At 44.6% G+C, this 1153433-nt stretch overlaps 8 protein-coding genes, 6 long non-coding RNA genes, 1 other non-coding gene and 3 pseudogenes across 54 annotated transcripts; 8 read left to right on the top strand and 10 right to left on the bottom strand.

Annotated features, from left to right (window-relative positions):
• The first annotated feature begins 32358 nt into the window (after positions 1 to 32358).
• On the top strand, positions 32359 to 414718 carry ADAM12 (ADAM metallopeptidase domain 12). The gene is made up of 23 exons (XM_081533255.1): positions 32359 to 32935; positions 81294 to 81430; positions 138659 to 138732; positions 276581 to 276659; positions 292329 to 292405; positions 305599 to 305779; positions 313002 to 313067; positions 314179 to 314250; positions 323001 to 323170; positions 327524 to 327608; positions 332298 to 332446; positions 352932 to 353109; positions 357822 to 357911; positions 359409 to 359604; positions 375125 to 375233; positions 375343 to 375541; positions 378173 to 378250; positions 380943 to 381051; positions 384880 to 385015; positions 385609 to 385717; positions 388494 to 388673; positions 409082 to 409212; positions 413050 to 414718. The coding sequence occupies exons 1-23, from the start codon at positions 32848 to 32850 to the stop codon at positions 413099 to 413101; spliced, it is 2745 nt and encodes a 914-aa protein (XP_081389381.1). The 5' UTR covers positions 32359 to 32847; the 3' UTR covers positions 413102 to 414718.
• Positions 88107 to 88178, bottom strand: TRNAC-GCA (transfer RNA cysteine (anticodon GCA)). The gene has a single exon. It is a non-coding gene; the product is annotated as a tRNA-Cys (tRNA).
• On the bottom strand, positions 93298 to 105390 carry LOC145523361 (uncharacterized). Its single transcript, XR_014066505.1, has 3 exons — positions 105137 to 105390; positions 96252 to 96980; positions 93298 to 94025 (listed from the first exon to the last, which is right to left on the bottom strand). It is a non-coding gene; the product is annotated as an uncharacterized LOC145523361 (long non-coding RNA).
• On the top strand, positions 138854 to 144700 carry LOC145523356 (uncharacterized). Its single transcript, XR_014066502.1, has 2 exons — positions 138854 to 141778; positions 143547 to 144700. It is a non-coding gene; the product is annotated as an uncharacterized LOC145523356 (long non-coding RNA).
• LOC145538230 (endoplasmic reticulum resident protein 29 pseudogene) lies at positions 317908 to 321451 on the top strand (annotated as a pseudogene).
• Positions 411769 to 416981, bottom strand: LOC145523360 (uncharacterized). Its single transcript, XR_014066503.1, has 5 exons — positions 415306 to 416981; positions 414443 to 414579; positions 412724 to 412897; positions 412356 to 412508; positions 411769 to 412115 (listed from the first exon to the last, which is right to left on the bottom strand). It is a non-coding gene; the product is annotated as an uncharacterized LOC145523360 (long non-coding RNA).
• Positions 416982 to 421436: 4455 nt separating this feature from the next.
• Positions 421437 to 517594, bottom strand: FANK1 (fibronectin type III and ankyrin repeat domains 1). Of its 3 annotated transcripts, none has more exons than XM_081533314.1 (11): positions 517482 to 517594; positions 444170 to 444334; positions 439207 to 439331; positions 431521 to 431602; positions 430295 to 430366; positions 429447 to 429512; positions 426274 to 426439; positions 422513 to 422656; positions 421922 to 421999; positions 421788 to 421832; positions 421437 to 421684 (listed from the first exon to the last, which is right to left on the bottom strand). In XM_081533314.1, exons 2-11 carry the CDS (start codon positions 444217 to 444219, stop codon positions 421619 to 421621), a joined length of 894 nt encoding a protein of 297 aa, XP_081389440.1. In that variant the 5' UTR covers positions 444220 to 444334; positions 517482 to 517594; the 3' UTR covers positions 421437 to 421618. The 3 variants fall into 3 exon arrangements, with proteins under 3 accessions (XP_081389440.1, XP_081389431.1, XP_081389421.1); XM_081533305.1 differs by having other exon boundaries at positions 430295 to 430369; XM_081533295.1 differs by having other exon boundaries at positions 430295 to 430369; positions 444157 to 444334.
• Positions 517595 to 517696: 102 nt separating this feature from the next.
• DHX32 (DEAH-box helicase 32 (putative)) lies at positions 517697 to 570732 on the top strand. 2 transcript variants are annotated; one of them, XM_081533271.1, is made up of 12 exons: positions 517697 to 517941; positions 535643 to 536140; positions 544246 to 544439; positions 549344 to 549716; positions 555693 to 555938; positions 557180 to 557279; positions 557371 to 557529; positions 565270 to 565497; positions 566125 to 566274; positions 567988 to 568175; positions 569037 to 569218; positions 570202 to 570732. In XM_081533271.1, the coding sequence occupies exons 2-12, from the start codon at positions 535859 to 535861 to the stop codon at positions 570371 to 570373; spliced, it is 2274 nt and encodes a 757-aa protein (XP_081389397.1). In that variant the 5' UTR covers positions 517697 to 517941; positions 535643 to 535858; the 3' UTR covers positions 570374 to 570732. The 2 variants fall into 2 exon arrangements, with proteins under 2 accessions (XP_081389397.1, XP_081389408.1); XM_081533282.1 differs by having other exon boundaries at positions 565270 to 565461.
• BCCIP (BRCA2 and CDKN1A interacting protein) lies at positions 570513 to 587621 on the bottom strand. Of its 2 annotated transcripts, XM_081533325.1 has the most exons (7): positions 587469 to 587621; positions 579943 to 580017; positions 579179 to 579259; positions 575453 to 575542; positions 574147 to 574334; positions 572282 to 572456; positions 570513 to 570959 (listed from the first exon to the last, which is right to left on the bottom strand). In XM_081533325.1, exons 1-7 carry the CDS (start codon positions 587610 to 587612, stop codon positions 570789 to 570791), a joined length of 924 nt encoding a protein of 307 aa, XP_081389451.1. In that variant the 5' UTR covers positions 587613 to 587621; the 3' UTR covers positions 570513 to 570788. The 2 variants fall into 2 exon arrangements, with proteins under 2 accessions (XP_081389451.1, XP_081389460.1); XM_081533334.1 differs by lacking the exons at positions 579179 to 579259; positions 579943 to 580017; positions 587469 to 587621 and adding an exon at positions 577144 to 577426.
• On the top strand, positions 587020 to 610822 carry UROS (uroporphyrinogen III synthase). 15 transcript variants are annotated; one of them, XM_081533353.1, is made up of 12 exons: positions 588013 to 588126; positions 593389 to 593563; positions 595766 to 595854; positions 596037 to 596120; positions 597655 to 597751; positions 599040 to 599114; positions 601106 to 601180; positions 603258 to 603317; positions 604801 to 604881; positions 605742 to 605827; positions 606875 to 606973; positions 610393 to 610822. In XM_081533353.1, the coding sequence occupies exons 3-12, from the start codon at positions 595792 to 595794 to the stop codon at positions 610525 to 610527; spliced, it is 855 nt and encodes a 284-aa protein (XP_081389479.1). In that variant the 5' UTR covers positions 588013 to 588126; positions 593389 to 593563; positions 595766 to 595791; the 3' UTR covers positions 610528 to 610822. The 15 variants fall into 15 exon arrangements, 14 of the variants coding, with proteins under 14 accessions (XP_081389529.1, XP_081389496.1, XP_081389479.1 ...); XM_081533370.1 differs by lacking the exons at positions 588013 to 588126; positions 593389 to 593563 and adding an exon at positions 587199 to 587246; XR_014066498.1 differs by lacking the exon at positions 593389 to 593563 and having other exon boundaries at positions 603258 to 603358.
• Positions 600155 to 603281, bottom strand: LOC145523362 (uncharacterized). Its single transcript, XR_014066506.1, has 2 exons — positions 603062 to 603281; positions 600155 to 602713 (listed from the first exon to the last, which is right to left on the bottom strand). It is a non-coding gene; the product is annotated as an uncharacterized LOC145523362 (long non-coding RNA).
• A 3141-nt stretch (positions 610823 to 613963) lies between the features above and the next one.
• LOC145523350 (uncharacterized) lies at positions 613964 to 619049 on the bottom strand. 2 transcript variants are annotated; one of them, XM_081533480.1, is made up of 7 exons: positions 618993 to 619049; positions 618724 to 618874; positions 617647 to 617800; positions 616469 to 616716; positions 615520 to 615601; positions 615241 to 615368; positions 613964 to 614978 (listed from the first exon to the last, which is right to left on the bottom strand). In XM_081533480.1, exons 4-7 carry the CDS (start codon positions 616698 to 616700, stop codon positions 614836 to 614838), a joined length of 585 nt encoding a protein of 194 aa, XP_081389606.1. In that variant the 5' UTR covers positions 616701 to 616716; positions 617647 to 617800; positions 618724 to 618874; positions 618993 to 619049; the 3' UTR covers positions 613964 to 614835. The 2 variants fall into 2 exon arrangements, with proteins under 2 accessions (XP_081389606.1, XP_081389598.1); XM_081533472.1 differs by having other exon boundaries at positions 615241 to 615422.
• A 7950-nt stretch (positions 619050 to 626999) lies between these two features.
• EDRF1 (erythroid differentiation regulatory factor 1) lies at positions 627000 to 658869 on the bottom strand. 6 transcript variants are annotated; one of them, XR_014066459.1, is made up of 25 exons: positions 658635 to 658869; positions 656931 to 657139; positions 654879 to 654945; positions 654119 to 654244; positions 652928 to 653052; positions 652529 to 652685; positions 649347 to 649448; positions 648957 to 649078; positions 648123 to 648234; positions 646628 to 646775; positions 646434 to 646542; positions 646018 to 646129; positions 644506 to 644766; positions 642190 to 642261; positions 641646 to 641796; positions 639741 to 639929; positions 639285 to 639485; positions 637658 to 637876; positions 634646 to 634869; positions 632918 to 633076; positions 632596 to 632745; positions 630943 to 631185; positions 629438 to 629553; positions 628261 to 628412; positions 627000 to 627861 (listed from the first exon to the last, which is right to left on the bottom strand). XR_014066459.1 is itself a non-coding variant. In XM_081533217.1 (25 exons), the coding sequence occupies exons 1-25, from the start codon at positions 658740 to 658742 to the stop codon at positions 627696 to 627698; spliced, it is 3711 nt and encodes a 1236-aa protein (XP_081389343.1). In that variant the 5' UTR covers positions 658743 to 658869; the 3' UTR covers positions 627000 to 627695. The 6 variants fall into 6 exon arrangements, 4 of the variants coding, with proteins under 4 accessions (XP_081389343.1, XP_081389338.1, XP_081389355.1 ...); XR_014066460.1 differs by having other exon boundaries at positions 627000 to 627864; XM_081533217.1 differs by having other exon boundaries at positions 631032 to 631185.
• A 35103-nt stretch (positions 658870 to 693972) lies between these two features.
• On the top strand, positions 693973 to 721438 carry TEX36 (testis expressed 36). 16 transcript variants are annotated; one of them, XM_081533552.1, is made up of 8 exons: positions 693973 to 694143; positions 697317 to 697356; positions 699543 to 699566; positions 700693 to 700824; positions 701529 to 701609; positions 707569 to 707660; positions 713370 to 713530; positions 713819 to 714312. In XM_081533552.1, exons 4-8 carry the CDS (start codon positions 700744 to 700746, stop codon positions 713842 to 713844), a joined length of 441 nt encoding a protein of 146 aa, XP_081389678.1. In that variant the 5' UTR covers positions 693973 to 694143; positions 697317 to 697356; positions 699543 to 699566; positions 700693 to 700743; the 3' UTR covers positions 713845 to 714312. The 16 variants fall into 16 exon arrangements, 8 of the variants coding, with proteins under 8 accessions (XP_081389678.1, XP_081389657.1, XP_081389674.1 ...); XR_014066532.1 differs by lacking the exons at positions 697317 to 697356; positions 699543 to 699566; positions 707569 to 707660 and adding exons at positions 710477 to 710592; positions 721265 to 721438 and having other exon boundaries at positions 713819 to 714058; XM_081533531.1 differs by lacking the exon at positions 697317 to 697356.
• Positions 716198 to 717734, bottom strand: LOC145538550 (elongation factor 1-gamma-like; annotated as a pseudogene).
• Positions 721439 to 841449: 120011 nt separating the features above from the next.
• On the top strand, positions 841450 to 841550 carry LOC145540006 (U6 spliceosomal RNA; annotated as a pseudogene).
• Positions 841551 to 952687: 111137 nt separating this feature from the next.
• LOC145523453 (uncharacterized) lies at positions 952688 to 965367 on the bottom strand. The gene is made up of 3 exons (XR_014066568.1): positions 965188 to 965367; positions 964214 to 964298; positions 952688 to 952826 (listed from the first exon to the last, which is right to left on the bottom strand). It is a non-coding gene; the product is annotated as an uncharacterized LOC145523453 (long non-coding RNA).
• Positions 965368 to 1069225: 103858 nt separating this feature from the next.
• LOC145523448 (uncharacterized) lies at positions 1069226 to 1079767 on the top strand. The gene is made up of 3 exons (XR_014066564.1): positions 1069226 to 1069364; positions 1069794 to 1070017; positions 1079477 to 1079767. It is a non-coding gene; the product is annotated as an uncharacterized LOC145523448 (long non-coding RNA).
• Positions 1079768 to 1153433: the final 73666 nt, after the last annotated feature.

A 1153433-nucleotide genomic window follows, 5' to 3' on the forward strand; every position in this document is an offset into this window, starting at 1 on the left:
GAACTTATGAGGCCTCTTCTAGAATGCAATGTTGAATTTCTGTTTACATTTTTAATGCTTTTTTAACAAAAATTATTTTTCATCAAATGCACAGTATTAGCTTCGGACAGTCTTTCATAGGCAGCTCTCTTGCCACAACTTCTACTTATTTTTCTTTAGTAGCTTCAGAGAGTTGCCAATACTTTTCCTAACCAATAATTTAAATTCAGGGCCAAACCACTTCTAGACTGTTCTGTGACACTTTCTAAAAAGTGGATTTGTATCAGTTAATATCTAAATGTCTCAGAGTGCCTGGGTGGAGCCAACTTTCAAACATGCCCAGAAAGGGCTTCCTGCCTTTGCAAACCTGATGTCAAGTCTTAATAACTAAAGAATAAATAAAAGCCCACTTGAGATTAAATGCCACTGAGTTATGTATTCCTGAGGACAGTTCTTAACTAAGGTGCCTGAGGTAAGTAGTGGGTAGGAATTTATCATGTCTATTGAGCTGGTCTTTCCTCTGGACAGCCAGCTCAGGACAAGATTGCAAGTTAAGTTTTAGTTTCTGCTCAACTAATTTCTTTTCTCCATGATTATAGTTGTTATTTTTTAACGCTGATGTGCTTCAGTTCAGTTCAGTCACTCAGTCATGTCCAACTCTTTGCGACCCCATGGACTGCAGCACACAGGCTTTCCTGTCCATCACCACCTCCTGGAGCTGGCTCAAACTCATGTCTATCAAGTTGGTGATGCCACCCAACCATCTCATCCTCTGTCATCCCCATCTCCTCCTGCCTTCAATCTTTCTCAGCATCAGGGTCTTTTCCAATGATGTGCTTAGTTGCTCAGTTGTGTCCAACTCTTTGTGACCCCATGGACTGTAGCCCACCAGGCTCCTCTGTCCTTAGGAATTCTCCAGGCAAGGATACTGGAGTGGGTTGCCATTCCCTTCTCCTGCGGATCTTCCCAACCCAGGGATTGAACCGAGGTCTCCCTCACTGCAAGTGGATTCTTTACCATCTGGGCTACCAGGGAAGCCCAATGCTGATGAGTGCATTTCAAATATCCAGTATTTTTGTTATAATGAAGTCATCACAGAAATATAATAAATATGGAAGTAAAGGCCTGAATCCTATTAGCCATCCCTATAGCTCTGTCAGGAATTGGTCACCATGTGCTAGATTCTCTTATTAACATCAGACTTAGGGAAAGACTAGACTTTGAAATTATAATAGAATATATCATCATCATAACTTCAGTATTCATATCCTGTCCTGGAGCAGATTTCTTTGTATCTGAGCATGTTTGGGTTCTGGCATACAACAATCCTTCAGTGATAAAGCAGGTTGCAGGAGCTGAGGTTCTGTGGCCGATATTCACAAGCTCGGACCTGACAACATTTGGAACCATTTGAGAAGACAGAACAGACAGCTACAGCACCAGCCCACCTTGCTGCAGTCTCCGTGCCTTCACGTCGAAGGAGACACTCCTATTTTGGTGATTTGTCCTCTCTGCCAGCTGGTAATGGAATAATGGAAAAACAATTGCCTGGGTTTTTTCAGCCAGCGTCTGTTGCCAACCCAACTTCCTGGAAGCTGTGTGCTCTTGGAGTGAGTCAGCAAATGCTCAGATGAAACGCTCCTCATTGAAAGGACTATTAGTGAAACAACCAATGGTTGAAGAGCGGTTGAAAATTCTCTTCCTTCTGCAGTTCTCCCACGTCAGCACTTGCTGATATAAAAATCTCAGGCTGCGGACCTGGTCTCCTCCTGTACCAAGTGGCCAACAGTCTGAGCATGAGGCAAGTCAGATGCAGAACAAGAGAAGGAGACCTCACCCCACCGGAGGGTCTCGGACAGCGGAGACAGGCAGGTTCTGGGTTAAGGAGTGTGATGGAAAAAAAAATGATTCACTGTGGCTTTGTGTGAGAGTGTTGGTGTGTGCATTAAAAGCAAAGGAAATGATCTGTGAAGTGATTAAAATGAGTCTATCAGCAGATGGTTCTCCGTTAGAGAGCTCATTGCATTTGTACTTTCATCAATACTTGATAATGACCCACGAATGTCTAGCTAAATAGAAACCTTTTGGGATCGGCTGTCACTGAGCTGAACCAGTCGCCCCATGGACCGAAACACTTAGAAGTCTCTCCAGCCTTCCCTGTCCCACGTGGACATGATGTCCCCCACTTCTCTGGAGCACAGGCTGTCAGAGACTTCCCTGAGATTCCATCTCCCCACCGGCGGGCTGCTGGGGAAGCAGGCGCCTCCATGCAAATGTTTTCTCCACATGGAGCGTAGCGGCAGTGTTGGCTCGTTGCCCCCAGAACGGAGGGTTTCTTTCAAGTCCCGCTGGCCGCCTCAGGCAGCATTCTGATCCTGGGACCCCAAGAGACTGTCTGAGGTAGTTGTCTGGGGTGTGTAGCAGGGGAGGCATTGAAATTCTTCCCTTTTCTTGCTTCTCTAAGCGGAAGAAACATATCCACATCGGGGATGCTGTGACCTGCCAGGCTGCAGCCAGAAATGTGACTTCAAGCAGACGTCTTTCACTCAGATCTTCACACATCAGGACGTTGACGAAGGGGCCGGAAGTGGGGAGACTTGACTTGCCTCTAGGATTTTCAAAAAGGCTGGATGGTTCTTATCAACGCTTGAAAGGGAAGAGAAAGAAGTCTGTGGTCTAAATTGCAGCTAAGGAAAAAAAAATGATAAATTTCTTTAAATGGTTTTGATGAAACAGCGCCAAGCATGAAAGACGTAGGGAAAGTGTCCTGTGGATGACTTTCAGAGCATCCTCCCTGTGTTCAAACAGCTTTACTTTGCTGACATACCTGAATGAAGCAACAGCTGTACCTGACATCAGGGTAAAGATATTACAACCGTTAACCCATATTAACTGCATATGACGTGTAATGTCTTTTCATAAAAGCCAACGGGGTTGCCTTCCTCCCTTGCCCACTGATGTCAGGAAGAGGGAAATTATAAATCTTTTCACTGCTGCTGACTTATAAAGAAATACACCCACACTGTGTGTTATATCCACTGTGGTTTCTCATGACCATTGCTATTACATAGATACCAAAGGAATTAGTGATGACCATCCTCTTAACTGTTATGTGTTGCCAAATATGTGCTTGCTGTTAAAAAAAAAAAAAAGCCATCAGGCACACGTACAGAATTTTTGTGTTTGTTTTTGCTTAAAAATATACCTGCAGGCTGGTTAGGCCAGATTTAATTATTATATGCTGACATCATTCCAAGTCTTACTCTTTCAGCTGAAATGTTTATTAAATCAAAATGACAAAATGATCCAGGATATTTTTCTGGGTTTTTGGTAGCCCATGACATTTCATTAACAGGGCTAAGCTTATGTGATACAATGGATAACAAAGATTTTTGCAGGGATTAAACTCGGGTGCGTTGTTATTCAGTTGCTAAGTTGTGTCTGACCCTTTGCAACCCCATGGACTGCAGCATGCCGGATTTCCCCTGTCCTTCACCATCTCCCAGAGTTTGATCAAATTCACATCCATTGAGTTGGTGATGCCATCCAATCATCTCATCCTCTGTTATCCCCTTCTCCTCCTGCCTTCAATCATTCCCAGCATCAGGGTCTTTTCCAATGAGTCGACTCTTCACATCAGGTGGCCAAAGTATTGGAGTTTCTGCTTCAGCATCAGTCCTTCCAATGAATATTCAGGGTTGATTTCCTTTAGGATGGACTAGTTGGATCTCCTTGCAGTCCAAGGGACTCTCAAGAGTCTTCTCCAGCACCACAGTTTGAAAGCATCAGTTCTTCGGCATTCAGCCTTCTTTATGTTCATTGGTGATATATGCTTTTGTGTGGAATTTGTTTCAAACTGGGGTGTTTCAACCTTAATTCTCAATTGGCAGTTGGGCAATACTCCTCTCCGGAGCTCTAAGCCCTGCCCACATGCTCTGAACAGAAAAGAGGAGAACTGCTGGACCCAGGATCTCATCCACATGTTTCTAAAAGTCATAGCTTAGAAAGTTTTTGTTCATGAGTGTTAACCACATGACACACAGGGGGATATTTCTTCTCTATCCATCTTAGGTTCTCAGGGCTCTGTAACAAAAACCAGACTAACAAGACCAAGACAAACAAGTTTATCAGCACATTTTTCTCATATACCAGCTCCCCTGGTGGCTCAGAGGTAAAGAATCCACCTGCCAATGCATGAGACTCTGGTTCGATCCCTGGGTCAAGAAGATCCTCTAGAGAAGGAAACGGTAACCTACTCCAGTGTCCTTGCCTGAGAAATCCCATGGACAGAGGAGCCTGGTGGGCTACAGTCCATGGGGTCGCAAAGAGTCAGACATGACTTACAGACTAAATAATTCTCATACGCACATCTGAGGAACTCAGTGACAAATAAAACTGAGTCTCAGATCTGCTTTCGGGTTCTCAGACAGCCACGGACCTGTTATGGACTGAACATCTATGCTCACACACATGCCCCGCCACCCCCAGATTCACTTTGTGAAGACTTAACTCCCTGTATGGCTATATTTGGAGATGGAGCACCTACAGAAGTAATTCAGGCTAATTGTGGTCATGAGAGTGGGGCCATGACCTGGCAGGATTAGTGTCCTTATAAGAACAGGCAGCATAGAGCTGACAGTCTGTGTCTCTGAGTGCATAAGGAACAGGTCATGTGAGCACACACAGATGGTGGCAGCCTATGGTAACCAGAGAGAAGAGACCTCAGTATGGAAGCATACCTTGCCAGCACCTTGATCTTGGACGTCCTGGCCTCTAGAACTGTAAGTGGTTCCTCTTAGAAAAGCCCCAGTGTGTGTATTTCATATGGAGGCCCAGGTGGACTGAGACAGGACCCAGCACTGTCCTGCCTGTACCGCTGGTATCTGCCGTGCACATGTGCAGCAGGTGGGCTCTCCAAGCTCGAGCTGCTAGTTGTCCTTGCTGGCTAGGCTCCACATTGTCTCAGGCACCATGTATCCTCCTGTGATCTGCTGCTGTTACCCCAAAACTGGGTTTGCCTCTTGATGGGTGTTGAGCCAACAGACACAGCCAAGCACAAGATCAGATCAGGAGTAGGGAGCAAGGATGTATTATTTGCAGCAAGTAACAAGAACACCAGAGAGCTTTCCCAAAGCTAAAAGGGTACATGCACATTCATGAAGAGGCTTGAGTATAGGAGAATTCAGTCTCAGTTCAGTTCAGTTCAATCACTCAGTCGTGTCTGACTATTTGCGACCCCAATGCACTGCAACACGCCAGGCCTCCCTGTCCATCACCAACTCTCAGAGCTTGCTCAGATTCATGCCCATTGAGTCAGTGATGCCATCCAACCATCTCATCCTCTGTCGTCCCCTTCTCCTCCCACCTTCAATCTTTCCCAGCATGAGGGTCTTTTCCTGTGAGTCAGTTATTCCCATCAGATGGCCAAAGTATTGGAGCTTCAGCTTCAGTGTCAGTCCTTCCAATGAATATTCAGGACTGATTTCCTTTAGGATTAACAGGTTGATCTCCTTGCAGTCCAAGGGACTCTCAAGAATCTTCTCCAACACCACAGTTCAAAAGCATCAATCCTTCAGCGCTCAGCTTTCTTTATGGTCCAACTCTCACATCCATACATGACTACGGGAAAAACCATAGCTTTGGCTAGATGGACCTTTGTCGGCAAAGTAATGTCTCTGCTTTTCAATATGCTGCCTGGCTTGAACAGAGAAGCGTGGTAGGCTACAGTCCATGGGGTCGCAAAGAATCAGACATGGCTGAGCAACTTCACTTTCACTTTTTAGGTTGGTCATAGTTTTTCTTCCAAGGAGCAAATGTCTTTAAATTTCATGGCTACAGTCACCATCTGCAGTGATTTTGGAGCCCAAGAAAATAAACTCTGCTGCTGTTTCCATTGTTTCCCCATCTATTGGCCATGAAGTGATGGGACCGGATGCCATGATCTTCACTTTTTGAATGTTGAGTTTTAAGCCAAATTTTTCACTCTCCTCTTTCACTTTCATCAAGAGGCTCTTTAGTTCCTCTTTGTTTTTGGCTGTAAGGGTGGTGTCATCTGCATATTTGAGGTTATTGCTACTTCTGGCAATCTTGATTCCAGCGTGTGCTTTATCCAGCCTGGCATTTCGCATTATGTACTCTGCATAGATGTTAAATAAACAGGGTGACAATATACTTCCTTGACATACTGCTCTCCCAATTTGGAACCAGTCTGTTGTTCCATGTTCAGCTCTAACTGTTGCTTCTTGACCTGCATACAGATTTCTCAGTAGGCAGATCAGGTGTTCTGGTATTCCCATCTCTTTCAGAATTTTCCACAATTTGTTGTGGTCCACACAGTCAAAGGCTTTGGCATAATCAATAAAGCAGAAATAGGTGTTTTTCTGGAACTATCTTGCTTTGTTGATGATCCAACTGAGGTTGGCAATTTGATCTCTGGTTCCTCTGCCTTTTCTAAATCCAACTTGAACATCTGAAAGTTCACGGTTCTGTTGAAGCCTGGCTTGGAGAATTTTGAGCATTACTTTGCTAGCATGTGAGATGAGTGCAATGGTGTGGTGGTTTGAACATTCTTTGGCATTGCCTTTCTTTGGGATTAGAATGAAAACTGACTTTTTCCATACCTGTGGCCACTGCTGAGTTTTCCAAACTTATTGGCATGTTGAGTGCAGCACTTTAAGAGCACCGTCTTTTAGGATTTGAAATAGCTCAACTGGAATTCCATCATCTCCACTAGCTTTGTTTGTAGTGATGCTTCCTAAGGCCCACTTGACTTTGCATTCCAGGATGTCTGGCTCTAGATGAGTGATCACAGCATCATGATTATCTGGGTCGTGAAGATCTTTTTTGTACAGTTCTTCTGTGTTTTCTTGCCCCCTCTTCTGAATATCTTCTGCTTCTGTTAGATCCATAACATTCCTGTCCTTTATTGAGCCCATCTTAGTGTGAAATGTTCCCTTGGTATCTCTAATTTTCTTGAGGAGATCTCTAGTCTTTCCCATTCTGTTGTTTTCCTCTATTTCTTTGCACTGATCACTAAGGAAGGCTTTCTTATCTCTCTTTGCTATTCTTTGCAACTCTTCATTCAGATGGGAATATCTTTCCTTTTCTCCTTTGCTTTTAGCTTCTTGTCTTCAGCTATTTGTAAGGCCTCCTCAGACAACCATTTTGCCTTTTTGCATTTCTTTTTCTTGGGGATGGTCTTGATCCATGCCTCCTGTACAATGTCATGAACCTCTGTCCATGGTTCTTCAGGCACTCTGTCTATCAGACCTAATTCCTTGAATCTATTTGTCACTTCCACTGTATAATCATAAGGGGTTTGAATTACATCATAACTGAATGGTCTAGTGGTTTTCCCTACTTTCTTCAATTTAAGTCTGAATTTGGCAACAAGGAGCTCATGATCTGAGCCACAGTCTGCTCCCGGTCTTGTTTTTGCTGACTGTATGGAGCTTCTCCATCTTTGGCTGCAAAGAATATAATCAATCTGATTTCGGCATTGACCATCTATCTCATGGTGTCCATGCATAGAGTTGTCTCTTGTGTTGTTGGAAGAGAGTGTTTGCCCTGACCAGTGCATTCTCTTGGCAAAACTCTATTAGTCTTTGCCCTGCTTCATTCTGTACTCCAAGGCCAAACTTGCCTGTTATTTCAGGTATCTCTCGACTTCCTACTTTTACATTCCAGTCCTCTATGATGAAAAGGACATCTTTTTTTTGGTGTTAGTTCTAGAAGATCTTGTAGGTCATCACAGAACCATTCAATTTCAACTTCTTTGGCATTAGTGGTTGGGGCATAGACTTGGATTACCGTAATATTGAATGGTTTGCCTTGGAAATGAACAGAGATCTTTCCATCACTTTTGAGATTTGAATTCAGCCTAGAATTGGAGTAAAGGTCAGTTCACAGAGTCCCAGCTTTAGTTGATTAAAATCCAGAGGGTCAACATCCTCATTCAGTCCTCCACCTGGTGGGAGCCTTCGTTCCTGCTGAATCGAGAGATATTAATTATATATATCCCGTGAGGAGAAACTAGGACTCTGATTTATCACCACACTCTTGTTTGGCTGTCTTTTCTCTGTTCCTGTGTTCCTCTGTATCCTTAAGATCATTTATTACTGAGACCTGTTCAAGGGCAGCACTGTGGCCAGGCTTAGGTCTTGAAATGGCTTAGGCCAAAATGCTTCTCTTATGCCAAGAAAGTAACTTTTGGTCCTCTTGCTCTCAGGACCCTGTGACATACCTGCTTACATGGTGACTCCCCTAGACCCCCAGTCCCTGTGCTCTTCAGCCCTTATCTACAGAAACACTCTGCTCTCACTTGTACAACTACCCAACAAGTTTGTCACACAGTGGGAGACCCGGTTCCATCCCTGGGTTGTGAAGATCCCCTGTAGAAGGGAATGGTAACCCACTCCAGTCTTCTTGCCTGGAGAATTCCATGGACAAAGGAGCCTGGCGGGCTACAGTCCATGGGGTCCCAAAGTGAGCATGAGCACCACTAGTTACTGCATCTTCCCACGGGGCAAACAGGAACTCATGGGCACCTTCCTGCATGCCCCATGGGAAGGCCTGGAAACACACTGGAGAAATAAGTGATTCCTCTGTCCATGCTAGTTCAGTTCAGTTCAGTCGCTCAGTCAGCTCCAACTCTTTGGGACCCCATGGACTGCAGCACACCAGGCCTCACTGTCCATCACCAACTCCCAGAGCTTGCTCAAACTCATGTCCATCGACTCGGTGATGGCATCCAACCATCTCATCCTCTGTCATCCCCTTCTCCTCCTACCTTCAATCTTTCCAGCATCAGGGTCCTTTCCAATGAGTCAGTTCTTCTCATCAGGTGGCCAAAGTATTGGAGCTTCAGCTTCAGCATCACTCCTTCCAATGAATATTCAGGACTGATCTCCTTTAAGATTGACTAGTTGGATCTCCTTGCAGTCCAAAGGACTCTCAAGAGTCTTCTCCAACACCACAGTTCAAAAGCATCAATTCTTGGGCACTCAGCTTTCTTTATAGTCCAACTCTCACATCCATACATGACTACTGGAAAAACCATAGCTTTGACTAGACGGACTTTTCTTAGCAAAATAATGTGTCTGTGTTTTATTTTTTTTATTTATTTTTTTTATGTGTCTGTGTTTTAATATGCTGTCTAGGTTGTTTCTAGCTTTTCTTTCAAGGAGCAAGTGTCTTTTAATTTCATGGCTGCAATCACCATCTGCAGTGATTTTGGAGCCCCCCAAAATAAAGTATCTCGCTGTTTCCATTGTTTCCCCAGAAGAACTATACAAAAAAGATTTTCATGACCCAGATAAGCATAATGGTGTGATGACTCCCATAGAGTCCATACTAGAGGAAGTGGATTTCTTCTCTAGTTCAAATCCTAGATTCCCCCTCTCTCTGGCATGTAGATAGATAATCTCTGAGATCAAATTCCTTATGTGGAACCCTTGACATGCTAATGAAACTCAAGGGATTTTGAATAATCCCTTGGTAATCCTCCTTGGTCTAGTCAAGGCTATGGTTTTCCATTAGTCATGTATGGATGTGAGAGTTGGACTATAAAGAAAACTGAGCACTGAAGAATTGATGCTTTTGAACTGTGGTGTTGAAAAGACTCTTGAGAGTCCCTCAGACTGCAAAGAGATCAAACCAGTCAATCCTAAAGGAAATCAGTCCTGAATATTCATTGGAAGGACTGATGCTGAAGCTGGAATGCCAATACTTTGGCCACCTGATGCAAAGAACTGACTCATTGGAAACATTGAAGGCAGAAGGAGAAAGGGATGACAGAGGATGAGATGGCTGGATGGCATCACCGACTCAATGGATATGAGTTTGAGCAAACTCTGGGAGTCAGTGATGGACAGGGAAGCCTGGTGTGCTGTAGTCCATGGGGTCACAAAGAGTCTGACGTGACTTAGCAACTGAACAGCTACAACCCTCCCCTGAGCTGACCTCTGAATTAAAAGAAGCCCACAAATGTGGTGGGACCCATGGAATCATCTCCATTTTACACAAGGAAACAGAGTAAGTAGGGAAGGATGGTGTAACCAGTCAGGGTGACTTCCTGTTGGTGGGTTGGGCTGAAATCTGAACCATGACTGCCTCCCTCCAGAACCTTCCGGCTCATATACTGATGCCATGCTGCATGTATGTACCTGTGTCTAAGAATCCAAGGTGCAGATGTACTTTTGCGTCTCACTAACATTTTAAGTAAGTTTACTGATGCCTAAGAGACTGGGAGGAAAAGAGTTTCCTTGACCATTTTGGGTCCCTCGCCGCTGTTGTTCAGTGGCTCAGTCATGTCTGACTCTTTGGGACCCTGTGAAAGCTGCAGCACACCAGGCTTCCCTGTCCTTCACCATCTCCTGGAACTTGCTCAAACTCATATCCATTGAGGCAACGATGCCACCCAACCATCTCATCCTCTGTCGCCCCCATCTCCCCCTACCCTCAATCCCTGTCTGGGCCTGGAAATTAAACTGACAAAGATGAACAGGAGAAAGCAGACAAATTTATTGCAGTTTTCTATGCCATTGGAGCCTTCACTGGGAAATGAACACGTGAAGGAATGGTGAACCTTGAACGTTTTTATATGAGCTTTGCTGAAGACTGAACGTTATGGGAAAATGTGGTAGGGCAGAGGGTGTAGGAAATATTTGCCTTGGAAATTTGCATCCTCAGCAGGGAGATGTCAGGTGTGACAGAAGAAGGAATTAAGTAGGTTTCTTGTGATGTAGGGAAAATGGAATAATGTGATGTCTGTCTCAACCAGACTGAAAGCACCCCAAGGTCAGGGATATGTCTTGCTCCTCTTTCTGAGCACCTGGCAGAGAGCTGGGTACCCATGGGTGTTAGGATACTCTCATTTCAAACTCATCAATCATTGGGGCTTAGTTTTTTTCACCACATCTGGACCTCGCCAGCTGTTCTTCCCCCTCCTTTCTTCTGTGTCTTGCACCATCTGGGAAAGTGAACACTGCAGGAAGTCTCCCTTCAAAGTCAAAGGTAATGGGACAGAGAGACCCGTTTCAAGTTCTGGACAGAAACTGCCAAGTTTAAATCACATTCTGAGAAGTGAGAAAGACTTCCTGTATATACATGTAGATAACTGACATCCACCTGCCCCAGCTTGATCTCTTCCAAGCTGACGTTTTGGCATTGAGGCTGCTCGGAGCTGTGAGTGATGTGCGCGCTGGGTAAGGAAGGGAGGAGGTTCCATCAGCACTGTCTTGACCAGAAGTGGAAACAAACTCCCAGATTCTGAACCTTCCAGCTTATGCCAGTCAAGGAGCTTAATTCTTGATGAAAAGTAGCAACAAGGTTTCATCAAATATGGGTCACAACTGCACTCTAATACAAAAAATGTGAGATTCACAGTTTACAACTTTCTGTGCTTTCTATAGAAATATGTATTTCCCTAAACCCACATATTATTAATAATCCATAAAATATTAACTTCACCTAAAAATGCATTATTAATAACGTAATCTGTGCAATACACACATTGGTTTTCTCCAGATACTTTCTTTAGTAAACCCAAGCTCCCTTCTTCTTGATGTTGGTGAAAGAGACCTTTCTACAGATGTCGATTTGTAATGACCAAGAGGATTCACCAACTTGTAGCAAGGAGGCAAGACAGAATCAATACATCTGTCAAAACAGCAAGATTTCAAATCACAGTTTGCTCCCCGAAGTTGAGACGGCGTGGGGCACTGGGGGAGTAGTATGTCTTTAGAAAAGCTCTGCATGTTCTTTTTGTTTCCTGCAGTCACTTTCTAAAATAGGATTGAAGGTCCTGGAACCATCAGAAAGCCCACCACGAGGACACTATTGTCTTCAATGCACGTGCTCAAAGACGTCGTAACAACATCTGCAATAACAGTCTACGCACGGCCTTGTGCTTGCGGACCGTCTTCCACCCTAAAACAACGAGCTGGCTTTGCTCTCTGCCGACAGCCTCGGATGTTACCAACTCTGTGTGAATTTTCAGAAATGGCTGCTGTTAGAAGGTGCACATGATAATCCGGATCTCAGAAGGGAAAGAAGGAAGCTGTTGGCTTCTGTCTTCATTTGCTCCTGTTGCAGGTCTCCCAGGGTCTGGGAAAGCCTCAGCCACACAGCCTCTGAGCAGGCTACCCTGGGAATGGCAGCACCCATATATGGTTTGAATTCAATTAGCCGGGTCCTCTGAGAGGCACCAGGGGACCATGGAGGACATGGTTTCTTGAATTCTCATTTGCAGTCTCACAAATAATGTTCAAAAGTCATTAGACCATGAAGAGTTTTCATTACCCTTCATCAGTCAACAGCCATCACTCATTGATTGAGTGCCTCCTTGGGGCGCTGTGCTGGGTACCATGGTGGGGAGTCAGAGGGGATGAAGGGCGGAAAACCAAAGTGGCTGAAAGAAAATACAGATACGTGACGTAGAAGCACGTGGAAGACAAATCCTCTTGGATGAAAGCAAAGGAAGAAGTGTTTCTAGAAATGTTGAGCTATAGGTTAAAAAAGAGAGGGACTTAGATTTCATTGTACAAAGGGAGAAACTGTTGGATGTCAAAAGTTACTGGAAGCAAAATAAGAAAGGCGAATAGCAGAGTGGGACAAAAATTTGAGCTACATGACAGAGGGTTAAAGCCTTTAAGAAAACTTCATATAGAGCAATGAAGGAAAAATGCTCCAATAGAGACAAGGTGAAAGGACACAGTCCCTTTCCAGAAGAAAAGGAGACAGCCAACAAACTGGTGCAGATGCTAAATCTCACAAGTAATTTAAGAGATGCCATTAAAACTGTTACCTGAAGGTGGGGTTTGCCTCCAGCTGGGTGTCAAGCCAAAAGACATGACCAAGAAGGAAGGATGTCTTACAGCAAATAAGAGGAACACCAGGGAGCTTTCCCAAAGCAGTTTAAAGTTAAGTTTAAAATTAAGGGAACATGCATATTCATGAAGGGGCTTGAGCAGAGGAGAATTCAGCCTAGAATTGGGGCCAAGGTTGACATACTCCCATCTTTAGCTGGACACAACTTAGCAACTGAACCACTACCAAGCTTTAGTTGATTGAAGCCAAGATGGTCAACATCATCATCATTCCATCCTCCACCTGGATGGGGCCTTGTGATTGTTCAGTCCCTCAGATGTGTCCAGCTCTTTGCCACCCCATGGACTGCAGCATACCAGGCTCCCCTGTCCTTCACCATCTCCTGGAGTTACATCAGGCTCATGTCCACTGAGTCAGTGATGCCATCCAACCATCTCATTCTCTGTCACTCCCTTCTCCTGCTGCCTTCAATCTCTCCCAGCATCAGAGTCTTTTCCAATGAGTCTGCTCTTCACTTCTGGTGGCCAAAGTATTGGAGCTTCAGTTTCAGCATCAGTCCTTCCAATGAATATTCAGGACTGATTTCCTTTAGGATTGAGTGGTTTAATCTCCTTGCAGTCCAAGGGACTGTCCAGAGTCTTCTCCAGCACCACAGTTCTTTAGCACTCAACCTTCTTTATGATCCAATTCTCACATCCATACATGACTACTGGAAAAACCATAGATTTGATTAGACAGACCTTTGTTGTCAGAGTAATGTCTCTGCTTTTTAATACACTATCTAGGTTGGTCATAGCTTTTCTTCCAAGGAGCAAGCATCTTTTAATTTTGTGGCTGCAGTCACCATCTGCAATGATTTTGGGTGGGGGTTTAGCTCCTGCAGAATTAGAGACATGTATCAGATGTTGTGTATATCCCTTGAGGCGGAACTAGGACTCTGTTTTATGACTAAACTATTGTTTCTTGACTCAGGATGCTGTACCTATATTCCCTGACTTCCCTTGAGATCACTAACTGCTGAGACCTATTCAAGGACCAGCACTGTGGCCAGGCTTAGATCACAAAATGACTTAGGCCCAAAATGGCTTCTCTGATGTCAAGAAAGCCATCCCTAGTTCTTTCCCCAGAAACCCCTCTACCCTGATAAGGTGAGGTGCTTAGTCCCTCAGTCCTGTCTGACTCTTTGAGACCCAATGGACTGTAGCCCACCAGGCTCCTCTGTTCATGGGAGTGGGTTGCCCTGCCCTTCTCCAGCGGATCCTCCCTAAACCTATCAACATTTCCCTTTTTTCCTTCTTTTTCGAGGGAACCTGTAGTGAAAGCACAGGGAACGATGTAACTCTGAGGTGTGGGCCACCACCTCCCTGTTCCTGCCCAGATCTCAGACACCTGTCCCCTGCCCACCCCCCTGCCCTCAGGTGGACGGCAGCTCTACTGCAAGGCCCGGAGCTCAGGTCGTAGCCCCTTGCAAGCAGAAGTGGAGGGAGTCAGAGGTTTACAAGGAGGCTGCCAGGCTCCAAGGGGCAGAGGGGTTGGGAGATGTGACTGCAGAAGATCAGGCTCGGATGGTAGCCCTGGGCCCCCAGGTCTGAAATGTCAGGCTGGGCTTCCTGTGGCTGGAGCCCCTGAGAACCCCCATGACCCGCCCCCCCCACCCCCGCCTGGAGACCCTGCTTCCCGCCTGGGCTGCTTTGAGCAGATTCTCTTTTTGGCAATTGACAAAGCAGTTCTGCATTTCGAGTGGCGGAGTGAATTAGCAGAAACCTGTCCAGGGGCGTTTGGCGATTTGTGTTAGCAGCTCTTTCTAGTAAGAGAACTTACCAAAGATGTGACTCTAGATTTCTGTCCAGGGACACTTAATGAAACATTTTTAATAGTGAAAAATTGGACACAACTTGAAGGTTCCACAGGATGGAAACTGCTATAAAGGCCATGGCAATATATCAATGGCAGGTGGGATGTTATGAAGTCTACTGCTAAAAAAGCCAAATCATATGAACCCCAAATTGGCAGGAAATGGTGTTTTTATGCAAAGAAAATAACCCTGAAAGTATATTACCCAAAGTTTATTAATGTTTTATTTGGAAATGATATGATATTTACAGGTAAATTGTAATAATGGTGCGAAGAATTCTCACGTACCTTCACCCAGGCTCACCAGCTGTTCCCGTTCTGCCAGGTTTGCCTTATTCTCTCTCTCTACGCACACCACACACACACACACACTCAAATATTCTGACTCTCTATAAAATAACATATAACTTTATATTATATAAAATTATATATATGTGTAATAAGTACATTGCATCATTTGTATATAATATATAATTTTATATGATATACTATGTATGTTTAAGATGTACACTATTTGTATCTTATGTGAATAACGTGTATATAAGGTATGTTATTATATATGTACTATTACACGTGTTATTTAAAATCATAAAGTTGCAGAAATCATGACCTTCTCCCCCTAAATAGTGACCTTCACAAGTTGTTTTTATTTTCTCCCTTTTTTTTCTGTAGTTTTCAAATTTTCTACCATTGTAATTAGATTAAAAAAATAACTTATTGTTGTGTCCTAAGACATAACTCACAACTGTTTACCTCTCAAATTTGTAAAATAATTTAAAGGCTTCTGGCTAGATACTAAGTTGATATAATCAACTTAGTTTGAAATCAGAAATATGATCTAAGTTTTAAAACATACATTTCCTTTAAACTAATAATCCTACTTCTGGGATTCTATTCTAAGAAACTTTCAAATTTTAAAAGGGCATTATGTGAAAAATTGAATCATAATATTCTTTTTGTGAGAAAAAAAACTGTGAATAAGACAAATGTTCAACAAGAGAGAAGTGAAAACTAGTCTATCCTTTTGAAGAAATCTTATACATGCATTAAAATCACGTGTGTGAAGAACTTACTACCTCTGGGAAATACTAGTAAATGACAACCTGGGAGAAATGGTCTGACTGAGTGGGGTGTGTGTCTGGGTGGTCATTCTGACAAGGCTCTAGTGGAACCCCGAGAAAGGAGCCCTGCTAAATGGGGAGGCCGCTCTGTCTTGCAGGCCAGGACCACCTGTCCTGTCAGGAAAGGCGAGTCCAGAGACAGCCCTCCAGCCCCAGAGCACGTTTGCCTGGGGACCCCTCCACCAGGGCCAAGCGAGCATGCAGGGCCCCCCCCAACACTGTCCCGGGAGTACAGCAAGGAGGACTTGCCTTTCTCCTCATCCCCAGAGCTCGTCCACAGCCAAGGCTGCCTTCTCTCCCACTAAGTCCACCAGCAACCCAGGATCATTCTCCACACAGCTTCCTGGAAGGCGCTGTGCCCCCTGGACGTGACCCTATGAAATAACCTCAGACCCAAGCCTTGGAGGTCAAAGTGCACGTGGAGACTCATGGGCCAGTAATCCTGGTGGAGGGGTAAGCTGGCCGTGACCAGAGCCATCAGCGCCCTGGGAGGAGAGGCCCACCTCCAAAAAGATCAATTTTCAGAAATTGGTCACTGACCTCGGTAAAGATTTCATTTAAAATCCTGTGCATGGTCAGGGTTTCATTTTCACTTCACTCCAGGCTATGTAACCCTCCTTGGTTGCTCCCACCCTTCTTGTCAAGGCTACTTTATTGAACTGATTTGCCCTTGGGAGGGGCCGCTGTCTCCCAGAGTCCTGTGCGCAGCCCTTTGGTTCGCTCAGTGGACATTTGGCTGTGTGTGAACGTAGCCTGATGCAGGGGTGACTTTGAGATCGAGATGGTAAGTTTTGCCATCCTATTGCTGGGGACCTGGATAAACATGGGGTACAGGCTCTCACTTCTGAGCAGACCACAGCCAGCCAATGCCCCCCACCCCCCTCCCAACCAGAACAAAAGACTTACTGCCACACCTCTGGTGGATGCCAGGCCAGGACATGAAGGAACTGGTCATCCTCTAATATGATTCGTCCAACGTACAAAAAAAAAAATCATTTCTGTAATGACCACAACCATAATTGTTGCTTGAAAAGAAAATCATTAAATATAGTGATATTCTCCATGCCAAACACAAGATTGCAGCAGTTACATGTCCTTAAGGAATGTCTCCTTAAGTTCAGACCAGAAAGATTTAGAAACTGCAGGAGCCTCGAGTATTTGCAAGCAAACCCTATACATGTATGTCAGGATGTCACATCCAAGGGGTGAGCCAGCTGAAAGGCAAAAAAAATAAAATAAAATAAAAAGATGCTGTCCCCAGGAATCAACTTCCAAGTACAAGTTTAAACTTTAAAATCAGTTGCGTCTATACCAAATGAGATCCGCAAGGGAGTGACATTTTAAAGGTTCAGGTCACTCAGGAGTAACAAAGACGACCATTCTGTCGGCCAGAGCAGCTGCTCTTTGATGTTTGAAAGGGCAGCAGACAGCGTGCCCAGGTGGAATTAAGGCTGGATCAGGAGGCGGGAGACTGGAGGGGAGAGGCGGGGAGGAAGCCTTCAACACTCCCAGACTTTGCAAACAGTGCGACACGTGGACGCACTCCGGAGAGAGTGAGGGCCGCGGGGCAGCTGTCTGCTGTCTCCCCTGCCCGGGAACATGCGAGACTGGGCCAGGGAGGAGAGGGATGTTCAGCATGACTCATCCAACCCAGTCTGGAGACCAGAGTAGGAATCGGTTCGTTATTCCAGGAGAGAAAGTCTTGGAACTCCGGTGAGCAGAGACCCAGTTGTTCCCATCCTCTCCTGGGGAAAGAGTGAAGCAAGTGGCCTCTAGGGCTGAAGCTCTTGGCAAAGCTGAGCAAACCTGGCCTGGGAGGGAGCCCCGGCAGAGAGTCCTGACTACCTTCCAGCGGCTCAAAGGAGGAAAATGAATCACCCAACCGTCTGCCCGTTGAAGCAGTTACTTAGAATTCAAGTTTCTATAAGCAAATGCAGACCAGAAAATACCCTGGGGCTCACGGCTCTAGAACCTGTGAGGCTGCCACATCGTACCTGGTGAAGGTGATCTTCCTGCCAAGACACGCATGTGAGTCGGTGGTGGTTAAATGTGCTTATTTCTGTCTGCAAATTTCACTCTGTGACAGGTTGTCGTCACAAGACTCAAAGCATCTCCACCTTTCAAAAAAGCCTTCAAGGTCATGACTGTCTGGGTGCCATTGTCATTGGCATGTGATTTTTAGGTGTCAGGGTGGCGTCCTAGGAGATTTGGCTGGCTCAGTTCCTTTCTGGAACAGCGGGGTGGGGGCTCTTTTACAGAGGGAAGTCATAAGTCAGTTTTCAAAAAGGCATCTTCTGAAGGAAAGAGCGATCAGACCCAGGATAGAGGATGGGCTTTCAGAGGTGCTTTCCCAGGCTGTAGAGCAACCCCATCTGTTTCACTAAACGTTTAAAAGTGTCTCTGAACTAAAATGTGATTGCATGCATGCTAAGTCACTTCTGTTGTGTCAGATTCTTTGTGATCCTATGGACCTCCAGGCTCCTCTGTCCATGGGATTCTCCAGGCAAGAATACTGGAGTGGGTTGCCATGGCCTCCTCCAGGTGACCTTCCCGATCCAGGGATCGAATCCGTGTCTCCTGCATTGCAGGTGGATTCTTTACTGATGAGTCACCAGGGAAGTCCATGGTGCTGGGGGTGGGGGCCAAGGCAGGGCTCCAAATCATACTGATGGGTATCGGGGTGAGTCGTCATTTTTGCTGGCCTTTCTCCTATTCATCCTCTCCTCCTGCAACACAAAACCCGGCAGAAATCAACTATCTTCAGCTTCCAGGTGAATGAGGGCCATGTACACAGGACTTCTTTCCTTGGGAGAGCGGGGAAGGTAAGTGTGAGCACACTCCACAGCAGTAGGTTGTTTTCAGCCTGAACTGGCAAGTGCTCGGGTCTCTGAAACTCCCAAGAGACATCTGGAAGTAGGGTAGCTGGATTGGCGTCACGTGTCACCACACGGGTCTCCTGGCCCTTCCGGTATCTCTAATGATTTACAGCTTCAGGGAGATGGAGCTGGAGGCGGTGCTGGGGTGGGGCGGGGGGAGGGAGTGGAGGCCAAGGGCATTTGATCAACAGCATACATGACAGTCTAGGGGCCCCTCAGGAAGGGTAGGGCTGAGTTACGTGCCCTTGTGTGGTCACAAGAGCCAGCGTAGGAAATACACGAAAGGCCCAGACGGATGCAGTAAAATGCAATAATGATTGCAGCCCCTCTCTCCCCTCCAGGCTGGCATGACTGAAAGAAACACGGGGGAGACTGGAATTACATCCCCTCGTTTCATCAGTCTCTCTCTCCTCGCTCTGCTGGTCTCAGCACCGAGTCTCTTCGAGTGTGTTTTCATTCTGCAGTTCTCTCGAGATCTAGAAATGCTCAGGAAATCCTCACAACCAAAGTCACAGATGTCAGCCCACTGGTGTAGTCGCTTTGCTGAAGTTCAGTGAAAGCCAAATATTTGCCTCAAAGGTGGGCTTTTGAGTTTAATTGCCGGTGGTTACAATTATCTACACAGGCACCCAGGTGATTTGAACGCAGCAGTGAATTCTCAACTCCCCGTGATACAAATGGAAGCCTTTATGTGGATGTGTCTATTACAGGAGGCTATGAGCACATCTCTGTGATCATGGTGTGTGCGTGAGGACCACGAGGTCACTGCTGGGAATTCCTGAACTCAGAGGTGGACCAGGGCATAGCATCTGTATCTGATCCAGCCACCAAACAGAGAAGATTGCTGGTCTTGGCAAGTATTGATAAGGTAAGAGTGTGTGGATGCTGTTTTCTGTGATCATGGCAATATGGTGGGTGGTTGACAGGGCAGGGTGGGGGAGAGGTGGACTTTTCAAAACAGATCTGCACTAAGTTCTGTGCCAACCCAGGTAGCTTCCTCCTGGGATCTGAGTTCTGCTCCTCTGGGACCCCAGGCCTAAGCAAATGTGGCCTTGGAGACAGAAAATATTCCCCAATTCCTGAGAGCTCTGAGACTTTCAGGCCAAATTCTCCCTGTGTGTTACAGCACTGGAAATAGATTCACAAGTTCCAAAGAATTTAGTTATTTATATAAAATGTGTTGGAGAAGGGAATGGCTACCACTCCAGTATTCTTGCCTGGAGAGTCCCATGGACAGAGGAGCCTGGTGGGCTACAGTCCAGGTGGGTCACACAGAGTCAGATAAGACTGAGGGTAGCACAGCAACACGTAAAATGTGTACCAAGTTCTACCGGGTAAGTAGGTTTAAGGCTCTTAGAGTACTGACTGATTAATAGGTTCAGTCACTCATTCATTCACTTCTTTATCGGGTCGAATACTGAGCGATGACTGTGTCCCAGGGCCCTGCGTTAAATCCCGGAATACCCAGAAGAATAAAACACTGCCCTGTCCTTGGTGCTAATCCTGCAGCAGAACACAGATCGGTTCAGAAGTGGTTTCCAAAACAGGGTGATATCAGAAAGGTAGAAACAGTGACAGTTGTGTCACTGTGAATATGAAGGAACTGGGACTTTTATATATTGCTGGTGGGCGTGACAGTTGGTACAACACTGTGGGAAATGCCTTGGCAATTACCTACTAAAGGTAAATATATGGTCATATTCCTATGACCCAGCAATTCTGCTCCTCTGCTTGTTCTTGTTCAGTCACTCAGTCTTGTCCGACTCTTTGTGACCCCATGGACTGCAAAACAACAGGCTTCCCTGTCCTTCACCATCTCCCAGAGTTAGCTCAAACTCATGTCCATTGAGTTGGTGTTGCCATCCATACAACCATCTCCTGTGCTTATACCCACAATAAATGTGTGCGTATACCTACCAGATTACAAGATTACATTTACAAGAATGTTCATTGCAGGTTTATTCACAATAGTTAAAACTGGAAACAACACAGATTTCCATTAAATGAGTTGGACAAATAAATTGAGGTCTAGTCATACAATGGAATAGTATGCAACCATAAAAAGGAATAAACTACTACCACATACACCATGTGTGACTCTCACAGACATAATGATGAGTGAAAAAAGCCAGATGCAAAAGACCACCCACTAGGATCCTATTTTTATCTGTGGTGGTAGAAATCAGCATAGCAGTTCCCCCAGGAGAGAGGTACCAGAAATACAAGGGTTGCATACATAAATGAAACTCATGAAGCTGTACACTTAAAACTCACACACTTTACTGCATGTATAACTCAGTAAAAATTTTAAAGTAAAAAATCCAGTAGCAAATACACAAAACAGAATGCAATCAGTTAATGTCGAAGAACACATAAACGATCCCCAACATTGTAGGAATTATGAACAATGTGCTGGGAAAACTTTCATTTTTTATTGTAAATGCTACAGTTCCAGGAAGAGTACACATGGGATAGAGAGCATTTTGGGACTGACCTCACCCACAGCACAGTGACCCTGGACAAAATGCCTTCCTGCACTGTACTTCCTAACACTTACGCTAATAACATCTGGAATTGTCTAATACGGTTCAGTTCAATTCAGTTCAGTTAAGTCGCTCAGTCATGTCTGACTCTTTTCGAACCCATGGACCGAAGCATGGAGGGCTTCCCTGTCCGTCACCAACTACCGGAGCTTCCTTAAACTCATGACCATTGAGTCGGTGATGCTGTTGAACTATCTCATCCTCTGTCATCCCCTTCTCCTCCCACCTTCAATCTTTCCCAGCATCAGGGTCTTTTCCAATGTCTTTTCCAATGAGTCAGTTCTTCGCATCAGGTGGCCAAAGTATTGGAGTCTAATATGGTATCTGCACATAAACAACTAGAAAAGAAGAAAAACTGATTTTCAGAGTTTTTTTCCTTTTATTTGTTTAGATGTCCTCTTTTAAAAAAATAAACTTTGAAATTTTGGGTTATTTTAGATTTATGGAAAAGTTGCAAAGATCGTACAGAGAGTTCTCCCATACCCATCATCAGGTTCTCCTCTTGTCAATGTCCAAAATAATGTGGTGTATTTGTCAAAGCCACAAAACCAATGTTGGTACATGAACTGTTAACTCAACTCCAGACTTTATCCAAATTTCATTAATTTTTCCACCAATGTCCTTTTTCTGTTCCAGAGTCAGACCCAGAATACCACATTGGATTTAATATCTTTCCATTTTTAATTGACCTACAAATCAAAGTTAAACAGCATTCCCATTTTATAGGTGGTAAGGGTCAGAAACAGTGTGGTTTACTGGCAGTAGGATGATCACAGGATTTAAATCTTGGTGGAATCTTCTTTGCTAACAGGCAATCTGGTTTAGATGTAGAAGGTGCAGACTCTAGAATTAGGCAGACCTGAGCTTAGGGGCTTGCTTGGGTTTTCTCCTGAGGAGTCGTGGGGTCTGGAATATTTCCTATTACTGAGCCTCAGTTTTTCATCTATAAAATAGGAAGCTAAAATACCCCTCACCGGGTAATATGAGAGTTTATAAGTAATATATGTGAAGTGTTTAGACCATAATAAATGCTCAATAAATGATAATTGCCATTCTCACAGCATCATTGTTGGGTAGACCTACAACTAGCACTTAGGAAATGGATGTGTGGTCATCTACTATCTGGAATGTAATTCTTCCCTATAAAAAGATAGGTAATTTTTATCTCACCAGCTTACCATGGGTTACAACTCAGACATGCCACCTCTGATTAAATGGCCCTAAGCAGGGGCGACTGGGGGGCAGGGGTGGGCAATTATATTCCAGTCTGCTGGATTAACAGGTCAGTTCCTGGCGTCTTAATGTGAAGCTTTCCATCAGCAGGCATTGAGGTTACTCTGCAAGTATTTTACCAGAAAATAAGCATCTAATACATTAACTTATATATCTTTTACTTCTGAAAGGACTGTTGACACTCTTCAAGTGCTTTCTGACAAGTTTTATTGGTGAGAAAAAAAAAGAATGCTATTTTTGTGGAAGATTAACACAGCCTTGATTTCTGGGGTGTGGATATGTGTGCGCCTATGTGTATATTTCTTCCTCTTCTTCCTTTGCAGGGATCCGAGAGAGTTCTGTGTCACTTTCCAAAATAGAACTCAAAAGTAGGTCAGTAAAAGAGCTGTAAAATAGGTCACTTGCCATAAATCTAAGCAGAAGAAGGAACCTGGGGTTCGACTTTGCAGAGACGGCAGGCTCAGACCTCTGGAGCCTGCTCTGAGAAAGCTTAAAGGACCATTTCTTTTTTTGGTGGGGAGGGATCAGATACTCTATTATACCCTGGCTGACTACAAGCATTTTCTTTTCCAGGATGGCCCCCTCTATGTAGGCTGGAGATCATGGGTGCCGGTCATCAGGACCGAGGTGGCAGATTTAAGCCCGACGGTCTTTAGGAAGCCCACCACAGGGTCAGGGACAACACGCTGCCTGAGGATGAATAAGCAGGGGACTTCTTCCCCCTCTCTGGATAGGTCGGGAAGTGGCTGGCTTTGAACAGCAAAACCACACTTCTGGGTAATGCTTCTGGTATTCCGATGCAATGCAGTTGGACACAGACTCTGATCCCACATCACCCACCCGGAGTGAGGCTGCAGTTCCCTCTGCGCTGCTGGAAAGGGGCCTAAAAGGATTAGACTGCAGGAATGGCTTTTACCTTACTCCAACGGTCTCCTCTTTAATGATACGTTGCTTCCTTACCGCGGTGGCTCATTTTTCCATATGGCACGCGAGACTGTCTACATCCTGCCCCAAGAGAGACAGCATTTTCCGGATGGGGAGGGAGTTTGCTTTTCCAAGACTGGGTTTTGTCAGATTTCTTGGCACTCTCCCAGGTACAAGGGGCCCTCTAATATATGAGATTATGATTTTTAAAAAACCATCAAATTTGATTTTGTGACCAAGGCTCTTCCATGTGACTTTCTGAGTTATTACCGACACACACTTCTGGTTTTAAATTATTCTGACTCACGCTCTTATTTGTTTTTTCCATCGTTGGCAATATCTCCAAGTAACCACAATCCTTATCCATTGTCTGATTACCAGAACAAAACACAGTTTGAGGCTGTTTGCAGTTTTAAGAGACTTTTATTTTGTTTCTATTAAATTGAAAATAGTACCAGAGTAACAGACTTAGTTAAAAATCGAAGATTTTAGAAAATAAAACATGTCCTGGTGCAGATTGCTAGCTCTGTGGAAATTAGCTCTAACTTGATTTGCAATGGTAATGGGCCTTAACTGGAATAATTATAGAGGTTATTGGGAGAACAGTTTGGGAAAGAAATGAAATATTGCCTACTTATCTTCTTGGACCTCAGCAATAAATACACTCGCGGGGAATCACTGTTCTTGAGCTTGTGGTGGAAAGCTGCATAGGGAAGAAAACTCGTAAAGACCCAAATGGGAACATGGTCACACACTGGTTCATTTGTCCACTCAACCAGAAACTGCTGGCGCGTTTCTTCTCTGGGCGGGGGCTGGTGGGCACGTGTCTGGGCGGGGGCTGGTGGGCACGTGTGTGTGCTCAGTCACTCAGTCGAGACTGACTCTTTGCAACGCTATGGACTGCAGCCCACCAGGCTCCTCTGTCCATGGGATTCTCCGGGCAAGAACACTGGAGCAGGCTGCCATGCTCTCCTCCGGGGGATCTTCCCAACCTAGGTATTGAAACTGTGCCTCTTGAATTTCCTGCATTGGCAGGTGGATTCTTTATTACAGTGCCACTTAGGAAGCTGAAGCTTGGGCATGTCAGGTACAATGATGAGCCAGTGAAGGAGGCCGTCCTCCAAGTGGTTCCCTGTCTAGTAAGGCGGGAAAGCTCAGGTAATGCCAGCTGTGGGTCCCCAGAAATGTGCCAGAAGAATGAGGATGGCACCCTTTCGCCTGGAGTTCATAGAGGCCCTAGTGGTTCAGATGGTAAAGAGTCTGTCTACAGTGCAGGAGACCTGGGCTCAATCCCTGGGTCGGGAAGATCTCCTAGAGAAGGGAATGGCTCCCCACTCCAGTATTCTTGCCTGGAGAATTCAGTGGACAGAGGAGCCTGGTGGGCTCTGATCCATGGGGTTGCAAAGAATCGGACACGACTGAGCAATCGACTGATACACAGAGAAGAAAACACAAAAGAAATGACATCTCTCTGGACCTTGAACGTTGAATCAGTGGGTAGAGAGCGGGAGGAGGACATTTTGACATTGAGAGAAGCATACATATAACCACACTGGGTCACACGCTTTTCAGACGTTGCGTGGTCCCATATAGCTGAAGGATGGGACTGGGTATCAAGGGTGGGAGAAAGATGAAACTGGGAACACTGGCTGTGAAGGAGACTCAATATATTACCGAAGGCAATGAGGATTCAGTGAAGCTTGCCAGGTATTAATTTAATTTAATTTTTTATTTTACTTTGGAGTGCAGTTGATTAAGAGTTAGTTTAGCTAGTTTCAGGTGTACAGCAAAGTGATTCAGTTATACACGTACACAGATCTATTTTTCAAATTCTTTTCCCATTTAGATTATTATAGAACACTGAGCAGAGTTTCCTGTGCTATACAAGAGGTCCTTGCTAGTGATCCATTTTAAATATAGCAATGTATATTTGTCAGTCCCAAACTCCTAACTCATCCCTCCCCACCCACCTTTCCCCTTTGGTAGCCGGAAGTTTGCTGTCTATGAGTCTGTTTCTGTTTTGTAAATAAGTTCATCTGTATCATTTTTTAAAGATTCTGCACATAAGTGATATCATGTGATATTTTCATTGAAAAACAGGGTGACAGGAGTCCAGCTCCAGGAGCCTGTGACTCTCACTGAGCAGAGATATCATAATTCCCTAGCCCTGGGACCCTGGGGGCAGGGGAGGGGTCAGACCTAGGAGGCATTTCTGAGGTTGAACTGACAGGACTTGCTAACTAATTAGAAGGGCAGGGTTGAGGGAGAGAGAAAGGACAGATCAGATATGGCTTGAATTTGGGGCCAGAACCAGCAGCGAGGGAAGGAGAAAGAGGGGCCTGGGACTCAGAAGGACCCGGTGTCCAATTCCAGAAGCACTTTCAAGTTTTGCATTTGTGGACAAGTCGGCTTTCAGAGCCTCCGTTGCTTCCTTCAAAATAAGAGCAATTAGCAGGATTCGCTGAGGGCTGATGAGACCCTGGAGGCCTGGGGCAGAGGAGATGCAGCAGATGCTGTCTGTTATGATTACTTGGGTCTTCTCTGCATCACAGGACGAGCATGTCATGAGAATGGAGGGTGTTGTCTGTGTCTCTAACCTTCAGCACAGGAGACGGAAGAGCACTGGGGAAGTTTACTCAACTTTATTTTTCATCCTAGGGTAGAGAAGGGCTTCCCTGGTGACTCAGATGGTAAAGAATCTGCCTGCAATGCAGGAGACACGAGTTCGATCCCTGGGTGGGGAAGATGCCCTGGAGGAGGGCATGGCAACCCACTCCAGTGTTCTTGCCTGGAGAATCCCCATGGACAGAGGAGCCTGGTGGGCTACAGTCCATGGAGTCACAAAGAGTCAGACACGACTGAGGGGTTAACACACTGGGACAAAGAAAGCTGAAAAGCTGCTCATAAGTATTACCGAAGAAAACTGGAGGAAAAGGAACGCTGGCACTGTTTATACCTGGGAGGCAGTGATGAGCTTTCTCCACTGATGGGTGTGACGGGGGAGCGCCTGAGTCAGGATGTGGTGGTGATGGAAAATGTCAAATGCCTGGTAACTGCTGCAAAATGCAAATGGCATCAGATCCTAGCCAGGAGCTGAGTGCAGGAGGAAGAACAATAGACCCCAGGCTCTGGAAACGGGGTGGCTTTTCTGCCTGAGTTTGTCAAGGAGTTCACGGAAGATGAGAGCCCTGCCTGCAAGCGTCCATCAAAGAAGCGTGGGAAGTGTCGTTCCTTGACAGCGTTGTGTTAGTTTTAACACTATAAAGTAACTAGGCTCCAATAAAAATCAATTAATAACTGGCCTCCCCAGAGCTCCCCAGAATTGCTCCTTCACCTCCAAAGGGAACTGAGTCCAGGCCTTCGAAGAGAAGTTAAAAGTCTCAACTGCAGAAAGACACGCTGCCCTCTCCCACCCAATAAACCAGATCGGACAGACACTTCCTCCGCTTCCCTCAGGCCCAGGCAGACCCTTCTCGGGGCTCCGTGGCCACATTTGGCCTCCACAGTTTCAGGGGAATCAAGAAACTGGAGAGGATCCAAAAAGAGCAAAAAAAAACCCATGATTAAAGAGAGGAAGGATAGGACCCGAGAGGCAAGTTAAGGAAATTGGGCTTGATTTGCCTGAAACAGTAAAGACAAAATGGGAACCGCATTCATATACATGAAGAGGGGCAGCTGTCACTTCCCGATTTCAAGAGCACAGAGTGAGAGGCAAATGGCCTCATTTGCCGCAGGGGAGATCATACACGTATGTGCGTCTCGGAATGGGCTCCCATGGGGTTATTGCAGCATAAGGCCGCAGGGGAGAAACGTGCTGCGGGCGTGGAGGTGTGGAGACCCTGGCTTGTCTCCAAAGTCCACCCCCTGCCCCCCGCCCCCACCTCCCCTCCACCCCCCGCCCCCAAGGGTCCCAGCTCGTCTGGCTCCTGGGAACCCAGGCATCTCTCCACGTAAGTGAGTGGCCAGCCTCCATGGTGGGAGCATCTTTGCTTTTCTCTCGCAGGTCTCTTCATCCATGACCTTTAATCACATCTTCTCATTGACGTGTTCACAAGACAGTCAACAGCAAATGCCAGCAAGTTCTCTGGCTGCTGCTGCTGTTGCTGCTAAGTCGCTTCAGTCGTGTCTGACTCTGTGCGACCCCATAGATGGCAGCCCACCAGGCTCCCCCGTCCCTGGGATTCTCCAGGCAAGAACACTGGAGTGGGTTGCCATTTCCTTCTCCAATGCATGAAAGTGAAAAGTGAAAGTGAAGTCACTCAGTCGTGTCTGACTCCTAGCGACCCCATGGACTGCAGCCTACCAGGCTCCTCCATCCATGGGATTTTCCAGGCAAGAGTACTAGAGTGGGGTGCCATTGCCTTCTCCGAGTTCTCTGGCACCTGGTGACAAAATGTCTTACCACTTCTGACAGTGGCAGTTTAGCTCAGGTCACTCACTGCGTGACCGGCCAGCTGTGTAGTGAAAACATTTAGAGAACCTCGTGGAGCTCCACACTGCCGGGGAGTCTGCTCCAGTTGTCACTGCCGTTGCCAGGCTTAGACCTAAGTACCACCCATCACTGTAAGTCCAGACACTGTTCAACCCTCGCTCATAGAAGGAAGAGTGTCGAGATGCAGAACCAAGCTTATGTGCCTCTTTCCCTTTTGCCCCCAATTTGATAGGAAACCAGGACCCTTGTAAGAGTAAAGGGGGAATGCCAGAGACAATTATGCTAGGACAAACTGGGACCTCAGGCCATCTTGTCTATACCTCTTCTTCAAAGCTCAAAAACAAAGGAAGTACCATTGATACGGAAATTATCAGGACTCCTTGGAAGCTAGAAAATATATGGAAATGGAATGTTTGCTTTATTAAATATGTATTAGCCATCTGTTAGTCACTCAGTTGTGTCTGACTCTTTGGGACCCCTGGACTGTAGCCCAGCAGGTTCCTCTATCCATGGGGATTCTCCAGGCAAGAATACTGGAGTGGGTTGTCATACCCTCCTCATACAGGCACTTTGGCCCTATTTTATTTATTAGAATGAGTCTCTAAACCCAGCCTACATGAAAAGGGAAGGAAGTTAACCTTTATTATATTTCTTGAATGAAGGAAGATCTACAAATACTTGGTCACTGCTGTTGTAAGCTACGACTGTTTCTGAGATTCCCCGTTCACCTTTCTCTGAGCTCTGTCGCCTCATTCAGTCTGTCCTCACGATGGCAGGAGCGGATGGGCCAGTGCAGCCAGGGGGCTGTCTGAAAAGCTGGTGATCTGGCCATGGGGCACTCTGTGCCTCCCGGGTGCTGTCAATCACTCGGGGTACTCACAGTGGGCTCTCTTGGGGGCGAAGTGATGATTCTGCACAACAGTAGGCCCGTATGGAGAAGCTGGAAGGTCAATTGACGGGGTGATGCAGATGAATATAGACGGGGGAGGGAGCCAGCCTAAATGAACTTCCATGTCCCTTCTGGTGGTGAGCATCTCTGAGTCCCTGATTCCCCCAAGAGCATTCTTTCTCTGGTGTTTGGATGGGTTACTTATGTACTGATTCTGTGCAATAGTGGGGGTAGCAGAGCCTGGGGGAGTTAATCTACGCAGAGGAGGCTCCTTGGGAGTGAGTTTCTAGAGGTGAAGCCACGGACTTTTGGAGTGAAGATCTAAGAAAACAAAAGTGGACTTCATGTTATTATAGGCTGAGAAGATCATGAGCCTCAATCTCCCCACGAGATGGAATTAAAACGATTTTCAAGAGTCTTAATCATGGAGCGATTTTGTTTGTTTACCTTTGCAGCAAGCCTTGGGGACTGTGCTTGGAGAGATGAAAGCTGTTTTGTGAGCCTGTGTCTGAAGCTCCATCAGTAGGTCGAGTGGGAAGGAGGCTGACCCTTCCCTTACAGCAGAAGTCAGGAGCGGCTGCCTGTAAAATCCTGCCTTAGGAGCGTTTGCCTCCATTTTTCATGCGCTCGGACTCAAAGCAGATTGAGTTAAATGTGAGCTTGGATAAGAAATAAGTGCCCTGTTGATTGTGAATGCCCAGGCTGTAGAGCAAAAATAGCACACAGGAAACAGTACTGCAAAGGTCAATTCTTCTGGAAAGGAAAGGAAAGGACAACAAGCCATCTATCTGAAATTTTAATGAGCAGACCCTGGCCTCTGACCCCATACCATTACCTAACAATCCAGTATTGAGTGCCACGTCGGCTTCCATTTCCTGTGAACCGGGAGGAGGAGGCAGGCTTCTCATCCAAAGGCCGACCATCTGCTAGACCTAAGGTTCCCCTCTGCCTAGCTGGCTGTTACTGAGGGTCATAAGTCTTTATGGATAGAGTGTTAGCCCAGGCTTCTTGCTTCACAGAGGTGGTGAGTTAGAAACTGGAGAAAGCAGGGCTGGTGGGTAGGATTTTCTTTACTATCTCCACACACTCTCCCAACGCCCCCCAAATTGGCTGTTCTATTTCATTCAATCACAAACAAACCAAGGACAGTCCTAGGGGCACATTTAGCCCTTGGAAGAAAGCTTTGCAACTTCCAGGTTTTTTTTTTTTTAAAAAAAAGGACTTCATAAGTCAAGAGCTGAACATGAAAGGAGAAAAAGAAATGGACTGTTCAGAGAGAAAATGTATAAAGACGAATGCACAGCACATATTACATCCATTATGAATAAACAATTTAACCAGTCAGAAAGATTCAAGAGGCCAGCAGCTGGGCTCATTCGAAAGCGAGTCTCCCCCACTGATCTCAAAGGACACAATTTAAAACTCCCTTGTGCAGTGTTTCTGAAAGTTCTAGGAAACAAGGGCAATCAGAACCACCTGGGCACTTGTTTAACTGTCCTTCCCAGACCTCCATAATCAGGATCCCCAGTGCATATGCCAAGGGACATGCATTCTTAAAAATAGCAGGAATCTCCTGGCTTGGGGAGGTGTTGTATCAGCTCCTTGAATGCTCACTACCACCTGGGAGGTTTGTATTTTACTTTCACTTAACAGATGCTAAACCCAAAGCTTGGAGATCAGAATTAAATCTGCATCTGCAAAGAGACCTGGTGTGGGCTCTGACTTACTGCTTAGCCCTTTGGTCACAGGAAAACGACTTAACCTCTAGACATTGCAATTTCCTCATCTGTATCTTTAGGATCTTAAAATGAAACAATGCCTGGGAAGCACTTTTAGCACAATACTCTGATTATATGAGGTATGTAATAAATAATGCAGTAGTCAACAAACAACCTAATGATTATTAAAGAGGCCAAGTAACCAGCTCACCCCATTCAATAGTCCGGATTGATCAGTTTGTCCGACTAGACAGAAAAGTCTTGGAAAGCAAGAGGCGTTTCTGATTGGTTTGGTTTCCCAAGTCCTCAACACAGCATTGCTAATTGCTAATGGAGAGAATGAAAGTACAAAGGACAGACAGAGGGGTGAGTAGTAGGGCTGGATTGAAACTGGGGCTTGGACCCAGGCCTGGCTTCCAGATGGAGTGTTGAGATGCCTTGGCGCTAAGGAGGGGGTCCTGGGGCCTGTGCTTCTGGTTTTTGGGTTTTCATTTTTTAATAAAAGGCCTGAATGTTGTTTAGAGAAGTTGACCTGGTTCTTAGAAACATGGCAGAAACCTAGGGGTGGGAGGAAAATAGGAGAAAAGTCACTTTCTTGTAAAAAGAGGTGGTGAGGGATGGAGTTTTCTCAAATGCTGGCTAAATGCCTCTTGGAATGACGCTTGGTCAGAAATTGGTGGGAGGTCACAGGACAGGTTTTTATGCCTGGTTCTGTCTCTGGGCTGCACAGTGGAATCACCTGGGGCTTCAGAAACTTCCCAGCCTCCATCCGGGCTTTCTTGGTGGCTCAGATGGTGAAAAAAAAAAAAAAATCGGCCCGAAATGGGGGAGACCTGGGTTCGATCCCTGGGTAGGGAAGATCCCCTGGAGAAGGGAATGGCTACCCATTCCAGTATTCTTTTTGCCTGGAGAATTCCTCGGACAGAGGAGTCTGGCGGGCTACAGTCCAAGGGGTTGCAAAGAGCCGGACAAGACTGTGCGACTAACACTTCACTTTAGGCTCCATCCATAGCTGGAGATGCTGAATAATCTGGGTGGGGGTGTTATTAACCCGTTAGTCCTTAGGGCTCTAATAGATGGTCACGGTTAGGTTAGGGATCTGGTTCCACAGGTGGTGGGCACCCATCTTGATGCCCCCCAGCTCCTTTAGTCTGTGTAGCCCTCTCCTTGCTGGTCCCATTGTCTAGGAGAAGGCAAGTGCTGCTTTAATAAAAACTGATACTGTGTCTCTTTGAGGCCATGGAGGCAGAAGAGAAGGAGATAGCCAAGAACTCAGACTGGGAAGCAAGTCAGATTCATCTCACTGGTGTTTCCCAAACACCCAGTGCTCCCCCAGCCCCCCGGGGCTGGAGAGCCTCATTTCAAGGGCATGGGAGGGCACCCAGGAATCAGTATTTTTGACAGACAAACCCAGTCGTTTCTTACATCAGGAAAGTTTGGGAAACATTGCTGTGCATTTTTTTTTTTTTTGATGTGGAGCAGGGGGAGGGGGGGTCGTCCATGCCCTGGAAAAGAAACATGAGCCAATCTATAATCCTAAAACCTAAAGCAATGCCTCAAAAGCAGCATGCCCAGAAGTCGCGTGTCTTCAAGTCCAAATTCAGTCTCAGGCAGGAGATGTCCCCGTTTGGGAACTTAGGGGACCGGCCCGGCGCGGGGGGGGGCAGCCGACAGCCTTTCAGACCGGCTACCCGCGTTCCGCTGCTTCCCGGCGAGCCTGGAGCGAGCAGCCGAGTCATCATTTCCAGCCTCAGACTGGAAAGCTGGACCGTGCCGCCGCGTGTGCTCTTGGCAGCCGGGCGCCCGGGGCCCCGCGGCCACATCACCCCGGGGCGGGGATGTGTGTGCGCTCCTGCGCCCGGCCGCCACCGAGCCACGTCTGTGCCGCCGCCGCCGCCGGGGCGCGCGGCCCGGGAGGCGCCCTGCCCCGAGCCGCCCCGGGGGTGGGCGAGCGCCGGTTCTGGGCGGGACCCTGGGCGGGGGACCCCGAGCGGTCTCTAGGACCCGCGGGACGCCGCCGGCGGGCGGGGGAGACGATAATTTGTTCCGTGGTCAGGAGAACGGTGACTGCGGGCCGTGGATCCATTTCACAGGCCTGCCTCCTCGCCCTAACGATCTTCCTCGTCCCGGGGCCAACTCGGACAGTTTGCTCATTTATTGCAACGGTCAAGGCTTGGCTCGTGCCAGCACAGCGCGCGCGCGCGCGCACACACACACACACACACGCGCGCGCGCACACACGCCAAGGGAAAACTTTCTTTAAAAAAAAATGAAAGCCTAGACGAGCTCTTCCGCGGCCCGGGCGCTGCGCGAGGGGGTTCGGAGCTGCCTCCCCGCGGCAGGAAGTCCCCGCGGGTCGCGACGCCCGGCCCCTGCCCGGCGCCCGCGGGGGATGGTGCAGCGCCCGCCGCCCGGCCCGAGAGCTGCCGCTGCACCGAAGGCCGGCGACGATGGCCGCGCGCCCGCCGCCCGCGCCCCCCGCCCGCGCCCTCCTCCTCGCCCTGGCCGGGGCTCTGCTGGCGCCGCGCGCGGCCCGAGGTAAGTGGCCGAGCCCAGGCGGCGGCCCGCCCGCCAGCCCGCTGGGGACCCGTCCTCCCGGGGCTCCGCGCGCCCACTGGGGCTGGGGGGACACCCAGGGGCGCATGGCGGCGCGCGGGGACTCAGCTACGGAGCGCTGGGACTCGGGCACCCGGCTCGGAGGGGACCCCCGCCGCTCACCCTCCGCCCACCGCCCAGGTGCCAGCTCCCGGAGTGAGGAGGGAGCCCTTGGCTCGGGGCCCCGAAGCCGCCTGCGCGGAGCCGGGGGGACACAGCCTCGGGGCCGCTCGCGCGCCCTCCCCTCCCGGGGCTCATCTGCCAGGGTGTCTCTCCGCCTTGACAGTTACACGTGTCGCCCCGGAGGATGCGCGCGGGTCCTCTCACCCTGCCCCTGATGAATCCCCCCCCACCGATCCCCATCTCTGACTCCGGGTCACCTCTCCCTGAGGTTTCCTGTCCGCCCCTGCCTCCCTCTCGGATCTACTGCGCGGGGACGCGCCGTCACCGCGCAGGTGAGCCACCCCTGTGCCCGCAGGTGTGCCCGCCGCCTCCCACGGCGCTCTCCACTTAAAAAGAAAAAAAAAAGGACTCTCGTGCTCAATTCTTTAATTTTCTTTCCCTCTTCTTTTCGGACTCCGGATAGCTCCCCCGTGGTCCGCGGCGGCCAAACCTGGGCAGAATCTTTCTGTCTCCGGCCGCTCCGTCACATTCTCTGCCAATTAGTCGCTTAAATCAACTTTATGTAAAGCGACAACTTAACTCCAAGTTAAGCTAAAGTGTGACTATTATAGCCGTTTTATAAAGATCTGGGTTTCCCCCAATTGTCTACCCTTAAAATCGGGCACCTGTGGATCTTTTTGCACGATGAGAACTCAAACAGCAGGTGCCGTTTTAAAAATTCGCAAGTTTCTACGGGCCCCAGTCCCCGCCACCGCCGTCTTTCTGCCGCCGGGGGCGCTGTCGGCCTAGCGATGAAAGGCTTGCCTCATCTCCAGCTCCAAATTTCTATGGTTCTGTATCACAGGCATTTATTTTTCAGCAACTGGCCTCAATCAAGAACCGTTACCATCTTAGGGTGCGTTTAGTTTTGCCATTGCCACGGCTGCCCTCTACCCTCCCCCTCCACCACATCTACTGTGATGTGGCTAAAACCCAGCTCTCGTTAAAATCCACATGCCAATGAAGACCAATTTGGAATTAATGATTAAATAAAAGGATTGCTCAAAGCAAGGAAGAAGCAATGAGAAAGCCAACAAAAAATACTGCTGACTGTTTAGTTGAATAACTCTCTGACCTGCAAGTGAAAATAATAGTCATCAAAAATGTTTTCAAAGACTTTTGTGCAAATTGGTCCTTTTGAATATTTATTGAGAAAGAACTTTTAAAAAAACTAAAACAATCTCAGAGTGTGCCTGAAGTGGTCTTTGCCTTGGAACACGCTCTGTACACATAAACAGAAGTCCACTGAACATGGACAATAAATGCTTTTTTCTTTTTTTTAAGAGGAAAATGTTCACTAAGTCAAGCTAATAATGGGAAATTATTTCACAGAGGAAGGACTTTTATTATTTCATGTCTGCAGATTTGGTTGAGAGAGTTTTTCCCTAGGATAGCTATGACTCAGAATAGAAAACCAATTAAACCAAAACCTTTAGAATGGTTGTGGGGCTCCCCAGATGGCACTAGTGGTAAAGAACCCGCCTGCCAATGCAGGAGACATAAGAGACACAGGTTTGATCCCTGGGTCAGGAAGATCCCCTGGAGAAGGGAATGGCAACCCACTCCAGGATTCTTGCCTTGAGAATTCCATGGACAGAGAAGCCTGGCAGGGTACAGTTCATGGGGTTGCAAAGAGTCGGACACGACTGAGCAAGTAACACTTTCACTAGAAAACCAGTTACGCCGAAACATTTAGAATGATTACATGCTGAGATATCCCAGGATTCACTGCTTGTTTATCCTTGGGTTCTCAGTATCAAGTCTTAAATTAGTCAGTGCACCAAATCAGAGCATGGAGGTTGTTTTAAAACCCAAATGTATAATGAGACATCTCTTTGTGTTGGCAAGAGAGACGGATGAATTGCTGCTTGTTGAAGATGGAGCATATTTTGGGGTTTATCTCTCTGTGTCTGCCAGAACAATTTCCTGCTTGGTACCTTCAAGGGCATCTCAGTCCTTGTTGTTACTGTTGCTCAATCACTCTGTCATGTCCAACTCTTTCGAGACCCCATGGACTGTAGCTCTCCAGGCTCCTCTGTCCATGGGATTCTCCAGGCAAGAATACTGGAGTGGGTTGCCATTTCCTTCTCCAGGGGATCTTCCTGACCCAGGGATGGAACCTGCATCTCCTGCATTTCAGGTGGATTCTTTACAGCTGAACCACCGGGCAAGCCTTAACAGGTCCAAAACAGAACCCTAGACACTCTCCACCCCCTGCCCCTATCTTCCCAACTCAGTAATAATGTCCCTTGCCTTTTCCAGATGCCATGCAAACACATAGGTCATCCTGAGTCTGTGCCTTTCCCTCCATAGGCCACCAACCTCCAAAGTGTGTTTTCATCTATCCATGCTCCCCACCCCCATTTCAAGAGGCCCTCCCCAGCTCTGGCCGCCATTTCCCCCTTCTTTTGATGACTTCTGCGGAGCCTCACAGCCCTAGTGTAGTCACCTCCTAACCCATCTGCTGGCTTCTCCTGTCCCTGCTCACGGCGCCACGGCCAAAGTCATCTATTTCAATCATGAGTTGGATCATGCTGGTTTCCTGTATAAAACTCTCCAGTGGCTTTCTATGGTTCTTAAGAAAACCCAAACCTCTGGATAACCTGTCGCCTGTTTTCCTGTTATCTGCTTTCTCACCATTCCCCCCTTGCTATCGCTACTCCAGCCGCACGGGCTTCTCTTCTTTCCAACTTCCCAATGTAATATTGCCACCATTTGAAAAAACAACGTTCATGTTTGCACCATGGAGCAAATATTGTTTATGATCATGCCACACCATGTTCTGTGATTCCCTTTCATCTCTCTTTCATCAGGGACCCGAGCCATTGCTTTTGCTTGGCCTGCCACACTTACAGGTTGGCTTTTGCTTTTTTGCTTAGTGCCTCGTGGTCTCATGATGGCTGCTGTACATTTTGGCATTATATATGCATTCTAGGCAGTAATAAGACAGAAGAGGCAAAAAACAGAATCACTAAATCTATTTTATTGGGAAAATAAGAATATTTCCAGAAGCCTTTGTAGCAGATTTTTTTCTTGACTAGACTGTGACAAATGCTCACTGCATGGAAGATAGAAAAAATATTATTTTTAGTTGTACACATTGGTGTTTATATATATATATATATTTAGTCTGGCAAATCCCATGGACAGAGAAGCCTGGCAGGCTACTGTCCATGGGGTCCCAAAAGAGTTGGACACAACTTAGCTACTAAACAACAACACACACACGCACACGTGTGTGTGTGTGTGTGTGTTCCCAGATGGCACAGTGGTAAAGAATCCACCTGCCAAGGCAAGAGCCACTGGAGACTCTGGTTTGATCCCTGAGCTGGGAAGATCCCCTGGAGGAGGAAATGGCAACACCCTCCAGTGTTCTTGCCTGGGAAATCCTATGGACAGAGGAGCCTGGAGGCTCCAGTCCCTGGGGTCACAAAGAGTCAGACCAACTGCACAGCTGAACAGAGGCACACATATATACTAAAAGTGGTGAGATATATGTATATATCCCCTTTGTTAGCTTAGGAATAAAATTTCAAGACAGAAATCATGTTACCTCGATGTTTTGTAAGACATTTCTCCATTGTCTGTGCCCATTGGGAAGTTGAGAGCTTGGTGATTGTTAATCCTTTCTACGTAGCCTGTTTTCTTTCTCAAAGCTTTTGTCATCTTAATTCCCAGTATTTTTATGCTTCATGATAATGTGCTTTAGCTAAATTCTTATCAGTAGTTATGCTGATACTTTCTGCTTGAAAATTCATGCTATAAAGTTCCAACATGCTTCCTTTTATTAGTTCTTCCTCACTGTTCTTATGCTTTTTTTCTGAAACTGCTATTAGCTATAGGTCCCAACTTCCTGAAAACGTCCTCTAATTGTCTCCTCTATTTTTCATCTCTTTTACTTTGTTCACCTTTCTGGGAGAGTTTGTTTAATTTCACTTTCCAACCCCGCTACTCAAGTTATTTATTTCTGCTACTATATATTTAATTTCCATGGGATGTTTCTTGTTCTATCAGTGTTCTGTTTTTAAAAAAATAAGATTATGTTCTTTTTTCTTTCATAATGGATGCAAGATTTCTGTGAATTCTTGGCATATATTAATTTTTGCTTTTTACACATTGTGTCACTGACTTTATTCTCATTGTTAGCTCTCAGCTCTCACCCTCCTGTTTGGCATAGTCTTTGAGTTGCTTCAAATGTCTAATTTTGGCAGTCTGTCTGTATTTAACAATGAGACACTAAAAAGTTGATTGAAACTTTTGTATGCTTCAAAGAAGAGCTTAGTAAATGGTTGGCCTATATTTTCTTGGGGGTACCTCCATACATCACCGACTATGTCTTTTTTCTTAGGTTGGTCCAAAAAAGAATTTTGCTACCACTCTTAGGTGGCTCAGTGGTAAACAGCCTGCCAAGCAGGAGACATGGGTTCAGTTTCTGGGTCAGGAAGATCCCCTGCAGAAGGAAACGGCAACCCACTGTAATATTCCTGCCTGGGAAATCCCATTCACAGAAGACCCTGGTAGGCTACTGTCTATAGGATTGCAAAGAGTCGGACATGACTTAGAGACTAAACAGCAAACAGCTGAGGAGCTAAGCCTGCCTAGCTATAAGGCCTGTGAGCTGAGCAGTGGAATGGGGTTAAGGCGGATGTCTCACCCATGAGTGTGCTTTGTGGGTTTTTTTTTTTCTTTTTAAAAATCCTTTTGCTTTTAGTTTGGCACTTTGCTACCACTTCCTCCCTCTCAGTGATGCCTGGTTCCTGGCCTGCAGAACCTCTCTGCTTCAGAGCCTCTGGAAAATACATCTCCTGTCTGATGAAATGGGAGGGCAGTCACCTACGTGGTGCCTTTGCAAGGACCTGGAGCTCTGACTTTGCCTTGGACGGTCTTTCAGCCTAGATGGTATTGACCATCAGAGGCGTCTAGTGCCTCCCATGCCCAAGTCTTTCCAAGATTCTTAGCACTCATCTCACCTCCTAGATGGCTTCCCTCTTCTCTGGGCAGGAGGACTCCCACCTCTCTGTCCTCTGCTGAGGAGGTAATCGCTTGTCTCCCCTCTTCTAAAGCCCTGTTGCATTCTCTTATGTGTTGCTATTTTCTCTCCAACTCTTTTTTATTAAATTATTTTTATGATTATTATTTGTTTCATAGGGTTTCAGGAGGGAGTGCAGATAAACACCTGTGAGTCCGCCCTGGACATTGAAAAGTCGGCCCAGGCTTCTGTTACCACACTCTGTGTATAGACGTGCTTTTTTTTCCCCCCTCACTTGTCATTTGGCACTTTCTAGCCTTTCCTTGTGGAAACAAAAATTACATTCATTTTTAAATGTTTCAAAACTTTCCTTTAAAAATCTATAAATACTCAAAGTCAACATGCACCTAATTAGATGGATGTTGCAGCTGTGGAAACTGTAAGGATATTTTTTCAGGAATGCAACTACATCATCTAAAGAAGCTAAGCACATTTCTTCCTGATGTAGATGATGCCGTAATGAATTCATTACAGTTGCAAAAAATTTTTTGTTGTTGTTTTTGTATCATAGTACATTCCAAAGGCCTCTCTAAGTGGAATTGTTCCTGCAGTATCTGATTTATAAAGACAGGTGTGAGAAACACTTTCCCATGTTCCTTCTGTAGCAAATGGCTAGCCCCCTGGCTGCACGCCCACAGAAAGCTATATGAAACGGCTCTATAGGATACACAGTTCTTTAATTATTAGCTCTCTGGGTTTGAGAAAGTGGAGTTGATATAATCTATACAGAATGTTTGGGGAGTAGTTTCTGTGCGTTTGTAGTAGCTATTTCTTTATGTTTGTTTAGTATGTTGTGAAGCCTGAAGTTTTAACCCGCCTGCCGGTGCAGTAGCTGCAGGAGACACAGGTTTGGTCCCTGGGTCGGGAAGATCCCCTGGAGGAGGAAATGGGAACCTACTCCAGGATTCTTGCCAGGATAATCCCATGCACAGAGGAGCCTGGTGGGCTACAGTCCATGGGGTCGCAAAGAGTCAGACATGACTGAGCATGCAGGCCAAGATGCCAAAGTTTTAATACCAGCTCACAGTTATTATTTATTGAGTGCTCCAGTGCCGGGAGCTGTTGCAGGGCCTTTGCCTGCACTATCTCTTTCAGTCCCTGGGGAAGCATCTTGCAGTTGGTGCTGTTACTGCCCTCCCTGTACAGAGGAGGCAACCACAGCTTTGATGGCTGAGTGTCTGCTAAGGGCCATCCCCAGGCTGTCTCATGGTGGGGACCAGGTCTTAGCCTCGCTGTTGTTGACGTTTTGTCATCTATAGACTCTATCTTGAAAATAATTAAATGTCTCTAGCGTTGAGATTGTAAGGTAGTTTGCTTTGAAACAGAATGACAGTGTACTTCATAAACTCTGTCAGTTGAAATGTGCACCTTGAAGATCACACTTTTCGACAGGCTGCCACTTCAATCCTTATATTCACCCCCGCACGTTCTTCATCCTGCTTCCCTGGGCTGTATTTAATGTCCAGTAAACTTTGCCTCCAACTGATTGAGGAGATGGAGAAGCTGAATAATTCAGCATCATATTGACATTTTTTTTTATCCTTTAAGCTTTTATGTCCTCCCAGGGTGACATTGCAGAGAAGGCAATGGCACCCCACTCAGTGATGCCCGGTTCCTGGCCTGCAGAACCTCTCTGCTTCAGAGCCTCTGGAAAATACCTCTCTTGCCTGGAAAATCCCATGGACAGAGGAGCCTGGTGGGCTGCAGTCCATGGGGTCGCTAAGAGTTGGACACGACTGAGCGACTTCACTTTCACTTTTCCCATTCATGCACTGGAGAAGGCAATGGCAACCCACTCCTGTATTCTTGTCTGGAGAATCCCACAGACAGAGGAGCCTGGTGGGCTGTGGTCCATAGGTTTGCAGTCAGACAACTGAAGTGACTTAGCATGCATGCATGATATTGCTGAAGGATTATTTACCCCTACTTCTTTCCAGCTCTAGTAATTTAGAGATTACATGTCTGTTTTCCACAATTTAGTAATAGTGTTAAACCTTTAATGTTGCACTTCAGGTAACAAAGTATAAAGGTAGCTGGGGACTCTGGCCACCTCCCAAAAACCTCCATGAACTGAGAATTCTTCTATGTCTTTCACTGTCTCTCCTATTTATTCTTATTGTTGTCTAGTATTTTAGTCTACTATTTAGAAATATTATTTATTTATTTGCTTCTGCTGGATCATTGATGCAGGACGTGCTATCGCCTTAGTTCATTTATGTATTTGCACCGGGCCTTATGTGGCATCTTTAGCTGTGTCACGCGAACTCTCAGTTGAAGCATGCAATCTCTTAGTTGTGGCATGTGGGATCTAGTTCCCTGACTGGGGATGGAACCTGAGCTCCTTGTATCGGGAGCATGGAGTCTTAGCCACTAGACCACCAAGGAAGTCCCTAATCTACCATTTCGAAGCATATCTCTCATCAAACAAATATAATGGGGTGGTGGTAGGTAGACTTCGCTTTTGTTTTTAGTAGTGCAGGCTTATTTTGATTTATTCAGTGTTCATTTCAGTTGCTCAGTCGTGCTCGACTCTTTGCGACCCCATGGACTACAGCACACCAGGCTTCTCAGTCCATCCCCAACTCCTGGAGCTTGCTCAAACACATGTCCATTGAGTCAGTGATGCCATCCAACCATCTTATCCCCTTCTCCTCCTGCCTTCTATCTTTCCCAGTATCAGGGTTTTTCCAATGAGTCAGTTCTTCCTTTATGATTGACTGGTTTGATCTCCTTGCAGTCCAACAGACTCTCAAGAGTCTTCTCCAACATCACAGTTCAAAAGCATCAATTCTTCTGCACTTGACTTTCTTTATAGTCCAACTCTCACATCTATACATGACTACTGGAAAAACCATAGCTTCGACTAGACAGACCTTTGTTGGCAGAGTAATGTCTCTGCTTTTTAATATGCTGTCTAGTTTGGTCATAGCTTTTCTTCCAAGGAGCAAGCGTCTCTTAATTTTATGGCTACAGTCACTGTCTGCAGTGATTTTGGAGCCCCCCCATTCCCCCGCAAAGAAGTCTCTCACTGTTTCCATTGTTTCCTCATTTATTTGCCATGAAGTGATGGGACCAGATGCCATGATCTTTGTTTTCTGAATGTTGAGTTTTAAGCCTGCCTTTTCACTCTCTTCTTTCACTTTCATCAAGAGGCTCTTTAGTTCTTCTTCACTTTCTTCCATAAGGGTGGTGTCATCTGCGTATCTGAGGTTATTGATATTTCTCCCGGCAATCTTGATTCCAGCTTGTGCTTCATCCAGCCTGGCATTTCGCATGATGTACTTTGCATAGAAGTTAAATAAGCACAGTGACAATACACAGCCTTGAGGTACTCCTTTCCCAATTTGGAACCAGTCTGTTGTTCCATGTCCAGTTCTAACTGTTGCTTCTTGACCTGCATTCAGATTTCTCAGGAGGCAGGTAAGGTGGTCTTGGTATTTTCATCTCTTGATGAATTTTCCACAGTTTGTTGTGATCCACAGAGTCAAAGGCTTTGGCATAGTCAATAAAGCAGAGGTAGATGTTTTTCTGGAACTCTCTTGCATTTCAATGATCCAACAGATGCTGGCAATTTGATCTCTGGTTCCTCTGCCTTTTCTAAATCCAGTTTGAACATCTGGAAGTTCATGGTTCATGTATTGTTGAAGCCTGGCTTGGAGAATTTTGAGCATTATTTTGCTAGCATGTGACATGAGTGCAATTGTGCGGTAGTTTGAGCATTCTTTGGCATTACCTCTCTTCGGGATTGGAATGAAAACTGACCTTTTCCAGTCCTATGGCCACTGCTGAGTTTTCCAAATTTGCTGGCATATCGAGTGCAGCACTTTCACAGCATCATCTTTTAGGATTTGAAATAGCTCAACTGGAATTCCATCACCTCCACTAGATTTGTTCATAGTGATGCTTTATAAGTCCCACTTGACTTCACATTCCAGGATGTCTGCCTCTAGGTGAGTCATCACACCATCATGGTTATCTGGGTCATGAAGATCTTTTTGTATAGTTTTTCTGTGTATTCTTGCCGCCTCTTCTTAATATCTTCTGCTTCTGTTAGGTCCATACCATTTTTGTCCTTTATTTTGCTCATTTTTGCATGAAATGTTCCCTTGGTATCTCTAATTTTCTTGAAGAGATCTCTAGTCTTTCCCATTTGATTGTTTTCCTCTATTTCTTTGCATTGATCACTGAGGAAGTCTTTCTTATCTCTCCTTGCTATTCTTTGTAACTCTCCATTCAGATAGGTGTATCTTTCGTTTTCTCTTTTGGTTTTAGCTTCTCGTCTTTTCTCAGCTATTTGTAAGGCCTTGTCAGACAACCGTTTTGCCTTTTTGCATTTCTTTTTCTTGGGAATGGTCTTGATTCCTGCCTCCTGTACAATGTCTCAAACCTCCATCCATAGTTCATCAGACACTCTGTCTATCAGATCTAGTCCCTTAAAGCTATTTGTCACTCCCACTGTATAACTGTAAGGGATTTGATTTAGGTCATACCTGAATGGTCTAGTGGTTTTCCCTACCTTCTTCAGTTTAAGTCTGAATTTGGCAATAAGGAGTTCATGATCTGAGCCACAGTCAGCTCCCAGTCTTATTTTTGCTGACTGTATAGAACTTCTCCATCTTTGGCTGCAAAGAATATAATCAATCTGATTTCGGTGTTGACCATCTGGTGATGTCCATGTGTAGAGTCTTCTCTTGTGTTGTTGGAAGAGGGTGTTTGCTATGACCAGTACTTTCTTTTGGCAAAACTCTATTAGCCTTTGCCCTGCTTCATTCTGTACTCCAAGGCCAAATTTGCCTGTTACTCCAGGTATCTCTTGACTTTCTACTTTTACATTCCAGTCCCCTATAATGAAAAGAACATATTTTTTGGATGTTAGTTCTAGAAAGTCTTGTAGGTCTTATAGAACCACTCAACTTCAGCTTCTCCAGCATTACTGGTTGGGGCATAGATTTGGATTACTGTGATATTGAATGGTTTGCCTTGGAAACGAACAGAGATCATTCTGTCGTTTTTGAGATTGCATCCAAGTACTGCATTTCAGACTCTTTTGTTGACCATGATGGCTACTCCATTTCTTCTAAGGAATTCTTGCCGACAGTAGTAGGTATAATGGTCATCTGAGTTAAATTTACCCACTCCTGTCCATTTTATTTCACTGATTCCCAAAACGTTGATGTTCACTCTTGCCATCTCCTGTTTGACCACTTCCAATTTGCCTTGATTCATGGATCTAACATTCCAGGTTCCTATGCTGTATTGTTCTTTACAGCATCGGACTTGACTTCCATCATCAGTCACATCCACACCTGGGCATTGTTTTTGCTTTGGCTCTGTCTTTTCTTTCTGGAGTTATTTCTTGACCCTTCTCTAGTAGCACACTGGGCACCTACTGACCGGGGGAGTTCATCCAGTGTTACCAGTGCCTTTTTTTTTTTATCATGTCATCTTTCAAACCTCTTCGGCCTTCTGCATTCAGTTTGCCTCTTATCAGAGTTGTGTTGCATTGAAGGTCTGTGAATAGCAAATTCCCTGTGTTTGTTTGCCGGGAAGTGCTTGTTTTCTCTTTTTCGTAAATGTTAGCTTCTCTCTCTATAGAATCCTAGGCTGACAGTTACTGTCCTTTGGCAGGTCTTACCTGGGGTGTGCTGGTCTCTGCTGTCACTGTTGACAAGTCTTTAGTTTCAAGATTGTTCTTTTGCACCAAGCTTGCCTTTTTCTCTGGTTGCTTTTCAGGGTATCCTTTGTTTGTGGTTTCATAGTTTTATTATCATATTTTAATAAATAGACTTACTTTATGTCTCTCCAGCCTTGCTGTGCTTCTTGAATCTTTTTTTTTTAACTTTTTATTTTGGAGTAGAGTTGATTAACAATGTTGTGATGGTTTTAGGTGGACAGCAAGGGGACTTAGCCATACATATACACGTATCCATTCTCCCCCCAAATTCCCCTCCCATCTAGGCTGCCGCATAACGTTAAGCAGAGTTCCCTGTGCTATACAGCAGGAACTTGTTGGTTATCCATTTTAAATATAGCAGTGTATACATGTCGATCCCCAACTCCCTGACTATCCCTTCTACCCATCCTTCCCCCATGGTTACCGTAAGTTCATTCTCTAAATCTGTGAGTCTGTATCCCATTTGTAGATAAGTTCATTTCTATCATTTCTGTTTAGATTCCACATATAAGGTATATTATATGATGTGTCTTATTCTCTATCTGACTTACTTCACTCAGTATGACAATCTCTAGGTCCAACCATATTGCTGCAAATGGCTTTATTTCATTCTTTTTAATGGTTGAGCAGTATTCCATTGTAGAGTTTCTTGAATCTAATCAATTATAGAAAGTGCTTAATCATTATCTTTTCTACTACTATCTTGCCTTTATTTTCTCTTTTATCTCCTTTGGAACTTTTTTGTATGTGATTGGATCTTATCATTCAGTCATGCTGTTTTTCACTTCTCTTTGTCTCTTCATCACTCTGCTTTACATGCTGGGTGATGTCTCCAAATCTAAATTCCACTTCATAATTCTCTGGAGCTGTGTGTAGAGTGCTGTGTAAACCATCTATGGACTTAACGAGTTCCAGTACCTTTGATTTTTCATTGATAGAGGCTTGATTTTGTTCTTTTAAAAACCTGATAGATCTTTAAAAATAATGTCTCCCATTATGGTGTCTATATTTTCTTCTATGTCCTTGTAACTTTGGGATGCATATGTTATTATCCCTTTTGGATTATGCTATTTTCTCTAATTCTTAGCGTGCCAAACCTGCATTATCATAGATTCTTTCTTCCAATGCCTTGCTGTTTTGAATTGTGAACTCATTTTCAGGTTTTCTCCCTTCCACCGCTATGCCCTCCACGAGAGTCTGTGCACCTCGGATTGTAAAAGGTCCAGTTGAGCAGAGTCTTACTTGTGATAGGTGTTTCAGGGGGTTTTCTCATCAGAGCCCAGTTTTTATGTTCATTTCTCATCTTGGGAATTTTCCACTCCTTGGTTATTGTAATTTTGGTTTCCACACCCACTGTGGTGAAGGCTCAGAGTTTTGATTTCTCTCAGAACACCGCCTAACTCTCACCAGCAGTTTGGGGAAACATAGCCACTTTGCAGTTTCCCTGGGGCATTTGGTAGAGTTTTCTAGCCCCTTGAACTTGGGAAGGGCAGTCTTGCAGAATCCTGGCTTTCTGCAAGGCTCTCAGCTCCAGTTTCCCATCTCATGTGTTCCAGATCATACCTCCTGTCATTAAAATTACAGCTCCTAGACTGAAGGCCTGTATCTGCTGGGTCTCCTCCATTTCCATGGCATTGGCAGTGTCTGAATGCTCTGGCTATGGATTCCTTCTTTATTTATGAATCCTGGTAATTTCCTTTCCTTTCTTTCTCGTTTAGTTATGTATGTGCTATAAAAATGTCACATTTTATTTAGCATTTTTATGTGTTTGCAGTGGGATGGTTTTCTATCTGCTTCAGCTCAGTTCACCACCACGCTTTCAGAACTGGACGTCCCCAAAACACCGATCCTATGCATCTCCAAGTCGGTCTCTTTCTCTTCCTGTCCCCCTGGATGTGTGCCAGGGGCTAAGGATGTGATGGTGAGAAAAGCAGACATGGACCCTCACCACCTGGCATGCGGAGTGAGTGGATCCCGAGGGGGTACAGGAGATGAATCCAATCCGCCCGGTTTCCCCGCTCCCCTGCCTCCAGTGCTGCTCCAAGAACTCGGGCAGAAAGGCAAGTCAGCTGCTTTCCCGCTGGTATGTTAGTCTTTGCCTTGGCAGCTGCAGGGGTGAGATGTGCTGATGAGGGGGCCAAGCCGGGCTCTGGGGGTGAAGCCATCAGCTGTTCCCATCGCCCCCCGGCTGCGGCAAAATGAGAGCAGCTGGGAAGCGAGGCCGGCGCACAATCCCAGAAGCCGCTCCTCTGCCAGCAGAGGTGTCAACAGAATTCCATTCATATGAGCCTTCCAGGAGCGTGTGCTGAATTTGTTCCATGCTTTCAAACTCGAACACAGAGAGTGAGTTGTATGGTGGGGTGAGCTGATGATTGAACCCTCCTCTCTCTACCTCTGTACCTTTTGGAATGAATACGCTCCCTAGAGATGAGTGACTCCGCTGATTTATCTAGAAAACTCCGATGCCTGATTTGTCACGGAAGTCTGGCTGTGTCCGATTTTGTCTACTCCGTGAAGTTTGGCTTCCAGTTTCTTAGGAGGGAAAGTCTTCCTCAGCTGTCACAGATGGTCCTCCTGAAATTTCCTGTCAAAGCGGACACACGTTTCAGCCCCTCTTTTTCTTGTCTGTCCTCACGCTTGAAGTGCTTTTTCAACCCTTATTGTCACGCAACACAGCTGAGGGCCAAGCTCTTGGTCACAGAGGCCAGTGAGAGAGTGACTCCAAAAAGGGTGGCCCAAGGGACTGGCTGGGATGTAGTTTGAAAAGCCAAGTCATGAGAGTTCCCTGGCGGCCCAGTGGTTAAGACGCCACGCTGCCACTGCAGGGAGCATGGGTTCAACATCTGATGGGGAACTGAGATCCACATGCCACAGGTCAGGACCAAAAGACTAAAAAAATAACAAAATAAAAGCCAGGACAACTATCTAAAGCATAAAAGATCCCTAAAAGAAGCTTCTGCTTTTCTCATGGGCGTAAATGACAGCAAATAATGACTTTGCTTTGCCTTTTCTCCGCTGACGTCACCCCTACGTGGATTTGCTGCATTCTCGCGCTATGGTAATGAGACTGAGAGCTGGCCAGAATTCCGGGCTGAGGAGGCCTGGCTGTGAGTCCTGGCTTGGCCTGGTGGCAGCTGGCCAGGTGACCACACAAGGTCACCCGTGTGACCTTGAGGAACCTGCTAAGTCTTTCTGAATCTCAGGTTCCTTATTTGCCAAAGAAGAATAAGGAGATAGTCCTACCTCGCTGGGTTGCAGAGACCACTGAGTAAGGGGAATGTTGGGAAAAGCAGTTTGAAATTTAAACCCTGCCCTTTAGACTGTGGGGCATGTGGTGCCCCCATTCCTTCAGTGATGAGGGTTCGCCCTCTTGTGTCTCGGGAGGCACACGTTTCTCAACATCCGTGAACCGCTCTCCCTTCCTGCTTTTGGTAGATGGGTTTGCAAGTTAGTCCCAAAGGTCAGGAGGGGTTTGGCAGAGACAGACATTTCTGTGCTTTTTTCTCCCACCTTAAATCACATGTGTCATTCTTTGCCTTTAATGATCTTGGGTTAGGGCCTCTCTTGGTTAACAAGGACCATTTGAGATCGCCTTAATACTGTCAGCTCTTACAAATATCATTTAGTCAGAGCAAACAGAACGTGCGTTAGGTCCCTTCTTCTCCATTGTAAGGGGCATGTTGTGGGTACAGCATGAGAACTGGAGAAGGGGAACCAAGCCGGGGGCATCTTCCCGGCCCCCACCTTCTAGTGAAAGGGGTTTGGGAGGACAACTGTGAGCAGAATTACAAGGAAGATAAAATTGAACGTGCTCATCCGGGTGCTGCTGCCGCTGTTGCTAAGTCACTTCAGTCGTGTCCGACTCTGTGCGACCCCATAGACGGCAGCCCACCAGGCTCCCCTGTCCCTGGGATTCTCCAGGCAAGAGCACTGGAGTGGGGTGCCATTGCCTTCTCCGATCCAGGTGCTGGGTGGGTGTTAACAAGAACTGCTATAGGAATAGGAATGGACCTTTCACATTTTACGGGGGAAGCATAGAGGTAAGCTCTTTTGTGTGAATTACCACTTAGAGTACGTGATTAATGCGGTGCAGCCCATGAAAGGCCCCACTTCCTTGTGGTTCCAATCAGGGCAAATGTGGAATATACCAGAATCTGACAGAAATGTTCCACTGAGACTAAATGGTGTCATTTCCCTCAATTTATAGACAAGGTAATGTCAAGGGAAAGATATTTCCCCCCCACTGCCAAGACTGTTTATCTCCTGAATCTTTCTTAAATGTTGGGTCTGGCTACCATCTCTCCTGAGTTGTGGAGAAGTGAATCAGTTTTCAAGAATGTCCACTCAGTCTTAGTTCAGCACATTATCAGACACTATCCATGGGTTCCTGGTTACACTTTCACCTTCGTGCCTGAATAACAGTTGTACTTCCCGGCGGTAATTATTCATACTTTGAGGACAGAATTAAGGAATTCCATCAAGGCAATTTTGCTTTTGTGGTTTCTGTATGCTGGCACTGTTCAAGAGCTTTCCCTGCATTCTCAATCCGTCTGGTCCATTCACCTGGGAGGTAGGTGCATAATCACTCTCTTTTCCAGAGAGGGAAGCTGAGCTCAAGATATTAAATTTGGGATTTCCCTGGTGATCCAGTGGTTAAGAATATGCCTGCCAATGTAGGGGACACGGGAATCTGGTCCAGGAAGATCCCACATGCAGTGGGGAAGCTAAGCCCATGAGCTGCAACTTCTGAAGCCCCACACCTGTCTGCTCCACAACAAGAGAAGCTACTGCAATGAGAAGCCGGAGAAGCTACTCTCACAGCTGGAGAGTAGCCCTGCCTGCCACAGCTAGAGAAAGCCTGCACAAAGCAAGGAAGACCCAGTGTGGCTGAAAGTAAAATAAAAAATAAATACTTAAAATTTAAGAAAAAGAAATTAAACCTGCACAAAGACACACCACTAGCAAGTGGCACAGCTGGGGTTTTGTACCTGAGTGACTAAAATAGGACTACAGAAATGCCACAGACGCCGGTGGCAGTCATAGTACTGACTTGGCAGCTCACCTACCTTCCGCAGGAGCTGTGCTAAGCCTTCTCCATCAGTTCTCTCTTTAAAGACTCACTCCAGCCCTGGGAGGTGCGCACCATCTTTACTTCCATCTTACAGAAGTAAGGACAAGGTGCGGAGAACTTGTGACTTGCTTTAGCCCTTTCTTCTCATGAGAGGCTGAGCCAAGAGCAAGCTAGATGACTGATTTCGGAGTCCACATGATAAGCCCCTGGGCTACTTGGAAAGAATCAGAATTTCCAAGTGCCCTTTCAGATTCACAACCCTTTGCAGCTGTCCCGTCTTGTGTTGATTTGGAGACGTCGGGGTTTGAGGCCAGAACAGCTCATCTTTCTAGGGGGACACCAAGTAGAGCAATATTTGAGACTTTAGAACCTGGGGGCTTTTCTGCCGGCAGGGGGGTCCTGACTTCCAGGGAGTCATAGGAAAGGCAGGACTAGTGACGCATTTTCAGGGCCCAATATCTTTGACCCTTTGTTTCTTCACTAGAGGAGCATGTGGACTTGGCTAAAGTATGTTTTCTTTGCAGAGGAAACTTACTGTTTGATGATTAAACATACTGTCCTCTGTTCTTTCTCACAAATGAAACAGGAGACTCACCCTCATCACTTTTCTCTGGGATGGCTCTGGAAAATCTGAAAATTCTAAATGCACATATGTGAGTGTGTTCATTTTGAATTGCTGGGTAACAAATTACGCCAGTTAGTGGTTTCAGATAGCAGGCGTTTAGGATTTCACCGTTTTGTGGGTCGGGAATGTGGGCACAGCTTAGCTTTGCTTCAGCTTCTCTCCAGTCTGCCGTCCAGGGTCAGCCAGGTCCGAGCTTGTCTGATGGTTGCATGGGAAAGCATCTGCTCCCAAGCTTGCATGGCTATTGGCAGAATTCAGTTCCTGGAAAACTGTTGACCGGGGTCTCAGCTCCTAGCTGACCATTGGCTAGAGGCCCTTCTCATGTCCCTAAAAATTTGCCCCTGCAACACCGCAGCTTCATCAGAGCAAGCAAGTGGAGAAGGCAATAGAGCATGTCAGCCAGAAAGAAAAAAAAAGTTGTCTTGGTAACCTCATCATGGATGTCATTGCCGTATTCCACTGGGAAGAAGCCAGCCACCCAGCCAGCCTCTCTCTCAGGGAAGAGACTATACACAGGTGTGAATCTCAGGTGCTCATTCAGAACCATCTGAACAGTCTGTCCACCACAATGAGTTATGTGGATAATGAGTGTTGTTAATATCAGGTGTGGCTCTGACAGTGGGAAGCTTCTGTCTGCAGAGCTTGTACACTTACTATGTACAAGTGCTGGAATTGGTAGTGGCATCTTCTTAGTAAAGTGGTCCTGTGTCTCTGCCTTTTTGATCGTTAATTGTTGAACGTGTGTCCTTTAGTGCTGCAGTGATTCTTTGTCTCTGCCTGACAGTTCTTACCCTGCCTTGTTGTTGCTTAGTCACTAAGTCGTGTCTGACTCTTTGTGACTGCATGGACTGCAACACGCCAGGCTTCCCTGTCCTTCACCATCTCCCGGAGTTTGCTCAAACTCTTGTCCATTGAGTCAGTGATGCCATCCAACCATCTCATCCTCTGTTGTCCCCTTCTCCTCCTGTCTTCCATCTTCCCCAGGATCAGAGTTTTTTCCAATGAGTTGGCTCTTCGCATCAGGTGGTCAAAGTATTGGAGCTTCAGCTTCAGCATCAGTCCTTCCAGGGTTGATTTCCTTTAGGATTGACTGTTTGATCTCCTTGCAGTCCAAGAGACTCTCAAGAGTCTTCTCCAGCACCATGGTTCAAAAGCATCAGTTCTTCTGCACTCAGTTTTCTTGATAGTCCAGCTCTCATATCCGTACATGACTACTGGAAAACTATAGCTTTGACTAGACGGACCTTTGTCAGCAAAGTGATGTCTGTGCTTTTTAATACGCTGTCTAGATTTGACATAGCTTTTCTTCCAAGGAGCAAGGGTCATTTAATTTCATGACTGCAGTCACCATCTGCAGTGATATTAGAGCCCAAGAAAATAAAATTTGTCACTGGATGAAATAAAATCTTCCAATTTTCCCCCTTCTGTTTGTTTGCCATGAGGTGATGGTACTAGATGCCACGATCTTAGTTTTTTGAATGTTGAGCTCTAGCATTTGCTCTATCTCCTACTCAGCTTAATTATGACTGCTTCGGGGGCACCAAGTTCTTGGTCCTTGCTGCCCCACTCCAGAGGAGGAGAGGTCCACTTATTAAGCATGCTCGAAGCGCTGTTTCTCTGTCAAAGGACCCATTTGTCTTCCTGCTTAGAATTTAAGCTCTGTGGTGACAGAGACCATATCCATCTTCCTCTCTGCAGTCCCCATCACTCAGCACATCCCAGCTGGTCAATAAATATTGGCACAATGAGTGAAGAGCATCACTTCATGTGCTTCTTTTTCTTTTCAGCAAATGTGGTTCACTAAACCTCGGTTCTTTACGGAAATAGTTCGCCTTTGTACAAACTTTCCTGTAATGAATGAGCACATTTGGAAAAATCTCTTAAATAAAAAGACCAGGGTCCGAATGTTTGGTACAGAAAGGTAGTTAGTATCTAATGAGTGATCCAAAAGAAACAGCTCCAGGGTATACCGTGAAACTCTTCTTTAAATATTATTTGTATTGGCTAGAAAACAGGAGCTGATCATTTAATTAGAGCTGAGGAGGTCTCCACAAGTTAATTTATTCCTGTAATGTCACTGAGAAGCACCCAGATGGAAGAATGGATAACTCTGTGTTGGGTTTGGATTTTCCCTAATACTGTCTAGTGACCTAGAAGATAAAAGCTGTATATTCCTTTTTTTGTTTGTTTTTTAATCCCTCTTCCCTCCATTTTCAACTTTTAAAATGGTTTGACCCAAATAAGTCAAAATTCAATTAGAGGATTAAATGATTCTTTCTGAAACAGACTCAACTTCGGCATTTACAAAAGCAACAAAAAACAAGCCACATAACCTCCCATCAGGCTAAGTTGCAAATCACGAATTTGTTTTATATTGTTTCCTTACATTGGTCTTGATTATCCTTTTATTTATGTCTGCATTGGCTGATTTCAGTGGTTTGGGAAAAACATTTTTATATACAAATGTCTGAGAACATCAGAGTTTATTGTTGATAAACTCACAATAGTTTTCTTAAGTACATTTCTTAAGGTTGTGCCCTATTTATATTACAATACACTTTATCTTGGTGGTTTACCATCAGTCCTTCCCATAAATAGGATACAAACTAAGCCCAGCTCATGAACTATTGAAGTAGATTATCAATGGAAAAGTGGAATTTCTGTTGCTGAAAAGTTTTTATGAATAAGAACCAGGTGGCCTACTTAGGTATACTCCTGGGAATATGGACTATTTAGGTCTACAGATGAACCAGCCCATTCTTTTCCTCTGTGTGTGTATGTGTGTGTGTGTGTGTGTGTGTGTGTATTTGCGGAAAGAGAGAGTGAGCATGTAAGAGCTGCTGCTGCTGCTGCTAAGTCACTTCAGTTGTGTCCGACTCTGTGCGACCCCATGGGCTGTAGCCTACCAGGCTCCTCCATCCATGGGATTTTCCAGGCAAGAGTACTGGAGTGGGGTGCCATTGCCTTCTCCACATATAAGAGCAGGCTGGGCTTAATTTCCTAATATTTTGTTAAAGATTTATGTCTATGTTAATAAGAGATATTGGTTTGCAATATTTTTCTTATTCTTATCTGGTTTTATTCTTCTCTGATATCAGGGTTATCCTGGCCTCATAAAAAGAGTTAGGAGGTTTTCCTTCCTCCTATATTTTGTGAAAGAGTTAGCATCAAAATGTTATTATTTCTCTCTTAAATGCCTGATAGCATTCATCAGTGTAGCTGTCTGGGCCCGGAGAGAAGGGTAAGGCTGTGTGCATGTCAGTGCGTGTGTGTGTCTGTGTGTGCTGGGAATTAATCATGAGCTCAGTTTCTTTAATAGATATAAGGCCATACAGACATTTCTCATTTTGTGCCAGTTGTCATAATTTGTGTCTTTCAAAAAACATGTCTATGTCATCTGAGTTAACAAATTTATTGGCTTAACATTATATATGTATTATCACTTTAATGCCCGTGTTAGAGGGCTTCCCAGGTGGTGCAGTGGTAAAGAATCTGCCTGCCAATGCAGGGGACCTGGGAGATGTGAATTTGATCCCTGGGTCAGGAATATTACCTGGAGGGGGAAATGGCAACCCACTCCAGTACTCTTGCCTGGGAAATCCCATGGACAGAGGAGCCTGGTGGGCTACAGTCCATGGGGTCGCACAGAGTCAGACACGACTGAGCACATACGCACGCACCTGTAATGATGTCCTCTCTTTAATTCATGAAACTGGTGAATCGTGATTTCTCTCACTTTTTCTTTCATCTTGCTAGGAATATGACAATTTTGTCAATGTTTTTGAACAACTCATTTCTGGTTTCAAAGATTTTCTCTGTGTTTTCTGGTTCAGTTAATTTTATGCTTTGGCACTTCTTTTCTTCTACTTTATATCTCATTTGCTCTTCTATGGTGGATCCTTAGGTTATTGACATAAAGCCTTTTTTCCTTTTCCTATATAAGTATTTGAAAATATAAACATCCCTGTAAACACATCTTTAGTTGCTTAGCTTCAGATCTTTAGTTGCATGTCATAATTATTACAGGTTGTATTTTCGTTATCATTCAACTCAATATATTTATAAGTTTTTCTGGTAACTTAATTATGTGACCCATAGCTTATTTAGAAATGCATTATTTAATGTCTGCATATTTGAGAATTTTAAAAGATATCTTTCTATTTTTATTTTTTAATTTCACTTTCTTGTAATCAGAGAATATAGTCCTTATGCTTTTGATCTTTACACTTGGGACTTATTTTATACTCTGTAGTCTATATTGATGAATAGTCCACAAGCAGTTGAAAGGTCGGACATGACTGAGCGACTTCACTTTCACTTTTCAGTTGAAAGCAACCTGTTCTGTAGCTGTTTGTTGAGGTGCTGTGCTGTGCTCAGTCCCTTCAGTCATGCCTGACTCTGTGTGACCCCATGGACTGTAGCCCACCAGGCTCCTCTGTCCATGGGATTCTCCAGGCAAGAACACTGGAGTGGGTTGCCATGCCCTCCTCCAGGGGATCTCCCTGACCCAGGAATCGAACAGGGGTCTTCTGCATTGCAGGCAGATTCTTTACCGGCTAACAGGTAAGCCCGTTGGTTGGGATAGTGTTCTATAAATAGCAAAATTGGTGGCTGGTATTGTCAGATCTTCTGTAAACGTACTGATTTTTTTGTTTACCATTTCTGTTAATTACAAGGAAAGAGTATAACCTTTAACTAGAGTTGGCAATTGGTCTAATTCTCCTCTCAGTTCTGTCAGTTTTCTTCATGTTTTTTGAAACTCTTACAAGGTTTATACATATCTGGGAATGTCACATCCATTTCTTGAATTGACCTTGTTTATAACTATGAAATTCTCTCTCTATTCTTCTATCCTGCTGTCTCTTCTCTTTCCGTCTGCTTTGACTCATATTAATACAGCCCCTCTGCTTTCTTATTCTTAGCGCAGGCATTCGCATGCATAAAGTGTCTTTTTCTATTTTTATTTATTTTTTTACTTTCAACCTGTCTTTGTATTTATGCTTCAAGTGCATTTGCTATAGATAGTAAAAAGTTGGCCTTGCATTTTAATCCATTTGAGGGTCTCTTTCTTTAAAATGGAACAGTTAATTCAATTACATTTAATCTAATTATTCATGTGGGGAGTTAAGTTCATTATCTTGCTCTTTCATATTCACCCAGTATGTTTTTCTTTTTCTTCTTTTCCTGTTTTCTTTTTGATGGAGTCATTTTAGTATTCAATTATTTTTTGCTTTATTTCCTAATTTGATTATGGTCACTTTTTAGTGGCTGCTGTAGGGATTAGAATGTATGTGTTTGCATTCTCAGTAGTGTCTGGCTCTTTGTGACCCCATGGGCTGTAACCCGCCAGGCTCCTCTGTCCATAGGATTTCCCACTGGAGTGGGCTGCTATTTCCTTCTCTAGGGTGTCTTTCTGACACAGGGATCAAACCTGCTTCTGCTGAGTCTCCTGCATTGGCAGGCACTTCTTTACTGCTGAGCCACCTGGGAAGCCCCGTTAGAATGTGTATCTTTAGCCTATCGTCCTACTGGACAATATCAGATCTTGTCTCATGGGGTTGCTACCCTTAGTTATCCTGCTGTGAAACCCAGAAAGGCTGCATGAAGTTACTGTGGTTCCAACATTTTCATCCAATAGTTTTACACTTTCGCTTTTCTTCCACTAAATCATTGACCCACCTAGCATTTATTTTGGTATAAAGAGTGAGACGGGGAATCCATTTTCTGTTCACTGCCCACTTGTGACCACTGTTTTACTTCAATTGATTTGAAGTGCTACTCGATCATACACTAAGTTTTCAGTCTCCTCACTTTCATTTATTTCTATTGATTTGTGTATCATATACCAGTGCTGCACACTTAAGTACACTGCTTGATATTGCTAATATCTGGCAGATCGAAACCCCTTATACAATTATTTTAGCATTTTTCTATCTGCCTCACTTATTTTCCACATAAATGTTAGAGTCCAGAAAGAAGTCACAATAAATATGAACAAGAGTGCATTACAGTTGCAGATAAACAGAGAGGAGTGTGCACCTTCTAAAATGTGTATTGGGTGTTACTTTGCCTTCCAGAAAGTGATCCTCATTTATGACCATCCTTTCTGAAGCCTCTCCATCACCAGCTAGTGGATTATGGTTGTCAGTTATCATCACATTTTCTTTGCCAATTCTCTAGGTTAAGATAGTTTAATTCACATTTTAAGTTTATTGTTGGGAGCTGAAGCTCCAATACTTTGGCCACCTGATGCAAAGAGCCGACTCATTGAAAAAGACCCTGATGCTGGGAAAGATTGAAGGCAGGAAGAGAAGGGGAAGACAGAGGATAAGATGGTTGGATGGCATCACCAACTCAATGGACATGAGTTTGAGCAAGCTTCAGGAGACGGTGAAGGATGGGAAAGCCTAGCATGCTGCAGTCCATTGAGTCACAAAGAGTGACTCCAAAGCAACACAAAGCAACTGGGAGTCTAATAAGCAATGCCACTCTTCCTCTCTTAGATTCAGAGCTCACTGATTATTCATGAAGCTGAATGTTAAAGATCAAACTGTCCGTTATTGCTGACAAGAGGACTTGGTTTTGGTCTGTGGCCGAGCGGACCTGCTGCCACTTCCGGATCTGAGAGTCATCTGCCCCGCTGGCCAGGGTCAGCTCTTCCCTTACAGCATTGCTCCCCTTAATGTATGGCAGAGAGTGGACCAGGATCAATGTGCTGTAGACAGATTCAAGAAGGGAGGGAGAACCCATAAATGGACCCATGAAACCCAGTTTCTCTTCCCAGTCTCTTCCATCATAAATATATTCACTTTTCCTTCTCTGGAGGAGCTGGGAGTGAAGGTGAGGAGTCCTTGTCTAATAATTCATGCACACAGAAACAAGGATGGGTCAGTGGAGAAGCTGGGGGCAGGAAATTGTGTTTAAATACTCAATGCAGTTGAATTTTTCCCCCATATGTTTATCAACTATTTGTGATTTTTCTTGAATTGTCAGTTCATATCCTTTGGCCACTTTGTTGTTGAGCTATTTGTCTTCTCTTGCTGACTTGTTAAGAGCTTTTTACATATTATGGCACTGCTCTGTTGTGAGCCAACATTTTGGATAAACAGCATTATCATCCATTTCTTACTTAGCATTTTTAGATGTTCTTCTCCTTAGTTTTTTTCCTTCTCTTGTCACTGTAAATAGGATGTAGTTTTCAATTTTATTTTAGTAATGACATCATCTTGTATTGATATATATATATATAAATTTGGAGATTAATGTGTTTATTAAAGTGTCTGGCTGGTTTTAGTAGATGTTCAATTGATTTTCTCATGTTTCTTAGGTAACCAATCATATCATCTATAAATGGTTTCTCTTTTCTAACATTTATTTCTCTGAATACTTTTTTATTGCTTTATTGCAGTCTCAAAAAAATAGAGTTTTAAAAACTTGTACAAATAGCAGGAATACCTCTTATGTTTTAGTCTTTAATGTGACGGCCCCTCATGTTTTACCATTGATTATGATATTGACTGTAGATTTAAGATAGCTTATTATTTTAAGGAAAATATTTCTGGTTTTCAAGTAGGAATTTTTTTTTTTATAAATCAGTATTGGATATTGAATTTATGAACTGCCTTTTAGACAGTTAATGAGGCACCACATCTTCCTCCATCCCTCCTTTTAACCCTTTGATCTATTGATATAAATACTCGTTGACTTATTGCTATAATTATTTGTTGATGGATTTTCCAATATCCTTACATTTGGGGGACATACCCAACTCTGTCAAGGTGCGTCATATTTTTAACACTCTGCTGAATTTGATTTCCTAATGTTCTAATTAAGATTTTTCACATCTCTATTAAGTAGGCAAAGTGGTTTTATATCAGTTGTATATTGGCACTTACTGCTAAATAAACTGCCCCAAAGTCAGTGGCTTCAAACAATCAAAGATTTCTTTGGCTCATGAATCGGCAAGTCAGGAGCTGACACGGAGCAGTTCTGGTCTCTTCAAGGCGCTCGGATGTGTTTGTGGGGCCTCTGCCCACAGGGTGACCGGGCTTCATTCCGCACGTCTGTCCCTTCCCTCCAGCAGGCGAACCCGGGTTCCTTCTCACCAGAAGGTGGAGGAACAAGATGGAATGAGCCTTAATGTGAATGCTCATTTCAGGCCTCTGCTGGGGTCCCACCTGCCAACATTTCTTCTGTGTCAAGTAATCAAACCCAGAATCAAGGGATAGGGAAGTGGGCAAAGTCATATCCCAGCCCCAAAGCTGCAAGGTCCTTGGGGCGCAGGGAGGATTAGTGAAGTAACTGGGCCATTCTAGGAACCAGCCCTGATCCTAAAGTTTTCTCTGTCCTGTCTATGTATGCACATGTGTGTTTCTTGGGAAGGTGTAAAGATAGTATCAGAATAATCTGTCTTTGGGGGATTTAAAAGCTCTCCCTTGGGTCTAGCATCTGTACAGAAACATACATCTCTTAAAGGTTCTTTAACATTTTACATGGTTGTTGGTGTTGCCATTTCTTACTTAGCCAGTTTTTTAGTTTCGCTTTCCCTAGAAAATCTCTTTATTTTATCCATGTTTTTAAGTTTATTATATAAATAGTGTGCAATACTTGATTGTAATTTAAATTTTGTATCTATAATTATCCTGGAGGAGGGCATGGCAACCCATTCCAGGATTCCTGCTTGAATCCCATGGCCAGAGGAGCCTGGCAGGCTACAGTCCATGGGGTCGCAAAGAGGAGGACATGACTCAAGTGACTTAGCGCACGTGGACACACACCTATAATTATACCCACGTACATTTTATCTTTCTCCTTGTTTGGACTTGGAGTTTTGGATAGATATTTGGTCTGTCAGAAAAATTATGTCTTAGATTTATTAATCAAATCTGTTGCTTTTATTTATGACTTTAATAATATCTGCTTTTATTTTTAACTGCTTCCTCTTAATTTTCATTGTTTTCTTTCCCATAGTTTAATGCTTAGTTCATTTACATTCATATCTCTTGGTCATAAAAGCATTTAACATTGTACCTTTTCCTGGTAATAAATTTTTGGCATTCTTTAGATGGGCTTCCCTGGTGGCTCAGTCAGTAAAGAATCTGCCTGCAATGCAGGAGACCAGGGTTCCATCCCTGGAGAAGGAAATGGCAACGCACTCCAGTATTCTTGCCTAGGAAACCCCATGAACAGAGGAGACTTGCAGGCTACAGTCCATGGGGTCCCAAGAGTCGGACAGTTTAGTGACTAAACCACCATCACCACCATTCTTTAGACGGAATTTTAGACAGTTTTCTACCTTTACATTTTGTTTCCTTTTTCTGTGGAGAATTGCTGTTTTCAAGATTGGCATAAATCTCTTGCAGGACAGATTTTCTGTGAACTACTAAATGCCAAGCCTAATGCAAATTTTAACATAAATATGTGAAAAACCTCCATCGCCTTATTTTGCCATCACTCCAGAAAAAAAGTGAGTCTCAGTTTAGAATTCCATTGATCATCTCTTTTGAGTATTCCTTTAAAACAAAAAAATCTTCTTGGTAGTGTTTATCTGAAATCCTGCCCTGGTCAATTCCATGGGATTCACTTTGCAAATGGATACATTGGAAGAGTTAGTTGTTCATGAATACTTTTTTCTCTGCAAAAACTATGTCCACAGAGCTTTCATTTCAAATAGCCAACCTGTTTTTGTTCTCAGCGTTAAACATGATTTTTCCATTTAAACCCTGCTCTTCAAAAAATCAATGATGAAAATTTTAGTCGCATTTAAATGTCAGTTGCAAGTATAATTGCCAGTAAGGTATACAGAATGTAAAGCATTATAGGAGTTCAGAAAGTAGAAGAAACTCACCCAGTCCTCTGGTTGCCAGCCTTTTTCATCCTTCCCTCTGTAAAAGTTGATCAAGCATCTACTGCCTCCCAGATACCATGTATAGTTACTTCTGAGTCCTCACTCATCCTTCCTCCCAGAAGAGAGGAGGAAGTTATTTAGTTATGTGAAAGTCAAGGCTTGCCAGGATCCAACTGCAACAGATAAACCAGCATTATTGTGCGATACTTTCCGGGGCTTTTGCTTTAATAAAAGTGACTCCCAGCACCCCAGTACGGCATCCTTGGAACTCCAGGAAGCCTGAGTAACAAGCCATAAATTTGTCGTTTTTCAGATAAGGACAGTAAGGCTGAGCAGGTCAAAGGACTATCCAAAGATAGATGCCAAAGGAGTGGAGGAGCAGCCTTTTATGGAGGCATCTATGGGGAGTGGAGAAGGCAATGGCAGCCCACTCCAGTACTCTTGCCTGGAAAATCCCATGGATGGAGGAGCCTGATAGGCTGCAGTCCATGGGGTTGCTAAGAGTCAGACACTACTGAGCGACTTCACTTTCACTTTTCACTTTCATGCATTGGAGAAGGAAATGGCAACCCACTCCAGTGTTCTTGCCTGGAGAATCCCAGGGACAGCAGAGCCTGGTGGGCTGCCATCTATGGGGTCGCACCGAGTCGGACATGACTGAAGCGACTTAGCAGTAGCAGCTATGGGGAGTATCGATGGGAAAGTCAGTTAAGTAAATACATGCAGATATCTTTCCCTTTTAAAAAAGTTTCGTTATCGGTATAAAAGTTATTTAAAATCTGTCATGAAATTTAATTAAGTATAGTTGATTTAGAATGTTGTATTAATTACTGCGGTATAGCAAAGTAATTCAGTTATACATATATATGCATTCATTTTTATATTCTTTACTGTTATGGTTTATCTTAGAATATTAAATATAGTTCTCTGTGCTATACAGTAGGACCTTGTTGTTCATCCATCCTATACGTAAAAGCTTACATTTGCTAAGTCCAGCGTCCCACTCCAGCCTTCCCCCAAGCTCCTCCCCCTTGGCAACCGCAAGGCTGTTCTCTATGTCTGTGATTCTGTTTCTGTCTCACAGATAGGTTCATTTGTGTCCTATTTTAGATTCTACATATAATCGATATCATATGGTGTTTGTCTCTCTGACTTACTTCACTTGATTTGATAGTCTCTAGTTGCATCATGTTGCTACAAATGGCATCATTCATTCTTTTTCACGGCTAAGTAGCATTCCATCATATACATACCACATCTTCATTCATCTGTTGATGGACACTGGGGTCTCTTCCATGTCTTGGCTGTTGTAAACAGTGCTGCCATGAAAATGGGGGTGCATGTATATTTTTGAATTATATTTTTCCAGATATATGCCCAGGAGTGGGACTGCAGGATCATATGGTAAATCCAGTTTTAGTTTTCTGTGGATCCTCCATACTGTTTTCCACAGTGGCTGCACCAATTCACATCCCCACCAACAGTGTAGGAGGGTTCCCTTTTCTCCACATCCTCTCCAGCATTTGTTGTTTGTAGATTTTTGGATGTTGGCTATTCTGACTGCTGTGAAGTGATTTGTCGCTGTAGTTTTGATTTGTATTTCTAATAATTAGCCACGTTGAGCATCTTTTCCTGTGCTACTGGCCACCTGTATGTTTTCTTTGGAGAAATATCTATAAACTCGATCCTATAATTCAAATGGCTGCCTCCCTTTGGTGTTACCTTTGGGCCTGTGGAGGTTGCCATGAACACACTTCCCTGACCAGGCTTAAGACATGATCTTGTAGACCTGGGAAGGGGTATTATCCCTGGGGAATGGGTTTCCACAAGTCAGGGCAACTGGAAGCCTATGGTTTGCTGTTTGTGCCAGAGCCGTCAATGTTACAGAAGGCAGTTTCCCCTGCTTCTTAGGGACTCTGTAAGTTTCCTTCCGAAATCTTCCCAAACATACATGAGCAGGGCCAGGCTAGACCTGGATTGCATTAGCTTTGTCTACTCACAAACAGTGGACAGCATTAGAAGAGTCATAAATCTCTTATTTGCTTTTTTTGTAACCAGAGCCCATGTAACTCAGCTCTTTAATAAACAGGTTGAGATTCTCTGCAAATCAAATGGAAAAAATGACAAGCTCATGTGACCACAGTGTCTGCTATATTTTCTCACCATGGATCTGTTTACACACGTGGCTTTCTTGGTCCGGAGTGTTGTCCTGCAGCACCCCCTTGCTGCCGGCTACCCTCTGTCCCTCGGAAGCCTCCTGCCCACAGTCCTGCCCTCTCACCTCCACCACTGGCTCCTTTGCCCAGGGTGGGGTGGGCATTATCCTTGGGGGCTCTGTTGCCTTGATCTGACACCATTGTCTTCCCTAGTTACATGGTGAAATCTTTCAGAACTAGGCAAGTGGCCAGGGCAGGTGCTTGATAAAGGCTGGCAAGTTAAATAATGATCTCATGATGCTGTGAGCTCCTTGGTACCAGAGTTCTTCATGTCTCGGACATTGCCTCTTCTAAGATGTTGCATCCGTTTGAGAGTGGGGAGTGTGTAGTGATTCCCTTTGAATTCACGAGCTGTATATGGTTTGTACGTGAGTGCGTGCTTAGTCACTCAGTTGTGTTTGACTCTTTGTGATCCTGTGCATTGTAGCCTGCCAGGCTCCTCTGTCCATGGGATTCTCCAGACAAGAATACTGAAGTGGGTTGCCATTCCCTTCTCCAGGGGATCTTCCCACCCCAGAGAGCGAACCCTGGTCTCCTGCATTGCAGGTGGATTCTTTACCATCTGAGCCACCAAGGAAGCCCCATATTGTACGTAGGAGATGCTCAAATGTGTCATGGATGAAAGATGGATATTCTGGAGCCATAAAGAGAAGCCTGCCTTGATTATGGTGGGAATCACCAAACAGGGACATGTCCCCAGCAGAAGCAGCCTCTGTGCTTCTGTTTAGGCTGGTGGCCAGTAGTATCGGTTCAAAAGCCGGAGTCTCTGGGACCGTTAGTCCACCAGATGGCCTACATTGCAATCACCTCACCTGGCACCCTACCCTGAATAAGGATCTCAACTGCTGTTTTGGGGGAAGGGCTGCTTGTTTATCAAGCCCCTTAAGTAATTCAACACAGAGCCATGCCATACAGCTGTGGTCTAAGAGTCTATCCACTGCCACGTTTCCCAATTTGGTGTTAAGTTCTCCATGACTATCTATCTATTTATTTATACCTGTCTAACTACACACCCATTTATTTATTTTAAAATTTTATTTTATGGAAATATAGCTGATTTACAATGTTGTGTTAATTTCTGCTGTACAGCGAAGTGATTCATTTGTACATATATATACTTTTTCATATTCTTTGCCATTATTTATTATAGGATATTGAATATAGTTCCCTGTGCTAAATGGCTTCCCAGGTGGCTCAGAGGGTAAAGAATCCACCTGCAATGCAGGAGACTCAGGAGACATGGGTTCGATCCCTGGGTAGGGAAGATGCTCTGGAGGAGGGCATGGCAACCCGCTCCAGTGTTCTTGCCTGGAGAATCCTATGGACAGAGGAGCCTGGCAGGCTGCAGTCCACGGGGCCGCAAAGAGTCAGACATGATTGAAGCGACTAAGCATGCACTCTCACACGTGCTCTCTGGTGGGCCCTTGTTTGTTTTCCGTTCTCAATATAATAGCTTGCATCTGCTAATCCCAAACTTCTGATCCCTCTCCCCCCTCCCCCACCCCACTGGCAACCACAAGTCCATGACTGTTTTATTCTTGTATATCACCTGTGCTGTTGTTTACGTACATACTGTTATACACATATATATACATATACATACATATATATTTTACTTAAATTTATTCAAGGAGAAAATTGTACTTCCATATTTTAAATAGAAGGCTAGTTTCACTTGTCATAAGTGTAAAAAATCAATCAAAGGAAAACAAAACACTGCTTTTAAATTCCAGGCAAGGGTGCCTGTTGATGTCCCTGAGCTGGAGACCCACTCCCTCTGTGAGAAGGGCGGTTAGCAGGGGCGAGGGTGGTGGGAGACACCTTGTACCCAACGGCCTTTGACCCCAGTAGGAGACTTAAGAGGGAACCGAGAAGGGAATGACTTGTTTCCCCGTTGACCTAACGCTATGCCTGCATCTGGCATACAGCCCGCTGGTGGGTCTGACCCTTCCTGATACGTGTTGAGTCCTGAGATTGGACCTCTGAGTTCCTTCAGTGGCAGTCGTAATACAACTGGGTAGAGGGGAGGAGGCCAAGTTACAGGGGTGGAAGGAAGGGTCCAGAACCCCCCTGTGACCCTCGAGGGCTGCCCGTGGTCCAGCCCTGGGTGTGAGCCCCAAGGCAGTTGGAGGCTACAGGCTGGGATCAGGGGATGTGCAGACAACACCTGAAGCCAACTGGAGCCTGGCTGGGCACGGCGGGCACGGATGGAGGCTTTGTCTCATCAGTGGGGAGCTTGGCGTTTTCTTCCTGGACCCTGGACCTAGACCATCCACCAGGCAGTGTGTTCATGCACATCAGCTGACACCGTCTGGAACGCCTCTCTCTCTCTAGTGCATTTGTTCAGCACACTTGTTCAGCATATGGTAAGGACCCAGGTGCTGTGGTCGCAGAGGAGAGTGAGACACCCACACTCTCTCAAGGGGCCAGCTCCCAGGCAGCCAGGTGATGACCACCTTCCCTGGCATAGGCTCATGTTAGGAAAATGAGACCCAGCTCTCAGAGGGCCCAGGACAGGATGGAGTTGCTCCTTGCAGAATCATTTGGGCCGTTCCCTGGTGGCTCAGCGGTGAAGAATCCGCCTGCAATGCAGGACACCATCTGAAATGCAGGAGTCACAGGTTCAACCCCTGGGTCTGGAAGATCCCCTGGAGAAGGAAATGGCAACCCACTCCAGTATTCTTGCCTGAGAAATGCCATGGACAGAGGAGCCTGGCAACCTATAGTCCATGGGGTCGCAAAAGAGTCTGACACGACTTAGCAAGTAGATCCCTACCACCAGGTGGGTAGGAGTCTGCCCACTTAAGGCAGGCAAGGTGATGTCCGCTGAGGCGAGAACTGACCTGTCCGTCCAACTGGAGACCCCGCCTATCTGGGCGGGGCCCGCAGAGTGCAGAGCAGTTGGAGAACCAGTCACACCCTACCACATCCGGGAGGTCCAGGGGGCCCCAGGAAATCTGAAGCTGGAGGGGAAAGTCGAGGGACAGGAGTGAAAAGTCAGGGGACCTTGGTTGCTGGGTGCCAGCTTCGCGCCAGGAGAGGGGAGCCTGGCACTTAGGACCCAAGGGCAACAGTCTCGAGTGCCTCTTCGCCTCATCCTGGTGTCTCTTGAAAGCCTGGCCATCACCAAGCCCCGTTTCCTCTAACTTAAGCAGCTGATTGGGACCCGCTGGGGAGGAGGTCGCGGTGTGGTGTCGCCATCAAATGGGAGGCCAGCACGAACACGAAAGCCTGAAGGTGAAAGGCGAGAGGGCTTTGGGGATCGGCCGACACCCCAGACCACAGTGAGTCTGGGTCTCAGGTGACCACGTCAAGGTGAAGCCCCGGCGTGTGAGCTGACCCTCTGCCAGCTGCCAGGAGTGTGAGCTCTGATAAGGCATTTGGCTTCTCCAGGACTCACGCCCACCCCCCTGGGTCAAATGGGGCCCTTACAACCTCCTGCAGCAGTTTGGAGTTGAGTGAGATAGCGTGTAGGGAAAGCACGTTGTAAACTGTAAAGTGGGAGGGCTGTCATGTGTGACCCACACGTGCTCATACACGCAAGTCTCTATGGAGCGTCTTCCGAGAGGTGAGCAGAGCCCAGCTCTGGGCAGGCGCTTCCTTGAGTGCTGGTGACAGTGAAGGACGCGGTCGTCGTTCCAGGCCTATATGCCTCCTTCCCCTCCCCATCCTTTTCTCAAAGTTTACGCTACAGGCTTCTGCCTACTGACTCTGTGTGTATGTGTGTTGTGTGTGTGTGTGTGTGTGTGTGTGTGTGTATCTGTGTATGTGTAATTTCAGGAGGAGAGAGTTCCTCTCCATATGGCTGTGACTTACGCTGATACTGTCAAATTACAAACTATAAATTGCATTATTTCCCCAGAAAATCGATGTGACAATGTCTTTGCTCCCCGCCCAGCCCTTCTCATGAAAAGTAGTCTTTAGGACACGCTGGAAACGTTTGTGGAATTCCAATGCCATGCCAGCCCATGGACCCTGCTTTCTCTGACTTCTTTCAGTGCTTCCATTTTCTGCTTGGGAACAGGGAAGTATTGAAATATTTACAAGAATTTCATAGGCCAGGCAGTGGTAAATATGTCTGTTCTGTAAGAGCCTGGAGCTGTGTCTCCAGTGGTGGGGGGAAGGGGTGGGGAGGAATGAAAAAGATAAAGAAAAAAGTTTATGAATCTGAGGCTTTTTGATACTGACAGCTAAATATCTATTTTTCAGTAATTTGGGGGTTTCATCCGGAAATTTGTCTTATGGGGAAAATCACTTAGAAGAACAGGCCAGTAGACCTGAGCATGCTTGCATACAAAAGAGGCATGATGCTAGCTTTTTCTAGTTTTGAATAGCGGAAGCAAACATATTAGTATATGTGTTGTTACAGACTTCATGTTCAGGTGATTTTCCTAGATGAATAAAGATTCAGAATTTATTAAAATACAAGTTGCCTCCCTTGATAATTTCACTCTAAAGTTGGAGCTTTTGAGAGCAGTATCCTCTTTGTTTTAGGAATTATGCAAATATTTGGCTTCTAGGGGGTCTATTTGGGCTCAGTCTTTTCTAACAATTGCATATTAAAGCAGGCATCTCTGGGCAGTGGTCCTCTTCCTAAACTTAGCTTTCTTTAACATATTTAAAAAGCAAATAATTCTGATATTGTGGTCTGCGGCAGGCATCATTTGTACTTCAGCCAGGATATTATTTGAGAACTGCAAAGCTCTCTAGGTATTACAACCATATATAAACCATGTGTTAGAAAGATATAAATTCAGTTTTGAAATATTTGTTAGACTGCTTTTGGCTTTCAGTCCGTGCCAAACATGTGCTTCAGTGATGGATAGAGTCATGTGGACTCTTGAATGAAACTCTTTATTGTGTATAGACTTTGTCTTCTAGCAGTTGTGTTAGACAAGCCAGGAGATTAAGAGGATCCAGTTGCTTAAGAAGTGTGTTCTCCAATGAGCTTAAAATCTTCTTTCCTCCTTTAAAATATGTCACTAGGTGATTTGGTCTCATTCTGTGCCACAGAAAATATTGTCAGACACCTTGAATGGATGGAGAATGATTCTGTTTCAGATATTCACATGTTAACTTCAAATTTCGAATCCAGAATGTGTTACTAATAATTGGTTGAAATTTTTTGGCTCTTAGGCTGGTAAGCTATTCAAAGAAGCCTGAATCTAGCACAGCCAAATGAAATAGGGGTCTCTTAAGTCAATCTGAGTCTCAGATAAACATCAAGTAGTTTTTCAGTATAAGTATGTCCCCACCATTGCATAGGACATACTTATACTAAAAAATAATCATTTGCTATTTGTCTGAAATTCAGATAGAGCTAGAAGTCAGATTTTTGTTTTCTACATCTGGCAACGCTGCATGGATCCTAATTTATTATCCACTGTCATAAACAGTGACTCTCAAAGAAAATTCCTCAGTGATGAAGGTTTTTTGGGATGAAGATGGAGGAGATCTCAGTCCAGCCCTTCCATATAATAAAAACTAATGTTCTATTTGAACACAGTCTGAAAACAGCAGTGGTAGACCGCCTCTGTTGCACTTCTGATCGAACCTGGGCCAATGCCTTTATCCTCCTCATGCGTGTATACTAAGTTGCTTCAGTCATGTCTGACTCTCTGCGACCCCACGGATGCAAAGAGCCCTGCCAGGCTCCTCTGTCCATGGGATTTCCCAGGCAGGAATACTGGATGGGTTGCCATTTCCTTCTCCAGGGGATCTTCCCGACCCAGGGATCGAACCCTCATCTCTTATGTCTCCTGCATTATAGGTGGGTTCTTTGCCACCTGGGTGTCATATACATTCATTTCCTCATATTTTCTCTCTTTGCTGTTTGTTTCTGTGTCCTGTAGGTGGACCTGGGGTATAAGTCTATGAAACCTTTTTCTCTTTCCCGTCTCCTCCTCATACCCCTTCCCCCACATGTGAGTGCCCACATCCAACAATTCAAAGCCTGGTATAAGTGGCATCCCTTTCGTGGAGGCTTCCTGGACCATCTCAGCCACATCTTGTTTCCTAATTTAGCTCTGGTTGCTCTTAAAGATATTATCCTTTCCTTCACTAGATTTTGTGATCCTTGAGGGCAGAGTCAAGTATAATTTCGGGAAGGAACACACATCGTGAAAGTTGTGAGGAAATTGACAACTCGGAAAAGCTTTCTTTCCTTCCTTCCTTCCTTCCGTGATGGCTGCTTCTAATTAAGTGCTGCCATGTACTGGGTCTTTCCACAAGCCATCTCCCTGAATTTTCTCAGCTAGTCTAGGGGTGAAGTACTCTGTCCTCCACTGTATACATTAGAAAGGCCCTGCCTTTGTTGAAAGGCAGAGCTTGAACTGTCCTTAATTCACACACAACGTTGAAATGCTGTTGGCTGTTATCCAACATGACCTACCAACACGCCACTCTGAAGAGTAGAAGACAAATCTCCAGTGGGTGTGTGACGGCCAGCCTCTACTCTTAGGGGAGGAGTCTGGTTGACTCAGCAGTCATTTCTTTGTTTTAGAAATAAACCTGTTTAATATTCTTAATTCATAGTTGTGCATACATAAATTAGAAAAAAATGAGACCCATTAAAAATGACCAGTCAAATAGAATGGATAAACACCAGTCCTACTGTATAGCCCAGGGAACTATATTCAATATCCTCAAATGAATCATAATGGAAAAGAATTTTTTAAAAATGGCAATAGTTATGAGCAAATAATCCTCAAAGTAAGAAAAGAAAATAACTGAAAAAAATATGAGAAAGTTCAACCTCAGTGACAATGTGCATTTGCACATTGAAATGACAAAGAAATATATGTTTTTTTTCTTTACCAGTGGGCATGTATTTTTATAGGGCTTTTTCTTTATAATATTTGTCTACTGAGTTGACATCCTGCCATGGCCTGGTCATTGCCGAATGGATGGGGAACAGTCCTAGTTCAGATCCAGAAAGGCAGGAGGCAACTGCCCACTCTCCACTCTTCACCTGCCTCCATCAGTTCAGGGTGGCCATGGAAAGCTGTGTTTCCTCTTGTTGACTCAACTGTGCCACACTGTGTGACCAGAAATAGCAACAGGGAAAGACAGGACCAGTTCCCGGAGCTGTCAGCAGCCCTCTCACAGCAGTGGAACTCGGGTGACCAATCAGCGCTAATTTCACAAAGAAGGGAAAGCCTGTTTCGAATAATGAATGCATCCCTAGTGTGAATCTTAAATGAGAGCAATGATGCTCGCTTCTCAGGGGGCGCTAGTGGTAAAGAACCCAGTCTGCCAATGCAGGAGACTGAAGAGACGCGGGTTTGATCCCTGGGTCAAAGGAAATGGCAACCCACTCCCATATTCTTGCCTGGAGAATCCCATGGACAGAGGAGCCTGGCAGGCTACAGTCCACGGGGTTGCAAAGAGTCGGACACAACTTTGGTGACTTCACATGCCACGACACTCAGCCTACCAGCACACCTGCTCTCATAGGGAACGTGACGGCCAACAAAGGACAGGCGAATTCTCTTGCCTGTGCGATTACGTCAGAATAAAGCTGGGTATTGTTGAGAGGAAATTGTTGAAAGGTTCCTAAACTGAACAGTTTTCTTTACTTCTTTGGCTTTACCTGTGTGAGGTGAAGCATGGACTTAAAGACAGATAAGCACATTGTTCAGTTTCGAGAGCTGAGAACACAAGTATTTCTAATGAAAATTATTAAATGCCATTCTGCTTCATTCTAGAAGCCTAGCCAGTATTTGTCAAATCACATAGAACTGAAACTTTCCAGAACACAAGACTTCAGTCTTATGTCATAATCATTTGGGGGTGTCCCGCAACTACTTAAATTAGGGACCTCCCAAATTCAATGGACAGAGTCAACAACTAGAAAATGAAAGTCATAAAAAATCAGCACCTGCCTTCAGACAGCCACACTTGCCCCTTGGTCCTTAGGACCTAGGCAGGTGCTCTCTAACTTACCAACCCCGTCCTCACCCCCCTTCCAGCCCAGGCCTCCCTGTCTTGCCCTGCTCCTCCCTCCCCGTCCCCCTCCCCCCCAAAACACACACATTCTGGCTCGAGTCACAGAATCCGCACAGTTGAATTCCCCGCAGGTGGAGAAGTGAAGCAGGAGACAGGGGATGTGGTCCTCAGTATTGCATTTTGGAACTCAGAATATATTTTCTCATAAATGCACATGGGATTTAGGTCTAGAAACTCTTCCCTGAGTGACAACTTAGAGATGGTTTTCATAAAGAAAATGAAGTGTTTCTAAAGGATGGTATGAGAGTCAAGCACATTATGATTTCACAAGTGTTGGTGAACCCGCCTTCAAGAACTCAGCGAGTCTGTAGAAAATGCTCTCAAGTTCAAATAATCAGCCTGTGCTCAAGACCCCCAGTGGGCAGCTGCCCTCACTGGGATTCAGTGCTCCCTTGGTTAGCATGGCAGGTACACACTCTTGACTAGACAAGGAAATATTAGGCTTCGGTGGTGACAATTTCTATTCTCATCCCTTAGTTCTCTGTTCTGGTCTTAATTTGGCTTTTCAAGGAAGGTTTCCTGCTGGGGAGATAATGAACCCAATGCTTTAGATGAGGATTCTGACTGACTTGCCAGTTCTTTTTCATTAAAAGTAAGTTGAAATTCTGGCTTATAAAGAAGGCTCGCGTGGGTTTGGATCTCTGCATAAATCTGCGAGGAGCCAGATGATGCTGGGCAAGCTAAAAATCAATCACCAATCAGAGCCTCTGTGATGAGAACCACACCCTGGGACCCCACCCTGCTGCCATTATGATCCCAAGGTCATAAGAACTTTTTATTCATTTGGTCGTAATTCATAAACCAAATACTTGTCTGTGTATGAAGATAGAACATTGAATTTGATAAATAAGGCCCCTGTGTGCTTAGTTGCTCAATTGTGTCTGACTCTTTGTGATCCCACAGATGGTAGCCCACCAGGCTCCTCTGTCCATGGGGATTCTCCAGGCAAGAATACTGGTGTGGGTTGCCATGCCCTCCTCCAGGGGATCTTGCCCACCCAGAGATCTAACCCAGGTCTCCCACATTGCAGGCAGATTCTTTACCAATTGAGCCACTCAAATAAGGCCCTACCACTTGCCATTTTAGATTTGGGGGTGGGGTGGTGGAAACAAAATGATAAAAAAAACAAGTTTGGATGCTTATTAGTGCTGTTAAAGGAACAGAATAGAATGATGGGCTGGAGGGAAACATGGGCTGGAAGGAAGGCTCTGAAGTCGGGCAGCTCCTCTGAGGTGCTAACATTTGAGCTGAGATGTTAGTAATGAGATTTGAGGGCCAGCAGAGGTTTGAAAGTAGGCTGTTCTCAGCAGAAGGAACAGCAGACGCCAAGGACACGAAGTCAGACGTAGCTGAACATATGGCGGGTCAGAGGGGTGGTCAGTGTGGTCACAGCAGAGCTGGAAAGATAGAACTCTCAGGGGTTGGGGTTCCAGAACTTGTAGGACTCGGGAAGGAATCTGAATTTTGTTCCAAGTGTTTCCTGGACAAAGCGATGCTTGTTTATCACATGGCGGGGCTGGAGCATAGATCCTAGTACTTGGCTGTCTGGGTGGGCTGTCTGGGTGGCTGCATAGTTTTTTGGACCATGGGCAAGTTTCTTAACTTCTCTGTGCCTCAGCTATTTTATCTACTAAATGAGGATAAGCATCCAAGGGTCATTATGAAGTTTAAACAGGTGAATCTTAGAATGGGGTTTGGGGCACAGCATTTGCTTATTTGGGGCTTCCCTGGTGTCTCAGTGGTAAAGAATCCACCTGCCAACACAGGAGATGCAGGTTGGATCCCTAGGTTGGGAAGATCCCCTGGAGAAGGAAATGGCAATCCGCTCCGGTGTTCTTGCCTGGGAAATCTCATGGACAGAGGAGCCTGATGGGCTATAGTCTGTGGGGTCGCAAAAGAGACACGACTTACCAACTAAACAACAACAACTTGTTTAATTAGTGTTCGCTGTTGTCATCTAGAAATGTTTATCAATTATGGGATCTATGCTCAGCATTGCATTTTGCCCTATGAATTGTTCTCATGTATCCATTCTTCTCCATTCTTCACACACTCCATTCTCCGCCAGAGAATTTTTCCAAAATGAATCAGATTTACTCTACATAAAATCCTATGATGCCTTTCTGCTGCACTCCAAATGAAACCCAAATGCTACCTTGGAAAGCCCAGTATGATCTAGGCCTTGTCTACCCTCTATACTTCAGCTCACACCTCTGTCCATTCCATTTCTTACTTCATTTTAGCCATACTGACCCTTTCTGCTCTAGAACACGCTGAGCTCTCTCCTGCATTAAGGCCTTTGTGTTCACGTTCTCTTGATGGAGAACCCTGCTGTAGACTTTTCCTCTTATCAAATGTATCCTGTCCTTTGAGATTGGAGTAGAGGGAGCTTCAGGTGATGAGGCTACCAAGAAGGATTCAGCTGGAAAGTGGGAGAGTTTTGAGAAAACAGAAGAAAACAAAAACAAAGCATAAAATACCCAGCTGGAGTTGTTGAATGTGAGTGATTAAAAAAAAAAGAGAAACATGTCAAAGATATTGCCAAGCCATGTGATGTAGGAAGTGGTGAATGGTGGTGACTCTGGCAAGACATGTATGATGGACGACGTTTTGTTTTCTAACTGGGGGATGGAATCAAGCCTTTGGTTTTTAAACGTGCTGAGTTTGAGATGATGATGGTGACAAAACATTGAAATTAGTGTCTGGTAGATATTGTATTATAGACTGCACTTGGGTGAACTGGCCAGATGGAAAAATAGTGATTTGGGCAACATCAATTTAAAAATTAGTGAGTTCTCTCAGGAACAGAAAGAGTAGGGTGGGAAGATGTTCAAGAGCTGAGACTTGGGGGACGTTCAAGTCCCCCAAGGGAGGCAGGAGAAAGGAATATGAGTGGAGAAAGCAAGACCTGGTTGGAGGAGTAGAAGAAAACCAGAGCCACCAAGTGCTGCCAAGTCGGGGGTGTGTTTTAGCAGAAGGGGGCTTCCCTGGAGGCCCAGATGGTAAGGAATCTGCCTGCAGTACAGGAGACCTGAGGTCGATTCCTAGATTGGGAAGATCCTCTAGAGAAGGGAATGGCAGCCTACTCCAGTATTCTTGCCTGGAGAATCCCCTGGACAGAGGAGCCTGGCGGGCCACAGTCCACGGGGTTGCAAAGAGTTGAACATGACTGAGTGACTTTAGGCAGAAGGTGGTCCATGGTGACAATGGTACAGCAAGGATGCTAGCGCCATTGGAAAGTCCATGGTCTGTAGTGTGGATGCTAAATGGCTGCTCTGTCGTTGTTTAATTCCATCTAATGCTTTTACAGTAGCGAATGGAACAAATACGTTTCTGTTCCTGTCTTTTTTGTTCTCCACTTCCAAAAGTTGCTCCTGTGGTAAGATTTTAATAATTGATTCCATTTTCCCCTTACATCAGTTTTTGAAAATTCTGACCCCCATCCTGTACCATCCAAAGTATTACAAATAAATTCCTGCAGCATCTCTTTGTCCCTATGATGAAGGACAAAGTGAATGAATGCATGTGAAATGCAGAGGGCTTGGGTTTTGTTATTATTTCTGCCATTTATTATTGGGAAACATTAGAAATAACCAGTAAAAATTCTTAGTTCAGTCTCACCATTTATATAATAGGACTTGCACTAGTTTACAATGACTAGCAAAGGAGTCTAAAATGTAAGTTAATGTTGTAAATGGTTTTGCAGATAGGAGACACTTTAGGCATGAAAAGTTATTTTTATGTGTAGTAGAGACAAGTTGCTCTTGGGGTATGAATCCATTTGCAACATTTATGAGAAGCAATAACTAGCTTTCTTTGAATTTTGAAGTGACATATAAAACATCTTTTCAAAATTGTAATTGTTTCATAGTACTTGATTGCTTTTATTTCTAAACGGGCTATGTACTCTAGCTTGCCCAAAGCTGTGTATCTGCAATGCCAGGAAAGCTGGTAAGAAAGTAAAACATCATAAATCAGTTGGTTTGTCATCATGAGTTCAAATGATTGATTTTTAAAAATTTTTTGTCCATCATAGAAGTAATATGTCTGATTATAGAAAAATCAGAGATACGTACAAACATGAAGAAGAAACACTGAACTCATAGCCCTAACACTCAGAGAAAAAAGCCTACGAGAGCATTTTAGTGTATTTCTTTCCAAAGATTGATTAAAACAAAACAAAAACAAAAAGCTAAGCTAAATGACATCTACCTACACTTTGCACCCATGATGTCTCACCAGCCCTTGGCAGTGAACAATGGCCCATAGTCTTCCTGGACACCTAAAGGATTTGTGTATCAGGGAAGGCAAGAGACCAGCCCCAAAGCATCCAGGTAGCCTCTGGGGGCGCACAAAATACTAACTCTTCTGACTCCAAACACTGTAGCTGCTTCCCTTCCATCAGGCTGCGTCTTGATAATTTAGCCTTCCAGTGTGGATAGCTACAACCTTAGGCTCTGAGCGAATCTGGTTCTATTTCCACATCCTTTCATCAAAGTATTTATGTGACTGTCACTTGATGTAACGTCCCTAAACCAACTTTTCACTTCTGTGCTATTTCAGAGTCTTGTAGCCAATAACCAGGAAAAAGGTCAAGTTTTTATAGCAACTTGTTTCTGTCTTCTGAAGAGTTCTCTGGGTGTATTTCAAGGGGCCTTTCCACTGCCTAAGGATCGACTGCTTTTGCATGCTCTGCCTTTTTATACTCTAGGAAACCTTGTCAGTTAACTGCTTTGTGCCTTTTGTGTGACTGCAGTTACTGCATCTTTCCTCCATCTGAACAAACAGCAATGTTAGAAGAGAGATGAAGGTAGAGACTCCAGTTTGCTGGAATTTGGAGCCATCGGTGATAACAGCCATCCATCTCTGAGCCCTTTGATACTGAACTGCTCTAGGATGACATGCAGTCTTCTTGCAAGATGCAGACTAAATCCTCAAATGATGATTAATAGACTTTATTTGAGAGGACCATTTTATATTTACAAGAAGATGGGGAAGAGAGTATAGAGTTCCCCTATACCCCATAGGCTTCTGTGGTGGCTCAGCAGTAAAGAAACCACCTGCAGCAAAAGAGCTGCAGGAGACACAGGTTCGATCCCTGGTTTGGGAAGATCCCCTGGAGAAGGAAATGGCAACCCACTCCAGTATTCTGGCCTGGGAAATCCCATGGACAGAGGAGCATGGTGGCCATAGTTCCTAGGGTTGCAAAGAGTCAGAGATGACTGAAGCAACTCGGCATGCGTACACCTACACCACATAACTAGTTCCCTCTCTTATTGTCTTACCTGGGAACTATCAAACTGTTAAAATTAATGAACCAACATTGGCATAATATCTTTAACTCCAGTTCATACTTTATTCCAATATGCCAGTCTCCTTACTTTTTACCTAACATCCCTTTTCTGTTCCTCAATCCCAGGCAGGATTCCTCAACACATTTAGTCACTATGTCTCCTTCGCCTCCTTTTAGCTGTGACAGTTTCTCAGGCTGTCCTTGTTTTTGATGACTGTGACACTTTTGAGGTGTGCAGGTCAAATATAGTATAGGATGACCTGAATTGGCATTTGTTTCAGGATTAGATGAATCAGAGGTAAAGTGTCATTTTCATCATATTCGATGAAGAGTACATACCAACAACAGGACTAAGGCTATTGATGTTGACCTTGATCATCTGGCTGACATAGTGTTTTTCCACTGTAAAATTACTCTTTTTAAGATTAACTTTTGTCATGATTCTTTTGAACATCTTTGAGCTATATCACTTAAAAATAATCACACCGCTGATTATCACCTTTGGAGGTTGCAGATGAGATGAGAGAGTGATGTTGTTATTTGGCTAAGACTACAGATAGGAATCTGAACCAAGGAAATACATTTGTTCTTTATGGGATCTTTGCCACCATATTCCCCTGGACCAAGACCCTGCTCAATCAAATCTATAAGATTTTCTTTAGTTCTCTGATATTTGAGATTACAAAAAATGCTTTGTGAGTTTCCGGGGCCTTGTCCTTAGATGCTTTTGCAGTTCATAATGGTTGCCTCAGTTTTTACCCCACCTAGATTCTCTAAGGACTGTTAATCTTAATTCTCTTTTTGGTACCTCGGATTAATTCTCTTCTCTTAGGTTCATGTTGGTATTGATAGTGATTTTGTTTTAAAGCCAGAACTGTAGGTTAATGTTTTAAGTTTTATCTTGGCTAGTAGTCTCATCAGAGGTTGTTTCCCCACTGGCTTATTGGGCAACTTGAATGGATACCTCCCAAGCACCTTAACCCCTGCATATTCTAATAACGGGCATGGAGCGGTCATCTTCACACTGTTAGCGTGTTTGGTTGGAGAAACACTGCCTACAAGTCTGTAAACTTGGATTCTGACATCCTAGACTGATTTTATGCATTAAGCTTTTCTGAAGCCCTTTGACTGTTCTGACTTGGTTGTGCTTACTTAACCCTATGAGAATCGGGCCTTCCCAGGTGGCGCTAGTGGTAAAGAACCCACCTGCCGATGCAGGAGACGAGATGTGAGATCGATCCCTGGGTCAGGAAGATCCCTTGGAGGAGGGCATGGCGATTCTCTGCAGTATTCTTGCCTGGGAAATCCCAAGGACAGAGGAGCCTGGCGGGCTACAGTCCATAGGATTGCAGAGAGTCAGACACGACTGAAGTGACTGAGCATGCCAGCATGCAACCCTATGGGAGTTAGGAGGGGAGAGAATGTGATCCCCCACTTTGTAGAGGGTAGCACCTTAGATGCAGGCCTTGATCGAGGGCAGTAAATCAAAGAGGAGTCAAGACCAGGGCCAGGGCTTGTGGCTTCAAGATGTTTATTGTTCAGTATCTCAAAACTCTGTCAATCTCTGCCGTAAGGAAGCTGAAGCCCTTAGATAGGCAGCAGGGTGGTCTGGATGACCCTTAGTAAGCCAAGCCAGGGAGGCTTGGCCAGATGGAGCAGGAAGGAGGCAAGACTTCCATGGGTAGCCAGGCTCTGAGTGACCCACATGGGGAGGATCTGTCTTTATTGCTGGCTTTTCCAAGACCTTAAAAGCCATCACTGCAAAGATTCTTGCTTAAGGAACTAGGTCTATAACTTCCCTCTTCACCAGCCATAACCAAGTCTGAAGATAACAAACTCAGACAAGCACATAGTAGGCACATGCCTGTCTCATGGGAAAGCAGAGCTGATTCTCACAGAACATAACTGTGTTAGAAACCTAAATATCTGGTATGCTTCTTTCTACTGTGAGACTGAAGCAAACTGGCCATTTTATTAAAAGGACAATCCATGTATCTGGTTACTCAACAGAAAGAGCACTGGAAGTTCCTCCCCAAGATAAGCTAGTCACATTTTTTTATTTAGTCAACTGAGTTTTGTTGATGCCCAAATATTTGCAAAAACAAAATGTATGCAAACTGTATGTTTTCTAAGGTCATATTTTTTTCCCTGGGTTTCTAGGGCTTGAATGTGTGGCCTGCTTTTATGGTTTGTCAACAAGATCACTCCATAAAATACATTCTGTTATCTCACAGCTGTGTGTAATTTATTCTGTCTATCCATGTAGCACAAATAAAAACTTTATTTGCAGCATCTAAAAGAAATACCAGTGTATAAATACTTAAGCAAAGCTTATAAGAAACCATCCTCTGACTGCATATACTGCTGGGGGGATGTTGTGCAATCAATTAAAAAGCTGAGAGATGGCTTCATTATCCATGTATATAGATAGTAAATACTGTCCTCAGCAAATAATGTTGTTATTCAATTTCTTTAAAAGGTTGCACAACATTCTACAAGTACTGGCACAGTCTGCCTCTCAGTTCTCTTTGGAATATTTAGAAATAAAGCCTCTTAGAGGGGAAAAAAATCAGCCCCAAAGGACTTCTTTTGGAATAAGATGTTGGAATATGTAGGTGAAAAGGAAAGTGTTCAATAGTTGGAACATTTTGCCTTCAGGAGAGTAAATAACTGTCGCTCTCTGCCCCTAAGTGCCTGGGAGGAAAAAGATCCAGGGGACTAATACGTTCTTTATATTTGGTTTGCGCAGCTTCAGTTTGATTATTGGAGAGGAAACCCCACCAAGGCCTCCCTTCTCCCTGCAAAATCAAGGATGCGGGCTTACTGCCTCTCCAGGTCCCCCACAGGCAGAGGCAAGCTAAGGAGACCTGGATTTCATGGCACTATCTCCTTTCTTCTAAGACAGCAGTCCCCAACCCTTTTGGCACCAGGGACTAGTTTTGTGGAGACCATTTTTCCGTGGCCCAGGGTGTGGGGGAGGTTTCAGGACGATGCAAGCCCGTTACATTTATTGTGCACTTTGCCGTGTGCTTAGTTGCTCAGTCGTGTCCAACTCTTGGTGACTCCACGGACCGTAGCCCACCAGGCTCCTCTGTCCATGTGATTTCCCAGGCAGGAATACTGGAGTAGGTTGCCATTTCCTTCTCCAGGGGATCTTCTCCACCCAGGGATCAAACCTGCATTTCCTGCATTGTCGGATGGATTCTTTACCTGCTGAGCCATCAGGGAAGCCCCATTATGCACTTTCTTTCTATTCTAATGCTGTCACAGTCTAAGGCCCAGAGGCTGGGCCCCTTTTGTAAGGCTTGCAGCTTCTCAGCGAGTCCTATTATATTCAGAATTTTTCTCTAAGTCTCTGAGGCTTGGGTGATAACCTTCCAGGCCTGTGAGCATCACAGCTGGGATACCCATCCCCTCTTCCCTACTGTGGCTGGGTGGTGAGTGGTGCAGGACTCCAGGTTTAGATTTATCAAGCCTTGGGGCATTTGAATTTTCAATTAAGTACTTAATTTAACAATTCACTTGTGTTGGAAACTTAACTGACAAAACTTGCAGGAGTAGCTTGTAATCAACTTGGTTTGTTTATGTAAAGGAAATTTTAAAATGCCTGCAATCACTCTTAACAGTTTAACTTGACTTTCCAGAGGATTAAAATGTTGACCAGGGTAACTCTTTGGCATGTGGCCTGGTTTTCATTGGTTGAGGGGCTAGTTAAGACGCATCTGCCGTTTTCACTTTGTAATTGCGGGTATTTCAAATCCTTCTTTGGGAGAAGGCAATGGCACCCCACTCCAGTACTCTTGCCTGGAAAATCCCATGGACAGAGGAGCCTGGTAGGCTACAGTCCATGGGGTCTCTAAGAGTTGGACATGACTGAGTGACTTAGCAGCAGCAGCAGCAGCAAATACTTCTTAATCCACTTCAGACAACACACCAGCACTCTTTCAAGATGTGTTCAGTTAGTTGCACTCTTAGTCCTCCTCTGCAGAAACTTTGTAACTGGATCAGAAACTTTGTTTCAGGAACTTCTAACATGGGAATCCCACTGAGGGTCTTGAGCATGAGACCTGGGGCTTGGCAAAGCTTAGAGAAGATCTTGATGAAACCAGGCGGTGTTCTTCATGTTTCATGTGTATTATCCACCTTGCGCCTCCCTGCCCTCTGCCTCATTTTATGGAAGAGAAAAACACTTGATGACCCACTGCTGATGTGTTCTTCCTGTGCCTCTAGGTAGAGCTGGAAGTTTCTTATACTCCATGCTTCCCATCCCAACAATATAGTCTCTCGTCCCTGTCCGTCAGAAGTAGCCTTCCCCACCGACTACCACCGCCTTGTCTTTCTCATTACATTTTTATTTTGAAAACATTTTAGACTTATAGAAGAGTTACAAGGACATCGCGGGGTGTCCCCCTAGCCCTGTTGTTTCAGGGTCCTGGTTACTCTGTGAAATCATCTTATTTGTTCAGTCGTCTCTCACCCAATGTAAGAATATAGGTCACGAGGGCAGCTTGATCTACGACTCTCTCTTAGATGCACGAGATAGAGAGAACCAGTTGTTCTGGGCATGGGGGGGGTAGCTGTATTTAAGAGATGAGGGTCCCCACAGTGTAGGGAGAGGGGGCTCGCTCCAGGTAACATGAGGGCAGAAGCAGAGAGAGTAGGCTTTTTAAGTGGAAGACGTCAGATCTAGAAGGCCCGTCACAAGGCAGGCAGTTAATAGATGGTGGTGAATGAATGCATGGATGAATGAACCAGTAAGTGGGTCAACAGCTGGGCCAGGACCAACAGCTAATACGTGGTCAGGAGGCTACTGCTGTTGGGGATGTCTTGCTCCAGAGGCCCTGCTTGGAGTGAATCAGCACGCTTGGAGCACGTTGAAGGGCATGAAATCAAGCCACCAGATGAAGCTCGTTGATTCAAGATCTCTGAGCCATCATGGACTGCCCCCTCTTCAGCCAGGAAAGACTTCTGATGAATTTCGTGCTGATAACCACTCCTTTCTCATATCCCGCCCTCCACCAGATGTCCACAGCTGTCACCACCTGGAGCCGGCCCCCTCCGCCTGCACAGCTGGAACCCTCATCTCCTGGACATGGGCTCATCCCAGCCCTGAGACCACAAGCCCATGTCTCCTTGCTCCCTTGGCCCTTGGTCCTTTCTCTCCCTCTCCCTGCCTCATGTGGCCGAGGGGCCCAGCTCACGCCCTTGGCCACTGGCCAGAGTCCCAACTTTCAGTTCATCCCTGGTCCCTTGGCACTCAACGATTGGGAGTTTTAAATGCTTTGTGACCAGCTTGAGAATTTTCCAGGGGGGCTGTGTCAGACAGTTAATACTCAAGTACAATAGTAATCCTTTTGTAACCTGAATATAACTGCAGACTTCCACACTGAGAATGATAAAATGGTGTGGATTGAAAGGTATTTGGAGAACTGTAAAATGTCTAGGATTAAAATTTCAATACCATTTGTGCCCAATAAATGCGAACTCTTTAGTAACTTGAAACTGTGCTATTATGACTCAGGTCTGAAAATTATGAGTCCTGGTTGAAGAAATGGGAATAACATATGAGGGAATCAACTCCCATCCTTTACCTTGAGGGGCAGACTGTGGTTGTACCGAATAGCAGGAGTGTGACCTCATAGGGGAGCTGGCCTGGAGAAATTACTGTATTTGTTAAGAAAGTGATATACTCTCCAGAAGAGAAAAATGTTATACTTTCCATTAGGATTGTTTATGGAAATGGGGCTGCATTGAACCTGTGTCAATGTATTAACTGGTTCAACAGGACCCCAGGAAACAAGATCACATAATAGTTGACTGAATGACTTGATTTTTTTTTACATGAACCAGTCTAGTCAGTCCGAACTGACAAATTAATTTTGTCTATAGAATCATTCCCTGAAGCCCATAAAATTAGCCCCCATAAGTACAGAGAGCAGAGTTGGCTTTGTATTTAACTGATTCGCTGGGACTTAAGTAAATGGATTTAGTCTTAATACAGCTAAAGCCTTGAGACTTTTAATAGAGCTGATCTTAAGCAAAGGATTAATTCATCATCTAAAGAGTCACGGCTCGTGGATTTTTGTTGCTTGTCAAAGGACAGAATTATACACTTTGATGATGGTAATCACCCAGCATATGCCACAGGACTTGAAGGGAGAAAAAATTAGCTCTTATTTTCTTTAAGTTACAAAAATATTTGGTCCGATTGACAGTGAATTAATCAGTTTTAACACTCAACTATGATATACTAGATGATGGTATTTGCCTGGCCTTATTCAACTTGCAAGTATTTTCATTGAGTCATGGGTGTCATACTTCTGATGCCAAACTCTTCCAAACTGGAGTAAGCATGGGGATTTTTCTTTGTGTTACAGGGGTGAACTTGGGAAGCCAATTTGTGCCTTCCATGCAACAGGCCGGGACGAGGGACGGGACAGGAGCCTATGAAGTGGTCAGTGTCTCTCTTTTGAATGGAGATCCATGGAACCCAATGAAGAATGCAGACTCAGAGGTCAGTTTTTTACTTTTTTCTTCTTGACTTATCAGTGATTGGAGTTTAAAACTCACAGTACTACATTCATGTCCTTTTATTCAAGTTTTGTCTTTAACTACTTTAATCCCAACTTTATCCTTCCTTACAAAGTGAAATCTTCATTATTAAGAAGATGAAATACAAAGTGATTTTGAGACAGTTCTGATGAGTGTCTCAGCTCTGTTTGCATCCATGGAAAGTTATTTTTTTCAAACACACACGAAGGATAACATTTCCAGATATACAACTTCCAGCTCATTTTACTTGAGTGCTTGATATTTATGTGTTGATATTTATCAACATTTTGGTTTTATCAATCAATTATTGGTAGAAACATTTTAATGCAAATTTTTTAAAGTTTGTAATGAGTTTTAATGCACTTTGATGCTGCATTTACTTCAATACATGTTTGATTTGAGTCTTCTGTGATGTAAAAGAATACTATAAAATAATCAAAATATTAGTGGTTAAATTTAATATTTTGATGAGTTTTGTCTGACAAATCTACATGACTTTCTTAAATTTCAGAACTTGTTGGAATAGTTGGAAAGTGATAAAATCTATAGAAATATGAGCTCTTTGGAGAGATCATACAGATGGCTTTGTCCTTGTGTTATGTGGAACTATTTTTAGATTATTTTTTATAATAGAAAATAGACTTTTTTAAAAAAAAAGAGCAATTGAGACTGAAAATCATCTGTAGTGTTCTGGAAGTGCTGCAGTGGGCCACCTTTATGTCTATAATAATATGATTTATGATTTATTATCCCCAACCTTTTTGACACAAGGGCCCAATTTCATGGAAGGCAGTTTGGGGGGACAGGGATGGTTTTGAGGTGATTCAGATCATCAGGCACTAGCTCTTAGAGGCTGGGGACCCCTGATTCACATCATTATTTCATTTTCTAAAGAGACTTTCAGCTGAAAGTGAACATTCAGAAAGGTTGGGTTAAAGGATCCAAAGGCCAGATCTGAACTTTTTCAGTATTTCTATTTCATGGGGACTGTTGCAGACTGAATATACAAAGTGCAAGCCGATCACAGTGTCTCTGATGCTGTTTCCTGGAAGAAAAACCTGGGATGTTAAAGAAAATCTCATCATGCTACTAATTTGCAAAATTAGAAATGATCTGATAGGTTTAGAAAAGGAGAAGTGTACTATTTTGTAAAGTATATATTTAAAATGTTGATAGGCACTAATTAATAATATAAGAATATGAAACCATCTAAAGTTACTCGGGTGGTGGAAGCTTTTATGGGAGCATTCCCTGGTGGTATGGTTGCCAGATTTAGCAACTGACAGTACAGAATGCCCCATTAAACTTTGACTTAGACAAGCAATGGATGTTTTTTCAGCATAAGTCTGTCCCATGCAAGATTTGGGGTGTTGTTGTTTATCAGGATCCAGATTTGACTGGTGTCCTGTGTTCTATCTGGGTTTACCTCCCTTGGAGGGTATCAGAGCACCGAGCTGATGAGGGTTCTCGGCCTCTGGAACGGACCAGTGCAAGTTGGCTCTAGTGTCTGGCCTCCAACTTCACCCTTCCTACCAGTCAGCCACCTGGCAGACCTCAGGAGGCATGCTGGAGGGGGCACTGGCACCCACCCCCCGCCTTGGCCAAGCTTACAGCCTGAGACCCGGGGGCCACCTGCACCGTCTTTGTAGAACAATAGGACAAAATGGTGTGGATTGCCTCACTGTCCCAACAGCTCCAGGACGAGAATCGTGCGGGTAGCAGGTACGTTGGTTGCTGTCATGTCTGACTCTTTTGTGACCCCGTGGAATGTAGCCCACTAGGCTCCTCTACCTGTGGGATTTCCCAGGCAAGAATATTGGAGTGGGTTGCCATTTCCTTCTCCAGGGGGTCTTCCCCGCCCAGGGAAGTAGGCACATACCTACTGCCTAAAATAGCTCCAGGTTACTTACATTATTTAAGGGAACAGGGACCTAGGTGATTTGGGAGACAGCACCTTGTTGTAATGCCATGAAGTCCCCTTCAGTGTATAGCTCATGGAGTCAGCATTGCGGCTCTGTAATGACCACGTGCGCCTTTATTTGGTGGTTAACCATCAAGACCCTGCATGAAAAGGGGTTTGTGTATGCCATAATTCTCCACAGGGTAGATGTACGTATTTGTTGCAGGGATAGGGAGTATGCCAAACGGTGTATATTTGTACATCTTTCCTTGTTATCAAAATAACTGTCCACGTTGTCCTTTTAAACTGCATTCACCAGGGGTATCTTCAAGTATGCAGAACGTGCTCACTTCACATATGTATTCTGCTGTGCAACTCTGCCTGCGGTACCTTAGAATGTAGGCTTTTAGATTTGCATCCTTGCTTTCCTGCTCCCCTATCTTATCCTTGCTCCCTTGTTTCTTTCTGTTCAGCCAGTCTTTGACAGTTTGACTTAACTGATTTGAGGAAAGGCCCAGGCATTTTGGCTTCCCTGGTAGCTCAGATGGTAAAGAATCCACCTGTAATGCAGGACACCTGGGTTAGATCCCTGGGTCAGGAAGATCCCCTGGAGGAGGGCATGGCTACCCACTCCAGTATTCTTGCCAGGAGAATCCCCATGGACAGAGGAGCCTGGTGGGCTACAGTCCAGGGGGTTGCAAAGAGTTGGAAGCCACTGAGTGATGACGAACAGCACCAGGCATCTTCCTCTCAATAACGTGCTCCAGGTGATTCTAATGAGCATACAGGGGACTTCCCTGGTGGTCTGGTGGCTACGTATCCACCTTCTCAATGCAGGAGGCCCAAGTTCGATCCCTGGTTAGGGAACTAGATGTCATGTATGGCAACTAAAAGTTTGCATGCTTCAACTGAGAATTTGTGTGACACAGCTGAAGATTCTGCATGAGACCAGGCACAAATAAATAAATAAAAAAAACAAATATTAAAAAATAATGAGCACACAAGTTTAGAATCAGTATTTGTGAAAAGTGTGGCTGTGTCCAGCACTGGAGAATGGGTGAACTTGATTCAGCTGATTTCAAGTTGCTTCAACTTCATTCAGGAAAAAGTACTCAGACTCTCTCTTTCTTTCTGTCTCTTTCTCATCTGTGATGAAAATATAGCTGAATGGGATATTATTATGTCTTTTACACATCAAGTGTCAAGCCATCACTGCCACTGCTCATGTAGTTGAAAGACTAGAGGAATGGGAAGGACCCTGACCTTGTGTGCATTGTAGGCATCCAGCATTTTGTTTGTTTGCTTGCTGCTGTTTTGGTCTGTAACATAAGTGTAAGCTTATCTGCTTTTCCTTCCTCTTAGGGTCATGGTAAGAATGAAATGAAATGATGTCTGTGAAAATACACTGGAAACTAAAAACTACCACCCCAATGTAAGGTGATACTGAGAGCTCAAAGTATCTGTAGGGACCAGTCTCCAATTTCAAGTCTTGAAAAAAATGAACTCTGGGTCCAGGGAAGACATATCAAGATGGGGTTGCTCCTGAATTGATCTCAGTGGAGCTCAGCCTTTGAATGCTCCAGGAAATTTCCAATTTCTAGCTTTCTTGCATGAGAATGAAATGATGGAAATAGTACGTGAAATGGAAAATAAAAAGGCGAGGGGATTAGAACGTGAAACCAAAGCTTCCCATAGCATATTGAGAGTCTGAAATATCAAATAGCAGCTAATTAAAACAGCAGAGGTAATGTCTGCTGCATAGACTTCTGTTTGGTTTGTTTCATGGCTGAGAAAACCAAGTCCTGTTTTTTTTTTTTGCTCAAATAACCATCCTCTTTCACCCTGCGGCAATCAGACCTCTTCTCGGAGGGGTGGTCACACCCCTCCCACCGGTCCTCTGCGTCCCTTGGTAGCAGCTTCCGTTCCCAACACTTCATCACGACGGCTCTTGCCGAGGTCACAGGTGGCCTCCCAGCCTCTGCAGCCAGTGCGTGCCTCTCACTCTTTATCTGATCTTGACACTGGTTCACTCTCCTTTGAAATGCTCGCTTCCTTTGGCTCCCGCGACTCTGTTCACTCCTGTTTGTTCTCATGTGTTTTTAATTCTTGCTCTTCTTGGCTCTGTCCCTCAACTGTCGGTTTCCGCTGAGTCTCTTCCTCGGCACATTTCTCACTAAGGGCTCCCGCTGGCCTTGTCCTTCCCTCTCGTGGCCTCGCTGTCCACCTGTGGCAGGAGGGGCCGGTGAAAGTGCAGGTCGCTCAGTCGTGTCCGACTCTCTGCGACCCCTTGGACTATACGGTCCATGGAATTCTCCAGGCCAGAATACTGGAGTGGGTAGCCGTTCCCTTCTCCAGGGGATCTTCCCAACCCAGGGATCGAACCCAGGTCTCCCGCATTGCAGGTGGCTTCTTTACCAGCTGAACCACCAGGGAAGCCCAAGAATACTGGGGTGGGTACCCCAGCTCTTCTCCAGTGGATCTTCCCGACCCAGGAATCAAACCGGTGTCTCCTGCATTGCAGGCGGATTCTTTACAACTGAGCTCTCAGGGAAGCCCAGAGGGGCCATCGGAAGTCAGTGACCCAATCACAGGCATCAGAGCAGGCGGACTATTGGATTTTCAGTCCATGAACATTGGAGAATGATGGTGGGGGAATCAGACCCAGGTTACCGATTGTAGGAGCCCACGTGTGGTGGTGACGTGAATGATAGCAGCAATCACACCTACGACCTGTGACCTGGGTCTCATCCCCTCACCATCATCCTCCAATGTTCATGGACTGAAAATCCAATACTCCGCCCTGCTCTGACGCATGTTATTGGGTCACTGACTTCCAGTGGATTTTAGGCATCGCCAGCCTGAAGTTCCCAGTTACCTCAGTGCATTATTATGTCCTGATATGGACACAGCCTCCCACCCGTGTTCCCCACTTTAGTAGCCCAAGGAAGATAAGATTGTCACCCCCCACCCCCTCAAGCCACGAGAGCGGAGACTTCCTTCAGAAGCTTCTCTCGACATCTGCCTCAGGTTCCCTCCCTTGGTACTCAGGATGGTGTGCAGACTGGGCCCCCCTGACTCTGGAGGCTCGCCTCCCACCTCTCAGCCATCCTGCTCACCTGCAGCAGCCTGCTGCCTAAATATGCCATGCTCTTTACTGCCGTGCTTGGCATTTGCTGTGTCCCCGCCATCTTCTGACCTCCCCAGCCACTTTTGCTCCCCCCAGATCTTGGTCCTCATCAGTCGTCTCTGTGATGTGCAGACACTCCATGCACACGGAGTGTGGGGACGTGATGGAGACCGATGCTGCAGACACGTCACTTAAACCACACACCCACCCTCTGATCTTGCCGAGGAGCCGGGGACCAGGGCAGGGGCCACGCGGGGTGAGCAGTGTGTACTGTTTCCTCCTTCCCTCCACCTGAAACAGGGCAAGTCTCTTACTGTTTGAAACCGAGTCTGGTTCTTCAGTTGGATGTCTTTAAAGAGCAGGGACCCCAAATAAGTCAACTTAACGCTGCGTTAAGTCAACCCAGCAGTGTTCAGAAGAGAAGAAATGGCCCCACTGAACTTGCACAAAGGCATGAAAACCGTAAGGTATTTGGAAGATTAATGTTGACCGTGACTTGGGTACCAACCACTTCACCTTCATACTGGCTTTAGACCCTAACTCTGTGTGACTTGGGACTCAGCTCTTTGGCACAGCTCATACTGTGTTGTCATCACTAGTTTATATTTTTGCTTCGCCCACCAGCTTGTGCCCTTGCTGAGGGTGGTGGTCTCAGCTTTTGTCCTTCCTTGTCCCTTAGTGCAGCGCTTGGCGCCCAGTGAGGATACGGAATGTTTGTTGATGGGCTCTGAGCCTTCCTCTGTGCCTGGGAACCAGGTCACTCACTGGCGTGGAGGTGCCTCCTGCTACAGAAGGTAGAAGGGACAGAAGTCAACTTTTGCATTTTACTCAAATGCCCAGAGGTGCCTGGGGCCCCTTTCCCCTTCTCCAGAGCATTTGCAAACTCTTGGAAAACCTGGACTTTTCAGACATTGCTGACCTCTTTCAGCAAGTTTGTTGTTGTTCAGTTGCCCAGTCGTGTCTGACTCTGTGACCCCATGGACTGCAGCACGCCAGGCCTCCCTGTCCCTCACTGTCCCGAAGTTTGCCCAGGTTTATGTACATTGCATCAGTGATGCCATCCAGCCATCTTATCCTCTGATGCCGTCTTCTCCTTCTGCCCTCAATCTTCCCCAGCATCAGGGACTTTTCTGATGCATCGGCCGTTTGCATTAGCAAGTTTAGGTGCTTGTAAATCATCTGGAGGTCTTATATAGCTTGGAAGAATGCGACATTTTCCACTTTGGTGGCCGCTATGTCTTATCTTAACAACTCCCCCCGTGCGCCATTCTGTTCCATGGTTCACATGGCCAGCCTTGTAGAGAATGAGTTTCCTCTTCTCTAAGGGAACATTCTGGTCATTATAGGAGTTGCTGCAGGCCAGCCTGTGGTGCCCGAGCTTGACTGAGTAAGCTCGATGCTTAGCCTTCTGACTTATGGAATGAAGTTTCCTTTAGCTTACAAGCCAGCTGACAGTGCTTCCTCTTAGGAATGTGAAAGTGGAAGTGAAGTCGCTCAGTCGTGTCCAGCTCTTTGTGACCCCGTGGACTGTAGCCTACCAGGCTCCTCTGTCGATGAAATTTTCCAGGCAAGAGTACTGGAGTGGGTTGCCATATCCTTCTTCAGGGGATCTTCCCAACCCAGGAATTGAACCTGGGTCTCCCGCATTGCAGGCAGGTGCTTTACCATCTGAGCCACCAGGGAAGCCCCTTTAGGAATGTAATTTTTAGTAAAATACCTACTGTGAAACTCCTCAAAAGAAATGTATACTAGGGCTTCCTTAGTGGCTCAGTGGTAAAGAATCCACCTACCAATGCAGGGGACACAGGTTCAACCCCTGGTCTGGGAAGATTCTACCTGGTGTAGGACAGCTAAGCCTGTGCGCTGAGCCAGTGAGCCAGGGCCCCAGAATCCACGAACTGCAAGGTGAGCCCACACACCTAGAGCCTGTGCTCCACAACGAGAGAAGCCACTGCAGTGAGAAGCCTGTGCACCACAGCCAGAGTAGGCCCTTGCACAGCAATGAAGACCCAGTGCAGCCGTAAATGTGAAACATATACATATATACATACAGTGGCTCTAAAGTCGGAACTTTTGTTTCTAGACCATATGGTCTCCTGGGCTGGTTTATCCTCCACCTTCCTCTACCCTCGTCCCTCTCTCTCTCTCTTTTTTTAATCTGGCTGTACCATTTGGGATCTTAGTTCCCCAACCAGGAATTGAACCCCTGCCCTCACCACATTGGGAGCACTGAGTCCTAACCACTGGACCGTCAGGAAAGTCTCACCCCCATCTCTTAACTCCCATTGGCCCTCCCTGCAGCCCCACCCCTTGCCTGACAGTCCCCAGGAGCTGTGTCCGGCACACAGGGAGGCTGCTGTTCCAGCCCCGCATGACCTACCCAGCCAAGACTGTGCCCACCTTATGGGTGAGACGTTAGCAGGGTACAAACGGGCACCCTTTTATCTTTGGGAACTCAGCTGTTTTTTAGACTTGATAGCATACGGAGTGGAAAGTCCAAAAGCTTTGAAAAGTACAGAGACGGCTTCAGACCTCTGCAGAGCCTCTGCCTTGCTGTGTGATGTTGGACCAGTGGCCAGCCCTTGCTGAGTCTGTCTCGCCATTCTTAAAGGAGGTTATGATGGTGACCTCGCTGCCTGACAGCGGCCTCGTTGTGCTCCGTAGAGCTCAGCCACTCTCCTTTCCCTTCATTCCTGCTAGCCTTTCTGCTTACACTGGGGCAGGGCTCCTCACCCTCAGCCCCGTTGCCACTGCGGCTGGTTGTGCATTAGTTCCCTGTTGCATGTGTAGGGGAAAGTGGCCGTTGCTGTGTGTTATAGGACATTCAGGAGCTTCTCTGGTCTTTACCCACAAGACGTCAGTAGCTCCCTCCTTTCCCAGCCAAGTCAACTCAAGATGGCTGGGGCATGGGGGAGGGGTACATAATTATGGCCCCTGCCCTTGGGGACAGCTGAGAAGGGTGAGGATACAGTTACTGAGAACCTTCACTTTGGATGGAGCCAGACCAAAAATTAGCAAACTTTTTTTTTGATAGTTGTTCAGGTCAGTTAAGTTCAGTTGATCAGTCGTGTCCAACTCTTTGCGACCCCCTGAACCGCAGCACGCCAGGCCTCCCTGTCCATCACCAACTCCCAAAGTCTACCCAAACCCATGTCCATTGAGTCGGTGATGCCATCCAACCATCTCATCCTCTGTCACCCCCTTCTCCTCCTGCCCCCAATCCTTCCCAGCATCAGGATCTTCTCCAATGAGTCAACTCTTCACATGAGGTGGCCAAAGTATTGGAATTTCAGCTTCAACATCAGTCCTTTCAATGAACACCCAGGACTGATCTCCTTTAGGATGGACTGGTTGGATCTCCTTGCAGTCCAAGGGACTCTCAAGAGTCTTATCCATCACCACAGTTCAAAAGCATCAATTCTTCGGCACTCAGCTTTCCTTATAGTCCAACTCTCACATCCGTACATGACTATTGGAAAAACCATAGCCTTGACTAGACGGAGCTTTGTTGACAAAGTAATGTCTCTGCTTTTTAATATGCTGTCTGGGTTGGTCATAACTTTTCTTCCAAGGAGTAAGCGTTTTTTAATTTCATGGCTGCAATCACCATCTGAAGTGATTCTGGAGCCCAGAAAAATAAAGTCAGCCACTGTTTCCACTGTTTTCCCCTCTATTTGCCATGAAGTGTGATGGGACCAGATGCCATGATCTTAGTTTTCTGAATGTTGAGCTTTAAGCCAACATTTTCACTCTCTTCTTTCACTTTCATCAAGAGGCTCTTTAGTTCTTCTTCACTTTCTGCCATAAGGGTGGTGTCATCTGCATATCTGAGGTTATTGATATTTCTCCTGGCTATCTTGATTCCAGCTTGTGCTTCCTCCAGCCCAGCGTTTCTCATGATGTACTCTGCATATAAGTTAAATAAGCAAGGTGACAATATGCAGCCTTGACGTACTCCTTGTCCTATTTGGAACCAGTCTGTTGTTCCTTGTCCAGTTCTAACTGTTGCTTCCTGACCTGCATACAGGTTTCTCAAGAGGTAGGTCAGGTGGTCTGGTTGATAGTTGTAATATTTAATTATTATTTTTTAAAGTTAGGGTAGAGTTGCTTTACAATGTGTTAGTTTCTGCTGTTCAACAAAGTGAATCAGCTACATGTGTACAGATCTCCCCTCCCTCTTGGGTCCCTGTTTTAATGAAGAGTAACTATTCAGCTGTGTGGGTCCCACCATATCCGTCACAGATAACGCGACTTGACTTCTACAGCTTAAAGGGTAGGAGCAGCCATGGATATTAAGTGAACCAGTGTTTGCGGTTGTGTTCCAATAAAACTTATTTGTGGACATTCCCTGGTGGCTTGGCAGTAAAGAATCCACCAAGTGCAAAGAGACACAGAAGACGCAGGTTTGATCCCTGGGTCAGGAAGATCCCCTGGAGGAGGGCATGGCAACCCACTCCAGTGTTCTTGCCTGGAGAACCCTATGGACAGTGGAGCCTGGTGGGCTACAGTCCATGGGGTCACAAAGAGTCGGACACTACCAAAGTGACTTAGCACGTAGCACTCACGCACGTGGACACTGTAATTTGAATTTTATAATGTTCACGTGTCATGAAATATTCTTCTCTTATTCATATTTTTTAGCCATTAAGAAATGTGAAACCGTTCTTAGCTCACAGGCAGTGGGCTGGATGTGGTCCTCAGACTGTAGTTGGTGACCCCTGGGCTAGACGTACCCCAGATACCATCACATCAAGCGCCCCCCCGTGCACTTTGTAGGCGAAGAAGCAGGGACTCACCGTAAGAACACGAAGGGACAGGGCTGACAGCTAGACTCTGACGTCTAGTCTTCCCATGGCGCTCGGCTGCCTCCCAGAAAGCCTTTAGCTTTCTTTCCCTGTGCACTGTCTGGACTGGTTCATAAATCTGGACTCCACAGGCGAAGTCTCGGCTGAGAGGGACGCTGTGGGGAGATCTGGCCAGCGCTTCCCCCAGCCGTCAGCCCTGCCCTCCAGGGAGCCCTGGCTTCCTTCATCCACCAGTGAGGGCTCCATCCCTGTTCCCCGAGGCCTTTCCTGCTCACCCTTCCTCTTTGGTCAGCAAGCAAAGAGGAGCAGGCAAGCCAGCATACTGTGCTCCATTCCACTGTGTCCCTCCTGTTGGATTCTCGCCATGAGTCAAGGAGGGCTCTGGGCTTCATCTCCACCGTGCTCTCCACAAACTTATTTATTTCTCATGACCTCTTAGCAAGGCCTTACTAGCATTTCCCAAAAAGTTGTCTATTGAATCAGGTCTCTCTACAGTTTCTGCAACTTTTTTTTTTCCCTCAAACATGTAGTGTCATCAGAGAAAGAGGTCTTCTTAAAAATTATATTTTTAAATAAAGTTGGATAATGCCAGGAGATAGGGTGGTTTGTTTAAACAGACAGAGGTTATTATATATGTATATATTTATAATCCTTGGTTAAGACTCTCCGTGTTTGACTGATGGTGTTGGGCATGCATATTTGAAATTAAGAAAAAAAAGGAGTGGGATGAATTCTGTTTTCAGTTTTTCATCCATTCATCCAAGGATGTGTGAGTACCTGCTGTGTCCCAGGTTCAAGGTCAAGTTCCCATGACACAAGCATGGATGAGACTGTGTCCTGCCCATAAGGAGCCCAGAGTTTAGTGAAATAAGGTTGTAATAAATTTAAATAAGTATTTAATAAGAGATATGTAGTTTTTAAAGAAAGCAATTTTAGAATAGCTGTATTTTTTCAGGAAGTAGCTGGATGCTTATTTTTAAAATTTTTAATTGCAGTAGAATTGATCTACAGGGTTGCATGAGCACCCCATTTCTCACATGCGTTCCTGTAAGCAGAAGGTGTGCATTTGTGAGTGGCATGCACCAGTATTTTACAACCGTAATTTCATTATCGCCTGCCTAAAGAGAAAAATTGAGTAAACTTTAAATTAAATTAAATTTCTCCTTAAAAGGGAAATTAAATTCTAAGGAATATGATTTTGTTGGGGAGTTTTAAGCTTTGGAATGAAATGTACCATGGTAATACCTAAGGATTTTCACCCTCTCCCCGAGTACCAATTATTGCTCCCTGGAGGGCAAATGTCCACCCATTGACAATGCATGATGGACACCTCACACACATGGGCAAAAGGAGATGCATGTCTCCCAGGATTCTGTGTATTTATAGAAATCTGCCCACTGGAGATTTGGGGCAGGTTAGAATAAAAGTTGAATTATGGTTTCCCCAGGGTATATGCCCAGTAGTGAGATTGCTGGCTCATGTGGTTGTTTTAATTTTAGCTTTTCAAGGAACCTCTGTACTGTTCTTCACGGTGGCTGTATCAATGTACATTCCCACTAACAATGTAGGAGGGTTCCCTTTTCTCCACACCCTCTCCAGCATTTACTGTTTGTAGATTTTTTGATAGCCATTCTGACCAGTGTGAGGTGATACCTCGCTGTAGTTTTGATTTGCATTTCTCTAATAATTAGCGATACTGAGCATTTTTTCGCGTGCCCCTTGGGCATCCACGTGTCCTCTGTGTTGTTCAGAAGAAACAAGTGCAATACTGTAAAGCAATTGTACTCAAATAGAAGAAAGAATAAAAGTTGATTTCTCCTTCCTTCAAAGGCTGCTTTTGCTAGATTTTTTAAAATAAATGTTTTATATGAGAACAGTTTTAGATTTACCAAAAAATTGTAAAGATGATACAGAGACCCCGTATACTCACACCAAGTTTCCCCTGTTATTAACATCTTACATTATTAGAGAGCACTCATCACAAACAACATTGATTCGTTATTAACTGAAAAGAAAGTCCATCCTTTGTTCAGGTTTTATTCAGGTATCGCATCACATTTAGTCATCACATATCCTCAGGCTCTGCTTGGCTGTGGCAGTTTCCCCTGCTTTCTGTTTTTGATGATATTGGCAGTGTGCGGAGTGAGTTAAGGCTTTTGTAGAATATCCGTTGACTGGGATTTGTCTATGTGTTTCTCATGATTGAACTGGAGTTGTCTGTTTTGAAGAGAAGTCCATAGAGGTGAAGTACCGCTCCTGTTGCACCGTATGGAGGGCGCCCACTGTCAACAGGCCTTGTCACTGTTGGTGTCAGCCTGGATCAGCTGCCCAAGGTCCTATTTGCCAACTTTCTCCACTACAAAGTTCCCCTTTTTTCCTTCATTTCTATACTGAATTCTTTAGAAGGAGGTCACTGTGCACGTCCACACTTGAGGATGTATGTTCCACCTCCTTGAAGGTTGAAGTAGCTACAGAAGTTATTTTGAAGTTTTCTGCATGTGAGATTTGTCTACTTCCCCTGTTCACTTATACATTCAATTATTTATCAGCTTGGACTCAGGGATATTTTTTGTTCTTAGATGTAATCTAGCACTATTTTATGTTGTTCAAACTGTTCCTGCTTTGGCCAATGAGGATTCTTTCAGTCTGCTCCTGTGTCCCTTTGACATAAGGCACTGGTTTTTCTCATTGCTCCTGTAGTATTATCGCTTCTTGGTTTTCTCAACTGACAAAACAAGGAAGTATATGTATGTGCTTTGCTGGATTAAAAGGAAAAACAAATCTCGAATGCCGGATCACGACTGAGTCACACGTTACAATGTATTTAATTTTTAAAATTGTATAATAGGAAATATAGCAGGAATTTGGCTTTTTAAATGTAGGTATACCTATAAAGGGTTTCCCTTGTGGCTTGGAAGCTAAAGAATCTGCCTGCAATGCAGGAGATCTGCGTTTGATCCCTGGGTCAGGAAGATCCCCTGGAAAAGAGACTGGCTACCCACTTCAGTGTTCTTGTCTGGAGAATTCCATGGAACGAGAAGTCTGGCAGGCAACAGTTCATGGGGTTGCAAAAAGTCAGATGTGACTCAGTGACTGCTGCTGCTGCTAAGTCGCTTCAGTCGTGTCCGACTCTGTGCGACCCCATAGACGGCAGCCCACCAGGCTCCTCTGTCCCTGGGCTTCTCCAGGCAAGAATACTGGAGTGGGTTGCCATTTCCTTCTCCAGCGCATGAAAGGGAAAAGTGAAAGTGAAGTCGCTCAGTCGTGTCCGACTCTTAGTGACCCCATGGACTGTAGCCTACCAGCTTCTCCATCCATGGGATTTTCCAGGCAAGAGTACTGGAGTGGGGTGCCATTGCCTTCTCCGACTCAGTGACTAGCACACACCTATACAGGTTAAGAAAGAAGAATGGCTCTTTTTAGAAACTACATCAATTCAAGCCCAACAAATCAAGCCCAATCATTTATTCTTTTCCCTAAAATGTTATTTTAAAATTTTAACTCTCTAGCATTTGGACCTAACTCTAACTTTTAACACTCTTTGAGTTGATCCATGTCTCAAAGCTGCCTTTCTGCTAATTACTTGAAATTAATTTGGTCTTTTCATAAAAGTCAAAGAAAAAAGGGCTTCCTTGATAACTCAGTTGGTAAAGAATCTGCCTGCAATGCAGGAGACCCCGGTTCTATCCCTGGGTCTGGAAGATATGCTGGAGAAGGGATAGCTACCCACTCCAGTATTCTCGGGCTTCCCTTGTGGCTCAGCTGGTAAAGAATCCACTTGCAATGTGGGAGACCTGGATTTGATCCCTGGGTTGGGAAGATCCCCTGGAGAAGGGAATAGCTACCCACTCCAGTATTCTGGCCTGGAGAATTCCATGGACTGTATAGTCCTTGGGGTCACAAAGAGTCAGACACGGCTGAGCAACTTTCACTTTCACTTTACTTTCTTAAAGTAGCAACAAAAAGATTTTATTTAGCTGGCATAACCATTTTTCTTGGCAGTTGTTACTCAGCAAAGGTACTAAGGGGTCTTCTTTTTGAACCTACTAATTTTCTAAGCATATGATTTAAAGACCTGGTCATAAACTCAGGACAGAGTTGGTGAGACCAGGGCCAGGGTTATGGGTTGTGTGTCTGTTAGGATTCCCGATTGATTCCTGGGGAACTATTAGCCTGGCTCAGTTCCTTGGCCTTCCCCGGCATGTCTTACCCCAGCAGGCATCTCACATAGGACACTGCTAAAGATACGCGGACAGATTCAGAAACCATTATGCACACGCTATTGCCCATCACTGATGGATTAGCAGAGCTGTTGGTTTGGTCAAAAAGTTCATTTGGGTTTTTCTGTTACATTGTATAGAAAAACCCAAATGAACTTTTTGACCAACCCAGTATATTTGTATAGATAGGTGACATATTTTATATACTTTTCCCAAACGTTGGTCACGCATGACCCATATGCAAGATTTTAGCCTAATCAAAGAAGCGGTCACACTGAATAGTTTATATATGCTTCCTGTACATTTTGATTTTTTCCCTCAAACTCAGAAAAAGAATGTAAATGATTAAAGTGATGTTTGTCATTGGGGAAACACATTATGCCATTTGAAAACTGTACCCTAAAATTTCAACAAATTCTCTATTATTTATTAATTTTTTTCATTCAGTAAGTGCTTCAGGAGTGCCCTATACCACTATGCAAATTAAACCCTGCATCAATTTAGGGGCAGAGTCCTTTTGGTCTTTAGATTGGAAGGCAGTGGTCCTGCTTAGGAACCAGGCACCATTCAATGGAGTTCTACCTAAGAGTTCTGAGGGGGAAAATTTTGCCGATTAAAGATGATCTTGCTTTTCTATTGAGTTCGTTCTGTATATTAGTTCGATCAACAAATAGTTATTGTGAATTCATGATATCCTGGGCCCCATGCTAGGTACTAGAGGTATTTTGTACCTTTTAAAGCATGCATGAAAGCTGGAAATTTCATTGCAGAACTACTTTGAAGCTTGCTCAAACAGACTGCTAGGAAATGTCAACCCCTCCTGCAGGACAAACATCAGGAAGAGTTAAGAGCCCACCAGGGGTAGAGGATTTTATCAGAGCTCCTTTGAAATCTAGCCTCTTCTTTTATAGTTCAAAACAAGACCACTGGGGCATATCATCTTTGGCCAAGCCTACTCAGCTTATAGGAATGTGTGTGCCTTGCCAAAAGTTATTGCTGGCTTTAGTGTCTTCAGGAGACGACGTGGGGAAGCCTGAGATCCACAGGAGCCCTGGGCTGGCCTCCTCTGATGTGTCTCTGCCCGTCAGGAGTGCTGACTGCAGACAATCGCCGTCTTTCCGTTTTCATGTCTGGATTGTCTTGGAAGAGTTGAGAATTCCGGTTCTGTAGACCCCCTTGCCTCATGGCCTGAAGGAAGGGGAGAAGGGAGTGTTTTAAGGTTCATCTCCAGAACAGTCTCGGTGGAGTCCCAGAGCGGAGTTTTTCCAGCCTGCTGTTTCGTTGGCAGGTAGCGCGCCTTGTCTGGTTCAGTTTGGACGTGTTTCTGGGAAGGCGGCGGCCATGGGACACGCCTGTCGTGGGCATCGCTCAAACGGGTCTTCCTCTGGGTTCTGAGGCCTAAGACGAGGCTCTCATCCTCCCACCGGAGCCATCAGCCACCCAGACAGGGTTTGAAGGAGCTGTCAGGGCGGAAGGAGCAAAACAGTGTTCTGAGGTCAAGTGCAAAACATTCAGTGCATTTTTGTTGATTCTAACAGACAGGCTCGTGGAGACGTTCTTTTGGCACTGGCAGGCATTACAAGCACGGAGCTGGCAGGTGGGGAAATGAATTGGAGAAGCTTTAAAGATCCTTTCCCATAAACCCGATGCCCAGAAGCCGTGGAAACGTACGTCTCTAGTTAAGTAAATACCCTCAAAGACGACACATATACGTTTTGCAGTGAAACCTTACCAGTTCCAACTGCCCTGTCTTCAGATTCCAAGAATTTCAGCACACACAGAATTGGCCTCTTCTACTCATTAACCTCAGAGGCAACTCCTTTCAAGAAATTCCTACAGCCATGACGGCAAATTAATTTAACTGTTTTATTTGAAGCAGCTGGAACGGCAGCAGCCAGCCTTAGAATTTCCTTGCCTAGATTTTTGGATCAAATGGGAAGAAACATGAATTAAGGGACAGTCTTAGCTTTTTGTACCAACAAAAGTGGCCTATGGAAAACTCCCTGGCTCTGTCGCCTGTTGTATCGGGTTGGCCAAAAATTTCGTTCGGGTTTTTCCGCCCGCTGTTACAGGAAAAGGCCAACGAACTTTTTGGCTAACCTGAAAAGCTCAGAGTGGAGATTTGGCACCAAGCTCTGTATCACCTGGTCGCTGAGTGGCCAGTTGCAGTTTTCCCTGGATATTTTCCCAAACGACTCTTAAGCACTTATTAAATAAGATGTTTCCCAGGTGGCACTGTTAGTAACAAATCTGGCCTCCAATGCAGGAGATGTAAGAGATGTGGGTTCAATCCCTGGGTCGGGAAGATCCTCTAGAGAAGGAAATGACAGCCCACTCCAGTATTCTTGCCTGGGGGATCCCATGGACAGAGGAGCCTGGTGGTCACAGTCCATGGGGTCGCAAAGAGTTGGGCATGATTGAACATGCACAAACCCAGATAAGATACTGTCAAGGCTGGGGTTTGAGGTGAGGAGTTTTCAGATGAAGTGGGGACTTGGACATCCTGCTAAGAAGTTAGAATTCCACTTGGAAGGCAGTGGAAAGCGATGGAAGGTTTGTGAGCCATCAGGGCATTTGGGGCTGCAGTTTCAGAAGAGGTTTGACACAAAGCATCTGTTCTGAGAGCCAAAGAATTAATCCTTTTGAACTGTGGTGTTGGAGAAGACTCTTGAGAGTCCCTTGGACTGCAAGGAGATCCAACCAGTCCATCCTAAAGGAAATCAACCCTGAATATTCATTGGAAGGACTGATGCTGAAGCTGAAGCTCCAATACTTTGGCCACCTGATGCAAAGGGCTGACTCATTGGAAAAGATCGTGATGCTTGGAAAGATTGAAGGCAGGAGGAGAAGGGGATGACAGAGGATGAGATGGTTGGATGGAATCACCAACTCAATGGACATGAGTTTGAGCAAATTCTGGGAGATGGTGAAGGACAGGGAAGCCTGGTGCGCTGCAGTACATGGGGTGTCAAAGAGTCGACACAACTGAGCAACTGAACAACAACAAGAATCTATTTTAGGAGGAACAATGGTGGCAAGGCTGTGGGTAGGTTTTGCTGAAGACAGAAAGTGGTGTCAGGCCTATGAGGCAACCAGAGCAGAGAGGGTGCTGAGGGGCTCTTGTTCTCTGCAGACCCTGTGCAGACTCTGAGCATCGCCTTGGTGAACATCAGCCAGGATGGCAATGTGACCTGTGGGCCTGATTCTCCTGCTGGAGAAGGAGGAAAGACCAAGGGCCTTGCTGTCATGGATCTTTTCCTCCAGAGCCTCATGCTTCTGGCTGAGGCATTTCCACTGCTAGATAAATACAACTGAGCAAAATGGCTTTATTCATACCCCTTGTATCCATCTGGGGCGAGGAAGTGGAATTGACCTTTTTAAGGGATCAAACCAATCAGTCCTAAAGGAAATCAACTCTGAATATTCATTAGAAAGACTGATGCTGAAGCCCTAATACTTTGTCCTGATTCGAAGAGCTGACTCATTGAAAAAGACCCTGAAGTTGGAAAAGATCGAAGGCAAAAAGAGAAGGGGAGGCAGAGGATGAGATGGTTGGATGGCATCACCGACTCAATGGACTCGAGTTTGAGCAAACTCTGGGAGGTGGTGATGGACAGGGAAGCCTGGTGTGCTGCAGTCCACAGGGTCGCAAAGAGTTAGACACGGCTTAGCGACTGAACAACAACACGGGCAAAATAAAACTACCCCCACATCATTTCCCAAATCACTGCACCTACCGTGTGTGCAAACTCAGAGCCCCGCAGTGGTTCGAGGGCAGGGCGATGGGACAGCCCACAGGCTCCCGGGAGGCCACGCTCAGGAGTGTCACCCTAGCAGAGTCTCCTTGGCTCGGGGACTGTCCAGCAGAGTGACAGGCCGTGGAGTGGCACGGACTCCTCCTCCCTGACCCCGCCCTCCCCAGTGCAGAGGCCATCAAGGCTGACTGTTCACAGGATGGCATGGTCGTGAGGAGGAGGACCTCAGGGGGTCAACCCAGCCCAGCTGCTTCCTTGCTTTGTGACCTTTGAGAAGTTACATGACCTCTCTGAGCCTCAAGTGAAAGTGAAAGTCACTCAGTTGTGTCCGACTCTTTGCAACCCCATGGACTGTATAGTCATGGAATTCTCCAGGCTGGAATAGTAGCGTGGGTAGCCTTTCCCTTCTCCAGGGGGTCTTCCCAACCCAGGGATCAAACCCAGGTCTTCCACATTGCAGGCGGATTCTTTACCAGCTGAGCCACAGGGAAGTCCAAGAATACTGGAGTGGGTAGCCTATCCCTTCTCCAGCAGTTCTTCCTGACACAGGAATCGAACTGGGGCCTCCTGCATTGCAGATGGATTCTTTACCAACTGAGCTATCAGGGAAGCCTCTGTTTCCTCATTAAAAACAGGTACCCCAAACAGCACCTATTTCAGAGGAGTCTTACTGCGATTGATAAGATGATGTTTAAGTGTCTAGCACATGCCAGGATTCACTGTGTTTTTTATGATTAGTATTTATTATTATCATTAATACTAACTGTGCCTTCAAGCTGCGTAAAATCCACCAGTGACTCCCCATTTCTTTCAGAATAAGACTCACTCCTTTAACATGGGGCCCACACCCCTACGTGGCCCCTCTGTCTTCCTCACGCTGCGTGTCACCTACAACTTACCTCCAGTCCCCAGAGACTCACGCCCGCCTCTGTGCTCTGCAGTTTTCCTTTTTCTAAACAGTATATATTTGGCTGCGTTGAGTGTTGGTTGCACCATATGCAGAATCTTCACTGTGGCGTGCAGACTCTTAGTTGCCATGTATGGGCTCCAGTTCCCGGACCAGGGATTGAACCTGGGCCCCCTGCACTGGGGCTCGGAGTCTTAGCCACTGGACCGCCAGGGAAGTACCTGCACGGGTTTTCTACACACTCTTTCCTTCTTTGCCAGAAGACTGTCCCTCCTGTCTTTATTTTCCTGAGCTCACCTCAGAGGTTACCTTTTTGGTTGGTGTTACTGAGCAAATGGGCTTCCCTGGTAGCTCAGCTGGTAAAGAGTCTGCCTGTACTGCAGGAGACCCTGGTTTGATTCCTGGGTCAGGAAGATCCCCTGGAGAAGGGGTAGGCTACCCACTCTGGCATTCTTCCCTGGAGAATCCCCGTGGACAGAGAAGCCTGCTGGGCTGCAGTCCATGGGGTCACAAAGATTCGGACACAACTGACTGGCCAAATGTTTGCGTCCCCCTCTCCCATTTTACGCACTGAAGCCTTAACCCCCCCCACCCCCCGTGATGGATATAGGAGCCTTTGGGAGGTAATTAGGGCTAGATGAGATCATGAAGGTGGAGTCCCCATGATGGGATTAGCACCCTTATAAGAAGAGGAAGAGACCAGAGCTTTCTTTCCATCACATGAGGACACAGGAATAAGGCGACCTTCTGTAAGCCAGGAGGGGGATCGTCACCAAGCCCCCCACCATGCTGCTGCTGCTGCTGCTAAGTCGCTTCAGTCGTGTCCAACTCTGTGCGACCCCATAGACGGCAGCCCACCAGGCTCCCCCGTCCCTGGGATTCTCCAGGCAACAACACTGGAGTGGAGTGCCATCTCCTTCTCCAATGCGTGAAAGTGAAAAGTGAAAGTGAAGTCGCTCAGTTGTGTCCGACTCTTAGTGACCCCGTGGACTGCAGCCCACCAGGCTCCTCTGTCCGTGGGATTTCCCAGGCAAGAGCACTGGAGTGGGTGCCATTGCCTTCTCTGCCCCACCATGCTAGCACCCTGATATAGGCTTTCCCAGCTTCCAGAACTGAGAAATGAATGTCTATTATCTAAGACACCCAGTTTATGGCATTTTGTTAGAGCGTCTCACACAGACTAAGAAAATGGTTTTCCTGAACTCCTGACATCCACACTTTTTCTCAACACCTGGTTGGCTGCCAGACCCCCAGTCAGTGCTTCCATCATGGTGCAGGGTATCCACACTTAACAGCTGACTTGCCTATTGGTTTCTCAGGGGAAACTGCGAAACGTCTAAAGGCAGATACTGTGCGCTGCTCATTTCAGTACTCTCAGGGTCCAGCAGTGCTTGACACACAGTAGATCCCCAAAGGCATTTGAGTTCACATTTACATTTACTTTGAGAGCCCTTTGTTTTTCACTTACTTTTCTCTTGATTGTATTCTGGTCTAGTGCTTTTCTGCTTAGGGTTGATGAATGTCACAGGAAATAAGAAATCATTTTCATAAATAGCAATCAAGCCTTTCCCTTAGGCACTTGCTGTAAGTGTTACTATAAACAATGGGCTTTAAAGCAAATCTTTCCCCCTAGAAATATACAGGTCATATCCCTTGATTGGCTCAGGTGCGTCCCCATGGGTAAGTGGAAGGTGGTCCCAAAGTTTGTCCAAAATGAGAATCGGAGCTCGTTAACGGGTGGCCCCATGGAGATGCTGCTCTCCCAGCAGTCAGATGTCGGTCTGCAGCCCTGCGCTCACTCCTGACTCACCCTCCCTGCATTAAAACTCCCTTCCAAGCCCCCACCTCCTGCCATTTCCTGCCCCTATACCACCCTCAGCTGGTTTCTGCTTCGCCTCGCCTGGGCCATCTGGTCTCCTCTCCATCACACGGGCTGCCTTTCCCATGTCCTTGGGACTTCCGTTCACACCCCTTGGTCCAGTTTTGACCCCCTCTCCCCCCACAGCTCCTTGAGAGGCCTCATGGCTGTAACACACGTGCTAAGCTCCTCTATTAGAGGCCATTCAGGACAAAGTCGGTGGTCTCACCTTCCATGCCCAGCTTTTCATCTTGTTCCTGACTTGGTTTCTCCTCTGGGCTTCTATCCAGAAGAGGCCCAGGAAGCCTCCTGTGAACTGACACCTGTTCTGACCTCGGCCTGTGAGTCCCTCCAACCATCTTGTCATGTGAGGGGGGGCCTCTTCTCTGCCTGCAGACCGCCTTCCTGGGGCAGCCTTCTGCTGGTCTCCCTTAAGCAGGCATCTGCTCTGTTGGTTTCTATAATTGTCCTCTGTGTCCTGCACATTACACCTTGCCATTTTTTTTGTGTCTCCTCGCTTAATGTCTTCCTCCCCAACTGGATTTACTGTTCTAAGAGGATGGCGACATATTTATTTTGTCACCACTAATCCACAGAGTTCACTACAGAAGCTTTTGTGATAAATACCAGCGATACTGGGGTGGGTGGGTGGGCAGGTGATAGGTGGTGGGCAGGTGGTGAGGATAATGGATAGGTGGGTGATGTATGGATGAGGGATGGGTGGGTGATGGACAGGTGATGGATGGATGGGGCCATCACTAGGAAGCAGGTGGTGTTAGTGAAGCCTTCATGTTCTCTCCCTCCTTTTATGTGGGCCCTGTGGGCCTCTGGCCATTTACTTATAAGATCTCAAAATGTCCTTTTATATCCAGGGTGGGAGGCTTTGCCCACAGTGAGCATATTTTGAATTTTCTGAACTAGCTTTGTGATAGCCAGCCTCTTAGACCATTCCCGCCCTTCTGACACCCCCTCCCACATCGAGTCAGGGTTGGTCTGTGTCCCAGTAGAGTAAGGCAGAAGTGACAGAATGGGACCTTACACTCTCATCTTGGATTTCTCCTTTGAGAGGAGCCAGCTGCTGAACCACAAAGATACTTGAGCATCCCTCTGGAGAGACCAAGTGGATTGCCAAGTCCTCCAGCCAAGAGGCTGCACCAACCTGCCATCTTGCATCAGACCCTCTGGTACCAGCCAAGCCCTCAGGGGACCCCAGCCCCCACTGACATTGGGCCACACCCAAGAAAGACCCCCAAGATAGAAACTTTCAACTTTAATTCCAAAGTTTTGCCCCACGGAAACTATAAACAAGTTCAATGCTTCATCTGAACCAATACAGTTGACTCTCATGTAAGAAGGAGGCAAGTAAGAAGATGTCGGTTAAAATTAAAGAATAGAAGAAAATACGGTCTGAGAACCACAGATGCTGTTGACCTGTCAATGCTTTTCCACCAACTTTGTGTGTGTGTGTGTGTGTGTGTGTGTGTGTGTGTGTGTCTGTGTGCACGCACACATGGCCTGCAATGAGAGGGCAGCAGTCACAGTTTGTCAGAAACTAAATTGTGCTGATCCCAACAGGGCTCATGGGACCGTTATCTCCTGGGAGAATAAAATCATTTATTACTCAAGTAGGGAGAAGGCTAAAACAATAAACACACTGAGTGTTTCAGGAAGCCAGCCACAGTCTTGGTCTCATGTTTGGCTAGTTTCTTAATTACTAAGAATTCAGAATTAGAACCTAAGAAGAGGTTTCCGCCTATTTATGTTTTCCTGCTCCTCCTCGAAGGGCCCACCACAGGCCTGCCTCCTCCTTGAAGCCTTCCCTGACCACCCACGCTCCACGGACCCCCACGGTCTCTGAGTCCCTTCCCCATGTGGGCAGGACCACCCAGCTGCACACAGCGTTTATTCTTTTGTATTTGTGTGGCGGAAGTAGAGCACCTAAAGTCCGCCGCATACATGCAGAGGTACAGCCGGGTTCTAACACCCGGAGCTGTGATCCTGGGGACAGGAGAGGCTAGGACCCAGCTGTGGGAGTGGTGGGGCCACCTCCTTCTCCAGCTGGTGTTCCTGCTGTGGGATTTTCTCGTCTATTCTTCTTATGGTCTTAACTGTACTGCCAAGGTATTGCCTTGAGCATTCTACTATTTATTCAGCTTATTGTTTTTGGAGAATGGGTTCAGCAGGAATGATTCTTCCCTCCATCCCCCGCAGGTCTCTCTCTCCTCATTCCACCCCTGTAACCCTTCTGAATTCATTCTTCAAACATGGGTGGATGTAGGGGTGCCAGAGAAAACACAGGATGCCCAGGGAGATTCGAATTTCAGACCACTTCTGACAGCAAATCGCTTTTGTATAAAAGTATGTCCTATCCCATATTTGAAGTCCAGATTTAACTAGGTATCATTTATATTTTTTCTTTTTTTCCCTCAATCTCATAACCCTAATTGACTGTCTACCCTCTGCTATGAGACGGTTGGATGGCATCACTGACTCAATGGACATGAGTCTGAGCAAGCTCTGGGAGCTGGTGATGGACAGGGAGGCCTGGCATGCTGCAGTCCTTGGGGTCACAAAGAGTCGGACATGACTGAGCGACTGAACTGAACTGAACCCTCTGCTATGAAAATGAATAAACTATAATCCCGGCCTTCTTGGAGTTTTCAGCCCAGTGGAAGAGATAAACCCCTAAGTTCATCTTTAAAAATAAAAACAAACCAAAAAATTGATTTATTTGCAGCACAGCCCAGATCACTTCAATACAGCATAGGAGTGGAAAGAGCCACAGTGAGAGCTTCATTTAGTCCAAAGCGGGAGGCCATGCCTCCCAGTACAGCAAGCCTGCCTCCCAGCCAGAGTCCCAGCCCAAAGCCCAACTGAACACAAACAGCCAAGTCTAGGATACCTAAGAGAAAACACAGTTCATAAGCTGTCCTAGGGCCACATCCAGCTTTGAGAGGAACAGCCGAGCCCCAAACGCATTGTCCAGTTCAGAGAAAGGTTCCTGGAGGCTTTACCTCGCATTGAACCTCACTGTAGACCTGCGCCCCCAAGAGAAGAAACTTCGTCCTTCTTTCTAGGATCCATGCATCACCTTACCTGGTGGATGCTGCCCCCAAATCTGCTATTCCCTTTGTGGTGAACGGTTTCCTATTTTGGCCCCTTCTTGCTGAACAAATATAATTCAGGTCTTGGTAGTTTTCTTGAACATATTCTACTCTGCATGTTAGCCTCACACCTGAGAAATTTTTAAAGCAATTTTATTAGAGTATAATTGATTTGCAATGTTGTTTTAATTTCAGGTGGGCAGCAAAGTGAATCAGTTATACATATACATATGGACACTCTTTTTTAGATTCTTTATCCTATGAAGGTTGCTCAGTCATGTCTGACTCTTTGTGACCCCATGGGCTCTACATTCCATGGAATTCTCCAGCCCAGAATACTGGAGTGGGTAGCCTTTCTCTTCTCCAGGGAAGCCATTAGAGAGTGTTGAGTAGAGTTTTCTTTCTTTAAAAAAAAAAAATTATTTACTTTAATTTTTTGGCCCTGCTAAGTATTTGATGTGGCCCAGCTTCCAGCTTTTTCCAGTGGTCATGTATGGATGTGAGAGTTGGACTATAAGGAAAGCTGAGTGCCGAGGACTTGATGCTTTTGAACTGTGGTGTTGGAGAAGACTCTTGAGAGTCCCTTGGACTGCAAGGAGATCCAACCAGTCCATCCTAAAGGAGATCAGTTCTGGGTGTTCATTGGAAGGACTGATGTTGAAGCTGAAACTCCAATACTTTGGCCACCTCACGTGAAGAGTTGACTCACTGGAAAGGACCCTAATGCTGGGAATGATTGAGGGCAGGAGGAGAAGGGGACAACAGAGGATGAGATGGCTGGATGGCATCACCAACTCGATGGACATGGGTTTGGGTAGACTCCGGGAATTGGTGATGGACAGAGAGGCCTGGCGTGCTGCAATTCATGGGGTCGCAAGGAGTCGGACACGACTGAGCGACTGAACTGAACTGAACTGGGCTTTCTCTAGTTGCGATGAGTGGGGTTACTCTTTCCTGGGGGGACACGGGCGTCCCACTGTGGTGGCTTCTTTTGTTGTGGAGCACAGGCTCATGGGCACTTGGGTCTCAGGAGTTGTGGTGCATGGGCTTTGTTGCCCCAAAGCATGCGGAATCCTCCCAGAGCAAGGGTTGAGCCCCCATCCCCTGCATTGGCAGGGGGATTCTTGACTACTGGACCACCAGGGGAGTCCAAGTAGACTTTTCTATGCTGTACAGTAGGTCCTTATTAGTAATCTGTTTTATATGTAGTAGTACGTATATGTCAGTCCCAATCTTCCAACTTATCCTCCCCTCTGTTACCCCCTGGTAACCATAAGATGGTTTTCTACATCTATAATTCTGTTTCTGGTGTATAGATTAGTTCATTTGTACCCTTTCTTAGATTCCGCATAGAAGCAATATCACATGATATTTGACTGTCTGACTTACTTCACTCTGAACGACAGTCTAGTCTAGGTCCACCCACATCTCTACAAATGGCACTATTTCATTGATTTTTATGGCTGAGTAATATTCCACTGTGTGGGCTTCCCAAGTGGCACTAGTGGTGAAGAACTCACCTGCCAGTGCAGGAGACATGAGAAACGTGGGTTTGATACCTGGGTCAGGAAGATCCCCTGGAGGAGGGCATGGCAACCCACTCCAGTATTCTTGCCTGGAGAATCCCATGGACAGAGGAGCCTGGTGGTCCACAGTCCATAGGGTTGCATAGACTCAGACACAACTAAGTGACTTAGCATGCACACACATAATATTCCATTGTTTATATGTATCGTATCTTCTTTATCCACTCCTCTGTGGATGGACATTTAGGTTGCTTCTGTGCCCTGGTTATTGTGAACAGGGCAGCAATGAACATTGGGGTGCATATATTTTTTTGGATTATGGTTTTCTTCAAATATATGCCCAGGAGTAGGTTTTTTTTTTTTAATACCATCATGATAAAAATGAGACTAGCATCCTAAGCAGTGATTTGCAGTCAGAGATAGCATCATGTTGTTGATGTTTTTTGGCATCCAGCTTCCAGTTTCTCTGTGCCTGTCATTCTGCCCCTGCCTCAGCCCCCAAGGATCTCAGAGGCTGCTGGTTTTTTGTGGAGTCTTCTTTTTCACCGTGGATTTTCTGTATAACTATTGCAGCCTGATTCTACCCTACCACTTGCCTGGAATACCTTTTGTCCAGGTCAACAATGCCCTTGGTGAGTTCCTTGCTCTTCTCAGCCTCTGGGGTCTTCAACGTTTTGGTATTTGTAGTTGGTGATCTCTTTTGTCTTCCAACTGCTGTCCCGAGATTTCTTGGACCCAGGTTTTTTCTTATCTTCCTCCTATTTCTCTGAGTGATCCACTAGCTTCTTCCCCTGTTCTGTTCTCTTCCTCCAGGTTTGTAAAACTATGCAACACCACAGGTTCATGGCATTCTCTCTCTGGACACCTTCAACATACTCCAAGACATCCTCTCTCCCCTCTGTTATTATGACAGATTCTTTATCTCCATTCCTGATCTTTTGCAAGATCCAGGCCCATAATTCCGCCTTAGATCTTCCCAATCTGGATATTGTGCCATTCTCTGCAGCTGCTGTTCCCCCAGAGTGAGTTTGTCTGCTTTCCCTGGAAAGCTGAGTTGCTCACTGGCACCCACATTTGGGTTGTGACACAGCCAGTTCCTGAGCATGGCTCCCACTCAGCGTAATGCAATCCAGAGCGTGTTAATTGTATCTCCACCCCTGGACCCAGCTCACCATTCTAGCCTTTGTTTTGGAATGCACTCTGGAGTCTGGAATGATGATCCTTGTTGAAAATTGCCTGAATAAACCAGCCCTTGATTATGAGTGACAGAGAAGTAACTAAAGCCTGCCTGTATTAAATAGGGATTTTTTTTCTATTCACAAAACTGAAAACTCCTGGGGTATTTCCTGGCTTCAGACATGACAGGCTCCAGTGACTCAACCAGTGTCCTCAAAACTGATCTTCATTCTCTCATTTCTTAGCTCAGCTCCTCTTGACTAGCTCTGTTCTCAGAGAGGTCCCATCTTCTTGGTGTCAAGATGGCTGCCAGAAGCTACAGTCTCATAACTCCTCCTCTTCAACCCTAGATGAGGACGTTCTCTTCCTCCGCACTGTAAACAAGAATCCTCATATTGAGTCTCTGAGAACTAGTGTGGGTCATGGTTCAACATGTGAAATGATCAATGTGGTCAGAGGTATGGAGTAAGTAATTGACCAAGCTTGGGCCGTATGTCCACCTTTAGTGCCGAGAGGAGGAGACCAACAGCCATAATCTTAAGCAAAGTAGTGATTCCCCCAAAGAACCCTGGGCTCTAAAACGCTGTTGTTGTTTTCAGTTGCTCAGTCATGTCTGACTCTCTGCAACCCCTTGAACTGCAGCACACCAGGCTTCCCTGTCCCTCACCATCTCCCAGAGTTTTCTCAAACTCATGTCCATTGAGTCAGTGATGCCATCCAACCATCTCATCCTCTGTTGTCCCCTTCTCCTCCTGCCTTCTGGAATGTTATAAAGGGAAAATGGAAGGCAAGAAGGCAAAATGGCAGATGTCTACTCAACTGTACAAATCCATCTCTTATTTTATCTCGAAAGAGGCTTTATGACAGCTGACACATGCATCATTCTTGGGCTGGTACATGATAAGATCTGACCTTCAGCTATGGATATAATATTAAAAGGACTTCAACATTTCGCAGCTGTTATTTGCAGTTGCTAACTAAGGGATGATAATGCTTCTTATCTGAGATGAGATGTTCAGATGTCCTTCACTACAAAGCACACCAGGCATCAGTCAATTTGCAGGGAATATTTTTAAACTTCTAGGATATAGTTTGAGGGCACTGCCTCAAATAGCAAAGCAAGTTTTGAAAAAAAGTAGTCAAAATACCACTTTCTCTAAACTTGAATTTTTAAACAGTGTCTGTGTAGAAGTTCACTTGTATATTATCTATTAAAAATGCACAGTAAGTCAGTAGGAAAAGCAAGATTTTTATGAGGATGCTTAAAGTAGTAAAGAAAAGATTTGTGTTGTTGAAACTTTCCTTGGCTTCAGGAGTATAAATTTGCATGTGAGTTCTGGTGTAGTTTAGGAAATCAGGATGCTGGGTGGGAAAGGCAGAGTAAAATCTTCCACACTGTTACCATGATTGGGAGACCTGATCTAGCTAGAGAGGTTGGGCTTGCAGCAGTCACATGATTTTAAATTTGCATAAAAGAGGCTGAGCACTGAAGGACTGATGCTTTCAAACTGTGGTGCTAGAGAAGACTCTTGAGAGTCCCTTGGACAGCAAGGAGATCCAACTAGTCAATCCTAAAGGAAATCAACCCTGAATATTCACTGAAAGTACTGATGCTGCAGCTGAAGCTCCAAGACTTTGGCCACCTGATGCAAAGAACTCTCTCATTTGAAAAGACCCTTATGCTGGGAAAGATTGAGGGCAGGAGACGGGGATGACAGAGGATGAGATGGTTGGATGGCATCACCGACTCGAGACTTTCAGAAGCCTGAGAGGGTCACCTTTAAGGCATAGGAACTAAACAAAGGTGGTTTGAGGTAGGGCACCCCAGCTCTGACCCAGCTCCACTCCCGACAAGTGAGGGACCTATCACATTGCTTCTATAGGCCCACAAAGGGAAGGCTTCCTTCTCCCTGATGGGGTATATTATCTGGAGCCTGTATGGTACGTTCATACACAATGTCTGCTACAAAATGAAAAGTAACTGGACATGCCATATAAAGGAGGGCAGGAATGCAGGAGACATGGGTTTGATCCCTGATCTAGGAAGATCCCACATACCACAAAGCAGCTAAGCCCGTGTGCCACAACTGTTGAGGCTGAAGCCTGTGCTCTAGAGCCTGGGAACTACAGCTACTGAGCCCTCCGGCCACAACTGCTGAAGCCTGTGTGCCCTGGGACCCGTGCTCCACCACAAGAGAAGCCACCTCAATGAAAAACCCGCGTACTACAACTGGAGAGTAGTCCCTGCTCACTGCAACTCGAGAAAAGCCTGCCCAGCAACAGAGACCCAGCACAGCCAAAACAAATAAATAAAATTATTTTTTTTAAAAGAGGACAGTTAATTGTGACTGACAATCAGGAGACAAAGCAGGTCATTAAAGCAAATTCACAGATGATCCAGATACTGGAGTTAGTTGAGAAGGGCTTAAAATTAATTAGGGTGTGTGGTTAAAAATAGTTCAAAATGGAAAAAAAAAATGTAGATTTTTCAACAGTGGCTTAGAATCTACAATATAAACCAAATGAACACTTTATAACTGAAAAATACAATATCCAGAGTTAAGTATTCATTGGAAAGTTTAACAGCGGGATATAAACAAAAGAAGTTAGAAACAGTGAACTTGTAGGTAGGGCAATAGAGGAAAATGAAACACATAGAAAAACAAATGGAAAGAGTATAACAGAGCATATGAAACAGTCAAAGCCTAACTTATATGTAACTGAACTCCACGAGGAAAAAGAGAAACAGATTGTGGCAGAAGCATTTTCTAGAAAGAAAATGACTGAAAACTGTTTTAAGTCATAAGAAGAAGTTGACTCATACTTTGGAGAAGCTAAGTGAATCCCAATTAGGATAAATACAAAGCAAATCCATCAAATCAAAGTCCAACAGAGTCTTTAAAACATCCAAAAGAAGAAAGACCTTCAAAAGAGTAAAATAAGCTTATATAGTTGACTTTTCAACAGAAATATGCTGACCAGAAGGAACTGGAAAGATACTTTGAAAGAGCATAAAATAAGAAAAACTGACAACCTAGAATTCAAACCCTGTGAGAATATTTTTCAGAAATGAAAGAGAAATAAAGATATTTGGGGCCAAAAAGAGGTGATAAAATTCATCCCTAAAAGATTCAAACTCTAAGAACTATAAAAGGATGATCTTCAAGTTGAAGGCAAAATTAAACCAGATGAAAGAATAGAAATACAGAAACAGAAAGTAAATATAATGGTAAATATGAGCATTGACTGTTAAAAACAACAGTAGGAAGATGTTTAAGGATTTAGAACACATGTAAAGTGAAATATGTGATGTTAGTAGCACAAAGGGTGGGACAAATCAAGTTAAACTGTTGTAATATTTTTGCATTGTTCTGAAAGCAGAGGAGACACTAATTTAAGATATACTGTAATAAATTTGTAATAAGGGTGAATATTTTAATCTGTAAAATAATCCCTAAAGTAATCATACAAAAATGTGTAAGAAGGTACTTGAGAAGAAAAATAAAAGTGCAAGATTCATTCTTAAAAAAAGGAACAGAGAATAAACAGACAAACTACAAATGGGGCAAGAAAATAAATAGGCTGAATTCAGCTGTAACAGTAATTATATTAAGATTAAGCAGGCAGATTGAAAAACAAAGGTTATCAGATGGGATTAAGAAATCATATATGATTTATACGATTTATCAGAGATATACTTTAAATATCAGCACATATAGAAATATAGACATAGAAATATGGGAATTTCAAATGAAATAAAGAATGGAAAAATATATATGCATGCAAATACTAATCAATAAAGCTGAACAGCTATAACAATATCAAATATAGTAGATTTAAGATAAGGATAATTGGAAATAAAGAAGTATATTTCATAATGAAAAACGGCCCAATTTTCCTGCCGTAATTCTATTTGGCATCCTTTCCCTTCACTCTGAAAAACTTCTTTTAGAATTTATGTAAAATATATGCTCCAAAAATCAAAAGTAGAGATACACAAAACATATCACAATGTAGATTTTTCGAAAACAATATTTGAAATAAAACAGTAAAAAATAAAATGCATCATTTTAAGTGTAAAGTTCAATGAATTTTGACAAGTGTATACACTCGTGAAACCACCACCAAAATTAAGATAGGGAATACTTCCTTCCTCCTCCAGATTTCCTTTTCAGTCTGTCAGTAACACTGACCCTGGACCCAATATTGGTCACTAAAGATTTCTTTCTTCAGGAAATTCACATGCACAGAATCACAGAGTAGGTACTCTTCGGTGTCTTGCTTCTCATTAGCATTGTTTCTGAGATTCACTTGTGTTGTCATTCCTATCAGTCCGTTCCTTTTTATCGATGACTAGTAAGCCATTGTTGGATAAGCCACAGTTCTTTTACATATTCACCCATTGATGGACATTTGACTATTAAGTTTTAAGCTCTTAGGAATAAAGCAGTTATGGTTATTTCTGTGTAAGTTGCTGTGCAGACATGTATTTTTTTTTTTTTTATAAATTTATTTATTTTAGTTGGGGGCTAATTACTTTACAATATTGTAATAGCTTTTGCCATACATTGACATGAATCAGCCATGGGTTTACATGTGTTCCCCTTCCTGGACCCCCCACCCACCTCCCTCCCCATCCCATCCCTCTGGGTCATCCCATTGCCCCGGCCCTGAGCCCTTGTCTCATGCATCGAACGTATTTTTATATCTCTTGGGAAAATATTTAGGAGTGGAATTTCTATTTCAAGTTCTAAGTACATGTTTAGCTTCCTAAAAGTTGTCACATTGTTTTTCACAGTGACTGTACCATTTTATTTCCCTACCAGCAAATTGTATGCCTTCTAGTTGCTCCAATTCACCCAGTTATACTCTTAGTCTCTTAATCTAAGTCATTCTGATGGATGAGTGTTGGTATCTAATTGTGGTTTTAGTACCTATTCCCATACTGTCTAATGACATGGATCATATTTACATGCACTTATTTGCCATTCAAATTTCTTTTTTGGAGAAGAGGGTAAATATTGTTCAAAACTTCCTGCACATTTTGAAATGAGTTTTTTAAACTCTTCTTGCTCTTGAGTGGTAATAGTTCTTTATATATCCTAGATACAAATCCTTTGCGTTGCGAATGTTTTCTCCCGTGTAGTGGCTTGTTGTTGTCATCCAGTCACTCAGTCTTGTGCAACTCTTTGCGATCCCATGGACTGTAGCACGCTGGGCTTCTCTGTCCTTCACTGTCTCCTGGAGTTTGCTCAAATTCATGTCCATTGAGTCGGTGATGTCATCCAACCATCTCATCTTCTGTCGTCCCCTTCTCCTCTTGCCTTCGATCTTTCCCAGCATCAGAGTCTTTTCCAATGACTTGGCTCTTTGCATCAGGTGGCCAAAGTATTGGAGCTTCAGCTGCGGTATCAGTCCATCCAGTGAATATTCAGGGTTGCTTTCCTTTAGGATTGACTGGTTTGATCTCCTCGAAGTCCAAGGGACTCTCAAGAGTCTTCTTCTGCACCACAATTTGAAAAATATCAGTTATTCGGTGCTCAGTCTTCTTTATGGTCCAACTCTCACATCCTGTACGTGGCTACGGGAAAAACCATAGCTTTGACTATATGGACCTTTGCTGTGGGCAAAGTGATGTCTCTGCTTTTTAATACTCTGTCTAGGTTTGTCATAGCTTTTCTTCCAAGGAGCAAACGTCTTAATTTTGTGGCTGCAGTCACTGTCCACAGTGATTTTGGAACCCAAGAAAATAGAATCTGCCACTGTTTCCACTACTTCCCCTTCTATTTGCCATGAAGTGATAGGACCAGATGCCATGATCTTTTCTTTTTCAATGTTGAGCTTTAAGCCAACTTTTTCACTGTCCTCATTCACCTTCATCAGGAGGCTCCTTAGTTCCTCTTCTCTTTCTGCCATGAGAGTGATATCATGTGCATATCTGAGGTTGTTGATATTTTTCCTAGCAATCCCAGGATGATACATAACCAACACCACTTAAATATATAGGAAATAAGTGAATCCATCATGTATAACATAGCCTTAGGGCAATGCAGTTTAATCTCTGGAGAATGTTGAGTTGAGAAAGGCTGTGGAATTCACAGTATGCTGCTTTAACTTATTCATAGTCTATTGCCAAATAATACTATACTCTGCTGGGTGAATTTAAAAATAGCTTTGGCCTGGGATCTTCATTCTTCTAAGACAAATTTGGAAAACTCATCAGTGGTCACAGGACAGGAAATGGTCGGTTTCATTCCAATCCCAAAGAAGGGCAATGCCAAAGAATGTTCAAACTACCACACAATTGCATTCATTTCACATGATAGCAAGGTAATGATCAAAATCTTTCAAGCTAGGCTTCAACAGTATGTAAACCAAGAAATTCCAGATGCACAAGCTGAATTTAGAAAAGGCAGAGGAACCAGAGATCAAATTGCTAACATCCATTAGATCATAGAAAATCCAAGGGAATTCCAAAAAATATCCACTTCTGCTTCATTGACTACACTAAAGCCTTTGACTGTGTGGATCATAACAAGCCATGGAAAATTCTTACAGAATTAGGGATATCAGACCACCTACCTGTCTCCTGAGAAACATATATGCAGGCCAGGAAGCAACAGTTAGAACCAGATATGGAACAATGGCCTGGTTCAAACTTGGGACGTGTACATCAAGGCTGTATGTCATCACCCTGGTTGTTTAACTTATATGCAGAGTATATCATGCAAAATGTTGAACTGGAAGACTCACAAGTCAGAGTCAAGATTGCTGGAAGAAATACAACAACCTCAGATATGCACATGATACCACTCTAATGGCAGAAAAAGAAAAGGAACTAAGAAGCCTCTTGATGAAGGTGAGTGAGGAGAGTGAAAAAGCTGACTTAAAACTCAACATTGAGAAAACTAAGATCACGACATCTGGTCCCATCACTTCATGGCAAATAGAAGGGGAAGTAGTGGAAACAGTGGCAGATTTTATTTTCTTGGGTTCCAAAATCACTGTGGACAGTGACTACAGCCACAAAATTAAAAGACTCTTGCTCCTTGGAAGAAAAGTTATGACATACCTAGACAGCATATTAAAAAGCAGAGACATCACTTTCTCTACAGCAAAGGTCTGTATAGTCAAAGTTATGGTTTTTCCAGTATTCATACACAGATGTCAGAATTTGACCATAAAGAAGACTGAGCACCAAAGAATTGACGCTTTCAAATTGTGCTAGAGAAGACTCTTGAGAGTCCCTTGGACTTTGAGGAGATCAAACCAGTCAGTCCTAAAGAAAATCTACCCTGAATATTCATTAGACTGACTGATACTGAAGCTGAAGCTCCAATACTTTGGCCACCTGATGTGAAGAGCCAACTCACTGAGAAAACCCCTGAAGCTGGGAAAGACTGAGAGCAAAGGGAGAGGGGCAACAGAGGAGGAGATGTTTGGATGGCATCAGTGACTCAATGAATATGAGCAAACTCTGGGAGAAAGTAGAGGACAGGGAAGCCTGGCGTGCTATGCAGTTCATGGGATCACAAAGAGCCGAATACAACTCAGCAGTTGAACGAATGAACAGCAACAAATGAATTAGGCAACATGAGATATAATGGTGGTCTTGCAAATAGGAGAAGCAAGGTGAGGCATTACTTTGCAATGAATTAAGAAGCCTAAGCCATCATGGGTTAAAGAGTCTTTGCTATGCACAGTCCATCTGTCTCAAAGCATGTATGTAGACCAGTTTTTAACATATTGCTTGTTTTTCCTGTCCTTCTCTGCAGGAGTAATCTCCTTTTACCATAAACCTTGGTTTTACTCAAAGCATAATGCCTCAGCTCCAAAATTCCCAGGAGCTAGAAATAGGATAAGACTTTCTTAATTGCCCTGAATGAATATCTTGATGAAAAAGTTCTATGTCTGAATCTTCTCTTCTTAGGAAGTAATTTAATGTCCTGTCTTGGTAAACGGCCTGAGACCCCTGTATAGGCTGTTACGTTACTCTTTCTAATCAGATTTCTAGTGCTATTTAGCTATTCTCACTGATCATGAAAGCCCAACTTAATAGTAAAATTACAGTTTTGCTTAGAAAAGTCATGCATATATGCTTGTACTTTTACAGCACAGTGACAGCAGTAATGAAAACAGCTGTTGTTATATTAGTGACATGCATAGGTTAGTATGAACAACTGGAAATACCAAAAGAATGAAAAATACGTTGTGATAAATGGGAGTTTTTACAACCAACATGCAGAAAGGAATATCTGTATTTCCTGAGATGGCAACAGATCACACGGTACTTAAAGAAACTTTAACTTCACCCATGTAAAAATGTTTAACACATCACATAGAAAAGTTATCAAATCAGCCTTCTCTCCCCACTTACTTACTTTTGCCCAGGCCTCAGTGTCCTTACGGGCACCTAGCTTTCCACTTTGTTCCTTCGTTGGCTTATGCTCTTCTTTTATCCTAACGTTCAGCCTGCCCCCAAAGCTGTGTCACCTCTTCCTTTGCTCCTCTTTTGTATGGGTCACTTCTTTTCCGTTATCACAGTGACTGTACTCAATGAGTGGAAATTGGAAATAATATGGACTTTACTGTATTAAGACTAAGAAATACTTTCTGTTTGGGCATTTGCAATTCTGGAAAAAGATGCGTGTTTTGGTAATGATATGGATAACCTATTTGAAAAACTTTCACTTTCTATCTAAAAGGTATTTTTTCAGTGGTGATTTATAATGTAGCATAACAGAGGATCCTTTCTAATGGAGGCTTCCTTTTTAAAAACAACTGAGTACAAATTGGCTTTAGACAGGAGACAACTGTGCCTTTATTTTAAATTTATAGAGATTATTTCCAGCTCTTTAGACCCCTTCTACCCTCTTGTACCTTGGACCTCTACTCATTATCCTATGTCCTCATGCAAGGGGTGAATTCTTCCCAAGGATCTGTGTTCTTTCTTATCATAATGATTTCTGGTTTTGCTAAAAACTCATTTATCATGTTAAAAAATATCATTAAAGACCAATTACTTTCTAAAACATGCTGACTTTCCATTTCCGGTGTAAGCCTCCTTGAGATAGGATGCAAAAGGAACACAGGTCCAGAAGCACATCTGTGATCACAAGAACAAATTAGTGAAGACTGAATCTGCTCACGCCCCCCACCCCAACCCCTCCACTCACCCTTGAAAGAATAGTCTGAGGGCTGGAGGCTGAACTTGCAGAGTCTGGCACAGAAACAAATGTGGTGAAGCAGAATGAACAGGTTGGAATGATGAAAGCATAGGAGGTGGGGGTAGGGTTTGAGGAACAATAAGAGAATTAAGCCAAATGATCATTTGATTTAAGCATCAGAATTGAATGACCCTGAGAATCCCTCCAGAGAACACTGCAGATTGTTGCTTCTCCAGAGAATGTTGAAATTTTAGATAAGGCCAGGATGTTTTTGTACACTATTTGGATTTGAAATTTTTCTTAAGTGGCTCAAGCTGTCCCACGGTTATGATACCCACTGCCTATATATGTTCCATAAATTGCAAAAAGATTAAGTGATTAGTCCCTGGTCACAGAGTATAAACTAGGATTAAGGGGGCAGAGTATTAACTGTGCCTTAGAATTAAGAAAGAGGGTCTGCAAAGGTTGTTATCATCCACTTGGATGAGACGAGAGCAGACTGATGTGTTTTTATCTTCTGAGAATTACTCTGTGGATTTGTAATGGTCTCTGCCTCTCTATCACTCAGGACTGAATGCAAACTTTTGATGATTGTCTTCAAGTCTTCCTGCCAAGTGATCACACCCTATAAGCCCTGATCTCAAATAAATACACATCCTTCCCCAAATCCACGGCTCCAGCTATACCTATCACTACTCCCACGCCCGTGTTCCTTTTTGCCTGTCTCTCCAAGGTTTTGCACATTTGACTCAGAAACATGAAAGTTCTCCTGTATTCCCACCAGCATGCCCTGGTCTTCCTGTGGCAATAACTGAAGACCTATCTCTTCCAGAAAACCTCCCCAGATTTTAATCCATTACACAATAATCTATTTTCCAGTCTTCCATCATTTCTGGGGCTGAGTGAAACTGCATTCACACTGACGTGGGTTGAATGTGGCTATATTTTGGCATGTTTCCTCCCATTCAAAGGTGGTCTTAAAAGTGTATAACCCATCTGTTTGCCTGTATAAATAAAATAATGAGGAAGAGTGCTGCGCAAAGCAGGGAATTGTTTTTAGGAAGTTATAGACCATCTGCTTAAATATAGCTATTTATGAGGAAACATTTTAAACCAGGGCTTCTCAACTGTGGTTCTATTAACATTTTGGGCAGGATAATTCTTTGCTGGAGGAGTAGGGGAAGGCTGGATTATCCTGTGCATACTAGGATGTTTAGCAGCATCCCCAATGTCTACTCACTTTGCCAATAGCAAATAGCATCCTTCACCAATAGCATCCTTCACCAGTAGCATCGTTCACCCAGTCATGATAATCCCAAGCATCCCCAGATGTTGCCACATGTGCCGTGGGGGCAAAATCACACCAGGTTGATAAGCAACCCAGAGGGATAGGCTGAGGAGGAAGGTGGGAGGGCGGTTCAGGATGGGGGGACACATGTATACCTGTGGCTGATTCACGTTGATGTGTGGCAAAAGCCATCACAATATAGTAAAGTAATTATCCTCCAATTAAATAGATAAATTTTTTAAAAAGTAAAAAAAAAAAAAGAATGGTTGCTTGTTTGGAATATTCATCTTTATTCAGCAGATGAAACTCCAAAGACCTACTGACTGAAACCTTTGGGCCCCCTCAGCAGTTGGTATTTTTCATCGTGTTGTAGTTGTGGAATCTCATAGCAATATATTTACACGAGCAGCACTTCGTCCGTGAACATGTAAGAAGAATTAAGTGTCAACCTATGTAGACTCTTATCTGGGTTTTAAAGGTTGTTTTTATTTTTCTCTTCAGAATTTTATGTTTCAGTCAGGTCAGTTTTTGTGTTTCCTGTTGATGAAAAAAAAAAAAAAAAAGTGAGGTCGTGTGCTAATAAGTTCTCCAGCAAATAAAATCAGGGTCTTATGTTAATAGCAGAAATGTTGAACAGTATTTCAGTGTTCTAAAAATGTGTCTTGATTGTAAATTGCATAGAAACATGTAATTGATTATTGCTCTTGGTAGGAGGAATGTTCCCCCTCCCAGGCTGTCAAAGATATATGCAGATACATGCAGAACTTGTTGCCAGAATGACGGAGGCTACCTCTTAGCTTGGAGGCTCTGAACTGGGTGATGGGAGCCAGAAAGGAGTCCCACGAATAGCATCAGCCCTGGCCTTTTCCTCTATGCCCAGGTTGCATCAGGTGCAATGGGGTCAGGCAGGTGGAAGGAGACAGCAGCCTCCCTCTTTCTTTCCTGGGCCACCCTGGAGCTTCGGCTTTGACCCTGACCCCAGCTCTTGGCCAAGGTGTATGCATAGCAGCTATGCATGATCTGGGCAGTAACCTTCAATGGTTGGAATCCCAGTGGGAGTCTCTGAACTGCAGAATGCTGCCGGCTTGATCTCTGAGTAAACAGAAGCTTGCACATTTCATGAATGAATTCAAGATATTTTATGCTACAAAGGCCTAGAGAGTGGGAAAGAGGGATAAAGGGACTAACTCGGAGACGGTGAAGAGACTGACATCATTGTAAGGGATGTGAGAGAAAAAGAGCTGAGTGTTACTGGCAATAAAACATTATAGAGAAAGGGAATAATGTGGAGAAGTTCCAGCTGAGCGCTTACATACATACACATTTCTTGGTCGGGAATAATAGTTGCTTAGTGAAAGATCTGTGACTAGGAAATAGGCCCAGAATTCAGCTCTGCCACTTATGAGCCTGGTGACCTGGTGTGCTCCATCGCTCAGTCCTGTCCACCTCTGTGTGACCCCATGGACTGTAGCCCGCCAGGCTCCTCTGTCCATGGGATTCTCCAGGCAAGAATACTGGAGTGGGGTTCCATTTCCTTTACCAGGGGGTCTTCCCCACCCAGGGATCAAACCCACACCTCCTGCATCTCCTGCATTGGCAGGCAGATTCTTTACCACTGAGCTACCTGAAAGTCCCAATTTTTCAATATAAGCTGTGCCAAATATCTTTCTGTTTATATCTGTGCATACTTTTCTGGTTATTTCCTGCAAATGAATTCTTAAGAGTGGAATTATTGAATCAAAGATATATACGTTTCTAAGGGGTATTATAACTATTTCCAGATTGCTTCATGGAAGGCTGTACCAATTTACACTTGTACCAGCTGTGTATGAGAGTGCTCATTTTTTGGCGTCACACCAACAGCGTAACAGCGCACTTTAATAAGCCTGACATGGCACTGAGTAGCTACTAGGTTGGCCAAAAGAGTCATGGCTTTAAAAGTGCTCAGGTTGGAACTATGAGTCAAACTTTGCAAGATAATAAATCAGTGAGCAAAATGACAAGGCATGCAGGTCAATTTAAAAACCAGCTAAGCAGCTCTAGGAAGGGAGAATCTGGGATAATAGCAGTTCATGGGATAAAGAGCTGGGATTAGAGCCGATGACAAGCTGATGTGGTCCTGGGCCAAACTTAACAGGCTTTTAAGGTACAGATCGAGGAGGGTAAGGGGCGGCACTGAAACATAAATCAGGCAACTCACATCTGACGTATTACAGTAGTGACTGCACTTTAAGAACGTCCTCTGAGCAGGAGGAAGTCAAAATTTATTTAACACCCAAGACTTTTTTTTCTAGACTCTTGTCTGTATTTGATGGTTTGGGCTAATCATAGCAAATTCTTCCATGTTGAAACTGTTCTCTGTCTTCACATTTGAACCACTTTGTGAATTTGTGGGATTTTCTTGTCATTCTTACACAGCTCTATCATGTTGACTATCAGCTATCTATTGGTAACATACAAACACAGAATTACTGTAACTTTTATTTCTGTTTATTAAACTTTTTATTTTTTTATTGAAATGCAGTTGTTGTGTTAGTTGCACTGTGTGCAGAGTGATTCAGTGGTACATATGCGTGTGTCTGTTGTTTTTTTAAAATTCTCTTTCCATTTAGGTTGTTGCATAATATTGAACAGAGTTCCCTGTGCTACACAGTAGATCTTTGTTGGTTATCTATTTTAAATTTAGTAATGTGTACATGTCAAATAACTTTAACGTTAAAATATATTTTTATGTGCCTTTGGCTTTTATAGCAGAATCTGCATTTTATAGTTGCTGTATCAAATGTGGTCATTTGACATGTTTCTATGGGGTTCCAACATAAGCTGTTTATGTATATGTTTGGAGAAGTGCATTCATACTTAGCTTTTTCCCTCCCTTCACCTGGTATCATACTTTTTGCAGCAGCCAACAAGGGATTGTCAAGTGTAAACCCAACAATGGGTTGTAAAGGCTACTCACGATGCTTCTGCAGGCTGTGGTCTGCATCACATAATATTGTTTGGGAATATGGGTATATTTTCCTCAGCACATACTTGCATTACGCAGGTATTTCATACAACACAGTAAAGAATAAATGATCAGGTTTTGAAAAATGATGTGGCTCTGGAGCACAGTCCCCAAGCGGTGACTCGCTGATAACCATACCCCGTGGAAAACAGCGGGAGGGACAGGGGTGTGTAGCTCCTACAGAAGATGTGTGTGTGTGGAGGGGACAATGACTTTGCATGGCTTTGAAAATATAGTCCTTTTCAGCAGGATATTTTTAAAGAAGGGACAGGCAGCTACCTACCAAGCATTTTAATGTAACTATGTTCAGGTACACACGTCCTGGTGGCCCCCACAAGCAGGGGTGGGCAAAGCCTGCTTTTCTCTCCAGCCACTGTCTTTAATGAGATCTACCTGCCATCAGTTTGCATTGTTCACAGCAGACATGGCGTGGAGATTCACAACTTACCCATCGAGTGTGTGTATGATTCCCTGTTGCTCTACCCTTCATCACAGTGGTTTATTTTTGAGCTTTTCTTGTCAGCTGAAAAGAGATTAGCTTGCCTTCTGTCTGCTCCACATCCCATAGTTTTGTTGTTTTGTTTTTCTTTACGAACAGCATCTTTCTGCTGCTAAGTCGCTTCAGTCGTGTCCAACTCTGTGCGACCCCATAGACGGCAGACCACCAGGCTCGATGGGCCAAAAAGATGTACAGGTGAAATGGGGCAGGAGTATGTATATATCTTGGGAATGAGAGACAGAGTCCCCTCGATTTGTTGAGAAGGGCTTTATAAACATTCCTTTTCTAATTCAGATAACCATGATTGACAGTTTGGATAAGGCTTCTATGAGAAATTTTTTCTTTCAAAAATTCCAATAGAAGAATAGAAATAAATATGTTTTTGTATGTGTATTTTGCTCTCAGATATCATGGTAAAATGGAAAGTAGACTGTGAGAATGGGAATATTTTGCTGGATTGGAAGGCAGAAATATATTCTTAGGTGAAGAAGCAGAGGTGTGATCGATATAAGCAGAAGTGTGGTGTGATCCTCACCGTCAATCATATTAAGTGCCTCCTGTGTGCAGCCTTGTCCAAGTGCTGATATCAACTATGTCATTTAATCCTCCCAGCTGATATTACTATGATTTACAAGTGAAGAAACAGGCTCACAGAGGCTAACAATGACTAAGTCACAGTGGTAGTAATTCATGGAGCTTGAATTTGACCCTGATTCTCTTGTGATCCTATTTATTTTTAGAGAGGGGAAGGTAGCTATAATGAAAAAAAAAATGAGTTGTAGTTTAGAATAAAGCTAGTGATGGACTTAATTGATCACCTCCTTTTATCTTCCATGAAACCTAGCTTTAAAAAAAAAAATCTTTCCCGAAGTATAATTGATTTACAATGTTGTTAGTTTCAGGTTGACAGGGAAGTGATTCAGTTATACATACAAACATATTTATGTATATTGTTTTTCAGTTTCTTTTCTGTTTTAAGTTATGACAATATTGAGCATAATTCTTATGTATCCCAGTGTTCACTGTGGCACTGTTTATGATAGGTGGCACATGGGAAGAACCTAAGTGTCCATCGACAGATGAGTAGATGTGATGCGGATGAAAAAAATGTATATATATGTATACATATATGCAATGTATATATATGTACACACTGTGTGTGTATATGTATATGTGTGTATATATATATATATGTGTGTGTGTGCAATGGAATATTGCTCAGCCATAAAAAGGAATGAAACTGAGTTATTTGTAGAGATGTGAATGGACCTAGAGTCTGTCATACAGAGTGAAGTCAGTCAGAAAGAGAAAAATACTGTATACTAATGCATGTGGAATCTAGACAAATGGTGCTGGTGAACCTAGTTCCAGGGCGAGAACAGAGACAAAGCTGTGGAGACTGTTCATTTGGGGAGGGGAAGGTGAGGGTGGGACGGACTGGGAGGCTAGGTTTGACATACGTGCGCTACCGTGTGTAAAACAGAGGGCTAGTGGGGACCTGTGGCAGAGCACAGAGAGCTCAGCTCGGTGCCCGGTGATGACCTTGAGGGGTGGGATGGGGAGGTGGGAGGGAGGCTCCCGAGGGAGGGGATAGAAACTAACACTGCTGGTAAAGCAAGTATACTTCAGTGAAAAAAGACTTTAAAAATGAGTAAAGTTCCCTGTGTATGCCCAGTGTTTCCATTTATAAAAAATTATCAGGAAAACCTTGAATTTAAACTTGATGACCATGCAACAGTTTTTATACTTCTTTATTTCAGTGCACCTTTAGGTAAGATCCCCTTTTCCATGTAAGAAAAATCCATATATGTATGCACAATTTTGTTTATACAAAATGTCTTCCAGTTAGTAACTCATCTGAAATTGTTTCTGAACAACTCCCTTTGAAATTGCTACTAATAAATTTTTTTTTTCAGTAGAGCTTCAGGTATCCTTGTATGACATTCTATCTCTAGAAAATAACAGAATTTTCATTCTCTTTGGTTCGAAAGGACTTCCCCAGGTGGCTCAGACGGTAAGAATCTACCTGCAATATAGGAGACCAGGTTCAATCCCTGGGTCCAGAAGATCCCTTGGAAGAGAAAATGGCAGCCCACTCCAGTATTCCTTCCTGGAGAATTCCATGGAACCTGGCGGGCTACAGTCCATGGGGTCGCAAAGAGTCGGACACAACCGAGTGACTAACACTTTCACTTTCTTTCTTGGTTAAACATCTTGAAGGTTCAGTTCAGGTCAGTTGCTCAGTCATGTCTGACTCTTTGCAACCCCATGAATCGCAGCACTCCAGGCCTCCCTGTCCATCACCAACTTCCGGACTTTACCCCAACCCATGTCCATCAAGTCGGTGATGCCATCCAACCATCTCATCCTCTGTCATCCCCTTCTCCTTCTGCCCTCAATCCTTCCCAGCATTAGGATCTTTCCCAATGAGTCAGCTCTTCACATGAGGTGGCCAAAGTATTGGAATTTCAGCTTCAACATCAGTCCTTCCAATGAACACCCAAGACTGATCTCCTTTAGGATGGACTGGTTGGATCTCCTTGCAGTCCAAGGGACTCTCAAGAGTCTTCTCCAACACCACAGTTCAAAAACATCAATTCTGCGGCGCTCAGCTTTCTTCACCGTCCAACTCTCACATCCATACATGACCACTGGAAAAACCATAGCCTTGACTAGACGGAGCTTTGTTGACAAAGTAATGTCTCTGCTTTTTAATATGCTGTCTAGGTTGGTCATAACCTTCCTTCCAAGGAGTAAGAGTCTTTTAATTTCATGGCTGCAATCACCATCTGCAGTGATTTTGGAGCCCAAAAAAATAAAGTCTGACACTGTTTCCCCATCTGTTTCCCATGGAGCGATGGGACCAGATGCCATGATCTTAGTTTTCTGAATGTTGAGCTTTAAGCCAACTTTTTCACTCTCCTCTTTCACTTTTATCAAGAGGCTCTTTAGTTCTTCTTCACTTTCTGCCATAAGGGTGGTGTCATCTGCATATCTGAGGTTATTGATATTTCTCCCGGCAATCTTGATTCCAGCTTGTGTCTCTTCCAGCCCAGCGTTTCTCATGATGTATTCTGCATATAAGTTAAATAAGCAGGGTGACAATATACAGCCTTGACGTACTCCTTTTCCTATTTGGAACCAGTCTGTTGTTCCATGTCCAGTTCTAACTGTTGCTTCCTGACCTGCATACAGGTTTCTCAAGAGGCAGGTCAGATGGTCTGGTATGCCCATCTCTTTCAGAATTTTCCACAGTTTATTGTGATCCACATAGTCAAAGGCTTTGTCGTAGTCAATAAAGTAGAAATAGATGTTTTTCTGGAACTCTCTTGCTTTTTCGATGATCCAGCGGATGTTGGCAATTTGATCTCTGGTTCCTCTGCCTTTTCTAAAGCCAGCTTGAACATCTGGAAGTTCACGGTTCACATATTGCTGAAGCCTGGCTTGGAGAATTTTAGCATTACTTTACTAGCGTGTGAGATGAGTGCAATTGTGCGGTAGTTTGAGCATTCTTTGGCATTGCCTTTCTTTGGGATTGGGATGAAAACTGACCTTTTCCAGTCCTGTGGCCACTGCTGAGTTTTCCAGATTTGCTGGCATATCGAGTGCAGCACTTTCACAGCATCATCTGTGAGGTTTTGAAATAGCTCAACTGGAATTCCATCACCTCCACTAGCTTTGTTCGTAGTGATGCTTTCTAAGGCCCACTTGACTTCACATTCCAAGATGCCTGGCTCTAGGTGAGTGATCACACCATCATGGTTATCTGGGTCGTGAAGATCTTTTTTGTACAGTTCTTCTGTGTATTCTTGCCACCTCTTCTTAATATCTTCTGCTTCTGTTAGGTCCATACCATTTCTGTCCTTTATCGAGCCCATCTTTGCATGAAATGTTCCCTTGGTATCTCTAATTTTCTCGAAGAGATCTCTAGTCTTTCCCATTCTGTTGTTTTCCTCTATTAGCCATAGACTATTCATACCCCTCTGCTGCGTCTATTAGCCGTCTTGACGCCTCTTTCTCTGTTTTGCCTTTTGTCACGTCAACATTACATAGTTGTACCATCCAGGTAAATGACTATTTGCTCAGTTTTGTATAGATGTTGTAAGGTCATTTACAGGAATGGAGCTGCTCCTTTTTTCTTCCCAGCAGGACAAAGAGGGAGCCCTGAGCCCTCCTGGCTGTCTTTAAAGCTAAAGCCATGTATAGCCCCAGTGAAGGACATGAAGGCACAGTGGTGACTGTGAACTTCATTCATCATGACCACTTGGAGGCAGCAAGTATTGTCCTAGGAGAAACCCCACACGGTAGCCTCTTCAATGCTGTCACCTTTACCCTCTATGGTTTAGTTTAAGATGGCTAATCCAGGAATGCTCAAAATAGGCTAAGAATTTGCTGATCACACATTTGTGATAACTCCAGCCTTGTTCTCAGCAAGGAGGAGATTTTCTACGTTGGCCTAAAAATTGTCTGTATTATGGGTAAATTTAAATATGTAACTTTGTTAACACAACATCAACAGCAAAGTAACTGGTGTATTCTGTTGTTCAGTATGTGTGCTTAGACGCTCAGTCGTGTCTGACTCTGTGACCCCATGCACTGTAGCCCACCAGGTTTTTCTGTCCATGGGGATACTCCAAGCAAGAGTACTAGAGTAGGTTGCGGTGCCCTCCTCCAGGGGATCTTCCCAACCCAGGGATCAAACTCGGGTCTCCCACATTGCAAGTGGGTTCTTTACCATCTGGGCCACCACGGAAGTTCAGTATAATAAGGTGTTTTCATTACTCTGAACTTTGTAGTGAAGGTCAAGATTGGTTCACAGGGTAGACTGCCTGAATATAGCAGAGGACCTGGCATGTAACTATTTGATGAAGAGATGACTGAGCAGCACTTCTGAATGTCTTGGTCAAATGAATCAAACCAATGAGCATTGGTTTTGTGCTTTGGATGTATGAGAAAGTAGCACTTGAGGCATCCTGATGGATATTCAAAGTTGGCTGAGGCTTCCAGGGGCTTGTAGCCTGGCAAGCACTTTGCCATGAACAGAAATAACCACACCCCGGGCAGAATGTGAGATGTAGTGTAAAGTGCAGGGAGAGGAGAGTTCTCCCTGAGCTGTCAGGCAGGAACTCGAAGGTTAGGAGCATCTCATGGGCCCTTCTGGGATGAGGAGGAGTCCTGGAGGCCAGAGGAGGCAACAGAAGAAAAGGCGAGTTCATCCATTCCTGCTGTGCTTATTTCTAATCATCCAACCCGTATCATCATCCTACTTGATTTTAGACCAAAGATTGCAAATTCCAGTACTGCAGGGAGCCAGGCTGGTGTTATAAACAAGCAAAGCTGGCCAGGCGTAAGAGGATAGATCACCTTTGCCCCTTGGCCTCTGTGTGCAGGTACAATTGGGCAGGGGGGACTGGAAGAATGAGCAGTTGCTTTTCAATTTAGCTGGTTGTTGCCCTGTGAAGTGTGAGCCCAGGGCTGCCATTTTCCTGATACTGTTTTTCCTCCAAGAAGCAACCCATCCAGATTTGTCTGAGAATTCTCCTTACTCTTAGAGATCAGCAATTAAATCAAATTGACAAACTGGGTGGCCTGCACTTTGGTGCCAAACCAACATCAGCTGCAGGCTGAGTGAGACTTGTGAACTGTCAGCCTGCGAAACTGGGTCTGGCACAGCAGTTCTGAAAATGTGGTCCCCGGACCAGCAGCGTCATCTGACTCCTTTTTAGAAATGCAAATGCCAGGCTCCATCCCAGATCTACTGAATAAGAAACTCACGGTGGACCCTACAATATGCATTTCCACAAGCCCTCTAGATTTTGATGCTCGCTTAAGTTTGAGAATATTTTTTTACATTTTTTAAGTGGCTGGGGAAAAAAATCAAAAGATGATTGTATTTCATGATACATAAAATGACATGAAGTTCAAATGTCCCTGGCCATAAATAAAGTTTTATTGGCACACAGCCATGCCCATTCATTTATGTATTGTCTGTGGCTGTTTTCGCCCCGCACTGGCAGAGTTGAGTAGTGCTAGCAAAGATCAAATGGTCCACAAAGCTTAAAATATTTATGGAAAAAAAAATGTGAAAACTGTGTCTTCCAGGGGTACAAAGTCCTTTGCACTCCGTGGAGTGAGTGGCCACTTGAGTTCCTCTCTGCCCTTCTGTGTCCTCCGTCACAGGGCTGTCATCCATGCCCGCAGTGCCATCCTGTCTGCTTCCGCCTCCTGACACTGCCCCTGGCATCCCCCCGCTGCCCCCTGCCGCCAGCCACCTGCATCCTTCCTGCTGTTTCTCCCTCCTCGTGCTGAGGCCCAAACGCCCCAAGAAATAGCATGAGAGGCAAGCTGTGGGGAAAGCTGGTGACAAGCATACTGCAATTTCTGTCTGAAGTTGTGTAATGTGAATTCCCATAGCTCTCTACAAGGCTTTTAGTGTGAGTTTTCATGGAGCAATTAGGGTGTGTTTTATAAAAAGTTAGCAATTAGCTGTAACACTTTGCGACAGAAAAACTTGTTTGCACTAGGCTTCACTTCAGACAGAACGATTTGATAGTGGCTCCATGGTCAACAGCAGGATTACTTTTTTAAAGAATTTATTATATTCTGCTAATGTTTATTTGAAAGAGATTACAGTGATGTTTTATAAATGGCCCTTAGTCAACATATGAATGGGATAGTCTCTCTAGAAGACAGCTTGCCTGCAAACCAACTAGCAACTTAAGCTATTAACTTCAACTGAGTGACAGTTTCGAAATGGGGTTGTAGGAAAAAAATGGTACATGAATGTTTCCAGACATCAAATTAGTTAGATAAATGAACTTTGAATTGGAAACCAGGCCTTCTAGTTAATAAACACAGTGCGTATTATTTTACGGCTGTGTCTTGTAAGACTAGGCAAGTCGTTCCAAACAGCAATGCTCTGTCCTGTTTTCTATTATCATAACATGCCTGGTTATATCAGTAAACAAACCTTAGAAAGTGTTATCTTTAAAATATTTCACATCAAGATGAAGAGCATTCAGGTGTTCTATGTTGTGTCCACCTGGGTCTTCCAGAACCTTCCACCCTCTTCTGTAACACTGGTCATACAGGACTAAGATCTTCCTTCCATATAAAACAAGTGTTATTGGACTCAGTTTCAGCTGCTTGATGCTCAAAAGTAAGTCTTTCTGACTTACTTCACTCTTTATGAAAACAGGTATTGTATGTTAATACATATATGTGCAATCTAGAGAAATGATATAGATGATCTTATTTGCAAAGCAGAAATAGAGACACAGATGTCGAGAACAAATGTATGGAAAGCAAGCGGATGGGAAGAATTGGAGACTGGGATTGACATGTATTCCCAGGGGACTGACATGTGTAAACTAGTAACTAAGGAGAACCTACTGGACAGCACAGGAAACTCTACTCAATGCTCTGTGATGACCTAAACGGGAAGGAAATCCAAAAAGGAGGGGAGTTATGTATGTGCTCAATCACTCAGTTGTGTCTGACTCTTTGTGACCCCATGGACTGTAGCCTGCCAAGCTCTGTTGTCCATGGGATTCTCCAGGCAAGAGTATTGGAGTGGGTAGCCATTCCCTTCTCCAAGGGATCTTCCCAACCCAGGGGTCCAACCTGTGTCTCCTGCAATGCAGGCAGATTCTTTACCAACTGAGGCCACCAATTAATGAATATATAATATTTCTCTTTGAAAACTTATTAGCATCTTACAGAACTTAGTTTTATTATCCCCATTTAGATCAAAATACAGAAAGCATCAAAGGGTTTCAATTTGGGTAAAAAGCAATAAATAATAAGTGAAATGGTCTTTTGTCACTGTCATTCTGGGAAGTAGCAGTTTCGTTTGTGATTGGATTTCTGTAATAAACATGCATTTCCATTTTGTCATGCACGACAGTTTCCAAACAGACATTTTACTCTTTGAATCTCACAGCAATCTTCCTGACGATTTCAGTTTTCTATTGCTGTTCTACCAAACTGCCACAACTTAAGTGGCTTGAAACAATACCCCTTTTTGATCTTTCAGTTCTTAAGGTCACGAGGCAGATGGCCGAGTTGGATTTCCTGCTTTGCATCTCACTAGGTTAAAATCAAGGCTTTCTCCGAGTGATCTTTCAGTTCTTAAGGTCACGAGGCAGATGGCCGAGTTGGATTTCCTGCTTTGCATCTCACTAGGTTAAAATCAAGGCTTTCTCCGAGCTGCCCTTCTTGATGGTGACATGAGGGAGAGTCTGCCCTGCTCATCTGAGATGCTGGCAGAAGTCAGCTCTTGGAGGTTGTCGGGCTCAGATCCCTGTGTTCTCGCTGGCTGAAGGTGAAGGGCCAATCCTAGCTTCTCGAGGCCTCTGCTTCCGTGGCTTATGAAGCCTTTGCACCGTCTTCAAAGTGAACTAAGCGGTCAGTTTCTCCTGTACATCTGTCCAACCCCAGCGGTGAAAGTTTCCTCTGCTTTTTAGGACCCTTGCAAGTACGCCGGGCCCATCTGAATAAACCAGGATAATATCTCCCTGCACCTCTTTACACATCTACGAGGTCCCTTTTTTCAGGGAAGAACACATAGTCACGGGTTAGAACATCTGTGGTGGTGGTGTAGTCACTAAGTCCTGTCCAACTCTTGTGAACCCATGGATCCTCTGTCCATGGGATTCCCCAGGCAAGAATACTGGAGTGGGTTGCCATTTCATTCTCCAGAGGATCTTCCCCACCCAGGGATCGAACTCAGGTCTGCTGCATTGCAGGTGATCTCTTGCATAGCAAGCAGATTCTTTATGGACTGAGCCACCAGGGAAGCCCCTCGAACATCTCTAGGGCCCATTTTTCTGCCAGCCACACTGTTGGACAGTATTGTTATCCCCAGAGAGGACAGCAGAGAGGCACCAGCAGTCCCTCAGCCTGAGTGGCAGCACCCGGCCTATCTGTGGACACATTTCTGGCTTGAGCTTCTTCCAGGTACAGTCTTCCAAATGGGAAAACTCTGTTTTCAAGATGAAATAGTTCTTTCTTAGGTGAGATTATTGCTCCTTTGCATTCAAAGGAGGAGGCATTGTTACCTATTTGCCTTTAGGCCCCATTGCTTTGGCCACCTGATGCACAGCACTGACTCACTGGAAAAGACCCTGATGCTGGGAAAGACTGAAGGCAGGAGGAGAAGGCGACGACAGAGGATGAGATGGTTGGATGGCATCACCAACCCAATGGACATGAGTTTGAGTAAACTCCGGGAGTTGGTGATGGACAGGGAGGCCTGGTGTGCTGCAGTCCATGGGGTCACAAAGAGTAAGGCACAACTTAGTGATTGAACAACAAGGCATCACTCAGGGTCTCAGTGACCTTCTTCCCGGCTGTTGGAGGGAGTCTGAAGATGCTGAGGAGAACCCCAGCCCAGGCACCCAGCCAAGGCCTTCTTCGCACACAGCATTCCTCATCACAAGCCCTGTTTTCATAGTGCAGCCTCACTGACAACGAACGTTCAGGAGGGGCTGGTGCCTCATGTGTGCAGGATGACAGGCCCATGGCCCTCAGGCTGCAGGTAGTCTTTTAAATGATCAAGTGCCTGGCTGATGGGAAAGTCCATCTTAGCCACTGGCTTCCTGTCCCAGGCGTCCTGATGTTGCTGAGCCATCAGCAGGCAGCCAGGCAGAGCTTCAGTTTGTCCATCCCTCCGGATAGTCGAGATGTCTGAAGGCAGAGGGGCTGGAAGACAGGGCAGCAGAGGTCTGAGGACCAGCCCACAAACTGCTGGGCTCTGACGTCAGGGGCCCATTTCAGCAACACCATCTCACCACACTGTTTAGCTCCCAAGCCACTGTGTCACCACGTGGTGGTCCAGGGTCCAGCTGCCAAGCCCAGGGCAGTTAAGAACCATTAAGTGGCAGAATAGATTGTCCTCAAGTCCCCCCTACCCTGACTCCTCTCCCCCTCCCCGGCATGGTGCTGATTTCTAGCTCTGCAGCCTCTCTCCCATCACCATGTAATTGACATTGCTCTGCGTTGAGCTCATCCACCCTTCCTCTTGTTTCACACTCTCTGCCCTCTGCTCCCGTTTGGATTCTTTATCACTAAGGTCCAAGGAAACCGAGCAGAAAAGCAGGCGTCCTCTCCAGTGACCCGAAGGGGCCAGGAGCCAGGCTGGGAGCTGGCAATCACTGGCTGTCTTGGCCAGCCCCGAGTGTGAGTGGTCCAGCTCCCAACCTCCTCTCGGCAGGGGAACAGAACCCGAGTCACCCTCGACGGCCTGGCTCTCCCCTTGCTAGGAAGGGGTCCTCTGTGCAGCCACTTGCATCTGTGGGGTGCCCGTCTCTAGGAGTGAGTTTTCCCCAGGTTCACCTTTGCATTGGATTGAGGAGAGGTGGTAACATAAGAATTGAAATTTAGATGGGTTAAGTTTGAGAAACCTGCATCTTCGTGCTTTCCAGATTGCTTTCTGTTAAGTCAGGCTGTTGGGCTCCTCTTACAACCCAACAGTAAGCTCCAGGAGGGGACAGATGACTGTTTTCCACTCAGAATCTGCCATTGTCCTCAGATGGACACAGAGCATGAGGAACTGTAACCCTGTAGCGTACAGATGCATGGAGGCAGAATAGCACTATTTCAATGAATTAATGAGGCTTTAAGATGCTCTGATTCAGTCAGTTCAGTCGTGTTCGACTCTTTGTGAGCCTGTGGACTGCAGCACGCCTGGCTTCCCTGCGTTTCACCAACTCCCAGAGTTTGCACAAACTCAAGTCCATCGAGTTGGTGATGCCATCCAACCATATCATCCTCTGTCACTCCCTTCTCCTCCCACCTTCAGTCTTTCCCAGCATCAGGGTCCTTTTCCAATGAGCCAGTTCTTTGCATCTGGTGGCCAAAGTATTGGAGTTTCAGCTTCAACATCAGTCCTTCCAATGAATATTCAGGACTGATTTCCTTCAGGATTGACTGGTTTGATCACCTTGCAGACTCTCAAGAGTCTTCTCCAGCACCACAATTCAAAAGCAGCAATTCTTTGGCACTCAGCTTTCTTTATAGTCCAACTCTCACATCCATACGTGACTACTGGAAAAAACTAAATTTGACTAGATGGACCTTTGTTGGCAAAGTAATGCCTCTGCTTTTTAATATACTGACTATGTTTGTCATAGCTTTTCTTCCAAGGAGCAAGCACCTTTTAATTTCATGGCTGCAGTCACCGTCTGCAGTAATTTTGGAGCCCAAGAAAATAAAATCTCTCACTGTTTCCATTGTTTCCCCATCTATTTGCTATGAAGTGATGGGGAGCAGATGCCGTGATCCTCATTTTCTGAATGTTGAGTTTTAAGCCAGCGTTTTCACTCTCCTCTTTGACCTTCATCAAGAGGCACTTTAGTTCCTCTTTGCTTTCTGCCATAAGGGTGGTGTCATCTGCATATCTGAGGTTATTGATATTTCTCCTAGCAATCTGCCAGGGTTATGCTTGTCCAGCATTTTGCATGGGCTTCCCTCGTAGCTCAGTCAGTAAAGAATCTGCCTGCAATGCAGGAGATCCCAGTTTGATTCCTGAGTCGGGAGGATCCCCCGGAGAAGGAAATTGCAACCCACTCCATTATTCTTGCCTGGAGAATCCCATGGACAGAGGAGCCTGGCAGGCTACAGTCCATGGGGTCTCAACAGTCAGACATGACTTGGCAACAAAACCACCACCACCACTCTGCATATAAGTTAAATAAGTAGGGTGACAATATAGAGCCTTGACGTACTCCTTTCCCAACTTGGAACCAGTCTGTTGTTCTATGTCCAGTTCTAACTGTTGCTTCTTTAACGCATATAGACTTCTCAGGAGGCAGGTAATATGGTCTGGAATTCTCATCTCTTTAATAATTTTCTACAGTTTGTTATGATCCACACAGTCAAAGGCTTTAGCATAGTCAATGAAGCAGAGGTACATGCTTTTCTGGAATTCTCTTGCTTTTTCTATGATCCAACGGATGTTGGCAATTTGATCTGTGGTTCCTCTGCCTTTTCTAAATCCAACTTGAACTTGTGGAAGTTCACGGTTCATGTACTATTGAAGCCTCACTTGGAGATTTTTGAGCATTACTTTGCTAGTATGTGAGAAGAGTGCAATTGTCTGGTAGTTTGAATGTTCTTTGGCATTGCCTTCCTTTGGGATTGAAATGAAAACTGACTTTTTCCAGTCCTGTGGTCATTGCTGAGTTTTCCACATTTACTGGCATATTGAGTGCAGCACTTAAACAGCATCGTCTTTTAAGATTTGAAATAGCTCAGCTGGAATTTCATCACCCCCACTAGTTTTGTTTGTAGTGATGCTTCTTAACACCCACTTGACTTCACATTCCAGGATGTATGGCTCTAGGTGAGTGATCACACCATCGTGGTTGTCTGGGTCATTAAGATCTTTTTTGTATAGTTCTTCTGTGTGTTCTTGCCATCTCTTCTTAATATCTTGCACTTCTGTTAGATCCATACCACTTCTTCCATGCCAATATTTTCATGAAATGTTCCCTTGGTATCTCTAATTTTCTTGAAGATATCTCCAGTCTTCCCCATTCTATTGTTTTCCTGTATTTCTTTGCATTGATCTCTATTTATTCAAGATGCGCTGGCTAGAGTAGTCAAAAATGGAAATCTGAAATGCTGCAGATTTAAGCATTAGTGTCCCACCAGTAGTAACAGCATAAAGAACTTGAAATAAGAACATCACACATGCCAAGGAGCATGTCATTGTGCCTTTTTTTGGTGGGAAGGGAGAAGTGGGCTGGAAACCTGTGAACCCATTGTGCAGAGAAATACAGTAAGAAAAAAACAGTGCAAAAAATAACCTAACGTATTAACACACAAATAGCATCAAGCTACATTCCATATCTTTCAAAAGCACTTCTTACCTGAGGATAACATGTGCCATTCTGCACATTTTAACAAGAGGTTTGCTAATGTCCTTTTCCCATCAGAGAAAAGTATCAATGACTCATGAATAAACATTACCATCATTTACGTAATAACTAAAAGTCTCCAAGCCAGTGACACCCATTATGTTGCTGCAGTGCCCTCATCCTTTCTGTATTATTATTCTCCAGCTAATTCAATTTTGTCCTCTCTCAATTCCATGATGCTCATATCTTCCTGACTATGGAACCACTGCACTAATATTAAAGTGGTAATCAAAATTGCCTCTAAATATTCATAGCAATAAATGACTCCCTCGTGCCCTGTGAATGCCAGGCCTGCAGCCTGAAGCATTTATTTAGTGCCAGGGAGGGATCTAGTTATTTCAGAATCCCTGGAATGCAATATTTTAATATTTTTGTTCTGCTTGAAAAATTAGGTTCCTCTGAGCTTCTGGTATCAATGGTTGAGATAAATGACTTTGGCTCTGACTGATTATCGTCCTTGCAAGGATAACCTAGACGTGGTGATGGGTGTGTATTTGGCTGTGGTCCCTGCTTCTGATTTTTAATGAAGTTCCTTTCCTTTCTACAGGCTCACTCACCTTATTTCTACTTTATGGTCAGGTTAAGATTTTTCTAAGTCATTGAAAACTGGCTGTTATTTAAAGACATAGAAACATTAAGGAGATGATGGAGTGTATCATTCCATTCATCAGAGGGGAAAAAAATTCATAAGCATTCCTCCATCCATAGAAATCTACTTTTGTTGACTTGGGATATTTTGTAGCCATCATGGGTGAAACAATTTAAATCCAGGTTTAGGTGAGCCCCCAGTTACACAAATTAAAGAATGACAGCCTAATATTTTAGAGTAAAACGTGAAATTAGATCATTTTTAAAAGGGACTAGATCTGATAGACAGAGTGCCTGATGAACTATGGACAGAGGTTCGTGACATTGTACAGGAGGATGGGATCAAGACCTTCCCCATGGAAAAGAAATGCAAAAAAAGCAAAATGGCTGTCTGAGGAGGCCTTACAAATAGCTGAGAAAAGAAGAGAAGTGAAAAGCAAAGGAGAAAAGGACAGATATTCCCATCTGAATGCAGAGTTCCAAAGAACAGCAAGGAGAGATAAGAAAGCCTTCCTTAGCGATCAATGCAAAGAAATAGAGGAAAACAACAGAATTGGAAAGACTAGAGATCTCTTCAAGAAAATTAGAGATACCAAGGGGACATTTCATGCAAAGATGGGCTCAATAAAGGACAAAAATGGTATGGACCTAACAGAAGCAGAAGATATTAAGAAGAGGAGGCAAGAATACACAGAAGAACTGTACAGAAAGGTTCTTCACGACCCAGATAATCACGATGGTGTGATCACTCACCTAGAGCCAGACATCCTGGAATGTGAAGTCAAGTGGGCCTTAGAAAGCATCACTACGAACAAAGCTAGTGGAGGTGATGGAATTCCAGTTGAGCTATTTCAAAACCTCAAAGATGATGCTGTGAAAGTGCTGCACTCGATATGCCAGCAAATCTGGAAAACTCAGCAGTGGTCACAGGACTGGAAAAGGTCAGTTTTCATCCCAATCCCAAAGAAAGACAATGCCAAAGAATGCTCAAACTACCGCGCAACTGCACTCGTCTCACACGCTAGTAAAGTAATGCTAAAATTCTCCAAGCCAGGCTTCAGCAATACGTGAACCATGAACTTCCAGATGTTCAAGCTGGTTTTAGAAAAGGCAGAGGAACCAGAGATCAAATTGCCAACATCCGCTGGATCATCGAAAAAGCAAGAGAGTTCCAGAAAAACATCTATTTCTGCTTTATTGACTATGCCAAAGCCTTTGACTATGTGGATCACAATAAACTGTGGAAAATTCTGAAAGAGACGGGCATACCAGACCACGTGACCTGCCTCTTGAGAAACCTGTACGCAGGTCAAGAAGCAACAGTTAGAACTGGACATGGAACAACAGACTGGTTCCAAATAGGACAAGGAGTACGTTAAGGCTGCATATTGTCACCCTGCTTATTTAACTTATATGTAGAGTACATCATGAGAAATGCTGGGCTGGAAGAAGCAGAAGCTGTAATCAAGATTGCTGGGAGAAATATCAATAACCTCAGATATGCAGATGACACCACCCTTATGGCAGAAAGTGAAGAAGAACTAAAGAGCCTCTTGATAAAAGTGAAAGAGGAGAGTGAAAAAGTTGGCTTAAAGCTCAACATTCAGAAAATTAAGATCATGGCATCTGGTCCCATCACTTCATGGCAGATAGATGGGGAAACAGTGGAAACAGTGTCAGACTTTATTTTTCTGGGCTCCAAAATCACTGCTGATGGTGATTGCCTCCATGAAATTAAAAGACGCTTACTCCTTGGAAGGAAAGCTATGACCAACCTAGACAGCATATTAAAAAGCAGAGACATTCCTTTGTGAACAAAGGTCCGTCTAGTCAAGGCTATGGTTTTTCCAGTGGTCATGTTTAAATGTGAGAGTTGGATGGTGAAGAAAGCTGAGGGCCAAAGAATTGATGCTTTTGAACTTGGTGTTGGAGAAGACTCTTGAGAGTCCCTTGGACTGCAAGGAGATCCAACCAGTCCATCCTAAAGGAGATCAGTCCTGGGTGTTCATTGGAAGGACTGATGTTGAAGCTGAAACTCCAATACTTTGGCCACCTCATGCGAAGAGTTGACTCATCAGAAAAGACCCTGATGCTGGGAAGGATTGAGGGCAGGAGGAGAAGGGGACGACAGAGGATGAGATGGCTGGATGGCATCACCGACTTGATGGACATGGGTTTGGGTAAACTCCGGGAGTTGGTGATGGACAGGGAGGCCTGGCGTGCTGTGATTCATGGGGTTGCAAAGAGTCAGACATGGCTGAGTGACTGAACTGAACTGAGTGAATATAGAAAAAAAAGAGCAGAGTCATGGGTATAGGAAATAAATTAGTGGTTTGCAGTGGGAAGAGGGAATGCTGCTGCTGCTGCTGCTGCTAAGTCGCTTCAGTCGTGTCCAACTCTCTGCGACCCCATAGATGGCAGCCCACCAGGCTCCACCATCCATGGGATTTTCCAGGCAAGAGTACTGGAGTGGGGTGCCATTGCCTTCTCTGAGAGGGAATGGGGAGAGGCCTTATAGGGGAAGATTATTAAAGGTACAAACTATTAGGTATAGTATAAGCTACAAGGATAAAGAATATAGCCAGTATTTTTACAATAAGTATAAGTGGAAAATAACCTTTAAAAATTGTGAATCACTATGTTGTATACCTGTAACTTATATAATATTTTATATCAGCTATGATTAAGTAAATTTTTTTGAAAAAAAATTGGCATATTATCATCAGTGTGCTGATGTCAATATACTGTCGTCCATAAGGGTAGATGGGTGAGGCTGTGATTTTTAAAATATCCTCTCCCTGCCATTGAGGAGTGAATGGGAGGAAAGCTCAGATAGGTGTGGAGGGACTTGAGGTAGAGGGTTTTGCAGCTTCCAGGAGGTTTGAACCAGAGCAGGGTGTGGAAATGTCAGACCTGGACAACAGAAATTGTGCTTTGGAGGGTGACTCAGTAGGACCTTTTCATGGATTGGATGGCGTTGTTGAGGGAGACAGACTTCAAATTTCTGACCTGAACAGCTAGGGAAATGAAAGTGTGTTTGCTGGAAAGAGAGAAACCAAGGAAGGAATAAATTATGAGTCAAGAAGGACCCCAAGCGGATGTGGCCCACGGAAAGGCGAGCAGAGGCCAGGAATTCTGGGTGTGTCATTACTATCTGGGGGAGAGATGCGTTTTCCAGGCTCTCATCCTGCTTGTTTGGTCTTCTCTACTCAAGGTCTCAGAATGGTCCCAGGAAGAAATGTATTTTTCTCTCTCTCCCTTGACTATGTCTACAGAGAATATTCAGATATTGGCATGTCAAAGTGAAATGATTTTCAGCTGACTTCTCATATTTATCTTTCAGAATCACCCAGGAGTGTTGAATTTTCGAATACAACTGACAAGCAAAGAATTGATCGTGAACCTGGAAAGAAATGAGTAAGTCGAGTTAATTCATGTTTATGGCCTGACAGGAGAAAGTTTCGACATGGAGACTGGAAAGTGCTGTGTAATTGAGGTTGGCATTTAGAGATGCAGAACTGAATGTGTGGATTTATAATCCAGATTTGGATTTAAGGCTGGAATTAGCTTCAAAAAATGATCCAATGGAAAAATAAAGAATTTTATCACTCTGAAAAAGAACTTTCTAGCTCAGCAGGTTTTTCTCATAGTTCTGATGTTTCCTTTTTCAGAGCCTGATTTTTCAAGGATAGAATTTAAGCATCCTCTGTTCTGTTCCAATAACTTCCATAATTAGTTGACTTTTGGCAATTCCTGGGTTATATAAGGAGAGACAACTTCAAATGGGTTGAAGCTCTTTTTCCTTGGGAAATACCAAGAGTTTATTTTATCTTTCAGAGCTTGTCTCTAGTGTTATGAAGTATTTATTTTATCTTTTTATTTAAAAATTTGGCCCCTTTTTTTGCAAAATTACATAAGTTTCCAGAAAATGGTATTATATTTTTTTTCTGCAGTACATGGATATTATTACATATTTTGTGTGCCTTCCCTGGAGAAAACCATGGCTGCTTCAGGGCACAAGTAAAAACAGCAATTCATATTTTGTCATCCTTTACAGTCTGTGGCTCTCTCCATGGGCTCCTCAGATCTAAAGGACCCCCCACTATCCTATTTGATTAGTACCAAAGAAGAATCAAGCTCCCCTAATAAGCAATCTGTATTTAAAGAGATAAATCAAGTTCCCAAGTCTTGCTTGATCCAAAATGGGAGTTTCTCGCTTCCAAAGTGACTGGTTCCTGTTTCTTACCCATTGGTGAAATGCTGATTTTTCGTTGAAATGACAGTATAGGTAAGACAGCTTCGTTGAAATGAGTTCTGCCAGAGATACTGCATCACAGAAATCTGATTCAGCATCTCTATGTAAATGAGTGATATCACTTACTTACACCCGTGCTTTGGTTTGAGGGCTCTTAGCAAATCAGATGAACAAGTTCATGAATGGCCGGTTCTCACATTCAGTATCTGATACCATGGCCCACTGCAATTATAAACAAATAGATGAATTTTAAAGTGCAGGTGAATATGTCTTACAAATACATGTGTTTCAAATGAATATATGTAGAATAGCATAGCCTGCTTCTTGGGATGTTCAGCCTGCCTCCTGGCATTTTGTGATCAGTACATGATGAGTTTTTAGCTTTCCTTGTGACTTGGTGATCTTAATAAAGAACTTCAGCCGCACATCTTGGATAATCAGAGGGTTGAGTGGAAACCTCAGTATTGCTTTTGGTATGTCTTTCTTAGCAAATTAAATACTGTCATGCTCTTTTTTTTTCATATAAGAATATCATAGGACATTTAAATTTTTGTGCCTACTCTTTGGATGTGGTTTTGAGAATATCACAGTGGACAGAACTAGGTATTCCTTGAAAGAGCAAAAGAAAATCAGGCTTTTGGTAGTGATGTATACCTTGATGGGGATTTAGGACTAGCAGCTGGATTTGGGAAGTATCTTTGTTGTGACTGTTCTTATTAGCCTGGTGGAGGAATGTGGTAAGTGGCAAGAGTGAGACCAAGCCTGCACCTTTGCATGATGTTAGGGCTGCAGGTAGAGGAATGGAAATTGACTTAATAAAAACCTCAAGTTAGTTTTCACTCTAAAAGGAGTATGTATCCAATGCAAAAAAAAATTGAAAACTATAGGGGAAAAAAAAATCAAGAGCCGCTGCAACCCCCCAAAATACTTCTACTACCAAACACAACCCTGGTTAGTACTTTGGTGAATGTTTGTATAGATTTGTTTGTCTTCCTAGTTGATATCGTAGTCTGTGTGTAATCTGATATTCTTCTTCATTTAGCTTTCTAATGGAAGTCCTTTCCCATATAGAAAAGCATTTCTTACAGCCCATCTTGGTCTGAGTCTGTAAAGTGGCATGATAGCCTTCTTCATGGTTCCCTTTGAAAATGATTTACCTTCCACTAAGGTGGGTACAATAGCCCATGCTAACAACTACACAGTGGCTAATTTGTATAAAAGAACATTTTAAAGGTGCCTTAATTTGCTCACTGCCAATTCTGGGACTACCACAAAATAATCTCAAAATTAGAAAAGCTGTAAACATAAAACTTTCTCTTCTTGATTTATTTCTTTTCCCAACTTCACTGTCAAAGTATGTTTAGAAGAGTATATGGAGATAGCTTTTGTGTCCCTATGGCATTGTACAGTATGAACTTCCCAGGTGGCACTAGTGGCAAAAAACCCGCCTGCCAATGCAGGAGACATAAGAGATGCAGGTTCAGTCTCTGGGTCAGGAAGATCCCCTGGAGGACGCCATGGCTACCCACTCCAGGATTCTTGCCTGGAGAATCCTGTGTTCAGAGGAGCCTGGTAGACTACAGTCCATAGGGTCACACAGAGTCGGACACAACTGAAGCAACTTAACACGCATGACATTGTATAGCTTGATTTTAATTACACTACTTATACTAATCGCAGAGATTTTATTTTGTTAAGAATAGCATTTTCAAAACTAGAGCATAGGAATGTGACTATTTTATTAATAATCCATTTCCCTCTAGATATTTCAGTATAACAAATTTTTTGAAAAAAGTGGCATCTCTGTCCCATAAGAACTTCACTGTTGAAATGAGGAATACCAAAAATATTCTGCAGTGCTATAGATAGAATGAAGTGCATGTATGCTACTGGCTATTTGTCAGGCCCAGAAGATTATCAACCATCCAGTGTAAAATAGAATTTTTAATTTACATAGTCTTTGGCCCAATAGATCCAAATGAAGAATTTATCCAAATGAATTTATCCAAAGGAAGCAGAGATAAATGTGCAAGAAAGCAAAATAAATATAAATTTTCACAACCAACAGAACATGGAGCTGGACCAATCAGAAGGTATCCTAGTTGGTACCTTGCTTCAGAGCCCACAGTGGGGAATCAGCCCGGGTTTAAGGATGTTCATTGCAGAATGTTCTACCTAAAAGTATGTTAATAGGAGATTGATTAAGTCGTGACTCAGCTATGAAATAGAGCACTGTGCAGTAGTACAGCTAAAGATGATAATGGAGATGTTTATGAATGTAAAAACCATTGATAATATAATCAGTGTGAACAGCCTGTTACTTTACATTACATTCAGTTTTTATCTTAAGGTTACACTTGTGTCCATGAATGCCAGAAAGATTTTGATATTTACTTTCTCAATATTTTACAAGAAATTATCCTTAAAATTAGGAAAACTTTTTAATTTGAAGGAAAAAAGCTTCTGTAAAAACTTGGAAATGGTTGTAATGAGGAATGTTGAAGTGTTTCCTATTCAGGAAAAGGAAATAGTGGATGTTAGCAAGGCCTCCAGCAACTTCCCCAGGGCTAAAAATCTGTACCCATGGACTATATCCAGAAATCTATTTTAATTAAAAACCTGCTTAAAAATCAGAACCAAAATAAAGTGTCCTCAGTGCCTCCAATCATAAAAGTCATCATCTAAAACAAATGCAAAAAGGGAGTCACCTAAGTACCCCACTCCCAGACTTGGTATAAACTGATTTTTCATAAAGCAGGGCTGGATTTGTATTACTTGATTGTTTAGGGGAATCTATTTTGTTTGCCTTCTAGCATCTCTAATTTGTACAAAGATCAGATGCTGTTCATTTCAAATCTGTGTTTGTAGAGCCATAATTGAATGTTTAAAGAAACTCAAAGCTTCCCTGGAGAAGCATTTTTCACAAGGTTGCTGTCTGCCTCTAAAACAGCAGGGACCTGCTTTGTAAAGTTCCATAACTCTGCTGGATCCCCGTGGACACCCAGGCCATTCCTCAGATAGGTGCTCTGTGCATCTGCATCTTTGGTCAAAATGCTTAAACATGAGCTTTTCCAGTTTAGGATAATGAAAACTGATGGAGGTAGATCACAGCCCCTGCGTATCTCAGACCCACCGAGCTTTCTGTTTTCAAGCCCTGTCCACCACTGAGTGAAGGCAGTTGCTGGCGGAAGTCCACGGCCACTTGATCTATATGTGGGGTGTCTCTGAGCTAGAACTTCGGCATTGACTTTTCTTCTGTCTGGAATAGTTCCAGATATCTCTTAAGGGGCAGCTCTAATTAATATTCACTCTGAAACAGTTGCAGAAAGGAGTGCTTTCAATTTGTCAAATGTGGGCATAAATATTTGAAAAGGCATTTATGGCAACCTACTCCAGTACTCTTGCCTTGAAAATCTCATGGACGGAGGAGCCTGGTAGGCTACAGTCCATGGGGCTGCAAAGAGTCGGACACGACTGAGCAACTTCACTTTCTTTTCTTTCTTTATTGGAGAGAATCTCAGAATATCACGATGTAGGGTAGAAAAAGGCAGATAGTGACCTGGTAGGACTAAGAGGATTAGTGGTTGGCTGAATAACCACCGGAGGATATTAATCCGTTGTTCAGGTTGAACCAAATCATGTTGGACAGCTGGACCAAGATGGCTGTCAGTGGCCTTTGGGCTGTATATGTGGCCTCATCCTGGCCCAACAATCGTCAGCCCATTGCCATGAAGACACGTTAGGTGTGCTGGGCACATTTCTTGGCAATGCAAAGCTGGTTCGGGGTCACTGCGCTCCGTGTGATGGAATCTAGATTATGGAGATTTCAGCAGTTTGGATCAATGGGCCAAAATTAACACGATGAGACTTTTCTTAAATTTTTTTATTGAAAGATAATTGCTTTACAGAATTTTGTTGTTCTCTGTTAAACCTCAACATGAATCAGCCACCAGTTCAGTTCAGTTCAGTTGCTCAGTCGTGTCTGACTCTTTGCGACCCCATGCACGCCAGGCCTCCCTGTCCATCACCAACTCCCGGAGTTTACCCAAACCCATATCCATCAAGTCGGTGATGCCATCCAACCATCTAATCCTTCATCGTCCCCTTCTCCTCCTGCCTTCAATCCTTCCCAACATCAGGGTCTTTTCAAATGAGTCAGCTCTTCGCATCAGGTGGACAAAATATTGGCGTTTCAGCTTCAACATCAGTCCTTCCAGTAAACACCCAGGACTGATTTCCCTTAAGATGGACTGGTTGGATCTCCTTGCAGTCCAAGGGACTCTCAAGAGTCTTCTCCAACACCAAGTTCAAAAGCATCAATTCTTTGGCCCTCAGCTTTCTTCACTGTCCAACTCTCACATCCATACATGACCACTGGAAAAGCCATAGCCTTGACTAGATGGAGCTTTGTTGACAAAGGAATGTCTCTGCTTTTTAATATGCTGTCTAGGTTGGTCATAGCTTTCCTTCCAAGGAGTAAGCGTCTTTTAATTTCATGGCTGCAATCACCATCAGCAGTGACTTTGGAGCCCAAACAAATAAAGTCAGCCACTGTTTCCACTGTTTCCCCATCTATCTGCCATGAAGTGATGTGACCAGGTACCATGATCTTAGTTTTCTGAATGTTGAGCTTTAAGCCAACTTTTTCACTCTCCTCTTTCACTTTCATCAAGAGGCTCTTTAATTCTTCTTCACTTTCTGCCATAAGGGTGGTGTCATCTGCATATCTGAGGTTATTGATATTTCTCCCAGCAATCTTGATTCCAGCTTGTGTTTCTTCCAGCCCAGCGTTTCTCATGATGTACTCTGCATATAAGTTAAATAAGTAGGGTGACAATATACAGCCTTGACGTACTCCTTTACCTATTTGGAACCAGTCTGTTGTTCCATGTCCAGTTCTAATTGTTGCTTCTGACCTGCATACACGTTTCTCAACAGGCAGGTCAGGTGATCTGGTATTCCCATCTCTTTCAGAATTTTCCACAGTTTATTGTGATCCACATAGTCAAAGGCTTTGGCATAGTCAATAAAGCAGTATACATATATTCCCTCCCTTTGAACCTCCCTCCCATCATGGGGGTAAATGTAAAGTCCTATCCTTGGGTTAACAAAAAGAAATAAATAAATAAACATGGTAAGTTCAGAAAGAAATTGACTAGGTCTTCTTGCAAATAAGACCTGCAAATTCAATGTGAGCCCCTAAGCTGATGTGGCTGCTGAAAGATGCTGCCCCAGGGTGCGCAGGTCACCCAGGTGGGAGGTGGGTCCTCAACCTGGATTGGGGGGGACCAGTCTGCTCTGTGGGACCCTGGTCAGGTCACAGGCAGAACCGTGACCCCTGCCCTATTTCAGGCTGGGTGTTTGAGAGCTGCTTGCCACTGGTTTCATCTCCACGCTTGGATGTTCATTACCTGTCCGATAAGCCAGAGATGTCTTCAGGGTCAGGGGCAGCTTCTTTACTTCCTCCTCCATCCCCTTCCACGTGGCTTGGCCTGTTGTGGGGTGCTCTCTGAGCATATATGGAAGAGTGGATGACAGGATGTGGACAGCCTGGACCAGGCCAGGGGTGAGTCAGCAGGAGGAGAAGGTCTGTTCTGGGTGGTGCGAGAGACAACCTTCTCAAGAAGAAAGTTCTGGAAAGAATGCTGGGTTGGGAGTCAGGCAGCCAGGTTCTGAAACCCAGTTTTGCTTCCAACAACAATCTATTAATACAAATACCTTCTCCATTTCCTCATTTGCAGAATGGAATAAAAGTCTGTGTACAGTCAGTACTGAGAGGTTAGAGCTCAAGTTCTTTTTGATGATCAGATTTGAGTGGTTCAGTGACATACTCTTGTGGATCCAGTGAGATTACTTATTTCACCCAATTATACCCTTGGCTTCACTGCCACTATGTCCTGTTTCAAGTGTCCTAAATTAATGGAGATCGGGTTATGCCTAATCTTTCCCCGCAGGTCTTGAGGCCGGCTGAACATCTCAGTTCCGACAAGAGATGGAAGGGATTCGTGTGCTGCTCCTTTGGCTTCCTGTTGCTGTCGTGGTCTTAATTTTACAACCTTGACATCCTCAGGAATTAGAATTTTTACGTCTTTTTCTGCATGCAGAGTGCTATTTCTTTCCATTTCTACTCTGGCAGAAGAAGCCTCACCTGCCTGTCAGAACCCTCAGGCTTAATTTGCCTGGTAGTTCTAATTACTGACTAAACTAATGAGGGCAAAACGGTGTTACAGAAACTTTACTACCTCATCTTATGTTTTTATTGCTCAGCTTCCCTCGCACCATTCATAAATCTTTATCAGGGTCTTTATTAATTCAAACGATTCCTAATGGTAATCAAAAAGAAATCGATGAAACCCTTTATTTTTTTTACTTAGTCATTTTTTTCACATTTATTTTTATTTTTCTAATTTTTTTTTATTGAAATATAGTTGATTTACAGTGTGGTATTAAACTTCTGCTGAATAGCAAAGTGATTCAATTGTACACATATATACACTCTTTTTCATATTCTTTTCCATTATAGTTTATCACGGGTATTGAAAATAGCTCTCTGTACTACACAGTCGAACCTTGTTGTTTATCCATTCTCTATATCATAGTTTGCGTCTGCTAATCACAAACTCCCAATCTGTCCCTCCCCTGCTTGGCAACCACAAGTTTGATCTCTTTGTCTGTGAGTCTGTTTCATAGATACGTTCATTTGTGCCACATTTTAGATTCCACATATAAGTGATGCCATATGGTATTTATCTTTCTCTTTCTGACTTATTTAGTATCATCATCTCCAGTTGCATCCATGTTGCTGCAAATGGCATTATTTCTCTCTTGTTACGGCTGAGGAATATTCCATTGTATATATGTGCCACATCTCCTTTATCCATTTGTCTGTCGATGGACATTTAGGTTGTTTCCATATCTTGGCTATTGTAAATAGTACTGCTGTATCTCTTGAATTATAGTTTTGTCCAGATATATGCCCAGGAGTGAGGTTGCAGGATCATATGGCAGCTCTATTTTTAGCACATTTATTTTGTACCAGACACTATTGTTGGCACTGGCAATAGAGTCGTCAACAAGGTCAAGTCCTTGTCCTCTTAGAGGTCAGTCAAGGAGCCCAGTGATAAACAGGTCATCACAAGCCAATACTGAATGACAGTGGTGCTGAGAGTTACAAGGACAAGCAGGAGGCCCATTCTGGCCTAGGGAAGGAAGCCATGTAAAGAAGCAATATTTAAGCTGTGCGTGAAGAGAGGTGAGCCAGGTCTAGGAGAGCAGACCACAGAGGGTTCTGAAGATAAGGATGAGCATACTGAACGTCATGAGGGCAGGGAAAGGAATCCTGAAGTGTTTCAGAAATGAAGATCAGTGTGCTAGTGAGCAGGAGGGAGAGGCAGAGACAGGAGTGGAAACCAGTCCAGGTGGGACCTTGGGCTCCAAGGCAAGACCTTGTATTTTCTCCTAAGGACCACGGTGCCTCATGGAAGCAAGGCCTGTAAGCAGGGCAATGACTTTCATAGAAGGGAGTAAATCAGAACTGTTCTGCAGGGAGAATGGACAGAAACTGATGGGCCATCAAATGTGTGGTTAATGAAAGGGAAGATGTCAAGGATAATTCTTATATATGATTTGCCAGAAGAACAGTGATGATCTTTGGAATAGAGAACCCTAGGAAAGGACCAAGAGCTTGCCCTTTGAGCTGGGGTCAGGGACACAAGGATGCAGATTGTGGTGGGCATGGTCCTCTGAGTCTTGGAGGAGGGTAGACATTTGGGTCTCACAGAATTCAGTCTGGAGGTGACCTGAGAGAGTGCTCATATGGAGTTGGACCTGGCATTTCTTTGGGATCCGTGAGTGTTTGCAGCAGTGGTTGGGGGCTGGGAGCTGGAGAGCACAAGCCTGCAGTGGGTGAAACATCACGAGACATCGCCCATGGCCCTGAGTGTATCTCGATACCAGTCCCAGCCCAAGGCAGTACTAGTACTTTATGTAATATCCAGACGGGAGCCAAGCGGGGAAGCCTGTGGCCTCCAGGCTTACTCCCAAGCCCAATTCCATGCAGTGGGTGGGCTCTCCACCTGAAGCCCACACACAGGCTCTTGCCCTCCTTCAAGTCTGGGGCATTTGGGGAACCACCAGTGTCAGGAGCACCTGGAGAGCTCATTCCAAAGGCAGATGCTTGGCCCTACTTCTCCTGAACCACAGTTGTCAGTGATCAGGCTTGGGGATCAGTATTTTTAATGTATTCTGCAAGGAGTTATATTCATACTTTAATTGAAGAGCCATTGGCCATGTGAAGCTATTTAAATCAATCAAAAGATTAAAGCTGTATTTCCTTGGTCACATGAGCCACAGTTCATGTGTTCCGTAGTCACCTGTGGCTGTAGGAACAGTTCCATCATGGCGGGAGAGTCTGTTGGACATTGCTGGGATTGGCAGGAAACAGCCGCTGGCCAACTCCTTCCAGTTTAGGGTTTCTGTCTTGGCTGATGCATGGCCCTTGGGAATGTTCTTTCCTGCAGGGAGTCACACACCCCTTCAGCAGCTTCATCCTTCAGTTTAGGGAATTGGGCCACACAAGAGGAGTCACCTCTACACGGTGATGAAGGGGGAAAAGAAAGGGAGAAAATTCTCTAAGCGTGACTGTAGACTCGTGGAATTGACACCAGCTACGCTCCACTATGGGGCTTTCCAGGTGGCACTAGTGGCAAAGAAGTTGCCTGCCGATGCAGGAGACTCAGGTTCGATCCCTGGGTCAGGAAGGTCCCCTGGAAGAGGACATGGGAACCCACTCCAGTATTCTTGCCTGGAGAATCCTATGGAAGAGGAGCCTGTCGGGCTACATTCCATAGGGTCATAAAGAGTCGGACAGGACTGAAGCGACTTAGCGTGCATGCACACGGATATCAGCGGTCTTCTAACTAGACCAGACTCCTTCCAATTTCAGATAAAATCTTTCAGCGTTAACATTTAAGATCTTTCTAATTGGGCTAAATTTTGTTCCCTGAATAAGAACTAAATTCCTTTGAGCTTCCCTTCTCATGTCAGTCTTTCAAGTTTTACAGACACTAGAAAAGGTCAGAACACCATTTTTAGAGATTTTGTTTCTCCAGCCTGACTTAACTTTAAAGTGCCCAACCCTGTTAAGATCAACCTTTTCAAAACGGTGCCCCTCAGGGTTCCAATTTGAGAGTGTGGCAGCCTTGAGCAACGTCTGTGAAGTTAGAAGGGCTTGAAAAGGGCATTTGATGTGGAAGTGGGTCCCCGCATTTAATTACGTCACTTGCAGTCTTTGACTTCTTGTGCTGTGGGTTTATGATTTCCCCATGCTTGGCGTTCCTCTCCAGAACTACATCCCGAATGGATAATGATGGTCATGCTGACCATTTCCAGATGGTCTCCGGTGGCCGAGAGGAGAGCTGATGCTGGCTTTGCGGCTGTTTTCACTGGCTCTTCCCCGCTGGTGGCCAGGGATAGCTCTGGGCAGGGGCTGTGCAGGCTGGTGTATCTGCGGCAAGCGTCTTGTCCTCTTCTAGCTGTCATGACCTCAACAGAAAGGCCACGATACTTCTCTTTGTGTGACATAATGACTCTTCATTGATCAGACGAGACAGTAAATAAAAGTAACTCTCCAGAGAGCTTGGAACACTTTTCGGCCATTAGATAATTTCAGGCAGGATATACACACAGTTCCCATCTTGCGTTTGGTTGCTACATCTAAGTCCTTTTTTTTTTTAATACATTCCTGTTTCCATTTTTTTAATTCTTGCAGTTGAAATCTTGTAATGCTTGTGAATGAACCCGGTAGAATTTTCCACGGTCTTCATTTTGCTGGTTTTATCACCACATCCTCATCTTGCTCATTCCTCTGCACCCTGTGGTTTCTGTCAACCGGAAGTTAGAGCTACAGCCTTGAGCAGTTTCAGGTTCTGATTTTTCAGCAGGACTGTATCGTGGGGGTGCTGTGTCCCTTTCTTGCTTCACGTCAGGAGTTCCATGAGCTCTGCTTGTCTCTTTTTTTGTGATGTTGGATAGAGCACTGGCTTCAGGGATTATTCTGATGCTTCCATTATAAAGGTACACAGACTTTAAATGCCAGAATCAGTGAGCATTAACAATAAGTGCCTAGTTTTCTCTTTAGGTCTAGCTAAGGGGGGATGTTCTAATTCTGTTGTTCCTTTCTTTGTTAGCCGGAATCCTTCTAGAGAAGAACTTTCCTCCATCAACTATTGGTTTACCCAGAGGCCCGAGGTACAAGGGGCTTCCCAGGTGGCGCTAGTGATAAAGAACCTGCCTGCCAATGCAGGAGACATAAAAGAAACGAGTTTGATCCCTGGGTTGGGAAGATCCCCTGGAGGAGGGCATGGCAACCCACTCCAGTACTCTTGCCTGGAGAATCCCATGGACAGGGAAGCCTGATGGACTATGGTCCATACTGTCACAAAGAGTCGGACACGACTGAAGTGACCTAACGTGCACGCTTGCATGCACTGAGATAAAAAACAGGATACACTGTTTGGGGAACACCGCTGATCTCTGCTCTGCTTTGCCTGTTGGTAGCCACTGTGTTCCCCAAATTTAGCACCTCACTCTTGGAGGTTCACTCCATGGTCCCTCGACTCCATGGGGCTGCAGAAGAGTCCCGAAGCCTGTCCCTGAGCAGCTGCTGGGGTGCAGGACATAAGCCTGTCTCTGAAACCACTCTATTGAGACCATGATTTTGCTCTCCTTTTAAAATCAAATTCATCCCAGTATCCTGTGTGGAAGCAGATGCCCAGGAGTTAAAGTAGGAAAGCAGGAACTGGTCCCACCATGGCTAGAGGGAAAACCAGAAGTCTGCATTGGAGTCCAGACATCACCTGTCTCTTTAAGGGCTGTTTCCATGCCAACCACAATGGCAAGTTAAAGCAACTGTTTCATTGGCAAGCAGATTTAGTCCCAGTGAAGGAAAATAAAATGGGAAATAGAAAGAATGGAAACAATAGAAAAATAGAAATGAGAAAGACTAGAGATCTCTTCAACAAAATTAGACATACCAAGGGAACATTTCATGCAAAGATGGGCACAATAAAGGACAGAAATGGTATGGACCTAACAGAAGCAGAAGATATTAAGAAGACGTGGCAAGAATATGCAAAAGAACTATACAGAAAAGATCTTCATGACACAGACAACCACGATGGTGTGATTACTCATCTAGAGCCAGACATCCTGAAATTCGAAGTGAAGTGGGCCTTAGGACGCATCACTATGAACATAGCTAGTGGAGGTGATGGAATTGCAGTTGAGCTATTTCAAATCCTAAAAGATGATGCAGTGAAAGTGCTGCATGCAATATGCCAGACAATTTGGAAAACTCAGCAATGACCACAGGACTGGAAAAGGTCAGTTTTCATTCCAATCCCAAAGAAAGGCAATGCCTAAGGACGTTCAAACTACCACACAATTGCACTCATCTTACACACTAGCAAAGTAATGCTCAAATTCTCCAAGCCAGGATTCAACAGTATGTGAACTTCCAGATGTTCAATCTGGATTTAGAAAAGGCAGAGGAACCAGGGATCAAATTGCAAATATCTGTTGGATCATCAAGAAAGCAAGAGAGTTCCAGGAAAACATCTACTTCTACTTTATTGATTATTCCAAAACCCTGACTGTGTGGATCACAACAAACTGTGGAAAATTCTTCAAGAGATGGGAATCCCAGACCATGTTATCTGCCTCTTGAGAAATCTGTATGCAGGTCAAGAAGCAATAGTTAGAATTGGACATGGAGCAGCATACTGGTTCCAGATAGGAAAAGGAGTACGTCAAGGCTGTACATTGTCACCCTGCTTATGTAACTTATATGCAGAGTACATCATGAGAAATGCCAGGCTGGATGAAGTACAAGCTGGAATCAAGATTGCCAGGAGAAATATCAATAACCTCAGATATGCAGATAACATCAGCCTTATGGCAGAAAGTGAAGAAGAACTAAAGAGCCTCTTGATGAAAGTGAAAGAGGAGAGTGAAAAAGTTGGCTTAAAACTCGAAATTCAGAAAACTAAGATCATGGTATCCGGTTGCATCACTTCATGGCAAATAGAGGGGGAAACAATGGAAAGAGTGAGAGACTTTGTTTTTCTGGGCTCCAAAATCACTGTAGATGGTGACTTCAGCCATGAAATTAAAAGATGCTTGCTCCTTGGAGGAAAAGCTATGACCAACTTAGACAGCATATTAAAAAGCAGAGACATTACTTTGCCAACAAAGGTCCATCTAGTCAAAGCTATGGTGTTTCGAATAGTCATGTATGGATGTGAGTGTTGGACGATAAAGAAAGCTGAATGCCAAAGAATTGATGCTTTTGAACCGTGGTGTTGGAAAAGACTCTTGAGAGTTCCTTGGACTGCAAGGCGATCAAACCAGTCAATCCTAAAGGAAATCAGTCCTGAATATTTTTTGGAAGGACTGATGCTGAAGCTGAAACTCCAATACTTCGGCCACCTGATGCAAAGAACTGACTCATTGGAAAAGACCCTGATGCTGTGAAAGATTGAAGGCAGGAGGAGAAGGGGACGACAGAGGATGGGATGGTTGGATGGCATCACTGACTCGCCAGACATGAATCTGAGCATGCTCCAGGAGTTGGTAATGGACAGGAAGGCCTGGTCTGCTGCAGTCCATTGGGTCTTGAAGAGTGGGACATGACTGAGTGACTGAACTGACTGACTGAAGGAAAATCGCAGCAAATTCCTCAAAAATCCGAGGCTAGCTACACTTGTAGCTAGGCTAGAGTGAAAGGACGCAGAGGCTAGCTACACTTGTACAGGTATGCCTGAGAAGAGTAGAAAGAGGACCTTTATCTAAAGATGTTATGAAACAGTCACTTCTCTCCTCCCAGTGTGCTGGTGGATTTCACTGTGGGCTAAAGTGGATTTAACATAAGTGGAGAACAAGACTTTCTTTATTTTTTTATGCCTTTCTTCCTTATGAAAAACATGTGGCAGATAGAAGATGATATAAAGCCAGCTTACACAGCAGGGAGATTATTTGGGGAGATGATTTATTTAAGCAGAGAGTTATTTTCACAGGCCTTCTAAGGCCGCCTCTTCAGTCTCCCCTGGCCTAGAAGATTTTGTTGGTCAGTTTCTTTATTTTGCTTGAAAAATCTGACAGGCTCCAGTGAAGATTCCCTCTGTGCTCTGCTGGCAGCCAAGCAGCACCCATGTGACAAATCTCAATACCACAAAGGTTCCCCTGGGAGCTCTGGGATATGGTTTTTATTTGCAGTTTTCACAAAGTAAAGAACTATTAATATTTTTAGTAAAGTCCTGATACTATTGTACCATTAATGTTGATAAAATATATAGAATGTTAGGAGGCTGGTTAAATGGAAAAAATGTATAATGATGTTAAAAGTAACACAAGGACTATTCTACCATTTAATAAATATATTTAAATTATGAGTCAAATTATTTTACCAGATAAAGTGATGCTTATGACTTGATTGCATTACTCCTTATATTCTTCTATATCATATTGAAAATTAAACACTATTTTTTTGAGGCAAAACCTACCCATTTTTTGGTCCACAAAGAGCTGTTGCACGGCTTTCTTTTGATCACATTTGTCTTCTCCTTCCTTTCTGACCACTTTGGTTAGAAATCCTAATTGCTTTGCAGAGGGCTCTGTCATGGGAAAGAAAAGTGAAAGTAAAAGTTGCTCAGTCATGTCCAACTCTTTGCAACCTCATGGACCATAGAGTCCATGGAATTCTCCAGGCCAGAATACTGGAGTGGGTAGCTGTTCCCTTCTCCAGGGGATCTTCCCAACCCAGGGATCGAACCAGGGTCTTCTGCTTTGCAGGTGGATTCTTTACTGCTAAGCTACCAGGAAAATTGTTGCCAAGGACAAGAACTGGCTAAATATTTTGTTGAATTAACATCTTTTTTCTTTAATCATTGGCATGGGATTCCAGTAAGTGGAATTAGTGAAAGCAAGCACAAATACTATATAAAGAGTGAGATTTTTCAGAATGTATTTGTAATTAAATTTCTATACTGACAGAGCATACATATGTACACTTATGCATACAAACACACTATATAATATGTTACATAAATATCAGTTGTTATAAAGTGCAGTGGTTCACTTTGTTAGGTTGAACCAATGACAGTGTGCTATGTTTAGAAAAATCTTGTCATTCAGGCTATATTTTCAGTGACTTTTCAAAAAAATTCTACAACAATGTAAATGTGACTTGTGACCTGAAAGCAGCCTGTGTATTTTAATTTAGAAATAGAAGTTAGGGCTCCTTGGAAGGTAAAATTTGAATGTCATTTCATTCCAACATGTTGAGTATTAAAAAGTTTATCAATCCTTTTTTATTAATGGAGAGAAAGACTTTTGATCAGAAGTATGTTCTGCTGTTTTTATTTTTTAAATTTTAAAGTACTTGAAGCTGTCTGTAGCACATGGACACTTTTTATTCATTTTTGTTAATTCGTTCACCCATTCGATGAACAATGTTTCGGACACTGTGTTGGGGGGGCTGAGATACCAAAGATGAGACACAGAATTCTTGACTCTCAGTCTTTGACGCACCTGCATTTAATAGACCGGCAGACGATAGGCCGGTCCTGCCGCCGCTGCTGCTGCGTCGCTCAGTCATGTCCGACTCTGTGCGACCCCATAGACGGCAGCCCACCAGGCTCCTCCGTCCCTGGGATTCTCCAGGCAAGAACAGTGGAGTGGGTTGCCATTTCCTTCCCCAATGCATGAAAGTGAAAAGTGAAAGTGAAATCACTCAGTCGTGTCCAACTCTTCAAGACCCCATGGACTGCAGCCCACCAGGCTCCTCCGTCCATGGGATTTTCCAGGCAAGAGCACTGGAGTGGGGTGCCATTGCCTTCTCCAATAGGCTGGTCTGAATTGACTTAAAACAAATATTCCCTATGGGGTATTAATCAATTAGGATTTCTGATTAATGTTACAGGGAAATTTAGATAGATATATACTGCTCTTCCTCTTCTAATCCTTGTCCTGCCTTCTTCTCCAAAGAATTATGTAACATTTGCCTTTTTCTACATATAATCTTAGTTGCTTTAAAGTTACCAATATGTGTTCTATGTGTGTGTGTATGTGTGCGTATAAACTGTGCACACATCTACATAAATATATAAATGTTATGACATAAAGCACAGTTGTGTATTTTCTGGTGTGAGGTGTGGATGCTCTGTTTTGATCATGGTGCCTTTGATGTGCCATGGCAAGGCAGGGGTCGTTACCGCAGCTCTGCCAAAGCAAACCCATCTGTCTTAGGACTGATGATCTCTGGGTTTGAGTGACAGTTCTTCTCTCTGGGGTATTGTGTTGTGCTGTCTGCTCAGTCATGTCTGACTCTTTGCAACCACATGGACCATAGCCCACCAGGCTTCTCTGTCCATAGGGATTCTTCAGGCAAGAATACTGGAGTGGGTTGCCATGCCGTCCTCCAGGAAATCTTCCCAACCCAGGGACTGAACCCAAGTCTTTCACATTGCAGGCAGATTCTTTACCTGCTGAGCCACCAGGGAAGCCCAAGAATACTGGAGTGGGTAGCCTATCCCTATCCTTGAGCAAGCGTCGCGAGTTGGTGATGAAGAGGGAAGCCTGGTGTGCTGCAGTCCATGGGGTCACAGAAAGTTGGACATGACTAAGCTACTGAACTGAACTGATCCCTTCTCCTGGTGATCTTCCTGAACCAGGAATCAAACCGGGGTCTCCTGCATTGCAGGCAGATTCTTTACCAGCTAAGCTACCAGGGAAGTCCTTCTCTCTGGTACTGTGGCCATAATCCCCCTTTGTCTGTCTGTTTTTCATGGCACCTCCTTCACAGCCTGACCAGCTATCGGGACAATTAACTGGCCTTAAGGAAAGAGTAGACTTGTGAGTATAAACCTGTACATGTTCAGAATGAGGGACCTACTTGCCTTTAAGCATTTTTTTCTTCCAGTTTTTATTTTTGCCCTTTCCCCAGTAGTCCAATTTTTCTAAATGAGAACCAGATGAAAATCAGCGATTAGTTCCTCCAATCTCCTGTCCTCACATGAAGTTTTCTTGGTTCCCATATAGAATTTTTAAGTGTTTGGGGCTGTCCCAGCAGCTCTCCCTTTGGACCCTGCTGTAAACACTGACCATTTTTGATTTATGAGACTCCTAGGCAGGAATGGAGATCAACTTTTCAAACACAATTTACATCCAGGTTTGCCTGTGAGCACAGATAATTCAGCAGTCAGCTTGAAATGCTGGCTCCTGGTCATCTATTCTACTTTCCCAGGACAGACCTGGACAGCAGAGCATGGAAGACTCAGTAGTTAAGCCACATGTATGGCAGAAATGTTGATGCCTTTATCGAGGGTGTCCCCTGGTCTCCTGGGATGGCAGCTAACCTCAAAGTCTGGACCATGACTCCAGGGAGGTCATCTTGACTTGGCACATCCAAAAATTATTCTCGATGTAGCTTATGAGGTCTGAGTCACAGTGATCCAACTCATATGTGACAGACATCTAAATTGGAATTCATTCTCAGAAGCCCTGGGAAGTCATGTCTATGATCAGAACAGGAGAAGGGACAAGGATAAGCCATCTAGAGGAGCCTGGTAGGAAGTGGGGGGTGGGCGGTCAGGTAAACGAAGCCACAGCCCTCAAGGGACAGGTGGGACTCAAAGGTTCCACACTACGTACTCTTTGTGAGACATTGGTCAAACAGATAACTTCTCTGAACCTCAGTTTCCTCATCTATAAAATGAGAATAATACCTGCTAGAGTTGGGGTAGATTAAATTGTGTGATTCTCATGGGGCATTTTGTCCAGTGCCTGGTGTATAACATGCTCAATAAGTTGGCTTTTTAAATTTTTTTAATTGAAAAATGTTTTTAAGTTTATACAGTTTTAAAGGTTGCTTAATTTACAGTTACTACAGAATATTGTCTATATTCCCTATGTTGTACAGTACATCCTTGAGCCTATCTCATCCCCAATAGTTTATACCTCCTGCTCTCCAACCCCTTTAGTGCCCCTGCAGTTGTTAACCGCTAGCTCTCTGTATCTGTGAGTCAGTTTCTTTTTCATTATATTCACTACTTTGTCGTATTTTTTAGATTCTGCATATAAGTGACATCATACAGTATATATCATTCTTTGTCAGAGTTATGTCACTGAACATAATGTCCTTCAAGTCCATCCATGTTCTTGCAAATGGCAACATTTCATTCCTTTTTATGACTGAGAAATATTCCACTGTATGTATGTAACACGTTTTCTTTTTCCATTCATCTGTTCATACACACTTTGGTTGTTTCTATGTCTTGGCAATTGTAAATAGTGCTGTTGTGAACAGCGGGGGTGAATGTGTCTTTTCATATTATTAAATCAGGGCAGAGTGAGGCCCAGTAAGATCTTCCTGCCTCACAGCAGGCCCCTACTCTGAGGAACAGAACCTTGTCAGCCTCCATGTTCGGTGGCTTTCCCTCCACGATGGTGTTTTTCTTATCATTGTTGTTTTTCAGTCTCTAAGTTGTGTCTGACTCTCTGCAACCCCATGGACCACAGCACGCCGGGCTCCTCTGCCCTCTTCTATCTCCTGGAGTTTGCCCAAACTCCCGTCCATTGAGTTGGTGATGCCATCCAACTATCTCATCTTCTGTTGCCCCCTTTTCCTTTTGCCTTCAATCTTGTCCAGCATCAGGGTCTTTTCCAGTGAGTTGGCTCTTCACATCAGGTGGCCAAACTATTGGAGCTCTCACTTCAGTATCAGTCCTTTCAATGAATATTCAGGGTTGATTTCCTTCAGGATTGACTGGATTGATCTCCTTGCAGTCCAAGGGACTCTCAAGAGTCTCCTCCAGCACCACAGTTCAAAAGCATCAATTATTCAGCCCTCAGCTTTCTTTATAGTCCAACTCTCACATCCATACATGACTACTGGAAAAACCATAGCTTTGACTAGATGTACCTTTGTCAGCAAAGTAATGTCTGCTTTTTAATATGCTGTCTAGGTTGGTCATAATTGTCCTTCCAAGGAGCAAGTGTCTTTTAATTTTGATTTTAATTTTAATTTGACTTACATACATCATTATCATGATAAGTCATGAACATCTATCATCTCATTTAGATACAGCATTAAAGAAACAAAAAACTTCTTCCTTGTGATGAGAACTCTTAAGTTTTACTGTCTTAACACCTTTCATTTATAATGTACAGCAGTGTTCATCATCTTTATCGTGTTGTATACATCACATCCTCAGTACTTGTATCTTTTATAACAGGTTTGTACCTTTTGACCACATTCATCTACTCCCCACCCACTACGCTCTGTCTCTAGTAACCACAATTCTGCTTTCTTTTTCTTTGAATCTGTTCGTCTTTGAAGTACAATTGACAGAATCCCTCCTTCTGTTTTCATTGATTTGCTAGTTTAACCTGAAGAGTAGATGTTTCTTTCCTTTATCTCTAAGTTCTTCAAGGAACCCTTCACTGTAGCATGCCCACTGCTGCCTATGACCACTAATGTGGCCAACTCTATTTGCTTCAGTTTAGTTTAAAAAAAAATTTTTTTTTCCGGTATTAAGTGTCTGGCCCATCAAACCATACTGTGAAGGTTTTGAAACTTTTCCTGGAAGAGGTCAACCAGCTGGGTCAGTTGTACTCGTGTAATTCTCGGAGGTTGGAGAAGGAGTGCTGCCTTCCAGCCCGTGTGTAGACAGTGATGCAGGATCACTGAGGCCAGTGTGATGGAGAACCAGAGAAACGGGGATGTCGAGCTCACCTCCGAGTATCGAGTATTAACACTGCATTTTCCCACGTACAACATTTACTTTCTCAGATCAGATCACAGGCCTGAGAACTTTTATGTGAACCAACCAACAAACTAAAATGAGTGACTTTGCTGTTTTTGTTATTATGGGAAACATGTGATGCCGCTTTTTTAGTAAACAAACTGCAAAAATCTTGACAAGAGGATTTTTGGAGTCCCAAGGGCTACAGCTCATTTTTGTGAACTTACAATTCAGCTTTACGGAGTCTGAAATGTCCTGTTAGACCTTCTGGGTTTTTGGTTTTTTTTTAAGTATTTTTCTTCTGTGTCAAATTTGCTTGGATATCCAAGAAGCTTATTTATTTTACTAGACAAATTGGAAGCACTCGGCCAGGAATCTGATCATCTTGATGAAACCCGGGCTGTGTTGTGTGAGTTTAGGAGTTGACCTCACTAAGCCTCAGTTTGATGTCTATAAAATGGGGATCACCAAGTTTATCCTTTTGTTTAAAGAATTAAAGCAACAGTCTGTGTGAGGACTTAGCATAGATCCTAAGACATAATTAGTATCCCTGCAGTGTCAGTTGATGCTGCTGCTATTAATTCAACCAGGATTTTTTACCTCCTCCTGCATGGCAAACCCTGTGCAAACACCGGGGTGCGGTGGGGAACGCAGGAGAAGAAGCCTTGTGCCTTGAATGCTTCCAGGTTCGTGAGGCAGTGAGATGTTGTATAGGTAAGTCCACGAATAATGAACTGAGCCATTATTTCTGCTGTATACACAAGAAGAGGAAAGATGTCTCGGTCTTGATGAGCTGGGCAAGGCCCACGGGCGGGAGGCACCATCAACTGTGGGAGTGGCCGGGTGAGTTTCAGGCTGAGCCGAAGGAGGCACCCAGGCCCGGGTGAGCGGAGCTTGTGGCTGGAGATGCTGGCTGAAGGCCAGGCGGTGGAGGCTTGGGGAGTGACCTGGCAGCCCACCAGGGGCTGACGAAGCGCAGACCCTGACCAAGCCCGCTGACGGGACCGCGTCCTGTGCGCTGAGGGAAGCCATTGAAAGGCGTGAGCGCCGTAGGGATAGAATGCAGTTTGTCCTTTAGAAATGGTGCCCTGACTGCTGGGCTGAGAATGAAATGTAAAATGCCGTGCGTGGGCATCAGAGGCCCAGGAAGATGTGACATAAGCATTGATGGCATTCATCAAGCCCGGGGCCGTGAAACTTGAATGAAGTGGAGGAGTTTAAGAAATACCTAGGGGAAGATGACTGACTCCCAGGCTATTTAGATGCAGGTGAAGAAGCTACGTCTACAAAACTGTCGGACGACTTAGAAAGACCCTGAGGATGACAAAAATTTCAAGTAAAAGTGTTTTGTGAGATGTGAGGATGGAAAAAAACAATAATAATAGTTAACATATGCAATACATTTTAAATAGGTAGCTGAACTAGCAAATTAAATATTGTAAGTAGACAGTTGACTGTTTCCATGGTGTGTGGATACTTGTTGTTCTGTCGCTAAATCATGTCCGTTTGCGACTTCATGGACTGCAGCACACCAGGCTTTCCTGTCCTTCACTACCTCCCAGAGTTGCTCAAACTCGTGTCCATTGAGTCAGTGATACCATCCAAGCACCTCATCCTCTGCCGCCCCCTTCTCCTCCTGCCCTCAATCTTTTCTAGCATTTGGGTCTTTTCCAATGAATTGGCTCTTTGTATCAGGTGTTCAAAGTATTGGAGCTTCAGCTTCAGCATCAGTCCTTCTAATGAATATTCAGGGTTGATTTCCTTTAGAATTAACTGGTTTGATCTTGCTGTCCAAGGGACTCTCAAGAGTCTTTTCCAGCACCACAATTTGAAAGCATCTGCTTTCAAATTTGAAAGCAATTTGAAAACAAATTTCACTGCTCAGCCTTCTGTATGGTGCAACTCTCACATCCTTGCATGACTACTGGAAAAACCATTGCTTTGACTAGATGGAGTTTTGTCAGCAAAGTGATGTCTCTGCTTTTTAATATGCTGTTTAGGTTTGCCACAGCTTTCCTTCCAAGGAGCAAGCATCTTTTAATTTCATGGTTGCAGTCACCGTCTGCAGTGATTTTGGAGCCCAATGTGTTGAGATATATATTTATGTATGTATATATATATATATAATGTATATAAATACAGATATGAACTCTATGATGGTCAAATATCCTTTTGATGTCTTTTAATTGTGAAAACTGAGAAATCATCTTCTCTTTGGGACTGCCCTTAACCTTTGCAAATATGGCAGGTGTTGGGCTTCCTAGCTGTCCCCAGGCTCTTTGCTCCTAAGGGCACCTCCCTTTGTCCAGAAATCCATGACCTCTGGTTAAAAAGTCACCTGCTTAAAAATGCTGGTCGTCATTTGGTCAGTTGAGTCTTGGAAGGCACTTATTTTTTAAAACTATAACCTATGCATTTATATATTTTTATCTTTATCTTTATTCTTACCCCTATAAAATGAGGACAATTATATTTCCCTGCCATCTCCACTGTTGATAGATGAAAGTTATTTTATGAAGCAGTTGTAGTATTTTATATGCAATATAATTCTTACGAGATTGCTGTGACAGATCATATTTCCCCATTTTTCTTTTATTATTGTGCATTGAGTTTTATTTAAAGAGTCAATAAAATGTGTTTTTGTTTTTTTTTTTAATATAGCATAGAAGTACATTACCACTCCTGTGAAGCTGAGAAAGTTGGGGAAAATAATAGACCCTTGTGTGCATGGAGAAGCTCTTCTCTGTTCTGAGTTTCATCTGGATCAGAAGGAGTTAGTTTCTTTGAGCAGCTTCTGCTTCCCCTAAGCAGCGGAGAAACCATCTCAGTCTAATTATAGCATTCAATCCCGGAGCTGCACTCAATGAGGATGCTCCAAGGTTACTTATTCAAGTTACTTATTTTGTGTGTGTGTGTGTGTGTGTGTGTGAGAAGACTGGAGTGAGTGTAGCTGACACCTTGGCCTTAGGACGTCATTGTCTTACGTCATTCCTGCTGGTCTGTCCTTGGAGTGCGGCTGCTGTGCATCAGGGCATTTTGCGGACACATCGGGGTTAGATGGTCGCTGTCCAGTGAAAGGCAGTCCCGTCTGGCAGCACATATGCAGAGCCATACATGCGGAGCTAGGGGAGAAGGCTTCGGGCAGAAGCAGGTCAGGGAGCACTGGGGGCGGGGGCAGGGCATGGACAGCTGCTGAGAGTGGATGAGTGGAGAGTTGAAAGCCACGGAAGTCCCTTCATTATCATCATCATTACTGTTACTCCCCTTTCCAAGCTGTGGGAACAGTACTTGTTAGGAATAAATATGCTGAAATGGTACTTAAAGAACCAGGCTCTGCAATCTTGACAATAGCATGCAAGAGATTTCTGGATGCATCCACCATCTCCCCATCCCCTCTGGCTCCTACTCAACCTCATCTCCATCATTTTCAGGCCCTCCCATGACTCAGGGCACCTTGTCTTCCAGTTACTCTTGTTTTATTTGGTACCATCTCTGTGTCTCTAACTGGGCGATTGCCTAGGTAAACGAAGTAGAATCTTAGACTTGTAGACCTTCCAGCATGGAGGGAGATGAAAGTGAGATTGTCTGCTGGAAGAGAGGCTTTAGGAGAACAGGTCTGGTCTGGGGCCCAGCTGAATCCCCAGCACCCAAACCAGAGCCTCACTCACTTTGGGTGCTGGGCGCTTGAGGGCACAGTGAATGCCAGGGACCTCCAGGGTCATCGTGTCCATTTTGCAGATGGAGACCCCCAAGAGCAGGGAGGTGTGAACACTTGCCCAAGTGCATGTGGTTGAGATAGAGGTGGAGCCGGAACCTGAACCAAGAGCTCCAGGTGGTGGACCCAGGTAGGGGTGTTCCTGGTAGACTGGAGTTCTTACTCCACAGTTGCAGGGCCTTGGCCCTCTGGCTTTGATGTGTCTGTTCATTCATTCAGAAAATATGATTGCTGTGTGTTCGACCCATGGTTCTGCATCCTGCTTACACATTGGAGTCATTGAGAACTTGACAAAAAAAAAAAAGGAGTCCCCAAGTGGGGAGGCTGATATGATTTACTTTGATCTGAACATCAGTGTTCTTAGGTGTTGGTGGTGAGTTGACCAGGAGGCAGGTCTGAGGACCCCTGTGGAGGGAGGACCAGGATAGCATCAGTCAACTGTCTCTGGGGAGGACTGACATGAAGGGGATGCCCCTGGACTGAGTGCTAAGTGCCCCCTAGACCCCTCCAGTGCCCACCTTCTCCTCTGCACCGCTCCTGACCCAGGGCACCTTTGGACTGTCCACACCACCTGGATGTGACTCCTAGTTGTGGTGGCAGAGGTGATGCCATCATTCTCCTGCCCGGGTGCCTCCTCACGCCCTCCACCCCCTGCCCAGACCTCCACTGCCCTGTGCAGACGCCTCTAGTCTGATCCCTGAGCCACATCCCCTGCATAGTCACTCTGCTATTCCTGGACGCAGCCCTCACGGAGCCAGAAGCTTTGCTGGGGAGAAGGGGACGGTGCAGCTTGTGGTCTTGAGGGGCTCTCCCCGCACAAGGGAGGCTGTGTCTGGGTGTTCTTTATACAGACTGGGGCCTGGGGCCCCACGGACACCTTTGTTTTCTGCTGGGGTTTCCAGATCAGTTTTTTTTCTGGGAACCTGTGCTATCTGTTTCCTTAAACTTGAATAGCATGGCCATCAGCATTTATGAATGTTTCTAAAGAGACCATGAATGATCTGAGGGGATAGAATCGGAGGGAGGCTGGGGCTGAATGCAGCCATGAACCTGACTCAGGATGCAGTCTGGGTTCTCCCTCACCTGAGGTTATTTCCTGGGGGTAGAAGTGAGCCCTCTCTGCTTCCCATAGTCAGTCGGAGCCTAAGGACTATTTCAGTTATCAAGCCTCACAAGCCCTCATTGAGTAACTAAGGGAGACCAAGGAACCCCATCAACCATGTGACATCAACCATGTGACACTGATGAGCGACAGTCAGCGGTGAGGCTGCCCCAAGCTGGTCTCCAGGTTAGGAACCCCAGGGAGTGAGGCGTTGCTGGAGAAGCAACAGATGAGCTCAAAAAGGAGTGCCCCAAAGCTGTCCAAGCTGATCCCCATTTTTGATGGCTAGAGAGCAGTGCTAGGAGGGCGTCACCCCCCAAATGCCGCCATGCCCAGGATGCATGTGCTCTGAGCCTCCAGAGAGGGGGCCAGGGTCAGGAAGGAGGTTATCTCTATTACAGTGTTATCCCAGAGGCACGGTTTTGAGGTCCATTGGCTTGATCTCGTTTCTGCTCATGTGAGAAAATGCCCACCAGGAAAGAGTGGCTCCTGGAAATGTCAGCAGGCCCAGCAGCTCAGGGGAGACCTGGGGATGTGACAGCAGACCAGCCAGTGGTCCTGTCCCCTGGGAGGTGGCAGCTCCTATGTACCCCTCGTTGGAATCCCAGGGCCAGAGTGATGGGCTAGGATCTCAGAGAGTCTGAGATCCACACTGAGTATCAAGACTGCACGGGGTGGACCCGGTGAGCAAGGTGAGAAGGGGAGGGCAGGAGGCAAGAAAGCAGCCCCTGGGGAGGGCTGAGCCCCCAGATTAAGAAGAAGCTTGTTGCCACTCTCAGGAGTGGGGACCGTTACCAGGTCTGCGCTGCAGGTTGGCCCTGGAGCTGAAGGGTTATGGGAACAGCTGATGCAGTTGGAGCACAAATCCGTGCTAAGCGTTTTCATCCATGTTGCTGTGTTTCTCCTGACACCGCCCTTGTGAGCTGCATGCTGTTACCTGTCCCTGTTTTACAGGCGTGAAAAGGGAGGCGCAGCACGTGACTGGGGAGAGAGCCAGGAGGGAGACCCTGGTGGGCAGCCTGCGGGGTCCAGGCTGGTCCTGTGCTCTCATGACCCCGCATCCTCTGGGTCTCCAAGGGAAGGGACAGACCGGGGAATAAACAGTCCTGCTTGGGGGGACCTGGGGAGCCTTGGAGAAGCAACCAGATGGTTCCACCTGTGAGACAGAGAGAGCAGGGCCAGGAGAAGGGCTCTAACTTCCCCTTCTGGTACTCTGGCCCTCAGCATCTGGTTATGCCTTGTCATCGCTCAACTCCACGCGCAGGATGGGGACTGGTGGACCTGCTGGGGAGAAAGACGGGCAAGGCCCGGGCCCCGCCTCACTGTTTGTGGTGATGCTCCCCTCACCCACCCTGTGCGAGCTGAAGCCACATAGGAACTGCGGCTTGTTCATGGCTTATCCCAACCGCACCTTCACACAGTGCCCTGGGCCCGGGAGCCCCTCCAAAGCCATGCTTTGGGTGGTGCGTGAAGACCCCCACCATCCTTCCCCGCAAGATACGCTAATGGCAAGTGATTCCAGGAGCTGTCAGAGGACCCAGAGTTTTCTCTTGGGGGCGGGAGCTTCCCCAGCTTCCCCAGATCTCCACGGTGGACAGTGAGCAGATGCCTGCGGCCTCCCACTGGGGTCATTTATGGACAGAGCCATTAGCCGGTTTGGTAAACACAGAAAGTCTGCTGGTTAGTGGTGATTCCTCTGCGGACGGAGCTGCCTCGCAGAGCAGCTGCCCCCTGGAGAAGGAGGAAATGATAAGCCGACATAAATCACGCCGAGGGGAACGAGACTTCGTCGGGAGTCGTTAGGACAGATGACTCACTGGCGAGAAGATGAAAACCCTTTGATGAAGACCAGTTGTAAAAGCACAAGCTAATGCCTGAGAAATGCATCGCGATGACTCGAGGGTGTAATGTGTGCATTTCCCCGCTTCCCTCGCTCCTCTTTCGTTTTTGAAAAACATTCGCAGTTAATGTCAAGAATGGTGAAGCAACATTTCCTGTGTGGGACCCTGCGGGGAGAGGTTCAGGGAAGGGCGGATTGGAAAGGATCCTTTTAATCAGCGAGTGCTAAGTGCAGTTTGCTGCAGTCACTCTGTAATGGCAGCAGGACTATGAATCACAGTCCTACGCAGGCATGTCTGGCCATGAGAAAGTAGCCGTAACAGAATGTCTGCTTGGAGACTTAATGCACATATCAGACTGTGGCTGAACTTACCATTCAGAGACGTTCTGGGGAAGGAAACCAGAGTCGCAGATGCCCGCTGTGTTGTGTCTCTGGTCCTACGAGCATCGAGCATCAGCTCTGGAAACAGGCCAGCTGTTCCGCATCCTTGCCCCTTCTTAGCCACATGACCTGGGGCAGCTCCCTGACTTCCACAGACCTGCTTCCTTGTCTCAGGAGAGGATCATAATCACAGCACCCACTACATTGATGGGTTTCTTTGACTGTAGGCAAGAGACACAGACTGTTGACTTCAGCAGAAAGGGGGTCTATAGGAAGCACATGGAGTGGCTGGCAGAACCAGAGAAAAGTACAGAGAACCTGATCTCAGACAGGACAAAGACCAGGGCCCTTGCATCTTGCTGGGAGGACCTGTGGGCAGGCTTGTCAGGATGTGGTAAGTCTGGCTCTTGTGTCAGCGTCATATTCCAGAAAGTGTATCTTCCAGGCCCATTAAGTCACTTCCCTGCCTCTTGGCCAGAGGAGAAGAAGGCATTTGAGTTGACCAGTGGAGGAGGCAGAGCTTCTATTACCAGAAGAAGGAGGCGAGAAGGTTATGGGGATTTATTTACATGGTGCCCGTGAGGTGTTTGGCACCTTGCCTGCCACACTGTAAAGAGCTGAAAAATCAGCAGTCGTGTGTGAACAATTTTAAGTTGGAATGACTGGTAGCAGATCAGTCATATAAGCTGGGTTTCCCTGGTGGCTCAGTGGTAAAGAATCCGCCTGCAGTGTAGGAGACGTGGGTTTGATCCCCGGGTCGGGAAGATTCGCTGGAGCTGGCAACCAACTCTAGTGTGCTTGCCTGGAAAACCCTATGGACAGAGGAGCCCGACGGGGTACAGTCCATGGGGATGGAAGGAGTCAGACATGACTTAACAGCTAAACAACAACAATATAAGGTATGCTAAATAACTAATGATGCCCACACACGGATGAGTACAATTAAAATTGGAAATCTGCACATCAGTGGAGTCTATAATGTCCTGATTTTGATGTAATATTAGGGTTTTGCAAAGATGTTGCCATTAGGGTAAACTGGGCAAAATATACAGATATACAGATGCTCTCTCTGTATTATTGCTTGACAGTTCCATGTGATCACACACAATAAAAATTTTAGTTTGGTTAAAAAAAAACGCTAGTGATGACTCCAAAACCTAAGAAGCTTTTTTTGTCTCCGTTGGAGTTCATTGTTTCAATTCATCACTCCCTCAAAGAAATCATCAGAAAAATGTTGTTTAAATATTAAATAGAGTCCCAATAAGGACCAACTGTATAGCATAGGGAACTATACTCAATATTCTTTATAATAACCTATATTGGGCTTCCTTGGTGTCTCAGACAGTAAAGAATCTGCCTGCAATGCAGGAGACTCAAGTTCAACCCCTGGTCGGGAAATTCCCTGAATAAGGGAATGGCTACCCATTCCAGTATTCTTGCCTGGAGAATTCCATGAGCAGGGGAGCCTGAGACCAAACTATGGTGGGGGTAATAAAGATAATGGCAACCTTCTCCAAAAGGTCCCATGCACACACTGCCACACTCAGCGCCCCCTACCTGGAAGAAAGCCACCACCAACCCACACTTCCACCGGAGACTCCTGGACACTCACAGGCAAGTCTGGATGAGCCTCTTATGGAGTCACTGCTCCTTTCTCCTGGGTCCTGGTGCACACAAGGGGTTTTTTTGTGCCCTCCAAGAGTCTGCTTCCCCAGTTCTGTGTAAGTTCTGGTGGCTCTGTAGTGGGGTTAACTGTGACCTCCTCTAAGAGGGCTTACACCACACCAGATTACCGTGATGGTGTGATCACTCACCTAGAGCCAGACATCCTGGAGTGCAAAGTCAAGTGGACCTTAGGAAGCATCACTACAAACAAAGCAAGTGGAGATGATGAAATTCCAGTTGAGCTATTCCAAATCCTAAAAGATGATGATATTAAAGTGCTTCACTCAGTATGCCAGCAAATCTGGAAAACTCAGCAGTGGCCACAGGACTGGAAAAGGTCAGTTTTCACTCCAATCCCAAAGAAAGGCAGTGCCAAAGAATGTTCAAACTACTGCACAATTGCACTCATCTCACACACTAGCAAAGTAATGCTCAAATCCTCCAAGCCAGGCTTCAGCAATACATGAACCGTGAACTTCCAGATGTTCAAGCTGGTTTTAAAAAAGGCAAAGGAGCCAGAGATCAAATTGCCAACATCCACTGGATCATTTTAAAAGCAAGAGAGTTCCAGAAAAACACCTACTTCTGCTTTATTGACTACATCAAAGCCTTTGACTGTGTGGATCACAACAAACTGTGGAAAATTCTTCAAGAGATGGGAATACCAGAACAACTTACCTGCCTTCTAAGAAATCTGTATGCAGGTCAAGAGGCAACAGTTAGAACTGGACATGGAACAACAGACTGGTTCCAAATAGGAAAAGGAGTACGTCAAGGCTGTATATTGTCACCCCGCTTATTTAACTTGTATGCAGAGTACATTGTGCAAAATGTTGGGCTGGATGAGCACAAGCTGGAATCAAGAATGCCGGGAGAAATATCAATAACCTCAGATATGCGGATGACACCACCCTTATGGCAGAAAGTGAAGAAGAACTAAAGAGCCTCTTGATGAAGGTGAAAGAGGAGAGTGAAAAAGCCTCCTTAAAACTCAACATTCAGAAAGCTAAGATCATGCATCTGGTCCCATCACTTCATGGCAAATAGATGGGGAAACAATGGGAACAGTGAGAGACTTTGTTTTTTTGGGCTCCAAAATCACTGCAGATGGTGACTGCAGCCATGAAGTTAAAAAATGCTTGCTCCTTGGAAGAAAAGCTATGACAAACCTAGACAGCATGTTAAAAAGAAGAGACATTACTCTGCCAGCAAAGATCTACCTAGTCGAAGCTATGGTTGTTCAATGGATGTGATGGTTGGACTATAACGAAAGCTGAGCACTGAAGAATTGATGCTTTTGAACCGTGGTGTTGGAGAAGACTCCTGAGAGTCCCTTGGACTGCAAGGAGATCAAACCAGGCCATCCTAAAGGAAATCATCCCTGAATATTCATTGGAAGGACTGATGCTGAAGCTGAAACTCCAGTACTTTGGCCACCTGATGCAAAGAACTGACTCATTTGAAAAGATCCTGATGCTGGGAAGGATTGAAGGCTGGAGGAGAAGGGGACGACAGAGGATGAGATGGTTGAATGGCATCACTGACTCGAAGGACATGAGTTTGTGCAAGCTCCGGGAGGTGGTGATGGACAGGGAAGCCTGGTGTGCTGCAGTCCATGGTCGCAAAAGTCAGACACGACTGAGCGACTGAACTGAACTGAAGTGAGGGGAGCCTGGTGGGCTACAGTCCATGGGGTCGCAAAGAGTCAGACATGACTCAACAACTAGCATTTTCACTTTTCACATTGGGGAAAGGAATCTGAAAAAGAGTACGTATACGCCTATATACGTGTATATATGTATCACTGAATCACCGCTCTGCACCTGAAACTAGCACAACGTTGCAAATCAGCTATACTTCAGTTTAAAAAAAGAAATGGTCAATCAATCAATAAAAGAGTCCTGAAGGGTTAAACATTTATTTTAAACATTTGAGAGAAACATATGACAATAGAAGAACACTAGAAGAACAATAGAACACCTTTCTAAAAATCTTCATTGTTGGACATTTGATGGAACTGAAACACACACACTCATAACCCGTCCCATAAATGTGAACAGAATGTCAGCCTGCACTGCCCCAGTGGTCTATGTTAGGGAGAGTTGTTTGCTCTCGGGTCAGATCTCCAAAATGCTGGTTCCTTTAAGTTAAGGCGGGCCTTGGTAAGTGGCAGTTTGTGAAGGATGTGTAATATTTAGGTTTACTGGGTCCTTGGGTCTGTGTTTGTACACTTTAGGGTTATTCCTGGAGAAGAAGCCTTGTCCAAGGACTTTGACGAGCCTGTGGTCAGTGTGCTTGACTTTCTGTCACCCTGCATGGTGGGAGGTGGGATCTGGGATCTGGCCACGTACCGGATTTTTGCTCATTCATTTTCCCCTTTCTGGTTCTTGCTCATATTTTCTTCTTGTCCATACCCCATGAGTCCCTGTGCTAAGCAGAGACCTACCTTTGAGGAAGTATAGTTGAACAGGGGGGAGAAGGCAATGGCATCCCACTCCAGTACTCTTGCCTGGAAAATCCCATGGACAGAAGAGCCTGGTAGGCTGCAGTCCGTGGGGTCGCGAAGAGTCGGACACGACTGAGCGACTTCACTTTCACTTTTCACTTTCATGCATTGGAGAAGGAAATGGCAACCCACTCCAGTGTTCTTGCCTGGAGAATCCCAGGGACGGCAGAGCCTGGTGGGCTTCCGTCTGTGGGGTCGCACAGAGTCAGACACGACTGAAGCGACTTAGCAGCAGCAGCAGCAGTTGAACAGGGGACCATGACATGTGCCCCAGGTGTCACATTCAAAGCAGTGGGTCCATATGTCCCGGGCGGAAAACAAAATACTCAGTGAATTCAAAAGGAAGAAAATGAATTCAGCCATGTAAGCATTTAGTGCTCCTGAAGTTTAATTATCTTGTAGGCAAAGGCTGCATGCTGGCATTGACTTCCCAAAACACTATTACAAGCGAATAAGTCCTCCATTTCTTCACACAGACTTAAACACACTCCCACCCCTCTGGGGGTGGTGAGGAGTAGGGCGAGATTTGACTCCATTAACTGTCAGGAGTGGCTAGATTTTAGGAGGGGAAATTGATTACAGAGGAAGAAAATCTTTTCCAGAGCCAACTGGAAAGCAAGAACAGGAATATTTTTGCCTAAAGGAGGCAAGACCTAGGAGAAACACAAGCTGTGTGGTCTCAGGCAGATTACTTAACTGCTCTGTGCCTCCGTTTCCTCAAACTGTCAACTTGGGGGTAGTAATTGGACCCAGTGAGTAGTTCTGGGAATGAAATAGGTAAATAACTGGGAAGCTCTTAGATCAGTGCCTCATTCATGGTACACTCGATAATTGGCAAAAACACTGAAATGTCTTTACATGATGAGCCTGTGAGAGGGCAGAGATGTCTTTAGATTGGCCACTGAAGGTTGCAGTGGATCAGCGCGTGGAAAATACAAAGTATAAGCAGAGGAATCAAGGGATGGACGTGCAGTAAGAGCTCCAGAAACAGAAGTGAGCCATACTGGGGGAGGGCCCAGGGATGGTGCAGCAGCGTCTGTGTGTCCTGGTTTAGAGCTGGAGACAGAACGAAAGACAGAAAGGATCGTTTATGATGCACCAGCCTCTGTGCCGTCATGTGGGGAATTTTTTCAGTTTTGTTCATTTCTGAGTCTCAGCGCCTCAATGAAAGCCTGGCACGTAGAGTAGGCCTCATTCTAAAAAGAATATGTGAAAAACAGCAATTCAAAAGAATATATACACCCCAGTGTTCACAGCAGTATTATTTACAATCACCAAGATATGGAAACAACTAGGTGTCTGTCAACAGATGAACAAAACAAGATGTGATATACATATATATTTAATAATATGACATCACAGTACAAGACCTGGTACGAGTTGCTTTCTCTTTATTCAGGAATAACTATGGTCAACTTCATTAATGTGCAAGCTCACTGGTTAATGTTAAGAATCAAAGTGTAGTCGAATAAAGCTGGTACCCACGCTCGGCAACATTGTAGTTTGCTTTTAGTTACAAAATTGTTAGAGTTTTGTAGAATATACACATCCACATACACATAAGGGAATATTGCTTAAGCATAAAGAGGAACAAAATTTTGCCACAACATGGATGGGCTTGAAGGATATCATGTAAAGTGAAGTAAACTGATCAGAGACAGAAACATATGGTATGATATCATTTATAAGTGAAATCTAAAAAATGCAATCAGCTAGTGACTGTAGCATAAAAGAAGCAGACTCACAGAGAACAAGCTAGTGGTTGCTGGTGAGGGAGGCAGAATAGGGGTGGGAGAATGGGAGGCATAAGCTATTGGATGTAAGATAGGCTACAAGGCTGTATTGTACAACATGGGGAATATAGCCAATATTTTGTAATAACTGTAGCCTTTAAACAGTGTATAAGAATAAAAGTAAAATAATATGTGAGTGGTGACATTTAATCCTTTCCATAATGCAGTGATGTGTAGGAGCCACCACCGAGAATGAAATACAAAGTAATTTCAGTGACAAGCTCTCAGAGCAGCAGTGGGTATGGAGGGCCTGGGACTTGAACCCACATTTGATGCTTTCTCCTGCAATCCCACACCAGGGCCTACTGCCTTCAAGACCCTCAGAGACTCTCCCTTTTCTCAAGTCTTTGGGCTGAAGAAATGACAGGGTTCAAAGAGCCCGCCCCTGAGTTGCTGGGTCACAGTGCAGGCCCAGGAAGCAGGCTTTGTTTTTATTTCTTGGAGTTTTCATGAATGACTAGACAGAGAGGGAGGTGAAGTTTTGGCCATGGTGAGCTGACTGTATGATCTGTTTGTTGCCTCCAGGCTGACTGGAGAAGTATTTTTAGCATCACAGGCTCGTGATTCATGCTTGACGTTTTTACTAGTATTAAATGTTTTACTAGCTACGGTTTTATTATCTAACCAAAAACTAGAGAAGAGCAAAGAATTCCTGATTGGTGACTTATTCTCGAGGTTGGCACTCCGACTTGTCGTAAATAATTCACTTTCCTCTTTGGCCCTGGAATGCCATCAGTTCCTGATGACTGGGGCCAGAGAGCACACGCGTTTCTCAGGACCAGCTTGGACGTTGGGGTTACCCTTGTGTCACTGATGGCAAGCTCTCTCCTTAGCATCTAACAGTGATTGTCGAGTCGATCAGGACTTCCAAGTTCCTGCTACTGCTATGATATGTGAGCGAAATTTGGTTAGTGTCTCGGTTGCTGTGATATTTTTCTCACTGCTGGTTTGGTTGACATTGTACTTGAGTGGAATCCAAGCTATTTTGTATAGGGAAAAGAGTGAGAAGAGATAATATTATACACGAATATTTTATACAGTGATATTTTAAAATCATCTCCAAAGTCAGTGATGCCTAAATAAAGCAGTCACTCGATTCCTTTCAAACTTCTTGGCATTCCAACTCTGGATACAGTGAAGTTGAGTTGAGATCAAAGGTCTGAGGTTGACCCAGAAAGGGTTTTCTGAGGAACCACTTTCAGATCTTTTAAAGGATAACTGGCATCATTTTCCACAGAGAAATGAGTTTTTACAATTTTGAAATGATTTTCTTTTAAATATCGAGTGACATTTCTTCTTTGCTTTGGAAAAATAAGAGCTTAAATCTGTACTTGCATGGATGGATGGCTATTAGCAGAGTGTACTTGGGTCAACTGTGGGTATTCCCTTGAAGCTAGAACTATTAAATCTGAGATGTTTTATAACAGGTTCAATATAAAGTGAACTTTATATTATACTCTCAACTTTACACAAATAGTTTGCCATGGCTGTGGATGTCTTTTCATCCTTTTCTCCATTTCGGAGGAAGAGGGCTACCATTTTGTCTCTTGGGCCATTTTTTTTTTTTTTTTTTTTTTGCCTCGCCCTCCTCCAGAACTCCAGGATTTTGTGTCCGTATTTATCTCCTTTGGTTTGACTGTCTTTCCTCCGCCCTTCTCCATGCACTCCTTCCATTCCACTTCTGCATGTGCTCTGATAGTTCCCCTGTTAAAGAAAACTCCATGTCCATCCATCCATCCCCAGCCAGGTTTTTCTCCTTTATCCTGTAGCCACACTCTGTGTAACTATGGGATCTTCTACCCTCCCTCTTCTCAATCCATTTCCTTTCTCTCCACCTTCAGAGTTCCCAAAGGAGGGAGCATTTCCTTGAAATCCAGTACCTTTTTCTCACCATCCACTCTTCTTGTCTTCTGTCCTCACTGTCACCCTCTCCTTGCGGGTGCCCCTACTCTGACTTCCAAGACCATCTTTTCCCCCTACGTGTCGCATTACTAGTTCTCTTTACCAGTTTCTCTTTCTCTTTGTGCCTAAGTGTGGATAGAGGCCAAGGCACCCCATTCTCAGCCCTGGGGTCTTAATTCATAGGCTTTGTGTGGGACCTGGTTCCCATGCCATAGATTTCAGAGCGAATGCCCAGTCCTGACCTACCGTTCACCTTCTAGTCATTCAGGGATGTCCCATCCGTTTCTCAAAGGCATCCCCTGCAAACACGGTCTCCGAGTCACCTCTCTTTAGTGGACTTTCATTCCCAGCTGTACTCCCTTCGTCACAGGCTGCCGGGAACTTTTCCTCCACCCTCTAGACCTGGTCTCAGTGCTCACGTCTCTCCCTTCAGAGTCTCTCTTGAGTGTGTCCTTCGCCATCCTTGCCCTGCTCCGTGTTTGCATCCTGCGCACTTGGGTTTCAACAGTCTCCTTCCGTGGGTCCCCAACCTCTGGGCCACGAACCAGTACCTCCTGTCAGATCAGCGGTGGCATTAGATTAGAATTAAAGTGCTTAATAAATGTAATGCACTTGAATCATCACCAAACCATCCCCCTCCCACCCCAGTCTGTGGAAAAATTGTCTTCCGTGAAACCGGTCCCTGGTGCCAAAAAGGGAAATTTCCAGAAATTTCCTGCCACTGATTTCTCCTATAAAGATGTCAGACTAGAATTCTAGACTTGTCGTGTTCCTTGGTCTGTCTTCTCCCTGCCAGCCGAGTGTTTTCTGCAAGCACTGAGCATCACTGTTATGCCCACTCACCTTTGATGGTCCCCCTCTTCTGGGAAGGGCATTCTGGTTCCCTGGGACAGCTCCTAAGTCCCTTAGTTTCACAAGAGACTCCAGGCTCCCTGGTCATATGTCTTGCTGCTTCCCAAACTCTTCCTTGTCAGGGCAACCCCTGCTCGGATCACATACCCTCAGTTTCACCTAAATGGAATTATCCCTCATTTTCAGATGTGCCTGGATGTTATCACTTCTGTGTCTCTGCTCATCCGGCTCTCTTGTCTAGAATGCAGCTCTCACCACCTTTGCCTGGAGAATTAGTGTCCATTCATTTTTTTAAGGTACATCTTCAATGTAACCTTTAAAATCTTTCCCCGTTCAATCGCTTTCAATCGCTCATTATTAGAGAAATGCAAATCAAAACTACAATGAGACACCACCTCACACTGGTCAGAATAGCCATCATCAAAAAAATCTACAAACAATAAATGCTAGAGAGGGTGTGGAGAAAAGGGAACCCTCTTGCACTATTGGTGGGAATGTAAATCGTTACAGCCACAATGGAGAACAGTATGGAGATTCCTTAAAAAACTAGGAATAAAACTACCATGTGCCCCAACAATCCCACTACCGGGCATATACCCTGAGGAAACCATAAATGAAAAAGACATATGTACCTGAATGTTCACTGTGGCGCTATTTACAATAGCTAGGACATGGAAGCCACCTAGATGTCCAGCTACAGAGGAATGGATGAAGAACCTGTGGTACATATATACAATGGAATATTACTCAGCCATAAAAAGGAACACATTTGAAGTTCTAATGAAGTTGATGAACCTAGAGCCTATTATGTAGAGTGAAGTAAGTGAGAAAAACAAATATCATATAGTAACACATATATATAGCATCTAGAAAGATGAACCTGTTTGCAAGGCAGCAATGGAGATGCTGGTGGCTCAGACAGTAAAGAATCTGCCTGCAATGTAGGAGACCTCAGTTCAATCCCTGGGTTGGGAAGATCCTCTGGAGAAGGGAATGACAACCCGCTCCAGTATTCTTGCCTGGAGAATTCCATGGACAGAGGAACCTGGCAGACTACAGTCCATTTGCAAAGAGTTGCAAAGAGTCTGACACTACTGAGTGACTAACACTTTCACACGCTTTCACACAATTGGGGACCCAGACAGAGAACAGATTTGACACAGTCGGGGAAGGAGAGGGTGGGACAAATTGAGAGTAGCATTGAAGCACACATTAGCATATATAAAATAGATCACCAGTGGGAATTTGCTGTATGACACAGGGAGCTCCGTGACAACCTAGAGGGATGGGGTGGGAAGTGGGAGGTGGATTCAAAAGGGAGGGGACATATGTATGCTTATGGCTGATTCATGTTGATGTATGGCAGAAACCAACACTGTATTGTAAAGCAATTATTCTCCAATTAAAAGTAAATAAATTAATTAAAAAAAAAGAAAACAACATGCTTTCCCAATCAGCAGTCTCCTCACCCCTGCCCTGGCTCAGAACTTTTCCTCTCCTTTTTATCCACACATCTTCATCATAGCATGTGGATTTTATTAAACTATTAATAGATCTGCTTATACTCACAGAATATGAGCTACATGGGATCTGACACATAATGCCTTCCCTTTGAATCCTCAGCACAAGACCTATAAATTAATAGATGCCAATGAATACTGACTGAATTAAATGTTCAATGACACTGTCCTGCTGAAGAAACAGGGTTGGGTCCCTAGGAACTGGCTTATCCAGTCCCAACTTTTCTACCGTATTTACTGTAATTCTGCAGTACATAGTCAGTCCAAGTTTCCCAGAAAACCCTGGACCCGTTCCCACACATGTGGGTTCCTCCTGGCCTCTCTTTTCTCTGACTCTAGAGTTGTCCTCCTTAACCATCTGCAGCCTCTCCCTCTCGTATGCTGTCTGCAATTACCGTTCAATTACAGTCGGTACATGGCCTCGTTAGGACCGTGCCCATGCCGTCCAGCTGTTTCTCCCAATTGTCTTATCTCCCAGGATTTTGTATAAGCCGAAGGAAGACAAAGGCCACGCTGGACAGTTTTGAATTCTACCAGTGGATCCATGGTATTCGCATAGTTGTATATCGCATTCTTGATGAGTTGTTTAGATATCTCATACTTCAGTTCCAAGAACTCAAGACCATCAGAGCCACAGTTTTAAGGCTGAACCCTTGGGCTCTAATCACAGAGTTGCCAAAACATGAGTAGGAGTCTGGAAATGACTAGAATTTGAACAGCAGAAACCTTCTGCCCCCAGCCTGATCCAGTTGGTACTGTGCCTTTCACCAGATTTTCATAAAGCTACAAATCTCTTCTCAGCTAGTTTACTCTAGAATTTAAAAGAGCTTATTTGTAGAGGACAGTCACTCAGGCTGAGTCTTATATAACCCAGTATCAATGTCTACCATCTCGGGGCAGTCAAGCCCTCCCAGCTCTGCAAAATAGCCTGTGGTCTGATTTTAGAGCAAAAGATGTTAGAGGCTGCTTCCACTTGGCTATTTATCCAGAATGCCTAGGTAGTTGCACCTAGTGTCTAAAAAGAAGAATGTGTTTTCTCATCAGTGTTCTGTTCATAAAGCATGCGTGTGTGTAGGTGCTAAGTTGCTTCAGTTGTATCTGACTCCTTGCGACCCTGTGGACTGTAACCCACCAGACTCCTCTGTCCATGGGATTCTCCAGGCAAGAATACTGGAGTGGGTTGCCGTGCCCTCCTCTAGGAGATCTTCCCAACCCAGGGATTGAAGCCATGTCTCTCATATCTCCTGTATTGGCAGGCGTGTTCTTTACCACTGCTGCTGCTGCTAAGTCGCTTCAGTCGTGTCTGACTCTGTGCGACTCCATAGACGGCAGCCCACCAGGCTCCCCCATCCCTGAGATTCGCTAGGCAAGAACACTGGAGTGGGTTGCCATTTCCTTCTCCAATGCATGAAAGTGAAGTCTCTCAGTCGTGTCTGACTCTTAGCAACCCCGTGGACTGCAGCCCACCAGGCCCCTGCATCCATGGCATTATCCAGGCAAGAGTACTGGAGTGGAGTGCCATTGCCTTCTCCGTCTTTACCACTAGTGCTACCTGTAAAAATCCCACTCTTGCCCCTAAAAGAAGTCAGTAAAAATATATTTACTTGGAAACTGAAAAAATACGTCCCATAAATGTTTTAATTTTGCCTCAATGACCTCCCCCAATACATGTACACACACAGAGTTGCTCCCCCTGGTCCACACTGAGAATAAGATTCTCACAGGGAGCCGGGAGAATTAAATGAGTTGATGTATGAAGGGAGCTCAACACAGTTCTGGATGCAGAGTAAGAAATCAATAAAGGTTCTCTCTGCTTAAAATTGCACACTCAGGATGGCAATCCATAATTATTAACGCTATCAATTTTAATTTTATGCTGCTCAAACATCTAAGAGTTGGTCCGAGACCTCTGATAAGGGTTTGATGGAGGGTGGCATCAGCTCCTTGGGGTGGGCCCCTCATGCTGGGGTCTCCCGTACAGAGGGCAGCCTCGGTGCTGCTGGCTCAGCAGCTGGGGGTCCAGCGATGCAGCCGAGCCGGCCGCCTCCCTGCAGTCATGATGCAGCTGCTCTGAGCTTGCAGATGGGATGAATGAGACCGAGGGAAAAGCAAAAGGATGATGTCATTCAGGTCCCATGAGGGTGGACGGGGAAACCACCGCCTGGGCTTGCTAGTCCTTGCCTCCGTGCCATGCCCTTGGCTGGGTCACGGCCCTTTCGGAGGACAGCTTTTAATGTGGAGGACAGAGGAACGTGCCCTTGCCCGAGATCCTCAAAGCCCACTGCACTTGGTGATGTCTAAACAAGGTGTTAGAGGGAGCCGACAAGCGCTCTTTCTCACCATGTCTAAGCCCATGTCCAAGGGGCTTCCTTGGTGGTTCAAATGATGAAGAGTCTGCCCGCAGTGCAGGTGACCCGAGTTCGATCCCTGGGTTGGGAAGATCCCCTGGAGGAGGGCATGGCAACCCACTCCAGTATTCTTGCCTGGAGAATCCCATGGGCAGAGGAGCCTGGCGCCTACAATCCATGGGGTCACAAAGGGTCGGACTTGACTAAGCAACTATCGCTTTCTAAGACCAGAGCTGGAGGACTACTTCTTTCTGCCCAAATGCAGGCATCGTGGGATCCTGGGGAACCTGGGACCCCAGCCATGGCTTTGTTGTTTATATAGATGAGAGAGAGAGAGAGCTTCTTACCTATTTCAAATAAAGCTGAAAGTGTCTTCATTAAAGAACTTTGCTCAGTGTGTGGTCAGAGGGTTTGTGGGGGTCCCCCTGTGGATGGTGGGGGGGGGAGCCCTGTGATTTATAGACCGCTGCATTCACACCATCTCACGAGGGGGACGGCCCTCCCCCTCCCAGTCCTATGCCAGAACTGCTTACATCGTACTTAATTTTGCATTATTTTGCCTTGATTTTGAAAGTCTCTGGGGGATTTCAATGGAAAATAAGCAAGCCTGTTCAGTGTTGACGGCTGAACCAGAAATCCAGCTCGATCCCCTGCTTGTAGAAAGAGCCTTCGAAGTAAAAGTTGGATCTTATGGAATAGGTGAGTGGGGGTTCCTTCAAATGTCAAGGGTATTTTAAAGTATGTTTTTACAACTTGACAGAGTCTGGGGAGAAAAGAGGCTTAAAACTGAAGTGTTTGGAGCTGCTGCCAATTGAAAATTGAATCACAAATGAAGATAAATCACCCCTGAGCATATAATGTGGAACAATGGGAAAATATTATCAGAATTGTAAAAATTTTATTTGCATGCAACTTTTCAGAAACAGCTTTAAGCAAGCAGACAGACTCACGTAATGGGAAAAAAAAATCAGTCTAAGATTCCAAATGTGTATGTCAAGAGACGATTATTGGATTTGAAAAAAACTATGCTGGGTTTTACAGAGTATACCCCACCAACTCTGTCTTTGCCATGAGGGATTTCAAAGCGTGTTTATAAAGTGTGCTAGCTGCCAAGACACTATGAAGTGTATCAATAAGACGATTAATAATGACTTACTACTACATAGCTGTTGCTTATTTTTATTCTGTGAATACGTGCGTGCGTGCTCCGTCCCTCAGTTGCGTCCAACTCTTTGCAACCCCATGAGCTGTAGCCTGTCGGGCTCCTCTGTCCGTGGGATTTCCCAGGCAAGAACGCTGGAGTGGGTTGCCACTTCCTTCTCCAGGGTATCGTCCCAACCCAGGGATCACACCTGTCCCTCCTGCATTAACAGGCAGATTCTTTACCCCTGAGCCACCTGGGAAGCTCCTATTCTGTGCATATGTTATCACTAAGCTGTGTAGGAATGTTGTAAGCCTTCTTGCTTCATTTTATAGATGAGACTATTCAGAATGTTCACAGCTTTCCCCAGGCTGCACAACCAATGAGTAAGTCAGGCTTCAGACTCAGTTTACCCTGGATTTAAACGTATCTGCTCTTCCATGGACTTGCCAGGCCCTCCCAGACCAGTGTGGGACAGGAAGGAGCCACTTCCCATCATGGCTCCTGTGTGTCTTCCAAAGAGTAGACCGAACCTTGACCCAATAGACACATGCTGGTCGGGAGGAAGAGATGTGGCCCCAGATAGAGATGCAGCAGATTTTAACAGAGTCATGTTTCTAAGAGATGGGAGGACATCATTTCCTGAATGACATTTTTTTCGATGACAGTTTTACTTCCTAGTTGTGATTTTTCTAATTGAGGTATAATTCACATCATATAAGATTCACCATCGCGTACAGTGTCAGCAGTTTTTACTACATTCACACCCATTACTATGATTACTGCCAGTACATTTCCATCCCCCTAAAGAAAGCCATACCTATTAGAATCACCTCCTGTTTCCCCTCCTCCCATCCCCCCCACCCTTTGGCAAACACTCATCTTTCTATCTCTGAATATGCCTCTTCTGGACATTTCCTCTAAACAAAACCATATGCTGTGTGTCCTTTTGCATCTGGCTTTTTTCACTCCACCTGTTTGCAAGGTTCAGCCATATTGCAGCATGTGTCAGAATTTCTTGCCTTTTTAAGGCTGAATAATATTCCACTGCATGGAGATAGCACATTCTGTTTATCCATCCATCAGTGACTGAAGGATGTTTGGAGGCCACTCTGAATTTTGTGCCAAAGAGTTTGGTGTAAGCCCAAGCAAACCGGCAAAGTGAGGTCTTTTGCTCGGAAAGAGAGGCATAGCCATGACCTAGCGGCAGCCACAGAAAGTAAAGCAGTAGCTGCTTATTGTTGGTGAAATATCACTGAAGATCCTGACCGTGCCTTCCAGCCTGGAGTCCTGCTGTCGGCTGCTCGGTCACTGGGCTCCAGCTGCTCTTCTCTCAATTCTCAAATATGTGTCCTTTCTATCTCAGGATCTATCCTCTGACCAGGAAGTTCTGCCTCCAATACTGCCTTCTCCTTGGCCTTCAGTCCTCAGCCTGAATGTCTAGAGAAGACAATTGCCTGTGGTGTCTAAAACAGGCCACCTCCCCCCTTATTCTTTCCTTCTGCTCCCCCTTCTTTCCCTTTACAGCAGATCTCATCACTTATAATTGTGTGTCTCTTCATTTTATGTCTGTCTCCTCCACTGCCTATAATCGCCATTGACAGCACCATTTCTTTTGCTGTTACTTTATCGCTCAGGCAGTGGGATGAATATGTGGGCTCATTTGATATCCACACGGGCACCTGTATCTAGGACACTAGTCCCCAGAGTGTGTTCCCCAGACCAGCAGCATCAGCATCACCTGGGATCTCATTGGAAATGCCAGTTCTTGGGCCCTACCTCCAACCTCCTGAATCAGAAAGTCTGAGGATGGGCAGGGGGAAGAAATCTGAGATTTAACAAGCCTGTCAGGTCATTCTGATGAACACTCAAATCTGAAAAGCACCGATGTAGGAAATAGCCCCAAATTCACTCTTATTACTGCCCATGGTGTTACAACCTCCCTCTCCAGGTCCAGTCTCTAGGGCTCCATATGTGGCCCAGAGAAGCAGGAGAGATTCCAAAGACATACAGAGAAGGTGGAAACAAATATGCCGCCCAGGCCTCCCACAGAGTGTGGAGCTTCCGCCAGGGCCCGAACAGGGCCTACCATTCCTAGGAAATAAGCTCATCTGCAGACTTTTGCTATCGGACACCCCCGAGGCTGGGAGGTTCTGGCCCTTCACCTGGGACAGCATCTTCAGGGCAATTGTTGGATGTTGGCGATTCCCTGGTAAGGCTTAGAGAGTGGTTGGAGAGGCGAGCAGTGGGGATGCTAACTGTGGTCCCTTCATTGTGTACACCTGCCCTTCAAAAGTGAAGCAACCCTATGTCAAATATAGAGAGGAAACCAAAGCTTATTTAGCCCCAAGATGTCAAGTCCTTACCAAAGTTCCTTCCAGGTGTAGCTGATGTCAGTCTTGGACCTGAGTCAGCCCAGCCCCCGGGAGAGGGCACTACCTTCCATGGGGTCACTCTGAGGTCTCAAGAAAGGACATTCCCCCCTCCCCAGCCAGCTGTAATGGGCTGTCTCCATGTCACAGCTCTGAACAGAGCCCAGTGGGGTCTGTGACACTCCCTCTAGAGACCTCCTGAGGTCAGCAACTCTGTTTAAATCACAAGCATCTTAACGTGCCCATGAAAGCTCTGATCACAGAGCAGAGCTTCTCTCTCCGTCTAGAGGCCAGCATGCTGCCCCACTATCCATCACCTGCACCCACAGTGTCGATGGCTGAGAAGTTGAATGAGTGTTTACAAAGGGGATGTGTGACTTGATCCTGTATTTTTCTGCAACTAGTGAAGAGTCCTTAGAAGTGGACTCCCCAGGCTTTATGCGTATGTGCTCAGTCGTCCATTCGTGTCGGACTCTTTGCGACCCTGTGGACTGTAGCCTGCCAGGCTCCTCTGTCCATGGAATTTTCCAGCTGGAATGGGTTGCCATTCCCTTCTCCAGGGGATCTTCCTGACCCAGGGATCGAACCCAAGTCTCTTGAGTCTCCTGAATTGGGAGATAGATTCTTTACCCTCTGCGCCACCTGAGAAGCCCGGACTTTGTCTGAGCAGAAGGCAAAGGAAGTGCTGAGCCAGCACTCTGCCCTCGGGTGGTCACTACAGGACAGGGTGGACACAGGCTAGAGCAGGCCTGGCACAGGGCCCTGAACCCGCTCAGGGCAGCTGTTGTGGTGACATGCCATGTGAGCTTAGGAGGGTGAAGGAGGAGGACAGGGCTGTTGTTCAGTCGCTCAGTCGTGTCTGACTCTTTGCGACCCCATGGACTGCAGCACGCCAGGCTTCCCTGTCCTTCACCATCTCCCAGAGTCTGCTCAAACTCATGTCCTTTGAGTTGGTGATGCCATCCAACCATCCCATCCTCTGTCATCCGCTTCTCCTCCTGCCCTCAATCTTTCTCAGCATCGGGGTTTTTTCTAGTGAGTCAGTTCTTCTCATCAGGTGGCCAAAGTATTGGAGCTTCAGCTTCAGCATCAGTCCTTCCAATGAATATTCAGGGTTGATTTCCTTTAGGATTGACAGATTTGATCTCCTTGCTGTGCAAGGAGATCTTGGAGTCTTCTCCAGCATCACACTTTGAAAGCATCAATTCAAAAGGACATCAGTTTGAAAGGACAGAGTGGGCAGCACCAAGCACAGCACGGAACACCAGCCACTGAATGTAAAATCTTGACCTGGAATCCACCCTACGTAGAACTCACTTGGTTCCATCCACACAGTCTCCACCTGCCCATCTGGAGTGGGGTTGCCAGCCTTTCTTTAGAAAGGGACCCGATTCTTATTCCCATTAAAAAATCAGGGGGAAGAGATGGACTGGGAGTTTGGGGTTGGTAGATGCAAACTATTATATATAGAATGGATAAACAACAAGGTCCTGCTGTATAGCACAGGGAACTATATCCAGTCTCCTGGATAATGGAAAAGAATATATATTTATATATATGTGTGTATGTATGTATAACTGAGTCACTTTGCTGTACAACAGAAATTAACACAGCATTGTAAATCAATTACAATTTTTAAAAAAGACTTTTTAAAAGAGAAAATCACTAATATATAATCAGTCTCAGGTGAAGTGAACATTTTCTTCAGCCTCACAAGGTTTCAAGAGCCTGATACACAGATCAAAAGTTGCAACATGAACTTCATTTTCTTTGGATCCACAGGGAAGAATTCTATTATATGTCTTCCTTTGAAGATGATCCTTGTTTCCTTATAGAGAAAATACAGAACTAAATAGATACTGTAGGCTTTAAACTAACTTCTGAAAAGCACATGTCACACCCCACAGCCATTAACTACGGGATTCGGTCCCTGTGAACAGAAACTTCGAGTTCCTCATTGAGCTGAACATCCCAATTGCTCCAGAAGATGGATGGTTAAAAATCCAAAGACAGATTTTGCCATTGTGGTGAGAGGTGGGTTACTGACCCCATTGATGACATTTTCAGTGGAGCTTCACTGTTCCGTTATGTCTTATGGAAAAAGCTATTATCTACATATGCCTTATTTATGGGACGTTATATCACAGATTCATAGAAAATGGTATTTTTCCTATGCAACTTCTATTTCTGTGTGTGAGTGTGTGTGTGCGTGCGCTCAGTTGCCAAGATGTGTCTGAATCTTTGCAACCCCATGGACCGAAGCTTGCTAGGCTCTTCTGTCCGTGGGATTAGTGGGTTGCCATATTCTCCTCTGGGGGGGTCTTCCTGACCTAGGGATTTTCATTGTTCCACTATGTCTTATAGGAAAAGCTGTATCTATACATAGCCTTGTCTATGGGATGTTATATCACATATTATATCATATCATATTATATTGTATTATTTCATGGAAAATGATATTTTTCCTATGCAACTTCTACTTCTGTAGTTTTCCTATTGTACCTCTAGCTAGAAAACAATGTTAAATTATGCATGCAAGTAATGCACACATAATTGAAATAGCTCAGCATCAAGTTAAGTCTTTCAACTGACATTGTTGCTGGGAGTGGTTCTCCCCTACTCCCACCAAAAAATAATTTTAAAAAATGTTGACACAGTTTTTACTTCTTAATTTTGGTTTCTGTCAGCTCCCAAGGTGCCCACTTACTCAATGTGATCAAATTCATAAAACCTGAGCCTTGACATTTTAGTCCCGGAAACCTTCTATTTTATCTCTTTGTCTATGAATAATTCATTTGTCTGTATGGCTTCTGAAGCAGATCCTCTTCATGAAAGAAAAGGGAGAGGCATGGAGGGCAGAATGAATGCCAGCGAAATTTCGAGAGTGCCCTCGGAAACCAAGTTAAGATTTTTAGGGAGTTTCTATGTTTTGTGACTTGCTACCAAGAAGATAAGTACAGATTTTTTTTTTTAATGAGCCATTGGCTAGTAGAAGTAATGACATCAATATTTAAGCATAATGCCACACAAATTCCTATTCTATAGAGTAAATTCCACGTTCTCAGGTTCATTTCTAGAATGTTCAATGTATTTTTTTGGATTTACATCTTCAACTTTTAGAATATGGCTTAAAATACTGTGGTAGCAAGAATTTTGAAGGATCTTTCACAGACTATGTGGAGTCCTGAAAAAGAATGAAAGTTGAATTCATACAAATACAACCATCCTGATGACTTTTTAACAGAAATGCTTCGGAGGGTTCTTTTGTGTAGCTGGCTTTGTCCTTGCAGGCCAGCGGACCAGTAAAAAACACCCATAGCCTTCTAATAGCCTAGGCAAAGAAGAAAACAGTGGGTTAGCCATTTTTCATAGTCTGGAAAAGAAGGGAAAGTGATTTTAAAGAAAATCTTCAAATGAAAAACTCCAAGAAGGTATTTGTCCAAAGCGTGGTGGGAGAGACCTCCCTGGTGGCCCTGTGCTTAAAACTCTTAACTTCCAGTCAGAGCTCACAGGTTCGATCCCTGGTCGGAAACTAAGATCCCACATGCTGTGCAGTGTGGCCAAAAAATAAAAAAGAAATAAAATTATATTCTCCTCTCCTTAAAAATCTTAAAAAAAAAAAAAAAGGAGTGCTGGGAAATGTGTTAGTAAGTGCAGTGGCTAATGGGAGGCCAGGGCGAAGGGTCTGGGAGAGGTTCACCAGGGCTGACCCTGACACTGCTGGAACGTCCAAGGCACCGCTATAAGGAGAAGCGGAGGGTTCCGGTCAGTTTGAATTGTTTTCAGTTCTCTGCAGACAGTGCCCACTATTACCTGCCCCGAGGCTGGTGCTCCCACAGCATCCAGCCCTGGAGGGGCCCCCCTGAGCCTGGACGGTGCCTCCGCCCATAGTTGGCTTCCTCCTCTGCGATGACGTCCCCCTAGACCCTCCGGCGGCTCCTCTCAGCTGGTGCGCCTCCCTTCCTATGCTTTTCCATGGGACACACAGACCTGTGTCTCCAGCGCCCATTTCTCTGGAGTTCCACATCCATCCGGGAACGTCTAGAAGCCAGATTGTCTGTACTCAGCTATCCCACAGGCCCTCTGACTCTGTAAACCCAAAACTTCACCCCACCTTCATGCCTGGGGCACCCCACCTCAGGCTCCAGCATCTGCATCCACCTGTGGTCCAAGCCGAACATTCCAGAGTCAGGCGAATCGCCCCTTGCCTCTCCCCCATGCACCTGGTCCAGAGGATGCCACTGTGGGCACGTCTCTTGATTCCCTCCTGTCTCCACTGCCACTCACCTGGTCCAGCCCCTCATCTCTGCCAGGGAGCTTGGCCATAGCCTGCAGGCATTGTCTGCTTCGGAATCAGGGGTGTGTCCTCCAGCCTCCCTCAGGGATGCCTCCTCCCTAAACCCCAGGCCTGCGCTCAGCCTGCCTCAGCCTCTCGCCCTCCAGCCCAGCTCCCGTCTCCCTGCCTGCCTGACCCTGGGCTTCCCTTGTGCGTGCTGCTCTCCGCTGCCCCCTGGGTCTGGCCACGTCCTGCCAGTAGGCAGTCAGCCATTGCCTCCTCTTCCTGTGCCCCTCGCCTGCATCCCTGCCTCATCCTTATCCCACAGGTTCCTGGTGCCACTGCCATTATTGAACATTTCCATCATTTTTCAGGTCAACCAGTTGACTTTAAACATTTCTTAAAACAATATGAGGGGGGTTCAGGGTGGGGAACGCATGTACACCCATGGCTGATTCATGTCTGTGTATGGCAAAAACCACTACAATATTGTAGAGTAATTGGCCTCCAATTAAAATTAATTAATTAATTAAAAGAATAAAAACATTTCTTAAAACAATAGAGACACTTCCCTGGGCTCACCCTTCCCCTGTATTAGGTCAACAAGCCCTTGCCGGATGCTTCTTGCATCTTGAGCTAGTCCTGTTTCCCTCCTGGTGGCCTTTCTCTCACCTTTGATTGACCACATTTGTGCTGCTCCTGTGTCATTCCCTGGAGGTGATGATCTCCTCAGGGTCACCCTGAGCTGTGACCCATGGGCCCGCAGTGGCTGGGCTGGCGCTCTGTGACCCTGAGGAGGGACAGGGTCTCTGATCCTTCCCGTCTCTGCCTCCGGCACCTTGCAGACGCTTCCTGTCTCCTCCCACGTCCATCCGGTCTTGATCACCGGCCGCCCTGCCTCGACTTCCCACCCACAGCCTAATGCCTTCTCAAGGTCGTGTTCGTGGACTGGTCCCCGTACTTCTGCAGCTCTGAGTGGAGGGACTTCCTCTTGGCATTGAAACCTTCATCTGGTGACCTGTGGACACACTAGCCCTGGTTATTTCCTGGAGTGAACATTGGCGTCATCACCCCTCCCGCTTTAGGGAATTATTCCTGTTTTCCAGAGCTAGCTGACCTGCCACCATACTTGGGTCTCCCTCCTCCCTACTTTCAGAGATGGATAAAAACACAAATCTCTGCTTAAATTTATGCTTAAAAACACAAACTGTGCTCAGCATTCCAAGGGACCAAGAGGTGCATGAGCAACCAAGCCTGTCTCTGTTTCCCCAGGCGGGACATGTCTTCAATTTTGATACTGTCTGCACCATATTTTGGAGCTTCCCCAGTGACTCAGTGGTAAAGAATCTGTCTGCAATGCAGGAGACACTGGTTCAATCCCTGGGTCGGGAAGATCCCCTGGAGAAGGAAATGGCAACCCACTCCAGTATTCCTGCCTGGAGAATCCCATGGACAGAGGAGCCTGGTGGGCTACAGTCCATGGGGTCACAAAGAGTCGGACACGACTGAGGTGACTGAGCACCCCATGCAGTATTCTCCTTCATACCCTTCACAGCACTCAGTCTTCATTTGGTACCCACTGGCTACTTAGGTTATAAAAGTCATATTGTTGAACTATAAATAACGTAATTCAATATGGTTTCTAAGCCTGTATATGTTGGATCCTGTGGTTTATATGCTGTGAAATAACAGAAAAGATCCCTATTGATCTCTGCCCCATGGTTCCTGACACGGGTCTCCTAAATCTTCTGTAATTCCATAGTGATAAGGCCCTGGCAGCATCTTTTGTTCTGATGTTTGCTCTTTGACTCCAGTTCCTCAAGCAGAGCTCCTAAATCCCTTGGGATTTCCAGGGTGCTAGCAGTATCTTTTGTTTTGAATGAGGCCATTCTGAATGGACTCCTGGAGGGGGGTCTAGTCACGGGAAGGTCCAGGCTGTGATTAGAAACTTGAAACTTTCAATCCCTTGCTCATGTGGAGGGAATAGGGGCTAGAAATGGAGTTAATGATTGATCAGGCCTATGTGATGAAATCCTTTCAAACTGTGGGGCTGGAGAAGACTCTTAGGAGTCCCTTGGACAGCAAGGAGATCAATCCAGTTAATCCTAAAGGAAATCAACCCTGAATATTCATTGGAAGGACTGTTGCTGAAACTCCAATATTTTGGCCACCTGTTGTGAAGAACCAACTCATTGGAAAAGACATTGATGCTGGAAAGATTGAAAGCAGGAGGAGAAGGGGGTGACAGAGGATGAGATGGTTGGATGGCATCACCGACTCAATAGACATGAGTTTGAGCAAACTCTGGGAGATAGTGATGGACAGAGAAGCCTGGTGTATTGTAGCCCATAGGGTTGCAGAGAATCAGACACAACTTAGCAACTGAACAACAAAAAATGTGATGAAGTTTCCATAAAAATGCCAATAGAGGTAGGTTCAGAGAGCTACTAGGTTGGTGAACCCATCCATGTACTGAGAGGTTACATCTCAACTCCCCAGGGATAGAACTTCCTACACTCAGGGACCTATGGACCTGGCCCTGTGTGTCTCTTCATCTGGCTGTCCGTCTGTATCCTTGATCATAACCTTTATTATAAAACGAACTCATAGATGTAACTGTTTCCCTGAGTCCTGTGAGATCTTCTAGCAAATAGACCCAAAGATGGGAGGTTGTGGGCACCTCCAGTCTGTAGCCGAGTTGGATAGAAGTTATGGGTAACATGAGGACCTGTAGCCTGTGATTGGCATTTATTGGGGATGGGTCTTGGGACACTGAGCCCTTCATCTGAGGGGTAAATGTGTGACTGTCAGAGTTGAACTGAATCATCAGACACCCAGCTGGTATCATAGAGGATCACCTGGGTGGGGAAAAGCCTTCCACACCTGATGTCAGAGTGCTACGTGTCCAGTCGTGCGAGAAGAGAAACAAGTGTGTTCTTCCCTCATATAGAGAGATGTATTTATAGGTTATCCCCACCCTAAAGCTACGTCTGCCTTTGTGTACCTGAGAATTGGCAGCAGCAGTTGAACTAGCCTTCAGACAAAATCACCCAACCTCTTACTGTGCGATTAAAGAACAGTTTTAAGTTTCTATTGACATGCATTTTATTGTAATTGCTGTTATTTTTTATTGCTGCAAATGGGTCTCATGATGATGATTTATAATATAGAAAACATGAAAAAGTGAAAAAAAATAGAAATGGCACAAAATCTCATCACATGTCATCATATTTCCTTCCAGTCTTTTTTCTATGACCTGCTTCATTTTGTGACTGTGGTTCACCTTGGGTAGGAAGAGTGTGGTAAGTGCTGACTAGCTGGGGAATTTCTGTATTCAGCCTGCTCTGTGTTATCAGCCCCTTCATCAGTTTTCTCAGAAGAGCTTGCTACCGCTGGCTTATACTTTCCATACAGTAAAATAAGTGTGTGTTTATTTTCTCATCTTGCACCTACAAAGATAACAATGATATATGGCTCCTTGCTTAATCTCTCCTCGTTTCTTTTATGGAAGCTTTGGGGATACAAAATTATGTATACGAACGATCATAAAATACCAAGCATGATGCATAAATACAGTTGCCACTTACCTCTTTATCTGTGGTCATAAATCGAATACTGTTTCACTGCAGAATAAATGCAGCTCTGATGCAGGCAGGGTTCACCTTAAGCTATGCTAGGGAGGGGAGCCCCTGGTTGGAAACATTTGACTCCCAGGTGTTCAATACTTACAGACTATTCTCCTTTCTGTTGGACGTTTGGGCCTCCTGGAGGGCCAGGCTTCATTGTTCTCGAGTCTCCTGTGAAATGGGTCTGACTCCTGGGTCTCCACTGTCTCCCTCCTTCCCAGCTCCCAGGTAGCATGTGAAATATGCCTTGAAAACATGCCTCCTTTCTCCCTTCTTCCTTCTCCTCTGCATCTACCATCAGCCTCAGTCTCTTCTCCTTCTGTTCACATGATCCCCCCTGCACACACACCGTGACCTTTTCTGTACCCTCTGCCTTTGCAACAGTCCCTATTTCTCCTTTTTTACCACCTCTCCTCGCCTCATCCTATGACCTGGGGCTTTCCCCCTGCCCTCTGGTCACCCTCAGGGCCTTTTTCTGCCTGCTCCTCATCTGATTCTTCCTCCTCCAGGTCTGAAATGAGGGATCCCTGGTGTCTGCCTGGGCTATGTCCTTCTCACCCCCCGCCTGACCCCTGGGGACCCCTTCTCGGTCATGATGTGAACACCACCTCATCGCTGGTGAAGCCCAGATCACAACTCTGCCCCATCTGCCCCAAAAGTTCAACCCCAGGTGCCTTGAATGGGATGTTGGAGGTCTCTCCAGCATCCCAGATGCACACCTCAGATGCAGCAGGAAGGTACCCGGACCCCCAGTCTTTGCCCTGCAGGCTTCCTCTCCTGTTTCACTGGCTCTGCGGGTCATCCCAGCACCTCCCCCAACCCACTTGGCCCTCTGACCCCGCCATTTCTCAAAGTCCTGTGGATTTTACATCATAAGTCATTCTCATGTTGTTTTCCCTCTGTCTTACTACTGTTTCCTAATTCCAGCCTCAGCTGTTTTTCACCTGGGCCACAGGAGTAGCTATCTGACTCTAGGAGCAGCTCTAACATGATTGACCTGTTTCACTTTAAGTGTGTCAGCTCTTAGATGTGTAACATGAGGGACAGAATTAATGTAAGGCTAAAAAAATTAAAGGCTGTCACCTAGGTTTATGACTGATCAAACCAGTCCATCCTAAAGGAAATCAATCCTGAATATTCATTGGAAGGACTGATGCTGACGCTAAAGTTCCATTACTTGGCCACCTGATGTGAAGAGCTGACTCACTGGAAATGACCCTGACACTGGAAAAGATTGAAGGCAAAAGGAGAGGAGGGTGACAGAGGATGAAATGGTTAGATGGCATCACTCATTCAATAGACGTGAATTTGAGCATACTTCAGGAGATAGTGAAGGACAGGGAAGCCTAGCATGCTGCAGTCCACCGGTCGCAAAGAGTTGGATACAACTTAGCGACTCAACAACTACCTATGTTTTTGGAATCTGGAGCTGCTAGCGAAGGAGACAAGGAGGGAGCAGTGTTTGGTCTGGTTTGGTTGCAGTCGTATGGATGAATTTGTTTCCTATTGGCAGTTTGAATGAATTATCATAAACGCAGAGGCTCCTGGGGGCTGTATGAGAGAACCCTTGCCTTTTCCAGCTTTAGAGGCTGCCCAAATTCCTTAACTCTTGGCCCCGCCCTCCCTCTTCAAAGCCAGCAGAGTATCATCTAATCTCTCTGACTCTGACCCTCCTGCCTGTCTCTTGTAAAGACCCTTTGTGATTACATGGGACCATCCGGATAATCCAGGATAATTTCTTGCCGTAAGATCCTGAATTAAATCTCATTAGCAAGGTCCCTTTGTCAGGTAAAACAGCAAATCATGCTCAGTCACTCAGTCCTATCTGATTCTTTGTGACCCCGTGGACTGTAGCCCACCTGGCTCCTCTGTTCATGAGATTTCTCTGCCAGGAATACTGGGGTGGGTTGCCATTTCCTCCTCCCGGGGATCTTCCCGACCCAGGGATCAAACTCATGTCTCCTGCATCTCCTACACTGGCAGGCAGATTACCATTGGGCCACCTGGCAATCCCCGTAAAATAGCATACAGGTTGTAGTAACTAGGACATGGACATCGTTGGGGGGAAGGCTTTATTTAGCCTGTGATGGGGTAATGAGGTAAGGGGATAATAATATCAAAAACTGTATGAATTCTGCAATGTCTGCTGGACAAGTAAAAAGGCACCTGGATGTAAGTTTGAAATCCAAGCTGGGGAAAAAAAAATGGGGGATCAAAAGAACATAATTTGGCTCATAGCTTGGGTCACCTGAAGAGAGAAAATATGGAATAAAAGCAGGTCAAGGATCAAGCCTTTGTATCCCTCTGCTTCCCTAACATGTTGAGATAAGAGGAAAACAGGAGGATCCCACGAAGAAGAAAGAAAAGGAGATGCTGGGAGGTGGAAAGGAAACCTGGATCCTGGCAGTGCCTGTTGCAAGAAAAGGAAGGGAGGTGTCCTCGGCACCTGGGGGTAATCAGTCACCTTGATACCCTGAGAGTGGAGCCAGGTGTCTCCTTGCAGCAGGTGAGGAGGGGCAAAGGACAAGAAAGTCAACTTGAGAGACAACTCTGAGAGGACAGATGCCAAGAGCGGGGTGGGTGCCAACTGTGGAGACAGAGACGGGTCTGTTTAGAAGAAGGATGTTATTGAAGCATATTTGTATGATGAGAAGGACCCTTTAGCTTGAGTTGTTTGTTTCTACTGATACCTTATTTCTGTTCCCTTTATTTCTTCCCTCCTAAGATTTTACATTTCTAGAAAAGCATCACTGTTATGGAAATGCTGAGAGAAGGTCCAATGTTCCAACGCAGAGAAAGTAACCCTAGCAAACTTTCAGTAACCTCGGCTTAGTGGAGTAGAATGCCCTATTCTAACAAACCCCAACCTCTAGGAGGTTGAAGGAATACCATTTTTTAAACTTAAGCTACTAAGGCACAAGAATATGCAGACAGATTGTATATGGCAGGCAAAAGTCAGAAGAAGACTCATGGAGGATTCTTCCATTAACAGAGGAATGCACCAAAGAATTCTTTTTGAATTATATCATACAGTCTATTCTTTTTAGGATTGTTTCTTTTTTTTAGTTTCCTTTCTTTTTAAGTTTTTTTTTAATTGAAGCATAATTGACTTATAATGCTTTGTTAGTTTCAGGTGTACAGCAAGGTAATTCAGTTACACGTATGTATTTATTCTTTTTCAGATTCTTTTCCCTTATAGATTATTACAAAGTACTGAGTCGAGTTCCCCGTGCTATACAGTAGGTCCTGATCAGTTATCTGTTTTATATAGAGTAATGTGTATCTGTTAATCTCAAACTCCTATTTTATCTCCTCCCTTCCCACTTTCCCCTTTGGTGACCATCAGTTTGTTTTCTGTGTCTGTGAGTCTGTTTCTGATTTGTATATAAATTCATTTGTATCATTTTTTTAAGACTCTACACATAAGCAATGTCTTAATAATATGTTTTTGGTTGCTAAAAGTCAACTAACAACCTTTTAAAGTGCAATCCTTTGCAATTTACGTGGGACCCAAGCCCCTTAGACTTTATGTATGTCCTTCTTCAACAAAAAGTTAAAGAAAAAAAAAAAGATGACTCTAAAGGATATGAGTGCAATATTGAATTAAATAGCAATTTAAAGGTTACAGACATTAATATATATGAAATATATAAAATTATAAGTAATTTTATGTTATAAATAAATTATAATTATAATAATTTTATAATATAAAATTTTTATATATTCTTGTATAATATATAAAAATCAAGGGCAAAAAGCAAACGGTCCAATGGAAAAAGTATTATCAGCATAAATATAGTCAATCTATAGAGAACTTTGAAAATCAAGAGACTAGTCACACTGAAATAAAAATTGGCTTAAGACAATCACAGAAAGCAAAAGTGATTAATGAATATGTGGGAAACTGTTGAAATTTATCTATGCTTGAATGCATATTCAAATGAGGGGCTTGTTTGATTTATCACATAGGCAAAGATGAAAAAGACTCCTACTTCAGTGTTGATGAGGTTTCAGGAAAGTAGGTGGACTCCAACATAAATTGAAAGAATGGAAATTAGGCACCCTTTGGTTGAGCAGTTTGGCAATGAATATTAATACTCTTAAGCATATTTATACCTAATGACTCAGCAATTATACATCAGGGAATTATTTTTAAGGAAAGTAACTAATGTAGTTCAGTTCAGTTCAGTCGCTCAGTTGTGTTCGACTCTTTGCGACCCCATGAATCACAGCACGCCAGGCCTCCCTGTCCATCACCAACTCCTGAAGTTTACCCAGACTCATGTCCATCGAGTTGGCGATGCCATCCAGTATGCAAAAGTATATTCATTGCAGTGTGGTTGTGATATTCGCTAAAGGTGTATCTAGTGACTGTCAACGAAGAGTCAAGAGCCGTGTTGGGTGCAGGGAGGTAATGGGTGAGGGGAGAGTGAAAACTTACCTGCCCTGAATTCCTGTCCTCTGCACCCTGCGTATGAGGTACAGATATGTGAAGGGGCCGTAACAACGCAGTGCTAATGCTAGATGAACACAGAGTGGCCCCTGACACCTGCCCGGGGCTTGAAGGGACAAGACCAGACAGTGCCTAGTGAAGGCTTCCTAGAAGTTATATCTCAGCCAAGATGGGGAGGATCAGTGAGAGCTGGCCACGTGTAAAGGAGAGTTGGGTCTTCCCCGGTCCACCTTCTGCATTGCAGAAGACGCAGGAGACACAGGTTCAGTCGCTGGGTCAGGAAGATCCCCCAGAGGAGGGCATGGCAACCCGCTTCAGTATTCTTGCCTGGAAAATCCCATGGACAGAGGAGCCTGGCAGGCCACAGTCCTTGAGGTCGCAGAGTTGGACATGAGTGAAGTGACTGAGCACGCATGCACACAAAGAAGAGTTGGAATTGGCCAGGCTCAGGGATGCCAGCTGGGGATGAATACGATGCTTGAGAAGCACCATCCCTGGGCCCCCGTGCACGTGGACCTTGCGGTGTGAGCCAGCAGCAGGTCACGAAAGTCTTGGAAGTCCTGCTTTCACTCTTCAACAGTGAGAACCAACGAGTGGAATCAATAAGAGATAAAAATCTCATCTCAGAGCACTTCCGGACTAGAAAGCAGATTTCACCTGTGCCTCAGGCATGAGCATGAGAAGGGGCAAGATTGCTAAGGAAAATGTGAGTGTTGCAACTGGAAGAAGAGAGGGTGAGAGGAAGGGGGCATGGGGGTAGAGAAAGAGAATGCACACGTGGGGGAAAGTTGAAAACATCTCTAAGATGCTGATTAATCTTCTCCCGAGTGTATTATTGGGGACTTGAAATGTCTGCTCTATAACTTTTCTCTGTTTAATATATATTACTTTTGCAATTCTAAAAAGCATTGAAAAACTATTACGTATGAATTCATTACAATGAATAAAAAGTCTTAATATACCTAACAAAACATACCCTTCAGCTTGTTGAGAAGGAACAGAACCTATCAAACCCAAAACTGAGTCGAGTAGCCACAGGAACCAAATGAGACATGGATTTGGTTTCTACACACCTTTTCTCCAAAGGAAAGCTAAGAACCCACAGATCCGTTAAGAGTGTCTGCCCCTCACCATCCTTCTCTGTCTGGCCCCAGTCCTTGCCTGCCTCCAGGGCTGGAGGATGATCAGAACGCATCCACGTTTGGTGGTCCCTTGAATAAGGAAACCCCTGGGCTCCATGTTTCATGAATATGGTTATCCCAGGGGGGTTATTTTTTCCTGGGCAAACAGGGGAATCACAGAAAGGTACTGGATTTTTCCTTCTTCATGCATTGATTTAGAATGGCCTCTAACAACCCTTGTATTCACTGCTGATAAGATTTTTGGTCTTAAAATTATTCTTTAAAGTCCCACTCTGCATCATCACTGGCCTTACAAATAGATTTATTATGTACTTGCAAAGAAGACAGCCTTTTTCATTTAAAGAACAGAGGCCACTTGGACACAGCAGGAGAGCCGTGCGTGGGTGGGTGGGCTGGCCTGTCTTTACTGTGAATCACAATTTATGGGCAGAAAAATGAACTTGAAGCCCACCCTTCCTCCTGAAAATTCCAATTTGAAAACACCAGGAGGAAGAACAAATATGTGTAACTAAATATTTCATTTAGTATGAAATTGTCCCACATTTCTAGAGTGTAAAAATACCCTACCAGAAACATGATGTCTAATTATCTGGTTTCATTCTCGTACGAAATACACTCAAGAGGAGAATGTTTTCCATTTAAGCATTTCTAAAAAAACATGTGTCTAAAAAATATGACTAAACCTTCTTAGGGTTTTTTAAAAATTAAATCCGAGCCCCACATCATTCGTTTGAAGTTACTTTTCAGAAATCTGTTTTACTTCTGTTCCTTCAGCTGCCAGTTCTTGGGCTTGAATGAAATGATCTCTCAGACTCTTGCATTTAATGGAAGTTGAATGGAGGAAAAATCTTAGGTTGCATTTAATGGAGCAAAAACTCTCATGTTCCAAGTGTCAGGTCTTCATGGATGCTAACTGCCATAAATTGGGGCATTCTTAAGACTTTGGAAACTTTCAGTCAATGATCTTTTGGCTTTGCGAACAGACCTTGGCCAGGGTTGGGGCTAGCAGGGGCCTCAAGTGGTCCGTGGACCGGCTGCCCCTATTAAGCCTCTCTTCTCTGCCTTTCAAGGGGTGCTGGGGGAGTCTGGGGATGTCCTCAGCCCCCTCTTCCTCCCTTGGCTTGTGGCAGCTCCTCCCTTCCCAGACCACAGGCCCTGAGTCAGGGGTATCATCACAGGAAGGCATCCACCCACACCTCCCCCAGGGACCTCAGGACTCAGAGAAATATGAAGGGCGAGTCTCTGCAGAGCTGCCAGCCCTCTGTCCAGGACTGGCTTCCTGCTTTCCTCCTCCCTGCTTCCGGCTCTCTTTCATCCTCACAAAAGTATCGCGATCTTTGGTTTTCTGCCTCTTTCCTTCCTAGTGTCATGTGGTTGTCAGGAGGATTAGTCAGTGGGTACCTGGGAGGGAAGAGTGAAAGGGACTGGAGGGTGGTGGGAGACTCTCTCCAAACCAGTCACTTTGTACCAAGAGACAGCTGCTGCTGTAAGCCGTTGCTTCTCAAAGTTGAACTTGCCTGCATATTACTGGAGATATTGTTAAAATGCAGATTCTCAGTCAGTAGGACTGGAGCGAGACCTGAGAATCTGTGTTTCTGATAAGCTCCCAGGAAGTACACAGGCTGCCAGCCCAGGCTTTGAATAGCAAGGGTGCTGCTTACAAAGGGTGCTTTGCTTGAAAGTCAATGAGATGATCTCTGCAAAGGGCTCAGCTGAGGTCCTGGTATGTAGTATGCACATAATAATGTACTTGAAGATGGCAATGGAGATTATCGTAATGGTGGTGATGGTACTGCTGAAGATGATGATGATGATGGTGGCGGTAGTGCTGGTGAAGGTGATGATAGTGATGATGGTGATGATGATTATGATGTTGGTGAAGATGATGGTGATGGTGGTGTTGATGGTGAAATTAATGGTGATGGTGGTGATGGTGATGATGGTGCTGATGTTGAAGATGAGGATGTTGGTGATGATGAGGATGATGGTAGTAAGGGTAGTGGAGGTAGTGATGGTGATAACAGATAATAGTGGGAAACATTTATCCCTATAAAAATATCAAAAAGTAATCCTTCAGTCAACGTTGGCTACTGTTTTCCTTTGCTGAACACTTACTATATGCCAAGCACCCTATATGCTTTTTCTCATTTAACCTTCACAACAATCTTGGGGGGTATGGTTACTAATCCCATTTTACAGATGCAGAAACTGTCTCACCCAAGGTCACTCACTGAGAGGGGACAGTGGAATTCATCCTCAGGCCCACCAGATTCCACCATGCGGTGTGTGGCAGTCAGACCCCAGACTCTCCATCCACGGGGTCAGCGGACGGGACAGAGGCCTGGCGGTGTCTTCCTCTCCACACGGAAGCTCCCACCAGGCGAGCAGAGCGCTCACCAGCCGCGTCCACACGCGCCTCTGTCCTCTTGCTCCCACTCCTGCTCCTGGACTCATCCATCCTTCCCACATGGCTCTGATTCTGTCCTGCAGAGATGTGGTCAGGCAGACGTCCAGGGGCTGAATAACAGCGCTGGACCCGTGGGAGTCACACGGAGCTCGTTGTTCCGACGTCCAGCCTCTGTCTCTGACCAATCTCTGCCACATGTACACAGAGCCTGATCCTGGCTTGCAGGCACTATCCGTGCCAGGCTCCCAGGTCTGCAGCTGGTCCCCAGGAGATGCCCATTCCCACTGCCCTCCAAGGGTGCTCGCACTGAACCCTCACTGCCAAGTTCAGGTCTCAGAGGGAACTTCACTCCACACCCTTGTTTCTGCTCAAGTTATGAAAAGCTTCCACTTCATTCCATGTGGGAGGTAGGCTAGAGTTGCTGTGCAGTGGACGCTTACATCCTGTTGTTAGGTTGTTGGAACGGTCGCTTTGGGACCCCGGGAATTCCTCGTTGTGATTCTAGAGAGCTCAGAGAGAAGCAGGGCTTCCAGCCTCATTTCCATGAGCTGTGGTTCATAGGAAGTCTTTTGCTGATTTTGGTGGTAAAAGCTGAAAATGTACAGAAGCCCCAGCTGTTACTGGGCTGGCAGATAAGACCAGCCTGCTCTGTGAAGGGGGCTCCCCCACCGTCATTTTGCACCCTGAATGTGGGCTCGCTTCCACCCCATGTGTGAGATGCACAGGCCTCCACCCACTTACTCAGAGAAGCCTGGCTTCCGCTGAAAAGTCAGAGCCTACTGATTCCCCAAATATTAATAATCAGGCAACTGAAACAAGGATCAGGCACATTCTTGTCCTGACCTTACACCCCTTTGCTGTGTGATCTTGAACAGGTTTCTTTACCTCTCTGGGCTTGTTTCCTCACATATAAAATGAGGACAATTAACTAGAAGATTGCAGAGATCAGCCAGCTTTGAAACTCTGTGACTACCAGGTCGTGCTCACTGAATGTGACATATTTTTAAATAATTCCTTTCTCGTTATTTCACCTCCACCTTCTGGCTTCGAAATCTGAGGATGTAACAGCATGTAATCTGTACATCGTGCTTGAACACATGCAGCCAGCTCTCATCCTCCCTCTCCAGGGGGCTTGAGTCAATAGAGTGAGATCTGCACAACTAGGAGCTTCCCTCATCCCCAGAGGAGCATTCTTGTCTCCACCGCCGGGATATCATCTCCTGAGAGCAGTGGGGACAGTGGAATCAGAGGGCTGCCCTCATCCGTCTCCCATCAGACTTCTCTGTGCGGCAGCAGCTGTGGACGGTGACCCTGGGATCACCCAGAGGCCCACCGGAAAGCTGCCCTCCCACCCCCCAGGGGTCGGGATGTCCAGAGCCTGAGCTGGGGTGGGGTCACAAGGTCTGTTCTGAGGTCACCGAGCTGGGTTCACATTCAGGCTCCAGACTGTCAGCCAGCCTCCCTGTGGAGCATTTCTCATCGATAGAACCGAGCGTCCCCCCGCGGGATGCTCTGAGGGCTCTGGGAGGTACCACTGTCAGCTCTGGCCTCCTGTGGACCGGCGGCCCAGGCACCCCAGTTGTTACCATCACACCCAATGTAGCCGCATTCACCCCACTTTCAGCTCTCCTCTCCCTCCAGCCTCTGGAGCTCACACCCAGCCTTAGTTACTTTGACCATAGGCCCTGGCACGCCCGTGTGCTGGGTCTGCCATTGCCACACTCTGACATTGTAGGGTGATGTGCAAGGGAGCCCGTGGACCACTTCTCCTGCCGTGTGGGGTGCACGCTCGGGGTGCAGCTGAGGGCATGCTCCTAGCGTTGCCTGCTTTTACCATTCTCTCTCAGATTTGAGTTGTGCTCTTTTAAAAATTGTATATACACACCCTATAGGTTCTCAACTCAGACAGTCAAGGACGTTTAAAATGGAAAGTTGTTCTCCACTTTACCGCAGATAGTCTGTTTGCCAAAGACAGACCGCAGTGGGATTGCCAAGGAGGAAGAACACCCATTCCCAATTAGTGTTCGTTTTCTCAGTACTGATAACCTCAGTTGATTTGCAAGAACAGAAGAATGTGACCAGCAGAAGCTGAAATGTGAGAAAATCTTCCTGGCAATCGAGTTTTGAATCTATGTCAGAGTGTTCTACTTTAAACTTATTAAGCAAGCAAGAACTACTAGATTATATCATACAAGGTTATTTGGAATTGCATGCCTTATAGGCGAACAACCTCCCCGCAGATTGTATCCGACCTAAATGGAAGGACTTGAGAAAAACGTATGAACCATAAATTGATTGGAAAACTGGCAGAGGGAAAATGAAGAATGTTTTGGTTTTTTTTTATTTGAATAAAGCATTTGCAGTTGATTTGCTAGAGCTGTGCTTTCTGCATCTCTGGGGAACGGAGGAACAATTAGTAAGTATGATGGATCAGCTGACAAAGGCTTTTTTTCCTTGGCTCTGTGTGAAACGATGGAAAATTTCTTATTGCAAGTCTAATTTCCCAAGAAATCAGAGTATGTATTGAATAAAGGCTGAGGTCTCTAGGGAGAGTCACAAAGCAGCTCGGAATGGGAGAGTGAGTACATACAGACAGGAAGCCTGCTTGCTTTTATCAGCTGCCTCTCACACTATGAAAGTATGAAATTACAGGTGCTCAGCAGTCTCTGCTATCAATGACTGTTCCTGAAAATTGAAGTCCCTGCTGTGATGTCTATCCCCTTTATGGTTAGAAAACAACCCAGAAATGCAGGGTAAGAGCCCCAGAGTAGAAGTGGTAGGCGAGTATCTGGGTCAGCATGCTGGTCAGACCCACGGAAGCCTCCATCCATCCCCGGGAGGAGGTCATGGCAACCCACTCCCACTCCCGTATCCTCACCTGGGAAATCCCATAGACAGAGGAGCCTGGTGGGCCATGGTCCACGGTGTCGCAAAAGAGTCAGACACAATTTAGCAACTAAACAACAACAAACTGTTTGTAAACTCATAATATGTTTATATCATGGGCTTCCCTGGTGGCTCAGTGGTAAAGAACCTGTCTACCTGTCTGCCAATGCAGGAGACTTAGGTTCGATCCCTGGGTCTGGAAGATTTTTCCCTGGAGAAGGAAATGGCAACCCATTCCAGTCTTCTTCCCTGGGAAATCCCACGGACAGAAGGAGTCCAGCTAACATCAGCCTGCCCTGTGGCTGTGGGGCCCTGGGAACGGCTCTCTGCAGGAAGAGACATTGTAAGCTTGTGCACTGAACACTTACTGTGAATCAGGACTGTGCTCAGCTCTTTCTCTGACAACCCAATGGGATAAGTACCTCATTTTTAGATGAGGAAATTGATGCTAAGGGGTTTGCCCAAGGACACACAGCTGGGAGCAGAGCCCCACCTTAGAAGCCTGTCCATTCAATTTCATGTAAGAACTCAGAGGCAAATTGCCCTGGACACGATGATGCTTTTTTAGCAGGGATAACGGTGTGCTGCCTACACCTCTCTGCAAACGGTTTATGCAGAAGCCCAGAATATACCATCGATGATCCCAGAGGCAAGGCGCCGATGAACTGTCCCTCTGATTGAATGTGTCCCCTTTGTTTCGAGAATGACAGTGACCATGATTTCTTGTAATACATGCATTGGCAGGTGCCAGGCAGCAAGCATCGCGGCTCAAGAGGCTAAACTCAACCTCTGAGGGCCTCAGGAGACAGCTCTCCAGAGAGGGGGCTTCTGATGGTGGCTGCCCCCTGGGTGACTCCTTGAGGCCCAGTCCGCGTTCCTGGTTCTGAGGCTGTCCGTGTGTTCAGTGACTCAGAGATCAACACTGGCATCAAGAAGAGGGAGGTGCTCCTATTTCCCACTTTGGATTTGTGACCACTTGGGTGATCGGCTCTCTTTACAATGATAGTTAACTCTTTAGCATGATAGTTTCATAGCACCCAGCCCAGCCTACTTGCCCTTTGGGAAGAATGAGGACACTTTAATCCCCAGGCCAAGAGGAGATGAGATTCCAGGCCTTTGCCTTTCACACCTGCCTCCCGCCCCCGGGACAGATGGCCGCCCCTCTCCCCTCTCTGTGTTCCACGTGAAGGATGAGCAGCAACTCACAGGCCAAATTCCTTTTCCTTAAGTGAGAGAGAAAAGACAGATGGCGAAGAGTTTATTTTAGGTATTTTAACCTTGCCCACATGTTTTAGCGTTATAAAAAAGAGTGGAAACTGGCACGTATTAAAAATCACCCATAATCCAATAACTTAAGCATAGCTTTGTTATTTTATATGTTCCCTTCAGAACGCCTGTATGTATATACATTACATCAGAATGTTAACATGACTTGCATCCTTCTTTTTTTTTAAACGTACCATATGTAGGTTGCCGCTTAAGCCTCCAAACCACAGTCTTTAATGCCTGAGAACTAGTTCATTGAGTGCATTTGCCATCCCTTTGAGTCATTCCTCTCTTACTGGGCATCTATTGGGTCTGATTTTTGTAATATAAACTATACTGGGATGAGGGCTTCCCTGGCAGCTCAGCGGTAAAGAACCCGCCTGCCAATGCAGGAGACTCGGGTTCAGTCCTTGAGTCAGAAGGATCCCCTGGAGAAGGAGATGGCAACCCACTCCAGTATTCTTGCCTGGGAAATCCCATGGACAGAGGAGCCTGCCGGGCTACAGTCCATGAGGTCACAAAAAATCTGGACATGACTGAGTGACTAAACGACGGCATGCTGGGATGAGCACTGTTGTGACGCACGCCCTGAAGGACAGCTCAGTGCTTTCCCGAGACAGAGTCACGGGTCGTGCGTTGGGACAAGAAGTGTTCTGGATGTGTTTTGTCAGATTGCTCTCCGTGGGGCTGTGTGATCTGGTGATGTGGACTGCCTGTGTGTCCTCGCACAAAGGTGTAGGATCGGAACGTCTTCCCGAAGCCTCTGGGCCTCAGAAACCTGATCAGAGCTGCTGCTTTCCCTGCCCCGAGGCACTGATCACAGGAAGTCTCACCCAGGAACCAGCAGGCGCCTCCGGGCAAGGGCCTCGGGGTGCTCTCAAGGCGGATGCTGCCAGACTTGCCTCTGGGAAGGAGCGGCTCCCTAACATGTGACAGTTATCTGTCTCCTTCATGACAGCTCACGTTGCGTAAGTCTTTCAAAGCCAGTTGAAACATTCATAACTTTGGAACAGTCCTGAGCATCACTGAGGAAGGGCAGATACTAAGGGCTGCTGGGTTTAGCAAGTACGAATATGGACACACACTTAAACCTGAGCTTCAGGAACAGTCTGATATATGTGTGCTCAGACACTCGGTTGTGTCCAACTCTTTGCGACCCCATGGACTGTAGCCCACCAGTCCATGGGATTCTCCCAGCAAGAATACTGGAGTAAGGTGCCATTTCCTCCCCCAGGAGATCTTCTCAACCCAGAAGTCAAACCCTCATCTTCTCTCTTAGGTCTCCAGCATTGGCAGGCAATTTCTTTACCACTATCACCACCCAGGAAGCCCTAATCTGATATCAATATTGCGTGAGACATACTTATGCTTAAAAAAAAAAAGTATACATTTTTTGTCTCAAACTCAAGCTTAACTGGGCATTCTGCATTTTATCAGGCAGTCCTACACAGGCATAATGAACGTGGCACGGTGCCCTCATTCAGGGTAAGATCTTGGATGGGTTATTTATAACCCCAACCACTGTTTCCTGAGCTGGACAAGGACATTAGCATTCCACTTACCTTCATAGGGTGTTGTAAAGTGCTCTGTGCTTGCAAGTACTCAAATATTTACTTCTGCTGTTATGGGCTTCCCAGGTGGCGCTAGTGGTAAAGAACCTGCCTGCCAATGCAGGAGACATAAAAGACGGGTTTGATCCCTGGGTTGGGAAGATCCCCTGGAGGAGGGCATGGCTACCCACTCCAGTATTCTTGCCTGGATAATCCCATGGACAGAGGAAGCCTGGTGGGCTACAGTCCATGGGGTCTCAAAGAGTCAGACATAACTGAAGTGATTTAGCATGCACGCATGCAATGCTGTTACAGTCTCAAAAAGGGGAACCCAGTTCTTTAGAGTTAATGAACTCCAGGCGGATTTCAAGTTGCTGTTTAGAGAGAGTCTGTTTTCTCTGAAGGATGGAGGATCCCTTGTAGTTGACTGACTCTGTGAGCATCCCCAAAGTAGACCCATTAGCGCACTGAGCACAGGCGTGGTCTCTTTCGCGTTTTGGAGATAGCCCACTTGGTATAGTAACATGCTGTTTATTACCGTGAAGAATTCCAGATTTATCCAGTGCCTGTCTCTCCATTGTTCACCTTATTTCCAATTCCCAGTGGCCTGGTTTTGACCAACATGATCCAGGTCAATGCCCACTGATGATCCAATTCAATGAAACGCCCCTATTACCTACTTTCCCTACAAAGTAACAAAAATTTTTCATTTACACAGAATTGTCTGGTAATAGCAAAGAAAATAGAGTCTATCAGATAATGTTTTTTAATAGGTGAAATTAGTGTATCAAACCTGTTAAATTGATGGTTAAATGGACATGACCAAAATTTACCGACCATCTCACAGAACCCAAAGCTACATGAGAAAAGATGATTTCTAGACAACAGCAGTGTGTCTGTTTCTGTCACAAGCAACTCTATTAGATTAAGGCAATGCAGGCCTAAGGATTTTCACCAGACTCCTCTGAGTTGTTAAAATACAGTATCGTAGTAACACTTACGTTGGATTTATGGACAGCCCTTTTCTCTACAAAGTGTGAACATTTTCTAGCTCTGTCAACCTTAAGAAACAGGAAGAAAAAGGCAAAGACCGTTGTCATCTATCCTTCATGAAGCTAAAGAAATGAGTGTCCATCCAGATTAGCGAGGGCCCCAGCCTTCCCCAAGGGGCAGGGGGACGGGTGTGGGTGCCTGTCCAGTGGTTGCCATGGTGACACTTCCCATCTGAGCAGCTTCCCAGAGGAGTCAGTGGAACAGCCATGCAGGCCTGCGGACAAGACACAGGCCCTGAGCTCAGAGGTACAAGGTCATCACAGCATGGCATTTGAATAAAAAATCCTCTGGAGGCTTGAGGACATGGCTTGGCTTTTGGTTTTGTACTTCTTCATTGAAGGGTGACCCCCAGTAGGCTAAGCCATGTGGGTGGCACAGCTGTGGAGGAAAGTGCTTGGGTTCTGGGGTTTCCATACTGGCTACCACACCTTGGCCCCATTGCTGACCACCTCCATCCTCTGAAGCTCATTTCCCTTCCTTGTATATTTTGGGGTAGCATCTCCTGCAGGATTGGGAGGACTGCGCGTGATATCCATAAAGCATCCAGCACGGGGCAGGCGTGGAACAAGTATGCACTGATGGGAGGCCTTGACATCCATATTTATTGTTGTTGTTGTTCAGTTGCTAAGTCATGTCTGATTCTTTGTGACCCCATGGACTGCATGCAGCACGCCAGGCTCCTCTGTCCTCCACTATCTTCCAGAGTTTGCGCAGATTCATGTCCATTGAGTCGGTGATGCCATCCAACCATCTCATTCTCGGTCGCCCCCTTCTCCTCCTGCCTTCAGTCTTTCCCAGCATCAGGATCTTTTCCGGTGAGTTAGCTCTTCGCATCAGGTGGCCAAAGTATAGGAGCTTCAACTTCAGCATCAGTCCTTCTAATGAATATTCAGGGTTGATTTCTTTTTATTGCAAATATCCAAACTACTCACTGTTGTTCATAACCCCAAAAAACCCTACAGATCCTCATCCAGTAGTTGCCATGCATGTCCTGATGACACATGAGAAATGCCACTGAGTGGTACATTCTCTCTTTGAAGGGTTTGTTCCTGAGGTTGGCTTTTGCGTTCAGCCACACCTTGGATAAGGGTACTGTTTGAACAGAGGAGAACAAAGCAGATCCAGGGCAGTGGGGTGAATGAGCGAGGGCTCCAGCGAGGCAGCCTGACTGGGCTATGGCCTTCATGCCCCACTGCCTGTAGAACCCACTCCTGGACCCTTTCACAGAGCCTGAGCATTTTCTCATCTTTCCGTCTTGGCTCTTCTAATAGACCCAGAGCACCAAGACACCACTGTGAGCCTCTTCTTTGGCCGGGAGTCTGCCCAGAAGAGCCCATGCTTCGGGATCAGTTCTAAGCCCAGCTCTTCTGTTGACTGGCCAGGTGACCTTGAAGGAGCCTCTGTTTTCCTGTGTGTGAGACAGGGTTGAGGACACGTGCCTTGGTGGGCAGATGTGGAGTTAGGTGGATGACATCATTACGGGGACTGTATGTCCAGGTTTGCCTGGTACAGCCTGGGCTGTGTCCGTTGTCAGGCTACATTTACTAATAGTGTCCCTTTTCAGTGTCCAAGGTGTCCCAGCGTAGATGATGGCCATCCTGAATATCCAGACACCCAACAGGTGTGTTTGCTTTGGTTGCTAATGACTGATGATGATATCGTAATAGTGTCACTGTGACTGCTGGTAGCTCAGTGGGATTACATTACATAACCCCCCCCCCCAAAAATTCTTACCTTATGTTTCCACACAATTAAAAACTTTTCATTTTTCTTATTAGAAAATATCATAATTTATATGCATCAAAAAATGTACCAAATACATCAGCTTTTCCTATTTCCCTCCATTGGCTTTATAGATTTGGGGTGTTTTTCTTCCTGTAGAAACCTATAGGATATTTTTTTCTCAGTAATCTTTACCCTCTGCTGGATAAACTTTCATTCTTCTTTTCAAAGATCACATGCATTTAAAATGTTCATTAGTTAACTAAAGTTTAGGTTTTTAATAGTCATTATTGTAAAAATGGACTTCCCAAATAATGCTAATAATAAAGGCCCTGCCTGCCAATGCAGGAGATATAAGAGACTTGGGTTTGATCCCTGGGTCTGGAAGATCCCCTGGAGAAGGGACTGGCAACCCACTCTGGTATTCTTGCCTGAGAATCCTGTGGACAGAGGATCCAGGTGGGCTACAGCCGATAGGGTTGCAACGAGTCAGATATGACTGAAGTGAGTTAGCATGCACGCAGGCATTATAAAAGTACATTCATCTTACTCAGCCTTCTCCATTGTAAAATATATTTTGATTTACTCTCATTATGTTATTAATTAAGCTTCTCTAACATATAAGGGTTTGCTTGCTACTATCCCCGATTCTTGAGCTCAGAGTGAAATTGAGCATAGAAAGAACAGAAAAATCTCAGTTGTCACATGCGATTTCAGGCAAAACCACAGTCTATGGGAAGTTCCACGGACAAGTCACCAAGAACTAAAAATTCAAGGTGTGGCTATGGATGCAGATCTGGAACTTTCTTTGGGAGCTTCTCTTGGATCATCTTTCAAACTCTGGAATTCTCTCTTTGGGCCCAGGCAGTGTCCTCTGGCAGCCTGGCTGGCTTCCAGCCAGGCAGGAGGCTGCCTCCCTGTCCTATGGAGCCCTTTGATTTTTTGATATATGTCCACCATTCCGAATGGTCAAAACCAAAGGCATTGTTAATAAAGGATGAGTCTGAAGTAACATTTGAAGTGGTGTGATACGTTTCACATTACAGTAGAAAGAGGAGATTTATCATCTTGGAGGATAAGCCCTTTTCCTGGAGTTACTCAGGCCTAACAGTTTCTGGAGGCCGAAACAAAAGGTCCATCAGAAGATGTGATTTATGTAGAAGGCTCTGATGGAATACATCTTGTTAGAGGCGAAATTGAGAGCTTTCAAGTTTAGTCTAGTTACGAAACAAATGGCTCAGCCTCCACAAGCTGACTGCTGTGTGCGTGGAGTTTGTTTTTTTTTTAATCTTTATGGGAATTCTTCTAACTTTCAAGTGAGCTTTACAGTCACAGAAAAGGCCATCACCAGTCCTCATTGAGTAGAGCCAAGTCTCGTCTCCCCGGCGCTGTCGAACGCTGGAGGCCTGGAGTGAAGATTGAACTTCAAATCTTCACTCCAAACCCCGAGTGAAAATTGAACTCCTTGGCAGGACAAATGAAGACACATCTGGACAGGACACATCAGGATATCATTTGGGGGCTTTCATCATCGTCTCTCTAATCATTCAAGCCATTTTAAAAGAAGCAAGCTGTGAGCAGACATCCTTAACGCCAAGTGGCAAAGCAAGAATGCAAAAGGGAACAGGAAAGGATGAAATCCATTGACTTGGGCAACGCACTCGCTGTGCCTAAGGATCCAGGGGTCACGTTGAAGGCGCTAATGCACATGTCCAGAAGGCAAGGCAGCAGGAGGCCTGTAGCCAGAGAACCAGAGCAGTTCTCTAGCATTCCTGAGTTAAGACAGCAATGTGTTCACAGATCCAGTGACCCATGGTCAACACACCCGCGTTTCTGTACAGTTTGCACAAGACTGAGCTGTGGTTGTGCCGAGGTGACCGGTAGACAGTGTGCTAGCATGTCACTAGCCTTTGAGAAACAGGCTCCTTTTCACTGTGAGCTTGAGTTTCACTTGCTGTCAAGTCCCCGGCACCTTCCCCGTTTGGTCCTGCCCTTCCCAGGCAGTTCAGTGCCTTCTGACGGGTGTCCTTCTCTCTCCTCTCACACCTGTCCAGGTGGCTCCTGCCCTCAGTTTATCTACTGTGTGTCTGCTGTACCTCAAGCCTCTCCCAAGGGTCCCAGGTCTTTCATCAACCACCTCTCCCCACTAATTCCCTGCAGATCCCAGAATCTGAGCCCCAACGCGATGACAGCATTCTGTGCTGTGATTTCAGGTGGCCCTGAACTGAACTGCACACTCCTTGGATAAGGGCCCTGTCCTGTGATCCCCTCACAAAGCTAACATAGACTTAAACCCAGAGTCACCGGAAGGAGAAGGGAAGGGGCAAGAGGAAGAGACGCCAGTGCCTGGTTGTCCTGGAGCCAGGATGCCCCAGGCCCCTGCCCGCTCCTGCCAGCAGTCCCTGTGGTGGTGTTACCTCTGTGTCCCCCTGGGAAGCCTGAAGACCAGAAAAGGGAGGGCGCTTGCCCTGGTCACACACCAGCACTGCCAGTGGCAGAGTGACGTTTGGACACTGGTGGCCTGGACTCACAGCTGAGTGCCACTCAGCGGGAGCTGGGAGCCCAGGTATCCCTGAGTCTGGCCTGAGCTGGCCTGTTTCCAAAGATCAGGGCCCATCAAGGTGGAGGGGTGGGGTGTGGTCAGACCAGCTGGAGGACCTCCGAGGCCAGGTCTGTGAGTTTGGAGCAGGCGCTGGGGGATAGAAGGTGCAGAGAAGAATTTTGAGCAGGAAAATGGCCCTGTGACTTCCCAGGCCACTCTGCACACACAGCTGAGAGTTATCAAGATGAGGGAAGGGTAAGAAGTGGAGTGCCAGGCGGCCAGGGCCAGGGCAGTGCCCTCAGCCACGCAGCGGTCGTGGAAAGGGAAGCTTTTCAAAATATGGATTATCAAGCACAACAATAATTAGTTTTAGCCACATGGAGATTCAATATTAAGAATAAATATTCGGTGTTATGTTGGAGGGTAATTTAATCTGTGCATATGTTATGTGATTCTGCATTAATAAAAGCATTAAGGAAAATAAGTTATACATATGCTATTTTTAGTAGAATATCCCTCAATGATGTTGAATGCTCACTAGGATAATCAACTGTATTTTGAATTTCCATGGGTCCAGACCGTTAAATCTGTTGAATCACGTGTTCTCCTATTGAGCTCAATGCTAATTGGACTGTGACCCATAGTAAAGAGAAGATAGAAAGCTTCGTGCTTTATTAAATCTCTTTCTGGGATCTTCTATGGCTTAAAGCCTTTATCCAGTGTAACAATGTAGTCTTTGCTTTGTCATCCTCTTCCCACAAACTTCTCGAATGGCTCTTGACAGAATGCAGCTGAAATATCTGGATTAGTTTGATAATCACATAAGCACTGTTTCAAACTCTACAGTTAATAAAATCTGACCATTGCATTTGTCACCATCAAAGCATGACAGCATCATGATATCATGATGACAAATCCTAATAAATTGTACATGACAATAGGAGACCCCTGTCATTTATTTCATTACCATCAATCACGCTTACGAATTCTAAAGAACAGTCACCGCTCAGGACAGTTTTTGTCTTTTGTGCCAAGACAAGAGTGAGAATAACACTGTCAATCAGGTAATTTTTATTCATTTTTATCAGTTTGGAACCATTTACATGTCCAACAGAATTTTATAGAGGTGTCTAAAGAAATTTACACCCTGAGAGGTTACCAGAATAAAGATTTCAGAAGTGGCATTATCTTTTCACCCTCTTCATCAAGGTGTGAACGGTCTACACTTTCTGGAAGTAACCATGAAAAGCAATTAAAGCATGAAAAATGTACCTCCTGTGTTGATAGGACTTGGGTTCTTTGCCAGAATTCTTGACTGTGAACTGACAATGTTCCTGCCTTCAGAATTCCGGCTTTCATTGCTCTCATTTTTGATAGAGTATAATGAGTAATAGAAAAGTCTCATTAATTCTTGAAAAGAAATGTCTGTCATTTGATAATTCTCAGAGAATATTCTTATGACAAAAAGTTGGCACATAATTGAGAAAAAGCTCACTTGGTGTCGGCTGGGGGACGTGATTGCCGGAAAGTCATGGGAAGTAACACGGAAAATACCTCTTCTTTTTCTTCCCCTTCTAAGCGGCATCACAAGAGTTTCTGATGGATATGATTCAAAGTTTATTTACCCATTGGGTTTCGTAGTCTTTTCTTGCTATGGTCAAAAGACTGTTTTAACCAGGACGCTTAGACTGTTACCTTTATCTGCCCAGTCTTCTTAGGTTGTGAGCTGCTGGTTCCCTCCAACTACATCTTGAGGTGTTGATTTTGTCTGTAATAAATAGGTGACATATTTCCTGATGGCTAGGGCAGGGCAACCCACTCCAGTATTCTTGCCTAGAGAATCCCATGGATGGAGGAGCCTGGCAGTCTATAGCCCATGGGGTCACAAAGAGCCAGACATGACTAAAGTGACTTAGCATGACACGCACACATTTACCCATCACTGAAAAGCAAAATTAAATCCTATCTGATTTCTTTGTCCTTTTCTTACCTTCATTAAGAACTCTCTGCGCAGTGTGTCTTTCCCCTGTCTCCCACTCCCACGTTTTTGGACACAGTTGCATATGAATCTTCAGGAGCTCTGAGAACCATCCAGCCAACCAAGAATTAGAGGCTGACAAGGCTAGAACAGGTTTCTGAACCTCAGCACTATTGATTTTTGCAGAAAGGAGACAATTCTTTGCTGAGGGGGACTGTCCTATGCATTGTACGTTGTTAAGCAGCATTCCTGGGCTCTACCCACAATCTGCCCTGGAATTTGTGACAACCAGAAATGTCTCCAAATGCAGTTGGCCCTTGAACAAGATGGCACTTAGGGGCACTGACCCCTGTGCAGTTGAATATTCAAGTATAATTTTACAGCCGGTCCTCTGTATCCATGGTTGATGCTGTCGAACTGTGGTGCTAGAGAAGACTGCTGGGAGTCCCTTGGACAGCAAGGAGATCAAACCAGTCAATCCTAAAGGAAATCAGCCCTGAATATTCACTGGAAGGACTGATGCTAAAGCTGAAGCTCCACTATACTTTGGCCATCTAATGCTAAGAGCCAACTCATTGGAAAAGACCCTGATGCTAGGTAAGATTGAGGGCAGGAGGAGAAAGGGGGGTGATAAAGGATGAGATGGCTGTGTGGCATCATCAACTCAATGGACATGAGTTTGAACAAACTCTGGAAGATAGTGAAGGATAGGGAAGCCTGGCATTCTGCAGTCCATGGGGTTGAAAAGAGTCAGTCACAACTTAGAAACTGAACAACAACAAAATTCATGATTACGCATCTATGGATTTAACCACCTGTGGATCTTACAGTACCATGGTCCATATTTATTGAAAAAGAATCCACGTATAAGTAGACCCACAGTTCAAACTCATGTTATTTAAGGGTCAGCTGTATTTCCGTTGCCATCTGTGGGGCAAAATCACTCCCAATTGAGCACCAGTGACTTAAAGTAAGAAACTTTGGGACTTTCCTGGTGGTCTAGTGGCAATGGCAACCCACTCCAGTACTCTTGCCTGGAAAATCCCGTGGACGGAGGAGCCTGGTAGGCTGCAGTCCATGGGGTCGCGAAGAGTCAGACACGACTGAGCGACTTCACTTTCACTTTTCACTTTCGTGCATTGGAGAAGGAAATGGCAACCCACTCCAGTGTTCTTGCCTGGAGAATCCCAGGGACGGCGGAGCCTGGTGGGCTGCTGTCTATGGGGTCGCACAGAGTCAGACACGACTGAAGCGACTTAGCAGCAGCAGCAGCAGTCGTTAAAACTTTGCCTTCTATGCAAGGGGTGAGGATTCAATCCCTGATTGGGGAGCAAAGATCCTACATGCCTCATGCCAAAATAACCCAAAAACATTTTTTTAAAAAGCCCAGAAGCAACATTGTAATAAATTCAATAGAGACTTTAAAAATGGTCCACATCAAAAAAAATCTTTCAAAAAATAAAAATTTAAATAAAGTGAGGGAAATTTTATGGCAGCTTCTTCAAATTCTCCAAGGATTTCCTTCCCTTATCTTATAAAGAAGAAGTATTTCTTCTTTAGAGCAACATACCAAGAAGCACAAAGTTTGCAGACCTACATAATCTCATCCACAAGACGCAATTATGTGAATAACAGCTATCTTTATTTAAAAATACACTATCAGGAAAAATTTACAGAGAAATTGAAATACGTTAGTTACTTGGAAGACCAGCTGTCCACGATTTTTCCTTTTAGTGTTATTCATGTTAAAACATGTAAAGGTTTCTGTATGTTTTTGTATTCTTATCTAACAAGACATTCTGAAATTTAATCTTTAATTCCTGAGGGATGATGATAAGGATATGAGTGAACCAAGAATCTGGAAAAATATGAGTGTTTGAGTAACCATTTAAATAACAGCAGTTTTAATCTTCTTATCAATAAATAATCTAGAGTAGTATAAACTTTGAAAGTTTTACAAAAATGTTAGCAAGCCATAAAAAAATTATATTTTAGTAACCAGTTGCTATGTGAGTCAGTATTATTAGCGTGGAAGCAATCATATTTTATGTTGAGTTTATTAGTGGTGGACAGGAGCCTGGAAAAAATTCTCAATATCAATAGCATCTCAAATCTGAGAAAATTATATCTCAAGTGCACAGCTGTGCGTTGATCTCTTCTTTGAGAATTGTCTCTTAAGTGATCATGTTAATATTGTTTCACAAAATATCTGACCTCAAACTGAGTTATGATAATTGGCATAATCTGTGCTGTAACATGGTTCAGATTAGAAGACATAATGTGTCATTGTTTCTTACTTAGGAAATCTGAAGTATGTCAACTCTGCTAATATTCTTGAAATCAAGCAGTATTCCCTTCTGCAGGGAAAGAGGCTTACTAACCCCTTCTCCTTTCCCTGTGTCCTTTCTCCCCACGCCTCTCTTTCTCCAAGCTGTCTAATTCAAGGTCACAAAAGGGCCTTCTCGAGTGGCTCCCAGCTCATGTGCTTAATCTTGTTTCCCTTCTTTCCTGTCTGCAGAGACTTGTAAAGCCTTCAGGAGAAAGAGAACCCCCCTCTGTAACACACTTAGAATTGAACGTGATTCTTGCTTTTTAAATTTTCTTTAAATGGTGGTATTAGCCAGATAATCCTGTCATTATCTAGTATTTGGTCTTAGCAGATACAGACAAACGTTCTGTAATAGACAACAGTATTTTCTGACAGGAGACAATTAGTGTCTTTGTCAATATTTGGTATGAATACACGTGTTCTGGAAGCACAAGAATGTTTCTCTTTATTCCTCTGTGATGTGATTAACTTAATGCCCTGGCTGAATGTTGAGGAGTCAACTCTTCCTTTAATGCTTGTGTTTGAAAAATCTTTTCAAAGTTGAATTAGTCCTTATCCCGAGACTAGGTAGGAGAATGTCCCAGCTGAGTATAATTTAATGACATGTTGCAGTTTGGAATTTAGGGTCTCGGAATGTGTTAGGGTCAGCATCTCCAGTGTTTATGGCAAGTATGCTTTGAAAGAGGTAAGAAAGAAATTCAGTGTCCATGGACTAGTTCCAGAGACCCGTGGTCTTAACTTGCAGGGTGACCTTGTTTTCTTACAGTCTGTTTTCCCTGATAAAGATAATTTAACAACAACACGCTGTCAGAGATTTCTGAGGTCCAGTTACTTGAGATCAGTTTAGACCCAGCTTTGCTCTATTCAAGGTAGTGTGTTCCAATGCTGCTGGGGGGAAAAAAAAATGGCATTTCTCCAGACTCATGAAGACTTGCTGGGAAGGCTGGATTATAGCATTCCCCAAAAGATTTTTAGACTATGATGTGTTATTATTTTTTTTCAATGTGGATGAGTTTATGTATTAGTGTACATTATTGGAATTTACCCAGATCCCAGAGAATTTTTTGTTCATTAAACCGATCATCTGGTGACCAGACTATCTCAATTTTTTTAACAGCATCAACCACAATAAAAAAGATTATTACCATAATACACTGATCAGCATTTCCCAGTAATAATCAGCATATCCCAGCAGTAATATGTTGTGCATTCTCCAGGACTGCCACGGAGAGTCATAAAGTGATGGGAGGGCAGATAACAGGAGTTTACACAATCTGAGACAGGCTCTCCTAACCTGGGTTTTGTCTTCATTTCTGGAAAATACCTCGTGAGTTTGCATCTCACCTACCCAATACCAGGTGTTCACTTGATCTATGGATGCCTGTCTCTTGCAAAAGGACTTTCTGTGTGAAAGACATGTTGAGCAAATGTGCTGATCCTGAATGTATGGATTGCACCTAGCTTCAAGAAATGGTAATCATGTCGATGGATGTGGGCTGCCTCATTCACTACAGGTTTTATAGCTTTTACTAACATTAAGTTAAACCTTTACCCATCCTATATAAACTGGGTTCTTGTAACTAAACTGATTAAGAGGACGAAAGTTGGCTCAAAGTACATAGAGGTTTTTTTTCCTATAGAGTCAGAAGTTTTCTGGTTGTAAGTAACAGAAAACTATCTCAACCCACTTTAAAAAGAAAAAGAAAAGTTTTTGCACCACATAGCTGGGAAGCAGGGTACGACTTGCTTCAGGAACCAAGGGCTCAGAGTATCACCAGGTTCCTCTTTCTCTGGCTGTCTCTTGGACAGGCTCTCTTGCCATGATAGCCCTGAAGGCCTTTGGTATTCTCAGACTCAAGGTCTCAGCTTTGGAAGTGCAAATGAAAGACACCATCTTCCCTAGAGGCCAATAGCAAAGGCTTGCAGTGGGGTTCACTTGGCCTGTCTCTTATCCTGCGCTTGTCTCTGAACCAGGAAACCTGGGCTACTCTGGACCAACTTGGTTTTCGTGCCAATTCTTTTAACAATGAGTGGGGTCAGACCTACCTAATCCACTTAGTCCAGAGTGTACATAGGAGTGTGGGTTATGTTACCAGCAGAAGCGGGAAAGATTCATCGAGGAGGAAACAAGGATGACTAGAGCAAAGGTGGTGGAAGCGTTAACACAGAATCTGGGTCAGATACATCTAAAAAATATTCAACAAACATTTATTTAAAGTAATACAGAGGCTCTTTCCTAGGAAGTCTGGAAGATACCAGAGGTATAAGAAATAGCTCCTATCTCTTGTGAGCTTGCATCCTAGTGAGTTCATTTAGCAAATGTTTATGGAGTCACTGTGATTCATTTATATTTCTGAACGTATTTTTAACCATACGAGGTACCATGCTAGGTGCTGGTTATCCAGTGCTGGTGGTGAGTGAAACAGGCCCTCCATCTTCTGTCTTCATGGAATTTGGACTCCTTCCAGGGGGCTTTTCCGGGCATATTGGATGACAGTGACACTCTGTACCGCTGCATCCATTCTCACAAGATGCTCAGTGATCCCCACGCACATTAAAGATGAGGAGGAGATGCTCTAGATCAGTGATTGGCCAGCAAGGACCCCATGGCCAAATTCACTTGTTAAAAGTTTTGTTGTTGCTAATTTACCGTGCTGTCTTAGTTCTCAGTGTACAGTAAAGTGACTCAGTATACATATATTTATATATATACACATTAATTTTCAGATTCTTTTCCATTATCAGTTATTATAAGGTAATTAGTATAGTTCCCTGTGCTGTACAGTAGGTCCTTGTTGTTTACCTATTTTATATATAGTAGTGTTTATATGTTAGTCCGAAACTCCTAATTTCTCCCTCCCCCCACACTCTCCCCTTTGGTAATCATAAGTTTGTTTTCTATGTCTGTGAGTCTGTTTCTGTTTTGAAAACAGGGTTTATTTGTATCATTTTTTTTAGATTCCATATATAAGTGTATTATATATTTGTCTTTCTCTGGCTTACCTCACTTAATATGATCATCTCTAGGTCCATCCATGTTGCTGCAGTTGGCATTATTTCATTCTTTTTTATGGATGAGTAATATTCCATTATATATGTATTGCATCTTCTTTATCCATTTGTCTGTTGATGGACATTTGGTTGCTTCCATATCTTTGCTCTTGCAAATAGTGCTGCTGTGAACATCGGGGTGCGTGAGGCTTTTCAAATTAGAGTTTATCCTGATATATGCCCAGGACTGGAGGATCACGTGGTAACTCTGTTTTTCGTTCTTTAAGGAATCCTTACTGTTTTATTGAAATCCAGCCGTGTCCGTTCACTTATGTACTGACTGTGACTGTTTTGACACTACTCAGGGCAAGGGGAGCAGTCGGGACAAAGACTCTGTGGTCTGCAAAGCCTCACATATTGGCTATCTGGCCATATACAGAAAAGATTTACTGAGCTCTGTTCTTATAGATAAGATAAACTTGTCAGCAGGACTAACTTCTGAGTGTCCCAACCGACGGGTCACTTAGGTTGGGACACAGACCCTGGTTTAATGCTCTGATGTCATTGTCTAGAAATTGTTAATAATTTGTAAACACAGGGCACCATCTTTTCCTTTGCCCTGGGAACCACACGTAGCTGGTCCTGCCAGGAAGCAAAATTCCTGTTGGCACAGGACGCCAGGGAAGGAGTGACTGGCCTGGGCAGGGGGTCAGATGAGCCTCCCTGCAGTTTTGCTCATTGGCTCAGCCTTGAAGGGTGAGAGGAATTTTCCAGAGAGTCCTGGCCCGTGAAGACAGAACATGAAGCAGTTATGTGCTTTCCAGTGTGAATAATAAAATGCCCAACCCGACGTGGCCTTGACAGTGAGGATCAGGTCAACAGTCACGCAGAGATGGCTCTTTCAGCATCTGACCACCACCAGTGCTCTGGGGCTCCCCTAGTGGTCACAGGTGATACTGCACACACCTGTGCATCTCATCTTCACCCAACAGAGTCTTAAAAACCCACTTTGGGGCTTCCCTGGTGGCTCAGTGGTAAAGAGTCTGCCTGCCAAGCCAGGAAACACAGGTTCGATCCCTGCTCTGGGAGGATCCCGCATGCCACGGAGCAACTAAACCTGTGTGCCGCAGCTACTGAACCTGTGCTCTAGAGCCCAGGAATCACAACTAATGAAACCTGTGGACCTTAGAGCCTGTGCTCTGCAACAAGAAAAGCCACTGACGTGAGAAGCCCACTCACTGCAACTAGAGTGTAGCCCTGCTCGTCACAACTAGAGAAAAACCCACGCAGCAGTGAAGACCCAGCACAGCCAAAAATAATTTAAAAAGGGGTGGGGGGCATGTTTTCCTCCGCGTGTTGTTCTTTCCATTAGGGATGAAATCCTTTCCGGAAAGCTCCCCAGAAGACCCACTGACCGACCTTGCGTCACAGGCACAGAAGACTGCCCATATCCAGCCTCAGTGACCGGAAGTCGCCAGATGGGCTGGGACAGTGAGAGGCTGGGCACCCAAGCCGTCCATCACCAGCTGCCTGACAGTGGTTACCTCTCTTGCCAAAAAAAAAAAATCTCTTTGAGAATTTCTTCACCTCCTGGGTAAACTCCTTGGGGCATTGAAAAGATGATTTGTTTCATCAAGAGATCCGGTTTACTCGATTTTTCTAAGAACATGTCTACCACAGAAAGGAAGGTCTGTCAGGAACAGCGAAGCTCCCAAGAGAGGGGCAGGGCAGAGCTCAGTAGATCCCAGCCTTCTGTTGCCCAGAGTTATGCAACTCCTTTTTTTCAGGGCTGCTGAGCCATTTCTGTGGAATCTGTGTGAGTAGGTGGGGAAACCTAGAAAGATGCTTGGTCAAATCCTGCCAGATCAGTAAACGGTCTTCAGAGTACATTTGTGAGACATGATTTCTTGTCTAAAGATTGAATAGCTCTTCAGTGAAATGGTATTTGATGCTTTGATAGAGTTGATGCCCAAATCATTTTTCTCACTGACTTCCATGTTTCCGCATGTTTATGTTTCTATATTTGTTCAAAAAAGAACGTCTGAAATCTGTAAAACATAGTTTTTCTTGGCTGAATCACCTACATTCCATACAGGAATTCCACTACACTTGCTTTTTATAAAATAAAGTTAAAACGTCTGTTGCGGTATTTACCTTAAGTATGATTTTAGTTACAATTGAACCGAGTTATTTTTTCCCCCCTCAACTTGTAATTCCTTCAAATAGAGGTTGGTAAGATGACATACCACATTAACATACATATCAAAGAAAGAATGCTTTCTAATTCCTTATAGATAATCACTACTGTGATTCCTCCAGATTAAATAAAATTCATGTTTGTTAGGCATTAAGGTAAGAAACTTCCAATCTAGAAGTGGATATTCTACATGACTTTTTACCAGAATAACATCCCACTTGTAAATATCTCCATACTTCTTCTCTCCTTGTGAACACCTCCCTTGATTGAAATTATGTGCTGTTGAACATCAAAACTGTCACAGAAGATGTCTATTCGAAGATGCCACAGTTAAAAAAAAAAACAGTTCAACTAAGATGTTTGGAAGTTGTAATTTTCTGTGGCACATTTTAAAAGAACCAGTACAAAAGTTTATACACAATTCCCCTATATTCTGTCATCTGCAACCACATGAAATCAAAGAACAATGTCTTGAATGGAGACATGTTTTTCTTTTCAGTGGTTTGAAGACTGAGTCTCAATTTGACCCTCGAGAAGAATGTCAGAATAGCATTTCAGAGACACCTAGGTATGCCAACCTCCAGTAATTTGGGAACCTTACGAAGCCACTTGAATTCTGTGGGCGCTCAGAGTTGATGAGAATTCAGCTGAAGCAAAGTGCTTTCTGCCCCTTGGCCGCAGCCAAATTGCATGTTGTGAGCAGCTTGTATTTTTAGTTGAAGGTTATGCCTTGGAGTTCAACTGCAATTTTACTTTCATTGTCATCTTAAATCTGTAATTTTGTGAGAAAGTTTTAAAAAAATATCTTCTCTCCTCTCCAGCAATTATTCTGACAGGAGAGTGACCTTTATTCCCTTCTGGTTAAAAAAGAGAGAGAAAGAGAGAAGAAGAAATAGATGACTTTGGGGTTTTTCAGGTCCTCGGATTATGGGGTGGGACACCTGAGGATGAAAAAGGGAGATTTTTCAGACTTCGTAATGTCATTGGATAGTCATTAAATTTATACCAAATTACAGTTCAGTGAGCTGAAGGGTGGACCCAAAGAGGCAAAAGTGGAAATAATCAGAAAGTCCAAAATCTGGAATCAGTCAACTGAAAACAAATTAACCAACAATTATGGCCTGCCTTGTTTATTTTTCTAAAGGTCTTGAAACAAAGCACAAGTTCTCCACAGGTATTAATAGCTGTAAACCCATGTGAATGCATTTTGGAGCCTAATTTCTCCTCTTGGGGTAGATCTCTAGCCACAGTGAAAGAAGTGCTCAGCCAAGCCGTTTGGAAGTTGGGCTTTACACTGGCATGTTTCATGAGAAGGCAAGGAGACTGAGGAGTCCAGGAGGCCCGGTGACTCGTCCGCTTCTCCACTGGACCAGGTCTGTCCTTACGGTACAGAGGGCCACCCTTCTCCTCCTGGACATCCTGTGTGTTAGTTACGTAATTGCTAAACCAACACACTGCTTCTGCACCTAATCTACCCGAGGCCCGGCCCAGTTCCCAGACACATCCTCCCTCCTGTCTTTACATCAGTGGAAGCCCTGGGCCCCTGGGTCTTTTCTGTTTCCCTCTCGTTTTCTCCACACCAGCTGCTAAGCCTCCTGGTTGATTTGCTGTGAGCAGGGTTTTTCAGCTCTGCCCTCTGTCACTGCCACCATCATCTCGGGTTATTATGTCCAGTTCCCTGTTCTGCTCCGCCACGCACAGCCCCACAATTATTCCTTTCCCAGGGCTGGCATGACAAAGTACCGCAAAATTGGTACTTTGCTAAAAATAACAGAAATTTATTCTCTCAACATTCAGGAGGCCAGCAGTCTACAATCAAGGTCTTCTGATTTCCGGGAGGCCGTGCTCCTCTGAAGGCTGCGAGGAAGAATCCTTGCCAGCCTGCTTCTGGGGGTTACTGGTAACCCTTCGTGTTCCTTGGCTTCTGGGGGTTGCTGGTAATCCTTCATGTTCCTTGGCCTGTAGACACAGCCCTCCTGTCTGCTCCATCAGCACACAGCTTTGTTGCCCGTGTCTGTCTTTCTTCACATGATTCTTGTCTGTGTGTCTGCTGCACCCAAATCTCCCTCTCCATGTAAAGATACCAGTCACTGGATTGGGCAACCCTCCTCCATGTGACCTCATTCTAACTTTATTACATCTGCCAAGTTGTTGTTCAGTCACTAAGTCATGTCCAACTCTTCGGGAAGCCATGGGCTGCAGCACACCAGGCTTCCCTGTCCTTCACCATCTCCCAGAGTTTGCCAAGTTCATGTTCATTGAATCAGTGAAGCCATCCAATCATCTCATCCTCCGTCACCCCTCTTCTCCTTCTGCCTTCAGTCTTTCTCAACCTCAGGGTCTTTTCTAGTGAGTCAGCTGTTTGAATCAGATAGCCAAATATTGCAGATTCAGCTTTAGCATCAGTCCTTCCCAAGAGTATTCACTGTTGATTTCCTTTAAGACTGACTGGTTTGATCTCCTTGCTCTCCAAGGGACTGTCAAACAGGACTGCAAAGACCCTGTTCCAAATAATATCACAAGCCCCAGTACTGAGGGTTAAGACTTGAATACATCTATTGGGGGGGGGGGGCAGACACAATTCCACCTACAACATAATGTGGTTCTTTCTCAAAATTCCTGTTTCCCATCATCCCATTGCTTAGAAACCTTCTCTTCTGTGGGAGAAACTCTGACCACTCTAGTTGGATGCTCATATTCTTTCCCAGGCTGGCCATGCCTACCTTTCTAGTGTTGCCTTCCCATCAACCCACATTGCAGAGCCCTGTGCCCTGCCCAGACCCATCCACTTATTGTCTCCGTAGCATTCCATGTGCATTTGCAGTAGCTGTGTTTCTGCTCACAGCATCCCTTTTGCCTTAGGTTAACTGCTACCCTGTCCTTCCTGCTGTAGATGGATTGTGTAGGTTGTGACACATGTGGAAGAGTCCAGCCATGTAACATATATGGCCCCATCAAGTGCCTGCATGTACGGCTAAGGTTGGCTAGTGAAACTTCTGTGTTTATTAGCCAGTCATTGGACCAAAAAGTTTTATTTGATCAGTCACTGCCTATGTTTGTTAACAGAACACATCCTGGTTCTTGTTTCATGATCATGTACAATCTCAATTAGCTACAGTGAGAGGGATATGACTTATTGTAAAAGAATGCATTCTTTTTTTATTTTATTTTAATTTTTGACTGCAAGATCTTAGTTGTGGCACTCAGGAGCTTTCCTTGAAGTGCACGGGCTCCAGAGCACATGGGGTTAGTTGTCCTGGGGCATGTGGGATCTTAGTTCCAAACCAAGAATGAACCCAAGTCCCCTGCATCAGAAGGCAGATTCTTAGCCACTGGGACCAGACGAGTCCCAAGAATGCATTTGGGTTCTGTTATCACGAAATATTACTGACATGTAGGGAAACTTAATGGTTCTTTTTTGTATTTTATTTATAATTTAAAATAATCATTTTTTTATTTAATGAAAAAAATACCTCTCCAAAGTCTAAAAATAAGCATTTGGTTTTGTTTAGATGCATTGACTACATGAAAAGGCCCTAGTACCCTTGTGAAGCTGCATATCAGCAAAGGGCAGATGATATTTAAGACACATTTTTCTGGTAACAACCTCAAACAGAGATTTTTCTTTATTTCTTTTTAAAATTGAAGTATAGTTGCTTTACAGTGTTGTGTTAGTTTCAGGTGCACAGCAAAGTGATTCAGTTATATATGTATTGGGTTGGAAAAAATGTTCATTTGGGTTTTTTCATAACATCTTATTTGCCGGGCTGGATAAAGCACAAGCTGGAATCAAGATTGCCGGGAGAAATATCAATAACCTCAGATACACAGATGGCACCACCATTTTGGCAGAAAGTGAAGAAGAACTAAAGAGCCTCTTGATGAAAGGGGAAGAGGAGAGTGAAAAGGTTGGCTTAAAACTCAACATTCAAAAAACTAAGATTATGGCATCTGGTCCCATCACTTCATGGCAAATAGATGGGGAAACAGTGAGAGACTTTATTTTGGGGGGCTCCAAAATCACTTCAGACAGTGACTGCAGCCATGAAATTAAAAGACACTTGCTCTTTGGAAGGAAAGCTATGACCAACCTAGACACCATATTGAAAAGCAGAGACATTACTTTGCCAACAAAGATCCATCTAGTCAAGGCTATGGTTTTTCCAGTAGTCATGTATAGATGTGAGAGTTGGACTATAAAGAAAGCTGAGCACTGAAGAATTGATGCTTTTGAACTGTGGTGTTGGATAAGACTCTTGAGAGTCCCTTGGATTGCAAGGAGATCAAACAGACCCAACCAGTGCATCCTAAAGGAGATCAGTCCTGAATATTCATTGGAAGAACTGATGCTGAAGCTGAAACTCTAATACTTTGGCTACCTGATGCGAAGAACTGACTCACTGAAAAATCCCCTGATGCAGGGAAAGATTGAAGGCAGGAGAAGAAGAGGAAGACAGAGGATAAGATGGTTGGATGGCATCACTGACTCGATGGACATGAGTTTGAGGAAGCTCTGGGAGGTGATGAACAGGGAGGCCTGGCGTGTTACAGTCCGTGGGGTTGCAAAGAGTCAGACACGACTGAGTGAATGAACTGAGCTGAACTATGGAATATATATATATATATACATATATATATATATAGTTTTCAAATTCTTTTCCCCAGCAGGTTATTACAAAATATTGAGTATAGTTCCTTGTGCTGTACAATAAGTAGGTCCTAGTTGACTATCTTATATATGTTGTTGTTGTTCAGTCTCTAAGTTGTAGCTGACTCTTGGTGATCTCACGGACTGTAGCCCACCAGACTCCTCTGTCCGTGGGATTCCCAGGCAAGAATGCTGTAATGGGTTGCCATTTCCTACTCCAGGGGATCTTCCCAACCCAGGAATCAAACCCACAACTCCCACTTTGGAAGGTGGGTTCTTTACCGCTGAGTCACTGGGGGAGCCCATATATGTTCATCTCAAACTCCCAAATTATCCCTCCCCCCTTTCCCCAGAAGAGAGATTTTCTGTGGTGGGTGGAGGGAATGGGGTGTGAGCAGGACTTAAGTGGACCTTCCCTGACATCCGGTGGGTATCAGAGGAATGTTGGCAGTGTACTACCTTATTCACTGGAAGCTGGAGAGGGCTGTTAACTGGACAGTTCATCATGCCCTGGATGGTCATTAAGGACTAACTGGTCAACCTCATACCTACAACAATTCAGACACAGCACATCTGATGCTGGAGTGACTCTGACCTGGGTCATTTCAGCAGCTCAGTTTCCTCTCCTTTTCTCAATGGCCGTGGTGAGAGCTTGACTTTACCAGTGTCACTGGATTGCCTGCCTCACCTCCCCAACATCATCCAAGACCCTGAAATCACTTTTTCTTTCATTAATGAATCATCCAGATAATTACCCCAAACCAAGCCTCCGAGTGGTTAGTCTAAATCCCTGAGGGCCCTCAACCCAGGAAGGGGTTTTGCAAGTGAGGCTGCATAACACCCCATCTCCCTAAAGCAGGAAGTTTCGAGAGCTCACCGTGAAGGGGGGGGGCTCCCCTTCAGGAAAATTCTAGAGACCTTCTCCCCAAGCCTCCCCCTTTGCCCTTTGATACCAGATATGTGGTCATAAAATGGGACATCTTTTTGACCGATTGAGAAAAGCCATTTCTTCGCCTCTTGAAAAATGTGCTCCTCTTTTCTCACCACAGCTGGGAGTTTCAAATGTGAATAAATCACCAGGAATTTGGCAGTAACGGGATATTCATAAATACACATGAAATTTGGTGGGGTTTAGAGAAAAATAGAATTGAAAGAGCACATTGTCAGGTTTAAGTCCAGATGTACCTTGAACTAAAGACGAGTTTGTTTCTTAAGGTTGTTCATTTGCTTTGCGAGGATGGATGTCAGACACTCAGCCCTAAGAGACATGGGTACTCACAACCTCGGAGCAGCGTTTTCACAGTCTCAGGCCCCGAAATAAAAGCCACAGGGCTAACATTCAGCAAAGAAGCTGGGCCCTGGTTGCACAGTTCATGTCCACAGTTGTTGTTGTTGTTTAGTTGCTAAGTCATGTCCAACTCTTTGCGACTCTACCATGCCAGGCTCCTCTGTCCTTCACTATCCCCCGGAGTCTGCTTAGGTTCATGTCCTTTGAGTTGATGATGCCATCTAACCATCTCATTCTCTGTCACCCTCTTCTCCTCCTGCCTTCAATCTTTCCCAACATCAGGGTCTTTTCTGGTGAGTTGGCTTTTCGCATCAGGTGGCCAAAGTATTGGAGCTTCAGGTTCAGCATCAATCCTTCCAATGAATATTCTGGGTTGGTTTCCTTGAAGATTGACTGGTTTGATCTCCTTGCTGTCCAAAGGACTCTCAAGAGTCTTCTCCAGCACCACAATTCGAAAGCATCAGTTCTTTGATGCTCGGCCATCTTTATGGTCCAACCTTCACATCCGTACATGACTACAAGAAAAACCATAGCTTTGAGTATATGGACCTTTATTGGCAAAGTGATGTCTCTGCTTTTCAGTATGCTGTCTAGATTTGTCCAGATGGCAGATATTTCCTTGTAGGAACCAGTGAAACCCAGAACATTGGGCCCCTCATGATGCTCCCTTTCAGGAGCTGAAAACAGACCCACCTATGGGACACAGAACTCACTGGGACCCTTCTGGTCCTTCTCCTGTTCAGATAAGTTCTGTCGTCTGACACGCCATTAGACCCCTCTCCAGAGAGTGTGACTTCTCCTCTGCTGTGGTGGGGGGTGGCGGTTAAATCTTTGAGACGTGTCTCTTGTCACTGGACATGATGTGGAATCTACTGGCAGTGACACAACCCTCTCCTGACCCCGTTAGCACCTTCTATGAGCTGGGAACTTGCCCGGGAGGCTGCAGACCCATCTCAGGAGACCCGTTCCCCGTCACGGCCGTCGGGCCATCCGTCCTGTGTGGGGATGCCCTGCTTGCATCTTCACGTTTCTCGTGAATCGGTGATGTCAGATGTGAACCTGTGGCGTGCTGAGACTGTCATGAAGTCTGTGTTAAACCTCCAGCCCCTCCTTCATCCCCTCCTGTAGCTCATGGAAGGTGACCTCACCTGATGCATGATGGAGAATTTGGGGGCCTTCCAGGTGCCCACTCTGCTCCTGGCTCTCAGGCTCAGGAAGGCTTTTCCTCTATTTGTATCCTTCCTACCTTGGCAGACGTTCCCACCATGCAGCCTCTCTCTGTAATGTCTGCCGCCTGAAGCCTCTCCCCTGTCTGCCTGCAAATGTGCAGCTGTCGCCCCTTCTCTTACACCACCCCCACCCCTGGAACCTGTCCCCTCTCTGGAATCCGACCACCTTTAGGCTGCTCATCGTCTGCATCGCCCTAACCACCCATTTCAAGTGGACCCTAGAGCCACCTGGCGATGGTGCTGTGTCTCCCAGCTCCTTTCACACTCCTCTTGGCTCACACTTGCACAGGTCCGGCTGCTGGTTTTCCCCGTCCTCAGTGTGCTCAGCTGTTAAGTCATGTTCGATTCTTGTGTCTCCGTGGACTGTAGCCCGCCAGGCTCCTCCGTCCATGGCATTTCCAAGGCAAGAATACTGGAGCTTGGTTGCCATTTCCTTCTCCAGGGGATCTTCCTGACCCAAGGATCGAACCAATATCTTCTGCATCGGCAGGCAGATTCTTTACCACTGAGCCACATGGGAAGCCCTGCCTGTGTCTGTAGTGACCCCGTCCTCTCTCACCTGCGCTAGAACGTGGATCCTACAGTTCCCCACCACCACCCCACCCTCCCCAGTATTGTCAGCGTTCTGTCCTGGGAAACTCTGAGTCAATAAGGCTCTGAAATCCCTCATCTTAAGAGATGAAACCTCAGGACTTCCCTGGTGGTTTAGTGGCTAAGACTCCATGCTCCCAACGCAGGGGGCCTGGGTTTGATCCCTGGTCAGGGAACTAGATCCCACATGCTGCAACTAAGAGTTCACATGTTGCAATTAAGGACCCTGAGTGCCGCAACTAAGACCCAGCTCAGCTAAATTAAAAAAGAGAGAGAGAGAGAGAAAATGTTCCTGCAACAAGGACCTATGGCATAGCAGAGAGAACTAACTATATTCAGTATCTTGTAATAACCTGTAATGGACAAGGATCTGAAAAAGAGTAAATATACCTGAAACACTGTAAATCAACTATTTCAATGGCTCAGATGGTAAAGAATCTGCCTACAATGCAGGAAACCCGGGTTTGATCCCTGAGTTGGGAAGATCTGCTGGAGAAGGGGATGGCTACCCACTCCAGTATTCTTGGCTGGAGAATCCCATGGACACAGGAGCCTGGTGGGCTACAGCCCATGGGGTCGCAATGAGTTGGCCACTACTGAACAACTAACACTCACTGTCACTTGATGTTGTCAGTTCCTTTCTTCCTGTTCTCTTTTTGCACCCACCTTACTAGGTCAGTAAGATGACCTAGTAAGAGGGTCACTAAGATGACCAAAACAGCTCTTACTATATCACCAATGACCTCTGAGTTCCTAAATCCAAAGCTCAGTCCTGACTGTAATAACCATGATTCAGAAACTTGATCCACTTGGCCTCTTGCTTCACTGCCTGCCCCCCTGGCCACTCCTTCTCAGACCCCCAGTCATTCTTCCTGTTCTCCTAGACCCCACCCCGTGTTGGGGCACCCCACAGCTCAGTCCCCAGGCCTGTTCTTCTCCGTTCATATGCTCCCTCCTCATTCAGTCACAGCCCATACCTTCAACTATAAACCTCTCAGGTTGACAAGTCCACTGGCCCACTGGGCATTCCCACTTGTACCAGTAAAATGCCTCTCTAACTCCATATGTCCAAGATGGAATTCTTCTTTTCTCACTTCTTCGCCATCTCAGTAAAAAGCAATTCTCTTTATCTAGTGAACAGGGCCAACATTTTGGAAGCATTCTTGACTTGCATGTGTTCCTTTCACACCCCACGGATGGTCCAGCAGTGAATTGCATCAGTCTGATCTTCAATGTCTATATCCAGGACCTGAAGCCATCTCCCTAGTGGGCCCCACACCCTCCCTGGTCCTCTCACCTGGATCAGGAATGTTCTCCAGCCAGGCCCCCCAGACTCTGCCCAGCCCTGCAGCCAGCATGACCCTGAGAAATGAAAGTCAGCCCTTCAGGCCTCTGCTCTCAGCTCTGCCATGACTCCCCACATCATTCAGTGCAAACCCCTAGTTTTGATGAGATCCACATAGCTTATTCCTTTGTCGTTGGCCAGAGTCACTCTGATAGAGAGACCATCCCAAATCCCACTGGTTAAAAGAGTAACTCAGACACTGCGGCCAGGGATCCCCTTGCCCCGCAGCTTTCTTTTCCTCCCTGACACTGACTGCCTTTGATTTACTGCAGACTCTTTATGTGATTGTCTATCTCTCCAGCTGCAGTGGACGCTCTGTGAACATGATGACCTCACTCTTGTGTCCCCTGCTGCATCCCCCAGCCCAGAACCACGCCCAGGACATAGGAGATGCTCAACAGCTGTCTTTTAAATAAATGAGCAATTATCCATGTTCATTGATGGAACATTTGTCGGGCACCAGTGATGAATGAATGCCATGGCTCCCTTCATGCCGACCCTTTCTGTGTCCTGGGAGGTTCAGCAGACCAGGCTTTTTTTTTTTGTTTGTTTGTTTGTTTATGTATTTTGGCTGTGCTGGGTGTTGTCACTATTCGGGCTTTTCTCTACTGTGGCGAGTGGGGGCTACTCTCTAGTTGAGGTGCACGGACTTCTCCTGCGGAGGCTTCTCTCATTGCGGAGCATGGGCTCTAGTGCACACAGGCTCAGTAACTGTGACTCCCTGTCTCTAGAGCACAGGCTCAATAGTTGTGGCTCATGGGCTTAGCTGATCCTTGGTGTTGGGCAACTTTCCAGACCAGGGATCAAACCCATGTCTCCTGCATTGGCAGGTGGATTCTTTACCACTGAGCTCCCAGGGAAGCCCAAACAAATAAGGTATGTTGAAGTACACATTTCAGAAAGTTAACAGCATGACTCAAGTACAAATATGTGAGCACCTGGTGTCAAAGTCATTCCCCTCCTTGACTTTATTCCCCACCTCCATTAAGGAGGGGACCAACAGGATGACAGAGTGGCTCAAAGGGGAATAAAAGGAAGTTGAGGTAAGAGTGCGAGCTTAGCTGTTAAACTGGTTAATGTCATTCAGGGCACTAAAATCATAACTTAGCAGTTATCTTTTCTATCCAACAGAAATCACTTGCAATTTATCAATCTTCTACAAGTTAGCATCTCACTTTATAGAATAGGGTTCCTAATCAGTAGAAAACAATTCAGTTCAGTCGCTCAGTCGTGTCCGACTCTTTGCGACCCCATGAATCGCAGCACACCAGGCCTCCCTGTCCATCACCAACTCCCAGAGTTTACCCAAACCCATGTCCATCGAGTCGGTGATGCCATCCAGCCATCTCATCCTCTGTCGTCCCCTTCTCCTCCTGCCCCTAATCCTTCCTAGCATCAGAGTCTTTTCCAATGAGTCAACTCTTCACATGAGGTGGCCAAAGTATTGGAGTTTCAGCTTTAACATCAATCCTTCCAATGAACAACCAGGACTGATCTCCTTTAGGATGGACTGGTTGGATCTCCTTGCTGTCCAGGGGACTCTCAAGAGTCTTCTCCAACACCACAGTTCAAAAGCATCAGTTCTTTGGCATTCAGCTTTCTTCACCGTCCAACTCTCACATCCATACATGACCACTGGAAAAACCATAGCCTTGACTAGACGGACCTTTGTTGGCAAAGTAATGTCTCTGTCAATCCAAATAGCATCCTCTAGATTAAGGGTCTTCTCTAGCACCTCAATTCAAGAAGACTCTTGAGAGTCCCTTGGACTGCAGGAAGATCAAACCAGTCAGTCCTAAAGGAAATCAACTCTGAATATTCATTGGAAGGACTGATGCTGCAGCTGAAGCTCCAATACTTTGGCCACCTGATGTGAAGAGCCAACTCATGGGAAAAGACCCAGATGCTGGGAAAGATTGAAGGCAGGAGGAGAAAGGGGTGACAGAGGATGAGATGGTTAGATAACATCACCCACTCAATGAACATGAATTTGAGCAAACTCTAGGAGATAGTGAAGGGCAGGGAAGCCCGGTGTGCTACAGTCCATGGGGTTGCAAAGAGTTGGATGTGACGTAGCGACTGAACAACAGCAAAAGATTAAGGGTCAGCGAGCTTCTGCAATGGGCCAGATATTAAATATCTTAGGTTTTGCAGGCCACAGTCTCTGTCACAGTTACTCAGCAATACTGTAGTAGTACAAGGCTTCGATAGGCAGCATGTACATGACTGTATTTCTATACCACTTTGTTTACAAAAACCAGGCTACCAGTGGCAGTGTGCTGACCCCTGCCCCAGTTATAGCCAGATGAAACCCAGGCAGACTTGTTAGGTGGTGCTCTGGTTTGACTCGGAAAACACACATAGGTAGCTCTCTGCCTTTCTCTTGTTTTAGACCATTTTCTTGACAATTTCATGGACCCTCATCTTTTAGATACCAATTCCCAAGGGTTTATTATTTATAAATAGGATAATAGTAAAAATAAAATGGAAAATGTTTCCCAAGAGTCCAGCGATATTTAAGACAGGTACAGAATTAATGCAGATTTCTTTATGCTATAATCACATTGCCTTGGCTTCAAATAACAAGGTGATCAGATTCTCCCTCACTGACAGACACATGCAAGGGCTGCTGACTGTCAGAATTTCAAAGTCACAGGAGGTCTGATTATCCTAGTCAGACGGGTGAAGCTCTAAAGATTTGTGTACCGTTCTGTATTCTGTAAGCATGTAAACAGCCATTTTGTGGAAGAATATTATTAAAATCAGAGAAGGGAATGGCACCCCACTCCAGTACTCTTGCCTGGAAAATCCCATGGACAGAGGAGCCTGGTAGGCTACAGTCCATGGGGTCGCTAAGAGTCGGATGACTGAGCGACTTCACTTTCACTTTTCCCTTTCATGCATTGGAGAAGGAAACGGCAACCCACTCCAGTATTCTTGCCTGGAGAATCCCAGGGACGGCAGAGCCTGGTGGGCTGCCGTCTATGGGGTCGCACAGAGTCGGACACGACTGAAGTGACTTAGCATTATTAAAATCAAATAGAATGCTACATTTAAACGGGATAACCAACAAAGACCTACTGAATAGCACAGGGAACTCTGCTCAATGTCATGTGGTGGCCTGGGTGGGAGGGGAGTTTGGGGGAGAATGGATACGTGCATATGTGTAGCTGAGTCCCTTTGCTGGTCACCTGAAGCTATCACAGCATTGTTAATCAGCTATACCCCAATACAAAATAAAAAGTTTAATATAAAATAATCAAATACAGAAACATTCAATGTAGAATCAGAAAAGGGGTCACATTTTTTTTTAATTCAGTGGGAGAAATTTTGTTTCAACGAAACCACTTTATTCTAGGTTTTGGATTAATATCGTTCACTTGAGTGTTCTTGGGAGAGTGGTTTGGTTAGTATTTTGCGTATACATCTGTCTTCGGTGGGTTGAGTGCTATCAGCAAACTTTGATACTGTGTTTTCTCCTTGTATACATTTGAATAATATTAGAATAAAAATCATTTAAGTCAGCACCAGAGGTCTCTTAAAAAATTGGCGAATCTTTCTCCGTGCGTGAAAAAGGCTGCATGAGATTGCATGTTGTATCTGGCTCAGCAAAAAGACCTGTGTCTGCTCCCCTATAAATGGGGAGGTGTCTATTTCCTTTTTTCTCCTCTGCCTTTGATATGTCTCCAACAGCTGAAAGCATTCCTCTCTGGTCTTCATGCAGATGGGCTGACAGCTTCCAGAAAGCTTTTTTTTTCAAGCCTGGGAGCTTCTTATTAGGTGTCAGTGACTGCTGGCAAGAGACAGAGGCACCCAGGATACTGCCTTGTTTGAAACTGGGTCCCTCCGAAGTTTAAGTCGGCAACTGCTCACATCACACTCTGTATTTGGAGTCTTCTCTCTTTTTTAAAAAATCTTCTCCTGATAAGCACCTAGTGTGTTTATTAATAGCATTCTCCTCACTTCACAAATGTAAATTCTCCAGGAAGACAAGCACTGATTCTAAAGTATTTCAGGCTGTTCCAGAGCAGTCTCCACCCCACTCACCCCTCCCCCAACAATTGCCAAATCAACTTCTCAACACTGGTTTCTCATTCCTGGCCTCTCTCACTTACCTTAGGGACGTTAAAGCCATTGTTGTTGCTTTATCTTTTGAAAAAAAAACAAATACATTCTGTTTCTGGGTGTCATGACTGGGTTTTACTCGGAGCTCCTAATTTTATTATGCACAGTAAGTACATTTCTCTAATGGATTTAACCTGTGGCAAGATCAATAGATTTTTCTCCTTTGGTGCCACCAGATTACAGCGACTTTGCAAATTAAGCAAAACCTTTTATCACATTGGTTACCTGAGTTCATTGTCTCCTGGAATCATTTGCTTAGTCAAGCTCATCGCCTACATTTTGCCTCCTTTTTTTTGCAACAAATCATGACAATAAATCCTGTGGCAAGTCTGCCTGCTGTCTCCCTTTAGAAGGAGGTTGGATGTTTTTGCCTCTTGCAGGATTCCATGGTGCAAGCCCATAGCTCTAGACCAGCTGTTGGAGGAGGACCCGGTAGTCCCAAGATGAAATGGTCCTTTGTAGAAAATGCCACTGGACTCTGCTTAAATTGATCTTTTACAGTATTTCGTAATTACTTCTGAAGTCACATAATCAACAGCTGTTGGGGGTGGGGGGCATTTTAAAAGTGCCTGCAAAGAAGATCACATCTACTGAAGTGCAAAGTAGAGGTTTCAAACGGTAAATTAACAAGTGAGAGAGATGGGTAGACAGACATCTTCATAGAGTCAGTTCTCTTGGCATGTTTCTGTTGGAATCCTGTTATTCTTCTTTGTCTGTAATAAGTGGCCATTGGCTATAAAATGATCATTGAAGGTGTATTGTATGTTCAAGGGTGTGAGTGTTACCCCAATAGAACATGAACCCCTAGAAGGTAGAGCTGATGTCCACCCAGAGGGATGGGGCCTCAAGCAGAGGCATGTTTCCTTGTTTGTTAATCACAGTAAAGGCTTTCATTTGTTGGGTTACAGTTCTTACTATAGACCAGACACCTGTGTTCTAAACACCTTCTATGTTTATTAACTTGTGCAGTTTTCATAAGGAGCACAAAAAGACATCAAATGTAAGAGAGATGCTTCTGTATACAGAGATGCCTATGATGGACCAAGGTCCCTGAAATAGAACTTGGGACATAAGAATGTTCTGGAGCACTGACAGGCAGGTCACATGCAGACAAGGCTTGTGTGCTTTTTCTGACCAGCAGAATGCCTGATCTGACACATAATAGGATTAAACTAACCCCACATGATGGACGGGCAGACAGACTGATCTGAGATGCTCCGCTCGGTGAGTTTGGATGAGAAGAAATTTCGATGTATGTTTTGTGGAGGGCAGTTCTGTGAGACCATGCTCAATCCTAAAGGCCTTTTTCAGCAGTGATGTGGCCAAGAAAACTAGGACGTGCCCAGTGGTACATACAGCATCTAATGAAGACCCACAGAAGGGGGTTGGTTTGGGTTGGGTTGTAAACTTAGAATTCCGCTTTTGGTCCTTGGAACCTGCTCTTGATGTGTTTTTCCCACTTGAGCCAGATTTGCAAATTTTTAGAGTGAGATGGGGACTCGAATTGGGAGAAAAAAAGAGGATGGCAGAGACTGAGAACAGGTCACAGGTCACAGTGTAGCTCTTTGCTGCATCTAGCCCCTTTAAGTGACATTTGTCTCAGAGCCATAAATCCCCTCTTCAGGACCCCAACCCAGGTGTCTGGTGAGAACTGAGCATCTCAGAGCCAAATCAGGGGGTGCCTTTCCTCAGCTTCAGGCTGCCAGTTGGTGGTGGGATGACAGGCTCAGGTGGGATCAGCTGGTACTCCCTGGCAGGACGTGATGCTGTATGCCCACCAGCTCTGGGCCTGGAGGAACACAAAGGCACTTTAAAGTGCCTTCAGCTTTAGATCCAGCAAGAACTTACAACCCAGGACACTGGCAGGTATGTGATGTCTGGCTTCTTGCCTAGTGCCCGTTCCTCCTGTAGGTGGTCTCTTTGAAGTCACTTTGAAGTCCCTGAGGGCTATGGTATTTCATCATCACCTTCAAGGGCAAGAACAGCGTTGCCTCAGGGATGGAGTTTCCCCGCCAGAGCACCGGCCCCAGGCTCTTTCCTATTGGTGTCTCCAGACCGGAACCTTCTGTGTTCAGATGGGGGCACCACCGCCTGCCCAGCCCCCAAGTATCTGCATGCCAGCATCTTGGTTTCCTTGGGTTTCAGAAGGAAGGTCAAAATCATTTACTAAAATACCCCCAGCAACAAAAAGGCACTTGATATTTCATTTGCAATGTTACATTTGTTTTTTTTGTTTTTTTTTTTTTAATTTCATTTCCTTCACAGTTGGGAAGAGCTTAGAAAGAAAAGAAATGAGAACAATTAAAATCGTGTGGAGATGGTCACACCAAAGAGGGTCATTTCCCAGAGGACGCCTGTCCTTCATTCAGTGTGCGTGTCTGTGCTAAGTCATGTCAGTCGTGTCCGACTCTTTGCAACCCTATGGATTGCAGCCCGCCAGGCTCCTCTGTCCATGGAATTCTCCAGGCAAGAGTCCTGGAGTGGGTTGCCATGCCCTCCTCTAGGGGATCTTCCTGACCTAGGGGTTGAACCCTGGTCTCATGTCTCCTGCATTGGCATGTGGGTTCTTTACCACTAGCGTCACCTGGGAAGCCCATCCTTTACTGTGTCTGTACTTTAAGACAAAATATTCAGAGTTTACCTAGGTGGTAATTCCCACAATGCAAATGATTCTTGAGACTTCCCTAGTGGTCCATTGGTTGAGAACTCACCTTGCAATGCAAGGAGGCATGGGTTAGTTCCCTGGTGGGGGAATTAAGATCCCACATGCCACAGCAGCTAAGCCCGTGCACTGCAGCTAGAGAGCCTGAGTGCCCCGGAGCCTGCTCACCATAAGGAAGATCCCATGTGCGGTAACCAAGATGCCATGTAGCCAATTAATTAATTAATTTAACATAAAAGGATTCTTAAAGGTAAGCAGCATCTAAACAATATAGAGTACATTCTTTATTCTAGCATTCATGTAATTACCTTAAAATAGGACGGAGAGGAGCCACCATACACGCAGAGATCACACAGTTTGGAACCCAAAGACAGGACGGATCTGCCCATCCCTGGGGACCATGCAGTCTTGAGAAGCATCTGTGCTCATGAAGTCTCCACTTCCCCATCAAGAAAACAAAGATGCTGCTTCCTATATCTCAGGGCTGTTTATGAGCTGGAAAGAAAATCGTGCCTAGTTGGAAGGGTGTGTGTCCTGTCCGCCCCATCAAATTGTCAGTTCGTCTGACAAGACTCAGATGGTGCTCCCTTGTTTAAAGAGCTGGAGGGATGGTTCCAAGGAGTGTAAACTCTTCTCCGTTGAGATATTGGTCCAGCCAGACATGGTGCTTGAACTTTGCTGTCCACAGAGCACCGTGTTCTCCAGTAACGGATGCTTGCTTCCTCGTTGTTGGCTGAATGATTCTCTCAAAGGTAATGGTTGCTAAGTACATTTAATGGAATGACAGCACGCAGGCCTGGGAGCTGTGCGTGTTCGCAGTTGGAAGACAGACGTCAGGGAGAGTAGGGATGTTTCCTGATGCAGACCTAGCCGGTGTTGGGGCACAGACTATCATTCTTGTCGGAATCCGTGGGAACAGAGGGAAGAGACAGCACCTCCCTCAGCTCCTTCGCTGTGCTGGGGCCTGAGCATTCCAGATAGAGGTCACTGACTTGCAATTACACTGCAAATCTAGACAGAACATTTAAACAAAACATCATGAACTTCAGGATTACAAGGGACATTGATAGTCACCTAGTTCACTCTGGTGGAGCTTGGATACCTCTGAAAACACTCACTCCAGGGGTTCACTCATCCCGGAGCCAGGGAACTCGCTGTCATCTGAGATGGCCTGACTCACCAGACAGTAACAATGCTGATAAATTTATCACTGGAGATGAACTGCCTGGGCCAGTGTTGTCCCTGCCTCCCTCTGCTGTTTGTCACTCACATCCTGTCTCTTTCCTTCATTTTTCTCCCCATGGGATGATGTGTCTGGTTCCTCTGCCATCTGACATGCTGTCCCCCGAATTGCTCCTGTTTGTCCATCCTGTCTTTCAGAAAGGCTTTCACGATAATTTCCCTTTGCAGGGCTCGTTTAAGCATATAACAGATTACAGCTGGCCCCATTATATATTTTCAAAAAATGACTTTCCCTCTGTTCTAAAAAACAGATGTGAGTAGAACCTGGATATTCAACAACCACTGACTCTTGCCAAGTGGGGCATTGTCTTTGGAAAAGGGTCTCAAGTCTGATTTCCTAAAACTCTCAGAGGTGTCTCACTTCAACCACAGGGCAAAGCCCTGACTAGCAAGCAGCAGTTCCGATCATGAAAGCCCACGAGTAACTTCTGACACTTTTCATGTTGCACCATCGTTACGAAATGAGAACAGGTTCGCAAAATGCAATGCGGTTGCAATACCTTTCTCTGTGCACATCAGAGTAAAGGACATTTTATGACTTGGAGGACAGAAGAGCCAACAGCCCCACGATAATCACGTAACAGCACCACATTATGTAAGCTAGAGCTCAGCTTTGCATTGTACAATCTAAACAATTCTGGAAGGTGGTCCTGGGTAAGATGAAAGGCCCAGAAAGAGGACGGATTTGAGAATCCAGCTCAGGCTTCCTTGTTGTTGTTCAGTTACTCAGTTGTGTCCGACTCTTTGGACCCCATGGACTGCAGCACACCAGGCTTCCCTGTCGGGCTTTGTTAGCTGAATTTAATCCTATATCCCATAGAAAACTGCAGTCAGGCTGCAGAGTTGGCTTTTTCTCTAATTCTTCTTGGCCAGCTCCTGCTCCGTGGGATGGTGTTGGTCACTGACCTTTAGCTTTCGGTCCTCCCGTGGCGCTGGAGGGTGGCAGGATGTTGCTGTCTTGCTGTCCCTGTTGTACAGGGAGGAGCAGAGGGAAGGGTTGGTAGCTGGTCAGCACTTGAACTCTGATGCTTTGTACTTTCTGCTGCCCTGTGCTGATCCAGGGATTGTGTTTCCTGCAGCACAGCTGTCAACTGACAAGGCACGAATATTTGAGAGGTGACAGTGATGGTGGCCAGTAGAAAGGTCACTGAGTTTTGAAGATGCCCCCATACTACACTTCTCACAAAATCACACACTCTAAAACTGAGCTTGAGTGCTGAATCCCTTCATTCCAGTCTAGAAAATGTCATTTGGAGTTTGTGAAATACAATATCACATTTGCCATTTCTTCACAAAAATTGGAGTACTTAAGTCTGAATCAATCATATTTGGGAAGACTAATGTAATCACGGATGTTGAAACATGAAAGCTGAGCGGGATTAATAAGCTTTGTGCCATGTTAAAAATTTGAGACTCTTTTTATGTAACACTTATGAGCCATGGGGATTCTATAGAAAATCCCTTCATTACTGGAAAAAGAATGTAAATCCTGTGTAGATTCATTTGTTAGTATTATCTAAAAGTTGTTGATGGAAAAAAAACAAAGTTTAATGATACTGAAATATAATAGCAGTTTCACTTTTATCTGGTAGTTCAATTCGGATGTTCTCTGGATGAAGACAGCGCTGGGGAGAAGGGCGCTGGGCAGAGTGGATCTTGGAAAAGGCTGAAATACACCCCGTCAGTAGGACAAAGCTCTGATTCTGGTACAGATGTAATAGGACTAAGTCCAGATTCCTTGGCTCATGAATTATGGTGTTAAATAGAGATTCCGTGCTCTTTTTGGACAAAGCAAGCAGAGAATATAAGGAGAGTAATAATGTCAGGGAAGAGTATTAGATAACTCATTGTGTTATACAATCATTTTTTAATGTGTATTTTGGAAACACGCTGTGATGCCAAGTTTTTGAGTGCTAGTCACAGACTTCAGTAAGAGATTCTTCTATAGTTACATAAATTGCCATAACATCTCTGTTTGGATTTCAACACATCCTGTTCATTTTTCTGTTTGTCCATCCACTCACTGGAGTTTTTACTGGATGCCTGTTGTATGGACTCTGGGAGAACAGCTGTTGTTTCTTCTGCCTTCAAGGTGCTTCGGTGAAGGATGAAATCACTTCTCGTTCTCTGTCAGGCCCTCCGTATTCAGGATGATATAGAGGGACAGAGGAGACATCTCAGAAACGTTTGAGTGAATTCGTAAAAGTAGGTGTCGTGAAAGCATGGAGATAAAGATAGATAAAAGTCGCTCAGTCGTGTCTGACTCTTTACAACCCCATGAACTATACAGTCCATGGAATTCTCCAGGCCAGAATACTGGAGTGGGTAGCCTTTCCCTTCTCCAAGGGATCTTCCCAACCCAGAGATCGAACCGAGGTCTCCCACATTGCAGGCAGATTCTTTACCAACTGAGCCACAAGGGAAGCCCAAAAGTATGAAACGAATACGTAAATCCAATATCATGTGCTTGCCAGACATATCTTCAGAAAGCCTGTGCTTTAGTGTTTGCTCCGAAATGCTTTATTCACCTATGTGGTTTTGTTGTTGTTTTTTAACTGAGTCATGTCTGACTGTTTGTGGCTGTGTTAGGAGGGGGTACAAACGCCAAGGCGAGAAGCCAAACTTAACCTGTTTGGAATCTTCATCCCGGGACTGGGATACAATGTTTTAAAATATAAAGCCAGATCAAAGCCACAGTGATATGTCACTTCACACCTGTTAGGATGAGTGTTATCAAAAAGCAAGAGAGAACTAGTGCAGTTATTGCTGGAAATATAAACTGGTGCAACCACTATGGAAAACAGTAGAGAGGTTTCTCAAAAATTAGAAATAGAACTACTGTATGACCCAGAAATCCCACTTCTGGATATGTATCCAAAGGAAATGAAAACAGGTTACAGAAGAGGTATCTGTCTTCCCATATTCATTGCTGCATCATTCACAATAACCAGGGTATGAAAACAACATAAGTGTCCATCAGTGAATGGATGGATCCAGAAAATGTATGTATGTATGATTGTTGTTGTTGCTAAGTTGCTTAGTTGTGTTCAACTCTTTGTGATCCCATGGACTGCAACATGCCAGTCCTCCCTGTCCCTTACCGTCTCCTGAAGTTTGCCAAAGCTCATGTCCATTGCATCGGTGATGCCATCCAGCCATCTCATCCTCTGATGCCTTCTTCTCCTTCTGCCCTCAATCTTTCCCAACATCAGGGACTTTTCCAGTGAGTCAGCTGTTCACATTAGATGACCAAAATACTGGAGCTTCAGCATCAGTCCTTCCAACAAGTATTCAGTGTTAATTTCCCTTATGATTGACTAGTTTGATCTCCTTGCTGTCCAAGGGACTTTCAGGAGTCTTCTCCAGCACCACAGTCTGAAGGCATCAATTCTTTGGCTTTCTGCCTACTATAAGGTCCAGCTTTCACAACCATATGTGACCACTGGGAAGACCATAGCCTTGACTATACGGACCTTTGTCAGCAGAGTAATGTCTCTGCTTTTCAACACACTGTCTAGGTTTGTCATAGCTTTCCTGCCAAGAAGTAATCATCTTCTGATTTCATGGCTGCAGTCACCATCAGCAGTGATCTTAGAGCCGAAGGAGAGGAAATCTGTCACTACTTGCACCTTTTCCCCTTCTATTTGCCATGAAGTAATGGGGCTGGATGCCATGATCTTAGTTTTTTTTAATATTTAACTTTAAGCTAAATATTGAAAATGTATGATTGTGACCATTCAGCCTTAAAAAAAGAAGGAATTGCTGTCATTTGTGACAACATGGATGCACCTGGGAGAGAATTTTACTAAGAGAATTAAGCCAGACAGAAAGAGTCAAAATCTACATGGTATCACTTATATACACCTAAAAACAAACACAGGAAAAAACAAGCGCAATGCTGAATTCATAGAAACAGAAAGTAGGAAAGTGGTTTTCCGGGGGCTGGAGGGTGGGGGAAGTGGGGAGAGGCTGGTAAAAGGGTCTAAACTTTCAGGTCTAAGATGAATAAAGTTTGAGTACCGAATGTATAACATTGAGACTAGTTGATAACACTGTATTGTATCTTTGAAATTTGCTAAAAGAGTAGGACATTAGTGTTCTCTACCAAAAAAGGACAAAAGAGATGAGGTGATGGATATATTAATTTGATGGAGGCAATCGTTTCACAATGTATATGTACATCAAACTGTTACATCATACTCTTAAAATATCTTACAAATCTAGGTCCCTTTAAACTTCTTCCTTCTGTACCAGAATATATGAAATGTGTTCAGTCTCCGACTTTTTAAAAATTTTATTTATTTATTTTTGGCTGTGCTGAGTCTTCATTGCTGTGCAGGCTTTTTCTCTAGTTGCAGTGAACAGGGGCTGCTCTCTAGCTCTAATTTGCAGGCTTCTCCCTGCAGTAGCTTCTCTTGTTGCAGAGCTTGGGTTCTAGGCACGTGGGCTTTGTTACTTGGAGCACATGGGCTCAGTAGTCCAGTTCCCAGGCTCTGGAGCTCAGGCTCAGTAGTTGTGGAACATGGACTTAGTTGTTCCTCAGCGTGTGTGATCTTCCCAGTTCAGGGATGGAACCCATGCCTCCTGCGTTGGCAGGTGGACTCTTTACCTCTGAGCCACCAGGGAAGCCCCAGTCTTTGACATTTTTTATTAGATGTCTACTATATTCTAGACACTGCAGATAAGTACTCTCTGCTGTCATACAAATCTGAACCTAAATATCAGGTTTCTGTGTGTCCTAACACTTTCCCTTTACATTTTTGTGGCTTTGAAACAGAAATGTTCCTGATGAGCAACGTCAAAGGAAACTCACCAGCCACCAGGCAGCATAGTCCTCCTAGCATGGTCACCATTTCCTCTACAGGCCAGCCAGCCAGCCATCACCTTCAGGGGATGAATTGCATTGCAGGCACCATGTGAGGCTGATTTTCAGTCTTGATCTATTTCCACGATTAAGTACTTTCAGTGCCTTCAGAAGGATTTTGCTTTGCTGTTTCTCCCAGAGAAAAGTCATTCTGTTCACAACAGATTGATGGTCACTGACCAGGCAAAGCAGTTAAAGGCAGTAGAAATTTCCAAAGCACCTCAGTGCATCTTGGCTCCTTGCAACCCAGCGAGATTCCTACAACAACTCATGAAACCAGAAGGACTGCCATTCAAGCCTCTCTTTTGACTATCAAAAGCTTCTGGCTAATTTCCTGGTCAATTAGTGTAATACCAGTCAAGGCAAACACAAAGCTGCAATTTTAACCACATAAGCAATGGAAATGAAATCCCAAAAAGCATCTCTCTCCAGGTTCTCCTTCTGTTTCTTCTTTGATTCATGTGTCATATTTATCTTTCAGTCCTCACCACAGTGAGCTTCCCAGTGGCGCTAGTGGTAAAGAACCCATCTGCCAATGCAGGAGACATAGGAGATGTGGGTTCGATCCCTGGGTTGGAAAGCTCCCCTGGAGGAAGACAGCAATCCACTCCAGTATTCTTGCCTGGAGAATCTCATGGTCAGAGGAGCCTGGTGGGCTATAATCCATAGGGTCATAAAGAGTCAGACACAACTGAAGTGACTTAGCATGCACACACACCCTACCACGGTGCCTACTACTTAGCAGACACTTATTTAGAATTTCCTGAATGGATTAATGAATAGATGGAATAGATGATGAATGGATGGATGGATGGATACACAAATACCATTCTTACTGATTAAACAGTGGCACAGATGCCATATAATGTAAATCAGTGTAACTCTCTCACTCTTGAAAATATTTTGAAGAGTTAATAAAACCATGACCAAATCCCAGTGTAGTACAATCAGCTTTTATATTCATTAGGCCCTTTATCAATTCTTATGTTAATAAGCTGGTATAGTTTGTCCATGAAATAGTATTCACTATTTAAATCAGGCCAAAAGTAACATCTAAACTTTCTTCACTGAAACTGTTCAGTTCAATTCAATCACTCAGTCGTGTCTGACTCTTTGTGACCCCATGAACCGCAGCATGCCAGGCCTCCCCGTCCATCACTAACTCCCTAAGTCCACCCAAACACATGCCCATCAAGTCGGTGATGCCATCCAGCCATCTCATCCTCTATCGTCCCCTTCTCCTCCTGCCTCCAATCCTTCCCAGCATTAGGGTCTTTTCCAATGAGTCAACTCTTCGCATCAGGTGGCCAAAGTATTGGAGTTTCAGCTTCAACATCAGTCCTTGCAATGAACACCCAGGACTGATCTCCTTTAGGATGGACTGGTTGGATCTTCTTGCAGTCCAAGGGACTCTCAAGAGTCTTCTCCAACACCACAGTTCAAAAGCATCAGCTCTTCGGTGCTCAGCCCTCAGTCCAACTCTCACATCCATACATGACTACTGGAAAAACCATAGCCTTGACTAGACGGACCTTTGTTGGCAAAGTAATGTCTCTGCTTTTTAATATGCTGTCTAGGTTGGTCATAACTTTCCTTCCAAGGAGTAAGCGTCTTTTAATTTCATGGCTGCAATCACCATCTACAGTGACTTTGGAGCCCAAACAAATAAAGTCTGACACTGTTTCCACTGTTTCCCCATCTATTTGCCATGAAGTAATGGGACCAGATGCCATGATCTTAGTTTTCTGAATGTTGAGCTTTAAGCCGACTTTTTCACTCTCTTCTTTCACTTTCCTCAAGAGGCTCTTTAGTCACTTTCTGCCATAAGGGTGGTGTCATCTGCATATCTGAGGTTATTGATATTTCTCCCGGCAATCTTGATTCCAGCTTGTGCTTCCTCCAGCCCAGCGTTTCTCATGATGTACTCTGCATAGAAGTTAAATAAGCAGGGTGACTGACAATATACAGCCTTGACGGACTCCTTTTCCTGTTTGGAACCAGTCTGCTGTTCCATGTCCAGTTCTAACTGTTGCTTCCTGACCTGCATACAGGTTTCTGAAACTAGTGTGCTTTTTTCCTCTTCCAGAACGTTCTTGGCTGATTCTCTGATAATGTAAGTCTATCCAGTACAACTGCAATCATGACGTCTCTGTCTCCAAACGCAGTGCCACACTGGGAAATGAAAACCAACAAAATCGCAAACTGACTCTTCATTAACCTTCTTTCTAAGCAGGTTCTTTGAGTGTGATAAGGTTTTATCATCGACTAGGGCGAGAGATCAATAATTTCCAGTGCAAAGGCAAACTAAAACTTCATAAATATTTATATAAGGAAAATAAAGCACTTTGCTACTTGGTTTTAAGTCTTTTTGGACCATGTGCTCAACAGATAGAGTCTAGGGCTTATCCTGTTTTGAAAAAAGAGAATGGTACATATTGCTATGGTCTGAATGTTTGTGTCTTTCCCAAAGTTGTGTATGTAAACACTAACCGCCAAAAGTGATGGTAGCATGTGGGGCCTTTGAGAGATGACTGGGTCATGAGGGTGGAGCCCTCATAAATTGGATCAGTGCTCTTGTAGAAGACCCTGCAGAGTTCCCTAACCTCTTTCACCATATGAGAACACAGTGAAAAGGCACAGCTATAAACTGGGAAGAGGGCCCTTGCTCAACCCTGCTGGTTGCTCATCTTGGACTTCTGGCTTGCAGGACTATCAGCAATAAATTTCTGCTGTTTATAAGCCCCCAATCTGTGGTATCTTGTTATTGCCTCCCAAACAGACTAAGTCACATATTCTGGAAATTACAAAGCTTACATTTTATGTTCAGATTTCTTGTATTTGTTTCTGTTTAGCATTTCAAGGATTTATCGTTGCTTTTTCCTGATTACAGTCATCAATCTTACACATCACTCATGCACAGTCCACAAAGACCTGCAAGTGACAAGCCAATGTCATGATGCCTATCGTCAGTTGCTCCTGTGTCCTTCTGGGATCACAGAGCCTGGTCCTTGAACACAGAACACTCAGAAAGATTTACCTTACCATGACCCTTGCTGTGGCACACCTTGAACCCTGGGGTCAGAAAGCTCCAATTCTAATCTTACTTCAGCTGCTTCCTAGATAACATCCTTTAGCACATTCTTCATCTTTCCAAGCATCAATCTTTATGCATAAATTAAGATAATAGTAGTGCTATGGATTATTATAAGGATTTGATAATACTTAATAGAGCACCTGGGACATGGGAACCATCCCAAATAATTTCTGTTCTTTGTAATAATATTGTCTACATCATCTCTGTATTATTCAGATGAATGTTGTTGTTGTTAAGTCACTAAGTCATGTCCAAATCTTCATGACCCCATGGACTGTAGCAAAGTAATGCTCAAAATCCTCTGAGCTAGGCTTCAACAGTGACGTGAACCAAGAACTTCCAGAGGTACCACCTGGATTTAAAAAAACGCAGAGGAACCAGAAATCAACTTGCCAACATCTGTTGGATCGTAGGAAAAGCTAGAAATTTCCAGAAAAACATCTACTTCTGCTTCATTGACTACACCAAAGCCTTTGACTGTGTAGATCACAACAAACTGTGGAAAATTCTTCAAGAGATGGGAATATCAACCACCTTACCTACCTCCTGAGAAACCTGTATGCAGGTCAAGAAACAACAGTTAGAACCAGACATGGAAAAATGGACTGGTGAAAATTGGGAAAGGAGTACATCAAGGCTGTATATTGTTACCTGCTTATTTAACTTATATGCAGAGTGCAGCATGAGAAATGCTGGGCTGGATGAGCACAAGCTAAAATCAAGATTGCCAGGAGAAATAGCAATAACCTCAGATATGCAGATGACGCCACCCTTACGGCAGAAAGCAAAGAACTAAAGAGCCTCTTGATGAAGGCCAAAGAGGAGAGTGAAAAAACTGTCTTAAAACTCAACATTCAAAAAACTAAGATCATGGCATCCAGTCTCATCACTTCATGGCAAATAGATGGGGAAACAATAGAAAGAGTGAGAGACTTTATTTTCTTGGGCTCCAAAATCACTGTGGATGGTGACTGCAGCCATGAAATTAAAAGACACCTGCTCCTTGGAAGAAAAACAATGACAAACTTAGACAGCATATTAAAAAGCAGAGACATTACTTTGCCAACAAAGGTCCATCTAGTCAAAGCTATGGTTTTTCCAGTAGTCATGTATGGTTGTGAGAGCTGGCAATAAAAAGGCTGAGTGCTGAAAAATTGATGCCTTAGAACTGTGGTGTTAGAGAAGACTCTTGAGAGTCCCTTGAACATCAAGGAAATCAAACCAGTTAATCCTAAAGGAAATCAACCCTGAATATTCATTGGAAGGACTAATGCTGAAGCTGAAGCTCCAATACTTTTGGCCACCTGATGCAAAGAGTCGACTCATTGGAAAAGACCCTGATGCTGGGAGAGATTGAGGGCAGAAGATGAAGGGACAACAGAGGATGAGATGGTTGGATGGCATCACCGACTCAATGGACATTAGTCTGAGTGGACTCCAGGAGATGGTGAAGGACAGGGAAGCCTGGCGTGCTGCAGTCCATGAGGTTGCAAAGAGTTGGACATGACTGAGCAACTGAACAACAACACATCTGTATTATTCAGATGGATGTTGTTGTTGTTAAGTCTCTAAGTCGTGTCCAAATCTTCTTGACCCCATGGACAGTAGCCCACAAGTTTCCTCTGTCCATGGAATTTCCCAAGCAAGAATACTGGAGTGGGTTGCCACCCCCTTCTCCAGGGGATCTTCCCAATCCAGGGATCCAAACCCACATCTCCTGCATTAGCAGGCAGGTTCTTTACCACTGAGCTACCAGGGAAGCCCTGTTATATGGATGTTATAGCCTAAAGAATGTTCCTCTTTGAAGAATAACTTACTTTTTTGCATGGATTTCAAAATATTGTAAAAGAACTTCCCTGAAGACCAACAAGACAAGAAAAGCATCAGTGTCCAGTCATCACATTCAGGAAGCTTCTCTTCAGTTCTCACCCTCTCCTGAGCCTACCCCCTGACTGCTGACTACTCTCTCTCTCCAGCCTTGCTGGGCTGCACACAAACTGCTGGTCTCGCACCTAAAACACTTTATTTCTACTTATTCACGTCTTGATTGCCCTCACTAGACTAGAAGCACCCTAGAATATATGACTTTGTCTAATTCATCTTTGTATCCCCAGCTCCAAGCTTGGCATTTGTAGGCATACAGTGTCTATGGAATGAATTAATTCGTAATGCTGAACATAGTCAAAAATACAGAAAGAGCAGGTGTGACTTGATTTTTTGTTTAGCATTCAGAAAGCATGACCTGTTTCCCCCATACAAGGTCACAATGTTTCTAAATTACTTCAACTTTCTCTCTAGTTCTTGTTTTTTCTAGTACAGAGTCATTGCTGCTCTTGATAGATTGAAAGAGTTAGAAATTTAGTTTGATTCTGACCAATCCAACCAGCTCATTTTGAATCCAATGGATAAAGAAAGCTGTGCTGATTGAGTGTATCTTGTGGAATGAATTGATTACAGAAAAGAAGCCAGAATAGAAACAATTTGGGAAATGACTTAGACTGAAATCATGGTGACTTGCTGTGACCCTTGTAATAACTGTAGTGGTGCCAAAGATAGCAGAAAGAGGAAAGGAGAGCCGCTAAACCCATACTTTTTTTAAACAGAATTTAATTGACATATAACATTGTGGAAGTTTAATGTGTACAATGGTGTTGATTTGACACTTTTTTATATCGCAGTATGATTACCACTTAGTGTGAGCTAACTTCTTGAACGCGTTACATAATTATCATTTCATTCTGCAGTGAGAACAATTAAGGTCTGGTCTCTTAGCACCTTTGAAGTTTAATTGTACAGTGTTGTTGACTGTAATCGCCATGCTGCACACCAGCTCTCCCGGACTGCTTTATCTTCTAGTTGCTAGTTTGTATCAAGGCCCTCATCTCCCAGCCCCTGGGAACCACCATTCTACTCTGTTTCTAGGAGTTTGGCTTTTTTAGATGCCTCATGTAAGTGAGGTCAGGCAGTATTTGTCTTTCTCTGACTCATTTTGCTTAGCATAATGCCCTCAAGATATCTATGTTTTCACAAGTAGCAGGATTTCCTTCTTTCTCATGGTTGAATATGTTCCATTGTATGTATACACTACGTCTACCTTATCCATTCATCTTTGGACGGATACAGATTGTTTCCATATCTTGGCTACTGTGGATAATGCTTCAATGAGCACGAAAGGATATGGGAGAGATATCTGCATTGCCATGTTCATTGTAGCATTATACATATACTTTTGGAGATATACCCAGAAATAGGATTGCTGGATCCGTTTTTGTTTTTTGAGAAACCTCCATATTTTCCACCATGGCTAAACCAATTTGCATTCCCACCAACAATGCACAGGGTTCATTTTCTCCACATCATTGCCAACACTTGTTATCTCTTGTCTTCTTGATTTTAGGCATTCTAATAGGTGTGAAGTGAGATCTCTTTGTGATTTTGATTTACATTTCCCTGACGATTAGTGATCTTGAGCACCTTTCCATGTACCCATTGGCTGTTTGGATATCTTTTTTGGGAAAAATGTCAATTTTGTTCCTCTGTCCATTTTTAATGGGATTTAATTGGATTGTTTTTGTCACTGTTGATGTTACTAAGTTATATGAGTTCTTTACATGTTGGGAGTATTAGCCCCTTGTCTGATAAGATGATTTGCAAATATTTTTACCCATTCTGTTGATTGCCTATTCATTTTGTTGATTGTTTCTTTTTCTGTGCAGAAGCTTTGTAGTTTGATAGGGTCTAACTTGTTTAGTTTTGCTTTTGTAACTTCTGCTTTTGGTGTCATATCCAAAAATTCATTCCCAAGTCCACCGTGTTAACAAGCTTTTTTCCTGTGTTTTCTTCTAGCAGTTTTATAGTATCATCCCTCCTGTTTAAGGCTTTAGTCCATTCCAGATTCATTTTTGTGGGTGGTATGATAGAAGCCCAATTTCATTCTTCTGCATGTGGTTATCTAGTTTTCCTACCATCATTTATTGAAGAACCTATTCTTTCCTCATTAACTGTTCTTGTCTCCTGTGTCAAATATTAGTTGCCCATATATGCGGGGGTTTATTTCTGGACTCTCCATCCCATTGGTCTATGTGTCTGTTTTTAGGCTAGTACCACATGTTTTAATATGCTTTCCTGGTGGCTCAGACGGTAAAGGCTCAACCTGCGATGTAGGAGACCTGGGTTTGATCCCTGGGTGGGGAAGATCCCCTGGAGAAGGAAATGGCAACCCACTCCAGTATTCTTTCCTGGAAAATCCCATGGACAGAGGAGCCTTGCAGGTTACCGTCCATGGGGTCGCAAAGAGTCAGACACGACTGAGAGACTAACACATACGTTTTAATTACTATAGTTTCGCAGTGTAGTTTGAAATCAGAAAGTGTGATGTCTCTGGCTTTGTTCTTCTTCAGGACTGCTTTAGCTCATCAGAATCTTTTGTGGTTCCATACAAATTTTAGAATTTTTTTAGTGTTCCTATGAAAAATGCCATTGGAATTGTGGTAAGGATTGCATTGAATCAATAGATGGCTCTGGGTAACCATATGTATATTTTAACAATATTAATTCTTCCAGTCCATGAACACAGGATATGATGTCTTTCCATATGTTTGTGACTTCTTCAGTTTTATTATACAGATCTTTCACTTTCTTGGTTAAGTTTATTCCTAAGTATTTTATTGTTTTTGATGCTATCTTGAGTGGGATATGTTTTTCAATTTCTTCTTCAGATGTTTCATTATCAACATATGGAAACACCATTGATTTCTGATGTTCATTTTATATTCTGCAGCTTTACTGGATTTGTTAACTAGTTCCAACATTGTTTTTGATCGAATCCTTAAGATTTTCTACATGTAAGATTATATTGTATACAGATAATGACATTTTACTTCTTACTTTATGATTTCAGTTCAGTTCAGTCGCTCAGTCGTGTCTGACTCTCTGCGACCCCATGAATTGCAACACGCCAGGCCTCTCTGTCCATCACCAACCCCCTGAGTCTACCCAAACCCATGTCCATCAAGTCGGTGATACCATCCAACCATCTCATCCTCTGTCGTCCCCTTCTCCTCCTGCCCCCAATCCTACCCAGCATTAGGGTCTTTTCCAATGAGTCAACTCTTCGCATGAGGTGGCCAAAGTATTGGAGTTTCAGCTTCAACATCAGACCTTCCAATGAACACCCAGGACTGATCTCCTTTACGATGGATTGACTGGATCTCCTTGCAGTCCAAGGGACTCTCAAGAGTCTTCTCCAACACCACAGTTCAAAAACATCAATTCTGCGGCGCTCAGCTTTCTTCACTGTCCAACTCTCACATCCATACATGACCACTGGAAAAAACATAGCCTTGACTAGACGGACCTTTGTTGACAAAGTCATGTCTCTGCTTTTAAATATGCTATCTAGGTTGACCATAACCTTCATTCCAAGGAGTAGGCGTCTTTTAATTTCATGGCTGCAATCACCATCAGCAGTGATTTTGGAGCCCAGAAAAATAAAGTCTGACACTGTTTCCACTGTTTCCCCATCTATTTCCCATGAAGTGATGGGACCAGATGCCATGATCTTAGTTTTCTGAACGTTGAGCTTTAAGCCAACTTTTTCACTCTCCTTTTTCACTTTCATCAAGAGGCTGTTTAGTTCTTCTTCACTTTCTGCTGTAAGGGTGGTATCATCCGCATATCTGAGGTTATTGATATTTCTCGCAGCAATCTTGATTCCAGCTTGTGTTTCTTCCAGCCCAGCGTTTCTCATGATGTACTCTGCATATAAGTTAAAAAAGCAGGGTGACAATATACAGACTTGACGTACTCCTTTTCTGATTTGGAGCCAGTCTGTTGTTCCATGTCCAGTTCTAACTGTTGCTTCCTGACCTGCATGCAGGTTTCTCAAGAGGCAGGTCAGGTGGTCTGGTATTCCCATCTCTTTCAGAATTTTCCACAGTTTATTGTGATCCACACAGTCAAAGGCTTTGGCATAATCAATAAAGCAGAAATAGATGTTTTTCTGGAACTCTCTTGCTTTTTCGATGATCCAGCGGATATTGGCAATTTGATCTCTGGTTCCTCTGCCTTTTCTAAAACCAGCTTGAACATCTGGAAGTTCACGGTTCACGTATTGCTGAAGCCTGGCTTGGAGAATTTTGAGCATTACTTTACTAGCATGTGAGATGAGTGCAATTGTGCGGTAGTTTGAGCATTCTTTGGCATTACCTCTCTTCGGGATTGGAGTGAAAAGTGACCTTTTCCAGTCCTGTGGCCACTGCTGAGTTTTCCAGATTTGCTGGCATATCGAGTGCAGCACTTTCACAGCATCACCTTTGAGGATTTGAAATAGCTCTACTGGAATTCCATCACCTCCACTAGCTTTGTTCGTAGTGATGCTTTCTAAGGCCCACTTGACTTCACATTCCAGGATGTCTGGCTCTAGGTGAGTGATCACACCATCGTGATTATCTGGGTTGTGAAGATCTTTTTTGTACAGTTCTTCTGTGTATTCTTGCCATCTCTTCTTAATATCTTCTGCTTCTGTTAGGTCCATACCATTTCTGTCCTTTATCGAGCCTATTTTTGCATGAAATGTTCCTTTGGTATCTCTAATTTTCTTGAAGAGACTCTAGTCTTTCCCAATCTGTTGTTTTCCTCTATTTCTTTGCATTGATCACTGAGGAAGGCTTTCTTATCTCTCCTTGCTATTCTTTGGAACTCTGCATTCAGATGGGAATATCTCTCCTTTTCTCCTTTGCTTTTTGCTTCTCTTCTCTTCTCAGCTATCTGTAAGGCCTCCTCAGACAGCCATTTTGCTTTTTTGCATTTCTTTTCCATGGGGATGGTCTTGATCCCTGTCTCCTGTACAATGTCAGGAACCTCTGTCCATAGTTCATCAGGCACTCTGTCTATCAGATCTAGTCCCTTAAATCTATTTGTCACTTCTACTGTGTACTCATAAGGGATTTGATCTAGGTCATACCTGAATGGACTAGTGGTTTTCCCTACTTTCTTCAATTTAAGTCTGAATTTGGCGATAAGCAGTTCATGATCTGAGCTACAGTCTGCTCCCGGTCTTGTTTTTGCTGACTATATAGAGCTTCTCCATCTTTGGCTGCAAAGAATAATCAATCTGATTTCGGTGTTGACCATCTGGTGATGTCCACGTGTAGAGTCTTCTCTTGTGTTGTTGGAAGAGGGTGTTTGCTATGACCAGTGCGTTCTCTTGGCAAAACTCTATTAGCCTTTGCCCTGCTTCATTCTGTACTCCAAGGCCACATTTGCCTGTTACGCCAGGTGTTTCTTGACTTCCTACTTTTGCATTCCAGTCCCCTATAATGAAAAGGACTTGGATGCCTTTTATTTCTGTCTTGCCTAATTGCTCTAGCCAGGTACCATGCTGAATAAGAGTGGTAAGAGTGGGCACCCTTGTCTTGTTCCTGATATTATAGGGAAAGCTTTCAGTCTTTCACTGCTGATTGTGAAGTTAGCTGTGGGCTTGTCATGTGTGACTTTTATTATGTTGAGGTATGGTTCTTCTATACCCAATCTGTAGAGGGTTTTATCATCAAAAAGTACTGAATTTTGCCAAAGATCTTTCTATATCTATTGAGATGATCATATAATTTTTACCTTTCATTCTATTAATGTGGTATATCACATTTATTGATTTGCATGTATTGAACCATCTTTGTGTCCCAGGGATAAATCTCACTTAGTGTGTGATCCTTTTATATATTGCTGAGTTTGATTTTTAGTTGAAAATTTTTGCACCTATGTTCATTCAAAATATTTAGATATAGTTTTCTTTTCTTGTAGTTTCCTTATCTGTTAATTGTCTTACCAAAGGGTAATGGTATATTTATAAAATGAGTTTGGACATGTTCCCTCCTCTTAAATTTTTTGGAAGTGCTTGAAGCAGATTGTGTTGTTTTTTTGTTTTTGTTTTTTGGAGTCAATCCCTTTACTCTTCAGTCTTGTTTAGAATTTCTATTTCATCCTGATTCAGTCTTAGTAGGTCTTCTGTTTCTAGGGATTTATCCATTTCTTCTAGGTCATCCACTTTGTTAGCATATAATTGTAGTAGTAGCAGTCTCTTATGATCTATATATTTTTGTAGTATCAGCTGTATTGTCTCCTTTTTCATTTCTGACTCTGAGTCTTTTCTTTTTTGCTTGTCAATTTTGTTTATTTATTCAAAAAACAGCTCAGGTTTTGTTGATCTTTCTTGTTTTTGAAGTCTCTATTTTATTTCCATTCTGATTTTTGTTATTTCCTTCCTTCTGCTAACTTGGGACTTGGTTTGTTCTTCTTTTTCTAGTTCCTTGAATTGTAAAGTTAGGTTGTTTGAGATCTTTTCTATTTTCTTAATATTTGCACTTATCACTGTAAACTTCCTTCTTGAAACTGCTGCATTTTTAATGGATACTTGTGACAACTTTTGACAGGAATGTGGACGGAGTCTCACACATTGCACTTACAGTCATGAAATAGATGATATAATCATGTTGATGGAGGCTGCCTGAATGGATATTGACAGGTGCATGTCACGCTTTCCAGTTCACATGCAATGAAGACATTTTCTCTCTTACTTTTCCTCAAGGAATATTATTTCTGAAGTATTCTAATTTCACCTTTTTATCTCCTTTGATTTCTTTTTTCTGTCTGCAGCCTGGTTTTGTTGTGTTCTAGTACTTTTGATATCATAAAGTAACAAGCAATACTATACCAATAACAAACACTTATTTTTATAAGAAAACAAAGAAATGTGTTGCCTTTTTGTATGTTTCTCTTTTACATAAGAGACTCTGATACTTGTGTACATTATTAAAGAGACATCTTAAAGATGTTTATAGGATTAAAAAAATGATGTCCTGCAACAGGACTAATGAAAGCCTAAAGGGTAAAATAAGGAGTATTTCTCAATTTTTCTAACAAGTTTGATTTGAATTTAAGGTGTAAAATTCTCTTAATTCCATAATCTGAATTGATAACAGTACCATGTTATCATAAACAAAAATTCTCTGATATGGTGCTTCATAACTGTAATTTTTTTTCTTGATTCTTTGAGACTATGTTTGTTCTCTACACAAGAGAATAGGTCCCATTTGTACAGGAAAGATTTTTTAAATGGTTATAATGTTTGTCTAGCACAGATGTTGAGATATTGACAAAGCCATTTTTCATGTCAGTGATGGCCATCAGTGAGATACAAAAGCTTACCTGGTTGTTAGCTAAAAATCCAAAATTAAATTATAGGCTAAAATGTTATTCAAACCAAGGTTAACAAGTTAAATTGAATGAGCATAGAGAGATTCTTATTTAATGAACCTGAAGTAAGATACCAAAGACTTGAGTGGCAGACTGCTTGCATCCAAGTTCCTCCAAGCAAGTCTTATTGGCCAAAAGCCTGGTCATGAAGAAGAGCTTCTTCAGCAACTGAATTCCCAACCCCTGTTACCATATAATCAAGCGTGAGGTCATTCTTGATTTTGATATGTCATTTTGTTTCATTCATTATATTATATTTAGTTTTCGTTTTGTGCAGATCCATATCTAGGTTCTCCCCAGGCTTACTTTCCACATTCTTAAGTCAAAATATTGTTTACTTTTATCTTTTAAATAATCAATGGGAAAGAAAACCTACTCCTATCAGAGTCTCAAATCTTTAAGAGAAAGCTTTGAAACAAATCTGGAGTCAGAAGGTTGGAGTCAGATTAATTTAGATCCCAATCCTAATCTTGATTATCAAATGCATCCTCTCTTAAGGCCTTTGTACCTTCTGCAAAATTGCGCACAATTATAGGACTTTGTGAGTCTTTGTAAATATTCATTGAGAGTGTCCTTAGCACCCTTCTTGACACACAATAGGAGCTCAAATGATAGTGGTGGCCACCATCATTGCATGCTAAGTCACTTCAGTCATGTCCAACTCTTTGCTACCCTATGGACTGTGGCCCGCCAGGCTCTTCTGTGCATGGGATTCTCCAGGCAAGAATACTGGAGTGGGTTGCCATGCCCTCCTCCAGGGGATCGTCCTGACCCAGGGATCAAACCCACATCTCTTACATCTCCTGCAATGGCAGGCAGGTTCTTTACCACTAATGCCCCAGGGAAGCCCAGGCCACCATCATTATTCTGTAATAATAATAATCAGCATTCCACATCTTACCAACATTAAATCTCCTGTCTTCTGATCTGTTGCTTTTTAAAAAATTTTGCAGTCTGATACTATTTTCTATTTTCCCCCTCTTCTACATTTCTTGGCCTTCCCTTGTGACTCAGCTGGTAAAGAATCTGCTTGCAATGTGGGAGACCTGGGTTCAATCCCTGGGTTGGGAAGATCCCCTGGAGAAGGGAAAGGCTGCTGCTGCTGCTAAGTTGCTTCAGTCATGTCTGACTCTGTGCGACCCCATGGATGGCAGCCCACCTGGCTCCTCTGTCCCTGGGATTCTCCAGGCAATAATACTGGAGTGTGTTGCCATTTCCTTCTCCAAAGGAAAGGCTACCTGCTCCAATATGCCTGGAGAATTCCATGGACTGTATAGTCCATGGGGTCGCAAAGAGTCAGACACGACTGAGCGGTTTTCACTCAATATATTCCTAGTATTTCTTGACAACAAGCCTTTCATGAAAGGCTATCATAGATATTCCTCATAGTGCAGCTGCAGCAATGGACAGACACTAGTGTGCATTTGACCGAGTTACCAGCTCTTGTCCCTCTTACTCTCTGCTTGGCACACTCCTCCTTTAAAAAATACAATGACAGATTCACTAGAGCTCTCTACGAATAGAGTGGCCCTTATTTAAATAAAGGGTGCTCTTTTCTGAAAGGTTAGGAGCCGTGACTTCAGATTTCTTTCTAAACTCTTAGATGAAAAGAGTCTATGGTCCACTGACATCACATTACAGAATTACCTTCTGTTTAACCATGTACATCTCTTTGCTTTAAGAAACCATGAGATATTTTGTTAGAAACCCTTCTGAATGTTTTAGTCCAGTTTATTTTCTGTAAGTTTATTATCTTTAAGCGGAAAAGAGATTATCGTATTTTAGTTATACTGTTGCCTCCTATACAATTGAAAGAAAAGAATTGTATGACTCTGAAATAAAATGATAGAGAATGTGCTTAATTCAGCTATTTACTTATTCTGAACACAAGACAGGATATGCCCTAGATCAGTGATTCAGAGTTCTCTTGGGAATGACAATGTCTTGCCATGCCTAGTTTTATATTGTCTACCTTTCACATGTCTTAAATTTCATCTTGTATCTTTATTTAAAATGACAGTCAACTCTATTTTATGTTATATGTAAATGAATCCCCTAAGAGACTTTGTGATAATTAATCCCATGCTGTGGAATAAGAAAGCCAGAATTCTGAATCGTGGCTTTGGGCAGAGAACACTATTTACACCTCTCACTTGAGTTGTGAACCTTTGAAGCAAAGGGTGGTGGAGCCCGAGAAGGTCTCGAATGCATGTTGATTCGTGATGATCTTTCAGAGGGAGTCCCCAAGGATGTTCTTAACTTTCCTGGGGATGTTTCCGTGATTGTGACATGTACTCAGGGGCATCATTGAGCTAACCCAGGGCATGGTCTGTTTTATTTTACCAGCCATGCAGTTTCCTGGCCCTCGGCTTGAGGGCCACAGTGAACTGACTCCCTCGGGGGAGCTCTCTGCAGCATACAGGTCAGGGTGAGGACAGCCATTTCTTGATGCTAAGCTCACACACAGTGAGTGTGGATTTCCATCCCACGGCTTTGCAGAGAGATCTTCCAGGGCCCCCATGCCAAAAGAAGGGAAGAGAATATCCCACCCACCCTTGAGGATTGAATGCCAATGGGCTTCCTTGCATGACGCCACGGCCCCCGTGGCATTCCAGAATGGAACTTCCTTCTCCCTCCACAGCCAACTTGCAGGGCAGCCAGAGGCTGGGCTGGTTTTCCAAAGGCCATACAAGGGGGCGCTTCTTCCGTGCTATTCGATGGGATGACTCAGCCTTTTTCTTGACACCCACCCCCCTCAGTTCACACTCGTGTCTTGCCAACCTCCCGCTCCTTCACTCTCACTCCACTGAGTGAAATAACCGGGTTATGCTTCAGAACTCCTTGTACCATTCCTCAATTGTTTTTGATGAGAGACAAAAATTCTAGGGCATTTATAGGCAGTTTCCAAAGCAAATCATGTACACAGAAAAAGACAAATAGACTCAATGCTGTGTTTTTGGCACTCTTCACCGACTGTTTTAGAGACATATGTTTAAAATAAAAACCTTTAGAAATCTCTTCTTGGTGTTCCCGTGGTTCGCCTGGTTTGGTTTGTATTCTCTGAGCAATTGTTATTGTTCCCATTAAATAATAATAATATCCTTTAACATTGCCCCACGAGCAGGCAAGGCCAAGGCTGGGGAGAGTTGAAAGTGTCAGCGGCCAGTTGTGTGGCCTGCTGGCGGCCGTGTAGACTGGTCTCCGGAAGGTCGTGTTTGTTTCGCTCCGTGGTGTTCTTTCCTGTCTTTGTAAACACACCGACTCCTTGTGCGTTTACTTGGTGTGGGTCCCTGTGAAGTGATGTCGTGGGCCGTGTCATTGTGTTTCTGCCCGTTCTCGCGGGACTCTAGCTCTGCAGGTGCTCTCTGTGTCTCCCCCCCTCCCCCTGACTCCCACAGTTCTTGAGCAAAACTCTCCGCTTGCGGGGGGCAGGCCCTTACTTCGGCAGCTCCGAGCTGTGTGGCAAGCAGAGGGGACAGGGTTTGCTCTGGCCCAAAGAGCCAGCCCATCCCCGTGAAGCATCCATGGTACTTTACCCACAACCAGCTGCTGGCTCTCCCCGAGTCCATCAGTGGCCGGTTCAGTTTCTCCTTCCCCACGGCCTCCTCTCTTCATCTCTCAAGACAAGGCAGGTCTCCTGACGTGGCTTTCACGTTGTGGATATTCGAGGGACTGATAAAGGGCCTGGTACAGAGCAAAACAGAAGAGGAGCTCCTGGGATGGGGGTCTCAAGCTCATCCCAGGGGCGTTGGGCATCCTGGGGAAACTGATGTGGGGCCCCCTGAACTGGAGGGGTCTGGGAGCCTCTGTTGCTCATTCCCACACCCGAGGTGCCTCTGGGGGAAGAAAGACGGGCCCCCCACTTCCAGGGTGTGCTCTCCTCCTCCACAAAGCCTCCACACGTGGGACGAGGTGTGTCCCAGAGAGCTTGAGTTAGTAACAACCAGGCAGTCAACGCTCAGGTTCCTGTCGGGCAGGGTAGCTGCACAGGTTGGAGCCAGCCTACCCCACCTCCACCCCGACGGGCACTGAAGGAGCATCTTCATCTGCCAGGAGCCATGCCCGAGATCAGGGACTGGGCATCACCACAATAACCACTCGGTTTCCCTCCTCCCAAACCACAAGCCGTCTGCGAGGAGACAGTTGAAGACCATGTGGTCTTCTGGCTCCAGGTCCAGATTCCTACCAGCTCCCAGTGATGCAGTGGGTCTCTGGGGGTGGGGATGAGGGGGTCAGGCTGTACCTGGACCAGGTGATCAAAGGTAGCATCAGCAGGAGCGACACAGGGACACCACGTGTCTCCACGTGGGGTACCTGGAGCAGGACGCCTCACCTGGGAAGCAGTTTTGTTGAGAATGTGTCGCCTCATTGAATCCCAAGGACATAACACACAAACCTGGATGAGGAACATTTTGTTTAAAAAGGAAGAGGGGCTATATTCTTCCAAAATGTCAACATCGGCTGAAAAGAAATGCAGCAGAAATGTTTCAAATGCAGGAAGGTGAAGGGTTGTGGTGCCACACCAAGGCATAGGGAGGGCAGTGATCCGAGGTCAGATAGTGAGGATGGCTGCACGACTGTGCAGATACAACTATCATGAGGTTATGCCTTTTGAATGGATGAATCGTATGGTGTGTGGATTATTTCACAAAGTTGCTGATTTTCTTTAAAAGAGAGAGAGACAAGGGGACGTGACCACCTAGTGCAATACCTGATGCTGTACTGAATTCTGTCCTGGAAGGGAATAAATTCTACTGAGAGCATCACTGAGTAAGCTATCAACTTCAGAATATGAGTGAAGAGCGAAGAAAAGTATTGTGTCACTGTGCCGTTTACTGACATTAACAACTGTAGTGCGACTAGGAGAGAGAGCAGGCCTATTCATAGGAAATACACCACTAAGTATTTAGGGGCAAAGGGCCACAATATGTGTGCATGTGGGTTCAGTCACTTCAGTCGTGTCTGAATCTTTGCAACCCCATGGGCTGTAGCCCACCAGGCTCCTCCGTCCATGGGATTCTCCAGGCAAGAATGCTGGAGTGGGTTGCCATGCCCTCCTCCAGGGGATCTTCCCAACTCAGGGATCGTAGCCGCATCTCTTGCCTCTCCTGCATTGGAAAGCTGTTTCTTTACCCCTAGCACCACCTGGGAAGCACAACAATGTGTGTCATCACTCTAAAATCATTCAGGAAAAAATACGTGTGTGTATGTGTGGTGTGTGCAGTGAGGTAGGGGTGGTTTAGGGAGAGACAGAGATACAGATAGTGTGCGAGTCGGAACACACACTAGCCCAAAGGATAAAGCAAGTAGATGAAAAGTAACAACAGACTTAATGCTATTTGTTTCCACACACATTCCTGGGTCCAGGGCCTCCAAGATGCTGACTCCCTGGCCTGGGGAGGGTTCGGGCTCCTCTGAGATCTGAGGCTGAAAGCCAGGACCGGAGTCAGAAATTCTCCAGTGTCTGAGCCCCAGGCCTATGCTGACACACCTCTCAGGAATATTGTGCAGACAGGCCAAGAGACTGAATCAGCATAGTGACTTTTTTAAATACTTTTTTCCCTCCGTTAACTTTCAAACTTTTTTTTCGGAAACCTTTTCACTATGTTCAAGAACAGAGAAAATAGTATATTCATCCTCCCAGATATCAGTGGTTCTTCAACTATGGGCGTTTTTGCCTTCGAGGGGAGGTTTGGCCACGTCTGGAGGTAGTTTTCTCGTTTGTTTAGTCGCTCAGTCATGTCCGACTCTTTGCGAGCCCACGGACTATAGCTTAGACAGGCTCCCCTGTCTGTGGGATTCTCCAGGCAAGAGCACCGTAGTGGGTTGCCATTTCCTCCTCCAGGAGATAGTTTGTGTTCTTACAAATGGAGATTGTTACCAGTAGGTAAAGGCCAGGGTTGTCGTTACACATCCTGCATCACGCAGGACAGCCCCTAGCTCAGGATTATCCAGTGCCAAGCATCAACAGTGCCCAGGGTACAGGGACCTGCCCAGACACCCACCACCCAGCTTCAGTAAGTTTTCAGCCTGAGGTCATTTCAAACAGACATCAGACATCATGTCATTTCACCCCTCCACATGTTAATATGCGTTTCTACAATAAAATGGAATTTTCTTTTTGTGGCCACAGCACCGTTGTCATACCCAGGAAAATGAGTAATCTTTCCCCAGAACCGACCCAGATAGTTAGCCGTCCAGATGTACATGTTCTGGGAGAAGCGATGCTCGGACCTCTGGAGAGCTGAAATGTGATACTGAATTTTGGGAATGTCCAGGCTTGTGGGAAAAATGAAGATCACTGACTTGACATTTTATCCATGTTCTTGTTTGAGCCATTTCCTCATCTTCTGAGCCACAGGATGCATAACTTTTTTCTGACCCCCGAGAAGTGTTGATTCATTCAGTAAGCTTGTAGGTGATTATATTCTCTTTTTTTCCCCCCTTTCATGAAACTCTCAGGAGAGATTACTGAGGCAGATCATTGTAGATGACATTTTTTTGATCATTCAGTTGTGCCTTCCTCCTCCTCAACATGTTTGGCTGTTTTATTCCCCCAGACACATGGAAAGCTTTCAGCTTTTAATGAAGAACTCCTTTCTGGAGCATGTTTTTAGAATATGAGTTTAGTAGCACACATGATGTAATCCCAATTCCCATCTTTGCGTGCAAGATGGTTCTGTGAAAATGAAACCATAAATCCCATCTGAATTCTAGTTGCTGGGTTCTTTAGAGGAAGTATTCTTCTGTTTTCCTTTTTTTTTTTTTTTCTTAAAGAAACCACAGTTCTTTGTCATTTGAGAAACAGATCCATGGCTGAGAAACCAGAAATATTGGAAGCATGTTTGTCTTTTTTTTTTTTTTCCTGGCCAAAGTTTGTCCAAAGGAATGAAGTAATGTTCTGGGCTGGGCACATGGAGGTGTCCGTTTTTGCCCTGTACCCAGGACATCTGGGAGACTTCACAATGGAGAACTTACGTCTAGAAGGAAAAAGCTCTCACTCGTTGCTGAGTGCTGTAAGATTTGTCATTGCTGCAATGCTAGCAGCATTTTTTTTTTCTTTAATGCACTCCAAGTAAGGAATACATTCCCAGGTAGCTGGTGAGTCTGCAAATTTCGTAAGTGTAATGAATTACTGCTTCAATCAAATACAACCCAATTCATCACCCAGGTCGTGGTTTTTACCAGTTTCATAATTTGAGACTATTTCCATGGTGGCTCAGATGGTGAAGAATTTGCCTGCAATGCAGGAGACCCAGGTTCAATCCCTGGGTTGGGAAAATTCCTGGAGAAGGGAATGGCAACCCACTCCAATATTCTTGCCTGCAGAATCCCACGGACAGAGGAGCCTGGCATGCTATAGTCCTTGGGGTTGCAAAGAGTCAGACATGACTGAGCTACTAACACTTTACCTACTAAAGATCTCTGTTTTTCCTGACCCAGGGTGATATCTTGTCATGTATTTCATTATTTAATTAGATCAGCAAGGCCGTTCATATCACTCTATCTTAAGAATAATGAAAGCAACAGCATGTATCCCCAACCACCATTCTGACTAAATCACTTAAGTACTTGTAGGAAGTTAGCTGTTAGTATTAATATTAGCCAAATTCTTCTATAACCCAGGGAGCTACACTTGAATAAGAAATTAAAATGCCATGAAAAGTGTCCATTTACCCTATCAGGGCCCACATGGAGGAAGCAAAGAGTTCGGACACCCAGCTGTGGGAAAGTCGATTGATGAGGCCTTTCCCCTGGAGAGAAATCCATCAGTGGCCATCGTCACTGGTGTCTGTTCTTTGGTCCTTCTTCTTGAAAGTTCCACAGCATCAGGTCTAAATGCAAAATCCTTCCAGACACACACAAAAAGAGAAAGAAGCCCAGCTGCTGATCAGGTAGTAAATCATCCAAGCATTTAGAATAGTTACTGGGAAACAGAAATATTTACGTTGGGTATTACAATAATTTTGTTATGGCTTCTTTTTCTTTCTTTCTTCTTTTTTTTTTTTAAAAAAGGAGTCAGAAGAATACTTCCTGTAAAGAATGGAACAACTAGAATTCCGATGGGGTTTATGATTTTGTTTTACCATTTTGCGTTTTATGGCCCTTCATTATCCTAAGGATTTGTATTTCTTAAACAGCTCTTTCGTGGACATTGATGCCCACTCTGTGCTGGCAGAAATCTGGGGCTCTTTCCAGCCCAGGGCAGGAAAGAGGGTGCTCTTGGCTAGGACTCCACACACCCAGGTTCGCTCCCTGAGGCCCTTTTTAAGAAAGGAGAAAGACGCCCATTTCCAAACCCAACCACGTCACTTGTTACAAGCATTAGCAAGAGGGTCTGAACAGTTCCGTGGCGAATTTGGGGAGCTCAGAAAGTGAGGGTCCTTTTTCCTGCCTTGGGTCACTTCCTGGCAGCCCTCCCTTGATGCTGATGGTATGGAAATCTGCAGAGCAGAGCTCTCTTTGAGCAAGCAGAAGGGAGCACATTGGATCAAACACACACTCTGCAAGTTTGGTTCAGTGCAGGTCAGTGTTGAAGTGAGCCCAGCTGGCTGCTCCGCAGGTCTGCCTGGGAACTGGCGGGCTGGCTTCCGCCAGAACATCCCGAGGCCAAGAACATCCCCTCTTTTGCCCCAGAGCACCAATTAATAAAGTTCCTCCTTGAGCGATGTGGGTGAGGAAAACAGGCTGAACGGCATCCAGCTTTCATAGAGCAGCTTCCCAGGTCATCAGACCTGCAGCCTGGCTGAACTTTCAGCCAGGTAACTCCTGCAGCCCGTCAAGAATTGGCTGCTCTGTGGGTCCAGGCAGACTGTTCATCTTGCTTCTCGGGTTTAAAGTTGTGTGGCCATCGATTTAAGGGAGTTTTCATTGGTGGTTCTGAATAATCTGACTAGACTTTTTTTAAAGCTGGAAATTGAGAAAATGCTCTTTGGGGAAAAAAAAAATTAAGTATTTTCTTTGTTCCACAGTGTGAAACAAAGGCCAGATCTGTGCTAGGTGGCAGAACTTTTAAGGGTCAAAGTATCTTTTATCTGATTGTGTGTGTGTGTGTATGTGTTTTGGGTGGTGGTGGTGGTGGTCTTTGATTCTTGGTTTTTGAAATAGGAAGAAACACTTTGTCGTACCCCAAAAAGAGCAGCAGTTCAGTAATGACTCAATATTGTTTCTGAGTGCCTCCGTTGTATTTTTCTCCTTCTCGATATTTACAGTCCTTCCAAAAGTGCTTTATTGAGCACCTACTGGAAAGCCTAGCATGCTGCAGTCCACAGGGTCACAAAGAGTTGGACACGACTGAGCAACTGAACAGCAACAACTGGGTTCCAAGCCCAAATCTAGGGCTGAGGATACAGAGGGGATCAGACAGATGAGTGTTTGTTGTGTAAGTTGCTCAGTCGTGTCCAACTCTTTCAGACCCCATGGACTGTAGCCCACCAGACTCCTCTTTCCGTGGAATTTTCCAGCCAAGAACACTGGATTGTGTTGCCATTTCCTTCTCCAGGGAATCTTCCCAACCCCAGGATCGAACCCAGGTTTCCTGCATTGCAGGTGGATTCTTTACCATCTGAGCCAAGATGGATGGGGCCCTTTCCCTAATGGGGGATACATGCCTCAAACAGGTCACAGAGCAAATAAGCAGTAAATGTGATGAGCAGAGAATCAGAGCAAGATCCTGCCTGGGGGTGGGGGTGGGCTACAGAGGAGACCAGATATAGGAAGGGTCAGGCTGGGAACCCTGCTCTGGAAAGCACCACTTAGGGTGAGGGCTACTAGTTCCTGGCCGGGCAGAGAAAGAGGGAAGAATGTTCCAGACCAAGGTAAGAAGGAAAGAAATGAAGTGAGCTGGACCTGGAGGGGTGGGGGGTGTGGGGGCCAGTCATGCTATGGAAGTCGAAATTGACTCTGGGTTCTGGAAGAAGCGGCGTGTACGGTTTTAAGTGACTCAGTGATGTGGTCTGATTTTTTTTGTTTTTAAAACCCTGACACTCTGGCTCACTTTGGCCAGTACTGGATGGGAGTGGGGTAGGAGTGAAAGCAGGAGGCTGGCATACAGGCTCTCCCGGAAGGGCAGATGAGGGAGATGGTGACAGACCAGAGAGATGGGAGGTAAGGTGGATGGAAGCCAACAGGTTTAGTAAAAACAATTGCTCATGTTCTTTGAGAACATGTTTATAAGTGTTTAATGTATACTATCTTCACAGGAACCCTATGAGAAGATCCTGTTATCCCTGTTTTATTTTATTTATTTTTTTGACCACACTGCACAGCATGCAAGATTTTAGTTCCCCGACCAGGGGTCGAACCTGTCCCTCCTCCAGTGGAAGCACAGAGTTTTAACCACTGGACCACTAGGGGAGTCCCTGTTCCCTTTTTAGATGAGGAAACGGCAGTACAACCAGGTCAAACTTTGTGCCCAAGGTTACAGAGAAGAAAATGGTGGAGCCAGATTTGCTCTCAAGCACTATGGTTATACTGCTGTCAGAGATATATGTTGAAGGTAGATTTGTCTACCGTCAATTTTTTTATTACTTGGAAATATATCAGCCCAAGTTTGTCCTAAGATATTGGCTGAAAGCCTTTTGGGAGCAGGAACTGGCCCAGAGGCTGGAGCCTCAAAAGTGATTAAGGAAGACCCCGCGCCAACCCTTTAGCACTGAGCCCAGTGGGGGACTCTCCTCTCAGCTTCAGCCACCTTGTGCCCTCTCTTCAGTTATTCAATTGGATAAAAGCTTTCCTTCGAATGACCAACCAAGAATTTTGCTGGAGGACAGGGAAGCCTTTGTGTCCACGTACAAGCGATGGCCCCAGGCTGGGTGTAAGGTATGTTAGCATCTAACAACCTCAGTCTCTTGCCACTTGGTAGCTCTGTGATGCTGGACAAGTGTCTTAACACCTCCGAGCCTCAGTTTCTACATCCATGAAGCAGCCAGAATGCCAACCTCGCACTGTTCTTGTAAACATTTATGAAGCACTGGTTGTGACAATGTCTCTGCACATTGTAGACCATATGGGAGTTGGTGAGTAGCAGCTCATAAATGCCACCTTCGTGTAGGGAAAGATGGGCAGTTAGGAAATGAGTAAAGTTGACTTGGCTTCTGGTGTCAAACCTACTTGATTATTTTCAAGTGATAGCACCAGTAATCAACATAAATGGGCTCAAATCTCCATTCACCTCTCTATGGAATAGCATCAACCTTCTCTACACCAGTACACGTAAGTCACCACACTTAGGCGACGATTGTTCCTCAGACTAGAGGTGAACAGAACCCTGATTCAGATCGTTCCTAACTGCTTCTTTCCATTCCAACCCCATGGCAATAAATGGGAAATGGAGAGACCCACCCGATCCAAGCTATAATTTCTCTCTAATTGTCTTCAAAGTCAAATATAGTGTCCATTTAAGAGGAGATGAGCAGAAAGGGCAAATGTAAGATGAAGGAAAAGGAGAAATTGTATTAAGTGTAGGGAAGAGCTTGGATGGTGAAGTTGGACTACCTTCATGGTAGTAACTGAGCCACCATAGATAAGTCACTTAACCTCTCTGAGCCTAGGTTCCTCATCTCAAAACAGGCACCTACTGACTACAGCTGTTGTCAAAGTTAAATAAAACAATGCCTGTGAAGGACTTTTGCTTCGTAAGCGTTCAATCAAATGCAAGCTTCTGGTGCTGCTGTTGGAGCCAACTGGTATTTTTCAAAAGGAAGAAGCAAATTCTCAAGCTTAAAAAGAATGGCTGTTTTACCTATGTTGGCAGTGATGTTGAAGAGTAAAATGGAAGCTAATCTATAGAATCTATTTTCACAGTCCTTTCTGACAGAAGTGGATGTGGGGCTTTATTTAACTTTGAAGATAGTAGTTTCCTTGATTTTCAACTTTTCCTGTTTCACAGCCCTATGTTTCTAGAAGGTGTGTTAATTAAGCTCGATAAATCTCGTACTATGCGGACAGTCTTATCCCATCAAGAACAGCCTAAAACAGGGACTTCCCTGGCGGTCCAGTAGTGAGGGCTCAGCACTTTCACTGCCATGGCCGCAGGTTCAACCCTTGGTCAGGGAACTAAGATCTTGCAAGCTAGATGGTGTAGCCAAAAAAAAAAAAAAAAAAACCAGTTGTAAGCCCACAGTCTAAAGACTTCTGAACTGCAGGTGGTCGTTTAAAAAGGGAAAAGGCAGCCCAAAGCTTTAGGCCCATGTAGAATGCCAGCTGTGGAGCTGTAACGACAGGAACCCACCATTTTTCACCTGCTTTCTTGTTCCAGCTGGAAAACACAGCTGGCAAATCAGTCCTGCTATTCTTAAAGAGATTTCTACTGAGTCTACAACTGTCCACAGTAGCACATGTGATTTGTTCACTTCATAAATGGAGAGGGTCATCTGAGTAGTCGTAAATATCACGGACGGCAACATGAATACATCAGCATCGGTGCCACAGGACTGGATCCAAAATTCTGCGTACTTGTGACTTAAAATGAGAAGCAGTATATTATGAAATTATTTTGCAGAGACTCTAATTGTCCCCTACAGTTTCTAAAACGCTGTATCAACAGTTTTATTTATTATCATTTGTGAAGCTAAATGAGAGAGAGCTAGAGAGAAGAAACTTTTCTTTTTTAATTCCAAGAAAAAAAGATTGTTTTGATCATTTTGAGTCTCTTAGCAAATGAAAAATAACAAAAGAAAACCTAATATAAATGCTTCATTGTTCATACAGATGTACAGTTCTAAATCATTAGGATCCCAAACACCAAAATTGTAACCAAAAATAATTTGACGTTTATAGCTAAATTGAATTGAGTGCTAAGTGAAACAGGATAAGCCCCATTTAGCACTGTGGAAAACATGATTTCAGAGAAAGAAGGAATATAATTTGCTGCTGCTTGTTTTTCAGGCTGTCAGAATCATGTGTTCCTGGCAAGGTAGTGTTGGCCAGTGGTTAGGATGAGGGTGGCTTTGGAGCCAGAGTCAAGTTCAGCCTCTACAGGCGTGGCTGTGCCTTTGGACAAGTCGTTTACGCTCTGTGAGTGTTTGCCTCTTCCTTGTTAGGTGGTTGATAGTAGTCCCTATACCACCAGGTCTCTGCCAAGACAAGTAAGAAAGTGCACTTGACAAGCAGGTGGCCTGGCACCCGATGCCCTGGGAGCCGACAAACAGCAGGATTAGGAGGGAGAGTACAAGCTGATGAAGATGACAGGGCATGGATAATGGTGGTGGTGGTACCTTGCTTCAGCCCCAAATCAGGAAGCCAGAGCATACGTTATTTAACGGCTTACGGTAACCCTTCCCATAAGGAAAACAAAAATCATAAATCTGTGCAAAGATTACATTCTGAAAGGAATTCAAGCAAAGCTCAGGTGTAGTAAATACCAGGTCTCTGATTCTTTCCCTTGGTTTCAGTTCCCTCCTATTATTTCTTACCGCAATGCACTGTCTTTATAGAGAATCGGTCAGTGGTCTGATCTTGCCATAAAATCATCCAGAGGGGACTTCCCTGGTGGTCCAGTGGTTAGGGCTCCAGGCTGCCAATGCAGGGGGCACAGGTTCAATCCCTGCTTGGGGAACTAAGATCCCACATACCAAAGGATTGTTTTAAAAGTTTTTAAAAAATCGTCCATAAGATCTAATGACATCAGCCTTGAGCCCCATGATTCCAGCCCATCTAGATAGACTGTTCACTAAAAACCAGAGTAAGTTCTTCCAGGGTGTAGAAGAATCCAGAATCCGGTCTAGATACATACTGGCTTTTTTCCTCAATCTTTTCTCTGTATTTACTTTAGCTCTGGTTGAGGAATAGGTAATTTTTCAATAAAGGATATTCTTTTTAGTAACTCAGAAAACCCTGATCATGAGTTTTAATTATGATTCTTATTGTATGATGCGTTTTGTTAACGCTCCAAGCCATGTGAAAGCCTTTGGAGCTGTATTTCCAAATTCTCATAAAAGAAAACCATTACCCAAATTTATATATGAATGATTCTGTAATTTGTGGAATAATAACTTCCGGTAGAATAAATCTTCAGGAGAAAACTGGGATGGATCCTTTGAATACCAAATGAGGTTCACTAGGAAGATCACTGAAGCCTCCAGTGTTTGTATGATTTCGTTGCAGAAAGTGACTGAAGTGCCTTCTGGTGTTCATTGACAAACGAGCACTGTCTTATGATGCTTTGGCTTGAATATGCTGCACAGAATAATTAAACCCATAAACCATTCGCATCGTCTTCAAAGAAATAACAGGAAAAAGATGACAGGTCATCAATGAGATTTTCATATTCAGAGTAATTGATGCCAATCTCTAAGCTTTCCTTTCCCTGTTTCTGTCATTTAAACAGTTCTAACATTGAGGTCAGGTTGTCAGGGTGGGTCTTGACCTGACAGCATTTGGAACTCTTGAAATAACAAGGAAGGGAATGTGATCATTCCCACCCCCCATACCTCCTCCATGATCGGTGATAACAATTTCTAACCAAAAAATGAAGTAAGAAATAAAAAAGAAAGAAATTTCTTTTATTCTTTTATTGATCCAGTTAGTTTGACTACATTCTATCCAAATTGGGTTGCTTTTCTGTGATCAGTTCAGTTCAGTCACTCAGTCGTGTCTGACTCATTGCGACCCCATGGACTGCAGCATGCCAGGCTTCCCTGTCCATCACCAACTCCCAGAGCTTGCCCAAACTCATGTCCATTGAGTCAGTGGTGCCATCCAACCATCTCATCCTCTGTTGTCCCCTTCTCCTGCCTTCAATCTTTCCCAGCATCATTGTCTTTTCCAATGGATCAATTCTTTGCATATTTTCTGTGATAGTGATTCTGTTTGTGACCTCTATTTATTGATTAAGCTTTTGCATTATATTGGACTTCCCTGGTGGTTCAGTGGTAAAGAACCCACCTGCCAATGCAGGAAACCTGGGTTCAATCCCTGGGTTGGGAAGATCCCCTGGAGGAGGAAATGGCAACCTACTCCAGTATTCTTGCCTGGCAAATCTCATGGACAGAGGAGCCTGGTGAGTTACAGTCCATGGGGTCCCAAAAGAATTGGACACAACTTAAACAACTAAACAAAAACAACAACTAGAAAGCAACTAAACAACAACAAGGCATTATGCTAGGCTTAGGAATGTAGTTTTTGTCCCTTAACTCAGTGTGGGAAAAGACAAGTCAACAGGAAACAGACTAGAACAGGGAAAATCCTGCAGCAGAATGTTGGCAGAATGCAAGGGCGGGGCTAACTCACTCCAAAGGTGGGGGCTACAGAAACAGCCCCCCTCGCAGAGGGAAAAGTGAGCAGGTGTTTCTTCCTGCTTTCCTATGCCTTGGGGAATAAACTATGTCATTTTGGTGAAATCCATCTGATTTAAACGACATAACTAAATTATATAATGGTCAATTTAGAGTAGGGTCATTTCAATATTGATCCCCCAAAAAGCAATTTGGGAGTAATAGTTTTTATTTCAATACAGAAATCATTTCAGAAATGCAACAAATTTTAAAAGGAGGTGTATATAAAATCATAATGTATGTATCTACATCATAACATTTTACTATAAATTCTAAATGGTCATTTTTCAGCCCTATCCACCACCAAAGACTCTGACGTCAGAAAACACCATATTCAGCTGGAAAGGATGAGATTTTACTTGTTCTCATATAAAGCAAGTGTGTACTGACTGAGGGTCTGCCTCTCCATCTTCACTCCAAGCCACTTCCTACACCTTAGGTTCTCAGAGTCAGCTGCTAGCTGGAAGATACAGGAGACTGACCTCAGGCCCCTTGCAGTCAACACGAGGCTCAAGGCTGAATTCATCCTCTCCTTTTCTTCCCTTGGGACTCTCCCGTCTCAGCTGACAACTGAGGTTCCTAATTCTGCCTGTCTCCTGAATTTCCCACCCCAAAGGTTCCTGTCCTGGTCTGGCCCGTCTTTGTTCTGAGATTCCCACCAGCCTCTTAAATAACCTTCCTGTGCCTGTTGGTCTCTTCCCCCTCAGAGTCTTACTTAAACGACTGTCAGAGTGGCCTTTAGCTCCAAAACTTGTATCTGCTCAGATCTCTGCCACATTTAATGGTTCCTTAGTGCATAGTGGGGGGCTTCCCAGGTGGCGCTGGTGGTAATGAACCCACCTGCCAATGCAGGAGACATAAGAGATGCAGGTTTGATCCCTGGGTTGGGGAAATCCTGAAGCATGCTCCTCCTCCATGCCCTGGAGGAGGGCATGGCAACTCACTCCAGTATTCTCACCTGGAGAATCCCATGGACAGAGGAGCCTGGTGAGCTATCCACGGGGTCGCAAACAGTCGGACATGACTAAAGTGACTTAGCACGCATGCGTGAATTGCATGGCATGAAGTCAGTGACACTTGTTCCCAACCTGCTGATCTGAATAACAGCACATCTCCTTACTTCACACTCTCAGTTCAGTTCAGTTCAGTCGCTCAGTTGTGTCCGACTCTTTGCGACCCCATGGGGTGCAACACGCCAGGCCTCCCTGTCCATCACCAACTCCCGGAGTTTACCCAAACCCATGTCCATTGAGTTGGTGATGCCACCCAACCATCTCATCCTCTGTTGTCCCCTTCTCCTCCTGCCCTCAATCTTTCCCAGCATCAGGGTCTTTTCAAATGAGTCAGCTCTTCGCATCAGGTTGCCAAAGTATTGGAGTTTCAGCTTCAACATCAGTCCTTCCAATGAACACCCAGGATTGATCTCTTTTAGGATGGACTGGTTGAATCTCCTTGCAGTCCAAGGGACTCTCAAGAGTCTTCTCCAACACCACAGTTCAAAAGCATCAACTCTTCAGCGCTCAGCTTTCTTCACTGTCCAACTCTCACATCCACACATGACCACTGGAAAAACCATAGCCTTGACTAGACGGACCTTTGTTGGCAAAGTAATGTCTCTGCTTTTTAATATGCTGTCTAGATTGGTCATAACTTTCCTTCCAAGGAGTAAGCGTCTTTTAATTTCATGGCTGCAATCACCATCTGAAGTTATTCTGGAGCCCAGAAAAATAAAGTCTGACCCTGTTTCCACTGTTTCCCCATCTATCTGCCATGAACTGATGGGACCAGATGCCATGATCTTAGTTTTCTGAATGTTGAGCTTTAAGCCAACTTTTTCACTCTCCTCTTTCACTTTCATCAAGAGGCTCTTTAGTTCTTCTTCACTTTCTGTCATAAGGGTGGTGTCATCTGCATATCTGAGGTTATTGAGGTTATTGACATTTCTCCTCACAGTCTTGATTCTAGCTTGTGCTTCCTCCAGCCCAGCATTTCTCATGATGTACTCTGCATATAAGTTAAATAAGCACGGTGACAATATACAGCCTTGACGTACTCCTTTTCCTATTTGGAACCAGTCTGTTGTTCATGTCCAGTTCTAACTGTTGCTTCCTGACCTGCATATAGGTTTCTCAAGAGGCAGGTCAGGTGGTCTGGTATTCCCATCTCTTTAGAATTTTCCACAGTTTATTGTGATCCTCACAGTCAAAGGCTTTGGCATAGTCAATAAAGCAGAAATAGATGTTTTTCTGGAACTCTCTTGCTTTTTCGATAATCCAGCGGATATTGGCAATCTGATCTCTCACACTCCGCACCTCAACAAATCGGGATTCCGTGGAGTCTTACCCCCGTACCCATCCCCCACTGGCATGCTGGTTCCTTACCCTCCAGGCTTCCCTGCCTTTGAGGATGCAGTAACTTTATCTGGAATATTCTCTTTTCATCCTTCCCCACCTCCCACCTCACTAACCCCTCTCAACCTGACTCCTACTTCTGCATCTTCCACAACTCACTTGGGTACCACCTCACCCTGGGTTAGAAGCCTTTCCTTGAACTCCCACGATGCTTTGAGTGTATCTCTATCACGGGGCTCTGACCACTCTTTGGGTCTGTCCTCCACCCAATGGTGAGCTCTTGGGGTCTTATACCCAATGTCCAGCACAGTAAATGTTGGTCAAATGAGAGAATATTGAGGTGCCACTTGTAACAACAAAACAAATGGAAAACAGTGAAATCAATTCCTGGCATTTTATTTTCTGGTGTAGAGAGGAACAGAATGCCTCGTTAGATCAGCTAATCTAATAAGCAGAGAAAAAGAATGTTCTCGTGAAATTATGCATTCACCTTCTGTTTCCATCTGCTGACATACAGAATCCATCTAATTGGATTTTCTCCTTGGGGAAATCTAAGGGAAACGGGTGCATTGCTGTCACATTTCCAATATGGCCATTGTCCACCCACTTCTCTTGGCTTTCTCCAGGGACGTTTGACTTCCAGCCCCTTTTGAATTAAACATGCGTCTCAGAAAGCTTCACCAGAGTGACTTCCCAGTTTCTCCCATGGCTCCTTGGTGGGTCATGGTACCTAAGAGGGATGAGAGTCAGGAGTCACTGGGGTTGGGAGGGGATGTGTGTGTTCTCAGGCACTTCAGTCGTGTCCTGCTCTTGGCGACCCCATGGACTATAGCCCGCCAGGCTCCTCTCCAGGGAATTTTCCAGGCAAGAATACTGGAGTGGGTTGCCATGCCCTCCTCCAGGGGATCTTCGAAACCCAGGAGTCGAACCCACATCTCTTATGTCTCCTGCATTAGTAGGCAGATTCTTTACCACTAGGGCCACCTGGGAGGGGACGACCTTAGACAGAAAGAGAATGTGCCTTCAGCGGTCCCCTCAGATCCAGTCATCCACACATCTGTCCCCGCTTCCATCCATCCATTATTCTGCTCAGCGTGTATTCAGCCAACACTTGGCACAGCATGTACAACAGGTGCTCAGCAATTATCTCTTGACCAGCTGGGAAAGGCAGTATCACACAGCGGTTAAGAGAGCAGGTTCTGAAGCAAAAGCATCTGGATGCTGCCCTGTGCCGTGTGACCTTGGGCAGGTCAGCTAACCTCCCTGTCTCTTGGCATCCTTGTTTAAATTGGAATAAAAATAGTACCTAGGGGCTTCCCTGGTGGTTCAGATGGTAAAGCGTCTGCCTGTAATGCGGGAGACCTGGGTTCGATCCCTGGGTCGGGAAGATCCCCTAGAGAAGGAAATGGCAACCCACTCCGGTACTCTCGCCTGGAAAATTCCATGGGTGGAGGAGCCTGGTAGGCTACAGTCCATGGGGTCACAAAGAGTAGGACACGACTGAGCAACTTCATTGGTTCACTGGTTCACATAAAGGGCTTAGCACAGTGCCTGGGTGGGGGAGGGGCCACAAAGAGCAAAGAGCCTTCCGGTGGCTTAAATTCTGGAGGGAATATAGGCAAATAAATAAACAGATGAATCAACAAGATAGGAAAGTGAAGGAGTTCTGTGATGTGGGGAATATAGGTGGTGGAGCCTACTCTAGATAAGATGATCTGGAAAGGGCGGTCTTCGAAGATGGTTAAACTCATACCTGTAGGACAGAAAGCAGCCGGCCCCATAAAGAGCCAGCTGGAGAATGTTCCAGGTGCATGGCAGAGAAAACACAAGGGCCCTAAGTGGGAGAGGGTGTGGAGTGTTCTAGAAAGAGGCAGAAGGCATGCTGGCTGGAGGAGAGTGAGCCACAGGGAAGATAGGCATAATGCACTGGGAAGGTGAGGTTGTGAGTGGCTGGCAGGCCATGGAAAGCTTTGGGATTGCATCCCAGGCGGGTGGGGAGCCACTCAAGGGTTCCCCACAGGGCAGTGGTGTGACCCCCCCCCCCACCAAGTGGGACCAGGACCCTATCACTGCCCTGGGCACCTCACAACCTGGGGGCTGGGGGCTGGGCCGTCTGGCTCTGAGACAATATCAGAGCAGAGAGGGGTGGGTTCTGATACACGATGTGTGGGCCACGGACCCCCCAGTTCCCGGGCCCAGAGGATGAGCCTCAGCCTCCGAGGCCAGGCCATCTGGCTTCTCTCCCATCTCGTGTCCTTGTCCCTTATGGGAAACTGAGGCTGGAGAAAGCTCTGGGTTTTCTGAGCTCTCCATGCCGGGGCCGCTGCAGGAGATTCTGAGCCTCCGTTCCTCCTGGGCTTCGCCTGGGAAGACGTGATATTCACAGTGGTGTCGGTGTGTCCGAGCTGCAAGCCCATGCTTCCCTTTCAGACTCTGCTCAAAAAGGTATATGTCCCTCAGTGTCTTGGCTGTAGGGGGACATGCTCAGACCTTCCCAGGAGCCCCCATTTCCCCCTCTGTCAATACAAGGAGACATAGGAGAGGACTTAGGAACTTGCTAGACTCAAAATGTGATGGTTCTTGTGTTTCTGTTTAAGTGGCATTTGGACACAATGAAAACTAGTGAAAATTACTAGCCTCTGCCTATTTCTTTAGGCAGAAATACTCTTGCATCTTTGTATTACTGGGCTAAGCCACATTTTAAAACCTCATCATTCACTTTACTGTTGTTAAACCCCCACATTCTTCTTATCCACCAGTTTGCTGACTGTAGTTGACCCAAAACTCATTTTCTCCAATCCCCGGATTTCTAGACAGATTTTCTGTATTTCTCATCCATGAAGGGAATGATCTCCTTGGACATCCATCTTTCAGTTGGAAAGCCTTTAAATTCTCTCTTTGCTCTACAAATTCCTCCTCTCTGTGTTACTCTTCTTAGCATTAGAAAGTAAAGTCACTCAGTCATGTCTGACTCATTGCAACCCCATGGACTGTAGCCTACCAGGCTTCTCCAGCCATGAGATATTCCAGGCAAGAGTACTAGAGTGGGTTGCCATTTCCTTCTCCAGGAGTTCTTAGCATTAGGTATCCATATACCTTGATTTGTCCAAAAGGTGGTGGTGGTGGTTTAGTTACAGAGTTGTGTCCGACTCTTTGCAACTCCAGGCTCCTCTGTCCATGGGATTCTCCAGGCAAGAATACAGGAGTGGGTTGCCATTTCCTTCTCCAGAGGATCTTCCAGACCCAGGGATCAAACCTGCATCTCCTACGTTGCAGATGGATTCTTTACCACTGAGCCACCTGGGAAGCTGGACAAGGTGTCCAAAAAGAGGCCATCCAGCATTGTTAGCAACAGAATTTCTCAATTATGAATGAAAAGATGCATACCGCAAAATGATTATTGAATAGCAAAGCATATAAGTCATAATAATATAGTTTCTAGTATATTACATTTTTCTTTTTTCTCCTTTCTCTGCCGTCTTGAAGCTGACCAAGCCCCCTCCATCACCAAGACCTCTAGGCTGTTACGGGACCCATCTTGCACAGGCGAAGGCTCTGTCATTGCTGACACCTGTGCTCTAGGGACCGGCCACCTGCCCCTCTCTGCCTGTGTTTCTCCACCTGTCCCTTTAGATGGTCCCTCCTCTCTCTGCTCCCCTTTAGAACTACCCTCAGGAAGGTTTCTGTGACCTCCCAGTCCCACCCCCTCAACCCACCCCCCCCCAACCCCCAGCTGCCCCATCAAGGCCACCAACCTCCCACCCATCTCTGGAACTCTGGCCAGATGAAGGAAGACCGCCAGCTCCTTCTCCAGACTCCCATCACCTCCCCCACCCCTCTCCTTCCTCTGCCCCTGACCCTCCAGGTGGGGCTGCAGGCAGTGAGCCCACCCCAGGGTCCTGTGACAGCTCAGAGGATGCTGAGAAGATGCAGATTTGAGACCAGAAGCCAGAAGGGAGGTTAGGCTCCTCCACCAAGGCTGATCTCTTCCTGAGCAGAGGGCAGAGTAAGGGTGCAGAGTGCTCACGAGCTTTGTCAGCGAGTGTGAGAAATGGTTGGCGTTTTCTATTCCTAGCACGTTCTTCTCGAAGGTTCACTGTTAGATAGAGCACAACTCTGACCTGCTGGGAAGGTCCAACTGATTTAAACCAGGCATGTCCTAAATAGATGGAAACTCGCGCAAAACTGGGAGAGGATGCTCCATTCTGGACTTGGCTGGAGAGAGTCTGAGGAGATCTGACTCTGTAAGGGAACTCTCTCTCTCATCTGTTACATTTGCAGCCCCGCAGCTTTGATTTCTCCCATATTGATCAGGGCAGGCTTCCCTGGTGGCTCGGCAGTAAAGAATCCGCCTGCCAATGCAGGAGACACAGGTTCAATCTCTGGGTTGGGAAGATCCCCTGGAGAAGGAAATGGCAACCCACCCCGTATTCTCACCTAGAGAATCCTGTGGACAGAGGAGCCTCATGGGCTACAGTCCGTGGGGTCACAAAAGAGTCGGATATGAGTTTGCTACTAAACAACAACAACAATATTGATCAGAACTTTGGTTGTAAAGCCCAACCAGCACCAGCTGAAGCAAAGACAGGGGTTGATTGAAGAGAAGGAGAGGCCAAGTGAACCCCCGAGGCACTTGGAAGACTCCACTTTTTGTCCCGTGTCACAGCTGTGATGGCTGGGTGTTCCTGAGGCCATGTCCTCCTGCACCCAGGGCCCAGGCTGGAGGAAGCCCTGAGTGCATTTGTGTGAAGCTCTGAGAGCAAAGAAGAAAGTCTGCTTCTCCAGATTCCCCAGCTCCAGGCAGGCCGCGGGCAAGACTAGAGATGGGTTCACTTGGGTCCCAGGTTTATCACAGGGCTGGGGGTGGAGTGACCCCAGCAGAACTGAGCTGTGTGACATGCATTCCCTGGACAGGGGGGTCAGACAGCATAGTCACTGTGTCCTCATCTCCTGCAGAGTCCAGTGTTTAAAACACTCTACATTCATGAGAAGGCAAAAGGAGAAGGGGGCGACAAAGGATGAGATAGTTGGATGGCATCACTGACTCAATGGACATGAGTTTGAGTAAACTCCAGCAGACAGTGAAGGACAGGGAAGCCTCAGTTCAGTTCAGTCACTCAGACTCTTTGCGACCCCACGGATTGGATTGTAGCACGCTAGGCTTCCCTGTCCATCACCAACTGCAATTAGAGTTGGACATGACGTAACAACCGCAAAACAACAACTCATTATTGCCCAGACAGATAAAATCCAGAGATGTTTAGAGCTTTTCCCTGCCTCCCACCATCCTGACTACCCAGATTCCAGACCCTCGGGGCTCCTGGCCTTGCCGATCTCTGCCTGGAACCCCCTTCTCCTCCCAGCCCAGTTTTGCCTGGCAGACTCCTCCTCTGCTCTCTGTAAAGCCTTCCCTTTTCCCTATGCTCCACCTACTGTGCACCTGTTCAGCCAGGAAGACTCTGTTCCTGCCTCCGCGACAGCCTTCCCCTCTGCTCCCTGTACTGTGTTCTCTCTCTCACCTCACCGGGCAGTGCACCCAGCACATAGTAGGTACACAGGAACTACCTGTTGCGGTGATGTTGAGAAGGACAGGAGGCACATATGACAGAAGAAAGCACAGAAGAGTTTAAAACCTAAGCAAACTCAGGCTTTGCTGCCATCAGTGAAGGTCTAGTAGATCACAGGCCATTTTAGTTAGAGGTTTTTGCTACTCTACCAATTCATCTTAGAAATTCAGTATTTCAGTATGACCAAGGTCGTTTTCCTCCCCGCCTACAGCACTCTTTCTAACATTTCATCATTGTTTGAAACACTTCTTTGACATTTTAATATTGACAGCTGGCTCCCTCACCTGTGGGAGAACTGCGGCTGCTGCTGCTGCTAAGTCGCTTCAGTCGTGTCTGACTCTATGCGACCCCAGAGACGGCAGCCCACCAGGCTCCGCCGTCCCTGGGATTCTCCAAGCAAGAACACTGGAGTGGGTTGCCATTTCATTCTCCAGTGCATGAAAGTGAAAAGTGAAAGTGAAGTCGCTCAGTCATGTCCAATTCTTAGCGACCCCATGGACTGTAGCCCACCAGGCTCCTCCGTCCATGGGATTTTCCAGGCTAGAGTACTGGAGTGGGGTGCCATTGCCTTCTCTGTGTGGGAGAACTAGCAGGCCAATATTGTGGATCCAAAATTATGTTTCTGATGGGGAGCTTAGCTGCTGATTCTAGATAGCGGGGCCATGTGACTTCCAGAAGGGTGGGCCTCTTCTGAGTTTCTGCCAGTTATAATGACTGCTGCTATGTGTTATATATGTAAGTTGTTAAGAGACTAAATCCTAAGAATTTTCATCACACAAAAAAATCTATATGTGCTGTTCATAAAAGAGTGTTGCGTGTGTGTGTGCACTTGTGTGCATGCACACTTGTGTACACACACCTGCCTGTGTTGGAGGACTGAGATGGGAGGGGTGAGGAGGGCACCACGTGTACCAAAGGGGCTGCTGCTCACAGCGCAGGCTGAGTCTCCTTCTGGCTCTCCCCGGATAACCTGAATAGGTTGAAGGCCCAAGGGAGCCTCATGGGGTCATCTGTACAGTGAGGAGGGAGTTGGACCCTCGCTGCCCTCCAGCCTAGATATTCACAAGCAACATGTCAATGAGAATCTACACTCACGTTTATGTGGTTTTTATTTCTTCACAGAGGTCTCATCGCCGGCAGTTTCACGGAAACCCACTACCTGCAAGATGGCACGGACATCTCTCTCATCCGAAATTACACAGTAAGTCCTGCTTGGGTCACCATGATACTGTGCAATCAGATCTGTGCTTAAACTCTGTAGCTGTTTTATCCTCAATGAAGTCACATGCCCAGATCCTTCCATTAGACCCTGAGAAGAGCTTGGGCATCGCTTACTGTTTGGCCATTCCATTGTAACTCCAGAAAAACTTGACTTTGGCCAGGTATGTGCCAGGGTGGTCCTTGAAGGTATGGCTTTATTGCAGGCTGACATTGAATCCACCTGCTAATAATGATGGGATGCTAAGCCAGGCAAATCCTTCCCAGAAACCAAGCCCAAGTGAGAGTTGATTCAGAAAGCTGTCATCCCCAGGGTGAACTTGGCAGTATTAAACTTGCAAGAACCTTAAAAAAATTCTAAGGAAAACCGACTCTGCTTAACCTGTCATAAACGTAGCCACCATATCGCTATGATGCTGTATCTTGGTTGTTACTGGTATGTGGCATTTATCGGCTCTTAGCTTTTCTAATATCTGCAATTTTCTGTGTAACTTAGGGTGTTAATTTTGTTTATTCCTGTAACAAACATCTATTGTGCTCAGCCCCAGGTGTGAATGTGTGCATTAAAGAGAGTTGTTGCCCTCTGAAGACTGATGGTTACCTGTTTTAAAGAGCTATGGGTGTTTGTTTTAAAAAGAATAATTTTAGGGCTCCCTTGGTGGCTCAGATGGTAAAGAATCTTCCTGCAATGCAGGAGACTTGGGTTCTATCCCTGGATTGGGACGATCCCCTGGAGGAGGACATGGCAACCCCGCTCCAGTATTCTTGCCTGGAGAATTCCATGGACAGAGGAACCTGGCGGGCTACAGTCCATAGGGTCACAGAGTCAGACACAACTGAGTGACTAACACAAACACTCACAAACTGAAAGCCTTTCCATCTTAGCAGCAAATTCTCCCTTCTCTGCATTATGCCAACACTTTTCTTTATCACGTGTTTGGCACTTCCAAACTTTTACCTTCCGATTTCCAACATTATGCAGAGTGAGCTGATGCCCGAAGAAAGCACATGAAAATTTTGGGTAAAAAATAAGCATATAAGAATTTTTACTAATGCCTGAGCAAGCTGAGGGAGTCAGATAAATCTCTGGGAATAGGGGGAGTTTGGGGAAAATTGGATACAGGTGTATGTATGGTTAAATCCCTTTGCTGTCCATCTGAAACTATCACAACATTGTTAATCAGCTATACTCGAGTGGAAAATAAAAAGTTTTAAAAAATAAAATAAAAGAAATTTTAAAAAAACAAAGCAGGGATGTAAGCTCAGAGCACTGGGCTGGTGAACTGAAGTCATGGGACCCCAACGGGCTAATTCAGGACTTAGAGAGGATGCTTCAGTGCTTGGGGGTTGGGACAAGAGAGGTGGACATCTGCAATTGAAAGTGAAAGTCAGTCCCTCAGTCTTGTCTGACTCTTTGCGACCCCATGGACTGTAGCCCACCAGGCTCCTCTGTCCATGGCTCTTTTCCAGGCAAGAATACTGGAGGGAGTTGCCATTTCCTCCTCCAGGGGATCTTCCCGACCCAGGGATCGAACCCGAGTCTCCTCAGTCTCCTGCATTGCAAGTGGATTCTTTAGCCACTGAGCCATCAGAGAAGGCATGGAGAATCCCACAAAAGCTATTGGCCCACAGAGAAGTGCTTTCTCTGTGAAAGAAAAGGAAAAGGGAAAACACCCGTCCAGAAAAGAAGCAACAGAGAGAATTGTCTCCAGGGGTCCTGAAGCAAACAGTGATCTCATAAAAAATAGAGAAAGTGAAAGCCCAGCTGGCCTCATAAAGTGTACATTTGGAACAGGGTGGACTGGTGCCCAGATTTCTAAAACCAGCATAGGGATGGGACTCCCATTCAGTGTACTGACCTCAAAAGTGGTCCCAAGTCAGCAGTACTGGATCCTCTGGGGCCAAGCTGAAGCCAACTGAAAATAGTTCTCTAGGGATATTTCTGTGACCAACCTAGACAGCATATTAAAAAATAGAGACATTACTTTGCTGACAAACGTCCGTCTAGTCAAAGCTATGGGTTTTTCCAGTAGTCATGTATGGATGTGAGAGTTGGACTATAAAGAAAGCTGAGCGCCAAAGAATTGATGCTTTTGAACTGCTGTGTTGGAGAAGACTCTTGAGAGTCCCTTGGACTGCAAGGAGATCCAACCAGTCCATCCTAAAGGAAATCAGTCCTGAATATTCATTGGAAGGACTGATGCTGAAGCTGAAATTCCAATACTTTGGCCACCTGGTGCGGAAGAACTAACTCATTGGAAAAGACCCTGATGCTGGGAAAGATTGAAGACGGGAAGAGAAGGGGACGACAGAGGGTGGGCTGGCTGGATGGCATCACCAACGCAATGGACATGAGTTTGAGCAAGCTGTGGGAGTTGGTGATGGACAGGGAAGCCTGGCCTGCTGCAGTCCATGGGTCACAAAGAGTTGGACATGACTGAGCGACCGAACTGAACTGAGGGATATTTCTACAGCCAGATTACATAAGGTTCCCATGTCAAAAACAAAAAGGAAAAAGAATATTATTAAAGATAACCCAAAGTCAAAATGATGAAATAACCAGTTAGCAAAATCCAGCGTAAGTGACAAGGGAAAGGAAAGAATTAGCACCTTCAGGAATGTGAGATGATAGAAAAGTTAAAGAAAAGTCTGAAATATTTTAAAGAAAATAGAATAGATCCAATAAAAATTCCAGAGTGAAAACACAAGGGGAAAAATAAAGAAAACTAAGGATGCACCAGCAATGCCCTCCCTACTGCTTAAGATGGGTAATTTGTTTCTCAGTGGCATCCTGAAGGAGCAGTTGTTGGTTTTAGAAGGTAGCGGGGACAGTGAATACAGGCTTGTCCCTGTTGAGCTTGTGGTGGGACGGTCACGTGAAGGTGTTCAGTGGGGAGACAGGTGTATGAGCGTGGAATCCAAGACAAGGATGGGGACCGTAAAAGAAGCGGGCCCATCTCGAATGCAAGTAATTGCTGGTCCACTGACTTCGCTTGGGGGGCAAATGGCAACCCACTCCAGTATTCTTGCCTGGAAAAATCCAGGGACAGAGGAGCCTGGTGGCTACGGTCCATGGGGTCACAAAGAGTCAGACCCAGCTGAGCAATGGAGCATGCATAAGCATGCGTTCACCTTTCTTTTTTTATTTTCTCTCTCTCTCTTTTTGTCTCCTAAGACGATGTCATTTAAAATATGCTTTTAGAGTTAACATGAAGGCTTTCCTTACAGAGTAAATTGTTGTTCCAAATAGAAGCAGAAAAAAACAGACTCTAGAAATACTTGACAATAGACTAGAGTCCTCCAAATCTCTCTGGTAGATGATGGTGGGAGTGCTGGTTGAATACAGACCATCCTCCGGCTATATGATATGCTTCCAAGGTAATTTTCATAGTTTCTTGTTTTGTATCTCCAGCTCCCTGACATTCCCTATTCTCAGGCATTTTCGGTCTTTTTATCTCTTTGGGGGAAAAATGTGATAAGAGAAGAAGAAATAGCGGACTTGATAAACAAGGGCCCATCCACTGCCAGGGTGTATGGAACTTGGCTTGCTGATGACTGTAAACCCAGGCATCTCAGAAGCACCCTGGACCGAAGGTGCTGGAATGTTGACAGTGGTTGTCTCTGTCTGGTGGAGACTCTGTAGTTTTCTATTTTCTATGACTGTTGTGTGTAGTGGGTGCGGAGAGGGAATTCCTTTCTCCTCCTCCTTGCCTTTTCACGAGGTAACTGTGCAGAGAGGCAAACACCTCCCCCCTGCATTTAATCCCTCACTTCTCCCCATGGAAGCATCTTCTCAGGGCAAGGAGGGCAGGAGCGGGCAGGCCCTGGCAACCTCTGGTCCCTGCTGACTGGGCCGGGGGTAGGGTCCCTGCCTTGGAATGGCCAGGAGGCCAGCCTTATTGTCTTCCCTCAGCTAAGGGGGTGGTGAGCCTTGCCCGTCCCTCTAAGGAATATTCCAAGCAATGGTCTCCTGCAGCCCCAGCCTCCCCAAGATGGGTGCCCCCAGGCGTGGCTAGCAAGAACCAGGCAGGGAGATGAGGGGAGATGAGGCTTAGAGATAGAAGGAAAGCTCACTTCTGCCCTGACCTAAGTTGTGTCCTTTGATGGAATGTACCAGAAACCACTCTTTCAGAAGTAGGTAACCTCATAGTGTGGCACACAAGTGGTAAAGAATCCGCCTTCCACTTCAAGAGACGCAAGAGATGCGGGTTCAATCCCTGGGTCAGGAAGATCCCCTGGAGGAGGAAATGGCAACCCACTCCAGTATTCTTGCCTGGAGAATCACATGGACAGAGGTGCCTGATGAGCTACAGTCCATGGGGTTGCAAGGAGTCAGACACGACTGAGCATACACACACACACACATATACACACACACACACATGCACACACACACACACAAATTCATAATGTATTTTGATCTTCATTGGACTCTTTGAATCTGTATACAGTAGAAGAAGCAGCTGGAGGCTGGGTGAAATGGCACGCCCAAACCTCCAGAAACAATAAGCGTATGTTGCTTTTATAATTACAAAAACAATGACTTTTCTCCTTGTCCAACAGCCACGTTCCCCCACTCATTGCAGTACAGTTCTGAGCTGTCAGCCACGTTGCTGTAAAGATGAGTGAACTGTTTCATTTACTTAAAGAAAACCCACAGTCCTCTACAGCCTGTCCTTCCAGCAGAAACCCTTTCAGGGAGCTTATAGCCTCGTATTGTCTTTCATGGGGGGGAGACAGAGGGATGCAGCTTTGGGGGTTTTGTTTCTATTGAATCAGGCTGGGAAACAAGAATAAATGTGCTGACTCACCCCACTTTCCCCCCAAGTCAGCACACAGCGAATTTCACTAAATTTAAAATTATATATAAAATAAGAACCACTTTTTGGCTAGCATCTTTCTTTCTTAAATTTAATCTCTCAACAATCAGTATAAGCTGGTTGACAGGCAGACTAGTGGCTGGTTTTAATTTTGGAATTGGTCCCTTGTCTTTTCTCTCTCTGTTGTTCAGACAGGACAAAATATCTGTGGCTCAAGCCTTTGCTGGCCACATCTAAGGAAAGACTGTGTCCTACATTATCTTTTTTAATAAAGCCTGTGGGAGACAATGCATGTGACATTTGTGCTGTTTACACCCCAAAAGTCAGCTCTGGGTTAGGCCAGAGTGGGCCCCCAGAAAGTCTCCTACATGCTGTCAGCACTTTCGTGCAAACGCATCCTTCTGATCTGTGCATGTTAATAAAGCACCTTCCCAGTGCCAGGCCCCATGACTGCGACAGAGAATAAAAACAGACAAGAGGGCCCACATGGGGCTAGAGGATGGAGACTGACATAATTCCAAGAATCACAGACTGAATTAATAAAATCTGCACTGAGTGCACCAAAGGACAGGCTAAGGGGCTTAATCTAGTCTAAGGAATCATGGAAGGCTTCATGGAAGAAGGGACATGTCCCTTCTGAAGGTCTGAAGGTCAAGGAGCATGACCCAGGGGATGGGAAAGGGAAGGACATTCCTGGCTGATGCCAAGTTTTACCTGGAGGTGGGGAAGTGCCTGCAATTTGACAGGAGCTATAATAGGTAGCTTCAAGGCCAAGAGGACAGTCTGGTTGTCATAGAGGAAGATGGGGAAGCTCTTAAAGGTGTCAACCCAGGGGTTGTCATACCAAGGATAGGCTTTGGAAGATGCCAGTGGCTGCAGTGTGAAGGTCATCAGAAGGGCAGGAGCAGAGATTCGGCAAGGTCAGGCAGCTGGCTCTCATGGATGAGCCCAGAGCCGGGGTAGGAGGAGATGGCTGCTGAGGCCGGAGGCATGGAGGTGGGGAGAAGGAAAAAAATCTGAGCCTTTGCACCTGAGCAATACCCAAAAGGGCTCTATTTGTTATATATGTTTCTCATGGGAAAAATCTATGAAATCACTTGGTGTACGAGATGCCAAAAGGGACCATCAGTGTTAACTGAGGCTGAACCATCAGACAGGTATGAAATCCCGTATTTTGATCCAAAGTATTGTTTGAGTAACATCCATTCACTTCCATGGCAAATGTTTCCCATCAAAAGGTGTAGAATCTTCCACCATTGACTTGGAAGTGGGTATTAGGGAGTCAGCCAGTTTTCATCTCAACTAGAGAGCATCTGAAGAGGGTGAAAGATGATTCTGCGGGTAGGAGGGAAGACAGAGACCATTTCCATCACATAAGGGTACCAGGTATGAGCTAGGCTTGTTATCAAATTCCTAAAAAAATGATTTAAGACGGAATGAGTTTCCCTACCATGTGTGTGCTCGCCACACATCTACTTCATCAGCTCTTCCGGGCTTGCCTGTGTCTCCAAGGCTGCTGTGTCCTCTCGCTGACTGAGGCACTAGGCACCCCCTCCTCCCCGCAGGTCCTCACCATGTCCCATGTTGATTTCCACCTTCAGAGCCATCTTATCCCCCCTCCCCGATCCACTGACACTGCAGCAGCTGCCGCCCAGCTCTTTGCCTCTCAGCTGAAAGATGTTCTGGCCCCCTGACACTTCTCCCTGCTTCTCATCTCTCCTAAGTGTATTCCAGCCACCACTCCTGCCTACGTGATCCCTCTAGAACGTACTTCTATTTATGCCATCCCCTGTTTCACTTGTATTTTGATCCTCCCAGATCATTGATAGCTTCCTCAATACCTCCTTGGTCCTCAAGTCCAAAGTTCTGAGACCAGTCTCCCCATGGGAATCCCATGATGGTGACGTGCCCTACCTTTTCATACATGAATTCGCTCATTCATTCACACACACACACTTACTCAACAACAAGTGTTCCTGAGTGCCCAAGGTGACATGGAGTAAGCACCAACACTATGCCAGGCATTGTGCCAAGGGCTTTATATGTCCTTGGTTGTCTGATACTCCCAATAAGTCAGTTTTTGTTATTTTTATACCCAGCTGAATAATCTGAGACACAGAGGGCTTCAGTAGGTAGACCAAGCCCCTAGCTAGTAAGGATTCAAACTCACACAGCCTGAGTCTTGAATATGAGCTGCTAACCACTATGATGCAAACACAGGGGTCTGTTGTATCTCCCTGGCCATGGTGCTTCTGTCGTGGAGTTTGGTCTATAAAACTATAACGAGGTGGCTTCAGGAATGGGCTGGTGTTTGCCGTGAAGGGAGAGACCCAGTGCATGCATCTGAGGGACAGGAGAGGATGCTGTGCTCGCCTGCTGTCCTGGGATACGGGGAGGGGCCAGGAGCCCTCGGAATTGCTGAGTGCCTTGTTCTGAAGCCCACGGGGACTGAGGAAGGCCCAGTGCCCCACAGCACTGTGCGGGAGGGAGGGGACATGGTCCCCATCCTTGAGGAACATGCCATCTGACCACAGGTGACATGATGAACCCGTGACAAAGATGCTTTAGGAGCTAGGCAGTGGCCAAGCCAAATCCATGGGCAATGTGCACTGCGTCCCCACCTGCACCCCAGATGTGCTGACTCTCCTTCTCTAAAGGTGTCAGGAGAGAAGGGGCTGGGACAGCCTTCGGTCTGGAAGCAGTGGGTGTAGAGGTTGGGATCACAGGCGGGGAGGCAGGCTGCCCAGTTGAAATCCCAGCCCAAGCTTTGAACCAGCCGGGAACATGAGCGTGAACCAGACACAGTCAGGCTTCTAGAGGAGCGAGCCTGTGGTAGCCACTTCTCCACTTTGATGATGGATTCACAACCTCTCTTAACCCCCCTGGACCATCTATTCTTCTGAGGTCCTTCAGGTACCAGGATGATGGAAGGAGAGAGGGAGCTGCAGGCAAGAAAGGGCTCCATGATCTGTACCCAGAGATGGGCTCTGCAGGTGTGTGTCTCCTTGAGAGGGCCACTGGCCGCCTCCTGCCACGCCCCTCCGCCTCCTGTTCATCCATCCACACAAAGTTCTGCATGACTGCCAAGAAGGTTGGGAGCTGGGAGTTAGGAGCTAGTGCAGGAGTGTGAGAAAATCACACCCTTTGCTCTCTCAGGGGTCACCTTCTCCTGCACGTGTTCATTCATTCATTCAGCACAATGACGCTAAGCCCCCGGGGTCCAGCACAGAGGGAACTAGACAGGCAGAACCCAGCGCTTAAAGCATAATGGGTTTAAGTACATGTTGTCATATCCCAGATCGGTGACAGTGACACACGTTTCACAGATTGATTTGATCCCTAAGACCCTGGGCAGCAAGTGTCAATCCCATTTCACAAATTAGAAATGGAGGCGGCGTCTCAAACCGTAAGACTTCCAACTCCAGGTCGATTCAGCATTCTCACTATTGCAAACTCACTGTTTCCAGGCTGAGTTTGCAGGGTGGTCCCAAAGATTGTGAACACAGTTTTGTAAGCTGCATCCTCTAGTGCTGAATTCCAGCACCAAACAGTAATGTGATGGCTCCTGAGGTTTGTCCTTCCTAGTCTTTTAAATGGACGTGGTTCTTGCTAGAATTGGGGGCAGAGATTGTTTAAGAGCTGGGAGCAGAGATGGTTAGAGCTGGGGGCAGCAATTATTATATCTGAGAGCAGAGATGGCTAAAGATGGGGCAGACATGGCCCAGAGAACATGGGCGTGCTGACTTCTCAAGAGTCTGTCCGGTACACTCTCAGAGGAAAGCATGCAAGCTCAGTCACTGCAGTCATATCCAACTCTTTGCGATACCATGGACTGTAGCCCGCCAGGCTTCTCTGTCCAAGGGATTCTCCAGGCAAGAACACTGGAGCAAGTTGCCATGCCTTTGTCCAGGGACTTCCCAACCCAGGGATCAAACCTGCATGTCTTATGTCTCCTGCATCGGCAGGCAGGTTCTTTACCACTGGCGCCACCTGGGAATCTCCGAGGGACGCTTCCAGGGGAAAGCATAATATCGCCGTGTCAGAAACACACAGGGCGGCGAGTTCACTTTTTCTTTGTTCGAATGCAGTGCCACCTTGTTTTCGTCTCAAGCAAACACTTGGTATGTGGAGGCCTGAAGGTCTGTACAAGGGAGGAAAGACTGGACCGCAGGAGAGCAACCTGTGCACACACAGACACACACGTGTGCATACACACTCACTCACTGTCGCAGCCCTCCCATCTGCAGATCTCGCTGAGTTTGGAAATGGCTTGACTTTCCTCGGATTCCCTGAGTAATGTTGGGACAAGACCCTGCTGTGCTTGAGAAAGCGTCCTGTTCAGGTGTGGATTTTAGGGGACCAGTTTTCTTCATGAGGGCGTGTGTTCATAGCAGCAAGACATGGAGGGAAGCTGCCTGGCCTGGGGTTGAGAGGTTTGGCTTTTTGTCCTTCTGCCGTGAACCAGCTCTGTGACATGAGACAGTTATTTAACTGGTCAGGGCCTTGGTTTCCACATCTGTTCAGGGAAGGTCGACATTTAAGATCCGGAAGTTCCCTCCCAACTAGGACAAAGTGTGATCCAAATGCTAAATCGAGACAGTTTGTCACATTGCATATGGCGGGGGGAGGCCCTACCCGGTTCCTAAGGAAAAGAACGTTGCAAATAATTTTTGCTCAGCTTACTCCTTAATGGAATTTGTTTGCTCACAGGTCCTTTTTAATCACAACGTCAGCCCGCTTTTGTTAGCAATTTAGCAGATAAAATTCCTTTCTTTCTAGTCCGCTGAGAGTTGGGTAACAGAATTTTTATTTTACTTCCCATACGACATAGAGTTGAGGGCTACTGTTTTCAAGCTCAGGGTTTCTTATTCCATATTTCTCCTCCCCACTATTATATTTGATTGATAGTATTAAACAGAAGGAGAATTTATTTTACTGGAGGGGGGAAATGCATTAGGTTAAGTAATAAGTATATAAAATACATGGTTAGAGGTTTTGTAGAGGAAAAGATGTAATTTTGTGGTTATGCATGTTTGGGACTATTTTCTGTGTTATGTTTTGTTGGTAGAAAGAGAATGTATTGGATCAGCAGAACTAGGCCAAGACAACTATGCAAACAGGATGATGTCTTGTTCTTTAGAGACATGAGTGTGATAAAAAGAAAGAGATACACAGTCTGACTCCCTGGAGGCAATTGAACAGCGGGTTTGCAAGGGTGACTGTGACCGACTGAGCCAGCAGGCCCAGGGGCACCTACAGGGCATGATGGATGCCTGTGTCCCTCATAGATGTGTCCACATCTGGGTCCAGCAGGCCATGTGTTTGCAAATCTATGGGGCCTGGCAGGTTCCTGCCTTCTTGGCATCGGTCCAAGGGAGGCAACCTGGCCCTCGGATATGGGGACGCACGCTCACCTGGAGACCTTGCCGAGTGGACACTGCTGGCCCCCGCGTGACGCTGCCTGCACTTTTCCCTCCACCTGGGCCAACGCCAAAGGGCATAAAGCCCCCCAAAGGGAGAGGAATGAACATCTCCTCCACTCCCCAGAGCCGAATTCCCCAATCAATTATGTGCCACCTAGTGTGATGAGTCTGTCTCTCTGGTTTGTCAGTTTATCTGTATGATGACTTGTTGTTGTTTAGTTGCTAAGCTGTGTCTGACTCTTTGTGAACCCAGGGACCATAGCCCAAATCCCTCTGTCCATGGGATTTCCCAGGCAAGAATACTGGAGAGGCTGTTTCCTTCTCGAGGGGAATCTTCCCGACCCAGGGATTGAACCCAGGTCTCCCGCATTGACAGGTGGGTTCTTTACCACTGTGCCACCAGGGAAGCCCCGTATGATGACTTACTACCTTATAAATATGTAATCACATTTGTTTAAACGTTTAGTTAATCATGTTTTTGAAAAAGAAATTCACGAGATTGTAATTGTCATGGAGGATCTGGAATTTGGAGTTCTAGTAAAAGTCAAGAGTGAGAGATGGACTTGCTAGTCAACTGTCTGAAGGTGAACAGAAAGTCGTGTTAGAGCTAGAAATGAGGTGTTAACTCTGGCACTGACTAACAGTTGGAGTTGTTTAAGGGCCAGTGTACGCGAGCTGGGATGCACTCCCTCCTCTTTGATAAGCAATGCTTCCCCCTCGCTGTTGAACTGGAAATTAATTTTCTACTAATTTGTTCTCAGCTCATGTTTTAATGAGCTTGTATTTCTGGGTAGTATTTAATTTGAAAGTACATTTGATAAGTAATCTATTAAAAAGTAAATCGAGACTGAGAATACATGAGTTTGAAATTTCAGAGGTCAGTCATTATAGACTATTATCACCACTTGGTTTTTAATTTTTTAACCAATACTTGATTTCTGATAGCAGTATTTCACAGTTCTCTAAAAGGGAGCAAATGTTTTCAGGCACAGGAACCTCACAAAGAGTAGGTGAAAAATGAGTAATGCTGGTTCCCCAGGCAGCCTAAACTGTAACACCAGCTGGGTCGCTTCACCTTTTGAATTGTCTCAGCCCCCACATGCCTGCTGGGTGCCCAGGACTGAACACCCCCCAACCCTGTGCAGAGGGGACCACACCCCTCTGATGCCCTGGGGCATTGCAATCCAGTTACACAATCACCCCTTGTTTATAGAATTGTTATGACTCCCAACTCTACCCAAAGCTAGAGTTACCTGGGGCGGGGGGGTGGGGCAATCCATGGAGCCTTTTAAAAGTTACTCACCATGGAAACTGAACAGGCAGACTGGCAGCAAGGGTCCTCCATGGACTGTGTGGGTGCCTGTGGCCTGGCTGGATGCAGGGTCCCCCATCACTGCCCTTCACGCACCCCTTCCTGAGCCACATGCTGGTTGAAAAGGATGCTCTTGCCAGGGGGAGGAGAAGGGCAGTGAGTCTACATCTGTGCCTGAATCCTCTAGCCAAGCAGATGCGCCCCCTCCCTGAACCTTGCTCCTCTCCCACTGCCCATCTTTGTACATATGCTTTCCCTCTGTGGGCGGTTCCCTCTCCCTCCTCTGTCCCTGGACACTAGGCACCCCACTCCTCTACACTGTATGGGGGTCAAAAAGGAGCCCCCAAAGCTTTCATTGTTTGCAGTTGGTGTAATCAAAATATAAAAAAATCCAAGATATGCCACAAACCGTTAAGCTGTTAAGATGCCCAACAGCAATGTCTGATACAAGATAAACTTTAAAAAATAAAAAAGCTTTCCTTTACACTAAAAATAACCATGCATAAGATGAAACAGAAAAAAAGATCCTATTCGTGATATCAGCAAATCTATACAATACCTAGACATAAATCTAATGAAAACTTTCCAAAGCCATCCCCCAAAAATCTAAAACTAGACCAAAGGGTGCAAAAATGGCTTTATTGTATGAAGAGAAATACCATGTATGTGAATAGAAAATCTCATTATTTGAAAACTACAAATCCTGACTAACTGACCTATACATTCTAAGTAGTCAAGCTGAAAACTCAAAAGGATTATTGCAGAGCTTAAAATTTGATTCTGAAATTCACCTAGGAGAGAAAATAGGCTATAATAGTGTAGAAACTTTTGAAGAAAAATAGGATCAAAAGAAAACTCACTCTCAGCAAGGTTGCCAAGACAAATTAGGGAAATAATAGATTTCTAACAAATGGTTCAGGCCACCTGGATATCCACATGCAGAAGAATGAAAATGGACCCCTACTTTAAGCATTTATGAAAATTAATTCAAAGTGAATCAAGATCTAAATGTAAGCGCTAAACCTGCAGAACTCTTAAAAATAGATGTAAGTCTTCATCACCTTAGGTTGGGTAAGGGTCTCTCAGATATGGGACCTAAAGCATAAGCAAATAAATTTAAAAACAGAGAGTTTGGACCTCATCAAAGTGTTCAGCTTTTGTGCTTCAAAATACATCAAGAAAGTGAGAAAGCAACACACAAAGAGGGAGAAAATATTTTCAAATCATATAGTCTAGTATCCAGGCTATATAAAGAACTCTTTCAGCTCAACAATGAAAAGACAGAAACCCGGTTAAAAAGCAGGGAAAGGATTTGAGTGGACATTTCTCCAGAGAAGATATACCATTGGCCAATAAGCATATGAAAGGATGTTCGAGGACCTCCCTGGCGGTCCGGGGGTTAGGACTCCGAGCCCCCAGTACAGGGGGTGCGGGTTCTATCCCTGGTTGGGAAACCAGGATCCCACATGCCATACAGCACAGCCAAAAAAGGATGTTCAGCATCTTAAGTCATTATGAAAATCAAAACCACATAGAGATACTACTTCACATACACTAGGATGGGTGTAATCAACAGCGTAGACAATAACAAGTGTGGGCAAGGATGTGAAGTTTGCACATTCCTCCCACACACTGAGAATGTAAAATGGTTCAGCTGCTTGGAAAAAAGTTCAGCAGTGCTTCAAAATGTTGACTGAGTCACCATAAAATCTAGCAATCCCACCTACCCATTTATAACCATATACCTACCACTGTATGTACCCAAGAGAACCAAAAAACATGTCCACACTAAAACTTGTAGGCACGTGTTCAGGGCAGCACTATTCAAAATAGCCAGAAAGTGCAAACAGCCCAAATTCCCATCAAGTGTTGAACGGGAAAACAAAATTTGGTGTATCCCTACAATGTCATTTTGGGCTTCCCAGGTGGCTCAGTGGGAAAAAAAAAAAAATCCACCTACCAATGCTGGACACTTGAGTTCAATCCCTGGGTCAAGAAGATTCCCTGGAGGAGGAAATGGCAACCCACCCTAGTATTCTTGCCTGGGAAATCCATGGACAGAGAAGCTTGGCGGGCTACAGTCCACGGGGTAACAAAGAGTTGGACATGACTAGGTACATAATGTCATTTATTCAGCAATGAAAAAGAATGAAGTACCAATACTCACTTCAGCGCTACAACATGAATGGACCTTGATAACATTATGCTAAGTGAGGGAAGTCAAACACAAAAGGCCGCATTATGTACAATTCCACTTACATGAAATGAACAGAATAGGCAAATTCATAGGGACAGGAAGTAGTTTAGTGGTTGCTGGAGGTGGGGCGTAATGGAAAGTGACTGCTAATAGGTGTGAGGTTTCTGTGGACGACGAAAATGTTTTGGAATTAGATGTGATGGTGACACAACCTTGTGAAGGTCCTAATGCCCGTAATGGCATGCTTTTAAAGGGGGGATTTTATGGTACGTGAAAGGAATCACAATCAAAAGAGAGAACTTGCTCTGACATCAAAATGTGCCTATAGGAAAACAGGAATTAAAACAGTGCGGTGTCGGCTCAGGAATGGACTGCAGGAGGTCTGCCTCAGTGGACTAGCACAGAGAACAGAGGCAGAGCGCATACATGTGTGGTCATTCAATATATGACAAGGGGACTAAGAAAGGGAACGTGGTGGTGGAGGACAGCTGGCTGTTAGTTCATGGGGGAAGTTAGATTCCAGCCTCACGCCTGCACAAGAATAAATTCCAATTTAAAGAGCTAATCCTCAGACTATAGAAATAAAGGAAAACAAGAGAGGACATCTGTATAACCTTGAAGAAAGCCATCTAAAGTAATACCCAAGGTGTATCCATTTGACTTTAGGAGAACTGGAAAGTCTGTACAACAAAAGATACTGTAAGTCAGGTAAAAAGACATTTCTCACATAGTAACAGGCAAAGTGTTAGTGTCCTGAATATGTACAGGACTTCCAGAATCAACAAGAGAAAGTCCAAAGAACAAATGCTCTGCAACACTCCAATCTCCTTCCTCCAGCTGACTTTCAGATGAGCCCACAATTTTGTTCTCGGTTCACTGACAAAGAGATCATCGCAGCCCCTTTCTCACGGTATCATTGGATTTCCCCGGCCACTCAGTCTCCTCCAGTCCCCTTTCTTAGCACAGTCGAGGTGGTCTTTGGGACGTTGTCTCTATCAGGCTGGACAACAAGACACCCAGCCCTACCCTGGAAAAGAGTCCTGACCGAAGGAGCTGTGTGCTGAGGCTGAAACTCCAGCGCCCACTTCCCCTGCCCCTTGAAGATGCAGCCCACTGCTGGGGACCACACGCCACTGGCCTTTGGATGCCTTCAATGAGGAGCACTGATGCCCTTAGCCAGCCAGCCACTTCATTGGGGCTGCAACATAACCTTTGTTCAACGATAAAGTCAACCTTGATTCTGGACAGGTATCTGTCTTCACTAAGGAGGTGTCCATGCTGTGATTTCTTTTTGCAAGTGACATGATTAAAGAAATGGAATCTTGCAGGCATGTCACTCAGGGATTTTTGCCTTAGAAGACCTTCTTATTTTTCTCTTCTGCTGAGAGAGCCTTTCTGCTCTCAGTTGGGCAATTCGTCCAGGAACCCTCTCTCTCTCCTCACCCCTCCTTCCTCCCATCTCCTTTTCTGTTTTCCTAAGTCATAGATTTAGGCCTTACTTTATTGCATTTCACAGCATGCTTAAAGACCCCATACCGTTCCTCGTCTCATTACAAAAGACAATTTACGTGAGTGGAAAATGGCAATGGCCATGTGATTTGTTCAGCTGCTGGACTGTGTCAAACCTTCTGCATCGGGGCTTTCCTGAAGGGTTTAAGAGAGACGAAAACAAAACCAGGATGTGATTAAAAACCCTACTGATAATCTCTTAAGTAAATCAGATATTCCTGCCATGGATCCTGGCTGGGTCACGTGGGGCTGGCATGAAACGTTAAGACCGCTGGTTCAATATCTTATGCCAAAGGGAGTTCCATTGCTGAAAGCAAGGTGTTGGAGACGGTGGGTTTATTGTGAGTGGGCAGGAAGGCATTGTGACTGAACGGCTGTCTTGTCTTTTCAGGGTCACTGTTACTACCATGGGCACGTGCAAGGCTCTTCTGGATCAACGGTCAGTCTCAGCACTTGTTCTGGTCTCAGGTAAGTGACCTTGATTGTGACGACTCTGCTCTTAAGCGCAGCTACCACTGACCACCACACTTCTCGAGTCACTCTAAAGCACTAAAGTGGTGGGTGGGCCTCACCTCCGCAGGACCCAGGAGTCCTCATGTGACAACTTGAGAGCCCCGTGCCCCCTCACCTCCTCAGGACCAGCCCTGTCTGCCCCACCACCCCCCGCGGCATGCCTTCCTTGGCTGCCCCTCTTTCAAGGTCATCCTCAGGCCTGTACATTGGCTGGGTTTCAGCATCCAAGGATTTGGGGGATTACCTTTTTTGCATGTGGCTCCATGCTAAACGATTCCTGGTGTTAAAAAAAAAAAAAAAATAGGACATTAAGTATCTGCATTTCAACTGCTTGCTTCATAAAAATGAAAAGGGCCTCTGCTCACTAGGAGACAAAGCGAGGGGACTGACTGAGTGCAGATGCAGGTGAGCTGAGTACCGGTGTGGCCAAACCAGTGACATCAACTCACCAGCTTTAAATCGTGAAGATGCAGGACTGGGTCGATAGAGCATCCTGAGTAATATTGAAATAGGACAGGTCCACCCTCTGTGCTTGGCCTTGCTGCTGCCTCTCTACTCCCATCCTTCATCCCGGGCCACCCCCCACCCCTGCCAAGGAGCAGGTAACTGTCAGGGCCCCACACAGAGGGGTCCATCTCTCCCTCCAGCTTCCCCAGAGGGTCTGAGTCTCGGTGGTCACCTCCTGTCTCCGGCACCTAGAGATCGTTCCCTCCCGGGTACCTGACACAGACCACAGTTGGGCAGAGGGATCTTGTGAAATGCTTGTGGCCGGGGTTTCGGGGAAAGTCAGGGGAACCGGTGTTGCGTCGCCTGGGGTCGACCACCAAGGCCGGGCGGGAAGCCTGACAGAGCTCACTGCGTGGGGACGGTGCTCCGGAGAATGTCAGCCTCCCAGATCTTTGTGCTGTTTCTGCAAAAGCAGCAGACCATGCGTCAACAGAGAAATTCCGGAGTTATGCAGTCAACTCTGTGATGTTGCGAGGGGAGAATCAGACCGGAGACAAAGCTGTATTCGATCAACTGCTCCCTGGCGGAAGAATCAATTGCGAGGGGGGGTACAGACGCAACTGGAGTAGCACCAGCCTGGAAGAGTTTGAGAAAGAAAATAGGGATTAAAAATCAAGTGAAATATGGTGTGACCCCAGAATACATTCAGAGCTAGGAATGTGGAGGAAAAGTCGAGCGTCCTGGGGGACGCATTAATTAGAGCCCAGCAGATTACAGTCCTGCAGAGAAAAAGCAGAGAAGGAACATCCTGCTTTGCTTCAAAAAGGGCTGATCAAAGATGGGTAGGCAGGGAGAGTTGGAAGAGAGAAGAGAGGGAGGAAGCAAACAAGTCATCCTTCTTCATTTGAGTCTCGAAGGAGGACAGATAAGGAGAGAGAAAGCCCTGGAGATCCCAGTAGACAGGGGGATTAAAGAGGAAACAGCTCTTTAATGGAGGGAATGAAGTGCAACGTGGAAAATAGGTCATAACAATGAGCGCAGCCATGGAGCTTATCCTTCCTTTGAAAGGACTCCAAGTCAAACGGGAAGTTCAGGCTATAAGTTAGTTTTGTACCGTACCGTATGTCTCCCCGAGATGCCCTGCCCTCCTTAGCACGGTTTCAGCGCAGCGTTCCTGCTTCTCCTGGTCTCTCTCTTGTTTGCTCTTGCTGCTGCCTGCCTCATCCCCTGCTCCCGAGTCCCTAGCCCAGGAGTATCCCCTTGACCAACAGATGCTCCACAGCATTGTCGGGCATGGGTACCAAACTGTTCCAATGATGGGGAGAAAATGCTGCCCTCACCGCCCCCAAGAGAAGCTCAGCGGCTGTGTTTTGTGATGGTACAGATGTCCAGCCCTGGCTCACTGCCACTGGAGCATCCACAGAGCCGTGTCCCCATGTCCTGATTTGATTCACAAACACCACCCTGGCCAGAGCGAGCACGAGGTCCTGGAGGGAAGCGACTGTCTCTCACCATGTCTTCTTGTTCTCTTGCTCCCCTCTCCCTCAGCTCCTGCTCAGAAATCTGGTACGAGCAGTCTCGGGGGCTCACATTTCTGGATTAAGCTGAGAATCTTCCCATCCCCTGCAGGCATGATGGTTAAAATTAGGCTTCATTTCTTAAGGAACCACCTTTTTGCTTGAACAGACATAAGGAAAGCATTCACAAGATAGATGAGGAAGCTGGTAGAGCTGTAAACTAGGCATTCATTGTAATGATGGTTGCATTTTTAAGTGGGGTTTACAATACCTGAGCATAGGTATGCACATGTTCGCACCTGCACACTCAGGCTTCCACATATGCTCTTGCACACAGACACACACAGATACTCCCAAGCAGGCTAAGGCTATGTCAGACTTTACGCTTCGTCATCATCACGAATCCTGCTTTCAGGAGGGTGGAGCGGGCGGTAGTGCTCTTGCTTTACAGAGCAGCTGAGGCTGGGTCACCGGGAGCTCAGTCCCGATGCTGCGGCTCGGAGCTGCAGACGCTCACATCGGAGGATGCTGTCGCTCCCTTCCCAGTCACTGCTGTCTCGAGAGAGAGGCGTCTTGTGCACCGACACGGAGCCTCGGCACATTCTCATGTGATGCTCACTAAGCCATGGGCAGGTAACACAGGCCTCAGATTACAGATGAGGGAGCAAAGCCTGGGAAAGCGGTTTACCCGGAGTCCCTCAGCAGTCACGGGCGAAGCTCCGTCTCAGAGCCCAGTCTGGCTGACTGCGACTCCTCTTAGACTTTTCGCTCCACTTAGCCATTTTGCACAATTTGGATCCAACCTTCTTCTTCAGCCCCATCGTCCTCTACCCCAAGGAAACCCACCACTCCCCCCACCCCCGCTATTCCAGCTGCACTGATTTCTAGCTGTTTCTAGAACATGCCCACACGTGTCTCACTGCCTTTATCCCAGCTGTGCCTCAGCCTCGGACGCACTCCTCTCCCCACTTCTCAGTGGCTTTGGGAGATTCACTCTCCCGCCAGGGCCCAAAGCAAATGACGCCTCCTCCAGGAAGCCCACCCTGACCTCCTAGACACCCCTTGCCATGCAACTCAACCCTTTCTAGCCTGTAGTATCATAGACAGCCCTTGCTTGCATAGGACACTTCCTGTCATAGCAGGCACTTCACAGATATTTGTTTATATCCTTACTCATCCTGCCTTGGCTCACTCACTGTCCATCACCAAACGCTGTCCTTTCACTCTTCTGTTGTAAGGACTTTCAGGAACTGTCTGATAAGTTGTTGTTCAGTCACTCAGTTCTGTCTGACTCTTTGCAACCCCATGGACTGCAGCACTCCAGGCCTCCCTGTCCATCACCACCTCCCGGAGTTTACTCAAACTCATGTCCATCGAGTCGGTGATGCCATCCAACCATCTCATCCTCTGTCGTCCCCTTCTCCTCTGGCCCTCAATCTTCCCCAGCATCAGGGTCTTTTCTAATGAGTCGGCTCTTCACATCAGGTAGCCAAAGTATTGGAGCTTTAGCTTCAGCATCAGTCCTTCCAATGAATATTCAGGGCTGATTTCCTTTAGCACTGACTGGTTTGATCTCCTTGCTGTCCAAGGGACTCTCAAGAGTCTTCTCCAGCAGCACAGTTCAAAAGCATCAATTTTTCGGCACTCAGACTTCTTTATGGTCCAACTCTCATATCCATACATGACTACTGGAAAAAGCATAGCTTGGACTATACAATAGGATCTCAGCACGTCTTAGATGTGGGAGGCAGCATGAGATGTTTTCAAAAATTCGATTAAATAAAAATACTCAGATGTGAGCTTATTTGGTAATTGAATAAGTACACACATTGCTGTGTTCCTTTAATGTTTTATATGTATTTTAATTATGTAATATAAAGTTTACTGCACTAAATTTTATATAATGAAATCGAACATAACACAAAATGCAGGAATACTTCTTGCCTCCCAACACTATTGAAAAATAGTCAATCAACTTATTTTTCAAAGGATAGAGTTGACTAGTACTATGGTCCGTGGAATCAGAAATAACCATTATAATGAAAGTAATCATTTGCAATTTAGTGATCAAGGCAAACAGAACCATCACTTTTTTGAAAAGAAAGAAAGAAGTTCTGCTTCAATGCAGTGTTATTATTTATAATTTAACAAACAGTTGAATTGATCCCTTTGAAGAAATCGACCAGAAATCTCAGTTGAGAAAGTGAACAAAGGAAAACAAGACGGAGGGAGCAAGACCAGAGCCGGGAAATGAGGCTCAGCCCTCCTGCAGGACCAGCCTCCACCAAGGATGCTGGGGTCGCTGGCCTCCCTGGTACCTTGCCGCTGGACTTGAGTGCTTGCCGATACAGGTGGATATGGGTTCTCCAGGTCTCGCAGCTCAACCTAAATGACCCAGGGCACAGTGGTCTAAGGGGCTGAAAAGCCAGGCACCCAGAGATGGCCTTGCCTGTGCTGTCTTGTCTGCTAGAAAGGCAGGGCCCTGGGCCCACCCTGGTACTGCCTAGGACCTGGCACATTGTAAGTGCTCAATAAATGCTGGTGGAATCAATGTGCTGTCCCCAGGCCATCAGGTGGGCAGTGAAATTTAATCCTAGCCAGTCCAAAGTTTAAAAAAAAATTAATCTTTAAGTGTAGTAGATCATATTAAGAAAGAAATTAGCTTAGAGTGAAAGTGAAGTGAATTTGACCTTGACCTCTGTTCTGTGACCTTCTGCTCCTGTAGCTTCTTTTTTTAAATTAATTTATTTATTTTAATTGGAGGCTAATTACTTTACAATATTGTAGTGGTTTTTGCCATACATTGACATGAGTCAGCCATGGGTGTACATGTGTTCCCCATCCTGAACCCCCCTCCCACCTCCCTCCCCATCCCATCCCTCAGGGTCATCCCAGTAGCTTCTATTCATCTGGGCTACACTGGCCTCCCTCCACCCCACAGGCCACACTGTCTCTGCCTAGGCCTCTTCTGCTCCCCTTCGTCTTCTTCCCATGGAGACACTCATTCCGTCATCCTGTGTAAACATCCGTGGGGGGGCCGCAGCTGGGCTCGGAGCCCATCCACACCATCTCCAAGGCTGCTCTGGTCCCCACCCTGCAGGACCACCAAGGTCAAGTCTCAGTTCTCCCAGGCCCCTCTCATTCAAAACGCGGAACATCCAAATTCCAACTCCTCCATCCCCAGACGGGCTCCCCTCCTGAACTCTGTTCCATTACAGGTCCAGCCCATCCTAGGCTCCTAAGCGTGGTGCCTGGGGGTCTCTGAATACCTCCCTCAGGCCCCCAGCCCCTGTCTGCCTCCCCCGCCCACCACTTACAGCATCTCCCCTTCCCCATCTCCCCATCGCCACCCCTGAGCAGCCCTCCCGCCCAGGTTTTTAAATTGCCTCCCACCCACACTTCCTGCCTCCACCCTTCCCTTTGCAACCATCTTGCACATTCCAGAAGGTCGTGTTTCAAAAACACTGCTTGATCATCTAAGTCCCGCCACCCTCTGCACTCAAAACCACACAGCTCCTTAAGCTCTACACATCAGAGCCTCTTATTCACTCCCAGGCTTGTTCAACAGTGTTTCCACGGGCGTTTATCCATCACCTCCTCACATGCCATCCCTGCAGCCAGACATCATTTTAATGTAACAAAGCAAGGGCCACGAAGTAGGTTACACACACGAGAAACTCAGCAGAGGGACCCAGGGAACCATGCAGGAAGGGATGGCGGGCATGGGCCTCTCAGGTTATGGGTCAGCCTGGAAGCCTCTGCCCGAGGGCAGCCCAGGACGGTGGAAGCCTCTGGCGGGAGACGTGGCCCTAAGGCAGCTGGTATCCTGCAGGCCAGAGGGTGGGGTTCAGCAGCGGTTACAAGACAAGGAGCCAATAGATTTGATTGAGGCCGGGATGGAGGTGGGGAAGGCAGAGGAAGAGGGGCCAGCAGGAGCCAGGTCCTGGGGGCTGGGGGTTGAAGGTGCCTAGAAGAGTCGGCATCGTCATCTGCACGAAGCGTGTGCAGCGCAGAAAGTGATGTGGCCACAGGGGCAGCCCGCAGGCTATAGCCAAGGTCAGTGCCTTGCCCGCGGCTGACTGCTGTCCGGGTCCTGTGCCCACCTTCCTTCTACGGCCCCTGCTGTCCGTCCACACATGTCTCTCTTTCAGCCACCGCATTCTGAGCATGCTCGAACCTTTGTTTCACCCGCAATCCTGCTCCTTCAACTCCTCACCTGGTTCCCGAGGTGCCCCACATCTCCAGGTCCCCCCAGAACTCCCTTCAAGGCTCTCCAATTCCCACGGGCCGTTTATCAACCAGGCTGGGCTGACTGCCAGCCTGTGAGCAGCTCTGAGTTGCTCTGGCATTTTGTACTTGGAACTCAGTGATTCCCACCCTGGCACAAGCCCTCGGTGACACAGGAGAGGGGCTGAACATCCAGAGGGGCCAAGGACAGGGCAGCAGGCTGGGGAGCCAGGTCCGGCTGTGTGCTGTGTCGGTTTCCTAGGCCTGCCTTAACACAGGACCACACACTGGGGGTGCTTGAAGCACCAGCATGGTCTCTTCTCGTGGCTCCGGGAGCCAGAAGTCTGAATCAAGGTGCTGGCAGGGTTAGCTCCTTCTGCAGGTTCTGCGGGAGAATCCATCCATGCCTGGCTCCTGGCCGTCCTCAGCATTCCTGGGCTTGTGGCCGCATCCCTGCCATCTCTGCCTCTGTCCACATGGCCTTCATCCCTGGGTCCCTTTGCTTCTCCTTTTTCCATCTCTTACGAGGACACACATCACAGAATTTAGGTTCTACCCTAAGTCCAGAATAATCTCATCTCGAGATCCTGAAATTAATCACATTTGCAAAATTCAAGAGCCTGGTGCGTGGGGGCGGGGGAGGGTGCGGTGAGCAATGACTGCTAATGGTGCAGGGTTTGCTTTGAGGGTGATGAGAGTGTTCAGGGGTAGATGGGGATGCTGTTTGTACGACTCAGTGAATATACTAAAACCCATGGAATTGCATGCTTTACAAGAGGAAGCTTAATGGTTGGTGAATTAGTTCTCAATATAGCTGTTATTTTTAAAAGGAGCCTGGCTTGGGGTAGCCATCAATCGTAGCTGCTATTTTTATTATCGATGTGCCAGCAAGAGCTATTCCTAAAATCTTTTATGACAGTTTGTTTTACCTCTTTCGTCATGTCTCCCAAACCTGGTTATGAATTACATTTGAAATAGGAACCACAGGTGAGACGTCTTTATGGGTACCACGGGAGACGGCCTGGCATTTTGCACATAGTAGGGGATAATGAGTATTTGTTTTGATTGCACATGAGTATTTCACATGGAAATTATTTATTGAAATTAAGCCTGGGGACATCCCTGGGAGTCCAGTGGTTAAGACTCTGGACTTCCCATGCAGGGGGCATGGTTCCATCCCTGGTGGGGAACGAAGATTCCCACATGCCATGTGGCACAGCCAAAAACTTTTTTTAAAAAAAAGTCTGATGATACTAATGGGTTTGCTAATATCACTGCTGCTATCCCTATGTTTCAAACACAAATGGGGTGGGATATTATTTTTACTCATGAGCTCCTCCCATAAAGGAACTAAAATTGAATTTCATGCCAACTCATGATTGACAGCACATTGTGTGTGCGCACAAGTGCGTGCTTAGTTGTGTCTGACTCTTTGCTGCCCCACGCACTGTAGCCCACCAGGCTCCTCTGCCCCACGCACTGTAGCCCACCAGGCTCCTCTGCCCCATGCACTGTAGCCCACCAGGCTCCTCTGCCCCATGCACTGTAGCCCACCAGGCTCCTCTGCCCCATGCACTGTAGCCCACCAGGCTCCTCTGCCCCATGCACTGTAGCCCACCAGGCTCCTCTGCCCCATGGGGTTTCCCAGGCAAGAATACTGGAGTGGCTTTCCATTTCGTACTCCAGAGGACTTCCTGACCTAAGGATCGAACCTGTGTCCCTTGTGTAGGAGTACACTGGCAGGTGAATTCTTTACTACTGAGCCCCCGGGAAGTCCTGGCAGCACAGTGTTAAGCCTAAAAGTCTTTTTCCAAGAAAATTCAGTTAGCAATTGAACATGGAAGTAGCCAGGTTAACTCATATTTTTGAACCATCATCTTATTACAGGTCATCAAATTCCGTGTGCCCTTACCCTGTCTGCCTGGGAGTAGAACGGCGAATCATAATGAGAACAGCACCATTAAGCTGTGTCACTGCCTGATGCACCATTGCTTTGGAGATTAAAAACTGAATTTTAAGAAAAACAAAACTTATCTTGAGGAAGTATAGGTCCCCTGAGTTATCGCTTTGAAAGCTAATGGAATCAACTTAAAATTTTAATAGATTTCTCTTTGTTTCCACTGAAAGAAAAGCAGTAGGATTCTAACACTTAAAATAAGGCTGCCTGTTTTCAGAGCAGTAACTCCATTTCTCTGGTCCTTTTCCTTCTGACCTCTGCCCTCCATCAAGGTCAGCCCTGTTCTGGGCCTCACATCCCTCTTGAAACAGCTCCAGAAGGAGAGGCAGGCAGGAGAGTGTGGGACTTGACCACCTCAAGCTTCAGATACATGGGTCAAGATTGAGTCCCACCTGTATTTCCAGCTACCTGTGTGCCCTTGACAGTGGGGAAAATGACCAGATGTATCTTAGGCAGGGTGCCATGGGGGGTGGCCCTCCTTACCCTCAACTACCCCCTCTCCTCTGCTCCCCCCATTCACCACCTCTGACTGCCCTGGAAGGTGGCCTTACCCTCCCCATAAGGGCTAGTCCCTCTGTCTTCTACTCCCCCCAGGGAGAAGATACCCACACTCTTCATCTCTCCCAGACACTGGAAACTGACTTCTAAGCTTTCCCCCTGCTCTACCAGTGGGAAAAGAGCCCCACTTTCGAAGTCTGCTGGATTTAAATCCCTCACTCTGAGATACTTCCAACTCCAAGTTTACAACGAACTACCTATGACATGCAACTTAAATCACATCTGCTTATCTAGCTTGGGGCCAGAAAGGGCTGTGAGAACATCAAATTTTAAATCTCGGAAACCCTGAATCCTTGAATTTTGTGTCCACTGTGGTTTCCAGCAATCTCTAAAGCTAAGTGATTAATTATACACAAGACAGTCCAAAGCAATTATTTAATTAAGATGTATTCTAGACTGCCAATGGTTTGCAGCAAAGGGAAAGACTTCACCCCAGTTTCTCAACATCTGGCCCTTGGATGACTTAAAAGATAAAAGGAGATACCAGAAGAATTTTATGACTGAATAACAGTTTCTAGAAATTTTCCATTAAGTAGAAAAACTTTTTCAGTCATATGCTTCTAGTGATTAGAACTTGGTGACATGTTTTACCGTAAGTGTTCAGCTTATTGAAATCTAATGCAAAATAGAAAATGTTGCAATACAAGACGAGATGCTGGTGTCATTTTCTTTTTGGGGCTGAAAAGTCAGTTTTCTAGCCAATCTCTCTTTTCCCTCCAAATGTATTATTCATTTTCCACTTTGCCCTGGCCTCTTTTTTAAAAGAGCTTTTTCTTAATTGAGGCTTTTACAAAATCAACTTTAATAAACAGAAATCCCCCACTACCCATTCTTAACTTAGGAATCTAAGTTTTAGTTCATACAGAACTTTTCAAAGAAAAAAAAAATGCAAGCCTCCCCAGAGTTGATGACCAGGGTCGTGTCGGTATGGTCTACTTTGAGGTTCCCGAAGACACTAGTTGGAGGGGTGAGGGAGTGCTAGGGGGCCAGGGAGCACAGGAGAACTGCTCTATGTAATGACGTTCCATCAATCTGTGGGATTCGAAATAAGCTAAAACGTCTTCAGTTACTCCAGACCACACTGTTTCCCCGTCTCTGAACAGTCATGTCGTCAGTGTTGGTAACACACAGCTTCACTCGCCAACGTTTTCCAAGGGCCCCGTGTGTCAGTGCCATCTTCTCAGTTAGGCTGTGATCATCCTGAACGTGACTTTGCCGTTTCTTGCACCGCTTCTGAGACTTCACAAAACAGGACCAGTGGAGTAAGCCAGTTGAATAATAATGAACTGATTAGTGTGTGGGGGTTTACCACTTGTCTTCAAAATAAATATTTGCCGAATTCATACCTTCTCCTTTTATGCCATTTGAGTATTGGAATACAGTCATTCCGTTAAAATATAAGAATGATTAAATGGTCACTTGTAAGTGGGTTATCACTAAGTACAGGATGAGTGAATAGCCGAACAAATAAAGGAGCAATAGTGGAAGACAGTTTCCAATCTCTTTCCTTTGGAAACAAGCTCAGATTATCTGAAAGAAACTGATGGAGCACCTGACTTTCTCAGCTGTTACTTAAAGACTAAGCTATTTCTCAAATCCTTGGGTTGAGGCTATATAAATCATGTGTGAGAACGGACTCCCTAAACCTGGAGTCCATGGACCTCATCCGTGGTTTTGAATCTCCTTAAAGTTTCTGCAAAATATTATGGATCTATGTATGTGTGAATTCTCCTGGGGAGCATATAAGGAGATTCATGTCTCAAAAAAGGTTAAGAGTCAGTGTGTTTTAAGTGTCTATTTACAATCAGATGAATTTTGCCTGAAAATTTTGTTCATTTATGATTGTGGTCAACTTGATTGGTAACAGAAGTTGCTAGATGTGTGGGAACTCTCGGAGCTGCCAGTTTACTGTTACCCAAATTTCCATTTCTCTAAAGAAAAACTAATTTCAACATCAGGAGGAGCCTGTTTAAAGAATTTCCTGTTCCACATTGGAGAAGAGAAAGACAAAAACCAACCTGTAGGCTGATGTTCCCCCATCAGTTGATGGAAGCTGACATGGCTCATTTCCAGGAAGTAGGACACAGCCTCAGTGACAGATTTTCTCTTCTTGGGCTCCAAGATCACTGCAGATGGTGACTGCAGCCATGAAATTAGAAGATGTTTGCTCCTTGGAAGAAAAGCTATGACAACCCTAGATAGTGTATTAAAAAGCAGAGAAATCACTTTCCCTACAAAGGTCCCTATAGGCCAATAGTCATGTACAGATGTGAGAATTGGACCATAAAGAAGGCTGAGCACTGAAGAACTGATACTTTCAAACTGTGGTACTGGTGAAGACTCTTGAGAGTCCCTTGGACAACAAGGAGAGCAAACCAGTCAATCCTAAAGGAAAGCAACCCTAAATATTCATTAGAAGGACTGACACTGAAGCTGAAGCTCCAATAATTCCCCACTTGATGTGAGCAGCTGACTCATTGGAAAAGACCCTAATGCTGGGGAAAATTGAAGATCGAAAGCAAAAGGAGAAGAGGGCGGCAGAGGATGAAATGGTTGCACGGCATCACCAATTCAATGGACAGGAACTTGAGCAAACTCTAGGAGATAGTGAGGGACAGGGAGGCCTGGCGGGCTGAAGTCCTTGGGGTCACAAAGAGTCAGACATGACTTAGTGACTGAACAACAGCAAGGACGTGGCCTGAGCTCTGTCCTTCCCCAGAAGGTCAGACATGCCTTGGGGTCCATGAGCTAATGCCACCTTCTGTCTCTGCAAGTGAAAATATTAGCATATGTGTCTATTTTTAAAAAGAATTTATACTTTTAGGGACCTCCTTGGTGGTCCAGTGGTTAAGACTCTGTGCTTTCACTGCAGGGGGCTCAGGTTCAAGCCCTGGTCTGAGAACTAAGATACTGCACAGCCCAAATAAATAAAGTAAAATAATTTTTAAAAAAGAATTTATACTTTTATTCCCAAATGTAAATGTTAGCACAGAGGGTTCTTTCATCATTATTGTCACTCCAAAAGAAGCATAGTTATCTTATTAATGCTATGTTTCATATCACAGAGCCACAAATGGCCGGGATGAGGAGAGACATGTGAACAAAGCATAGGACCTTCCTGAAGTGGGCAGTCTTTGGATGGGTACATTAACAGAAGCCTCATCCTTGGGCCTGCCCTTGTCAATAACAAAGAGCTACTGCTATTCAAGTCCTGCCACACAGCCAGGAAATGGCAGAGCTGGAATTCAAACCAGATCGTTGGATTCGAAGGCCTCCTTCTTGGTCTTGGTGCTGGGACATTCTTCAGGCCTCTAAAGAGCTGTATACCTTTAGCCCAAACAGACCCAGATGCAGACCTCAGCCTTCAAGGAGCGGTTCTGATGCTTTGTGCACTTACATTACATTGGTTCCTTTATTCACACATTGCCCACAAATTAAATAAGTAAAATACCCAAAAAAGCATCCTTTTAAAAATTCCCTTTTTTTTCACTGAAGTATAGTTGGCTTGCAATGTTACATTAGTTTCTTGGGTCCAGCAAAATGATTCAGTTTTATATGTATAACAGACTCTTTTCCATTAGAAGTTATTACAAGAAATGAATATAGTTCCCTGTGCTATGCAGTAGGACCTAGTTGTTTATCGATACTATATATAGTAGTTTGTATCTGTTCAGCACAAATTCCTAATTTATCCCTCCCCCTCCCTTTCCCTTTGGTAACCATCTGTGTTAGTCACTCGGTCATGTCCAACTCTACAATCCCATGAACTGCAGCCCACTAGGCTGCTCGGCCTATGAAATTCTCCAGGCAAGAATACTGGAGTGGGCAGCCATTCCCTTCTCTAGGGGATCTTCCCAACCAAGGAGCTGAACCCAGGTCTCCTACACTGCAGGCAAATTCTTTACTATCTGAGCTACCAGGGAAACCCAACCATAAGTTCGAAAAAAAAACATAAGATTATATTCAACCTTACATCAGAATCCTTTCAACTCTTTAGGAAATTTTGTTGATCAGAATGAATAATTCAGACGTAAGAATTTTCCTTAAAAAAAATAATAATAAAGTTTTCCCTTCTGAATCATGTCTGCTAATTGAGATCTAATTACTCTCTAAGCAAATGAAACATCTTTTGTCTCAACTCTTCTTCCTAGCAATATATCCTCGAGAAGTAAAAAACAAACGAAAGGCATAAAGAATAAACACAGTCTATTCTTTACCATAAAATATTTGAAACAAAAAACTTCTCAGACTTGTCTTCCAAAATATTTGCAAAAATAAGTCAATGCAAGCATATGGCACAGAAATGCCCTTTCTAATTCAGACCCAGGAATATAAATAAATTGGTATTTTTTATTCTCTCTGTCATTAAAAACTGGGTTTTAGCCATGAACAAGAAGCTGCCCTTAAATGTTACGTAATCTTTCTTCTTTCTTTTTCAACAGGGGACTCATTACATTTGAAAATAACACCTATATTTTGGAGCCAATGAAAAATGCAACCAACAGATACAAACTCTTTCCAGTGGAAAACTTGCTGGGCACCTGGGGATCGTGTGGATCAAATACGTCAGGCCTCACTGTGCGCAACAGGCTCCCACTGGCCTCCCAGACCCAGACAAGAAGGGTAGGAGGAAACCCCTCGTTACATCTCTGGGGAGTGGGGAGGGGGCTCCAACTAGGGACGCCCACCGCTAGGCCATCTGGAGAGATTCTGCCATTTGTGTCTGAGGGATAGAGTCACCCACTTTATCTGGAGGTGGTTGATATGAGGTGGGCAGAACATAACCAGATACTGAAAGCTCCATCATTGTATTGCAAACGTCAGGATCAGACTCATTGACCTGTGCTGGGTAGCGTTGGGCTCAGAGGACTCAAAATCACCATTCATTGTCTCCGATGATAACCTTCTGGGCTTGGCCCAGAAGTCTGCCCTACCATTACACCCCTCCATGGTACACAGGACTAGCCCAGATCCTCCACACCCTTGGGCAGCCCTCCTTCTACGGGAGGAGAAAGACCACATGGAGGTTTTTCCACTGCCAGTCTGTTTTATGTTAGGGTCTTCATTAGAATTTGCATAGAATTCCTTGCCATTGCTCACTCGCTTGCCCTGGGTGAACTCAGTCTTGGTCCAGCAGCGTGGCTGAAAATGTGTGATGTTTACCCCTAGTCCATGCTGGGGGGGCGTCTGGGCGTCCCACTTCTCTCCCTAGGTCTCTGCTTTCTAGCCACCCGGCCCTGGGTCTGCTCATTACAGGTCTTCCCTTCTGCGGCAGGGCTGGAGACAGTGGTTGCCCAATGGAGTTAGGAGCACAATCTGCCTCCTGGCTAAGAGGTCACCGCTGGTGCAACACCAGGGAACCTCCACCCTGCATGGCTGCCTGACCCTTTTACATCAGTGACACAGGGGCTCCACAGACCACAACCAAACTCACGAAAAGGAGTAAGTGTAGCCCCATCTGGCTGGAGGCCCCGAATTCAAAGGAGAACAACCCTATAGGAAGTTATCAGCCATTTACTGATTTCTCGTCTCTGTCTTTCCTCTTCCTCTGTTGACAAGAAATCCAGAATTCATAGATATGATGTCACTTGTGCTTACTTTTGATAAGCACAACTTATCACTTAACAATTACTCTTTGTCTCCCCTGACTTGGACAGGTTTTCAAGGTTCCACTTAACACCCTTCGTCTTACCTGACTTTCAGTGTTATACTGCTTACCACTCAAAGCTTCACGAAAATTGTGCCTCTTTGTATTCCTAATCATTTTTCTTCAAACTAGTAAATGTTATCCTAAACGATTTCTTCTTAAAAATTTCCTGTTACCTGTGGCTAGGTGTTGCTCCCCTAACCTGCTCTTAACTGAACCACTTCAGGACTTTTCATTTTAATTTTGCATTCATTCTTTTCGTTCTGATTCTGCCCGTTGACCCTCACTTCCTCTCTTTGTTAATATACTCCCAAGGGTTTCTACAGCAGGTGCTTGCAGCCTCTTTTCCCCTTGTTCTTCCCCATCACCCTCTGTCAGGCACTGTGGCTGGCACTCAGCAGGGGAGCGAAGATCTCAACCTCCAGGAATAGGGCTTGACAAGTACCCCCATCACCAGCAGCAGCAGCTCCAGAGAATCTTCCTTCTCCTCCCCCCACCCATTTTAGCGTGACAGATTTAAGAGATGGAGTCACAGAGACCAGCCTCTGTGCTCCCAGGGCATGTTTGTTTAACGTTTCAAAGTCTCTGTCTTTGATTGCAGACCTCAGATAAGATGTGATGAGACTGTAGCCTTCACAGTCATAAATAAGTAGGATATTTGCATTTTGTTTTCGAGGTGCCTTGCTTTGAGTATCTCATTGAACACACGTTATCCACCTTGTGAGATTTATAACTTGACAGTCTAAACGGCACTTGGATATGTTTGCCGTTTCATTCAGAAGTGCACGCCTGGTCGGTCCTGGCCAGCCATATTTTAATTCTTTAAGCTTACAGCTCCCTAGACCTGTGATTGGCACAGTAATTTCCAGTCATTTTGACTTGTAGAGAGATGGAGAAAACCTGAATAACAATGCTGTTTTGTTAATAATGCATATGGAAGCATAAATGAACCTTTAAATCGAAAGGGGGGACTATCACATGCACTTAGACGCCACTCTCAGTATTTCCATCTAGAAAATGTTGTGATTGTTTTTACGGAAGGGAACATGTCTTTGATGGAAAGCACATCTGTATCATGAAAATAATACCAAAAATAATTTTCAAATAAGTGGAATATGTGAGAATTGGAATTGTATACAAGACCATTTGGTAAACACGAAAGGAAAGTACTCGAGTTCCGCGCCGCTTGCCTACCAGACTTAACACTGCCTTTATCTTATACTCAAAAATCAATGTAACTTCGGCTAACTCCTCTGGTTTATGCACTGCAGCAAATGCATTTGCGTTTTCCTAGCGTTTTTCTGCCCCTACTAAATGTTAACTATTCCGAAGACTGGCTTGCAGGCTGAGATTTTTCTGCAGATGTGTGCGTTTTTCTTCAAGGAGCAGTGGGAATAAATCTGCACTCGGGGTATGCACCAGCTATAATATCAGCTTGAGCCATTGTTTGTCATTTTTACAAGGCTCTCCATTAGATTTTAGTGAGAACCCCAGTTGCTCCCAGAAGGATGCCTGCAGTCAGGGGCCTTCCTTGCCAGTTCCATCCTCTGCAGGTTTTTATGCCCAGCCCACAGAGCCCTGGCCCCTCGGCCCTCCTGGGACTTCGCCCTCCCTCTCCATCAGCTGGTCATTCAGAAATGCAAACGAATTTTAACACAAGCCTAAGCAGTCTCTAAGGAAGGTGAAGGCTGTAAATCTGCTACTGGAGAAAATCACAGAATCACATCCCGAAGGCAGATGTAAATTATTGTTGAATTATCCTCCCTGGGGATTATCTGTGCTATTGTTCCCCTCCACTAGTATGGATAATTGTGAGTCACATGTAGAAGTCATTGCCTTCTCTAAAAAAGCGACGTGCACTTGGTCTATTGAGTACAAATAGCACAGCCTGTCAGGGAGACCCTGTGAGGTTTCCTCAAAGCCGCCAATCTGAAATGGACCAGGGCTGTTGCTCTGGGGCTTCTAGACAGGCTGCCATACTGGTTTAATAGAAGCCACGGTAGTAGTGGTTATGTGTTGGTATTAACAGTAGAATGGATTATCTGTACAGTCTAGTGATAGCTGAATGTCAGGAACTACCCAGAATTGTTGGAAAACTTGTTAATTAGAGCAAGAATGTTTAATTTCTCTCTACTGTAACCACGTCCCTGGTAGCTCAGTTGGTAAAGAATCTGCCTACAATGCAGGAGACCCCGGTTCGATTCCTGGGTTGGGAAGATCTGCTGGCGAAGGGATAGGCTACCCACTCCAGTATTCTTGGGCTTCCCTTGTGGCTCAGCTGGTCAAGAATCTGCCTGCAATGCAGGAGATCTGGGTTCTGTCCCTGGGTTGGGAAGATCCCCTGGAGAAGGGAAAGGCTGCCCACTCCAGTATTCTGGCCTAGAGAATTCCATGGACTGAATAGTCCATGGGGTCTCAAAGAGTCAGACAGGAGTGAGCGACTTTCACTTTCCCTTTCTTTTCACTATAACCACCTCCACCTCAGTACCTCCTCTAAGAGGCATACCAAGTACCCTTACTGCCTTAGTCATTGGTAAATCTTGGTGGATAACGCAGCCAGCCCTGCTATTTCTTCCTTAGCCCTGAGCTCTGAGCATCTCTCAGTGAGAACCAAGGTTCCAAAATCTCCAGATGTGGATTCCTATTGAGTCTTGAATCGATTAAAGCTCTAGAAAAATAAATACTAGCTCTCACTTCTGCCGCGGGGGTTTTGGACTCAATGTCAATACTTGGTGTTTGTGCCCATTAACATTCAGTACGTCAGACTCGGTCTGTCCTTCCAGAGTTTGTCTCATTTGCTTGTTGGTTCTGTAGCCTGTATATTAGCCAGTCCTCCGAGGCTGTATTCCTTGCAGATATGTGCTTCATCCCCATGCAAATCGTTGGTAAGGATGGTAGAGATGACCTTTCACAGCCAAGACCAGGGCTCAGCTCATAAATATTCATTAAGTGGCCTTAGAGCCAAGGCATGGAGTCCTTAGAGCCAAGGCATGGAGTCTGGCTTGAGTCAACAGTGATCTTTCTTCACTAAGAAGGAGATAAATCAAACTTTTGAGTCACCGAAGGTGCTAATCTTGCCTTCTTTGCAGACGGTCCTAGATCCATTGTTATTTTATTGTTGTTGTTGTTTAGTTAAAACATGCATCTTGACTCTGTTTGCCTGGCTCCATCTTTTTACAGCCTCAAACTGTCACCAGTGGTCATCTGCTCCCCCACGTCCACCACTGGCCCCCTATAATCCATTCTCCTCCCATCAGCCAGGGTGGTATGTAAAGAACCTCACCTCCAAGGGAGCCCCACTGCTCTCATACAGTTAGGTTACCGGTCAGCCTCCTCGCTCCGGGCCCTGTCCTCTGTCCCCGTCCTGGGCCACGTCTCATCCACGCCCTGCCCTCGCTCACTAGACGATAGCCATCCTGCCTGCTGTACAGCCCAAGCTCTGCCAGCCTCAGGACTTGTGCTCTTGTCATCCCTCCTCCCAGATAGGTTATTTCAGGGGCCTGGCCCCTAGGAAGAGAGAGTTGCATTGAAAATTTATTGCCCCTCTAATCTCAGCTTGTTTTTTTGGACTCAAGTTGAGTTCCCAGAGCCAGAGTTCTTGTTGTGAAAAATGTTGGGGGGCGGGGGGCGTTCTTCCCGAGAACTTGACTGTGACAACTTTGAGAGGCCAGGGAACAGCTTCCCACTTGAGCAAGACTCAAAGAATGCCTCCAACCTTGGAGCAGAAATGGTTGGGCCATTCTCAGAGGCTCATGTTCTTACCTGTTTGGGGAAGGGTGTGTGTTTCCTCAGTCTCCCCCCCACTCAAATGAAAATTCCATTAAACAACCAGTTTCAAATGTTGCTCTGCACATCAAACATTTTGAATATGATTTTTTAACTGGGGAGCCCAGATAGGTGGGAATCATGTGGAGGTAATTTAAGCCTCTCTGTGTGTGCAGCTGGTGGAAAAGGAACCTCTGCGGCCATGAGCCGGCCACTCCCCTGTGGCTTTTTATTATTATGTGGTTAGGCGTCTCTCTGAGCTTGCAATTCTCTGCATTCATGAGAAAATGTGGACTTCTCTGAAAACTGCAGAGACAGGAAAATTGGGCTCATGTGTTTGTTTTCATTATCTGGAATTGTGTATTTTCTAAATGATGATCCAAGGCCATTTGGAACTGTCCCCTGGCCGTTCATTTCACCCCTTTGCAGTCTGAAAGGTGTAAACATCTAAGCAACCAGAGCTCTCTCCATGAGTTTTTCGATGGGAGGTTAATTTATTTTTTCTTTAATAGAGCTGTATTTTCTTCTGTAAGATGAGTCTGTGAATGGTAAATCAGGGAATTATGGGGGGAGTGGGGGGAAGAGGCTTCTGCTTTCCACCCCTCGGGAAGGAGGAGCCACTTTAAGACGGTGTCTCATTTTGTGTAGACTAGTGGGCACCATTGGGACTAGTCATTTTCCCTTTGTGAGTATGCAGTGGTCACTATGAAACATGCCTACAACATATAGTTACTAAACTGAACCTTTTTCCTTGTAATGTTGTTAAAGTATGGGAAATTATACCTTTCATGGTGCTTTACGTTTCCTGCTTCCATAAGGTCTCCAGATTTCTTTGAAGTGAAAGTAAAAGTGTCAGTTGCTCAGTCGTGTACAACTCTCTGTGACCCCATGGACTGCAGCCCTCTAGGCGCCTCTGTCCATGGGATTCTCCAGGCCAGAATACTGGAGTGGGTTGCCATGCCCTCCTCCAGGGGATCTTCCCGACCCAGGGATCAAACCTGGGTCTCCTGCGTTGGCAGGCAGATCCTTTACTTCTGAGTCACCAGGGAAGCCCTCAGATTTCTTTAGAGATATCAGAATTCATGAGTCAGCACAGCTGTGTGGCAAGGAGGAACACTGCTATGATACAAACACATTTCTCTTGTAAAAATCTGTTTGGAAGGTCCTGCACTGATGGGGATTTGTTTTATAAAAGATGTTTCCCTCAGGATTATGTGACTGGAAAGCTGATTCAGAGCAGGCCTTGGTCATTTTTGCTTTAGTCTGAAAGCCTGGTTGTAACATGCAAGTTTTCAGGGTTAAGCAGAGTGTAGTTAACTCAGAAAGTAGTGATATCAGTTATGGGGAGCCAGACCTGTTCAACCCCCATTTCCTCTGACTCCATTTTATTGCAAAAACAGAAGGCTTTATTTTTTGCTTTTCAAGTTTGCTTTTTGAGACCACCCTCCATGAATTGCTCTTTTTTTTTTTTCCTCCTAAAAATGCCTTTGGGATTCTCCTAGTAATTCATGGAAGAGTGTGAGTGTTTTTTGAGGAAACGAGATGAAAATGTCACCCACTTCAGAGGCTGCCTTTAATGGGGAGGGATTTCGTGCTTGGGCCGTCTGCCTCTTCTTCAGCCCTGCCCCTGGATAAACAATGTCCTTATTCTTTTCAACGGTTGCACTCTTACCCAATCGCCTTTCTCTAGTGGCATTTTTCCGTCTTTTTTTTTCTCTTGAAAATGTTTCTTTCTGTTCTGTTTCCTTTGTTCCTTTCTGGTTTTCCTCCTGACACCTCCTTCTCGCCTGGCTCGGTTGTTCCCCATTTTCCTTTGCATCTAACCAGATTTTTCAATGATCAGCCACAAGAAATCAGCCCTTTGGACTGGACTACTCAAGTTTTTCCCCAGAAGGGCAGTTCCCGCTTAAAATATGTTCTCCTCCAATTTTGTGACACGAGCAAAGCTTTTCTCCTCTGCTTTTCTCACGTCACAAAACCGGGCCACAAAGGCAGAGGGAACACCCGTGAAGCCCTGAATTCCATCGATCTCTATAGTGATTTTGACATGCGCTACGTCCAGCCTGAAATGAACGGCCGTTGGCTTCTGTCCCATAGAGAGCTTTGGTTTTACTTGTTTATGTGTGTGTTTTGTTTAATGGTGATTTCAACTTGTTCTGATCCTGAAATCAGTGATCCAGCACAAAGGTTAGATTCCTTTTTAGGGACTTCCCAGACGGGAATGGAGACTGATGGCTCAGGCTGAGATGGTTTTACAGAGGTCATTGGGGTCAGAGGTGAACTCCTAGGTAGAACAGAGGTGTGGGAGCCAGTGTTGTTGGTGGGGGTGAGATGTCCCTTTAGTTCCGATGCTTCTGTCAAGAGATATTGACAGTGTTCTGAAAGCCAGAGAGAGACTGTCAGGGAAATTAAATCCATGTTTACTTTTGGCAGCAAAAAAGAGAGACCCTCAAGATGACCAAGTACGTAGAGCTCGTTATCGTGGCAGATAACCGAGAGGTAAGAACTTTTTGAAATTTCTTGGTTGATTAAAAAAAAACAACCACCACAGGGGAAAAAGAAAAACTGTTTAGCAAATTATTACGTGCTTTAGTTAACCTCATTTTCTATGAGGCCTTAAGAGCATTGTGAACAACCCATGGGAAAAAGTGGCTCCCTGATCTTATAGGGTATAAAACATTAAAAATGCATCTGCTATTACAAAATATTAGCAAGGACTGCAGAAAAAAATATCATCAAGGACTACAGAGCCATGTAGCTAAGCTCTCCAAACAGGGAGAATTATTTGTGGGAAATAGCAGATGGTTTTAAAATGTATTCTAAAACACTTTGGGGAAAAGTTTAGTTTAAAAAATTTCCAGTATGTTCTAAACCAAAATGAATGAATGAATGAAGGCTATAGAAACACAGCAGAAAAATCCTACCTTCTGAAGTAAGGCTTTATCCCATGCTAGGTTTTTTCTTTAAATTAATTTTTAATTTTTAATTAGCTCTTTTTTTTTAGATTATCGTCTCTGTGTTCATTTCTTGCCTCTACTACCTACCATGAATTAGGTGACATTTTCTCCCAAGCTGGCTCAACACATATGAATGAAACAGATTTGACAATTTCTCAGGAAACTGTTCCCAGTCTGGAAGGTCAGATTAGAGAGGAGAAGGGGGAATTCATTAACTTTTATCCATTCTCTGTATTGTTTGACTTGCTGCCATGAGCTTCTATTACTTTCACTCTTTAATTTTTAAAAACAAATATAAAAGAAATTTTTGAGGAAGTTCAAATCAAGTCGATGATATGAAGAATGGCTTTGGGCTGCTTTCTGGTTTCTGTTTTCTCTTTGCCAATACATGTCACTGCCTCCATCATTTATGAGGCTGGAAAAAATCACAAAAGTTACTGTCTTATGAGCACTTGGCTTGGGTGAATTTCAGGGAGTTTCAGAAAGTCCCTGGACAGGGAAATTACTCGGCAGAATGGGAGCTCACTTCACCATAAACCAGGGAGGGCCCCGGGGGGTTGCAAAGCCCAAGACTTCACATTTCCAGGAGCCGAGAAGATGAGATTTGATTGATGGCCTTACCGTTATTAATGCTGACATTTAAAATTATTAAGTTTCAGAGGCAAGGAAAAGATCTGGAAAAAGTCAAGCAGCGATTAATAGAGATCGCTAATCACGTTGACAAGGTAAGTTCTTTGGGGGTAATTAAATCACTCATATCGTGTAAATGTTTGGGAATGAGGCGGAGGGAATGAAACACACCCCTCTGACTTAGGAAGGCCAGCTTCTGCCTCTCGTACCAGACTTCCCCTTCCTCTGAAGACCCCCAGGGCTTGGAGTAGCTGCAGGAGATGCCCCCATGCTGTCTGGACCACGGTGGCCTTGGGATCCATCTCCTTCCATCCTGGTCTCCCCAGCTGGATCCTGAACCAGATGGCGCATGTGACCCTCTTGAAAGCGCCAAGAGGGCCTCTCCCTAGGTCTCCCTGGGAGGTCCCAAAGCCACCTGAGGGTCAGCTCTCATCCATAAGGGACCCATAGGCTTCACAGTCCTGGGATACAGCAATTGGCTTCGGCTCAATCTGCTGCTGGAAAATTCTTCACCATGAACTCGGGAGAGAGCTCACCTTTGCAAAGGTGACTTCAGAGTTGGACGAGATCCTGAAAGTCTGGTCTGGCCCAGGTGTATTTGCTCACCAACGCTCCTTCCATGAGCTGTTCATAAGGTGAAACCACGTGTGCCACCCGCCTTCGGTGACACACCCTGAGAGTTGGCTCATTGGCGCTGAGGGCTTTCAGCCCATAGCCTGCTGGAGTTGCCCAGAAGCTTTCAAAGGCCTCGCTTTCGAAGGAGGGGTGGGGGTTGGACATCAGGCTTTGTAGGCCCCCAGGTGGTTCTCATGTGCTACGTGGCTGGCAGCTCCTGTCTGAACATGACCATTATTCTCAGCAGTAAGTCTGTCTCCCGCCTCTGAGCACAGTGGGAACCGGAAAGCGGCCCCAGCTCATCGCTGAAGCTCTCCTGGCAGGGATTCTCTGAAATGCTCACAGTTGACGCGTAGCAGTTTGAAGATGCTTCACAGTAGCTATGTTTCCAAGCAATCCTATTATATTTAAATTGACTTTCCAAAGTTTTCAGAAAAGATGAAAGCAAAAGCCCTTCTAGAAATCCAACTCCGTTCTACGAGGCCTTGTGGGCAGAACTGAGCACCATGCTCCAGGAATTCAGAATGCATCAGATGGGGTCCATCTGCTCAGGGAGGTCACAGCTTTGTAGGGAAGCAGACTCATAAGCCACTTGGTGTGGTCCAGCACGATGGGAACTGGGTGGGTGCTGTCAATCAAGTGCTGTGAGGGTGCAGAAGAGAACCGCTTATGTCTTCCTGGAGGTCAGGGAGGCTTCGCAGCACTTTGATTTTGAAAAGTGAGTACCGTTCCACCAGGAGCACTCAGCTGGCTTGCTCCCCATGCGTCTGGACATGTGAGTATCTCCATCTATCTAAGCGGTAGGGTGTGTGTGTGTGCATACAAGCACATGCATGAGTGTGTGTGTGTGTGTGCATGTGTAAGATGGATGTATGTGCGTGCACAGTTAGGGCAGGAGGAGATGAAGCTGCAGGGGGTTCACTGGTTTTAAGCAGAGGAGATGCACAGGGTCACACACAGAGGTGCCTGCAGTTAGAGTGGAGGATGGAGTCACCAGAGTCAAAGAGGGCTGGTGGGTTCTGTTGTGCAGAAATCGTGAAGATCTGACCTGGGTCTGGGGAAGTGGGATTCAGAGACATGTGAAAGAGGGGTGCCTATTAAGTGTACTGAGAAATTACTACATGCCAGGGTCTCGGTGCTTTGCAGACACCTCTAGGTAGACACCAGTATTCCCATTTTTATAGCAGAGGAAGCTGAGGTTTGCAGAGGCTGGTTAAGTAACCAGCACATGTTCGAGCAGCATTAAAAGGCAGGACCAGGCATGAGCCCTGGTCTCTGTCACCCCCCTCTGCAGTTTTCGGCCTTGTCTCTACCCACTTTCTGTGGATCCCAGCCTGCCCTGACCAAGCAGAAGCAGAGGCTGAGAAGACCTGGGGTCCAAATGAGCACAAGTTTGGGATGAGAGGTGGACGAGGCTTTGTGCCCAAAGAAGCAAGAACAGTCTTGCTGGGGTCTCCTGGGGTACCCTGAGCAGTCGGAGATCAGGGCTTGGTGCTCAGAGAGTGGCTGTGGCTGGAAGGAACTTTCTGAAAGCAGGAAGAACACAGATGGCTATTGGCATCCTGGGATCATAGGATAATACCATCCTCATCCACAAGAACTTTTAGGCAGGTCAGACTCCCAGGCAGCCCATGCTTGCTGATGTATTTTGAATAACTCGTTTTTGAAAATTCAACTTGATCCCCAAGTAAAGTGGATGTAGGAGAATTTTTGTAAATGGCCAGTCCTTCTGGCAGGGAGGGTGAAGCATGGACCCCAGAGGTTATGCCAGAGACCATAGGAGTCAGAACTCTCCACCATGACCCGTCCATCTTGGGTGGCCCTGCATGGCATGACTCAAAGCTTCACACTTTGACCACCTGATGTGAAGAGCCGACTCATTGGAAAAGACCCTGCTGCTGGGAATGATTGAGGGCAAGAGGAGAAGAGGGTGGCAGAAAATGAGATGGTTGGATAACATCACTGACTCAGTGGACGTGAGTTTGAGCAAACGCCAGGAGATAATGAAGGACAGGGAAGCCTGGCGTGCTCTGCAGTCCATGGAGTCGCAAAGAGTCAGACACGACTTAGAGACTGAACCATAGGAGTCAGACCTTGTTCTGGCCCGGGCTGGGCATTAGAGTCCCCTCGCAAGATTTGTTTGTTTGTTTATGTGAATTTGTGTCTGTATCTTTGCTTTCAAAATGCTGATTCCAAGTCTCAGTCCAGGGACTCTGGTTTGATTGGCCTGGGTGGGGCCTCGGGTGAGGACATTCCAGATGCCTCCAGTGAGGCAGGACCAAGAAACAAAGAATTCAAGAACTTCTTAAGCCTTGGAAGTAAACAGAAACTATGAACAATATTAAACTTGAGCTGGTAATTGCTGAAATCCTGTTTTAAAGTGATATGCTTGGTCTTCCATATTTGTATTTCTTTACATATTATTCTGTATCATTTCTTGCTTCAGTTTGCAGAAGCAGGAATGAGCAACTAGGGGGTTGTTAATAACCTGCCCTGGTAATTAGAGAACCACATGTCTGGAAAGGTCCTGACAGACTCAGGGGCGTTAACCAGCGCGCCTGTCCTTGTATTTCTAGCAAGCAGAGAGCTGAATGACTGAGCACACGTATGTGTCTGTCCCTGGCAGACCCTGAAGACCCACAGGGGTAACCCAGGCTCCATCGGATGCTCTGTGCACCCAAGGCTGCTAACTGATGGGCTCTGGGCTGTAGCGAGTGTTCCAAATGTAGTTTTGCAACTACAAGTGGGAGCATCTTGGCTTAAAAAAACAGTGACTGTTCCAGTGGCAACTTCCTCATTTGCAGAAATCTTGGCTCCTCTTAGCTATTCTTAAGTAATAACTACTTGGCTGGCTGTGTTGGCTTGAAGGGAAGAGGGGAAGGACGTCCCAGACCAAAAGTCCGAGAAGTGATTTAGGGACAGAGGTGACATTCAGAACAACTCGGGCAGTTCCCCTGAGTTGGAACGTGGAAAACGTATCTGGTGCTCAAACTGGCAAACACACCCCTTACCTGGGAAGGAAGACGTTCCCCAGGCCCCAGTTACACCACAGGGCGGGACCAGCGGGCTGTGCGGCTGCCAGATGATGTCACCGTCCCTTTGCCTCTCCCTCCTGTCTGTCCTACTTCTGCCTCATGATGACGTTAGCACCGACTGCCTGTCCGTGCCGGCTGCACCTCTGTGCCCTCCTTCTGAAGGACTGGCTCATCTTGCATGCATTTAACTTCAGGTATTTTCCCCCTTGTGTGAGCCCTCATCCCCGGCCCTCCCAGGCCGGTTGCCTGCAGGATGCATGTCCCCGTGGTGGACCCCGGCACACCGCCCTGTAATCCTACCCGTGTGTTCTCAGATCCACTTCTCAAAAGCCTTCTTGGAGCCCTCAAGTCCAGCATCCCCTGAACTTCCTGTCTACACCCTTCTTGGAAGTTCGGTGGATTCGATTTTCCTGTAATAATGGCTAGGAGTCCCCTGCCTCGAGCATCTGGCTGACCCCTGAGCATTTGGGAGTCAAGGTCAAGGGTATCCTAAACCTTGTTCTTGGTGCCAGTGCCAAGCTGAGCATGCAACCAGAGCCAAGCACGTGCTTGTCGCTGCTGGGTTAATGGGTGAATCGATTTAGCTGGTCTTGGACCACATCTACGTACATCCTGGGATTCACAGGCCAGACAGGCAACTGCTACACTCTACGTGTGATTCCCGCTGGGCCTGGGGTCACAGTGGACCATCTTGGAAGGGAATCTGAGCACTCCCCTTTACCTGGCTGGGTTACTGAGTGGTTTTTAAAACCTGGGCACCAGCCTGCCTGTGTTTAAACTCCAGCTATGCCAGTCATGGCTGGAGTGGTTCACCTCCTCCGTGTCTCAACGTCCTTGACAGTAACATGGAAGCAACGATAGTTCTTAACTCACAGAGTGCTGTGAGGGCTAAGAGAGCACAGGGAAAGTTTTTGGCACCGTGCCTTGGGTGTAGGGACTGCTCGTACGTGTTAGCTGTGGCCATTGTTATTAGGAAGAACCAGTGGGCAGCCACCCGCGGTCTGGGAAGAGCAACCCAACAGGCAGCTAAGGGCTTCAGTGTGAAGACACGATGTAAGTTCAGCATATGTGACAGTTCACCAGTAGCACCAGTTTTAGAGAGGAGGGGCTCTATTATATGCTTCTAGATATGGAAATTGTTCAAAGGATGTAATTTGAGAGGACTAGTAGCTGGAACATTTTTTGGCATTGCCCTTCTTTGGGATTGGAATGAAAACTGACCTTTTCTAGTCCTGTGGCCACTGCTGAGCTTTCCAAATTTGCTGACGTATTGAGTGCAGCACTTTAACAGCATCATCTTTTTAGAATTTAAATTGATGCTTTTGAATTGTTGGTGCTGGAAAAGACTCTTGAGAGTCCCTTGGACAGCAAGATCAAACTAGTCAATCCTAAAGGAAATCAAACCCGAATATTCATTAGAAGGACTGAAGCTGAAACTGAAGCTCCAGTGCTTTGGCCACCTGATTTGAAGAGCCGACTCATTGGAAAAGACCCTGATGCTGGGAAAGACTGAAGGTGAAAGGAGAAGGGGGTGGCAGAGGACGAGGTGGTCAGACAGCATCACTGAGTCAGTGGACATGAATTTGAGCAAACTCTGGGAAACAGTGGAGGATAGGGGGGCCTGGCATGCTGCAGTTCATGGGGTCACAAAGAGTGAGACACGAGACTGAACAGCAACAACAGTAGATGAAAACTACAACCCATCATTACTATGCCAAGATCCCGATTAGTCAGCCCCAAAGCTAACTCTGAGAAACTATGATAGTTGGACCTTGACAGACCTTAGTGACCACTTCCACACGACACTCTCCAGAGGCAAGCAAAGTGTCCCCTGCAGGGATGACAGCCCTGTAGCCCACATGAGCATGTGGCCCTGAGGATGTCTCATAGCAGGCTGGTGTGGACATGGGTACCCGGATCGCCTGTGTTTCTGCCTTCTGATCTGTTGCATTTGTCTGTAACGCAGCTGAAAGTGTAAGCTCTCCAGCAAAGTGCAGCGGCCAGGCACATGTGTGCTGATTCCAAAGGAGGCCAGGAACTTAATTTTTCCTGGGAAGCCTGGGCTGGGAGCTTGAAAGTGGATACCACAGGCCAAACAACTGTTGATTAAAAACAAGCTGTTGGGCAGCATTTGAGTCGTATAATTGTCTCATTAACTTATTAATGTAATGCCCATAATTGTTATCTGCTTGAAACCAAGCTGGACTGCTGTGATCCGTTTATACTCTGTGATGTAGTTTGTGCTTCAGCCACATTCTTCTGCTAACCTAATGCTCACCAGATGACTGGTGGGGAGGTGGGGATGAAGATCAGCAAGGGAAAAGATGAGCCTGCCTCTCGTGGGTCAGAACCCGGGGTCAGAGCTCAGCCTCGTGGAGTTTATGGCCCTTGAGCTCAGCATGTTGGAATGGGGCTTAACTATCAGATGTGGTGCTTCTGTGATTTTTGTTCCTTATTGGCTCAGAGGCTTCCAGCAACTATGAATAGGACCTGCTCCTATCTGGAGCTTAACTTCGACTGCCATCACCAGCCACCTCTTTCTCCTTGGCTACCGGGAGTACAGCCAGCCAGGTGATTCCCACATCCTTACCTTACCCCCTTACCCCGAGCACAGAGCCACCTCTGTGTCTATGTGATGCTCAGAGGAGTAGCAAGGCAGTTGTGGACCATGGGGAGTTCTTACCTCTTCCGTGACTGCTGTGTGTGCTGACTCTTCGAGACCCCGGGGACTACAGCCCGCCAGGCTCCTCTGTCCATGGAATTCTCCAGGCCAGAATCCTGGAGTGGGTAGCCTTTCCCTTCTCCAGGGGAATCTTCCCAAGGCAGGGATCAAACCCAGGTCTCCCGCATTGCAGGCAGATTCTTTACCAACTGAGCCACAAGGGAAGCCCAAGAATACTCGAGTGGGTAGTCTATCCTTTCTCCAGCAGATCTTCCTGACCCAGGAATAGAACCAGGATCTCCTGCATTGCAGGCAGATTCATTACCAACTGAGCTATCAGGAAAGCCCACTTTCTACAAAAGCAAGTTCATCTTGGGGAAGTTTGACACCCAGTCCCCCTAGGGTGAGAGGCAGGATGAGTTCAAGCGTCTGGCTGAAAACTCAGCTTCCTGTGATGATCTCCTGGTGGCAGAGGTGGGGATCTCAGATTATGGTGACAGGGGCTGAATATGGAGCTGAGTGAGTGATACAAGCTGGACAAAGAGAACTACCCAGCCTTCTACCTCTTACCTCTTCTGGGATGGGGACTTTGAGAACCCAATCCTGTATAGTGGGGCAGTTAAGGTTGGAGCCATCCAGCATCCACTGGCTGAAGGTACATGGGCTCTACCTAGGAATGCCTGGTTGCCTGCCTGCATATGACACCCTTGCTGGGGAGTTCATCAGAGCCCACCAGTCCCTCCTGAAGCAGGGGCAGGACAACCGGTCAGTGTGAAGGAGACAGACAGGAAGTGGGCCAATTGGTACCTTAAGATCATGGGAAAGATCATGGGCCAAGGAGAGGATTTCCCAGCATCAGGGATGACCCGGATCACCAGGCTGGTTGGGAAGAACAAGACGAGCGATGGGAAGAAGGAAGAACTCCAGAAGAGCTTCAACATTTTGACTGCCTTCCGGAAGAAGGCAGGAGAACAAGGAGCTTGAGAAGGCACTCCAGGCTTTTCCAGGATATGATGGGGTGGCGAGGGGTAAGTTACCTTCTGGCTGTGACACCTCCTGGGATATAAGGGACTGGCAGGAAAAGTGGCAGGAAACCGGACGCCTGAGCGTGCGCGGATACGGACGCTGATGCGACCGTGCCTGGAACATCTCTGTAGCAGTCAGGGAGAGCTGGAACACTTAGAAGGCTTGGAAAATACCCCCTCAGAAGGAACCGGTGCTATAAAGAAGAGTATACTGCCCAGGTTCTTGACGGGTGTGATCCTGATCTAATTAAACTTTCAGTGTTTTCGTTAAAAAAAAAAAAAAGAATACCAGAGTGGGTTGACATTTCCTCCTCTAGGGGTTCTTCCCGGCCCAGGGATTGAACCTGCATCTCTTGTGTCTCCTGAGTTGGCAGGTGGATTCTTTACCCCTGCGCCACCTGGGAAGGCCCCACTCTGACCACTCATCCTGCCCCAATAAGCTCATCTGGATCAAAACTCTCCCTTAGCCATTGGAACAGTTTCTCTGCCTGCTTCTGATCCAAGATGACCTGTTTGTGGAGAATGGGCTGTAGGCTGAAGTCAGGATACAGAAAGATGGGTGATGGAAAAGCAAGATTTGATTTGTGTTCCAGAAGGAATGAGGAATTTCCTTTACCAGATCTTTCCCATGATGGTAATGGTGAACTAAAGTCTGACCTGTGGGAAAAAATGGTCCTCAAAGTTCCTGAAGAAGAATTTTGTGTCTGCCTTTATCATCCTGAAAGATATTGATCTGTTCATTTAATTAAAACCTACTAGGTCATTTACAGGTGACAGAATATGATAGCGTCGGCCAAGTCTGAGTCTTTGCTGAGAACAATAGAGATTCATTTTCCGTAACTCATAGGTAGAACATTTTGCTTAAAAGGACAAATTACTGCGCTTGGCAGAGTGTCTGAACGATCCTAACTCACTTATTGTTTTTCTTGCAGTAGATATGAGCTAGCAGTCTTTAGCTGTAATGTAACTACATTAAATTAGCGATAACACACATCTATATGCCCATTGCTAATCACCAATGAATCGGTTAAAATATATGCTTCCCTACAATTAAGGTGTGCGTGCTCAGTCATGTCTGACTCTTTGCAACCCCATGGACTGTAGCCCACCAGACTCCTCTCTCCATGGGATTTCCCAGGCAAGAATACCGGAGTGGGTTGCCATTTCCTTCTCCAGGGGACCTTCCCGACCCAGGGATCGAAATCAAGTCTCTGGTGTCTCGTACAGTGGTAGGCAGGTTCTTTACTACTGTGCCACCTCAGAGACATAAAAAAGGCTGGTTAACTCTAACATCTGATTAGTCAACCCTACTTGAGAACCCAGTTAGAACATCACTTTGCATCAGTCACTGAAAATATTCCTTCAACTCTAATGCCGTGGGAACAAGGGAGCACAAAGAGATTTTTCATATCACGTCAATGAGGTTCAGAAATACATGTCTGTTCTACTCGGCGTTGCAAGTTCTCATTAAAGTGATCCCAGGGATACCTGTCTTCCGTCACCCTCAGTTTTACCGACCACTGAACATTCGGATCGTGTTGGTGGGCGTGGAGGTGTGGAATGACATCGACAAATGCTCCATAAGTCAGGACCCATTCACGAGCCTGCATGAGTTTCTGGACTGGAGAAAGATGAAGCTTCTGCCTCGCAAATCCCATGACAACGCACAGCTCGTCAGGTAAGGTGTCTGCTGCCTCTCCTTTGCTTTAGATTAAAGAGTGCCCCCAGCACGCCTGCCCTCCTCTTAGCCTCACCTGACAGTCAGTGAAGCTGTACCTCTTCTTCAGAACATACTCTCTGGACCAGGGCCAAAGGCGGCTTCGCAGCCCCCACTGACTGGAGGGAGGCCATCTCAGCTGAAACTGGGGGCTGCTGAAAAAGTCTTTCTTGGCATACCCTGAAAAACGTATCCCTCAAGCAGATGTCTTATTTCCTTCTAATACCTGGTCATTTACTCGATGCAACTTTTTCTAGGCTTTTTCTTTTGGGGGGGAGGGGGGTGCACACCACAGAGCATGTGGGATCTTAGTTCCCCGACCAGGGATTGAACCTGCTCCCTCTGCAGTGGAAATATGCGGTCTTAACCACTGGACCACCAAGGAAGTTATAAGTCTTTATATATATACATACATATATATATATATAAATGGAGGCTTCCCTCATTGGTAAAGAATCTGCCTGCAGTACAGAAGACCCGGGTTTGGTCCCTGGGTTGGGAAGATCCCCTGGAGAAGGAAATGGCAACCCACTCCAATATTCTTGCCTGGAAAATCCCAGGGATAGAGGAGCCTTGTGGACTACAGACCATGGGGTCGCAAGAGTCCGACACAACTTAGCAACTAAACTGCCATTAATCCATGAAGATTTTTATTATGACTTCTCAAATCTAATTTACATTATATGTGTTATAAATGTAATATAAGTAATGAACATTTTGATTCCTGGGTCAGGAACATCCCCTGGAGAAGGAAATGGCAACCCACTCCAGTATTTTTGCCTGGAGAATCCCAAGCATAGAAGAGCCTGGCGGGCTACAGTCCATGGGGTCGAAAGAGTGGACACAACTTAGCTACTAAACCACCACTAACACTTTGATATTCATAAATACTTTTCATTTTTAATGTTTTTCTCTCATATTTTTATTTATTTCCTTATTGATCTTTTCATTTCTTTGCTTTTTTATTTTGTATTTTATATTGGAGTATAGTTGATTAACAATGTGTTAGTTTCAGCTGTACAGCAAAGTGATTCAGTTATACATATACATGTATCTATTTCAAATTCTTTTCCCATTTAGGTTTTACAGAGTACAGAGCAGAGTCCTTGTTGGTTATCTATTTTATAATAAATCCAGTGGTGTGTATACGTCAACCCCAAACTCCCAATTTATCCCTCCCTCTAGGCTTAGTCTTGATATAAAGTTGTCCTGAGTAGTATATTTTTTAAAAAGCTCATTTTCCGCCGTTATTAGTGAAAAATATTTATGCGAGATCTGAAGACAGTACATTAGCGTGATCCTGTCGGCTGCTTGAAGAAAGAAAACTTTTGTTCCTCCCCCTGTTTTGTTGTCTCTCTTGGTTTTCTAGATCAGAGAACACCAGCAGTGTCGAAGATAAACCTTGTGTTCTATTGTTTAATCAATGTGTGTTGAGCACAAATTAGGAACAAAACGTCTTTTCGGGGCTTCAAACGTAACAGTGATCCACACAGTAAACCTCCCTGCTCTTGGGAATTTCCAGTCTACAGAGAAAAGTGAAAGTGTTAGTCACTCAGTAGTGTCCAACTCTTTGTGACGCCATGGGCTGTAGCCCACTAGGCTCCTCTGTCCACACAGTTCTCCTGGGAAGAATCCTGTAGTGGATTTCCATTTACTTCTCCAGTGGATCTTCCCGACCCAGGGATCGAACCCACGTCTTCTGCATTGCAGGCCCTTTACCATCTGAGCCACCAGGGAAGCCCCTACTGGGTGGAGATAATAATAAACAAGGATATTTCAGAGCGTGATAAGTACCGTGAAGATGAGAAAATAAGGAAAAGCATGCCTATAACATAGTACATTGGTAACATTACAGACTCCTTTATATCAAGCAAAAAAATCATAATCTAAGGTTGTATGGAGTAGATTTTTTCCTAAACTGAAGAACTTTTTATTAAAATTTTTAAGCAACTTATACCATTATTTTTTGAAGTATGTGTTTGTTTGTTTGCTGGTGCCAGGTCTTAGGCACACGGGATCTAGTTCCCTGACCAGGGACCAAACCTGAGCCCACTGTGTTGGGACCACGGAGTCTTAGCCACTGGACCGCCAGGGAAGTCCCAGTTTATGCCATTACTGTGTTCTCATGTAGCCCATATCACTGAATTGAAAGCTTTGGGGTCAGAGACACTTTCCTGTGACACACTGGATCTAGTTTACTGAACATGTATAGAAGTTGAAAAGCAGCTCTACCCTATGCTCACTTTAGAAAAGGCCTTCGTCTGAACTGAGGTTGTTGGCATTTCCCGATAATTGACTTTGGTCATTTCTCAGGGTTGTTTTTTTTCCCCCCACCCCTGGATATTTGCGGTTGCCTCATATTTTATGCATTGATTAATCCCAAACTACTAAAAGTGGAGTCAGAGTGTTTTGTTTTGATTTCTTCCCCCAAATGGAGCCTGTCCAATTTGAACATCTGGAAATAAATTAACCTCTTATATAATTTTACTATTTATACATATGTTTAATTGTATCTGTTAAAAATGGTCTATACAGATGTAAATATAAAGCTGCAGTCCCTACGGCTGTACACATGAGTGTAATAGGATGGCTGGCTGGATGGATAGATGAGTGATTGGATATGTACATACATATATGAAGTTTTATTTTGCCTATACTTATCCTTCTTGTCCAATTGAGCACTGCCAAAATATTTAACTTTTCAAATAATGTGTGTAGTATCTGTATGTGTACATGGCCAAGAAAACATGGGTAAGTCATTTATTTGTTTCGCTTAAAGGAGATTCAGCAAATACAATGTTTGATTTTTTTTTCTGGAATGGGGCAGAAAATGGGGCAGGAGACAGGAAGAAGGTATGGAGGATTGTGGTGGGGCATATCTTTATTTAACAGGCAACGTTGTTATGTTAGGGTTCCCAGATAAAATACAGGATATTCTATTGAATTTGAATTTCAGATGAACATGGAATAATTTTATTTTTTAACCTTTTATTTTGTACTGGGGGATAGCCAGTTAACAATGGTGTGATAATTTCAGGTGAACAGCAGAGGGACTCAGCCATACATATACACGTATCCATTCTCCCCCAGACTCTGCCCCCATCAGGCTGCCACATAACATTGAACAGAGTTCCATGTGCTATACAGTAATTCCTTGTTGGTGATCCATTTTAAATATAGCAGTGGGTACATACCCACCCCAAACTCCCTAACTATCCTGAGACCCCTTCCTTCCCTCCAGCAGCCATAAGTTTTTTCTCTAAGTCTGTGGGTCTCTTTCTGGTTTGTAAGTAAATTCATTTGTATCATTTGTTGTTAGATTCCACATACAAGGGATGTCATACAATATTTCTCCTCTGTTTGACTTACTTCACTCCGTATGACAGTGTATAGGCCCATCATGTTGCTGCAGATGGCGTTATTTCATTCTTTTTAATGGTTGAGTGATATTCCATTGTATACGTGTACCACATCTTCTTTACCCATTCCTCTGTTGATGGACATTTACGTTGCTTTCAAACCTCAACTATTCAATTTTTAATTTTTAATGCACCAAGTTAGAATTAATAGCATTGCGTTAAACAGGCATTGATGTCATTACTTACTGACTAAGATCCATGTGGGGAAAACCTTCTCCAAAACCATGAAATCTCCTTCCAGAAGCTTCCTCCTAGGTGCTAAGGCTTTGTGGGTGCTTCTGCACTCACTCCCAAGGGTCAATCATTTTTCTGCTGGTTTTATTTTTGCCAGCCATATTAGCAGAACATTTTGGAAGAGTTTGGGTTTCTGGCCTAATTGTAACCCAGTAACATTACCCAGGAAAGCAAAATCCAACAGCAGCAGAGAATGAAGTAAAGCATCTAATGCATTTCATTTGTTAATCGTGATTCTCTCTCTCCCTCTCTCTGTGACTCTTTTCAGCCCTAACATCAGCAGATGTTGTTTAAAAGGAGCACCCCGCCCCCTCCGTTCACTAGGAGACAGACAGGTTACAAATTATAAATATACAAGTCATGACTGGTTGTTGCCCCGCATCTTGAAAACAGAAATCTTAAAGGATTATGGGATGATGATGCAATTGGAACACACATTTTTAGAAGAATCAAAGATAAAAAGCACCTGCAAACATACTCTCATGCAACTATTTCCATCTTTTTAAAATTGGAATATAGTTGATTTAAAATGTTGTGTTTTAGTCTTTATATATGCTTTTGCAGTTTTTCTGCTTTTGGAATACAGGAATGTCCAACAGAATTTCAAATGTTAGAAAGCTTCCTTATATTGATTTAAGAGAGTCCTTTCTTTTATTCCTAGTGGAGTTTATTTCCAAGGGACTACCATCGGCATGGCACCCATCATGAGTATGTGCACAGCAGAACAGTCCGGGGGAATCGTCATGGTAAGCCAGCGGCATGGAGAAGTCGACAGCAATGTCCAGACCTAATTCTCTTGATGATTTTTCAGGAAATTTATCAGACTTTGTAAAATTAGATCCTTTTTCTTTAATACTTCTTGGATATCATTGTTGTTCAGTCGCTAAGTCGTGTCTGATTCTTCGTGACCTCATGGACTACAGCATGCCAGGCTTCCCTGTCCTTCACTATCTCCTGGAGTTTGCTCAAGTTCATGTCCATTGAGTCGATGATGCTATCTAACCATCTCATCTTCTGCCGCCCTCTTCTCCTTTTGCTTTCAGTCTTTCACAGCATCAGGGTCTTTTACAAGGAGTTGGCTTAGATATATTTCTACCCTTTTTCTGCTTATGATCTTCCCTCGCCAACAGTATTCTTGGGACTGTTTAAAAAAACACACCAAGCTGCACATAGGAAAGGTGAGTGTGTAAAAATAGTTCAGCGGAAGCCAATCTACACCTATGGAGGAAAAGTTTCAAGTGGGATTTTGGTCCAACCGCCTCCATCCAGGAAATCCTCCCAGCAGTGGGATGAGCCCGGGCATTGGGTTTGCCCTCATCACTCAGCTTCTGGGACAGACTGTGGTCTCACCAGATATTACCGTTAGAATGGCTTTCTGATGGTTCTGCCTCCAGGCCCGATAGCCAGAAGTCTGAGGTTTTTAACTGTTTACCACTGCAAATGCTTGACATACCTCCTCGCCAGGGTCCAATTTGTCTTTACACTAACCTTATTCTTGGAAGGCAGAGAAGTAGGTTTATTGCTTTACAAGGATCACTTTGTCATATAAGAGCTATATATGTTTGTAAAAGGAAATAAAACGGGGAGAATATTTGGGACTTGTTCCTTCTGGAAGTAACAGGGAGATAACTTTGATGGGCTCCCCTTCATCAGGTAACCAAAGGGAAGGTCCTCATCCCATGCACTTTCAGTCCCTGATGGAACAATGTGGTGTCCGCTTCGCACCAACCCTCAGACAGGGAGTGTCCTCAGAGGCCATCCCACCCCCTCTGTTAAACAAACAGAGCCTTGCCCTTCCAAGAAACCGTGAATTCCTCCACATTTTTCTAACAAAACATTTGTGAATATTAGATTGTATTAAAGGGCTGAAGGAGGACTATTCTGCTGACTTCTATTTGCTCTTCACATACTGCCCATCCTAATCTTAGTGAATATCTGCATGGAATGTTTTCCTCTTCTCTGGGTGGCGTGGGTAATTAACATAAACACTTACTAACCGTGTAGGCTGAGGAGGCTCTACGGAGGGGTTGCCCCACCCAGTGGCTTAACTTCTGGCTTAAACAGTCCACCCTCTGGTTTTCTTTGAACCTGGAAGTCACTGGAAAGCTTGTTTTTTGTTGGTGCCAGGCTCATTTCAAGTCAGATCCCAACTGTATTTTTAACAGAGTAGCCCGTAAAGTTTTAAGAGGGAATCATTTTCTCTTTCATGGTTCCATGGTCAGTCGCTACTGACTTTGCCACTTAAAACTTGGCATAAATATTTTTTACGGCTGAAACCGAATTCCTTATAAGCAAGTCAGGTCTGCAGCTGTGGCGTGTTTAAATGTTCTTATGACTGATCTGATCACATAAAGAGGCTTTTCAAAGTTCACATCCTTTATTCTGTTTACATGCAAGCAGTTGATCAAGATTCCTTCTTTAAAAGCAGGCAGGGAAGACTGTTTTAAAAAGATGAAAATGAATGTGGGAAATAGAAGCAGATAAATATACTGCATCGGAAATCAAGTCAAGGCCAAAATTAATTAACAAGACGTGTGTTTGACAAGCCGACCAGCAGTGAAGTCCATCCTTAGGCACATTCCCTATTTGCTTCACGTAAAGAGAAGCACCATGTCGGCCGAAAGTCCACAGCTCCTTTAGTTTCTATAAAATTCTTGAGGTCAACAAAATCAGTATCTTGACCAGATCTAAAACGTCCAGACTTTCTCCCACTGTGTCTCTGAAGTTAAATTCATGAGTGTTACGTGCAACTGTGCCTCTTTCAAGGACCCACAAATCTAAGAGGAAGGAAATCCTGTCACAAGGAAGCAGGACTCCTGATTGCATTAAAGATCTGAGTTCTGTACCGCTTTTCCATTTTTCTGAGATTGAGCAAATCTTTCATTTCAGTTACCTCAAGCCACACCTTTGTATCTAATTGGACTTAAAATAGTCTTGGTTTGGAGATAATGCCAGTAATAAAGAAATAGGTTTTTGTCTTATTAGAAATGTAAACCTTTTATCAGGGTCTCTTAAGAGACATTCTGTTTATAATCACATATATGTGGAAGAATGTGAAACAATTAGGCAGTTCAAAACAAAACCACGATATTCAGTGATATAAAAGAATTTGATGAAGAGTCTTTTTTTTTAAAGATGAATTCCTAGAATTTTGTACCAAAGCATGCTAAATTCAGCATTTTCAGATTGAAGAAAATTGATTTCCTGAAACATTTGTGAAGCTTCCTACAACAGGAAACTGTAAAAACTAAACAAAGTAGTTTATTAGGAATTTCATCTATTCTAAGAATAACTTGGTTTGACATGCCACTCTTTCCTTAGACTGAGGGCTACTGAGAAAGGCAGCTACAGCTGTAACTGCCAACAAACCTATAAAATCTTATATGAGCACACCTCTATCAAGAGGCCCCACAAAGATTTTCTGTATCAGGAATAACATGTTCTCTAAAGCAGGGGTCCCCAACCTCTGGGATCTAATGCCTGATGATCTGAAGTGGGGCTGATATAATACTAATAGAAATAAAGTACACAATAAATTTAATACACTTGAATCATCTCAAAACCATCCCCACCCTCACCCCCATTTGTGGAAAAATTGTCTTCCACAAAACTGGTTCCTGGTGCCAAGAAGGTCGGGGGCTGCTGCTCTAAAGCACAGTATCCCTGTTTCCTGGAAACCTCCCACATTACCTCTTGTCTTTCCTGGGCGGCACAAAGCAGGATTCAGAAGGTTGCCTTCAACACTCGGTGACCTGCAGGCGTTTGCAGAAACGCCAGTCATGGGCACCGTTTCTGCAGATCATAGTCACTGATGAAAGGTTGAGTAGTGATATTTTAAGAATTAATTTCTAATATCTCTTTAGCCAAGCCATGCACACACCCCACTAAGTTAGGGGTAGCCAAGCAGCGCTTGCTGGATGGAAAACCCACCTTCCAAAACCAAGCAAAAGGTTGAGTTAACTCCCAGCAGCAAGAGTCAGAGAATCAGGATGCCTCCTGATAGAACGAGAGCAGGCAAGTTACAATCTTAATTCAGTGAGTCTTCAGACACTTGATTCAATGTAGTTTGCTTTTATGGTGAACTATTATAGAATCTCCAAGGATCCTTCTCTACCAAGTAGACAGCAAGAGGCATACCCTGGAGAATTGCCCTGATCCCGGAGAAATGGGGCCAGGGCCACCTTCCAGGACCAACAGTCCTGCCAGTGCCCCATCCCCTCAGTGAGCCACTGCCGACCCACGCCTCCCCGGAGGCCCTCCGACAGCAGCAGCCCTGCTGGTTCCCAACTTTTCCTCTGCTCGAATCTTTTGATGGCCAACAAGATAATGCATCTGCTAACAGGATGATGACTCCTTGGGTATCACGGCTGCCGACTCAAATGAGAGGAAAAAGAAGTCGATGAGCGACATTAAGCAAGAAAGATGTGTATTGAAAACAAGCTATGTATAACATGTAGAACAATATTAGCAAATATGGTTCAACTGTCAAAAAGACAAGGATTGCTCAGATCTTATTAGACTGTACTAAGTATGCTTCCTCTCCCAACTTTCTATCAGCATCATCTCAATCAAGGATAAAGTGGTACTTATATTACCCATGAAGAAATGAGCTCCCTCTTCCTATTGTTGTAAAGTCGCTACGTCATGTCCGACACTTGCGACCCCATGGACTGTAGCCCACCAGATCCTGTGTTCATGGGACTTCCCAGGCTAGAATACTGGAGTAAGTTGCCATTTCCTCCTCTTGGAGATCTTGCCAACCCAGGGATCAAACCTGCATCTCCTGCGTCTCCTGCATCAGCAGGCGGATTCTTTACCACTTGAGCCACCTGGGAAGGAACGCCTCTTCCTATGAGGCAGGACAACATTTTGCCTCATTCAGTAGAATTGTGTCTTGTGAGAGCTTGTAGGAAGCCGGAGGGAAATGATTGTCCTGGTTACTTCATGTAAAGACACGAGGAATCCTACGTGTATTCGTGAGGAATGCATTCTTCAGCAGAGGGGGCCCAAAACTAGTTTAATATAATAGGTCAAATCTTTAAGTCTAAACTAAATAGTGGATCTCTATCCTTGGGCTTCCCAGGTGGCGCTAGTGGTAAAGAACCCACCTGCCAGTGCAGGAGACCCAAGAGATGTGGGTTTGATCCCTGGGTCAGGAAGATCCCCTGGAGGAGGGCCTGGCAACCCACTCCAGTATTCTTGCCTGGAGAATCCCATGGACAGAGGAGCCTGGTGGGCTACAGTCCACAGAGTCGCAAAGAGTCGGGACACATCTGAGCACAGCACAGCACATCTTGGTTCCTTATAGGAGATTGGATTCCATCAAATGTTCATGAAAGATAAATGTCTGCAGGGCAGAGCTGGGAGGGAAGGGGGTGCTGGGAAAGAGGTCAAAGGCTGTGACCTATACATTGTGCTCTTGTGTTTTCTTTGAGGACCATTCAGACAGCCCCCTGGGCGCGGCCGTGACCCTGGCACACGAGCTGGGCCACAATTTTGGGATGAACCATGACACCCTGGAGAGAGGCTGCAGCTGCAAGACGGCCGCTGACAAAGGAGGCTGCATCATGAACCCTTCAACCGGGCAAGTACCCTTGCTTCGGCTGCTCCGGGAGCCGAGCTGCAGCCGGGGATGCGTATCAGGAAACAGCTGGGCAAAGAGCTCCCTGGTTTTCTGGCCAGAACACCCGTGGATACTTCCAGAAAGAAAGTCCATGGACTGGGCTCCTCTGAGAGAAGCATCCAGATTGCAGAGCATAGGGCGTGTGGGCTGAGCTCTTCACTGAGAAGTGGTGGGCCCGGATATGGGCTTTGTTTAGAGATCACAAATAACCCTAGAATCCCCCGCACGTGGTTTTGATTTGCACCTACAGCTCCATCTGGGCCTGGTAAAGCCACCGGGCAAAGGGGGCGCATTGAGACAGGTGCTAGGTGGGGAGATGGCGTCTTTTCTCTGGGTTGGCCCTGGGGCAGAGGACCTAAGTGTCAGTAGCTTGGGGCTCTGTAGCGTCCCTACTACTGATACCACATCCCCTTCTCAAATCTTATGTGACTTTCCCTCCTCAGTAAGTTATGTCATTCTTCCTTGCTTCATGGTTTTCTGAAATTCTAGACTTGGTTCACCCAGAAAAAAAAAGGAAAACAGTTTAATTATTGGAGCATTCAGAGGAGGTGGAAATAGATGCAGCTTGGAATGATTCCAGATTCCAATGCATGCCTATGCCTCTAAGGGTCCCTCCGAAACTAGATATCATGCTAAAGTAGGAAGATTTTCATCAGTGAAGGAAAACATGCCCTTTTGATGATGCCAGCTTCTTTTTTATACCCTGAGACCTTCCCAGTGCTTATCTTCATGGCACTTCGTAAGCCAAGCCTTCTCCCTAGGTTTGCCAAAGGAAGCACTGGCAGCAAGAAGCAGGCGCCGATGGGCATCCTAAGGGCCGGCCTTCGTGAGGTGGTGGTGTGAAGGGGGCACCTGCTTAAAGAGGATTAGAAGTCCCAGCAGAGGGATGGACCCTTACAGGATGTGGTAATACTTCTGCAACCAATAGCCTCGTGGGCCTCCTCTCAAATGGCTTGTGAGGCTGGACTGCAGGCTCGCATGGTGGGCGTTGTCCTTTCACCGGAGCTGGTCCCTGAGCCATCTCATCCCAGCAAAGCCCTGCATCTCCTGTCCATCGTCCATCGCCACCATCAGCACAGATGTGCATCGTTTTTGCTCGAGATTCTGTCTTAAGCACAATTCAAGGGACTCACTAAGACCTCGTAGAAGAACTTGCTCTCTGAGTCTGTGATCGCAGAAGCCAAGAACCTGAACCAGAAGTGAAAGTATTGGGTTGGCCAAAAAATTCATCTGGATTTTTGCATAACATCTTACAGAAAAACCCAAATGAAATTTTTGGCCAACCCAGTATCTTAGGCCCAATACCAACAGGAAGTGAAATGCTGCAAAACTCTAGGTTTCAACCAAGGGAACATCCCCAAAGGGGGGCAGTTTGCTCCAAGAAAGAATGTGCCCCATGTCATTTAAACTCCCTGGGCAGGGGCAGAATACTGTTTGTTGGGCGTTTGGGGCAAAGCATTTCTTCCTGGGGGTGAGGTTGGGCCAGGGCCTGTGCCGTCTTCTGTTACCAATGTTCCACTGGCCAAGGTAGGGTCCAGCTTCACGGGCAGCTCACTGTATAAATCTCTGAGCATGAGATTGGCAGAAAGTTGATGTGAAACTGAGCGGTTTTCATGCTTTCTCATTCTTGATGAGCTCAAAGTGGCCACAGGAAATTCACTCTGTGCTTAATATCCCTGATTATCAAGTAGGCACAAATACACCAGCCTATATTGCCTCCAAAAATGGCTCTCAAAGACTAGGAAGATTGTGTTGTTAATATTGTTAATATTCAGAACTCTTGATTAAGAAAGGCGAATGGAAGAGAGGAGATTCTAGACTGGGAACACTAGACTGGGATTTTAAGAGACCTGAGAACCTCAATTCTGACACCAGCTGTTTTTGGCAAATAGATTAATAATCCCACTGGCTCTTACGTTTTTATCAGTAAAATGAGTGAGTTAATTTTTATCCTTCTTCCATTCCTTCCTTCCATCAATCTATTCATTGCTTGTTCTATCTGCCGATACATCCATCTGGTCATCCATCCGTCCATCCATCTGTCCATTGTGTACATCATTCCATCCATCCATCCACCCATTCTTTTGCTGGCTTGTTCACACATTAAACAAATTCTCTGACCCGTGTTTGTTGTTGTGGGGAACGCACAGATGAGCAAGACCTTCCAGTTCTAAAATTCACACAATTCTGGAGGTATAATAGCAAGGCACTGCTTTCTGGTACCCTCTGTAATTTTGTGTAAAGCTCTTCAACTTGGAACGTCTTCATGACAGTGTTTAAGGATTCGCGCCAAATTACCCTGGAGATATTTGAAAATCATATGTAGAAATGGTATTGTTAAGAGCTCAGCAAATCACTTTAAAAGCTTTTTTTTTTTTTTTCCTTACCGGGGGTTTGCTAATAGCCTTTCCTTGATTTATACCTTATTAGCGATTTCTAAGTTTCCTCTTTTGCTGAGCTTGTGCTTTTGTGTAAATCTTTTCTATTTGGTTCTCATTTGTGATCCCACATTCCTGTCCAGAGAGTGGTGTTTTTAATTTTCTCAGATGGAGAGAAACTTCCTAAGCAAGTGGGTGAATTAATCACAAAAGCCCACAGTAAGGGGGAGGTCGAGCCGTTCCGGCCACCTCAGTCATCCATCACCCATTGTAGAATTTCCAGGCTGCTTTTAATCTCCAGCATTATCTCAACGTGGTCATTCTCTTACCTCAGAGGGTCCCCACGAGAGTGAGATTAAATGAGATCATATGTCTTTGTAAATTACAAATCACTCCACAAATAGACAGTGGTATTATTATTATTGTTTAGCTCACGGGAACCTTGGAACCATTGAAGAGTTAAAGGCTCTTTTTGTTTCCAGGATTCCTGCTCAGAGTTGCTGTAAAGCACTTCTAGTGCCATGTGAGCACCCAAGGTTTCTGTGTGAACGGCTCATTTTCAGCTGGCCCACGTCCAACCTTTCCTCCCGACTTCCTCCTCACTGCTGATTCAGACATGAGTGACAAATGTTAAAAAATGTGATTTAAATCTCAGCCCCAAAGGTGACTTGCAAAGAGATGAATCAGGGACTGCTTTCATGATATGAAACTCTCCCAGAATCAAAAAGAAACAAGTGTTGCACATGGTTTAAAGGAAAGAAATGCATTCCTTAATACCCCTTGTTTATTCCTTATCAAAACATTCCAGAATTCTAACTCTGAAATTTCACCAACTGCCGTCATTGACGAATGGGACCCAAAGGCCTGGAAATGGAGGGTGGAGGAGAGCTCTTTTAAACATGGGTGTCATGACTTCAGTTGCATGTTACAGAAATAGTTGGAGGGGATGTCCTTACGGGGTCATATCATTAATTACTACAGGTCTTTGAGTGTGTGTGAGAGTGTGTGTTTTATGTCTTCGGATAGTTAACATTAAGACCTGTCTTGGAAATCACTCTTTGGCAAAAGCAAAATCTGGGGATTGGAGTGGGAGTTTGAACTCAGTTGAGTCCATCCATTAATGAGCTTCTTGGAGCATTTGGCCTTAAGGGGTTGAGGGCTAAGTATGCCACATTTATGGGAGTAAGAAAAATAATTTGAATAATGTGAGCACTTTGGGGAAAGAATATTTAGTATAATAGTAAATGCCACTTCCTAGAGTAGGAAAAAAGGCAGTGTTAGTTGGAGAAGGAAATGGCAACCCACTCCATTGTTCTTGCCTGGAGAATCCCAGGGACGGGGGAGCCTGGTGGGCTTCCGTCTATGGGGTCGCACAGAGTCGGACACGACTGAAGCGACTTAGCAGCAGCAGCAGTATTCAGAAATTACTGTCAGAACCTCCTCTTATTTTTTGTGGAAAATTTCCTGTTAAGATGAGAGTTGGAGTCGTAGAGCCATCTCATGACGGGATACAGCTGGGCTGAAACACACAGTGACTCAGTTCCTGCAGCAGGTTATTCACTTGGATAGATGGTGGAGTTATTTCAACCATGAACAGGGCAGATCCTTTTCTTGTCCTCATGGGACTTGAATTCTTGTGAGGAAGACAGCCTTAGAAAGCAGTAAATTAAAAACTGCAGGTTGAAAGGAGATCTGTGACAGAAGCAAAGGAAGAGGATGGGAAGGAGAAGGAGCCCATTGGCTGGGGGACCAGACGTTAGTTAGTGGTTTGGGGAAGAACTCTGTGGAGATGACGTTTAAGCTAAGACCAGAAGATGTCCCAGGTGGCTCAGGGATAAAGCATCTGCCTGCCAATGCAGGAGATGCAAGGGATGGAGGTTTGATCCCTGGGTCAGGAAGATCCCCTGGAGGAGGGCATGGCGACCCAGTCCAGTATTCTTGCCTGGTCTGAGTCTTTTCTGCTTGGAATTTCACTTTGCTGTTTCTCCAGTAAGATTCTTAAGGACTGTACATCCAAGAGCCACAAAAGAGCACTTCCACACTGTACACATGTGTCTCTGGAAGGAATTACTGCCGTTTTCATGCTGGTCCTAAGATTTGGAGTTTGGGGCTGTTGGGTTTTGTTTAATCCAGGCTGACAAACAACTCTCAAGCAAAGAATGTGCTGCCCGGTTGCCAACAGGCATTCGAGGGCAGTACGTTCAGCGCCCAGTGTAATGTGGGCTGAGAAAATAAACGAGTGAGGGTCACCGCTTGCTCACCAGGGGTGTAGATCATTTACATTCCGCTGAGGTTGGGCGTTCACGAATACCATCTATAACTAGATCAAATAACTGTGTTTAAGGTGGAAGCATCGCCAGTCCACTTCCGCAGAAGTGTGGATAATTGGCTCATTCAATTCCATATAATTCAATTCAGGAAACATTCATTGCATGCTTCCTTGCTGCACAGCTGTCCAGACGTGGAGCACAGCTGGCTGGCTCCACCCAAGTGCACCCTTCTCTCTTGAAAACCGAGAGGACGTGGGCTCAGCCCTCAACCCCAGACAAGCCAGCTGCAGGAAACAGGGCCGAGTGACCAATTACAGCAAAACCTCTCATTGACTCAACTAGTATTTTTAGGTATCTGTGTGTCTGATCCTAAAGAGCAGAGTGGGCCAGCAGACCCAAATGGCAGGATCCTTGACTTCTAGGTCCTTCTATTGTGACAAGGAAGACAGACAAGCAAACTGGTGATTGCAGACCCAAAGCTCAGGGCTCTCCTCCAGGACATTTTGGGTGCCATGGGGCTTGCAGTCAGGGCACCTAATCTATTTATACAATACTGGGTATCATAACTTCATCTATAAATATTTAAGTTGTGCCTCTAAAAGATAAGGAGAACACTTTAAATATTACCATAATAGCATTTAACACCTTTTGAAAAAAATTACCAATAATTTATTGCGAACAAGGAGTGAGGTTGGAAGGGGTATGTGCTGGGAATATTCCGAAGTGAAGTCCAGTCTGAACCGATCCCAGAAGAATTGCATAGGGTTAGGCTGACTCTTCTTGAGAATTCCTAGCTCATGTTACAGGAAAATTGAATTTATATTTGAGGCAGCTTCTATCCCTGATGACTCAGGTGGTAGAGAATCTGCCTGCAACACAGAAAACTCTAGTATAATCCCTGGGTCAGGAAGATCCCCTGGAGAAGGGAATGACTACCCACTCCAGTATTCTTGCCTGGAGAATTCCATGGACAGAGGAGCCTGGCAGGCTACAATCTATGGGGTCGCAAAGAGTTAGACACGACTGAGCGATTAACACTTTCACTTTTCTATCTGAAAATGTGATTCAAGAAACTAAAATTGACTGTACTTTTCAGTGAAAACTTCCCAAGTTTCAGATGTGGTAGGAATTGACAGAAATCTGATGTATCTGAAAAGTCTATACCTTTCGAAGAACTTGCTTTCTTGAAAAATCAGTGCAAAATATACATAATTAAAACTCACCCCCTTTTGAAGTTTGAGGATCTGAGGTCTTGAAATATGCTTATTATAAAGGGATTTTATGAGCATGGGATTGGAGAAAATTATTTCCCCATATCAGCTCTTCATTTGAAGGTGAGTTTTTTTTCTCAATGAAAAGCTTAAGAAAGTCTTCATTTCTTCCAAGTACAGTGGAAGGGATGGAAATCTTTACCCAAGGAGTTAAAAAGAAAAACAAACAGCAACAAAATGAGGAACTCTAGTAACTTTAAAACACTATAGGTTAGAATCAATTTAATTATCCAACCAGAGTAATTGAGTTGGCTACTTCCCGATGTAACCGTAAAGGGGAAATGAACTGGCAGAAGAGCCCCTCAGTACAGACTGTATACTTATTTCCTCTCCACAGGATTAGATTTTGCTCACTAAAAAATGAAAGAATTTGTCTGCGATCAGTGCAGACTTGGGATAGTAATAGTCACTGCCCAGGGGCATGTAGAATGTCTGCTCCTCTTAAGCTGGATGCAAACCAGAGGTCAAGCTGGGAAGACCATTCCACATGGCCTCTCCTCCCTGAATATCCAGCTTGGAGGAAATGAACAGAGGCAAAGTTGACCTGGACCCTGGATGGCACTGGGGTGTCCTCTTTCATCGGACAAAGGTGTGAGGTGGGTGTGGTTATAGCCATTTTAAAGATGAGGTGATGGAGCTCAGAAAGTTAAATGAATCGCTTATGTTTTCAAAACTACCCAAGTGGAAGCGCCAGGATGTAAGGCTGAGTCCCCAGAAGCCAAGCCCCTGACTCTCCACCTTGCTGTGACTTATCTCCAGTAAATACGTGCGGCAGCTGTGAACCTCAGGAAGAGGAGAAGGGCGTCTACTCTGGGGTTCTGGTCAGAGGAAGATGCTCTTGCTTCCCACCTCAGGCCCCCAGGGAGCTCTGTGGTCCAGACTAGATGGAGACTAGGGTGGCCATGCCACCCTGCCTCCCGGGGTCCTCGCCACCACCTGCCTCCTTGGCTGTTTTGCTGTGTTCAGGCTTCACGTGGGGACTGAGGCCTTCTCAGTCCAGAGCCTTGTCCCCGTGTGACTTCTCGAAGCAGGAGGGCTTGCCCATTTTTAAGCATTTAGTTCTGCAAATCTCCTTCAACTTATGTTACAACAGCAGAGAATTATTTCCTGTCATTGCTCGTTAATCCAGCATTTTATTTGTGGTAGAACATGTGTGAAAACATTGCCGCTGAAATTCAGCCAATACCTCCCCCCTTACACACACACACACACACACACACACGCACACACACACACACAGCTTCCTCCTTTCCCCAGGACATTGCTGCTGAAATTCAGCCAATACCTCCCCCCTTACACACAAACAACACACACACACATACACACATACACCCATACACACACACATACATATACACACACACAGAGCTTCCTCCTTTCCCCAGGACATGTGGCACAGAGGCTGCAGTGTAACATCAAGGGTAAATTCTGGGCCTCTCTAAGACCAACAGTATTCATAGGGACCTACTTTAAGCTCTAGTGGGTCATGAATTTTGTCTGTTTTATTCACTGCTAAACCCCCAGAACCTAGAATATAGTAGCGTCTGGTATATAGTAAATTTCAGTAAATACTTCTGGACTGAAAGGATGGATGGATAGAAGGATGGATATATGGATGGAAGGATGGATGTGAGGGGGAGTGGTTGAATGGATGAATGGTGGATGGTGATATTTGAGTGGGCTGATGTTTGAGAGGGCTGATAGTAGATGGATAGATGGATGATGATTCCAACACAATCAGATGTGTGCAGACTTAATAGCTAAACTTTTTTTTTTTTTTGCATGTAATGTAAATGCCTTGCATGTAATGCCCTGCATGTAATGGCTAAACTTCTAGGGAGAAGATTCTGAGGCCGTTGTCTTTTATACTATAGTATTTGCTGCGGCATCACCATTTTCTTTTATTGTATATTCCACATCAGCTACAATGGACTTATGATAACTCACAAGAACAGAAACAATACAATAAAAACAAAAATAAAAAAGAATAAGGACTGAGAAACTCCAGGTAAATAGGAGGTTGTGTCCATTGTTTCTTGTTTTAAACTCTGTGGAGACCAGGGAGCAATTTGCTTTTAAAAGGCAGAGTCCTTCCAGGAGTGGCTTCTCTTGAAAGCCTGTGTTTAATTGAGCTAAAGTAGGAGGTTGAAAATAGAAAAACTAAAAGCAGTTGTAAGAATAAGGCCCTGGAGATCTCATAGATTACTCCTCAGTTTACAAAGACCTTTCACATCTCCTTTCAAATTTAATCGTCACAGTTCTACAAGGAAAGGGCAGAAACAATCACCTCCATTATACAGATGAGAAAACTGAGATTCAGAAAGGCCAGAGGCCTCACAGTAGATCAGGATCAGACTCAAGACATCAGCCCGCAGCCTCTGGCTCCTGCCTCTCGCCTGTTCTCTGGCCTTCACCAGGTGTCCTTGAGCAAAGGAACCTTCCATTTCCGATCTCCAGGGGCAGTGGAAGGGGAGGGAGACCTAGAGAGTCATCCTCACCACTCTGGAGTTGCAGGCTGTCCCGGTAGTTACCCCAGCGCCAGGAGCTCAGTGATGTAAGAACAGGGCTGAGTAGACTTCAGCCTTAGTTGGATAGCTTGGCAGTATCTACCATGACCACCTTTGTGATCATGTTTGGTTAAAAGTGTCTTCCCTGTTAGAAACTTGCAGAGTGAGCAGATGTGACCACCAGCAGGGTCTATACAGGTCTGTCTCCTGGGCGGGAGGCAAAGGCACAGTTACCTCGACGTGTAAACCGCCCTCTGTTAAGCCCTGGATTTGTTTAGGTCTGCCACAGTTCCAGCCCTGACCAGCCCCACACAGGGACAGTGGTGTCTTGTGATGAAGCTGAGACATTGCCTCTGAGGGGCTGGGCCCCTGGCCTGAGTCCCTGGCCTTTCGGGACTGGATTCAGGAAAGAGCCATCAGAGCACAGAAGTAAAAGGGCTACTTTCTAGGAACGCGCAGTGGTCGCGTGCGCACCTCTCAAGTGACCAGAGCTCAGCTGGTCTCCTTCTTTATTAAAAATTCTGGCCAATTACATTTACACTTTAATTAATTTCCTGGGGGGAGGGGGAGAGGAGGCACAGAGGTCAAAGGTCACACGTTAAAAACATGAATTATAACGTGCCGGCAGATGGCTCCATTCTGGGCCCCAGGTGTTTGCTATTAACAATGGACATGTCCTACTAAGGACGTTTTTGATCATTCGCTCCTGGCCCGGTGGTTTTCTTCACCGTCTGCGGCCCATCTGGCAGCCCGCGGGGTTAAGCCTTTGGTCCTCATGTGGTCACTTTCCATTCCTGGACTTGGCACAAGGATGAAGCCGCCGGGGTTCTGTTCTGCCATGTAAGCCCGTGTGTTCAGGGTCACACCGGGTACCCCTGGCCCGGCAGAGGGGGGCTTGGATCCACACACCTCCTCCCCAACTAACCCCCGGAAAACCCCCCAGCAGAGTCCCATATGTTCTAGGTGGATAGCACTGTCCTCTGCTGGCAGCTTGCTGGGACCCACGGGCTCACAACCGCCCTCAGGTGTGTGCGTGAGTGCAGGTGTGATCCATAAATCCCAATATCCGGCCCCAAGGAGGTTCAGAGAGATGCTCGAAGGTACGCTTGGAGCCGCAGGCAGGGCGGTGGGCTTCCCTGTTACCTGCGCGCCCCCCCCCAGATGCCCTCATGGCTCCCCACCGTTTATGCCAGGTCACGTCCGAGGCTGCCCTGAGGCCCCTGCCCTGGGGGTGACGCCTGGAAGCAGCTCCCAGAGGCCTCCTGACTGCCCTCAAGGCAGCATGGTTGCAGAGAAAGCACAGGCCTTCAGGTCAGCAAGTTGGGGTTTCAGTCTTGGCGGTGGAACCAGAGGACTGTGGCAAGGTACCTAACCTCTCTGAACCTCGGTTTCCTCACCTGTAAAATGGGAATGATATAATCTGACCCATCCGGCGGTCCGTGGGTGAAGATGCCCACCAAGCTCCTGGCTCACAGCAAGGCCTGGCTCAAGAGTGGTAACTGCCGTTCAGACTTATTAACACAGACACGCGGAGTGAGATGAAGTCAGTAGCCCCTGAAACCGAGTGACCTTGAGCGGCACCTCAGTCCTGCCAGGCGGCTGCTGACAAAGGCCAGTCGCCGTGGGTGCAGACACTACCACCCACGCCGACAGGACATGCCTCTTGGTCACTCCTAAATTCTTTGCGTGGTGATTGCAAGATTTTATTCCAGGGCATAATTGTGAAAAATCTGAAGATTTTTCTCAAGACAGCCTCAGAACTTTGGGGTTGAAACTTGGCTGAGCAAACCTGTCCCAACCAAGACCTCTTGCACCCACGGCGGTAAGCGGGCCCTGTGTCCCCCCCAGGAAGAGAAGACGGCATCAGTGTGAGGCTGGTGCTCCTGGACAAGCTAGGCATGCGTTGAACTGGCCCTGAACTGTGAGTTATTGTTTGTTTTTGGAAAAGCTCTCCAAGCTGGTTTCGGATTTAGTGACAAAGAGTCAGGAGGTCGTGTTGTCAGAGAACGGATCGTGGGGAGGGTCAGGTCTGTCTGTCTGTGGTCACATTCCCCTCCCAAATCCCTCCCAGGCCTTGGCTATGGAGGGAAAGGTTGCAGGAGTTTGGGGAAAAAAGTTTTGGAAAAAGTTCCAGGAACTGAGAACTACCGCAACCACACAGCAGGTAACAGTCATCTAAACAGTGGCTTTGTTAGTGTTGGTTGGTGGTTCAGCTGGTTGTTTATGCTCCTAAGCCCATGTTCTGGTTCAGCTCACAACAGCCCGGTCCTTCGAGAATGAGCAGCGTCTTTGACACCACATGTGTATTAAATTGAGGGATCCTGTTTAACTGCTTGATCATGCCTTTGCCTCCTGAATCATCTCTCTCTTGAGTTGACTTGTACTTGTGATTTTGCAGTTTAAAGATGACTGCTTTGGGGCTACAACTGTCATTAAGTCTGCACCCTGTTGGAAAATGTTTCTAAGCACAAGGCACTGGCAATCTGTAACTTGAAATAGCCAAAGCGGCACCTCTAAATAAGGAAGAGAGGTACACATCCTTTCAGGCGAATACTGGCAACTAGCATCTTTGAAGTTAACCAAAGACTTTCCCATTTTTGTGTGAGTCTCACTTGTCCTCTCCCTCAACACCCGAGGTAGTTGTTGTTATTCCCAGAATAGATGTGAAGACTGAGACTTGGGTGTAAGACTGAGCTTTAGTTTTAACAAATGAGTGCTCAGACTTAGTCTTCCAATTTCAATTCTCCTCCGTCTCCTCGGTGCCTTGTGCCTGGGTAAAGAAGAGCCTCCCAGGCCTGTTGCATCCGTCACTTTCACTGTCAGGAGAAAATAAAACTCCATTCCAGTTGCAGGAAGAAATCAGTGGGAAGCAGAAAGTTAGCAACGTATTTCCCCAAACCAGTATCCCTTTACCATCTAATCATTTATCAGCTGTAAAAGATGTGAGGTTTTCTTTCTTTGTTTCCAATCGATTTAAACAGAAATCTGGATGACTTCCCATCCCTGGTTTCCTGCAATGCTGGCTTCTCCTGTCACACGGTTATGTCAGCTTCAAGCTGTTCTCAGCAGCTGCCCACGTTATTCCATCCTTCTTGCGGTCACCTGCCTTTCTTTCCTGCAGTCGGCATGCGGGCTGTTGTCACCCCCCAGAGCTTGGAGCTGGGGAACACGGGTTCTTTGGGACCCAGCACACAGTGATTAATGAGGTAAGGAAGTCGAAGGAGATGGAGAACAGTGACCTGCAGCCCTGGTGAATCCAGCCTGATTGCTGCTGCTTGCCCGGGTTGCCTAATTGCCAACAAGAGAAGATAATTTCCAGAGAGTTTTGCAAGGCAGATAACGCCCAAGTTCCACTGTCAGGCTTGATAAATGGTCTTAGTATGATTCACCCCCAGGAATACAGCCGTGAGACACACAATAGGCTCCTACAAGAAAAGAGTTTTCTGACTGCACATTTGTCAAAGTAAAAGTAACCCCTAATAATGTTTTACTTGGCAGCTTGGTGATGGCTGAAATATTAAGCTGTGACTGCATTTACGGTGGGAAGCCATAAGTGGCATTCCTCTTTGGGAAAGCAGTTTCTGTGGATGTGTGTTCTCCAGAATCACGCAGCTGTCTGTTTCATCAGCTTTTTATTTCTAATCTTGCATTCAGCACGGTAAATTTACCCCCAAGTGTCCTTGGTCGTTATATATTAGGAAAAAGGCAGACGTGTCTTAACTAAAGAGGTCACATCTGAACAGGAGCCGGTCACCCTGGCATGGTGTTTGCAAGAAATTCTCTGCCTGTGAGCTGAAAGCAGCACTTTTTTCTGGGTCCTAGGTGTAATCCTTTTAAAGCATTCTTGTGCCAAGGGAAAGTATCATGCAAAAGGGCTTCTTTTCTGAATAATTCTCCAATTTTATTGCTTTGCATCAGCCTGTCACTGCTATATGTCAATTCAATTAGCTGCTGTCCTGACATATTTGGGATGATTTATGAAAAGTATTAAAAAGGACATTATGATGAGTTTGCCAAAAGCTCTAGAAGAAACTGAGGCTTGTCTTTTTTAAACTACCCACCATGGGCTGCACGGGATCTTCAAAGTCATGAGCAACTACATGGCCTAATTCAGTGTTCTTTTCATTAATAGTCCAAGGAGTAAGGCTATAAAATAAGGGAACAAAATGAGCTAAAAGAAGGCAGAACTATCGTACTTTGGAGTTCGAAGCAAGTGGGAGGAATTTGCTTCAAAACAGAAACATCTTTCTGTTCAGTCAGAATCTTCTGCCACCTTAAAGTACAAAGATTAATCAGTTAACCTGCTCTAATATTTCACGATATTTGAAAATTCATTTGTGATTTGAATTTGACTTTAAGATTCTCATGGTATTTCTAGCACATGCCTACGGTCACGTAAGGTTTCAAAATGCTGTACATCGAGCTTTTCTTAGAAAAATGGAACCACAGGGGAAAACAGAACTGTTTCTAATTTAAGTGCAAGAAAAGTGACCTGCAAGGCACCTGGTTTGTATTTCTTATCATTTACACCAGTAAGTGTGGATTTGTCCATGTATTATCTTTATAGCATTTGAATTTTAAACCTAGGTCACTTGCTCCCAATCTTTAATTTTGATTATTTGGTAAATCACCAGCACCATCAACTGATGAATAGATACACAAATTGTGATGTAATCTTACTTCCAATGGAATATCATTCAGTCATTGAAATAAATGAAGTACTAAGAGTGCTGCAGCATGGATGACCCTTGAAACTGTGTTGAAAGAAGCCAGACATGAAAGGTCACACGTTGGAAGGTTCCATTTACACGAAATGTCCGGACCAGGTAAATCCAGGGAGAGAGAAAGCAGATTTGTGGTCGACAGGAACTGGAGGAGTGGGGGTAAGGAGTGACTGCTTCATGGGCTGGATTTTTTTCGGGTGGGGGGGTGTGCTCAGGAAAACGTTCTGGAATAAGTGGTGATGTTTGTGTAACACCGTGAATGTACGAAAAGCTGCAGGATTGTATATTTCTAAGTGGTGATTTTGTCATGTGAATTTTACTTCAGTTTAAAATGAAGTCACCTGGAGAGCTTGTTAAAACACAGTTGTGTGGCCCCCACCCCTGAGTTCTTCTGGAGCAGCAGGTCCAGGTGGGGTCTGAGCATCTCCATTTCTGCTAGGTCGCCAGGCGATACTGATGCTGGGACAAAACTTTGAGGGGCTCTGATTCAGGAAGGTGTTGAGCTGAGGGAATGGTTCCTCCTTTGTATGTAAGTCCGAACATCAAGGCTGTACTGATCACTGTCCATGTCTCAGCAGTTTACTGTGGAAAATCCAGGGCTGAACTGATGTCCTCAGTGAGGAAAATGAGTTTTTTAAATAACTACACTTGGGATCAGATCTAGTCTCTGCCATCCCCCAACTTTGCTTTGCCTTTTTATTTTGCTTGCATGTCCAGTCGTGTGCAACTCTTTGCAACCCCATGGACTATAGCCTACCAGGCTTCTCTGTCCATGGGATTATCCCAGCAAGAATACTGGAGTGAGAACTCTTAAATGCCTTCATCTCATTTGCAAAATAGGGATAACAAACCTATCTCATGGGGTTGTTTTAAAGTGTAAATTTAAAACAGAATAAAGAAGAAAATATTACTATGAGAGTGTACCCACCATGTCATCTAGCTTAAAGCAGGTTCTCAATAGTTATTCCAAATATATATATATCAATTCAATGTAATTAATATGCTTATATATTTTATGTAATTTATACATGTGGATGAATATGCATAATGTCTTTATATATCTGAATGTATTTCTAGTATTTTAGTTATATGGGTGGAGAGGCAGTGTGAGGAGTGGACGTGTCCAATAGTTCCCTTGACAGAGGTCCAGCAAGGAAAGGGGGGAGGCTGGAGCCACGTTTTAATCATCATGGGATCCTCCTCGGAGCTTTAGCTACTTATCCCATGAGTGAGTGGATGAATGAAGGAGTAGTGAACTGCCACACAAAAGGTTCCATTTTGGTATCATCAGAAGTTCAGAAGCAGGGTTGGCATCGGGGAAGCAGGGTGATGAGCTTGGCCGTGCCAAGCATCTTCCTGGAGTCATCCTTTCGTGTGGCTATGTGTGTAAATCAGGATTCTATCATGGTTTGATCTAATATTTGGTATCATCAAATTCTCTTATCTCTTGACCTGAAATCATTTTTTATTGAAACATAGTTTATTTATAATGTGTCAGTTTCTGCTGTACAGCAAAATGAGTCGGTTATACACTCTTATCCTTTCCTGTTGCTGGTTTATCACAAGATGTTGAATATAGTTCTCTGGGGTATACAGTAGGGCCTTGCTGTTTATCCACTCCCTACATATACTAGTTTACATTTGTTAGCCCCAAGCTCCCTTTCCATCCCTCCCTCACCCCCACCTTGGCAACCACAAGTCTGTTCTGTGTCTGTGAGTTTGTTTCTGTTTTGTAGATAAGTTCATTAGTGTCATATTTTAGATTCCACATGTAAGTGATATCATATGGTATCTGTCTTTCTGATTGACTTCACTTAGTATGATAATCTCTAGTTGCATCCGTGTTGCTGCAGATGGCATTATTCTGTTCCTTTTTATGGCTGGGTAATACTCCATTGTATGATGTGCCATGTCTTCTTTACCTATTCATCTGTCGATGGACATTTCAGTTGCTTCCAAGTCTTGGCTATTGTGAACAGTGATGCTATGAGCACAGGAGTGCGTTCACCTTTTTGAATACAGTTTTGTTTGGATATATGCCCAGGCGTGGGATTGCTGGATCATACGGCAACTCTAATTTTTTTGAGAAACCTCTATACTGTTTTCCATAGTAGCTACACCAGCTTGTATCCCTACCAACAGTGCAGGAGGGTTCCCTTCTCTCCACACCTTGTCCAGGATTTGGTATTTGTAGATTTTGAAATGGTGGCTCTTCTGACCGGTGTGAGGTGGTACTTCATTGTAGTTTTGATGTGCATGAAATCATTTTAGATGACTGGATTCTGTCTCTTTTCGGGGCGCATTGGGTTAGATATAGTTTTTAGGTACTCTCTTCTTCCTTGCCACACACCGGTCAACCAAGAGGATTCCAGCAGATAAAGGGAGTTGATGGGCAGACCCTTGCTTGTCAGTCAAAACTAGTTTGCTTTAAAAAGAAAAAAAAAGTCAAAGGGGAAATACTAGTTTGAAATTCTTATGAAAACTACCTTAAGCCGTTATCAGTGCCTGGTCCATGCAGGGCGATGCCCCTCTCCCCCTTTAATGATGTTCCATGGTCATCTTTTGCCATCCACCTGACCTCAGAGGGCCTAGGAGTCTTCTCTGGGGAAGGAGTCGCTCCTCTGGGTATGTGTTACTGAAAGAAGAACCTGCTGCTGTCGGCTGAACAAAGTCCTCTAGGACCGTCACACCTGCACATACCCCTTTGCACCGGCTCCTCCCTCTGCCTAGACCATTCTTCCTCCAGGTGTTCCCAGCTTCTTCCCTCACATCCCAAATGCCTTCCTTCCCATGATCATCTTCCCCTAAGAGGTCAAGACCTCCTATATCCTTCTCCCCTGACCTGTCTTACTTTTCTCCTTAACGTTCATTCCTTTCTAACACACAATCTACTCCCTTATCTTCTGGATTATCTGTCTGCCCCACCGGCTGCAAGCCCCACCATGGCCAAGATCCGGGTGTGTGTTTTATTCACTCCCGTCTCTCCGGGACCTAGTACAATGCTTGGCACTCAGGTGTTGAATAAATACTTGCAGAATGATTGAATGATGAGTGACAGGTTACTCTGCTCTTCTTCCTCCAAAGCCTGACTTTCTCTAAGTGCCCCAAATAGGGCTCAGGAATATTCTATCAGAGAGATAGTCACCTGCTCCCCATGATGAGAAATCACGAAAGGGTGAAGGCAGGTGCAGAACACTCCCTGGTCACGTTGCCATTTGTCATCAAATAAGAGGTCTCGGAGGATGCAAGTGGCCTTTTTCCATTCTCCCTTAGAGGTGAAATGTTGACCAGTCCAGCCCACAGAGAGGACAGGAAAGTATGGGGAAGGGTTGCAGCCTTCCCAAGGGGCCTCCCTGGGGTCACTCCGAGCGAGTCAGGAAGGTCCAGATTGGAGGGAAAGATGCCCCACTCACGTGTACCCGGGGCAGGAGCTGTGAGCCGGCAGCTGCTGGAGGTTTTCCTTGTACCAACTTTGAAGGCAGATGTCGTGCTGGTGAAACCGGGCTGCGTGGTGTGAGACCCGGCTCTGTGCTGGGAGTGATGGCAACAAAGGACTGGTGTCGGTGACCTCCTCCACACCTCGACTGGCATTGCCGCTTTGTTGTTAAAACAGGCACCTCTCTGTGACAGCCTAGAGGGGTGGGATGGGGTGGGCGGAGGGAGCTCAAGAGCGAGGGGATGTGTGGATGCCTAGGGCTGATTCATGTTGATGTATGGCAGAAACCAACGCAACGTTGTAAAGCAGTTATCCTCCAGTTAAAAATAAATTTAAAAAACAACCAGACGCAGTCACCTCAAGGAATTAGTACCTGGACGCTGCTCCTCAGAGCAAGGTTGGGAAGCTGTGAATTGGACGGATGTCATCCATGACACTGAACAAGAAAAAACTTTTAAAAGCATCTGGGCTCTGTCCTTCAACAGAATAGGGGAAAGAAAAAACAACCTAAGAACAAGAAACATACTGTTACACAGATAACTTGACTCTTACCTGACCATACCCAGCACAGACACGGAAAGAGTCGTATTTTGCTACTAGTGATTTGTTCTCCTCTCCCAGATGCTCTGAATTTTAAATGCTTTTAAATGCTGAACTTACACTGATCTCATTCACCTTGTTTCTGTTCCTTTTTTAATGTCAACCCCCGCTAAAAAAAAAAAAATCAAAATGTATTTGTTTTGAAAGACAGTGAGATGGGAGGGCTTGTCAGAGCTGTGCCTGGAGCTGGTCTCAGCCCCACACACGTCTTACTTCCTTGGGAACTAGGTGGTTGATAACCCCTCTTTCACCGAGCTTCTCTCAGCTGCTGTTAATCTTGCTATAAACCCTTCCTGAGGCTTACAGTCTATCCGAGCGTCTCTCCTAATTCCCTGTTAACATTTTCTAGAAATTAGTTCCCCCCCAAGAATGAACTGGTGAGCTCTCATCACAACACCTGGTTGGGCATCACTGGTGGGAGAATAAGATTTAGCCTCCAGGATCAGGCCTGAGATAGGAGCGTTCTGGGAAAAGCTCACACGGGAGAAGGTTCGATCTCTTCTACTGCAAAGGATTGTTTTCTATCCCCTGTGCAATACATCATATTTTCCACCCAAAGGCCTTCTCAATGGACAGAATTACACTCTTTTCTCGTGGCTTGTCATCTGAAGCTATTCAGCATCACTTTGATACCAGGAATAATCAATCTGTCTGCCCAGGAAAGTTACAGAGTTCAAAGGGAACTTTGTTACAGCGCTCCAGATAAGTCTTGGTTTATTGCCATTGTATCCGAGAACAAGACTTTGCATGTATTAATTTGCCTGTAGATTAGAATTATACTTCAGAGCTAATAACCTGAGATTGATAGAAAACACTCGGAGAGGTAGCAGTGTTACCCGTTTGGCCCTGGAATTCATCACAGTCTTGAAATATTTCCAGATTCAGTCACTGAATGGTGGCTCGTCTGCCACCCTCAGGGAGAGAGAGCAGCACGCGTTGGTTTGGCCAGTTGACTGGGATCCAATTATAATGTCATCCGCTAAGTGTCTGCATGGGAGAGGATGCTTGGGCTTGCTGCTGGGCAGGCTCTGCTTCCTCACTAAGTAATAAAACTTGGGTTTTCTGGTGGCTTTAGCCCTTCTCATTGTTGCCTAAGACATGGGAAAATGTGTTTGTAAGAGAGTCAGATGCCCCGTATATGTTAGGGAACACTACCAGGTGTAGGAAACAGATCCCCCGTCTCCAGTGGCTTACCATCCTAGACGGGGGTGTCCCTTCCGCATGCCACCGTGGGGCTCTGTGCTGGGTGGTGAGTCAGGACCAGATGATGTTCTGTCTTGTCCCCCTGCTAGGATGCTGGAATGCTCTGAGCTCAGCTGGCCACAGGGAGGAGGAAGGAATAGCCACTTGATTGCACATCATTTCACCCCTGCTAATTCCATCACCAAGAATTGTCACACAGCCCGTCCAGGTGCGAGGGTGCTGGCACGGCCCCTCGCGGCCAGGGAAGGGGGAGCTTGAGCTTTGCGGGGAAATCGGCCAACTTGGCCACATCCCTTCGCAGGCCTGGTTTTTAGAGATAAGAGCAGGACCCACACTTCTGACCACCTCTGTTCTTTGAAGGCCGTGCCTGAGGAGACAGCAGTTTACCCTTCATGGGTCCAAACCAGTATCAGCCATTCTCTGACCAACCCCCACACTTTCCGCCACAAGGGGTTGTGTCCTCCTGAGGAGATGATGTCTGTGAAGCCAGGGAGCTGATAAGCTCAGTCATTTGTACCTTCCCCCTGCCTCAGGGTAGCAATTGCCTTTATTACTGTTTTTAATTGAAGTATAGTTGATTTACAATGTTGTGTGGGTTTCTAGTGTACAGCAAAGTAATTCAGTTATATATACTTTTTGATTCTTTTCATTATAGATTATTAAAAGATACTGTATTAATATATCATTTCCTGTGCTGTATATTAGGTCTCGTTGGTTTTGTTGTTCAGTCGCATACAACTCTTTGCGACCCCGTGGGCTACAGCACGCCAGGCTTCCCTGTCCATCACCAGCTCACAGATCTTGCTCAAACTCATGTCCATTGAGTCGATGATGCCATCTAGCCATCTCATCCTCTGTCGTCCCCTTCTCCTCCTGTCCTCAATCTTTCCCAGCATCAAGGTCTTTTCAAATGAGTCAGCTCTTCACATCAGGTGGCCAAAGTTTTGGAGTTTCAGCCATCAATCCTTCCAATAAATACCCAGGTCTGATCTCCTTGAGGATGGACTGGTTGGATCTCCTTGCAGTCCAATTTATATATTCCACATATAAGTGATATCAGATGACTTGTCTTTCTCTGACTTCTTGTATGGTCATCTCTAGGTCTATCCACGTTGCTGCAGATGGCATTGTTCATCCTTTTTATGGCTGAGTAATATTCCATTGTACATATATGCACCATACCTTCTTTATCCATTCATCTGTTGATGAACATTTAGGTTGTTTCATGTCTTGGCTGTTGTAAATAGTGCCGCTATAAACATGGGGTATATGTGTCTTTTTTAAATTAGTCTTCATCTTTTCTGGATATATGTCCAGGAGTGGGATTGCAGAATCATACGGTATTTTTAGTATTTTTAAGGACCCTCCATGCTGTTCTCCACAGTGGCTGCAGCAGTTTACATTCCCACCAACAGAGTAGGAGGGCTCCCTCTTCTCCACACCCTCTCCAGCCTTTATCACGTGTAGACTTTCTGATGATGGTCATTCTGATCAATGAACTTAGAAAACTTCCTCACATATTTATACTATAAGCTACAGGTCCTAAGTCTTCACTTTCCATTGTGTCATTTCACACAGAACTATTAATGAGGTCTGTAATGAGACACTGTCTAAAGCTGTCAATTTGAAAACCATCCCAAGATCATTTCTTTTGGGATAAAGCACTTGTGACTTAGACGGTAAAGAACCTGCCTGCGATGCAGGAGACCCAGGTTCCATCCCTGGGTTGGGAAGATCCCCTGGAGAAGGGAATGGCAACCCACTCCAGTATTCTTGCCTGGAGAATCCCATGGACAGAGAGGAGCCTGGCAGGCTCAGAGAGTCAAGACATGACTGAGCCGGTAACACCTCCTCATTCAGTGGTGTTGGAACTGTGCAGGATTGGACCTCAGGGTGTAGCTGAAGGTGCTCATTTTACAGCATTCAAGCTTTTGTTCACTGAGAGAGTGACCACCCGCCCAGATGATGTCCATGGGTACCAAGCACAGTAGCACAAGCGGGATGATGCACAGGCCCTTCTGTTCCCTGATGACTGACGCCCTGCCTCCTTCCCGCAGGTTCCCGTTCCCCATGATGTTCAGCAGCTGCAGCAGGAAGGACCTGGAGGCCAGCCTGGAGAAGGGCATGGGCATGTGTCTGTTCAACCTGCCGGAAGTGAAGCAGTCCTTCGGGGGCCAGAAGTGCGGGAATGGATACGTTGAAGAAGGAGAGGAGTGTGACTGTGGGGAACCAGAGGTAAGAGAAACGTTTACAGGACATTTGTCTCCCGTTTACGGTTGGGCCAACCAGCAAGAATTTGAAGGAATTGTGCAGCAGAACGAATAGTGCTGAAGAATCAGGATGGGAAAGTCCTAGGGCCACCTTGAGCCAGCTTCATAAGCCAGGATGGCCTTCTTGAATGCTAAGTATTGGTAGAATTAAGTTGTATCAGTGGTTTAAAGAGATAAAGAATCTTCTCTGTTGAAAGACACAGCAGTCTCGGAAAGATGAGGACAAGAACAATGAAAAAGCATTTAGCTTTGAGTTTGACAGAGGAGAAAGCCTTGGAATGCTGGCTTCAAATGGCTAATAAGCCCCAAGTCTTTCTTTCAGCAAGGTGTGCAGCCCGAGGGGAATTTGAATAAGCAGCATTCATGTTTAACCAAGAGATGCCTCCCGAGTTGAAATTCTGCCCTTGTCTCCACAGCCTCCTCTGTATGTGCGACCCGAGGCTCCCAGTCTCCTGCCTCTCAGCTTGTCAGCTTTCAGAAGCAATAAGCGAGAGTGGAGAACATTTTTTAACCCAGGAAAAGGCTTATTTCACCCAGCTTTCCAGCCACTGTCAGGATGTTTTCTTGCTTCCATAGGGCCCAGTGTAAAGTTAATCAACATCAAAATTGTAGCAGCCATTTTTTTAAAAAAAATCTCTGAATAATCTTGGAAAGGAGAGAGAAAGGACACAGTGACACTGCCTGGTAAAACAAGAGCCCCCTCAAAGTTTGGAGGAGGTTGTGTTTAGAATAAATCAAAGTCACCCGTTTGCATAGCAGGCTGTCTACATGTGGGAGTCCCTCTCTGGGAGCTTATGTGAGCTGCAGTGGTAAACAAGTTCAAGGTGCTGCTAAGTCACTTCAGTCGTATCGGACTCTGTGCGACCCCAGAGACGGCAGCCCACCAGGCTCCCCTGTCCCTGGGGTTATCCAGGCAAGAATACCAGAGTGGGTTGCCATTTCCTTCTCCGGTGCATGAAAGTGAAAAGTGAAAGTGAAGTCGCTGAGTCGTTTCCAACTCTTAGCGATCCCATGGACTGCAGCCTGCTAGGCTTCTCCGTCCATGGGATTCTCCAGGCAAGAGTACTGGAGTGGGTTGCCATTGCCTTCTCCAGTTCAAGGTGGGTGTTAGCTAAATTCACAAATGGACCTGGTGAGGCCTTAGAAAGAGCACATCTTGGAGGGCTGCTCTGAAAGGGGGATTCTAGGATGGAAGGAGACTTGTGCTGAGATTCTGAGACTTCCCTCGCATTGCTGTGTTCATCTGACAAACAGCTGGTTGTGGACTCATCATATCCCACCCTCTCCAAGCCTCTGAGCTTTTCCATGGCAGCAGGAATAATCCCGGACGCCATCTGACCATTCCTGTAAGAATATTGAGAGTGAATATAAGTGCTCGGGGACGGGGGTTGAGGAGGAGGCTTGATCAAGTGTTTCTGTGCCCTTGCCAAATTCAGGATTCGCCCAGGGTCACGGCGCTGTCCATGAGGGTGTTTAATTTTGCTCACAGCACACAAAGCGTGGTTACTATGCAGGAACAAAATCCTAACTATGACCTTACAGAAACTCTTTTTGATGAGTGGAGAAAAAATTGAAACCATCTTGGAAGAGGTTATACAAAGGGGAAATTGTTCAGAGATTTTTTTCTAATTGCTTAAAGGAAAAAACAGTTAGTTTAAATTACTCTTGTTTCTCAGGAGAGGTCAGGTTGACTTGAAATGGTTTATCTTTTGTTTGAACTCCTTGTAATTGTTTATTAATTTAAATAAATTTGGCAGCTCTCCAGTTTGGGATGACTCTATTAGCAGAGTCATTTATTCCATAGACCAGCATGGCCGCCAGCATCCCTGCCTCCCTCCACATCAGCAGGGTTAACATGGCCACCGTTACCATTTCCACCACCATCGCTGTTGTCATTTCCACCACGGCTGGGTCTTCATCTCCACTACCATCACCACCACCAGCATCGCATCTGCAAATCCTTGAGTGCCTGAAATTTGCCATTGATATTGTGATCTTCTCTTTTACCCCCATCAAGGGGTCATTCAGCTTTGACAGGGGAGTTACTATCTCTCCAGGCAACTTATTGCCTTGCAGGACAGATTTTGATGAAATCAAACTCCTTGCTTAGGCAGAGCTATACTCTCCCTGCATGTTATTCTATGTGTAGGGCCCTCATTTAAGAAGTCCTTGATATCTGAAAAGAACTGTCATTCTCTTCATCCAGAGTTCTTTCTCCCAAGAAATCTTTGAAAGTCATGGGCAAGCTTTTTGCCTCAATTTTTAGTTTTCTAATTTTTAATTTTTTTTATTTGTTTACTTTTTAAGGTTTAAGGTCATGCTGTGCTCTGATGGTATGAAAGCCCATTTCCAGTTTCCAAACTGACCAATACTTTAGTGAACCTGGGTTCTTTATTCCCCTACTCAGCTCTCAAGCACTGTAAATAGCCATCATGCCTTTGTTTCCTATCAGCCTTTGCATCCCCTGGACTATAAAGCACTCTGGTGTCACCACCTCAGTGAGTAAATGGGTCAGAACCACTGCCCCAGCTCACGACGGGACCCAGCTTCTGCTCCCAGAAATAATGGCCTGTCTTTTCAAGAAGATGCATTGTTGTCTCAGCCCAGTTCATGGTGACTGAGAACCTCTGTCTACTACCTACAACCCAAGAATGACAATTAGGGCGTTTGCTGAAAATCCTCTCACGGCTTCATTACTCTTCAGTCGTTGGAGGCTGAGCGTTCGTCGACTCTGTTGAACTTCTCTATTGAACACTAAAATAATAGCTGCATCAACGGATGAAGCATTTGTCTCTTCTGATAAACAGAGTTCTGCAGCAGAAATAGATTCTGGGTAGTTAAAAGGCAAGTGAGTGCTGAAGCCTTGAGTCCAGGACATTAGATTTATATCCACCATAAGGGTATCCTGACAACTTGCTCATTCTTCCAAGCTAATCGGGTTGAAAAAGCAGCCTTATCTCCTTGTTTGGAGTCAATTGCCTGCCAGTAGCTTGCAAATATCTTTAAACTTAGTTATCTTGCTCACATTATCAATCCCTTTTGAAGTCAAAACCATGCTACTTGGCTTTGTCTCCATTTGAACTTCTGTGTATGTTATTTAGGAGTTTCATCGGGGGGATTGGGACCTGGTTCTTAAAGGATCTTACAAACCAGCTCTAGGATGGCTGATTTACCTTAGGAGTGCAAGGAAGTCTGTAACGTGTCATTGGCCCATGTATCATTAGAAGAGCCATTTAGACCATACGTACAGACAGCATCACTATACGTGTGGTGGCACTGATCAGGAGGACCACTGATGGACTCCGTTTATAAAAACACAACAAGTTCCTGAATGTTTTAGGATTGTAAATCCATGAGGTAGAAATCCTTACTGTCCTGAAAGTTACAGTGTTGGCTTCTGGTTGGCAATTTTCTCTTACTCTATATATTACACACTCTGGATGTTTATAAAGTCCTTGAGCAAATTTTAAATTGAGTAACCTGGGGTGTATGTGTAATAGAAGTCACTGGGAACATCATTCATAGTTTTACATGGGATACAGTTTAGATATCTTGGTTGAGACATAAATCTTCTGGATTATCAACGTTTTATTCTTTGCATTTATGATACTGATGATAAATTCATTCATGGGAGATGGTTTGGGGAGTAAACTGCTACACTATGAAAATAGTATGTGATGGGCCTGTAGCCAATAATATATAAATTCTTCAGCACTCACCATATATAAGAGAAAATAAAAGGACAGTGATCAATTCAATTCTGAAGACTCTGTTGAACTCCCCTTTCTAATGGCAATTCAATTTCTTCTAAAATGTGTCAACTCCAAGTTACCAGAATGTCCTAAAGCACACGATGTCGTAAATACACTGAGTAGATATGTGCAGGCCTTCTGCTGAGAGCTGAGCAAAACTATAGCCTCTTGTTTCTTTATGCTAGACAAAATTGGGTACCTGTGAAATACAGCAGAACACAGGAGTTCACTGCCTCTCACATTTATTTCAGAGAGGACCATCCATCTACTATTTGACCTGTTTAAATCCCTTGCAAATCTATGGGCACAGCCCACAGAGCTCCTTTCGGTCTCTTGCTCATTCTGAGGTGCTTTTCTGACCTAAGGAGTGTCTCAGTGGGTGAGACACCCTGCCTCTGCTGACCAAGAGTCCAGCTGTGGCTTCAGGTTGGACTGTTGTGGTTCAGACACAACTATTTTGACTTCATTTCCTGCCACTGTGCTCTCGGTTAAACTCTGGATCAGTCTTTGAAGAGTTAAATTTGTATGCATCTATGGAGATTTTTAAACATGTTCAAAGGGCTCCAGTGATCCTGACAGAGTTCACTGCATTGAGGCCTCGCAGACATTCACACGGCCCCACCCGCTGCCGATGCGAATGGCCTCTGGAGCCAGCCAGCCTTCTGTCCCAGTCCCTCACCCCATCGTGAAAGATGCTTGAGTGCTGCTGACTTTTCCCAGGGACTCGCACTCCCAGGCAGTTCATAAACACTTACCAGAAGCTCTGCTTTCTTCCAAAGGAAGATAATCCTCAGTCAGGCTGGTTTTCAGCTCAAGAGCCAGGCCCTTGGGTTCTTTCTTCCCTTTCCAGTCATTTAAGGTGCGACCTTTGCTTTTGGTGAGTAGTGGCCCCCTGTGACCCTGTCAAACCTGTTCCCATCTCCAGGAATGTCAGAATCTCTGCTGCAATGCCACCACCTGTACCCTGAAGCCAGACGCTGTCTGCGCGCACGGACTGTGCTGTGAAAACTGCCGGGTGAGTCCTCCTGCTCCCAAGGTCACCCACGGGTTCTGTGGGTTCAACACCGATGCAGGGCAAGATACAGGGCAGGGCGATTTCCCAGCGCTCACTGCTGGGGAAACCGTGGCCCTTATCACACAAGCTGGTACTCTCTACCTCCTATTTTTATTATCTTCTGATCTTTGTGTGAAATGCACATTTTAATGCTAAGTCATCTGCAATAAATTATTTATGAGCTGGAAAGGAATTGGACCAAAAAACTCAGGCTCCCCATTAACTGTTCTGGTCGTGCTATTGGAGGAAATCTTTGAGAACCAGTTCCTTCTCTCACAGGGAGGACTCACATCAGGTCCCTCTGCTCCATCCCGAGAACGTGTGCCTGCTGGCTGAGGCACTGAGTGAGTTGTTCTCCATGACCTCAACATCTTGCTCTTGACCCCTGATAGAAGGTGCTGGCTGACCCAGCCCAGCCAAGTTGGCAGTTTTAGCCTCTGCCATTTTCTGCCACCCTGACTGCATTCATGTTGGCAGTTCCATCATTTGTCTCACTGTTCAGAGCTGAGATCTGGCAGAGTCGAAGTCTGAGCTTTTGATTCAGATGTTCCAAGGGTAGAGTTTTATTTCCTTTTAATTAAGCAATTGATCTTGACCTTCTGCTTGCAGGAAACTCCCTCTTAGCCACCCAGGCAGAGCGCAGTGTTTCCAAAGTGCATTGTGACATTTTACATTCAACTTCAAGTATCCTTCACCCCTTTCCTGTGATTAACTTATGGGGATGTTAAAGAAGCTGGCACCCCTGGCTTGCAGCCACTGGTGGTGGAAGTCACTGGAGAGAGGGGTCTTTGAGGTGGGGCTGGTCACTGGCTGTATAACCTCCAGACAAGCCACCCTGGGCCATATGCTCCTCAACCACAAAAAGATGAGGCATCGTTTGGATGATTCCTAACATCCTGTATGGCTCCCTTGGTTTACCTCTTCGCTCCCTGCCCCTGTAAAGTTCTACAGCCAGATTCCCGGCTCTGTGATTTGATGGCAAAATAAAATTACTGTTGTAACTATGCCCTTGGGAGGATTTTTGTCATCTTGCCCACAAAAGTGAATGCTTTAAGTGCAAATGTCATCTTAAAACAAGTGATGGTGCTGGTGACCAGAGATCTTGTTCTTAAGAATCGATGAGTCCATCAGGCAGCGCCCTACTCCTCACCTCCTCCAAGGTCCAGGGGCCAACGACCAGCTTGTCTGCTCACCAGGAAACTCTGATGTTGCAGGAAACTAAGAAGAGCTGCATCTTAGTTTCCCCCACCACCTCACAGTGAAAAGAACCCCAGAGCCCAGAAGGAGACTCTTTACTTAATGAGCTCTGTCTTCAGTAAAGGGAATTTCTTTGAAGTTCACACCCGTCTACGTGAGGCTACACAAGGGTGGCCCTGCTCCCATCTACCCGGAGTGTTACTGGGACCACGTTCCATCTTTCCTGTAGTCGCATGCTTATAAACCACCCTCTCCTTGCAGCTGAAGCCTGCGGGAACCGCGTGTAGGGACCCCAGCAATGCCTGCGACCTCCCGGAGTTCTGCACAGGGGCCAGTCCTCACTGCCCGGCCAATGTATACCTGCACGACGGGCACCTGTGTCAGGGGGTGGACGGCTACTGCTACAACGGCATCTGCCAGACCCACGAGCAGCAGTGCGTCACCCTCTGGGGACCAGGTACGTGGCCCCCAACAAACTGGGTGCTGAGGCTGCGAAGCCAGCCTTCTGTTTCTGTGAGTATCCCTCCCAGAGCACGCTGTCAAGAACTTTCCTTCTGTTGGGCTGAAGTGACGGGCTTTGTGGTAGGACTGGGGCCTGCCGGGCACAGGCACGCAAAAGTGGGTGCTGTCCGGAGCCCACTCCGAGGCACAAGAGAATGGTCTGGCCAGAGATGTACGAGCACCTGCCATGTGCCCTTGGGGAGACAGGGCCAAATCAGCCAAGACCGCTGCCCTCAAACGGCTTAACGGAGCCAGGCAGACAGGCAGCAGAACATCCCCTCCCGCAACCCTGATTGTGTGCAAGTCCTTCTTGGCGCCCGAGTGACACCCCGAGCCGCGGGCAGAGGGTGCCGGAGAGGACGTCGGTGCAGCCAGGGGACGAGGGGCAGTCGGGAGTGTGGCTGCCTCAGGAAGGCCAGAGCCGAGCTGATGCGTGAGTCTGTGACGGGGAAGGATGTTCAGAGGGAGGGCCCAGTGTGAGAGGCCTGGGCGCCAGAGGAGGAGCATGGAGACAGGTGTTCAAGGGCCTTGAATGCCTTTTTGTTCTGAAAGCAGAGTGACAGAGGCGTGTGTCCCAGAAAAAAAAAGCACCCAGGCGGGAAGGTGGCCAGGAAGCAGCCTCTGCATAGTTAGGTCCCTGAAAGATGGTTCATCACTTCCTGCCCGGGGGCCACGGGAGCCGGGCTCAGCCTGGTTTGCATAACCCTCCCAGGACGCCTGAGGTGGAGACAATGACCGCAGCTTTACGGAAGGCAGAAGCTCAAACTCAGAGGCCGGAAGTCAGTTCCCAAGGTCGCGAGGCTGGGATTGTGGCCCAGAGCCCAGCCGGCATTCCCGCGCTGGGCCGTCACCCCGAAGAGCCAGGCCTCGAACCCGAGTTCCACAGAAGCTCTAGCATCAAACGGATGCTCAAAGTGAAAGGGGGAGGGCCCCGTCCCCTGTGTGTCTCTCCGTTGCCCCGTCTTCCGGGGCCTAGGGCAGGGCGGCCCAGAGCAGGGGCTTGTCACCCCAGGGTTGGCCCCTTGTTCCTGCATCCCGGATTCTGACAGAGAATCCCACAGCGGGTCTTTTCCAAGACTGTGTCCCAACGATCTTGTCTTTCTTCTGCCCCTTCCTGTTGGCTGCAGGGTGGCCTCAGTTCTGGCCGGAGGCCCCCGCTGTGGCAAGGCCACTGTGGTCAGCCAGGCCCAGGCAGGGGGCCAGGCCAGCTCGGGCTCTGTAGGGGAGAGAGAGCTGATGCGGGCCTCTGCCAGACTTTGATGGTGGGGTTTTGGGTTTAGGAGTGATGAGGGCAAACAACAGTGACTGAACCTCAGAGCATGGGTTTGAAGCATGATGTGGAAGCAATGGCCCGAGTGTGGAGGACAGAGTGGACGTTGCTTAGGACTGGGGGCTCTCATGGAGCCCACTACCACCACCCTGCAACCAAGCCAATGCTCCTGTGCGCGGGGGACCTTCTGAGGGAGAGGAGAGCGCAGCCCGGATACAGCAACAAGGGGTTCACAGTGCCTCCGTTTACCTCGTTCTCTGGAGAGTTCTTCCGAGGCCTCGGGCTTCGCTGATGAGCTGTTGTTGTTCAGTCACTTGGTCGCGTCCAACTCTGTGCGACTGCATGGTCTGCAGCACGCCAGGCTTCCCTGCCCTTCACGATCTCCTCAAGTTTGCTCAAACTCATGTCCATCGAGTCGGTGTTGCCACCCAACCATCTCATCCTCTGTGGCCTCCTTCTCCCCCTGCCCTCAATCTTTCCCAGCGTCAGGGTCTTTTCCAGTGAGTCAGCTGATGAACTCGAGTGGGTAGAAAGGGGAAGTGGTGGTGTCCGGAGTCTTGGCACTTGGGCTTTGGAACCTGACTAGTCCCCAGACCTCCTCCCCAGCTGGGTAGGAGGGCCTCCGGGCAAGGTAGGACTCACAGCCTCGAATGCTTCTCCATGACAAGCGCAAAGGAGGCTCTCACTATCTATGTGTCACGCGGTCGTGTGGGCTCTGAATGGCTGAGTGACTGGGCACCTTTTAGCCGAGTGGAGTCACTTTGGGTCAGCGCTGCTGCCCCAGGCCAAACCTTTGTGGCCCGAAGCGTCCCTAGTGGCCGTCCCTGCCCAGCCTCTCCCCAGACTCGGTAATCTCCCCGTCTTAAGTTTCAGGGGACTTAGTGGCAGCGCTGCCTTCCAAGGAGTGTTCCGTGGCCAGAGCACACACAGCACTCAGAGCCGTTGGAGTGAAGCGCAGTCTTGGGTGCCCTGCTGACTTGGAGCATCCGGTCCCTGCTCCTGGGTGAGCTCAGACGGAGCCCCACGGCTCTCTGAGCCCTGCACTGAGTGACTCAGCTGGCTGCGGGCCTGTGACTCATGGTGACCAAAGCTGGTAGTCATTATCTCATCTGATTAGTCCTTCTTGAGCTGCCTGACCAGAGAGAGAGAGAGGCAGACAGGCGGACAGACTTGACTGCGTGACTCACAGGCTGAGCTTTTCAAGAGCGGAAGCGATAGGGAGTTACCTGCTTGGACCCTCTACATCCTTGTGAGCGACGGTGGCGCCTGCCTCCCCAGGGTCCAGGCTGGTCCCTTCTCTCCCCTCCCACTCACCCTGGTGACGGAGGAGGCCCTTGCCCAGCAACGGCGGGCTTGCTCTGAGGGGCGTGGCACACAGACCACCCATCTCTGATGTCAGAAACGCCCAGTTCCTGGAAACGACCGGCATGGGGACTAGGTTGGGGGAGTCCCCCGGGCTGGTAGCTTCTTGGGATCCATCTCTCTTGACCTTCTTAGTACTTGCAGTCATCGCAGTGACATCCTCAGGAGCGTAGAGAACTTAGTGCCAGAGGCTCTCTGTACCAGGGGGTTTCTTAAAAGCGCCTTCAACCACCCGCTTTGCTAATGCGGGGTGTTCCTTTCCCTGTATCAGTGGGACGGCCTAGCTCTCCAGTTCAAGGGCTCTGGGTAAGCTTCCTGTGTCTGCTCTAACAGCAGCTTATGATACCACGCGTTTATCATCTTTTAGCTCCCGGGGTCAGAAGTCCTAGAATCAAGACACTGGCACGGCAGGGTTACCTTCGGAGGCTCCGGGGGAGCATCTGTTTGCTGGCCTTTTCCAGCTTTGAGAGGCTGCCCGCGATTCTTGGCTCGTGGCCCCTTCATCCGCCTTCAAGGCCAGCAGTACAGAATCTTCAAATCTCTGTCTCTCTGATTCCCACTTCTGTGGTCAGATCTCCATCTCTGACTTTGATCCTGCTGCCTCCCTCTTACAAGGACCCTTGGGATTATATTGGACCATCCAGGTGGCCCAGCATTATTTCCCATCTCAGGGTCCTTAACCACATCCTCAAAGTCCCTTCTGCCAAGTTAGGTCACATAGTCACAGGGTCCAAGGATTAGGACATGGGGCCCTTTTGGGGGGGCAGGTATTTTCTGCCTACCAGAGGCATTGAATGGACCACTTTCTAAAAGGGTGACCTTCAGCAAGTTACTCAGCCTTCTTGTGCCTCATGTGTAAAATGAGGAGAGTAATATGCCTGCTGCGTGGGTATTTTGTTGTCCTCTACTGTAGCTTGTCTATTTCATGTCTATGAATATACTACATGTATATAGTAGCATGCAGTAGCTTGCAGCTTGCACAGTGCCTGGGGCTGTGGGGAGGGCTGTAATCTGGTGGGGAAAGAGGAGGGACTTGAGCTCAGCCTGGGGCGGGGTTTGGGGGGTGATGGTTAGAGCAGGAAGGATCCTAAACAAGGTTGCCGTGGAGTAGTCATCGCCAGGGTGGGAGAGGAAGGGATTTCCTGTGTCCGGAACAGCAGGGGCCAAGGTGCACAGAAACGGGGGCCATCCCAGCGGGACCACGGGCTCTTCTGCTTGTCCAGAGCCTGGGCTGTGAGTTGGAGGACAGAGAGCCCTTTCTGCCACCACATACTCTTCACTCAATAACTATTCAACCATGTCCTGCTATTGTGAGTTGCTGACCAAGAGCCCTGGTTCTGCCAGAGTGACACACTTCCCACAGCCCCAGGGCATTCTCGCCTGGGACCTGCAGAAGAGTCAGGATGTGACCGTCACAGTTCCGGGGGGCAGAGGTCACTTCCTCAGCCAGGTCCTGGCCAGCTAGATGCAGCAGGCAGAGAGCACTATATTGCTGTGTTACTGTGGTCGGTTTGCATTAACTTTTCATGATTCAGAAGAGGAAAACTTGTCAAGGATGCAGTGAGCTCAGGATATAGTCTTTCATTTCCCAGCCTTTAGCAAACGCTCTGGGATCAGGACCACGTGTGTTTGGGGGTCACTTTCAGCCCCCTAGGAAGCCCAGTGACTCAGAAATCTAGGGCGCTTGCTCTGCCGGCCCCTGCCGCTGGCATCCAGGTAACCTGGCCAGCATCGTCTGTTACATTCAGGAAGTCATCAGTCACTCACCCCCCAGATCTGGCTACCCAAACCCTGGCCGGAGGAAGCCCTTCCTCCCAGCTAACTAATTCCCTTTTGAGAGGGACGTTTCTCAGTCCAGCCTTACATTTCATTAAAATAATCCTGCTTCCAAATCTTTCTACAAATAAAATGATAGAATATTCAAAACATATGCCTGCAACTCCTAACTAGCAAAGTAATATAGTTTTAGAATGCTTTTTGTGAGGATTGTTCATCTGCTTGGTTTCCTGATGATTGATTATTGTTGATGGTATTCTTGTGAGCTTGGAATTGACATTTTTTTCCCCCACTGATGTTTCTCCCACAAATCTTGCATCTCAAGACTTTATCAGTTGATGTCAAACACGTAAATGTTACCTGCAGCTCAAACCGGACCTTGTATTTAGCCCTCTGTCCACCTCAGGCTTAATAGCCACAAAGATTTCCTGTCAATGCGACATGACCTTAAACATTTCCTTCTGAAATACAGCTGGATACGTTTCTTCAGGCAGAAAATTTACTTTTGCCAATGTTGTTTATCTGAACCACTAGCATGATAACTGAAAACGTTACTTGGAAATTAATCTTGCAGATAACTGTGTGTCTAGAGCCACAAACAATCTGCATCAAGGAAATCCTGAAATTATCTTAGTTTTATCTATTTTATCACTCACCAGAAAATAGCGTCACCTGATTGATGTGGTGTGAGCTGGTCGGATGATGTTTATGGGCCGGTGCCTTTTCAGTGTTTATCTGCAAGGCTGGTTTATTTTTACTTTTTTAATTTATTTTATTTCTGGCTGTGCTGGATGTTCGTTGTCGTGCAGGCTTTTCTTTAGTGGCTGTGCTCGGGCTTGTCATTGCGGTGGCTTCTCTTGTTGCAGAGCGTGGGCTCCAGGGCACACGGGCTTCAGTATGGTGGCACGTGTGCTCAGTAGTTGTGGTCCCAGGGCTCTAGAGCTCAAGCTCAGCAGTTGTGGTGCCCGGGCCTGGTTGTTCCATGGCATGCGGGATCTTCCCGGACCAGGAATGGAACCCGTGTCTCCCACATTGGCAGGTGAATTCTTTACCACTGCACCACCAGGGAAGCCCAGCAAGGCTGCTTTAAATGAGTTTCTTTATGACGACACACGTGAGACAGTACATTTACGAGCATCCACAGCTCAGGTGGCTACAGATGGGAAGAAGAGTGATCTTTGCCAAGAATCATAGTGTTTAGGCGGCAGGAAAGTCTCTTTTTTGTTCCGTTGTGCAAGAAGGAAATGACCGAATGTATTTGCTGGGGCTTTATTTTTCCACGGACGTAAAGGTCAGCGTGGAGAAGAGAAACAGAGGGAGAACTGTGAGAAGGACAAACAGGCTGCAGTTACTTGTGAAGATGCCTTTGTGGACATTAGTAACAGGGGCTGGATGTAAGTGATGGGAGGAGGAGCCAACGCAACTGACTTGGGGACCTGCATTTGCATAACGGAGTCATTTTAAGGAAACGTTGTTGTTGTTTAGTCACTAAGTTGTGTCTAACTCTTTTTCGACCATATGGACTGTAATCCACCACCAGGATCCTCTGTCCATGGGATTTCCCAGGCAAGAATACTGGAATGGGTTGCCATTTCCTTCTGCAGGGGATCTTCCCAATCCAGGGATCAAACCTGCATTGGCAGGCAGATTCTTTACCCCTGAGCCACAAGGGAAAACCCTAAGGAAAGATAAGATCACGTAAACTGTGGGCTTAATAATGAGATGTCATCGTTTCTCTTTCAAAAGACATAATGACATCGAGAACTTCCAAATTACAAGTTATATCACTCTGAAGATAAACCTGGTAATTAAACTCCATCACTTCTTATAGAATGATAAAATACAGGATGATGTCAAAATTCCCTCTGAAAGGCTAAATTTCATCTTTTGATAACAGCAGAACATCTAAGTGTTCCATTATTAAAAATTCAAAGGCTGTAAATTGATGTAATATAGTAGTGATAAGAAAACGTGTCACTTTTTTTCATGAGACAGATATGAAGTCTCTCGTCTTCATGAAGACAGACAGCTTTACATGCAGCAACTTTGAAGTCAGATCTGTACCTTTATAACATCTTATTAGCAGGTAGAAGTCATTTACACGTTTTAAATTATTGACCCTTCTGTATCTAAGATAAACGCCGGCTGGCTGGTTCCACACTCTTGACTGTCCTTCCTGGTGTCTGTAGGTCCCGATGGCCAGGGTGCTCAGGAAGTTTCTCTTGGTTTGCATCTTCTAGTCTGTTTCCTATAATGATGCTTTCTTTAATTGTAAGAGCTGTTTCTGCTCCTGAGGTCAGCATGGAGCCCTCTTTCTGGTTTCCTTGCTTATAGGATTTTTTTTTTTTACTGTGTCTAAACGTTGAAGGAATGACAGTTTTCCGTTCCAGAAAGTAAAATGTCTTTTTGTGACTTTATATCTTCTTTCCTCTTAAGTAAAAAGGATGAAAGTGAAAGTCGCTCAGTCATGTCTGACTCTTTGCGACCCCATGGACTATACAGTCCATGGATTTCTCCAGGCCAGAATACTGGAGTTGGGAAGCATTTCCCTTCTCCAGGGGATCTTTCCAACCCAGGAATCGAACTCAGGTCTCCTGCATTGCAGGCAGATTCTTTACCAGCTGAGCCACCAGGGAAGCCCAAGAATACTGAAGTGGGTAGCCGATCCCTTCGCCAGCGTATCTTTCCGACCCAGGAATCGAACCAGGGTCTCCTGCTTTGCAGGTAGATTCTTGACCAGCTGAGCTATGAGGGAAGACAGCATGGTAATACTTCATTCGATGTAAATGAATCAGTGAAGACCCAGACAAGGCAGACCAGGAAACTGTGTTTATTTACCCAAGATGCTTTGTTCTGTGGGAACCACAACTGACTTCCTACAGGGAGGGGGGTAGAGACAGGATGTGCTTTCCCTAAATTGCGTTCCCTATGGTTTTCGTTCATTCTTTCTTGGGACACACCTGCTCTGTGTGGGCCTGAGGCACCTTCTCAGCCCACAGGGGGTTTTACAGTGAGGGCAGAGCCTCCAAACATTGCAAGAGGCAAATGTGATGGATGGAAGGTGGGGATAGCCCTCCAGGGTGAATGAGAGCAGAAGGGTCACCAGGCTCAAGGGAGAGTGGTAATGGAGGGAGACCCTGAAGGACACAGCCAGTGATCCCCAGGAACAGAGCAGTCCAGGCCCCTTGTCCAGCCAGCTCCAGCAGTCAGGTTCCAAGGAAGATGCTGATGTACTGGCTTTGGTCCTGTATCCATCACTGACCTAAACTTACTACTAGTGACATGGAGCAGTCTCAGGGGCCAGACTTGAATCTCATGCCCATCCTTTTGGTGTTGGTTGGGAAACTTAACCCCACTTGAACCATAAAAAGTGGATTTTCCATAACAAAAGGAGTTTCCGTTCCTAGAAAAAGGGATATGAGAGAGGTACTAGGCCAAACAAACAATTTGACAAGTCTCCTTTTCTGCAATTTGTTTTCACAAATCTCTATGGTTGCTCCAAACCAGTGGAGGAAACCACTTTCCCCACACAAGAAGTGGAACTGAGCAGTGCCCTCCTCTAGCTGGGGGCGTGCTGGCCTCAGGAGGTGGCCCCAAACCTTGTGTGACACTGTCCTACAGCCTGAGATCGGAGGTGAGACGGCAATAGAGTATGCTGTGATCTGGATCAAGTTTCAACTACTTAGATACTTTTTTCATTTATTTTAAGTTTCATCTACTAAACTCTTTGGTCTTTTCTTTTTTTTGAACTTTTTATTTTGTGTTGGGGTGCAGCCGATTAACAGTGTTGTGATCATTTCATGTGAATAGCCGAGGGATTCAGACACACATATACATGGATCCATTCCCCCCAGACCCCCTTCCCCTCCAGGGCTGCCTCGTGACATCGAGTTAGAGCTTCCTGTGCTGTACAGTAGGCCCTTGTTGGTTATCCATTTTAAATGCAGCCGTGTGTACATGTCCATCCCAAACTCCCTAAGTATCCTTCCCCTTGGCAACCATCATTTCATTCTCTTAAGTTTGTGAGTCTCTTTCTGGTTTGTAAGTTCATTTGTATCGTTTCTTTTTAGATTCCACATAGAAGGGATGTCACATGATATTTCTCCTTCTCTGTAGACCCCCTTGTCTTTAAACATCCATGTTTCTCAGGCAAGACTTCTCATCCCAACGTGGAGACTTCAGGGTAAGAAGTGTTAGTCAACTGGATGGAACCAGCATGGTAAACAGGGTTCTGCCCCACCGTCCTCTGACCCCTGTCACTCACCTCCCCCCCTCCATTGAAACAGCAGCAGTTTCAGAGTATTGATGAGATGAAAGTTGATGAACGTTTTCAATCCCGAAGGGCTTCAGGATGGACATGCGAAAGATCTTGTCCATCGAGTTTGACCACGAATTACCCATCAGAGTGTCCTTGCCTTTAATCCTCCAGATGAAAAACTGGAGTACATGACAAAGGATCAGGTGTGCGTTCTGGTCTCTGACTTCACAGGGAGATCGCTCCAATGAAATCATGACCCGCTACTCATCCAGACTGAGTTTCCTGTGGCACGTTGTGGCCGACAGTGTCGTTGCTGTGCCCCGTGGATGACATGCGCCGCCGATACGTCAGCAGCGGGGTGTATCATGTCATCTCCTGCTCCCTTGAGGTCTGGAGAAGAGCTGAAATGAGTAAACCTCTTGGAGATGGACAGTTACTGGTTTCTTGCAAGAGCCAGAAAGTGAACCTTTAGAACTCTGCATTGTTGGAGCCTCTGGGCAAATTCATCCCAGAGTGGAATAGATTTTACAGGTCAAACCCCACCCGGCTTTGTTCCTTTATTTTTCGCTGTGCTGGATGTTCGTTGTTGTGCAGGCTCTTCTCTAGTTGCTGTGAGCAGGGCTACTGCTAGTTGCTGTGCTTGGGCTTCTCATTGCAGTGGCTTCTCTTGTTGCAGAGCGTGGGCTCCAGGGCATACGGGCTTCAGTATGGTGGCACGTGTGCTCACTAATCGTGGTCCCCGGGCTCTAGAGCTCAAGCTCAGCAGTTGTGGTCACGGGCTTAGTTGTTCTGTGACATGCAGGATCTTCCCGGACCAGGAATGGCTTCAACTGCCTGCCATCTCCAGCACAATACCTGACAGTGGGGTGTCCAACAAATGGCACTTCAGGGATCCAAAGTGTCCCCATTCATTTAAACTGTGTCTGTTGGTTTAAGGGCAAGAAAAGAAATTCCAGGCAAGATGCTCTGTGTTCCCAGGGTTCAACGGAATGAAAGGAAATCAAACTCAAGTGTCTTTGCTTGAGGTCTCCTGCTGCCTCGTTCAAAATGAGGCAGAAACCTGTGTGCTGATATGAGCTTCTAGAGGACCAGCCCAGGCTGGCTGAGACAGCGCCCAGAAAGAGCACAGGACTCGGGGCAGCGGGAACCCCACTCACTGAAACAAGAGAAGAAGAGTTGGGTAGAGGGAAGCTGAGATCCCTGTGTTGTGCTCAGTTGTGTCTGACTCTTTGCAACTCCACGGACTGGAGCCCACCAGGCTCCTCAGTCCATGGGATTTCCCAGGCAAGAATACTGGAGTGGGTTTCCATTTCCTTCTTCAGGGAGATCTTCCTGACCCAGGGATCCAGTCTGCATCTCCTGCATCCCTTGCATTGCAAGCAGATTCTTGACCACTGAGCCATCCTCATATCGACTTAAAAAATACTCACAACCTATTATGAGAATTACGCTTTATTCACTGGGAATTTTTAGGACTTTCAAGCCTGGGAGGCAGCATCTCAAGTAACCCTGAGAAAACTGCTCTGAGGAGGTGAGGAGGGGCATCCAGGTTATACAGAAGTTTTTCAACCAAGGGCAGGTAGTCTGAGCATCAAAAGAGTATTGTTAATTAAAGGAAAGCCAGATATCTCGAGTGGAGGGATTTCGTGCTTTTCTATGTATGGGAAGATGTAAGAGGATGGGCTCACTGAAATCATTCCTTGGATATGCACCTCAGCTATCTGTGGAGGATGAGATGGTTGGATGGCATCACCGACCCAATGGACATGAGTTTGAACAAGCTCCAGGAGTTGGTGATGGACAGGGAGGCCTGGCGTGCTGCAGTCCATGGGGTCGCAGAGTCAGACACGACTGAGCGACTGAACTGAACTATCTGGGGCCAGCATCCTGTGTTTTCACATCCTGAGTGCCCTTAGAGCTCACCAGCTCACCATCAGTGGTGGCTGCAATTACTGATGACTGTGACATCCTTTGTTTACTGACATGGTAAGAAATATTCCATTTCTCACTGAGCTATGACTATACTTTTATTTAACATGCAAAGTATGTACAAAACCTCCCAAATTTTCTATCGAGGAGATTCTCTTTCTTCCCTCTCATTTCCCAAGGTGGGTCCAGGAGTTACTCACCTAATCATTCGACAGTATGCACTGGCTTCCTGTGATGTGCTAGACTCTGGGGATGATCCTCTGTGAAGGAAACAGGCATGGAACCCCTACTGACACCATCCTGAACTATTTTTTGCAACATTGCAAACGTGGCGAGGGTTGCAAAGGAGGTCAGCTCCAAGGAGCTCTCCTCCCCTCACGTGTTCTGCCATCCTTAACGTCCACGATCTAGCCATCTCCTTCTCCATGACTTGTGGCTGTCCTTAGTAGAAACAGGCTTACTGAGAACCTGGAGGTCTCACTGAACCTTCAGCACAGGTGATGTCCTTGTCCTCATTGTACAAATGGAACAGCATCTCAGGAGTTCCCCACAATGTGACCAGGGTCTCCTGGTTTGTAGGGTTGACACCAGTTAAGCCTAGATCTTCCAGCACTTCAGCACAACCACTGACTGTAGAAATCAGACATGAAGAGGCCTTCCAAAAGAAATCAAGACTTGATCGGCATTTGTTTTTGTTTTTCTTAGATCCCGTGAATGCACGAATATAAAACACAGTTTTCGCAAAAGATCAGTCATCAGAAAGAATGGTTTACTTACTGACCTCTCTTTTTATCATATTGAAGTATATATAGTTGATTCACAGTGTCGTGTTAATTTCTGCTGTACAGCGAAGTGATTCAATTATACGTATATTGACATTCTTTTCATCTTCTTTTGCATCATGATTTATGACAAGATATCAAATACAGTTCCCTGTGCTATACAGTAGGACCTGTTTTTTATCCACTCTATATGTAATCGTTGGCATCGGCTAACCCCAAACTCCTGATCCTCCCTCCCCCCACCACACTCCTCTCCCTCCGGGCTATCACAAGTCTGTTCTCTATGCCTATGAGTCTGTTCCTCTTTCATAGGTAAGTTCATTTGTGGCATATTTTAGATGTCATGCATAAGTGGTATCATACGGTATTTGCCTTTCTTTTTCTGACTTCATTTAGTATCATCATCTCTAGGCCCACCCACGTTGCTGCAAGGGGCATGACTTCATTCTTTCTTCTGGTTGAGTACTCCTGACCTCTTAATCTCTTGGTTGTATCTTGAGTCTCACAGTCCAGCTGGGCATCCACGTTGGGTCTCGTGAATCACTGCTGGTTTAGGAGGTTCATTGAGGTCAACTGACAACACAGGTTTAAGAAAAGACAAGCTCACATTTATCACGTGTTTAATTACTATTCCTAAAATGTGACTTCCTGCTTCTACTTTTTTTATTCTGGTAAAGGAACTTTTAAAAGCTTCCTTTGACAAGCAACAGGATGGGTAATTAGGTTGTGGAGAGCCTGAATATACACCCACTGAGCAAACGGAAAAAGTAAAATTGGAAGACTCACTGTTGGGTGAGATTTCCCATGACAGCAACACAACAGAATAGAACAGATCAGCATCAAAATAAACTGAGAATGAAAGGGATGCGCTGTAGGAAACAGAAAGACTTTTTAAACCATTTTATGGAGCTATGACTGACATACAAAAAGCTGTGCATATTTAGTGTGTACACTTTGATGGGTTTGGAGATAAGCATACACTTTTGAAATCATGCCCGCAATCCTTACCGTAAACATATCCATCACCTCTAAACTATTCCTCCCACTTTCTTAATTTACTTTTATGTGTATATGTGTATGTGATGAGAACACTGAACAGATAAGATTTACCCTCTTAGAAAATTTTTAAGTATACAATACAGTATTAGTAACTATAGGAGCTATGCTGTACAGTCAGTCTCTAGAATGAATTCATTTTGTGTAACTGAAACTTTGTACCCTTGGACTAACAGTGCCTCCCTCTTGCCTGCTCGCTGCAGCCCCTGGCAGTGACCTTTCTACCCTCTGCTTCTACGGGTTCAACTTTTTCAGATTCTGTGATCATGTAGTATTTGCCTTCCTGTATCTGCCTTATTTCCCTCAGCATAATGTCCTCCAGGTTCATCCATTATTGTCTCAAATGGCAGCTTCCTCCTCTTTAAAGGCTGAATAGTATTCACTTATACATATTTGGGGTTTCCTCGGTAGCTCAGCGGTAAAGAATCTGACTGCAATGCAGGAGATACAGGTTCGATCACTGGGACAATCCCCCGGAGGAGGGCATGGCAACCCACTCCAGTATTCTTGCCTGGAGAATTCCGTGGACAGAGGAGCCTGGCGGGCTACCGTCCATGGGCTCATACAGAGTCAGACACAACTGAAGCAACTGAGCAGGCACGCATACATGTTTACCACGTTTTCTTTATCCATTCATCCGTCAGCGGACCCTTGAGTTGTATCTATATCTTGGCTCCTGTGAATAATGCTGCAATGAACAGGAGAGTTCAGGTATCTCTTTGCGATCCTGATTTCAATTCCTTTGGATATTTACCTAGAAGTTGGACTGATCATATGATAGTTCTATTTTTAATTTTTTCCATACTGTCTTTTGCAATGACAGTTTATATGCTCACCAACAGTGTATGAGGGTTCCCATTTCTCCACATCCTCACTAACACTTGTTATCTTTTTTTTTAATAATAGCCCCCATAATTGGCGTGAGGTGATAGCTTATTGTTTTGATTTGTATTTCCCTAATATGCAATGATGTTGAGATATACCTGTTGTCCATTTGAATGTCCACTTTGAAGAAATGTCATAACAGTTCTTTTGCCCATTTTTTAATCTAGTTAGCACAGAGATTGTGTCCCTAGTGGCTCAGATGGTAAAGAATCTGCCCACAATGCAGGAGACCCAGGTTCAATCTCTGGGTCAGGAAGATCCCCTGGAGAAGGGAATGGTTACCCACTCCATCCAATATTCTTGTCTGGAAAATTCCATGGAGAGAGGAGTCCAGCGGGCTACAGTCTGTGGGGTCGCAAAGAGTCAGACATGACTGAGTGACTAGTTTGTGTCCAGTTTAGGTAAATGCCTTTTGGAAGGACTTTGGGAGACCTCTCTTCAGTGTGTGTTGTTTTTGTTTTTTTAATTTTAGAAAACAGAATGGGAGAAGGAGAGGTCCAGGATGGGGTGGCTTAGTGAAGAGATCAATTGCTGAACCCATGACTGGTCTCAGCTGCTACACGGGCTTTGTTCATTTGTCTGCCTGTGTGTTTGTTGTTTGTTTTAATGGGATGCTGAATGTGTCTAATGAGGAATCAGGTTGAAGAAAGACGAACTTTTTAGTAATAAGAACACCATATGATCCCTGGGAGAAGGGGAGCGTTGCCCATCACGACATGGTCATCTTGGAAGACGATGGAGCCTCCCCAGAGCAGGGTACAGAGATGGGCAGGAGGCATACCTGGGCTCTGGGATGTTGGCATCCTGGCAGACGTGAGAGGAAGTGTCCCAGACAGGACATTTGTGGAGGGAAGGCAGGCCCAGGACCCAGCACAGGGCACAGCTTACTCTGAAGAACAGAGAACATTTGCCTGAATTTCTCACGTAGTCCTCAACAGATACCACTATGCATAGCACTCGGGAGCCCTGCGAAGCTTTAGCAACACAAACCTCAGGTACATGTTCTCGCTTTCCTTGGCCAGAAGATGTGCTAAAAATGACCATTTCCTGAGCCCTCTGACTCCCTCATCTCCTTTTGCTGGGCACTGTCCTGCTGTGGGAGAAGGCAATGGCACCCCACTCCAGTACTCTTGCCTGGAAAATCCCATGGACAGAGGAGCCTGGTGGGCTGCAGTCCATGGGGTCGCTAAGAGTTGGACACGACTGAGCGACTTCACTTTCACTTTTTCCTTTCATGCATTGGAGAAGGAAACGGCAACCCACTCCAGTGTTCTTGCCTGGAGAATCCCAGGGACGGGGGAGCCTAGTGGGCTGCCGTCTATGGGGTCGCACAGAGTCAGACATGACTGAAGCAACTTAGCAGCAGCAGCAGCAGCAGTCCTGCTGTGGGAAGGGACTGGGAGGTTTTACGTCTCATGCCCTCTGAGTACAGTCTCTGCCTGACAAACATAGGCATTCGTCGAAGCCAGTACTTGCTCTGATAGGGAGCTTTGTGGGGATGTAAACAGGGCATGCGATCTCTGCCTTGCACGTTCTCTCTCTTTCCGTCTGCCCCTCTCATTGCTTCTTCTCATTAGTCATCATTATTCCCTGGAGCCTGCTTTAGCTTGCATTTTTTTCACCAGAATTGTGTGGGAGTTGTTCAAGAAAGCAAGCCTCTCTGCTTGCCTGCAGCCAGCCAGTCAGTGCCTTGGTGTGGGGTCGGGTCTGGTCCCAGAGCCAGACCTCACCTCCTGAGAGTTTGCACATGTCATGGGCCCGCAGAGCAGCCCTCCAGAAGAGGGAATGATGGAGCGCAAGCTCTGCTGTGAGCTGAGATGGGCTCAGGCTTCGCCAAGATGCCAGGTGAGGTTTCTCTGGACACGGGAACACATCTCCGCTTAGAAAGCCAGGTGGTGGTTTCATCTTCTGAGTCATGTGCGACCCTTGTGACCCCATGGACTGCAGCCCGCCAGGCTCCTCCAGCCATGGGATTTTCCAGGCAAGAATACTGGAGTGGGGTGCCATTTCCTCCTCCAGGGTATCTTCCCAACCCAGGGATCAAACCCGAGTCTCCTGCTCTGCAGGCAGATCCTTTACCAACTGAACCACCAGTGCTGTTCAAAGCGTATCCCAAACGCTTGCAGGAGGTGAGAGTGCTGCTTTGCTTCTGTTTCAGGTGCTAAACCTGCCCCCGGAATCTGCTTTGAGAGAGTCAACTCCGCAGGTGACCCTTATGGCAACTGCGGCAAAGATTCCAAGAGCTCCTTTGCCAAGTGTGCAATGAGGTACGGGGGGTCCGTGTCCCGACCACGCCATGCCTTTGAACCTCCCAGATCACTTAGGGCTGTTTCCACACTTTCCCTCTTTGAAGACTGTCTGTTCTTGCCTTTCCAGAGACGCTAAGTGTGGAAAAATCCAGTGTCAAGGAGGTGCCAGCCGACCAGTCATTGGTACCAATGCTGTTTCCATAGAAACGAATATCCCCCTGCAGGAAGGAGGCCGGATTCTGTGCCGTGGGACCCACGTGTACTTGGGTGATGACTTGCCAGACCCAGGGCTCGTGCTTGCCGGCACAAAGTGTGCAGACGGAAAAGTAAGCCCCAAGCGCTCCCTCGCGTCACAAACGTGAGTCTGGAAGGACCCACTGAGAAATGTCCTGTTCGAGACCTGAGTTACAGGGATGGTTTGTTTTCCAAAATCCACTTTATCAGAATGCTGCCTCTGAAATCCAGTTCTTTGCACCTAGAAGAAAGAAAAAATAAATCAACAAATCCCAGCTCCTCCTCTGACTGTTGAGATGCAGATTTGGGGAAATCAAGCTTGTTTTCTCAGCCCTTCAGTATTAAGAAGTCTTTTCTACACTCTGGGTGTTATGCGAGTTTCCAGCCAGGAAATTACTCTGGAAGGAAACACAGCAGCGTATTATATTGTTCTTGGAAATGTGGTCTGGGTTTTTGGCACAGTGGGGACTTGTTCTCACCTGGACAGAATGGGAAGTCAGATGTAGTTTCAGAGACCCCCACAGAGGGACAGGAGAGGGGAGGAGATGGAATAAGCTTAAAGCCAAACGGGGTTCTTTTGGAGACAAGGGGGAAAGGTAGACTGAGATATTTGGGGAAGGGAGTTAGGAATAAAGTCCAAAATGATTAAAAAAAAAAAAAAGAAAAACAATTGAGATTTTCACATTCTGCCACACTGACTTTTTTTCCCACTAAACTTTCTCATCAGACTGAATGATCACAAGTTAATAATTAACATTTTAGAGAGGAAGATGCTTTGATTAGGGCCCCATTTTCAAAATGAATATGAAACCATTACTAACTGGAGGTCACGGAGCAGAAAGGAAAAGTGCTGATCCAGCTCCTGCAGCTGGGTCCCCAGGGCAGGAGTTCCCTCCTCCCCACCCCGCCCTCTTCCCTCATACGCCTTTATAAATGCTTTATCCTTAAGGAAACAGGATGATATGCGAAACACATTATATATTCCAGGTATCTCCTTAATCACACACATTCGTTTATATTCAAGTCTTGACATTAGAATGACACCATTTAAAAGGTGATTTGAACAACCAAGGCCAGGTGCATCTGAACACTGAAATTCCAAGGACTCAATTTATCAATGAGCTTTTCACGTCCTGTGCAAAATTAAATGTGCTTTGATCTCCTTCCTGCAGAGCCCTGGTTCTTTGAAAGCCATCTTGGAGCCTGGCCCGCGGGTTGGGGAAGGGCAGGACCCATCCGCTGTGATTCTGCCTGGGGTCCCCCTGTGCTCACTGCAACCCCAGACAGTTTCTTTTATCAGCAGGAATGTGCCAGTCCCCTTGGCCAAGACCCCACCAGCCCTGAGAGCCGCTTGGACCAGCACTTCTTTCGCAGGGCATTCATCTTGCCTTAGATAAACTGCTGGGGTCAGATGGTGAATGTCTCATAGGAAGATCCTACTTGATTAAAAATGCTTCTGTAATCTAAAAATTCAGCTTTTCTTCCTTTGACTCCACCAATTTGTAACATTTTATGGGAGATAAAGAGCCTGATCCCATGCGTCTGGACTATATTATGCACCTTTGAAATGAGACTAAATTCTTTCAACCAGCCCAGTATCATTTAGCAAATTACTGCCTCTGCAGCGGCTTGATAAATACAAGGGAAGCGTCTGTTCTCCTCCGTTGAGCATTTCTGTTGATGGTTTATGTCATCAACGATAATGCTTGTCAGTCAGCATTTTGGGAAAGTTCCTGTATTTTACTATCTCCCTTGCAAGATTCTCGGACCCTGGGTTCCTGGAGTCTTTGAGTCTCTATTGGCCCAGGTGAAGGACTAGGCTGCTCTGTTCTCTCCTATATCTTTTAATAGTAGAGAAAAAATGGGGGCAAAAATGCTGCAATATGTAGATTTTGTTGCAAGCTCTAAATGAAAGTCATGAGGAAATCAGTTACCATAATTTCAGAGTTGACTAAAACCATATAAAATGCCATGAAGGTAGAAGACTTCTGTAGTGTCCACACTGATGTGAGTCTTGGAATGGGCTGAATTTGGAGGTGGACATCAGAATCTATGTCCAAGGCAGAGAGCATCATTATGCCATGTGCATGTTAACTGAAAGATGGTCTTTTTGGAGTTTTCCTTTGCTTTCTCCTTTTGTTTTTTAATTTTTATTGGAGTATAGTTGATTTACAATGTTGTGTTAGCTTCAGATGTATAGCAAAGTGAATCAGTTATACATATACATATATCCACTCTTTTTAAGATTCTTTTCCCACATAGGTCATAACAGAGTATTGAGCAGAGTTCCCTGTGCTATATATATAGTAGGTCCTTATTGTTATCTATTTTATATATAGTAGTGTGTAATGTCAATCCCAGTCTCCCAATTATCACTGCCCCCACCCTTACCTGCTGGTAACCATGAGTTTGTTTTCTACATCTGTGACTCTTATTTCTGTTTGGTAGGGAGATTCATTTGTACCTTCTTTTTTTTAGTTTCCACATATAAGTGATATCGTATGATATTTGTCTTTCTCTGACTTCACTCAATATGACAATTTCCAGGTCCATCCTTGCCGCTGCAAATGGCATTATTTCATTCTTTTTCATGGCTGAGTGGTATTCCATTGTGTATATGTACCACATCTCCTTTATCCATTCCTCTATTCTTTAATACACAGATGCATTGTGTGTGTTTGTAGATGGACATAGATGTTTGCTATGCTTCCCTCCTTCTCCAGATCTGCCTGAATCGTCGGTGTCAGAATGTCAGTGTCTTCGGTGTGCACGAGTGTGCAGCGCAGTGTCACGGCAGAGGGGTAAGTCGGCGAACTGCCTCCACGTAGCTAGCCCACAGTTAAGCTCAGCACTAAATCATTCCTTTGTAAAGGATTTTCGCCATCCATCACTTTGTAAAAATATAGCAGTGTCTCCTCAATATTTTCTTCTGAAGACATCCATTTTCTTTGACCTTTATGTGGCGTAAGAAATGGGATTTTTGTTTAACAAAGAAAATCAGATTGAGTGGTAATTATCTTTTAAATTAACATTCTGGATTTTTTTTGGAAGGACTTTGTCATCTTCAAAGTAATTTTAACACTAACCTTCCTTCATGAAGAGTTTTTCATTAGCGTTTCAAACGGAGCTGTCTCTCTTACAACCAAGACTCAGAATATGTGTCTGAACTGAAATATTTCCAAAAGCAATTAAAACAAAGAAGACAGCACATACTGACCACATGTTCTTGAAATCACATGCAACGGGTTTCAACTAAAGAAGGCGGCTGTTTTAGTTCAGAGGATTTGGAGGAGGGGAGGATTCTAATTGTTCAAAACCCAATTTATTTTTCCTGATGGGCTTAATTATTTCCAGTGGAATCATATTAATCTTGATTAGCTATGCCAATGGTTCATTTGTTTTTCTGAAGCCTTTTCTGCAGAAATGGTGCTCCGAATTCTATTTTTAAAACTTGCAGACACTTGCCGATGATTCTAACATAGAATTATGGAGGTTTGCGTAAGATTACTATTGTGCAGTAGTGTCACCTCAGATGGGTTTGTTGGTGGTGAGTGTAGCTGACTGTCGGTATAAAACAGTCTTTCCGTGTCTTCATTGGATTGTAGACGTCTTCCTAATGGCTGGAAGAAGTGATCTAGGGCAGCCTCATTATCTGACCGATGGTGGAGTCCAGACCCATGTGGGGGTCGTGACACGTCCAAGGTTAGGCGGCCAGTTAGTAGCAGTGCTGGATCAGGGACCCTGGACTCCTGACCCTCCAACATCCCTGGCGTCCCATCCACACACTGGAGAGGAAAGGCCCACATTGCTGGGAGTTGAGCAGCTGCCGTGACTTGGGAACAAGTAACAACTAGACCCCAATCCTTTCCTTAGCGAGGCCAGGCTCACCATCAGCACCTCTGGGGGTGGGGGGGACAGTTGTCGGGGCTATAATCTCTCTGCCACAAGCCGTCCAGAGGGCCCCTGACTGTGGTTCACAGCAGGAGATGGTGCCTGAATCCCAGGGGTGGTGCCCCAGCTGCAGGGTCTCTGGGGAAATAGCAGGACACTCGGACTCCAGGCAGCCTGGGAGGTGCTAATGACAGTTAATTCTGCTTCACATGAGCTTCATAGAAACGTACTTTCTCACTTATCACAGGCTTTCCTGACTGTTGCCCTTCTTGTTGGAAGCATCTGGGTTTGTTGATGTTGACTATGGTTGATTCATCACAACCTGGGAAACATCACAAATAAGATATACACCCCAAACATTTAATGTGCCTCAAAAATATAAAAGTGTGTGTTTGGCCCCATCCAGCAGTATGTTGACATGGGGCTGAAGCCTGCAGGATGGGAGCTCAGCCCTGACTTCCTTACACAGAACCCCCCAAAGCGCGCCATCCACGATGTATCGTTTGCTTCTCTAAGTGCAAGGGACACTGAGACACTCACGAGCAACCTGAATGAGGAATCCTTTCTTTTGCAGCTTTTCCTGATCATTTTTCAGTTGTCCTTCCCATTCCAAATTTGTCCAAAGTTCTTCTTGGGGCCTTACTGTCATGCAGCATTCCCAAAGCATTCAGCCTCATTGTCTTTCTAGAAAGGATTCCCTCTTATTTGCATGATCATTTTCCATTGGTTCCTGTAGTAGTCCAGTCAGTTCCATGTACGACAATACATACCAGTAACAAGTACAATGTCATCACAGGTGGCAACAGCCACCATCAGTCACCCTGGGCCACAGGGTGAGCAAGTGTTGGCCTCTCTGTGGAGCCTCAGGGCCCACCAACAGCAAAGCCGCCCCTCCCACCTTCTTTCCCGTGGGATCAGAGCCATCATCCTCTTATTTCACGGACACAGTTCACTGCCAGCTTAAATCCACCACTCGGGTAGGAGCCAGGACCAGCCCTCCGGAGTGTCTGCTGAAGGAATCAAAGCAGACTTTGGGGAGGCGGTATCCTGTGGACATCAGGGAGCAGGAGGCCTGGCCATCAGACTGCTATGGGACCCCAAGTCACCTAGCCTCCCCAAGCACCCTGTCTGAAGGTGCCCGGGGTTATCAGACCATTGATGCCCAAGGACGTGGATTCCATGTCCCAGTAGCAAGGTCCTTTCCTCACTACTGAGAGGTCTTCTCCTTTCAGCCAGATTGGGAGGGTTTCCTGGATCTAAAAAGAGGGACCTGGAAATTGAGAAGAAAAAGAAGTGGGAGGGAGCCAGTGAGCCCTGATGGTCTCCGTCTTTCCCTCAACAGCTGCTGATGTAACAACAGTACCTTCTGTTACATTTGTGGCCTCGGGTTCTCGGCTCGCTGGTGTGGTGCTGGGTGCAGGGTGGATCCTCCCAGTGGTGTGTCCAGAGTCTGGCTGCCTCCGTGAGGTGGGGGCACTGACCACAGGGCCTTTGCTTCACTATGGGGCTCAGTTAGGGCTCAGAGACTTGGCGCTGCCCCAGGTGGAGGCACGTCCTAACCCTGCCTCCCTCTTGGTGTCTTTGTCCTCCGCTGCCCGAAAGGTGTGCAACAACAGGAAGAACTGCCACTGCGAGCCCCACTGGGCACCTCCCTTCTGTGACAGGTTTGGCTTCGGAGGGAGCACAGACAGCGGCCCCGTCCGGCAAGCAGGTTAGTGGTGACAGCACATCCCGGGAGTGGGCCAAGCTCCCGAGGGGCAGCGGGAAGCCAGGCACTCAGGGGACCATTGCAGGCAGGACAGAGGACCTGCCAGCCCTCAGGGGGGTGCACAGCTGGACACCTGGTGGGGACCCCACAGGTCCAGGTGACCTGACACAGGCTGAGGCCCCTGTTTCCAGACCCTCTCTCGTCCTTCCCTGATCTTTGCAGAGACTCCCTGCTCTGCTTCGCTCAGAGGCTGAGGTTGCCAGGCTTCCCAGCTGGCACTAGCAATAAAGAATCCGCCTGCCAATGCAGGAGATGCAGGTTCAATCCCTGGGTGAGGAAGATTCCCTGGAGAAGGAAATAGCAACCCACTCCAGTATTCTAACCTGGAGAATTCCATGGATAGAGGAGCCTGGCAGGCTACAGTCCATGGGATCACAAAGAGTCAGACATGATTGAGTGAGCACATACACAGCCTGTGATATTTTCTCAGTTAAGGTCATTCTGCCACAAACTGCCAAGTGGGTGTTCACCTCGTGGTCATAGGGTCAAATTGCTTGGTCAAGGCCAGCCTTGTTTACTGAGGCCAAGAGTTGTTAAGTCAAGTGCCTTTTAAAGCTCTTACTAGAAAGATGCCATCCTCTTCATAAAGGGACTGGTCCCAGCCCAGCGGTCACCTTTGCTGAGCCGTTGTTACCTGCGGGCACCAGGCTTCACGTTTTGTGGGCATTAATTGAATCCTTACAAAAGTTGGCATTCTTCTTCTTTCTTTACATGCAAAGGACCTGAGGCTCAGAGAAGTTAAGTAACTTTCACAGAGTCACACAGCTAAGATTGAGACATAGGTCTAGCCGTGTAGAGGCCCCCAAGGGTGGCTGTGCTGGGACCGTCAGTTCTTATCTCCTCAGAGATGATAAGTGGTCTCCTAGTGCAGGACCATCTTCTCTGAGAGATTGGCAGCCAGTGAAGGGGCAAGTCAGGGTGACGTCCCCTTTGAAGTGGAAGCAGCAAGCCCAGTGATACAGAGAGCCCACCATGAGCCGCACTGGGAAGTCGGGAGGGGTAGGCAAGAATTGCCCAAACACACCTGTGTTGCCACCTTGGCGCCCACCTGAGCCCCCAGGACACTCAGTCAGTGGCTGTCGGAGAAAATCATGCGTCCTGCAGTGATGGGCGGGGTTGAATCTTGGCTTGGCCAGCGTTTCCATGACAACAGACACAACACTGCTCTGCAGGGCCAGGTAGGAGAGACCCTCCAAGCAGGCACATCTAGAGAAGCAGCGTCGTGCCAGGAGGAAGGGGAGGGAACTTCTGGTCATCCCTGTACTGAAAGGTGGACGAGTCTCAGCGCTGCTTCCAAGGGCGCCCCAGGGTCCCACCCTCTCAGCCTGGCCCCGCAGCAGGTGGTCAAAGGGCCTCCAGGTCTTGTCTCTTAGCGTGTGTCCATCCCAGGAGATAATAAGCCGGGTCTGGCCCCGCCTCCCTGATCCTCACTGCCCTCCGTGACTTGGTGGCTGGCCTCTCAGCTGCAACTTAATTTTCTAATTGGCCATTAAGAGTTTATTGTTCAAAAACAGCAGGGTTTTCGTTTTTAATGCATCAGAAACCCTGCCACCCGTTCCATGCACATTCAAGTGAGCCAGATGTTCAAGGAATTGGATAGGATGGTGGGAGACAGGCCACATGCTCTGAGTGTCTTTTTGGTGTGGACACCAGGGGGTCTCAGGGTTGGGAGTTTGCAAAACATGGGGAACCCACTGAGTTGCTAACTCTTCATTGTACAAGGTAAGAATATTTTTTAAATGAAAACAACTGAAGAGCCAAACTCATCCACTGTTGCCATCATTTCATAAAAGAAAATGGGTTTAAACTCTTAACCCGCAAAACACCTACAAAAGAGGGGCCTTGAGAAGCTGGCCAAGGGTTAAACAGGGAGAGCCACACCCTGGGTCTTACTCTTCAATTCAGCCACCCACCCGGGCGGGGCTCAGAAGTCCATGAAGCCAGTATCTCTGCAGCATCTGCTGGGCGCCAGCCGGTCCTGTCAGTGTTTGGTAACTGATCAGTTGAAGGCTTAGGGATTTGATTTGAAGAAACCAGAAGCTATACTCCAATACTTTGGCCACCTGATGCTAAGAGCTGACTCATTGGAAAAGACCCTGATGCTGGGAAAGATTGAAGGCAGGAGGAGAAGAGGACGACAGAGGATGAGATGGTTGGATGGCATCACCGACTCAATGCACATGAGTTTGAGCAAGCTCCGGGAGATGGTGAAGGACAGGGAAGCCTTTTTAATGAGCTGTGTTAAGACACAATAGGTCCCTAACCAGAGGCCCCTTGACTGCCAGCTCAGTCTGAAAAGAGTCTCGTGTTGGCCAGGAAACCAAAGCAAGGCTTTTCCAGTAACACTGAACAAGAGAATCGAGACAGTCTTACATTGATTGTCTTCCTTAGACACATCCCCGGTAGGACTTGTCAGTTGAGGACAAAGTCCAGAAACAGGGTGGGTTAGAAGTCTTTCTTCTCGGGAGAGCCCGGGTGACAGAAGCCACTGCCATGGCCATCAGCAGCGCAGGACTGCAGGGCACCTACCGAGTGACACAGATTCTGGCTGCTGGTGGGAGAACAGACCGGTGAATTGAGACCTGTGCTCTCAAGGAACCCACAGCCCTGGTGAAACCCCGACTCCTGGAGTGCAGAGCACTCCACAGACAGCCCTTGGTCGCAGCTGCAGTCAAACCAACTCGATTTTCCCTTCCTTTCTGCATCCTTGAGGAATCTTAGAGTCTCTGTACTAAACAAAATGGGATCAAGTCACAGAAAAGGGGCTCTTTCCTTCGAGGAAGTAAACAGCTTCCTCCCAGAGACAGAGGTTTGCCCCCTACAGGCTGTGTTTTAAGTCCCTAACACAACAAAATCCAAGGGTGTTTCATTTAAACCAAGTTTTCCTTTTCACCTTCTCATTTGCTGATAGCCAGAAGTAAGATCTTGGTCTAAAAAACAAAAGCAAAACAGATTCCAACCCCCAAGAATGAGAGAAGGAAAGAGACTGAAGGAGTGTCATTGGGGCTGAAAAGACCAATTTGGGGACCACTTGGTGGCTCTAACGGTAAAAAATAAAAATAAAAAAATCCGCCTGCAATGCAGAAGACCCAGATTCGATCCCTAGGTTGGGAACCAACCCCCAAGAATGAGAGAAGGAAAGAGACTGAAGGAGTGTCATTGGGGCTGAAAAGACCAATTTGGGGACCACTTGGTGGCTCTAACGGTAAAAAATAAAAATAAAAAAATCCGCCTGCAATGCAGAAGACCCAGATTCGATCCCTAGGTTGGGAACATCCCCTGGAGAAGGAAATGGCTACCCACTCCAGTATTCTTGCCTGAAGAATTCCATGGACAGAGGAGCCTGGTGGGCTACAGTCCCACGGGGTCGTAAAGAGTCAGACATGACTGAGCGACTAACACTTTGACTTCACTTCACTTGGATTCTGATGGGATTCTAGTGACAACTCCGTGTTACTTTCTGTGGCCACCGTTCCCCTGCCGTTGGCATGCTCGGGGGCCCATGTGGCCAGAGCTGTGGTCCCACCTGACAGATTATATTCCCTGTTAGCAAGTTCCAGACTTGTCAGAAATGAATGATGGCAAGGCAGATTGCACCTCAAACACGACCTTTGAAGTAAGGCTAATTTATCCGTACACCATTCAAAGATTTACTCACTGCATTTCAGTTCTTTCCTTCCAAGTTCGTTTTGCCGTAAATGTCACAATTTCATACTCCCCATATTTCACTATAACTGCCTCCTTCTCTGAGTCGAATGTGCTTTGTTTCAGATAACCAAGGTTTAACGATAGGAATTCTGGTCACCATCCTCTGTCTTCTTGCTGCTGGATGTGTGGTTTACCTCAAAAGGAAGACATTGATACGACTGCTGTTTACAGATAAAAAAAACACCATTGAAAAGCTAAGGTACCCTGGGTCGGGGTCATCTTTTCAAGAAATGGCATTTGAAAGAAGGCGACCAACAGCTTATCACTGTGTTTCTTTAGCAAAGAAGGGGTCAGATTTTCTGTTGGTTTGATGTTTTAACATTTCTGCCAGACCAACTGCCCCCTTCACTTTCCCCTCAAACTATTCGCAGCTTATTACAGAAATAAGCAGGGTGTTGATGAATTCCACTGGTGTGTTTTTCCCCACCCTAACCTTGGTAATTTTTATAAGACATGGGTATTAAAACATTTTTATCAGCTGGGGTAGCTTTTGATCCAAATATATTCCAAGATGTTGCTAAAATGCCAGCTTTACGCAAAAAATCTCCCAGGTGTTACAAAGCTGTGTTTCTATGCATTGCAAGAACTAGTTTAACAGAATAACGGCTTTGGGGGAAAGAACTCAGTATTTATATTTTAATCCTGCAAGAGATTAAATCTTTTCTCTGGCATGGTTACCACACTGAGTTAAAAGAAGTGAGTTGTGTTTTGAGCGTTGCTGTGAACCAAATAGGAAAAGTCGGGTCAGGCAGAGGTTGCGGCGCCCCGCAGTGAGCCCACCTTGCCTTGCAGGTGCGTGCGCCCCTCCCGGCCCCCCAGGGGCTCCCAGCCCGGCCAGGCCCACCTCAGCCCCCTCAGCAAAGGCCCGATGAGGAAGCCGCCACCTTCCAGCACACCTAAGGTGAGTTTCCAACAAATGCGAGAAGTGAGTAGTGAGTGTGTGAGCACGTGGGTTTTTCAACAAGAGATTGAGCAGGACTCGACCCCGAGACCCTTCCTGAAAAGCGCCAGGTCAGCACCCTCGGGACGACAGAGGCTCCCCGAGATGACGGTTGGGGCTGGGAGAGGCTCAGGGTGCCGGATTCCACTGAGCCCTCATCCCCGGAGGGACATGGTCTCGGTCATCACCCCGCCTTCACCCAGGCAGCCAGACTCCACGGGGGAGGGGGAGGGGTGCTGGGCCTGCCCTTGGGCCAGGGCCTGACACTGACCCCTGCTGTGATGCGAAGGTGCCACTGACTGGGTTTGGGGGGCTTCTGTGGCTCCCTGCTACTCCCAGGGTATTTCTAAGGGTCACACTGAGGGTATGTCTAAGAGTCACACTGAGGGTATGTCTAAGGGTCACACTGAGGGTATTTCTAACAGTTACACTGAGGGTATTTCTAAGAGTTGCACTGAGGGTATTTCTAAGAGTTACTTACTCCCAGGATATGTCTAAGAGTCACAATGAGGATATTTCTAAGAGTTACTCCCAGGGTATTTCTAAGAATCACACTGAGAATATTTCTAAGAGTTATACTGAGGGTATTTCTAAGAGTTACTCCCAGGGTATTTCTAAGAGTCACACCAAGGGTATTTCTAAGAGTCTCCCTGAGGGTATTTCTAAGAGTCACACTGAGGGTATGTCTAAGAGTCACACTGAGGGTATTTCTAAGAGTCACACTGAGGGTATGTCTAAGGGTCACACTGAGGGTATTTCTAAGAGTTACACTGAGGGTATTTCTAAGGGTCACACTGAGGGTATTTCTAAGAGTCTCCCTGAGGGTATTTCTAAGGGTCACACTGAGGGTATTTCTAAGGGTCACACTGAGGGTATGTCTAAGGGTCACACTGAGGGTATGTCTAAGGGTCACACTGAGGGTATTTCTAAGAGTTACTCCCAGGGTGTTTCTAAGAGTCACCCTGAGGGTATTTCTAAGAGTCACATTGAGGGTATTTCTAAGAGTTACTCCCAGGGTATTTCTAAGAGTCACACTGAGGGTATGTCTAAGAATCACAATGAGGGTATTTCTAAGAGCTACTCCCAGGGTATTTCTAAGCGTTACCCTGAGCCCTTGGTTGGGCCCATTTTGCTCCAACTACGGACTGTGGAAGCTCTGTCCAACTCACAGCTTCAAAGAGCTGGATCCTTAAGGGGCCTCCCGCTCCCTGCTGTCTCTTAACTTTCCTACTACCCTGGTGAATGTTGACTAGTGTTCACTCTGATATTTAGTTTCCCCCACCAAGTGTTTCTGATTTATCTACAAGAATTCCTGAATATTGAACTCATTCAACAAGAGTCCAGATTGTAGCAGGAAACAGTGTTTGTGTCAATAAATGACAAATGATTTTTCAAATCATTATCAGATATTCAGTAAGCAAAAAAAAAAAAAAATCTGTTTTATCTCCCTCAATTCAAAAAGTATAGAGAGTTGGGTTCCAAAGAGAAGCCATTCCTAATAAGCATTGCCATTTCCACCCCCAACCATGGGACATGAGGGAAAAACAGCTTTAGTTGTAAGAGTCAAAGATGCAGCTTTATTTTGAAGGACCAAAAACCAGAAATGACCCAAATACCAATCAACAGATAGAAGGGTAAACACAATTTGTTATATTTACACAGTGGGATGCTATTCAGAATAAGACAAAATGAACTATTGATACACATGACATCTTGGATACATCTCAAAATAATCATGCCTAGTGAAAGAAGCCAGACCAAAAACAATGATTCTATTTATAAAAAATTCTAGAAAATTCAAACTAATTTATAATGACCAAAATTGTATCAATAGTTGCTGGGAAAAGGAGAGGGAAGGACTTCACAAGTCAAAGGACTAGTGAAAATGAGACATAACCCATGACGGCGATGGTTATGTTCATTGTTTCGCTTATTGTGATGGTTTCATGGGTGTGAAATTTACCAAATGTACGTTTTAAATATTGACTGCAACTAACAGTCAATTAAACCTCAATAAAGCTGTTTTAGAGAAAAAGGAATAAAAGAGGGAGGCAGGGAAGGGCAGGGTGTGTGAGGCTCACACTGCGTCCGTTCTCATCTGTTGCTACAAACAAGGCCCCCACGCAGGCAGTGTTCCCCCAGATCCAGCCCCAGCCCCGACCTCTGCCCCTGGCTTCCAGAAACCCCAGTGCTCCTCCTCGGTTCTCATCAAGCCCTGTGTACATTGAACTGCATCTCATTTGCACAAGTCCTTTGGAATTTCCTGAATTTCTGGTCTGTGTCTTTATACGTGTTGGCACTTCCTGAGGTGCCTTGTACCTACCTGCTAATTAATTAATCCAGTTTTTAAAAATTCAAATAGAAATCAATCCCAGAGCTAAATGGGAAGGAAATCTCAAAAAAAAGAGGGGATATAGGTATACATATAACTGATTCACTTTGCTGTACAGTAGACACTAACACAACACTGAAAAGCAACTATACTCAATAAAGAAATTAAAAATTAAGAAGAAAATCAATCCCCATGGGTTCAGATTTGAGGGTGGAGAAGGGTGCTTCTGTTAGAATTCTGACGTTTACATAAATAATAATAGATTCCCTTTCCTGTAACTCCTTGATTTCTCGCCCTTCCTCCAGCCCCTTCCCCCTGCAGCTTAAGCAGGGGTGTTAGCACTGCGTGTCCTCCAGGGGTTACCCAGTAATGATCACACCGTGGCTCTTTGCTCTGACCCCGCAGGACAATACCCGGAGACTGCCGCCGTGTCAGCACGTGGACATCAGCAGACCCCTCAAAGCCCTCGACGCCCCTCTGCCGAGTTCTCCACAGCGAGGGCTCCCACCCCTGCACCAGGCTCCTCGTGTGCCCTGCGTCCCTGCCAGACCCCTGCCGGCCAACCCTGCACTCAGGCAGGCCCAGGTGCGCCCTCAGCTCTTAACTTGATGGAGGTGCTTGGAATCCAGGCTCTGCCGCTTGCTAGTGTCTGAACTTGGACAAGTTGCCTAAGTTCTCGGCGCCTGTATAAAGCGGAGTTAATTCAGCTCCTGAGGTGGATAAATGAGATCATCCATGGAAAGCATTTAGTACACTGTTTGGTGCATAGTGGTGGTGCAGTGTAGTTTGGTTATTCTGAGGGATATTTTTTAGTTTATTTATTTTTTGTTGCACTAGGTCTTCATTGCTACGTGTGGGCTTTTGCAGCGTGCGGGCTTCTCATTGTGATGGCCTCTCTTGTTGCAGAGCATGGGCTCCAGGATGTGGGCTCAGTAGTTGTGATGCACAGGCTTAGTTGCTCTGAGGCATGCAGAATCTTCTCGGACCAGGGATCACACCTTTGTCCCCGCGTTGGCAGGCGGATTCTTAACCACTGGACTGCCAAGGACGTCCTCTTAGGAATATTTTTATCTTTTCTATTCAGAATAGTGAGGGTGCCCATTCAACTTGTCATCTATACCAACAGTCTCCAACCTTTTTGGCACTAGGGTCTGGTTTCACGGAAGATGGTTTTTCCATGGATGAGGGGTGGGGAGGATGGTTTCCGAATGATTCAAGTGCATTACATTTATTGTGCACTTTATTTCTATTATTGTCATACCACCTTCACCTCAGATCATCAGGCATTAGATCCCAGAGGTTGGGGACCCCCGATCTATATGCTACGACGTTTTGGAGAATGGCAGGTGGCACTGTGAATAATTCGGCTTGGCCAATAAAACAGATGTTTACAATAAATACAATAAGATTCCTGATACTTTGGCCACCTGATGCAAAGAGCCGACTCATTGCGAGATAGGAATGGTAATGGGCATACTTTCTTACCATTTTTTACCTTCAAAAATTATTTACAAAAATCTTTACCACTGATTTAGTTTCTGCACACCAGTTGCAAGAGTATATAACACACTTTATGTGTATGATCTCATTTTTATGCTGTTGGAAGTAACAGTTTCTGCTTGTATGACAGGAAACTTGAGGTGAGCACACAAGTAAAAACCAAATGCAAAGTACAAAGACAAACATCACTGGTAAGGAAAGTGGTATAACCATTTTAAGCCTCTTAATATATATAAATATTTTTCAATACTGACATGCACTTATGTTCCCATATTAGTACAGAGCATCTGTCTCACCAGGACTTTGCTAATATTCAGTTCAGTGCAGTTGCTCAGTTGTGTCCGACTCTTTGCAACTCGGTGGACTGCGGCACACCAGGCCTCCCTGTCCGTCACCAACTCCCTGAGCCTACTCAAACTCATGCCCATTGACTTGGTGATGCCATCAAACCCTCTCATCCTCTGTCGTACCCTTCTCCTCCTGCCCTCAATCTTTCCCAGCATTGGGGTCTTTTCCATCAGGTAGCCAACTCTTCGCATCAGGTAGCCAAAGTTTTGGAGTTTCAGCTTCAACATCAGTCCTTCCAATGAACATTCAGGACTGATTAAATATTAATATTTCAAAGCTTTGCCCATTTGATACATAAAATACCTTTTTCCATCTAGTAGTTCTATAAATTACTGAAAGGGATGTTGAAGTTTCCAACTATAAATCCGTCTTTTTTTGGCCATCAGTTTTTACTTCCTATGTTTTGAAGCTCTGTTGTTTGTGGTACAAAACAATCTGGATTGTTGTGTCTTCTTGGTGAATTAACCCTTTTATCATTATGTAACGTCCTTCATTTTGGACTTCCCTGGTAGCTCAGTGGTAAAGAATCTGCCTGCCAATGCAGGAGAGGCAGTAGATTTGGGTTCAATGCCTGGATTGGGAAGATTCCCTGAAGAAGGAACTGGCAACCCACTCCAGTATTCTTGCCTGGAGAATCCCATGGACAGAGGAGCCTGGCCGGCTAAAGTCCGTGGGGTCACAAAAGAGTCGGATGTGACCTAGCAACTCAACAACAACAAAGTCCTTCTTTGGCTCTGGTGACTTTGTTCTAAAATCTGTTTTATCTCACATTAATACATTTGCTCAGTTTTCTTTTGATAGGGGTTTGCAAAGCATGTGTTTTCCATCCTTTTACTTATGTCGTTTTACTTGAAATGAGTTTCTGAGAAACAGCATATAGTTGGGTCGCGTATTTTTCATCCGTTCTGTCAGTCACTGGCTTTTAACTGGTGTGTACAGACCATTTACTTTTAATATAATTATTAATAGAACTGAAGTCGACCATTTTAATGTTTTTATCATGCTCCTCTTTCCTGGCTTCCTGTAGGTTTGTTAAACACTTTTCACTGTTCCATATTGATTCATCTATAGTGTTTATGAGATATGTCTGTCTGTGCATTTTTGTCTGGCTTACTTAGGGCAGAGTTTCTCAGCCTCAGCATCGTTGACATTTTGGGCTGGATGACTCTCTGTTGTATCTGACTGTCCTGTGTATCATAGAATGTTTAGCAACATCTTGGTTTCTACCAACTGTAGATGGCAGTAGCATGTGTAAGCGTACCTCTAAACATTGCCAGATGTCTCCTAGGAGACAAAATCACTCCTAATTGAAAACTGCTGCTCTAAAGATTACATTGTATGTGCATAATGTATCACAGTCTACCAGTATCAATATTTTATCACTTCAAGTGGAAGGTAAGCTTTATCATCTTTTCCATCTCTTTATTCCTCTCCCTTTATGATATGGATGCCTTCAGTGTTACCTTTATGTAGTGAGACCAGTTTAGATGTTGTCATTTCTGCTTTTAACCACCAAGCATCATTTTTTAAACTTAAGATGAATGGTTTACAGTACCTACTCATATCGTCCCTCCTCCTGTTCTTCACTTCTGATGTTCCAGGTTTCTCTCTGTTATCATTTCCTTCTTATATGAAAAAAATTTCTTTTATTCTGTTAAAGCAGGTCTGCTGGTGAAAAATTCTCTTAGTTTTCCTTCCTCTGGATGTGTCTGTTTCACTTTCATGACTAAAAAATATTTTCCATGGATATAGAATTCTGGGTTAACTTGTTTTCTTCTTTCAAGATGTGAAAAATGTTGCCCCGCTTCCTTCTGGTCTTTGTGGTGATGACAAATCCATTGGAAAGTTCCATCCACAGGCTTTGCTCCAGGGAAGAGATGAGGCCTGTTGCTGTAGAGAGGGATGGACAGCAGGGCTGGGCCGTGTCCAGGATGTGGTACCCAGTGGGGACAGCAGGGCAGGGCTTCTTTCTAGTTTCACCTGGAGGTAGAATTAGGTCAGCTATGGCCAAAATGTATCTCTTACTGGCTCATGCTTCTCCTGTTCTTTTAGCTAAAGATAGGCTCTCCTCAGGCCTTTTTTCTTTTTTTCAGTCTGATGCTATAGGCATTTTCAGATTGGGGGAGCACCTCTCCAGAGCCCGGGCCAAGATATAAAGAAGGGGGAAACAGAGAAAACAAGGACTCACTACTGGGCAGTTCCTTGAGTTCTGAGATCCCTGTTGTTGTTTAGCCACTAAGTCGTGTGTGACTCTCTGTGACCCCATGGACGGTAGCCTGCCAGGCTCCTCTGTCCACGGGGTTCTCCAGGCAAGAATACTGGGGTGGGTTGCCATGCCCCTACTCCAAGGGATCTTCCCGACCCAGGGATCTAACTTGCATCTCCTGTGTCTCCTGCATTGGCAGGCAGGTTCTTTACCACTGAGCCACCTGGGAAGCCCTCTGAGGTCCCTAGCCAGTCCATTTACTTTTCTCCATCTTTCAGAGTATCTGTCGGTTGCTTTATGGATTTTCTCTAGACTTTTATGTTGTAATTTGCAAGAGGAATAGGGTGAAATGTGCTTATTTTATCTCGTCCAGACCTCATTTCTCTCTGCATTTCTTTGACTGCCGGTATACTTGAACTGCTTTTTGTATATCTATTAACAAAGTGTGCTGGTAAATTGACTGTCCAAAAAAAAAAAAAAGGCTCCTTGATTTGTAGGTGATTTCTCTGCTGTAAAAACTCCACCATGATCAATTTCAGGTTATTGAGGTGATGTCTGAATCAGGAGCAGAGAATAAGCTGGTATGTGCTGGTAGCGGCCAGCTCCAGCACACAGCTGCTATTAACTGTATTTGTTCTGTGAATTGTCTGTTCCCATGCTTTGCCTGTTTTTCTCTATTAGAGAGTTTTTCTTCCTTATTTGTTTGAGTTCATTTTCTTAATAGGTTAAGAATCCTTACCCATTTCCAGTAATTTACTGTAAACATCTCCCTAGTTTGCCTTTCACTTTTATTTATGCTGTTTTTTTTTTTGGCATAAAAATTCCAGTTTTAAGTATTTATTAATCCTTGGTGAATCCTCCTATTCCTTTTGTGCTTACAAAGTCCTCTCCCATTTCAATCAATCAAGATCCACCTGTAACTTCTTGTTTATTTTGTTGCCTGTTGATGGTAATTTTACATTCATTTTTTGAACCTGTCTTGAATTTACATTAGTGGAAGGGATGAGTACTTTCTAAACTTCTCTGGGCATATGGATTTTTTCGAGAATCTGATAAGGCTATGAACCCTCTAAAATGCACCCATACGCAATACTTCAAATGCAAATTTCAGAAATTCACAGAGCCCATCAGCCTCTTCTCCAAGGATTCTCTTGTCCTAAGGCTTTGCCTGCCTCCCTTTAAGTAGCTCACCTGTGTACCATGTGACACTGGGACTCTCACTAGCAAGAAAAGATATTTCTACTTGCTGGTGTCTTTTTTTCCTACCAGCAGTGAGTGCCTACAGAAGTGATGATGCCTTCAAGATTTCCTTTAAAGCAGGCCTCAAAAAAAGGCCTTCATTCTGTTTTATGAAACTAAGGAAATGTTACCCTTTAAACATTAGTAACTGAAAAATCCACATTTCTCACTCCAGGCTGGGGTCTGTCTGGAGCTTTTCTGAGACATATGATCTGGATTAGGCTCGCACTTTCTCATTACACCGAGGGGACTGGCATTAATCCCCTGCAGGTGTGATGCCTCTTGGAGGTGGTTCTTGTTTGGCGGCGCAGATCGCATCCACTAACACTTGGCACTTTAGCGCTACCCGTGCCCTGTCCCCCAGGACACGGCAGACACACGCTCAGTGGCTAGCCCTGCCTTGCCCATCCAGGTTTACCATCTACTCTTTCCGGAAGGAAAACACCTTCATAAACACCACGATAGTGGTCAACCTCACGTCCGAAGGGTGAGTTAGTTCTTTACAGAAAATGCTCGATCTTGCCATCAAGCGTTCTGTGCGATCTTTAAAAACCAAGGACAATTGAATCAAGTCTCTTCTCTTGTCCACAGATGGGCCTTTCTGGGCGACCATTTCCTTCTCAGGGAAATGAGCCTTGCAACTCAAGCTTCTCAAACGAACTCCTCGGCCTTGATGGGGGAAGCGAACTTTCATTTCCTTTTCATCCCGTCAGCTCTTTGAGGGGAAAAGCATTCACTGTATTCATCTGGCTTTTAGCTGACTGCTGCCAAGTTCTCCCGAAACACAGCCTCAACATGAAAGGCAAAGTGTGGGCTTGAGAAAAGGCTAGAAAAATGATGGAAAAAAAATAAGAAGTCACACACAGGGGCGTGTGGTCACGTACAACTGTGCGCAGGCAGGGAGGCTGATAGAATACTGTTGTTCTGCCTGGCGCAGTCCTGGCCCTGCTCTGCCTGGCATATGATGTTCACAAGTCACCCGGAGCAGGCACGTCAGTGAGGAGATCAGACACACCCGTGTCCAGTGCCAGCTCACAGACCACTTCAGAGGGCCCAGGGACAGCCCTGCATGGAGTGTTCATCTCAGACTCTGGAAGAGAAAAAAGGAGGAAAGAAAAACAGGGCAAGTTCAGGACTGGCTACCAAAGGATCCCAGAGGGTTCGGGGCGGCTTTCTGATGATGTTGTAGCCACGTGTTCCGGGAAACAAACTCACTCAGAAGGCCAATGCAGATAGTGGAGTGCAGTTTATTACACCGGTGGGCCCAAGGCAGAGTCTCCTCTTAGCCAAGGACCCCAACCAGTTTTTGTGAAAACCTTATATAGCCCAAGTGTACGTGCCCAAACCCACCTCCCCAAATTCCCTGAAACTAGTCTGAACAAAGGAAAAGAAAGATACAATCAAAGTTAACCTGTGATTCAGATGCCTTAAGCCTAGGTAGTTAACAGTGGACAGTTATCAATAGGCCTATGGTCATACCCCAATATGCATAGTAGAATTTATGATTCTATTTGGTTACACAGATAATTAGGATATTCTTTTAGGTAACAGAGAGTCTAGGTATGAGCTCTTCCATCCAGGGGGCCTGGTTTTCCAGTTGGTATGTCGTTTCCATAGATACTGGGCATATAGCTCAAAGTCCGCAGTCCAGCCCAAGATGGAGTCCTGCTTTCAAGACGGAGCCTGTTCTGTTTCCTCCTTCAATGATGGTTAATCTTAAGATATTTTAGGTGGTTTTTTCCCTCTGGATTACAAAAGTGTTCAAAAACATACAACCTTGCACCCCAGAAAAATCCATTACCATACGATCATGTTTAAGTAACATACATTAAAGAGGAGAAAACACACACACACTCCGAGCATGTGTCCTGGGCGGAATTCTGGAAGTGTGTCTTCAGGCAGCAGGCTTGAGCTCTGACACCCAGGCAGGGGGAGAGACAGCGTCCGTGAGCTCACGAGCTGCGCTTTGTAGCATGAAAGGATTCCCTGCCCTGACCCCAGACGTCATCCGTAAAGTCAACTGACTTGACATCCACGAGGGAAGGGGGCCCCCGAGAGGCCCCTGGTGAGCCAGTGACTCCAGGAGAAGTAACATCTGACATGGGGTTTTACGTTTTCCTTTTCTGCTTGCCGATTCCCTTTCATCCTGAAACCTCAGCGCGGGGCGCTCACCACTGCAGCCTGGTGTGGGTCTCAGGTTGGTCGGCAGATGAAGGAGAGGCTGTGGTTACACCAGGGGCAAGTCTACAGGCTCCGTCCTGAGCTGCTGGGAGAGGATCCAGCCTGGAGGAGCCCAGGGTGGGAGGCGGTGGGCGCAATGCCCCTGACACAGACGCCACCCAGGGGCCCTAAGGAAGCTCTGGGCGTGGGTGGAGTGTCGTACCATCACAAGAGAGGGTCTCAAGTCACTAAAGATGAATTTAAAAACTAAGTGTGGCTCGAGAGACCAGGAGGTGTGACGACACTCGGGGTTGTCTTCCCTGCCAAACTCCCAGCGGGCCTAAATGTGTTCCCCGCTGAGACGAGGAAAGGGCTGGGGGCAAACTCTGGAGTTTCATTAGATTTCTAGGATGTGGCAAACTGAAATCCTTTATGCACTTTATTGTGACTAATAGGCTTAATTCATTCATCTAGAGTTTAAATAAGAGCACGTTCAATGTCACATCTAAGAAATAGATTTCTCCGCTCACAGAATTATGTCGAGAGAAGTCTGTGCTAAGAAGTAGATTGAAACGCAATTTCCTGCCGTCAGACTGCAATGTGCCGTGATTCTAATGGGAGTATAAGTGACACCTTCAATCCATAAACGGGCCATCCTTCAAACGAGTGAAAACCTCATGAAAGCGTCACTTAGCACTTACCTGTAATTTTTTTAAGGTTTGCTCCATAAAACGGCATTTGAACTGTACATGCTGATGTGTGACCCTACTTGGATTGTTTTTTTTTTTAAGCCCTTCGTTTCCTGGGAAAAGTTAGGAAGTGGTTTTCCTCCGTAGACTCTTATCAGTGAGTAATGCTACTGACCTGACTGGCTAAAGTTGTTTTTCCAGTTAGATTAGCTTTACTAGAACAATAGGAAGCCAAAAAAAAGAAAAGCAACTGAACCTATCTCTTAGATTGATTTTTGCTGAATTAAAGTCCCTTCTTGAGACAGCAGATGGGCTTATGAGAATATCTACCAACCCTGTAGATTGGGTTTCTGTGCTGCAGAAATTCCAGCAAAAGCAGGACGAATTCCTATTTTTATTCTTATAACCAAATGGTCTATAATTGCATGTGTGTGTATGCCTGTTTGAGTTATTATCCCAAGTGTTTTAGGGTAAGGAGTGTCTCAGTTGTGTTTTGAGTTGTTATAAAACAGCAAGCATGTGTTGAGCACCAGTTATGTGGCTAGTGCTCCCAGGCTAAGTGCTTTGCAGGCGTTTCTAACCACCTCAAGGAGCCTAGGAGGCAGACACCACCAAGAGCCCCGTTTCCAAGAGGAGGAAACATGAGGCAACGTGAGGCCAAATAGCAAGACCCCCAGAGGTGGAGATCAAGGCTGCAGTCTTAAAATGGCTGCACAAACAGGCGGAGAGAGAGGGGGGTGTAGAAGGAAGAAACTGCAGGAACACGGTGACGGTGAGCGAGTCTGAGATCACCGGCTGCCTCGGCGATCTTGGGTTCCTTTTCCCCATTTTTGCCACAGATAAAGGTGATGGGGTGGGACGGGGGAAATTTCTCGCATCCTGCAAAGCCTCATACAATAACAAGAGAGACTTGCATTTCTCTTTGCTTTTGCTTATAATAGTATCAGCTCCAGCCATTTGTCTTAATTGGTCTTTCTTAGAACCAGCCCTTGTTCAGAAACATAACAGTAGATGTGTTGCATTCCAGATACTCATGGCATCTTTTTTTAATGTATTTTTAATTACAATTTTGGCTTCATTTCTGCCATACAGCAACGTAAATCAGCCAGAGGTGTACATGCGTCCCCTCCCTCTTGAACCCCCCTCCCACCTCCCACCCCGTCCCAGCCCTCTAGGTGGTCACAGAGCCCGAGTTTGAGTCCCCGAGTCATACAGCAGATTCCCGCTGGCCGTCTACTTTACATATGGAGTGTAGATGCTTCCATGTTACTCTCTGCATTTGTCTCACCCTCTCCTTCCTCCACCCCACCACCCGTTTCCATAAGTCTGTTCTCTATGTCTGCCCTCCATCGCGGCCCTGCAAATAGGTTCATCAGTACCATCTTTATAGAGTCCATGAGAAAGGTCCTCCGTGCACTGTCTATAGAGGTGAGATTTTCTGTAGAGTCTCTGACATGACATTTCTCCTCCTCCACACCTTATCTGTGTCTGTAGAACATACAACGCACTGTATTTTGTAAAACAAGGCTGGCCAATGTTGTACATCTCTTCTAAGATGGTAGAGCAATCAGACTCCATGTAAGTAGCATCAGAGGGAAGCGGGGAGAGCTATTTCAAAGAGCCCTCCCGCCCCCAACCCACACAAAGAGTGATGAACAATTAACATGGGCTGTTCCTTATAAGCAATAACTATTCGTTCATAAATGCTTTGTAAGGATACAAATAGGAGCAAAACTAATTTAGACCACGATTTCAGAGCCATCAGGTCCCGGCCAGTCCCTCTGAGGTTGAGTCCAAACTTTCAGAGCTGTCTGCCACAGAACGAATTCGCAACTGAATGAATTTGAATGAGGACTTGCACACTTCTGATCTGTGTGGGCATCTGATACTTAAACCAGCACTCACAGAGTTTGCAAGCCTGATGATCTAGACCCTTGCTTGTCAGAAATGCCAGTACATACTGAGAAAAGGAAATCTATTCATCAGGATATATTCCCAAGGAAGTGAGGTGAAATATGAGAAAACTGATCGTTATAAAAACTTGTATTACTGAAGGCAAACCTAAAACTGGGGAGCGTCCTCCATGTCTTCTCTCTGCTTCTCAGATTTCATCCTTTTACCCAGATGTCCCCCAAGATCCCCTCCTCCCGAGCCTTCCTGCAGTCGTCCCAGGGGTCTCTTCACTCACCTGCCGCCTCAGTCTGCGGAGTTACCTGGACACCTGGCCTGCTCCATTTCAGAAGGCATAACGGTTATTCCTTTTCAGGCACACCTAAGCCCAGCCCCTTGAACACAGTAGACATGTAGGAAGTGCACTGAATTGATGTGAATTCTCAATAGTAAATAGTAAGCCTTGTCACGGGATCACATACTCCCTCGGGGCCCACCCAACCAGTGAGGTATAGGTGAGTAAAGATCTTAGTCACTTCATCCTGTAAATCTGAACTGTAGCTACTGCCCAGCTAATTCAGTCGGTAGAGCATAAGACTCTTAAATTATAGCTACCAAGGTTTGGGACTCCTGCTCACATTTGCCTACCCAGGACTTCCAGGAATTTCAGCTAAAATATTTGGAGTTTCATATCATGTACCAAGGCTTCCCAGGTGGCACTAGTGGAAAAGAATCTGCCAATCAGTGCAGGAGATGCAAGAGACTCGGGGTTTGAGCCCTGGGGTGGAAAGATCCCCTGGAGGAGGAAATGGCAACCCACTCCAGTATTCTTGCCTGGAGAATCCCATGGAGAGAAGAGCCTGGCGGGCTACAGTCCATGGGGCTGCAAAGAGTCAGGCATGGCTAAGCGACCAAGCACATCATACACTAATATTCACATGACAAACCCATCGGATGTGGAAGTACCTTTATCTCCCTGGAGAGAAATAACTTCAGAAGGAAGCCATTCAACTGATTGCAGTATTCAAAGGAGTGTTTGTTTTCCACTCACTTCTATTACTGTAAACACCCAAATTGTACATGAAAAAAATGGATGCCTGACACTTTACCTTTATATTGTAATGGCAATGGATGCCTGTAAGTAAAAATTCCAACAGTGTAAAGGGTTATTTGGAAAACAATCTCCCTCCCACCTCTTTCACCAGGCTTACTTCCCAAAGGCAATCATTGACACTAGGTTTTTGTAAAATGTAATTTAGAATACAGGGAAAAGTTTCTTCCACCTGTCTCTCTCTGCAGAGTGAGAGGTTATGGAGATTTTCAAGCACTCGATATTAAAAGGTACAGTGAAACCTCTCTACCCATCCCCCATCTTCAGCAACCATCACCTTGTTATCGCTCTTATTTCAAACCTTGGATCCTAATTTTGAAATCAAATGGCGGCACACCTGGTACTTCTTTCCACTTTGGTTATTCCAGATCGACCTAATCCTCTTCACTGGCTGTGTAGTATTTCATGGTAGGACCACACTGTAAATTCTTTAACCTGTCCTTTACTGATGGCCACATGGGTGGTTTCATCATTTGATACTTCGAACAGGCATATTCTTGCCCAGGCACCTTGAGCCCATGCATGACAATGGATGTGGGACAAAGTTCTGGGAGCACAATTGCTGATCAAAGGCCATATGCATTTAGAAACTTGATACATGAGGCAGAAATGCCTCTAAAAGATGCATCCCTATTTCTGTTCCCCAAGTCTTCATCAATGCAGTGCGTGCAGAGATTTTTCTTATCTTTGCCAATATGATAGGTTGAAAAAAAAATCCACATGTTTTTCTTCCTATATATGAGATGGGGGATCTTTTCACAGGTTTAAAATCCGTTTGTGTTTTCCCTTGTTCGTAAACTGCTTTGTCACCTCTTTTGTCACTTTTTATTGTTAAAGAGGTTTGTCTACCCAAAGATTACAAACATGTTTTTCAAATAGCTTCATGATCTTTTTTTCACATTTAAGTATTTGATCCATCTGCTATTGAGTGTTTAAAATGAAGCAGGAATCCAACTTTATTTTTCTAGATAACCTCCTGACTAATCCTTAGCATTGTTCATTGTGTTTGTGTATTTATTTGTCCTTTATTGGCTTATCTTTTCTATACTAAATTTATCTGGTTCCTCCTCCATTCTTCGTTGTTGTTCAGTCTCTAAATCATGTCCGACTCTTTGCAACCCCATGGACTGCAGCAAACCAGGCTTTCCTGTCCATCACCATCTCCCAGAGTTTGCTCAAACTCATGTCCATTGAGTTGGTGATGCCACCCAACCATCTCATCCTCTACCACCCCCTTCTCCTCCTGCCTTCAATCTTTCCCAGCATCAGGGTCTTTTCCAATGAGTCAGTTCTTCACATCAGGTAGCCAAAATATTGGAGCTTCAGCATCAGTTCTTCCAAGGAATGTTCAAGGTTGATTTCCTTTAGGATTAACTGCTTTGATCTCCCTGCTGTCTGAGGGACTCTCAAGAGTCTTCTCCAGCACAAGTTGAAAGCATCAATTCTTTGGCGCTCAACCTTCTTTATGGTCCAACTCGCACATTCTCCTCCACTCCACCACCCCCAGGGAACCAGTCCTAGATGTTATATATAATTTTCCTTTTACTGCCATTAGACCACAGAAACATTACTTTCATCTCCTCTCTACAAATTTGAGATAATATCTCTCTCATTGGACTTTGTGATAATTAAATGAAAACATATAACTTTATTAGGATGTCTGTAATGTCTTTGCTAAATGAGAGTAACTTTTATTTTACTTTTTATTCTGCTTTTATCTTTATCGCTTCCATTTTTCTTTTGTACTTAGGTTGATTTTTCTCTAACTTCTTAGATCATTATTTCATTTATATTCATATTTGATTACATAGCATGTAAACCTAGAAGTTTCCCAAACACTGCTTTATCTGTGCCTGTTCTCATTTTTGTGTTTTCCATGTTTATAATTTTAAGACAGTCTATGTTTTCTCTTTTGTTTTCTCCTTTGGCCCAGATAGTGAAACTTATTCTGTTTTTGTTAATATTTTAAACAGATTTCCCTACTGTCTAAAAGCACAGCATTTCTATGAAACCTTTCATAAGCCAAAATGGCATAAGGTAAAGAAGCAATTGCCTTAGGACACATCTTGTTAAGGGATGCAAATCGAGAGAAAGCACAGATGCTCCCGGACAGGGTTCAGAGCTCTGGCGGGCACGCTGAGTGTGGTTCCTGGGGCAGCTGCTTGGTGGTGCCACTCCCTCTGCTCAATGGCTGTTGCCCCCCAAAATGCTGAAAGCTGGCTTTTTGCCTTTTTGTGTGAAAGCAAAGCTCCTCTTCAGATTTCTGTCGGTTAGTGAAAACAGGTACTAATGTAGGTCTTTCATAAAAGTGAGGGTCAAGCAAACTTTTGAAAATTGGGGAACACCTGTACTTAAAAATATGTAAATGTAAAAATGATCCAAAATTCACCCATATTTATACAGCATAGAAATAACCATTGTCACCTGTTTCTCTAGGTATACAACTATTTAACTTTCAGATATATGCATATATTTATTAGAAAAGGAAATATTAAATACTATAGACTGCTTCAGCCCACTCCAGATACAAGCTCTGGCCTAAGTCTGGTGTTGATTTTCTGTGTGTCTGTGCTTGCTAAGTTGCTTCAGTCGTGTCTGACTCTTTGGGCCCCCGTGGGCTGCAGCCCCCCAGGCTCCGCTGTCTCTGGGGTTCACCAGGCAAGAATACTGGAGTGGGCTGCCATGCCCTCCTCCAGTACTTTTCATATACTTTTAGTAAGTAGATATCCATGAATAATATATATGACTAGTATTTTGTTTTTCAGCGTATATAAATGGTATCAAACTGAGCATAACAAAATATGTACTTGTCTGTGTTTTGCTTTTTGTTTCTGGATGTTCTCTTTGGTTCTTACTCAGATATGAGGCTTGTCTTTTATTTTTTATCATAAGAATGTTTACTCCAATAATTTCCAAATCCAAAATCTTTCGGTGTGTTACTGCTGAGGTTTTATCCCTCCCTCTCTCTCTCTCTCTCTCTCTGTCTCTCATGATTCCTTGCTTCCTGGTCATTTCCTGTGAGCTTACTTCACTGGAAAGTTCTCTGGGAACTCTTGCAGGTCTAGGACGAAGGCTGTTCCCCCCAGAGAGGGTGTGTTTATGTCTGTCAGGTGGCAGGGCAGCACCAGTTTAAGGCCCAGTGAAATGACTCAGGGCTGCGTCACCAGGTGATGCCACCCAGGTGATGCGTGATGTGACGTCAGCTCCTGGTCAGAAAGGGCAGTTTGTGGTTACAGGTCGGTCTGCCCAGCACCAAGGGAACTCTCCCTGCAGTCTAGCTAGGGATAAGGGAACTGTCCCTGCAGTCTGCTAAGGGTGGACAGTGATAAGTGTTGATTTCTGGAAGATTCTAACCCTGGGGTATAGTCTTCTGCAGAGCCCAGCTTGATCGAGAGGAGGTCGGAAGGAGAACTGGGACTGGCGCAGACCTTTAACCCCTGCATCCCTCACCTTAAAAGGATATCAGAACCAAACCCCAGGTTTCCCTAGCTGGGCAGATGCCTACACTGCCCCTCTGGGCTTCTCCTCTCACTTAGATGCTGGACTGATAACATCTTACCATCTTGTAGCTCTTGATACTTTTAAGAAAAAAAGTTTAAATACATTCTATCCAACAATTATAGAGAGAAGGGAGGTCAAAATAACCCAGCCCATCATGCATCTAGAAATGGTTCGTTCTGTAATGTCTATCTTACAGAACTGTCTGTATTATAGCTTGTAACATCTACTTTCTGTTCTGTAGCCATAATTCCCACAATTGTGTTAGCCTGAGGTCTACATTGAAGTGATTTAGTGCTCGATCTTTTTGCCACTGAGCCATCCTTTTCCTGTCCGGCTGAAGTCCATTCTGTTGGACTTTCAGAATTTCTTCTAGAAGAACTCTTGGGACGCATTTTCTCTGAATTTTTGCACGTTCAAAGACATCTGGCTGTTGCTTTACTTTTTCAATGATGTTTTAGGCATAAAATTAATGGATCACACTTTTCCTTCCTTGAAACTCTTCTATGCATGCTTCCTCTATCTGCTGTGAAGAAATCAGAAGCTGGCTTATCTTTTTTCCTTGTAAGTGACATGATTCTGTATCCTTGGAAGTCCAGTAGCTTTAAAGAGTTGTATCTTATTTCTGATGTTATTGTTGTTGTTCAGTCGCTCAGTCATGCCTGACTCTTTGTGACCCCTTGGACTGCAGCACACCAGGCTTCCCTGTCCTTCACTATCTCCTGGATAGTGTTGTTCAAACCCATGTCCATTGAGTCAGTGATGCCATCCAACCATCTCATCTTCTGTCACCCTCTTCTCCTCCTGCCTTCAGTCTTTCCCAGCATCAGGGTCTTTTCCAGCGAGTCAGCTTTTCACATCAGGTGGCCAAAGTATTGGAGCTTCAGCTTCAGCACCAGTCCTTCCAATGAATATTCAGGGTTGATCTCCTTTAGGATGGACTGATTTGATCTCCTTGCTGTCCAAGGGTCTCTCAAGGGTCTTCTCCAGCACTGCAGTTCGAAAGCATCAATTCTTCAGTGCTCAGCCTTCTTGATGGTCCAATTCTCACATCCATGCACGACTACTGGAAAAACCGTAGCCTTGACTATATGGACCTTTGTCGGCAAAGTGATATGTCTTCTTTTTAATATTGCTGTCTAGGTTTGTCATAGCTTTTCTTCCAAGGAACTTTTCTTTTAATTTCATGGCTGCAGTCGCCATCTGCAGTGATTTTGGAGCCCAGCAGAATTAAGTCTGTCACTGTGATGAGTCTCATGCACTTCCCCAGGGAAACAGTGTGCACTTTCCATGACTTGACTCTTTCAGAAAAGTTTTTGCACGTTGGTGCTGAGTATCTTTTCTCTCTGTAGTATCTGCTCAGACCCCTACGTCACCTTTGCCGGTGTTCTTTGTCCTTTGCCCTTGAACTTTTCCTCCTTTCCTTCAGCTGGACCCCCGTAGCCCTGACTGTGTTTAGTGCCATCCAGGTCTTTGGTTTTCATTGTTGCTTTAGTTTTCCCTTCTCTGTTTCTCTTAACTTTTGCCAGCTCCTTTTTTTGTGTTTCCTTACATACATACACTTTTTTGCCAGCGGGTTCTTAGTTTGCCCTTTGTTTACTGCGGTTCCTTCCTTCCTTCTTTCAGTGGTTTTGGTTAGTGTGTCTGAATTCCTCTTTAAAGGAAGGGAGGTCTTCCTGGGAGGAAGCACCAGTTGCAGGTCGGTTGGGGGAAGGGCCAGGTTAGAGCTCAGGACCAGCTCTTACATTGCCCACCTCCTGGGGGACCGCAGGGACAGCAGGCTTGGAGGGATGGTGGTGGTTTGGCCTCCTCTGCTCTCAGCAGAGACCCTGCCAGCTCCCCTCCCCTGCTCCAGGCGTGCACACATGGCTGAATTCGTCTGCTGGGCCTTCAGCCCTGACCCGCGTGTCAGCGGCGCACTCCTGTGTCTCGTCCTTGGCAGGCAGGGTGGGTGCTCTTCCAGGCTGTCCCTTTCGTGGGCTCTTCTCGGCCTAGCCTGCTGCGCACTTTGCATCCTTTTCTCATATATTCAGCTTTCCCAGAAGTGGAGTTCTGCTGCTCCTTGTGCATTTTCTTTTACTGTCTTCAGGTGGTTTTAGAAGGAAAGAACTAAGGACCTCTTCCAGCTAGGTGCCAACATGTTCTTACAAGGACGCCTGCCTCTTCTGCATAACGAGTAAAAAGAGGTCGAGGCATTTCCCTGGGGAACCAGTTATCCTTGTTGTTATCACGAAGTGTCCTCAAAGTGTTCGGTTCCTGCAGGGCCAGGGATGGGCCAGATGGTGAACGGGGTGCATGCTGCCCCACCCCCAGCCCAGCCCTGCACAAGCTCACTGGGACCTCTGTGGCATCTCTGGCATTTTCCTGTGATAACATCCAGTCTTCCTGGGGGTTTCCCTCTGGAGAAGCAGGATGCACTTCCTCTTGCTGATCATGCAGACGGAGATAACAGTTGAGAATTCTCTAAGAGGGTCAAGCCAAAGGGCTATATTTGGATCTAAAAATTAATTCTCATCCCTCTAAAAACGACTTGAAATATGTGACTGTTGCTAAAACATGAGCAGAAAATGGAGAAATGAGAACACTCCGTATTTTTTTATAATTTTATTTATTGGTTTTTGGTTGCTTTGGGTCTTCGTTGCTGCGTGGGCTTTTCTCTAGTTGCAGTGAGCGAGGGGGGCTCCTCCAGCTGCAGGGCATGGGCTTCTCATCGTCGTGACCTCTCCCATTGTGAAGCACGGGCTCTAGGGTGAGTGGGCTTCAGGAGTTGTGGCTCCTGGGCTCTAGAGCACAGACTCAGTAGTTGTTGGTGCACGGGCCCAGCTGCTCCATGGCATGCGGGATCTTCCCAGACCAGGGATGGAATCCAAGTCTCCTGCGTTGGCGGGCAGATTCTTTACCACTGAGCCACCAGAGAAGCCCGAGACCACTCTATTTAATAACAGATCACGATTTTTCTCCAGTACCTAGGAGTTGAAGTGAAAGGGGTATCTGAACTCGTTTCCTTTTTAAAAATGAAAGTCAGTCTAAAGAAATGTTTATTGAGTATGGAGTTTATGTTCATTGAGGCCTGGAGTCATTCCTCTGCTCCGTCCTGACGGGTCTCTGTGGCCAGGCTGGATTGGACTTCTTCGGGAAAGCCTGGGTCTCGGTTTTGCAAAGGCAGCTTGAAAAATGATGCCTCAAAGGGAGTGTGGAAGCTCCGCCCCTCTCTCCAAGGTCAGAGCATGTGCTGCAGGGGCTTCTGCCCAGAGGATTTGGGGGCTCCAGGTCTGACCCTTGAGAAGGGAAGACCCCTCATCTTTGATTAACTCTACTGTTCCATGAAGCCACTTTGTCCCAGTTGGGCCTGGTGGGAAGCTGGCATCTTACCTAGGCGGCTACCTGTTTCATGTTTCCATAGACACCTGTCCTGGGTGTGGCAGGAGGGAAGCAGATTGGTGTCTCTGCTGAGTCCAGATTTGAATCAGAACTTTCAATCAGCATCTCAACTCTTTGGGCTTTTATCACTACGGTGACTGTATAATTTGTCCTCTAAACCAGGACACATTAGAGAGACTGTGATTAATAAATTCAACGCTACCATAAATTGGGAATGTCCCAGGCAAACCAGAATGAATGGCCCACCTAATTACCTCCTAAGCTTCCATGATAAATCCAAATATATTGTGAAATGTTGTAACATACATCTCATATTCTCTCCAACCTTGCAGTAAAAACCTGACATTATCTTTACTAGCAAGACTAGATATTTATTCATACTTGGTGGCAAAACTAGTCATCATTTAGTCATGAATTATTTAATCTCCAAAGTCTTTCAACTTTATGGGTGCATGCATTCCTTTTTTACAGTGCTCACTAATATCTTGCTCATAGTTTCCTGCCATCTTACAGGAAACGGAACTTGATTTAGTGCCATGGTTTATCCCCCAGAGTGAGTCTGTTGGGAGGATTATGGTGCTTTTATTATTATTTGTTTATTGGAGTACAGTTGCTTTACAATATTGTGTTAGTTTCTGCTGTACAGCAAAGTGAATCAACTGTACGTATACATATATCCAGTCTTTTTTCAATTTCCTTTCCATTTAGATCACCACAGAGCACTGAGTTCCCTGTGCTGTACAGTAGTTTATCAGTTATTTGTTTCATATATAGTTGTGTGTGTATGGCAATCCCAGTACAATTAGGGTGCCTTTAAGTGGTTCCATTCACTCCTTTGGTAACAGTAGCTGTGAAACAGTAGTGGCTAATGCTTATTGGCCGCTGTGTGCCAGGCTCTGTGCTAAGAGATTAATAGATCATCTCTCACTTAACCCTTGCATCACCTTCTCTCTACCACGTGGAGAAGTTGCATAACTTGAGTGTTCTCTCAGAGTGCATCAGCGTGGAGGCTGGTCAGCTACGCAGACAGCCCGACCTTGGCGCTCATGTGCATTGTGGGTCTGTATCCCTGGTGAACGATGTATTCTCTTTTACATTCTGTGGGCTGTTAGTGTTTCCTTAAATGAGCCCTCATGTGGAAATGTCCCTTGTAAGTCTGTCCCTGTTCAGTGGCTCTCTCCTCTCCCAGTTTGCCCTTTGTCTCAACTTGGCATATTTTCCATGCAGCTGTGGTTGACAAACTTCTATGGTATTATAGCTTCCTTTGTTTTACAAAGTGAAAATGAAAGCCGCTCAGTCGTGTCCGGCTCTTTGCGATCCCATGGACTATACAGTCCATGGAATTCTTGAGGCCAGAATACTGGAGTGGATTGCCATGCCCTTCTCCAGGGGATCTTCCCAACCCAGGGATCAAACCCAGGTCTCCTGCCTTGCAGGCGGATTCTCTACCAGCTGAGCCACAAGGAGATAACATTAAATGGGGGAGACTATATTGTCACATTCTTTTAATTGAGCTCTGATTGCTGTGGAGATGTAATCAGTGGGGTGAGTACCGTGAGAAAGTCAAGTCAAATGTTCTTAAATCATCTTGGGTATTCCTGGATGTATGGAATACTGAGTGCCATCACAGGGGGTGAGGCCATCTGTTTATTAGGATGTCCTGTCTTCCTTGAGTTCCTGGCACCCTTTTCTGCACACTTTCTGTGCATGCACAAGTGTTTCTAGGCTCCAAAGCCCACAGCGGGTGGTGTCTTGATGCCTAGGTTCACCCTGGGCTCAAAACAGTGTTATCAATCTCACCAACTTCCTACCATGTCTCCAGTGAACCCCTTCGTTCTCACAGTAATGAAGAAAGGAGGCCCAAGAACACGGGTGCCTTTTAATCATTGTTATCCATGTTCTGGGAGTTTCCCATGCATGATGTAGTCCTCATAACAACGCTATGAGATGGGTCTTTGTTTTCTCCCACTTTACACCCGGAGAAATTGAGGTTCAGAGAAGTCCAGAGACTTGCAGGAGTCCCAGAGTGTTGGTCTTTGCATAAAACCCAGAGCAGAAACTCCAAGTTCATGCTCCGGCCACCCTCTCCTGCCAGCTCCCTCACTGGCCTCTGGTAGACGTGGATTTTCCTCCTGGGTGTCATTTTCCAGGCGTGTTAGTGACTCTTTGAATGAATCCTTAGCAAGTATTTCAGTAGAAGAACGGTAGTGCATTTTATGGGGAGCAGCGTGACTGACCCCACGTTGGTGGCAGAGGGTGGCCCCCTCCCTGTCTGGTTCACCCGCAGCTGAACCAGTTCTATTAGAGGGTTCCGGCAAATTTGAAGAAACGAGTGTGTTCCTTGAAAAGATTTTCACCAGCTTCTCGTGTTGGGCCTTTATAAAGTGAAAAGAAGCCTGAAAAGCACAGGGCAAAGTTGACATCCAGAGACGCCAGAGATGCCAGCAGCAACTCTATGTCCAAGGCCGGTCAGCAATGTGGCATGTGAAGACTCGTCTTTGAGTGTCTGTAACTAAATGATGGTGGTTTGGTGGTTTAGTTGTTAAGTCATGTCCAACTCTTGTGACCCCCATGGACTGTAGCCCTCCAGGCTCCTCTGTCCATGGGATTTTTCGGGCAAGACTACTGGAGTGGATTGCCATTTCCTTCTCCAGGGGATCTTCCCGACCCAGGAATCGAACCCGGGTCTCCTGCATTGCAGGCAGATTCTTTACCGACTGAACTATGATGCTGTGGTTAAATCTTTTAACACAGCATGCTCATGCAAGCACGCGCACAAACGCCACCACACCTATGCGGTGAGGGGACTATAGTCAGAAAGTTACTGGAAGTGAAACTCGTGCTGTGTAGCAATGTAACCGCCCTCCACTCCCTAGCCCACTCTCCAGGGGACTCTGATAGCTTCTGAAGTCAGTGTCTCATCCGAGTGCACGGAGATGGTGATCATGCTTAACCTTGTGGTTTATTGCAGGGAACTCGTAAGCCAAGCCCCCCTCAGAAGCCTCTGCCTGCAGACCCCTTGAGCAAGACGGCTCGCCTGGCTGGCGCCTCCGCCAGGTCCCCGGGACGGCAGGAGTCCGTGCTCCGCCTGGCACCCATCAGGTTGGTGATGCACCCTCTTCCCTCTCTTCCTCCCCGAAACCATGTGGGCCAACTGCATGGGCCACGCTTCTCAAGCCACCGGAGGACACGGGAGTGTGGTGTCGGCTGTGTGTCCCGTACTCCCCACACCTGGGAGCAGCATAAGACAGACGCAAGGGCGGATCTTGAAAGGGAGCAGGAAGCAGCCAGGAGCTATAGAATTGGTGGCTCTTAGCAGTGATCCCGGCCTACCCGTGAGATCAGCTCAAGATCAAGTAGAACAGATCCTTCAGAACAGTGGCTGATGATCTGGGCCAGGCCACAGGCAGCTGCCAAGTGGTGCAATATTGGGAGAGCGGGACACCTGCCTCCAAAAATATGACTGGGACTGTGATGGCTTCTTCTTGGTCCTGGGGATCCCGAGAAACGAGGTGAGGTTGGAGGGCCAGGGATGAAAGTGGGGGAATGGAAGAAGTTAGGCTGAAGAAACTGCTGGGCAAGGGTAACCACTCAACCGGCAAAAGGAATCGCCTTTGCAGACTGAGCGGCCGTGTGGGTCATCCACTCTGCCCTCCCCCAGGGGACTAGGCCTGAACCCTGACTGGGGCAGGGAGGTTTAACCCAGTGGTGTGCTGGAGCCAGCTCCCACTGGTTTGCAAGAACTATTAAATTTCCAGGAATTTAGCCAGCTAGGTGTTAAGCCTGGCCATTCTTTAAAATTACATAAACTGGAAATGATGCCAGTTATATTAAAAACAAAAGTAATAAATGCTCAGAGCCCCAAACTTCCTTTTTTTAGCTACATTTTACTGCCATCACTGTCTTGAGGTTACCTACATCTGTCATTTCTGTGTAACGGGAATACCACATCCTGGTGGCCACGACACAGCTCTTCCGTGCTCAGCCAAGTCCTGTTGGGAGCGTGAGTTATTTATACCATGGAAATTGACAAGCACCACAGATCCGGGGCCTCTGACTTCCCCTGCCATGCTGGGTAGTTAAACATTTACCAGCTCACAGACGGGTTAAACCCTCAGCCAAAACACACGCCTCCTTGGCAGACAGCTTGCTTTGTGAACAAGGTAGGGTGCTGGCTGGGCCCTGGGTTCAATAATTCAGCATCTCTGAGGGGAAGGCATGCATTCGTGAGTTCATTACAGCTCTCGGGGAAAAATGTTTGGCCCGTGAAAGATCGGTGTAATAAATCTCAGAGATAAAGCTGGTCAGGGGGTCGGGACAGTGGTTTGATTCCCAGCGATACACATACAGAAACTGCAGAACATCCATATTATTTCACTGTGGTTTGTACACTGATCTTGAAGTTACTTTTCTAGTTTTCAAAGGAAAAAAACATAGGTAGGAATGTGGGGAAGGCCCTCTTTTATCTTATTGAAGTTTCGTTGATTTTCAGTGGTGTGTTCCTTCCTACTGTACCGCAAAGTGATTCAGTTATATGTGTACATTCTTTTCCGTTAGCGTTTATCGCAGGATGGTGAATACAGTTCCCTGCGCTATACGGTAGGACCTTGTTGTTTATCCAGTCTATACACGGTAGCTGTTTATCTGGTCTATACGGGGTAGTTGGCATCTGCTAATCCCAAACTCCCAATCTCTCCCTCCCCCTCCTCCCTCCCCTTTGGAAACCACAAGTGTGTTCTCTATGTCACTGTCTGTTCTGTAGATAAGTTCACTTGTGCCGTATCTTAGATGCCACCCGGAAGGGATATCATATGATACTCATCTTTCTCTGACTTCCTTCACTTAATGTGACAGTCTCTGGGTCCATCCATGTGGCTGCAAATAACATTTCATTCTTTTTTATAGCTGAGAAATACCCCATTATATATAAATTGTACATACCACATAGAATAGGCCTTTTTTTTTATGCTCCTCTCCTGAGGCAGTGAATTTTTTACAAAAAAGAAAATTTTATTAGAGTATACTTGATGTACAATGGGGTGTTAGTTTCAGGCACACAGCATAGCGACCCAGTTATACCTATATATATTCATTCTTTTTCAGATTGATTCTTTTCCCATAGAGGTTATTACAGAATATTCAGGCAGGTTCCCTGTGCTATATACAGTAGGTCCTTGTTGATTGTCTGTTTTCTAGATAGTAATGTGTGTATGTTAATACCAAGCTCCTAATTTGTTCCCTCCCATACACACATCCCTTGAGTAACCCTAAAATCGTTTTCAAAATCTGTGAGTCTGCTTCTGTTTTATAAATAAGTTCATTTATATCATTTTTTAAATTAGATTCCACATATGAGTGATAGCTGTCTTTCTGTCTTACTTTGAGTCCTATTCCACTGTATGTGTGTACCACGTCTTTATCTGTTCCTATGCCGATGGACATTTAAGTTGCTTCTTGGCTATCGTAAATAGTGCCGCGATGAACATTGGGGTGCGTCTATCTTTCTGAGTTAATGTATCTCCAGATGTGGGATTTCTGGGTCACATGGTAATCCTTTTGGTCTTCTGACCGTCATACTGTGCTCTACAGAGGCTGCACCAGCTTACATTCCCACCCACAGTCTAGGAGTATTCCCTTTGCTCCACACCTTCTCCAGCATTTATTATTTACAGACTTACTGATTTTTAATTGGAGGATAATTGCTTTACAATGCTGTATTGGTTTCTGCCATACCTCAGCATGAATCAGCCCTGATGGGTATACATATGTCCCCTTCCTCTTAAATCTTTCTCTCACCTCCCACCCCATCCCACCTCCCCCCATTCTAGATGGTTTAGACTTTTTGATGACAGCCATTCTGACAGGTGTGAGGTGGGGTACCTCGTGGTCCTTTTGATTTGCATTTCTCTGATAATTAGTGATGTTGAGCATCTTTCATGTGCTTTTTGGCCATCTGTGTGTCTTCTTTGGGGCTTCCCTGGTGGCTCAGAAGGTAAAGCATCTGCCTGCAATGCGGGAGACCCGGGTTCAATCCCTGGGTTGGGAAGATCCCCTGGAGAAGGAAATGGCAACCCACTCCAGTATTCTTGCCTGGAAAATCCCATGGACGGAGGAGCCTGGTAAGCTACAGTCCATGGGGTCACAAAGAGTTGGACACGACTGAGCGACTTCTTTGGAGAAATATGCATTTAGATCCTCTTGGGAAGGCCCTCTCTTAAATGATCTCAGGCAGCTGTCTGTCTTACCTCTGCCAGTTGATGACACCAGTATGAACTGGTTCTGTCTCCACCTAGAAGGAGAACACTCTATCTGTTCATCTCCGAGGGATCCCACGTGCCCAGCTTCACTCCCCGTCCTCTGGAGCCGCCTCAGTATGGTCACTACTGGGCACGCTGTGGCTGGTGGAAGACAGGATAGGTGGGCAGTGCAGATATACCCTGGATTTTGCAGTCAGTACCCCCAACATGTCGGCTATCTCAATAATTCTCTATGTTGACTTACTGAAATACTGCTACTCTGGACATGATGGGTTAAATGAAATGACTAAAATTAGTTCAATCTGTATTTTTTTCACACAACTGCTAGAAAATTTAAAGTTGCATGTGAGACTCACCTGTGTGGCTTGCACCATTCTATCGCATGGCATTCTTCTCGAATCACCTTGTGGACAGACTAGAAGGGCAGCTTTGAAAAGGATCATAAACGGCTGAAGTTGCTGCAGCCCTCAGCAAGGTCCTTTCTGAATCTGCCACCCCTGCTGCTAGCAGGAGCCGTTGGTCTCCAGCACCTGGGGTGGGGTGGGGGGCAGAGGTGAGATCTGATCCTGGAAGCCCATCACAGCACAGGAAACGGTATCTCCAACCTGGGCATCGAGGGTTGGCAGGAATCGCTGGCAGGGCCTCTGACCACAGTTTTGTTTTCTCCTCTCTCTTCCTGCAGACCTGCTCCGAAACAGCCCCATCCAGTGCCCAGACCCGCCCCCATCGCCTAAGCTAAGTGAGAAGCAAGTGGACACCTTTGTTCAACAGTGAAGACACAAGTTTGCACTATCTCTCAACTCCAGTTGGAGTTATTTTTTTCTTTGTACCAACTTTTAGAATTTTTTAATTTTTCAAACACCATGATTTGAAAGAACTTTGAGCTACTGCCGTTGGTGCTGTGCTGTGCTATGGTGCTCTGTATACTTACTTGCTCAGGTACTTGTAAATTATTAATTTATGCAGAATGCCTGTTACAGTGCAGTGCGCTGTAGGGGGCTTTTTTTAAAAAAAAAAAAACCCATCACTGAGTTTTCCATGGAAGGAAGGCTTGTTGTGCTTTTAATAGTTTAGTGAACTTGAAATATCGTGCTTTTTGGGATTCTGGACAGGATATTATTTCTGATGGAGGCTTCATGACGAGGGCAGTTGCCCAGCTTACCCATGGCTGTGGTTCTGGTACCAGACACAAAACGAGAGACCCCAGGTAGAAGGCCTGCTCTGAGGCCAGAGCCTGGCTTCAGGTCCAGGCTGTGCTGGGCCTCCGGGGATATTCTGGACACTGTCACAGCTGACAGGCTGGCCCACCAGGGTTATCCCTGGAAGCTCCAGGGATCGCAGGGAAGGACCTGGCTTCTGGCCAGGGAGCTCGGGAGAGAACCTGGATCCTGGAGAGGAATTTTAAGGTGCGGCCACTGTAGGAGGCAGACCTGGAACACGAGGCCAGGCAGACACTTGACCTTGAGCTCACCAGCCGAGCTCACCAGCCGTGAGCACATTTGGAGAGCAAGCAGAGAAGTTTGCTTTATAGAAACACCAAGAACTTCTTTTCCTGGCTGCCCTTTTCGGAGTGCTGGCATCAGCGCCTTATTTAGATTGGGAAAGGTGGTGTTTCTACAAGTCAGCTACTGCCCGAGCCCTGCAAACCTCTGTCTCCCTGTGCTGTTTGGAGCTGAACAAATTACCACCTTGTGTTCTTGACTGTAACACAATGATACTGTGTTCCGACAGACAGATGAGGCTTTCCACGGGAGCATAACTATTTTCAGATGTGAACCCGTAACCAGATCTAGTAAATCAGTTCTGGAGATAAAAATCTCCTTTTATTGCAAGGTTCAGCTTATTAAAAATTAGGCAGAATCCCTGTGCTTGCAAAAACTACAGCCAAATGGAAAGCTGTGTTCACTGGGACAGGTTATGGTCTGCTGTCTTTGTTAGGATAAGTTGGACAAAGAACCCTAAGTTACTAGTAAGTTCTCTTTGGGCATCTTATTTTCCCACCTTGGCTGCAGGAATCTTTCAGAGATGTTTTTAGCATAAAGTCTGGATCTGTTTTTTAAGCTTTTACAACTTACCTGTTGCGTGTCAAAGTCCTCACGCTCAATATTCATGAAATGCAGTCTTGAGCGGCAGACTCATCAACCTTTCACTCTTTCTTTGGATGTCAGACTGGGGAGCCATTTTCACAAGGAGATCTCAAAGATGCCTGTACCTAATGGCATGAAAATTACAAAATTATTCAGACAAGGTCAAATGCCATTATGCCTGTCTTCTAGTGGGGTCCTATGTGACTAGTTTTCACATTAGAAGGTAATTGACAACGGTTCCATAATATACTCTGTTTTATGATAGAGACTTCATCTGGGGTCATTTCCATGATTTTTCTATGCCTTGAAGCAGAAAGATAAAATGTACCAAGAATCTTGGTTTGCCTTCAGGAAAACAAGAGTGCATTTAACTCTCTCCAAGTTCCCACCGTATCTAGGCAACATAGCATTCAGGATCGTGGATAAACTCAATAAATCCATGTCACACACACACACACACAAGGGAACACGACTCTAATACATTCCAACTCTTATAGCATGCAATTTGTTCATTATGCAATTATTAGTTTCTTAAAACTATAAAGCCATGTTAGAAAATATTACTGCTGATGAGTATTTACAGAATTACTGTAACTAGCATTATATTTGGTAATTGTATTAAGGCCAAAAACATATTCTATGGGAAAGTTTACAGCATTTTTATGGTGCATTAGGTGGGTATGATTTTTATAGACACCCAAATCCTTGGATCTGGCATTGTAGCCCCTTCTGCTAGTGCAGGGAAGAGGGTGTGAACTTTTTTTGTCTGTCCTTAACTAGAATTCCTGTGCTTCTATTTCAGAGAACCAGGAATAGTTTGATATTAAAAGAGGTTAACGCTGTGATCTTACATGTCATCAGTGGCCACAGCTGATGACACATTCTTCTCTCTACATACTGAGTGCTTGTATAGAGCCGAGCAATTCATTTCTGGAAAAGAACATATTTAAACCTAATATCCCCTTACAGTACACAGGTAATGTTATTCAAGGAACAGTACTTCCAAATACAGTATTTATCAAATGAAGCATATTCAGCCATAACTTTCATTTTAATATAACTTAGGAACCAAGAGCCAGTTTGCTTGGGGGAGGTGAAGAGATATTTCTCCCCCTTTTTATATCCTCCTAGATGATAGAAATGAAAATGAATACTTATATTTCAATGACCGTCTATTTTTAATATTTTTTTAAGATTGTATGGGCATGAATAATAGAGTTGATGTGGGTTTAGATGGCCTTGGCTGAGAGTCCGCACGCCTCGACACAGAGTCGGCCCTCAGGATACTCACTTTCCTTCCATCTTACTAGAGTTGCAGGTCATATGACCCCACTTGACTGGGAAGTATATGGCCAACCTTCCAGGCATTCTACTGAAAAGTTGATTTCCTGAAATTTTGTGTAACAGTGTGCTTTTCCTGACACATGGACTCAGATGTGTAGCAACCGAGAGAAACAATGCATAACATTTTCCATTGTCAAACTGTGCATCCAGAGACTGCACTTCCCCGTGTGAACTTTCCAGCTTACACATGTGGGATGACATCACAGAGACCACAAGAGCAACAAATTAAACTACAGGAGGAGAAGTGCTCCCAACTAGTCTCAAAGGGGACATTTTTATGCCTTCTTAACTTTATTAGGAAGTTTCAGGCTGAAACCAGAGGCCATTGTTCCCTGGCAAATCAATACAACATATCCATATCTCCTCCAAAAGAAAAACAGCTCAGACCCTGCTCTGTGGCAGACTGTTCCTACGAGACTGTGATCTCCCATGGTGCTAAACAGAGCCTGGTGCTGGGCCAACTCGAATGCTCAAGCGTCTTCCTGCCATCTCTCAACTGCTGTTTACAAGCATTCTGAGCCACTGAGACCCCAACGACCGGGAGGGCGCCATACCTGGGCGACAGCCTGACTCTCCTGCCAGGGTCTCGGCATGAGGCTTATTTAAGACTCTTGCCCTGGAGGGCTCCCCGGGGTGCTTGGGGAGCAGGAAGCCACAGGGCGGGCAGACACAGCCTAGAAATCCTTCTTCACTGTTAGGACCCCAAGCAAACACAAGTAACCCAGATAAACGTCACACCCAGAAGTCTCCCAGCACCAGTGCTAGCCCTTAAGGGGGACTTGGGCTATGGATCCCCCCACACGATGGCTGGCTGGTGGGAGCCTGAGGCATGCCACCTCATCTCCCCAGGACTCGAGAGAGAGGGCTGTGAACACATCTGGACACAGGCAGCCTCAGCTAGTACCTCTCCCTAGCACCAGACCCAAGTTCCTTCCCCAGCCCTAACCCAGTCTCCGACACATCTCTGCAGTTTGGTGGCTGCCCCACAAGTCCACCCAAAGCCCAACCTTCTCCAGGGCCACAGCTGGGAGCAACCCTGCCCACTCCCCGCTCCCCCCTGCCACCCCAGCTGGGAATCCAAAAGCATCCCCCCAACCCAGGCACCTCCCACCTAAAGACTTATTCTAATTAAAAGGGAGAGTTGGCCATGGGAACTCAGTTTGCCTGTGATGACCGAAAGTCTCTCGACTCACTCTCCATCTCTTTCTTTTAAACCTGTTTGAAAACTCTGGTAGTCATATGAGTAACAACAAGCTAAAAAGGCTGAGAACCGTTTCTGTGCAGCGATGCTTCCAGAAGCCATTGATCTGCACAGGAATGGACCATTTCTCTGCGTTTCATAAAGGAAAACTTCTGTTTTCTTTCGGGACACCAGTGGCAGCTTAGAGCCCAGCCAGTAAGAGCCTGTTCTGTATGAGACACCAGGAGAAGAAATCCTGAGTATAAAACTGTCATAATAGCCAACAGTCGATAGTGAGAGCCAGGAGATTTAACACACAAATTTTCAGTACAATTCGGCTCTTCCAGGTTCAGTACTCTGTCACCAACCCTGATTTTTCCACATCCTCTTCAGAAGTCGTTACCTGTGATACTCCTTCCATGAGATAATGTTTTAATCCTCAGTTTAGCACATTTTAAATCCAGACAAAAGGAAAAATCTCATGTGATCATTTTAGCTTTGCAAAGAAGTGGAATGATACCTATGTTTATGGCCTATAAGCAAGTACTTAAGTGGGAAGGACAGTGATAGAAGAAAAAAAAAAAAAAATACATCGAACTAGAAAGAGAAAAATCCCTTAAGAGTCCTTGGAGGGCGAGCCACATCCGAGTTCACTGCTCCTGTGTACCCCTGTCAGGTCAGTGGGGAAGCTTGAAGGAAAGCGCACCGTTTGGACGTGTGTGGCGCAGCAGTAGAACTCGCTAAAACCTGGCTACAGGCTATTCAGCACAGTACAAAGTTACAGCTACTAAACCAGTATGTTCATTTTTATAGTGCTTCATCCATGTATCATGCTTTGGTTTGCTTTTTTTTTTCACTTACCTTTTTATGTTACAGTCTGTTACCTTTGTACACGTTTCTCATATCGGGGGGTCTACAGGTAACACAACTTGCTATTTCCATAGAAAAAAAAAAGTCATTGTTACAAATATTATATCCAATAAATGGTATACAGGTCAATATAAAGAGGTGTCCCATTCATTACTGAGATTCTTTACCAAAGTGGGGGGGGCTCTCAAGTTGGAGAATGTATCGTATTCTCATTCATGTATAGATGTACAAGAATCTAACAGGGGGCGTCCCTGGTGGCTCAGCAATAAAGAATCCGCCTGTCAGTGCAGGAGACCCTGGGTTCAATCCCAGGGTCGGGAAGATCCCTTGGAGAAGGAGATGGCAACCTGTTCCAGTATTCTTGCCTGGGAAATCCCATAGAGGAGCCTGGCAGGCTACAGTCCATGGGGTCGAAAACGAGTCAGACACGATGTAACAACTAAACAGCAAGAACCTTAAGAAGGGTGGTGAGCTGGAGGGTCTGGAGATGAGTGCTGCAATCCACATGAGCCCAGCGGGGGGTGGGATGAGGAGGGAAGATGTCTGTATGCCTTTTCACACACACACTAGAGGGGTGCTGGGCTGTGTGTAGTCACTCAGGTGTGTCTGACTCTGTGATCTCATGGACTGTAGCCCACCAGGCTCCCCTGTCCACAGGGATTCTCCAGGCCAGAATTCTGGAGTGGGATGCCATGCCCTATCTCCAGGGGATCTTCCCAACCCAGGGATCAAACCCAGGCCTCCTGCATTGCAGGCGGATTCTTTACCATCAGAGCCACCAGGGAAGCCCAAGAATACTGGAGTAGGTAGCCTGTCCCTTCTCCAGGGTAGTTCAGTTTCCAGCTGAACTACCAGGGAAGCCCGTACTAGAGGTGGGGGGAGACCTAATCATTTTTCTGAACAATGTGATATATAACTTATCAAAATAAAGTTTTAAAACTCATCTTATTTATAGAAGAGGTAAATTCAGAAAGAAAACAACCAGGACTAGAAATATTTACACAGAAGAGTAAAAAACTAAGCACAATGGGAATCTATTATAATTTTTTAAAATAGCCTCCGATTTCATAAAGAACTTCATTAAGAAAACAAATTTACAGGATGATAACAAGGGTCCTTATTTTTCCCACCTTCCACCCATGACAAAGTAACAAAGTATGTACACAGAAGGCCTCAGACATAGCTAATAATGTAGATAAATTGATATATATATATATATATATGTCAAACAGGATACTTCAAACACACAGACTATGCATGCACCTTTCAAAATGCCTCTGGAGAAATTATATAATTTTATATATTAATGCATGAAGTAAAACTCAGATCTAAAAGGTTCGAATTCTGAAGATTATAATGCACTGAAGGTAGAAAAACTATGTCCTAGAAATGCAATGATTCTTGAGTCAAAGGTGAACAGCAGATTATGTAGCAAATAGTGAATGGGACCAACTGTGACAGGACACTCTACAGCCATGTTTCTCAGACTCCCTGAATTACAGGCACCCGCCTGCGATGCTTTTGATGATCCACTGCTCACAGCCTTTCCTGAGATATTCAGTCCAGAGGGAATTCCAGTTCAGAAATGAAAAGCATAAATTAATTGGGGAAAATAAAACTAATAACAGCATGGGTTGCTTCCTTGGGAAAAATTAAGCACACAAGATAAACCACCATCTAGTGTTACTAAGGAAAAAGATTAAGAAGCACACACACACAGCACATGGAACCCAGAAGTCCACTGCCACCTGATGAGATCATCTCAGGAGCATAAGGATGGTTCAGTATTTCAAAATCTAGTAAGCCAAGTCCGCACACTGATAGCATGTTGGGAAATATGATTAGCAGAGATGCTAAAAAATATTTGATAAAATTCAACACCCATTCCTGAGTTTAAACAAGTCTGAATTTAAAGGAAAGGCAAGACAAGGAGAGAAGGAAAGGAAGGAAGAAAGTGTGAATCAAGTAAGCCTGGAAACCACAGGACTTGAGAGGTGCTTCAGTGGAAGACGTGATTCTCAGATCTATGCTAGGACCTTCCATGCCGTCGTTTTAGGCTAGCTTACACTGCAGTGACAAGCCACTCTGCAGTTTCAGTGACTCGCAACACGAAAGGACTGTTACTCACATCATGTCCGTTCTGGGTGAGCTTAGGCTCTGGTGTTTGGACCCGGGGCTGTGGAGCAGCCTCTATGAGAGTCACGGCTGGTCTTGTGACAGAGGGAAGAGGAACCTGGGTATTCGTAAAGCTCCCACTGGGACGGGCAGGAGCTATTTCCACACACATTTCATTGACCAAAGTCAGGCCCATTATGTGGCCAAGCTTGAGGCCCACAAGAAGGGGCATGCCCTCTTTCCAGAGCTCATGAATAGTATCTACAACAGATGGAGAAAGGACATTGAGGTGAGTGTCAACATTGATTATGATAGGGGAAAAGGAGCCTTGGAGAGCTGTGATAATGCTCTGATTTCTAGAGGGATTTTTTGAAATCTAGCAAATCTAGACAAATAAGCATTTGTATGAAAGGTAGAACGCTAGTGAAACAGCTAAGAAGAGGGCTGCATGGGACCCACGGTTCATGGGATTCTTTAGACAAGCATACTGGAGTGGGATGCCATGCCCTCCTCCAGGGGATCTTCCCAACCCAGGGATCAATCCATCTCCTACACTGTGGGCAGATTCTGTACCACTGAGCCACCAGGAAGCCCATTCTATAAATAGTATGGAACGAAGCGGAGAATTGCCAACATCAGTAAAATTGATCCTGTGTTTTTACCACATGCCCTTCCCCCAAAGTTCCGGCACTTTTATTACCTGTAAGTTGGTCTTTCCCTGCAGAGAAGATTCCTGTCCTGGGCAGACCTCTGTAGCCTGTCTTCTCTTGGGGCGGAGTTAGCCAGCTCATCTCCCTGGAGACACAAAATGCATGTGGTCAGCTAGCTCCCTTCTTTGCTGAGTTTAAGTGTGTCCGCTGAGTTCAAGCACCAACACGTTTGTGTCTGAGCCCCTAAGCAGCAGACCTGTCCATTCCTGCTTGTCTCGGATCTGAGTGATCAGCATCAAAACCCTTTCTGCTCTGAGGACTCAATGTAATAAAACTCCTCTTTGGCAAAGCTGTCAACAGGCCAGCAGGCCAGGTCTTTCACTGTCAGGGCCTGAGTCTATGCAAACACATCCTCAGACCAGGCTGTTCTAAAAAGACTCCTCTAACAGCAGAAGCGGAGTCTTGAAATATGTATCTTGCGCTTTGATGTGAGGCCAACAGCTGAACAGAAAACTCTGCTCGTGGCCTCCTGGGCTTTCTGGAGGAGCGTCCCTTCAGGAGGGAACACCACCTGGCAACACGGCTGGAAGGCTTAGGTTGGGAGGGAAGGACAGAACTGAAAACACATGGGGGGCGGGAATTTCCACCGGGTCCCGGGGTGGCTCGAAGGACAGACAGCTTGGAGGGCAGGAGGGGGAAGAGGGAGACCAGGGAGTGGCTGTGCATCTTCAGGACCTAAATGTTTTGTTTCACATGTAACTCCAAGTTCAGGAAGACATCCTCATCCTGCAGACGCCCAGTGACAACACCACTACCACGCACGTTTAGGTAAAAAGGTGTATTTCAAAGTGGGAACAGTTGTATGTTACAAAAGTCACTGTGAATCTTCAACTAAATAAACTTCAAATGTATAGCCCTCAGAGACACAGAATTCCTTCTCTCTAGTTCAAGTCCTGCTTTGCTTTGTTTCAGTCGGCTTTCAGAGGGAAAAAAGAGGTGCCCCGGTCAGCAAACAGATGACTTCTTTGGCATTTGCTTTCTTTTCCTTTCTTCTAAGAGGGAGAGGACATTCTAGATAAACAAAAACAGGTGCATGTAATCCAAGGGTTGGGGTTTTAAAATTTTTTTTAAATGCTACAAAATTAGCCTCAACAGACATCAACAACATCCCAACCTGTCTGTCGAAAACTCTGGCCATCTCGAGGACGCCTTTGCCGAACTGAAAGACAAAACAAGAAAAATTTTTTCATACCTCTGTTCCCTCCTCCCTTCCAGGGAAAATCTTGAGATGGAGATGGAGTCACATACCTCATTTTTCACACTTGCATCTGCCCCTCTGTCCAGAAGTAACTGGACTAATTCTTCGTGGTTATTCAGCACGGCCACCTAGAAAACAGGTAAAAAGTGGGGCGTGAGCAGAAAGGGGATCTCGTTGCAGGCAGGTCCAGGACACCCACCAGCAACGCCCTAGAGCAGAGCCAACTGGGGCCAGCGGGGCTTTGCAGGATGGGCGTGTGGACCCCACTGCACAGCGCCAGCAAACACAAGGGAATCAGAAAGGAAATCCGCTTTCCTCCATGTATGACGACACGTCCGAGTCCAAATCCGGACAGAGAACAGCACTCTTTTGTTCCGATCCCAAAATGGCCCCAGAGACTGGGGTTGGCAATGCTTCAAGAAATAGTTGTAAAAAGACTACAAAGATACTAGACTGGGCTCCCCCCACCCAAAATGCCATGATGACATCACCATGTCTTAATTCACAGGCCAATGGGGAATACATATGCCAAACAAACCCGGTGCTTTTATGTAGCTGAGCTCAAAAGAAGGGCTCTTATGGGGCAGCTGTGACCTTAATCCCACAGGTCAAGCCAGGCCGCTGTGTGGAGCAAGTCGTACCATGAGAGGGGTCTTCCCGTCTTTGTCCTTCACATTCACGTCTGCACCTGCGTCAATCAGCAGAGAGGCAACCTCCTGGTTCCCCGAGACTGCAGAGACTCTCATGAGTGGGGTCCACCCAGAACCAGCATCCATGACGTCCACCTGCAGAACCATAAGGCGAGTGGCTCTCAGCCCGCTTTCTTGTCCTGCACATCACTCGTGGGAAGCTTATAAAGGAATTTCTACTTGCCCAAATTCCCCTGATTTAGAAAGAGTCTTTCTAGACCTAGAGAGACTCAATTGGACTGTTCTGACTTAGTTCACATTTACGCAGTGAGCATCTGTGTTTGGGCCACTTTAAAGGGTGCAGACAGGCCCCAAGATGCCTCTCACCACCCATGAGCATCATCCCTTACACTGTGCTCAAAGGGAAAGAAGATGGGATAGAAAAATGAACATACTCCCCTTCTCCTTGGCCCCATGTGAGCTGCCTTATTTTCTCCTGCCTAACTTTCCTATCCTGTTTTTATAGTTTCTGCTTCTTATTTTAAGTATCTTTGTAAGCAACTTTAACTCCCTTCTGGAACAAGACAGAAATATAAACACCTACCCTGATATTTACTGTAGGTATTAATTTTAAGCAGAAGAATTACAAGTATATACAAAGCAACCACCACCCTTATGGCAGAAAGTGAAGAAGAACTAAGAAGCCTCTTGATAAAGGTGAAAGAGAAGAGTGAAAAAGTTGGCTTACAGCTCAACATTCAGAAAACTAAGATCATGGCATCCAGTCCCATCACTTCATGGCAAATAGATGGGGAAACAGTGGAAACAGTGGCTGATTTTATTTTGGGGGGCTCCAAAATCACTGCAGATGGTGATTGCAGCCATGAAATTAAAAGGCGCTTACTCCTTGGAAGGAAAGTTATGACCAACCTAGACAGCATATTAAAAAGCAGAGACATTACTTTGTCAACAAAGGTCCATCTAGTCAAGGCTATGGTTTTTCCAGTAGTCATGTATGTGAGAGTTGGACTATAAAGAAAACTGAGCGCCGAAGAATTGATGCTTTTGAACTGTGGTGTTGGAGAAGACTCTTGAGAGTCCCTTGGACTGCAAGGAGATCCAACCAGTCCATCCTAAAGGAGATCGGTCCTAGGTGTTCATTAGAAGGACTGATGTTGAAGCTGAAACTCCGATACTTTAGCCAGCTGATGCAAAGAGCTGACTCATTTGAAAAGACCCTGATGCTGGGAAAGATTGAGGGCAGGAGGAGAAGCGGACGACAGAGGATGAGATGGTTGGATGGCATCACCGACTCAATGGACATGGGTTTGGGTAGATTCTGGGAGTTGGTGATGGACAGGGAGACCTGGCGTGCTGCGGTTCATGGGGGCGCAAAGAGTCGGACACGACTGAGCGACTGAACTGACTGACTGACTGACAAAGCAACCAGATCTCTGACATGAAGTCCAGCCTGAAAAGTTAGCCAAACTAATGCCCTGTCCAAAACAAGAGCCTGCCTGCTAATAAGATGGGCCATTTCCCAATAATCTACCCTACACCAAGGTCTTGCAGTTTTGTGCTTTAAAAGACATGTTAAAATAAGGGAATGTAAACGTTGTCTCCTCCAATTCCATGAAGACCTCATCAATCCATGAGGGATGGTGCTGAAGTAAACATATACATGTGCACACAGATGGATCCCTGGATGTGCGCGCACACACACACACACACACCCATGAAGACCTCATCAATCCATGAGGGATGGTGCTGAAGTAAACATATACATGTGCACACAGATGGATCCCTGGATGTGCGCGCGCGCACACACACACACACACACACACACACCCCTAATTCTGTTACAGAAGAATTACTCAAAGAAATCTACAGCTTCAGTAAAACATCAGACCAGAATAACAAACAAGAACTGCCAGAAGAGCTTTAAGACCTTGCAGGTGATTTGTATGTTTGAGATTACCCTCTGCAACGCCGTTAAGATTTGCAGCTCTTCCTCCTGCAAATCACAGATAACCTTTTTAGGCAGCAAGCTCCATTATGGTTAAATAATAATAAAATAATTGCCTGAAATTACAGGGCGCTGTATATGTTTTCAGCGCACTCTCATGCACATTTTCTCTTTGGGTCCTAAAGGTTAAACAGGGATAGCTATTTTTATTCCTGGTTTACACATGTTTAAACCAAACCTCAGAAAAGTCAAATGGCTTTCCTGAGGTCACATGGCTCATTAAACGTAGAAATGGTTCCCAATGGAAATAAGTCACTCTCAGTACAGATCATTCGATTCAAGCAGAGGGTGGTGATGGATTTGCTCCCAGGCCCGTCCCACCGTCGTGCTGAGATCATCTACCTGCCACTTGCCGGCCACACAGAAACCTTCAGTGGACACATTTATGGAGCTGCAGTTCTACGGAAAAAGATGGCATTCACCCCAAATGAGTGTGTCCATAACTGAAGCCCAGAGCGCCTACACTTCCAAAATTCCAGTATTAAAATGTCGACAGCAGAGACCTGCCCTTCTTTCAGCAAAGGTCAACCATCGTTTTCAACTACAGACTCTTACTGGGTCCAAAGCATGAGCAGAACTCATCATAAGCCAAACAAGAGGAATGTGACTATCACTAACCCCCAAGGCAGGTGTGGGCTGGCCCCAACTGCCAAGGCACACAGGCTAATCTTTTTGACCTTCTGTGCGTATTTCTAAAACAAAGAAAACAAGAAATGTAATAAAAGGGATTTATCTTAATGACGGAGGTATTTTTCCTTCAAGGGGCCCTCTCCTCAGCACTCTATAACCATTGAGATCCCGCAGCTTAAGCCTTGTTTGCCCTCAGTCACACTTGAAAGACAAACTGAGCAAATCTACAGACGTCTTCCAGGAGACAGAACTCTCCTACTTCCAAGTTTATTTTCCAGGTCATCAGTTTAACTTCTCAAAACCCTGCACCATCTGGCACTCACCATTAGGACCGCATTTTGTCTATCTTTCCCTATTTCCATGCCCTACAATTTTTATTTAACTTCCTTGAAGTCTTAAACTGAAGTTTTGAAAGTTATCAGCAGTTACCATAATTGAGCTAATTCTATTTCCCCAACTTCAAATATCTATAGACGTCCAAACAACTCTAATTCTATTTGCCGAGTAGGATTCGTACTTCCTGATGACTTGAAACCAGAAGCAACACCTGCTTCGAAGCAAAGATACAAGAGCTGGAATGCTCTATGTTTGATCTAGTGTTTGCTCTTTGGAAATTTTTTGTAACGATTCATCTTTAAAGCAAAGAATAAAAAATAATCTAATTCTAAAAGCAATAAGCTGCACTGTGACTGTAAGAGTTCTGAACGTCTTGGTGTGTTCAGCACCTATGACAGTATCTGGTGTGTGGTCAAGACACAATCAAGCTTTGCTGGCAGATGGAAAGAAGAGATAAATGAGGAAATGAACAAAACAATAAACAAAGTGGAAGCAACATCAGGTCCAGCTTTGGATTCGTTCAGCACAGTTTCCTTTTCCCCCCATACAAGCTGAACCTCCACGACAACCTGAAGCCTCACTATCGTAAAAATCCTATAATGATCTTTTTGGTCCCAAGGCTTCAGGAACCTTCTCGCTCATAAGTCAGAGAACTTCCCCCAGCATTGCTAGGTTCAACTAATCAAAGGCATCCGCATAAGGTCCTGCTTCCCCTGAACCCTGTGGAGCAGCATCTAGGTTCCTAACTCCACGTGTGTAGTTGACGAGGAGGGTCCCATACCTCACAGCCGTCCCCTATCATCCACTTGATCACATTGCAGTGGCCTCCGTCTGCAGCCCAGTGCAGAGCTGTACAGCCTCCCAGGTCTCGGGTGTCCCAGGAAGCACCGTGTCTTCGGAGATACTTGACAACATCCAGGTGTCCCGCATAGCATGCAAGCATCAGACTGCAACATGTGGCAGAAGAAACATTTGGCTGTTAAGTGCAGTCACCACACTCAGGTCCATATTTATCCTCCCTGGTTTAAACCTAAGAGAGAAATCCTAATTTGGGTGGAAAAGTCAAGAAAATTATTCACATAATATCTATGTGTCTATCAACTAATAAATCGACTGTGGTATATCCATTCAATAGCATATAATTCAGCCATAAAAAGGAAATGCAGTACTGAAATAGGCTACAATGTAGGTGCACCTTAAAACATTACGCTAAATAAAAGCAGCCGGACACAAAAGGCCATGTGGTGTATTAGTTCATTTATATTAAATATCCAGAATAGACAAATCCATAGAGACAGATAAGTGGTTTTCAGGGCTGGAGGGAGAGGAAATGGAGCATGACTGCTAATGAATTCAGAGCTTCCTTCTGGATTGATGAAAATCCTCTGGAATTATAGAGTAGTGGTGGTTGCACAACTTTGTTAATATATTTTTAAAGGCTGAATTGTACATTTTAGCAAAATTAATTTTATGGCATGTGAATTATACCTCCAAAAAATGAATAATCACTGTAAATGAGTAAAATGTCAGATTTGAAAAACACCTACCAGTCCATGATGATATCAAAAGAGGAAGAGAAAACATCTCACTGGACACTATCAGAGATAACCATTAAATGAAATTCTTACTCTAAATATTGGTACTTAAAAGAAAATAAACATTTTATTGTGCTTAAAATAAACATTTGTGTTGTGTTCATAGAATAAAATGGGTCTATCCTCAGTTGGTGGGGGAAAGCTCTTGTTAAAAGAAGACTACCAGCGAATAAATATAGGAGGAATCATGGAATCAGAAAATCACTTTTTGACAAGTCCCGATTAAACAATTGATGCAGCAAGGACCATAGTGGATGCTAAAATTTCTGTATGAAAGTTTAATGGAGAATAGGATATTCACCTGGTATTGAATTCCTAAAACATAGATTATTTTCTAATTGCGATGGGAAACTATTATCTTTACAAAAGAAGGATTTAGCTGCTATACCCTAACCAAAGGATCAGAGCTAGAATATCCAACTGTGGGACAACCTGCATCACAGCCCTGAAAACTGAAGTCACAACACTGGCCCTGAGGGGCTCTTGCTAAAGATGTTAACCTGAATCAAATCAATCTGTTAAACCTACTTTTAACTTTATTAGGAATAACAAACAAGTTAAATGCCTCCTTCACACCTAGGAGACAATTGAGCAGATCACAAACATAGGGCATCCTCTAAGATAATTGATCCCCTCTCCTCAAAGAGTCATTGCTACCAAAAAAAAATTAAGTACAAAAAGAGAGGATTAGTCTACACACACACACAGGTTTTCACCTTTAGTCTACTTATGAGAAGTATTATATTAAGAAATTTCCTAATCAAGACACCTTTACCCTCCCCTACATGATCCCCTTAGTTGGGATGGAAAAGACACATAAATGTCTTCATATAAAGACAAGCAAATTGCTTTCTTTCTACCAGATTTTAGCAATAAGGCTCTCCTCTGTAGCTTGCCAGTTTCTCTCTGCTCTGGAAAAGTTCAAGGTTACTATCAGTACCTAGAAAATCTGAACAAGCTCATTAGTAGAACAGACAAACCACAGAACCTATTTTGGAGGTAATCTTTTTAATAAATTTTCCAGTTTATTGTATGGATATGGGTTATTTCAGATGTTCTGCTTATTGGGTTGACTTTAATGGTTTTAATTTTCTCTAAAAAAATAAGTACCCATTTCAATGATTCGATCAAATCTATTTTAGACACAAACGTGCCACTTTCTTTTCATGTTTAAATTTTCTCTATTCTGAGTCATTTCAGATTTCTAATCTTTTCTTCTGAGATGTATAAGAAATCGGTCCATTTTATTTCTCAACAATTTTTATTTTTTAATCAATTTCTATTTTTAAAAAAATTCTTTTTTTTTTTTTGGTACCTCTCAGCTTTTTTATTTTTCCTTTTTATGGCACTATTATTTTTCTTCACACTCCAGAATGTCTGACTCCAGGTGAGTGACCACACACCACTGTGGTTTAGTTCCAAAATTACCTAAGAGTTACTTGAAACACTGCTGTTTACATGTATAAGTGATTGTTTCAATGTTACTAAAATCTGTTGTTGCACTGTGTCCAGAGAGTGCAGTAGGCAGGCTTTCTGATTTTGGAAATTGATGTTCTCTTCATAGCCAACCAGGCATGATCAGGGTCTCCTAGCTACTCTTTACAAACCAGTTTGCAGTGCAGATACCTTTACTCTACTTCTATCACATGACTACAAGCTCCTTGAGCAAAGGCTTTGCATTTTGCTCACTGTTCTACCCAAGTGCCGAGCATGGTGGAGCCTGGCATGTGCTAGTCATTCAATAACTATTGGTTGATTTGAATTAACTAACGATTAATTCAACTTAACCACTAGTTTGATGATTAATTTTAAGTCTTTCTAAAAAATTCTCTCATCATTGTAAGAACAAGTTTGTGAGTATCATGTTCTTTTCATAAACTTCCCCTGTGATGCACTCAGTCCTTCCACTGCAGGGAGGTTGTTCTCAAGTTGTATTGTCATGATTGTTCCTCTCTCTAGAGGCACCTAAGACTTTCAGTTAACAGGGTCAGGCGAAATGCAGTGAGAGCCCTTAGGGAAGTACAAAGTGTCAAAGGCACTTACAGCCAAATGCCCGGCACACAGATGGAGACAACCGTTTCAACATCCATTATTTACTGAGCGCGGAGAGTGTGCTGGGCTCTGAGCTAAGGAGGGAAGACACACTATAATAGATATCCTCAGAATTACCCTGTTGAATATAGCAATAAGTAACAAATGAACAAGCCAGCTTTTGAGTCACCATCATTCCTTTGGGAACCTATCACGTCTCAGTACTGTCAAAAGAAACAAGAAAATATTGGGGTTAAGTCAAAAGCCCTCTGGGAGTAAGCCTAATAACACAAGTATGGTGACCACTTAGGGCAGATTCCACACCTACCTGTCCTTGCCACTTCCATTCTGCAAATTCACATCTGTGCCGTGAGAAATGAGGATTTTCACAAGCCTAAACAAAACAAATTTCAGTATCGCTGGGTAAGCAGCTTTGATGAGTAAGAACCCATGATAACCCAGGAAAAATGAACAACTCTCTATTTAAGACCCATCATGGCAACACACTCTCCTCCACCTTCAGAGGCATCTGGCTTTAAAGACCAGGTATTATTAAACCAGGAAACCGCCTCTCCACACCAAAAAAAAAAAAGGTTTTGGCCTTTATGTGAATTATTCATTGAAAACAAAAAAATTCACCACATGAAACAAACCAGACTATCAAACTAACTCATTGTCACTCTAACAGCCATTTGAAATGTTTTCAAATGGTAGCATTTAATGGAAATCCATGTTCTATTTCTTTCAAAATGGCATTTTATTAGTTAAAATATAAATATGATGGAAAAAATATTAGTATTTATGCTTATCTCTGTGTGGAGTAGAGAAAATAGAGTGTGTCAGAGGAAATTTTATCTGAGCAATCTATCAGAGAAGTTTGTTTTCCAGAATGAATAGCCCTCCCCTTTTCTTTATGAGGAAATTAACATTCCAATAACCAGTTTCCCCAGGACAGATAAAATACCTTGCAAAATATAATTGAAATGGCTACCTCTCTTCTTTACCATGAGATTATATATTATGTCCTCCCCTGCATGTTGTTTGATGTTAAGAGCCACTGAGTTTATGTTCAGCCCCCATGTGGCACAGTTTTGTAAAGAGAACCCCCACAAGCCTTTCCCCTCCCAACCAAGGGGCTCAACCCTTTGCTAAGGGATGAGGAGGGAAGGGCCATACCTGGTGTATCCTCTCTGGGCAGCGACCATCAGGGCAGTAAAGCCAAATTTATTGGGAACATCAACCTTCACACTGCTTGGGGAAAACACAGAGGAGAGAGAGATTAACGTGCCTGCATCACTTCCTGTGGAGTCACAGCTGATTCTCTTGCAGAGCACAGGTGGTTAGAATGGTTCATTTTCCTGAAAATTCCAATTCCTTCTGGGCCATTAAGTTGTTGTCTTAGACTGCCCTGCCTAATATGTTAAAGGATCCAAATTCACAAGGAAAAAGGAGGAAATTGCTGTAATTTCACTTGAAATAGGCATTTTCTCCAATGCAGAACCATTATGCAATTCGATAAAATCCTCCACCAAGAGCAGGCCCCCCTAAACTATGGAGAGGACACAGTGTCTGCGCTGCAGGCTCTCAGCTCCACCCGCCACATGATCCGGTCTCACCTACTGGGCATGAAGCTCTGCTGCTCAGAGAAAAAAGCCAAGCTCTTAAATAGCAGCTTGGAAGCTGTGGCTTTTTGCAGGAAACTTCTCTTCTCCAGCTTACAGAGCCTCAATTCAGAGATGACCAGTCTTCTAAGTGAAAGTCGCTCAGTCGTGTCCGACTCTTTGCAACCCCATGGACTGTACAGTCCATGGAATTCTCCAGGCCAGAATACTGGAGTGGATAGTAGTTCCCTTCTCCAGGGGATTTTCCCAACAGGGATCAAACCCAGGTCTCCCACATTGCAGGCAGATTATTTACCAGCTGAGCCACAAGGGAAGCCCTGTCTTCTAAGACACTCAAAACTATCGATTCAAAAAGGGTCTGGGTAACATCGGCCCCTTTTCATTTGGGAAGTGGCTGCAGATAGCCCATCTGTGGCATTCATGGTCACCATTTCCCCTCTAGGGTTTTATCAGTCATTTGAATGAGAACCAGCTGATTGAGTGATTCCTTAATTTCATCAGGAATTAGACACTGGCAGTTAGGGGTGAAATTTACCCAAATGCTATGGCATATAAGCAAGAATCCTAAGTCATTTCTGGGAAGAAAATGCGACACCCAGACTTGGCCTTTCTGTCTTCAATGTTCATTAAATAATGGCATTTATGTGGGGCTTTCTATGGTCATCCTTATGAATCAGGCTGAACTCACCCCAGCCATCTGAGATCGATTTTGGAGCCAGCTCCTAAGCATTGCTGTGAATTTTAAAAGATCTAAGTTTTTAAAAGGCAGAGTTCTCTCACCCTCCTTGCAGTATGTGCACCAACAGATCTTCATCGTTCATGTTGACAGCTCTATGCAAGTGTTCGCTACTTATGGGCTCTCCTGAAGAAAGTAGATGGAAAGCGGTCATCCAAAATACACTGAAAGGAGACTCAATCCAGCTTTATTCCTCCTGCGGCCTCGAGTGGAGCTTCATGTTCACCGCTAAGAAGGCACTTGGCAACTGCGCTGAGTGTCTCTTACATGACATACTCCCCTCCTCCTTTTACTGAAAAAAGACCTTGTTTTCACATATTAAGAGAAGAACATTTAGACTGTCCTAAAGGCTTGGGACGTTTTCAAGTTATAAAAGTACCGCTGTGTGGATGTTATTTTGATATTCGAAAAATAAACCTTTCAGATTTCTTAAGACTTCATAAACGTCTCCTACGAGCAATGAAAAGCTCCACCATCGTCACGATGGGCTGGTTTTGTTTGCCAGGGAGTCACTAAACCATGTGAACAACAGAGAAGAAAAGACAGATGGTTTTAACATTGGGAACCCACCACATCAGTCCTTCCCCGGGGAACTTAACATCGACTTCGGCCTTGTGGGGGCAGAAGGGCTCGTGCCCAGAGAGGTGGGACACGGTGAGAAAGCCTCACGGTGGGGGCAAGCCTGCCAAGTTGGGGAGAGCCAGGGAAGGATTCTGAGAAACGGTGGAGGAGCAATGGGAGAAGAGAGGCCCTTTGTGTAGTAACTCCTCATGGAAGAGAATGGGCCAAAGTTCAAAACGGAGCCGTGTGAGACTGCAGAACCGTGTGAACGAAGCCGTCCAGCAGGACGTTTATTTCACGGCTTCACGTGTTTCAGCTTCCATGACTTTCCACCTTTGTCGATGATTAAGTTTACATGAAATAATACATGCAAAGCGCTAGACCAGGGCCTGCACATTGTTTAAGCATCTTCAGCGGTAAGAAAAAAAAATCCCACATGCAATACAGGAGACATGGGTTCAGTCCCTGGTTGGGAAGGTCCCCCAGAGAAGGGAATGGCAACCCACTCCAGTATTCTTGCCTGGAGAATTCCATGGGCAGAGGAGCCTGGCGGGCTACAGTCCACGGGGTCGCAAAGAGTCAGACATGACCGAGCACACACACACACGCGGCAAACTGTAACGGAGTGGCAGGTGCCCTGGTCCTGAGCAGCCTGCCTTTCTTCTCTGCCTGGTGTCCAACCTCCCACACACAAGTAGCATCCTACCTGCCCCCACAGGCATCGAGCTGGAAATCCCTGGCTTCAGTCATCTCAAAGGGCTCATTCATCTAACAAATGTCTAAGGAACTTAGTCGTGTATGGACGGGAGAGTTGGACGGTTAAGAAAGCTGAGAGCCAAAGAACTGATGCTTTTGAACTGTGGTGTTGGAGAAGACTCTTGAGAGTCCCTTGGACTGCAAGGAGATCAAACCAGTCCATCCTAAAGGAGATCAGTCCTGGGTGTTCATTGGAAGGACTGATGTTGAAGCTGAGACTCCAATACTTTGGCCACCTGATGCGAAGAGCTGACTCATTTGAAAAGACCCTGATGCTGGGAAAGATTGAAGATGGGAGGAGAAGGGGACGACAGAGGATGAGAGGATTGGATGGCATCCCCGACTCAATGGGCATGAGTTTGAGTAAGCTTGGGGAGTTGGTGATGGACAGGGAGGCCTGGCGTGCTGCAGTCCATGGGGTGGCAGAGTCGGACACGACTGAGTGACTGAACTGAACTAAGTAATGTCCATGCCCGGTCTTCACTCTAGGGGGCACCAGAGAGAAAGAGACACACACAGGCTCCTCTCCTGTCCTTCAGGCTGTGGGGGTGGCTTTCAGCTGTTATACTCTCAGCTCTGAAAGAAAACATCCCCTGCAACCCTCTTCTGGCTTCGCACCTCAGGCTGCCTCCTGGGGCTCACCCTACACCTTACCCTCCCTCCCACAGCCTGGCATGCAGAGGTCCCTGGTCACCTGTCCTGGTGGAGAAACAATCTGGAGCACCAGCTCCCAGCACTGGAGCCCCTTTTCTGCAGGTTTCCCTGGACGATTTTCCCTGGACAGAGTACAAGCCGGGAAACAGTGGGGCAGAGGAGTGAATGGATCCCTATCAGAGTGACCTTCAGCTGATACCCTTTCTTCTGTTCTGGTAAAATAAATTTAAGCCAAGTGAAAACTGTTCTTGAAACAACCGTTTTGTCTGCTTGAGCTTGCCTATGTCCTCAAGATGTCTCAGCTACGTTATACTTCCTTTTCATCATTCCACACATAGTTTTAAACCCAGAGCCTTAAATAAAATCAGCACGGTAAGCCATCAGAGGGCAAGGCCCACGGCCGGCCCTGGCCTTTGGAGAGAGGTCATCTCGAGCCCCTTGGTTTTGCAAGGGGCAATGGGAGGGCACAGAGTTTTGCTCCCCAGGGGACATGTGGTAAACCCTGGTGATATTTCTGGTTGTTTCAACTTAAGTGTTGGTACTACTGGCATCTAGGGGCTGGAGGTCAGGGATGCCTCTAAACACTCTGCAGACACAGGGGAGCCCCAAATTTTCCAGCCCCAGATGCCAACAGTGCTGAGGCCGAGGAACACAATGCTAGAGTTGGACTGACTTAAAATGATCTATCCTTTAGTGGGCAAACAAAACCCAAAGTTCCCTTTCCCTCTTGCTTCCTGGAAAGGAGGAGAAGGATGGTGTGGTGGGCAAGTCTGTTATTGCACCAAAACGACCCCACCTCTGTGAATTGCAAACTTCAATCGCCACTAAAAACACAAAAATACATGATTTGCATGGAATCATTTAGAGGAATATAGGTAGAGCGTTAGTCGCTCAGTTGTGCCCAACTCTTTGCGACCCCATGGACCATAGCCCACCAGGCTCCTCTGTCCATGGAATTCTCCAGGCAAGAGTGCTGGAGTGGGTTGCCATTGCCTTCTCCAGAACTGTCCAGAAGAACATAGGAAGCTCATCCTATTTCTACTGAATTTTAAAGTATGGTATCCTAACTCGATCCTATTAACTGAATCTAGGACTTTACACGATGCTTTTAGATTCTCCTTCAGACCACTGATCAGGACAAGAAAGGCTGAGGGAGTCGTCCAAGGTAGGAGTGTGGGGCTTGACTAGATGCTGACGTAGCTGACAAGTCCACTCTAGGCTTCCACTCTTACTAAACGTTGGGTACAAGCAGACATCTTAAATGCACACCTATGAACCCCGAATCCTGCCAAGTGTGAAGAGGAACAGAAGGCCTTAAGCTTAGAAACCTTCAGAAATGTGTTGACTTCTTGGGATTTGAAGGAAAGTCCGAAAAGCACACAGAGCACCCAGCACAGTATGCCCTGACCACCTCCAAGCCACATCGCCCCTCTTCTCCACCCCAGCACACCTCTCCTTGTGCAGGCACTCCCTCTCCCAGCCAAGGAGCTCTGCGGCAGGCAAATATCAGAAAATGAAAGAAGTTCATTTCGCGCTTAGAAGCTTGAGCACCATGCATAACAGAGACCAGGGTATCATGATATTAGGATGTAATTTAAATAAATGTATCCCAGAGGCTCAGATGGTAAAGAATCTGCCTGCAATGCAGGAGACCCAGGTTTGATCCCTGGGTCAGGAAGATGCCCTAGAGAATGAAATAGCAATCCACTCCAGTATTCTTGCCAGGAGAATCCCACGGGCAGAGGAGCCTGGTGGTCTACAGTCCATGCGGTCGCAGAGTTGGACACAACTCAGCAGCTAACACATTGCCTGTCCTAGCTTCTGTAAGGGGTCATCTGCGCTCTCTGAACTCATTCTGAGAACAAAGGGACACCTCATGAAAGAGAAGGAAAACAACATAATTGCTCACCACGCCCTGCTCTGCTCGCTGAGCTCCAGCAAAAGGAAGCAGTAACTGTCTTCGGGGATGGAAGTTCTATCTCAGCATTAACTCACTGACCCTCTCAGAGCCCTGCCAGGAAGGCAAAGAGGTACCGAGTGTGACCACCAGCCCTGACAGGGACCACCACGGCTTGAAAGGTCTCACTAGTTATAGGAATTGACAGAGAAACAGAAAAGAAACGCAAAGACTCTTGTTTGCAGGGCAGAGCAGTTCCTCCCATTCCCACTCTGGGCAGGAGTCATGAAGAACAGAGAGGAAATTCCAGGGTGAGCAGAATGTTCCAGTCCACTGCCCCCAGGCCCTTCAAGACACTGTGGGTCTGGCCCAAGGGACTGCCGTCAGTACGTGCAGCGCAATATGACAAAGGCGGGCTTTGCATCTGTGGGTCTGTTTCTCTGACGTTGACCCCAGGTGTCGCAATTCCAAATACTGAACTGATGCTGCTGGTGGTGAAGACACCCGTGAGCACCCACGTGTGTTAGACGGGTGGCACTGGTTAGGTGGGACCTTGGGAGGGGACACCTGGCCAGGAGGAGGAGGGGACAGAGAAGTGTTTGGGAAGCCTCAGCTCACGTTCTCTAGGAGGGTCATTTAGCTGCAGATGTCCCGGCAGATATTAAAGCGGGGTGATAACACCTTTCTTGGTGGAATTTAAGTCTCTATTAAAAACATTGAATAAATGATGAGCTCATTGGAGAAAATATTTGCCAATTAACAAGCAGCAGCTGTTTTTCTTTCTTTTTAAGGGCCCAACTGATTAAAATTGCATGCCTCATTTAAGCAAGAGTCTCACGTACTTTACCTGGGGAAGGAAAAAAAAAGGGCTGAGCATCCTTTATTCAAACAAAGTGCATGCTTTTGTGATTCATTAAAACACTTTCAAAACAAATGCAAATTATCAACCCACAGAAGCATTTTCACTTGTTTTATATAATGTGCACATTTTTAATTCTTTGTTTAGCATGATCTGCCTCCTTAAGAGAGTCTGCTTTGTTTATTATAGCAACAGCCTAAGCAAGCAGCAGCCAGCCAGAAGGAAGAGGTACCCGATCCGTCCCACCCAGCCGAGGGCCCTGAGGTCCAGAGCGCGTCCTGGGTGCAGGCACGTGCACTGTGACCCGACGCCTGGCTCCCAGGGCGTCACCAGGAGCCTCGTCTCCAGCCCATCCTCATCCCTGCAGGAGGCCTTGTCTTATGACCCACAGAGGCTGTGGACTGCAGTGACAAAGGCTTTGGACCGCCAGACCAGTTATCCATGGCTGCCTCTCCAAAGTCCACTCAGCAAGGAGAAGGCACACCTGGCTTGCAGGCACCACCATTGTCAGCTGATAGATCAAGAGCTATGGTGGGTGGGGGGTCCTCTGTCTTCCTAGAATAACTCCAGACGGTGCCTTGACTGGAGGTCTCTGTCTTCCTAGAACTCCAGGTGGTGCCCTGACTCCCCGTAACCTCTGGCCACAAGGCCCAGGAGCCCCTGCCCTGGCTTCGGTGGGATACTAAGGATGCCAGTGACCACCAGAGGCCTCTGTGCGCCTGGTTCCGCTCACCTGGCAGGTTCAGGGGCGTCTCCCCAGCCAATGGAAACCAGACCCATCTCCTGAGACACAGGAAAGCAAGCCGAGCCAATGAGAGTGTCTCCTCCTCCTCCTCCTGGTTCTGTCTCAGGGCATTTTGTTCACTATCCGCCCGCCCGTGTCTTAAGGATCTTCATAATTAGACATGACTAACCCATCACCCCTGCCCTTCAGCACACAGTAGGTGGAAGTCAGAGAAGACGAATGAATATGTAAAATAAGAGGCAATGGAGTGTGGCTAGAGGTGGGGAGACCCTGAGACACGGCTCTGTGCTGGGGGAGGACCTGAGTGCCCGGCAGGCCAGGGGCAGCCCCATGAGGACCCGCCCGGAGCAGGGCTCTGCCCCTGGAGTGGACGCGACAGGCCCAGGAGTGGAGGGGAGGGCACCCCAGAACACGGGGGTGGAGCCACCGGAGGGCCGCAGGGAGCTGAACGCTGGCCTGGGGGAGCCGCCTGCCCCAAAGCCGGGCTCCCTTCGCCTGTGCTTCTCTCTGCTCTCCTCCCTTCTCTGCACCTTCCCCCAGCACACGAAGAACTAACACAGGATCCGCCTTTTCTTTCCCCAAAACACTCTGGGAGCTCAACAGCTTCCACAGAAAAGCAAGTGCGTTCCTCCTCTCCCGCTTAAGGGCCAAGCTATCTTTTCTGACCAGAATCTTTGGAATTGACCATTTCATATCAAAAGCCTTCTCTGAAACTATATTTCTTCACGATCAGCTGAGCACCGTTTAGCGGGTGTACACGACGTCGCCACTCTCAGCTTTAACTAAATTCTCAGCTTGCTAAACCGAGATCCAACCCCCTAATGGCCCCCATGCAATGGAAGCTGCTGTGAACGAACTCAAAATCTGAACGATCTTTCCTGCACACGAAAACTTCCATGAGTAAAGGCCTTACAGACACAACTGAAACTCACTGAAAACATATACACCCGTATCCAAGCCAAGTGCTACACTGAATGAAACTTGAAAATAACATTTAACTCACAAGAGGTGGATTCCCTTTATGCAACCGAGAAAAGGTTTGTCCGTGTTTTCAGGGGGTGGGCCGGGAGGAACACTTCTGACCATTTTAATCTTCACAGCGTTCTAGTTCAAAGATGTCACTGCGTTACACACACACACCTTCAAAATGCTTTAAAATACTGATCACGGGGCTTCCCTGGTGGCTCTGTAGTGAAGAATCAGCCTGCCAGTGCAGGGGAAAGTGAAAGTCGATCAGTCGTGTCCAACTCTTTGCGACCCCGTGGACTATGCAGTCCGTGGAATTCTCCAGGCCAGAATCCTGGAGTGGGTAGCCTTTCCCTTCTGCAGGGGATCTTCCCAACCCAGGGATCAAACCGAGGTCTCCCGCATTGCAGGGGGGTGCTTTACCAGCTGAGCCACAAGGGAAGCCCAGCCAGGGGGACAAGTTTGATCCTGGGTCTGGAAAGATCCCACAGGCCTCCCGGCAACGAGTCCCACGAACCACAACTACTGAGCCTGCGCTCTAGAACCCGGGAGCCGCATCCGCAGAAGCCTGTGCGCTCTAGAACCTGTGCCCTGCAGCAAGAGAAGCCACTGCAGTGAGAAGCCCGCCACAGCAATGAAGAGTCACCCCTACTCAGTGCAGCTGGAGAAAGCCCATGCAAACCAATTAGGACCCAGCACAGCCAAAAATAAATAAACCTTTAAAAGAGAAAGTATGATCACAGAAAATATTTGCACTCCTAAACTGGCCCTGGGCAAAGATGTGGCCTCTCGCCCCTCCCCCCACCCACGTGTGTCCCCACCCCCACCCCCCCTCACCCCCCGTGTGTCCTCACCCACGGCATCCCCAGGAGCCAGGTTTATGCGTCAAGTCATGATGATACACTGACGTTGTCTCAAAGGGACAAAATGCCAAGCGGCCTTCTCCCCCGAGGTCACCCAGGCGGGCAGCCTGCTTCTCGGCCTGGGAACCCTTGGGTCGGCCCACACGCCCCCCCGGCCCGTTTCCTAAGAAAGGTGACTCCATTCCTTTCTTCCTGAATGTGCCCTCCCAGGGCAGCACCAGCACAAAAACAGGTCTCACATTTATTTGTTCAAGCATAATTCGACTTCCCTCGTGTGACGGCCAGGCCTGGCCCACGAACAATGTTATCACGGAGTTCAAAAATGGAGCGGTTTCTGCGTCCGGTCAGGCCGAGCAGAAAGCAGAGCATCTTCCCCTTCACGCTGCTGGTCACCGTTAGACAAATGAGCTTCGAGTTCTGAATACTCACGGGTCGTGGATACCGAGACCACCGGGCTGTATGCGTACTCTCCGGAGGGGCTGGTGACCTTCAGCCGAAATCTGTACAGGGTCCGCGGTTCCAGGCCTTCCACCACGTGCTTGGTCGCGTAGCCCCTAGACGGGAGGGAGACCCGTGATGAAGGCAGCAGGTCATGGAGGCTGCGTCCTCTAGAGGGAGGCTCCACCCTCTTACTAGAAGGGTGGGTGGAAGGATTTCTGAGCGCTGACTACCCCCAGTACGGAGCTCACCTGGATGGCCGGCCGTCTGTCACCTTGGGCTGAACTCCTGAGCACAAAGGACAAGCCAGGTGTACGCTCCTGCCCGCCAGGTGCCCTCCACCCCAGTCTCCCTCCCGCAGGGCAGACACACAGCTGGCACCTGATTGTGTACAGTAAGTCCCCTACACGAGAACCTTGAAGCTGTGAACTTTCAAAGACGTGAACGTGCGTTCATGCGTCCAATCACACAAGTTGTTAGTTCACGTGTCTGGCGTACATTGGCAGGTATATGCACCCTCCACAAGAGGCTGTGCTTTTGTGTACTCCTGTTTGCTTAGTTATGTATCATTTACGTGAAAAGTGTGACAAACCTGGTACAGTATATAGAGCCAGTTGCGTTAGTTGAGTACCGAGGCTCACTTTGCTGGACTCACAAAGTGGACTTACCAACTCACTCCTGGAATGGAACTCACTCGTATGCAAGGGACTTACTGTACTGTGGACAAGTGATCACGTTGACCCATGATATCTGTCCTCAAATGGCAAAGTTTCACAACTGAAAGCTAAGCTCGGCAGTCCAAGAGCACACACGAGCTTCCTGGGTGGGGCATCGAGCAGGCGGACGAGGCTGTCCGTGGCCCCACTGCGGGCAAAATGCCCCTGCAGGGAGAGGACGTGAGGAAGAAGAGGGTGAGGAAGGAAGCGACATGAGGAGGGAGATGCTAGGGAGACGGGCGGTACAGGAAGGGTGCTCTCATCACACCCAGCGGTCCGTCTCAGCTGGGAGATGTTTGCGGGAAGTGGGTGCTGAACGCTTGGAAAACAGAAAGCTGGCTAGAGGCTGCGATGGAAACCTGCAGGCCTCCAGAGGCAAGGGTGGGGATCAGAGCATTTGGAGCCGCAAAACGAGCCCCGGGAAAGGCAAGCAGGCCATGCTGCCAGCTCAGGACTCAGAGAAGGTGCCAGGAGGCAGGGCCAGGGGCCTGTGTCTGACTGCCCACACTTTCTAGGATGCCAGGTCTCCAAAAGCCCACGGACTTGTATGTTGTCCCAGCGGTGCCCCCAACCTCAAGTTGTCCATGGATGCCCCCTGCTATCCTTTCTCTCTCACATCCTGCGCCTGGTCCACTAGCAAAAGCTTTCAAAACGATCTTTAAAAATCCTGAATTCACCACTCTGTCATCTCCCACCTAAATTATTACAGACACTCCCCAGTTTGTCCTCCCTGCTGTGGCCACCTCGGCTCCTCCCTCAGCAGCCAGAGTGACCCTCCCAGGGTGAGATTACCACGCCCTCCACAGTTTATCAGGGCCCGGCAGCTTCTCCCCTGGCAGAGGGGCAGCCCCCGGGACCCCGGGGGTCTCCTCCCTGGCCCAGCCCCTGACACCCCTCTCATTCACTCCACTGCTCAGCGTTTCCGGAACTCCAGGCATCTTCACCAGCTGTGCCTTCTGCCCGGACGTTCTCCCAGACACTCACAGATACCCCTCCCTTGCTCCTTCACACGGATGTCACCTGCTCAGTGAAGCCTTCTTCACCTCCACGCCAAGCGCCCGGCTTTTCCTCCTTGGTACTCACCACCATCCGACACACTCTGTGTTTTCACTTGTGTCCCTTCCTTATCATTCATCTTCCTCATCACGAGGGAGGAATTAGGGTCTGTTTGTCCAGTGCTGTATCCCCAGCAATCAGAACAATGTCTGGCACATAGTAGGTGCTGATTGAATGAATGAACGAAATGCATGATAGGCTGCTTCTGCTGCTAAGTCGCTTCAGTTGTGTCCGACTCTGTGCGACCCCATAGACAGCAGCCCACCAGGCTCCCCCATCCCTGGGATTCTCCAGGCAAGAACACTGGAGTGGCTTGCCATTTCCTTCTTCAACGCATGAAAGTGAAAAGCGAAAGTGAAGTCACTCAGTCGTGTCCGACTCTTAGAGACTCCATAGACTGCAGCCCACCAGGCTCCTCCATCCATGGGGTTTTCCAGGCAAGAGTACTGGAGTGGGGTGCCATTGCCTTCTCCGATGCATGATAGGGGAAATGACTATTGGAGGAATTTAGAGGGGTAGATAATAGGACAGCAAAGGGAACGTCTCAGTCAAGACAGAACCTGACTTGGGTGGAGGGAAGGATGGAGTCGGGGTTGGGGTGGAGGGGTGAGATTGGCCTGAACAGGGAAAACAGCTGAACACATGTGCCAGAAAAGTCAAGGCGTCATCCAAGGACATGATGCAGATTTCACTCGAAGGTTCGTGTTCAGAAGTAAGAGACAGGAAGAAAGGCATGTGGTGGGCAAACTGAAGAGCATCAAATGTTAGTCTGCGGGAGTCTGACCTTCATCCTGCAGGCAATGGAAACGCACTGCGGACCACGTGACAAAAGGAAGGTTAAAGAACAAGATGAACGTAGCAAGACCGAAGGAAAGAATAGAGGGAGGTGGCCAATTACATCAGCAGCTGTGGGCAGCTGTAGGACCTGGGGACTCAGCAGCGACAACTCAGAAAACAGATCCGCCTTGCAACCTCGGAAGGGACACGCCAGAGTCGGAGGAGAGAAAGCACAGAAAGGATCTGCAGAGGGAGAACTCACAAACACTAGATCACGGGCTGTGAGAAGGAGTGCCCACGTCAAAGGTGACAGCACGGATCCTAGACTGGCTGGTGGGGCAGAAGAACAGAGGCTGACGTGTCGAAACAAAGTTCTTAAATCCACAAGCACAAGGTCAGGTAGTCCAGATAATTGCTTTTTTAAAGAAAGGCATTTCCTAGTTTCAACCATACACCCAGGGAGAATGGGATGTAACCGAGAAAAGAGGTCAAGATTAACACGGTCGCAGCCTGCCACCTAGTGTCAATCTTTCTGCTAATCCTTCAAGATTGCTTGAGGGTCTCACAACCGTGGCTCAGGGTTGGGGGTCTGAAGGCCCCAGGACAGGTCCTGAAACACAGGCAAACATCCAGGCGAGCTTCCAGGCCAGACAGCACTCAGATCTCTGAGAAACCCAGGCTGGAGGCTAGTAGGCATTACTGATCACCCAGCAAAGGAGAAATGGAGGCGGGAAGTAAAGGACCCCCTAGGAGAGCCCCACCTGACGTGTTCAAGCTCGGCTCATGGTACCAAGAGAGACAGGAGGAAAGAAATTGGACCTTTTTCTCTCTATATAGGGATACTTAATATATCATCATTCATGCTCTGGGGTGGATTTGTTTTTTTCAGGTAAGAGCATGTATTTTTTTTTCCCTAGGTACAAAGAATCATTCTTCAAATCGCAAGGATACCATGGTTCAGGTACACGCCCTCACCACATTGCCACCTTGAGCAGAGTCCAGCCAAGCACTGCAACTGTTTTGCTTTGCAACTTCATCATCGCCAGGATCCTGGCTGTGACTCTGCCCTATGGTTTTCCCTGACATCCCCACTGGGGAAAGTGTAAGAGGTTCGCGGGATCACCCCGTACGATTTCTCACAGCCAGATGTGAAGCTGCGATTATGTCAAAATTAAAAGTTTAACACACAACCCATACTGGTACCTCATTTCCGGTCTTCTTCTTGAAACACAAAGTCATTTTACAAGCAATAGAGCCGGCAGAGGAAGAAATAAGGATTGAAGTAAAAGCTAAGGGGTGGTGGGTGAAAATGACTTCTTGATACAAGTATTTTGAGGGCCTCCTGTGCGCCAACACTGTCCGGGAGCTGGGGAGAGAGCCTGAAGCAAAGCAGGAATCCCTGCCTGTCGTGGAGTTTAGATGCTGGTGGGGAGACAGAAAATGAAGACAACAGCAGCAAAGTGACTCCAGCAGAGCCAGACACCACGAGAAAATGAAACAAGGTCACGGCAGAGAGGAGAGCCGGCTGGAAGGACGCTACCTCGGGGAGCCTTTTGAGGAGGGGCCAGTATTTGATACGATACGTGTGTGGTGTGGAGGAACCAGCTGTGTTAAAAACAGGAGGAGGACTTCGCCGGTGGTGTGGTGGATAAGAGTTCGCCTGCCAAAGCAGGGGACACGGGTTCGATCCCGGGTCCCAGAAGATTCCACGCGCTGCTGAGCAACTAAGTCTGTGTGCGGCAAGTACTGAGCCCGTGTGCCACAACTACTGAGCCTGCACGCCTAGCGCCTGTGCTCTGCGACTAGAAAAGTCATCTCAATGAGAAGCCAGCGTACTGCAAGAAGACTAGCCTCCCACTCACCGCAACGAGTGAAAGGCCATGCAAAGCAGTGAAGATTCAGTGCAGCCACAAAAAATAAAATAAACAAATAAAATAAAAACAGAAGGAAACACATTCAAGGGGAAAGCGAAAAGCAAGGCCCCGATGGAGGCAAGAGGGAGGGGGCAGGTGGGTTGGAAGAGTCAATGAGGGACCAGAGATGCAACGTGAGTGTCAGGGATTTGTCACACTTGTGCCCAGAGCAGCCTGATGGGAACCTCGTGCGATTTCATCCAACTCGCCTGATTCTGTCTCCATGTTTTGGATTTGAAATATACACCATTAGAATATTTCAGAAGCCTACAGAGCTCTCAGAGGTCTAGGGGGTTTAATTTCAGAGTGACTGCTCACCCTTCTTTTCTGAAATTCATCCTTCACAGAAAGAATGAATGCAAATGATGCTCTCTCATCCTTTTAATTTCAAAAAATGAGTCTTCTTGGAGACAACAGAAACCAATACAGCTAATCGAGAAAACAAAGCAAAATATTAAGCAATTCAACATTGCACCTACGTATAAATGATACCGTAAGTGTGCAATTTGGGGTCCTCTTCTTCGATAGAAAACCTGAACCATTGCTCCTGGGGCCCTTGCCGCTTTGCTTTCTTCTCCAGATCCCAGTATAATTCAATGCTGTGATGAGTCACTTTGCCCACAACAGGCGGATGAGGCTTTGAGGATGAAGCGATTTCTAGAAAAGTAAAATGATACAGTATTTCAGGGCTCTTTTCCCATAAGGACAAGAGAGACTGGCTGAGTGTGTTATAGCTGCTCAAAGATCAGCTGTGTTTTCCTCTACATCAGGCATACTTGTAGGTACATCTTCCTATGGTTTGAAGAACCTTGGAAAAGAGTTAAGTGATAGAAAATTCAGCTGATGCAGTGAGCTACCACATTCATCAACGAGGAGACTGCATCTTACACATTGACCTCACACTTCATCCACGGACCTTTCCAAAAGGTTGGTTAACTTATGGAACAAATTAGGATGTTCTCTGAGCTGATGAAACACAGTTTGCTGCTATCATCCTTCAGTGAATTGGCTGGTAAGCAAAGTGAGTAGACAAATGAAATCACTGGTCCAAATATTTGTAACACAGATGACAAAGGGTTGATATCGATTCTATATAAACAGCTCTTATAAACTAACCGAGGGAAAAACCCAAAGGGTAATAATAACAACCAGGCAAAACATGAGCAGTAGACAAAACAGTAAAAATAACCAACAATTTCCAAAAAGACATTTATATTGCCTAGTAGCCATAGAAATGGATAACAATGTCAGACACTTAAAAGGAGTTTTATAACTATTAGAAGTGACCATGTGGGGAAAGACACTTATACATTGGTTGGGAGGGGGGCGTGGAGTGTGAATTCTAGCCTTTTTAGAAAGCAATAAGGCAGCATCTATTAAAATGATACATAAATACAGCCTCCTCTGCAACCATGCCAGTCTTGGTAGACTCTCCTGCAGAAATCTGAGCAATAGGGACATATGTATAGTATGAGGACATTAAATGCTACAGCTTTTAGCCAATTACAGAAAAAAAAAGGAGATGACCCATTAATGACAGAATAGTCAAGTAAGTGCTGGTATGTCCATAGCATGGAATATTACACGGCCTTTAAAAATAAATTCGTTCTGCACTAGATGCCTTGAAAGTATTTCCAGAAGGCATTGTTGAGGCAGAAGTCAAGATGTAGAGAAAAAGAGGATATTTGATTTCTGTAAAAGATGACAAGGGGCACAGCACACAGCAAGCTGTTCCAAACCCAGCTATTCTGTTTCATGTTAGTTTCGTCTCCCCTGCTGGATTTTTAAGTCCTTAGGACTGGGCCCTTGACTCACACTTCCTTTAAAACTTTCCCCTGTCCCTCAGAGTCTTTCAGGCCTCAAAAATACCATTGTTATCAAGAGAAAACAATAGAATGGAAAAGACTAAAGATCTCTTCAAGAAAATTAGAAATACCAAGGGAACATTTCATGCAAAGATGGGCACAATAAAGGACAGAAACGGTATGGATCTAACAGAAGCAGAAGATATTAAGAAGAGGTGGCAAGAATACACAGAAGAATTATACAAAAAAAAGAGCTTCATGACCCAGATAACCACAATAGTGTGATCACTCACTCAGAGCCAGACATAGTGGAGTGTGAAGTCAAGTGGGCCTTAGGAAGCCATCACTATGAACAAAGCTAGTGGAGGTGATTGAATTCCAGCTGAGCTATTTCAAATGCTAAAAGATGATGCTGTTAAAGCACTGCACTCAGTATGCCAGCAAATTTGGAAAACTCAGCAGTGGCTGGAGGAAAAACAGGACTGGAAAAGCTGAGCTTTCATTCCAATCCCAAAGCAGGGCAATGCAAAAGAATGTAAAAACTACCGCACAACCGCACTCATCTCACACACTAACAAAGTAATGCTCAAAATCCTTCAAGCTAGGCTTCAACAGCATGTGAACTGAGAACTTCCAGATATACAAGCTGGATTTAGAAAAGGCAGAGGAACCAGAGATCAAATTGCCAACATCCATTGGATCATAGAAAAAGCAAGAGAATTCCAGAAAAACATCTACTACTGCTTCACTGAGTATGCTAAAGCCTTTGACTGTGTGGATCACAACAAACTGTGAAAAATTCTTAAAGAGATGGGAATACCAGACAACTTTACCTGCCTCCTGTGAAACCTGTATGCAGGTCAAGAAGCAACAGTTAGAACTGGACATGGAACAACAGACTGGTTCCAAATCAGGAAAGGAGTATGTCAAGACTATATATTGTCACCCTACTTATTTAACTTATATGCAGAGTACCTCATGAGAAACGCTGGGCTGGATGAATCACAAGTTGGAATCAAGATTGCCAGAAGAAATATCAATAACCTCAGATATGCAGATGACACCAGCTTTATGGCAGAAAAAGAAGAGGAATTAAACAGCCTCTTGATGAAGGTGAAAGAAGAGAGTGAAAAAGCTGGCCTAAAACTCAACATTCAAAAAACTAAGATCATGGCATCAGGTTCCATCACTTCATGGCAAATAGATGGCGAAACAATGGAAACAGTGACAGACTTTTATTTTCTTGGGCTCCAAAATCACTGTGGATGGTGACTGGAACCATGAAACTAAAAGACACTTGTTCCTTGGAAGAAAAGCAATGACAAACCTAGACAACATATTAAAAAGCAGAGACATTACTTTGTCAACACAGGCCTGTCTAGTCAAGGCTATGGTTTTTCCAGTAGTCATGTATGGATGTGAGAGTTGGACTGTGAAGAAAGCTGAGCGCCGAAGAATTGATGCTTTTGAACTGTGGTGTTGGAGAAGACTCTTGAGAGTCCCTTGGACTGCAAGAAGATCCAACCAGTCCATCCTAAAGGAGATCAGTCCTGGGTGTTCATTGGAAGGACTGATGTTGGAGCTGAAACTCCAATACTTTGGCTACCTCATGCGAAGAACTAATTCATTTGAAAAGACCCTAATGCTGGGAAAGATTGAAGGTGGGAGGAGAATGGGAAAACAGAGGATGAGACGGTGGAATAGCATCACAGATTCAATGGACATGAGTTTGGGCAAACTCTAGGAGATGGTGAAGGACAGGGAAGCCTGGCATGCTGCAGTCCATGGGGTCTCAAAGAGTCGGACACAACTGAGCGACTGAACAACAAATGTATAACTGAATCACTTTGCTGTACACTTGCAACTAATGAAACACTATCAATTAACTACATTTTAATTTTTTTAATGCCACTGATTCTCCCATATTTGTTATCCATAAAGAGAGGATCTTTTGCTTCCCCCTTCAGCCAATATCTCAGGTAGCTGACCCACCACCCCTGGGACCCTGGGGCCTCCTGCAGTGTAGCCCCACATCAATCCCCTCCTCCCAGCAAGACAAGAAGATGAGATGGTTGCATGGCATCACCGACTCAATGGACCTGAGTTTCAGTAAACTCTGGGAGTTGGTGATGGACGGGGAGATCTGGTGTGCTGCAGCCCATGGGGTCACAGAGTCGGACACGACCGAGCGACTGAACTGAACTGAAGAGTAGAAGTGGCGCTAGTGGTAAAGAACCCACCTGGCAATGCAGGAGACACAGAAGACCTGGGTTTGATCCCTGGGTCGGGAAGATCCCCTGCAGGAGGAAATAGCAACCCACTCCGGTAGTGTTGCCTAGAGAATCCCATGGACAGAGGAGCTTGGCATGCTATGTTCACAGGGTCACAAAGAGTCAGACATGACTGAGCGATTAACACTTTCACTTTCAAGAGTAGACTTAAAACTCACAAGGAAACAAGGGAGGAAAATGCTTACAACTCTATATAATGATTCATGTTAACTAGACGTAACCAGGTGACCATTTTGCTATGTATACAAATGTCAGATCATTATGTAGTACACCTGAAACATAACGTTAGATGTCAATTATACTTTAGTAGTATAAAAATACAGATACATACCCAAAAAATTTTCCCAAAAAAATGAGAAAGGTTGAAAAACAGCAAAAAACTATAAGGCTAATCTCAAAAGGATGATTATGTAAGAATTTATGTATGTTGTGTACTATAAAAGCTTTTTGTAAGAAACTTCTTGTGCAAATCTGACAAATAAAACAATTTTATGCCCCTGTTGCCATTTGTCAAGTAATAAATAACATGAAATTGAAATAGAGAGGGCTTCATACACTGTCACTGTTCAGTCCCTGTGGTTACAAAGACGGAGTAAAATGTGACTCTCTAGTATATGCCAGAAATCCATTTTAAAAAACTATCATTTACAAATCATACATTTAAATACAGAAAAATATAAAGTTTAAATAAACCACTGCATAATGTTAGGCCTTGACATTCTAAAAAGTTTAAATACATGGGTTGTAATAATATAACAGAAATGTGCCAGCCCCCACAGGAGGAGTCTCAAAAGATGAGTGAATAAAAACATTACTCAGTATCTTAATGATAAGCAGCTGACCATATTTTAAAACACTATGGAGAGAATTTGTGATCATGATCTGTACTGGAATTAGCAACTGTGGTCAGTATCATGAAAAGCAGGGACTGAAAAAGAGAGAAAGCCAATCTGAGTACGTTCATTACAAAAATGGAATACCATAAAAACAGGGTGGTAGTTTCTCTGTCCTTCCAGAGACACCTGCAAATTTACTGAGGTCGTTTCATTGACAAGGGACATCTGTAGCCTGGCCTCCGGTGGCAGGTGGCCCACCACGAAGGTGACAGCAGGCGGAGGGGTTGCTATTAAACAACAGTGGTAGCTGCCACCTCGGAGCAATTCATCATGGCTTGACCATGTGTTTATAGCAAGCATAACTCAGGAACATATTCCAAATCAGTAAGACACAGAGATCATAATCATTCTTACACCTCAGATTGTGAAAGTGTCAAAAAGCATGTTTGCCATGAATACATACTAAAGAAGGGATTTTTCAGTCAAATATTACGATACCAAATAGTGATGACAGTTCCTCCATTCAATGGGGAGGGAGGTGGGAGGGGGGTTCAGGATGGGGGACACATGTACACCCATGGCTGATTCACGTCAATGTTTGGCAAAAACCACTACAATATTGTAAAATAATTAGCCTCCAATTAAAATAAATAAATAATTTTTTTAAGTGAAATATGATAGTTTCAGTGAGTTTAACGCCAAATCATTATACATGGCTTTCATACAATGAATCCTATCAAAAGGACCAAGGACAGAGGCAGATAATCTTGTCATGAATGCTAATCAGCAGTAACCACAATTAAGGAAATGCTCGGGCTTCCCTGGGGGCTCAGTGGTAAAGAATCCGCCTTCCAGTACAGGAGACACAGGTTCAATCCCGGGTCCAGGAAGATCCCACATGCTGCGGGGCAAGTAGGCCCACGTGCCACAACTATTGAGCCCACGTGCTGCAATGACTGAAGCCCATGCACCCTGGAGCCCATGCTCCAGAGGAAGAGAAGCCCCTGCAATGAGAAGCCTGAGCCCCACAACTACAGCAGCCCCGCCTGCCAACTAGAGAAAGCCCACACACAGCAGCGAAGACCCAGTGCGGCCAAAAATAAATAAAATTAGAAGCAAAATGTTTGCAGTTTCTGCTTAACTTTAAAAGGGGGGAAATAACTATGAGATGCAATTTTACTGATAAAATTGGGTGATAAACATGTAATGATAATACCTTATGCTGCTTGAGATTGTGATAAAATTGGCTTACTTGTGGATACAAACAATCTTTTACTAAAGCAATTTGGCCATATTCAAAACAATTAAAAAAATATCCCCCCTGGTAACCCCATTCCTAGAAACACGTCCATAGAAAATAATTAAAAGCAATATATATATATATCAGTTCAGTTCAGTCACTCAGTCGTGTCTGACTCTTTGTGACCCCATGAATTGCAGCACACCAGGCCTCTCTGTCCATCACCAACTCCCGGAGACTACTCAAACCCATGTCCATCGAGTCAGTGATGCCATCCAACCATCTCATCCTCTGTCGTCCCCTTCTCCTCCTGCCCCCAATCCTACCCAGCATTAGGGTCTTTTCCAATGAGTCAACCCTTCGCATGAGGTGGCCAAAGTATTGGAGTTACAGCTTCAACATCAGTCCTTCCAATGAACACCCAGGATTGATCTCCTTTAGGATGGATTGACTGGATCTCCTTGCAGTCCAAGGGACTCTCAAGAGTCTTCTCCAACACCACAGTTCAAAAGCATCAATTCTGCGGTGCTCAGCTTTCTTCACTGTCCAACTCTCACATCCATACATGACCACTGGAAAAACCATAGCCTTGACTAGATGGACTTTTGTTGGCAAAGTAATGTCTCTGCTTTTAAATATGCTATCCAGGTTGGCCATAACCTTCCCTCCAAGGAGTAAGCGTCTTTTAATTTCATGGCTGCAATCACCATCAGCAGTGATTTTGGAGCCCAAAAAAATAAAGTCTGCCACTGTTTCCACTGTTTCTCCATCTATTTCCCATGAAGTGATGGGACCAGATGCCATGATCTTAGTTTTCTGAACGTTGAGCTTTAAGTCAACTTTTTCACTCTCCTCTTTCATTCTCATCAGGAGGCTCTTTAGTTGTTCTTCACTCTCTGCCATAAGGGTGGTGTCATCCGCATATCTGAGGTTATTGATATTTCTCCCGGCAATCTTGATTCCAGCTTGTGTTTCTTCCATCCCAGCATTTCTCATGATGTACTCTGCATATAAGTTAAATAAGCAGGGTGACAATATACAGCCTTGACGTACTCCTTTTCCGATTTGGAACCAGTCTGTTGTTCCATGTCCAGTTCTAACTGTTGCTTCTTGACCTGCATACAGGTTTCTCAAGAGACAGGTCAGATGGCCTGGTATTCCCATCTCTTTCAGAATTTTCCACAGTTTATTGTGATCCACACAGTCAAAGGCTTTGGCATAGTCAATAAAGCAGAAATAGATGTTTTTCTGGAACTCTCTTGCTTTTTCGATGATCCAGCGGATATTGGCAATTTGATCTCTGGTTCCTCTGCCTTTTCTAAAACCAGCTTGAACATCTGGAAGTTCACGGTTCACGTATTGCTGAAGCCTGGCTTGGAGAATTTTGAGCATTACTTTACTAGCATGTGAGATGAGTGCAATTGTGCGGTAGTTTGAGTATTCTTTGGCATTGCCTTTCTTTGGGATTGGAATCAAAAGTGACCTTTTCCAGTCCTGTGGCCACTGCCGAGTTTTCCAAATTTGCTGGCATATTGAGTGCAGCACTTTCACAGAATCATCTTTCAGGATTTGAAATAGCTCAACTGGAATTCCATCACCTCCACTAGCTTTGTTCGTAGTGATGCTTTCTAAGGCCCACCTGACTTCACATTCCAGGATGTCTGGCTCTAGGTGAGTGATCACACCATCGTGATTATCTGGGTCGTGAAGATCTTTTTTGTACAGTTCTTCTGTGTATTCTTGCCGCCTCTTCTTAATATCTTCTGCTTCTGTTAGGTCCATACCATTTCTGTCCTTTATCGAGCCTATCTTTGCATGAAATGTTCCTTTGGTATCTCTAATTTTCTTGAAGAGACCTCTAGTCTTTCCCAATCTGTTGTTTTCCTCTATTTCTTTGCACTGATGGTTGAGGAAGGCTTTCTTATCTCTCCTTGCTATTCTTTGGAACTCTGCATTCAGATGGGAATATCTCTCCTTTTCTCCTTTGCTTTTCACTTCTCTTCTCTTCTCAGCTATCTGTAAGGCCTCCTCAGACAACCATTTTGCTTTTTTGCATTTCTTTTCCATTGGGATTGTCTTGATCCCTGTCTCCTGTACAATGTCACGAACCTCTGTCCATAGTTCATCAGGCACTCTGTCTATCAGATCTAGTCCCTTGAATCTATTTGTCACTTCCACTGTATACTCATAAGGGATTTGATCTAGGTCATACCTGAATGGACTAGTGGTTTTCCCTACTTTCTTCAATTTAAGTCTGAATTTGGCAATAAACAGTTCATGATCTGAGCCACAGTCTGCTCCCGGTCTTGTTTTTGCTGACTGTATAGAGCTTCTCTATCTTTGGCTGCAAAGAATATAATCAATCTGATTTTGGTGTTGACCATCTGGTGATGTCCACGTGTAGAGTCTTCTCTTGTGTTGTTGGAAGAGGGTGTTTGCTATGACCAGTGCGTTCTCTTGGCAAAACTCTATTAGCCTTTGCCCTGCTTCATTCTGCACTCCAAGGCCAAATTTGCCTGTTACTCCAGGTGTTTCTTGACTTCCTACTTTTGCATTCCAGTCCCCTATAATGAAAAGAACATCTTTTTTGGGTGTTAGTTCTAGAAGGTCTTGTAAGTCTTCATAGAACCGTTCAACTTCAGCTTCTTTGGCGTTACTGGTCATGGCATAGACTTGGATTACTGTGATATTGAATGGTTTGCCTTGGAAACGAACAGAGAACATTCTATCGTTTTGGAGATTGCATCCAAGTACTGCCTTTCGGACTCTTTTGTTGACCATGATGGCCACTCCATTTCTTCTAAGGGATTCTTGCCCACAGTAGTAGATATAATGGTCATCTGAGTTAAATTCACCCATTCCAGTCCATCTTAGTTCGCCGATTCCTAGAATGTTGACGTTCACTCTTGCCATCTCCTGTTTGACCACTTCCAATTTGCCTTGATTCATGGACCTAACATTCCAGGTTCCTATGCAATATTGCTCTTTACAGCATCGGACTTTGCTTCTATCACCAGTCACATCCACAGCTGGGTTTCGTTTTTGCTTTGGCTCCATCCCATCATTCTTTCTGGAGTTATTTCTCCACTGATCTCCAGTAGCATACTGGGCACTTAGATGAACTGGGAGTTCATCTTTCAGTGTCCTATCTTTTTGCCTTTTCGTACTATTCATTGGGTTCTCAAGGCAAGAATACTGAAGTGGTTTGCCATGCCCTTCTCCAGTGGACCACATTCTGTATATATATATATATACACATAAAAGTAAAAATGTTTTATTATGTGTACTTTCACTTTCTATTATTAAAACATTTCAAACACATAAAAGAATTGAAAGAATAGTATAGTGAACCCTTTGTACCTGACACCCAGCTTCATCAATTATCAGCATGATTATGGCCAATCTTATTTCATCTAGGTTGCTACTGCTGCTGCTAAGTCACTTCAGTCGTGTCCAACTCTGTGTGACCCCATAGATGGCAGCCCACCAGGCTCCTGCATCCCTGGGATTCTCCAGGCAAGAACACTGGAGCGGGTTGCCGTTCCCTTCTCCAATGCATGAAAGTGAAAAGTGAAAGTGAAAGTGAATTTGCTCAGGCGTGTCCAACTCTTCGCGACCCCATGGACTACAGCCCACCAGGCTCCTCCATCCATGGGATTTTCCAGGCAAGAGAACTGGAGTGGGGTGCCATTGCCTTCTCCGTTCATCTAGGTTTCCACCTATCAATACCTCCATCCCTCCCCCTGAGATCTGGATTATTTAATAGCTAATTTTTTTATTGAAATATACTTAATTTACAATGCTGCATTGGTTTCAGGTACACAGCAAAGTGATACAGTTATTATATATATCCCAGGTGGCACTAGTGGTAAAGAGTTCACCTGCCAATGCAGGAGACATAAGAGATGCAGGTTCTATCCCTAGATCAGGAATATCCCCTGGAGGAGGGCATGACAACCCACTTCAGTATTCTTGCCTAGAGATTCCCATGAACAGAGAAGCTTGGCAGGCTAGGGTCCATAGGGTCAAAAAGAATCAGACATGACTGAAGCAACTGAGCATGCATGCACATATACATATATACACATGTTTATCTATGTATTCTTCTCCAGATTCTTTTCCATTATAGATTATAAGAACCTGAATATAGTTCCCCAAACTATACAGTAGGACCTTGTTGTTTATCTACTTTTATATAGTGTGTATCAGTTATTTCCAAATTAAATAAATAACAAATAAATGTCAGTTTTCACTACAGTCCCAAAGAAAGGCAATGCCAAAGAATGTTCAAACTACCACACAATTGCACTTATTTCATATGCTAGCAAGGTAATGCTCTAAATCCTTCAAGCTACGCTTCCACAATATGTGAACCAAGAACTTCCAGATGTACAAGCTCAATTTAGAAAAGGCAGAGGAATCAGAGATCAAATTGCCAATTTGATCATAGAAAAAGCAAGAGAATTCCAGAAAAACATCTACTTCTGCTTCATTGACCACGCTAAAGCCTTTGACTGTGTGGCTCACAACAAACGGTGCAAAATTCTTCAAGAAATGGGAATACCAGACCACCTACCTGCCTCCTGCGAAACCTGTATGCAGGTCAAGAGCAACAGTTAGAACCGGACATGGAACAACAGACTGGTTCCAAATTAGGAAAGGAGTATGTCAAGGCTGTATATTGTCACCCTGCTTATTTAACTTATATGCAGAGTACATCATGAGAAATGTCAGATTGGATGAAGCACAAGCTGGAATCAAGATTGCTGGGAGAAATATCAATAACCTCAGATATGCAGATGACACCACCCTAATGGCAGAAAGTGAAGAGGAACTAAAGAGCTTGATGAAGGTGAAAGAGGAGAGTGAAAAAGCTGGCCTAAAACTCAACATTCAAAAAACTAAGGTAATGGCATCTGGTCTCACCACTTCATGGCAAATAGATGGGGAAACAATGGAAACAGTGACAGACTATTTTGGGGGCTCCAAAATCACTGCAGATGGTGACTGCAGCCATGAAATTAAAAGATGCTTGCTCCTTGGAAGAAAAGTTATGACAAACATAAACAGCATGTTAAAAAGCAGAGAAATTACTTTGCTAACAAGGGTCTGTATAGTCAAAGCTATGGTTTTTCCAGTAGTCATGTACAAATATGAGAGTCATGTTAAGGAGGCTGAGTGCTGAAGAACTGATGCTTTCCAACTGTGGTGCTGAAGAAGACTCTTGAGAGTCCCCTGGACAGTTAGGAAATCAAACCAGTCAATCCTAAAGGAAACCAACCCTGATTATTCACTGGAAGGATTGATGGCTGAAGCTGACATTTCAGTACTTTGGCCACCTGCTGCAAAGAGCCAACTCATTAGAAAAGACCCTGATGCTGGGAAGGATTGCAGGCAGGAGGAGAAGGGGACAACAGAGGACAAGATGGTTGGATGGCATCACTGACTCAATCGACATGAGTTTGAGCAAACTCTGGGAGATGGTGAAGGACAGGGAAGCCTGGTGTGCTGCAGTCCTTGGGGTCACAAAGAGTCGTACACAACTGAGCGACTGAACAACAGCAACAAAATATTCTAATTTGTCCCTCCTTCCTTTTCCATTTGGTAACTGTAAGTTTGTTTTATAAATAAGTTCATTTGTATCATTTTTTTTAGGTTACACATATAAGTGATATCATACAGTATTTGTCATTCTTTTTCTGACTTAGTATGATAATCTCTAGGTACATCCATGTTGCTGCAAATGGCATTATTTCATTCTTTTTCCTGGCTGAGTAAGATTCCATAGTGTGCATGTACCACATCTTCCTTAGCCATTCCTCTGTTGATGGACATTTAGGTTGCTTTCATGCCTTGGCTATTGTGAATATTGCTGTTTAATCACTAAATTTTAATGAGCCTTCACTTTGTATCAGACTGTTCTAAGCAACTTATCTATATTTTATCATTTAATCTTCATAGCAACCTTAGGAACTACTTGAATTTCGCCATTTTAGAGATGCACCATAGACACACAATGGTCATATAACTTTCCAGGCAGGGCACACAGTACGCGACAGAACAAGAATTTGAACCCAGGAAACGTGACCCCAGAACCAGGCCCTCAAACCCTCTGTATGCAATCTACTACCTGCCTATGTTTAAATACATAGATGCATAAATTACATAAAAAACAAGAGAATCACTTTAGCATCACTGATAAAAACTGAATATAAACGTCCAAGAGTGTAGAATTTGTTACATACACTGTAGTACATCATTTAAATGCAAGAGTATCTAGCCACTAAAAAGACATGTGGAAAAATATATACTAATGTAAGTGTGTTTGATATGCTGGGGGAAGAATACAAATCTGCACAGACTCTGATTATAATCACAAAATCTACAGATTCACATGAAGAGAAGAACTGAAAAAGAATTTAGAAAAATGAAAGGCAATTACAGTGGTAGAATTATGACTGATTTGGGGGGTATATTTTAATGTCGTAATAGCATTGAATAAGAAAAATGGAGCAGCACACTTTCACTTATCTTTATGAAAACAAAATTCAGCTAAGATAAAACTACCAGTCTTAATTCTTCCTCCCTGAGCTTGTCTATAATAGAAACAAGTCCGATAAACATGAACAAGAATAAGTCAATGTGGGTGCTTCATAGCACGAGACAGAGCAATTACTCTCTGGTTCAATTTATTGACCTTTTTGGTGTCAAGCAGATATTCCACATCACATTTATTTCCAAGGAATAAGTTTACATCAGTCCATTCAGCACACTGGTGGGACACTGACCCTCTGTCCCAAGGGCACGAGTACCACCAGGGCGGGGGTTGGGGGCTGGCACTAAGGGACCAGCAGGACGTTGGGATGGGACAGCAGTGATGGGACAGTTTTCATAGTGCATCTGCTTAGCTTATATTTTTAACTGAAATACAGTTGATTTACAATGTTGTGTTAGTTTCTGGTGTACAAAGTGATTCCGTTTTATATATATATAATTTTCTTTTTCACATTCTTTTCCATTATAGTTTATTACAAGTTATCGAATAATCATTGCCTGTGTTGATGCTGGGAAAGATTGAAGGCAAGAGGATGGGATGGTTAGATAGCATCACCAACTCAATGGACATGAATCTGAGCAAACTCCAGGAGACAGTGGAGGACGTGGAGTCTGGCATGCTGCAACCCATGGGGTCTAAAAGAGTTGGACCCAACTTGGCAACTGAACAAGTGCTATACAGTAGGACCTTAATGTTTAACTACTTTATATATAGTAGTTTGTATCTGCTAATCTCAAACTACTAATGTAGCTCCGCCACAACCCCTGCCATCCCCTTTGGTAACCAAAGTTTGTTTTCTATATGTATTTCTATTTTATAAATAAGTTCATTTGTATCATATTTTAGATTCAACATATAAGTAATATCATACAATATGTCTTTCTCATTCTGGCTTGCTTCACTTAGTATGACAATTTCTAGGTCCATCCATGTTGCTGCAAATGGCATTATTTCATTCTTTTGATGACTGAGTAATATTCCATTGTGTACATATACCACATCTTCTTTATCCATTCATCTGTTAATGGATATATAGACTGCTTCTATGTCTTAGCTCTTGTAAATTATGCTGCTATGAGCATAGGTGGTCATGTATCTTTTCAAATTCATTTTCTCCAGATAGATGCATAGGAGTGGGATTGCTGGATCACACGGTAGCTATTTTTAGTTTAGGGAACATCCATACTGTTTTCCACAGTGGCTACACCAGTTTACATTTTCACCAATAGAGCAGAAGTGTTCCCCTTTCTCCACACCCTCTCCAGCAACTATTACTTGTAGACGTTTTGATGATGGGCATTCTGACTGGTGTGAGATGATACCTCATTGTCATTTTGACTTGCATTTCTAACAATTAACTGTGTGGAACACCTTTTCATGTATCTCTTGGCCATCTGAACATCTTCTATTTAGGTTCTCTATCCATTTTTTTTTTGGGTTATTTATTTTTGCAGATTATATACGTTCTTAGGAAACCATACCGCTAACGGATCTGACCAAGTCACTCAGCCCAAGTGGAATGCAGTGCAGCACACACCACCTCCATGATCAGAACTTTGCAATCCAAACAGACTGCACGATCAAACTCACAAAAACTGGAATCTTCCAGTGGCAGAAAAGAGAAACAGGGCAACACTCCTAAACTGCCAGTGGAAGCACAAGCTGAGACATCTATTTGGAGAAGGACTTGGCAAAGTGAAGTCAAGTCCAGGAGATGGGAACTTCACTCCCAGCCACAGTCCCTGATGTGCAACAATGTCCACAGCAACTTTTCAGTTGGGAAAAATTGAAAACCACTTAAATGGCTGGCATAAGAGGGTTGGACGAATTATGAATAACCATGAATTGGAATACTATACAGCAGTTAAGACTAAAGTTGCAATTAAATGCATGAGTGTGTGCTCACTCAGTCATGCCTGACTTTTTGTGACCCATGGACTGTAGCCTGCCAGGCTCCTCTGTCCATGAAATTCTCCAGGCAAGAATACTGGAGTGGGTAACCATTTCTTTCTCCAGGGGATCTTCTTGACCCAGGGATCCAACCCATGTCTCCTGCGTTGGCCAGCAGATTCTTCACCACTACAATAAGCATATCTACATTAATAAATCAGAGTGGGGAGGGGTTGAATCACAAAATCAAACTGTAAAATGATATGTACAGAATGATATAGTTTACATAAAGCTTGAGAAGGCAAAACTGTATCAAAAGGAGGAGGGAGAGAAAGTAATGGAATGGTAGAAAAATAATTTTATCGGTAACACTATTTCTTAAGCTGAGTGGTGGCATAGGAGTACTTTAGATATGTTACGTCTGAATTATTTAATAAAAGAATAACAGAACAAGGTACTGCATGCATGGATGTACCATGCATGGGTTGCACTGGGTTGGCCAAAAAGTTTGTTTTGTGTCTGTATATATCCTTGTCTCAATATTTACATCCTTATTGTCTTATTCATCTCCCAAGTAACTGGGTATCCAGGTAACCTACACTTCAAAACTGCCTTAAAATGTTATATAACGGTGGTCCAGTTTCAAATTCAGAAATCCTTGGCAGTTATATGTCTTTGATATTTTCTACATTCCAATGACAGCTTCAATCCAATTACAGGCTAAGCTCCTTGAGGAGATAAACTGAGGTTCCCTTCACTTGCCACCTCCAACACTACTCAATTAATGTCTGATTCAAACTAATCTGACATTATTCAAATATTCAAGGGATTTTGTATTGATCCTTAATACGTTGAGAACAATTTAACCATTAAAGATAATGTCTTAACTCACAATATACAACTTACCATATTTTATGCTACAGCTGTCGACACTTATCCATACTTTGACTGTACATTATTCACCATTATTTATTTATCTATTGTGAAAAACAGAAACTTCCAATAAGGAAAGAGAAGCCTCCAGCGCTCCCATTTAGTGAGGCCAAGTCATGACGTCACCCATCTTCTAGCTCATGTGAGTCATTCATCCCAGAGGATGGGACACCTGGCTCTTGACTCCAATGTTTGTCAGTCGCCTTCCATGCAGCCCTATAAAAACTAACTCAATCCAGCTCTAACATAAATCGGCTATATCATCATGAGCCCATTATTCACACAAATACAACGGAGTAAAGCATGTCGACATGAAAATCTCTGCAATCCTGTGGCTTTGGAGCACATGGTGCAGTTTGAAGAGTGATGAAACCAGGGGGTATGGTCTTAAATTTCTCTCCACCACCACTTTCCTTCTCTGTTCCCTCTCCTGCGAGTCTCCCTTTTTCTAACTCTGTTCCTTGGTCGTATCTTCTGTTGAATGTTACTGTAAGGTCGTCGTCACCCTGCTCAGTATTAAGAGTATGGGGGCACAAGACAGGTGGATTCATTTCTCACTGAGTCTGGTCCTGCAGCAGATTCAAATGTATGACAAGAGACCCCAAAGCAATTCCTGCAATTGTGATCCTCGCTCTAAAGGAAAAGGACCAAGGCGCCAAGAGACATCTGAGCTCATGCCTCAACGATGCATCCAGAAAGGGCAATGAAGGAGATTACAGTAAGAAAAAGGGCTTATCATTGCACCTCTGTTGGCAGAAACATGCAGCGCCACCTTCTTGGAATGCCAAAGCAAACCTAAAAATGAATGAGATAATTCTAAAAGGAATAGAGTGGCCCAACTGATACTAAGGACTTCAGGGAAAAATTCAACCCTCATTATCAACATAGCTGATAAATAGGAATCTTTAGGAGTTGTAATTTATTAATGAAATCACTGCAATTTTCATTATACATCAATACATAATATTTGCCACATACTGTGCTCTTCCAAATGAGGCTCTTTTATAACTTATAACTATGTCGCTGGTTCTCCAAGAGCAATGGTTTGCAATAACAAGGATAAACAGAAAAGTTGGATGAACTTAACTTATAAAAACAAAATTTTTTTTTAACCAGAAATGTCTCCAGATTGAATCATTCTAAATAGGTTACCAGGGTGCACACAGAAAAATAAATTGTACTTTTGCAGCCAGTATAGAAAGAAACAGGGTCATAAATCAAGTACTAATCATAAATAATGGTCACTGTTCTCTGCATTTATCAGAATAATGTCCTGAATAAGAAATCCCCTGTTTCTGATATAGGATTGCTTTCATATTCATTTGCTTCTTGCCTCTAACCATGTCTTAACGGCCAAGATTCATTGTCAGGTCCTTCATTGTAAATAGTAAGTAAATCTGTTCAGCGCATAAAATTCAAAGGCAGCTAGTATGTTATAGTTCTCCTTCCAAAAAATCTCTCCTCCAATGTCTAAGAAACAGTTTGAAAACAGATTTACTTCCCCTCTCTGCACTAGCTACAAATGTACAGCTTTGATCTCAGCTTGAACAAAAATGAATCTTTTTAATCTTCCCATCAGGTATTGCTTCACTCTTCAACCTTTTCCAACTTCCTCCCTCAACCTCCTCCCCCTCTTCTCACACCTACCTACTGGCCCCTACCCTTCATCTCCTTGCCTAAACTTCCTAAAAGTGTTTAGGAGATTTCTACTTGAAATTATCTTTAAGCCATAAACTTTTGTAAGTAACATCGTATGGAAAACCTGAATGAAATTTTTGGCCAACCCAATATATAAAGATATATCCGTTTCAAAGCCAAAATTACAAGATAACTCAACAGATGAAAATTAGGCCACAGAAGACATTCAAGTATTAGCTTCAACCATGAAGGTGATGAACACCGTCCTGTAGGATGAGCTCTAAGAAGCATGCTACACTATCTCAAATAAGAGACAAGGAGTTACTCCCGCATTGTGCTGTGCATCGTCGCTCAGTCACGTCCAACCCTTTGCGACCCCATGGACTGTAGCCCGCCAGGCTCCTCTGTCCGTGGGGCTTCTCCAGGCAAGAACACTGGGTGGGTTGCCATGTCCTCCTCCAGGGGATCTTCCCAACCCAGGGATCGAACCCAGGTCACTCACATTGCAGGCAGATTCTTTACTGTCTGAGCCACCAAGGAAGCCCATTCATTGGAAACTTTGAAAAATAATTCTCTCAGTGAAGCACATTGTCCCCAGAATAGTGATAGCATTATTTTTTCTATTAATAATATTAAATACCTAGTCATCGTTTTTCCTTAAAAAATAAAAATCAAGCAATACAAAAATACTGAAACAGGAAATAAAATTCTCTCATAATCTCCTCCCCAGAGATGATCACCAGCAATAGCCTGATGAAGAATCAAAGATTTCTTTAACAAACATGCAAAATTTTACAAAGATGGCATTATACTCAAGGTACTGTTTTGAAGTTTGCCTTTTTCATTTAACAGATTGAGATTCTTGCATATTAATACATGTAACTAATGCAATTTTTAAAGACAAACTTCTCTTTGTATCAATCATTTATTACAGATGATACTTCAATAAAATGTGCATTTAACTTTACATAGTGATGCAAGTATTTTTACAAGACAAATTGCTGGAAGTAAAACTGGTTGAGTCTTTAGATGTATATATGTTTAATTTTGGTACATATTGCAAAATTGCCTTTAAAAGGAGCCTATTTCAATGTACTAACGAAATGGCAACCCACTCCAGTATTCTTGCCTGGAGAAACCCAGGGACGGGGGAGCCTGGTGGGCTGCCGTCTATGGGGTCGCACAGAGTCGGACACGACTGAAGCGACTTGGCAGCAGCAGCAGCAGCAGCAACGCTATGGGGGAGACTGATTTTCTCACATCAGGCAAGCAAGATTATCAACCCCTCAAAGCAGGTGTCATATGAAACATATCCACACACAGGTAAAATCACTTTCACATTATTAATAACACATTAATGAAAAATTGGAAATAGCCATCTCAACAAGAGAGCAAATAAATAGACTGAGCTTCATTTATATGATAGAATATTATGTATAAAAATAAATATCTTCTATTTATACCTGGAACCACTGTGCTTCTAACTTCAGCTCATATTCACTTTATTACCTGATGAAATATGCAAAATAATCTAATGTGTTGTTTATATACACATGTGTACGAAAATTCTGAAAACATTCATTCATCCAGTAAAATTCAATGCTGTAAAGAACAGTATTGCATAGGAAACTGGAATGTTAGGTCCATGAATCAAGGTAACTTGGAAGTGGTCAAACAGGAGATGGCAAGAGTGAACATCAACATTTTAGGAATCAATGAATTAAAATGGACTGAAATGGGTGAATTTAATTCAGATGACCATTATATGTACTACTGTGGGCAAGAATCCCTTACATAATTGGAGTAGCCATCATAGTCAACAAAAGAGTTCAAAATGCAGTACTTGGATGCAATCTCAAAAACGACAGAATGACCTCTGTTCGTTCCCAAGGCAAACCATTCAATATCACGGTAATCCAAATCTATGCCCAAACCACTAATGCCAAAGAAGCTGAAGTTGAACAGTTCTATGAAGGCTTACAAGACCTTCTAGAACTAACAACTCACACACACAAAAAAAGATGTCCTTTTCATCATAGGGGACTGGAATGCAAAATAGGAAGTCAAGAAACACCTGGAGTAACAGCAAATTTGGCCTTGGAGTACAGAATGAAGCAGGGCAAAGGCTAACACAGCTTTGCCAAGAGAACACACTGGTCATAGCAAACCCCCTCTTCCAACAACATAAGCAACAACTCTACACATGGACATCACCAGATGGTCAATATCAAAATCAGATTGATTATATTCTTTGCAGCGGAAGATGAAGAAGCTCTATACAGACAGAAAAAACAAGACCAGGAGTTGACTGTGGCTCAGATCATGAGCTCCTTATTGCCAAATTCAGACTTAAATTGAAGAAAGTGGGGAAAACCACTAGACTATTCAGGTATGACCTAAATCGAATCCGTTAAGAATATACAGAAGTGACAAGTAGATTTAAGGGATTAGATCTGATAGACAGAGCGCCTGTAGAACTATGGATGGAGGTTTGTGGCACTGTACAGGAGGCAGGGATCAAGACCATCCCAAAGAAAAAGAAATGCAAAAAGGCAAAATGGTTGCTAGAGGAGGCCTTACCAATAGCTGAGAAAAGAAGAGAAGCAAAAGGCAAAGGAGAAGAGAAAAGATACACCCATTTGAATGCAGAGTACCAAAGAATAGCAAGGAGAGGTAAGAATGCCTTCCTAAGTGAGCAATGCAAAGAAACAGAGGTAAACAACAGAATGGGAAAGACTAGAGATCTCTTCAAGAAAATTAGAGATGCCAAGGGGACATTTCATGCAAAGATGGGCACAAAGGACAGAAATGGCATGGACCCAACATAAGCAGAAAATATTAAGAAGAGGTGGCAAGAATACACAGAAGAACTGTACAAAAAAGATCTCCACGACCCAGATAATCACGATGGTGTGATCACTCACCTAGAGCCAGACATCCTGGAATGTGAAGTCAGGTGGGCCTTAGAAAGCATCACTACGAACAAAGCTAGTGGAGGTGATGGAATTCCAGTTGAGCTATTTCAAATACTACAAGATGATTCTGTGAAAGTGCTGCACTCAATACGCCAGCAAATCTGGAAAACTCAGCAGTGGCCACAGAACTGGAAAAGGTCAGTTTTCATTCCAATCCCAAAGAAGGGCAATGCCACAGAATGTTCAAACTACCGCACAATCGCACTCATTTCACACGCTAACAAAATAATGCTCAAAATTCTCCACGATAGGCTTCAAAAGTATATGAACCAAGGACTTCCAGATGTTGAAGGTTGGTTTTAGAAGAGGCAGAGGAACCAGAGATCAAATTGCCAACATCCATTGGCTTGTAGAAAAAGCAAGAAAACTCCAGAAAAACATCTACTGCTTCACTGACTACACTAAAGCCTTTGACTGTGTGGATCACAACAAACTGTGGAAAATTCTTCAAGAGATGGGAATACCAGACAACCTTACCTGCCTCCTGCAAAATCTGTATGCAGGTCAAGAAGCAACAGTTAGAACCGGACATGGAACAATAGACTGGGTCCAAACTGGGAAAGGAATATGTCAAGGCTGTATATTGTCACCCTGCTTATTTAACTTATATGCAGAGTACATCATGAGAAATGCTGGGCTGGATAAAGCACAAGCTGGAATCATGATTGCCGGGAGAAATATCAATAACCTCAGATATGCAGATGACACCAGCCTTATGGCAGAAAGCAAAGAGGAACTAAAGAGCCTCTTGATGGCAGTGAAAGAGGAGAGTGAAAAAGCCAGCTTAAAACTCAACATTCAAAAAATGAAGATCATGGCATCTGGTCTTATCACTTCATGGCAAATAGATGGGGAAAAAATGGAAGCAGTGACAGACTTTATTTTCTTGGGCTCCAAAATCACTGCAGATGGTGACTGCAGCCATGAAATTAAAGGATGCCTGCCCCTTGGAAGAAAAGCTATGTCAAACCTAGACAGCATACTAAAAACCAGAGACATTACTTTGCCAACAAAGGTCCATCTTGTCAAAGCTATGGTTTCTCCAGTAGGCACGTAGAGACGTGAGAGTTGGACTATAAAGAAAGCTGAGCACTGAAGAATTGATGCTTTTGAACTCTGGTGTTGGAAAAGACTCTTGAGAGTCCCTTGGACTGCAAGGAGATCAAACCAGTCCATCCTAGAGGAAATCATTCTTGAATATTCATTAGAAGGACTGATGCTGAAGCTCCAATACTTTTGCTACCTGATGCAAGAGCTAACTCATTAGAAAAGACCCTGATGCTGGGAAAGATTGAAGGCAGGAGGACAAGGGGATGACAGAGGATGAGATGGTTGGATGGCATCACCGACTCAATGGACATGAATTTGAGCAAGTTCTGGGAGATGGTGAAGGACAGGGAGGCCTGGCGTGCTGCAGTCTGTGGGGACACAAAGAGTCGGACGCAACTGAGAGACTGATCAACAACAACAAATATTTACCGAGAGCCTAATATGAAGGATGAACTGATGCAGTACTGGGAATTGAACGATAAACAAATTCAAAAAAAAAAATCCCCACCTCAAGGAGTTTGTGTTTTGATGGGTGGAAGGAAAAGATACACAAAGTACATTGAGTGTTAGGAGAAAATCTTCACCACCATAGATTACACAAAAAATTTCCTACACAGGACACAAAACATATTAACCATAAAAGAAAGCAATTTGATAAGCTGAGTTTCAATAAAATGAGAAGTTCTACTCTTTGTAAAATTTCCACTAGTAAAATCAAAAGATAATACATACAGTGGGAGAAAATATTAGCAATTCATAGATCTAAAAAGACTTGCGTCCAGACTATAATTATTAATATGTCAATATATTACAACTCAATAATAGGAAGACACACAATTTAAAAACAAGGAGAAAACATGAAGTAATAGTTCACAAAAGAAGGTTTACCAATGGCCAAAGAGAGCATGAAAAGATATTCAGTATCACTAGTCATCAGGAAATGGAAATTAAAATGAGAAGGCGATCCCTAGAACACCTGAAATGAAAGAGACTAAGGACACCCAGTGTCAGAAGTATGCAGATCAACTCTAACCCCACGGTCCTGGTGGAAATCCAAAACAGCGCCGACCCTTTTAACAACTGCTTGGCAGCTTCTCAAAAAGTTAAATATAGACTTGTGCAATGAACAAGCAATTCCACCCCTAGGTATTTTACCCAAAGAGAATGAAACATATGGCCACACATGAATATTCAGAGTAGCTTTATTCATAATCAATAAACCCTGAAAATCCCAAATGCCAATCAGCATGTAAATGAACAAACTATAGAATATCCATACAAGAAGATACCACTCAGCAATAAAAAAAGACTGATTAGCTAATTCATAATAACCAGTGACTAGTCACTACCATTGATATGTACTGTAACCTAGTGTGTGAAGTGGCTCAGTCGTGTCCGACTCTTTGCGACCCCATGGACTGTAGCCCACCAGGCTCCTCTGCCCATGAGATTTTCCAGGCAAGAGTACTGGAATGGGTTGCCATTTCCTTCTCCAGGGGATCTTCCTGGCCTGGGGATCGAAGTTGGGTCTCCCGCAATGCAGGCAGACGCTTTACCATCTGAGCCATCTGAGCCCCACTGTAACCTAGATGGAGCTCAAAAACATGATGCTGAATAAAAGAAGCCAGACAACTGAGTTCATACAGACCAACTCCATTTACATGACGTTCTGGAAAAGGCAACTTTGATAGTGACAGTCATCAGATCCTCAAGCTGTAACTGAAGGTAGCACGGGGACCTACGGGGCATTTTTGGTGATAGACATGCCCTCTCTCACCTCAGTGTTGGTTACACCAATGAATCCATTTGGCAAAAGTCATCTAACTGCACTTAAACAGGGTTACATTTTATTAATATCATATGTAAATCATATCCCAATAAAGTTGATTTTTTACAAGAGAAAATATATAGTACGTAAGATGACACTAAGTGCTAAGAAAAAAAATATAGTAAAGCAGAATGGGATGAGGGAGCACGGGGTCGGTTGCAGTTTTACACTGGGGTGGCAGAGGAAGGTCCCTTTGAGGATGTCACACTTATGAGTAAACAGCTGATAGAACAGCGCGCAAGTCATGCCAAAGTCTGGAGGAAGGCACCCCCGGCAGCCGGCACGGCCCGTGCAAAGGCTTTGCGGCAAGAGCAAGCCCAGCACGGTCCCTGCACCGCACGGAGGCCAGGACAGCACAGGACCACGAGCATCCACAGGAGGGGGTGAGTGAGAGAAGACGAGAGAAGAGGCAGGGAAGGGTGTTATCTGGGGCCTTTGGGTCTCTGTAAAAATGTTTAACTTTTTTTCTAGGTGAGATAGAAAGCAATTCAAAGGTTGTGGGGACAAGAGTGATCTGATTCAGGTTTTAACAGGATCCCTCCGGCTACCATATTGGAAATAGACTGAAGCGGGTAAGGACGGAGGCAAGGAGACCATCAAGGAAGCCGCTGCGGTACCTCGGGGGGAAAGGCGGGGCAGTTAGGGCCAGGGAGGTAGTGAGACTGGTCATGGAACGGGATCAGCCTCAGACATCAGAGACTGTCTTCTAAAGAGCCTTCCACGCCACAACAATTAGACCTGGGATGGGACGCGTTCTTTGAGACACCGTTGGTCTCATCAAAGGTAGAATGACCTAGAGACAGCCCACCTCTTCGCTGCCTCCACACTCCACAAAAAGTTTTAAAATATGAGCAGGGTATAGATCAATCAGGAACCAGAGGGAAGAGAAATTGGTGCCTCGGGCTCCCAAAGGCATAACCCCTTCACCTTTCTACTGCACTTGGCTTTATTATAAATTCTGGGCTCCCCAGGTGGCGTTAGTGGTGAAGAACCTGCCTACCAATGCAGGAGATGCAAGAGACGCAGGTTTGATTCCTGGGCTGGAAAGATCCCGTAGAGGAGGGCATGGCAGCCCACTCCAGTATTCTTGCCTGGAGAATCCCATGGACAGAGGACCCTGGCAGTCTACGGTTCATATGATGCTTCACAGATTTTACTTTAAAAAAAAAAACCGTGAAGGTTTGTGGCAAGCCTCATTGTGCAAGTCTAACGGTGCTGCTCTTTCAGTGGCGTTTGTTCATTCATGTCTCTGTGTCATGTTTTGGTCCTTTTCTTGTATTCCAAACATGTTTATTATTAGTATTATATTTGTTACAGGGATCTGTGATCTTTGATGTTATAATTCACTGATGGCTCGGATGATAGCGTTTTTAACAGAAAAGTATTTTTTATTTAAGGGATGCACATTGTTTTTTCAGACTAAGGCTACTGCATACTTAATAGACAATGGTATAGTCTAAACATGACTTTTATATGCACAGGGAAACCAAAACATTTGAGTAACGCACTTTTTTGTGAGATTTGCCTTATCATGGCAGTTTGGAACTGAATCCACAATACCTTCAAGGTCTGCTTGTGTAGCAACACCCAGAAAACAGGAACAAAGGAACCTACAGAGGCAGAGAAGCAGGACCAGAGAAGCAGGGAGTCAGAGGGGTGGAGATTCAGAGCAGGCCTGACCTGTAAACAGCAGGGCATAAAGTTCTCACACGGCCAGGGCAACACAGCAACGATGCTACCGGGTTATTGAACTTGGAAGGCAGCAGCTAAGTCAGAGCCCCTGCTCTGAGCATCTCCAGGGACCCCAAAGTGGTCACCGTTCCCACGAGCCCCTCAGCTACTCCCGGGGCAGAAGCAAATGCTCTCTGAAGGAAAGAGTCCCCAGTTCGGCCGTAACTTGAGATCAAAGATCGCCAAACACAAAGGAAGACAAGCAAGCTCACAGAGCCAGAGACGTGGCTTTCGGTGGAAAACATGTCTTTCCCCTCTGCTGTTTAGACAGACATCTGGGGCCTTACTGACTCTGGGGAGACAGTCTCTCCCGGGGCTAGCCGATTCCTGGAGATGATAAATTTGTCCTCCAGTGCGCCTTTCATATGAAAAAACAATTACCGGGCCAGAGTCCACACACCCCCCACCTCTTCTGATGACAAACTCCAGGCCAGCATCTCCAGCCCTCATCACCCCAGGATGGTACCAACCGGGGACAGGCCATCCATCCCAGAGCCTGTGGAAATTACTCAAACCAGCCAACCTGCTGCCTGCTTACTCTGCCCTGTGTGCTTTTTGCACAGAAACCGCAGCAGCAAGGCTCTTTCTTGTCTGCAGTTCGCCTTGCTCACGCTGCCTCCTGGCGCCTCCCTGGGCAGCCCCCACATGGCATTTCCCTGCCCCTTGGGAACTGTAACAAGTCACCTTCTCCACCTGCTGCAGTCATCTCCTGCTCTGTCAGCCCCACTACACCTAAATCATAATGAAACCCACACGTGAAACACCCTCCAAGAACTGAAGAGGTTGAAATTGTCAGATTCAGAATATACAAGAGCCAGGTACGGAAGTTTTAAAGAAATAAAACAATTATTTCCAAAGTTGAGTATATAACAACAACAACAAAAAAGGTTAGAAATGACCAAAAATATCTGAGGAGTAAAGCAACTGGAAATTCTAGAAGTCAAAATATAATTGCCGAAACATAAAACTAAGTAGGTGGGTTGAATGGTAAAGTAAGCAAAAATGAAAAGATAATTATATATCTGCAGAATTTACCCAGCTTTCCCAGAATAAAGCAAAGAATGGACGTATAAAACAGAGACTAAGAAAACAGAATGAGAAGATCTAACGTATTTATTCAAAGGAAGAATGAAGAAAATAGAGGAGAGGCAACATTTAAAGGATAATCACTGAAAAGGTGACATAACTAATTAAAAACATGAATTCACAACTTTAGGAAGCAAAACACTTTCCAAATAGGATCAGTAGGAAAAACATACCTAGACACAAAAATGGAACAAGAGGACAGAGGCAATGACGAGACCCCAAAAGCGACCAGAGAAAAAATACACATCCCCTTACAAAGGAACATTAGGGTCACAGCAGAATTCTCGATGACCACAAGGGGAGCCGTCAAACAATACAGAAGTCTCTTCAGAGCGGAAAGGAAAGGCAGCCGTCAGTCTAGAACTGCATACTCAGTAAAAAATTCCCTTCAGGAGCAAGAATGAAGCAAACATATTTACCAACAAAAAATGAAAGCATTTTGCAAATATTTGTAAAAACATAAAGAACTTGTATCCGAAATATAAAAAGAATTCTTAAAACTCAACAATAAGAAAACAACTCAATTAAGAAATTGGCAAAAGAGCTGAACAGATACCTCACCAAAGAAGACACACAGATGGTAAATAACATGTGAAAAGATGCTCAAGATCATACATCATTAGGAAATCGTGAATTAAAACAACGTGACACCACTTACATGGTATGTTGGAATGGCTGAAATCCAAAAGCCTGACAATACCAAATGCTAGCAAAGATGCAACGTGGTAGGAACTCACTCACTGCTGGTAAAAATGCAAAACAGTATGGCCACTTTGGAAGACAGTTTGGCACTTTTTTTTTGTTTTTTTGGTTTTTTTCCCACAAATGTAAACATAGTCTTATGTTTCACAAAGCTAAACATATGATTCAGCAATCATGCACCCAGTTACCCAGTTAACTTGAAAACATATGTTTACCCAAAAAGCTTGCTTGATAATGTTTACAACAGCTTTATTCATAACCACCAAAAAAAAAAGCAGAAACAATAGGTCCTTTGATGGATAAAGAAACTGTGGTACCTCCCTACCATAGAATGATATTCAGCAATGAAAAGAAATGAGCTATCAAGCTATAAAAAAAATGTTAGACTCTTAAATGCATATTGCTAAATGAAAGAAACCAGTATGAAAGAGATACATCTGTATGATTCTACATGTAATGTTCTCCAAATGGCAAAACTATGGAGACAGGAGAAAGAGAGTCTTCAGTGGTCTCAAGAGACGGAAGGCGGGATGAAAAGGTGAAACGTAAGGGCATTTTTCAGGGCAGTGAAATGTTCATGATACGGTAAATGTGGACACATGACCCTGCATTTGTCAAAAACCACAGAGGCTTACGAAGAGCAAACTCACTGGAAAAGACCCTGATGCTGGGAAAGATTGGGGGCAGGAGGAGAAGGGGACGACAGAGGATGAGGTAGTTGGATGGCATCACCAACTCGATGGACATGAGTTTGAGCGAACTCCAGGAGATGGTGAAGGACAGGGAAGCCTGGCGTGCTGCAGCTCATGGGATTGCAAAGAGTCAGACACAACTGAGTGAACAACATAAAACCTTACAATACAAAGAATGAAGCCTAATACGTGCACATTTTTAAAAATCATTTAAGTGGTTGCAGAACCTCAAGGTAGAATGCAGAGTGTGGCAAAACAGTTGAACTCTATTATGGATGCGTGAGTCTGCCTCATTGAGGCAGGGGAAAGGGCTCTTTCTGCCCTAAGTCACTTTGGAAACAAGCAGAATCTCTAAAACCAAAGGCTAAAGAAACTGTACCCAAGCGCTATACACTAGTTGATAACATCATTTCCCACAGGGTACAGGTTAAGCATTCTGGTATTAACGTGCATGTATTCAAAGTTTAGACAATTAACTAAATGGATGGCAGATAGTGGAAGTCAGATTTCTCTGCTGGAGTGGGTATTTACAGATGAGCAGGGAGAGGAGGTTAGAATGATCCACATGCTAGTGAACTACAATTGAGACAGTATGACTGCATATCTCACTTCACTTACACATACAAATATTTATTAGGTATGTGCATGTAGGCTTCCCAGGTGGTGCTAGTGGTAAAGAACCCACCTTCCAATGCAGGAGATGCAAGAGACATGGGTTCAATCCCTGAGTCAGGAAGATACCCAGGAGGAGGGCATGGCAACCCACTCCAGTAATCTTGCCTGGAGAATCCCATGGACTGAGGAGCCTGGCAGGCTATGGTCCATAGGGTGGCAGAGAGTCGGACACAACTGAGGCAGCTTAGCATGCATGTACACATATATGCTCATATTTCCTTGTTCTGTCAGAGGAGAAGCTCTAAAAGCAGATACACCAATAGCAATAAGCTCATCTAGCACGGAGATCTTGGTTCCGAATACCATGCTTCGATTAAAGAAACAAGAACTCCTTGGAGAAAGGGCTGGTTCTAGAAATGGGGCAGGAAACATGGAAGATGAATGAGCCTGAAGCATCTTAGTGTGCCGGAAAGTAAGTTAATGCTAAAAGAAAACAAAAGTCCACCACGGTGGGTACGCCAAAAGAAAGTAAGAGCCAATCAGAAAAAAAAAAAAACTCCCAATGGCCAAAGCTGGCACATTTGAGTAGCAAAATAAATTGAGCATTGGACTATAACTCCAAGTATAAAATAAATATCCTTGACTTCACACTAAATAAAGGAGTGAAGAAAACAAGTGTGGGAGAAGAGGCAAATCTCCTATGCAGGAGAACTCCAAATAATTGATGGACATACTCTGCCCTCAAGGAAATAGAACATAACTCATTTCTCTGTCAGTGTGGGCTGCACAGAGAGTTCGGTAGGGAAAGGAGAGGGGAAAAGGAGAGTAACTTTACAGGGAAACCTGACAAGCAGGACGTCAGCCAGGAGATTAAAATGTATGCATGAATAGTGTAAAGTCATGTTGACAGTGTGTATCCTTAGTTCAGTGTAATGAAAATGGCATTTTCACCTCTGGTTTTCTGCCCCCAAAACCCATAAACTCAATCTAATCATGAGAAAAACTGCAGATAAATCCCAATTGAAAGATGTTCTACAAAACACCTGAGCAGCACTCCTCAAGACTGCCAAGGTCACCAAAAACAGAGTCTGAGAAACCGTCACAGCCAAGAGGAACTTAAGGAGACATGAAGATGAAATGTAATGTGGTATTCTAGATGGGATCACGGAACAGAAGAAGAGCACTCGGTAAAAACTAAAGAAATCTGAATTAGTCAATAATGATTTATCAACACTGGTTCATTACTTGTAACAAAGGTGCCATATTCATGTAAGATGCTAATAGGGGAAACTGACTGTGGATTATGTGAGAACCACGTACTATTTCATTTTTATAATTGTTTTATAAATCTAAACTGTGATTAAAAGAAACAATAAACTTTATTTTAGGAACATCACAGGCAGAAAATACGACCCGTAATGAAAACGATCGATGGGAATGAGCCCAGAAATAACAGAGGTGACGGAATTTATAAACAAGTACATTACCTAATGTAACTATGCTCTGTGTGTTTAAGAAGATAAGCAAAAAGGTGAACATGAGGACAGAAGACATAAAAATACCAAATTGGAACTTCTTGAAAGATACGATCTGAAATGAAAAATTGAATGGAGTCAAAAGCAGATTATACATGGCAGAAAATACACCAATAAACTAGAAGACACAGCAGTACAAAATTGGTGAAATGAACCACAGTGAGAGAAAAGATGGGAACACAATCAATCACTGACTCAAAAGAACGTCAAGCAGTTCAACATACATGTAACTGTAGCTCAAAGGAGGAGAAAAAGGAGACAGAAAATTAGAGGAATAATAGCAATACATCTGAGAACTACTCAGAGATCTGAGGGTCATTACTGGTTCTAATGTTTAATCTTGCTTGTGTATCTTCATGGCCATATCATGCTGTGCAGTAGCCGCACATTGATTTCAACTGACATATTCAACATAATGTTCTAAAACAAAACATATTCTCTAATCTTTTATTTCTCCTTTTCCCAAGTGAGATAATCATAAAAATTTTGTGTAGGAAACCCCTTATTACTCTTATCTCACTATTGGTAATGCTTATTATTATTAAATCCAGAGAAATGCAATAAAAATGTGCATACAGAGGAAGAATATCATTACCATAGCAGCTGGTAAAAAAAAAAAAAGGATATATGGAAACATTTCCTAGATTTCAGAAAGTAAGCTGGAAATACACTGTAAAGGGCTAAAAACTGACCATCATATGCCACTTAATTTTGCTTATGGGTTTTACATTTTCCATTTTTGTTACAGAAAACTGAACTCAGGACTCTTTCACTTACATCTTCAATTCTTTCCCTGATATGAGTTGAATTTATACTCAAAAAATGTATGTAGAAGTCCTCAGTCCCCAGAACCTGGAAATGTGATCTTCTTTGCACGTAGGATAACTGCATATGTAATTAGTTAGGATGAGGTCTTAATGAAGTAGAGGGGGGCAAAAGTCCAACATGACTACTGTCCTAATAAGAAGAAAAGAGACCTAGACAGACACAAGGACAATGCTATGTCTGTCCTCTGTCCAACAGAGGCAGAGATCGAAGTGATGTGTCTCCAAGTCAAGGAATAGCAAGGATTGCCAGGAGAACATCAGAAACCGGACAAGGAAGAATCCTCCCCTACAGGCTTCAGGAGGAGCCCAGCCTTAAGAAGTGTGAGACAAAAAACTGATGTTGTTTTAAGCGAAAAAAAAAAAAAATAGCCAAAATTTCCCAAATTTGATGAGAAGTATAAACCCACAGACCTAGAACTTCAAGAACCTCAAGCAGAATAAACTTAAGAAAATCATGCCAAATACTGATAGCACTGGTTTTAATCTAATTGTTGAAATTCAGCAAATAATCTTAAGAGCAGCCATAGGCTGCAAAAAAATTAATCACAGAAGAACAAAGATAAGACTGACAGTCGGCCTCTCCTCAGAAACATGCAAGCCTATCTCAGTGCAGTGAAGTCGCTCAGTCGTGTCCGACGCTTTGCGACCCCATGGACTGTAGTCTGCCAGGCTCCTCCATCCATGGGATTTTCCAGGCAAGAATACTGGAGTGGGTTGCCATTGCCTTCTCCAGGGGATCTTATCAACCCAGGGATCAAACTCAGGTCTCCTGCATTGCAGGCAGACGCTTGACCTTCTGAGCCACCAGGGAATCTATCACAGTGCAGAGATGTCTTCCAAGTTCTGAGTGCTGGATTTCTTTACCCAGGGATGCTTTCTGTAAGCAATAAAAGCAAAATAAAGGCTTGTTTTAGATTCAAGAAAAAAAAAGCCAAGAGAATTCATCACCAGCAATGCTGAATTATAAAAAATGTTAAAGAAAGTTTCTCAGGCAGAAGAGAAATCATACAAGATGAAAATCTGCATTTACACAAAGGAATAATGGACACGAAAACGGCAAATGTATGGGGAAGTATAAAATACATCATCTTCCTAGAGTAAAAATTATAGAAATGCATTGGGAGGTTAATGGGATATATAGAAGAAAACTACAGTAAGACCAAGGATGTTGAGGACAGAAATAGGCTATTGTAAGATTCTTATGCATAACATAAAATTGTACGGCACTATTTAGAGAAAGATCGTAACAGGTTCTACAGCACCCGGGACCCACCGTTACAAGTTGGTAATGAGTTCACATTTCTCCTTCTGAATCGTTTACTAAAATTATCTTCCCTTTGGTTTGTCAGAGACTTTCTTAAGGGGCCTGAGTGAGTCCCTTCTGGGTCACTGAAATCACTAAATGAATATACCCACAGATTATCACACAAATATTTAACTGTTAGAAGTTAATTACTCAACTCTGACTTGAAATTTATTTAAAATTCCTAGCCATAACTTTTGAATTACTACTTCAGTTATATTACATCCCATCACAAACGTATACAATAAATATATTACATTTCATGTAACTCTGCTATTTTCTCTGCAAACCCTACAAGAGCTTGTGGTCAAAAGTGAAAAATTCCAACTTGATCTGAAGTGGGAAAGCAGTAAAAATAAAAATTATTCATGCTCATACATAACAATAAATCTGACTGCTCCCTTCCATTTTCTATGCTAGTATAACTTGCATTATATATGGAGGCTTGATATTAGAACATGGAAGCAAGGGATATCTCCAATAAATCACATTTTCTCTACAATCTTCAAGAAAGCCTATATTATTTTTTTTTTTTTTGCTTTTCTTACAGTGGAATCCTCAATAAATATCACTTTGAATCCCCCTTAAGATATATTCAATCCCCATCTTGGCTGTGGTTCCTTTCCAGGGAAGGAGTACTGGTTTAACTACAGAACAGACTTGTGGTTGCCAAGGCAGAGTGTGGGTGGGGTGGGATGGATTGGGAGTTTGGGATTAGCACATGCAAAGCATGATAAATAGACTGGATAAACAATCAAGGTCCTACTGTATACCACAGGGAACTATATTCAATGTCTTGTGATCAACCATAATGAAAATTATAAAAAAAAAAAAGCACACATACTGTATAACTGAATCACTTTGCTGTACAGCAGAAACTAACACGACACTGCAAATCAACTATATTTCAATTTTAAACAAAGTACTGGTTTCAGCTATCATGCATTCTCCATAAAATGTTTACATTCTTGGTAAGAATACATACTTTGTAGCCACACTGTTATACAGCCAAGTTATTCAATATTTATATCAATCTCCATTTTCCTCCTGATTCTAAGTTTAAAATGAATAAATGGGACTTTCCTGCTTGTCCAGTGGTTAAGACTTCGCCTTCCAGTGCAGGGGGTGTGGGTTTAATCCGTGGTCAGGAAGCTAAGATCCCACATGCCTCATGGCCAAAAAAAACAAAACAAAACAAAAAATAGAAGCAGTGTTGTAACAAATTCAATAACAACTTTAAAATAAAGTTATAAAATAATCCATTATTTTAAAATGTGAATAAATGAGAATTTGGCTTTAGATGGCATCCTGCCATATCTGGGATGAGCGATCATAGTTCATTCAAATAGAAAACTTCCAAACCCTAACATTCTTCGAATTTTCCCTGAGTATGATATATTTCCCCGGCTCCACCTTTGCCTCCTTGACATTCCACTTCTGCAGAAAGAGTATTTTTTCTTACTTAGAACAAACGTGATTTTGTTTGGGAGCTAAATAAACACTTGATATGAAGCATGTAACTGGGTTTTTATTAAAATGTCATTAAAAATAAGATAGGTGTGTCAAATACAAGTATTACAAGTGTTTCACAGAAATTCTTCAGCAAGCAAAGCAACTGACAAAAAAATTCCAGTCACTTTGGCAAAGCTATCATTTTAGGCAATTGTTCTTTTTAAACTATAGTTCATTCTGAGTTATATAAAGGTGCTATTATTGTTCCTCTCCATGTCTTTTTAAAGTAAAAATCCATTTTGCCCAGAACAAGGGGGAAAAAAAAGAATACATTAATTATTAAAATTCTTCTGGAATATCAAATTTATATCAATTTCATTAAAAAATTTTTTATTCCATTAGGATAACTTTACGCTTTTCACCACAGAAACAAAACCGTTGTGGTAATGCTAGCATTTATATAAGCATTCACACTGGGCCAGATGCTATGCTAAGTGCTTTGAAGCCATCGTCTTATCTCAGGCTCGCGGGCACCTGGAGAAGGCCGACCCCTCACCCACACTTCAGGCTGGGACTCAGAGCCTTCCCTAGTCTAGGCCACTCCAGGCACCGCCAAGCTCTGCTGGGTCTGGGGCCGCAGCTCCCCGTGAAACGGAAAAAAGACAGGTTAGCAACCAAAAGGCATGCAGGCCCAGCTGGCTCCCTGGGACCTGGACCTCAAAGAACTTTCACAGGCCTCACATTTTCTAGAGCCCAGGACCCAGGTCGTTGCTGTCATTTTTTCCCCTACAATGGAAATCATCCTGCAGATAAATTCACCTTTAAAGATTCCAAGACACAAGACATAGAATCAGAACTGATGGAGTGGATAAGAAGGCAGTTGGTGAGGAGGCAGGCGGCGTTGGAAGATACCCTTCATCCCACTCAGAGGTCACCCTGACTCCCACTCAGAGGTCGCCCTGACTCCCACTCAGAGGTCGCCCTGACGCAGCTCCTCTCTACCTCAGGGGTGTAGAGAGAAGCTTCAAGATCACCAGGCAGCCCCCAGGCCAGGCCAGGGCTGCGACCTCTCTCAGAGACCCCAGCTCAGCCAGAGAGGCGGATGTAAACCAGGAGGGCCCCGGCAGAGGCCTGGCCCAGCAGCCCTCCCGGAACAGGGAGCCCTGGCCGCCACGGGCCAGGGGTTTTCCAAGCGTGGTTCCTGGCTCGTCACCAGACCGAGTCATTAGAGGGGCTCCCCCTGTTACAGACAGAGGAGCGGCTCTGCTCCCCAGGTCCCACGACTGGGCTATCGCATTCTGTCCACATTTAAGCAGACGGGGGCTAAATCCTGCCAGAAGCAGAGGCCATGTGACAGAAAGCACTTCCCAGCACAGAGGGGAACACGCAGGCATCTGGACACGGTGTGGGTCTACACGAGGCCATCTGGGCATGGTGTGGGTCTACACGAGGCCATCTGGACACGGTGTGGGTCTACACGAGGCATCTGGGCACGGTGTGGGTCTACACGAGGCATCTGGGCATGGTGTGGGTCTACACGAGGCCATCTGGGCATGGTGTGGGTCTACATGGGCAACTGGACACAGTGTGGGTCTACACGAGGCCATCTGGGCACGGTGTGGGTCTACACGAGGCATCTGGGCACGGTGTGGGTCTACACGAAGCCATCTGGGCATGGTGTGGGTCTACACAGGCAACTGGACACGGTGTGGGTCTGCACGAGGCAACTGGACACAGTGTGGGTCCAGTGGACGAATACTGCCCAGCTGTTGCTGCTGCTAAGTCGCTTCAGTTGTGTCCGACTCTGTGCAACCCCATAAACGGCCCACTAGGTTCCCCTGTCCCTGGGATTCTCCAGGCAAGAACACTGGAGTGGGTTGCCATTTCCTTCTCCACTGCATGAAAGTGAAAAGTGAAAGTGAAGTCGCTCAGTCATGTCCGACTCCTCACGACCCCATGGACTGCAGCCTACCAGGCTCCTCCGTCCATGGGATTTTCCAGGCAAGAGTACTGGAGTGGGTTACCATTGCCTTTTCCACTATTAGCACTAGTCTCTAGAAAATTCTTTCAAACAAATATTTAAAGTGTCAAGCAGAGGATTTGGATCTCATTAATATCTAGCTAAAACACACTTTTTCACCTGTCAGAAACATACACAATGAGCAGTGTATGCCATCATAAACACACCACACTTTCTTTTTTGCAGCAAATCACAGGAAATAAAATTTGCCATAAGTCTTGGTTTGCAGGACACAAAGCATTATGGCAAAGAGCAAGTATAACTAAAGATAGGGCAGTGTGATTTATGCATTCTTTATGCACACCTTAACTTATCTGATGTATCTGCCCTCACAAATTCTGACAGTTCCAGATAAAACAGCATGCGAAATCACCACCAATACAGCAGAGTAGCCTAAAGAAACAAATGTTCCAGTGAAAAACTCTTGACACATACCCCATCAATAATTCAATATTTGTAGTATAAGAATAATTTGATTATACAATTATGGGGTTCAATTGAACACAGTGGCAAATTTTAAGGGCATTTGAATTACTCTCTTGTCTGTCTTAATTTCAGATAAATTTTCCACTGTTTTCTACAATTACGGATCATTCCCAAATTCAAATGCAATGGAAAGTAAGGATTCTAGCAGAATTTAAAGGAGGAAATTGGCAGGGGTGGAGAATGAAGATTGGCAGAACCTTTGAAAAGTTAAAAACTCACCCATATAATAGTAAAATTTTAAAACCTAAAGGCTAAAATGGTATGCAGAATTATTTCGAAAAGAATCATCATAGCTAAGAAAGTACTGGTCACAAAAATGACAACAGAAGCGGTAAGATTATGAGAAACGGAGGATTCCTAAACATGAAACAGAATTTCTAAACAGAAAACTATTTTTGCTGTCTGCACAGCCTCATTTTAATTAATTTGTTGACTTCCATAAGTACCCTGAACTTTCATCCTGGACTGTCACACACTGGGAATGTAAGTTTGTTTCCTCCAAAGTCACGATCCCAATTTACAGAGAATCAAATGCAACATATAAAGAATTTATTAAAACTCTTCTTCAACAGATACTGTAAAACAAACGCACAGATGAACAGCTTGTTACCAGATTTTCTTTGGTCTATTTCTCAACCGATGAATGTATATATTGGGTTTTCTGATGAATGTATATATCAAGGGGTTTTGTTGATATTGTTGAGTATTTTTACAAGATACACACTACTTACACAGATATGGTTTTAGATGGAATTAAATGTAATGAGAACTCTCAAAAATCAGAGGTCACAGATCATGAGGTAACTGTTTTACTTGAATTACACATAAATTGAATTAAAGTGTGCTTTACCATCACTTTGAAGAACAGACAAGAAGGAACATTCAGCATTATTGTGAAGTACTACAAAGAGTAGTTGAAGGTATTAAATGGTTAAATCAAGAAGGTTTACCCGTCAGATAGCACAGTGAAAACTGATGCTTTCAAACAACAGAAATTTCAGAGAATCAGACTAACTGCTATCACAGAAAATTGATCTCCTAATTTTGTATTCTCAATGACCTATATCGGAGAAAGCAATGGCACCCCACTCCAGTACTCTTGCCTGGAAAATCCCATGGATGGAGGAGCCTGGTAGGCTACAGTCCATGGGGTGGCTAGGAGTTGGACACAACTGAGCGACTTCACTTTCACTTTTCCCTTTCATGCACTGGAGAAGGAAATGGCAATCCACTCCAGTGTTCTTGCCTGGAGAATCCCAGGGACGGCGGAGACTGGTGGGCTGCCGACTATGGGGCCGCACAGAGTCGGACACGACTGAAGCGACTTAGCAGTTAGCAGACTAACCGCTGGGTTTGATCAAGTTTTACATGCGTGCTTGGCAAACTGTCAAAATGAACGGACTGATGTGACTTATTTATCCAAAACAGCTCATAAAGAATTGATCAGAATAGGGGAAAATTTGAACTAAATGAAGTGAGAAATCAAATAAACAAACCAGACATCAAATAATACTCGACTGCTTCAGATTCTACGATAGTGAACTGCTTTGGGTATGTCACTGTGTGCGCAGCCCGAAGACAGGAAACCAATTTGCTGTGCAGAAAGCCCGTTCTTAAGTGTTTGGTGAACCTGATCTAAAATTAAGGCACATACAAGAGTCATTCAAATGCAGCTTTAGCTTTTCGACAGGATGAATGCAGTCCTGGACTACTGGAACTCACGTTTCACACCTGCAACTCAGCAACGACAATATGACCACTAGGAGAGGTGTTAGCGTCAAGCCCTCTGAAAATCAAGGTATTTAAAATATATTTTAGATGCTGCTCATCCCCAAATCACATCAGGAAATCTGCCTCCCCATATCGGAAGCGATGACTACTTCAGGGTCTTATAACAGTTATGCTCTTTTCTTGGGTTTTTCTCTTATACTAGATGGAGTATTTTAAACATTCATGCCATATTGGATTTTTCTTTTAAAGAGTCTAAAGGGTAGTTTGAAAAAGTTGGCTTAAAACTCAACATTCAGAAAACTAAGATCATGGCATCTGGTCCCATCACTTCATGGCAAATAGATGGGGAAACAGTGGAAACAGTGGCTGACTTTATTTTGGGGGGCTCCAAAATCACTGCAGATGATGACTGCAGCCATGAAATTAAAAGACACTTACTCCTTGGAAGGAAAGTTATGACCAACCTAGACAGCATATTAGAAAGCAGAGACATTACTTTGACAACAAAGGTCCGTCTAGTCAAGGCTATGGTTTTTCCAGAAGTCATGTATGGATGTGAGAGTTGGACTATCAAGAAAGCTGAGCGCCGAAGAATTGATGCTTTTGAACTGTGGTGTTGGAGAAGACTCTTGAGAGTCCCTTGGACTGCAAGGAGATCCAACCACTCCATCCTATAGGAAATCAGTCCTGGGTGTTCATTGGAAGAACTGATCTTGAAGCTGAAACTCCAATACTTTGGCCACCTGATGTGAAGGGCTGACTCATTGGAAAAGACCCTGATACTGGGAAAGATTGAGGGCAGGAGGAGAAGGGGACGACAGATATGGTTGGTTGGCATCACCGACTCGACGGACATGAGTTTGGGTAAACTCCAGGAGTTGGTGATGGACAGGGAGGCCTGGCGTGCTGCACATGGTGTCGCAAGGAGTCGGACACGACTGAGCGACTGAACTGAACTGAAAAGGGTAGTTAGATCGCTTGCCCATTCTAAATTAATGGAATCTTGTAGCACGACAACACTGTAAAGTACAATGACATTTTAACAGCTCTAAAACATTTTCTATGAGTGAGAAGGAAAATTTGAACGTAAACTAGGCACAAAAATGTTTATTCAAAAGTCAGTGATAAAAAGGGAAAAATATAGTTAATGATAGTGGCACAAAGAGCCACATATCATGGAGTTCTGTTTATACGAAGAGTTCAGACTAGGTAAATCCATAGACAGAAAGTGAATGAACGGGTGCAGGGAGCAGGGAGGACCGGGGAAACGGGAATGAGTGCTAACGGGTATGGGATCTCCTCTGGGGTCATGAAATGAATTTAGATCATGGTGATAGTTATACATCTTTGTGAATACACTAAAAAACCCACTGGATTGTACACTTGTAAAAGGTGTGTATATTATATTCAAAAAATTTTTTTAATATTTTAAAAACTAACAAAGGTTGACTGCCATTTTAATTGCAATTTTGAGACACTATTTTAGCTGAGGGCAGTAAAAATATCTTAAATTTCATATTTGCACATATGAAGGGTTTCAATTTATTTGTTAAGCACAGAAGGAAATGCAGAAAACTGTTGAAATGTGAAATGAAGGTGATTAAAAATGAACAATAAGGTAAAAATCATTCTGACATCTAGAAGTAAGTTGTCAGAGAAAATTTTTCAGTTCTCAATAAAAGCAGTAATTAAAGGGAAGGGATAAGATTTCAAGGACAATGAACAGGCCCCTGGAATCTTTTGTTTTGTTTGTTTTGATAATCCCGTTAAGAGATAAGTGAATCAGATAAAATGGGGAAAGTAGTGAAAATTTTTGCTGAATTTTCCTTAAAAAGGCAAATTAAAGATAAAATATAACTCATAATTGCCACTATTATGAAGATAGGTTATGTCTGACCTCTTTGTGACCCCATGAACTGCAGCACACCAGGCTTCCCTGTCCTTCACTATCTCCCAGAGTTTGCTCAAACTCATGTCCATTGAGTCAGTGGTGCTATTTGACCATCTCATCCTCTGCTGCCCCCTTCTCCTCTTGCCCTCAATCTTTACAATTTAAAAACTGTTTAAGAACAAGTATTCTCAATTTACTGAATATGTGTGATAACCCTGGCCCAAGGAAATGTGAAATGGTCATACAGGAAAAAAAAAAAAAGCAAAACCTGATAGAAGTTTCAGCAAATTTGTCAGTAAAATCCTAAAAATGTACGTGGAATTACCAATAAAAAGATGCAAAGCTGAAACTCTTCTAAAATATTAAAAAAAAAAAAAATCCAAGACTGAATTATCCTTTTTCTTTGGATACCTACGTAGTATGCCATTATATGAATGCACTATATTTAGCCTATTCCCTTTTATAGGGCTTTGAGAATGTTTCCAACCTTTTCCTACTATAAACAATGTGTATACTTACCTTTTCATTCATGTAGGCAAGTGTCTAGAGGATAAAATCAGAGAACATACATGTTTAAACTGGATTAATATGACTTCCTTCTCTGTACATGCGTGCTAAGTCACTTTGGTCGTGTCCAACTCTTTGTGACCCCATGGACTGTAGCCCACCATGCTCCTCTTTGCTTGGGATTTCCTAGGCAAGAATACTGGAGTGGGTTGCCATGCCTTCCTCCAGGGGATCTTCCCGACCGCAGGGATCGAGCTTGCATCCCCTGCCCTGGCAGGTGAGCTCTTTACCACTAGCGCCACCTAGGAAGCACCCACACCCACACACCCACACACCAGCACAATTCTATACCTACTTCCATACCCTCAGGAATACAGCATGCTGTCAAATTTTCAGATCACTCTTAAACGGTATCTCCTTGACGTTGTTTCCATATGCTTTTTAAAAGAGCTGTTTTGGGTTCCCTGCAGAATTGAGCAGCACAGAGAACCGCCATGTACCCTCTGCTTTGTCAGACTGGCCGCAAACACAGACTTTCTACAGGACTGATTTGTTCCCTTGCTCTATGGTCTGTCTATAAAAAAGGTTATCGCCCATCCCAAAATTAGAAATGCATTTTCCTATATATCCTTCCAAACATTTTAAATTTTACCTTTCATATTTAATTATTGGTTCATTTGGTACTGATTTTATATATAAAGGGAGATAGCAATCCAATTTCATAGGTTTCCCTCATATTGATAGCTGTCCCAGCACAATTTTGATTAGAAATAACTTTACAATTCTCAGTCTACCTACTTGTGAAATTTATTATTGAGTCTTTTGTACTATTTTTCAGTGAAGGTGCATAAATTTCTTCATTACAGGACTCACATCTAGCAAAATGGGTATTCTTACATTCCTTTAATTTGGCATAATGATATTTTTAAATGTGCTAACAATTTTTAACCAGTATCATAGAAATGTACCAATTGATGTTTGTCTGTTGATCTGCTGGTCACCTTGTGAGACTGTGGGATAATCATTTGCCTTTCATTTTTATTGTATATGATATAAACTACCATTTTGGTAGATACTCATAACATCGGCAAAAAATAAAAGAACTATTTGATGGTTTCATCCTTTCCAGTCTTTAGCCTTTGTTCTCCTTATCCAGAAATGCTCACACATTATATTTGTTTGATCCTGATTTTAAAGGGAACACAATATTTAAAAAATAAAAAAATCTGTGCAAACCATTTATCGAGTTAAGAACATTCCTACTCCCAATTCCTTATTTGCTAAGCATTTTCAGCCATATTTGAGGATTGACTTTCAAATGATTTTTCTGCTTTTATTAAAATGATCAAATGATATTTTCTCTTGTGTTAATGTAGCTTTCATCGGCTTGCCGACATTGCCACCTACTGCCTAAGCTAGATTCCCTGGGGACCAGGTTCCTCCCAGGCCTTACCCAGCACTGTCAGATGCTGCTGGCCCTGACACTGGCTGACCTGCATGCCTGACCTGGCTCACTGTTCGCCTGTTTAGCACGTAACCTGCCCCAGCTCTAGGAGAGCCCAGCATCCTTAGGAGTGTCCAGTCATCAAACACTATCTGATTTTACTTCCTGTCTCCTCCCTCCAGACCAGGTTGCCAGCTGTCACCTTGGGCCTGAGTTCTAACTTACTGTGAGAAAGGACCAAAGAGGGTCATGCTGATCTAAAAGCACGTGTTAAATGAGAGCCATGCTGGGTTCTGGGTGAGAGGCTGAGAAGCCAAGCTCCAGGCTCTATTTCAGGTAAGCTGACTGCTACAAGAACTGGCAGGTCATTTTTTCTTTTATTTCACTACCACGTATAAGACCCCATTCCAAGGTTAAGCTTGCCACAAACTCTACCTCCAAAAGTTGAATTCTTACTACATCTCTTAACTCTCTGACATCCAGTACCTACACAGGTATTTAACAAACATTTCAAATAGCTTCGCAGGCTACAGTCCATGGGGTTGCAGAGAATCGGACATGACATAGTGACTGAGCAGCAACAACAATATCTGCAAGAAGGCGCTGTGCCGGACAACATCACCGGCTGTGGCCTTTTGCTTTTTCCCCTGGGCTCTGCACAGAATCATTCTGTCTGTCTTCTTCTCATGCCGCTCCCATAGCTCTAACTTATTGTCTCCAGCCAAATAAGATCCCATCCCTGGCACCTTCGCTTAGCTTTGTGGTGACCATTTTAGCCTCATGCCCTGGCACCAGTAACCTCCGATTTCCTATGCTAATTGAACTTCCCTTTCTGTCCACCTCAACTCGCCTCCAGCTGGCTCTTTGCGGTCATGAACAGGTCATCATGCTTCCACTGTCCAACACCTGAACTCTTACGATCTCTCCCAAACTAACTGAACTTCTCTCGCACGTCCACAGTCCCAGGTCTTGTTGCTCCTCACTTCCTTTCTACAGGCAGATGGCCAAGCAACTTGAGAACATTATAAAACCTGCTCTAGTTTAGCACTGAAAGGCACTGTGGCCTCATGCATTCACTTTGGATGGAGATTTTCCCCACGCACCCTCTCCCCTTCTATCCCCACCCTCCTGCCCTGGCTGTGTGTCTGGCCTTTAGCTTCTGCCATCCTCTGACATCCACCCTCCAAGCATCACTCTTTCTGAAACTGAGGCTCCACCCGCTCAACACAGAGCTCGGTTTTTGCACACCCGTTCCTCAATTCAAAATGCAAGTACACTTATACCACCCTTTACCTCCCCAACTGCCAGAGCAGAAGACCAGACAACAAGGGGGTATTTAATCTTATAACCAAAGAAACTACAGATTTGTTGACATTCAATCATGCGCATCCTTAACAGGCAGCCATGGCAGACTGGCAGACCTAGGCTCCCTTCCACCTTTCTCACAATCCTGCCTCGTGCACTCTTGCTGTCTCAGCCTATGGTAACTTTCTAGGGAGCAACTTCATCTTGGCCAGATAGAGGCTTCAGTCAAAAGGACGCAATGACAGACGCCCCCGCCTCCCTGCCCATTCCCTGGGCCAGAAAAAGGCACTACTTGACTAAACGAGGCAGTGTTATCAAGTATGCCTCCCTCGGGCTACCTCAAATTTCCGCCCTGTTCCATAGACACACCAAGTGTCTACCGTCTGCAAAACTGTTGACTTCAGTGTTCTTAAGTTAACTTGAAATTTTATGCCGTAAGCAAATGAAAAACCTGGCATCTTTTTAAATCAACTTCAGAAAGCAGCTATAAAAATAAATATAAAATGAACAACATGCTAAAATGTTAATGCCTAAAGTCACATTGTGTACCATATTTTAGGAACTACTGATTTAATGGAAGCAGTTGGCACACAGGTTTCCCTGGTCCCTGAAAAATTCCATCACTAAAATGTAATTAGTCTTAAAAAGCTTACTGAACCTAAACCACAACAGTACAGAATACACGTGGTTTGATGCCATTTGATATTAAAGCCAAACAGGCAAAACTGAACAATGTATGTTTAGGGATATATTTGTACATGGTGAACTATAAAGAAAATCTAGAAAATGAAATGCAAAATTTCTTTCGGTTATGAGAATCTTCTTACTACTGCATTATAGTTTCTGTACTAAAGTGAATCTTAACAGTTTAATCCTAAACTTAGATGTAAGCACAATTTTAATACTTTTTCCTTCTACAACCCATCACATTGAGATTAGCAGTTTACTTAACTAATTCCTACATTCAGTTGTAAGCACTTTAAGACCAGAGACTGTTTTATTAGGCTTCTTATTCCCAGAACAAAACAAAATTAACCAATGAATGAGGTTAGAGACCTGAAAAGAGTCTATATATATATATATATATATATAGTGCTTAATTTATAATAAAATGTACACTGAAGAATGGTGAATAAAAAATGGTCATTTTAATAAATGATGCTATATCAATAGCACAGCCATATTTTTTAAAAATATACACCATAAATAAAAATCAATACCAGACAGATGACAAATAAAAATGTGAAAAGGCTTCTAAAAGATAACAGAATACTGTCAAGAACTGTGATTAAACAAAAAAAAAATTCTATGAAAAACATCAAAAGCATTATCCATAAAGGAAAATATTGATTGATTATATTGTTTCTACTCATCAAAAGAAATCATGAAGAGAATAGAAAAGCAAGCTACTAAGTGGGAGAAAATATAACCAGGGTACTTTGGTCTAGAATACAGTTAAGAATTCCTACAAATCAATAATAAAAGTGACAAGCAACTCAACAGAAAGTCAGCCGAGAGACTCAAGCAGCCTCTCCCCCAAAGAGAATATTCAAGTGGCCAAAACTAACACACATGAAAAGATGCTCAATCTCTTTAGGCATCAAGGAAAATCAAATTACAAACACAGTGAGATACTACACACCCCTCAGAATGACTAAATCAAAATCTAAAAAAATTTAAAGCTGACACAATAGTAAGTATTGGGAAGAATGGGGAAAAAAAAAAAACCGGGACATTCAAACACAGGCAGTGAGAGTATAAACTGGCATGGCCAGGATGGAGAATTTTTAGCAGTTATCTCCTAAAGCTGAACACACACATACTTTATAAAACGCCACTGCCACTCTTGGTACATATCCAGTAGACATGTACACATGTGCACCAGAAGATGCACCTTTCCTATAAAAGACCCAACTGAAAACCACCAGCAGCAGGAGAGATGAAGACCTTGTGGAATGTTGTTGTTGTTCAATTGCTAAGTTGCATCCAACTCTTTGCGACCTCATGAACCACAGGCACACAAGGCTTCCCTGTCCTTCACTATCTCCCAGAGTTTGTTCAAACTCATGTCTATTGAGTCAGTGATGCCATCCCACCATCTCATTCTCTGTCACCCTCTTCTCCCCCTGCCCTCAGTCTTTCCCAGCATCACGGTCTTTTCCAGTGAGTCCGCTCTTCCCATCAGGTGGCCAAAGAATTGGGGCTTCAGCTTCAATCCTTCCAATGAATGAATATTCAGGGTTGATTTCCATTAGATTTGACTGGTTTGATATCCTTGCTGTCTAACTGACTCTCAAGAGTCTTCTCCAGCACCACTGTTCAAAAGCAACAATTGTTTGGTGCTCAGCCTTCTTTATAGTCCAACTCTCTCATCCGTACCTGACTATGAAGAAGCACATACAACAATGAACGTGAACTCACTACCCAAGGGCATCACCGCAGATGTGTCTCAGAAGACCAACACTGAGGAAAAGAAGCCAGACACAGGGAAAATAAGTTTCTATTTACAAAATGAAGAGTGGACAAAACTATAATGTAAAAAGTCAGAGAGGGAGATCTCTTTGGGGAGAAGGTAAGAGTAGCTACTGGTTGGGAAACCAAGAGAGAAGCTTCTGGGAGTGCTGGTACTATTCCAAGCCTCATATGCCAAATATGTAGAAATCCACTGAGTTGTACATGTGTAATCTTACCTGTATATTTCTTATACCTGTGTGTACTTATCCATAGATGCCTTATACATCTATGAAATTGTTTCCTTGACAAAATTACAGAGATGAAGAGACTAGAGGTTTCCATGGGTGAGGGGGAGAGAGCAGTGTCTGTGGCTAAAAAAAACAGCCCAAGGGACCCTTCTGCTGGACTGTTCTGTGTGTGGACAAGAGTAGTGGTCACTGACGTCATAAACATACATAGAACTAAATACTCCCAGATGAGTACATGTAAAGCTGCTTAAATCTGTGTAAGATCAGAAGACTGCATTAACATCAACTTCCCGGTTGTGACACATCACTTTGCTGACAAAGGTCCATATAGTCAAAACTATGGTTTTTTCTAGTAGTCATGTACGGGTGTGAGAGTAAGACTATAAAGAAGGCTGGGTACTGAAGAACAGATGCTTTTGAACTGTGGTGCTGCAGAAGGCTCTTAAGAGTCCCCTGGACAGCAAGGAGATCAAACCAGTCAAACCTAAAGGAAATTAATCCAGAATAGTCATTGGAAGGACTGATACTGAAGCTCCAATACTTTGGCCACCTCATATGAAGAGCCCACTTATTGGGAAAGACCCTGATGCTGGGAAAGATTGAAGGCAGGAAGAGAAGGGGAAGGCAGAGGGTGAGATGGTTGGATGGCATCACTGACTCAATGGAAATAAGTTTGAATAAGCTCTGGGAGAGAGTGAAGGACAGGGAAGCCTAGAATACTGCGGTCCATGGGGTCTCAAAGAGTCAGACACAACTTAGCAACTGAACAGCCAACCAACATTGAGAGAAACTGGGTGAGGGGTACAAGGGGTCTCCACTTCTTACAATCACAGGTAATTCTACAATTGTTTCAATACTAAGTTGAAAATACATGCAAATTGTGTAACTCAAGAAGAGTTAGGCAATTAAAGCACTCTAAAGCTCTTGTATCATTCAGAAGGATAAATCAACCTTCAGTTCAGTTCAGTCGCTCAGCTGTGTTCGACTCTTTGCGACACCATGGACCGCAGCATGCCAGGTCTCCCTGTCCATCACCAGCTCCCGGAGTTTGCACAAACTCATGTCCATTGAGTCAGTGATGCCATCCAGCCATCTCATCCTCTGTCGTCCCCTTCTCCTCCTGCCCCCAATCATTCCCAGCATCAGGGTCTTTTCCAATGAGTCAGCTCTTTGCATCAGGTGGCCAAAGTATTGGAGTTTCAGCTTCAACGTCAGTCCTTCCAGTGAACACCCAGACTGATCTCTTTTAGGATGGACTGGTTGGATCTCCTTGCAGTCCAAGGGACTCTCAAGAGTCTTCTCCAACACCACAGTTCAAAAGCATCAATTCTTCGGCGCTCAGCCTTCTTTATAGTCCAACTCTCACATCCATACATGACCACTGGAAAAACCATAGCCTTGACTACACGGACCTTTGTTGGCAAAGTAATGTCTCTGCTTTCTAATATGCTGTCTAGGTTGGTCATGACTTTCTGTCCAAGGAGTAAGCATCTTTTAATTTCATGGCTGCAGTCACCATCTGCAGTGATTTTGGAGTCCCCCAAAATAAAGTCAGCCACTGTTTCCACATTTATAGACACTTACAACTTTACATATACATGTTTAGATGAATATGACAACTACTGAAAAAAATACAAAAACTCCCAAATGACTAAAAGTATCACAGTAATACAACAAAAGGCAAAAAGTGAGGGTGAGAGAACATAAAAGTAGGACCAATAGATGGTATAAAATAAAATGATACAAACATATATCAACCAAAAGATACTCAGCCGTAAGTATAGAATCCATATCAGGGTACATAATATATGCAAATTGACTAGATGACCTAGTTAAAATTTGTTAAACTGCTCAATCCAATTTCACGCTATTTACAAAACTATATCTAAAATACAGATACAAAATGGTTGAAATTAAAAAATAATAAATAAATATGCATGCAATACCCATGCACACAGCACAGTTTAAACAAAGTTACTGTAGCTATATCACTCATAAGGTTTAGCACATGTGTATATAAATGATATAAATGATAAATGTTCAAATTATCAAGATATATATTTTGGGAATTCTCTAGGAGTCGTTTTTACTCTGTGCTTTCACTGCCAAAGGTGCAGGTTTGATCGCACCCATTCAGGGAACTAATATCTCACAAGCAACAACAAAAAACACCACACACACACTCACAAATATATATTTAAATCATATATATCCAAATATAGCCTCACATCCTAGCAAAAGCTTACAGAATATAAATACAGCCAAAGCCATAATCATGAGAGATATTTGATGTATCTCTCAGCAAACAGAAAAAAATATAAAAATTAGGATGTCAAAGATTTTAACAGATTATGGAAAAAAATATACTCAATGAACATATTAGAACACAGGTCTAACAATTCCGGAAATATACTTCCTTTCGAGTAAATGTGAAACAATTTCAAAACATTAATGATATACTTGTGTGGTAAAGCAAATAAACTTCAAATTAGTGGAATAATACAGATCAAAATCTCTTGACAATAACATAATTAAGTCAACAATGGGAAACAAAAGGCTAACAAGAAAATCCAACTTTTAGACACTGAGACACACACTTGTAAATAACCCATAGATCAAAGATAAAATTATAAGGAAAATTATCTTTTATGAATTTCAAAAACTACAGGATACAGTTGAATCCATTCTTAAACAGAAACTTATACACTTAAACATAAGCATTAGAAAATGAACTTTACAAAAAAATCTATAAACTACACATTGGTCAATAAATTAGAAACAGAACAAAGAACTTAAATAGGGAAGACATAGTAGAAATGAATACAATGCAAACACAGCTTCCCACCCACACACACACCCTCACAGTAGAATCAACCAAGCTAAAACCTGACTCTTTAAAAAGCATAATAAAATGGAGAAATCTTTAGTAACAGTTATTAAGAAAAAAAGCAGTAGAATAATAAACAATATACAGCTTTTAAAAAAGGCCTGAACTATAGATCTGAAGACTTTGAAAGATAAGTTGCAATTATGAATAACTTTTTAAAAAATTTATTTATTTTTAATTGAAGGATAATCGCTTTATAATATTGGTTTGATTTCTGTCATATATCAACATGAATTAGCCATAGGTGTATATATGACGCCTCCCTCTTGAACCTCCTTCCCTATGAATAACTTTAAGTCAGATTTTAAAGTACGTATGAAAAATAAATATCCAGTAAAAAGCAACATCAAAATGGATTCAAAGTAGAATGAGCAGTCTTATCATATTAAATATATTGATTCAGTAGTCAAAAAATCTTCCTTTAAAGAAATTTCCAGGCTCAGGTGGCTTCACCAAAATTTTCTACAAAACATAGAAGTTAAAAAAAAAATCTAACACAAACTCTTTCCAAGAATAGAAAAAGAAACACTCTGCAATTTGTTTTATGAGATTAAAATAAAAATAACCTTTAAATCAAAACCCAAGGCAAGTGCAAGAAAAGAGATTTACAGGCCTGGTGGCTTAGAGGGTAAAGCGTCTGCCTGCAATGCGGGAGACGGGGTTCGATCCCTGGGTCGGGAAGATCCCCTGGAGAAGGAAATGGCAACCCACTCCAGTATTCTTGCCTGGAAAATCTCATGGATGGAGGAACCTGGTAGGCTATAGTCCATGGGGTCACAAAGAGTCAGACACAACTAAGCAATGACACGTTGTTCAGTGTGAATCAAAAAAAATTTTAATGTACTGACAATTTGTGGTCTACCCTCCATGTAGGATAGGTGTGATAGCCTGTCATTCCCACTGATTCAAAGAAAAACGCTGGACAAAATATAACCAATGATCTGAGGATTCTGAAAGGTAAATAATAGGCAGATTGAGAAAAGAAGTTCAGAACTTGAAGAATGGTCAGTATGGCAGGGTACAATAGGCTATATTCTGGGTCACAAAACAAATTCTGACAAAGTTAGAGAATAGAAATCAAATAAAGTATGTTCTCGTTTCTAGAACACCTCCAAATATGTGGAAATTAAATAGTATACTTTAAATGATCCATGGGTCAAAGAGAAAGTCTCAAGGAAAATTAAGAAATATTTAACTGAATAAACAATTTGTCTAAATTCCTCCTTAGAGGAAAATGTATAGCACTAAATTTTTACATCAGAAAAGAAAAATATTAGGTCAATTACCTAAGCATCTACATTAAGAAAATAGATGCAGAAAGGCAGAATAAATCTAAATCAAGCAGTAGGAAGGTTAAAGAGACTAAACCAAGAAAATTTAAAACAGAAAAATCAATGAAAGCCAAAGCTTGCTCTTTGGCGGGGGGGTGGAGAGGGGGTTAAAAAATGAAAACTTCTAGTCAGACTGCAAGAAAAAGGGGACAAATAATCAACACCAGGAATGAAAAAGAGAGCATCATTACAGACCCCACAGACATTAAAAAGTTAATAAAGGATACTAAAAAAATCTAAAACAAGAAACCACATACATTACCCATATACATTCTACAGATCAGATTACATAGGCAAAATACCAAAGGAAATCAGAATGTCTGACTTAAAAATTATTAAATTTTTGATGTCACCTTCTGACATAAAAATTATTTTTGAGCTGAAAGGAATTGAGCAACAGCATACACAGGAAAAGCTCCCCACCCTCTTCCATTTCTGCCCAAAGACAGAATAACTTATTTCGGTTTTTTGGTTGTTGCTTTTCTTACTCGAGACTCATCAGCCCACAGACACCGCGAGGACAAACCTGACTCCATCAAGTTTTCCTTTCATGTATTTACCTTATCACAGTTTGCTGCCCTTAAAAGATGAAAACTGCATTCCTTTTTCCCTGTTATTTCTGTACAAAGGTACTGCTCTTTGAAGATGCTATAGAAGCCAGAACTCAAAGCCACCACTTAAGAGTTACTTCTCACTGAAGTTTCTCCTGTGTGATGGACACTGTGCAAGGGAATACGCTGTTTTTCTTTTGTTAACCTATTTGCTAAAGAGCCCCAGCTGAAAACTGAAGAGGGGTCAGATGAAGTGTTACCTCCCCTGCACTACCAAACTCATGAATAAGTTGCGTGAATGCGCCTGTGTCGTTAAAGAAACTGAAATGGGACGACCACTTCCAGAAACGATTCGGCAGTACCTTACAGAGTCAAACATGTCCTGACGATGTGATCCAGAAATCCTGCTCCTAGGTACTTACCCACGGGAAATGAAGACTTATGTTCATACAGAGCAACTTCATAGAACTACACATCAGAAAAGATAACACATAGCATATGTAAATTTGAAAACAAAGTTTAAAGATGTCTTTGTAAACTAAAGCCAACAATATATAAAGAGGATAATGTAAGAAGTGTAATCCAAATTTGTTTATACTAGAATGCTTGATTGATTTTAACATGGAAAAACAATTAAGATAATCAACGCATCCGGCAATTAAAGAAAAAGGAATAGGATCATCTCAGATGCATAAAAGGTACTTGTTAAAATTCAAAACCCATCCCATGATCTTAAAAAATAGTAAGCAAGTTAGGAATAGAAAGGAACTTCCTTATTCTGATAAAGGAACTATATCACAACAATAGATATTATTACTGACATGAAACACAAAGTATTCTCTGAAATTGGGGAGACAAAGATGACCACTGTCAGCATTGCTGGTCAACATTTTACTGTGGATCCTAGTCAATGTGACAATGAAAAGAAAAAGAAAAAGGACTGCCGATGAAGGAAAAAATCCATTTATACATAATGTGATTATCTACACTGATAATCCAAAAAAAAATCTATAGGTTTACCTATGCTGTATTTATACAGCAAGTTAGCTAGTCAGACACCTAACAATTCGGAATTAAATTTTAATTATTTACAAAGCACCAAAAATGCGATGAACTTAACAATAAATCTACAAGATGTATTGCCCTTCAAAGAAAAGAATCACATTATTTTAGAATGGAAAGACATAATAAATAGTGCGATAAATTCATGGATTGGAAGATTCAGTACTATAAAGTTCTCACCAGAATGACCTATTGATTTAATCCCAATGGAAATCCCAAGTCTCATTAAAATTTCTATGTAAGTGCAAAAGGCAAGAGCAGCCAAGTTCAAGGGAAAGGAAGTAAGGGTAGACACAAATGTTTTCAGATTAATGAAGGAAATAATTAGGTGGCCAGCAAAGTCAGCCTGTGTCTCCACAAAAGAATAGTAGGTGTAAGTATTCCCCTAAATTAGTTTTATAAGCATATATAAACCCATACTAAGCCTCTTTTTCAAAAAAGAGACCCTAACCAAGAAGCCTCGCCTAACGTAAAGCATTGGTCTACTGATAGACTTGAGTTCTGGCAACCAAGCTGCAAAACCATTGCTATAAATTCTGTGCCCCGTCGCTGGCGTGTAAGTTTCCCAGTGCTTGCTCTGGGTCAACTGCAACCACAGCGGCTGAACCCAAACTATGACACAGTCTCTATTTATGATCATTGCTCTAACGATGTTTGTCAACCCCTCCCATAAACCACACAGAGCAACAGCAACGTTTCCATGGCCTTCTGCCAAAACAATGATCATTCCAGTGTTTGCACTTATTACTATGATTACTCCGAGAGACAGAAAATCTTTTTATTAGAAAAAATTTTTAAATAAAGTTTTCAGAAGAAAAGAAAAAAGTTCCTTAAGTTTTCTGCTTAATAAATCAATGAATGGTGATGAACAGTATCGATTCATTTAGACACCTTATAAAGATGACTGTAAGGAAATGGTGTCACATCTAAAACTGAGCTAAATGAACCATCACAGTACTGAAAGACTCAAACCAGAGATTAAGGTTTGGCCTTTATCTTAAATCCAGAAAAAATAAAAAGCAAAATGTATAGGCCAAATGATTTATTCTGTATTCTGTATCCTATTTCTTCACTTTAGTCTGAAATTCCATTTTATGTTTGGCAATGCTCTCAAGCAATGAGAAAAGCAAATGAGGTCAAATATGATAAAATGTTTAAAAGCCCAGTCACAGACAGTGCAAGGGGCAGTAGTTATCTCCTGAGTCCATATTCCTGCCCTGTGTTGTTTGCCATGGTCTCAGGGTCATCTGAACTGAAAGGAATGAATACTGATTGTGTCGTGCTTAGTTGCTCAGGTGTGTCTGACTCTTTGCAGCCCTTTGGATTGCAGCCCATCAGGCTATTCTGTCCACTGGGTTTTTCTAGCAGGAGTGTTGGAGTGGGTTGCCATTTTCCTCCTCTAGGGAATCTTTCCTACCCAGGGATCTAGCTCGCATCTCCTGTGTCTCTTGTATTGCAGGCAGATTCTTTACCCACGGAGCCATCAGGAAAGCTCGAATCAGCAAAGTCTATATTCTTCTCATTGTGAAAAGTCACAATACTTACAAAAATCCCCGAAGCAGTATAGGCAGAAAAAAGCAAAGTTACACACTTACTGGGTGGTGAAGTGAGGAATCAAGGATGAGAGGCCCCAAGAGAAATCATAAAATCACAAAAGCAAAATCATACAGCTTTGGTGGTTGGTTAAAAAGTCAGGTCAGAAAGAAAAGATTGGAATATAATCAAATTCAGTGAGAGAGCTCACTTGGGAGGTTTATGGCCAGCCTCCGAGCATTTCATCACCCATGCAGGCTAAGGAACCTTCAGAGGCAATGGGCAGAAGGTGGACCCAGGGGTCACAGGACCAGGAAGAAACGGCCCAGCAGAACACCAGCCAGAAAAATGGAACCTCTAACAGCTAAGGTCAGCGAGAGTCAGCTGAGTCTGCACACCTTTGACCAGCTTCAAATCCCTTTTATCTCACAGGGAACTGACCTCTCTAGATGTCATGATTAACAAGTCCACAGCTTGAGGGTCTGGCTCATCTTAACTGCTTCATGTAAATCACAAGACAAGGCCTGATTCCTCCCCTCATTCCTCAAGGTCTCCCAGGTCAGTCCCAGGAGAAACAAAGGAGCAGTCTTAACTCCAGGGTTTTCGAGCATTCGTTTCTATTTGATACTAAGCAATTCCCTTGGTTAAGAAGTTAGCTTTCGAACTGCGGTACTTGGACTGCAAGGAGATCAAACCAGTCAACCCTAAAGGAAATCAATCCTGAATATTCACTGGAAGGACTGATGCTGAAGCTCCAATACTTTGGCTACCTAATGAGAAGAACCTACTCATTAGAAAAGACCCTGATGCTGGGAAAGATCAAAGGTAGGAGGAGAAGGGGATGACAGAGGATGAGATGGTTGGATGGCATTACTGACTCAATGGACATGAGTTTGAGCAAGCTCGGGGAGACGGTGAAAGACAGGGAAGCCTGGCATGCTGCAGTCCATGGAGTTGCAGAGAGTCAGACATGACTTAATGACTGAACAACGAAGAAGTTAGCTCCTTACTGAATATTCTGTGACAAATGGTATAGCTAACTGCTTGTTCTCATCAGCGAACTGGGATTTAAATTTATTTGATTCTCATGACTTCTATTTCTTCTTGAAACTTCCTTCCCCTGCCTACTGATTTACTTTTCAATGCTATGTAGACTTAAAGCAGTCCCAGCCATCTTTAGCTGGTCTCTATTCAAACAATATGAGCTTCCCTGGCGGTGCAGTGGTAAAGAATCCAACTGCCAATGCAGGAAACATGGGTTTGATCCCTGGGTCAGGAAGAGCCCTTGGAGAAGGAAATGTAACCTACTCCAGTATTGTTGCCTAGGAAATCCCATGGACAGAGGAGCCTAGCAGGCTATATAGTCCATGGGGTCACAGAGTCAGAGACGACTTAGCGACTGAACTTCAACAATTCAAACAATATAGGTTTGTTTCTTTACTGTTAGGTTTTTCAATGCTATTAGTTATTTTGGGGATTACCCACTGAAATTTCTCCAGCTATATGGAGATGAGCATGGTACAGCAGAAGAGTACATGATTTAACCTCATCGAGGCTTAAGTCACGCTAATTATGAGACCTGGAACGTGTAACTAGTCTGAGGTTCAGCTTAATAGTCTTCGACCTGGAAATGATACTTATTATGCAAGGTAGTTTTTAGAAGCAGTGGAAATGTGTATGAAGCGCTTAGCATTTAGTAGGTGTTTATTTTTAATTAATTTTTATTGGAGTACAGTTACATTGTTGTTAGTTTCTGCTGTACAGCAAAGTGAATCAGCTATAAGTATACATATATCCCCTCTTTTTTGGGTTTCCTTCCCTTTTAGGTCACCGCAGAGCACTGAGTAGGGTTCCCTGAGCCATACAGTAGGTTCATATTCATCATCTATTTTATACAAAGTGTCCATAGTGTATACATGTCAATCCCAGTCTCCCAGTTCATCCCACTCCCTCAACTTCCTCCTTGGGGCCCATGTTTGTTCTCTACATCTGTGTCTATTTGTTTTGCAAATAGGTTCATCGGTACCATTTTTCTGTTCATCTGTACTTTGCCAACAAAGCTGTGTCTAGTCAAAGCTACGGTTTTTCCAGTAGTCATGTGAGAGTTGTACCACAAAGAAAGCTGAGCGCTGAAGAATTGATGCTTTTGAACTGTGCTGCTGAAAAAGACTCTTGAGAGTCCCTTGGACTGCAAGGAGATCCAATCAGTCAATCCTAAAGGAAATCTGTCCTGAATATTCATTGGAAGGACTGATGCTGAAGCTGAAGCTCCAATACTTTGGCCACCTGATGCGAAGAAATGACTCACTGGAAAAGAACCTGATGCTGGGAAAGATAGAAGGCAGGAGGAGATGGAGACAAGAGAAGGAGGATGAGATAGTTGGATGGCATCACCGACTCGATGGACGTGAATTTGAGCAAGCTCCGAGAGTTGGTGAAGGACAGGGAAGACTGGCGTGCTGCAGTCCATGGGGTTGCAAAGAGTCGGACATGACTGAGTGACTGAACTGAACTGTACCATTTTTCTAGATTCCACATTTATGTATTACTATATGACATTTGCTTTTCTCTTTCTGATTTACTCTTTCTGACTTACTTCACTCTGTATGACAGTCTCCAAGTCCATCCATGTCTACAAATGATGCAATTTCATTCCTTTCTATGATTAATATTCCATTGGCTATATGTACCACATCTTTATCCACTCCTCTGCTGATGGATAATTATGTTGTGTCCATGTCTTGGCTATAATAAATGCAATGAACATCGGGCTGCATGTGTCATTTTGAATTATAGTTTTCTCTGGGTATATGCCCAGGATTGTGACTGTTAGGTCATATAGTAGGTGTTTAAATGGCAAGTGTTTCAAATCTTTTTATTCTAGTAGAAAAAAAAAACACATGTGACAAAATTTACCACTTAAACCATTTTTCTGTGGACAGCTGAGTAGTACTAAGGACATTTACACTGTGGTACAACCATCAGCAGTGCCCATCTCCAGAACTTGATCATCGTAAACTAAAACCCTGCACCCATCTGTCAAACTGCCCATTACCCCCGCCTGAGCCGCGGGCACAGCTATTCTGTCTTGCCTGCGAACTTGACCACTCCAGGTGAGAGGTACGGACATGAATTTCTAGGCCCCACATGCAGGCACTCCTGCCAGGGTTCCACACCAGCAAAACAAAATTCCCTGTTCCTATAAATGCTCTGCTTCCCCAGAAACAGTGTATCCAGCCAGCCAATCCAGCTCTGGACTCTGCACCTGATTTCTTCACTCCTTGATGTTTCTAAATAAGGTCCGATACGTACTCCTAGCCAACCAAGGCGTGTCTCCCTGTTACTGCTTCCAACCCTGCAAACCTCGCTCTTGCCCAGACACCCTGGGGACGAGGGCTCCCCCTGCACCATACCCTCCAGTGCATGGGTTGCTTTCTCGTAAATACAGGACAGACCCACTACCAAGCGGTCTTATCTTTTGTCTTTAGACACTGGGATCCTACAGTACTTGTCCTTTGGGGACTGGCTTACTTCACTTATAATGTTGCCAAGTTGTAACGCGCGTCTGGATGAACAAGGTCCCACTGCATAGTATAGGGAATATCCCTATCCTGTGATAAACCATATGGGAGACAACACAAAAAGAATGGATGTGTAAGACATGCATAACTGGGTCACTTTGCTGTACAGCGGAGATTAACACGACATTGTAGACCAACTACACTTCCATAACAATATCTTTAAAAGTACAAAAAGTTACAGCACGTGTCAGTATTCCTAGCCTTTAAAAAGCTAAATAGCATTTTATCTGCTCATCTGTCAATAGACACTTAGGTTGCTTCCATCTTTTCGCTCTTATGGATAATGCAAATGGCAAGTGTTTTAACCGCAGATTTTCTTTTTATATACCAAAAATCCAGATTGAGCCATCAGAACAGCTTGTCCCCGGCTCACAAAGGTCCTCTTTTAACAGTATCTTCTTCCTAAGCCTGTCTTCAGGGAAAGCTGATAGCTCCTGCTTCTTCTTGATGGAAATCCTATTTAAGGGCTCTCTACTTTTTCACATTACCCAGACGAGCAAAATAATTAAATCATGAGGGAAAAAAAAAAGAAATTGCTAATCACAAACAGCTGAATACAAGTTGTCAAGTTGATACATAGAGCAGTCCAAATTTTGAAAACACCACTCAAATACAAATTATGGGGGGGAGGGGGGCGCATCTGTGCTTCAATGGAAAAACTACACACTGCTCAGATCACACCCTTTCAGGTTTTCCAATTTAGTGCTGCATTGCCCGTCACCTATTTTACGGTCTAAGTTGAAAAGAACTGATGGCTGTGCAAATGATTCTGGTCCCCGGATATGCAGATGGCTCCTTCCACGGAAGAACAGCCCTCCCTCCACAGGGCGAAGCCACTTTGGCCTCATTTAAGTTTATTTCGGTATTTACGATCTACACATGTGTCTGTCTTTTGGATCTCCCTTGGAACTGGTCGTAACATCTTACTGGTTATTTCATTAGTAAACGTGTAACCTGTATTTGCTATATCTGAGAGTCATAATTTTACATTTGTTTACAAAATTACTCTTAAAAATGAGTAGCATGCACGGATGTGCTAATTTCACACTAGTCAAATATGGCTTGTAGAAGGCATCACCTGGGATGGTTTTCTTAGAAAAGCAGAAAGTTGGGCCCCTTATCGGAAGCATAAGGGACACATTGAAGTTTAAGTCACAGAGGGTTAACACTCATCACTCACTGATCTCCCGGCCTGGGGGGACTGGCTCTGCCATCCTCAGTCATTCCGTTCCAGGGGTTTTCCACCTGCTCCCTGCCTTCCCGGCTCCCTCTCAGCAAAATTCCCCGTGTGGAGGCAAGTTTAATGCCAGAAACTCTCCTGCTACCTACACCGCCATGCCAAGCCTGACCCAGGAGATCACAGACACACTTCTCATCACACAGCCACCTCCCTGCCCTTCTGCAGTGAATCAACTGCTCAGGAGGTGGACTTGAGCTTGGAGACCCAGGCCGCTGGTCATGAACTTTCCACTTTCCACTTGTCCTCCTAAATGTGCTCTTGGCCAGAAGGAGGGAGAAGGAAAGTGAAAGTCGCTCAGTCGTGTCCGGCTCTTTGCAACCGCATGGAATATAAAATCTGTGGAATTCTCCAGGCCAGAGTACTGGAGTGGGTAGCCATTCCCTTCTCCAGGGGATCTTCTCAACCCAGGGATCGAACCCAGGTCTCCCACATTGCAGGCAGATTCTTTACCAGCTGAGCCACCAGGGAAGCCCAAGAGTACTGGAGTGAGTAGCCTATCCCTTTTCCAGGGGATCTTCCCAACCCAGGAATCAAACTGGGGTTTCCTGCATTGCAGGGAGATTCTTTACCAACTGAGCTATCAGAGAAGCCCTTTAAGATACAACAGTACATTATCAGGGAGAAGGAGGGTCTTAGATATTACCATGCTTGTGGTCTGTCAAAACTCAACCATACATGACAAATACCCCGTCCCTTAGTATTTAATTTCTCTTGTTAGGGAGAATTTAGTTTTTCTCGTTAGGGGAGAAAATATGGTGAAAATGGTTGGGCTACATGCCTTCCATCAGCCTTTCTTCACCCCTCTCTCTATAACGTTTCTCTGTCTTTGGCGTTCAGGGCCGCCTACATTTTCACGTCTTTCATTTTCTTCTTCAGTCAGTACTCGAGCGCCCACCCAGTGTCTTCCCTGTGAGCCCACACATGACACATGTGCACAGGCAGGGCTGGGTCCTGCCCTCACGGGGCTTGCAGTCTACCTGCAAGTCTAGTGGAACTTACCCAATAAAAGGGACTACTCATATTTTTTCTAAAATATCAAACGTGATGCATAAAGGTGGTTTAGAAAATGAGGAAAAAGCAATGCAAATTTAGAATGTGACATCTCAAAAAATGAAGACGGTTACATAGTCTTTTGGGGTTGCAGAACTGTCCATAGGAAGTTGCTTTCCTCAGGGAAAAACAGCGGTGTCCCATACTGTCAGAGGACATTAGTGAGTTCATAAGTGATTGCTCTAACTATAACTTAAGTGATAGGAAATGAACTCCCTCTGTCAGTGGTTCTTCTTGGACAGCCTTTCATTTGGCTGATCAGTCTGGGCTGGTGTCCTTCGTTTTCTTCCAGGTCTTGTTTCACAGTTTATGTCAGATGTTAGTGTGTGAACTACCTGGCCATTAACAAGCCAGGTCCCACAATGGTGGACACGGTTCACACACTGTCTCACTTAACCTTCACCAGGAACCCTGCAAGGTCAGGCTCACTTTCTCCCTGAGCCACGGGAAATGGGAAACATCCTGGAGCTAGTGAACAGTAACCCAGGCTTGACTGACTCCCGTACCATCCATGCTATCTTGCCTTACTGAGCTGCTGGCACAACCACAGTTTGTTTTTATCTAAAATTAACTCATGGACAAAGGAGCCTGGCAGGCTACAGTCCATGCGGTCACAAAAGAATCGAACATGACTGAGCAACTAAACAACAACAAAGTAAACTCAGAAGTAAAACCACTTGGAAGCAGCGATGGCGATGACTCATACGAAAGCCTTAGTAGACACAGGTGTGGCAAACTGGCCTGGCTCACGCTAAGTTATCTGTAATCAAGTTACAACTGGGAGCACCTGGAAAGCCAGGCCTCTGGACCGTGTCTGTTTACTAGCATGCCCCCCTTCCGGTAGACGCTAAAGGACTCAGGTTTGGGTGCTATGCAGAGTGAGCGCCAACAAAGATGTGCGCACAGGATCGGGAAGAAAACCGAGAATCACGGTTCTACCTTTAAAATCATTCGTTGGGGATTTTTGTCATTACCGATTCAGAATACAAAGAGGCAGAAGGTACATATTTCTCTTAAAAGGCTTCACTGTTTTGTATCCTTTTTCCTCTTCAAGAAACAGCAGGAAAAAAAAATTGGTAATTGGGATCCTTTGTACATCCATGATTTATTACATTTGTTTCATTAAGTTTTGTTGTTCCTTGGAAATTTTGAAAATCCTAAACCCATAGTCTAACATTGGTTCACATTGAAGCTAAACACTACACATTAGACAGATTGTTAAAAAAAATCAGCTGAGTTCAAGTTATTAACCAGGAGATTTCTCAGAAATTTTAAACTATTTAACATTTCAAACCAACTGGTCCACATTATAAACAAAAGCAACAAACTTCACTCTCCAGTGTTTTTAAGAAGGTGATAGCTTTTCCTTTCCCTGAAGTTTCAAGATCTCAAAAAAGTAAATAAGGATGCTGGAAACGTGGAAAAGAAATATTTTTAAAAAGATGTCAGCCGTACAAATGAAGACGAAAACGTGAGGAATGGGGGTGTAGCTCAACCCCAAGGTAAGGAGAGAGGAGGACGGTGGGGGAAGTTTCCATTTGTTTCCTTCACAGGAAAACTGCAACTTGAGTTACAGTTCCTGATGCAGCTGCTAGTCCTTGAACTGGGCACAACAAGCAGGTTTTATTTCGTGAGCAAACAATATCCGAGGGTTGGCGAGGAGCCTGGATTGTGTTGACCTCCAAGGGAAAGTCTGGGGTCGGAGGTGGGGCTGTACACTGTGTTTGCTGATCCTGCCCACGTCCACCCAACAGCAAGAATGATCCCACGTTGCCAGGCAACTGTTTCTTAACTCTTCACTCGTCAATGACTGTGATTAGGATATTTAAATGGAACTTGGGGGATAGAGAGATGGATAAAATAGACTCTAAACCTGGGGGATAGAGAGATGGATAAAATAGACTCTGTGCCACATTTCTTATCCCTGCCTCTGGACATTTCTTCTTCTCATTTCTCCGGGGAGAACCCATTTTATGTCAGGTAGTGGGAGAGGCACAAAGGCAAACAGTGGAAGATAAGGCAGAAACAAACACCGAATCCTAACCCTGAAGGTCACACCCTAAACATGCTGTGCAGATGAGGACAAGTTAATAGTCAGGTCATTCTAGGGAAACAAAGCAGGACCTTATGTCCTTCCCCCATGTCCTCTGCCTGACTTTGCTCGGTGGCAAAACTTTATCCAAAGAATAAGTTTAATCAGAGAAGTGAGAACATGCAGAAACAAAGGAGAACAGTCAAAGGAGATCGAATAATAATAATGTAGTCAGGAAGCAAAATCAAGGACCTTTAGCTCTTCCTCAAAGGCTGTAGCTAATATTCGGAGCCATATCCCGTGAGCTGTCTTGTAGACACTGACCCCCACCAGGTAGAGACGTTAACTACATGATGACCAGGCTCTAGCCATGACATAGGCTGCCACAGTTCCAGAAACTGGCCTCAAGAAATGGAAACAAACCGACTCTGGAACTGAAGACTAACTGTTCCTGAAACAAGATGACGCTGCTCAGACCACTGACGACCAATTTCAAGGTGACAGAGCTGATTGTGCTGTGTCTGCATGTAGCCCCTCCCTCTGTCTATAAAAGCTCTTGCTCCCGACTGTCAGGGGTGGGGGGAGGTGGGCAGTCAGCCCTTGGACAGGTATCTGCCCCCTCTTCACCCCCATTGCCGGCATCCAAAATAAAGCAAACTTTCCACCAATAATCTTGGCCTCTTTATTGGCTTTTGAGCGGTGAGCAGCCAGACCCCACTTTCAGTCACACTAGGAAATTAGGATTTATCACTCGCAAAATGGTAAAACTCCAGAAGTCTGAAAATGCACATGCTGGGGAGGTTGTGGAAAGAGAGAGATGTATATTGCTGTTAGAAAGGAAATTAGTGCAAGCCCTGTGGAGGATGTTAGCAATTATCAAACTCTCATTGCCTTTGACTAGGCAATCCCACACCTAGACATTTATTCTACAAATATAGGAGCACAAACGCAAAACATCAGGCACAGAACATGTTACTTAGTGCAACTTTGTCTACAGTGGTTGTAAGAATAGCTGTACAGGTTTCCTACTGCCGCTGTAACCAATTTTAGCCTTGAGCTTTAAGCCACAAAAAAAGTAGCTTAAAACAAGACACATGTATTCTTTTACAGCTCTGGGGGACAGAAGTTGAGAATGAGTCTTACCCAGCGAGAACTGAAACTGAAGGCCTGTTCTTGCGGAGGCTCTAGGGGAGAGTCCATTCCCAAGATTTCTGCAGCTTCTAGGAGTTTCCCTCATTCCATGATTCCTGACCTCACATCGCTCCAGCCTCCCCTTCCACCCTCACACCGCTTCTGGCGTTTGACTCGCCTCCTTCCGTCTTATGAAGACACTTGTGGTTGATTACTTTGGGCCCACCTGAATAAGACAACCACTCTCCCCATTTCGCCATCCTTAACTCAATACACCTGATATTGAGTGAGAACTCAATACTCACTGGTTCTCGGTCAGAGGGACACTTGAGTGGGTTCATGTCTTGGCAACCGCCAGGTGGTTGGGAAAAGAGAGAAAGGAAGAGAGGGCGAGAGAGGCTGAAGATCGGCCCGAGGCAGACTTTCCGGCCGTCTACAACCTAATCGAGGGAGGGACCACAGCATTGTGCCCCATGCCACTGGCCACGCAGGCCAACTTGGCACAATGGGGCAGGGGACCAGGGGGAGGCCGCTGGGGGCAGGAGGAGGCCTGGGGGGCATCTTAGAGGCTGGCCACCAGTGCAGACAGTAGACAGCAGAGGAGGGCAGGGCCCTGGGTGAGGAATAACAGCATGAATGACTACAGTGCATGTTTGTGAAAGTCGCTCAGTCGTGTCCAGCTTTTTGCGACCCCAAGGACTATACAGTCCAAGGAATTCTCCAGGCCAGAATCTAGAGTGGGTAGCCTTTCCCTTCTCCAGGAGTAGTGCGTGCGGAAGGCTGCAAAGACACAGGTCTAATTAGAGTCATAAGTGGATACTGGGAAGCAGTAAAAATAAAGATACGGAGAGCAGGCTTTGGCCCAGTTACAAGCCACTGATTCACGCACTCTTGGCCATACCCAAATCTGTGCCCTGGCCCTAAGCTGAGATATACTGTCTTATTCCACTGGAAAATTATTTCACGTATGTCAGGTTCTCTCCTCTGCTCAGAGCAGATTTTTTAGAAAAGAAGGGCACGCCTTTCCCCTCCAGGCCGCCTGCCACCCTGCTGCCCCACACCTGCAATGGTAGGAAGAACCAGGGGGTGGCTTTAGCGTTGCAAATTGACGGGCTGTTGCAGCACAGTCTTGACAGCCCAGAGAAACTAGTTTTTCTCTTCTCAACAGAGATTCTTCAACTCGAATTTCCCTTGCCTTCCAGAAAATTAATATCTTCCTTTTCCGCTGCAGCCGCGACATTGTATCAAAATAGGATACAGAGCTGGAATCCGCAGCCTGAGTGTAAGGTTACATCCATTGTGAAAATACCTCACTGAACACATCTTCAGGCAACAATCAGACAAATCTAGCCTGAGACATTCGGTAAAGACAGCTGGCCACTTCAAAACAGTCAGTGTCATGAAAGAAAAAAACATATATGAGAGACTGTTCTAGATTAAAGAAGACTAAAAGATTCTGACTATTAAATACAGTGTACAATCCTGGATCAGACCCTGGTCACTTGGAAAGAAATAAAGACACCCATAAAGGACATTATGAAGGCAATTGAGAAACTATGAATAGGGAGTCCACATGAGGTATTATTACCACATTACGGCTGAGTTTGGAGGCTGTTATTAATTGTACTGTGACTATGTAGGAGAATGTCCTACACGTATTGCTGTATTCAGGATTGAAGTGCCGTGCTATGTGCAACCACTTTCAGATGGTTCAGCAAAAGGATGTGTGTGTGTGTGTGTGTCCAAGAAGTGACGGAGGGGAGGGGAAGAGAGAGAGATGAGAAAAGAGGTCCAGTGTGGCAAAATGTGAACAATCGTATCTCCATGAAAGGAATAAAAGTGTTCATTCTAAGACTTTGAATTACGCTATGATTCTGAAAATTTCCGAAGAAGTACATATGTATGTGTGTGATATGAAATACACATTTGTAATAGTAGGAAGCATAAATTAAGACAAGCTGCATATTGACCAACTGTATATAGCACAGGTAGCCCTGCTCAATGTTACGTGGAAGCCTGGATGGGAGGGGAGTTTGGGGGAGAATGGATACATATATCTGTATGGCTGAATCCCTTTGCTGTCCACCTGAAACTATCACAGCATTGTTAATTGGCTATACTCCAGTACAAAATATAAAGTTTAAAAAAAAAAAAAAGAGAGGCTCCATATTCATGCAAATATAGCACAAATGGGATAATGCCAGGCTTGAATAGCAATTGTTATTCCTTTAAAGATCTGAAAAGTCTACCATGTAATTCATAGTGTTACTAAACCCAAGACATACTGCCACTACAAGTTCCTGAATCACAGAAGGTAGGACATTGACCTAATGATGTATCCCATCAGGACAGGTGATACACAACCTTCTGTGTGGTTGGTATGTTTCAAGCACTCAAAGTCCAAAGCTCATTTGAATCACACAGGTACTAAACCAGGGAGTTTGGTCCTGAACTTTGTCATTATTTAGGGCTTCCCTCATAGCTTAGTTAGTAAAGAATCTGCCCGCAGTGCAGCAGACCCAGATTTGATCCCTGGGTCAGGAAGATCCCCTGGAGAAGGAAATGGCAACCCACTCCAGTATTTTTGCCTGGAAAATCCCATGGACAGAGGAGCCTGGTGGGCTGCAGTCCATGGGGACCTCAAAGAGTCAGGCATGACTAGTGACTAACACTTCTGTCATACTTGGTTTTCAACGGTGAAACAGACAAAGCTGGCTTTCAGTACTCTGTGGCAGGGGTGCCTGCTCAAAGCCACAGGCTATGACACCACAGCTCTGACGCCTAGACCAGTCTCATTCTTAGGACTAAATAGTAAACTGGAATACAGGTTACTTTCACTTTATGCACCAAGAAGGGAGAATACTGTGGCTACTTCGTGTCTTAGATTCCACTGGGCCTAAATTCATCATGTTAAGTCTGTATAAAAGATGCCTTCAAGTTCAGTTTGACTCTCTCACTTTGGAAGACAAGAAAGCACGTATAAATACAGAGAACTTTCTAAAGAGCAACGTCATGAGGATTTTCATTCTGAGAAATGGGAAGAAAGGAGACTTGCTGAGAAATTTGGTTTGGATATTGAATACCTTAACGTTTGAAATGCTGTGAATAAAATAGTAAGAGGTAGTTTTATACTAGTCAGAGAGACTTGGCTGCAATAATGCTTTGGTTTTCAGCACCACTCACATTTGTCACTTTAAGCAAGGTGAAACAGTTGAGTCATTAAAAAAAAAAATGGTCCTCGCTTCTTTGAATGGATCTTAGAAGTAACTCAGTGAAGAGTCAGTCCCTGCTTCCATGGTAACAGTTTTGGAGGAGATGATCAGTGAGGAATAGGCCTCCCTCCTAGCGAAGCGCAGCAACAAGTCGAAGACCCACTGAACACATTGTAGAACCATGACGGTTTTGCACAGTCACCTTGGCTGACAATGCCGTGACATTTATCCAGATCCTTACAGCTTCCCTGGCTTATGAGCTATCATGGACATCCCTCCCCTCCATCCTTCACGATGGGGTGGGCATCCGATACAGCTGGTCTAAGAAGGATCCTGCCCTTATAATTCAAATTAAGAAAGAAAATTCTGTCTCTCCTTGGGCACTTGAAACTAATAATATATAATGGGGTGCCACAAGTGTCCTTATCCCAAAATATGCACAGAATAGAGAGGAAGCTAGTCAACCGAGAGAGAAAAGACCACCACCATCTAAGTAGATTCAAGAAGGCTTAAGTAACACCCTTAACCAACTCCAGGAATTACCTGAGCACATTTTCAACCAAATTTACAGATAAGATGTTAATAGATAGCAGGTACTGCTTTCCCCTGGAGAAACTATTCCATTAGTTATCTTTGGCCTGACTTTACTTTTGGTATATATAATTTTTAACCATCAAAAGTGCTTTATCTGCAATAGACATAAAATAGTTATAAAAGTTTCTTTTAATCTTCAAGGATTTAGCCCAAAAATATTATCTACTGAAGTTTAAAGTTAGCTTTATTAACTAGGACTTATACAACTTGATCACAAACTAGAAGACATGGATATTATGTATAAATATCCACCTGCATTCCAGGTGGATTCTTTACCAACTGAGCTATCAGGGAAGTCAGAGAAAATATAAAAATAAATGTAAAATATAAAAGCCTTTAAAAGAGTGATACCAATGATAGAATTTCTGTGATATCCAGCCTCCAGGATGGCCCCCAATGATTCTCACCCTCTGCTATTCAGGCCCTTGTGTAGCCCCCTCTCATAGTGAATAGGGCTGACCTGTGTTATTAAGAGGATAATCACAGTGGACCAGGGTTCCCTTTTCTCCACATCCTCGCCAACACTTATCTCTATCTTTTTGATAACGGCCATTCTGACAGGTGTAAGGTGGCATCTCACTGTGGTTTCCATTCACATTTCCTGACGATCGGTGATGTTGAACGCTTTTTCACGTATCTGTTGACTATCTGCATATATCTTCTTTGCAAAAATGTCTATTCAGGTCTCCTGTCCATTTTTTAAAAGGGTTGTTTTCCTGCTACTGAGTTACATGAGTTCCTAGTATATTTGCAATAACAGTCGCTTACTGATGGTTTGCAAATGTTCTCTCGCATTCTATAGGTTGCCTTTCCATTTTGTTGATTGTTTCCTTTTCTGTATAGAAGATTATTCATTTGATGTTGTCCCACGTGTTGATTTTTCACTTTTGTTGCTTGTGCTTTCAGTGTCATATCCAAAACACCACTGCCAAGATCTATGCTGAGGAGCTCTTTCCCTATGTTTTCTGCTAGGAGCCTTACAGTTTCAGGTCTTACATTTAAGCCCTTAATCCATTTCAAGTTAACTTTCTTCCTTGTCTGTGCTAGGTCTTCACTGGGGCACTTCTCTAGCTGCAGTGTGAGGGCTTAGTTGCTTCAAGGCATTTGCCATCTTAGTTTCCTGACCAAGGATTGAACCCACACCTCCTGCATTGGAAGGCCGATTCTTAACCACTGGGCCACCAGGGAAGTCCCCATTTCAAGGTAACTCCTAATGGGAGAGCTGAACATATATATATACCAATCACAACATGTTAGAATAATAAAAGTAGTAATAAAATGCAGACAGTACCTACTAGGGAGAAATTAACTCTGATTTGGGTTGGAGGAGGGTAAACAGAGAAGTAAAGTTTTTTAAGAGATGGTAATGTTGGCGAGATGTTTTTAAGGACAGATACACGGATGGGCAGTGAGTGGGTTCCAGGCAGAAACAAGGAGGCAGGAGAGTGTGAGAATGAGAGAACTCTCCCAAGAAGGTGAGGCCAGGAAGGGGTCCCTGACAGCCTGGAAGGGGGTGGGTTACAGCTCAGTTCAGTTCAGTCAGTCAGTCACGTCCGACTCTTTGCGACACCATGGACCGCAGCACACCAGGCCTTCCAGTACATCACCAACTCCTGGAATTTACCCAAACTCATGTCCATTGGGTAAGTGATGCCATCCAACCATCTCATCCTCTGTCGTCCCCTTCTCCTCCTGCCCTCAATCTTTCCCAGCATCAGGGTCTTTTCAAATGAGTCAGTTCTTCGCATCAGGAGGCCAAAGTATTGGAGTTTCAGCTAAAGGAATTTAAAAGCAAGGGATGCCTCCTTCTTTCTTTCTGTTACTCAGGACAGAAATGTCCCCAGACTTCGGCAGGGTCCCAGGATAAGCATTTCCAGTTTTGCCCCAGCCCGGTGAGCAGGGAAATGCACAGAACACTGGTGTGAGTTGTTTACTTGTGAAGGAGTTTGCACCACCTTCTGTACTTAGTGACTCATCCAGGCCACCCTTGGGTGATGCTCAGGCACAAGTCCCTCCAGTAAACTGGTCGGTTTAGTTCAGTTTCTGGGCGTGTTTGGGCAGATTTCCCAGACCAAGCAGGTGGTAATAGTGCTTTCTTTCCCCAGCAAGAGGAGGTGAAATCCAAGTTTTCAGGTACAGACTTGGTTGGAGGATAGTCCTGAGCTTCTGCTGAGACACAGGTGCACCCATCTAGTTGGTCTGCCCCTCCCTGCGGCAGGCTGAGCATGCTGAGGTCAGGATGGCAGTGAACGTCAGTATTTTGATGGGGATTTTATAGCTATTTAAAACCTGTTGCTTTGAATTTTTTTAAGTTTTAAACTTGATTTAAACAAGTCTTTATTTCTTAATGGTAACTTTTGAATTGCAATCTAATTGACAGAATTAATATTCTTTTTAAAAAATTAATTTATTTATTTTAATTGGAGGCTAATTACTTTACAATATTGTAGTGGTTTTGCCATACATTGATATGAATCAGCCACGGGTGTACATGTGTTCCCCATCCTGAACCTCCCTCCCACCTCCCTCCCCATCCCATCCCTCAGGGTCATCCCAGTGCACCAGCCCTGAGCACCCTGTCTCATGCATCCAACTTGGACTGGTGATCTATTTCACATATGGTAATACACATGTCTCAATTCTATTCCTTCATTTCATCCCACCCTCACCTTCTCCCAGAGTCCAAAAGACTGTTTTTTACATCTGTGTCTCTTTTGCTGTCTCCCATATAGGGTCATTGTTACCATCTTTCTAAATTCCATGTATATGCATTAACATACTGTATTGGTGTTTTTCTTTCTGACTTACCTCACTCTGTAAGAGACTAAGACTACTTGACAAAAAATTGTTACACAGACTTTTAAAAAACACTCCTGGGTTTCACTAATTTATTGCTCTTAAATACTCAGCAGTCTCTCAGATAATTAATGAACAAGTACTCCATGGCAGTGCAAAGATTTTGTTGAGTCTATGAACCGGAAGTCTTTTAGTCCCCCCAAATAAAATTGTCTTATTTCCTTAATTTTACCAGATAGAATGAGATACTTAAAAGACCCCCTTTTAAACTAGTGAAGAAAAAGAAATTCCATACTTGTAATTCACCTGACATTTACAAGCTCCTGATTTAAATGAACTTTACCCAAAGCATACAACACAAGAGGCAATTCAAATCTCACTGGTGCACAGCCCTTTCTGTTACAGAGTAAAATGGCTTTCTTTTGAAGCACATCGCAACACTCTTAAGGAAATAAAATTAAATAAGGCACCCAGGTGTTAAAAGCAGTGCCATCCATTCAATAAATGCTTGTTCAGGGCCTATTCCATGTTAAGTGTTGGAAGCAGAATGGTAGACTGGGCCCTCTTCAGCCACCCTACAGCCCGGTGGAGAACACAGATTGTGAAAATTAACAAGAGAATTACAGACTGTGATCATTGCAGAGACAGGAGTAACACAGGGAGGGGGCCTGACCCTCTTTGGAGAATCAGAGAAAAGCACTCAACGAGGAGTGACATGGGGCATCCCTGAGCACTCAGCGGTGAAGAATTCGCCTACAATGCAGGAGACACAGGAGTCAGGGGTTTGATCCCTGGGTCGGGAAGATCCCCTGGAGAAGGAAATGGCAACCCACTCCAGTATTCTTGTCTGGGAAATCCCATGGACAGAGGAGCCTGGAGGGCTACCGTCCATGGAGTCGCAAAGAGGTGGACACGACTGAGCGACTAAACACGAAGCACAAAGGAGTGACGTTTAAGCCGAGACCAGAAGACACTGAGCGGGACCAGAGCGGAGGGAGAGCATCCCCCGCCCTGGGAAGGGCCTGTGCAAAGACGCGGTCCCGAAGGAGCTTGGTACGGAGAAGGGACAAAAAGACCGTGGGGCTGAAGCATAATGTACCCAAGATCCTATACGTGGTGGGTTGCAGAGGCAGCTGGATAAGAACTCTTGGGGGGTTTTTGGCAGGGGAGTGACATGACCTGTGCATTTTGAAAAGCTTACTCTGGTCCCCAGGTGAGCACAGGTGGGGAAAGGAAATGCAGAAATCAACAGAGACTCCCAACACAGGTGAGGCAAGAGGGTGGCTTGGAGTATGGATGATGACCTCAGAGAGAAAGACACAGAGTTAGGGTGTATAAGGTGGAAAAAACAGGCATGCTGGTGGGTGGGGTGAGTGGGAGGGGTGCTGAGTAAAAGAGAGGAGCTCAGGATGACACTCAGATTTCCAGCTGGAGTAGTTGGGAAGATGGTGAAATCTGACACATAGATGGGGCAGACCAGTGGGAAAACAGGTTTGGAGAAACAGGTGGAGTAACCTAGAATCCCATTTAGGATTCCTTTGAAAAGGGAGGTTCTATCAAGAAACTGCTGCCTGGCCTGAACTAGGTCCAGCATTTTTTATTTAGGGAGAGTTTAGAGGGCAGGTGGCAATACGGTTTTAAGTGGGAGCTAAGGGTGTATCTTGATGCTGCGCTTGATAAACATACACATTTTAAAATTCAGATTATGTGCTTGTTTAGGGTGATTTGGTGGGCTAGGGAAGATCATGAAAGGAAGGTTTAAAGACCTGCAAACTACTCCTTGGCATTGTCACTTACTAAAATGTTAGTAAAGAGATAGTATTGTTGAACTTAAATCTTCTCTTAAAAAAAAAAAATAGAATTTAGGACTTCCCGGCTGGCGAGCTCAGTTGGTAAAGAATCTGCCTATAATGCAGGAGACCACAGTTCAATTCCTGGGTCAGGAAGATCCACTGGAGAAGGGATAGGCTACCCACTCCAGTATTCTTGGGCTTCCCTGGTGGCTCAGCTGGTAAAGAATCCGCCTGCAAGGCGGGAGACCTGGGTTCAATCCCTGGGTTGAAAAGATCCCCTGGAGAAGGGAAGGGCTGCCCACTCCAGTATTCTGGCCTGGAGAATTCCATGGACTGTATAGTCCATGGGGTCGCAGAGTCGGACACAACTGAGCGACTTTCACTTTCACTGGTGGCGCAGTGGACAAGAGTCCACCTTCCAATGCAGGGCGCACTGGTTCAGTTCCTGGTCGGGGAAGACTCCACATGCTGCGGGGTAACTAAGCCCATGCACCGCAACTACTGAGCCGGCGCACCTAGAGCCTGCGCTCCGCAACAAGGGAACCCACCACAGTGACAAGTGCTTGCACTGCAACTGGAGAGTAGCCCACATTAGCTGCAACTGGCGAAAGCCTGTGCATAGCGAGGAAGACCCAGTACAGCCAAAAATAAATACTTTTTTAAAGATAGGAATTTGAGGGACTTCCCTGGTGGTCCAGTGGCTAAGACTCCAAGCTCCCAATGCAGGGGGCCTGGGTTCGATCGTTGGTAAGGGAATTAAATCCCACATGCTGCAATTAAAGACCTGGAGCAGCCAAATAAATAAATATTAAAAAAAATGGAAATTTGATGTACATTTTTCATGTTATTTCATACATAGGTTATGTTCCCAATAGCGTTGTTAGTTTAGGGAGAAAATAATTAAAGATGTAAATATGTAAGCCAAGAGCCAAAACCATTCCGAACAGCCCAGGGTTGTAAGCTGATTTAATTTGCCCCTTTCCCCTAGGAGTCATTTCTTGGATCATTGACTTACTATCATTCTGCACAACGGCGGTAGCCCCAGTCACCCTCTGCTTATTGCCAGAGTGTGATCCGGCTGTGGGATTTGAAGTGTTTATGTTTATGGGATTTTAATGACTCAGTTAATAAAGGTCACTCCTAAAAGTAACAGAAACCTAAGTGTGTGGAGACAGAATGGGTAAGACTGATGTGGGGGTTATTTCTAGTAGTTCTTTGGTGTTGTCCTTAGATACATGTTTAATCCTTAAAGGCAGTGAAGAAGGTGCTTCCCTTTAAATCAATTTACTGGTGCTATATTCAACTATACCAGTAAAATGCTAGTTGAAACCCCTCAATAACAAATGGTATCATGTACACATCAGGCTTAAAATATGCCAGATAATGTTGGCATAACAACATACTATATTGTTAATATAATATTAATGACAGTATAATTGTAGTATTTGTTAATATCACAGCCACGGTATTTTCCAATATCTTTGAGAGAATATAATAGTAACTTGAGTCTCAGGTGGAATCTGGTAGGGTACATTTCTTAAAGCTAAAAGGGACCTTAAAGATCATCTAACCTTGTCCTTTAAAATATTTACTAACAGCAAATAATATTTACCCAAAATGATGTTTACTAGGCTGTGAAAGAATTCCCTAAGCTAAATGTTCATTATTTGAATTATCTAAAATTAAACTGATGACAGCATTTGAGAGTATGTAAAACAGAATAAATTTACAGTTGTGTCCCAGCCATAAAAGATTATTTAACAAATATTTTCCACATTAAGACCCAATGTGATCAGATATAAACGTGTCATTCATAGAGGTACTAAATTTTTCGCAGTTTTACAAAGTCCCCAGGATCTGGTTCCTACTCACTTTTCCAGCCTTGTCTCTTTTCTTCCTCCTCCCCTCCACCCCTCAGTCTTCTTAGTTAGAGCTCACCTGATCTTTGAACTCTGAACCTTAAACCTACACTGCTCTCTCTGGTCTCAGGGACCTGTCTGGAACCCCTTTCCCTCCTTCTTTGTTGGGTTATTCTGCCCGAAGTCTTCTGTCCATTTCCTTTCCCCTAATCTCAGACCCCAGGGAGGTTTTAGAAGTTCTTAGGCAAGTGTCTGCTCAGTTTTCCAGGGATAGCCAAAGCTAACAAGGTTCTATTCACTGTTCAATCCTCCACCCCAGGACAGTATTTAGACATAGTGAATACCATGGACTAGCGAGTGGATAGAGTCTGAGCGCTGAAGGACTTGAAATTTTTAGTTTACATAGTTAAAGAGTAACATAAATTTGAAGAAATAAAGTTGATATTTTTAAGAGAGATATTTCACTTCATTTTTTCTCTAAAGAGAGAACATACACACCCTGGCATTACTTTGAAATGATACAAAAATTCTAACATTGTTGTAAGTTAAATTTCTTTCAACAGGTTAGTTAACACACAGAATCCAGACAGCTACAAGTGTAAGTGATAGGATACTGTATAGAATCAACTCAAACTATAATTCTCAACTTACAAGCCTTCTGCTCAGCAAGGGAGTTAGAAGAAAGGAAAAACTCTTTAAAAACCTCCTTGGAAACTAACGACCTTTAACAACATCAGCATATCCCCCAGAGAATGGATGTGGTCTGAGTACTTTCATTTCTGAAATTGTGCAAGAAAAGACAACTTGGTTTTCAGAGTCACACTTCATCCTTCTATAAAAGTTCCAGGTCTTTCTAGTCTCCATATGAAACACTGTTCTTATTTTAAGAACAAAAGGAGCAATAAAACATTAGCTTGGGAAAGAAGGATGGAGCACTGTGTCCCTAGAAAGGTTTGAATAGTAGCAGTAGCTGTAGTAATAATATAATAACAACAATCAATGGGCTTCCCTGGTGGCTCAGATGGTAAAGAATCCACCTGCAATGTGGGAGACCTGGGTTGTATCCCTGGGTTGGGAAGATGCCCTGGAGGAGGGCATGGCAACCCACTCCAGTATTCTTGCCTGGAGAATCCCATGGGCAGAGGAGCCTGGTGGGCTACAGTCCAGGGGGTCGCAAGAATCGGACACGACTGAACGGCTAAGCACAGCACACTGAACAACAATCAAAAACACAGTAAGTTAAAGCTTGTGTTAGATCTGATAATTCCAGACGACTCACCTTTTGTCAAACAAAGTGGGAAAGAGAAAAAGAAATCGTAACTTTTTTTTTCTTTTTGCGTGTCCAAGCCTATCTCGGAGAACCTCTAGCAACGAATTAAACAGTCTTGCACAAAGCTCAAAATTTTTTCTCCCCTTCAAACCTCAGACTACTGGGAAGAGGACGCCATCTCCTCTAATATATACGAGAGCTGGCCTCCTTGCAGGTTCAGTTGCTGACATTTTAGAAGCAGAATGGCTACTTGTGGTCAATGAATCAAAGTACCAAACAAAACAATGACGACTGTGCCATGACAAGTCGCTTCAGTTGTGTCTGCCTCTGCGACCATGTGGACTGCAGCCCGCCAGGCTCCTCTGTCCACAGGATCTTGCAGGCAAGAATACTGGAGAGCGGGTTGCCATGCCCTCCTCCAGGGGATCGTCCCAACCCAGGGATCGAACCTGTGTCTCCCGCATTGCGGGCAGGTTCTTTACCATCTGAGCCACCAGGGAAGCTCCAATAACAATGACAGTAATAGTAACAACAAATGGATTTGCTTGGGGGGTCATTTCAGGAAGGAACACCCTGGAGGCGCCGCCTCCTCCAGCCGACGTTCCCGAGCTCACGCAGCCCTCCGGCTCCCGACGATCACACTCCGCAGGACTTAGCCCCTTTCTCGGCTCTCCCAGAGCAGAAAGCGCGAGACGGGGACCGCATATCCAGGTCAAAAGCGTTAAAAAAAAAAAGTCTGCGGAGCCGCGCGCAGGGGGCCCACACCCGTTCCGGGGGAGGCCCGCCCCGGCCCCGGCCCCGGCCCCCTTACTCTGGAGCTCCATAGAGGAAGCTGCTCCCGGGCCCCCACGGGCCGAGCCCCCGGCGCCGCAAGCCCCTTCTAACGCCTGTCCTCCCGGGGGCCGGCGTCGCTCTGGTTGCCCTGACAACCAGGGGGCGGGGCGAGAGGGGAGGAGGAGGGGCAGGAAGGACGGCGAGAGGGAGGGACCAAAAGACGCCAGGAAACGCGAGCGAGCGAGGGCCCGCGCATCTACGGGGGGCAGCGAGCGCGGCGGGCGGAGGGCGCCCGCGGGCGGAAGACGCGCTGCCCCGGGGGACCTGGTCGGGCGGTCGCGCCCTCTCCACGGCGGCCCTCGCGTCCCCGGCGGGGCCTTCGAGTGGGGCCCCGTGGGCCCTCCGTCGCCGACTAGGCGTCCGTTCGTCAGTCCGCGCATCCGGCGAGCTCGGCGGGGAAGGGCGGCCGCGCCCGGGCCTCCGTCCGCGGACCGCAGGTAAAGGCCGGGCCGCGGCGGCGGGAGGCCGGGGTGGGGGCGGCCCGGGCGCACCTGTTGCGGGCCCGCCGGGTGTCTCCGGACCGCCCCGCCCCGACTGGTGAAACGCCCGGGAGGAGGCGCCCCCCAACCCCCCGGCCGCCCCCCAGCCTCGCGGAGCCGCGTCCCGGCGCGCGGAGCGGACCCGCCCCTCCCTGCGGGGCCGCGAGGCTGGGGGGCGGCCGGGGGTGGAGGTCGTGCGCCCGGCCGGCCCGAGGCCGGACTTCGGCCACTCGTGTCACTTTGGCGGGCAGCGCTTCTTAGCAGATGGGAGCAAGTGGTCGGCAGTGGGCCGAGCGCGTCGCCGGAGTCCCGAAAAGCGGGGAGAAGGCGCCTCCGCTGTGCGCATTGCACTGTCATCCGAGGTGTCACCTTTCAGGCCATGGGCCCCTGTCGGATCTTTCCGGGTTTTAGTTTTATGTATGTGTGTGTGTATTTGTTTCAGGGCTCCTGGTTTTCACTCCCAAGTTGTAGCACTGTGTGTGTATGTGTGTGTGTGTGTGTGTGTGTGTGTGTGTGTATTTGTTTCAGGGCTCCTCCTGGTTTTCACTCCCAAGTTGTAGCACTGTGTGTGTGTGTGTGTGTGTGTGTGTGTGTGTGTGTATTTGTTTCAGGGCTCCTCCTGGTTTTCGCTCCAAATTGTGGGCACCAAGCCCACACGTTCTGTACCAAAATTTGGTAGGGCTGTGAAACAAATGTAGCAAGATCTCACCCCATGGTCTTTTTTTCTCCTAAGAGTGGTTTTGAAAACATCGATGCAGGTAGTGCTTTCAGGAAGTGTTGGGGATCCCTGGGCATTTTATCTGGTCGGCTGTAAAAATTCAGACCACGGGGTGGGGGAGTGCTGTATAGGTCAAGAAGAACAACCCTAAGGAGAGGAGAGAAGGAAAAGAAGGGGGATGCACTGCAGGTGGGAGGAAACGGCATGATGGATGCAGTGCTCCGTCTGAAGATTGCGGCCCCTCCATCGGTTCCTCCTGCTGCCCTAGACAGGACTTGAGGGGAATGAAAAGAAGAGAGCGTTTGGGGGTCACGTTAGTGACTGCTCATTCTCTGCCACCCTGTAGATGACAGGGACATCAAGGAGTATCACTTTCCTCTCAGAAAGAATCATTCAGAGGTTAACTGAACCTGAGAAGCAGATATTCTATGATGGAAAGGGACGTTTATTATACTCCACCAAATTAGGCTCTCCCCTCTCAGACTGTATGGGGACTTTTTCAGATTCATTGTCAAAGCCACAAGGTTTATGTTTATGTTGATATTGACAAGCAGTGTGATAAATACAGAACCCATAATTCATAAGCTACAATATTAAAGTAATAAATTCAAGTTGGAAGGTAAACACTTCATGGTACCTTGATTATCTGTTCTTGTTACTTAGAGACAGGGAATGGATTTTTACATAGAAAGGTTCTAAGATCAACAGTTGTTCTGTAGTACAGTCTTTTCAAACTCTAGTTTTCACATCATTAGCAAAGTTATGAATTGGTCTTTTCACCGGAGAAACAAACATAATGATGTTCATTAATAATGTCATAGTCAAAGTGACAAGATAACGATTAAAGCTTGGCTTTTATTAACAGAAAGAAAAGAGGAGGTGGGGTTAAATTTTCCCATATAGTAAAGGACTAGGCACTTGTATTTAAAAAGAAGAAGCAAAATTGTAGATCTTCATGTAACAAGGACTCGAGAATTTAATAGTTATATGCAGATTTTTTTTCCTTTTTTTACCGGAGGATACCGCTTTATAAAATGGAGATATGTATTGGTAAATACTTTGTAGTGTAGATGAATTATTTTATCGATAGCTATGAGCTTGACATTGAGGCAATCTTGCATTGACATGTTTTAGGCAATAGGTGACTTGAGCAACTGAAAAACAGCATTTGTTTTAGGGGATCTTGTACCTATGGAACAAATGACTGAAGAGGGGGGTGAAAATGAGGAAGGGGTAGGTACAAAAATGTCTAAGGCAGGGGTTGGTGTTATGTTTCTTTTTCTCCAGTAACAATGTACTTGTTAAATGTCTGTTGAATGATTGAGAAGAGCTTTAAAGAAATTGCTCCAGATAAAGGGATGTGCTTTATTACTGGAGGGGATGGCCTGAGGTCGGTTGCTAGTGTGCTGGGGGTTGAAATGAATGGTAAAGGTATTGGTTGTCCCTTGGGGATTTTGTACTACTTTTTCTATTTGTTTTCACTGTCATGTTCAGAAAAGTTTCCCAGCTCTTCACCGGATGGAATAATTACATTATTGTTTACTTTGCTGATACTCAACTAAATGTAGCAAGCCAAAGCACTGTCAAAGGGAATAACAAGGTAGCAATTAAGAGACACAGGTAGCCTTTCTTTTTCTTATTTAAATCTCTTGTCCACATCAGAATTCAAAGTAAAAGTAATTCCCTTAGGAAGTTAACATAATTTAATTCAAGTAGGATGATTTCAAAAGGAAAGAAAAAAAAATAAAGCAAATGAATGTATTTCTATTTCATAAACTTACTCTTATAAATCAGTCAGAGGAAGTTTTCATTTTTGTTTCTGGATTTCTGTTTTTCCATAGTGAGGGAACTCTTCTTCTGTTACTTTCTAAAACTCAGAAGGAATTTGGTCAAAGGCAGAAAACAATTACATTTCCATTTTTGCTGTTTCCTTTCTGTCCTCCAGACCTGTCATGGTCTGCACTCAAATTGTTGGACTTAAATGCCTGTCTCTTCAGTTCAGTTCAGTTCAGTTCAGTCACTCAGTCATGTCCGACTCTTTGCGACCCCATGAACCACAGCATGCCAGGCCTCCCTGTCCATCACCAACTCCCTGAGTCCACCCAAACCCATGTCCATCGAGTCGGCGGTGCCATCCAGCCATCTCATCCTCTGTCGTCCCCTTCTCTTCCCGCCCTCAATCTTTCCCAGCATCAAGGTCTTTTCCAGTGAGTCAGCTCTTCGCATCAGGTGGCCAAAGTATTGGAGTTTCAGCTTCAACATCAGTCCTTCCAATGAACAACCAGGACTGATCTCCTTTAGGATGGAGTGGTTGGATCTCCTTGTAGTCCAAGGGACTCTCAAGAGACTTCTCCAACACCACAGTTCAAAAGCATCAATTCTTCGGTGCTCAGCTTTCTTTATGGTCCACCTCTCACACCCATACATGACCACTGGAAAAACCATAGTCTTGACTAGACGGACCTTTGTTGGCAAAGTAATGTCTCTGCTTTTTAATATGCTGTCTAGGTTGGTCAAGACTTTCCGTCCAAGGAGTAAGCGTCTTTTAATTTCATGGCTGCAGTCACCATCTGCAGTGATTTTGGAGCCCCAAAAAATAAAGTCAGCCACTGTTTCCACTGTTTCCCCACCTGTCTGCCCGTCTCGCAGCCCCGTTAATCACTCACAGTGTGATGGGGCTGCAGAGCCATGCTGCCCACCCCCCGTCGCCTGTTTGGAAGCCTTTCCGTCATGGGTGTGCCTGTGTTCACGCTCAGTCGCTCAGTTGTGTCCGAATTTGCAACCCCCTGGACTGTAGCCCGCCAGGCTCCTCTGTCCGTGGGATTTTCCAGGCAAGAATACTGGAGTGGGTTGCCATTCATTTCTCCAAGGGATCTTCCCCACCCAGGGATCAAACCTGTGTCTTCTGCGTCTCCTGCATTGGCAGAGGGATTTTTTACCATCTGAGCCCCGGAAGCCCCCAGGATAGGTGAGTGCCCACTGAATGCATTTCTGTTACTCCTGGGGTCACTGCACACTTTGGCACTTAGCCCTATACTACACTATACTTTCTTTTTTCTTCTTAAAAAATTTTTTTTATTGAGGTATAGTTAATTTACAATATCGTGTTAGTTTCATGTTAGTTTCAGGTGTATAGTACAGTGATTTAGCCATATATATATATATATATATATAATATGTATATAATATTATATATGTATGTTCCTTTTCAGATTCTTTTATGTGAAAGATTCTTTTCAATATTATAAGATATTGAATATAGTTCTCTGTGTATACGGTAGGTCCCTGTTGGTTATCTGTTTCATGCATATACTATACTATCTTATAGAATTTTCTCTCATTTTTTTTGTGTATGGGTCTTGTGTCTCTGATGAGATTAAACATTTTAGAGCTAAGTCCATAACCTAGGCTGCTTCTGTATTCCTTTTAGCTCATAGTGGGTTTTCAGTGTGTCCCTGATAATTAACTGGGATAATAATAGAAGACAAGCCTTTAGTCAAGGATGACTGCATTAATTCCTGCTCTGCCATCTTGGGAAAGTCAGGGGCTATTATTTCCTCGTTGATAACTCGGGAATGATAAAACCTGCAGTGGTTGTCAAATGTGATTATAGATACGAATGAAAATTCCTTGTATATTGCAAAGAATTTATTAAATGTAAAGGGTTGTCATTGACTCCAGCATACATACAGCAAATGTTAGTTGAGCACCTATGTGTTAGGTACTTCCTGGGACCTGGATTTCTTCTCCGTAAAGGGACTAGGAAATGACTCGATGGATTGCCTGTAAGGGCAGGGGGACCTCCCAGGCAGAGGAAGAGATTGGGCAGAGGCATAGGAGACCAGCTCTGAGCACAAGTCCATTGTGGCTGGAGCAGAGAGAATATACTAGAAGGCTGGAGAGGCAAATACAGACTAGGTCAGCAAGAACCTGGGAGTGAAGCTTTTATCTTGAAGGTAATTAAAAGCACTTGAGTCAGTGACATGACTAGTTTTGCATTTGACAGAGATCACTGGCAGCCTGTGAATGACATCACGTTGATGGAGAGCCACAGTTAGAGGCAGAAAAACAAAACTGGAGATTTTTCAGTAATTCTTTGAAGTAATGATAAGATAAATAAGGCTCTGGTGGTGATGGTGTTGAGAATCAGGAGAAGGGGCCGCTGAGAGAGGTGAAATCAGCAGCCTTGGAGATGCTGGAGGTGGAGATGGGGGAGAAGCCAGGGATAAATTCGTGCTGATGGGGATTGTTCTGTCAGTTGCTGAATCTGGAACATGAAAGAAGGAAAGAAGCCTTTTTCTTTCTCAGAAGTGTAAGAAGTGGAGTAGATGACAAGTTCAGTTTTGAACATTTACACTGAAATTGCCTGTTATCTAAGTTGGGACATCCCATAAGTAGTACTTGGACATGTGGGTCTGGAACTGTAGAAAGAAGTCTGAGATGAAGATAGAAACTCAGGTGAAGCACTCAGTGATTGAAGTTAAAATGTGAATGAGATTCTCCAGGGAGGTTATGTGCAATGAGAAGAGGGTTGGGGATAAAACTCTGGGGTACAGAGACGAGAGAGGAGGGACCAGAAAATCTGGAGAGGTTAACAGGACAGAACCCCTGCTCCTCCAGGCGCCTGTGTTGGCACTCCCTGAAATGATTCTGTTTTCCTCCACCTGCCTTAGAGTGCACAACGTAGTTTATCGGTTGATTCTTGTTTTAGTAAAGTGGGTGCCGAATAGCTACCCATTACTTTGTTAGCATGGAGGAGGAAATGGCCGCCCACTCCAGTATTCTTGCCTGGAGAATTCCACCGACAGAGGTGGCTGGCAGGGTACAGTCCATGGGGTTGCTAAGAGTCGGACACGACCGACTGAAACACACACACACACACACACACACACACTTTGTGAAAAAGGTTCCTCATATTTTTCGTTTTTCACAATCTCTGTTTACAGCAACAATTCAAGTAAAATGTAACTTCAGGAGGTGTGATAATGCCCCAAGCAATACTGTCTTTGATAAAGAAGTTGTATGAAAGTTCATTTTGTGTATGTTGTAGGTAAAATAAATACGCTGAATTCCTTAGGGAGACTGGCAACAGCCTATTTTTGGTTTTCAACTTTGATTGGCTCACACATTTGTTCACATATCTAACTAGACTGCATAAATAAGTCAAATTAATATTTTAGCATACTTTATTAACTTTGCTTTTACTCAAGTGTTAGTTTTTAGAATATTATCCAGTAAAAATAATCATCAGAATAGTGTTGAAAAGCACTGAGTGGCCCAGCCATTTGAAATTCTAACAAAACCCTTGATTTATAGACCTACATGTAGGGAGTAATATGTTATTACGATACACAAACATTGATTGAGCTTGGGAAGTCTTTCTGTATGTGCAAATTGCCAGTAGAATGTAGGATTCTTGAAAAAAATTGTGCAGGATTGATTATTCAAGCTGTGTTTGGTATATTACTATTGTTATTGTGATATCGCTTGGTTGTGTCTGACTCTTTTCAACCCCGTGGACTGTAGCCCGCCAAGCTCTTCCACTAGAAATCAATGTTGTCATTGTTCAGTCACTTAGTTGTGTCCAACTTTTTGCGACCCCATGGCCTGCAGCACGCCAGGCTTCCCTGTCTATCACCAACTCCCAGAGCTTACTCAAGTTCATGTCCATCGAGTCGCTGATGCCATCTAACCATCTCATCCTCTGTCATCCCCTTCTCCCACCTTCAATCTTTCCCAGCATCAGGGTCTTTTCTGATGAGTCAGCTCTTCGCATCAGGTGGCCCAAGTATTGGAGCTTCAACTTCAGCATCAGTCCTTCCAGTGAATATTCAGAGTTGATTTCCTTTAGGACTGACGGGTTTGATCTCCTTGCTGTCCAAGGGACTCTCAAGAATCTTCTCCAACACCACAGTTCAAAAGCATCAGTTCTTTGGTGCTCAGCCTTTTTTATTGTTCAGCTCTCACATCTCTACATGATTACTGGAAAAACCATAGCTTTGACTGTACAGACCTTTGTTCGCAAAGTAGTGTCTCTGCTTTTTAATACACTATCTAGGTTTGCCATAGCTTTTCTTCCAAGGAGCAAGCGTCTTTTAATTTCATGGCTGCTGTCACCGTCCACAGTGATTTTGGAGCCCAAGAAAATAAAAGTCTGTCACTGTTTCCATTGTTTCCCCGTCTATTTGCCATGAAGTGATGGGACCTGATGCCATGTTCTTCGTTTTTTCGGTGCTGAGTTTTAAGATGGCTTTTTCACTCTCCTCTTTCACCTTCATCAAGAGGCTCTTGAATTCCTTTTCACTTTCTGCTGTAAGGGTGGTGTCATCTGCATATCTGAGATTATTGATATTTCTCCCAGCAATCTTGATTCCAGCTTGTGCTTCATCCAGCTCGGCATTTCACATGATGTACTCTGCATAAAAGTTAAATAAGCAGGGTGACAGTATACAATAGGATGTGCTTTTTGGGAGCTCTAAGCCAATTAAAACAAAGGAAAGCAAAGGGGTAATCTTCTAAAAAGCCCAGTAACTTTAAGTCCATTGTTTTCGATTAAAATAGACTACACCTGGGAAATAAAGTTTCCATATTAGATATTTGACTGTAACTCTCAATATGGGTGATTACAACTATGTTTTCCTTTCCATGAAAGAACTGTTGTCATATGGTATGTTTTCCCAGCCACCCTGCCTGATACCTCCTGTAATATCAAGTAGTTCTCTACCCACAGTGTTGCAGCGGGAGCCTGCTGTTGTTCTTTAATACAGTCAGGATGCAGTGTGGTGCAACACGGCTGAGCACACACTGGACACGTACTTGGGACACATACCTGGGGCGAAGCTGCGAGCAGACTGCAGGACTTCAGCACCTGCTCTACCCCCGCTGAGCGGCTCAAAGCTGAGTGAATTAACTAAGCTTCTGAAGGCTTAAATTTCCTCATTAAAAAAAAACGGAAATAATAAAGTAAACCCTCATGGGGTCCTTAAGAGTTTAAATGAAATAATCCGTATAAAGTGCTTAAGTACTTATAGCATCTGGCGCCCAGTAAGCACTCTGTAAAGGCTAATTGGTAGAATCATCCTCATTATCATTATTGTTATCCTTAGTACTAGTCCAGCTTCGGTGGTTGGATATAACCTTTGTTTTCGAAGTGCGGTGTGCAGACCAGTGTCAGTCCACAGATTGTTACTGGTTTGTAGTGAGATTAGGAGCTGGTGCCAGAATGTAAATAGACTGTGGCCCTAACCATACTGTTTAGTTCAGTGTAATAGCAAGACTTCTTCAGGGAAGGAAGCAGCCAGTTAATTTACACTGCGGTGCAAGCTCCTTATCTTGTCACAAACAAGCACTTTGAATAGAGTTGGTGTGGAATATGGAACTAATGATCCTGTTCTCCAGAGAAATGATAGCCCTCTATCCTGAGGACAGGATATGCCTCATTAATGCCTCATTAACCTTCCTTTGTTCTAAACCTTATCATCATGGTTCACAAGTATATTGTTTATTATTTCAGCTAATATTTAGTGGTCACATAATCTTTGCAAAGGCCTGTATTACTTTCTGAACTCTGCAGAGATGACTCAGAAGTGGATCTTGACCTTAGGAAACCTATCATAAACCTAGGGCTAGAGGACGCCACATGAAAACCTGAGTGAATGTGCTGAGTACGTGTGCTGAGTTTGCGTTAGTGTTCCAGCGTCGTTCCAGAGATTCCACATGGACACGTGTTTCCTCTTACTAAGCTGCTCCCCTTGTTGGGTGTTCAGTCGCTGAGTCATGCGCAGCTCTTTGCGACCCCATGGGCTGCAGCACGCCGGGCCTCCCTGTCCGTCAGTGTCACCTGGAGTTTGCGCAGATTCACTTATTTCTGGCTGTGCTGGGTCTCTGTCGCTGTGTGGGGGGCTCGGCTCCAGATGCGAGCAGGGTCTGCTCTTTGTCGTGGTGCACAGGCTTCTCACTTGGTGGCTTCTCTTGTTGCAGAACGTGGGCTCAAGGCCCTTGGGCTTCACTAGTGGCTCAAGGGCCCCAGGGCACAGGCTCAGTAACTGTGGCTCGTGGGCTCAGTTGCTCTGCGGCATGTGGGATCTTCCAGGACCAGGGATCGAACCCTGCATTGCAAGATGTACTCTTAACCGCTGAACCACCAGGGACGTCCTCTAGGACTTTTAAGAAATTACTGAGTCTCCATTTAATCCTGTTTGCAAATATGTGAATAATAAATAATTTCCTCTTCTGCAGAATATGAAGAGACTTTAAATAGTTATTAAATTATTTTAAAACTTTCAATAAAAATTAGCACAAATTCTTCAAGAAAAATACGTTGGTCACATAAATAGTGTCAAAACAAATTTGGAAGTCACGTTAAAAGAATAATTTTTTAAAACGCGAGGTGTTTGTGTATGTGTGTTTTCTCCGGAACACTTTCCTAAGCAGTGGAGATGGAAAAAGATAGCCTGTGAATTAGATTGTAGAAAAGACCTATTTTCACAGAGCTTTGTGAAAATAATTTTTAATAGCCAAGAAATAGTGTTTAGTTTTTAATATTTCTGATAATTTTTCACTTGAATGTGATTCGCTGGTTTCTCTTACTGCCCTATTTGGTAAGCTTGCTCATAACCCCTCTATCCATTCCATTCTGCCATTTACATTCAGTTGGCACCAGCTCTCCTAGAACTTGTCATGCAGTAGTAATTAAGAAAATTGAAGGTAGATATTAGAAAAATTATATAGAATATTTAGAAAATTGAGTAACAGATTTAGCAAAATTGTAAAGAAAAGCACAATGTTTAAAAAATAGAAATTTTAATCAAGAAATGACTGAGTTAGACCCATGGCGTTTAAAATAAAACAGTCTCCTTCCCATAGCTTATCTAGTCTTTTCTGATTTGGCCCTTGTCTCATCTATGAATTTACCTGTCCCTGGATCTTTTCTTTTTTCTATTATATACCTGTCATTCTTCCTTCTTTTGCTTACTTGAAAGAAAGTGAAAGTGTTAGTCACTTAGTCGTGTCCAACTTTTTGTGACCCCATGGACTGTGGCCCACCAGGCTCCTCTTTCGATGGGATTCTCCAGGCAAGAATACTGGAGGGGGTATGCGTTCCCTTCTCCAGAGGATCTTCCTAACCCAGAGATTGAACCCGGGACTCCCACTCTGCAAGCAGATAGATTCTTTACCGTCTGAGCCACCAGGGAAGTCTTACTTATTTGACTACAAGATTAAGAGTCTTTGTTTGACACCCCACCTTTGTTTTCAGCTAGACTGTAAGCCCCATGAGGACAGGACCCAGCCCTGCCTGTTCACGTGTCACTAGTATGTTCACCTGTGCACATGAGTCACTCGTATGTTCACAGGCCAGATGCTTAGTAGACACTCAAATGTTGATTGAATAAGAAAATGGAAGACATGAAAATACAGGCATTGAAGATGAGAAAACTCGAGACTAGAGAAAACCTTTTAGATTGCGAATGACACCTGTAATAAAACACAATCAGATGTTACTCTTACAAGCATAACATCTCCAAAGGACAGAAGGTGATGCTAATCGAATACCCACTGTATCTGGGTTCAGACTGTGGAAATTGCCAAAGAGGATATAGCTCAATAATGGTTCAAGTAGAGAGACTGAAAGTATGGGGGAAAGATAGTGTGTAGTACAGATGGTTCAGTAGTTCCCTAATCCTTAGGGATGTTGCCTCCTCATATTGTTTATTTACAAGTGACCTGAAAGATCAGAGGTCTGCTGGAGCAAGACTGAAGCATGCTGTTGTGTGAATCTCAGTGCAACTCTGTGATTTTCTACACAAATACTGTTCTCAAGTCATCAAGAAAAAAGCGGCTTTAAGAAATGTTGAAAAAGGAGCTAATTTGTGATTTACATGTATGGTTCATGGGGAAACTTAAGAGCTTACAGAAATTTCAGTTGATGGATGTGTTAATCCACCAGACTCTCAGGCCATACCCTTTAAAAACAGCAAGGGTCTATTCTGTGTCATATTCGGGGGCAAAAAAGGCACTGAAATCCAGAAACATAGTGCATTCCCGACAGAAGTGTTTCAGCTCTATTGATGCAGCAGTAGCAAGCTAACTGGGACTTTAAGTAGAGTAATAGAATGAAAGTGCAGATCTGTGCACGAGAGATTGCAGTGGAGAGCCTGGGGAGAAAGGCAGGTGGTCACAGGCGTCTGGGATGAAAGACGAGATGGAAGGAACAGAATGTGGCGAAGTTTTGAAGGACTTGGTCACTGCCCGAATAGAGGGCAACCTGGAAAGTTGAACAACAGTACCCTGATGTGCTAGCAACATCCTTCATTCATTCATTCAGCAGATAGTTGTTGAATGCTTTCCATGTGCCCACTCTGCCGTAAAGGCGGGGAGAAAAATAGACACCTCCCTGCCTCGAGGTGCTTGCATTCTGGTGGAGGGCGCCAAGAATAAACAAATGTAAAGAGGAAAACAGTGCAGGTTAAGGAGCAAGGGGAGTGGGTTTGGGGCACAGGGGCGTGGGCAGACCCGTATGAGGGAAGCCCCTGTGGCAGATTTGACATCCAGTGAAGGTCTTTAGGAAATAAGGGAGCTGGCCATTGGATATCTGAGGAAAGAAGCGTTTCAGGCGGAGAGCAGAGCAGGTATGAAGTCCCTGAGGCAGACGTGTGCCGTGTGTTTGAGGAACAGTGAGGGGGCCACGCGAACAGAGAAGCGTGAGTGAGAGACGGAGCCAGGGGGAGACCGGGGCAGGGAGGTGGTGCCTCTAGATCCCACAGGCCTTGCAGAGCCTGTTAAGGATTGTGGGTTTTCCTTGGAGTAAGGTGAAATTCCTAAATCATGAGAATTTTTTTGCGCAGAGGAGACCCGAGTAGACTTGACCAGGATCACTTTGACTGCAAGAGACTAAGGGTGGAACCAAGACCAGTCACGAGGCTGTCGCAGTAATCCAGATGAGAGGATAGTGGCTCAGACCGGCTGTTCATGGTGGAAGTTATGGGGGTTTTGATATATTTTGAAGGTAGAACGGGCATGACTAGATGTATTAACTATTACTCCTGTAACACATTACTGCAAATTTAGTGGTAATTTATTTATTATCCTAATTTGCTTCTGTTAGAGGTTAGATTATCATGATTTGGGACTTCCCTGGTGGTCCAGTGGCTCCGACTTTGCACTGTCAATGCAGGGGGTTTGGGCTGGATCCCTGGCCAGGGAGCTAGATCCCACAGGCCCCAACTAAGAGTTGATGCTCCAAGTCTCAACCAGAGATCCCGCGTGCTGTGACTAAGACCCAGCACAGCCAAATAAAGAAACAACAATTAAAATACATGTTTTTAAATGTTCATCACAGAGGTCTCACTGGTTTAAAATCAGGCAGGGCTATGCTGCTTTCTAGACACTCTAGGAGAGAATTCCTTTCTTTGGTTTCCCAGCTTCTAGAGGTCACCATGTCGTGGCTCACAAGCTCGCCCTCCGTCCTTAGAGCCAACAGCATCGCATCTCCCCAACCCTTCTTCCACGGTGGTATCCCCTCTAACCAAACCTGAGAAACGGTCTCTGATTTTCAGACCCTGCGATTAGCTCACGCCCACCAGCATGATCTCCCTCGGCCAAGGCCCTTAACTTGATCACATCTGCAGTCCTCTTGTCAAGCAGGATACACACTGAAGATCCCAGGCATTTGGACACACACATCTTTAGACGCTGCCGTTCTCTCTAGCACGTCCGTTGGTGGATCAGAGATAAAGAAAAATGAAGAATAAGTTCAGGTTTGGGTGTCTGAGCAATTAAAAGGAAGAAGATGAGAGGACCAGGTGTATGGCTTTGGGGCGGATGTCAGCGCTCAGCTTTGGGTACGTAAAGTTTGAAAGGCCTGCTAAATATCCACGTTGGAGATGACTAGTAGGTAGTTGAATATACGTGACTGGAGTTCAGGGAGAGAGGCTTGACGGGACATATAAACAGGGAGACCTCCACATACGGTGGCATTAAAGCCACGAAACAGGATGAGACCTCACCGGCCCTTTTACAGAGAGAAGAGGTCCAGAGACTAAGTGTTGGGGGCTCGCCAGACCTGCGCAGCTGCTGAAATTGTAGAGGTGAGGGTTTGGTATGTGTGAAGAACCTATTGATGTTCAATTGACCGAGGGGGAAAAATGCAGAAGAGGAGCATCAAACAGTGAAACAGTTGTTCAGGACAAAATTCACCACGTTATTTGACTTGGTCCCTTGAAAGCTTTATCCGTCCTTGTCTGTGGACTCCATTTACATTTCTAGAATTGCTGGCCCAGAGCCAAAATATAAATAGCCTACATGTAGCTCATTAGCCACGTGTTAACTTCTGATTCTTTCCTTGGTGAGGTGGTTTTGTGTTATGCTGGATAATGTATTATTTTCGTAAATGCTCATTTAAGAGTTGTAATAGATTCACTTCGGAGGGCAGTCTTTGACAAATTATGTGAGCTACAGTCTCATGTAGGATGGCTTTGAAAAATGAGCAAATGCCAGGTTGCCTTCAGATTTAAAATTCTTGTCATAGAATGTGGTTTATAATGATAACAAGTGAAGTGAAGTCGCTCAGTCGTGTCTGACTTTTTGCGACCCAATGGACTGTAGCATACCAGGCTCCTCTGTCCATGGGATTTTCCAGGCAAGGGTACTGGAGTGGGTTGCCATTTCCTTCTCCAGAGGATCTTCCCGACCCAGGGATCGAACCCAGGTCTCCCACATTGCAGGCAGACGCTTTACCGTCTGAGCCACCAGGGAAGCCTAGATTTTATTAAATTTTATTTTGAGTGACGTGTAGCCTCTATTACTTGTTTTCCCTTATTTAGTTTGGTACTATTAAATTTGCCAAAGGCCAGGACATGAATCTCTTGTGTGTATTTAATTACATCTGGGAGAAAGTGGGGCTTCCTTAGTGGCTCAGTAGTAAAGAATCCACCTGCCAATGCTGGAGACTCAGGTTCAATCCCTGGGTCAGGAAGATACCCTGGAGAAGGAAATGGCAGCCCACTCCAGTATTCTTGCTTGGGAAATCCCATGGACAGAGGAGCCTGGCGGGCTACAGTCCATGGGGTCGTGAAGAGTCGGACACAGCTGAGCGACTAAACAATGACCAGGAGAAAGTGATTGACACGGCTCCCGCCAGTCGCCAAATCAGTGAGAAGAGGTGTGTGTGTCTGTCATGCGAGTTGGTGGACTCAGGACTCAGCCACTCGCCCCTCCAAATCAGGAACTCTGTCTATATGACAGTAAAAGGGTCTTGTGGACACAGCAGGGGAAGGAGAGAGTGGGACAGATCAAAAGAGTAGCCTTGACATTTATACACCACCTGTGTAAATAGCCAGTGGGAAGCCGCCGTATACCGCAGGGAGCCCAGCCTGGCACTCTGTGACGACTTAGAGGGATGGGGTGAGGGGTGGGGGCGTCTCAAGAGGGAAGGGACGTGTGTACACTTACAGCTGACTCATGTTGTACGGCAGAAACACCACATTGTAAAGCCTCTCCTCCAATTGAGTAAATAAAGTGAAAGTCGCTCAGTTTTGTCTGACTCGTTGCGACCCCATGGACTATATAGTCCTTGGAATTCTCCAGGCCAGAATACTGGAGTGGGTAGCCTTTCCCTCCTCCAGGGGATCTTCCCAACCCAGGGATCGAACCCAGGTCTCCTGCATTGCAGGTGGATTCTTTACCAGCTGAGCCACAGGGAAGCCCAAGAATACTGGACTGGGTAGCCTATCCCTTCTCCAGGGGATCTTCCTGACCCAGGAATCGAACCCGGGTCTCCTGCATTGCAGGTGGATTCTTTACCAGCTGAGCCACAGGGAAGCCCAAGAATACTGGACTGGGTAGCCTATCCCTTCTCCAGGGGATCTTCCTGACCCAGGAATCGAACCCGGGTCTCCTGCATTGCAGGCGGATCCTTTACCAACTGAGCTATTAGGGAAGCCCAAATAAATAAAGACCAAAAGAAAGAAAAACAGGTCCCGAGAGAACTGCAAATAGGTGTCACGGGCTTCATAGCTTTACCCTTCAGACTCGCTGGGGTCAGGAGAGCCCTTTGTGGACTCAGCCTTCACAGGCGTTTCTGTCCAACAAGGCTGACTGGTTTCTAGGCGCCACATAGGAGAGCAGGTTAGAGAAGTAGACGGGGGCCTCACCAGGGAAGCACGACGGTGGGACGTGGGTACCACATCCCCGGGGAAGGAGGGCTCTGGGGCCGCAGTCTGGCCTCTGACCTCCGTCACTTCAGGGACATCTGGAAACATCATTCTGTTACAGGCACCAGTGTATTGGTGCCCTTGTTCAGTTCAGTTCAGTTGCTCAGTCGTGTCCCCACTCTTCGCGACCCCATGGACCACAGCACGCCAGGCCTCCTTGTCCATTACCAGTTCCCGGCAACACCAAACTCATGTCCATTGAGTCGGTGATGCCATCCAGCCATCTCATCCTCTGTCGTCCCCTTCTCCTCCTGCCCCCAATCCTTCCCAGCATTAGGGTCTCTTCCAATGAGTCAACTCTTTGCATGACGTGACCAAAGTATTGGAGTTTCAGCTTCAGCATCAGTACTTCCTATGAACACTCAGGACTGATCTCCTTTAGGACAGACTGGTTGGATCTCCTTGCAGACCAAGGGCCTCTCGTGTCTTCTCCAACGGACCTTGAGTCGTGAAGAAAAAGTTAAATCCCGAGTATGCTCTGTTTAGCCGGCAGAAATCTGGTTTTCTGCTGCTGGGACTTGGTTGCCCGTCCCGTGGTTCTCTGGGTTGACTGGGCTTGCGTGGGTGTCCTGTCGGCCGGGCCTGTGGGCATCCAGAGGCCGTGCCAGGTGGGGCGCCTTCCACCACTCGCCCACGTGGTTGGCGGGCTGTGCCTTCTGTCGGCAGGCGCCAAGCTTCAGTCTCTTCCTAGTGGCTTCTCCACCTCACAGAATGACAGCTGGCTCCAAGGGAGAGTGTTTTCAAGCAATTCAATGCCTCGGAAGTCGTCCAGCATCACTTCACTGCATTCTTGCAGTCACAGCGAGTCATGGGGCCAGCTCAGATTCACAGGGAAAGGAAATAGAGTCCACCGCTCCATGGGTCATCTCTGAATCACCAGAACAGATAAGTGGGTGATGTGTTTCTGTACACAGGGTGTCTGTGTGTCTTTGTGTAAAAAGAGGCTAGGTCAGCCTTAGAAAGATGCCTATTCAGAAAACGTGACTGTTCCCCGAGGATTCAACACAGTCAGTACTTTCTAAGTAAGATTTTACTTTAATTACAAGATGATTACACTTCTAGGGAGTACTGCAAGACAAACATTTCAAGGACACATATTTGGTAATAGTAATAGTGCTGTTTTGTTTTTTTTTAAAGCTAAAACAATTCAGAAATAGTACATAAGGCAATCATCAGTCATAATAACAGTAATGTAATTTACATGTATGATGAGATCCCTTTGAAGGGATTCCAATCAGAACGAAATGAAAACTGAACATAAAGCTGAGCGTTAACTTCCTCTCCTGCAGTGGAGGTTTCTGATTCTTGGGCGCCGTCGCAAAGTCAGCTTGTCCTGTGATCTCAGGCTGTCGCGTTTTTGGAGCTCTTCTGTGGATCTGGCCTCAGTGCAGGATTGTGGAGTTGATGTGTGTTACGTTTGTATTATCACACCTTGACAGTTGCATTGTAAGTTTGAAACAGTGGCTTTCAGAATGAATTTTGAAGAACTCTCCCCTCTAGAGCTCGCACGCCCTTTCCCCGCCCTGGCGCTCGGTGTCTCCCTCTTGTGACCTGTGACTTTGTAAAAGTTCTCTCAGTCTTCGTCCTGCCCCCAGAGTATCCTTATGTGTGTGACCAGTGCCTCGTTTATTAGTTTAAGCCCTGGAAAGGCACTTAAGAATGTTTCTTAAGTGATTGACTGTTCTCTCGGAGCCTGACTTGGCCAGTGGAGAGGTGTTTTGTTTTTGTTCTGTTTTATTGCTCATGGCTAGACGCTGGCCATGTGAGACTGCTAACTCTGACAGTCTCGAGCAATAGTTCTGATAAATGAGGTGCCATAAAAAGAGTGATCTGGGTGACAAGATGTCATGAAATGTATTTTATTTTTCATTCTTTTTTACTTGAGTTTTTCTTTGCTTTTAGTTTTCCCTTGGTTAATGTGAAAAGGTGCTTATTTCCAGCAATACTGATGGAATTTTTTAAAAACCACCAGTGATTGGAAAAGGAAGGATCCCTTCCCTGACACATACGGAATATTCCTAGTGTAAATTTTACCCTTTCTTAGGCAGTTTTTCTCTGCTTCATTTAAATTAAGTGTTGTAGTTTGTTGCCTCTTAAATCTAACATGTTGGGCTTAAGACCCAGGAATCTCAAGAAATATGCTTGAGATTTCTGGTTTAGTTAAGCAAATAAAAGACCTCATTAACCAGAGCTAGCATAGCCTCAGATGGGAAAAAATAATAAATTCACTCACTTGGCCTTGTCAGTTAGCACAGGCAAAATGTAAAATGAAAACAAAATTTAATACTCTTTTAAACTAAATAAATAAATAATAGACTTTCTGAAGCCAGTGTGGGGGAACACTCACCAGGCCCTCAACAGTTTTCTCTTTTAGAGGGTCTGGCGTCTCCTTTGTGGTGGGATTAGTGACCACGTGATGCAGCCTCACACTCAACAATGTCCGCCTGTTGCTCCCGATTCCACTGTCAGTCAAGATGCGGGGACTTGGGACAGGGGTCAGCAGAGAGCACCAGGTCCCGGGTGGGCTTGTTCTCCAAACTGGCCGGAGAGAAACGGCAACGAGGCAGACCTGAAGAGTGAGCCTGCATCATTCCTGGCCTTTTAAACAGACAGCAGAAATGCCAGACAGTGACCTGTTAACAGAAAAAATCAGGCTTTTGTTTTGGAATGACTATGCTTTTTCTTCTGAGCATTTTGTGTGTCCCTGTACCTGATTTTCCTTCTTGTTTAGTTTGCGTCTAGCTTTGTCGACCATCGCTGAACGCACAAAAGAGTGCTGGAGCGAGCCAGCGCAGCAGAGAACAGATGCAGACCAGAGGAATTCAGCTGGCTAGGGCCTTGACCTGCAGTCCCGCAGGTTGGGACGTCTGAGTTTGTGTACGGAGACGCCTCTGTTTGCAGTGGGTTGTTGCAGAGGATGCCAGCGGCTTAAGCTCCCTTGGACAAGATGGAAGCAGCAGCCCTGGAATGTCCCAACTCTTCCTCCGAAAAACGCTATTTCCCCGAGTCCCTGGATTCCAGTGACGGGGAGGAGGAGGGAATCCTGGCCTGTGAGGACTTGGAACTTAACCCTTTCGATGGATTGCCGTATTCGTCACGTTACTATAAACTTCTGAAAGAAAGAGAAGACCTTCCAATATGGAAGGAAAAATATTCCTTTATGGAGAAGCTGCTTCAGAGTCAAATTGTGATTGTTTCGGGAGATGCTAAGTGTGGCAAGAGCTCTCAGGTGAGTAGCCCCTGCAAAAAAAAATAGTTGGCTTTGTGCGTGGTACTTTTTTAGTACTTAAATAATCACAGCATAGTGTTCTGTTGTAAGAATGATATTGTCTAAACTGAAAAACAAAACAGAAAGGAACCTTAGTGATTCAGGTTCAACAGATAAGTTAGTTAACCTGATTTCCTTTATGAAAGCCGGCTGAATAAAAGTTAATACTTATGTGGATATTAATCGTCTTTATTGTACCACTGAACTTTCTTTAGACCAGTAGAAAAATCTGTTCAAATTGTTTTGTTGTAAAAAAAAATATTTTGTTGTGCATATCGTATTTTAAAAGATGTTACTACCCCACAGTAAGTTTTGGAATTAACTGCCATGTTCACATGTCTAGCAGTCTGATACTCAGAATGCATGGATATGCTTGTTGGTGACATTGGTCAAGCTACGGAAAGTTAAAAACACAAGGATATCCTTATTTTCCAAACTCTGAGAAATAACCGAGGACTTCCCTGGTGGCTCAGTGGTAAAGAATCCGTCTGCCGATGCAGGAGACGCAGGTTTGATCCCTGGGTTGGGAAGATCCCCTGGAGGAGGGAATGGCAACCCGCTCCAGTATTCTTGCCCAGGAGGAAGGAAAGAGGAGGAAGCAATTAGCATAGAAAGCTAGTGACAACTTATTGGCCAGTTTGTTGTTGTTATATTTGAACTCAAAGTTTGAGTGAGATCTATATTTTGTAAAGCAAGCGATAAGTATTTTTATTATGAAATGAATTTACAGATTTTCATGATGTACAAATTAGAGTAGACCGCAGAAATAATCTGATAGAGCCCCTTCATTTTTCAGATGATGAAATTCTGGCCCAGAGGGATGTGAGCATTTGTCTAATGAATGTCACGTGACTGTCTTGGCGGTCTAAGAACTCTTTACACTTGGCTGTTTCAAGGTTTTACTACCTCTGAGCCTTCCTTATTCTAAATGGAACTTGAAGAGAGGTGCAGTGAATCACATGTGTTTTTTTTCCCCCTTTAATTTAGTTTGTAACTGGCAATATCAAGGGTGTATTACGATTTTCCCTTTGTTATGATGAGTTGTTGCTGTGATGAATGATTTCAGTTTGTCTTAAGAAGCTAACAATTAACACTGAAGGAGTGTAATTTTCCTGGTTTTTGTGGACAAGTGGCAAGTTAAAAAATGATTTAGAGTTTTAATTTTGCAATAATTTTAGACTTATGCAAAGTTGCAAAATAGTACAAGTTCCACATGCAGTTCACTCAGATTCCACCAAAGTTAACATTTTACCAGATTTGCTTTATCGTTCTCTCTCTCCATGCACACACACATTTTTATTCTGAGCCTTTTAAAAATTGACAATATACCCTTTACTTCCAAATACCTACTAAAAACAGAGCTAGCCACAATATAATTACCAAATCTAACTTGTAATATTCAAGTTTCATCAGTTTTTCCACTAAGGACCTTTGTAATTAAAAAAAAAAATTCTAGTTCAGAATCCAACCCACAGTTACACTGCATTTCCTTGTCCTTTCTCCTTAATCACCTTTGATCTGAAGCAGCTTCTCAGTCCTTCCTTGTCCTTCACAACCACGACATTTTTGCAAAGTACAAAGTAGTAGGTGTTTTGCACAGTATCCCTCAGTTTGAATCTGGTGTTTCCTTTGGGTTAGACTCCAGTTCTGCATTTGTGGTGGCAAGAGCACAGAAGTGCTGTGTGTCTTCCTCAGGACATTGTAGCAGGGGACAGAAAAGTTTTCCCATGACTGGTGATGTTAAATCTGGTAACTTGACAAGGTGGTGACTGTCTTGATATTTTTTGTAAAGTTATGATTTTCCCCCAATCATTTAAAATATATGAGAAGGGCTTCCCTTGTGGCTCAGCTGGTAAAATATATGAGGAGATACTTGGAGACCGTGTACAGTCTGTTTCTCATCACGCATCCACCTACCAATTTCAGCATCCTGGCATGATTCTTACCTTTGACATTATTACATGGTAGTAACCAAACGATGATTTTTCTAATTCCAAGATTCCTCCTACCTTTAATGTTTGGAATTCTTCTGTAAAACGGAGCTTTTTCGCCTTCATTATTTATTTATTCATTTATTTATGTCAGTGTGGACTCATGAGTTCTTATTCTGTGGGTGATAGTTCATTACGAAGCCCATGTATTTTGTTGCTCAAACTGTTCCTAATGTGGCCCGTGTTCCTTCAGGATGACTTCTGTGTCCTTTTGACATCATTCTCTGAGCATGCCTCTGCTTTCCGGCCTAGGAAGGTGTTACAGGCTCATCTGATATGTTCTTTGTGCCAGTCTTAGAAAAAGCCATTTTCCCCAAAGTGCCCTGGTGGTTCCTTTTAGTGGAGAATTATATTTAAAAACCGAGTGAAGTGAAGTGAAAGTCGCTCAGTCATGTCTGACTCTGCAACCCCATGGACTGTACAGTCCATGGAATTCTCCAGCCAGAATACTGGAGTGGGTAGTCTTTCCTTTCTCCAGGGGATCTTTTGAACCCAGGTCTCCCGCATTGCAGGTGGATTCTTTACCAGCTGAGCCACAAGGGAAGCCCCAGATGTGTCAGAAGTGGGATGCTGTTGGCTTATCATTGCTCTCAGGCCCTCTCAATGAGCAGAGGAAATTAACGTGTGTGTTGTATATATTCACACCTCTCTCTAGCTCTGAAGCTGTTTCTCCTTCTCTCTCTCTAGCTCTTTCGATTTCTCTCTTTTGTTTACTTCTCTGTATTTCTTTCCCTTTCCATACTTCTGTTTTATCTGTATTTCTGTCTCTCTCTCCTTGAAAACCATGGGTTCCCACTGATGCTTCTGATTCCAGTTCAGCTGTCCGGCACTCATCCGAGCCTTCCCCGTTTCCATATTTGCAGCTTCCATCTCTGACTGTGAGAAGCTGAGCACTCATTATTCACAATTGCTTGTTCAGTCTTAGAATACTCAAAAGTTAGTTTCAGAACTGCTAACCCACACGATCGTTTAAAAGAAAATTTAATGTATACTTGAGTTTTCTTTTAGAATGTGTGTTTTTAAAGGGCAAGAATTGTTACCGTGTAATATGTTAATACCTAGCAGTGGTTTCTCTTGTCATCTTCAACCTCTTGATCATTTTACTAAGTCATGCTTGTTTCTGTTAGATGTGGAGGCAGTGTGTATCTTCAGAGTGGGAGAAATCTGAGTAGTGCTCAGATGAGGCTGTGGGCCTCTTCTAAACCAATTTAAATAATGAAAGCATTGGTTGTCTTCTTAATTATGGAAACAACTTGGTTATTTTTTAAAAAAGAGCTTCCAAGACTATTTTCTTTTTCCTCAGCATTTTAAACCTTTCAACGAAAAGTCGGACTTTAGCCCCAAGCCTTTCAAAGAGGACCATGGGTGTTCCGCTGGATCTTAAAAATTCCATCTCTGTTCGGTGCAGGTGGGATGGAAGGCTATTTAGTGACTGCCCTCTGGAAAAGGGGACAACTTTTCATGCGTCTAGAGAGCTTTTCTTATTACCTTTTTTTGGAGCAAGTTTATGAAAAAGCCTGAAAGAGAATGAAATATTTTTGGAGCCATCTTATTTTACTTGTCCTGAAATTTCCCATGACATGGATGGGTTAGTGAGCTGAATAAGCAGGATATACCTGAGATTTAGCCTAAATTAAGAAGCTGGATGCTATAGAACGTGTTCACTTTTAACAACTTCACCTTTTTAACACCTGTAACTTACCCCGTTTTCTGCTGGCAGAGTCTACTCGTGTTCACTCAAGGTGTGTACAGATTATGGTATCCAGGGATGTGTGACATTTATTCCAGAAGGGGACCCTCTCTCAGGAGTGTGTTCTGACCTCTTGGTTCATGTGGGCAGTTTAGGCAGCTTGCAGGAATGTTGTTGTAGCGATTTATGCCTTGGAGTGAATTGCTGGTCCTTAAAACTCCTTTCAGGCTTCCCAGGTGGCTCAGTGGTAAAGAATCTGCCTGCAATGCAGGACACACAGGTTTGATCCCTGGGTTGGGAAGATCCCTCTGGAGGAGGAAATGGCAACCCACTGCAGTATTCTTGCCTGGAGAATTCCATGGACAGACGCATATGGCGGGCTACAGTCCACAGGGTCACAGAGTCGGGAGACGACTTAGCAACTGAACAACAATAACACGGTTCTTTTCAACTTTGGGTTCCATGACTCTGGCGCTTAAATGAAAGTGAGTGACTGGGACCTCAGCACAGCTGTGCCCTGGGTGGCCCAGAAGAGGAACTGGCCCTGGCCACCAGGGGCATACCAGAGGTACTAAATGAGGGCCTGGGGCCTCGAGACTAGAATGGGTTTAACTGGAGCAGTACTGGGTCTCCTAGATCACTTTTGTTTCATGTTCTTTACTCATAAGTCTGCCAGAGGAGGGGCACAGTCTCTTGTCGTGGCCGGAGGGGCAGGAGGCTCCACACCAGCGTGACTCAGGCGGCTGTCCTCCTGGTTCAGATCCGGATTGGCCCAGCTAGAACCCCGGCCCCAGTTTCCCAGAGCCGAGCAGCCCAGCCTCGTGCCTGTTGCCTGGGGTAGGGGATGGAGAGTCTTGGCTTCTTCATTTTCTGAATTGATGCAACTTGTAAAACTCCAGTTATGAAGCCAAGATGGTGAAGCCTTGATCTAGATTAGACTCTGGGTCCTCAGAGGACTCCTCTTACCTGCTCTTGTAGCTGCAGACCGGCCGGGGTCCCGGCGACTTGCTTGCAGGGAGGGGATGAGAGCCAAGAGCCGGTTCCACTCTGACCCTGATTGTGCGCCCAGAGCCGGGTCGAAGTGGGCTTCAACACATGGGCCCATCACACAGTCTAGAAAATGGCCTTTAAAGCTAGGTTGAGGGAGCTTTCCTGGCCGTCCAGTGGTTAAGACTCCATGCCTCCACTGCAGGGGGCATGGGTTTACTTAATCCCTGGTCGGGAGATGAATATCCCGCATGCCACACCCAAAGATTAAAATAAAATAACTGGATCGAGAGAGTGTGCAAGAATCGTTAGATGAGTTCAGAATGGAAATATTTGAAGTCCTGGTTTCTAGGAGGGAAAAATTCTAGACCACATACAGAAATGTGAGTGTTGTCTATTGCCAGAACTCCCAGGTAAATTTGTAAATAGGTTGGTTTTTTTTTTTCAGTTATGAAAGAACAGTTTCCTACCTTGTTTACCAAGATGGTTGTAAAGTTGTGCAACTTTCGCAAAGAACTAAAGTGTGTTCTAGATGCCGGAGGGGAGGGGAGGGATGTCTTCCAAAGAGAAACTGGAAAGCAACACAAAATCTCCGGCAGGCACACACGTTCCCAGTGAGGACGGGAAGGAACTGTGGGGACCAGGAAACTGTCACTCCCGGGGGAGAATCGGAGTCGGGGCACGGCATGGTGTCCTATTCGCTATGAGTGCCAAGAATGCAGGAGTGCCCAGTGAAGCTGAAATCCCAGTGCCTAGTGCCTGAAATCGCTGAGGTTGTGAAATCTTCACATTTCCGGCACTTGCCGAGCCATCATTTCTTTCAGCCGATACTTGGAGTCTGCCACAGCCCCGAACTTCACAGGGCACCATGAAGTTTGCTTTTGCTTGCTTAGAGGGATTCGGAAGGTCTGCCAAAGCTCGGAAGTTGTAATAATCAGGAGAGATGATTTCATGTGTCTCTCCTCTTTGTTGAGAGACGAGCCTTTCAGTTTGTGTTTGCATCACTGCTGTCAGCCATGTGTGACCATTGCCGAAAGGGGCGGTACCCGGTCTGCAGTCAGCTGCCCAGAGAGGAGCTCTGCCATTAGTTGTAACTTGTGCTCAAACTCTCAGCTTGGCCGTGTCGGCAGAGTTATCCCTACAGTAAGCCCAACACACATGTGTCCAGTCTTTCCGCTGCTTATTTTAACTGATACTTAGAAAAGCTGTCCCATTTCTGAATGACACTCTTTGCCTCATAGGTGAAATAATTTGCTGTACTGTGGGGGAGGCATAAAGGACAGTGAGGACCGTCAGATGGTTTATATTTATTGCACTGCCAGGCCTGTATGATGTTTATGACATTGGAAGCATCCTGTCATAGTCTAACCTTCCAGAATTTGTTTATAGGAATAAGTGGGAATCACCGCCAGCCCTGTGGAGAAAATGGCACAGGAGCTCAGACTTTGAGGGGTGGCTCTCATCCATTCACCCCGTTCTACAGGAAAGGGAATGGAAGCTTGGCGAAATCGTGATTTACAAATCAGAAGCTAGTGGCAGGTCAGGTCTAGAACTCCTGACTTCGGTCCACTTGAGCACGCCTTGTCCTCTCTTGTGGCGTGCCTCGATTCCAGCTGTGCTGAGGGTAGTGTGTTAAATGTCCATCTTTCGTGGAACAAGGGCTTCCCCATGGCTCAGTTGATAAAGCATCTGCCTGCAATGCAAGAGACCCCAGTTCGATTCCTGGGTCGGGAAGATCCGCTGGAGAAGGGATGGGCCACCCACTCCAGTATTCTTGGGCTTCCCTTGTGGCCCAGCTGGTAAAGAATCCACCTGCAAGGCGGGAGACCTGGGTTCGATCCCTGGGTTGGGAAGATCCCCCTGGAGAAGGGAAAGGCTACCCACTCCAGTATTCTGACCTGGAAAATTCCATGGACTATACAGTCACAAAGAGTCAGACAAAGCTGGTGTTGAGTAAATGATTGCTGATTAGTTTTCAGCCTGTTGACAAGGCTGACACCTGTCTTAAAATAAAGGAACTGCATTTACACTTCCAGTCATCAGGATCTGCAGGTTGCAGCAGGTGTTCATTTTGCAGTTACTTGAGTTCTGGTAAGTTATGTTTATTTTTCAAGTTATACTGCTGCTGCTAAGTCGCTTCAGTCGTGTCCGACTCTGTGCGACCCCATAGACGGCAGCCCACCAGGCTCCGCCGTCCTTGGGATTCTCCAGGCAAGAACACTGGAGTGGGTTGCCATTTCCTTCTCCAGTGCATGAAAGGGAAAAGTGAACGTGAAGTCAGTCAGTCGTGTCTGACTCTTAGCGACCCCATGGACTGTAGCCTACCAGGCTCCTCCGTCCATGGGATTTTCCAGGCAAGAGTACTGGAGTGAGGTGCCATTGCTTTCTCCGTTTCAAGTTATACTGAGTAGTAAAATCTAGGAATCTCACAGTGGGTTTAGTAAATAGCAAATCTGAAGATAATTAAAAATGTCAAAACTCTTAAATACCTTGAATCTGTTAAAAAACACTCAGAATGATTTATTTTAAAAATACGTGTAACAAAGTATAACTTACTGACAGTGCCCTAAGATGTGCATACACATATACATGTGTGAGATATACATTCATATATATGTATACTGTTCTAAATTTGTAATACATAGAAGAAAAATTTTTAAAAATTGTAGCATACAAATGAATTAGTACTTTCTACTATAATAATTCTTACACAGGTAAACTTGATAGAATTAATTGAACTATTATCCATTTTCAGTACAAGGATTTGAAAATAATAACTTGGCCATCTTGTAATTGACTCTTTCTAAATCTGAAAAGATGGTGGGTTATATCACTGAGCTAATTTTTCATTATATTTAGTTGATAAATGCCAGTGTATTTTAGCTTTTATTGCCAGGGAAAGTTAAAGTAGGTTTATTTGGTTATTTTGTTATGATCATTTAGATTTAAATGTAAATGTTGTAATTTTGAACCACTATTTTTCATCTAAATGATATTTAATGTTTATGTTGGTTAAAGCATAAGAGTTGGTACCAAAAGCCATATCTTTGATGGTGCTTTCTTTTAAACAGAAAGAAAATAATAATTTTAAATACATTAGTCTTTTCATAACAACTGAGGTTAAAAAATGTTTTTTTTTTACTTTGCCTTTTTTTTTTTTAGTCTTCCTTTTTTCATCTGAGGGTCTAACTGTCACAGTCCTTGCTAACTGCTGTTTATTCCTAACTTTGTTTTCTAGTAATAAGTCCATGTGTAAATACAGGTTGTTCAGTTTCACGCGATGTCGTGCAGCCCGCTGGTGATTCACTGGTGGAAGGAAAAAATCACAAATAAGACAAACCCTTGGGTTTTGTCGTTGTGCTCGTGGGGCTGATCCTGTCTCATTTGTCCCGTTGAAGGTTCCACAGTGGTGTGCTGAGTACTGCCTTTCCATCCACTACCAGCACGGGGGCGTGGTGTGCACGCAGGTCCACAAGCCCACGGCGGTCCAGCTCGCCCTCCGGGTGGCAGACGAGATGGATGTTAACATTGGTCATGAAGTCGGCTACGTGATTCCTTTTGAGAACTGCTGTACCAGTGAAACCATCCTGAGGTTGGTCTGGGGGGGCTTTCTCATGCTGTGCCCGATACGGCTCCTGGCTCATCTTCTACAATCCCAGAAGAGTGTGTTCTTTGCGTTCTCTGCTTTAAGCACCTGTAACTTGTATAATAGTAAGTCATCTCTCTGTCACCAGCCTGACCCCATCAGAGATCCCGTCTGTAAACTTTTTCCGTATCTCCCCACAATCCTCAGGAAAAAGTTGTGACTTGTTTAGGCCGGCCCCAAACACCTCCTGGAGCTCCTCCTCTGGTGGGTCTGTAAGAGCTGCCTGTGTGCCAGCCACGGTGGCACGTGGTTCTCCGAGTCCATGGGCCTTGATAACGCTCTTCCGTCCGCTTGGAACGTCTGTGCCTCTTCCAGGTGGGCTGATTTCCTCCTCACCATGAATGGCCCTGTGCAGAGATCACCCGCTCCACGAAGACTTCCTCGACCCTCCCTTAGTGTAAATTAGAAAACTCTCTGCTGGACTCTGTAAAATGTCACATCAGCCTTCATGGTGGCAGTGTAGGTCAGTGTTTTTGAAACTCTACTTTTCAGGTGCTTCCGGATTCCAGGGACCCTTGTCAGTAGCTCCCGCAAGTTGTGAGGGGGAGAAAAAATCCTTTTATCTGTTTTTAACTTAACTGTGGGATTTCCTTTACACAGCGGGTTCCAAGAGTTTAGCAGAAAGAAAAAGAAAAGTGGGAAAAAAAAAATCCCTGCTCTGGGCCGGTTTCTCAGGGAGGTTTCCATCACAGCCCCATGGAAAGATGACGCGTCCCAGGGGCCTTAGCTGCCCCAGGCACTGCCCGCCCGCCCCGAGGTCTGAGACGAGCGTCTTGGCAGCAGTGTGTCTGCCCGTCTCTCACCCTGTTGTGGGCACAGCAGCAGGCCAGGGCACACCCTGGGAACGCCCCCTGCTGGCCTCGCAAGGATGCTGCGGCATCCACTGGCATTGCACAGCGCGGCAGAGAACCATGGGCAGTGCTGGTCTCTGCTCACTCGTACCCCCAGCGTCTGACGTGCTGGTCCCATGGAGGCCATGCAACACCCTTGATGATGGAAGGGAAGACTAGCGCCAGGTCCCCGCCGGCTGCTGCAGACCCCGGTAGAGTGCTTGTCGCACCCAGAATGCCTGTAGAATTCACTCAGTTTACACTAAGCTGCTTTCCCACAAACGTTTACCTTCAAAAGTAGAAGACATCAATCCTCAGGCCAGTGTTAAACCAAAGGGAATCTTTCCATCAAGAGCACTGGGACTTGCACTGCTTGAAGATCTGTAACCCTCTTTTACTAGTGCCGTGATGTCCCCAAGTCATTGTGTTAGTATGTGTTTATAAACTGTTTATTATGCCAATGGTAAACGTACAAACCTCCCTGCTTTGGGGAACTCACAGACAAGTTGAGGTGTTGGGCAGGACGTGCACCCCTGAAAGGGTGAAGGATCCCATGCTCAGCAGATTCATTTTTCATCCTTTATATTTTACAGTGGCCTTTCAAGTGGTCATGCTTTTAGTTAAACAACAGCTCTGACTAGGTTACATTTAATAGATGTATTTTTATCTTTAATATCATCTCAACTTTGGAAACCCTTTGAAAAGGACTCTTGAATGTAGTCACTTTTAACATGAAATCTTTTGGTGTTTTTATCTTATTAATACAGATAAAGTGTACATATATATATATGTATATATTTTAGAAAGTCATAGAGATAAACACTTACGGAGTAACCCAGTAATGTCGTCAGAGCAGGTCGGAGACACAGCTCACCTTTTCAACACCTGTTATGGGTAGGGACTTGGCTTTCATGCTTTACGGGGGAAACCCTGTAGGACCGTAGGCATTCAGTCCTTAACAGCCAAAGGCAGGACTACAGTTTCTGTTGACAATTTTTTTAGCTCTTCCTGCACGTAGCTTTCCTTTCTTAACGTAGAAAATCCGTAGCCCTCGGGTGTGGAGGAGCGGAACCGCAGGCACTGCTTGGAAGGCAGAGGGGACGAGCGACCGCCGCGGGTTCCGGTGGCTCTGCACCTGCCGGGCTGCCCGGTCCTCTCGTCTTTTCCCTTCCCGGGCACGCTTGTCTCTGGGACGCTGCGCTTTGCACCCTGACATTCCCCAGCCAGTGCAGAGTCAGCAGATACTCTGATGTGTTGCTAACAGAGTTTGAGTTGCAAGCAAAGGGGCCAGAGCTAGTGAAAAGCCCTGTGTTGATAAAAGAAAGTCGTCCTTTCTTTTCTTTCTGGTGCTCTGTGCTCTGAAGGGCAGGTGGCGTGGCTGTAAAATGAGTGTCTCTGCCACCCACCCACCTGTTGCCTGGCGCTAGTCCCCCACCTCTCTGCTTACACTCCTCATCCCTGAGCCGCAGTGGTTGACATGTGTGGTCAGGGGTGGTTGTGAGAACTCAGGGAGCTGCTGTGCATGCCTGGTGCATGGGAGCTCGGCGCACGTGTCAGCCATCTGGGCGGGTGAGGAGGTAAATTCCAGCCACGTGGAATTTTGCCTGGAAGAAGCGTGCTCGCCATAGTTATTGATAAGTTCAGATTGAAAAGCTGTTTAAATAAGAGGCTCTAAGGGTGACTGTTGACTGTGGATGGCAGTATTCTGTATCTGATACTTTCTTTTCCATTTTCTTTGTAACTCCTTAGCATCTAATCTGTTGGGCACATAATAGGCACTTAGTAAGTATAATCTTTATGCCACTGCCATTTTTCTGGATTCTATATAGAACAATGTAGTTCTTCTTTAAGCTTTTTCTATGGCCTTTTTCAAAACAGTGGATACCTGAATATTATATGCCTGAAATAGTCTTTGAAGTATTAATAGATATCACAATATCTTGTGGAAGTGATACATAAATTTCAAATAAGGACCTTCTAGAACACAGATTTTTTTTTAAAAAATTACTCAAAATTTTAAGGTCAAATTCAATAAATATGATTTCAGAAAATATTAATTAAACTTTCCTATATTATACTCTTAGCTTTCAGAAATTTAATCTTAAGGATTTAAGGTATAAATGACATTTCCAAGATGCATCCATCTTTTTACATGGTCATCAGGGACAGCATTTCCTTAAGCACTGTAGACATGATCTTATTAATACAAGGTAAGAAATAGGTTTCTGTCTTATGTAGAAAGCTGGAGGTTTGTGTGGTAAGTTTTAGGATTGATCCTTAGTACCCTTGTTTTATGTTATCATCCAAAAGGCCAGGTCTAGCTTGCTGAGTCCCGTAGTTTTAGGTGAGTCACAGCTTCTCCCTTCTTGATTAAGCCTGAAGTTTTTCCATCACACACATACCTCTGTCTGGCAGAAAAGGAGCATTTCTTCCTGTCAGATAAGTACTTAGGTGAATTTTGCTGAGAAGGGAATAGAGATTTCATTTCCGACATTAAGGAAGTCGCATAAACTAAAATAACTTGCGTTAAACAAGAACGAATAGTACTTACATCACTGTATCACACTAATTAATCTCAGCACAACACCTGACAGCTAGACTTTGGATGCCTGTTTGTTTTTATTTTGTATGAAGTATAGTACTGTAGTATTAGGGCACCTCGTCGGAGACTCTGTGCCGGGGGTCTGTGCCGGGGGCTGGTCACATGGGCACCCTCTGCCTCCTGCTGTATTCTAAAATTCCAGACTGCCAGAAGGAAAGCGGTTTGGACCATATTACAGACAGTAAGCCTCAGTTCTGGGAATGCGAGAACGCTCCCAAGTCGTAAGTTCCCAAATGCCAGCCAAGGGGCACCCTTGCAAGCAGGCCTTTCTAAGAATAGCCATTTCAGACCTGCCATAGACAGGGACAAATAAAATAAGTACCTTAAATTGGAATAAAGCTTATGGATTGGTTTCCTCAAGGAATAATGTAAGTAGATATGTAAAGACTGTCAAAAAGATGATGTTTGTATGGTACTGGATATCTAATAGGTATTTATGATTATTTTTAAAAACCTCCCAAGAACTACTGGAAAATTCCATTAAAATCACCTTCCTCCTCCAGGAATGCTCCCCAGTTTGCATGCTGCCCTCAAACAGGTGATTACTTTTTAGGTGCCTTTGTGTGGGTCTTATTCAGGTGACATTGCAAACATGTCAATGCTTACACCTTGGTGACGTCATCTCCCAAAAAGCGCCACCGACAGAGTCCTTCTACTGGACCCACCGGGCCAAGAGCCTGAGCCAGGACGGTCATGCATGTACGTGTGTGTGCTCCACTGAAGAGTGTGCTCCCACTCAACGTTCTTCCATTGATGAAAGGGGGGAAAACTCTCACCTGACAGGGGTATTTTGCTGGATTACTTTTTTGTTTTAAAAACCTCAGGGCAAATGTTCAGTGTAGTTCTTGTTAACATCTGTAATAAACATTTAAGGCAGAGGTCTGTAACCTAAGGTTCAATGATGGTCTTTAGAGGGTCCGTGAACATATGCACGGAGAAGGCGATGGCACCCCACTCCAGTACTCTTGCCTGGAAAATCCCACGGACGGAGGAGCCTGCTAGGGTGCAGTCCATGGGGTCACAAAGAGTCGGACATGACTGAGCAACTTCACTTTCACTTTTCACTTTTCATGCATTGGGGAAGGAAATGGCAACCCACTCCAGTGTTATTGCCTGGAGAATCCCAAGGACGGGGGAGCCTGTTGGGCTGCCGTCTATGGGGTCGCACAGAGTCGGACACGACTGAAGCGACTTAGCAGCAGCAGCATATGCAAACTGCGCTCAAAATTTTTGTTTATACGTATTTTTCTGTTTTGAAGGTCTGTAGATTTTATCAGTTTAAAAGGATTCTTGGCCCCGATAAAGATTTTAAGCTCCTGATTTAGACAAAAGGATACGGAAAAGGCATTTCTGTGGCTATGTTAGGAGTAGGATCTTTTTCATGAGAGTATTCTAACATTAATGTTTCTTCTTTGTAGGTATTGTACTGATGACATGTTGCAAAGAGAAATGATGTCCAATCCTTTTTTGGGTAACTATGGGGTCATCATCTTAGATGATATTCATGAAAGAAGCATCGCAACTGATGTGTTACTTGGACTGCTTAAAGATGTGTTACTCGCAAGACCAGAACTGAAGCTCATAATTAACTCCTCACCTCACCTGATCAGCAAACTCAGTTCTTACTATGGAAACGTGCCTCTCATCCAAGTGAAAAACAAGCACCCCGTGGAGGTCGTGTACCTTAGTGGGGCTCAGAAGGAGTCTTTTGAGTCTATTTTACGCCTTATCTTTGAAATTCACCACTCGGGTGAGAAGGGTGACATCGTAGTCTTTCTGGCCTGTGAACAAGTAAGTAAGTTAAGACTCTAAGCTACCAGAGCAATAAGGTTACTTATTGGGAGACTTTGAACCTTGCCGGGAAGCTTTGAATAACGTACAGGTTTCAGTTTGCTAATTAGCTGTTTAAATATTTGGTTCCATCACACCCCATTTCTCTATACTTCGGAAGAAGCTTCGATAAAGAGTAAATAAAGCCTGTGCTTGAAAGGTGAACAGGGAAATGCTTCTAAAAGCAGGAATTGTTCTGAAACACAGAATGAGGAGGGGGAGGAGGGAGTCCGAGGAGCTTGTGGTGTAATCTCCAGAGCTGACTTCCTTCTCCTGGGGGTGGGTGGGATCCCGGGCTGCCGCAGAGGCTGTGAACCCTCTCAGCAGAGGGGACACATTGGTGCGGCTGCCCCCTCACAGCAGGAACAGGTGCTGGAGATGCAGAACATATCCTAAGTGCTTGGCACAGAGTCAGGAAGCAAAAAAGTGTTCCTACAACAGTCTGGAGAATTAGGTAGAACACTCGAGTTTACGGCACACCCAGAGGGCCATCTCCCTACACTTTTCTTAAAAAGATGAATGAGAAAACTCTTCACCTGAAACTGTCTTTCTAAAAGCACCACTGGAAATGTGCACCTGAGCGACATTACTGCTTTCAGACAGTCAGGGTCCATTTGGGGTTGCGTTTGTCTAATGCAGTTACCCTGGCCCTGCTTCTCTCTCCCACTGCTCTGCGGGCCTGATCTACAAACCTGCAGAATCTTAAGAGCTAGACCTTTCTTCTTGAAGACTGACTGCCTGGCCTTTTCCTCCCTACCCGTCATTTCACTCTTGAGAGTAAAAGCCCTACCTTTTAGACCATGACGATTCCAGTGATTAAGCAAACCAAAAGGAAGCTGTTTGCTACTGGCTGAGCCCCCAGCTGAACAAAGACAAGCACCTCGTCTCTCCCTCAGAGCCTTCAGTATGCACGCAGTTTCTGAAACGCCTTCGGAAGGGTTTATTCTGCTTCACAGTCACAGCATGAGGGATGAGTGAGCCTTTAGCTTTGAGGCCTTTAGACAGTTTTCTCACAATGTAAATTTTATCTGTTTCTGTAAAGAAAGTAATTCAGAATCTCAAGTATACAGTAACTGCAGCATATTTATGTTTTTCATTTATAGATTATACGGTTTCTTTTTTTTTTTTTTTTTTTATAAATTTATTTATTTTAGTTGGGGGCCAATCACTTCACAACATTGCAATAGTTTTTGCCATACATTGACATGAATCAGCCATGGGTTTACATGTGTTCCCCCTCCTGGACCCCCCACCCACCTCCCTCCCCATCCCATCCTTCTGGATCATCCCATTGCCCCGGCCCTGAGCCCTTGTCTCATGCATCGAACATGGAATGGTGTTCTGTTTCACATATGATAATATACATGTTTCAATGCTATTCTCCCAGAACGTCCCACCCTCACCTTCTCCCTCAGAGTCCATAAAATTGTTGCATGCATCTGTGTCTCTCATTCTGTCTCGCATATAGGGTTATTGTTACCATCTTTCAAATTCCATATATATGCATTAGTATACTGTATTGGTGTTTTTCTTTCTGGCTTACTTCACTCTGTATAATGGGCTCCAGTTTCATCCATCTCAGTAGAACCGATTCAAATGTATTTTTTTTAATGGCTGAGTAATATTCCATTGTGTATATGTACCACAGCTTCCTTATCCATTCGTCTGCTGATGGACATCTAGGTTGCTTCCATGTCCTGGCTATTGTAAACAGTGCTGCGATGAACATTGGGGTACACATGTCTCTGTCAATTCTGGTTTCCTCGGTGTATATGCCCAGCAGTGGGATTGCTGGGTCATATGGCAGTTCTATTCCCAGTTTTTTAAGGAATCTCCACACTGTTCTCCATAGTGGCTGTACTAGTTTGCATTCCCACCAACAGTGTAAGAGGGTTCCCTTTTCTCCACACCCTCTCCAGCATTTATTGCTTGTAGACTTTTGGATAGCAGCCATTCTGACTGGTGTGAAATGATACCATTATACGGTTTCTTGAGTAGTAAATCTGCCTGCTACAGTGATGTATTCTATTATCATTCCCTAATCCTGCATGATTCGAGATATTCAAGAAAGTCCTGAGGGAAGAAATAAAATGATTAAGGAGACAGGGAAAGGATTTCTGAAAACAGGTTTTCAGTGTAACTGGATGAAGCCTCAGGAAGGGAGGAAGGGCAGAATTAAAGAGTCTAAGACATTTGAAACTTAGAGTTGCCAGGTGAAGAGAAGGCATATGTCTCAATGCTAGGGGCAGGGGCAGTATATTTAAGACTGATAAGGTGAATAGTCATCTTTAGAGTAACCAGAAATTCTAAAATGGATTTTTGAAAAATAAAGCTCATAACAGAGTTGGGGGTAGTATTTGATTCTTTAATAGAAGCTGTAAAAAATGGCATAGTGACTCTTGCATTGTCAGACTTACGTAGGATAGTAGTAGAAGCTGTAAAATCCACAGGGCTTAGAAGGGTATAGAATCTTCCTGGAAGTCAGACCAGAAAGACATCTCCTGTTAAGAAACCATCAGTCCTGCAGAGTCTTAAAGTCATGCACGTGACAGTGCAGGGAAGCTCGGGGCAGAGTTTGCAATTCTGAGCCTCTGAGTGTTGAGGACTCATTCGTCCTGGCAGCAGCTGCTGATGGGGCCAAGTCTAGCACTGGGGTCTCGGGGGGGCGGGGGGGTCTCCTCCTCGTCCAGAGGCTCCCAGCAGACTGCCCAGTGGGCGGGCGGGGCAGCCATCCTGCAGTTAGAGCATGCCTTCTCTGGAAACCAGCGTTCCTCCTCACAGCCCAGCCCCAGATTCCACAGCTGTTTCCTGGTTTTCTTTTCTCCATCTATTCCCTAACAAGCTGAACACAGCTCAGTATCCTGATGGACTTTTCTTTTTCACTCCTTATGTCAGGATTAACTGACATAAGATATTCTGCTATGGTCTCAGAATTTGTCTTTTGGAAAAATTTGTCTTGCCCTGAAATCCATGTTAACAGCTATTGACCATCTTTCCCCTTGCTGTTTGAGTCTCTCTTGATTTCGATATACAACTGTAGAATCTGCCACAGCAAACCAAATGTCATATGAAAACAAACCCAAGCAGTCTAACAGAAGTGTACTCCTTGTCATTCTTGTTTTTCTCTTAAGAAATCCATTTTAAAGTGCAGAAGTACCCTCAGACATTTCGGTTTGGTGAACATCAGGTGCCTCCCGTCCCCCCTCACCACTGGCTCGGCCCCTCATGTGCTGTGAGTTATCACCCACGAGCCACGCACTCCCTGTGTCTTGGGCTCAGTTGAGCCACGGAGGCCTGGGTGATTACAGGGTGTTGTTCCTAACCACTTCACCATCTTTCAACTTGAAGAAAAAGTGAAATAGATTAACTGGAGAATGAAAATAAAGACAAATGAGACAGTCTAGCCAGATGGTCACGCAACTTGAAGCTGTCACAGGAAGGTGCTCTTAGGTGGAAGGTTTTCCTGGAAAATATTCCATCTGGTCATGGGCCTTTCATTTGGGGCCGGATGTCTTCCTTCAGTGCAGGGGGCCGTGTTTTCCATAGTTGTCTCAGGTATCGTAGGAAGGCCCTGTGGATGTAAATGCTCTGAACACCTTGAACAAGAAGGAAATGAGCAAAAAGTTCGACACGCCAGATGAGTATCTTAGGCACTTTTTTTAAATTGCTGAAGATGTGACCTCCAAGCTCTCTGTCATCTGAGCTTGAGGAATCTAAACTAGATACAATGATGTTTCTATTTTGCTCTGCTGTTTTTCTTTTTGAAGATTTTTAAAAATTCTTTTTCCTCCCCATTTGGAACAAAAAACATTAGAATCCTGATATAACTATAAAGTTTTAGCAGCTGGAAGCAAATGAAAAATGAGAGGCCTCAATTCTCAGGGAGTGAGAGAATATTGCAGTGCAGTTTGAAGGGTTATTTTGACCGGGCATTGTGAGTGGGCCGCTGGAATCAAGCCTCCTCTTCCAGCTCGGGTAGCCGTGTGAGCCAAGGTTGCCACCTCCCCACCAGGAGGCGCGCACCCAGGTCCCTGTGAGGCCTGGACAGCAGCCACGTGCAGGGAGACGCGGATCAAGGACTTAACTCTCCTCTCTGGAAACCTCTAAGCTTGCCTCACTGAAAACGTGACACGATTAGAATGATAAAAAAAAAAAATTGGAATAAATAGCTTTATTCTGATTATTCCAGCTGGCAAGCTTTCATTCTTTACAGTCAGTAGTCCTGCTCTTTGCTTGGTTAAAAAAAAACCTGCCCCAAGTAGACCAGCTCCACAGGAAAGGGAAGTGTGAATAGGAGGAGGTACCCAGGTGACTACAGTGTGGGCCACAGCCTCTGCCCTGCTTCCCTGGGGTCTCCTGGGGAGTAGGTCACCCCAGGTCTTGCTACTTGCCGGGCAGATCTGTCCGCCTGCGAAGCCCTTGAGTTAGTTGTCAGATGGGACTGACAGGTGGTGTGGAGGGAAGGAGAGATGAGCTGGAGCGCTGGACGGGGGCCTCGAATCTTTGTAACAGTCACGGAAGGCATCGTTTTGCTTAGACTTTTAGTGAAATCTAATCTAATGAAATGGGACTTCCTCTGTGTGGTAGTTAGACTCTTAAAAAAAAAAATTTGGAAACAAATTTAAAAGTTGTAAGAATTACATTGTGACATCTTTCTTATATGAGGTTGTAGAAATCTGGTTGTGATTTGAGAAAAATTTAATAGAAAAGTTCTGTGTAAAATGTCTTGTTTTTTGAGCATTTTGCATTAATATACTTGTTTATAGTTTTAGGGCACATAATTTACTCTTTTTTTCAATGTATTTGACAATGAAACATTTTAAAGAGTATTTTTAAATTCCTGAATCTTGCAAATTTATAAATAACAGTGATTTTTTTCCTGCCTGCTTCATTGCATTTCTGCTATTTTTAAAATGCTAAGTGCTAATGTTAAATGCTAAGTGCTAATCCTGGGTGTTCATTGGAAGGTCTGATGTTGAAGCTGAAACTCCAATACTTTGGCCACCTCATGCGAAGGGTTGACTCATTGGAAAAGACCCTAATGCTGGGTAGGATTGGGGGCAGGAGGAGAAGGGGACGACAGAGGATGAGATGGTTGGATGGCATCACCGACTCGATGGACATGGGTTTGGGTAGACTCCGGGAGTTGGTGATGGACAGAGAGGCCTGGCGTGCTGCAATTCATGGGGTCGCAAAGAGTCGGACATGACTGAGCGACTGAACTGAACTGAAGTGCTACTGGGTAATAATTTTCAGAATGACCTAGATTAAAGTCCTGATTGTGGAATATGTATGTGTATGTATATATGCTTCTATTGGAAACCTAGAGATTGCTTTATAATTCTTAGTTCTGCCACCATCAGAGCACAGTGGTGCATTTATTACTGATCTGAAAATATTAGCTTTTATTTCCCTGTCGTTGTTAACAGACATAAAAAATTGCCTCAAGCTAGAGAAATGCATGAAGGCAAAGACAGTACATTTCACAAGAGGAAAGCCATTTTGGACTAAAAGCAATGAAATAATTTATAAATTATATTTAACTTCCCTAAAGAAATGTTCTTACACAGTTATATCTTCTTTTCATATTTAACAATACCTATAGACAACAAGTATTTCTTTCCATGAATACGTTATGCAGCGTTTGTCAAATTTTTTAAAATATTTTTTTATTTTTTAAACTTTTATTTTGTATTGGATATAGCCGATTAACAATATTGTGATAGTTTCAGGTGGACAGAAAAGGGGCTCAGCCATACAAATCCATGTGTCCACTCTCCCCTAAACTCCCCTCCCATCCAAGCCACCACATAACATTGAGCAGAGTTGCCTGTGCTGTACAGTAGTGCCTTGTTTTGCCTACAGTTTTATGTAATATGGACAAAGTTGTTTGTAATGTACTTTATACTCATGGTTGATGTTCTTCTTTTACTTTAGGATATTGAAAAAGCCTATGAAATTGTCTGTCAAGAAGGATCTAACTTAAACCCAGATCTTGGAGAGCTGGTAGTTGTTCCTTTGTATCCAAAAGAGAAATGTGCACTGTTCAAGCCAAATGACGAAACAGAAAAACGATGCCCCGTTTACCAAAGACGAGTGGTGGTAACAGCTAGCTCCGGAGAGTCTTTGATCTGCAGCAACACAGTCAAGTTTGTTATTGATGTGGGTGTGGAGAGGAGAAAGGTAATTATTACTGAGTAGGTAAATTACCTAAACTAAATTGAGTAGGACGGTTATCAGACTGCTGATCATTGTCTTGGGTTCTTATCATTTTGTGATCCGAGGACTTCTCTGTATTGGCCATGTATGCAGAGAAGCACTGTTGCGTGCAGTAACCAAAGTCTTGAGCATCGGTAACTGCCTTTCATTAGCATGTTGGCAGTCTGGAAAATTAAATTGATTGAGGTGCTAAAGGAAAAAGTTTTAAGGAAACACAACTACTAAAGCACATTATTTGACTCCCAAACGAATCTTTTTTTCCATACACGCCTTAGATATTTTTGGTGGCCTGTTTATCAAAGTAATTAGCATCTTCTCCCAGGTAATTTACTAGAGATTAGTCTCAAGTACTCTGACTTTTATTTTAGCAAATTTTGGCTTTATCATTGACATGGTAAAATTCCATGCTAAATTAAAAAATACGTACGCTTTTAATCACTGTCCTTAAAAATTAGGAAAAACAGAAATAGGATGTCTCAAACTCTCAAAGACAGTGGGGTTTCGGAAGTCCTAGCCTGTAAACTGAAAAGAACCTACCCTGAGTATTGATCCATTTACTGTTATTAGGTGCTGTGTCGCTTTCATCCCCCCAGGAGACTGTGGGTCTCCTGAGTATCCTTGATTACTATGACAGAACCATTCCAGCCGTTAGGAAGGTGCCCTCGGAACCATTTTGGCTTGACCTTAGTGAATTAATCCACCATTCAGAGAACCCAGGCTTCTCACTTACCTATAAACTTAGACTTGAGAAGGATCACTTTCAGCGCCATCTGTAGCTCTATATTAGCTGATCGGACCGGGAAGGCCCAGCATGCATTACAGAGGTGAGACCCCGGGGGTCACAGTCCGTTTGAATAGAAGCTTGAGGAAACCAGCACTGTCAGAGGATCATCCTTTTGTCCACGGGGCACGTGAATATCTGTCCCCATCGGGCAGCATGGCGCTTTGAGAAGCGGCATCCATGTTTCAGCACACGATGCACAGCCCTCATATTTATAGAAGCCACATTGGGAGCAGATAGCCCTTAAATCCATTTATCAAAGCTCTTGCAGTTTCCATCTCAAGGCAAGTGAAACAATAACGAATATCGTACAAAAGGAATGAGTCGGTAGCAGAGGTGCTGCAAACAGCAGTCACTTCGGGGCGAGCGAGCCCGTCGGGTCTTGAGTGAGCCGATGCTCAAGCCGCTGTCCTTCCTTTCAAAGGTGTACAACCCCAGGATCAGAGCAGACTCGCTGGTCACACAGCCCATCAGCCAGAGCCAGGCCGAGACCCGCAAGCAGATCCTCGGTGCCTCTCCCTCAGGTAGCCCCGCGGGCCACAGAGCCACACACGGCGGTCCCCCTCTGCTGGCGCCACAGAAGCGTCACCCCCGTCTTTCCCTGGTTTCTTCCAGGAAAACTCTTCTGTCTGTACTCCGAAGAATTTGCCTCCAGAGACATGCGGCCACTGAAGCCAGCGGAGATGCAGGAAGCCAACCTCACGAGCATGGTGCTCTTCATGAAGAGAGTGGACATCGCCGGCCTGGGCCACTGTGACTTCATGAACAGACCCGGTAGGCGCGGGTCAGCAGGGCGCCCAGCTGCAGCCCTGCCCGCTTAGCTCCTGCCCACCCCCGGTCCTAAGAGCAGGTGGCCCCTGGCAGAGCAAGCAACCTGGGGCTTTGTTTTGTCCTGAAGCATTGTCTCCACTAGACGTAAACATTCTCTGACGTCATTTAAAAATTTTGTAAAAAAAAAAAAAAAATCCTCTAGGAAATACCCGTCCTGACACTGAAAAGTTGTCTGCCATCGGACACAGGGACCCAGGGAGACGGGTGGCCAGGCCAGTGGAAGCCGGGGTGGCGCTGAGGCATTCCCTAGAGCCGTAGGGGGTTTAATATTGAAACTCTTCTGGTAAAGTTGTGGAAGACCAGTTACTTTGGGCACCCTTGGAATCTAAGGTTTTCAGCACACTCCTCTCTAGAGGAGCGGTGGGCTCTCCAGGAGGAGAGGGACCGGGTGAACTGCTCGTCTCATCCAGGGCAGACCTTCCTCCTCTGTAGCCATCTCCTCCCTGGGAGCCGTCTGTTCTTGCAGGAAAAGAGTCGCTGTTCAGCAGAAGCTCAGGCATGCAGGAGAGAGAGGCCTACGTTGAATGCATGTAAAGAAGGCCTTGGCATTCAGGTTCTTGGGAAAATCAGCACATCACCTGGATAACAGCTATGCAGTCCCAAGCCTGAGGCTTGACCCTGAGGGTGTCAGCCAGCTTGACTTGGCACACAGCTTCCCCATCTGAGAAGAGGTTCATTAGGCCTGGGCCCTTCCTTATTTTATTAGCTGAAGTGATAGATACATTAGTGATAAACACACCTTGAGATGGTAGCTCAGAGAAAAGCAGCAGTCACAGGAAGTGACGTAAGGTTGTAAAATGTGTGTAAGCAAACTGTGAATGCGTTTTTTTTGTGCAGCAGTGGTTGGCGGGGACGGGCTGGGGCACTGGGGGTGGGTGATCAGGTCCAGAAAGGCTGGGAAACGGCCGCAGGATTCCTTTAGCCATGAGCCCTTACCTCGCAAATGGTGAAGCCCCTCTGCCCTTGGGTCTCGCTCTGGTCCCTGAGGGAAAGGGAGTCTGGAAGGCGAGGGTGGGTCACTCACATCCATTTCTCTGGTCTTTCCCCTGGAGACCCCAGGGCGTCTGTCATCAGCCAGCCAGTCATGACTCCAGACACCACCCCCTGAAGAAACAGGTTTTATTTTTGAAAACTGCTCATGTTGGGCTCCCTGGTGGCTCAGGCTGTAAAGCGTCTGCCTGCAATGCAGGGGAGACCTGGGTTCAATCCCTGGGTCGGGAAGATCCCCTGGAGAAGGAAGTGGCAACCCACTCCAGTATTCTTGCCTGGAGAATCCCATGGACTGAGGAGCCTGTTAGGCTACAGTCCATGGGGTTGCAGAGTCGGACACAACTGAGTGACTTCACTTGGTTTTCTTTCATGTTGATTGCCTGGGCATCTTGTTTTCATGCTGGTAGTTACTTGGTGGACCAGCATGGTGAGAGAAGAAGAGCAGGCCTTGTAACGTCCAAGATTTTAAAAAGCAAATGGCACAGCACAGCCAGCGCCGTGTTTCTCGGTGGTCACCCTCTGCTGCTCACTCCGTGGTGCTTAGAGCTGAGAGTAGGGAACAAAAGGGCGAGGGAAACAATTTATTCTTGTCTCCTGGCAGTACGTACATAGCTGTTTTCCGCTGTGCTTTGGGAAAATATAACTGTGGATTAACTCTGACTCATCGTTTTGAAAGAGAAAAGAAAAAGATGATGGTTGCAGCTGCTGCATTTAACACCGCTTGTAAATGAAATACGCAGATGCAGCAGGGCGGCCCTCGGCAGGACTCGCGGGCCATGTGAAGCGGATTTGGTGTCACTAGGCTGTTCATCCACTGTGTGTTTAGTCGCTCAGTCGTGTCCAACTCTTTGCGACCCCATGGACTACAGCCCGCCGGGCTCCTCGGGCCGTGGGGGTTCTCCAGGCAAGAACACTGGAGTGGGTCGCCATGCCCTCCTCCAGGGCCCCTTGGCATAGCTCTCTTAAAAATAGTCCCTCGTTTTCTTCCCTGGTGCTGAGGACTGACCTTCATGGTGAGTGGATGACGCAGTACCTGTTGACCCGGGTCAGAGAGTCCAGGGTCAGCCGACCACTTGAGGTGGTCCTAGACAGCTTCCCTCTGGGAGGGCAGGGGAGCGCCGTCAGAACGGGCGGGGACAAGCTCGCCAAACCCAGGGCCAAGCGGACATCACCTTGGTATCTGGCCTCAGAGCTCGTTTTGCTGGTGGCCAGATGACTGGCGTTGGAACCATCTGTGAAGAGTGGACCCAAATGCAGACTTGCGGGACGGGGCATTCGGGACAAGACAGGCCTGTCTCAGAGACAGGTGAAGGAGCAAAGGGCAGAGTTGGGTCAGAGCCCCAAAGAAGCGTCCTGACCCTTGACCTGTGGTGATGAGGCAGGGACTGCTCAGCCTGTGAATCAGGGAGTCAAGACCCTGCGCGGTTTTCTCTTCCGCACGAGGAGCCTGGTTGGTGAGTGCGCCCGAGAAATGCTGGTTCCTTCATCGTGGGAAACGCGAGATTCTGCTCTGGAGTTTACAAAGGGGGTGCAAACATTACAGTCCGTGTGAAGAGGAGGTCGGAGGGGAAATGGGCCCTGGGAGGGAGCCTGGCATGGATCCTTCCATCCCCGGCAGGGAGCGTACTGCCTGTTGCCCCCAAATAGCCAGTATTCTACCGTGGCGCCCCCACGTCGGTTTTTGAATTCACAGAGGTCACACGTCATCTGCCCGCAGTCACACAGAGCTGACTGCTGATCTTAGACAGCGGGGTGGGGGGAGGGTGGGGAAGAGGCACAAAGGTGCCAAAACCACTCGAGAGCCAGTGTTGTGAGGCTCTTGGGAGCAAGAGAGGAGGTCATTTTTCAGAATGAAAAGAAAATCTGAGGGAGAGCTTAGAAGGCACAGAAGGGAAGCACCTTCAGCCCTTGAAACCCGTTCAGCTCTTTTTTTTGTCCAGTGACCCTGGGATCTGTTATTTGGGTGCGGCTGGCAGAGGCTGGACGGGAATGCTAGCCTTCCTCGAGTTGGGGGAGAGATGGAAACAGGGCTGTCCTCGGCATACCGGGCCAGAGGTGGCCGGGATTTTAGGCACCCCAGCGCCCTGGCCCTCGTTACCAGCTGCGTGACATTCGGCGAGCATGTTGCCCACTGGGCAGCTCGGCGTCTTTATCCGAACACAAGCATCGTCAGAGCGGTCCCTTCACAGAGGTAAGATCCCTCTGTCCCTCTCTGTGGCCCCCGAGAACGATGACGTGCATGGAGTAAACGCTCAGCTGTCACCACCCACGTGGCGTCCACCTGAACTCTTGACATAGAAGGCTCATCGGCCCCAAGATGCAGGAGAGCCTCCCGAGGCAGTTTTGACGGTGTGAGAAACAGATAACTGATCCACAGGCTTGGGAGGCTCCACCGGATTCCCTCGGAGGAGCCAAGATGGGCAGGAGCTGAGCTGGGTTTTGGAGCCGCAAGACAGAAGGCTGGGGCAGCTGTGCTGACAGCTGACGGGTTCGAACAGCTGCTGGCAGAAAGGCTGCTCCAGAAGCTGCTTCCACAGCCGATGAAAGAGGCTGGTTAGCCCTGTGGCTTTGGAAGTCGCTTACCGTGCCCTCATCTGTAACATGAGGACGGAGGGTCTGCACTCTTGTGTTATGGGGTTATTAAGAGGTGCAGATGAGATCATTTATGCAGAGGTGCTCTATGTACTGCGTAACAGTAGGAGGTCAGCACATGCCAGGATTTATGAGCCTGTCCTTGTGAAATTAAGTGAAACAGGGGCCTTCCCTTCCTCTCCAGAGTCAAACTCATACTCCCGTTGCTTGAAAGTCCCAGGACTTTTGAGAGTCTACACCACCCAACCAGCCACCATCGTGATTCTTCCATTTCTCCACTCAGTGGACACTCTGCTTGGGTGCACGCGATGCCCATGCCCCAGTCCTAAATCTCGCCAGGCCCTCCCGCCCTGTCCAGCTGTCTCTCTTTGTCCACTGCATATGTGTGCGTGTAATTCACACACGTACAAGGCCCAGGGCCCTCACGGGGTGAGCACCGCTGTCCCCCCGGGGCAGTGGTGCTCCGATAACACTCTTGCTCTGTGACAGGGTGTCTGATGCTGTGGTGCCCACACATCACAGTTCTTCTGGCCATAGGTGGTGCCAGTGATGCCACTCAGACTAGCATCAGCCCAAATGTGTCAGGATAAGGACATGGGGTTTCCTGTGACCCCAAGCCATGCCTCAGGGACCCCCGAGGGCAGAGGCTGAATGCTACAGGCACGCAGCTTCCCGTCTCCATGTCTGCGTTCTTTTCTCCCCTGCTGAGCTCCTGAGTGGAGGTCCCCGTGACAGGGAGGGGAACACCCTGCTATTTGACATTGAAAATCTTGGCAGACTTTTCAAGGCCATAGGAAAGATGCCACATGAGGCTGTTGGTTCTGGAAATGACACAGCAGAGCCCTGGACCCATCGGACCTGCGCACCTGCTTCGGATCAGCGCTGGGTCAGTCCCTTCATCCAGCTGTGGGCTCAACCCTTATTCCAGATGAACGGCCTGTCTGTGAGCAGCCTTTCTGCAGGTGCTGTGGCAGGAAAATGCAGACTCCATGTTGGAGCCTGGCATTTGGGCTTCCGTGGGAAGAGGGTGCAGGAAAGAGTGTGTAAGTAGCCCTCCAGGTGACTCTGAGTGATGGCGGTGGGGAGGCGTGTGACCTTGCAGTGAGCTATCCCGCAGGGAGTACAGTGGCCGTGCGCAGTAGAGCTTAATAAAAATGATGTTTTGTTCATATTGAAATTGCCTTTGGAATAAAGCAGTATTATTTTGCAGTGTTGTAAAGAAGAGGCCTGGCACTAAAACATTTATATTCCATTTGTTAGCATTATTTACCATGGATTACACTTAAACAGCACTGCCATAAAGAACCCTCATCTAAACTCTTTTGCTTTTACCTACGACAATTTTATGGGCCATACTGGGGAGCTGGCTTAAAACGTAGAATGTAATATTAGCAAACCCTATGCAGTTATTTTTATGATTGCTCCTTCACCTGTATCATCTGCACTCATTAACTTGTTCTTTCTAGGATAATAAAACCCCCAAGAACTTCCTCTCTTCTGCTGTTAGGTCTGGGAGCAGAGTCGTGACGTTATTTCCACCAGTCACCCTATGTGCAGCTGACTCAACTCCAGGATATAAAAATGAAGAGCAGTGCCCTTTGGGGACAGAGGCTGGCTGTCCAGCCAGATCCTCACAGGGACAGTTGCCAGGGATCCTATAATTTACGATGAAGCAGCTTTGCTGACTTAGGGAATTGGTTTCTAAAGAGCTCTCAGTAATTAAGTTTGCACTCCCAGCCCCTCCTGCCCTGTTTAATGGAGAAGCTTATCTCTGCTGCTGCCTCTTGCACCTCCTCGGGCAGGTCAGCTGTTACTTTTGATTTCAGGCTCACTGATGGCACCTTGGACTAAATACTTTTTCTAAGGAGCCCTTGTGTTTACTTTCCCAGGGCTGTGACTTCTCAAGGTCTCACCCTTGCCTTGGGGTCTTTAAAAGCTCCTGCCCCGGAGGGCCCTGAGGGTCAGAACTCAGGAGCAGAATCCCCTGAAGGCCCTGCTCTTCTGTTTTAAATCTTGATGAGAGAAATCAGCTCATTTTCTCCAAGAAAATGCCAAGAAAGCCATGCTGAGTCCCCCAGCAGACGCCGGTGTTCTCTGCAGGCTTGCTTATGGGCTTGCCCTCAGCCGACACCATTCTCCCAGGAGCTGATTTTCTGCCAAGTCACAAATGAGAGGCTGAGGCCCTGCCCCTTCCGCGCTCCCCTCCAGCAGGAGGCCTGGAGACGCCAGGAGCTGCCTGCAGCACCCGGGCTCCCTCCACAGCCCACAGTGGGGTCTCTCCCAGGGTTTGCCATGTCTCCTGGTAGCAGCGGGGATTTTTATCAAATCTGAATTGGGGACTGGCTTTTGAGTTACACAGTTTGCTGAAATTTTGACAAATAGCTTGGCGGTCAAGGTTTGGGAAGCAAATAAGTAAATTTATCCTGTTCGTTACCTTGAACTCCCAGAAACAAGGAGGTTAAGTGGCTTCTTGGGTCCCCACATGCTCCATGCCCCTCCTGCTGGGCACACATTGGAAGTGAGACAAGTGAAAGCAATTCAGCAGCTCATAAATCCCTCAGTTTCTTGGTTAGAACAATCCAGAAGCTTTCGGCTATGTGATTTGCTTCTTTGTGAGGCCTGACAAACCTAGACAGCATATTAAAAAGCAGAGACATTGCTTTGCCGACAAAGGTCCATCTAGTCAAAAAGCTATGGTTTTTCCAGTAGTCATGTATGGATGTGAGAGTTGAACTATAAAGAAAGCTGAGCGCTGAAGAATTGATGCTTTTAAACTGTGGTGTTGGAGAAGACTCTTGAGAGTTGCTTGGACTGCAACAAGATGCAACCAGTCCATCCTAAAGGAAATCAGTCCCGAATATTCATTGGAAAGACTGATGCTGAAGCTGCAGCTCCAATACTTTGGCCACCTGATGCGAAGAACTGACTCTTTATAAAAGACCCTGATGCTGGGAAAGATCGAAGGTGGGAGGAGAAGGGGATGACAGAGGATGAGATGGTTGGATGGCATCACCGACTCAATGGACATCAGTTTAAGTAAGCTCCGGGAGTTGGTTGATGGACAGGGAAGCCTGGTGTGCTGCAGTCCATGAGGTCGCAAAGAGTCAGACACGACAGAGCTGAACTGAGGCCTCATGAAAAACACATTTATTTCAATGACTTTATTTTGCAAGAACAAGAAGAACCCTGACTTCGAATAAATGGATTTACCTTTTTAAAGGTGGATATTAAGCATATATAATAAACACTTCACCAATGTTATATAGACTTAAAAGGGACATAAAGGGATGGAGAAATAAGCCGTGGCCCTTATTTGCACTGGCAAATAGCTCTTTCAGCTTCCTTGTCTACTATTGCTGTCATCTGTGTGAGTTCTGGGTTAGCTTCGATTGATGCGTTTTTCTCTTTAGTGTGGGATTATATTTTCCTACCACATGGTTTTTATTGGATGCCGGACACTGTACATCTCACTGCATTGGATATTGGACATTTCGTATTCCTATAAGTATTCTCGAGCTTGCCCTGGGCTGCAGGATGATCCTTTCAGGGGTTGATTTCAGGATTAGGTAGGTGGCACCGCGCTTATTGGTGGCGGGGCGTAGTTACTCTCTCTCCTCCCCAGAGCCCCATGAACTGTGAGGCTTCGCAGCCTGGCTGGTGGGAACGGGCCTGTCCTGGTCACATGTGTGCACCAGGCACGGGTCCTCTGTCCTTCCTGGCCTGGATGGTTTCTCCCAGGGGCCCTCATCCATCTGAGTCCTCCTGCTGAGCTCTCTCCTCTCAGGAAGTCTGACCTGCAAGCTCTGACCACCCGAGTCTCCAGGGACCCTCAGCACCATCTCCATGATTCGGGGAGCCTGGCAGCTCCCGCAGGTCCCCTCCTAGCACCACAGCCTGGAAACTCAGGGCAGTAAAGCTTCCTGAGTGGTGACCCCCTCAGGAGTCACTGTCGTTCGTTCCCTGGTGTTCTCTGTCTCACAGACGGTTGATTCACATATTTTGCTTATCATTTGGTTGGTCTGTGTGGGAGGGAAAATCCAGTACCTGTTACCCCATCTTGGTGGTATGAGACTCTCTAATTGTTAATTTTGTCTTCCCCAGCACCAGAGAGTCTGATGCAGGCTTTGGAAGACTTAGATTACCTGGCAGCACTGGACAATGATGGAAATCTTTCTGAATTCGGAATCATCATGTCAGAGTTCCCTCTTGATCCACAACTCTCCAAGTCCATCTTAGCGTCCTGTGAATTTGACTGTGTCGATGAAATGCTAACAATCGCTGCCATGGTGACAGGTATTCCTCCAGGACGGTTCTTTTGTCCTGCAGCAGGTATAGATTTAAATGAGATCCATTGACATGAGAATGAAATACTTTAAATCCAAATAGATTGAAAAGGTAGAAAAGTATAAGAATTATCTTAATATGAAAAAATACCTAAATAAAACCCCAGTGAATTTCTTAGGTCGGACAGGTGACAGCACACCCAGTTTGCTTTTGCTGAAGTAATGGGTACCGGTCAGGGAACACGCGTCGCTAGAAGCGCTCTTTCCCCCGCCGATCTTGCGTGCGTGTGTTCTGTCTCCTCCCACTTCATTCACCTTGGTTTATAGGTTTGCATAGATTCCTTTACTGGCAGAACAGACCAGAGGCTCTGCTGCACCGGAACCTGGGTTCCAGTCCTGTCCCTGGGCCTCTGAGTCCCCAGGTCCCCCGGCTCCTACTGTAATACAGGCAGCGTGTCCGCTGTACCAAGCAGCCCTGAGTAAAGCTAACAGAAACACACGCATGATGACAGCTCACCCTGAGCTGCTCTGATTTCTAAGTAAACAAGGATAACATGTCATTCCCAGAAGACGACAGGAACAGGGCTGCAAACAGCAGTGGGCCCCCCTCTGCCTGTTGTGCTGAAGGGAATGGCTCATTATCGCCAACCTTCTGACTTTTCGTGTCTTAAAGCTCCTAATTGCTTTTCACACCTGCCCCGCGGAGCGGAGGAGGCTGCCCTGTCTTGCTGGAAGACATTCTTACATCCTGACGGAGATCACTTCACCCTCATTAACATCTACAAGGCCTACCAGGACACGACTCTGAACGCCACCAGCGAGCGTAAGTGAAGGCTCAGCGTTCTCAGAGGTCACCTCCTAGTCCCCCCTTCCCTCCCAGAACAAAGCTGAGTTGTTATTCAGCAAATGTCCTCTCTCCCCCAAGCCCCTGGGTCACTTGAGCGGCACGGCGCTCCAGACCCCGCGTTGTGCACCCCCAGGTTTAACTGTAGAAACACCCTCCTGCTCCCACAGACGGGGCCCTGTGTCCACTCACCCCGGCACTCAGCCCGCAGCCACCAGAGCGAGCCTGCTGAGGCCACAGGGACGGGAGACCTAGACTTGCCCAGCATGGCCCTGCCCTCTCAGGTCCTGGGAGGAAGGAAAGAACTGCCATCTCCAGGTGGCCAGCAGTCAGAGCTGTGCCTTGTGCTTTTTATGACATGGCAGGTTCACTATTAGATGGAGAGAATGTGGATCATTGAAAATGAAACACACACACCCTCCCCCCTGCGCACTCCCCCCCCCCTCCACGCCAGCTCCAGGTAGTAGTAACGAAGAGGCAGGTGAGCTGAGGGAGACTGGAGCTTGGCCGAGGAGGGGAGGAGAGAGAAGGGGTGTTCAGGGGAGTAGAGTGGCCCATGGAAAAGCTGCGGCAGAGGACAGGGTGTGTCTGAACCACAGTGGGTATGTTCCCACTTTCAGGGGTAAGGGAACCGCAGACTCCTCCACGGGAAACTCCTGTTGGGGCCTCAAAGACAGGAAGGGGATCTCAGAGGCTAAGAGGGCAGAGCAGTGATGCGGAGGCGGCCAGAGAGGAGAGGCTACAAGGAGGGTTATCAGGCTCACCTTTGTTCTCCACGGTGCTTCTCTTGCCACCTCTGCTCCAACAGAGGGTGTGAAAAAGTATTTAAAATGAAGCGAAAAATATGACAGCAGTCAGAATGGCACAATGGTACAGAGCAGGGAGTTAGTTTTTTAACGCTAAGAAGAAAAAGTTGTCAGCGAGGTACACAAGGGATTTGGCAGCATCTTTGGGGAGCAAGCCGGATGACTTGGTCATCATGTGACCATGTGCACGCTTTCACGGCCCCAGACAGGCCTGAGTGGAGTGGACAGGACAGCATCGCCGAAGGTCTGCAGTCCCCGTGCTAGGGCCACGTGCACTCCCAGGCCATGGCAAAGCTCTGCGTCCAGCTTCCATCATCAGAGATGGAGAGAAAGAGTAACTTCACACTGCTGCAGGGGACTGACTTTCAATATATTACTAAAACTTGCAACTCGGGTAGGCGAGCTTAACTGTAACATTAATTCCCAAGTCAGCCTAGTAGTGATCCTTTTCTTCCAGTTAAGATGTGAGATATTTTCATGGAGCAGAGAGATGTGTACTGTAAGCTTTTCCCTCCTAGTCTGATTAAATGTTGTGGCCACGTACATCCTGGCTGTACACAGACTGGACTGATCTAGAGACAGTCTTTCCTGACCCTCTGATCCAGGTTAAGGATCAGTGCTAGGACCCTGCACTTTGCGCAGCTGGTGGGATCTTGGAATCCCTGCAGCCGCTGCAGGTCCTGCACCCTCGCAGCACCTGGCAGAGCCACAGACGGCCATTCCCACAGCCACCAGAGGTCTCTGTCCCCATCCCCTCCCGCCACCAGCTCACAGGACGACCTTTTTAGGAGAGGAGACAGAGCACGCAGAGACAAGAGCGTGTCCAACCTGGGCTCTCAGCTGTGACAGGTCATGTCTAAGCAGCCTTTTGTTGGTTCCTTCCTAGACTGTGTTGAAAAGTGGTGTCACGATAACTTCCTCAACTGCTCAGCACTCAGGATGGCAGAGGTTATCCGAGCTGAACTCTTAGAAATCATCAAGCGGATCGAGCTTCCCTACACAGAACCTGCCTTTGGCTCCGAGGAGAACACTCTGAACATAAAGAAAGCTCTTCTGTCTGGTTATTTTATGCAGGTAAGAATGGATAAGGCCACCTGCGGTGTGCGGTCTTTACAAAATCTCACATATTCAGGACATCCTCTCAGAAGTCTCTCAGGGTGATTATTTTATTGATGTGAAAACCCTTATATGTTATAGAATGTTTTGTATTTAAATACATGTCCCCTCAAGGGAGTGAAGAGCTAAGCTAGAACGCTCACTTTGTCCAAAAGGACAGAAGATCTCTCATCACAGAGGGAGCTGTTACAGCACCCTGGGTGAACGTCAGCTACAGTTCCTCATGGCACCTGGCTGTTCCCACTTAACTGGTGATGTGACGCCGGACAAGTAGGGACAGCGTCCCGTTGGTTTCTTTCCTGGAGCAAAGGCTGCCTGAGGCAGCTGCTCTAAACTATTAATAAAGCCTGTTACAGAAACGCATACATTCTTCACATCATAGTGAGAGAAACACTGCGGCATTTGAGCATGGATTTCCTTATCTGTATGGAAACAGATGTCACAGGGTTATGGTGAGGAATTAAATCAACCAAAACGTCAAGTGTAAAGTACTGGACGCCTGTGTGCAGTCCACACAGGGAACATCTTTATTTCTTGACCAGAACATTCACCTTTGTAGCCATGCTGTTTTGGCATGCTGCCCTGAAACTGATGAAATTAGTCAAAATCATCATCATCGCTGGCTCTTTTTAAGTTTCGGGCAAAACATGTATTTGTCTTACTTTCTGTATCTGAAAATGGAAAACTTGTAGCGGGTCGATCTGTAGTTTATTCTCTATGAGGTAGTTTGGAATTTTTAAAACAAAGTATGTTTGCGTGTCCATCTCCGCATTAACACAGCGCCTTTTTTCCTTTGCGTCCTTTTCCCCTGCCTCTCAGATCGCCCGGGACGTGGACGGGTCGGGGAACTACCTGATGCTGACGCACAAGCAGGTTGCACAGCTGCACCCACTGTCCTGCTACTCTGTCTCCAGGAAGATGCCCGAGTGGGTTCTCTTCCACAAATTCAGCATCTCTAACAACAACTACATCAGGATCGCCTCCGAAATCGCTCCTGAACTGTGAGTGTAATGGAGCAAAAGGGATTTCTTTTAATTCCCTACTTGAAGAGCACATGACAGACTTGGGTTTCCTTACATTTTCAGTATAAGCAGCTTATACTACTACTAATCTAAATTTATGTGGAGCATAGCTACTAAAGGCAGGTCTCTGTGGATGACTAAGAAAGGTCCGTGCCTCAGGTTACAGCAGAGAGAACACAGTCTAGAAACACAGGGCAAAGCATGGCACACTGGTGCAGACCTTGCAGGGCAGTGAGCCTGGCCACCTCTCACGACAGGTGAGCCACTGAGACTGGAGCACGTGGGGAAGGGAAGGACGGAGGCGAGGCTGAAAGCAGGCAGGTACGAGAGGTGGAGGGCTTACGGACCACAGACTTTGGAGTTGATCCTAAGTGTGGTACAAAGCAATCGGAGGGTTTTAAGCCAGAGTAACGTCTTCCCATCGTGAAGATCACTGGCTGCGCAGTGAACAGGCTGTAGGGAGAACAGGATGGACTGTCTTACAGCCACCGCAGGTGTGGGCCCACTGGGAAGACGCCACTCCCGCTTGGGCAGTTGATCTTTCTAGGCAGGAGGCAGGAGTAACTACAGGTGTGTCCAGCTTCAGCAGCTGCTGCTGAAGCTGGATACAGTGTGCTGTTAGTAAGAGATGAAATAAAACACTCCCTTTCTCACACACCCAGAGTTCTCCCTAGCACCTGATCTGACCCGTTGCAGATTGTGAAGGCCTTGGGGGAAATACCAGTCTCCCTGGTGGTTAGACTGGCAGATGTCACTCGCCGTGTGGCAGAGAACCCAGCTTCTCTTAGAAATGCAGCTGGATTGGTCCTACAAGAAGCACAAAGTACTCTTTCTACAAAGGCAGACTGAGCCACTGAGAAGTTCAGACTAATCAAAATTCTGGAGGCAGATTCTCCAGGCCTGGGAAGGATGCAGTCATGTTTGCTAATCTCTCACCACTAATAATTTTTTGTTTTAAACAGATTTATGCAACTGGCACCACAATACTATTTCAGTAATCTGCCTCCTAGTGAAAGCAAGGATATTCTACAGCAAGTCATGGATCACCTATCACCTATTTCAGCAATGAAAAAGGAGCAGAAAATGTGTGAGAAGTGCCCTGAAACTACTGAACAGAGATGTGCTGTGCAGTGACGCTGCAGAGCGTCCACACAGACCCTGATGTGCAATAACTGTCCCAAAGGCAGCGCGGCCGGCCCACTAGGGCAGTGCTGACGCGGACGAGGGTTCACGGCCCACACGGAGAGTCCTGAAAGGAAGAACACTCTGTATGTTATTTAAAAACTAAAAATAGAAGTTTTTATTGAGTTCTTTAAATTACTACCCCATGTTTTTCTTTTTACTGGAAAAGTTTTTAATCAACCATTAATTTGACCAAAATTTTAAAAAGCAAAGATATTTTGTAAATGTGTCGCAGACATGGGTGACAGAACCCTACTTTTTGTAGAAGACCTTCATCTGAATAAAGTCATGAGTTTTTCAGTAAGCCTCCACCAAGTCTTCTGGTAACTGTACAGAAGCAAGCCCACCACGGTCCATGGGAGATGGGTTAGACAGACAGATGTTCTTTCAGTTTTTCCATGATTTCATTCATTTTCTCGCCTGGAATTAACATCACAGTTCGCAGGGGCTTCACTGGTACATCATCAAAGGACCATCGGCCTCCCAGACACGTGTCGCTCTCCTCTTGCACGGAGTAGTTGAACTTCAGAATTGCCTTCTAAACCAAACAACCATAAATTTAAAATTCACACAAGCTGAAGGCAAAACTCATTTAATCAGTAACAAGAAATACAATAGTGTATTTGGCAAATGTAATAAGGCTGACAGCTAAAGGAAGCGCCAACGGGACAGTCAGGCAGACGTTACAAAGCACTCCCTAAGGAGATTTCTAACCTGCATGAAGAGTGTGGGTGGAAGCGTCCTACTTCTAAGAGGTGAACAAACAGCTGAGTGATATTAATACCCTTGCTTCCCTGGTGGCTCAGACAGAGGGTAAAGAATCTGCCTGCAAGGTAGGAGACACGGGTTCGAGCCCTGGGTTGGGAACATCCCCTGGAGAAGGGAATGGCAACCCACTCCAATATTCTTGCCTGGAAAACTCCATGGACAGAAGAGCCTGGAGGGCTACACCATGGGGTCGCATCGAGTCAGACACAACTGAGCTACTCACACTTCCACTTTCTTTCCCCTTTATAATTCTGAAGTCACTCGTGTTCACAGTCCCATTTGATTCTCAAAATAATCTTGGGATACACAAGTAAAATTAAGACTCATAACATTTGACAGTTAATAAGAAGGACCGTAAGGCTAGTCTTACCACTGTCCCAGCTGCTTCCTTGGCATAAAGCTGTCATGTGAGGACAGTAAGTCTGCGTGACCAACCCATCTTAAAACACCTGCACATTCGTCCTGACACGGTCTACCTCAAGTGCTGAGGCTCACATTTTAAACAATTTTCACTTATTTACTTCCTGAAAAACAAGGACAGAGCTGAATCTATAATGCTTTTGTCTTCAGTGGGCGCCTTTTAAAACAAGTGGTATCATCCAATCCAGGAAAAGGTGTCCTCCTCAGAGACTTAACGTTTTTGAGACAGGCAGCATGAGGAAGTATACGCGCGGGCATCTGGCTGTCCGTCATGGGCACAAGCTTACAGGGAGAGTCCCGCCAGGGGGATGGCCTCTAGGTCCTAGGGCCCGGGGTGGCATGGGAGCCAGCAACAGGGGCGCAGGGTCCACCCCCCCTTCCACACCCACCAGACAGTGGCTCCACGTTCCCTCAGACTCCACGTCCCCACCTGTGCACCCAGGCTAACACCCACCTCCCAGAGCCGTGTGAGAATGAAGACCTCATAGTAAGCACCCTGTAAATGCCCGACCAACAATCAGCTCCTCCCCACTGTGTTATTAACTCTCAGGTGCTGTAGATAAGGAGGTTTAAAGAGTGAATGGCCACACTTGAAGGACTTTGGCAGAAAGTGAGAGAGGAAGAAAATCCTTATTTACATTTAAACAAAGAGATGGAACAGGACAGTCTTACCTCGTAGAAAAATTCTTCTTCCGCATTTGCAAACATTAACTCCTCTTTCTTTTGGTTGCCCCGTTTCTTTTTGGAATTGCTTTTTCCTGCTTCCACAAATGTCTTGCTAATCAGAAGGTAGAAGTAACACTTCCCACATGGCTTGTTAGTTTTGTGTGCCTCTGCTAGTTCTTTCCTACAAGGTGCAGACACACACAGACACAAGGTTTGCCTGCTGGGTAAGACAAGATCCATGGACAAACCAGCACACAGAGAAAACCACGGAGACCTCTTCACGGAGTTCTGTGGTAACACGGGCTTAACGGAGTTTGATCTGGACGCTTCTAAAGCAGCCAGGCGCACTTCAGTTGATTATGGCAGCGCCTTTTATGATAAATGGTATGGTGACTCGCAGATTAACGGTCTGAGTTGTAGATACACAGCAACTTAACAGATGAGTCTCAAGTTCACACAGCATCACTGCTCTGTTAAAAATACCTAAGAATCTGGATTTTCTAAAACATTTAACTGAAACACACAAGGGCACACAGCCATTGAACCAATGCCATCAGAGCCATGACCTCTACAGTCTCGATTCACTGGCATCTGGGACTTATTTCTGGCCTGCAGAATTCTATGGCCAGACAGATGCCCTGAACTACCATGTCAATGAGACAGCAATGAAACCTTAACTCTTTCCTGCCTTCCTTTAAATCATACATAACCCTGTATGTCTGGCTAAACAAAAATGTAAAGAAACTCAAAACAACCCACATGGGCTTTCTTTCACAGGATCAGGAGAAAGCTGATCCTCCTTCTATGAAATCAAACAAACATATGAGCTCCAGCTGATCAGAAAAAAAGACAAGTTAAAACAAACAGGCAGGCACTGCAAGGACAGTATGAGCAGCAGCTAAGGGGCGGGGGAGAGGGAGGAAGAGCAAAACTGAAAAGCAATCGTATAAAGGAAAAACAAGAAACCAAAAGCTTTCAAACTATACTTGCATTCGCACCAGCTATTTCAAGGGCAATCACAAAGATGTACCCTGACCTCTCAGAAATAATACTCTGTAAAGCCTGGGGGTCCACCTGTAATTTCATCCTCCTCTATGTCAAAGCACAGGATTTCCCTGGTGTCTCAGATGGTAAAAACGTCAGCCTACAATGTAGGAGACCTAGGTTCGATCCCTGGGTCGGGAAGATCCCCTGGAGAAGGTAATGGTAACCCACTCCAATATTCTTGCCATGGACAAGAATGGGATAGAAAATCCCATGGACAGAGGAGCCTGGTAGGCTACAGTCCATGGGGTCACAAAGAGTGGGACATGACTGAGCGACCTCATTTCACTATGTCAAAGCACAGGCAATATCAATTCCTGTCTCTTCATATATTTAAAATACTCCTGTAAACTTAAGGCTCCTGCGTTAAAGCTTTAAAACAATAACAAACCCTGAGAAGCCTGAGAAGCAGTATCAGGACCATGGTTGCATTTGTCACAAAATATCCCAATGGAATTTAGGAATTTTACTGTTTTGTTATTGTAATTATTTACATTTCATTCGTGTAACAGAAATCTATCTCTGAAGTGGGTGAAAAACTTCCATCAAATGGGTGTTAAAGTATATATGAAATTCTTATTTTTATACCATTTAAATCTTTAAGATTATTAAGACTATTGTTACAACAGTCCTAAGGAATTAAAACTCTTTTAAAAAGCCTATTATTAGTAACTCATACATCTCTCAGGCACCCTCCCCACATGTGCTTAAACCAACATATCCCACCACCAACATATTTCCACACCAGTATATTCCATCGGAGTCACATTTCTGAATCTACTTGGGGGAAAAGCCTCCCTGTTGAAAGGCGTGTCCCAGTCTCTTACTGAAGCTGCTGGTGCATGGGCAACGCGATCTGTGGAGGAACGTTAATGAACCTCTCGCTCAGCAGAAAGCCCACAGGCCTGGCAGTGTCACTGAAAAGCCTGTCCAGCTGCTCAACCATGCTCTTCTCACAATTCTTCTCACAGAGGTGCAGAATCAACTCCTTAATTTGCTCAGCGCATGGGGTACCCTAGAAAGCAAAGAGAAGGCTCACTCTTTATCACAGGCCATCACCCACAGGAGAAAACATGGAAATAAGAGCTATCACTTTTCAGTATCTTACAGGTTAAGTGCGGTTTCCTGCCAAAACCTTTAAAAAAAACCTTACAAGTCTTCAGGTTTCCCTGATAGCTCAGTTGGTAAATAATCTGCCTGCAATGCAGGAGACCCTGGTTCAATTCCTGGGCCAGGAAGATCCACTGGAGAAGGGATAGGCCACCCACTCCAGTATTCTTGGGCTTCCCTTGTGTCTCAGCTGGTAAAGAATCTGCCCACAATGTGGGAGACCTGGGTTTGATCCCTGGGTTGGGAAGATCCCCTGGAGAGGGGAAAGGCTACCCACTCCAGTATTCTGGCCTGGAGAACAGTCCATGGGGTCACCAAAGGTCCAACACGACTGAGCAACTTTCACTTTACGAGTCTTCAGTGTTGATTACTTACTATTTTTCAAAAGTTAACTACACCTGGTTATTTACTAGCCCATACTGAGTGGTCAGAGAAGGTTATACTAACTCTCAGACATAGTGGGATAGAAACTGTAGTCCGTCTCATAAGATGAAAGTATCTGAAAAGTTCACTTAAAAATTAAAGTGCAGCCTGCATCTTATTCTAGGGGTAAATCCCCTGGGCTTTTTTTTTTAACTAGAACCCATCAATGAAATAAAATGAAACCCATCAATGAAAAGAATAAAAATGAATAAAAATGAATGAAAATACAAATAAATGTGAGTGTCCTCAATTTCAGGAAGCAATGAAGACTCAGAATCAAAGAAAACAGCTGCAGAGACGGCAAAAACAGCTGTGTCCACACCAACATCAGAAAACTCGTTCTTCAAAACCCAGATAACAATTCTCTATACCACAGGAAGTAAATGACTTTAACTGGGTACAGGTTATTCAAAGAAAAACAAAAATACCTTCATATTGAAAAAAGAATTACAGTAAGATTTCATAAGAGCACATGTCCTTATATTTAATATCTTTGTCTGATATAAAACACACTTTCATCATGGATTAAATAGAATTAACTTTTTAGTTAGGTTCTGGCCTAAGGAATAACCACTCTAATGGCCACCCGATGAAACCAACCTTTCTTTCAGTTAAATTTAAAAGACTTATGAAACCAAAAATCTCGTCTTCATCCACATCGTCATCGCTGTCTTCTGAAACATCCGTTTGCTGTTTCAAAAAGAAAAAAATACTCATTTTACATTTGGCTGAGAAGTGCAATACGAAGTCTTGGAATCTAGGCTGCATTTATCTTTTCATATTTCAAATGAAAACTGTTTTACTGTCATAGCCTCAGCAAAGCCTCAGGGACTAAAACTGTGTGGCGTTGTTCGCATCACTTTACCTCCCTGATTCTGTCCTCTTTTTACAGGCTGGGTGATCTCTTTCTGTTCTCCAATGTCTTTCCTGACTCTTAAGACATTCTGCTCAATGTATTATAAGTCTGGAACAGATAAGTCCTCATTAAGGAAACAATTTTAGTCTGTTTCCTAAGTGATGCTGGAGCCACCCAGGCTTGTTTGTGGGTCCACAACACTGTCTCACCTAAAACCCATGCTTCCAGAGCTCCGGCCAGTCGTGACCACAGGTGAAGATGAACAATGCCTCAGCGCAGGAGAGGAGAAGAGGGCAAGAGGGGGAACGAGGAACTACGAAATCAGCACCAAGAGTGAAGTACGTGACTCCTGAGCCATCCTCCCCTTTCGTGTTTTGACCGTCCTGGTTCAGCTCTACTCAAAGCATCGGCCACACTTTCACCTGCTGCTTGTCTGCTCATCCAAGCTGCAAACTCCTCCCACGGCTTCCCCAGCCCCCAGCCCATAGTCTGGCACAGACTAAGTCCTCAGGGAAGAAGTACTGAATGGATGAAATGAAATGAGGCTGCTGCTCTTCCCCCGAATGACAGCAGGGACCCCAGGTTTGCCCCGAGTGTCCCCGAACTTGTTCTGCGGGAAGGGGTCCCAGCACCACCGCTCAGCCAGGCACAGGAGCAGTCAGCGGTGCTAGGGCGCCTCCAGCGGCCGGGGCCTCAGAGCAGGAACACAGAGCAGAGTGGAACTGCCTGTGGGGGCCAAGTCAAAGCAGACAAGAGCTGCAGGGGGGCCTGCACCTGGGGAGGGTGAGGGGGCATGGCTCCTGGATCCGAGCTGACCACGCCCCTGAGGGGACCTCAGGCAAGGGGGCAACCAGGCTCTACAACAAAACACATCTACTGAACACGGAAGGGTAGGATGGCTCAGGCAAGGGCACTAAGGCCTAGGTCACCAAAACGAACGATGTGTCAAGATGAGAGAAGCCTTAGGCTCAACAAAACAAGAGGGTGCAAACGAGAAAATGAGAAGGCGGCTCAGGAGAGACCAGCAGTCCGGGTGAGAGGACCAAGGGCACGGCTGCTCTTGGGGAAAGAGCAGAGGGGAAAGAAGCAGAGGGAAACGTGCTGTGTTGACCTGCCCGGGCCCCCTGAGAGCAAGAGCAGACGGTGGGCCCCCAGCCACTGTGACAAAGCCTGTGTGGTACCGACAGGCTGCCGGCAGGGAGTGTGAAAAAGGCTCCCTTAGGACAAAGCCCTAAGAACCCCCGCAAACGCTCACTCGAAAAGCAGCAAGCACTCTGGAACAGGCTCAGCCCTCCTCGACAGGCCATTGGGCATCCAGGCAGCAGCACGGGGTCTGCTGGTCACCACATCACTGTCTCGTCCACCACCACCTGCCTCCCCTGCAAAAGCCACGCTGCTTGACCCGAGTCCGGCCTCCTCCCAGCCCACCCCTTACCTCTCCCGAGCCTCTTGGGTCCTGAGTCTCCAGCTGAGCGAGCACGTGCGGTCTGCACAGCCCACCCCTTCGCTCCACGACCCTCGAAAATGCCTTCTCTAGAAGAGTCCAAATGCCCCCCCTTCCACAGGGTGCAGGGAAAGTTCTGGCAGTCCCTGTCCTCGGGACGAGAAGTCTAGTCCCTGGGACACGCTGGGTGTCTCTGTGGGAGCCAAGGAAGCCATAATTGTACTTTAGATTTACTTCTGTGATCATTCAGTTAAAGGATGAATCCCCCAACTAAAGAATAAGCTTTTTCAAAACTAAAAGTGGCCGCTTCTCGTTGGTGTCCCTCAGGCCTCAGGACACTCATCAGCGAAAGCGCACGTGTATCTGCTGACAGAGCAGGCGGCCTGCTTCTCCCCACTGAGCCCGTGAGAGGAAGCCTCCGAGCTATCACTCCTTTCCTTCTCCTGACATGGCGTGCCAGAGGTTCTGAATGCTGCCGCAGGTCTGAAAAGTGTCTGCTGTGCAAAGATACTAGCGACTCCATCAATTTCAGGACATCAGGAGAGTCGGGGGTAAAAGCCAGATTGAGGTGTTTGGTGTTTAAGAGGAGAGGAGGTGGAAATCGAACGTAGGATATTTTTCAAGAATTTTGGCTTTGAAAACAAAGTGAGATGGCAGACACTGATGTTGTTAGAGTGGAACCTTAGACAGAGGTGGAACTGTTTTGCTTTTTTATAGTAAGCTAGACTATAGGTGCGGGGGATAGAAAAAAGACTTCATGCAGACGGCTATACGTATAGAGCCCATGCCAATACCAGACCTGGTTGTACACACCTTACCCTGTGCACCCACCACTCTGAAGGAACACCAGCACCATCTGCATCAACAGAGATCCACGCGGATATATGTGAAGGTCACTGGGAAGACTACCTTCCCCAGGTGGCCCTAATCACTTCTCTGATCCCACATTCTTTTCTGACACCGACCTAGACACTCCTCCCACTGAGGGGGGTCTGTGCACCCTCCCCGTGAACCTGCACGGACCTTCACATCAGCTCCTCAAGCAGATGCTGGAAATGACTCGGTACCATGATGCTCTGCACTTCCGCCTAGCTCTCTTGGGTAGGGAGGCCCACAGTCCCCGCTGGGCTCCCAGTGGAGTCAAGGGAGTGAGCCACCTTGCAAGAAAATCCTCCACCCCGCTGGAGCCTCTCCAGCTACTGTGACTGAAGCAAACAGGAGCCGCCCTCACCAAGCTCGGTTCCAAGTGCAGCTCCACGAACCAAGCAGAGGACTGTTCTGTCCTAAGACACGAAGCTGCGGGGCAGTCTGTCAGGCCACAGAGGTGACAGAACCAGCGGAGGATGCACGCAGAGGCGGGACTCGTCCCCAGCCTGCCCCTCCTCTCCCAAATGCCACCCCCTGCTTTGCATGATGCCACTCAAAGCTTCCCCCCTTTCCCGGTCACTGCCGAGCCTCCGTGCAGGCTCTGCCACTCAGTTCACTCACTCAACTACCGCTGGTGCAGCCCGAGTCCGTCCCTGCCCTCCCTGAGCAATCTCAACCCCTCTCATGACCTCAGTGACCATTTATCTGATGAAAACACCCCAGTCTCCAGCTGCTGCTCCACTGCTCACTTGCACGTATCACACGCAAATCAAATGCAAGATATACAAACCCACAGCCGTGTTCCCTCCCTGACCTGATTTCTCCTCTACACTTGGACTGTGCTTCTCCAGACAGACTCTGCAGAATCTTCTTCGACTCCTTTCCCCTCTCAGACCCAGTCACTCACTAAGCCCTGTCACATTTCACCTCCCCAGTCTCTTCCAAATCAGCCTACTTCTCTCCCTACCACCCACGGCCAGTGCCTGGATCACAATAACCCTGGATCGCCGAGATGGCCTGCTAGCCAGTAATACTTTCCAATCTGAATATCTGTCTGTGTGCTGTAAAAATCTGAGTTTCTGGCTTGTGTCCTATAAATTGGAAGGAACTTAGGATACAGAGCTAATTTAATCAGAATAAACACCACTGTCCTGCTCACCTTAATCACACTCCCAATATGGTTCTGTTGAATTAAGAGATCTGTGAGTTCTGCAGTGTTCACTGGGGCTTTTAGGAAAAGCTGAGAGAGAGAGAGAAAAAAATTATTTTAAAATCAAAGAATGGTTTCTAATAAAACTTCTCATTTCCATATGCAAATAAAAGTAGTGAACTTTCAAATGATTTGACCAGGAAGATGACCCAAAAAGCAACCCAAAAGGAAAGAAAAAGCTGAAGAGAATCAAAGAAGTCAAGGCACAGAGATCTGAGAAGAGGCAGTCGGTGCTAATTCAGGAGGTGCTGGGGAGGGTCAAGGATAGGGAGAAGAGAGGGGAGGGTGGACAGCAGGCCACAGACCCTGGAGGGTCCAACAGGTAGAGAACCAAGCCCTCTGCTGCTTGTGACACCAGATGGCAGAGCAGTGAAATAAGAGGATTATGTGAGAATTCCTCCAACCCCATAAAGTTGAGAAATGAATTAGAGAAAAACTGGGTAACAGCGCAAGTAATTAAAAGATGACAGGGAGGGCATTTTAGAACACAGAATACTTAAATATGTTCATCAAAGGAAGGAGTCTGGGAGCAGAGGCTCAAATAGGGGAGAAAGCCCTGGAAAAGGAAAAAAAGCATTCTTCCCTCCAGGCAAGGAAGGAAGGTAGGCATGGGAATTCTAAGAGAGTAAAACTGAAATCTGACAGAACTTACATTGAATGGCCTGGAATTTCTTAGAAGAGCAGACTCATGTGCAAGGAATAAAAGACCATACCTGCTGTAGTAACTTCTTAATTCCATCATAATCGTTATCTGAGATAGCATAAGCTTCAAATTCAATATTCACTTCCTGTAAATGACACACAAAATAAGTCATCATAACTCACTAAGACAACTCAGGCATTATTTTCCATTTGCCCATTTTTCTTTTCCCTCCACCCACCTTCCCGTCCTCCCCCATTCTTTTTGGCTCTATCTCCATCTACAGAACATGCCAGTGAAAAGGAGGAAAAGAAGAAAATGTTACCAAAAGAACTGTAACTGTCTAGGCTTCAAAATAAAAAGCAAACATCGCCAAGACTGCCATCTGCACAGACGACAAAGCACCTTCACACTATCTCATCTGAAACCAAAGCCTGAGAATAACAGAGTGCTCAGAGTGACCTGGTTTTAATGCAGAGAAAGTCTGTTCTGGGTAAAGCAAAGGAGAAACTATTACTTACCTGACTGCAGTAAGTGTGAGCAAAGAAATAAACGCTCCACAAGTCCCTGGCATTGCCTAGAGCTTGATTCAGCCCATGGATACAAGGCCAGGATTCATTCACTGGGCAAATATTTACAGAGTTCCGCTCTGCACCAAGCACTGTGACAGGCACTCAAGATGAAAAGCAGACATGAAGGATCACACCCTCGTGGAGCTTACAGTTTAGGTGGGAACACAGACATTAAGGAAATGGGCTTCCCTGGTGGCTCAGATGGTAAAGCGTCTGTCTGCAATGTGGGAGACCCGGGTTCGATCCCTGGGTCAGGAAGATCCCCTGGAGAAGGAAATGGCAGCCCATTCCAGTACCCTTGCCTGGAAAATCCCATGGACAGAGGAACGTGGTAGGCTACAGTCCATGGGGCCGCAAAGAGTCGGACACAACTGAGCGACTTCACTAAGGAAATAGTCATGGAAATAGAAGATCACACCTTTGTAGGCTACAAAACAGGTGAATGGGGCTATAAGAGCTTAAGTAATAGGAGTCAGAAATTCAGGAAAGGCTTCCCTTAGAGGAGTGATACTTGAGCTGGGAACTAAGGACTAGTAAAGAGAGTTCCAGGCACAGGGAACAGCACATACTAAGGCCCTGAGGCAGGAGGAAACTCACTGAGTGCAAGTAACCAAAAGCTCTGTGCAGCTAGGCAAACAGATCTCTCACTGTGAAACAACAGACTCTTAAGAAGCAACACCACTGAAATATTCCATAAATAAACAAAAGGATTACTTCACTCCTAAAACAAAACCTTAAAGGCTTTTAAGTGCTAAATAAGACCAGTCTTTGAGGATCCTAAATCATGCATTACTACTATTACTATTATTGCTGGAGGGTAAATTCTTACAAGCAGTATCGCTGAATCAGAGGACTTACATATTTTAAGCTTTGATTGTGTCACACTGCACCCTCCCCCCCAAAAAGGTTGCATCAATTTATCATCCCACCAATACTACATATAAGTGCCTAGTTTCTTACACTATCATCAGTGATGGTTACTATACAAATTTTCAATCACTGGTAGTCTGATTATCCATGTTAACACAAGAAGTATTAATTTCTACAACCCAGTTAGCTAAACAGCCAGTTAAAAGTTCTAAATAAAAAATGGTGAGACCACGTTCAAGGAAGGGGCCACAGTAAAGGGCTGTTCTGTAGGGAAAGTTCTGTTCCATGGAGCTTTATCACATTATTGGCCAGACACATATTAATACATCTTTTGTTGCCTAAACATTATTGACTGAAGACGTTTCAATATTCACCTACATAACCTGACAGCCACAGGCGTTTGTTTCTGCAAAAACCCCCCAGTCAGTAATGAGTTATTACACACCCCTCACCATAACCACAGTCCTCACCCTGCACCCACACTTCCCCCACTCATGTTCCTCTCCCCATCACTCTCTTCCTTATTCTGATCCCGCCATACCAGCTGTCCAATAACCATGAGAACTTTGGATTTTCTTACAAATGAAACGGGAACCCATTGGAGCAGTCAGAGCAGGGAAAGGAGAACAAAGCTACACTTTTTTTTTTCTGGCCATGCCATGCAGCATGGAGATCTTAGTTCTGCAACCAGGGATCAAACCCAGGTCCCATGCAGTGGAAGGGTGGAGTCTTAACCTAGACAGCCAGAAAAGTCTCCAGACCTATATTTTTAAAAGATATCTCTGGTGTGGGTGGAGGTGAGATTGGAAGTTAACAAGAATGAGGAAAGGCAAGCCAGTTAAAACGTACTACAGAAGTCCAGGCAAGAGACAGTGGAAGAGTGGCCTGTGACCAGCACAGAATCACTGATGAGAAATGTCTGGATACTGATGGTAAAGCCAACAAGATTTTGAAGAAAAGAGAGGAATTATATTTAACTTTCAGGTTTTGAACTTGAGCAATTCGTGAATTTGGGAACCATTTATGAAAGCAGGTAAGTCAGGAGGTGCCAGGTGAAAAAGAACCAGGAATGGCTTTCTTGACATAAGAGAAGCCATTCTGGCCTCAGCCATTTTGGATTCTAAGCCTGGCCACAGTGCTTGCCCTCAAACAGGTCTCAGTAATTAATTATCTGAAGGATACAGAGGAACAGAGAAAAGGTAAACAACAGTGTGGTGATAAAAGTCCCAGTTCCTCCTCAAACGATATAAATAATATGAGATCTGTAGGAACTAAGGTCTCTGGTGGAGGATGGAATAAAGATGGTGACCCTTCTGACTTCAATTAACTAAAGCTGGGACTCTATCAACCTTTGCCTCAATTTTATGCTTAATTCTCCTCTGCTTAAGCCCATTCATGAATATACATGTACACTTAACTTAAAAAAAAACATGTCTTTTAGGGGATTGGAATACAAAAGTAGGAAGTCAAGAGATAATAACTAGCAGGTTTGGCCTTGGAGTACAAAATGAAGTAAAGCAAAGGCTAACAGAGTTTTGTCAAGAGAACACACTGGTCATAGCAAACACCCTCTTCCGACAACACAAGAGACGACTCGACACATCGACATCACCAGATGGTGAATATCGAAATCAGATTGATTACATTATTTGCAGCCAAAGATGGAGCAGCTCTATATAGTCAGCAAAAACAAGACCTGGAACTGACCGTGATTCAGATGACGGGCTCTTTATTTCAAAATTCAGGCTTAAACTGAAGAAACCAAGGAAAAGCACTAGGCCATTCAGGTGACTTAAATCAAATCCCTTATGATTATACAGTAGAAGTGACAAATCGATTCAAGGGATTAGATCTGATAGACAGAATGCCTGAAGAACTATGGATGGAGGTCAGAACACTGTACAGGAAGCAGTCACCAAAACCAACCCAAAGGAAAAAGAAATGCAAGCAGGCAAAGTGGTTGTCTGAGGAGGCTTTATAAATAGCTGAGAGAAGGAGTGAAAGGAAATGGAGAAAAGGAGATATACCCAACTGAATGCAGAGTTCCAGAGAACAGCAAGGACAAATAGGAAAGTCTTTTTAAGTTAAAAATACAAAGAAACAGATGAAAACAACAGAATGGGAAAGACTAGAGATCTCTTCAAGAAAACTGGAGATATCAAGGGACCGTTTCATGCAAGGACAGGCACAACAAAGGACAGAAAAGGTAAGGACCGAACGGAAGCAGAAGAGACTAAGAAGAGATGGCAAGAATACAGAGAACTATACAAAAAAGGTCTTCATGACCCAGATAACCACAATGGTGTGCTCACTTACCTAGAGCCAGACAGACATCCTGAAGTGTGAAGTCAAGTGGGCCTTAGGAACCATTACTATGAACAAAGCTAGTGGAGGTGATGGAATTCCAGCTGAGTGATTTCAAATCCTAAAAGATTATGCTGTCGAAGTGCTGCACTCAAATTTGGAAAACTCAGCAGTGGCCACAGGACTGGAAAAGGTCAGTGTTCATTCCAATCCTAAAGAAGGGCAATGTCAAAGAATGTCCAAACTATCATACAATTGCGCTCATTTCACATGCTAGCAAGACTATGCTCAAAATCCTTAGAGGCTTCAGCAGTACGTGAACTGAGAACTTCCAGATGTACAAGCTGGGTTTATAAAAAGAAGAGGAACCAGAGATCAAATTGCCAACATTCGATGGCATAGAGAAAGCAAGGGAATTCTCAAAAAACATCTACTTCTGTTTCACTGACTATGCTAAAGCCTTTGACTGTACGGATTACAACAAACTGTAGAAAATTTTTAAAGAGATAGAAATACCAGACCACCTTACCTGTCTTCTGAGAAACCTATATGCTGGTCAAGAAGCAACAGTTAGAACCAGATATGGAACAATAGGCTGGTTCAAAATTTGGGAAAGGGCTTGTCAAGGCTGTATACTGTCACCTTACTTATTAAACTTCTATGAAGAGAACAGCATGAGAAATGCCAGGTTGATTGACTCACAAGCTGGAATCAAGACGGTCAAAATATCAACAACCTCAGATATGCAGATGGTATCACTCTAATGGCAGAAAGTGAAAAGAAACTGAAGAGCCTCTTGATGACGGTGAAAAGAGGAGAGTGAAAAAGCTGGCTTAAACTCAACATTAAAAAAAACACACTAAGATCATGACATCCAGTCCAATCACTTCATGACAAATAGAGGGGGAAAAAATGTAAACAGTGACAGATTTTTATTTTCTTGGGCCCCCAAATCACTGCGGACAGTAACTGCAGCCACAAAATTGAAAGATGCTTGCTCCTTAGAAGGAAACCTATGACAAACCCAGATAGCATATTAAAAAGCAGAAACATCACTATGCTGTCAAAGGTCTGTACAGTCAAAGCTATCTATAGTTTTTCCACCAGTTATGTATGGATGTGAGAGTTGAACCATAGAGAAGGCTGAGCACCGAAGAACTGATGCTTTTGAATTGTGTTATTAGAGAAGACTCTTGAGAGTCCCCTGGACTGCAGGCAGATCAAACCATTCAATCCTAAAGGAAATCAACTCTGAATATTCATTGAATAACTGATGATGAAGTTAAAGCTCCAATACTTCGGCCACCTGATATGAAGAGCCAACTCACTGGAAAGACCCTGATGCTGGGAAAGACAGAGGGCAAGAGAAGGGGGAGGCTGAAATTGTTAGCTAGGAAGGATGAGGATGAAATTGTTAGGTAGGAAGTTAGGCATGAGCAGAGAAGGGTGGCCGAGCCAAAAACGATGCACGCTGATCTCTAAACCCCATCCCAGACGTGACTAGAAGAGCTCACAGATATGAATACCCACAGAGACGTACCCTAGACACAGGGTGGATACAAACCAATCACAGGGGCTTCCTCAAATAACCTTAGGCAGCTAGGAGCCCATTAACGGTTCATAAGTATTCTACACATATATACATCTGATTACAACAGACTGAATTATGGGAAGAGATGCACAATAGAGCCTGCTATCATGCAACTGTCAATTGGTCTTGAGTGCATGCCCATTTGCATCCCATTTTGTGATTGGTGTTGGGTACAAGCCCTATTTTGCACACTGGACAACCAAAAGGAGGAGACGGGAAGTAAAAAAAGAGGGAAACCAAAACGGATCATTACAGTAACTCCATTGGGGTAGGCCTGCTTCTGTGTCTTGGGAGTATCTATTTAATAAAAGATCTGTCTGCTTGAGCTGTAACTGAGCTGTAACTTGTCTGTTGTTTTAAACTCTTTAGTCCATCATTCCAAATTTTTGTTGGCAATGAGACAAGAACTGAGGGAGAAAAATAAAACAACCTGACAGGATGGTTGGGTAGCAGCACCGAATCATGCTGCAGTCCATGGGGTCGCAGAGAGTTGGACATGAATTAGTGACTGAACAACAACTTAAAACCACCCCAGTTTTGCTGTTTGGAGAGACACGGCTTTGGGAAAGATCCTCGGTGTTCTCCTTATTTGCTGCAAGAATAAATTCTTCCTTCTTCCGATCTTGGGCTTGGTTGTGTCTACAGGCTCGACACCCAGCAAGAAAGGACCTGTTTTTGGAAAACATTTACAGACGTGGGAAAGTCTAGGAGCATAAATTACCACTTTGGCTTTGGACATGTTACGTTTGGGGTACCTATTAGGCATTCTAGGGTCTTAAGGACCATTCAGTCTTAATTACTCATTCAACAAACATTCAGTTCAGTTCAGTCACTCAGTCGTGTCTGACTCTTTGTGACCCCATGGACTGCAGCACGCCAGGCTTCCCTGGCCATCACCAACTCCTGGAGCTCACTCAAACTCATGTCCATTGAGTCGGTGATACCATCCTACCATCTCATCCTCTGTCCTCCCATTCTCCTCCCACCTTCAATCTTTCCCAGCATCAGGGTCTTTTCCAATGAGTCAGTTCTTCACATCAGGTGGCCAACTTATAGGAGCTTCAGCTTCAGCATCAGCCCTTCTAAAGAAAATTCAGGACTGATTTCCTTTAGGATGGACTGGCTGGATCTCCTTGCAGTTCAAGGAACTCTCAAGAGTCTTCTCCAGCACCACAGTTCAAAAGCATCAATTCTTCCATGCTCAGCTTTCATGGCAACCCACTCCAGTGTTCTTGCCTGGAGAAACCCAGGGACGCGGGAGCCTGGTGGGCTGCCATCTATGGGGTCACACAGAGTCGGACATGACTGAAGCGACTTAGCAGCAGCAGTAGCAGCAGCTTTCTTTATGGTCCAATTCTCACATCCATACATGACTACTGAAAAACACATAGCTTTGACTAGACGAACCTTTGTTGGCAAAGTAATGTCTCTGAAAGAAAGTGTTAGTCGTCAGTCGTGCCCGACTCTGCCATCCCATGGACTGCAAACCACCAGGCTCCTCTGTCCATGGAATTCCTCAGGCAAGAATACTGGAGTGGGCTGCCATTTCCTTCTCCAGGGGATCTTCCCGACCCAAGGATTGAACCCAGGTCGCCTGCACTGCAGGCAGATTCTTCCCCGACTGAGCTTTGTTGGCAAAGTAACGTCTCTGCTTTTTAACGAACAACAAACATTAAGTATCCCTAGAGCCAGGCTCTATGGTAGGACCCAGTTCTATGAGAACGTGTCACCAGGACTTGGTTTGAAGGGAAGATACGTCGACTTAGCCGAGACTTGAACAGAGGGAAATCACTGCAGGAATAATACAGGCGGCGCGCAGAGCTGAGGAGGCGGCGGGCCTCCGAGAAACGCGGCGGGGCCGCCGTGAGGGAGGCGGGCACCGCGACCCCCGGCGTGGAGGCCGCGGGGAGGACAGTGGATGGACTCGGGTCCTTGGCGACCCAGGAAGATTTGTGGCTTCAGCCTGAAAACTAAACACAGTCACCGAGGAGGGTGTTGCGGCGACAGGAGGGCCCAGGGCCCCGCGCCGCCCCGGCCCGGGTAGGCCTTTTGAAAACACCTTTGCGGCTGCGGTGTGTCAAAGACCGACATGGGGCCTGTGTGAGGGCCTTTCCTCACCTCCAGGTTCTGTTTCAAGACCCCCAGGTAGCGGGAAGCCGCCACTTCAGGCAGCTCACCCATTCACACGAGTTTGGTTGTCAAAAAGTTTATGGTTTTTTTTCCCCAGACAGAAGGTAAACCGGGGTCGCACGGGGGTCTCACCTCATTGACGACCTCGTCCTCTTCATCCTCTTCTTCGTCACTGTCGTCTTCGTCGTCCTCCTCCTCCACTTCATCCTCCTCTTCCTCGGCGCCCAGAGCCGGGGGCAAACGGCTCACAGCACGCCGCTTCGGCCGCGACGCCATGTTACCGGCGCCTCTGCGCCTGCGCAACCCCCGCGCGCCCGCCCTTCCGGATCCACCCATTCAAGCAGAGGTGGGGCGGGTGGGAGGACACGAAGACCCTCGGCGCGGAGTCGGCGTCAACCCCACAGCCGTGAAGTCCGAAAGTCAAGTCCAATTTGGGGGGGTCCTATCTTGGCCTTTTCTTCCTCCTTCCATCGAGCGACTCGTCTTTCCAAGGTTCTCCTCACCCCCCCGCTTTGCGCAGTGGTTTGACCCATCTCACTAGGTCGCTGGGCCTGGGTGTCAGTGCGCATGCGCCAGCTTCGGCGCGGGCTCCTGGATCCCCCACCCCCGGCGCAGGTGCCCAGTAACTGGGGGCGGGGCTTGGGCTGTCGTCATGGCAACGCCGGCCACGTGGTGAGGGGGCCGTCCTCCCGGCTCTGCGCTGCGCGCCGCAGCCCGGCGACCTGCCTGCGGAAACCCCGAGAGTCCGCCCGGAGTGGGCGCCTGACCAGCGCCTCGCCAACCCGGCCAGGTAGGTGTCGCCTGTGCACGGTACCGACGAAGACACAAGAGTTTCGCTGACGCACGGGTACCCGCCTGCGGCACTGCCCGTGCGTGTCGAGTTGGCAGTGGAACCCCTTAGGCCGCTGCTGGCCTGGGTGGGCGCTGGGCCGTGGTGCGCGGTCCCCAAAGGGAAGGAAGGTCGCGGGACCAGAGCAGATGCCTCAACCCGGCGGGCGTCGCCCAGCACAGTCGGTGGCACAGCCTTGTCTGTAACCATAATGCGATCCTGATACCTACCCTTAGCCCACTGTTCTTAAGCGCATTTCTCGATCTGAAGGTTTCTTTAAAATCACGCATCGACCTCACCTGCTTTAGGGCAAGTTGTTATTGGTTCAGTCGCTAAGTTGTGTCCAACTCGGGGACCCCCATGGACTTCAGCAAGCCAGGCTTGCAATGCAGGAGACTCAGGTTGGATCCCTGGGTAGGGAAGGTCCCCCTGGAGAAGGAAAGGAGTACCCACTCCAGTATTCTTGCCTGGAGATTTCTGTGGACAGAGAATCCTGGCCCATGGGGTCTCAAAGAGTCAGACACGACTGAGGGACTGACACTTTCACTTAGGGCTTTCCTGGGGGCTCAGACAGTAAAGGATCTCCCTTCTATGCAGTAGACCTGGATTTGATCCCTGGGGTCAGCAAGATCCCCTGGAGTAGGAAATAGCAATCCACTCCAGTATTCTTGCCTGAAAAATCCCGTGAACAGAGGAGCTTAGCAGGCCATAATCCATTGGGTCTAAAAAAGCCGGACATGACCGAGCAATTAACACTTTCAGCACCTGTAGGGATATCTAAAGGACAGACCTGAGCCTATTTTGAGAAAACACAGTGGAGAGGACTGTGGTAAACTAGAGGGCATGTACCCAGCAGCTCTGCAAGTTGTGGCCTAGTGGAAAAGTTGCCCAGTGTTCTTAGTTCTCACTTTGCAAGAAAACCTGGAGTGCTGGACTTTTACCAAAAAACATGATTTGTAAAACTTGTGCCAAATGAAAGTCATCTACCAGTCAGATTTATCCCACAGACTGGCAGTTTGCAGTCTGTTAATGTTATTTGGGGAAAAAAATCATTAGAGAAGACATCAGCTTTCTGAGAGCGAGGTCTATATCTTTCCTTTTTCTCTCTGTAAAATGAGCAGAGTAGGAGGGAAGTATGATTGCAAAAAAGGAATGAGCTGTTCCTAAGTCTGTTGCCCCCTTCTCCTCTTTCCCTGGATCTTTCCCAGCAACAGGGTCTTTTCCAATGAGTCAGTTCTTCGCATCAGGTGGCCAAAGTAATAGAGCTTCAGCTTCAGCATCAGTCCTTCCAGTGAATATTCAGGGTTGATTTCGTTTAGGATTTACTGGTTTGATCTTGTAGTCCAAGAACTCTCAAGAGTCTTCTCCACCACAGTTTGATCATAGGAATTCTATTTTCAATGTTTTGAGGAACATACTGTTTTGTAGTTTGCAAATTTTCCTCAATAAGCATGTAGTGCTTTGATAGGAGAAGAGGGGAAAAACCTTTCTTTGTGCCTTGGTGTCGCGTCCCCAGTGTTGAGCTCATGGTCAGATTGTGAGTTAGAGCAGTGAGTGTAAATAAATGGACTACCCATGGTTTTTGTCCTTCAAGAAAGTCCAGTACTGATCCGGGGAACTTCACTCAGTCAGGGACTAGATTGCCAACCCACTGGCTCAGTCTTCACCTTGAGCTCAACTCAGAATTTATCTTTTTTTTTTTTACTGAATATAATTGCTTTACAATATTGTGTTAGTTTCTGCTGTACAACAGCATGAGTCAGCTATATGCACACATATATCCCCTCCCTTCTGAGCCTCCCTCGAACCTCCCCCAACACCCCACCCCTTTGGGTCATCACAGAGCTCCGAGCTGAGCTCCCTGGGCTGTACAGCAGCTTCCCACTAGCTACGTATTTTACACGTGGTGATGTATATATGTGAATGCCAGTCTCCCAATTCACCCCATCCTCCCTTTCCCCCTGTGTCCACATGTCTGTTTTCCACATCTGTATTTCTCTTCCCGCCTTGGCGATAGGTTCATCTGTACCATTTTTCTAGATTCCACATACATGCGTTAATATTTGATATTTGTTTTTCTCTTTCTGACTTATTAATGCTCCACTCTGTATAACGGAGTCTGGCGTTTATCTTGAAGGAGCAAAGAGGTGGTAGCATATGCTTGGGAGACCGGGCCTGGGCTCCAGACCTGGGTTACATTTTATTATTACCTCTGCCAACTACTGTGTTGTGCAGCCTTGAGCATGTTACTCAAACCTTCAGAGCTTTAGTTTCCTCTTCTGTAAAAAAGGAATAATACTCCCTTCCTTGCTGGTTTAAATGAGGATTAAGATCTTGCTTGTAAAATGCTTAGCCCCATAAATTACACATGTAAGTGCCAGATGAAAGGGCTGCTGCTGCTGCTAAGTCGCTTCAGTCGTGTCCGACTCTGCGTGACCCCATAGACGGCAGCCCAACAGGCTCCCCCGTCCCTGGGATTCTCCAGGCAAGAACACTGGAGTGGGTTGCCATTTCCTTCTCCAATGCATGAAAGTGAAAAGTGAAAGTGAAGTCGCTCAGTCGTCTCCGACTCCTGGCGACCCCATGGACTGCAGCCCACCAGGCTCCTCCATCCATGGGGTTTTCCAGGCAAGAGTACTGGAGTGGGGTGCCATTGCCTTCTCCGGATGAAAGGGCAGCTGCCTTTTATTGCTAATACTCAAAGCAGCAGGACATGGGTTAAAAGTATGGATTTGAGACGTGGCTCTCTTGCCAGCAAAGAGGCCTTAATCGAGTCAGTTCCCTGTCTCTTTAAGGAAAAGTGGCCATTCCCCACGTTCCAAAAATTGCTGAGTAAATCTAAAGCGTTTTTTTCCCCACAATGCGAACAAATATTTGTTGAGCATCTACTAAGGGAAAGAAAGTGCTCCAGGGAAACCGTTGGTTCAGAGAACCAAACCTGTTTCACAGATTGAAGAATAGAGACCAAGAGAAGAACAGCGTAGACCAAAACCCAGGCTTCAGCCCTTCTGGCACAAGATTCTTCCACACCACCAGGCCTCCTGCCAAAGTCCGAAGTGATGCACATACAAGCTTCCTTGCATAAAAGCCTGAGAATACCCCTTTCTCCCCTTCCTGTTCCAGGCTTCCTTCTGTTGCTGCAATGCAGGTAACAGGTGTCAACTGAAAAAAATTTTTTTTTTATTGATGGCCACTCTGGATCTTCATTGCTGCACACAGGCTTCCTCTAGTTGCGGTGCACAGGCTTCTCATTGGTTCTTAACCACTGGCCCAGCAGGGACGTCCCACCCCCTCCCTTGTTGAGAAGGGGTCTGTGGACCTTTCTCTGAGCCCTTGGATTCTGCCCTGGGCTGGATTTGCCCAGTAGTTCAGTGACTGGTGCCTGTCAGTTGTGAGAGGGCAGATGTGAAGGAGAATCAATTCTCTGCACAGTCCCAGCTTTAAACCTTCAGTTACTAAGAAAAGTACCAGTGTGTTGGCCTGACTGTCTGAGTGCACATGTCCGTTGATCTGTTTCTCAGTGAGTTTGGTGATACGGATTCTGGCGTGGCCAGGAAGCTTCAGCGGTGACTCCTCTTCATTCTACCTTAGAGATGCTCAGAGCAATGGCAGAGAAGGGCCAAGGGCAGTATTTGGTTTTTATTTTTCAAGTCCTGCGCCCATCTCATGGAATTTCTAAGCAGTCATTATCCAGAAGGCGTCGGTTTTATTACCCGAGAGAACCGCAGGGTAGAACCTGGAAGAAATATTTTGCTCATTTGCAGTGAGTAGATTTGGTTTGCTCTCACATGTTTTTATTATCCAACTAAGGCTTCCCAGGCAGCTCGGTGATAAAGAATCCACGTGCTGATGCAGGAGACTCAGGTTCGATCCCTGGGTTGGGAAGATCCCCTGAAGAAGGAAATGACAACCCACTCCAGTACAGAGGAGCCTGGCGGGCTACAGTCCATGGGGTCACCAAAGAGTCAAGCACGACTTAATGACTAAACAGCAACTGGGTCGCTGTCGTTCATTATCTCCTTTGAGTCACTCCGTGCCTTGGGAGGGCAGAGGGTATTCCCATTTAACAGGGGAGAAAACACGATCACGTCATGGCCGGTCAAGCTGGGACCAGAACCCGACTCCCTTGGCCCTTAATCCTGTGCCTGTTCGGTGACCCTGCGCGTCCCTCCTTATGTTGCCCCAGAGAGAAAGGGAGGAGAAAGAGCAAGCAGAACAGTACATCCATCAACAAGACATCTCCATTGCTACTAACTCCAGACTCCCTAATAGGGCCAAACGAGGCCCTCTCCCCACTCTCCCCTGCACACTCCAGCCGCCCCAGGCCTCTCCCCACCCCTTAGGCTTGAACCTATGCAGCCTCCAGTCTGAACATGATCCTCCAGGAACATCGGGTCCCTAGGAAGCATTCTGGCCTCTGCATGGGTGAGGATGTGGGTCCCACTGCTCTAACAGAGAACCGATAACATTGGCTAAAACAGGATAGAAATTTCTCACGTCCTGCCCGGGCGGGGCCAGAAGTGTGTGCGTCACTTCCACTTCCATCCTCTGGACCAGCACCTCCTCACCTGCACATCCATCGGCACATATTTGTCCCGGGCATCCATGTGTCTGACATGAAGGGCTCCTTTCTGTGAGGGAGGAGAGAGGAATGGATATTTGGGGATCTAGTGGATCCCCATTCCTCAGTGAACCAGGGTCTCCCTGGTCCTTGCACTTGAGTCATGCCTGCCCTTCTCCCCAGGGGAGTCCCCAGGCCCCTTTCTGTTGTTCAGTCACTAAGTCATGTCCGACTCTGCAGCTCCGTGAACTGCAGCACAGCAGGCTTCCCTGCGCTTCGCTGTCTCCCGGAGTCTGCTCAAACTCAGATCCATCAAGTCGGCGACGCCGTCCAGCCGTCTCATCCTCTGTCACTCACTCTTCTTGCCGCTCAGTGACACACATCCCGGAACCTCCGGGTGAGGAGGTGTGTCAGCCAGGGTTCAACAGACAGAACAGTAGGGGACGTAACCAGGAGACGTGGTGCAAGGATCGCCTTGCGCAGCTGTGGGGGCTGGCAAGGAAAGGCTGGAATCCACGGTGCAAGCCGACGGGAAGGGCAGGCCGGGCTCGGGCACTACCTGCAGCTGTGGCCACAGTGGAATTCCTTCTTCCTCAAGGAAACCTCAGTTCTGCTCGTTAGGCCTTTCTATTGACTGAAGCAGGCCCTCTCTGATTACCTAGGATCATCTCTTACTAAAAGCCAACAACGATGAGTGGATCACCTCTCCAGAGTATCTGCCCAGCAACACCTAAGTTAGCATTTCTGAATAAATGGGGAAAAGGAGCCCGGCCAAGTTGGCACCTAAGAGGGAGCATCCCCGAAAGGGGGATTTCTGATTTCTGTGGGAGACGCATGGTGAGTAGCTTCGGGAAATGATAGACACGATGCTGCTGCCTGTTTCCCCAAGTCCCCCGGCTCTCCAGCTAAGTGCTGGAAAGCAGCAGTAATTGAACTTGGCTTCATAATTATTATCAGTTCGCCCAGGATACAAAGCAATTCATTTGGAGCCAAAGTTTCCTAAGATGTCCCATAGATGTTATAAGTTTCCAGAAATATGTTCAGTGATTATTTATTAGTAATGGCTCCCAGCGTTAACACATTTCTGCTCCAAACAATACACTCTCTTTGACTATTATCAACCACTGTATGTTAATTAATTAACTGGTAGTCTAATGCTACTTGCGGGATGTAACCTGCATTTCCAGCAGAGTTCTGCAGGTCTTCGGTGGCTTTTGTTTTGAGACCTTTGGGATGGTTATAATGTGCTTTTTCCTCCTTTAATACAAGAGGAGTTTAATGTTTATTGTAAAAATAAAATTGAATGATACAAAGAGAGGTAGAGAAGAAAATAATTACCCTAACCTAGCAGCAAAGAATATTCTTTCATGTAGATGTGTATATAAAAGCTGTAAGATCACACATGTTATGCAATTCTGTATCCTGCCTTTTTAAACTTAACATTATTTTGTGATTAAATAACCCATGTAATTAAGTTGTTTATGGATATTTTAGTGATTTTGTAGAAGTGTCCCATGATTTATTTAGCCATTCTCTCATTGTTGGACATTTACATTGTTTCTAATTATTTGCAATTATAAAGCATGCCAGGATACAAACTTGCAGCTAAGTTTTGAGGATCTGATGAACAGCATGGTGATTATAATCAACAATATTGTATTATCAACTTCAAAGCTGCCAAGAGACTAGATCTTAATTGCTCTTACCACAGAAGAGAAATGATAATTGTATGAAGTGATAGAGGTGTTAGCTAATGTTATGGTGGTAATTGTATCACAACATATAAATGTATTAAATCACACTGTACACCTTAAACTTGCCCGATCTTATATGTTAATTAAAAAAAAATACCAGGATGAACACCTTTATGTTAATCTTTACACACATTTATGAGTATCACCTTAGAACTTATTGTAAAAGTGAAATTATAGGAAGAAAGGGTATGAAGTATGTACGCCTTTTGATATATAGCAACAAACTTTTTTCCAGGTTTCTCAAAAATTTTTGAAAGATTATCTCATGATACTTGACCACATTGTAAAACATATGAGCAGAGTCAATATAATCATTTCCTAAAGAGCTTATACGGAGAAGGCAATGGCACCCCACTCCAGTGTTCTTGCCTGGAGAATCCCAGGGACAGGGGAGCCTGGTGGGCTGCCGTCTATGGGGTTGCACAGAGTCGGACACGACTGAGTGACTTCACTTTCACCTTTCCCATTCATGCACTGGAGAAGGAAATGGCAAACCACTCCAGTATTCTTGCCTGGAGAATCCCAGGGACGGCAGAGCCTGGTGGGCTGCCGTCTATGGGGTTGCTAAGAGTCAGACACGACTGAGTGACTTCACTTTCACCTTTCCCATTCATGCACTGGAGAAGGAAATGGCAAACCACTCCAGTATTCTTGCCTGGAGAATCCCAGGGACGGCAGAGCCTGGTGGGCTGCCGTCTATGGGGTTGCTAAGAGTCAGACACGACTGAGTGACTTCACTTTCACCTTTCCCATTCATGCACTGGAGAAGGAAATGGCAAACCACTCCAGTATTCTTGCCTGGAGAATCCCAGGGACGGCAGAGCCTGGTGGGCTGCCGTCTATGGGGTTGCACAGAGTCGGACACGACTGAAGTGACTTAGCAGTAGCAGCAAAGAGCTTATAAGCAACTGAGTAGATTTATCTAGAAATGGAAGTAATAATTCCTTTCCTTAAAAGACACTCATTTCTATGTTATTGATACAACCCAGAATTGGCGTCACTTCTCTTCTGGGTCTCCAGTGTTCCGCTGGGACGCTACCTTTCCCCAGTGGCTTTAATCCGCCTTTTCAAGTGATATCAAATGCCAGCCTGCTGTCCGCGGGCCTTATCGGTGACAGGGTCTTCAGAAGGAACAAGCCCATAAACGCCAAGTCATTGTGGGAAAGGGAGAGGCCAGCCAAGCTGCTGCTGATTGCCTGCTCCCCTCGCCCGCCCAGCCCGCTGACCCTGCTCAGGAAGAGCCTTGGAGATCGATTTAACATCCCCTCTCCCTGCCCTCTCACAGCACCCTGTAAGGACTGCCAGGCCATAATGAAGGTTCTTTTACTGAAAGACCCCAAGGAGGACGACTGTGGCCAGGACCCCTACGTCAGGGTAAGTGCTGGGCACACCCAGTCCCAGAATGCCTGGCCCTGCCTCCTGTTGAAGTCAATCAAGGGTGGGGCGATCTGCGAACGCTTGAGGAGTGGGCACGGTATAAGTTGTGAAACAGGCCCCTTTTTCTTATTTTCCAAAAAAACCCTTACCAGCTCAAAGCTGTATCCTTTTATTTGCAGGAGCTGGGATTACATGGGCTCGAAGCCACTTTGATCCCTGTTTTATCGTTTGAGTTTCTGTCTCTCCCCAGCCTGTCAGAGAAGGTAAGGTTCGTCAGCCTCTGAGCACCATCACTTCCCAATGAGACACCTTTGGTTTCCATGGCATCCTTGCCAGCCCGAGTGGGAAGGACCCATTGATGAGCACTCGGTTTATGAGCACTCCTCTCACTGTCTGGCTGCTTGAACTCACCTGCCCCAGGGCTGTTGGATCCTCAGCCCCCAATCCCCCCCCCAGCCCCTGCAAGCCGCCTGACCCAGAGGCCCTGCTCTCAGCTGCACAGACCCTTCCCCTTCCTTCTCTCCTGCAGGCCACGCCCCCCGACCTCAGCAAAGAGCCCAACAGCTGTTTCTCCCCAGGCAGGTCCCCAGCAGATAAGAGGGAGGGTTGGGACTGCTGCCCCCTGGGGTTGGGGTGATTGATTACAGCCGGGGACGGCCCCAGGGAAGCCCCATCAGAACAGTTCAGCTAAAGATTCGGTGACCAGCAGCCTCCATCACTGTGCACCTGCCACCGGATAACCTCCCCAGGGGCTCCGTTTTGGACACGTGGGCCGAGAGCCGGGGTCTTCACAGGATGGGTGTGCCCACCCCTGCGCACTGGGCTCCCGGGCCGCCGTGAGCTCCAGGCTCCGCCCCTGCCCCCATGCTCTGTATATTGGAGTCTGCCCGTCACTCACAGAGCACCTCTCTGCTTTCTCCCTTCCGTTTGAGCTGAATGTTGAATTATTCGTTCAACAGTTGGCATCTGCCCTGACTGTGCTGTGAGGACTATGTAAGGGACCCCCACTGGCATCTCTACCATAAGCAGCTTTGACAGAAGCAGAGCTCATCATCTGAGCTCATTGCTAGGACCCCAGTGGTCAGGCAAATACTAGAAGCAGGAGCTTCTCCATCACCCCCAGCTAGTCTGTTTCCTGAGGGGGCGTCTGAGCTCCGTCTGAAGCTCTGGTTGTGCAGTGAGTGAGTGCTTGGGTTTGGGCACCGTGGAGACACGTGCTCAGATCGCAGCTCTGCCCCTCACCTGGGCTGCTTCCTCATCCTGGCCAAGCCTCTGTGTCTTAATCCGAGCAATTCGAGTTGTTCCACCCATCACAGGGCACCTTCACACATTTGATGCAGGAATGTATGTAAGACCGCCCACTGCCTGGCTCAGACTGCATGGTCAGTAGATTTTGTCCCCATTTTTATCCTCAAAAACCAGGGCATCAGCATGGATATCGCTCCTTGAATATTCCAGTTTATTGTGGATGCAGGTCAAGTCTGCGGTCCTGCCTACACCCCAGCTACGCCCAGGCTGAGTCACATCCCCTCTGCTCCCTTACGCCTGCCACCCCGCATCACACTGACCCGTCCCTCCCCAAGACTGTGAGCTGTTTGAGGGAAATGCTATGAATTTACCTGTGTGTCCTTAAAGACCTGGAGTAGCTCCAGGCACAGTGAGCTCTCATGTCTTGAGTGGATGGAAGGGTGGATGGATGGATTTGGTTTGCCTACTACTTTTATGAAGATGTGGAATCCTGGGCAGCGTTGAACTTGGCCATCGTATAAAATGCCTCTGCCGTTGTTTGGTGTGCAGCTGTCTCATCCCGAAGGTTACGGGGGACTCATTTTCACCAGCCCCAGAGCGGTGGAAGCCGTGGAGCGGTGTTTGCAGAAAGACACTAAAGCCGAAGGTGAGGGCGGGGTCTGCTGTGAATCCCTCTGGATGTCACTCTGGGTTCTCCCGTCGGTGATGCTCAGTCTAGAAAGAGCTGGACCTCGCATTTGAAACAGCGCAGTGACTTTTAGTTCAAAAAGTGTTTAGGTACCGAGTTCCTTCGTGTCTGTGTGACCTTTGGAGGGAGCAGAAGATGAGATTCCCTCCTCTAGGCTGTTTCTTAGTGTCCCACCCAGAATAGCGTCACCTGGGAGCCTTCTGATGGGAGCGAGCACTTCGAGGTGCCGAGTCCCCAGGAAACTGGACCGTGCTGCCTCTTAAACCCCCAGACAGCTGTCAGATCTTAGGAAGGAAAAGCTTGTGTTTCCCTATCTCCTAAAAGGGTGTTGAATGCCAAGTGGCCTTGTGATACTTTTTTTTTTCAGTATTTCTTTAACCCATATTTTAAAATGTTTACTTTTGTCAGAAAATGATAACGTCCTCTATAAAATTGTGTTTGTTTCTAAACCTGAAATGTATTCTCTCTACTTTGACCTAATGGATAAATGAGCCTTCCTATCTGAGATGACAGTTTGTTGACTGCTTTGGTTTACGTCCCAGAAAAAATCAGTTGTATTGGGCGGCAGAGGGTGGGGTGGTTAGATAGCATCACCAACTCAGTGGACATGAATTTGAGCAAACTCCAAGAGACAGTGAAGGACAGAGGAGCCGGGCGTGCTACAGTCCATGGGTCACAAAGAGTCGGACACAACTTAGCGAGTAAACAGCATTTGCTTGATTAGAGATTTAAATTGCCTCTTTTTCATAAGCAGTAGCTTTTTTCTCTAAAAGTCTAGATTTTGGGGGGAACTCCCTGGTTGTCCAGTGGTTAGGACTCAGTACCCTCACTGCCGTGGCCGTGGGTTCAGTCCCTGGTCTGGGAGCCAAGATCCCACAAGTCTCATGGCGTGGCCAAAGGAAAAAGGATAGATTTTTATATTTTAATATCACCAAGCAAATTAATTCTTCATTATGTTTGTTTACTAGTATTCATTAAAAATGCTTCTAGTGCCAGCTGTGGAAATGACTTAATATTTCAAGCAAGGCATGCTGAAACATTTGGCCAAAGTGATTTTTTAAAAATTTGCCTGCAGACTATAAATAGAACATAAAAATGGATTTTAGTTTGAGATGCTGTTCTTTATATCTGGTCATTAATAGTTTGCCTTGCTCACAAGTTTTTTAGGGTGAACAAACAGCTGCAGGCAGCAGTCCAAACGGCCACCGTGGTATTTGGAACTCACATCGAATTTCATGTTTTACAGTCTGGAAAAAGTCTCTGAAAGAAAAATGGAACGCTAAGTCAGTGTATGTGGTGGGAAATGCTACTGCTTCTCTAGGTAAGCAGTCAAGGCCCAAATAAAACACCAAAGAATGACTGTGATAATGTGATTATAATAAAAAATGTATATTTGGTCTTTATCCCTATTCCTGGCCCGGACCTCCTAAAACCCTTAGAATTTCCTAAAGTGATAAGAAGAAAAAGGTGTCTTTTGTTATTCATAACAGACCTGTTTCAACTCCATCTGAGTTGACTTCACTGCGGTGACTTTTGGGAAGCCCTTAAACTGGGGGCTAGTTGCCATGGGAACCAGTCCCTGATTCCAGTGGGAACTTTCAGATCCTGCCCTCCCTGCCCCCCACCTCCAGGGAGAAGGATGGTGGGGTGCCCGGAGGTTGAGTTAATCACCAGTGACCAATGATTTAGTTGATTGTGCCCGTGTAACGAAGCCACCATAAAAATCCAAAGGGCAGTATCACGGAGGAGCTGGGAGGCTCAGGGCCCCCGAACCATCCCTGCCCGATGCAGCTTTTCATCTGGCTGTCCATTGACACCCTTGGAAATATCCTTCGTAAGAAGCCAGCAACAGTAAATTACACCTTTTCCCTGAGTTCTGTGAGCTGTTCTAGCAAGTGATCCAACTCAAGGAGTGGGCCAGGAGACCCTCCGACTCAGAGCCGGTCTGTCAGAAGCACAAGCAACGACCTAGGTCTGAAGTGGGGACAGTGTGACCCGGGGGACTGAGCCCCAGATCCTTGGGATCTGAAGCTGCCTCCTTGGAGAGAGCGTCAGACGTGAGTTAGGTTGTCGGACACCCAGCTGAGAGCCGGAGAACTGCTGGGTGTGGAAAACCCACCCCCAGGGCAACCGGAGTGCAGAGGTGTGAGTGTGGTGGAGAGCAGGGGAGAGAGGGAAACAGGAGATGTCCTTCCCCACTGACCTAACTTAGTTCATGGAAACCCATAGTTCAGTTTAAAGCAGATTCTTTTCCTTACTCAGTTTATAACAAGTAATTAGTCAACCACATAATGATGCCGATAAGGGTGCGGTGAAATATATTCAAATATGGCTAAATGGCATTGAAAATTGGTTCCCATCTTTTGAGAAACACTTGGTCAGTATGTATTCAAAGACTTTGCTAAATTATTTGTACCCTTTGGCCCACTAATCCCTTCTCTGATAATCTATCGAAAAGTAGTAATCCCAAGTAGGAGAATGTTTTTATCAGTTCAGCTCAGTCGCTCAGTTGTGTCCGGCTCTGCTACCCCAGGGACTGCGGCACGCCAGGCCTCCCAGTCCATCACCAACTCCCGAAGTTTACTCAAACTCATGTCCATTGAGTCAGTGATGCCATCCAACCATCTCATCCTCTGTCGTCCCCTTCTCCCACCTTCAATCTCTCCCAGCATCGGGGTCTTTTCCAGTGAGTCAGTTCTTTGCATCAGGTGGCCAAAGTATTGAAGTTTCAGCTTCAGCATCAGTCCTTCTAATGAATATTCAGGACTGATTTCCTTCAGGATGGACTGGCTGGATCTCCTTGCAGTCCAAGGGAGTCTCAAGAGTCTTTGCAGGGGGAGGGTTGGGATACACAACTATATCATAGTGTTACTTATAATGTAAAAACATGAGAAACCCCAAGTGTCCACTAACGGGGGAAGTGTTCAGTTTAAATTATAATAGATCTGTGTGATGGTTATGTAGTTTCTTCTTTTATATATATATCTTTATTTTGAAGGAAACTTATAGGAAATGAATAAATACAAGGCAAAGAACTTAATTTTTCCTGAACCTTTTGAGAGTAAATTGCTAAATTGGCCCCGCATCACCCAGAGCGACAGGTGCGGGGGCAGGGAGGCCGTGGGCTGGGACTCAGCTCCCTCTCGGGCACACGATGCCTCCTCTCGCCTCCCACACCAGCTTCCTAGGGGAGACACTGCCTGTCATTGTAAAGCGCCTGCCTTCGTCTCTGCACCTTTAAAAAATGACCCCGGAACAGAAGAACTTTAATAACCATGTAAAGAAATAGATGTTGTTGTTGTTGTTTTCTAGTGAATAGAATTGGCCTGCATACAGAAGGAGAAACCTGTGGAAATGCAGAAAAGCTTGCAGAATACATTTGCTCCAGTAAGTAGAGTAGGGCCCCAGTGAAGCCCGTTATTGCTGTTGGGGGGTCTCCCAGCCAGCACCTCGGGGGAAGGGCCGTCTCCTCGGTGCCTTCTTGGTAATGACACAGCTGGTTTGAGTGCATGCACCCCTCTGGGTTCACGATGCCTTGTATCTGCTTGTCTGAGGTTCAGCCCACTACCCTCCACCCCCTCCACCCAAGGACTGGAGACAACTCAAACTTGACACAGAATGAAAGGGTTGGAGACAAAACCAGGAACAGGACTTTCTGGGGATTGTAAGGGGGAAGTAGAGGCAGCAGGAGCTACTGGGCACTGTCTGTCTGTCTGTCTGTCTGCCTGCCTGCTCCCCCGCCTGCCCTTCCTTGTAGGAGCCGCTTCCTTCTCTGAATTCCCTCCCCCGAAAGCCCACTCCTCCAGGAAGAGCCCCCCTACCCCCTCGTAAGCTCATCATTGGGCAACACATGGGCTGAGACTTAAAAGGGCCCGGGTTCTAGGGAGGTTTGTATTTCAGTAGGGATTAGGCTTTGCACTAGTTATGAAATTCTCAGCTTCTGACATGAGCCAAGCTTTTTGGAGCAGAACTCTCAGAACAGAGGGGCTCACTGTGTCTATAGGGGAGGCCCCCTCAAGTTGTGTATCCCAGCCCCCTGCACGCCTGCTCCAACTGCAGATGCTCACATGCTCATGTGTCCTTGTCACGTTGACGCCTCCCTGACAGATGCGTGACATCAGACACCCACGTGAAAGATGACGGAGAACGAACTCGCCTTCTGTTCCTGAGGGGATCGGGGCTGCGCCCCTCGAGATCAGGGGCTGTGGGACTGTCGGTTGAGGACCGGATGCAGGCAGCTCTATGGGCCCGTCCTCTGCCCATCATAACATGAGCGCAGCCGTAGACCACGTGCTGGGCTCTGACCCGGGGCTGCGGTGTACAGGCCCTTTCTAGAACTTCCCTGAGCTCAGAGACAGGGCCGGTTGGGTGCTGACGCCCAAGGTGTTGCTCTGAGTTTGTCAGGAAGAGGGTTTTGTCTTCTGTGGCATCAGGGTGGGCAGGGAGAGAAACACCTTAACCCGGAGTTTTTGCAGCTTCTGGGGCCATTTTGTGTGGGGCGTGGTGTGTGGGAACATTTGTCCTCAAGGTGGTGTTGGCCTTTCCCGATCTTTCTGAAGTCTTAGGGGGCCCTCCTGTCAGGAGCCAGCACCGTCGGTGAAGGGGCTCGGGCTCGTGAGTTTCTGTTGACCCCTGGGAGCCATTCCTGCAAGAGTCCTGGGTCCTCCACTTCCCCGTAGGCCTTCTGGAGCTCAGGCAGCGGACAGTGGATTTTGCAGGTTCCCTTCCGCTCTGCTTTTCCCACTTTTCCTTTATGAATAACCTTATTTCCTCTTTCCTGGGTCACTGTCACTGTTGGTATCGAGGGCTGGGCATTACTAGGTGGTCAGCACGTCCCTGGCGCCTCTCCTGCGTCGTCTCATTTGGTCTCCACCACCATCCACCACAGGCTGCCCGGTCCACTGAGGGAGCCACATGTGCCTGTTTAAATGTAAATTAATCGAAATGAAAAAACAAAAATTAAAATGTGTTTCCCCTGTCACACGGAGCACAGGCCACAGCTCAGCCATCCCTCTCGGCTCAGGGCACCGCAGGGACAGCCCGGGTGCTCCAGGGTTGCCCAGCGCTCTGTTTGGCAGGCTTGTCGAAGCTCCTGGGAGCTAGTGACCATCCAGGGTCCCAGAGCTCCAAAGAGATAAGCAGGAGGACAGACTCCGCACGGCTCAACCAGCGTTCACCTGTGGGTCCTAATGAACCTTCAGCTCCTAGCTAGAATCACATCTAAATAAGAATCCATCCTGACCCATAAGGGCTTCCCCCTGGTTTCACCTGGATGTTGATGATTTTCTTGCATGTCAACTCTGAAGTTTGATCTTAAAAGGCCAAGAATCCACTTTCAATGCTTGGAGTAGAAAGGCCAGTTCATAGTTACTGCTTATTTGTTTTACTTAAACACTTATTTACTCTATGATGGGCACTGTTACAAGTGCTTAAAGCAGTGATAGTTTCTTGTTCTGATGGACAGGTCTTCCCTCCCAGAGTGTCCCTGCTGACGGAAAAGAAAGGACAAGTGAAGTGGTCAGAGGTAGAAGATAACTCTTAACAGCGTCTTCTGAGAAAGAGGAGGTGGGGAGGGCGTCGGAGGCAGGCATTGTGCGGGTTATTGATTGATTTTTTAATCTCCCTGGATTATAGTTGATTGATTATTCAGGTTACTTAACTGTCCCCCTGGACTTGCAGCTGAGCTGACCGACAGCTTGTCCCTGCAGACTTGCCCACTTGGTGGGCTCTCCTCCGCGCCCCCTCCCCCCAGCCAGCCTCATCATCCTGATTATCTACCGTTAAGTGCCCACTGCTAGCAGGCCTGAGAGGGCGCAGTGACTGCAGACCTGGAGGCCATTAGAGGTTTACAGACACACATGTCTCCTCCAGCGAAATGACATTTACACACTGCCTCTCATTACCCTCATCGCCTACAGAGACTGAAGCCCCCGCCCAGGCCACACAGCGCTCTCTTAGGACTTTCCGCGCAGTTGCCGTCTTCAGCCCAGCAGGCCGGGCCCCCTTCCTATTAAAGGAACGCAGAGCATCTGAGCCCCAAGGTTCACCATCACGTGTGGGGTTAGACTCCTGCCAGGCCCTGGTCGCTCCCTGTCATCCCAGGGAGACCTCACCGCTCACCTCTGCGGAACACTCAACCAGCTTTTACGCTGGCCTGTTTAGCTGAGCTTATCCCAGAAAGGAATTTTTCAAATTCATCCATTCGTTTTCCATAAATGATCTTATGACAAAAAGGAAGAGCGGTGTGGTCGAGCAGCGCCCTTGTGGGAGATGCTGTCAGTCTCCATGGTGATGAGATGGGCTGTGGGCGTCCTTCCCCCGGAGGCTGTTTCCCCGTTGTTTCCTGTAAAGCCTCCACTCTTGGGGAGGATTCTGACACCTGAGGGCCCATCGGTTTTGTTGGGAGCTGGTGTCTCCCATGGTGTCTCCACGATTCTACAAAGAGAGGCCTCCAGCTGATTCTCCCAGAGCGGAGATGTACGCGGGGGCAGGAGGCAGGGCCGTTCTCAGCAGGCTGGGCACCCCCCAGCATCCCTCAGCCCCTCAGGCACCTGGCCTGGTGGCCGCCATCCCCACCATAACAGAAGTGGCCTTGCAGCTGGTCTCTGTTGGGGCAGCTGCACATCCACCGCCCACGTTCAGCTCCTATTTCCTACCTGCCCATGGAGCCCAGGTTCTAGCCACCTCCCTCCCAGCTGGTCCCCTCTGGAGGCAGACTGTTACTCCGGGGCCAGTACCAGGCCTGACCTCTGACCCAGCTCTGCACGCCCACTGCTGCCCGGGGCCACCAGGGTGGGAGGGGCTTCGGAAGCTGGGGTGACCGCAGCCCCAGGCATGCATGGGTGTCAGTGTTCCACGTGCTGTGCCCCCCCCAACCATGACCCCGAGAACTTCCTCCACTAGATCCTGGAACCGACCTGAGCCAGGGTGGGGCTTGGGGCTGCCCCTCCCACACCCCTGACCCGTTAGCTCTGGCCTGTCTACAACGCCTGCCTGTTTATTTGCAGAGGAGTCATCCGCACTGCCTCTTCTATTTCCCTGCGGAACCCTCAAAAGAGAGATCCTGCCAAAAATGCTCAAGGACAAAGGTGACCGAGTGTGCTGGCCCTCGGGATCACGGCTGCCCCGGCCTCTCCGGGGTCCCAAGAGCCCGCCCGCATGGCGACAAAGCGTCACCCCAGAGCCCTCAAGGGAGAGCAGGGCTGGGCTGGACCAGTGGGGCTGGGAGGTGGGCGCCCCTCATGTTAGGTTCGGGGTGCAGGCGCCTTCCTGCTTCAGATCCAGCCCCCCCCCCCACTCAGCTAGGGGCTGGCGGGGGGCCCGGAGCCGGGGACCACAGTGGCGGTGGTGTGGCCGGGATCCCCGGGTGGGCACATGGGGAGGCCAGTCTTCGGGGGGCTTTGGCCGTCCCTCAGCCAGATCAGTGCACTCTAGCCCCCCGATCTCATCAAGCATGCAGTGGCTTCCAGCTCCACTGACCGAGACTTCCTCTTGCTCCAACCCTGGGCTCCATTCCAGGGTGCCAGGGACTGAACTGTCCGGGCCCCTGAAAGCTTGTGGCTGCTGACCCCCCCAGGCTCACAAACCCCCACACGGTCTGCCTCCAGCCCAGGCCTGCAGTGTGGGATTCCACACAAACAGCAGCCATGGCAGAGTGGCCAGGGCTGGTCCCGTGGACGGTTCACACAGACGGGACAAAAGGAATCTGTGGTCCCGAGGGGGGCTGAGGCTTCGGGACCCGCGTCCTTGCCCTGTCATCTCCGCCTCCTGCTCCGTGTGACTGCTCCACAGCGTCAGGCGGGGTGCAGGGGGCCGGCCCAGCCCACACCTCTCGGTGCCCGGCCGCTTGTTCCAGGAGGGTCGTGCAGCCCTGGGGGGCCTCTACTACCGGGGCCCTGTGGTCCGTTCCTGGCGCAGTAAAGTCTCTCCTGGTGTCCGTTGTGTCCAGGGATCCCCTTGGAGAGCGTAACTGTCTACCAGACTATCCCGCACCCAGGGATCCAGAGGAACCTCAACAGCTACTATTCCCAGCAGGTGCGTGCCGTTTCCTGGGAGCTCGGGCCGGGGGCCCCTGGGTGGCACAGGCAGGGTTGAGGGGTGCCAGCCTCCCGATGCTGGCTCCACTGTCCATCGCAGCTTGTGACTCGGCGGCCAGGGTCGGGGGGGCATCTTTTGGTTCCATCTCTGTATCTGGGAAGTAGGAGCAGACCCATCTGGTAAGGTTTTTCGAGGGTTAAAGGAGGTAATTGACGCATTGAAGACTGAGAAAGCCCGGGTCAGCAGTGGCCTTGACCCCGTTGCTCTCAGTGGGGTGGGGCGGTGGTGGAGCTGCAGGGCAGGGGCTGGAGAGGGGGGAGGTGCACACCAGGCGGGCCCACGGGGGGCCTCGTGGTCTGGGTTGACCTGGGGAGGCAGCGGGAACCTTTGGAGGCTTAATGCAGAAGAGTGCTCAGCTCTTGCGGGGTTGATGGGAGCTTTCCACATCTGCACCCAATAAGACGCCTCCCCTTCCTCTCCCAGGACAGGCTTCCGAATGCCTTGCCGGCCTGGGAGGCCCTGTTAGCACCAACAGCAGAGTGGCCCAGAGAGGCCCGTCTGTCTGCTCCATTTCCAGAAGGCACGGAGAGGGCCAGGGAGCAGGCTCACTGCTGTCTGACTTGATCAGTGCACTTGGGTCACACGAGCTGGAGGCGCTGTCCACTCGCCTGGGCGCTGGGTCCCCGGTACCTGTGTCCTCTGGCCGGGCAGACGCAGACCCGAGGGCCGCAGGGGGCCCAGGGAGCAGCGCCCAGCCTCCCCCACCACCATCCTCCTCTAAACTGTTCTTGACCGAGCCCAGGACCCAAACCAGTGGGGACCCTCCTGCTGTGAATGCCCCCAGGCTGCCCTGGGGTGCACCCAGGGCTCCAGGGGTGATGGTGACCATCTGGGGACCATCTCTCACTGGGGACCCTCCTGCTAGTGAATGCCCCTGGGGTGCCCCAGAGTGTGTCCTGGGCTCCAGGGGTAATGGTGACCGTCTGGGGAGCATCTTTCTCTTCGGCCCCTGGGAAGAGACTGACCCTGTTCTCCCCCATCCAGGGTGTTCCCGCCAGTATCACGTTTTTCAGTCCCTCTGGCCTGACACACAGTCTCAAGCATATTCAAGAGTTATCTGGTGACAGCATTGGCCAAATTAAGGTGAGATATTCAGTGGGCTTTCGATCTTTTTCTTTCAGATTCTTTGTTTGTTTTTAACTTTTACTAATTATCCTAGAATTTCCATGTGAAGTCAAAGCACTCCTGGCCTCGCAGAGTCCCTGATGGCAGCTCTGGAGAAAAGGCAGGGCTGGGCTTCCCTGCGGTCCAGTGGTCAGGACTCTGCCCTTCCACCGCAGGGGGCTGGACTTCATCCCTGGTCCAGGAAGTCCACGTGCTGTGCAGTGTGGGCTTTAGGACTCCCAGGCCTCTGCTCACAGCTCACAGTGCCACTTCCTGGCTGGTGCTCTTGGACAAAGCCTGTGTAACATGAGGATAATTATCCCTTTGTGGTCTTCATAGACATGTGTATGGTCTTTGCTGATAGGTTCCTTGAAAGAATTCAAGTCAAGCCCTTAGCTCAAAACCTGGCTCAGGTATTAGCATGCTTCCCCTTGTTTCCCATCTGTCTTGAAATTATTCTAAAATCCTTTCTCCTTTTCGTGGTTTCTAGTTCAAAGGATTTCCATTTGTACTCTTTAGGAGTCAGCAAGTAATCACAGCCCTGTAATGAGGATGCTCTTAAAGGGCCCGAGGGAGATGGGGAAGGGGTGCTGGTGTGACTGGGAGCTCCCAGGACAGGCCCCAGCACAGCTGGGGGTCAGGACTGTCTCTGCCTTATAGACTGGTTCCCCACTCCCACCGCACCGCCAGGCTGGTGCCCAGAGTCGGAACACTGGCCTTAGTGCTGAGCTGTTGGGGGCCCGGTGGGGAGTGGGCTGCCCTGCTCCAGGGGCCCCGTCCGCAGCCTGGGTCCAGCCCCACGGGCTCTGTGGGTCCAGCCAGGCCCCTGGTTGTGAGTCTGACAGCAGAGCTCTCTGGACCTCCCGCCCCTCTGACCAGCCCGTTTCAGGGGAAATAAAAGGCTCACGGGGAAACGTCATCTTGTGACCAGATTGCTTCTGCCGAAATTATGCTGGCTATTTGCTGGTTCCCAACTTCAGGGAGTTTCTTTCTTTTTTAACGTTTGTTGTTGTTGTTTTTAAGAAAAAAGCAGCTTTATGAGATATAATTCACACACCATGAAATTCACTTTTTATGACTTAAATATGTACCTTTTAAAGTGTACAGTTCAGTGGGCTTTAGTAAATTCACAGGGTTGTACCACCATCAGCCTCTCATTCCGGAACATTTTAATACCACTAGAGAAACCACGTGCCCGTGAGAGTCACTCCCCAGCCCCCCGGCCACCACTAGTCTTCTCTCTGTCTCTGTGGATCTCCCTGTATTCTGGACTTTTCATACAAACGGGATCATACCATATACAGTCTGCCGTGACTGGCTCCTTTCACTTGGCCTGATCGTTTCAGGGCTCACCCATGTCGTCACGGATCGGTTCTTCATTCCTCTGTGTTACCAGACAACAGTCTGTTCTGTGAATAGACCACCTTTTATTAATCCATTCATCAGCCGATGGACATTTGGATCGTGTCCTCTTTTGAGCCATCATGAGTAATAGCTGAACATTTAAATACAGGTTTTTGTGTTGTGAACACGTGTTTTCATTTCTCTTGAGTGTATTCCTAAGAGTAGAGTTGCTAGCTCATGTGGTGACGTTACATTTAACATTCTGAACAGTTGCCAAACCGTGTTCCAAAGTGGCTGTACCATTTTGCAGTCCCACCAGCAATATATGAGGATTCTAATTTCTCCGTATCCTTGCCAGCACTTGTTATTTTTTTTGTCTTTATGATTACAGCCATTCTAGTGGGTATGAAGTAGTTCTTAGTGGTTTTGGTTTGGATTTCCGTAATGACTAAAGATGCTGAGCATCTTTTCATGGGCATGATGGCATTTTGATACCTTCTTTTAAAATTTTTTTTTTGTATTTATTTATCTTTGCTTTACAGTATTGGTTTGATTTCTGTCATACGTCAGCATGAATTAACCTGAAGTGTACATCTGTCCCTTCCCTCTTTAATCTCCCTCCCACCTCCCACCCCTTCCACGCCTCTAGGTTATCACAGAGTGCCAGCTTGAGTTCCCTGAGTCATACCATTTTGATATCTTCTTAAGAGAAACGTCTGTTCACATCCTTGCCACTTTTTAACTAGGTTATTTGTCTTTTTGGTGTTGAGTTGTAAGAGTCCTTTTTTTTTTTTGGATGCAAGTCCCTTATTAGATACGTGATTTGCACAAACTTCTTCCCATTCCATGAGTTGTCTTTTTATTGTGTTGATGGTGTTCTTTGAGGCACAGAAGTTTTTTTTTAACCAGGGTTTTATTTTGTTGCTTATGGTTTTCATCGTGTGTCTAAGAAACCATTGACTTGTCCATGGTCATGAAGATTCACTGCTGTGTTTTCTGTTGTAGTTTTAGTTCTGACATTGAGGTCTCTAATCCATTTTGAGGTAATGTTTGTGCATGGTGTGAGGAAGGGGTTCAGATTCATTTTTTTGCCTTAGGGAGGTCTCTTAAGGGGTAGCTACTTTGTGGGAGGGGTGGGAGTGTGGGGGCTCCCGGAGCCCCAGCTTCTGTGCAAGCAGCCTCCTTCCTCGCCCCCTACACGCCCCTGGGGAGGAGCGTCAGGCCACTGCGTCCTAAGACTGTGCAAAGGAGGTATCTCATCCTCTCTCCTGCCAGCCTGCCTGGGGAGGGGCGGATGGGGGTGCCAGGCAGAGGCTGCCGTAGTCAGGGGGCTCACCGTCACAGACCACTCCCGGGCAGGCCCCTGTCCATGTGTGAGCACAGAGTAGGGCGAGAGGAGCACCTTCTCTCTGCCCAAAGCTGTCGATCTTCCCATTTCACCCCCCACCCCGCCCCAAGCTCGCACTGAGAGGCAGGGTGATTGAGCCCCTTTCACAGATGAGAAAACTGAGGATCAGAAAGGCTAAGTGACCTGTAATGACAGCTGGCAGGGGCCAGAGTCATAGCAAGACGTGGCCCAGGCCACTGAAGCTTCTAACCTAGGATAACGACAGTCCTGTGACCACCGACGGTCACCAGGCGTGGGTCTGTGCCAGGCACGGGCCAGGTGGTTACACGTGTTGCTCACCTAATCCTCAGAGCAGCCCGACGAGCAAAGCTGTTGACCTTTCTGCTTCATGGAGGCAGGGACGGAGGCTCGGAGAGGGTGGGTCCCTCTGAGGCCACCGTCCTGTGGAGCTGCCGTTTGAACCTGACCCCCTGGCTCCGGGCCCCATCTGGACTGCCCTGCCTTCATGGGTGGTGGGGGGGCTCAGCTGCCGCCCCTGCCGCACGGAGAGCCCCTTTCCAGGCTTTGTTCTGTACCCCACCATGGAGATCCTGACCGATTCCAGACATCATCCTAACAGGATGTCCGATGGGCCCTGCACCCACCGAACCTGCGTCCCCCCCGAGGCCTGTGGCTCCACTGAGACCCCTCTGTCTTCTCCCTGCAGTTCGTGGCCATCGGCCCCACCACGGCCCATGCCCTGGCCACGCAGGGCCTGCCCGTGAGCTGCACCGCGGAGAGCCCCACGCCACGTGCCCTGGCCACCGGCATCAGGACCGCGCTCCAGCCCCACGCATGCTGAGTGTGAGGCCCCGGCGCCCTCCCCGGGCTGGGCTGCTGCCTCCAGGCGGAGCCAGGCGTCAGACAGGGGCTCCTGGGAGGCCACTGCCCTCGTGTTCCTGCCTTCTGCCCGAGGAGAACACCCCCTAGCCCCGCCCAGCACCCAGGACTGGACAGGCCGTGGGGTTGGCATCAGGCCCGCAGGCACCTGGCGTCCCCCCAGGGAGGCCAACACAGACCCTTGCCCAGCGCACATGGCTCCTCCGGCGACAGGAAGGAAGCCAAATAAAGCTCACTGGCCACTTGGGCTGACCGTGCGTTCTTGTCACTTGCTGTGTTTGGGGAAGAAGCAGATATGCCTTCGTGCTGAGAACTGACAAACCTGGCATGAAAAATCAAGTGTGCTGTGTGTGAGGGAGTTTTATTCATCTTGTATAAAAGAACCTCTGGGCTTCCCAGGTGGCGCTAGTGGTAAAGAATCCACCTACCAGTGCAGGAGATGCAGGAGACGGGAGTCCCATCGCTGGGTGGGGAAGATGCCCTGGAGTAGGAATGGCTACTCACTCCAGTATCCTTGCCTGGAGAATCCCATGGACAGAGGAGCCTGGTGGGCCACAGTCCATGGGGTCACAAAGAGTCAGACATGCCTGAGCACCACCACCAGACCATGTCATAAAAGGACCTCCAAATTCCCTCTTGGTGAGCTGTGGACAATTGTCACTCAAATTTGGAGAGGCTTGCTTTCTTCAGAGACAGAAATGCAGCATCAGCCAGCCAGGGGTCCCAGAGGTGGGGAAGGCTGTTTCCTCCGAGGGCCTCATATGCAGACGCAGGCCCTGCAGGGAGGTGTTGGAAATCTGTCCCCCAACTTTGTTTCCACTTTGGTCTCGGCCTGGGTTTTGAGCCGGGTTGAATGAAACCTGAATCTGTCTGTCAGTAACACGAGCAGAAAGGTGCCTGTGTTCCCTGCCCATCGCAGCCCCCCAGGGAGGGCCCTGTGGACCGTGTTCTCTGTTGAGCGACCCCAGCCCCAAGCAGGGGCTCTCCCATCTGATGTCCATGCCAGTTCACAGCCCTCGGGAGTGGACGTCACTACTGGTCCTCTTTTCCCTGGCGAAGGAAAGGAGGCTCATGAGGTTAAGCAGCCTGTTTAGGGTCACACAACCAGTAAAGTGACAGAACCAGGATGAACTCGGCGCAGAGACCGGGACCAGTGATATCCATAAACCATCTCACACCAGACAGACATTAGCCCAGTGACTAAGTCTCCATATCCTGGTGTGACCCAGACAGACTGCAGGCTCTCCAGTGTTTTTTAAGTTTTTAAAATTTTATGTCCAAAGAACTGGCATTATTTCTAAGGTAAGTTAGACCCCTTGGATGGCCTGTTCGAGATGTTCATTTACTCCAGCTTAATGAAGCCGGCGGCCCTCATGTACCAGCGGAAACCCTGGTGGCACACATTGAGGCTGAGTTTAGGGTCAGACAACACAGTGGTGAGACTGGGAGCCCTGGCCAGGTGTCCTGGGATGGCCCCAGGAGAGCTGCTCGTGACCCATCCTGCCCTCGACTGCAGCGAAGCCAAAGTGACCTCACATTGTTTTGTCTCTGGTCCTTTTGCTTGTCTCCGATCCAAGGCAGGGTCCATCCTATTGCTTCTGCTCTGAAAGTCAAATCTGGGTTGTTTATAGACTCCTCTCCGTCCTCAAAGAACCCTTTCCAGCTGTGTTTCCTCATCTGTCCAAGGTCAGAGGTCGCCCCCAGTCCAGCTGAGATGCAGCGGTATCTTCCAGGGTCCTGCAGCCAAAGAGGCCAAACCCAGGCAGCTCCCTAGGCCCTGTGCAGGAGCCCCTGGATGGCCAGAGCTGTGCCGGCCACCCCAGAGTTGCAAGGACTGTCTCGGGGTCAGCCTCCGGATTGAATGTCCCCGCCCAGGCACAGAGGCAGCTAAACCGACCTTGTCACAGGCGGCAGCATGGTTCTGCCCTGGACTGTGTGGCGTGCGCTGATACCAACCAGGGTTCTGGGCCTTCCCCAATCAATAGACAGTGATCAAGAAAGTGATCAAGGGCTAGTCTGAAAGGCAGGAGACCTGGGTTCGATTCCTGGGTCAGGAAGATCCCCTGGAGGAGGAAATGGCAACCCACTCCAGTATTCTTGCCTGGAGAATCCCATGTACAGAGGAGCTTAGCGGGCTACAGTCCATAGGGTCACAAGGGTCGGACGCGACTTAGCGACTACACCACCACCACCGAGGGCTAGTCAAGACATTCAGGCTTTACTGGGGCTCCGGTGGCTACAGGAGGGAGCAAAACCAAGTAACAGTTTCCCTTGCTCGCTCCCTGAGGGGGGACGAGCTGGTTGCTTATATGTGATGAGGGTAGGGGTGCATCCAGGGGTCAGGCTGAAGGGATGGCTTAGGTGGCCTCCCCACCCCTTTGGGGGTGTCCAGTGCAGGGGACATGCACAGTACCCTGCTTTTGCTCCTGACACCTTGTTTTCTGTTCCTGGCTCTTCAGAAGTGGCAGCTGAGTTTTTCTATCTTGTTGTTGGTAATTTGCCCCAACTGTGCATCCACACAGTTGTTTTTACTGGCTTATAATTTCTTTGTATTTTGTTGCTCAAGGAGACGTCTGTCTAGGTGCAAGCACTACAGGAAAGAGTCCTGCGTCCCAGGCCCCAGCCTCAGTGCCACAAAAGACGGTCCTGTGGGCTCAACAGGACCTGGACTGGGTCAGGTGGTCCTCTCATCACATGCTTGGGGGACAGAGCAAGGTCCAATTGCTATAGAAGTCTCTTAACGGTTTCCGTACTTTTAGCTAAGGCGCAGTTGCAAGCATAAGCCCTTAGGATTATAAAGTGAAAGTGAAGTTGCTCAGTCATGTCCGACTCTTTGCAACCCCATGGACTATAGCCCACCAGGCTCCTCAGTCCATGGAATTTTCCAGGCAAGAGTACTGGAGTGGGTTGCCCTTTCCTTCTCCAGGGGATCTTCCCAACCGAGGGATCGAACCCAGGTCTCCCGCATTGCAGGCAAACGCTTTACCGTCTGAGCCACCAGGGAATTCTGCTTAGGATTATAAGCAGAATTGAAATTTATACCTAAAACTCCTTTTGATATTGTTGAACCCCAGGAGTCTGCTTTAGTACCTTACTAAGTGCAATGCACAGAGTTTTCCTTCCCTTTTTAATTTTTTCTTTTCTTTGTATTATCTTCGAGGATTGAAGCCACTGCTGCGGCCCTCAGAGTCTCTCTGAGGGCAGAGATGCAAACAGTGGAGGAGGCAGAAGGGAGTCTGTTGTGACCTGGGTGGAACCCCATGCACACCTAACTTCTAAGTGAATTTGTGCAGGGCAGTGAGCTGGGGTGGGGGTGGGGGGTGGGGTGGGCAGTGGCTGCCTTTCCATAGAAACCAGGGTAGAATTAGACAAAACTGCTACCAACAACCATGTCAGGGTTCTGGAAACTGACCTGAGTCAGGCAACAAATTAAAGCATTTATTCTTTTTTCCAATTTTTTCAAAAAATATTTTTTCGTTATTTTTATTTTGGCTGCGCTGGGTCTTCATTGCTCTGCAGCATGTGGGGTTTTAGTTTGCCAACCAGGGATCAAGCCCACACCCCTTGCATTGGAAGGTGGGTTCTTAACCACTGGACCACCAGGGAAGTCCCAAGAAGCATTTATGCTTGAACACCTGCTCTTTGGGTCAGACCAGCAGGAATGGTTTCAGGCAGCGGCCTAGAGATGCCCCTGTGCACCCCTGAGGGGAGCAGCAGCTTTGCCGCCCTAGGTTCGGGTGGGAGGCAGAAATCCAGGGCTTTTTCAGCAGAAGGCGGTGAACCCCGTAGGCAGTGAATGGGGAAGCCTGCAGCTTTGCTGGTCTGAGCTCGAGGTCCCATTTGGGATGAGCACCAGACCCCTCAGAATGTGATGGGGGCCTCGGGGGAACCAGAGCGCCTCAGGAGGGTCGGCTTAACCGACTGGGGTCAGGGGGGTGCCCATGTGTGGGTGCGGGCCTGACGCAGACCTGGGGGACTTTGGGGTGCGGGCCAGGGGAGACTTGCAGGGTGATGGGCGTGCCCTAAGACTGATCCTGGCATTGGTTGCACAGACTGAACACTTGTCCTGAGGACTGAGTAAAATAATTTAGAGAATGCTGCCTTACACACACGTTTTTCTCTATAATATCAAAGTGAAATAGACCCTGTATCAGGAACCGTGGCTGCACATCAGAACCACGCAAGGTGCTTCTGAAAAGGGAGCTGCTCCCCGCCCCCTGCCCACTTCTACTTAACTCTTTCCTAGGGGAAGGCCCAAGTCACAGGCGGTTCAGGAGCCCTCCAGGTGAGTCCCACCTGCAAGCACGTCTGAAAACCATCGCACCTGGTCGGCGTGCGGTCCGCGGTGGACCCTAGAAGCTGGGGAGGTCTGAGACGGGCGCTGAGCAATGGAGGAAGAGAGGAGACAGCCATCTGAAGGCACACAGGGAGACAAAGGCAAGAAAGTGCGGCGGCGGGTTGGGGGGCGCTGCCGAAGAGGGGCCGCGGAGTGGGGAGGGTCGGGGGAGGGTGAGACTGGGGTGGGGCGGGGGACAAGTATTCGGTGAACGTCTTCTGTCCACCTGACAGCCCAATGTGACCTTTTGGAGAGGAGGTGACCACGGTTTAAGGTGAGGCAGGACAGGTTGGGTTAAAGATGGAGATGGGTTCAAGGTTAGGAAGGGTCGCAGCCGACCTTGTCCATCAAACGCACGAGAGCCAGGCAGTGAGGGCGCGGGTTCCGGCCTCGGCTGTGAGTGGGGAACCCGTGCGTTGGCGACTGGGCTGGGGTGAGTGTTCTGTTCCCAGTTGATAAGGTGACGGCTGAGTAGGCAAATGTGAATTTGTAAAGTGACGGGCGGGGGGAGGACCCGGATTCTGCAGATACAGGGAGCGGCAGAAGTAGAAACCCAGTAACTTACAACTCAGGACAGTGAAACCCAGAGAGGCCACACCCGGTCCCACTCCCCCTCACCCAGGGGCTGACAGCTTCTCTGAAGGGTGGCCGCATCCAGGCCCAGAGTTATACTGGGTCATCATCATCTGTGGTCTGGCGGCTGGGAGAGAGAGAATGGCAGCCTTAGGACAGGAGCTCGCCAGGCACAGGTCCCATCTGGGAAGGGTCAGCGTTGAGGCTGGGGATGTGCAGGGCACCTCACAGGCCCAAAGTGGCAGCCGGGAACCGGCATGAGGCCTGCGTCCCACACGACCCTGATAGAGTTCCCGCTTCTTAAGCTCCCCGTGTCCTTCTTAAGGATCAGAAAGGACAGAACATGGGGTGGGAGAGGAGAGAGCAGGGAGGAGGCGGTGCACACAGCTGCTGTGGAGGGTTTGCTGCATTATGTACCCCCCCGACATGGGCTCTCGTGTGCCCACCCCAGCCGACTCCCAGAGTGTTGGTGAAGGAAGACCTTTGAGAAGAGAATACAGCATTGGGCAGGAATCTATGTGCTGAACTAGGGCTGGGCTCTGGGCCCCGGTGGTCAGCAGTGAGTTGAAGATGTTTCCTTTGGACCTTTTAGCCAAGCTCATAATTACAGGATGTGTTCTCGGGCACCATTCCACATTTTAGGGGCTTTAACTCATTTGTTACATATAATAACTCACTTAATGAGTTAAAATAATAGCCCCATGCCAGCTATTACGTTAAATGCTGACGGCAATTATGTTAAATGTGAATTGGTGGTAAAATAAAGACATTGTGATATATATGGGTTTTCAGAAAATAAGCTAGCAGGAAATTATTTTACTAAACATTCTAATGCGTAACATACTCTTACCAATAAGCAAAATAACGCTATTCATGATTTACTGCTGTGTCTGAGAGGTTTATCTGGGGCAAAGGTTACAGGCGGTTATTACCCCTGACACCTAAGGAGTCTGGGCTGTGTGCTGGGACCCGGAGGGTGAGAGGCGGCTCCTACCCTCCAGGGACTGCAGACATTGAAGGGACAAAGTCGGGAGGCAGCCGAGCTGACTGTACTTCGCAAGGCAGGACTGTGGCTGGGAGATGCGGGGGTTCCACCTGTCTGGACTGAGGTTCTCCAGCGCATCTCTCGCCGAGGTTCTGTCACTGGAGCTTTGATGCTGGAGTTGGCGGAACCTCAGGTTGGCCTGCTTCCAAATCGAGTTTCTTGTCTTTTGTGTCAGCGTCATTGCTTGTTACATTTTCCTTCAGCAATTTTATAAGAAACATTAGATTACTTAAAAAAAAAAATCCATTTCTTGCAATCATCAGAGCTCCGCAGCTAGGCAGTGACGACGTGTGACCCCAGCCCTCCATCGTACCTCTCCGCTCCCCTCCTGAATCCTTACCCAACCCTTTCCTCCTCCAGCATTTTATAAATGAGAAGGGACATGGCACAGGTCTGACGGGTCTAACCATCAGCACCCGGTGTGCACGGGCTCCAGGCAGGAGATGCAGGTGTGACACACAGGGACCGCCACGCAGACACCCAGCCTGGGCTCTGGGGTCCCCTCCTCCTCACAGGCGCAACTTCCCCAAACTAGAGACGTTCCTTTTACCTGCTGCAAAACTGCTCCTTGACTCCAGATAAAGTGAAAACCATTTTGCAAAGAGCTGCAGGCTAATGACCTGCAGCCCATGGTCAGATCAGCCAGGATCTCCGCAGAGCTCAACACCCCCAGAGTCCTGTAGGCCCATCTCACCATCCCCAGGGCCACAGACACCCCCAGACCTCGCCGACTCAGGCAGGAGATCAGCTCAGCCTGTCCTCCGAGTGAGCAGAGACAGAGAACTCATCACAGCCGCCCCGACAGCCCCCAGTCTGCAGGGCCCGGACAGACAGGAGTGGGGCCACCCAGTGTGAAATCAACCCACTGAGGGTTAACCCAGTAAGGCCAAGTGACAGCAAAGTAGCGCAGACCCGCCGGCTGAGAACATTCCACTTGTGAGCTCACAGCCCCAGACTGGAAGGGGTAGAAAGCCAGATTCTACCCTCCCTGCCTCAGTCCTCTCAAACCTTCCCGCTGTTCCTGACCTCACCCAGGGTGCGGCCACAGGGCCACGGATGACCCTGCTCAAGCATGGAGCCCCAGGGTCCCATCTGAGGGGTGGGGGGTGAGGATGAGCCACTCTTACCGTCGTCTCTCCCTTCATTAACTTTGTCACTTTGTAGCTAAGACAGATGATAAAGCACATCAGCAGGCTCGCGGCCATCACGAGGCCGCCCGCAGCGGTGAGCATAATCTTGAAGTCAAGCCTCTCAAGTATCATCTTGTGGCCAAGCGCACACCTGGGCAGAAAAGTGCCAGGAAGCAGCGAATGTCCCCCCACCCCTGGAAGCAGTGAATGTTCCCCCACCCCGCCTCCCCCCACCCCCAGCCACTTAGCAACCTCCATAGGCTTCCTTCAGTGGAGGGAGAGGGAACCCAAGCCACAGAGCCTTCTGCATGTAAAACATGGGTGGATCTCCCTAAGCTGGTCCAGGGTGGGTGGAAGGTTTACTCCGGAGAGAAGGACCCACCCATGTGGGAAGAATCTCTGTCTCTCTCGTGGGCAGTAACGTGCAGCTGCACATGACAAACAGGCCTATACTTGGGCCCATGGCTTTGCTCCCAAACCCTGCATGCATCCTAAATCACTTCAGTCATGTCCAACCCTCTGTGACCCTATGGACTGTAGGCACCTCTGTCCAGGGGATTCTCCAGGCCTGAATACTGGAGTGGGTTGCCATCCCCTTCTCTGGGGGATCTTCCTGACCAAGGGATTGAACCTGAGTCTCTTAAGTCTCCTGCATTGGCAGGTGGGTTCTTTACCTAGGAAGCCCCTGAAATACATTGAACTTTCAGAATCAGGCTTACAAATCTCCTGTGGGAATAACTAAGGGAATGTTTTTTTTCCCCCCCAAATATTATGTGTACACTGCTGAGAATACGCGAACCCGTTTTGTAAACGATACATATTTTAGGGGGGAAAAAAATGTCAATTTTCCCCACTGACAAAAGGGTCATGCCACCTCAGTATTTAAGGAGATGCTAGAAACTCCCTTCCAGACCCTTCTGCAGGCTCAGAGGTGGAGAGTGTCCTGCACAGAGGAACCAGCCTCTCCAGAAACCAGGAGCCCCCATCCCTTGTTCTGTCTTTATTGTCGACCACATGCCTCCCTTGGCTATCTTTCCTCCAAAATCCAACCGAGTTCCTCAAAATCCAGTTTACCTGAAACGAGCAATTTAATCAAACACTCTGAGCCTTGAGAAGTGGGTCCCTTCAAAGGCTTGATAATTCCTGGAGAGAAGAGAAGTGACTCCCGGAGAAAAGCCAACAATTTGAGTGGTAGCAACACCTCCCTCAGTCCAGGCGTCCTGAGCTGTGTGAAGCCAAATAAAAACAAAATGAATCATGGGAACAAGATGCTTCAGTAATGAATCCCCCCACCCCCATTTCTGTGATTCTTGGAGGGATCTTACTGTCACCATGAAGAATACCTGACTTCCAGATGTGCCGTCTTATGCCAGAGCTCAAGGGAGGGACGGGTATGTTCTGGGGCTTTGAGACCCATAGGGCTGTGTGACATCAGCACTCAGAACACCAGCTTCTGGTCACAGAGTTCTCAGTTCTGTCCTGGGTTTAGGTTTATTTTCACCTCCCAAGAAATGCAGAATGTCTGCATAACAATTTTCGTCGTTTTGTTCCAAGTCCAGAAGCTTTGTGCGTTCTTGTTTCCCCTAGAGAAAATGTTTAGGGTTTGCCTTCTAATCAAGACATAGTTTGAGATTTCAATAAAAAGCTGGAAGAAAACCTGCCACATACAGAGGTGAACAGTGTCCTCAGACCCAGAGAGATCTGGCCACATGGTGGACATTTATGTAGCCGCTTAACTCGGATCTGTGTTCACTGACATATATTGATCTAGTTAAATCAGTTGATAAATATAACTGACATAGATACTTGACATATGTAACTATATATATAGTTTTATAAATGGCTATATATAAATAAAGCATATAATTGATACACATGTCAGAGTTTTATGTATGGTTATGTATGTTGTACAGAGAGCATACAACTGACAGTATAGTTAAGAACTGTGTACTGACATTAACAATGCTGTGTGGTGAGGAGACACTAGAGTTTGGTTCTGGTCCTGATCGCATGTCTCTGATCACAGGGTACAGAGAGCCTGCCAAGCCAGTTCCGCTAGAAGAGAGGGTTCATTTAGCTACAGGAGGCATCTCACAGAAGCCCAAGGGGCAGGAAGGGAGTGGGGTGGGCCTCGTGGGCACAGGCCCGGGGACTGGCAGTCAGCAGGCTCCTGGCCGCCTCCCTGGGCGTCTGTCTCTGTGTGAACGTCGCTTGTCATAGTCCCGTGGGAAGTATGTGAATACAAGATGCCTGCACGCACGACACTTGATGTAGCTTCACTCCACCTTTCATCTTCGTACTTTTTGTTTTACAGAAAGTTTTTAGATTCCAGGCAAAAGCTGATTTCAAATTTAATAAAACAAGGCCACAGTTGAAAATGTAAATGCTGTCTGGGTAAATATGATGATGATAAAGGGTTTGAATTATGGTGCTGGGGAAGACTCTTGAGAGTCCCTGTACTGCAAGGAGATCAAAGCAGTCAATCCTAAAGGAAATCAACCCTGAATATTCATTGGAAGGACTGATGCTGAAGCTCCCATACTTTGACCACCTGATGCAAAGAGCTGACTCATAAGAGAAGTCTCTGATGCTGGGAAATATTGAGGGCAGGAGGAGGAGGGGCGACAGAGGATGAGATGGTTGGATGGCATCACCGACTCTATGGACATGAGTCTGAGCAAACTCTGGGAGATGGTGAAGGACAGGGAAGTCTGGCGTGCTGCAGTCCATGGGGTCGCAAAAGAGTCGGAGATGACTGAGCAACCGAGCGGCGACAAAAGTTATCGCTAAGTTTTAAGGCACAGTAATAGTAGGTCAGATGCTTTTCTTTCTCTTCTTTTCCCGTCTGTGACGGGAAGTGCTTGGCTGAGGTTGCAGACTTGGGAATCAGAAGGAAGTCCTTAGGGTTGGGTGGGAACGAGGCCCAGCTGCCAGACAGCTGAGCCCTGGGGAGGGACGCCAAAGCCCTCACCCCGGGTGAGGCGGGTTGGAGATGAAGGTCAGCTGGGGCACATGGAACTCCAGGGTTGGAGGGGTGTGCTTCATGGAGCAGGATCTGCTGCAGCTGCCAAGCAGGGAGGAGCAGTGATCTTTTGGGGGGAGGCAAAAAGCTGAGGTGGGGGCCTGTAATGACGTAGAGAAGGCAGCGGGGGCCTTCCTAAGCCTCAGTGCTCAGGGCAGAGGCAGGCTGCCTGTGCAAACCAAGTGCCCAAAGTTTAATCACCACCAAGATTTTGTGGTCGCTGCTTTCCCCCGCCTGGCCACCCAGAAATAAGTTGTGGGCCCATTCTTGTTCTGAAGCCTAGGAATAGAACCACATTGCTTTATTTTTAAGTAATTTTATATATTTATTTATTGGGTGTGCTGGGTCTTTGTTGCTGTGTGGACTTTTCTCTAGCTGCAGCAAGCAGGGCCTACTGTCTAGTTGTGGTGTGCAGGCTTCTCACTGCAGTGGCTTCTCTTGTTGTGGAGCACCGGCTCTAGGCACTGGGGTTCAGCAGTTGAGGCTCCTGGACTCTAGAGCACAGGCTCTGTAGTTGTGGCCCACAGGCTTAGTTGCTCCATGGCCCATGGGATCTTCTCAGATCAGGGATCGAACTCATGTCTCCTGCATTGGCAGATGGATTCTTTACTATTGAGCCACCAGGGAAGGCCATAAATATATATATTTTTTAAATTTATTAAAATTATAAATAAATTATTCATTTATCTGCTACATCAGGTCTTAGTTGTGGCTCAAGGGGCTTTTCATTGTGGTGCACAGACTCTCTAGTTGCCGTGGGTGAACTTAGTTTCTCTCCAGCACATGGGGTCTTAGTTCCCTGACCAGGAATCAAAACCTTGTCCCCTGCATTGCAAGGTGGATTCTTAACCCCTGGACCACCAGGGAAGTTCCAGAACGACGTCGCTTTAAAGTGCTCAAAAAAGAGTTTAGAGGCAGGAGCCAAAACTGAAAGAACTTTGCGTGCAGCTGTTGGCCCAAAGAGCCCTATGTATAAATCTGGTCTTCCTTCTCCTTCACAACACACAAAGGAAGAATTACTTTAGTTCAGTGACATAAAGAAATGGTCTCAGGGTGGACTTTTATGGTTTGGATCTTTCGAAGTTGGGAGCATATCTTTGGGCGCCTTAAGAAGTCCAGAATTTATATTGGCAACACTCAAAGAACCTCAAATATAGAAATAGGCCATCATGGGGGATTTCTATAGAACAGCTGTATTTCACTCTTGGAGCGTCGGAAACGTCTTAAGTTTAACTTGGTGTGAATACTCTAAATTCAAAAGGCATCCCAGTTGGAGTGAATTATACCTTTAGCCAAACATGTGTCACCCTCTTCCCAGTGGTAAACTGTTCCAAATACATTGCACATTTCGTTGCTGAGGGATGTAACAGTTTTTGATGTTTTGTGATTGTGAACTCAAAAGTGTTAGTTGCTCAGACGTGTTTGACTCTGTGACCCTATGGATTGTAGCTTGCCAGGCTCCTCTGTCCAAGGGATTCTCCAGGCAAGGAAAATGGAGTAGCCATCCCCTTCTCCAGGGAATCTTCCTGACTCAGGAATCGAACCTGGGTCTCTCACATTGCAGGCAGATTATTGTCTGGGCCACCAGGGAAGCCCCCAAACTCAAAAGTATCTGAGTGAATTTATTCTATTGACACTGACATTATGCCAAATATTCAGGATGAGGAACTAATAAGGACAGTTTAAAGCAATCTTGTGCTGTTTCAGAGCATGAAATTAGCATTTGGATCTTGAAATGAAATGAAGCAAAATTACAAAATATTAATTCATAGAACCGTCACTTGGGTGGAATTCCAGAGTCCCAGTCCGGATCCCTTGTTCAACCTAGGCTGTCTGAATTGGGGTGAATTGCTTCGACTCTATTCCAGTTTCCTCATTTGTAAAAATGGGGCTAGTGGTGGAACTAGGTGATTCTAAAACTCTGGATTAAAGAAGAATCCAATAATACACTTCCACTGTATAATCATAAGGAATCTGATTTAGGTCATACCTGAATGGTCTAGTGGTTTTCTCCACTTTCTTCAATTTAAGTCTGAATTTGGCAATAAGGAGTTCATGATCTGAGCCACAGTCTGCTCCCAGTCTTGTTTTTGCTGACTGTATAGAGGTTCTCCATCTTTGGCTGCAAAGAATATAATCAATCTGATTTCGGTGTTGACCATCTGGTGATGTCCATGTGTAGAGTCATCTCTTGTGTTGTTGGAAGAAGGTGTTTGCTATGACCAGTGCGTTCTCTTGGCAAAGCTCTATTAGCCTTTGCCCTGCTTCATTCTGTACTCCAAGGCCAAATTTGCCTGTTATGCCAGGTGTTTCCTGACTTCCTACTTTTGCATTCCAGTCCCCTATAATGAAAAGGACATCTTTTTTGGGTGTTAGTTCTAAAAGGTCTTGTAGGTCTTCATAGAACCGTTCAAGTTCAGCTTCTTCAGCGTTACTGGTCGGGGCATAGACTTGGATTACTGTGATATTGAATGGTTTGCCTTGGAAACGAACAGAGATCATTCTGTCGTTTTTGAGATTGCATCCAAGTACTACATTTCGGACTCTCTTGTTGACCATGATGGCTACTCCATTTCTTCTAAGGGATTTCTGCCCATGGTAGTAGATATAATGGTCGTCTGAGTTAAATTCACCCATTCCAGTCCATCTTAGTTCGCTGATTCCTAGGTAAGGAGCAATGGCTGCACTTTGCTGGAGCAGCCGTGAAGAGATACCCCACGTCCAAGGTAAGAGAAACCCAAGTAAGACGGTAGGTATTGCAAGAGGGCATCAGAGGGCAGACACACTGAAACTATAATCACAGAAAACTAGCTAATCTGATCCCACGGACCACAGCATTGTCTACCTCAATGAAACAAAGCCATGCCGTGTGGGGCCACCCAAGACGGATGGGTCATGGTGGAGAGGTCTGACAGAACATGGTCCACTGGAGAAGGGCATGGCAAACCACTTCAGTATTCCTGCCTTGAGAACCCCATGAACAGTACGAAAAGGCAAAAAGATAGGACACTGAAAGAGGAACTCCCCAGGTTGGTAGGTGCCCAATATGCTACTGGAGATCAGTGGAGAAATAACTCCAGAAAGAATGATGGGATGGAGCCAAAGCAAAAATACCCAGCTGTGGATGTGACTGGTGATAGAAGCAAAGTCTGATGCTGTAAAGAGCAATATTGCATAGGAACCTGGAATGTTAGGTCCATGAATCAAGGCAAATTGGAAGTGGTCAAACAGGAGATGGCAAGAGTGAACGTTGACATTCTAGGAATCAGCGAACTAAGACTTAACAGTAATAAACCACATTAAAACTTGTTTGGCTCTCAGAAAACCAACACTGGAGATATGACAGTGATAAGGATCAGGCCCACTCAGAAGATGAACAAGGGAGAAGGTACTCCAGATTGATTTCAGAAGGATTCCCTCACATCCCAAATCCCTGGACGTTGCCTTTTATGACCGAAGAAAGCAGTTCATTTACCTCTTCAAAGGGTTCTTCGTAATAGAAGACTTTCCAGTCTGACGTTTTCTGTTGTCCTTGACTGGAATTTGTCAGACAACCAAGTTCTTAGTTAGAAGCTGTCCTCAATTACCGCAGATCTATATATATGGCCAGCTTCCCAGGTGGCACAGTGGTAAAGAATCTGCCTGCCATGAAGGAGACATTAGAGACACAGGTTTGATCCCTGGGTCAGGAACATTCCCTGCAGAAGGAAATGGAAACCCACTCCAGTATTCTTGCCTTGGAAATCCCGTGGACAGAGGAGCCTGGCGGGCTCCAGTCCATGGGGTCACAAAGAGTCGGACATGACTCAGTGACTGAGCACATATATATACGGCCATGACAGATCATCCCATCATATGGAAAATTGTGAAGAACTTCAAGCCCCCAAAATCTGGTACAGCCACAGTATGCTTACCTCACTGCTATAAATTAATCTAAAAACCAATGATTTCCAGAAAAGCCAGCCCTAACTTTCTTTGCAGGGGTTTGCATTGATGTGAGTAGAAATCGCGTCCTTGCTCCTTACCCGATGAAGATTACTGAGGTTTCCCAGGAACAGAGCCACAGAACCATGCTACTAACCTAGACTCAGCGGACTACTCCTCCAAGACTCACCACTCAAGTCTTCTTCCTCGAAAGCAACGCTTACTGAAAAGTCGAGGGCAAACAACAGATTCCTGACTCCCTTCAAATGGCTTCTTTCTGTCTCAGAGCAGTGGCTTGACGTTTGTGACGTTGACCCCTCCCACCTGAACTCATGAGGAGGAAAATAGGCAAATGCAGAGACAGAGGATTTCTAGGAGAATAAGTCTGATTTATTTTACAAAGAAAACAAAGCAGATTTTTACTGAAACAAATATGGCTCCTTAAAACTCAATGGGAAAAGCATTACGTGAGCTTTTAAATTACTTGATTGGAAAATCCAATTTCTCAGGTAGAAAAAATAATTCAACAAGTCATTTTACAGAAGGTTCAAGAAAAGCATCCTGAGGAACCCGTCTGCCTTCCACTTTGTCTAGGGCTCTGTAGCCACGTTCCCAACACCCACCGTCTCGTCCCTCCACCCACACTGGCCCTGATTTCATGGGGAGACGGAAGGCAGCCATAGCCATGGGTCCAACCATGGGAGATGGCACTCGCACCCTGAAACCCAAGGGCATGGAAATGACTCTGTGTGTGTGGGTATGCTCGTCACTCAGTCGTGTCTGGCTCTTTGCGACCCCATGGACTACAGTCCCCCAGGCTCCTCTGTCCATGGGATTTCCCAGGCAAGAATACTGGAGTGGGTAGCCATTCTCTTCTCCAGGGGATCTTCTTGACCCAAGGATTGAACCTAAGTCTCCTGCACTGCAGGTATATTCTTTACCACTGTGCCACCTGGGAACTCATTAACCCCCAAATTAGGTATAATCAAGGGACATGTCCAGGTTTAATTAACAGAGTCTTATTCTGTGTGTGCTTGTCACAAGGGGACAGAGTGACAGCTGTCCTGATATGAGACGCTGTAGATTTTGTACTACTTTACAGTTTAGACAAAATTTTCAGTGCTTCAATAATTGATTTTTGAAAAATTGATGTGTAAATCTGTCCCAAGGACAATGCAAACTAAACTACAAGGGAGCTTCTGTGGTAACCCAGGAGCTAGGAATCTGCCTGCCCATGCAGGAGACCTGGGTTCAATCCCTGCCGGGAAGATTCCACATGCCTCGGGGCAGCTAAGCCCCTAGAGCTATTGAGCCTCTGCTCTGGAGCCCAGGAGCCCTAGAGCCCGTGCTCAGCAACAAGAGAAGCCCGAGTACTGAAACTAGAGACAGTGCAGCTACAAAGACCCAGCACGGCCAAAAATAAATACAATTGCAATAATTACAAGTGGAAAAACAGCAAGTGATAATTCTACCAAGTTATGACAGATGTCAACTCACCAGTGAAAACACCCGGAAACCTCAGTGTATGAAAAAGCAGTCTGTCAAAATTCAGCTTGAAAGTGAAAGTTGCTCGTTTCTGACTTTTTGTGACCCCATGGCCTATATAGTCCATGGAATTCTCCAGGCCAGAATACTGGAGTGGGTGCTCCTGTTCCCTTCTCCAGGGGATCTTCCCAACCCAGGGATTGAACCCAGGTCTCCCACATTGCAGGCGAATTTTTTGCCACCTGAGCCACAAGGGAAGCCCAAGAATACTGGAGTGGGTAGCCTATCCCTTCTCCAGGGCATCTTCCCAGCCCAGGAATCAATCTGGAGTCTCCCGCACTGCAGGTGGATTCTTTACCAACTGAGCTATCGGGGAAGCCCTAAACACGTTTATTCCAGACAATTTTCTAGCCCAGTTAGGATCTCTTCAGAGGGGTGTGACTGGTGAGCAGAGGGGCGGCATGGTGAGACTCACACGCAGATGATGCGCAGGGCGGTGGGGGAGTTAGCAGCAGCACCTCCTCCCACCCTCGGGCCAGGCCAGCAGAGACGTGGCGGCCAGGCAAGCTCTCATCTATAGGGGCATCATGCACGTAAATCCAGACCGTCAACCCCACAGGAAGGAGTATATGCCTGACTTGTGTATCATGTTCTCTTTCTCGAAGCTGAGATCAGTTAACTATGACAAGGACAGCCTTGCATGCTCCAGGCACTGGAAAAAACAGAGCGTGTTTTACGCAACTGGACAAGAGCCATGTAGCAGCAAGTAATGAGTATAATATTCTAGTGAGAATTCAGGGGGTGGCAGAAATTTTACTTATTATTAATGTTTTAATCATCACTTTGTAAAATGTATTAAGTAAACCAATTCAAATCAAAACTCAGTGTGAAGAATGTGAAATGGAAAACTACAAAGACATTTTAAATAAATAATTTATTTATTCAAAATAGTTTTCTTAACCTTATTCACAGTTTCAAGTTTAAAATGAAAAAAAAGAGGGGGTGTGGGGGAATAGGGGAGGTACCTATCCTTGATCAACTGTCATACAAAGTCAAAGAGAAGCAGATCTGTTCAGAACATGCACTAAAGACAGACTTGCACAATGGCTAGTCTTCGAAAAATCCTGTACTGAAGCTTAAAAAGGGTAGGCTTTTTCTGTGCAACTGAGAAGGAAACATTGTGGATGCACCAGAAGTTTCTTTAACCCACCTGAACCACTGAAATCATTTGGATAAAAGCTCCCTTGACCAAAGCAACATTTATCCAAGATAATTATCGCTTAAACCCACGTAGCTTAACATACTTCAAAAATACTTAAAACTGTTAACTGCCTCACAGCAAGTCTATTAATACTGAGGTACCACGTACTTTTCAAAGAAACGAACGCAGAAGCTCTAAGTCTGATTGTGATGTTGGCGCCTCCGACGAAGAAGCCAAAGAACTCTGCCACGATTGTCTGTCGTGGGAAATGAGAACTCTGTGTTTCCACCGCTGTGCCTGTTTTAAGTGGGTATTTCCCTCATATTTAATGACACGGAGCACCGAATGGAAACGCTAGTACCCGAGTGCAAAAGGCACTGACAGCATCTCTGTGGATGCGGCCCCAGGAGGGAGTCACTGAACGACGGCACTGCTGCCTCCGCCACGAGCCAGCTGGTCCAGCAAATGGATGAGGAGGTCAACTCTTTCCAAGAGAGAGGCGTTTTTGTTCGCAGTGGCTCTCAGGAGCTGGGAGTAAATCTGCTTGTTGGTTTTGAGCACTACGTCTTCATCAAGGTTACTACTGGGTTAAAAAAGAGAGAGCAAGAAATGAAGGAGAGAGTGGTGCCCACCAAGAGCTGTGAAAGACTCAAGAACTAAACACTGACGGCCCTGTCATCACTTTTCATGGAAGCAGGGGTCCTATCAATGCCGACTTCATACCTACTTTCCCGAATTGACTGCTCATGGGCCTGTTTTTAAACACTTATTTCAAACCATCAATTAAAGCCAATGATTATTCTTTTTATAAATATTCGAGTGTCTACCATGTACCAGGAACTGCTCCTGGTCATGAATAAAACAGACCTGGGTTCCCGGCCTTCATGGAATCCACATTCTACTGAGGGAAAGCTGGGTCGGTATACAAGTATCTGGGTAAGGTGCGGGGAAAGAAACTCCCACAAGTCATTTACTTTACCTTGTTTTCTTTTTAGCTGAAGATAGCAGCTTGATGGACTGGAGGAGAAGGAATGACAAGCGAGATTCAAATATACTGAGGAGTTTTGTCACTTCTTCTCGATTAAGACTAGGCGAAGAATCAGCAGCTGGAGGGGCCTCTTCACTCTTAGGCTAAAAACAACAAAAAGTGATTTCAGCTCAGTCACCCCACAGTTACCGCTTCATACTAAAGTGGTGGAGCCACAGCTTGAATAATCCAGCAAACGTTTTAACTAAAAACAAAGAGCAAATCTGAGAGGATTTTTGTCCAGGGACAGCCCTGCTGGCCACCTTGTCTCGGTATCCTCTGCCTCCCTCCCACGAGAACATTCTGATAAGACTAAACCACGTGAAAAAACTGTCTCAAACCTAAACGGCGCTTAGGTAGAAGAAACTAAGCCTGAGCGAAACCCTCCCGACTCTCCAACACCACATGTTCAAGGAACAGATGGAAACCGGTCCCGTGTGGTTTGAGAACCAGAAGCCGAAGGTCATAGGATGGAGGCGCCACGGACACTCAGGGAAGCTTTCAGCCACAGAGAAGGCAGCATGAATACACGGATGCTGGGGAATCTGAAAGGCCTTCCTAGGGAGCCTGCCTAAGCCCACTCACCGTTCAGCTGCAGGCAGTTTAGTGGAAACTGATACAGACCTTTTTTTCCTCTTTATTCCCAGGGCCCTATTATTAACCAAGGTCTATGTGGTTATTTAAAGGAACGATTTTAAAATATAAAAGATACACTTGCAAATCAGTGTTTAATAATTCCACCAAAAGAATAAAATAAATCACTGTTAATGTGTTTTTATGCAAGTGTTAGTTGCTCAGTTGTGTCTGACTCTTTGCGACCCCATGGACTGTATCCCGCCAGGCTCCTCTGTCTATGGAATTCCCCAGGCAAGAATACTGGAGTGGGTTGCCATTCCCTCTTCCAGGGGATCTTCCCGATCCAGAGCTCAAACTTGGGTCTCCTGCATTGCAGGTGGATTCTTGACCATCTGAGCCACCAGGGAAGCCCCATGCAAAGCATATATATTTATGTATTTGTATACATATACACTATACATACACATGCATGCATATGCCCACTGTACACACTCACCATGTAGCATTTACTTTAAGACACGTAAAAAACTGATAAATCTTTTTTTCCACTTACTTGGTCAAATTCCTCCACAAGCTCCTTTCTGATAAGCTGGAATGCATGCTTAGTTCTCACCATTATATCAAGGGCTCCAGATAGTGTTTTTAATTTTCCAACATTGCTATTCTGACCTAGAGTGGCAAACACAAAATGATCATTCCTTTAAATATAGAGAAACTCATGCAATGTATTAATGAAAATTCTGATTTTCAAACACTGTGAAGGTAGCTCATGAAAATCCCAAGAGATCTTCTAAATCCAACTTCTGCTTAGTAATCATCCCTAGAGAAAAACAGTAGAACTAGAGAAAGCAATAAACAATCATGGTTTTCTTGCCTCACTATCTGGTTTCATACTCAAGAGTAGTAAATATTTTTTTTTTAAAAGGAATTAACCATACTTATCATCATAGCAAATTTGTTCCTAGTATTTACTTTTTTAAAAAAAATAAAAATGAATCCTGCTCATTCTAAGGAATTCAAACATGGAAAATTCAAAGATGCAAACTAGAAAAGAAGACCTCCCCACACCACCCCCAGAAAGAGCTACCTGACATTCAGCTATGCATGTACTGCCAAAAATTTAAAAAGGTGCTTTTAGTAAAAGGTATTTCTTCCTTTTTTTTTTTTTAAAGATCTTTTTGATGTGGACCATTTTTAAGGTCTTTATTGAATTTGTTACAATATGGCTTCTGTTTTCCGTTTTGCTTCTTTGGCTGTAAGGCATGTGGAATCTGAGCTCCCCGACCAGGGACTGAATCTGCACTCTGCATTGGCATTGGAAGGCAAAGTCTTAACCACTGGACTGCCCGGGAAGTCCCCCAAGTAAAAGGTATTCCTAAAAACTGTTTTGAGTAGGTAATACATTCTCAAAATGTGTAACGTTCAAGTGGGCATACACTGAAAGCCACCCTGCTGGCCTCCCCAGAAGAGACAGTGCCATCAGTTTTGTGTCCATCCTTCCGGAGATATTGTGTAAACAGGTATTAATTTTAATTTTATAGAAGAAAATAAATGAAACCAGTAGAATTGCTGTACTTCAAATAAATGTTTGTTTCTTTACCACACAAGAGATAGTTCTCACAAGATACTTCTGCAGAAAGGGAACAGCTGAACAAGGTAGAGGAGTGAGTTTAGAAAAAACACTCAATGGTGGAGAGCCAGCTCACTCCAAGCTGGGGAAAACGACAGAATCAAACGTCTTGCTTTAGCCCTGCCTGCCCTCCCACCTCGTCTTCACCTTGTTCGGGCTCTGCGGTGACCATGCAGAGGGACTCAGTGAGGCCACCATGCCTCCACCACCGCGTCTCCATTCCCACCTTGTTCACGATGATTAAAATCTCTATCTAAAGTAACTTGTCACAATTTTTTTTTCAAATAAGAAATCCTGGGCTGTATTCCAGTATTTCTAGTCATTATTAAACATAATCTAACACATTTTTTAAAAAGCATTTCAAAAAAAAGGTCCCTACCCCAAGACATGAACTATGGACAAATTCAAAAGAAGACAGCATTACTTACATCCAAGAGTGATCCACAGGTCTGCCTCACTCTAAGACAATCCAACACTAAGCCAATGCATACAAATCTGAGAAATAAAGAAGACTTACTGGTCATCTGAAATTCTGCAAAGGCTACTCTTTCTAACTGTACTCTAAGGAGTTCACACGGAGCGTCTTTCAGAAGCTGAAAAAGCTTTCCAGCTTTGCTGTAATGAAGGTCTGCCAGCACCCGGTGCTGCTTCCTAAGCTGCTCATCTCCAACCTAGAACCAAAAATAAAATAAATCCTAAGGCTTGGGCTTCACAGTAACTACTTCACCAAATCTCTGGATTGCTAAATGGTTTTCAGCGTTCAGTTAAGTCCTAGAGTTTTTTGCTCTTTCATCTGGGCCTTTGTTTTGTTGGTTTTTGTGTGTTACGTGGGGGAGGAAGGCTCCATCCTTCTGTGTGCAGGCGCCCAGCTGTCCCAGCGCCAGGGAGCTGCCCGGGAACTCTCTCACGCTGGCATCTGCCGTGAGGATGTGAGGCCATCTGACAAATGTAAGTTTAGGTTGGGGGCCCCCTGTGGCTAGTGAAAGAGTCTAGGGCCAGCTCAGAGTGGAGAGAGAAACCCTCTCCATGTTAAGCTGGGCCTCAAAGGACAATATTCTCAGGATAAAGGCAACCCAGAAGCAAACCCACACCCAAGGGACTGCAAGGTAAGCTGTCTTGGTGCTAAGGAAGGGAAAACAACAAAACCATTAAAAAAAAACATCCCTGAGAAACTATATAGGCACAAGACTCCTGGCAGAAGCAAGTCACCCTCTCTGAAGGAAGGCACCTTGACCTCAGGCCCCAGATTATTCTCAGAAATACATAGGTTTGAGCACCAGGATTCACGTACAAGACTGTTCATAGTATTGTTTCTAATTAGCCTCAAATGCGAACAACCCCAAAGTTCAGCTATCACAGAATGGATAAATAAACTGATATACTCATTTAATGAATCCTACTGAGCTAAGTAAATGAAGAGTTATGCATCCACCTGGAAGAATCTCCAAAATGTGATGTTAACTAAACAGCAGTTAAGTCACAGAAGAATATATACAGTATAGTTTGTCCTATAAAGTTCAAAACCAGATAAAATGTAAACATACTGCTTAAGTGATAAAACACAGAACAGGTACGGACATAATAGAAAACCGGGGACAGTACCTAATCTGGGCGGGCACTGAGAGAGACTCAGTGGGGGGAGGGGCACACAGCGTGCACCTCAAGGACTCTTCCACTCCGTAACCTCGAGGTGAGGCACACAGGGCTTTCCTTGGTTATTTCTTAAACTGTACAAATGCTTCACATGTACCTTCTGTGTCCTTTGATATGCATGCTCTATTTCACAGTAAAATTTTTTAAAACTGGGTGATGGATACTTTAAAATTGGCACAGAACCATTTCTATAGAGAAACTACATTAAAAAAAAAAAAAGACTAAATAATACACTCAGGCAAATATCTAATTTTGCAAACTAAGGCCTAATCAATTGTAATGGAAAAAATATGCGACATGGGGAGAGGGGAAATACCTACCCTCCAAGCTTTTCTGAAATGGCTACAAGAATACATGGCATTTAAAATCTGTACAGAAATGTAAGAAAAGCACCACTTCTAAATGGACTTGAACTGGAATGGCAATACCTGGTTCCTCAGACAGCTGTGGTACATGGACGCCAGCCTGTGATGGATGGTTGCAGCTCGGTACTGACAGAGGGGCTGTCGGGCAGACACCGAGTCCACATCGCAGTATTTCAGCGACTTCATCATCGCCTCGCTGACTTCTTTTTCAATCTGTGTATTTTTTTTTTAAGGGAAAGGGAAAAAATGACCATCTTATAATCTTATGTAAGAATTTTAAAAACAAATACTGCTTGTCAAGGAAAAGACTGTAACAGATGCTGTGTATCTGTTAAACAAAGGAATATATAAGGTTAATACTTCATAATCCAGCAAATATTATTACCTGCTCTTGAGCTTTTCTAGATAATGGAGCATAATCTTGTTGTAGAGTTGCCATCGTAAAATAAGTAGTGGACAGTTCCCAATTCACCGAGTCCCAGACGGCTGGGTGTATGTCCCGTGTTCCCAAGGACCTTAGAGCTTTCAGATAGTAATCAACAGCCTGTGAGGGAGCAAAGAGGGCCGCTGTGACTGAGCTTAAGTACACACCTTAAACTAAAACATGCCTCACAATCACCCCAACATCAACTTCACTTGAGAGAATTTATAGAAGGCCAGTGTCATGAAGAAAGGGAAAAGAGTAAATCAATGACACTTTTCAATGAAGAAAGTGATTTCAAGTGGACTGCATGCCACCCACCTTTCCCCTTGAGTCTATCATCAGCCAAGCTGTTTTACGACTCGTGTGAACCATGAGGATGCATTTCTTCCTTCATTTTTTTTTCTCCTTTATAAATGAAAATTATAGCTTATATAACTAGCAAACTAGATAAAATATTTTTTTGACAAGTCTACAGATAGAACAATTTGCTGGGTTTGGCTGTATAAAGAAGCAACCCTTCCCACCTCTGTCACCACAATGCTGAAACGCATGGTCATTGTATTTAGCCAAACAAAATCTCACCGAATTCTATCACCCACCAATAATTTCTACATTTCCAGTGTGTATTTATCCACTTTTTCTATGAATATGTAAACTTAAAAAAATAAAATCACTTTGTTTTAAAGCTCAATATGCAATGAACATTACTCACTGAACATAATTTAAACAGATTCAAAGTTCTTGATTAAATGGGTGTTCTTGAGTTCTTATACCTCCTCCAATATTAGATACCACCATTTGCCAAAAAATTTTACAATTTGATAAAATAAACTCAGTTTAAAAATTTCATAAAACTTTAAAATTTGAAATTGTTGTTACATATTAACCAGTTTTTTTATTCAAGGTTATTCGTTCTTCTACTGGGGCAGTTTATTTTCAATGATTCTTAGTTGTTCTTTCTATGTTAAGGGTTTATTAACCTCTGATCTATCATATGTACTTTATTTTCCCTAGGTTTGGACTACTTTGCAACTATGCTTTCTATTGTGCATTTAAAAAACAATTTTTATGCATCTGAATATCCATCTGTTGCTCTGTGTTTTTGCTCACTGTGTTATGAAAGGAAAGTCCCATCTCATCAGATAAATATCGACCTGTATTTTCCTTTGAGATTTCTACAGTTTCACTTCTCCACATTGATCTTTCATCCATTTGACACTTACTCTGGTGGTGGTGGTTGTTCGGTCACTAAGTCGTGTCCACCTCTTTGCGACCCCATGGACTGTAGTCAACCAGGCTCCTCTGTCCATGGGATTCTCCAGGCAAGAATACTGGAGTGGGTTGCCTTTTCCTTCTCCAGGGGATCTTCCCAACCTAGGGATTGGACCCATATCTCCTCTCTCCTCACTGGCAGGCAAATCCTTTACCACTGTGGCACGTAGACTGGGGTGGCTTTAATCTGGTTACACCAATGCAATTTACTGAACAATCGTGTTCTCCCTATCAATTCAACCTGCTGTCTTCACTACTGAATTCTTAGTATTCTTAGGCCAGGTGCTGATATCTCATCCTGTGCCATCACCACAGTTAACTATTTTAGTTTTATAACCTTTTAGTGGAGCTACAGCAAAGTGTAAATGACAATCAAGTATCAAGAGATGAAGCCCAATGTGTAAGCAAGTGTGTTACCTTATTGTAATACAAGCCTTCTTCCGGTGAAAATTCACGTTTAAATTCATCACCTGCGCCACAGTGCGCCTGTGCACAAATCCGCATGAGTCGTCCCGTGTTACATAATAAAAGGGCTGCATTTGTGGCATCGTCAATTGACTCAAAGTTGTGAATTCCCTTTTCAAAACAAGAAAAGCTTTTTTTCCACAACTGTTGCTCTGCAGTGGACACAGTTTTGCTCACTTTGCCAAAAAAGAAAGAAAACAATTGCGTAAGCAGGTATCAGCGTAAGCCCACCAGTGTGTCTCGATGAGAGGAGCGTGGCAGTGACAGGATGTCCAGGGTAGCACCAGCCACCTGGATCAACTGCAGCGCACTGTTCTCATCACACCTGTTATATTCTCTTCACACCTGTTATATTCTCTTCACACCTGTTATATTCTCTTCACACCTGTTATATTCTCATCACACCTGTTATATTCTCTTCACACCTGTTATATTCTCTTCACACCTGTTATATTCTCATCACACCTGTTATATTCTCTTCACACCTGTTATATTCTCATCACACCTGTTATATTCTCATCACACCTGTTATATTCTCATCACACCTGTTATATTCTCATCACATCTGTGTTCCCCACCCCTGAAACTTATGTTGAGGACCTAAACACAAATGCAATTCATTTAAGGCCATTTGTTGCTGTTGTTCAGTCGCTAAGTCGTGTCCTCCTCTTTTGTGACCCCATGGACGGTAGACTGCCAGGCTGCTCTGCCCATGGAATTTCTCAGGCAAGAATACTAGAGTGGATTGCCATTTCATACTCCAGGAAATCTTCCCAACCCAGGGATTGAACTCGTGTCTTCTGCATTGGCAGGTGGGTTCTTTGGCACTGAGCCACCAGGGAGGTCCATAAGGTGGGATTCTGATCCAAAATAACTGTCCTCATAAAAGAGACAGATGCAAGCAATATGCACAGAGAGAAGGCCAGGTGAGAAAACAGCAAGAAGGGGGCCACCTGCAAGCCAAGGGGAGAAGTCTCAGAGAAATCCAGCCTTGGACTTTTAGCTCCAGACTGTGAGACATAAACTTCTGTTGTTGAAACCACCTAGTCCATTGTAGGTTTTTTTTTTAACTTTTTATTTTGTATTGGAGTACAGCTTACTCCTTGGAAGGAAAGTTATGACCAACTTAGACAGCATATTAAAAAGCAGAGACATTACTTTGTCATCAAAGGTCCGTCTAGTCAAGGCTATGGTTTTTCCAGTGGTCATGTATGTATGTGAGAGTTGGACTATAAAGAAAGCTGAGCACCGAAGAATTGATGCTTTTGAACTGTGGTGTTGGAGAAGACTCTTGAGAGTCCTTTGGACTGCAAGGAGATCCAACCAGTCCATCCTAAAGGAGATCAGTCCTGGGTGTTCATAGGAAGGACTGATGTTGAAGCTGAAACTCCAATACTTTGGCCACCTGATGCGAAGAGCTGACTCATCTGAAAAGACCCTGATGCTGGGAAAGACTGAGGGCAGGAGGAGAAGGGGACGACAGAGAATGAGATTGAGATGGTTGGATGGCATCACAGACTCAATGGACATGGGTTTAGGTAGACTCCGGGAATTGGTGATGGACAGGGAGACCTGGCGTGCTGCAGTTCATGGGGTTGCAAAGAGTCGGAAACGACTGAGCGACTGAACTGAACAGCTGATTAACAATGTTGTGATAGTTTTAGGTTGACAGCAAAGGGACTCAGCCATACATACGCTTGTGTCCATTCTCCCCCAAACTCCCCTTCCACCAGGCTGCCACATAACACTGAGCAGAGTTCTCTACTATATCCCTATGCTATACAGTAGGTTAGTCTGTGTTATTTTGTTATGGCAGCCAAGCAGGCTAAAACAACACTCTGAATCCTCTTCTCTATTAATAAGCTGGTATTAAAGCAAGCAAATAAGAACATCTGAGCAAAGAACCATTTTATAAAGATTCTAGAGACACAGTCCCATGAATTTTAAGAGGCACAATCTGCTTCTTCTCTAATTCTCCTTTCTGACTACCACTTTTCATATGCCTTTACTGACTTCCTCCTCCAGAGGCACCTTAAAAGCACATGTTCTTATATCTCAATTTAAAAAAATATACTATATATATATATAAATAACAACAACAAAAAAGCTCAGGTTCTCCCACCAGCGATGACCTCTTGTACCCTGGTGCCAAGTACAGCTCACAGAGCACAGGCATACAGTAACTTACTTATTCAGCTTATGCATTGTCCCCAGTTCTCTCAACCCTTTTTGTTTCTCATGCTGTGTGTACAGCCTCTACAATTTCACCCATTCTCATGGGTTCAACTATCACCCCGATGTAAATGGTTCCCAGCCTAAGCCTCGCTAACCCAAAGAGCTCTTGCTAACCCACACATTTCTGACTACTCAGACCATTCACTCACGTGTCCACTGGCCTCTCACACTCATTGCTACTCTCAACACCCACTGACACTGCATCTCTGGCTCTTTCCTCTGCCAACTCTGGTCAGGACATCCCACCTTTCCCACGTCTGCCTGCTGGCGCCCTACATGTCACGTGCAATCTGCCCAAACTATACCTTCTTCCCACAAGCCTTCCAAAAACACACAACTCGAAGAAACGCCTCCTTTCCCCACTCCTCTACTGTACTGCATTGGTACTCACAGCATTTTTCAGAGATATGTATTCATATCTGGCTTCCCAACTCGGACAACTACGTCTTAGCTGATTTTATATCCAGCACAAAGCCTACCACGTGGCTGACTGTCCAACTCACTTCTGAACTGATCAGGTGGAGGACAGAAGACACGGAAATGATAACTCCCACAGGAAAATAATGTCTCTTCCTACTTTTATTTCTTGAGGATTTAATAAAAGATAAACAGTGCATCCCTTTATGACATTAAACCAAATGCCTCAGGTCTTGGCTTGAACTATGTAAAAATCAGCATGATTTACTAACAGAATAGGTGACAAAGAGAGGACTCCAGAAAGATACTCACCTAGTCTCTCACTCTGTAATGCAGCAGCCTGATTCATGTAGAAGACACCGATTTCATTTCTAATGTTACCCATTCTCTTCAATACTTGTACATAGTGTTCTGGATTTTGACTTTTTAAGTCACTAAACTGCAAGATTTCATTAGCAGCCTCATAACATTTACAACTAACTGAAAGTTGACTTTCTAAGTCTGTAGACAAATCAGTGGCCCATGCAAATCCTTAAAAGAAAAAAAGGAAACATTACGAGTCATATGAACCCTTCCTTAGCATCTAAGTAATCTAATACTTTTAAGACAAAAACAAATAGATGCAATATAGTATAAACATTAAAATTCAATTAATACCACTAAAATTTTAAATTTCAGAAGTAAAGGTCTCTGAATTTATTTAAACAACTGTATTTTCTTGAAACATTAACATCTGATTAAAAGAAGTATTTTCCTGCCTAAAAATACCAAACAATTCCCAAGACCCAGATTTTACCAGATCCACTGCTTATTGGTACAGACCTAAAATTGTCCACTGATATGAAGTAAACCATTTTTTTCTTTTTAATTACTGAAAACCATTCTTGAAATAAATTTCTGACTGCTACCAGAGGCTAGTTATGTACATTTCCTTCTCCAGAGGATTTTCCCGCCCCAGGGATCGAACTTGGGCCTCCTGCATTGCAAGCAGATTCTTTACCGATTTAGCTATGAGGGAAGCCCCATTGTATTAATAGTAAGTTTAAGTTGCAGAAGCTAACTGATAAGTTCTAAAGACTTGAACCTGCCATCTAGTGGAGACTGGAGTAAACTCAGGGGCTGGGCCCAAAAACTCAAGGGAAAAAAGGGCAGTACCCCTGCTAACTTTCAGGGAGCACATCACTCTTATGAAGAAGTATCTTAAGTGAAACTAACATGATGGGAGCTGCAAAAACAAACTACGGATTTTCTCACCACGTCTATTAAAATAAAACGGTCATCTGAGAAATTCAGACAGGGAGGAAGGGAAGAAAGAGGGCCAGAATCCCCCAAGGAAATAATACATTTCCTCCCTCTGTGTACTTCTCTAGATGTTAACAGTCCAAAACTTTTTGGAATGTGGGTATCAAGAGATATAAGAACTCAAGAGCATAATAAACAATTTCATGATACATTATAAAAGCACCTTACGTCTCATTTACTGCCCTAATTGCAGGTGCTTATATCTACTGGATAGAGCTAAGAGGAGGAATACTGCTGCTGTGAACTAAATTCTCCCATCTCCCAGGTTTAAAATCTGACGACTCCAAAAACAGACAGCTGTGAACCACGTTTAAAAAATAATGACCTCTGTATCTTAGCCCCCAGGAACCATTCAGAAGGTAACACATTCATTTTTACCCACTGCTAATTCCTTTTCAAAAGAAAATCATGGGTTGGTCAGTTGACGAAAGGGTTATTACAGAAAGACTAAATGGTTGATATGTAGAGATTATTTTTAGTTAGTTCCAGATGTATAATTAGTAATTATAAAATACTTCAAAACCATTTTATACACAAATACACAGGATTGTGTTCAATGTTAACATTAAGAAATGATGAAACACTGACATTTCTGGCACTTCTCTGAATCCAAGTACAAGTCCCCTCCCTCGCATACCCTGACAACTGGACTCCCTGTGGAGGCTGTGCAGGATCTCCTGGTCCTCTTTCGTTTGGTAATTAAACTCTTCAAGGTGTGCCGCCCTGTTGTTTGCATTCTGGGCCAGCATTAGCTGGATATCACCACAGAGCGTCAAATATTGAGAAAGAAACAGCAGCACTTCAGAAAGCATATTTGTGCAGAGGCAGCAGTAAGTATCTATGTGGAAAGAGCAGGAAGGAGAAAAAACACAGCACATTAAAAATGAAGGAACATAGTAAAACTTAAGAAGATCTTTCGTGTATTTCCAAATGAAGGGCTGTTAAACCAGAGTGGAAAATACTAGGAAACATACAAGGTTAGAAAAAATTTTTTACATTAAAATTTCACTGAGTAAAATTTCACTGTGATTCAGATGCCTTTTCTGATCTCTCCTCCCAATGCTATTAAACATATTCATCTGCAGTGACTTACCATGGCTCTGCAAAGCTAATTTAATATATCGTAATGCCCTTCCGTATTTCTGAAGACTCATGGCAGCATCAGACAAGACGTAATAGGCCTTCGATGACTTGAGAATCAGCTGGAGCTTCATTTTATGTTGCCAAGAACCAGGGATCATTCCAGATTGACTGGAATAATTACCCTTCTGAAGGGAGCCCACTACGACATGAAGGGGAAAAGACGCACATTTTATTTGAATATAAGTCTCACTGTACAAAAAAAAATTGTTTCTTGATATAAACACACCAGGCTTCGGTACAATTGACAGCTACAACAAAACTGGTAAATACTATACTACTTAAAACACATTAAGTATTAATAGAACAGCAGTGTTTCAATACTCTTGAGATCTCCAAAGCCCTGCTTCCACGCAGCGGTCAACTCTGTCACTCTCTTTGGGGGTCACAGACATTGCTGGGCTCATGACTGACATCTACTTCCTTTCCGTAGCCTATGGCTCAACCTGCCCCAAAGTTCACCTTCCTAAAGCACAGCTTTAATCACAGTAGAATTCCTGTTCTAAACATTAAAATGGTTCCTCACCACTTATTATGTCATGCTCAGCATCTCCCAGGTGCAAGATTTCTCATTTTTTGATCAGCTCTAGTGTTTGAGCCTTTCAAAGTACAAATGAAAAGTATTTAAGTCTCTTTCGTGGTTTTATTCGTGCCTGTATTTCTTTTTCCTCTGCTACTGTATGCATTTTCCACGTGTGAGGCATTGTCAGAGAACCAAAGATGAAGTTTTGCTCACAAGTGTGTTTGTGTGTGTGTACAACACCATTAAACACAGCTGAGGATGGCTAAGGCAGGCTTCAGAAAGTGCTTACAGGACAAAGTGGTGAGGGAACCAAGGACTGTGACTCGGACAGCGGGGAACAGAGGCCTCGAACGAGAGCAGGGTGTTCAACAGTTGAGAGGGGGAGGGAGGAACAGACAGAAAAGGCATTTCAGGAAAGACAACACCGTGAAGAAAGCAAAGAGACAGGGGTCTCGATGCTGGTGTGTACAAGCCCAGGCCAGCACACAGGAGGCACAACACGAGTGCTGGGGAAGTGAGTCCTGCCAGGCCCCACCTATGCTCATGAGAGACAACCTTTCAGAAAGCTCTTGGTACTATTTTAAACATACAGGCTTTCAAAATACTTTTAAAATTAACTGGAAATTGGTTTCAAAAACGGGAGGGGGGATAGGATTGGGAAAAGAAATACAACTTCAGATTAAAACAAGAAAGCTCAGCACTTTTACTTTGAAGCCCACATGTTCCTTGTGACGTGACGTCCTTGAACAGATCAACGCTTTGTAGGCACACATGCGGCTTATTCAAGTGCTGTGAGGGCACAGGCTGCCACCGCTCCGGGAGCACTGGTCATCACATGCACTGCTCTGAGCGTGTCACCTGCACTAACTCACTGAATGCACACAGCACCCCTTTAAAGGAGGCCCTGCTTTTGTCTCTACTCTGGGAGAGAGAACAAGGCTCAGCAAAGTCAAAACGACCCGCTCCAGTGAAGCTGAGGTCTGAAGCTGTGTGGTTTGGCTCCTAAGTCCTTGTGTTTAAGCCCTGGACTGCTCCTACTGATGCAGGGCCTTCTCAGGAGAAGCCTAAGGGCTGAGGGCATTAGTTCCTGACGACAGGTGACAGGAGGAGGCAGGTTCCTTACGCTCTTGTTAGAAATATCTACCAAGGATCGAAACCATCCTGCTTTATTTTACACTTTGAATGAAAGGATATCTTCCCCTACTTTCCATTCATATGTACCCTTTATCTGAATTCCTTTCAATGAAGGCCTTAATTGACCCAAGTCTGCTGCTGATAAAGGCCCAGTACATTATTCCATTGAAATGGCCTTATTTGCACTTCAATTCAACTTACTTTTGTCCAAAAACAAGGCCATCTGCTTCTCTAGACCCTCAGGACCCCCTCTTGTGGATTCATCCTCATATTTTAATGGGATTGGGGTGTTGGGGTCAGCGGCAGGGAGGTCACTTTCTTTTTTGATGCTGCTGTCCACAGACTTTAAACCCTTTAAAAAAAGGAGAAATGTTTACTATACATGTCACTGAACATCAACTAGAAATGAAATATAATGCAGTATCTGGACAACCAGATACACTTAGGAGAATTTATATTTTGAAAACAAACTTTAAAAACTACACTTGGCCTGAAAGTTAGGAAAAACTAATTTTCAACTCATGCTTTAAGGGGGAAAAAAATCACAGTAGAATATCACTCAGAATAACATTTAGCTGATTCATTTTGCTGTACAGCAGAAACCAGCACACTGTTGTATAGCAACTATACTCCCAATAAAAATCTATTTAAAAGAAAGATTAACATTTAGACACCAATAAACAAGTGCCACCTGCGTATCAAGTACAAGCTTTACTGAAACAGTAAAGTCTAAACTGAAACTTACCTCCAGAACATAGCTCAGGACAAGTCTACAGCGTTCTTCTGTGTCATGACAAACTGGAAACGCACAACTGGGCTTCAGAAACAAACGTTAAAAATTATTAACATGCTGCCAATACAACAAATTCCATCTTCCGGGAATTAATAAAATTCTGCAAATCAATAATTTTTGAACTTTTCTGTGTATTCAGCTTAGTGAGGTTAATGTTTTGTTTCAATTACACATTAATCTTGTTTTAATTGCAGAGTAAATGGATAATAGCATCAACAAAAATCTTGTTTAAAAAGATCTTCCAGTATATGTTGCTTTAAGTACTTAAAATTAAAAAAATAATTCTATTACAACAAAAAAAGCTAGCAAGAAATGTTTTAAATAAATCTATACCTAATCTGATGGGTCAGCTCACTCCCAATGAGCACTAGTACTTGGTAACACACAGTTCACAGTATCATCACTTTAGCAATAAGTTAACCAGTATTGCCCACACTCTCATGTATAATGTATACACTTAATTAGGAGCAGAGCCAGTTAATAACCTCCGCCTACTAAATGATATGATGTGTAAGCAGTTCTGCGAGGCACTCCACTTGGTGAATCTTACAGGCTGGAATTACCGCTCTCATTATACAGAGAAGTAAACACAGATGTTAGGTGCTGTGTTCAAGCTCACAGTGAGTGAGTGCTGAGGCCGGAGCTCTGGAGCCACACTGTCTGTACTTCAGAAAGTACTGAGATACGGCAAAGCTAACACAAAAGACATGTATATATGAATACTATTTCTGAGTGCTTTCGATATTGACAGAAAGTGCTCTGTTAAAAAAAATCTGTGAACACACCACTCACCAAATGTAACTGCATTCTGTTGACGAAGCAGTTTCCCAAATAAGGTACCTTTTACAACCAATGATTTTGTTTACAGTAAGAAACTTTTTTTTACTGTACTGGGAGTTGCTCAAGCTGCCAAGTGCACGAAAAGTCAGATGGACAAGTTAATGACTTTTTCCTGTGGTCATTTAGTCAAATATTTACTGAACACCAATTATGTGTTGTGGGCTTCCTAGGTGGTGCAATAGTGGTGAATCTGCCTGCCGATGCAGGAGATGCAGGTTTGATCCCTGGGTCAGGAAGATCCTCTGGAGGAAGAAATGGCAACCCACTCCAATATTCTTGCCTGAAAAATCCCATGGACAGAGGGGTCGCGGTCCATGGGGTTGCAAAGAGTCAGACATGACTGAGCAACTGAGCACATGTGCACATTATGGGTTGTAGCCATGGAGATATAGGACAGCCCATACCTCCAGGGAGCCTACATTTCAGTGATGGGACACAGACACGAGAATTCCAGGTACAGATTACCAGCCCCATGAAGGAGAAAAAAACAGAGCATGTTTTATCTGGAGCAGTCAGGGAAGGTCTCCTAGAGGAGGTGTCATTTCAATCAACTTAGAAAAAGTTAGTCACAAGAAGGTCTGGGGAAAGGGTAAGTTCCAAGCACAAACAATAGCAGATGCACAGGCCCTCAGATGGGCATGATTCTGAATATGAGAGACAGAGAAAAAGGCAGTGGGGCTAAGGTAAACGAGAGGAGAAAAGAAGAGGAGGTCAGAAGGACAGGCAATGTTTTGGAATCACAGAGAGATCCTCTTAAAACCTATTTGGATATAAAATTTCCATCTGAAAGTTAACATCAGGGCTTAAAGTAACAGATTATCTATAAATACGACTGGAAAGTAGTAATAATTTAGAAAAATGAAACACTGTCTAGAAAAAGATGGATGGTATGACAGTCAACGCGATCAACACCAACAGAAACCTAACGGGCAGGAAGCTGTTAGGGTCCACTGGGCCGTGACCAGTCAGGGACATGTCCAATCCAGCTGACATGGCCAGTCACTGAAAGGCACCGCCCTATAGCACAGGGACAAGGTGCCAGGTCTCTCCACATATGGATCAACAAGCCGCCCATCCGCTCTGATTCTACGTTCACCAAGCAACATATACTGTCTCCCAGCAACACAGCAATTGGGAAGGGGTACCCTGGTGAGGAGAGACGGCTGCACACTGGTCACCAGAAAGAAAAATCTCCCACATGAAAATTAACATACTGATGTGTCATTTACACATCTGCCCACCATCAGTTTGCATGCGGGTCAGTGACCCTGGGACAATTATAAAACTGATTTTCGGATTTCATAGAGCTAATGATTATTAGACCCTATACCATGAAGGATTAGTTGAAGTAACGTCATCTTTTGAGAGGCTAACTGTACTCAATTAATTCCATTGATGAAATTTTAATACAAATGTCAACATGCTTACTCTGATTTGATGAATGGATTTGTATTTTTCTGGAACGGACAACTCTCCAACAGACTTAATTATAGCTACTGCTTTGTTATCATCTGATGGGTCAGAACTGGTGCTGTAGGATCCATTTTCATCACTGTCTGGCATCTCCTCCTCCTCTTCACTGTAACTTTCATCAGAATTCTCATTTAATGGAGATTCTGAACTTTCTTCTTTTTTAGGTTCATCCAATTGAAAAAGTTCTGAAAGCATGTAATTGGCTGAAGCAATAATCTTACAAAAAGAAAAAAATATATTAGCGACTCACCAAAATTGAGCATTCTAAAATGAAATGAACTTTACTACTGTACGAACAAATTTGAGGAGATCTGCAGACAGGCATACATACAGAAACGTTCCTGATTCTCAGCACCAATGCTCTGAATGTACTGCAAAATCCTCATGGGTTGACATGTTTGTTTCCTGAAACTATCCATTCCCAGCCTTCTCTCTTAAGAAAAAATTGCAACCGTATTTCACTGAAGACAAGTTTTCACGTGTAAAGTGTCACAACTAAAATATTAGTAAGCTATCACTCCGTATCAACCAAGAAACTGGAATTTACTCTACAATTTACAGTTCTGGGGGAAAAACCTCCATGAGCTTAATGAGCAAAAAGTCCAGAAATTTCTGGTTTCCCTTAAAATTAGCATTTACATATCACCATTATTCTACTCTATTATTTAAGTAATTCTTTATCACAGACATACAATAGCCTTAACACTGTTTTCTAACTTACTAACACCACCTTAATCTGCAACTAGATATTTAAGCCAAAAATCATTCTGCCACTTTTCTTTGAAACCAGTTCTCTCGGTTTGGTCTCCAGGAAAATCTTTATCTCCAAATTGAATATGGCTACAATTAAAATTAACTTGAATCTTTAAAAACATCATAATACTACAGATCTTTTCTGACTTAAACAGGATACAACAATTAGCCTTACACTGAGACATACAATTATCAAATTCAGACCACTGTGGTTTGTAATAAGGGTGATGTAAAACCATGGACGTAAGACTGAGGTTTTTTAAGAGATGCTTTTATATACTGAGGTACAGAATGTGGACCTTATTTATACTGACATTCATGTAAATGGGTCTTTCAAGACAGACTATAAAATAGTTTTCCACCTTCTAACAATGAAAATACAAAGGAAAAATGGCACTACTTTGTTAAAATTATGTGAGTTCTAAATTTATAGAACAAAATCTGGTGAAATCAATTTTAATATATTTGATTCAATAAACACAAAATATTTCAATATGTAACGTGTACACATGTGCATACACATAGACTCTTCAAAATTCAGTGTGTGTTTTCCATTTAAAGCACATCTCAGTTCAGATTAGGCACAACATGTGGTAACTGGTTAGCAAACCAGATCGGGCAGTTACAGACTATGTATTAACTGGCTTTAATGTCTGGGCAACCATTCTCTATCAGAATGCCATAATTCTTTTAGAGGGCATATATTAATCTTACTTGAGGATGTCTGCTTTTGTCCAGCAATTTAACACAATTCAGAAGCAGGGTTCGAACTGTCCCGTAGTGTTTCTTATTCTGATTCTTCTTCATCATCATGTTGCAAGCAACCCTAAAAGGAGTTTATATCAACTTTACTGCCCATTCATCATTTCCGCAAGACTCAAGTCTAGGCATGCTCTTCCTTCCTTCCAGCAGAATAAGGGCCATAAGAAACAACAAAACATTGCATTTTACACCCCTGCTCTTTTCCCTCTCCCTTTATTTTGCAACAGTATATAGATGTATATACATACACATTTTTTAAACTATGAAAATCTAAAAGGTATTTAAAACCTTGGCATAGATAGTGAGGCCATACACTTAAAACTTTTAAATAAGGCTACTTCTTCATCTTAACTTCTTAAAGCACTCACTTATATAAAAGAATAGCCACTGGCATTGTGAATGGATTTTGGTATTTATCTTCAGTTTCTTCACAAAGAGTAGTGAGATCATAGAGCTTCACTATATCACTGCCACTTGCTGGGAAGAAAACAAAACAAAAAACCAAATAAACCTCATTTTACAGTTGCCACTCAAATCAATAATTACTCAAACATTAGCTTACCTTTAAATAGCCAATAGGTATGTCCTTCCTTGGTACAATTAGATTTCAAAAATGATAAAATATTTTGTGCAATGTCTTTTATGACTTTAGTAGAAAAATTAGAGTTTTCCAAATTGGGAATTTCTTCTGTCTTTATCATTTCATACTTCTATAAAACAGAAAAGACAGTTTGAGAAAACCTGCATAGCAACATTTCTTTCATTAAAGAGAGACCAAATATATAAACCCTGCAATTAGAGACCTACGCAGCATGAGAGTTTAAGGCACTGGTTTTTGCTCTTTTTTCTGCTCTGATACTCTGAAGGAATCTGACCCGTCCTTGCCAGCAATGTGGTGGTTTACCACAGGAATAATTCTTAAGTGAGAGTCATAACCAGACTTTGAACCACAGACTTAGGCACATCTCATTTCTGTCCCAGCCACAGAATAAGTTGCACTGTACACTTTCTTCCATTCTACCCTCATGGTTTTCAACTGGGAAGGTGATAAATCAAGGTAGACTAAACCCAGTAAGCTTTCTTAAAATACGTGATTTTTGGCTTTTTCTTTCCTCAGACACCAGAGTCACCTAGGCAGTATCTCCAGTGCACACTACTTTCCCCTTGAGCTTTGGACCATTCCTTTAAAGAAATGGAGCACCAGGGGGTGGGGAGGGGTGGAGTGAGTGTGTGTGGAGGAAGCAGGAAAGAGTAAAGGCTGCAAGGCTATTACCATCACAATCTCTAAAGTGCCTCATTTTTTTTTTTTTTTTCCCTAGCCTGTCTTCTGCTCACACTTCCCTAAATGCCTCTGAGCATATTTTCTGAAGTACTCTAAGACTAGAAACTGCAATCCAATCGGAAAACAGACCAGGTCAAAACAGAAGCGATCACGCCCTTCTCTGATCATCCAGACTCTCACGTGTACACTTCTAACCCTTCACCCACCGTTCCCTATTTTCCTCTTTGCACATTCTTATTTCCCATTAGATTAAATCGTTCTGAGTAGTGACCAATCTTATTGCTTTCCAAACTCCAACATTTCTGATGGGGACAAAGTCCCTCATAAATAGAAGACGCTCTATAACAATTTGCTATATAATCTATCTACTTTATGCAGTTACTGCTGGGGCCTTTCCTCAACATTTTGCATTAAGTATTCATATCTGTATACTGAATAACAGTATACGATACTGAATAAACACCTTCACTGTTCAGACACTTGGAAGTAATTACTATGGGTGCTTGTCTTAAAATTATAGTTCTCCAGCTACAAATGTAGATTTTAGTATATTTATGACCTGCTCACAAATTACCTATAAATTAAACTCCTGTAACATCTAGAATTCTGACAGCACCAGCTCAAATGTAATAGCACTCTAATTTCAGTTTAGCCATGGTTATCTTCCTTGCCAAAATACACCTTCCTCAAGGGTGTTAAAAACTTTAGTGAGGTACTTTCTGCCCCAATCTGTAGTTGAGAGATTATTTCAAAAGTCATATTGTATCAGGCTTACCTGTACAATTCCATTTACATGGAAACACATGACAAGTTCTGGCACGTTGCATATCAAGTTGTCCAACCAATAGTCAATTCCAGTTAGCACATTAATTGGTTTGTTGTTATCCCTAAAAACACATTTCTGGTGTTATTTGATTAATGAAGATGTTCCATTACAAATCATCTGAGACTTACTTCCCGCATTAGAATATTTTAATCTGGTCTCCCTAGTTGGGGAATACCATTTATGCTTCTCTTCTGGTGAGATATGCATATGCAGCTCATGGGGTATGTTGTACTTAACATCTTCACATAAGCTTTGCTTGGACTCCTAATGGGTGTCCACAAGAGCTTTCAGGAGCAAAAGGAGGAACAATGACACAGATGGCTGGGAGCCTCCTGCACGCTCCTCATACAACCCGAAGTGAAGACTGACCAGCACACATCACAGTGCCCAAGTCAGAATTCACAAAGGATAGACGATGTGAACGCATACAGCTGGAACATTAAAAAATGCTTACAAGTAGTTAACAGGAAGCTGGTAAACCACCTCCTTAACTAGTTAAATAAACTGTACTATACTCTCACAAGTTGTAGATTCAGATCTAAGACTCAGTCAGTACAGCAGGTCTCTGACTCCACTACCGAGGACTAGAATGAAAAGCCAGCCACAGGGTTTTCAGCACTTGCTGAAACATTCCTTCCGTACTGTGGCCATTTCAACTGGTGGAGGAAGGAGGGAAGTGAAAGAAAAAAAAAAAAACTAGAAAAAGGAAAGGATGCCAAAATACAAAATAGGCAGGTGAAAGCAAATTGGAACACGATTCTAAAGGAACACAAGTCTGGTTACCTGAGACGTAAGCTGACTGCTGGATATCGGCCGCCTCCAAAGATAGGCATGTTGGAGCCAACTAACATGTGTATGTCTTCAAATGTCCATAAAATATTCCGAACAAAATCATTTTTAAGACCCTTTGATTTGAAATAAAATAGAAAGATTATGTAATAAACAGGGGATCTGTAATCTCCCCCCATGATCCACAAAAAGACTAGAAGAAGAAAAAGACAAAGGAGAAAAGATAAATAAAGCCACAGAGCTAGAAGATCAGAGATGTTTAGAAAGAGATTTTTAGGATCAGGTGGATTTTTTTCCCCTATGAATTCCAATTTAGACTAGCTCTTAAATGACGAAGTAGACTAGGGATGTGGTGTCTCGACTTGGACCCCACGGAGAGCATACCTGACTGTTCTCCCCGTCATTGAATAAAGGAGTCAGGTTTTGTTCTTTAGGCGCTGAGGCCACATGCCCCACTATGTATGAGGGTTCAAGAGGCTCAGTTCCCTGTGAAAAGTGCAAGGACAGGAGTGATTCTGCTGTCGTAACTTCTTACAAATGGCCTACTGTTAAGAGTATCACCTACACATCAGGGCATACAGCTCAAACCTGCTCTTGTAAATTACAGCTGATACGAATCATTACCTCTCCTCACTGGGTGCAGACTTCAGTTCATAATTATCAGTCATTATAATAAGCTAAACACATTCAGATCTTACTCAAGTCAAGACTAAAGATTTTTTAAGCTTTCCAAGCTTTTTTCCTCTTTTTTGGGGTGAATTGGAACAGCACTGCTCTTTCAAAGCCTACTCCCATCCCTACTGGATTAAAAATTTCCTAAGAAACCTCAGCCATATTTTTGTGACACTGGTCATCAGAACAGTCCTCAGTTTCACACATTCTAATGTGTTTTTCACAGAAGTTTAGTCTCTGGGGTACTTGGTGAAAAATTCCCAGAGTCAGATCTGAAAAACACTGTTTACAAAGATTTGCTTTTGGAGAGTAACAATGCTTATTACCATAAAAGGCTCCTGAGAGGTCCTGCACTGGAAAAACCTACATACCGTCTATATAATCCATTACTCCCAAATTTATCTGATCTTGTAACACTTTTTATTCTTATTACAGTCTGTGGAATGTATTTTGGAAAACACATAGGAAGAGGAACCTTTGATGTAGTAAATGCAGTCCCCTGATTTTCCAACCATTAGGGCAGCTGCCATTAAAACCATTAAGAAACATTAAACCAAGATGAGCAAGTGTATGTGTGTGTACATGTAAGCATGTTTGTGTGTTGCTTATTCCTATTTGTGTGCTAATAAGCTTAGCACCAGGTTTCAAAGAAAGTAGATATGAAGTAAACAGTGGGGGATCTCCAGTGCTTTTGCATGTCTTCTTCACAAAGGTCCTTAAAGAATTTCACACATTTACTGTATTGTTTATCTATATAGACAAATTATCAACCTATGGATCAATTCCCAAAATTGTATTTGCCAGGTATTACTTTGGTGGGATTTATAGGTTTCTAGGTTATAATGGCAACCCACTCCAGTATTCTTGCCTGGAGAATCCCAGGGATGGCGGAGCCTGGTGGGCTGCCATCTATGGGGTCGCACAGAGTCGGACACGACTGAAGCGACTTAGCAGCAGCAGCAGCAGCAGCAGCAGGTTATAATGTTCTTAATAAAAGTTTGGCTCCAAGGCCAGAGCAGAGAACTATTTAAACTCTATTATTGCTTAACATGGGCTTCAAACTTGCCGATTTAGTCTTGGGAGCAAGAATTCATGAGATGAAGCTTAGAGATTTATATATGTCACAAAAAGCATTCTGTAAAAGATTATTTGTAGGTAGGGTAGCTCTGCTTAGGGATATGCCATTGCCCAGACAACTTGACTGCTCATAGGGCCCTTCTAAATGTGTGGAATATACAGACACAGTGGAGGACTGCTGTGAGAACGAGCCTCTGATCAGAAAGACCAGGGTTTAAACCCTAGCTTGAACTTCACCAGCTGTGTGACCACAGACAAACATCTACTTTTTATGAGCTTTATTTACTTATTTGTAAAACGATACCATCAACATAATACACATGCAGCTAAAAGGATGAAAAATACACACACCACACATGGCATAAACTATGTGGCATAAGAAGCATTAAATAGATTCCAGGTCACTTCTTCCACAGGCAAGTATACAGATTCTCAAAAGCCTCCAAAGTTTTTCAAAGTAACCTTTAAAGGACAGAATGATAAGGCTGATATATGAGAGATGGGCAGCAGGAGACTAGAATTTTCATTATGTGGTCTTTTTATAATGTGTGTGTTTTGAAGTCAAGGAATACTAAATAATCTTTTTTATAACTCCTTCAGTAAAGTATAATCACATATTGTTGCTGTTGGCCAGTCACTGAGTCATGTCTACCTCTTTGCGAGCCCATGGACTATAGCTCACCAGACTCCTCAGTCCTCCACTATCTCCCAGAGTTTGCTCAAATTCATGTCCATTGAGTCGGTGATGCTGTCTAACCATATAATCAAATACAGAAAAGTACATAAATTATACAGAATACCCTATGACTAATTAGAAAAGAAATTATCCATGTAACCACCACCCAAGTCATGACATGGGACCCTGCCCACACCCAGCACCCATGTCCCTTCTCAATTCTAATTAGTAACTTCCCCACCTCCTGGGTTATCACTATGTGGACTTGCATGCTAATTACTCCCTTACTCTTCCTTACAGATTTTCCAACTCTGGAAAAAAATTAAGTTCACTAAACAGTTCAATGAGGCATCTCTATCTGAAAACCTACTAAACTAAAATCTGGTTAAAGGTATATTGTCTCCTATGACCTTATAATTTGCGAGGATAGAAACAATCTAATAATGAACGTTCAGTGTGTGAGAGCACACAGTCAGAGGAGAAATGCAATTTATCAAGTTACCTCAAGCTTGTCGATTTTCCTAAAATAAACATGCACAATTTACATCTATGGAGTTACTTGACAGACACAATAAGGACAAAAACAAACGAACAGTAAGAAGAAACCAAGAACATAAGAGATAAAAAAGGTCATAGTCCATTTTCTCTTCCTTTCTAAAAGCTTTATAACATTAATGTAGGTTAAGTCTTAGCAACTCCACTGAGAAAATGTACAGAGCTATTTCAGGCCTAACAAATCTGACTGAAAGTTAAGGCAGAAGGCTAGTATTTAAATTACAAACAGGCCTGTGAGTCTCAATATCTGAAAGGCACTTAATATTTCCACAGTTTAAATACACCATATCTCCTTATGACTACGAGGAGATAAATCAGTATTGATAAACATATTAATAAGCTATTTTTAAATGTGGTAAAACTTTAAAAAATATCTTTGAATTATTTCTTGAAAAAAGTCTGATCTAGCCATTCATAACAACCCTTGTAAATTCCATACTGAAAAACTAAAAAAAGGAGTTTTTGTACCTGTGAAGACATAAATTGATCGAATATTTTTATTCCTATTTGTCTTTTTTATTAATAGGATAATTGGCTTTGTCTCCTTAAATGATTTTGCTGAATTAGCATCTAAGCAATGTCTAACCTGACTGGAAGCACTGGGGTCTTCAGAGACTGAAGAAGGCATTTCAAATGGGGCAGGCCACGAAGACCCGTCTGAATCATTAGCCTGATCAGAGCTGGACGACTCCTGCTGTTCTGTGGCAGACGGGACAGGCTGAGCAGCTCCATCGCCATTGATACTGGCCAGATCAGAAGCAAAAAAATACCACATTGTTACTTAAGTTAACTTTATGTAACAGCCCACCAGTTTTAAAAAACTAGATTCTATAACCAAGTATAAATCTCATTAAAAAAAGGAATACAGGACAAATGTCAACAATAATAGAAGCCAAACTTAAATTACTTTTACTGGCTTCAAATTAAGTTTTATATCAGAATTTCATTTTTCTCTTCAGATAAAAATAAACAAATAGCTAAGTACCTGTAATACAAAAATTTCGAAAGAATAGCCTTCTGATACCAGTGTTCTTTGCTTTTTTTCTTCCTCTGCCACTTCTGATCAATAAGTCTTTGATAAAACTCTTTTAACCATGTCCAATCACCAGTCTGGTAACATAAGAAATTGATAATTAGTGCCTGGGATAAGTCCCAGTATGTACAAAGCATTAAAATTATCTGGGTGTTTATAAGCTGCAAGGAAGCAGGACTGTGATGCTCAAGACCTTGCCCAGTGGCTAACACATACAGACTGAACTGAACTGTGATCTTTACAAATAGAAAAACATTCACTATAAATGTCAGTTTAAATCACTGTAACTTCTTTTCCTTTATCAAAGCATTGCAAGAATATTCTTTAAGAGTAGCCTATGGGAGTGAGTGGAAAGACCATGAACTATTTGCAATCAAGAACTATTTGTAACAACAAGGTAAATACAGAAATGCAGAGTCAGCTTTGAGAAGCTGTAGCATTATTATATTTTACAAAATAATGGTGACTTCCCTTGTAGTTCAGTTAGTAAAGAATCCACCTGCAATGCAGGAGACCCGGGTTCTATTCCTGGGTTGGGAAGATCCCCTGGAGAAGGCAGTGGCAACCCACTCCAGTATTCTTGCCTGGGAAATCCCATGGACAAAGGACCTGGCAAGTTACGGTCCATGGGGTCACAAGAGTCGGACACAACTTAGCAAATAAACCACCACCACAAAATAATGGAGGAGAATAGTCATTTACCACACACAGTTTGAGAAGCTCAGCAGCTTAAAGAGAACCAATTAATTCTAACATAACTATATATTCTGAGGAATAATTTTTTAAACATTTTTCACATTTCCTGGCAGCCATGTTTCATGACAGTCTCTTTAATACAGACATGAAAGGATTTTTCAAAAATTTAACCAGTCCCTTAAACTTCATATTTTTCATAACTTTCTTCACTTCACCCTTTTCCTTATAAGAATTCTGGCTACTGGTAACAATAAAATAAGTTTCTCTACTGTTCTCTTTTCTACCTTTTTCTTTATTAAAGCTTTTTAATCTTCAGTTAAACTTTTCATTTCTTGGTTGAAGCACTCAACCACGTTTTCACTTTGTCATTTCTTTGAAACAAAATCACATTTCTAGTGCCCATAAGTTGTTAAAACAATGCTTTTCTTGTTATTTCTCAAGAATTACCTGAGATGATCTCATAAAGAGTTCCTGGATATCTAACTCGTCTAACAAGAGAGTCCTTCCTATGCGGTGCACGGCCATGCTCACATGTGATTTGCTGTAGGGAATCTTCAGAAGCTTTTTTATGTTCTTAAAAAATACAAAAGGAAAAACAGTTTAGAAACACCTTTGCAGTATGATCTGGAATCTTTCAAATGTAACTTCACTCAGTTTTAAAGCACAATAAACCTTATTTCCTTAAGTTCATACAAACTGTACCTTAAGGAGCTACCTACAAACACATGGAAGACAGAGCTTAAAACCAGAATCACCTACACTTTACCAGTCTCCCTGTGTTAATGTAAATGACAAAGATTTTCTTTTACATGATGGAATTTCATAAAGTATATACAGGTCACACTGTTGCACTGACCCAAGCTTTTAGCATCTCAGAAAAGACTGGCCAACTAAGCATCAACAGATTTTACTTCAAGTATTGTACCTAATTCTCAGCCAGCAACATTACATAACCCAACACTTAACTGCTATCATCAAAACTGCTATCGTTAAAATACAATCATCAATACCACTGCCAGTATTTTGCGAGTTGCTCCCTCCTCTTTGAGGAATGATGCAGCGAACAGTGTTACTTTAATAAAAAAGGTGTTCAATAATCAGATAGTTGTAGCTTATTTCATCAATAATTTTTCCAGACCGCAGAACAGAGCAGGCTATAAACCCCCAGCACAAACATCCCAATTATAGTCGCAAAGAGGGCACTTACTTCAGAGTCAGAGACAACATCCACATCGTCTCCCACTGAATCAATAAAGTCGTATGCCATCCCAAAACTAACAGAGAAAACAAAGGCCACAAGAATCATGTTCATGGTAGGGCAGGTATTGTTACAACAGAATACTATATTTCAGCACTTCTTGGATACACTTTCCACATTTTCCACTCTAACATCTCTGAAAACAGTATGCCTATCACCATTACAGTTGGCTAGTTTTTCCTTCTTAGTGGTACATAAAATAACGGGGTCACTTAACAGATATAGAAAACAAGACTTGTGGTTGCCATGGGAGAGTGCAGTTGGGGAGGGATAGAATGGAGTTTAGGATTAACAGATACAAACTATTATATACAGGATGGATAAACAACAAGGTCCTACTATACAGCACAAGGGACTATACTCAATACTCTGTGATAAACCATAATGGAAAAGAATATGAAAAAGAATATATATACGTATATATACGTATAACTGAATCACTGCTGTACATCAGAAACCAACACATTATAAGCCAACCATACTTTTAAAAATTTTGTTAAATAAAAATAATGGGACAACTAAAATCAATGGCATCTTAAATTTGATACAAGACAGAAATACAATAGTAATAGAAGCAATAATAGAAAATATTTAGAATAAAAACAATTACAATCATTTTTATTTTTGTAGTCATGAAATCTAAAAAAATATGCAATAGAAAACAGTCAGTTTGAGTTACTCTTTTTAGATGGGGAGACAAGAAAAACAACAACAGAAACATTTATAAGGATTTTAGTCTCTGGGATCATGTTCCCAGTGATATACACTTGTACTGTTTTAAAAAATGTATGAGAAAAAAATGCACACAACACCAATTCAACCAGAAGGAGAAAAAATAGCTCACTGGGCACCAAACTTGTGCCAGGTACCACGTGAGGCACACTCTAATCTGCAAGTATGAAAAGCAGCTGCTGTCACCGTTTTTCAGTGAGGAGGTGGCAGAGTCAGAATACTTATTTAGGACTGCCTCATTTCAAAGTATGCTGATGATTTACCATGTGGGCTAGGCAAGCTCTTAACCTTTCCAAGCCTCACTTTTCTGCAGGAAAATTAACAGCACCAAATTCAAAAGGCTGTTGACAGAATGAGACAGGATAAGCACATAAAGTACTCGGCAGTGTCTGTACACTGTCAGTATAATTATCAGCCAAATCACTTTATAACATTTAATTCTGCTTTATTAAGCCACTTTTCTAAAAGAAGACATGCAAAAAATTAAAAAAATTAAAAAAAAATAAAAGAAGACATGCGAACTATTTGCAATTTTTTTGCTAGTATAAATAATGGCACGGACAAGCAACATTTTGCAAACATAACTTTCACCTCCTGAGGCACTAGGATAATTTCCAAATCACTGGCCCGTAAAGTATTAATATATTTATGGCTCTTGCTGTATGTTATGTGGAAATACTTTACGTTCAGTCACTGAGAGGGAAAAAGGGAACCCCCCACATTAAAAGGTCAACAAGAATATGGACATCAGTACATTCTTCTGTGTAAGACTCAGGCCTCTCTCTCAACCTTAAATACCACCAGCAGAATTTCCAGCAAGTGTCAAAGTCAAGGGTATGTATCACTAAACATGCTGTGCTTTTACATCACTATTGTTTCAGACCAGACAATACACCACCATTTAATGAAAAATTCCACAGGACAGGTTAGGCAGTTTTAAGGACTTTCCCCCCGAGACTCCATATTCACATAATCAAAAGGTATGAAAATTGGCTAAAATGAAAATAGCTAATTAAATTTTAGTGGTCAAAATTCATCTTTGTTAATAACATAATGCAGACTTGAAAGAAGCATATGCAATCGATATCTTCATATTTTAACAGAATCCTATTATTGTGAAAAAGCACAATGAAAGTTAAATATAATCTTTTTCTAAAGTGAAGTCTTGGCATGTTGATGAGCGTTACAAATTAAACTGAAAAGCAAGTCTTAAGAGTTCTAAGGTGCAGGGCTGAGGAACAGGTAAAAATGCCATTAATTAATATTTACCTGGAAAATAGCTTGCTTTTCCTACTATTGCCAAGAATGGTAGTTCCTGCCGGTCCTAGCTTGGCACTCTCTCGTAACCAGTTGGCAGGTGGGAGTTTCAAGTCTGTTTTTTCTTCGAGGCGTGCAAATGCCGTCCGAGGAGGGGCAGAAGAGTATTTCACCACAGCTCGGCTCTTCACTTCATTGCCTCCGAGAAATAAAGCTGATCCCTGATTAACATGTTAAATGAAACTTTAATGTACATTACTAGGAATTAAAAAAAAAAAATCCCATCTTAATAATAATAATAAAAAACCCCTACCACATCAGGCTTATAAGAACATATGCTACATGTTACTAGCAGCAGTTAATAAATGGGAGCATAAATTTGTACAATTTACGTAGCTCTTTTTCACATAATTTCAAAGAAAAAAGATGAGTCAAGGAGTATCATGGTTATGGTTATTAGCTAGGAAACAGGCTAATCAAACTGTCTTTTAAAACATTCATAAGGGCGGCAGCAGAAACCAGGGAGTAAACAGTACCACAGTAACTAAACGCAAAATGTAATAAAATCTCTGTTCAATATTAAACATGTATTTTAATTTCAATAGCATGCATCATTTAGGAAGTGGTTTGTGGTAAAATATCTGGGCCTTCTTCGTTTTTAAGTGTTTAGCAATAGATTGGTCAGTCTATTACACAAATACTCTGAACGTCTGACTTCATGGCAAGGCAAGTCACTGGGGGATCCGCATAGATTTCACCTGCACACCCCCAAGAAGGCTCAGGGTCTGAGTTAAGTCTTCCAACTTTCTCTCACACAGTCCCTTTCCAGCCAAGCAAACAGTCTGTGCCCTTCAAATATTAGCTCAGTCCCCATCTAGGTGAGCGCGCTCTCTGTCCCCCTCCAGCTCTGCAAGGCTGGGTCAGTTTTGTAGCCACGTGTGGTGCTGGAGAAGACTCTCGAGAGTCCCTTGGGACTGCAAGGAGATCCAACCAGTCATCCTAAAGGAGATCAGTCCTGATTATTCACTGGAAGGACTGATGCTGAAGCTGAAACTCCAATACTTTGGCCACCTGATGAGAAGAACTGACTCATTGGAAAAGACCCTGATGCTGGGAAAGATTGAAGGTGGGAGGAGAAAGGGACGACCGAGGATGAGATGGTTGGATGGCATCACCGACTCCATGGACATGAGTTTGGGTAAGCTCCGGGAGTTGCTGATGGATAGGGAGGGCTGGCGTGCTGCAGTCCCTGGGATCGCAAAGAGCCGGACACAACTGAGCGACTGAACTGAAGTGATTCCTACCTGCGCTCCTCGAGAGCAGGGATGGTGTCAAACTCAACTGTGGGCTCCCATGGACTGGGAAGCCAGGGTCTCTTTTGACACGCATGACTTGCATGGTAAATATGTGAGTCGACAGGCACACGGACTTTGTTTCCTCAGGGGGCTCGTCGGGATGATTTGCATGGTAAATACCTGAGTACCTGTCCACAGGCACACGGACTTTCTTTCCTCAGGAGGCTCGTCGGGATGACTTGCATGGTAAATACCTGAGTACCTGTCCATAGGCACACGGACTTTCTTTCCTCAGGGGTCCGTCAGGGAGGCGTGGAGAAGGCTCCACCAGCCGCCGGCCACCATGACATCCCTCCCGAGCCGAGTTGGCCCGCAGCCCTACGCGGGCGCCCTGCACGTCCCGACCCCACGGAGGACTCACCTGTGCAGAAGGTTCCTCAGACTCCCCTTGGGACAGGAGGCTGAGCCCTCCCCGAGCAGCGGCCCCGGCCGGCGGAGCCTCGGCCCCGGCCTCCTTAGAGTCCGCCATCACCTCGTTCCAGGGGAGGCTAGGCGAAGCTCGACCCGAGGAGCCGAGACGGATACCCGGGGCCCAGCGGCACCGCCGCAGACAGCGGAGCGAGCACTAGCAAGGCCCCACACTTCCGGCCTCTGACAGGAAGAACGAGCGCGGACGCGTTCAAATCTCGCGAGCTTTGTGCCAGAGGCCCGGCCCCGCCTCCCCCGGTGGCGGCACCTTCGCGGAGGCGGTAGGGGGAGGGCGAGAAGTGTAGTGCGCCTGCGCCTGTCAGAGGCTCTTCGGAAACTACGTCTCGCGGTAATCCGACTCCCAGGCTCCACCCCTTGCACGCCGGTCCTCTTTGTTGGCAAACAGTCCTTGGGACTTGGGCTCGGGATAGAGTCGGGGTCTCCCCGGTCCCTTTCTGCGTTTGGGCGGGGAAAAGCCGCCGTGGGTGTAACCGGCGGCTCCTGTTACGTAAAGCAGTGAAGCGGTAGCCTTCTTCCCTCTGCAGCTTCCAGTGCGCCCCACCCCTCGGCTTCCCGGTGGGCTCGCAGGCCCAGGAAGGGAAACACGTGCCCAGGAGAAGGGCCGTCCAGAGTCAGGCCCTCCTGGACTCGGCGTCCTGTCCGCGCATCACAATGCGTGCATGGGCCTCGCGGGCCCGAGTGCGGGGATAGAGGCGTAAAGGAGGCCCTCCGCCTTTGCTGAGGGGAGGAGATGGATTTCAGAGGAGGTGGCAACCCCCACCCCTACCCGCGCCAAAGGTGCAGTTTGCGGCTTAGTGACTTAGCGGAGCATTTACGGAGAGCCCCCTTGTTTATCGCGCCCCAGGGATCTCAGTTCTGTTCAGTCGCTCAGTCGTGTCGGACTCTTTGCCACCCCGTGGACTGCAGCACGCCAGGCCTCCCTGTCCATCACCAACTCCCAGAGCCTACTCAAACTCAGGTCCATCGAGTTGGTGGTGCCATCCAACCATCTCATCTGTAGTCCCCTTCTCCTCCCACCTTCAATCTTTCCCAGCATCAGGGTCTTTTCCAATGAGTCAGTTCTTCTCATCACGTGGCCAAAGTATTGGGAGTTTCAGCATCAGTCCTTCCAATGAATATTAGGACTGATTTCCTTTAGGATCTAGGGATCTAGCAAAGGGTATTGCAGTGGTTCGGGGCCTTCTCCAGCCTAAAAAGGCCCAGGAGACACCTGGGAATTTAGCTGGCAGGCAGATCCTGATTCAGTTGGTCTGGAAGGAACCTGAGATTCAGGATCTCTACTAGACCCCCGGGAGATAATGCCAGTGCCTTGAGCCACAAAGAGGTGGAGAAACAACAAAACCAAGTTTGAAGGTGTGCGGGCCCTCTTAGCCTCTGAGTCAACATTCAATATGGTGATGGTTTAGTTGCTTTAGTCGTGTCTGACTCTGCGACTCCATGGACTATAGCCTGCCAGGCTCCTGTGTCCATGGGATTCTCCAGGCGAGAACACTGGATTGGATTGCCATTTCCTCCTCCAGGGGATCTTCCCAACCCAGGAATTGAGCCCAGGTCTCCTGCATTATGGGCAGATTCTTTACCAACTGAGCTACAAGGGAACACTCAATATCTATCCTATCAAATGTAGTTAAATGGGGCTATAGCCTTCCTTAAAATATCTGTTGTATTTTGCAGTAAAATATTGGAAGTGGTTTTAAAAAATTAGTTTTGCCTTGCAATTATTTGTCTCAATTTGTAATTTACATGAGGTGCTGATAAGGCACTCATTATCTGCAGATTTAGAAGTCCTTGTGTCAGCAAACAATTTACAAATTGTTTTAATTATAACAAAACGTTTTTATGAATTATATATAACTGAATTTTATAATACATTTTGTAGACCCTTAAATCAACGTGTATTGGTTTTGATATTTATAATTTTCTGTTTGGATTTTGCAGTTACTGCTTTGTGTTTTTGCAGGTAATGCATTGTTATTTTACATTGTAAGTTGAATGCAAATATTTAACATTAGGAGAATGGTTATGTCTATTTTTGTTACATAATACCATTAACTTGTGCAACAATTCACTTGTTTTTCAAGAGCATGTAAACTCCACAGGCTCTGTTAAAGGTGCCTGTACTATAAAATTGTGCATGATGTTAGGTGAGAAAAAGAATTTAAAGCACACCTGTGATAAGATCTTAATTTTACGAACGTATCTATTTCTGTGTCAATGTCAATAAAAATGTATCTCTGAGGGGTAAAATGAAATGATTTAATATTCTTTAAAGCTTCATTTTCCTATTTTTCTTTCCAATTGTGCATTATTTTATAGTAAAACATCATCAAGATTTTATACATACATAATTTATCTTCAAATGATCCTTAAGTTCTGTTGTTTTATTATATAGTTCTATGTTTGTAGGAAGGGATTTCCTGAGGTAACAGTAATTCTTTCTTCAAGACTCACATATATTACATGCCTCTTGAGAGCTAAGTGTCTGAATCCTTGTTGATGATGCCTAGGGAGAAAATGTGCTGGAAACAGCCTGTGAAAAGGCAAAGAATGAAACAGAGAGAGCCAGGAACTCAGCACAGAGAAAGAGTCAGCAGCAGAGGGGACCGTGAGAGCCAGCTTCAGGCTGGGGGAACTGAGGACACCCAGGAGCTGTTTGTGGAGGGAATCCTGAGGAGGGACCAGGTTTCTGGGGTCTCTTAACAGGGCAGGACTAGAGAGGTTTAGGTACTAAAGGAGGAGGATCCTCGATGGCAGGAGAAACTGAGTATATCAGGTTACATAAAGTTTATATATTCTGCTAGTTCTAAGTGCTTATTATTTTCTTTTCCCTCTTCGAAAACGTTTATGTGCTTTCAGTTCAGTTGCTCAGTTCCGACTCTTTGTGACCCCGTGAACCGCAGCACGCCAGGCCTCCCTGTCCATCACCAACTCCCTGAGTCCACCCAAACCCATGTCCATGGAGTCGGTGATGCCATCCAACCATCTCATCCTCTGTCGTCCCCTTCTCCTCCTGCCCTCAATCTTTCCCAGCATCAAAGTCTTCAAATGAGTCAGCTCTTCACATCAGGTGGCCAAAGGATTGGAGATTCAGCTTCAACATCAGTCTTTCCGATGAATATTCAGGACTGATCTCCTTTAGGATGGACTGGTTGGATCTCCTTGCAATCCAAGGGACTCTCAAGAGTCTTCTCCAACACCACAGTTCAAAAGCATCAATTCTTCTGCACTCAACTTTCTCTATAGTCCAACTCTCACATCCATACATGACCACTGGAAAAACCATAGCCTTGACTAGACAGGCCTTTGTTGACAAAGTAATGTCTCTGCTTTTCAATATGCTGTCTAGGTTATGTGCTTTGGGTTTAAGTTATTATCGTTGCTTTTCAATATGCTGTCTAGGTTATGTGCTTTGCCTTTAAGTTATTATCGTTTTTAATGCGTGTGATTGAAATATAATGTGGGAAAACCTGGACCATAACTTCCAGAACTTGACATTTTGAGACATGTATGTTCATTGTTATGTTTTCCCAATGTCTGCCTTCCCCTCCTTCCCTGCCCGCAGCGGCCAGCTCCTCCAAGTATGCTTCACCCTCGGTGGCTTGCTCTGCCCTGCAGGAGCTGTATCCTGGACCTGGTAACCAGTTAGCACTCTCACCTGTTTACCTGCCTCCCAGTGCCTGATGCCATCACCACTTAGAAGACGTTGCTGCTTCAATGAGTTGTCCCATAAATCTGTGTCTGCTGGTGATTTTCCTTTGCCTGAAATACCTTTCCCTTCCTCACCTGGCTAATTTATTCCTAAAGACTCATCCGTCACATGTGTCATCCCTAGTAAGTCTCTCCTGACACCTCACTCCCTCTCCTTATCTCATGGGGTTTGTTCCTGAAACTTGTATGCAGCTTTATCTGGCACTTGCTCCTTTACAGAAAAATTGTTATTTTTGTCGTTTTTTTAGTCACTAGGTCGTGTCCAACTCTTTGCCACCCCATGGACTGTAGCCCACTAGGCTCCTCTGTCCATGGAATTCTCCAGGCAAGAATACTGGAATGTGTTGCCATTTTCTCCTCCAGGGGATCTTCCCAACCCAGGGATCAAACCCTGCATTGGCAGATGGATTCTATACCTCTGAACCATCAGGGAAGCCTATAGAAAAATTACTTATTTGTATCTGCCTCCCTTGCTGACTGTGAGCTCCTCAATAATGTCCATCTGATCATCTCTGTTTTACCAGTACCAGAGCAGCATCAACCCACGAAAGTGTTTTAGCCCTTAAGCTAATGCAGATCAAATGACTAGTGCCAACAGGCTTTTAAAATGCTTATCGAAATGTTTCAGAGATAAAAACCTTGTTGGCTCCAAGATATATATAATCTCGCAGAAAAAAGCTAAAAATGTTAATGAATGTGTGTCTCCAATATATTGCAGTGTCAGTGTCCTTAACTGCTCAAGTTAGTATTCACACAGTTTGTTCCATTCTAGAGTAATTGGTACATTAGATTTTCTCTGCTTACAAAAATCCTCCCGGCCCATATGATGATTTCAGAGAAAATGTCAGTCAATCATAAACGCATTTAGCTACTTGTAGGACACAGTATTTACCAAAGCAAAATTAGAAATCTTTCACCAGGTTTTTACAGTTTTATGTAAGGCAGGTATGCCTTGGGCCCTAGGAATTCCTGAACAGCTGTGCCTACACAGGAAACTTCCAGGGAGCGCTGAGACTGGGGCTTGGACCCTTCTGTTTGCCAGAGGTCCCTCCATGACCTAGTGTCTTACACCTCCGCAGCCTCACGGTGTCCATTGCCTGCTGGCCCTTGGAAGGCCCTGATTTTCTGACTTCCACTCATGGACTTTGAGCTGGAAGAGAGATTTGAGATATCTGAGTCAGTCTCATTCCTCTGTAGATGAGAGCAATGCCATCCAGAAAGGAAAATAGAATTGACCCATTGAACATTGTACAAAGCTAGTGTAAATAGCAAAGGCAGGACTAGTACCCAGGTCTCTGAGTACTAGTTAGTACTGTTAGCCTTTAAAAAAGTTAAATTGCAAACACCAGCCAGTGAAACGTTAATTTGCTTTAGAATCACCTGAGGAACTTCAATGAGCAGATCCTCTACTGTCTCCAAATTCTAAGATGGTATCACTGGAGCAGGGCTGAGGAATCTGTGTTTTTAGTGAGTTACTAGCATCTGACCATCTTGTCCTGCAGACCACACCTTAAACAGTGATCTCGTAAGATAATTCCTTGGGGTGCAGGAAAAACTATGGCTTCTGCTTTTTTTTCTTTAATCTGTAAAGTAAGGGCAAACCTAATTCCAAGGACAGAGGAGCCTGGCAGGCTACAGTCCATGGGGTCGCAAAGAGTCAGACACGACTGAGCAACTATCACTCACTCACAAGCCTTACTATTATGGGCTTCCCTGGTGGCTCAGTGGTAAAGAATTCACTTGCCAATGCACGAGATGAAGGTTTGATCCCTGGGTGGGGAAGATCTCCTGGAGAAGGAAATGGCAACTCACTCCAGTATTCTTGCCTGGGAAATCCCATGGACAGAGGAGCCTGGCAGGCTACAGCCCATGGAATCACAAACGAGTCAAACACACCTTAGCAACTGGATAACAACAACAAAGCCTTACTACTAATATATTTAATATACAAGTTGACACAGTTGGTCTTCCTTGGGCTGTGGTCAGTCCAGTAAAATTGAGTCTGCAGCCAAAACAAACAATCCCCAAACATCAATGACTTACAACCCAGGATGCCAGATAAAACAAATTTCAGATAAACAGTGAAAAAAAATTGGGGTGAGAATGCCCAAATATTTAGTAGAGGCATCCCATGTGACATTGGGGACATACTTTCTCTAGTCCAGGTAGGTTTTGCTCCAAGACCCAGGCTAATGAAGCAATCTGGACCTGGAGCTCTGCCGGTGGGAGCGGTAGAATGACAGAGAGATCGGTGAACCATCAACTAGCTCCTAAAGCACCTGCTCAGAAGTCACAAATGTAACCGCCACTCACTTTTTTTGGCCAAAATGACACATTTTGGCAAGCTTAGCATCTGGGTGGAGGTAAAGACTAATGGTCCACTAAGGAGGGCCGTTGGGTGTCCGTGGACCATTGTGCAGTCTACCATGGCATATGGTGGCTTGGGTGGGCCACTTGATGCCATTCACATGGTAAAGTTTGGTGACAAAACAAGGCCTTTAGGAGAGGCTTTTCAGAGTTTTGTGATAACGTGAGGGGTGACCTTGAAAATTTCATGTACCACACAGAGATCACAGAATTTACTGTGGCAAAACATTTAAAAATCAAGTTTGACTATTTTTTTTTTTGGGCAAAAAAGTATTTCACATTTCCTCATCTTTTCCGTGATGGCCGGTAGATGTCAGGAGAATGCTGTAGGAGAGTTTTACAAACTTTCCTAACCTGTTCTTTCAAGATAACAGTGATGTTTTAACAATGAGTAAGAAAGTCATTGGTTTTCAAAAGAACTGAATCTCATGGAGAGAGCGTTTTGAAAACAGAGGTTTGCAAATCTTTCCAATGTTTGTGATTTTGTTGCTGAAAATGACATGTATCGCTTATAAAAAAAAACCTAATACCTGCACAAAATTACAAATGGAAATTTCTCACATCTTTAAGAAAAATCTCCCAGATGGAGAGTTTTTGGATCCACATTTTAATTGTTTTCTTTGATACTGCTAGTCGGCCTACTCACAACTCTCAGACTAATCTCCATGTTAGTCTCCAACTGATCTGTTTACCCCAAAATGTACCTGTAAGATTCACTATTCCCAGCTGCCAGCAGGGTTTTCCCGCTCTCCTCTCTTTTATACATTCTGTTTTTAATTGTGTTCCATGACAACAGTCAATTGACCTTTCTTCTTATGTACAAGTAAATGAAGTGCACATGAAAGAACTAGCTAAGTATATCTGAATTATTCCCTGACATTATATAATTGGTTTTTTTTTTTTACAGTTTTTTTAGTTTTTATTTATTGGAGCATAGTTGAATCACAATGTTGAGTTAATTTCAGGTGTACAGTATAGTGATTCAGCTATACATGCATGCATGCATGATAAGTTGCTTCAGTCATGTCTGACTCTTGTGACCCTATGGACTGTAGCCTGCCAGGCTCCTCTGTCCATTGGATTCTGCAGGCACAAATACTGGAGTGGGTTATAATTGGTTTTTAAAAGGAAGATTGATAGACTTCAGAGAAGCTGGAAATTTAGCCAGATTTCAGTTAAAACCTTTGCATAACTTGTGGATACAACTGAAATGAGCAGTTTGACTTGGTAAGCCATGTGATTCTTCCTAGTTTACTTATCTCCTGAGATATTTTAAGTGATGACAGCCATTAAAGCCAAGTTTCAAAATAAACTGAACTTTAGGACACTTCAAATTGTTATGTCACAAAGTTTTCAGCCAAGAGTCACAAAAATAAACCTATCTGACCACTTCACTCTCTTTAAAAAAAATATTAGGGAGAACAGAACTATTAAATAGGTTGTAGTCACTAAATAGGGGAGAAGGCAATGGCACCCCACTCCAGTACTCTTGCCTGGAAAATCCCATGGACAGAGGAGCCTGGTAGGCTTACAGTCCATGGGATCGCTAAGAGTCAGGCACGACTGAGCGACTTCACTTTCACTTTTCCGTTTCCTGCATTGGAGAAGGAAATGGCAACCCACTCCAGCGTTCTTGCCTGGAGAATCCCAGGGACGGCCAAGCCTGGTGGGCTGCCGTCTATGGGGTCGCACAGAATCGGACACGACTGAAGCGACTTAGCAGCAGCAGCAGCAGCTGACAGTCTAGTGCTTAGGACTCCACACTTTCACTACAGCGGGCGCAGGTTCAACCCCTGGTCAGGGAACTAAGATCTCACAAACTGCCTGGTATGACAAAAAAAAAAGTGTGAGAGAGAGAAATATACATTTAAAAAAGCTTATAGACCACTGCTTTTAGAACCAAAAGTTGCATACTAGCTACTCTTTAGGTCAAGAGCAGTTATCAATCAAGCAATGATCTGTATTTCCTTTTACACTCTAATTTGACCAGAGTAGACAATTTTTAGAGTATAAGATAAAGCAAACCTTGTTGTGCAATTGATCAGTGTAATAGCAAGGCTAACTCTTGGTTACAACTACAGGATACCTTTTGTCATTATTCTTGATAATTATTTAATGGTTGTTCTGTAGACTAGTAACGTTCTTGAAACTACTTGGATGTCATTTCGACCGCATTTGGAGGAGTTCCTTTTCCAGATACTCAGTGCACTCAGATTCGTTCCCAAGCTACTAGCCTTGACTTCCAGAATCCAGTGGTGATCAGAGGGCCAGGTTGTCTCTGCTAGGTGTTACTTTGCCAGCACAAATGTCCTCAGAGTCTTGGTGAGTTTTATCCTCTGAAGATGATTATTACCAGCAATGAATCCTAGGAACAGTTCCAAAGTTACTAACAGCTTCTCGCCAGGCCCCTCGTTGGTGGCCGAGCACCGGTGGGGACTCATGCTGTGTGTTGCACCTTGTGTGTACTAGGTCGCTTCAGTCGTGTCTGACTCTGTGACCCCGTGGACTGTGGCCAGGCTCCTCTGTCCATGGGATTCTCCAGGCAAGAATACTGGAGTGGGTTGCCATGTCCTTCTCCAGGGGATCTTCCTGATTCAGGGAATCAAACCTGCATCTCATATGTCTCCTGCATTGGCAGGCAGGTTCTTTACCACTAGCGCCACCTGGGAAGTACCTTAAATAGAGGGTAAGAAGAGAATTCTTAAATGAACCTTCAAATCAATCCCTCAGGCAGGGCCCCGCCTTTCCAGTTAGGGGCTCGGCCTTTGCAGACCCTATTGAATCATTTAGCCATTATGCATTTCCAGTGGAGAGAACAAAAGGAAAGTATTACTTAGTGCAGAAGTAATACTGCACTGGGGTCAAACCCACTGACTGGACGTTTTTACTAAACATTTCTATATTGGTCTGCCTGTGGGCATTGAAGAAATCTATTTTACCTTCTCAGTGTAATACAGTCACAAGGCTGCACCCAGGAATGAAATCCATTGCAGGAGAATGTTGGCCAGAATGGTAACTACTGGATGGACCATGGGTGTTATCTACATATGACAACTTTTTACATATTAATTTACATTTTCTCTCTGGGAAATGAAGCCAGAATCCGCAGATGTCATTATCCATCTGTACACTTTTGTTTACTACCCAGAAGGCGAGAATATTGCATTTTAAAAGTGTCTGGACTTTTGTTCTTTCTTATCACAAATGACTTGAGAAGCTCTGACCATTCATTCATGGTTACCCTGAGTGGAAGTGCCAGTCAAGCCTTGCTTCCTGGAGCGCTCTGAGATTCGGGTACAAAAGGCATTTTGTAAGCACAGAGTGGAAAAGTATTTATATTCATTTGCTGCTGTGGCATTTGTCTCTGGAATCTTCCTCTTGTCTGTCAACTTTGTGCAAATGGACTGGCCTCATCTACATTACAAATATCTCTAATGGTCTGGAAGTAGCAGAGGCACTGTATAAAAGTGAGCTCTCCTGTTGGAGGGTCTCAGGCTGATTTCTCCCCAGTTAGTGTTGGAAATAATTGCTGTGGGTGTTGTGAATTATTTTGGAAAGACCTGAGTATGAGATCAATACAGTGCTTTGTGCATATTGGCTGCAATGAATGTATCTTATCCGATTGCAGTGACTTATAGGAGAATCACAGCCACAGGGAAGACCTTCTGAGGGGTCATTTAGAGTGGAGCCATTCTGGGCAGAGGGCGGTCAGTTCTCCACTGGCTTCTGGAGTGGAGAAATTTCCACCAACAAGATGGCCCTTGTGACCCATGGCAGGTCCTTTCTTCAGGGGCTCTGTTTGCTGTGATTTAAGAAACATCAAGGGCTTCCCTGGTGGCTCAGATGGTTAAGAGTCTGCCTGCAATGTGGGAGACCCACGTTAGATCCCTGGATCAGGAAGATCCCCTGGAGGAGGAAATGGCAACCCACTCTAGTATTCTTGCCTGGAGAATCCCATGGACGGAGGAGGCTGGCGGGCTACAGTCCATGGGGTTGCAGGGTCAGACCCGACTGAGCGACCAACACACACATGAAACATCAACAACTTTCTTCCCCAGAAGATCTCAATGTGTGACATCACACACATGCATGAGGGTTTGCCAACTGTAGTAGTTGAAGTAGAGCCTGGCTCTGAGGGGCTCCTGTGCCTACCTGGGGATGTTCTAGAACAGGGAGCATTAACCAAGAGACAGAGCCTGGGTTGGTGTTACTTGAGTCAAAGGTCTGTGTGTGGGGGGGGGTGTAAATGAGTAGTGGGGGCCATGTTTAGGTACAGGGGGAGACGTGCTTGGAAGGCAGGAATGCTACCACCAGGAGGGATGGTTCTGAGAAAGAGAGACACCCATATCCCGACCCTTCTCTTATACCTCCGCCCAGGGTCCCCTCTGAGTCTGCAAATCAGCTGCCGCCTCTCCTCCTCCTTTGCCGCCTTCTCTGTATCTTTTCATCACAAACATTTTAAATCCATATCTAAGCAGCACAGGCGTGCATGCTAAGTCACTTCAGTTGTGTCCAACTCTTTGTGACCCTATGAACTATAGCCCATTAGGCTCCTCTGTCCATGGGATTCTCTAGGCAAAGATACTGAAGTGGGTTGTCATTTCCTCCTCGGGATCTTCATGACCCAGGGATCAAACCTGTGTCTCTTATGTTTCCAGCATTGGCAAGTGGGCTCTTTACCACTAGCGCCACCTGGGAAGCCCATCCTTAAGCAAAAAGTGAAAGTGAAAGTCGCTCAGTTGTGTCTGACTCTTTGTGACCTATGGACTATACAGTCCGTGGAATTCTCCAGGTCAGAATACTGGAGTGGGTAGCCTTTCCCTTCTCCAGGGGATCTTCCCAACCCAGGGATCGAACCCAGGTCTCCCACATTTCAGACGGATTGTTTACCAGCTGAGCCACAAGGGAAGCCCTTCCTAAGCAGAGAGAACAGGAAAACAAACCGCCATGTGCCCATCACCGTTGTCCATCTTGAAAAGGTATCAACTCTATTCTGTCTCCTTCCATGGACCCTCCCCTTCCTCAGATGATTGCTGAAATTAGCTCATCCGTAATCATTTTTAATTTAATGCTCCCTATTGCGTCTGTCAATCACTGTCTTAAGTCAGTCTGCTGGGTTAGCTATGGCTCCAGGGAGCCCTAAGCTGTTCTGGGACAAATGCTGAGATTGACCAAAAGATGTAGGCTTAATTCAGTTCCACCCAACAGACACATGTGTAGTCCTACACTCCACAGCGGGTTAAGGATCTCAGCAGGACAGGTTTTCTCACCTCAACGGCCTTTGATCTAGTTCTGGGGAGAGAACAAGGGCTATAGCAAGAACTCAGTATAGAAGGTGACCTACAATGTGACCAGTAGTCTGACCACAGAGGAAGGGAAAAGACCAGGTATTGGGGACATTCCAGGTTGAGATGAACACCCTGAGCTGGAAGGGGTGAGGGTTCTGGGAGGTCAGGAAGGGCCATGGAGCCTGAGGTGTTGAGGAGGGACTTGGAGGGTTGGTTAGGGGGTGGGACAGTGAACGAATAACACTTGTCAAAACGTGGAGGTGGGAAGAGCTGAAGGGGATGTGGGAACAAGAGTGTCCTCTGGCTGGGTGGAACCCAAGATGCAAGGGGTTTGGTGGATGGGATTCAGGAATGAAGGGTGGGTGGGGTAGGAGAGCAGTTGGTTTTTCCTAGGTTAATAACTGTTGTTGTTTAGTGGCTAAGTCATCTCCATCTCTTTTGCAACCCCATGGACAGTAGCCCGCCAGGCTCCTCTGTCCATGGGATTTCCCAGGCAAGAATACTGGAGTGGGTTGCCATTTCCCTCTCAGGGGATCTTCTCTACCCAGGGATCTAACCTACATCTCCTGCATTGGCAGGTGGATTCTTTACCACTGAGCCACCTGGGAACTAGACAATACTCACTTCTAAGTAAGGGAAAGCACTACTGGATTTTTATTTATTTTTTGAAATTATTTTATTTTGGCCACACTACACAGCATGTGAAATCTTAGTTCCCTAAGCAGGAATTGAACCTACTCCCCCAGCCTTGAAAGCACAGAGTCTTAACGGCTGGACCACCAGAGAAGTCCCAAAACTGGATTTTTAGAGCGTGGCTAGGAAAAACAAACTCTAGGCCACCTAGGAAATCGAAAGAAATCAAGGTAGGCATCATGAAGATTAGGCAGCAGAAGTGGTATGAGAAAACTCTGGGAGCTGCATGAAATAAAGCGGAGCCTGCTTCCACTACCCAGGCAATGCATTTTTTAAACTCATAAATGAGGCTTATAGTGATTGCCCACTACATAAATTGTAAGTATAACTGCAGCCTTTTTCTGCTGAGTTCTGAGAAAATATGTTTTTTTGTTTCCGTCAGTGAAATAAATACATGGACAGAAAATTCCAAGCATTGCTTCCATGGAAGGGATTGCAAAGGAGATGGTGAGCTTTGGCAAAATATCCATGTTTTGTAAATGAAAGAGAATAGAAACTTAATTCTTCAAAAGAAAGAAATTTTCATTATAAACGTAGGACCATTTATGTTGGAAAATTCAAACAATAGCAAAGTACACAAAGGCAAGAAAATGTATTGTCCCACTATCCAAACAAAGAACATAATTTTGGATATTTTGGTGTCATATGATTTTGGAACATGTTTTCAATCCTGAATGACATGAATCATTCACACACACACCCCCATTCATTGTGCTCTCAGGTTTTGGGGTTAGTATTTCTATCTCTGTTGACTTTCAGAGTCAGTTCACCTTTGAACTCTGACTGCAGATGAGAAAGGAAATCGCCTTGATATTAAATGAGAGGAAAGTTTATTCTCAGATACGCATGAAACCAGCCCTAGGCTTGCTTTTTGATTTTTGTGTTTTGTTTGTTTTGTTCGCAGGGCCTGGGGAAGACTGTAAATGGAGGTCTACATAGCATATGGCTAACTATCTAAGGTATATGCGTGCTAAGTCACTTCAATTGTGTCCGACTCTGTGTGACCCTATGGACTGTAGCCCACCAGGCTCCTCCATCCATGGGAGTCTCCAGGCAGGAATACAGGAGTGGGTTGCTGTCCCCTCCTCCAGGGGGTCTTCCTGACCCAGGGATTGAAACTGCATCTCTCTCTTACATCTCTTACATGAGCAAGGGGATTTTTTACCCCCGGGCCACCTGAGAAGCCCATCTAAGGTATATATTAAGCCAACAAACCATTAAATGAAATCCGTCTGTCCTCCTTCCTTGACTGGTCCACCTTCTCCCCTGCCACCCTGTGTTGCTGGTGTTCACTCAATCGTGTCCGACTCTGCGACCCCGCGGACTGCAGCACGCCTGGCTTCCCTGTCCTCCACCATCTCCCGGAGTTTGCTCAAATTCATGTCCACTGACTCGGTGATGCCATCCAACCATCTCATCCTCTGTCAACCCCTTTTCCTCCCGCCTTCAATCTTTCCCAGCATCAGGGTCTTTTCAAATGAGTCAGCTCTTCGCATCAGGTGGCCAAAGTATTGGAGTTTCAGCTTCAACATCAGACCTTCCAATGGATATTCAGGATTGACTTCCTTTAGGATGGACAGGTTGGAGCTCCTTGCAGTGCAAGGGACTCTCAAGAGTCTTCTCCAACACCACAGTTCAAAAGCATCAGTTCTTCGGCGCTCAGCTTTCTTTATAGTTCAACTCTCACATCCGTGCATGACTACTGAAAAAACCATAGCTTTGACTAGATAGACTTTTGTTGGCAAAGTAATGTCTCTGCTTTTTAACATGCTGTCTAGGTTGGTCATAGCTTTTCTTCCAAGGAGCAAGCATCTTTTAATTTCATGGCTGCAGTCACTATTTGCAGTGATTTTGGAGCCCAAGAAAATAATGTTTGTCACTGTTTCTATTGTTTCCCCATCTATTTGCCATGAAGTGATGGAACTGGATGCCATAATCTTAGTTTTTTGAATGTTGAATTTTAGGCCAGCTTTTTCATTCTCCTCTTTCACCTTCAGGAAAGGCAATGGCAATCCACTCCAGTGTTCTTGCCTGGAGAATCCCAGGGACGGCAGAGCCTGGTGGGCTGCAGTCTGTGGGGTCGCACAGAGTCAGACACGACTGAAGCAACTTAGCAGCAGCAGCAGCAGCTTTCACCTTCATCAAGGGGATCTTTAGTTTCTCTTCGCTTTCTGCTGTAAGGGCTGTGTCATCTGCATATCTGAGGTTATTGATATTTCTCCAGGCAATCTTGATTCCAGCTTGTGCTTCATCCAGTCCAGCATTTCTCATGAGGTATTTTGCATGGAGGCTAAATAAGCAGGGTGGCAATATACAGGCTTGATGTATTCCTTTTTCAATTTTGAACCAGTCCATTGTTCCATGTCTGGTTCTAACTGTTTCTTCTTAACCTGCATACAGTTTTCTCAGGAGACAGGTAAGCTGGTCTGGTATTCCCATCTCTTTACAAATTTTCCACAGTTTGTTGTGATCCACAGAGTCAAAGGCTTTAGCATAGTCAATGAAGCAGAAGTAGAAGTTTTTCTGGAACAGCCACCCCTTGGAAACTGTTAAAACATGCTATCATCTGACCCTTGTACAGAGGCCCTCTGGCCACCCCTTGGGCACAGGAGTGAAAACACCAGGTCGTTTGGGAACCAGGTCTGGGAAGCAGCCTGTGTGGGCCCTGAAGCAGACTTGAAGCCATTAGGGCAGGCTCCCTGGAGCTCCAGATGGACCTGTCTCCCTGCCAGAGGGAACCCAGAGCGGGCACTCCTCTGGCCTGGAGTTAAGTGAATCGTTCCATGGTTTTATGTACAGATGGCGTGGAGGTGAGCAAAGACTGTTTAGTGGGGACATGCAGAAACTTTCAAATATGTTCCCCCCTAAAAGTGAATTCACAACTATGAATTGACCCAGTTGGGAAAGTCAGAGAGAAGGTAACTTGGCAACAAGGGGAGAGAAGAGAATTCCAGGCAGCGAGAAAAGGCCAGGCAACGGTATCAGTGGAGAGAGCCCCAGAAAGGTGGTGGTGAGACTGGGACAGAAGCCCCAGGAGCTCAAGATGAGAGATGGGGCTGGGGAGGCAAGTGAACACAGGCCAGGGGAGGGCGCAGTGACCTTGTTAAGAAATTTCTCAGTATCCTCAGTGAAGAGCTTTGATGAGGGTAAATGAAGATACACCATCTTGAATTGGTCCAGGCTGCAAATGATGGTCCTTTGGCCTAGTGGAACGGTGATGGAGATGGAGAAAGGCAGACAGTGTTACCTGTTGGGTAAATGGGAGGGATGAGCTGGAATAACTGAGGAAAGACAAGACTGGAGAGGAGGTCATGAGTTGTCTCTGGGACGTATAGGTTTGAGGTACCTTTGGGACATCCAAGAGGGCCCTCAGCAGGCTGCAGGGAGCACCGCTCTAGCTGTAAAAAGGGATCGGGGCTGCAGATTTCAGTGTGGGAGTCATCTCCATAGAGGTGGTGAGCCAACCTTATCCTTAGGGTCAGGGTCCATGGGTGTGATGTCTGGGGACACACTGCTCACCTGGTAGGAATTAAGCAACCCAAGCTTTCCAATGCAGATGAGAACCCTAAGAAAGAAATCACCCCAGGAGTGAGCTATAACGAGAAAGAAAAACCTTCCAGCCACCTTGCTCATGACATTTGTTACTGTAAACAGGCTTGTCGTGTACAAATCACCTGCAACACGAAGAGGATTATGGATGACTTGGTCATTGTCGCAAGGAGTCTTTCCGTGCTTATGACTTTAAATCAGATTCTTGTTACTTGCACACCATTTTGCCATGTGTATTTGTAAATATATCTTGCTAGCATATTTTATGCTCCAGTTAATGTAGTTGACATCTAATTTAGTTGACATATAAAAATAAAATCAATTTTCAGACAAAATACCCATAAAATAAGTGGAATGCGATAATAGGTTTCAAGAAATTAAAACGTAATATATTTAGGCTTCTATTCTAAAGTAATCTCATCTAGAATAGTAGATATTGTAGATGTAATTTTTCCCTGAATCTCTGTCAATTACACAATAATAAATGTTGCCACTACATATTCAGAAATTTATTGCTTGGAGTAGTTTGTCATGAAAACTGAAAATTTTTTGTTGATGTTTCCTTTAAAATGTCAAAAAAAAAACCCCTAAATACAAATACTTTGTATGTTGATGTTCAGCTGTAATTAAGCCATGACAATGATTATTACTTTGGATATAAACACTATCAAATTTTCATTGGGTGAATTCTTTTTTAATTAATGTTGTGTTATTTTCTGTTTATTATCCTTTTTACTTTGTTTCCTGCCATTTTCCATTTGTCTGCTTGAATTTTCTTTTTAAATGGTGAGTTAGCAACTGATAATGTGTATTGATTTCAGCTTTGCTTCTAATTTACATTTTTATCTCTTTGGTTGATGTATTTGGCTTAATCATTTTATTTTTATAAGCAGTTGTACAATTTTTTAATTTAGCTAGATGATTAAATTTGGCTTTTAAAGAAAGTTTGTTTTAGAAACTGGTCCCCAAAGCAAATTAGCATTTGGCATTTCCAGCGTGTCAAAGGGGCTGGTCTCTTGAAAATAACTAGACACATTAACTCTAAAATTTTAAAAGCGGTTCATCATTTTGAAACCTCTGACTATAGAGAGCTGTGTGTTCCAGTAGGTGGTGCAAATCGACTCCATTTCGAATGGAAATGTAATTTAAAATTGTGATGTAACCGTTTTCACTGTAAAAGTAATAGTTCAACATGTTTTCTAACTGTAAACTTATTTTCCTCTATTTCTAAAGGAAACTTGATGTACTCTTTCAGTGTTCATTTTTCTCATATTTTATTCCACAGGTACCGTTACGGTGATACTGGGACAGGGGAGTTGAGAGGGAAAATTGGGGGAGGGGCTGCAAAAACAAGGGAGACCTGGTAAAAATTATAATACAAAGACAAGTTGTTTGCCTCTGTGCTTCAGTTTTGTAATGAAATGAGCATAATGTCAGTGTTATTTGAGTAGCTTTTATGCTCACATGATGAACTGAATGCTATGTTTCATCTTTCATAGAAATTGGGGGTGTTTCACTCCCAGGAATCTGATACTCTCACACAAAAGATATGTATATAAGCATATTTTTAAATTAATTTTTCACTCGTGTCACAGTAATACACATGCATGAAAGGCAGCAAAGTCAAATGATTAAGAGCAGTGATTCTGGAGCCAGCCTGCCTGGGCTGGACTCCCCCTCCCCGCCTCCCTGGATCTGCTTCCTTTTCTCTAAAATGTGGAACAGACTCCCAGCTCATAGTGATATGAGGATTAAATGAGCATATACAGAAAATATGTGAAGCAGGCCTGGAGCACAGTCAGCACTGTAGGAATGTTAACACTAGACTTTTTAAAGTAAAACAGTGCAAAAAGAACTGTAATGCAAGGGAGCAGTCTCTTGCCACATTCTTCCCATCCCCTCCTATCACTTCCTAGTGGCGAGTGGCTATTTCTCCCGCTGGTTACCGACAGAACTTCAAATAGGATTTGTTTATTTATTTGGCTGCACCAAGTCTTTATTGTGGCACGTGGGATCTTTAGTTCCAGCATGTGAACGCTTAGTTTGGGCATGTGGGATCTAGTTCCCTGAACAGAGATCAAACCTGGGTCCCCTGCATTGGAAGCATGAAGTCATACCCACTGGACCACCAAGGAAGTCCCCCAATATTATTCATATACAGGTATTTCTTTTTATCCATTTTATCTATTTTTACTTGTGCAATTCAGTGGCATTAAGCACATCCTCGGTGTTGTGGGACCATCACCACCATCGGCTCCAGAAATTTTTTACCTTCTCAAACGGGAGGTAAAAAGCACAGAGGGAAGCTCTGTGCTCATTAAACAATAGCTCTGCACCCTCCCGCCCCCAGCCCCTTGTAATCTCTCTTTGCTGTCTCTATGAATTTGCCTGTTCTAGGTATCTCATATAAGTAGAATCATATTGTCCTATTGTAGTCAGCTTATGTCACTGAGCATAAACTCTTCAAAACTCATCCATGTTACAGCATGTGTCAGAACTTTCTTCCTGTTTAAGGCTGAATAATATTCCATTGGGTATCCATGCCACATTTTGTTTATCCATTTATCTGCTTGTGGACATTGGGTTGTTTTCTACCTTTGGGCAACTGCAAATGCACCATGAACACAGCTCTCCAAATACCCATCCGAGCCTCTGCTTTCAATTCTTTGGGGCAGCTATTGCTTGATTTATCAGTTTTTGACGTTATCTTTTAATTTCCAGATATGTTAAATCAGACAGGTGGGGACTTAATGAGAACCAACTCCCTCTCTTTCTACATACTCCCTATCCCTACCCGACACAGTTTTGGTTAAATAAAACGCCAGTGTTTTCTCTATTGTAACTTTACAAATGTTGTCAGCTGCTGAACCAGATGTGCTCTAGTCCTTTGTTTACTTTCTGGAATACTCACTCTATTTTTTCCGGAGTTGACAGTGACATCAGCTTTACATTTGCTCGGTTTCCTACGTACTGTCATCACTGCATTTTCTTGAATGCTCTGCTACACGTTTACCAGTAACGAGCTCCGCCGGGGCAGACACAGGAGTTCGTTTTGTGTTTCTTCCTTTGCACCATTTTTCAGTGGTTTCCTGAGAAAAGGCACATGGGCTATAACACTGTTGAGTGCTTGCATGTGTTAAAAGTATATTTGTTTTACCCTCCCTATTTGGGTAGATAGTTTGGCTGGGAGTAGAAAGCTGGATTGAAAAATCGCCCAGTATCGTATAGGGCACCCTTGTTATTGGTTTTTGCTTCTGAGAAATGTTTATGCTACTTGGATTCTTGTTTCATCTTGAAAAATGTCAAGCCCACTGTAAAAAAAAAAAAACCCTGAAGAACAGAACAAAGCACCTGAATACTCCACACCTAGCCTCATTATTATTAATAATTTGCCACATCAACTTCCTCTGAATTCATCTTTCTTTCTCCTGGTCAGTCAGTCCATCCATCCATCTAAATTTCTATCTACCATTCTGTGTGTATATTCACATACATATCTGTATGAGTATAATTTCTTTGTTGAATATTTGAAACGTAATGGTATCACAATGCTGCCATCCTAAATACTTCAGCATAGTTCTTCTCAGAACAGGACATTCATCTGTATTTGCAAATAGTTCCCTGGTGACTCAGTCAGTAAAGAATCTGCCTGCAATGCAGGAGACCTGGGTTGGGAAGATCTCCTGGAGAAGGAGATGGCAATCCACTCCAGTATTGTTACCTGAGAAGTCCCATGGACAGAGGAGCCTGGTGGGCTACAGTCCATGGGATTGCAAGAGTAGGAAACAACTTAGTGACTAAACCACTACTATCACAGCAAGATATTCAACCCTGATAAAATAAAATCCAATATAGACTCTGCATTTGAATTCCCCAATGGTCTCAAATCATCCTTTATAGCTGCCTTGCTTCTTTTGCTGACCCAGGATCAGATTGCGGCTGTCACATCACATGTGTCCATTGTAATAGACTCTGTTGGGGCCTCATCCATATCTTGAGACCATTCAGTGAGCTCTGGCCAACTTGCAACTGCCAGAAACTGCATCCCTGTGCCTAAAGTCTTCTCTCCGGATTAACTGTGAATTATCAGCCTCCCATTGAACTGCATTTTTAGTCCTGTGCTTCTTCACCTTCATGACTCATGTCCTCACCCATGGAGACTTTCAGGTTCATTTTGTCCAGAGGATGAGCCTCTGCTTGCCTGATGGTGATGTCAGAGTGAAGACGGGATAGCTGCTTGGCTAAATAGGGTGGGAAAGGGGCAAGGGTTTAATCCTTCCATCTATAGATTTTCAACCAATTCTGTTTTCAGCCCCCGTTTTGCCCTGCCCCCACTTTCCAGAGGATTTGTGTCTCCAGGTCTTGAGGTTCCCAGTTCTGTGTGTGTCACCTAGCCCTACTGGCACCTGTGATGTAGCTGCTGCTACCTCGTTGCATCAGCTACTGCTTCCCTATCTGTTTTGTATGTTCCAAAAAATATGCTGAACTTTTCTTTCCTTATTGTCTCTTCTTTAGTTCTCTTGGTCCTGTGGGCCTACACCTTTGAAAAGTTCCTTTATTGGTGGGATTCCAGAAGGAGAGGAAATAGAAACATGTGGTAAATTGGCCACAATGACCCAGAAATTTCTCTGTAGCATATTTTTAATAGAAAAAAAAAAAAAACCCTACTGTTTATTTAAGACTATTGAGCACTTGCCATGCACCTGTATGTGGGGGTCAGAGCAAAACCAGAGATGACTCCTGGGTTTACGGAGCTGATAGTCTAGAGGAGACACGTTGACCCATGACCCATTACCAGCTGGAATAGGGGCTTTGAAGGAAGGTTCCGGTTTCTACACTTTCCTGGGTGAACTGACTTGGTCTAGAGAACGTGATGTTCAAGATCTGAAGATGAATAGGAGTCAGGGAGATGAAGGGGCAAGGTGGATGGGGGGAAGAGCAGTTGCACAGAGGCCAGTGAGAACAGAGAGTGAGGTTTATGGAGGGAGTGCAGAAAGGTAGGGAAAGAGGGTGAGAGACACCGCCAGAGGCAAGAGCAGGGGCCCCAGGAGGCTTTGGACTCAGTAAAAGCTGTCTTTGTTCTCAGCATAATGGAGGCCTCTGAGGGATTTTAAGAGTTGGCATGGTCTGATTCAGGTTTTCAAAGCCCACAGGATGCAGGATGGCTTGGTGGGAAGGGCAGGGTATATGCTGGGGTTCCTGGAAGGAGGAAGTCACTCAGCTGAGAAATAGTGTCAGTTACATCAGGGTGTTGGAAGCACACGTTGAGAGAGGTGGATGGATTCGAGAGATATGCCAGGACTCGGGGATGGTTTGGATCTGGCGAGCAGAGAAGAGAATGGAACAAGTCTCCAGTGTGTGGAAATGAATGGATGGTGGTCTTTTCACAGGGACCAGAAACTCTGCAAAATAACTAGATGTTAGAACTATCAGAAACAACTAAATTGTCCATCAACAGAAGAACAAGCAAATGGATCGTCAGAGAGGCAGAGTTGGAGCAGCTGTGACTTCAACCAACAGGAAAGCGAGAAAGTCAAGCAGACTAAGGAGAAAGTACATGGGTCGTGATCCTAGAAAATAGGATCAGGGTCATGGTCAAGGAATGGGTGATCAACCCAAGTTCCCTGATACAATTCTGATCTCAGTTTTAAGAGGACGAGTTTAGACAAGGGGGCTCAGGAGAAGGAAAATTCAAGGATGGTGGGTAAGTTGCCTCTTTTAAATGTGATTGCTCCATTTCCAAGGGAAGTTGGTTGTCCTGGGTGACCACAAGGAAGATATGGGTTGGCCTCCAACACAGGATTGTCCAGGTGGGTTTTACCTGATGCCACTGGTCAGGAGCAGGCTAGGCAGAGCCAAGGGGCTTCTACTCAGAAAGGAGCAGTGGGCTTCCATCAGATCTAATGAGGAGCTGTGCTCTGAGTGGGTATTGAGCTGCCTCTCTGTTTAAACCCCCCCAGGACCGCAGCTCCAGCTCCATCTTCAGCCCCAGCTCCATCTTCAGCCCCATCCTGTTCTACCCTCTATCTGCCAGGCTTCAACGGGAAGCAGAGCTTGCTCCAGACAGTTTAGCAGCAATGCTTTATGAAGGCACCGCTCATGGGGGTGTGGGCAGGCTGAGCGCCCACGTGGGAGGACAAGGCTTCATCACCACCACGGGGACTGAAGGTCCATGGGATGGAGTGGTGTCCTGGAGCACAGTGAAGACCAGAACCGGGGCGGAGGTAGGGGGGAGTAGAGGTTGCCCGAGAAATTGTGCCCGAGCAGGAAGGAAGCAGGGAAGAGACATCCCGGCTTTGCTCTTCTTTCTCTTCTCCCGAGTCCTCTCGCGAAAACCTGCCAGGAAGCTAGAGGGCGAAAGAGCTCAAATGATACTGTTGGCAGGGTCGGCCTTCTGGACGGGTCAGACAAGAATGGAGAATGGACCAAGGAAGAGGGGCAGGTGCAGAACCCCGACGGAAGGGCCCGCATTGTCGTCCGTGTTCTGCAGAGACCCCGGCCACACCGCTGCTGCTGGGAGGTGCCGTCCCCAAGTGCAGCCTTATCCTGGGACACACCCAGACCCCACGTGCACCCCAGGTCTGGCAGAGAGTCTCGCATACACCCACACTCAGCCTGAGCATGGAAAGTTCTCCCGAGGCCAAATGGAAATGGCTTTCGGATTACCCACCATTTGGCTAGATTATCTGCACCATTGCCTCTGTCCATTACTGGGGAGAGCCAGGAGGGGTCTGGACCGTCCTTGGAGTTCCAGGATGACCTTGTGGAGAGCTGATTACAGTCTGTGTGCGGAAAAAGAAAATGTTTGACTGTCATTTTTTCCCCTCACTCTGGTTCAGTGAAGATTGATCTCTGGCCTGTGGCTGGATCCTGTATTGAAGAGCCTGTCATCACTGGTGATTTTTCTTGGAAGACCTCAATTCAGCCCAAAGCAAGGCTTTCCATTAGCAAAGCTGTACAGAGTCCGTACTTGCCTTTGAGGCTTCCAGGCTCCTGGTGGGGTGCTTGGTGTCCCTCCTGCTCAGTACTCCTCAGCCCCCCCACAGGCCCACCACCTCCAAGTCACGAGAAGAGCAGATGCCAACGCAGCCGCCGATCTGATGTCTGAGCCGAGAAAGAGACAGAGGCAGAATCCAAGGTCAGGGCCTGAGGCAGTCCCAGAGAAGCCTGGGAATTAGGATGTCTTCTTGGTGGGCTTTTCAGGTTGGCCGGGAGAACACCTGCCTCCACCACAGTCTCCTTTACATTCAAAGCCCCTACTCTATGGACAGAATTCCAGAATCTCAGAGCCGGTCCTTAGCTCTGATCCTGTCTCCTCTGACTTCCTAGGCCTCTCCTCCTTCTGACCTCATCACCACTGAGGTCCCAGGGGCCTCTTGACAAAATTCACGCACTTTGGGGGACCAGTAAGATGTAGTCACAAAAGAGCTAACGTTTATTTACACCTAACTACACAGCAGGCAGGCTTCCCTGGTGGCTCAGTGGTAAAGAATCCACCTGCCAGTGCAGGAGACGTGGGTTCAATCCCTGGGTCAGGAAGATCCCCTGGAGAAGGAAATGGCAACCCACTCCAGTATTCTTGCCTGGGAAATCCCAAAGACAGAGAAGCCTGGTGGGCTACAGTCCATGGAATCGCAGAGTCAGACATGATCTAGTGACTGAACAACAGTATATTTCTAAGTGTTGGGATTTTTGTCCTGCAGAGAAATATTGAGAGTATTGAGAAATACAGGGAAATATTGAGGTGTTAGCATTCAAGTGGCTTTTGCTTTAAAGTTTGACTTAGAGACCAGACAACCAGTAATTCTAGATACACTTCTTTTTTAAAAGATATTTTAAAATGTGGACTATTTTTTTTTTTAAAGTGTCTTTATTGAATTTGTTACAACATTCCTTCTGTTTTATATTTTGTGTTTTTGGCCACATATGTGGAAACGTTAGCTCCCTGACCAGGGATCAAACCTGCACCCTTACATTGGAAGTGAAGTCTTAACCCCAGACCATGATGGTAGCGGTGCACTTCTAGATGCGCTTAAAATTTTTAAAAAACTCTGCTTCACTCCGACTGGACTGAGTTAGAATAGAGGTTGGCAATTTTTTCAGACTAAAGAGTCCAACCGCACTAAAATCCAGAAAACGTGGTCAACAAAGACACAGGATGAAAATGCCTATTTTTTTAACAGAAAAATATGTAACTTTATGTTAATGATATTGATAGGGTGATTAATAAGGGAATAAATTAAATATGGGATTTATCAACTCTGGTCCTGAGAACTGAGACTTGATCTTCATCACTTGGCCGGCGCCTTTGGGGCCTGCCTGGAAGCCCCCTGTCAGGTGGAGGTCTGTCAGGTAGTCTCTTTACTACAAAAGTTAACTCTGGCTATCAAAGAACTCATGGCAAAAGCTGTTCAATAGTGAGAAGGGCTACCCCACATTGACCTGATCTACCTTTTTCGGGTCTGATTCCTAAGGTTGGAAGTATTGAAAATTTCAGATTGTATTCAGAAGATGTTGAAGACATTTTAGCATATCCTAGCCTTTCTGCTTAAAGATCTCAGCAGGGCTACAGCTGGAACTTGGAACTTCATTATTCCTCATTGTTTGATTTCAAGATCTGACTTTTAAAAGTCTGGGTCAAGGCCAGATGTCATGCCTCTGCAGATTTTAAACTTTATATGTTTTTATGTTCCATAATGCAAAGCTTATTAAAGTCAATTCCATGGGAGCTGACGGGGCCGGGGGACTTTGCCTGCCACAGGGTGGAATGCAATGCTTCTTTGGCAATGTGGAAATACTCCTCATTCAGGCCGTGGGCCCTCTAGAGTACGAACCACTGATAACTGACTGTGGTACCATTAGCATCTAGTGCAATGTGGAGGATAGCCTATAAAACACTTTCTTGGAACACATGCAAATTCATGATTTGAACATAGTCCATCTAGCACTCTCCACGTTCAGCAAACATCGCTGATTCCGTACGTTTTATAGCTTCATTTACATGCCCTTCTCCTTGTCCGGGTCTTGAACTCTTGCAAGACATTGATTGACACATTACTTGTCTTGCTATACCTTCTTTTTCAAAATTCTTGGGCTTCCCTGGTGGCTCAGTGGTAAAGAACCTGCCTGTCAATGCAGGGGACACGGGTTCAATCTCTGACCCGGGAAGATCCCATATGCTGCTGAGCAACTAAGCCCATGCGCCACAATTACTGAGCCTGTGTTCTGGAGCCCAGAAGTCACAACTACAGAAGCCCGCGAGCCTAGAGCCTGTGCTCTGTAACAAGAAAAACCACTGCAGTGAGAAGCCTGCACACCGCATCTAGAGAGTAGCCCCCACTCGTGGCTACTAGAGAAAAGCCCGTGCAGCAATGAAGATCCAGCAGAGCCAATTTTGTTCAAATAAATAATAAATAAATAATTTTTTCGATTTTGTTTCTGACCACAATAGCAATACATGCTCATTATGGTAACTCAGTCGGTAAAGAATTCACCTGCCAACGCAGGAGACATGGGTTCAACCCCTGGATTGGGAAGATCCCCTGAAGAAGGAAATGGCAACCCACTCCAGTATTCTCTCCTGGAAAATTCCATGAACAGAGGAGCCTGAAGGGCTACAGTCCAAGGGGTCCCAAGAGTTGGACACAACTTAGCAACTAAAACCACCACCATGGAAATTTGGAAAAGCCCAGTGAAGAAAATAGGAAATTCAATTAATCCTAAAATTTTGGTGTAACCTTCCACTTTCCATGAATATGTATATATATTTTTACAAAAGAAGATCATCCTATAAAAGTGTTTACCTTTCCTCTTGACTGTACAATGCAGCGTAAATGTTTTTCTGCGTCATTCTTCTATGTCTTTCATGACTGCATTGGGTTCAACTTTATGTCTCAATTTTTTTTCTCTAGCAAATCCTGCAATGAGCATACTTAGGGACACATCTTTGTGCAAATGTGTGAGTATTTTCTTGGGGTAAATTCTCAGAAGTAAAATTACTAGATCATAAATATGGATATTTTTAAGGCTTTGGGGGAGCTATTGCAACCAAACTACTCTTTGCTGCCAATAGTAATTTCTTAATTCTTGGTCCTGACGCCAATGCTGGCAGCATCGTTGGACAGTGTCTAAAATGCTCCTGGCCGCCCAGCGGGGCACATGTTGCCCAGAGCTGACCTTTGTAGATGAGACTTTCTGCTCCAGTGGTCCTTTGTTCCTTCCAGATGAAATGGTCTTTAAGGGTTCGATGCTTCCTATGACTTTCTTTTAAAATCGATGGTGAAGGCAACCTCCACGTGGAGAGCACAGTGCTGTGCTGTCTGTTGCTCGAGCACTCAGCTTTTGTTCTTGTGGATTTCCCACTGAACCAGTCTCACTGATTTCTCCTTAAGGAGGGCCTGTAGCTAAGGGCTCCTTTACTGAGAGTGAGAACTCCTCTCTAGAGGACAACTCTGGGAGGGTTGTGACAGTGAAAACTATTCCACCCGCTGGAATTATTCTGCCTTAGACAACGCCCTGCTCTCCAGAGATGACCATGGGAATCTTCCTGGGAACCGAGCCGAGGTGTTTCAGCAAGGCAGTTTTTTTAAAACTGGGGGCTGACTGTTCCTGGTGGCCTTTTTGGATGCAAGCAACAACTGGCCAGAGTAGGAGATGCTGGCTGGACCGACTCCCGGGCTGTCTGTGCACAAGTTGCAGCTGCTCTGGCCAATGGGAAAAGAGAGCTAATTTGCTCTAAGGGCCCTAATTGGCTGATGGTGCAATTCCGTGCCTACTATTTTAAGGCTGTGTTTCTGGCCCCAGCTTGGCAGGCTTGCTTGAGACATCTGGCAACAATGATCAGAAAGCCTCTTTTTTTCAAGGAGGCTCACCATCGATTTATCTGCGGACTCACAAGGAGAGGCTCATTTAGTAGAACCAACATGTTTCAAAGAAAAGTATATTTTCATTAACTTGCCTCAAAGCAGTAATTAGATGTTCAGAGAACGCAGTAAAAATTTATTTCTAAATATTTGGCAGTGAAAGGTCAAAGGCAGCGTGCGAGTACATGTGAGTGCGTGTGTGTGTGTGCACGTGTCCAACATGTTGCATGTGTTTTAAATAAACCCATCATCTTCCCTCTAAAAGGAAGCAGGAAATACAATTGTAGACTTTGAAATTGAATTTTTAGCAACAGGATGTGTTTCTAAATACTTCTAATATATCAAAAGGAAAATGTGTGCTTAAAGGCTTTAAAATTGTTATCAAAGCAATTGTGAGGCAAATGAAGTGCCTTTTATTTTATTGTTTTTTTTAAAGATGGTGGTGTCTGAATACTGGAAACCAAATATCCACTGAGGATCAAAAGCAATGGTGATGTCTTTGCATGAGATGCAGCTGAACTTCGATGCTCCCATGATCTGATTCACAGTTTATAATCACAGTTATCACAGAACCATTAAAAGCCTATTAAGCTGAATTCCCACAATTCCTTGAGGGCAAGGGCAAAGAGAGAGCAAAATAACTTTGAATGTGAATGTAACACAGCGTTCCAACGCAGAGAATCTCTTTTAATTATGCCAGCGGAGGAAGATGTCGTATGGATGCGTCTCCCCTAGCAGATGGCTGATGCAAGAATACAACATGATGTCTTGGAGGCTCGGGATGTTATGAAAATGATTTCTCTGAGCAGAGACTGGTAACGTGTCCGCCCGTTCCAGTCCTCCTTCTGGGAGGAGGAGGAAGAGACGACTTGTTAAAATGTGTTAACCGTGGGGTGGGTTCGCTGGACAAACACTATGCGGTGTCTGATCGAATCAGCCTGAAAAGAATCTTCGGTCCCATTCGGTGGGAGCAAAAGCCCAACAAATATCCAAGCCATTGTCATGTGAGAAGTTTGATTTCATGTTTTTCCACCCTTCAGTGCCTTCGCTGACATTTCCCCTAACAATGCTATTATGTGCTCTACAGCCAGACAGTGTAGTCAATAAGCTGTCCTGAGACTTCAGATAAAACCGAGTTCTCATCTCACTGCAAAACAATTAGAGGGCTCCTGCAGCCGTGAGCTGCGTGCATAGTGATGACTGTCTGTCCCTGCATCTCTGAACCCACCCCGGACAGGTACACACCTGCGCGTTAGGATGCTGGTTCTAGACGGTCCACGCTCGTGTGCCCCTGGAGAGCTGGACGTGAGCCTTGCCTCACCTTTGTGAAGGAATATTGGAATCACCCGAGGAAAAACAGCACTTTCTCTCTGCCTTCTCCAGCACTGATGCTGAAATAACTAATTCCAATCAATCTGCCCTCACCTAAAATGAGCTCTTCCTGCATGAATTACCCACATTCACTGCCCAGTTATCTCGTTCCCACAATGGAGAAAGCAAATGGCTGGGTCCAGAGGGAGCGGGTTATTGACTAAGTGTTTAATTAGGCGCACAGCCCTGATGTGGTCATTCTCCCACTGTCGCAACGACTGGACCGTGGCAAGGCAGAACTGTGAATTTGGTTTACTCTCCTTTTCCTGAGCCACCGTTGAATCAATGGGGCAGGAATCAAAATGAAACATAAAGACGACCACACTGCAGCCTGTTTATGTAACTGTGCAAAGAAACAGCATGTGTCTCAGGGTCCTGGGTCGGGGGAACCTCCCACTTCCCTGCTGCCAATCGGAAGGAACACTGAGGTTGGTGTGGTACCACTGGAAAGATTTTAAGCGCCTGAGAGAAAACTTCCTGGATAAATAAGATATAATCCCTTTTTATTCCCTTGGCTTATTTATCTTTATTTTTTTGGTGACATTTCACGTTTCATTTGCAATGAAGGAATATCCCATAGAAAATTTATTAAAAGTACTTTACAAACCTCAAGCTGTGTAAACTTTTTTGCACAGACTTTTAAATTTTTTAATTTGGAGGATAATTGCTTTACAAGTGTTGTGTTAATTTCTGCTCTACAACAACATGAATCAGTGCTAAGTATATATGTATTCCCTCTCTTTCTAGCCTCTCTCGGCCTCCCCACCCCCATCTCACCCCTCTAGGTCATCGCAGAGCACCAAGCTGAGCTCGGATACAAACGCTTTTAACCTCCTACTTCAGTTTCCAAATCTTTAAAAGTCTAAAAGCACAGTGATCCTTGTCCAAGGATTAGGCTGAAGTGCTTATCTGTAGGTACAAGGTCAAAAGGGCCACGGGTGCCCTGAATCCACTGTCCTTTCACAGAGGGACTGAGAAAGTCTCAAACCTTGACAAGGGCCTCGTGATGTTCTAGGAGGGTGCTTCTGAAACTTTATGTGAACACAGATCACCCAAAGTCTTACTAAAGATGCAGATTCTGATTCAGTAGGTCTGGGCAGGGGCCTGAGACTCTGCATTTCTTTTTTAAAATTTTTTAAAAAGTTTTTGGCTGTACTGGGTCTTCATTGCTGCATGGATTTTCTCTAGCTGCCGCAAGCAGGGGGCTACTCTTGGCGGTGTGCGGGCTTCTCATTGTGTTGGTTCCTCTTGCTGCGGAGCACGAGTTCTAGGGGCGCGCGGCTTCAGTTGTTACGGCACGTGGGCTCTAGAGCTCAGGCTTAGTACTCGCAGTGCGTGGGCTTAGTTGCTCTGTGGCATCTGGAAGCGTCCCAGACCAGGGATGAAACCCGTGTCCTCTGCCTTGCAGGCAGATTCTTACCCATTGCACCACCAGGGAAGCCCAGAGATGCTGCATTTCTAATCAACTTCCAAGTGATGCTCGGCCTGCTGGTCCAAGGACCACACACCTGGAGCAGTGAGGCCTTGGCAGGGGTGGGGAGGTTCCTTACCTCACAGCCAACTTTGAAGGACGTAGGAGGGGTAAAGAGACTATGTGTAGAAGGCAATATCTCAAGACTTGATGGGTAGGTTTCCTACTTGCCTTTTCAAGGGACTCCCTGTGGACAGAAGTACTCTGGAATGTGAAGAAAGAGCAGAGAAAGAAAGGACAAATTGGTGGTCATCCACACGATTAACTGAATTGATGAACCTTGGATTCCTGTTGAGCTGGAGAAAGTGGTGCCTAACACCAGGACTCAGCCCACATCTGTCATTTATGACCTTGTCTTCTTATTATCTTTGTAACAAGGCTCTTTTATTAGTTCGCAATTTGCTGCCAAGTTGATGAAATCTCCATTGTTTTATGGTACACAATAAGAAGAGAGAGGAGATTTGAAAAGGTCTACAGGTCTCTTCTTCCTTGGGGGACTTGTCTCCCTTCTCCTCTCCCTGCGTGGGATAGAGGTGAACTTTCCATCACCTTCCAAGACACTGTTCATTTTCTCTTTAGTTGAAAAATATATATTTATTTGGCTGTTTGGTTTTAAGATGGTGGAGGCTGGCGTTTTCCATTCGAGAGGACAAAAGCAGCTGACTTTCCAGGGGTTGAAAATAATAGCATCACATCTTTACGTAAACCTCAACAAACAGAGAACACAGAGAAAATAGGAGTAACAAACCCAACCCAGGGAGAAACGGGAATCAAACTCAGTATTTCTGCCTGTCTTTTTCAGAGTTTGGAGACAGCATAAACTTGGCACACCTGCTGAATCTTAACGGTGAGTCTTATTTCTAAGGTGCTTTTTCTAAAAAAGCCAAAGTTCTCAACTGGTATGTTGTTGTCACCTGTTCCTTGAGTTTCTGCCTGCTGCTGACATTGGCCAGCTGATCAAGGTCACAGAGGGCAAAGTGCCTGTCCACCAGCTCTCAGACAGCCTGGAGACCTTAAGTGGCCTGCTTCCTGCTTTTCCCAACATCATCTCCAACCTGCATAATCCTCTGGCCTCCTTTCTGGTTCCTGAGAGAGTCAAGCTCTGCCCACTATCAGGGCCTCTACCAGGCTCTCCATTCACCTGGCATGTGCTTCCTTCTCCCTTTGGTTCACTGAAGTCATTCTTCGCTTCATTTCTTCATTACCTGCCTAGTCACCCTTCAGATTCATACAGGTCCCTCTGTCATATGGTCCTGAGCACCCCGGCCCTCTCCCAATTATAGCCAGTTGTCTGTATGTAATGTCTGTCTCCCCAGCAGAGAGTCAGGTTCGTGAGGACGGTGACAGTTTTTCCGTGACCGTCACTGTGTCCAGTACAATTTACTAGATTGCAACAATTTATTTTTATTTTTTTTAAATTAGTTTATTTATCTATTTTTTAACTTTACAATATTGTATTTGTTTTGCCATACATTGACATGAATCCACCATGGGTGTACATGATCTCCCCTTCCAGAACGCCCCTCCCACCTCCCTGCCCGTCCCATCCCTCTGGGTCATCCCGGTGCACCAGCCCCGAGCACCCTGTATCATGCATCGAACCTGGACTGGTGATTCGTTCCACATATGATAATTTACATGCTTCAATGCCATTCTCCCATATCATCCTGCCCTCGCCCTCTCCCACAGAGTCCATAATACTGTTCTATTTATCTGTGTCTCTTTTGATGTCTCGCATACAGGATTATCTTTACAGATTAACTAAATACCATACATATGTGTTAGTATACTGTATTGGTGTTTTTCTTTCTGGCTTACTTCACTCTGTATAATAGGCTCCAGTTTCATCCACCTCATTAGAACTGATTCGAATGTATTCTTTTTAATGGCTGAGAATATTCCATTGTGTATATGTACCACAGCTTCCTTATCCATTCATCTGATTGCAGCAATTTTTTGAGTGACCAATTCTCCAAGTTATCAATCAAGCAAAAGCTTCTCTAGACACGATTTGAAAAGTTTATTGCTGTTCATGTTTCAACAAGGTTATCAAAAATTGTCATTACCTGGGCAATGTCTCACATCCTCGCTGACTCATACATGTTGGTGGAGTCAAGGGTTTTTATAAATGTTGCTACTTCTACCTTTCAACCGAACAAACTTCCAAGGTGGTTAAGTTCTTCTTGTCTTTCAATTCATCTTACTTGTCTTGATCCAGGAATTGTTGAGTGGAAGGGAGAGAGATGCAGTTAATTTTCCAGATAGTTTGCAAGATAGGTAAAACAAGGGAAAAAAAAGTGCTTCATCTCTCTCTTCTCCTAATCGGCCAGGGTGTCCTCACAAGAGCTGCATGTTGGTGACCTGGGACCGATGCCTGAGTACTTTTCAAGGTGGTGTGCAAATAGGTTGTGCATACTTTGTAATTTTCATTAGTTCTGTGTGAATAATGAACTAATAAAAAAATGCAATGGAGTCACCTCAATTCAGTTGCTATTTGCAGAAAGAATCCAGATAGTTTACCTTGCAGAGTGAAATGAAAATGTGTTTTATAATTCAGATGCTGGAGAATTTCTCAGAGCTCAACATTTTATGAATGTGGAGATGGCTCAGATTTCCCCCCACATGCCAATTAAATTGTCCGGGATGTGTGGATATGAATGAGGAGGCAGAATCTTCCCTTTGGTGGCATGATGAGTGGCAGTGTGCCTGTGTGTGCAGGTCTGAGAGTTTCTGGGGGCAGCACATGTGGGCACGTGGCAGATGCATGTGTGAAAACATACTCGTGGTTCCACCTCTTTCTCTGCTGCAAAAGACGGCAAGTTCTTAATTAAATCAAGGAATGGCACATTGCACTGAAAACACATGGAAGAGGCAGACACAGCTGCCTTTCATAAGGTCTTTAACACTTTGGATGTAAAGATCTAAAAGTCAAAGTATGCAAACAGCTGCTGTGTTAAAAAATACATTGGATGGAACAATGAGGCATAAATGTGGCAGATGGCTCACTGGAAATAATTTTTGGTTAATCAATAATTTGGGGTCCTGGTCATCTGATGTATTGGCAAATCCACGATTTGTTGTTGTTCAGTGACTCAGTCGTGTCGGACTCTTTTGTGACCCCCATGGACTGTAGGGTGCCAGACTCTGCTGTCCGTGAGATTCTCCAGGCAAGAACACTGGAGTGAGTTGTCATTTTCTCCTCTAGGGGATCTTTCCAACCCAGGGATCAAACCCACATCTCCTGAATTGGCAGACTGATTCTTTACCTCTGAGCCACCAGGGAGGTCTCACTTCTGACTTATAATTGACCTAAAAATAGTGGATGCTAATATATATTCCTGACATTTCAAAACACCGTCCATGATTTACCACGTATAAAAAGCTGGTTTTGGTGATTGTCTTGGTGCTGTTGGCATGCAGAGCCAGCACATAGTGGGTGTTCAGTTTGTGCTTGTTGAGCGAGTGAACACAGCCATGTGCTCATCATTGCCTCCACAGCCGCCTTCACAGGCTGTTTTGCATCATTGTATTCTGAGCAGAGCTATGCACGTGCAAAGACCCAAGGCAGGATGGGGCTCAACCCTCTGGTATTCTCGGCCCCAGGGATCTGAGAGCCCTGTGTGTTTACAGGACTTGCTTCCAGCATGGTGGGTCTCCAAGTTCAGCCCAGTAATTCAAACCTCCGAAAAGAATAACCTCAACAACGAACCACTCCACCCGAATCTGCTGCTCGGAAATCCTAGCTGAAGAAAAACCATATTTCGTTTTTCCTGGCTGGGTTTTCTTTATTCACTTTTGATTTTTCTTGGACACATTTTTGAGAATTTTAAACAATCATTCAAAAGGGGGAAATTGGAAAACACCTTAACCAGAGATCATATACTTTGCTTAATAGAGCATAAGACTAAATTACAGAGAGATGAGAATATATATTTAGAAATGAGACTTCAGATCTAGAGGATTTTCTGCTCTGTTGGTGGAGACAAAGTGAATGCCCATGGAACACTGTGTTGGAAATGGCACTGGCTTTAGATTTTTGTCTCTGGCTCCCTCCTTCCTCATTGCTTTACTCTCCATCTTGGGAGGTGGGGGAAGCCGCGTTCAGCCCTCATCCCTCCTCCCCATTTGTGCTGGGCTCCGTGGCAGGGCGTCCACTGCGGAGGGAGGGCCAGTGGAGGAGCACGTGATGGCGGTCACTGACCCCCGGGCTGCCAGGCTCACCATGGGGAGGGAATGTGGCTGACAGGCAGGCGTGTAGTCAGGCCCGCTTTCATGCAGATGAAAAAAGTGGAATGAAAAGCAATCCTAGTAAATTCACTGCCCATTAATTTAAACAGGGTCGGAGAAGTGCAGTGAAATGAATCCTGTTTGATGCTGGCATTGAATTGGGCCTTGACACACCTGGGTTCTCATGTGGACTTTTCTACGGACTAGCGGTGTGACTGTGAGTGAGTCCCTTCACCTCTCTGAGACTCGCTTTCCCCCGTCTGTAAGTGGAGATGATTACTAACGTCTGCTCGGTCTTGGTCTGTGTTCCGCCGCAGGCATCTCACCCAGGAGCCCACCGCCCTGGGCCCTCAGTGCTGGCCAGAGGAGAGGTCCCACGTCCCTGAGATGGCAGCTCTTGAGAGGAAGGACACTAGGGAAGAGGTCCTGTGTCACTGACACGCAGCTCTTGTGAGGACACCGGGGCCGTGATTAGGAGAAGAGAGGGATGAGGACACAATTTCCTACCAAGAGAGCCGGGCAGAGTGTCCTGTAGATGCGTACTCTTGTTTTCACAGGGAGTAGCCCAGAGAACGGAGAAGGCACTGGCACCCCACTCCAGTGCTCTTGCCTGGAAAATCCCATGGACGGAGGAGCCTGGTAGGCTGCAGTCCATGGGGTCGCTAAGAGTCAGACACGACTGAGTGACTTCACTTTCACTTTTCCCTTTCATGCACTGGAGAAGGAAATGGCAACCCACTCCAGTATTCTTGCCTGGAGAATCCCAGGGACGGCGGAGCCTGGTGGGCTGCCATCTATGGGGTCGCACAGAGTCGGACACGACTGAAGCGACTTAGCAGCTTAGCAGTCCAGAGAATGGTCAAGACAGAGCATTAAAAAGGAGAATGGAAGGGAGAGGAAGAAATGAAGAAAGAAAAGAAGAAAGAAATGGAGAAAGAAGGAAGAAAGAGAATGAAAAAGAAAGAGAAAGAGAGAGAGGAAGAGAAAGAGAAAAAGAAAGGAAGGAAGGAAGGTAGGAAGGAAGAGAAGTGGAAATCACCTCACTGAGGAGAAGTGAGGCCACACTTTAATGTCCGGGCCCTGGAGGAAAGCCAATTCTCAGGAGCTGCCCCTACAGACTGGGGTAGACCAGGTGGCCCTGGGAAAGGCTCACGAGCTCTGGAGACATTCTGTGGCCTGGTGCCCCCTCCATGGGGTACAAGCCCTGTTTCCTCATTTGTAGACACCAAAGGTTTGTAAAACATGTGAAAAGTGCTCAGCACAGCACCTGGCATTGAATAATTACTCATGATTGCCTCTTCCTCATGGTCTCAGCTGTGTGCAGCTTGGTGAACACGCAGTGATTAAACCCCAACTGGGCAGGGAAGCAGCCGTGAAAGGAGCGCTTGGGGAGACGTGGGTCCTGGCCTGGTGTCATGCCATGGCTGTAGACAAGGCGGAGTCAGCTCACTTCTCTGAAAGCCAAGAGGCTGGGGCAGATAGTGACCATGAAGACATTCAACGCAGAAGTCGTCAGTTCGAGGATTTGGAGGGTGCAGAGTTGGCCATTGTCTCAGGACTGTCTGTGCCCACCTGTTTGGCCTGTGTGTGGGGTTCCTCACCTGGGACCTGGGGGCTCACACACTGCGGAGCAGCAGGAACCCTTGGGCAACTGGAGGACCCGCGCTCCTGGCCCATTGTGATGGGTGGGCTCTGATACTATGACAACAGGGACCACTCCCAGACTTCCCTTCCAGGTAGAGCCTGCGAATTAGAGGCCAGGAACAAGGAGGAGTGGCTTCCCAGGTGTAGAGCTCATGAGGCCATGGAGGGATAAGAGCGCCAGTCTCAGCCCCCTTCAGTTTCCTGCACAAAATGGTCAAAGGGAGACGCTTCAACCCACCCCTAGACAAGGACGGAAGATGGGTAAGAAGGGTAACACCCTCTCTCACCTTTCTCAGGCCACAGGGGTGTGGTCAGGCACAGAACTGAGCTCAGATCCTACTGCTGCTACTTACCATAGTATGACTTCTGACAGATCCCTTCACCCCGTCTCAGTTCTTTCACCTGTGAAATGGGAATCTCATATCCGATTCTTGGATCAAATGAAATTAGTCTGTGCATAAACCGCTCAGCAGACTGGTATCTTGTGAATGTCCATGAGGTAGTTGCTGTGTTCTCTGCTTTTTCTATTTTTCATAACATCTGTCTTCTGACATGGGCTTCCCAGGTGGCGCTAGTGGTAAAGAACTCACCTGCCAATACAGGAGACATAAGAGACACAGGTTTGATCCCTGGGTCGGGAAGATCCCCTGCAGGAGGGCATGGCAACCCACTCCTGTATTCTTGCCTGGAAAATCCCATGGACAGAGAAGCCTGGCGGGCTATGGTCCACAGGGTCACACAGAGCTGTTCACGACCTAAGCAACGTAGCAGGCATGCACGCATCTTCTGACATACTATGTAATTTATTATATGTGTGGCTTTTCTCTCCCTCCTAGAATATAAATTCCATGGACCTGGTATCTTTGTCTTTTTTTCCCCGCTGGTTGTATCACAGAAAACAGTGGTATTTACCTCTTTTAGGGCAGTAATACATAGAAAATTTTTTTAAGATTTGTTTAAAAGGAAAAAAATGGAAAATACCTTGGAAAATTGGGGCCTGAAGGCTTAATCTCAGTCTCTTTATCTGTTAAATGTAAGCAAAATATACCAAGGTTAGAGGCCATGGTGAGGATTAATGAGACAATTGGAACAAAGGTGCTTAGTATAATGCATGGAAACACCATTGCTAACTATTATATAATAATATATATGTATATATGTGATATAATGTGTATATATGTGTATATATGTGATATGTGTCCACCATACAGAACCCATGGATACAAAGGGAAACTAAGCAACTTGAGCGTCCCTGGGTTGTGGTACCCACAAGATAGGATGAGGGGAACCAACCCCCTTCAGATCCCAAAGGATATATATTTATACTGATTTTCTTTCCTGTTGTGTACCCTGCTCTGTTCCACAAAGGTTTAAAGTAATGAATGGAAAATATTCAAAATACAGTATATAAAAATAAAACCTCAGAACCAGTTTAAATATACTTTAAAGAGGCTGAGACTGGGAAAATATATAACATAGAAACATAGAACATAGAAAATATATAAAATATATAACATAGATATGCAGGCCATATGGCTTAAACAATAGATATTTGGAGTCAAACAAATTTGACTCTGAGTTTCCTGGCAGCTAAAGTAAGATGAGAAGTAGTGTGAACTACATACACTAACTGGTCAGGAAGAAACAAGTGTAAGCTTCTCAGACTAAATAGCTTGGCCTCTTTTTATCATCTACAATATCAGGATTATGTTTGCCTGAATATTATTATAAAAAGCTGACTACAGAGCCTTAACCAGAAAAGGGTTTGTGTTTCTCGAGTAACATCGATGCCGAAAACTCAGCTGCCCTGTGCACCGGTGCTGAATCGAATCTCAGAAACAGGGTTTTGGGTGGAGTAAAAAAGGATAACTTTATAAAGGAGGACACAGTCGACTCCTGCCTTGAAAACGTATGTCCCAGCTTGGAGAGAATAGTGAGAAGTTTTACAGTAATGGTTCAAACAGGGCGTGATCAGCTCGTGGACCTTCTTCTGATGGGTTGGTGGTGAGGTAAGTGAGAGTCAGCATCACCAACCTTCGGGTCCAGCTGGTCTGAGGTCTCTGCACTTGTGGGCCGCATACCATCGTTAACCACTGACTTCTCCCTCCTGAGGGGTTTCAGTATCTGCAAAAGAACTCAAAGCTATTGTGATGTGAATCCCTTAGTGGGGAACCAGGAGCTGGCCCCAAGGCCACACTGGTGTTTCTCCTGACTGTTTGTTTCTCCCTGATCTCATATCCCCTCCCTTCCCTAATTAACAACTGCTTGAATCTGCCCATTAGAACTCAGGGGAGTCTTGGAGGCTGAAGGAAACCTATTTCCTGTCATCAAAGAATTGGGGGGACACAGAATGGCTTTGGGCCTGGAAGCCCCCAGGGCCCCGCTTGGAGTCAAAACTAGCGTAGAAGGAGGCAGTCCAGGGCTGGTACAGATGCCCTGGGGTGTCTTCAGAGGCCCAGGTTCTTCTCAGCCTCTCCTATCACCCTCAGTGTTGTGTCAGCTCAGGCAGGTAAATGAGGAGAAAGTCGAATCGCAAAAAGATGGAAGGCGCCTGTCAGCTACATCCGCCCCTTTTCCTGGAGAAAACAATCGCTTTCCCAGGAGCCCCACCCATAGACTTACGCTTTCATTTCAAGGGTCACGTGTCCAATTTAGCTGCAAGGGAGTTGGAGGAGGGGTTTTTTTTGTTTGTTTTTTTGACCAAGCCTCGATCTTAGTGTGATCTTAGTTCCCTGTCCAGGGATTGAACCCACGTCCCCTGCAGCAGAAGCACTAAAGTGTGGAATCTTAAACTGCTGGGCCACCAGGGAAGTCCTCATGAAGTATTTTTTAAACCAGCCATACTGCCACCCCAAAGTCAGTGTTCTATAATAAGGGAGAAATCAAGAAAGAGCATGTCTCTTCCTATCCTGGGAATGGGGGTCCCAAGAATGTACCAGGACCCAGTTTAGGGAGGAAGACTTTATCTCCCCAAAGTCTAAACAGAGCCTACGGTGTGGGTCTCCTTTCTGTTGCTGGCACCTAAGAGACTTAAAAAAAAATAGTGCTGACATGAAGTTTCCCTAAGTAACTTGTAGACAAGTTTGGAAAATTAAAGAAATTGTTGGTTTTGCGTCAGCAGCAGCCCATTTGGGAGACAGTAATTGCCACATTGGAGGTGACAATCATTTCACAGTTGACCTTGCTGGTGGTGATCTGGCTGTTGCCGAGTAGAAAAGGAACTCTGCACACACGTTCACCTTCCTGTTTAATATTTCAATCATTGAGTGATTGAATGCAGCAAAAATTTCACCGCCAACTAGTTAAAAAGCTATATTTCATGGTTACAATATCTAACAGAAGGCTTTATTTCACAGCTATCATGTTATAGCCATTAAATATATATTTTAAAAGAGTGAAATTACAATGCTAGAGCCATTTTTTTTTTGTTACAGTGATTTAGTCCACAGTCTTGCAGAATACGAATGAACTCAAGTAAGTCGTCACTCAGCTGGTGAGAGGAACCCTTCTAGATGTAGAAAAACTCCCTACTCATGGCCTGATTCTCCATAACTTGGAAAAGCAGACTGGAGGAAGAGAAAAGGGAAAGGCTCTGAGTCTGGAGGCCCTTTGTATTATTTATACTTACTGAAAAATTGCTTAAAAAACATAAAAAATATATATAATGCAGAATGAGTTAGAAATGTATAGGTTGACTCTGAAAAATTTCTAGGGTATATGGTTAAGTGGTGAATTTGAGCAAACTCCAGGAGATAGTGAAGGAAGGGAAGCCTGGTGTGCTGCAGTCCATGAGGTCACAAACAGTTGGACACGACTGCGCGACTGAACTACAGGAACAACAATGTTAAGCAAGAAAAGCAAGTTATGCTGTAGAGCACGAGGTGCTCAGCTTGGTGCTCTGTGATGACCTAGAGGGTGGGATGGGGAAGTGGGAGGGAAGCTCACAAGGGAGGGGATATATGTGTGCTTATAGCTGATTCACTTTGTTGTACAACAGAAACTAACAGAACACTGTAAAACAATTATACTCCAATAAAAAAGGAAAAAAATAAAAGCGAGGTACAAAATAGTATGAGTTATATGGTCCAATTTTTGTATAGCAGTGTAAGTCCCCTTCTTAGGTACAGGTATTTGTGAAGGATCATATGAGAGCTATTGTTGTTATTATTTTTATCTGGCTGACAAGAAGAAGAAGGAGAGGGTAACCAAAAGTTACTGAGGTTTGTTTTTGTTTTTGTTTTTTTAACCACTGGACTGCCAGGGAATTCCCAAAAAGTTAACTGTTGAATTTTTTAAGGTATTTGTAATCTTTTGAAATCACATTTATAATACAGTCCTGTGTGCATGCTAAATTGCTTCAGTCGTGTTCGACTCTTTGTGGCCCCACGGACTGTAGCCCACCAGGCTCCTCTGTCCATGGGACTCTCCAGGCAAGAAGACTAGGGTAGGTCTCCTTGCCCTCCTCCAGGGGATCTTCCAAACCCCAGGATGGAACCCATGTCCCCTACATCTCCTGCATTAGCAGGCAGGTCCTTTACCACTAGCACCACCCGGGAAGCCTGATACAACCTGCATGGGATTACTTCCTTGTGTTTTTCTTCATTGTCTGAACTTTTAAAACCATGTATTAGAAGTATTACAACTCTAATCAAAAACAAAGATGATTATTTTTGTTGTGAAAAATGAGACAATGTAATAGAGGCACTTAGTTAAGACATGTTTAAACGATGGCAAGGAAACCTTCCTTTTCCCTGGCGCCCTTCTCCAAAGTGACCCTGTTGTTCATCCGTAGAAGGGCCAGTCCATACGATGGTGGTGGGTTCATGAGGTCACTTCCTTGCCCTTGATCCCTGTTCCTGCTCTGCTCACCCCGTTGGCAGCCACTCACATGTGTTTAATGGGAGCTCTGTTACTGAGATGTGTTCTTGTAAATTATGTAGTGTTGTTTTGTGTGCATGGATTATCTATTTACGTAAATGGGGTTGGGTTACAGAGCTCACTCTGTTTCTTCTTTTCCACATTGCTATGTGTCATATAAACCATTGCTTCTCATTTTCTCTGCCAACAATGCCCCACTGAGTGTACCACACAGATGATATAATCTCTCCACCTTTTGACATAAATCGTAGCATACTAAATGCACTCTTGTGCAGAGATTAAACAAAAGCCATAGTTATACGTAAAGTTATATCACGACTTGAGAAGGAATGGGAGAAAACAACAGTGTTAACCAATGTCATTATAACCCCGAAGACAAGGAAGGACTGGCCTTTGGTGTGACAGCGGATTTGGGGATAAGGGAGGGGACAGCTGTGAGCAAGAATAGAACCTGTCAACAGCTAGTGAACACTCTCTGGGTGCACGCATTTTTCTCTTTTAATCACATCTATTCAATCAGGTGGAGCTTTCTCAGTAGCTCAATGGTGAGCAATCCACCTGCAGCGCAGGAGCCACAGGAGACGCAGGTTCAATCCCTGGGTTGGGAGGATCCCCTGGAGGAGGGCATGACAACCCACTCCAGTATTCTTGCCTGGAGAATCCCATGGACAGGGAGCCTGGTGCTACAGTTCATGGGTTTGGGAGGAGTTGGACATGACTGAAGCCACTTAGCATGCACGCACTCTATCAAGTAGGTTATTATTATTATTCCTACTTTACAGATAAAGAAACTGGGACCTGGAAAAGTTAAGTCTCCTGTGGAAGGCGGACCTTGTAGGAGAGAGAGCTGGGAGTGGACCCAGGGATGCTGAATCGATTGTCTGTGACCCACCCCCACATTATGTCACCTCCCTTTGCGAGAATTTTCGCTAAGCGTTGGGGTCTTGCCTTCTGTTTGTATCTTAGTTTCCATTCATATTCCTCTCCTAGAGATCGCCACTTCACAGGCCACTTTGTAGGAGTGGCTTTTAAGATGTGCTGTTTATGTAAAATTGGGGTGAGCTACAGTGGCCATCAAGCAGGACCCACATCCCTCTTTGGGAATGGACTCCTGGCCTAGCTGCTGAGAGTGTGGCTTGTGGGGGGGTGGGGGTCCAACCCTAGATACTCCTTGGCTGAAAAGAGCTGCTTCCTCAAGGTCAGTTGCTTCCTGGGTCCTCCACCTTCCTCTCCTACCCAGTGACTGATGGACAAGAGCACACAAGAGTCCAATCCTCTCACTCCATCAGGCCGACTCTGAGAAGCCACTCCGTGTCGAGAGCTCCCAATGGCGTTGGTCTAGACCTTCTTTGGGACCACCTTCCTCTACCCAGTCCTGTTTCCTTCCTTCCTGTTCACAGGGAGATACTAAAGCCCACTCCCAGTTTACCCCTGGCATCCAAAAAATCTTCCCATTCTACATTTTCTGTAGAAACTCAATACGACCCTTCTCACCTTCCTGTGTCCTAAGGTCCACCTCCTACCTGCAGGAGGTTGGCTCACCCCTGGGAACATGGGCTGAACGCTTGGCCCCGAGTATGGGGCACTCCCTGACCACCAGGAAGGTCTCAAATAACACACTCTGTCTCCTTGGAGCTCATTGGCTCCCTCTCATGGGACCGCACCCCCCTCACCAGGCCACGGAACCATTTCCAGGCTCCAAGCAGCAGGGTGGCCCCTGTAACTTGAAACAACTGGCAGTGGTGGCCTTGGGCCATGACAATATTTTTTGTCTTGGAAAGGATACTTGAAAATTACGAAAATTATGCCATTTCCATCGCATGCCAGAAGCACCCAAATTGCATTTTAATCCTTTTACAAAGGAAGCCCTGATACTTGGCTTTGAGATTCAGATGTGTCTGGTTTTAATCAAGGAGTGTGCTGTTTTTCCAGTTCCCTCACATTGGACTAACACAAAAGACGCCAGAATCCATCACAAGTACGATGTTGAAAGAGTCCCACAGTCCACGTTTATCTCGGCAAGTGGAGGAGAAACTTCCGCCAATCTACAAAGTGCGGGAGAAGGTGAGTCCAGGGCGTTGGCCACGTGCCCCCGTGGCTCTCCAAGTGGGTGGTACTGCTTGGAGGGAACTGCTCACTAGCTCTCCCTGGATCCTTACATTCTGGCAGCATCCTCACTTCATAATTGCTCACTATGGCTCTTCAAATACTCTCTAGAAGGAACTACCTCCTGGTCCAGATGATAAAGTTACTCCTCTATGGACAGAGCTCTTAACACGCATGTTCTACTTCCCTGGCCAGTTCATGAGCAGCTTAAGGGGCGGCCAGAGGTAGAAGCAGGGTTGACTTCACACTTAGCCGCCCTGGACCAGAGAGCTCTGCTCTACGAGAATCTTTATTGACCAGATGAAGAAGATGGCTTCAGAATTCCTTTCCAGCCTTCAATTCCATGCCTGCTGACTTTCAACAGGTATTGAAAGTCGATAAGGTATTTTATTGACTTTGCATCTCGATAAGGTATTTTAAACAGAATTTGTTGTAATTTTAAGAAAGCTGGCAATGAAGTTGAGTTTCAAAGCCTTGAGTTGATGTACACAGCTAAGCCCTTGCCTCTGTGCTGTTTGCTCCATGGCTGTGGCTGGGTTTAGTTCTCAATTAGAGGTCAACTTGCGTCCTCCGTCTTCCTTCCAGGCCACTGTAGGCAGCTTCTGGAAGCCTGTTGCAGTTCTGATGTGTGCCTTTTTCTCTCTCCCCTCACTCTTTTCCAGCAAGCAGTAAATAACAGCTTCCCCTTCTCTGATCACGACAATCGTCACACCTTTCAGGACTCTGGGTTCTACCTTGACTCTGTGAGTATTTCTCTCCACGTTGCTAAAAAAAATGAACAGCGACATCAGGGCTCTTGATTTTCTGAGACCTAGTGAAGATTGAGGACTGGCCTCAAAATTGGAATAAAATTAAAGCCTCGTAACAGGTTACCAGGAAAAAAAGAAAAAGCGTAAAATTCTCAAATTACCTTGTGGCTTTCAAAATCCACACCAGCCTCCCTTCTGCCTAGGTTTTTGTGAATTTCATGCTTATGCAAGTGCTTTCCCATAAACTGTCTAATTTGCAAGCTTTTTTTTGGTAAAGATCTGTCATGAGAAGGAAGGATTGCCTATGTGTTTCTCCAGACGGCAGAGCCAGGACCCATAAGGAGGCGTCAAAGGAATGGATGGGGAGTTTTCATGATACAAAGGAGTCCCTACTAACTGCAGTCATCTTGTTCCTGGAGATGTTGTTTCCCCATCCCCGAAAAAAACAAAGTCTGATAGCGCTGGTTAGTGGTGGTTAACACAGCACTGTGCAATGGAAATAGATATGCGAGCTGCATGTGTAATTTGTAAATTTTCTAATGGCCACATTAGTAAGAATTGAGGAGGAAGCTTGTGGGTAGAGACCCAGGTGCTGCTGCCTTCACTGGGAATCCTCTGGGATGGGAGAGAATCCTCAGATCTCTCGGAGTGTAAGAGCCCTCCAACTCAGTGCTGGGGGTGCAGTGGGGGCTGAATACAGCCTCCTGGGTGCAGAGAACCTACTCGGGCTTCCTGGCTGTTCAGCCTGGGGTCTCTCTGGTTCAGCTGTCCATGTCTCTAGAAGCCCAGTCCCTTTGGTGGTCAATTTACAGCTTCCTACAAGTTGATAAAGGATGCCTCCTGTAAGAGTGGTCATTTAAACACAGGATGTCGTGGAGGTGGTTTTATTAAAGACCTCCAAACTGCGTGGCCTTGAATATCTTCCTCCTAATCTGCTTGTGATCCTTCTCCAGGGCCTGGGACGTAAGAAGATCTCCCCAGAAAAAAGGCAACATGTTTCAAGAAATTTCAATCTTTGGGCATGTGACTATATTCCATCTTGTCTCGATGGCTTTTCAAATAACCAAATATCATATGTCTATAAGGAAGCTGTGGTAGTCCCAATTTTCAGACGTTTTCCAAGACATCATCATGAGATATGGAACACTTTTAAATTTATGCCCCAGCAAAGCTATACAGAGTTTTGGAAAAAGAATCCAAAAGTAAGATTCATGATTAACAAAAAGGCCAGTTCTCCACTGGAGCCATAACCCTTCCAGAAGATCCTTGATGAGTTTTGCAATATTGGTATTTCGTTGGACATTCTACAAGTATGTAGATGCATACTGATGCAGCACTGATGCTCAATATCAGATTTGTTTAGAATTATTTAGAGAATGTAGACTGCATGTGCCTTAATGCTGAGATGATGTTTTCTTGCAGTGATAGCATAGAGATTAAAGTCCTTGTATAGAGAAACCAGAATGACAACAGATAACCCTACTACTCCCCCACCTTGAAAATATTCGTATGTTTTTAATAAGGTTGAAAAATATTCAGGCCCTTTTAAAATAAAGATATGTGATGATATACACATTTTAAATAAATATGTTTGAAAGGAAAATGTGCTTAAATTTAAAAATTGCCATGTTAACTTCAGGGAGAGTTTTAAAACTACATGATTAATATAGGCTTACATTTTCATCTTGAAATTTCAAGCAAAGTAGAGGAAGCTGGAGTCCCCTCTGATTTTGCCACACCTCTAATCCTCGGCCCCAGAAAAAAGTTCACCATTTGTTTTTGTTCTGTACATTTACAATCACATGTATGTGCACAACTATGTACAGATTTTGAACATCAACTGTTGCATAGAACACGTGTTCTTGCAGTACATAAGTGATCCTGAAGTTCTTGCAATGTCAATATGAATAGGTTGGTTTGCTTTTTAAACTACTGCACTGTATTTCCTAAGATGGATGTGCCATGTTTAAAAAAAACTGTCTTCCTAATGAGCACTTGAATTGTTTGTTTGGGGCTGGAAAGACTTGGTGCTTCATGACATGCTTGATCAGGCTCTTTGGGGGGGTGTTTACATGTACTCTGGAGTCAGCTCTGAAAGTTATCTTGTTACTGCTAGATTAGACCATACGCATGGTTTTTGTTTGTTTGTTTTCTTAACTTTTGGTTGCACTGTGCAGCACATGGAATCTTAGTTCCCTGACCAGGAATTGAATCCCCATCCCCTCCACTGGAAGGTGGAGTCTTAACCTCTGGACCACCAGGGAATTCCCTGTTTTAATCTGCCAAATCCCCTTTAAAAAAAGCCTGGACCAATGAAACTTCCACCAACAGTATCTGTGAGTTTTTGTTTTTCTCCTCCCCCAAATTATCTTTTAGATATTCAAAGATATCTAAGGACAAAAACTATCTTGTTATCTTATTTTGCATTTCTCTATTAGTGAAGTTGACCATCTTTTCCCACTCAGGGGTCATTTCTATCGCCCTTTGAATGGAACAGTGTCACCCTCATTCTGTATCAAAATTAACTTGTTTCTATTTAAGTATTTTTTCTAGATGAATTTTAGAATAAGCTTTCAAGTAAATCCACTGGCAATTTGATAGGAATTTCCCTGAATTGAGATATTAATTTATAGAAGAACTGACATCTTTATACTATGGTATATCTCCCCATTTGTTCAAATATTATTTTATATTCTTTAGTAAAATTGTATAATTTTCATCACAAAAGTACGATACGTTTCTTTTCTATGTTTATTCCTGTGTACTTTGAAATGTGGCTATTTTGAATGTATGTGTGTATGTGTGTGTGTGTGTGTGTGTATGTGTGTGTTCAAGTTATACTTTTTGGTTAGTTTTATCTGATGCATAAAAAGGCTATTGATTTCTATATGTGAATCTTGTATTTAACTACCTGGATAAACTTCTTAGAATAAGTAAAAAATGTTCTAATAAAATAAAAATAAAGTTTTATTAATTTTTCAGTAGATTTGGATTTTCTATGTGGATAATTATATCATTTGTGAATGTGATAATTTATATCATTTCTAGCATATATAGCCCCTCCCATCTTTTTGCATCAGGTACAATTTGAATATTAGCACAGATAGTGCATACGCTTTCTTATGTCTGAATTTATCAGGGCTGATTCTAATGGGTCACTCTGATATCTGACTATTGTTGTGGGTTTGAGATAGGCAACTTTTACCTAGGTAAGAATATTCTTTTGCATTCTTACTTTCCTAGATTTTCCCCCCTAAGATATATATCTTTAAGTACATGTACATGGGAAAAATTTCAAATTAAATAAAAATAAATGGTAAAAAGTAATTTCTTTCACATTCCTGACTCCCAGTCTCCATTTTCTCTCCCAGCTCCAGTTCTGTGGCCTTTTTAAAGAGTCATTACTTTTTTAAAATTGAAGTATAGTTTATTACAGTGTTGTGTTAGTTTCTGGTGTACAGCAAAGTGATTCAGGTATATATACATATATATATATATATAATATGTGTATATATTCTTTTTCATATTCTTTCCATTATAGTTTATTATTATATGGGATATTGAATATAGTTCTCTGTGCTATACAGCAGGACCTGGTTGTTTGTCTTTTTATATATAGTAGTTTGCAGCCTTTAATCCTAAACTCGTAATTTATCCCGTCCTCACTTTCTTGTTTGATAACCATAATTTTTTTCTGTGTCTGTATATTTCTTTTTGTAAATGAGTTCATTTGTCACATTTTTTTTAGATTCCACTCATTAGTGATATCATATAGTATTTGTCTGTCTGACTGCCTTCACTTAGTATGATAATCTCTACGTCCATCCATGTTGCTTCATATGGCATTATTTTATTCTTTTTTATGGTTGAGTAGTACCACATCTTCTTTATCCATTCATCTGCCTGTTGACTTTCTTTTAGTATGCAGCCTTCTCTTGGTAAGCTATGGCATGGATTTTCCCTCTCTGTCTCTTAAACACACCTACCCTCAACAAACACTAATGGTTCCACCTGCCACTGCTGCTTTCTGCCATACCACTACCAACCACACTTATGAATATGGCATTTTCTCTTGGTACTTACAAATCTACTTCTCTTTTGGAAACATGGCTGGTTGGTATTTCATTACATGGATATGTCATAGTCCCTTAATCTTTTGACAATCATTTAGGTAGTTTTCAGTCTTTTCCTACTATAAACAATTTGAAATAAACACATTAATAGATAAACATTTGCATTCAGCTATGATATTTCTATATGTTAAACTCATAGAAATAAACTTGTTCAACTGAAGAGTATGTAGATTTTAAATTTTGATTCAAAGTTTCTCAAAGAGGCCATGCTTCAATTTACCACTTCGCTAAACAGATTGTGAGATAGAATACATGTTGCAAATGTTTTCTGTAGCTGGTTGTTTTTTGTTCCTCTTTGTTGATGCATAAACTTGGACACATACATTTTTATGTTAATAGACTTCATTTCTCAGAGCAGTTTTATAAAGATTAAATGAAAGCATATACCCTCTCTCCCCCATATTCCCACTCCTGAGACATTCCTCTGTTATTAACATCTTGCACTAGTGTGATGTGTACCATATTTTAGCCTTGCATGTATATTAATGTAGTAAAATGTAAGAATCTCTTGTTTAATGGCTTCTGGAACCACTGGTGTTTGTTAACGGTGTGTGTTGAGACAGAGACAGAGCAAAACGATGCCTTGCTCAGGACTCCTCTTGTTTGAGATTATTGAATGATTTGAACAGTTTTGTTGTAGTTCTTATTGTGTATGAGGTGACATAATAGCAAATGAAACTTTGGTATTTATTGAGATGATCGTGTAAATTTTCTATATTGATCTGTTAATATAATAACATATATTCAAGAATTTTCTAACATGGAGCCATTTTAGCGTTCTGAGGACAAACTCAAGCTGGTTATGATGTATTATTCTTTTGATAAATCCAAGATTTGATATGCAGATATTTTATTTAGGATCTTAAGATCTATTTTTATTGTGCTCTGACACTGCTTATATAAATTGAAAATGTCTATAGAATTTGCCATGCAATCTCTTGGACCTGTTGTAGCTTACAGGTGTGCATTTTTGAACATCTTTTCAATATATCTTATGGAGATCGGTCTGTATGGTGCTTCTATTTCTTTTTTTCCCTAGTTTTGGACATTTTTATTTTTTGAGGAAGTCATCTGTTTCACATGGATTTAAAAATTGTGGTGCTTTAATATATTCTCTTTCATGCTTTGAAGTTATGTCCTGTCTTTGACATGCTGAATGTTGCTCACATATCTTTGCTCTCTTCACCAAATCTACATGTTTGTTGCTGTTGTTTGCTTTTGATCTTGATAATTTGTGCTTTCATGTTTACTAATTTTGTTCTTGAGCTTATTTTGATTTTTTTCCTAGCTTCTCAAGGTGAAAGCATAACTCAATCCTTTGTAGCCTTTCTTGTTTTCTTGTAAATGCAGGTAAGGTTGTTTCTTTCAAATACCACTGTGTAGCTACATCATGGTCTTCACATTATTAGCTCCTAGAAGTTACTGCTTTCCTTGCTGCATGGTCTCTTCCACTCCAAAACCAGAGAAGGAGTTCATATCCCTTTCACATTTTGTACCCTCTCTCACCATGAAGAGTCCTGTGCCCCTTTAAGGGATCACATGACTAGCTCTAACCCACCCAGGATAATCTCCGTATCTTTTTATTTGTTTGCTTATTAAAAATAAACATTGATTTCTCACAATTCTGGAGGTTGGGAAGCCCTAAATCGTGATGGGGCAGGTTCTGTGTTTGATGAAGGCTTGTGCTCTATGTAATTTATTGTGGCAAAAATGCAAATTTCATGACTTAAGATCAATGGACTTGGGGCCTTAATTACATGTCGAAAATCCCCAATTCTATATAACTTAAGTATGGAAATGACATTGCTTTGTATTCACAGGTTCTGCCCACACTTAAGGCCATGAGATTACAAAAGAATGAGGGTCAACAGGATCCCCTTAGAATGCTACCTACCACAGATATCACAACCAGGTGATTTATGTTGGTACAATCCACAGACCTTATTCAAATTTTTACCAGCTTTACCTGCATGACCGTGTGTGTGTGTGTGTGTGTGTGTGTGTGTGTGTTATGCGTGTAGCCTCTTTTGCTGACTACAAAACCATATATAGATTATACTTAACTTGTTAATTGGCTAATCAAGTCTAACATTTACATGATATGTATACTTGTAAATTCAGTGAGATATTTCAATTTGAGAATCCTTGGGTTTTTATTTTTTTGAGGGTTCCTTTTTAGTTACAGAAATTTTTCTTCAATTATTTTCTCTCTTCCATTTTCCCCCCTTTTCTTCTAGAATGCTTCTTGGATAGATATTGAAATATCTGGACCTATCTCCCTTGACTCTCCAATATTCCTTTATATTTGCTATTTGCTTGTATATTTGCACTGGATTCTGGAATAGCCTCTAAACTTTGTCTTCTAGGTTGCAAATTGTCTCTTCCATGACCCATTCTGCTATTTAGCCATTGTACTAAGTTGTCCTATAACCAAACAACATTTTAATTTTTAGGGTCTCTGTTTGGCTCTTATGTATCAATGAAATGTTTAATTCTGTCTGATAATAATTTTGTTTATCTAATACATGATTTTTCTCCATTTTGTTCCCTTGGGTACTGCAATGCCTGCTTGCCTTTCCGGCATGCTGCTAACACTGAGTGGTTTTGAGTTTTATGTGAGCAGTTTGTATGTTCTTCTCACACTGTGGGTGTGAGGGTGGCTGAGAGACAGGACGTGCTGCCTGGGTATAGCCACCAGCTCTGCTTCTGGGGAAGGGCTCCCAGCTCCTCTATTGCCATTTCCCTGAGGCAGTGCTCTGTCCCCTCAGCCCAAGTAACCATGTACTCTCAATACTTCTGCTTTGGTGCAGACTCAGATCTGACTCACTGGTACAAAGAATGTCATGTGGACCAACTCTGGCAGATAATCCCTATAAACAACCCCGTCAAGTGTGCTGGGTGCAGTGATGTGTGTTTAGTCACTCAGTTGTGTCCAGCTCTTTGAGATCCCACGGACTGTAGCCCACCAGGCTCCTCTGTCCACAAAATTCTCCGGCCAGAATACTGGAGTGGGTTGCCATTTCCTTCTCCAGGGAATCTTCCTGACCCAGGGATCAAACCCAAATCTCTCACGTGTGCTGCATTGACAGGCGGGTTCTTTACCACTAGTGCCACCTGAGAAGCCCAGTGGCCAAACAGAAAAAAGCAAAACATTTAAAATGACGCACTAAAATAAAGAGACTATCCAGGATCATTTTATATATCTTAAACTAGCGATCACGGGTATTCCCATTACTGTTCCTTTTTTGAGGGAAACTGTAGGTGATCTCCCTTGTCCCCAGTTTCAAAGAGATGCCTTGTTTTTGTTTGGTTTAATAGAATGCCAGATTCTATTTACAGGCAGGTTTGATGACATCTGAGCAGCTTCTGGTGTCCAGTTCTGTTTCTTGGGTCCCGGATGCAGATATTCAAAATAAGCGAGTGCTTGAAAGCCTCTCGGAGGCTGCACTGTCCCTGACTCTCAAGTTCAGGGCGGGGGACGAATGGAGAGAGCAGCATTGCCATATATCCACTACCATGTGTCAAACCGCTAGTGGGAAGCTGCTGTGTAACACGGGGAGCTCAGCCTGGTGCTCTGTGATGACCTAGAGGGGTGGGATGGGGGGGTGGGAGGGAGGCTCAAGAGGGATATCCCCTGCTGTACAACAGAAACTAACGCAACATTGCAAAGCAATTATATTCCAATTGAAAATAACTAAATTGAGAAAAAAAGAGTGACACCCCCTCCATTCAATATACTGGTGATGAAATTTAAAAATTACCAAAAAAGTATATAGAAGCAAATCAGCAATTCTGTGAAGCAGGGACGTGGGAATGGGGGAAGATCAGCCTCTATTCTTTGGGAGTGAAGAGTATATTTACCATCTCCAGAAACACAAATTAGATAATTTGCCCTTAAAACCAGTCTTTTTTCACTTAGTTGATTTCTATGTAAAAAGCAACAGTGCCCAAGGCCCTCACAATTCTCAGTCCAATGAGCCAAGATCAAAAGAACACAGCACTTAAACAGAGGGGTAGGTTTTAGGGGCTCCGAAGCTGACATCCCAAATAAAATAACCCACTTTACAAAAATAAGTCTAATAACTTGGCAAAATGTCAATGACGTGCCATTGTTGGTTCTTTGCTTTAGTGTGTTGTTTTGAACAGAGGAATAAACAACCAGTTAAAGAAACCCCAACTTACTAATCAATTACATGCAGGTGTTTATAGATTTCTTCTGTTTTAATGAATTAGACTTGGACTTGTGCCCTCCTAGAAATGACTTAGACACTAAAAGAACAGCTGACAGCTTAGAATTCAATAATGTTTGGAGTGATGCTGCCTTGTATCCATTCGAGACCAAAACCAGGAAGCTTCAGTTACTTACTGTGTGTGTTGAAGGCACGTGTATAACTATCTGACATCCTAATTGATACTTGCAAAAATCTCATCTACAGACCCTTAGACTCGATGGTTTAAAAGAGCAGTGTGATGATTTCCTGTACGAGATCAACTCATAAACAGTCGTTTTTCAGCAGAGAAGCACATTCTCATGTGGTCTGTTTTGACATTTATGACCAATTTTAAGGATTGCTCTGTGCCCTCTCATTGTATTGCATATTTTGTGGCCACTTTTGGCCACAGTCAGCTCTGTTCTGGTGGCTCCACACTTGAGTCTGATGTGGTGGCCATCTTTCCCCTTCCATGTGTAATACGACAACCCCTTTGAGAACAATTTTGTCTTTGCAGGTTAGTGCTCAACTGTAACTCCAGTCAAAGCTCAGGACACATCACTGCTCACCCATGAGTCTGGAAGAACGACCACCTCACTCAATTCAACATTTTTTATTTTACCTACAGAAATGGTACCATATTGAGGCCTCCTGGCGGGGGAGAAGGGTGTGGGGGAGGAAGGGTTTGAAATGATAAGCTAAGTATAGGTTTCCCATATGTTCTGCTGAGTTCAGGGAAGAATTCATGCTGTTATGGTAACACCCTAAGAACCATAAAACAAGCAAGAAGAATACATTTCCTCCTCTGAGCTCTTTGCTGCCACCCACCATCTTTGGTCCCTGTGAGTGGGGAAGACCCCCTTCAGCTCGGCTCTGGGCTCTCGGGCTTGACAGCACCGCACAAACCTTGCTCTCCTCTGGGTGAAACGAGGCTGGCGCGTCCCAAACACACAGGGGAGGTTTTGCAGGAATCCGGGTGCCGCGGCGCTGTGAACCTGGCAGGGCGGTGTAAGTGTGAAATGCAGTACGTTGCCTTTATAAGTACGTATCAAAACAAATGAAAACATCTCATTTAACACACAGTATTTGAGTAAACACGTTGCGGCTATACCAAAATAATCCCCCCAAATATTAAACAACAAATCAACCCCCTGTCAGAGCCTGACTCATTGGATGAATGGTAGAGTGAAGAAAAGCCTAACTCACTCGTTTGACGACGGCTCTATGAAATCGGTGAGTGTGTGAGGTGGAGCATGTGATTTCTGCACGCAGCAACCAAAAGAACTTCAAATGCGTTCTTCTCTCTCTGCATCGAAATCGAACAGATCCGCGAGTTCCGAATTGGGGGATACGGGCTCAGGAGCGTCTCCCGCCTCCCACCAAATAGGAGCAGAACGTTCAGATACAAGGACAGTCGTTTCTACTCTGCCTGGGCCCCAGGCAGGCTGCATCATCGGTAGCAGACAACCCTAGTTCCCAGAAGAAGGAACAACTCGGTCATTACCTGGGTGCCATACAACTGTTCACAGGGTTATCCGGGACCATAGCAGGACACAGCCTCTTCTGCCCAAGAACACATTGCTATCTATTCATTAAGGCTGAAAGAGAAACACTGAAGCTGTCTTAAATATTCTCCTGCTGTTACAACCTTCCTCTAAGCTTCCATGACTGTTACCAGCCATGAGTGGTGTATCCAATCCTTTTCCAACAAATGTCATCATACGCGGGTTGAAAAGTGGATGGGAAAGTCTCAACATAAGCCCGCTGGAGAAATGATATTGTTCCTCCAAAGCATATTTTGTATCGAAACCAGTGCCTAATATCTGTGACATTCTAGAGCTCTAAAGGAAGGATTTGGCTCTGCTGATAGACAGCTGTCTGAGACTTCAGCTTCTTCCATTAGGATTTGTTGTTGTTGTTCAGTGGCTCAGTCATGTCCAACTCTTTGCAATCCCATGGACCACAGCACATCAGGCTTCCCTGTCCATCTCACCATCTCCTGGAGTTTGCTCAGACTTACGTCCATTGAGTTGGTGATGGTTAAGGCAGATATGTCGGCCAACAGAATCAGGGCTGATTTCCAGCTCATTTCTAATGTGGCCCTGTCCCCACCCCTCTCAATTGCTCCACTCTCTGTGGGCCGTGTTCTCATGGATACCAGTGTGAACATACATAAGACATTCCCAAACATCCTATGTGTTTATCCATCATTCAATGACTATTTTTCAAGCCCCTTCTTTGGCCATTGGACTACAAGGGTGAACAGCAACAGGTCCATACTTGCTCAAAATGCACATCATCTAGATTATCAGAGGACAAAACCATTCTGCCATCCCTGCGTGCAATAGCCAAGATTTCAAGCTAAGAATGCTGATTAAGTGTGGATCAGGCGATGATACCTTGAAAGGGCATAATTATAATTGTATTATCTGTGATCAGGGAGATAAGATAAATGTCATAGAAATGTATTTAATATTGGATACATATTACATTTCAGAACAATTATGAATTTGTGTATCCTGTGTACATTAAAAGTTAGATATGTGTAAGGGCAAAAGCCGAGTCTAATTTTTTATCTGTGAGATGAGGAATTGACTTTAATTCTTTCTCAGCTAATTAAAGGAAAATTAGAAAAACAAACTACTAAAGCACTAAATACATTTTGATTACTTTTGGATATAAGCAGTTATTTTGCTTTTATTCATTGACTTACTGAAAGCATAATGATAGGTGAAATTAACAATTAATAGAGTAATTGTGAGGGTTTATTCGGCAGATGGAATTAGGTCTGCTGTTTTCCCACCTTATAATTGGGAGCGTGAAGTTACAGGGTTTGCTCTTGGGTAAAGTTAGGCAGCATTGAGTCCCTGTTCGGATAAATTGAGCTATTCAAGATAGAACAAAGGCTCTGGATTGGGGGAGAAGGTGACTAGTGTGGTTGCAGCTGAGTTCCATTCTAGGTGCCTGGGGCAGGCAGAGGGAGCCCTCCGGCAGACAGCTGGGCGGAAAGGGTCAACTCAAGGTGAGGCTGGATATGCAGGGAAGAGATGGAATGATAGCTTAATGGAGGACAGGTCAGCAGAAGGAGATATATACATACATATATATATATATATTTTGCTTTAAACAATGCAGATTTATTATCTTCACAGTTTGGAGGTCAGAGTCCAAAAGGCTCTCAGTGGGCAAAACTCAAGGTGTGGGCAGGGCTGTCCTACTTTCTGGAAGCCCCAGGGGAAAATCCGTTTCCTGTCCCTTTCCAGTTTCTGGAACCTTAGATTATGGCCCCCTCCTCCATCCTCAAGGCCAGTGATGCTGATCTGAGTCCCTCCCACATGACCACCTCTCTGGTTCTGTCTTCAGATTCCCCGTCCAACCCCTGACCCCCTCCCCACTTTTTTCTTTTTTAGGATTTTTATTAGCATAGGAAAAAGCAGTGCTTACAGACCAAACAAAGAAGAGAATGGACATGCACGGACTAGGATGCCCGAAGATGGAGGAGGCGCAGGCGAGGCTGGTGCTTGTCTGGTGGGGTGTGCGCCTGGAGGGGCGACGCGCCTCTGGGTGAGGGGTACGTGACATGAGGGGGTGGGAGGAGATGAGAGGAATCTTCAGGTGGAGAAGGAGGACTTGAATCTCCCTGGAGTGACCACTTTCTCACAGGGAGGCAGACAGTGGGTGTCCCTCTAGAAGATGACTGATGTGGGACCTTAGGGAAAGGTGGGCAGGGCCCCAACTGGAGGAGGCCCCGGAGCTGGGAGATGGTCTGGATTTAGAGAATCCATGATCCTACATTGGGGTTTCCTAACGGGTCAGGCGTGAGACAGGAGAAAACGATGATAGTAAGTTGTTCCTGCAGGCAAGAGTGAGAAGACGGAGTCATGAGGAAGCCAGCCAAGGCTCCTGGGGCCGGTTGTCCATCTCATCTCCTGGGGAGCCTTCAGCAGGGCCAGAGCCTGGGCCCCACCCAGATATATTTATTCACCCAGCGCTGGCTGGTTCCAGGGCTGAGATCTGCTGGTGAGACCCAATGAAACGCACTGTCAGGACACTAGCGCTTTTGGAGAAGTGACGGGGGACTGAAGATGCTGCGGAAGAGGTGGGGAAAGGAGAGGAACTCACCTGAGTGTGCACAGAAGCAGGGTGTGTGTGTGTGTGTGTGCACGCGCACTTGAGTGTGCATGCACAGTAGTACAATGATGGTTCGATGCATCGAGCAGATTTATAGAATTGGAACACAGGATTGAGGAAAGTATATTTGTGAACATATTTGGATCCTTTACAAAGATATCAAAACTGGATCTAATTTGGCTATTCGTTTAACAAATCACCTTTATAAAATAGTTGAGCCAACATGAGGAGTAAATATTTGAGTGTCCTAGAAATTCATCGCCAAGGAGAGAGGTTGAAAGAGCCCTGGAAACTGGGGCCAGTCTGAGATGCAATGGAACTCCAGCTCCGAAGCTCATTAGTCCCTCAAAGAAGGAGCGCTGGCTGGTGGGCAAGGAAAACAGGAGAAAATGTGAGAAAGCAGGTGGAGTGCTGGGGCAGGAGCTGACACCAGGACATGGCCAGGTTCTCAGGCCCGGATGCTGGCAGTGTTTGAGGACAGTAGAAGACTGTGCCCTTCCACCTCCCTGCTGTACCCCCACACCCCAAGATACACCTGCCCAGCATACAGGCTTTATTGGAAGGGACTCTCAAAAGAGTGTCCAGAATGCCTTTGCAGTGGGCAGTTATGAAGGGTGGTCTTAGCTTACTGGGTGAGCACAGCTTTGGTACCCAGCTCAGTTAATTATTATCTTTGTAGAACTGGACAAGTTACTCCTAAGTATGGTTTTCACATTCTTTTGTTGGGACTACTTATAGAGCTCACCTCCTAGGATTAAGGATGATACTTGAGGATGCCTTGTTGTTCAGTTGCTAAGTCATGTCCGACTCCTTGTGACCCCATGGACTGCAGCACGCAGGGCTCCTCTGTCTTCCACTGTCTCTCGAAATTTGCTCAAATTCGTGTTCATTAAGTCGGTGATGCTGTCTAACTATCTCATTCATGAAAGGATACATGCAAAATGTTTTTCACAGTGTCAGGAGTAGGGTGAGAGTACTTCACATAGGCACTCTAGCTGGCCACCTGGGAGGCTCCAATGGCCGGTCAGTGAGGCCGGCAGGGTGACCCCTTTGAGGTCTTTTCTCCTGGATGCATGGAGCTGTGGGGTGGTGCTCACTACTTATCAAGACTCTTTGCCATTGTATCTTCACAAAGTCAGGTTCCTAGTTGTAATTCTCTTGCACCAACAGTGGATTGCATTAGTTCCTAGAGAACTGAGGAACACTGGGTGGGTGTTGAGTCTGATGTGGCCTTGACCCCTCATCCAGCCTTGCTAAGGGAAGACCATAGCATTCCACCCTGACCCCAAGCTGACGGTAACATTTCTTTTTTCTCCTCTGAGCCTTGAGCCCACTGCTCTGTTGAGTATCTGCTTCATCTTCCTCCCAGGCTGCAGGGCCTTGGGGACAGGCTCACATCCATTCCTTTCACCTTGACCTTGTCACAACACCTAGTTCTCTGTCTGTCCTTCACCAACGCTGTATTGTGCTGATGAACAGTGTTTCAAAACACCAACCACTAAAACCAGTGTCTGCAGATCGGGGCATTTTTTAACCTTCTGGATTTTAATAAAATGGACATTTTCCATCTGAGAAGCGGCAATGACCATTTTGCTTTACAAAGCTGCAGCAGGTAAGTAAAGATGGGTCTACAAAGATGACAATGTTTTATTGAGGTCACACTGATAGAAAAGAACTCCCCAATTTTTCTCCTCTGAAGATAGATTCCCTTTAGTTATTGAGTTAATAGCTGTGATCACAGGCAGACAAGATAACAATTTTTGCTCTGGACTAAATATATATGAAGAGATACATGTCATGAGGAAAAGTGCCCAAGGCAAAAACCACTTTCCCCCCAGGACTCCAGTTAAGATTAACAACCCCGGTGGGCTCTCAGAGGAGTGTGTCATAACCACATCGTCTCTCGGGGATGTCACGAAAATGTGTGGAGGTCAGACCACCGCCCCCACTCAGCATGAAAGAGACACTCCAGAAAGCTGGGGACGGCTTTATAGAATGAATCACTCCATCAATACTGTAAGTCCCCAAGAACTCAAGTGTAGACAAGATTAATCAGATTCAGAACACAGCTTTTATTTATTTATTTTTTTTCATCATTCAGTTTCCTTTAATGACCCCCATTCTCCTTGAAGGGCAGGTATAGCAGCTAGGCAATGGCAAGAGATGTTCACGTGAAGGCCTTGCCTTAATTGAAGGTTTTGCCCACATGCCAGAAGGCCCCTTCCCAGGAAGGGTCTTCTCAAACCAGCGTCTAGGTCTCCTCACTGCCGGGATCCAGTTTTCACCACACATGTGACTTGCGGTCCACCTGCTGATCTGGGCTCCACAGAAAGGCAAGCTCTAGCCTTGGAAAACCCAGATTCCAGAAATGGAGCTGTTGTGGTTGGTTCTGTAGAGAAAGACACTGGCAAAGACATTCTTCCTCAGTTTGTCCGATGGCTTGGAACAGTACAGTGACAAGGCTGCAGCTCAGGGAGGTCTGGGAAGCGGTACTCGGAGTACCACAGGGACCAGCCACCCTTATCAAGTGAAGTGAAGTCACTCAGTCGTGTCCGACTCTTTGTGATCCCATGGACTGTAGCCCACCAGGCTCCTCCATCCATGGAATTTTCTAGGCAAGAGTACTGGAGTGGGTTGCCATTTCCTTCTCCAGGGGATCTTCCTGATCCAGGGATCGAACCCGGGTCTCCCGCATTGCAGGCAGACACTTTACCGTCTAAGCTACCAGGGAATCCCACCCTGATCAAAGTGCTCCCCAATACGGCAGCACCACAGACAGCGTGTCCTCATGGGAATACTCGCGCTTAAGTCCATCCAGCAGGAAGGTACTCTTGGGCAGGTGAGCAGAAGGGTCCTTGGCCTTCAGCTCAGCAGCCAGCACCCACTCACATTCACCCAGCTCCTCCTCCGGAGCAGGGCAGCTGCCTTTCTCTCCTCTTTCTGCTTTGCTTAGGGCCTCTGCCTGGCTTCTTGAGAAACTTTCTCTTTCCATGGGGTGTCCTTTTGAGGCTGGCTTTCCCAAAATCATGTAGGATCCAACTGGGCCATTTTCTCACAGAGCTTCAACTCCCCCAACTGGGGCTGGTTAATGCGGGTGGGGAACTAGCAGTTGGTATTAGGGAAGGCCTAGCAGAAAGAAGGCTCCAGAACCTGTGAATAAAGCCCCAACAGGCTGCAGACAACGGCAGCCAGCGTCACATGTTCGCCCAACAGGAAAGTCCAAGTCTTCAAGACAGCATCCAGCAGCTCCAGAATCTGTCTTAGCCCCTCTTCCTCCTTCTCTGTGGCCTCCTTGTCGTGATGCATGATGCCCCAGTAGGGGAACTGCCAGGTCCCGGCTGGGGACACTGTCCCCACCATCGGCCAAGCCTGCCCACCGCCCCAGCTGTACCGCTGCCTCGGGAGGATGTCCTCAGGGCTCACGTAGCAGGCAGTGACATTGTCCTCCAACACAGAGACTCCACCTCAAAGCCTTGCTGGCAGGAAATTTATGGAGCAATTTGGGGGGTGCAAGTGGTTTGGCCAAAATGGAAGTGGGGTGGTGCCCGGAGCACAGGGGCCTGAGCCCCGCTCTACCGAGCGGTAATGAGGGCCTTGCAGGCCCTCCAGCTGGCAGGACACATGTACAGGGTCCTAACCATCATGGTGATTTCACAGAGAGAGGGGCCAGAACATGGCTTTAAAAAAAAAAAAACAGGGGCTTCCCTGGTGGCTCAGTGGTAAGTAATGTGCCAGCCAATGAAAGAGACACAGGTTCGATCTCTGGTCCGGGATTTGACATGCCTCAGATCAACTAAGCCTGTGCGCCACGACTATTGAGCCAGCACTCTGGAGCCTGGGAACCGCGACTACGGAGCCCACCACCCGCAACTCCTGAAGCCTGCATGCCCTCGAGTCCGCACTCCAATTGCAACAAGAGAAGCCCCTGCAGTGAGAAGCCCACGCACTGCAACGAGAGAGCAGCCCCTGCTCAGTGCAACTCGAGAGAGCCAAGCGGCAACAAAGACCCAGCACAGTAAAAAAAAAAAAAAAATTGCATATGTGACAACCATCGTTTATCCTTTCCTTTAAAGGACTGCAGAGATCAGTTCATGTCTTTAAATATTTGGACAAAAACAACAGCAACGAAAACATGTAGGTCATTTTTTTTTAAACTGAAGAAACTAAAGGTACCTAACGCCCAAGTTGCAGACTGGGACCTTGAAAGCAGCTGGGCAAGTACTAATGGGCCCATAAAGCACAGCCCGGTCTCTGCCTGCTGCCTAATTACTCATCGGCGTGGCCTTTGTTCAGCCAGTGCCTGCTTTTACAGCGCAGTCAAACAAGGTAGAACTGTGTCCATTTATGGGAAAGTCAAAGACCAATAAATAAAAAGTTTAATTTCCTGATTCCCTGAAGTCGATGGGGCTTAGAAAATACTCACCAATCCTTGCAATGATGGTCTTTCAAAAAAAAAAAACTGTGTGAGCAGCACCTCGTATCAAATTTCATTGCTCATAAAAGAGAATCAGATTATGTTAAGTGAAAAAAAGCAGGGCACAATGTCCCCTGTGTTTACAACTACAAAACTATCTGCTGAGGGCAGAGGACTGGAAATGTGCAATTGTGATCAGATGTTTGTGATGGGGGCAGGGTTCGGGGAGATTTTTTTCCCCCCATATTCTACATTTTCTGCTGCTACTTCGGTTTTATGACAACAGCAAAAAATTAGATATCGATCAGTAAAACAATTAGTTAATTGTCTAGCAGCTCCTAGTCTCCAGAACAAAGAGCATCACAGGAGGCTTCCCACGTTAAACAAATCCATTAAAAACCAAGAAATTCAACTAAGTGTCAGAGGACCGAGGGTCTCACTTTCATCTGGAGGACTGTTAAATTTTACGGATGTCCCAAGGAGCTCCATTAGTAAAAAATAATCCCTCATCAGGTCTCTCCACTTAGTGAAATCTTTCAGGTCATTAATAATACTTAGGAAACTTTTTCTTCATCAGTATAATATGAAAGGTGTGGCAAGGACCAAGAACCAAGTGTATGATTCCTTTCTCTAGTCATTTCTCATTGTTTTGAAAAGAGCTTGGGCGATAGGAGCTGGATTGCTCACAGGGACTGTTTACAGGGAGCAGACTATGCACGAGCGGACAGAACCAGTCCTGACTTGTTGCAGCCCACACCGTCTGGGTGAGCAGGCCAGTGCTGGCTTTCCGTCCAGGGACTGTGTCCAAGGGGCTCATCGCTGCTGCTGCTGCCCTGTCTACTGACATGGAAGAACTGAGGTCGATGCATTTGCTGACTGGATCTCTTGCCTCCTCTCTTCTGCTCCTCGCCAGCACCTTCCCTGGCTTCCCTTTTTTCCCAACTAATTTCCCCAATGGTGGTCCTCAGAGCTCTGCTCTTCGCCCTCTACCTTCCCCTCCCTTCTCCTTGCCTGTATTTTGTTGCTCAATTACTTACCTAGACAACCACTTATTCAGCAAAACTGGCTGCACCCTCTCCAGGGGCACAGGAGATTCAAGATAAAGGAGAGCGGCTTCCCTCTCAGTTCAGTTGCTCAGTCGTGTCTGACTCTTTGTGACCCCATGGACAGCAGCACGCTAGGCCTCCCTGTCCATCATCAACTCCCAGAGCGTGCTCAAACTCATGTCCACCGAGTCAGTGATGCTATCCAGCCATCTCATCCTCTGTCGTCCCCTTCTCCTTCTGCCTTCAATCTTTCCCTCTGGGAGGTTACATTCCTGTGGGGAAGAGACATGCAGACAGGCAAAAGTGATTTAACTTTAATGAGATGAATATTCCCCAAGGCAGGCCTGGGTTTGGGCTGTATCCTTATATGTCCCATAAACATGAAAACTCAGCAATTCCAAATGTGAGCTCAAGCACTCCTCCCCCTTGTAGCCCACATTTTGGTTAAAGACATTGCTGTCTGTATAGTCACCAAAGCTTGAAGCTAGATGCCTTCCGCCCTCCCTCTCACCCTCAGCATCCTGCCGTTCCACCTTAGAATCATCTCTGTAATAATTCCCTTCTTTCTGTTCCCACCACCACTGCCCAGTTAACCTTTCCCGTGTAGTCCTCTATTGTCATATGCCCTTGCTCCTGCATGGCCACCATGCTCAGAGTGATGACCCTAAAACACACCCAACTGCATGGTGCCCTTGCTTAAATAACACTGGAGGCTCCCGTCAATGAATCAAGTTTACCTCCCTGCCATGGCCTTTAGCATCAACCTCCACGTGCAGCTTTAACCATCCGCTTGTTTGGTCACCTTTGGGCGTTGAGCACCCATCACTTCCCAAGCATATGGTGCTCATTGACACCACATTGGGTCATGCTGCTCTCTCTATCTCAAACGATTTCCCACACCCTATCAGAAAGAGGAGTTCTGGGAAAAACCCTGTTTGTCTGTTGTTCGTGGCCCAAGTCCAGTGGCATCTTCTCAGGATCCCCACACTCCCCAGACCTGCCTCTGGGGCATCTCCTTTCTGGAAAAAAAAAAAAAAAAAAGCAGAGTGTTTGAGATCAGGAGTGAAATCTCCATCTCACAGCTGTGGTGTGTTCAGTCACTCAGTTGTGTCCATTTTTTTGTGGCCCCAGGCTACATTGTCCATGAAATTTCCCAGGCAATGATACTGGAGCAGGTTGCCATTTCCTCCCCCAGGGGATCTTCCCGACTCAGGGATCAAACCCTTGTCTCTTGCGTATCCTGCATTGGCAGACAGATTCTTTACTACCAGCGCCACCTGGGAAGCCCTGGTATTTCTAAATACAGACTATTTTTTTTTAAGACAAAAAATACTCATATTCTTAAAAATTAAAAAAAAAATCTGAATTAAGACTTGAGATATACTCAGATAACTATAAACAGTAAAATTTTGGATTAAATGAGCTTGAACCCACTGAGAAAGCATGCTGACCACACCTTTCCTGCCTGAAGAAGTCCTTCTGGGGTATGTGATTGTTGCTTCAATGTCTGTTTCCGGGGTTACTAGTGAAATTGAGGTGTGTGTGTTTTCATCTGTATTAGTCATTTGCATTTCCCCCAGAGTCCTTGATGAAATCCTCTTAAAGTGCAGGTGGACGTGAGGGTAGGGAGTTGGGACGGGGGTTAGAGCCCCTCCCCTGCCCTCCCTTTTTTCCTTCCAGAACTAAATTCTCTACGATTTCACTTCTTCCCCAGGATGACTTACTCTGATTGGGACTTCTCTCTTGTCCTTCTCCTGGAGGAACAGGGGCCTTCAATCCGAAATGCTGACCCACAGCTGTCTGGAGAGCACGTTAGGACCATGGGCAGCAGATGAAGGCAGTCATAACCCACGTACAGATAAAATACCATGCTGGTGCATTGTTGAAATGTATGCAGTCAGTCTCCAAGACGGTCCCCAAAGATCCGTGCATCACTGTTTACATGCCCATTCAGGGGACAATATGCTGGCCCTTCTCATATTGAATCAGGGCTGGCTCCTGGTGACAGATAGAATGAGTGGACGTGACCATATCTGACCTCTGAGGCTAGGTCATAAGAATGAGCTTCTGCCTGCCATTCTCTCTCTGTCTCCCTCGGGACACTGTACTCTGTGGTTGTTGCTCACTCGCTCAGTCGTGTCTGACTCTTTGCAACCCCACGGACTGCAGCATGACAGGCTTCCGTGTCCATCACCACCTCCCAGAGCTTACTCAGACTCACGTCCATTGTGTCAGTGATGCCATCCAACCATCTCATCCTCTGTCGTCCCCTTCTCCTCCCGCCTTCATTCTTTCCTAACATCAAGGTCTTTTCCAGTGAGTCAGTTCTTTGCATCAGGTGGCCAAAGTATTGGAGCTCCAGATTCAGCATCAGTCCTTCCAATGAATGTTCAGGGTTGACTTCTGCACTCTGAAGAAGCCCAAACTGGCCCTCGTGAAGAGCCCAGTGTGGAAGGACCTGAGACCCCAGCCTGCAGCCAGCCTCCACCCTCAGCTCCGAATGGAGACACCTTCAGATGTTACCAGCTCTAGGTCTTTTCACAAGACCCTAGAGAAACCATCCCCTTCCTGAATTCTTTACTCACCAAATGGTTGTTTATATTTTGGGGTAAACTTTTATGCAGCCTTAGCAGCTGGACCAAGGAGCGAAATGCCAATAATTAGAATTTTTCCCGAGTATTATGTTCACCAAATGTGAGCATGCCCTGCAGTCTCTAAGGCCGGGCAGATAGATGCCTGTGGGAAAGAATAACTATTCCAGGATAAGGCTCTGAGGTTAGGTGTGTCGACAGACAGCTGCGTAGGAGACTGGTTAAAATAATCCATGTTCAAAGTCTTAAAAATGCATGGTAGGCGACCATACAGATGAATGCCACAAGAGGGCAGGTGTACATATGGAAATAGGGCTTTCATGGACTTAACCTTAGTCTTTCTATTGACTTTTTTTTTTCATTTCACTGATGATTTTGTTAGATATTGATCACTGCCTACAGATGGGCTTCATTTTGAAGACATGAATCTACATTTCAAAACGCGACCGTCTAGGAAAGACTTCAGTAGGAAAGGTCCCCTAACAGTTCATTTAATAAAGCCATATTTGTATTTCTTATAAAATATGTTTTTGTAATGAAAACACCTACAGTTTCATTACTGAGAAAAATGGAGCCCATACATTCAAGTGTCAGTGGGACAAACATTTCCTGACTTTCTATCACTGCATGAATGCAGATGTGTTATTTACTCAATCTCATTTATTTCATAATGGGATTAAATAATGCTTCATTATTTCATAATGAACAAAGTAATATGTGATTTCAAAAAAAAGAAGCAATTACACTTATTTTTCTTTCACCTCAGAACCCCCCTCCCCCTAATACATTCTGACATTAAAATGAACTAATTTGTTGGGTAATTTAAAGTTGCCTCAATCTCTCCAAGTAAGATGAAGAAATAGGCTTCTCAGACCTCGGGGTTTTACTGATTACAAATTGTTTTACTCAAAATGTTTCTTGCAAACTTCAGGCAGTCTTGCTCCTGGAGTGCTTCTTACACACCACACATTTGGCACTTTTTTCAGTGGCTGGTCAGTGCACGGTTTAATTGCACTTATGGGTGTGACATGTGCGGGAGATGGTGATGGGCAGGGAAGCCTGGCGTGCTGCAGTCCATGGGGTCGCAAAGAGTCGGACGCGGCTGAGTGACTGAACAACAGCAACAATAGGTCTGACAGCACTGGAACTTCCAGGGCTTTAATGGATCGCTCCCTGGCAGTTTTGGGGCTTCCCCGGTGGCACAGTGGTAAAGAATCCAAGTGCCAGCGCTGGAGGTGCAGGAGACAGGGTTCAATCCCTGGGTGGGGAAGATCCCCTGGAGAAGGAAATGACAAGCCACTCCAGTATTCTTGCCTAGGAAATCCCACGGATAGAAGAGCCTGGCAGACTACAGTCCATGGGGTCACACAGAGTCAGAAGCGACAAAGCGACTGAGCACACCGTTGCAATTTGCCTTGCACCAGCTGGGACTTCCCAGGTGGCGCTAGTGGTAAAGAACCTGCCTGCCAATGCAGGAGACCCAAGAGACGTGGGTTCTTCCCTGGGTCGGGAAGATCCCTTAGAGTAGGAAGTGGCAATCCACTCCAGGATTCTTGCCTGGAAAATTCCACGCACAGAGGAGCCTGGCGGGCTACAGTCCAAGGGGTCGAAAAGAGTTGGACACGACTGAGCCACTGAGCACATGGCATGGCCCAGAGCTGCCAAGCAGAGGCTGTGGAGCTCAGCAGTAGAAGTCATCCTGAACAACTCAGGAGCCTCTCTGAACCTCAGCTTTCACATCTGTAAAACGGAGCTGGTATTTGTGCTTTTCTCAAAAAGATGTTGTGAGGATTGGCTGAAATAATGGATGTAAAGCACTTGACCTTGTGCCTGGCATAGAGTGGGCTGTTCTATCCCCCTCCCGGCAGCTACACCTCTCCTGGGACCAAATGTGTAGGTTGGCTACTACATTACCTGGGACACAGGAGCACTCGGTAGACATCAGCTAGGATTACTGCCCTGTCTTTAGTCCTATAAACATCTTAAAAAATGATTTTAAAAACAAAAATGCTAAATAAGTATTTCATCTCCATTACCAGCTGCATACACATGCACGCTCTCTACGTTCTCCTAGAAGATACTTCCAGAATGGGTGTTCCTTTCCACATTTGTATGCTGCATCTGAAGATCCTTCTCCAGGGGGTCTTCCTGATCCCAGGAACATTGTCAACCCAGGTATCGAACCTGCGGTTCCTGCCATGTCTCCTGCATTGCAGGCAGGTTCTTTACCACTGGAAAGAAAAACTCCAGATCACGGAAGGTTGCATCTCATTTTCCTAGTCAGCGGTGTTGAGGACGTACACACTGATCTATGACAAATGGCAGTGACTTCCAAAGCCTCCCGTCTGCTGTTTTTCCCTCTGAAGGTTTGCTGCAATGGAATTCTAGTAAGATTTCACACAACTGCCCCAAACCCACATCAGAGGCCATGATAGCAAATTAGCTGTAGAGGGACGCTGGCTGTGTTTCCACGTCCAAGGTGCTGAGGTGGAAATCATTTACCACAGAACATGCACTCTTTGCATTAAACAGACCCAGTTTATGCATGACTCCAAATGGACTTCTTTGAAACTTCGCTTCCTCCCAGCCCAGTTCACAGAGTCAGATGTTTTTATAGGGGAGAATTCTACAACAGCTGCATTTTTTCCCCCTTCAACATGCCAAATGTTTCTTATCATTACATGGTCTCAAATATATTTTACTATGAAGTATTTTTTAAAGCACCAATAACTCGCATAACCTTTAACCCGCGAGTGTAAACACGCTAAATTTGGACAGGCAGTAAATTGTGACTCTACTTTTAAAGCTCCTTGGGTTAGCCTGGATAAATTTTTTAACTTCTCAGCTAGAGAGTCTTTAGAGAGACTTCCGTGGCTTTAACATTCCTGGAGTCACTCTTGGCACTTCCCAGATCCCACGGTGGGCAGGGTTGGTGCCCTCTCTGGGCTCCAGGGTGCCCTGGGCTCATTTCTGTCCAGTCCTGCTCCTTGGTGCCCTGAGGCTCCCCTCCCCAGATGGTCTCACACTTCACTGCGTGTTCCTTGAGCACAGGGACTGTGTCTTATCCATCGTAGTCCAGGAAGCTGTAACAAGTGTCCTAGACTGGTGTGTTTTAAACAGCAAACACTTATTTCTCATAGTTTTGGAGGCTGGGACATCAGCACGGTTGGGTTCTAGGGAAAGCTCTCCTCCAGGTTTGCAGACAGCTGTCTTCTTGCCGTATCCTCACATAGCACAGTGAGAGGGAGAGAGAGGGGGACAGAGAGTACTCTGGTCTCTTAGCCTTATTATAAGGGCATTAACTCCATCAAGGGAGGTTTACACATGGCTTTCCCTGGTGGCTCAGACGGTAAAGAATCTGCCTACAATGTGTGAGACCCAGGTTCGATCCCTGGAGAAGGAACTGGCTACACACTCCAGTATTCTTGCCTGGAGAATCACACGGACAGAGGAGCCTGGTGGGCTAGAGTCCATGGGGTCCAAAGGAGTAGGACACGACTGAGCTACTAACAGACACAACCCCATCAGGTGGGTTCCACCTCAAGACCTCCTAAGGGCCTCACCTCCAAATACCATCACAGTGGGAGTTAAGGTTTCACAGATGAACTTTGGGATCACAAACATCCACAACAGTATCCCAAGAGCCTCGCACAGTCTTGGACCATTTCCCGAGATCAAAAGATGAATGATGCCCCTGGAGGTGTACAATGTGGTGGTCCATAGTGTGTGTGTGTGTGTGTGTGTGTGCGTGCGCGCACGCTCTATTAGCCCTTGAGTACTTGTTGAATAAAACATTTAATAAATGATAACATATTTCTGATTAAAATGCTTTAAAAATATCTTTATTCAAATTAAGTTTGGTGTTGTTTTATAATAATGTAAAATGCAATGCTTAAATAGAAAATGACATTTTAAATTAAAGACATCCCTTCAAAGAACTTAAGTTAATAGATTTTTTTTTTTCTGAATGACTCTAAGCATGACTTAAGTATTCTAACAGGCCAATGGTTTATTGATCAGAAAAACTTAAGTATTAAATTACTGGCTGAAAACTGCCCTAGGAATCCCATTTGTCTTTAGATTATAAGGTGATTAATTAGATAAATAGCCAAGATGTATTTTCATCTCTGCAACACTAAAAGCATAATCGGACATTCATCGTCCTTCTCTGCACAGATGTTCTAAAGAAGTGTCGGAGCCCCCAATCAAGCTGTTGAAAATTTTCCCAAGCCTCAATATGCCCCAAATTCAGATTAGGGAAAACAGCTCCCTTACCGCGCACTTTAAAAATCTCGTTCCCTCAAGATTGTTCCCCTACTGGAGATTCAACAAATCCTGTTGACTCTGGAAAGTAGCAAAGACGGATTTAAGCGAATCCGGTGCTTGAAGTGGGACCCGGGGCAGCTTGCCAAGATCATGTTATTCTTTTGCTTGGAATCCTATACCCCACGCCCCACACCCCCCAACCACTGCCCGAAGCTCCCTCCTTCCTTCTCCTCCTCCTCTCTCCTTTCTTCCCATCCATCTGCGCCGAGGGGGGAGAAGGAGACCCCTGGGAGGCCGCACGAGGGAAGGGAGAGGCCTCTGGGCTCACAGACTCGGCTACTCTGGGTGAAGCCTGAGGAGACCGCAGGGTGGCCCGTTCTGCGCGCAGCTCCTGACTGACCGCCCACCCTGACTGTGCGTCTTGGTGTTGGGTTTGGTCTGGTGATGCTGCCCGGCAGCTGGTGGCTCAGCCGTGCGGCTCCTACCCCGGGAAATCCCAGCTCTCTGGTCCCTGCCCTTCTCCCCTCATCATGGCCTCTCCTAGCGCCCCTTCAGAGCGGGGAGAACTCTTGGGGATCAGCCTTCTGCTCTAGGCTGTGGACTCTTGGCATGAGGGAAGGGTCGCTTTCTTCTTCACATCTTGACTCCTGGTGCCAGAGCAGGCACTGCCCTGGCTGGAGAAGTGAACGAATGAATGAGCAGCGGTCAAAGGAGACAGTGTGCGTGCAAGTGCTTTGTAAACAGCGCTGTGACGCACATGTGCATAGGTGATTATTGTCTCCGTCTGCAGGGGCCGGGGCCTTGCCCAGGACAGAGCAGGAACTCGGCCGCACCTTTGGAAACAGAGGCTGGAAGGCAGAAGGGAGCCCGCGGTGGCGGCCTGGGCCCCCGGGACACAGAGGCTCAGGTGGCATTCGTGAGAGGTGTTCACTAGGGAAGGCCCGTCTGAATAGATCCGGGGAAGGCAGGGGCAGGAAGTGGGACCAGCCAAGAGGGAAGGCGGACTGAGATGCTGGTGGCCCTGTGACAGCCTTGGCTGTCCCCTAGGGAGCCCCGAGCGAGGATGGCCCTTTGGCATTGTCCTGACTGGGTCCAGGATGGCCTGACTTTTATCCCCTGCACTGATCAGATGTTGGATGTGGATCACTGAGGAAGGAACGTGAGCTTGGGCCAGGCAGACCTTCAGTCTCTAAAGGTGTGTGCTGGGCAGGGCTGGGGGTACCCGGCAGCCCACCAGAGTCCACCACAACAGCTTCTCCCAGAACCCATGACCCAGGAGCATGCTCGGAGCTGAAGAAGCTGGGCTTGGGGAGTCCTCCACCCCCAGCGGAGGCAGCCTTTGGAAAAACACAGCCCTGTGTATACATGGGACGGGTGGTGGTCTTTGCTGCCACAGTGGCTCTGTACTAGGCCAGGTGCCAAGACCCTCCAAAGTCCAAGGCTGGGCCTCTGCAGTGCTGGAACATTCTATCTCTTGCTCTGGCTGTGGGGTTACATGGAACCGTGCACTTACGACATTATGGACTCTTCTGTGTGCATCATGCAACCTGCATTGCAGTGATGCTCTTCAAATTATTTAAAAAGTCTATCGTGTTCAACCTTCCAGTCTGCCTCCTGTTTCTCCTTTTAAAAGAGAAAAACATCATTGGGGTTTTATGATGCACAATCCTGCCAACCCCTAGATAGAAACAAACACTTTAAACTATGAACTGAGCCAGGACATCAAACTAATCTTTGGATCAAACCTGAATTTCACTTTGCCTTTGGACACCTCTCCATTCTCTACTCAGACCCTTTAATCGCCTCCCATTTCCCTCAAAAGAAACTTTAAAAACTTTTTTTTTTGGAGAGAGGTGGGATTGCAACTGTTTTTATTTTTTTCCTCCCAAACTTTCACTGTAACTCGACTCTGTGCCAGCTACTGCTCTGTCTTTGGGCTTGGAGAGAGCAGAGAATGAGGCCTGGTCCCTGCCCATGAGGGGCACACAGTCTGATGGGAATGTCCCTGCACACGAGCCAGCTACGTGATGGCCGAGCTGGGTGCGTGGAGCTAGAGTTGGGGGCAGGGGTACAAGGCTCCGCATAGACTTTCTGGAATAAGTGCTCTCTTGCCAGTTTGGAGAGATTGCGATCTAAATGGTCTGGCTTGTCTCCTGGAAACCTCATCTTGCTTGTGTTTGTTCTCCAAACTCCAGGTCACCCTGGCCTCCCCACGGTGATGGCTCCTACGTAGCCTTTGTGCATCTGTACTCTTGCCTTTGTATGCCCGCCCTTTCTTTTCTTTCTGTGCAAAAAGGTGGCTTGCTCTCAGATCCCCGTGCTTACTGTTGGAGGGTCAGTGGCTTCCTTTGCACTCAGCCTCCTCTCACAAAACCCTCTCTGCAGTGTCCCCGGGTTCCCTGGTGACCACCCCATTACATTCATACGGAGTCAGCCACTGCTCTCTGGCCTCTTTTTTTTTTTTTAATATAATTGCAGAATTGTACCTCTCACCTTGCAGAATTTTCCTTCCCCATCCCACTCCTCTTAAGATTAGCCCACAAGGGACTTCTCTGGTGGGCCCGTGGCTAAGACTCCACATTCCCAATGCAGAGGCCTGGGTTCAATCCCTGGTTAGGTAACTAGATCCCATATGCTGCAAGTGAAGATCACGTGTACTGCAACTAAGACCCTGCACAGTCAAAAAAAAAAAGCCAAAACATAAATATTAAAAAAAGATTAACCCGCAATACCAAGATGGGAAGGGGAGCCTGGGGGACCTCAGGGCCTGAGGGGCACCCTTAGACTGAGCCCAACCAGCAGAGACTCATCAACCTCTTCCTTCAGGGTTGTACTCAGTCACTCAGTCAAGTCTCTTTGTGATTCTACGGACTGTAGACCACCAGGCTCCTCTGTCCATGGAATTATCCTGGCAAGAATATTGGAGTGGGTAGCCATTCCCTCGTTCAGGAGATCTTCCCAACCCAGGGATCGAACCCAAGTCTCCTGCACCTCCTGCACTGGCAGGCAGATTCTTTACCAGACACTGATGCTTTTTCTCAGGACGGTTTTAAGATCCAGATCGTTTGGTTGGGTTCAGACCACAGGCAACCTCCAGACCACAGGACACACACACTCGGCAAGCTGCTTTAAGGCATTTCACTTTGTTGTCTGGTCGCTGCCGGCTCCTGAATTGCCCCCAGCACTGCCCCCAGCTCCAGGAGAGGCAGCATCCTGCCACTAGTCTCTGAGGGCATCAGGCATTGTCCTGTATCCTTTCCTTATCATTTGGGAAGTTCTCAGAGTCACACTGGGCCACAGGGCATCTTTCGAGATGAGGGGATTTAGCAGCCAGAGTGTGTTTTGTTTCCATAAACCCTGGAATTAATTGGCTCTTCTTGAGCCTGCCACAGTTCACGGCTGGGAGAGGAAATGCAGGACTATGGCATCTGTCCACCTTAGAATAAAAAAGTCACTGCAGATGATTCTGAAAGCTGAGACTTGAGGATTGATGATACCAAGAGGGAAAATAATCATTGCTTTAGAAAGCCTTCCAGCCTGTCCACACAGGTTCCCCCCAGCCGATTCTCACGTGTGTATCCACTCTGAGGCGCAGATGAGACATTTGATGTTAATGTGTCTCTGCACCCCATCTCCAGAGCCAAAGCAAAGAGGGGACTGATTATTTGTAAATTCAAACTGTGTGGACTGCCATTCAAAGTAATTGACCTCCAATCTTCTCTTTAATATGTCATTAAATCTCTGGGTACATATTTGCTGACATAACATTCATTGTGAGTCTGTGAAGAGTTGGAATCTACTTAAAATGCTTTTCTCACACCTACAGAGTCACTTCAAACCTAAGTATCAACTCTCCTCAGAGCCTCACATCTTGAGGTTTCAGAGCCCGTGGAGGAACTGAAACAAGCTTTCTCTCTCATTTTGAAATTGGCCAATCATAGAGGGGATTTCAAGTCAGCATCATGTTAAAGACATTACCAAAATAGAATGAGCTAACACAAGAAGACAATTCCTCCCAACATCTCTGGTTATGCTTCATAAAATGATGGCAAATGCGATGTCAAAAATCACCTGTTGTGAAGATATAAGCACCAACAAGCACCCAAAAAGGCATTCAAATCAGTAATCATCCAAGGAAATGCAAATCAAAACTGCCACATCACCTCGTATCCATCAAGATGACTACTATCAAAAAAAAAAAAAGAAAGAAAATAGCAAGTGTTGGTGAGGATGTGGAGAAATAGAAAGGCTTGTGCACTGTTAATGGGAATGCAAAATGGTGCAGTTGCTATGGAAAATAGTGTGGGGATTCCTCAAAATATTAAAAATAGAATAACCTTATGATCCAGCAATCTCACTTTTGGGTATACATCCTGAAGAACTGAAGACAGAGTCTTGAAGAGACATTTGTACACTTAAGTTCATAGCAGTCCTATTCACAATAGTCAAAAGGTGGAAGCAACCAAAGTGTCCATCAATGGATGAATGAACAAAGAAAATATGAAATATGTATATATATATATGTATATGTTGTGTACACAATGGAATATTAATTAACCTTAAAAAGGACGGAAATCCTACCACATGCTACATCATTGCTGTTGTTGTTCAGTCACCAAGTCGTGTCCGACTCTTTGAGACCCCACGGACTGCCACATGCCAGGCTTCCCTGTCCTCCACTATCTCCCAGTATTTGCTCAAACTCATGTCCATTGAGTTGATGATGCCATCTGTTACCCCCTTCTCCTGTCCTCAATCTTTCCCAGCATCAGGGTCTTTTCCAACTAGTCATCTCCTTGCATCAGGTGGCCAAGATGGACAGCCTTGATGTACTGTATATTGTATACTACATCATGCATGAACCTTAAGGACATGACACTAAGTGAAACAAGCCAGTTTCAAAGGAACAAATATTGTATGAGTCCACTCATATGAGGTCCCTAGAGGAGTCAGAATCCCAGAGACAGAAAGCAGAAGTGCTGTTGCCAGAGACTGGGAAGATGAGGAGTTGTTGGTTAATGGGGACAGAGTTTCAGTTTTGCAAGATGAAAGTTGTATAGACTGGTTGCACAACAGTGTGGATGCACTTGGCAATACTCAACTGTACACTTAAAATGGTGAAGATGGTGTATATTGCATCATGTATATTTCACCATAATTTAAAAAGTTACACATGGTTGCCCCTCCACGGTCACTGACGGTCCAGTAGTGTCCTGCGGTGTATGTGTCATCCAGGTGTGTTGAGTCCTTGGCTGTGTCTTGCTCCCCCATGTCCACCATGGTCCCTGGACAAGGTCTGGCAAAGAGAAGCCCAGCACAGTTTTACTGAATGTCTGAGGAATAGAAGTCGAGAGGGAGAGAGGAAAGGAAAAAGGAATGAATAGAAAATCCACAAAAGATAAATTACAAATGGACAGTAACCAAATGAGAAAATTTTCAGCTTCACTAGTAATCAAAGAAAAGCCCATTAAAGCAACAATGAGTTTCCATTTCTCACTATAAAATGAGCAAAGATTTTTATTATTATAATTTAAATACCAAAAGCTGGCAAGGATTTGTTGAGATGGATAACTTCAGACAGAATTGGTACATTTCTGTAAGAAACATAGTGGTATATATGAACAGCTCTAATAAAAATTCATCTCTTGACCCAATAATCCTCTATCTAAGAACACGTCCTCAGGAATCAATAAGATACTTAGACGAAGATTTAGGGGAAAAGATGCTTATTACAGAGTCATTTATAACAGTTCAAAGACCAGAGCTAAACATCTGGCAAATGGAAAAATGCTTAGGTATGAGATGAAAAATTATGTAGCTACTAAAAGTCATATCTTAGAAAAATAATAATGTAAGAAAATTTTACAATTATATATACATATAGATTACGCACGTAATAAGATCAGTTTTACAAAAAAAAATTGAAAACAGAGAGGAAATAGAGACGTAGACATAGAGAAGAGACTCGTGAACACAGTGGGGATGGAGAAGGAGGGACGAATTGAAGCAGTAACACTGAAATATATACACTACCACATGTAAAACACATCACCAGTGGGAATTTGCTGTATGACACAGGGAGCTCAAACCTGGTGCTCTGTGACAACCTAGAGGGGTGGGAACTGAGAGAGAGTTTCAAGAGGGAGGGGACATATGTATATCCATGGCTGATTCATGCTGATGTATGACAGAAACCAACACAATATTCAAAAGCAATTATCTTCCAAATAAAAATTTTGAAAATGTAATGTTTAATTTCTGGATCAGATGAGTGATTGATTTTCCTACACCTTTCCTATCTCCTGAAAGTGAAAGTCGCTCAGTCGTGTTCAACTCTTTGCAACCCCGTGGGCTATACAGGCCAGAATTACTCCAGGCCAGAATACTGGAGTGGGTCACGTTTCCCTTCTCCAGGGGATCTTCCCAACCCAGGGATCAAACCCAGGTCCAGGCCAGAATACTAGAGTGGGTCGCGTTTCCCTTCTCCAGGGGATCTTCCCAACCCAGGGATCAAACCTAGGTCTCCTGCATTGCAGGTGGATTCTTTACCAGCTGAGCCACCAGGGAAGCCCAAGAATCCTGGAGTGGGTAGCCTATCCCTTCTCCAGGGGATCTTCCTGACCCAGGAATCAAACCCGGGTCTCCTGCATTGCAGGCGGGTTCTTTACCAACTGAGCTATCAGGGAAGCTCTCATATTCTAAAATAAGCATTTGATATTTTTCTAATTAAAAAATACGATTTGAAAAAAGGAAAATATTATGTCACCATCTGAAAGGGCTCGGTGAAGGCAAAAGTGGCAAGGCTGTTTCCTGTCTTCAAGCAGTGGTGATGCGGTTGGGAGAGCTCCACCATGGTGCTAGGAGTCTGGTGTGGGGGTGACTGGACAGGATGCGGGAAGGCTTTGCAGAGGGGCGGTGCTTGGGTAGCGGTGAAGGATTTGAACCTTTGTCTCTGTTTTCACTGGACCTGGTAGTGCTTCCTCAGCCTCTCCTTCCCTGACATTGCTGGTCTTGGGCACACTGCCCCTACGGTGGGTTGACCGTGCTTTAGGATTTATTCTCTCTGTGATCTACGTAGGCTCAATTCAGTCAACATAGGATATTCTTCAAGGTTTATCTCCTTAATACCTTCGCTGCAGCAGGATTTCCAGTCAGAGCTTATTTAAGGCATCACTTGGCCTGCATTTGCACTGGCCAGGATCACGTTGCCCAGAGATCAGGGGCTGGAAGGTGGCAAGACCCACACTCTTTGAAGGGTTGTTCCAATACAAGCCTGGAGTCCCGGGCTGCAGAGCTAGGAGGTGGATGCCTTGACTGGGGAAAGTGGGGAAATGAGACCCACAGAAGGGCAGTGGCTTGTCCCAGACAGAATGCCATCTCAGAACCAGAGCTGGGATTGGGTCCTAGCTCTCCTGGCGCCTGGGCAGTGTGCCTGTCCACTGCCCCCTGCTGCTGGAGGAGGGGCATGACCCTCTCTTCCCATCAGAGCACTGGACTCAACTGCAGCGGTGCAAAGGGAGACCAGGGCAGGCTGCTGGGGATGTGGGGGTGGGTAGAGGCTACTTTTAGTATGAGAATATGAGAGCGATGAAAATTATCTTTGTGTGCACATCAGGAGACCATCTGGATATCTTTCGAAATTTATAATTGAAAGAAATTGCAATCTAAATACAATATAACCATCTTCTATTTTGGTTTTACATAGTTTCTTTCTTGTTTATTTAAGAACTACATGTTCTGGAAGTTTTAGCCAATGTGACAAACAAATAAAAAATGTGAATTATGACTAGTAGATGTAAGATTAACTAAATTATTTTTAGATATTGTAGTTGCTTGCTTATAAAGCCCAGGGGCACTACCTAGAGAACTATTACTGAGAAGAGAACAGTTCAGTTCAGTTGCTCAATTCAGTTCAGTTCAGCTGCTCAGTAGTGTCCAACTCTTTGCAACCCCATGAACCGCAGCACGCTAGGCCTCCCTGTCCATCATGAACTCCTGGACTTTACCCAAACTCATGACCCCATGAACTGCAGCATGCCCCCTCCCTGTCCATCACCAACTCCCGGAGTTTACCCAAACTCATGTGACGCCATCCAACCATCTCATCCTCTGTCATCCCCTTCTCCTCCTGCCCTCAATCTTCCCAGCATTAGGGTCTTTTCAAATGAGTCAGCTCTTCACATCAGGTGGCCGAAGTATTGGAGTTTCAGCTTCAACATCAGTCCTTCCAGTGAACAACCAGGACTGATCTCCGTTAGGATGGACTGGTTGGATCTCCTTGCAGTCCAAGGGACTCTCAAGAGTCTTCTCCAACATCACAGCTCAAAAGCATCAATTCTTCTGCGCTCAGCTTTCTTTATAGTCCAACTCTCACACCCATACATGAATACTGGAAAAACCATAGCCTTGACTAGATGGACCTTTGTGGACAAAGTAATGTCTCTGCTTTTTAATATTCTGTCTAGGTTGGTCATAACTTTCCTTCCAAGGAGTAAGTGTCTTTTAATTTCATGGCTGCAATCACCATCTGCAGTGATTTTGGAGCCCAAGAAAATAAAGTCTGACACTGTTTCCACTGTTTCCCCATCTATTTCCCATGAAGTGATGGGACCAGATGCCATGATCTTAGTTTTCTGAATGTTGAGCTTTAAGCCAAACTTTTCACTCTTCTCTTTCACCTTAATCAAGAAGCTCTTTAGTTCTTCTTCACTTTCTGCTATAAAGGTGGTGTCATCTGAACATCTGAGGTTATTGATATTTCTCCCAGCAATCTTGATTACAGCTTGTGCTTCCTCCAGCCCAGCGTTTCTCATGATGTACTCTGCATATAAGTTAAATAAGCAGGGTGACAATATACAGCCTTGATGTACTCCTTTTCCTATTTGGAACCAGTCTGTTGTTCCATGTCCAGGTCTAACTGTTGCTTCCTGACCTGCATACAGATTTCTCAAGAGGCAGGTCAGGTGGTCTGGTATGCCCATCTCCTTCAAAATTTTCCACAGTTTATTGTGATCCACACAGTCAAAGGCTTTGGCATAGTCAATAAAGCAGAAATAGATGTTTTTCTGAAACTCTCTTGCTTTTTCAGTGATTGAGTGGATGTTGGCAATTTGATCTCTGGTTCCTCTGCTTTTTCTAAGTTCACGGTTTGTGTATTGCTGAAGCCTGGCTTGGAGAATTTTGAGCATTACTTTACTAGTGTGTGAGATGAGTGCAATTGTGCAGTAGTTTGAGCATTCTTTGACATTCCCTTTCTTTGGGATTGGAATGAAAACTGACCTTTTCCAGTTCTGTGGCCACTGCTGAGTTTTCCAGATTTGCTGGCATATTGAGTGCAGCACTTTCACAGCATCACCTTTGAGGATTTGAAATAGCTCAACTGGAATTCCATCACCTCCACTAGCTTTGTTCGTCATGATGCTTCCTAAGGCCCACTTGACTTCACATTCCAGGATGTCTGGCTCTAGGTGAGTGATCACACCATCGTGATTATCTGAGTCATGAAGATCTTTTCTGTACAGTTCTTCTGTGTATTCTTGCCACCTCTTCTTAATATCTTCTGCTTCTGTTGGGTCCATACCATTTCTGTCCTTCATTGAGCCCATCTTTGCATGAAATGTTCCCTTGGTATCTCTAATTTTCTCGAAGAGATCTCTAGTCTTTCCCATTCTATTGTTTTCTTGTATTTCTTTGCATTGATTGCTGAGGAAGCCTTTCTTATCTCTCCTTGCTATTTTTTGGAACTCTGCATTCAAATGGGTATATCTTTCCTTTTCTCCTTTGCTTTTTCTTCTCTTCTTTCCACAGCTATTTGTAAGGCCTCCTCAGATAGCCATTTTGCTTTTTTGCATTTCTTTTTCTTGGGGATGGTCTTGATCCCTGTCTCTTGTACAATGTCACGAATCTCCATCCATAACTCATCAGGCACTCTGTCTTTCAGATCTAGTCCCTTAAATCTACTTGTCACTTCCATTGTATAATCATAAGTGATCTGATTTAGGTCATACCTGAATGGTCTAGTGGCTTTCTCCACTTTCTTCAATTTAAGTCTGAATTTGGCAATAAGGAGTTCATGATCTGAGCCACAGTCAGCTCCTGGTCTTGTTTTTGCTGACTGTGTAGAGCTTCTCCATATTTGGCTGTAAAGAATATAATCAATGTGATTTCGGTGTTGGCCATCTGGTAATGTCCATGTGTAGAGTCTTCTCTTGTGTTGTTGGAAGAGGGTGTTTTCTATGACCAGTGCGTTCTCTTGGCAAAACTCTATTAGCCTTTGCCCTGCTTCATTCTGTACTCCAAGGCCAAATTTGGCTGTTATTCCATGTGTTTCTTGACTTCCTACTTTTGCATTCCAGTCCCCTATAATGATGGAGAAGGCAATGGCACCCCACTCCAGTACTCTTGCCTGGAAAATCCCATGGACGGAGGAGCCTGGTGGGCTGCAGTCCATGGGGTCGCTAAGAGTCAGACACGACTGAGCGACTTCACTTTCACTTTTCCCTTTCTTGCACTGGAGAAGGAAATGGCAACCCACTCCAGTATTCTTGCCTGGAGAATCCCAGGGACGGCGGAGCCTGGTGGGTTGCCGTCTATGGGGTTGCACAGAGTCGGACATGACTGAAGCGACTTAGTAGCAGCAGCAGCCCCTATAATGAAAAGGACATCTTTTTTGGATGTTAGTTCTAAAAGGTCTTGTAGGTCTTCATAGAACTGTTCGACTTCAGCTTCTTCAGCGTTACTGGTCGGGGCATAGACTTGGATTACTGTGATATTGAATGGTTTGCCTTGGAAACAAACAGAGATCATTCTATTGTTTTTGAGATTGCATCCAAGTACTGCATTTCAGACTCTTTTGTTGACTATGATGGCTACTCCATTTCTTCTAAGGAATTCCTGCCCACAGTAGTAGATATAATGGTCATCTGAGTTAAATTCACCCATTCCAGTCCATTTTAGTTTGCTGATTCCTAGAATATCGACGTTCACTCTTGCCATCTCCTGTTTGACCACTTCCAATTTGCCTTGATTCATGGACCTAACATTCCAGGTTCCTATGCAATATTGCTCTTTACAGCATTGGACCTTGCTTCTATCACCAGTCACATCCACAACTGGGTGTTGTTTTTGCTTTGGCTCCATCCCATCATTCTTTCTGGAGTTATTTCTCCACTGATCTCCATTAGTATATTGGGCACCTACTGACCTGGGGAGTTCATCTTTCAGTGTCCTATCTTTTTGCCTTTTCATACTGTTCATGGGGTTCTCAAGGCAAGAATACTGAAGTGGTTTGCCATGCCCTTCTCCAGTGGACCACAATCTGTCAGATCTCTTCAACATGACCCATCCATCTTGAGTGGCCCCACACGGCATGGCTTAGTTTCTGAGTTAGACAAAGCCGTGTGATCAGATTGGATAGTTTTCTGTGATTATAGTTTCAGTTTGTCTGCCTTCTGATGCCCTCTATCAGTGCCTACCATTTTACTTGGGTTTCTCTTACCTTGGATGTGGGGTATCTCTTCATGGCTGCTCCAGCAAAGCATAGCCACTGCTCCTTACCTTGGACGTGGGATATCTCCTCTCAGTTGCTCAGCTGTGTCCAACTCTTTGCGACCCCATGGACTGCAGCATGCCAGGCTTCCCTGTCCTTCACCAACTCCCGGAGCCTGCTCAAACTCACGTCCATCGAGTCGGTGATGCCATCCAATCATCTAATCCTCTGTTGTCCCCTTCTCCTCCTGCCCTAAATCTTTTCCAGCATCAGGGGCTTCTCCAAGGAGTCAGTTCTTCGCATCAGGTGGCCAAAGTATTGGAGTTTCAGCTTTAGCATCAGTCCTTCCAATGAATATTCAGGACTGATTTCCTTTAGGATTGACTGGTTTGATCTCCTTGCAGTTGAAGGGACTCTCGGAAGTCTTCTCCAACAGCACAGTTCAAAAGCATCAGTTCTTTGGCGCTCAACTTTCTTTATAGTCCAGCTCTCACATCCATACATAACTACTAGAAAAACCGTAGCTTTGACTGGATGGACCTTTGTTGGCAAAGTAATGTCTCTTCTTTTTAATATGCTGTCTAGGTTTGTCATAGCTTTTCTTCCAAGGAGCAAGCGTCTTTAAATTTCATGGCTGCAGTCACCATCTGCAGTGATTTTGGAGCCCAAGAAAATAGTCTCTCACTGTTTCCATTGTTTCCCCATCTATTTGCCATGAAGTGATTGGATTGGATGCCATGATCTTAGTTTTCTGAATGTTGAGTTTTATGAATGCTGAGTTTTAAGCTGAGAAGAGAATGACACAGTCAAATGAGCCAAGGCAGATCCTCAACTGGCTGCAGACTCATAAATCCCTGGATAGGATACAAGTCTATAAGTATAAAACTATATACACATATATGTATATTAGTTAAGCTGAATGGATATAAGGGCTGATAGGAATAATGGAAATCATATGCCCTAAACAAAGCTAGAGGGATAGCACATGAGTGGAAGCAGGAGCCTGACATTCTGATGGTGCTGGGGACATAAAGGTGGAGGAGAGACAGGGATGCTGCCTTCACCAGGCTTGCATGCTGCAGTAGGACATGACATTCATGGAAGAATCACATACCATGAAACATCACCATCACGAAACTGGTAAGAGGGAAGGTACCTAGGGCTCAGCGGGTAAAGAATCTGCCTGCAATGCAGGAGATACAGGAGACACGGGTTCAATTCCTGGGTCAGGAAGATCCCATGGAGAAGGAAATGGCAACCCACTCCAGTATTCTTGCCTGGAGAATCCCATGGACAGAGGAGCCTGGCAGGCTACAGTCCATGGGGTCACAAAGAGTCAGCCACGACTGAGAGGCTAAGCACAGCACAGCACACAGGGAGATTTCCCCACACTAAAGAAGACAGGAAAGACACAATCGCCACATGCAGATTGAACGCAACTAGCAAGTGAATTAATCAATAAAATGTGGAAAACAAAATCTAAAAGAACCGAAAGAATACATCAAGGAATGGTTTGGGGTAGAATCTTTTTTTTTCCTCTCAGTATAATATTAAAGGAAAACATTGCTAGACTTGACCATCTTAACATTTAAAGCTTCTGCACATTAGCAAACTACGACAAGCAAAAGTAAAGTGTAAATTACAAAGGAATTTGCAATCTACATAAGGACGTGTTGTAATTTTTCATATGTAAACAGCTTTATCCATTAAAAAAAAAAAGACAGGGCAACATCCCTGTCTCTCCTCCACCTTTGTGTCCTCAGCACCATCAGAACGTCAGGATCCTGCTTCCACTCATTCGCTATCCCTCTAGCTTTGTTTAGGGCATATGATAATTTCCACTTATTCCTATCAGCCCTTATATCCATTCAGCTTAACTAATATGCATATATGTGTATACAGTTTTATACACATGTACTTACACATAGATAGGCTTAGAACAGGATGGTTTCACACATGTGTGTTAAATAAACACAAAGGCCAATAGACATACAAATGTTCATCCTCATTCTGTCATAAAAGGCACATGAATTACAGTGGTATGTCTTTATTGATTTTTGCCCATGAAATTGGCAGAGATTTAAATACTGATGAATTAAAATGTTAGGAAGGTGGCAGGAAACAGGTGGAAATATAAATAGGTACAATTTTTCTGGAGGGCAACTTGGAAAAATCTATCCAGTGCTTTAAAAGTTGCCTACTTGCTAATTTCGCTCAAAGAATTTATCTTAAATCAATATGCATTTGAGAAAAGATGGTGTGAAGGATATTCACTCCAGCATTATTTACAACAGAGCAAAACTGAAAAAATCTCACAGCCTAATGAAATGAAGGATGGCAGACTATTAGACAGTTACTGAAAAACCTCATTATGGGGACAAAATATGTCGCAATATATGGTTACCTAAGAAAACAATAGGTTACACAACAGAAGAATTTGAGTAGGGAGACCAGAGGCCTGAAGCCCACATATATGGAAACTTGATATATGACCTATGGTTGGGTAGCATTGCAATCCAGTAGGGAATAGATGGCTGAGTCAATGAATAGCCCTGGGGCAATTATTATCCATATGAAAAAATAAAAGGAGAGCCTAACAGCATACCACAGACCAACAAATTTCAGGTGGAAGGACAAAATGTGAAAAGAAACTTTAAAACTTCTAGAAGAAAATATAGCATAATGTCTGTATGATCTCAGAGAAGAATTTCTTAAAAGACAAAGAGGTCATACAAGCCATAAACTGAAATTTCAGTACATACTACAATGTGAAACATCAAAAACAAAAAATATATGAGAGGATAGAGCCAAAAAATGGAAAGATAGCAGCAGACTGGAAGAAAATGAACTCAATGCATATAAAAGATGAAGAATTACTGCAGAGGCATCCCAGGTGGCTCAGTAGTGAAGAATTCACCTGCCAATGCAGGATATGTGGGTTTAATTCTTGGATAGGGACTATCCCCTGGAGAAGGAAACGGAAACCCACTCCAGTATTCTTGCCTGGAAAATCTCATGGACAGAGGAACCTGGTGTGCTACACTCTACGAGGTTGGACATGACTTAGCAACTACACAACAACAGTTACTGCGGAATATGTGAAGTAGTGCTGCTCAGCTTGTTACCAACATTCTGAGTCAGTCCCCAGCAAAGGTCCTTCTGCTTTGTATCTTCTGAGCCAATAGAATGAGAGTGAGTTTGCTTCAGAAACATAGGAAAGCCTCAGTCTGATTACTGGATGGGGAGAAGCCAGCACATATTCTTCCACACCAGCCAGTGGGCGTGGCTGCTGTGCAGGGATCTAATTGGGGGAAGGGGAGGGGGCGGGGACACCAAGGGGGCGGGGCGAATGCACGGCTCATGCTCCAGATCCAGGGCCAGGCTCAGCTTCTCTGCGCACGGCCCGCTGCCGCCATCTTGAATTTTGAGTGCCCTCTTCTGGTGCAGCCCGCAGGCTGAGGCGTTAGTGTGGCCATTTTGCACCAGGAACTGGGGTCTGACCTGCTGAGTGAGGCTTCTGCCTACGACCCCCTGTGAGCAAGTAACAGCAGACGGAGCACAGAGGAAAAAAACAAAGGTTTAGGTTTATTACCCACATTCTGTTTTTACTTCCCGGGAATTGTTAATGGGGCTCTGCTGGTGACGAAGGTTGACTGTGCACGGGAATCACCGGATCTTTTGAAAAGGTGGGTTGTTTGAGCAGGTGCGGGTGGGGCTGGAGAGCCCGCGTTTTTAACCAGGTCCCAGGTGAAGCTTCTGCTGCTGGTCCACAGACCACCTTTTGAGTAGCAAGGCTATTAAGGACTCCTACAGATAAATAAGAAAGGAGAAATAAGCCCACCCTGAGTCTGGCAGAGGGTCTGAACAGCCGATGCTCAGAAGGCAAACCCTAGGAGCATTAAGCGACTTAGTTGGGATGGGCTTGTGCTGTCACGCGGAGGCCCCGTGACAGAGGTTTGTTTCTTGCTCTTGTAAATGAGGCGCGTGTTCTACGTAGGTGGGGGCAGGGTGAGGCGCTCTCCTCATAGCCGCCTGGAGCCCAGCTGCTGGAAGCCCTGCCGTTTTCACAGTGGAACTGGCAAAGCTGCTCTGGGAACTGGGCAGCTAGAAGAAGAAAAGAGGTTTTTATGGGTTGGTCTTGGAAATAGTGAGGACACTTGTTGTTTATTCGCTCAGTCATGTCCGACTCTTTGTGACCTTGTGGAGTGTAGCCCGCCAGGCTCCTGTGTCCGTGGGATTTCCCAGGCAAGAACACTGGAGAGGGTTACGGTTTCTTTCTCCAGGGGATCTTCCTGACCCAGGGATAGAACCCATGTCTCCTGCTTGGCAGGCGGATTCTCTACCACTGAGCCACCAGGTAAGGACACTACTGCTCACCTTTTACTGGTTAGAACTCTGAGGTTGCAGCCAACTGCATGGGAGGCTGGGAAGTATAATCCAACTGGACCCAGGAAAAAGAGGAACTGCATTTGGTGACCAGCTAGCAGTCTGCCACACATCTGAAGAGATGCTCAGTGCTCTAGTAACCAGGGAAATGCAATTAAAGCTGCAACATGGTATCATTGTACAGCACTGTTAGAGCAAGATATCAGGGCTGGAGGAAGCGCCTTTTACACCGAATAGTCTCTTCTCCACCTCTTCATTCCATGCACGTATTACCTCCAACATACCATCAGTTTACTTTATAATGTTCATTATTTACGGTCTGTCTTCCATCTGTCAACTCCAACAGGACAAAGATATCTGCCCATTACGTTAAGTGCTGTATTCTTAGTGTCCACAGCACTGCCTGAATGGAGGCGCTCCAGGTGACATTCTTCCAGTCACCCCAGCACAGAGCCCAGGCACCTGACACGTGAGGGCAGGGGCTCCTGGTGACTCAGCTCTCAGCTGTTTGGACATGTCCACCCTATGGCTCTTCCCAGCTAAGGCCCCAGGATAAGCACGCCTGCTATGTCAGCCCAGATTCCCAGTCCAAAGTATCCAAGAGGATAACCAATGACTATTGTTTTCAGCCTCCAAAGATGCTTTAGTTTTTAAAGTCAGTTATTCAGGTATAACTTACATTATTAAAAAAAACTGTGGAAAATTCTTAAAGAGGTGGGAATACCAGACCACCTTACCTGCCTCCTGAGAAACCTATATGCAGATTAAGAAGCAACACTTAGAAGTAGACATGGAACAATGGATTGGTTCAAATTTGGGAAAGGAGTATGTCAAGGCTGTATATTGTCACCCTGCTTCCTTAACTTATATGCAGAATACATCATGAGAAATGCTGGGCTGGATGAATCACCAGCTAGAATCAAGATTGCAGGGAGAAATACCAACAACCTCAGATATGCAGATAATATCACTCTATTGGCAGAAAGCAAAGAGGAACTAAAGAGCCTCTTGATGAAAGTGAAAGAGGAGAGTAAAAAGACTGGCTTGAAACTCAACATTGAAAAAACTGAGATCATGGCATCCAGTACCATCACTTCATGGCAAATAGATGGGGGAAGAAATGGAAACAGAGCATGGCAGATTTTATTTTCCTGAACTCCAAAATCACTATGAACAGTGACTGCACCCGTGAAATTAAAAGACACTTGCTCCTTGGAAGAAAAGCTGTGACAAACATAGACAGTGTATTAAAAGAAGAGGCATCATTTTGCTGACAAAGGTCCATATAGTCAAAACTGGTTTTTCCATGAGTCACGTATGGATGTGAGAGCTGGACCAATAAAGAAGGCTGAGTGCTGAAGAACTGATGCTTTTGAACTGTGGTGCTGGAGAAGACTCTCGAGAGTCCCTTGGACTGCAAGGAGATCAAACCAGTCACTCCTAAGGAAATCAGTCCTGAATATTCATTGAGAGGACCAATGCTGAAGCTGAAACTCCAATACTTTGGCCACCTGATGCAAAGAGCCGACTCACTGAAAAAGACCCTGATGCTGGGAAAGATTTAAGGCAGGAGGAGAAGGGGACAACAGAGGATGAGATTGTTGGACGGCATCACTGACTCAATGGATATGAGTTTGAACTAACTCTAGGAGATAGTGGAGGACTGGGAAGCCTGGTGTGCTGCAGCCCGTGGGGTCGCAAAAAATCGGACATGACTTAGTGACTGAATGACAACAACAACTTTCATTAAGTAAAATTCACTCCTTTTAAGTGTACACTTTGGTGATATATACTTATAGTCATGAAAATGTATAGTCATGAAACCATCATCACAACCGAGAAATAAAGCATTTCAGTTGTCCCTCAAAGTCACCTCCTAGGCCACCAAGCTCCGGCTACACTGTCACAACAGCAGGAGTGGCAGGCAGCACATTCTCTTGGCTTTACTGTGTACTCATTGGATGACTATTTTTCCTACTCTGGGAATCTCCTTTCTTGGGAGCTCTGGCTAAGGTCTGTTTTCCTATTAGACCAGAAGCTCTGTGTGACTTGTTCCTAGCATGTAGTAGGTGCTCATTATATCACTGTTTAATAAATGGAATGTGATGGAGCTTGATGGTCTAGAGACTCTGGCTTCAGACACGTGTGAAAAAGTCACATGGCTTCTCAGCCTCATTCCGTTTGAATATCAGGTAGTCATACTACCCATCGGAAGGTGAAAGGCGTATAGCTGATCCAGATTAATGCCCTCAGTTATGTCTTAATTTCTAATAAATATTTATCAAGCCCCTAATGTGTGCTAGGCACTGTCCTAGGTATTGAGGATGTAGAGGGAAGCATATGTAGATATAGTCTGTATGCCCATGGGATTTACCGTCTCCTGGGGGGAGTGAGATGGTAAATGCAATGATCACACACATAAGTGCCCTAGAACCCACCCCCACCTCCTCATCCCATCAATGGTCCTACAGTGTTCTCTGGGGCATGAATTGCCATCTTCTCTTAGAATCATTGCTCAGGAGGGGAATTGCTCTTCTATCATGGTCATTTGCTATCAAGGTTAGAGATGTTCTGAGAATCATTCTGTTTATAGTAATAGTGGATTCTTCTGAAATAAACGTGCAGAAGGCAGAAATGGGCAAAACCACCAGGCGGTCGGTTCTCTCTAATAATCTCTGGCTTTAAAACAACAAAATAGACCTTTTAGATAAACTTAGCAGCCTCACAGAGGTTGTCCTGAGAATTCAACCTGGGGACACTTGCCTGAGAATGCCAGAAATTTCCACTGCTTCCCCCTTACCCTTCAGTGACTTTATGGTTGGGAAAGAAGCTTACTGGCTTATAAATATTTCCCATTATGGAACTTTCTGGTAAGCTCCTCAAGTAATTTTAGATCTCAGCTAGTTTTGTTCTCCCTGCTGCCCAATACAATATCTTCCAGGGCTGCCGTACTGAAGCAATCTAGAGAAAAGAGAAATTAAGACAATTTCCTCGCGTTCTGTAAGCGTTTGCTTGTGAATGCAGGCTGTCCTGCTGTTTGATAAATCAGATATGTAAGAAAACCACGAGAATCAAAGTTCACATCCAGTTGGGCTCTTTAGACGTACGTTGCGAAGGTTGCTACAAAATGTGATAATATCCTTCCAAGGATATGACTAATGACACCGCGTATAGCACATTGGAGACAGCCCAAATGTGTAATTATTGTGAGAATTTCACAGACACATAAATATAATGATCTTCAGCTAAGCAAATTGCTAGCTACCAATGAAATAAATAGGGTCCCTTCAGAATTTGAAATAATTTGGAGTGGTAGGTGGTGGGAAATGATTCACCTTAGCTGCTGTCTCTGGAACAGTTATACAGAAATATATCTGCCAACTCTGGTGCATTTGCATTGTTCTTCATATCCCGTGGAGTTTGTCAGAAGAGCTCTGGGCCCTGCTGTCTTCCGCCCCCTTATTCTGATAGGCCTCTGCGCAGCATGGCCTGGTGCTGGGTAGGAGCAGCTAATATTGTGTACCTCGGTTGGCATCCCAGCCATAATATTTTTCCAAGAAACACTGATGTGTTTAAAGGTCAGGTTGATACTGATTTGACGGAATAACATAAATTCATCTTTTGAGGAGTAAAGTGGTGTACATGACTTGGTTTAAAGGTTAAACTGTTTTTTGTGCACTGGGTAGGTCAGAAATAGAAGACTTTAGTACACAAAGTATAATTACCTGTTTAGATAGACACGGAGATGTGGCCCAGGGTTTGGATTTTTGGAGAGATGTCTGAAAACAGGAATCTATTGACATCTTGTCCTTCTTGAATATATTTCATTATAAGGGGGAAAATTCTACACAGGTGCTCAGTTAGAAGGCCGGTCTTTTCCCTACTCCTAGTTAGGTGTCTGTTGGGATTCTAGGAGTTGAGTTTCAGAGCACCAGGAGAGTCTAAGAATGTCCTCAGATACAAAGAGCCCTGAGGGTCAATAAACTCCCAATACAAAACTCAAACACTAGACGATTCATTGGTAGATGAATGAATGGTGGCAGTTTAGTCGCTAAGTTGTGTCCGAATCTTATGACCTCCTCTGTCCACGGGATTTCCTAGTAAGAATACTCGAGTAGGTTGTCATTTCCTTCTCCAGGGCATCCTCCTGACCCAGTTTTTGAACCTGGATCTCCTGTATAGGCGGTCTCCTGCCTTGCAGGTGGATTTTTTACTGACTGAGCCACCAGCGAAGCCAGATAAATGAATTAAATCCATCTTTTTATTTTTTAACCCACACAGTGTGTGTGTTTGTGTGTGTGTGTGCACGCGCGTGCACGCTCAGTCACTTCAGTTGTGTCTGACTCTTTGTGACCCCATGGACTGTCCATGGGATTCTTCAGGCAAGAATACTGGAGCGGGTTGCCATGCCCTCCTACAGAGGATCTTCTTGACCCAGGGATTGAACCCCTGTCTCTTATGGCTCCTGCATTGGCAGGAGGGTTCTTTACCACCAGAGCAACTTGGAAAGCCCGGGGAGTGGTGGTACTTTTATTTAAATTATTTTACTGTCTTACCCAGGCAGCACTCACACATGAGAAGTTATCCCAACCTCTTTCTGTCCCCTTTCTGCCCAAGGGAGCCCTGCATACCTTTCCTGTGTATTGGAGTGCCAGGTGAGAGCATGGGCCCAGGAAACACGGATGCAGAGAGAAGGAAACCTTCATGTGCCCTTTAGCAATCACACTTCACTCGAAAGTCTCATTCGTACCACATTCCTGTGGTGTATTTTGATAGGAATTCTATGGAAAGAGAAACAGTGTTAGTTTTCTTTTAAAAGGAATGAAATTCTATATATCGATAACTTAGAAATGTAAGCAAGAATATAAACTGGATGGAGAGAGTTTGGGGGTACAGGTAGCTTATTCAGTTACATTTTCACCTGTGCCCTCTTCCCACCTTTTAGATGCCATATGTCTTCTCTGATCCTCCATTGAGCATCTCGTGGGCAAAGAGTCAGCCCCTAGGGTGTGTTTGATGAATGACTGAGTGGGTCACATATCAATACAAGTCAGAGTAATGCAGTGCCCTGCGGGGAGTACACAGGAGGGTGCATGAATTCTAGATAGAGAGGCTTCCAGAGGTGGGGGCTTCACAAGGGGTTTCAGGCTGACTCCTAAAGGGCAGACAGGAGGCGGCAGAACGAGAAAGGGCAGGAAAGTGCCAGGTGGTGTCTGGAGAGGAAGGAAATCTGTCCAGAGTGTCACACAGAGTGGGAGGGATGTACTGGTAGTTGAGATTTTCTTTTTCTTTGAGTAGTTGAAAAGTGGTTCCTCTCCTATATTTTAAAGCACAAGAATGACAATTTTCACTCCAAATTGCAAACAAGAATACTGGAGTGGGTTGCTGTTTCCTCCTCCAGGGGATCTTCCCGACTCAGGGATTGAACCCGCGTCTCCTGCACTGTAGGCAGATTCTTTACCTGCTGAGCAGTCGGGGAAGGCTGATGAGAGTGAAGGCTTTGTATATCCCCAGAAATGGGATGGGAATATTACTGGAGGATCTGTCAGGAGGCAGGCCCTGGGTTTCCCCTGGATCCCATCCCAAGAGTAAGTGTCTCTGTCTCACTGAGTCACAGCTGAACCCTCCCCTCCTCCCTGAGGCCACTGCCACCCCTTTGGACACATAAGGAAGCTGAAGCACAGAAGATGGGCAGTGACTGGCCCAGCAGGAGGGGCAGCACGTGGGCAGGTCTTTTCCTGCTGGATCTCACTAGGAAGCTGCCCAGTTCCCTCTTGGGAGTGGAGTGGCCAGGGCAGTCCCTGCATGCGTGGCCTAGGCATCCCACAGAGCATCAAGAGTAGGGACAGAGAAGGCTCCCAGAGGCCAGTTCCTGCCTTGGGCCCCTGTCCAGAGCGAAAGCGAGGGAACTCTGAGGACCCTCAGGATGCATTCTGTCAAGGGTTGCTGAGCATCTGCTGTTGCCCTGAGGATGCACAGTCAGGATTTCCCGGAAGGTGTCTGAACAGTTGCCTGTGATACATCAACCTCCCTAAAAAAATGTGTGAGGGCCACAACTCACCCTACAGATGTAGGACTGAAGCCAGGGATCGCCCGCTAACTGTGCAGGATGGGGAGGGGGATCCCTGGATTTCTGGTTGAGTCATCGGCAGTGGGGAGCAGCTGGAAGCAGCGAGGATCATCTTTTTCCAGTATTTTCTAAAGCAAGCAGGCAAGCTGGTGAGCGCCATTGTGCATAGGTAATAACTCAGCCGGAAACAAGTGTCATGATTCACATGTCATGGCTAATGTCTAGCTAATATCCCCCAGCAGGGATGAGCAATTACAAATTCCTGAATTATCTTCCCTGTCTGTACCTCAAACAAACAAGCAATCGTCTGTTTCCTTAGCTAACCTCCCCTGGGGTGAGGTGGCTGAAAGGTTGAGAGAGACTGGGCCTCCGAGGTGGAGGCCTGGCGTTGCCACTTCCTGGCTGTGCATCCTGGGCAAGTTCCTGCGAGGTCCCCATGTAATAATTATTCTCATATCTGTAATAATATACTTGTCCCATAGGGTTACTGTGAAGATTAAAGATGATTATTTGCTAAAAGTTCCATGACATATAAGCACATAATAAACGTTAGCTGTTATTTTTAACTGAAAATTGAATTAAAAAAATTAGGATGTAGATATTAATAGATAAAAAAGTGTGCTTAGATTTCACAAATATGTTTAATTTTTCCAAGTTCTATGTTTTAACAAGAGAGCCAAATTGAATCAACAGTTACACGTGCCAGCTCCTCTGGCCAAGCAAGAAAGCTAAAACAAAATTGCTTTTGGATTTGGCAAATATATCGTGTTCTTCAGCAGTTGTTCCCAGGGGTTCAGGTCATCAGCTAGGCTTTTGTTATTTTAACATTTCAAGAAAGACCTAAATAGAAATGGCCAGGGTTGGGGGATATTCAGCATCTCACATTTCTAAAATCAAGCCTTTTACTTTTTCATAGACAATGCTTCATACAATCCTTCCTTGAAATGCTAATGAGATGCCAAGAGATTTCCAGGTTTTTCCATGGGGTTGTATTTAGAAACAGACTGATTTGTGTTTAAAGATGGAAGTGTGTGTCTTGTCATCTTGAACTCTTCAAATTGAAGGCCATCACCGTGAGGATTGTGACTAGGGTCCTGGGGTGTCACTGGGCAGCCTGGGTTCAAGTTTTTGATTATTTGTGATTCTTGTTTTTCACAGATGTTGAAAGTGGTGGTTTAGAAGTGAGTGCCTCCTTTTCTTTGATTATAAATAATTCAAATAGGAATTAGACTCACCCGCAGCAGCAGCAGTAGCCTTAGTAAAGGAAGGTCTGTTGGAGTGCAGCACGGAAGGCTGAGGAATCTGGGTTTCCAGGTTGAGTGGTTCTCACCAGAGGGGGGACAGTGGTGGGACAGTCATGTGGTCTTTCCCAGGACGCCCCTCCGTCTCTTTTTGTATCTGCCCAGATCTCTCTCTTCCCTCCCCTGGGTTCCCAGTCTCCATTCCATCACCAGCCACACATGACCCATCACAACTTCCCCAGCCCCCGCTACACAAACTCATAGTTAATCTCCACAGCCAACTGCCCCCATCTGTTAGTTTTCTCATGTTGACTTTTTGAGAAAGGAATTGCATTGACCCATCTCATCTTATCAAATGAAGGATACAGATCCTGAGTTACTGACCAGCCTGTAGAGGGGCTCCCCTGAGATCAGTGGCCTGCCTGGGTTTGGGGAAGAGGTGGACTGGGGGAAGAGAGAGGAGAGTGCATTTCCCTCTATAAAGCTTTGGGTGGGCGAGCAGCATGAAACCACCCAGAAAATGCCCAAAGACCAATCCTGCATCCAGACCCTTCCTACCTCTTTCCCACATGCTGAGAAGGCTGTTGACGCTTAAGAAAGCCTCTGGAGCCTTCTCTCTACTCGGACCAGCTCCATCAGTGCCTTCTCTATACAGGCTTTTCTGATGTTTCTTTGTTTTGTTAGTGTTGCCCTGGTCGGATGGAGTGAAGGACTTGGGCAGGGGGAGGAGACTTGGCCTGTGCGTCTGAAGAGAAGTTCCCTTCTCTGCTCCTTTCCTTCCTCATCCAGCACCCTCATCTCTCTGAGCCCTGGTTTTCTCATCTACTACAGGATGTATTGAAATCTTTTATCTTCCTGGGATATTGGCAAGGATTAGGTGAGATACTGGCTTTGAAATCAGTAGAGAGCTTTTCAAGTGTGAGATTATTGTTAACAACGCAGGGGAAAGTGTGAGGGAGCCTCTTCCTTTTGAAGGATCCCTTCTCCTTCCCCTCATGCCCTCAAGCTGGAGTTCTGCAGTGAAGGTCTCACTTTTCCAGGCATGAGGAGGGCTGTGGCTGCGGCTGGACCAGGCCATCTTATCTGCCAGTTTGAAGATGGCTGCAGTTTCCTCTGCAGAAGGGCCCATGGGCTGACACTCGGTAGCAGACAATGTCCCCCATGTCCTCCCAGCTCCTCTCTTTGGGAATGCGGGCCTGAGCCTGTCCCCTCACTGCCTTCTCATCGTGGGAGGGAGGGGCGCTGGTGGTAGGCAGTCAGAGATCCCTTCCAGAAGCTTCTGCATCAGAGGACATCCCCCCCGCCCCCCATGGATGACTCACTTCTTGGGTTTTCCTGCTGATTCTGCCCACTCCCTTTGGCTACACTGGTGATGGCTCAGGCCTGGCAGCTAGAGATTTGTTGACTCAGAAGCAGGCCTGGGGAGTGGAGACCGGAAACAGGACATCAGGGATTCCATGGACTAACTGGTTAGGGACCGCGTTCAGCATGTGCCACTGAGAACAAAAAGGGACTCGCCCCAGGGCCCCTCATCTTGCCTCAGATGGAAGGTGTGGCCAAAGATATGGTCTGATGTTTCCTTAGGGGGTGGGAGCAACAGAGCCATCGCCCCTTCCTGCTGACAAGCAGCACCGTCTCTGGCTGTCTGTGCAAACTCAGAGCTCCTTGGGCCTCCTCAAGCACCCAACTCCATGCACGAACTGTGGAGCCCACTGGTAGCTGAGTGAGTCCTGCGGCCCCTTCTGTACTCGTGGTGGCAGGTGCCCAGAGCCCAAGTCTTGCCCGGTCTCTATGGCCAGACTTAGAGCCCATGGAGGGGAGAACCAGGGAAATGTGAAAATGGGGGCGGCTGTGTCTAGAAACACTTGGAGGCTCAGGAAGACCGAGTGTGCTGTTGGCAGGTTGTGGCTGCCTGCCTGCTTTCCTCCCGTCCCTCCTTCTAGCTTCCCCCTTTCTTCCCTTTCCTTCCATCCACAAACATTTACCAAGACTGTCATGTGCCAGCTACTGTATCTGCTGTTGAAGATGCTATGTCTTTGCTAATCCCCTCAAGGCTTTCAAACTATTTCCGACACATAAATATTCAGTCACAGTGTAGCAGGGGTTCTCAGACATTGGTGAGCATCAGACCCCCCTGGAGAACTAGTTGAAACACTGATTGCTGGGTCCCGCCCAGAGTTTCTTTTTCAGGAAGTCTGAGGCAGGGGGACTCTTGGGAATTGGCATTTCTAACATGTTCCCAGGTGCCACTTCCATGCTGCTGGTCATCCAGGGACCATAGGAGGCAGTAAGCACAAGGCCAGGGAAGCACTTATCGCATCTGCTAGGAGGGGGGTGAGGGCTTCCCAGGTGGTGCTGGTGGTGAAGAACCCACCTGCTAATGCAGGAGATGTGAGTTCCATCCCTGGGTCGGGAAGATCCCCTGGAGAAGGACATGGCATCCCACTCTAGTATTCTTGCCTGGAGAATCCCACAGACAGAAGAGCCTGGCGAGCCACAGTCCATGGGGTTGCCAAGAGCCAGTAGACACAACTCAAGTGACTTAGCACGCATACACAGGAGGTGGGCTGAGGGGGTCAAGGCAAATAATGAGCTGGTCCCCCAAAGGTGGGAGGGAGCTAGGTGAAGACGGGTAGGAAGGGCAGCAGGTGTAAAGGCCCTGAGGTGAGGGAGAGTCTGGAGGAGGATGTGAGAGCTGGTCAGGGTGGCCAGAGCCTGAAAAAGGGGAAGAGGTGATCCTGGATGACTCATTAGAAGTTAGGTCACCAAGGAACTTCTGTGCCTTTGAAGGGCAAACCACTGAAGAGTTTCACATGGGGCTTTTGCAGAGCAAGTCAGATTTATGTCTTAGGATAATTGCTTTGGCTGGAGGGTAGAGAATACCAGAGGAAAGAAAAATAGGAAGCCATTGTATTAATCCAGGCAAGATGTGCTGGTGGCCAGAAGCAGGGTGCTGGCAGGCACTGGGATGGAGAGGAGACAGAGCTGACATAGACATGGGAGATGGAGTAGACGGGACTTGGATGCAAGGGTGTGGGAGGGGAGGGAGGAGTCTAGAGTGATGCCTGGGACATGGAGGGGACCGTCTTGGTGTTTGGGGTGGAAAGCAGCAGACAAAGCATCTTTCATACCAGCTGGTCTTCCTGGGTTCCAGGGGACAGATTATACCTAAAACATGCTGCCCGAGACCCTTCACCAAAGGGGTCATTAATTATAAGGGTACCAGGGCATCCTAGGGCACTGACGCCAGGAATGGGACAGTTCTCAGGAGAGGTTCCCATCATGACACAGAAGAAAGTGGCTGCCTCTTAGCTCCTTCAGCTTCCTTCCCTCTCTTTGCAGATCTAACTCCTCTCTTCACTTCCTACCTGCTGGGGTCTAACTGCCCCACTCTCAGCCCAAGACATCACGTTATAGTCTTGCTGAACTCTAGGTTCAGAATCCTGCCAGAGAGAATTTGATTGGTCTTGCTTGGGTGCTGTGGCCAGATTTAGCCAACAAAGATAAAGGATACCTAAATATTGTATGTGTGCACGTGTGCTAAGTCGCCTCAGTCATGTCCAACTCTTGTGACCCCATGACTGTGGCCCACCAGGCACCTCTGTCCATGGGATTCTCCAGGAAAGAATACTAGAGTGGGTTGCCATGCCCTCCTCCAGGGGATCTTCCCAACCCAGGGATCTAACCCAAGTCCCTTATGTCTCTTGCATTGACAGGTGAGTTCCTTACTACTAGCACCACCTGGGAAGCCCAAATATTGCACAGCAGCATACTTATACAAAAAATGACTCATTGTTTATATGAAATTCAAATTAGCTGGGCATCCAGTGTTTTTCTGGCAATCCTAACCTATGACACATGTTGCCCCTTAGGCTGCTTGGTTATGGCCAGAGGGGCAGGGTATGGCAGCTGCTGGGGGCGCTGCTCCTGTGGTGGAAGGAACAGCTGAGAAAGAGAGGGTCCAAGCAGATGCCATGTGGTGGGGGAATGCTCCCAGACTGTGGGGTGCTCCCGTGGAGTGCTCGGGAGGCCTAGCCTTGAGTGTTGGGGTCTCAGCAGGATAAAGCAGCTCAGACTCAGGGAGGCTGGGAGGAGTGACTTCCTGGAAATCATGGCCTCAGGCTCCCAGCCCCAGGCTCAGGGCAGAAGTCTTAAGTCTCAGAGGAAGAAGGGCACCATCAAAGGTGGGAGTGGAAGTGTGGGTTGGCTACTAGGAGGTCACAGGTGCAGGCCGGGTCCAGGGAAGCAGGCAGATCCGCTCATGGGCTGGGCACAGGGCACAGGTAAGAGGCAGGCATGAGGACAGTGCTGTCCTGTGTGCCTCCCCCGGCTGCTCTGGGTAGGACGAGGACCACTACTTGGTACATCCTGATACTGCCCAGCTCTGAGCAGAAGCTCATTTGTTTTTGCTGCCTGAGTAGATTGGACTTTAGTTTCCTAAAGCGGGGCAGGGATGTCAGAATTGGACACTTGGCAGATCCCAGAATGAGCTGAAGCTTCATTTGTCCTCGGGGGCATCGGTCCTGGAGTCCAGGGCAGGGCCCAGCTGGGGTGCGTGTCTCCGTCACAGCCGCCAAGAGATGACTGCGGTGGCTGGGAGCTCCCTGGGGTCCTTAGAAACTTCTCACATTTACAGATGGGGACACCGAGGCGCACATTTACACGTGGCTCTGAGCAGTGAGTCACCTGTGAAAGATCGCAATCAGGGCTCTTATTCACGTTTGAGGGCCTCTGACCAGTGCTCACCCTGAAGTATTGGGCCACAATGCTGTATTTGCACAAACTCAGGGGAGGTTTCATTGCAGGATTTTTCAGCAAGTTGTTTAAAGCACTGAGACTTTACAGGGAGGTGTGTGGTCCCCATGGGTGAACCCTGTGCACATGTGGGCCAGCTTCCCTCAAGAAGAGAGGTGGTTTCCACTTGCTCTTTAGTCTTTTCCTCCTGCATGTGTGGAATCTGAGAGCTTGTGTAATGACAGATACATCTCTTAAAGAACTTTGCCCGGAAGGAAGCGCAGAAGAACAAGACTGAAAAATGAAAAATGAATAGCAGGAAGCATCAACAGCAAGAATGAAGAGAGGAGGACACACACACACACACACACACACTCCCCAAATAGGAAGCCTCCCTGCTGGGAAGGGGCGTGGCCTGTCACCACGCGGGGCATCTGCAGAGACCGCCATGTGGACATTCACATTAACCATTACCTGGTTCAGATTATGGGTGTTTTTTGTTTTCTTTTTTCCATTTTCCAGATTTTCTCTACTGTGGTTACCTTTTATAATGAAACAGTGGTTTTTCCCCTATTTTTTTTTAAAGAAGAAAAATCGAAGATGAGTACATCCTTGCAGCCATAAAGTGAGTGACTTTTCAGGTGACAGAGAGTACATGGGAAAGGGGAGCAAGGTAATGGCTTAGAGAGTCAAGACTCCACAGGGGAAAAAAAAAGACTCCACAGGAGTTTCCACTTTCAGAAGCACGTGGTTGACAAGGTCGGCTTCACCTTTAGCACCACGTTACTGATAATGGGCTGATCATTGGGACCAAAGAAATAATTTGGATTAGAGTTTCCAGCAATGGTATGTAAATTTCAAGACTACTCAGTGTTAGTCTCTCTCTCTCTCCTTTTTTTTTCTACAGAAAAAGTACAAATTAATTCAGGTAAAATCAGTTATTGTTGAAACAATTATGAGCCTGGCCAGTGATGAAACAGGGCTCAGCTCTTCTGAGTGGATTTGATTTCCTATAATCAATCTCCTGGGTTTCTAAAAACCTCCAAGTGAAAAATCAGTAAAAATCGACTGATTAGTGAAGAGTGGAGTTAAAAGAGGTGTTGAGAATGGCAGGAAGGCACTTTCTGGGTTTATTTTTCTGAGCACAAAAATTCGGCCCGTTGAATAGTGGCTATTCGTCAGCTGGGCTCTGGGCATTTAGGGGCGGTTGGCCTAGGAGGCCCCAAGTACAGACTTTCCTAAGGTCCCACTTGCTGCTGGTCACAGTGAACTTGGTGCTGAGCTGTGCAAACCCAGACCAAGGCAGAGTGGGGGAGGGGGGTGATGAAGGCAGAAAGAACTCTGGCCTGGGGTCACCCAGGTTGACCAGGGGGGCTAACTCAGCCCATGTGATCTGCTTTCCTCCACTGTGGCTCCACCGCAGGGTTGCCACGAGCTAATGAATAACAGATGGGCAGGGCCTGCCCTGGGATGTGACCCCAACCCAGGCATGTTATTATTGCCGTTGTTAGATTGTTTTTGGCATTAGGCTCTTCAAAGGCAGGCTGGAGAATGTGGAAACAGTCATACAGGGGAGAGGTGGGGAAAGCCATGTGTCTTGCTGATGCTGGACAAGAGGCTGGAATCACATTTGCAGGTGAGCTGAAGCCTGAGGAGGTGGTTGGGCTCTGGAGGGGCCTCATCTGGTGGCACAGAGTGCTGACTTCACACGCAGAGGGAGGTAAGGTCAGCCCAAGCCTGAGGTCCAGACCCCTCCCGCCCTGGATGAAGCAGGAAGCTGGGCAGTGTGGCCTTTGGTGGTTCTGGGTGATGGACGGTGAAGCCAGCAGCGTGATGTGGTCGCTGCCCTAAACCCTCAGGGCACCGTTCCAGGACACACAGCCCGCAGGAGCTAAGCTGCTCTGAGCACTTACTGAGTACAGGCTCCATTCCAGGAGTGCTGCGCAGACCACCTCATGTGACCCCAGGCTGACTTTTGACGTAGATTTATTCTTTACACGTGAGAAAAGTGTTGCAGGAAAGGTGTCACTTGTCCAGATTTACACACTGCATCGTGAGCCAAGATTCCTGCCCGGAAATGGCGGGATCAAGAGTCCCAGGCTGCCCGTCGCGCTCAGCTGCACGGGGAACTGTGCTCTGTAACAAGTGTCTGGCCATGGTCTTGCCACTAGCGCCGAGGGCCGGTCCTGCCCACGTCATTGGCAGGTGTGGATTGCACTCTCAGAATCTATGGAGATGGTTGTCTTTAATTTGCTAATGTAAGTTACTGTTCAGACTAATTACTGTTGTTCCTTACTGTTGTTCAGACTAATTACTACAAGTTTAGTAGCTTAAAACAACACATTTTTAATCTTACAATTCTGAAGATCAAAGCCTTAAAATTCAGGTATCAGCCCAGCTCCATTCCTTCTGGGGGCTCCAGGGGAGGAGCCGTTTTCTTTCCTTTTCCATCTTCTACTGGCTGCACCCATTCCTTGGCTCGTGGCCCCTTCATCCATCCTCAAAGCGAACAGTTTAGCATCTTCAAACCTCAACCGCTCTCCCCACTCTTTCATCTTTGTTTCTGTTCTCATATCTCCTACTCTGACCCTCCTGTCTTTTCTCATAAGAATCCTTGTGATTGTATCAGCTTCCCCCTGCCCACCCCAGATAATCCAGCATAAGATTCCAAGCTCCACGTTTTAACTTAACCATACCTGCAACATTTCTTTTGCCACACAAAGTAGCAGGTTCCAGGGGTGAAGATATGGTCATATTTGGTGGCGGTGGTGGGCATTATTCAGCCCATAGCTGTTACATCAGCAGATTTTCTCAGGTTGAATTACTCTTGCATTCCTGAGATAAACTATCTGGTCAAGATGCTCTTATGATCTCCAAGGTCCTTCTTATAAGGGCACTAATGCCTTCATGGGGGATCTACACTTACGACTTCATCTAAATCTCATCACCTTCCAAAGCTATATGTGATGCCAAATACCATTCAGGGAGTTAGGGCTCCAGTATGAATTTGTGGGGGGAATTGGAGGAGACACAGTTCAGTGTCCACAGCACTCAGCCATGCTGTTGATGATGTAGAAAGTCACTTGGGTGAGGGAGGTGGGAGTGACTGCCATGTTAGACAAAGTGGTCAGAGGACATTGGAGCACAGGCTGAATGAGGGTGGAGAGGGAGCCGTGTGAATGTGGGGAGAAGAGTGGTCCTGGCAGAAGGACATCCAGTACAAAGGCCCTGAGGCAAGAGTACCCTTAGCAAGACAGAGGACAGGACCGCGAGGTGACCACGGACCAGAGTGTACGGGTGGTGCTGTACTCGGATGTACTTTAGATCCTGCTGGGCTGCAAGTGGAATAAACTCTAAGGGGACAAGAATAGCAGGAGTTTTAGGCTGGAAACTTCTGGGTAAAACTGACCAATACTCTCCCTTTTCTGAGTGTTCTTGTCTGGGTTTTGATATTAACATGATGCTTGCTTCATAAAATGAGTTGGGGGAACTTTTCCTTTATTTACTGTTTGGAAGTGTGTGTTAATCACTCAGTCATGTCTGACTCTTTGTGACCCCGTGGACTGTAACCCTCCAGGCTCCTTTGTCCATGGGATTTTCCAGGCAAGAATACTGGAGTGGGTTGCCATTTCTTCCTCCAGTTACTGTTGGGAGAACAGTTTATATAAATGAGAGATAATCTACTCACTATTTGAAGATTTAGTAAAACTCTCGTGTCAACATGCTGGATCAGAGGCCTTTTGTGTGAGAAGAGTTTGGCCTCTGATTCAGTCTATTTGATAAATCGCTTCTGATTTCTATCTTTTCTAAATTTACTATTTGTTATGTATTTACAGAATCACTCATTTTTTCCTTAAGTTTTCAAACTGTGGTATAAAGAATATTATATTACATCACAATATTCTTCTGATTTTTAAAATCTTAATTGTGACTGTAATTATAGTCCCCTATTCATACCTAACTGTCTGTATTGCTGCTTTTCAGTCATGCCATGTCCAACCCTTTGCGACCCCACGGACTGCAGCATGCCAGCCTTCCCTGTCCTCTACCGTCTCCTGGAGTTTGCTCAAACTTGTGTCCATTGAGTTGGTGATGCCATCCAACCATCTCATCCTCTGTCACCCTCTTCTCCTGTTTGTATTGTACCTTCTCTTTATCTCCTTCTCTCTCTTCTTCATCCAAACTTGCCATATATTTGTCTATTTAAATTAACCTCTTAAAAAACAGGTATTATGTTTTGTGGTTTCTATTCTTTTATTCTGTGTATTGCTTGGTGGCTTTATAATTTCCTTCTGCTTTCTTTGTGATTATGCTGATGTTTTATTCTCACTTGTGCAGCCAGTTTATCCATTTTTAATCTTTCTTTTTTCTAATGTATATACTTAAAATGCTGACTTTCCCTCTATGTAAAACATTAGCAAAGCGCACAGATTTTGATGTGCAGTACTGAACTGTGTTGTTAAATTTCTAGAATGTGGGTGTGGGTGTTCTTTTGGGGGGAAAACTTTCAGTTTACATGATCAATTTCTGAGAGAGGTGTGTTAAACTATAAGGCAGGCTTATAAGGCAGTCTCTTCTGATCTTTCTAAGTGCCTCGCGGATTTGGAGACTATGTTGTGTATAAAAGTTCAGGCTTAAACTTTTCATCAATATAAAATTTCCCTGTTGCCTCCTTTAATGATTTTCAATTTTGTTTGGAATTAATTTACTGCCTCTGCTTTCTTTTTGTGCTCACTTAGCTGGGACATCGTTTTTTCATACCTTGACATTCAACCTTTTCTTGTTTAAATGTGTATCCAGCAAATAGTCTATTGTTCTGCTTATTTGAGAAGACAGTTGGTTGCTACATGCTGGAAACCAGAAGCTTAACATGTAAGTTCTTGTGGGCTAAAGTGAGGGGAGCCCCTCTCCCTGAAGCAGAATCCAGATGGCAGCTGGGCCTTCTGCTTCTTGAAAGGCTGGTTGTAGGGGACCCTCAGCTCTTGGTCCAGCCGCACTTGCCTGTCCCTGGTGCTCCTCCGCCAGTACCTCCTTCTGCATCTGCTCTGCTGGGGAAATCACAGCTTAAAAAAAAACTCCAGTGAAATTCAAATAACATGAAATTAATCATTCTAAAACAAACAATTCCGTGGCATTTAATAACATTCACAGCATTGTGCAACAACCACCTCTTTCTAGTTCCAAAATATTTTCATCACCCCAAAGAAAACCCACACCATTAGCCAGTCACTCCCTCTCTCCCCACCTGGTGGTAGTGGTTGGTGGCTTAGTCATTAAGTCGTGTCTGACTCTTGCAGTCCCATGGACTGTAGCCCACCAGGCTCCTCTGTCCATGGAATTTCCCAGGCAAGAATACTGGAACGGGTTGCCATTTTCTTCTCCAAGGGATCTTCCTTACCCAGGGATCAAACTTGGTCTTCTTCACTGCAGGCAGATTCTGCAAGAAGCCCAATGACCATGAGTAGTACCGGTTAAAAGGCAAAAAATAAATGTCTTCTGAGGATGATTTGTCTTCTTATAGACTTTGACCACAGAAAGAGAACGTGCCAAACATGGATACAACCATTTCTGATTACATGTAAGTTAAATTCCTTGTTGTAAATAATCCTGTGTCTCCTAAGCCATCTGTTTATTTATTTACATTACAGGAAAATACATATAACATAACATTTAAATTTTTAAGTGTCATTCAGTGACATTAAATACATTCACAATGTTGTGTAAAAACCACCACCATCCATTTCAGAACTTTTTCATCATCCCAAACAGAAACTCGGTCCCCATTAAACTCTAACTCTCCACCCCCCCGCCCCCACCCGAGGTAACCTCTATTCTACTTCTGCTCTCTGCATTTGCCTGTTCTAGGTGCCTCATACAAGTGGAATCACACAATACTTGTCCTCTGTGCATCTGCTCATTTTCTAAATTTTATGTTTCATCATCAAAGCATTCCATAGGAGCTAACCTTGCATGAGGTCATTAGAAAATACCTTATATTTGTATGATACTTGGCACCTTTTAAGAGTTTTCTACTGTGTTAGCCTGTTTGAGTCACATAACAACCCTTGAAGGCAAGCACAGCAGACCTTCTTGCTTTAATGAGCCTGAAGTCCAGAGAAGCTAATTGTGTTGTCCAAAGTCACATAGTAAGTGACTGAATCAGGATGAGAAGACTGCATCTTCAGATTTTATTATCTTCTCTAGCATCTGGCAGCTTCTTAGAAGTTGGGAATGATTTATTTCCTTTGTAATCTAAATATAAATTTCAAGTAACTCCATTTAGTACAAGCAACAGAGGAGTCATGCTGAATTTGTGAGCATGTGGTTAGGGGCACTCATTATGTGGGTCAGAACCGAGTGGTGGAGGGCCAGACGTGGGCTGGAGTGCTGCGTGCATGTCTGTCCTCATGTTGATGGTGTCCCTCAGGCCCACCGTCTTTACCAGGGTTTTCTTTCCGGGGGAAGGCTTGGGACACACGGGAGACGCTCTTCCAAAAGAGCTGGGCATTTCTCCAGGTGCCAGAAAAAGCAGCCAGTGCACAAACAGGCTGGAAGACAATTTTGTTTTTCCAAACTCTGAACTAATCAAGATCTCACTGGGTACATGTTTGCAAACAAGAAGGAACAATAAACGTATTCATCATCTCGAGGTTTATTTGTAGTTCTATTGTGTAGGACGGTCATTTGTTAGGACTTGATTATAGCTGTCACTCTGTGAAAACCCTGCTTGGAAATGAAAGCTGGCTGACGTGTGAAATGCAAAGGTCCGTCTTTCCTCATCAAGCACTGACGATTCTCGTGAAGGTGGGGGAGGTCGGATTAAACAAAGAAAAGTTGACAGCAGCAGAGTAATCCAGACTGCCATGATTGCATCTGCTGGTCGATCCTCTGAATTTGAGGGCTTTTTTGCTCTCGGGTGGCAGCTCCGTGTATGTGCACTTTCTTTTTTCTTTTTCTGTTTGGCTGCACTGGTCTTGGTTGCTGTGCACAGGCTTTATCTCATTGCGGTAAGTGGGGGCTACTCTTGGTTGTGGTGCCCAGGCTTCTCATTGTGGTGGCTTCTCTTGTTGCAGAGCACAGGCTCTAGCCATGCAGGCTTCAGTAGTTGTGATGCATGGGGGCTTAGTTGCCCCGTGGCATGTGGTGTCTTCCCAGACCAGGGATCGAACCCGTGTCCCCATTGGCAGGAGGGTTCTTCACCACTGGACCACCAGGGAAGTCCTACGTACACTATCAAAGCTACAACTCAGTTTTGCTTTGGCACGGGGATCTAATCTGTGGTCTTATGGCAGAGCGCAGGGAGAACTGTGGGGACACTGGTTCTGTCTGTGAGGTTCCCAGCGTGCTTCTGCACAGAGTGAAGGCACCCAGCCAGCCAACAACTGCCCCTTTTGGGAGGGATCTCACTACCAAATCCATTCAGCCTGGGGTCCCTCACCTCTGCGTCTTGGCCCCGCCACCTCCAGTTTACTCCAGGTAGAACTAAATGACCAGCTTGTTGGGGATTGAGATCCCTGATGGAACCAGTTATATACAATTTCCCAAATGTCCACCAGCCACTCCACAAACCCTGCATCTTTTTTCCTATTGATAATTGAGCGTAGGGTGCAGTGAAGGGAAGAATATGAGTGACATCAGACTCTCATGGAGCACGTCCCATTGGCTGCTGCTGCTGCTGCTAAGTCACTTCAGTCGTGTCCAACTCTGTGCGACCCCATAGACGGCACCCCACCAGGCTCCGCCATACCTGGGATTCTCCAGGCAAGAATACTGGAGTGGGTTGCCTTTTCCTTCTCCAGTGCATGAATGGGAAAAGTGAAAGTGAAGTCGCTCAGTCGTGTCCGACTCTTCGCGACCCCATGGACTGCAGCCTACCAGGCTCCTCTGTCCATGGGATTTTCCAGGCAAGAGTACTGGAGTGGGTTGCCATTGCCTTGGCTAGGGACCGTTATAAACTCATTACGTTCAGTAGAGTGTTCAGTTCTCACAGTTCCAAATGAGGCAGCTTCTATCGTCACCATTCCCAGTTTACAGATAGACACAAGACTCACCCCACACCTAACCTCAGCCCCAGAACCCGAGCTCCTAAATGCTGGGCTGCACTGTCTCTTGAGTGCAGTGAGGCTCAGGCCGATTCTGTTGTTGAGGCTCCTTACCTCCAGGTCATGTTTAGGGGAAAGACATATTCTGTTAAGGTTACTAATGGGATGAAATTGCAGAGACACATTGAAATTGTGCAATAGGTCAACTTTTGGCACTTTTGTACCACCTGATTGCTTAATATTCATATATATTAAATCTCTAAATGGTGTCACAATGTGTTCCTGTAAATCACATGATTCAAAAGGTCAGTGTAATATGGATCATACTTCTTCACCAGACAATATCATTGATAGTAGCTAACATCAGTCCTGAATATCCATTGGAAGGACTGATGCTGAAGCTGAAACTCCAATACTTTGGCCACCTGATGCGAAGAACTGACTCATTTGAAAAGACCCTGATGCTGGGAAAGATTGAAGGCGGGAGGAGAAGGGGATGACAGTGGATGAGATGGTTGGATGGCATCACCGACTTGATGGACATGAGTTTGAGTAAGCTCTGGGAGTTGGTGATAGACAGGGAAGCCTGGTGTGCTGCAGTCCATAGAGTCAGACAGGACTGAGAACTGAACTGAACTGAACATCATTACAGTGCATTCGTTTCTGATGTATTTTCTCATAAACCTCTTATATGAGCATTCAGGAAGCACTTGCATGCATGCATGCTCAGTAGCTTCAGCTGTGTCCCACTCTTTGTGACCCTATGGACTGCAGACTGCCAGGCTCCTCTGTCCATGGGATTCTCCAGGCAAGACTACTGAAGTGGGTTGCCATTTCCTTCTCCAGGGGATCTTCCCAACCTAGGGATCAAACTAGCATCTCCTGCTTGGCAGGCGGATTCTTTTACCACTGAGCCATCAGGGAAGTCCTGTGAACCCATATGAAGACCATAACAATGGCTAACCCTTTTGTATTGACCATTCTGGACCAGACTCAAGATTCTGTTTGGACTTGAAAGAAGAAATTTTAAAATATTAAATAAATCCTACGGTGAATATTTTTCACCAAAATAGATTGGCTGTTCCTCTCCATCAGTTTGAATTAGTGAGATTTACAGCATATGTATCAGGGAAAGAAAACTTCTTTAATTTAGTTCCTGGCTGCCAGACAGATTGTCAGATTTGTGCTAGTGACTAGAAAAATGAATTTCTCACAGTTCTGCAATTAAAACCCTACCCGCTTTCCATTCCCGATGATGTGATGGGATAGGCACCATCTCCCAGTAGCTTAATATTATTAGATTAGCAAGAAGATGTCTGACATGACTCAGTGTTGTTCTTGAGAAATAATTAGCTACCTAAGTGGGTAGACCTCCACGGAATACAAGTATATCTCTTTTTATAACATTTAAATTTGGAGGCTTAATTATCCAGTGAAAAATAGTCACTTTAGCACTTTAGTCCATTTGGCTATATATTGACATTATTAAAATGCTTTCCTGGTCTTTATGCAAATTGCTTTTTAAAAAAACCAATTTATCTCCTAGCAACCCAAAGTGAAATAAGCACTGAAAAATGACATCTCAAGAAGACTTGGGGCTCTTAATCCAAGCAGATTCCTTAGGGTTTATTTGTGGATGGTTTGAATGAACAAATGGTAGATTTGTGCCTGTAGGTGTATTTGCAGCTGAATCACGCTCTCAGTTTTTAAGCAGCTAATTAAATAATTAAGCTCACACAAATAAACAGTAGAATGTAGTACATTTGGTCACCAGTTCCAGTCTGTAAGTACACACTCAGCAGCGTGGGGAAACCAGCCAGGAGGTTACTTGTCTCCGCTTCAAGGACTTGCTAAAGCCCTAGTCCTTCTCTTTCTCTTTTTAGCGAAGCACCTGGCCATGGGGTGCTGGTAGCCACCTCAGCTCCCAGAGCCTTAGCGCCCTCCCGTGTGAAATGTGCCTGAAGTCTCTGTTCTAGCCTCTAGGTTGAGAAGAGAGAGTGATAATGGGGTGCAAGTACTTTATTGCTGGACATCCCGGAGGCGAAAGCCGTGGCTCCTCCTATGGATGACTGGCATATAGGATGGAAGCTGCGGCCCAGCAGTGACCTGGCAGGTACCACCCTATCAAGGCCTGCCCCCCACCTTGGTGGGGGGGGGTGCCATATGTCCCTTGCATTCTGACTTGGTTGCCTCTGCCACTGCAGGGCGCTCGGACCTGCCTCCTCCAGCCGGCTGTCCCAGGAGGCGTGCCACCCCCCCGACCCCGTTACCTGCTGCTGCAGTGTGGGGAGAGCCCTGCATGCCTTGTGGAGCCTGTCACCGCGGCATTGGGGGTGGGGCCCAGGCTTCTCACGAGGCCGTGTCCAGTCGGTCCTGTTCCCAGGGCTGCTGCTTCTCAGACCCACTTATTTGCACAGAAGGGGATGCAGGGATGCATGAGTCAGTTCAGGGTTGGAAGTCCACCACCCCCACCCGTAGCAGATGATCACTTCCCATAAAGCCCATTTTTTGCAGCAACTTGCCCACCTGTTTTTTTGTTTTTTTTTTTTAGGATTTCTTGAGAGTGACAAAAGCCAAATTCAATTCCACACATTTAGGCCAAAAGGGAATTTTTAGATTCAGGCAACCCAGCCTGCCAAAGGGCGTACACAGACTAGCTTTGGAGATGACCATAGCCAGACCACTCCTGCTTAGAGTTCCCCAAAAACTGAGCCTGAGACAAGGACATGGCTGCAGGTTGTTTATTTAGAAGATGTTTCCAGAAAGTCCAAGTGAGGATGTTTGTTCAGTTGCTCAGTCATGTCCGACTCTTTGTGACCCCATGGGCTGCAGCATGCCAGTCTTCCCTGTCCTTCACTATCTCCCACAGTTTCCTCAAACTCATGTCCTTTGAGTTGGTAATGCTATCCAACCATCTCATCCTCTGTCGTCCCCTTCTCCTGCCTTCAATCTTTCCCAGCATCAGAGTCTTTTCCAGTAAGTCAGCTCTTCGTGTCAGGTGGCCATAGTATTGGAGTTTTATTTAGTTTCAGCATCAGTCCTTCCAATGAATATTCGGGGCTGATTTCCTTTAGGGTTGACTGGTTTGATCTCCTTGCAGGTCAAGGGACTCTCAAGAGTCTTCTCCAGCACCACAATTGTGAGGATGTAGGGGAAAGTAAAACAAGGAAGCAAGAATAGCCATCAGGACATGTGTGATTGATAACTTATTCCCTTGGGCAACTGGGCTCTTGGCAGGGACCCTGGAGAAGCCAGAGTCTTCCAGTGCAGGCTGGGGAGGCTGGGCCCTTATCCACCAACTCTCTTCCCTTACTGACTGAGGGCTGCCCCTGGGAGCCTGAGCTTGCCTGTAATTGAGGGTTGTGCCTGCTGGGGAAAGCCCTGGCAGAGAAGAAGGAAGCTGCAGGACTCGAGGGGGGAAGCTGGTCCCAGGCTGCTGCTACTGAAGAGTCCGAGTGGGCCAGGGCTTTCAAAGTGGGCACAGCTCCTTCTGCTCTGGGCCCAGATGCCTGAGGAATTCGCTGTGTTTTGTCTGTCTGTCTGCCTCTGATTGTTGTGCTCCTTCTGACAGCAAGAGGGCTTTCTTCAGGGAACTTGATCTCAAGCCCCTCTGGGCTGATAGCCACCAGGGAGGACTCTTCCCTTCCAGCTCCAGCAAAGTCCCAGGGAAGGACTCTGATTGATCTGGTAGAATCATGTGACCATCCCTGAGGCGTCCAGGTGATGGGGGTTTATAATTGATCCAGGATGGGTCATTTACCATCAGAGGGGTGGAGTCTGTTCCCAGAAGTGGAATTGTGAGGCCAGAAGCAGCTATGGGGAACTTTCCCCATTGCATGTTGGCCATTACTAGGCAGCCCATCTGGCAGGCTTCAGGCACTTTGAACTCTGATTTTGGGTGCTTCCCAGCTGGTGCAGTGGTAAAGAATCTGCCTGCAATTCAGAAGATGCAGGCTTGATCCCTGGGTTGGGAAGATCCCCTGAGGAGAAAATGACAACCCACTCTAGTATTCTTGCTTGGAGAATCCCATGGACAGAGGAGCTTGGCGGGCTACGGTCCATGCGGTCACAGAGTCAGACACAACTGAGCAACTGAGAACGCACAAGGAAAGTCTGGGGCCTTGATCCCTCACCTTTCAGAAGGTTTCTAGACACTAAATTAGCCCCTTTCTCCTTCTGCTCCACTTTTACTTCCAACTGACCAAGGACTGCAAATTAGGAAGGTGCTTAAAACTCATAAACCCCATCTACCTCGGTCTGTTTTATGGTTTCTGGAGAAAATCTCTCCTGCCATTTATCAAGAATGAACAAAATTCAGAGAAAAGGTTTTCACAAAGGATATTACCGCGAAAGAGTGAATGGAAAATTTTAAAGTATTTTTCACACCTTAGGGCAATTGACATTTTAGTAAGATTCATGCTTTTGCTCTCCCTTACTGGAAGTGATACTCACTTGCCTGACCTTAGTGAATGTTAAGGGGATCCTTTCATAGCTTACAGACAAGTGCAATATGCAGAAAACTAGTGGTAAAACCAAGGGCCATTGACTAGTGTGAAACTGAAACTGATTCTCCAAAATATCATTTTCCATGTCTAACAAAAAAAAAAATGTCTTCTCAGAATTGGATGTTCATTAATTCTCTCCTTCAACTAATATTTAGTAAGTATCCAGTAGGTTCTTAATAAGTTGTGTTGGCAGAGACCAACAGCATTCCTGCTTTCAAGGAGCTAACTTTGAGTGGGGAGACAGAAGGTAAGCATGGATGAATGAAAAAACAAGAATGAATGTCCTAGAAATGCAATAAAATAGTGTCAATGAAGTCTCACTAAGGATGACCTGGACCTTGAGTCAAGAGTTAAATAATCTGAGTCCTTGGTATGATGAGTTGGGGGAGAAGCAGTTCAGGCAGGGCTTGAGCAAGTGCCTAGGCCAGAGGAAGGAACTAGTTTGGATTGTTCAGAAGTGAAAAAGGAAGCATGAGTGTCTGGGGTGCAGCGTGTGTCGGGGAGGGAGACGGGAGGGAGCTCAGAAAAGGAAGGATGCCATTGGCATGGCCAGGGCCGTGGTAAAGAGTGGGGATTTTGATCTCAGTGCAACAGGAAGCCTTTGGAGAGCTGTGAGCTGGGGAATAGTGTATGGGGTCTTGGGTTTTGAAAGGTCATTCTTGCTCTCGTGAGGCCAACCTGCAGGAGTGCAGGCAGAATGAGCTTCAAGTGGTAGCAGAGGAGAAACCAGAGATGGAACTGGCAGAACTTGTGGATGGGTGGGATGAACAGGGTGAGGAATGGGAGGTCGGAGGATGGGGCACCCCACCTTCCCTTGGCTCTGTTCTTTAAGGAAAGCAGAGACCACTGGATACCGGGTCAGCCCACATCCAAATTTGGTTGCACATACGAGCTGTCTTCTCTGTCACTGACAGTACCTGGGTCTTGTCTGTGTTATCTTGGGAGGAAAGGACATTCAAGTCAGAGAATGATGGAAAACTTAGTTTTGTTCAAGGAAGACAATCTAATGCCAGTTGAAATGTTGTTTCTGTGCCAGCAAACAAGTTCTGCTCAATCACCATCCTGGTGTAACCCAAGGATTTATTTTCATCATTCATAGTAGTCAAGTTGAGCTACGCCAGAATTAGGTTTTGATGTGAATTTCAATTAAACAGCTTCAAAGCCTGTGGGTTTGGATTCATGTACTATCAACAGCTCTCAGAATAGCATCCTTTCCTCACCTGAAGCTGAAAGTGATTTGGGGAAACCCCATCACCACCCCCTTCCCCCCAACCTCTGCCATACCAAGTCCCTGGATTTTTCTGGGAACTCTTTCGTTTCCCTGCAGGACCCTATGGTGGATGGGCGCATCTTTCCATTTGCACTTCAAGACTCTATGATGGACACAATTATTTTTTAAATTAAGTAACTTAATTAATTTTGTTTTGGTTGTGCTGCGTCTTCGTTGCTGTGCAGGCTTTCTCTAGTTGTGGCGCGTGGGGACTACTCTTCATTGCAGTGCCCGGGCTTCTCACTGCGGTGTTTTCTCTTGTGCAGAGCACAGGCTCTTGGGCAAGCGGGCTTCAGTAGTTGTGGCTCATGGGCTCAGTAGTTTCGGCTGCCAGACTCTAGAGCACTGGCTCAGTAGTTGGGGCTCACAGGCTTTGTTGCTCCATGGCATGTGCAATCTTTCCGGACCAGGGATCGAACCAATGTCTCCTGCATTGGCAGGCCAATTCTTTACCACTGAGCCACCACAGAAGCCCCACAATTTTTTTTTTTAATGGAGAAAAGAGTATTTGGTGATTAATGACTATAACTCTGATAAATAAGCCATTTCCAAGGCACTCTCACATATAATATGTCACTTGTTCATCTTAGCAGCTCTATGAGGTCACAGAGCCTTGTCTTTTTAATCCCTCTTTCTCCTCTCTTAGCTCAAATTCCCCCAGATTAAAAAAGCCCCTACTCCTTCCCGTTATTTGTGCAGTCTACAAATTCTGCTGCCAAAGATCTGAGTGGGAAAGGAAGTGATTGTGCAGGGCACAGAGTCAAAGGAAATAACATGAGAAAATCCTTCTGTTATAATTTCAAGTAAAAAGAGCAGGATGCAAAATTGCCTATACAATCTGGTAAGACTATATTCAACATGCCCATGTGCCTGGGAAAAAAAAAAGACTTGCAGGAAATATTCCATAATGTTAACCACAGTTGTTTGGGGATGACAGGATCATTTTTACTCTGAATTCTTAATATTTTCCCATGACTTTAAATAATGAATATTTGTAGTAGATATGTATTGTTTTGTTAAATCAGAAAGAGCATTTGAGACCTTTCAGAAAATGTCTTCCCTTGCTTCAATCGTGTGCTCCTGCTGAGGGCTGCCCATTACTACATCCCACCTCTCTGGTTGGAGGGATGGACACATATATGACTCAAATTGAGCAGTAATGCCACCCCACTCCCTAACCCCAGTTCAGGGACCTGCATAGGAATCAAGTCAGGTCACACCAGATCCTTCCTCTGGTCCTAGTAAGTAGAAGAGGAGGGCAGGAAAGAGGATCAGATGATGCAGTGTAAGAAAGATGCTGTTCCTGGCTTTCAAGATGCAAGGGGTCACAGAACAAGGAGTGCAGGCAGCTTCCAAAAGCCTGAAAAGGCGAAACAATGGGCTCACCCTCAAGCCTCTAGAAGGAAGCCCTGTCAATACCTTGACTTTAGCCTAGTGAGACCCATTGTAGACTCCTGACTTCCAGATAAATTTGTATCAGTTCAGTTCAGTTCATAAATTTGTATGGGTTTTTTAAAATTCTGTTTTTATTTGGAGGATAATTACTTTACAATATTAATGAATTTAATGATTTCTGCCATACATCAAAATGAGTCGGCTGTATGTATATATATGTCCTCTCCCTCTAGATCCTCCCTCCTACCTCTCACCCCATCCCATACCTCTAGGTTGTCACAGAGCATTGGATTTGGGTTCCCTGTGTCATACAGCAAATTCCCCCTGGCTACCTATTTTATTAAAACATATGGTAAAGTATATGTTTCAGTGTTACTCTCTCAATTTGTTCCTCCCTCTTCTTCCCCTACTGTGTCCAAAAGTCTGTCTTTTATGTCTGTGTCTCCTTTGCTGCCCTGCAAATAGAATCATCAGTACCATCTTTCTAGATTCCATATATATGTGTTAATATATGATATTTATTATCATATATTAATATGATTTTTTTTTCTCTTCCTGACTTACTTCACTCTGTATAATAGACTCTCCAACAATCCCACTACTAGGCATATACCCTGAGGAAAGCATAATTGAAAAGGACACTTGTATCCCAATATTCATTGCAGCACTATTTACAATAGCTGGAACATGGAAGCAACATAGATGTCCACCGACAGATGAATGGATAAGAAGATGTGGTACGCGTACAATGGAATATTACTCAGCTATGAAAAGGAACATATTTGAGTCAGTTCTAATGAGGTGGACGAATCTAGAACCTATTATACAGAATGGATGGGTTTTTAAAAAGCATTTTACTTATCAAATAAATAAACCAAATTTATTTATTTGAGTTGAGTCTTAGTTGTGTCATGCGAGACCTTCTTTGTGGTACACTTGCTTCTCTCTAGTTGCGGTGTGGGCTTAGTTGCCCTGTGGCATGTGGGATCCTAGTTCCCTGACCGGGGATCTAACCTGCATCCCATGCATTGCAAGGCAAAGGATATTCTTAACCATAGGACCACCAGGGAAGTCCCTAAATTTGTATGATGTTAAGCCACTAAGTTTGTGGTCGCCTGTTGCAGCAGCAACAGGAAACTCATCCACAGAAGGGAGAGCATGGCTCTGGATGTGGGAATCTGGTATTGGTCAGGAACCAAGGCACAGCCAGCTGGCTGCAGACCCCACTTGGGGGAACCCCTCCTTCCCCACTGCAGCCATGACATTCAGGGGCAGCTGTCAGTGATGGAGCTCCAAGCTTTAGTTCTAGGGGTACATGCTGAGTCCTACGATTAATGAGAGAGGGTCAGTCACTCTGCAGCACCACAAACAGGCCGTCTTCCCCACCATGTCCTGCAGAAATAGGGCATGTGGGGTAGAGGGGCCCTGCTGTATGGGAGCCGTCAGCAGACAGGTCAGCTGAAGGGTCCAGGGGCGGGTGCTGAGTACTCCATCTGGGCAGCTTGAGTCCCAGGGGTCGGTGGACAGGCCATTGCTGGGTGCTCCTGCAACCTCCACTTGCACCCCGCAGACACTGAGTTAAAAACCCGTCAAGGAGAGGAGAAAGGAAAGGGTTGTCAGAGTGCCAGGAATGTCACTGAATGAACAGGGGGTAAATGTCTCTGTCGTCACATCAGAAAAGGTCTATTTCTGGAACAAGAGCTCAAGTGGAAGCCCTCATGCCACACTGTCGATGATGATGGTTTAAAATACCATCAATCTAACAAGCTATTAAGCAGAACATGTCCTATCTTGCTCACTTGAGAGCTGCACCTTCATAAGAACAATTTAAATATTTGCTAAAATTTTAGATGTATGTTAAACATTAACACATTAAAATAAATATCATATGTTAAAATTTGTTTGACTGTACTTTTTACATGACAGAAAGTTGGCAAAACATCAGAGATGACCAAATGTTATTCTTGTGTATATGTACACATACAGCTGATGGGTCACTTATGGATGCTAAGTAATAGAGCAGAGATGCATAATTCATAAATTATACACTGATGTTATACACTGATGGCATAAAGTTTACATTTCTTTTTATTTCAGCAAAATTATTAATTTTATTGTCATAGTAAAGATTTTCACCTAACTTACATATTATATAGAATAATGCCACATTAGACCTCTCTTGAGTAATCATAGTTCTTAGTTTTTTATTATTTTCAAATTGGAGAAACTTTGTGAGTTATTTAACAGTAACACCTGGAGTCGTCAATAAACTTTAAGCAATAGTTTGAGTCCAAAATGGATCGTGAATTGTACATATCACGTTCACATATTATGATGGAATCAAATATGATAAAAAGGTGGTTCAGTGGTAAAAGAATCTGCCTGCTAATGCAGGAAATGCAGGAGACACTGGCTCAATCCCTGGGTCCAGAAGATCCCCTGGAGGAGGAAATGACAACTCACTGCAGTATTCTTGTCTGGAGAATTCCATGGGCAGAGAAGCCTGACAGGCTGTGGTCCGTGGGGTCGCAAAGAATCGGACACAACTGAACGACTAAGCATAGTTAGCGATTTTAGTTGTCTCTTAAAGCAGTGTCTAGATGTGTTCAATATTTATTAATTCCTTTTTTCAACTTTTTCAGCGCTGGGATATTCTAAAGAAAACTGAAAATGTCACTAAATGACTCAACTTTTTCAGATCTCTACTCATCTGAGACTATTTCTTATTCCATAATGACCAGAAAATATTCTCTATAGAAAATAACTTGAGAATTATTTTTATGTAGATATTCGTAGTTATCCCATTATTTTTTGGTATTAATTTTGTTATAATAAATGGAATGCCACATATTTCACATGTATTTTTTAAAAATAATTTAAAAAAGAAGCTACACACACATTATTCTTTTATTTTTGAACCTTTCGATAATTATTGAGAGCAAGCAATAATGTATACCAAGCAACAGTGGATAATGCAAATTCAAGATTATTTCATTTTCCACTCATTTGCTTCTTTTGGTAGAGCTTTCGTTGTTTTGCTTAACTCTTCTCATATTTCGTTTAAATTAAATCTAGTTACTTGAACAGCAGTTAGTTGGCATTCCCATTGTATGTATGCTGCTGCTGCTGCTGCTGCTGCTAAGTCACTCAGTCGTGTCCAACTCTTTGCGACCCCATGGACTGCAGCCCACCAGGCTCCTCTGTCCATGGGATTTTCCAGGCAAGAGTACTGGAGTGGGTTGCCATTGCCTTCTCTGTTGTATGTATGAGGGACCTTGTAAAGTCAAATTTGATATATGTTTGATGAAGCTGTTTCCATTTTGGGAAGATCCAGAAAATACTTTTTTACGTGCTTTATTATTCTGAAGGACACATCACTAGGGACCAACTTGAGATCATGTGTCCTAGTAACGAATCCCTACTGTGAGTTACATGTGGGATGCTTCTGAATTTTTTACAAAATTCTGGCCCATACACCCTTTTCCTTACCAACTATGTTTGTGCCAATTTCATAGACTTACTCTCAACAATCTTTCAAATCAATGCCTAAGATTGAAACTTCTTTTTCTAGTTTCTTAAATTAAAAAAAACCTGTACTTCTAGGTATGAAAACAATGCAATATGTTCTTGTTTTCTTTTTCAACAACACATATAGCCAATGTTTGCTGATCAGTATGACTTTTGTCAGTGGTTAACTGACAGCTAGTTGCATTGAGTAATGTTTACTTATGTTTTTATGGTACCTATGAATGATTCTCTCACTTTGTTTTCTGATACATTAATAATTTCATTTAAAATTATCCATCCTAGATAGTGATTACTTGCTTTATTACTTTTAACTGTCTTATATTTTTGGCCATTCTAACATAAAAATTGGAATTATTTCTATTAAACCTAGAAAAATTGCATTGTGTTCTGTAAATGTTGTGCTATTATTGCCATAAAAAGTGCCATAACTCTTGGCTAAATATTGAACCCAAAAGAATATTTTTTCAGAACGTCACAACAGAGTTCTAAACTGGCCTTCACTTGCCGTTGTTGACCGTGATTGCTGGTTTGCTATCTGTTCAGCCCACTTTTAAATTTTTGGTGCTTGCATGTGTACTTTTTTTCATACGTGTATGAGTGACATTTTATGTAGTTTTTAAAAGTCCAAATGTTTTTGGTCACAAATAACTTCTTTGGCCAAAGGTGATCTTGAAAATTGGTTGTGAATTGTGTAACACTTGATGTAACAGCACACTTTGTTTTTCTCCTTGGACTATGAAAACCTGCTTTTAGAGGTTCTTTTTCCATTTGAAAGAACGTTGGTATAAAATTAAACACCGAGTTTGCTGCCATACTCATCCAGTGAAAAATTGAATTAGCTGATTTGAATTGGATTGTGTTTTGCTAGAAATATTCTTTTGTAGTCAAAGAGGGTTTGATGCCAATTTTAGGATCATCCTACGATAAATGAGTGACACTCGAGAGTTCATCTTTCTCATCCAATTTGCTGATGTCATGAATGGATTTTTCTGCATCTTGCAATGGACAGGCCAGAGTTGCACCTGCTGCTTCTGAGTAGTGAATTCATTATGAACAATCCTCTTTTTCATTCTTATTGCTTTGATCAGTGATTGAGTCTTCATGTAGTAAAGAATATGAGGTTTCAGGGATTTTATCTAAGCTCTTGAAGTTGTGAATTTTATTTGAATAATTCTCTGGCTCATTTTCATTATTTTGATCAGTAATTAAATCTTTATTAAATATAGAATTTATAATATCTAACTAGTAAATTTTGGATGGGTTATACCTGACATGGGCTTCCCTGGTAGCTCAGCTGATAAAGAATCCACCTGCTATATAGGAGACCCTAGTTTGATTCCTGGGTTGGGAAGATCCCCTGGAGAAGGGATAGGCTACCCACTCCGGTATCCTTGCCTGGAGAATCCCCATGGACAGAGGAGCCTGATGGACTACAGTCCATGGGGTTGCAAAGAGTTGGACACAACTGAGTGACTAAGCACGCACATGAACTACTCATTTTATTATTATTATTTTATTATTTTTAGCTTAAAAATTTTAGATGGACCATTTATTCAAAGTTATTCTATGTATTTTTTCTTTTCAGCTTTTTTTCCCCCCGAGCTCCATTTTCTTTTTTTATTCCTATCATGATCTTGCCTTATATTTATTCTCAGTGTTTCCAAGATTAAAAATAAAATGTAGTTGTACTTAAAGTAAAAACAATTTACATATATTTATATCAAAAAGGAAATGAAAGCAAATGTGACAAAAATCAACATTTTCTGCATGTTATTAAGTAACTTTCTTTTAAAATAGTAAAAAATCTCTATTAAAATCCAAGGAGGAAATGGAAAATATCATTAATGACTGTAAAAAGTGAAACTATTTCTAAAGTTGAACTTTTATTTAACTTTGCAAATTTAGCTAATCATATTAAGTAGTTTACAAGTGCAGGATTACTTTCAGTTCTAGCATTCAATATCCAGTTGTAAGCACAGGTGTTGATACCATGCTTCATTCTTGTTATATCTAGATCCATATATATGCAAATTTAAGAGTATTATGACTTATTTCACTATTGCAAAATATTTTTCAGTACATCTGGGTCACAAATTGGAAGAGAAACAGGAAAAGGGACTCTCAGCCTCACAAGGAATGCTTCATTATGCCAGAACCTCTTGTGTTTGTTCTGTCTGGGAGAAAGCATTTGACAAGGTAATTAATTAGTTGTTTATCTTACCTAAGCATTTCTGCTGCTCAGATGCTCCCCTCTTCTGAAGCTGTGTCTATTTCTGACATATACAGGTAGAACCCCAAACGTCATTGCATTTGAGCTCTGGTACTTTTTGTTTCATGGACATAGAGCAAGAAATGTATAGATGTGTTTCTCTAGGGCCTGAGCTGTGTTATTCACTTGAGTGGATGCTTAGAGTTGCTGCCAGCAGTATACCAGCATCACCTGTCAGAGCTCCAGTGACAGAGGCACCTGTGTGTTCTTTACAACGTGTGTCTGTTTGTGTGTGATATGCACAGCCCTCAGAATTGTGGCTTTCCTGGTAGCTCAGAAGGCAAAGAATCTGCCTGCAATGTGGAAGACCTGGGTTTGATCCCTGGGTTGGGAAGATCTCCTGGAGAAGGGAATGGCAACCCACGTCAGTCTTCTTGCTTGGAGAAGTCCATGGATAGAGGAGCCTGGAATGTTACAGTCTGTGGGGTCACAAACAGTTGGACACAACTGAGTGACTAACACTGTCACTTTCAGAATTTCAGAGGCCCCTCTGGCCTGAAACTAAGGGTGGCACTGAGCCTTAAATACTTCTATGGATGGAGAGATTTGGGAAACAAGGTTTTTTTTAGTCTCTCCATCCATCAATCCATCCATAGCTTCTTCCATTCATTTACTCAAAACAAAAACAAAAACCACAGAAACTACTCTCTGCAACCTCCTGTGTACCAGGTGGGCTTCTCAGGCGGTGCTAGTGGTAAAGGATCTGCCTGCCGATGCTGGAGGACGTCAGAGACACAGGTTTGATCCCTGGGTGGAGAAGATCCCCTGGAGGAGGGCACAGCAACCCACTCCAGTCTTCTTGCCTGGAGAATCCCATAGACAGAGGAGATTGGAGGGCTGTGGTCCATAGGGCTGCAAAGAGTCAGACACGAGTGAAGTGACTTAGCACGTGCACACGTGTACCAGGCATTTGCTAGGTGCTGGAGTCCCAGACTGGGGCGTTGAGAACCCTTTTGGGGAAAGAAAATAGGGAAGGTCGAGTGGATGGGTAACTTGGAGATGTTCTTGAGAGTGGGAGATCTCCAGGAAGAGAACAGGGAGAAAAAAAGAACTATTCAGAGTAAATAGTCTGTGCAGATGTACGGATTCATGAAAGGGCTTTGATGTCTAGGTTTCAACATGGCTTGATGGCAGGGTTCCAGGAAGCCAGGAACACACAATAAATCTAGAGAGGTATACAGTTGGAGCCTTGTTTTGAATGGCCTTGTTGCCAGGTGACGGAGTTTGTACTTTATCCTATAGACACCAGCAATACATGATCATAGTGTTGGGGAGGAAAAGCTTTTCCTCTACCCTCTTATGTTAAATGCCTGGGGTCCTGCAAATTAAAATCACAAAATCCAGATTAGCAAAAGAAAAGACAGATTTAACTAGATACATACAGGAGAGTTCACAAAGAAATGTGACTCATGGAGGTGTTTAGATTTCATACCTTATACTCCATCTCACTCAGTTTCCCAGTGGTGCTAGTGGTAAAGAATCCGCCTGCCAATGCAGGAAACGTGACATGGGTTTGATCCCTAGGTCGGGAAGATCCCCTGGAGAAGGGCATGACAACCCACTCCTGTATTCTTGCTGGGAGAGCCCCATGGACAGAGGAGCCTGGTGGGCTATGGTCTATACGGTCACAAAGAGTCAGACATGACTGAGGCGACTTAGCTCTCAGCAAACAAGGGATGGGATGGGGCAGAGGGGCCCTTCTGGGAGAACAAATGACTTCTTAGAAGAGGAGGGAAGGGCATTTTTGGAAAAGCAAGTGACTTTTTGGAAAAATACATGGGCCCTTAGAATAGATGGGAGACATGACAGTCTTGTGACAGTGTCTGTTTGGGTCAGAGAAAGGAAGATTAGAGCTGCTGTAGGAGAGGGGATTTATGACCACTGAGTTCTTTGGGGAGGCTCTGCTTTTAGGCAGATAAGGGATTTCAGGAACTCAGATGCCTCAGCTCAAAATAAATTGACAGTGGTTTATTGTGAACCCCTTCAACAGTATGGAGATTGCCTTGAAATGGCAGAGAACAGAGAAACCTAGAAGACCCCCTAGGAGACTGTGATGAGTTCAGGAAAGAGATTTTGAGGCCTCGATCAGTGATTCTTAAAGTTCAACGTGCACAGGACACATCTGGGAATCTTGTTAACGCAGGTTCTGATTCAGAAGGTCTGGAGTGGGGCCGGAGGGTCAGTCTGCATTTCTGTCGTGCTCCAGTTGTTGCTGATGCCAGTGGTCCGTGGACCACACTAAACAGAAGGGCTTTCATCAGAGCAGAGGTGGGGATGGGAACAGGAAAGGTTCTTGCCTTCAGCCACACAATGGACTCATCTGGCTGGTATCCCAAGCAGTCACAGCCAAACCTTTGCAGGTGGGGCTAGGTATCAGTGTCTTATAAAGCTCCCCAGGTGGTTAAAACTGCAGGCAAGGTTGAATGGCCTTGTCTCTGAGCCAGTATCAGCAGATTACCCTTCCATAAGCCACACCATTCCCATCCCTGTACATTTTAAGTTCTCTGGCTCTTAATGTCAGAGCTGATTCCTGGCAGTATGCTTGGAATGGCTTTGGGGAACTGAAAGATGAGTTGAAGACAAACAGCAACAGGATAGAAATTATGACTATTTTATTTCCATCTTTTTTGTTGTTTTTGATTTTACTGTCTCATAGAGTGAGAAAGCAGAAGCAAACATCTTCTGTTGTTTACCACGATTGGGTAAACATCCTTGAACCCTGAGCTGCTACTGCTGTCCACAGAAGACTGAGCTAGACAAAAAGCAAGCATGAAAAAAACAAATTGTTTTCCTTTGTGTTAAAGAATGTCAGTTGCTTTTTCTAATTACAAAAATTATACAGGCTGATGGTAAAAACTTTCAGACATGATGGACAGGTAAAACCCAGAAAGGGGCAGTCCCCACTATCAAGCTGTTTTATTTTAATTTCCATTTAAATAAAAGAACTCAACCCAAAAGGAAGGTGCTGAAGCTCCAACACAATTGGAACTGAAAACGGCATTCTTGTCAAGCTTCCACGGCATCAGCCCATTAGCTGTTCATCCTCCAAACTTTCTCGAATGTGAAACAACTCTCATCATCTCACCTGGAGCGATCACTACTTAATGGTAGTGATTAACTCTCCAGCTCAGAAGGCAACTGGTTATTAAATAACAACCTCCTGCCACGTTATCTTTCTCCAAAACAATGCGCTCGCAAACCCCTGTGTTCTCTTCGCTCAAGCAGTGCCGTGGCTCCAGGGCAGGTGCACAAATGGATTCATCCCCAGGCAGGCACCTCCAGCCAGCAACTCTCACTAGAGGTTTAGGAATATGTTGCAACAATTTCTAATTGGGGAGTGATTAAACTTCTTTCTGTGGTTAAAAACTCACAAGTTCGTGCTATTGATGAAAGGTTAAATCATAAATCTGTTAATGGAATGAAATAAAATGTAGATTAATTTTAAAGCATTGATTGGCACAATTGTGGGACATCTGGGGGAAGCTATTAATATTAACGTTTTGCAAATTCCTGAGTATGCAAGAGGAAGAGTGGAAGGAGTGGCATGTAGACTGCAGAACAAGGCAGCAGACGCCATTAATCCAAGATGGAAACAGGACCTTGGGACTGAGGTCCATGCTGGGTTAGGACGAGCACACCTGTAGGAAGCCTGTTCATTTCATTAGAACTAAAGGGACATGGATCGTTTTGGAAGTATCTGTCTCAAAACAACTGGGACCTGAGATGCAATGAATGAATGAAAGGGGGTGGGATGAGATAGCTGGTGATCTGGCTTATATAATAATTCAACAATGAGACAATAATTTATTGAGTGATGGGGAGTATTATCATGGAGGTCCATAGATGGAATATTTTAGCCAAAAATGAAGCTTTCAAGTTTCTTATGTTACTGTATTTCCCCACATAAGGTCAAGAGGCAAGTTTCATCAGTTGAAATCTTATCAAATCTAGTCCCTTTTTACATTCAATAGCCCTTCTCTGCACCCCATTGTTTCTTTTGATGCAATTAATTCCACTCACCTTCCTGGTGTGTCCTGAGCTCTCCAGCTATACTCATCAGAAGCTCTCCCTAGGAACAGCCCACCAGCAGTGAAGTGAATTTTCAAGTTGAGTTCTGTTTCCCACAGTGCCTATCACTCTTGTGAGGGGATTTCGTTCCCTTTTGATTAATGATGCCATTTTGCTTGGAGGAGCTGATCTACCGATTCAGGATCAGGAATTCAGGGGCTCACATTGTAGTGAATGGTTTTCACCTTTCGGGTGCTCTTTATTTACTCTTTCAGAGTCCTGTTTGTGTTCGAAAATACAAAATGCTCCCCATTCGACCATTTCTCATCTTTCTGAGCTATTGCTTCACTTTGGAAGCATTTGTGAAGCCATTCAAGCCACAGCGATGCTGATTTTATAAATAAATTGAGATCAAAATATGAAGGAGTATGTCCCTATTAGGGAAAGGGGAAAAGGGCCATATATTTTTAGATCCACTCTTTCCAACTAAATGATCCAGGTAATTTAGGCTGTGAACTTTGGTGTGCTCTGATCAACATTGATTATAAATGACTCATACATTAGTAAATGACCCATTAATAAATGACTCATCCAGTAATAACTAAATACTTTGAAAAAAATTATTCCCACCAGAAGTCTTGATTTCTTACTATTTATGATGATGATTAAAAAAAACTCACATGAAAGCACTCGAAGTATATTGCTAAGTGGAAGATGCAAGTTGCAGAACAGTTTACATAATATGCTACCATTTATGACAAAAGTAGGAGGAAAATAATATATGTTTGCATGGGACTGTAAATGCTTTAAAATCTCTGCAAAGAAAAAGAAACAAAAACAGGGACTTCCCTGGTGCTCCAGCAGTTAAGACTCTCCGCTCCCAATGTAGGGGGCCCGGGTTCGGTCTCTGGTCAGGGGAACTAGACCCTGCATGCCAACTAAGAGTTCTCATGCTACAACTAAAGATCCCACATGCTACAACTAAGACTTGGTGTAGCCAAGTGAAGTAATTAATTAATTAAAAGAAACAAAAATAAATAGCAAATCTAATAATGCTTGTCCTCTATTGGGAGCGATGGGGAACTGGCATCTTTTAGGAATTTTTTTTTTTTGACATTTGAAGTATATGAATGAATAATTTGGCAAAAAAAACAAATAATTTTTTAATTTAAAGACCTTCATACGAAGTAATTGGTGATTAGTGACTAAACAAAGGAGTGTCATCGTTAGATACTCTAGTACTTGTCCTTTGCCCAAAGGGAACAATGAAGACAGAAACAAGGGCTAATGCATTTGCCTTCTCTCCCAAGCAACTCAAGAAGAAAACCTGACCAGCAAGTCCGAGGTAGCAGGAACAACTCCAGTCACACAGAATGTTGCTAGCCAGCCTATGGACTGCATATCCCCAAATCTGGTGTCGTGACATCCACTCAAAATGGCTTAAATGAAAACTTTTTTTGTTGTGTATATAATAATCTCAAATTTTAATATACAAAAACCAATTTAATTATATCCTTTAAATTACATGGTTATGGGAGGTGCATCTCAGTAAAGCTGTTTAAAAAAATCAGAAACACCTGCTTTTCTTCTCAATTGTTGTAAGCTCTTTGAACACACTTGTGTACCAATGCCTTTAGGAGAGTTGTCTCAGCAGGGTACATGTTTGGTGACTGAATGATGATTCACATTCAGTTCAGTTCAGTCACTCAGTCATGTCTGACTCTTTGTGACCCCATGGACTGCAGCATGTCAGGCTTCCCTGCCATCACCATCTCCTGGAGCTTGCTCAAACTCATGTCTATTGAGCTGGTGATGCCATCCAACCATCTCATCTTCTGTCGTCCCCTTCTCCTCCTGCCTTCAATCTTTCCTAGCATCAGGGTCTTTTCCAGTGAGTTAGTTCTTCACTTCAGGTGCCAAAGTATTGGAGTTCCAGCTTCAGCATCAGTCCTTCCAATGAATATTCAGGACTGATTTCTTTTAGGATTGACTGGTTTAGTCTCCTTGCAGTCCAAGGGACTCTCAAGAGTCTACTCCAACACCACAGTTCTAAAGCATCAATTCTTCAGTGCTCAGCTTTCTTTATGGCCCAACTGTCACATCCATACGTGACTACTGGAAAACCATAGCTTTGACTAGACGGATGTTTGTCTGTCTAGTCACATTAATGATTCACATTAGCCATATGGATAGTTCAGATTCAACTACTAATTCTGGTTTATATTGGAAACCACCTCTGTATAATTATCTGGATCTTCATTTCAGGAATCTAGTTTTTTTTCCTCTTACAATTTTTGTGGTTAAAAACAAAACAGAAACCATTTTATGTCTCTATTTATGAAGAAATCATAACTCAACAGTAAAAGAGAAAAATCAAGTGACCTAACTTAAAAATGGGCAAAGGGCTTTACTAGACGTTTTTCTGACGACAATATACAAATGATTAACAAGCATGTAAAAAGATGCTCAACATCACTAATTATCAGGAAAATGCAAATCAAATCCACAATGAGATATCACCTCTCATCCATCACGATAGCTACTATCAGAAACTCAGAAAATAACAAGTATTGGCAAGGATGTAAAGATACTAGAACCCTTGTACTCTGTTGGTGTGATTGTAAAATGGTGTAACCACTATGGAAAACAGTATGTAGGCTCCTCAAAAAAAAAACACACCGAACTACCAAATGATCTAGCAATCTCACTTCTGGGTATTTACCCAAAAGAATTGAAAGCAGGGTCTGAAGAGATATTTGAGTACCCACGTTCAGAGCAGCACTATTCACAATTGTGAAATGATGAAAGCAGCCCAAGTGTCCATTTACAGGTGAATGGATAAACAAAATGGGATGTATTACTACAGTGGAATATTATTCAACCTTAAAAAGAACGGAAAACCTATCACATGCTATAATGTGGGATAAGCCTTGAGGACATTCTGCCAGGTGAAATAAGCTGGTCATGAAAAGACAAATGCTGTATGATTCCATTTATATGAGATATCTAAAATGCATGATTCCATTTATATGAAATATCTAAACTAGTAAAATTCATAGAAACCGAAAGCAGAATGGTGGTTTCCAAGGACTAAGACAGAGAAAGGGAAAGTTGTTTACTGAGTATAGAGATTCATTAGATGAAAACATTCTGGAGGTCTCTTTTACAGCAATGTGAAAATACTTAACACTACTGAGCTGTACACTTTAAAATGGTGAAGATGGTAAATTTTATGAGCTTTTTACCAAATAAGAAAAGAAATCATCTCTAAGCTTGTAAACATTTGCTTATTGGTGAAGCTTAGTGATTAGGTACATGGAAGTTCATTATGCTACTGTCTCAGTTTTAGAGTGCTTGAATTCTCTGTAACAACAACAAAAAAAAAGGTAATTGAGAAATCTGGATTTCTGAAACACCCAAGAGGTTTGAGGATATGTGAGCCTGGACTGAAACACTGGTTTGCACATGGATCACTTTCAGCCACACAGAGAAAGAAGGGAGTTCAGCTTTGCCCATCAGACCTTGGACCAAACTGTTAGGAACCTAGTCAGCAACAGCAGGCAGCCCATTTTTACTTGTCAGGTTCCTCTAACACACAACAATAATCTGTGCATCACCCTAACTCGATGTAATTCTCTACGAGAGAGATGTAAATATACTGATCCTAGGACATGTATTTCTGATCTATTTTATTTACATTCTCTGTGTTACCTGCTACCTGATTAAATGTCTCTGCCTCCCTTCCTGGAATCGGCAGTATCAACAGTCTTGATGTTTTATTAAGCTTTTCAAACATGCCATTGATCCCCCAGCCTGAATACGTTGCTTTGTTACCATGGCTTTAGTCCCAGTGCAGCTTCCGGGGATATTTGCCAGAATATTCTTGGATTCATTTGTAATCCATTTAGTAACTTACATTTGAAGGATAATTGTTTGTGTAATATATTAACTACGTTATTATGCCTGTTGATGCTACCTTGGTGAGCTGGTGAATTCTATAAAAAGAACAATAAATAACAATATAATGTTAACCAAATATGGAAGATTGAAAGGATAGGCTAGCTTTTATCTGGGGTATCTCTACATTGTGCCAAAGTTCCAGATGAAAACGGAAGTGATTGCACAACTGGATTTTTTTTTAAACCTGCTGCCAAATGTCTACACATTTGGACAAATCACAGAGAAATGAATTATTTTGAGTGATGTGGACACAGATGTAACCATGGGCAACTGAAAGAAGACTTGACTCAGGAGATAATAAAGGTGATGTTGAAGAGAAAGGCACAAGGAAACAAGTTTAGGAAATAAGAATATATTATGAGAGGATAAAATGCCAGAAAGTAATAGTGAGGAGATATTTGACATTATGGGCTTCCTTGGTAGCTCAGTTGGTAAATAATCTGCCTGTAATGCAGGAGACCCCAGTTCAATTCCTGGGTTGGGAAGATCCCCTGGAGAAGGGAACAGCTACCCACTCCAGTGTTCTGGTCTGGAGAATCCCATGGACTGTATAGTCCACGGGGTCACAAAGAGTCAGACACAACTGAGCGACTTTCACTTTCATTTGACATGTACACACACAGTCACATAGTGTTGAACTTAGGAAAAGCAGGATTCTGGAATGTGGAGGATTTAATTTGAATCCCATATAATTTACATTGGTCTCTTATCAGCTTCTTTATTGGGGCAGGGGTAGGATGAGAGGCATGGAAAGCATTTCTAAGTGCAATATTCCTCCCTGTTTGGATAGCTGACTGACCTCTCTTGACACTGGCTCATGAATTTCTAGCCCTTGAGTTATGAGTCTGAAATACAAATTGTCCCCCCAAATAATAATAAAAACAAAGGGTATGCCATTTGGTGTGGTATTTCATTTCTGAGGCCAGCCTTTGATCTCTGCAGCATATTGAGAAATCAAGTTACTGGGTATCTTTTTTTTTCCCACTTCAGCCATTTGTCACATATGCCATAAAAATCTAAATTGTCCCTCTTGATCTTTATCACAGCCTACCACTTGCTTTGATCTCCGCCTCTGTGTATGACATTTGTGCATGGTTTCCCTGTTTAATTGTCTGACTTTGGGTTGCTATTTTAGTTTAAAAGTTAAGCGTTGTTTTGTATGGATGTGAGAGTTGGACTATAAAGAAAGATGAGCCCCGAAGAATTGATGCTTTTGAACTGTGGTGTTGGAGAAGACTCGAGAGTCCCTTGGACTGCAGGGAGATCCAATCAGTCAATCCTACAGGAAATCAACCCTTCATTGGAAGGACTGATGCTGAAGCTCCAATACTTTGGCCACCTGATGTGAAGAGCTGACTCATTGGAAAAGACCCTGACGCTGGGCAAGATTGAAAGGAGGAGGAGAAGGGGACGACAGAGGATGAGATGGTTGGATGGCATCACTGACTCAACGGACATGAGTTTGAGTAAACTCTGGGAGTTGGTGATGGACAGGGAGGCCTGGCGTGCTGTAGTCCATGGGGTCACAAAGAGTCGAACACTACTGAGCGACTGAACTGAACTGAATATCCTCAAGCCAATCATCCAGGTAAATCATTGGATTTCCCAGTGACACCTGGTCAGTGAGGTCAGCAACATAGGCCTCCGTGCAGTTTTTTCATGTATGTGAATTTCTGAATTGAAAGGAGATGCATCTCATGGAAAGTTCATAAAGTGGTCTTGTTTCTCAGTTGCCAGTATCTGTATAGAAGACCCCGAGGCTAGTGTACCAAGCACACACCTCATTTCTCACGGTCGGTCCAGAGCACGTCCCTCAGTTTACCTCCTCCCATGTGGTCACCCACGAGGAGGGAGGAATAGAAAGAGGTGTGAGGCATGCACATGCGCCCGGCCTACTCCGGCAATCTTCGTGCACTTTTCCTGGCTGGTGGCGCCTCCAGAACCCACTGTCCCACCCCTGTAAATTGGGGTCAGGTTTTCAACTGGGACTTTGAAATTGCATGTATCAGGGAAAAGGGATTGACATTTCGGGGCAAACAATGTGTGCAAGGCTTTGGAAATATCTCTTGTTCTGTCACATCCGCACCATTACATATGGGAAGCTGGGGCCTAAGCGTTTGCCTGTTTCTGGGCTTTTTAAGACTCGAACTTTTTTTTCTTAGTTCTGTAGTAGCAAGGCAGCTGGGGCTCTCCCAGCTCAGAGTTCACTCTTGTGTCTTCAGGTTCATGGTCAAGCTTTGCTCCAGTGAAGGCAAATGGGAAATGCTGGGAGGCAACCGTTGGAGAGAGCGAGAAGGCTGGGGAACTGGGACGTGTTCACAGAGCACCTGAGAATGCAGTTGAGTCCACAGAGCAGTTAGAGGAGGCTAGTGACGGGGGAGCACCCTCCGGAGGAGAGGACCCCAGGGTGGTGCTTTTCCTCACTCGAGTCTCTGGCATCCAGCTCAGCATCCTGAAGGTATGCAGAGAGGAGTGGAAAGTCATGTCCACCTTTGAGGATGGGCCCACTACCGTCTTCTGGGGCAGGAGGGTCTTAAAAGCAGAACGGGGGTTTCCAGGAGCAGCCCCTCTGGTGGCCCTGACACAGCGGGCACCCCACATGTGGGACCGCAGCAGACCCTTCCTCTGGGGCACGTGTCACCAAGTGATGAACACTTGTTGGCAGATATCGGCTTGGTGTCTGTTGGCCTGGCACATAGAAGGTGATTGATGAAAAGTTGTTGAACAAATGAGTAGAAGACCATTTTTACTGGGGGAGCTGAGAAAGACCCTCAGTGTGGGCATGGAGGGAGGCAGAGGCCCCCAAGTGAGAGGTAAGGCTCGTCCGAGGGGTGAGTCAGATCCTCATGGAGGACCTGAATCAGTCACAAGTGGGCAATTCAGTTGGAACAAGAGGAGGAGGTCAAATGAGCCGGGGTTCAGACTGGCAGGTAGAAGAAGCAGAGTCAGGGGCTTGGGGGAGGCAGTTGCTGCTGCTGCTAAGTCGCTTCAGTCGTGTCCGACTCTGTGCGACCCTATAGATGGCATCCCACCAGGCTCCGCCGTCCCTGGGATTCTCCAGGCAAGAACACTGGAGCGGGTTGCCATTTCCCTCTCCAGTGCATGAAAGTGAAAAGTGAAAGTGAAGTCACTCAGTCGTGTCCGACTCTTCGCGATCCCGTGGACTGCAGCCTACCAGGCTCCTCCGTCCATGGGATTTTCCAGGCAAGAGGACTGGAGTGGATTGCCATTGCCTCCACTGGGGGAGGGGGGCAGTGGGCAGGTGTAAAGAACAGAGCTAGGCAGGGTGGAATCAAACTTGGACTTCTGGGGGGGAGGCAGTGGGCAGGTGTAAAGAACAGAGCTAGGCAGGGTGGAATCAAACTTGGACTTCTGGGGGCTTCCCTGGTAGCTTAGTGGTTAAGAATCCATCTGCCAATGTGCGGACTTCAGTCCCTGGTTCGGGAAGATTCCACCTGCCACAGAGCACCTAAGCCCCTGTGCCTCAAGTACTGAGCTGGTGTACCACCACGACTGAAGCCTGCACTCCCTAGAGTCACACACTGCAAAGACTGAGCCTGTGCCCACTGCAATGAGAAGCCCACACACCACAAAGAAGAGTAACCCCTGCTCACCACAATTAGAGAAAGTCTGTTCACAGCAGTGAAAACCCGGTGCAACCGAAAAATTAATTAGTTAAAAAAATAAAAAGCCCTGAACTTCCTAGTGTGAAGGCTTCAGGACAGGGAGGGTATAAAGAAGAAGGAACAAAGAAAAAGAAAGAGAAATGAGAAGGAATGGGGAGGAAAGAGGAGGACATGGGAGAAGGGAAGGAATGAAGAGAGAGGAGAGAGGGAAGAAATATGGGAGGGAGGGAGGAGGGAAGGAAGAGATGGAGAGGAAAATTTTCCTCCTCTCCTGTTCAGGCCAGGAGGACATGCTTATTTTATAAAACATCACAGAAGGTGAAGGAAAACAAATAGTGGAAGAAGGGGAGCAGCTGATCTGTGATCTGGCGTGGGGGAAGAGCCGCCACGGATCCATAATGAAGGCGGGAGATTGACAGGGGAAAGATGGGCCAGGCAGAGGGGTATAAATAGGAGCTCCGGCTTATTTGTAACTTTCATTTTTAGGTAAGGATGATTGGCACATGGATGGCTTGGATGAAGGGAGCCCCCTGATCTTTAACTTGCAGGTCACATGGAGAAAACTTGGAGAAAGCACTCCGACATGGAGATGTCAACTTGAGTGACATCCCCGTGCGAGGTGCTTGCACTGGCTGCCTCCTTTACATGCATCACTTCACAGAAATGATGACTGCCATTTGAACAGAAAGACATCCTTCCCGACCAGGGTCAGGAAACTGACAGGGCCCACCCATTAATAGAAATAACTGTCATTTAAAATAAAATGCTTGGTGGAAAACTTCAGAAATCTATTAGATAACAGGGGGCCCGTGATCGGGGCACCCATGAATCACGGGCGCTCAGATACGGCGCGGCGGGTGGGAGACAGTTACACCCAGAGCAGTCGATTCCGCTGGTCGGGTGGCTTCTTCATGCTGACGTGTCAGCTGCTTCTCCTAATTTATTGCCTGCCCGTGTCTTAGTTAGGAGCTTTCCCTGTGGGACGTGGAATCTGAAGGAAAAGATGAATGACAACATAGTTTCTGATTTGATGCTTTCTTACAGCAAAACCTCTTTGGTGGTGGAGTTTCTTAGGAGAAGATGCTTTCCTGATAAAATAACAAGCTGTGCTCACTGCTGAAAGAGCCTCAAAGCCCAAGGCCTCCTCTGAACTTTCTTGATGTCTAATTTTTTTGATGCAAATGAAATATTACATTGCATTGAGATATTTTCCTACTCAAGAGGATTATATGATATTTAGGAAATTTGTCTTGAACTTTCAACAAGTTTCTTAATTAGAGGGTCCCAAACTACATAAGGGGCTTCCCTGGTGGCTCAGTAATAAAGAGTCCTCCTGCTTATGCAGGAGACATGGGTCAGGTAGATCCCCTGGAAAAGAAAATGGCAACTCACTCCAGTATGCTTGCTTGGAAAATCCCATGGACAGAGGAGCCTGGCAGGCTATAGTCCCTCAGGTTGCAACAGTCGGACTGGACTTAGCAACTAAATAGCAAAAATACACAATAATGATGATGCTTGATAATATGCTACCAAGAAATGGTCCTTTATGGCCTGTTGCTGGGTGTGTGATGTCTGGCTTGTGCACAGGCTGGTGGTGTAAATAGAGAACCTAGGTGTTGTGCCCTCTGTCAGTTGTCTCATGAGATATGATCTTTAGAGCAATGGTAAGATGAGTATTAATGGGGCCCTATTTTGCCAGGAGATAGCTGAGGTGCTGAATGGTTAAGGGCTCTCCAAAGAGCAGCAACCCACCTCAGACTCCAGTTAATGGGGCCACCCAGAAAGGCCACTTTTATATCCATCACTTAGATGAGAAACCTGAGGCTCAGGGATTGTACAGCTGAGAACAGGAATTCATCCATAGTCTATCATGCTTGAAAACCTACTGCAAAGAGCATTCAGAGAAGACCCTCTCAGTCTTCAGTTGCTCTGTAATAAGTCTTCACAAATGTAGTGACTTAGAAAAACACCCATTGTCTCATAGTTTCAAAGGTAGAAGTCTGCTGGGCTCAGTTGGGCTTGGTTTAGGGTCTCACAAGACAGAAACCAAGGTGTCGGTTGGCTGAGCTTTTCTCTAGAGAAGAATCTGCTATTTAGGTTGTTGACAGAATTCCATTCCTTGTGGTTGTAAAACTGAGGTCCCCATGCCTTTGCTGACTGTTAGCCGGTGTTACTTTCAGCTCATACAGGCTACTCTGCAGTCGTTGCATGTGGCCCTCTCCACCTTCAAAGTCAACAGTGATGCACTGAATCTTTTTTGGTGCTTTGAATCTCTCTGATTTCACTATCTGCCACCAGCCAGAGAAAAGTCTTAGATTATATTTAGGTGCAAATGGATGCTCTCCCATCATAAGATCAACCAATCAGCAACCTTAATTACAACTGCAGAATCCCTCTGCCACGTCACATACCATGATCGTAGGTGCTATGGCTCATCATTTACACATCATATACATAGGGAGGGATTACCTGAGAGTGAGGGTCATCTCAGAATTCTGCCCATCACAGGTCATGGGCTGGGACTGCTAGCCCTTGGGTGCTCAGCCATGCACCCTTAGTTCGGGTGAACCCACTATTTTCTTTCAGGAGGTTGAAGCTGAACCTAATTCTGCTCAGGGCACTCATAGTTCCCGAGCAATGAAGGACGGCTAGATGGAAAGAACACAGACCCAGGGATCTGGAGATCCAGGTTCTAGCCCAGGCTCTGCCACTTGCTCACTCTGGGACCCTGGATAAGCAGCATCACTATGCTCTATGTAAGGGGTGATTGCTTGAGAATCCAAATCCAAATGTCTTTGAAGGTCCTACCATGTGCAAACACCCTACTAGGCAATGAGGATGACCCAAGGAAGGAATGAGTCATGCGTCCTGCTCTCAAGGAGCTTATGACCTTGAATAAGGACACAGCTCACCAGCCAGAGTCCACAGAACCAGTTCGCCATCAGTGCCCAGCTAGCAAGTCCTGTTTTCATCCAGCCCTCTGCTCCCACAGATCTGACTGAATTACATTTTGCCATCTTGGCTGGCCACATCCACCCCCAGTCATTCTCATTGCCCATTCTGCTGGAGCACTCCTTCTCCACCCAATACGTGCTCCTGCCTTGTATCTACATGGCTGTGGAGGGTTGGGGGTAACTTCAGGGCCATGGTGTAAAGGAAGGAAAATTTTAAATAGACCCCAGAACTAATATCTTCTAGACCCTACTGGACATGTCCTTGGCAGGGGCCCGCTTTGGTTCTCTCTCTCCTTAACGACCATCCATTGCAGATGGCCACACTTGGCAGAGGCAGCTGACTCCTCCCAGAAGTGAGAGATGACTTTCGTCATCTTCCTCTAATGAGATTCGATTCATGGTTATGTGCTTCCTCTCCACCCAGAGAAGGAAAGAAACCCATGCCCCGATTGATTTCCCTGACAAAATGCAGCTCCCTGCCTGGCAGAGACCTCTTGGCACAGCAGTTCACGGAGTCTGATCATGTTGGGGCATCAGCCTCCCCAGCCCAGAGCAGGCTTGGGGCTTCATGCTGTGTGACCACGGAGATACTGACATGTCCTTCCCACCCCCAAATGACCAGATACCCAGTCTTTTCCCAGGGACAAGGTCAGACCCCACCTGTAGCTAAGGAAGAAACGGTGGGCCACTTTAAAATTGCAGTTCTCATTTCTAGCCATCAAGGTTTCAGAAAAATAAATATGTTATTTATTTATATATAATATGTTTGTTTGCTAACTGGGTGCACTGCGGCTGAACTTAACACTGTTTTGTTATATAAATTTATATATATAAAATATATAAATATATAACATAATAATATATAGCTATATATTAATATATAACAAATATGTAATATATTTATATATATAATATAAAATATATATAACAAATATAATATATAACATAATATATTAATATATATGATAAATATATAATATATTAATATATATGATAAATATATAATATAATATAATATATATATTAATTTATATAACAAAACAGTGTTAAGTTCAGCTCCAGCATACCTAGCTGGCAAACAAACATCGGGAGCCACGGAGCTGTGTCCCAGGTCGAATGCCCTGGAAACAGACTCTGAGAGGGAGGGTTGCATGCAGCGGTGTCCCTGGGAGCGAGGTCTCAGGAAGTAGGGATGGCACAGGGGAAGCGGCCCACCGTGCAGGAGCAGCCCCGGCCCCAGACGGTCTGACAGGAGCTCTGAACCCAGACTGTGCCCAAATTGAGGGAAATGGGCTGAATTTGATCTCAGCCAGTGAGGGGCTGAGGCTGCCCTGAGGCACGTGACCTTGAGCCAGTGTGTTCTCTGCAGCCAAAGGCAATCACCAGCGAGGCCTGCCTCTGTGAGCAGCAAGGGGTCGTAAATGCTTCCCTCCTAAACCTTGGAACTGGGCAGAATACTCTCTTATCCACTGTCAGGAGGTGCCAAGAAAGGGCTGAGAGTTACAGAGGAAGGAGAAGTCCATTCCAGGAAGGCTGCCTGGAGACGGAGCATATGAGCAGCCTTTGGAGGATGGGTAGGGTTTGGAGGAGGGACCACCTCACAGACATGGTGGGCTGGGACCTGTGCCTGCCGGGCAGCCCACTTTGATGGTGCAGATTGCCCACAGCTCCTTCCATCTCTGGAAAGCAGGAGGCTGGGGCTTGGGAAACGCCAGGATACCGGCTGCTCTAACAGAGTTTGACCCCGTGATCCCCCATCCGTCAGGAAAATGCACGGGGAAATAAAAATAATGGCGAGGTTAATTAAGGGTGCCTGCAGACTTCTTTTTAACCTCCTCCACTTCACTATGTCAATAATAACTTGAGGGTAGACTTTCCCCAGGATATTCCAAAGCGTGACTAATTGCAGTAACACTGAACACATTTTCCCCCACTCTGCGTCCCCTCCAATTTGGAGAATGATTTTGCCTTTTTCCAGATATATGATGCAAAGTGGGTGAGTGCATTTGAACATATTTACATAGTAAAAGCTCAGATGCTAAGACCTGGGCACGTTTAGCCAATTCTAGGCAGTTCTTTAGAAAGCAGACTCAGTAATAGCCTGACAAGTGGGTGCCCTTTTGGGGTGTGAGGGCATAGACCAGCAGAATCCCCTACTTCTGTTTATAAAAATGCCTTTTTGAGAATTTATCTAGAATCAAATATGCAAGATTTCTAATTCTGAAAGTGAAATTTACTTTTAAGACATTCACATCGTTTTTCCAAAGGCCATGTAAATACATTTATTGGTTAATTTTTATTTTAACTGCTGCAGCACAGGCCTCTTGGGCTGTGTATGAGTCCAATGAGGAGCAGGCAGTTTATGCGGCCTCGTGGGAGGTGATGCATGTCTGGAACCCATCAGGGACTCAGATGACTTGCAGACTGTGCTTACCACATGCCTGTCAGCCCAAAGCACCAGAGAAGGAAGCCTGCCATGTATTTATTGTGTGCCCTGAGCAAGGTACTTGTATAGATTACCAAAATGGCCATCAGTTATTTTACTTCCTCTGTCTACCCCTGTGGCTTGTCCCTTCCCACGCTGGTTCTGGCTGGCTGCATGTCTTGCTTTGGCTTCTGGAACATGAGCAAATAAGCCAGTGAAGGCGGAGAGAGTGCCTGCACATTGGGACTCCTCTCTTGCTACCTTTGGAACCAGTATATCCATGTGTAAACAAACCCCACATAGTCTTCTGGATGAGGAGACACGTGGCCTAGCCATCTCTGTTGCCCAGCTGATGACCAGCCAACCACCACACGGGTGGGTGAGGCCATTTCAGACTAACAGTCTCCAGCCAACTTGCCAGCTGGCCACGGAGGCATACGGGTCTCAGCTGAGATCAGCTCAAAAGAGTCCACCTAGCCCAGCCCCAATTGCTGACAGGCAGCATTGTGAGCTGGATAAACAGTGATGTTTAAACGCTAAGTTAGGGAGTGCTTTGTTATATGGCAAAAGCTAATTGATTCAGTCCTAGCCCTCAGTCTCTTCATCTGTAAGACAGAGAGTAATTACTTACTTCAGAGGATTTCTTGAAGCTGAAATGAATCTTAGTCTATAAGCGGTGTTCAGAATTTGCTCCATCCTTTTCTGCAAAAGATGAAATGTTGCAAATTGACCCCAGTTCTTTGCTCCTCTCTCTCACCACATTCTTATCATGGCCCTTTTGGGAGAGTGTTGACTTTGGGCTTGGCCCTGTGACTTGCAAGCTTCCCAGATGGCGCTAGTAGTAAAGAATCAGCCTGCCAGTGTAGGAGATGTAAGAGAGAGGGGTTTGATCCCTGGGTTGGGAGATCCTCTGGAGGAGAGCATGGCAACCCACTCCAGTATTTTTGCCTGGAGATTCCCATGGATAGAGGAGCCTGGTAGGCTATAATCCGTAGGGTTGCAAAGAGTTGGACATGACTGAAGCAACTTAGCATGTACACATGCTGTGACTTGCTGTGGTCAATGATATATGGGCAGAAGTGACAGCGACTGGTTTGAACCTCGACCTTGGGAAACCTGGAGGATTTCCATGAGCCCTCCAGCCCCAGTCATTGTCATCCAAGGAGCATCCTATGTGGATCAGCCCTGAGTGCAGCAGAAAGAAGAGACAGAGGTCCTTGCACAGCTACCACCAAAATTCCCCCCAACCAGAGCAGTCAGAAGCAGATTTGGCAACACCAGCTCACCAACACGTTGGTGAGGGTTGGGATAGTTTGTTACGCAGCATTATTGGAGCAGTGGCTAACTGATGCAGATAAAATCCAAACTCACTGACCACATTTGAAAGGCTATGTTCTGGTCAACTCTCATCGAGGCCAAAGGAGAGGGGTATAGCAGGGACTGGCTCCTTACTTCTGCCATGTATTTTCTTACTCATGAAACCCCTACAGACCACTCTGTTGGGAGCAGCAGAACTGAGAATGACAAGCCTTTCTACACTTGACAGACAGTCTGCCACGTGTCAGGGACTGTGTCAACCCTCTACAGACACCAGGACTCCTAACACTCAAAACAGCACTAGGAGGTAGGATCTAGCCATGCCCACTCCCTAAGTCAGGAACAGAAGCCAGTGGGGCTGGGAAACACAGCCAAGGGCAGGAGAGCCCGGAATTGAAATCCAAGACCCAACCTCAGCAGTGTCTCCCACCGACCACAGCTCAGCAGCCTAATTCCACTTGGTAAGCCCCAAATCTCCTGGGCTTCAGCTGCTGCCAGACTCAGCCGGCGCTCTGTGCTCACTGTCGATGCCTTGAAATACAATATTTCAGTTTATGAACTCAGGAATGACTTTGTGCAGAAAAACATTTCCTTATGTCCAGATTCTGCATTCATAATGGGTGTTCCATGAATCACTTTATCCCCGCTTCTTTTCTTTTTTGGAAACCTGTGTTGCAAGTGTGCAGCAGAGCACTCATTTCTGTGAACGCATTTAATTTTCACACCTGAGTTGGTCGCAACTTCAAAAAGAGCAGGTATTGTCAGGCAGAGTGGAGCCTTGGTGAAGAGCTAGTGAGATATGGAAATTAACTGCGACCGGACAGTCTCATTGGAACTCTGGTCCTCTGCTCATGCTTTTCTCCTGCACAGATGATCCTACCAGTAGGAGATCATATAATTTATCCACCAAACTGGGACACCTGTTACCGTGAAAAGGACTTGGGAAAACAGATGTGACCTGGGACTTTTCTGGACAAACCAGGATGTGTGGTCACCTCATCCCATCGGGGAACTTTACAAAAATAATAACTAACCTTCGTAAATGACTTTATGGTTTACTAGCCATTTCTATAATGTGAAACATTATCATATCAGAGTATGGTTTTACAGGTGAGAACTTTGGAGCTCTGGAGTTTGAAATGCCTGTGGAAAAGCACGCACCCTGCAAAATGGGGACTAGAATGTAGCTTTCTAACTCCAGATTGGATTCTCCCTTCTACAGGATTTTGTTGGGTCCTTAACATTGTTTTCCATGGCCTGTAGATAGAAGTCTACTTGATAAATATTTGTCGAGTGAAAGAATGAACACAACAGCCAAGAAATAGCAAGTAACGCCACAGTGCTGTATCTCATGATTCTGTGAAGGACTTAGAGGCGGTTTGTAACATACAGAATGGCTCTGTTCCCTTGGAACTTCTCTGAAATCGCCTAATAACTTAATTGCTCCTTAATAAGAAGGGATTCTGCCAATATCCCCTTCTTCTGCTCTGGGGTTGCTAGAAATGAGTACTTTGTTCTTTCCGGCGTGGGAGGATTTGGTTGATCTCTGTAATCAGCAAAGTGGGAATGATGTCTTTTTTCATGTGTTCTCAACCTCCCCTCAGCCCCTCCAGCTATCCTTCCTTCTTTTGAATGTTGAGATGCTCTTTTATTTGTGATCCCCGCCTTCTACCCGGTGTCAGTGGGGGTTCCGCTACCTTGTATGAAGGCTTTGAAAGGCTTCCTCTTCCCCTCCAAAGTTTCCACTGAGGCTGTGTTTGCTGTAAACACTTATGAAGTTAGTTAAGTGGTATAATTCCCCAAGCACTTCTTTCTTACATTAGCCTTCATTTTTTCTGGAGAAAAACGCTTTCATTCCTGAGAACCAGAGACAGCAGGGAGCGAGGCGAACGGTATGTCCTACTAAAATGTTTTGGCCACGGCATTCCGTGAATAGAACTTTGACTGATTTTTTAAACAGTAATGTCTTCTAGACATGAACTCACAAGGAAGGAAAGAGAGTGCCGGTCTCCCCGTGCCCAGCCCTTGGGGCTTCCATGACAACCTGTCTGTTCATAGTCTCCAGCAGTTCAGCAGGTGTCTCAGGGGCTTGCTTTGATCTTCAGGAAGACCTTTCTCTGCCTTCTTGGACTAACGGAGCCACCCCTGTCTGCTCCAACACAGGGTGATAAAGTCCCGAGCAGAGGACCTGAGGGCACAGGTAAATTCCCTCTTAGAACTGGACCAGGAGCCTGTGTTTGGGTTCAGCCGTGCCCACGGCATTGACCTTCACCGTCCAGCCAGACGATGAGGCTGCAGGACGTGTACAGGGCGTTCGGCATGTAGGAGGCTGAACATAGCTGTTGGCATTTGCCAGTTAAACAGACTCTGAAATAAAAAGAGAAGCGAGGGGTCGCCCAGCCCAGGGCTTTCAAACTGTCTGTCCCCACGAGGTGTAGTTGTCCCTCCCAGACCCCCAGCCTCCTGGCCATTGGCTCTCCTGGCCTGTGTCCTTCAGAGGCCTGTCTGCCAGTACTGGGATCAAAAGGGCCTTTGAGGTCATGTTGCCCTGGGCTCAGCTCTGCGATGCATTAGTCAGGCTCTCCAAAGATACAGAACCAGCAGAGGTAGAGATAGAGGTGTAGGTAGAGGTGCAGATATGTAGATGTAGATACAGATATAGGTATGAGGAGATTTATTACAGACGTTGTTCAGGTGATTTTACGTTGCAGGAAGGAGGATCCTTTTCAGGGTCTGAAAGTGGGCTCTTGTCTAACACTCACTAAATGAATTGTCCAGGAGACACATGGGCGGACAAAGCAAGAGACTTTATTGGGAAGGGGCACCTGGGCAGAGAGCAGCAGCTAACCCAGGAGAACTGCTCTGCCATGCGGCTCGCAGCCTCAGGGTTTATAGTGATGGGGTTAGTTTCCTGGTGGTCTCTGGCCAATCACTCTGACTTGATCCTTCCTGGTGGGACACACACTACTCAGCCAAGACGGATTCCAGCGCGGAGGATTCCAGGAGGTTGGTAGGACATATGGGCTGCTGTCTCCTCTCTCCTTTTGATCTTTCCTGAATTCTGCCAGTCGGTGGTGGCTTGTCAGTTCCGTGTTCCTTACCAGGACCTCCTATCATAAAATAACTCACGCAAATGATTACTGTGGTGCCTGACCAGGGTGGGCAGTTTCAGTCAAGTGTTTCCCCTAACAATTATGGAAGCTGAGAAGTCCCATGATTTGCTGTCTACAAGCCGAAGAACCAGGAAAGCTGGTGGTGTAATTCAATCTGAGTCCAAAGACCTGAGAACCAGGGAGCAGGTTGTGTGAGTTCTGGTCCAAGTCTGAAGACTCAAGAACCAAGAGCGTCAATGCCCGAGGGCAGAAGAGGATGGCTGTCCGGCTGCTGCAGAGAGAGCATGTGCCCTTCCTCTGCCTTTTTGGGGCTTCCCTGGTGACTCAGAGGGTAAAGTGTCTGCCTGCAATGTGGGAGACCTGGGTTCGATCCCCAGGTCAGGAAGATCCCCTGGAGAAGGAAATGGCAACCCACTCCAGTACTCTTGCCTGGAAAATTCCATGAATGGAGGAGCCTGGTAGGCTATAGTCCATGGGATCGCAAAGAGTCACACACAACTGAGCGACTTCACTTCTGCCTTTTTGTTTTATTTGGGCCCTAAACAGATTGGCCGATGCCCATCTGCACTAGTGAGGGGTGCTTTTCTTTATTCAGTCTGCCAATTCAAGCATCAATCTCTTCTGGGGACACCCTCACAGATTCACCCAGAAATATTTTATGAGCTCTCTAGGCCCCCTCAGCCCAGCCAAGTGGACACAGAATAAGCCATCACAGGCATACGCATGCTCTAGAACTCCCACGGGATCAGGACGGTGGGGCTGGGATGGGTCCTGAAATTGTCCCACTGCCACCTGGGTCCCTGGGAGCAAGCCTTGCATAAATCACTCACACGAATTCTTGTCCTAGAGGCACCTGACTTAGGACTTCTGTTTGTAAGAAAAGTGCAGGTTTGCAGGAAGTGGGAATTTCAGCAGGAATCTCTCGGGAAGGGATACCCCTTTGTCTCTGTGCCAGAGTTTGCTCGGGGAACTCCAGAGTATGAAGTTCTTCATCAGCACCCATGCCGAACAGGTTATCAGCCTCCAACATGACAGTCAGTCTGCAGGTAGCACCTCGGGTGGTATGGCACCTTACACACCAGCACACACCTCCACGGCTGAGTCTGTTTGCTCACTCACTCAGCGGTTCATGCATCCGCTGAGGGCCCAGGACTGTATACACCTGGAACTGTGCTTGGTGTAAGGACACAGGCAGGTGACATCCCCTCCCAGGACTCCAGGGTCCACACTGGGGAGACAGGCCAGCAGCCAGGGTGAAGGCCAGCAGGGGAGTGAAGCATCGTCCGTCTCCTCCACACCTTTGCTCCCTGAAGGCAACGCCATGTCTTGTTCATCTTTGCACCTGCCTGCCTGGCCCAGGACCCTCTATAGGAGGAACCAATAAAGACTGCCCTCCCAGACCACCTGGGACTGGGTAGGCTGAAGGTGGTGGGAAAACTTCCTAGGGATGCCCAGCCAGCCGTGACCGGGTGAAGATGGGTGAGGAGCAGAGCTGTGCTCGGGGAGGTAGCAGGCTGTGAGACGAGGGCCCCGTCCTAAGAAACTCAAGTAGTGGGCACTTCTGAACCCAGGGGCAGGAGAGAGGGTAGCACACACCCCACCAAGCCTGAGGAGCCTCTGGGTCACAGACTAGAGAGGGGCAAAGTGGGAAGATAGAAACTGGTCAGCAGGTTGGGGGCAGGAGAGGATAAAAAACACTCCAGAGTCAGCTGAAAATCAAACTGCTGCATTTTTAGAAAGCACCACATCCCAGATGCAGAAGTGAGCAGAGTTGGGGTGAGTGTTTGCATCTCCCGAGGTGTGATCATGAGCTGCTTTGAAAAGCCATCTACTGTGTGTTGAGACCTTAAAGACGCCCAGGGCTGTGAGGACCAGGAGAGCAGGGGTCTGGTTCCAGCCCTGCCACACCAGTCCTCCGTTTGACCTTGGGTGAGTCATGTGACCTCACGGGCTTTAGGCTCAGTTCAGTTCAGTTCAGTCGCTCAGTTGTGTCCGACTTTTTGCAACCCCATGAACCGCAGCACGCCAGGCCTCCCTGTCCATCACCAACTCCCAGAGCCTACCCAAACCCATGTCCATCGAATCAGTGATGCCATCCAACCATCTCATCCTCTGTCATCCCCTTCTCCTCCTGCCCCCAATCCTACCCAGCATCAGGGTCTTTTCCAATGAGTCAACTCTTTGCATGAGGTGGCCAAAGTATTGGGGTTTCAGCTTCAACATCAGCCCTTACAATGAACACCCAGGATTGATCTCCTTTAGGATGGATTGATTGGATCTCCTTGCAGTCCAAGGGACTCTCAAGAGTCTTCTCCAACACCACAGTTCAAAAGCATCAATTCTGCAGTGCTCAGCTTTCTTCACCATCCAACTCTCACATCCATACATGACCACTGGAAAAACCATAGCCTTGACTAGATGGACTTTTGTTGGCAAAGTAATGTCTCTGCTTTTAAATATGCTATCTAGGTTGGCCATAACCTTCCTTCCAAGGAGTAAGCGTCTTTTAATTTCATGGCTGCAATCACCATCTGCAGTGATATTGGAGCCCAAAAAAGTAAAGTCTGACACTGTTTCCACTGTTTCCCCATCTATTTCTCATGAAGTGATGGGACCAGATGCCATGATCTTAGTTTTCTGAACGTTGAGCTTTAAGCCAACTTTTCCACTCTCCTCTTTAACTTTCATCAAGAGGCTCTTTAGTTCTTCTTCACTTTCTGCCATAAGGGTGGTGTCATCTGCATATCTGAGGTTATTGATATTTCTCCCAGCAATCTTGATTCCAGCTTGTGTTTCTTCCAGCCCAGCGTTTCTCATGATGTACTCTGCATATAAGTTAAACAAGCAGGGTGACAATATACAGCCTTGACGTACTCTTTTTCCTATTTGGAACCAGTCTGTTGTTCCATGTCCAGTTCTAACTGTTGCTTCCTGACCTGCATACAAGTTTCTCAAGAGACAGGTCAGATGGTCTGGTATTCCCATCTCTTTCAGAATTTTCCACAGTTTATTGTGATCCACACAGTCAAAGGCTTTGGCATAGTCAGTAAAGCAGAAATAGATGTTTTTCTGGAACTCTCTTGCTTTTTCGATGATCCAGCAGATATTGGCAATTTGATCTCTGGTTCCTCTGCCTTTTCTAAAACCAGCTTGAACATCTGGAAGTTCATGGTTCACGTATTGCTGAAGTCTGGCTTGGAGAATTTTGAGCATTACTTTACTAGCATGTGAGATGAGTGCAATTGTGCGGTAGTTTGAGCATTTTTTGGCATCGCCTTTCTTTGGGATTGGAACGAAAAGTGACCTTTTCCAGTCCTGTGGCCACTGCTGAGTTTTCCAAATTTGCTGGCATATCGAGTGCAGCACTTTCACAGCATCATCTTTCAGGATTTGAAATAGCTCAACTGGAATTCCATCACCTCTGCTAGCTTTGTTCGTAGTGATGCTTTCTAAGGCCCACTTGACTTCACATTCCAGGATGTCTGGCTCTAGGTGAATGATCACACCATCGTGATTATCTGGGTCGTGAAGATCCTTTTTGTACAGTTCTTCTGTGTATTCTTGCCACCTCTTCTTAATATCTTCTGCTTCTGTTAGGTCCATACCATTTCTGTCCTTTATCGAGCCTATCTTTGCATGAAGTGTTCCTTTGGTATCTCTAATTTTCTTGAAGAGATCTTTAGTCTTTCCCAATCTGTTGTTTTCCTCTGTTTCTTTGCATTGATCGCTGAGGAAGGCTTTAGGCTAAGTGAGCTTTAAATTTGCTTCTGGCTCTAACATTACAGGATCCAGTCTGAAGCCCTCCTTTCTCAAGGAGGAAGCAGACAATGGGACCAGGTAATGGTGTGGGCCCATGCCAGTAGCCTGGTCAGTAGATGGCAGAGCCAAAGCTCACACTGTCCCCTTTGGCAGGAGGAGTCTGCAGCTGACCTGACAGTTTGGGGGGTGCATCTGCCTAGACCATGGGGGACTGCCTTCCTCCTCCAAAGCCTGACCACTTGAAACATCTTAGCTTTCTGAAAAAAGAGAATATCAGCAGAAAGCCCTGAGGGCTTCTGAGGAGGTCAGAAACTTAAAGTGCCCTAGCTATGGAAGAGAGTAATAGTAGTAACTGCAATGATAGTAATACAGCAGTTTGTGAGCTTAACAAATCCCTCTGCTTGTTCTTCTAGCCTGTTGAACCATACCTATGCACACGCAGGCACACCACTAAATACTGTTAATACACTATGTTACTTATGTGGGATATTTAGTATCAAAAAGGCTATATCCCTCTTTTCCCACAGAATCTGCCTTCTAAAAATATCCAGTGGTACCCATAATATCCTCCAGCCTTTCAAATAGGGTTGATTCTACCTAGGGACATTGACTTTTAAGGTCAGTGAAAGGGCAGAGGAATTCATGAGCCAGTGTTCTTGAATCTCATCTCAGCAGTGTGAATGCCCCAGTATGAGGCAGCAAAATCAAGCTGAAGGCAGCAGTGAGGGGTGGCAGTGAGTGGTGACCACCTGGCCTAGAACAGGTGAAGGTACTAGTCACCCAGCAGAGGAAAGGCTTCACTACAGCCAGAATATGATAAACTTTGACTTAACTTTGTTACATTCAGGGAGATATGAAAATGTCTTTGGTCGGGTTGTGTGTGTTAGTTGCTCAGTTGTGTCTGACTCTTTGCGACCCCATGGATTGTAGCCTGCCAGACTTCTCTGTCCATGAAATTCTCCAGGCAAGAATACTGGAATGGATTGCCATTCCCTTCTCCAAAGGATCTTCCCTACCCAGGGATTGAACCCTGGTCTCCTGCATCGCAGGCAGATTCTTTACCATTTGAGCGAGCAGGAAATCCAGTATCTAAGTCTTAGTGAAATTGACAAAACTAACTCCTGGTTACAGAGGTAGTTTAAAAATTACACAGCACCTCTATTCAAAAAGAGATTAGAAGAATTCTGATCTGTCTATACAGTCCCGGGGACCTCATTGTAACCCCTTTATGCACACACAAGGGCCCTTGTGTGCCGTTTCCACACCAGCCATACTGGAGACAGTCCAGGGACACCAGATCATTGTGTCTTGTCTCTGCTCATGCTGGGGAGCTCTGCTGGTCCTTGGGCACGTGCAGTGCAAACAAGATGTCCCTCTGTGATGCTCCCACCCTGTCACTTGCCGCAACCATCCTCTTCACGTCTCCCCATCATCTCTTGCTCCTCTCTTTCCCCTCTGTCCTCCAGAGAGAGTTCTGTCTTTCCACACACACATCCCAGACATTTAAGACTGGATAGAGAGACCCAGGCTGAAGTGGGGAGAGGGAAGAGGGATTCAGTAGAAGGAAGAGACTTAAAAGCCACGTGGATTAAGGATCTGGGACACTCAGAAGCAGAATTTTGAAAGTGAAGTGTTTATAGTCTGAGAACCCCTGCAGAGATTGTATAAGAGCTGGAGAAAAAAGGAAAGAAGGAGAAAAGAGTTTTCAGGAGTGTTTCTAGATACTATAATTTGGATCTCCTTTCATATTCTTCCAAAGGAGGTTGGAGTTATTTGTAATTGTTCATTGTTGCTTGATAGTCTCTAACATGACATTGTCTGAGACTGGACCACGTGGGGCCTCAGGATTTACTCAGGTTACACATGGTCATCTTGGAAAAGTTGGAGCCACATCCAGGGCTTCTGAGGCTATTTTGCTACCCAGCATGTGAGGAGCCATGGGACAATTAAGAAATACTTGAATGAAACGAGTTAGATTGCATGAACAGCCAGCTCCCTCTTTCTTTGTCTCGGTCCTCTGAGGCTAGCCTAGTCCTTCCTGAGGCTGTGAAATGGACTCTTTCCATTTTATCTGGTTGACCATAAGTGTTGCCTTTGTGCATCTGTGGAACTTGAATATAAACATATCTGCTCAAGAAATCCTCAAGTTGGGACTTGCCTGGCAGTCCAGTGGTTAAGACTTCACCTTCCAGTGCAAGAGATGGAAATTTAATCTCTGGTCGAGGAGCTAAGATTTTTGCAGCCATAAAAAGCCAAAGTATAAAACAGAAGCAATTTTGTAATTCAATAAAGACTTAAAAAAAAAAAAGGTCCATGCTGAAACCAAAAATCTTATAAATCCCCAAATTGACATCATGTCTGGTTCATATTTGAGATATTTTCAAAACCCATACCAAAGGAAGAAAAAAATGAAAGAAAGGAAAGGAAGAAGGCAAGATAAGGAGAAAAGAAGAAAGAAAACAATGCCCCCCTGCTCTGAGCCAGACTCCAGGGCTGACGCTTCACACTGAGTGTTCTTGATCCTCCCAACAACCACATGCTCATGATCTACCCTCCCCAGTTTTGAGGAAACTGAGTCTCAGTGAGGTTGAGCAACTTACCCAACCACAAGTCGAGTTATTAAAGCCCAGTTCTACCTGCTTGGCAAATCTGACCTCTTTACAGCAGGGCACTGGCCTGTCCAAGCCTCCTGCCATACTGCCAATCTGGGTCTCTCCAAACCAGCCCGTCGTCCACATGCAGAGTTCTGTGGACTGAAAAAGATGAGGCTCGGGCTCCTAGGAGCTTCTCCAAGTGGGAAACCTGCAGCCATACAAGTCGAGTGCCAGCTCTCTGAGGCCTGGCTGGAACTGACCTACAGGAGCCTGAAAAAAGGGCCTTGGAAGGATGTCCAGATCCCAGTGTATCCTTGTGCCACTTGGGGACAGTGTAGTCCAGTGGGAATTGCTGAGGACCAGGAGACCTGGGCTCCACTCTATGACCCAAAGGAGTCAGACTCAGCAAACCTCAGCTTTCCACTTTGTAGAGTGGAAAAATAATATTTATTAAGCCCCTCCAAAGCTGTTAAAGAAAAAAATATATACTAGATGTAAAAGGCCTTTTAAAAGAACACTACAGAAAGAATGCATAATGTTTGCCTCAGTTATGATTGTCTCACACAGTAATAAGGTCTGTTTTGCGGGGTTTCACATTCTTTTTAAAAAAACATTTATTAATTTATTTTTATTTTTGGCTGTGCTGGATCTTGGTTGCTGTGCGTGGGCTTTCTCTAGTTGCCAGGAGCAGGAGCTACTCTTTTGTGCAGTATGTGGGCTTCTCATTGGTGTGGCTTCTCTCATTGCGGAGCATGGGCCCTAGGTGCGTGGGCCACAGTAGTTGCAGCCCAAGGGCTTTAGAGGGAGGGCTCAGTAGTTGTGACTCACTGGCTTAGTTGCTCCACAGCATGTGGAATCTTCCTGGACCAGGGATCGAACCCAATCCCCGGCATCGGCAGGCAGTTTCTTATCCACTGAGCCACCAAGAAGTCCCAGTTCCAGATTCTTGTGAAGTAGGCAGGGCAGGCATTTGTGTCCACGTCCCACGGCCGATAGGTGGTAGAGGAGCCCTTGCCTTTGAGTCCTCGTCACCTGCTTCTCCCTTCGTGTCGCATCCAGCACCAGTCTGCCCTGCCCAGGTCCGTCACCCACTCCCCTCAAAACATCGTGAGGTGCAAAGGCTTGCAAGGCTGATGTTTGGTCTGCTTGTGGTCCAAAACGTCACTCACAGGGCTACCAGCTGTGGCCAGGCACCACTAGGCTCAAATCAGGCAGGGAGTGTGTGCCTGGCCCAGTACCACTCATGGGGAGGAAAAACCACTAAAAGAACTTGTGCTGCTGGTGGCAGGGTGCAGAGTGTCACCTTCAGACAAGAGGGGCAAGTGAGAAATGAGAGTACCCCTCTGTTGGGGCTCAGCAAGTGAATTTACTACCTCCAGTCTCAAAGTGTTGGTCTCGTTCCCATGGAATAACATTTATTTCCATTTGATGGATGAGGCATAAATCGCCTTCTCTGTATTTGCTGGGTGTACTATGCTATTACTTTTTTTTTTTTTTTAAAGTTTGAAAGGTAATTCTTCCCAGAACTGGATTAATGATTGCATGTCTCCTGTTACCAGGGTTTGTAAGACCAGGATTGACAGCTGTTTTAGAGCTCCCCAGCTGGGAATGGTTTGTTTAACAAACACGGCAGGACACTTACATGTTCCCCTGGCTGCCTGTTCTCATTCCCATCTCGTAGGATGGCACTGTGCCCACTCACAAGCCGTCAGCTCCCTGCCCTCAGGCAGAGGTGCCAGGGAACTGAGGCTGTAAACTGGCATCAAGCAGCACACAGAGGATGCTTGGCTTTTCCTTTGCCTGAGATCCCCCCCTGCAACCCAAAGCCCCTGCATTCTCACCATATGCATTTCCCCAAGCTGGCCCCTGAGTATTACGACAAGATTCTGAACAAGCAGTAGTCACCAGTGAGTACTGAGTGCTTATGATGAGTCAGACATGGGTTAGACACTTGAGATTCTCTCATTTAAGTTTCACAGCAACTCTTGCAGGTTTTCAGGAAGATAATATTATTACCCCCCATTCTACAGATGGAGAAGAAGTGGAGGCTCACAGAGTTTAAATAACCCACCCAGCATCTCTAAATTGTTAAGTAGTAAAGCTAGAAGTGACCCAAGGGCAAGACCAAACAATTCACAGGTAGGAAAATTCACATGGCAGTAAATATATGAAAAGTTAAAGATTGGAATACATTAAAATGAAAGCAACACTGGTTTACCATATCTGATCTTTCAAATTAGTAAGCAAATAAATATTTCTTATAATAATACTCAATGATGATATAGTAAATTAGTGCGTGCATGCTAAGTTGCTTCAGTCGTGTCCGACTCATTGAATTAGAGGTGGCCACAAATTTTTTGACATTCCTCCCATTGAGAAATGATGTCTCAGACCTCTCTCCTTGAACCTGGATGGGCTCTATGACAGCTTTGACAGCAGAATATGACAGAAGTGATGCTATGTCTTAGGACACTGGCAGCTTCCACTTCCTGTCTCTGAGAACTCTGGCTCACCTGTGGTGCCCTGAGCCACCCTATAAAAGGTCTGACTGCTCTGCTGGAGAGACCTGGGGAAGAGGCCCTGAGACCACATGAAGACAGTGAAGAATCTGACAAAGCCCAGCCTTCCAGCCACCTCTGCCAGGGTGCACAACATGTTGGGAAGCCTTCTTGGACCCTCCAGACAAGACCAAATGCCAGCTTAACACTGCCAAGAAACCCCAATCCAAAAAACTAGACATATTTCCCCCATTTTAAGAATATTTTATTTATCTTTTGAGATTACATATTTATTATTGCTGTTCTAATGCAATAATCACTTAGACATAAAAATTTCCAAGTGCCTCTCTGAAATGGTGATCCAGAGGGGACCACAAGGAGCAGAAGAACCAACTGGCTGAGCCCTGCCTGGATTCTTGGCCCACACAATTGTCAGAGAATAAAATGGCTGTAACTTTAAGTTGCTCACTTTTAGAATAGTTTGTTCTGGAGTGGTATATAACGGGGAAACCTCAAGTGAAGTGGAGTGCTGAAAGCACTCCAAACCCTATGGGAGCAGGAGATGCTAGGGAAAACTTTCCAGAAAGCAATTTGGCAATATGTACCTAATTAAGATATATGTATATATATGTTATGTATATATTTAAAGAGAGAGAGAGGCTGTGCTGGGTCTTAGTTGTGGCATGTGGAATCTTTGATCTTCCCTGCAGCATGCAGGATCTTTAGTTGTGGAATGTTGGAGTCTCAGCCACTGGGCCACCAGGGAAGTCCCCTAATTAGAATCTTTATTTGTTTCCGTTGATTCCATTAGATTCCACCATTCCAATAGATGCAGGGACCTACTCCAAGCAAATAAGTAAAAATGTGGACAGTGCTTTATAAATATTTCATTTCAGCTTTATTTATGTTAACATAAAATCTAACAGTCAAAATATCAAACATGAAGAAAATTTAAGTCATTGCATAATCAAACACTAGCACATTCCTTAGTGTTTTAAAAAGTTAAGAGTTTTTAATGACAGTGGAAAGGACTCTAAATTATTTTTAATAGTGCTTAACAATGTTAAAAATATATACATACATGAATGCTCTAAAGAAATATGCCAAAAATGATCATAGTTGCCTCTAGGTTAGCAGGATTATGGGTGATTCTGCTCAAGCTCTTCCAGTGTTTCTCTATTTTCCCAGGTGTTTATAGTGAGACTGCTTTCCCAGTTTCTTATGAGAAGATAAATAAAAACAAACAAAAATAGAAAAGAAGGAGAAGACCCTTTGAAATAAATACCAAATGACTCCCGAATGTAGGTGGGCACTAGGGTGGAGAAAGCCTTTCGCCCAAATACAAGCTGTAAGATATGCAGGTTGACATTTGAAGAAAGACACTTGTCTTTCCAAGGATACTATCAATTTATACTTAATCTGTAAAGGTTTGAGCAAAGAGATCCAGTGAAGTCCTACAGGATTGTGAGAGCTGCTGGGCCCACACGTCCCCTTCTTTAGGAAACCCTAATCCGCAGGTCCACCCCAGGTAGGACGTGATCCATTCCCCTATCCCAATCTAACTCTGAATTTCCAAAGCACTTAATCTGTCTTATTCCTTTAACCCTGTTTAGTGAGCGTTGTCTCCTGCCAGACCCTGTACTCAGCCCCGAGATCCAAATGATGGAGCCATTTCTTGCATCCAGGGCTTTTAATATAAGCTAGTTTCAAAGCCCCTGGCACCTTTTGGTTGTACCAGATGCTGCATCCATGACTTATCTCCTCCGTTAGCCTGCACAGTATCTGAGAGTAGCATCCAAGTTACCAAGACTGGGGCTGGGCACGTAGCAGGCACCTGTCAGGCATCTGTGGAAGGAACAGTGCCTCGAAGGCCCTGCCCACTTCTCTGCATTGTCGTCAAATGTGCTAAAGTACGCACAGCGTGTGGCGTAAATGGCAAACTAACATACGAGCGGGAAGAGCCGAGTGATTAATTACACAGAAGGCGAAACACTGAGCGTTTTCACATAAGGGGAAAGTATGCCCTGATCTGCATTTGCCTGGGAAGCAATTCTGCCTTCTAAATAAGACTTTCTTGTTCCAAAAAGTGGGAGCAGAGAAAATAGATCATCAGTCTCCAAGATGTCAGCTCCCAGGCGGAAGCTGATGGGAGCGGATGTCTGAGCCTTGATTGCTCCTGCTATTGTTCTGCTGTGGCACCCTTTAATAACAGCCCTGATGAAAAGGGTAAGTGTCACAAGCAAAAGGCAAGGACTAATGAAATTCCATGAGCGCTATTGCATGCCAGATATAACGCTTATTTTTCCTTTGTATCTGTGAATGTTTCCAAAGGCATAATTCCTTCTTATAGTCTTAAATCTTTTGTTTATAAGGAGAGCACTGAATCATGAAGACTGACAGGAGGGCAAACAAAGGAGCACCCGCCCTCCGACTGCTATGTACCTAAATGCCACCTCCAGTGTGTGCTCACAGCGTGCATATGGACTCCACCCAGAGCGTCTTAGCAGGTCTTGGGGGGCAGGGATGGGCATGAAATTCCCAAGCAGGTGGTCCTAGGCCCTCAGGTTGAGAAGCTATGGGCATGTGCTGATTCAGGGGATTTCCAAAAGTAAGCTGGTTAGAATGATGGGGAACAGAGTAGGGAGAAGTCAGCTGAGTTTTTCTTACAAGATTTTATATATTTACTTGTTTATCCATTTCTTCATTTATTTTATACAAACATTTGTGCGTGCATGCTAAGTCACTTTGGTCCTGTCCGACTCTTTGAGACATTATGGACTGTAGGCTCCTCTGTCCATGGGATTCTCCAGGCAAAAATACTGGAGTGGGTTGCCATACCCTTCTCCAGGGGATCTTCCCAACCTAGGGATTGAATCCACATCTCCTGTGTCTCCTGCATTGCAGGTGTATTCTATTACCATTAGCACCACCTGGGAAGTCCATACAAACATTTACTTAATACCAATTACATGTCAAGGAAAGGACTGAAAACAACCCACTGGAGGTCATTGGCAACCTAAGGAACATTTTTTTAAATTGAAGTATAGTCCACTTACAATGTTGTGTTAGTTTCAGGTGTACAGCAAAGTGATTCAGTTATACATACATATATTATCTATTTTTTCAGATTATTTTCCCTTATGCATGGGTGCTAAGTCGCTTCAGTCATGTCCGACACTTTGTGACCCACCAGGCCGCTGTCCATGGGATTTCCCAGGCAAGAATACTGGAGCGGGTTGCCATGCCCTCCTCCAGGGAATCTTTCAGACCCAGGGATCAAACCTGTGTCTCCTATGTCTCCTGCATTGCAGGCAGATTCTTTACCGCTGAGCCACCAGGGAACCTTATAGTAATTACAAAGTATTGCGTTCCCTGTGCTATGCAGTAGGTCCTTGTTGGTTACCATTTCTATAGGTTGATGGGAGCATGTGCCAGTTTGCCTTGGGCTTAATCAGTGGAGGTGGGGAGATGGGCCCCGTGAGTGCTCATGACTTTTGTACAAAGGCTGGTTTGGAAAAGGAGAAATTGAGAGAGAGAGAGAAGGGGAGGGGAGGAAAGAGGAGGATGGGAAGAGAAGACAATAGACAGAGGAGGGATCCAGGATTTTTAAAGGATGAGTTGATGGGTGGAAGACTCAAGTGAGACTCAAGGAAGGGGCCAATAGGAAGAGAGAGGCCGATGACCCAGGAGGAGGCAGAAACAGCCCTTGGAGCGAGTCCCTCAGAAGCAGGGATGGGATAGGATCCAGGGCCTGAGATGAAGAGCCAACTCTGCATCTGAGCTTTGTGGTTAAACAGTGGTCACATGCTGGTTCTGCCGCACACTGTGTGCGTGGCCTTGGGCAAGGGTCTCACCCTCTGTGCCCTCAGGCTCTTTGCCTGTGATGCGGGGGTGGTACTGATGCCTTCATCATCAGGTTATCATGAAGGTTCAGTAAAGTAACACGTGGAGCAGCCCATAAGCATTATCTGTTGTTGGTATTATTATTGAAACAGGCGAAAACGAGGAGAGAATGGCTGAGGTCAGGCTGGTTTGAGGGCTTCTGTTTTCTCTGTCCAACCGGCGGGCGAGATCACCTGCGGAGAGGAGGGGCCACCCTGGAAGAGTCATGCAGACATTTGAGGAGGGGCCTAAGATGCAAAGTGGTCTTAGCTGAGCATTGCAGGGGTAGCTGCCCCTCAAAAGGTCAGTGTCGAAGCCCAGATGAGTTTGGTGCCACCAGGTCCAGGCTCCAACTTGCTCAGGGTGGGACAGCACCAATGAGCAGCCCAACCGGGACTGGTGCGGAGTTGGGTCCATCCAAGGTGGGACCTGTGCGGCGGACACCACGGACCCCCGTCCCTTTCTTCCACCCTCTCGGGCTTCATCCTGTCCTGCACCTGCAGGGATACATGTCCTCCCCAGGCAGCAAGCCTGGGTCACTTGGGGTGAGGCGTGCAGATGATGCAAGTTGAATCATGGACCCGCCAGACAAAGACTTCTGTGCTCACATCACAGGTCTAAGTTAGGAGCATTACCCAAGGGCGTGGGAAGATGTCCGCAAAATAAGTAAGCAATTGTGTCATGATGCCAAGATGAAGTTCTTATAGTACCACAGGAGGCAAGTTTGACAGGAGTACCATTTCTTTAAATGAACTCTTTTAAATTTCTTTTCATGTGCACATTAGATGCTTTTATGTTAATGACACCCAAGAAATGCCTGGTATAACTAGCCCTCAGACTCTTCAGGACAGTGGCACAGAGTGGCATGACACAGACTGGCAGCCACAGAGTCACATAACAAGCGTCGCTTTGTGCACACAGCTGCTAAGGGTCGGGATGAAAGCATTGTCTCCTGGAACATCTAAACTGTAACATCTGCTCGACAAAAAATGTCTGATTAGGCGATTCTTATGGAGCAAAGTCTAACATATCAAGCATACCCTTTTCAAAAGAAAATTTTCACTGCTCACCACTTAACAGACTAATAACATTCAGTGTGGTTCATCTGTGTTTTCAAAATACAGAGATGTTTAATTAAGCAGTGAATATCTATCTTTTTTCTTTCAAAAACAACTTAAAATAAGGTTCATCAAAACGTGATTTTAATTTGATCACCTGCTTTTTGAAGTCAAGTCTCTCCAACTCCAGCAAAGTGTGGGGTTGAGGCAATTATCTGAATTATTCAGGAAGCAGAATTTTAGCCTAAATCATCACATTCCTAGAGAACAAAGAATATCTGTCAGTTCAGCCGAAAAGCAGAAAAATTGAACACTTTGCTCTTTTTCTACATGAAATAGCATATACACTGCCTTATTTTCTCTGAGCTAATTGGTTAATGAATTCTATTTGCCCCTGTACAAAGAGGAAGAAAAATCTTAAGAAGATGAAGCCAAGAAGTTAAAGATTCCTCCTCTTTGCAAAAGTCGGCAGAGATCTATATTTACCAAACGTTACTCTGCTTCGAGTTTCTGGTGCCAAATTGGAACTTTCTGAAGAATGGTGTCCAAGCCTTTTCTTGGTTCTCCAGTAATGTTTCAGCTCATCTGTGTTCTTCGTTCATACGTTCTCACCTGAAAACTATTCTGTAAATATAGAATGAATTGTAGAGAATTATTTTATATTCAATTTTCTGTTCTTTACAAGTGATGCAAGAATACTTTAGAAACTTTAGTGACTCATGGAGCTAACACTAAAATTTATAAATTATGCTGCTTCCCCAGTGACAACATAATTCAGGATGAAAATCAACTTTGTGTGAAAAGGCTTAGACCCTAGGAATGGTGATTTAGCTAGAAGCTCTCACTATCCTACTCTCTTCATTAAAATAAAAAGTTTCCACCTGAGGTGAGTTTGACTTTGAATAAAATAAACCCGTGCTGGAGGAAAGGAAGTGTAGGGGTAGATTGTGTAATTGTTTATTTCATCTCAGATAAAACAACAGATCGCCAATTAATTAGGATCTGAAAGAACAGAAGTACTCTAGGCATTTCTAATTTTGTAATTCTCAGAGTGTAAGTCCCTTCAGACTCACAAAGCTTATATGGCAACACGGTATGCTCAGGAAAACCTCGGGGTGGAGTTTGGGTCTCTGTCTTGGAGTTTGTCTGAAGGAAGGAACAGGAGGGCAAGATTACGTGCACATTGGAGCCACCTCCACGCGGTCACCGCCTCCCTCAGATGACGAGCCATCAGCTGATTCATCTTGATTTCGATGCTGCTGACACTTGCTCCGAGCGCCTGTCCTGTTTCCATGGTAACCAAGGGAAAGCATCCTTGTCCACATACTTTCGGAACCTCGTTAAATCAGGCAGCAGGACAGCAGCTGTGTTCTCCACGCGTCGCTCTGACAGCCATGCACTAATTTTATGATGCTCAGGTGATTTTGGGCGCTTTCTAGGCCAGACTGTTGAGAATGTGTAGATAGTGAGACAGATGGCAGAATAAATAAATATTGCCAAAGTGTTTAATGCACACAAATTTTCTGAAAGGTGCGAACCAACAATGGTAATTTTATTGACTGAGGTAATTTGAAGCCAAATAATAAATACAAAGAGGATGGGATGCTCTCGGAAAATGTTAACTTGAGGTGCTCTTCTGATGATAGTGGTCTCTTGGGAAAACAGCACTTCACAAGAGTCACTAATGTGGTTCTAAGACAGCTGGTGCCCCAGAATGTGAAGCTCTGAAGTACAGAACTTTCCTTTTCCTCCCTAGCATCTTATTATTTCCTGGATTCAAAGAAATCTGAAGAGAAGTCTTTGTACACACAGACACACACACACGGATATAGATGTCTGATTAAATCAAGAAGTCAGCCCAAAGCCCCGTTTATACCAAAATGACATGCAGATTTGATAAATCCTGAGTTAAGAGCCAGATCCATCCCACTGCTTCTTCCCCCCAAGGGTGCTTGAAGATACACGTTCAATAGAAAGGAGGCTAGAGCAGATATGACTTGCCAGTTTCCAACGGTAATCCAAAAATTTCTTCAAGCTGAGGATGGCAGAGCAAATGTTGGATTAATCAGCTTTAATGAAGATGACCAACAGCCAAGAAGAGAGTCCCAGGGCTTCTGCTGCTCTCACTCAGAGGCAAGGAGCACTTCTTCCCCAGATCTGGAGCCAGACTCCCCGGACCCCAGCCCTGCCCGGCTCCTGCTAGAGGCATGGCCTTGGGCAAGTTGTCTAACCTCTCACTGCCTCACCTCTAAGCCAGAGACGTTCGTGGTCCCCACCCCCACCCGCACAGGGTTTTTTTTTGAAAACATAATGAATTCATCTCTGACTTAGATGCTTAGAACTGTGCCTGGTGCTACTCAGGGTGTAGGCAGTTGAAGTTTTCCTCCTCGTACTACCACACTGTAAAAGTATTGTCTATTTCATAGGCTAATTCCACTTCTCCCACGGAACAGTTACAAAAAATGGTCTGGTTTTGGAGGAAGTTGGACAGGTACCTGAAAACCTCTGATCTAGTGCATACTCACAAGCTGTGCTGTATCATGTAGTGACTTAACCCCCCTGAGCCTTGGTCTGCTCACCTGCATCAGCAGAACCCACCACCTGGGGTTCTGAGGATGAAATGAGGGAGCACTCACCTGGTGTGTGTCTGCAAGGAAGAGCTCAGTCTGTGGAAGTTACTATGATCACGCTGTTCTTGGAATTAAGTTGTCGTTTGTCAAAACTATGTTAAAATCTTAGGAAAACTAGGTTTTGTCTTAATCTGACACAGAAAGTAAAAATAATACAGAGGGTTTCCCTGCTGGCTCAGTGGTAAAGAATCCGCCTGCCAATGCAGGAGACATTGGTTCAATCCCTGGGCCTGGAAGATCTCACATGCAACTAAGCCCCTGCACCACAACTACTGAGCCTGTGCTCTAGAGCCCAGGAACCGCAGTTACTGAGCCCACGTGCCACGATGCTGAAGCCCGTGTGCCCTAAAGCTGTGCTCTGCAGCAAGAGAAGCCACCGCAAGAAGCCTTCCCACTGCAACTGGAGAGTAGTCTCCATTCGCCGAAACTAGATAAAAGCCTACACAGCAACGAAGATCCAGCACAGCCAAAAATAAATAAAAATAAATAAAATTTTAAAAATAATACAGAGTGAGGTAGTGCTTGAATAGATTCTGGATTGCACATGTGAATTTTAAAACAGGAAAGAAATTGCTCCTTGAAAAATTATCTCTTGATCTTTATGTGAACTCAGGCCTTATAGGAGATTCTGTATCTTTAGCCTTCAAAAATCACACAGTGAAACGTTCTGTGTTAAAAGAGGTCAAGAATTATGTAAATCTTCATGGAATTAGTCAGGATCAGGATCCCGTTAATAAACATATCAAGAGATGGAGCTGTTACTAGATACTCCCATTCTCTCTGTAGCGAAAAAAGTCCATTATTGGGTGATTGTCCAGTATACAGACTTTCACTGTTACTATGAAATTGGGTAATATTTGTGGGCAATCAATTAAAATTCCATAATGTAGAATGTGTGCTTAGTTGCTCAGTCGTGTCTGACTCTCTGCAACCCCATGGACTGTAGCCCGCCAGCCTCCTCTGTCCCTGAGGATTCTCCAGGCAAGAATACTGGAGTGGGTTGCCATGCCCTCCTCCAGGGGATCTTCCCAACCCAGGGATCAAACCAGGCCTTCCCCATTGCAGGCAGATTCTTTACTGACTGAGCCACCAGGGAAGCCCATAATGTAAATTAGAAAGTGTCTACTTCAAGGGTCCAAGAATGGAGAAGCTGGATTTGAAGGGAGAGAGTCTTCAGTGGCCTCAGTGACCCCGTGGAGCTCCTGGTGCCTCTAACGCTTGTCCCTTCTGGAGTCATAGAATCCTTCTGCTTCCTTCTCGACTCTGCTGAGCAGGGTTGACTTGGGGGTGTGGGGTCTAACAAGAATGACACCACTTATTTTAGAATATGAACAAACAAGTGCCCACGTATGTCCTTCATAAAGCTCTGTGTTAATTGCCAGAAGGACTAGAGGTCCATCAGACATTGTCCTTAGCCTTGGGGAGGCTGTGGTCAAATGGGAAAGAGAGTCTCATACAGTCAGTACAAAAATGGGATGGAAGGAGAGTGAGGATGGGGGTGGAACACATGGTCAGCAACCTGTTTGCTAAGTTAGAGCCTGGGGTTGCCATCTGGGAGAGGCTACTCACACTTAAATCCACACCAGGGACCTGGCCAGCCCTAGGAAGCCCTCTCACAGGCAGGAGGCGAGAAAGTGCGCCAGGCAGAGACCCTGGCACCCAGCTGACTTCCCTTTCTCTGCCAACAAATCTGACCGTCCCTCGCCCTTCGGGTAAAAATGGGAGGCTTCTGTTATTTTGGTATCACTGTGCATTTGTGCATACTAAGCCACTTCAGTCATGTCCAACTCTGTGCCACCCTATAGGCTGCCAGGCTCCTCTGGCCATTGGACTTTCCAGGCAAGAATACTAGACTGTGTTGCGATGCCCTCCTCTAAGGATCTTCTTGACCCAGGAATCAAACCTGCGTCTCCTGCATTTGCAGGCCCTTTCTTTTCCATTAGTACCATCTGGGAAGCCCCTTTGCTGTTACCATTCTCCCCCAAATATGGAACCAATACATGCTTATAGAAACAGAAAGAAGAAAAGAAAAACAAATGAACAAAACAGCCACCATTCAAAATGACTTATTTGAATCTTGGTGAACTTATTCCCAATCATTTTCTGTTTTTAATTTCTTTTAGTATATATGTGAACAGATAGTTTATTTTTAATCCTGATTTTTCATTTAGCATGAAAATGAATGCCTTATAAAAACTCTGTACACAGCAGCTTATGACTTCATGTGTTCTGTTCCACTGTAATTTACCTACACATTCCACTATTGTTTACGTTGTTTCCTAATCTTTCCTGTTATATATAATTTATAAGAAACATCTTTGTGCCTAAAATGGCATTTCTAAAGCTGATATCTCTTCAGAGATATCCTGTAAGATGTTTTAATAGATAAACTTGAAAAAAAGTGTCCTGTGCTCAAATTAGTTTGTTAAAGCCTAGGTTGAAGAAATAAGCATCTTATGTGCAGAAATTTTCAGAGCCTTTGTACATGGTATATTGTGAATCTCCAGCAGAGGGGTACACTTCCCATGAAATTAAAAGACGCTTGCTCCTTGGAAGAAAGGCTATGACCAACCTAGACAGCATATTAAAAAGCAGAGACATTTCTTTGCCAACAAAGGTCCATCTAGTCAAAGCTATGGTTTTTCCAGTAGTCACGTATGGATGTGAGAGTTGAAGTATAAAGAAATCTGAGCACCGAAGAACTGATGCTTTTGAACTGTGGTGTTGGAGAAGACTCTCGACAGTCCCTTGGACTGCAAGAAGATCAAACCGGTCCATCCTAAAGGAAATCAGTCCTGAATATTCATTGGAAGGACCAATGCTGAAGCTTGAGCTCCAATACTTTGGCCACCTGATGTGAAGAACTGACTGACTCATTGGAAAAGACCCTGATACTGGGAAAGATTGAAGGCAGGAAGCGAAGGGGACGACAGAGGATGAGATGGTTGGATGGCATCATGGACTCGATGGACATGAGTTTGAGCAAGCTCTGGAAGTTAGTGATGGACAGGGAAGCCTGGCGTGCTGCAGTCCATGAGGTTGAAAAGAGCTGGACACAAGTGAGCAACTGAGCTGCACTGAACACTTACCAGACTTCATGGACCATGGAATCCTTCCTTTTCAAGACTTGACTAGCATGACTGACACTTTTCAATAGAATTAAGATATAGTTCATTTTTTTCTTGGCAAAAACACATTTGAAATATCTTTCAGACACTTTTTAAATGACTAATGTGTCCCTGATATCAAAATCAGACAGGGTAGATCAAGATAGAAAAACTGTGGGTCATTTGCTTTTAAATGCAAATGCAACAATCCAAAAGAAAATTTTAGCAAACCAATTACAGCAGGGTGTAAAATAGATTAAGGATGCAAAGACCCTTCAGCATTAAGAAATGTAGTAAAGTAAATCATTACATTGAAAGATTAAGAAAAGAAATCTAGTGATCATCTTAGGTGACATCAAGACAACCTACAAAATTTCAGATTTATTCTAGATTTAAATGAAAAGGAAACAACTCTTAGAAAATAGCTATAAAATAAAAAACAGCTATAAAATAAAACTTTTTAAATGAAATAGAATATATAATAGAATATAAAATTAATATCTAAATAAGGATATTTGGACTGAAATTAGGAATAAAACAAGAATACCTTCTCTAAATATCAGTATTCTACACCACGTGGAACATCTAGCTAATGCATCCTGGTGGGGAAAGTACTTAGTATGTTGATTAAAATAATAATTTAGAAATATGTTTCTGTTTAAGAGTTCTTGGGAAAGTCCAATAACCATTAATTGAATAGAAATCTTTAGTTAAAATTCCATATTAGCTAGGGAAAAAAGAACCAAATAGCTACTTGGCTAAACAAGAAAATTTCTTGAAGGAAAAAGACAAAACAATAATGAAAAATCAAAAATAAGCACAGACACAGACGGATCAAAATGTAGATATTTAAAGATTATATTATTATATTAAATTCAAAAAATATATAAATAATTAAACACTAACCAAAAATCTTGCAAATTAAGAACCACAGTCCTAGCTAACCTTTAGGTCAAACAGAAAATTAAAGGGAAATAGCAAACCACTTAGAAAACAATGAAGAAACACTTTATTCTAAAAATCTATAATACACATTGAAATGCTTTAAAAAATCTATAGATTAAGTGTTTAGTTATCAAAGATGAAAAATAAGGAAAGAATAATAGAAAGAAACCAGAAAATAGAAAGGGAACTATAAAATATATGAAAAGAAAGAAAGTGGAAATTTATTAATTTAAAAGACAATGTTAATGAAATAGAAAACCATAGCAACCAAGATAGTAGAAGGATAAATTAATCCAGAAGCTGTTTCTTTCGAAAGAACACTAAAAAAAGTGTGATTAAGGAAAATATACATGATAAAAATGAGAGTAGAATCACAGGAGAGAACTTATAAAAAGAGAACTTATAAAAAAGAGACCTTATAAAAAGTATGAGGAAATATGACATGTAATACTATGGCAAATACTTTGAAAATGGAGAGTGAAAAAATTAAGTATAAATTACCTAAATTGGTCCAATAAAAAAGTAGAAACTCTGAATAGACCAGTTACCCCAGAAGAAATTGCAAAGCTACTTAAAGATATATTAAGAAACATACAAAGCAAGATAGTTTCACAGCTGAACTCTATCTAACTTTTAAAGATCAGATAAATAAATCCGGTATTATGTAAAGTATTCTTGGCCAGAAATAAAGAAATCTTCCCAATTACATTTATGTAGTTTGCATACCTTTAATACCAAAATCTGACCAAAAAATTATCAAAAAGAACAATTATAGTCTGATTTAACTTATGAAAGTCAATGTAAAAAGTCTAAATAGAATTTTTTAGAATCCATCAATGTATCAAAAGAATATTTTGATATTTTTATTCAAAAACTTTTTGTAAGAAGGCGAAACTGGTTCAGCAGCTTTACAATTATCAACACAATCCATTGGATCAGTAAATTAAAGGAGTAAAATGATTTGATCAAATCAATGGATGCTAGAAAGGCAATTGATAAAATATAGTGGTAACTTTATCCCTAATAAAATTTTTAAGTAAAATGGATATAGAAGTAAATAACTTAATAACTACATTAACTTACTTGTTTACTAAATGATTATTTACTAAATTAATAAAGACCATTTAATAAAAATCAATAGCAAATATATTCTATAAGAGGAATAAATTAAATAATGTCAGTTAAATTAGAAATTAGACAGTGATGCCTGCCATTGCTATTATTATTAATTATTGTCCTTAAAGTTTTAGCAGATGCAATACAAGTATTATGGGTTGAATTGTGTTTCCACTGAAAAAATGCTGAAGCCCTAACCTGAAGTTCCTGTGAATCCCATCTTATTTGGAAATAGGATCTTGCAGATGATCAAGTTGAAATGAGGTTGTTAGAACTGGGCCCTAATCCACTACTACCAATGTCCTTATAAGAAGGAGAAATTTGAAAAAAATAAAAAAAAAAATAAAAAAAAAAAGGAGAAATTTGGACACACGCATGCACTCAGGACAGATTTTCTTTTTTTGGGGGTGTCTCCAAAATCACTGCAGATGGTGACTGCAGCCATGAAATTCAAAAATACTTGCTCCTTTGGAAAAAAGCTATTACAAACCTAGACAGTGCAGAGACATCACTTTGCCAACAAAAGTCCATGTAGTCAAAGCTATGGTTTTTCCAGTAGTCATGTACGGATATGAGAGTTGGATCATAAAGAAGGCTGAGCACTGAAGAATTGATGCTTTCGAACTGTAGTGCTGGGGAAGACTCGTGAGAGTCCCTTGGACTTCAAAGAGATCAAACCAGTCAGTCCTAAGGAAAATCAACCCTGAATATTCATTGGAAGGACTGATGCTGAAGCTGAAGCTCCAATACTTTGGCCACCTGATGCAAAGAGCCAACTCATTGGAAAAGTCTCTGATGCTGGGAAAGATTGAGGGCAGGAGAAGAAGGGGGAGACAAAGGATGAAATGGTTAGAGGGCATCACCAACTGAACGGATATGAATTTGAGCAAACTACAGGAGATAGTAGGGGAGAGAGGAGCCTGATGTGCTACAGTCCATGGGGTCACAAAGAGCCAGACACAATTTAGTGACTGAACAACATGCACTCAGGAAGAATGCCATAGAACAGAAAGGCAGAGATTGGGGTGATGCTTCTACAAGCAAAGGAACACCCAGGATTGCCAGCCAGTCACCAGAAGCTTGGGGAGAGGCACGAAAACAATTCTGCCTCCCAACTCGTAAGGACCCAGCCCTGAATCCACCTTGATTTCAGAACTGTGAGACAATGCATTCTGTTTTTAAGCCACTCTATAATCCTTTGCTCTGGCAACCCTAGCAATGTAATACAACAGGAAAATTAAATAACAGATATCAGCATTGGAAAAGAAGAGACAACTACCTGTTTTTAATAATGTTACAACCTTATACCCAGAAAACCCAAAGAAGATCTTTTTTTTTAAGTTACTAGAATTAATAAGGTAATAATATGTAAGGTGTCCTCATACAAGATGAAGGCACAACATGCAGTAGCTTTCCTCTCTTCTCAGTGTGAGCATTGTGCTGGTTTCCCTCCGTTTGCCCTCCGATCCACTGCCCTAGACTCTTGCCTGGCTCTGCTCACGTGCGTGGACTTCCTTGTCCTCTGGATTCCAGCTGGGTTCAGCCAATGGGAACCACTGGTAGGAGGTCAGAGGACAGCAGGAGGGAGAGATAGGGTATCTTTCTTTCTGCCATCTATGGATGGGCGATGGCTGCTCCTCTACCAAAGGCTCCTTTCCAGCTATCCTGTCCTGAAGCTGTAGCTTTCCCTCCAAGTTTTGTAAGCAGCTCCCTTGCAACCCTCCTGCCTGCTTTGGCTCACCCTGGCGTGCTTCTCCACTCACTCATTGACTTACCTTACTTATACCCATACCTTTATATATACTTTCTTTTCTCTATTCTAAACATTTTTATTGGGATATAATTTCTCTACAATGTTGTGTTAGTTTCTCCTATACAGTGAAGTGAATCAGCCATATGCATACATATATCCCCTTCCTCTTGGGCCTCCTTCCCACATCTCCCCCTGCTCCCCAACCCATCCATCTAGGTCATCACAGAGTAAGGAGCTGAGCGTCCTTTGCTTTATAGCAAGTTCTCACTAGCTAGCTATTTTACAGGGCTTCCCAGGTGGCACTAGTGGTAAAGAACCCACCTGCAATGCAGGAGACGTCAGAGACGGACATCAGTGTATACACTGTGTATACACATCAGTGTATACATATCAGTCCTGATCTCCCAGTTCGTCCCACCCTTCCTTTCTCCCGCTGTGTCCACATGTCTGCTCCCTATGTCTGAGTCTCTATTCCTGCCTTGAAAATAGATTCACCTGTACCATTTGTCTAGATTCCTCATACTTGCATTAATATACGACATTAGTACTTTCTTGTCCAATATTTTCAGTACCCCACTCCATATACCATGTGCTTCTGGCCAGATCACTGCCACAAGCACCTAGAAGTGGAAACTGGAAAATATATATTTTGTTCACAATGGTAACAAAATCCACAAATAGTATTTCACAAAAAATGTGCAGTCTTGAAAAGGAGAAAACCAAAGGCACATATTGGATGATACAAGACAAGAGTTGAACAAATATTCTTTTTGGATTAGAAGACTTACTGCCATAAAAAGTCAGTTCTCCTAAATTAATATATGAAAGTAATCTAATTGCAATTAAAATCTCAATGACTTGTTTCCAAATTGGATGGAATGATATTAAAGCTTAAATGGAAGAGTAAGTGCCCGCAGAATAGCTAAGAAAGTTACGGAAAAGAACAGTGAGTACACTTCCTCACAAAATAATGGGTTGTGATCTAAGCTCTGCAATCAAGTCAGTGTGACTTCCGGAAGAGACAAAGAGATCAGTGGAACCAAAGAGAGAAGCAAAAATTAGATCTCAGCAAGTACAAAAATATAATAGGCCACAAGGTTTCATTTCAGTGGAAAAAAGATGGATTATTTAATAAATAGTGTCAGTATAATGGATGTCTGAAGGAAGATATCATTTGATCCTTATTTACATCACATTAAAAAATGTAATCTAGATGGACTGAAGATTTGAAAATAAAACAAAAATAAACTAAAAATTTCAAGAAAATGTAGAATTTGTATGCATACCATCTAGGGACTGAAAAGGCCTTCTTAATCACCACTGGAAACCTAAAAGTCATAGATTTTAAATTTATACACATACACACACATATATATAGTTTTTAAATTCTAGGAAGAAACTGGGCACAGTACACAGCAGTGCGTGTGTGTGTGCACGTGTGTGTGTGCGCGCGATCAGTCGTGTCTAAGTCTTTGCAACCCCATAAACTGTAACTCACCAGGCTCCTCTGTCCATAGGATTATTTCAGCAAGAATACTGGAGTGGGTTGCCATTTCCTCCTTCAGAGGACCTTCCCTACCCAGGGATTGAACTGGCGTCTCCTGCATCTCCTGCATCGGTGGGCAGATTCTTTACCACTGAGCCACCTGGGAAGCCCAACAGACAAATGGTAATTTTGTAACGTGTTTGTAATGTATTTAGGTGTCATTTTGCCCTTAGAGACTCCGGAGGAAAATTGGGGCGGATAGGGGTCTTTCTTCCTGTTCCAATGAGTGTATTCTCGGCCTGCTCCTGCTGTATGCAGCAGCCATGACACCCAGCAGTGACACCCGCTGTGAGTTTCAGCGGCACTACGTCTGCAGGGGGCATCCAGGAGTTCCGAGCTGTCTCTAGTGATGGAGATCCATGCCAGTCTCACAGGTCCCATGCTGTTCCTCCAGGGAAAGAGGAACAAGGACCAGCCTCAGAGTCTTCACTGATGTCCACTCTTCCTGTGACCTGGATGAACACTTTCTCCACATCTCTGCTTAAGTGCCAGCTCTGCGATGTCCTCCCTGAGCACCCTGTCTAAAATAGCGCTATCTCCTCCACTGCCTCTGGCACTACTGTGCCCTTCTCTTCCCCTCTCCTCTGACTCCCATGCATTTACACATTGGTTGTCCATCTGTCCCTCTAGAATGGAAGCTCTGTGAGCCGAGGGATTTGACCTGCTTTGTTCAGAACTGTATACAGCTGCCAACAACAGTGCCTGGTAGATAGCAGGTGTTCAGTACGTGTTTGTTGAATGAGTGAGTGAATCACTTGACAGCCAGTGGGCTGGAGAAATTTTAAATAACTCAAAATTGGGGCTTCCCTGGTGGCTCGGTGGTAAGCAGTCTGCCTGCCAGTGCAGGAGACACAGGTTCAAGCCCTGATCTGGGAAGATGCCACATACTTCGGAGCAGCTAAGCCCGTGTGCCCCAACTACTGAGCCTGTGCCTACAACAAGAGAAGCCACCGAGATGAGAAGCCCGTGCACCCCGACTAGTGAGTAGTCCCTGTTCTCTGCAGTAAGAGAACAGTCCATGCAGCAATGAAAACCCAGAACAGCCAAAACTAAAATAACTAAATAACTCAAATTTTATTGTTAATATTTCTAGGGATGAGTGCTGAAGGATATGCCCACATTATAAATTGTTGCAACCCTTTTTTAAGATGCTATCTGGAAATGTTTATCCCATTTGTGGGAGTCTAATCCACAGAAATAAAAGTAGAAGGACATAAGGACATACATAAGAGGATATTTATTTATGCATTATTTAGCAAAAAAATAAAAGGGGGAAATTAAACCCTGTCAGGAGGAGAATGGTTGAATAAATCATGGCACAACCACATTATGAAATATTATGTGGCAATTTATTATAAAATGGACTAAGGTTATACAAGTTGTTTTGGAGGGATTTGTGTGAGAGTCTGTTGAATTCAAAAGGCAAGGCTCAAAAGTATATGTATTCAGACTTAAAGAATCAACTTTGTTGCCAGGGGGAAGAATGGGAAAAAGGAATAGTTAGGGAGTTTGGAATGGACATGTACACACTGCTGTATTTAAAATGAATAACCAGCAAGATCCTACTGTGTAGCATGTGGAACTCTGCTCAGTGTTCCTTGGCAGCCTGGATGGGAGGGGAGTTTGGGGGAGGATGGACACATGTATCTGTATGGCTGAGTCCCTTTGCTGTCCACCTAAAACTATCACAGCATTGTTAATCGGCTATACTCCAATACAAAATAAAAGGTTTTAAAAAAAGAAATATTTGTATAATATATCCTTTGTAAGTATATTTTAAACCTTTAAATCTTTGAAATTATTTTTATTAAAAACTATGCTAATAACATAAAATGACTACATGCAATGTACTGAGAAATAATGCAAACATACCAAAGAAACAAAATTGTTTCACTTGAGAAAGATGTTACTTCATTAATTATTCATACAGATACAACGCTTACTTTTCTTATTGAGTAACAAAATGATTATATACCACAATAGAAGTGTGGAAAAATTCTGAGAGGGTGGTCTCCCAAAGATTTTCTTGAAGGGATAACTTGCTCTAATGTAGTTTTAAGAGAAATGATAGTTTAGATCAATAAGAAGGTGGCAAATGGCTAACTAATTTGCTTGCTAAAAAGTTTTTACTTATGTGGGAATATCAGATTCATAGGAGCATGCACATAATTCCATAAATGAGGGTTATACAAAGTTCCATAAATCAAGATGATAAGCTCATTCATAATGGTAATTATGGATTAAATAATTAAATAATTTGCATCATTAGTATATCATTTTTCAAAAAAGATCTATCAATGCATCTGAAAGTGAAAGTGTTAGTTGCTCACTCATGTCTGACTCTTTGTGACCCCATGGACTGTAGCCCGCCAGGCTCCTCTGTCTGGAATTCTCCAGGCAAGAATACTGGAGTGGTTAGCCAATTCATTCTCCAAGGCATCTTCCTAACCCAGGGATTGAACCCAGGTCTTCTGCATTGCAGGCAGATTCTTTACCACCTGAGTCACCAGGGAAGAGCCCCATTAATGCATCTACTGAAGAATTACATTTGATGTAATATGTTGCATGCTCTCAGACATAATCTAACTTGAAAATCTGCAGTGTAGCAATTCCTAATAAACCAAGAGACATAGGATAAACAAAGAAAATTGTTACCTATTTGTAGTTGTAAGGAAAGAAATTGAATTGTTTGTACAGTCAAACTCATCCTAATGTTTCCAAACTCCATCTCCTCATCAACATGTGTATTTGAGAATAGAGAATTGTGCAAATCCTGATAAGGGATACCATGACCTGTTTCACAAGGGGAGTCAATATTCACTGAAGACAGAAGTAATTAACTAACTGCTTTTAAAAATCTCAAACTTACAGACAAATTACAAGTATGGTACAGATAACTTTTTTTATGAACCATTTCAGAGAAAGTCACCTGCATGATGCTCCAAATATTTAGTATGCATTGTGTATTCCTACAAACAAAGATGTTCTCCAGCATAAATACATTTCAACTAAAAAATCAGGAAGTTAACATTGATATAATACTATTATCTGACCCTCAGACAGTATTCAAGGCTTCCAAAGTTTCCCAACAATGTTTTTATAGAAAAAGGATCCAGTTTAGAATCACAGGTTGAGCTTCGTTGTCACCCATCACTTCATGGCAAATAGATGGGGAAACAGTGACAGACTTTATTTTGGGAGGCTCCAAAATCACTGCAGATGGTAAAATTAAAAGACGCTTACTCCTTGGAAGAAAAGTTACGACCAACCTAGAGAGCATATTAAAAAGCAGAGACATTACTTTGCCAACAAAAGTCAGCCTAGTCAAAGCTATGGTTTTTTCAGTAGTCACATATGGATGTGAGAGTTGGACTATAAAGAAAGCTGAGCACCGAAGCATCAATTCTTTTGAACTGTGGTGTTGGAGAAGACTCTTGAGAGTCCCATGGACTGCAAGGAGATCCAACCAGTCCATCCTAAAGGAGATCAGTCCTGAATATTCATTGGAAGGACTGATGCTGAAGCTGAAACTCCCAATATTTTGGCCACCTGATGTGAAGAACTGACTCATTGGAAAAGACCCTGATGCTGGGAAAGACTGAAGGTGGGAGGAGAAGGGGACGACAGAGGATGAGATGGTTGGATGGCATCACCAACTCAACGGACATGAGTTTGAGTAAACTCTGGGAGTTGGTGATGGCCAGGGAGGCGTGCTGCAGTCCATGGGCCTGCAAAGAGTCGGACATGACTGAGCGACTAAACTGAGCTGAACTGAACTAACTCTTTAAAGATTACAGACCAGTTATTTTGTGGAATTTCCCTCCATTTGGGTTTCCTATTTCCTCATGATTAGATTCACAGTGCATATCTGTGACAGGAATACCACAGGCATGATGCTATGTTCTTCTCTTGGATCCTACCAGGTGGCAGGCAGTCTCAATTTGTCCCATTACTGATGCTTAGTTTGACCCTTTGATTAAAGTGGAGTCTGCCAGGCTTCTCCTCTGTAGAAGTTCTCTTTTTCTACTTGTAATTAATAAGTATTTTGTGGGGAGGTATTTTGAGACTATGTAGACATCCAATTCATCATCAAAATTTTAATTTACTCATTCATTTATTTATATCACTGTGAACTCACTTTCCTATTCTATTAAATGGGTTATAATTCATTGCTAAAATTATTTAGTTTTATCCCCAAATTATACCAGATTTGACCAATGAGAGCTCCTTCAGTCTGGTTCTTGTCCTTTTGACTTGTCCTCATCATTCTTTAAGCATTTTCTTACTTCTGGGCACAGAAGGAAACTCCAAGCTCGTTTTGTTATTTGTCTGTATCAGCCATGGAATCAGTCATTTCTCCAAGGTGCCTCAGTTTCTTTTAGTAAAAAAATGGTACTTAGAAACCAATACCTGAGTGCTAGGTGTGCTCAATGCTATTGAGATGTCCCTGCTTCTGAGTCCTTCTGCTGGACAGAATTAGGAAATATGTCATATACATATACATATTTACACTGTTTTTTCTATATACATCTGCTGCTGCTGCTGCTGCTAAGTTGCTTCAGTCGTGTCTGACTCTGTGCGACCCCATAGACGGCAGCCCACCAGGCTCCCCCATCCCTGGGATTCTCCAAGCAAGAACACTGGAGTGGGTTGCCATTTCCTTCTCCACTATATACATCTATATTTATTGAAAACCATGTGTTCACATCAACACATGAAGATTTTAATTTTCTTCTTTCCCATAATCATAACTCCCTTCTCAGACAATGAGAAACCTAGTTCCTATTATTCTTAGTATTTAGTTCATCAGAATCTGAAGTGAATGCCGTCTTCACTCACACACTCTGACACTCTTCATCAGCCCATCTCCACCCCCTCCTCTCCATGAAGATGCCGCCTTTTCCCCATCCCGACATCGGTACTGAGCAGTTAACATTCCTGAAAGTACAGACGCCCTCCTCATGCCAGTCAGGTGCAAATGCAAGCCCCTGCTCTGGGACACTGTAGCTCCCCCTGCCACCCACAGAGTCCTTTTTGCTCAAACCCACTGACCAGTTTCTTTGCACTGCACTTTTATCAACTTTGTTACCTGTTTACACAACCTTAGTAAGACGCTGTAACCTAAGTAAACATTCTGGGGACTGCATTGTCCCAGAAGGGTAAGGGAGTAATGGAGCCTTCTCATATGGCCTGGGGGAGACAGTCCACTCCCCTGCTCCACCTGGCCTACCAGAATGACAGCTGTCACCCTGCTATGGGTGTAACATAAATGTGAGCAGGCAGCTGCTCCTGTGCCCTGGGAAGCCTGCACAAAAGGCCTTTGCAACCTTCACAGCCCTCACCATCACAAATGCTGCCTTGCCCCAATCCACTCTTTCGTAAGTTGGGCTGAAGACAGAAATTCCAGCATGTACCTGCCACACTTGCCATGAAGTGGAATAGCACCTTCTGCCTACTGCCACCTCCCACCGTAGGGGTTTGAACCTTCCCGCTGTCTCACTGTGCACCATTGAGAGACTAGTGAACTGAGAAGAACAAGGCTTTTCTTGACTATAGATCTAGTATTTTAAATAAGACTAAAAACATCATTGTCTTTTGCCATTAAATGACTGAAGGTGAAACTTAGTGAACTTCCAATGTATCAAGGAGCATAATTATTAGATAATTTAATTGCTCAATCATCCTGTCTAAATTAGAAACTGTTAAAAGCAGAGTCTGTGCTCATAAACATTTAATATTTTGTACTAATTTTTATTTTAATGCCTTCAATAAAAATGATTTAACAGTGTTGTCTTACATTTGAAAGGTTTGGAAATGCCTGTGATGGACTGTTACATTTTTGGCTCTCTGACACTTACTCAGAAGACGGCATGACTCAGCTTTCTTTTGCTTAACATTTCAATGGTAACGATATGGTGAGGAGGAGAATGTGACACACTCTGGGAACTGAGATAACCGTGAGAACATTCCAGTCACAAGTCGAGATTTGTTCTTACGGAACCCGAGGTGTAAGTTTGTCACAGCATTCGCAGCTTTCTGATTCTCAGGAATCATCTTTTGTTTTGAAAACAGTCACACACGCTCCCTCTACAGAGGCTTCCAGGGCAGGGCTCTTGTCTTCCCGTTGTTTGTGAGAATCTCTCAGACATAAGGAACATTCCAGCAATGCGAAGCCAGGGCTCCGGGACATCCAGGCATGGTTTAGAACCCAGCCAAATGAGGCACTGATACTAGAGGGCACCCCCTTTTTTGTTTTAGAGATCTTTTTTTAAAGCTCCTCAAATCCAGGTCATTTTTTGTTTTATTTTTGTCTATCTGTGTCAGCTTTCAATTTTTTTTAACCTAGCTGTGGTGGGGGATTCAAGTGCCTGGAGCACACCCACGAGCATGGCTGAGGCGTCTCCCAATTCCCTCAGGAACTGACCCGACTGGAGGACGTGAAAGACAAGGATGCGCCAAGCTTCCTCAGATTGGAATGCCCGCCCTCAGCCTCTGCAGATCTCAGCCCAGGGCTTCTTCGAGGATTCCTCAGGTGCAGGCTCCTCCTGGGAGCCATGTTGGATCACCACAGTGGAAGCAAACCTGACCTCTTTCAAAGAGTCACTGTTTTCTGGTACCTTCCTAATGGCTCACCACTTTGACCAAATCGTGAATCCTGACCTTTGTGCCATCTTCCGATTTCCCTGGGTAGGTAACACTAAGTTATTCGAAGGCAGGCACTCAATGGGATTCAACCTTGAGTTTCTCACCATGCCTCAGTAGCACAAAAAGAGGTATTGAATGAATAAAGGAAAGGAGAGAATCAGACAGAATGAAGTTTCAGAGGGTAAAGCCTGTATGCGATACGCAGGTATCACAGAGACTACAGCTTTAACAGTTAGTTACAGTTGTCTTTTTTTTTTTTTAATTTTTAATGTTGATTTATAATGTAGTGTTTTTAGATTTTTGGCTGCACCCTGCGTCACGTGGGGTCTTAGTTCCCTGACCATGGATCAAAACCCACACCCCCTGCATTGGAAGGCCAAGTCTCAACCCACTGGACTCCAGAGAAGTCCCAGGTAGAGTTGTCTCAAGAATGAGGAAGCCGAGCTAATGGAGAGGATAAGGTCTAACCAGGCAGACAGACCTTGTGCTCAAATTCCCCTGTGGCCTTGGCTCCAATACACTTAGGTTCTTCTGAAGTTCTGTAGCTTGGAGACGCCTGTGAAGAATCAGAGACGTCATGGTCTCGGCTTCACTGTCAGGAACAGCTCAGGACTGGGATGTGAGATGTTGAGGTGAAAACTCAAAGCTTTCAAGAAAAAAGAAAGCCGTGTTTGTTTACTGAAGACAGAGACAGATGAGAACACAGAGCAATGAGGACACACCAGGCTGTCGGCCACATCTCTGGATGCACTTGGCCCACGTGCTCCGCCAGCCCCACCTGGGCAGCCAGGTATCAGCCTCTACAACGTCAATAACACACGTACCGGGCAGTCACTCCATCAGTTAAGCTATGCCCACCACCCCAAAATGTGCCCTGTCACAGTCTGACTCACTGCGATCGGGGCCCTCCTTTTCTCTCCTCTCGATTGTGCAGAGTGGTTCTTTGGTCTAGGGCTGCGTTTCATAGAGCCTGGTTCTGGATGGTCTCCAGCGTCTCTCCTCCGTGCTTACAAAAGAACTGGGCTGAGAGGGCAAATTGGGACCAGAAAGTTTTTTTGGAACTTCTTTTGGCGACAAGCCTAAAAGGCCATTAAAGCTAAAAGCCATGTAATTTTTCTGCTGGGCAGAGAATGGAGTGAGGGTCTGGTTCTATTTATGAAGCAAGATTCCTGCTTTTGTAGGAAGTTTGTGGTAGAAACAACCCATTTTGTGTTTTCAGTTTAAAAATTATTTCCTCTGCTCTGCTAGTTGAATAAATAATTGTGCTCCATTATGATAGAAACAGTCGTTTTGTTCACATATGAGACTCTCTGGAAACAACAGATGATAAAGGATCAAGGCTGGGTATCAGGAAGTCTTAAACTTTTTCAAGTGTGTATCTTCGAAGAATGTTAAAGAATAAAGACATCCGGTAAAGGTCAAATTCGTGTTCTTATTTAAGGACTGTGTTCATTTGACATTTTGGTTGAGGAAAGACAGTTTCTCTGCTACTCAGAGAGGAAGTAAAAGTTGTCTAATGGCAGCTGTAGTGCGGCTGTTAAACAAAGGCCTGATATTCATTTCCTCTCTGTTCTAAATCATTGGGGGTGGATGGATGGCTTTGCCTGATGAAGGAAGACAACAGTAAAGGAAAATAAAACAGGTCACTCACTATCCACGAAGACACAAGCACAAAAATCATTTCAAATGAAACGTGCTTGACGGGCATCTTTAGTTTTAACATGCATACACAAATATGCAACCTGAAAAAATGGCTTTGGAAGATAAAGTGAAAGTTGCTCAGTCATGTCCGACTCTTTGCAGCCCCATGGACTATACAATACATGGAATTCTCTAGGCCAGAATACTGGAGTGGGTAGCCTTTCCCTTCTCCAGGGGATCTTCCCAACCCAGGGATTGAACCCAGGTCTCCCACATTGCAGGCAGATTCTTTACCAGCTGAGCCACAAGGGAAGGATAAAAAGGAAACAACATTGGCAGAATTTCCTACAGACCTCAAATTTTGTGTTGGCTTGGAGGAATAAAGTGCTTGACAAAGACAGTCTCGTGAGTTTGGACTGCTTGACATGACTGATACTATTCAGTGATGGTCAATCATTTAAACCAGTGGAAGGCCTCAGAGAGAAATGTTGTTGTCAAAAGGAACCTTGATTGGTTTCTACACCTCTGCCAGCAACTTAATCGCTGGCACAGAGGCATCTGGGTGTTCAGAAGTCCTGCCCATGGTGACTGCCATGCTGAGAAGCTGCTGCTGGGCATGAGGACAGGCCCAGGAGTCCCAGCCTCTTCTGGCCTCTAAGCACCGTCCAGCATCGCCCCACCTGCCCACCTCAGACACTGTCTTGCTGTCACCCACACCAAAGTCCTCCTGGCCTCTTGAGCAGCCACAGGAGCAAGCGCGCTGCTGCTGAGCTTAATTCATCTTCCTCTTACAGACTGTATTTAGGGCTGGCTGGCAAAGATCAATGCTTCTCCTGCGTGCTTTGGACCAGAGAGGAAATCAGCAGAGGGGTTTTCAGTTCACTGCAGCTGTAACTGTCTCTGTACAACTCTGTCTTCCCTGCCCTGACCCATGGCGGGCCCTTCATTTGGACCATGGCTGGCATCAGTGGGTTGAATTCTGTTTAAGAATCACCTGCCCACCTGCCCGTTCGTTGGCAGCTGAGATATTTCGTTACAGGGCCCTTATTGTAAAATCTTTACTGTCTGTTTATTATAAATTACTCAGTTCAGTTCAGTTCAGTCGCTCAGTCGTGTCTGACTCTTTGCGACCCCATGAATTGCAGCACGCCAGGCCTCTCTGTCCATCACCAACTCCTGGAGTCTGCCCAAACCCATGACCATCGAGTCGGTGATGCCATCCAACCATCTCATCCTCTGTCGTCCCCTTCTCCTCCCGCCCCCAATCCTACCCAGCATTAGGGTCTTTTCCAATGAGTCAACCCTTCGCATGAGGTGGCCAAAGTATTGGAGTTTCAGCTTCCACATCAGAGCTTCCAATGAACACCCAGGATTGATCTCTTTTAGGATGGATTGATTGGATCTCCTTGCAGTCCAAGGGACTCTCAAGAGTCTTCTCCAACACCACAGTTCAAAAGCATCAATTCTTCGGCGCTCAGCTTTCTTCACCGTCCAACTCTCACATCCATACATGACCACTGGAAAAACCATAGCCTTGACTAGACGGACTTTTGTTGGCAAAGTAATGTCTCTGCTTTTAAATATGCTATCTAGGTTGGCCATAACCTTCCTTCCAAGGAGTAAGCGTCTTTTAATTTCATGGCTGCAATCACCATCAGCAGTGATTTTGGAGCCCCCCAAAATAAAGTCTGACACTGTTTCCACTGTTTCCCCATCTATTTCTCATGAAGTGATGGGACCAGATGCCATGATCTTAGTTTTCTGAACGTCAACTTTTTCACTCTCCTCTTTCACCTTCATCAAGAGGCTCTTTAGTTCTTCTTCACTTTCTGCTATAAGGGTGGTGTCATCCACATATCTGAGGTTATTGATATTTCTCCCGGCAATCTTGATTCCAGCTTGTGTTTCTTCCAGCCCAGCGTTTCTCATGATGTACTCTGCATATAAGTTAAATAAGCAGGGTGACAATATACAGCTTTGAGGTACTCCTTTTCCTATTTGGAACCAGTCTGTTGTCCCATGTCCAGTTCTAACTGTTGCTTCCTGACCTGCATACAGGTTTCTCAAGAGACAGGTCAGATGGTCTGGTATTCCCATCTCTTTCAGAATTTTCCACAGTTTATTGTGATCCACACAGTCAAAGGCTTTGGCATAGTCAATAAAGCAGAAATAGATGTTTTTCTGGAACTCTCTTGCTTTTTCGATGATCCAGCGGATGTTGGCAATTTGATCTCTGGTTCCTCTGCCTTTTCTAAAACCAGCTTGAACTACTGGTACATTTTCAAGTTGCCAGAAAAATTCTCTTCTTTAAGGCTACTGGCATATCTTGAAAAAACTGTTATCTAAACATTCATTTAAATATTTACAGAAGGAGTAAAGTAGGAAATGATTGCTGCAAAAGTGATGATTTTGAATGCTTTTTTTAAAAAAAATTTTTGGTTTATCCCAACTTTTAAAAGAATATATGCTACATGTAAGCCCTCTTGTAGCTCAGACGGTAAAGAATCTGCCTGCAATGCAGGAGACCTGGGTTCGATTCCTGGGTTAGGACGATCTCCTAGAGAAGGAAATGGCAACCCACTCCAGTAAACTTGCCTGGAAAATCCCATGGATGGAGAAGCCTGACAGGTACAGTCCATGGGGTTGCAAAGAGTTGGACACGACTGAGCGACTTCACTTTCTTTATGCTGCATGTATTGTTGATACATATATAAGAGATGAAGTTTTTCCTTCATGAAAGAAAAGAAAGAACCAGAAAGAGTTCAGAAGCTATAGTAGTTATTGTTGTTGTTTGGTCGCTAAGTCATGTCTGACTTTTTTGCAACCCCATGGTGTAGCCTGCCAGACTCCTCTGTCCATGGGATTTCCCAGGCAAAAGTCCTGGAGTGGGCTGCCATTCCCTTCTCCAGGGGATCTTCTTCCCAACCCAGGGACCGACCTGTGTCGCCTGCATCTGCTGAACTGGCAGACAGGTTCTTTACCACAGAGCCACATGGGAAGCCCAAGAGTTCAGAAGGCAGGATTTTAATTAAGCAAGTACTTAAGGAATGTGAAAGCTGTTTTGTGTTGGAGGGAGAAGAAAGGAGAGGGAATGAAAATATCTCGCTCAGCTGAAGAGAGAGGAGAATTGACTCTGAGTTTTGCTTGAGATAACACCTGTGCACCTTATTGCTATGGTAAACAGCTTCCATTAGCATACAAGGACCTGGGGTTGCAATTACAAAGGAGACTTTTTTCGATGACTCAATGTCTTATTTTATTGGGATTTCTGAAAAGCACACATTTTTGTAAACTCTGAATGCTATTTTCTGACTGTTGCTGTTTAGTGCTCAGTCGTGTCCGACTCTTTGCGACCCCCTGGTCTGTCCATGGAATTCACTAGGCAAGAATACTGGAGTGGGTTGCCATTCCCTTCTCCAGGGGATCTTCACAACCCAGGGATCGAAGCTGGTCTCCTGCATTGCAGGTAGATTCTTTACTGTCTGCACTACTAGGGAAGCCTACTAACCACCAAATGTGTCAAGAGTTGATGATAAAAGAGTCTTCCACCCACACCTCTTTAAAATTCAGAGGTAAAGTTCTCATCCCTGGTGGCTCAGCTGGTAAAGAATCCGCCTGTAATGGGAGAGACCTGAGTGCCGTCTCTGGGTTGGGAAGATCCTCTGGAGTAGGGATAGGCTACCCACCCAGTATTCTGGCCTGGAGAATTCCATGGACAGAGGAGCCTGGCAGGCTACAGTTCACAGGGTCACACAGAGTTGGACACGACTGAGTGACTTTTCACTTTCAAAGTCATACTGTGAGAGTCTGTGACTCTGTTTTAAGAAAATGCTGGGGCCGGAGAGAAGTCAGGCTACCCAGGGCACATGGTTAATGATTTTGGACCGTATAGGAGTGCTTCATTATAAATAAAAGGCAGTTCTCATGTTCTAGTAAATACGTTGAAATGCTTTCTAAAATCTCTGTACCCCTAAGATTCCCAAATTTATCGTATAATTTATCGTTGTTTGTTGTTTGGGTGAGCAAAAGAAGCCTTTATTTTTTTTTTTTTTCATTTCTTTAATTCAATAAGCCAGTGCAAAAAATCCTATGCATTCTAACCTATTTGGTCTCTCACAATGCCCTTTAATTTGAAATAAAATGAAGAATTATTATAGAGATCCACCAAAAATTTTTTAATGCAAAATGAGCAAGACTGTTTTGTTTCTGCTACTGGTGCAATATTTTCTCACGGTTATGCTCTTGAAACATGAATCTGTGATAGTTTAAGAGCTGAATACATAATTTAATACTGCCCAAGGCCAGCATTAGCTAAAGCAGATGTTTGTGAAAGATGCATGTCTTTACTGGAGGTTTGAGCTGCCCTAATTCGGTCCATTTCACTCTGCCTCCCTTTCAGGGCTCACCATATCCTCTCTTCTGCAATGGCAGAGACTAATAACACATACCCCGTTAAAGGTAGCTCAGCAGAACCCACTATACACCACGATGAAGCTGCCCCAAGCACGGAAGGTGGTTGTCTTTGGGGGCTGTTGACACATCCCCGAATCCCTGAATCTCCTCACAGCAGGAAGACCCTCAGAATGTTACTGGTTCAACTTGATGCTTGGATTCTCCGCAGTGTCCCAGCCACATAGTTGAACTCTGCAGTGACGGGGACTCTCAAGGTCACACATTTGCTCTGTGACTACGTAGTTCTCACAAGGAAGCGGTTGGAGGATGATGACTAGGAGCACCAATGTAAAAATCCCAGCCCTGCCCCGTCCTCCCTGTGTGACCTTGGCTAGTTCCTTTAACCTCTCTGTTTCCTCATGACATTGACCTCATAGGGTTGTTCTGAGGATCCAACGAGACAACGGGTATAAAACCCTTAACACAGTGTCTAGCATATTGTAAGGACTAAGTGGAAGCCATTTTTAATGATTTAAATTTTAGTCAGTGTCCTTTGCACTGGATTTCCAACCTCTGATTCCGGTCTTGCCCCCAGAGCGGAGCTAGTTGCTAATCTCTGTCCCATGTGGCTGTCACCCAGATATTTGAACATGTTCATCATTTTCACCTCTTTTCCTCCACCCTTTGGACTCTTTATTACAATCACCCCTAATCACTCACATTTCTCCAAATGTCCAGTGTTCTCTCTCAGCCTGGACTTCCTCCTCTGTCACTTCCAACCCTCTTTGGCCTGATCAAAGCCAGCCCCTCCTGCAGGCCTCAACTAAGATGTCCCTTCTGCCCGAAGCCTTCCCTGGTTCTTGATGTATCTCCCAGAACCAACTGTTGCTTGTTTATCCCAAACACTACCTTCAGTTTTGCAAGAAGAGGAAGATACAGGGAAAGAATTAGGGAGGAGTGGAGGGGGGAAAAAAAACATATGGATCATGACTTGAAAAAAAGTAACCCTGCAGCAATATGGACACAGAACTAAAGTCACTAACAGAGGTTAATACTAACAATGTCATGTCTTAGGGGGCTGTGACTTTACCTCTTAGTGGCCGAAAGCGTTGGTCTCCGGGAGGCAGAGTCAGTGTCTGCTTCATTCCTCATCTCCAGGCCCTGGAACAGTGCTGCTCCCTAGATATTTCTTAAACATGTTTGTGAGCTTCATTGCTGAGAGCTTACACATCCATTTTCCAGCCTGTTCTTCTGGACAGACTCGGGGAGCCAGCAGAGCCTTTTTCTTGTCAAACCTCTTTGCAGAGGAATAAACCAGGGACTCGGGAGCAGTGGCTCAGGAGAGCCAAACTCAGTCCTAGCTCTTCAGAGCAGGACTATCCCACGACACTAAATGTCTCTCCCTGTCCTTCCCACTGAGCACAGGGAAGGCTCCATGCTTCACAAACGAGAAGTGACACTGATCAAAGAGATACCTGCACAGACCCTTCCTCTTGTGAGGGAAAACAGGATTGTATCTGTCCTCTTTATTCACAAGGATGGTAAAGACAGGAAGGCAGATCTCTGGGATCATGAAATGGGAAGAGGTCAGAGGGCACTCTGTACCCCACGCCTCACCCCACCCCCCAGCTCAGCCTAATTCTTGGCCTTGGTCTAAGTCAGTTACATTGTTATCTGAAGATCCATAGCTTGCTCCTCATATAGCACCTGCTGTTGGTTATGCCTTCTAGTGCCAGCTGTCTCCTCCTCTTAGCTAGGATGATTCCTTGGCTCTTCTAGGAAACAAGCAAAAGTGGGGCCTTTTCTGTTCTGAAGGCACCTTGCTCAGCCTTTGCAGTGAGATGGAGTTGTTTTTGTTGTTCGGTTGTTAAGTTGTGTCTGACTCTTTGCAACCCCATGGACTGCAGCACACCAGGCTTCTCTGTCCTCCACTATCTCCCGGAGTTTGCTCAAACTCATGTCCATTGAGTCGGTGATGCCATCCAGCCATCCCATCCTATCTCCCCCTTCTCCTCTCACTCTCAATCTTTCCCAGCATCAGGGTCTTTTCCAGTGAGTCGGCTGTTCACATCAGGTGGCCAGGCCTCCTTACAAAGTCCAGCCTGAATTTAGGAAAGAGTCTCCATCTTCCTTTGTCTTCTGGAAAGACATGCCCTGAGCTGATCCTGAACACAGTGCTTCTCCAAGTGTCTGGAAACAGTTGGAGAGAGTTTTGAACAAGGCCAGACAAACAACCATTTATTCCTTTTTGTTCTCCCATCTCCAGTCTCTCCCTTGGGTGTATTAAGCCCAAGCCAGGGACAACTCCGGCCAAATCTCAGGCTAGAATCCACAGCTGTGGTTTGCTGGTGCTGAGACCCAACTGAGAAGCAGTGATGAAGCTGGCCGGGAGGGATTATGGAGACAGGCATAAACAGACCACAGGCCCAGCAGGGAGACTGGACCAAGAGCCCCAACTCACTGGCTCAGAAGTCTGCTTGGAAGCTCAGGCTACCCTGGAAGCCTCCATCGTCCCAGCCACCCCTGTGGATGCACTTAGCCCAGAATCAGAGGAAGACGGGAGGGTGGGAAGGGAATCAGTCTGGTTGAAGGAGGCACCATGATGAGCTCCAAGGCTGGTGAGAAAGCGGAGCTCCCGGCAGTGCGGCCCAGACGGGTTTTGAGCCTTTATCTTGGGAATTGTAAAATCAGCATGACAGAGGTGATGGTATCTGACTCCTGAGCTAACAAAGGCAAGAAAAGAAACCATAGGACTTCAGGAAGGAAAGGGTTGTACCACCGCGAGACTTACTTTTATAGGAGCCTTTGCCAGTCTACTCTATGAAATCTGCCTGAGCTTTAACAAAAGATTCCAAATTTACTCACCCGAGTTAGACTGCAAATCAGTATACAGTGTCCTGAAGTATTGCTTTTGAGTCATTTGTCAAGATCACATATGTACCTTTTCGAGATTCTATGCAGGAGCCATTTGAACTATAGTAAACGTAGACACTTTCATTGATGGATTGATAGACAACATGTTGTAACAAAACAAGGTAAAAGATTTTTTAAATTTTATAAAAATAGTTATTCCTATTTATAGTTAAAGGGATTTGTGTTTGGTTTAACTAATTCTCCTTTTACCTCAAGAAATGACTTTGGAGTTTTGCTCACTGTAGATGAATTGGGAATGAGTCAAAATGAGCCGGTTGAGAGAATACCATGCTGGCATAAACTAAACAAAGAAGGCAAGAGACTTGATGGAATTTGAGGAAAATAAGCTCTATCTCTTGCAAAATACTGAGTTGTTAAAGGGCAACATTTGATCTGCAAGGTTTGGGGGCTTACAGAGAAGCCAGCACACGTAGTCCTGTGATCTCCAGAGTGGAGCCGAGATTACAGAGCTTGCGGTGGAAGCTGTAACATATCCCCAGCTTCCTTTTTTCTGGGAAATAATTTTACATTATGACTGTGACTAAAACGTAGTTCTGTTGCACAATATCACCCTCAGAGGCATCTTCCTCTGTGTCCAGGCTTCTGAATTACATCTCCAATATGCCTTCAGGCTTATTGCATACAATTAGGAAATCTTCTTAAGTAGCTCATTTTTCCCCCAAATATGTAATTTTGGCTGAATGATATTAAGGGGTTTAAAAAAAAAGATACCATTACATTAACTGAAATTATTACTATTTTAATTTGCCTGCGAAGCCTTTATTTCAAGTATCATTTCGTATAACTTGTAACTTGGTGGGTATCATAATCCTGATAGAATTTTAGCTACTTGATAGCCTGAGACATTTGGGGGGAAATCATTCCCCGAAGAAGATCAGTTTAATGAGTACTTCTGGTGTTCACTGTGAACCGCTATTTTCCACAGTCTTAGTACATGACAAAACCAAGGACTTATGCCGCCTTTTTTAATGTAACACCTGGGGTTCTGTTCCTCCCCTCTCCTGACCCTAACAGCCATCCTCCAGGAACGCCTGGCCAATTTATGAAATTGATGGACTGCAGAAAAAGCAGAGGAGCCGAGCCAGCTTCCTGAAATAGCAAGTTTTAAGATGAATTTCTGGAACAGCCACCTCAAGGTGCAATACAATGAAACTTTCTCTTATAATTTTCAACCAGCCAAACCTTTGCCAAGACGGTATTATTTGTTGGAGAAAGTGACATCCCTGAGAATACAAAAAGCAAATCACAGAGCAATGGAAATATCTAACCACTCGCTATGTTTCCTCTTCAGCTGAAACACAGTGCAAACTGGGGACACTGTGCTCTGTGAAATGTTAATTGTAGGTAGGGCATATGGTGGTCTCACGGTGAAAGTGATGCTTGGGATTTCTCCCTTCTGCTCCAAACACAGCAACAACGAAATACCCAGCCGGCATCTCATATAGATTTTATAAATTAAATCAAATATTAAATATATATTATAAATATAAAGATATGGCTATGCTAAAAAAGTGAGCTAAACATCTTACTGGACCAGAAACAGAACTACAAAATGGGAAGTGTCATGAGCCAGAAGTCTATGGGGCTTTGAGCACCGAAGCAGGAGGGGTGATAAAGAGTTGATTCCTGTCACCTGGACAACAGCATCCTGTGTATAGACGAGGACTGATGGTGACCTTGGGATTCCCTGGTGGCTCAGTGGTAAAGAATCTGTCTGCCAATGCCAGAAATACAGGTTTGATCCCTGAGTGGGGACAATCCCCTGGAGAAGGAAATGGCAACCTGGTCCAGTATTCTTGCCTGGGAAGTCCCATGGACAAAGGAGCCTGGTGGGCTATAGTTCATGTGGTTGCAAAGAGTCGGACACAACTGAGTGACTGAGCACGTACATACATACATACATACACACACACAGTGGAGGCTTTCTGCACACAACTAAGGTCTAGGTCAGGCTTTCAACATGTGGAAGGAGCCAGAAAAAGCCCTAATTGCTGTTCGCTGACTGGGGCAGTGGTGGAAGGAGGCAGAGAGAGCAGCACTCAGGCCAAACTGTCCCCTGGTCTGATGACTGGCTCTGGGACTGGACTCCACTGTGGGAATGGACACCGAATTACTAGGTCAAGCCCCAGGGTCCTGGGGTGCTTCCTAGTGTCCACAAACAGGTAGACAGGGTAGGGGTAGTCCATAGAGAGAGGGAAGCACCCACTCAAGATGAACTTGCAAGCTAAAACGTCAAAGCTTATAACAAAAAAAGCAACACTCAGAAAAGTAGACCCCCAGTCTCAAATGTCAGATGTATTAGTTTCTTATTGCAGCTATAACAAACTAACACAATCTTAGTGGCTTAGACCAACACAAATTTATCATGTCATAATTCTGTAGTTCAGAAGACTGAACCAGAGCTCAATGTGAAGCAAAACATTATTTTTTAATTGAGAGGCTAAGATCTGAAAATAAGCATCAATTATCTAACTGAAGAATGGTCTTGTGTATTGTAACCAGGTAGCTTAGTTCAGACCAATTATCTTGAATAAGACACAGAGCATCCCTGCCACTAGGGCCATTGTGGTGGTACAGCTGGTCCTGCACCACCAAGTGGGGAGGGGGTATCATGGAAAGGACGTTGAAACTATGTGTGCCTTATGTACACTGTACCTGAGCTCCTTCTGTTCTTAAACTGTTGGAAAATGGATTTCCCACCTTATCCTTAGTTGGCATTTTGATCTAACATGTATTCCATAGTTCAAATTTGGCCAAGTATTCTTAGGACAGAAATATGCAGATATTATCATCTAGAAGAAAATGCTGCTGAGTAGGGGATCAGAAGGTAAGAAAAGAATAAGTGTGTGTAAGCATAAAGAATCAAAATATAGTTGAGCACTTAATTGGACAACTGCCTTCTACCACTTCAACATTTCAATCTTCCTGGCTACTTGCACAGTATTGTTAAAAGTAGAATAAATCATCTGACATGACTAGGTTTTAGGAAAATATGTGAGAGTCATTCAGGCACAAAATCAGTTTGAAATAGATGAAATTTTCCATCTGAGTGGCTTATACCAGGACAGAATGTTTCTAAGAGTGCAGTATTTTTAATCTTGTTTTAAAATAAATACTTTAATGTATAAATCACTCAATTGTAAAGGCACTTCAATTTTATTTTCCTTTAGTTTTGAGGTTTTGAAATTGCTCTGTGCAGTTCCAAGTAAAAGCTCTCAGATAAAACTTGCATGCCGAAAACCACCATCACAAATGTGCAAGTACAACTATAAATTTATACAACACTCAAGCTGTTTGTAGTTTGCAAAATTTGCTAATAAAATGCAGAAGTAGGGTTTCCATTTACAGTCGCTGGCACTGGCACTGCGTGTATATCTTTAGTGCAGGCAAAGATGGAAAATTCCATGCGCAGAGAATCTTTTGTGGATGCGACAGTTTGCTAATATCTTAATGAGTGAATTATGATAATTATAGAAATCGTAGCTTTACATTATTTGTGAAGTGTGCGCGTGTGTGTGTATGACAGCCTTCCCAGGCAAACACAGCCTTCTGATTCAGCAACATTCAGTGAGGAACATTTCTGTGCTAATAATACAAAATGGATCTTAAACTGCTGCATATTAATCAAATTCATTAAAGTACATTCATTAATTTGTGTATATAACAGCCAAACCGGGAATGTAGAGTTTGCTGATTTTGCACAAAATGCATGTATTAATGAATACTTAAACTTCCACATGAGTAATAGCTTTAAATTTTTTTTCATAAAACAAAATTTTAAAGGGTAATACTGATAATTATTTTTAAAAACTTTTCCACTTTCACTTCATTTTGTATTATTTAGCTTTAAGTGGAAAAAATAAATATAGAAGAAAATAATTAAGAAATAAAGGGTAAGCCCAAAAGATTGTAAAGAACAAAGAATATAAGATTGGGCAACATTAATATTAAATTTCCTACCTCTCCTTCAAATCAATTAAAAAAATAGGTTCAGGGAACCTTAGACACAGTCTAAAGTCATGTACAAAACATGAATTTGAAACTGTATTAGGAAAGAGACTTTCATTTCCTGTATGGAACTAGAGGTTGGGGGTGTGGCAAAGGAAAATAACAGCCATGAGGGTGCATCTGTATACTCGCATTTCTAAAACTAATGGAACATTTTTACATATGTCAGGAGAGCTAAGACTTGTATTAACAGTCAGTGACTAGTGCTGGCTTCGGCAGCACATTCACTAAAATTGGAATGATACGAAAATTAGTATGGCCCTTTCATAAGAATGACATGCAAATTTACATTCTATATATTTTTTTAAGAGGTAACCATGTGGTATGATAGATGCATTCATTAACTTGATTATGGTGATCATTTCAAAATGTACACATATCATCATGTTGTACACTTTAAATATATATAGTTTCATTTGTCCATTACTTGTCAATTTGTCAAAGTAGAAAAAAAAAAAACCAATCAGTAACTACCTTTCTAACATTTTGCCCTTCCAGTTCAGTTCAGTTCAGTTGGTCAGTTGTGTCTGATTCTTTGCGACCCCTTCTCCTCCTGCCTTCAATCTTTCCCAGCATCAAGGTCTTTTCCGGTGAGTCAGTCCTTTGCATCAGGTGGCCAAAGTATTGGAGCTTCCGCTTCAATTTCACCCTTTACCTGAATGCTAACTGCTCTGAAGACAAGACTCATTACTTTGTTCTCTGTAGAACTAAGCACAGTGCCTGGCATGTAGAAGGCACTCAATTAATACGAAATTTAAAATGACTATTGTACAAAGCAAAATATGGTAAGAGTTATATGAGAAGTATAAACACAACATTTACAGAGGAAACACTGGTGAAGCTTCGGGTTAGCGGCTGCGTGCTGATCTGCAAGCTTCCTGAGGACAAGACCCTCCAGTTCCCTCTCCCTCTCTGGTGTTCCAAAGAACCCTACTCCTGTGTGATTCGGGGGAGGGAAAGGGAGTGTGAAATTCCTAAGTTTGATCCCAGACGTACTGAATTTTCTTATTAATTAGGAGGAATCTGCCAACTTTCTGACTGTGCGTCCTTGCTTAAGAATAGTGCGTACATCAGCATTTCTCACACTGTGTTCCCCAGCACTCGCATGCTCTATGAGGTAAAAACAGGTAGGAAAAAGGTTATTTAAATTAGTAAAATACTTACGGTTCTCTTGTGCTGAGAGCTTTACAATGTACATGAACCTATCGAGGGTTCTGAGAAGTCTTGTCCTGTACACCTCCATATTCCTTTTCTAAACCTAGTACTCCCTAAAATGATGTGAACCAGAACCAATTTTCCCATTGCATCTGTTAGTATATCATGAGACATGACTGTTGCCACAGGCCTGTGATTCCTCTGCTAAAACTTCTCTTGCATTCTGTTGGCCGTGTGTGCAGGCGTGCTCAGTCACTTCATTCGTGTCCGACTCTTTGCGACCCTATGGACAGTAGCCCACTAGGCTCCTCTGTCCATGGGATTCTCCAAGCAAGACTACTGGAGTGTGTTGCCATGCCCTCCTCCAGGGAACCTTCCCTACCCAGGGATCGAACTCACGTCTCCTGCATTGCAAGCAGATTCTTCACTGCTGAGCCACTGTGGAAGCCCCCTGCCAGCCATTGGAGCCATAAAACCATAGATCAGACCCAGGGGGACTCCTTGGTCCATGTCTTTGTCTTTAAGAACAAGATTCAATTGTTTAGCTAAGTGAGAGCTTTCCCTGTATTTAATGAGCTTCTAAACTTCACTTGTGCTCCTGTCTTATTCTAACACCATCAACGTGGGAAAATTATCTTACCTATTTCTTATAAATGTCTCATCTTGCTCTTTAAGAGACTGAGGCAAAATGGCTCCATACTCTTTTTATGTGTCTCTTCTCAAACTGGTTCAGTTGAAACCTTAGTTTTGTCTTTTCCAGATTCAAATCACTCTCTGATTTTCCTCAAAGATTTTAAGTTGTGCCTCCTTTTTGTCATTGTTCTTGAGCTGTAATTGACATATGACATTGGTTTCAGGCGTAAGACATAGTGATTCAATATTTGTATATACTGCAAAATGATCACCACAGTAAGTCTAGTTAACATCCATCACTACACAGTTACAAAATTTTGTGTAGTATGGTAAAAACTACTCTGTTAGCAACTTTCAATGTACAATATTATAAATTATTGTCACTGTGCTATGTATCACACCCCATGACTTTAATTGGAAGTTTGTATCTTTTGACCCTATTCACCCATTTTTCCTTTCCAACCTCTGGCAACCATCAATCTGTTCTTTTTAGCAATAGGTTCAGTTTCTTTTCTTAAGACTTCATATGTGAGATCATAGAGTATTTGTGTTTGACTTATTATGTATCTGACTTATATCACTTAGCACAATGCCCTGAAGTCCATACATGTTGTCAAAAATGGCAAGATTTCCTTCTTTTATTATGACTGAATAATACTCCATGATATATACACGAATATCACATTTTCTTTATCTGTTCATCCATCAGTGGACATTTAGGTTTCTTCCATATCTTGGTTACTGTAAATAATGCTGCAATGATTATGGAGGTGCATAGAACTTTTCAAGCTAGTTTTTTCATTTCCTTCAGATGAATATCCAGAAGTAGAATTCCTGGATCATATGGTAGTTCTATTTTTAATTTTCTGAGGAACCTCCATACTATTTTGCACAGTGGCTGCACCAGTTTACATCCCCGTCGACGGTGCACACGAGTTCCCTTTTGTCCACGTCCTTGCTAACACTTGTCTTTTTGATAATTGCCATTCTAACAAGTGAGAAGTAATATCTTGTGGCTTTGTTTTGCATTTCTCTGATAGCTGTAGCTCCTTCTTAATCTATTTCATGATATTTTAGATCCTCAGAAGTAAAACTGGAAAGCTCATTTGGTGAACATCTGACTGGTGTTAGATATATTTGCCGTATGCAAAATTAAGTGTTTCATCAGTGACTGGCATTAAATATTATAATTCTGATTGCTACATTAATTCCGGTTGTACTAAACCACTCTCATCTTATACCCAAGCAGTTTACTTTTCTTTCTTAATTTTCCTTTTTTCTTTGGCTCCTATTGAGTCTCTTCTCCCACAAGGTAATTTTTTATTCTATTATTATATTCTAATAGTTTCTCAAGATGCTGAGCACTAATTCTACTTCTTTAGATATACTGTCTCTCAACTAGGATGATGAAAAGCAATTGCTTCCACTAATAATTAAAACACTGAAACTTGTGAACTATTCACCTCATTCATAAATAAAAACAGATCTGGCTGATAGCATCACCCTCACGCCCCACAATCCAAGACACTTTCTCAAGTGGGAGCGAAAGAGCCAGGTTTATGGGCTGGGGATTACACACGTCTCATAACCTCTGCCGTCAGTAATCTGGGTAAACACAGGGGTGAGACCCATGTGACGACTGCTAGTCATATCTGCTAAAGAGGGACAACAAGAAACGTGCTTTACGTGAATTCTATCTCAGCCTACTTGGCATGAGACTCTGAGTGTGCTTGCTCTGGTTGTAGATGGTAGGAAATCACCCCGCAATAACACTGGAGTCGGGCTGAGATCAAGTCACTCAATAGTTATGTGGCAGTGGGAAAGTAAAGGGGTCCGATTCCTCATTTTCTCATCTGCAAAATGGAGTGACGCTGAACAACATTATGGAGATGAAATGCTAGAACATATATACAAGCCCGCTACAAACGCAGGGCGTTATATACCACAATGGTTTCCAGTGCTCCAGAACCAGAGACCCCTGTGAAAGGGCTTGGGTGCCATTGAGAGTAAAACTAAAAGGCTGCCTCTTGGCCCCCACAGACACCCGAGCAGAGTCATCTTTGTCTGTTTTGCAAATTGGGCTTCCAAGAAAGAATTCCTTTGAAAGATCTCACTGAATAAAAAGGGGGAGAAGGTTGAAAACCACAGATACAAAGTATTGATCCAAGTAATTACTATAATTACACAATGGTTATTTCATATTTGTGCGTATAATGTTTAGATTTGTACATGTAATATACACATAACCTAGAGGTTTGTACATTCTTACATGTAACGTACAAATGCTAAAAGTAGTATAGTGTATAAAACCTCTTGCTGTTCACAACATCACCATGAAAACCTATGTTTTGGTTCTCAAAAGATGGTAGCTTGGTTTTTTGTTCTTCAGAAATAAACATATCAAGTGATGCTGTTCATTAAATTGCATGGTATGAAACAGTGTCGTACATGACACATATACATGACCAACACAACCAAACATTAAGCTATACAACATGAGTTCTCTTAATTATTAGCTGTCATATTGAGATTAAATTGGGCATTAAATTAAGTTTAAAAAGAGATTAAATTGTGACATGAGGTACAGTAAAGACACAATAGGCATTGAAAATAAAAGGCAATTATTCAGAATGAAATCACAGTATTAAGGACCTGAATACTTGTCGCTTTCAAATTTAAATCTAAGTTTATTTTAGTCTAAAAATAGGGATGAAAAGTGAATTTCATCATCTTAGTCTCTTAATTTTGGAAATCAACAGTCTATCATTTACCATCCATAACTGAAGTTTTCTGACAATGTTGACTTTTAATTCTGATATCAAGACGTTCCTATCAATTTATACCACATTTTATGCTTTCATATAGTTATTTTCTCTACCTAAATTTCTTCTTAGTTGATAAGCTCTACAGACCAGCTTAATATTGAGATAATTTTTCAATCTTTTAAAATTTTAATTACTTTGATCAACTTTTCCTCTTTAACCTTTGCATATCCCCCATGGGCTAGAAAGATTTTGTCAAGCTTTAACTTTCGTAATTTGTATACTATACATTACAACTAAAGAATAGTCTTTCTTTAGCACACCATGGAGTTTACCCTAGAAATTTCAACATGCCTTCCACTTTTTCTGTCTCACTCTTCTTGTTTGACGATCCCTAATTTTAGAGAATACAGTGTTAAGAATATGATGTACACAAACTTGAAGTAATCTTGTCAGGCATGCTCTTTTATAGTTGCAGCCCACAGGCTAGTCTTCTTGCAGCTAGAGCTCATGGAGTTGTCCTTGTGAATCTTATTTTCATCAGAAATGCCTTCTCCTAAAAATAAAAAAAAACAAACAAACCAAAGCCCCCAGATTGACCTTACCCAAGGGATATAAATGATGTAAAATAATTTCTTTTAAAAATGAAATGATAAATTCACCACTTTACTTGCATGATCAGTCAATGCTGGAAATGTTGTGATAAGCTTATAACTTTAATATTTGAAGCTTGGAACTTGAAGCTTCCAAGATGAAATTCTATTTCCAGGATGGAAGTGCCATATTTTTACTCAAAACCTTCTTTCTTTTTATGCCATTCTAGGATACAGTTCTAGTCCACGGTTTGTATTTAGATGTGGCACGGATTTTGAAATTTCATTAATAAAGATAAATCCAGTTTCTGGTTGATTTCTTCACAGAAGCCTTTCTATTGCTTCACATTGTGCGCTGAACTCATCCGTAGCAGTCTGGGAGTGTGTGGTGCCTTGGACTGGTCCAGGCTTGGGAAACCTAAGTCATGCGTTCTGCACAGGAGGCTGAATGTTAAGACCTTTCACAAACTCTTGCACAAACAGGAGCCTGTTTACAAAATGACTCCCAAAGCCAGCAGTCTGTCTACCAGCGTTCGTCTGTCAGTCTTCCAAGTTCTGAGGTACCACAGCAGCTTTAGGTCTCCATGTTTCCCAGGCCACCCAGTCTGGGCAGAAAAGAGTCACAGTGACAGTCACAAACAGGTTGCTCCCATTCTGCTTCCAGGGAGTTGGGAAAACCCTTGAGCTGTTCCCCATATCCCTCCCTTCTCTTCCAGCTGCTGTGAACTGAGGTCTCCTGCTGCTCTGGGGCCCTGCTCTGCCCCAGGCTCTCTTAGTTAGAACCTCTGATTTCAAGGTGACCTGGGCTTTGTCCTACCCCAGCAAAGGGACAAGGCTCTGGGCTGGGATACAATGTAAACGACACACTCCTGCTAACCTCAAGTCCTCTTCCTCCACAATTATAGGAGCACAATCCTGTAATTGTTTTGTGCTGCGTTTACTTGTAGATGAGACAGCACCGTAGAGGTTAAGGGGTGGAGGGAGGAAAGGAAGAGATGGGCCAACCAAAGATGATGCGGATTGGCAGGCTGAGGGCACGCCCATTTGGGCAGATCAGAAGTTCATAGTTAACCCACCCTTTTAGATGGTCAGTTTTACCCAAATCAACATCTGAAAGAGATCGGCCAGCCCCAAAAGTGAGCTACGTACGTTGTGCTAAATAAAACAATTTATGAATCTCTTTAGAATTCCAGATGGATTCCAGACTACCCTTACAGGCTGGCTCCTTGAACAACTGCCCGTGTGGTCAGGCATCACTTAGCCTCAGTCTCTGCTCAATGTGAGAAGTCACTTTCTCTCCCTCCCAAGGATATCATCCCCCCAAGGCCTGGGAACCCTCCTGCAAACGTCCTGGCGGGGCCTGACTGCCAGGAATCCCCAGGGAACACTGGCACGAGTCCTCGGGGTGGCCTTATAGCTCTAAAGAATTCCTGGGTCAGGAAGGGAGACTCCACAGTCAACTCCTCATTCAAGAGGGCAGCTGTGGCATAGGTGGCTGTGGTTTCATATTCGGTCACTGGAGACCAACATGAATGGCTGCTGGACAGTAGCAGCCGGCTCGGGCCTTCTGCTCACAAGGGCCGGCAACAGCAGTGGTTGATGGCTGCCATGTGATGACTGCCAGGCAAAGCCTGCTAGGTAATGGCTGCTGTCCAGTGGCAGGGGGGCAAAGACTGCTGGGTAATGGCTCCTGCCCAGTGGCAGCTGGGTAATGGATACCGGGCAATAGCGGGTGAGCAATAGCTACTGGGTAATGAATGGATGCTGGGCTTTGCCTTGGCACCCGGCCTGCCCCAGCCCGTGTCAGCAGTAAGATGACCACGTGGGCTTTATTTCCTCATGGGGCACTATCCTTGTTAAACACTCATAGTCCACGAGGCCCCTCACTGAACGCACTAAACACTTTATAATCTGTGAAGGATGTATTGCCAATTTCTAAGAAGGTAATGGCTACCATCCCCCTTTTCACCCACCATCTCATCACTTCCTTCCCATGCGCTGCTTCACTGTGAGCTTATTGTCACTTCCTGCGCAATGGCACCCCACTCCAGTACTCTTGCCTGGAGGATCCCAGGGACGGCTGAGCCTGGTGGGCTGCCGTCTATGGGGTCGCACAGAGTCGGACACGACTGAAGCGACTTAGCAGCAGCAGCGCCACTTAAACTGAAATCCAAACAGAATCGTGGGATCATTAATTTTTTAATCTGTCCAATTAACTATGGCCTTGTTAACAAATTTTAAAATAATATAAGTAAATGGTATCCAGATAACCTCTTTGTAGACTTTATCCCGCTCCATAAACTAAATCTCAAATGAGAAAAGAAGTGTGGATGTTCTGTCAATATAGTTCATGAGAATTTTCTTTCTACCTAGTCGTGTTTTAGATGGGGAAAAGAATGAGCTCTGTTTTGGATAGTGTGTTTTATTGCTAAATACAAATATTTAGGATAACATGAACACATAAAATTTAGAAATGGCTGTCCAGAGACAAAATCATTTGTCAAAACTTGCATAGCAAGAAATAGCAAGACTAGAACAATGTCCTGAATGTTTTGTTTTTCTGCGCAGTGCCCTCATTTCCCCTCTTGATATCTGTCAGAATTTATATATAACAACTGCAAGTTCAAGCATTATTTTCTAAATCAAAAGAGTGGAAACTTTTAGAGGAAGCTCAAAGGCTGTGCCTTGATTAGCATAGACAACTAGATTAGAATCAGTGGCAGTATCTCTCTGAGCAAAATCTTCCAATTTTATTCTTGTCACTCCCTGGGGAGCAATTGCAATTGTGGGTGCATTGCGCTCTCTGGCCTCCTTTGATCTCTTTATTCAGATCTCCTGTTTACTGTACTAAAACAATTCACTCCATTCATCGGGCGGTCTTTGTTCATCAAATCAGATATTGTGCACCTTTGTTTTAGTCAAGTGCACAAGAGTGCATTTGCCCTTATTTATGAGTCCTGTGACAAAGACTAAATTTTATTTTTCCCATCTTTTGAAAGAGTTGTGCTGTGGAGATTTACTAGATTAGGTGAGTATTGATTTTTTCCCCCTGCTCTCTCATCCCTCCTTTTGGATGCAGACTCAAGTTTCCTTGCTATGATTCTTGTTACTGAAAAAGGAAAGATTATGTCTTTGGAGATGTCTGGAGAAGCTGGGCATTCCATTTTATAATGATGGGTCAAGATGTTTGAATCTGTGACAGCCCTTGTCTGTCCCATTCTGATTCTCTCTGGTATAAGAACGATGGCCTTTTCTTTCTCTTCCTTGCTGTGCTGTTATTTGTCAGTCGGTGGAAGCTAGAAGGTGGTGCTGTTTAGCATGTAAATAAACCAACACTTTTTCCAGCAAATAGCTCTGTGTAGCATTGTATGCCAGGAACTCTCATCCACACAATGACGAATTCAATTCCTGCATTGTGCTTTGCTTTCCTGTTCTTTCGCAGAGGGAAAGGTGATCACACTGTAATTATAGAAATCCTTTTTACTTTATTTTTTTCTGATTGTGCCCCTAGTTTTTTCCAGTCTCCTAGTAGATAGCACTTCCCTCTGCTAAGATAAAATTCCTAAGGCAGTTTTTTGGAATTAATTTACTTTCTGTTGTCCAGTGTTTTATAGATGATGTAAATGAAGGGTGTGGCTTACAGATCTATTTAAAGAGACGTGCTTATCCTTCATGGTTCTAGCCAGATGAGTGGGCACATGCTTTTGCATTTTTATTTAAACCCCACTGAAGTTGGTCATTATATTTTGAATGCCACAGCACGTCTATACCATTATTTAAAGGATCTTGTTCATTCATCCATATAATGATTGGCACTGGCTATAACTTGATGCAATGTTACACTATTTTAATTCTTTCTCAGGCAGTGTTATCTTTGATCACTTCCCATTCACTGGGAAAAACCCCCGTACAATTGCAATCCCACATTCTGTTTCCGTGATGATGCCAAATACTCCCTGGAATATAGCTATTCAAGACACTTTCTCCACCCTCGGGCTGCTCATTAAAGGGATGGCGGTTTCTAAGTTGAATGAATAAGGTAGAGCGCAAATTCCACTCTTCTTTCAAAGAGACTCTCTGGTTTTCAAAAAGTGTTTTCTGCTGCCTATTTCTTTGTTTAATTGGGAATGGTGCATACTGCTACATAATCATGGCCACAACTCAGTATGCAAAGTATTTCCCTGTCACATTTTCTTTTCGTGTGATTCAAGTGTATATTTCATCAAAGGATTCCAGAGAAAGTTCTGTATCTTCTCTCAAAAACAAAAAAATAACAACAACCGAAACACCCCCAAAACAAAGAAACCACCATGTGTTATGCAGAGTGCATCCAGATTATCATCTTGTCTGTGGATAGAGTAACTCTTATATTCTTTGGTTTTTCACGCTTCTTCTAACCAAACACTGATTTAATATGTTCTTTTAACCCAGGGACCTTGGTGGCAGCTCCAAAACCTCATTGAAAAACTTAGCAAGAAAGAGCCAAGTAAGACAATAACAAGCACCAGTATTTAGGAAAACTGTCTTCTTTTCAAAATCTGGTAGCCTAAAAAACAGCCAAATGATGTAATCTCCATGTTTAAAAGTATAAATTATCTTTCTTCTTTTTCAACAAATCAAATAGAGTCTAAAAGTTTCTATTTATCTCTCAGTGAAGTACGACCATGTGGAAACACTAAAACAAAGTATAGGAGGAATTTAAGATTTTAAGGCAAGTGTGGATAACTCAGCTCACACCCACGTTGGGCAGTGGTATAGAAGCAGGTAAGAACGGGCTCACCGCCATTCCTGTCATACTCAGGTTCTGAGACGGGGAAGCCTGGAGTGCTGCAGTCCATCGGGTTGCCAAGAGTTGGACACAACTGGGTGACAGAACAACAGCAAAAGTTTCTGAGACCTTCTTTCCTTAACTCAGAAATGGGCCAATACTTGAGCCCCCGAGCACTCGCTGATTCACAGGTTTGGGGGCAGCCATATGAGAAGGGGGGACCCTGAGGATATTAGCATATGTATTCAAACCCTGAAGATACTAGTGGAACTAATGACACCCAAACCAACCCTTGCTTTTATCATCATTTATTTCACACCGGTTAAGTGCATGACAGTGTTCTAGCATCCTGGAAGATGGAAGATAAATATAGGGTGTGCTCTGTATTCCCACAGAGCTCATCACGTGCTTGGGGAGATGCATCTAATTTATTTGAAATGAGGAGAGAACCCTAAAAAATAGTTAAAACTAGATGCTAACTTGGGCTTAGTTAGCACTAGACACACTTACCTTAAGAAAACATTCTTGTTTATCTGAAAGTCAGACTTAACTGGACATCCTGTATTTCATCCAGCAAGCCTAGCTTTTCCGTGGTGCATCATCCTCACGAGATGAGAGCTATGGTCCCACTGCTGCCTTCTACTGGCTTACACATTCCCCACCTAGAAAAGAAGCGGTTTTCACACTCACCCTGCCTTACTATTCACAAAGTGTCCCATACACATATTTATATTTAATCTTTCACTGCAGCCCTGTGAGATGGGTATTAACTCCACTTGTCAGATGAAGAAAACAAGGCTGAAAGAGACTATCTAATTTTCTAACTCAAGCATCCATGAGATCCTGAGCCCAAATGTGACTCTCAAGTCCAGTGTTTTTTCATACCCCACAGTTGTCAGCAGTGTTCCACAGCTGGGGCGCTTTCTCCACTTGACAACGCTTCCATTTGTTCAGATCTCCTGCCAACTTTCCCATTGGAATGGCAACTTCCTGCCCAGAGCTGTTTACTCTCCACTCACTGTCCCTGGCTAATGCCGCCGTCCGTCTGTTTGGAGGATGGAGAACTAGGGACTACTTTGTAGGGGAGGTTGTGATGGTTTTCCCTGGGACTCTCCTCCTGCTTGCATTTCTCAGTGTTCTTTATGAATGAACTAGCACTCTGGCTGAAAATTTGAAATTGCCTGTGGCGCTGAACTCCTTAAGCTGGCTAATCAATGAGGTCGATTGCCTTTTTTTGTTGTTTTAGAAATTTTTATTTTGCTAATAATGCAGACGATGGAAGTGAGAAAAGAACCCCGACAATTTTTTAATTGCTAATATTTCACAATTTTGGTTGTCATTTTCCTTCATTGTATAATGCAAAGTGTAAAAATAGTCTAACTATGCATAAGCGTAAGAAACTGAATGAAGATGTCCCTACTCCACCTTTTTCTCACTTCGCAGAAATCATCCTTGTATCAGATTGGTATGTGAAAAAAAGTGAAAGTGTTAGTCATGTCTGACTCTTTGTGACCCCATGGACTGTAGCCTACCAGGCTCCTCTGTCCATGGGATTCTTTAGGCAGGAATACTGGATTGGGTTGCCATTTCCTTCTTCTGGGGATCTTCTTGACCCAGGTGTTGAACCTGGGTCTCCTGCTTTATAGGTGGATTCTCTACCATCTGAGCCACCAGGGAAGGCCCATCAGATTGGTATATATTCCTCCAAAAGCTTTTTTTATAATTATGCAAATATATGCATTGTAATTTTATAAAAATGTGGCCACTTTGCTATGCACCTTTTTTTTACTTCAATAATTATCTTGGAGACTTTCATGTCATTACACAGATTTACCTTTTATTTTTGATGGTTACAGTGTATTTCATTGTATTGACATACCACAATTTCTTTAATCAATACCCTATTAATGTACATTGGATTTTTCTACGTATTTTTCTTTTTACAAGCAATGCTTCAATTTCTGTGAGTGTGTCTAGAGAATTAATTCCTAGAAGTGGAATGCCTAGACCAAAGAACATGTACATTTTATATGTGAGAAAGAATCACTAAATGGCCCTCCAGCAGTATTTTCCCTGTTTTTCCTTCCACCACTTCCTTTTTCCAGTTTGTCTTGGGATTTTTCACTTCTTGTTTTCTACAGTGTATACCAACTCAATGGACATGAGTTTGAGCCACCTCCAGGAGATGGTGAAAGACAGGGAAGCCTGACATGTCCATGGGGTCGCAAAGAGTCGGACACAACTTAGCTACTAGACAACGACAGCAATGGATATACATTTTTATCCTGCATGTGTGGCAAGCACATTCCCCAGCTTATCTTTTGTCTTTGATTTTGTTTATAGTATTCTTTATTGTGCAAATGTGTTTAATTTTTAGGGAGCCTCACTGTCTGTGGTTTTGATTTTCTTTGCCATATCAAAAAAAAACTTTCCCCATGCCAATATTATACAAGTCATTCATGATTTCTTTTAGTACTTTCATGGTTTTATATTTCTACATTTAAGTCTTTGAAGCATCTAATCTATTTCAATGTAAACAATGTAAGAAAGATTTAACTTTATGTTTTCCAAATGGCTAAACATCTGAGTTATCCATCATCTCCTCATTGATTTGAAATGCCACTTTTATCATACACTGAATTTCTGTAGATGCTCGAGTATATTCTGGGTGCTGTATTCTGATCTGTTGACATCTCTACCAATTCCTGAGTCAGTGTGACACTTCTTAAAATACTGAGTTTCATAATATATTTTAATATCTGTTAGAGCAAGTTTTGTACTCCTCAAATAGCAGAAGATTACCAAGTTAAAGCAAAAGTTTCCTTTCTTGCCAGCCATGGCTCTGGTCTCAGCCCTCTCACCCCTGTTAGCAGTTTGGTCTGTGTCCTTCAAGACCCTGATCTGTGTATTTACAGACTTGAAAACACAGGTATGCTCAGGTACACAACAACAAAGGGCTGACACCAGGGCTGATGGTCAGCCAGACTATAAGGAAAGCTAGTAAATATTGAACTAGTTCTATATACTCAGTCTCTTAATCGTGTCTGACTCTTGCAACCCCATGAACTGTAGCCTGCCAGGCTCCTCTATCCATGGGATTCTCCAGGCAAGAGTTCTGGAGTGGGTTGCTACGCCATCGCCCAGGAGACCTTCCAGACCCAGGGATCGAACCTGCGTCTCTTGTGTCTCCTGCATTGGCAGGCAGGTTCTTTACCACTAGGGCCACTTGGGAAGCTGCTAGTTCCATGCTAGTTGGTGAACAGCAGTAGCCTCCAGCTCTCTCCTAACTCATCCCGAACTGCTTCTGCTCCTTCCCAGCATAACATCTATTATTACATCAAATGTTGCATATGTGTTCACAAATAGCATTGGTTTATTTTGTGTGTATGTGTTATTTTTGTCATGTTTGGTGTGAGGATTATACTAGCTCTATTGAATGAGTTGAGAAACCCTCAGTCTTTTTTGTTAATTCCTTGGAACAAACTAAATGCCACAGAAGTCATTGGCTCCTTTGGAAAAACTTGTTTATTAAACCTTTTGGGCTTGTCCTTTTTGAAGTGGGGGAGGATCATGAAGATAGATAGTTTGGACAGCGTGTTACATTTATCTGGGCTTAGTGTTCTATTTAGGGTTTTTTATTGCCTTTGTTAAGAAAATTGTGATAATTTTTATTTTTCTAGGAAGTAATTTTCTGTTAATAGTATAAGCAGTGGAGTCTAACTCCATCAGTTACCAGTTCTTTTGAAATAGACTTTGCTTTTTATTACAGTTTAGGTTTGCAGAAAGGTTGAAAGTTCCCTTATACCTGGCACCCAGGTTCCCCTATCCTTAACGTAGTATGGTACACTTGTAACAGTTAAAGAACCAATATTGACACTTTTTTATAAGGTTTTTTTTTAAGTCTTTATTGAATTTATTACAATATTGTTTCTATTTTATGGTTTTTGACCGAGAGTCGTGTGGGATCTTTGCTCCCCAAGCAGGGATAGAACCCACACCTCCTGCATTGGAAGACAAAGTCTTAACCCCTGTACCACCCGGGAAGTCCCTATTGACGCCTTCTTATTACAGATCATAGTTTATTCAGAGTCGTTTAGTTTCTTCCTAATGTTCTTCCTCTGTTCCAGGATCCCATCTAGGACATCACATGACATGTAGTCATTGTGTCTCCTTGGGCTCCTCTGGGCTGTGGAGGTTTCTCAGACTTTCCTTGTTTTTGATGCCCTCTACAATTTTTGTATTTTGGCTGTGCTGGGTCTTCACTGTGGTCTTAGTTGCCCTGTGGCATGTGGGATCTTAGTTCCCTGACCAGGGATTGAACCCACGTGCCCTCCATTGCAAGGTAGATTGTTTACCACTGGACCACCAGGGAAGTCCTGTCCTCTGCAGTTTTGAGGAGTGTGTGTTGGGCATCCTGTAGGTGCCCCCTATGGAAATTTGTGTGAAGTTTTTTCATGATAAGACTGGAGTGGTCGTGGGAGGAAGATCATAGAGATTAATTTCCATGTTAATCCCATCATGTAAAGAGTAAACCTTCTTTATGTGGTTTTTGATCATGGATGCTGCTGTTGACCACATGACTGAGGCAGTCCTTGGGAGGGTCTCCACTTAAAGCTACTCTTCTTTGCCCCTGTTCCATTTTGTACATTTTGGAAGGAAGTCACTCTACTTAGCCAACAGTTAAGGACTAGGGAGTTATGCGCCACCTTTTTGAGGGTTGAATATCTACATAAATTATTGGAATTATTCTGCAAGAAGATTTGTCTGTTTGCTCCTATTTTTAGTCTGTTCAGTCATTGATTTTTATCAGCATGGACTCATGGATATTTATTTTATACTTTGAACTATAATCTAATACAACCTTATTTTGTGGCTTTAATTGCTCCATCTTCAGCCTTTGGAAGTTCTCTCAGCTGGCTCCTGTGTCTCTTGGACATATCCCTATTTTAGAGAGGCTTTTCTATTTGTTGGTTTGTTAGTGTTTTAGCACTAGCATACTTTCTAGCCCTCCAGTATGTTCCAAGCTCATCTTGTATATTTCCTGCCTTAGTGCTAGAATCATCCCCTTCTCCAAAGAGCCCTGATTCCTTTCAGTGGAGTTGCTGTTTTTCAGTCACTGTAAGTCATGTCCAACTCTTTGCAACCCCATGGACTGCAGCATGCCAGGCTCCTCTGTTCTCCATTATCTCCCAGAGTTTGCTTAAATGCATATCCATTGAGCTGATGATGCTATCTAACCTCAGTCGCCCTTTCTCCTTTTGCCTTCAATCTTTGCCAGTATCAAGGTCTTTTCCGATGAGTCGGCTCTTTGTATCAAGTGACCAAAGTATTGGAGCTTCAGCATCAGTCCTTCCAATGAATATTCAGGGTTGAGTTCCTTTAGGATTGACTAGTTTGATTTCTGTACAGTCCAGGGGACTGTCAAGAATCTTCTCCAGCACCATAATTTGAAAGTATCAATTCTTTGGTGATCAGCCTTCTTTATGGCCCAAATCTCACATCCATACATGACTACTGGAAAAACCGTAGCTTTGATTATATGGACCTTTGTTTAAAAAGTAATGTCTGCTTTTTATTACGGTGACTAGGTTTGTCAGAGTTTTCTTTCCAAGGAGCAAGCGTCTTTTAATTTCAGGGCTACCATCTGCAGAGATTTTGGAGCCCAAGAAAATAAAATCTGTCATTGCTTCCACTTTTTCCCCTTCTATTTGCCATGAAGTGATGGGACCAGATGCCATAATCTTAGTTTTTTTGAATGTTGAGTCTTAAGCCAGCTTTGTCACTCTACTCTTTCACCTTCGTCAAGAGGTTCTTTAGTTCCTCTTTACTTTCTGCCATTAGAATGGTAACATCTGCATATCTGAGGTTGCTGATAATTCTCCCAGCAATCGTGATTCCACCTTATGATTCATCCAGCCCGGCACTTCACATGATGTACTCTGTATATAAGTTAAATAAGCAGGGTGACAGTAGACAGCCTTGTTGTACTCCTTTCCCAACTTGGAACCGGTCCATTGTTCCATATCGAGTTCTAACTGTTGCTTCTTGACCTGCATCTTGTAGTGTGCCTCTCAGGAGTCGGGTGAAAGTGCAAGTGAAAGTCGCTCATTCATGTCTGACTCTTTGCAACCCCGTGGACTGTATACTCCATGGAATTCTCCAGGCCAGAATGCTGGAGTGGGTAGCCTTTCCCTTCTTCAGGGGATCTTCCCAACCCAGGGATCGAACCCAGGACTCCTGCACTGCAGGTGGCTTCTTTACCAGCTGAGCCACCAGGGAAGCCAGGTAAAGTGGTCCGGTATTTCCGTCTCTTTAAGAATTTCCCACAGTTTGCTGTTATCTGCTCATTCAAAGGCTTTAGTCTAGTCAGTGAAGCAGAAGTATATGTTTTTTCTGGAACTCCCTTGCTTTCTCCATAATCCAACGAATGTTGGCAATTTGAACTCTGGTTCCTCTGCCTCTTCAAAACCCAGCTTGTACACGTGGAAGCTCTCAATTCATATATTGTTGAAGCCTAACTTGAAGGATTTTGAGCATAACCTTGCTAGCTGTGACATGAGCCCAATTGTACAGTAGTTTGAACATTCTTTGGCATTGCCCTTCTTTGGAACTGAAATGAAAACTGACCTTTTCCAGTCCTGTGGCCACTGCTGAGTTTTTCAAATTTGCTGACATATTGAGTTCAGCAGTTTAACAGCATCATCTTTTAGGATTTGAAATAGCTCAGCTGGAGTTCCATCACCTCCATTAGCATTGTTCATAGTAATGCTTCCTAAGGCCCACTTGACTTCACACTCCAAGATGTCCAGCTCTAGGTGAGTGACCACACCATAATGGTTATCTGGGTCATTAAGACCTTTTTTGTATAGCTATTCTGTGTATTCTTGCCACCTCTTCTTAATCTCTTCTGCTTCTGTTGGATCCATACCATTTCTGTCCTTTATCGTGCCCATCCTCGCATGAAATATTCCCTGGATATCTCCAATCTTCTTGAAGAGATCTCTATGAAGTACTGTATCAGTAAACAAGATCTGGGCACTTGGCATGCTCGTTGCTACTGGGATGTTGTTTCTTTTTTAGTTTTAATTAGATACCTGCCTGTAGTTATGTCAACTATGTTATTTTCATAGCTGGATCTTTCCAATTTAGTGGACTCTCCTAGGAAACAAATGAAGGCAAGGTCCTTTCTCTGGCTGCTAAGATGTCTCTTCCAAGTCTTGCGGTGACCTGGAGGTCATTAGGCTTAGACTCAAGAGCTCGCCCTGAACAAACAGCCCCAGTCCCTTCAGTGTTTCATGATAGTGGGATCAATCTCGAAGACATTTTATGGAACACCAGAGGATCTGAATCTAAGTTAAAAATTTAGCTCATGTTTTTTCCAGTGTAAGTAACTTTATTGAGGTGAAGATGGAGTGCAGAGAGAGCTTCTAAGCAAAGCTAAGTTCTGCCGAGTGTGTGCAGTGATAACTGCCACAATATACTCCTCTGCCTGGTAGTTGCTGCATTTCTCGTAATATAATTTTTAAGATTTATTGAAACATTTTCTTAAAAGAGAGTAAGTAGGTAACTATTCTCTTATTAAAATTTTTCCATGACTTTGATTATGTCTTGTATTTCTTTTCTAGGATTTTCCAGGTGGCGCAGTGGTAAAGAATCTGCCTGCCATTGTAGAAGACATAAGAGACACAGGTTTGATCCCTAGGTCTGGAAGATCCCCTGAAGGACAGCAGGGCAAGCCACTCCAGTATTCTTGCCTGGAAAATTCCATGGACAGAGGAGCCTGGTGGGCTATAGTTCATGGGATCGCAAAGAGTCAGATGTGGCTGAGCATGCAAACACTTATTTCTTTCCTAATATTTTTGATGTATGTTTTCTATATTTTTTACAGTTATAATTGCCAGAGATTTCTTTTATCAGCTATTTTGGAGGAAACAACTATTGCTTATGTTGATCAAGTTTGCCTTTGCTCTCAATTTCAATAATTTCTAATTTTTTTCTGGAGATGAGTTATGAATAAAAAAGTCCTTATTTTATGTTACTGTTCTTTTTTACACTGCTTGAGTTGAAAACTTAATCATTTCTTTTCTTTTTAGTCTTCAGTGTTTTCTAATAAATGTATTTAAGTCAATATAGGTTCTGTTTAATAGTATTGTTGGCCACATCTCCATAACTTTAATTTGTAGTGTCTTGATTTTTATCAGTTTCTAACTGTTCTATAGAGTTGATGGAATTCTCTAGGCAAGAATACTGGAGTGGTAGCCTTTCTCTTCTCCAGGGGATCTTCCCAACCCAGGGATCAAACCCAGCTCTCCCACATTGTAGGCAGATCCTTTACCAGTTGAGCCACAAGCGAAGCCCAAGAATACTGGAGTGGGTAGCCTATCCCTTCTCCAGCAGATCTTCCAGACCCAGGAATTGAACTGGGGCCTCCTGCATTGCAGATGAATTCTTTACCAACTGAACTAACTGTTCTATAATTTTATATTTATTTTCTTTTTAAGTTATGTTATCTAGAAGAGAAATTGTAATGTCCAAGGTTTTAGAATTTTCTAGTTTAGTCACTTTCTAGTTTAATTGAATTATAGTCAAAAAGTGGTTTCTACCTTTGGGAACTGGGATTTCTTTAATATACTTGAACATTTGAAATGGTTTTGAGTAGAATGACTGTTTTCCATTTTGTTGGGCACATGCTTCTGCATATATCAAGTAAATTTTTGCAGTTGTAAGTCCTATTTTTGCAAATGTGTTCTTAGCTATTTTATCAACTTGTTGCTGTTATAATTGGGATATTTTCTTTCATTATATTTGCTAATTAGTGATTATATTTAGGTGATAAGACTATTTAGTTTTGTTCATTAATGTCATGTTAGTTTTATTGAATTATGATCAGAAAGTCTGTACCTTTTATTTTTCTTAGAATTTGCTGAGGTTTTATCTGTTATCCAATTTTTGAAAAATATATAGACACTTAAATAGAAATTGCTATTAATTATATTAGTCAGATCCAATGTGTGTGTGTTTATTTACTTATATTAGTCTATGGAAGTCACTAGTGATGAAGAAAAGTGTATTAAAGTCTCCCCTTACTGTCTTGCTTCAATTAGTTTATACCTTTATTTCCTACAATTTTTACTTTATCTATTTTGATGGTATATTGTCTGGTATACAGAAATGAATAAAACGTGTATTTTCATTTTGAATTTTGTACCTCAACAATATATTTTTCTCCTTGAATTCAACTTAATATTAACATTGCAAACCCTGCTTTTCTTTATTTTGTTTGTGGCTGCCTGGTGTAGCTCTGGCCATTCTTTTGCTTTCAAAATTTGTCACTAAAATATAGCTGGCTTTAGTTTTTTATTCTATTTGCATTGGTTTTTATAATAACCATGTATCATTTCCATTTTGTAATTCTATTTAATATTTTATGTTTTTTTTTGTTTACTTGGTGTTTTTTTCTTTGTATTCTTTCTTTCACTATATATTTTGGCTTGTTTTTGATTAATCATTTGGGAATCATATAGAAGACACACAATCTGTTTTAATTTCTAACAAATGGTTATCTTTATAAATTTAAACAGTATTTTAAAATCTTTCTTCACTTCAATTTAGAAAATGAAATGTTATGGTGAAATTAGAACCCTTACATTTCTTTTGCTTGCTTCACTTCTTTTCTTCCTAATTTTAATTGGTACATTCTAATATATTTAACTGGTATATATTTGTAAATCTCAGTGTATTATCATGTTTTTATATTTGCATGGAACATTTATTTTTAGTTTTTGTGTGTGTGTGCTTCACTTTGCTTTTTATTTATTTTTTTTAAGTTAGTTTATTTATCTATTTTTTAACTTTATAATATTGTATTTGTTTTGCCATACATTGACATGAATCCACCATGGGTGTACATGTTTTCCCCTTCCAGAACCCCCCTCCCACCTCCCTCTCCATCCCATCCTTCTTTGTAACAACAATTTTTGTATAATTTTTTCAAAATTTTAAAAGTTTTGTATATAAATTTACATTCTGTATTTAATAACATTGGGCTTCCCTGGTGGCTCAGTGGTAAAGGATCTGCCTGCCCGTGCAGGAGATGCAGGAGATGAGAGTTCAACCCCTGAGTTGCCGTTCTCTTCTCCAGGGGATCTTCTCAACCCAAGGATCAAACCCAGGTCTTCAGATTCTTTACCATCTGAACCATCAGGGAAGTCCCAGAGCTTTTGAGACCAGCTTAACTTTTCACATTCAAAGAGACTTGTCCTATATTTTTCTCTGTGTGGAATGTTCTTTATTTCTAAAGTTCAATAAACTCCCCCGATATGTCTTCCTATTGTTGATCATTGTTTTTTCATTATATTTTGTGAGCTGATTTGATGGACAGTGAGAGTCCCTTGGAAAGCAAGGAGATAGATCAAACCAGTCAATCTTAAGGAAATCAACCCTGAATACTCTTTGGAAGGACTGATGCTGAAGCTGAAACATCAGTCCTGTTACTTTGGCCACCTAATGTGAATGGCTGACTCATTGGAAAAGACCCTGATGCTTGGAAAGATTGAAGGCAGAAGGAGAAGAGGGTGACAGAGGATGAGATGGGTGGATGGCATCACCTATTCAAAGACATGAACTTGGGCTAACTCTGGGAGATGGTGAGGGACAGGGAAGCCTGGCGTGCTGCAGTCCATGATGTCGTGAAAAGTCGGACACGACTTGCCAATTGGACAACAACAAATGATGATTAATCTTACATATCAACTTGTCTGGGTTAAGGGTGCCCAGACAACCGGTAAAGCATTTCTAGATGTGTCTGTGAGGATCTCTCCAAAGGAGATTAGCATCTGAATCAGACTGAGTAGGTGAGACTACCCTCACCAATGCCAGCAGGTGTCTTTCAGTCCGTTGAATTCCTTAATAGGATAAAAAGGTGGATGAAGGGCAAAACTGGTTCTTGCTTGAACTGGACATTCATTTTCTCCTGCCCTTGAACACCAACACTGTTGATTCTCAGGCCTTTGGACTAAATTACACCACCAGCTCTCTTGATTCTCCAGCTTATAGATGGCAAATCATGGGGAGGCACAAAGTGGAAGAAAGCTTGGAACATTTGTGGAGCATATGAATAGAGGTGATGGCTGCTTATATAACTGGAAAATAGTGAGTGAAAGAACAGTATAATTTGAGCCTTGAGAGGGAAGCAGGGGACAGATTGTACAAGGACTTACAGATCCTGCTAAGGAGTTGTGTTTTGTGTTGGTTTTAAATTCAATAGGAAACCACTGAATGATGTTAAGCAAGAGACACGATCTGATGCACATTTTTACAGATTTGCTCTTACTGAACGTGGGGGCTGGATTGGAGAGGAAAGTGAGAATGAGATGGAAGCAGTAGGGATGCTAACCTTGTCTTCAATCTCACATTCAAGGCAAATCGTCCAGCCTGTTTTAGGTTAAATTTACCAGAAATATATAATCACTCCTGGCTAAAGAGCTCATCCTACATTTAAATCCCTAAAGAGTCAATTAAAAATTGTTTAATTCTTTTTATGTTAAATGTTTGTTTCCTTTGTCTCCAGTGTTTTGTCAAATTCAAGCAGTAGGATTGTCCATGTAGTGGATAATAATTAAACCACCCCACTGGGTGAACACCCCACTCATAGTTATCTCATCCTACAACCTACCCTCTGCAAAAACAAGCTGTGAAGTCTTTAACCTTGACTTTAGCTAGTTTCAGCGAGTGGCCATGTTCATCCTTATGGTTGGCTGATACCAGGCTGGTTCCAGAAGGGGAAACACCCCAGGCTCCTTGCAACTCTTTCCTGTTCCCTGGCTCCCCCTCAGGTTATCACAAAGGTCACCCTACCGTTGCTTTCTCCCAGAGTCTCTTCAGCTCTGTTTCCTGATTCAACAGTTGCTCTTCCTTTTTCCCAGCCCATCCACTGTGAATGTTTGGGTCCATCATTTCTTCCTGGGCCAGCTCTTGCCAAGGAGGTAAACTTAAGTGGTCCTCCCACCTCCCATACCCTGGTTTTTAAAAGTTCTGCCTGCACCAGGTCCCAGGCTCCCACTTGTGCAGAGGTGATGCCGGCCCTCAGGAACAATGCAAGACTCACCGTGAGTCCTAAGATAACAGCCATGCTCATTCAGCAATTCTTCGGCGACTCTTGGTTTTGGTATTGTCACAGTCTGTTGACTTAAAATAGTTTGACAGGTACTTGAAAGCATATTCTGACACTTATGTCTAGGTATCTTGATTCCAAATCATGGTTAGAGAGAAAAGTGAGCCCAAACCAACTGATGATGTAGGCTGACTAGCAAGGACGTGGTGTGATCTGATATAAGTGTGCCACATTGAGGACTCAGATCTCATAAGAAATTACTGTCAGTGATATGATTTTTCTAAAATAAAGGAAACATGATAAAGTGAATAATGAAATAAAATACAATCTTCCCTCAGTTTTCATGATTGTTGCATTCCTGGACATTGCATTGTTATACAAAAACCACACAAAAAGTATTTTGTGCTTATGCATTGAACATTGGGCTAAGTTGCAGGATGAGATAACTATGAGTGGAGTGTTTACCTACCTGAATGAGACATTTAGTGCTTTTATCAAGGATAGTTTTGTCAAGTAGGACCACCCCATCCGTTGCAAGACCTCTTAACCAGATACCTGCCCGTGGTGCCAAACAAGCACTGTAAATGACCAAAAATCACCACTGCAAATTTCTAAAATGCCCCTAGGGGGTGGTGCAACTCCCTAAAGAGCTACTGATTAAATAAACTGAGCCCTCCTACATGAAACCTTTAATAGATCACAGCATAGAGGACCATCAAATGAGTTAATACTTTAAAGAGCTGAGAACAATGCCTGGCATGTTGTAAGCTCTGTATATGCATTTATTATATACATAAATAGGTAGAGTCAATGCCAATAGAAATATGCCAGGTTTTTCTTAAGTTAATGAGCAGACAAGTATGATGGCTGAGCTCGGGTGACCTGCTGATTTTTTTAATGGTATAAAATGTACACAGGGTCTTCCCTGGTGGACCAGTGGTTAAGACTCAGAGCTTCCACTGCAAGTGGCCCAGGTTCAGTCCCTGCTAGGGGAACTAAGATCCCCAGTGCAGTCAAAAATTAACTAAATAAATAAATAATAAAAGAAATAAGATGAATAAAAACTGGAAACAAATTTTTTTTTAGAACTTAAAAAAAATAAAATGTACACAAGTTATGAAGTGTAATCATTTGTGTGAAAAGTGAGGAAGAATAACCTATTTAATCTATATATTTGCATTTATAAACAGGATTTGTTTGCCTCTGGAGAGAGGAACTGCATCCTGAAGGGACAGCATCAGAGAAAGACTTCTCACTATAACCACTCTGAAGCTTTTATACTCTGAACAAAGTGAATGAAATGCCTAGTTCAAAATAAATAATACATATTTTTAAAAATTTAAACAATTTAACATATACGTTAGGATAACAAGATTCTGTGTTGTAATGAGATATGAAGAGTTTCCGTAAGTGACAATACTATTTACTTTCTATAACCAAGCCAACTTTATGTAGCTTTTCTCTTCTTACTCAGTTCTCCATTCCCTGTTATTAAAGTCAATGTCAACAATACTTCCTAATCCTGTATAGTTTAATTTTCATTAAACTGGAACTACATTTATCTCATTGACATTCAAACCCAGTTCACTTCCTCCAATCCTTAGGTGCCTGGGACTTTGCAGACTTGTAGACAGTGATAATTCTGCATACTAATCTCAGTTTGTTGGACCTTCCTAAAGAGTATGGTCACCATGCAGGCAGTAGATGGGAGAGATGAGGCTGGCAGGACACATGAGAAACACAGAAGGTGTAACAAACAAGGACTGAAGCATCTGGAAATTTCAGGACCACAGACTCTCATTGGGAGGAAGCTTCAGAGACTCTTCATGTTACTCCTCTTTTCTCCTCCCCTGCCACCCTGCTTCCCTCTTCTGCCCTTCCGTCTTCTCCCTCTCCCTTCCCTCCGTCCTTCCTTCATTAAGAAATGATGAAACAGAGGTTCAAAGAACTTTCTCAACATCATCCAGCAAATGAGTGGAACAACTAGAAATCAGACCCAGTGGAAAAACAGTGCAGATGTAAGAGACCATCCCCCTGTCTTCTCAACTTTTCTCAGTGTTGGCTTTATTTCCTTCCCACTGTGGATGGCAGAGAGGGAAGGTAGGTGGGGAGCTTGAGCACAGAGGCTTCTCCGTCCTGCATCAAAATCTAAAAAGTGCTTGGGTACCACCTGAAGGACCATAGTTTTCAAGCTGTGGCAATGCGACTACAGGCTGGGAGTGGCAAACAGAACACAAACTCCTGCTGGCATGAGTCATGATGCAAATTGAGAAGGTCAAGGCACACCTGTGCTTAATGCCGAATGTTCAACCTCTTTGCACTGGTGCCAAATTGAATCTTGGACCTGGAGTTTTGGGTGAAGTAGAAAAGAATAGCTTTATTGCTTTGCCAGGCAAAGGGGGACACAGTGGGCTCCTGCCCTTGAAAACTGCCCTTCCCACTAGGGAGGATTTGGTGAGGAGTTTTTATACCAGTGGTTCAAGGGCAGGGTTGCTGATGAAGTTAGAGTGTCTGCAGGGCCTACACTTCTTTATTCTGGTCTCAGGTAATCAATCTCTTGATGAGCTTCTCTGTTCCTCTAATCTGGCCTCAGGTGGTCTTCTCTGGAATGAAGAATGCTGATATCTTCCATTTGTTGGCAGGCTTTAGTTCTAGAAGGACTTCCCTGGTGGCTCAGATGTTTAAGAATCCACCTGCAATACAGGAGACCCAGGTTCAATCCCTGGGTCAGGAAGATCTCCTGGAGAAGGAAATGGCAGCCCACTCCAGTATTCTTGACTGGAGAATTCCATGGACAGAGGAGCCTGGTGGGCTACAGTCTATGGGATCTCAAAGAGTCAGACACAACTGAGTGAATAACACTACACTAAGTTCTATAAGGAGCTCAAAGATATTGTTATGTGTATCCCTTGAGACTGAGCCAGGACCCTGCTCCAAGGCTGCACTGTTGTTTCTCGGCTTCCCCTCCCTTGTCTCTGTATCCTCTCCCTTTCCTGTCCAGCAGCTGTGCACATCTGTCCTTTGGAACTCAGGGAAGATTGTGGAGGCTGAAGTCCGTCCCCAACAAATAAGGAATGGGGGACACAGAAAAGCTTCCATGCCCAGGAGCCCCACAGGGTCCTACTTGGTTTCATGCTTACAAGGAGCAATGGAGGTGGATGGGAGGGGTGAGAACAAACAGAAAACACCTTCCCAGCTCAGGTGTAAGCCCTCCTCTCAGTGTTAACACGTCAGAAGACTCAAACATGCCATCTTCATACTGTAGCCCTCCTGCAGGCACCTCACTGTAATGCAAAGAATCTTTCTTGAAAATGACTTGTAAAAACCCTCACTTGTATGGTCTCTGCAGCAAAGGGGGCTTCCTTCCCCTGTGGCTCAGTGGTGAAGAATCTGCCTAGAATGCAGGAGACAGATATGGGTTCAATCCGTGGGTGGGGAAGATCCCCTGGAGGAGGAAATGGCAACCCACTCCAGTATTCTTGCCTGGAAAATCCCATGGTCAGAGGAGCCTGGCGGGCTACAGTCCATGGGGTCTCAAAGAATTGGACACGACTGAGTGAGCAATCACTCACTCACTTGTAACAAAGAGTGAAGTATAAACTGATATCCCAGTACCAAATTCATCCCGGGTTTGGGAAGACTGCTTCCCTTTTGGGTGGAGGGAGTACAAACATCAGAAATGATCCCCTCTCAGAAAGAACTTTCCTGGAAGGCTTCTTTTTTTGGTCTGTTTTCCCTCTCCACTGAAAAGGATAAGATGATTAAAAAGATTCCCACGTCTATTTTCAAATTATGTCAGAAAAGTAGATTAAAGGTTTTATGCTTAGGAAAACGGGGATAAATATTCAAACATAAATTATGGGAGTATTAATAATTGCACATTTGTGCTAAGTAACTAGAAAATTATTTGAGCATTAATTCCATTTACATATGTTCATTCAGATTTGTATCCCTGGAGCATGCAAGTATTTGGGGTTTGAAACATTTAATCACTTAGTAAGCAGTCCTCAATGGGATTGCCATTTATTTATTGTCTTTATTGATTTTCCTACACAGGAGAATGCTTGTGGTGAATAAAAACTGACTGCTGAAGTGAAAGAACCCTATCTTTTCTAGCGCAGAGCAAAAGTGCCTTAAAAAAAAAGCAACCTATTTTGAGATCATCCCAGCTCAGGGCCAGAATGCTGCTCCATTCATTTGTGAGAAACTCTTCTCCCTTTAGTATGGTATTCTGTTGTTTCTAGACAGATGCATTGAGTAGCACTTGGTTTTCTGTTCAAGTTGAATTTTCAAAGTAAGTCTCTTTCTGAGCATGGTGGACCCCCAGCCTCACAGGAGTGCAAGTTGGTTCTTAGTTTATGCAGGGACCCTGCCAACAGGAAACCTGGAAAAACCTAGAATCCAATCCATTGGTCGAGACATATCGTCTTCCTTAATCTGTTTTCAAAGAATTCTCCTGGGTGACTTCACTGTGACGTTTTCATGAAGAAGAAGCCCTGAAATAATCACAACAGCCCTAATAATGAGAACACGGAGACCTGAGAACACTCATCAGAGCTGTTCAGAGTTCCCCAACCAGCTTAAGTGAAAAAGATTTCAAAGTTCAAGGATATCTCACTCCCAAGGAGGGGAGTGTAACTCCCACCCCTTAAATACCGGCTACTCTTGTACATGCTTAAGTCTACTTTTTGCAGCTCCGAGGACTGTAGCTTTGTACATGCTTAAGTCTATTCTTTGCAACCCCATGGATTGTAGCCTGCCAAGTTCTTCTGTCCATGGGAATTTTCAGCCAAGAATACTGGAGTGGGTTGCCATTTTCTTCTTCAGGGAATCTTCCTGACCCAGGGATTGAATCCAGGTCTCTTGCATTGCAGGCAGATTCTTTACTGACTGAGTCACAAGAGAAGCCCTACCCTGTGTGACTTCCTTCCAAAGAACACAGTATAGAGGTGGGGTGGGAAGTAATGATGCAGCAGAGGAACTCAGTAGACAGAGCTGGAGGTTAGCAGTGCCAGAGAAAATGCCTCTAAGGTTTAGAAGTTGATCTGGTGCTCACAGTTAACCATGCTCTTCTCTGATGAGTCCCCATCTCACAGGAACCAAACTCAGTTATTCTGAGACCATGATTAAATGAGACAAGCAAGGCCACTCTATACTTTTATCTATGCCCAGGCAAAAATGAGGTCACTATGTCACCCACAAAATCCCACACACCCCCTCTCTCAGCCAAAATGAATGACTGCCCCTCTTCACCATGACAGTTTTTCAATGGCCTCCCATAGATAAGATTGAGATAAAGCAGTATCTGTGTAGGCAGACAGATATAGAAAAGGATTAATAGCCTTTGGCTAAAGATCTTCCCTGGTATCTCAGGTGATAAAGAATCCACCTGCAACCCAGGAGACACTGGTTCAACCCCTGGGCCAGGAAGAGCCCCTGGAGAAGGGAATCTCACTTCAGTATTCTTGCCTGGAGAATCTCATGGACAGAGGAGCCCAGGAGGCTACAGTCCATGGGGTTGCAACAAGTCGGACACGACTCGTTTCACTTTCCTTTAGTATATCCATCTTTGGAAGAGGAAAAGGAAAAGCATAAAAAGACACAGCTAGTTTAAAATCCAAATTCTGATTTTATAGATAGATAATGTCCAGGCTGCTACAAGATGAGCATGGCTCCCAGCCGTGTTCAGACAGCAGTGCTTTGTGCAGGATGTTCAGCAGTGTTGTGTGTCCAACAGTAGGAAAAGCCAGGCTCAAGGAAGGATGCTTACTCAGAAGAAAGCAACACTGGCCATCCACATACCTTCCTGACTGCATTCTGTCACAGAGAGATTCATCAGATCAGTAATTCTAGTTAATCTAACCAGATAGTGCAATTTTATCTTGTAAGGTATATAGCACCGATCTTTTATTTTGGTGTCAGGTTTTCAACAAGTATTAATTATGGGGAGGAAAAATGTTGTGCAAAGTTCCTTTCCTATAGATGCCAGTCATAGAACTGCTCTGCTCTCTGACCATCTAGAGCTTACAGCGCAGAGGAAACCCTCATTTCCTTACCTTACTTCTTCTTCCGTGTGTGCTCAGTTGTGTGATTCTTTGCGACCTCATGGACTGTAGCCCGCCAGGCTCCTCTGTCCATGGGATTTCCCAGGCAAGAATACTGGAGTGGGTTGCCCTTTCCTACTCCAGGAAATCTTTCTGACCCAGGGATTGAACCTGCATCTCCTGCATCTCCTGCCTTGGCAGGCAGATTCTTTACTACTGCACTACCTGGGAAGCCCTTATTTTCTTCAATCAGCCCGAAACCATCATCAAAGCTCAAAGAACCAAAAGGTTCTTTCTAGTACCCTCTACTAAGACACCCACAGCTCCCTCGATGTGTGTGCTCTTGGTGCAGGGAGTGACAAACCTAACGAATTTCACTGCAGCAGTGTTCTTGGTGGCTGTTGACCAAACGACATTCACAGCATCATCACTGACAGTCATGTGCCCTTGATAATGTGACGAGTCTGCAGTCTCCCTCCCCAAACCTCACAACCCCAGACTAAGCAGGAGAGAAGGATCAGACAAACCCAAATTGAGAGACATGCTACAAAATGCCTGACCAGTCCTCCTCAGCACTGTCAAGGCCAACAAAAACCAAGGAAAGTCTGGGAAGCTGTCACAGCCCAGAGAGGTCCAAGACCTGAAGGCTAACTATAATGTACTATCTTGGATGGATCCTAAGACAGACAAGGGGTATTAGAGGAAAATTAATGAATTGTGATAGAGAAGAGGATTTCGTTAACAACAACAAATTTTTTTTTTGAGATGGAGTTGCCTTCCAGGTACAATTAAAATGTTCGTGTTTCTCTCTCCATCCTCTCCCTGTGCTGATCATTTCTCAGGCAGACTCACCTTAGAGCAATGAGGCTGTTGCAGCTTCCACCCCTTAAGAACCCAGAAGAGGAGATTCTCCAGTTGACCCGACCTCACCCTGCCTGGGTCAAGTCTTAATCCTGGACTAAGATTAGCCGTCAGTTACTCTGAAACCCCATATACCAGGACGATTACTAGGGACTGAGGGATAGCTGGTTTCCCAGGAGGGACAACCCAACTCCAGCCCAGTGACAAGAGGGCTTGAAGGGCAGCTACACACGGCCTGGGGAAGCCGCATCACCACTCCCCCCACCCCCGCAGCTTCATTTGTGGGATGGGAGCATCTCTAACTCTTACCGACCCTCCTCAGTCGGTCCCCAATATCAGGATCCTTCTGCCTGGTATTGCTGGTGCCATTAGAACGAGTCGGAGTTTGGCTCAGGAGCAAAAGGAAAGCTCTATTGCTGATCTCAGAATGGAGAGGGATGAGCTCTCTCTAGAGCATAGGCTCTACCAGGCAGGCCGTGGGCAGGACCACTGTTCAGGGGCTTCATCAGCGGGGAGGGGCGGGGGCGGGGCTCTCCGGGGGGCGGGACTCTCCAGGGGGCGGGGCAGGTGCGCCGCTTACTGTCCAGATCCAGCGCCAGGTGCAGCCTCTCTGCACACGGCCCTCCGCCGCCACCATCTTGAATTGAGCGTCGTGTGCAGCCCTCTGACGTGTCCAGCACCGCCTCCCGCCCACAGCCTGAGGGCTGAGGTGTCGGCACAGCCCGTTTCTCACCGGGAGCTCTGGTCTGAAGCGCGGACTTTGAGGCCTCTGCACGTGGCCCCCTGTGAGCATGTGACAGCAGACGGAGCACAAGGAGAAAAAAAAAAAGTGAGACTTTATTTTATTACCCAGATTCTAGTTTTATTTTTTAGGAATTGTTAATGGGCTTTGCTGGTGACATAACCACATGGGAGCAGTGGGAAGATAGAATGAGAGATTCTTTGTCCAAGTGCCCAGCACGCGCCGATGCTCCGTGGATGTTAGCTTGCTCTGCGCCTCTCCTAGTCAGAGGGTTTCCGCGAGTATTTCTCCTTCCACTGGAGGAGTTAAGCAATTACTGTAAGGCCACACTAGTGCATTTATACAACTGTGTTGCTGCCATGAGTCACTGTGAAGAATCGTTTATGCTATTAACCTGTGTAAAGTTTAGACTTTTTAAAATTGTAAGTTATTTAGGTCACCGCGTTGTATCTGTAACTAATCGCAACATAGCTATCAAATTCTCGTTGTTGGTTAGTTTATCTTTAAAGACTCAAGAATGCAATTCACGTAATTACTACCTATGCCGTATTTCATTTATGGTCTCTGTGAGTCATGGATCTTCTTTCTGTAACTGAAAACATTTGATGCAGTTAATTCAAGAGGTCTGCCACATATGTTGTGTAACCACACTTAACTCAAACTGTAGAAACGTGTGTTGTGTTTGATGCTTGTGTCCTGGAATTCTCACACAAGATATGACATCCTCTAGTTAACTGGTTGGGGGTGAGAAATAGACAAGCACTGTGTTCTTCTTTTTTCATCTGAATGAAGGTTTCATTAATTTTTTCTTGAAAAATCTTTGCAGTGCATTTCTTGATTTTTTTGAGCTTATGAATTACATAAACACACCTTGCTTCTCTTTGATTTCGATTGCTTGCTTGGCCTAGTTTCCCTGCAAGTATTTGGTAAAATCAGATAATTTTGTGTGTGTGTGTTCTGCAGTGTCTGTGCTGATCTACTCACTCTTGGGTTTTGAAGTGTTGCTATGATCTACTGTCTTTATCTTTTGCTGGATTTTTAAGGGGATATTTTATTGCCTGTCATTACCTTTCATAGTAACTTCCGGGCACTGCATTCCAGCAGCCTCTCAGGTACCCAGTGCTATTCATCCGGCCCTCTGTGCTTAGAGAGAATCTCATGCCCTTCCCGCAAGCCACATCTTACACTTCCAGCAGCTCTGCCTCTTGGCACACTTTAAACTTTTTTATTCTAGATGAGTTGTTCAAGTTTCAACATGAGAGATAATGCCTTTTAAGATGAGGATAAACTCCCTGATGCCTGTGATGATATAATTTGCACAGTATGTTCCCAGCCTCTGCCTAGACGCACCACCGTGACAATGGCCTGTCCCCTATGGGTGGCTGTTGTGGGCCTTGAGAAGATTCTCCAGTGGGGTGACCATGATACTGAGAGACCAAATCTGCCTCATCTCTCAGAGGGGTGACAAGGTCATTTTACAAGGCGTGTACCGAAATCTTTCCATACAAATGTCTTGATTTGTTTCCTCATGGTGGAATATGTCTTTGTATTGCACTTGAACTGAACCTAATGCATGAGCATGGTCACCAGATTCAGGTAGCACACCTGCCTCGGTTCTGTGCTGCCCTGATGGGTTTTGCTTCCCTAAAGATACAGGCAGGCACCTGACATCCAGATGAGTTCCACAAACATTCCTTGACCACCTACTGTGCACCAGCCACCACAGAACTGACTGTGGTACAGAAATAAGAAAAGACTCCTGTAAGGAGCTGGCATCCTAATCTATTTGCTTGAACTCTGGCATTTCTGTCCTCATTCACTCATTCATTCAGGAAACATGTGTTGTGTCCTTGCTGTAGGCCAGGCACTGGGCTAGCTGTTATGGATGCAGTGGTGAGCGAGGCACATGAGACATGGTCCCTCCCCATACTTATAGAGTTAAAATCTAGCCCTATTTCTAGGTTAGGAAAAGATCCAGTAGAAACTAGCTTAACTTACAGCATTAACCATGCAGGCAGCATGCAGTTTTAAAAAGTAACCTTCAAGGAAAAATCAAAGTGACTCCTTCCTATCTCTAATAGCCTGATGACCATGAAACTGTTGATGCTGCTTCAATGTCTCAAGGTAAATGCAAACCTCTCTCCCTCAGTATCTCATTGACAGAATATACCTGGATTTCTCTTTATATCTCATCAAGTGGAAAGAGTGTTGAACTACTATTTAGCTGCTATATCCTAGGAGGGTGCTGTCTGTGGTTTTATTTTGTGACCAGAAAATATTGCTCACTGCACAAATGGATAGGAAACCAAGCACTTTCCCAGTTTTTTTTTTTTTTTTTTAAGATAGATTGAGGGAGAAAGCAGCAAAGAGACTTTTTAGACTGCATGGAACTTGGTTATTTTAAACTACTGTTAGGTTTATCCTCCAGATTATTTTGGTGTGTAATAGGGCTTTTTGACTGAAGTTGGCATTTGGTTATAAATAATGCTCTTAAAAGCATGAAGTGCATATTATTATGGAGGAAAGTTCACTGGAGTAGTTTATACTGTTGTTTTCTCTAAGATAGTGGTTCTCAAATGGGGACAGTTCTCCCCCTGGGGGACTTTGGCAATGTCTGGAGACATTTTTGGTTGTCATAACCGAGAAAGCAGGTGCCATCAACAACTAATGGACAGAGGCCAGGGACACTGCTAAACATGCCGTGATGCGTAGCACAGCCCACACAACAAAGAATTATCTGGCCCCAAATTTCACCAGTTCCAAGGCTGAGAAAGCCTCTTTTAAAATAATCCCACTGTAGAGACAGTGCTACCTGTGATGTGGGGGCTAAGTTGCCAAAACCAGAGGGATTTTGTGACAGCGAGTCCAGCTTTCTCCCCCTGCTCTCTGATTGTCTTCTTTGTCTATTTACCCATCATTAGTCCCCTTGTGTTATGAGGCTTTCTGTGTGGTTTTTTTATGGACTGAACTGTATGAGGTTTTCATTGCCCATTCTAAAACTGTGACTGGTTGTAACGTGAATTGTGTAACACATCTCTCTGCAGCTTCAGATCCTGCAACTTAAACCTCCTAGGCTGCTTATCTGTCTTCCACCACCTACCTGCGTTTTATGCACTGCACTTGGCATTCTTGATTGTTCCTTTCATATTAATTTCAATGGTGCCCGGAGGGTACCTCTCACCATATAATAGGTTGCTTTGTGAACAATTCCAGTAAGAGAACCATTCTGCCCAAACAGTGAGATACTCTGGAATGTAAAAAAGATACCCCTCAGTGTATCATTCTCATTTCGAGCATAGCAATGCATTCTGCAATTGTATTGAAATTAAAATGAAGATGAATTATTTGTTTCCCCTTTCACTTTAAAAGTGCCCCCACCGTTTCAGGTAACACTCTTAGCCATACGAAACAGTTAGAGCTTGAAAGTAACCGTTGGACGTGGATGAATCTTTATTTTGTGCTTAAATTTGCAAATCATTAAGTATCCCTTGTCCTGAGATCGTTATTTTCATTATAATAGACTTCTGTTACATTCAAATTGTTCCAGCTTTTGATTGACCATTTGGAATATGAGAGTTGTTTGTCACATTTCGTTTGGCTGCAGCTTCCCTTAGTTCATTTGAGATTGTCCCTTGAGCGTCATTTGCTTTGTGTGATGTCTAAAGGAACTCGCCTCTGTCTTCTCAGAAATCTTTGTCCTGATGGGAACACTAAAAAGACTTTCTCAAAATGGTGTTGTTGTTGTTGTTTTTTAATGCAATGCCTTTAGTTAGCAGGGAAAGTGGGACATTTAGGATTTTCAAAGATGCTGGGTTAGAGCTGTTCACTTGAAAATCGAGTCTGTTATAGCACAGGACCTGTTGGCATCACTGTCCTTTCTGTGGCTTAAGAAAAGGCACAGCAAAAAACTAAAACCAACAGTCTGATATTTTCAAGTTGGGTCTTTACTTTGCACAAAGGCTCTGTCACCAGTTAACTCTGTGGTCCCTGAGTTTATGCCTGTAATTTAAAGTGAGTTTGGACACCGGTGGCCTTGTGGACCCTGCACCCCGGGCTGTCCAGCATCCCACTGAGTGTCCAGGAACTGCTGTTTCTTCCTCTGGATTGTGATGCCATCTTCCCCCTCCAGGTCCGATGCGTCTTCCCACACGTCCACTGCTGGGCTGGCTCCCCACTGTTGTTCCATCCTTAATATACTCTGTATTTTAGGCCCGAGTGGTCAGCTGAAAACTTCGGTTGCCTCACTTCTTGCAAATATCAGAAAAACGAAGACCAAAGTCCCTCTAGCTTGCCCATGCAGGCCTTCTGAATTTAGGCCCTAAGACTGCTTTTCTCCTCCATGTTTCATTTACGTGCAGTACTGGAACACTTAGTTTCAGGCAAGCATCTTTATTCTCAGTCCTACAAAAATGCCTTTCGCTTTCTTGTCATTGCCCCCCACCAGCAATGAGTCGTTCTTCATGAAAATCCTGTGAAAACTCAGATGTAACTTTCATGAGCTTTCCTTGATCACCCCAGTTAAAAGAGGAACATCTTCCTTTGAAATTAATTTATAGGTCACTTATTCTTACTACTTGCTTCATAGAATTCACGTCTCTACTCCAATGGTCCTGCTTCAGAAAGCCTTTCCCTTTTAAAATAGCACCCCAATCATTGTCTATCCCTTTATACTTTTTAATCTTCCACTAAAAAGTAAGGTTCATGAGGGAAAAGATTTTATCTGTCTGGTTCACCACTCAGCTTCACAGCACCTGGAATAGACCCTCAATGTGTATTTATTGAATAAACGTTTCTGGGTCCTTATCTTCTCCTTTGTAGCATTAGTTGTCTTTACGCTGAACCGTGAATGTATCATGTCTAGATTATGAGTTCCTTTGTTGTGGGGAGAGGGGATGATCATGTCTTAGCGCTTTTGCATTCTACCTCCCCCCCATTTCATCCCTCTTGCCTCACCCCCCCCCAAAAATAAATAAAAACCTCATGGGATCATTAACATAGTAGGCAGAATTCCTGGATGTTGAATAAAGTGTTGTAACGAGTCCTTTCAAAAAGAATATTAATCAAACTTCTGCTTCTGTCCAAGATGAAGCAACAGATTTACTTTTCCAGGAGAACAGCTAAAAAGCAAGACAAGCTATTAGAAGCAATGACTTTTAAGACATTGTACATTGAATAGTTAAGAAAAGAGATTCCTAAAAAATAAATGATACAAATGAGCTTACTTACAAGGACAGAAAGAGACTCAGAGACTTAGAGAAAGTACTTACTGTTACTGGGAAGAAGGATGAGGTGGGAGGAAGAGTTAGGGAATTTGGGATGGAGATGTACAGCTGCTATATTTAAAATGGATGACCAACAAGGACCTACTGTATAGCACATGGAACTTGGCTCAATGTTATGTGGTAGCCTGGATGGGACGGGAGTTTGAAGAATGGATACATGTGTAGGTAAGGCTAAGCCTCTTCACTGTTCACCTGAAACTATCACAACATTGTTAAATGGCTATACCCCAGTACAAAATAAAAAGTTTAAAAACATAAAAAATAATTTAAAAATAAAGTAAAATAGATTCCTAAGAGATAAAGAACTAATGACATTTCTTTAAAAAAAAAAAAAGACCCTTCTGTATTAGTTGGATATTTATTTCTGTGTGATATTTCAGTTTGATTTTTCTCAATAAACTTTTTAAATTTTTTAATTTATTTTTAATTGAAGGATAATTACTTTACAATATTGTATTGGTTTCTGCCATACATCAGCATGAATCAGCTATAGGTATACATATGTCCCTTTCCTCTTGAACCTCCCTCCCACCTCCCACCCCATCCCACTCCTCTGGGTTGTCACAGAGCCCTGGTTTGAGTTCCCTGAGTCATACAGCAAATTCCCGTTGGCTGTCCATTTTACACAAAGTAATGTATATGTTTCCATGCTACTCTCTCCATTTGTCCCACCCTCTCTGTCTCCTCCCCTGAGATGAGTTCTATAATTGCCCCCAAATTTCTGCTTGGAGAGAGTTTCCAGGCCACAGCACAGAACAGGGAATCTGCAGAGGGCAGTGGACTCCCTGATTTTAGGAGATAAGCAGGGAGTCTTGGGTTGCCAAGGTAACTAAGAGACAGAGAGGAATGTTGTAGAGAAGAGAGCTACACAAAAAGAGAGCTCTGAAGCTCTCCAGAAGGTCCCACTTGAATATCCAAACAAGAACTGATCAATGAATGTATCCATATGAGGAAACCACTCAAGGCAAGGGAAGGAGTCACCAGAAAGGGTTAGAGAGAATAGTGCCTAAAGTTCATGGAAGGCAGAAAATAGTGCATGTTCCCAACAGCTACAGTAATAATTCATGGAGTAATAGAGCACTATGAAGGGTCTTGCCTCAGAAGTGGGGTTATCAACCCTGGACTAAGTACATTTCTTTTTCCACCTAGTGGAGCTTAAAAGCAAGATCCAAAAATATCAAACTGTCTCCAAATAATTTAACTGGGTGCCAGATCAAAGCACAGGAATATTTTTAGGAATAAATGAATAAATAATTTAAAAATTACCAAGTATACAAAGAGGCTGAAAAGTACAATTCAATCCTTTGAAACTGATAGAGAAATGACATCGATAGAATTAGTAGACAAGGATGTTAAAATGATTGTTAACCATATTCTTTATAATGAAGATAGAAAAAGACTGAACATGTTAAATAGAAACATGGAAGACATAAAAAATGAATACGAGTCAAACTTCTAGGGTTGAAAACAATAACATCAAAGGTAAAAATACAACCTCACCTAACTTAATTTTCCTATCATTGGAGTCTCTAAAGGAGAAGGCTTCCCTGATGTCCCAGATGGTAAAGAATCTGCCTGCAATGCAGGAGACTCCAGTTCAATCCCTGGGTTGGGAAGATCCCCTGGAGAAGGGAATGGCTATCCACTCCAGTATTCTTGCCTGGAGAATTCCATGGACACAGGAGCTTGGAGGGCTATAGTCCATGGGGTTTCAAAGAGTTGGACATAACTGAGGGACTAACACTTTTAGTTTCAAAGAAGAGGAAAGAGCAGAGAAGGAAAAATATTTGAAACAACAGAAATTAGAATCTTCTCGAATTTGATGAAAACTATAAACCCATAGGTAGAAGAAGCTCAACAAACCCAAGCTCAAGAAGCATAAAACTATACCACTGCACATCATAACCTAATCAACCAAATTAACACAAGTGATAAGAATAAATCTTAAATAAGAAACAGAAAAAGGCATATCACACAGAGGAACAAAGATATGAATGACAGCAGAATGACAGCAGATTTCTTGGTGGAAATAAGACAATGAAGCTACATCTTTAATGTACTGGGAAAAAGAGGGGAAAAAGCCTCAATCCAGAATCTTTACCCAGCAAAAATACCTTTTAAAATAAAGGTAGTACATACTTCTACATAGTAAAGCTGAATCAGTTCATCACCAGCAGAACTGAATAGCAAGAAATGTTAATGAAGTCCTTCAGGCAGAAGAGAAATGATACAAAGTGGAAATACACAAGGAAATGAAGAGTACCGGAAATGGTAACTACAAATATAGACACTAAGTTTTTTAAATATCATTTTAATTTTTTTAAAACATAATCCACCACTTAAATAAGAAATAGTGAAGTATGATGTGTTGATAATACATGCAGATGTGAAATATGTAACAATAGCACAAAGGCCAGGAGGAGAAAAATAGAAGTATATTCTTGTAAACTTCCTATGATAAATGGGGTGCAGTATAATACCATTTAAAGATAGACTGTGAAAAGTCAAATATATACGCTGTAAACCCTAAAGCAAATGCTAAAACAACACAGTAAAGCGCTATAACTAATAAACCAACAAAGCAGATAAAATGTAGTTTTAAAAAACAATTACTCAATCCTAAAGATGGCATATAAAGAGGAAAAAGAAAACCAAAAACTGATGGGACCCAAAAAAATAAATAAATACAGCTAGATGGTAGCTTTAGACTCCTAAATGTTTGAATGAGGATCTCAGCAAATCCTCTCCCCCCAAAAGCAAAATAAAACTAGGAAAATGGTCACAAATAATCATTTCAGGTCTCTAGGAATTGACCAAAGGCAGACAACAGATTGAGAAGTTATTCAATAAAACTACTGAACCTTGAAAGGAACAGTGGGAGTCTGTGGAATTTTAGCCTAGGGCTACTGCCTTCCTCCTCTTTCCACCCAGTTCCACTGTGTGGTAGTTTTACCAGGATGTGGCAGAGAGGCTGGCTTTATTTCAAACAAAATGCAGCAAAATCTATGCTCAAGAAATACTGAAGGAAGTTCTTCAGGCCGAGAGGAAATAATAACAACTGTAACTCAAATTCATATGAAGGAATAAAGAGAACTAGTAAAGGTAATTATAAATGTATAAATAAATTTTTCTCTTATTAACTTATTAAAAAGACAGTTACACAAACAGCAATTATAATACTATATTATTGAGCTTACAACATATAGCTATGTGACATGTACAATAAAAGAACAATGGAGGGGATAGGAAATGGAGGATATTGGAGCAAGGAAATGACTCCAAATGGTAATTCCAATCCATATGAAGAAATGAAGAATACCTACATGATAAGTATACAGGTTAATATAGAAGATTTTATGCATACATTTTTCCTCTTCTGTTAACTTCTTTAAAAGATTGTAAAAAGCAGTACTTACAAAACTGTATTGTTGAATCTGTAACAGATACAGATGAAATTATATGCTGATGATCAAACAAAGAAAGGAGAAAGGAATGGAGCTATATTGGAGAAAATTTTTTCTGTTTTCATGAAATTAAGTTGATATTAATCTGAAGTATATTATAATAAATTAAAATGTGCATTGTAATCCTCAGAGCAACCACTAAGAAAATAATTCAAAAATAGTTTAAAACAAACAAAAGAGTTAATATGGTATATAGGAAATATCTGATTATTCCCTGGTAGCTCAGTTGGTAAAGAATCTGCCTGCAGTGCAGGAGACCCAGGTTTGATCCCTGGATAGGGAGATCCCCTGGAGAAGGAACTGGCAACCCACTCCAGTATTATTACCTGGAAAATCTCATGGACAGAGGAGCCTGGCAGGCTACAGTTCATGAGGTTGCATACAAAAGAATGCAGTAAAGAAGAAATGGGAACAAAAAGGCTATGAGACATAGAAAGCAAATAGCAAAATGGCAGCTATAAATTAAACCACATAATAATTACATTAAATATGAATGGATTAAACATTCCAATCAAAAGACAGAGATTATCTGACAGGATTAAAAGCAAATACAAAAACAAAAAGAAACAAGATCCAACTATATATGTCTTTCTGCTCTTCAGAAGATACTGATAAGAGAATGAAAAAATAAATTATGGACTTGGAAAAAATATTTACAAATCACACATGGCTAAAATGAAAAAGACTGACCATAAGAAGTGTTGGACAGGATAAGGAACAACTGGAACTCTCACTTTCTCACATGGAATATAACATGGTACAACCAGTTTGGAAAACAGTTCAGTCATTTCTTACAAAGTTAAAATTTTATCTACCATATAAGTCAGTCATTACACTGCTATAAATTTATGTAAGAGAAATGAAAACTTAAATCTACACAAAGCCTTGTACACAAATGTTCACAGCTCTATTTGTAGTGGGCAAAACTGGAAACAACAGTTGTCTATCAACATGTAAATAAATTATGATGAACATATACAGCTTATTTTTCCATTCACCTGTTGATAGACATTTGTGTTGTTTCCACTGATGCAAAGAGCTAACTCATTGGAAAAGCCCCTGATGCTGGGAAAGATTGAGGGCAGGAGGAGAAGGGAGCAGCAGAGGATGAGATGGTTGGATGGCATCACCGACTCAATGGACATGAGTTTGAGCAAACTCTGGGAGATAGTGAAGGACAGGGAAGACTGGCGTGCTGCAGCTCATGGAGTCACAAAGAGTCGGACACAGTTTAGCCACTGAACGACAACAACAACTCAGAAATAAAAGGAATAAACTACTGGTACATGTAACAACATGGATGAATTTTAAAGAAGCCAGACCAAACTGAAAAAGAGTACATACTGTGTGATTCCAACTACATGAAAGTATACAAAATGCACACTAATTTGCAGTGACAGAAATAGATGAGTGATTGCCTGGGGAACTGAGCTGGCGAAGAGAGGTGGGAGAGAAAGATTGCAAAGGGACCTAAGGAAAGTTTTAGGGTAATGGATATGTTCATTATCTTAATTGTGATAATGATTTCATAATTGTATATAAATGTCAAAATATCAAATTGTACTCTTTAAACATGTTTATTGTATGTCAATAATATCTCAATTTTTTTTTTTAAGAAATACTAATCAATGAAGTATTCTGCCTCTAGCTTACCTATACCTTTGTCCTTCCCCACAACAATTAACTGAAATTTTCTGGGCTTCCCTGGTAGCTCAGTGGTAAAGAGTCTGCCTGCCAATGCAGGAGACATGGGTTCAATTTCTGGAACCCTCCAGGGAAGATCCTCTGGAGAAGGAAATGGCAACACACTCTAGTATTCTGAAAAATCCCATGGACAGAGGAGCCTGGTGGGCTATGGTCCATGGGGTGGCAAGAGTCAGACGCAACTTAGTGACTAAAACAACAACAACAACAATCTAGTAGCTATCCCTTAAATGCTCCTGAAACTTGTGAATGAGGAAAAGAATGAGTAAATGAGCCCAGTTACCAACCTGTTTTTTTTTTTTTTTTGGTTTATGTATCTCTTTTTATTTTTTTTTTATTTTTTTTATTTTATAAATTTATTTATTTTAGTTGGGGGCTAATTACTTTACAATATTGTAATAGTTTTTGCCATACATTGACATGAATCAGCCATGGGTTTACATGTGTTCCCCTTCCTGGACCCCCCACCCACCTCCCTCCCCATCCTATCCCTCTGGGTCATCCCATTGCCCCGGCCCTGAGCCCTTGTCTCATGCATCGAACATGGAATGGTGTTCTGTTTCACATATGATAATATACATGTTTCAATGCTATTCTCCCAGAACGTCCCACCCTCACCTTCTCCCTCAGAGTCCATAAAATTGTTCCATGCATCTGTGTCTCTTATTCTGTCTCGCATATAGGGTTATCGTTACCATCTTTCAAATTCCATATATATGCATTAGTATACTGTATTGTTGTTTTTCTTTCTGGCTTACTTCACTCTGTATAATGGGCTCCAGTTTCATCCATCTCAGTAGAACCGATTCAAATGTATTTGTTTTAATGGCTGAGTAATATTCCATTGTGTATATGTACCACAGCTTCCTTATCCATTCGTCTGCTGATGGACATCTAGGTTGCTTCCATGTCCTGGCTATTGTAAACAGTGCTGCGATGAACATTGGGGTACACGCGTCTCTTTCAATTCTGGTTTCCTCGGTGTATATGCCCAGCAGTGGGATTGCTGGGTCATATGGCAGTTCTATTCCCAGTTTTTTAAGGAATCTCCACACTGTTCTCCATAGTGGCTGTACTAGTTTGCATTCCCACCAACAGTGTAAGAGGGTTCCCTTTTCTCCACACCCTCTCCAGCATTTATTGCTTGTAGACTTTTGGATAGCAGCCATTCTGACTGGTGTGAAATGATACCTCATTGTGGTTTTGATTTGCATTTCTCTAATAATGAGTGATGTTGAGCATCTTTTCATGTGTTTGTTAGCCATCTGTATGTCTTCTTTGGAGAAATGTCTGTTTAGTTCTTTGGCCCATTTTTTGATTGGGTCGTTTATTTTTCGGGAATTCAGCTGCAGAAGTTGCTTGTATATTTTTGAGATTAATTGTTTGTCTGTTGCTTCATTTGCTATTATTTTCTCCCATTCTGAAGGCTGCCTTTTCACCTTGCTTATAGTTTCCTTTGTTGTGCAAAAGCTTTTAATTTTAATTAGGTCCCATTTGTTTATTTTTGCTTTTATTTCCAATATTCTGGGAGGTGGGTCATGGAGGATCCTGCTGTGATTTATGTCGGAGAGTGTTTTGCCTATGTTTTCCTCTAGGAGTTTTATAGTTTCTGGTCTTACGTTTAGATCTTTAATCCATTTTGAGTTTATTTTTGTGTACGGTGTTAGGAAGTGTTCTAGTTTCATTCTTTTACAAGTGGTTGACCAGTTTTCCCAGCACCACTTGTTAAAGAGATTGTCTTTTCTCCATTGTATATTCTTGCCTCCTTTGTCGAAGATAAGGTGTCCATATGTGCGTGGGTTTATCTCTGGGCTTTCTATTTTGTTCCATTGATCTATATTTCTATCTTCGTGCCAGTACCATACTGTCTTGATGACTGTGGCTTTGTAGTAGAGCCTGAAGTCAGGCAGGTTGATTCCTCCAGTTCCATTCTTCTTCCTCAAGATTGCTTTGGCTATTCGAGGTTTCTTATACCATAGCAACCTGTTTTTTATCCTAACATAAATGCCTCAGTATTTTCAATTCCTGCTGAAAAAAAATGGGAACAAACAGTTTATTCTTTCAGGACAGTTTTCATGTGTAGCTGGACATTGATTGCAATTTCAGAGCACTTAAGATATGAGACACAAAGTAGCTTTACAATTTATAGCTCTAAAATTCATAGCAAACACAAAGTGAGTGTCACACTCAGTGATTAGAGCTATTCATTTTAGCATATGAAGGTATCTAAGAATTGCTTCTGCCTCCAACCCTATTTCTTAAATCGATAAATTGATATCTTTTAGACTACAGTTCACATAAAATTAATCCAGACGATTTGTGCTTTTATAATATTGCTTTAATTACCTGTCAGGATTTAAGGTTCTGTTCCAGGTATTCTCTTAAAAATGACTGATTATGATGGTTATACAAACTAGAACTCTAGGACAAGTAGCTATTGAGCCTATGAAATATTTATAAACCACCTTTATTGTGGATCTTTTCTACCGGATTTTAATATACATGTGCTATCCTTTGTCCAGCCTCTTCCAGATATTGGGCTTCTGCTCTTTAAAGAGTAATAGATGATTTGAGCCTAAGCTTATTTATGTAGCAGCTATTAAGCAATCAATAGGATTTCAATTTCTCAAGTGGTCCCTTATCTTAGTTTCATAAAGCATCACTTTCATACTACAAAAACAACATCCTCCTTGAGAAAAGATCCAGATCATAATTAAATTACATAGAAATTTTTTCTCGTCCCTGACCTGACAGTGGTGAAGTTGAATCCACGGGGTCTGATGAGAGGCAGTATGCCTTTGCAAAAGAGCATGAGCCTTGAACTCATGACCTGGGTTCAAAGTGGCTCCTCTACTTATTACTTTAGACAGATCTCCATCTGGTTTCCTCATTAGTTTAGAAAATGGATATGTATCATAAATACCTTGCAAAGTTCTTTTAAAGAAGATAAAAATTATTTTAAAATACCAGCATGGTGCTTAGTACAGGGTGGTGGTGTCGCTAAATCGTGTCTGACTCTTGTGACCCCATAGACTGTAGCCCACCAGGCTCCTCTGTGCATGGGATTCTCCAGGCAAGAATACTGGAGTGGGTTACCATTTCCTTCTCCAGGGGATCTTCCCGACCCAGAAGTGAACCCAGGTCTCCTGCATTTCAGGTTGATTCTTTACCAACTGAGGTCTGAGGGAAGCCCAGAATGAATGTCTTGAAAGAATGTGTGCTCAGTTGTGTCTGACTCTTTGTGATCTCATAGACTAGACCACCATGCTCCTCTGATCATGGAATTCTCCAGTCAAGAATACTGGAGTGGGCAGCTCTTTCCTTCTCCAGGGGATCTTTCCAACCCAGGAATCGAACCCAGGTCTCCTGCATTGGCAGGAAGATTCTTTACCACTGAACCACCTGGGAAGTCTAGTACAGAGTACAAAGTAGGTACCCAACAAATCAAGCAGTTCAGTTCAGTTCAGTTGCTCAGTTGTTTCCAACTCTTTGGGACCCCATGGACTGCAGCACGCCAGGCTTCCCAGTCCTTCACCAACTTCCGGAGCTTCCTTAAACTCATGTTCATTGGGTCAGTGATGCCATCCAACCATCTCATCTTCTCTCGCCCCCTTCTCCTTCTGCCTTCAATCTTTCCCAGCATCAGGGTCTTTTCCAAGGAGTCAGTTTTTCGCATCAGGGAGCCAAAGTATTGGAGTTTCAGCTTCAGCATCAGTCCTTCCAGTGAATATTCAGGGTGGATTTCCTTTAGGATGGACTGGTTGGATCTCCTTGCTGTCCAAGGAACTCTCAAGAGTCTTCTCCAACACAGCAGTTCAAAAGCATCAATTCTTCGGTGCTCAGCTTTCTTTATAGTCCAACTGTCACATCCGTACATGACTACTGGAAAAACCATAGCTGGAGAAGGGAATGGCAAACCACTTCAGTATTCTTGCCTTGAGAACCCCATGAACAGTATGAAAAGACAAATCAATAAATGTTAGCTTATTTACTTATTTTCATAGATTATTCCACTTTCATTTAGAGTAGCAAATACTAGCTCTGCTGCATTCCAGCTGTGACTTTGGATAAGGTGGTTCTTAGTTTCAGCATCTGAAAAGTGAGAATAATCTTGTTTTAAGGATCAAAACAAGATAATTTACACTGAAGAGTTTCATCAGTCGCAGAGTATTTGTGAAGGTGAGATGGTCTTTCTCTCTCAAAGCTTCAGTCAGGCATGGTATTTGCTGGAGATGGGAAAAGGTTGTAACTAAATTTAGTGGCCTCACTGGGTGGGATTCCATGCTGAGTGGACAGGCCTGAAAAAGATTTTCACCAAAAACATATGAATCACTGGGCTCAGGTCTGGGTCTGTACCAGGCCCGGGCAGCCAGTGCTGAACAAGCTGACGAAGTCTTACTCAGACAAAGCAAGGCTGTGGGCCCACAAGGCGGGTCAGTGGAGGTCAGGGGGGACCAGTCAAATGTGTTTCCAGGTTCTGCTTCTAAAGAACTTCTCCATCCACCCTGTTCTTGCCATCTTTATCCTCTACCGCAGTAAAACCACCCTCACTGTATCTTTGCTAGTACTTAATTACATGGCATTTGCCGTTCATTTCTAAATAATAATTATGAATAATAAGAAGAAATTAAAAAGTTGCATTTTCACCCTCATTTCCAGTGTTTTCTTTTATCGCCGGTTTCAGATTTTCATGCAGTGCAGGCAGCAAACGTGGTCTCTGAGATTTATGCTTTTTTCAGTTCAAGATATTACTTTTTAGCATAATTAATGTTTAATTTTATGAACACTTTTTGAATGTTTGACGAGAATGGCAATTCTCTACTTTTATTTAGTAAATTCTGTATACCTGTTAGGTCAAGCTTAGAAGTTGTGCTATTCTAATAACCTTTGGGCTCACTTTTGTCAACTGGATCTATAAATTTCGGAGAAATGTCTGCTCTCATTTTTCCATATATCCTATCTCATCTGCTTCCTTTTATCCAGGAAATCACTATAATTGCTTTTTCTTCTCAGTGTAATAGAGTTAATATTTTAAAAATTATTTTACCTACTATGTCTAGGGCTTGGGGGCAAGATGAAAAATAGATACCTATACTCAGTGAAACTTTCCTTCTCTTAGTATTGTATGTGTCCAAAACTCATATTTTACAAAGGGCCTGGGTTTGGGAAAGGGAGGTGAGGAGATTTGCACAAGAATTCCAGAAGAGGCAGTGCAGGTCCTCTTTGCACACATGTGATGTGCAGAAGGCAGACTGAGTTTTGGGTTTTTTTTTCTTTTAATAGTTTATTTATTTTTGGCTATACTAGGTCTTTGTTGCTTTTTTCTAGTTGTCGCAAGTGGGAGGTAGTCCCTAGTTGTGATGTACTGGCTTCTCATTGTGGTGGTCTCTCTTGTTGTGGAGCACGGGCTGTATGGCACAAGGGCTTCAGCAGTTGTGGTTTCTGGGCTCCAGGGCACAGACTCCATAGTTGTGGCGCTTGGGCTTAGTTGCTCAGCAGCATGTGGGATCTTCCTGGACCAGGGATTGAACCTGCATCTCCTGCATTGGCAGGTGGATTCTTTACTGCTGAGCCCGCATGCTGGGGTTTAGATTATGGTTCTTAGCCTACGTATGCATTCACCAGCTGGGCCACCTTAGCAAGGTATTTCAAACAACAACAAGCTCAATTTCCCGGTCTGTAAAATGAAGGTAATAATAGGAATGGCCTTATAGGGTTGTGGGATTTCATGAAATAATAGGTAGGAGGCACTTAGAAGAGATCAGGCACAATCAAACCCCTGGTAAATATCGCAGAGAGATAGCCACGGTTCTCCAGAGCATTTCACCAAGCACTGAGAATACAGTGGCAGGGTAGTGCTCTGAAATCTCTTCCTGTCTGCCTAGCTCAGCACTGAATACCATTAGATGCTTAATAGATAGGTTTGATTATTAGGCTGAGTAGAAATATAGTACTTAACACTTGAGGAATTTCTACTCTAATGGAGAAAAGACAACAAACAAAAACCCAAATTCCCAAGAACACAAATTAGATTTGCATAAATAGGCACAAATATATTGTACCAGTTATAGTCTGAGGGGTTGCTGAAATAATTAGAATAATCCAAACAAAAAAAGGATTGGTTCTGTAAATTCACCTCTAACCTAGAATCCGTTATAGGTTCTTTTAAAGTATGAAGATAAAAGAAGGCCTGCATGTGGGATGTAATTTAATATGTACATTTATTTAAAACTTTCTTTTATGAGTATGAGAGAGAAGACACCAAAAAGGTGCAAATAAATATATTAGAACAATTTCATCATGAACCAACACTCACTCAACATTGCCTGAAGGCATGCTTTGTTTCACCAGTGTTACCTTAAAAAGTTTTCCTATTGTCTTATACCAGGTTACTTCTCAATTGCATACAAGCTGCCTGGAGACATTTGAATCTGTGGCCCCTTCAAAAGATTCTGAAGTTGCCTCCATTCCCTTTAGAACTTGTGGAATCATTCTGTTGAATATATTCAGCTTATCTTCAGTCAGTTCAATTCAGTCTCTCAGTCATGTCTGACTCTTTGTGACCCCATGGACTATAGCACACCAGGCTTCCCTGTCCATCGCCAACTTTCAGAGCTTGCTCAAACTCATGTCCATCAAGTTGGTGATGCCATCCAACCATCTCATCCTCTGTCGTCCCTTTCTCCTCCTGCCTTCAATCTTTCCCAGCATCAGGGTCTTTTCCAATGAGTCAGTTCTTCGCATCAGGTGGCCAAAGTATTGGAGCTTCAGCTTCAGCATCAGTCCTTTCAATGAATATTCAGGACTGATTTCCTTTAGGATGGACTGGTTGGATCTCCTTGCAGTCCAAGGGACTCTCAAGAGTCTTCTCCAACACCACACTTCAAAATTCTTTGGTGCTCAGCTTTCTTTATAGTCTAACTCTCACATCCATACATCAGTTCAGTTCAGTCACTCAGTCGTGTCCGACTCTTTGCAACCCCATGAACCTCAGCATGCCAGGCCTCCCTGTCCATCACCAACTCCTAGAGTCCACCCAAACCCATGTCCATTGAGTCGGTGATGCCATCCAACCATCTCATCCTCTGTCATCCCCTTCTCCTCCTGCCCTCAACTTTCCCAGCATCAGGGTCTTTTCAAATGAGTCAGCTCTTCACATCAGGTGGCCAAAGTATTGGAATTTCAGCTTCCACATCAGTCGTTCCAATGAACACCCAGGACTGATCTCCTTTAGGATGGACATCCATACATGACTACTGGAAAAACCATAGCCTTGACTAGACGGACCTTTGTTGGCAAAGTAATGTCTCTGCTTTTAAATTTGCTGTCTAGGTTGGTCATAGCTTTTGTTCCAAGGAGCAAGCGTCTTTTAATTTCATGGCTGCAGTCACCATCTGCAGTGATTTTGGAGTCCCAAGAAAATAAAGTCTGTCACTGTTTCCATTGTTTCCCCATCTATTTGCCATGAAGTGATGTGACCGAATGCCATGATCTTAGTTTTCTGAATGTTGAGTTTTAAGTCAGCTTTTTCACTCTCCTCTTTCACTCTCAACCAAGAGGTTCTTTAGTTCCTCTTTGCTTTCTGCCATACGGTGGTGTCATCTGCATATCTGAGGGTATTGATATTTCCCCCTGCAATCTTGATTTCAGTTTGTTCTTCATCCAGAGGATTTTTTTTTTTTTTTTTGGCTGTGCTGCTTGCAGAATCTTAGTTCCCTGACCAGGGATGGAACCCAGGCCCCAGAAGTGAAAGCCCAGGGTCCTAACCATGAACTGCCAGGGAATTCCCTTTGATTTTTTTTAAAACCAGAGATCTTTCTAATCAATTGTGGTTAATAACAAGCATGATCAAGATGATAATTAATTCCATTTAGGGGTCAAAATGAAACATGAATATAATGTGAGCATAAAATCTTCTGATTATATAATGCTCACTATATAGTAAGCGTATTTATTAATCAAAACATCAGTTTATCTGCCTAAATACTAATTTAATTAATCTTTATGAAAGAGCTATGTTAGTGAGCAGCAGAACTGGGATTAAAACAGAAGCAACATGACACAGACTCTATGCTCTTACCCACGATAAGACTGTAATTATTTGTAAGTAATTAGACTGATTTTCCTGTGTGACTCGTAGACTGGTTCAACCTTGTGGCAGCGCTGGGATTCTCAACAGCAGACGCTGTAAAACAGATATGCCAAGTGATTGTCTTAGATTAGTGGAAATTTGAAATAGAGATATACACTGACATTTTAAATGCATCACAACTGCGTTTCGAGATTATTGGGTTTCAGTCTACTTTCTAGCGGTGGTTTCCTTTGGAAAAATTATTTGGCTTTTCTCCTGTTTCTTTATTTATAAGAGGCAACTAGCATCTGCCCACTCCCAACTTTATGATGAAGTGAGGAATAATTACACACTGTGTGCTTGGCTTTGAAGAGAGCCATGTTAGAGACATGATATTCATTAATTATGTATTAGTCTTTATTGCATACTTTATGCTACTTCTGAGACTATATTCTTGACTTCTTTCATTGATGTTGTAACAAACAGCAGAATTAGTTTTCTTTGATCGTTGCCTGTAGTGATCAGATAAAATTCCTTCCTGAAATATTTCTCAAGGGACACTTGTCAGAGATGGAGCAGCATACTGGATTGGATGGAGACTCGCTCACTTCCCAGAATGAGACAAAAAGCAGGTCAAAGAACTCAGTCACCACTGGGGGGAAGAACTTTGGGGGAGGGTGCATGCCTGGGGAGCAACCATGCCTGCTCACCCCAGATTTGGGGATTTGGGGGTATCCAGCCAGGAGGATGGGATCCAGTCAAAACCTGGAAGGCAGTGGTCCTTGTCCAGAAGATCGGACCATGAACTCCAGGGTAGGGTTAGGGCAGGATGCAGGCCCCCTGAAGGGGAGGTCAGCAAGAGATAGATGAGGCCAGAGTGCCAAAGTGCCACCCTAGAGCGAGGAACTGGGCTGTGGAGCAGGGCAACCGGCTGTCACCTAGTAGGGAAACTGAGTCAGTAGCCTATTCAGAGAGCCTCATGCCAACCACAGCGATGGGGGAAGGGGTGCTGCGGCTCAGAAGCTGCGTGGACCCAGAGTTCTACTCAGGGGCAAAGGGCTCTGGGGCTGGAGGCCATGAAGGCCCCTTTGTACAGCTGGTGTTAGTGGGGATAAGAAGCCGCAGGCCGGCTCCCAGACACCACCCGCAAAGGCCGGCCCCCAGAGGCCAACCAGAGAGGAGCTGGCTCTCCTCTGAGGGGGGCTGGTTTGGAGTGCGGGGCGTGCCACTGCATTGCACAACTCTGAGGCTGTGTTCTCACTGCAGTCCGTGTGAATTTTGCCCACTTCTCCCCAGCCCAACCACTGCCGTCGTGCAGCGCACAGCCTTGCAGGCTTTAGGCAGTGTTCCTGGGCCGTGGTACCTGCTGGGAGAAGCCATCTGCAGACCTAATTGCTGGCAAATGGGGGAGCAAGCCAGGAACCAGTACTCTGCATCCATCCACAGGCGACAGGCAGTGCCAAGCGGCCAGACACCACATTCACTTATCTTTCACTTTGTCTTATCTGGCCCCGGAGTGAGGGAGGAAGAACTTTGTAACAAGAAGGAAGAACGAATACTGGGGACGTGGAAAAGGAGGTATGCAGATGCCATGCCTTACTGACATGATTTTCCCACAGACTCAGTTCGCTTTCTGCCGCACATTTTTCATTACACAGATTTCTGATACACAAGTCTAACACTGTATACCAATATAACAGAGGTATAAAGGGCACTTTTTATCATGGACCTGTTTATTCTTATGACTCTGCTTATTCTGTACTTAGGCTTTCCTTTTATTTTTAAAATGAGTCCTTGAACATGAATGGTCATGGAAAATTTACTGTAGTATAATTGCATATAATCCTCGAACTTCATCCAAAAACAATTCCTGGGTAGCAGAGTACTGTCATCTTCAATTGTGTTTCTTCATTGCAACAGCCTTTGGAGGGGGGAAAGCAATTTCATTTGCTTCGTTTTCATACAGAGTAGAAGACCCATTGTGTTTTTGTAATTAAGTTCCCTCCCATCAGGAGAAAAGAACCTGTCTATGAAATGTGCATTGAACCCAAATGGAAAAGTTAATTCAAAATAAAAAGCAATGATTATCTTGTGTTTATTAATGAGATAAATATTTAATAAAATATCTCTGTTTTCATCTATTTTAAAACATGGCAATTTAAAAGCATTTTTGGATGTAATAGCACATTAAGAGCTTGAGTTACTAATTGGATTAAGTACTCTGCATTTCTCAACCAAGTGCCTCTTGGCCATATCTTCACAGAAATAATGCAGCAATTTGAGTGACAAGAACCTCATCAAACCCCCTTTGCCTGTCTTGGGATAAAGGCTTATCTGAAAGTTAGAGTCCTAAGGCAGAGGCTTCATGGGTAGTGCTGGGAAATTGTACAGTATTGTGATGTTAGATTTCATCAACTTATAATTTGGAGTTTGAAAACATTCAGGTTTTAGCAAGAATTTTTTTAGCCCTCTTGTACTGTTGCCAGAAATCATCAGCATCAGTGGGCTCAGAAATTCTCTTGTCAGGAACCTGACCAGCGTATCAGGCTCAGAGAAGGGCTGAGCCTGGTCCCCAATCGCTGCCACTATGGCAAGAGAGAGTCACTCCTTGTTTGCACCTCTGCACGTCTTTGATCTCCTGGAGGAGGGTATAACCCACTCCGGTATTCCTGCCTGGAGAATCCCATGGACAGAGGAGCCTGGAGGGCTGCAGTCCACGGGGTGACAGAGTTGGACACGACTGAGCGACTAAGCACAGCACACAGCACACACGTCTTTGTATCTCTCTTGCTCATGCGCCTGTTTCCTTTTCTATCTCCTGGGAAGCACCATAGCCTAGTGGAAAGAATACAGATTCTGAAATCTTATAAGCCAGATTCAAATCCTGTTTCCCTTCAAATGGGGTAAACCAACAAGCTGAAGACTCAGGGAAGAGTCGCAGGTCAAGTCCAAAGGCGGTCCGCTGGCAAAATTCCCTCCTGCTTGGGGGACATTAGTCATTGTTCTAGTTGAGCCTTCAACTAATTAGGTAAGGCCCTCCACATTACAGAGGGCAGTCTGCTTTATTCAGTGTCTACCAAGTTAAATGTCAATTTCATCCAAAAATCACATTCACAGAAATATCCAGAATAATATTTGACCAATTATCTGAGCACTGTGGCACAGCCAACTTGCCACATAAAATTAACCACTGTGGGGTAATAGTCAAACATCAGATAGCTGTGATATCACTGGCATCCCAAGTCAAAAGTGGACTCAGGCCATAACCAACTAGCTCAGCTGCCCTATGTGACCCTGGGCAAGCCACTCAATCACTGTGTGCCTCAGTTTCCTCATTTTTAAAACGCGGGGAACAATCCCTACTCCCCAGATTCACTGAGAGCCTTATATAATACAGCTGGCTCAGAGCTGAAATACATTTGAGTTCCTTTTCAGGGCACAGAGCATGTGTTTTCCCGTCTGCCTGTTGCAGTTATTTAAGTTATAGTTGTTACAGTTATTTTGGTTTCTGCTGACTTCATTTGCTATTAAACACATAGTTTTTGAGCACATACTATGTGCCAGGCACTGTTCTGGATGGGGGACCTAGTATTGTGAATAAACAAAGCAGAGCTCCACTCTCTGCAGCGTATGCTCCAGTGGGGCGGGGGAGGGCAGACAAGACAAACAACAAACAAGTAAACAAAACAACTTAGATTGGTGCTGTAAAGAAGATACCTCAAGACAGTGGAATAGAGGCAGGAGCAGGTGAACTGGTTGGAGGCCTCAGGGAAGAGGTGACATCTGAGCTGTCCTGTGAACAGGAGGGAGGAGCCAGCCTTGAGATGCTCCCAGGGCTGTATTCCCAGCAGAGGGGACCACAGGTGCAGAAGCCCTGAGACACTGAAGAGCTTAATGAACACCAGGAAGAGAAGAAAAACAGCATGCTGACTAGAATATGGTTGGCTGGCAGAGAGCATTGGTAGCTGAGATCAGAGACATGGGTGCTGTAGAGATGGGGAAGGCTGGAAGTTCATGTAGGGTCTTGTAGGTCAGACTAAAGGGTTGGGTTTTATTCCCTGTACACTGGCACCTGCTGGAGGGTTTAAAGCAAGGAAGTGATGCAGAAAGATCTTTAAAAGATGACACTAGCCAGTGTGTTGTGAAGTACTGCAAGAGGCAACTATGGACATGGGAGGACTAGTTAGAAGGCTCTTTCCCCAGTCTGGGTAAGAAATAAAGGTAGCTAGGAGCAGCAAGATGGAAAAAGATGCATGGATTGAGAGTATAGTTAGGAGGTGGAGCCATTTGTGTGGGAGAGGCAGGTGAAAGATGAGGAGAGAAAGAGTGAGCTGGGTTTAACTTGAGCAGGTGGCAGAGGGTGGAGCGATTCTCCAAGTGGTAAAAGCAGGAGAAGAACCATATGAGTTTCTTCCCTCATATGACACTGGGTGTATGAGTTGGGGAAGGATGATGCAGATTCAAGAGTTCTGTATGGCCATAGTAAGTCTGAGATACCTGGAGATGCCACGTCCAGTGCATGAGTGCAAGGGGAGAGGTCAGGGCCAAACATATAAGCCCAGTATCTCATCAGCCTCCACGTAGCACTGAAAGCCATAAAACTAGATGACATTGGTAAGGGGTACGTAGGTAAAGAAGACAGTGTGCTGAGACCGGGGTTTCTAGTGGAGGAGGGAAAACCAGCCAAGGAGACTGGGAAGAAGCCATCAGTGAGTGAGGTGACCCAGAAGCCATGAGAAGAGGAAAGACGCTTTCCAGGAGAGAGTGGTTAACTCGTAGATGCTGCTAACAGGTCCAACACTTTGGCTACCTGATGCAAAGAGCCAACTCATTGGAAAAGACCCTGATGCTGGGGAAGATTGGGGGCAGGAGGAGAAGAGGGTGACAGAGGATGAGATGGTGAGATGGTATCATCGACTCAGTAGGTGTGAGTTTGAGCAAACTCCAGGAAGTAGTGAAGAACAGGGAAGCCTGGCATGCTGTAGTCCATGGGATTGCAGTGAGTTGACTTAGTGACTGAACGATAACAACAGGTTAGGTGAAATGAGGACAGAAAAGATCATTGTGTTGGACCGTTTGAAAGGTCTTTGGCGGCCCTGACAAGAGCAACCTTAGGGGACCACTGGGGCACAAACACAGCTGGGGAGATGGTCAGGGAGAGGATGGAATGGGAGGAAGTAGATGCCTGCACTGACACGTCTAAGAAGCTTGAATGTGATCAGAGCAGAGCAAGGAGTCTGGGGAGTCAGCGGAGGGCTCTAAGAGATGGTGTTTACCGTGGGAGATATTCATCAAACATGCCTAAGTGCTCATGGAGATGACTGGATAGAGAGAGAGAGTGGTCCTGCAGGAGTGAGGGAGCAGAATTGCATGATGAGGCAAGAGGGGCGGGGAGGAAGAACACAAAGAGGAGAGTAGCTTTCTGTAGAAGCAAGGGCACTTCTCTCACAGTGGAAGAGGGGAGGGCAGAGTGGGTCCCTGTGCAGGGAACTTCTGGGGGCGGGAGGGTGTGTCTTTTCTCAGGGAAGCAGGAGGCAGTTAGGACTTTAATGCTTTTAAAGATCAGAAGAAAAACCAGTATAGCCAGACTATTGTCAGCAAGTGGGAGAGTATTAGCAGGTGAGGTCAAAGATGTGGAGGGTAGCAGATAATGGATAGTGAAGAGTTGACATAGTGAACAGGGAAGAGTACTGAGGGAGTTGAGAAAAGAAAGAGTAGTGTGAGATGGTTATTTTGGAGATGAGGAAAGGTGAAATGCCCAAGAAGCTTAGAAGGATCATCAGGGAGTGCTGATTTTGAGGGTGGAACTCAACCCAAGAGCATGTTTCAGCTGTTGTGTGTTGGCCTGGGGTGAGCCTATGGCTGAGCGTCACCGGAGTTTGTGATTGGCCAGGCAGGTGAGAAGACGTGGAAGTGAGGCAGGGAGCAAGTGGAACCTAAGCTGGGTGGGAGATGTATCTGCCTCCAGAGCAAACAGATGAAGCTCAGAGAATTCAGCTGGAGGAGAGTATAATGAATGTACTGTTTGCAGAGATGGGATGGTCAAAACCACAAGGGGTGAGACCAGCTCCAGTCAAAAACCATTCCTACCTCTAGAGCTGTTGGGGCGGACGGAGGATTGGTGCCATCAGGCCCGGCAAGAGCTTGGAAGAGGGACATCCCACAGCAGCTGCAACCACAGACGCCACAAGAATTGTGATGAGTCAGGGATAGGGCAAGACCTCTCCTACCCTTTACCTCTCTCTAGTCTCTTGAACATCCTGTCCATTGACCCAACTGGAAATCAGAAGGCAAGGAAACCAAATATGTGCTCCCCAGAGGTCAGATCACAGAGCAGGAGGTTGGGGAGAGGGTTAAGGAAAGAATTAGCCCAGGAAGAGAGAATGGGCAGGAGGTACATGATGGAAGATGCACAAATATCCTAGTGACAACCCCCAGCTAATAGAAGATGTGCTGTTTGAGGCTGAGAATGGTGTCATCAATTCTTTTCCTCCCACGAAGTTTAGCACAGGGCATTTCATGTAAAGACCCAGCAAACATTGGACCCAATCAGATAGTTGATGTGATTAAGTGCTCAGGCTGCCTCCACTACATGTGGTTAATGACTTATGAGATAGCATCACCTAAATGCACTGTAGGTCTCAAGAGCCCTGAATTCTTACCTTCTTTAAATCCAGTAATCCCATATCTCATACTTGAATCAAGTGAATAATTTAAAGCACATATTTAAAACCTCTTAATGCACAAGTTAAGTTGCCATGCAAGTTATAACAAGAAAAAAATAGCAAACAACATGTCTAGAGGAACAGGGGAATGGCCATATAAACTACATGAAATTTTTGGAAATGTATAAAATGATATCTACCAAAAATGTATAATAACAATAGTAAAAGTATATCCTGTGTTGTTCATTGAAAATGCAAACTTGTATACACAATAAAATCTAAATTATGGAGGGGGGAAAAATTGTATACCAGAAATGGAGTGGGGAAAATCCCACAAAACTGAGATTATATGTGTTTTTCCCTTTTTTTTCTATTTTACTGTATATTTCAAATCTTCAATAATTTTATTCTAAAAACATATCCTTAAGGAACCAGTGAGAATCTGAAAGTAATGACATCTTTTGCAAAAGTGTCCATGTAATTTGGCAAATCTAACTTTTGCAGCATTTTCTCTCTCTACCTCCATTGCTTGTGGATATATCCTGTCTTCTTTGTCTTTTGTCTTGCTTCATATGCTTTAGAACTTGAGATTCCAATATTTTGTAGTTCCAACCATGTCCACCCCAATATGGAACATCTAGTGAAAAATCTAGAAGAATTTAGTTGGCCATTAAAATAGGTGATATCTAATGTTCATGAGTTTCAGTGGATAATGCCACTGCATATTTTAAACACAGTCTAAAATGAGATGAAACAGGGATAGGATGTCTGTCCTGTTTTTAAAACTACTTCTGTTGGGTCTGTATTCTGTTGGGTCTCTTCAGGCTGTTAGAACAGAGTCCATAAACTAGATGGCTTATAAACACCAGACATTTATTTCTCACCATTTTGAAGACCAAGATCAAGGCACTGGCAGCTTTGGTATCTGATAAGAATTTGCTTCCTGCTTCATAGCTGGTATCTTCTTGCCATGTCTTCACATGGCAGAGGGATGGAGGGAGCTCTCACGGGTCCCTTTTACCAGGGCACTAATCCCATTAATGATTAGGTAGCCTAATCACCCCCCAAAGACCCCTTCTCCTAATACCTTCTCACTGGGGGTTAGGTTTCAACACATGAATTTGGGGGCTGACAGAAACATTCAGTCCATATGGGGACTTTGTTTGAAGAAGCACTGAGTCACATGTGAAGCAGGAACTGGGATCCTTCTTAAGTTATCGGCTCTTTTAAAAACGTGATTGATTGATTTTAGGCTGCGTGGGCTCTCTGTTGCTGTGTGCAGGTCTTCTCTAGCTGTGGTGATTAGGGCTAGCGTTCACTGAGGTGTGCAGCTTCTCATTGCGGCGGCTTCTTTTGTTGCAGAGCGCGGGCCCTAGATGAGCAGGCTCGGTAGTTGTGGCACAAGGGCCTAGCTGCCCCACAGCATGTGGAATCTTCCTGGACCAGGGATCGAACCCGTGTCCCCTGCATTGGCAGGCGAATTCTTAACCACTGGACCGCCAGGGAAGTCCAACCTCTCAGCTTTTTACAGGCTAAGGAAACTTACCAACTCCAGGGAGCCTAACACAATCTACCCCAGAGATTCCTGGCAACCTCAGATCCCCAGGTGGTCCAAACCTCTTTTCACTTCTGGTGTTGGGGAACAATTTGAGCCTATGTCAGCATGTACTGAACTCTCAGAAGTTGTCCCACCCACATCCATTTAAGTGGATGTAGCTTTTTATTATTACAGCCACTTATTTAAAGGCACATAATACCATCTGGAAGGGTTTTTCCAGGCAGTAGTAATTGATCACTCTGGAATTCAACTATTAAAAAAATAAAAAGACATGGCTTTAATGTTTAGCTCTTGTCTCTCATGCTTGACAAGAATACTCTTCATTCTGTCTATGATGTGCTTCTCTTTTGTGTATCAGTCTGAAAGAATAAGTCACTTTGGGTGAAAGGTGTATAGACTTCCAGAAACTTCCATTCATGCAGACTTCAAACTATCACTTGGGAAAGTTACCAACATTATTTATTGTGTGTGCCCTTATTTCAGAGTCACAGGAGGTCTGAAGGAGCTTCCAGCATCACATCCACATAACCGCCACTTATTAAGCAGAGCTTCCTTGCTGTGATCCACGTGCTGAATTCTTTTTATGAGTTATAGCGTTTTGCCCTCATTAACCTCCCTGAGTGGAAGGTATCCTCCCCATTTAAGGAAGATGAGGCTGAGATTTGGACTTCCCTGGTGGCTCAAATGGTAAAGAATCTGCCTGCAATGCAGGAGACCCAGGTTCGGTCCCTGGCTCAGGAAGATCCCCTGGAGAAGGGAATGGCTATGGGGTCTCAAAGAGTCAGACATGACTGAGCAACTAAGCACACATACACACACACACACAGGCTGAAATTTAGAGAAGCCAAATAACTCACTACAACCTCCCCAGCCTAGTGAGTGACCGAAGTGGACTCAGTCTGGCAGAGTCCCAAACTCGATGTGCTGCCTGCTTCTTCAGCATCCACCCCTGAGTGCCTGGGGGCCAGGAGCCCTGGACGACCAGGGACATGGCTGTCATCAACAAAGTCAGGTCTGGGTCTACTTATCCTGATACAGCGAGGGAAGATGTTCATCCCTCCGAAGTTCGGGGAACCTCTCAACAGGGAAAGATGAGTTTATGCTGGGGGATTGTAAAGATGGATTACAAAAGGGGAGCCAGCTTCGGGTGCTCACTGTCAAGATATGGGGCAGTCAGAAGCTAGTACCTCACCCATCTTTGTTCAGCAGGGAAGGACTAAAGTGGGGTGGGGACTGTCAGAAGCAAGAGAGCAGCAATCCCCCAGAATCACCAAGCAGAAGTCTTGGGGGCTGAAATACAGCCATGGATAGAAACATTATTATGCAGTGTTGTCATGACCAGTTGGAAACACTGCTTGTATTTCATTGGACACATCACAGTCTTCCTATCACAGAGCTGAGCTTCACTTTCTTAAATAAAAAATATATGGCTGACCCCATAGTAGGTGTTGGGAATGTAGCAGGGAACATGACATGTTCTCCTCCTCTCAAAAGGTTAGTGAGAGAGGGCCAGGGAAGGGGGGCCCACTACTGAAGGTGATTTGTCCCCACTTCATAACCAGGCTGTAGTCCTAACTGTTAAAACCTGCTGCACCCCTTCTACCCATCGGAAATGTTTGTGATGGTGAAATTAAAAAGGCAGCCCCACGGCCACTGCCCTGGTTATCAACTAAAATGGTCTCTCAACAGAACTAATGGAGCAGCCCAGCTCTATCTACCTCCCATTCTCCTCCTTATTGTCCAGGATGAGCTTGCTAATACCAAATTGTTGTTCTGCTGCTAAGTCATGTCCGACTCTTTGTGACCCCGCTGGATCCTTGCAAGGGGGCTGTCTCCCCATCCCATGGGCTCAGAGCACCAGCCACACTCAGCAGTTCAGAACCGAGGGATCATTTGTTTCATGTCTGTGTCTCATGCAGGACACCTTCCTTGACGTGCCCCATGAAGACAGAGATGGTCTGTCATGTCCACCCCAGTCCCCTGATGCCTAGCATGGTGGGGACACTGACTGACACTCAGTCGCTGCCGGATGTAGACGAATGTCTTCTTGACTGCATGCTCTCCTCCCCACTCAGATACCTGTCCCTGAAGAAGCAGTCCTTGTATTTTCATCTCTATGTCCAGAAATTAGCCCAGAAGTGGTCATTTAGTAGGTACTCTCTACTTCCTATAAAATGAGTGAGTGAACATCTTCCCCTTTGATCACCCAGTAAGTCATTTTAGAACCATGAAAAGGGAGTGAAATAATCCTGTGTTCTTTTACTTGACTTGAATAGAAAATTTTAATCTCTCCAAAATTTCATCGTTTTCAAGTCTCAGCAGGCATACGAAACTTTTGGAAGCTCACTGCTTTGAGTTTTCATCACAGTTCAAATCACTGTGCTCCATGTAAAATGGAATTTGTATTTCTTGATCAGTATGGGGCCTTAGGCTCTCAAAAGAAAAACACGGCATCTCTCACTGAAGACACTTTAATGCTACATCTGAGCGGAACCACTCCTCTCCTCTCTGAAGGAAGTCTTTGAAAAGAAGTCATTGAAATTACTGACCTAGCAAATAAACAGAGCTACCCTAGACTTAACCTTCATTACTGGGCGCATAAAGCCTGCATACCCTATTGTCTGGGAAGACGCACAGGATGTAAATGCCCTTCCAGCTGTGAGCCTTCTGGAGAGCAGGCCTTCAGCTGTTAATCTCTGCCCACTGTATCCAGCATCAAAACTCAGCCTCCCAGACGTCTTGAACAAGTAAATTACTGGGGAGCCTGAGTATGTTCTTTAACAACTACTTGCTCGAGAGAGGCTGACAGTTTTAAATGGGTGCATTTCCAAATGACCTCTTCAGATGTTTCAACGAAGATGTAAGCAGCCTCAAGTCCGAGGAGCCTGCAGAGCAAGTATGAGGAGCACCCAGGCCGCCCCATCGGGGACACGGGCTGACACACACACCTGGAGGGAGCCCCACTGGCACGGAAAATCGCTCTTTGGAAAGTGTTTCTTTCAGGTTTTTCTGTGATTCTACAGAACCCTGGCTTTTCCTCATCTGAGAAGTTAATATTGCTCCTGGTCAGAAGTTTTCCTGACGTGATCAGATGAGTTTTCAAAAACGTGATCCTCTCTATTCCATCCCGATTTCTTTTACTTTCTCCTCCTGCTACTTGAATGTCATGGGCTTAATGTTTGAGATCTCAGCAGGAGAGCAGAGCCTCCAGAAGAAGAGAGGGCATTTCATGCCACTCTTGGGAACTCAAACCTTACTTCCAGTTTTTCAAAAGAAAACTCTTCACAACTGCTAAGCATGAAGAAGTCAGAAACTTCTCATCTTGGTGTAATGATCAGAACTCCTTGGCTTATTCCCATTCAGATTTAGTTAGCATTCTCAACCCGAAGAAACCGCCCAGGCTCAAAGACAAGGTGGACTAGTCACTAATTGAGCCTTGCTTCTCTCTTCCTTAGGGTATGAGGTTAACTACAAATGTGCCAATGGCTAACTTATTACCCATCTAACTAATGGTGGTTGCTAGAGTCTCTGGATCTCGACCCAGTAGAAGGGCACAAGTGGGGAGACAACAGCACATCCCCAAATCTGAGAGACGAAGTCAAGGAACTGCATACGTGCAACTGTGTCTCCAAGGCTGTGACCATTTGTCCAGGCAATCAGTGGGCGATTCTGATGGCTCTTAGTTTGATAACACTCTGTATTTCGCAATATCAGTTCCCCTAGTCATTTTCAGTGCTGGATAGGGGGACATGTCATCCTATATCATCACTTTGAAGTCACCCAAATAAAATATTTATGAATTTCTGGTTACAACGCTTCTAAAACACTGCGTGATGGTCAAGGGCAATTTAAAAACATTTCTGTTTGTCCAGTCTTACTTTTGGAAAGGGGTGCTACAGCAGATGGGCATGGTATTTATGAGCACATTTCAATGCTGTGGAATCCCATGGTATCCTAGCTTATTACAAGCCTGATGCTGAACACTGAGTTCAATAAATGCTTGTGCAGTTGGCACTGATTAGATAGACCATGGGTCACAACCTGTCCTGTTGCACCTGTCATGTATAGAACAAGCATCACATACAGCTCACCCAGGAGGTGGGGGTTGAGGCAGCCCACCAGGGTTAGCAAATATTCTACTCCCCACCCACTGGAGCTATACAAATTAAAGATTTTAAATACAAATAAAGTAATTATTATTATACTTGAATAATGGACAGTAACTGAATAACACATTATCTCCATAAATATGTTCAACCGAAGCCTTAAGCATTATTCTTATTTACTAAAAAAGTAACCACAGAATTCAAGTTAACTTGTACCATCTTAGGGAGCACAGTTAAGGGTTATATTTTTATTAACGTGAGTGACCTTGCATTTGTTTAAGAAAGTCAATTTCCTGTCCAGAATGTATAAATTTAATAGACCTTAAGGAAGAAGGTTGTGGGTACTTGTGTGCCTGCTGAGTCACTCAGTTGTGTCTGCCTCTGTGAGACCCCATGGACTGTAGTCCTCCAGACTCCTCTGCCCATGGGTTTCTCCAGGAAAGAATACTGGAGTGATTTGCCATTTCCTTCTCCAGGGGATCTTCCCGACCCAGGGATTGAACCTGTGTCTCCTGCATTGCAAGTAAATTCTTTCCCTACTGAGCCACCTGGAAAGTCCCTGAGGAAGAAGCTTATTAGTGTCTAACTCATATGGTGCAGGAAATATCACAAGTTAAATGTAATTTCCCAAAACCAGATATTGGTTAAATACAAAATATTTTAAAAATCACTTCTAATATTTAGATGTCAAACAGGATAATACATGCTGATTGTATTTTCATTTGGTTTATCTTGCATGGGGATGAGTTTAAAACCAAATGGAGTGAGAGTGGGGAGAAGCAATTTAAGAAAATCAACATATTAAAAGGCACCTACCATGAGTGCAGTAAATACATTATTCAGCAGCAAGTTAGTGAGGCTGTATTTGCTTCTGAAGTTCTTACCAGAAAGAATGCTTTCTCCCTTAATCTGTCATCTGCTGCCTGACTTTACCCAAGCAGTTGTGACTTATTCTACTGATCAAACAGGCTGAGCAAGATGATTATCTATGCATGGATGCTTCGGTGTAAAAGACATCTCGGGAGCAGTTCAACTTTCTAATTTTTAAAAACAAAAGGGGCAAAAGACCGGGGGGAGTGGAGCCACAGTGCTTAATATCCAACTAATGAAATGCTAATGCACACAAATAAATTTTGAAAGAACACAAACATCGCTTGGAAATTAGTGATACCTCTTCCATTGTCTTAAAAAATGGAAGATTGAAACCTGTATCGCGATGTTTACTATGTTTAATTTTCAATTGTTTCTTTGATGTCTCAGATAGAAAGATTTGCACCTGCAAAGAAAAAAGGCTCTGAACAGATTGCAAACACTCTGCAAACACTTCATCAGGAATGTTAGTTGTCAGCATACCCCCAGCACAAGGGAGCCTTGATGATATCTTATATGCCTTTGACTCCTTTTGATTAATAAATGCAAACAATTTTTCTCAGTAACCTCTGTTGCAATCTATGCATGACAATCAGGGACAACCTCTGGTGAAGGGAGGCACTGAAGTCTGTTTTTGCTTCTTTGGCTGCAGAATAAATAGTTGACGTTTAATGCCTTTTGACAATTAGAGAATGAAGTCTCTGCAGCTATGCAATTTCAGCAACTGTTTATTATTTCTGTTCCCTGCAATGAAGGATCAATGTTTACGATAATTTTAATTCCACTCTGGGTGGACAATTTGATTATTTCTTTCCCAGAGTTTCATGTCCTCTTTTATTGAATTCTTGGGTGCAAATATCATTGGCTTTTCACAAAATGGATTTGTGATGTTTCCATCAAAACAATGTATTGAATGGGTATTATAAGGAAGTCAAGTGTGACTCTCATGGAATATTCCATTGTTACTTCCGGAGGCAAAGACAGCGACTGAAACCTGTGAGAGAGTCAAGTTTGGTCCCTCTCTAAGCCCCATGGTCTTCCATTTGAAAATGCCTTAGCAAGATACATGACTTTGCTGAAGGTATCAGGGCAGCGGGGCACATCTAGCCTTCTGGAATGGCAGAGTCTAGACTTCTCTGCCACTGGGGAGCCTCTGCACAATGTGGAGGTGGGCGATAAGGGAGGGCAGGGCTGTGGCATTGCACAGCTCCAGGAGACACGTCCCAGGGAATCTGAACAGAGCAGTGGCCTGAGGCTGTGGAATGCACTCAGAGCTCTGGCAGATTTGTGTGAAGCTCAAGAGGTCAGGCGTGCCAAGGAGGCCGGGGTACAGAGGAAAAAGCCTGAACCTTAGCGACTCTGGCGTACATGGGTCTGGATCCAGGGGTGTGACCCTATGGCTTCTGCCAGTTGTCCACTCATCTTTCCCTACTTAGTGATTCATTCCAGTAATCATGTATGGATGTGAGGGTTGGACTATAAAGAAAGCTGAGCACTGAAGAATTGATGCTTTTGAACTGTGGTGTTGGAGAAGGCTCTTGAGAGTCCCTTGGACTGCATGGAGATCCAACCAGTCCATCCTAAAGGAGATCAGTCCTGAATATTCATTGGAAGGACTGATGCTGAAGCTGAAACGCCAAGACTTTGGCCACCTGATGCGAAGAACCAACTCACTGGAAAAGCCCCATATGCTGGGAAAGATTGAAGGCAGGAGGAGAAGGGGGCAACAGCAGATGAGATGGTTGGATGGCATCACCGATGCAATGGACAAGAGTTTGAGTAAGCTCCGGGAGTTGGTGATGGACAGGGAGGCCTGGCGTGCTGCAGTCCATGGGGTCTCAAAGAGTTGGACACGACTGAGGGACTGAACGGAACTGAAATGATTCATTCAGTTATCCAATACATGTTCACTGGATCCTCCCAATATACCAGTCACCCGGGGCAACTGTGGAGAGCTGGTGGTCCAATGGAAAGGAGAATGAGTTGGCACATGTTTAGTCAGTTTGGGCTGCTGTTGCAAGATGATGCAGACTGGGTAACTGATACACAACAGAAACTTATTTCTTCCAGTTCTTGAGGCTGTAATACTTGCTCAGAATGCCGGCGTAGTCAGGCTGGGGTCCTCTTCTGGGTTGCAGATAGCCGTTTTCACATTTCCTTACACGGAAGAAGGGGCAAGGGAGCTCTCTGGGGTCTCTTTTAAAAGGACACTAATTCCATTCCTACAGACTCCATCCTTATGGACTAATCACTCCCCAAAGCCTCTCCTCACATGAGAGAGTTGTATTTTTTTTTCTTTTATTTTGGCCACACTCCACAACTTAGGATCTGAGTTCCTATGCATGCATGAATGCTGTATCTCTTCAGTCGTGTCCAACTCTTTGCGACCCCATGGACTGTAGTCCGCCAGGCTCCCCTGTCCGTGCGATTCTCCAGGCAAGAATACTGGAGCGGGTTGTCAAGCCCTTCTCTAGGAGATCTTCCCAACCCAGGGATCAAACCCTAATCTCTCATATCTCTTGCATTGCAGACAGGTTATTTACCACCAGCGCCACATTGAACTCATAGACAGTAAAAGCATGGAGTCCTGACTCCAGGACTTGGACTGCTCAGAAATTCCCCTAGAGGCTTGTATTTCAACATATGAATCTGTAGGCAGTGGGGGGGCGGGGACACACTCAATACATAACGTCAGGCTGTGGCTGGGCAGCGGGCTAAGGACTAAACCAAGGCCTGCTCGGGGCATTGGGGGCTTGGTTTGAGTGCCGGGAGGGAACGCTGCTCAGAGATGGGGTGTGGTGAAGTGGACTGAGCTGCCCTGTGGCCAAAGGAGGCAGTGCCAACTGCTTTAACCAGACCAGGCCAGGAAGGCAATCAGGGCATTCCTGGGGCCTGTGGAAGGTGAAGCATCAGGCAAATCACTGCAACCACTGCCACTCTGTCTTGAAACCAGCGACAGTAATTCCTGACAAGAGACTGGTTGGATGGCTCTAATCAAATAGTGTATATAAAGCAAGTGTAAGAGAGGATGTGCTAACAAATGGCAGATGTAATGATTGATACTGTTGTAATTAACCTCCACTGGACATAGCATTTTCATGAGACTCTCACTTGGCCAAATACCGTATATTCCTCTCCATCTCTACACTATTTAATTTCTTGGATTTGTCTTAATGACCTTGGCATCTGTATATTTGTTACCATAAGTCAGCTCAAACAATTTTTAGAAATGGATGGGGTACATTGTAAACAGAGTTATCTGGGATAATAAGTAGATTTCATGTCCTACTGATGAATTGATCCATTCATCTTATTTTCAAGGTGCTTTCTATTCAGGAAAAGATAAAATGTCTGGGAGAAAAATAAGATGGAAGAGAGAAGAATCTCAATTGTATATCATTATTTTTAGTTTGATGAACTAATAGGAAAAAGTACGCAGATTTTATGCACAACGAGATGGATGTGCTATGAATGTACTGCTATCATTGGATGAAGCCATGTTACGTTCCAGCCAGCAATCAGCATGGCAGGGGTTTGATGTGAAGAGTGATTGCAGGTAATAAATACTCCATCCTTCATACCCAGAGCTGATATTTGGGCCTGCCAACACTTGGATCCACTGGCACTTTCTGACCCATGAGATTGGGACTCCTGGTGGCTGTGGGCAATGAGGGGCCAGCCTATATGGTACCAGGTGGGTCCCAAGAGATGTATTCTCCTAGACGGTGGGCTTGGAAGGGAGTGTCCAAGAGCAGGGACCAGGCAAGCTTAAGATTGTGTCCCATCTGCCACTCGCTTTCCAGGGCATGACCTTGCTAAGAAAGACTGAAGAGGCTAAATCCTCTCAGCCTCCAGTTTCCCTATCTGTAAAATGGGTGACAATAACACCCACCTCACAGGTGGTGGTAAGATCCTTGCTGAGCTCCTTATCCTTACTCTGGTATACAGTTAATATGTAATAAAAACATTCTTTTGAAGAAAGATGGTGATAATAATACTCCCGAATTTGCCCTGGTTGATAGCAGATTTCTACTCATATTAGAAGCTATGGAGATGTCTTTTTTTTTTAAGATATTTATTTGCCTGTCCTGGGTCTAAGTTGAGGCACTCGGGACCTTTGATCTTTGTTGCAGCACGTGGCATCTTTAGTTGAGGCATGTGAACTCTGAGTTGCAGCTTGTGGGATTTAATTCTCTGACCAAGGACTGAACCCAGGACTCTTGCGTTGGGAGCACAGAGTCTTAGCCACTGGACCACCAGGGAAGTCCCTGGAGATGTCTTTAGAAAATACACTTTAAAGCAAATGTGAATTAATGAAACAAGGTGATGGAAGCCCTAGTCATCTTGGATCTGAAGTAGTGAATAGACACCCCACGTCCTTGTGCAGGGGATAATCACTCAGGACCAGGTGCATTTGGCTGACGCAGGTTTGACCTTGGCCCGGGCAGCAGGGATGGTAGGTTTTGAATTTTGGCTGGGCCATTCTTGGGTGAGACTGAGGCAAGAAGGGAATCACCAAGGACTGTGTTCTTCTACGAAGTGTGCCCCCAGGTTAAATAAAAAGTCCATCTAACCCCTGGTAATAAGACCTGTGTACACCAGGTGTTTACCTCCTGAAGGACAGAGGGACACCTCCTTCTGTCCTTAGGACAACCCCTAAGGAACTCTTACTATTTCCGTCTCACAGATGAGACTCAAAGAGGCTCAAGGACACAGAACAAGCAGAGTGAGGTTTGACCCACGCAGGGTGGGGTGTGTTCTGTTAGCCTTGTCTCTCCCCAGGTGGATACTGAGCCTGCAAAGCTGTGTTCTGACGGTACAGGCAGAGCTAGCATGCCAATGAAGACATTCCACAGAGATGAGCTACATCATCGATTCCATTTCATAGTTATCAACGCCAGTGTAGTGAGAAATAATATTAAATGTATAGCAATAGATAAAAAAGACCTTTAGAGGAGAGAGCTAATTAAGAAGCAAGGCTGGATTATTTAAAAGAAAAATTGTTGGTATGAAAGGAGATACCCTCAGAGCAGCCGACAGAGGAGTGAGGAAGTCAGCTCTCTGGGTAGGACGAGAATGTGCAGCTTTCGCAAAGTGTTGATCTGGGACACGCAAGTAATAGAAGAGTCTGCGGTCATTATGGATTGAGCCCGCCATGGGCTCCTGGTGTGAACTTGTTATCGGAGTATTTTATAGTCCACCTGACCGAAAAGAGCAACTGGACTGTGAAATGATAGAGCAAATAAAAAAAGCCGTAAAAGAGCCAGAGTGATAGTAATGGGAGATTTTAAGTACCTGAGCACAGAGCAGAGTGCATTAAGTGGATGAAATAAAGCTTGAAGCATGTGTGGAAGAGGCTTTGGGGATAGGAGAGTGGGAGGCATTGAGGAGGCCGGCAAGGAAGGAGGGGAGTTTCTCCAGAGGGGACTGTTTAGCTCAGGATCTAACATATTAGTACCTAACACAGAAGGTATAATTAAAATCAGTATCTGCATTAGCAAGCATGTTCCCGCTGCAGGTCAGCCCAGTCCTTTCTCTCGGCCTCTGCTTGCAAGGGAAGTCTTCTGTACCCAGCTTTCTGAATCCATAGGAGGTTCCAGCACGACCTCCAGTTCGTCCAACCCACAACTCAGGCATTTTGGGGGTGACTGTGTTAGTCTCTCTGTCATGTCCAACTCTTTTCAACCCTATGGACTGTAACCCGCCAGGCTCCCCTGTCCATGGGATTCTCCAGGCAAGAATACCAGAGTGGGTAGCCATTCCCTTCTCTAGGAGATCTTCCCAACCCATGGGTCAAACCCAGGTCTCTTGCATTGCAGGCAGATTCTTTATCATCTGAGCCGTGGGGGGGACTGGAATTCTAAGATCAATGTCAGCATTGATTCCTAAGCAACACATTGCTGCTGCTGCTGCTGCTAAGTCGCTTCAGTCGTATCCGACTCTGTGTGACCCCATAGACGGCAGCCCACCAGGCTCCGCCGTCCCCGGGATTCTCCAGGCAAGAATACTGGAGTGGGTTGCCATTTCCTTCTCCAGTGCATGAAAGGGAAAAGTGAAAGTGAAATCGTTCAGTTGTGTCTGACTCTTAGCGACCCCACAGACTGTAGCCTACCAGGCTCCTCCGTCCATGGGATTTTCATTGAAGCCTTGTTCAAATTGCACTGTTTAGTGTATCTATCTGGAGTGGGTTGCCATTTCCTTCTCCAGTGCATGAAAGGGAAAAGTGAAAGTGAAATCGTTCAGTTGTGTCTGACTCTTAGCGACCCCACAGACTGTAGCCTACCAGGCTCCTCCGTCCATGGGATTTTCATTGAAGCCTTGTTCAAATTGCACTGTTTAGTGTATCTATTTCAAGTTTACATTACATTTCTGGATTATAGTCTTAAAACATGTTTCTGAGTCAGTCTCAGAGTGAGTGCTTCCTGTACCAGTAAATTATTAAATGCCTTTCCTCAAAATGATGCCAGATCAGTCAAGTGTGCTGCCCTGGGGGGCTCAGGCTGTAGGACTGGACACCCAGCACTCACAGATGCTGGGGCAAAGGTAGGCCCTGGAAGCCCCATGACAAATCCTCGATGATCAGTGACAGGTGAAGAGTGAGGCCATGAGTGCGGGGAAGTAAGGGAACTAGGGCAGGAAGAAGGCCACTGTCACTGTCTCTATTTTCAGGATAGTTTGTGAACCGAGTTGTCCCTGGCCCTGGGGTAAACCTGATCCAAACTCTCAATCTGGGTATTGAGAAAAGAATCCCAAGCCGTTAGCCAGCTGGTAGACCCAGTGTGGGTAGATGCTCAGCCCAGCTGCAACTGAGAGTGCCATGCATCACACCAGCAGTCCCCAACCTTTTTGGCACCAGGGACCCGTTTTGTGGAAGACAGGGGTGGGAGGGATGGTTTGGGGCTGATTCAAGTGCACTACATTTATTGTGCATTTTATTTCTATTGTGTTACTTCCCTGGTGGCTCAGACGGTAAATCGTCTGCTTACAATTTGGGAGACCCAGGTTCAATCCCTGGGTCAGGAAAATCCCCTGGAGAAGGAAATGGCAACCCACTCCAGTACTCTTGCCTGGAAAATCCCATGGACGGAGGAGCCTGGTAGGCAACAGTCCCTACTGAGCGACTTTCTTTCTTTCTTATTTATATTATTATTACAGTGTCATATATAGTGAAATAATTATACAATTGTCACTTGCCATTCACTGATCGGATTTTGATGTGAGTCTGCAAGCAGTTGCTGTATTACGGTCTCTGTGCAGTCAAACCTCTTTGCTAATGATAATTTGCATTTGCAGCTGCTCCCCAGCATCACCACGTCAACTCCACCTGAGATCATCAGGCATTGGATTCTCACAAGGAGTACGATACCTGGATCCCTCACATGCAGTTCTCAGTGGGGTCCGAGCTCCTATGAGACTCTAATGCCAGCACTCATCTGACAGGAGGTGGTGCTTAGGCAGTAATGTGAGTGATGGGGTGTGCTTAGTCACTCAGTAATATCTTACTTTTTGTGACCCCATGGACTGTGGCCCACCAGGCTCCTCCTCTGTCCATGGAATTTTCCAGGCAAGAATACTGGAGTGGGTTGTGATTTCCTTCTCCAGGGGATCTTCCCAACCCAAGGACCGGGAAACCCAGGGGCTTCCCAGGTGGTGCTAGTGGTAAAGAATCAGCCTGTCAATAAAGAAGACACAATCAATGGGGAGCAGCTGTAAATACAGATGACGCTTCCATCTTAGTCCGCCTGACTCCTCTGTCCATGGGATTTCCCAGGCAAGAGTACTGGAGCAAGTTGTCATTCCCTCCTCCAGGGAATCTTCTCGACCCAGGGAATGAACGCACATCTCCTGCGTCTATAACTGAGAGATGCCAAGTTCTGAGCTTGCAGATGCAAGAGGCAGAGTGGGTGGGGAACAGCCCAAACCACCACACTGGAGCACCAGGCACAGTGTGGGAGGCTGGGGTCTCCTCAGGGGGGCAGATCTCACGTCGGCCCCAGTCCGCTCCGCCCCTCTCTCTGCAGGGGAGTGATGACTGTACTCCGAGGCTGTGGGGAGGATTGAAGTCCCCCTCGCATCTCCCATCCCGTTCTGTTCAGTTTCCTTTGTTTCAAGAGCACTTGGTTCTAACACACCAAACTCCAGAAGACTGCTCAGCATGCCCCCTTCACAACGGAAAACTAAAACCCTGGCAAAATATTATTTTAGCTATTTGTTCTGAGATGATGCTTTCCATTTCCAGGATGTTAATAATGGGCTCTGAGGGGATTTTTTTCCCTGGGTCCAATAACAATGTTATAAAATTAAACATGCATGTGAGTGAAGGAAATTGAAGTAATTATCCTGCAGAGTGGAAGAGAGCCTCTTCGTGCTCCAGAGCACCCTCAGCCCTGGGCACAGCAAAGTAACCCCTGACAGCCGCTCTCCCTCAGTGGAACTGCTCTTCTGTCCCGGGAATCTGCCAACATTTGGAAGCCTCATCCCTCCACATCATGTCCCCAGTTAGCACCCTTCCCTTCCTGGTGGCCCTCCAGGCTTTGTGAGGCAGAAGCAAGAGCAGCGCAAAGAAGTTACGTGATATTCATCACATCTCTGCAGGGACCACCCGAGGTCATCCCTGGCTCCGCCTCCCATGCGGAGTGCTCCCTGCTTCCCTGACCTCAGTGGCTGAGTAGACACGGACCAACGTTCTAAGGAAGGCTTCCCAGGTGGCGCTAGTGGTAAGGAACTCGCCTGCCAAAGTAGGAGATGCAGGTTTGACCCTGGATCGGGAAGCTCCCGTAGAGTGGGAAATGGCAATTCACTCCGGTCTTCTTGCTTGGGAAATCCCGTAGACAGAGGAACCTGGTGGGCTACAGTCCATGGGGTCTCAAAGAGTCAGACACAACTGAGCATGCATGCATGAGGTTCTAGGGTAGGGAGCTTTTGGTCCTGCAAGGCTAACTTTATTGTAATGAAAGCATAATGAGCAACAGGCTACTTTCAGACGCTGGAGATAAATACCTTTTCCTACCTTTCTTTGTCTGCCTCCAGGACACTCATCACCCCAAAATATATGGTTTCCTGTCAGCCTGGAGGTCCCTGCTTTCCTTTGTCTGCCCATGGACACTTGCTGTTTATAAGATGCATGGTTTCCTGCCATTTGGCCCATGTTCTCCTTTCTCTGTTCATATCTAGCTACCCACTGTGCTGTAACACAGTCTGAACTGAGAGGAGGGGTGGGGTGGGGTGGGGTTGGTGGGGCTTCTGTCTGGCTCACCCTTGACCCCTGAGCCACCGAGGGCAAGAGGAGCTTCCCAGAGTGTCGGTTTTCCATCTTCACAGAGAACAATATCCGCCTCACTCTCCTCCAGAGATACTGTGTGTGCACGTGAAATAATGGATAGAAGTACTTTTTCAAAGCACTATGCAAATGTGAAATAGTGATACCGTTGTCTGAAGCTCAGATCAATCTGGTGTATTCTCACGGTAGTAGGGGTCACACTGGAAGAGCCGTTAGTGGGGTCTTCTGGGCTGGAAGACCCCAGGTTGGAGCCTAGCGCGGCCGGACAATTGTAAGCTGCTCCACTAGCGCACACTGAATGCCCTGTTTGCTGGATAAAGGCTGTTTGCTTTGATGGCTCTTCATTTCCACAGTTTCTCATCTTTTTGCATAAAAATACCTGTGCAGCCCTGCTCCCAGAGCCCTATATTTATTTGCTTTGTGTGGATTGGTTATAATATTTCTGCTAAGAAGGACAATCTGAGGAATAAGCAGGAATGCTTTACCTTACCCCATGGTAACACATCTGTCCTTGGAATGAGGATTCACTCATTCATTCATTCGTTTGTTCCATAAATACCTGTGTATCAGCACAAATTCTGAGTTATGATTCTTCATAAATCTTGCAGTGTTTCTATTTCAAAATATTTTCTTAGATCCACATGTATACAGCTCTACACACCCATTTATCAGAGAAAATTTGGGGACCAGTTGTTGGTTTTCAGTCTCAGCACTGCTGATGGATCTGTTGGGGAATTTCCAGCAAATCACTAGGCACATCTTCTGTGTTGGGTGCACTGCTCACCGTTCAGCCTCATCTGTTCGCACACCAGGCGGGTTTGGCTTGGAGTATCTTGTGAGGGCTTCTCTCCCTGGGGAGAATGTCCATTGGCCATCAGGTGGGTGGCCCCTATGAACCTTATTTCCTAGGTGGCCAATGAGTTTTGAGTCAAAAAGGACAGCTAGGAGTGGAGGGCAGGTGAAGCTAGGAAAAGTCATTAGCTAGATTCCACCAGGAAGAACTGAAACCAGAGGACATTGTCAAGTGGCCACATCCCCAGGAGAAAGCCAGGGCAGAGGATGGGGCGGGGTCCCAGCTGAGCATTTAGCCCTGGGGGCTCAAGCAGCCATGCGTGTGTGCCCAGTCACTTCAGTCATGTGCAACGCTATGGACTGTAGCCTGCCAGGCTCCTCTATCCCCAGGATTTTCCAAGGCAAGAATATTGGAGTGGGCTGCCACACCCTCCTCCAGGGTTCTTCCCGACCCAGGGATCAAACCCATGGTGGCTCCAGCATCTTCTGCATTGCAGGCAGATTCTTTACCGCTGAGCCACCCAGGAAGCCCTTAAGCACCCATGTTTAGAGCCAAATACATGGAGCCCACCCTCCATCCTTGGGACGCAAGTTAATGAGGGGTGTTTATTTTATTTACTGCTATGTCCCAAGCCTTTTATGGCCACCCCATGCATATCTTAATGTGCCAGCGGTCGCCGCCTGGGTACCATCTGACATTTAGTGCATCCTGGTGACATTTTCCCCAGCAGCCACAAGATCCTGAATTGTTTCAATGAACCGTTCCGTTTTGCCCACCCGGCTGCCACCTTACCTGAGCCATGACCCAGAGGCAGCCCTCACTCATCCTTTCGGCTCGGTAGGGACCAGTCAGCACTGCCAGGCTCTTTGTTTTCCCGAATCCGTGGCTGGGGCATCTGCAGATTAGCTAATGGAGGGTGCTCCATCTTGCCAAATGTTAATGGTGTAAAATGTGATCATTTTTCTGACAAATGTAAACAGGTTTCATTCTGACTTGCGATAGAAATAATCCCTCAGTTTTGCAACCTGGGAACAATAGATTTTGTTGATGTTGATTACTCCGTTTCTAGCTCCTTCCAGTGATACAGCAATTCTTTCAATTGCAGCTTTCAGGTGATATGTGTGTGATGTTTTCTCATTAGCTCCCTAATGATCGATACGGCAAATTCCACGTCTGTGTTGCACCACCTTATAACCACAAATGAATCTGTTAGAGCAGTCACTGCAGACACATCTCCTGTCTCACTCCTGCCTGCTCTGAGAAGTTTCTTTTCCTTCCTCCAAAGTCAAGAGCTCAGAGGTCTGTGAGAGGATGCTCTCCCCTCACGTGTTTCTTTCCTGTTCAGTGCAACCCGCCAGGGAAATAACTTTTCATTTTAACCTTGGGTTAATATTAACAGACTGAGAATTTTTCCTGAGAAAGTTGTTTTACACACATCTCCACTTCTGCAAATATATGCAAGAGGTGCCCTCCCCATGTGGCTCTCATTATGACATTTCTTCCCAAATTTTAGTGAAAGAAATGTTTAAAATTACATGGGGATTTGGCATTAAATTCCACACTTAAGGGGCCCACTGGTAGGACTCTGCTTGATGGCCTCTAAATTAGTAATGAGGAATTCATTAATTTATATTGCATTTCTACTCCTGTCCTAGGCCCTGGGGAGACTGAGGGGAACAAAAACCCTCCTCGGAGAGCCTATGAGCTGGAGAGATAGAAACAATGATGCTGCTGATTGTAGAGACAAAACCCTGGTGAGGGCTGGACAGGACCGGGGCTCCCAGGACAGGCGACCAGGCACCTGAGGTCACCGGTGGTGTCCTGGAGGGAATTCCTTGTGGACTGAATGCCAAAGGGTGCATGGGAGTGAAAATGAGCGTGAGGAACTCTCAAGTCAAAGATGAGCAGAGACCCAGGAGATGGGGGAGGAGAAGGGAGAGAGGAAGCCTGTATGGGAACAAGTAGGAGAAGGAAGCTAGGCTCTCCAGCCTGGGAGCAGAGGGAGGCAGAGAAGGGAGTGGACCATGAAGACACGACCAGATTTCTAGTTTGAAAGCAGTCACCCTGGATTTGGCTGGAGAATGGATTGGGGACGTTCCAGATGGCGTGAGGGTGGCCCAGTCAGAAGGCTTTTTTAGGAGTCCAGGAAGGGAGTGGTGGTAGCTCGGACTGAGGGTTTGGAGGGAGAGAAAGAGATGCACCTGGGCTGAGAGGACACCTGGGAGGTAGGGTGGGCAGGACTTGGTAGTGGACGGGAGAGGCCGTGGTAAGGAGGCTCTGACGGGCTTGGCTGCTGCAACAGTTTATGGAAACAGGTGGCCCTGAAAGAGGACCTGGTTACGAGAAAGACAGTGACTTCGAGGTGCCTACATGATATTTCAATGCATCCTTTGGTTTTCTTTAAAGTTCTGAAATTAGTGAAATTAGCACAAGTAGCATTATACACACACCCACACACACATACGTATCTGCTCCTGATACACACCAGTGGGCCCCACAGTCAGGATTCTGGTTCCCAGGGTTGGCAGGACAGGCAAGAATTCCCAGTGTAGACAGAGGTTCCGCAGAGGGAGCACCCTGGGCTCCACAGGCAGCTGGGAGGGCAGCGTGGAGCAAAGCGGGCGATGAGGGGTCAGGTCAGTGCCGGGGCCACGTCTCCCCTCCTCCTAGTGCCCACAGGACAGCGGGGAGGGGAGACCCTCACAGGGCAGGACCCCTCTGGACCCATCTCATCCCATGTGGTGTGACACTGGGCAGGTTCTACCCTGGGCAGGAGGCCAGCAATTTGGGGAGATAAGTTTACTGGGGGGATCCTCCTTATTGGGGAGCATGCCTGGGCCCAAGGATCAAGTTGTGTTCCCCAGGAAGCTTTTCTCAACCATTAAGCTGGGATTTTGCTGGAGTCACAGCATTCTGTCCCTCGCACCCCAGCAACACTCAGCAGCGCCTCCGTATGGGCTTCCCCCGGATCCTTCCCCCTGCCTGGAACGCCCACCCATCCCCCGGCCCACCCTCCTCAGCCTCAAGGCTCCCCTTTGGCGTCACTCCCTCCCAGGCCCTCTGTGGCTCCACTCCCCCTGCCTCCTCCCCCAGGCAGATCGCGACGTCCCCTAGGACCCACTCCTCTCTCTCGCTGAGCTTGTGTGTCGATTTCGGAAGTTTCATGTATGTATCTGTCATCACCACATGTTACTGGTCACAGTCCCTCCGTGCCACTGGCCCTGGGCCGGCTCAGAGTGACCGTCGAGGAACCAAGAGTGGCCGTTGCTGGAGACAGTGAGATAGGAGGACAGATTTCAGCCGAGCTGTTGAGCCGGATGCCAGGAGAAAGCATCTCTGCCTCCTGACAAAGTGCTGCCCGCTCCGTGGGAACGCCCCAGCGGGCACGGCAGGGCGGGAGGAGGGGTGTGAGTGCAGAGCAGGGCAATTCCAGGTGGCTCAACAGAGCAAAAACCAGAAATTAGAAGGCATGGGAAGACTTGCTGCTGGTGGTAGGCGCCTCATAGAAATAGTCACTGGGAACCTTACCGCCTTCCAAACACTAAGCGTCGTATAGGTGTGATATCATTTAATCCCCATGACAGCCCTGTGAGATGTGAAAGCTGTCATCCTCACACAGCTGACGCACAGAGAGGCTCCGTCACTTGCACAGGGTCGCCCAGCTAACGAGCTGGATTCAAACTTGGGCTTCTGGCACCAGAGCCTGCACTCTGCTGTGACCTTAACAGGAAGGGCAGTGGCTGAGGCACGTTTTAAAATGGGAAACGTCTTCCCTCTAAGACTGGAAACCCTCGTGTTCTTAAAAACAGATTATAAACAACAAAGTAAATGGCAACGGGACCATACTTATCAATAATTACCTTAAATGTAAATGGGTTGAATGCCCCAACCAAAAGACAAAGGCTGGCTGAATGGATGCAAAAACAAGACCCCTATATATGCTGTCTACAAGAGACCGACCTCAAAACTAGGGACACATACAGACTGAAAGTGAAGGGATGGAAAAACATATTTCATGCAGACGGAGACGAAAAGAAAGCAGGAGTCGCAATACCCATTTCAGATAAAATAGACTTTAAAATAAAGGCTGTGAAAAGGGACAAAGAAGGACACTACATAATGATCAAAGGATCAATCCAAGAAGAAGATATAACAATTATAAATATATATGCACCCAACATAGGAGCACCACAATATATAAGGCAAATATTAACAAGTATGAAAGGGGAGATTAACAATAACACAATAATAGTGGGAGACTTTAATACTCCACTCACACATATGGATAGATCAACTAAACAGAAAATTAACAAGGAAACACAAACTTTAAATGATACATTAGACAAATTAGATTTAATTGATATTTACAGGACTTTCCACCCCAAAACAATCAATTTCACCTTTTTCTCAAGTGCACACGGAACTTTCTCCAGGATAGATCGCATCCTGGGCCATAAATCTAGCCTTGGTAAATTCAAAAAAATTGAAATCATCCCAGCCATCTTCTCTGACCACAATGCAGTAAGATGAGACCTCAATTACAGGAAAAAAACTGTTAAAAATTCCAACATATGGAGGCTAAACAACACGCTTCTGAATAACCAACAAATCACAGAAGAAATCAAAAAAGAAATCAAAATATGCATAGAAACGAATGAAAATGAAAACACAACAACCCAAAACCTATGGGACACTGTAAAAGCAATGCTAAGGGGAAGGTTCATAGCAATACAGGCGTACCTCAAGAAACAAGAAAAAAATCAAATAAGCTAACTCTACACCTAAAGCAACTAGAGAAGGAAGAAATGAAGAACCCCAGGGTTAGTAGAAGGAAAGAAATCTTAAAAATTAGGGCAGAAATAAATGCAAAAGAAACAAAAGAGGCCATAGCAAAAATCAGCAAAACTAAAAGCTGGTTTTTTGAGAAGATAAACAAAATTGACAAGGCATTAGCCAGACTCATCAAGAAACAAAGGGAGAAGAATCAGATCAACAAAATTAGAAATGAAAATGGAGAGATCACAACAGACTACACAGAAATACAAAGGATCATAAGAGACTACTACCAACAGCTATATGCCAATAAAATGGACATCTTGGAAGAAATGGACAAATTCTTAGAAAAGTATAACTTTCCAAAACTGAACCAGGAAGAAATAGAAGATCTTAACAGACCCATCACAAGCACGGAAACTGAAACTGTAATCAGAAATCTTCCAGCAAACAAAAGCCCAGGACCAGACGGCTTCACAGCTGAATTCTACCAAAAATTTAGAAAAGAGCTAACACCTATCCTACTCAAACTCTTCCAGAAAATTGCAGAAGATGGTAAACTTCCAAACTCATTCTATGAGGCCACCATCACCCTAATTCCAAAACCAGACAAAGATGCCACAAAAAAAGAAAACTACAGGCCAATATCACTGATGAACATAGATGCAAAAATCCTTAATAAAATTCTAGCAAACAGAATCCAACATCATATTAAACAGATCGTACATCATGACCAAGTGGGCTTTATCCCAGGAATGCAAGGTTTCTTTAACATCTGCAAATCAATCAATGTAATACACCACATTAACAAATTGAAAGATAAAAACCGTATGATTATCTCAATAGATACAGAAAAAGCCTTTGACAAAATTCAACATCCACTTATGATAAAAACCCTCCAGAAAGCAGGAATAGAAGGAACATACCTCAACATAATAAAAGCTATATATGACAAACCCACAGCAAACATTATCCTCAATGGTGAAAAATTGAAAGCATTTCCCCTAAAGTCAGGAATAAGGCAAGCATGCCCACTTTCACCCCTACTATTCAACATAGTTTTGGAAGTTTTGGCCACAGCAATCAGAGCTGAAAAAGAAACAAAAGGAATACAGATAGGAAAAGAAGAAGTAAAACTCTCACTGTTTGCAGATGACATGATCCTCTACATAGAAAACCCTAAAGATTCTACCAGAAAATTACTAGAGCTAATCAATGAATATAGTAGAGTTGCAGGATATAAAATTAACATACAGAAATCCCTTGCATTCCTATACTCCAATAATGAGAAAACAGAGAGAGAAATTAAGGAAACAATACCATTCACCATTGCAACAAAAAGAATAAAATACTTAGGAATATATCTACCTAAAGAAACAAAAGACTTATATATAGAAAACTATAAAACACTGATGAAAGAAATCAAAGAGGACACAAACAGATGGAGAAATATACCGTGTTCATGGATTGGAAGAATTAATATAGTGAAAATGAGTATACTACCCAAAGCAATCTATAGATTCAATGCAATCCCTATCAAGCTACCAACGGTATTTTTCACAGAACTAGAACAAATCATTTCACAATTTGTATGGAAATATAAGAAACCTCGAATAGCCAAAGCAATCTTGAGAAAGAAGAATGGAACTGGAGGAATCAACCTGCCTGACTTCAGGCTCTACTACAAAGCCACAGTCATCAAGACAGTATGGTACTGGCACAAAGATAGAAATATAGATCAATGGAACAAAATAGAAAGCCCAGAGATAAACCCACGCACCTATGGACACCTTATCTTCGACAAAGGAGGCAAGAATATACAATGGAGAAAAGACAATCTCTTTAACAAGTGGTGCTGGGAAAACTGGTCAACCACTTGTAAAAGAATGAAACTAGAACACTTTCTAATACCATACACAAAAATAAACTCAAAATGGATTAAAGATCTAAATGTAATACCAGAAACTATAAAACTCCTAGAGGAAAACATAGGCAAAACACTCTCCGACATAAATCACAGCAGGATCCTCCATGACCCACCTCCCAGAATATTGGAAATAAAAGCAAAAATAAACAAATGGGACCTAATTAAAATTAAAAGCTTTTGCACAACAAAGGAAACTATAAGCAAGGTGAAAAGACAGCCTTCAGCATGGGAGAAAATAATAGCAAACGAAGCAACAGACAAACAATTAATCTCAAAAATATACAAGCAACTCCTGCAGCTGAATTCCAGAAAAATAAACGACCTAATCAAAAAAATGGGCCAAAGAACTAAACAGCCATTTCTCCAAAGAAGACATACAGATGGCTAACAAACACATGAAAAGATGCTCAACATCACTCATTATTAGAGAAATGCAAATCATTATTAGAGAAATGCAAATCAAAACCACAATGAGGTACCATTTCACCCCAGTCAGAATGGCTGCTATCCAAAAGTCTACAAGCAATAAATGCTGGAGAGGGTGTGGAGAAAAGGGAACCCTCTTACACTGTTGGTGGGAATGCAAACTAGTACAGCCACTATGGAGAACAGTGTGGAGATTCCTTAAAAAACTGGGAATAGAACTGCCATATGACCCAGCAATCCCACTGCTGGGCATATACACCGAGGAAACCAGAATTGAAAGAGACACGTGTACCCCAGTGTTCATCGCAGCACTGTTTACAATAGCCAGGACATGGAAGCAACCTAGATGTCCATCAGCAGACGAATGGATAAGGAAGCTGTGGTACATATACACAATGGAATATTACTCAGCCATTAAAAAAAATACATTTGAATCGGTTCTATTGAGATGGATGCAACTGGAGCCCATTATACAGAGTGAAGTAAGCCAGAAAGAAAAACACCAATACAGTATACTAATGCATATATATGGAATTTGAAAGATGGTAATGATAACCCTATACGCGAGACAGAGTAAGAGACACAGATGCATAGAACAGTTTTAAGGACTCTGAGGGTGGGACATTCTGGGACAATAGCATTGAAACATGTATATTGTCACATGTGAAACAGAACAGCATTCCATGTTCGATGCATGAGACAAGTGCTCAGGGCTGGGGCAGTGGGATGGCCCAGAGGGATGGGATGGGGAGGTGGGTGGGAGGGGGGTTCAGAATGGGGAGCACGTGTGGGCCCATGGCTGGTTCATGTCGGTGTATGGCAAAAACCACTACAATATTGTAAAGTAATTGGCCCCCAACTAAAATAAATAAATTTATAAAAAATAAATAAATAAAATAAATAAAAAAATAAATGAAGCACAATCTAAAAAAAAAAACAAACATTATAATAGTGCATAGGCCTTTCATTATAAAGGCTGATATGGTCTGCAAGCAATTTGAGCCAAGCTGAGCATAGATCTCCTTCCAAGAGAGAGACCCAGGGTTATGAGAAAGGTGAGAGAAGAGGTGGTCATGTATGGATGTGAGAGTTGGACTATAAGGAAAGCTGAGCACTGAAGAATTGATGCTTTTGAAATGTGGTGTTGGAGAAGACTCTTGAGAGTCCCTTGAACTGCAAGGAGATCCAACCAGTCCATCCTAAAGGAGATCAGTCCTGGGTGTTCATTGGAAGGACTGATGTGGAAGCTGAAACTCCAATACTTTGGCCACCTGATGCGAAGAGCTGACTCATTGGAAAAGACCCTGATGCTGGGAAAGATTGAGGGCAGGAGGAGAAGGGGGCGACAGAGGATGAGATGGTTGGATGGCATCACCAACTCAATGGACGTGAGTTTGGGTGAACTCCGGGAACTGGTGATGGACAAGGAGGCCTGGCGTGCTGCGGTTCATGGGGCCGCAGAGTCAGACACGACTGGGCGACTGAATTGAACTGAGAGAAGAGGTAAGCACTGGGTGAGCCGGGATTGGGGCCTGGGGTGGGAATCAGGCAGGATGCGGCAAGCTTTGTTGGGATGAGACAATAGAAAAGCATGAGGCTGTCCAAAGTGAGAAGAAACATGAAGTCTGATATGAAGAGCATGCCAGAACCAAAGGGAAGAGGCTGCAGGATAAGGGTGTGTGTGTTTCTAGCGTGGGCTCGTGCATGAGGTGCCCACCAGTGGGGGCTTGGAAGTCGGGCAGGCGTGGCACCATGAGAGCATTGCCTGTCTCAGTCCCCCACCTGCTCCCATTCACGGGTGACTCTGTACTAGCTAGGCCAGGTGCGGGGCCAGGGACAAGATGGGGAAAGTGAGGTCCTGCCTGGGGAGCACGCAGTCTAGACACTGGGTGATTGTCGCCATGTGGCCCAGACTTTGTGTGTATCAGCTCATCCATTCCTACAGCGAGGAAGATGCTACAACACCCCTTCATGTTACAGATGAGGAAGCAGAGGCTCACGGTGGTGGAGTTACCCACCAAATTCACAAAGCTGACCACGGTGCAGCAATGGTGGACAGAGGGCCCAGAGCTGCGTGTCTGGCTCGGAGCCTCATTTTGAACTGCCATGCTGAGCTACCTCCTTGCCTGGGGCACGGCAGACCACCATGTTCAAGTCCACCATCCCATGAAGGCTGCTGGAGACCAGAGCCAATTAAAAGTCAGGGCAGAGACTGAAATCATCTCCTGGAACAATAAGGCTGATGTGACTAAATGCCAAGGTGATGAAAAGACACTGAAATTAGACCAACAGTGGAGAAGAGCCATCATGGAACTCGGAGGTCTTCTTGGGAATCAGATGTTTCTTGTGCTACGATATCATCTGAGGGAAAAAAAGAACATAGGAAACATTCTTAAGTTTCCAATTCCTATTTAGAAACATTATGTAAAGAGTTAGCACCAGCAAAGGGAAATGAAAATGAACTCAAGAAGAGGCGGGAGGCAAGAACTTCTTGGCAGGAGGAGAGAAAAGGCGCCTGATACACACGCAGGTTGTGATGCATTCGACCTGAGTGAACAGCGTTGGGAAAGCACTCTTCCAGGGCAGAGGCAGAAACGGAATAAAATGTACCAAGAAATGAGTCAGTGCTTCATTCCTGGAGGTGAATGGGGCCTAAACGTGGAACATGTCTGGTTTGGGGGGAGGCAGAGCCTTCTGGTAGGAGGAGAGGTAACATAGCACAGATGTGGGGTGGCTGGTGAGTTACAGGTTCCTTGGAAGAAAACCGGGCAGATGTGGGATTGTCTGAAAGTATGATGCAGGAGGAGGGTTATGTTGTAAGTAGTGCATGATAAATTAGCCCAACTGAGGGTGAGAAGGGCTTCCCTGGTGGCTCAGACAATAAAGAATCTGCCTGCAATATGGGAGACCCAGGTTCAATCCCTGGGTCAGGAAGATCCCCTGGAGAAGGGAATGACAACCTACGCCAGTCTTCTTGCCTGGAGAATCCCATGGACAGAGGAGCCTACGCCAGTCTTCTTGCCTGGAGAATCCCATGGACAGAGGAGCCTGGTGGGCTACAGTCCATGGGGTCACAAAGAGTCAGACACGACTGAGGGTGAGAAAGGACAGTGATGGATATGAAGGTGTGACCATATAGTGCAAAGTGCTTTGCTGTGAAAGAAAGCGAAACGAGGAAGAAAACACAAGGCAAGCCGCCACCACCCAACAGCACCAAACCCAACAGCAAGATTAAATGAGGACTTCCCTGGTGGCTCAGTGGTGAAGACTCCGCCCACCAATGCAGGAAACACGGGACAGTCCCACACACCGCAGAGCAACTAAGCCGGTGCCACAAGGCCCACGCTCCACAACAAGAGACACAAGAGAAGCTACAGCGATGAGAAGGCCACACACTGCAGCAGCGAGCAGTCCCCACTTGCAAGAACTAGAGAAAAGCCTGAGCAGCAACGAAGACCCAGTACAGTTCAGTTCAGTCGCTCAGTCATGTCCAACTCTTTGTGACCCCATGAATTGCAGCACGCCAGGCCTCCCTGTCCATCACCAACTCTTGGAGTTCACCCAAACCCATGTCCATCGAGTCAGTGATGACATCCAACCATCTCATCCTCTGTCGTCCCCTTCTCCTCCTGCCGCCAATCCTACCCAGCATGAGGGTCTTTTCCAATGAGTCAGCTCTTCGCATCAGGTGGCCCAAGTATTGGAGTTTCAGCTTCCACATCAATCCTTCCAATGAACACCCATGACTGATCTCCTTTAGGATGGATTGATTGGATCTCCTTGCAGTCCAAGCGACTCTCAAGAGTCTTCTCCAACACCACAGTTCAAAAGCATCAATTCTGCGGCGCTCAGCTTTCTTCACCATCCAACTCTCACATCCATACATGACCACTGGAAAAACCATAGCTTTGACTAGATGGACTTTTGTTGGCAAAGTAATGTCTCTGCTTTTAAATATGCTATCTAGGTTGGCCATAACCTTCCTTCCAAGGAGTAAGCGTCTTTTAATTTCATGGCTGCAATCACCATCAGCAGTGATTTTGGAGCCCAAAAAAATAAAGTCTGCCACTGTTTCCACTGTTTCTCCATCTATTTCCCATGAAGTGATGGGACCAGATGCCATGATCTTAGTTTTCTGAACGTTGAGCTTTAAGCCAACTTTTTCATTCTCCTCTTTCACTTTCATCAAGAGGCTCTTTAGTTCTTCTTCACTTTCTGCCATAAGGGTGGTGTCATCTGCATATCTGAGGTTATTGATATTTCTCCCGGCAATCTTGATTCCAGCTTGTGTTTCTTCCAGCCCAGGGTTTCTCATGATGTACTCTGCATATAAGTTAATAAGCAGGGTGACAATATACAGCCTTGACGTACTCCTTTTCCTATTTGGAACCAGTCTGTTGTTCCATGTCCAGTTCTAACTGTTGCTTCCTGACCTGCATACAGGTTTCTCAAGAGACAGGTCAGATGGTCTGGTATTCCCATCTCTTTCAGGATTTTCCAGTTTATTGTGATCCACACAGTCAAAGGCTTTGGCATAGTCAATAAAGCAAAAAATAGATGTTTTTCTGGAACTCGCTTGCTTTTTCGATGATCCAGCGGATATTGGCAATTTGATCTCTGGTTCTTCTGCCTTTTCTAAAACCAGCTTGAACATCTGGAAGTTCACGGTTCACGTATTGCTGAAGCCTGGCTTGGAGAATTTTGAGCATTACTTTACTAGCATGTGAGATGAGTGCAATTTTGCGGTAGTTTGAGCATTCTTTGGCATCGCCTTTCTTTGGGATTGGAACGAAAAGTGACCTTTTCCAGTCCTGTGGCCACTGCTGAGTTTTCCAAATTTGCTGGCATATCGAGTGCAGCACTTTCACAGCATCATCTTTCAGGATTTGAAATAGCTCAACTGGAATTCCATCACCTCCACTAGCTTTGTTCGTAGTGATGCTTCCTAAGGCCCCCTTGACTTCACATTCCAGGATGTCTGGCTCTAGGTGAGTGATCACACCATCGTGATTATCTGGGTTGTGAAGATCTTTTTTGTACAGTTCTTCTGTGTATTCTTGCCACCTCTTCTTAAAATCTTCTGCTTCTGTTAGGTCCATACCATTTCTGTCCTTTATCGAGCCCATCTTTGCATGAAATGTTCCCTTGGTATCTCTAATTTTCTTGAAGAGATCTCTAGTCTTTCCCAATCTGTTGTTTTCCTCTATTTCTTTGCACTGATCACTGAGGAAGGCTTTCTTATCTCTCCTTGCTATTCTTTGGAACTCTGCATTCATATGGGAATATCTTTCCTTTTCTCCTTTGCTTTTTGCTTCTCTTCTCTTCCCAGCAATCTGTAAGGCCTCCTCAGACAGCCATTTTGCTTTTTTGCATTTCTTTTTCATGGGGATGGTCTTGATCCCTATCTCCTGTACAATGTCACAAACCTCTGTCCATAGTTCATCAGGCACTCTGTCTATCAGATCTAGTCCCTTAAATCTATTTGTCACTTCTACTGTATACTCATAAGGGATTTGATCTAGGTCATACCTGAATGCACTAGTGGTTTTCCCTACTTTCTTCAATTTACGTCTGAATTTGGCAATAAGCAGTTCATGATCTGAGCCAGTCTGCTCCCGGTCTTGTTTTTGCTGACTGTATAGAGCTTCTCCATACTACTACTACTAAGTCGCTTCAGTCGTGTCCAACTGTGTGCAACCCTACAGACAGCAGCCCACCAGGCTCCGCCATCCCTGGGATTCTCCAGGCAAGAATACTGGAGTGGGTTGCCATTTCCTTCTCCAGTGCATGAAAGGGAAAAGTGAAAGTGAAGTCGCTCAGTCGTGTCTGACTCTTAGCGACCCCATGGACTGTAGCCTACCAGGCTCCTCTGTCCATGGGATTTTCCAGGCAAGAGTATTGGAGTGGGGTGCCATTGCCTTCTCCATATTTGGCTACAAAGAATATAATCAATCTGATTTTGGTGTCGACCATCTAGTGATGTCCACGTGTAGAGTCTTCTCTTGTGTTGTTGGAAGAGGGTGTTTGCTATGACCAGTGCGTTCTCTTGGCAAAACTCTATTAGCCTTTGCCCTGCTTCATTCTGTACTCCAAGGCCAAATTTGCCTGTTACTCCAGGTGTTTCCTGATTTCCTACTGATTTCCTACCAAGATCACACCCTAGTAATTCCTGGTGTTAACTGTTTTCTTCTGGGCCTTCCAAGTTGGGTAACTTTGAAATTTAGTGTTTAAAGGACTGATGGTTAAATCAGAGTAGCTGGATCAGAAGGTGGAAAAAGCATGGGAAATTTTTTTTATTGTGCTAAAGTATACATAACACAAAATTTACATTTTGAGCAGTTTAAAATGTTAAGTGGAATTAAATCTGCACACTGTTGTGCAAGCATCACCATTATCCATCTCCGAAACTTTTCATTCTCCCAAACTGAGACTCTGTACCCGTCACGTGAGTCTCTTCCCCTACTCCCCAGTAGCCTCTCTTTGACTTTCTGTCTCTTAGAATTTGACTATTCCAGGTAACTCCAAAAGTGGAATCAGAATATTTGTCCTTTTATGTCTGCCTATTTTCATTTTGAGTAATGTCCCCCTGTCTCTTCCATGTTGTAGCTGGTGTCAGAACTTCAGGCTGAATGACATTTCATCATACGGAGAGAACACATTTTGTATATTCATTTCCATCTTTTGCCTAGTGTGAACAAAGCTCTTATGATCATTGGTTTACAAGAATCTGTTCAAGTCTTTACTTTCAATTCTTTTGGATATATATGCAGAATTGGAATTGCTGGATCATATGGTAATTTTACATTAAATTTTACGTTTAAAGAACCACCATACTCTTTCCCACAGCAGCTGCATCATTTTATATTCCCACCAGCAATGCACAAGAGTTCCAGTTTCTCAAATTTCTTGCCAAAATTTGTTGTTTTCCGGGCTTAAACGTTTTTGTTATAATAGTCACTCTAATAGATGTGAGGGCTTCCCTGGTGGCTCGGCGGTAAAGAATCTGCCTACAATGCAGGAGAGGCAGGTTCAATCCCTGAGTCAGGAAGATCCCCTGGAGAAGGAAACGACAACCCACTCTGCTATTCCTGCCTGGAGAATCCCATGAACAGAGGAGCCTGGCAGGCTACAGTTCTTAGAGTCGCAGAGTCAGACAGGATTTAGCAACTAACAGCAGATATGAAATAGAAACTTATCTTAGAAAAGCATGGAATTTATGTCTTTTAAAATCATTAGAGAAATTTTGCTTTGTTCAGGTCAAATGAAATTCAGTTTTAGTCTGAGAGTCTGGATATCCATGTTTTCATAAAATCTGGAAGCAATAACTAGGCTTGGGCAGAATTTTGCAGCTGTCAAACGCATGGGTTTTGTGCCTGGAAAATATAATAAGGTATCAGACCAGAAGGATGGGTGGGATTCTTGCTGTTGTCTGATTACGGTCCTCATTCTAAAGAAGAGGAAACTAGACAGCAAGAGAACGCAGCGACTTTCCGACGTCACACAGCTAGTGAGCGCTAGAGGCAGGGCTTGCTCTCAGGGCTGCTCGACTAGATGTCACATTCCTTCCCTGATATCACACTGTAGGTAAACCTCAGCATCTAAACAAATGCTCAAAATATGGTTTGTACATATGGTACCATGTAAATATTTATAAATGACTTACCTGTGTATATTAGTATACATACACACACCTGTCTATTCTGGGTGTAGGGTAGGGTTTTGTTTAATTAATTAATATATTTATTTATTTGCTTTGGCTGCCCTAGGTCTTCATTTGTGCATGCCAGCTTTCTCTAGTTGCTGCAAGCAGGGGCTACTCTCTAGTGATGGTGTGCAGGCTTCTCATTGTGGTGGCTTCTCTTGTTGCGGAGAATGGGCTCAGCATTTGCAGCACACAGACTTAGTTGCCCTGGGGCATGTAGAATCTTTCCAGACCAGGGATCAAACCCGTGTCCTCTGCATTAGCAGGTGGATTTTTTACCACTGGACCACCAGGGAAGTCCAGGGTAGGCTTTTAGATACAATGTAATCAACTCCTCTGTCCTCAAATTGGTCACTATTCCATTAAATACTTAAATGTAAACCCATTCTGAAACAAACTTGAATAAGAAATTTGTGGTGATAAGGATGAGAAAGGCTAATTTGTAAAGCATGGTTAGCTTTATCAAAGGCATCTATCAGTTCAGTTCAGTCACTCAGTCGTGTCCAACTCTTTGTGACCCCATGGACTGCAGCACACCAGACCTCCCTGTCCATCACCAAATCCTGGAGCTTGCTCAAACTCATGTCCATTGAGTCGGTGACTCCATCCAACCATCTCATCCTCTGTCATCCCCTTCTCCTCCTGTCTTCAATCTTTCCCAACATCAAGATCTTCTAAGGAGTCAGTTTTTCATATCAGGTGACCAAAGTATTAAAGCTTCAGCTTCAGCATCAGTCCTTCCAATGAATATTCAAGACTGATTTCCTTTAGGATGGACTGGTTGGATCTCCTTGGTGTACAAGGGACTCAAGAGTCTTCTCTAACACCACAGTTCAAAAACATCTATTCTTTGGCTCTCAGCTCTCTTTATGGTCCAACTCTCACATCCATACATGACTACTGGAAAAACCAAACTCATCAATAAGACCATGTAAATTAAAGCACATGTGGACACCAAATATGACTACTGACTGGGTCATCAAATCACAAACACAACCAGGCCACATAGCATAAAGCGCCGACAGGTAAATGGGACATTGATGCAGCACAGAATCCAAGTGTGACTGACAAGTCAATAGCTACTTTTAGTTCAGTGCTTTCACATCTTTTATTCCCTCCCTACTCCTGCCACCCCCTCCTTTCACTTCCCCTGAAAGAATAGGTATACCCTAATGGAAAGACAACAAATTTGGAAGGTGACAAGACTAAAAGAAAAGTAGGAGATAAAGGAAAAAAAGGACTGTTATTGCCATTTTGCAGGCATTATCTCAAGCCCTGTACTTTCAAATGGGCTACAGGTCCTCAACAACTTCTTAGTTCTTTCTTCTTGGTTCTCAGCTCACACCATGTCTCATACATGGGAGTCCCTGCTGGTTTCAGCAGTGCTGGCTGAAAATTGAGGGTTAATTTACCTGCAAATCAACAGCATCCATGGCACTGGATCCTGCAAATTCAGGGAGAAATTTATTTAGTTCACTGTACCTGATTTATAAAGGTTCTACTTTGCTTCCAGGAGTATAATAAATATCAATTAACTTGCAGTAATCTTACTTAACATTTTTATAGTAGCTTCATAAAGCATAATTAAGATAACAGACCAAAGACTATATCAATACTAGGTATTATTATCTTGCTTCATTAATTTTCAAAATATAGTGTCTAAGCAATATCTTAATCACCCAGATAAGTGGACTTCAGTCATAGTACTTGCCAAGGGAGGCTTTTCAAGGTATGAGGGGAGTTAGCAGAAACCTTTCTGGATTGGGGAGCAAGAGTGAGGGAGGAAAGTTAGTGAACACCTGCTCATCAGCAGCACTCTTCATAAATATTATGATGCTCAATAATCAGATGAAGAGACTGAGGTTCAGAGAGGCTACCTGCCTGAGGTTGTACAGTGAATAAGTATCAGAACCCATTCCCTACTTTCTGGAACACAAGAACCTGAGCTCCTGGAAAACAATAACTTTTCCCACAGTGCACTCTCAGTCAGAGGCCCAGGGTGCCTTTCTCTGGGGAGAAATAACGGGGAAATATGAAAAGAACAAACACGAAGAGCTCAGTGTGCAAGGATGGCATGGGAGTGGATGATCACACCTCAAGCACGTGCACGGTTATTTTATAGAAGATGGTCATAAGCTTTGCTTCATCGATTCTCAGGGAAGAAAAGGAAGAGAATGAGAGACAATGGAGGCATTAAGGATTTGGAGTAGAGAAGGAGGAATCGGCAGTGAAACCAGATACCAGGGAAGTTCAAACCCCTTTTGGTAAATTGTGAGGTCAGGAAGCAACAGTTAGAACTGGACATGGAACAACAGACTGGTTCCAAATAGGAAAAGGAGTATGTCAAGGCTGTATATTGTCACCCTGCTTATTTAACTTATATGCAGAGTACATCATGAGAAATGCTGGGCTGGAGGAAGCACAAGCTGGAATCAAGATTGCCGGGAGAAATATCAATAACCTCATATATGCAGATGACACCACCCTTATGGCAGAAAGTGAAGAAGAACAAGAGCCTCTTGATGAAAGTGAAAGAGGAGAGTGAAAAAGTTGGCTTAAAACTCAACACTCAGAAAACTAAGATCATGGCATCTGGCCCCATCACTTCACGGCAGATAGATGGGGAAACAGTGGAAACAGTGGCTGACTTTATTTTTCTGGGCTCCAAAATCACTGCAGATGGTGATTGCTGCCATGAAATTAAAAGACGCTTACTCCTTGGAAGGAAAGTTATGACCAACCTAGACAGCATATTAAAAAGCAGAGACATTACTTTGCCAACAAAGGTCCATCTAGTCAAGGCTATGGTTTTTCCAGTGGTCATGTGTGGATGTGAGAGATGGACTATAAAGAAAGCTGAGCGCCGAAGAATTGATGCTTTTGAAATGTGGTGTTGGAGAAGACTTTTGAGAGTCGCTTGGACTGCAAGGAGATCCAACCAGTCCATCCTAAAGGAGACCAGTCCTGGGTGTTCATTGGAAGGACTGATGTTGAAGCTGAAACTCCAATACTTTGGCCACCTGATGTGAAGAGCTGACTCATTGGAAAAGACCCTGATGCTGGGAAAGATTGAGGGCACAAGGAGAAGGGGACGACAGAGGATGAGATGGTTGGATGGCATCACCGACTCGATGGACATGGGTTTGGGTGGACTCTGGGAGTTGGTGATGGACAGGGAGGCCTGGCGTGCTGCAGTTCATGGGGTCGCAAAGAGTCGGGCACAACTGAGCAACTGAACTGAACTGAAAATAAAATAGTCTCATTGGGTTGGTCCTGCCTGAAAGTGTGCTAGACAAGAGGGAAAAGATTGCAGGTGTACAACTCACTATGAGCCAAGGTCTCTGAGATTTGAAGCTATTGGTGGAGAGAGGGAAAAGATAGCCACACTTACTACATAGGGGAGTATCCACGGCAAAAGCCCTCTGATGATCCCCTGTAATGATGAGATTCATAAACCCTGCCTGGCGTTTTTTAATCTTAAGCAAGTATTAGCTTACTGCTTCCTTAGGGATAGACTATGTACATACAAGGGAGGAGACCATGTAATTTTATTTTGTTTTGCAAATTTCCTGTTAAAGTCCGTATGCGTCCAGAAATTATTCTTGCTTTTTTGCGGGGACACATTCAGGGAACATAATTTACATACAGCAACATTCACCCGTGTTACATACACGGTAGGATGAGTCTGGGCAAAGGTACACTATCACATAACCTCCACCACAACAGACGTAGAATGGTTTTATCACTCCCGAGTTCTCCGCTGCAGTCAGTCCCTTCCCTCAACCCTGACAACCTATTTGGTGTTACTATAGTTTCATCTTTTCTAGAATTTTGTATAAATTGAATTATCAGCCTATAGTCTTCTGTGTCTGGCTTCTTTCATTTCGCATGATATTTTTGAGATAAATCTGTATTGTATCAGTAACTTGTTCCTTTACACTGCCGAGTAATATTTCATTGACTGGGTAAACAACAATATGTTTATCCATTAACCATTTGAAGACATCTGGGTTGTTTCTAGTTTGGGGCTATCATGAATAATGCTGCTACAAACATTCACGTACTAGTCTTTGTGTAGACATATTTCGTTTTGTAGAGACATCTATAAGTTGTATTGGTAGAGGTGTTTGACAAGCATGTTTAACTTTGATAAAACTGTCAAGTTGTTTTTCAGAGTGGCTGCACTGTTTTTTTATTGTCATCAGCAGTATATTAAAGTTTGTTTCTGTGAGCATCTTTTCATTTGCCTATTGGCCATTTGTAGATCTCCTTTTATGAAATTTCCGGTAAAATCTTTTGCTCTTTTTTTTTTTTAATGGGCCATTCCTCTTTTTTAAATTTTTAATTGAGTTGTAAGAGTACTCTCTATATTCTTAACACCAGCCCCTTGTCATATTTGTTTTACAAACATGTTCTTCTGGGCTGTGACTTATCTTTTCTTTCTTAACTTTGATGAAGAGCAAAAGGTTTTTTTGTTTGTGATTTTGTTTTTGCTTTGCTTTTTAAGAAATCTTTTAAACCAATGGTCACAAAGGTTTTTCCTGACGTTGACTTACAGAGACTTCATAATTTTAAAGTCCTGCAGTTATGTCTATGATCTATTTTACATTAATTTTTTAATATGGTGAGAGATAAGGATTGGGGTTCAGTTTTCCTATGGCTATCCAGTGTTCTTTTGAAAAGACCAGTTCACATTGAGTTACCTTGTGCAAAACAATTGACCACATAAATCAGAGTCTTAGCCTATATGTCTCTTCTTATCCCAATACTGTACTACCTTAATTACTGTGATTTTTATATTAAACCTTGAGATAAGGTAGTGTGAATCCTCCAAACTTGCTCTTCTTAAATAATTATTTTGGCTGTTCTAGGTCCTTTGAATATTCATGTAAATTTTAGTTTAGATTATCAGTTTCTACAGAAAGAACTTCTAAGAAGTTCTTAGATTAGAATTCTGTTGAATCTGTTAACAAGTTTGGGGAACTCTTCACAATATTCAATCTTCCAATTCATGCACATATTACATCTCACCTTTTCTTTATGTTTTTCAATTTATCCAGCAATACTTTGAAGTGCATAGCTCTTGCACATATTTTATTAAATTCATCCCTAAATACTTCATATTTTATACTACTGTGAATGATATTTTAAAATTTTACTTTCCAGTTGTTCATTGCTGGTACATAAAGGTATCACTGAGTTTTAAACCAACTTTATATTGAGGATCTTACCAAAATCACTGATTAGTTCTAGTACCTTTTTGGAAATTCCTTGGGAATCATTTTCTATGTACACAAGCATGTGTCCTGAGAATAAAAAATAGTTTTACCTCTTCCTGTTCTATCTGTATGCATGAGTGTGTGTGTGTGTGTACTCTGTTGCACTTGCTAGGATTTCCCGTGCAGGGCTGAATAGATGTGGTGAGAGTGGGCATCCTTTGACCATTCCCAATCTCAGGAGGGAAAGTGTTCATTATTTCATCTGTAAGTATGATCTTGTCTGTAGGTTTTTTTAAATGTAAATTCCCTGTATCAGTTTGACAAAGTTTTATCCTTTTGCTGGTTTGCACAGAGTTTTCAGCAACAGGTGTTGTATTTTACCAAATACTTTTCCTGATGCTATTGAGATAATTGTATGGTCTTCTCGCTACTCTCTTAATGTAACGGTCTTCGGTGGTTAACTTTTTAATGATAAACCAACCTTGCATTCCTGGTATTTGTTTTGTTGTTGCTTTAGTAGATTTGATTTTCTAAAATTTTTTCTTCTGATGTCTTTTTCTGATGTTGGTATCAGGGTAATTCTGACTTCATAAAATAAGTTGGACATGGGGTTTTTTTTGTGCTTTCTGAAAGAACTTTGTATAGGATTGGTACTATTTCTGCCTTAAATATTGATAGAATTCACCAATAAAGTCATGAATGTCTAGATTGATTTTAACAGGTAGCTCAATTTCTTCAGTGTTTTATTTATTCTTGAATTCATTTTGATAATTGTATCTTTCAAGAGATTTGTCATTTCATCTAAGTTACTGCATTCATTGGCATAAAGTTCTTCATAATAATTCCTTTTTAAAAAAATACCTGTAGAATTCCTTTTCTCATGCATCATGATATTGGTACATTTTGTCTTCTTTCTTTCTTAATCAGTCTAGGTAAATGTCTATTAAATTTATTGATATTTTTCAAAAAACAAACTTTTGGTTTTAATTATTTTTTCTGTCTATTTTGTTTTCTGTTTTATTGATTTCCACTCTTCATTATTTCATGCTTTCTACTTACTTTGGGTTTAATTTGCTTATCTAGTTCTAGTCTTGTAGAATGGGAGTTTAGATTACTGACTTGAGAACATTTTGCTTTTCTAGGTTTCCCTGATAGCTCAGTTGGTAAAGAATCCTCCTGCAATGCAGGAGACCCCAGTTTGGTTCCTGGGTTGGGAAGATCTGCTGGAGAAGGGATAGGCTACCCACACTGGTATTCTTGGGCTTCCCTTGTGGCTCAGCTGGTAAAGAATCCGCCTGCAATGCAGGAGACCCCAGTTTGATTCCTGGGTCAGGAAGATCCCCAGTTTGATTCCTGGATGAGGAAGATCCCCTGGAGAAGAGAAAGGCTACCCACTCCAGTATTCTGGCCTAGAGAATTCCATGGACTGTATAGTCCATGGGGTCACAAAGAGTCAGACACAACTGAGTGACTTTCACTACTTACTACTTAACACAAGAATTTGAAGACATTCATTTGGGGACTTCACTGGTGGTCAGTGGTTAAAATCTCACCTTCCAATGCATGGGATGTGGGTTCCATCACTGCTTGAGGAGTAAAGATCCCATGTGCCTTGTGGCCAAAAACCCAAAACAAAACAGAAGCAATATTGTAACAAATTTAATATAGGCTTTAAAATGGTCCACATTCAAAAAAGTCTTTTAAAAAGGTAAAAGATATTCATTTTATTTTATGGACTGATTTTACTGTACCTCACCAATTTTGATAAATCATGTTTTCATTTTCATTTAACTTAAAATATCGAAATTTTTTCCACGATCCATGGATTGTCTAGAAGTGTTTAATTTCCAAAACAGCAGAAGCATTGCTTTGCCGACAAAGGTCTGTATAGTCAAAGCTATGGTGTTTCCAGTGGTCATGTATGGATGTGAGAGTTGGACCATAAAGAAAGCTGAGCACCGAAGAATTGATGCTTTTGAACTGTGGTGTTGGAGAAGACTCTTGAGAGTCCCTTGGACTGCAAGGAAATCCAACCAGTCCATCCTAAAGGAGATGAGTCCTGAATATTCATTAGAAGGAGTGATGCTGAAGCTGAAGCTCCAATACTTTGGCCACCTGATGTGAAGAGCTCCTTAGAAAAGACCCTGATGCTGGGGAAGATTGAAGGCAGGAGGAGAAGGGGACGACAGAGGACGAAATGGTTAGATGGCATCACTGACTCAATGGACATGAATTTGAGCAAGCTCTGGGAGATGGTGAAGGCCAGGGAAGCCTGGCATGCAGCAGTCCATGGGGTCACAAATAGTTGAACACAACTGAGTGACTGAACAACAACAACAATTTCCAAATATTTGGGGATATTCCGGGGATCATTCTGTTTTTGATTGCTGTGTATGTGTGTGCTCAGTTGCTCAGTCGTGTCCGATTCTTTGTGATCTCATGGACTGTAGCCCAAGCCTCCTCTGCCCATGGAATTTTCTAGGCAATAATACTGGAATAAGTTTCCATTTCCTACTCCAGGGGATCTTTCCAACCCAGAGACTGAACCCCAGACTCCAGTGTCTCCTGTATTGGCAGGTGGATTCTTCACCACTGTGCCACCTGGGAAGTCCCATTTTTGAATGCTAGCATGATTCTATTGTGATTAGGGTACTGCTTTAACACTTTTTAAATTTATTGAGACTTGTTCTACAGTTTATCTTAGTAAATGTTCCAGGTGTCCTTGGAAAAAAATGTGTGTTCTGCTCTTACTGAACAGAATAAATGTCAACAGGTCCGACTGACTGATATTGTTCACAAGTCTCCTCCATCATTACTGCTTTTTTTAAAACCAGCACTAAAATGGGAGCATTGAAATCTCCCACTATAATTGTGGAATATCTATTTCATTTTTTAGTTCTGTCCATTTTGCTTCATGTATTTTGTAACTGCTACTACATGGACCCAAATTTGGTGTGTAATTACAGGTGGCATTGCTGTATCTTCCTGCTGTACCAACCTTGTTGTCATTATGAATTATCCATCTTGGTCTCTAATAATTCTCTTTGACTTAAAACTTATTTTATCTAACATTAATAGAGTCATTGCAGCTTTCTTATTCTGGTATATCAGTCAGCGTGTGACTTTAAAACAATAAGAACCACTAAGAATGATAGAGAATATGCAATTTTTCTAAGGGATTTGACTTTGAGTTGCCATGGGAGAGCATTAAATGGTTTCTGTCCATTTGCTGCCTCTGCACCTCAGCATGGCTTGGACCAGAGAGGCTGAGGGGACACAGGAGAAGAGATGCAGCTGCAGACCTAGCTCCCCACACCCCATCAGCAAGGTGCCATCAGTCAGCCAGCTCACCTGAGTCATCAGTCAGCCAGCTCACCTGAGTGTATGAGTGTGTATGAGCTGCAACAGCGCCTAGAGCCCCTGTACTCACCTTCCAAGTGTTCAAAGAACACTCTTGCCATAGCTTGGCAACTTCACTTGAGGATTTAGACACAGTTTGTGCTCAGGCCCTTCCCCCTCACAGCCACTTCACTTCCAGTTTCTCTGCCAAGTTCATGCTCTGCCCTTCTGTGAATACTGACCCTGCCTCAGCAGACTCAAAGCAAGCTCATTTCTACCTTTGAGCAGCCGAGTGACTTGCCAACACTCTGGCCCTCGGGTTCCCCATTTGTAAAGTCAGGCGTTGGGAGTGGAACCATGTGACCCCCCTCTGAGCCCTTCCAGTTCTAAGTAAACACTAAGGAAACTCTAAATAAACATGTATGCCCTCAAGCATCACCAACTCAATGGACATGAATTTGAGCAAACTCGGGGAGATAGTGAAGGATAGAGGAGCCTGGCGTGCTGCAGTCCACGGGGTCGAAATGAGTCGGACACGACTTAGCAACTGAACAACATGCCCTCAAGATCAGCAAAGATCTCATTTCATCACCTGACATATTAAAGACCACCTGATCCTGCATGGTCTTATTTCTCACTTGCAGTCACTTTATTTCTCAGACCACTCATAGTCACAATGCAGATTGCTTCAGTTACCCCCATGGATTAAGACCACGGGGCAAAAGGAGGAGATTAGCCTGAAAGGTCATTTACGTTCAAGTGCATAATCCAAATTCCTAGGATATTTTTTTGCATCAACTGTACATGCTAGGTGGCTTTGGTCTGTTAATCTGCTACTTTGGGTCTCTGAGATTCAATAACGCCCACATATCTTCTGAAAGAAATTCAGTCTTGAAATTCTTTAGGCTACTGTTTTTCTCATGGCCACTGGTTACCTGACTTTATAAATAAACTGAGTAGTATGTTCTCATCATTAACAATACAAATTCCAGGAACCCTGTTAAGAAAAACATCACTGTGGTACACTGAGCTTTTGTTATTTTTTTATATGGAGTAAGGACTTCTTTATTTCACCAAACTTCATTGTTGCATTCAGTAGAACAGAATGAAACTAGCTTTCTATGGTTCTGCTGAATGTAACTGTTTATAAACAAATATACCTGGAGGCAAATGATTCTGAGTGCTTCGGGCTTGTTTGATAATTTATTTGTAGTATTTGTGTATGTCAGGGACTCATAACTCAAAAATTCCAAAACAATTCAGAAGGCCATCCACCCAGTCTTCTCAGTTGAGTTGAAATGACCTTTATTTGGTAGTACACTGAAGGCAGAATTATACTTATGTTTCTTGGGTTGGGAATGAGTGGACTAGACTGAGGTGCATGAGGTTTGCCTTCTCTAGCAGGCTCTCTAAGGGAGAGAGTTTTTGATTCCAGGTTTTGTAAACTTTGTTGATAATGTAAAAATATCACAGTAGTCTCCGACAGGTAGCACACGAGTTTTAAAAAAGCTCAGGGTCGACGGGTGATGGGGGGAAGGTTTAATTTTCAATTCAAGCCAATTGCAAGTGATAATGCATTTTGACACCTTTTCTTTTTTAAAAACTTTTTATTTTGTATTGGGGTACAGCCGATTAGCAATGTTGTGATAGTTTCAGGTGAACAACCAAGGGACTCAGCTATACATGTACTTGTATCCACTCTCCCTTCAAACCCCCTCTCCCATCCAGGCTGCCACATAACACTGAGCAGAGTTCCATGGCTTTGCTATACAATAAGTGCTTATTGGTTATCCATTTAAAATATATCAGTATGTACATGACCTTCCTAAGCGCCCTAATTATCTCTTCCCCCCAACAACTATAAGTTCATTTTCTAAATCTGTGAGTCTCTTTCTGTCTTGTAAGTAAGTTCATTTGTTTCATTTCTTTTAGATTTCACATGTAAAGTATGTCATATGGTATTTCCCCTTCTCTGTCTGACTTAACTTCACGCAGTATGACACTCTCTAGGTCCATCCATGTTGCTGCAAATGACATTATTTTTACACCTTTTCTGACTTAGCCAATAGTTTAGGCCCATAGCTCTTTACTGGGGATATTATTCCTTCAAAATAATTTATTAGCCCTCACCATGAACATGTTGTTTTATATTGCAAAAGTTTGTAGTATTACAAGGGCAGACAGTACCACCAGATATCATTAAAAAGAATGAGGAAAAGCTATGTGTAATGACCTGGGGATTGACAGAATTTTAAAAGACAAAAGCGATTTGCAGAACAATACATATAGCATGATCCCATTTTACTTTTTTTTTTTTTAAAGTGTACATGTCTGTATTCATATCCTTTCAGAAAAAAATAGCTAGGAGGGTGCATGCCAAAGTCTCATCAGCGGTTATCTCTCGGGGGAGAACTAGAGGGACTGGAAAGGGCTTTCTGCTTCACAGATCAAGTGTGAGGTGGTGATGATTTTTTTCCAGTGTGAGCTTTTATGCATTTTTCAAATTAAAGAAAAAAATCTTCTAGAAGAAGAAAAACAATAGGAAGAGAGGAGGGAGTCTTGAGCCCAAAGCACCTGCTGTATCAGGGAGACTCAAGGATCACCCAGCTGAGGAGAGGAGGGTGTGGGGCCGGGGATTCATCTGGACAACCTGGGTGTGAGGGGAACAGCTTGGAAGGCAAAGGAGATGGGGACAGTTTCACCAAGATGTAGCCAGGATTTCTCAACTTCAGTCCCGTTGACTCTGGGGCTGGATCATTCTGTCCTGTGCATTGTAGAATGCTTAGCCGCAACCACAAGATGCCAGAAGCACTCCCAACCCCACTGAGATGACCCAAAACATCTCCAGACATGGCCAAGTGTTCCCTGGGAGGCAGGACTGTTCTCACTTAAGAATGACTAATATAAAACAATAAATGCTGGAAAGGGTATGGAGAGAAGGGAACCCTCCTACACGGTTTGTGGAAATGTGAATTGGTTCAGCCACTATGAAGAACAGTATGGAGGTTCCTTAAAAAGCTAAGAACAGACCTACCATATGACCCTGCAATCCCAGTCCTAGGCATATATACAGAGAAAATCATGATCCTTAAGGATACATGCATCCCAGTGTTCACTGCAGCACTGTATACAGTAACCAAGACATGGAAGCAAGCTAAATGTCCATCCACAGAGGAAGGATAAAGAAGAGGTGGTCCATATATACAATGGAATATTACTCAGCCACTAAAAAGAATGAAGTAATGCCATTTGCAGCAACATGGATGGACCTCGGAAGTGTCATACTGAGTGAAGTAAATCAGACAGAGAAGGAGAAATATCATATGACATCCCTTATGTGTGGAATCTAAAAAGAAATGATACAAATGAACTTACTTAACTTACAAAACAGAAGGAAACTCACAGACTTAGGAAACAAACTTATGGTTGCTGGGGGTGAAGAGATAGTTAGGGAGTTTGGGAAGGTCATGCGTGTGCTTGTGTGCTAAGTCACCTCAGTCATGTCTGACTCTGCGACCCCATGGACTGTAACCCCCCAGGCTCCCCTGTCCATGGGATTCTCCAGACAAGAATACTGGATTGGGTTGCCATGCCCTCTAGGGGATCTTCCCAACCCAGGGATCGAACCCAGGTCTCCTGCAGCTCCTGCACTGCAGGTATATTCTGTACCGCTGAGCCACCAGGGAAGCCCCAGGAAGGTCACGTACACACTATTATATTCAAAATGGATAACCAACAAGAATCTACTGTATAGCATATGGAATTCTACTCAATGTTATGTGGTGGCCTGGATGGGAGGGGAGTTTGGGGGAGAATGGATACATGTACATGTAGGCTGAGTCCCATCACTGTTCACCTGAAACTCTTACAACACTGTTAATAGGCTATACGCCAATGCCAAACAAAAAGTTTTAAAAAAACTGAATTCGTGGATAAGATCTTCCAACAAAAATTAAAGAAGATCTGAATTAAAAAAAAAAAAAAAATTACTGGTGTAGAGGATGTGAATGATGGGGCAAGACCTGGGGAGAGAAGCTGAGAGTCAGAAGTAGCAATCTGGTCTCCATCCACACAGCATCTCTGGAGCTTGATGAGAGCATTCAGGTTAAGACAACACGGAGGCCAAGGAGGGCCTCAGGTGCCTGAACACTGGAGAAGCAAATTTAAAAGGTGTAACTGTTTAAGCAGAATAAGCCAGAGAAGAAACACCAGAGAGACAGACGGAGGCAGAAGAGCACGGTACCTGAAAGCTAAGTGGAAGGTGGTGAACACAGAGCCGTCACCATTGGCAGGATGGTGTCATGGACTGAATGATGCTGAAGCCCTAACTCCTGATGCTGAAGCCCTAACTCCCAGCATGACTGCATTTGGAAACAAGGCTTTTAAGGAGGTAAAGTTAAATACAGTAGTAAGGGTGGGACCTTAAGCCAGTAGGACTGGTGCCCTTTTAAGAAGAGAAAGAAGGACTTCCCTGGTGGTCCAGTGGCTAAGACTCCAGGCTCCCAATTCAGGGGGCCCCTGTGTGATCCCTGACCAGGGAACTAGATCCCACATGCTACAACTAAAGATTCCAGGCACCAAAACCAAGACCTGCTGCAGCCAAATAAGTAAATCAATATTTTTTAAAAGAAGAGAAAGATACACAAAGAATGCACATGTACAAAGGAAAGGCCGTGTGAGGACACAGGGAGATAGATGGTGACCATCTGCAAACCAGGGAGAGAGGTCCCACCAGAAACCAAACCTGCCAGCACCTTGATCTTGAACATCCAGCTTCCACCACTGCATGGGAATCAGCATCTGCTGTGAAGGCCCCCAGGCTGTGGTGCTCTGTTATGGCAGCCCAAGCTAAGTCAACAGGGGTTCAAACATCAGAAGGTCACCAGAGTTCTAAAGGAGAAGACTGTCCAGGAGCTAAGGAGTAGGAGTCAGGTCATCATCAGGACAGAGGATCAGCGGTCAGAGAGAGGGCACACGAGGGAAGCTCAACAAGGCTGTGAAGGGAGAAGGAAGACAAAAGTCTGTAGCCATCAGCATAGAGGTGGGGCAAAGGGAAGATTTTTTTTTTTTTAGAATCAGAAAGACTTCATTTAGCTAAAGAATCCACCTGCAATGCAGGAGATTCAGGAGACACAAGTTTGATCCCTGGGTTGGGAAGAGCCCCTGGAGAAGGGCATGGCAACCAACTCCAGTATTCTTGCCTGGAGAAGCTCTTGGACAGAGGAGCCTGGGGGGGTATAGATGGGGTTGCAAAGAGTTGGATGTGACTGAGCAACTGAGCACACCACACAACACAAAGCACAGTTCACTGAGGATTCTCAAGATAACTGTTCAAGTTCTTAATCTACTGACAATGTATACTTGTAGCCCCAATGTCTATTTCCTATTATTATGAATATCTTCATCAAAAAAGCAAGAGAGTTCCAGGAAAACATCTCTTTCTGTTTTATTGACTATGCCAAAGCCTTTGACTGTGTGGATCACAATAAACTGGAAAATTCTGAAAGAGATGGAAATACCAGACCACCTGACCTGCCTCTTGAAAAACCTGTATGCAGGTCAGGAAGCAACAGTTAGAACTGGACATGGAACAACAGACTGGTTCCAAATAGGAAAAGGAGTACGTCAAGGCTGTATATTGTCACCCTGCTTATTTAACTTATATGTAGAGTACATCATGAGAAACGCTGGGCTGGAAGAAACACAAGCTGGAATCAAGATTGCCGGGAGAAATATCAATAACCTCAGATATGCGGATGACACCACCCTTATGGCAGAAAGTGAAGAAGAACTAAAGAGCCTCTTGATGAAAGTGAAAGAGGAGAGTGAAACAGTTGGCTTAAAGCTCAACATTCAGAAAACTAAGATCATGGCATCTGGTCCCATCACTTCATGGGAAATAGATGGGGAAACAGTGGAAACAGTAGCTAACTTTATTTTTCTGGGCTCCAAAATCACTGCGGATGGTGATTGCAGCCATGAAATTAAAAGATGCTTACTCCTTGGAAGGAAAGTTATGACCAACCTAGACAGCATATTAAAAAGCAGAGACATTACTTTGTCAGTAAAGGTCCATCTAGTCAAGGCTATGGTGTTTCCAGTGGTCATGTATGGATGTGAGAGTTGGACTATAAAGAAAGCTGAGCACCGCAGAATTGATGCTTTTGGACTGTGGCATTGGAGAAGACTCTTGAGAGTCCCTTGGACTGCAAGGAGATCCAACCAGTCCATCCTAAAGGAAATCAGTCCTGAATATTCATTGGAAAGACTGATGTTGAAGCTGAAACTCCAATACTTTGGCCACCTGATGGGAAGAGCTAACTCATTGGAAAAGACCTTGATGCTGGGAAAGATTGAGGGCAGGAGGAGAAGGGGACGACAGAGGATGAGATGGTTGGATGGCATCACTGACTCCATGGACATGAGTTTGAGTAAATTCCAGGAGTTGACAATGGACAGGGAGGCTTGGCGTGCTGCGGTTCATGGGGTCGCAAAGAATCAGACACGACTGAGCGATTGAACTGAGCTGAACTGAATATCTTCAAAATTGCCTTCTGATTATAAATGTGACATATACATAATATTTATATAACATTGTATATGTGATATGTACATATTTTTTGTTGTTGTTTTTCAGTTACCAAGTCGTGTCCGACTCTTTGCAGTCCGATGGACTGCAGCAGGTCAGGCCTCCCTGTCCCTCACCATCTCCCAGAGTTTTCCCAAGTTCATGTCCCCATGTGTGTGTATATATATATTCATTTGTAAAGAAAACACAAAGAAGAAAGAACCAATCTCACCAACCAGCAGTGAAGATGTGCGTTTCATTTCCATTGTTTTCATATTGGAAGATTTCCTTCCAGTCTTTTTTCTGTATATTTTAAAACAAAATTGGGATCATACAGTATATAGAGCTTTGAACCCTCCTTTTTTAAACTGGGCATTGAGTTATAGCTATTTGCCCATCATTAAATATTTATCAAACGTGATTTTTAAAAAATCTTTTGTATTTTATTCCCTTGTATTATGAATTTAATCAATTAATTTATTTTTGGCTATGTTGGGTCTTAGTTGCAGCACACAGGATCTTTCGTTGGGAAGCGGGACTTTTCCCGGACCTGGGATTGAACCCGTGCCCCCTGCATTGGAAGGCAGATTCTTAACTACTGGACCACCAGGGAAGTCCCCAAATATGATTTTAATAACTATGTGGAAGTCCAGCTTGTGAAAATAACATGATTTATTAATAACTGTTTCCCTATTTTAGAAAGTTAGATTGTTTCCCAATTTTCAGCACTATGAATGCACAATGATAGACCTTCTTTACATCAGTACTTACACCATTCCATTTTTACCCTGGTTATGAATCAGACAGTTCTGAGAAGGCATCACTACACATTCTTTTTTTGCAGTTTCATCTTTAAAAATGATTCTCCACCCTTCACTCTGCAGATCCTCAGATGCCTATCAGAAAGAAACCTGCCGTTTAAAAAAAAAAAAAATGTTCTCGCCTGAACGGCTCCCTCACTGATTTATTCCCTGCATTTCCTTTTCATGCTTTTTAATTAAATTTTCAACGTGGTCTTGAATTAGAACCCTATCTATAAAAACCAAAACTTTTAACAGAATGTTTAGGGCATCTAAATCACCTTGGTGAATTTCTGATCTCCTGGAACTATTTGAAATAGAGCATCCACTCTGCAGATGAATGAGGTTGAATAGTGTTCTCTGTCCCCGTCCTAAGGAATACTGCCCATCGCCCCATCACCCCACACAGCTTAACACCCACTGGAGGGGTTGTTATCATACCAGGCAGGGAAGGACACTGCCTGGGCAGCCAAGGGAGTTACAGACACACACGTGTGGACACACACACACCTGGTAAAAGTCCCGCGGACTCAGAAGTTGCTGGAAGGAGCAGACAGATCCACAGAGCAGAAGCAGGAATAGTGTGCGCTGGCAAGGATTTTGCTGTTTGTTTTGTTTTGGTTTTGGCCTTTCCCATTCACCTCATTGCCCCCACACACAGCTGAGTCCCACCAGAGTTTCAGAGAAAACAGGAATTCTGGCTACTCCACTGCCTGTTTATGCTCAGATTTCCACCACATGCTGAGAGACTCACACATTCTCTCCAGGCTCTGCCCTCTAAGGGACACCCACGGTCCTCCTGGTTCTTGAACCAGAGTCACTAGTGGCAAGAGCACAGCTTCACTGGGAGGGAGAAAGGCAAATCCTTGGGCTCCCTGAGCCACACCTTTGCCTCTGGGAGTCTCTGAGGTTCAAGGGCTCTCATCCCACAGACCTCATGTATTTTTTACATCCATCTCTCATGTATTTTTTAAATCAGTGTTTTCAGTTTCTTCAGCTACATACCCAGGAGTGGAATTGCTGGATTATATGGTGGCTTTGTACTTAGTTTTTGAGGAACCTCCATACAGTTTTCATAACGGCTGCACAAATTTACAATCCCATCAACAGTGTAGGAGGGTTTGCTTTTCTCCACATCCTCTGTATCATTTGTTATTTGTAGACTCTGTGATGATGGCTCTTCTGACTGGTCTGAGGTAATACCTCATTGTGGTTTTGATTTGCATTTCTCCAGTGATTCACGATATTGAACATATTTTCATGTACCTGTTGGCCACCTGTATGTCTTCTTTGAAAAAATGTCTATGCAGGTCTTCTGCCTAGTTTTTATCTGGGTTGTTTGGTGTTTTGATGTTGAGTTGTATGAGCTGTTTATATGCTTTGGCTATTAACCCCTTATTGGTCATATCATTTTCAAATATTTTCTCCCATTTAGTAGGTTGTCTTTTCATTATGTTAGTGCCTTCCTTTGCTGTGCAAAAGCTTTTCAGTTTAAGTTTGATTTGTTTGGTGGCTCAGACCATAAAGAATCTGCCTGCAATGCAGGAGATCTGGGTTTGATCCCTGGCTTGGAAAGATCCCCTGAAAAAGGGAATGGCAATCGACTCCAGTGTTCCTGCCTGGAGAATTCCACGGACAGAGGAGCCTGGCGGGCTACAGTGCATGGGGTCACAAAGAGTCGGACTCGACTGAGTGACTAAGCATGCACACATGCCTGACATGGACTTCTCATTGGGAACTTACCTGCCTTCACGGGGACCAGGTTTCCTCCCCCCAGAGTAGGATGAGGTCACCTCATCCTTAGTAGGTGCCGGCAAGAGTGGAGCCAGGAGAGAGCAGAGGCTGATTTTTTTCCAACTAGAGCAAAACTTTGTGAGTTTCTTGGGTTGACCTTAATTCTTTTTTATTATAATATTACTCAAATATGTTCAAACATAAATTAGGTAGAATTTCCTTATGGTTATAGCTCTTCTACATCTATAAAAACTGAAACAAATTTAAAGATTGCATACAAACGAAAGCATAAAGTTGTAAACGTCCAGTGAAAAGCATGAGTTTAATGTGACAGATGATATTGCGGTGCTAGAATTAAACTGCTTCTGGCCCTCTCCTTGGGGCGCTGCTGGGCGGACGGGGTCGGATCTCCTTGGGGTGCTGCTGGGCGGGCGGGGTCGGATCTCCTTGGGGTGCTGCTGGGCGGGCGGGGTCGGATCTCCTTGGGGCGCTGCTGGGTGGGCAGGGTTGGCTGTTCCCGGGTCTCAACCCCCCAGTGTCTGCCTCTGACGCCCCCTGCCTCCCTCTGTCGCAGGAACTTCTCCCAGTTCACCTCCTGGGGACCCGGCACCCGCCCGGCGTGTCATGACATCATCCGAGCTTCGCCTGGTGAGGGGCATTCTTAACGTGAGCTGTCCTCTGTCTGCTCATAGTTGACCTGACTCCAGCTCCATCCTACCCACAGTTACAAGGCTGGGCACAACATTTGGTTACATGGCAAGGTTCCATAAGATGTTGACATGGGTTTTAGGAGAGTATTGTCAGAATAAAAGAACAAAAATTTCTAGTTATCATTGGCACTTAGAAGAATCCAAAGAATATGACCTTGAACCGCAGGCTGAGAAACCCTGGGATGGTGGTGAAAGAAATGGAGCTTGAGAGACCAGGTTTGCACAAGACCATTTAAAGCTGGTGGGCTTTGGGCAAGTCTTTTTAACCTTTCTAAGTCTCAGTTTTTCTGTCTGAAAATTGGGAGCAATAAGAGTATCTGCCTCGCAAAGTTGATTAGTCGTGTGAGATGAATTAGGGCTCTCTACTGGGTTGACAAGTGTCCCCCTAAAATTCAGGCCCATTCAGAACCTGTGAACATGAACTTGTTTGCAGATAAGGTCTTTGCAGATGTAATACAGTGTGAAGTCACACTGTATAAGGGTGAGCCCTATTCTAATGGCTGGTGCCCTTATAAGAAGTGGGCAATTTGGATACAGAGGTATAGAGTCGGGGTGGAGGTGGGGAGACACCTCAGATGGCAGAGGCAAAGATTGCAGTGATGTTTCTACAATACAAAAAATGCAGGGGATTGCTGCAACTGCAGGAAGCTAGAAGAGAGACATGGTATAGATTCTCCCCTCAGAGACATCAAAAAGGATCCAACCATACTAACACCTTCATTTTGGACTTCAGCCTCCAGAACCGTGAGACAACAAACTTACACTGTCTTAAGCCACCCATTGGGTAGCACTTCATTGCTGCACCCTTTGGAAGCTAATAGATGTGCAGCACAATGCTTGACAAAAGCTGTAAACAATATTCAGTAGCTTGTCATTAGCAGATGAGAATTCCAGGCACTTAAAGAAGTAAAAGATGGTTTACAAATGTAAGTTTCTTTTTTGTTGTTTGTTTACCTATTTATTTGGCTGCATTGATTCTTGGTTGCAGCCTTTGGGATCTTCATTGCAGTGCTTATACTTGGTGGTTGTGGTGCAGGGGCTCAGTTGCCCTGCAGCATGTGGAATCTTAGTTCCCCCACCAAGGATCAAACCAGCACCCCCTGCATTGCAAGATGGATTCTTAACCACTAGACTACCAGGGACGTCCCCAAATCCAAGTTTCTGTTCTCATGTGCCCCTTCAGTTTCAGCCCACGGGTTTAACCCCCACGTGAAGTGTGTATCATCATCAATATTCAGTAGTGTCACACTTTTCATTTTACAAAGCTTTTTCCTACAGATTTTTTCAGTTAATTCTCACCATGACACTATGGAGTAGATAAATTAACAATTTTTGCACATTGGCCAAGGAATCTTTTAGAGCTAATTGGCTAAATGCAATGTGGTTTCCCAGATTAGATCCTGGAAGAGAAAAAGGATGTTAGTGGGAAAACCGGCAAAATTCAATTATAGTCAGTGACTTGGTTTATAGTAATGCACCAGTGACAGTTTCTTAATTTTGACAAATGCAGCATGTTTATGTAAGATGTTGTCAATTTATGGAATCTGGGTGAGTGGTATATAGAAACTCTCTGGCTATCTCTGCAACTTGTCTTTAAATCTCAAATTACACAAAGCTAAAAGTTGACTTTTAAAAAGTATATTGGAAATACTCTCCAGCTGATTTGAATATTACATTGACTGTCACTGATATTTGACAAGTTGTGACCTTTATCTCTGCATCCATATTTTTGTTCTTTTAAAAAAAGTGTCTTTCTACTATTATTAAAACTCCATATAGAAAATTTAGAAGATACATAAAATTGAAAGAAGGAAAGAAATCTCACCATGGTCTTGACACTGAAAAGCACTCCCCCGCTGTGTTTGTTCTGTCTCTCATCATCTTTTTGGTTTGGGCTTTAGATGCATGCAGACCTCCTGGTCACACACCCACCTGGGCAGGTGTATGTTGTTGAGAGAAACTCAGTCATGCTAGGGGTGGAGGAGACTTTAAAACTCACAGCCATGAATCTTTCTTTTGTATTGGAGTATATTTGATTTACAATGCTGTGTTAGTTTCCGGTGTATAGCAGAGTGATTTAGTTATATGTATATATCCATCTATTCTTTTTCAGCTTCTTTTCCCATATAGGTTATTACACATTACTGAGTAGAATTCCTTGTGTTATACAGTAGGCCCTTACTGATTATCTATTTTATATATAGTGGTGTGTGTATATGTTAATCCCAACCTCCTAATTTATCCCTCCCCCCCAACCTTTCCCCTTTGGCAGCCATAAGTTTGTTTTCTAGGTCTGTGAATCTGTTTCTGTTTATAAATAAGTTCATTTGTATCATTTTTTTAGATTCCACATATAGGTGATTTCATATGATATTTGTCTTTGTCTATCTGGCTTACTTCACACAGTATGACAATCTCTAGGTCCAACCATGTCACTGCAAATGGCCCTATTTCATTCTTTTTATGGCTGAGTAATATTCCATTATCTATATATACCACATTTTCTTTATCTATTCTTCTGTTGATGGATATTTAAGTTGTTTGCATGTCTTAGCTATTATAAATAGTGCTGCAATGAACACTGGGATACATGGATCTTTTTGAAGTGTGGTTTTCTCCAGTTATATGCCCATAAATGGGATTGCTGGATCATATGCCAACTTTAATTTTAGTTTTTTAAGGAATCTGCATGCCGATCTTCATAGTGCTGTGTACTGTGCTAAGTCACTTCAGTGGTGTCTGACTCTCTGCGACCCTATGGACTGTGGCCTGCTAGGCTCCTCTGTCCATGGGATTTTCCAGGCAAGCATACTGGAGTGGGTTGCCACACCCTCCTCCAGGAGATCTTCGCGACCCAGTGATCAAACCCGCATCTCTTAAGTCTCCTGTTTTGGCAGGCAGGTTCTTTACCACTAGCACCATCTGGGAAGCCCACCAACAGTGTGGGAGGTTTCCCTTTTTTCCACATACTCTCCAGAATTTATTGTTTTTAGACTTTTTGATGATGGCCATTCTGACCGTAAAACTCACAGCCACGAACCCTCATGCACCCAACACGTTCCTGCTTCAGAGCTTCTGAAATTACACGCATTCACAGACACACCACACAGACACACACACACACTCACTGTGCTCCTGTCTCACCTGGTAACTGTTCTTCGTTGGGGAAGTAGGAACAGCAAAAGGCATGTGCTCCTCTTCCCATGACCAGCACCACCAGTCCTGAGGTCCCTGCCCCCGCCCCCGCCATGTGGGTCCAGGCTGGTCCTGCTCCTACCTGAGCACCTTCTCAGAGACTTGCTTCTCCTCTTTTGAATTGTTAGCCTCTCCCTCCTCACTCCCAACAGCACAAAAGGGCTTCACCAGTGCTTTGAGATTTAAAGACAAGTTGCAGAGATAGAGAGTTTCTAGATACCGTTCACCCAGATTCCAGAAATTAACATCTTACATAAACTTGCTGCGTTTGTCAAAATTAAGAAGCTGTCACTGGAGCATTACTATAAACCAAGTCACTGTAACTTTGGGGGAAAAAGGCCTCCCTGGGCCCCCAGCACCTCTAGCTCTCACCCCGGTTTCTACTCCCATCTCATCAGAATTCCTTGAAAGAACTGACTACAATCTCTGTCTCCACTTCCTTGACCTGCTCCAACCAGGCTTCTGGTTTGGGGTCAGGGAGATACCTGTCTCTTAGTGGTGTCCCCTTCAATCTCCGTGTTGTGGAAATCTGCCCTTCTCTGATCCCACCTTTCTGACACCTTGCTGTGTGGCCCTCAGCTGAGTATTCCACTCCTCTCTTGGGGTCTCACATACCACCCTCTCCTGGGATTCCTTCTATCTTCATCACAGCCTCCTGGCTGACTCCCCTCCTTGTAAGGCCTCAGAACCTGGCCCTGCATCCTTTCCAAAGTTCTCTCATGCTGTGCCCCTGCCACACTGTGCCCTCTGTTTGTCCTGCAAATGAGCCACCCTTGTTCCTGCCTCAGGACCTTTGCACTGACTCCTCCACTGCTGGAGCGCTCATCCCACTGATGTTCTCACGGGTGTTTCTGTCTTAGAATTCAGATCTTGGCTCAAATACTTCATTCACAGACAGGCTTTCCCTGATGGCCCCAGTCCTTTCTTGCCTCATCTAGGATTTCTCGTTTGCTTATTTGTTGGCTTCTCATAGTTCTCCACCCCTTGCCTGCTACCGCTGGTGTGTTCGTTCCACTAGAGCCTGGAGCTCACATGTCTTGTGCATGGCTCTGCTTCCACGCCTGTAACAATCATGGCACCTGCTCAAGAGATATTTGCTGAGTAAATGGATTAGTGGTGAGGCTATAGTTCTGCACTGTTTTGTTTTTTTTTTTTCCTGCTTAGATGTCTTTATGGACTTCCACTCTTTCAGATACTGTTTCCAATGGCTGCACTGTAGTCTACATGGCTGAGACACTCCAATGCATTGACTCCTTTTCTTCTTTTGAACATGTATATAAATTAAAGTTTTTCCCTATTATAAATAAGTCTTCAATGAACATCTTTACATATTAAACTTTTTATGTTTTTCAGATTATATCCTTAGGGTAGAATTCCAGAAATGGAAATGTTCATCAAAAGGATCGTTTGTCCTTTAGAAGATGACATCTACAGGGAAAAAGTCACTTTGTATTTTGTGTAGATGACCCAAGCATATATAAAGTATTATGATCATGGAGTACTTTCTGTCCAGCACTGTTTTGGTGTAGTCACTAAGTCATGTCTGACTCTTGCGACCCCATGAACTGTAGCCTGCCAGGCTCCTCTGTCCATAGGATTTTCCAGGCAAGAATACTGGAGTGGGTTGCCATTTCTTTCTCCAGGGGATCTTCCCGACCCAGAAATCGAACCTGGGTCTCCTGCATTGTGGGCAGATTCTTTATTGACTGAGTTTTGATGGATCTTCCCGACCCAGAAATCGAACCTGGGTCTCCTGCATTGTGGGCAGATTCTTTATTGACTGAGTTTTGATGGAAGCTCAACACTGTGAAAGGTACTATAAGTAGAAATAAGGAAAGAAAATGGCTAATCTCTTTAAAAAAAAAAAAAAAGGCATTACAAAGGAACCTGGCAGAACATAGCCTTGACCTTGACCTGAACTAATGAATACAGTTGGTGCCAGCAGGGGTTCAGCTGTGGAACTGACAGAACTGGGAGGCTGTTGAGTCTTAGAAGGAAGCGAGTGCATCTGCTCCATTTTTTTCTGTAATCCTTGTATTGCATGTTATAGTTTATCAATCAATTCTGTCGTTTTCTCTGGTGGTCCTCAGATCCACCTGGATAGAGATTCAAGGACAGGTGTTCTCCCTTGCAGAGGGAAACTTGGGCTGACTTGCCCAGGATCACAGAGGTGGACCCCAAGCCCAAAAGGTCTGACTGTGAGCCCAGGGCTGTGACTTCCTCCCTCCCAGTGCAGAGTCAGTGCTCCAGTCCATCAGGCAGAAATGGCTGGATGGATTATCCCAGGTTTGGAAGGTGTGTTAGAGGCAGGCTCGTGTAAATCCTGGCAGTGGAGCCCTCACGAGTTCACATCAAGGGCCCCTCAAAGACTAAGACACAGGACAGCATCCCCCAGGGAGGCTGCAGCTGTCATTTGCCCAGGGGCTTGTGTGGACTCGGATTGCAGTGACCATGGGCAGAGATAATGAGCGGGAACCCCCATCAGGCCAGGAGCCCTGTGGGTCCTTCCAGTGGCAGTGCTTGTGTCATTCCAGATGCTTCTCACACAGGCAACTCCTGCGCTTCAGCCTAGAAAAGGTGGGTCAGCCTGGGGTTTGGTGAAAAGCACATGAATTCATAAAACATTAAAGCTGAAAGAAGTTCAGAGATCATCTTGTCCTCCCCATTTAACGTATAGATAAGGAAACCATCTGGAGAAGTGAATTTCCAAGGCCACACAGCAAGTTAGAAGGGAGCCCAAACAGTATTTTTCTTTATTACAGCATGATGCCTCTCATCCGTAGAGTATTATTAAAGAAATGCAGCTTTATGATTTTCACGTACTTAGAGTTACACTAAAAAAATCACCTGTCCAAAGCTCTCAGGGAAGCAACTTTAATGAATAGATAAATTATGTTTTCTAGACAAATGGGCACCCCACCCCCAAGGGCATTTGAAAGAAGTCTACAAATCATTTCTGAATCTTTCTTACTCTGTGGATTTTCTTAGCATGCTCCCTTAGTAATGGACAAAGATGGGCTTTAGCCAGTTATCATTGAGATTATCAGAGACTTCAAATGGTGGGATCCAGTGAATGAGGACCTGCTGCTCCATGAACTATTGGGCATCACTGCTTGGTCTCCTGATGGTACATAACCCTTGCAGGGAAATAAGAGACATTTCCTAAGCCATCAGACACTTGACCTGGGCAAGGATGGGAAGACAGGATGGTTTGATGGAATGGGAATAGGTTTCATATAATTTTCTGTGCCAACTGAATTGTCCCTGAGATGTTTTATCCCATCTGCACATTCCATCCGTGGCACGGGGTAGAGAGGGGTTGGGCAGCGGCAGAGAAGCGCCAGTCTGCTTGTCCGGAAGGTGGTGGGCAGTTGTGCATATGGAGACAATGTCCTGGCCTCTTCCTCTTACCTGTCTTCCCGCAGTTCTATCTCTGTTCCTTCAGACCTGCTCATGTGTCTTGATCAGACCATCAGAAAGGAGGCTACACATTCTTTGTTAATTATACTTATGAAAGGCGCTTTTTTTTTTTAAGATACTTGCACTGATGTCACAGAACCGATTCCCCTTGGTGATTAAATGATCTTTTATGTTCCATTAAAGCAGTCCTTTAATAGCAAATCAGTTTCCCAGCTCATCAACCTTCTCGCGATGGGAGAGTCTTGAAGAAGACAACCATTTTTAACATATCTTCTCAAATAAGAGGCAGGTCATCTGGGAATATCTGAAGGAAACAAGGGTTTCATTTGACATTTCCTTTCTCCACTCCCAAACATGCTTGGGACGCACTCTGCACCGAAATTATTAAAATCATGATGAGATAGAGTGAGACTAATGCTGTAAGTTATTGGCATGGTGGGTAAGGTTTAGTGACATATTTTTTCTTTTTGTCTTCCCTCCATCCATTCAATCCAAAATGACAGCCTTGAAAATTCCTCTGTGATGTTCACCATGTTCTAAAACATGACAACGACCGTAATTCAAATTTATGGCTGGGTTTGTGAGTATGTGTGTGAGTGCGTGTGCTTGCTGGGTTTTTTTTAAACTAGTAATGAAGTTGTAAATGCAGCATTTCTTTCATTACCTATTCATTAAAGATATGACATGAAAACAGAGTTTCCATGGAAATGGCTTTGTGGATTCTGAGTACATAATAAGAATTTCATTGTTTACACTACAGCACAGATAACTGACGGGTGTTACTGTAACTGGTAAAGTCTTATTTAGCTCCATGAATGCGTGTAAGGGCACAGGGGTGGTGTGGTCGGTCCTCCCCGCATGCCTGCTTGCAAGCAGAAGCCTCACAACCATCAGTGCACACGCGCTTTAGGGTGGAAAGTATTCATTGAGCTATTCTTTTCAACACACTTCAATACTGAAACAGTCTAAATAAAAAAGGCCGAAATAGTTCCACACAAGACTCCATTTAATGTCAAGTCAAGTCCATTTAATGTAAAGAAAGATTTTTCTCTGCTAATGTTTGGGCTAAGATATGAGACTGCTTGAGTTCAGGTCTTGACTTTTATGCTTATTAGCTGCTAATAATGATAAATCTCAATTAAGTGACTTAGCCTCTCTCCAAGCCTTAGTGTTCTTATCTGTGAAACAGAGGCAATATACATACACAATACATTATATATGATGTAATATATGTATATATAAGTGTATATATGAGTGTGCATACCAGATTTGGGGGAGATTAAAGGGGAAAATGTCAAAAGCACTTAGTGGATACCTGGCTCCTACAAGGTGTTCCTTACCTGTGATGCGGTGTTGTTGTCATTGTTTGCCTTTGACAAGGTGATACAAACTGACAGGTGTCAACCTTCAGGCCCCGGTCAAATGCCTCTCTACCCCGCGTCTCTCCCTGGAGGTAGAAGTGCTTCCTCCTTGCCCTGAGCAGCCACAGAAGGCACCTGGCCCTCTCTTGCAGCATCTCCTATCTCCTTCTTGCCTTTAATGATGTACAGATTTATTCCTCTCCCCATGGCACAAAGAAGAAACCTCTCAAAAGAAAAGTATGATTTATGAAAAAAATCAAATTGGTTAAAACCTACTATGTAAACTCAGTTCAAGGAATATGTTGTGTCTTTTTTGGTTTGGTTTGGTTTGGTTTGGAAGATGGGAGTAGCATAAAGAGGCCAAGATTTTTTTTTTAATTTAAAAGAATACAGAAAATGCATGGCACTCGGCTGGAAATGAGAGTCCTTGATGACGAAGATCCACTGCAGGTTCTCAAAGCATTCCCCCACCACCTGTCCTGCAAGGTCAGGACTAGGGGGAGGAGGAGGCACCCAGGGTGCAGATTTCATGGATCACTCACTCTCAGGACTCCCGATGGCTGGTACCTGTGATGCTCTAGGCACCTCGCATCTTTACCCTGGACCAGCTCTGTGTCCTGTGGCCAAGAGGGCTGGATTCTGTGTTTGTCAGCTTTGGGCTATGGTACAAAGCTCTCTTGGACTGAGTCACATAAAGTCCTTTCCTAGTACTTCAGAGAGAAACATAAAACAGTAAGGTCGAGAATGCTTCCTAACACAGCAGACGGAGATGTAACTGGGTAACACTGGCTGTTACACTTTGCAGACAAAGTGATAACATTTGGGTCTTATTTATAAGACAGACATTAATCCAGTTCTGCATGACTGTAGCACAATTTACTCCAAACATGCCAGGAAGTCTTCTAGCCTATTAAAATAAGTGCTCCTCTGTCTTCATCTCTACTATGATTCCTGATTGCTGGCATCCAGATGAGAGAAAGAGACTCAACCATGAAGACATGCTTGACATGGACTATGACTATATAACAGGAATTTTAATTGCCAGAGTATTCCTTAAATAAGTATACAAGCTAGGGGAAGGGGTGCAGGGAGAGAGAGTCACAGGCATTTTCTCCAGCCTATTGTTTCATGCACCAGAGGGGCTGCACTCACCACCTTTCCTAAGTGCTCAGGTAAACTGAATGTACTTAGACCTCTCATCATGCAGGGAGGCAAGTTAAAACCAGAAAACAGACTCTTAAGTGTACATGGAAGTGGAAAGGGCATAATTTATCCAAAACAATTTTGAAAAAGAAGAACGAAATTGGAGAATGTATGCTACTTGATTACAAGACTCGTTAAAAAGATAGAGTCATCAAGACAGTATGGTACTGCCATAAAGACAGACAGAGATCAATGGAACAGAATAGAGTCCAGAAATCAATCCACGTATACACAATCAATTGCTTTTCATCAAAGAGGCCACAGCAATTTAATAGGAAAAGGATAATCGTGCTGGAGTAATTGGATTTACATGCAAAAAAAAAAAAAACAACCCTTACCTCACACCATATATAAGAATAAACATGAAATAGATCATATATCTAAATGTAAGAGCTCAGATTATAAAACTCCTAGAGAAAACATTGAAGTAGATTCTGCAAAGATTTCTAAAATGTAACAAAAACAAACAAAAAGCACAAACCATATAATAAAAAAGCTATTACATTGATTTCATTAAAAGGAAGGCAGCTCAGTGGCAAAGAATCCTCCTGCCAGTGCAGGAGACAAGGGTTCACTCCTTGATCCAGGAAGATCCCACACGTCTTGGAGCATCTAAGCCTGTACACCACAGCTGCTGAGCCTGTGCTCCGGAGCCGGGAGCTGCAACTACTGAAGGCCACGCACTCTAGAGCCGTGGGTCCCAGACCCTGTGCTCTACAACAAGAGAAAGCCCCCACAATGAGAAGCTTGCACACCATAACTAGAGAGTAGCCCCCATTCCCCAAAACTAGAGAAAAGCCCTCACAGCAGTGAAGACCCAGCACAGCCAAAATAAATAAAATTATCAAGAATTAAACCTTCAGAAGTCTTTGTTTTGAATATGAAAAGACAAGCCATAAACTGGGAGAAAATATTTCTAAAAATTTATCTGACAAAGGACTTGTATCTAAATACATAAAGAACTTCTATAATTGAATGATAAGACAACCTAGTTTTAAAATGGGAAAATATTTGAATGGACAATTTACGAAAAAAAAAAAAAAGACCTGCAGATGACAAATAAGCATGTGAAAAAGTGCTTAGCATGAATACTCAATTAGGGAAATACAGATTAAAACCACTATGTGAAATTATTACATATCCATTAGAATGGCTAACAGGAAAAGACTGACCACAGCAAGTGCTGGGGAGGATTTGGAATGAATCCTCACACATGGCTAATTGGAATATAAAATGATACAGCTACTTCTGAAAACATTTTGGCAGTTTCTTAGAAAGCTAAACATAGACCTACCATACGAACTTGCCATTCCATTCCTAAGTGTTTACCCAAAAGAAATGAAAGCATATGCTCATACAAAGACTGTACTCAAAACTTCAGAGCAGCTTTGTTTGTAATAGTCAAAAGCTGGAAAAAAATACAAATGTCCATCAACAGGTGGACTTGCAGTCCGTATGTGTTGGACTAAGTAATACAGTGGAATGAACTATTATAACAACACTGATGATTTTTCATGCTGAACAAGAAAGACAAAGAATGCATACTGTGCGAGTCTTTTTATACAAAATTCTATAAGATGCGCATTCATCTACAATGACAGAAAAGTCTGTCTGGGGATGGGGGTGTAGAGAGGATGGGGGGAATGGATAACTATGAAAACTTTGGGGGACACAAATCTGTTCATTGTCTTGACTCTGGGGATGGTTTCATGGATGTATACATACCCCCAAATCCATCGAATCATACACTTTAAACATGCACAGTTTATTATATGTCAATGTTAACTCAAAAACCTGGGGTTTTTTTTAAGTGAAGCAAAGCAGTAGATGAGTGAGAAAAATAGTATCCCTCATGGTCCCAAAACTGTAGGAGGAGCTATGCAACATCCCGTGATCCTTCCTCTTCCAGGTGTCCCCTAAACGAGGCCAACAGGAACCATGCAGGAGCCTTTCCCAGAGGCACCTGAAGAAGTGGATCCAAGCATCTCAGTGTGAACTCTGAAGGACACTGGGATCCCCTCCGTGAAGGGCTGGCTTCTCTGCTGTTGGCTGATGTGCCCCCATCTGTAACAGAGCAGTGGGCATCCAGCTCTGGGTACCCCTGAAGGCCCCTCTCTGGATCCCCCATTGGCAGAGACCCTTTCATTCCCCACAAGAGCAGGAGCTTGTGTCCCTGGCCCAGGTGACAAGCATCCTGTTGCCCTTGTGACCCGAGCAGGAATCCTTTCTCTGACAAATAGCTCTTCAATTCCTACTACTGAGCAGAACTGACAACCTCTTCCCTCCTTCCCCAGGCCTCAGCTCTCAGGCCTCCATTCAAGATCTTACAGTATCTGGGTGCCCTCTGCACACCCTTTGTCCACCCATAGTTGTCATAGCAACAAATGACAACTACAAACATTACTGAGGTGTGATACTCTTAAATATAACATTCAATAACAATGATAATTTATTATTATTTTATACTCCAAGGATAACTCTATTTTCATTGTTTCATTATTTAACAATAATTAGATGATTGCACAAAGCTCCATGATTGGAGGACAGCAGAGCCAGGCTTCAAAACCAAGATTGTCCCCTAGGTCTTGTACCAGTGTTTTCCAAATCTTGGTGAAATTTGTGCACTATTTGTCCTCTCAATTAATTAGTATTTTTCCTTAAGCTGATTAACTTTTGTAAAATAATACATTGAGTTTTAAATGTCGTGTCACTTTTGTAAATAAAAAATAAGCATCACCTGTCACAAATGGGGAAAAGTAACTATAAAAGCCAATGCAGTGAATATACAACAATATTATAAACAGCTGGCCTGAAGCTATTGTCTGCAGAAGGCTCTGAGCCTGGGGCATTGGAAAGGCGTTAAACACTAACACCCAACTGGGACTTTGTTCCTGGCTGGAACTAGATTGACTGAAAGGGGATAACTGGCATAAGTCCATTGATAGTTATTGCCCATCTTGGTGCCACCTAAAACCATCTCAGGGGCTTTGTACTCCAGGCTCAGCCACCTCTCCAGTCATCTTGAGCCCTGTGAGCAGGCGGGGGAGGCCGTCCTGTTGTGAATGTTGCCATCTTACTGGTTCTGGGGCAGTGTGACCAGTCAGAAGAGTGCTGGCTTTGTGGGTGTTTTAATTAATTTATTTTTTACTGCACGGGGTCTTCGTTGCTGCATGGGCTTTCTCTAGCTGCAGGGAGCAGGGATTACACCTCGGTGTGATGCGAGGCCTTATCATGATGGCTTCTCTTGTGGGGCACAGGCTCTAGGTGCACAGGTTTTAGCAGCTGTGGCGCTCGGGCCTGTTAGCCATGGCTCACGGGCTTAGTTGCTGCTCAGCATATGGAATCTTCCCGGGCCAGGGATTGAACCCGTGTCCCCTGCCTTGGCAGGCCGATTCTTATCCACAGTAGCATCAGGGAAGTCCTGGCTTTGTGTTTTGAAGACTCAGGTTGGAGCTCTGACTCTCAAAACAGTCCTGTGGCCCCGGTCCTCTGTGTTACTCAGGTTCTCCAGGGAAACAGAACCAGCAGGAGATTATCAATCTATCTATCTATCTGTCTGTCTATCTTCTATATACTAAGAGGAGTTATATGGCTGTGGAAGCTGAGAAAAATTGCATGATCTGCCGTGTACACCTGGAGACCTGGGAAGCCAGTGATATAGTTCCAGTCCGAGCCCCAAACCCTGAGAACCAGAGGAGCCAATGGTGGAAATTCCAGTGCAAGACCAGGAGAAGATGGATATCCTGGTACAATCAGTGAGCCAGGAAGCCCTCAGTGGATTGGCAGATGCCCACCCACATGGGAAGGGCAACCTGCTTTACTGAGTCCACCAGCTCAAGTGCTAATCTCACCCAGAAACACCCTCACACAATGGTATCTCATCTGGGCACGCTGTGACCCGGTCAACGTGACACATAAAATCAGCCATCTGGTTCTCCAAGGCTCAGCTCGCGTCTCCCATGGAAGCCCAGGACGGGGAAGCAGGGTGCACAGCAGCCTGGGAGCTGGCACTTCCAGACAGTGGGCAATCCTCCCCTCCCATGAGATGTGTCCGAGGCCACACGCTGGCAGTGAGTGGGGTCCTGCCCTGGCCTCCACCTATGACCCGCTTGTATCAGCTTTCCTAGTAGAAGTCCCCCCTCAACATCCACAGTGTCCAGCATTGTGTGGGGTGAGGCAGGGCAAGCCCACAGCAAACAAAACACAGGGTCCCTTCAGAGTCTGTGCAACAGAACCTGATGGTTTGGTTCCTGCTCGACTGGCACTCACGCCCTGCTGGGCCTCCTGGTTGTGTGTCCTCGAGCTGTTTGGAGAGCCTGAACACGGGGGCACTTACTTCTGCTCTCTGGCCAGCCTAAGAGCCTCTCTGGGATGCGCATTCTGTCTCACATGGGGGGGGCGGGGGGGACTTGATTTACTACAGAGCTCACCGCACCAAGTCTGAACAACCAGCGCTCCCCCCTTTGCCACGGATGGGCTTTACTTCTGAAGCTCAGAACAGTGGTTCAGAGGAAAATATTTCCATGCATTTTCAAGGTCAGAAAAGAAAGTGAAGAGCATCAATATGGAGCAGGCATTGCTGGAGTCAGACAGACACTGGCATCAGACACCCAAAAGCAGAGATTAGCTACACACAGCTGGCCGCCAACCTAATGCATCTGCTCGCGTGTGCCAGTGTATGTGTGTGTGTGTGTGTGTGTGTGTGTTTCTCTATGGAGCTCTCAGAGGTTGGTTGTCATCCTCAACATTTCTTGGATGGGGCCAAGGCAAGATGTGATTTCTTAAGGATGTTGTTTACTGTTAGATGTTGTCTGGCCCCTGAACAAAATCTCAGGGATTTTCTTCTCCTAAAGCTGAAGGTTGATCAAGTCCCTTTCTCGCAGGGGACGGCTTGCCTCCTTCCACGGGGTCCCCCACCTTGCAAAGGCTGCTCCTCCCCTCTGGTCTCCCCTGAGTCCTCTCAGACCAGCAGTACAGCATTCACTCCTGGGAATTCAAACCCCCTTGCGTGAAGACACAGCCTGAGACAAGTGAGGCTTGTAAAGGCGACGATGGGACGCTTTCCATTCTATTTTCTTTAGCTGTTGATTTATTTGGCTCCTTGGGTCTTAGTTGCGGCCCTGGGGATCTTCATTTTCGCATGCAGGCTCCAGGGCACACAGGCTCAGTAGTTGCAGCAGTGGGCTCAGTGGCCCCAAGGCATGTGGGATCTTAGTCCCTCAACCAGGGATGGAACCTGAGTTCCCTGCACTGGAAGGTGGATTCTTAACCACTGGACCACACAGGGAAGTCCCTCATCCTATTTTACTAAGATTGTTGTCCAGCTCACTAAGCTAGTAGATGGGAGTTGGGTTTGTGTAGATGAAAGGGCTGGGTGGGGTCACAGGGAGTCTGGCCAGCTGGGTCCTGGACACATTCACCCCCGTGACCCTGAGTGAGTCGTTTATCTTCTTGGGAGCTTGGTCTGTAAAAGGAGAATGAAGTTGTTTCTTACCCATTTTTCTGAGGCTGCAGCACCATTGTGGTTAATGCTAAAGTAAAAGGTGCGGTACTGAGGAGAGACTGACTGCTCTTCCACTGACAGTGGCTGTCTAACAGGATGGTGACAGGAAGGGAGGGGGCTCCCAGTCACTGGGGCCTTCCCCCAGGTTAGTGTGTGATGCTGGCCGAGCCAGTGGTCCCCAGGAAAAGAGGACGCTAACACGCATCTGCCTCCATAATCAGATTCTTGGCATATCCACACCCTTGTGAGCGTGCCCAGTCGCTTCAGTCGTGTCTGACTCTTTGCCACCCCACGGACTGCAGCCCACATGGCTCCTCCCTCCATGGGATTCTCCAGGCAAGGATACTGGAGTGGGTTGCTATGCCCTCCTCCAGGGGGTCCTCCCAGCCCAGGGATTGAACCCATGTCTCTTGCATTGCAGGCAAATTCTTTACGCACGGGGCCACCTGGGAAGCCCATCCACACCCTTAGTGCACCAGAATTCTTCTGCGTCCAGTTTTTCAAACAGAACACCCCCGGTGTCAGTGGTTTCATTGGAAAAGAATCAAAATAAAAACAAACGTCCCCATGGCTCCCCCTGCCCAGAACTCCCTCAGCATGTCACTCCCCTCTTATCCCTCCACACCCAGTGTGTCCACTGCTCTCTGATATTCTCTGTGACACCTGGAACACCCTCCACGAGACCCATCGGTTCTCAACCTGCACGCCTACAACCTGTTTAAGGACAAATGCCTGCATCTGTTTGCTTTAGGAAGAGAAAAGGAGCCATCTTGCCCCTCATTTTCCAAGAGAACAATGACTCCAACACGTGAGAGAGCTGATTTTGCTTCCTTTCCTGTGCTTTCTAAAGGAACGAGTGTGAAACACTCTTCAGCCTGGAGGAGGGGAGGTCTGAAGGTGCTACAATCCCCTCTCCCAAGGTTGGAGGACGCTCGGGTGAAGAGCTGCTCTCCATCATAAGGAGGATGTGGTGACGTGAAAGAACTTGTGTCACCGAGAGGGACCGTCCACCGCGTCCACCGCAGATGAAGACGTTCTCCCAGCAGCGATTGTGCAGGCTGCTCCCTGGGAGAGAAGCACAGGACTCAACAGCGGGACTCACAGAAGGTTCCCGAGGCTTCTCAGTAACTATTTGTTGGAATGTTTGCTCTCTAAGAAATTTCCTGCCTGGAGGGAAACTGGCCTACACAGTTTTAGTCATCCCACTCTGCATTAGCATTTTAAGACTTTGAAATAAAAACAGACAAAAAAAATTTGCTGTAACTGTGTCTAAGTTACAACTGTTGCATCCAACATTCATTAGTAAAAAGCAAAGATATATACAACCTTTCTTTAGAATACAGATGTCTGGTTGGTCTTTTTAATTTTTTTTTAACTTGTACAATTTCATTTTCCAAAAGACTCCCCTCACCTCACCCACACCTCCCTGATAAATATTCCCCTACACATTCACAAATGCATACGGTAGCAAAAAGTATCATTTCCTTAAATATAACTGAGTTATTGGCACTGTATATTCTCATGGCCTTTCTATTTTAGAGTTCAGAAAACATGCTCAAATACAGCAGTGCACGGAGTAGAAAGGAACTTAAGGTCACATTATCTTCTTGGTGGTGAAAATATTTTTTACCTGTCAGTTAGTCTCATACAGCCCATTGATAACCATGTTAAATCCAACTTCATGAATAATTCGATTCCTTCTATTTTCCCAGAGAACCATAAATTGTATTTATTTGGTATTATGTGTTATCATTTTCATAGGAGAGCTTTAAAAATTTATGCTGCACATTTTGTATGTTATCTCAAAATGCTTAAATGTTTGGAAGGCAGGCATTACGTGGGACTAACGGGGCAATTATTTCAAGCCCAGATTTTCAGCCCTGACCTCTGATATGTATTCATTCAGTTCAGTTCAGTTAAGTCTCTCAGTTGTGTCTGACTCTTTGCAGCCCCATGGACTGCAGCACACCAGGCTTCCCTGTCCATCTTTGGAGAGTTTGGATGGAACATGGTCCACTGGAGAAGGGAATGGCAAACCACTTCAGTATTCTTGCCTTGAGAACCCAAGGAATGGTATGATGTGTGTTCATATCTGACTGCAAAAGGTGGAATTCCACACTATCAAGATAAAGCAACAGCTCACACCTAAACGGAAATCATACCTAAACTGATCTTCCGTCCAAATTTCTCAGCCTAACCCATAAGAGATTAGAGTTGTGGATAATGTTGATTACTGGGGTTTCCTCTTTGCAGTTTGATTAATGCTTCTCTGTTCTCCACGTTGGTGGACATTCTCTGAGAAGCACCAACCAGAAAGAAAGCAATCCTCAGGCCAGCTTCTTTCTGAAGGGAGATTCTGCTGGGACCTCAGCATCTCAGGAGAACAGCTTTGCTCCTCAGCAGCTGACAAACAAGGCCAGCATGATCGATCTCTCAGCTTAAGGACATCTTACATATTTATGGAGTGACATCTTTCTCCATCGAGATTCATGATCTAGATTTTCAGGTGCCGAGAGGGACCTCGGCCACCGTCCTAGCAAGTGTCACATTGATAACGGCCTTTTCATTTTTCACATTCAGAGAGCAAAGTGAATCAAAGTCAGAGACATGCAAATATATAGTCAGAAGACAATAAAAACAACAAAATCTTCCTCTTTCAGGTTTCAAAGGCAGCAAGGCATAGAACCTATTTCATGAAGTGGGAGGGTTTTGTCTGGGAGGATTTTGTAAACAGCACTTCAGTTTAGGATCCAATGTGTTTCTTGAAATCTGAATTTAAAATTACTCTTCTTCTAATTATTTAGCAAAATGGTCAGTCTGTACTATGTTACAATTGCAAATTTTAAAAACATGATTTCCATGGTATGTTGAGAGCTGAAAAACTAAATTTGGAGGTTAAATTAAAATGTTTGACATATAAGAATTCTGCAATAAGCCTTAATTGTGTGATTAGCTGCCTTATAGCAAGCACAGATTGTATAAATAACAAACTATATCTTTTACATAGAAGTTAGCAGTTAGTATGGTCCCAGGATTTGTATCATGAGATGACTATTTTTAATACAAATTATAGCTTACACGCAACTGTTGAGTTGCTGAGCCTGAGAGACTCACTCGGTCTTATAACTATTATTAGTAATTCATGGAAATTGATTACCTGGACAGCAGTCAGATCCTTACTATTTCATGGCAGAGATGATAAACACAACTGTTTGTTGTCAGGGTGATTTTTTTTCTTCTTTAAAAAAAACATTGATTAAAACTGCTGGAAATCTTGCTGGTTAAAACAGGAGTTTGCCGTTTTCCAAGTACTTTATGCCTCTTGGAGGAAAATTCATTATAATAACAGAGTACGGGGCTGACTCTATTTGTGTGAGACAATGGCCTCTTTGAAAATGCTAGATGTGTACCAAAATGAATGTACACTGCCCTCACAGAGATAAAAATATTGATTGTAGGGGCACCACAGCCTAAAGACTACAGGTTATTGGAAAATAATGAAATCTCGTCTTTCTGCTCCAGCATTTTAACTCCCCTGATTATCGCTAGAGTACTTAATTATCCAGCAAGCACATCTCCAGTAAGAGGCAGAGTTCTAAAGAGGAACAATCAAAAATTTCTTACTTGATTTTTTGGCTTGCTGTTTTTTCCCCTAAGAGGTTGAAATTAAGTGCTTTCCTCCCTCTTGTAATACATTCTAGGATCAGGACTGTCAAGAAAGCATAAAACTAGAGGTTAAGAAATAGCTTAGTAAATTCAGGCCACCCGGATAATTGGATTTAAAATGAAGGGGAGGGTGGGACGTTCTGGGAGAATAGCATTGAAACATGTATATTATCATATGTGAAACAGAACACCATTCCAGGTTCAATGCATGAGACAAATGCTCAGGGCTGGGGCAATGGGATGACCCAGAGGGATGGGATGGGGAGGGAGATGGGACAGGGGTTCAGGATGGGGAACACATGTAAACCCATGGCTGATTCATGTCAATGTATGGCAAAATCCACTACAATATTGTAAAGTAATTAGCCCCCAACTAAAATAAATAAATTTATCAACAAAAAAATAAAAAATAAAAAAATAAAATGTTCTTCCTTTCATATTAAACAGGCACCTTCCTGATTACTAAAACAGTTCCTGCTTTTCTACTAGTTTCCTGGGCCCATCTTGGTGTAGTTATTGTTGTTGTTCAGTTGCTAAGTCGTGTACAACTTTTGGCAACCCCATGGAATGCAGCACGCCAGGCTCCTCTGTTATTAATGTCCATAACATCTTGGTAAAATGTATTTTCTATTCTTAGGACACTTTATTTAGCTTAATTCCATTGGATTAAAAAAAAAAAGGAAGACCTATTTGATATTTACAAGAGTTTCACGTTAAATATAAAGGCTATAAAAGCATTATTATGTTAGAAGTAAAAGGATAGAAAAAGATATTGAAATCTTAACTATATATTATAAATTTATGGAGAAACTGATATGGGTCTATTAACATAAAATTAAAGACAAAGAGTACTACAAGAGATGAAGAGGGAGGTTTTTAATGAAAAAAGGTCACTAATCGGGAAGAGCTAACAATGTTAAATGTGTACTCACCCAATCACGGAGCATGAGAACACATTAAGAAATAACTGTAGGGAGAAGTAGCGGCTGATGATTTTCACACTCCATTCTTGGTAACTGATGGACCAGTAGACAAAAAGTCAGACACTAAGAGAATTGCATTATCTACAAGCTTGTAGTTGCTTAGTCACTAGGTCGTGTCCGACTCTTTGTGACCTCATGGACTGTAGACCACCAGGCTCCTCTGTCCATGGGATTCTCCAGGCAGGAATACTGGGGTGTGTTGCCATGCCATCCTCCAAGGGATCTTCCCAACCCAGGGACTGAACCCACGTCTCTTACGTCTCCTGCAGTGGCAGGCAGGTTCTTTGCCACTAGCGCCACCTGGGAAGCCCACTCCATTGTATCTATTGTTTATGTACCACATCTTCTTTATCCATTCATCTGTTGGTGGACATCTGGGTTGTTTCCGTGTCTTGGATTTTGTGAATAGTTGCTGCTGTGAACATAGGGGTGCATGGATCCTTTTGAATCAGGATTTTGTCTGGATATATACTCAGGAGTGGGATTGCTGGAACGTATGGTGATTCTATTTTCAGTTTTCTGAGGAACTTATATACATTTTTCATAGTGGGTTTCCCCACTTATATTCCCACCAATAGTGTAGGAGGGTTATCTCCTCTCCACATCCTCTCCAGCACTTATTTGTAGAATTTTTAATAATGGCTATTCTGACTAGTGTGAGGTGGTTACCTCATTTCTCTAATAATTAACAATGTTGAGCATCCTTTCATGTGCCTGTTGGCCATTTGTATTTCTTTGGAGAAATGTCAATTTAGGACTTCTGCCCATCTTTCAGTTGAGTTGTTTGGTTTATTGAGTTATATGAGCTATTTGTATATTTTGGAAATTAAGCCTTGTGTATTTTGGAAATTAAGCCCTTTTCACAAGGGAAGGCCAAAATGCTGGAATGGGTAGCCTATCCTTTCTCCAGCGGATCTTCCCGACCCAGAAATTGAACAGGGGTCTTCTGCATTGCAGGCAGATTCTTTACCAACTGAACTATCAGGGAAGCCCAATAATTAGCAATGTTGAACATCTTTTCATGTGCCTATTGGCCATTTGTATTTCTTCTTTGGAGAAATGTCATTAGGTCTTCTGCCCATTTTTCAATTGGGTTGTTTGGTTTATTGAGTTATATGAGCTATTTGTATATTTTGGAAATTAAGCCCTTGTCAGTTGCACTGTTTGAAAATATAAAATGCTTCAATATTTTGAAATTTAAACAATACCCTTCTAAATAACCTATGAGACAAAGAAACAATCACAGGAAAAATTAGAAAAATTTTAAACTGAATGATAATGAAAATGCAACATGTCAAACTTCAGGGGTTGAAGTTAAAGTAGTGGTTAGAGAGAAATATATAACTTTAAATACTTGTTTTAGAAAGGAATGGTAGTCTAATCTTAATGATCTATGCTTCCCCTTTAAGAATATGGAAAAAAGAAAAACAAATTAAGCACAAAGTAAATGGTAGGAGGAAAAAAATCAAATTCCTACCTATCACCATATTCAAAGGCAAACTACAGGCAAATCAAACATAATTGTAAATATGAAATCATAAAGTCCATTCAATAAAGTATTTTATGATCAGTGTATTTATGATCCAGGAGAAGGAAATGACTTTCATAATGAAACTTCAGTAGCACAAATCATAAAGCATAAGATGTATGAATTTAATTACATCAAAAGTAAGGATTTGTGGTTCATGAAAGACACTATAGATAAAGATTAAAGTAAGAGGAAGGAATGGAATTTATTTGCAGTGTCTAAAACCAACAAAAGATATCTGGTATAGCAAAGGATGTCCGGCAAATCTAAAGGAAAGGACAGCCCCAATAGAAAACTAGGGGAAAGACATGAAAAGTCAACTCACAGAAGAGGAATCCTAAAAGGCTAGCAGGCCAGTTAAAAAAACCTCAAATTTACTAAAAATCAGAAAGTGACAGTTAAACCAGCAATGAGATATCACTTTACATCTACAAGGTTGGCAAAAATTAGAAAGTGAGATGAATTCAAGTGTTGGAAAAGATACGGAGATATGAAATTTCCATGGACTACTGGTAAGAACATAAAAAGTTACAACCATTCTGAAAACAACCTCGGCTGTTCTTAGTCAGTGTTACTATTACAACCCCTATTATCCAGCAGTCTCATCCTGTTTATACCTCCCCAAGAAATTCTGAAACGGATCCAAAAAGGGATATGTACAAGTATGTTCCCAAAAGGGGCACATGAGGGGCAGGGTTACAGGTAGTGGAGGGGAGTTGAAGGTAACCCAGGGTCCCAGCCCTGGAGAGTGGGCAGCTCACACAGAGTGGGGTGATCATGCACAAAGGCATGTTTACTGCAGCCAGAAACAAAACCATAGCAGTGTGGATGGACCTTAAACTTGGTGCTCAGTGAGGACAGTAAGAAACGGGGAAGCGGGAATCAGAAATAAAAGAAGACAAAGATGAAAAACCAGAAAAGAGAAAGAGAAAAAGGGAAATCAGTATGCATGAAGATATTTTGCATACACACACAAAATTTATACACAACATGAGTTTATAGTCATAAGGGAATAATCAGTTATGGTACATCCACTAAATGAATTATTAAAATTATGTAGGAACTTTGTGAATGCTAGTGATACTGAATTCTAATTTTTTTAAAAAACAGATACAAATTATATCATAATATGAATATGACTATTTTTTAGAAAGAAAGAGTGTATACATACATAAACACATAGGAAAAAAGACAAGAAGAGAAAAAAATTGAAGTGCTACAAATAGTAGTGTTAGAATGGTGAGATTGTGGATAATTGTTTTCCCTTTTCCTCTCTATTTATTGTTACATTTATGTGCATATATTTATTTTCATGTTTTCTGTTTAAGAATTTCTTTGTAAACTATGCTCTTCTCTTTCAGTTAACTGATCACTTACAAACAAATATAGGAAAAGAACAAAGTTTTACCTGAACTTAAAGTGTATCTGGACTTACCTGGCGGCTCAGCTGGTAAAGAATCCACCTGCAATGTGGGAGACCCAGGTTCAGTCCCTGGGTTGGGAAGATCCCCTGGAGAAGGGAAAGGCTACCCACTCCAGTGTTCTGGCCTGGAGAATTCCATGGACTGTATAGTCCATGGGGTCACAAAGAATCAGACACGACTGAGTGACTTTCACTTTCAAAGTGTATCTAGAACATTCCCAGACCTCAAGCTGACTTGAAAGGCTGGGTCAGTTCATCAGTAATAACCAATGGTGAACCCCACCTTCAATACGTAGCATATCGTAGCGATATGTAGCGTGGCATATTTCTGTCTTAGTGATCTTGACTGTGAGGAGTGTCATACTTATCCTCCTTGACTGGGGTGAAGGGCTTTGGAGTTCTTTGAGATTGGGAATTGTGTTTATGAGAACCTTAAGTTTAGGTCTTGACATAACACCATGAAAAAGTTGAATCTGCCCACAGTGATTTGTGGTCATTTGTAAAGGACTTTTACTATGTTCTCGAGGGCAGGCCAGTATAGGCAGGAAGTGCAGATGAGTTTGTATTTTTCTTTTTTCCTTTCCTTTCCTTTTAAACTTCTGTTGTGATTTTCTCCCTATTTTCATATGGATGATGTTAGCATAGAGACTTATTTTGAGAAATTGTGCTGTAGCATCTTTTGTTTTCATTCTTCACTGTTATCATTCTAAAAGTGAGAAAGAACCATTTCAATGGGAAAAAATAAGCCTAGAGTTAAAACAAAAAGATGATCAGGGATGACTTCAGAATACTCAAATGTTCCAATTTCGTTTAGACACACCACCAGGACTATTTTGTCGCTTTCTCGTTTAAATTCCAATGGTTATTTGCAGAGATGTATAAAGTATGTATTATGAATGAAGACAAAACCGTAGAATTTAATTTGCCAAGGGATCCTTTCACAGAAGTTATACATAGCTCCAGACATCAACTTTAGCCCAGCAAGGAATCCCCAGAGAGAAGAAATAAACCTCAAATATTGTTTGCAGATGTGCAGTAATCAGAAACCACTCATATAATATAAGACTGTTGCAGTTTTTTCTCTATCCTCCTAATTTTTCCCTGTGTCTCTTTCTCGTCTACTCTCACTTATTCCTGTCTCTTAAGACACATAATGAAAGGATGTCTCTAGGTCTTATCAGAGATCTGTGGTTTTCCTTTCCCTCCATAACTGTCAGAAAAAAGAAAGTGGATAGTAGTTATCTGCAAAGTATCCTGTATTTCACCTTTATTATCTGTGTGCTACACTATCCTAGATCTAACCCCTTGACAGTCATGAAGAGAAAATCTTTTTAAGAAATTGATCTACCACTGCTGCCTATTCTTCATGAGAGGATGTGATCCTTTCATTTATTGCAGAATAATCGTCCTTAACGCCAAAGCGTGTGATGCAATATGCTAAACGTGTGTTCTGAGCCATTCATCAGAAATAACAGCAGCGAAGCACGTGGAGGAACTTTGGTGGTCCTGTGTAGACAGTGGCCAGGGAAGCACTTAGGTCAGCTTGGGTCCTGGCCACACCAAGTACGCTAATACCATGTTGCATTTAAACAGAGCACTCAGGGAGGAGATCGAAGAAATGGCTCTCATTTAATTCACCTTCAGTTCAGTTCAGTTCAGTCACTTAGTCGTGTCCGACTCTTTGCGACCCCATGAACTTCAGCACACCAAGCCTCTCTGTCCATCACCAACTCCCGGAGCCCACCCAAACTCCAACCATCTCTTCCTCTGTCGTCCCCTTCTCCTCCTGCCCTCAATCTTTCCCAGCATCAGGGTCTTTTCAAATGAGTCAGCTCTTTGCCTGAGGTGGCCAAAGTATTGGAGTTTCAGCTTCAACATCAGACCCTCCAATGAACACCCAGGACTGATCTCCTTTAGGATGGACTGGTTGGATCTCCTTGCACTCCAAGGGACTCTCAAGAGTCTTCTCCACTTCTATAACCAGTCACATCCACAACTGGGTGTTGTTTTTGCTTTGGCACCATCCCTTCATTCTTTCTTAAGTTATTTCTCCACCGATCTCCAGTATCAAATTGGGTACCTACCGACCTAGGGAGTTCATCTTTCAGTGTCCTATCTGTTTGTCTTTTCATACTGTTCGTGGGGTTCTCAAGGCAAGAATACTGAAGTGGTTTGCCATTCCCTTCTCCAGTGGACCGCATTCTGTCAGACCTCTCCACCATGACCCGTCCGTCTTGGGTGGCCCCACACAGCATGGCCTAGTTTCATTGAGTTAGACAAGGCTGTGGTCCATGTGATCAGATTGGCTAGTTTTCTGTGATTGTTTTCTGTAATTCACCTTACAGTGTTTTTAATGAAAAATGTTGAGAGACAGGGAAGATGCAAAGGGTTTGAGCATTGAAGTCAGGGAGACTTGGGTTTGAATTCTAGTACCATTATCATCCCATGTATGATTTTGGAAAAATGGTTGAGTCTCTGTATTTTAGTTTGCTCATCTCTAAATTTGGGGGAGGAGGTAATAATGCTACCCTGAAGGACTGTCCTGAAGACTTCAAGAGAGGGTATGGCACAGAGTAGACATTCAACAGACAGTGGAATTCTTCTAAAAATGATGTTCTATAGCCGATGAAACAATATTAATAATAGTGGTTATGAGCAGTGGTTCTCAAAGTGTGTTTGGGGGGCCTCTGGAGGTCCCTGAGAATATTATAATAACATAAAGATGTTATCTGCTTTCTTTCACTCTCATTCTTTTACTAGCATGTAGTACAGAGTTTTCCAGAGGCTACATGCTGTGTCATAACACAATAGATTGAATGCAGAATCAGATAAGTCATCTTGCATTAAGCCAAACATTAAAGAGATTTGCAAAAATGTAAAACAATGCCACTCTATTTACTATGTTTTTAGAAAATATAGTAATTTTTCATAATATTATATTTATAACACCATGTCTATTACCAATTAAAATTATTATACAGATAGTTTTTAATATATAATCAGTAACCATTTTCAAAGCATAATTTAAAGAAATATAATGAAAAATCCACGCTAGTCTCAAAAATATAATACACCTAAGAATAAAGTTAGTGAAGAATACATAGGATGTACATGAATAACTATATACAACTCCACTGAGGAACATAAAAATGATTTTTAAGATAGAGAAACATATTTTACTCTTAGGTAAAAATACTTAGTACTTCTTTCTAAATCTAACTAGAATTCAACAGAGTCTCAGTCATAATGCCAACAGAACTTTCTTTGGAACTTGAAAAAAATCATTTTACTGAGAATAACAAGAAAAATCTGAAATACAAAAATAATGGAGCACTTGCTCTGGCAAGTATTAGAGTCAATAATGCTGGTTTCTAAAACAATATGTACTGACACAGCAATAAACAGACAAGTGGGAATATGCACAAGCAAACCTGAGGTTACAAAAGAAAACAGTGTTTAAGGACAATGCTCGGAATCAATGAGTGAAGGATGAATTACTTCCTAAGTGGAGATGGGGAAATTTGTAACCTTAACTCTCCTTGTTTGTTGTTGTTTTTTTAATCGCTAAGGCGAGGTAACCACAGGGACTGTAACCCTCCAAGGTCCTCTGTCCAGGGGATTTCCCAGGCAAGAATACTGGAGTGGGGTGCCATTTCCTTCTCTAGGGGATCTTCCAGACCCAGGGATTGAACCTGCATCTCCTGCATTGGCAGGCAGATTCTTTACCAATGATCCACCAGGAAGGCCCAAATGAATTACAGGTGGTTCAAAGGGCTCAATGTAAAATTGTTGTTGCTGTTCAGTCACTAAGTCGTGTCCAACTCTTTGAGACCGCATGAACTGCAGCACACCAGACTCCCCTGTCCTTCACCATCTCCTACAGTCTGCTCAAACTCATGTCCATTGAGTCAGTGATGCCATCCAATCATCTCGTCCTCTGTCATCCCCCTTCTCCGCCTGCCTTCAATCTTTCCCAGCATCAGGGTCTTTTCCAATGAGTAGGCTCTTCACATCAAGTGGCCAAAGTATTGACGCTTCAGCTTCAGCATCAGTCCTTCCAATGAATATCCAGGGTTGATTTCCTTTAGGATGGACTGGTTTGATCTCCTTGCTGTCCAAGGGATTCTCAAGAGTCTTCTCCAGCTCAACAATTTGAAAGCATCAATTCTTCAGTGCTCAGCCTTCTTTAAGCTCCAGCTCTCATATCTGTACATGACTACTGGAAAAACCATAGCTTTGACCATATGGATCTTTGTTGGCAAAGTGTTGTCTCTGCTTCTTAATATGCTGCCTAGGTTTGTCATAGCTTTCCTTCCAAGGAGCAAGTGTCTTTTAATTTCATGGCTGCAGTTAACATCCTTAGTGATTTTTGAATCCAAAGGGTTCAATGAAAAATTGTAACTATAACTATAAAATTGTTAGAAAAAAACAATGGAGAATATTTTCATGCTCTTTGAAGAGATCCTTTCTCAATAAAAACACCAAGGACAGAAAACTTTAGAGAAATGATTGAATATTTTATTATATAAAAACACTTAAATTTCATCTCAAAAACATCAACAAGATTAAAGACAGAGAAAGATATTTATAAGCTCTATGACAGGGTTAATAATGTTAATTTGCATATGCAACAATATAAAACAGAATATCAGAAAGACAATTGAGTAGGTTATTCACAAAAGTAAAAATGGCTCCTAAACTTGTAAAAATTCAGCTTACTGACACTTAAGGAAATGATATTAAAACTATAAAATATTATTTTCTGCATCAAGTTGACAAAGATTTAAAAGGGTAATAACACAGTGTAGACAACAGTGTAGCTTAACAGGCCCTTTCTTGTTCGTTGATGTTAGTATAAACTGTCAAAAGCTTGTTGCATGGGAATTTAGCGATAACTCTCAAATATTAGTAGTAGTAACTGGCACTCATCTTTTATTGATTTTAATGGGCATTACTTCTCATATTCTGTTAGTAAGCAGGATATTGGCTACTGTTTTGCGTTATGAAATGCGCACACCACACACACACATAAAGTTATATCTAGGAAGTAACCATTTATATTTTACCATGGGCTTTTAAAAGTAAGGGATAGCTATCAAAATGTATCAGAAGAATTTTTGGTATCTATTGCTAATATATGGTGGAATATATTATTAGATTTCATAATATTAAACCATCTTTACTTTTCTACAAAGAACTCCTCTTGGTCATAATTCCTTTAATATTCCATAGAACTAGTGGTAAAAAATCCATCTGCCAATGCAGGAGATGCAAGAGACTCAGGTTCGATCCCTAGGTCAGGAAGATCCCCTACACAATAAATGGCAACCCACTCCAGTATTCTTGCCTGGAAAATTCCATGGACAGAGGAGCCTGGTGGGCTATAGTCCATGGGGTCGCAAAGAGTTGGACATGACGGAGCAGAAGTACAGACTGTATTTCAATAGAGGATTCTGATTTTCACCTGGGGATTGAGTGAAGTTGTCCTGCTATTTGTCTGTCAGTAGGTCTTTTGGTTTGGTGCATGCTTTCATTGACAAATTCTGGCTTTCTAACCAGATTTTATAGGGTTTTTTTGCTTTTCTATGACCTGAAAGATCTCACAGAGCATAGAAATTATCTCTTCTTTGAAGGTCTAAATAAATCACCCATGAAAACCTCTGGAACCTTTGTAGGCCAAGACTTCTTAAAACTACTTCCTCTTTCCTTGGTTATCAGCCCATTTAGATTTTCTAGTTACCTTTCCATTGATTGTGGACTTGGGTAATTTCCTTGGAAATCATTTATTTCATTGTTATATTTAAGTGATTCAGCATAAATTAAGCAAAGTACTATCTTAAAATCTTCAAATTTTATCAGTCTCCATGCTTCATTTCCCTGTGTGATTCCTAGTTTTGTATATTTAGGCTTTCTGTTTTAGTTCTTGACTAAGCTAGTTAGTAGATTAATATAATGCATTGATCACCACCTCTCAAGAACTGCCTCTTGGGTTTATTTATTAGTGATACCATCTTATAATTTATCAATATTTAATTTTGTCTCAATTTTTTACTTCCGTTTTCCTAAGATTTATGAAATCTTTGTTTAACATTTTTAGAGCACTTTCAGATTCACAGCAAAACTAAGCAGAAAGCACAGATTCTTTTTATTAGTTGGATACTTGAGTTATGTATTTTTTTTTTATTTAACAAAATGCTTAATGGAAAATGCCATTAGAGTCCAACTTCAGCTATATCTCAGAGGTTTTAAAGTCACATTTTTATTGTAGTCATTTCCCAGATATCCTATAGTTATTCATTTTATTTCCTTTTTGACTTAAAAAATGGGTTAGAAAGGAGGACACTTGTTTGGTTTAGAGGCTTGGGAGGTTTGTTTTTTTGTCCACTTTTGTTATGAGCTCCCAGAATATTTAGCAGAGACTGTGGTACTTTTTCTTATTTGAGGAACACATCAAATTTTATTGCAAGTTTGTGAAAACTCTGTAAAGGTACCAATGGCAGCTGCACAGGTATCCTGGGTGAAGTCAATACATCTATTAGACCTGCCTTATTAATTATAGTGTTCAGATTTAAACATGCTTGTTTTTGTTTCCTAGTTCACCCCTAAAGAGGACTTTCAAAGTCTTCCACTACAATTTTATCTCTCCTGCATTTCTTGAGTTTTCTTTATATGGTTCAATAATTTGGCTTTGTTTAGTTAATAAAGATTATGACAAGTTTATCTTGTATACTATAGTCTTTGAGTTAGTCAAATCTCTTCACATTGTAAGTGATAGAAAACCCAACTCAAATTTGTTTAAACAGGTTCTTGTTACTAACAAATCAAAGAAGTGGGGCCTGATTTAGCAGCCCCAGTGATGCTAAAACAGCACATAAAACATTGGCCAGCTTAAACCGGATTTGCTCCCTTAACACAGGTTGTTGATTAATCAAACCTTGAGTTATTTAACAGAGACAGGATCCCGTGCCTCTAGGATGGGAACTCAGAGAATAGAAATGTTGCTGCCAGAGCCCTTTACCAAAGAAGTCATTCAATACAGAAAAGCTGGCTTCCCGCACCCAGAGTAACTTACATGGACTGATTTGTTGTTCAGTCGCTCAGTCGTGTACAACTGTTTGCAACCCCATGACCTGACGCACGCCAGCCTTCCCTGTCTTTCACTATCTCCCAGAGTTTGCTCAAACTCTTGTCCACTGAGTCAGTGATGCCATCCAACCATCTCATCCTCTTTCACCCCCTTCTTCTCTTGCCTTCAATTTTTCCCAGCATCAGGGTGTTTTCCATTGAATTGGCTCTTTGCATCAGGTGGCCAAAATATTGAAGCTTCAGCTTCATCATCAGTCCTTTCAGTGAATATTCAGGGTTGATTTAAGACTAGCCAATCAGCTTCTGCCTCTCTCTCCTTATATTTCACCCTGAACCCTGGATGTGGAGGCAGGTTTAGAACCTGGTCACCCATCTCCTTGCTGCCCAACCTGGTGACAAAACTCTTTCTTTCTGCAAAAGCAGGCACCTTAGCCCTTGCTCCTGTGTGCATTGGACAGAGAGCCCTTGCTCCGCAAGCTACCCAGATCTGGTTTCTCTCCCTCCTTCTACTTTTGTGGGGCATCTGTTTTCTTTGGGGGCTCATCTCAAGGCTGAAACTGAGTCATTCTCACCGTAAGATGCATGGCTAATAATGGAAAACTGATAAATTCCTCAAGAGGGACAGGGAGTCAGGATAATATTGGGGGGAATATGTTCTGGAAAGGCAACTGAGAAATGTCCATTCAATACCTTCCTAACTATGGCCTTGCTCAATGACTTTTTCCTTGAATTCTTCTTTGATATTCATACTAGAATCTGCTTTTCAAAATTCTGCTGGCTGTATCTTTGCCTACCCTGTACAGTATGTTTCAATACGTTATGTGTGTCCTGTGGAGCTGAAACCACATCCACTGATTCACCCTTAGGAGAGATAGGCTTAAATCATCTTATACCTGCCCTGCATGAAAAGGTACACCTTTCTTCATGGCAGTATCAGCGCTTACTATTTATCGCTTTACCTGGCCATTATATGGGATGCCCGCGCTTGTAACACCACTGGTTCTCTGCCTCTGTGTTCAGACAAGCCCCAATTACTGTCAGAGCCCTCACTGTCCAAGCTGTGTCCGAGCACCTCTAGTCATTTCCTGCCACTGAGACCATTTACTTACTGCAGTTGTCCTCCTTTTTCCAATCCCTTTTACTATATCAAAGCTTTTCTCTAACTTGGTTCCTCAAAGGTAAATTCTCCCACTCCTACACCTAGGCTCACATGTCCCAGCTTTCTACCCAAAGGTCCTCTAGTGCTCTCGCAGATGCTGTGGTGTCCCGCCCACACCTCTGCACCTTTCACCTCTACAAGCCAAAGGACCTGGTGCTGTGCTGTGCTCAGTCGTGTCCGACTCTTTGCGACCCCATGGACTGTAGCCCACCAGGCTCCTCTGTCCATGGAATTCATCACGCGAGAGTACTGGAGTGGGCTGCCATTTCCTCCCCCAAGGAATCTTCCTGACCCAGGGATCTAACTTGAGTCTCCTGCACTGCAGGTGGATTCTTTACCATCTAAGCCACCAGGGAAGTCCCAAAAAAGTAAATAACCTGATGCTGTGCTATGCCAGAGGAGGCTTCCTGCAAACACTGGGACACTGCCAAGGATTTTAGCTTCAGTGTTTGGAAGAGGGAATGTTTGGGAAGCAGCTTTACCTGGAGATGTGGAAGGTGGTAAGAACTAGCTTGCTGCCAAGTCCCATGGTTGGGTTCACTCTGAAGCATGTTGCTCCCTTTCTTCAAGGCCACATAAAGATTCCACCTGCAACGCAGGAGATACAGGAGAGCAGGGTTTGATCCCTGTGTCGGGAAGATCCCCTGGAGGAGGGACAGGGCAACCCACTCCAGTATTCTTGCCTAAAAATCCCATGGACAGAAAAGCCTGATGGGTTACAGTCCAGAGGGTCTCAAAGAGTCAGACATGACTGAGCAACTGAGCACACGCAGAGGGACTGAGCCCCCCCCAGCGACTGGCTCCATAAAGCCTCCTCCGCGGCCTCCTTCCCTTTCGGTCTTCCTTCACCGTGCCCCTGTCAGTATTTCCAGGGAATACTTCCCAAGTAAACTGTTTATCCCTTCAGTTCTTAGCCTAGTATCTGCTTCTAGGGGAACCCAAATCAAGATACTCCCTAGAGAGATGAAAGGCACTAAGCTTTGCTATGAAAATGTTTATTTAAACAACTTGAGCAAAGTGTCCCTTTAAACTTCTAAGTACAGTCATCCTACTGATAGTTATATCTCTTATATAAACTCGGACATGACAGCATGTGTTGAACACCTATATGCAATGTGCTAAGTGAGGTACCAGTGGAGCTGGAGGGGTGGTATCTGCCCACAAAGGGCTTAGGGGAGGAATTTGAACATGTACACAAATCTCTCAACTCCTGAGAGTTATTAGTGTTTACAAAAATGGAAAGTGTTTAGGAGTGTTTTTTTTCCTTTTGAAAATCTGTTTTTGTAATCAAATTTGAAAAGATACAAAAAATTATGAATTAAAATACATTTAAGATGTAAGTAACAGCAATTCAGCGATCAGGTACTCATCACTCGGTTTAAGAAAAAAATTTTTCAACTTATGATTGAAGTCAGCCCATGTATGTCCTCCCAGATCTTCGAATTCCTCCCACTGCCTGCCAAGTAACCATGATCCTGAGTTCTCTGTTTATCATTCTCCCTTTTAATAATTCTGCTGTGCATTTGTATCCCTGGACAAAATATGTTTTAGTTTTGTTTCTTTTTAAACTTTTAATCCCTGGCCTCTTCCCTTTTCCCTCTTAGCTTACAAAGTATGAATCTTATTTTCTCATTTTAATCATTACCCTAGAGATATTAACATCCACACTTAACTTATTGTACTAAAATACACAACTGATGACTATCTTTACTCTCCCCTCAAACAATACAAGACCTAATAACTCTTTAATTCTGATCACCCCCTCCAGACATTAGTGCTATTTTGTAAGTGTTCTTATTTATTTATTTTCAGCCCAGGGGAATTGTTAATATTGTTTTATTCAGTCTGTGCTTGGTAAGCATCAGATACTTTCTTCGCCCTTTGTTCTTCCTTACATCTCAGCACTTCCATCTAGACCACTTTCCTTCTGCCTAAAGTCCATCTGTTAGAATTTCCTTTCCTTTGCTTGGAGTTCTAAGAGACTGCAGAGTCTCCCTGTTTTCTTGAAAGATATTTTACTGGGTACATTACTCTAGGTTGATAGTTATTTTTTCTTTCAGTTCAGTTCAGTCGCTCAGTCATGTCCGACTCTTTGCGACCCCATGAACCGCAGCACGCCAGGCCTCCCTGTCCATCACCAACTCCCAGACTTTACCCAAACTCGTGTCCATTGAGTTGGTGATGCCATCTAACCATCTCATCCTCTGTTGTCCCCTTCTCCTCCTGCCTTCAATCTTTCCCAACATCAGGGTCTTTTCAAATGAGTCAGCTCTTCGAATCAGGTGGCCAAAATATTGGAGTTTCAGCTTCAGTTCCAATGAACACCCAGGACTGATCTTCTTTAGGATGGACTGGTTGGATCTCCTTGCAGTCCAAGAGACTCTCAAGAGTCTTCTCCAACACCACAGTTCAAAATTCTTTGGTGCTCAGCTTTCTTTACAGTCCAACTCTCACATCCATACATGACTTTTATCTTTAGATGATGATAGTACCATTCCACCATATTTGGGCTTTTGTTCTTCCTAGAAGAAGTCAGTGGTCAACCTAATTATCATGTTTTTGAAGGTCATTTCATTCTGGATTTTTTAAAGATTTTCTCTGTTTCACAGTGTAATAGGTCTATATGTAGAACTTCCTTTTATTCATCTTGCTTGGGATTCACTGGTGTTCCACAAACTCTGGACTGGCATCTTTCATGACTCATGGGAAATGACCGGTCATCCTCTAAATATTGTCTCTGCGCTACTTTCTCTTCTCTTGTTCAGAAACCCTGATCAGACATGTGCTGGACCTTCTCATTCCAACCTCCATATCTCTTTATCAGTCTTCTGTTCCATATCTTAATCTCTCTGTGCTTCCCTGTGGGAAAGTTTTTAGAGCTACCTTTTGTTTTACTAACTTTCATCAGCTATGTCTAATTGCTTTCCCTTGAGTTTTTTAATAGCAATCATTCTGCTTTTCATTTTTAAAGTTCTACTTCTTTCATATCTGCTTAGACATTAATCTCTTATTCTTTAATCACATTTTCTTTCACTCATTTTTTCTTTAAACATGTATTTTTATTTTGCATCCCCCATGTTAATTTCAACAACTGAAGTCTTTGGGGAGCTGATTCTCCTCTCTCTATCTGCTGGCATTCACTATTGATAACATTACTTTCTTATGTCTTTTACTATGTGTGTTTATTTCTCCAAAATTTATATGTATGGGTTATTTGAGGCCCAGGTAGAAGGTGGATTTGCCCAGGTGGTTTGCTTCTGGGAGGACAACAGGCCTATGACCACTTTAAATAGCCTGAAGTAAATGAGAGAAATCAGCATCAGTTGGAATGAGTTTGAGTGAGAGGCAAACCTGGATCAGGGCAGCTTGTGCTAATGAATTCTCATGGAGGCATACCATGCCAGCCCCCCAAAAATGTGTTTGCTAGCAACTGGGGGGAGTGGGAGAAGTGGCTTAATTTCAATTTTGCTCTTTTAAAAAAGATGAAAATCCATCTAGTTTTTTGTCTAACGGGCAAAGAGTTAAGTGGTTCTTCACCAAAGAAGACACATGAATGGCAAAAAAAAAAAATACATGACATGATGCTCCACATCATTATTCACTAGGAAAATGAGAATTGAAACTCCAGTAAGATACCACCATATATCCACTAGAATGCTAAAATTAGAAAGACTGAAATCAACCATCAGGCAGTCAGTTCAGCCCACTTAGTCATGTCCAACTTTTTGCAACCCCGTGGACTATAGCACACCAGGTTTCCCTGTCCACCACCAACTTCCAGAACTTGCTCAAACTCATGTGCATTGAGTCAGTGATGCCGTCCAATCACCTCATCCTCTGTCTTCCCCTTCGCCTCCTGCCTTCAATCTTTCCCAGTATCAGGGTCTTTTCTAATGAGCCAGCTCTTCATATCAGGTGGCCAAAGTAGTGGAGCTTCAGCTTCAGCATCAGTACTCCAATGAATATTCAGGGTTGATTTTCTTTAGGATTGACTGGTTTGATCTCCTTGCAGTCCAAGGGACACTCAAGAGTCTTCTCCAACACCACAGTTCAAAAGCATCAATTCTTCAGCTCTCAGCTTTCTTCAATGTCCAGCTCTCACATCCATACATGACTACTAGAAAAACCATAGCTTTGACTACACGGACTTTTGTTTGCAAAGTAATGTCTCTGCTTTTTAATATGCTGTCTAGGTTGGTCATAGCTTTTCTTCCAAGGAGCAAGCGTCTTCTAATTTAATGCCTGCAGCCACCATCTGCAATGATTTTGAAGCCCCCAAAAATAAATTCTGTCACTGTTTCCCTTGTCTCCCCATCTATCTGCCATGAAGTGATGGGACTGGATGCCATGATCTTCATTTTTTGAATGTTGAGTTTTAAGTCAGATTTTTCACCCTCCTCTTTCTCCTTCATCAAGAGGTTCTTTAGTTCCTCTTCGCTGTCTGCCATAAGGGTGATATCATCTGTATATCTGAGGTTATTGATATTTCTCCTGGCAATCTTGATTCCAGCTTGTGCTTCACCCAGCCTGGTATTTCACATGATGTACTCTGGATATAAATTAAATGAGCAGGGTGACAAAATACAGCCTTGATGTACTCCTTCCCCAATTTGGAACCAGTCCATTGTTCCATGTCTGGTTCTAACTGTTGCTTCTTGACCTGCATACAGGTTTCTCAGGAGGCAGCTAAGGTGGTCTGATATTCTCATCTCTAAGAATTTTCCAGTTTGTTGTGATCCACACAGTCAAAGGCTTTAGCATAGTCAATGAAGCAGAAGCAGATGTTTTTCTGGTATTCTCTTGCTTTTTCTATGATCCAACGGATGTTGGCAATTTGAAATCAATCATACTCCAATAAAGTTTTTTTTAATTTTTTTAATTAAAAATACTGATTATTTTAAGTATCAGTGATCATGTGAAGCAACTGGACCTCTCACACACTGCTAGTGGGAAATTTAAATGGTACACTCTTTTTTTAAATTAATTTTTATTGAAGTATAGTTGATTTACAATGTTGTTAGTTTCTGCTGTACAGGTAAGTGAATGAATTGTATATATATCCACTCTTTTTTAGATTCTATTCTCATATAGGTCATTACAGAGTATTGAGTAGGGTTCCCTGTGCAATATAATAAGTTCTTATTATTTATCTATTTTATATATCATAGTGTGTATATGTCAATCCCAATCTCCCAATTTATCCCTTCCCCCCTCTTCTTATTATTAACCATAAGTTTGTTTTCTACATCTGTGACTATTTCTGTTTTACAAATAGGTTCATTTGTACCATTTTTTAAATTCCACATAAAAGTGATATACTGATGATGTAAGCCTTCAGAGCCGGGTTTCTCAGCCTTATCACTATTGACATTTGGGACCAGATGATTCTTAGTTGTGGGAGATTGTTCTGTGCATTGCAGACTGTTTTGCAGCATCCTGTGAAAGTGAAAGTGACGGAGAAGGCAATGGCACCCCACTCCAGTACTCTTGCCTGGAAAATCCCATGGACGGAGGAGCCTGGTAGGCTACAGTCCATGGGGTCACTAAGAGTCGGACACGACTGAGCGACTTCACTTTCACTTTTCACTCTCATGCATTGGAGAAGGAAATGACAACCCACTCCAGTATTCTTGCGTGGAGAATCCTAGGGACGGCGGAGCCTGGTGAGCTGCCGTCTATGGGGTTGCACAGAGTCGGACACGACTGAAGCGACTTAGCATAGCATAGCATAGCATTGCAGCATCCTTAGCCTCTGTCCAGTAGGTGCCAGTAGCAACTCCCCAGCTACAGCAATCAAAAATGTCTCCAGACTTTGCCAAATGTGCCCTGGTAGGCAAAATCACTCTCAGTTAAGCCAGCTATTGCTTTATGGTAGCAGCATGGATTCTCCCTTTATATTCCCAGCATACACAAGTTTTGAGCTTTGTCTCCTGTATGCATGGAGCCATGAAAATCAAAATTCAAGATTATCTTGTTCATCAAATGCTCTCAAGAAGAAAACAACCTACTTCAGTGTCCTATTTTTCTCATCACCAATACTCTTAAAAGGGGTGTGTGTGCGTATGGGTGAGTATCTCAGAATCCCCAGTCTGTCACATTACAAGAAATGGGAGCTATTTTAGCATTCTTTTTCTTACTTCTTTTCACCCAGTCCTCATTCTCCTTACTCCTATCAAATTCTTACCATTAACAAGAAAATAAGAGCAAAATGAAAATTACAGATAATTTATTTTAATCAACATTTTTAAACCTCCTCCCATTATGAACCATTATAGGAAGAGCTTTCAGATTACCAAAATTGTGCTTCCATTTATTCCCCCTTTACTTTTCTGTCTTGGGCCCTGAAATCAGTGGCTTTCTGGAGCCAGCTTATACGGCTCAGGAGAGCTGACTTTGTAGCTTCCCTCTCACATCCACATTCAGTGAAGTCATTTTGCTGCATTGAAAACAGGCCACGTTGGGAGTATTTACACCATGGAAATCAGCAAATGCTACAAATCAGGTTTGTTATTTCTCAGAGTTGTTGGGCCAGCCTTTACTAGCATACTACTAACAGAAATGGACCAGAAAATATGTAAGAAAGACTATAGTCTCTCTTTTAGTTCTTTATTATCACCTTGACTGTGTGTCTACCCTGATGGCTTAGATGGTGGTGATGGTAAAGAATCCACCTGCAATGCAGGAGACCTGGGTTCAGTCCCTGGATCGGGAAGATCCCCTAGAGAAGGAAATGGAAGCCCATGTGAGTATTCTTGCCTGGAGAATTCCATGGACAGAAGAGTCTGATGGGCTACAGTCCATGGGGTCACACAGAGCCAGACACAACTGAACAACTAACACAGATGTGTATCTAGCCCAGCTTTCTCTTCTGTTATGGGTTGGGTTGTATCCACCCAAGTTCATATGTTGTGGACCTAAAAATATGACTGTATTTGAACACAGAGTTTTTAAAGAGGTAATTAAGTTAAAATGGGGTCCTTGGGGTAGATTGGCCCTAATCCAATGTTGGCTGATCTCCTCATAAGAAGAGATTAAGGTGCAGGCACACACAAGGGAGGACCACGTGGAGACACTGGAGAACATGGCCACCTGAAAGCCAAGGAGAGGCATCGGGAGAAATCAGCTCTGAGGACCTCCTGATGCCAGGCTTCCAGCCCCCAGAGCTATGAGAAAATTCATCTCTGTTGTTTAAGCAACCCATTTGTAGTGGGTTGAAATATGAAAATTTCAATATGAAAATCTGGACCAGCTGGTATCTGTGATCAGAACATAATGAGGCTAAGGTCATGGATTTAGTCATAGGGTGGAAAAGAGGAGGAAAACAACTCCATCACTTCAGAAGGCCCCTAATGCCAACTGACCACGACACATAAATGTTTGCCTAATCAGAAGATTAACCCAAGAGAAAGTCTGCTAGCCCATGAATACTTCCTTTAAAAGTACCTCTAAAGTCTAAGCCCTGCTGGTGGCAATTTCATCTTCATGGAGTCAGCACATTCCATTTTTCAAAACTGTTATCCTAACGCTTCTTGACTAGAATCTAAAAAAACCAATTCTCTTCCTACTTTCTTCCTCAAACCAGCTTCACATACCATTGAGGATGAGATTCAAATCTACCCCAATGAAGAAGAGAATTTATTAAAACCTTTATTTCCCATGAGAAACCTTGAATTCTTAATGGTCATGCTCATTTACCACTGATTTTTATGACTGCCTTTTTTCAACTAGACAGGAAGACAAAACCTTGACTCTACTTATCTTGGGGCTTCCCTGGTGGTGCTAGTGGTAAAGAACCCATGGATGCAACAGGAACTTCCTCACACTGAGCCCTCTTTGGCCAGTGGGTCTTATTTCCATTGAACACTCTTTTGCTGCTGTGTTTTTTCTTTCTTTTTCCTTTCTGTTCTAATCAACTCATGAAGCACAAAAGGGGACTTGCCCTGGCTCTTTGATTTGCTGTATACATCACTTGAAGTGTTACATTTTAGAACCCAATTTTTAAAAATCATTTACACTTCAGAGTAGAAAAATAGCAACATTACTCGACGATTCAATTAAATTATCCCAGGTTAATGTGTTCACTGTCAGCAATGAATAACCACAAGTGTGTAGGCAATGAATAGACTATAAAGCTCTATTTCTTTCACAGATCTATAGTTTATTTTGTGAGCATATTAAAATATATTTTCTAATAGGAAAAAAATGAGATGCCCTTTGTTTACTCCTTTTTATAGCAAGTTAGTGCCTATCATTCCCAGGACAATAGCTTCCTTAAAACTACAACAATAGCTTTTATCTCTTCAAGCCCCAGAGGACACTGGGAAAATCTCTCACTTGGGTTAACTTTGCTGAATATATTTAACCAGTAAATTATTTGCCTTCCCAACTGGAAGAACCAATATACATTTATGTTCTAGGAATGGTTTGTTTTACTAACTTTATGAGTGAAGACCTCAAGAGTAGCAAAGCCAAGGGACATTTAATTAAGTTATATTTGCTTTTTCATGATCTTTAGCTCTAGCTTATAAATCAAGAATCAATGAGTACTTAATTTCCTCTTATAGCATTAAAAGTAATTGCTTCATAAATTCACTTTAGTAATCCAAATATTTGCACACAGTACAGCACAAAGAGAAGTTGTTTCACTGATGAGATCCTAACTTTTATTTTATTAGTATAAAATGGAGCTTGCTCATTTTATAGCTTATGATTTTCCTGGCTGCCTCAAATTTCTTTTTGAAGCAGACAGGATATAAATTTAAAATAAATACAATTATGACTTTGCTTGAGAAAAAAAAAGCCTGTCTACTTACTTAAAATATAACAAGAAATCATAGCTGTAGATATATTTCTTCTTAGTAGAGTATGATTATAATGAGTAAGTTCTCCCCCCTCCCAAATTGTACATGCTCAAAAATCATCAGAAATATTTTCAAGGCTAGTTTAACCTTTACTTTACCTGTTTATTTTATTGTGGGGCAGAAGAGGAAGGAGAAAAGTATTAATAAAATTTTTATCTAAGCTGTTGACTATTGGCCTGCACCAGAGTCCAAAATTGTTTTATATTCTTTAACTGCTCTGTTCAAAATATTTTCCTTAATGTAGATGTGACATTAAGACTTTCAAAGATAATTTTCATTGTCTAAGTCATTCAAGTCTCTGTAAACCAGTCAGCTTTCCTGGTTGACCAGTCAGCTTTCCTGGTTGACCAGTCGGCTTTCCTGGTTGACCAGTCAGCTTTCCTGGTTGTGCAGATGAGCGCCGGCGTGAGGCGGAATGAGAGCCCAGGCTCCTAGGGCAGCACGTGGCCGACCTGAGCTGGGGAGGAACCCAGGGCTTCACGTGGCAAGTCCAAGGCTGTGATCGCCCCACAGCTACCACAACCTGTGCTTTGTTTCATTAACACGTATGTCTTAGCACCTGTTACGCATCAGATACTTAGAAGGCTTATAGCTACAACAAGAATGAACCTAGAAAACATAATGACAAGTGAAAGAAGCCAACACAAAGATCACATATTCCACTTAAATGAAATGTCTAGAACGGGAAACTCTAGGGAGAACAAAGTAGATGAGTAGTTGCTTAAGGCTGGGATAATGGAGAAATGGAGAGGGATGGGACAAGGAGTGACAGGTTTCTTTTGGAGGTAATGAAAGTAATCTAAAATTGATTGTAGTGGTTGAGTACACAACTCTGTGAATTTATTGTAAAACCATTGAATCGTGCACTTTAAATGGGCATATTATACCACCTGATGTGGAAAGCCCACTCATTGGGAAAGACCCTGATGCTGGAAAAGATTGAAGGCAGGAGGAGAAGGGGACGACAGAGGATGAGATGGCTGGATTGTATCATCGACGCCATGGACGTGAGTTTGAGCAAACTCTGGCAGATGGTGAAGGACAGGGAAACTCGGTGTGCTGCTGGGGTTGCAATGAGTCAGACCACGACTGAACAACTGAACAACAACAACAAAATGGTGTATAAACTTTATTTTGATAAAGTTATTTTTTAAGAAAATAGACCCAGCTGCTTGAGAAGTCACACCTCCTGCCATGGAGAAGGTGGATGTTAGCCTACTCCTTCTGGACTGTGCCCTTTGCACTAGTCACCTCTGCACATAGGCCAAATTCCCCAAAGGTAGGACCCACCCTGGCTCCAGGAACAACCCTGGGGACAACATGAAGCCTCAAAGTTCCCCACTCCTCCCTCTCCTGCCTCTGCCACCATGCAGCATCCACCACTTCAACCTTGATGAGCGTGTGGGGCACTTTGGAGCATGCGTGAATCAGCTAGGCATAAGCATCACTTTAGTTGTCTTTTCACTGTCAGATGCCAGACTGCTTTAGGACCAGTGACAGCAACCCCACAAGAAGGGCCTCGTACCACGGGCCCTTGGAAGAGCGCCCCCCACTCAGACAGATGCCCTTCAGTCCTCCAGGTGCTGACCCCCAAACCCACTGGCCTTGGCTGCGCCCAGCTTCAGAAAGTTCCCAGAGATCTCCTGCAAGGCACACCTCGGGCCATGCATATATCACTCAGCTGATTCATAGTTTAAATGACCTCATTGCAGATGCTTGGTAGAAAAATAGTCACTACAATTTGTTGTGCCTATTACGGCCACATCCCCTGGAGAAGGGAATGGCTATCCACTCCAGTATTCTTGCCTGAAGAATTCCATGGACAGAAGAGCCTGGCAGGTCCCAGTCCATGGAGTCACAAAGAGTCGGACACTTGAGCGAATGACACTTGGACACTTTCATGAGAGCCACACTCTTTCCGCCTCCCTATCCTTGTGCAGAGGGGTGGTCTGCCCACAGTCTGGCTTCTGTGCCTCCACCTGATGAAAGCTTATATTCATCTCTGCAAGGATCACTCAGGGTCACCTAATCCACAAGCTGATCAGTGATTCCCTTCTATGTTCTCCTAGAGTACTTCTAGAGTCTAGGAGCACTGATGTTATGAGGTGATCAGCCTTTTATGAGCCTAGGGCTCCAGGTCCAGTGGTGCCTGCTTCAACTCCTTGTGGCCCAGCTCCGGGCCCTGTGCCCATGGAGGCGCCATCCTGCTGGGAATATTCAACTTAAATTGAGTTCAGTCATTTCACAAGCAGAGACTTGATTGGGGAGCTTGTAGGCAGAAGCATCAGAGTGCTACTTCCAAAAGCCTGAAAAGAAAAACAAGCTTGTTTCTTTAGTGATATCAAATGAGACAAAGGAAGGAAGAAACCGCCCGGAGTCACAGGCAACCGTCAGAGTGGAATACTTCCATCCAAGCGCGATGGAATAATCAAGATTTATTTTTTAAATATTGTTATTAAATAAACATTACAGAAACTTTTGCATATCCAACTTATTTATAGCTTAAGGCATGAAAACCCACATTAGTATGTTGAATTATAAGAATTCACTGCAGCCTGCTAGCTGACAGCACGTCAAATTATTTGCAAATATTTTCTGGAACAGTAACCTTGAAGGATGCCAGCCCCATTCAGTGTAACCTTATCACAAGACAGGAACAGAGCGAGGAGATGAGTTCCAAAGCAAAGGATGCTTTAGTTCTTGGAACCTTTGTCGGCTGTTTGAACAAGGAGTTTATCCCCCATCTCAGCCAAAAGCCTTGCTTGTATCTCTTGGGCATTTACATCTCTCTCTCCGCTGCACTTTAAAAAGATGGTATGCAGAAGGCCCCCTTGAGAAATTGTACTCTGGGCAGGAATTTGTGAGTACATTAGTCACATTTAAGAGGCTTTATATCCTGCAGTCTGCAATAACGTAGTTCTGGAAAAATTATGTAATCATTTTAACAAAGTGTCTCTAATTGACATGAAAAGGCAAAATCAAAATAAAAATGAATTTTAACGTGAGCAGTACAGGCTCTTCGTTTTTGCTCACCATCATGGAACACGGTCTAGGAGAGCAAGAAACCAGGACCTCATTCCTGGCTTCTGGCCTTAGGAAAACCACAATGGTAGATTCCTCCAGGGGGTGATTTTTCTTTAATATCCAATATCTCTACCTTACAAATGTCTCAAATGTGTTTCTTTTTTTTCTAATTTTCAACATTATTTTCAATACTTTAAATATCTTTCTTGCCACCAAGGAAAATATCATTCTTTTGATGAAAAGCTATTATGGCCCATTTAAAAAATTGTGAAGTGGTTGGGTGGTTTAAAAATTACATCTAGACCATTTAGCAAGGTTGGCACAACATCTGACTTCTGAAATCAGCATTTTCCCAAATATTTTAGCCATATCACAGTTGATAAGCTAACGAGAAAAAGCTAATCATTTGGCATAAACGTGGTCATGTTAAAATTAAACAAAATTGATTGCCTTCAAAACAACCTTTTGTTTTTGTCTCCAAAAAGCTGCTTTGCCCATTTGATATAGGTAAGAACTCATTGCTTACCCTGACACTAATATCTTTCATGTCTTGAACAGGTTCTGTGTTTTTCTTTGTTGTCTCAGCAACGAGTCCATATTGCACCACTATTCAGTGAATTCAGCAGTTGTTTAAGCACCTACTATTTGCTCAGTGCTATGCTGTTCAGGGTAGTAACAGTACTCTGCAGGGTCCAAACACTACCATTGTGATAAATCAAGTGCCACCAGGGAAAAGAAAATAGTGTGTCTAGTGCATCATAGCTAGATTATCACATTTCCAAATGACCTTGCAAAATTGTTCCATTTAGCCTATCAATTCTACTATGGCCTCAACCACATATTTTTGAAAAGCAAGTCTACACACCTGTTATCTGCATGACGCTTTGGCGAGCATAAAAGTGACAGAAGACGTGGGCCTCTCCTCTGAAAGAGCTCATAAACTAGTTAAGAAGACAAACCATTCAGTCCACAACAATGTGAATAATAATCAATGCCATAAAAATCACACCAGAGGCACAATATATGTATTCAGAGAAGAAGAAATAAAATTCACTGGGCACCTAGTATGTGCTGGGATGTTTCACACCTGTTAAAGGGCTTCCCAGATGGCTCAATGATAAACAATCCACCTGCCATTGCAGGAGATGTGAGTTCGATCCCTGGCTCGGGAAGATCCCCTGGAGGAGGAAATGGCAGCCCACTCCAGTATTCTTGCCTGGGAAATCCCATGGGCAGGAGTCTGGCAAGCTACAGTCCATGAGTCACAAAAGAGTTGGACACAGCTGACCATGCATGCATGTACACAATAAGTATCAGTCTCAGAAAATGTGGCTCCCAGTGGCATCCCATGGCACACACCCAAGAGGGAAGGGAAAATGTACATGCCACAAAAAATGCAAAACTCTTCACCACAGGGAGAGGACTTTTATCATATGTGTTTTTATAATTTTTTACATTATCACATGTATTTTCTTTTTAGTTAAAGCTTCTTAATCAAATGTACCTACACATATCTGAGCCTACCCCTGGTCTACTGCATTGGAATCTCCCACATTCTCAAGTAAGAAAATTACTAGGATATACTGATTATACTGGTTCCATTAACTGATTTAATTATTTACCACTCAAGAAACTAAGGCTGAGAGCTGCCAAGGCATTTGCTTAAGACAACAAACTCTGCGAGTGGCTGAGACCAGATATGGACACAAAGTCTCTCCATCGTTGAGATAAATTGTGGGATTTGTCCATTATTCCATTAATGTAGTATGTTACATTGATTTGTATAGGTCGAACCAACCTTGCATTCCTAGGATAAACTCCACTTAAACATGAAATATAATCCTTTCCACATGTTGCTGGATTCAGTTTCCTAGTATTTTATTGAAGACTTTTGTACCTATATTCATAGAGGACACTGGTATGTTTTCTTCTGATGTCTTTATCTTGACCTCTAGAATGACTTGGGCAGTGGTCCCCCCTCTCCTATGTTTGGAAGATTTAGTGAAGAATTGATGCTAATTCTTCTTTAAAGTTTGATAGAAATTATCAGTGAAACCGTCTGGCCGTGGGCTTTATTTTGTAGCAAGCTTTTTGATTGCTAATTCAATCTCTTTACTTTTATTCAAATTTTCTATTTCTTCTCAAGTCAGTTTTGGTAATTTCTGTCTTTGGAGGAATTTGTCTATTTCTATCTAATTTGTTCAGTTCAATTAAGTTCAGTCAGTCGTGTCTGACTGTTTGTGACCCCGTGGACTACAGCACGCCAGGCTTCCCTGTCCATCACGAACTCCCAGAGCTTACTCAAACTCATGTCCATTGAGTCGGTGATGCCATCCAAGCATCTCATCCTCTGTCGTCCCCTTCTCCTCCCGCCTTCACTCTTTCCCAGCATCAGGGTCTTTTCCATGAGTCAGCTCTAATTTGTTGGTGTACAGTTATTCATAGTATTAATACTACATCCTCACCCTTTGTATTTAGCAGTAACATTCCCTCTTTCAATCCTGCTGTTAGTAATCCTGCTCTCTTTTTTCCTAATCAGTCTAGAGATTTTTCATTTTTTTTATCTTGTTACTTTTCATTGATTTTCTCTCTTTTTATATTCTCTGTTTCATTTATTTCACCTTGAATCTTTATTATATCCCTCTTTCTGCTAATTTTGAATTTAGTTTACTCTTCTTTTTCTAGTTTGCTAAGGTGGAACTTTAGATTATTGATTCAGGATATTCTTTTTTTTTACTATAACTATTTAAAGCTATAAATTTTCATCTAAACACTGTTTTTGATGTGTCCCATAAGTTTTAGTATGTTGTTGTGTTTTCATTTTCATTCATTCAAACAGTTTTCTAATTCCGCTTATGATTTCTTCTTTGGTCCATTGGTTATTTAAGAATATGTTGTTTAATTTCCACATATTTGTGAATTTCCCAAATTTCTTCTGTTATTGATTTCTAATTTCATCCTATTTTGGTTGTAGGACATACTTTGTGTGACTTCAACCCTTGAAATTTATTGAGACTTGTTTCCACAAGTCTTCATTTCCTTGTTCATCTTCTCTCTGGTTGTCTTTATTATTGAAAGTTAGGTGTTGAAGTGTCCAACTATTATTGTTGAATTGTCTATTTCCTCCTTCAGTTCTGTCAGTTTTTGCTTTATGCATTTTGTAAATGTTTTAGATGCATAAATATTTATTACTGCTATATACTTTTGATATCTTTTATCATTATAAATGTGCTTCTATGTCTCTATTAATAACTTTTGCCTTAAAATCTATTTGTCTGATGTTAATGTAGCCACTCTAGTTCTTTTTTTGATTAATATTTGCATGGTCTGTCTTTTCTATTCCTTGATTTTCAACCATTTTTGTAGTTGAATCTAAAACACATCTCTCATGGACAGCATGTAAATTGAATCATTTTTAAAATCAATTTGATCGAGATCTGCCTTTTAATTGAAATTTTAATCCATTTACATTTTATAATTACTGGTAGGATAAGATTTATGTGTACGATTTTTCTATTTGCTTTCTATACCTTCTGTCTTTTTTGTTCCTCTGTTCATCCATTATTGCTTTTGTGTTAAATATTTTTTCATGTACCACTTTAATTCCATTGTCACCTCTTTTTTCAAATATAACTATTTTCTTAGGGGTTTCCCTAGAGATCACAATTAACATCTTAATTTATAACAATACAGTTCAGAGTAATACCAACTTAGTTTTAATATTATACCAAAACTATATTCCTATACATTTCCATTCTCTCCCTCTTCCCTTCTGCTGTTACTGACATACAAATTACATTTTTATACATTGTATGTCATTTAACAGAAATTTGCAAGTATTGCCTTTTTGTCTCTTAAATTAGACAGAAAGGAAGAATTACAAATAAAAATACATTAATATTGTCCTTTATATTTACCTATGTAAATACCTTTAACTGGTATTCCTTATTTCTTCATATGGATAAAAGTTGCTGCTCTGTGTCCTTTCATTTCAGCTTTAAGGAATCCCTTTAATATTTCCTGTAGGGCAGGTCTGTTAGCAATGAAATTACTCAGTTTTTTTCTGGAAATGTTTTAATTTCATTTTCAGAGGATAATTTTCTGAATTTAATTCTTGCTTGGCCGTCTTTGTTTTGGCACTTTGAATATTGCCATCCCACTGTCTTCTGGCCTCCATAGTTTCTGATGAGAACTTGGATTAATCTTACTGAGGATCCCTTAATACGTGATGAGCTTTCTCTTGCTGCATTTAAGAGTCTGTCTTTCAACAGTTGGATTGTGATGTATTTAGGTGTGAATCTCTGAGTTTATTTTAGTTGAAATGTGTTGATCTTGAGTGCATAGATGAATATATTTCATCAAATTTGGGAAGTTTTTGGCCATTATTTCTTCAAATATTCTTCCTGCTCCTTTCCCTCTTTCCTCTCCTTCTGGGATGCTGCGGATGTATATTTTGGTATGTTTCATGGAGTTCCACAGATCTGTTTATCTTTCTTCATTCTTTTTTTTTCCTGTCCTCAGACTGGAAAATCTCAGTTGACTTTTCTGATTCTTTCCTCTGCCTGCTCAAATCTGTCATTGAGTTCCTCTAGTAAATTATTCGAGAGATTCCCCCATAGCTCAGTTGGTAAAGAATCCACCTGCAATGCTGGAGACCCCAGTTCGATTCCTGGGTCGGGAAGATCCACTGGAGAAGGGATAGGCACCCACTCCAGTATTCTTGGGCTTCCCTGATGGCTCAGCTGATAAAGAATCCGCCTGCAATGTGGGATACATGGGTTCGATTCCTGGATTGGGAGGAGCCCCTGGAGAAGGGAAAGGCTACCCACTCCAGTATTCTGGCCTGGAGAATTCCATGGACTGTATTGTCCATGGGGTCACCTAATCAAAGCTATGGTTTTTCCAGTAGTCATGTACGGATGTGAGAGTTGGACTAAAAAGAAAGCTGAGCACTGAAGAATTGATGCTTTTGAACTGTGGTGTTGGAGAAGACTCTTGAGAGTCCCTTGGACTGCAAGGAGATCCAACCAGTCAATCCTAAAGGAAATCAGTCCTGAATATTCATTGGAAGGACTGATGCTGAAGCTGAAACTCCAATACTTTGGCCACCTGATTGAACTCATTGGAAAGGATCTTGATGCTGGGAAAGACTGAGGACAGGAGGAGAAGGGGATGACAGAGGATGAGATAGTTGGATGGCATCACCGACAGAATGAAAATGAGTTTGAGTAGGCTCTGGGAGTTGGTGATGGACAGAGAGGCCTGGTGTGTTGCAGTCCATGGGGTCACAAAGAGTTGGTCATGACTGAGCAATTGAACTGAACTGAGTAAATTCTTCATTTCAATCATTATATTTTCAAATCTAGAATTTCTGTTTTGTTTCTTTTTCCTCATAATGTCTATTCTCTTATTGATATTCTCAATGTGGTTAGGTATCATTCTCATACTTTCATTTAGTTTTTTATATATAGTTTCCTTTAGTTTTTGAACATATTTTAAATAAATGATTTAAAATCATTTAAATAATCATTTAAATAAATGATTTAAAACCCTTATTTAGTAAATTCAGTGTCTGGACTTCCTCAGAAACAATTTCTGCTTTTTCTTCCCTGTGTATGGAGTTTACTATCTTGTTTATTTGCAAATCTTATGGTTTGTTCTGTTTTTGTGGTTTTGTTTTGCTGAAAACTATATATTTAAAATAATATAATGTGACAACTCTTAAAATCAGATTCTCCCCCTTCCCCAGAGTTGCTGTTGCTGTTTGCTGTAATTGCTGTTGCTTTCTTAGGGACCTTTCTGAACCAATTCTGTAAAGTCTTATTCTTTGTGTGTGTGGCCACTGAAATCTCTGCTCAGTTGTCTCAGTGGTCAGCTAATGATTGGACAGAGATTTCCTTAAATGCCTGGAACCAATTAGTCTTCCAGTCTTTGCTGGGAGTCTCTATAGATATGTTGGGCACTCCTTAACACTCAACCAGATCTCAACTCCATCTTAGCCTTCATTTCCTGCTTGTACAACAAGAAAATAAAGTTAGCCAAAGTTGAGAACTTGGGGCCCCCTTAGGTGTTTCCTGATCATATACATAGCACGGGACATGTTCACATCCCTAAACATCTACATGGCCTTTTAGATTCCTAACATGATGTTAGCTTTTTCCCAAGATCCCTATGTATATCTCATTTTCCATTTTTCCCTTTAAACCTTTTGGTTTGTATGTTGTTTGCCCAAATGTTATCTACCACCTTAGGAAGCTAGAATGTTAAACAATTACCTCTAATTGTTTCTGACAAATGCCACCAAGGAAAAGGCTGTTCATACAGGGAGAGCTCTGAGTCAGTGCAAATAAATACAAATATGAGGGATGTCTTCCAGGAAATCACTAGGGTGGCCACACAGTGACAAGTCTCTGGTAATGGGGCTTTGAAGGAGCTGCAACCCTGTTTTGACCCTTCCAGTGGCTGTCAAGATGCTGGTTGTCATTGTGATTATAAGATGTTGGTTTTCAAGGTTACTGTAGAGCTGAGGAAGGAACAATGGGAATAAGGCAAATAAAATTGCCATAAGTCTTGCTTTTCATGCTGAGATTCAGCCATTTGTCTTGAATAAATGCTCCTTGGGTTACTGCAATACTTTGGTTAATTTCCAGAATTCTAAAAAAAAAAAAAATTGATCTTTACCATTTCTCCTAACGTTCTCATTGCTTTTGTAGAGGAGATGGCTTTCAGAGTTCCTTAGTCTGCTTTCTTTTCTTGTTGTTGGCATCACCTTAACCCAGGGGCTCTTGAATGCCACCATCCAGTGGTGACTTCAAGAAGAAAGTATAATTCGTGGACCTGAAATCAACAGTGAAAGCTCTGCTCTTGAGGTTGCAGTGGGCAAAGCAGGTTTCAGAGAACAAAGGGGACTTGAAGAGATCTTAAAGACAGAATTTTAAAAAGCCTACCTAACTGAGGAGGGAGGAGGGAACAGAACCTTCTGGAAAGATAAAGGGCTGCAGTATTTATTGTTTTAGGAAACTTGATGTTTTCAGTTTAGCCAAGAAAGTCACTACGGACTCAATATCAAAAATTACAGAAAAACAATTAGATTTCCAAATCCTGCCAGCCTCTGAGCCTATGCCAGATGGAACATCATCCTAAGTAGAGGGGCCTATTTCTCATTCAATACCTTCATAATTGCCCTTTTGTACTATTAAGCTTGGCGTAGTCAAGCATGAAAACGTCTTTCCAGACAGCCTTTGGACAGAAGTATCTCTCACTCTTTGCCACACAGCTCAAAGCCTGCACTGGCCAGTCTTACTTAACCAGTCAAAATGGTTATCTACTTGTTCTACTGTTGTTAGTTTATAAAAATTTGTTCCTTCATTCATTTACTATCCATTTGAGTATTCACTGTGTGACAGATGCTCGTCAGGTGAATGGAGATGTAAGATACGGTCCCTTCTGATGTGGACTCACCTTCTCAATAAGGTTTCACAAGCCGTGTGGGCAGAGTAGCATCAGGACACTGGGAAAGCCCAAGAGAGAGACATTCAGTGAAGCTTGAGGCAGGGATGGGATTCCCAGAGGAGGCATCCTACCTGAGCTTCAAAGGGACAAAGAGTTTTGCTAAACAGTTGGTGGGAGGAGGGGTCATATATTAGTCTGCTCAGGCTACTGTGACAAAATACAACAGACTGGGTGGTTTAGAAAACACAGATTTATTTTCTCATAATTCTAGAAGCTGGAAGTACAAGATCAAGGTATCAGCATGTTGATTTCTCCTGAAGACTCTCTTCCTGTCTTGCAGACAGCCACCTCCTCACTATGTTGTCACAAAGACATGAGCTGGAAGGAGCCCTGGGCTCTGAGTACTTGTATGGAACTTGCTGTGAGCAAAGATTCACTTCTAATACGTTAAGACACTGAGATTTCAGAGTTTGTCATTTACAACTACCTTGCATTATCTTACTGAATACAATCACCCTAATCTCTAAGTTGTTTTTATCTTTTACACATTCCCTTCAAATTCTTATCAACATGCATGCATTTTTACAGAGCTGTAAGCCTAGTGGACAAACCATTTTTATTCATTTTTAAATGCATACTATTTTCCATGTTTACCTGTTATCTTCATAACTATCATCTGTGGGGCCTAGATACTATTTCACTAAACAAACTAAACCTGTCCCCAGTTGTTGAACATTCAGATGTTTCCAATCATTCTGGTCTTTTAGGAAAAAATCCCACTACTGTGTTCTTTTAGGTGGAAGGGGTACAGAGCCCCTCATCTGACAGCTTTAGCATTGGTCAAGTCTGCACAGAGGGCTCAGAAGGACGATGCTGGTGTCTACATCCCATTCAGGGCTCCGGGGGCTGGAAAGGCCTCATCTTCTCTTCAGCTCACCTGCAGCTCCTTGTCAGGCACCAGCCCCTGACTTGGGCTCTCAGGCCATCTCACGGCCTCCCTTTGGAGTCATGTGGGACTGAGACCCACCCTTGAGGACCTTGGCTCCTTCTCTCTGCTTCTTATCCGTGGGGTCTTATCCAGTGTTCCATTCCATCCAGCTCCATCCGAGAGAGCCCAGGGAACCCACCCCCATCCCTCACCTTACCCAGACCCAAGAACACACTTGGATCTTGGCTTGCAGCCAGGACAAAGCAATCAAACAACTTCCCAAGCCCTTGTGTGGGTCGGGGGCTTGGTAGCGAACAAGAGGCTGGTTTTAATTATTTTATCTTAGGAGAGTTTATCAAAGGGATGGTGTAGAAGGTGTGATCATGGAGAAGCAGAACCGCATGGGATCACCCAGATCCCGGGGACTAGTAATACGAGGGAAAAAGAAAGAAAGAAAGAAAGTGAAGTTGCTCAGTCGTGTCCGACTCTTTGCGACCCCATGGATTGTAGCCTACCAGGCTTCTCCATCCATGGAATTTTCCAGGCAAGAGTACTGGAGTGGGTTACCATTTCCTTCTCCAATAAGGAGCATTTTAAGAAGCTGGAGCAAGGTTCTCACCCTTAGCCCTCTCTCACCTGATCATCTCCTCAAAGGCCTCCTCGAGGGTCTTCTCTTTGGGGAAGCCTCCCATGCCCCTACCTCCTCCTCCACCACTGGCTCCTTGAGAGCAGACACTATATGAGCAGAAGACTTGTCTTCCAGCACCCAGCAGGTGCCTGGGCAGCCCTTGGCACATAGCAGCTGCTCAATAAATACTTGTTCAATGAATGAATTGTCAGAAGATTGAATGAATAAAGAAAGAGGGGAGAGATACAGAGAAAAACCAGGAAATTAAATATTTACTTTTGATACTGCATCTGCCAGTTTTTGTGCTTTTACAACACAATTGACTGTTAAAAGTGACCTTAATTTGTCATCCCTTAAAATTAGAAATTAGTTTATTTTATCTATTGGAAAACCAAATTTTGGCACCTTTCAAATGTGTTAAGCATGCTACTACCAGAATAAATATGTCTACTTAACAACCAGAGAAATGCAGTAAGACTTTTCAGGCAATTAAAGAGAACTTCTAACGCAACCCCTCGCCAACAGACCGTCTTGTGAGTAAAATAAACATTGAGATTTGTCAATGAAATTTGCTTGACAAAGATGAAAAAAAACCAAAAACATGTCTTTAAAATCCTTGTATACACAAACACATAGCATTTACTTAGCCTAAAAAGAGGTAGTCCTCTACGAAATAATTGGATGGCTGTATATCTTTAGCAGTTTTGAAAATTCACCTTGGGAACCAAAGGGCCTCGTGATTTTTGTCTGTGAAACATTTGTTTGCAAGAGTAATTTTATTATTTGTTTTACATTTATTAAAGAAAAAACTAATAAGACTTTTACTACTCTAAAATGTTAAAAAGCACCATTAACCTGGCATTGGGCAAGAAAATATACCCCCTAAAATTATATAGCAAGATACACTACAGAGATGGAAAAGAGGAGCAAACACCAGGAAAGGAGTGATTTCTATAACAAGCCCTCCAAGGGGAGCTGCCTTTGGGGTGTGGAAATTTGTATTCAATCCGTACCTATCAGGTCTGTTAGACTGAAGACACAGAATTAAATCAGATATGGTCTCTAGCTTCAATTGTGTCTGACCCTTTGCAACCCTATGGACAGTAGCCCACCAGGTTCCTCTGTCCATGGGATTCTCCAGGCAAGAATACTGGAGTGGGTTGCCATGCCCTCCTCCAAGGATCTTCCCCACGCAGGGATCTAACCCACGTCTCTTATATCTCCTGGTTGGCAAGAGGGTTCTTTACCACTAGCGCCACCTGGGAAGCCCCAGCGAGGGCAACAGGTCATCAAATATTTACCATGGAGCCCAGTTTGAGCCCAAAGAGGCAAGCTGACACAGAAAAAACCCAAGTTTTGGAACCAAAATACAGGCTTCAAGATGGCAGTGTCCTTCCTCCCTGGGAGGCCTCTGTTTTGTCTCCACAATAGAACTATACGGTCACAGGCTCTTATGCAGGTAGAAATGTTTGGGTAAACTATTTCAGCAATACATCTGAATGTTGATACAGTTTCAAAATACTATTCAACATCTCTTCCCTTCTGGATGGTTGCTTTGAGAGGCTGGGTCCAAACATTATCTTCTCTCCTGATGCCCAGACTGGCACCTGAGAGGCCCCCGATGGGTCAGAAGATCCAAAGTTATCCCCCCATTGGAACTCTGAGAAAAAAGAGCCTTAAAGAGAATCCCAGGTGAATAATGACTACAGACACCACAGGCAGAGGGGACCAGCCCATGCTTCTTCAGGCATCAGAGGAGACAGCAGAGTCATCTCATGCCTGAGTGAGGGCAGAAGAAGGCCAGGGGCCCAACTAGGGGCTCTAGGGCGAGGCTGTGGGTGGGCTCCTTCCCATGCGCCCGGGCCGAGCACCTAGGAGATCTGGGTGGGGGTGAGGCCCATCAGGAGACTGCTGCTTCCCCACCAGCCCAGCCTGAGAGGACACAGCAGACCAGGGGCCGGTTCCCTGGAGTCAGCCACGGAGGTGGAACGGGACATGTGAAAAGGCTGAGCGCCCTTTTATTGACAAGCCAGAATATTCTGTCCTCAGGTGGACTTAGGAACTCCCAGTATACACAAAGTCATCACCTTTCCACAATCAAGTTTGTGACTGAAAAATATGCCTGCAATACATGAAAATACATGAACACCAGGGGGCTTTGCATTTGCAAATTGTCCATGCCTCTTGATGAAGGTGAAAGAAGAGAGTGAAAAAGCTGGCTTAAACCTCAACATTCAAAAAACTAAGATCATGGCATCCAGTCCCATCACTTCGTGGCAAATAGGGAAAAAAGTGGAAACAATGACAAACCTTGTTTTCTTGGACTCCAAAATCACTGCAGACAGTGACTGCAGCCGTGAAATTAAAAGACACTTGCTTCTTGGAAGAAAAGCGATGACAAACCTAGACAGTATATTAAAAAGCAGAGACATCATTTTGCCAACAAAGGTTCATATAATCAAAGCTATGGTTTTTCCAGTAGTCATGTACAGATATGAGAGTTGGATCATAAAGACTGAGTACCAAAGAACCGATGCTTTTGAACTCTGGTGCTGGAGAAGACTCTTGAGAATCCCTTGGACAGCAGGGACATCAAATCAGTCAATCCTAAAGGAATCAGTCCTGAATATTCATTGGAAGGACTGATACTGAAACTGAAGCTCCAATACTTTGGCCACATGATAGAGCTGACTCACTGGAAAGGGCGCTGATGCTGGAAGAGATTGAGGGCAGGAAGAAAAAGGAGTAGCAGAGGATAAGATGGTTGGATAGCATCACTGACTCAATGGATATGAGTTTGAGCAAACTCTGGAGATAGTGAAGGACAGAGAAGCCTGTTGTGCTGCAGTCCATGGGGTCACAAAGAGTCAGACATGACTGAGCAAATCAACAACAACAAATACAAATGCTTGTTACTAATTTATTATTATTTTTAATTGCTACAATCAAGCTATATTCACTTATTCAGTAAATACTTATTGTCCACCATGTGCTAGGCACCAATGAACGTATGAAGATGCTAAAGGGAAGAAAGCAAAATCCTCAACCTCAAGGGGCTCCCTATCTGGTCTGGGGAGACAGACACCAGCAAACCCATAGAGGGGGCGCTGAGCACATCAGCTGGCATTTAAGTGCAATGGAGGAAATAGGGCAGAGATGCTAAGGATGGTCAGGGAAGGCCTTCCGGAGAGGGTGATGCCTGAGCCAAGCCCGGGGGGGAAGGACGGCACAGCTTTCAGAACCAGCGAGTGCTGAGACAGACGTGCAGGTACAGGTGTCCTCAAGGAGGGGTCCTGCAGGTGGGTTTGGGAAACACACGGAGGTAGGTGTGGCTGGAGCCAGAGAGAGGAGGGGGTGGGAAATGGGGCTAGGAGGCCACAGCTGTGAGAGAGGGAGAGAGGGTTGACTCCTGCAGGCCCCAGGCCGCTCCCATTTTCACTTTGTGTGAAGCGGGAGCCACTGGAGAGTTGTGAGGTGGGGTCTGGACACCTCCCTGGAGGTTGGCCTTTTAGCAAAGGAGGCAGGTGAGCAAAAGAGCGCAGAAAGGAGCCCTTCTTTGGAGCACAGGGAATTTTCTTCTTGATTATCATATTTGGTCTCTTCAACTTATTATTTTAGGGGAAACAAAAGATCTGGCCTTCCATGGTTATGGGGAACACAGGGGCCACCATCATTTGTCTAGTTTGTAGCTCAAGACACACAAAAGAGCCTGAAAGATTTGCCCACGGTTATAAACTGGAATAATGGGGCAGAGAGGGCCAGAGGTTAGGCCCCATCCTTCAAGCCCTGCGGTACTCACCTGACGGGTGCCGCCTCCAAAGGTAGGCGGGCCCTTCCGAGGGAAGCCAGCCCCACTCCCCGACCCTGCCCAGGAGGGCTTGCGCGGGCAGCAACCTGAGACCGAGGCCTCTCCTCCCCTCAAGACAGCGAATGAGAACCGCGAACCTCAGGAGGGTGAGAAATAACCAACACACCGCGGGAAGTGCTTTATGGACGGCGGAAGGATGCTAAGGAACGGTAATGCAGCCGGGAAGGCGCGGCATAAACGGTGATGGAAAGAAGCCTGTCACCATGACTCAGGCTTTACAAGGCCAGCGGGGAGCCCTCGCGGCGCCCGCCCCGCCCGCCCGCTGCCCGGTGATGGAGCGCATCCGTCCCGCCACGCCTGTGCGGTGGGGTCCATCCGGACTCGGCCAGGACACCCCTCAGAACCAGGGAACGGCATCAGCAACCGCTCAGAGCAGGAAAAACAGGGCCCGGGACACCTCGAAAACAGTGACTTGCTGATGGCTCTCTCCTCTGTCCTAATGAAAACAATTACATGCGGGGAACAGATGATGGGGTTGGGAGGGTACTTCCTGCTCGGTCTGCCTCCCCCAAGGCTAAGCACCGCTAATGAGCATCGGCTAGTTTATACGTCACAGGGAAATGCACATTTGGGATGGAGCGGCTTTTCCTTCCCTTTTTATTTTGTTCCCTTTTGTAAATTGCTTTGTGCCCACCACCCCCATCACCCCCACCCTGCCCCGCGCCTTGATTCTTCACCCACCACCCTGTTTTTGCACAGATCCCTCGCCTGACCCTTATTTTCTCTCTCTTCACGTCTCTGCCCTCAGCCAGCTAATTTATTGATTGGCTTTTACCTAAGGCCAAATGAAGTCCTCCTTTATTGAGACAATTTCTCAAAGCCTGTAACTTGCAGACGACGACTTCACCTCACGTTCTCTTTAATTAAAAGAGAGCCGCTGATCGAGCTGGTCCACTGGCCACATGCATCTTAATTTCTTTTTACCCTGCCGGCTGCGTGCTGCAAGTGCTTCGCAAACGTTGGAGACACAAGCCTCGGTTCACTCGGTTATTCACTCAGGAGGTACTGTGCATGAAGAGGTAGGGCGCTGGTTGCCCTAAAGAGTCTGTGGGGTTCAGACATGGACGGGCTATGAGTTTGAGTCATACTTCTCTGTTGAGTTGGACAAAATAAAATTTTAAAAATCATGTTACTTTGTTGAGAGTTAGTTTTACCTAAAGGCTCCTTCTGTTTGAAAGATCCAGGCAATCTGATAAAATTGGCATGTACTGAATTTTTCACCAAACCTTACAGCTCACCACTTCTTCTTTGTCTCTGCTGTCGCAGCTACAAACGAGAGACCCAAAAAACCCTTCCTGTAGTCCTGCTTGCTCAGTTCTAGACTTCCGAACCTCTTTCTAAGATGAGTCTCAAAAGTAGGTTGGACCACACCTTTAAATCCCTGTGTTTCACTAAACACCATTGTAAGAAAACATGAGTCCTGGATTAGTATATGACTTCTACCACCTCTTTTATTAACGGAAAGATTCAAACCACAAAAGAACATAAATTCTAATTTTCCTTTGCGAGATCACCAGCTTTAGAAGGAGGCAAGGCATTCTACCTCAAACTGTACCAGTGCAGTCTAACATGTGACACCTGATTTGTTTTAAATTATTTAAATAGCTAACACATTTCACAAAGATCGAACACCTTTTAATGTGAAAAGGTAATTAGGGAAATTGCTCCTTGGAAGAAAAGCTATGGCAAACCTAGACAGCATATTGAAAAGCAGAGACATTACTTTGCCAACAAAGGTCCATCTAGTCAAAGCTATGGTTTTTCCAGTAGTTGCGTACCAATGTGAAAGTTGGACCATAAAGAAGGCTGAGCACCAAAGAATTGATGCTTTCGAATTGTGGTGCTGGAGAAGACTCTTCAGAGTCCCTTGGACTGCAAGGAGATCCAACCAGTCCATCCTAAAGGAAATCAACCCTGAATATTCATTGGAAGGACTGATGCTAAAGCTGAAGCTCCAATACTTTGGCCACTTGATGCAAAGAACTGACTCATTGGAAAAGACCCTGATGCTGGGAAAGATTGAGAACAGGAGGAGAAGGGGACGACAAGGATGAGATGGCTGGATGGCATCACCACTGACTTAATGGACATGAATTTGAGCAAACTCTGGGAGACAGTGGAGGAGAAAGGAGCCTGGCATGCTGCAGTCCATGGGGTCAAAAAGAGTCAGACATGACTTAGGGACTCAACAGCAACAACAAAAATAAGTGAAAAATAGCACCTCCATTTTTATTTGCCCTTCTCTTATTGTGAGAGAAGATAAGCATCTTTTCACGTGTTTAAGAAAAATTTGTATTTCTTTTTCTGTTTGTTCGTATTGCTTGCCTATTTTTCAACTGAGATTTTTGTTTTTTTTTTCTCATCAATTTTTAGGAGCTCTTTGTTTTCTTGCTATGGCATGAATTACAATTTATCTCTCCAGTTTTTATTTGTCTGTTGGCTTTACTTTGTAAGTTTTTTGTTTGCTTTTTTTTTTATATGGTGTGGTTGTGGTTGTTTTGCCATAGAAGACTTTCACTATTGTGCTGTCAAGCTTATCAGTGTTTTCTTTCTTTTGTCATGGTTAGAAAAGCCTTGTCCACCCCAAGATTAAAAAGGAATTCTCATTTCTCTTGCAGTAAACTTACAGTTTTCTATTTTGCATATAAATCTTCAATTCATTTAGAATTTATCCTGATGGACAGTGTGAGGTTTAGATTATTATTTATTTTTCCAGATGACTACTCTCCCATCTCATCTGGTGAAAGCATCTTTGCTGTGTCATCCAGAAAAGAAGACAACAGAAAATAAGTCATTACTGTCAGCAGTTTTGTTTCCATCCCTAGATTCGCATGGAGACTTGAGGATATGCTCTTGGTTCCCTTAACTAAGAAGACAACAGAAAATGAGTCATTACTGTCAGCAGTTTTGTTTCCATCCCTAGACTCGCATGGAGACTTGAGGATATGCTCCTGGTTCCCTTAACTGCTTCCCTGCACCTCTGCTACGTGTTCGAACATCATCAATTCCTAATCACTGTGTTTGTCAAAACCATCCTTCCAATGAGCCAACCAGTTTTGTCTTTTGTCTTTCAAGTTATTTTTTCAATTTTTATTTATTTATTTATTTATTTGGCTGTGTTGGGTCTTCATTGCTGGAGAGGGCTGTTCTCTAGTTGTGGCCAGCAGGGGCTACTCTCTAGTTGCCATGGCTTCTCATTGCAGAGCACTGGCTCAGAAGTTGTGGCGCACGGGCTCTGTGGTATGTAGGATCTTCCCTGATCGGGGATCAAACCCGTGTCTCCTGCACTGGCAGGCAGGTTCTTAACCACTGAGCCACCAGGGAGCCCTGTCTTTTGTCTTTTTAGTTAAGCTTCTTACTGAAGTGTGACATCATACAGAAAAGCACACGGATCATAGATTGTGAAGTTTGACAAGATGGGCACACCCAGGTAACCACCTGGTTCAAGATCTAGACCATCACAGCATCCCACAGTGTCTGCTCCCCAACAAAGACCGCATCACAGCATCCCAGAGCCCCTTCACATCCCTCCCAGTGTCTGCCCCCCAAGGATGACTGCTCGTGATTTCTATCACTGCAGGATAGTTTGCTCGATCAAGTCTGTATCACCTGGATATGCTACACATGCTCTTTCTCGTCTGACTTCTTTCCCTGACATTGTGATGATGAGATTCAACCACATGTCGCAGCTCTTTCATGTCGCAGCTCTTTATTGTTCTCCTTGCGGGGTAGTATCCTATTGTGTGACTGTAACACAGTGCGTTTATTCTAATGCTGACATTTGGATTGTTTCCAGTTTGGGGCGATGATGAATACAGATGCTGTCAACATTCTTCTCGTGTCTTCTGATGCACCTGTGTGACCTTTTCTATCAGGTAAATACCTAGGAATGGGACTCCTGGGTCCTAGGTTATGCAGGGAGTTGGCTCCGGTCTCTACAGCTATACAGTTTTTAAGTGTTTTTAAATTCAATTTAACAAAAAGTGTAAGCAGTTCATTTCTTGGGTCTCTGCTGTGTTCAGATACTTTACTTAAATGATCTCTCTAAACTCCCCAAGACCCTCAGATGCCAGTTCTATTATTGCCCCATTTTGCAGCTGAGGAAACTGAGGTGCACACGTGGTCTCCGTTAAGAAGCTTCACTGATGAATCTGTAAAATGCTGAAGCTGTCATATTTAGCAAAACTACTTATCTTTCAACAATTTTAGTTTCATTCCTATTTTTAAGACAGTTTTTAGAACAGGCATGGGCTTATGAATACAAAAAAGATTACTGAGCGTTTAAGAGAGTGAGTGATGTAATTCAAGACAAAATATACTTTTAAGTTATTTATATTTGGGGCTTCCCTCATAGCTCAGTTGGTAAAGAATCCTCCTGCAATGCAGGAGACCCTGATTTTATTCCTGGATCGGGAAGATCTGCTGGAGAAGGGATAAGGCTACCCACTCCAGTATTCTTGGGCTTCCCTTGTGGCTCAGCTGGTAAAGAATCTGCCTGCAATGTGGGAGACCTGGGTTTGATCCCTGGGTTGGTAAGATTCCCTGGAGAAGGAAAAGGCTACCCACTCCAGTATTTATATTTATAGTCGCTCTTTATGTCTACAAGTGGTTGAGTAAGAAGTATCAAAAAGATAAGAGGTCACGAGTGTCCATTGATTAATTCGTATTTTTCAGCAATGTCACTGAGCCTCTCCAAGTGTTAGAACTGGAACAAACCTATGGTAAAGCGATAAAGTAAAATGTGGTGAAAGATTTTAAATGTCCTGGACATTAGAAGCTAAATCTCTATGGGTTCCACTGAAGCCAAAGCAATCTGACCAGTACTATCAAAGACCGTGCACAAAGAGCTGTTAGAATAAAGGAGGGATTTGGGAAAGGCTTCCCTGGAATAGGATATTTGGGCTGGGCTTTAAAGGATAAATAGGAGTCTCTAGATGGATAATCAGAGGAAAGAACTCATTAAAAATAAAGGTACATGTTACATATACAGGAAATGTAACTCATGTGTGATTCAAGGGATATGAAGTGGAGAAGGATGAAGTGATAGGGAGTGACAGACAGACATTGATCAGATCAGAGATAACCCTTCAATGCCACACCAAGGATTTAGATTTCATTCTGTATGTACTTGGGGATAGAGTGATGATTCTAATAGATTGCACAGAATTGTGCATTTTATACATTGCTGCCAGTTTAAAACATTGAATTGACATTTTTAATAACAAAATACTATTTAGGACATTGAGGAATCCTCACTGGCATTTCTAGTTTCCAGCTTTATGCCAGGTGGGGGGCTGTGGGAAGTGCTTTATGGAAGCACTCTCATTCAGTCAGATAAGGGCAAGTCAGTTGATCAAAAGAGTGCAAGCACGGAACCAGGAAAAAAATGTGTAAGTATCTTAAACTCTACATTTAAGTTAAAACAGATTTATACGTATTTGACAATATTATACATACAACACCTCTTTAAGTGTAATGTCAGCTGTACTTTTTACATAGATCACACAGTTAATACATTGTCATACATTTTTATTTTAAAATACTTTATAATGGAGCAAGAACTAAACGATATTTGCAAATAATCTTTTTGAGCAATATTCTATTTTTCATTGGACGTGAGTTTGGGTAGTCTCCGGGAGTTGGTGATGGACAGGGAGGCCTGGCGTGCTGCAGTTTGTGGGGTCGCAAAGAGTCAGACACGACTAAGTAACTGAACTGAACTGAACTATTTTTCATTTTCAATTATTGATTCTTTGAATATTATCTTGAAAGGGAAAGTGTTAGTTGGCAAGAGGTGTCCGACTCTTTTCAGACACTACTCCATGGACTGTATGTAGCCCACCAGGTTCCTCAGTCCGTGGAATTCTCCAGGCAAGAATACTGGAGTGGGTAGCCATTCTCTTCTCCAGGGGGTCTTCCTGACCCAGGAATCAAGTGCAGATCTCCCGCACTGCAGGCAGATGCTTTACCACCCGAGCCACCAGGGGTAAGACAGCCATTGTCTTGACCACTCCTAATTCTGTAGCAACTTTTCAGTGACTTCTCTATGTTGAATCTTTTCAATGGCATTCAACTCATAGTGTACAGACACGTATTTTTCTCTGCTCCCACATTTCATCAGTTCATTTGACATTCAATTAAATTACGTGGTTACAGTAACAAGTGTGCTGTTTTGTGCTCTGTCATGTCAGACTCTTTGCGACCCCATGGACTGTAACCCATCAGGCACCTCTGTCCATGGAATTCTCCGGCAAGATATTGGAGTGGGTAGTCATTCCTTGATTTATTTAACTAGCCATCTACTGATAAGCATTTAGAGTGTTTCAAATTACAGTCTGATGGAAATCATTTTTAAAAAGTCTCTGTACTCTTATGAAAATATATTTATAGAAAAATTTTCAAAAGTAAAATTGCTGAAATTATGCATTTAAAATCTAATTAGTGCTGCCAGATTTCCCACCAAAAAAGCTATGCCATAGAACTTATACCCAAAGTGATACTGCCTGTTTCATTATATCCTTCTCATCACTTAGTATTATCAATCTTTGTAATCTTACAGGTAAAAATTGGTATTATGTGATTGTTTTATTATTATATGACTTTATGAGCTTGTTTCAACATGAAAAAATTTAAGTTTGTACAGCAGTCCGTCCAACGATTGAATTCATTTTATTTCACTTTTTGTATTTTTGTTTCCAGTCTTGTGCTATGACAAGTAATAGTGTAGTGTTGCTGTATGTATATTGTTGTTCTGTTGCTAAATAGTGTCCAACTCTGTGACCCCATGGACTGCAGCATGCCAGGCTTCCCTGTCCTCCACCATCTCCCAGAGCTTGCCCAGATTCATGTCCATTGAGTCAGTGATACCATAGTATAGTAAACATTGTTATTTATGAATTTTGTCCATATCTCTAATTGTTTCTAGCATGAATTTTTAAATTGGCTTACTTGGTTAAAAAGTATGAACAATTTTAAAGGCTCTTGATGCATACTAACAAATTGCTTCCCAGAAATGTTGAATTATTCTACACACCCAGCTTCAGTAGATGAGAATGACTGTCTTACTTGTCTGAGCATAGTCATCCTTGGAATCTTTGGAAGTGGAAGTGTTATTTCATTATTTTATTTGACTGTTAGTAGCACAAAAAATTTTATGTTTATTCCCCATTTGTATTTTTCTTTCATCAGGTTCTTACCCTTCACCTACTATTCTACTGTGTTGAGTACTTTTCTTATTGGGTCATAAGGACTCTTTCAATATTAATTGTTTTAACATTTGGTCTCTTTTTCTTTTATATCTTTAATGGAAAATCTCCCATAAATATACAAGATCTAAACATGAAAAACGTTGAAAAGTCTTTTAATGAGAGACATTAAAGAATAACCAAAGGAGAAGGTGAGGGTGGGACGTTCTGGGAGAATAGCATTGAAACATGTGTATTATCATATGTGAAACAGAACACCATTCCAGGTTTGATGCATGAGACAAATGCTCAGGGCTGGGGCAATGGGATGACCCAGAGGGATGGGATGGGGAGGGAGGTGTGGGACGGGGGTTCAGGATGGGGAACACATGTAAACCCATGGCTGATTCATGTCAATGTATGGCAAAAACCACTACAATATTGTAAAGTAATTAGCCCCCAACTAAAATAAATTTAAAAAATAAAATAAATAAATAAATAAATAAAAGAATAACCAAATGGAGAGAAAGCCTATGACCATAGATAAGACTTCTTTCTTAATTATCATTAAAATATGCATTTTTATTACACAAGTAGAAGCTTTTTGCTATGAATATATAAAAATATGTTTCTATTGGGTTTATTATCTTTTTAAAAGAACTTAAAGGAGTTTTTCATATTTCTTGACACATACCATTATCTTTTTCACAGGTATCTTTCAGTTTGTTGGCTATTTCACTTTTTAAAGTGTTTTTTATTAAGAAAAAAAAAGAAAAAGAAGCCTTTCATTTTCATTTGGCCAAATTTAGCCATCTTTTGTGTTGTGATTAGCTTGTTTGGGTTTTGTTTAAGAAGTCTGTCCTCGCTCAAGATCAGAATGATATTCACCTGTATTTTAGAAGTTTCATTTATGACAGTTAAGACTTTAATCCTTTTGGCATTTAATAGAGACCCATTTGATGTTTCATGTGGATAAGCAACTTCTTAGCTTCATTTATTGAGTCGTCTCTTTTTCCCCATGAGTGAGTCCTCATGCTACCTCTGTTGTATTTCAAAGTTCCACATCTGTTCTTGGTCTCTCTGTTCACTTCCACTCACAATTTGCCTTTCCCTGCACTGATGCCACTATGTTAATTACCATATGTGTAAAATAAGACTTGAGATATGTTAGGGTGAGCGTACCTTACTCTCTCTTCTTTTCTGAAAAATCCTAACTATTAATACTCCTGGTGTTCTTGCTATTCCACATAAGTAGAATATGTTTCTCAAGTTTCACAGAAAACACAGAAGACTCTTTTGCTGATTAGGGGGCAGTGGGTGAAAATTCTATTCCCAAATGTAAAATTTCTCTCGGTTTATTTAGATCTTCTAAGTGGCATCAGGTCCCATCACTTCATGGCAAATAGATGGGGAAACAGTGGAAACAGTGGCTGACTTTATTTTTCTGGGCTCCAAAATCACTGCAGATGATGATTGCAGCCATGAAATTAAAAGACGCTTACTCCTTGGAAGGAAAGTTATGACCATCCTAGACAGCATATTAAAAAGCAGAGACATTACTTTGCCAACAAAGGTCCGTCTAGTCAAGGCTGTGGTTTTTCTAGTGGTCATGTATGGATGTGAGAGTTGGACTATGAAGAAAGCTGAGCGCCGAAGAACTGATGCTTTTGAACTGTGGTGTTGGGGAAGACCCTTGAGAGTCCCTTGGACTGCAAGGATATCCAACCAGTCCATCCTAAAGGAGATCAGTCCTGGGTGTTCATTGGAAGATCTGATGTTGAAACTGAAACTCCAATACTTTGGCCACCTGATGCGAAGAGCTGACTCATTTGAAAAGACCCTGATGCTGGGAAAGATTGAAGGCAGAAGAAGAAGGGGATGACAGAGGATGAGATGGTTAGATGGCATCACAGACTCAATGGACATGGGTTTGGGTGAACTCCGGGAGTTGGTGATGGACAGGGAGGCCTGGCGTGCTGCGGTTCATGGGGTCACAAAGAGTCGGACACGACTGAGCGACTGAACTGAACTGAATTGAACTGAAATGTGTCTCATTGAAAAATTTCATAATTTTAAGATTTCATCTTGTGTCTTTTTGTGGATTTAATTTTAGGTATTGTATAGTAATTGTCTTGCTATTACAATGATGACCTTCTTAATATTACATTTTCTAATTTTATTGCTGGTATATAGAAATGCCACTGACATTTGTCTTTTGATTTCATATTCAATCGCCTTGCTGAAGTCACCTTTAATTCTAAAAACGTGTAGATTATTTTGGATGTTCTATGTATTCAGTAATGTTATCTACAAATAACGATAGTCATATATTTCTTCCTTTCCAGCCATAATGTCTTTATTTTTCATGTCTTTATTATTCTTTGACAGGGACCTCCAGGAAAGTATTGAATAGCAGTGGCATTAGTGGGCAGCCTTGTCTTATTCCTACAAATCAATATGACAAAAACAAACAAACTATTTGAAAAATGGAAAAGCCATAAGCCCATAAATTCACAGAGGAGGGAAAAGATACAACCTATAAATACACAACAAATTATTCAGTTTTGTTAGTACTGAGGAAGTGCAAGCCAAGACAACAATAAAATGCTATTTTATTCCCATTCGATTGGCAAAAATTAAGAAGCCTGACATCCCACATGTTGGACACGATGTGGAACCAGTGGAATCCCTTAGGCCTTGCTGGTAGGACCCAGGAGATATTGGGGATAGGGGCCCAGCACACAGGAAATATAAGCTTATGTTATTGTTTGACAGTTTGGATTAGATGGTGGGCATAGATGCTGACTGCAATCATCAAATAAGTAAACAAAAGGGAAAATAAGAGGGACTAATTTTGAGTGTGTACCTTAAACTAAGGCTTAAAATTAATCCGATTCTGTGCATCAAAAGTCCAAAAAATAAGAAAGGAAATGAAACATAAAAAAGAAAGTAAAAGTCCCTCGTGATCCCATTACTGAGAGACTTAGTTACTATCACTGTCGACATTTTCCAAACATTCTCTCAGTCTGCTTTTTTTAATATTTATGTTATTTATTCATCCTGCTGCCTCAGCTCTTAGTTGTGGCACCTGGGCTTAGTTGCTCCGAGGTCTGTGGGATCTTAGTTCCCAGACCGGGAATCAAACCCGCATCACTTGTGTTGCAAGGCAGATGCTTAACCACTGGACCAGCAGGGAAGTGCCTTTCAGTCCATTTTTATGCAAATTTTGTAGATAGGTTAGATTGGCAGATGAGAGAGACACAAACAATACAGCTAAAACAAAATTGGGGTCATGCTGTATACCCTGCTTTATAAGTTTATAGGCTTATTTATTTACAGGTTTTAAAAATTGCTATTGTCTTTTGTGACTTAGTCTAATGCTTTTCTGCTCAGAAAAGTTTTGAAAGAAGAGCCCATAAAAAATTGTAAAAGTAAATGAAAAAGCAATTTAAAAAAAGAAAAAAACATATTTGACTCCAGTATTTCCTTTGCAGATAATTGAGAAATCATGCTACTGGCAGAGAGGGTGGGGGAAATAGAAAGTTCTAGTAGGGAAGTTGGTTTGGGTGAGAGATAATATATATAACAATAGAGACTTTGAGTAGAAGGTAAACATCCAAGTTGGCTATTTAGTTGAAAATTCAAACTACAGGTCTGGATATGAAAATAACAGATGTCAATTTGGGGGGCTTCAGAGTAAGGAAAGTGAAAGTGTCCTAGTCTTGTCCTACTCTTTGCAACCCCATGGAGTGTAGCCCGCCAGGCTCCTCTGTCCATGGGATTCTCCAGGCAAGAACACTGGAGTGGGTTGCCATTTCCTACTCCAGAGGATCTTCCCAACCCAAGGATTGAACCCGAGACTCTTATGTCTCCTGCATTGACAGACGGGTTCTTTTACCACTAGCACTGCCTGGGAAGCCCCTCTTTGAAGAGACGGTTGATGCTGAAAGAGCACTATTATGAAGGGATAAACAAGCAGAGACTTCGTGAAAATCCACTATTTGAGAAAGAAAAGAAAGTGCAAGGGCCCCAGAAAAGAAGAGACCAGAGAAATAAGAGACCAGGACAGTGTAGACAGAAGGGAAAGCAAGATTTTGAGGGTCGGTAGGGTCCTTCCAGCAGCAAAAATGGAGGAAGATGAGAAAGCATTGTTGGTAGAGGATGTCGAGTAGAAGTCCCATTGAAGGGAGTCAGGGCAGGTAACAGAAGTGGGAATAAGGCAGGAGTTTCCTGAGTGCTGAAGCTCTGTTCCTTGAGCCAGCTGTGGGTAAACCAGTTAATCTCCCAGCTCCTTGGGTGTAGCTCCCATCCCTGCCAAAGAAGGACTTGAAGAGGTTAAGGCCACGCCCTTCACAGTTAAGTACAGGATTCTGACCAAGCCCTCTCCTCTCTGCCATGTTCCCTTCCATCCTACCAGCCCCAAGAACCTCCAGCACAGGCATCTATTTCCCCAGGGCTGAGTGCAGGCCTGGCACTAGTAGGTGCTTTTCACTGTATACTGGGTGAGTGGAAGAAGGAAGACGTTTTAAGAAAAGTTCTCAGAGGCTCCTGGTTGTACCCTGGGGAACACTGTGTCTTTCTCCAGCACATATTAGTATACTGTCAGAGCTTAAACACCAAGATACTCTGGCTCTGCTTAGAAAATAAATGAATGTATCTTGGCATTAAGGGAGCAAACCACTCGTGGCTAAATATTTTTTAATTTTAAATAAATACCATGGGACTTTAGGGCTGAAGGATGGAGGCTCTTAGTTTGAATTAGCATCTTCATATCTGCTCTTTTTCTCCTATATATGGTATAAAAATATTGGGTGCATATGTATTTACTAATGTTCCTGAAATGATTTGAGAATGGAAAGCCTTAAGTAATCACATTTGCTTTTTTCCAAAAGAAATAGAAAAAAATGTGATATCTATAGCCTAGATTACACAAGAGAGTTACGTTTCTTTCTTTTTTTAATCTGTTTACTGACAGGAAGAAAAAAATAGCAATAAAGGAGGGAAGGAAATCTGCTTTCTGACTAACACTTGATTTGGCTGACAGCATATAGAATCAGATAATTCCACAGGAAACTGACAAGCTGGATAGTGGTTGGGATGAAGCCTTAGAGTTCCCTAAATATCCACCGATATTACTGTCTGGTGCTTCACGTTCACAAACCATTAGATTCAACATGTATATTTATGGTTTGATAATCAGCTGTCATTAACAGATGAATAAACAACATAATGTTCATGTTTTGAAGGAATACACAAACGGGAAACATAGCACCAACAACCCACAAGCATTTACCTTGTTTCCCTCCATGAAAATTAAAAAGGAATGAATCTGTATCATTTTAATAGTTAAAGCATATCTGATATTCTGTCTTATTTTAGCTGGCAGAGCTTCAGACAGATTTCTTCTTTTCACATGAAATTTACGATGTCAAACTGTCTTGTCAGTTAGGAAAAGTTGCATTAAATTTACTAGATTAGAGATAATCAGTCCATGGCTGTGTCTATATCTACAGCCCACAACAGAGTCTGTGCAGGTACAACAACTCAACAAGGTCTTTCAGGCTGACAGAATTCGTCAGTAGTTTTATCTGTATTTCTCACCAGCTTAGGCAAGTCACTTAACCTCTCTGTAGCTCAAACTCTTCAACTATAATGCCGAAATAATGCTATCTGCATTAGCCACCCTGGGAGTTATGATGATGGACCTAGAAAAGATACATCAAGTAAACCTCCAGACACTAGTGTTACTTGGATGACAATGTGATGATCGTGACAATTTCATCCCAGTGCAGTAGGAGACTGGCACACTAATACATCTAATCTGAAGTTGACTGGCTGTGGATCTCCTGCACAGCAGCCCTTTTACAACTCAGAAGTATTGTACATCCATGTTCAAAGCAGCATGCTTCACAACAGCAAAAACGCAGAAGCACCCCAAGTGTTTATTGATGAATACATAAATAAGTAGAATGTGGTATGTACATGAAATGGAATATTATTCAGCCTTGAAAAAGAAGGAAATTCTGGCATGTGCTAAAATGTGTGAATCTTGAGAACATTAAGCCTGTTACAAAAAGACAAATACTGTATATTTCCACTTATGTGAGATACCTAGAGCGGTCAAATATATAGAGACAGGAAGTAGAAGCATGGTTTCCAGGAAGTGGTGAAGGGAATGGGGAGCTGTTGTTGAAAGAGTATGGAATTGCAGTTTTTTTTAAGATGAAAAGAGTTCTGGAGATGGATGGTAATGATGTTTGTGCAACAGTGTAAATGTACTTAACACTACTGAGCTGTACACTTATAAATGACTAAGATAGTAAATTTTATACTACATGTATTTTACCACAATTTAAATTTTTTTAAAAAAATTTAGGCAGTTAACCTATCCCCCCCAAGAAACACCTCCACAACAGTTTTCTAGGTCAAGATTGAGACCCCAGCATTCTCCTTTCTCCTGAGACCCCATTAAAATAATACTGAAAACGTTTTTTTTTAATTAGTTTATTTTCTATTTTTTAACTTTACAGTATTGTATTTGTTTTTCCATACATTTAAAAAGTTTTAAAATGTAGGATCACACACCAGTAAAGAGAACTGAAGAGAGCCATCAGAAAATAAAAGAATTTCTAGATGATGTAAAGGTAATGCTATTCAAACAGAGCAGAGTGGGGCAGAAGCTGGTGGGCAAGAGAGTTCAGTTGGAGTAGAAGTACCCAGAGTCTCCAAACTTGAAAACTACAGATCTCCAGGGGGCAGAAGTGAGAAGTAGGGCTGAAAACATGCGTTTGTGCTGCTGCTGCTGCTGCTAAGTCGCGTCAGTCATGTCCGACTCAGTGCGACCCCATAGACGGCAGCCCACCAGACTCCTCCGTCCTTGGGATTCTCCAGGCAAGAACACTGAAGTGGATTGCCATTTCCTCCTCCAGTGCATGAAAGTGAAAAGTGAAAGTGAAGTCGCTCAGTCGTGTCCGACTCTTCGCGACCTCATGGGCTGCAGCCTACCAGGCTCCTCCGTCCATGGGATTTTCCAGGCAAGAGCACTGGAGTGGGGTGCCATTGCATTTGTGAAAGGTGTTCTATTCTTCTATTCTGAAGATGGCTCAGTGGTAAGGAATCTGCCAGCCAATTCATGAGACAGAAGAGACTCTGGTTTGATCCCTGGGTAGGGAAGATCCCCTGGAGAAGGAAATGGCAACCTGCTCCAATATTTTTGCCTGGAAAAGTCCATGGAGAGTCAGACATGACTGAGCAACTGAGCGTCCCCCCCCAACACACACACATACACACACTCTATTCTGAATGGTCAAGTCCCCACACACACTCACACACCTGTTTCTCTGTAGATCCTTCAGGGGTTGGCCAGGCATTACTACCTAAGTGGAAGAAAATGGAGAGATTTTCTCTATGTCAATTTATTTAATAAAAATCTAGAGTTACCTGTATGCTGGTCAAGAAGCAACAATTAAAACTGGACAGGGAACAATGGACTGGTTAAAAATTGGGAAAGGAGTACATCAAGGCTGTATATTGTCACCCTGCTTATTTAACTTGAATTCAGAGTACATCATGTGAAATGCCGGGCTGGATGAAGCACAAGCTAGAATCACGATAGCTGGGAGAAATATCAATAACCTCAGATACGCAGATGACACCACCCTTATGGCAGAAAGCAAAGAGGAACTAAAGAGACTCTTGACGAACGTGAAAGAGGAGAGTGAAAATACTGGCTTAAAACTCAACATTCAAAAAACGAAGATCATGGCATCCGGTCCCATCACTTCATGGAAAAAAGATGGGGAGACAATGGAAACAGTGACAGACTTTTTCTTGGGTTCCAAAATCACTGAAGATGGTGACTGCAGTCATGAAATTAAAAGATACTTGCTCCTTGGAAGAAAAGCTATGACAAACCTAGACAGCATATTAAAAACAGAGACATTACTTTGCAAACAAAGGTCCATATAGTCAAAGCTATGGTTTCTCCAGTAGTCATGTATGGTTGTGACAGTTGGACCATAAAGAAGGCTGAGCAGCGAAGAATTGATGCTTTTGAACTGTGGTGCTGGAGAAGACTCTTGAGAGTTCCTTGGACAGCACAGAAAGCAAACCAGTCAGTCCTAAAGGAAATCAGTCCTGAATATTCATTGGAAGGACTGATGGTGAAGCTCCAATACTTTGGCCACCTGATGCGAAGAAAGAAAAGACCCTGATGCTAGGAAAGATTGAAGGCGGGAGGAAAAGGGGACGACAGAGGACAAGATGGTTGGATGGCATCACCAACTCAGTGGACGTAAGTTTGAGTAAACTCTGGGAGTTGGTGATGGACAGAGAAGCCTGACGTGCTGTAGTCCATGGGGTCGGACACGACTGAGCAACTGAACAACAAAAGAGTGAACAAGGACAGCTGGTGAGTGTGCTCTTAGCCCAGAAGAAAGCACTCAGTCTGGCAGGTGGGGCAGTCCCATCATGGAAGCTGACTCTTAGGTCTCTGTACCCTAGAGAATGCTGCACCTTCAGGTCAGCAAGCCCCAAGCACAGCCTTGGGCCCCCAAACAGGCATTTTTATTCCCTCTGTTTTAAACACACCAGGCTTTTGAGGAGTATCTGCAACACAAAAGAGAAAGATAAATAAGCAACATTAGCAAAAACAACTCTGCATGAAAAAGAAATAACTGAAGAAACAGAAAAGGGATTATTTTTTTAACTCTCTAATATCCTCAAAGAGATTTGGGATTATACTGCATCATTAAAATAAGAACAAGATGCTATAAAAAAGGAAAAGAGAACCAAAGCTGAAATATATATACACATGCCAAGTCACTTCAGTTGTGTCAGACTCTTTGTGACCCCATAGACTGAGAGACTTCCCTAGTGGCTCAGATGGTAAAGCGTCTGCTTACAGTGCAGCAGACCCGGGTTCAATCCCTGGGTTGGGAAGATCTCCTGGAGAAGGAAATGGCAACCCACTCCAGTACTCTTGCCTGGAAAATCCCATGGATGGAGAAGCCTGGTAGGAGAAGCCTGGTAGGCTACAGTCCATGGGGTCGCAAAGAGTCAGACACAGCTGAGCGACTTCACTTTCACTTTCACTTTAGACTGTAGCCTGCCAGGCTCCTCTGTCTGTGGAATTCTCCAGGCGAGAATACTGGAGTGGGTTACCTTTTCCTCCTCCAGGGGACGTTCCCAACTCAGGGATGGAACCCGAGTCTCCCACATTGCAGGCAGATTCTTTACCATCTGAGCCACCAAGGAAGCTTATATACATACAATAGATCTGAAATAAAATAAAATAGTAAATTAAAAAGACAGGGTTTAGGCGCTTCCCTGAGGGTCCAATGGTTGGGACTCTGCACTTCCAGTGCAGGGGACAGGGGTTCAATTCGTAGTTGGGGAACTAAGATCCCACATGTCACACTGAGCAGCCAAAAAAGAAAAAAACACGAGAGTTGGAAAGTGCTGTCAAGGAAATCTGAAAACAAAGCTGAAAAATGGACAGAGAGATAGAGCATTTAGCAGAAAAGTTAATAAATATGATGGATGAATCCAGTAAGTCCAATATTCATTTTGAAGCATTCTGAAAAGAAAGAATAGAAAAGACAGAGAGGAGAAAACTATTGAAGAAATAATGGGGGAAAATATTCCCAGGGTAAAAGAAAAAGTGAGACTTCAAATTAAAAGGGTGAAAGTAAAAAGTCCACATCTAAACATAGGAAGCAGACATCTTCTATAGCTGACCCCAAAACAATTTCCCTCTTTCTTTCCTGCTGACAGTGCTCCAATTTGGGGCCGAGGCAGCAGGCAGACAACCTAGGACATCAGGAAGTGTACACCCCTTCCAGCCCCAGGGAATGGATTTTAATTGGCCTTGGCATGCATGCTCAGTCCCTTCAGTCGTGTCCGACTCTTTGCATCCCCATGGACTGTAGCCCGCCAGGCTCCTCTGTCCATGGGATTTTTCCAGGCAAGGATACTGGAGTGGGTTGCCGTTTTCACCTCCAGAGGATCTTCACGACCCAGGGATTGAACCCACATCTACTGTGACTCCTGCCTTGGCAGGCAGATTCTTTACCACTGAGCCAACTAGGAAGCCCATAATTGGTCTTAACCAACTATAATAAATTACATTGTCTTTCACCAACTAGTGTTGTCCTAGTCAGTTCAGTTCAGTTCAGTCGCTCAGTCGTGTCTGACTCTTTGCGACCCCATGAACCACAGCACGCCAGGCCTCCCTGTCCATCACCAACTCCTGGAGTCCACCCAAACCCATGTCCATGGAGTCAGTGATGCCATCCAACCATCTCATCCCCTGTCGTCCCCTTCTCCTCCTGCCCTCAATCTTTCCCAGCATCAGAGTCTTCAGATGAGTCAGCTCTTCGCATCAGGTGGCCAAAGTATTGGAGTTTCAGCTTCCATATCAGTCCTTCCAATGAACACCCAGGACTGATCTCCTTTAAGATGGACTGGTTGGATCTCCTTGCAGTCCAAGGGACTCTCAAGAGTCTTCTCCAACACCACAGTTCAAAAGCATCAGTTCTTCGGCGCTCAGCCTTCTTCATAGTCCAACTCTCACATCCATACATGACCACTGGAAAAACCATAGCCTTGACTAGACGGACCTTTGTTGACAAAGTAATGCCTCTTGCTTTTTAATATTCTGTCTAGGTTGTTCAGGCTATAACAAAATAACACTGACTGGGTGTCTTACAAGCAACAAGCACCTGTTTTGCACAGTTCTGGAGGCTGGAAGTCCGCATGGTTGGGCTGTGGTGAAGGCCTTCTTCCAGGTTGCAGACAGCTGATTTGTTGCTGTGTCTTCACATGGTGGATGGGGCTGTAGAGTTCTGTGGAGTCCTTTTTATAAGGGCACTAATCCCATTCATGAGGGCTTTATTCTCATGACCTAATCACTTCCCACATGCCCCATCTGCTGATACTTTGTTGTTGTTCAGTCACTAAGTTTTGTCCAACTCTTTTCGATCCCACGGACTGCAGCACGCCAGGCTTCCCAGTCCTTCGCTGTCTCCTGGAGTTTGCTCAAATTCTTGTCCATTGAGTCAGTGATGCCATCCAACCATCTCATCCTCTGTCACCCCCTTCTCCTCCTGCTCTCAATCTTTCCCAACATCAGGGTCTTTTCCAATGAGTGCTCTTCACATCAGGTGGCCCAAGTATTGGAGCTTCAGCTTAATCACCTCCTAATCATTTTGGGGGTTAGGATTCAATATAAGAATCTGTGGGAACACAAACATTCAGATCATAGCAAATGTCCAGGGGTCATATCTCACTCTCCAGATCCTGGCCACCAGATCCACTGTACTGTTTTTTTGACCACTTCTTATGCTGCCTAGAAATGCATCAGACATGTAACATGCAGTTGGGCGTTAACCATTTTTTGTTTACTGAATGAACGAATGAATCAGTGAACCAACAAATGGCAAATGAGGAGGTGGGCAGCACCCCTACCTGCCCCTTGCACTTAAAGGTTCTTGCAGGTCCACGAGGAGGGGAAGACTGGAAAATGCTGGAAAATTTCTTAGTTTTCTTACCACCAAGAAATGTCGGTGATTTAAGGAAGGCTCAGTCGTGTCTGACTCTCTGCGACCCCGTGGACTATACAGTCCACAGAATTCTCCAGGCCAGAATACCAGAGTGGGTAGCCTTTCCCTTCTCCAGGGGATCTTCCCAACCCAGGGATGGAACCCAGGTCTCCTACATTGCAGGCAGATTCTTTACCAGCTGAGCCACAAGGGAAGCCCAAGAATACTAGAGTGGGTAGCCTATCCCTTCTCCAGCAGATCTTCTCGACCCAGGAATAGAACCAGGGTCTCCTGCATTGCAGGCGGATTCTTTACCAGCTGAGCCACAAGGGAAACCCTTAAGGAAGGGAGGGGCCCTCAGTAATTACTAACATAGAGATTTCTGCCAGCCTGGCAGGAAGGGGGACTATAATTCAATTTAAGGAAGAGAAGAAAGTAACATTAAGTGCCTGTCTAGATTTGTCATCTCACTTAATACTTAAAGATTGTGAAACAGTCTCTAAACTATATTTTAATTAAATTAAAATACGGTTAGCTAATTCCCATTTAATTTACAGGAAAGTTGAGGCTTGGAGCTATGAAGCAACTTGCCCAAGGTCATAGTGAGTGACTGGCAGAGCTGGGCTTGGAACTCATACCCGACTCCAAAGTCCACTACGTCTCACCTGACACCCTGGTAAGTCCAGTTCTGATTCTACTCCACCATTATTTATTAAACAGTTTCCTAGGGGTACCCTGGGGTATCTTACAAAGATAACATTGTTCTTTGAGAAAATGAATTGGAAACACTTGAGTTTTTGAAAGAGTTGTGGCTCCCAGACACAGCATCCTGTAGAAAGTTGGTGAAGGTTGTTCTGCGGGGTCCTGAGATGTGGCTGGAGGTCCAGTGTCTTCGGACCCAGGTCTGCTGGAAGTGGAAAGTAGGGACAACAGAGAACCCAGAGAGCAGGATGTTCACACCGTGGCACAAAATTCCCAAGCATCATCAAAAAGAAGGACAGGAAAAGAAATGCCCTTTCTTTTGCCGATGGTGGTACTTTCCTTGCCAAGATGGCGATTCCTCATCTGCTGGCCCCTGGCACAGGAGTCCAAAGTTCCCAGGCAACAGCTGAAGCTGCTAGTTCAGTGAGACTCTTTCTGTGTCCCCCAGCAAGAGTGGGTTCCCTTTGAGAGCAAAAAAGCTTTCTTTTATAAACTTCTTACTTGAGAATAGGTATAAATTTCCACAACAGTTGTGAAGATAATACAGAGTTCCCGTATACCCATACCCGGTCTCTCCCATTGCCAGCATCTTTCACTAGTATGGAGCCCTTGTCACAATTAATAAATCAACATTCCTTCATTATTATCAACTAAATAATAATACATTCATTTATTAAATGATAAATTAAAATATAGTTAACTAAATTATAATAAATAATTATTCAGATTTCCTTAGTTTTTCCCTAATGTCCTTCTTCTGTTCCAGGATCCTATCCAGGATTCTGCATTTTGTCATCCTGTCTCCCTCCGAGTTGTGACAGTTCCTTAGACTTTCCTTATTTGGGATGACCTTGACAGCTCTGAGGTCAAGGGTTTCATAGGATGTCCCTCTGTTGGACTTAGCCTGATGCTCTTCTCATCTTTGGAAGGTGTGTGTGTTTTGACAGCAGTAAAGTGTCATTCTCATCACATCGTTTCAAGGGTGCAGGCTATCAATATGACATCACTGTTGAGGTTAACCTTTATTACCTGACTGCGATAGTATCTGTCTGGTTAGAACTTTTTTTAAGCAGAACACAGAGCTGTGGAGATAGGAAACACAGACCCCCCCAGTCAGTTGTCGGGCATGACAGTGAGCAGGACCATACCTCTTCCACTCCTTCGATTCAGGCACCATGCCTTCTCCCTGCTAGAGAGGCAGGGCCAGCCATAGAGAGGCCTCTGATTTAATGTCTACACTGTGTCCCCAAGGTTGGCACACCAGCCTTTCAACAGTGTTGCCTCTGAGCTGGCACAGAAGGTGGTTGCAGCACTCACTGAGGCTGGCTGGTGCAGGGCAGTGCGGTGTATGATGTGAGCAGTGGATCCCATGGTCAGCGGCTCAATCCTGCACCTTCCTCACTGAGAAGTAGGTCCCCTGATTGAATGTATAGTATGTGCAGTTCCATGCCTACAGATCAGGCATTCCATAAATCACCAGTTAATAGTGCTGGCTGAGCCTCTGTGGTAGGAAAGGTAAATCTATACCTGGAATAGGTATCTAGCCCCTTGAGGATGAACCACTGGTCATTCCAGAAGGCAAGGTCCCAATGAATTTCATTTGCCACCAACCAACTGGTTGGTCTCTTCAAGGAATTGTGCCATATCAAAGGTTTCTGGTGGGTCTGTGTTGCTGCAGGTTGGACATTTGGAGGCAGGGACAGTTAGACCGATTCTGGTAGGTGGATGTCCATGCTGTTGAGCCCACGCATAGCCCTCACCTTGCCATCATGGCCCCTCAAGTCATGTGCCTATATTGTCACTTCTAGGTGGTCAGTGATGAAGCCTGGTTAATGTCAGCTGGCTGAGTCATGTTGTCTACTTTGCTGTTCAGTTCTTCATCTATAGTAAATGTCCTCAGTGAGCACTAAGATGTGATATAAAAGTCATCACACCTTGCGCTCACTCACATATGTCCATCCATGTGTCTCTACCCTACTTCCTTGTCTCTGACTTTCCAGTCCCAATCTGTGTACATTCTCACTCATACCGCTTCTTCTTGCACACGAAGCAGATGACACTATTCACTTCAGAAATGGTCCTTGGTCTGTCACCCACCCAGGAGTTAAGGGGGCAGACTCAAGTTGAGTGTTGTGGTCTAAGGGTTGGTGGCTGTGGGAACCTACTGGGTTTTTGTTTGACTGGTTAGATTTTTGTGATGGTGGTCGGCAGGGGTGGGGGTGGGGTCTCCAAAAGGCCCCTTCACAGATCAAAAAAGACATATTTATACCAAAGTCAATTGAGTCTCTATCCATGTACCTGCCCTTAGTTCTACTCTATTCATGACGCAAAAGGTGTTCATAATAAGCTCAATATTTAAAGTAACTCACCAGCATGACCTGCAACATACCGCGTATTATATATTGATCACTGCTATCATTTACTGAGGCTTTTCTGTGGGCTGGGCACTGTGCCAAGCACATTACCTGCATTCTCACATTACATACTCGTGGCAACCCTATGAGTTTGGCAGTTTATTATTATTTTCATTCAACACATGAGAAGACAGAAGCTCCAAGAAGTCTCCCAATCGAACTCTATACTCTTAACCATTCTGCTATTGGGCTTCAAATATGTTCTCTTGAGAGCAATTATGCTACTTAGAAATACACATATATATGCAGCTATGGATATCTATATACAGATATACAGCCAAGTAGATCTTCTAGACTGAATATTTGAGAAGCTGGAGGAATAAAAATCCTCCTTGCCTGTGCCTCCCATGGGCTGGATGCAATGGGAGGAAGTTGGAAGCAAGAGAGTGCATTGACACAGCCCATGTGGGCCACCAGGGCACAGAGCATCTCTGGAGTGGGGTGGAGAAGGTGGAGAGTAAGTTTATAGAAGAGAACCATCACACTGGTTTACCATCTCTCTCCCCAACCGAGATGTAATTTCTAAAAGCACAGAGTTGTATGGACTTTTGTTGCTGTTATTCACTGATATATCCCAAACACCTAGAATAGTTTCTGACACAGAGTAGATGCATAGTAAACATTTGTTAAATAAATGAATGATTTCTTCCCAGAGTCAACTGACCAGCCAACATCATTTAGGTTAGGAGTCAGCAGACTACAGCAGGGGCCAAATCCTGCCCTCTTCCTGTTTTTGTAAATAAAGTTTTATTGAAACAGCCATGCCCATGTGTTTACATATTGTCTATAGCTACTTTCAAGCTACAACAGCAGAATTAAGCAGTTGCTGCCAGACTAGAGAGCCTGCAAAACTGAAAATGGTTTACTGTCTAGTCCTTTCCAGGAAGTTTGCTGACCTCTCTGGTTGTAGGACTTGGAGCCAAGAGGATAATAAAGAGCCAGGGGTCAGGAGTTATTGCATGTTAAGACCTGAGCAGGTTGTGATGTGAAATACTTTCCAAGCCTGAATTCTGTTTAGTGCATTACCTCTGCACAAACCCCACATGAACCTAAAGAAGCAAGGCTTCTTATGCAGAAGAAAACTCCTTCACAAAGACATCTCATCCACAGGTGAAACCAAAGATGCCATCCATGAATAGATGCTTTATCTGAGGTGCTTCAGTGGGTTTTCATCCCATTAATCCTGGTGACCTATGTGAAGAGAGGCCTAAAGGTGGTTCTACCCAAAGAGCTTCCGTTTGCCAGACTTCTTGGGTCGAGCCAAGGAGGTTGGTGACACTCTTGCCCTCCTGCATGCCCTCTGCTCACCAGAACTCTCTTCTTCAGGAGTCTCCACAGGGTTTAAGCTCAACCATGAATCACATTTCCCCACTCAGTTTTAGACCTAGAACCACAAGCTGCAGCTCAAGTATTTAACTTTGGGGAAGGCAAGGTGAAGGCTATGGAGCACAGGGCAGTTTAAATTTCCAAAGGATCTTCAGCATGGCAGGATGAGATAAGGAAGCCTTCTAACTGCTCTAAGCCACTGAAGTCCATCACATCACTACTTCTGCGTTCCTCATTCCCCTGCTGGGCCTTTATCAGTCAGCCTCTTAGTTTCCCTCTCAAAAAGGCATCTATAATCACCACTTTCTGCCATGGACTGAATGTCTGTGTCTCTCTTAAAATCAACATTTGAAGCCCTAACTTCTGATGTGATGAGATTTAGAGGTGGAGCTCTTGGAAAATAATTAGGTTGTGATGGTGGAACCTTCCTGACTGGGATTAGTGCTACAAGATCATATGGCCCACAAAACAGAAAACACTTTCTGTGTGGTCTCTGCCACTGAGGACCCAAGAAGGTGGTCATCAACAAGCCAGGAAGTGGTCCTTCACCAGAACCCAACTGTACTAGACCTCTGATAATGCACTGCTAGCCTCCAGAACGCTGAGAAAGAAGTGTTTGTTGTTTAAGCCCTGACTCCTCAGGCTATGCTTCCCATGTGGCGCTGGTGGTAAAGAACCTACCTGCCAATGCAAGAGACATGAGAGGGGCTGGTTCGATCCCTGGGTCGGGAAGATTCCCTGGAGGAGAGCATGGCAACCCCGTATTCTTGCCTGGAGACTCCCAGGGACAGAGGAGCCTGGCAGGCTACAGTCCATGGAGTCACAGAGAGTCAGACATGACTGAAGCAACTTAGCACACACCTCAGTCTATGGTATTTATTGTAGCAGCCTGAGCCAGCTCATCTTCCCCATCTTTGTGGGGTGCTTCCTACCTCTAAATCCCAATATTACATGGCAGCCCTCTCTACAAAGCCCACCAGGATAACCACAGTCATCAGTCAGACTGAAATTCTATGTACTCAGAGACACAGTCTTTGCATCCATAAAATGGCTTTTTTATACCCACTGACTGCGTGGACATCAACAGTAAGTCATTTGCATCTGGGATCATCCAGACAAAATAAATAGCTGAGTCCTGACTCAGGGGAGCAAGGTTTTGCTGATGCAGTGCTTCTCCTGGTGAGACTTCATTGGGGTGAATGAATTATCCTCCAGGGTTTCAGTAACTCCCTGATCAATTTATGAACCTGGGGAATACACACCTATTATACCACATAAATTGTGGTCGTGCTAACCTGCAATGAATACAAACAACTTATTACTGGAAGCTTCTTTACATTGCCAAATGTAGCAGTAGTCATATTATTAATATTTCACTTGAAGGAGCCAAAACTGAGAACATAGAAGACGCCCTCCACCCACCACTTCTCAGCATACACTTTCAGAATATATGCAATAGTTCAGAGAGGCATGTGGCTGATTTGGGGTGACTTTATGGTAACCGGCACTAGTCTTGCTTTATTTCACAACATGCTATTTTTGAGCGCCTTTGGAGAATGAGGACCATGAAAAGGTATTTCTGGCACTGTGGGGGATGTTTGCTGTAGTAACTGTTTCAGGACATTGGAATGAAAGCTTAAATACTTATGTAATAGAGAGACGTACTCACATCTGTGTGTAAAATAAGCAGATAAAATGGTGCTCAAATTAGATCTGATTCTCCCCCTAGAATTGGCAGTGTGTAAGTGAGGCTGGCAAGTGATGGCAGGCATCAGATGACAGCCGAACGAGAATGGCAAAACTGCAACGCCAGCCTCATCCAGGCGGACACTGTCAGGTGACTTGCCCATCCATAAAGAAGCAAATGGAAAAGATCGCAAGAGCTGGGATGCTGAGAAGGCAGAACAGTGATTTGAGGAGTGCCAGCAAATCAGTATTCAATCAACATGAGTATTTGTCTGAAGTCCGAAAGAATTGCAAGACCAACATTTAGTTCACTTAGGCCAAATCCACCCACCATCCCAGACAGGCTTAGTATCAATAAGATTGCCCTGGTCCAACATGTATGTCATAAAAGAAAATGATCATTCTTATGGGTCCCCCCAGTGATTGGGAAAACTGGTGAGATATTTCTGGTGCTATTTTGAAAAGTTGAATCCAATGGAATGAATACAAAGATGCCTACCTGAAACTACCACTTGAGGAAAAGAACAAAAGATGTTAGTAGAACAATGAGGATAGCCTGCAGTTGTCAGCTAATGCATGTGGCCGGCCTTACCTAGATTTGGACTTACGGTTTCTTGTTTTCCTTTAACACCGAGATCTCAGCACTGAAGACATGTTTGTTCACTTGTTCAGAATAAGAAATGGGTTATGCTGGTTTGTAGGGTCTTCCCAGGTGGCGTTAGTGGTAAAGAACCTACCTACCAGAGCAGGAGACCCAAGAGACGCAGTTTCAACCCCTGAAGGAGGAAATGGCAACCCACTCCAGTATTCTTGTCTGGAGAATTCCATGGACAGAGGAGCCTGGCAGGCTACAGTTAATGGGGTCTCACAGAGTCAGACACGACTGAAGTGACTTCTTAGCATGCACAAACACACAGTAAAGTGGGATTTTTTTTTTTTTAAGTCAGAATATATTACCTACCAGTGGGATTTGAGGGGCTTCCCTGATATCTCAGCTGGTAAAGAATCACCTCCAATGCAGGAGACTCCAGTTCAATTCCTGGGTCAGGAAGATCCTCTGGAGAAGGGATAGGCTACCCACTCCAGTATTGTTGGGTTTCCCTGGTGGCTCAGCTGGCAAAGAATCTGCCTGCAATGTGGGAGACCTGGGTTCCATCCCTGGGTTGGGAAGATCCCCTGGAGAAGGGAATGACTACCCACTACAGTACTCTGGCCTGGAGAATTCCATGGACTGTATAGTCCACGGGGTCCCAAAGAGTTGGACACGACTGAGTGACTTTCACTTTCACAGTAGGATTTGAAGAGAGAGGGTCTGGTTGAAGGTAAAAACAAGCTTCTTGCAAGGGTATTTTGACAAAGAAAAATGAAAGAATTGAAAAGAAGTAGGTTCCTTAGGTTCCTCACTGCTTGGAAAACAAAGCACAGTTTGCTCTTCAGTTTTCCATTTTGTAAACCATTCGGCACAATAACATCGCCTCCCGTTTTCGTTTGACCAGCTCGCAGTATGAGGCCAAGTTGAAGAGCTGAAAGGAGGTCTTCGGGAGGAACGGCACTGAAGGAAAGTTCAGAATTCAGGGCTCTCCCAGGAGGGGGCTGGGGAGCTGTGGGGAGGGGGGATCAGGAACGGGCTGCTGGCCACGGCCTCAGAGCACCAGGCCCGCGGGCCGTGCGCGGGAAGAGCGGGCGGCCATCTGTAGCCAGGCTTCTCTCTGGCAGAGGGATGGCGTGGTTTGCCCTTGGTGGGTGCTGAGGGCAGACCCAGCCCATGGAGGAGGCCTTTGGAAGGCTCTTTCCAGGCAGTCTGCCTGCCTGCCGGAGAAGCCGGATGGCTGAACACTGCGTTGGGTTTGGAAGCAAGTCTGACTGGGAACCAAGAACCGGAAGCCGGGGTCCCTCTCTTCTGCCAAAGCCACTTCTGTGGCGGCATCGCGGCTCTGGGATACCTGTGTCCAGATGGACACTTTGACCTTGGCCGTGGCCACTCGGGATCTCTTTTGTCCATGCCTGGCCTGTGCTTGGCTGGACTGCACAAAGGGCGGGAGGGGGTGGCCATCTGGCGTGGGAGATGCTGGCTGACAGGTGGCTTAGCGGCGGGAGAACTTTCCAGACTGAAACAAATCTGAGGATGGCCATGGAGCTCACAGAACCCTCAGGGTCAAGGTGGATGGTGGAGGGGAAAGGTCAGCCCCCAGGAACAGGGTCACCCCCACTGCTGCTGCCCTCGCGTGGCCCTGAGTGAAATCCCTGGACCACAGGCCTGCCAGCACCCAAAGGGAGGGGAGAGGACCAGGGGCTATGAGAGGAGGAGGGACTTTGGGGCCCCTATACATGGACCACTGCCCACAATCTCGTGTGTCCCAAGCCATGTTCAAGGTGGCCTTTAATGACCATTCCGGTAGCTACTTTTGGAAGGTGACTGACTTGGCCTGATCCCAAGTGACTCGGGCTTGAGGGGGCAGTGGCACAAGGGTTTCTGTCCCTGGTGCTTAGGGACCTGCTTCCACCAGCCTGGCTGCTTTGCCAAAGGACGTGGAAAACACTTGGGGCAGGGGCAACCACGCTCATTCACATGCTCTCTCTTGACCTTGCAAAGCCCTTGAGCTCACATTTGTTCACTTTTCAAGTGAGGGAGACGAATCTGGTAGGTTGTTTCTAGATTCCTTGGGAGGAAAGAGGACTTTGAAGCCAGACAATTCCGAGTTTGAGTCCTGGCTCTATCACTTAACGGATTACTTGATCTTGGAGGAATTATCTGCCTCAGCTGAGCCTGCAGCCTCTCACTGGTGAAGTGGTATAACAAAGCCTCATCTAATCTGAGGATGAGTGGAACAAAACTCTCAGAGGAGTGGGTGACCCACAGTCAGTTGTCTCCTCTTGTGGTTGTCCTCTTTCTGAAGGTCTCTTCAGCTTAAAAATTCTGTGATTCTATATATACTGAAAAACCCCATCTTAATCTGCAGCGTCTTTGGGATCCTATTCTGTCAGGACTGACTTTCTTGCGCAGGTAGGGATGGCACCTCTGCACAGGCACCTTCTCCCTAAGGAGAAGGTATGGCTGCCATGCAATCAGCTGGACTGGAGACGGCTTGGGGAAATCACTCGTCCCACCAGCGGTAAGCTCCATCGGTGATTTCCCTTCTGGCTGCTGAACCACTCAGGGCATTCCCCACAGGCCCGGTGACCTTCTCGGTTCTGGGCTACTTCTTCAGGGAAGTCTTGGCCACCTGATGCGAAGAACTGACTCATTGGAAAAGACCCTGATGCTGGGAAAGATTGAAGGTGGGAGGAGAAGGGGACGACAGAGGATGAGATGGTTGGATGGCCTCACTGACTCTTTGGAAATGAGTTTGAGTAAGCTCCGGGAGTTGGTGATGGACAGGAAAGCCTGGCATGCTGCAGTCCATGGGGTCGCAAAGAGTCGAACACAACTGAGCGACTGAGCTGAACTGAGTTCTCAGAGATTCACACCCACCTCATGTGGAAGGGGTCTGGTCCTTCCACCAGTGGCCCTGAACCACAGGAGTATAACAAAACCACCCTAGAAGCTTTGCCACAGGGCCAGTGGCCAGCCCACCTGGGGCTCCTATACCAGAGATTTGCAGAGAGGTCTGGGGGGATTCTGCTTTTCCAAAAGCTAAGGTTGTATGGGAAAAAAAAAAAACTGATAACTAATGGGCAAACAGCATCTAAGGAAGCGTTTAGAAAGCAATGGAGAATTAGCAAAGAAAAGAAACTTGTCTAAGACTTTATTCTGAGGTCATCTTTGCAAAAAGACCTGATGAGTTATTCATTCTTTTTACTAATTTGACATCAATTTATTGACCACCGAGTAGAGTATATGTCACACCATGCTGGGGGCTCAAAATCCTGAAGCTGAACCACTCTTTAGAGATGGAACCTTCCAGATTCATGATTCTCCAGGTGAGGAGAATGAGGCCCAAGAAGAGATATGACCCAACTGATATTACACAGCCAGTGGCTTGAGAGAACTAGTGGCCAAATGTCTACCCCCACCCCCACCCCTGTCCAGCGGGTATCACAGACAAGTTTTGTTTCATCTACCAAGGTTCTTTTGCCAATTTCAAGGGGAAAAAAAATTAATCTTCTTATTAAGATCTGACCACATAGGACACTGGGGCTGTGTCTCCCACAGGCAGGATCTGCCGAGGCCTGCTTCCCTTCAAAGGAAGCGGGCGCCTCGCTTGGCCACGGGCCTGTCCTCCACTTGGCCTTCGTTTACGTCAGCTGCCTGGCCCCTGGGATGAGAGTTTGCATCCCTGCCTGAGAGAGAAGAGACTGGAAGAAAGAGAAGCACCAATGACATCTCCTCCCCCACCAGATCCGCAAACAGGGAGGGGCGGCCAGCGAGGTGCCCGAGGAGCCCTCGGGGCCGGACCTCGGTTAGACATTCCAGCAAGAAAAGGATGGTTATATCGAGGTAAAAATGAAGACGTATTATTGACTCATTTACACTCGCGTCATGAGCAAGCTGTATGAGCCATGGGAATTTTTCACTGGGCCTGACGCCATGAGTCCCAGAATTTTGGGGACTTCTTATCTAGACTGACAGAAATAAAAGCTTAATCCTGGGGGAAAACAATTGAGGGCTTCTTTCCCAGAGGACCTCGATATCCCCAATGTCCACAAAGATTTAAAAGGGTTTTTCTTGGTTTCTCTCCCTGCCACAGAGAGGCAGCCTGCCCTTTCCCACTTCTTTGCCAGCTGGGACCCGCTGCCTCCTCCCCCAGATACTGAGCCAACTTCTCCCCACGCTTTCCCTGCTCCCCCTCAAGAGAGTCCCTTGCCGAGCAGGGTCTGGAGTCTGGCTGCCTTCACTGGAAGTTCGGACAGGAACTTGCCTTGACTCTTTTCATTCTGCAGACTAACTGTGCTGGCAGAGCGGACAGTAAATGTGTAACTCCGGAGGGGAGCCCTCTGAAGACGCGCTAGCGGCGCTTTTCTGCAGACAGTCCGCGTGCTGAGTATAAAGAATTACATTAAATCAGGCCCAGCCCTGACCGTCCCCACAGCCCCTCCTTTCTCAGACGTGAGGTGGTGCCTTGAACCCGGACAGTCTTCCCCACGTTTACTCTGAATGAGTCGGGTTTTACAGAACGTCTGCAAATAGAAGCGCCAGGCTCAAGACTGTTTTATTCAAGGACGATGTAGCTGGACCGGGGGCAATAGAGACCTCACGCCAGCCATTGACCAGAAACTGTCACCATCCTGCCCAGAAAGGCAGCAGCCCTAGAGCCAATCTTAAGGACCACGGAGGTGAGACCTCCATAAATTCCATTTTTACGTGATCCTTCCAGAGGGGGTGAGGGAAGGGGCTGAAACAACAGAACAAAAGGACCAAGGGCGGTGTCCTCTTGCCCTTTGAGTGTCCTAAAAATGGACAGGGTCACTGCTGGGCACGAGGTGTTCGCTCTGTCCCATCCCCTCACTGCTGATCAGAGCCCTGTTCATCCTCCAGGCTCCTACAGCCCCGCTCCGCCCCCCAACAGCCCTGCCCCCACCCACAGCCTTCCCCTAGCCTCACAGCTCAAACCTTACAGCCTCCGGGCCCTTCAGCAGCCCTCACCTCCATGACACTGGCTCCCATCCATCCCACGCTCAGAATCTACTCTGCCACCTCAGCCTCCACACAGAGCTGCCCTACTCTGTGCTCAGCTCCTGGAAGGCAGAAACGGCTTACTCATCTGTCTCCTCCACCCTCTCCCCACACTTCCTGAGCATCTCTGACAGTCCCGAGCCCAAAGCTGCTGCTCAAAAATGTTTGCTCAAGTGAAGAAAATGACAGAGTTTAGTACGGCAGGGAAATATACAAGAATGATGTGTCAAAGAACGTTTGATTACAGAAAATTCCAGCCAGGGATTCCTATGGAACTGACCTTATTTGGAAGTTGTGATTTGCACCTTAATTGATTCAGTTACTCTGCATCCTTGAGCACCTGCTCTGTGCCAGCTACCACAAGTAGCTGTCAGGCCTCGCTAAGTCACTTCAGTCGTGACCCTATGAACTGTAGCCCACCAGGTTCCTCTGTCCATGGGATTTTCTAGGCAAGAATACTGAAGTGGGTTGCCATGCCCTCCTCCAAGTTCAGCTCTCTTTGTTGTTCACTTGTTAAGTCCTATCGGACTCTTTGGGACGCCATGGACTCCAGCACACCTCCAGACTCTCAGGCTTCCCTGTCCTTCACTATCTCCCAGCATTTGCTAAAACTCTTGTCCAATGAGTCGGTGATGCCATCCAACTGTCTCGTTCTCTGTGGCCCCCTTCTCCTCTTGCCCTCAATCTTTCCTAGCAACAGGGTCTTTTCCAATGAGTTGGCTCTTTGCATCAGGTGGACAAAATATTGGAGCTTCAGCTTCAGCATCAGTCCTACCAATGACTATTCAGAGTTGATTTCCTTCAGGATTGACTGGTTTGATCTCCTTGCTGTTCAGGTGACTCTCAAGAGTCTTCTTCATCACCACAGTTTGAAAGCATCAATTCTTTGGCAGTAAAATCCACCAAAATAAATGGCTGAAATCAAGAGCCCAGGACTAAGTGAGGCCCCTAGGGCACCGGATTTAAGAGTTTCATTCTCAAGGCCCAACAAATACAGGGTGGGCACTTCCTTATACCTCTGCCCTAGGTGCCTTCTGGCCTCCCTGCAGTCCTTGCCCTGTCTAAGACACCAACCATTTCATCTTGTGGAGCTATGGGGCTACAGACTAAGGAGGGAGGCTCTTCTGCTGCTCTCACCTGAGATGTCATGGAGTTGCAGCAGGTTGGAATCTGGGGCTGGAGTCATCTGGGGGTTCCACTGAAATGCTGGGACAGCTGGGCCATTCTCCCTCCCCACATGGTATTGCCACGTGGTCTCTCCAGAAAGATGATCAGTCTCACATGGCAGTTCAGGCATCCCAAGAGTGTTCCAAGAGTGGGGAATGCAGAGTCCCAGACGCTGGGGAGGTCGAGCCCAGAACTGGTGCAGCTTCCTTTCTGTAGCATCCTTATCATCAATGCAGGACCAGCCAAGATCAGAGGAGTGGGACATACATACCAGCTCTCAGTGTGGTGAAGAATTTGTGACCATTTTAACTCCCCATGAAGAATTAGAGAATAAACTGTTCCCTAAATGCAGGAGGGATCATGGAAATAGGAAATTTGGGTGACCTGGGCTGGAACCCAGGTTTCACCACTTTCTCCAAGTTTCGTTTTTGTCATTTATAAAATGGAGATGCTATTATCTGCCCAACAAGGTAGATGCCTAGTGTGCCAAGTACTATGACTGATCCCAGATATGATGGTGAACAAGACAGGTGGTGCTGCTTCTAGTGAAGCAATGTTCTAATCAGAGAGATTATTTTAAAATGAAACATATCAGTAAATTGATTACAAACTGGACACAGTTCTAGGAAGGAAAAGCAGAGAGTGCTGAAATAATGAACAGATTAGGGAGAAGAAAGGGGGACCATCCAGTACAAGGGCACTAAGCAGAGTCCTGGACGCTCAGAAGAGCTTAGGACTGAAGGCAACTGCGCCCCAGGGGAGACGGGACAGGGGAGAAGGTGGGAGGCAGCGATACTTCACACTGAGGGGGAAGGGAGAAGGCTTTGTGGAGAGAACGCGCTTGTTCATTGGCTTACCACTAACCCCGACACGTTAAGTAAGACAAAACAATGAGCAATCAATTTGCAAAAAATATTATGAACACCAGATGCCAAGCAGCAGTAGCTCTGGGACTGAAAAGTATTTGGTATTGACTACTTTATTGAAGGTTTGAATGATGGGGCAGACATGATCCCCCTAATGCTTTTAAGACTAATAAAGCCCAAGCCTTGCCCTCGTCAAAGCTCCGATCTCTTGGGAATGTTCCTTCCCACATGCCAACACCACAGGGACAAGAGTGGTGGGGGTAAAATTTCAAAACTACCACTCCTTTACCGACGTGTAAGTCCCGTTCTTGCGGGACTCTCACCACCCAGCAGTGCCAGCCTCCACCACACCTCCTCACTGGCATCTTCTCATCTCCTGCTTCCTTCCCCTCTTTCATCCCGCGTCGACAACTGGATCCAGCAAGTCAGTCTGTCTCCTCTTGAGACCTTTCCAACCCGTGGATGACTTCGTCATCGGCATGCATGCTCCATCCATCTCAGGCCTTATGACTTCTCAGCTGCTGCAGCTCCACTGACCTCCATCCACCCCCATCCACTCCACAGCTACACTCCGGACCTCTTCACCACACTGAACTACTCTGGGGTGGAAATCATGAGGTTAGGCCCCACTCTCTGACCACTCTCACCTCTCCTCCTCCTGGCCTTCCCACTCTGTCATCCCGCCTCATAGCTTCTTCCACATTTTGAGAACCTTGGGGGCAGCTGAGCTTTCATTATGAGTCTCTTTCTGGCTTCCCTTTACCCTAACAATTAGGCAACATGTTCTTCTAAGCACCACCCTGATAACACCCTCATCCTTATTCTTACATCACACCTGACAAACCCCTTCTAAAGAAACCCTTTGATAAACCCAGTCCAACCCCCAATTCTCTCTTAAATCCACTGTAGTTAGATGCCCCCTCCAGCACTCCATCAGAAAGACTCGCTCATGTCCATTGAGCCAGTGATGCCATCCAACCGCCTCATCCTTTTTCACCCCTTCTCCTCCTGCCCTCCATCTACAATGTGACATTCACAGCCTGTGCGATCCAAAATCACTCATCGTTCAGGGAGACAGGAGGGTGCAACACATTTTTTAAGAGAAAGGATGCTTTTTAAAAGACTGCTTTTTCTGTATTTAAAAAATGTTTGTAATAACACATAGGAAAATATTAAAAGCATACATTTCTAGAATCTAATCATATCTTACTACCTCCATTGTTAAAATGGATATATTCAAATGGAGATGTTAAAATAACTCTGTGAAAATGGCAGGTGGGAACACCTCACTAATTTCCAAATGGATCTTTTGTTTTCATCTTTGCCCTCCTAGAGCCTACTCCCAACACAGCACCAGAGAAACCCTCTCAAAATATAAGTTAGATCATAACAGTCCTCTGCTACACAAATAGGATCAAAGAATATATATACCATGGAATGGTACTCAGCCATACTAAATAACAAAATTTTGCTATTTGCAGCAACATGGATGGGCTTAAAGAGAATTATGCTGAGTGAAATAAGTCAGACAGAGAAAGACAAATACTGTGTGATATCACTTATACGTGGAATCTAAGAAATACAACAAATTAGTGAATGTAACAAAAAAGAAGCAGACTCGTGGATATAGAGAACAAACTGGTGGTTACCGGGGGGGAGGGGGCAGTACAGGGGTGGAGGAGTAGTTAGCACAAAATACTGGGTATAACATAGGCTCAAGAATATACTGTACCACACGGGGAATGTAGTCAATATTTTGTAATAACTGTAAATGGAAAGTAATCTTTAAAAATTTCAGAAAAAAATTTTTAATTTTTTAATAAAATGCTTGAATGCTCAGGAAAAGCAAAAGTTAAAAGTCTCAAAAAAAATAGGAACAAAGAACGAGGGCAATAAATGGAAACTGTTAGAAATCATTAATGTCTAGTGGTAGATATTAATCCAGCTAAATGTATCAAATTCAATAACAGATTAAAAGGATAATCCATCATTATTAAGTAAAGTTTATTCTAAGACTGCAAAGTTGTTTAACATGCTAAATTTAATCAACATAATGCACCACATTTTCAAATGATATAATCATCTCAATAGATGCAGAACAAGTATTTAATAGAATTCAATATCCATTCATAACAAAAATAAGAATAGTAGGAAACTTCTTTAAACTGAGAAACAGTACCCCCTAGAAAAGCTAAAACAAGTATCATAATTAATGGTGAAATATTGAAATCCTCCCCTTACCTTTGATATTAGGAATGAGACAAGATTGCTCACTGTCATTAACTTTTTTTTAACATTGTACTAGAGATCTTCACCAGTGCAATAAAGCAAGGAAAAATGCTTAAGTACAGAGAAAGAAAAACTAAACTGCCATTATTCACAGATAAGTTTGAATCTTAGAAATGTAAAAGATGATACAAATAAGTGAATTTAAGATCAGTAGATATAAGGTCAAGATACAGGAATCAGTTACAACAGCAACAAAAACATAGTAAATTATTTTCAAAAGTTATATCATTTACAACAGCATCAAAACACAGAATATTTAAGAATAAGTTTAACAAAAGATGTTACAAAATTGATACACATAACAAAAGGCAAACAGTATCCATGGAAATGAAAGAAGACAAAGGAAGAGAAAGAGAAAGGAAGACCACATTCATAAATTTAAAGGGTCAATACAATAATGACCCTGATGCTGAGAAAGATCTGAGCCACAGTCAGCTCCCGGTCTTGTTTTTGCTGACTATATAGAGCTTCTCTCCATCTTTGGCTGCCAAGAATACAATCAGTCTGATTTTGGTATTGACCATCTGGTGAGGTCCATGTGTAGAGTCTTCTCTTGTGTTGTTGGAAGAGGGTGTTTGCTATGACCAGTGTGTTCTCTTGGCAAAACTCTGTTAGCCTTTGCCCTGCTTCATTCTGTACTCCAAGGCCAAACGTGCCTGTTACTCCAGGTATTTCTTGACTTCCTACTTTTGCATTCCAGTCCCCTATAATGAAAAGGACATCTTTTTTGGGTGTTAGTTCTAGAAGGTCTTGTAGGTCTTCATAGAACCATTCACCAGGTTCTTTGGCATTAGCGGTTGGGGCATAGACTTGGATTACTGTGATATTGAATGGTTTGCCTTGGAAATGAACAGAGATCATTCTGTCATTTTTGAGACTGCACCCAAGTACTGCATTTCAGACTCTTTTGTTGACCATGATGGCTATTCCATTTCTTCTAAGGGATTCTTGCCCACAGTAGTAGATATAATGGTCATCTGAGTTAAATTCACCCATTCCAGTTCATTTTAGTTCACTGATTCCTAAAATGTCAATGTTCACTCTTGCCATCACCTGTTTGACCACTTCCAATTTACCTTGATTCATAGACCTAACATTCCACGTTCCTATGCAATATTGTTCTTTAAAGCATCACCAGTCACATCCACAACTGGGCATTGCTTTTGCTTTGGCTCCATTTCTTCATTCTTTCTGGAGTTATTTCTCCACTGATCTCCAGTAGCATATTGGGCACCTACCAACCTGAGGAGTTCATCTTTCAGAGTCATATCTTTTTGCCCTTTCATACTGTTCATGGGGTTCTCAAGGCAAGAATATTGAAGTGGTTTGTTATTCCCTTCTCCAGTGGACCACATTTTGTCAGTATGTGAACCATGAACTTCCAGATGTTCAAGCTGGATTTAGAAAAGGCAAAGGAACCAGAAATCAAATTGCCAACATCCATTGGATCATTGAAAAAGCAAGAGTTCCAGAAAAACATCTACTTCTGCTTTATTGACTATGCCAAAGCCTTTGATTGTGTGGATCACAACAAACTGGAAAATTCTTAAAGAGATGGAAATACCAGACCACCTTAGCTGCCTCCTGAGAAAACTGTATGCAGGTCAAGAAGCAACAGTTAGAACTGGACATAGAACAGCAGACTGGTTCCAAATCAGTAAAAAAATACAATGTTAGACATTGTACAATTGGACAATCAAGGCTCCATATTGTCACCCTGTTTATTTAACTTATATGCAGAGTACATCATGCAAAATGCTGGGCTGGATGAAGCACAAGCTGGAATCAAGATTACTGGGAGAAATATCAATAACCTCAGATACGCAGATGACACCACCCTTACGGCAGAAAGCGAAGAAGAACTGAAGAGCCTTTTGATGAAGGTGAAAGAGGAGCGTGAAAAAGCTGGCGTAAAACTCAACATTAAAAACTAAGATCATGGCATCCAGTCCCATCACTTCATGACAGATAGATGGGGAAAAAATGGAAACAGTGAGAAACTTTATTTTTCGAGGCTCCAAAATCACTGCAGATGATGACTGCAGCCATGAAATTAAAAGACGCTTGCTCCTTGGAAGAAAAGCTATGACCAACCTAGACGTCATATTAAAAAGCAGAGACGTTACTTTGCCAACAAAGGTCTGTCTAGTCAAAGATATGTTTTTTCCAGTAGTCACGTATGGATGTGAGAGTTGGACTATAAAGAAAGCTGACCGCCGAAGAATTGATGCTTTTGAACTGTGGTGTTGGAGAAGACTCTTGAGAGTCCCTTGCACTGCAAGGAGATCCAACCAGTCCATCCTAGAGGAAATCAGTCCTGAGTGTTCATTGGAAGGACTGATGTGGAAGCTGAAACTCCAATGCTTTGGCCACCTGATGCGAAGAACTGACTCATTGGAAAAGACCCTCATGCTGGGAAAGATTGAAGGCAGGAGGAGAAGGGGACAACAGAGGATGAGGTGACTGGATGGCATCACCGATTCAATGGACATCAGTGAAACACAGGGGCAAAGAAAGTCCTTTGGATACACTCAGAGTCAGCAATATGTGATGTGTACAATAAAATGAAGATCTCAGCAAAGTTCCTGGGAATCAGGAGAGTCATGTTTCTTCCTTTCTTTCTTTCAGTTTTTCATTGTATCTTTTTAATTTTCTAAAAAGTTTAACTAAGTTGATTTACAGTGTTGTGTAAATTTCAGGTGTACAGCCTCAGATTCTTTTTCATACTGTTAGCGATGGACAGGGAGGCCTGGCCTGCTGCAGTCCATGGGGTGGCAGAGTCGGACACAACTGAGCGACTGAAATGATTGATGTGAGGTGGGGTGATGGTTCATTTTTCCTACGTGGATATCCGGTTGACTCAGCTTTATCTATTGAAAGGTTCATCTTCTTCTGTTGCGCGGATGTGTCTCCTCTGTCCTAAGGGCAGTGCGTGTGTATGTGTAGGTCTCTTCCTGGATCCTGTGCTCCGTTCCCCTGCTCTGTTTGCCAATACCACACTGGCTGCTTTGCTGTAGTTTTGCAATAAATCTTCATATCTAATCAGGTTAGAAATCGAAAGAGTGGTTACCTTTTGGTGGACAATCTATGAGAGTACAACGGGGGCTTTTGTTTATTGTTCAGTCATTAAGTTGCATCCAACTCTTCGAGACCCCATGGACTGCTGCACACCACGCCTCGCTGTCCATCACCAACTCCCGGAGCTTGTTCAAACTCATGTCCATTGAGTCGGTGATGCCATCCAACCATCTCATCCTCTATCCTCCAGTTCTCCTCCCCCCTTCAATCTTTCCCAGCATCAGGGTCTTTTCCAATGAGTAGGCTCTTTGCATCAAGTGACTAAAGTATTGGAGCTTCATCTTTAGCATCAGTCCTTCCAATGAATACTCAGGGTTGATTTCCTTTAGGATTGAAGGGGTGCTCCTAATTTTATTTATCTTTTAGTTGGTTAAATGGATGTACTGACATTGTGAAAATGTATTGAGTTTAATACTTTGTGCTCTATTTTGTACTTGTGTGAAAAGCGTACTTAAAAATGAATATTAAGCCCATAACAAAATCATTGATCCATCTGATAAAAGAATACCAGAGAAATGGAGTTCTTAGAAATTAAAAATACTATTATCAAAAAATTCAGTGGAACAGCAGAATGAGCATGGCTAAAGCCCAAGCTGGTATTCTCAATCGGGAATCAGCAAACTTTCTGTGTCAAGAGCCAAACAGTTAGCTTTTTAGGCACTGCAAGCCCTGCAGCCCCTGTCGCACCCACTTCACTCTGCCATTGTTCCCCAGAGCAGCCAAGGACAATGCGTAAATGAATGAGCAAGGCGATGCATCAATAAAACTTTATTTATGAGCACCGAAACTTGAATTTTGTTTAATTTTTCCCCCTGCCTTGAAATATTATTATTCTTTTTCTTTTTCTCCACCATTTAAGAATATGAAATCCATTGTTGCCCAGAGCCATGCAGAAATAGGCAGTGGACCAAATCTGCCCTTTAAGCTGCTGTTTGCTGACTCCTGGCCTAGAAGATGAGCCAAGGAAATCTCAGATAATTTATAGCAGACACTAGCAGCTAAAAAGTCAGAAAAGGGGAATGATAAAAGGTAAAATATTTGTTTCATTAGTCTTCCAGAAGTAGACAGAATAAGAGGAAAAATACAGGTGAATGTCAAGGCCACTATTCAGACTCCAAGGACCCACCAAGTGCCCAGGGAGGTGAATACAAGAAGGTCCACATGGTTTCAGACCTGCAAAGTTAAAGAGGAAATTCAGAATTGTTCCAGAGAGAAGAAAATATTTTCTCTGGTTCAGCATGAGAGTCTCACTGACTCAGACTTCTCTTTAGCCACCAAAGCAATGGAAAATGGTGGCACAGGATCTCAAAGTTCTGCTGCAAAATGCTTTTGATTTGAAAGTCTATACACCATTCAACCCATCAGTGAAACACAGGGGCAAAGAAAGAGTTCTTTGGATACACTCGGAGTCAGCAATATGTGATGTGTACAATAAAATGAAGATCTCAGCAAAGTTCCTGGGAATCAGGAGAGTCATGTTTCTTCCTTTCTTTCTTTCAGTTTTTCATTGTATCTTTTTAATTTTCTAAAAAGTTTAAGTTGATTTACAGTGTTGTGTAAGTTTCAGGTGTACAGCCTCAGATTCTTTTTCATTATAGGTTATTATATGATATTGAGTATAATTCCCAGTGCTATACAGTAAATCCTTATTGTTTATATATATTTTTATATAGTAGTAGGTATCAGTTAATCCCATTCTCCTAATTTATCCCTCCCCTCCATTTTCCCCTTTGGTAACTAAGTTTTTTCTTTGTGAGACTACTTCTGTTTTGTAAATAAGTCAATTTGTATTTTTTTGTATTTCATGTAGGTGATGTAGTATTTGCCTTTCTCTGTCTGACTGACTTCACTTACTATGACGATCTCTAGGTCCATCCATGTTGCTGCAAATGGCAATATTTCATTCTTTTTTGTGGCTGAGGAATGTTCCACTGTATGTATACACCACATCTTCTTTATCCATTCATCTGTTGGTGGACACTTGGGTTGCTCCACGCTTTGGTTGTTGTAACTGCTGCTGTAAACACTAGGGCTTTCTTTATGGCTCAGATGGTAAAAAATCTGCCTGCAATACTGGCAGACCAGGTGGGTTGGGAAGATCTCCTGGAGAAGGGAATGGCAACCCACGCCAGTATTTTTACCAGGAGAATTCCATGCATAGAGGAGCATGAACACTGGGGTTCATATATCTTTTTTAATTAGTCTTCATCTTTTCCGGATATGTGCCCAGGGAGTGGGATTGCTGGATCACATGTCAATCCTATTTTTAGTTTTTCTAAGGAACCTCCATATTGTTTTCCATAATGGCTGCATCAGTTCACATGCCCACCAAGAATGTAGGAGGGTTCCCTTTTCTTCACACCCTCTCCAGCATTTATGATTTGTAGACTTTTTGATAATGATCATTCTGACCAGTGTGAAGTGATACCTCATTGTAGTTTTGATTTGCATTTCTCTAACCATCAGTGGTGCAAAGCATCTTTCCATGTGCAGAATACACATGTTTCTTGAGTGCACTGCTGTGATCAGACATGTGAGGCTGTAGACATGATTAGTTGTTTGCCCTACAACCACGTCTCCCCATTCACTTTGCTAACTAACCCCAATTTTCTTTGCTATGAGATGGCAATGTGCTTCAGGCAGACAGCTCAGAAGAATAAATATGAGTCTAAATCATTCATGGTCAATGCATTCTCTTTGCCAACGATCAGTTAGGGTTAGACGTAAGATAAAATTCCAGCTTGTGAGATATTCAGGGAAGCTTCCAGAAAGCTCCAAAAGAGGTCTTCCCCACTGGTAAAAGGAAGCCCACAAAGGAGGAAAGTTCTTTCTCTGCTGCTCAAGTCATGTGTTTGCCCAAGGAGCTGGGCACTGGGGCACCTATTTGTAACATTAGGGAACAAGCCTGAGAAAAACAGGTAACAAGAGGGTTATGGCAGAGTGGAAAATAGAACCTGGGTCTCTGATAATATCTGAACTGCTTAATTAATCCTGCCTGAACCAGACTATCTCCAGAATCCTCAGTACATGAGATAATAAATATTCTTTTGTTTAAGTCACTCCTAGTTGGGTTTTCTGTTATTTTCAATCAAGGGCATTCAGTGTATATAAGCAATGAAATAAGAGTGTGCAGCATTCACTCGTCTACACATTTGTAAACCCCTGATCTCAACTAGGCTGCCTGTGGAAGGGCCGCAAAGGTGATGCTGAAGCTGCTGAGATCAGGCTGCAAGCTTCGAGCCTCTTTGATCTAGAAAAGCAAAATCTTAGTAAACATGATCAAAACCCATAAAGGAAAAGGCAGCATTGGTAAGATTAGGTGGGTTTGGAGCCCCAAAATGCTGCAGGAGCTACAGCTCTTATCCACCACCAATATCAGTGATCTCAAATGATGACTTTCTATTTTCTGTGCTCATAAAATCATATGCAGATGGAAATAAGCCCACGTATAGACACATTTACATATATGCACATACACATGTAGAGAGGTTGACCGTTTCTTTTACGTGTATCATATTATTTCAATTTTAAATATTCTGATGGGGTTAAATAATATCATACTGTTGTTTTAATCTGTAGTTCCCTTACCACTAGTTCTTATATGTTTGCTGGTGTGTCTGATTTTCGCTTTAATGAACTCCCCGTTCACATTACTCATCCATTTTTCTCTTGGGTTGCCTCTTTCAGCTTTTTGTTGTCAGTTTGTAAGAGCTCTTTGTGTGTAATATATAGAAATAACCTTTGTCATCACTATTAAATATTTTTTCAAATCTATTGTTTGACTTTGTAATACCCTTCATCATACAAAGGTTTTTAATTTTTATATACTCAAATATATCTATCTTTTCTTTTAAAGCTTTTGCATTTTCAGCCTGGTAAATAGTCTCCTTTATACTTGGAGTCTGATAAGTTTTGCTTCTTGTATTTAATTCTATAATTCACCTGTAATTTCTTATTAAATAAGACATAAGAATTCACTTCTATTTTCTTCTAGATGTATGATAAATCATGCCAGCAAAACTTATTAAATAATCTCTTTTCCCACTGAAGTGAACAATCACTTCTCATTTATTAAATTCTCTCCCAGTTCTATTAATATATAATTCCACTGATCAATTTGTCTGTTCTGATATAAATACCATATTGATTTTACTGCAGTGCCTTTATTGTATGGTACCTGATAAGACAAATGTCCCCTCATTAAGCTTCTCTTTCACAGATTCTTCCTTATGCTATAACATTTATTCTTTTATAGACTTTTTAGGATTTTCACTATAAAAATTCCAATGGCATGCTTTTACAGGAATAGAAAAAGATAACCCTAAAATTACATGAAGTTGCAAAAGACCCCAAAAAGCCAAAACATTTCTGAAAAAGAACAAAGATGGAGGCATCACACATCCTGATTTAAACTATACTACAAAGCTGTAGCAATAGTAATCAAATCAGTATGGTATGAGCATAAACACAGGCACACAGACAAATGGAAGAGCAATGAGAGCCCAGGCATAAACCCGTTCATATATCATCAGCTAAGATTTAACAAAAAAGCCAAGAACATCCAATGAAGAAAAGACAGCTTCTTCAATAAACGGTGCTGGGGAACTTCCCTGGTGGTCTAGCAGTTAAGACTCTGTGTTTCCACTGCAGGGAGCATGGGTTCAGTCCCTGGTCAGAAAGATCCTGCTTGCCTCACCATACAGCCAAAAAATTAAAAAATAAATAAAATTGCTGTCTTTAAAAGTTGAAAAAAGTAAATAAATGGTGCTGGGAAAACTAAATATTTACATACAGAAGAATGATACTGGATGCTTATCTTACATTACTCACAAAAATTAACTCAAAATGGATTAACGACTTAAATGTAAGACCATAAAACTCCTGAAATAAAACACAGGAAAAGAGCTCCTTGTCATTGGTCTTGGCAACGATTTTATGGATGTGATGCCAAAAGCACAAGCAATAAAAGTGAAAATAACCAAGTGGAGCTGCATCAAACTGAAAAGGCATCTGCACATCAACGAAAATCATCAACAAAATTGAAAAGGCAACCTACAGAGTGCGAGAAAATATTTGTAAACCATACATCTAATAAGGAGTTAATATCCAAAGTTTATAAGGAATTCATACAACTCAAGAGCAAAAAACTAAATAATCTGATGTAAAGTGGAAAAAGGACATGAATAAACATTTTGCCAAAGATATTCAAATGGCCAATCAGTACATGGAAAGACGCTCCACACCAGGAAAATGCAAATCAAATCCACAATGAGCTATCCCCTCACACCTGTTAGAATGGCTATTATCAAGAAGACAGAGCTAACAAGTACCAGCAAGGAGATAGAGAAAAGGGAACCCTGTGTGCTCTTGGTGGGAAAGTAAATTGGCACAGCACTATGGAAAATAATATGGAGGTTCCTCCAAAAAATGGAACTACCATTTGTTTTCAGTCACTAAGTCGTGTTCGACTCTATGAAACTCTATGCAACTCCATGGACTGCAGCACGCCAGGCTCCCCTGTCCTTCACTATCTCCCAGAGTTTGCTCAAACTCATGTCCATTGAGTTGCGGATGCCTTCCAACCATCTCATCCTCTGCCACCGCCTTCTCCTCCTGCCCTCAATCTTTCCCAGCATCAGGGTCTTTTCCAGTGAGTCAGCTTTTCATATCAGGTGGCCAAAGTATTGGAGCTTCAGCTTCAGCATCAGTCTTTCCAATGAATATTCAGGGTTGATTTCCTTTAGGATGGACTGGTTGGATCTCCTTGAGGTCCAAGGGACTCTCAAGAATCTTCTCCAGCACCACAGTTCGAAAGCATCAGTTCTTGGGCTCTCAGCCTTCTTTATGGTCCAACTCTCACATCCATACAGAACTACCATATGATCCAGCAATCACACTTCTGTGTACATATCTGAAGGAAATAAAATCACTATATCAAAGAGGTATCTGCACCCCCATGTTCCCTGTAGCATTATTGACAATAGCTAAGACATGGAGACAAATAAGTGTCCATTGACAAATGAATGGATAACATGTGCATAGAGAATATTACTCACATGTGCATAGAGAATATTACTCAGCCATGAAAAGGAAGGAAATCCTGCCATTTGTGATACCATGGATTTAAATTCTACTTTACCTGGTTTTGATACTCTAGTTTTTCTTTTTGCTGTATTTGCTCAGTATCACTATATCAGTTCATTGTTTTCAACCTTTTCTGATCACTTTCCTTTTAATATATGCATATTTTATTGAGTTAGTATTGGTTTTTAACACCTAGTATAACAACCTCTATTAAGTGTTAAAAAAAAAAAAACCCAATACTAGCTCAATCCCTGGGTCAGGAAGATTCCCTAGAGAAGGAAATGGCAACCCATTCCAATATTCTTGCCTGGGAAATCCCATGAATAGAGGAGTCTGGTGGCCTATAGTCCATGGGATCTCAAAGAGTCAGACGCAACTTAGCTACTAAACAACAACAACGGATGACAGCCTCTGTCTTTAATGTAGAATTTAGTTTGTTCATATTTACTATGATGATTGATATACTTGATTTTATTTCTGTCTTACTTTATTATTTAAAGTACTGTGTCCTCTTTTACGGAGAGGGCAATGGCGACCCACTCCAGTACGCTTGCCTGGAAAATCCCATGGACGGAGGAGCCTGGTGGGCTGCAGTCCATGGGGTTGCTGGGAGTCGGACACGACCGAGCGACTTCACTTTCACTTTTCACTTTCATGCATTGGAGAAGGAAATGGCAACCCACTCCAGTGTTCTTGCCTGGAGAATCCCCAGGACAGCGGAGCCTGGTGGGCTGCTGTCTATGGGGTCGCACAGAGTCGGACACGACTGAAGCGACTTAGCAGCAGCAGTCCTCTTTTACATTTTTCCTATGTTTGCAAGTTTAATCAAATCACTAGTCCTTCTATTTTTCCCCTTACAATTCTCTCAATTCTTTTATTGTCTTAATCAAGTTAGGCTGCAATAACTGAATACCATGAATTTGGGTGGCTTATAAACAACAGAAACTTATTTCTCATCATTCTTGAGGTTAGGATGTCCAAAAACCAAGATGCTAGGAAATTCTGCATTTGGTGAGGGCCTGCTTCTAACACACTGATCTCAGACTTCAGCCTCCAGAACTATGAGAAAGTCCGCTTCTTTTGGTTAAGCCCCCCAGACAGTGTAATGATAGCCCTAGGAGACTATCATACAGTTGGTCATTGTATCTGGATCTTTTCAGCAGACAGAGCTAGAAAACAAATAAACAAGCACGTAAATGCACACATATATGGAAGTAAACTATCTCATGAATTCTTACTGCTATTGCTTCTTCTCTCTTACCTCTCTATCTCCTTTCTTCCTCACTGAAACCCCTGGTTTTCAAAGTCATAGAGAATGATAGAATCAGTATGCCCTAGGGACTTCCCTGGTGGTTCTGTGGTTAAGAATCTGCTTTCCAATACATAGGATGTGTGTTCAATCTCTGATCAGGGAAACTAAGGTCTCACGTGCAGCAACTAAGACCTAGCATAGCCAAATAAATATTTTCAAAAAAAGAATTAGAATGCTCTATAATTAATAATTTATTTTATCCCATGTTGCACATACAAGCACCCCACAACAGTAAAATTAATACTACCACCAATTTCTTGCTGTTCAGTTGCTCAGTCATGTCCAACCCTTTGCGATCCCGTGGACTGCAGCACACCAGGATTCCCTGTCCTTCATTATCTCCGAAAATTTGCTCAAACACATTTCATGTCAATGCCATCCAACCGTCTCCTCTTCTGCCACCCCCTTCTCCTCCTGACCTCAATCTTTCTCAGCATCAGGAGTCAGCTCTTTGCAGCAGATGGCCAAAGTATTGGAGCTTCAACTTCAGCATCAGTCCTTCCAATGAATATTCAAGGTTGATTTCCTTTAGGATTGACTGGTTTGATCTCCTTGCTGTCCAAGGGACTCTCAAGAGTCACAGTTCAAAGCATCAATTCTTGGGCCCTCAGCCTTCTTTATGGTCCAACTCTCACATCTATACATGACTACTGGAAAAGCCATAGCTTTGACTAGATGGACTTTTGTCAGCAATGAGGAATGAGGGAGTATCCTAAAAAGCTCTCCTAACTTCACAGAATTCCCTCTTCTTTTGTTTGTCTGTGATGCTCAAAATATTGCAACTTGTTTTCTGCATCTGTTCCTCTGCTCTCTTTTAACCTGGATGTTTCTTTCCCTCCTTTCTCTTGTCCCTTTCCTGCTCAGTTTTGATTGCATTTCCAGCATTTTCTTCCTCACGAGGGACCCTTCAGTGCTTCCCATGGGTCCCTTGCACTTGACTCTTACTGAGAGAGGACAGAACACCATCATCCCATTCCAGCTGCTACTGCCTACTTCCCGTGAGTCCCCCTGGTATTTGGGGTCTCCCGTATGTAGATTCATTCAGTGCCTCTCCATCTCCTCTGCTACCTCTGTCCTGCACACAAGTCTTATGGCTCTTGGTGTTTCTCCCACTCACTCCTGTTTTGGAGTGGATAGAGACAATCCAGTGTCCCTAGTTTTGCTGTAACTGTCATCAATTTGGGATTTTGCTATATAGTGTCTCCCTCTATTTTTCCCTGGCTTCCCAGGTGGTGCTAGTGGTAAAGAATCCACCTTCCAATGCAGGAGACATAAGAGACATGGGTTCAATCCCTGGGATGGAGGAGAAATGGCAACCCACTCCACTATTCTGGCCTGGAGAATCCCATGGACAGAGAAGCCTGGTGGGCTACAGTCGATGGGGCTGTAAAGAGTCAGACACGACTGAAGCAACTTAGCACACAGCACACAGTGTTACCTAGTTTTGTTGTAAATGTCCATGGATTTGGGATTTTGTGATGTACTTTCTCTATTTTCACATAGATTTAAGAAGATGTAAAAACAATGCTGTATTCATGAGTCCATACTAATAAAAATGAATGATCAGATAAATAAATAGGAGAGAATAGATAAAGTTTCTGTGCAGAAGAATTGCAAACAACTTACATAAATGTTCTGCTTTTCATGAGGTAGAGCCTGACTCTCATTAGTGAAGCACGGGCTGTCCATGGTAACTTCCTCCCACGAGGACGACGAGGGGGGTGGGAAGGTCACTCTACAGCAGAGAAACTGATGATACAACCACAACCAGTGGTCAAGGTCAACACCAACAATAATAAGTCACACTGATGGTCTGTGCCTTCGATAAGATACAATCAGTGTGGCCCTTTACCCCTCTAACCTTCCTCCCCAGAGCCCATAACCTCCATCTAATCATGAGAAAAACATCAGACAAATTCCAATAGAAGAGCACCCTACAAAATACTTAATCAATCCTCCCGGAAACTGTCAAGGTCATCAAAACAAGGGAAGTCGGAGAAACTGTCACAGCCAAGAGGATCCTGAGGAGGCATGATGACTCAATGTACTGTGGTTTCCAGAATGGAATCAAAAAAGGACATTACATTAAAACTAAGGCAATCTGAATAAAGGATGGACTTTAGTTAATAATGACATAGCAATGTCAGTTCATTAATAGAGACAAATGTACTATACTAATGTACATGGTTGATGACAGCAGAAACTGGGTGTAGGATATATTAGAACTCTCTTGTATTACCTTCACATTTGAAGGACTTCCCTGTAGCTCAAACAGTAAAGAATCTGCCTGCAATGCAGGAGACCAGGGTTCAATCTCTGGGTTGGGAAGTTCCTCTGGAGAAGGGAATGGCTATACACTTCAGTATTCTTGCCTGGAGCATTCCATGGACAGAGAAGCCTGGTGGGCTACAGTCCATGGGGTTGAAAGAGTCAGACATGACTGAGCAACTAACATACATACATATTGTTCTATAAATCTAAAACTATTCTGAAATAGTTTTTTTTTTTAACCCAGGGGCAGGGGAGGGGTTCAGAGGTATAAGAGAAGCATTGCTCAAATATAGCAAAAGAGTAAGATGTGACATTATTTTAATGAATTGATGAAAAGCAAAAATGCAGAATCCATTTTGACATTCTCATTTGAGTCGTCCAGAAAAATGACATTGGAACCGTTGAGAAGGAAATGCAGTCACAATATAAGTTCTTTTCTGAAAAATATTTGCATAATCATGTTAACGTAAATGCTGGTTATTAGCTTTAATTCTATAGAGTTTATTTGAAGAGGAGCAAAATAAAATGATGGCCTTCTCTGCAAAACCAAAGTAAATAAACAACTAGGAGAAGTTGGGAAGTGGAAGGGGAGAGGTGAGGGGGTGGGAGATGGAGCAGTAACAGTCTCAGCTTACAAAAGAGAAAGTGGAGGGCACTGTTTCTACTTGATGGAACAAGAAATAATTATGTCACTTTTTATATTTTACCAGCTTTCTTGAGGTGTAATTTACATGCCATAAAATTCACTCTTTTAATGTACAATAGAATGCTTATTAGTAAATTCACAGAGCCGAGCAGCGTTTCTGTTGCCGCAGGAAGAGCCTCTGTGCCCATTTGCAATTATTCCCTCTTCCCACCCCCAGCTCCTGGCAACCACGAACATTCCTGTCTGTATAGATTTGCCTTTTCCAGACGTTTTGCACACATGGAATCATACAATATGTGGTCTTTTGTTTCTGGCTTCTTTCACGTAGCTTAATGTTTTTAAGGCCCATCCATGTTGTAGCATGTGCCAGTACTTCATTCCTTTTTACTGGTGATTAACATTTTTGTGTGAATGTAGTACAAGTGGTATAGAATCCGCCAGCAATACAGGAGACGCAGGTTCAATCCCTGGGTCGGGAAGATCCACTGGAGAAGGAAATGGCAACCCACTCCAGTGGGTTGGGAAATCCCATGGATGGAGGAGCCTGGCTACGGTCCATGGGATTGCAACAAAGTTGGACACAACTTAGCAACTAGACCACAACAAAAACGTTGGTCTACGTTGGGTTGTTTCCACCATTCGGCTGTAATGAATAATGCTGCTGTGGACATTCTCATGCAAATCTTTATGTGAACATATGTGTTTGTTTCTTTTGGGTAAATACCTAAGAGTGAATTATTACTAGGGCATACAGTAAATTTAACTTTTTAAGAAGCTACCAAACTGTAGATAATAAAGTATTGGTACAAACTATTTTTAAAAAAAATAAAATAATGATTATAGTTAAATGGGAAGGGGAAAAATGCAAATACAAAGTTAATAAATGATTTAATGGTTTAAAAGATTACCTTTAAGGAACAGATTGGGAGAGGAACAGTGGGGTTAGAGACCCATTGTAAGGCCCTCGGCACAACCTTCTTTTCTAACCATGCACATGTGTTACTGTGATTTGAATTTTTTAAATTTTTATTTATTAATTATTTATTCACTTTCGGCTACACTAGGTCTTCTTCATTGTGCTCAGGCTTTCTTTGGTTGTTGTGTGAGCACTTCTCGTTACTCTTGAGGGAGGCCATGAGAACTAGACAAAAGCAAGACGATAGGTTGGATGCTCGTGGAAGAAATTTAAGGGGGGCAAATTCTAGTGACACTGAACTTAAAGCTCCAGTACTTTGGCCACCTGATGCGAAGAGCCAGCTCGTTGGAAAAGACCCTGATGCCGAGAAAGATTGAGGGCAGGAGGAGAAGGGGACGACAGAGGATGAGATGGTTGGATGGCATCACCGACTCGATGGACATGAATTTGAGCAGACTCCAGGAGATAGTGAAGGACCGGGAAGCCTGACATGCTGCAGTCCATGGGGTCACGCAGAGTCGGACACGACTGAGCGACTTCACTTTCACTTTTCACTTTCATGCACTGGAGAAGGAAATGGCAACCCACTCCAGTGTTCTTGCCTGGAGAATCCCAGGGATGGCAGAGCCTGGTGGGCTGCCGTCTATGGGGTCGCACAGAGTCGGACACGACTGAAGTGACTTAGCGGCGGCAGAGTGTCAATTCATGCCAATTATGTTGGAAACACACACGGCCATTATCATTGCTCACAGTCAGTAGGTAATGCCAACACTGAAAAACTCTAGGCTGAAGATTCAACTTTCTAATGGCCTAGGTTAATTACAATTCTCCAGAATGAGATAACACCTCTCGTATGGTACCATTAAGAATGAGACTTTTCAATAAACTTCCTTTGTTGTTGTTTTGTTTTCTCTTTTCGGTTTTGTTTTGGTTTTTTTGGCCATGCAAGAGAAGCAAGTGGAACTTCCCCAGTGAGGGATCAAACTTGTGTCCCCTGCAGTGGAAGCTCGATTTCTTAACCACTGGAGTCGCAGGGGAGCCCTATTGTTTTTCATCACAGTGTCATTTAGCATATTTCAACCCAAGTTTGTGTATTCAAGTAAAGTGGTTTCAGTTCAGTTCAGTCGCTCAGTTGTGTCAGACTCTTTGCGACCCCATGAACCGCAGCAGGCCAGGCCTCCCTGTCCATCACCAACTCCCAGAGTTTACCCAAATTCATGTCCATCGAGTTGGTGATGCCATCCAGCCATCTCATCCTCTGCTGTCCCCTTCTCCTCCTGCCCCTAATCCTTCCCAGCATCAGGGTCTTTTCCAATGAGTCAACTCTTCGCATCAAGTGGCCAAAGTATTGGAGTTTTAGCTTCAACATCAGTCCTTTCAATGAACACCTAGGACTGGTCTCCTTTAGGATGGACTGGTTGGATATCCTTGCAGTCCAAGGGACTCTCAAGAGTCTTCTCCAACACCACAGTTCAAAAGCATCAATTCTTCAGCGCTCAGCCTTCTTCACAGCCCAACTCTCACATCCATACATGACCACTGGAAAAACCATAGCCTTGACTAGATGGACCTTTGTTGGCAAAGTAATGTCTCTGCTTTTCAATATGCTATCTAGGCTGGTCATAACTTTCCTTCCAAGGAATAAGCGTCTTTTAATTTCATGGCTGCACTCACCATCTGCAGTGATTTTGGAGCCCAAAAAAATAAAGTCTGCCACTGTTTCCACTGTTTCCCCATCTATTTGCCATTAAGCGATGGGACCAGATGCCATGATCTTAGTTTTCTGTATGTTGAGCTTTAAGCCAACTGTTTCACTCTCCTCTTTCACTTTCATCAAGAGGCTCTTTAATTCTTCTTCACTTTCTGCCATAAGGGTGGTGTCATCTGCATATCTGAGGTTATTGATATTTCTCCCGGCAATCTTGATTCCAGCTTGTGTTTCTTCCAGCTCAGCGTTTCTCATGATGTACTCTGCATATAAGTTAAATAAGCAGGGTGACAAAATACAGCCTTGATGTACTCCTTTTCCTATTTGGAACCAGTCTGTTGTTCCATGTCCAGGTCTGACTGTTGCTTCCTGACCTGCACACTAGACATGGGATTTATTTTTCTCAGCTCTCAAAGAGTGTAGGGATGAGCAGTTTTCCCAGTTGGCCCATGGCTCCATGGCATCAGGGCTCTGGGGCCGTACCCTGGAGATTCTGTTGGCCTTCCCCAGAGGGTCTTAAGGTGCAGCAGCGGCTCCAGGCATCCTCACACAATAACATTCAAGAGCAAGAAGAGATGGGTGAAGGGTTCTCCTCACCTGTCTGTGTCTCTCTCTCTCAAAAAGGAAGTCTCCTCCAGAAGCTCCCAGGAGACTTCTCTTTATCCCTCAGTAGCTAGGATTGGCCACATAGCCATGCCTGAGCTGCAAGGGAGACCAGGCTTGCTGATGGGTGGATATATTCATCTGTTAGGGGTGCCATAACAAACTGTCACAACCCGGGTGGCTCAAGCAGCAGAAATATGTTTTCTCATGGTTCTGGGAGCTGGAAAGGCAAGGTAAGGTGTTAGCAGGATTGGTTTTCAACGTGGACTCTCCCAGGCTCACAGATGGTCGGTCACCTTATCACTGTTTTCACGCAGGCTTCGCTCTGTGTGTGCGCAGTCCTGGTGTCTCGTCCTCTTCTTACAAGGTCACGAATCATACTGGGCGAAAGCCCACCCTTTTGACCTCATTTAACCTAAACAACTTCCTTAAGGCCCCTTCTCCAAATGTAATAATATTGAGGGTTAGAACTTCAACATGTGAATTTCTGGGCAAACAATTCAGTCCATAATATAGACAACTAGGAACGCCTGCCCACACTCAACAGACGATTCTGACTTCTCTTCCTCTCTGAAATATCCAGAAGTTGTGCTATGCTTTACTTTAACTTTACTGTTAATTTTATAACAATAAAGCTCTTAATACAACAGATTTCCTGGAAAGCCAAGGGCAGCCAGTGCTTCTGGTTTTTACCACCAGAACTGTGAACTCATTCCACCATCTGCTCTATCCCAGAAAACACCCTCTGCCTATCACTTAATATTGCCTACAGGGGTCTTGACTTTTAAGCAAGATGACATTCAGAGTGTATTTAAATGCCGTCCATTACCATCAAATGGTGACATTTACTTCATTTGTAATTCAGAAAAAGAAAACACATCTCCAAATATAGCAAAGAGACACTCGAATCAAAGATAATGGACCAAAACAATTGTCGGCCCTTGTATTTCAAGTTTGGAGAACAGAGCTAATAAAAGATTAAAGAGAAGGCCTAGGAGCCGTAGGAACAAGTTTGAGCAATCACTTGTCACTTGAGGTTAGCACAGAAGTTATTTTAACAAGATATTACTTGCAGAATTTCTACCATAAATCTTTTATTAAGTCTAAGAATCTCAGTCAAGACATTTCCCATGCAGACATTCCCATCTGACATTTTCCATTGTCAGAAATAATGTTCCTTCATCACTCCCTTTAAAATCTGAGGATGAGAGACGCTAAGTGCTGAACCGACTGACCTTCACATAAACCTAGTATTATTATTGATTTTCTCCTATTCAAAGAGGCAAAATATATTTTTTTTGGAAGCGACGATTAATGAGCCTGTTTAGATAAGCCAGGAGAAAGCCAGTGAGTATTTATTTGTTCTCCTGTTCACTTGAAGTGGAAGCCCCTGTTTGGGTGTAATAAGGCTCAACACATTTTGATTGCTCTGCGTCACCCCTGGGCACTATAAAGAAAGAGCAGGAGAGGCAGCCTAGTCAGGGGGTGAAAAATGCAGAATTCCAGCAACCTTCGCAGGCGGCGCTGACCTTCCTAATTAGGCAGGATTTCTTCCTATTAGAGTTTTCAGGAAAGAAGTCCTCACTCCCTTTGGTAGCCCTGCTCTGACACGTCATCCAAAATTGCTGCCTCCCAGCAACTAATAAGCTTGTTGCATCCACTGCAAATGTCTATAAATTCTTTTTTTCTGCAGGTGGATGTTCAGTTGCCCGTTTGTTGAAAAGATGATCTTTTCTCCATCATTTTGTCTGTCTTGGCCCTCTGTCGAGGCCGGCTGACTCTGTTTGCATTTTCTCTGTGTCTTCCTCTACCCTGTCCGTCTGCATGTCTGTCCTCTCACCAGCACCGCGCTGTCTGTGGCTTTATAAGAAGCCTTGAAGTCAGGCATCTTCCAGCTTTCTTCTTCTTCAGTGTTGCACCGGCTGCTCTGGACCTTTTGTCTCTCCGTGTGAAATCGACCATCAGTCTGCTGCCAGTCGCAAAGTAACTTGCTGGGATTTTGACATCCACGGCAAGTGTTTTTTTTTTTCTTCTTTTTACTTGCCTCCTTTTTCTAAAAAGCCACTTTTGAAGAAAGTGCCAGGCTCTTCCCATTTCTAGCCAAAGCAAGAACTCTTTTTTTATTGGCCTCGATCTGGTACACATCGGAGGCTGAGGCTAGGTCTCCAGAGGCCACTGGTGTGGCTGTCAACTTCACACTGACGGAACTGGGCTCGTGGTTTATCATTTGGTCAACTGCCAACATCTTAAAACATTGAGATCACTCTCCTGGAATTTAAGACTAATTAAAGTAAAAATCCATCAGCTTAGACAATGAGGATGTTTGAAATGAAGCAGAAACAAACACTTAAAGAAATCATATGCGTAATATACACTTGATAAATTTATCCTGTAGGCCTTTGGTTTTAAAAAATACTGCTAAATAGGTTGTTAATGTTCTGATGCGTGACAATTTTTTAGGTCTTCCCAAACCCTCTAAGTTGGATAATTAAAATATATGGTATATTAAGCAAGGCAATTATAAGAAGGAGAAGGATTTTTTAAATAAACTAACACAGACTGAGTGGCTTATAAGATGTTTACGTTATGCCATATATAAAGTGATATTAAAAAAACTTGAACATTTTAACCGTGCAGGTACTTTTCGTGAATAACTCCAACAAGAACAAAATTTCATTATCATCCATTATAGTTACCTAAAATATTCCCTGTCTTCTGCCTTTAACACTCAACAATTCTAAAAGCAGATACACACAATTCTTACAGGTCTCTGCAATTCCTGAGTCTCAAAAAATATGTAAAAAAATCCATTGAGAGAAAAGATGTGCATCCTCTCTTACTATGTATATGTAATGTTACAATAAAGATGGAGAAGAAATGGGATCTAGTGGTATGCTGGCAAATACTTAACAACCAACCCTCTATGGAGAAAAATTTCCACCCTGATTTCTAGTCGAGTGTTTTATATATTTCTAGACCTAAATAATCATCAACCCTGATCAAGAAATAGAATGGTTATGACACCCTGGAATACTCCCACATTCTTCTTTACCAGTCACACTGTACAAACAACGCACACTCACAGAATCACTATTTTGACCTCTTCTCTTGCACGTTTGTTTTGCCTGTTCTTAAACATCTTGTAAGGGGCTTCCCTGATAGCTCAGTTGGTAAAGAATCTGCCTGCAATGCAGGAGACCCCGGTTCAATTCCTAGGTCGAGAAGATCCACTGAAGAAGGGATAGGCTACCCACTCCAGTACTCGTGGGCTTCCCTGTGGCTCAGCTGGTAAAGAATCTGCCTGCAATGTGGGAGACCGGGCTTTGATCCCTGGGTTGGGAAGATCCCCTGTAGAAGGGAAAGACTACCCACTCCAGTATTCTGGCCCGGAGAATTCTGTGGACTATACAGTCCATGGTGTCGCAAAGAGTCGGAAACAGCTTATAAACGGTTACATTGTGTATACTCTTGTGTCTGGCCTTTTTTCATTACATCTGTGAGCGTCAGTCATGCTGTTGCCTGTAGCCGTAGTTTGTTCTTTTTCATTTCTGCGTAGTAGTCTGTTGTATGTCTACTCTTGATGAACGCTGAGTTGTTTTCAGTTTTAAAATAAAGCTAGGATGAACATTTCTGTACATTTCTTGGGGGGATATATGCACTTCACATCCCCTGGGTATGTATCTAAGACCCTGATTTCTAGGTTATAGGATATATGCTTGCACAACTGTACTAGATTCTGTCAAACAAGTTGCCAAAGAGATCATAGAAATTAACTCTCCCACCAGCAATGGATGAGAGCTCTAACAGCTCCACATATAGTCACCAACACTTAGTATTCACAATCTTCTCAGCTTTAGCCATTCTGGAGATTGCACAGTGATGTCTTATTATGATGTAAATTTGCATTTCCTGGGGCTTCCCTGGTGGCTCAGTGGTAAAGAATCTGTCTGCCAGTGTAGGAGACACAGGTTTGATCCCTGTTCCAGGAAGATCCCACATGCCACACCAGAGCAGCTAAGCCCGTGTGCCACAGACATTGGGCCTATGCTCTAGAGTGTCAGAGCTGCGACTACTGAGGCCCAAGGACCGAGAGCATGTGCTCTGCAACAAGAGAAAACACTGCAGTGAGAAACCCACACAGTTCAACTAGAGAGTAGCCCCACTCTCTGCAATGAGAGAATGCCCACATGCAACAAGGAAGACCTAATATAGCCAAAAATAAATAAATAAATTTGCATTTCCTGATGAATAATGTCTAATGCCTTTTATATTCGTATTTGCCATTTGAATACCCTTTTTTTGTGAAACACCTGTTCAAGTCTTTCCCATTTTTATTGGGTCATCTTTTTTTAATTGACTTGTAGGAGCTCTTTATATAATTTAGATACAAGTCTTTTGTTAGATACATGTGTAGCAGGTATCTTCTTGGGTCTTTGATATCCCTTTTCACTCCTTAACAGTGTATTTTGATGAGCAAAAGTTCTAATTGCACAAATTCTAAAACCACCATAAGACAGCATTATCATAGCACAAAGTTAACTGTCCACTTGACAGATTGTGTATTATGGGAACATGTGCCAAGAAGATGCATTTGAGTTTGCCTGGCTTTTAACTGGGCACAACATATGGATTCTATGATTAAGTGTGAAGTGGAAGTCACTCAGTCATGTCCGACTCTTTGCGACCCCATGGACTATACAGCCCGTGGAATTCTCCAGGCCAGAATCCTGGAGTGGGTAGCCATTCCCTTCTCCAGGGAATCTTCCCAACCCAGGGATCGAACCCAGGTCTCCCACATTGCATGTGGATTCTTTACCAGCTGATCCACAAGGGAAGCCCAAGAATACTGAAGTGGGTAGCCTATCCCTTCTCTAGCAGATCTTCCCAACCCAGGAATCAAACCAAAGTCTCCTGCATTGCAGGCAGATTCTTTACCAACTGAGCTACCAGGGAAGCCCCATGATTAAGTGTATACATGCTTAACTCAGAAAAAGGCCAGGGTAGAGCCATAATCTCCTTCACAGCCATGCATTTATTGGAAGTTCAGACCTGTGCACAGGGATAATTCCAGAAGCCTTATTCCAAGGTCAGTCTATGTGACTGTACTGGTAGCCCCACTTGGTTAAAATTGAACTCTAACACATTTGGAAAGACTTGATTTTTTTTTAAAATTATAATCCTCGCCCTCGAAGACTTGTCACTGAAGTATCCCAAAAGTAATATTTAAGTCAATTATTTCGTATACCACTGGTGATTCTGTTTGAAAACTACAGTCCTAATATTTAAATAATGTTATAAAATTCAGAAGAAATCTGCTGCAATCACCCTGGGAAGCCCCTTGACTGGCCTGGAAACCCCTAATGATGACAAGGCAAACTATAGATTCCACCCTCCATGACCAATAAGAACCGAGCCCAGCTTCAGTCATGGGGAGACCTGTCCTTCATTGTGGTGATGTACGGAGATTCATAACGTTCTATAAAACATGCAGCAGCAATCAATACAGACTTACAGCTGCATCCTCAATGAGACTTTAAATATTTATGCCGTTGCTTTACTTAAGTTACTCACTGAATTATATTGTATGGGATCCTTGTGCATTCAACAAAACGTTGATTAAATATCCACTACTCTGTTTAGTGTTGTGTGTTAGGAAATTACATTCTTTGAGACAGCAAACAGCCAGCGAGCAAACCCACCCCAGTGAAGGCAGGATAATCTGACTAACTTCTCAGTGTCCACATGCAGGCTGGGGACAGAGCTGTAGACAGGAAAGGAGATAAAGTAAAATGTACTGACCACTGTGTGCTATTTGTCACTGGGAAATCAGCCCTGAATATTCATTGTAAGGACTGGTGCTGAAGATGAAGCTCCAATACTTTGGCCACCTGATGGGAAGAACTGACTCATTGGAAAAGACCCTAATGCTGGGAAAGATTGAGGGCAGGAGGAGAAAAGGAGACAGAGGATGAGATGGCTGGATGGCATCACCGACTCAATGGACATGAGTTTGAGGAAGCTCCAGGAGTTAGTAATGGACAGGGAGGCCTGGCGTACTGCAGTCCATGGGGTCACAAAGAGTTGGACACAACTGAGCGACTGAACTGAACTGATTCACCTGATCTCATGAGGAGGACATATTACAAGGAAACTGAGGCTTTGGCGAGTTTGAATAACTTCTTCAAGATCAAACACAGTTCCTGTGTGCAGGAGGTGGGGACTGGGAACCGAATCCAAGTCTCTCTCATCATGAATCTTCCCTTTGTGCACAGCGGCCAACAGCTGGGATAGGGAGTGAAGCTGGGGCTGCCTGGGACAGCTTGCTTTTTGTTGGCTGCTTTGAGGTGGATTTAAGTCTGAATATGGGTTTCCCCAGTGTCTCAGATGGTAAAGAATCTGCCTGCCAAGCAGGAGACCCCAGTTCCCTCCCTGGGTTGGAAGGATCCCCTGAAGAAGGAAATGGCCACCCACTCCAGTGTTGTTCCCTAGGAAATCCCATGGATGACAGAGGAGCCTGGCGGTCTACAGTCCATGGGGTCACAAAAGAGTTGGACACAACTTAGCAACTAAACGACAACAATTCTGAATATATGTAAGGAGTCTTTGTATGTCTGGATCCATAGATTTCTCTCTTATTGAGTTTTATGGTTGAGCCTAGTGTTTCTGCTGATAAATGTGTGTGGACAGGCTCCTCAATACCCTTTTCATTCCTGGAGATATTATTTAGTACATTTCTTTGATGGCTGGTGATGCGCAAATCGGTTTTAATATCAATAATGTACCATTTGGAAAACATTCAATTTCTAGGCCCGCCAAACAAATACCCCTCCATGTCAGAATTTATTGAATCCAGTCCTAGGAGGCTGCGAGAGAACAGAGTTCCTTAAGCAGAAGAGTGAACAGATGGTCTTTGGAAAATGCTTGCATTCTGAAGAACCGAGTTAGTTTTGGACAGAATGGAGTCACACATGCCAATACTTGTTGGCCAGCAGAGTGGTGGCCTAGAGGCATCAGTGCCATCATGACATTCTTCAATCCTTTGGGCTTGATTTGGGCCCCAGGAATCCGATAGAAACGGTTACGAGTTGCCAGGTGCCCCTTGGGTTGGATAGCATAGGGAGAGAACATAGGATTGGCAGACAGTAATTAAGAAGGAGCCCCACGCAGTTGAGAGCGTTGTATGTTCAACACATCCTTCAGGGCCACCTCCTTCATGGTCAGAAATCAATGAAGCTGTGATTGCCAGCTACTGACCTCATCCAAAATATTAATTGCAGCCCTCAAGGGAGGCCCTTCGGCTCCATGTGAGTGCTGTTCCGAAGGCTCTGGTTGCCGCTTATTTGAGCCCCCTCCCCCTGAATCAACCCTTCCCCCTCTAGCTCCTTCACTCTCTCTTCTTTTTGAGATCTTTTCTCCTCCATCTCCAATAATTCTCTCGATCTGCCATCTTAACACGGACGTTGACCCAGAGACTCATCCAGACCCACCTCCAGTCTCCTCTGCACTCGGCACTCCATCCCCACCTGAACTACTGAGACCTGGCTTCCCTCCCCAGCACTCCGCTAAGCTACTTCCTCAAACAGTACTGAAAGCTCGTCACCTGCACAAAGCCGGCACATCTCAGGAACGCAGTAAAGATGCTGGATGATTAAGCCGAGTGACCTTTCGGGCAGCATCTATTTCCTCAGCAGCTCTGTCCTGCTGAGCGCGTCTGGCCACGCGCTCCACACTCACACCTCCCTCCCCAGCTCCTGGGGCCATGGACCTCATGGACCTTCTACTCCCCTGGACATTCTGCTTCTCCAGGCACCTCCAGACCCCCCAGTCACTTCTCCTCTCGATGCTGCCTTGACAGGAGCCATCGTCCCTGGGCCAGGATTCCCAAACTCCAGCCTCTTTTTAATGTAAGTGCTTCCAGAGGGCTAATTAGTATTGGTGCCGAGCATGAAAGTGGAGGCTAAGTCTCATGGGGGAGCCCACGGTAGGCGGGCACCCACATTGTGGGCTGCTTATGATCGCCATAAGTGTTATGTGGAAAAGGTGCTGAAGTTTTTTAAAGTTGAAACAATTTGGCAAAATGTTAACACTGAATGTAGGGGGTAATAGGCACCAGGGTACTTCCCTGGCAGTCCCGTGGTTAAGACTCCAAGTTTCCATAAATTGCAGGGGGCACCAGTTCGATATGAGGTCAGGGAACTAAGATCCCACATGTAGCACAGTGGTCAAAAAAAAAAAGCCCAAAGGTAGCAGGGTACTTACTCTAGTCTCTCGACTTCCCATATGCTCAAATACATCACAGTCATAATTTTTAAAGAAACAAAACTATAACCCTAAAAAGGATGGTTAAGTAAGTTTGAGACAGACTGGAGTGAACAAAGTTAAACGGAGTTATTTACAGCAACCCTTCTCAGGACCTCTGGGAGTCAAATGTGGGCTACTAATTTCCCAAAGATGAAGGTCGTAGGCATGACGGTCCAGCTGACTCAACCACAGAAACCTTCTTCCAGATCCCAATACTGATGGACCTGGACCAGTGGTCTGCCTTCTCAAGGTTCTTCCAGTATCTGAGGATGCCGACGCTGTAGGCACAGTCTTGTCCTCAAGACTTAGAGGGCAGGATGAGGGAGGGATTCTTCATGTATACCTATGACTGATTCATGTTGATGTCTGACAGAAAACAACACAATTCTGTAAAGCAATTATCCTCCAATTAAAAAATAAGTAAATTTAAAAAATAATAAAATCTAATTTTGAAACTCAAAAAAAATGGAAAGAAAGAAAAAGAATGCAAATCCAGAATCTCTCAGGATCCAATAAGGATGTGGCTTACCTGGAAGCAGGCTGATTATTCAGGCCTACTTGAAGGCAGCACATTTAAAAATATTTGTGTAACAATTGGAGGGGTAGAAGAAGTTCTTCTATTAATAAGAATAGCCTAGATTTCTATGGTTGAGATAAGCAGTTTATTGCATGTACTAAACATAATGTTACAGCTCATTTGGCACAGCCTCTCCTTCAGCCAGTCTCTGAGACCCCCAGGCTGGAAGGCATCAGGCACTCAGGATAGAGGTGTCCTGCATGGAGATGGCAGCCAATTGGAGAGTTCTCGTCTAGGCTTTGCTGGGCAGGCGCAGAGGACGTTTCTTATATTACTGTGGGGTATGTTTTGTATGTTCTGCAATTTTCCAAACCACGTGAATATTGTTGGGAGGATGGGGTTATATTCAAGCTAGAGAGTGTGGCTTGAGGTTGCTCTGTGCCTTGCTGGGGCAGCTGCATGATCACTCACTGGGTTTCTTTTTCCTTTAGTGGGAATGGGACCAAGCTACATTTCCTGGATTTTGTAGAGTCATATGTAGAAACGTGCATTACTAGGCACCCATCTGTGATGGAGGCAGTAGTGTCCTGCAGAAACAGCAAGTTGCCCATGTGCCTAATCCTGCCTGCCTTCACTGTAATCAAACTTTAAGCTAGACTCAGAGCCACCGAGAATATAAAGACTACATTTCCCAGACTCCTTTGCAGCTGGCTAAGGTTATTTAATTCAGCTTTAACCAAAAGCCATGAAATTAAAAGATGCTTGCTCCTTGGAAGGAAAGCTATGACCAACCTAGACAGCATATTAAATGCCGAGACATCACTTTGCTGACCCACATAGTCAAAGCTATGGTTTTCCCAGTAGTCATGTATGGATGTGAGAGCTCAACCATCAAGAAGGCTGAGTGTCAAAGAATTGATGCTTTTGAACTGTGGTGTTGGAGAAGACTCTTGAAAGTCCCTTGGACTGCAAGGAGATCAAACCAGTCAATCTTAAAGGAAATCAACCATGAATTTTCATTGGATGGACTGATGCTGAAGTTGAAGCTCCAATACTTTGGCCACCTGATGTGAAGAACTGACTCATTGGAAAAGACCCTGATGCTGGGAAAGATTGAGGGCAGGAGAAGAAGGGGACAGCAGAGGATGAGATGGTTAGACAGCACCACTGACTCAGTGGACATGAATATGAGCAAACTCTGGGAGAATGTGAAGGACAGGGGAGCCTGGTATGCTACAGTCCATGTGGTTGCAGAATCGGACATGGCTTAGTGACTAAACAGCAACAGCAAACCAGTAGGATGTGACCCAGAGAAAGGGTGCATCTTAAAAGGAAGGGACAAGCTCTCTTTCCCTTTGGTCACTCCTGCTGGTCACAGTGAGGACTTGGTGGTCAACTCTCTTGGATGAAGCAGACAAAGACAATACATGAGGGATTGTGGAGCCACAAGGGAGGAGGAGCTTGTACCCTGATGACTTCATGGAGCAGAATCACACTCCTGCTCAGACTTCACATGAGTGAGAAATAGATGCCTGTCTCCATTAAGCCACTGGTATTAGATCCTTGTAATACCAGTACAAGCTCAAACCATTCCTAACAATGCTGATCCTTTAGAAGCTGCCTAACTGGTCCCCATCTAACCACTGCACAATGCAGGCATCTTCCTGCAAGTCAGGAAGATGACATTGGAACTGGATCTTGGAGGATGTGGAGCTCAGAATACCCAAATGTAGGCAAGGAAGAAATTGGGAGACCCAGGAAGGAGGAGGGACAATTCATTCAACAGTTTTTTCCGTCAGTTCTGGACAAACACACAAGTCCCCGAAGAATGCAAGAAAGAATGGTGGAGGAATTCATGAGAAGCAGGAGAGCATCTATTCAAGTTAAACACGAGGAAAGCAGTAGGGATGGCATCTGTTCAGAGGCTTTGGGCTGCAAGAAACAAAACTCCTGCACACACTGGAAGTCACAGGTTCACAGGACACCAAACTCAGGGTAGATGGGACACCAGGAAGTGTTGACCAGGCAGCCCGACAGCATCACCCAAATCGGGAGTCTGCCATCTTCATTATCTTCCCACAAGCTTCACTCCTGGTTCTGGGACAGCCGAAACTGTGACATTTGAAGCACTCTTCGTTCACCTTCAGGGGGAAAAAGAAATCCTGGCTCTCTCACAAGTCGGGAAGGACTTTCACAGAAGCTGCTGGGAAAAAAAAACAACAACTCAAGTCTCGTTGGCCAGAACTGAGTCCCCAGTCACCAACAGGAGGCACAGCCCACCCAGGTCCATCTCACCTCAGACTAAGCCAGTTCCCAACACTATCTGCTGCTGTGCCCTGTGAGAGGGTGCAGTGGGCATGGGGGAGTCACCCCAGGGCACCCCTATCTGACTAAAGGATACGGGCCAGATTGCTCAGGTCCTCTGAAACAGGAGAGAAAGTCTTCAGCTCAGAATCAAGATATATGGAGGCTTACCACCTACCCTTTTCTCCCTTCTTCCATTTCAGCTGAAAATGTCAACCCAGGGAGGTGGGGTGCTGGGTGGGGAGGGTGCTGCACTGAGAATTAAATGAGTAAACAAGGAAGCCCTCTCCTACGGCCCAGGGAAGAGCAGGTATTTGCCCGGAGGTAATGTCTAAGGTTAAATACAGAGAAAATAACACGGTACACAATTATAGCTGTTCATTCTTCTGCTTAAAATGGGGAGTAAAGGTCACACATCAAATCACTGTGTTAAGTCCAGCAGTCACCTGCCTCCAATCACCTCAGCCCCTCTGTGAGGGAGCCACAAAGGCATCTATGTCCTCGTTAATTAGAAGGCCAGGGCTCTCCAGAGGGTGGCCACACGGCCAACAGGTGAGCATTGCCAGGCCTTGGGTTAATTGCCGCCTTGAAGCCACAGGCTCCTGGCAGCTGGCGCTCCACGGAGTTTGTGCTGGTTTGAAGCAAAACGAGAAAAGTAAAGAAGACATGTGTTCCTACTAAAAGTCAAGTGCTGGCCTCGCCTCTAGGCGCTGTTCCTTCCTCCTTCATGATGGTGAAGAGTCCTTGGTTTCCTAAAGTGATGCTGAGTGGAGAAGGTGTTTTTTAGATGTCTTCCTGACTCAAAGAAAGGAAGAGCTGGTGACTCAAGGTCAGTGCCCAGGATCTCGTGTTCCTGATCAAATGCGCCTGGGAAATGCACACACCTGGACCTGCTAAGGGAGCCTACCCTCCATGTGGGAAAAGCATCATTTGGGCCCCTCTGTCCCCTGATGGCAGGGACTCTGAAATGACCACCTGTATTCTCTGCATCTAAACAGGCTCAGCTCACATACTGACCTATCTGACCGAACCTACGCTCACCCCTTCTCCAGACTAACATCATGCTGGGGACCGTGGACTCAGGTTCTTATTTTCTGGCCCTTGCTCCAGAGCCATCCCTTGCTCCTAGGGGAGCTGCAATGCCAGTGCAGGTACCCTGGGGTAGTGCGGCTCTGGGCACTGGGCTGGCCAGTAAAATGCCCCTTCCTACCTCCTCTATTGCTCATACCATCACCTCCAGCTCCTCCTCTGCCTCATTCCAACCCAGACTCATAAAACACTTCCTCCTCGGCACTCCCTGAACAGCCAGGCCCCACCGACCCATGCCCCATCAGTCTGATCCTCTCTCCCCTCAATATTCCCAGCCCTCCTGACTCTAAGGAGAAGGCCTCTGAAATGTGACTCTGCTCTTCTCAGCCACATCCTTGAAAGTGCTCAAGGTGCAGGCACAGTCCCTCGGTTCTAGAAACAGCCCTGCTAACCCAAGCATGAGGAGGAGATGGCTGGATGGCATCACCAATGCAGTGGCCATGAACTTGGGCAAACTTCGAGAGATGGCAAGGGACAGGGAGGCCTGGCATGCTGCAGTCCATGGGGTTGCAAAGAGTCGGACCCAAGTGGGTGACTGAACAGCAATGACCCAAGCAAAGGTTGCCATGAATGTGCTGTGTGTTCCCAGTGAGGATCCGATTCACATCAAGATGAGAGGCACGTGGATCCCGGGCTTACTGTTCTCCATCTTACACCTGTCACCTGTCAGCCGCCCGCCGCTCTGGGGCCCCTGTCAATCACACTTCTTTTACGAATCTTAATTCCATTCTGTACCTGGCAAGCAAAAGCCTCTCTATGGATCATATCTACAGGGCTCAGGATAAAAGGGAGAGAGATGATTCAGTTAACTTGCTCAGTGTGGACCTCTCCTGAGAGCAACTGAAAACAGACCCAGTGCATGACTCACATCTTCCCGTTGGGGCAGGCTCTCTTCTGGAATGACCACCTGAGCTGGTCAGATGCCCTGGAAAATGGCCAAGGGTCTGCTTCTCTTTAAACAACAGCCTTGTGTTTGAGTTCGGTTTGGGGATAAATCAATGCTGGGTTGATGGAGTATTAGATAAGATGAAAGAAGTATTAGAAACATCGAAACCCGCCTTCCCTCTGAAGTTCATGGAAGTTGATACAGAGACTTTGCTACGAACCTGCTTTCATGTTACAGACAATGTTCTCTGGCAGGTGCTAGAGCCCAACCCCAACCCTGGAGCTCCCCCAGAAAAGTCGCTTGATTTCTTTCTTTTCTTTCAATTTTTACTGGCGTATAGTTGCTTTACAATGCTGTGCCAGTTTCTACCGTAAAGCAAAGTGAGTCAGCTACCCATATACATATACTCCGTCTTTTTTGGATTTCCTTTCTTTAGGTTTGATCCCTGGGTTGGGAGGATCCCCTGGAGAAGGGAAAGGCTACCTACTCCAGTGTTCTGGCCTGGAGAATTCCATGGACGGTATAGTCCATGGGGGTCACAAAGAGTCAGACACGACTGAGCGACTTTTGCTTTCACTTAGGTCACCAAGAAGACAGAGTAGGGTTTCCTGTGCTATATGGTAGGTTTTCACCAGTTATCTATTTTATGCATAGTATCAATAGTGTACACAGATCAGTCTCGAGCTCCCAATCCATCCCACTCACCCACTTTCCCCGTCGACATCCATACATTTGTTCTCTCCGTCTGTGTCTCTGTTCCTGCTTTGTAAATAAGATCATCCATACCCATTTTTTTCAGATCCCACATACATGTGTTCGTGTATGATATTTGTTTTTCTCTTTCTGACTTACTTCACTCTGTATGACAGACTCTAGGTCCAAAGATACTTGATTTCAATACAGCTTGAGAGGGCGTTGATGTCCTCTCCCAACAAAAGAAATAATTTTTCATTTTGGAAAATGCCAAAGCTGCTTTCTTAAAACAGTTATAGTCGTACAGCGCTAAGTGCTCATATACGTTTCACCTACACAACCGTGTTCATCCATGATTAATATTGAGCCACATTTGTGTGTTCTCGTTTCCTCCTTCCTCCCTTTTCCCTCCCCCCTCTCATATGTAATGAATCCTTTTTTTTTTATTTTTGCTGAACTAGTTTGGAAATTACAGAACCATGACCTGTTGCCTTTAAATATTTCAGCATAGATTCATAAGAACAAAACAATCTCTCATGTAACCACAAACTTATTATCAAATTTGAGAACTTTAACCTTGACACAAAGTTACTATCATAGAGCCCAGATCCAGATTCTCAATTGCTCCAAGACTGTCTTCTGAAGCAGCGTTTTTCTGACTCAGGATTCAACCCACAGGCACATGTTGCATTAACTGCATGGCTCTGGTTTCCATTAACTAACATGGACCAAATCTGTTGCCAGTCTGCCTCCTGTGACACTGACAGCTTTGAAGAGTACAGGCCAGTTGTTTTGCAGCATGTTTAGTCATTAAATTTGGGCCATGCATACTGGACAGAAGCACCACACACGTGACGATGGGTCCTAAGTACCCACGTCAGTTCAGTCCTCTATTGGGGATGTTGACACTGACCACTTGGGTAGAGCACACATGGCTGCGTGCTCCGTTGCTCAGTCAACTTTTGCAACGCTATGGACTGTAGTCCACCAGGCTCCTCTGTCCATGGGATTTCCCAAGCAAGAATACTGGAGTGGGTCGCCCTTTCCTCCTCCGGGAATCTTCCCTACCCAGGGATTGAACCAGTGTCTCCTAGGTCTCCTGCACTGGCAGGCGGGTTCTTTACCACCGAGCCACCCAGGAGCCCCCACTTAGGTAGGGCACTATCTGCTGTATCTCCACTGTAACGGTACTCTTTTTTAAAAAAATTATAACTTATGGGCTTCCCTGGTGGTCTAGTGGCTAAGACTCCACGCTCCCAACACAGGGCGCCCAGGTTCAATTCCTGGTCAGGGAAATAGATCCCACATGCCACAACTAAGACCTGCTGCTGCTGCTGCTGCTGCTAAGTCACTTCAGTCGTGTCCGACTCTGTGCGACCCCATAGACGGCAGCCAACCAGGCTCCCCCATCCCTGGGATTCTCCAGGCAAGAACACTGGAGTGGGTTGCCATTTCCTTCTCTAATGCATGAAAGGGAAAAGTGAAAGTGAAGTCGCTCCAACTAAGACCTAGTGGAGCCAAATAAGTAAATACATACATTTTTAAAAGGGAAGGGAAAAATGAAATTATAACTTTTTTAAATTATAATTTACAAACAATGTGTGGGGAAAAGCTTTGAGGTCTCAATTCAGAGTTTTCCACTAAATAGTGGAAAGGATAAGCACAAAGTAAAATGGGTCTCAATCTCTGCCATCGAGGAGTTCGGTCTGGCATAAAACACAGACAGACTAACATTGTCTATGATGCGGGCTCCAGTCATTTGAGAAAGGAAGCAGGAAGTGAACAGATTCACGAACTTCCCCCACACAAAATCAAACAAGCTGGATGTTATAGTGAAGGTCCAAGCTAACTGCAGGTACTAAAGGACCGAACATCTATTTCCAGATGTGATGAGTGAGAACAATTTCTCAGGGACTTACTGTAAATGCAAAGAGTCTCAGGGCAAATCACCTGCAATTATAACCAACTAGTCACAGAAGAAAAGGTGCAAATAATCAATAAACATGAAAAGATGTCCAGTCTCATCAGTGGTCAGAGAAATTCACGTCAGAATAATATCCTTCACCCATCAGAGCGTCAAAACTTAAAAACTGTTGGTCGCATCCAGGGTGGACGAGGGTACAGGGAAGTTGGTGAGAATGTGAACTGTTACCTCTTTGGGGAGGAATCTCACAGATCTCCTAAAATTTCAAACATCATAGAATTTTGACCCCGGTCTCTATATGAATCACTCTTTGAGGTCAAGAAAGATGCCTGAAAACCAGGCCTAAGTGGTAGAATTTCAGTCCATAGCAACAAAAACTCAATAAATGTCATCACTTTTACTCTTCTGAGTTAAATTGAACCTTGTCAGAAACCCATGGACTGAGTTATCTGGTAATTCAATTTCAGTCATTTTGGGGGTTCTGACCCACTTTGTAGCATCAGCAAGGCCCTAGAGATCTAGCGTCATCAGAACATTTCTGGAAGAACTATCTGGTATCCAGATCAGGTTGCTCTCCACAGTGCAGCTGGTGGGCCCAGAAAAAAGAGCTTAGACACAAAGGGCTCAGTGTGGCCTCCCCAGCACCCCATAATCCCATCCGCCCTGAGGATCAGCCACTCCCCAGGAAGTCTAGAGGAATGGAGTCCAGGTCCCAGCACAAAGCCCTTTTCCCTGTCCTAATGTCAGAGGAAACTCCCAAATGCTTCCACCCCCAGGAAGTTTGCTTCCCCTGTCCCCACACATCCTCTCAGCCAAGTCTGGGTGGAGACCCCAAGGTTGCCACCTGGTCGCTAGGCCACAGCAAGGCTGCCGACAATCCTTCTTTGTGTGAGTGATGGAGACAGCCTCCATTGTGAACTCTCTGAGGGTGGGGCACGTGCCCTTTACATTGGCACCAACCAAACACAGGGTCTGGCAAGTTGTAGATGCCCAGTCAGTATTTTTAAAGTGAATGAAGCCACGAGAAGGACAGTTGGATGGATGCATGGGTGGGTGAATAGATGGCTAGGTGGGTAGACGGCTGGATGGGTGGATAACTGTTCATGTGGATGGATAGATGGGTGAGTGAGTGGATGAGTGAATGGTTGTTTGGGTGGATGAGTAGATAGATGGTCAGATAGATGGAGGGATGAATGGCTAGATGACTGGATGGGTAGGTAAGTGGATAAACGAGTGGTTGGATTTATGGGCAGATAGATAGATGGAGAGACGGGTAAGGTAAATGAATGGGTGATTGGATAGATGGGTTGATGGATGGATGGATGGGTGGGGGTGATTTGAAAGACTCCTCGGGATGCACAGTTTTCAAGGAAGCCACAATATTTTTTTTGTTTACCACAACCTCTGTAAAGTAAGCAGTGAGCCACCTCAAAGACCCCTTGGCACTGACCGATCTATTGTGTTGCTTACTTCCGCAGGACTTATGCTGGTCACCTTGATTCTGAAGGATTCTCAGCATGGCTGGGGCCCTGTGCACTGAGCACAACAGTGACCTCACTCAACAAGCACAACAGCCAGCACAACAGACCTCACCCAGCAAGTGCCTCACCCAGGACACACCCTGCTGACAGAAGCTACTGCGTGGAGGAAGACGGGTTGAGATGTATTTGTTGGATGAACAATGGAACCTGTCCAGCAAAATGTAAGTATCATCTCTATTTCTGCCATCCAGAAACAGAGCCACAGTTACCCATTTCATGTATATTTTTCCATTACTTTTAATTAGCACATGTGTATTTCAGTACAAAAAGGATCACACTGTGATATACTGCTTTATAATCAGCTTATTTCATATAAGGAAATATTTTGAATAATTTCCATTTTATTCAATAGCCTTCAAAAACATAAGATGCCATTACATGAGTGTAGCATAATTTATTTAACCAGCCTCCTTTTGTTGTTTCCAATTGTTCATTATTATAAGCTCTGCTGTGATGGACAACCTTACAACTCCGTTCTTATAAACAGCCAGGATTAGTTCCTTAGAAGAAATCCTTATTTGTAGAATTGTTCCATCAAAGACTATGCGGAATCACAAGGCTTTTCTTGAGTGTTGCCAGATTGTCCTCTAGAAAGATTGTGCTAATTCGCATGCCTCCTGGCAGAGTAACAGAATCCACATGTCGGCACACTCACCTGCCCTGGTTTTAAAAACAAACATAGAAACAAGTTGCGATGCTCTCAAATATGTCTGCATAACTGATGCGTGAAGGCAGACCGAAGCCCAGGTAGTAGAGGCAGCTCTTGGGAGAATGTGGGATAGTCAGCCTCCACCCATCTCTTATTTGTGATAAATGATCGTCATCATAAAAGTAGTCATTTTCACATTAAGGAAAACTGTGGACATGGAAAGAATTGCAGTGTGGGTATTTACCTAGAGTTTCCCTTCCAGGGACAACCAGTGGAACATTTCAGAGCATTTCGTTCCAGGATTTTATTTTTTGGGATGGATTATTTCTTTTTTATGGTTGTGATAATACAGTGATATGGCAGGGTGTCCTGTTTTCTTTTTATTTACCAACGTTTTATAAGCACTTTTCTGTCTTATTACAAACTCCCAGTAAGTCAATTTTAACAAATGTGTAACATTCCTTCAAGTGAATGAGACGGCTTACCCTTTCCCTGTCGGATACCTTAGTTACATTCAAGGTTATTAACAACCACATGGCACAAACGTTGGCACTTGTCCATATGTATTCTCTTTTTTTTTTTTAAATAAATTTATTTATTTTAGTTGGGGGCTAATTACTTTACAATATTGTAGTGGTTTTTGCCATACATTGACATGAATCAGCCATGGGTTTACATGTGTTCCCCATCCTGAACCCCCCTCCCACCTCCCTCCCCATCCCATCCCTCTGGGTCATCCCATTGCCCCAGCCCTGAGCGTTTGTCTCATGCATCGAATCTGGAATGGTGTTCTGTTTCACATATGGTAATATACATGTTTCAATGCTATTCTCTCAGAACGTCCCACCCTCACCTTCTCCCTCAGAGTCCATAAGACTGTTCTATGCATCTGTGTCTCTTATTCTGTCTCGCATATAGAGTTATTGTTAACATCTTTCAAATTCCATATATATGCTTTAGTATACTGTATTGGTGTTTTTCTTTCTGGCTTACTTCACTCTGTATAATGGGCTCCAGTTTCATCCATCTCAATAGAACTGATTCAAATGTATTCTTTTTAATGACTGAGTAATATTCCATTGTGTATATGTACCACAGCTTCCTTATCCATTCGTCTGCTGATGGACATCTAGGTTGCTTCCATGTCCTGGCTATTGTAAACAGTGCTGCGATGAACATTGGGTTACATGCGTCTCTTTCAATTCTGGTTTCCTTGGTGTGTATGCCCAGCAGTGGGATTGCTGGGTCATATGGCAGTTCTATTCCCAGTTTTTTAAGGAATCTCCACACTGTTCTCCATAGTGGCTGTACTAGTTTGCATTCCCACCAACAGTGTAAGAGGGTTCCCTTTTCTCCACACCCTCTCCAGCATTTATTGCTTGTAGACTTTTGGATAGCAGCCATTCTGACTGGTGTGAAATGGTACCTCATTGTGGTTTTGATTTGCATTTCTCTAATAATGAGTGATGTTGAGCATCTTTTCATGTGTTTGTTAGCCATCTGTATGTCTTCTTTGGAGAAATGTCTGTTTAGTGCTTTGGCCCATGTAGTCTCTTTTTTTAACTTTTATTTTATATTAGAGTATAGTTGGTTAACAATGTTGGGTTAGTTTCAGATGTACAACAAACTGACTCAGTCATGAACATACATGTATCTGTTCTTTTTTCAAATTCTTTTCCCAGATGGTTTGTTATACAATATTGAGCAGAGTTCCCTGTGCTGTACAGCAGATCCTTATCCATTTTGGTTATCCACTTAACCAAATGGATATCTATTTTATCCACTGGTTATCCATTTTAAATATAGCAGTGTGTGCGTGTCAGTTCCAAACACCTTACTTTAAACACATATGATGATAACTGAGGAATTTAGTTTGAAGAAAGGCCACATTTAGAGATGCTGACCTCCTTTGCAAACAATCAAGTGAGGGGACAAATGGGTCATCCACCACACCAGTGGATGCAATCTTGAGAGTTTTCCAGCAGGATCTTGACAAAAATCACAGGGCCCAGAGCCACAAGCCAACAGGTAAGAGTATCCATCGGGCACTCCCACCTGGGGTCCCTGGAGCATCCCTGTCTCCGCGCACCGGGGCTGGGTTTTCATGAACCCCTGTGATTGCTATGGATGCGATTATAGGATAAACAAACACTCCATCTGCTTTGTAGCAATTCCACATTTTGCTTCTTAATTTCTTTGGCACCTTTGACTTTCTGGATAACCAGCATTGTACTTTTGATGGTGATCACGGGGTCCAGGTGCCCAACCCTGTTTTGCAGCCTCTATCTCCTCTACAAGTGTGCTAATGGGTGGGCAAAAATACTTAAGGAAGTAGGAATTGTTATGAAAAGTTGTCCCTACCCACTCAGCGTTGTTCTCAATGTGAAAATTTTTTGATGCATGGACTGAAGAATGTAAGATAAATACAAACAACTAATAGACATGAGAAAAATTGGCCAGTCTCACCAATAATCAAAACAAAGGAAAATAAAACAGTAATGCCTTTATGTCTCACATAAAATTAACAAATACTAAAAATGTATATTGTGTGGTGAAATAGATACTTTTCTTAGACTGGATGTAAGCTAGTTTAACCTTTCTTTTTCTCAAGTATTTTTACTGCTTTATCAACAACTACTTAGATATAAATTAATCCAATAGCCATTCATACAAAAACCGAATTGCAGTCATAGAGCTCACTGTGTCCTGGAAGGGCGATATTCTCATCGCTATGGGAAGGCTCCCAAGAAGTGATAAGATGAACAAGTTTCTGGGTCATTGTCTGCCTACAGCTTCCCTGAGAATTCCTAAGAGCCCCTTTGGGGATGTCAGTGAGAGAGTCCATGAGTAACTCATGCCAGGGGGTCTCACCCCCAGCCAGGGTATTAGGAAGGGTGTGGGTGTGGACACGTATTGGGGACCCAGCAGGAACATGTCTGGGGGAGTGGGCTGCTCTATTTTTCTCATCATGACTCACCCCTATCATCAAGAAGAGGTCAAAGCAGGACTCTTCTGTGAAATGCAATGACTATTCTGAGCTGATGCAAGAAGCAGAGATGGCCCAAGACACCAAACACAGGAAAGGTCCATCAGGCATCAGCAGATTTTCAAGGATGGGAACCAACAAATATAGGCTATGCATACAACGGAGTATTATTCAGCCATTAAAAAAGAATGAAGTCCATATACTATGACGTGATGAAACTTCTAATGAGACGCTAAATGAAACAAGCCAGACACAGAAGGACAAATGTATGAATCCACTTATATGAGGTACCTAGAAGAGTCAAATTCATAGACAGAAAATAGAATGGAGGTTGCCAGGGGAGAGAATTGGGGGTGGGGGGTAGTTGCTTAATGAGGGCTTCCCTAGTGGCTAAGCAGTAAAGAATCTGCCTAAAATGCAGGAGACACAGGAGATGTGGATTCGATCTCCGGGCTGGGAAGATCCCCCCTGGTGGAGGGCACAGCTACCCACTCTAGTACTCTTGCCTGAAAAATCCCATGGACAGAGGAGCCTGGTGGGCTGCAGTCCATGGGGACACAACTGAGCACAAGCGTGAGAATACAAGAGAATTGTTTAAAGGGCACAGATTTTCTGTTTGGAGTGATGACAAATTTTGGAAACAGATAGTAAAGTGAGGGTTGCACCACATCCTGAATGTAATCAATGTCGCTGAATTGTACACTTAAAAATGGTTAAAATGACAAATTTTGTGTTATATAAATTTTGCCACAATTTTTAAAATAGTTTTAGTGCAAAAAATAAAAAGATAGTGAAAGAGCAGAAGGCATCCTTGTGGTGACATCTCTGCACCTTTGTCTCAGCTCACATGCTTTGCTCTGTTGCCTCCATGTCTGACCCTCAGCTGGAGCCAGAGCTCATCCTTCTCCATCACTGGGGAGCCCTTTCGCCTTGCATGTTGGTGCTTCTCCAGTTTCTTGCCTCCCAATCTTCCCTATGTCAACTTGGTCATTTTGGTAAAATATAAACTGCAACAGCTTCCTGAGAAAGGGGTGTATGGGATGTAAAGTTTTTAAGATTTTGCAACTCTGAAAATGTTTACTCTACTCTCAGATTTGATTGATAGGCTGAGTAGGAGTGGGGGTTGGAAATCATTTTCTTGCCATCTTTTTTGAAGGCTTTGCTCATTATGTTGTAGCTTCCAGATTGCTTCCAGGCTGAGAAGTCTAAAGCCAGTTTGACACCTGTCCCTGTGAATGTGATTTGTTTTCTTGTAGTGGGTTTATTTTATTTCTTGTCTCTGTGACAGCTCATAGCCTGTTTGTCCTCAATGCCTTGAAATTTTGTGTTGTGGTTCTCTTTTGATTCACAGTAATTTCATGAGTTCTTTCAATCTGAAACCTATGTCCTTTTGTTTGGGAAATTTTTCTTGAATTAGTTCACATGTTATTTTCTCCTATTTTCTGTCTTCCCACTCTCTGAACTGGTCTACTCATCTTCTTTTCAATTTTTCAACCATTAGTCTTTTTGCTTTATTTTTGTAAGATTCCTCGACTTTATCTTCCAGTACTTATTTATTTCCAGAAGACTTTTAATCTCCAAGCAATTTTGTTTACTGATTAGCTTTTAATTATTGATTTGTGGAAGCTCTTTGTACAATCTGGATTGAAGTCCTTTGTGTAATGTATGAATTGCAAATATCTAGTCTCACTCTGTGACTTACCTTTTCATTCTCTAACTGGTATCTTTTGAAGAGCAGAAATTCTAAATTTTAATGAACTCCAATTAATATTTTATTTTATAATTAGTGATTTTTTGTATCCTTTTTAAGAAACTTTTGCCTACCTCAAGGTCATGACAATATTCTCCTGTTTTGTTTGGGGAGTTTTATCATTGTACCTTTTGCATTTGGGTTTAAGGTTCATCCCAGTTTGGTTTTTTGTGTGTGGTGTGAGGTAGGGGTTAATGTGTCTGATAGTTTGCTTTGGCCTCTTTCTTTAGATGTCTGGTAGCCCTTAGGGGCTTCCCAAGTTTGCAGTGGTAAAAGAACCCTATATGCGAGACAGAATAAGAGACACAGACGCATGGAACAATTTTATGGACTCTGAGGGAGAAGGTGAGGGTGGGACGTTCTGGGAGAATGGCATTGAGACATGTGTATTGTCATATGTGAAACAGAGCACCATTCCATGTTCGATGCATGTGACAAGGGCTCAGGGCCGGGGCAATGGGATGATCCAGAAGGATGGGATGGGGAGGGAGGTGGGTGGGGGGTCCGGGAAGGGGAACACATGTAAACCCATGGCTGATTCATGTCAATGTATGGCAAAAACTATTACAATATTGTAAAGTAATTAGCCCCCAACTAAAATAAATAAATTTATTTAAAAAAAAAAAAAAAAAAAAAGAATCTATCTGCTAACGCAGGAGATGCAGGAGACAGGGATTTGATCCCTAGGTAGGGAAGATCCCCTGAAGAAGATCATGGCAACCCATCCCAATATTCTTGCCTGAAAAATCCCATGGACAGAGGAGCCTGGCAGGCTACAGTCCATGGGGTCGCAAAGAGTCAGACATGACTATGTGACTGAGCATGCAGGCAATCCTTAGTTGCCTTCAGATGCTTAAACATGAGGAACTAAAAAATCAGTTTAGAAACTCTGACATTCCGCACAGGTAGGGAAAGTCAAACATGAACTTCCCTATAGGTTCATCTAGGATATCCATGCATTAGTATCGTTACAGTCTTTCCTCTTGTGCTAACAAGCTCCCTAAAGAAGATTCCTTCAGTCTCCATCCTGGAGATATCAGCCTGGCTGTCAGTGTTCCAGGGGTCAAGGGAGGTGAGATCTGGGAGTCCCAGGAGCCACCCCTCACAGGTTCACATACCCCATCAGGTGTCATAAGCACCCCTATCCTTACTGAGTCTGATGGCCCAACGCAGAGTTGCTCGGTTTTACCTTCTGCAGAGAATAATGTCCAAACTTATGCAAGGGTTAGAGGTGAAGGGATTCACTGTGCACCCAGCCAACAGAGTAAGAGGGTAGATCTAGGGATCTGACAGCTTCTGGAACAACTCACAGCTTCCCAGAGACTCAGTGATGCCCCGACTCCTGCATGTTTTGAGGACTTGGCTGCGTACATCAAGTTGGTTTTCTGTTTTTTCCACAACCGGCTGTGGAGGCAGTCTTCTCAAATCTGCTAAAGCAGTTACCACTCGTCCATCTGTTTCCCAGATTCCCAGATGGTACTGCTGTTCTCCTTTCATGTTCTTGCAAGTTTTTGCCTTTTTAAAAAAGTCCCCTTTCTGTAGTTGGGGAGAGGGGGCAAAATTAGTGTGTTCAGTCTGCCATCTTTACCTAGAAGTTGGTGTACATTTTTTTTTTAAGAAAGCAATTAATGATATAGATCTAAGGTTAGAAAGATTCATACCCTATAATTCCACATCTAGACTTCTAGGAATTTATACTAAAGAAATCACCAGAAATATGGGCAAAAATTTCATCTCAATGTTCGTTGCAGTGTTATTTATAAGGCAAAAAAACTGAAAACAACTTAAATGCTCCACAATAGAGAAATGGCTTTGAAAATGATGGTACATCCATATGAGGAAATATTAAACATCATTAAAAATAATATGTATGAAGAATAATTAATAACAAGGGACATGTTCATGGCACATTCAGTAAGGGATAAAAGTGTGTAAAACTGTACGTGCAATTTCATCCCAATTTTGGAACAAGAGGGATAGAAAGAGAGAAATGACTAGGAGGAGGAGAGCGAGAGAAGGGGAAATGTGGAGAAGGAGACTGTGCAGGAACACCAAGAATTTGGATAATTTTTAGCTATTTTATTCATTTATTACAACAATCAGAAAAGCATAATTGCTTTAAAATTAAAAAGAGGGTCTTGCCTTGTTCCAGTTAGCTTGTCATTTCTTCCTAAACTTGCAATTTGCTTGCATGCCTCCACATCACGACTCATGAAGTCCCTGACTCCTTTTCTGGCAAACTCCTACATACCTCTCAGTGCCCAGCTCTAGCATCATCCTCTCTTAGATTCCTGTCCACCACACTCTGGCTTGGGAGTCCATTCTCTAATTCCTAAGCCCCATGTGCACATCTTTACTAGAAAGCTTCCCACACTATTATAACCAATGGTTTTGTTTTTTATGAATTTCTGGAGGGAGAAGCATTGTCCCATTTACCTTACATCCTCAGCCCTAGTTTTGGTGCCAAGTAAAAAACTGAGCTTCACTAAGGGCCCTCAGGTGTGTTTGAAAGGAACAGAGTTGATGGGATGGAGCAGAGGAATGAATAATATTTTCATGGACTATCACTAGGGGCTTGGTTGTGTGCTAATCTGTGCTCTCCTAGTTTTCCATGACTATGAAAAGTCCAAACTGTTGGGCATATAAGGCGAAGCTCAAGATATTTGTGTTCATCAGGTGATACTACCCAAATTACAGTGACCAAGTTAAAGAGGAAGTCATTTGCAAACATCTGTAGACTGGCCCTATCAACCAATCTCAGAGAGAAATGGCAAACCCCACAGGCCACAGCTGCCATTGACAAGAGTAGCTAGCAGCACAGGGCTCTGTAATAGTTGTCATTATTTAACATCATTCCACAAGGAACCATTAGAGGAACAAGGCTTGAAATTAGAGTCAAATGATTCCCTTTTCTCTTCAATCTACACATACAAGACCCCAGCAGCACAGCAAGAGGGGTGGGAAAGCTGTGCTTGGTTATACTGTAATTATTTCTAACTCTATCCCCAACCCCAAAATACCATCTCATCACATGGCTTGTCACTTTTGCATGGCTCAGTCTATCAGCACGTGTCATATTTTCCCAGCTTTTATTGCAGTAGTCCTGGTAGAGTAATAGCTTATGCTAGAAGAATTTTTGTTTTTAAATCTACCAAAATGTTGTCCTGCGTTTATTGCTGCAAAGCCTTGGGAATGGTTGTCTCCTGTTTGACATGGGTCTACTGCAGCTAGGAGTGAGCGATCTGCAGGGTAGGGGCACTGGGACACCCTGGCTAGGCCACCAGCCCATGTGAGGCACATGGATACTTCAGGGGTCACCAGGGCAAAGGACAACCTGTCTTTGTTGACAATACCCCAGGGGCCAAGTGAGGACCACAGCCTCGTCAACCAAGTGTCCAGCTCTGGGCCCCCCATTACTTCCCCTTTCTGACAACATTCCTGTCTCCTCGTGGGAGCTCACATCATCAGTGGGACTGTAGACAAGTCCCTCCCCAAACCTAGGGGCAGACCTGTGACTCATACGAGGCTGAGACTGGGCCCTTGCTGAGTCCAAGACTTGAGCAGGTAGACCAGCTGTCCAGGAATGATGGCAACCCCAGCCTTCCCACCATGAAGCTCTTTCTACTGTTCTGCTTCCCTCCTCCCTCCCCACCCCCATAAAGCTTCCTTGGTTTCTGCCTATTTCTGAGCCAGGTCTCCAGTCTTCACATTGATTCCAAATACTTTTACAATAAGTTCCCTTTTGCTTAGGTGCAGAGTCAGTTTCTGTTGCCTATTCCCTGAGCACCCTGGCCAATTCATTTGTTCCTCTCCTTTACTCCTGGGGTCCTCAGAGGCAGCTGAGAAATCCTGAACCTGGGAACAGCCGTAATGAAGCCTTTTTCTCCTGCATCGGAATGGCATTCCCTCGATGAGCACCCCTCCTCAGGACCCCCTCCAGGCCCCCAATCTTTCCAAACTTGCTTCCCCTCCCCATCTCATCAGTACCCGTGATCTCTGCTGGCTGCCAGACACTCTGTTTGGCCAGCCAGTCTCACTCAGGCTGCTTCCATTGGTAGAATGACCACTCCCATGCTGTGGGACCACCTGCCCCACAGCACTGTTCGCTTGGACCCCAGAGGGAAACAACTGTGCCCCTTGCTCCCCAGCACTCCCCATACCCCTTTCAGGGTACTTAGCACACTCGACCTTCTGTTACAGCCACATCCTCAGACATCCCTTAAATTTCCCGACAGGAGTGATGTGTCAGCGGACTGTCGGAGAAGCTGCTGCCTGCCAGGGTGGCCAGTGTGCAGCAATCTGACCATACATATAGATAGACTCAGCGGGGCACCGACAAAGTCCTGGAAGCAGAAGCCAGGCCTGCCTGCCCTCGTCACAGGATCCTTTCCGTAAGAACGTGTACTCGTCTTGCTCACCGTCTCTTGCAGACCTGGTCTCTGTTTTCCATTAAATGTCAAGTCCAATGGTCCCTCTTGATCAGAAAGTGTAGGCTTTCCCTGCCATTAAAAACATCTTATTAAAAAGATGGACAGATTCTATAATAGAGAGTTGAAATGGGGTTTAGTTTCCGTCTGCATCTGGGAGATAGGACCGCTTCCTGCAGAGTCAATCTCAAAGGGCTGGGCCGAGCTTTCATCCTCCTCCGTCCCCCACGAGTGCACACACACACTTCCGTGTACATGTATGAACACGCGCTCAGGCACACACACACAGCCAGCACCCAGCTGCACCCCAGCAGGACGCTGCTCCTCCCACATGCCCTCACTCCCCTGCCCTCGGCCACTGCTTCCACTCCGTCCAAACCACCCCCTTCTCTCTCCACCTGGCAACATTCTTTTGGTCTCTCACAGCCCCCTGTTAAAACCCACCACTGCTCAGAAGCCTTCCCACCCTAGTCTAAGAGGATCCCAGCCTGCTTTCTCCCAGTGCCTTTGCAGCCCTCTGATGGGCTCACCAGCTTGCTCTCATTTATAGGAACTGGTATCTGTCAGTGCCTCCCACCAGATCATAATCCCCAAGGGAAAAGAGAAAAAACATTTCTCCTTTAGTTTCCTCATGTGCAAAATGGGTATAATTACAGCCAGAGGGTTGCTGTGAAAATTAGAGTGAATATGCACAACCTCGACTTCATCCAGTCCACAACCCTGGCATTTTGGGGATGGCTGTGTTAGTTGCTCAGTCATGTCCTACTCTTTTGCAATCCTGTGGACTGTGGCCCCCAGGCTCCCCTGCCCATGGGATTTCCCATGGCACTGTTGGCCTGGTCTAATACTACCTTTGTGACCCCACAGCCGACTTTAAGCAGGTTTTGGTACAAGATGGAGCAGAGAGGGAACCAGCAATAAGCGAAGATCAGTTTGGTTCATTGGAACCACTGTGGTACTTTCTGAAGCGGGATGGAAGGGGTGTCACTGTGCAGAAGTAAGGCTTTCTCCAGGAACTGGTCTCAGGAATCCCCCAAACCCCAGTGCTCAGGATCTGTTCCCCGCTCAGCACCCACTGCCAGAGACTCCACGGCCTCTGCAGCACCCAAAACTGCAGGGACTCGCTGTTCAGCCGCCTTCTCCGGCTCCTCTGTAGTGGCCAGCACAGGTCTGACTCAGGGAAGCAGCATGAATGGGAGCCAGGCTGGGGTTCCATGCCCACGACCGGAGAAGTCTCAATGAGGGTACGTGTCTCCCTGGGCTCCTTCTGTGCCGTCCTGGAGCGTCGACGGAATGCATGCACAGGTCCGTGCAAATCCACACCCACACCCAGACCACCCAGCAGTCCCACTGCTGGAACAGCACAGCCATCAGGATCGCCTCTGTGCTGAGAATCCAAGGGCAAGAGCACCAAGAAGAGCTGTTCTTTCCCAACCTATTCATCCAACGAGTGTTTGCTGAGCAGTGACCCGCCAGGGATGGAATGCCATCCTCTGCCAACACCTCCCCTGTTCTATTGCTGACTCACACCCCCGCCTGCTCCATAGGAAACTGATGCAACATGCCCAACATCACACCTTCAGTCCAGGTCTGTCTGATTCCAGCACATTTAATCAGTGTCCCCCAGGCCTCTTTGTGGTTTTTCATCATGTTTTGTTCAAGAAAATCGTGGGCTCCTATAAGCTCTCCAAGTATATCTAGATGAAAGTGTCAAACTAGAAGGAGAAAGCTCCTTCCTTTCAGTTATTCTATTAGCAAACAGTTCCTGATGCCAACTTTGCATCAGATCTCAACAATAACCTGCTGAGAACACCTCCTGACATGAGTGAGTCCTGTCCCCACCCCATGCAGCCAGCAGTCCAATGGGGATCGGTGCAAACAATAGTGACCACATCCTAAGGATGGCCCATGAGCCATTGTTCTAGCCCTGGACTTTTCTTCTAACCTATCTGCAAGGTTAGAATAAAAATAATAAGTGGGTAATCATCAAACGCCACACACATGCATGCACACAAGGAAACATACCCTGTTGCAATGAGCAATGTTTTCACACCTCTGTTTTGGTTTTGCTCATCATAGGCTATGGTTTTCCTCTTGTCTTTTTTTCCTTTCTCCTTTCCTCTCTTTATTTCCCTGATATGACAACCCTGCCTGAAGAGCGTTGGAAAATCAGGCTGGATGAGAGCTATCATTAGAAGTGCATTGATACTATTTAAGACAGGGCTCATTAAAACAAAATAATAAAGATCCAGATGATAGCAGGGAAAGCAGGTTGTCTAGGTGCCACAGCACAAAATAGTTCGTTAGTGTTCCTAATTAATACTAACAACTGTCATGGAGTAAAAATATCACACCCTTTAAGATCAGCCTGCCGATCAGGCGCTGTCCTAGCTGAAAAGCCCCCATGTCTGTTTCAGCGTGATCCCTTTCTGAAATAATTGGTGTGGTTTGATTGATAATGCAGATTCCTCTTTAAAAGAAAACACACTATTTTTCATAATCAGAGCCGGAATGCATAATGAGCAGGCGGGTGATGCCTTCAGCATCAGGTCTGTCAAAGCGCGTGGTTATTTCCATATTGATGCAAACTAAGATATTACACTCCCTCATTACGTTGACGTGGCACATCTTTCAACAGTCAGCTCCGAATCATACATTCCTTGCAAACAAAATTACCTTCATTTTCTCCTTTGGTTCGGCAAAGCTAGCAGTTAAAATGTGCCCTAACAAGCTAATCAACTAATTTTTAGAATATGTTGGAACCGTTTAATATTCTAAAAGAAAACAAGAAAAAGTTGCTAATGGGTCTGCAGGCATAAACAGAAATAAATAGACAACTGGTTCATTGAGCATTAGCATACTTAAGTTTGAGCCAGTCACGGTGGAATTCATTTTGCAAGTCAAAAAAGCAGTATCTATTTGTATCCATAAGCCAAACAACCTCATTTACTCCGTACATACTTGAGTAGATAACCTTGGCATGAAGGTAACAAGGAGAAAGGATCCTTTTTCAAAGAAGTGGTGTGTTCTCTTGGGGGAAAGGAGCCCAGGGGAGGGGCTGAGCTTTTGCAGCCTGGGTTCTGCCATGAGGAAGTACTCGGCTTTATCTGGGGTTGGGCCAAGAGCTCAGAGAAAACCCCGAAGCCAAGTGCTTCCCAAGGAAAAGGATGAATGGCTCTTTCTCTGGTGGGCATCAGTGAAGGAGCTGGGGGAACACATGTTGAGGGCCTGCACCTGGGGTGGCCCCAGATGGGTGAAGAGGAGTGAAGGCCCAGACAAACCTGGTGGATCAGTCAGCTTGGGCTTCCATAACAAAAGATCACAGACTAGAGGGCTTAAACAACACACATTTGTTCCTCCCAGTTCTGGAGGCTGGGAAGTCCAAGAGCAAGGTGTAGCCAGTTAGATGCCCAAAGAGAGCCCTCTTCCTGGCTTGCCTTGGCACTGTATCCCCATATGTTGGAGAGAACAATCTCTGTTCTTCCTCTTCCTATAAAGCCACTAATCCCATCATGGGGGCCCCACCCTCATGAACTCATCTAATCCTAATTACCTCCCAAAGGCCCCATCTCCAAATACCAACATGCTGGGTGTTAGGGCTTTGGGAGAGACAAGTCAGTCCATAGCACCTGTGTTTAAATCTCAGGCACTAGGGTCTCACCAGCTATTTGCCTTAGGTTCTCATTGTAAAGTGGGGAAAGGGGGATAAATGGCTCCCCCTCATAGGGCTGGAGCAAGACTTATGTGAGGTAATGGATACAAAGGGCTTAGCACATGGTATGCCCCACTTGGGGGTTAGCCATCATCTCCCACTCCTTCTTTATAGGGACCTTTGTACCCTGTTCTCTGGAGAAGCCCAACTCCCCTCCAGCCCCCAGACATGCCCATGGGGTCCCCCCTTCCTGCCTTTGCTCATGTGTGCCTTCCTTCTGGACTGTCCTGCCTCCCTTCATTTTTCACCAACCTGAATCCTGCCCACCCTCATCTCTCCAGGCCCTTCTCCTGGACTCCCCCAAATCCTTCTCTGCTTCCCACTTCCCAGCCTTGCCAACAGACAGTCTCCCCTTGACTTTGAGCTCTGACGTCATCTTCATCAAGTTCACAGAGGTGACTGCCTCCGTCCACTGAGTTGTGAGATGCCAAGGGTGAGGACAGGGTCTTTATTTTTTGGTGTCAACATTGGACATAACGCTTGGCACGCAGTAGACACTCCAGCCATGTTTGCAGGACAGACAGATGAACGGATGAACAGACGGACAGGTGGCTAGATGAAGGGACAGGACTTGGCATTTCTATTAGGATGTTTCCCATCTTCTCTTTGACTGACAGGCAGTGGTATAAGTATTTCTATCCCTTTCACTACACTGCCCTTGGAGGCCCCTCCTACCCCACTCAGCCCCTACTCTTCCTACCCCTCTGGGTTCAGCACACACACACCCTTATCAACTGGGCACATGATGCCTTTAGAACGTGGGCATTACCTACATGCAAGGTGATATTCAACATCTTTAACAACCCATATGGCACCTGCTTGGACAAATGGGACTAATGCTGGAGATATGCTAGTTAGAGGTGGACTGGCTACATGCCAGCCCTGATTCTGTGTCTGCCCCAGAAGCCCAGCCAGGCCCAGGTTGGGCTGACCTCTGTTCCCAGCAGTGCCCGGCACAAAGTGAGTGCACTCAGTGGAGTCTAGATGGAGCCAGGCTGCCCCAGGCTTACCAGGCCACACAGAGCTGCTGGGAGCCCTGCCCCTGCCCCTCCCAGGGGTACAGCACCCATGCCCACCCTTGGATGGCACAACAAACCCTTCTCGTCTTCAACCAGCCCACCTTCGCTAGGCAACTAAGACCAAGGACTGGCACTTCTCATTCTGTCACTGACCTCAAAATGTACTTTTATTAAAACATCTAAGATGAAATATAATCTGCTAGGCAATAGCTCATCATTTTCCCCAAAGACCTTAACTATGACTCTTGGCTTAGGATTCACTTATCTTCAGGTAATCAAGGCCTCCCCTTGGCAGGAAATTTTGCCATTGGTTCTGTAAGGCTTCCTGTTAGACCTGGTACCATTATCCCACTTTTCAGATGGAGAAAGTGGATGCTCCTTGATGTTGAGCAATTTACCCAAGTACTTCACAGGGAAGAGCTGGGGTCAGTTCTTGAACCCAGGTCTTAGACAGCTGAGCACATCTGCTTGCCTGTATTCCAATGCTTCTCTAGAATCTGTGAAATCCACCCATCCCTGAGCAAAAGTCCTGTTTCTGTAGTGTAGTGGTTACCATGCTTGCCTCACACATGAAAGGTCCCCAGTTTGAAACCGGGCAGAAACAGATTTCTGTTTGGTCTTCCCTGGTGGCTCAGATGGTAAAGAATCTGCCTGCAATGCAGGAGGCCTGGGTTCTACCCCTGGGTCAGGAGGATCCCCTGGAGAAGGGAATGGCAACCCACTCCAGTATTTTTGCCTGGAGAATCCTGTGGACAGAGGAGCCTGTCGGGCTGCAGTCCATGGGGCCGCAAAGAGCTGGACACAACTGAGTGACTTTCACTCCACCACTGAGCAAAAAGTTCCAAGTATCTACTCGATGGCAATCCCTGTTCTGAGAACTGAGGGGGTAGAAAGAGCCCCTAAGATGGAAAGGAGCCTGCATGTTCAAAGAGGGAATGGGGACTGGGGCCGCAGGAGCAGGGACCACGATGAGATAGGAGGTGAGTGATGTGTAAGAAGCGAGGCTGACTTTCAGATTAGAGGACTTTTAGGAGGTTTGCATAATTTATTTCCTTTGGAAAACTGCTGTCTACATTTATATGTACAGCCATGAATTTTCCTCTTTTGAAGAAAACTGGTAGGCAGAAATTGCTAGCCCATAACCCACAGTCAAGGAGAAGGAGGAACGTCACACACTAGCTTGAGAAGGAACTTTTCAGAGCTGATCACTGGAACCACAATTTAAGACAGTGCTCGTTTTACATAGATATGCTTTTAAAGCTATACAGATATCTTTTTAACTTTTTTTTTTTTTGACAAGCAAATTGGCAAAGATGAAAGAGTGAGAAGATACCACGCTCAAGTAGGTGTGAAGCTGGTGGGGGCAGGGTGGTGGGGGGCAGGGTTGCCATGAGATAAAAGGGAAGCTAAGTCTTCATTCAACAACAGCATGGAGCCCTGCTTCTTCATAGCATCTCGTGGTGACACATACTCACCGGGAAAACCCAGAAACCTTGTCTAGAAGGTAGACTTCTATTCCCATTATCCATATCACTAAGGCAGGGGTGTGTCATCCTATTTTCACTTTCCTGATTCCTTTTTTTAAAATCGTAAAAACTAAGAGGTACTTAAAGTACCATGCTTCCATTCTTCTAGAAAGGGAGAGGTAAGAAATTGTTATAAATAGACCCTCTAAAACTGCGTTCAGAGGTCAGAACACAGCCAAAGGTGCTTCAGCTGAGGTACCAGCTGATAGACTTTTCGATGTTATGGCAACAAAACTGGGTGATGTTACAGGTGCCGGAGACACGCATGTCAGTGTTTTGGGCTTGCTCCATCCTTCAGGCAGGCATGACCTCGAATATCCACATGTGAAAGGGTTGTCATGGAAACGAGCTCACCCTCTGGACCCATGAGACAACATGGCCCCAGGCATCTGAGCGACCAGCTGGGCGGGTGAGGACAAGGAGAGGCAGAAACTGGGCAGGGACAATGTGACCCACAGTCCCCACCAGGACGCCTCCTTCCTGGGTCCCTGTGTGAGGCGCTGGCGCCGAGGTAACTGAGAAGGAGACTGGAGCTCAGCCCTCAGGAGGCTCCCGGTCCAGAAAGAGCCACTGGAGTGAGTGTGAATCACCCCCACTCGAGGGGCGTGGCCAGTGCCAGGACAGGGGTGGAGCAGAATGGGGGCGGGGGGAGTCGAGGGAGCTGTGAGGTCTGCAGGTTCAGGGATTCGGGCCTTCAGTTGGGTGCTGCGGGAAGGCTGAGACCCTGCATAGGGACAGTCCAGACAGAGGCCCCCGCGTTCTGAATTTTGTTTCTCGGCAGTGGAGTATGTGCCAGGGAAAAAAACACATCTGGAAAGACAGCTGTGCAGCTCAGCATCAATCAACAGCTTCGGTACAAGACTGCACAGATTTGTGTACAGCTGATAAGATTCTTGTAGAGAAAACACCTTCTACAAATGCAGGTTGCAGCTTTCTGAGGGGTTGCTATAACATTAGATTATAAAGATGCTGACGTTGAATGTTTCTAAATAGTTTAATGGTTCCTTTCATTGCTTGGCTTAAGTATGGTAGCAGAGCAAACTCTTGGAAATAAGCATCCACAGTAAAATTGGGGAGTTGAGGGTGCTGCGTTTTGGTGGGTGCTGCTTTATTTTGTAATTAAATTATGTGCATTTTTTTATAAGCCAAATAGAGTGGGGACAGGATTGATTCTAAGAATCATCAGTTCGTTGTGAAAGCAGGAGCCCTTGACTGGGTCATCAAGAGGAGACTGGAGCCACTTCCCCTACATCCTAGCTGTGGGACCATCAGGCATCCGCCCCCCACCTGGTGGCAGAGAGGGTCACAGTGGCCCTCACAGCAGTCTTTAAAGCCACGCATTTGTCTCTTGCTGATATCTTCCAGGCAACTGGAAGCTATCTGAGCCTGATCCAGAGGGCATGTCAGAAAGGTAATGGGACTGGATACCAGGTAAATCGAGTTGGAAAGAAACAGGTCTGCTCTCAGCTCTCAGCTGAGCCCTCCTGGGGGCCTGGTCAGGTTAAGGCACACCATTTGTGAGTTTCAGGCTGGGAACTGTATGGTTTTGGAGCAGTCTGGAGCCGGTCATTTGGCCCCATTTGGGACCTCCAAACTTGTGCCCCAGGAGATGGAAAAAATATGCTCTGGCAGTGTCAGGGCACATGGGTGTAGGAGTCCTGCCTGGGGTACAGTGGAGAGAATCACGTGCCCAGGAGTGGGCAAGGCAACCTCCTCTCTGACCCTCAAAGACCAGAGCCACCAAAAGCGACAGCAATTCCACCCAGGACTCCCACCCTGAAGTGCTGGAGCTGCTTTGCTCAAAAGATACTTATTAACTATGGCATTCTGTCTTGTTTATTAATTAGTTAGCATCTTCAAAATGCTTTGAAGATGAAAAGAGCTGCTCTGGAGCTAAGTTTCTGTGGTTGCTTCTGCTGCTGTGGGTATAACGCGGCACAGACCATGCTCCACAGCCCTGCGGGTGATGGTGAGCCTTAAACAAAGAACAGAGTCCTGCCCCAGCGCCGTTGGAAGATTCCAGCACAATAGCAAAGACAAAACAAAACACCAGCAAAATGTAGTGCAGATGAATCAGACCCTTCTGAGCTTGACGGCTGGAAATCTGCAGGACTCTGGGGACTTACAGAGCCTTGGGCCCTCCAGGAGCGCTCGTTGCCTGAACTCCATGGCGTGAGAAGCATCTGAAACAAGAAGCCTTTTGTAGCTCTCAGGGCTGCTCTCCATGGACCCCGTGAGCTTCATCTGAGTTGTTCCCATTTGTATGGATGGGGAAACTGAGAGGAACCCTAACCAGAACTCCGCTTTTCCAGCAAACCCTCCCTTGCGGAGGTGGCCCTTGCTTTCTCGGAGCTCCCAGGCACGGTCTGAGCGGTTCACGCCGGGTTTACCTGAATCTCTGCTGGCAGAGAAGCCCACCCCTCATAGGGGGACAGCAGAAACTGAGCACCAAGAAACCAACAAATCTCAAACCTCAGGGCTCCTCACTTGCGTGGCCCCCCAGAGGCAGTGGGACCACTCTAGCAATCTTGTATTTGTGAGCTTGTATTCTTCGAAGAGGGCCCTCCGAATTGGATAAGCTTCAGATCCACCTGGGCCACCCCAGCTCAACTGCCTTGTTCACCACTGTGTCCCCAAAGGCTACTCGCACTGTGCCTGACACACGGTATGAGACTTAAATCTGTAGAGTAGAGGGGCGAGTGAGTAGGAAGAAGGATACATGAATGGGTAGACAGTTGGGGAGAGTAAGAGAGGAAGGGAGAAAACAGATGAATGCATGGTTGGATGGAGTGAGGGATGGATAGAGGGGCGATGGATAGATGGATGGATGAATGGAGAGTTGGATGGAGGGAGGGAGAGAAGCAGGGTAGGAGGGAGGAAGGGAAGTAGGGAAGGACGGAAGAAGGAAACATGGCTGTATGAACAGTTGGATGGACTGATGGGTGGGTGAGTCGGAGATGGATGCATAGATGGATGGATGGATGACTGGATGGGTGGGTGGTTGGATGGATGAGTGGGCAGATGGATGGATGAATAGGTGGATGGATTGAAGGGAGAAGAGGTGTAGGTGAAATAGTGATAGCCAAGTTAGAACTGAAGAGAAATTTAAAGCTTTTGACTAAAGGGGAAGGGCTCTAGTTTAACTGGTAGCTGAAAAGGAGCTCAAAATTCAGGCAACTCAAATCCCTCCATTTCTACACATGAAAATACTGAGAGCTGCATGTAGTAGAGAATTTCCAGTAAAGAACCACCCACAAAGAGAGAAGTGCTTACAGAGAGGGCTCCACAGCCACAGATAAAAACATCAACTGATATTCAAAGCAGGAAAAACAAACTACAAGTTCTGTTTATATTCCCAGTTTCAAGGTTAACTGTTTATTTTCAAAGTTCCATCTTCATGAGTTCATTGACCACCATCAGCAAATTTAGCAGTGCTTGAATTTCAAAAACAGCGTCTTCTCTCTCCAGCCTACTATGGTATAGCAAGGCCTTGGGAGTCTATCCTGTTGACATTTCTAGTGGAGCCATAAGCAACAGCCAAGAGTTCCTTGTTCACACATACAGCTCCATGAAGAGGTGAGCCAAAGGCAGGACCTACGATGCTTGAATGTTCTTCTCTGGTCATTTTGCCCATCGCCCCTCAGGGTTTTTTGCAATTTATTTATTTGTTTGGCTGCATTGGCTGCATTGGGATCTTTTGTTACAGCACATGGACTCTCTCTCATTGTGTTGTGGGCTCAGTAGTCATGGCAGGCGGGCCCAGTTGTCCTGCAGTATGTGGGATCCTTGCTCCCCAGCCAAGGATCAAACCCATGTCCTCTGCATTGCAAGATGAACTCTCAATCAATGGACCACCAGGGAAGTCTCTGCAGCTCAGTTTTGAGAGGAAATCTGAAGGCTGCAAGAAGGAGGGAAGACCCCCATTTGGCAAGAGTTGGTGTTAATAAAGTTTTAATGGTGATCAGCCATCCAGTTTAACCTTCAAAAGCTCCACATGCAAAAAAGATGCTTTAGTGGCCTGTGTGGCCCCACAAAGTGTGTCCACCAGAACCTGAAATGTGACCATACTTGGAATATTTGCAGATACAACTGGGCTTCCCAGGTGGCGCTAGTGGTAAAGAACCTGCCTGCCAATGCAGGAGACATAAGAGACACAGGTCCAATACCTGGATTGGGAAGATCCCCTGGAAGAGGGCATGGCAACTCGTTCCAGTATTCTTGCCTGGAGAATCCCATGGATGGAGGAGCCTAGTGGGCTATGGTCCCTAGGGTCATATAGAGACTGACGTGACCAAAGCGATTTAGCATGCACGCAGATATAATTAAGGTAAGGCTCTCAAGATGAGATCATCCTGGATGAGAGTGATCCTAAATCCAATGACAAGTGTCCTTATAAGAGACAGAAAAGAAGACACGGGGGGACATTCCTGGTGGTCCAGAGGTTAAGACCTTGAGCTTCCACTGCATGGGGCTTGGGTTTGATCACTGGCCAGGGAACTAAGACCCCACAGGCCACACAGTGTGGCCAATAAGTAGAAAACAAAACAAAAAGAAACAGAAGGAGACACAGAGACACAGGAAGAAGACCCTGTGAAAACGGAGGCAGAGATCGGAATGATGCGGCCACCAGCCCAGGGAAGCCTGGGCCACCAGAAGCTGGAAGAGGCAAGGAAAGATGCCTCCTTTTTAGAAAGGGTACATCTCCGCTGAAACTAGGATTTCAGACTTTCAGCCACCACGACTATGAAAGAATAGATTTCTGTTGTTTTAAGCCACCCAGTTTGTGGTATTGATTGCTGCAACCCTAGAAAACTAATATAGATACTTTTTCTTAGTTGACCCAAAAAGAAAACCGTCTTTCCTCCTCCTCAAAAGTATCCTTTGGTGATAAGATACCTGTCTAAAGGGAATGGAAATGATCCAAGTAAAATGCTAATTGTGATTAAATTCCCTCTTCCTGCAGGAAATAAAATCCCTATTAGCTAGACAAATGTAAACATTCGGGGAAAGCGGCTCTGTCCCTGACTTTGCCGGATGTTCCTATGTAGTCTTGGTCCCACTTTCATATCCATGTAATTATCTGTAATGTGCATTCATATTATTGTATCTAATAGAACATATTCTTATAGAGTAGCTGCACACCACATGGTATCTTTTACATGATAATTACTCAGTAATTCTTTATTCTCCCAGGTGTGGTTTAAGTGATATTCACTTAAAGATGGCACCTACCCCCATCACCTTATTTACCAGGAAAAGAGAGAATCTAGAATTTTAATTTAAAACTGAGGGAAAATATTTATTCCTTTGGAGTAAAACAATCTTATGTTACCAGAACCATGATTTCCAAGTTAGAAATTAAATACTTCGATTTGGCAAAAAATAGAAAGGAAAGAAATCTGGGGATAATTTCTAAGTCATCATGCATTGGGTATATTTAGCAGCAATATTAGGCTTGAAGCAACTGTTAGAAGATTGTTTCAGCAATAACAAAAGTAAAGCAGTCTTGATAGAGTATCAGTAATATTAATAGCTACTATGAATTGAGTGTGGACTCTGCAAAGTGCAAATCCAGATGCTCTGCCTACGTAAGTGGTTCATGACTGGGGGTGACTTTGTCCTCATGGCCTATTTGGCAACGTCCAGAGACATTTTTGGATGTCACAACTGCAGGGTCAAGAGTGGAGACAGTGCTAGTGGGTCAAGGTCAGGAAGGCTGCTAAACTGTCTACAACGCACAGGGCAGCACCCCCACCACCACCACAAGGAAAGGTCCAGCCCTGAATGTCAATAGTGTGATGGTGAGAAACCCTGGTCTACTTGCTCCCATTCAGCCCCACCAATGATGCCCAATAGACCCAACCTACAGATTGGAAGACTGAGTTTCAGGGACAATAAATAAATTGCCCACATCCCCAAGGCAAGATTAAAAATCCTTAGTTTCCTCTATAGGGGATAAGTAACTAAATAACAATCATTTACCAATAGCAGGAGCCTAGAAATGAGTTAAAGAAAGAATTTACAAATACTTTTGATGTCTGACAGCACATTAAAGCAATGCAATAATTTCCATGGCTGCACAAGTTTCTGTTGTTGACCAGGAGGAGATCACAGTACCAAGGCGGGAACATGTTCTTTATAACCTACCGACCCACATTGGCCTCTTCTCCGGTTCTTTTCTCTGCTTTATCATCCATAATTGGATAACTTTTCTCCAATTTTCTCCTTGGAACAGTGAAGATAAGGTTTCTGTTTAATCATCCTCCTCTAAGCGCTTGCAATCAGGCAGGATATTGCTGCTTTTAAAATAAGACAATGACATTTAATGACTTTCATTTCTTCCCATACAAAAGATTAATTTATATGCTGGAGTCATCGTTTCGTTGGAAAACTCAGCCTATTCTTTGTGAAATGCTGCAATATGATTAACAACTCAATCCCTCCCTTATAGTTTTAATTTTGTGACTTTCTCTATGTGTATTTACCTTCACAGTCTAATTTAGCCTTTGCTTTAGCATTAGGATAAAATTGGCCAGTGAAGCAGAGGAGTGATGCCATGTCCTCTCAGAGGGGCCCCGGGAATCAACCTTCCTTATCTCCAGGTACTGCTGGTGCATTGGAAAGATGGGACCATCACTGAGAGTGACTAGAGAATTTGGGTCCTCACTGGAAATGTTGGCCTAACCCAACAAATCAAGGCCTCCTGTGAGCTGACCTTGACCTTCTCACCTCTCGTGGCATCCTTCCACGATGTCAGCCCCAGCCCCAGCCACACCAGGCTGTTCCTCTTCCCCAAAATATCCAATGCTATCCTCCCATTTCCACATCTCTTCTTGAGACATTTCCCTTTTGCCCAGTTGCCTTCTCCCTGTCTCTTCCATCAAAATTCTATTTATTCTTCAAAGTTCATCTCAAATTGACCTTGGTGGCCTCGGCCTGCAGCAGCTTGAAGCAAGGATTCGGTTCCCTGGCCAGAGATTGTGTCTGGGTCATGGCGGTGAGAGCACCAGATCCTAGCCACTAGACCAGTGGTCAGTGACAAGGCCCTGGCCATTCAGCTTTGCGGAAAAGAATTCCCACAAAGATGGAAAGCAGTGAAGGAAGTAAAAGTACTTATTAAGAGGGGAAAGGGTACAGTACCTGCAGATAGGCACACGGCAGACTCGGGGGTGAGTCCTTGAGTCACACCTCATGGCAGTTTAAATCACTTTTATGGGGCATTTCTTCTGGGTTTCCCTTGGCCAATCATTTTGATGTGCCTGGTATCACAGTCCATATGTGGTGTATCTCAGGATCCTCCCATGTATACATACGCATCTCTTAGCCAAAATGGATTCTGCTGAAGAGGCCTAGGGGTAGAGCACCCCTTGACATCACTCCCCCTTTGACCTCCAAGGAGCCTTTCTGCACACATGTGGTCAGGAAGGTCTCCTGACTTTGAGAATAACAAACTTGGCAGGGTCCAGCTTCTTCTCTGAATTGTCCCACTAGTCTCGTCTTGGGATTTCAGTTCATAGGGAATGGGTCTCCTATCACTTTACCCTGGGGGCGGAGGGTATCTACCTCCTGCTTCAAAATGTCTTGTCCCTCATGGAAGCAACCTAGATGTCCATCAGCAGACGAATGGATAAGGAAGCTGTGGTACATATACACAATGGAATATTACTCAGCCATTAAAAAAAATACATTTGAATCGGTTCTATTGAGATGGATGAAACTGGAGCCCATAATACAGAGTGAAGTAAGCCAGAAAGAAAAACACCAATACAGTATACTAATGCATATATATGGAATTTGAAAAATGGTAACGATAACCCTATGTGCGAGACAGAATAAGAGACACAGATGCATTGAACAGTCTTAGGGACTCTGAGGGAGAAGGTGAGGGTGGGACATTCTGGGAAAATAGCACTGAAACATGTATATTATCATATGTGAAACAGAACACCATTCCATGTTTGATTCATGAGACAAATGCTCGGGGCTGGGGCAATGGGATGACCCGGAGGGATGGGATGGGGAGGGAGGTGGGAGGGGGGTCCAGGATGGGGAGCACGTGTGGACCCCTGGCTGATTCATGTCAATGTATGGCAAAAACTACTGCAATATTGTAAAGTAAAAAAAAAAAAATGTCTTGTCCCTGAAGTCTTCGCCCACTCCTTTGTAGAATGCCTCACTCCTTCCTAGGCTCACACGGTCCTTGCCACTGAAGCCTTGGTTTCATCCTGCTTTGTATGAAGATGGGAACAGCCACCACTTGCTGAGTACTCCAGTGGCCAAGCACAGGTGTTATCATGACAACTCTGAGCTGCCAAATCATACATGTCATTTGATAGACAGGGAAGTCCAGATTCAGAGAACTTGAGTGATGTGCTCAAGTCCACACAGTTATTAAGAGGGCTTAGTGAGCTGTGGGTTCAAACACTTGGAAACTTTTTCATCCTCATAAAACCCAATGAAGTACAGTAGAAACCAACACAGCATTGTGAAGTAACTATACTCCAATAAAAATTAATTTAAAAAAATAGCTAATGAAAGCCCTTGGCGGTACTGAAAGAGAGAAGGGTCTGAAAGTTCTCGAACAGAGGAGGAGGGCCACCATGGCCGCAGCCTGGCGCCTCCATGGGCAGTGTGGACCCCTTCCCCAATTCACTACACAAAGTGGGCTGGACCTCCCCCCAGGCCCCCCTCCATGGACCTGTTCCTATGTAGACATTGCCGTGTTAAATATGCAAATGTGAAACCTTCTAAAGGTTCTAAAATGGCACCCCAAATCAATATTAATCAAATGTGTTTATCCATCACTTACAACAAGATACCCCCTCCCTCTTCCCCGCAAAAATCACGTCACTTCATGTCTCAAGCAAAGGAAAAGGGTTCAGTTGATCCTCAGGCTAAGTTCTGGCCTCAGAAACTTGTTTCTAATTCTTCCTGATGTTAATAGCGAGTGTGACCTGTTTCCTAAGAGAAAAGATGCCCTTTTGGGATGGAGTCTTACAGGCCCTATTGTCCCTGGTACTCACGAGTGACATGATCCATTGTGACAACCCCTCGTTGCCCCCAAAGCGATACATTACAGAAACCAGGAATGCTTACTGCAAAGGGTTTCATAGATGCTGTCAGGAAAAAGGAAATCATAATTTTAACAAAGAGACTGCCTCATCTCTGACACAGAAGGCCCTCACCCCCCTCCCCATGCACATTCTCTGATATGACATAACCCCGTGATTGTGGACTGAAGAGTGCTCTCAGCTTTCCCTCCAAGGCCCCCTACCCACCCACTGTCTCTCTGCCACCAGCTGCTCTAAGCCCGATGACTTAAATCTGGTGCCATCCGGTATAAAATGTTCCCTCTGCCAGATCGCCTGTGGCCCAGAAAACCATGGCGAATCAAGCCGCAGGAGCCTTGGAGATAATCACTTTGGTGAATCTCAACCTGTATAGATAAACAACTCTGGCTCTCTCTCCAAGAAAATGCACATACACACAGACTCACCACGTCAAGGAGTCTACCGACCTACAAAGCCCATCCATGAAGCCCATGGAGGAGAATCCACCATCCAGTCCCAGAGTGGCCCAGAAAACCATCACAACTGGCCCAGATCCTACAGCCAAGGGCAAAAATAAGGCAAAAAATCAGGTTCTGCATCTCTTGGGCACTACAAGTAAATCTGCTCCATGCCCTGCCCTGTTCTTCCCGTGGTCCCTCTTGATGGCATCCCGCTCAGGCTGCCCTCACACTGAATGAGGCACATCTTTCCCATGATCATGCCTGTTGTTGTTGTCCAGTCGCTAAGTTGTGTCTGACTCTTTGCAATCCTATGGACTGCAGCACACCAGGCTTCCCTGTCCTTCACAATCTTCCGGAGTTTGTTCAAATTCATGTTCATTGAGTCGGTGATGCCATCCAACCATCTCATGCTCTGTCACCTCCTTCTCCTGCCCTCAATCTTTCCCAGCATCAGGGTCTTTTCCAACGAGTTGGTTCTTGCATCAGGTGGCCCAAGTACTGGAGCTTCAGCTTCAGCATCAGTCCTTCCAATGAATATTCAGGGATGATTTGCTCTATGATTATACATAGGGTCATTCATTAAGTTTTTCAGTGAAGAATAATACACATAATGAAATGAACACAGTTCAATAAATATTTACAAAGAGAGCACACGAACCAAATCAACACATAACACACTCGGATCCTCCTTCCTTATGCCCCTGCCAGTCACCCCCATCCACAAAGACTTCTAGTACCTTCCTTCATCTTGCTTACTTTTGAACTTTATATAAACGGAAGCAAAGAGTACACACCCCTTTGTATCTGGATTCTTTCACTCAAAATTATGTTCAGGAGATTCATCTGTATCACTATATATAACTGTATCAATAAGTTGCTCTTCTTCATCACTGTAGAGTGTTCCACGGTATGAACAGATCACAATTTAATTGTCTCTCCTCTTGTTGATGGACATCTGAGTTATTTCCAGCTGGAGGCTATTACAAACGGTGCTGCTGTGAGCTTTCTCAAAAATGTCTTTTTTCCCTCCTTTTTTAGTATTTTATTTATGTATTTATTTTGGCTGTGCTGGGCTTTCTCTGGTTGCGGCGAGCAGGCGCTGCTCTCCAGTTGCAGAATGCGGCTTCTCATTAGGGTGGCTTCTCTTTTTGTGGAGAACAGACTCCAGGACGTAGGCTCAGAAGTTGTGATGCACAGGGCTTCGTTGCTCTGCAGCATGTGGGATCTTCCTGGACCAGGGATCAAGTCTCTGTCCCCTGTGTTGGCAGGCAGATTCTTAATCACTGGACCACCAGGGAAGTCTGTCTCATAAATATCTTCTGATGAATAAATGTATTTAACTATTTTGAGTATATACCTAGCAGCTGAAGTACTGAGTCACAGGGTATGAATATGTTCAAATTTAGTAGATAATGCCAAAATGTTTTCCAACACGTATGTCCCAATTTACATTTCCACCAATGGTAAATAAGATTTCTGCTTCACATCCTCTTCAATGTGTGGTAGTGTGAATCTTTTTCTTTAATCTTAACCATTCAAATGGGTATTTAACTGTGGCTTTAAGATGCACTTGCCTTGTGATTAATGAGGTTGAGCACCTTTTCAGATATTTATTCATCATTTAGCTATTTATTGCTCTTTTGTAAAACATTTATTCAAGTTTTTTACCCATTTTTCTATTGGGTTGTTTGTCTTTTTCTTATTGGTGTGTGGGTTTCCTTTCTTGATAATTCTAGTAGAGTCCTTAGTCAAATATATTTATTGCAAACATAAGTCACTCTTCTTATCCCCTTATTGGTGTCTTTTGGTTAAAAAATCTTAATTATAATGTAGTCATATATTTGTATACAGACATTACATACATCAGTATGCATATATATATGTATATATACATACATATAATCTTAATTATAATATAGTCAAATTATGTGTATATACATGTATATATATACATACATGTATGTATGTCCAACTTATAAATCTCATCCTTTATAATGAGTGCTTTTGGCGTCCTGTTTTAGAAATCTTTGCCTAGCCCAAAGATCAGGAAAATATTCTCTACAGACTCTTCCAGAAGATTTATTGACTTATTTTTCACATGTGCATCTATGATTCACCTGGAATTGTTTCCTATGAATGGTGTAAGATAGGAGTCAGGTTTCATTTTGTTCCATATGGGTATCTAGCTGATCCAGTACCACTTACTTGTTGAAAAGGCTGTTCTTTCCTTAGTTCAGTGTAGTGCCACTCAACTTCAATATAAATCAAGTAACCTTGTACACATGGGCCTATTTCTGGACTCTACTCTCTTCCCTTGGACTATTTATTTATCCTTGTGCCAATACCTGTTAATACATTATGTTGAGGTGTGTTCCTTCCACACCCATTTTATTGAGAGTTTTTAATCATAAATTAATGGTATATTTTGTCAAATGCTTTTTCTGCATCTGTTGAGGTGATCATACTATTTTTATCCTTATTTTGTTAATGTGATGCATCATGCAGATTGATTTGTGGGTGCTGAATCACCCTTGCATCCCTGGAATAAATCCCACTTGATCGTGGTATATGACATTTTAAATGTATCATTGTATTAGACTTGCTAATATTCTGTTGAGGATTTTTACATCTATGTTCATCACAAGACATTGGCTCTTGATTTTCTTTTTTGTGATCTCCTTGTCTGGTTTTGGTATTAGGGTAATATCAGCCTTGTAAAATGAGCTAGAAAGTATTCTCACTCCTTTGGTTTTTTGGAAGAGTTTCAGAAGGATAGGTATTAAATCATCTTAGAGTTTGGTAGAATTCACTAGTTAAGCCATCTGGTCCTGGACACATGTTTTGGGGAAGGTTTCTGATTACAGTTTCAAGCTCCTTACCAGTGATCAGTCTATTCAGATTTTCTATTTTTTTTTCATGATTCAGCCCTGAAAGACTGTATGACTCTAGAAATTTATCCATTTCTTCTAGGTTGTCCAGTTTGTTAGTTTATAGGTATTCACAGAAGTCTTTTATAATCCTTTGTATTTCTGTGATATCTGTTGTAAACTTCTCCTTTATTTCTGATTTTGAGCCTTTCTCTATTTTTCTTAGTGAGTCTGGCTAAAGATTTGTTGAATTTGTTTATATTTTCAAAAATCCAGCCCTTAGTTTTATTGATCTTCTCTTTTATCTTTTTTTAGTCTCTATTTCTTTTATTTCCACGCTGATTTATTTTTTTAAATTTCCTTCCATCTACTTAGTTTGGACTTCATTTGTTCTTTTTCTAGTTCCAAGCTGGAAGATTAGATTGTTTATTTGAATTTTTCTTGTTTCTTGAGGTAAGCCTGTATCACTATAAACTTCCTCTTAAAACCATTTTTACTGCATCTTATAGATTCTGGTATATCCTATTTTCATTTTCATTTGTTTTCAGGTATTTTTTAAATTTACTCTTTGATTCCCTCATTGACCCAATGGTTGTTCAGCAGCATGTTTTTTCAGTTCAGTTCAGTTCAGTTGCTCAGTCGTGTCCGACTCTTTGTGACCCCATGAATCGCAGCACGCCAGGCCTCCCTGTCCATCACCAACTCCCGGAGTTTACCCAGGCTCATGTCCATCAAGTCAATGATGCCATCCAGCCATCTCATCCTCTGTCGTCCCCTTCTCCTCCTGCCCCCTAGTCCTTCCCAGCATCAGGGTCTTTTCCAGTGAGTCAACTCTTCGCATGAGGTGGCCAAAGTATTGGAGTTTCAGCTTCAACATCAGTCCTTCCAGTGAACAACCAGGACTGATCTCCTTTAGGATGGACTGGTTGGATCTCCTTGCAGTCCAAGGGACTCTCAAGAGTCTTCTCCAACACCACAGTTCAAAAGCGTCAATTCTTTGGCGCTCAGCTTTCTTCACCATCCAACTCTCACATCCATACATGACTACTGGAAAAACCATAGCCTTGACTAGACGGACCTTTGCTGGCAAAGTAATGTCTCTGCTTTTTAATATGCTATCTAGGTTGGTCATAACTTTTTTTCCAAGGAGTAAGCGTCTTTTAGTTTCATGGCTGCAATCACCATCTGCAGTGATTTTGGAGCCCAAAAAAATAAAGTCTGACACTGTTTCCACTGTTTCCCCATCTATTTCCCATGAAGTGATGGGACCAGATGCCATGATCTTAGTTTTCTGAATGTTGAGCTTTAAGCAAACTTTTTCACTCGCCTCTCTCACTTTCATCAAGAGGCTTTTTAGTTCCTCTTCACTTTCTGCCATAAGGGTGGTGTCATCTGCATATCTGAGGTTGTTGATATTTCTCCCGGCAATCTTGATTCCAGCTTGTGCTTCTTCCAGCCCAGCGTTTCTCATGATGTACTCTGCATAGAAGTTAAACAAGCAGGGTGACAATATACAGCCTTGACGTACTCCTTTTCCTATTTGGAACCAGGCTGTTGTGCCATGTCCAGTTCTAACTGTTGCTTCCTGACCTGCATACAGGTTTCTCAAGAGACAGGTCAGGGGGTCTGGTATTCCCATCTCTTTAAGAATATTCCACAGTTTATTGTGATCCACACAGTCAAAGGCTTTGGCATAGTCAATAAAGCAGAAATAGATGTTTTTCTGGAACTCTCTTGCTTTTTCAATGATCCAGCGGATATTGGCAATTTGATCTCTGGTTCCTCTGCCTTTTCTAAAGCCAGCTTGAACATCTGGAAATTCATGGTTCACATATTGCTGAAGCATGGCTTGGAGAATTTTGAGCATTACTTTACTAGCGTGTGAGATGAGTGTAATTGTGCGGTAGTTTGAGCATTGTTTGGCATTGCCTTTCTTTGGGATTGGAATGAAAACTGACCTTTTCCAGTCCTGTGGCCACTGCTGAGTTTTCCAAATTTGCTGGCATTTTTTAGCATGTTGTTCAGTCTCCACATATTTGTGATTTTTACAGCTGTTTTCTTGTACCTTATTTCGTTTCATACAGTTATACTAGGAAAAGATGCTTGTTATGATTTCAATGTTCTTAAATTTATTGAGACTTGTTTTATGTCCCAACACATGGTCTATCCTGAGATTATTCCATGTGTACTTCAGAAGAATGTGTATTATACTTCTTTTAGACGGATATCTTTATTGGTATATTTTGGTGGAAAAAAATATTATTTATAATATAATTAACTATAATTTCAAAAAAAGGAGCACTTTTCAACAGTTGCTCAAGCAGAAGTGCTGATATTCATTCTGAGCTGGTGAACTTGGCCAGGTGCCTATTCCTAGTTCAGTTACAGTGGTCAGAGAGATAATATAATCTGATTATCTCATGTAGGTGATGTGTCATCTCCAGGATCCCCCAGTACATTACATAGACTGAGAGTGGGGGACAGTGGTCTCCCTACTAGTGAGACAAGAAAAATTAGGGTGCTGTTACTATAAGACACAGGTGTATGCATTCTGAGAAGGCGGGAACCACAGACTCCTACTAAGTAGTTTCCTAGGTAAAAGGAAAAGAATTCATCTTAAAGGAATTATAGTAGACATACACAAAGATGCATGTAAGACGATATTCACTGAACCATCACACTTAATAGCAATGATGAGTTCAGTTCAGTAGCTCAGTCATGTCTGACTCTTTGTGACCCCAGGGACTGCAGCACACCAGGCCTCCCTGTCTATCACCAACTCCCGAAGTTTGCTCAAACTCATGTCCATCAAGTCAGTGATGCCATCCAACCATCTCATCCTCTGTCGTCCCCTTCTCCTCCCACCTTCAATCTTTCCCAGCATCAGGGTCTTTTCCAAGGAGTCAGTTCTTTGCATCAGGTGGCCAAAGTATTGGAGTTTCAGCTTCAGCATCAGTCCTTCCAATGAATATTCAGGACTGATTTCCTTTAGGATGGTCTGGTTTGATCTCCTTGAAGTCCAAGGGACTCTCAAGAGTCTTCTCCAAGACCACAGTTCAAAAGCATCAGTTCTTCGGCACTCAGCTTTCTTTAGCAATGGTGAGGGACATAAGGAAATACAATATATTGTCAAAATCAGTTTGTGAATTACACCTGGAGACCCAGCTGGTTTCTAATAAATTGAAAAGAAACAGTTTTGTAGCCAACGTACTGCTCACTTTCTAGTGAGCATAAGAGGATATTCAATATTCAATGAAGCATCATACTTAATAGCAAAAAAATGAAAACCCTAAATTCATTAGCTGTGAAAAGACTACAGAAACAGTGGTCTCAGCTGAGTGATGGAATTGTTTGCAGCCTCTAAATATCATGTGCTCAAATATTCGCTGACTTATGAAAGTGGTCAAAGTGGAATAAGTGAGAAAAAAAGAGTGAAAAGTATTAAGTCAAATTCTTTTTAAAAGATTGAACTTGGTGTATCAGGTGTGCCTCAAGCAGATCTAAAAGGACACCACCAAAATATTAACAGTGGTTACTACTGGGAAGGTAACAGTGGTTCATTTTTGGTTTTTGTGTGTGAAGAGCCATCATTTCATTCCCTTCTTAAGAGATGAGGAAATGTGTCACCCATCTGAATAGCTAGAGCCTCGTCCACATCAACATCAGACCACAAACACATCTGTTTTCAAGAATCTGCTTCTGTTAACTGGGCTCCAAAGAACCATTGTAGATTTTAAAGCATTAATATTAGTCCTGAACATGTTTTTATTGGTAGCAAAAAAAATTTTTAATGCTAAAATGTTGGGAAAGGACCAACTTTCAAAACCAGAAGTAGGTTTTTGAGGCCGGCACTCCCAGCGTGGACCTAAAAATTCAGAGTCAGGCCTCCCATCGGGCTGGTATTTGAGACAGCTCATCCTCAGCTGCTCAACTGACAGACGGGTGTTTTCCTTCCTGTTTTCCAAACTCTGAAATGCTGTTCCATTGTCTCTTCAACAACACGTTTCCAGGGACTTCCCTGGTGGTCCAGTGGTTAAGAATCCACCTTCCAATGCAGGGAACACCGGTTCGATCCCCAGTGGGGGAACTAAGATCCCACATGAATCAGAGCAACTTAGCCCACAACTGCAACTAGAGAGAAGCCCGCCCACTGCAAGGACACAGCCACGAAGATTCTGCAAGCCACAACTAAGACCTCACAGCCAAAAATAAATAAGTATTTCAAAATAATAATAATAACACATTTCCAAAGGCTAAAGTACGTGACATGGATGAGGCTCCTAAGGTCCCTTCTAAGCCCCAGATCTGCTCAGTGTGTATTGGTCACTCAGTTGTGACTTTCTGCTACCCCCTGAATGGTAGCCCACCAGGCTCCTCTGTCCGTTGAGTTCTCCAGGCAAGAATACTGGCCCTTCTTCAGGGGAATCTTCCTGACCCAGAGATGGAACCCAAGTCTCCTGCATTTTCAGGCAGATTCTTTACCATCTGAGCCACCAGGGAAACCCAAGGTCTGCTCAGAGATGATTCAGATCCAACAGAAGTTTGGCCAGAAAATAGAAACAGGTGAAGAGGGACTCAGTATTTAGACAGCTTTGTGCATAATCTACAGGTGATGAAAGGTGCCTGGCGAGAGTTTCCTCCTCATTTAAATGTGTGATTTGGACTCTCCCTGGATCCCTCAGTTGTTTGTTTTTCCTGCTTCTTGCTATATCTTAAATTTGAGCATTATTTTAAGCAAAGTTGTTGTGTGTTAATTTACTTTACCAAACACACACAGAATCGTCTTGAGAGCTGACATGATAGATGGTAACTGCGCTGGCTAAGGCCCCAAAGGCGGTAATTTGTGTTTTGAAATTCCTTAATTATATATGTACACAGTGACTCTAATAGCCCCCACAGAGGCACTGGGCCCAGCCGTAGTCCCTAAACACTGTCTCAGAAATAGGAATAAAAACTTATAAACGAAGAGTTTTAAACCAGGGATGGGGATAAATCATATATAAAAAATCTGCCATGTGATATACAAGACATCCTAATCACCACGTCTATAATTACAAGGAAGAGTAAATCACTTTTTAAAAAACCTGTATTCTTGATGCAATAAAGAAGAATAATTAACTTTTAACTCGAAACTGCCATCCTGATCCTGGATGACTGTGCTAACCCTTGGGAAACGTAAGGATGACAAAGGAACCAACTTTCAGACCTGTGAAGAGTGCAGGTGGTTCCATGGGGGCCCATGACTTTTTTTTTTTCTCACAGCAAGGCAAATAAATGAGCCACTAAAATGATCATGCAAGGGAGAGGGCTTCTGTGTAAATACTCCAACTTTAAAAACAAGAAGGCAACTATGTTTTGCAACATGAACTCTTGATTAATAAGCAGCATGCATGCCTCTTCCCAGTGCACAAAGCGTTTTCACATAGAGCGGCTGGTGTGTGTTCCCTGCAGCCCCATGGGTAGACAGCATTGCCCTATTTTACAGAAGAGGAAACTGAGGCCCAGTGGATCGCTGCCTGGCAGACAGTCCCATGGTCCAGAGTCATGGCCCAGGAGCAGAATCTAGTCAGTCTTCTCAGCTGTTCCCTTCAGTGCAAAGGATAGAAAAGAAGCCATGGGCGGCGGGTAGGGCCGTGTTTGGTCATGTGTGTCACGTGGCACTGGCCTAGGCCGAGTGGCTGGTAGGGCGGTCCCAGAGACCTGGAGCTCAGAAACGCTGTCCAGCCATCACTGGGACGGCCCAGGGAGGAGGAGGACACCCCACTCCTGCCGCTGGCCCCAGCTCTCCTGCAGGTGGCCGAGGGAGCTACCTGAGGGCAGATCCCAGGCTGGCCATAGTCACACAGCAATGTGAGTGCACTTAGTACTGCTGAACGGACTTCTGCATTTTAGTGTTATTGATTTATTTATTTGGCTCCACCCAGCTCATAGTGGTAGCACGCGGGGATCTAGCTCCCTGACCAGAGGTTGAACCCGGGTCCCCCCTGCATTGGGAGCACGCAGAGTCTTAGCCCCTGGACTACCAGGGAAGCCCCTGAACTGGCTTTTCTAAATGGCAAATTCTCACTACATATACTTTACCATAATAAAAAGGCACAAATGCTAGATTTTTTAAATCCCTAAAGAGATTTCCAGTTCCACAGGTAAGGAGCTTGGAAATCCCCACTCCATCCAAACAAGCAAAAACCTGAATGAACTCAGTCACCAGCTCTTCTTAGATCTGTAGAAGTGGGGTCACAGGGTAAGCTGCTGCCCCTGGAACTGGAGAGATGGAGAGACGGACAGACACAAAGAATCACAGCTGAATGGAGCAGAAACCTCCACAGGAACTGGTGCCAGGCTGGAAAAACCTGAACAAATTGCTAGAAGCTCCAAGAGGGCAAGTCGGAGCGTTTAAAACTCTGGGGAGACCCAATTCAGGAAGGAGCCCCAGTCTTTGTAAGTTTTAGCTCCAGGTGCTCCTCTAGATTCTCCCAGGAAACATCAGAAAAATCTCATGCTTTCACTGTGCGGAGAGGAAAATGAGCTTTTATAAAATATACCAGAGCGCTCTATCCCTCTTAACAAAGCCTGCCCTCAGGAGAAAGTACTTAACCAGAAACTAACCCGTTAGGGGCTGAGCAGAGCCTAACTGACCTGCAGGAAGGGAAATAGTCCACTCCAGTCCACTTGAGCCATCCTGTCCCACCTAAAGGAGGAGGAACAAACAAACTGAGAAACACTCGTGAAGTTCACAGGCACAGGCTCCCTACGAGGCCCTCCCCCACCCACCAGAACTTCAATAAAGGCCTATTTACTGCAGTTCTTTTGACCCAGTACATCATGTCCAAATATCAGCTAAAAAACTATAAGGCAAACTAAAAGACAAAAAGCACAGTGTGAAGAGACAAAGCAAGTATCAAAAACAGACATGGCAGTCTGACGTTATCAGACTGAGAACTGAATACAACTCTGATTATAAATAAGAAGGTCCTACTGTATAGCACAGGGAACTATAGTCAATATCCTGTGGTAAACCAAAGGTATATGAAAATGTATATATATGTGTATATGTATAACTGAATCACTTTGCTATACAGCAGAAATTAAAACAAAAGTCAAATATACTTGCATAAAATAAATTTTAGAAATAAATTTTAAAAATTTAATACAGATTTCCCTGGTGGTCCAGTGGTTAAGAATCTGCCTTGCAATGCAGGGAACTTGATCCTTGATCAGGGAACTAAGAATCCCATATGCTGCCGGGAAACTAAGTGAAAGATCCCGTGTGCTGCAAACAAGATCTGTGCAGCTAAATAAATAAAATGTTTTTAATTTAATAAATAAACTATGATTAATATGCTAAGGGCTTTAATAGATAAAGAAGAAAGCATGCAGGAACAGATGGGCAATGTAAGCAGATAGATGGCGATCTGGAGAAAGAACCAAATGAAATGCACTCGATCAAGAACACTGTAACAGAAATGAAGAATGCCTCAGACGAGCTTATTAATAGATTGGACACAGCTTGAGGGAAGAATCCCTGAGCTTGAGGATATGATAACAGAAACTTCCAAAACTGAAAATCAAAGAGAGAAAATGATTGGAAAAAACAGAACAAAATAAGACTGTGCTTGTTGTTGTTGTTTGTTCAGTTGCTAAGTCGTGTTTGACTCTTTTGTGACCTCCTGGACTATAGACCGTCAGGCTCCTCTGTTCAAGGGATTTCCAGGCTAGAACACTGGAGTGTGTTGCCATTTCCTTCTCCAGGGGATCTTCCCAACCCAGGGGTTGAACCTGGGTCTCCTGTATTGCAGGCAGATTCTTTGTCATCTGAGCCACTAAGGAAGCCCAGATATAAACATCCTGCCCAAAAAATATTTTTTAGAGACAGTCATAGTTTCAAACATTTTTGACAAAATGTGGTCCACTGGAGAAGGGAATGGCAAACCACTTGAGTATTCTTGCCTTGAGAACCCCATGAACAGTATGAAAAAGAAAAAAGATAAGACACTGAAAGATGAACTCCCCAGGATGGTAGGTGCCCAATATGATACTGGAGATCAGTGGAGAAAAAACTCCAGAAAGAATGAAGAGATGGAGCCAAAGCAAAAACAACACCCAGTTGTGGATGTGATGGGTGATGGAGTAAAGTCCGATACTATAAAGAGCAATATTGCATAGGAACCTGGAATGTTAGGTCCATGAATCAAGGCAAATTGGAAGTGGTCAAACAGGAGATGGCAAGAGTGAACATTGACATTATAGGATCAGTGAACTAAAATGGACTGGAATGGATGAATTTAACTCAGATGACCATTATATCTACTACTGTGGGCAAGAATCCCTTATAAAAATGGAATAGCCCTCATAGTCAACAAAAGAGTCTGAAATGCAGTACTTGGGTGCAGTCTCAAAAATGACAGAATGATCTCCTTTCGTTTCCAAGGCAAACCATTCAATATCATAGTAATCCAAGTCTATGCCCCAACCACTAACACCAAAGAAGCTGGTGAATGGCTCTATGAAAACCTACAAGACCTTCTAGCACTAACACATAAAACAGATGTCCTTTTCATTATAGTAGATAGAATGCAAAAGTAGGAAGGCAAGAAATACTTGGAGTAACAAGCAAATTTGGCCTTGGAGTACAGAATGAAGCAGGGCAAAGGCTAACAGAGTTTTGCCAAGAGAACTCACTGGTCACAGCAAATACCCTCTTCCAACAACACAGGAGAAGGCTCTACACATGGAAATCACCAGATGGTCAGCACCGAAATCAGATTGATTGTATTCTTTGCAGCCAAAGATGGAGAAGCTCTATACAGTCAGCAAAAACAAGACTGGGAGCTGACTGTGGCTCAGATCATGAGCTCTTTATTGCAAAATTCAGACTTAAATTGAAGTAAATAGGGAAAACCACTAGACAATTCAGGTATGACCTAAATCAAAATCCCTTACAATTTGTCACAGTGGAAGTGACAAATAGATTCAAGGGATTAGATCTGATAGACAGAGTACCTGATGAACTATGGATGGAGGTTCATGACATTGTACAGGAGGCAGGGATCAAGACCATCCCCAAGAAAAAGAAATGCAAAAAGGCAAAATGGTTGTCTGAGCAGGCCTTACAAATAGCTGTGAAAAAGAAGAGAAGCAAAAGGCAAAGGAGAAAAGGAAAGATATACCCATTTGAATGCAGAGTTCCAAAGAAGAACAAGGAGAGATAAGAAAGCCTTCCTCAGTGATCAGGGCAAAGAAATAGAGGAAACAATAGAATGGGAAAGACTAGAGATCTCTTCAAGAAAATTACTGATACCAAGGGAACATTTCATGCTAAGGTGGCCACAATAAAGGACAGAAATGGTATGGACCTAACAGAAGCAGAAGATGTTAAGAAGAAGTGGCAAGAATACACAGAAAAAATGTACAGAAAAGATCTTCATGACCCAGATAACTATGATGCTGTGATCACTCACCTAGAACCACACATCCTGGAATGCAAAGTCAAGTAGGCCTTAGGAAGCATCACTAAGAACAAAGCTAATGGAGGTGACGGAATTCCAGTTGAGCTATTTCAAATCCTAAAAGATGATGCTGTGAAAGTGCTGCACTCAATATGCCAGCAAATTTGGAAAACTCAGCAGTGGCTACAGGACTGGAAATGGTCAGTTTTCATTCCAATCCCAAAGAAGGGCAATGCCACAGAATGTTCAAACTACTGTACAATTGCACTCATCTCTCATGCTAGCAAAGTAAGGCTCAAAATTCTCCAAGCCAGGCTTCAATAGTATGTGAACCGAGAATTTCCAGATGTTCAAGCTGGATTTAGAAACAGCAGAGGAACCAGAGATCAAACTGCCAATATCCATAGGATCATCAAAAAAGCAAGAGAGTTTCAGAAAAACATCTACTTCTGCTATATTGACTATACCAAAGTCTTTGACTGTGTGGATCACAATGAACTGTGGAAAATTCTTAAAGAAATGGGAATACCAGACCACCTGATCTTCCTCCTCAGAAATCTGTATGCAGGTCAAGAAGCAACAGTTAGAACCAGACATGGAACAACAGACTGGTTCCAAATAAGGAAAGGAGTATGTCAAGGTTATATATTGTCACCCTGCTTATTTAACTTGTACAGAGTACATCATGCAAAATGCTGGGCTGGAGGAAGCACAAGCTGGAATCAAGATTGCCGGGAGAAATATCAATAACCTCAGATATGCAGATGAAACCACCCTTATGGCAGAAAGCGAAGAACTAAAGAGCCTCTTGATGAAAGTGAAAGAGGAGAGTGAAAAAGTTGGCTTACAGCTCAACATTCAGAAAACTAAGATCATGGCATCTGGTCCTATCACTTCATGGCAAATAGATAGGAAAACAGTGGAAACAGTGGCAGACTTTATTTTTTTGGGCTCCAAAGTCACTGCAGATGGTGACTGTAGCCATGAAATCAAAAGACACTTATTCCTTGGGAGCAAAGTTATGACCAACCTAAACAGCATATTAAAAAGCAGAGTCATTACTTTGCCAACAAAGGTTTATCTAGTCAAGGCTATGGTTTTTCCAGTAGTCATGTATGGATGTGAGAGTTGGACTATAAAGAAAGCTGAGTGCCTAAGAATTGATCCTTTTGAACTGTGGTGTTGGAGAAGACTCTTGAGAGTCCCTTGGACTGCAAGGAGATCCAACCAGCCCATCCGAAAGGAAATCAGTCCTGAATATTCATTGGAAGGACTGATGTTGAAGCTGAAACTCCAATACTTTGGCCACCTGATGCGAAGAGCTGACTCATTTGAAAAGACCCTGATGCTGGGAAAGATTGATGACGGGAGGAGAAGGGAATGACAGAGGATGAGATGGTTGGATGGCATTACCAACTCAATGGACATGAGTTTGATTAAACTCTGGGAGTTTGTGATGGACAGGGATGCCTGGCCTGCTGCAGTCCATGGGGTCACAAAGAGTCAGACATGACTGAGTGACTGAACTGAACTGAAGCAACTAGATCTTAAAAGTCCTTATCACACATACAAAAAAAATAAAAAACCTTTTTGTAACTATCTATATGACAGATGTTGACTAGATTTATTGTGGTGATCATTGCACAGTATAAAGTCATCTTTCAGTGTCCACAGGGACTGGATATAGGACCCACCACAGATACCAAAATCCTTTTATGCTCAAGTCCTATAGTCAGCACCCTGCAACTACAGGTTCTGCAAATGCAGATCCAACCAACCATTGATTGTAAACATATTTATATGATAGTATATGTTGTGAAAAAAATCCCTGTATAAGTGGATTCATGCAGTTCAAACCTATACTTTTCAGGGGTGAATTGTATGCAAATATCAAATCATTATGTTGTATTACCTGAGACTAATTATATTACTTGAAACTAATATAATCTGTCAATTATACCTCAATTTTTAAAACTGATGAGGATTAGAGTATGAAACTACTATATCCCCATCATGAGTAGAAATGATGACAGCTCTCAGCCTAATTTGGGGGCTTCCCTGGTGGCTCAGCTGGTAAAGAATCCGCCTGCAATTTGCGAGACCTAGGTTCGATCCCTGGGTTGGGAAGATCCCCTGGAGAAGGGAACAGCTACCCACTCCAGTATTCTGACCTGGAGAATTCCATGGACTGTATAGTCCATGGGGTTGCAAAGAGTCAGACACGACTGAGCGACTTTCACTTTCACTTTCTCATCCTAATTTAAACATATATTTGAGTTAGAATTATTTTGTTATTATTAAGTATCTGCACTACCCATAAAGCAATATAATGTTATAGGAAAGTGGGCTGGGATTAGTTGTAAATAAATGTATATCGCAAACTGATGTAACCATTAAAAAAAAGCCATTGCCAAATTGTAACTGATACGGTAAGAAAGGAGGGAAAATGAAATAATATAAAATGCTCAACCACAAAAGGCAGAAAAAATAGCAAAAGATAAAAATAGGAACAAAGAACAAAGGCAAAAAATAGAAAAAGTAGTACATATGGTAGATATTAATTCAGCTATATAAATAAACACATTGAATGTCAATGGTCTAAATGCACCAAATAAAAGAGATTATCAGAGTGAATCAGAAAAGAAGGCCCAAGTACATTTCATCTATAAGAAACCCATTTTATAAAAACACATATAGATTGAAAGTAAGTGGATGGAGAAAGATATACTATGTTAATACAACTTAAAAGAAAACCAGAGTAGCTATAATAATTTCAAACAAAGAAGACTTGAAAGCAATGAAATTTATAATGATTAAAGAGGACATTACATAAAGAAAAGGAGTCAATTCTTCAAGAGGGCATAACAATCCTTAATGTGTATGCTCCAACAATACAGAATCAAAATATGTGCAGCAAGAACTGATAGAACTGCAAGAAGAAACAGATGAATCCACTAGTATATTAATAGCTGGAGACTTCAGTACCCATCTATCAGAAATGAGCAAATTCAACAGGCAGAAAATTAGCAAGGACATAGTTGAACACCATCAATTAACTGGATATAATGCGCATCTATTGACTACTTCATCCACATTCTTTTCAAGTTTACATGGGTTGTTTATCAAGTAGACCACATTCTGTACCATGAAGCACCTTTAAAAATTTACGTAAATTGACTTCACATAGTATCTGCTCTCAGACCACAATTGAGTTAAACTAGAAAGCAATAAAAAGAAATATAATTGGAAAATCTCAACATATGTGGAGATTAAACAGCATATTGGTCAAGAAAGAAATAACATATGGGTCAAAGAAATCTCAAGAGAAACTAAAAGTATTTTGAACTAGATGGAAATGAAAACACAACTAGTCAAAATTTATGAGATACAGGTAAATAGTGCTTAGAGAGAAATTTATAGCGTCAGATGTATATCCCTAGACAAGAAGAAAGATTTAATATCAATTATCTAAGCTTTCACCTTGGGAAACTAGAAAAGGAAGAGCTAGAAAAAAGCAGAAGAATAGAAACAATAAAAATTAGACCAGAAGTCAATGAAATTGAAAACAAGAAATCAGTAGAGAAAATCAAGGGAAACAAAAGCTAATTCTCTGAAAAGATCAATGTGATCAACAAGCTTTTAGCCAGGAAGAAAAAAAAGAGAGAATAAGAGGACCCAAATTACTAATATCAGAAATGAAAGAGGGGACATCACTACAGATCCCATAGATATTAAAAAGATAATAAAAGAAATACTATGAACAACACTGTGCCCAGAAATTTGATAACCTAAATGCAAGAACTGATACCTTTAAAGACACAATCTGCCAGAACTCACACAAGAAAAAGGAATAGGCAATCTGAATAGTCCTATATCTATGAAAGACATTAAACCAATAATTAATAAACTTCAAAAACAGAAAGCACCAGACACAGATATGTGCACTGTGAACTTATTGAACATTTAAGGATATATTAATTTTCTACAACCTCTTTCAGAAGATATAAGCAGAAGGAATACTTTGTAACTCATTTTATGAAATCTGCATTATCCCAATACCAAAACAAAGACATTACACTAAAAGAAAACTACAGATGAATATTTCTCATGAACATAGATGCAAAGATTCTCAAAAAAAATTAATAAATTGAATCAAACAATATATGAAAAGAATTATACACCATAACCAAGTGGTATTTATCCCAGGTATGCAAGGCTGGTTCAACATCCAAAAGTCAATGCAGTCCATCACATCAATAGGCTAAAGTGGAAAAATAACATGATATATATCAAAAACTGCATACAAAGCATATGACGAAACCCAATACCCATTCATGTTAAAAACTTGGTAAACTAGGAATATGAGGAAATTTCCTCAACTTGATGAAGAATGGCTACAAAAACCTACAGCTAACTTCATCCTTAGTAATAAGAAATTTGAAGTTTTTCCACTAAGATTAAGAACAGGAAAAGATATCACCTCTCATCACTCCTTTTCAACATCATATTGTAAGTCATAACTAATGCAATAAGACAAGGAAATCAAAGGTATATTTATTGGGCAGGAAGAAATAAAACTGTATTTTCAGGTGACTTGATTATCTATGTAGAAAATGCAAAAACTCAACAACAACAAAATCTTCTGAAACTAATAAGCAATTATAGCTAGTCTGCAGATACAAGGACAACATACACAAATTGATTGCTTTCTTTTTAACAGCAGTGAACAAGTGGACTTTGGAATTAAAAGCACAATGCTATTTATATTAGCTCCCCCAAAATGAAACACTTAGTTTGACATCTAACAAAATATGTGTAATTTTTATATGAGGAAAATCATAAAACTCCAATGAACAAAATCAAAGAACTAAATAAATGGGGAGATATTCCATGCTCATGGATAGGAAGACCCAATATTGTCAAGATATCAGTTCTCCCCAAGTTCATCTAGAAATTTCAGTGCAATCTCAGTCAAAATCCCAGCAAGTTATTTTGTGGGTCTTGACAAACTGATTCTAAAGTTTGTATAGAGAAACATAATACCCAGAATAACTAACATAGTGTTGAAATCAGATCCAACACAATATTGTAAAACAATTATCCTCCAATTAAAAATAAGTAAAACTTTTTTAAGAAGTCGGAGGACTGACACTACTGACTTCAAGACTTACTCTAGGGAACTTCCCTGGTGGTCCAGTGGCTAGGACTCTGTGCTCCCCAGGCAGAGGACCCAAGTTTGATCCCTGATCGAGGAACTAGGTCCCACAGGCCTCAACTAAGAGTTTGCATGCCCCAACTGAAGATCTTGTGTGCCATTACTAAGACCTGGTGCAGCCAATTAAATAGATAACAAATATTTTTTTAAAAGACTTACTATATAAAGCTACAGTAATCAAGACAGTGTAGTTACTGTCATTTTCTTTGAATAGGCAAATAGACCAATAGACTAGAATAGAGAGAGAAATAGAACCACATATAGTCAACCAATATAGGAGAAAATCTAGATAACCTTAGGTTTGGCAATGACTTTTTAGACTTGACACCAAAGGCACAGTCTATGAAAGAAAAAATTGATAAGAGGAGCATCATCAAAAGTTTAAAATTCTTCTCTGTGAAAGACACTGTCAAGAGAATAAAAAGATAAGCCACGGAACTGGGAGAGAATCTTTGCAAAAGACACGTGTGATAAAGGACAGTTATCCAAAATATGCAAAGAGCTCTTAAAACTAAACAATAAGAAAACAACCAACCTAATTTAAAAACAGGCCAAAAGTCTTAACAGACACCTCACTGAAGAAGATATACAGATGACAAATAAGCTTGTGAAGAGTTGCTCTGCATCATATGTCATCAGGGAACGCAAATTAAAACAGCAGTGAGGTACCACCACACACCTCTTAGAATGGCCACATCTGGAATCTTGAGAGCATCAAATGCTGACGATTACATGGAGTAGTGAGAGCTCTCCCTGCCAGTGGGAACGCAAAATGACACAGCCACAATGGAAGACAGTTTTGCAGTTTCTTACGAAACTTAACATTTTCTTATCACATGATCCAGCAATCAAGCTCCTTTATATTTACGTAAAGGAGTTGATGTCCACACAAAGCCTGAACTTGATGTCTATGGCAGCTTCATTCGTAAAACAGGGTTAGCAAAGCACCCCACCCAAATGGCTGTTGAAGAATCCACCGGGATGATGCCAAATCATGCCCCACAATTGGCAATGACTGCTATTAACTTCACCCCACACTGGCCCAGGAGGAAGCGGATGTTAACCACCCCATATAGGTCCTGTGGGGCAGGGTTATCATGTCATCCATGTCCCAAGTCTAGAGGGGGTGGAGGCATGAACAAAAGGTCACGTAAAAGCCTGGATGGTCAGACCAGGGCAGGCTGAGGTCAGGAGCCAAAGAAGAAGGATTAGTGAGGAGAGCCTGGGGCAAGGCTGCACCAGGGCAGACACTGAGGTGGGCCCACCGGTCACTGAGACCCTGCCAGTGCCCAGCCTCTGAAGGCTGCCATTCAGGCCTTCCATGAGATTCTCCTCTCCACCTCTCCCCACCCAGACTGCGCATGCACAGAGAAAGCCCTGAGTATAGTAGAAAGAGCAACGAACATGGCCACGGAGGACCTGGGAGACGTCAAGGCCAAGGCCAAAGTCATACTCGAGTCATTGCATAAACTAAGACCTACCTCGGCCGACTCCAGATGGTCTTCCAGACAAGTTTGTTAGCCTGCACTAACCCGTCGTCTACACTCTGAGGCCACGTGGCCAGGACCTCTGTCCCTTCCTGTGGACTCCTTCACGCTTGGCCTGACGCATGGAACATCTTACCAAAGGCTTGATAAACCGAGACAGGGTGACTTCTGCAAGAATTCAGGGGTGGGGCAGAAAGATACCCAGCTCTGAGGCTCTATCATGCCCCACCATGGCCTCCTCCCCCGTTCCGGCCAAAGCTTCTGGGGGCCTAGCTCCCATCTAACCCACACCCTGAGCCCCGGAGGCCCAGGAGGCAGAAGGTGCCGATCAAAATGGCCATCACAGCTCACTTAGTCTAACTGTGAATCTTTGCAGAGAAGGGACTGAGGAGGAAGCTGACGTGAACGGTAAATCATTTCTGCGGGCAGGGGAGAAGCGTCCCTTGGAAATTAAGGGACGGCTGTTGACAGGCAGGACTATCAGAACGCCAGCTGCCTAATGAAGCAATAAAGGCCTTTGTTCTCCCCACTTCTCGCTGCCCTGCTCTTACATGTACAATTATTACAAAAATCAAAGAGAGGAATGTTGCCTTGAGATATGATTTCCATATTGGTATGGATTTTATTATACAAGCAGTACAATACGCTCCATTATCATTTTGATTATATGCGCCTTTCATTTGCACTATTGGACCATTATCTGCAGTACATTCATTACATTATAAGAAACTGGAACTCTATCCTTAAGATGAATTGTAAAAAAGGATTTCTATTTTTGCAGATTGATATTTCAGGGGAGAACATTAAACAGCAAACATTATTTGTAAAGTTTTTTTTTAACGTAAACTCTTAAAAGAAGGAAATAACCCTGATATTTCTAACAGACAGAAAAGCCCCAGGCTAGATGCAATAAATGATTGCAATTTAGAATGCGTGTACTATTAGGGACTCCTGATTAAATTGTAAGTTCCTTGAGAGAAAGGAAGTCAAATAGATGAAGCTGGGGATTCAGCCTGCTGGCTAGGAGAGAGCAGACCCTGTACTTGGGAGACCAGAAGGACGTGGCTTTAGCCCCGGCCTCTGAACTGGAGGTTAGGTCCACAGAGAGCCAGGGATGTTTTGGGTCAGGGGCTAGGAGGAGAGGGAGTGGGGACAGTTAACCATGAGTCTGGGTGGGATGCTTGAGGTCACCAAGTTCATTTCTCCCAGTTAAGACCCCTGGAAGAGTGACCATCTGGTTGTGACTCAAGAGAGCCAACCCAGTCTTTTGGAGGGGGACACAGTCCCCTCATGCCCACCGAGGTACCCAGGGCATCAGCTAAAAAGGCACCAACAGGAGCATTGGGGGAGGGAAGGAAGAGCCACTGAGAAAGGAGCTAAGGAGAAGAGCTGTGTGGGTCGGTGCCCAGCAATAGCTCTCAAACGTGACCCCCAGCCTCCCATCACCAGAAGTGAAGCAGAGCTCAGCCTGGTGCCCTCCTGCTGTGGGAGCTCCACAGGGGATGCTAGCCAGCCAGACCCAGGGGCAAACTGGGCTCTGCCAAAGTCTAGGAGCTGTGTGTCCTGGGACAAAGTCCTCTACCTCTCTGACCCTCAGTTTCCCCATTGATAAAATGCAGCTAATACCTCCCCTAACTCGGTCACAAGTTTGCTGGGACGATCCAATAAAGTTACGGATAGGAAAGGATAACACTGTTTATTATATGAATAGCAATAATATAATAATGCAGACACTATTACAAATATAATTACTCTTCCCAACTCAGCCTGTCTCAATTGCAGGCTTCACTCCATCATTCAGAGCCCAGCTCAAATGTCACCTCCTCCATGAGGCCCTGCCTGAATCCCAGCCAGAAGGGTCTGCTCTCATCGCTGCTGCCACACATGTCACTTTCTTTCTCTCGAACCATTTTTCACCTCTTTCTTCTATTAGATCAAAATTTCCAAACTTCTGGTCACTGTCTATTAGTAGTGTCTCATGAGATCAGTTTTGAGGGTTGCAGCTAACACATTTTCTTTTTCAGTAAAATAAGCTAGGATAGGAAATGCATCATGCAAAGCAAAAATGAACACTGTTACATGAATTTATTTTTCCAGACAGTACATGAATGTACACTGGATCAAAATGTAATATATACTCTTCTAATGGGTCACAGTTAAAAAGTTTGAAAGCTCCTGTATCAACAAAGGGCTCCCTGAGGGCACCCCCGTCATGCTTTATATGCCTCCTTGTGGTGAAGAGCCTAGCCCTTGATTCACATCATGAGCCCAGTGCGCATTTGTTGAATGAATCTTTGTTATTACACTTACTATATTACTGCAAGAATTTACAAGTTGGACTGTTTGGGGTCAGGGAAAGTGAACAGTTACTGTCTCAGCTGATGGGATGGTCTGGGTCTTTACTATCTGTTCCTGCAGAAGCAATTAGAACTCTTTAGAAACAGCTTTTCCACTTGCATCAAGCATCACCTAAGTACTCCTGCCTCATTAGCAGCAAGCCAGAGAGGCTTATACATCCGTCTTTTCTGCCGCTCACCGCAATTCGCTTGGCTGTGGATGGAACTAACTCGATCTTTAGAAGATCCTTTTATACACTGTTTTATTGATTTTAAAAACATTTTTAGTCGACACAATGAAAAGCTCACCCAGGGGTCTTCCTTCAGCTTCGGAGTCAAAAAAAAAAAAAAAAAAAAAATCCATATCTTAACCCTTTACTGCCTGGAAGCTACCTTACCCCAGAGTGACCCTGTGGGCTCCAGTGGGACCAGATTTTACTCGTGTGGTTCTCTGACTCCTTTTAGGGTAAATGTATTGATTTTTGAATAAACATTTTCATTTATCCATCCTCTCCAGCTTCCTAATTGCTTGACGTGGAGCCTCCTGGGGTGTGTTGCATGTTGATCTTTACCTTATTAAAAAAAAACAAAACCTGAGTGTTATTTTTAGAGCTCGTAGCTTTTTATTTATGGGAACCTATATCTCAAGTACAAGTTCATCAATTACTTTAATTCCCACTAAATGTGAAGCTGGATTTCGAGCGGTGCTGGAAGGTTAATGCATGCTTTTAACTTTGGTTTAAATCTTGACGAGGGTAGGAGGTGGTGGTTCTTAACCTTCCTCTCCTTTAGCCCATCGCCAGGCCCAGGGTCCAAGCCCGTGTGGCTCCCTAATCCCTCAGGAAGGGCAGGACTTGACTCGGGGACAGTCAGGGAGAAGGCTGAAGGAAGGAAGGGAGGGAGAAAGGGAAAGAGGGAGGGAGGGAGGTGGATAATGGATGGATGGATGGATGGGTGGGTGGGTGGGTGGATGGATGGATGAATGGAGATGGATGGGTGGATGAATGGATGGATGGATGGATGGATGAATGGATGGATGATGGATGGAAGCAGGGAAAGAGGGGAGGGAGGGAGGAAGAGGGAGGGGTTGAGGGAGGTGGATAATGGATGGATGGATGGATGAATGGAGATGGATGGATGGATGGATGGATGAATGGATGGATGAATGGAGGTGGATGGATGGATGGATGGAGATGGATGGATGGATGAATGGAGATGGATGGATGGATGGATGGATGAATGGATGGATGAATGGAGGTGGATGGATGGATGGATGGATGGATGGATGGAGATGGACGGATGGATGAATGGATGGATGGATGGGTGGATGGATAGGTGTATGGATGAATGGAGATGGATGATGGATGGATGGATGGATGAATGGAGATGGATGGATGGATGGACGGATGGATGGATGGATGGATGGAGATAGATGGATGGATGGATGGATGGATGGAGATGGATGGATGGATGGAGATGGATGGATGGACGGATGGATGGATGGATGGAGACGGATGGCTGGATGGATGAGTGGGTGGATGGATGGATGAATGGAGAGGGATGGATGGATGGAGATGGATGGATGGATGGATGGATGGATGGATGGAGACGGATGCCTGGATGGATGAGTGGGTGGATGGATGGATGAATGGAGAGGGATGGATGGATGAATGGATGGATGGATGGACAGATGGATGGATGGGTGGACAGATGAATGAATAGGTGGATGGATGGATGGTTGGATGGGTGGATGAAAGCAGGGAAAGAGGGGAGGGAGGGAGGGAGAGGGAGGGGTTGAGGGAGGTGGATAATGGATGGATGGATGGATAGAGGGAAACAAGAGGGAAGGGAGGGAGGGAGGACTGTAACTCTCTAGAAAGTCTTGAAGAGGTAGAGGCATTTGTGGCAAAAGCTCTAAACAGCCTCTTGTCCTCTCCCGCTCCGAAGCCTCTTTTCCTCTCTTTGCTCCCCCCTCTATCACCCTGCACTCACTCCCCCATGTTCCATCCCAGGGGGCTCTCTGATCTCTTCTTCGTGAGCCTCTGAGCCCCTCCAAACCTTACTCATCCAGCCTTTTTCTACCTCTTTCCCTTTCTCACCCCATCATGACTTGCCAGCAGAGCAGGGGGTTAGATCAATGGACTCTTCCTCAGACGGCGGCAGGGAGGAGTTGGGCTAGGACATCGGTTTGCAGGCAGTCCTGCTGAGATGGGTCCCTGTCACCGGCTAAAGCTCATGTCTATGTCTAAGAGAGGCTGGGGGGTGTGCAGCAGCTTCCAGACTGGTTGAACTAAGGCTGCTTTTTACTTGGTAACCTGTTGCTGGAGACTAGTGTTCCGTAGATGACAGTTTTGGAAAATGCTCTTCAAGGATCATTTAAGGCAACAGAGAGAAAGGTGGCTGAGTATTAAAGAGGTCCCTACCTGTGGACCTCACTTCCACTATGAAGTGGGTGGCGAGGCCTCTGTTGCAGTGTCGGGGGAGCCATATGAGCCGTTTGGGAAAACCCAAAACAGAGGAGGAATGTAAACTGCGTGAGAAAGAAACCACCTTGAGCGCCATTTCTGACTCTAGTGACTGTGGGAAGATTTTTTCCTCCAGCAGCATTTAGCAGGGCAGGAGGGTGCAAGGGGTGCTGGACCAGGAATCCAAGAAGCAGGGCTCTAGCACCACTTATAACAAGCGGGTTCCCCACCCCCACAACAGCTAGGCTGCTGCAACCCTCCCAGCCTCAGTTTCCTCTTCTGCAAGCTGGGCTTCACGTGTCCACTCTGAGAGATGTGATAAGGATGAAGTGTCCTGATGGATAGTGGTGTCCTGAGCAAATTGCAGAAGGTGAAAAGGGCTTCTGCTGGAATTTGGGTCCTCTCCCTTTAGGTGCTGGTGGTACTTCAAGTCCAGAAATAACTCAAGCTGTCTGTTTCCAAGGGTGGTCAACTTGGAGAACTGACCCTTGAACCACCTGGTCACCAGTGAAGCACAAGCAACTTGACCTACAGTTTGCCTGAGAGATGAGCTACCCCTCCAATCCTCTGGCTGGCCTGAGCCATCCTCAGCCTCAGAACTTTGCCTTCATTCATTCATTCACTCAGATCTTTGGTCATATTCATCTACATGAGGGCAGCAGGGGAGGAATGACACAGTTGCTGCCTGCACAGAACCCACAGTGGGTGCAGGTGGGGATGAAAGTCAGGTAAACAGGACTGTAAAGAGAGCTGACTCACTGGACTTCCCTGGTGGTCCAGTGGCTAAGAATCTGCCTTGCAATGCAGGGGACGAGGATTCGATCCCTAGTCAGGGAACTAAGATCCCACATGCCATGGAGCAACTTAGCTTGTGTGCAGCAACTACTGAGCCAGCATGCCTAACTAAAGAATCCATGCTCCACAATGAAAGATCCTACATGCTGCAATCAACTAAGACCCGATGCAGCCAAATGAATAAATAAATATTTTTTTTAAAAAGAGAGAGAGAGCTGACTCTTTGAAATAGACCCTGATTCTGGGAAAGACTGAAGGTAAAAGGAGAAGAAGGCATCAGAGGATGAGAGGGTTAGATAGCATCACCAACTCAATGGACATGAACCAGAACCAGCTGAGGGTTTTAAGATGCAAAGTGACACCATCCATGTCTCTTAGACCAGGAGGCAGCACACTTTTTCTGTGAAGGACCAGTTAGTCAATATTTAGGCTTTATGGGCCAAGAGACAAAGTCAAGTATATTATACAGGGACAAGAGAAAAAACAAATGCCTACACTTTTTATTGATGAATTTTTGTAGCACAGGTTTACTACTGAAAGAAAGGAATTCTTTTTTGGGATGACAGCTTTTTGCTTAATTGAGGTTCAAAGTTGTTCCCTATCATTGTATTGATTGCAAATGTTCATCTGTAAAAACCCTTCTCTGCTCACAGTGGGGCCCTGGTTTAGAGCATGGGCAGTTAAAGATGTGGGAAAGTCTTGGCCCTTCTGGGGGAGAAGAGGCAATGAAGTTGCAAAGCTGGAATGGATGAAGTCAACCCCAAGGAGTTATATAGGAAGGCTTCTCAAAGGAGGTAAGACTCGGGCAGAGGTTCAAGGTCAATGAGGACCAAGAGAAGGACAGTTTGCATCCAGGTGCAGAGTAAACTGGGGGTCGCAGCTGGAGTGCTGGGGGCTCATGACTGGCTCTGCAGAGCTATGGAGCAGGACGGGGACCCAGGCCTTCCTGAAGGCCGAAGGGACCACCCCCTTGTTGTAACGGGCTGCTCAGAGGGGCATCTTGGAAAGAGCTTGCTCCAGAGCAGAGTAGAAGCTGAGGGGGCAGGAAAGGCTGTGCCCCCATCCAGGTGAGCAGGGTCCGCGGGGCCACAAAGGAGGTGTGCATGAGACCGGTGAGGGTGCCTCCAGGAGCGAGGAGACCGGATGCCTCCAGGCTCCAGCTCAAGTGCCGAGACCTCATGGGCAGGCAGGGTCAAAACTCAGAAGAAAGAACAGGTGGGAAAGACCCAGCCAAGGTGCAGGCAGGGAAAGAGGGCTGGGAAAGCGGGGCTGTGACCCAGAGCACCCCTCGGAGAATCAAGGAAAGCCAGCAAAGTGATGTCAGGGAAAGGGACCTTTGCCAAAGGAAGGAGCAGGGAGGCTCAGGCCCCGCAAACTCAAATGAGGCGTCCCCTTTGCCAGCACCAAGGAGGCTGAGGGGCTGGACCATGTTGGAGAGGTCTTCAGTGGGAGGTGAGGGACGGATTCAGGACACACAGGACAGACAGCTCCTTCCAGAAGCTTGCTTGTGAAACAAAAGAAAGTTGAAGGTCAGGTACAAAGGCTGGTGAAAAGCCAGGAGAGAAAAGAAGAGACCAGGTGAAGGGCAAGTTGCGTACCTGGATGTGATGGATCTTCATCTTAGACCAGAGGATGTTAAAGCAAAGCACCCCTGCTCAGCCCTGGACTGCTGGGCTCAGCAGTGCTGCCATGAAGCCAGAGAGACAAGTTTCATGAAAAGGTGTGCTTCTCCTAAATAATACGCCCTCCCTTTATTTTTTTTCTTCCCTGAGACAGGGTAAATTTTGAAATTCCTTTATTTTGCTTTGGCCCCCAGGAAGCTCAGAGCTAAATCTTCAAGCCAAATTTTAAAACTATATGGAAGAATGGAATGATTTTCTCCCTTAACCCTTTTTCCACTCCTCAGCCTGTGTTTTCTGTGATCCAGGAATTGTATTTTTTTATCTTTAAATTTCTGTCTAAGGTTCCGTTGTCTTCTTCTAGCAGGCTGCTTCACGTGTCCTGCGGAACGACGCAACGTGCCTCTAGGTGACTTGGTTTCCAGCAGCCCTGGTCTCCATAGTGCACCGAGGCCCTGAGTGTTCCCAGGTTGCTGCAAGGTCCCAAGGTGTCAGGATGGAGCTGTCTGTCCCTGCTTGCGTCCCCTTGACCCCCAAAGCTCTCTGATAAGCTGAGCTGACATTCTTCAGTTACTGCTTCGACATTGCTGAGCAAAAAGGGGAAAAGCCAGTGCAATTCCTAACGAATCTTGAATAAGTCAGATATAGGATTTTTGTCCCTCCACCTCTGGGAAGATTGTCAAATGAAACAATGTGGCTTTGAGCTTCTGACAGATGCTAATGAATTGTTGTTTACATTTTTGATTTACTGCCTAAACAAAGATAAGACATGCTCTTGAAAACACATTGAATGCACAATCCAAACACATCCATTAAATCTGTCACAATAAACATGACAGCTTTCTTCTAACCTAACAACTGGCATGCCTCATTTGCATATTAATGAGAAAACCAGGATCAGCCTGCACAAATTACTTATATCTCATGAAGGGGCTGCTCCTGATGACAGCGAAGCACTTGGGGGTGTAAATACACTGAGTTAATACCTTTGCTGTTTTGATGGCTTCTCCGTCTCTTTGCTCGAGAGGCCCTGAAGTTCTGGGTTGGTTACCTCTACCAGCTCTGTGGGTCCGGGAATCCGCAATGGGGGTGAGTGTGGGCTCAGAAAGAGCTGGGTGGGCCTCTGATCCTGCCAACACTCTGGGCACACTTGCTGAGCATCTACTATGAGCCAGTCAGCATTTTCCAATTGAGATGCCAGCTTGAGCATCGATTGTACCTGAATGAACCGATAAAAACGTGTTAGATGCGTATTGAGTACCAGCTAGGTATGAGGAACTTTCACACGCATCATCACATTTAAACCTCACAGGAAGTCCTCAAATGATGTCGACAGAAGCCCAGTGCACCCACCCTCACGCCCTCCCCTCACCTGTGGCAGACATGACTACTCAGCGCCAGAACTCCTTCCAGCGGAGCATGGAATCAAATGCCCAGTCCTTTCCAACCCAAGATTCCGGGAGGCTGCCTCCATCCACAGGGGTCTACGCAGGCAATGAAACCCATTGGTGTCAACCTTTAGGATGGGTATGATCGTTGCCATCAGAAAAAATGAGAAAATACTATCTCAGAAAGGCTAGGAGCCTGCCCGGGTCACCCAGTTGGCAGGAGAAGAAGTCAAGTTTCAAGCCTGGATCCTCCAGTTACCAGCCCGGCTCCCCTTCCCTGATCTTCTGTGACTTCCCATGTCTCCTCACACCCCCACACTTTACCTGGCTCCACCTGGCATGTGGGCTTGGGTAGGAATGCCATCAGTTGTAATTGAAGGTATCAGCAACAAGACAAGGTCAAATGTAAATGGCCAGAGAAGATAATGCCTCCAGGAGGGACAGTCCAGGCACCCACAGGACACGCCAGTGATATCTTCATGGACACCGCTGCTGAAATCTGTGGGAAGGTCTGCCCTCGCCGGGAACTTCTCAGATGAATTTGGCTTTGCGGTCTCTGAGTGATCTTGGGCTGTTGACTTCATTACTCTGAGCCTTACCTGCAAAGGGGAACAACAACTCTCACTTCCTATCACTGCTGCTAAGTCGCTTCAGTCATGTCCAACTCTGTACCCCATAGACAGCAGCCCACCAGGCTCCGCTGTCCCTGGGATTCTCCAGGCAAGAATACTGGAGTGGGTTGCCATTTCCTTCTCCAGTGCATGAACGGGGAAAGTGAAAGTGAAGTCGCTCAGTCGTGTCCGACTCTTAGCGACCCCATGGACTATAGCCTACCAGGCTCCTCCATCCATGGGATTTTCCAGGCAAGAGTACTGGAGTGGGGTGCCATTGCCTTCTCCGATCACTACTGAGAACATAAAAGAGAGCTTGCTCTAAAGGACTCGGCACAGAGCCTGCCACACAGTAAGTGTTCAATAAAGAGTGGCTTTAAAAAGTGCCAAACCATCAACCATATTAGTTTTCCTAACTCATTTAGTCCAACCAGCTCCATCCCAGATGCTTCTTCCTTGATAAAAACCAGAATCAAAGCAGGTGCTCTCAGAGGTGACAAGTCTCCTTTTCTTTCTTCCCCCCATCCTCCAGCATCTCCCAGGGGGGCCTGTCCCTGAGCTGCAACTTCTGATTAGTGATAGCACTGCCCGCCCACCTTCCCCAGTTCCAACATCAGCCTGTGTTTATCTCTTTAGAAGTCCCCATCCTTGTTCTCATTTGCACTTTGCAGCCCGCATGACTCAAGCTTTGGCCTCCAGGCATTGAAAGACTCCTCAAGCAGCCAAGTTCACGGCTCCTCAAGCATCCCAGAAGCCAGGTGCTCAGAATTTGATGACGACAGTGGATTCCAGGTTATAAGGTCGAACAGGCCAAAGGCATTCTGTAGGAAAGGAATTCCCTGGGACTGTTGCTGCTGGACATTTATTCCAGATTATTCTATCCACATGATTCCTCAAGAGAAAAGAGTTTTTATACCAACTGAATTAAGATGCAGATTGGGGCTTCCCTGGTGGCTCAGTGGTAAAGAATCTGCCTGCCAATGCAGGAGACACAAGTTCAAATCCTTGATCTGGGAAGATCCCACATGCCGTGGAGCAACTTACCCTGTGTACCATAGCTACTGAGCCTGTGCTCTAGAACCCGGAAGCTACAGCTTCTGAGCCCATGTGCCAAAACTACTGGGCCCCGGGCACCTAGAGCCTATGCTCCTCAGTAAGAGAATCTATGGCAATGAGAAGCCCACACACCACACAAAGAGTAGCCCCTAGTCACCACAACCAGAGAAAAGCCCGTGGGGTAACAGAGACACAGCACAGCCAAAAATGAATAAATAAAATTACTTTTGAAAAAAAAAAGAGATGCAGATGGAAATAATTTTCGTACTGTTCGTCTTTTCCTTTAAATCGTCTTTAATTACCATCTCTTGAGCTCTGTATGCCAGACTCTATGGAGTGTCACCTGTTATAGGGAGCTGCTTAGATGGGCCCAGTGCCCCCACTGCTGTTTTTCACACCCTTGTATAATACCCTCTGTCTGAGCGTGGGCTGATCTGGCAAGTTTGCTTCTAACCAATAGAACGTGGCAGGGAAGATGAAATGTCACTTCCAAGATTAGGTTATAAAGAGACTGTGGCTCCTGCCTTGGGCTCTCTGTCTCCCACCGCTCACTCTGAGGGAAGCCAGGTCCCACGTTGCAGGGCAGCCCTGTGGAGAGGTCGACACGGTGGGGACCTGGAGGGGGCCTCCAGCCAACAACCAGCAAGAACCTGGGACCTCACTCCCTCAGCTCCTACCCAGAGCTTCATGAGTAGCTGGTGCCGAAGTTGAACCTTGGATCCCCACCCACCCTCAGTCACGCCTTCAGATGAAACTGCAGCCCTTGGCAACAGTTTAACTGGCGTCTTGTTGGAGACCTTGAGGCAGAGGCACCTGGATCCCTGACTCATGGAAATTACGAGATAATGAATGGTTGTTGTTCTCAGTTGCTAAATGTGGGGCAACTTATTATGCAATAATAAATAATGAATACACAGTGGGTAGAAACATTTGAAAATGCTATTTATCAAATTTTAAAAATAGCTAAATATCAGCAACTTTCTATGGGTCAAACTGAACACGTTATCCTGTTCATTACATATAATATCCCACACAGCACACCTCCTCTGTGCCAAGAATCGTGCTGGGCACCAGGGAACAAATGAATGGGGTAGAGTCATTGCTCCTAGGAAACTTGAGGAGCTCCACAACAGGTTTCAAACAGGCTTCAAGCCAGAATGGCCCAGAGCAGAGTCGATTTGGGGATCCTTGCCATGCCCCCACCAACCGAAGGGCAGACATGAAACACACAGACATCTGATGGTAATTATCTCAAAAAGATCAGACCTGTGACATTTCTGCAAGGAGACTGATTCTGCCACGATGCCTTCCATCTATTAGTCACTCTCTCACAATTATTTCACCTTTCCTAATCAGCAAGAAGGCTTTTGAAGTCCTTTCTTGGACACATTTATCATCTCCAAATCTATGTGGAGAGAATCAATTTTATTTACCCTTGCTGAGCCTACCAGGATCTCATTTGTAATTAGAGAAGTGCGTGTGCAGGAGAGGATTTGTTGTTGCTAAATTAGGTCAAACGTTCTCATCCTTGGAGTGTCTGGCATGTTTGTAACATGCCCCGGATCGCTGGCCGTGGGCAGTCTCAGGCTGTTCATCTCCTTCCTTCTCTAAATCAATATCTGACGTTCTTTTTCCTATCTGTGTCACTTAGGAAGTGTCTCCACTGCCCCCAGCCTGTCTGGGGGATCCGCAGATGGAGAGACCATTGTTCCCAACCCACTAGGATGACGTCTAAAATGGATCTTGCCAACCCAAGTAGAAGATTCATCTGCAAGAAAGAAGCCAGGACCCTGTGGCCAAGGGCGACATGGTGGCACCTGGAAAGGGAAGCGGTGTGGGAAAGCAAGCCCGGATGTGTCCACCGGTCTCTTCCTCGGGAGCCCAGAGGGCTCTTCTCATCACAGCTGGGTCGCTTGGGGAGCAGAGAGGAGCGTCATTGCCTTGAACGCTTGTTGGCACAGGATCTCTGCTTCGCCTTGGATGGCCCTGTTCTTCTGGTGTCAAACTCATGGGCTTTGAAGAGCTACTACATCTCAAGGTTGGGGCTGACCCACAATGAGACCCAATCTGTGTCCTTTTTTTTTTTCTTTTAGTTTCCCAACCAGGGATCGAATCCATCTCCTTGCAGTAGAAGCAAGAGTCCTAACCGCTAGACAACCAGAGAAGTCCCCCAGTCTATGTTCTAATTGCCCTCTTTCTAACCTTTCTAACTTCCCCTTTCAGAGTGGACAGCTGTGCTCAGGAACCACATCTCTTTATGGGGCCTTTATTTGGGGGAGTCTTCCAGGAAGGAAAAAAAATGGGAAACAGGTCTTCAGGCATCACAGAGGAGGGGTGATCCAGTAGCAGGCCCCCAACCCCTTTTTCACAATAAAGTCATACCTGACAGCTTACCCCATGGAGAAGCCTCATAAAAATTAAGATATTCTAGATATTCTTAGGAAAATGAAATATTGAAGAATGGCTCCCTGAGCTGATAATGGGAGTACATTTGAAAAATAGACCAGAGTGCCATGTTTAAAAGCCTAAAGTCATAAAAGGTATTATGAATGGATGGATGGGGAACCTCTGCAAGCAGACTTCATTGATGTCACAGTAAACGATGAATGCTGTCACTCTTTCTTATATATAACAAGAAGATATGCTGCTGCATCCAGATCTCATTGTAGAAACTGTCAGGCTCACTGAAATGGCATTGCAGAAACTATTTATGACGATACGAGGGAAAATACAAGGTTAAGAGATCTTTATCTGCTGTCTATGGAAATGTGCTTCCACAAGGCAGGTACATGAAATAACCTTCCAGATAACCCATGACATTGGGGGAGTTGGAAAGTGAGATGAACCATCAGAGACGGAGCAGCATCCCAATTACGTGTCTGCTCCCCACCCCCATGCCTTAACCTCCTGAACACACGAGTGTTTTTCACACTTCTTACGCATTACCCACTCGAATCTTACAGCATTCGGTGTGACAGATTCATGTGAGCCAACAACAAAAAATTCAGCTCCACCCTCACTGCCCTCCACTGGTTTCAGAAGGCAGAGAGGTTGCCGGGAACATCAGCTCAGTTGGAGACCGCATTTCTCAGCCCCCTTGCTTCAGGCGTGACTATCCGGTGGTTTATGTCAAGGAAATACGAGTGGAAATGTGGTCCCTTCCAGGCGTCCTTTTTTTAGAAGCAGCTGAGCTTCTTCCCGGAGAAGGCAATGGCACCCCACTGCAGTACTCTTGCCTGGAAAATCCCATGGACAGAGGAGCCTGGTGGGTACAGTCCATGGGGTTGCTAAGAGTCGGACACGACTGAGCGACTTAGGAGCAGCAGCAGCAGCAGCAGAGCTTCTTCCACAAACTCTCTCTCCTTCCAATGCCTGGAGGCAGAGGAGTCGCAGGCCCTCTGGGAATGGTGGAATTACAACACCTTAGAACCCTGAGGGACCTGGGAGGAACCTGGGGCCCCCCACACTGCACTTGACATAAACGAGAAGAGAAGTTCTATCTCACTGCTAAGCCAATGGAAATTTAGCGGTTGGTTTGTTACAGCAGCTAGTGCGGTCCTCAGTAATGCAGTTTGGTACCTTTCTGAAGGTCTAATTCATTCAGTTACCTATCATTCATTTAGTGAACGGGAAATAGGGTCCAGCACCCTCCTATAGGCCTAGAGTTAAGACCTGCTTTGTGACTTGAGGTAACTTGGGAAAATTGCTAACTTCCTCTCAAGTTCTTTGTCCTTTATTGTAAAATGAAGATTGTAAAAACTCTGACCCCAGGTGAGGGAAACCATCTGAATTTTGCTGTTCTGGGGGAAACAATTTGGAGGAGTGTGCATTTGTGGTTGTAGTTTAAAAGGCATAATGCATGAAACAGAGTCGGGGAATATTGGTCTGTGTTCTGAGGGTGGTAGCCTAAGGCATCTAGGAGGAAAACCTAGGAAGAAAGAAGTAGGTGAGATTTTCCAGACACTATATCCACTTTCTCTTGAAACCTCCTGCTACCTTTTTAACTGTTAGTGCTGACTTATTATCCCTTTCTTAAGTTTTTACTTAATTATTCTTGGTTGCACTGGGTCTTCGTTGCTGCGTGCAGACTTTTGATCGTTGCGATGAGCAGGGGTTACTCTTTGTTGCAGCTCACATGCTCCTCATTGCGGTGGCTTCTCTTCTTGTGGACCACAGGCTCTAGGGCACACGGGCTTCAGTGGTTTGGGCGCGTGGGCTCAGTAGCTGTGGCTCGCAGGCTCTAGAGCACAGGCTCGGCAGTTGTGGCCCACGAGCTTAGTTGCTCTGTGGCCTGTGGGATCTTCCAGGACCAGGGATCGAACTCGTGCCCCTGCATGCCAAGGTGGGTTCTTTTCCACTGCGCCACCAGGGAAGCCCAACAATCCCTTTTTTTAATTTATGTGGTTTTTAGTTTTCTATCAGCTCTTCCTAAAAATCACACATCAGTCGCACGTTCATACCATTTCAGCCTGTTTTATTTTTTTATTATTGAAGTATGGTTGATTTACAATGTCATGTTAATTTCTGCTATGCAACAAAGTAATTCAGTTATACATATACATACATTCTTTTTCATTTTTTTTCCACTATGGCTTGTCACTGCATATTGGATATAGTTTCCTATGCTATAGAGTAGGACCTTGTTTATCCATTCTATATGTAGTAGCCTGCATCTGCTAACCCCAAAATCCCACTCCATCTCCCTATCCCACCTCTCTCTTGGCAACCACACATCTATTCTCTACGTCTATGGATCTGTTTCACAGATAAGTTCAAGTGTGTCATATTTTAGATTCCACATATAAGTGATATCATATAGTATTTGTCTTTCTCTTTCTGGCTTATTTCACTTAGTATGCTGCAAATGACAATATTTTATTCTTTTTTATCACCTGCTTTATTATTTTAACTCTTTTGTCTACTAGTCCTCTGCTTGTAGCTCCTTTGCTGGATGTATCAATAATTCTCAATCCTTCTTTGTTCTTCAGTTCATTTTATTTCCTATTTCCCATTTTCTCATCTAGTTATACTGTTCTCAGTCTCTGCTTTTACATTTTCCTTTTGGATTGTTTAACATATTAACATGTACATCTGTGGCTGACTCATGACGATGTATGGCAAAAATCACCACAATATTGTAAAGTAATTAGCCTCCAATTAAAATAAATCAATTTTTAAAAAACATTAAAAAATTAAAAAAAAATTTTAATCCTGATCCTTATTCATAATAACCACAAAGTGGAAGCACTCAAGGGTCCATCAGCAGATGATGGATAAAGAAGATGTAGTGCATTCCCACAATAGAATATTATGTAGCCATAAAAAAGAATGAAATTCTGAAGCATGCTACACCACGGATGAGCCCTGAGGACATTATGCTCAGTGAAATAAGCCAGATACAAAAGAACTAATATTGTGTGATTCCACTTAAATGAAGTATGTAGAGTCCTCAAGTTCATAGGGGAAACAGGAGTTATTATTAATATGTAGTAGGTACAGAGTTCTCTATTTAAGACAGTGAAAAAAGTTCTGAGATGGATAGTAGTGAATTATCTAAAGAGTTGAAGGTAAATTTTATGTTTTATATATTCCACCGCTGTTTTTTTTTTTAATCCTGATGTTATGGCATTCATGTGAATATGAAATCAAATAATGCATGTAGAGTGCTTAGCACAGTGTAGCAGCAAAATGAAAGCCCTTGATAAGTGGCAATTATTATATACAAGAAGTGCCTGGCACCATGTGCCTGGCACCATGCTGAGCTCTGGGGATACAATGGTGAACCAGACAGAGCTTCTCCGCCTTCACCATGCTGGGGTGGGGAGCGCGGAGGGCCCGGCCAGTGCATCAACCACAGCCTGTGACCCCCGGGAGGGAGGCAGCAGGGAGGGCCGGAAGCTTCTAACTCAGCCTTGGGTCCGGGACTCTCCTGCTGAAACCTCAGTGTGCGGTCACCTGCACACAAGCGTGAGCTCCAGGGCCCCCAGCTTGGGTTCAAGTGCACACGTGTCACAGGTCCTGAGGCAGAGGGGCCAGACATCCTTCTCAGCCCTGTGTCCCAGCCCCAGCCCAGCACCATGGAGACAGCAGGCTCCCTAAAGTGTTCCTCTCTGCATTTCCTTCTCTGTCGGCCTCACAGAGTTCTCCAGCTTGTGACATTCCCTAAAAGCAAGATTTAAATCTTCAAGGTAGAGCTTTGGAAGGAAAAGCCAGATAAACACATAAATATACAAAGACACATGGCATCCACTGCAAACAACCCCCCCGATTCAGAGAGGAGAATCTCCTGGGAGGAGAAAGACGTGAAAGGCCCATCACTGCATCCACCCTGTTTGTGAGGGCTCACAGAGCAGGAGGAACAATTAAATGCCACAGGAAAATACATCGAGGGGGAACAGCATGCCAAGAGGGGACAGAAGAGTGGGTCCAGCCCAGCCTGGGGGAGGCCTGGGGTGGGCGCCAAGGAAGCCAGGGTTCCTGACACATGAGCCGGGTTATCTAGAGCGACCCAGCATCCTCACCTCTAGCAAGAGCACCCCAGCCATCCCTGGGGACCCACCAGCCCCGCCCCCATCCACGTGGAGCTGACCACTTCCCCAGATGCGGGACCCAGGCCTGGGCAGTCAGGTAGGGAGCCTGGGTTCCAGAAGCCTTGCCAGGCCTGTGAGGATATAGAGGGTCTCCTTCCACAGGGGGCACTGTCCTCACTGGAATGCAAGCCCAGAGCTGCGAGCAGCCATCTGTGCCCACCCTTCCAGCCCTGTCTGAAAGAAGCAAAATCTCTCCCCCTCCACTTTGGGTTATCTGAGCCAGCCAACCCTCCCTTGCTGAAGACTGTTTAGAGTTTCTATGCAAGCTAAGTTGCTTCAGCCTTAGCCACCAGGCTCCTCTGTCCATGGGATTCTCTAGGCAGGAATACTGAAGTGGGTTCCCATGCCCTCCTTCAGGGGGTCTTCCCAACCCAGGGATTGAACCCGCATCTCCTGTGTCTCCTGCATTGGCAGGAGGGTTCTTTACCACTGAGCCACCTTCAGGACCGATGCTGAAGCTGAAGCTCCAATACTTTGGCCACCTGATGCAAAGAGCCAACTCATTAGAGAAGATCGTGATGCTGGGAAAGATTGAAGGCAGGAGGAGAAGGGGACAACAGAGGCTGAGATGGTTGAATGGCATCACCAACTTGATAGACATGAGTTTGAGCAAGATCCAGGAGATGGTGGAGGACAGGGAAGCCTGGTGTGCTGCAGTCCATGGGGTCACAAAGAGTCAGACACAACTGAGTGACTGAACAGTGACAGAGACCTGGGAAGCCCCATAACGTGTCAATCAATATCTGTGTCTCTTCCCTCCCGTCCTGTTTCTTCACCCCTGGGAGCTATCTTGGGGGCATGGAGGTAGAAAGCCTCGCAAGGATTATTCATCGCTCACATCTGTAAGGTCACCAGCCTTCCTGGTTTTCCCGGTATCGAGGGGTTTTGGTGCTCAAACCAAGGCAGACCCAGGCAAACTAGATTTACTCCTTTCTCTCCCTCTCCTCCCATTCCCACAATTTCTGGGTCAGCAGCAGGGGGAACAGGAGTGACCGAGAGGAAGACAGAGTCGGGCCCTCCATCCCTTGTCCCGGCCACTGAAGGCACTGAATCCATGGCCAGGTCTGAGCCCACTCCATCGCAGCAACCCACAACTGGCAATGTCCAGGACCCTGCAAACCAGAGCCTCAAACGTGTGTGCAGGGTGTGATGGAACCAAGGCAGGTCCCTGAAAGGACAGCAAACCAGCACGATCCCCACCCATGGGTGGGGGCTCCAGAAAGAGCCCCTTACTGCAGACTCCAGGCCTGCAACTGGCGTTTGCACAAGCAATAAGTGGTTCTTCCCTGGTGATATGCTATTTGCAACTTGATATTGAAAGAGAAAAGGTTTGGGGCAAGAAGATTCTAGAAAACAAGGCTCTTTCTGCCTTCATGGTCCACCAGCCGCCACAAAGTCCTGTTGATGGTGACCAAAGGTTCGTTTCACACCCTCCTCTGGATTCTTTGGGCTCCCAGGTGGCGCTAGTGGTAAAGAATTCACCTACCAAAGCAGGAGACACATGGATTTGATCCCTGGGTTGGGAAGATGCCCTGGAGGAGGGAATGGCAACCCACTCCAGTATTCTTGCCTGGAGAATCCTGCGGACAGAGGAGTCTGCCAGGTTACAGTCCTTGGAGTTGCAAAGAGTTAGACACTTAGAGTCTTCCCCCAACCGCGGCCCCCAGAAACAATAGGCCAGGCCTCCATCAGAGGACCAGACGCAGCCTCCCAGGCCCAGAGGGTGATTTGTTGAGGGAAGAAGGAGGAAGGGGCAGATGGTGTTTGGAGCAGGCCGACAGGAAATGAGTGTAGATTTCCTGCTGGAAACCTTTGCCGCCAACTAGAGCTAAATTCCCCCCTCTCTCAACGATCTCTTTCCCTTGCTTTCTCTTTCTGTCAATATGCTATTATCTCCTGTGACTCCTGCCCTCCCGAGAAAAATGAGGCAGGAAATAGACAATATAATGGGAAATACGGCAAATGCACATTTCCTGTCAACAGCATGCCTTACTAATAGGTCGTCAGATGAATGTTTTATTAGAACAACGACTATGACAGCTACAATATTTCCAGAAACAAACTAGAGTGGATCTGAGAGAGAGGAATGTGGAAGGGGCCTTGCCAAGAATCAGCATGGGTCTGGGGCTTGGCTGTGTATCTGGGAGTCAGAGACCTCTCTGTTCTAATCTTAGATCTGGCTCCGAGCGCTGTGTGGCCGTGACTGTGGACATGGATGCTCTGTCTCCCTCCCTTTCTGTTTCTCTGGCCTGAGGCTGGTGACGGCCCCTGAGCCTCCTTCCCCCGCGAGGCCTGAGGATGGGGGAGCCTTGGGTCGATGCCCCTCTAGATGCAGAGGCTTCTGGAGGCGCTGGGACAGGTAGTCTCCGCAGCCTGGCTGTTCTTCCTGGCTCTGCCTCCTAGTCTTAGGGTGACTGAGCTCTGCCTTCCCCAGACAGGTCCCCTGCCACACTCCCGCCGTGCCAGGGCTCCAAGCCCGGGCCCATCTCAGCCCTCCCATAGCCCACGCAGATGGAATCCGTCCAGGAAGGTAGATGTCTTCAGAGGAGTGTGGGAGGGGGGTGGAAAGGGCAAAGACCTTATGAAAACACCTCCGCTGGTGTGTGCCCCTTTCTCCAACCTCAGAGCAGGCTGTGTGCCTTAGAAAGCTGCTGGCATCATCCCCGTTTTACCAAGGAGGGACCTGCTCCCTCCCAGAGCCAAACTCACAACCTGGGTCCTTGACCTAGGGTCCACACGATGCCGTGGGAGTGCTTCCAGCATCCAAAATATAACTTGTGTGGTTTGTGATAAGTGACCCCACCCCCGAGGGACCGTGCCTGTCCCTGTGTCCCATTCCATGAGGCCAGAGGCAGTTAACCTTTGTGTCCACATCCTCCTGGAACCCAGGCAGCACCTGGCAGCTAGTAAGTGCTCAGCAAACATTTATGGAATGAATGAATATGCGCAGGTATGAGTGGTCTGCCTGAGCGACTGCCCTGGTGTGGTTAAAGAGAGGAACAGAGACTCTCCTATCACCTGAGTCACAGACGGAGCAGAAACTTCATAAGTGCCCCAAGCTCAACACTCAGAGCCAATCTCCTTCCACCTCCCTGAGAAGGCAGGGTCAGCTCCGTTCAGTTCAGTTGCTCAGTCGTGTCCGACTCTTTGCAATCCCGAGGACCACAGCACACCAGGCCTCCCTGTCCATCACCAACTCCTGAAGCTTGCTCAAACTCATGTCCATCGAGTCAGTAATGCCATCCAACCATCTGGTCCTCTGTCGTCCCCTTCTCCTGCCTTCAATCTTTCCCAGCATCAGGGTCTTTTCCAAGGAGTCAGTTCTTTGCATTAGGTGGCCAAAATATTGGAGTTTCAGCTTCAGCATCTGTATTTGCAATGAATATGCAGGACTGATTTCCTTTAGGATTGACTGGTTGGATCTCCTTGCAGTCCAAGGGACTCTCAAGCATCTTCTCCAACACCACAGTTCAAAAGCATCAATTCTTCAGTGCTCAGCTTTCTTTATAGTCCAACTCTCACATCCATACATGAAAACTGGGAAAACCATAGCTTTGACTAGATGGACCTTTTCAGCAAAGTAATGTCTCTGCTTTTTAATATGCTGTCTAGATTGGTCATAGCTTTTCTTCCAAGGAGAAAGCGTCTTTTGATTTCATGGCTGCAGTGACTTTGGGGCCCCCCAAAATAAAGTCTTTCACTGTTTCCATTGTTTCTCCATCTATTTTCCATGAAGTGATGGGACCGGATGCCATGATCTTAGTTTTCTGAATGTTGAGCTTTAAGCAAACTTTTTCACTCTCCTCTTTCACTTTCATCAAGAGGCTTTTTTAGTTCCTCTTCACTTTCTGCCATAAGGGTGGTGTCATCTGCATATCTGAGGTTATTGATATTTCTCCTGGCAATCTTGATTCCAGTTTGTGCTTCATCCAGGCCAGCGTTTCTCATGATGTACTCTGCATATAAGTTAAACGAGCAGAGTGACAATATACAGCCTTGACATACTCTTTTCCCTATTTGGAACCAGTCTGTTGTTCCATGTCCAGTTCTAACTGTTGCTTCTTGACCTGCATACAGATTTCTTAGGAGGCAGGTCAGGAGGTCTGGTATTCCCATCTCTTTAAGAATTTTCCACAGTTTGTTGTGATTTACACAGTCAAAGGCTTTTGCGTAGTCAGTAAAGCAGAAGTAGATGTTTTTCTGGAACTCTCTTGCTCTTTTGATGATACAACTGATGTTGGCAATTTGATCTCTGGTTCCTCTGCCTTTTCTAAATCCAGCTTGAACATCTGGAAGTTCTCAGTTCACGTACTATTGAAGCCTGGCTTGGAGAATTTTGAGAGTTACTTTGCTAGAGAATTCCAGGGACCGGGGACCCTGGTAGGCTTCCGTCTATGGGGTCGCACAGAGTCGGACACGACTGAAGCGACTTAGCAGCAGCAGCAGCAGCAGTGCGGTAGTTTGAGCATTCTTTGGAATTGCCTTTCTTCGAGATTGGAATGAAAACTGACCTTTTCCAGTCCTGTGGCCACTGCGGAGTTTTCCAAATTTGCTGGCCTATTGAGTGCAGCACTTTCACAGCATCATCTTTCAGGATTTGAAATAGCTCAACTGGAATTCCATCACCTCCACTAGCTTTGTTTGTAATGATGCTTCCTAAGGCCCACTTGACTTCGCATTCCAGGATGTCTGGTCTAGGTGAGTGATCACACCATTGTGGTTATCTGGGTCATGAAGATTTTTTTGTACAGTTCTGTGTATTCTTGCCACCTCTTCTTAATATCTTCAGCTTCTGTTAGGTCCATACCATTTCTGTCCTTTATTGTGGCCACCTTAGCATGAAATGTTCCCTTGGTATCAGTAATTTTCTTGAAGAGATCTCTAGTCTTTCCCATTCTATTGTTTTCCTCTATTTCTTTTCCCTGATCACTGAGGAAGGCTTTCTTATCTCTCCTTGCTCTTCTTTGGAACTCTACATTCAAATGGGAATATCTTTCCTTTTCTCCTTTGCCTTTTGCTTCTCTTCTTTTCTCAGCTATTTGTAAGGCCTCCTCAGACAACCATTTTGCCTTTTTGCATTTCTTTTTCTTGGGGATGGTCTTGATCACTGCCTCCTATACAATGTCACTAACCTCCATCCATAGTTCTTCAGGTACTCTATCAGATCTAATCCCTTGAATCTATTTGTCATTCCCACTATATAATCGTAAGGGATTTGATTAGGTCATACCTGAATGGTCTAGTGGTTTTCCCTACTTTCTTCAATTTAAGTCTGAAGTTGGCAATAAGGAGTTCATGATCTTTGCCACAGTCAGCTCCTGGTCTTGTTTTTGCTGACTGTATAGAGCTTCTCCATCTTTGGCTGCAAGGAATATAATCAATCTGATTTTGGTATTGACCATCTGGTGATGTCCATGTGTAGAGCCTTCTCTTGTGTTGTTGGAAGAGGATGGGGTGTTTGCTGTGACCAGTACATTTTGGCAAAACTCTGTTGGCCTTTGACCTGCTTCATTTTGTACTCCAAGGCCAAATTTGCCTGTTTCTCCAGGTATCTCTTGACTTCCTACTTTTGCATTCCGGTCCCCTATGATGAAAATGACATCTTTTTTGGGTGTTAGCTCTAGAAGGTCTTGTAGGTCTTCATAGAACTGTTCAACTTCAGCTTCTTTGGCATTAGTGGTTGAGGCATAGACTTGGATTACTGTGATATTGAATGGTTTGCTTTGGAAACAAACAGAGAACATTCTGTCATTTTTGAGATTGTACCTAAGTACTGTATTTTGGACTCTTTTGTTGACTATGATGGCTACTCCATTTCTTCTAAGGAATTCTTGCTCAGAGTAGTAAATACAATGGTCATCTGAGTTAAATTTTCTCATTCCAGTCCATTCTAGTTCACTGATTCCTAGAGTGTCGATGTTCACTCTTGCCATCTCCTATTTGATCACTTCCAATTTACTTTGATTCATGGACCTAACATTCCAGGTTCGTATGCAATATTGTTCTTTACAGCCTCGGATTTTACTTCCATCACCAGTCATATCCACAACTGGGTGTTGTTTTCGCTTTGGCTCTGTCTCTTCATTCTTTCTGGAGTTATTTCTCCACTCTTCTCCAATAGCATATTGGGCACCTACTGACCTGGAAAGTTCATCTTTCAGTGTCATATCTTTTTGCCTTTTCATACTGCTCATGGGAGGTTTGCTTGTCCCACTGTGGGGAGGACCATGAATCCAGAAATCAATGACCTCTGTGTTTTCTCAGCCTCTGTGAATTCCTGAGCTGGAAGGTCTACTGCCAGGGAGAGGTGGTCTTGCCGGGGGGGGGGGGGAGGGATTCATTTTCTTCAGAATTTCAAAAAATGTGCAAAAGAAAGACACACTTGGTTGCTCCTGGGACCCAGAACAGCAACTAGAAGTGATGACTCTCATGAGCGGAGCCCCACGAGGAGAGCAGAGGGCAAGGAACTATTCAAGTCCATGGGGATCTTTGTTTTCTTTGTAGCAAATTTATTTTAAATGTTTAACCATAAATTGAGGGTTCCCTGTGCATGTTCCGTTTCCAACTTCACCAGATTCTGAAGTGATACAACGAAGCTCCATCACGTGAGCAAAAATATAAAAATGAAAGAGGAAGGAAGGAGGAAGGTAGTCTGAGGGTTTTATGGGGGAATAAAGTTTACTCTCCAGAGCAGAGTCTATAAACAGACCCCCAAAAATCAGCAAGAAACAAAAATAGATGGTTAAGCAAAAGTAAGAGTAAGTTCTTTCAGAACAAATAGATGTTATACAGCAATCATCTACTCAACTGATGGAACCGTTTCCAGACGAGTAAATGGAATGGCCAGAATCGAGTTCCCACCAAGGGCCACTGGCCCATCCCCCAGCGCCTGTGCTCTGTCAGCGCCTCCCGGACACTGAGCCCCCCTGTGTCCTCCTGAGACCCAGGGACCCCAGGGCACCAGGACCGCTTTCAAACAAAGTCAATCCCATCCTTTTCAATAATGTCCTACTATGTCCAAATGTCAACTCAGCTTTCAGAGGCTGCAAAAGTGAGCTAGCAAGCTAGTCCATGTCCTTTGGGGGGTACATTATCTAATAAGAAATTGAAGACAAGTGCCCCCCAAATTATAAATCACAACAGGAGAATTCCTCCCTAAGAGAAACGCAAAGCTCTGTACTTTCTTTTGAAGAGAGAAGAGCTTCACTTCCATCATCAAGGCAATACAAACAGAAAGCTAGGCAAATACAGAACATAAAGAAGAAATTTTAAATTATAAACCACCAACTAGAAATAATCACCATCCACACCTTCTGACCTGTCTCCTTTCAGCCTTTGAACAGACATAAAATATTTATGTTTTATAAATTGCCTACATTATCCAGATATATCACAAGCAGTTTCCTGTGCCACTGGAAAACACAGCTTGTAAATGGTGCGTATTTCATCACCCAACCATGCTGTAATACACGGCGCCAATGACTCTCTCCATGAGCTTTTGAAGTCTAGATTCTAGGGAACATGTAAGTAATACTGAAGTACAGAAGTTCCTCTGTAAGGAACGTCCATAATACAGATTCTTACAAGTAGATTTACTAGGTTTAAGGAGAGTTCTATAATCTCTGATACATACGTCAAATTGGATTTCCGAATGATTGTGTCAATTCAGACTCTACTGGCAATGTACGAGGGCTTCCCTGGTGACTGAGACAGTAAAGAATCTGCCTGCCACGCAGGAGACGCGGGTTCCCTCCTTGCATGGAGAAGAGATTATCTACTTCCTGTCTGCTGGCCAATTTGGAGTGCTATTTTTTTTTTTTTTTTTTAGAATTCCGCAGTCCATCCTAAAGGAAATCAGTCCTGAATATTCATTGGAAGGACTGTTGCTGAAGCTGAAACTCCAATATTTTGGCCACCTGATGCAAAGAACTGACTCATTGGAAAAGACCCTGATGCTGAGAAAGATTGAAAGCAGGAGGAGAAGGGGACGATAGAGGATGAGATGGTTGGATGGCATCATCGACTCAATGGACATGAATTTGAGCAAGCTTCAGGAGTTGGTGATGGACAGGGAAGCCTGGCGTGCTGCAGTCCATGGGATTGCAAAGAGTTGGACATGACTGAGCGACTGAACTGAACTGAACTATAAAATGTTTGAAGTAGAAGGGATACTTCCCAGTAGGTTTCATCAGGAGCTTTCATGGAGGAAGTAGGATTTGCAGTGGGGCCTAAAGAGTGATGGAGAGAACAGGGCAATGATGCTCCCGACAGAAGAAACGCTGAGCAAAATGTTGAGGGCAGGGATGGGCCTTTAGAAGTCCAAGATCGGTGCTCAGTCCTGTTTAGCTGTGTTGAGGAAGGGCCGCAGGATAGACTGGAAAGATAAGCTGGACAAGTAAGAACGGCCTCGAATGCCAGCATAAGCAGGCAACTTGCAGTTTATCACAAATAATGGGCAACATGAAGCTTGGGGAGGGGCATGCTGTGACCTCCACTTCATCCAGGAGGATCCTCATCTAGGCATCTGTGCTATGGGGACTGGGCAGGAGAGGTGCCAACAGCACGGAGACCTGTTCTGAGCACTGCAGCAGTCCGGGGAGGAGGTGATGACAACATCCGAGCCTTCATGTGCATGGCCAGGGAGTGTTGGTGTCCAGCATGCCGACCCTGTGGTGGATCGATCTGGGTTGCTTTCTCTTTTCCACAAAGCTGTTAACTCCCTTGGGTCGGGACCTAGTCTCACTCTCTTTTTTAGAGTTCCTAGCCTGTGCTCGCAGGATGCATTCAGTACATCCTCACCGAGTTGTAAATGATCACTCCATCTGGTTTCACTGACTCAACGAACATGGAAGAAACACCAGACGAGCCAGACACTGTCCCTGGACGTCTGAGGACACAGACACAGCCTCTGCTCGGGGAGCCGGCCAGGGAGGTGGCCTCTCCCAGGCCTGCAAGTCTGCTTCTCATGCCTGCTACCATGAGCTCGAGCCAGGCACAGACAAGAGCAGAGAGCTGGGAAGGGATCTGACTGGCTGGACCCTCAGAGTGGTGACTCTGGTCATCGGCCATGCATACGTTCTTTCTCAGGGTCAGAGCCAAGGTCAGAGAAAGGACTCAGAGGGTGGTTTGAGAGGAGAAGGTGTTAGTTGGTATTTAGTGGGCAAAAGGGGGCCACTGACAGTCCTAGATGCAGACGGTCCTTCGCAGGGCCCTGAAGGCAGGGGCCAGGGCAGCGGGCGGAATGGAGAAGGCTGACGCAGGAGGAGAAAGGGAAGGTAGGAGGAGAAAGGGAAGGTAGGAGGAGGGGATGAGCTGCAGAGAAGGAAAGGAAGAAGGAGGAAGCAGCTCTGCAGTGGAGTCGGGTGCAGGAAGCACGCGGGGATGCGCTTAGGACGTGGAATTCTAACGTGGGTCAGAATCGCCTTGATTCTGGGGAAAGCTCAGATCCCTCCCTGCCACCCACCATCATCAGGAGTCTGCCAATTTTTAAAATATTTATTAACTTATTTGGCTCCACTGGGTCTTAGTTGCAGCATGCAGAATCTTCATTTGAGGCATGCAAATTCTTAGCTAAGGCATGTGGAATCTAGCTCCCTGACCAGGGATCAAACCCAGGGCGCCTGCACTGGGAGTGCAGCGTCTTCGCCACCGGACCACCAGGGAGGTCCCAGGAGTCTGCTGTTTTAAATAAGGTGGGTGATGTCCCCTCGGAGAGGCCCTTTCCTGGTCTCCCCTCACTGAACCACTTCTCGAGAGAAAACCCTGCAGGGACTCCGTTCACTGAGAGATGACATCTGAGCTCCAGTAGACAGCCGACCACAGCTCCATCTCTCACCACCTCGGGCCACCCCTGCCCGTCTCCTCTGGCCATGTCCTGGGCATTGAGCAGCCCTGGTCCACAAGCTTCCACGGAGGTCTCAGATCAGCGCGGCTCCTCCAGAAAGCCTTCCCAGACCCGCCTCCACTCCGATGAAGGCTCCACCCCATGCACCCTTCCTGGGCACTCCTTCCCTCCCACTGTGCAGTCACAGTTCATCCACAAGGCCTTGCCAGTCACCTGCAGGGCTCCTCCTGGGCCCACAGGCTGTGGCCAGACTCTGCACATTTAACAAACATCTCCATGGATTCCGTGGGAAGCTCAAGTGTGATAGTCAGTGCAGTTTGTCCTGAAAGGCAGGATCCTGTCCTAACAATAAGAAAAGCCTCTATTGAGTAGTTATTATCTCCTGAGCATTGTACCAATCACTTCTCACAAATTAGTTTCGGTAATTTATTAACCCAATTTACAGGTGAGGAAACTGAGGCTCAGGCCAATAACTTGAGTAAAATCACTGTGTCACACCCACACCTCAGCTGGGAAGAGATACCATGCAAAGTGGTCATTTCAAGGAATAATTCCCTTCTGGTCTAGCGGTTAGGTCTCCATGCTTTCACTGCGGAGGGTGCGGGTTCAGTCCCTGGTCAGGGAACTGCTGCTGCTAAGTCGCTTCAGTCGTGTCTGACTCTGTGCGACCCCATAGATGGCAGCCCACCAGGCTCCACCACCCCTGGGATTCTCCAGGCAAGAGTACTGGAGTGGGTTGCCATTTCCTTCTCCAGTGCATGAAAGGGAAAAGTGAAAGTAAAGTCTCTCAGTCGTGTCCGACTCTTAGCCACCCCATGGACTGTAGCCTACCAAGCTCCTCCATCCATGGGATTTTCCTAAGATCCCACAAACTGAATGTCAAGGCCTAAAAAAAAAAATCATTACAGGGGAGTTTATTAAAGGGGCAATTTCACAAAGTGGAGGCAAGACTGAAGGAAACCGTCTTTCCAGCTAGTGGCAGCCAGGACCCCTAACCCCCAGGCCTGGGGAAGCAAGGGGTAAGGGCAGGAAGCCTCTGGAAGGGAGGTGCAATCTAAGAGGAAGGAGGTGTGGGAAGATGTGGCCCCAACCACTAGCAACCAGCGAATGGGGAGCTGAAGAAATACCGCCCCCCCACCCCCATAGAAACTCCCCTTCCTAATCTCCTCCCACGTCCTCTCTGGTCAGTGCCTCTCGTAAGTAGCATCCATCAGAAGCCAGAGAGCAAAGGAGCCCATGGATGTGGGCTCCCAGGGCACAGAGCTGAGTGCAGAAGGATAGAGTAAATCTGGAGAGCCAGCTGGAAGGTCCAGCACCTTCCCACAGCCAGCAAGTGACAGAGGGACCCAGATTTGCATCCAGGTCCTTCATCCCTGCTGTACTCCACCCTAGCATCTCCAAGAATGCCTGGTGCCTGGCGCTTGGTAGGCATTCCATGCCTCTTTGTCATTTTGGTTGAATGAATGAATGAATGAGTGAATTGCTGAGTGAAATGCACATGAATATTGGAATCAGATTTGATTTGAAGCTTCACCACCTAGTACAGTGTGACTTCATGTCTCTGAGCCTCAGTTTTCTCATCTGTGAATTGTACACAATCACAGTACCTCCCTCACACCCCTGATGTGAGAAGCACACAAGATAAGGTGTACAAAGTACCAAGCAGCGAGTACCAGTTGTTGTTATTGGTGATATAATACATAATCCGATGCATACACCATGTTCAAATGATGTAGACTGCGTCTGGTCTTTTGCTGTACTCACCTGATGTATCTGAGGTAGAAGAGGTGGGGAGAGGGGTAGAAAGGGGCAAACAGGGCTTTTCCCCAACATCAGGGGCTCTGTTCTCGCTCTTTATGAAGAGCTCCCTCTAACTTCATTAGTCATGAGCATGGCATCAAGCAATAAGTTAATTTCTAACTGTGGCACTTGATAAATTTTCCATTTACCTCATTAGTTTTTACAGCCTGCAATATTGGTGAGAACACTTCCAATTAACCATATGGGAAGCTTCAGTATGGAATCACAACAATTTTTTTAAATGTGTTATTTAACCAAATAAGAATCACAGCCCCTGGAAATAAAGATTCTCAAGTCCCAGGGAAGAGTTGCTTCCAGGAGGCCTGTCAGTTGGGGCCCTGGGTCAGGGGCTCACCTGGAGGGGAAGGGGCTGAGCTGGGTATTCTTCCCCTCCCAAGCTCTGAGAGGAAACACAAGGAAGCCCAGGGAGGTCGTGAAAGTGGGGGTCAGGGGCTCCGTTCCCAAACCCAACTGATCTCTGTAGACGTTCCTTGTCGGTTTTATTACGAAGCGTTTCTTAACTTCTTATCTTGCTTGATGGATACAGGAAGTCTCGTGATGGGAAGTGGTCTCCTTATTCCGTAGCTGGGGACGCCAAGATCCAGAGAGATTCTGGGGCTGCCAAGATCGCACGGCAGCCCATGGTCCAGTGAGGGCCCGGTCAGGCCCCTTTCCCTCCAACTCTGACCCTAGAAGAGGTACAGATGTGCGGGGGGCTGTCCCATTCTTCAGGCTTTCCCAGGGCTCAGCACTATGCTGCCTGCAAATGTTCTGGTGTCAACACCACCCCCCCAGGCCCTTAACTGAGTTTGTGGTTAAGACCGAGCCATCAGACCCAGTCCCCTGATGCTGCGAGAGGTCCCAACCATGGGCAAAGGATCCAAGAGTGTCCCCAAGAGTCTCTATCCTGAAACTGAAAAAAACAGACGTTTGGAGGACTTCCCTGATGGTCCAGTGGTTAAGAATCTGCCTTCCAATGCAGGGGACATAGATTCCATCCCTGGTTGGGGAACTAAGATTCCACATGCCGTGGGGTAACTCGCTGCAAGGGAGACCCAGTATAGCAAAAGACAAAAAAAAAAAATGAAAGAGGCATTTGGAATTTTGTCCTTGGACTAAGCTGGAGAGGCCAACTTAGTGATCACTACAGCGATGCTGAGAAAGAAAACGTTAAGATTTGATGGAGCCACCATGCCGGCCAACAGCTACAGGCAGGCTGTGGGGAGGAGAGGAAGAGAGAGAGGCCTGGTGGCAACCTGAGAATGCCCTGACCCAGACACCCTGAGACCCACTCTGTCCCGACTCTGCCAGTTTTATCATGTGCGTGAGTGTCCAGTTGTGTCCAACTCTTGCAACCCCATGGACTGTAGCCCACCAGGATCCTTTGTCCATGGAAATTTTCCAGGCAAGAATACTGGAACAGGTTGCCATTTCCTTCTCCAGGGGATCTTCCTGACCCAGGGATCTAACCTTCTTCTCCCGCATTGAAAGGGGGATTCTTTGCCACTGAGCCACCAGGGAATCAATTTTATCAGACGACTCAATAAACCAGTGCCCTGCCAGGCAGGCTGCTGGGGGCTGAGTAGGGTAGCTATCCTTGCAGCCAACTGAGGGGAAAGTTAAGCCCTGGTGTCCTCGGCTGTGCGTGGACCTGGGTGGACTAGATCAGTTGTTTTCAAACTGTCCGCAGACTGCTGGGAAGGCCAGCAGGGCTGTGGTGTAGGATGGAGAGGGGGAACTTGGGGCTCCCACCCCCACTTTGAGTTTCCAAAAAAAGTCACATTTGATACTGAGTCTCAACAAAGTATGAAAGCGACTGGCCCACGCAACCCATCCAGCTGACATCCTTTCCGTATTCACATACTGGCCCTGAGAAAAGCCTGAGATTTAGCCCTGGGGCCCCTCCCACCAGTGGTTCTTGTTCTTCGTGGGGCCACTGAGCTCCCTTTCCCTTCCTCTTCCTCCCTGCTGTGAGCTACTCAGAGCACAGGGGCATGCGGCCCTGCTGTGGCTCTAGACCAGGGTTCCGCCCTGACACTCCTTTCTCTGCTCTGCCCCGTCACCTACTTTTTGAGGAGCAATATCAGGTCTCAGGTGTCTGTTGTGGTCTCGGAGGGTGGAGGCTGGTCTCAGAACTGTGAGTTGGAAGACACGGGGTCTGGCTCTGATTCAGCTGCAACAGAGAGGCTGCTTCAATCCCATGAATCAGATCTGCCCCAAGTCCCGCTGACTTGAAGAATTCAAATCTCTCTTCTCCCTAGAACAAGGTGAAGGGCACACTGGGGCATGACTCAGCGAGGTTGTCGTAGACACGGGGGCTTTCCGGCTTCCTGCCCAGTCATCTTCAGTGTGGTGATGGGGACACTCCCATTCCCTGCTCTGCTTGCATCTCAGGGACCCACAGTGCCCGGGATCCTGGGGTGGCTTGGGCAACGGGAAGCACTAACAGGACTGGAGGGCAGATGGAGGGAGGGGGTTGGGTATCTGTGTGTGTGTGTCCCAGGGCATCCCTGACTAGTTGAGGCTCTATGCGGCTTAAGCTCTGACCAAACAATTTCCCTCTCCTCCTCCCCACCCCCAGCTCCTTCCAAGAAGTTCTTGCCATGATTCTAGATCACTTCTGGGCTCTCATAATAGTCCTTCCTCCCCTGTCCCTCCAGGCCCCAGGAATGTGAACAGTGTCCCATGATTGCTAACTTCTAGAGCAGGGTGGGTAGGGGTGTGGGGCCTCCTGGTTCCCTTTGCATCAGCTCTTGCATCATCTATATAAGCTATCCCTGCATTGGTTTCCTCTCTTTTAATCACTTAGAGTGACTCATGTTTCCGGGCTGGATCCCAGCTAACACAACGGTCATCCTCAAGCTTTGTTGCTTTGTATCTTCATGGTTACAAGATAGCTGCTGCAGCTCCAGTCATTACATCCTCACTACACCAAAAGTCCAGAAGAAAGATATTTCTCCTGCTTGTCTCTTCTTGCCAGGGAGGTAAACCCTTCCCAGAATTAGGCAGAATTGAGTCAATACCAATACTCTAGCTGGAAGAGAGATTGGAAAAGTGAGTAATCCACAATTTTTAACCCCTGTAATGGAAGAAGGGCTCATCAAGCAAGCAAAAGGGAGTTGTGCAATGGCTGCTGAGTGAGAAACAAACCATGTCCACCACAGGTACATGGCGTGAGATTGTGGTTAAGTCACTTCCTTTCTCTGGGCCTCAGTTTCCTCATCTGAAAAATAGGAGAGTTTGGTGAGCCCAGTAGTCTCTGTATATCCCCATAGCCCTTGGGTTTCAAGGAGGTGCCTCAGGGGCCACCGTGAGGGCCAGGAAAGTGAAGTCTGAGCAAGTGGAATCCTGCTCCCAGTTCCACAAAAACAGTCTCACTTGATCTTTGTGGAAATAAAAGAATTGTGCTGGGTTTGCTGGTTTCTAACGTCCCTTGCCGCTCTCTCTAGGACCAGGATTCAAAGTTATAGATCAATTTATAAAAATGAGGAAATAACCAGGATGATGCTCTTGCTAAGAATGATCCATTAGCTCCAGGGGTTATTCATAATAAACTTTGGAGATTGATTAAGCTCCCTGGCTTTTTGCCAACTGTTAACCAGTCTGCCTGATGCTGCAGACTCTGCGCTGTGGAGCAGAGACATTCTCCCTGGAACACTCTTGCCTCCCTCTGTTCTCTTCAATTATGAGAAGGCAAACCCCTTACATATATACAATTATTTTAAACTATTTATCTTGCACAAAGGAATTGATCTTTGCAGGTCTTTTTCATCGGACTTGACACTGATGAATCGCCTCAGAGATGGTCCCAGAGAGGCAGACGCACCCCTAATGGATGGCTCATCTCATCTTAATGCCCCTCCACCCTCAGGGTCTTCTCCTTTTGGGATCTTCCCTGTTGTCCTCTGTGGGTTTAACTCTACGAATGCCATGCCAGGGAAGCCACCCATTCTATTCCTGTCGTCCCAAGGCCTCTCGTAGATCGAAGGTTCAAAGCCTCCGGTGGGGAAGTCTCGGGAGACCCCCAGTCCTTTACCAGAGAAGGCTCAGCCCCCTCCCCCCGAGAATAACAGACACCTTGTTGAAGACGCGCATCTTGCCGGAACAGTCCTCGAACGCTCCCTCTGCCCCTGCACGGTCAGAGCACACATCCAGACGCTATTCGGGTCACCTCTCACGCGCTCTCTCTTCCTCGAGACTGCTCTGGTTGGTTCACACCTCACACCCTGCCCGGCACAGTAAGACAGTCCAGGTGATGCCACACCCATTTTACAGATGAAGAAGGTGAGGCCCAAAAGGGCCCAGGGGTCACACGACCCACCCAGGGTCACAGCAGGAATAAAGGACACAGTCAACACTTGAACCTGACCCAGAGGGTTCCGAGGGGAATGCCCACACGAGACAGACACGGGGCCGACCCACCGGTGACGCCCTGCACGCGCCAGCTCTTCCCACCTCCTCTCATTCACTCTCCCCCCGGTCTAGGCTGCCTCTGCGGTTTTGACAGAGATCAATGAGGCTTCTCTTTTTCAAGAACCCATATAAAAATAGGAGTATCGTCCCTCTCGGTCAGCTCAAGCCCTAACAAAGTATCACAGACCCGGTGGCCTATAAACAACAGAAATGTCCTGCTCACATATCTGGAGGTGGCGTTCTGATACCAAGGTGCCCACCTGGTCAGAGTCCCATGAGAGCCTTCTCCCTGGTCTCAGATGCCAACTTCTTGTTGTATTCTCCCATGGCAGAAAAAAAAACAAAAAAACAGAGTGAAAACAAGCTCTCTTCTCTTCTTTTTATACTGATTTTATCTATTTACTTGACTGCACCAGCCCTTAGTTGCTGCACGAGGGATCTTCAGTCTTCATTGAAGCATGTGGGATCTTTAGTTGTGGCATGTGGGATCTAGCTTCCTGACCAGGGATCGAACCTAGACCCCCTGCATTGGGAGCACTGAGTCCTAGCCACTAGACCACCAGGGAAGTCCCAACAAGCTCTCTTCTTTCAAGGGCACTAATGCCATTCATGAGGGCTCCACCTTCATGACCTAATCACTTCCCAAAGGTTCCACCTTCTAATACCATTATCACACTGGGTGTAGAGTTTCAACATATGAATTTTGGGGAGATGTAAATATTTTGTCCATAACATGGTCTCTTTACGAAATATTCAAATAAATGAACAAAATAATACAAATTATAATAATAATAAACAATACAAAAAATTTAACTCAAGTCCCCTGACCACCCCAAAGCCTCCTGCCCAAAGTAATTACTGGCATTTGTATAGTGTGGCTCCTTCCAGATCTATATGTATGCATTTATTAATATATGCATATAAAATATTATATAAAGAAATGTGGAGTTGAGGGGTTTTATCTGCTGGGATGTTATTAATTTAAGTGGTATCATGCCATACACATCTTTATGCAGCTTGCTTACAAAATGCTCTGAATCAGCATGCACATATTGGCCTCATTTGTCTTTTTTCTGCAGCTTAGTTGTCCAATACTTAGTATGGATGTGTTATGGTTTGTTTAACTAGTCCCTTATTGATGGACATGTGGGTTTCTTCCGACATCTCACTGTTAAAAACAGTGCTGCAGTGGGCATTCTGTCTTGGCTTCTTATGCTCAACAGGCTATTTCTCTGGAGAAAACTGAGTATTTCTGTAGAAAAAAAAAAAAGAAACCATAAGCTAAATTAAAAGAGAATTTTAATTCTCAACTGAGAGAAAATATTTGTGACATATACAAAAAACTGTTAATAATCAGACTATATGAAAAACTGCTTCAACTTAATAATGAAAAGACAAAAACCAGCCCAATTTTAAAAATGAGCAAAGAATACAAAGAGGCGGTTCGTAGAAGAAATGAAAATGGCTAGGAGGCATTAAGGACAGTCGTGCACCTCAGTGGTAACTGGGGAACAGCACATAAAAGCCCCCGTAAGACCCTGTTCACTCCCCAGGTTAGCCCACGTTTTCAGCTGAATAACGTCGGCCACGGGCGAGAGTTTGGGGAGATGGTGCCATGGCGTGCAGTCAGGGTGCAGCCTGAGCTGGTCCTTCCAGAGGGCGGTTTAGAAGCGCCTTTACACTTCCACGTGTGCCTGCCCAGCAGTAACTTCCCTTCTTGAGTTCACTTTACACAACAGCGGTGTCGGCAGCTCTTGCGGGCTTGTGCTAGTCACACACAAGCCTGCCGCCCAGGTCAGACTCGGGCCCCAGAGGGGCCTGTAACAGAGCTGCAGAAGCTGCGTGCTCGGTGAGACAGGAGGGGGACCGTGACTCCAGGGTTCCTCCGCCCTCCCTGACTTGGACGGCAGCAGCATTTTCCACCCTGCGTTCAGGGCCCTGGGCCTCTGAGTGAGAGCAGGGACAGGGCCACAAGGGGTTGGGAGAGGCGTTTCCTGGGGTAGGTTAGGTGGTTCTGAAGAATCCCTGCCCCCCCCCACACACACACAATGATCTTTCCTTTTTTAAAAATATTTATTGGTTTATTTGGCTGCACCTGATCTTAGCTGTGGCTTGTGGGATCTAGTTCCCTGACCAGGGATTGACCCCGCGCTGCCTGCATTGGGAGCTCAGAGTCTTAGCCACTGGACCACCAGGGAGCTCCCACAATGATCTTTCTCGCGCGTTCTTGCTGAACCTAGAATGCTGCTGCCCTGCACACACAGCCGGACTGTGGCCAGAGCAGCGAGTATTAAATCTACACCCCAGTCAGAGCAGGGCTCCCCGGTTCCTGAAGCCCTCACAGTGTCGGGGTGCACCCCTGTGGGAGGCCTGACATCACACCTGACCTCCACAGACAGGTGGCTTCGACCTCACAGCCCGCCTGGCTCCCAGAGACTCTGGCCTCTAACGGAGGCCTTGAGCCTGGGCTTTGCCACCAGTGAATTCTGTCCCATGCTCGCCTTGCTGAGGCCTGGGAGGCTGGTGGTCCAGCCTGGGCCCCTGACGACAGAGTCACACCCACGCTGAGCTCCCCTGAGACACATCAGACCTTGGAAATGCCGTTCGGGGGCTTTGTTTATGAACCTGAGGTGATCCCGTGACATGACTCGGGGGACAGAGGTGGACACCTTACTCCTTATAAGTGTTACGGGCCTTTCCAGCAGGACGGACAAACATAAAGGCCAGCCCAGGCCTGAAGTCCATTTACGTGAGAGGAATGACAACCCTTAAAGTCAAAGGTGAGTACCCGACTCAGATCACCCCATGGCTTAACAGGCTGAAGCCCTCAGCTCTGAGGACATTGGGGTACAGAACGGAAAGACACAGCACTCCAGGAAACTCCTCCAGGATGCCCCCTCGTCCTGATGCTTCCATGGCCCCGTCCCATCCCCCAACCCCGGCCTCCTGGCTCCTTGATCAGGAAGCCAGAATTCCAGATCTCAGGTGTATCCCCGCTGCCAATATGAGGTTCTCGGTGATCTGAAATATCCCTGCAAATATTTCCTATTTTTAATAACATGGTATCAATTTGCAAACAGAGTAATGATCTCTGTTACTTTTCAGGAAATTATGTTTAATATACTTTACTAGAGCAAAGGAAGAACAATTTAATTGAAAGAGCTGCTATGAACCATATTTAACCTCAGATGTACTAAATGGAGTGTCTTGGAGATAAGTTATGGTTTTTAATTTAACGTAAACTATTCTGTGCATAAGCACGGTGTTTTTGCCACTCTAATAACGACTGGTTTGGGTTTATGAACTATTTTTTCGATCGTCTTTTTCCTCTCGTGAACACCAATTGTGAATGTTTAAGTCCAGTCCGGAGGCTTTCCCACATAAAATCATAAGCGAAAGGCGCCACAGGCAGGGCGGGCTCCACCGTCTCCGGGGACAGCTGGGCCTCAAATGTGACACGACTCACACTGGAGAGGACCCCCCGGTTTTGAGGAGCGCCCGTATTTCATCACCCCAGCTGATCCCGCGCCCGGCTGGCTCCTCCGTCACTCTGATGGATGGACTCCAGCCACCAAAGAGTTTCATGCTCACCAAGATTAATTGCTGAAGGAAAAATATTGAAACTTTATTATTCATATAATTCATTTGAGAGGATGATCCCGAGAAAATGTAGCATGCGGTAGAAGTTCATCATTTGACGGTAATCGGAGGGAGGGGAGACGGAAGGAATCTCAAGGCAGCACCTCAGAGCCTGACCCGCCACCTTAGGGGAGCCACGGGCCATGGCCCCCGGGTGTGAGGAAAAAGTCGCTCATTCAGTTCTGTCAGCACTGCTTCTTGGGGTCCCCCTGCTCCCAGCAGGGGTTTGGGTGAGTCCTCTGGGGGCCAGACTGCTGCCCTGTTTTATTTTATTCAGATCTCTTGTTTATTTGTTTGCTCAGTCGAGTGGGTCATTTTTTTTTTTTTTTTGACAACTGGGCATCTCTTTGCCCTTATGTGGGCAAGACAGCCAACTTCCCTTGGAGAAGCTGTGTCTCTGAGCTTCAGGTGAGATGCCTTGGGAAGGGCGTGTGACCGGGTGTTAGCCTGTGAGACCGCTGTATTCCCCCGGCCACGGGGACTGACTCAGAATGGACACACGACCTCATCCGGGCCAGGGGCATGCTGTCTTCTCCTTGAAAGGCTGACAGAGAAGCTGGCGCGTTTCCTCCCCACGGTGAAGGCTGAGACAGGGAAAGGCTGGAGCTGTGGGAACCCTCAAGCCGGCACAAGGGAGGAACAGCCGAGAACCACAGGGGACGCCGGAGAGAGAGGCGAGAGAGGCAGAGCCCTGCTGCAACATCTGGGCCTTGAGTCAAGCCACACCTGAAGCCAGCCCTAGTTCCGCACGTGGGAATTTTTAGTTGTGTGAGCCAAGTAGTCGGTCTTTGCTTAAGCCAGTTTGAGTGAAGTGTTCTCTCAGAGATCTTGCATCTTAAGTGAAATGACAAAAAACAAAAAAAGGTCAGGTAGAGGGCCTTCATTCCAGCGTCTTCGTGACAAGGTTATGAAGGGTTAGTTCCTGCCCGCCACCCCAGATTCCTAGAACTGCCATTACTGTACATTTACATCTTTTCTTAAACCTGGTTCTCTAGCCTCCCTTTAATAATTCATGCTACGTGAGAGTCTGACAGTAAGTTCATTTTCTGATTATTGATAGCTGGATATTGGCTTCTGTTGCCATGACCAGAGGTGCCGCATATAACAAAGAGGCGGTTAGTGGGGACCATCCCTCGGCTCCCTTGCTGGGCTCTTTCATGCTCTCTTAGGCTGCAGGGCCCCAGGGCCTCAGCCACCTGGTCCATCGGCAGCTCTGGATCTGCAGGCATCTCTGTGGACAGAGCTCAAAGACAGACAGCTGAGTGAAAAAAGCATGTTGCAGCATGATAGCACTGACGTACAGTTTCAAAACACACAAAACACTGCAAATTGTTCACAGGTGCATACATATGTAGAAAAATCACTCAAACGGAATGGGAAGGCTGCACACCAAGTTCACGTCCACGGTTACCTCTGGGAAGGGGAGGAGGGGAAACAGTGCTGGGGAGGTACTTCTCGGAGTCTGTGTGCTAATGAAATGAAAAATTAAACAAAGGCCCTCCCAGCTCTCAGGTGCACAGGCAGGTGGACTGAGATTTTGGGTGAACTCTTGGTGGGGAGGAGTGACTGATGGGTGCAGTAGGAGACCCTGGTCCCTGGCAGCTCATAGCATAGGCACGGACAATCAAGCCGAGGTAAACCAGGAGGCAAGGGTGTGTGCATGTCATCCTGGAGCTGGGGTGAGAGGCCCACTCATCACTGGAAGGTGGGCACAGTGAGGAAGGGGCTAGGACATGTCACCTGGACAGCGTGATCATGGCCTGAAGGACACCTAAGGTATGGACATGTAGATCGGTTTGCAGAAGAATACAGACAAATACACATACACATTATTCCCTTGTCTTTGTTTTAACATGGCACATTTTAAAAGTAAAAACCAAGGAAGATCCCCTGGAGGCGGGCACAGCAACCCACTCCAGTATTCTTGCCAAGAGAAACCCACGGACAGAGGAGTCTGGCGCGCTACGGTCCATGGGCTCGCAGAGAGTAGGACACGACTGAAGCGACTTAACACACACAAGGAAAAGTAAGAAAAGGGAAAAAGACAAGAAAATGACCACCCAGAATCTCATCACACAGAAATAATCACTGAATGTTTTAGTGAGGCTCCTCCTGTCTTGGCTACAAAAAGATAGATTTTTCTTCCTGAGTCAGGAAGTAGCATACATAACATTTTAAACAAAGTTCGCGGGTGACTGTTTGTGCAATAGCTTTTCCTTTGGAAACAGGCTTATGGCCATGGGGAGCAAAAGAAATAATAGCAATAATAGTAAATAATTATAAATAGTAAATAGTCACAATGTTTTCAATGGAAGGGCATTTTTTTTTTTACAGGGTTGTGTTTAGTTTCTGCTGTACAGCAAAGAGACTCAGTTATACATATATATTCTTTTTCATATTTTTTCCATTTTGGCTTATCACAGGAT

Source organism: Giraffa tippelskirchi, chromosome 2 (genome assembly GCF_054371585.1).
Source record: "Giraffa tippelskirchi isolate mGirTip1 chromosome 2, T2T-mGirTip1v1.2.pri, whole genome shotgun sequence".
In the NCBI taxonomy this organism is placed as follows: domain Eukaryota; kingdom Metazoa; phylum Chordata; class Mammalia; order Artiodactyla; family Giraffidae; genus Giraffa; species Giraffa tippelskirchi.

Excerpts from the sequence above, each read along its gene's own strand:
- ADAM12 (XM_081533255.1), top strand. The coding sequence starts at position 32,848 with ATGGCCGCGCGCCCGCCGCCCGCGCCCCCCGCCCGCGCCCTCCTCCTC. Across the intron at positions 357,912-359,408 it reads TGTGCTGTGAAAACTGCCGG|CTGAAGCCTGCGGGAACCGC; the intron begins GTGAGTCCTCCT and ends CTCTCCTTGCAG. Across the intron at positions 388,674-409,081 it reads CTGCACTCAGGCAGGCCCAG|GGAACTCGTAAGCCAAGCCC; the intron begins GTGCGCCCTCAG and ends GGTTTATTGCAG.
- FANK1 (XM_081533295.1), bottom strand. Across the intron at positions 431,603-439,206 it reads GGTCTCGGTATCCACGACCC|GAGAGCCCATAAGTAGCGAA; the intron begins GTGAGTATTCAG and ends TACTTTCTTCAG. Across the intron at positions 422,000-422,512 it reads ACGGGAAGACCCCTCTCATG|GTGGCCGTGCTGAATAACCA; the intron begins GTACGACTTGCT and ends CCTGTTTTCTAG.
- DHX32 (XM_081533271.1), top strand. The coding sequence starts at position 535,859 with ATGGAAGCAGCAGCCCTGGAATGTCCCAACTCTTCCTCCGAAAAACGC. Across the intron at positions 557,530-565,269 it reads TGACTTCATGAACAGACCCG|CACCAGAGAGTCTGATGCAG; the intron begins GTAGGCGCGGGT and ends TGTCTTCCCCAG. Across the intron at positions 565,498-566,124 it reads GTTCTTTTGTCCTGCAGCAG|CTCCTAATTGCTTTTCACAC; the intron begins GTATAGATTTAA and ends CGTGTCTTAAAG.
- BCCIP (XM_081533325.1), bottom strand. The coding sequence starts at position 587,612 with ATGGCGTCGCGGCCGAAGCGGCGTGCTGTGAGCCGTTTGCCCCCGGCT. Across the intron at positions 574,335-575,452 it reads TAAATTTAACTGAAAGAAAG|GGTACCCCATGCGCTGAGCA; the intron begins GTTGGTTTCATC and ends TTTGCTTTCTAG. Across the intron at positions 572,457-574,146 it reads CCCATGCACCAGCAGCTTCA|GAAAGAACTAGCAGAGGCAC; the intron begins GTAAGAGACTGG and ends TGCACCTTGTAG.
- UROS (XM_081533370.1), top strand. The coding sequence starts at position 595,792 with ATGAAGGTTCTTTTACTGAAAGACCCCAAGGAGGACGACTGTGGCCAG. Across the intron at positions 595,855-596,036 it reads GCCAGGACCCCTACGTCAGG|GAGCTGGGATTACATGGGCT; the intron begins GTAAGTGCTGGG and ends TTTTATTTGCAG. Across the intron at positions 603,318-604,800 it reads GACAAGTGAAGTGGTCAGAG|AGGAGTCATCCGCACTGCCT; the intron begins GTAGAAGATAAC and ends GTTTATTTGCAG.
- LOC145523350 (XM_081533472.1), bottom strand. The coding sequence starts at position 616,700 with ATGACGCTGACACAAAAGACAAGAAACTCGATTTGGAAGCAGGCCAAC. Across the intron at positions 615,602-616,468 it reads ATGTCTGCAGTCCCTGGAGG|CCGCCAGACCACAGATGATG; the intron begins GTAGGAGCCGCC and ends TCTCTCTCCCAG. Across the intron at positions 614,979-615,240 it reads TCGTGCGTTTGATGGACAAG|ATGGCTGTCTCCTCTCTTCC; the intron begins GTCGGCTGCGAC and ends GTGTGCCTTCAG.
- EDRF1 (XM_081533212.1), bottom strand. The coding sequence starts at position 658,742 with ATGGCGGACTCTAAGGAGGCCGGGGCCGAGGCTCCGCCGGCCGGGGCC. Across the intron at positions 657,140-658,634 it reads CTGAGGAACCTTCTGCACAG|GGATCAGCTTTATTTCTCGG; the intron begins GTGAGTCCTCCG and ends CATGTTAATCAG. Across the intron at positions 654,245-654,878 it reads ATGTTGTCTCTGACTCTGAA|AACATAAAAAAGCTTCTGAA; the intron begins GTAAGTGCCCTC and ends GTATTTTTTAAG.
- TEX36 (XM_081533531.1), top strand. The coding sequence starts at position 694,093 with ATGGTCAAAGGGAGACGCTTCAACCCACCCCTAGACAAGGACGGAAGA. Across the intron at positions 699,567-700,692 it reads AGAAACTGGGACCTGGAAAA|TTCCCTCACATTGGACTAAC; the intron begins GTTAAGTCTCCT and ends CTGTTTTTCCAG. Across the intron at positions 700,825-701,528 it reads TCTACAAAGTGCGGGAGAAG|CAAGCAGTAAATAACAGCTT; the intron begins GTGAGTCCAGGG and ends ACTCTTTTCCAG.